This window comes from Mastigoproctus giganteus, chromosome 7 (assembly GCF_048544385.1).
Source record: "Mastigoproctus giganteus isolate SK-2022 chromosome 7, ASM4854438v1, whole genome shotgun sequence".
NCBI lineage: Eukaryota > Metazoa > Arthropoda > Arachnida > Uropygi > Thelyphonidae > Mastigoproctus > Mastigoproctus giganteus.
The window spans coordinates 147,208,422-148,361,854 of NC_143581.1; the positions used below are offsets into that span (position 1 = coordinate 147,208,422).

General features: G+C 37.9%; 3 protein-coding genes and 1 pseudogene across 3 annotated transcripts; 3 read left to right on the top strand and 1 right to left on the bottom strand.

Annotated features, from left to right (window-relative positions):
• The first annotated feature begins 22,441 nt into the window (after positions 1 to 22,441).
• Positions 22,442 to 287,943, top strand: LOC150083252 (treslin-like). Its single transcript, XM_090378450.1, has 16 exons — positions 22,442 to 23,230; positions 39,329 to 39,693; positions 57,259 to 57,517; positions 68,088 to 68,304; positions 85,617 to 85,728; positions 100,742 to 100,851; positions 119,607 to 119,807; positions 124,965 to 125,113; positions 134,903 to 135,012; positions 159,908 to 159,989; positions 179,006 to 179,088; positions 211,710 to 211,910; positions 234,350 to 234,449; positions 244,549 to 244,759; positions 265,328 to 265,486; positions 286,550 to 287,943. The coding sequence occupies exons 1-16, from the start codon at positions 22,442 to 22,444 to the stop codon at positions 287,941 to 287,943; spliced, it is 4,542 nt and encodes a 1,513-aa protein (XP_090234576.1).
• A 34,231-nt stretch (positions 287,944 to 322,174) lies between these two features.
• Positions 322,175 to 341,242, top strand: Hsc20 (iron-sulfur cluster co-chaperone protein HscB-like protein, mitochondrial). The gene is made up of 2 exons (XM_090377132.1): positions 322,175 to 322,667; positions 340,692 to 341,242. Exons 1-2 carry the CDS (start codon positions 322,191 to 322,193, stop codon positions 341,076 to 341,078), a joined length of 864 nt encoding a protein of 287 aa, XP_090233258.1. The 5' UTR covers positions 322,175 to 322,190; the 3' UTR covers positions 341,079 to 341,242.
• A 98,152-nt stretch (positions 341,243 to 439,394) lies between these two features.
• On the bottom strand, positions 439,395 to 943,063 carry LOC150083254 (insulin-like peptide receptor). The gene is made up of 24 exons (XM_090378451.1): positions 943,051 to 943,063; positions 942,215 to 942,742; positions 904,823 to 904,995; positions 874,920 to 875,112; positions 854,708 to 854,806; positions 844,669 to 844,816; positions 799,444 to 799,658; positions 768,747 to 768,879; positions 763,072 to 763,125; positions 739,817 to 739,986; positions 720,995 to 721,165; positions 707,770 to 707,992; positions 658,307 to 658,607; positions 646,279 to 646,366; positions 640,266 to 640,408; positions 622,764 to 622,935; positions 611,089 to 611,188; positions 601,113 to 601,177; positions 570,140 to 570,282; positions 543,873 to 543,937; positions 507,038 to 507,164; positions 493,427 to 493,716; positions 461,137 to 461,271; positions 439,395 to 440,286 (listed from the first exon to the last, which is right to left on the bottom strand). Exons 1-24 carry the CDS (start codon positions 943,061 to 943,063, stop codon positions 439,743 to 439,745), a joined length of 4,293 nt encoding a protein of 1,430 aa, XP_090234577.1. The 3' UTR covers positions 439,395 to 439,742.
• Positions 943,064 to 1,095,062: 151,999 nt separating this feature from the next.
• Positions 1,095,063 to 1,095,198, top strand: LOC150083255 (U2 spliceosomal RNA; annotated as a pseudogene).
• The last annotated feature ends 58,235 nt before the right edge of the window (positions 1,095,199 to 1,153,433 follow it).

The following is a 1,153,433-nucleotide window of genomic DNA, read 5'->3' on the forward strand; positions in this document are numbered from 1 at the left end:
GTGCCAATAGAGATTAGAAGTCAGGGTAATCCCCAAAAGAGATATATCATTTTGCCTAGAAATTGGATTGTCACTAAAGATAAGCATAGGAGCAGAAGAATCCTTTTTGCGAGATATAAGACAAGACAGTTTTAGAAGGCTTGAAATCAACTAAGTTGGCTTTGTCCCACTGGAGAATTACCTTAAGATCGACATTTAAGGAATTGGTAGCAGATTTTCGTGAAGTTGAAGCTGATTGAGCAGGGCAAGGTTTCTCAAAATGGAAAGTGGAATGCAATGTGCTATCATTGGTAAAACTATGGATAGGATTTCTAGTCAATGGAAGAAGGTCATTAATATACAAGAGGAAAAGAGTGGGGGAAAGAACTGAACCTTGGGGGACACCGACATTAGTGGAGAAGTTAAAAGACTGAGAGCCATCTAGCATCACCGTCACTAAACGATCAGAGAGAAAACTGGATAACCAATTACTAAAAACAGTTGGCAAACCATAAGATGGAAAGTTGTTTAGAAGACCTTTATGCCAAACACGATCGAAAGCATTAGCATTAGCATTAGCAGAGGCATTTGATGCAAGAAAGCAAGCTTATGCAGCATCAGCCAAAAAAAAAAAAAAAAAAAAAACCCCCACTTCCACTTCACCCCTCTGTTCGTTCAAAATACCTGTCCAGCTGAGCCTTAAACTTATTTAGGCTATCAACCTCCACCACAAGGGATGGAAGTCTGTTCCACCAACCAACCACCGGCTGGCTAAAGGCAAATTTCCGCACGTCTATCCTACATCTGTCTTTCCTCAATTTGAATTTATGCCCTCTCAGGTGATTTTTCTGAGCTAGAGGAAGAATCCCATCAGCATTGAGCATGCTTAAACCATTCAAGGCTTTATACACCTCTATCAGATCACCTCGCTGGTGCCTAGTCTCCAGACACTGTAATTTGCAAAACTTAAGCCTTTCTTCGTAAGAGCACCCCTTTGTTCCATTCACTAATCTTGTTGCCCTTCTCTGTACTCGTTCCAGCAGCTCTACATCCTTCTTGAAATGAGGTCTCCAGACTTGTATACAGTACTCTAGGTGTGGCCTGACCATCGCCTTATACAATGGAATAATCACCTCCTTATCCCTGCTGGAAAAATTCCTGTATATCATTGACAATACTCCATGAGCTACTCTTGCAGCCCGTCTGCACTGCTCAGAGAACTTCATATCTGCCTGCACAACCACCCACAAGTCCCTTTCATTCTCTACCACTGTCAGTGTAGTACCACAGAGTTGATACGTTGCTCTGGGGTTGCTGTTTCCCATGTGTAGTACTTTACATTTGTCAATGTTAAACTTCATTTGCCACCTCTCAGCCCATCTGCTCAACCTTTCCAGATCCTGTTGCAGCAGCATAGTGCCAGTAGTGTCCTTGACAACCCTGCCAACCTTTGTATCGTCTGCAAACTTGGACATTAAACCCAATATACCATCATCAATATCATTTATAAATACAGAAAACAATAATGGACCCAACACTGAGCCCTGAGGGACTCCACTAATAATATCAGTCCACGATGAGCAGTGTCCATTGATTACCACTCTCTGTCTTCTCTCCCTCAACCACCCCTTTATCCATAGCAGCAATTTGCCTCCAATGTCACACTGCTCCAATTTGTGTAGCAGTCTTCCATGTGCAACAGTATCAAAAGCCTTTCTAAGATCCAAGTATATAATATCAAAGTTATTCCCTGCGTCCAGTTCTTTTGTGACTGCATCATAGTATCCAATCAAGTTGGTCAGGCAAGACTTCCCCTTAACAAAACCATGCTGTGTCTGAGCTATAACTGAAGTCTTGTCTAAATGATCCTGCAGTGCTTCTTTAACCAGTGCCTCCATTAATTTTCCTGGAACAGAAGTTAAGCTCACAGGTCTATAATTACCTGTGTCAGCCTTTGATCCTCCTTTGTGAATTGGGGTCACATTTGCACATTTCCAGTCTATGGGTACCTCCCCTGAGTCCAAGGAAGCTCTCATAATTATTGCTAAGGGTTTGCTTACTTCCTTTGCTGCCTCCTTTAATATAATTGGATAGATCCAATCCACCCCGGGTGCCTTTCTTGTGTTTATCTTCAACAGTTTCTCCTCCACTTTACTCCCAGTTATTTCAAGATTCTGTAGCTTACTGCTAGAGTTGAATACACCTCTGGCATTCCCCTCGCTGAATAACTCCTCATGTGTGAATGTCGATGCAAAATATTCATTTAGTTTGTTAGCTACCTGAGCAGGATCATCAACACTTGCCCCATCAATATCAAGTGGACCAATCTGATTCATCCTCTTCCTTCTAGAGTTTACATAAGTAAAGAACTCTTTGCTGTTTTTCTTTGCATCCCTTGCCAAGCATTTCTCGTAATCTGCCTTCGCCTGCCTAACCTCCTTTGTAACTTGGTTGCATATCAACTTGTATCTATCATAGGCTTCTGTGTCATGTGTTAATTTGTATGTATCCCATGCATTTTTCTTCTCTGCCATATGCCTCATTAGTTCAGTTGACATCCATTTTGGCCTAAACCTTGAACAATATTTCTTAGTTGGTATGTAAAGCCTAGTAGCTTTCAAGATAAGTTCTTTGAATGCTTCCCATTTTGAATTTGCTGTTGGTATCATCATCAGTTGGTCCCACTGTATAGAATTTAAATACTGTCTCAGTCCATCGTAGTCGCCTTTACGGAAGCAATAACCCTTCCCTTTACCCTAATGGTAGTTACCTCTTTGAGTAAATCCCACTTCAGCACACTGTGATCACTGCGACCTAGTGGTTCATTTAACTGCAGATTCTTAATGCATGAAGAATCACTGCTGATAATCAAATCAAGAGTATTACTCCCTCTAGTTGCCTCCCGAACATGCTGATGTAGAAAACATTCATCCAATAAATCCACAAAAGTCCTGCTAGTGTGTGAGTAACCAGCCCCCAAATTCCAGTCAATATCTGGGAAATTAAAATCTCCCATTATAAGACACTCTGATTTTCTGGCCCACTCTATTTCCCTGTACAGTTCCTTATTATACTCATCAGAGTCATTAGGCCAATAGCACACTCCTACTCTCAATTTTGATCTCCCAATGTTTATGTCACACCAAACTGACTCCACACTGCACTGTCCAGCGATGTCGACTGGCTTCACTTCCTTGGTTTTTATGTGTTTCTTAACTAATAGCATAACCCCTCCTCCCTTCCTATCCTGTCTATCCTTTCTGTAGACGTTGTACTCCCCAAATTGCAGTTCTGCATCCCTTATATCTGTGTGACACCACGTCTCTGATATCCCAACAATATCTGCCTTCGATGTTTTGAGCAATACCTCAAATTCATCAAATTTATTTACTAAACTCCTAGCATTGGTGTACACGCAAGTATACCTGCACCTGTTTCTATTCTTAGCTACCCTAACACAACCCATGTGTTTACTTGTACCGCAATGGCTCCCAGCAGTCTCTGAAATACCATGCATCTTGTTTTTCAGGCTTCTGCTTATTCTAATAGAAGCAGTGCAAGAATCTCTTTCACCTCTGCCAGTGGCTACTGTCAATCTATTGGTCTTTGTCTCCCCCCAAGCTAGCAGTTTTCCGACCCACCTAACACTGCCTCGATAGCATCAGCAAAGCTTTTGAGATGTCAAGAGCAACTGCTTATGTTTCACCTAACCTTTCCATTGAATTAGTCCATAAATGGGTAATATAAGCCGGAATATCACCAGTGGATCGACACTGACAGAATCCATACTGGCGATCGTTGATCAGACGGAAGGTTTCTAGGTAGTTTAAGAGTTGGTGGTTAATTGATTTCTCCATTACTTTAGAAAGTGTAGAAGTAATTACAATGGGACGATAATTGGATGGGAGTGATTTGCCACCCTTTTTAGGAACTGGCTCGATATGAGCAAATTTTCAAGCAGAAGGAAAACCACCTTTGAAATAAGAAAGTGAAAAAAGGCAGCAAAGAATAGGAGTAAGTTCAGCAACACCGGTTTTGAGAACAAGTGGAGAAATTCCATCGGGACCTGGAGTTTCCTTAGCAACAAGATTTGTCAAAATACTTCTGACATCCTTTTGACGGAAGACCATTTGAATGGATCGTGTTGGGAATGGTGAGAGGTGTTTTACCAAGATCCATTAATACATGAGTTGGAAGAAAAATGGGATGCTAGCAGGTCAGTTTTATCCTTGGCTGAAGTGACAACAGAACCATGTGGTTTGGACAGAGGTGGGAGCAGAGATGGGCAAAAGTTGCGGTCAATAGCTTTGGCAAGAGACCAGAATGCTCGGCTACCATTAGGGCAAGAAGCAAGTTTTCTACTCTTAGCCTGCTCAAACTCTAGTTTGGACTGATTAATAACTGCTTTACAATTGTTGCGAGCTTTGGTGTAGGCAGAAAATGAAACTGAAGAATTGGAAACAAGCCAATCACGATGTGCAGCGTTCTTTTCTTGAGCAGCCTTAGCACATTTATTGGAAAACCAAGGTTTATTTAAAGGACGAGATTTTAAAGTGGAGTGTGGGATAAAGGATTCCATTCCTGCAAGAATAATTTCATTGACACGATCTGAGCAAACGTTGACATCAGATGTTTTGAAACAGTAATCCGACCAAGGAAAAGAAGTCTCGTAGGTCATCCCATTTTGCATTCTTGTAATGCCAAACAACACGAGTTTGGGAATAGCCATGAGACAAAGGTTCCATTGGAGAAGAGACAATCACCAAGTTGTGATCTGAAGTGCCTAGAGGACCTCTCACATCGACCGTGTACTTAGAAGGGTTGTCTGTGAGAAAAAGATCGAGCGTATTGGCTTTATGATTAGGATTGTCTGGTATTCTTGTAGGTAAGTGAACAATCTGTGCAAGGTCATTAGTAATTGCAAAAGACTCAGCATCTGGACCAGCTGGGTCGGTGTGACTAGAACACAGAAGCCAGCTGGAATTGTGTACATTAAAATCAACAAGGAAACTTACCTCACTGTTAGGAAAGTTGCACTAGAGAAAGTCAAGTTGCAAAGAGAGGAAGTCAAAGATCTCCAAGTGATTAGTGGAGTTGGAAGAACGGTAGAGACCACAGATGAATTTGACACAACGAAGTAGAGAGATTTTAAACCAGAGAAGATCAAGGAGAGGAGATTCCAAATTGCCAAGTCTTTGACAGGGAACATCAGAACGGAGATAAGCACAAGTACGACCTTTGAGGCGAAAGGAATCATACAGCGAATAATTTGGGCATCTGAGTTGAGCAGTAGTTGAATCAACCGATAACTGAAATTCTGTCATAAAAAGTACATGGGTTTGGCAGACTGCAAGTGGAAATGTACATCGTTGAGATTAGAATTGAGACCACGTATATTTGTGAAATGAATTAGGAAGTGCTTGGGAGGTTTAGATCTTTTTTCAGATAAGCTTGCTCTTATAAGTTTGACAATTCATGGTGTATTCAATAATAAGAAAAAGTGGGTGGGACATGCTGTATGAAGTAATGAAATTTTTGGATATGGCGCACGCACAGTAAGAATATACCCAGATCCTTGACATAACGGCTCCTCGACAATGCTCCCTGCATACACACTACTCGGACTCACTCCAGTCACTATCTGGCAGAGTAGAGGTAGCAAGATTATACACTAGCTGATCTGGAAGCCTCCTAGAGAGTTACCAATAGGTTCGGTTCGGTGTACTGACTAGCGGCCGGCCTGCGAACACCGTTTTAGAGCTGTACCATCGAAATGTAAGGAATATTGGATCTCGCCACGATGTTCATCATAACGTCAAAAGTCATCAATCATGATGGAAGAGATAGGGAAGGATTGACTGGAACTTAGCTCTAGAGACTAAACATGGGCTCCACCACTTCAAGCCTCCAATGAGAAAAGTGGTGGTATTGCACCGGTTGATGAGAGTCATCTACCACCTAGTACTGCTTGGTAACATAGAGGGGTGGCATTCCTCCATGTGGTGTGGGCACCACACCTCCACCCCTGCTTATGTTGGTTCACACCTGGGTTGTCACCCACCATCTACTTGTGCATGGATGTTATACCCAGGATTACTAACAGTCCCACCATCGTGAATGTGCAAGCAGAGGATTTGGCTGTCTCAGACCGTACGGACTTCGCCGAAATTGGGTCCACTTGACTTGAGTGTCACCCGAATATCAGTTCCAACAGCGTTTTAGACTCCCAGGTAGCAAGTACAGCTTGTCTGGCATATCTGATAGAATGTTTGTGACATCCTCAAGGACCACAATCAACGGGAAAGAAAAATAGTGGGCTAGTAAATCAGGTCTTACAATGGGCACTTTTAACTTTCCAGATATTGACTGGAACTTGTGAGTTGGTCACTCACACACTAACAAGACTTCTGTGGAATTTTTGGATGACTATATTCTACATCAGCATGCTAGAGCGGCAACAAGAGAGGAACACACTTTATCTGATTATCAGCAGTGATAATTCATGCATTAAGAATCTGCAGATAAAAGAATCAATAGGTGGCAGTGATAACAGTGTATGACTTGGAATTTTTTTAAGGATGTAACTACCATCAAGGGTAAATAGTAGGGTTTTTGTTTTCGTAAAGGTGAATACAGTGGTCTCAGATAATTTTTAAATTCTATAAAGTGGGACCAACCGATGATGTCACCATGAGCAAATTCTAAACGGGAAGCATTGATGGAAATAATCATAGAAGCTATTGGGCTTCTAATAAAAAGTAACCATTCGTCCCCGAAACAAGACTTGTGTCCCGGCTTATTTTTGTCCCCGATTTTGTATTTCTTCCTTAGAGTTATAAAATAATGAATATGAGACCGAGCCACGATTTTGCTATTAAAATTCTGCTCATCTGGCAATAGTGTAACTGTACTGGGAAACCCCGAGGTCTCGACGCGAACATTCGGCCCTGGCCTATGACCAAGGCATCAAATTGGTTTGATGACAGGTTTCATGTAGGAGTATTTTTGCAGCGTTGAACGCTTGTCTTTCTATTTACTACATGTGTTTACTGTGTTATTAAATAAAAAAGTTTTAAAAGATTAAAACTAAGTTGCTTTGTATGTTTAAATTTTAAATTAATTACGTACTTGTTATTTTAGAAATATTAGTTTAAAAAAAGCGAAGGACTCACTTCAGTGAATCGTTACAAGCCCAATTTTCATTTATTCGTGCAGTTAGCAATGAAAGCACTTCAGTACAGTGTACTGTGTGCAATTCAACACTTTCTATAGAGAGTGGTGGAAAATCTTCCATAACAGACCACATGAATATACAAAACTGCATTGGAAGCAAAATCTCAGTCTGGAAGTATTAGTAACTATTATTGCAAACTTGAGCCATCAAAATCTAAATATGATTTAGCTATTCATGAAGGTACTTACGCCTGTCATAACATTTGACACAAAGAGAGAGTCAGAAGTAGAAGGGAATCACCAAGAAAGAGAAGAATGATGATATCCAGCTCAGGATCCTGGGTGTGCCAAGCCCATACTCAGATGTGAGCCCCTGGGAGTATATGATACGCTTGTCGCGAACAGATTGGGGCATCAAACAGCACTATATTACAAGGCAATATTTTTGCCAATAATATATGTAGCAGTTCTTTGGTACCCACGGGTAATTCACGTGACAGTAAAGGATAAATTATTATCAATACAGCACGTTATGATTCTGGCAACCCATAGATGTTGTAGGACAACTTCTACAAACGCATTGCAAGTTATTTCTGGATGTATTCCTTTAGACCAGGAGTTCTTAACCTTTTGCTTTAAGCTAGCAAAATTTTGCAACAGCTTAAAATACGTGCGAGCACCACATATTAAAATATAATTTTTTTTTCTTAAAGATTAAAAATGCATTTTTTAAAGTAATTTTTAGCCGTATTATGCATATAAGAATTATATTTCTCAATTAAAAATTTTGGGCGCAATATTTGTTACCTTATCAGTGTGAACCTTGACTTTGAAGAGTTAATGCCAAACATTTGAAATCAATTTCTTGTCCTTCTTTTGTTTTTGATATTGTTCATTAATGAAAAAGCACTCTCACACCTGTACGTTGATCCAAACATAGAAAGTACTTTGAATGCTTCTTTGTAATAAAGGAATTTTTTTGCAGTTGGAAGAACCCCAGAATTTTAAAATAGTTTTGCATTTGAAAAGATATTTCAGAACTAAAGATAACTGCAAATCAACAAGTTCTCACTCGGCAGCTGCTATTTCATTTTGATTGAAAATTTGTTCCGGTTACTGATTTCAAAATTTCTGTAATTTATCGTTAATTCAAATTCTTTCTTTAATAACTTAATTCTTTCTCGGAATTGGTCACTGAGGTCTTTGATTTCATTCATTACAAACTTGGGCACTCTGCAGCACTTAACTCCAGACAATTTTAAGAGTAGGAAAATGAAACAAATTTCCTTTTAAAACTTGATTCTGAAACACTAAGTTTTTTCTCAAATGCAATAATCTCCTCGTATAAAACTACTATAAATTTATCTTTTCCTTCTAGCCTCAAATTTAACTCATTTAAATGGCTGAAAGTGTCAACCATGAAAAGTGTAATCTTGAAATATTCAGTAAAAATTTCATTGAAAAGGTTTTCTTTGTTGCTTTATTTTTCATTGAAATTTTTCATTATAAAAATCTTTTAGTTTTTCAAACACCTCCCAAATTCTGGAGAGCGCCTTTCCACGACTGAGCCAACGAACCTCAGTATGGGTAATAAGATCAGAATGCGGTGCTTGAAGATCTAAAATATTTTTTGGAGTCGCTTATTTAGGGATTTAGCAATAAAATGGTGGATGACTTTATAAAAGACTTCTAGACATCCTATAATTTCTTTTGGCTCTTTCATTCGTGAACACAAGGCCTCAATATGGATCAAATAGTGATAGTGTACAAAATTAGGTATCCTTTAAATTTATTAAGATAAGAAATAAGGCCTTTATTTTTACCTATCATGGAAGCCGCACCATGGGTAATAATTGATACAAATTTACTCATATCAATTTTTGCACTATGAGTAATTTCATAAATGCGTCATATACATCTTTTCCGGTTGCATGACCAGTAAGCGGCAAAATAGTCAAAAAAATCTTCTTCACAGCTACCATCATGTTGAATCAAACGAACAGAGCATATGAGTTGGATAAGCCCGAAACATCAGTTGACTCATCAAGTGCTAGTGAAAAAAGAAAAAAATTACAGTACACAACTTTCGATTCTACCTAATAATTCAATGAATATTACCTCTGCCATTTTATGAACTCAATTTGAAACTGTTTTATTACTCAAAGAAATATTTTTGGCGGAGCTAATCGAGGTAGCTCTCTGTTTTTCTGGTATGACGCTAGCAGGCACTTCTAATGATAACACTACGTAATTTTTTTAACTTTTAATTATTCCTCCACTAGCGTAATGCAATAAATTCTTTGCAATTATATTTGATAAAATACATGAAACTTCATTCGCTAACACTTTACTACTGTTAGCTTGACCCAAATTTAAATATTTTTCTGTCTTTCAAGTTTCTTTTTTTCTTCTTGAAGTTTAGCTTTTCTAATATCACTAAATTTGGGAAAAGCTTCAGTGAAAATTCCTATGGCATTTTGGTAATGCCTTTCACAATTCAACTTCCGATATCTAGCCAAACACACCTTACATAATCAGCAACTTACACCAGTTCCACTATTATTATCTATTACTAAATAATCATGTTCTCAAGAGGAATGAAATGCATACTTTTTAAGTTTTTGTTGCTTTGTATTTGAAACGTGTAGGTGTAAATCAGATGACTGCGAAGGTAGTGTTAATACATCAATTTTTCCTCATAATTTTCGTTTCGGTTTCTTTTTAAAAACTTATCCATTTTGAAAGGTTTAGTAACTTTAGTTAAATCTGTTAAAATAAAATACATTTAAGCATTTGCACGCAAAATAAAAATATTTCTTACTATAACACTTTCATCACCTTTAAAGTCAGCACTATGCATATACGCTACCTACTGCAGCAGCGCAACTGAATGAAACCCGGTAGAAATATGTTCGAACCTGCACCAGGTTAAGAAACCTGCTTTAGACCTATATGAGGCATTCCGGGGAATGATTTCATATTTAAAGAAAGGTCAGTCAGTTTATATCTTTAACATTGAATGTAATTTTGGATATAAAACTAGAGAAGGCTAACCTATGCTCTAAATTTATTACAGTTCGGAAGAATAGATGGCAGAATAGTGATACTGGTAGAACTACTAGGTGTTTTATGCAGGATGCTTCATTTGCCACTAAAAAAGAAATAAAGAAATGGTTTTATGCATTAATGACAACCTCATTTATATTAACAGGACACGGGTTGCTGAAGGATAAGCTTTGTAGTTTAGGACTCGAAACCGATCCTGTTGCACTTGTGGTGACAAGGAGGACTGGAAATATGTGCTACTCTCATGCTCTTTGTATCAACATCTGCGACTGGAGCTATTTCAACAAACTCAACCCATTAATGAGGACAATGCATACGTTTTGGCGAAAGACGTCAATAACTTTAAGCCTTTCCAGTGGTTTTCTAGCAAGGTCAAAATGGTCAAAATCCTAATAGAAGAGTCGCCGTTTTGAGCAATATAGTACGATGAACCTAGAAGGGTTCATGAAATTTTTGTGTCATGTGCACGTATAGTATGTAATATTTACAATAGGAACTTATGTAAATAATACTTCCAAGATTGGGAAATTTTGATTTTATTATTTGTATGGATTGCACATGTATATATTTATTTGTACTTACAGTAGACTCTCGATTTTCCGGGATAGATGGTAAAAAACAAATCCCGGATAATCGATTTCCCGGTTAATCCAAAAATACACAAGTCCACGACATACGTAAGAGATACGTTCCAGGACTTCTTACGTCGTCGTAATTTTACGTAATTCGGGAATGCCTAATAACATATTGCTACTATATTATTATTGACAAATCTAAATTCAGCGCGATACTTGTTAACGTTTGACCATTTTCATAGCCTACCGGGCTAGCCAGGTGGGTAAAGTACCTGCCTGGCAACCCAAAGGTCGCGGGTTCGAATCCCGCGTCGGGCTTGGATCAAAGTACTGCAAAAACCTTGGGAGGTGCACTATGGCCACAGAAGCCGATGCGCCAACGACTACAAAAAAAAAAAAAAAAAAAAAAACAATTTTCATACATTCTTATTAATGTATGAAAATGGTCATACATTCTTATTAATTTTCTGATCCAAATCGATCGCTTTCCTTTTCTTGATAGATTTACTAGCACCGCTGTCACTTATTCTCTTAGTGGGCACCATGATAATAGTCAAAATGAAATTTTCTGTTAAGAACTTCACATGATTAAGGCGAAAACTCACTATATCACCCCGCGCGAGCTCACATTTTGCTAAAGCACATTTCTGGAGGTCGCTGCCATAAAACTATAAAAACAATTTGCACTTTCCGTGTTATTGGGCTTTTCTGTTCGTGCATCTAATTATAAACGGGTAGTAAATTCGATTTTATTGCATTTGCAAAAATACCGATAGTTGGAATTCTGTGGGTTTTTACTTTATTATGGTGAAATGTCTGTTCCCTTTCACTGAAATCTTCAGTGAAAGGGAACACTGAAACACAGTCATATAAAAAAAGCACTGTATATAAATAAATTGTATGAATCTTCTCTTTCTTATTTTTTTGCTTCTTACTCCGTATCTCACTTGTGAAATTTGTGTGCACCTTATTGATTGCTTATTTTATGTATTATTTTTTGTTCGTGTCGGGGACTTAGTGTATCGAAAAATATTCAGCAACCTACGTAAAAAAATATGGCGATAGATAAAAAAACTTACCACCCACTCCTGGCGTGTCCAATACGAAGCTTCCCTTTATTTTTTTACGATGTTGCCCATGGTTTGGTCACCAACGTTATAATGGTTCATTAGAGATTTAACGGATGCATCGTTTTCAAACTTTTGAATAATTTCAAGTTTTTGTTTAACTGAAAGCGCAACTCCTTTGCGTTTACCCATCATTTTCGCGATTTCTAAACAAAAAAAAAAAAAAAAAATTTACTATAAAAAAATTTCGACATCACTGACATAAAACCAAACAAAATTTGTCTTTTTGCGGTGCAACGGAACACAACAAACGACGCAACACACTAAAACAAACTCAACATTTGGACTCTTTTTTCGTTTTGTTTTTTTTGAGCGGCAGGTGTGAAGACAGCGAGGGTTGCAAGATAATAGGTACACTAATCTCCCAATGACGACTTATAATGCCTCTTGTCGTTTATACCTATTCTAGTTATTACTTGAATTTTATGATTTTTGGTTGTTTTCTTTTTTTTTTTTTAATTGGGAATCTTGAAGTGTCCCGGTTAATCCGATCCCGGTTAATCGAGAGTCTGCTGTATTTGTTATCATGGCTTGATTCAGGTTAATCAAGTCGCTTTTGGTCCATGGTATGGACTAGGGGTGGCTGCCCAACAACTTTGGGACATGACAGCTTATGGAAGTTAGAAATGGTACTTACTTGGGTTAGAAATTACTTAAATATAGACTGAGGTGACCACCACTAATCTTTTTTTTTTTTTTTTCTTGATTGGTCAGCTTGAGGGATCTTTTTCGTCCATTGGTATAGCACTTCCTCTGATGGACGTCCTATTAGTGCGCTATGCACTAGACAGAACAGCAGGGCCGAAGTTCACATGCCTAGGGACAGGCACCGGGAAGCAACTGTTCAGGTGGCGTTCGTTTCTTAAGAGTGAAATGGCCTGAAACTATCTGCATGTAGACAAGAGTACTGTTGCAACACAGAATTCTCAAGTTGGAGCTGGATTTATGTCTAGGAGCCAGCCAAGAAAAAAGAACACATACACATACACACACACACACATACACATACATGTCACATGATATCATATAGTTATGATGAGAATGTCAGTGTATATAAATCTTTAAAAATCTTATCTATTAATGAAAATCTTCGCATTGTACTATATATAAAATTGTATATAAATAAATGAATGAAAAAATTCCCTGCCTCGACTCTCTTCTTCTGGTGAAGATTAATGGGCCCCTCCCCACTAATCTTCACGTGGTTGACTTCCCTATCGTCCCCTTATCTCTATCTGTTCTCCCAGCCTTCAGTCTCTCTCCAAAGCTCAAACTTAACTTAGCGAGTATGCCCATAAATTAACTTAATTGGACTTGTGCAAAATTTAAACCTTATCACTTAAACTTACATCCCAATACGGCTATAAATTCACCACAATGCTCCCTCCCTTTTTTTTAATATACACTGAGTGATCACTGAATTATGACCACCTACCTAATACTTCATAGGTCCTCCTTTTACCCTCAATACAGCAGCTATCCGATGTGGCATTGATTCAACAAGATGTCGGAAGCGTTCGGGAGGTATGGCCAACCAAGCTGTGTGTAATGTGGTCAGCAATGCAGGTATGAAGGTGATTGGTGTATCCAGACGATTGATATGCCTTTTCATAGTGTCCCACAAGTGCTCTATGGGATTGATATCGGGGGAACTTCGGATGACAATCGATATGCTGAAAGTCAGAACTGTTTTCCTCAAACCGTTCCTGCAACACAAGTGCCCGATGGCTCGGCTCATTGTTATCTTGGAAGACACCATCGCCATTCGGGAAAAGGAATAACATAGAGGGGTGCACACAGACAGCAAGCAGTTGACGATAGCGGAGACCACTGAAACGTTGTTCTGCATGCACCACGGATCCACGTTCCTGCCAGTGAAACATGCCACACACTATAGAACCGCCTCCACCGGCCTGCACTTTTGATACCGTGCATGTTGGATGAAGAGCCTCATGTTGTTGACGCCAAATCAGGCCGTACACGACCATCCACGGTGTGGAGTAAATAACGTGACTCATCCGACTTTCTTCCAGTCTTCTAACGTCCAACTTGAATGCTCTTTGCACCAGGCGAGTCTTTTACGCCGATGAACCTTGGTTACGAGAAGATGCCGTTGGGGCCGTCTGCTGGTATAGCCCATACGTGCGACGCATGGTCATGCCAGATATTGTTCCGGGTTGACCCATGTTGTAGTGGGTAGTCAACTCTTCAACAGTGCTTCGCCTGTACGAGTCGTCAGACCCGGCGCTCATCACTAACATCAACCTTTTGCTGACCTTTGCAGTTGTGCCGTCGAGTTGTTGTTTGACCATTTAGAGGCCAGTCTCGGTACACTTTAACAACGGTGGTTCTCCGACACCCCACCAGTTCAGCTATTTGAGAAATCGAGGCACCAGCTCGTCGAGCACTCACAATCTGTCCTTTATCAAAGTCCGATAAATTCTTCCTCTTACCCATCACACTCGGAATTTTACTACCTACTGAACCACTGACAACTTATCTATGCTACTTAGGTCGACTAACTGCGCACTCATGTACCTCACGTGGTGAACGGGTCGCAGTCAGTTTTCATAGGAGTGGTCATAATTCAGTGATCACTCAGTGTATACAGGCCCTTGCGGCTTAAATCTTCGGAAACTTGGTGACACGGCTTGCCAGAGTACTTAAAAAATCTACTAGGTGCGTGAACTGCCTGATCCTTCGTGTACACAAAATCAAATTATTATTTTAGGGTTGCCCGTAATTAAATACATTAACCCGTATTTGTGTCTGTAAATTGCGTACGTTTTATGGTTGATTTGCTTGTTTTGCTGGACGATAAAACCCCAGTTACTGGGGAGAAAAACCTTGCTATCTACGCCTGAGACCAACTAACTCAGCCACGGAGTGAAAAAAGCCCATTAAAGTTCCTCGCGTAATCGATGGGATTCGACTCGAACCCAGGCCTTTTCCACCTGGTGTGGGGAGGACGGTGACGATACCACTGTGCTACCGCGCAGACTCCTTCGTGTACACAGTCAGAGTACACAACGCAGAAATGGGGAAACCCCTGGTGACGTCAGACGGCACACTTTACTTTACTTTATCCCATTAACCCCACCGCAGAACTCATCGAAAGTAATATCATGAGAATGGACTTGGAGCCCTGAAAAATGGGGTACTGTTCTATTCTCTGATGAGTTCCGTTTTAGCCTGCAGATTCTAGACGTTATTTCATTTGGAGACAACGAGGAATGCAGTACCATCCCTCCAGCATCAGAAAAAGGGACACTTATGCTGGAGGCGTGTTATCGTGTAGGGCGGAATAATGATCAACGGCCGCACCTCTCTTTATGTTTTGATAGGGGTACCATAATTGCGCAGAGGTACCGAGAACCCTATGTGCGATTTCTTAAGGGTGCGGTTGACCTACATTTTCTTTTCATGAACGACAACGCTACGGCACATAGAGTGCAAGTTGTGGAGGAATATCTTCATATTGAAGATATCCAACGACTGTCGTGGCCACAACGATCACCAGACTTAAATCCGACCGAGCATGTGTTGGACGCCCTTAGGTGTCGCATTGTCTGCCTACAGCCAACTTCTCCGTCACTTGGTCAGATAAGATCTGCTCTGGCGGAAGAATAGGATTTGTTGCCAAGTAATATTATAGTCACCCTGATATCGAGCATGGTTCACCGCTGTCAAGCCTGTGTTTGCCATTGGAGGGGATCATATGCTGTACTGATGTCGTGACCATATTTTCGAGCATCTTTTATTGACTTTTGTTATGCAATCTACTTGGTAATTCTTATACACAACTTCTATAAATGTCCTTTATACTTATCCGAAGATTCTCGCTTTCTCCTTATTTCCCTCGTCATCCTATTGTATACCACCATATCAAATTTTGTCCTGCTTAATCGCAAGCTGCACGAGTTATATCACGTTTTCTACTTGTATTGTTGATTATTTTTCGAGTAGTATACAATAAAGAGAGTGGCGCACAGTTGCTCAGGTTCTCGCTGGCAGTAACTTTGAGAAAAAGTGAAAATAGCTTCAAACTATACCAAATAAAAACAACAGCTTTTATTTTCAACCATTAGTGAACGCGGGCTCGTTATTTTCGAGAAAACCTTACAGGTCCAGGCGGCGCCACCACCACCCCAGGGTAATATGACAGCGAGCATATCTATAAACAGAATGGGTGGTTTACTGGTAGTTGTCGTGATTCACGAGTTCTCGGTTGTCCCTATATGGTCCTCTATCAGTCAATTTCCCCTCGCTCGTAATACGGTTAGTAGAATCGCTTTTCTCCCCACCCCAGGGGGGAGAGAAACCTGATTTCGAATTCCGTAGATGGCGTGAAGAATTTTATGGACCTTTTTGACAATATAGCTCAGGGCTTGTGGAACTTGGTAAGCCTGATAAGGGTGTAGAGTGTGTTTAGTATCATACGGCACCAGCGGTTTCCCCCATCTCCGCATAGTAGACATTGTGGTTGTGAAACGGAACACTGTCAATGCCAGAGGTTTAAAAGTGTATGGATTATGTATATGTGTAGTGTCATTTACCATTGTTCCTCTGGTCATTTAGCCCGCTGGGTCCCCAATGGAACCCAACGTTGTCCACACTCTGCCCCGTGGGGAGAGACCAGGTACCCAATAGTTTAGATATTATTTACTCTGGCAGGTCCTGCAGCCTAGTTTCCTGAGATTTCAGTGGCTAGGACCTTAAAAAAAAATAAAATTAAAAAATAAAATGAAATAAAAAATGATTAAATAAAATAAAAAAATGATAAGATAAAATAAAATAAAAAAATAAAATATAAAATAAAATAAAAAGGGAGAAAACGCTAGAATTGGTATCCAAAAGTCGTGCGAGGTGCAATTTTGCACGATTCAATTTTGATGTTTAGAGCGTACTCTAGTGTATAGGTAGAGTGGGAGAGGGAGACTGAAGGCTGGGGGGAAAAGACAGAAGAATGGGGACATAGAGAAGACGACCCCCAGTGGTAAGCCTGGTAAGCTGGGCATACGGGAGCTAAGGTCTAGGGGTGCCGAAATTTAAATTTTATTTATAATAATATTTAATAAAAGTATCTCAAGGGCGCCAAATACATTTCTGCCGCAGGGAGCCAAAAACCCTAGCGCCTCTCCTGATGTGGCTGAGTTAGTTGCATTTTAAGCGTGGGTAGTATGGATTTCTTCTCCTAGAAACTTGAATTTTTCGTCCATCAAATGGTCTTATTGATCACGGAACAAAAGCAATTTAGAGACATAATACTTTGTATATACGGCGCAATGTGTCCTAAGTTGGCTACTAGAGACGGTCGTTTTCAAAGCCGCTAAGTGGACTTTTCTTATTTATTGATTTGAAATTATTGTTTTTCTAAAACTTTTGATTTAAATTTAGTAGTATAACATTATTTTGTGATTTTCTGATTAATTTGGTGTATTTATTCTTTACTCGGCCTTGTAATTGCATAAAAGTATCGGTAAAGGTTTCCACGTGTTTCAACTCCGCTAACCGTTCGTAATTTTCCCGCCTTTGTGATACGATATACCGTACTAGATAGCGTTAGTTGAACTTCGTTAGCAGTTAAATTGTACGTTTAAATAAATACATATAACGACTTAGATTACAAACGTAATATAATTAATTTTATTTAACATAATTAATTATACATATAACCACTTAGGTTACGTAACATAAATAATTAGTAAAAACAAATAATTAATACATAACTTGATACGAAAGTTATATAAAGGGATTCCGCAGATAACACTCGTTACTGAAACGTAAATATTCCGTAGATAACACTCGTTACTGAAACATAAATATAGCGTTATAACTGTGTTTGGATACAAGTTTAGGATTTAATTTTGTACAGAAATTGAAATTTTATTGAAAGTAAATCTAAATCATGACTCAAACCAGGGCAGCAAAGCAAAGGGCTCAAGCTAATGGGAATGCTGTGGCCCAGGGGAGAACTGAGGGGGGCAGTTGTCCTCTGAATCACAGCCTTGTAAGATGCACTATTTGCTTGATGTTTGCGGAGCAGTCAAGTATGGGACATGATACTGCCATGGGGGATGTCTTTGTGTGTGTGCGATGCAAGGAGTGTAAGGAGATAAGGCGACAACTCAGCGTTGTTATGGGCCTATATGAGAGCTTGAAGGATAGGGTGGATGCCCTCGAAGGATTACAAGTGAGGGGCCCATCAAGCTCTCAGCTGCCCACACCAATGCCAGAGCTTGCACTTGGTCATCGCGGAACACAGCGGCAACCCCCAAGGCAGAATGCGCTGGTCCCAAAGGAACTAGTAGTTGTTGGTGACTCTATTGTCAGGGAAACGGGAAACATGCTTTGTAAAAAGGATAGGTGGAATAGGACCAGGGTATGTCTGCCAGGGGCAAAAGTTGATGACGTTGTAGAGCGGATATCATCTTTTAAGGGCACAAAAGGTGATATAGTTGTACACGTTGGCACTAATGACATTAAGAGTAGGAGACCGGCGGAATTACTTGACAAGTACAGGTCACTGATGAAAAAAAGCCGTGAATTAGGGTTGAAATTGAAAGTGTCTGCAATTCTGCCCAGACACGATAGGAGGGAGTATATGATGAGAGCCCTGTCAATCAATTCAGCCCTGGAAAGATTGTGCAGGGCTCAAGGGGTAAAATTTTTTTCAGCCTGGTCTGTACTTGTTAACAGGAGAGACTGCTTCTACAGGGATGGGATACACTTAAATAGAAAGGGTGCAAGAATGTTTGCTGATGCTATCGAGGCAATGTTAGGTGGGTCGGAAAACTGCTAGATTGGGGGGATACAAGGACTAATAGATTAACAGTAGCCACTGGCAGAGGTGAAAGTGATTCTTGCACTGCTTCTATTGGAATGAGCCGCAGCCTGGAAAATAAGATGCAGGATATTTCAGAGACTGCTGGGAATCATTGGGGTACAAGTAAACACATGGGTTGTGTTAGGGTAGCTAAGAAAAAGAACAGGTGCATGTATACTTGTGTGTACACCAATGCTAGGAGTTTAGTAAATAAATTTGATGAATTTGAGGTATTGCTCAAAACATCAAAGGCAGATATTGTGGGGATTTCAGAGACGTCGTGTCACACAGATATAAGAAATGCAGAACTGGAATTTGGGGAGTACAATGTCTACAGAAAGGATAGACAGGATAGGAAGGGAGGAGGGGTTATGCTATTAGTTAAAAAACACATAAAATCCAAGGAAGTGAAGCCAGTCGACATCGCTGGACAGTGCAGTGTCGAGTCAGTTTGGTGTGACATAAGCATTGGGAGATCAAAATTGAGAGTAGGAGTGTGCTATAGGCCTAATGACTCTGATGAGTATAATAAGAAACTGTTCGGAGAAATAGAGTAGGCCAGTAAATCAGAGAGTCTTATAATGGGGGATTTTAATTTCCCAGATATTGACTGGAATTTGGGGGCTGGTCACTCACACAGTAGCAAGGCTTTTGTGGATTTATTGGATGATTGTTTTCTACATCAGCATGTTCGGGAGGCAACTAGAGGGAGTAATACTCTTGATTTGATTATCAGTAGTGATTCTTCATGCATTAAGAATCTGCAGATAAATGAACCACTTGGTGGCAGTGATCACAGTGTGCTGAAGTGGGAGTTACTCAAAGAGGTAACTACCATTAGGGGTAAAGGGAAGGGGTATTGCTTTCGTAAAGGCGACTACAATGGACTGAGACAGTATTTAAATTCTATACAGTGGGATCAACTGATGATATTGCCAACAGCAAATTCAAAATGGGAAGCATTCAAAGAACTTATCGTGGAAGCTACTAGGCTTTACATACCAACTAAGAAATATTGTTCAAGGTTTAGGCCTAAATGGTTGTCAGATGAACTAATGAGGCATATGGCAGAGAAGAAAAATGCATGGGATACATACAAATTAACACGTGACACGGACGCCTATGATAGATACAAGTTGATATGCAACCAAGTTACAAAGGAGGTTAGGCAGGTGAAGGCAGATTACGAGAAATCCTTGGCAAGGGATGCAAAGAAAAACAGCAAAGAGTTCTTTACTTATGTAAACTCTAGAAGGAAGGGGATGAATCAGATTGGTCCACTTGAGATCGATGGGTCAACTGTTGATGACCCTGCTCGGGTAGCTAACAAACTAAATGAATATTTTGCATCGACATTCACACATGAGGAGTTATTCAGCGAGGGGAATGCCAGAGGTGTATTCAACTCTAGCAGTAAGCTAGAGAATCTTGTAATAACTGAGAGCAAAGTGGAGGAGAAATTGTTGAAGATAAACACAAGAAAGGCACCTGGGGTGGATGGGATCTATCCAGTTATATTAAAGGAGGCAGCAAAGGAGGTAAGCAAACCCTTAGCCATAATTATGAGAGCTTCCTTGGACTCAGGGGAGGTACCCATTGACTGGAGATGTGCAAATGTGACCCCAATTCACAAAGGGGGATCAAAGGCTGACACAAGTAATTATAGACCTGTGAGTTTAACTTCTGTTCCCGGAAAATTAATGGAGGCACTGGTGAAAGAAGCACTGCAGGATCATCTAGACAAGACTTCAGTTATAGCTAGGACACAGCATGGTTTTGTTAAGGGGAAGTCTTGCCTGACCAATTTGATTGGATACTATGATGCAGTCACAAAAGAACTGGATGCAGGGAATAACTTTGATATTATATACTTGGATCTTAGAAAGGCTTTTGATACTGTTGCACATGGAAGACTGCTGCACAAATTGGAGCAGTGTGGCATTGGAGGCAAGTTGCTGCTATGGATAAAGGGGTGGTTGAGGGGGAGAAGACAGAGAGTGGTAATCAATGGACACTGCTCATCGTGGACTAATGTTATTAGTGGAGTCCCTCAGGGTTCAGTATTGGGGCCTTTATTGTTTTCTGTATTTATAAATGATATTGATGATGGTATATCAGGCTTAATGTCCAAGTTTGCAGACGATACGAAGGTTGGCAGGGTTGTCAAGGACACTACTGACACTATGCTGCTGCAACAGGATTTGGAAAGGTTGAGCAGATGGGCTTCGAGGTGGCAAATGAAGTTTAACATTGACAAATGTAAAGTACTACATATGGGAAACAGCAACCCCAGAGCAACGTATCAACTCTGTGGTACTACACTGACAGTGGTAGAGAATGAAAGGGACCTGGGGGTGGTGGTGCAGGCAGATATGAAGTTCTCTGAGCAGTGCAGACGAGCTGCAAGAGTAGCTCATGGTGTATTGTCAATGATATATAGGAATTTTTCTAGCAGGGATAAGGAGGTGATTATTCCCTTGTATAAGGCAATGGTCAGGCCACACCTAGAGTACTGTATACAGGCCTGGAGGCCTCATTTCAGGAAGGATGTAGAGCTGCTGGAACGAGTACAGAGAAGGGCAACTAGATTGGTGAATGGGACAAAGGGGTTCTCTTACGAAGAAAGGCTTAAGTTTTGCAAATTACAGTGTCTGGAAACTAGGCACCAGCGGGGTGATCTGATAGAGGTGTACAAAGCCTTGAATGGTTTGAGCATGCTCAATGCTGATGGGATTCTTCCTCTAGCTCAGAAAAATCACCTGAGAGGGCATAAATTCAAATTGAGGAAAGACAGATGTAGGATAGATGTGCGGAAGTTTGCCTTTAGCCAGCGGGTGGTTGGTGGGTGGAACAGACTTCCATCCCTTGTCGTGGAAGTTGATAGCCTAAATAAGTTTAAGGCTCAGCTGGACAGGTATTTCGAACGAACAGAGGGGTGAAGTGGAAGTGGTTATTTTTATTTATTTATGTTACTTTTTTTTTTTTTTTTTTTTTTTTTTTGGCTGATGCTGCATAAGCTTGCTTTCTTGCATCAAATGCCTCTACTAATGCTAATGCTAATGCTAATGCTAAAGTTGCTAATGTGTCTAAAACCCTACAACAACGGTTCCCAAACTGTGCGCCATGGCGCCACAGCGAACTCACAGGGGCCCCGCAAGATATTTTAAAATTTCGAGGGAGCCACAGCGATACTCAACATCCGTTGGACACCGCGCGAACTACTAGCTCGAGGTAGCTCACAGTTTCAACATTACTTATTTATTTGTTTGGATAAACGGAACTGTTAGGTTTTTCTTTTGGTCTATGGGTGCCGTGAAAGAATTACTGAGATACTAAGGGCGCCGTGAAAGAATTACTGAGATACTAAGGGCGCCGTGAACCTAGAAAGTTTGGGAACCTCTGCCCTACAACAAATAAATCACTCAAATTTATTTCCAAGGCTTATAAAATTGATAAGTAATGAATAACAGGAAAATTTGAAAATATATAGGTAGCGCTATGATCACTTGTGTCGTGCAGAGTTGATTACAGAGAAGTATGTTACTACTCTGTGGTATTGACTGTGTGTTTATTTTTTAACCGTTCACTGGCGGTAGGTTTGTATTACGGTTATTTGTAAAAGTTTAATTTTCAATGGGAGTCACCTTTCCTTATTATGAATTTCAGTGCGTTTGTATATTTATTTGTCTTTTAAGATGTCGTTAGTACAAGCAGTATTTCTTCTGGATGTGAGTGCTTTTCAGTTAAATGGTGATTTTGTATCGGATACTAATTATGAAAATGCCAAACGAAGTATAAGGCTTGCTTGTTTTAGGCTTCTTTCTTCCTTTACAAGTCAATTCAATAGCGTGCGATTTGGATATAAGTTTTTTAATAGCCAAGGCTTGATTTCCCAGCAAATGGAAACATATCCGTTTATGGAACTTAATTCAGAAAATTTCGAAAGCTTTGAATATGAACTCTCTCTTCATTATGAACGACATCGTTCACCTAATTGCCTGGTGAATACTGAAAACTACAGGAAACTTGACGATGGAATAAATGAAACCGTTTGCCGTTTACAACAGCAGCAAGTGATACGCAGAAATGAGAAAAAATTGGTATTTAATCACAGTTTAGCGAGGGCAGTTCTTTCTCTCCCACCTTCTTCGTTGCTTACAAGAGCCTTTACTGAACTTTTAGGTAATTACCTTTGGGATGTGCCGGATATATCATCTCCATTACGAAGAAATAGGAAAGGAAGAAGAGTTAAACAAAAAGAAACACTTGTAGATAACAAAATGAATTTTGTGTTTCTGATAGCGAATTGCCCGCATTCTACCAACGATCTTAACGTATTTTGTGAAAGTAACACAACTCCAGTTAATCGAATTGACATTTTAGAAATGTTAATGCCTACATCACTTTATCACAGTTTTCATCAGTCAACCAGAATTTCACTTATTTGGGTAGATACAACAGTCTTGAGTGTTCAGACCTCTGAGGTAAGTAATTATAAAATTACATATATTAATAAGACACTTTATCTGTGTGATGCAAAAAAGTAATATATATTAATGAATTCAGTTTCAGAATTCGGTTAAGTTTAGAACAGGATATGCCCTCTGGTCTGTTTAGTTAAACTGTGGTGCCAGTGAACTGTGGATTATTTTTTTAATAGACTAATATTCGCCAGTGAAGGAAGATTAGGTTAGTTAATTGCCACTAATTCAGGATAGATTCATGCAAAAAACAGGGTTTGTAATCTTTAGTGTATGGTATCGTATACGGTCACAATTTTTTTGCTTGAATCCATCTCGAATTAGTGGCATAAACTAACCTAACTTTTTTCCACTAGCCGAATATTAGTCTATTAAAAAAAAAAACACAATTTAATTGAATAGACTGGAGTGTGCACCCAGTTCTAAACTTTAACCCTGAATTCAAATCCATATAAACCATTTAAATCGGCTCTTTTTGGATACTATGGACCCACACCATATCAAGTCAGGTCCAAGTGGAGTCTATAAATGCATATAAGATAGAATAATAAATTTGAATTATAAGGGCTAATAACTAACTTAAGTTGGATAAATCAAGGTTTGCAAAAAAAATTGAATTGTTAAATTAACCAAAATAATTTTAGGAAAAGGTCTTTTGCTTCAGGTTCCATAATATATAAAGAATATTGTCACATCCGAAAGAGCAGGAGCTAAAATATAATAGGTAGGATACAAATAATATAAACAAACAGGAGCTTTCGGGACGATGGGCCCCTTCATCAGCTAACATTATAATATACAAATACATTATGGCGCCTCCGTAGCCAGGTGGGCAGGAGCATCAGTGTGTGGTGCATACTTCTTGATTAGACCGGGGTTCAAGCCTGGCACCCACCACCAAATATGGAGGATGCGGAAAGGTCAGGGAATGACCACTGCATATCCCTGGAGCAATATGGCCTTAGTTGCTAATGCTCCTGAAAACCAAACAACAACAAATACGTTACAATGGAATATCAAATAATTCTGGGCGTAGTCATGTGTTAGACAAGTGAAGCGTGTGCATTAGGTTGGTGAACATTAAATGGATGGAACATCAAATGGGTTATTGGGCAGAATCAGACACTTTCTGCTGAGAATGTAGGGCACCTATGTCGGACGAGTGCCAACATTCGTCACATTAAGACAACTGCCTCCATAATTGGGTGCATGCACACACCTCTGTTGTGATTTAAGACACTACGGAAACTGGTTATATGTAGTGCTTCAAGCCAAGATCGTTGACGGTAGTTATGTGACTAGTCAACGATCTCGAAATTCCATCATGGGTTGAGGTCGTGTTGTTCAGACCAATAGTGTTTTGTGACTGTGGAGTGCCCAGAGTCCACAGATCAGAGGGCCCTCTCATGTTTGGAGATGCAATCTTGGAGCCTTCTAGCAGTTTCCTCAATGTAACAACTACCACAATTAGGGCTATGTAAAAAGAACCGCTATGTAAAAAGGAGCAGATAGGTGTTTTCACCCTAGAGATAAGTGATCCTAATTTTCTTCCTGGAAGTTGTAAGCACTTTATATGATAGGCACGTAGGATTCTGGAAAGGTGGTCTTAAAAAACTGGATAATAAAGGATGTAGGAAGTAGAAGTGGTTTCGTTTACCCGGGATAGATTGGGACATGCAGCAAGTTAACAAGCCTGCAAGTTGCACTTGTCTAGGATATGAGTGGGGTAGCCACAACTGAAGAGGTCATCTCTTATTTTCGAAATTTCCGTCTGCCTGTCATTCATAGAACGAGATTCTAATTTGCTCTAAAACTTTGATGGGAGAGTCCTGTACTGGTTCATATACATTGCTATTGTGTAGGAGAAGAGAGGGCCTTATGTAAATATTCAGACTTGCTCATAATTACACTGTCAATGGGCAGGATCACAATGGTGTCACCCTTCCTGAGTGAATGAAAAGCTTCTCATTGGGCTCCCGAAGAGACACAAACTGGGCACTCCTCTATTTCCTTTGTTTCCTGCTACAAACTCACCAACATATGAACTTTAAAAGTTAGATAGTATGAATCATAGCTGTACTACTCTCAGAGCTATATATTGAGGTAAACTTCTCTTATTATTTTACTAATGAACTTTAAAAGTACATCACCAGACTGTGTAAGGAATACCAACTTGAAAATAGATATTGAAACAATTGTTATTAAAATTTATAATGAGTTTTCATCTTCTACAAATATGTGCAGAATTAAAATTATTTTTTGATTGGACTGAAACTATTAGGTCATATACCAATTGATAGATGTCACTTTTACCATCAGTTGAGAGAATGATTTCAAATTTTCTACCGGTAAAGTCATTTTATGAGTCAAGACTTGACTACTGTTTATTTATTACAAAAATTTTTTGAAGACATTTTGTCTCTTGCATATCTTGGATTCATTTCGAATGTTGGAGCCATTTTTCAAAAGGCTTTGTTGAAATTACAAAGCGTGAATGCAATAATCGTTGATGTTTATAATATAATGGAAAATTTAAGAACATTCTTGAAGGAAAGACAAAATGAAGAGTTTTATGGTACATTAGTTGAAAACAAATTAAGAAAATGAGCTAATGATCAAGAAATTAAGCGATTCAAATTAGATGCTTCAAATTTTCATCCAAAAGCTATTACATATCTAGAAAAGTGGTTTGATTTTAATGACAATAAATTAAAAAACTACAACATTTAACATTATCTAATTCACCAACATTTAATACAATTCGAGAATTAGTAGAAATATTCAACATCAGAAATGTTAACTTAGATTTACTTTTCGAAGAAATTTTAAGTCTAAAGGCATTTTGTAATAAAAGGCCTGAGTAATGAAAAAAAGAAAATGCATGTTGATAAAAAAAAATGGCTGCAATTTTTCTCAAAATTTCCGAAAGGCAAATAATTTGTCTCAAATTGTAAGCTCCATATTAAGCATTCCACATTCAAATGCTTCATCAGAAAGAGTTTTCAGCTTAATGAAAACTGCTTGGCAGAAAGAGAGAAACCATCTTTTATTAGAAAATTTAGAAGCCGAACTTATGGTGAAAGAAAACTATAACATGTCCTGTTCAGAATTTAAAATCTTTTTAAAATCTTCAGAAGGAGTAGAAATTTTAAAACTAGCGAAATCTAAAGAAAACTATATAAAGGAAAAATAGTCTTCCTCGCTATTTTTAAAATAACTGTTATAAATAATATAAGTTTATATAGGACAAAAACAACAATTATCTTCATCATTAGTAATTCAGTCTAGTGATTGGTCAGTTCCTCTGATGAGCTGTTTCCATCTTTGTCTCTCCTGTGCTGTTGGTTTAAGTTCCGCGAAGTTTTGAAGTCCTGCTTCATCCAGCAACGTCCTGATGAAGATCTTTTTTGATCTACTCCTAGGGCTTTTTCCCTCCAAAGTCCCTTCCGTTGCATCCAGAAGCAAACAACCATGTTGAATCACATGGCCCACCCATTTTAGTCTAGTTGATCTTATTCTACATAAAAGTTTCCTTTGTTCTTGGACACGTCTTAATACTTCCACATTTGACACTTTTTCAGTCCATTTAATTTTTTCCATCCTGCACCAGCACCACATCTCGAAGGCCTGAAGTCTCATTTTGTCTCTCTTTGTTAGAATCCATGTCTCTGCTTCATATAATGCCACTGACCACATATATGTCTTTATTATCTTCTTCCTAATTTCTTGTGACATCTTCTGTGTAATCAAGGACAGTTTATTCTTGAAAGATTGTTTTGCCATTGCAATCCTGGATTAAATCTCAGTTTGACATGAAATGTCCTGTGCAAATAACTGCTCCAGATAACTAAAATGCTCTACCTGTTCTAATCCGTCGATCTCAATTCGGAAGGGAATTAACCTTTTACCAATCATCACTGCCTTAGTTTTCATAATGTTTATCTTCATTCCATACTTCAGAGCTTCCTTATTTAGTCTTTTGATCCTTTTTTGCAGCATAGCAGGGCAACCTGCTAGTATGGCCTGATCGTCTGCAAACTTAATAGCCTGTACGTACTTTTTTCCTATTTTAATCTCCCACTTGTTATTCCCAAGTGCCTCCTTTATTATCACTCCAGCAAAAACAACAATCATATAGCAAATAAATACTATGATCGATTGATTGATTAAAAAAAAATGTATTTTAATTGTAATTTTATATTTTTCTTTTACTTTTTGAAGGAAAAAATGCTATACTAGTTTCAAGTTGTCCCACTTACCAATTTTCAAAATATGGCCACCCTGAGCTCAATGGTAAACTGAATGAAGACTGACAGGGAGTTGAGGTGCTCTAGTAGTTGGGTTTCTGAACCCTGGGGGATGATTGAGAAAATGTCGTCTATGTACCGGCACCTAGAGGGTGATGGGGAAGGGTGAGTTTGGAAATATGCGGCTTTCCAGCTCCTCCATTGCAATGTTTGCTATGACCTAACTGAACGAGGCACCCATAGCTGTGCTGTGAATCTGGCGAAATAGAGAGTTGTTGAACGTGACCATGCTGCCGGTCAAACAGATTGAGGGAAGCACAAATATCCTCCATTGAGAGCGAGGTTCTGTCAGATAAGGTGGTATCATTATCCAAAAGTTGTTTAGCACAGGTAATGGATTGCTGTACTGGAACAGAGGTAAATAAGGAGACTACGTCAAAGGAGGTCATGTCTTGGTCTTCGGAGATGGTGAAGTCTTTAATGAGGTGCAGGAATTTTTAACACATTCCTTTAATTTTTAACACATCCGTTAGATTCCAATAAGAATTAATTAAAAATATATAAAATCAATAAATCAACAGGTTTTTCCTCTCTTATTGGGACAAACGATGGTACTATTGAGAAGTGGGACTTTAAGTTCTAAATCGGGAAAATCCCAGCTATATCGGGACGATTGGCCTCCCTGAATTAAAATATTTTAACCATGTTAACATAGGTTCTTTGACATGAAAATTTTAACTAAGAATATCAGCTGGAGTTAACCCAATTTAAATAGGCTGCTCTCAAATTGATGATCGCGTGAAATTTAATGCAATTTCCTGGATAATCATCATGTTATGTACTCTTTCAGGGAGGGGGATTATGAAATCATTTTGGGGGAGAAATTTTGGATTTGTGATTGCTTTTCAGCTGGCTCTTCCAGATGGTTGATAGAAGCTGTACCAATTTAAAATGGGTAGTTTGAATAAATTTGAAGGTTTCGACTAGTAAACAAAATATATATACAGGGTGTTTCAGTTAAACGTTTCAGAACTTCTAAGAGGGGTAGGGTACATCCTGACAACTCGAAATCATATAGCAATGTGGGGTCGGAAATGCTTTCCTGAAGTGGTGTTGTACACAGAAGCACCATAAAAAGAAAAGAGACCGTAAGTGAGAAATCGTTTTAATAATACATGAAAAGAAGCAAAAGGTACATGGATTAAAGTAAGTGTTCGAAGTTTCTTCCACGGGCTACAATGCACGCCTCACATCTCCGACGCATGGACATCCGAACATTCTGGAATACTCCAGGCGAATTTCGAATTTCTTCGGCAGCTACTGCGATTCTTGCAACCAGCTCCTCAGCATTGTCAACAGGGGTGTCATAAACTATGACCCCAGAAATAAAAATCAAGACATGATAGGTCGGGTGACCGAGCAGGCCAACGCATGGGACCACCACGTCCGATCCACTGTTGACCAAATGTGACATCCAGGTAGTTACGAACATCTCCGCTATAATGGGCAGGTGCTCCATCGTGTTGGAACCACATTGTCTGTTGCGTTGATGCAGAAATCTGTTCATCTCAAAGTTGTGGCAATACTTGCTGCAGAAAGATCAAGTAGATAGGTCCGGTTAGACGACACGGTAACAGGTAAGGTCCGATGAGGTGATCTTCCATAATACCGGCCCATACATTGACCGAAAATCGAATCTGTGCTGCACAACGTCGTATTGCATGCGGGTTCTCGACCGCCCAGATATGGTCGTTATGCGTGTTGAAAATTCCTTCCCTTGTGAAGGATGCCTCATCGGAAAACAACACTTCAGCAGGAAAAAGGGGATTTGTAGCACATTTTCCAAGGTACCACTGTGCGAAAGCAATACGAGGTTGAAGAAACTTCGAACACTTACTTTAATCCATGTACCTTTTGCTTCTTTTCATGTATTATTAAAACGATTTCTCACTTACGGTCTCTTTTCTTTTAATGGTGCTTCTGTGTACAACACCGCTTCAGGAAAGCATTTCCGACCCCACATTGCTATATGATTTCGAGTTGTCAGGATGTACCCTACCCCTCTTAGAAGTTCTGAAACGTTTAACTGAAACACCCTGTATATATATTTTTTTTTTCATCAAAAATATAAACACTTTTCTAAAACAGTTTTGTGTGCTTATTCCAAATATGATCTTTTATTTCTAGCATGTGTAGTTTTTGTAATATAAATGCATATGACAAGTACAAGTTAATTAAGATGATTTCATTACAAACACAAGACTGGTTACAGTTACATTTCTCACTTCTACCATTTAAACCCAATGCACTTTAAACACATAATTAAAGTAACACAGCACACTATTGTAAAAAAGATTTCTCTTCAATTCAACAATTTCTCTTCCACTTTCCATTCAGTTATTACAAAATCATTTAGCTCCCTGTTAGAGCTTGATAAACTTCTTGCATTCCTGCCATAAAAAATTCCTCATGTGAATGCAGATGTAAAATATACATTGTGTGTCAGCAACCTCACTAGTATCATTAGCAGTTGAACCAATTTGGTTCATCCCCTTCCTTCTAGAGTTTACATATATATCTTTGCCGAAAATTTGCCGAATATATTTTTCTATATATCTTTGCCGAAAATTTCTCATAATCTGCCTTCGTTTGCCTGACTTCCTTTGTGACTCGATTATAGAATAGTTTATATCTTCCATAGGCTTCTCTGTTCCCTGATAATTTATAATCATCCCATGCACTTTCCTTCTTTTGCCTATACCTTTAAGAGTATTTTTTAGTTGGTATGAAAAGCCTAGTAGCATCTATGATTAATTCTTTGGATGCTTTCCATTTTGAATTTGCTGATGGTCCCACTGTATAGAATTTAGTGTTTGAGACCACTGCAGCCACCTTTATGAAAGCAAAAACCCCACCCTTTAACTTTGATGGTTTTTACATCTTTAAGTGACGTTGTAGAGCAGATATCATCTTTTAAGGGCACAAAAGGTGATAGTTGTACACGTTGGCACTAATGATATTAAGAGTAGGAGACCAGCGGAATTACTTAACAAGTACAGGTCACTGTTGAAAAAAAGCCGTGAAGTAGGGTTGAATTGGAAAGTGTCTGCAATTCTGCCCAGACACGATAGGAGGGAGTATATGATGAGAGCCTTGTCGATCAATTCGGCCCTGGAAAGATTGTGCAAGGCTCAAGGGGTAGAATTTTTTTCAGCCTGGAATGTACTTGTTAACAGGAGAGATTGCTTCTACAGGGATGGGATACACTTAAATAGAAAGGGTGCAAGAATATTTGCTGATGCTATCGAGGCAGTGTTAGGTGGGTCGGAAAACTGCTAGCTTGGGGGGAGACAAAAACTAATGGATTAACAGTAGCCACTGGCAGAGGTGAAAGAGATTCTTGCACTGCTTCTATTGGAATGAGCAGAAGCCTGAAAAACAAGATGCAGGATATTTCAGAGACTGCTGGAAGTCATTGCGGTACAAGTAAACACATGGGTTGTGTTAGGGTAGCTAAGAATAGAAACAGGTGCATGTATACTTGCGTGTACACCAATGCTAGGAGTTTAGTAAATAAATTTGATGAATTTGAGGTATTACTCAAAACATCAAAGGCAGATATTGTTGGGATATCAGAGACGTGGTGTCACACAGATATAAGGAATGCAGAACTGGAATTTGGGGAGTACAACTTCTACAGAAAGGATAGACAGGATAGGAAGGGAGGAGGGGTTATGCTATTAGTTAAAAAACACATAAAATCCAAGGAAGTGAAGCCAGTCGACATCGATGGACAGGGCAGTGTCGAGTCAGTTTGGTGTGACATAAGCATAGGTAAATCAAAATTGAGAGTAGGAGTGTGCTATAGGCCTAATGACTCTGATGAGTATAATAAGATACTGTACAGGGAAATAGAATGGGCCAGTAAATCAGAGAGTCTTATAATGGGGGATTTTAATTTCCCAGATATTGACTGGAATTTGGGGGTTGGTCACTCACACACTAGCAAGGCTTTTGTGGATTTATTGGATGATTGTTTTCTACACCAGCATGTTCGGGAGGCAACTAGAGGGAGTAATACTCTTGATCTGATTATCAGTAGTGATTCTTCATGCATTAGGAATCTGCAGATAAAGGAACCACTGGGTGGTAGTGATCACAGTGTGCTGAAGTGGGATTTACCCAAGGAGGTAACTACCATCAGAGGTAAAGGGAAGGGTTTTTGCTTTTGTAAAGGCGACTATGATGGTCTGAGACAGTATTTAAATTCTATACAGTGGGACCAACTGATGATGTTACCAACAGCAAATTCAAAATGGGAAGCATTCAAGGAACTAATCTTGGAAGCTACCAGGCTTTACATACCAACCAAGAAATATTGTGCAAGGTTCAGGCCTAAATGGTTGTCAGATGAACTAATGAGACATATGGCAGAGAAGAAAAATGCATGGGATACATACAAATTAATGGGTGACATGGAAGCCTATGATAGATATAAGTTGGTCTGTAACCAAGTCACAAAGGAGATTAGGCAGGCAAAGGCAGATTATGAGAAATCCTTGGCAAAGGATGCAAAGAAAAACAGAAAAGAGTTCTTTACCTATTTGAACTCAAGAAGGAAAGGGATGAATCAGATTGGTCCACTGGATGTTGATGGTTCAACAGTTGAGGATCCAGCTCAGGTGGCTAACAATCTAAACGAGTATTTTGCATCTACATTCACACATGAGGAGTTATTCAGGAAGGGGAATGTCGTAGGTGAAGTAAACATTGGCAGTGAGCTAGATGATTTTCTAATAACTGAGAGGAAAGTGGAGGAGAAATTGTTGAGGGTAAACATAAAAAAGGCACCCGGGGTGGATGGGATCTATCCAGTTATATTAAAGGAGGCAGCAAAGGAAGTAAGCAAACCCCTAGCCATAATTATGAGAGCTTCTTTGTACTCAGGGGGGGTACCCATGGACTGGAGATGTGCAAATGTAACCCCAATTCACAAAGGCTGACACAAGTAATTATGGACCTGTTAGTTTAACTTCGGTTCCAGGAAAATTAATGTTGGCACTGGTTAAAGAAGCACTGCAGGATCATCTGGACAAGAATTCAGTTATAGCTCAGACACAGCATGGGTTTGTTAAGGGCAGGTCTTGTCTGACCAATTTGATTGGATACTATGATGTAGTCACAAAAGAACTGGATGCAGGGAATAACTTTGATATTATATATTTGGATCTTAGAAAGGCTTTTGATACTGTTGCGCATGGAAGACTGCTGCACAAATTGGAGAAGTGTGGCATTGGAGGCAAATTGCTGCTATGGATAAAGGGATGGTTGAGTGGCAGAAGACAGAGAGTGGTAATCAATGGACACTGCTCAACGTGGACTAATGTTATTAGTGGAGTTCCTCAGGGTTCAGTGTTGGGTCCATTGTTGTTTTCTGTATTTATAAATGATATTGATGATGGTGTATCAGGCTTAATGTCCAAGTTTGCAGACGATACAAATGTTGGCAGGGTTGTTAAGGACACTACTGATACTATGCTGCTGCAACAGGATCTGGAAAGGTTGAGCAGATGGGCTGAGAGGTGGCAAATGAAGTTTAACATTGACAAATGTAAAGTACTACATACGGGAAACAGTAACCCCAGATCAACGTATCAACTCTGTGGTACTACGCTGACAGTGGTAGAGAATGAAAAGGACCTGGGGGTAATTGTGCAGGTAGATATGAAGTTCTCTGAGCAGTGCAGACGAGCTGCAAGAGTAGCTCATGGTGTCTTGTCAATGATATACAGGAATTTTTCTAGCAGGGACAGGGATGTGATTATTCCCTTGTATAAGGCATTGGTCAGGCCACACCTTGAGTACTGTATACAGGTCTGGAGGCCTCATTTCAAGAAGGATGTAGAGCTGCTGGAACGAGTACAGAGAAGGGCAACAAGATTAGTGAATGGAACAAAGGGTTGCTCTTACGAAGAAAGGCTTAAGTTTTGCAAACTACAGAGCCTGGAGACTAGGCATCGGCGAGGTGATCTGATAGAGGTGTATAAGGCTTTGAATGGCTTGAGCATGCTCAATGCCGATGGGATTCTTCCTCTTGCTCAGAATAATCACCTGAGAGGGCATAAATTCAAATTGAGGAAGGACGGATGTCGGATAGATGTGCGGAAATTTGCCTTTAGCCAGCGGGCAGTTGGTTTGTGGAATAGACTTCCATCGCTTGTTGTTGAAGTTGATAGCCTAAACAAATTTAAGGCTCAGCTGGACAGGTATTTCGAACAAATGGAGGGGTGAAATGGGAGTAGTGGTTGTTTTTTTTTTTTTTTTTTTTTTTGGCTGATGCTGAATAAGCTTGCTTTCTTGCATCATATGCCTCTACTAATGCTAAAGTAATCACTTCTACCTAGTAGTTCTTTTATCTGCTGATTCTTAACACATCAATAATCACTGCTGATAAACAGATCAAGAGCATTGCTTCCTCTTTTTGCATCTCTAACACATTGCTGTAGAAAACAGCCATCCAATAAATCCACAGAAGTCTTGCTATTCTGTGATTTGCCAACCCACATGTTCCGATCAGTATCTGAAAAGTTAAAATCCCCTATCATAAGACATGCTGATTTACTGGTCCACTATTTTTCTGTATAGCTGCTAATTGTACTCATTGGAGTCATTAGGCCCATAACACTCCTACTCATTTTTGCTAATAGCAGTGTTAAATGATGCAAGAAAGCAAGGTTATATAGCATCAGAAAAAAATAAAAAGAAAAAAGACACATCCTATTTTATTTACTCATTCCTTCCAATATTTTGTTTAGTTTTTCCTTGAATTCATTTGAATTGTGAACTTCCACAATAACAGATGTTTGTTCCAACAATGAACCACCTGTTGGCTAAAGGCAAACTTATGCACTTCTATTCTGCAGGCTGCTTTCTCAGTGCTTATGTGACACCAAATTGCCTGAACGTTGCACTGCACCCACCGGTATTGCACTACCTCTGGTGGGTGCAGGAATTTGTGCACATAGGCACATATAGGTCAGTAAACCCAGGCTGGTTTCATCTTGCCTGGGGACACGGCACCAGGCGGCAGCTTCCCAGATGTTCGCTGCTCCCTGGTGGCAAAGTGGCCTAGTGTTTCTACACCAACACAGAGGACAAAGGTGGAGATGGGCTACTGCCTTATAGCCACCATGACACAACACACACACACACACACACACACACACACACACACACACACACACACACACACACACACACACACACACACACACACACACACACACACACACACGCCCTGTATGATGGAAATGTATATATAATTGTATATAAATCTATGTAAGTTTTGTATATATATGAATGTATGTAAACTGTGTGTATTAATAAATGGAAAAAAAAAATGAACATTGCCCCGTCCACCCATGTCAACTGGATGCACTTCCTTAGATTTTATGTGCTTCTTAACTAACAGCATAATCCCTCCTCCCTTCCTATCCCATCTATCCTTTCTATACATATTGTACTCCCCAAATTCCAATTCTGCAGTCCTTATATCTGTGTGATACCATGTCTCTGATATCCCAACAATATCTGCCTTTTATGTCTTGACCAGCACTTCAAATTTATTTACTATAATCCTAGCATTAGTGTATATGCAAGGATTTATGTACCTATTCTTACTCTTAGTTACCTCACACAGCCCACATATTTACTTATTTCATGATGACTCCCAGCAGTTCTTGAATTACTTAGTGTCTTGTTTTCAAGGCTGCTGCTCATTCCAATAGAAGCAATGCAAGAATAAATTACACCTCTCTGCAGATATTGTTAATCTATTAGTCTGTCTCCCCCCACCCCGCAGACTAGCAGTTTTCCAATCTACCTGCTGCTTCCCTGATAGTCTCAGCAAATATTCTTGCAACCTTGCTGTTTGTGTATTCAATTCCTGTAGAAGTAGTCTCTCCTGTTAGCAAGCATAGACCACACTGAAAAATTCTACCCCACGAGCATTGCATAATATCTCCAGGGCTGGATTTACAAGGCTGTCATCGTATACTCCCGCCTAGTGTATCTGGGCAGGATTGCAGACACTTTCAAATTTAACCCTAACTCGCAACTTTTTTTTCAACAGGATAGTCTTTCCTGGTAATGACAAAATTCATAAAACTGTGACAAGTTATTTAGGGGCTGTGTGCACAAGTGATAGTTTTTAATTAATACAGATGAATTTATTTTAATTAATAGATTTTTAATTAATACAGATTAATACTTTGCATCTAGCATGTTTAAACAATGGCAGTTACTTTTCAGACCGTTATTTGCTATATGTAACTCTGCGTGTGACTGCTACTGTTTAGATGCGGATCATTAGTTTGCATGGCCTAGAGAAGAAATGGTATTGAGCTTATTGTTATTTGGCAGTATAATGTATTATATTTGACAATATAATATAATGTTAATGTGTTGAATGTTTAATAACTCTACAAAAAAATTGTTGATATCTCAATAAAAAAACAAAAACTTGTGAGCCAAGTTCTTTTGCAAGCTTTGCAGAAACCTCCACTGTGAAAAGGTTTGACATCAAACACTGATGCCAGATTCATCATAACTTTAGCCATGAAAGCATTGATATCGAAAAGTTTTCAAGTTTGTTATAAGCTCAACCACGAAAAGCATTGAGATGAAAAAGTTATGCCAGGTTTGAACTATTGGTTGACTAGATTAAAAGTTTGCCATACTTTTAATCTAGTCAACTAAGGTGGTTCAACTAGTCAACTAAGGTAGTTCATAAGGTGGTGAATCTGCCTAGTAAGGCAGATTCACCACCTTATGAACCTGAAACGAACTGTAATTTAAATGTGGTGAATCTGATAAGTGTATAAAAAAGTTTTTCATGGCTGAGGTTATGATGAATTTGGCATTACTGTTTGATCTCAGACCTTTTCACAGTGGAGGTTTTTCCAAAGTATGCAAAAAAACTTGGCCACTTTTTTTTTACAAGTTTTTGTTTTTTGTTGAGATATCAAATCCAGTGTGAGAGCCAAAGGGAATCTTGGATCTGTTTTACCTCCGACAATCCCATGTCTGCCTGCATGATGGGAAAATCTGTATAATACCCGATGAACTGCCAACTGATTCTTTGGTTTTTGAATCTAAAGGGTTGCTAAATGAACTACAGTAGACAATGCTGCCAAATTACCAATTCAACTCCTTCCACTTTGGCACGACCAGCTTCCATTTTGTGACCTTCTCTGAAGATGTGGGTGAATGCTATCATGCCACTATCTATCTACCAGTAACTCTTTACATACACTGAGCCCAGTATTCTGATTTCCTGCATAGGGTCTGAGGGGAAGAAGTTGTCCTCGCTCAGCGCCACTGAAGTGCGAAACTATTTTATCCATTCCTCTTGTTTTTATCAAATGTCCTGTGTTTAGAGATGCACGGCTTCTAATAATCTGGCCGAACCATTTACACTCAGCCAGTTTTAGACGACAGAGACAGTATGGCTGATATTTTTAACTTTCTACAGTTAATTTATGCACACAGATTTAAATGTATTCTTTTATATTTGTTATTTGCCTTTTTATTTACATTAGTAGTTTATATTTACTTTAGTACATTATATTTAACTCCTTGATTTAGTGTTAGTGTTATGAAAAGACTGAGGTTGGTAAGGCTTAAAATCTATTAAAGTATATGTAATTAATTATATATTCATGAACTGTATACAAGGTATGTATTCTTTTACACAATCCTGTCAAAACCCACATTCACTCAATATCAGTTGTTTCCATTCACCATAACACTCAGCCATTCCCTTTCACCACAACTACTGTTACCCATTGGGTTCAGACCCTTATCACATCCATTCAACCTCAGTCCAGTCATACAGCTTACATTCTATCTCATCCAATCATTTACTTCATTCACATCACTCATGCAACCTTTTTCTCAGCATTGCATTCCCCAGAAACCTCAGCTTACTATTGTTTTTTATGTGAGGTACATCCCTGACTGCATGTACCTCTCCCTCCCCTGTAGTCTTGCAGGGGAGGAGAGCAGCTTTAACTAATGATTATTGTTTCGGTGTGCGGGAGGCCGTATGACTTGTCTTTGCAGGTTCCTTCTTATTTCAAATATTTTCTCAGTAGACTTAACAAAAGCTTTGTATATGTTTTCTTCTAATATAAGTGTTCTCGTCCCCTGGGGAGGGGGCCAATTTCTGCTATTAGTCGTGTTCTTTGTTATGTCATAAATTGTATATTCATATAGAATATGACCCAGTCTTCATTCTCACCATAGGCACAGATTGGGTCTTTAGTCAGACCTAAGGAATTAAGTTTTGCCTTTAGGGAGCCGTGACCGGATAGGATATAAGTGGTGTATAGTCCAGGGGCATACCACTTTGATGGCTTTAGGCTAACCCCACCTGTGGTAGAAACCCTTTGGTAACTGCACCTTAGGTTTCCTGCTCCCAATCGTTTTGAAATATCTCACAGAGTTTTGTGGCAATTCTTTTCCTTTCAGCTTTAATGGTATTGACTGTGTCTAAAGCTATTCCCAGAAATTCTGTGGGTATGCCTTTCCAGAGTCTGTAGTAAAGTCCTCTATGAACTATATCTAGGTACAATGGGAGAACTCCAGCCAACACCTGCAATGCTGGTTTGCTCACAGTGCAGCATGTTTTGAGATTTGTGAGAAGTATTGTTGTTTGTATAGTTTCTAATTTATTCCTGTTCCTAACTATGGCCATGCTGGTTAAACCATGAACCGGATCCATTGGAGATGGCAGGTATGAAACTGCTTGGTAGATGGTTGACAGGGGCTTTCTTTTGAGAAGTTAAAAAATGGGTGGAGGAACCATAATCCTGTGTAAAGGTGAATATCAGTCTACAAAAGAACACCTCTCCAGCTTGGATAATTTTGAAGCCACCTATGCCAACTTCATCAATGGGAAATTTAAATTGCAAATCTGTCTTAAAAAAGTAAAGTGCAGCCATTATCAACCCGCTGCAGGATGGAAGCCTCCTCAACAACTCATGCTGAGGGAAATGGACCATAATCTGCCACACTGGTCCAGTGCGGGTTGGCAGATTGACCGTATTCAGCAGTCAGGGGCTTGAACCCCGGTCTACTCAAAGAGCATGTGCTATTGCACTCCCGATCCTGCCCACTCGGCTACGGAGGCCGTTTGTCTGTCTTATTTATCTGCTTTATTAATCTTATTTATCTGCTTCCTGAGCACACCAGGGGTTTGAGAAATGAGCTCTTTGCTTTGCTTACCGTTAACCTCAATCCACCTATAGATACAATCCAGTTAGGAGACTTCAACATGCCAAATACCAAAACACACAGAAGCAAAAAGAAATATTGATTCTCTTATTTTGCAACTCAATCTGAAACAGCTGGTTACCCCAGCAACTAGAAAAATGGAGAAATAAATTGATAATAATAAAAATTAGCCCCAGGTCTTTTTGCATTTTCCACTGCCCAGAATGTAGTACTATACAGCTAGTATGTTACTCTGAGGTTACTGCTACTCATATGCAGTACTTTGCATATGTCAATGTTAAACTTCAATTGCCATTTCTAAGCCCATCTGCCTAACATTTCTAGGTCCTTTTTGCAGTAGCATACTATCATTACTGCCATTAACCACCCCGCCAACCTTTTATTAGCATAACTTCTACAAATATTTTAAAAAATGTTAAAAATATAATTTTTAAAATTTGAATTTATTTTCAAATAAATATTTGATATTTAAGTATTCTATTAACCTCATGTAAAGTAATGAATTTCTGTTACAGTTAAAAAAGAATGTCTATATTTTGTCTTAAATTTTTATTTCTAGACTACAGATTTATGTGCTATGTACAAAGTAAATGATGCACTGCAGAAAATATCTGGTGGAGTGATGCCATTACAAGCTGTAGTACAAGTAAATTTCATTACTCAAGCAATAACAGGATCAGGATTAAATAAACAGAATGAAATCAAGAAAAGAAATATAGTTACTAATACTTCTGAAATAGATTTAAATGAAATATATAAACAAGAGGTGTTAAATGGCCTTCTATTACCATTTTCATCAATAGCTAATTATTACTTATTCCGGAAAAAGTGGAAAAACATGTCCAATTTTAAATTAATTGATTTACTTTATGAAGAGGAAATACTTGCATGCCTTCAGCTTTATCCACTTCAGGAGTCGGCACTGTAAGTAAAGATTTTTGTTATATGATATAATCTTTTTATTATCATTAAAAAATAAAGTTTGCCTTTTAATATAAATATGACAGAATTTTATGTTGTCAATTGAACTCATGCAGCATATGCTTTTCTTTTGAGTTTATTTGTATTTTTGAGATGTTGTTTGTTCAAAATTATAGTTCTGAATAGTTAGTGTTTGTATTCCTTTTTGTCAAATTCTGTTATTTAGCATTAGTAATGGCAAAAAAAAAAAAAAAAAGAAAAGGCACTTCCCATTTCACCAATCCATTCCCTCTAGTAATTTGCCTAGTTCTTCCTTGATTTAAGCTGTTAACCACTTGCTGGCTGAAGGCAAACTTCCGCATGTCTGTCTGTAACTGTCTTTCCTCAGTTTGAATTTATGTCCCCTCATATTCTGTTTGACTAAGAAAAAGAATCTCATCAGCATTGTGCTTGCTCAATCCATTCAAAGCTTTAAACACCTCAATCAGATCACTTTGCAGGTGCCTAGTCTCCAGATGCTGCGATTTGTAAATCTGAAACCTTACTTGGTTAGAGCACCGCTTTGTTCCCCTCACCAGTCTTCTTGCTTTTCTCTGTACTCATTCCAGCTGCTCTACATTCATGGTTCTTCAGATCTGTAAGCAGTATTCAAGATGTGACCCGACCACATTTATTCCCTCTTAGGTAGTGGCACTCATAGCTAGTACTGAGGGGAAACATCTAGCTACAGCCTTTGACTAGGGGACATTTTTAAATACTAAGGTCTGACATCTTAAGCAACAATACAATTGCTATTTTTCCACAGCCTGTATAAATTTGACATCTAGGTTCAAATTCTGCCTGATGGGAACAATTTTCATGTTTTTTTTTTCTTTTTTTCTTTCATATCATTGACAAGTTAATCATTCTTAGTTGAGGACTTTATGGTTTTATGCTGTAACTAATCTTGGTGCCCTTCTCTGCACCCTTTCCAACTGATTTATGTCATTTCCAAAATGAAATTTCCAAAGTTGTAACCAGTATTTCAGATGTGTCCTGACCATTGCTCTAATGATTATGATGCATCTGCATGAGATAGTTACTTCCTTATCCCTGCTGATGAAGTTCATGTACATCACTGCAGCACTCCATGAGTTGTTCAGCTCATGGGATTCTGCCAAGGATGTGCATGAACAGCTTGGCTTCACCATTTGAAAGATTAATGCAGATGATACAATTACTCCCAAGTCCTTTGCCTTATTAAATGTATTCTGTATCAACTTAAACTGACTGCTCATTGCCTCCTAATACTTCAATATCTTTTGACTGGGCATAATTGCTACTCTCTCACCAAAAGAAATAACTTCCCAGAAACATGTCATACATGCAATGATTACTGCACAAAAAATCCACAACCATCAGATGAAATCAGAGACTGAAGAATTCAAAAAGAAACCAGAACTCAAAAACCAAGTGCCGATGTTATGGATACTGATGTAAACTTATCAAGATGACTCAGTTCTTCAAATTCATCCTTAAGATGGTATGGAGATAGTACAGTGGTTTTCAACCGGGGTGCTGCAACAACATTCCAGGGGCGCCATGTAATTGGGGTTTAAGGTACTTAAACTTATTATTATTATATTTTTAAAATTTATATATTTATTTCATTATAAAAAGGTGTATGATAGCCATTGTACCATATCTTTTTAACTTTGTGGTAATCTCTATTTGATGTTTATTTAGTACGTTTATATAAAGAATAAAATTATTACAAAGTATATGTAATTTGTATTATGAATTGTAATTTTGTTTATAATTATATTATTATTATAATAATTATCATATAACATATATTTTTTTAATATACAGTAGACTCGATTTTCCGGGATGGATGGTAAAAAAAAAAATTCCTGGATAATTGATTCGCCGGTTAATCCAAAAATACAGTAAGTCCCCAACATACGTAAGAGTATGTTACAGGACTTCTTACGTAAGTTGAGTTTTACGAACTCAGGAATGACTGATATAATATTGCTACTATATCCCTGATATGCCAAAATTACAAAAAAACCACATATCTTCAGAAGAATGAAGAAAAATAGTTATATATTTTTAATTAGTTGAATTAAAAACTTATCTGGGGACAGCAGTGAAAGTAGCCGGAGTGGTACATAAGAAAAGAAAACATAAAAGGAAGAAAAAATGCATGTTATTGTACTGTAAAAACTGATATGTGTTTCATAGCCTTGGTTATTATTGTTGACTTCATTGATGCCGATCCTTTCAGTGCTTCTCATATTCTGTCTAACGTAACATAAGTCCGAAGCTACGTAAGTCTTGGACTTATTGTATCGAAAAATGTTCAGCAACCTATGTAAAAAAATATATGGCGATAGATAAAAAACGAAAAAACTTACCACGCACTACTCACATGTCCAATACGACGCTTCCCTTTATTTTTTACAGTGTTGCGTATGGTTGGTCACCAACATTATAATGGTTCAATAGAGATTTAACGGATGTACAGTTTTCAAACTTTTGAATAACTTCAAGTTTTTGTTTTATTGAAAGTACAACTCTTGTGTTTGCCCATGATTTTTGTGATTTCTAAACAAAAAAAAAAAAAAAAAAAAAAATACCGCCATCCCTGACAAATAACGAAACAAAATTTGTCATTTTGCAGTGCGACGAAACAATCGATGCAACTTACAAAAACAAACTAAACATTTGCATTATGACACTACTTACTAAACAAACTAAACTAAAGATAATAGGTACCCAACGACGATTTATAACAGTGCTTCTTGCCGCTTATTTACGACTTGCAAAACATCTGTTTATACTTATTCTAGTTATTACTTGAATTTTATGATTTCTGGTTGATTTTTTTTAATTTGGAGTCTTGAAGTGTCCCAGTTAATCGAGAGTCTGCTGTACTCTCTCTCTCTCTCACATACACACACACGTGCACGGAGAGCATCGGATTATTAAAAGGTTGACTGTATTAGGTATTTCTTTTGGCCTAGGAGTTGCCATGAAAAAAATTACTGGGACACTAAGGGTGCCGTGAACCAAGAAAGTTTGGGAATAGTACGTAGTGTTTAGTGCCAAGTGGCACTGATGGTTTCATCCAAGATTAATTCAAGGAATTAATCTTGGAAGCAACTAGGGTTTTCATACCAACTAAAAAATATGGTTCAAGGTTTAGACCTAAATGGATGTCAGATTAACTATGAGACACGTGGCAGAGAAGAAAATGCATGTGAGGCATATAAATTATTAGGCAACACAGAAACCTATGGTAGATATAAGCTAGTCTGTAATTGAGTAACAAAGGAGGTTAGGCAAGCAAAGGCAGCGTTGATTGTTGATAATCCTGCTCGAGATCATCAGCAGTCAAATGAGAACCGAATGAGTATTTTACATCTACATTCACACATGAGGAATACTGTAGGGAAGTGGAGGCCAGAAGCTTATCACGCTGTAACAGGGAGCTAAATAATTTTGTAATAACTGAGAACAAATTGGAGGAGAAATTGTTGAAGTTAAACATAAGGGAGGCACCTGGGGTGGACGGGATCTATCCAGTTATATTAAAGGAGGCAGCAAAGGAAGTAAGCAAACCCTTAGCCATAATTATGAGAGCTTCATTGGACTCATGGGAGGTACCCATGGACTGGAGGTGTGCAAATGTATTACCAATTTACAAAGGGGATTCCAAAGGTGACACAGGTAACTATAGACCTTTTAATTTAACTTGTGTTCCGGGGAAAATAATGGAGTCACTGGCTAAAGAAGCATAGCTAAAGAAGCGTTTGTTAAGGGTTTATTTGCATAGTATCCAATCAGATAGGTCTTGTCTGACTTATTTGATTGGATACTATAATGTGGTCATAAAGGATGCAAAAAATAATTTTTATATAATATATACTTGGATTTCAGAAAAGCTTTTGATATTGTTGCACATGGAAGACTACTGTACTAATTGGAGCAGTATGGCATTAAGGGCAAATAGCTGCTATGGATAAAGGGAGAAGACAGAGTGGTAATCAGTGGACACTGGTTTTCATGACTAATGTTAGTGTGGAGTTCCCCACTAATAACATTAGAATAACTAATGTTATTAGTGGAGTTCCCCACGGTTTGGTGATGAGTCCATTGTTGTTTTGTGTATTTATCAATGATATCGATGAAGGTAAAAAGGTAAAGTGCAGCCATTATCAACCCACTGCAGGATGGAAGCCTCCTCAACAATTCATGGTGAGGGAAATGGACCATAATCTACCACGCTGGTCCAGTGCGGGTTGACAGATCGACCGTATTCAGCAGTCAGGGTCTTGAACCCTGGTCTACTCAAAGAGCGTGTGCTACTGCACTCCCGCTCCTGACCACTTGGCTACGGAGGCCTCGATGAAGGTATATCAGGCTTAATATCTAAGTTTGCAGACATTACAGAGGTTGGCAGAGTTCTCAATGAGAGTAATGACAGTGCACTAGTGCAACAGGATGTAGAAAAGTTTGGCAGATGGACTGAGAGGTGGCATCTGAAGTTTAACATTGACAAATGCAAAGTATTGCATATGGGTAGCAGTAACCCCAGAGTAATGTACCAACTGTGTCTACTACAGTTGGTACATTACTCCACTCAGGATAGTGGAGAACGAAAAAGACCTTGGAGGGGGGGGGAGTAATTGTGCAATCAGATATGAAGTTTTCTGAGCAGTGCAGACAGGACCCCAAGCAGGTCATGGGACCTTGTCAGTGATATACAGGAATTTTTCTAGTAGGATTAAGGAGGTATTTATCTCTTTGTTTAAGGCAACGGTCAGGCCACACCTTGAGTACTGCATACAGGTCTGGATGCCTTATTTTATGAAAGATGTAGAGCTGGTGGAACGAGTACAGAGAATGGGCAACAAGATTGGTGAGGGGAACAAAGGGTTACTCTTACCAAGAAAGACTTCAGATAACAAATCGCAGCATCTGGAGACTAGGCACCTGCAAAGTGATTTGATTGAGGTGTTTAAATCTTTGAATGGATTGAGGGTGTTTAAAGCTTTGAATGGATTCTTCCTCCTACTCAGGTTATGCACCTGAGGGGACATTAATTGACATTGAGGAAAAACAGTTGCAGAATAGATGTGCAAAAATGTATATCTAACCAGCGGTTGGGTGATGAACAAACGTTCATCTGTCATTGTTGACGTTTGATAGCTTAAATAAATTCAAGTAAGGTCTGGACAAACTTTTGGAGGGAATGTATGGGTGAACTTTTTATTTTTTTGGCTGATGCCATATAAGCTTGATTTCCAGCATCATATGCCTCTGTTAATTCTAACTATGCTATTAGTTCTCTTGTGTTACATACAATAACCTGCAAGGGCCAGATTGTGTGATTAACCTGTAGTTTATGTAGTGTAGGGTTGTATTGTTACTCTGACCTCTTAGCCTAGTGTTCTGTAAGCAACCACCAACCAGGCACCTCTGTAGCCAGGTGGGCAGGAGCAGCAGTGCGTAGCACATTTCTTGATTTGACCGGGGTTCGAGCCCGTGAGCCACCAAATACGGAGGATGCGGAAAGGTCAGAGAATGACCGCATATCCCCAGAGCAATATGGCCTTAGTTGCTAATGCTCCTAAATAATAACAGCAACCACTGATTACTCTACTAGGCGTGGGGGGGCTGGGCCTGGTAGTAGGGAGCTGGGCCTGGTAGTAGGGATAAGTTGTCTGGATGGGCAAACCCTGGCTGTGCCTGAGCTTACCAGAGAGACCCCTGGGGAAGAGTGAGTGAGGGAATAGTAGGAAAGGATGGGGAAGGAAGGCATCCTCTGAATGAATGTAGAGAGGGAAAGGGAAGGAGGGGAGTACTCTTTGGTCTGGGAGCCCAACCAGTTTAGGGAATGAGAGTAAAACTACAGGGTGGGAGCATCCCGTATTTGACTGTGCCATTTTGGCATCCCAGATCTGTAACAAGATGTCAGCTGCATCTGTCCCAACCACAGCTATAGAGATGATGGAATGTAATGGGTTACAGTATTTTGTATTTTCAGTAGAGGGTGCCTGCAGATTCCATACTGGATGTCCAGTATCAGTAAAAATTTACCTGCAGAGCCAAACCAACACTCTCAGGGAGGTCACTAGCTGCTATGATCCCATACACTGGGAGACCAGTATCAGCAGTAAATGGTCTCCACTAGTGGAAGACAGTGCTGTGAGAGTTATGTTCATTTTCTTGGCCGTAGAAGATGACTGCCTGACAGCGAAGGTCGAAAACTGTTTGAAGTGGTCTTTGTCAGTGATGAAAAGACATTCTTTCCTGTTAGGGAGAGATTGTTGTTGCATGAGCATGATGCTTCTTGGTGGGTGATAGAAATGGCAATTGTAAAGTACATGTTCCCAGACCTTGGAAGCCACAGAAATAGAAAGGTTTCTCAGAAAGGTCTTGGTTGACCTGCTTAGCATTCAGGGAGCCGTGTTCCATAATACAGAGGTAAGTTCTGTAGCGGCCCATTGAGTAACAAGGGGGTGGTCTGGAGTAAGTGATGGAAATATTAGGTATGAATCTTTTAATAGCACCTTTGGAAGAAGCATCCCACTCAGATTGCCGTATATATGGATGAGATGAGTGGCAATGTTTTCTTTCTCTTGTGTACGGCTGTTGTTGAGGTTGAGACTTTAATCGAGAAGAGTGTCTAGAAGGGATTTCCTGTGGCTGTAGCGAAAGCCCTACCAATAACCTTTAGGTGGAGAGGAAGGGCACCAGGACATGAAGTGCAGGTGTGCTGATGGTGCAACAGTCACTTGTGATGACGAGGAGAATATACCTCTGGATTTAATCCAATTTGTGTTTATTGCGAGCAGTTACAGCTCGATTGTACGACATCCAGCACTGTAGTACACTGCCTGCAGAAAGACTGCTCTATAAATGAGGGAGAGGGTGCATTGCTTTATTCCTTAGTCACATTTTTTGATATTCTAGTAATCATTGCCATGTATTTCTTGATTTTGTCAGCAAGATGAACCAAGTGAGGGTAAAGTTTAAGCTTAGCATCAGCAATGATTCCAAGATATTTAATTTTTGAGATGCTTGATAAGATTATTGTTAAGCTTGGTAGTTGGTGCTCTTCATGCATTAAGCATTCCCTTTATAAGTATAGCCTGCATTTTTCTCCTGGGGAACATCTTTGAAGAAATCCCACTTCAGTACACTGTGATCACTGTCCCCTAGTGGTTCCTTTATTTGCAGATTCTTAAATCACGAATAATGACTTCTGATAATCAGATCAAGAGTATCACTTCCTCTGGTTGCCTCTTGAACATGTTGCTGCAGAAAATAATCATCCAATAAATCCACAAAAGTCTTGCTAGTGTGCAGATGACCAATCCACAAGTTCCACTTAATATCTGGAAAGTTAAAGTCTGCCATTATAAGACATTATGATTCGTTGTACTCATCAGAGTCGTTAGACCTATACTCATTCCTACTCATTTTTTGCTTTCCTAGTGCTTTTGTTACACTGAACTGACTCAACACTGCACTGGTCCCAGTGTCAGCTGGATGCACTTCCTTAGATTTTATATGTTTCCTAGCTAACAGCATAACCCTTCTTCCCTTCCAATCCTGTCTGTTCTGTCCTTTCTGTACACATTGTACTCCCCAGTTTCAAATTCTGCATTCCTTACTATCAGTGACACCACATCCCCGATATACCAACAATAACCTCTTTTGATGTCTTGACCAGCACTTAAAATTCATCTAATTTATTTATTATACTCCTACCATTGGTGTACATGCAAGTATACATAGGCGCCTCCATAGCCAGGCAGGCAGGAGCAGCAGTGCACAGCACATGCTTCTTGATTAGACCGGGGTTCGAGCCCGTGACCACCAAATACGGAGGGTGCGGAAAGGTCAGGGAATGACCACCGCATATCCCTGGAACAATATGGCCTTAGTTGCTAATGCTCCTAAAAACCAAATAACAAACAAAGCAAGTATATATGCACCTGTTTTTACTCTTAGTTACTATAACACAACCCATGTACAGCCACTCCTCGACTTATGTAAGGGTTGCATTCTGCGGAACACTCTACGTAAGTCGGAATTTCCATAAACGCTTATGCAGCACTCGCAAATTTGATTGAAGTAAATTCGATTGAAGAAAAAAAGAAATGTTCGATGAACATGTAAATAGAATTATTTATTCAATTTTTTTTATCTTATGCACAGGAAAAATTACAAAAGTGTACAAAACTAAAAATTATAAAATTACAAAAAGAGAGAGGAGGCAGGCATAACGTCAGCAAGTTTTACCATTCGAGCATCATTGCCAGAATAAACTCTCCCTCTGATAAGCACGCTGCTGCGGAAGTTGAGGGCTGTGGAGATTTAGAAGGGGTTTTTTCCATCACGGCACAATTTCTCTGCAGCTGCAGAATCGGCACTGGTGACTTCACCGCATACTTTAATGTTTTGGAAACCAGCACGATGCTTGAACCTATTAAACCACCCGTTGCTTGTCACGAACTTGGCTTGAGATTCGCTGTACTTATCCTTAATATCTTCATAAATACTTCTTGCTTTTGCTTGAATGGCCATTTGACTCAGGGGCACTTGCTTCTGAATATGATTTTCCATCCATATTATTAAATGAATTGATCCTTTAACATGTTCTTTTATACATGCACTGTCCCTTTAAATAGTATTCACTGTTGAAGCAGCAAGACCTAATTCAAGTGCAGTAGATGACAAATTTTGTCCTATTTCGTACTACTTAATCATTTTCATCTTCATTTCTAAATCACTTTTGTTTGGTTTCTTAGCACTGCCACCACATGCACTTTCCATTGGTCGCTTTTCCTTCGTTGTTGTGATAAGTAAATAGGAATGAAGAGGAGATTCTGAAAATTGATTTATATTTTTTATATGATTGAAGATGGAACAGTGAAAGGGAACATATTTCACCATAATAACATACAAACCCACACAATTCCAGTTATCAGGATTATCGCAAATGCAATAAGATCGAGTTTACTACCTGTTTATAATAGATTGCACTAACAGAAATGCCCAATAAACCGGAAAGTGCAAATTGTTTTATGGTTGTGACCTCCAGAAATGTTCTTTAGAAAAATTATCAACAAAGGCGTTCAAAATTGATTCTTACAATGGAACATATGATGACGATGAAAGTGTAGTGCAATTTCCATTATAAAAATGACCTTGTAGAGAGATAAATAACTTAGTTATATAGTGAAAATTTTAACTCCCGTGGTCTTGGAATGAATTACCAAAAAAAAAAAAAAACCTGTGTTATTGGGTTCAGTTCACATTATGATATTTTCACAATACTTCCATTTATTCCTATGGGATGCAAAATACGTTTCCACGATTTTTTAAAGTTTGCACTGGTCGGCAAAAACTTGCTTAAAGTCAAATTTCTGTAAGTTGAGTATTACATAAACCAGGGAGTGGCTGTATGTGCTTGTTCCATGATGACTCCTAGCAGGTCTTGAAATCCCCAACACCTTGCTTTCCAGGCTACTGCTTGTTCCAATAGAAGCAGTACAATAAACACTTTCACCTCTGCTTGCAGCTATTGTTTATCTCGTAGTCTGAGTCCACCCCCCCCCCAGCAAGCTAGCAGTTTTACAATCCACTTAACACTGCCTCGATAGCATCAACAAATATTCTTACACCTTTCTATTTAAGTGTATCCCATCCCTATAGAAGCAGTTAAGGGGGTGATCATGTCTGACCAATCCAGTTGGCTACTATGATGTAATAACAGTAACAAAGGAACTTGATTAAAAAAAATTGCAATATTGACATCATATACTTAGATTTCGGAAATGATTTTAATACTATTCGCCAAAAAAGACTGACACTATTCAAATTGGAGCAGTATATCAGCAGGGGCAAGCTACTGCTGTGGATGAAGCGTTAGTTTATTATTATTATTAGCCATATGGTACAAGGAAGCCTGAGGCTTATGCTGCACCAGCCAAAAAAAAAAAAAAATTCCCGAGTTACCCCTGTGTGTGTGTGTGTGTGTGAGAGAGAGAGAGAGTGAGAGAGAGAGAGAGAGCGAGCATCACCAAGAAAGAGAAGAATGATGATATCCAGCTCAGGACCCTGGGTTTGCCAAGCCCATACTCACCAGATGTGAGCCCCCGGGGATAAAATTGAGTGGAAGAAGACGGGGAGTAGTTATCAGTATATGAAAGGGTACTGCTCTTTTTGGACTAATATTAGTGAATCCCCCAGTTTCAGTGCTGGGCCATTTGTTGTTTTCAATATTTATTAATGATATTGATGAAGATATATGAGACATAAGGTCTGATTGCAGACAATACAAAGGTTGGCAGGATGGTTAATGACCATAATCAGGGTATGCCACTGTAAAAAGAGCTAGAAAAATTAGGCAGATGGATTGAGAAGTAACAACTGAAGTTCACTATTGACAAATGCAAGATACTGAGTATGGATATCAGTAATCCCAGATTAAAATCCCCATAATTGTGTGGTGTTGTGCTGTGAGGATAGTGGAGAATAAAAATGATCTGGAGGTAATTGTGCAGTCAGATATCAGTTTCTCTGAGCAGCACAGACCTAGCCTAGGGGTTCATGGGCTTTTGGCAGTGATGTACAGATAATTATTCTGTTTTATAAGGCAATTGTAAGGCTACTTTTTGATTACTGTATTTAGGTCTGAAGCCATGTTAAGAAGCACATGGATCTGTTGGAATGGGTGTAGAAAAGAGCATCAAGATTTGTGATGGGGAACAAAAGAGTACTCTTATCCAGAAAGACTTCAGTTCTGCAAAGTGCATTGTCTGGAAACCAAGCACCTGCAAGCAGATCCAAGGTGTTTAATGTTTTGAATGGATTAAGTAAACTAAACATTGATGGAATCCTCCTTACCCTTGCTGAGATAGCACACATAAGAGGAAATGAGTCTAAATCGAGGAAGGATGGTTGCAGGGTAGATGTGTGGAAATTGTTAGGTGGTAGTTGATTGTTGCAGCAAACTTTCATCTGGTGTTGTGGAAATGGATAGTTTGAATAAATTTAAGGAGGAATTAGAGAAATTATTAGGTGTTGGTCAGGTGATGAGGGAAGGTTTTTTCCCCTTATATTTTATATTTTTTTCAGATGTTCTATAAGCTTGCTTCCTTGCATGATTTGCCATGATAATACCATTGCACCTTATTGTGAAGGCAAAGTGTGTGTGGTCTGCTGTGAGCATAAAAAAATGTTGCATTAACACTGTAAATCTTTGACTTGTGTGTTTGGTTGTTCGTACTTCAAGTTTTGATTGCTTTTAGAATTGAATATTTGGTGGAATTTTCGTAAAGGTTATCCTACATGCCACCTTGATCTCCTCTAAAGGGTAATATCAGAATGGGATCTCCTAAATGTATCAGAGGAAGAACTTGTCCATGAATTGTTGGTCAAGACATCAAAGGCAGATATTGTTGGGATATCAGAGACGTGGTGTCACACAGATATAAGGAATGCCGAACTGGAATTTGGGGAGTACAATGTGTACAGAAAGGATAGACAGGATAGGAAGGGAGGAGGTGTTATGGTGTTAATAAAGAAAAACATAAAATCAAAAGAAGTGCATCCAGTTGATATAGATGAACAGTGCACTGTTGAGTCAGTTTGGTGTGACATAAGCACTGCGAAAGCAAAAATTAGAGTAGAAGTGTGTTATAGGCCTAATGACTTGAATGAGTACAATGAACAATTGTACAGAGGAAATAGAGTGGGCTAGTAAATCGGAATGTCTTATAATGGGGGATTTTAACTTCCCAGATATTGACTGGAACTTGTGGGTTGGGCACTCACACACTAGTCAGACTTTTGTGGATTTATTGGATGATTGTTTTCTGCAGCAGCATGTTCGAGAGGCAACCAGAGAAAGTAATACTCTTGATCTGGTTATCAACAGTGATCATTCATGTATTAGGAATTTGCAGATAAAAGAACCACTAGGAATGGCAGTGATCACAGTGTACTGACGTGGGATTTACTTAAAGATTTAATTATCATCAGGGGTAAAGGAAAGGGTTTTTATGCTTCCGTAAAGGCGAGTACAGTGGTCTCCAACAGTTTTTAAATTCTGTACAGTGGGATCAACTGACGATGTTACCAACAGTAAATTCTAAGTGGGAAGCATTCAAGGAATTAATCGTGGAAGCTACTAAAAGTTTCATACCTATTAAGAAATATTGTTCAAGGTTTAGGCCTAAATGGTTGTCAAATGAACTAATGAGACTCGTAACAGAGAAGAAAAATGCATGGGATGCATATAAATTATCAAGCGACTCAGAAGCCTATGGCAGATATAAGTTAATCTGTAATCAGGTCACAAAGGAGGTTCGGCAGGCGAAGGCAGATTACGAGAAATCCTTGGCAAAAGATGCTAAGAAAAACAGCAAGGATTTCTTTACTTATATAAACTCTAAAAGGAAGGGGGTGAATCTGATTGGTCCACTTAACATCGATGGTTCGACTGTCGATGATCCTGCTCAGATAGCAAACAAACTGAATGAGTATTTTGCATCTACATTCACACGAGGAATTATTAAGGTTTGAAAATGGCAGAAGGTTATCAAATTGTAGCAAGATACTTAATGATTTTGTAATAACTGAGAGCAAAGTGGAAGAGAAATTGTTGAAGTTAAACGTAAGAAAAGCACCTGAGGTGGATGGGATCTATCCAGTTATATTAAAGGAGGTGGCAAAGCAACTAAGCAAACCCTTAGCCATAATTATGAGAGCATCCTTGGACTCAGGGGAGGTTCCCACGGACTGGAGATGTGCAAATGTATCCCCAATTCACAAAGGGGGATCGAAGGGTGACACGAGTAATTACAGACCAGTTAGTTTAACTTCTGTTCCGGGTAAAATAATGGAGTCGCTGGTTAAAGATGCAGTGCAGGATCATCTAGACAAGACTTCAGCAATAATTCAGACACAGCATGGGTTTGTTAAGGGAAAGTCTTGTCTGACAAATTTGATAGGATATTATGATGTGGTTACAAAGGAACTGGATGCAAAAAATAATTTTGATATCATATATTTGGATTTCAGGAAAGCTTTTGACACTGTTGCACATGGAAGACTATTGTACAAATTGGAGCAGAATGGTATTAAGGGTAAGTTGCTATAATGGATAAAAGGATGGTTAAGTGCGAGAAGACAGAGGGTGGTAATCAATGGGTGCTGCTCTTTTCTGGGACTAATGTTAATAGTGGAGTCCCACAGGGTTCAGTGTTAGGTCCACTGTTGTTTTGTATATTTATCAATGATATTGATGAAGGTATATCAGGTTTAATGTCGAAGTTTGCAGATGATGCAAAGGTTGGCAGGGTTGTTAATGACAGTAATGGCAGTGTGCTACTGCAACAGGATCTAGATAATTTGGGCAGATGGGCTAAGAAGTGGCAACTGAAGTTTAACCTTGACAAATGCAAAGTACTGCATATGGGTAGAAGTAAGCCCAGAGAAACGTACCAACTGTGTGGTTAAGGTGATAGAAAATGAAAAAGACCTGGGAGTAATTGTGCAGGCAGATACGAAGTTTTCTGAGCAATGCAGACAGGCTTCCAGGGCAGGTCATGGGGTTTTGTCAATGATATATAGGAATTTTGCTAGCAGGGAAAAGGAGGTGATTATCCCTCTGTATAAGGCAATGGTCAGGCCACGCCTTGAGTACTGCGTACAGGTCTGGAGGCCTCATTTTAGGAAGGATGTAGATTTACTTGAGTGTGTACAGAGAAGGGCAACAAGATTGGTGAGGGGAATGAATTGATCCTCTTACCAAGAGAGGCTTAAGTTCTGCAAATTGCAGTGGCTGGAGACTAAGCACCTGCGCGGTGATCTGATTGAGGTATATAAGGCCTTGAATGGATTGAGCACGCTGAATTCTGATGGGATCCTTCCACTTGTTCAGATTACGAACCTAAGGGGGCATAAATTTAAATTAAGAAAAGACAGATGTAGAATAGATGTGCGAAATTTGCCTTTAGCCAGCGGGTGGTTAATTGCTGGAACAAACTTCCATCTGTCGTTGTGGAAGTTGATAGGTTGAATAAATTTAAGGAGGAAGTGGACAGGCATTTGGAGGGAATGGTGTGATTTTTTTTCTTTTGGCTGATGCTGCATAAGCTCATACATTTGCTTTCTTGCATCACATGCCACTACTACTAATTAAGCAACCAAAATGTAGTCCATGCAAAAAGAATTTTCAAAAAAGATGGAGAGCCTGTCCCTACTCGGATAGTCATACTGACATTTAAATCAGCAAATCTCCCCACAACTATAAAAGCTGGATACCTCAGATGCCATGTTCGACTGTATATAATTTAAATACTGTCTCAGACCACCTTAGTCACATTTACGAAAGCAAAAACCCTTCCCTTTACCCCTGATGGTAGTTACCTCTTTGAGTAAATCCCACTTCAGCACACTGTGATCACTGCCACCTAGTGGTTCCTTTATATGCAGATTCTTAATGCATGAAGAATCACTACTGATAATCAGATAAAGAATATTACTCTCTCTAGTTGCCTCCCGCAGATGCTGATGTAGAAAACAATCATCCAATAAATCCACAAAAGCCTTGCTAGTGCGTGAGTGACCAATCCACAAATTCAGTCAATATCTGGGAAATTAAAATTCCCCATTATAAGAGACTCTGATTTACTGGCCCACTCATTTGACAGTACAGTTGTTTGTTATACTCATCAGAGTCATTAGGCCTATAACACACTCCTACTCTCAATTTTGATCTCCCAATTCTTATGTCACATCTAACTGACTCGTAAGCGATGTCTACTGGCTTTACTTCCTTGGATTTTATGTGTTTTTTAACTAATAGCATAACCCCTCCTCCCTTCCTATTCTGTCTATCTGTACACATTGTACTCCCCAAATAGTTTGGTAGTTGGGTACTACTCATTTTCTGTATATAATTCAGTATAAGTTATTCTACTCTTAATGAGCATGAGTTAAAATGCTTATGAAATGATGGTAGGAAATAATCTGTTGTTATTTCTCATGTATTATATCTTTATGATTTGGGAATATGACACTAAATTCATATTTATATTGTGTTTTTATCTTATTCTTTTATTTTGTGTATTTATATTGTGTTAAGTGATGTTCACTTTAGGAATGTTAAGCATATATTTGGTTGCATTCTTGGTTAAGCTTCTGATTACATTTGTGTCTAAAATTATACACATTCAGTTTATAGAGTAGTTGTCATGGGGGGAAAAATTGTTCCGCTTTTTAGGAATACAACTATTGATGCTAAACGGGATAATCTGTATATAAAAATGTAATTTTTATATGAATAGGGATTTTTTTTCAAATGATCATTAATATATAAGTTACACAAAACGGTTACTCGTGTTAAAATTATTGTTGCTTGTGACTTTTATGAACTAATGATTTATAAAATTGGAATGTAAACATTTTGAAAAAAAAACTTAAATGTCAAGAGAATCAACTAAAGCCTCTCTAAATATGTATGTGACTTGCCTGTTTTTCTAATCATAAGGCTTAATGTGTTTGGAAAGGATGAAATTAAAATACTGGAGAATTAAAGGAGTGTAAATTAAAAGAAACTTCAAACCCCCTGAAATAAGTGTGCTTTTTTCAGAAAGTTCATTGTTAAAAACAAAAAAAAAAAAAAGAAAGAAAAAAAAACATCTAAAAAACTTAGAGGACCATGAATCCTTATAGCGGGCTTTCATGAAGCTTCATGAATTGGTTCAAATGTTAGAAATGAGAAGAGAGCTCAATTTAAGTGGTTTAGCTTCCATGTGTAATGTAAATTTTTATATGGCTTAATTGCATATCTGCAGGTAGCCAAACATTAACGGCATTGAACATTGAATTTCACCAGAAGCACTTGGTGGCTAATGCTTCATATGTTAGTAACTTGTAGCATAGATTTTAATAAAAATTTATGCCGAGTCTACTAAACCGAGGTAGAAACTGGAGTAATTGGTATGAAAACTAATTGGTAGTAATATGCTCTAGTGTTAAATGTCATGTTGGATCTGTATTTTATAATGGTATGCCAGTGTAACATGTATTGCAACCAGAATGGCATTAAATCAAGTAGATTATATTGATGATGTCATGAATGTTATAACTGAAAGAATCTTGGTAATTGTTGAACTGAGGATCCAGTTTAAAAACAGTAAAGATCAGAATAATATTTATTTCTGAGAAAAAATGTTTTTTAGATAATGGGCTTTTTGACTATGATACAGCAAAATAAGTTGGATGTTATTTAGTGTGTGTATGTCCATGGGGTTTTAAAATCTATGCCATAACTTCTAATATGGTGCTTTGGATTAATTTTGAATGATATTTTCTGTTTAAGAAGGCATTAATTAGTTCTGTAATTCTATTTTTAAATCAGTATCATTATAAAAATACTTTTTTGCATTATTGACTGACGTTCAATATAGATATTTAGACACTAAGGATAGTGCAATTTCTGTGTGTTTAGTTTTTCTATGAATGTGTCTCGTAAGCTGATTATTTTTAAAAATATTAAGATTTAAAAAAATTATTACTATTGGATTCCAATTCTAGTGTTTATTTTTAATACTTCATTGTTTAAAATATTAAATACTGTTATTTTTTTCAATTCCTACTATTAGTTCACACTCTCCCTATATATATTTATATATCTTGTTCAAATTTTCAATCGTTAATAAAATACTTTTTATTCATCCACTCAAGTTCAAATAAATTTTTTTAAACTTGTAGTCGATGACACTTGATGTTAATACAGTTTTTTCAAATATTAATTCATTAATTAAATTTAATTAATTAATCTTAGCTTTATATGGGAGAAAAAAAATTCTCTTATATAAGATATTTAGCAGGATATAAATTTAGGAATAAAATTGAAATCAACAGGCAGTAGCTCAATCGGTAAAATGCAAGGATTTCAGTATTTTTCACGTGAAGGTGAAGAATGCGAGTTGAATTCTTGCAAAAATCAATAATTTTTTGATAAATTTTTGTTATTCATCCACTCAAGTTCAAATACATTTTTTAAAACTTGTAGTGGATGACACTTGATGTTAATACAGTTTTTTCAAATATTAATTCATTAATTAAATTTAATTAATTAATTTTAGTTTTATATGGGAGAAAAAAATTTATCTTATGTAAGATATTTAGCAGTATATAAATTTAGGAATAAATACTGTCAGTGGTGAAGCGTGTAGATCGCTGGAAAAAAATTTCTTTTTCAGATTCTTTTTTCATTCTGAGTTCTAGTCTGAGTCAAGGAGGGAACAAAATGGAAAATAAAACATGTGAATAAAAATAATAGTCCAACACCATATATAGAAAGGAAAATTGAAAATTGCAAGGAAATTTGCTTTCTATTTTGCCACTTAATATTGTGATTCTGTCATATGTATATACATATTTATATTAATTGTAATTATTTAATAAAAAGTAACTAAAATAAAATTTTTCTTTGTTAACCTAAGTAGGAATTGACTTTAAAATTTTTTTTTTTTTATATTACTTGTATAGGACTTGTTTTACAAAGAAAGATGGAGCTTCTGTTGAACATACATCTCAACCCACGAATGGTGTGAAGATTTTAAATGCATCAGATAATTATCAGATGACCTTTAAACAGTTATGCATACAAGGTACTGCTCCCAGTTCAACTTCATTTCCACTTAAAGGAAGAACATATATGTGTACTGCAGTATTTTGTGACCATTTGCAAAGTTTTCACACATTTAGTCAGTTGTTGGAAGAAATGGCATCTCAGAATTTAGTTTTGGTAAGAGCTAAGAATTTGAGGAACTAATTATGATTAAAATTTATTTCTGTGAACAAGAAATACTGTGTTATTTAGTCATTCTAATACTGTTAGATTCATTACCAGAAATCACATGTATAATGAAGGACCAAGTCAATCCTAATTCAGGCTAATATAGCAGTGCTTCATTATTTTAAATAAATGGTGATGTCATTTGTTTAAAATTAGTTCAATAACCAAGACAACATGTGGTATTAAAAACTTTGTTTTGCTGAGAGTATTAAGGCCATTCCATTTATTGGGCAGTTCACATTCTGCAGGTGATAAAATCACAACAGAATACAAGGTATAACTATGATATGGCAAAAGTTTTCTTGTTAAAATCGAGAAACAGTTATGGACTGATTTTGACATAGTGCTGTTTTACTGCACAGTGGATCTGTGCGGTAAAACAGCACTATATCACTAGCCTTGTCATTAATTTTTCAGATTATTAATAATACAGCCCAAATAATTCAGTTTAAATGTTGTAGGCCACAAAAATATGACAGAGGACAAGTTATAACTCTGATATGGTAAACGTTTTCTTCCTGTTACAATCACAAAATCAGTGTGAGCTGTCTTTGATGCTAGTGGATCTGTGCAGTAAGGCAGCAGCACCACCACCACCACAGAGATGTTAACTCTGCTGCATTAGACTTGCGGTTTTGTCATCTACTTTTTAGATTATTAATAATAATCAAAAAAGTAGATGACAAAGCTGTAAGTCTGATGCAAATATGACTGTTTGAAAAGTTAACATGCTTTTGGGGAGAAACCATGTTTTCCTCTATAGTGAATATACACTGTGCTGCCACTTTATTAGGTACATCCCTGCTGTGCACACAAATGGTCTGTCCCACAATGTTGCAAGTCACATGACCACAGTTGTGGATATAAATGCAGCAAAACAGCCATTCTAGTATCAGTTAAGCTTAAAAACGTAGCAAGAATGGAGAAAAGGAGTGATCTAACTGACTTCAAATGGCGCCTCTGTAGCCAGGTGGGAAGGAGCAGCAGTGTGTAGCACACGCTTCTTGATTAGACCGGGGTTCGAGCCTGTCGCCACCAAATATGGAGGATGTGGAAAGGTCAGTGAAGGACCACCGCATATCCCTGAGCAATATGGCCTTAGTTGCTAATGCTCCTAAAAAAAAAAAAAAAAAAAAAAAAACAACTGACTTCAAATGTGGCATGGTAGTAGGTGCAAGACGTGCTGAACAAAGCATCTCTGAAATGGCAGTTCTGAACTTTCATGCACCACAGTTTCAAGGGTGTATCGAGAATGGTGCAACAAATAGAAAACATCCTCTCATCGGCACTCCTGTGGAAGAAAATTGCTTGTTGATGGGAGAGGTCAGAGGAGGATGGCTAGAATTGCGGAAGAAAACAGATGGGCCACAATATTGCACATCACGTCAGAATACAACCTTGGTGCACATAACAAAATATCGCAATGGACCACTAGTCGCACTTTGTCGCGAATAGGCTACAATAGCCGACTGCCACATCGCATACCTTTATTATTAATGAAGAACGAGAGCATGCCTCCTGTGGGCACAGCAACACCTGCACTGGACTATCGAGGATTGGAAAACAGTTGTTTGGTCTGACTAGTCAAAGTTCCTGGTGCATCATGTTGATGGAAGCCTCAGAATTTGGCGAAAACAACACAAAACTATGGACCCATCATGTCTGACCACTACTGTGCAAGGTGGTGGGGGCAGTGTTATGGTGTGGGGAATGTTTTCTTGGTACACGTTGGGTCCATTGATACCCGTAGATTCAAGTCTGAATGCCACATCTTGCCTAAACATCATTGCTGACCAAGTGCATCCATTCGTGTTGACAGTTTATCCTCAGTCAGATGGTTACTTCCAGCAGGATAAGCTGCAGTGCACAAAGCCTGAATCACTATGGAATGGTTCCAGGAACATGACAATGACTTTTCTTTGCTACAGTGGCCTGCTCAGTCCCTGGATCTCAATCCTATTGAATATCTTTGGGATGAGCTGGAAAGGGCTGTTCGCTGCAGGCCTACACCTCCGTTGAATCTCAAGGAACTTCATGGCACACTCATGTTTGCATGGTACTCCATTCCTGCACAACGTTTTCAGCATCTTGTTCAATCCATGCCTAGACGAATTCAGGCTATTTTGAAGGCTCAACACTGTGCTGCCACTTTATTAGGTAGGTATACCTAATAAAGTGGCAGCACAGTGTATATACACGTGTACAGATTTTCTTATATTTATAAATAGACCACTATAACATGCACACACAAACTCAACTGATATATATATATATATATATATATATATATATATATATATATATATATATATATATATATATATATATATATATATATATATTCCATAGTGATTCAGGCTTTGTGCACTGCAGCTTATCCTGCTGGAAGTAACCATCTGACTGAGGATAAACTGTCAACACGAATGGATGCACTTGGTCAGCAATGATGTTTAGGCAAGATGTGGCATTCAGACTTGAATCTACGGGTATCAATGGACCCAACGTGTACCAAGAAAACATTCCCCACACCATAACACTGCCCCCACCACCTTGCACAGTAGTGGTCAGACATGATAATATAAAACAACTATATGTATATACAGTGGATTCCTGTTATTTGGGTCACTGGTTAATCGGGGCAGCCTTTTATTTGGGGCAAACCTTAAAAAAAAAGAACCCAATCGAGAAAATAGCCAGGGTTTACTTTGCTTAATTGGGACAACCTGCCGTTTAATCGGGGCAGGTCTCCTGCCCCGATTAAACGTGACGATGACTTTTCTTTGCTACAGTGGCCTGCTCAGTCCCTGGATCTCAATCCTATTGAACATCTTTGGGATGAGCTGGAAAGGGCTGGGACAACCCTCGATTGGGACAACCTGCCGTTTAATCGGGGCAGGAGACCTGTCCCGATTAAACGGCAGGTTGTTCCAATCGAGGCACTGGAGGTTACCCTATAATTTTCTCCGACCGTACCATGTTTGGTCAGATTTCTGGAGGTCACAACCATAAAACAATAAAATCAATTAGCAGTCACCTGTTTATTGGGCTTCTCTGTTAGTGCAATCTATCATAAACAGATAGGAAATTCGATCTTATTGAATTTGTGATAATGCCGACAGCTAGAATTCTTTGGGTTATTATGGTGAAATGTGTTTACACTTCCATGAAATCTTGAATCATATAAAAAAATTAATTATCAGAATCTTCTCTTCATTCCTATTTTTAAAGCTTTGTAACTTGTTACTCCGTTCTCACTTGCACGTATCGTGTTACTTGAAATTTGTGTGTATGTGTGTGTGCTGTGTTTTTTTGTTATTGATTGCTTCTCTTTTTACTGTTTTAAATTTTAACCCCCACCCACAAATGTCAGTGAACAGAAATGTCAACTAGTTAGTATGTACGTATTAATTATTCCGATTATCACATATCATTTAATTTTTTAATTGGTAAGGTAATAAAGGGTAAATTTGTGCTTAATATATCTTTACTTTTATAGCCTGTGGATAATGTTCCTCATATTTTTGCTAATTAGAATCGCTATTTAATAAAATTAAAATTCAATTCACAAACGTGATCACAATGGCCGGCACTCACTACACATCGTATAGTGAATGGTACTATGGTGATTCCACCGTAACGTGATTTGATTGTACAGTGAGCCAATTGTAAAGCGGGGGTCCATTGTATTTTTACATTTTTTCCGCTTAATCGGGCCAAAATGCACTAATCCCGATGTGTCCCAAATAACCGGAATCGACTGTATTAGCATTAGTAGAGGCATATGATGCAAGAAAGCAAGCTTATATAGCATCAGCCAAACAAAAAGAAAAAAAAAAAAAAAAAAACCCTTATTTCACCCATCCCTTCACTTCAAAAGTTTGTCTAGTTCAGCCTTGACTATATATAGAGCTTCATACATATAGGCCCTGAGTGCCAAGTGATTTAGTGACTAAGCAATTTCAACTGTAATTTATAGTGAGCTCCATATAAAATACAATACTATAATTTCAAAGAGATGCTAAAACCAAAACACTCTAATAAAGAGATGCTAAAACCAAAATGCTCTAATAAAGAGAGAAAGTAACCAAAGACTTGTAAGAAAATCGGCTGTTAATTTCTTTTTGTTCATTAAGAAGACTAATCACTAATCCATAAACTACCAGCTGCTTGGTCATTAGATGGCACCACTTCTGCCTTCTTTTGCCAAAGCTGGTAACCTGGGTAGAAAGTACACTCTCAGGACAAAAAGGAGCAATTGTGGAACACTTCAACCCAGCTCAAGTTGTCTCTCTGATTCAGATTCAACAGACAGAAAAAAGATAACAGTTGCACTCCCGGTGCAAAAAGTCAAAGACAGTATAGCCAGTGCTCTTTTGCCAAAAAATCAAAACAAACAAACATACATATACATAAAAAAAAAAAAAAATGTATATATAGGAATGAGAAACTTGATTTTAAATACAGGTCATTATAGATTTGCTGATCATATTTAAAAAATTAATAACTAAAAAAATGAAGCTTAACAGAAAAAATATGGTTTTCACATTCACATACATACCTATGCAATCTGTGTTGAAGTTTTTTTGAGACAAAATAAAAAAAAAAAAAAAAATTATAAATCTTGTAACCATAATGTGAGATTTCTATAGTGCTGATTGCATTAGTGTTTATAAGGCAAAGAAGTGTTACTGCCACATTGTAGTGTTTGGAGTTGACGTTTTTACCTTGGGATGTTTCCACAAGACAAGGCATTACTAATTCATCTCTGTTGTGAAACCCATCATTGTATCATAAGTATTGCCCTGTGTGACATTCACACAGATTATCACCAGGAATTTTTCCATTTCCTATTCAACAGACCTAAAAATCATGTAGACTCTAAGACAGGCACCCAGTTGACATGGTTTGCCAGTGTAATGTTGAGTTAGTTTGGCATGATATAAGCATTGGAAAAACAAAAATGAGAATAGGAGTAGGAATAAGAGCTTAAGTGACGGTACTCACCTCAATTGATCTGCTTAGTTACATGGTATTGAAGTGGAAATGAAGTTTAAAATAAGTTAAAATAAATAAATACGGAATTGTTAAAATCTGTAATTAAAATTTGCCCAAGGAAGAAGTGCACTACCTCGTCCCTGGTTGTCATTTATAAAATATTAATATGAGAACAAGATGAAGCCAATAGTCACAATGAGCGACTTTCATGTAAAACATCTTCGGTTGGCATGATAGGAGAAAAGGAATTGTGTATTTAAAGAATCCATGTTCCCATAATGCATTTCAAGATGTGGGAACCTTATGTGTGTAAGGTTCCAGACTGGTGAAAGGTTGGTTGGCAGTTTCGTGTTTAGAACGTTAAATTTAGTGTTATGGCGACACCATTTCTATGACATTCTTTAAATACACAATTCCTTTTCTCCTATCATTGCCAACCGAAGATGTTTTACACGAAAGTCGCTCATTGTGACTATTGGCTTCACCTTGTTCTCATATTAATATTTTATAAATGACAACCAGGGACGAGGTAGTGCACTTCTTCTTCCTTGAGCAAATTTTAATTATAGTTTTTAACAATTCCGTATTTATTTATTTTAACTTATTTTAAACTTCATTTCTACTTCAATACCATGTAATAAGCAGATCAATTGGGGTGACTACCATCAATTAAGCTCTTATTGCTATTTTCATTATTAAGTCAATTACATTACGATACATTAAGAAGCTCTATAGATCATCTATGAGTAGGAGTAGGAATAAGAGATACTATGATAAGCAGCTGACACGAGTAATTACAAACCTGTTAGTTTAACCTCTGTTCCAGGGAAAATAATTGAGTCACTGGTTAAAGAAGCATTGCAGGATTATCTAGACAAGACTGTAGCAATAATTCAAACAGCATGTGTTTGTTAAGGGGAAGTCTTGTTTGACCAATTTGATTGGATACTATGATGTGGTCACAAAGGAACTGGATGCAAAAAATAATTTTGATATCATGTACTTGGATTTCAGGAAAGCTTTTGATACTGTTGCACATGGAAGGCTACTATACAAATTGGAGCAGTATGGCATTAAGGGCAATTTGCTACAATGGATAAAATGATGGTTAAGTGGTAGAAGACAGAGTGGTAATCAATGGACACTGCTCTTTGTGGACTAATGTTATTAATGGAGTCCCCCGGGGTTTGGTGTTGGACCCATTGTTGTTTTGCATATTTATCAGTGATATTGATGGTGTTATCAGGCTTAATGTTGATGTTTGCAGATGATACAAAGGTTGGTGGGATTGTTAATGACAGTAATGATAGTATGCTACTGCAACAGGATCTACAAAACTTGGGCCAGCTGAGAAGTGGCAACTGAAGTTTGTCAAGTGCAAAGTACTGCAGCATCTGGATACTAGGCACCTGTGAGATGATCTGATTGACACATATAAGGCCTTGAATGGTTTGAGCAGGCTAAATGCTAATGGGATTCTTCCTCTTACTATGAGTCTGATATGGGTAGCTGTAACACCAGAGAAATGTACCAACTGTGTGGTACTACACTCAGGGTAGTAGAGAATGAAAATGACCTGGAGATAATTGTGCAGTCAGATATGAAGTTTTCTGAGCAGTGCAGACAGAATGCTCGAGCAGTCCATGGATTCTTGTCAATGATATACAGGAATTTTGCTGGCATGGATAACGAAGTGATTATTCCTTTGTATATGACAATGGTCAGGCCACACACCTTGAGTACTGCATACCAGTCTGAAGGCCTCATTTTAGGAAGGATGTAGAGTTGTTAGAACAAGTACATGAGGGGCAACGAGATTGGTGAAAAGAATAACTGGTTTCTCTTACCAAGAAACATTTAAGTTCTGCAAATTGCAGCATCTGGAGACTAGGCACTTGCGAGATGATCTGATTGACACGTATAAGGCCTTGAATGGGTTGAGCAGGCTGAATGCTGATGGGATTCTTCCTCCTGCTTATATTACACATTTGAGGGGCACTATAGCCTTAGATGCTGATGCGCCATAAAAATCCTAATAACCAATAATAATATTACACATTTGAGGGGGCATAAACTCAAATTGAGGAAAGACAGTTGTTGAATAGACGTGTGGAAATTTGCCTTTAGCCAGCGGGTAGTTGATTGCTGGAACAAACTTGCATATGTCGTTGTGGAAGTTGATAGCTTATATAAATTCAAAGAAGAACTGTACAAACTTTTCGAGTGAATGGATGGATGAACGAAATGGGAAGTGTTGGGTTTTTTTTTTTTTTTTGGCTGATGCTGTATAACAGGGGTCCCCAAACTTAGAGAAGTGGGCCATGTATGAATTTTTGGAATATTTGGTTGGACAGAGAAAATTCCTAATTACTGAAAATGACATTCTCTGCATAAGTTTAATATTATGCAGAGAAACAAATTTATACCTACCTATATCTGCAGATTCAAATATAAATTGATGAATATGTAATATAAAATATACCAGTTTGTCTGTATCAAATTTTAATTATTACTTATTTATTTTACTAATCACAAAAGTACAGTTAGTAATACACAAAATTATAGTTAATGTGATGAATGTGGTTGTAGAGTGCTACTAAGTTTTGTAATATCGAGTTTTTAAAGTACTAGTTTCAGTTCTTAAAAAGTCATGTAAATGCAGGTTAGTTAGACGTGATCGTATTTTTCATTTTACCTATTTCATTTTTGAAAAAGTCTGTTCACATGTACTTCCGAAAATTGATTCCACAATTAAGTTCTGCAAATTGCAGTATTTGGAGACTGGGTACCTGCGAGATGATCTGATTGAGATGTATAAGGGTTTGAGCGGGCTAAATGCTAATGGGATTCTTCAACTTGACTTCAAGGGAACAAAGATGTTTTAATAAAGAGGTTGCTCAGATTACACATTTGAGGAAGCATAAACTCAAATTGAGGAAAGACAGTTGTAGAATAGCCAGCGGGTAGTTGATTGCTGGAACAAACTTCCATATGTCATCGTGGAAGCTGATAGTTTAAATAAATTTAAGAAAGAACCTATACAAACTTTTGGAGCGAATGGATGGATGTAGGTCAGTTAGATGTGATCATATTTTGATTTTACATATTTCATTTTTGAAAAGGTCTGCTCACATATATATGTACTTCCGAAAATTGATGCAACCTTTCTTGCATCAATAGGTCATTTTAATTTTTGGATTATCTGACTCGGATAATGTTGAATAAAATTGAATTAGATTTTCATTTTTAAATATTGTCTTCAGTGCATATTACATTGAAGATCTACCAACTCTAATTGTAAATTCTCATCAACATCTTTGAAGGGTATGTCAAATGGAACGTAGCTGCAAAATTTTCCTTCAACAAAATAATGTATTGAACAAAAATTTTCAGTGGAAAAATTATAACTAGGCATATTTTTAGATAAATTATCGCAATATGGAAAGTGTGAAAAATTATTCTGAAGTAATTGACTTTTAAATAACTCCAGTTTAGTTTAAAATGCTTTGACATTATAATATAGTTCATTGATAAGTTTGTCTCATCGTTGTAGTTTCATATTAAGAAAATTCAGGTGTTCACATACATCTGTTAAAAAGCAAGGTGCCACAACTATTTGAGATCTGACAGTTCCGGAACAGGTTAAATTTTTTTGTTTATAAATAGATCTATTTCGATCCTCCTAAGTTAAAAAATCCCATCAATTAATAAAATTATTTATTAATTTTATATAAATTAAAATTTTAAATTTACATTAAATTTATTTAATATAAATTTATATAAATTTATATTAAAGTTGGACAGTTAAGGCCAAAATCTCTCTTTGCAATTCATTTGAAAACAAGCTTGTCAGCATAAATGAAGTTGAAAAAATTTATCTAGATTGGCACTTAGATATTAAAACAATAAACCAAACAGTAGTGTATCTAGAAAAGAGCCTTGTGGAACATTAGTAATGAAAAATATGAGATTGGAATTAAATCAATCTTCTACATATTTATCTCTTAAAAAAAATCATGAAAAAATATTAAGAAGATCCTATGAATCTCATTAACTACAGTTTGTGTGCCATCACCTTAATGGAGCAGAGAATCAGAAATCTTGATGTTCAGTTATATTACATCCAACTGTTTTCCATTAACAGTCAACTTCCTTATGTCTTGTTCAAGAGTCAGTATATTTGATCTTTCTATTTTGAAGTTGTGATTAATTACCCCTCCCCCTCAAAAATCTCTTGTTTATATATATAAGTTAGAATAATGAAGCAGTTAAGAAAAATAGTAAAAAAAAAAAAAAATATATATATATATATATATATATATATATATATATATATATAAATATATAAATATATAAAAAAAAAATTAAAAAAAATAATAAATAAATAAATAAAAATATAGATGGAGAAGTTATTAAACACAAAATGCCGAGCCTAGTTGAAGAAAAAAAAAAAAAAAGAAAAAGAATGTTAAGATCCTATTAAAAAAAAAATAAATAAATAAAAAAAAAAAATAAATAAATAAATAAAAAAAAAAAAAAAATAATAATAATAATTATTAAGTAGAATTAAATCCGAATTAATGCCGAATTAACAGGCCAATTATATGTACAAAAGCTGAAAGAAAAAGAGGGGAGGGTGATAGATAAAAATTATAAAATAAAAATTAAAATTATAAAATAAAAATTAAAAATTAAAAATTGGTACATAGATCAGGTATTTCATCAGGGGGCTACACCTGATCATGTACCAAACACTGTGTTTCTATGCAAACTCATGCTGATGGAGAAGCTGAAGAAATGTAAAGGAAAAGGAAAAAAAAAATTAAAATAAAAAAAAATAAATAAATAAAAAATAAAAATTTTTTAAAAAAAATTTTTTTATATCTCCAGAAACATGAGTGAGGTAGCCCCAACGCAGTGTATTTAGATTAATAAATTAAGTAACGTAGTGTATTTGGAAATAAATTGAATAACGCAACCGCAGTGTATTTAGAAAATTGAGTAACGCAGTGTATTTGGAAATAAATTGAGTCGATAGTATGTAAGAACGCCAGTTTAAATCGAAAGTATGTAATAAATAAATAAATAACAAGGTAGCGGTATAGAAAAAGGAAGCAATGCAAGGTAGGGGAGGGAAAAGAAGTTAAAAATACAGAGGCGAAGATAGTGAGAAAGAGGAAAGTGAGAATGTCCGAATCACCCTCGTATTACACTAATAGTTCAACGGACGGAAAAATGAAGAGTAGAAAGTAGAAAGATGTAAAGAGAAGGAAAAGAGTTTAAAGGATACTAGGCAAGCTGGGGGTGTAAGTACCCAACCTCATAGGAGGGCCTTGGCTGTGAGATATTCTTTGTTTTCATATTTCATATATATATATATATATAATACAAAAATTAAGAAAATAAAAGTTATTTTTATATATATATATATATATATATATGTAAAAGGGGACTTTATTTATTCAGTTAATGTCCTTTGAAAAAATAAAACTGCATAAAGCACTGTTTTATTAATTTTTTTCAGATAGTACGTTGTCAGTTATTCAGTGGTTATAATGCAGTGGGAATCATGAGTCCTTACACAATAACATCAGCAGTACTGACCATTCCGGTTCCCACCACGTGCAGAGAAAACGAAGTAGAACGCTCTTTGGTCAAGAAAAGTTGCATCAACGAAATTAAAAGCTTCATTCAACTGAGTGTTAGTCAGCTAATAAAATGTAATAATTATGTCAGTAATGGTAAGTTAGATGCTAGTATTTTCCTCCTCCCCTTGAGTCATTTGTTAACAGAATAGGCTTTGAGTAATTGTGTCAGATATTTTATATTTTTAACATAATTGGTAGTCATGCAGGATATTGATTTATTTTCCATATTAGAAGTATATATCATAGTCATATGAATATATGTGATGTACTCTAGCAGTGTTTTGTTATACAAAACACTGCTAGAGTACATCACATATTAAATTAATAAATATAAGAGCAGCAAGGCTCAATCTGTTCTACGTTATAATCAATTAACAAATGAATGAGAGGAATTACCTCAATGATTACTTGTAGAATGCTTTGTTGTTAACATGCTCTATTTTCCTAAACCATTGATACCTGGTATGTTGGATCATCGATTTTTCTTCAGCTGTGAGAATACATTTAAGTTATTTTTTTAAATTCATTTGGAAAATAGTGAGTGTCAACATCAAAGCATTCTTCAAGTAATCATTGAGATAATTCCTCTCATTCGTTTGTTAATCACATATTAAAAAAATAAATTTCGGCATATGCACACACTGGTCATCATAATACGGTAGACTTTCAGAATAATGGCACTTTTGGGGATTCAAGGTGCCATTATTTTGATTTTTCCATTATCTATAAAGTTTTATTTTTAATATATTTAATGTAGAAATAATGAGGCTAAATAAGAAATAGGGAGATTAAGAATGCGATTTTTATTAACTGCACCTAAAAAACATAAACATATTGATGATCCAATGTTATTTTCTGCCATTAATACACTCCTGCTTACACCCCATTCTATATTCTTTATTGTATCAAGTTTAGTCTGCATGGTAGCACAGTGGTATCGTTACTGTCCCCACGCCAGGTGGAAAAGACCCGGGTTCGAATCCCATCAATGACCCAAGGAACTTCTCTGAGCTTTTTTCACTCTGTGGCTGAGTTAGTTGGTCTCAGGTGTAGATAGCAAGGTTTCTCCCCAAAAACTGGGATTTTTCGTCCAGCAAAACAGGAAAATTGACCAGAGAATACATGCAATTCACAGACACTCTCACATGGGTATATGAATTAACTTTCTGGGTGACTAATGTGATAGTTTGGATTATATGAAGTTTGTCACTAAGCTTTAATGTTTTTCTTTTCTTCTGTGTATAAGGTTTATTAACTTTAGAAGCCATAATGAGGGGTTTTTAATTAAAAAAAGAAAAGTAAAACAGTGGTATAATCTGATATTAGTACAGAATTTGTTTTCAAAATGTGAACATAAACAGTTACAGTAATCATGTGACTTTTTTCGGCACTGCAAGATCTCAATGTGCCCTTTGCTCAAATGTTCCGTTATTTGGGGTGCTGTTATTTCAACAGTCTACTGTTGTTTTTTTTTGTCCTTGCCTTTTTCCCATTTTATATATATATATATATGAGGTCAGCGTTTTTACTGTTTTGGCATGAAATTTTTACGGCTGGATGACCTTCCTGACGCCAACCGTCACCCTTTATCTGGGCTGGGGATATGTTCCGTTCATTCCCTGACCTTCTGCATCCTCTGTATTTAGTGGTCACGGGCTCGAACCCTGGTCTAATCAAGAAGCATGTGCTTCTTGATTAGACCAGGGTCTTCCCCTGCCCACCTGGCTATGGAGGTGCCTCAACAGTCTACTGTAGTACCTCTTATTTAAAAGCTTATTGTAATGGCTATGTATGAATAATTTTCACTGAATTTTTTTTAGTCATTTGCTAATGGATGAGAGATGTACTGGTAATAGTGACCAGATACTTATGACCATAACCAAAAAAAAAAAAAAAAAAAAGAATTATAAAACCTAAAATCTGAAACAAAATTTAAAGAAACTCGGAATGCGAGAACTTGCCATGTTTAGGTAATGTCTCTCTAAAAAAAAATAAATAAATAAATAATAATCTTTATAAAAAAAGAAAGTGTAATATATCTTATTTATGATAAATAAATATATGTATATACATTAATATATTGTAAAAATAAGTACATTAACATATTTCAGGAATAATTAAGCAGTATTGTGATAAAATAAACCAAAAGCTAAATTTTTAGTCAATAATAGTTTTTTGAATTTCTTTCTTCATAATCATATTTTGATCATCTTATAAAAATCTCTGCATGTTAAATTTATATAAAAATAAAATTGTTTTTTTCATCTGGACTGATTTGTTTAGCTGACCACTGAACATTTATTTCTAAAAATATTCTTTCAACATTTTCATTATGTATGGAATGGCAAACAAAATCCATGAGATCTCAAAGAGAAGACATCCTTCCAGGTATGATGCTAGGGCTGCTACCTGGGAGTCTAAAATGCTGACAGAACTGACATTCAAGTCTCAGCTTGTGAGCCAAGGGGACTGAATTTCAGCAAAGTCTTGTTGTTCTGCTGCTTTCACCTTCATATGATGGTAGGATGGTTAGTGATCCTGGATATACTCCATGTGCAAGGTCAGAAACACTGCACCTGGTGTACTGGAGTTGAAAGTAAATTTGTAAAAGCAGTGATTAAATGTAAAAGATTTAGCCTCTGAAAGCTACGTTTTTTTTAAAAGTTTTTTAAAGTGAAAAAAAAATTTTTTTTTTTCCACTTTTATTCTGTATAGTGCAATTGCTATCCTTTATATTTTATTTATTATTTTACTGCTTTTGTACAATCAGCGTATTTTATTTTATCATCTTTAATTTGATCCAGTCTTATATTATAATATTATTTTTATTTTAATAAAGTTTCCATTATATGGTTGGTGTATTCCATTGCAGCTATTATGGATAAGAATAGAAAATTCCTACTTTTTATTTTTTTTAATAAAAGTTTTAAAATCACTACCATTACATCAGTTTTCAGTGTTTTGTCCTGGGGTTCCAATATTTTTTCTTTTGGAAACACAAATGTCCCAGTTTTCTGAAATTTTAAAAATGATATACCCAGCAGTTTTTAAAAATTTTCTATTCTTATTTGTATTTAATTGAATGTGTTAATTAAGCCTAATTGTACATTGAATCCACTTGTAAGTAGAAGGAAACTGTTTTGTAAATATGGGATACATTTGAATAAAGGTGGTTCAAAGGCATTTGCCAGTATTATTGATACCTTAAGGGTTCAGGAGAAACTGCCCAAATGTAGAGGGGGACAGGTATAATATAGATGTGCATTTATATGTACATTACATTTAAGTAATGCTTAAATACATCTAAAGAGTTGTTTGTTTGTTTGTCACCACAGCAGCCATTATTGGAAAGATGGTCTAAGTAAGGTAGTGATGGTTCAAAGGAGAATCTGTTGCTAAGGAAATAAGCTTAAACAGCTCTTCAAGGGGTGTGTTAGGTTTGTATACTGTACAAAAACACTGCTTTAACTTTGTATATATAGTGTGTTGTCAGGAGTATCTTAAATAAAAGGAATGAATTTGAGCTTTAGTTATGACAGTGAGTGCAGGCACATGAGGACTAACTGAAATGGCATGTCAGCCTGAAATAGGGGATGTTAAGTTTCACTCTTGTGTGTACAATGTATTTAGGAAGGTTAGAGAAGATAGAAGTAGTAGTGGGGTCATTCTTCTTATCAAAGGCAGTTTGAGTGTTACAAAAGCTTTTGCAAATTCAGAAATTAAGCATGCTAGTAAAGAATCTGTATTGTATGAGTTAGGTTGAAGCAAAGGTATAATGAGAGTAGGAGTCTTCTACAGAGAAGAAGATTGTGAAGATTACAACATGCGCTTTTACAGGCAATTTGAATGGGTGATCAAGTGTGAATAGCTCTTAGCCCATCTAATATGGAGGAGGGAGGCTTTAACTGACCACTCACTGGTTTTATCAAACAATTTGCTTTCCTCCTTACACAATTTGACCTTAGCTTTATATGCAGCTTTAGATCTTTCAAGATTTACATGCCCACTATTGGTTGCCTTGCTAACCTTGCCTATCTCATTGACAGAATAGAGAATGTACAAATCAGAATCCTAAAATATATATTAATGTCACGATGGTAGCTATTACTACCATTGTGACAATCATAATTAGTTAAATTACTCATAATTAGTTAAATACAACATAAAACCACTTCCAAAATGTAGAGAAACACAGTTTAAAATCCACTTTTAAAATCTTCAGTGGTCATTGCACTAATTTTACCATATTATGGGACAACAAGCTCAGGCTAACAGAAGACAAACTCGTCAAAGTTCTCTTTTGAGTTTTAAAATTTTGACAAGTTTTAAAACTAGTCATTGAAAATGTAGTCCACTATACAAGCTCTTACTGCTCCTAGATAAATATAAATTAGATCCTTTTATTACCTACCTAAATTTTCTCAAACAAATTAAATATATTTAACTAACCTTTTTATTTTGCTATTTTATCATTTATTTAATTCTGTTTTAGCATTATTATGCTTTTTTTATTATTATTTATTGAGTTAAATTACTATTTTTTTAATTCAAACCTCTACAAAAATTCATTCATGTTATGAACATATCTCTCTGTTTTTAAAATGCTTACTTATTGCACCATATATTGTAATATCATGTAATTATGTATCACAGAGTTGCACATTTGTGATTGGGCAGTAGCCTGTTATTTTTAGAATTTAAAAATAAATTTAAATTTGTCTCTAATTTATTGGAACAGGTTTGAGGGAACTCATCTAGCTATGTTCGATTTTATACAACAGTTCGTGTCCTTGTCATTCCCATTTTCCAAAGTCGCCAGGCTTGGGCATCTTCAACTATCAAATTTCTCTTGCATCCTCATCTTCTCTTCCCTTTATTGGCTGCCCTCTCTCTCTCATAACAGCAGAATTGAAACAAAAGCTGGTAAATCTAAACTCACATCACTGCAGAAGCCAACTAATGGATCCAGTAAACCTAAGCAGTAATAGTTAAATTCTTATGGATTCTCTATATTTCTTCAGAATGCTCCTGCATAAACATGAACTTGTCTGTTTTCAGGAAATGTATTTAAAGGCAAAGAATGACCCCATCATGTGAACTTTACTACAATCCGGAAGAACAGGAATGGGGATGGCCCAGCCCATGGAGGAGTTGCAGTCCTTGTGGGCAACCATTTCTCTTTCATGTGTTCAATTAAACATTGACTTAGATGCAATAGCAATTTGTCTAGCATTGGGGTTCTTCCTCACAGTCTGTTCTGTATACTTTCCTCCTGAGACAAACATCACCCAGTCAGATATTAATAATCTTATTTTGCAGTTGCCCTCTCCACTCCTACTTCTTGAAGACTTTAATGGACATAATACCCACAGGGTATTATGTCCATTAAAGGTAGTGCAGAAATTAATGACTGAGGTCATATTGTTAAATATATGACTGACAATAAAGACCTTACCTCATTAAATTTGGGTATCAACACCTATTTTCACATACTTTTTATCCTTTATATAAACCTTAGTTTTCCAATAAATGTGCTAAGGCTGTTCAAGATAAGAATATTGCATATCGCAAATATTGCATATCACATGGGCTTTCTGAAAATAGTTTTAGGAAGCCCATCATTTACTCATTGCAGGTTATGACATTTGTTGATTAGTTATCATTACTCTAGAAGAAAAGTTTGGGTGTGCAGTTTGGAACGGTTCTGAACATAGTTGTGGAGTGTTCTGGCTATGCATGGATCTCTGTTAAAAGTTCCAATTTTCAATTTCTGAAAGGTTATGTATGAACAAAGCATCACTCAGCAGTATCAAATAATGTTCATTGTGTAGAAACCATTCACAGAATTAATTTTACGATTCATGTTGTCACTGGGAATCCTCCTTGATAGCTTAGTCAGCATGATGCATCGCAGTTTGCAGTATTTTAATATAAATATATCTGTCCCATCACATACAGAGGAAATGCTTTACCTGAAGCCTGTCTAGAGGCTATAAGGTGGCAGCCCCACCACTAGACTTACCCCGCGAAAGGCTGGTAACCTATCCGGGGGACATTCTAAATACTCGAAATAAGCTCAAGGGAAAAAACTGGACGAATCTCAAGGGTAACGACCTAGGCAATGGATATAGGACTATGATTAAGGAACTTTCGTTCCCTAACGTTTCCCTAACGTTCCAAGTAGCAACTTGGAACGTTAGGGGAATAAATCACAAATTAGATGAATTGACCATGGAACTAGAAAATAGAAATATTGACATAGCAGTCATTATCGAAATGAAAAAGAACAAAGGATCCAAAGAAATAGGCAACTTCATAATGATATACTCCGGCATACCAAGTGAAATGTGGGCATCATCGGGAGTTGCTGTTATAATAAAGAAAGAATGGGAAAACGAAATATTAGACTACTCTTGGATATCACCCAGAATATTGAAATTAAGACTAAAAATTCTATCTTATTCAATAACAATCATTGGCATCTACGCACCAGTAGAAGGCAACATTGATGAAACCGTAGAATTTTATGACGAATTACAACAGATCATAGACCAAACTAACAAAAACGAGTATCTCATACTAGCAGGAGATTTTAATGCAAGGGTTGGTGTTCAATCAGTAGACAAATATATAGGATCAGAAGGCAAACCCATGGTCAACAATAATAGAAGATGCCTGATAGACTTCTGCATTTTTAATAAACTTAAAATTACAAATACTTTTTTCAGACACAAGAATATCCATAAATTCACATGGGAAGCAAGAAACACAGTCTATAATAGATTATATTATCATTAATGAAAATTTAAATGACAAAATTAGAGACACTAGAGTATTCAGAGGCAGTGAAATTGACAGTGGTCACTACCTAGTAGAAAGCACTTCCAAAATAAAAAGAAATTATCTTAATAAAAAGAAGAAAATAGCAACAAAAACTACTAAAAAATTAAAAATACATTTGTTGGAAGATGAAAGCACTAAATTCCTGTATGAAAGTTGATTGAAAGATAAACTCAAATCAGATGAAAGTGATAATGTTGAGGAAATCTGGTCAAACATGAAAATATCCATTCTGAAAGCCGCTGAAGAAAGTCTTGGATATAAACCTATAAAAAATAAAAACTGGCTAAGAACTTGGAATGAAGAATTGAAACAATCTGAGGAAAAAAAAAGAGACCTATAAACTGTTCCTACAAACTAAAAACCTACATCTACACACAAAATATAAAAAGTTTGGAGCAGAAGTCAGAAAACTAACCGAAAGCATCTGACAAGATGAGTGGGATAAATTTGTTAAATCTTTAGAATGTGATATCATGGGCCCACAGAGAAGAGGTTTTAAAATTTTTAAGAAATTACAGCTAGACACAAATGATCAAATAAAAACCAACTCCATCTCTCAAGCAGAATGGAAGCAACACTATTCCAAACTATCGTATAACCCAGTCACTAGGGAATTGGAAGATGAATCTGTGGTAACCAGAGATGAAGAAAATGTAACAATGGAAGAACTAGAGTTAATATTACAAAAATCAAAAAACTGAAAAAGCTCAAGCAGAGACAATTGAATGTTGAACTATTTAAATATGGGGGCACCTTACTAAAAAATGCACTACTAAAATTATTTAACATCACATGGCATTAGCAACAGATACCCAAAGATTGGGAAACAGGAATAGTAATCAATTTACACAAAAAAGGCTCCAGAAATGACCCTAACAACTACAGAGGGATAAATAACACTGCTGCAAAGCTATACTCTAATATACTAAAGAATAAACTTAATAAATACAATGAACAATTCTTAGAAGAAGAACAATGTGGGTTCAGAAAAGGGAGAAGCACAATAGATGCCATTTTCTCACTACAGCAAATTTTGGAGAAAAGAAGAGAATTCAATCTGCCATTTTTTACTGTTTATTGATTATGAAAAAGCATATGACAATGTAAACCGGGAAAAACTTTGGCAGATTCTACGTGGAGAAAATATTCCAACCCAACTCCGGAAAGTGATCCAAAGCCTATATAAAACCTCAAAAGTCTGTATAAAATATTCTAATGGCCAACTATCAGATCCAATTAACACCAATAAAGGAGTCAAACAAGGATGTGGACTATCACCAAATTTATTTAATATCTACATCAATAAAATTCTTAAAGAATGGAAACAAACAATTAACAACGGAATACAGTTGAACAACAGGAATAAAATCTAAACTATATTATATGCTGATGATCAAATTATAATTGCAAAATCCGAAGATGAACTACAGATAGCAGCAAATGAACTTAATAAAATAGGTAAAAAGTACAAGATGAAAATCCCCACCTCAAAAACAAAATCAATGGGATTATGTGGATAAAACGTACAAAGAGTCAAAATTGTTATTGATGATAAAGTAATAGAACAAATATCTGACTTTGCCTATTTGGGAAATTTAATATCAAATGAAGGGAAAGACATCCATACTAAACTACAAAAATATAATAAAATGAATGGAACGATTAAACGTCACTTTGGAAAACAAATGACAATGAAACAAAATTACGACTGCATAACATCACTTCAAAATCAGCCCTCTTCTACAGCTGTGAGACTTGGGTCATAAATAAGAAAGATGCACACAAACTAGAAGCAGCACAAATGAGATTTTTAAGGCCATTATTAGGCTTTACAAGACTAGACCACCAAAGAAATTTAGATATCCACGAGAAATTAAAAGTAGATAACATAGTAAATGACATAAAACGGTATCAGGAAAAATGGATCAGCCACATAGAAAGAATGAACGTAGACCGGATCCCAAAATTAGCCTTTAACTACAAACCTACAGGCAAGAGAGATGTTGGTCAACCAAGACAACGATGGTGAGATCAAGACCACCTCCAAGAGCTACAATGGCACAGGTCTTAAAAGACCTAAGCCGGACCAAGTTCATGATGATGATAAATGTATCTAATATTTTAATATAAATAGCATCACCAAAAGCTAATCTGTTATCATTTTTTCATTAAAACTAAGTGAACTCTCATCAGGTGTGAGTGGTGTCTATATTAGCAAATTTATGCTGACTAGTGAATGGTGTATCAAGTCTAAGTGAGCAGCACAGTGATATATGGAACAAATATTTCTAAAAAAAAAAAATATTCAGTGTAGGCATTGGAATGTAACCTGCTGTCCTTTATTACTTTGCTACTTTTTGGGGAGAATGTGGTTCAGTCCTCTGGGTTAAAAGTACATATGATTTGCTAATATGCTGTGTGAAGGATGCATGAGAGTAATTCTAAATTGGAAAATAACCCACATAATTGTTTTGCTTAATATTCAGTTTAATGAAATTGCATAGAACAACCTAAGCGAAATTTTCAGTCTATATAAATTCGTATAATTATTTATTTTGATGCCTCTTTAAGCTCCCTATTCAAATCTGAAAGCTCTTGTTAACATTGCATTGTTAAAGAACTAAGATTACTTGTGTTGTGTGTTATTTGCATAATTTTTATTAGTCATTTAATTGAAGTTTTTTTTTTTTTTTTTTTCTAAGAAAATCACAAACACAAGGTATTAGAACCTGTACTACTGTGTGTCGGTTGGAGGCCAAGGAAACAGAAAATACTTGCCAGTTAGACTTGAATATACTGTAGATTTCAATTTTGGGAATTATACATGAAGGAACACTATTTTAAAGAATAGAAATGATAAATCAGGAAGAGAAAAAATAGTTCTACAAATTTTAAATTGGTCAGTGAATGGATGTCACCTGGTTGGGGCATGTATCCAGACTGGCTTGGAAGAGAACAGTGGAATTACATATGCTAATGCATAAAACAGAGCCCATGGAAGTATCTCAAGGAAAGGCATGCAGCAGAAACTGAATGCCTGTGAGATAGAGGATATAGTCACTTTGTAAAAGATGGGTCATTAATAACCTGACTGATCTGAAAAGAGGTTTTGGGGCAACACTGCAGATCTGGAAACTATGTGACAGTAGGGCAGATTTCAGATTTGTACAGAGTGAGTAGATGTATAGAAAAACTTTTTTAAAAATTTTTTTTTTTTATGCAGAGGAAATGATATGTTGCGTGGGATTACTCTGACTTCTAATTTCTGTCATGCCAAGAAAGATAAGACTATTTTAACAGGAATGGGTTACACTTAAATAGAAGGGAGTGCAAGAATATTTGCTCATGTTATCAAAGCAGTGTTAGATGGGTTCAAAAATTTCTAGCTGGGGGTAGAATATACTGACTATTAGATTAATGGCATCCTCAGCAAAAAGACCCAGAACCAAAGATACATCAGGTCCAACACCTCAGTACCTAATTGTTCATTCCACCACTGAATAGCCCATAGGAAAAATGTCATCTGTCTTCATCCAAAAGGGTGTGTAAGGACTAGCAGGCCAGAACGAAGCCATTTCACCGAACTTGGTGAAATGGCTTCGTTCTGGCAACATCTTAGTTAAGACTAAAACTGATAGGCAGTCTGAGCAACTCCTCCGAGCATCGTTTATTGGGGGGAATACCAATTGTAGTAACACTCTACAAGATACCAAACTCATCCGAGGCATAACCTAGGAATGCGATCTTCTTGAAGTGTCTGGGGAGGAAATCTGTTCAGAACTAAAAAGCCACAGTGACAGCTACAAAGAGAAAGTTCGTATGTAGGGATGGGAATCTAGTCTCGACCACAAACCTCATCCTTACTTTTAACACAATAATGAGATTAAAGCTGGTTATGTGAACTGCACAATGCATCCATATGTCCAAAATGTGTTAAGGTGCTTCAAGCACCAGAAATATGAACATTCACAAATGGCCTGCTATGGTTCCCTTGTATGTGCAAAATGTGGTGCAAGAGGACCATGAGATAACGTCATATAAAGATTTAAAGTTCACAAGCATTAACTGCTAAGGAGAGTACCCTGCATACTCTCAAGCATGCCAGAGGTTGAAGGAAGAAAAGGAAATAGAACTAATCTCAGCTTCTCATACCAGGAGGCCAGAAAAGCAGTTAAACCAGTAAATAGCAATAAGGGAACATATGCTGAAAAGGTTGGCAAGAAATGTTCGATTTGGACCCAAACAGAAATGACCGTACCACTGAAATGTCAGTCAGCTGCCACTCCAATATCAGTACCTAGTAGCTAAGCATTACAGAAATTGAGCATTAAAGCAACTATACCAAAAACTCAACCGCCAACAATGGTACAAGAAAAAATGGATGTCAAAAAGAAAGAGGTACCAGATGACTCACTCTTGGAACTCTGTGGAGGAGGAAATGGACACAGGACAGCATCTGTACTGTCCTCACTGACATGCTCACTGACAATAACCTCTCCCTTCTAATTATGGAAACAGACACCTTCCAGACGCCTACTTATGATTTCTGCCATTGAGCTTTCTGTCTTCTCTCCCTTTTTCTTTCCTTCACTTACTTGGGCGGTGGAGGAGAACCTCTATGGAAGTGATCACTTCCTTGTGATGACTACCCTAATTAGTGAGAGACCATGTCTTTCATTTAGGTTCATGCGGTGAAAAATTGATCAGGTCGATTTTTTTATTTATTTATTTTTTTTTTTAGGAGAATTAGCAACTAAGGCCATATTACTCCGGGAATATGCGGTGGTCATTCCCTGACCTTTCTGCATCCTCTGTATTTGGTGGTGACAGGCTCGAACCTTGGTCTAACCAAGAAACGTGTGCTATGCACTGCTGCTCCTTCCCACCTGGCTGCGGAGGTGCCCTGATCAGGTTGAATGGAATGCCTTTCAACACCTGGAAAATCTTGACATTGATACAGTTAGTCAGGAGACTATCAGTAATGCAGTCATGTACATCACAGAAAGTATAATCCATGCAGCTGCAATTGATGTTCCAAAAGCGTCCACCCAGTTTCTACAATTTCCACAACCTTGGTGGAATTCAGAATACAGTAAACCCCCGCTATTTGCGGTATCTGTATTCGCGGTCGCTGATTTCATATAAAATGAAACCTAAAAAAAATGTGAATTTTAAAGTGCCGTGAACATTTTCCGCCATAAAAAAAACATGGGCGTGGCTAAAATTATTTTTCCTGGTAAAAACAGCGCTCAGTGGGTGGGGGAGAGGTGACAAAATCGCGAGCGTGGATGTTTCTCGCTATTCCTTGTTCAGTATGTGTTATGCGCTTGTCGTGGAAGGTTTCGTCGTTTGCTTTTAATTTATATGCTTATAAATTGAATAAATTTATCAATTTATAAATTGATGTGCTTACAAAAGTGATAAATCTACCATTTTGCAGTGTAAAACAGACTTTTTCAAGTGTTTTAACGGAAGAAAGTGACTTTATTGTGGACAAGTTCTTTCTAACCCGTACAAAAATATGGGTGCAAATAACAAGGGAAATGTGAAAAGATCAAAGAAGGTGATGATATTAGCGAATAAAATCGAGCTATTAGACAAAATTTCTAATGGTGAAAGTGTCTCCTCAGTGGCAAAACATTATAAAATCAGTGAGTCAGTGGCACGATCAATCAAAAAATTGGAAGAAAAAATCCGCCGTAGTGTCCGCGAAAACGCGCTAATTGCTTCAAAAATTTGCTCTGTAACTCATGATGTTAAATTAGAAAAATATGGAAAAGGCTTTAAATCTGTGGATAGAAGACCGAACTCAAAATAAAATTCCGTTAAATTCACTCATCATTCGTGAAAAGGCAAAACTCCTTTACCAACACTTTAGCGAAACTGGTGATAGCACTGGTGGGATAAGTTTTTTTGCTAGCAAAGACGCTGGTTTGAAAGATTTGTTTGAAATTTCTAATAAATATTACATTTAATATTAAATTGTTTCTTATTTTCATTTCGATGCCATATGCTTGCATTTCACTATGTACTGTCTATGTACATAGTCATATTATGAAAGTACATATAATACATACATGGACAAAATTTTAGACTAGTTTTTCTTATATATTTCATACTTTGGAACGGAACCCCTTTATTACTATGGGAGCCATAACTCAGTATTGGCGTTTTCGATATTTGCGGTATTTCTCAGGAACGTAACCCCCGCGAATAGTGGGGGTTTACTGTACACAGCAACAAAAATGACACAAAGAAAAGCCTGGGGGATATTCCGCTAATATCCCACCACACAAAATTTAATATCATTTAAACATGCACGTGTGCCAAAGCATATTATATCCAACATCATAGCCAATGGGAGGCTTGGATCCATTTTACCTATTCCATAACTCAAGCTGCTGTCTCAAAAGTTGTCTGGGATAAGAGTCAGAAATTGAAGGGAAAATATTAACTAAGCCCTTCAGTGATCCTCAAGCACAATGGATATCCATTTGCTGATCCAAATACTCTAGGAGAAACATCTGCAAATGTCTCTGCAATAACGTATTTCCCCCCCCCCCAGAGTTTCTGGCCCTGAAGGAGACAATAGAGAAACTTCCATTAAACTTCTATTTAAAAGGGCTTGAACCATACAAGAAGCCCTTTACACAGGAAGAGTTAAGTGCAGCACTCTCTCTTATATGAGCTATTGCTGTGGGGCCACGTGGCATCCATTATAAAATGATAAAATTCCTCTCACCATGATCTAAGATCACTTAATTTTATTTAATAGAATCTTTCTTAGCAGAGAATTTCTGGATTCCTGGCAAAAGGCAATTGTATTGCATTCTCAAAGCCAGGAAGGGATCCTAGAAATCCAAATATTGTTCTGACAAGCTGTTTGTGCAAAGTCCTGAAAATAATCATAAAAGCATGCCTTATATGGTATTTGGAATCAAATGGTCTGCTTTACAGGACACTGTGCAGCTTACAAAGAAACAGATCCATTTTGGGATCATCTAATCTGACTTGAAATGTACATTCTTGATGCTTTTATTAAATCTCAGCACCTCTTAGTAGTTTTCTTTGATATAGAAAAGCATATGACACAGCCTGGTGATTTGGCATTTTGCAAGACCTACATAACTTTGGTTTTTAAGGTAATCTTACTGTTTTCGTTAAGAACTTTCTTTCCGATTGCCAATTTTAAGTTCATTTAGGATCCATGCTCTCAAGCGTTTTGCCAAGAGGAGGGAGTCCCACAAGGATCTGTTCTAAGAATCATGCTTAGAACAGATCCTTGTGGAACTCCCTCCTCTAAATAGACTGTCACAGAACAACTACCACCAGCGATAAAGAATGCCCTCAAAACCATCATATCGAGCACAGTATTCTACTTCTGCCAGTCTACACAGATGGCTCAGAGTCATATGTAGGATCAGCTGTGGTCCTTGCAACAAAATAGCAAGATTCCACAATAAACTAGCATATATACTGCAAAGTTGCATGCAATGGAAATTGCCCTTGAGCACATTAAAAGTAGCCATTACCAAATTGTGATGTATATAGTGATTTGTCGAGTGTTTTACAGGCCCCTTTATTGGTGAGGTATAACCTTCATTCAGTCTTGTCCTGGAATTGGGAGATGCTTTTTTCTCCCCTTGAGTCAGAATTTGACATTAGCTTCTGCTGAATCTCAAGCCATATTGGGGTTAGTGGAAATGAATTAGCTGATGCCAAATCAGTTGCTCTCCTGGATAATCATTGTCTGTCAGTCCCTATACAGACTACAAGCAAACAGTATGCATCAGATTATATTCCCAATGGCAAGATCATTAGCACAGACAGGCCATAAATAAACTATATCAGGTTAAGCCTGTAATCAAGTAGTTGTGATCCAGTCTATGCAGGGTCCAAAGAGAGGAAGTTGTTCTTGCTCAGATCTGCACAGGTCACAGTCATCTGACACTCCTATTTGCTGAGGGCAGATGATCCACTACCTATATGTGAGAATTGCAAAACTATTTTAACCATTATTCATATTTTTATTGAATGTCTGCTTTTTCCAGTGCACGTCGTTTATATTTTACAGATTTTATTAATCTGGCTGAACCATTTACACTCACTCAGATTTTAAATGACAGAAACAATACGTTTTAAAAATTTAAAAACAATAATGTTTTTAAATTTTTACAGTCCATGAATTTATACATGCTTATTTGAATATATACTTTCATATTTTGATATACTTTTCCACCTTTTGATGTGGTAATCCTGTTTAGGTTACCAAATATTTTTGATGTGTTTTTTGACTTGGTGCATTATGATCTTAGTTGTCAATGCTTCATAAAACAGTAACTAACCAACCAACAGTTTTCTAAATTTTTATTGTTCTGAGAATGGTCTATAATAATAATAGTATTTCATAATGTACCGCTTGAAATAAAATTGGCATCTTCCTAAGTTTTATGTTTGAATTTCTAATATTATTTCTATATTTTACTGTAATAAAATGCAATGCAGTTATTTGAAATTAGTGAAACAATGAGCACTTAAAGCTGTGTGGGAGTGTAATCTGCCTTTAATTTCTTAAAGAATTACAGATTATTCTCAGATATTTTGTGGTACTTCTTGTACCACTTCTTCAATGAACTACAGAAGTACCATGAGACTTCTGAGAATAATCTGTAATCCTTTAAGAAATTAAAGGCAGATTACATTCCATGCAGGTTTAAGTGCTCATTATTTCATCAATTTCTAGTTCTTATGTATCTGCACACCATACTGCTAAGGGAATATTTAAATTGCAGTTATTATTTTGAGAATAATAAAAATCTGGGTGCTTCAACCTGCATAGAGTGAAATCTGGCTTTAATTTTAAAAGGAATATAAGCATTTTCAGATATTTCATGACTCTTGTACAACTTATTCAGTGACTGAATTGCTGTCTTTATTTGTGTGTGTGCACGTGCGTGTGTGCATTCATGTGTGTGAAGTTGAAGTGTAATAAGAACAGCAATTCGTTTCTTGAAGTTGTTCAGGAAGTACCATGAAAGAAAATGCTGAGAATCATCTGTATCCCTTCAAGAAATTAAAGACAGATTTTACTGTACTCAAGCTGAATTACTTAGATTTTCACAGCTTTCCATTTCAACTTACCTGCACACTATGCTGCTAAAATAGCAACTTAGTTACTATTTTTAAAGAGACGTTTTTTTTTCAAAATGTCTAGCCTAATAGACATCAGCTGGAAACCAGCATCTTTTTATTATTCATTATCAGTGAAATACTGAAGTATTTCTGTCAATATTGTGTATCAGATGACTCAGTTATTTAAAGTGGTGATTTTAGTTCCAGAAACTTAAAAGCCTCATATCATGTATCTGAATAATTTACCAAAAACACTTATGAGATTATAAAGAAAGAAATTCACAAACAAAAAAATATTTAAAATGGATAACAATAGTATCGACACGACTGATTGTTGTTACTAAAGGTCATGCAACCTACGAAGGGCTAAAATCTGTTACTTCCACTCACCGCTTGGTTGCTTAGTTGGACTCAGTGCATTGTTCGATCAGTTATCCTAAATTTGTTAATAATTGGTGGTCACTCATCAGATGATGAGTGACCACCAATTTAGACAGCTTTGTCATGTGTGGTGCCTTGAGTTTTAAATAAGTTGTGGATGCTCCTCTTTTTTTGATGCTGTTTTTATTATAATGATATGTTAGTTAAGCCAACAACATAGATAATTATGTTTTGTGTAAACATATTCCCAAGCCTTGGATGCCAAATTGTCTGACAGACCATGATGTCAGTAAGGTGTGGTTGGGGGAAAGAAATGTATTAAAACTTTCTCAGTAACATAACAACCAAGGCACTCAAAACTTGCATTGCTGCACTTTTTATAACTATGTGCTGAAATACAGTTTATACTGCCTAATTTTGTTATTTTTGGATATTTTTACTTGCTAAATTTTAAATTTATTTTTAATGTGTTACTTTTATGAATATCTGTAAAATTTACATTTGATTTGATACTGTATACATGAGTATTACTTTTAATTAATTTTATACAAAAGACAGGATGTATAGAGCATTATTATTGATACTCTAAATAATTTCTGAGTTATGTTATCCATTATTTTGAAAGTTCTAAGATAGCTTAAGATATTTGGCCTAGTTGATCAAATGAGAAATACATGACATTGAAATACATGAAGTGTGTCTTTGCATCCTGTCAAGTTTAAACTTCATAAGAAAAAGCTTTGGTCCCATAAATAAAAGTAGAGTACTCTTTCAGGGATCCCGTTTCTTTAGTCTTTAGAAGTATTCCAATATACCAAGACAACTCATGGAAACATGAGGCTTCTTCTGCTGCAAGTACTAACACTGCTGCTTTTTCTGTGTAATTTTAACTAGTCAGTCTGAAAATACACATAAATACAAATTTATGAAAATACACATGAAAATACAAATACGAATGTGGTAATCCTGTGTTTTTTATTATCTGCATTTTTTAAAAATTTATTATTGTGCTATTGAATCATGTACCTCTGGGTATAATTTTTAAACAGATGCTCATGGGAATACGTCATCCGAGATGAATTCATTTCAGCCTTGCCTAATGGAAAAATGGTATATTCCACAGAAACCTCCACTAGAATTGATGCAGACACTAATGGAATGGTATGACCATCAACAGATACCTTTAATTCATTTTAATTTCATTGCACTGAGGAGGAAACAAAGTTTCCAAAAGTGTGGGTGTATACCATTGTTTTCAATTTCTGCTAGCATAGATAATTAAATAACTTCACAATGGATTCAGAATTACTTCAATGAGGGTCTAATAAGCCAAAAACTGGAATGAAACTGGATTCTACTGTAATTACCAACAAATTACAGTAGAATCCAGTTTCATTCCAGTTTTGGTTATTGACCTCATTGAAGTAATTTGAATCATTGTGAAGTTATTTATTTACTATGCTAGCAGAATTTGGAAAACAATGGTATACACCCCACACCTTTTGGAAAACTTTGTTTCCCTCCTCCAGTGCCAAATGAAATTAAAATTAGTTAAACATTACATTTAAATTTACAAAATAATATACATATGGATTGTGATCCAAAAGTTTGGGAACACAGCAATTTCACAAGGTACATTATACCTTGTGAAATTGCTGTGTTGTACAAATTGCAGCCTGTCACATGTGTGGTGACTCATCTGGATATAGTAATACATGAATCATCTATTTATCTGATTCCATTTATCTTCAATCGTTCTGAATTAGTGCACGTTGATTAGATGTTTTATATGTTTCTTCACATATATAACCCTGGGGGCTCACATCTGGTGAGTATGGGCTTGGCAAACCCAGTGTCCTGAGCTGGATATCATCATTCTTCTCTTTCTTGGTGATGCTCTCTCTCTCTCTCTCTCTCTCTCTCTCTCTCTCTCTCTCTCTCTCTCTCTCTCTCTCTCTCTCTCTCTCTCTCTCACTCACTCACTCACTCACTCACTCACTCACTCACTCACTCACTCACTCACTCACTCACTCACTCACTCACTCACTCACTCACTCACTCACTCACTCACTCACTCACTCACTCACTCACTCACTCACTCACTCACTCACTCACTCACTCACTCACTCACTCACTCACTCACTCACTCACTCACTCACTCACTCACTCACTCACTCACTCACTCACTCACTCACTCACTCACTCACTCACTCACTCACTCACTCACTCACTCACTCACTCACTCACTCACTCACTCACTCACTCACTCACACACACACACACACACACACACACACACGGGGGGGGGGTAACTCGGGAATTTTTTTTTTTTTTGCTGGTGCAGCATAGTGTGTTGTTGTGTTTCTGGCTGCAGGGCCCATAATGGGACTGTACGTTGCCTGCCACCACTACAGGGCACCACCATAGCCAGGTGGGCAGAGCAGCAGTGCGTAGCACACGCTTCTTGATGTAGACTGGGATTCGAGCCCGTGATCCACCAAAAACGGAGGATGCGGAAAGGTCAGGGAATGACCATCGCATATCCCCGGAGCAATATGGCCTTAGTTACTAATGCTCCTTAAAAAAAAAAAAAAAAAAAACCAACCAAACTAGCCACCACTACTGGGAGGTGAGGCAGGCAGTCCATTTTCTCTGGCTAATCTCCACCAGGATTGCCTGAGCTTCCTGGACGGAGACCAAGTAAAAGAAGGAAAAAAAAAAGTATGAGTGAGGGTGATAGTAAGAGTGGGAATTAAAATGGATGGAGAGAGAAGGCATCCTCTGCGGGGGAGAGGTAGGGAGGGACTGAAGAGTTGGATCCTCCTGGGCTGGAAATTCCATCCAAATACAGGGAAAGTAGAAAGATTGCAGAACTAGAGTGCCCTGCAAAGTAGAGTACCAATTTGGCATCCCACACCTGAAGATAGGTGTCAGCAGTACCTGACCCACTTTAAAGTACACAAATGAAAAGGTCAAGGATCCTGTGCCCAGTAATCAGGGCACCAGTGTCTTCATGTGGTGTTAAGTCAGCAGAATGATGTCTTTTCACTCATAGTTTTGTATGGTTAAGGGAGTTAAATTCTTATTAGGTTTGTTCTCCTCTATGAAAAAGTTGCCTGGACAAATACAGAAAGTTCCTTGTAGTGGCTTTTTTTTGTGATAAAAAAGAATAATTCTTCACCGTGAGGAAGAGAATGTAGTGCTTGAAACATCTTGTATCTAAAAGGATGATGACAAATGTTAAAGGACATGTTCCCTCAGACATACTACAATTGCAGAGTGAATTTTATGTAAGCCCAATTTCTGCAAGTTTGGAGTTGGGTGATTCATGGCCAGTGATTATATACGTGGCATAGATACTTGGGAAGAACCACAGGGAGGTTTTGAATTGGTGCATGTCACATTTGGAATAAAGTTTTTTTTTTTTTACACTGCCTTCAGTTGATTGATTCCATTCATTTTGCTAGTATTGGATAAGATGTGCTGAGATATTCTTTTCTCCTGTTTGAGAGGATTGGAGAGGTTTAGGTTATAATTGAGAATTGTAGCAGGGGTTGATTTCCGATGGCAGTAGTTAAATCCTCCAGTGATTACTTCCAGATATAGTGGCAAAACTCTAGCAAGGACCTGTAGGGCTGGCATACTAACAGTGGAGTGGGCACGTGTGGTGGCGAGGAGAATGTATCTCTGAATAGATTCCAGCTTGCTTTAGTTCCTCTGAATGAGGGCTTGCTGGTATCGTATTCCTGCAATGTAGTACACGGCTGGAAGGAAGATGACTTTGTATAGAGTAGTAAGAGCATGACATCTTAGGCCCCAGTCACACTGAGATTCTGGTGATCATTGACGTGTACTTACTAAGTTTTCTAGAGAGGTGAAATCAACTTTACTAGTTTATAGATTAGGAAGAAAAGTGACCTCTTCCCCTTTGTTTTCTTTCTATGTACATGCTACTAACCCTCTGTTTGCTTACAAATATAATTTGTAAATAATTTAATAATTTGTAAATCAATTTGTAAATTTCCAAATAATTTGTAAGTAAACAAATATAATTTGCTTACAAATATTTCTATGTACACACTACTAACCCTCTCTGTTTGCTTACAAATATATCCTGGCCAGTAATCTGGTCAGGATAAGTTCTCTCTTGTCCAGAGCAAAATGAAGCAAACTGATTCCCTAAAACCCAGTAATCCACTGGGTTGTCTTATCCAAACAGAACAGGGTACACACCCGAGGGGCCTGGTTCCCTCACTGCCAAACATAAAAAAAAAAAAAAAAAAAACCTGATAGAATGGCACATACAGCTCAGACTTCTTTAATTATTCATTCCAACAGTGAAATGACAGTAAACTGTCTCCATTCAGAATCCAGGAAGAACTGGAGACCATTGCTGGATCACCCAAGATGGTTAAGCAACTCAGGTCAGGGGATGTATGAAGAACTGCTAATCAAAGACACTCTAAATGCATAATGAAAGTTGCATGCTTTGGGGGACTTCCAGTCATGGTCTCCTCCCCACCTAATAAATTCCTAAATACCTCAAAAGATGAGATGCTAAATGAGCTATCAGAACAAGGAGTTGTTGAGATTAGGAGAATCTCTACTAGGTGAGATGGTAACAACCAGTCTTCAGCAAGTGCATGGTTGATCGTTGAAACAAATTTCTATCTGTTATTGTGGAAGTTTGATTGAATTGAAGGAAGAACTAGACAAATTATTTTAGGGGATGGACAGGTGATGTTTGACCTGTGGGAAAGTTTTTTTTTTTTTTTTTGTTGATGCTTTATAAACTTGCTTCCTTGCATCATTTGCTAATACAAACTTCATCCCTCATCAGAATAATCACTTTAAACATGCCACAGTGCCCTGTATTCATTAAAGCTGGATACCTGATATGCAATGTCAAGCAATTACATTCTAAATTCTCTGCAGTGGTACAGACTGCCAGAGATTTGGGCACACCCAAACAGCTTTTGGGGGATTCTGTATTTGTGCCAAATGTGGATCATTGAACCGAAACTGTCAGAAATGCTGTGTTGCCTCCCAAATGAAATGCCTGAATTGCTAAAAGAGTCACACTGCCTATTACAGAGCATGGATTACTGGAAAAATGAGAAAAAATCCAGAAATATAAAGTAGAATATAATTTCGCATACCAGGAAGCAAAATGATGCACTTTACCAACACAGTCAAATAAGCCCTCTTGTACTCAAGCCATGGGCAAATACCAATTATTTGAAATACGGAGTTAACATTGCCTTCCAGGTGTTTCTTTTTCAAATCGTGAAAGAAAATTATTTACTTTTCCGTCAGCACACAGTGAATGTGTGTTGAGTTTTCTTAGTGCCTCGCTCAACAAGGGAGTAAGAAAATTCAAAATATCAATTTGCTTAATGCATGATGAAATGGATATAGACAGGGGAAACCCTATCAAATGATACTGTGCTTGAAATATTTGTTGAATAGAATATAGATGTGAGAAAACAGTTCTCAAAAAAAGACAGCCCTTCAGAAACCATCTGAAAACACAACAAGAAATAAACAATATATGCATTAATTCAGTGGAATTGCTGTAGTTTCCATGCTGGTATCAGTGATCTTTATGACCTCATACTCAATATGTGTCATTAGGTCTGTGTTTACAGGCCTAATGACACATTGTGTTTACAGGCCTAATGACACATTGTGTTTACAGGAGATATAGTTCCCTTTAGTTAGTGCATGCCTAAAATTCACACCATTTATCACATACAAGTCCTGCATGATATCATGGAAATGTTTGGAATAAAGATGGTAAATGATTTAAAACTTGGTTACTTCTTAATGTATTTATTATCTTAAAAGTATAGTGCGGCTAATGTAAAGAAAGTCAACATGAGAACCATGGGAAACTTCGGAAACTTTACTGGGCAAACTCGTTTCCCTCTACCACTGTTTCTCCCTGCATTCTCGGTAAACAGATAGTGTGTATTATCGGTAGTGGCAGTAGAAGTTGATAATGATGTACTGATTAGTTTTTCCTCATTTTATTAAAAGCAGATTATTGTAGTTCATGAGTGTTTTCGCGACTGAAATTTACTTACAGGTACACCCTCAAGACTGCCTCAGTCTTAGGGTGTTTTATCCCCCCTTCCCGCTGTTTTAAAACAGGAAAACAACTTCTACTGCCACTACCGATAACACGCACCATCTGTAGAAGTTGTTTTCCTATTTTAAAACGGGGGGGGGGGGGGGAGATAAACACCCTAAGACCGAGACAGTCTGGAGGGTCTACCTGTAAGTAAATTTCAGCCACAAAGGCATTACACTCATGAACTCCAGTAATCTGCTTTTAATAATGAGAAAAAACTAATCAATAGATCGTTATCGACTTCTACTAATAACTCACACCATCTATTTAGCAGGAATGCAGGGAGAAACTGCGCAGGGAATGAATTTACCCAGTAAGTTTTCCAGAAGTTTTCTGTGGTTCTTGTGTTGGCTTTCTTTACCTTTGACTATAGTGGATATAAGAAAAATTATATATAATTTGATTATAATTTTAATTAATTTTTTTATAAATTAACATTAAACCAGGATAAAAAAATCATCACAGCAGGCTAGTGCATATTTTCATAAGCATATACACTCAATGATCACTGAATTATGGCCACACTCTCCATAATGGACTATGCTCCACAGCTCACAGTATTAAAAACCTAACACTTCGTATGCCATAGCATTGGTAATTTGCATCTGGTCGTGTAAGTCAAAGTGATAAAATAGCAGTTATGGGACGTAGTAAAGATATCATGGAGTTTCAAAAGTCAAAAGGCTGTGATTGTGGAAGCTTGTGTGTCTGACGCTTCCATATTGGAAACAGCATGTTTTGTTGATTGCTCACAGCCCACTATGGTTAAAGTGTACAAAGAATGGTGTCATATGGGTCAAACCACCTCCTACCGACAGACCTGTAAAGGATTATGCAAGGTGAATGTGTTTATGGTAAGTGAATGGGGTAGTGTATTGTGCGGACTAACAGCAGGTCACTGTGCGACAGTTGACATCGCAGTACAATATGGAGAATGCAAGAACAATATCTCAATTGACAATGTGCTACACACTCAGACATAAGGGGTTCCACAGCAGATGACCCATGAAACACCCTCTCCTCACTGCAGATCACAATGTTGTGGTGCCAACAACATGCTGGTTGGACACTGGATGACTGGAAATGAGTGTCATATTGAACACCTGTGGGATGATTTGGGATAGGAAGTGAGGCATGTGGACATGCAACCATCATCTTTTCCAACACTGTGGAAAGCCTTGCATGGTTACAAAATCCCCACTTATCTCTTCAGACATCTAGTGGAGTCATTGGCTAGGTTAATAACGGCTGTTACATGTGCGATTGGTGGCCTGACATGGTATTAGTTAGGTGGTCATAATTCAGTGATCACTCACTGTAAATGCACACAGAATATCCTTTGGAATATATTTTAAGCATATATGACAAAAATATATTTTTAAAAGTTTTAATATAAGTTTGAAAATAAAAGTTTAAGAATAAAAACTTTTTAAGTCATATTATAAGTTTTTAAAGAATTTGAGAGCCAGATTTGCTTTTGTCAATTTCCCCAATTGAGTACATAATGTATGTGAATCAGACTGCAAATAAAAGTCAACAATAAATTTAAAATTTATAAAGGTTTACTGTTTTATTTTTTAGTATTGTGGTCAAAATTTAAATTGATGAAATTGAATTGCCACTGCATTCGGAAATTTCATGTAATATCAGTGGTCCATTAATGACTACTGTGTGTTAGCTGAGCACTAGAACTAAGTAAAATGACAAGAAGACCTATAAAAATTAAAATAGGAATTCTGTTTTACATGATCAGATGCATAGAATTAAAGTCCGCTAACAACAATCGATGTTGTCGATGATCGATGTTGTCCAAACAACATCGATCTCATTAAGTTGTGCACCAGAAAATTATAGTCCAACTAAACACACTTCAGACTGAAACAGTGACACAAGATATGAAATCAAAACCAAACATAAATTAATTTTCGACATCTACATCCCTCTAGAAGTAATTTTTTTTTTACCTATGATCATATTTATTACAAACACATGGTATTCTCAACAAACTTAATCCGATTATTACCTAAAATGGTGCATTGGCTTACACTTTATTGTACAATTAGAAAAACTAACACTGCTGTTGTACAAGCCTTTTGCATCCAGAAAGTCAGTGGTTACATTGAACACCTGAAACTCATATCTGATTATTTTTATGGACATACTTCTAAAACTTCAAATAAAATCAGGGCTGCAAATCAAAAGTCAAAACTGTACTAAAGGAATACTAAAATTCATAATTATATCACTTTGGTGGCAGTTTAATTTTCAGGGTCCCCCCCCCCCCCCCCCCCAACATTTCTTATACTGATGTGGCCGTCACTGGGTTAATACCAAGTTAATACCCAAGGGTGCACCCAAGGTTAATACCCAAGGGTGCACAAATATGCAATCTTTAGAAAAGACAATCCAGCAAAGTACAGCTCATGGTAGTTGCACTTCTCATCATTCCACACATACCCACTAAACAGGTGCCACTCAACATGCCCCTAGAGCCATCTAGGTTGTGTAGGTGTGTATCTCACAGGCTGCTCTTTGTATATGCTGCCCACTTATAGCATACAATATAATGATCTCAACAGCCTTGCAACACAATTACCAGTACTTTACTGTGTTTTAGGATATTTCAAAAGCCATCACATTGGGGAAACAATCTACATAGATCATAGAGGTCAACTAATTGAAAATTTCCTAGATAGCAATAATCTCACTTTCTTCAATAACGAATCGCCCACATATCGGCATATTCTGTCAGGCTGGTAGATTCACTAGGTGGTAGATGACTCTCATCAACTGGTGCAATGCCACCACTTTGCTTATTGGAGGCTTGAAGTGGTGGAACCCATGTTTAGTCTCCAGAACTAAGTTCTGGCCAACACTTCCCCTCTCTTCCATTATGCAATATGATTGATGACTTTGGAGAATCTCAGTTATTGGTTGCTCATCTCAGTTGGCCAAATTATTTGCTGTACGATTCCTTTCGCCTCAAAGGTGGTACTTGTGCATATGTCCGTTCCGTTATTCCCTGTCAGAGACTTGGTAATTTGGAATCTCCTCTTTTTGATCTTCTCTGGCTTAAAATCTCTCTACCTCATTGTGTCAAATTCATCTGTTGTCTCTACTGTTCTCCCAACTCCACTAATCACTTGGAACTCTTTGACTTTCTCCAGTGCAACTTTCCTAACAGTGAGGTAATTTTCCTTTGTGATTTTAATGTTCACAACTCCAGCTGGCTTCCACTTGCTAGTCACACCGACTCAGCTGGTCGAGATGCTGAGGCTTTCGCAATTACTAATGACCTTGCACAGATCGTTCATTTACCTACAAGAATACCAGACAATCCTAACCATGCAGTCAACTCGCTCGATCTTTTTCTCACTAACAACCCTTCTAAGTACACGGTTGAAGTGAGTGGTCCTTTAGGTACCTCAGATCACAACTTGGTGATTGTCTCTTCTCCAATGGAGCCTTTATCTCATGGCTATTCCCAACCTCGTATTGTTTGGCATTACAAGAATGCAAAATGAGATGACCTGCTAGATTTCTTTTCTTCTTTTCCCTGGTCGAATTACTGTTTCAAAACTTCTGATGTCAACGTTTGCTCAGATCGTGTCAGTGAAATTATTCTTGTAGGAATGGAATCCTTTATTCCATCTCATGGCTATTCCCAACCTTGTATTGTTTGGCATTACAAGAATGCAAAATGAGATGACCTGCTAGATTTCTTTTCTTCTTTTCCCTGGTCGAATTACTGTTTCAAAACTTCTGATGTCAACGTTTGCTGAGATCGTGTCAGTGAAATTATTCTTGTAGGAATGGAATCCTTTATTCCACACTCCACTTTAAAATCTCGTCCTTTATCTAAACTTTGGTTTTCCAATAAATGTGCTAAGGCTGGTTCAAGAGTAGAACGTTGCATATTGTATTTGGCTTGTTTCCAATTCTTCAGTTTCATTTTCTGCTTACATCAAAACTCGCAACAATAGTAAAGCAGTTATTAATCAGTCCAAACTAGAGTTTGAACAGGCTAAGAGTAGAAAACTTGCTTCTTGCCCTAATGGTAGCCGAGCATTCTGGTCTCTTGCCAAAGCTGTTGGCCGCAACTTTTGCCCATCTCTGCTCCCACCTCTGTGAAAACCAGATGGTTCTGTTGTCATTTCAACCAAGGATAAAGCTGACCTGCTAGCATCCCATTTTTCTTCCAACTCATATATTAATGATCTTGGTAAAACACCTCCCACCATTCCCAACATGCTCCATTCAATGCCTCCTGTGGTCTTCTGTCAAAAGGATGTCAGAAGGATTTTGATGAATCTTGATCCTAAGAAAGCTCCAGATCCTGATGGTATTTCTCCACTTGTTCTCAAAACCTGTGTTCCTGAACTTACTCTCCTGTTCTTTGCTGCCTTTTTTCACTTTCTTATTCCAAATGTGTTTTTCCTTCTGCTTGGAAATTTGCTCATATCCAGCCAGTTTCTAAAAAAGGTGACAAATCCCTCCCATCCAATTATCGTCCCATTGCAATTACTTCTACTTCTTTCTAAAGATTCATTAGGCCACTGAAAGTTTTACTTTTTTATGACCAGGTTTTGGCGCATTATAGCCTTAGTTGCTAATGCAGCAATAAAACCCAACCAACCGTTTCTAAAGTAATGGAGAAATCAATTAACCGCCAACTCTTAACTACCTAGAAACCTTCCGTCTGATCAACAATCGCCAGTATGGATTCCGTCAGTGTCGATCCACTGGTGATATTCTGGCTTATGTTACCATTTATGTAAAAATTCAGTGGAAAAGTTCGGTGAAACATAAGCAATTGCTCGTCACATCTCAAAGGCTTTCAATCGTGTTTCACATAAAGGTCTTCTAAAACAAGCTTTGATCTTATGGTTTGCCAACTCTTTTTTGTAATTAGTTATCGAGTTTTCTCTCTGATTGCTCACTGAGGGTGATGGTAGATGGCTCTCTGTCTTCTAACTTCTCCACTTATGCTGGTGTCCCCCATAAGTTCCCTCACTTATGCTGGTGTCTCCCTTCAGTTCTTTCCCTCCACTCTTTTCCTCTTGTATATTAATGAACTTCTTCCATTGACTGGAAATGCTATCCATAGTTTTGCCGATGATAGCACATTGCATTCCACTTTACAGTTCCAGAAACCTTGCCTGCTCAATCAACTTCAACTTCTTGAATATCCGCTACCAATTCCTTAAATGCCGATATCCAGGTAATTCTCTAGTGGGGCAAAGACAACTTAGTTGATATCAATCCTTCTAAAACTCAGTCTTGTGTTATATCTCTCAAAAAGGATTCTTTTGCTCCTATGCTTATCTTTAGGGGATTATCGGGACTTCTAATCTCTCTCTTGGCACAAACACATTACAAATATTGCTTCCTCTGCACTTAACTTGGTTTTCTCTTTCGCTCTAGGCGTTACTTTTCTTCCAAACAGCTGCTCACTCTGTACAAATCGCAAATATGTCCTATCATGGAATATTGTTCCCACATCTGGGGGTGGTGCCCCCAAAACCTCTCTCAAGCTTCTTGATTCCGTTCAAAAGAAGGCAGTTAGGTTAATTAATGATTCATCTCTAACAAAGTCTCTGCACTCACTGTCTCATAGACGTACTGTTTCTGCTGCATGCCTCTTCTACATATATTTCCATGGGCACTGTTCTTCTGAATTGGCTTCTATAATTCCCGCTCTCTCTTTCAAAACAGTCCGAACATGTGCCGCCACCAGCCAACATCCATTTACTGTCCAACTTCAAACTCACAGAACCAACTTTTCATCTTCCTCATTTATTCATGCAGCTGCAGTTTTCTGGAACAACCTTCCTTCATATGTATTTCCTGAAAATTAGTCTACAGAAGTTTAAGTCCAATGTCAACAAATATCTTCTTTTGTCTTCTCAACCTAAGCACGGTACTAAGTACTATAAGTTCTAATACCTCTCGTGTTTGGGGTTTACATAAAAAAAAAAAAAAACTTCTCATCAATCTGCACATACCCACCAAACAGGTGTGCCACTAAATATGCACAGGTCCCAGCAATAATATTTTTGTCTCGCAATTTCCAGAATCAAAAAAGAGTAATGGAAAGGCTAAGTTAAACTTCTCCTCAGAAGGAGATGAACAATATAACAGTAAGGAACTGGTTGGATATCAGTTTAGGATATAGCTCGATATGAGCAAATTAAACACCGGTGGAATAAGAAAGTGTAAAAATTTGTTCAAAATTCTTCCACTTTCCAGTCTTTAGATAGAAGACGATGGGAGGCATTGAGTGATGTGTACTGGGAATGGTAGGAGGAGAGATCAAGATACAAGAGTTGGAAGAAAAGTAGCATGCTCGCAAGTCAACTTTATCTTTAGTTGAGGAGGCAGTAGAACCATCAAAGTTTAACAGAAGTGGGAGTATAGCTGGGCAACAGTTGCAGCCAATATTTTTGGCAACAGACCAGAATGCGTGACTTCTGTTTGCACAAGAAGCAGGTTTTTACTCTGAGCCTGTGCAAAATCTAGTTTGGATTGATGAATAACTGCTTTGAAGTGATTGCGAGCTTTATTGTAGGCAGAAAATGATTCTGAAGATTTGTATGAGAGCTAATTGTAATATGTAGCATTCTTACCTTAAACAGCCTCAACACATTTATTGGAAAACCAAGGCTTAGATCAGCATTTCTCAAACTGTGTTCCGCAGAACACTAGTGTTTCATGAGATGTGAACAAGTGTTCTGTGAAAAATCGTAATTAATAATTAAAAAAATAATAATAAATAAATTTTGCATATTTGTAGCGTACACAACTTTTGTATCGTTATAATATTTAACTTAATTTTTTTTTTCAGTTATTAATATACTGGCATAGACTAATAATCAAATAGACCTTGGAACACTTTATTTTGGCAAGCTTTGCATAGAGAAGTATGCATAAAGGTAATGACACCTACAAAAAAGGAGCAATGTGGTGATCTAGTATGCCATTCGTATGTGATTTAGCCTGGAGTACGTGGATGGAAGGAAAGGAGGAAGCGAACCGATATCAAAACTAAACTCACTTCCTTGTATACATTTTTTTTGATAATTATTAGTATTTTGAAATATTATTAAAATATGTGATCATGGATTGGTGGTTGAAAAAAGGAACTTTAAAACAAAAAGCAAAGTACTTCTAGTAGTGCAACTGTGATTGATGAAAATGAACACAATATTGTTATACTTCAAAGTGAGAATGAACAATCGCAGCCTTTTGTTCCCCAGAAATCCAAAGTGAAAAAACAGAAACCAACTAATAAAAGACCAAAACGAAAGTATAATGACAGTTATTTGAATATCAGCTTTACATATGTTGAAAATAAAGATGCTCCTGATGCACAGTGTGCCATATGTAATAAAATATGAGCAACACTTCTTTCGCTCTCGCTAAACTTGTGTTTTCTAAGTGTTCCATGAATATGTTGTGAGATGAAAAGTGTTCTGTGACTAAAATAGTTTGGGAAATGCTGGCTTAGATACAGGAGATTTTAAGGTGGGTGAAATAGAGGATTTCATCCCTACAAGAATAAATTCACTGACAAAATCTGAGCAAACAGTGACATCAGAAGTACGGTCAAAAGATTTCTGTTGCATGAAGATTTTGAACCGAGCTTTGTTTAGTTTTTTTTTTTTTTTTTTTTACAGAAAATAAATTTTTATCATGCCTTTTTAGGTTATGTTTAGGCTTTAAGTTTACTGTTTGGCTTGTTGTGGCCCTAGTAGCTTATGTACAATAAAATCTGAAAACAGCCAACTAATCCTTTAAAGAAATTCTCCAACTCATGAAATAAATACTGACTAATACTTTTATGCAATTAACATAGTGAACCAAGAGCTCTGAGATAGGTGAAACACATGACTCTACTACTAAGATCATGGACAGTGGTTAAAAAGCATATTTAGCATTAGCAAAGGCACATGATGCAAGAAAGCAAGCTTATATAGCATAAGCCAAAAAAAAGAAAAAAAAAAACACCCTTATTTCACCCATCCACTTGCTCCAAATGTTTGTCAAGTTCTGCCTTGAATCTATTTAAGCTATCAACTTCTACAACGACAGATGGAAGTTTGTTCCAGCAATCAACCCGCTGGCTAAAGGCAAACTTCCGCACATCTATCCTACAACCGTCTTTCCTCAATTTGAATTTATGCCCTCTCAGGTGATTATTCTGAGCAAGAGGAAGAGTTCCATCAGCATTGAGCATGCTCAAACCATTCAAGGCTTTATACACCTCAGTCAGATCACCTCACAGGTGCCTAGTCTCCAGACACTGTAATTTTCAAAACTTAAGCCTTTCTTTTTAAGAGCAACCCGTTGTTCCATTCACTAATCTTGTTGCCTTTCTCTGTACTCGTTCCAACAGTTCTACATCCTTCTTAAAATGAGGCCTCCAGACCTGTATACAGTACTCAAGGTGTGGCCTGACCATTGCCTTATACAAGGGAATAATCACCACCTTATCCCTGCTAGAAAAATTCCTGTATATCATTGACAAGACACCATGAGCTACTCTTGGACTGTCTGCACTGCTCAGAAAACTTCATATCTGCCTGCACAACTACCCCCAGGTCCTTTTCATTCTCTACCACTATCAGTGTGGTACCACAGAGTTGATACGTTACTCTGGGATTACTGCTTTCCCATATGTAGTACTTTACATTTGTCAATATTAAACTTCATTTGCCACCTGTCTGCCCATCTGCTCAACTTTTCTAGATCCTGTTGCAGCAGTGTACTGTCATTAGTGTCATTAACAACCCTGCCAACCTTCATATTGTCTGCAAACTTGGACATTAAGCTTGATATACCATCATCAATATCATTTATACATACAGAAAACAACAGTGGACCCAACAGTGAACCCTGAGGGACTCCACTTATAACATTAGTCCACAAAGAGCTGTGTCCATTGATTACCACTCTGTCTTCTCCCACTCAACCATTCTTTTATCCATAGCAGCAATTTGCCTCCAGTGCCACACTGCTCCAATTTGTGCAGCAGTCTTCCATATGCAACAGTGTCAAAGGCTTTTCTAAGATCCAAATATATGATATCAAAGTTATTCTTTGCATCCAGTTCCTTTGTGACTACATCATAGTATCCAATCAAATTAGTTAGACAAGACTTCCCCTTAACAAACCCATGCTGTGTCCAAGCTATAACTGAAGTCTTGTCTAGATGAGCCTGCAATGCTTCTTTAACCAGTGCCTCCATTAATTTTCCTGGAACAGAAGTTAAACTCACAGGTCTATAATTACTTGTGTCAGCCTTTGATCCTCCTTTGTGAATTGGGGTCACATTTGCACATCTCCAGTCCATGGGTACCTCCCCTGAGTCCAGGGAAACTCTCATAATTATTGCTAAGGGTTTGCTTACTTCCTTTGCCTCCTCCTTTAATATAACTGGATAGATTCCATCCACCCCAGGTGCCTTTGTTTTGTTTATCTTCAACAATTTCTCTTCCACTTTACTCTCAGTTATTACAGGATTATCTAGCTTACTGCCAGAGTTGAATACACCTCTGGCATTCCCCAATATCAAGACGATTCAAATATTTAGTTTCATCCAGTCTGAAATGTAACTTGTGAACCAATTTCTTTTTCAAATGGTATGACACAGCCCTTAAAAAGATCAATTTTTTAAATGCAAATGAGTTCACTGTTGATCAAGAGTTAATATAAAAGTTAGTGATATGGTAAGACAAATTAATTTTATGGCCAAAGTTTGACTCAAAAAAAAAAAAAAAGTTTTTTTTTTACAGTTTGTGAAATCTTCAGAATTTGAAAGTTGGCAGCTGTAATACTCTAATTTCAGATAGCTGCAAGTAGTAACTTTTTTGACTAAACTCAAGGAATATGTTTAAGCAAACTGTAAAGATTAAGAACTTTCTTTTAGATAGAAAGTAGGTTAGTATTCTAGGAGTACGTTAACAAAAGCTATTAAAATACTGATTTAATATAGTGATTTGAAAGTTCTCTCCATCTGATATGAATTGTCAATTTTTACAGTACCTTTGTGCAGTCTTCCTATTCTGTATTACAAGGTGACCATCATAACAGAGGATTGCCATCCTTGACAAAAGAACAGGAAATCAAAAAAAAATTACCATTGGACACAGGTAAATATTTTAGATGATGGTGGTTTTATAATATATGATATGTTAGAATCTTATATAAGGTCCCCTAGTCATAATAAAATATGACACTGAAGTCTGATCCTTGGATATAGTTACTTTTTTCAGTAATTTTGCCATTGATTTGAAATTTCACATTGAATGTTTATTCTAGTACCTTTGGGTTTGATATGCCTTATGCAAGCAGTATTTGTATGTACTTTCTTTGTTATTTTAAAACCTAATTTAAATAGTCAGTTCTGTAAGTATGCAAGATTATGACTGATTTCTGTTTATAACAGTGGCTTCTCTATCAGATTTCATAATCAGTTTCATGCTTAGATAATTAATTTGTGTGTGTTCATTTGTGTTCATTAAGAAAAGGTTTATGGCTGGCAATGAATAACAGAAGTAAGATATTGAACATGAAAAAATGTGCATTAAACAACAAATTTCTTAGAAAACCTCAAACCTGTATAAACTCTATTTAGTTTAGATAGAAGAAAAGTTGACATGCATCTCTTCTAAAGAAACTTTTATTTGTGTTGTGTTTTCAGAATTAAATTTATTGTTTTCAGAATTGTGAAAATAGTAAAAAATGAGGAATTGCAAGGAAAATGCATTATGGGTTTTTTCAAAGGAATGTGAAGGACTCTTGGATGCCAATATTGTTGATATCATTGACAGCGTGCCTGGAACTGGAATAATTTCCCCTAGTTGTAGAATGTCATCTTGTTGTCAGGGTGACTCAGTGACAAAACTTTCTGGTTCTAGAGCTCTTGGATTAAGGAACTGCGAAAATTAAGACTCACTCTTAGTCATACCGCTGAAAGGCTGTCCTATACTGGCATGCTACAGTCTTCTTGTGAATGCTCAGCAAAACTGGTAATATGTTGTGCAAAAGAGATGTTAACAAATTCAAAATTAAACAACGGTAACACTTATATACCACCTTTGTTTATGCAATTAGTTTGTTGTGAACTAAATGATTGAAATTCACAAAAAAATCCATATATCTCAACATCTAGTGCAGTTGACTAAACTACAGTGAAACCTCTCTTAACAGACACCTCTCTAAAAGGGACATCTCTTGTTGTGGATACTCAGCTTTATTTCTTGCATAATTTTTTGTAAGCTTGATTTCTTGCATTATTTGCCACTACTACTAATAAAATTGCCAAACTGAGAAGAGTAGTTTCCAGAATCTAAAAAAAGAAGAAAAAAAAAAACAACTTAGCTAGTCTGTATGCAGAATTCAGTTTGTAATATGACATAAAAAAAAAAAAAAAAAAAAAAAGCAGAGGTGAAGAAAGCCAACACAAGAACCACGGCAAACTTCAGGAAACTTACCGGACAAACTGGTTTCCTGCTACTGCAGTTTCTACCTGCATCGGTAAACAGATGATGCACGTTATTGGTAATGGCAATAGAAGTCAGTATTGATTAGTTTTTTGTCGTTATTAAAAGCAGATTATTGGAGTTTGTGAGTGTAATGCCTTCATGGCTGAAATTTACTTACGGGTACACCCTCCAGATGGCCTCAGTGTTAGTGTGTTTATCCCCCCCCTTCCCACTGTTTTAAAATATGAAAACTACTTTTACACACCCTGCATGTTATCGGTAGTGGCAAGTCTGTAAGGTGTACCTGTAAGTAAATTTCATCCGCGAAAACACTCATGAACTCCAATAATCTGCTTTTAATAATGAGAAAAAACTAATCAATACATCGTTATCGACTTCTACTGCTACAACCGATAACACACACCATCTGTTTACCGAGAATGCAGGGAAAAACTGTGATAGAGGAAAATGAGTTTGCCTGGTAAAGTTTCTGAAGTTTCCCAGTGGTGTCCACTTTATAAAAGTTTTACTGTAATTGATTGTTTGGCTGTATTTCAGAACACACTTTGGAAATCCATTATTAGACAAAAAATAAACCTTATTAAAGCAAAGAAAAAGAAAAGAAAAGTGTTATCAAATTGAATTATTAAAATTATTTACCACGTGAAAATTTGGTATTAACTGCAAGCAAGTTATGCTTGTGAGGTGCTAATGATACCTGAAACTGAGCGGTAATTAAACAAATGAACCAAACCGTGTGAAAGAGAATGAATTAACATTATGAAAGAGAAAAAATTTCCAATAAGAGCCAGTTCTCACTTAGGGAATTAAAACAGGACAGACCTTGCAAGGGTGAAGCAGTTGCAACCAGAATGAAGCAAGGACTCCACACACATGCACAAACTCTAAGCAAATATTGACAGACACTTAAAAAGAAAAATAGCACTAAAGGGAGGAAGTATTGGGGAATCGTGTGAACTACTGTGTCAGGGCTGCAACTGATACCGTGAATCCCAAATGGCCATTTCAAAAAAAAAAAACTCAAGATTTCCTAAATGCTGACAAAGAGAATTGTTAACTCACTCTGCAAAATGACTTAGTTAATCTTAAAGAAGTTAATCAAAAATTAAATAGTGAACTAAAGAGCTACAGATCAACTACAAATAAAAACACTGATAGTATAAAGTTGAGTATTGATTCATATATCAGAGAAGACAGTGAGAAATTAAAATTTTAAATAATGATGTAAAACATAATAAAGAATCACTTACAAAGGAAATTGACAATGTACAGTCAAATCTTAAACTTGTATTGAATCAAAGAGCATAAAGTATATTCACTAGATACTAATATCAGTAAAAAAAGTACAGACAGTAATAGTGGCATGTAATGCAAGAAAGCAAGCGTATGAGCTTATGTAGCATCAGCCAAAAAAAAAAAAAAAAAAAAAAACACAACCATTCCCTCTAAGTTTGTCCAGTTCCTCCTTGAATTTATTTAACCTATCAACTTCCACAATGACAGATGGAAGTTTGTTTGTGTTGACAGCAATTAACTACCTGCTGGCTAAAGACAACTTTCCACACATCTGTTCTATAGCTGTATTTCTTCAATTTGAATTTATGCCCCCTTAGGTTTGTAGTCTTAGCAAGTGGAAGAATCCCATCAGAATTCAGTGTGCTCCACCCATTCAAGGCTTAATACACCTCAATCAGACCACCTCACAGATGCTTAGTCTCCAGCCGCTGCAATTTGCAGAACTTAAGCCTCTCTTGGTAAGAGGACCCCTTCGTTCCCCTCACCAATCTTGTTGCCCTTCTCTGTACAAGCTCAAGCAAATCTATATCCTTCCTAAAATGAGGCCTCCAGACCTGTATGCAGTACTCAAGGTGTGGCCTGACTATTGCATTATACAAAGGGATAATCACCTCCTTTTCCCTGCTAGCAAAATTCTTGTATATCATTGACAAAACACCATGACCGGCTCTGGCAGCCTCTTTGCATTGCTCAGAAAACTTCATATCTGACTGCACAATTACTCCCAGGTCTTTTTCATTTACTACCACCCTAAGTGTAGTACAACACAGTTGGTACATTCCTCTGGGGTTACTTCTACCCATATGCAGTACTTTGCATTTGTCAATGTTAAACTTCAGTTGCCACTTCTCAGCCCATCTGCCCAGATTTTCTAGATTCTGTTGCAGTAGCACACTGCCATTACTGTTGTTAATAACCATGCCAGCTTTGTACCATCTGCAAACTTCGACACTAAAAGCCTAATATATCTTCATAAATATCATTGATAAATATACAAAACAACAGTGAGCCCAACACTGAACCCCGTGAGACTCCGCTAATAACATTAGTCGACGAAAAGCGGCATCCATTGATTACCACTCTCTGTCTTCTCCCACTCAACCGGCCTTTTATCCATTGTAGCAACTTACCCTTAATATGATTCTGCTCCAATTTGTACAGTAGTCTTCCATGCACAACAGTGTCAAAAAATGTTAAGGGATGAACTACAAAATAAAAGTAATAACTGTGAGAACAACATAAAAACCATTAGACAACAAGAAAATTGACGAAACTTTAGATAAGACTCTGAACTTAAAAATGGAGAATGCGTTAACTCTTAAAAACAATATCTATGATGCAAATATAAAAAAAAAAAAAAAAAAAAAATTGCAAATACAGGCTGGCCTCGATTAATACGATTAATTCATCCTGAGAACGCATCGCGCAAAATGGAAATGCGTTAATCGAATATAATAATCAATAGGAAAAATTATAATTGGTTCTTGACCCTCTGGATTGTCGATAAAGAATTTTAAAAATACCTTTTAAATAACTTTTTAACTGTATACAGCGTAAAAGATAATGAAAATAATTATGGAATTAAATGTTTATTGCATAAAACAGCGGTTCCCAAACTGTGCGCCATGGAATATTTAAAATTTTCGAGGGAAACAGCGATACTCGACATCTGTCAGACACCGCGCAAACTACTAGCTTGAGGTAGTTCACAGTTTCAGTGTTTCTTATTAAGTTGTTTGGACCTAACTACTAAATGGAACTGTTAGGTATTTCTTTTGGTCTGGGCGCGCCGTGAAAAAATTACTAAGACACTAAGGGTGCCGTGAACCGAGAAAGTTTGGGAACCTCTGACATAAAATACACGATGAAGAAATGACTGTTGTGGAAGTATTTGAACAGTGTTGACTTTCTCTTTTCATCAGTCAATTACCGATAGCCGATAACAATTTTCTTTGGGCCCTGGTCAAATAAATATCACAGAGAACCTAAAACAAAAGCTTTGAGGTTCTCTGCAATATGATAGATTTCATCTAGTTTTTTTACCGTTATCTCCTTTGCTGTAACATTTTCATCTGGCTCATTTAAAAATTTGAATTTTTAATTGTAAGTCTGCATTGACTTTATTAACAGGAGACAAACAAGTAAAACGGCTTCTTCCGATGGTTGAGGGAACACACTGAGGCGGGCAGCAGGCAAACGTTTGTTTATTGCCCGTCCACACACAGTAAGCTTAACACACAATTCAAATCTTTTTCAACTATCACATATAAAAAAAAAAAAAAAAAAAAAAGATCGCGTTAACTGGAAATTTGCATCGTGTAAAGTGAGAAGTGGTATAGTTTTTTCAAATAGCGGAACTGAAAAACACGTTAATCAAACTTGCGTTATGCGAGGCCTGGCTGTATATATCCTTCTGAGGATCCCAATGATGCAGAAAATAAATCATTTGTTGAATATGCTTCAGTTTCTTTTATGCCTATATCAGATGTTTTTAATGCAAGGAATAAAAGGATAATTAAAATTGCTAACCTCAAGGTGATGATTATGCTGTTAATAAAGCTTATGTTGATCACATAAAATTTAGTACACAAAATGCTGCATTATCTATTTCCAGTGGGTCTTATGCTGCAATGGGGAAGTGCATAATTAACATCTGATCCCAAGTACAATAAAAATGCAGTGAATACAATACCTGAAAACATTTTATCCCATTCTATTCATCTTCTAAAGAACATATTGTTTTACAAAAAGATTTCCATGTAATTAACTTTGAAGTTCATAGTGGCATTTTATTAGATAAAGATATGAAGTTAACTGATGACATGGATATTAAATTTACAATTTATTTTCAAAGTGGAGAGGAATTCCCTTTCATTACATTTAAACTATTTATTGGACAACAAAAATTTGAAAATAAATTAATAGAAGTAAGCAAAGAAAATACTTTATTTATAATCAAAATTGAAGCTGCATCACCTTTAGGCTATGTGTACACCCATATCTTCAAATTACTAGAATTAGTTGGAATTAAAACTGCTGTAGTTTTTTTTAATTTCATAGATTTCACCATGTTAGACTTACATATATAGCTCTCTAGCTGTTACTTTGAACTATCCACTGATAAAATCCAGTCAGGTAGCTGCTTTCTTTACTTTAGTGCTGATAAAAACTATTATGTGTTGTTATCTCTCTCTTAAGTCTAAAATATAAAAATTTCTGAAGGATTTTTTCACAAAAAAGATTTTCAGTATGAAGTGTAATGGTCCTTATGATATGTACTCATATTACAATATGCAATTGATGATAGCCTTGAAACTGATAAAAGTCAGTCAGGTAACTACCGTTTAATTAAACACTGATAATAAAAAATAAACTACTCCGTGTTGGTCTCTCTCCATACTGTAATGACTAGGTAAAAACAATGAGAGTGCTGCATTTATAGACTAGACTAGAGACTAGCTCTTAGAGTGCATTTATAGAGTAGACTAAAGACTAGTTCTTAGAGTGCATTTATAGACAACAGTTACTAAATTTTTATAGAAGTAAATCAATGAAATACTAATTAGTTCTAAGATTCTAAAACTGACACCAGAGTGTTTGAGATTTTATTCAGATATACCTTTTATATTTGATAATTCTTATGAAATTGCATTAACCAAGTTAAATAGGTATTATTCATGGTTTTTTTTTTTTTTTTTATGTGAACCCCAAACACGAGAGGTATTAGAGCCTATAGTACTTAGTACCGTGCTTGGGTTGGAGGTTGAGAAGACGAAAGAAGATATTTGTTGACATTGGACTTGAACTTCTGTAGATTGTAATTTTCAGGAAATACGTATGGAGGAAGGTTGTTCCAGAAAACAGCAGTTGAATGAATAAATGAGGAAGATGAAAAGTTGGTTCTGTGGGTTTGAAGTTGGACAGTAAATGGATGTTGGCTAGTGGCAGCACGTGTTCGGACTGTTTTGAAAGAGAGAGCGGGAATCATAGAAGCCAATTCAGAAGAACAGTGCTCATGGAAGTATTTGTAGAAGAGGCATGCAGCAGAAACAGTGCATCTATGAGAAAGTGAGTGGAGAGACTCTGTTAGAGATGAATCATTAATTAACCTAACTGCCCTCTTCTGAATGGAATCAAGACGCCTGAGAGAGGTTTTGGGGTCACCACCCCAGATGTGGGAACAATATTCCATGGCAGGGCAGATTTGCGATATATACAGAGTGAGCAGCTGTTTGGAAGAAAAGTAATGCCAGAGAGCAAAAGAGAAAACCAAGTTTTTTAGATGCAGAGGAAGCAATATTTGTTATGTGCTTGTGCCAAGAGAGATTAGAAGTCAGGTTAATCCCCAAAAGAGATATCATTTTGCCTAGAAATCGGAGTGTCACTAAAGATAAGCATAGGAGCAGAAGAATCCTTTTTGTGAGATATAAGACAAGACTGAGTTTTAGAAGGGTTGAAATAAACTAAGTTATCTTTGCCCCACTGGAGAATTACCTGAAGATCGGCATTTAGGAATTGGTAGCAGTTTTTCGAGAAGTTGAAGCTGATTGAGCAGGACAAGGTTTCTCAAAATTCAAAGTTGAATGCAATGTGCTATCATCGGCAAAACTATGGATAGGATTTCCAGTCAATGGAAGAAGGTCATTGATATACAAGAGGAAAAGAGTGGGGGAAAGAACTGAACCTTGGGGGACACCGGCATTAGTGGAGAAGTTAGAAGACAGAGAGCCATCTACCATCACCCTCAGTGAGCGATCAGAGAGAAAACTGGATAACCAATTACTAAAAACAGTTGGCAAACCATAAGATGGAAGCTTGTTTAGAAGACCTTTATGTCAAACACGATCAAAAGCCTTTGAGATGGCAAGAGGAACTATTTGTGTTCCACCGAACCTTTCCATTGAATTAGTCCATAAATGGGTAACATAAGCCAGAATATCCACTGACGAAATCCATACTGGTGATCGTTGATCAGACGGAAGGTTTTGGTAGTTTAAGAGTTGGCGGTTAATTGATTTCTCCATTACTTTAGAAAGAGTAGAAGTAATTGCAATGGGACGATAATTGGATGGGAGGGATTTCTCACCCTTTTTAGGAACTGGCTGGATATGAGCAAATTTCCAAGCAGAAGGAAAAACACCTTTGGAATAAGAAAGTGAAAAAAGGCAGCAAAGAATAGGAGTAAGTTCAGGAGCACAGGTTTTGAGAACAAGTGGAGAAATACCATCAGGACCTGGAGCTTTCTTAGCATCAAGATTCATCAAAATCCTTCTGATATCCTTTTGACGGAAGACCACAGGAGGCATTGAATGGAGCGTGTTGGGAATGGTGGGAGGTGTTTTACCAAGATCATTAATACCTGAGCTGGAAGAAAAATGGGATGCTAGCAGGTCAACTTTATCCTTGGCTGAAGTGACAACAGACCCATCCGGTTTGGACAGAGGTGGGAGCAGAGATGGGCAATAGTTGCGGCCAATAGCTTTGGCAAGAGACCAGAATGCTCGGCTACCATTAGGGCAAGAAGCAAGTTTTCTACTCTTAGCCTGTTCAAACTCTAGTTTGGACTGATTAATAACTGCTTTACAATTGTTGCGAGCTTTGGTGTAGGCAGAAAATGAAACTAAAGAATTAGAAACAAGGCAATTACGATATGCAACATTCTTCTCTTGAACAGCCTTAGCACATTTATTGGAAAACCAAGATTTAGATATTGGACGATATTTTAAAGTGGAGTGTGGGATAAAGGATTCCATTCCTGCAAGAATAATTTCACTGACACGATCTGAGCAAACGTTGACATCAGAAGTATTGAAACAGTAATCCGACCAAGGAAAAGAAGAAAAGAAGTCTCGCAGGTCATCCCATTTTGCATTCTTGTAATGCCGAACAACACGAGTTTGGGAATAGCCATGAGATAAAGGTTCCATTGGAGAAGAGACAATCACCAAGTTGTGATCTGAAGTGCCTAGAGGACCTCTCACTTGAACCGTGTACTTAGAAATGTTGTCTGTGAGAAATAGATTGAGCGTATTGGCTGTATGATTAGGATTGTCCGGTATTCTTGTAGGTAAATGAACAATCTGTGCTAGGTCATTAGTAATTGCAAAAGCCTCAGCATCTCAACCTGCTGGGTTGGTGTGACTAGAAAATGGAAGCCAGGTGGAGTTGTGAACATTAAAATCACCAAGGAAAATTACCTCACTGTTAGGAAAGTTGGACTGGAGAAAGTCAAGTTGCAAAGAGAGGAAGTCAAAGAGCTCAGAGTGATTAGTGGAGTTGGGAGAACGGTAGAGACAACATATGAATTTGACACAATGAGGTAGAGAGATTTTAAGCCAGAGAAGATCAAAGAGAGGAGATTCCAAATTGCCAAGTCTCTGACAGGGAATATCAGAACGGACATATGCACAAGCACCACTTTGAGGCAAAAGGAATCATACAGCGAATAATTTGGGCATCTGAGATGAGCAGTAGTTGAATCAACCGATAACTGAGATTCTCTTAGAAAAAGTACATGGGGTTTGGCAGACTGCAAGTGGAAATGGACATTGTTGAGATTAGAATTGAGACCACGTATATTTGTGAAATGAATTAGGAAGTCCTTGGGAGGTTTGTATCTTTTCGCAGATAAGCTTGCTCTATTAGTTTGACAATTCATGGTGTATTCAGTAGTAAGAAAAAGTGGGTGGGACATGCTGTATGAAGTAATGAAATTTTTTGGATATGGCGTACATGTGGTAAGAATATACCCAGATCCTTGACATAACGTGGCATCGACAATGCTCCCCGCATACACACTACTCGGACTCCCTCCAGTCACTATCTGGCAGAGTAGAGGTAGCAAGATTATACACTAGCTGATCCGGAAGCCTCCTGGAGAGTTACCAATAGGTTCGGTCCGGTGTGCTAACTAGCGGCCGGCCTGTGAACACCGTTTTAGAGCTGTACCCTCGAAATGTAAGGAATATTGGATCTAGCCACGACGTTCTTCATAACTTCAAAAGTCATCAATCATACTGCATGATGGAAGAGATGGGGAAGGATTGATCTGAACTTAGCTCTGGACACTAAACATGGGTTCCACCACTTTGAGCCTCCAATAAGCAAAGTGGTGGTATTGCACCGGTTGATGAGAGTCATCTACCACCTAGTACTGCCTGGTAACATAGAGTGGCGGCGTTCCTCCATGTGGTGTGGGCGCCACACCTCGACCCCTGCTTACGTTGGTTCACACCTGGGTGGTCACCCACCATGTACTTGTGCATGGAGGTTATACCTAGGATTACTAACAGTCCCACCATCGTGAAGGTGCAAGCAGAGGATTTGGCTGTCACAGACCGTCCGGACTTCGCCGAAATTGGGTCCATTTGACTTGAGTGTCACCTGAATATCAGTTCCATCAGCGTTTTAGACTCCCAGGTAGCAAGTACAGCTTGTCTGGCATATCTGAGAGAATGTCTGTGACAACCTCAAGGACCAAATGTGAGTTATCAGTATGATAATCGAGGTAGTGCAATATCAGGAAACTCGTTGTGAAGGCATTCACAACATTAGATGTAACAAAAACAATGCAATTTCACCAACTTCGGTGATTTACTACAAACTAAAATGATGGTTTACACTAACTTATTCAATTATCAAAATGTGTATATTATTTAACATTTTTTTAATATAAAAATAAAGAATTTCTATATTTAAAAAAAAATTTAGTTGGTAAATGGCATTATAATAATGTACTTCACGTGGTTGACTCTGTTCAAGTATTTTGATAGTCATGAATGGAAATTAATAATGTTTATTTAATAATGATTATTTAAAACTTCATTTTGATTCAGAAAAACTACCCATTGTTTTTGCCAGTAATTTGTTTGCAGGGAGATTCTTAGTTAAATTAGATGAAGGTTATGAAATAAACTTTTCAGAAAGAAAGTTATATATTGTGTTAGGGTTTGAACAAATGGTATATAAAGATAGAATAAATGAAGGTAATTATAGACCTAATATTACTTTTGGAGTAGATAAAATATTAGTACATAGTTCATTTGTAAAAGGAGCTAATGATAATGGCATTAAGTCTGATGTAATGTATAACTTTAAACCTACAAGCTATACATTTGCTTCTATAATTGAAAAACGTAACCCACCTATATACTTTCCTCTCAATAAAATAACATTTAATGAAATAGTTATTTCACTAACAGATAAATATGGAAGATCAATTAACTTAAATGGAGAAGATATATCTTATGTATTACATAAATGTAGAAAGTATGATGATTATATGAACTGATTAAGAAGATTAACCTGATTTTAAATAACTTTAATTTAAATAAGTGAGTCTTAACAGAAACAAACAACTATATTACAAAGCTCACACCCACATATCTACAAACATATTACTGTGTGGTATATTATACAGTAGAACCCAATTAAGAAGTTTTCCAAGGGACAAAATTTAGAAGGGAAAAAATGACCTAAGGATATGAAATATTAACTACACAAATAAAAATGAAAAGATACACATGCATAACTTAAAGATGATTTTTAAGTATTATTTCAGAATTTATATTTTGCACTGCCTATGGCAAACATTTTTAAACTGAGGATTTCTAATTGCTTAACATTCTGTTCATTAAACTCATTACCAATTTTGAAGGACGAACTCCTTTGTGTTCATCCTTCCAATTATAACTCTTCAAAATAGAAAAATATAGTATAATCAGTATAATTAATAATTATTATACTCGTATAATAAGTATAATTAATAATTAATACATATTTATAGCCGTTAAAAAATAAAACTTCTAAGGATGGACGAATAGTTATGGCCAATAAAAAATACAGAACGGAAAATTCAGAACTGTCAGAACTTAACGGCAAATGCTTCACTATGCTTCATGTGGTCGACACTGTTCAATTATGGATATCGTTGAAAAACAATTGCAATATGTCACTTACATTATATCGAAATGTTTATACTAAAAAGATTTTACGGCCAAAACCCTCAGCCTAGAGAAAATTCATTAATCAAACAAGTTAGTGCATAGCATCGTTTTAGTTCATAGTAAATCACTGAAGTAGGTGAAATGGCGTCGTTTTTGTTACATCTCATATTGTGAATGCCTTCACGTGTTTCCCTGATATTGCACTACCTCCAATAAGCAATTGCCAGTGGAGAAGGCTAATGTTACTTATTCTCAGTGGATACCACCACCTCAATCCTGGGTGGTAGTAGTATCTGGTGGTATCCTTCACAACAAGTTGCCCTTGATATTGCACTACCTCAAATAAGCAATTGCCAGTGGAGAAAACTAATGTTACTTATTCTTGGTGGATACCATCACCCAGGGTTGGGGTATCCACCGAGAATAAGTAACATTAGTTTTTTCCACTGGCGATTGCTTATTTGAGGTAGTGCAATATCAGGAAACTCATTGTGAAGGCATTCACAATATGAGATGTAACAAAAACGATGCAATTTCACCAACTTTGGTGATATACTACAAACTAAAATGAGGCTTTACACTAACTTGTTCAATTATCAAAATGTTTATATTGTTTAACATTTTTTTAATATAAAAATAAAGAATTTCTATATTTAAAAAAACTTATTTAGTTGGTAAATGTCATTATAATAATAGACTTATTCACTTATTAATAATACATTTATTCTTTATTACATACATACTTCTTATGTGGAAAGTTTTTTACCTAGGAAACTTCTTACCCAGGAAAATAATACATTACAGTATATAGAGTTGATAATGGAAATTAAGAAACCAAACCTAATACAGGGGAAACTTCTTATTTGGCAATTTCTTATCCAGGATCTATTTTATGTGATAGAGTTAAAGGATTAATGATGCTTGGTAATAAAGGACTTGAAATGGTTAAAGATAAAGCTACAGATGTATTAATTGATAAAGGTAAACAACTATAAGCAGAGAAGAATTGGAATTTGCGGGAATACAATGCGTACAGAAAGGATAGACAGAACAGGAAGGGAGGAGGGGGTATGTTGTTAGTTAAGGAATACATGAAATCTAATGAAGTGCATCCAATTGACATTGTGGACAATGCAATGTTGAGTCAGTGTAGTGTGACATAAGCACAGGGAAAGGGAAAATGAGAGTAGGTGTGTTATTGGCCCAATGGTGATGAGTATAATGAGCAATTGTGCAGAGAAATAGAGTGAGCGAGTAAATCAGAATGTCTTATAATGGGGGATTTTAACTTTCCAGATACTGACTGGAACTAGTTTGGTCACTTGCACACTAGCAAGACTTTTTTGGATTATTGTAGCCAGGTGGGAAGGAGCTGCAGTGCTTAGCACACATTTCTTGATTAGACCGGGGTTCGAGCCCGTCACCACCAAATACGAAGGATGCGGAAAGGTCAGGGAATGACCACCGCATATTCCCAGAGCAATATGGCCTTAGTTGCTAATGCTCCTAAAAACCAAATAACAAATAACAAGTTTGGATTATTGTATGACATGTTTTCTACAGAAACATATTTGAGAGGAAACCAGAGGGAGTAATACTGATTATATACTGAGGGAGTAATACTGATTATATACTGAGGGAGTAATACTTATTATATACTGAGGGAGTGATACTGATCTGATTATCATCAGTGATGCTTCATGCGTTAAGAATCTGCAGATAAAGGAACCACTAGGTGGCAGTGATCACAGTGTACTGATGTGGGATTTACTTAAAAATGTAACTATCATCAGGGGTAAGGGGAAGGGTTTTTATTTTCTTAAAGGTGACTGTAGTGGGATTAACTGATGATGTTACCAACGGTGAATTCTAAATGGGAAGCTTTAAGGGATTTAATCTTGGAGGGTACTAGGCTTTTCATACCAACTAAGAAATACTGTTCAAGGTTTAGGCCTAAATGGATATAAGATGAATTAATGCGGCAGGTGGCAGAAAAGAAAAATGCATGTGATGCATATAAATTATCTGGTGACACAGAAAGCCTATGGCAGATACAAGCTAGTCTGTAATCAAGTCATAAAGGAAGTTAGGCAGGCAAAGGCAAATTACAAGAAATCTTTGGCAAAGGATGCAAAGGAAAACAGTAGAGAATTCTTTACTTATGTAAATTCTAGAAGGAAAGGGATGAATCATATTGGTCCACTTAACATAGATGGTTTGACTGTTGATTTTCATGCTCAGGTAGCTCATAAACTGAATGAGTATTTTGCATCTACATTCACACATGAGGAGTTATTCAAGGAGGGAAATGCCAGAAGTTTATCAAACTCTAACAGTGAGCCAAGTAATTTTGTAATAACTGAGAGCAAATTGGAGAAATTGTTGAAGTTGAATATAAGGAAGACATCTGGGGTGGATGGGATCTATCCAGTTATATTAAAGGAGGCAGCAAAGCAAGTAAGCAAACCATTAGCCATAATTATGAAAGCTTCCTTGGACTCATGGCAGGTCCCATGGACTGGTAAAGTGCAAATTGTGTCCTCAATTCACAAAGGGGGACAAGAGTAATTACAGACCTGTTATTCTAACTTCTGTTCCGGGGAAAATAATGGAGTCACTGTTTAAGGAAGTGATGCAAGATCATCTAGACAAGACTGCAGTTAGAGTTCAGACACAGCATGGGTTTGTTAAGGGGAAGTCTTGTCTGACAAATTTAATTGGATACTATGATGTGGTCCCAAAGGAATTGGATGCAAAGAATAATTCTGATATCATATACATGAATTGTAGGAAAGCTTTGATACTGTGGCACATGGAAGACTACTGTACAAATTGGAGCAGTACAGCATTAAGGGCAAGTTTCTACAATATATTGAGGGATGGTTGAGTGGGAGAAGACAGAGAGTGGTTATCAATCGACATTGCTCTTCATGGGCTAATGTTATTAGTCAAGTCCCCCAGGGTTGGGCCCATTGTTACTTTCAGTATTTATCAATGATATTGATGAAGGTGTATCAGGTTTGATGTCTAAGTTTGCAGACGATACGAAGGTTGGCAGGGTGGTTAAAGGTTAATGACAGTAATGATAGTACGCTACTGCAACAGGATATGGAAAAATTGAGCAGATGGGCTGAGAGGTGGCAACTGAAGTTTAACATTGATAAATGTAAAGTACAGTAAACCCCCGCTATTCGCGGTATCTGTATTCGCGATCGCCGATTTAATATAAAATGAAACCTAAAAAATGTGAATTTTAAAACGCTGTGAATATTTTCCGCCATAAAAAACATGGGCGTGGCTAAAATTATCTTTCCCGGTCAAAACAGCGCTCAGTGGGTGGGGGAGAGGGGTGAAAAAATCGCTAGCGTGGATGTTTCTTGCTAATCCTTGTTCAGTATGTGTTAGTCATGGAAGGTTTCGTCGTTTGATATTAATTTATATGTTTATAAATTTATCAATTTACACATTGATATGCTTACAAAAATGATAACTCTACCGTTTTGCAGTGTAAAACAGACTTTTTCGAATGCATGGAATGCATATAAATTACCAAGAGACTCCGAAGCCTATGGCAGATATAAGCTAGTCTGTAATCAGGTCACAAAGGAGGTTAGACAGGCGAAGGCAGATTACGAGAAATCTTTGGCAAAAGATGCTAAGAAAAACAGCAAGGATTTCTTTACTTATATAAAGTCTAAAAGGAAGGGGGTGAATCTGATTGATCCACTTCATATCAATGGTTCGACTGTTGATGATCCTGATTCAGTTTGTTTGCTCAGATAGCAAACAAACTGAATGAGTATTTTGCATCTACATTCACACATGAGCAGTTATTAAGGTTTGAAAATGGCAGAAGGTTATCAAATTGTAGCAGGGTGCTCAATGATTTTGTAATAACTGAGAGCAAAGTGGAGGAGAAATTGTTGAAGTTAAACATAAGAAAGGCACCTGGGGTGGATGGGATCTATCCAGTTATATTAAAGGAGGCTGCAAAGAAACTAAGCAAACCCTTAGCCATAATTATGCGAGCATCCTTGGACTCAGGAGAGGTCCCCACGGACTGGAGATGTGCAAATGTATCCTATCCCCAATTCACAAAGGGGAATCGAAGGGTGACACGAGTAATTACAGACCAGTTAAACTTCTGTTCCGGGTAAAATAATGGAGTCACTGGTTAAAGATGCATTGCAAGATCATCTAGACAAGACTGCAGCAATAATTCAGACACAGTATGGGTTTGTTAAGGGAAAGTCTTGTCTGACAAATTTGATTGGATACTATGATGTGGTTACAAAGAAACTTGATGGATTTCAGGAAAGCTTTTGACACTGTTGTGCATGGAAGACTATTGTACAAATTGGAGCAGAATGGTATTAAGGGTAAGTTGCTACAATGGATAAAAGGATGGTTGAGTGGGAGAAGACAGGGTGATAATCAGTGGGTGCTGCTCTTTGTGGACTAAAGTTATTAGTGGAGTCCTACAGGGTTCGGTGTTGGGTCCACTGCTGTTTTGTATATTTATCAATGATATTGATGAAGGTATATCAGGCTGAGTGTCGAAGTTTGCAGATGATATAAAGGTTGGCAAGGTTGTTAATGACAGTAATGGCAGTGTGCTACTGCAACAGGATCTAGAAAATTTGGGCAGATGGGTTAAGAAGTGGCAACTGAAGTTTAAACTTGACAAATGCAAAGTACTGCATATGGGTAGAAGTTACCCCAGAGAAATGTACCAACTGTGTGGTACTACACTTAAGGTGGTAGAAAATGAAAAAGACCTGGGAGTAATTGTGCAGTCAGATGTGAAGTTTTCTGAGCCATGCAGACAGGTTGCCAGGGCAGGTCATGGGGTGGGGTTTTGTCAGTGATATATAATAATTTTGCTAGCAGGGAAAAGGAGGTTATTGCCCCTCTGTATAAGGCAATGGTCAGGCCACGCCTTGAGTACTGCTTACAGGTCTGGAATCCTCATTTTAGGAAGGATGTAGATTTGCTTGAGCGTGTACAGAGAAGGGCAACAAGATTGGTGAGGGGAATCATCATTCTTTTATTTCTTGGTGATTCCTCTCTCTCTCAGGGGTAACTTGGAAATGTTTTTTTTTTGGCTGGTGCAGCATAAGTGTTAGGCTTCCTTGCACTATATGGCTAATAATAATAATAATAATAATAATAATAATGAAGGGATTCTCTTACCAAGAGAGGCTTAAGTTATGCAAATTGCAGTTGCTGGAGGCTAGGCACCTGCACAGTGATCTGATTGAGGTGTATAAGGCCTTGAATAGGTTGGGCACGCTGAATTTTGATGGGATCCTTCCACTTGTTCAGATCAAAAGGCAGATGTAGAATAGATGTGCGGAAATTTGCGTTTAGCCAGCGTGTTGTTAATTGCTGGGATAAACTTCCATCTGTCGTGGAATGTGATAGGTTAAATAAATTTAAGGTGGAACTGGACATGCATTTGGAGGGAATGGTTTGATTTTTTTTTTTTTTTTGGCTGATGCTGCATAAGCTCATACAGTTGCTTTCTTGCATCACATGTCACTTCTACTACTATTATAAATCAAATGCTAATAACCAATGTAGTTATTAGCTTTTAAAGAAAAAGAACATGTCCAGAGCTCTCTAGCCACCTAGTCTGAAGGTAAAAAAAATATACACATGAAGAAAAGATATAAATTTTTCTTAGTAATTTATTTTAATAAGGTATCAGTATATGTAATGAAAGGAAATCAGAGTGAAAACAATGCTGATATGGTGCCAAAGTTTGGAACCATCCTGTGCAACTGATTCTCAGCATGGTGTGATCCACAGCCTCAATTGGAGAGGACTCCAGAAATTCCTCCATTTTTCAACAGATATCAAATTCACAATTCTCCAACTGAGTGGCAAATGGTGATGTATCATGCTTACTTATGTGGTGTATAGAACATTGAGGAAATGAGTTTTTTTTTTTTTATTCCAGCATAACTTTTTTTAAGCAGTTCCCAACTACAAATTACAAATGCATCCTGCCATGCAATATTGTTTCTACGTGTTTCCAGTATTTCTTTCTTATACTCAGATTATGTAAAAGATCTGTCAAGCTAATTAATCATTCCTCACTTATCAACTAATTCCTCTTTATCTCAGATCTTTTGTTGCTGCTGCTGCTTGTCTTTTCTACAGATAGTTCCATGAACACTATTCTTCCAAATTAGCATAAAAATCACTCACAAACAAACAGACTCAAAAGTGCTCACCAAAGTACTCCTTTTAGGTCAGACCACTTCTTTTACATGATAGATATGATGTGGATAATGTTTTTTTCTTTATAAAACAAATTTAATGTATAATAGCATTAGTAGTGTGAAAAATGATGCACGCTTAGTGCTAATGGCATCAGCTAAAGTGGGGGGGGAATCTCTCCACATCATTTCTCCATCCCTTCTAATAATTTACCTAATCCTTTTTTACATTTATTCAAATTACCCACCTCCACAACTTGATTCATTAGTTCACACTGGTTGAAATATTCACAAAATTTATGTTTTGCTGGTGCATTGTGGTAGGTAATCCATCCAGCATTTAAGCCTCAGCAAATGCTCATATGAGCAATTATTTCTGTTATTTTAATAGAACAGTTTAAATTTTAAATAAGGTTTACTTAAGTTTTTGTTTACAAAAAATCATTTTTTAAAATGTGAATTGAATAAATATACTGTTGTTGATGTGGGTTATCACTAAATAAATTCAGCTAACAGGCAATTTCTTAATTCTCTGCTCTTAACTGAAAATACGTGAATCATACTGCAAGAATTACTTTACTTGTCTAACTAATTATATATTGGACAGCATTTGAATACCACTTTATGCAACTCAATCATTTTCTTATTTAGATAGGCAAACCAGATTGTTTCATGTACTCAAAATGTTTTAGCATGCAGTAATTTTATAAATTTAAAAAGTTATACTTCAAATTTTATTAAAATGATTTATCCCTATTATATCTTAGTCATCTACCTTGGTGCTTATCTACCTACTATTATATAGTGGTGATTCAATAAATTGAAATGCAAAATATAACATAGTTTACTAAAGGAGTAATTGCCTGGAGCACATATGAGTACATTCATATTATGCCAGAAGTTCACATTTCAGGTGACTGTTATTTTATTATAGATTCATCAGAGCTTTTCAAGGAAAGTTCAAATCTAGCTAGTCATAATGCAGCATTTGTTAACAGAAGCCATTGTACACTATCAAAGATTGTAAAGGAAAATGACAGAATGCCAGACAAAGAAAGAAAAAATCTCAAAATAGTACCTGGCACCAAATCATATGACAAAGATCATGTATCATTGGAAAATATAAGAAAAACAGGTAAGCCCTTATTTGCATCAAAGTATAAAATCTGCCAAATAAGCTAATTACTATAGCACCATATGATTTTAAATATAGTAAACCCCCACTATTCGCGGTCACTTATTTAATATAAAATGAAACCTAAGAAAATGTGAATTTTAAAGCGCCGTGAACATTTTCCGCCATAAAAAAACATGGACGTGGCTAAAATTATCTTTCCTGGTCAAAACAGCGCTCAGTGGGGGAAGGGTGACAAAATCGCGAGCGTGTATGTTTCTCGCTAATCCTTGTTTAGTATGTGCTATGCGCTTGTGATGGAAGGTTTCGTCGTTTGCTTTTAATTTATATTCTTATAAATTTATCAATTTATAAATTGATATGCTTACAAAAGTGATAAATCTACCGTTTTCAGTGTAAAACAGACTTTTTCGAGTGTGTTAACTGAAGAAAGTGACTTTATTGTGGACAAGTTCTTTCTAACCCGTACAAAAATATGGCTACGAATAACAAGGGAAATGTGAAAAGATCAAAGAAGGTGATGACATTAGCGAATAAAATTGAGTTATTAGACAAAATTTCTAATGGTGAAAGTGTCTCCTCAGTGGCAAAACATTATAAAATCAATGAGTCAACGGTACAATCAGTCAAAAAATCTGCCGTAGTATTCGTGAAAACACGCTAATTGCTTCAAAAATTTGCTCTGCAACTCGTGATGTTAAATTAGAAAAAATGGAAAAATCTTTAAATCTGTGGATAGAAGACCGAACTCAAAATAAAATTCCGTTAAGTTCACTCATCATTCGTGAAAAGGCAAAACTCCTTTATCAACATTTTAGCGAAACTGGTGATAGCACTGGCAGAATAAGTTTTTTAGCTAGCTAAGGTGCTAGTTTGAAAGATTTGTTTGAAATTTCTAATAAATATTACATTTAATATTAAATTGTTTCTTATTTTAATTTCGATGCCTTATGCTTGCATTTCTAATGGTCATATTATGAAGGTACATATAATACATACTTACATAGACAAAATTTTAGACTAGTTTTTCCTATACATTTCATACTTTGAAATGGAACCCCTTTATGGGAGCCATAACTCAGTATTCGTGGCATTTCTCAGGAACGTAACCCCCTCGAATAGCGGGGGTTTACTGTATTATGTTTAAATTCTTCAGAAGCCCTGTTAAGTTACTCTGAAACTTAACACGTACAATTGTATTGCCAATTGTACGTGTTAAGTTTCAGAGTAACTATTTAATTCTTTAGGAGCCTCACTTATTAGCTAAGTATATATTGTGTTAAGTTGCATCACGGCTAGCTATTAATAAATTTAAAATTTATATAATACAGCCACTCCCCAAGTAATGTAAGGGTTGTGTTCCACGGAACTGTACGTAAGTCGAAATTTCCCCCACGCTTGTGAAGCACTTGCAGCTGTGCTCACTGAATTGATTGAATAAAAAAAGAAATGTTCAACGAATATGTGAATAGAATTATTTATTGTATTATTCAATTTTTTATCTCATGCACAGGAAAAATGACAAAAGCGTGTAATTTAAAAATTACAAAAAAAACAGAGGAGACAGGCATAACGTCACTAAGTTTTACCTCTCTAGCATCATTGGCAGAATCTACATCTTCAGTTGAGAAGTATGCCACTGCAGAGGGTGAGGGCTGTGGAGATTTAGAAGGAGTCGGCCACTCAACCTTAGGAAAGAACATATTAATGGATGACTGGATGGTGCTTTTTTTCTTTTCATCGTAGATTTCTTTGTAGCAAGCAAGCATATCATTCACCCCTCTGTTAACTTTTAAGAATTGTTTGCTGTCAGGATCCATCTTCTCAAACCTTGCCATTGCCATCTTTCTGGTGATGAAGCATCTTGGCTCCTCATTTTGTTCATCTTGAGCTTCGTCAGCATTTTCTTCTTTCACTGTTGCTGCCTGCAAGTCAATAAGTTCTTTGTTAGATAAACTTAGACTACTGGTGTTGCAATAGTCCAAGTTTGCAGATGATGCAAAGGTTGGCAGGGTTGTTAATGACGCTAATGACAGTACGCTGCTGCAACAGGATCTAGAAAAGTTCAACAGATGGGCTGAGAGGTGGCAACTGAAGTTTAACATTGACAAATGTAAAGTACTGCATATGGGAAGCAGTAACCCCAGAGTATCAACTGTGTGGTACTACACTGGCAGTGGTAGAGAATGAAAAGGACCTGCGGGTAATTGTGCAGGCAGAAGTGAGGTTTTCTGAGCAGTGCAGATGGTCAATGTCAATGATATACAGGAATGTATATCTTGTCAATGATATACAGGAATTTTTCTAGCAGGGAGAAGGTGGTGATAATCCTCTTGTATAAAGCAATGGTCAGGCCACACCTTGGGTACTGTATACAGGTCTGGAGGCTTAATTTTAGGAAGGATGGAGCTGCTGAAGAGAAGGGCAACAAGATTAGTGAATGGAACAAGGGGTTGCTCTTACAAAGAATGGCTTAAGTTTTTCAAATTACAGTGTCAGGAAACTAGGCACCTGCGAGGTGATCTGATTGAGGTGTATAAAGCCTTGAACGGTTTGAGCATGCTCACTGCTGATGGGATTCTTTCTCTTGCTCAGAATAATCGCCTGAGAGAGCATAAAATCAAATTGAGGAAAGACAGTTGTAGGATAGATGTGTGGCAATTTGCCTATAGCCTGTGGTTGATTGCTGGAATAAACTTCTATCTGTCATAGAAGTTGATAGCTTAGATTCAAAGCAGAACTAGACAAACATTTGGGATGAGTGGATGGGTGAAATTAGAAGATTTATTTTATTTTATTTTATTTATTTTTTGGTTGTTGCTAAATAAGCTTGCTTTCTTGCACATGTGCCTTTACTAATGCTAATTGCTAATTTAGAAATTTATTTTTTGAGTATGTATGAAGCATTACTGTCAGTTTATTTTATTTTAAACAGTATAGCATTAAAGAAAAAAATTAAACCATTTCATCTACTAACTGAAAATAGTAAAGCTAAAAGAAAAATAAAACACATGCAGGAATGAAATGCTTATGCAAAAATTTTTGCTTAATATGTGGCATTGGTTGTGTATTCATTCTAAAAAATTTGAAAATTTTTATATATATATATAGAATCAAAATATTACAGAGTTTAAATTATAAAATTAAAACTTAAATATTGAGTGTTAAATATAGAACGAACCGATTAATGCCATCGAGCGATAGAACATTACATCGGACGTTAGATATGCCGCAATTAGATAAGTTATAGTGTAAATGCCCTCCATGGTTTGAAAATCGATGCAGCCTCAAGCCAACTGTACCCCTGGTATACATGAAACAACATATATAATAATAAGATAATTAATATAATAAGCCTTACGTGGGAAAGGCATCCATTATTATGGACTTTTTGGTCACGGTATACAGGCAGATGATAACAGAAACCGATAACTCAGCCTAACATGGGTTGGATATTTTGTAGGGGTTTAGCCCTACTAAAAGTAATCTTAACCAGTTTATATAAATGAAAAATGAATTATGGATGGCAGCACAGGCGCAGCAATTTTGCTGCATCAGGACCACTGCTATTCAGGTCCTCTGCATTGGTGGTCCGATCTGGGGATCTGGTGGCAGAATGATCTTTAGATCAACTCACCTTTGCATCGATTTGTTTAGCAATCGAAATGCAGTTATTCCCTGACCATTATTGGCCTTGTGGTCCTCTGTTGAGATGGGGTGTTAATGGTCAGTCTATTTTTGTTTTATTTTTGTTTTATTTTACTGTAGTAGTCTAGATCTCTGTTGGTGATATTTCACATAAATTTGGACCTGGTGCCTGTCAGGGGGGGGGGGGGCTTTTAAATTTCTATTTTGATTGGCTTTCAAAATTTAATAAATTGTAATTCTTATAATTAGATGTTCTAAATTATCTTAGAGATTTTCTGCTGCAATATTTTTACTCTTGTTACCCCTCTCTTCCCTCCCTGTTTGGTTTGATTCTTAAGTTTAATTTTTTGACTATTTTTACTCTTGTCTTGCCATACCTGTTGGCATTATTTTATTTTTAACTCTCATTCTGATTTATTTGTGTGGTTATATTTCATGAATCATGGCTCTTTGCTGCCTCCGATGTTTGCTGTACCTTTTTTTTTTTATTTTTATTATGAAAGATTCAGTTTCCAACTATTTTAAACGTTATTCAAATATATGTATAAGTGTATCACATGACAGTAGTAGGCGAATTGCTAACACCGCCCGTGTGTTGCCATACATAGTTCATTTTTTGTCTATATAAACTGGTTAAGATTACTTTTGTCAGTAGTGTGGCTTTGCACTGGAGTGCTTGTATCTTGTCTATTTTTAATTTTTGCTGCATCAGGACCACCGCTATTCAGGTCCTCTGCATTGTCTGTTCAATCTGGGGATCGGGTGGCAGACTGAACTTTCGATTGCCTCGCCTTTGCGGCGATTTGTTTAGCGATTGAAATGCAGCAATTCTTGACCATTATTGGCCTTGTGGTCTGTTGAGATGGAGCATAATGGTCAATCTATTTTTTGTTTATTTTTGTTTTATTTTATTGTAGTGGTCTAGATCTCTGTTGGTGATATTTCACATAAATTTGGACCTGGTGCCCGCCAGAGGGGATGCCATTAAATTTCTATTTTAATTGGCTTTCAAAATTTAATAAATTATTATTCTTATAATTAGATGTTCTAAATTATCTTAGAGATTTTCTGCTGCAATATTTTTACTCTTGTTACCCCTCTCTTCCCTCCCTGTTTGGTTTGATTCTTAAGTTTAATTTCAACTATTTTCACTCTTGTCTCGCCATACTTCTGGCATTATTTTATTTTTAACTCTCATTCTAATTTATTTGTATGGTGTTATATATATATATATATATATATATAAAATCTAGAAATAATTTAAGGAAAACCACTATAAAAGTATATTAAAAGTTAAATACAACATAAATTATCATATTACTAAAGAATAATATATATATATATATATATGTGCACTTTTTTTTTTTTTAATTTAGAAAGGAATAAATTAAGCTTCAGTACCTTCAATAATTTTCTTTCTGAATGGTTAGTTAATATGTATTTATTAAGGAATAATAAATAATTTTTTTTAATACTGTAACATATTTCTTTCTGGATACTTAACTGTAGGTTTTACCAGTGAAAATGACCTGCTTTGCCACTTGAAAGACATTTATGAATCATCTCTACAGTCAAAAGTATCTTTGGTTAGTGGTGCTCAGATAATTTCAGATGTTGTTTTATCTTTTGTGAAGTCGTATGTTGAAAGAAATATTGAGGTAAATTACTTAAGTTGGGTGAGTTAAAATCGTTTTTTGTAAAATTATTATTTTCCATTTTATTATGTGTGATATACAGTGATTATTTTAAGGATATCATTGATTTCTTTGAATTACCATAGGTACTCAAGTAGAAGCCAACTTCAAGTATAAGTGTTTCACTAGCTTTTGGCTTCAGGAAGTCAAAAAATATGTTGAATTGTGTAAATCAGTATTAGAAAATGTGCTTTGATCAATAAGGAGAACTGCCTGATTTTGTATATTTCAGAAAATGAAATGGGTGAAGTTGGCAAAACTGTTTGATTCAAAACCTCTCTCTTTTTCCTTTTTTTTTAAAAGTAAATGAAGAATATTTATATTAATAAATTTCATAAAATCAAAGTTATTGTTTATAATTTTCCTTAATGTTAAGTGATTAAGCAATGTTTGAAATTATTCAAAAATTTATTTTATTGACAAAAAATGCAGTCATGTTCAAAGCCATCTTCATCATCTTTGTTGTCACCAAAAAGTGGTTTAGTTCATTTTTGATTTCAGCCATATTTGCACTTTTTATTAAAAAATTAAAAGATAAAATAAAAATAAAACAATACTTATTTTAACTTTTTACTATTAACTTATTTTAAATCAATAGTTTTGTGTATATTTACACAATAAAACTATTGATTTAAAATAAGTTAAAAGTAAGATAAAAAAGAGAAAAAAAAAACGGTATAAAACATGGCAGTTTTTTGGCATCCCACGATGTCTTTGTCAACATGTAAAAATGTAAATCAATGCTATGACAAATAAAGTAAGTGAGAAGCAGTTCCAGAGTAGAATGGATTGTGTGACTACTCGTGCAGTGCCCTATGATGTAAATTGGCATCTTTCCAAGTTATGAAGTTTGTAATTGAGGTTAAAAGCATGAATTATTGTTGAAACAGGGTGGGAGCGGTAGTGATATACAGTCACTTTAACCGATAGTGATGATATGACTAACAGGCCCAACCTACTCCGTAAACTTGATTAGGATCAAATGCATGGCATGGATAGAAGTCAAATCATTGTTTATGCAGTCTTGCAGAAGCCACTTACTTTGACTCATTGCAGTCAGAGCAAGTTATACAATAAACTATGGATTCCCAATGGAGTCAATATTGACTCCCCCCACCCCCCCAAGGTCAGTTGCCTTGAAACAAGGGTTGATACATGCCTGGGGTCATTGGGGAATTGTATAATAATATTGTTACTTATGTGTTTTAATTATTTTATGTTTTTTAACAAATAATTAACTGTTATTAAGAGGTTTTCTTATAATCCATCTGTTAAAATTAAAATGTGTATTTTTTGGATGAGGGAGTGAATGATAGAATGATAGAAAAATAAGTCAACTGCTGAGTGCTGGGCACTCAGGATGAAGGGTCCGTGACTACAGTCATTAGTGTAGTATCTCAAATAGAGAGCTTTATGGTAACTGAAAAAAGTTTCTAGTACCCCAGCTTAGCCTAAAACAGAGAAACTAACAAAAACGTTGTCTATTTGAGTATTTCCAGTTGTTGTGAATGACAAGGGTGGGAGAAGTGATTAAAGTCTTGGGGAGAAGTGACTGGCAGGTGAGGACCATGCAAGACTCCATGCAGGTGCCTTCCCACCACTGTCGCCTCAACACTGGCTCTCTGAGTACCACCTTGCTGGGACAACTCCAGCTTTGAAAATTGTTAAAAAATATACTTTTCGTCTCAAAATTTATAAACGACCTTTATAGAATTATTAACTAACTATTTAGCAACCTTTTTGTCACCAAAAGGAGAGTTACTTAGTAAAAAGAAGCGTGCTATCGAAGTGCAATAAAAAATTATGCCCACTTCAATAAATTGTATCTATTCTGAAGAAACAAAGAAGTACTATTCAGTACTGGCATGAACCAATGTGTCTCAGTTCCACCAATGGTGTCCATTGTAGATTGGATTCAAGCAATCTCCCAACTTCACAGCAGTATCTTAAGGAACACATGTGATGAATCATGCGAGTAAATTTGATTAACCCTGGCTCTTTGGCCGTGAAGGGCAATAAAGATTATCTGTCTCTCTAATTCTGACAACTACATTCCATACTTAGCAATAGGCACTGCTCTTTGTGGACTAATGTTATTAGTGGAGTTCCCCATGGTTCGGTTCTGGCCCTTTGTTGTTTTCAATATTTATCAAAGATGGTGATGAAAGTATATCCGGCTGGTTAATGAGAATCATTAGGGTAAGCTACTGCACCAAGTTCTAGAAAAATTTGGTTAGCATTAGTAAAGGCATGTGATGAAAGAAAGCAAACTTTTATAGCATCAGCAAAAAAAAAAAAAAAAACCTTCCCATTTCACCCATCCATTCACTCCAAATGTGAGTCTAGTTTTGCCTTGAACTCTTAAGTTTTCGACCTCCACTACAGCAGATGGAAGTTTGTTCCATCTATCAACCACCCACTGGCTAAAGGCAAATTTCCACACATCTATTCTACAATTTTCTTTCCTTATTTTCAATTTATGTCCCCTTAGGTGAGTAATCTGAGCAAGAGAAAGAATCCCATCAGCATTGAGCTTGCTCAAACCATTCAAGGCCTTATATACTTCAATCAAATCGCAGAAGCTTAGTCTCCAGATGCTGCAATTTGCAGAACTCAAAACAATTCTGCTCTTGGTAACAGCAACCATTTGTTCCACTCACCAATCTCGTTGCCCTTCTCTATACTCATTCCAGCAAATCTACATCTTTCCTAAATTGAGGCCTCCAGACCTGTATGCAGTATTCAAGGTGTGGCCTGACCATTACCTTATACAAGGGGGACAATCACCTCCTTATCCTGCTAGCAAAATTCCTGTATATCAGTGACAAGACACCATGAGTTACTCTTTGACCATGTCTACACTGCTCAGAAAACTTCATATATGACTGCACGATTACCCCCAGGTCCTTTTCTTTCTCCACTACCCTGCGTATTGTACCATCCGGTTGGTACTTGACTATGGGGTTACTGCTACCCATATGCAGTACTTTACATTTGTCAATGTGAAACTTCAGTTGCCACCTCTCAGCCCATCTGCTGAACTTTTCCAGGTCCTGTTGCAGTAGCATACTGTCATTAACAACCCTGCCAACCTTCGTATCTGCAAACTTAGACATTAACCATGATATACCTTCATCAGTATCATTGATAAATACCGAAAACAACAATGGGTCCAAGACCGAACCTTGGGGGACTGCACTAATAACATTAGTCCACGAAGAGCCATGTCAGTTGATTACCACTCTCTGTTGTCTCTCACTCAACCTCCTTTTATCCATTGCAGGAACTTGCTCTTAATGCCATACTGCTCCAATTTGTACAGTAGTCTTCCATGTGCAATAGTACCAAAAGCTTTCCTAAAATCCCAATATATGATATCAAAATTATTTTTTGCATCCAGTTCCTTTGTGACCACATCATAGTATCCAATCAAATTTGTCAGACAAGACTTACCCATAACAAATTCATGCTGTGTCTGAACTATAACTGCAGTCTTGTTTAGATGATCCTGCAGTGCTTCTTTAAACAGTGACTCCATTATTTCCCCTGAACAAAAGTTAAACTAACAGGTCTGTAATTACTCGTCACCCTTTGATCCTCCTTTGTGTTATTGGTGATGCATTTCCACATTCCCAATCCATGGGGACCTCTCCTGAGTCCAAGGAAGCTTTCATAATTATGGTTAAGGGTTTGCTTACTTCCTTTGCTGCCTCCTTTAATATAACTAGATGGATCCCATCTACCCCAACTGCCTTTTTCATGTTCAATTTCTCCTCCAATTTTCTTTCTCTCTCTCTCTCTCTGTTATTACAAAATCATTTAGCTCCCTGCTAGAGTTTGATAAACTTCTGACCTCCACATCCCTCATGTGTGAATGTAGATGCAAAATACTCACTGTTTGTCAGCTACCGCAGGAAGTTCATCAACAATCGAACCATTGATATCAAGTGGACCAATCTGATTCATCTTCTTCCTTCTAGAGTTTGCATAAGTAAAGAAATCTTTGCTGTTTTTCTTTGCATCCTTTGCCAAAGGTGTCTCATAATCTGCCTTTGCTTGGCCAACCTCCTTTGTGACTTGATTATAGACTAAATTATATCTACCATAGTCTTCTGTGTCATCTGATAATTTATATGCATCCGATGCATTTTTCTTCTCTGCTACAAGTCTCATTAGTTCATTTGATAACCATTTAGGCCTAAACCTTGAACAGTATTTCTTAGTTGGGGCAAAAAGCCTAGTAGCTTCCAAGCTTCCTTGAATTCTTCCCATTTAGAATTTGCTGTTAGTAACATCATCAGTTGATCCCATTGTATAGAATTTAAAAACTCTGTGAGACCACTGTAGTCACCTTTACGAAAGCAGAAACCCCTCCCTTAACCCTTGATGGTATTTACATCTTTAAGTAAATTGCACATAGCACACTGTGGTCACTGCCACCTAGTGGTTTCTTTATCTGCAGATTCTTACTGCATGAAGAATCACTGCTGATAATCAGATCTAGAGTATTACTCCCTCTATTTGCTTCTCGAACATGCTGCTGTAGAAAACAGTCATCCAATAAATCCACAAAAGCCTTTCTAGTTTGCAAGTGACCACCCACAAGTTCCATTCAATATCTGCGAAGTTAAAATCCCCCATTATAAGACAATCTGATTTACTGGCCTACTCTATTTCTCTGTATAGTTGTTCATTGTACCTCATCAATCATTAGGCCTATAACACACTCCTGCTCTTAATTTTGCTCTTCCAGTGCTTACACCAAACTGACTCAAAATTCCATGTCAACTGGATGCACTTCCTTAGGTTTTATGTGTTTCTTAACTAACAGCATTACTCATTCTCCCTTTCTATCGTGTCTATCCTTTCTGTACAAATTAATACTCCCCAAATTACAATTCTGCAATCCTTATCTCTGTGTGACACCACACATCTGATATTCCTACAATATCTGCCTTCAGTGTCTTCACCAGTACCTCAAATTCATCAAATTTATTTACTATACGCTTAACAATGGCGTACATGCAAATATACATTCACCTATTCTTATGCTTAGTTATCCTAACACAGCTCATATATTTACGTGTTCCATGATAACTCCCAGCAGTCCTGAGACCTGGCTGAGAAATATTATACCCTATGAGCCTTGCACAATCTCTCCAGGGCCGAATTGATTGACAAGGCTCTCATCATATACTCCTTATCATACCTGGGCAGAATTGCAGACACTTTGAAATTTAACCCTAACTCGCAACGTTTTTTTTCAACTTTGACCTGTACTTGCTTGACAGCACAAGGTATAACATAAAAGTAGATAGCTTAATATGTATCACTGCATTAGTATAGTGTTGTATAGTCAAGTGGTCAAATCGACATTATAGTTTAACAATGACAAATGCAGGGCATATGGATAATGGTAACCCTATAGTAACTTATGAACTGTATGGTACTACAATCAGGGTAGTGGAGAATGAAAAAGATGGGGTAATTGCACAGTCAGACATAAAATTTTCTGAGCAGTGCAGGCATGCTGGCAGGAGTTTAGTCAGTTTAGAGCAGCTCAGAGTTTAGTCAATGATATACAGAAACTTTGCTAGTAGAGATAAGGAGGTGATTATCCCTTCGTATAAGGCCATGGTTAGGCCACATCTTGAGTACAGGAACTCCCCGACTTAGTAATACTCGACTTTACGTAAGTTTTTGCCAGCTGGTGCAAACTTAAAAAAAAAATCGTGGAAACGTATTTTGCATCCCGTAGGAATAAATGGAGGTATTGTGAAAATATTGTAATGGGAACCGAATAGCACATTTTTTTTTTTTGTAATTCATTCCAAGTCATTGGAAGTTAAAATTTCACTATACAGGCATACCTCGGTTAACGTTACCTCTGATAACGAAGCTTCGATATAACGAAGTCCGCAATTTCAAGCCCCTTTTAACAAAAAAAAATATTCCAGTTTAATCACCTGAAATCTAAACAAACTGAAGAAATTACGGAAACCTTTGGGGCTTCTCATGGTTGGTTCGAGAAATTTAAAAAACGGGCCAGGATTCATAGTGTAAAATTAACAGAAGCTGCAAATAAGTTTCCAGAAAAACTAAAGGAAATAACTGAACGTGAAAAATTTCCACCAAATTTGGTGTTCAGTGTTGACGAAAGCGGCTTGTTCTGGAAACGGCTACCAACAAAAAGCTTCATTTCTATTGAAGAAAAATCAGCTGCTGGGTTCAAAGCAGCCAAAGACCGTTTATAGTTACTCTTTGGATCAAATGTCTCTGGCGATTATAAATTAAAATTGTTATTAGTTTACCATTCAGAAAATCCTAGGGCGTTAAAAGGTAACATAAAAATGAATTTACCTGGAATATGGAAAGCAAATAGAAAAGCGTGGGTTACCAAGGAGTTATTTACCGATTGGTTTGTTAACCACTTTTGTCCTGAAGTAAAACGGTATTGTCAAAAAAACAACTTTGAAGAAAAAGCTCTTTTGTTGTTAGACAATGCTCCGGGACATCCTACTGATCTTAACACGTTGGACACATGCATTCCTGTCAAAGTTGTGTTTCTTCCAGCAAACACAACTTCCCTGATTCAACCATTGGATCAGGGAATAATAGCATCATTTAAAGCTTATTATCTGCGTCGAACATTAAGCAATTTAACTGAACTAGAGGATAAAGAGGAAATGACAGTTAAAACTTTTTGGAAAAACTACACCATTAAAAACGCAATTGAAAACATTGATAGTTCTTGGAAAGAAGTCACTAAGAAATGCTTAAATGGAGTTTGGCACAAAATATGGCCAGAAGTTGTACTAGAAGAAGAAAATAACATCCAAGAAATTAGAAATGAAGTTATCCAGATGGTTCAATCAATAGGTTTCGAAAATGTCGATGAAGAGGATGTTAGAAATTTATTGAATGCAGAAGATGATGGTTTTTCAGTGGAAGATTTAGAAAACCTTGTTAGCAACGAAGACAAAGATAATGAAGACAAAGATAACGAAGATAACGAAGACAAAGATAACGAAGACAAAGATAATGAAGTTAAAGAAGTTCCTGCCGAAAAAGTGTTAACCAAAGATTTAAAAAGGTGCTTAAATGACATTGAAAACGTTTTAAATTTTTTTAGTGAAAATGATCCTGATTTAGGAAGAAGTTTTTTTGTTAAGCGATCAGTGTTAAATGCAATAACTCCATATAGGCAATTGTTAAATGAAAGAGAAAAAAAGCATAAGCAATCAACTTTAGACTCATATTTTAAAATGTGATTTCACTTTGTATGTAAGTTGACTGTTTATTTAATAAAACTTTTCTTTGTTCGAAAAAAAAGCTTTTCATTTTCTTTACGTAGGAACGTATCCCTATTCCGGCCATAGTACTTTTACCTCTGAAAATGAAATTTCGCTTAACGAAGTAATTTCGTGGAACGCATCCTATTCGTTATTCGAGGTATGCCTGTATTACTAAGCTAAAAGGTCTCTCTCTAAAATCTCTCTAAAAGGTCATATTTATAATGGAAATTGCACTACCCTTTCATCGTTATCATATGTTCCTGTTATAAGAATCAATTTTGAATGCCTTTGTGATATTTTACTAAAGCACGTTTCTGGAGGTCACAACCAAAAAACAATTTGTACTTTCCTGTTTATTCGGCTTTTCTGTTAGTGCATCTAATTATAAACGGGTAGTAAACTCGATCTTATTGCATTTGCAATAATACCGATAACTGCAAATGTGTGGGTTTTTACGCTATTATGGAGAAATATGTTCCCCTTCACTGAAATATTCAATCATATAAAAAACAAATTTTCAGAAATTTCTCTTCATTCCTATTTATGTATTACAATGATGAAGGGAAAGCAACCAACAGAAAGTGTAAGTTGTGGTAGTGCTAGGGAACGAAACAAAATTGATTTAGAAATGAAAATGATTAAGTACGAAGCAGGACAAAGTTTGTCATCTATTGCAAGGGAATTACGTCTTGCTGCTTCAACAGTGAATACTATTTTAAAGGACAGTGCGCGTATAAAAGAACATATTAAAGGATCAACACACTTTATAACAGAAACATAAGATCAACAGTGATCACAAAACAGCGTACAGGTGCTATATTGAAGATGGAACAGCCGTTAATAATATGGATGGAAAGTCTGATTCAGAAGCGAGTGCCCCTGAATCTAATGACCATTCAAGCAAAAGCAACATGTATTTATGAAGATATTAAGGATAAGTACGGCGAACCTCAACCCAGATTCGTGGCAAGCAACAGGTGGTTTAATAGGTTCAAACATTGCACTGGTTTTTACAACGTTAAAGTATGTGGTGAAGTCGCCAGTGACGATTCTGCAGCTGCAGAGAAATTTTGTGATGTGTTGGAAAAAATTATTGATGAAGGCGGCTATTCAACGCAGCAAATTTTTAATGTTGACGGGACTGCTCTGTATTGGAAAAAAATGCTGGATTGAATATACATTGCCAAGGTTTCAAGGTGTCAAAAGATAGGGCCACGCTCTTTTTTGGGGCTAATGCAGCGGGAGATTACAGATTAAAACCACTGCTTGTGTACCATTCTGGAAATCCTCATGCATTTAAGGGCATCAATAAAGCTTCTTTTAATTCGTGCACTGATGTTATCTTGTAGGAATGCAGGTGGAAATTTTTCTTCAGTGCCTTCTGTATGCTGCCCTATGAGAGTCCTTCCTCCTGTACCAATTTACAAATGAACCTTTTCGGACTTTGCAATATGCAATTCGAAATATCCAGTACTTTTTCCTCTGTTAGTAAAAAGTTATAAACTAGTACTCGCGGCCTGCCCAACCTCTGCATGTTCATAACTGATCCATTTTTTATGAAACTTGGAAATTAATTGTTGCATTATATTGTGGTTTGGCATTCGAGTGTTGGGAAATTTTACTGAAAACTTCTGTTACACTTCTTCCTTATATGTACCCCTCCCGCATGCTACATGGACTGGACTTGTTTGGTCCATGTGGCAGGCGGGGAAGGTACACAGCACACATCAAAAGTCATGATGTAGGCCAGTTGTTGTAATATTAATACCAAGAATGAGGCAATTTTATCATTGGAGGTATAGGTGCGCAGAGACTTTTTGATCTCTCTGTATATATCTATATGAAAACTTATATATTGAAATGTGATTTGTAAAGTTTTTTTCCAAACTAGTCTAAAGCTCCAACTTTATTTAAAAACAATCTGGCAACCTTAACCAGCCAAGATTATCAGAAATTCACTCTGTTGCTTATGACACTGGTATTACTTTTCTGCTGCATGCTTTTTCGAGAGAGAGAGAGAGAGAGAGAGAGAGAGAGAGAGAGAGAGAGAGAGAGAGAGAGAGAGAGAGAGAGAGAGAGAGAGAGAGAGATGAGAGAGAGAGAGGAGAGAGAGAGAGAGAGAGAGAGAGAGAGAGAGAGAGAGAGAGAGAGAGAGAGAGAGAGAGAGAGGAGAGAGAGAGAGAGAGAGAGAGAGAGAGAGAGAGAGAGAGAGAGAGAGTTCAATTTGTACCATTATTTCGAATTGCATCTGAAAATCCACCTTTTAAAAGCTTGTTTCTGTGTACACATTCAGCAACCAGCAAGTATCCACTTGCATTTTAATTTCAAGCTCATCAAACTAGTGTTTCCTGTTCTTATATTTCCTGCTGAATTAAAATGTTAAGAATGTACAAGTTAGTGTAAATGCAGCATATTAATGTTGAGAACTAACTTTTCAAACTTTTCTTCTTTATTTCAGGAATCCACAAGGGATATAATTGAGAAAAATTTTATCTTAACTTCTGATAAAATTAATGAAAAGTATGAAGAAAAAGTTAATGATGAAGACCTGAATAAAAAAATAAGAGAGTGAGTTTCTACTTTTTCTATGCTTTATATAGTGATTCTAAAATTTTATTGGACAAAATTAAAAATGCACATTATTATATTATTATAATTAAACAATTTTCAGATACCTATAAAAAACTTATCTTTTAATGGTATTCTATGCATCATGTCTTATAAGACATGACTTATGATGACTTATATTTTGAATATTTCAAAATATAATTTGTAAAAGTTGATATAGACATTAACATGATGATAATGGAAAAAAGTTAACTCAAAATATTGTATGGTTATAAAAAGACAAGATCTTTTTACATATTGTATGACTGTTTCCCTTGTTTGCAGTTATTGTTTGCTTTGAATACAGTAGAAACTGGAGGTCTGTTTAATAGAATGAAATGAGTTCTAAGTCAGTGCTTATCAACATTCCATGATAAGCTAAATTTGTGATTGGTACAAAGTCATGAGGTGATGTCGAGAGTGAAAGAGAAAGTCAATTTTTTCAATGTGGAAAAACCAGTATTTGTGATATGCTTATGCTAAGAAAAGTTAGGTCAGGGTTATACTCAATAAAGATATATCTTATCTAAAAATACAGGTCTCAAGTGCTAAGCAAATTGCAAATTTTTTTACGGTGTCTAGTAGTTCTTTTTAAATTTCCTACAGTTTTTAAATTCTATAAAGTGAGCCATCTGATGATGTTACCAACAGCAAATTTGAAACTGGGAAGCATTCAGGGAAGTAATCATAGAGGCTACTAGGCTTTTCGTAACCAACTAAGAATTACCACTCCAGGCTTAGACCTAAATGGATGTCAGATTCTTGCACTGCTTCTATTAGAATGAGTAGAAGCCTGAAAAACAAGATGCATGGTATTTCAGAGACTGCTGGGAGCCATTGCGGTACAAATAAACACATGGGTTGTGTTAGGGTAGCTAAGAATAGAAACAGGTGCAGGTATACTTGCGTGTACACCAATGCTAGGAGTTTAGTAAATAAATTTGATGAATTTGAGGTATTGCTCAAAACATCAAAGGCAGATATTGTTGGGATATCAGAGACGTGGTGTCACACAGATATAAGGGATGCAGAACTGCAATTTGGGGGAGTACAACGTCTACAGAAAGGATAGACAGGATAGGAAGGGGGGAGGGGTTATGCTATTAGTTAAGAAACACATAAAAACCAAGGAAGTGAAGCCAGTCGACATCGCTGGACAGTGCAGTGTTGAGTCAGTTTGGTGTGACATAAGCATTGGGAGATCAAAATTGAGAGTAGGAGTGTGCTATAGGCCTAATGACTCTGATGAGTATAATAAGGAACTGTACAGGGAAATAGAGTGGGCCAGTAAATCAGAGAGTCTTAGGAGATTTTAATTTCCCAGATATTGACTGGAATTTGGGGGCTGGTTACTCACACACTAGCAGGGCTTTTGTGGATTTATTGGATGATTGTTTTCTACATCAGCACGTTCAGGAGGCAACTAGAGGGAGTAATACTCTTGATTTGATTATCAGCAGTGATTCTTCATGCATTAAGATCTGCAGATAAATGAACCACTAGGTGGCAGTGATCACAGTGTGCTGAAGTGGGATTTACTGAAAGAGGTAACTACCATTAGGGGTAAAGGGAAGGGTTATTGCTTCCGTAAAGGCGACTACGATGGACTGAGACAGTATTTAAATTCTATACAGTGGGACCAACTGATGATGTTACCAACAGCAAATTCAAAATGGGAAGCATCAAAGAACATATCTTGGAAGCTACTAGGCTTTACATACCAACTAAGAAATATTGTTCAAGGTTTAGGCCAAAATGGATGTCAGATGAACTAATGAGGCATATGGCAGAGAAGAAAAATGCATGGGATACTTACAAATTAACACATGACACAGAAGCCTATGATAGATACAAGTTGATATGCAACCAAGTTACAAAGGAGGTTAGGCAAGCGAAGGCGGATTACGAGAAATCCTTGGCAAGGGATGTAAAGAAAAACAGCAAAGAGTTCTTTACTTATGTAAACTCTAGAAGGAAGGGGATGAATCAGATTGGTCCACTTGATATTGATGGGTCAACTGTTGATGATCCTGCTCAGGTAGCTAACAAACTAAATGAATATTTTGCATCGACATTCACACATGAGGAGTTATTCAGCAAGGGGAATGCCAGAGGTGTATTCAACTCTAGCAGTAGCTAGAGAATCTTGAAATAACTGGGAGTAAAGTGGAGGAGAAACTGTTGAAGATAAACACAAGAAAGGCACCCGGGGTGGATGGGATCTATCCAGTTATATTAAAGGAGGCAGCAAAGGAAGTAAGCAAACCCTAGCCATTATTATGAGAGCTTCCTTGGACTCAGGGGAGGTACCCATAGACTGGAAATGTGCAAATGTGACCCCAATTCACAAAGGAGGATCAAAGGCTGACACAAGTAACTATAGACCTGTGAGCTTAACTTCTGTTCCAGGAAAATTAATGGAGGCACTGGTTAAAGAAGCACTGCAGGATCATTTAGACAAGACTTCAGTTATAGCTCAGACACAGCATGGTTTTGTTAAGGGGAAGTCTTGCCTGACCAACTTGATTGGATACTATGATGCAGTCACAAAAGAACTGGATGCAGGGAATAACTTTGATATTATATACTTGGATCTTAGAAAGGCTTTTGATACTGTTGCACATGGAAGACTGCTACACAAATTGGAGCAGTGTGACATTGGAGGCAAGTTGCTGCTATGGATAAAGGGGTGGTTGAGTGGGAGAAGACAGAGAGTGGTAATCAATGGACACTGCTCATCATGGACTAATGTTATTAGTGGAGTCCCTCAGGGCTCAGTGTTGGGTCCATTATTGTTTTCTGTATTTATAAATGATATTGATGATGGTATATCAAGCTTAATGTCCAAGTTTGCAGATGATACAAAGGTTGGCAGGGTTGTCAAGGACACTACTGACACTTACACTGCTGCAACAGGATCTGGAAAGGTTGAGCAGATGGGCTGAGAGGTGGCAAATGAAGTTTAACATTGACAAATGTAAAGTACTACACATGGGAAACAGCAACCCCAGGGCAACGTATCAACTCTGTGGTACTACACTGACAGTGGTAGAGAATGAAAGGGACTTGGGGGTGATTGTGCAGGCAGATATGAAGTTCTCTGAGCAGTGCAGACAGGCTGCAAGAGTAGCTCATGGAGTATTGTCAATGATATACAGGAATTTTTCCAGCAGGGATAAGGAGGTGATTATTCCATTGTATAAGGCAATGGTCAGGCCACACCTAGAGTACTGTATACAGGTCTGGAGGCCTCATTTCAAGAAGGATGTAGAGCTGCTGGAACGAGTACAGAGAAGGGCAACAAGATTAGTGAATGGAACAAAGGGGTTGCTCTTACGAGGAAAGGCTTAAGTTTTGCAAATTACAGTGTCTGGAGACTAGGCACCAGCGAGGTGATCTGATAGAGGTGTATAAAGCCTTGAATGGTTTAAGCATGCTCAATGCTGATGGGATTCTTCCTCTAGCTCAGAAAAATCACCTGAGAGGGCATAAATTCAAATTGAGGAAAGACAGATGTAGGATAGACGTGCGGAAATTTGCCTTTAGCCAGCGGGTTGTTGGTTGGTGGAACAGACTGCCATCCCTTGTGGTGGAGGTTGATAGCCTAATAAGTTTAAGGCTCAGCTGGACAGGTATTTTGAAACGAACAGAGGGGTGAAGTGGAAGTGGGTTTTTTTTTTTTTTTTTTTTTTTTTTGGCTGATGCTGCATAAGCTTGCTTTCTTGCATCAAATGCCTCTACTAATGCTAATGCTAATGTCATATGAACTGATGAGACTTGTAGCAAAGAATAAAATGCACTGGATGCATATAAATGATATGCTGATACAGAAGCATATGGTAGGTATAAAATGTTCTGTCAAAGGAGGTTAGGCAAGCTAAGCAGATAATGAGAAGTCTCTGGGAAAATGCAAAGAAAAGCAGCAAAGACTTCTTTACTTATATTAACAGTAGAAGAAAAAAGGGTTGAATCATATTGGGCCACTTGATGTTGATGGTTTAACTGTTCATGATCCTGTGCTGACAAACTGAATAGGGATTTTGCATTCATGCATGAGATGTTCTTTAGGGTGGGGAATACCAGGAGTTCATCACAGTCTGACAGGGAGCGAATGACTTGGATAACTAAGAGGAAAATAGAAGAGAAATTGTTGCAGCTTATCAATAAAAAAAAAAGCACCTGGGTGGATGGGATCTATCCAGCTATATTAAGTGTGGCAGCAGAGGAGATAAGCAAACTTTTAAGCCATAATTAAGAGCATCTTTTGATTCAGGGGAGTTTCCTATGGATGTGGGAATGTATCCCCAAATCACAAAGGGGGATCAAAAAGTGACTCGAGTAATTACAAGCTTAACTTCTTTTCCAGGAAAAAATAGTGGAGCTTCTGGTTAAGAAGACGATGCATGACCATCTAGATAGAAATGCAGTTATACTATAGTCACAGCATGGAAATTAAGGGACAATCTTGTCTGACCAGTCTGATTGGATACTATGATTCAGTATCCAATCAGATATAACAAAGGAACTGTATGCAGAAAATTATTTTATATCATATATTTGGATTACAGGGGGCTTTTGATACTGTTGCACATAAAAGACTGCTGTACAAATTGAGCAGTGAGGCATTAAGGGCAACTTACTGCTTGGGAGAAAGGGATGGTTGAGTGGGAGAAGACAAAGTGGTTATTAATGGACTAATGTTATTAGTGGAATCCCCTACAGTTCAGTGCTGAGTCCATTGTTGTTTTCTATATTTATTAATGATATTGATTGATACGAAGGCCTTGATGATCTCATTGTGCAGCTGCCTATTCCTGTCATACTCCTGGGCAATTTCACTTTCAATAACCAGCCTATAATGGGAGGCCATGTTCACCTTTTAGGTTACCACGATGGAAAGTTGATCAGGCTGACTGGGATACCTTTCAACATCTGGTAAGCTTTAACATCGGTACAGTCAGTCAGGAGCATATCAATAATGCAGTGGTGTACATCACAGAAAAGACTGTCCATGCAGCTGCAATTACAGTTCCGAAAACATCTACCTGGTTTCTGCCATTTCCAAAACCTTGGTGGAATGCTGAATGCACAGCAGAAAAAAAGGCACAAAACAAAGCTTGGGAGATATTCTGAGGTATTCTACCACTGCCAACTTCTTAGCTTTCAAACATGCACACATGAAAGCATGCCATCTTTACTGGAAGAACCAAAAGGAATCCTGACCTGCTTTACATCCACTATTACCCAATCAACTATCATTAAAGCTGTCTAGGTCAAAATTTAGAAAATGAAGGGAAATTATGCATTGCACCCTTCATCAGTCCTAGAATATAATGGATGTATTATTGCATTTCCAAGTGCAACAGCCAGTGCTCTTGGAGAGACCTCTTCTGTCATCTCATCAACATCTTACTCCCCAGAGTTCTTGGTTCTGAAAGACAAACTTGAAAAGCGGCCAATTAACTTCAAATCTACAAATTCTCATCCTTATAATGGGCCCTTCGCCATAGAAGAGTTAGAAACAGCTCTAACTCTTACCGAAGAAAGTTCTGCGGGATCAGATCTCATCCATTATGACATTATCAAATACCTGTCAGCAAAATACATGGACCAACTGCTCTTTCTATATAACAGAATCTTTCTAGAAGAGCAGTTTCTGGATTCCTGGCATAAGGCAATCGTCCTTGCCTTTCCTAAGCCAGGAAAAGATCCTAAAATCCCAACAAACTACCGGCCTGTTACTCTGAAAATGCTCCAAAATGCAGTGTGGCTTCTGAAGGAATAGGTCCACTTTGGACTGTTTAATCATTCTTTAAACTTCCATTCAAGATACCTTTTTAAAATGAGAACACCTGGTGTCCGTTTTCTTCGATATGAAAAAAAGCATATGACAATTTGGAGATTCTAAATTTTAAAAGACCTTTATAGCATCAGCCTTAGAGGTCATCTCCCAGCTTTTTATCCCATTGTTCTTTCCAAGTTTGTGTAGGATCTACTCCCTCTCAACCCTTTAGTCCAGAAGAGCGAGTTCTTCAAGGATGGCTTAAGTGTTATGCTTTTTGCCATCAAAGTGAATTTCATCAAAGAACAACTTCCTCCAGCTGTAAAGTGTGCTCTCTATGTTGACAATTTTAGCATATTCTCTCAATCCTGCAACATTACAGTAATTGAGGGACAACTGCAATTTGCTGTTGACCACCTGAATCCATTATTCACCTCATGGGCAGTGAATAATGGATTCAGATAAAAGACTGTTTGCCTTCATTTTTGCTGCAAGCACAATCTTCACCCTCAACCTGAACTGATGCTTGGACAGAATGCTATTCTAATAGTACCCGAGACTAGATATTTAGGGCTTCCGTTTTATAAAAAATTGACTTTCCTACAACCCATCAGCTTATCAGCTACATATGAAATGCACGAAAGCTCTGAATGTGCTACCTGCAGTTTCTTCTAATTCCCGGGATGCCAACTGATGAACTGTATTGCACATATATCTCTCACTTGTGTGTTCCAAACTCACTGTACTCTGATGGCTGGATCCCATCCACCATCAGGTGATTTGTATTGCCACTGGAGAATTTTGAACATCTCCTGTCCAGAGTCTCTATATCAAAGCAAATGAGCCATCATTGTCACTTCGTAGGAAACAGTTGGCTCTACAGTATGCTTTGAAACTGAAATCCCTGCCAGACAACCCCGTGTGAACACCCCCTTTTCAGCCACTTTGGAAAAATTTATATAAAACACTCACCAGAATGCCAATCATTCATTCGGTATTCGTATCCAAAGCCTACTCAGAGATTTGGACATCACATTACACAATGTTCCTCATCACTAGAGCAGCCTTCTCCACCCTGGCATGCTTGTGTCCCAGTCTGCAACTTTTTTCTTAACAACTGGCGAAAGGACAGTACTCCATCTGCTGTCTACTTGCAACTCTTTTCAGCTCACCGATCTGAACATTCTGACTTTCTGCCAGTCTACACCGATGGTTCGAAGTCAGAAATGGCTGTGGGATCTGCAGCTGTCATCCCAGACATTATGATATCTGAGCAGACATTCTCCCAAATGTGGTATATTCACTGCAGAGCTGCATGCAGTTGAGCTTGTCTTGGATCATATACAAACCACCCACCACTAAAAATGTATTATATATACTGACTCTCTCAACTCATTGCAGGCCTTATCATCGATGAGGTTTAATCCTCATCCAGTCCTGTCCCGGATACAGCAGAAGCTACACTTCCTTTTTCAATCTGAATGCGACGTTTATGTCTGCTGGATCCCTATCCATACTGGGATCTTAGGAAATGATTTGGCAGACTCTGAAGCCAAATCAGTGACCCTTTTAACTCTTTCCTGCTAGTCTCCTATACAGACTACAGGTAATTAGTACGTAAGAAACTGATTTCCCAATGGCAACACTCATGGCATGGAAATGCTGAAAACAAATTATATGAGATTAAGCCTGTAATTGAACATTGTGCAGTCTAGTCTGCACAGGAACTGTAAAGAGGAAGTTGTTATATCTCAGCTCCACATAGGACATTGTCACTTAACAAGTTGCTGTCTGCTGAGGGCAAACAATCATTCCATGTGTAGAAATTGTGACACTATTTTATCACCCTGGTATATTTTAATTGAATGTATGAATTTCAATAATGATCGTCTCTTATATTTTATCCATCTCTCTGAGCCTTATACACTCAGACAGATTTTATCGGACAATTACAATTAGTCAGATATCAAGCTTTAACAACATATTGATTTATATAATTTTATCGAGAATTCTTTGTAACTGTTGTATTTCTTATACTCTTTTATAATAATATTAATGTTAAAAATGTCTTTACCGACGTTATTTGGAAAAAAGCGTCACGTTACCTAGAAATCATATAAAGTCTTCACAAAACCCAATGTGCATGCATTGTACTTGTTGCGTGCAGTGACACAAGTACAATTCAGTAGTGACATGCTACATTATACCGTTATATCAGCATAATGATTAATACGCGAGTGACTGTGCCAAAATCTACAGCCCAGCGTTCAAAGGAATATCATGAAAGAAAGAAAGGGAAGTTGGACAGAAATGTGAATCCAGATGAAATTGACCAACAGTGTTTCACTGTGCCTGGAACTTCTGAAACTGCCCACAAGAAAACTCAAGCTCAAAAAATGAAGGAATATCGTGAAAGAAAGAAAAAGAAATTGGACAGAAATGTGAATCCAGATGAAATTCAACAAGAGTGTTTTGTTATGCCTGGGACTTCTCAAACTGCACCCAAAAAAACTTGAGCTGAAATGATGAAGGAATATCGTGAACGAAAGAAAAGGAAATTAGAAAGTCACACTATTCCAAATCACAATGAAATTCAACTACCGAGTTCTACCATGCCTGATACTTATCTGGAATCTAAAACTCCAGCAGAACGAATGAAGGAATATTGTACACGAAAAAAAGTGAAATTAGAAATAGCTAATAATGAGATTCCTGATTACATCCCTATAGTGTCTACACGAGCTGACAGTGAGTTTGAAAAACTAGTGTACAAAAACCCATTTGGATTTAGTTGTAATGTTTGTGATCATTTATGGTTTCAATTAGATTTGAAACCATTTCCAACAACTTCATATGAATTACTTCAAAATGAAATTCCTTTACAAGAAGTGAGTACTTTCATGATGTGTAATACATGTCATACTTCATTAAAAGAGGGACGGATACCAACTATGGCCACGTCAAATGGATTTATATATCCAATATATCCTACTAATTTGCCTCCACTGGATGTTGTAACTGAGAGTTTGATATCATCACGATTACCCTTTATGCAAATTCAACGTTTACGTTATGAACATGGGCAATATGGGATCATTGGACAAGTAATAAATGTACCAGTTAACGTAAATATGATGTTAACTTAGAGAATTAGAGTAATTTAGAGAATTAGATGACAATTATACCATTAATGTACATATAAAATGAAGACTCGTATATAAATCATCATATCTACACGGATGTGTGTGCAGAAGAAAATAGTGAAAAAATGTTACAGTATTTGATAAATTCACCTTTGTATAAATTCTATGGCATAAAAGTGAGTGACGATTTCTTGGGTATGAATGATGATAGTGAACAGGAACATCAGATGAAATTGTGGAACCTGTCAACAATGATGATGAACTATTGTTAATTCAACAACAAACATTATTATGGTCTGAAGATAAATATTTATTTATAGCACCAGGTCAGAAATCATCTTCAAGTTTCATATTTGATATACATGCAGAAGAACTTTCTTTTCCAGCTATATATTTGGGACATGCACGAAAATTTAAAAATACTCCCTTTATGATGGCATTGAGTGAAATTCGTAGATCTGATCGTCATGGAGTAAATCCCCAACATTTGCTATATATGGCAATGAAAATTATGCAAGTGCGTCCCGCAGAAAATTTGCAAATTGTGTTTAAATCAGTAGGAATAACAGCTAACATTACTCGTTCTATATTGGAATCGAAAGAATTTATAAACACGTCATTAGAGTCTAACGTGGAATTTCTAAAATCAATTCCCAGTTCAACCTATTATTGGAGTCAATGTAAACGAGATGTGTTTGCCATGATTCGTCAATTAGAAAAACCTACAATGTTCTTGACGTTGAGTGTGTGTGAACCAGCATGGCCCGTATTACTATGTGTGTTATACGAATTCAGCTATAAACGAGAAATTACAACTAACAAAGTTATGGATCTATCCATGGAAAGAGCTACATTAATAAATGAAGACACCATAACGTGTGTCATATACTTTAATAAAATTGTTGAGAATATACTCAAAATTTTTAAATCAAAAACCTATAGTCCTTTTGGGAAATATTATGTTGTGAATTTCTTTAAATGCATTGAATTTCAACATGGAGGAAGTCCACATGCACATATATTATTATGGACCATTAGACAAAAAGAAGGTGGGATGGAAGAATTATAGGAATAAGCAACCTGCAATGGAAAATTATAGAGCTACAATATTTATATATAAATATGGATATAATTGATCTAACACATGCATTAAGTGTAGATGTATTGAATTCTATAGAGATGAGTTCACAAGAGGCAGCTTGGTATTTATTACGATACCCAATGTTCATGTCTTCAAGAGCGATTGAATACATGCCAACGGTATGGCCACACGAGCATCAGAAAGTACGTAAATCAACAGCTGAATTGGATGAACAACAAGTTGATAGCGAGTCTTTGGATATATGGGAAGATAGTATTTTTGATAAATATGAAAAATGGTGCAAAACAATAAAAGATTTAACTCTTGCACAATTTACTGCTCGTTATCGAAAAGGAAACAGGGGATGGGTGAAAAGACAATTTCCTAAAATAATTCAGTATCGAAATTGTAATACATGTCTTCATGAATGTATATGCGAAATGTAACTTTACACATTTCATTTATCAATGAGGAGAATGAAAGTTGAATGAAAATAAATATTTTGAACTTTATGAAACCAACAAAAAGATAATTACCTTGAGAAGAAAAGAGTTTGAATCTGATATTGATATTGAAAATAGGCTGCAATTTGTAGGCAACTTTGTATTGAAATTGATGAGAATGATGAAAATGGACTGGCGGTGGAAAAAAATGAAGAATTTCTTAAATCAGAAGAAATTGATGATGATTTCTTTACAGATGAGAACAGTGATGATGGATAAATTATCATCTGTCATTAGGAAGCGAGAGAATGTCTTACCATCAGAAGAATACTGTCGTTTGATGAGTAGTACTAATAAAGAAAAACGTGCATTATTACTTGAAGCTATCTATCGTCAAATTTGCTAATCAGACACATGAACCAATAGAAGTATTTCTCACTGGACCTGCTGGCTGTGGAAAGACATTTACTTTTAAAATTATTGATGGAAACATATAATCGCTTTTGTAATGTATCACATATTCATAACGCATATGTTACTTGTGCCTCCATGGGCAACGCTGCTGTGGCAATCGATGGTACAACAGTGCATTCTGCTTTCCATATATGTCTCAAATAATCTTCAACCTAGTAATGAAATTCTTCAACAATATAGAACTGCTTTTCAACAAGTACGTACTATTATAATCAATGAAGTTAGTATGATTAGTGCAGAACTATTATTGATTATAGATATGGCTTTAAAGGAAATAACTGGTGTTCGTGAAATACCATTTGGAGGTATGAATATATACTTCATTGGAGATTTATGGCAATTGCCTCCAGTGCGTGCTACACCTATATATAAACCCTTGAAGAACTCATTGATTGCTCCAGAATTATGGCATTCACTACAATTTCATGAATTAGTACAAGTTGTTCTACAGTTTGATAGTACATTTTATAAAATTCTTACAAAAATAGGCAACGGAGAAGCGTTATTATCAGACAAACTTAAAATTATTGAATTGAGATTTGTTACAAAAGATACTACTAATTAATGTCTGCAAAAGGGATTGTACTATTTTTAAGAAATAGTGATGTAAATGTCTATAATACAAATGCTTTAGTTGCAGATGAAGCCCATGAAGTGGTTGCACAAGATTTATACCAAGGATATCATTCTGAAGAACAATTGGCAAGTATGCAAAATAAAATTCACAAAATGTCAGTGACCGAAACTGCAGAACTTTCATATATTCTACCATTACTGAATGGAAAACTGTACATGATTACTACAAATATAGATATGGTCGATGGATTGATAAACAATGCAATCAGTACTTTATTATGTTTCGAATTTGAGCATGACGCAACAGTTAAACAAGTATGGATGAAATTTCCTGAGTCAAAAATAGAACATAACTTTCAATCTCATTATAAACAATATGCAAAAGATAAACATTTACCTAGTCAATCCGTACTTATTATAAAATGATCAACTATGATTCCATTCAAGAACAATAGAAAATTAACATGTAGACATACACAATTTCCTTTAATATTTGCTTGTGCTTTGACTATACATAAATCTCAGGGAGGAACCTTCGACAAAGTTGTATATAATTATGAGAAATATCATGAACAGAAACTTGTCTACGTGGCGTTATCTCGAGTGACCTTATTGCAAGGTTTATATATTACAAATCCCCATGACGATTGCACATTTCGCCATGGCAAAGCTACTAGTAATATAGAACTTCTTGCTGAACTAGATCGCTTGAAAAATAATAAGATACTGTCTCTACAGGATGAACTGCAAGATTTCATACAAAGTGGTATATTTATATTGCCAATGAATGTACAAAGTTTATGGGCCCATGTTCGAGAATATCGAAACAGACACAATCTTACAGCAATCCAAAATATTGATATTAAGTGAAACGTGGTTGGATAATGATGAACATATATTACTTAAACCATTCCAATGTGTGACTCAATTTTAAAAGGTCAGATGTTTGTAGTGGTGGCGTTGCGATATATTAACGTGAAGATTCAACTATCATCAGTATACTACATCTTTGCGCAACATAATAGCAGTAATGCGACAGTGGTATCAGCTGAAATTTGGAGACATTTGTGGGTCTTTATGCAAATCCAATAGTGAATCTATTTTCATCGTTGCCATAGACATTACTCCAGGGATGTCGTTAGATATAATTCAAAAATTCATAAACAGGAATTTGATGCTATATTCCATTGAAGGTGCAAAATTATTGGAAGAGCCACTGGATCATATACCTATAGTTCTTGCTGGTGATTTCAATCTAGAATTAAATTATTTGGCTGGAAAGTTTTGTAAATTGATGAAAGATGTTTTCAATTTAGATATTAAGTCAAATACTACACGTAATGGAACAGCAATCAGTGGAGTATTCACTTGGGAATTAAAATCATTTGAGTGTCAAAATTATATATCTTATTTCAGTTACCATAGACCAGTAATTTTAGTGTTATTATAATATATTTTTACAAATTATTTCATTGTACATGAAAAATTCCATTCATTGTACAGGTCGACCATCACTAATCCGGCAGCCTTGGGACCTGTGGGGTGCCGGATTAGTGAGTTTGCCGGATCACCGGTGGTTATTTTAGCACATACATTTTACCCAACAGCTAACCACCACCTTTTACCCGTTGACTGCCAAGCTAGTTTAAGAAAAAAATTCCCCAGGGACAAAAAATATTTAGGAAATGATTTGATTAGTAATTCTAAAATAAATATTGTAATGTCAGTGTTGTCGTTTTTTCGCTTACAATATTAAAAAAAAAAAAAAAAAAAAAAAAGTTTTTTATGTTGCATATACGTGGCCACATATATTGGTTACTTTATTTCTTGAGAAGCTGTGTCGGCCACATACATGTGATGCTATTATGGCATACATATGAAAGTCGTTTGTTATTAGTTTATTGTAGCGGCGAGCACTACAATAAAACTACGATAAAATAAACTCTCAAACATCGCAATAAGTTTGTCAGTATTGTTAGAGATTTTGTGAGAACAAGTTCGTTAGCGCGCTGTATTATCAATCAAATTGTGTTGTGTTTTTCTGCAAGTTTGTATTATTATTATTATTATTAGTTATATAGTGCAAGGAAGCCTGAGGTTTGTGCTGTACCAGCCAAAAAAATTCCCAAGTTACTCAGAGAGAGAGAGAGAGAGAGAGAGAGGAATCACCAAGAAAGAGAAGAATGATGATATCCCGCTCAGGACCCTGGGTTTGCCAAGTCCATGCTCACCAGATGTGAGCAATTGGGGTTGTATAAGTGTGTTGTAAAAAAAAAAAAAAAAAAACCTAGAAAGGTATGGCTAAAAGAAAATTACTAAGATAAGAGGAACTGAGAGAAATTGCTGGAATTTACAAAAAATCAGAGTTCAACTTCTCACATGCACACTGCTGTTGAGTTTTTTCAGAAGTTGAACTTTATCTGTTATGGACAATGTATGGTGTTTGCGCTTTACACCATGAGAATAATAGTAGTAGTGGAATGTGATGCAAGAAAGCAAGTGTATGAGTTTATGCAGCATCCATCAAAAAAAAAATATATATATATATTTATTTTTTTTTTTTTTTACGAGAGGCACTTCCTTTATGCATTGGAACCATGACTGGAGCAAAATGTGAGCAAGTTATAATAATAAATGCAGAAAAACAAGTGGGAATGGCCTGCCAGTGTTTATGAGTTTGTGCTAACAGCTGATGCTGCAACCAACGCCACCAAAACAGTAGCGGCAGGTTGGTGTGCTGACCCCGGGAAATTTGAAATTACGTTCACGGAAATAATGCCCGAATTAGCGCTGGAACCGTATTACCGGTGGCCAGATTAGTGATGGTCGACCTGTATTTCGTTGTACTGAAATTATTTTTTCAATAAAAATAATGCAACAATATTTCTTATTTATTTTACTGTACCAGTTTCATAATGAGGTCCTGCAGTAAAGACGTTTTTAACGGCTGCCGATGTAACATTATCAGTGACACTATCAGCCTCAGAGTACGGCGGCAGCAACTGATTATGTACCTGGTACATAATTTCAGGTTTTTTAATTAATTATACTGTTTCATTCTTATATTTATACCTTTTTTACTTGGCACATTATAGCCTTAGATGCTGATATCCCATTAAACACTTATACAAACAAACAAAACAAATCCCAGTAAAAAATCCACCTTTCATATCCAGTTACAGTTCTTGAAAGAAACCCATTTGTATCTGTATAATGCTTGGCTAAATTTTCCTATCAAATTTCAACCTTGTACTGTTTCTGAAGAGGCTCCTTGACGTGCACCTGTACATGGTCAGAGGACTTCCCTGTGCTGCTGGGCTCCCAGATTAGCATCCAACACCCACAGCCTAGGTTCCAGGTTAACTTTGTAGGAATCCAGTGTGATTACTGTGTGCTGCGACCCATGGAAATTCTGAAAGGAGGATCTGGTGGTTGGGGGGACCCAGCTTCAACACATCACTTTGGCTCCTGCTTTGACAAGAATGGTGGTTCTGGAAGGCCCGGCTAGGATCAATCAGCTAGTGAGTTCAGCTGCAAGGATCAATTGTGTCAGTGCTACACCCATAATGTCATCATCTGAGGGACAGGATTCAGTTTGGTGTCTACCCAGACACCATAATGCAGTTATGGTGTCTGGGTAGCCCTGGCATCCCATTTGGGCTTAGTGGTGGGCAAGGAGCTTAGGCACTAAACCAATATAAACATTTATGAATCCTGACAACTTATTTCTTCACTGTCCCTATCTGCAAATACAAATGGAGAAACAGATAAATCTAATGCAGGAAAAGAAAGTGAAATGCTGTCAGGGCCTATCCCAAGATTTTTAATCATCTATTCTGACAGTGAAAAGAGCGCCTCCGTAGCCAGGTGGGCAGGAGCAGCAGTGTGTAGCACATGCTTCTTGGATTAGACCGAGGTTCTAACCCGTGACCACCAAATACGGAGGATGCGGAAAAGTCAGGAAATGACCACCGCATATCCCCGGAGCAATATGGCCTTAGTTGCTAATGCTCCTAAAAACCAAATAACAAACAAACAACAAACTGACAGTGAAAAATCTATTGGGAAAAATCTTACTTTTTTTTTTTTTTTTTTTTACAGAAAGGTATAGAGGATTTAGCAGGTTCCCCTAAATCAGTTAAGAGGCTTCGTTCTGGAGATCTCTTAATTGAAATCAAAAATAACAGTCACTCCGAGCGACATCAGTTGGAGGAATGCTGATTACTGTAACACCACACAGAACACCAAATCATCGAGAGATGTCATTTCAGAGTGGGACCTCCTTAAGGTTACCCAGGAAATCTGCTCTTAACTAAAACCACAGGGAGGGAATGCTAATCAAAAGAATTTCTACATATGGGATGGAACTTGTTCCAACTAGAAACATCATCCCGATGTTTAATTCACTGATATCTCCTAATGAGATCAGAGCTGTGTGCATTAATTGTCTGTTGTGTCCATATGTCCCAAATCCCTTATGATGCTTTAGGTGCCAGAAATATGGACACTCGCAAATGGTCTGTTTTTTAGCCCCTGCATGTGCTTGATGTGCTGCATATGACAACAAAACATAATGTTCAGCCAGAAAACCCACCTGCATTTACTGCTAAGGAGAACACTCTGCTTACTCACTAGCATGCCATAGGTGGAAGGAAGAAAAGGAAATTCAAAGACTTAAGGCAGAGGAGAACATATTATATCATGAGGTAAGTAAAGTGGTGAAACCTATAAACAGAAACAAACCTACATATGCAAAGATGTAGCAGGGAGCTGTTCCATCAGAACTCAGACATATGACCATCCCATCAACATTCACTCCAGTTGCGTGTTACCTGATTTTTTTTAAGTTAAAGAAAACCTGCACTGATGAGGATCAGTCAGCTGCCATTGCTATATCTGTACCTCCTAATGATCCACCAGTAACAAAAGAAATTGGCAGAGAAAAGAATAAGAAGCCTGAAGTACACCCAAGCTCCCAAGAAAATATGGAAATCAAGGAGAAAGAGGTATCTGGCAAAAACAGTCTTGGAACTCTTTGTGCACAAGAAAATGGAGTATGGACACAGGACAGTGTCCATACTTCCCCAAAAGAGAAATTGAAGACCGGGAAAATTAAGCCCTCAGCAATTCGGAAACTGCCTGATGGATCCACCAAGCCAGAATAATGATTAAATTCCTATAGCAGAATTGTTGTAGATTCCGGCCAAATACTGATGACATCAAGGCTACCCCTGCAAATGCATGAGTCAGTTTGCTTTTGCTTGCAGGAGAAATTTGAAGGCAAATGAAAATACATCATTTCATAATATTATGATCATACGTAAGGACCGAACTGGGGCGGACCTGCCCATGGGCAAGTTGCGATCCTTGTGGGCATCCAGACCCCATTCCAGCCTGTGCCACTTTCCACTAACTTAGAAACTGCAGAAGTTCACCTTATGGTTGGGTTTTTTATTAACAGTCAGCTTGATTATTTGCCACCTGGGGCCGATATCTTCCAGAGAAACCTTGATGGTCTCATTGTGCAGCTGCCTTCCCCTGTCCTACTTCTAAGGGATTTCAGTGAACATAACACACTTTGGAGTAGTGCAGACATTCAGCGGCACGTTATGGCTTCATGGGGCCCCGGGCAAATTTGAATTTGGGGTCCCCATGTATAGTGTTGAATTTTTCTTAGGGGGGGAAATCCCACGACTCCAGTATACTCTTACCCGTGCAAAAAGAAAAATAATAATAATTGTAGATATAATTTTATTAAAAATAAAACAAAATTGCATGTATGATATTTATAAAGAACTTTTATATATAGATTAAGTATAATCCACAAGAAAAAAGTCATAAATGAACTCAATTAGTATTTAAGTACTTTTATTGCACTTCTTCAGTTGCCTGCCAATTGCACTTCTTCATCTCCATCCCTTTTCTCATCAAAATGTAATTTTCTTTTGCGTTTTCTCCCTTTGTCTGACTCATTTGTATTGTTTGTTAATGCAAAACATTCTGACTCTATAGTATCAAAAAATTCATTGTGGTTTCGAATGTCTTCTGATATGTACAAAGATAACGATTTTAAAAGATTTATGGCATTGTGTAAATCAGAATTTTTATTTTGAACACTTTTACTAGTTGCATTCAATCTTTGTAGAATTGCATTCCATATGAAAAGTAAAAGCGTTGTTTCAAAATCTTCAAAGTTTTCACATAGCTTTTTTGCTTCTAATTTTGTTACAGGTTTTTCATTACAATCTTCAAAAATTTTAAATAAAGATTATTTTATGACCAAAAAATTCATCTTAACAGCTAAAATTGCATCTGCTCTTGAGGACCATCTTGTAGAACAAATTTATTTTAATGTTACATTTCCTTTTGTAGTTGTTTTCACTAAAATATCCAATCTCTTTGTGGAAGAAGGGAAAAATACAAATAAATTTTGAATAAAATCAAAGAAATGGAGTGCTTTTGGACAACCTTCTGCAGCAGAATTTCCCACCGAATTTAGGCTATGAGCTGCACAAGGGACCTAAAATGCAGTTTTACTATGGCTCTTAATCTTCGCTCTCCTTTACCACATTTACCATAAGTTTCTAAGTGGGTTTTCAAAAACATATCAAAATTAGCTAAGTATTCTAATCAACACATAAAATTTCCTGCACTACTATCATGCCCTCGAAATCCCAACCCTAATGAAGCTAACAGTTTCACAGTCGCAACAACTCTTTTTAGAACCTCACGCCAATAATTTGTTTGTTTTTCATAAGCTTTTATTAACTCTAAATCAATTCTTCCTACACTTTTCAAGCGCTTTACGTACACACACATATTTTCCTTATTTTCTTTAGACTCATCGTGCCTTTTTAAAATATCAACAAGGTTTCCAATCATTACATCCAATAACTAATACATTTTTTGATTTAACTGGAAACAATTTGCAAATAAAACAGTATACAGATTTTGTGGTTTCTGAAAATATTAACCACTCTCTTTTTTCTGTGGTACCATTAGCTCTACTTAAATAGAAATGGGATTCGTTTAATTTCCTTGTAATGATTTTTCCATCACAATTAAAATTTCAATTTGAATTTTTAATGTTCAAAATTTTGCGGTTTTTCGCCTTCGCAAAAAACTCAATAAAATCATTTGTGATGGGGTTTGGCTATAAAGCAATCTTTAGTGTGTTTTATGTTTGATATTATTTGTATGTATTGCTTTCGTATTTTTATCATTATTATCATTGATATTGTAAACAGTTGCGTTGTTGGTATTGTTTTCAATTTAATCAATAATAAAGCCGACTGATACTTTAGAGTTGGAAGGTTCATTTTCTATCATATTTTCTTCTGTTTTGATGCTGTCATCTTCTCGATTTTTTATTGCTACAAAATCCTGTAATGAGGTTTGTTTCTTTTTTAATTCTGCCTCTCTAATTTTCTGCTTTTTTCTTTTTTGAAACCCAGATTCGTACGTTCTTTTCATCGCCCTAAAATATTATTTTTAATAAAAATAATTCTAAAATTATATAAAAAAAATTTTATATTCGTATATTAATTATTAATTTTTGCTTTATTCATCTAATCGTTTTTCATAATTTAGTAAAATAATATTTGACTGTATAATGTAAAATAGAAATCCAGTATTCTACCCCAAATACAGAAAATAAAATGAAAGAAAATTTGTTTAAATTAATTGTACATTATCGCGGAAAAGAGCCTGCGCCAAATCATGTGTTAGAATTAGTATAAAATATAAAATAAATATTTTAACAACAAAACAAACAAAATACTAGTATTAATACCTACCTCGAATTTTCTCTTTATTTATTAAATAAGTTGTTTATATTTCATATGTTGCCATATGCCGGCGTTACACCTGCAATCTTGGGTTAATTCCCGTTTTTTTTTTTTTTTTTTTTTTTTTTTTTTTTTACTAGAAAAATCAGTTTATAGAATATTGATTTGGGGACCTGCCCCCCCCCCCCATTGATGGGGGCTCCAGGTAATTGCCCCTTTTTGAGTCAGGTGGGAAGGAGCAGTAGTGCGTAGCACACGCTTCTTGATTAGACGGTTCGAGCCCGTCACCACCAAATACGGAGGATGCGGAAAGGTCAAGGGAATGACCACCGCATATTCCTGGAGCAATATGGCCTTAGTTGCTAATGCTCCTAAAAACCAAACAACATGAAGCCTTTTTGCCCATAGGATGACGCGCCACTGCAGACATTAATGGAAGGGAATGCGGCATGGAGTATATGCTCACCGGCAGTAACCTCTCCCCTCTAAATTTGAGAACTAACACCCTCTTCCACGTGCCTACCAGTACGTTTTCTACGATTGGTCTTTCTGTGTGTTCCCATTCTCTCCTCCACTCACTTATATGGGAGGTGGAGGAGAACCCATATGGAAGTGATCACTTCCCCGTGATAACCACTCAAGATAATGGGAGACCTTGTCTTCCTGTTAGTTTACCATGGTGGAAAATTGATCAGGCTGACTGGAATGCCTTTCAACATCTAGAAAATTTTGACTTTGCCATGGTCAATCAGGAGCCTATTAATGATGCAATTACGTACATCACAAAAAATATTATCCATGCAGCTGCAATTTAAATTTCAAAAATATCCACCTGGTTCCACCCTTTCCCAAACCATACTGCAATGCAGTTTGTACAACAGCAAAAAAGACTCAAAACAAAGCTTGGAAGATTTTCCAAAGATATCCAACCACAGCCATCCTTATAGCCTTTAAACATTCATGAGCAAAAGCATGCTACATCCACCATCAGAGTCAGAAGGAATCGTGAATCCATTTTGCATCATCAGTTACACAGTCTACAAGCACTAAGGTGGCCTGGGATAAAATCCGAAAAATGAAGGGAAAATATACATTTCGCCCTTCATTGATCCTAAAGTATAATGGATGCAATATTGCGGAGACAACTGCAACAGCCAGTGCTCTTGGGGAAACATTTTCTAACATCTCTGCAATATCCTCCTATTCCCCAGACTTCCTGTTCCTGAAATATAAATGGAAAAACAGGCACTAAATTTCTCATCGAAGGGCCTTTATCCCTACAATGGGCCATTCACTATACAGGAGCTAAAATGAGCCCTCATTCTTTCTAAGGCAAGTGCTGCTGGACCAGATGGCATCCATTATGAAATGATTATGCACCTTTTTGGAAACATCAACACCTGGGCAATTCCCTTCAAGAGAAATCCTCAATTCATTATGACAGTTCATTAACTTCCTTGGTCTAAACTGGGTTCTCTTACCGCTAATCCATGGACCACACTCACCTGATGGATTCATTTCAATCGTTTGAGGATGCCTCTATCTACATCCCCAAAACCTCTGATAGTATAACTAAACAAAGCCATAATGAAAATCTATACTGACTGAGATAATAATCGACAACAGCTGTTGCTTGTCACAAGACTTCTAAATCATCAGGCAGCTAGATCACTGCAATACCACAATGCATATGACCAACGATCACGGACAGGACTTTTTCCCAGGAAAGACAGTGCACTAAACCGGCTCTAGAACATAATGAGACAACAAGGAAGTGACGGCAAACCCTGGGTGGGACTCTGTCCCAAGTATACCAATACGTTTGGATCCTGAATACACAACAACTTAAAAGAAGAACAATCATGGACTGGACTACGTCCCATGAAATGCAATCCCACTGAATTGTCACCAGAATTAGAAGAAACGAGGAAGTGACCAAAAATCCCGGACAGGACCTAATCCCATGCAAGACTCCAAACCCAGACATTAGGGACACCAGCAGCTTCTCTGCCACAAGCCACATTGGCAATCAAACCGAGCACTCTAGCCTGGTTTTCTTTTACTCTCTTCCCCAGCTGGGGGGAGGAGCGGGTACCTGTCCCCCCCTCCACCCCCTTCTTCTGCCTCGGGAGGCATGAGCCTGCCTCACTGACTTTCTGGTGTTGCCTTCTCTGTCTTCTTCCCCCACTCTGTCTAACTCGCAGTGTACACCCCACACAATTTTTCAATTAATAGCGTCCAAATTTAAACCACGTTTACATAAACCTCTCTCGGCCTTTTATATTTTAGCATTAACCCTCTCTCTCTCTCTCTCTCTCTTGTTTTTTTTTTTTTTTTTTTTCCCCCCACATAAGTCCTTGCCACTGAAATCTTTGGAAACTAGGTGGCAGGGCCTGCTAGAGTATAAAATAAAATCTACTGGGAACCTGACCTGTCTCCCTGAGGCCAAGTGTGGTAACGGTGGGTCCCAACAGGAGCACAACAGCTAAATGGTCAGAAGAACAACGGTACACAACACTACACATCCTTCCACTCCCCACACACTTTTTAAATCTCTGGCTTGCACAAAGTTCTGTGCTACACAGAGTGCACAATGCAGAGATGGGAGAAACTCCTGGTGCCATCAGACAACTAACACACATTGTACTGTGCACCTTTCACTAAAATATATCGATCACTTGCTCTTTCTGTATTACAGAATCTCTACTGAAGAGCAATTCTTGGATACCTAGCACATCACAACCATTCTTGCCTTTGCAGAGGTAGGAAAGAATCCTAAAATCCCTACAAATTATCGTCCTATTGCTCCCGCTCTCTTTTGCCCTCTGTGTTGATGATGTTAGCATATTCTCTCAGTCATGCAACATGAGGGTTATTTGAGAAACAACTGCAACAAGCCATTGATCCCCTTAATTCCTGGACACTTGCTATTGGATTTAGATTCTTGCCACAGAAGACCGCTCGAGTACATTTTTGTTGTAAGTATATTTTGTCGTCATCCTGAACCTGAATTGATTGCTTGGACATGATCCCATCCCTGTAGTGATAGACACAAAATTCCTGGGACTGGTATTTGATAAAATGTTGACATTTCTAGAACATATCTGTCAACTCTGTACGAAGTGCACAAGAAGCTTGAACATTCTCCATGCTCTCTCTTCTACATCTTGGGGTGCAGACCGATGCACCTTACTACATATCTATCATACATTTGTTGCATTCTAAACTTTATTACTGGTCCCAGGTATATACATCAGCCAGAAACAGTGTACTTCGATGGCTGGACCCTGTCCATCATCAGGCTAATCATATTGCTACTGGAGCATTTTGAACATCTGCTGTCCAGTGCCTCTACGTGGAAGCATATGAACCACCGGTATTTTCTTTGACATAAGCAGTTGTCTCTAAAGTATGCTTTAAAACTGAAATCCTTGCCAGACCATCCTATCTGGCCATCTGTTTTTGAGCCACATTTGGAAAATTTGTACAGCACCCATCAGACTGCCAATCATCCTTTTGGTATTTGTCTCCAAAAAGGAGCTACTCAGAGAACTTAATATCTTAGTAGACATGGTTGCCCAATCACCAAAGCAGCCCCTTCCTTCCTAGCATGTGTATTTTTTCTTAAAAACTGGGGAAAGTCAGATTCTCCATAGTCTGTCTACCTGCAGCTCTATTCAGTACACCAAGCTGAATATTCTGACTTCACACAAGTAAGTTTACACAGTTGGCTCGAAGTCGGAATCATATGTAGGATCTGCTGCTGTCTTTCCATACACTATATCTGAGTAGGTTCTTCCTGAATGCAGCATATTTACTGCAGAACTGTATGCCATAGAGTTATCCTTGGATCACATTAGTACTTGCCAATACTAATGATTCATTTTACAGGCTTTATCGTGAGTTCAATGTAATCCTCATCTATTTCTGTCTCTCGGTGAATGTGAATATGATATCCTCTTCTGCTGGAATCCTAGCCACATTGGGATTAGGTGAAATGATTTGGCTGATACTGCATTCAAATCAGCAATTTCTACTAATAATTGCTGCCTGTTAGTCCCCTATACAGACTAACAAATAATACACAACAAGATACACTCTGAGCGACAGGATTCGTGGAATAGACAAACTATAAATAAATTACATCATATAAAGCCTGTAGTTGAATTGTGGCAGTCTAGTCTGTTCGGGAATCATAAAGAGGAAGTTGTTCTTGTGCAGACTCGCATAGGACACAGTCATCTAACACATTCGTATTTGCTGAGGATTTTAAACATATACTTAACTTTTTGACCAGGTATCCTTTTTAAAAGGTTACCAGAACCTCTTTTTACCTTGTCATGGCACATAATAGCCATTGCTGCTAATGCACCAATAAAATCGTACACCAAACCAAATCATTTCTGAAGAGATGTGAGCATCATTGGCTCCCTATGAGAATTGACTTTTGACATAGCCAAGTATTCTTGGAGGATGGTCAGTACCGAACCTTCAGAAATAATACATTCTCTGGCAATCATAGATACTTTAATGCATCTGTTTCTGCCTAGTCTTCAATTTATTGGAAATTTTTGGAGTTGTCACTACTGTTTGTCATACCAAACAGAAGGGCATCATCTGTGAAATTTCTATCTCGTTTAATCTGCTTAGACGAAAATTTTATCTGGTATTTAGAAGGGACAGCAATATTGACTTTTGAAAATAAGATACAGATATTTATGAGATTATGTTAAAACTACAGCTTTTTTTTGTATATCCCGCATATTTATAGTAATTAATAGTTGACAACTTCAGTGGCTGAATAGGTTCTATGTTGTATATTAATTAGTTAAGAAAAGGAGGAATTACCTCTATGATGCCTTATAGAACACTTCTGTGCTGTTATTCTATGTTGTTGTATTAACTATAGAAATAATGTACATCACTATGTCATTGTGAGAACCACATTAGAATTTTTCTTATTGTGTTTTTTTTTTTTTGTTTTTTTTTTTTGTAATGATTCCTTGATTTATTTACTAATTCTCAACTAATGATGAATTCTTGTTTAATAACTACAGGGTGAGGGCATTTTTGCAAAGGATAAGGGAAGAAGAACCTTTAAAGCAAGCAATAATAGCCATTTTCAGCTCATAATAACCAACCACAAAGGGTGGGGTTTGGGGAGTATAGTGTATTCCTGACGATAGAACTGCAAAAACAAAATGGAAACAGTTAATTGCCTAAATTTCATCTTGCTTCTGATATATTTTTAACTTTTGATGCGAAAGTGATATAAGTTGAAAACAAAAGCACTGCAGCTGTCAGATTAGATTGCAGGTCTGTTTGACATGTGATCTAATCTGACCAATTTTTCATGTTCAAATCAAGTTTGCCATATACATTGTGATATCAAACTTGATTTAGTTTCACTTCAGGATTTCCAGCTCTGCGACACAAAATTGCATACTTATACAACACTATAGAGGAAATATATATATAATCTGTGTGTGTAAACTTACGTTGTGCTATGTTTTTCTGGGGCAGTGTAATTAGTATAATTAATACTTACTTGATTTTGTACTTTTTTTCAGATATCAGTTTCAAGTTCTTTTAAATATGGAATTAGAAAGCCTAGCTACTTTGGGTCATTCTTCTCTGCAGTGTGTTCAGAGGGTAAGTATATCTAAAATATTGCTTTAAATTAATATGTGCAGCTATTTTGATACTTTTTATTAATAATAACAGGTCGTAACATTATTTTCTACATTATTTGAATAACAAAACAGTATCAAAATTTTTTCAGTAATGGGATTGATTTGTCTTATAAGCATTATGTAATAGTAATAGAGGCATGATGCAAGAAAGCGAGCTTATGTAGCATTGGCCAAAAAAAAAAAAAAAATTCACACAACCATTCCCTCTAAATGTTTGTCCAGTTGCTCCTTGAATTTAGGTGCTTCAGTAGCCAGGTGGGCAGGAGCAGCAGTGCGTAGCACACGCTTCTTGATTAGACCAGGGTTCGAGCCCGTCACCACCAAATACGGAGGATGCGGAAAGGTTAAGGAATGACCACCGCATATCCTGGAGCAATATGGCCTTAGTTGCTAATGCTCCTAAAAACAACAAACAACAACAACAACAACAAGCTTCTCGATTAGACCGGGGGTTCGAGCCCGTGACTACCAAATACAGAGGATGTGGAAAGGTCAGGGAATGACCACCGCATATCCCCGGAGCAATATGGCCTTAGTTGCTAATGCTCCTAAAAACCAAATAGCAAACAAACAAATCCTTGAATTTATTTAAGCTATCAACTTCCACGACAGGTGGAAGTTTGTTCCAGCAATTAACCACCCGCTGGCTAAAGGCAAATTTTTGCACGTCTATTCTACAACTGGCTTTCCTCAATTTGAATTTATGCCCCCTTAGGTTCGTAATCTGAGCAAGTGGAAGAATCTGATCAGAATTCAGCGTGCTCAACCCATTCAAGGCCTTATACACCTCAATCAGATCACCTCACAGTCTCCAGAAGCTGCAATTTGCAGAACAAAAGCCTTCTACATAAGAGCACCCCGTTGTTCCCTTCACCAGTCTTGTTGCCCTTCTCCGTATTTGTTCTAACAACTCTACATCCTTCCTAAAATGAGGCTTCCAGACCTGTACGCAGTACTCAAGGTGTGGCCTGACCATTGCCATATACAAGGGGATAACACCTTGTCCCTGGTCGCAAAATTTCTGTATATCATTGACATGCATGACCTACTCTGGCAGCCTGTCTGCACTGCTCAGTAAACTTCATATCTGACTGCACAATTACCCCCAGGTCTCTTTCATTCTCCACTACCCTGACTGTAACACCACCGAGTTGGTACATTTCTTTGGGATTGCTGCTACCCATATGCAGTACTTTGCATTTGTCAATGTTAAACTTCAGTTGCCATTTCTCAGCCCATCTGCCCAACTTTTACAGATCCTGTTGCAGGAGCATACTGACATTACTGTTATTAACAACCCTGTCAACCTTTGTATCATCTGCAAACTTTGATATACTTTAATCAATATCATTGATAAATATACAACACAACAATGGGCCCAACACTGAACCCTAAGGGACAACACTAATAACATTAGGCCACATAGAGTAGTAACCACTGATTACCACGCTTGTCTTCTCCCACTCAACCATCATTTTATCCATTGTAGCAAATTGCCCTTAATGCCATACTGCTCCAATTTGTATAGTAGCCTTCCATGTGCAACAGTTTCAAAAGCTTTCCTGAAATTCAATGGCACACTATGGCCATAGATGCCCATGCACCTAAAAAATTCTCAGACAAACAAACCTGAAATCCAAGTATATGATATCAAAATTATAAATTATTTTTTGCATCCAGTTCCTTTGTGACCACACCATAGTATCCAATTAAATTGGTCAGACAGGACTTCCACTTGACAAACCCATGCTCTGTCTGAATTATCACTGCTGTCTTGTCTAGATGATCCTGCAATGCTTCTTTAACCGGTGACTCTATTATTTTTCCTGGAACAAAAGTCAAACCAACAGGTCTGTAATCAACTGTTGATGATCCAGCTCAGGTAGCTAATGAACTAAATGAATATTTTGCATTTACATTCACACATGAGGCATTATTCAGGGAGGGGAATGCCATAGGTGTATTAAATTCTGGTAATAAGCTAGATAATTTTGTAATAACTGAGAGTAAAGTGGAGGAGAAATTGTTGAAGATAAACATAAGAAAGGCACCTGGGGTAGATGGAATCTATCCAGTTATATTAAAGGATGTAGCAAAGGAAGTAAGCAAACCCTTAGCCATAAATATGACAGCTTTTTTGGACTCAGGGGAAGTACCTATGGACTGGAAATGTGCAAGTGTGACCCCAATCAACAAAGGAGGATCAAAGGGAGACACAGATAATTACAGACCTGTTAGTTTAACTTTTGTTCCAGGGAAATTAATGGAGGCACTGGTTAAAGAAGCACTGCAGGATCATCTAGACAAGACTTCAGTTATAGCTCCGACACAGCATGGGTTTGTTAAGGGGAAGTCTTGTCTGTCCAATTTGATTGGATACTATGATGTAGTCACAAAGGAACTGGATGCAAAGAATAATTTTTATATCATATATTTGGATCTTAGAAAGGCTTTTGATACTGCTGCACAAATTGGAGCAGCATAGCATTGGAGGCAAATTGTTGCTATGGATAAAGGAATGGTTGAGTGGGAGAAGACAGAGTGGTAATCAATGGACACTGCTCTTCGTGGACTAATGTTATCAGTGGAGTCCCCCGGGTTCAGTGTTGGGTCCATTGTTGTTTTTTGTATTCATTAATGTTATTGATGTTGGTATATCAGGCTTAATATCCAAGTTTGCAGACGATACGAAGGTTGGCAGGGTTGTTAATGACACTAATGACAGTACGCTGCTGCAACAAGATCTAGAAAAGTTGAGTAGGTGGACTGAGAGGTGGCAACTGAAGTTTAACTTTGACAAATGTAAAGTTCTGCATATGGGAAGCAGTAACCCCAGAGTAACATATGAACTGTGTGGTACTACACTGAGAGAGGTAGAGAGTGAAAAGTACCTGGGGGTAATTGTGCATTCGGATATGAAGTTTTCTGAGCAGTGCAGATGGTCTGCAAGAGTAACTGATGGTGTCTTGTCAATGATATACAGGAATTTTTCTAGCAAGGATAAGGAGGTGATTATCCCCTTGTATAAGGTAATGGTCAGGCCACACCTTGAGTACTGTATACAGATCTGGAGGCCTCATTTTAAGAAGGATGTAGAGCTGTTGGAACGAGTACAGAGAAGAGCAACAAGATTAGTGAATGGAACAAAGGGTTGCTCTTACGAAGAAAGGCTGAAGTTTTGCAAATTACAGTGTCTGGAGACTAGTCACCTGCAAGGTGATCTGATTGAGGTGTATAAAGCTTTGAATGGTTTGAGCGTGCTCAATACTGCTGGGATTCTTGCTCAGAATAATTGCCTGAGAAGGCATAAATTCAAATTGAGGAAAGACAGTTGTAGGATAGATGTGCGCAGGTTTGCCTTTAGTCAGCGGGTGGTTGATTGCTGGAACAAACTTCTATCTGTTGTTGTAGAAGTTGATAACTTGAACAGATTCAAGGCAGAACTAGGCGAACATTTGTAGCGGGTGGATGGGTGAAATGAGAAGGTGTGTTCGTGTGTGTGTGTTTTCTGGTGCTATATAAGCTTGCTTTCTTGCATCATGTTCCTTTGCTAATGCTAAAATGCTAATTACTCGTTTCATCATTTGATTCCCCTTTGTGAATTAGAGATACATTTGCACATCTCCAGTCTGTGGAGACTTCCCCCAAGTTCAAGGATGCTCTCATAATTATGGCTATGGGTTTGTCTACTTCCTTTGCTGCCTCCTTTAATATAACTGGATAGATCCCATCTATCCCAGTGCCTTCCTTATGTTTAACTTCAACAATTTTTCCTCCACTTTGCTCTCAGTTATCACAAAATTATTTAACTCCGTTAGAGTTTGATAAACATCTGGCCCTCTCCTCCTTGAATAACTCGTGATATGTGAATATAGATGCAAAATACCCATTTAGTTCAGCAGCTATCTCATGCCATGAGACAAAAAAAGAAGGGATGGATTATTCTGCTCCTCTTTTTTTAATATTACATTCTTCCACAGACCATCCAGTAAGTAAGCTATCTCCATTTCTGATTCAGAAATGTCTCGAAAATGCGGCTGGCCCTTTCAAAAATGGTTTGCTGATTAAGAGCTGGAGATTTATTAGTGGAATTGAATGAACACAGGCATGCTGAGAGACTTTTGAAAATTTTGCCTTTAGTGGAATTCCCAAAAAAGGTTGCCCCACATGCCAGCTTGAATTCCTGTAAAGGTTAATATCAGAATGGGATCTCCTAAACGTATCAAAAGTAAACAACAAAATGTAGTTTGTGCAAAAATAATTTTTATCAAAAAATATGGAGATCCTGTCCCTATTTGGACAATCATACTGACATTTAAAACACCAATTCTCCCCACAGTTATAAAAGCTGGATACCTCAAATGCCATGTTCAACCATACATTCCCAATCCAGTAAAGCATACGAAGGTAAGGTGCTTCAAGTGAAAAAAATTTTATCATTCACCAACTGTGTGCAGAGGTATAGTCAATTGTACTTGCGGTGCAAAAGAACACACACATACCAACTGTAACAGTGAAACTCAAAACTGTCCTAACTGTCATGGTAATCATTCTTCCTTCTCTGAGGACTGAAAGCAATGAAAATGAGAGAACAACATTCAACTGTCATGTCAAGAGGCAAAGAAACACTTTGCAATTCCTACTAAATCATCTATGTACATGTTAGTTACTCAATGGCTACGCTCAGTATCAACTCAGACTGACTTATCAGTCCCTCCAAATATCTCAATATCTGGTTGGGTGAAATCAGTACTTTCTTCATCAGACGAACAATCTCCCTCCAAGTATACAACTCAAGAAGTGAATACACCCATAACAATACCCCAGATAAGAATCCCAATCAGCAACCGAAAGTACAAACCAAGAGCTCTGAAAGAAGAGATAGACACATTCAGATCTGATACTGTGGATGAAGATGACACAGTTCTTGAAATTCACCCAGAAGGTGACATTGACAAGGGCAGACGAGTCTTCTCAAAGAAGAAAAAAAAGGGAAAATAGACAGGCGTAAGCAAACTACCTCACGGAAGTTAGCAGACACCAGTTAAAACCAAACAATGGATACAGTTAGTCAGTGGAATTGTCGTGGGCTTCTTTCTAACTTTGACTTTTACGATCTCCTATCTGAATATAAGCCTGTTGCGGTATGCATTCAAGAAACAAATCTCACAAATGCAATGTCTATGACAATTAAACATCACAGTACATTTAGAAAAAAAAAGACAAACTCCTCTAATTTGGCACGTGGAGGAGCAGTTCTCTGGTGCCCCTAGACTTATCCCCCTGCAAACATCTTTAGAGGCAGTTGCAGTCCATGTCACCTTTGGTATCACAATAACATTAGTTTTGTTGTATTTATCACCAAATCATACCTATGACCTTGCTGCTTTAGATGATTTAGTAAGGCAAATACTTGCTCCCTTTTGTATTATGGGTGACTAGAATGGCCATCATCCCCTATAGGTTTCTCAACATCTTGACTCCAAAAGACAGATAATTGAAAAATTTCTAGATAAACATAACCTGACTATTTTAAACCCTGGTACTCAGACCTACGTGCATTTACCATCTGGCTCAAGCTCTGCTATTGAACTTTCACTATATTCTCAACTGATATTTTCTCTCATAGACTGGACTGTTACTGACAACCTCGTGAAAGCAATCACTTTCCTATCATCTGTACTTTCTGTACAAGTTCTCCTCGGAGTAACATTAGGACAACCTGGAAATTTGACAAGGCTAAGTGGACTAAATACCAAGAAATAGCTCAGTTAGATAGCTCCTTCATAGCAACACGCACAATTGATTCTGCAGTAAGCTATATTACAGAAAAAATAATGAAAGCATCCAAGACTGCTATCCCAAAATCATCATCCAAAAATGTGGTGGAATGAAGCATGCAACAGTGCTAAAAAAGAAAGGAATAAATGCTGGTATATGTTCCAAAAACATCCAACCACATCTAACCTCCTACAGTTTAAGAGAGCCAGATCTAAAGCTCATCATATAAGACGAGAGAATGAAAAAGAAGCACGGGCACATTATGCTTCCACCATAAACAGATCCATAGATACTTCTGCAATCTGGAAAAAAATCAAAAGAATTAACACTAAATACTCGCAGATGTCTCCTATTCTACTTGTGAAAGGGAAGGAAATTTCCGGACCTGTAGAAATTGCCAATGCCTTAGGTACTTCATTTGAAATGCTGCCAGCAGTTGTCACATATGAACCAGCATTTCAATTGCTAAAATCCTGGACAGAAAAATACAAACTAAATTTTAATACTGCTGTATTAAAATACCTCTGACCATGATTGAATTGCATAATGCGTTTGCACAAGTGAAGAACAGTGCTCCGGGCCGTGATGGAATTTATTACGCCATGATCTGTCATTTAAGTGAGGAATCGTTAACTGTCCTCTTACAACTGTATAACAGAATTTTCTTAGAGCAGTATTATCCTGCTAGCTGGTGCCATTCTTATATGCTAGCCTTCCTGAAACCAGGAAAAGACCATACAGATCCCAGAAATTACTGTCCTATTTCTATAACCAGTTGTCTGGGAAAAACATTGGAAAAAATAGTAAACGCTAGACTGACATGGTTTCTAGAGACCAAAAACATTCTAAGTCCAAGCCGGTATGGTTTCCGGAGAAGAAGATCTATGTTCAATCTTATTATCAAGGCTGAAGAAAATATCCAGAATACATTTCCTCAGAAATGAGCACCTAGTCGTGATATTTGTTGACATTGAAAAAGCCTTTGTTACTACTTGGCAATAGGGATTCTTCAGGAATGAATAAGTCAGGAAATACGTAAGTCGGGACTTTGGAATCATCTCCCAGAATTTATTAAGAATTTTCTAGACAATAAATCCTTTCATTCCGGTTCCATTCTTCATTATCTCGAGCATATGTACAAGAAGAGGGAGTTCCCCTAGGCCCAATGTTGAACACTACACTCTTTGCATTTGGATTGATTCTATAACCAAGTGCATGCCTAACACATTTGATGCATACTTGTAAGTTGATGATCTTGTCATGTAATGTCATTCTCAAAATATGCAACTAATTGAAAGACAACTACTAGACGCCATTAACAAAATAGTTTCTTGGGCTAAAAACAATGGATATCGACTAAACCAAAAACAACCTCCGTTAACTTTTGTTGCAAATGTTCTTTACATCCTGATCCAGACCTTCGGTTAGATTCTTGTCATTACTTTCCAGCCTAGTATTTGATTTCTTGGTTTAATACTTGATAAAAAAAATTAAACTTTCTAGAACATATAAACATATATCTACAAGTTTTCTTAGAAAACTAAATCTTCTCAGTCATTTTTCCTATGTCATAGGGTGCAGATCATTATGTGTTGTTACATCTATACTGCTCACTGGTCAGATCCCGGTTAGACTATGTGTCTCCTTCATATGACTTCGTCAAGCCAAGTGTACTGAAATGGCTCGATCTCATACATCATAGTGCACTACGAGTTGCACTGGAGGTTTTTCGCACATCACCAATTTTAAGCATCTATACCGAAGCCTATGAACCGCCACTACACCTTCGGCAACAAGTTCTGTTACTAAATTATGCAGCCAAAATAAGCAGTCTCCCACATCATCCCATGTGGCAATATTCTTCATGCCAAAATGGAGAGACCTCTATGAATATAAACCATGGTTCAACAAACTACCTGGCATTAGGCTTCAAGCTGGCACCTGAAGTTTACTAACACACTTCAGGATACTAGTATCGAAACCCAGCCATGGCAAATGCCTCCAGTACACATTGATAGACATTTTCAGCAATGGGGAAAGAATAATCTTTCAGATATCAACATTAGACAAATACATGTGGCCCACTCCATCAAGTTTAGCAGTTTCATTCAACTATACACAGATGGATCCAAAATGGTAATAAAGTTGGCACAGCTGTAGTACTACCAAGTGTAGCACACACTTCTTGATTAGACCGGGGTTCGAGTCTGTGACCACCAAATACAGAAGATGCGGAAAGGTCGAGGAATGACCACCGCATATCCCCGGAGCAATATGGCCTTAGTTGCTAATGCTCCTCAAAAAAACAAATAACCAGTATTACCAAATGCCACCATCTCCAGACAACTCCCATCAAAATGCAATACTTAAACCTTAGAGTTATATGGTACTCTACTAGCTTTAGAGACTATAAAAGAAGCCTTGTATGCTCAATCCATCATATATATGGACTTGTTAAGTGCTGTTAATGCTCTACAGCAGGAATGGCCAACAAGTCGATGGCACCTTTAATTTCAGTCGATCAGGAATCATTTTAAATATATATAAAAAATGATTAGTCAAAATCTAAATGTTATCATTATGTGCTCCACTGCATACGTTTATTACAAATCTGTTGAACCACATGACTACTCGTCACTGCTCAACTGCTAGGCATGTCTAGTGAAAATTCACGCAGTTATGTTGTGGAGAGCATAGTGTGTGTCAAATTCTTATTTAGCTTACTTAATATTAATAACTGGACAGTACTTGTACATTAATTTAATACCCTTTGATTTAAAATGAATGATACAAAAAAGAGTAAAACGTATCATTTTCATCTAGAGTGGGAACTAGAATATTTTTTGTAATGATAAAAGAAAAATGTTGTTTGATTTGCAATGTTTCCATGGCTATACCCAAAAAAGAAAATTTAGAAAGGCACTTCAACACACTCCATGGTAAATACCAGTCGGATTTTCCTCCTAATAGTGACCTTAGAAAAAATAAACTAAAAGAACTTAAATCCAGATTATTTGTACAACAAAATTTCTTCATGACACCTAATTTACAATCTAAAGCAGTAACTATAGCATCATTTAAAGTGAGTCATCTTCTTGCAAAAAAAATGCGAACCATTTTCTGATGGTCAATTCATCAAAGACACATTTTTAGAAATTAGATTCTTTTTCAAAATTTTAAGAACAAAAATGAAATTAGAAGTGCTCTTCAAGACCTGCAATTATCTTGAAATACTGCGATGCAATGCATCGAAAAATGAGTAAAAATGTAACAATTGCGTGCTCATATTTCTAATTGTGTGGTCTTTTCAGCTTAAAAACGAGCAATTGATACAGCTCAATTGCTCGTTTTTATTCGTATGGTTTTCGATGATTCTGAAACTCCAGAAGAACTGCTGGATATGTTTTCCTTAATAGAAAGAACTATAGAGGCCTTGATATATTAACACATTCAAAAATTTTATTGAAAAAATTAAATTACCGCTGTTTAAGCTCGTATCAATAACAACAGATGGAGCTAAAGCAACAATGGGGCATCTTAATGAATTCATTGCATTGTGCCAAAAGGATGATGAATTCCTAGGATTTTTGAGTTACCACTGTATCATCTGCCAAAGATTAAATACTAAAAGTGTTATGGACATAGCTTTCAAAATCGTGAATTCCATCAGAGGACAATCTCTTCAAAGGAGACTTTTCAAAATTTAACTCTATGAAAATGAACCAGATCTAATATTACACACAGATTTGAGGTGGCTGAGTCGGAAGAAGTTTCTACAGAGATTTCGAAATTTGCTGAATGAAATTAAAAAATTGGTTGATCGAAGGGGAGATGATTATCAGCAGCTACAAGATACAGTTGTTATTGTTATTTGGTTTTTAGGAGCATTAGCAACTAAGGCCATATTGCTCCGGGATATGCGGTGGTCATTCCTTGACCTTTCCGCATCCTCCGTATTTGGTGGTGACGGACTCGAACCCCGGTCTAATCAAGAAGCGTGTGCTACGCACTGCTGCTCCTTCCCACCTGGCTACGGAGGCGCCTACAAGATACAGAGTGGTTGTGTGATCTGGCTTTTTTTGCAGATTTTACCAGTAAATTAACTGATCTGAATTTGGAATTACAAGGAAATAATAAAAATGTGGGTGACATGTTTAGTAGTATTTCTGCATATAAATATCAATTTTTGGCAATGGCTAAGGATTTCAAAGGAAAAAAATTCGATCATTTTGCAATATGCAAGATCATTTGCAAAAATATCCTGTTTTTGAATTTAATAGCGAGAAATATGTTTCTGAAATTGAGAAAGTTGTGGATGATTTTGAAATCAGATTCAGCAATTTTAAAACAGTTGAAGACATTGTTCGATATATTTCTTCTCCATTTAATGTTGACTTAGATATGAAACAAATTGCAGAAAAAATTGTTGATTTTTTACATGGAGAAGATATTATTTGAAAATGAAATTATAACATTGCGAAACGATATCTTTCTAAAAGCCAGGTCATCAGAAGCTTTTGGAAATATGTTTGCCAAGAAAAGTACCCAAATGTAAAAAAAAATGCAGTGAACTTTTAAATTCCTGTTTCGGTTCCACGTATCAATGTGAATTGGCCTTTTCGTATTTGAAACAAAGGTGAAGAATTGCTCTATTCTTACGGACTTGCGTACAGAAGATTCTTTACAGTTGGCCTTATCACAGTATATCCCTGATTTTGAAAGCTTGGTAGATGACATGAAGACACAACCTTCACATAAATTTAAAATTTAAATACGTATGAATCTAAAATAAGAATTTTGAATTGTATTTAATTTTAAAATTTATAAACAACATTTTTCAATATGTGTTGATTAAGTTTTTTAACCATGTGCAATGAAATTCTTGAGATGGTAGATTGCGGCACATTTTGAAGAAAAAAAGTAGATCGCCTCACAAATTAAGTTGGCTACCCTTGCTCTACAGTGTAAATCCTTCCCTGGTCATCCTCTGATACAGAAAATTTGGGCACAGTTATTAGAACCTCATGGACAGCTAGTAATATTTTGTGGGATCCCTGGACACGTTGGAATCCTAGGAAACGAGCAGGCTTATTTAGCTGCTAAAATTGCTACAAGTGTGATTCCATCTAATATCAGGACTCCTTATGGTGATAAAACGGACATATAAAGAACAGTGGACATGAATGTGGAAAGATCAAACAAATAATAAACTTTTTGAAATCAAGAGAGAATCCAAACAGTGGCAATCTAGCCTCAGATGAAAGGAAGACACCATACTAGCCAGATTACGCATTGGTCATACATTCCTCATTCATAGCTACCTACTAACAAATAATGACCGTCCCCAATGCAGTAACCATTTATGCTCATACACAGTAAAGCATATCATTATAGAATGCCAGCTATATCAAAAAGAATGAAAAACAGCTTTTTCTGAACCCCTATCGTCTGTAAGAAAAACAAAGAAAATATCCAACAGTAATTAGTGCATTATAGCCTAAGTTGCTGATGCACCAACAAATCTAACAACAACTCTCTCTCAGTCATTTTGCCAAGAAGAGGGAGTTCCTCAAGGATCGGTACTAAGTGTAACAGTTTTTGCTATCAAAGTTAATTGTATCACTGAACAACTTCTGCCAACCGTAAACAGTACCCTCTTTGTTGATGATTTTAGCATCTTTTTGCTGTCATGCAACATGAGGGTTATCGAAAGGCAATTGCAGCATGCCATTGATCATGTTAACTCTTGGGCAATGGCCAATGGTTTCAGGTTCCCACCTCAAAAGACTGTTTGCATGCACTTTTGTTACAAACAGAACCTTCACTCTGAACCCAGAACTTAAGCTCGGACAGAACATCGTTCCAGTAGTACCTAAGACAAAATTCTTGGGGCTCATATTCAATAAGAAGTTGACATTTTTATCACATCTGTCAGTTGCAGACAAAGTGCACAAGGCGATTGAACCTTCTCTACGTGCTCTTTCTTCCAATAAACGATGTGCAGACCACTGCACTTTACTCCACCTTTATCTATCGTGCACTTGTATGATCTAAATTGAACTATGGGTCCCAAGTGTACCCAATCAGCTAGAAACAGTGTACTATGGTGGCTAGACCCAGTTCTCCACCAAGCCATCCGTATTTCTACTGGAGCATTTAGAACTTTCCCTGTCTAGAGTTTATACATCAAAGCAGGTGAACCGCTACTGTCCCTGCCACACAACCCTACGCAGACATCCATCTTCAAGCCTCGGTGGAAAACTCTTTATAATACCTGCCAGCTGCCCAGAGAGCACAACGTCACGGTAGACAATGTTGCCGAGTCACCAAATCAAATACTTTCACCCTTGCATGCTCACTTACCATAATACGATTTTTCCATCAAAAAATTGGGGAAAGGCCACCACACTACCTTTATTGTTATTCTGTCTAACAACAACTCTGTGCTGCCCACAGAGCCCAGTACTCTGACTTCCTGCCTGTCTTTACTGATGGCTCGATGTCAGAGTCATCTGTCGGATCTGCTGCCATCTTCCCAGATCACACTACATCTGGGTCCACTATATCTGCATTCCACAAGAATGCAGCATATATATTGCTGAGTTGCATTCTCTAGAGTTAGCATTGGACCACATTAAAACGCACACATACCAAAGGTGTATGGTATAGACTGACTCTCTAAGTATACTACAGGCTTTATCAGGGATGAGGATTATACCTCATCCCTGACACATCTGACTTGCATCCACAGACACTACACTCTGTCTGAACGTTTATTAGACATTAGTTTCTTCTGGATTCCAAGCCACATTAGGATCAAGAGGAATGAACTGGCAGATGCTGCAGCCAGATCACCAGAACCCCACAACTCTCATTGCCTGTTAGTCCCCTATACAGACTACAGGCAGGTGATACAACTTACATTACTCTCCCAATGACAACAATCTTGGCATGAGCAGATCACAAATAAGTTCTGTCAGATAAAGATGTAATCCAACATTGGCAGTCTAGTCTGCACAGGAACTGAAGAGAGGAAGTTGTTCTAGCTTGCCTCCACATAGGACACAGTCATCTTACGCATGCATTTCTGCTGAGGGCAGATGGCACTCTCTGTGTGAGAATTGAGAATTGTGGCACTGTTTTAAGCATTTGGTATATTTTAATCGAGTTTCCCCATTACAGACACAAACATATTTTTTATTTTACCGCTTTTAGTCATATGAGCCTTATACGCTCAGGCAGATGTTATCTGACAATGACCATGTGTCTGCAGTTTTTAGCTATCTAAAACCTTTTTACTCACATTTAAAATTTACCTGTTATTTTTATATTTCTTTATTGATATATATCTCTAATACATTTTATACCCATGTTATTATATATCTTGACAAGTAAAGTGTGTTAGTGTCTAATGGCACCAGGGGTTTTCCCCATCTCCGCGTTGCTTTCATTGTCGTGTGAAACAGAACACTGTTGAGGCCAGAGATTTAAAAGTGTGTGGAGGTTATGTGTAGTGTTGTGTACCATTGTTCATCTGGCCGTTTAGCCATTGTGACCCTGTCATGGTGACCTAATTTATTAGGTCACTAAAAACTTAAATTTTTATATATGACATGGTTTTGGCACATTATAGCCTTAGTTGCTAATGCACCAATAAAATCTAAACAAACCAAACTACTGTTCAGTGGTGTAACCAGGATAGGGTCAGCAGGTACATTGTACCCTCCTGATACCGAAATCTGGTATTCTGGCACATTTTTAGAAAAGTAATACTGCGATATACGTTGTACAACTTAAGTAAGTGGGGCCTCATATGGCGGATGCCCCATACAACAAACTTTTCGTACCATGAACCCGGGTTCGTGGGCCCGGGTTTTAACCTCTTCCCTTACTATTTTTCCCTATTTTCGTGTCAAAAAAATACTAATTTTTTAAATAACGATTTTTATTGCTTTTATGCTGTGTAATACAGTGTTTGATTATGGAACAAATTGAAGTACTCAATGAGATATTCAATGTTGTTGTTGTTGTATATTCCTAGAATTATTATCCCGATCAGAACTGCAATATTCTTCAGTCATTATCCGTAATTAAGGCGCCTCCGTAGCCAGGTGGGAAGGAGCAGCAGTGCGTAGCACACTCTTCTTGATTAGACCGGGGTTCGAGCCCGTCACCACCAAATACGGAGGATGCGGAAAGGTCAGGGAATGACCACCGCATATCTCGGAGCAATATGGCCTTAGTTGCTAATGCTCCTAAAAACCAAATAACAAACAAACAAAATCCGTAATTAATTCTTCATTATTAATTATCCATAATTAATTCTTGAAAACGAAACAGGCGACAACAATATGTAAGGTATCAGCAGGCGTCATCTGATGCTTGTCTCAGATAAAAAATATTCCAAGAAACATGCCCACCGGTGAATGGCCACAAGAGTCACTCTCGATAATCAGGGAAGTGATTAATAAAAACACACATTCTGTTTTATTCACCATGTCTTTCTTTTCTTTTGTTTTAGGAAAGTTCCAAATTTGTTTTTTTGAAAGTTTCTTTTGAAAAGATTTTTAATGAGATTTTGAAAAGATTCAAAAAATAGATCCTAAGAAAAGTGGCAGTGTAAGAGAGCCCAAGGAAACACTCAAGAAAATCACTATTGAAACCAAGAAAGACATCATTGCCAAGCTTGAAAAAGGAGCTAGGGTAGTTGATCTGGCAATCGAATATGGAGTCAACAAATCCACCATTGGAACCATCTTGAAGAACAAGGAGACCATCAAGAATATTGAGGTTGTAATGGGAGTGACCAGATTAAGTACCCTAAGAAACCCCATCATTGAAGAAATAAAGAACTTGCTGCTACTGTGGATCCACCAAAAGCAAATGGCAGGAGATGCCATCAGCAAAGAAATCATCTGTCTGAAAGCCAAGTACATCTATGCTGACCTGAAAGAAAAAAACTCCAGGGCCAAGCTCTGAAGAATCTGAATTTAAGGCAAGCAGGGGGCGGTTTGAGAAGTTTAAGGGGGGCACTGGCATTCGCCGTGTCATAAGGCATGGGGAGGCAGCAAGTGCTGATAAAGAAGCCGCTGATAAATTTGCCAAGAAATTTCAGAAGCTCATGAAAGATGAAGGATATCTACCACAACAGGTCTTCAACTGTGATGAAACTGGGCTTTTCTGGAAAAAAATACCCAGTAAAACCTACATCACAAAGGAAGAACAAGCTCTGCCAGGCCACAAACCTATGAAGGACAGGCTGACCCTCCTCTTTGCTGCCAAAACTAGTGGAGACCTGAAGATCAAGCCTCTCTTGGTGTATCATTCTTAAACACCAAGAGCATTTAAGAAGCACTCAATTGTCAAAGGTAAACTTGGAGTCTACTGGAAATTTAACCCAAAAGCTTGGGTTACTAAGCTTCTTTTCAAGGACTGGGTGCTTGAAGTCTTTGCACCTACAGTGAAGAAAAACCTGGAGGAAAAGAACTTGCCACCGAAGGCTGTCCTCACCATGGATAATGTACCTGGTCACCCACTTGATTTAGAAGATGCCCTGGAATTGGAGTTCAGCTCCCTGAAGATTGTCTTCTTACCTCACAACATACCCCTCTAATTCAGCCAATGGACCAGAATGTCATAGCACACTTCAAGAAGCTGTACACCAAAGCACTTTTCACCAGCTTCTTTGAAGTTTGCCATGCTTCCAGCTTGGGCGCCTCCGTAGCCAGGTGGGAAGGAGCAGCAGTGCATAGCACACGCTTCTTGATTAGACCGGGGTTCGAGCCCGTCACCACCAAATACGGAGGATGCGGAAAGATCAGGGAATGACACCGCATATCCCGGAGCAATATGGCCTTAGTTGCTAATGCTCCTAAAATCCAAATAACAAACCCATAACAAACAAACAGCTTCCAGCTTCATGACATTGAGGAAATTTTGGAAGGAAGAATTTAAAATTGTGCGCGCCATTAGACTCAGAAGAAGCTTGGCATGAAATGTCAGTCAGTAACCTGAACTCTGCCTGGAGAAACCTGTGGCCAGCCTGTGTTCAAGGAGAAGAACCTGATAATGGAGCCCAAGTCATGAAGGACATTGTGGCAGCAGCTAAGGACCTGGACTTGGAAGAAGAAGATGTGGAGGAGTAATAGAGGAGCATGAAGTGCAGCTGACCATGGAAGAACTGAAGGAGCTGCATAAACATCAGGTTGGGGAAATGGAAAAAAATGTTTCCTCAGAAGAGGAGAAAGAGGAAAACATCACCAAAGGTCCAATGCCTTCAGCTACTATCAAGAAGATTCTTCAGGACTGGAAGAAGCTTCACAACGGTGTTGGAGTTTCACTCGAACACAGCTGAAGTGAACAGAGTAGGGGACCTCTACAATGACATAGTGCTTCACTACTTCGGGAGCCTCCTTAAAAAGAGAGAAAAGCAATCAACACTGGATAGATTCTTCAATGCTAAAAAGCAGAAACAGGCAGAAGAACTTGAAGAACCTGTAACCATGAAGAAGAATAAATAATGTATGTAAATGGTGGCCTTTTTTTTGTGGAGGGTCTGGTACCAATTTATTTATTTCCCCATAGGATACTATGGGAAATCGCATTTCGTATCATGAACCGGTTCGTGGAACAAATTAAGTTCATGGTACAAGGCCCGACTGTATTTATTCAATATTTTTAAAAATATTAACTTTTATATCTATAATTTATCATTTATGTATTATTTTTGCAGTTCATTTTGTTTCACATGTTTATTTTTATAATTGTTTAGGTACTGCTTATATTTTATACAACATATTGTAACAAATAAAAAAAATATACTAAATATTATCAGTAAAATAATCATTAATAAAATAGTTTGTTATTATCCATATGTTTAATATTATGTTTTTATAATACAGACATATACAGATAAAACCCAAAAATAACAGATTAGCATTAGGCAATTGGCACGTTTTTTGTGAATGGCTGACAAAAAATCCTGGTTACGCCACTGCTATTGTTTGATTTATGAATGCCCATGCAAAGTTCCTTTGACACCAGTTTTCGAAGTTTATAGCGCGGCTATCAATAGAAATATTTTCTGGAAATTTTGTTAGAAGAAAAAATATACATACAGAAAATGTGCTGTACTGATATTGTTCCCTAAAAACAATTACAATAAAGCAAACTTTTCTTTTATTAAATGCACATTGCAGTTTTATTAGTTTTATACTAGTTTTTTTTCCATTTCTAGTGTGGCTTCCAGTAGATGGATTTTGTGTTAGTAGATGCAATACACAAAGAAAAAAGAAGTATGATCTTTTCATTTTTCGAAAACAGTTCTTTCGGTTATGTTTCTTATGTCAAGAAACAGTTGCGTGCGTGCGTGTGTGTTTTTACACTCCCTATATATATCCCGGTCATGAATGATGGGGCCTTCTGTGTAACTTAATTCGCTTTAGCCAGTGGCAGAGCACACATGCAGAAAATTCAAACAAATTCTGTATTGCGTTCTATAATCAATGTCAACACCTGATTGTTTCTCTCAAGAATAATTGGAAAATGCATACATTTTTGCTGTTTGCGTGTTAATTAATGGATTTTTTTGAATTTTAAAGTTGGGACCTTAAAGAAAACACTTCTGTTTTTGTGTATTGAGAGTGTTAACTTCACTCCAGCTGATAGGGATGGGACTGAAGCAGGGTGTTTGTTGGAAATAATATTCCTGTAAAATTGCTAGCCGAGATAACCCATGCCGCATGAAAAAAGAGTTTGGGGGAAAGGAAGCACAAAAGGTCCCTAAATAAGTGTGCCCCCACTGGATTTTCCGTGTCACCATATACAAGCTTATCGCCCAAATGCCACTAGCCACTGAAGTGGATTGAACTGTATGCCACTCTACAATTTATAGTCACTGTTGGTTTAACAAGTGGCTCACGCAAGCCGTCTCCAGTACATCACTGCCTTTGGTTCTCCTTATTATTTCAATACCTGTAAAACTACTCTTAACTGGCTACCTAACCTTCAGGAACTGTTAAATCCTCACATTTTAGGAAAGAATGCTAACCATGATGAGCATTTGTGATACTTAAAGTGTATTTATCTGCGCGACAGAATGTAACTATTTTTTTAGATTAAAGGCATTAAAAAATCAAGGACAGACACAGTATGGCCCAAGAGGCCTTTCATTCCTAACAAAGAAAAATAAGAACATCTTTTAGTGAGAAGACTTTCATCCATAAAAATTGCTGATCTGTCCATTCAGTTAGTGAGTTACATCAGCTGAGTTGTTAGTGAAATCAATAATCCATCATGCAACGGTAAAGTCTAATTTGCTCTTTTCATGTTTGTATTTATATACATCTGAAACTCTATATTCCCTTCTTTTGCTCTCTCAGCTAGTAATTTTTCATATTCCACCTTTGGAAACCTAACCATTTCTTCACCAACCAACTTGACTGTAGACCTTTTCATTGCTCAGTAACTGTCCCATACTATCTTGTTTTTTACTATTTTCAGCTGGCCAATTTGTCAATTCATTCACCTTGACATTCTCCTCATTCTGTATTTTCTTAATGGTGTATATGCATTGATTATTTTTGTTATGGTAGCTCTAAAGTTATTCCATAATTCACTTATATTCTCCATACAATGCTGTCTTCCCATCTCATGGAAGACAAGTTTGACTGGCATATTCCTCCCTTGTTGAAATTAGTATTGACCTTGCTTGACATCAGTCAACTCAGCACTATGCGAAGCCAAGGATTCTTGAATAGTCAAACTTATATTACTGCCAGGAATTCAGGATTTATATAAACATGCACTGCATACCCATAGCTATGATAATTTTCCATGAAGATGTTTATTTCATATTGCCAGCTATAAAATTATTTCTGGCTGGCAGTATGAAATAAACATCTACATTAATTTAATTGTTCAGTGGTATTTCATTTCTTGATTACATGGATAAAGGATGATGGTGAATAACAAAATTCTCTAACAGTGAATATTCACAAGAATGAATGGTACTTCTTTCTGGAAGAATTTTGACATGATAAATGTGGGAAAATTACAAAAGTTACTTTTTCCTTAATTTAACTTACAAAAACACAGCAATGATAATTCAATTAAGCAATTTTGAGAAAATATCATGGTACAGTATCACCTTTTACTTTTTAAGAAGGTACAAGTCCATCTCTTTACTACTTTCAGGTCCTGGCTCTTTTGAGAAAATTATCATTTCTGGCTGGTCCAGCAGAACTCAATAGGTTCCTGAATGATAAATTGAAAGAAAAGTAAGTAAAGGAAAAGGAATTTTTATTTTATGAATTTATTATATAATTATGCTCATTTAATTTTTTGAGATTAGTATTATGTTTAGTGTGTGTGTGTGTGTGTGTGTGTGTGTGTGAACAGGAATTTTTAAATAACTTTCTAGTTATCAAAAGTTTAACTAACTTTTTTAGTTTTAATAATTTTTTTTAACACACTAACTGCCCATATTGCTTAGTCACTGTTAGCACCACTCCTGTCTCTGTGTGGTGGGGTGCAGAAACCCTGGGAGAAGAAACTACTCTCCTTGGTGCCAAGTGATAGTTTCCAATCAATCCCTGTAGTGTGATTTTCTAGTGTTTTTCTTAGATGGAGTATTAGCTTTTTCATAAATCCTCCTTGCTCACAACATTACTGGGCCCCGGGTGCCAAGCATTATTGTGATCGAGCAATTCTTTGAGCGATTTACAGAGCGTCTTCTCAGTGCGACAGATCTTGCTAATTTTCGAAAGTTTTTCTTATGTTTAAGGTAATTTACCAGTAACTTAGTCTTACGATTTGTAAGTTTAAGAAAGGAAAACCACCTTTCTTTTCTTTTCCTTAAAACTAACAAACTAACTTACACCGCTTGGTCACTCTAGCAGCACTGCTCCTGCCTCCCTGTGGCGGGGCCGGTAACCTTGGCAAAAGGTTCTCTGCCAAGGGCTAAAAGGAGCTAACGTGGATCATGAAGTCCATAATCCATGTGTTGAGCCTCATGACTCAACTTATTCGTGGACAGACGAAACTGACTTTGACACTTCCCATCCCAAGAGACAAAGAACAGAAGGATCCAAAAAGGAAACACCACTGTTTCTTATTATACATTCTCAAACAAGTCAACCAGTAGGTGCACTTTCTCCATTTCTTATCCAGAAATGTCTCAAGAATGCTGCTGGACCTCCTAAAGTAGTGAAAAGACTCCGCTCTGGAGATCTACTTATAGAGACAATGAATAGCAGGCACTCTGAAGTCCTGCAAAGAATTTCAAAATTTGCCAATATTCCTGTCACAGTAACTCCACATGCCACCTTAAATTCATCCAAAGGAGTGCTGTCTGAATGGGACTTAATAAATGTTACCGAAGAGGAATTAGTCCAAGAGCTACAAGACCAAAAAGTTGTACAGGCAAAGCGAATTAAAATCAAGAAAGACAGTGAATTAGTTCCCACTCGCAGTGTTATACTGACCTTTTCAACACCAATCCTTCCAGCTACAGTTAAGGCTGGATATCAGAACTGCCATATCTGACCTTATATCCCCAATCCTCTCAGGTGCTTCAAGTGCCAAAAATTTGGCCATGCTCAAACAGTGTGTAGAGGGGTTTCAGTGTGCCCCAAATATGGATCTAAGGAACACACACAAACAGACTGCCCAGCACAAACATCAGTATGTCCAAACTGTAAAGTTAACCATCCAGCTTACTCGAAAATCTGTGAAACCTGGAAAACTGGAAAGAAGATACAAAAGTACAAAATAGAAAACAAAGTAACTTACCAAGAAGCAAGGAAACAAGTTTTACTCGCAGTACCGAAACTCACATATGCAGCCGCAACACAAAAATACAAATCGGAAGGAACTCAAACTGAAGTGTCCATACCACCAGCTACATCCATTTCCGACTGGGCCAAGCTGTCCTAGCGAGTCTGCTGGAGTCCCCTAAAGAACATGTAAAAGACCAAGCAAATAATACCCCATTCATCGTACCACCAACTATTACTCCATCACACTCAGATACTGAGAGTCTGAGAAATATTAAACCTCAAAAGATTCTAACCACGGATATGGAAATCGATGACAAAACTCATAACGATGAAACCATTTTAGAAATACATGCTGAAGAAGACACGGATAATGCATGACCCACTTTCCCGAGAAAAGATAAAATAAAATTGGAACGCCATAAACAGATTGGCTCTAAAAAACAGTCAGAAACACCTACTTCAAAAACTAAATAATGGATCAGTTGATTCAATGGAATTGTAGAGGCCTCTGTAGCAACATAGACGATATTCACGATTTGATAAATCAGCATAATACAGTAGGCATCTGTCTACAAGAAACGAATCTTTCTCTGCAAGTGACACTTTCAGTTAAAAACTATACAATATTCAGGCATGACAGGATCTCTCCACATGGTGGTGTAGCTATACTGATTGACAGTAAAATCCCTTCCAGACGTATTCCCCTGGCCCCGGGTGCCAGGCGATTTATCTCTGCCTTATAGTGCGATTTCCAAAAAGTGATATATAGTTCTTTTGCTTTCCTCTCGTTAAGTAATCTATTTATTTTATAACTGCTCTTGCTACAAAAGTACCTGTACAGAGCAAGAAAGGCAAGCCACCTTTCTTTTTTCATAGTCTTATTACTAACCCCCTACTACTTCTCGCTTGGTCACACCAGGCACTGCTCCTGCCTCCCCATGGCGGGGCCAGAAACCTTGGCAGAAAAGCTCATCTGCCAAGGGCGAAAAGGAGCAAAGATGGAGCAAAATGATTATCCATCTTTAGAGCCGACAAGCCTCTCGGCCACATACTGAAATTGATTATGACATTTCACAACCCAAGAGGTTGAAAACAAATTCAACAACAAAAGAGTTTCTTTCCTTTTTAATTTTACATTCACTTTCAGAACAACCTCTCAGCAAATTATCTCCTTTCCTCATCCAGAAACACCTGGAGAGTATTGCAGGATCTCAAAGACTGTGAAGAGGCTGCAATCTGGAGACCTTCTTATAGAAACAACAAAAAGTAGACATTCAGAGAAACTCTTACAACTTTCAAATTTTGCTGGGATACCAATTAAAGTATCTCCCCATGCTACCTTAAATACATCCAAAGGTGTGATTTCTAGTTGGGATTTGTTGAACGTGACAGAGGATGAATTAACCCAAGAACTTCAGGATCAAAATGTTATTGCATCAAGAAGAATCATGATTAAAAAAGACAATAACCTTATGCCCACCAGGAATATCATTCTTACATTTAATTCCCCAAACCTACCATCAACAGTAAAAGCTGGCTATCTACTTTGCCGTGTTCGCCCGTATATACCCAATCCCTTGAGATGCTACAAGTGCCAAAAGTATGGTCACTCTCAGACAACATGTAGAGGAAACCCAGTTTGTCCAAACTGTGGATCTTCCGATCATACTCAGTCTGAATGTTTGGCGACAGAAAAGACATGTCCCAACTGTAAAGGTAACCATCCTGCATATTCTAAAACTTGTGAGAGATGGAAAACTGAGAAACAAATTGTTAAATATAAGGTTAAGAACAAGGTAAGCTTTCAAGAAGCAAGGAAAATAATTGCTCCTACCATGCCCAAACGTACCTATGCAAATGTTGCACAAAAACAACAAACAATGTCCACCCAAACTGAAGTTACCGTCCCCTCAAACATATCAATCTCTGACTGGACTAGAGCTGTCCTCTCTCAGCAACAGTCCAGTAACCCCAAGCATTCAGACCAGGCAAGTAACACTCCTCTTACAATACCAGCGACATCTCCTACTCTACAGGAAGATCCAATATTAGAAATTCATGTCGAAGAAGAAGAAATGGACACTGGTCGGCCAGTTTTCCTAAAAAAAGACAAACAAAAATTGGAACGTCATAAGCCAGTCACCTTCAAAAAGCAGTCAGATACATCTCAAACAATTAAACACAAATAATGGCCTTCATTGTACAATGGAACTGCAGAGGCTTTCATTGCAACACAGATGATATCCATAATCTAATTAACCAGTATTCTCCAGTTGCTCTCTGTCTCCAAGAAACTTACTTAACCTCGCAAATTTCTTCATCGATAAAGAACTACTGCCTTTATCAAAGAGATCACAATACAGCAAATACTGCCCACAGTGGTGTAGCAATCCTGATAAATTCAAAGATCCCAACTAAGCATATCCCAACATCTAATGAGCAATAGTCAGCATGGCTTTCGACAAAACAGATCATGCTTAGATCTCATGATCAAGGCTGAATTTGCCATTCGCAATGCGTTCGTTAAACACGAGCATCTGGTAATGGTTACTATAGATATACAGAAAGCCTTTGACGCCACCTGGCGACATGGCATACTTAGTGATCTTTATTCTCTCGGTCTACGTGGAAACCTTCCCATATTTGTACAGAACTTCCTATACACTATATCGTTTCAAGTAAAATACCAAAATGACCTCTGTACAACGTTCATTCAGGAAGAAGGTGTTCCTCAGGGATCTGTGCTGAGTGCCACTCTTTTTGTCTAGAATCGATTCCATCACTAAACAGCTTGCAAACACAGTTGAGTCATATCTTTACGCGGATGACCTTTCCATTTCCTGTCATTCCCAAAGCATGAGATCAATTGAAAGGCAGCTTCAGATATCACTGAATAAAATACAACAATGGGCCAACCTTAACGGCTATCGACTCTCACAACAGAAAACAGTTGCTATCCATTTTTGTCGACAACGCAAACTCCATCTGGATCCTGAACTCCAAAAATTTCCAACGTCTCCATCCCAGTCAATAGTAACATCAGATTTCTAGGATTAATCCTTGACAACAAATTAAATTTCTTAGACCATATTAAAAATGTACGTACTTCCTGTTTAAAAAAGTTAAATATACTCAGAACTTTATCCGCCCTAACATGGGGTGCAGATCGCACCTCCTTACTTTGGCTATACAGGGCATTAATCCGATCCCGTCTCGATTATGGTGCTCCTGTCTATGATTCTGCCAGAGCAAGTGTTTTGCGCTAGCTTGATCCAGTTCAACACAGTGCTTTGAAGATTGCACTTGGAGCTTTCAGGACATCACCAGCACATAGCCTCTACATTGACGCTCATGAGCCCCCGTTAACTCTACATAGGAAAACACTGCTACTGAAGTATGCTGTCAAAATACAAAGTTGTGCCTTGCATCCAATTCAGTCATACTTATTTAATCCACCATTAGAAAACCTCTACAGAAGTAAGCCTAGTATAGTAAAACCAGCTGGTCTTCGCCTTCTTGAACTGATGCAAGTTTGGAAAGTTTCCATTCATTCTGTACGAGACCACCATGGACTCTTACTCCTCTACCCACCTGTGACACTTACCTTTGCCAGTGGGGAAAAAATGCTCTTCAAGCATCAAATGTGAAACAACTTCATGCAATTCACACTCACAAATATTTTGACTTTTCTCCAATTTATACAGATGGCTCTAAATCTAACTCAAATGCTGGAGCAGCAGCAGTGTTCCTAAATACCACTATTTCAGCAGCCCTTCCACCTGAATTCAGTATATTCTCAGCAGAATTATATGCAATTAAACTAGCCTTAGAAAATCTCTGTTCTGACTGCTCATTAAAATTTGTTATTTACACTGATTCCCTCATGCCGACCGGGCTAGCCGAGTGGGTAAAGTACCTGCCCGGCAACCCAAAGGTCGCGGGTTCGATTCCCGCCTCGGGCTTGGATCAAAGTACTGCAAAAACCTTGGGAGGTGCAATATGGCCACAGAAGCCGATGCGCCAACAACTACCAAATCAAAAAAAAAAAAAAAGATTCCCTCAGCTCAATTATGGCATTATCTAACTCCACAGATAAAGTTCACCCTTTTCTAAATGAAATTAGAAGATTATTACTGCAGATTGAAGAGCACCACCAAATGATCACCTTCTGCTGGATTCCAGCACATTCTGGAATTTCTGGTAATGAACTGGCCGATAAAGCGGCAAAAAATCCATCTACCTTAGATTTAACCAATATCCCTGTTCCAGCATCAGACTACCCACAAATCATTCAAGATGCATGCCTAACAGAATGGACAGCACTCTCAAACAAATAACAAACTTTTTCAATTTAAACAGGATCCTAGAATTTGGCGTTCCAGTGTCCGTTCGTCAAGACGAGAAGAGGTACTCCTTTCAAGATCAAGAATAGGCCATACGCATTTGACTCGCCTTCATTTACTCACAGGAGATGATCCACCACAGTGTCCACATTGTTTTCTAAATTTGACTGTGAAACACATTCTCATTGAATGCCCACACTATAATCAAGACAGAAATACAACCCTGCTATCTTTGGTTAACCTTCGCAAACCAATAAATCTAGAGAATGTCATTGGTGACAATGCAAATATCCCTGAATTTTTAACTTTCTGAAGAAAATTGGAGTTTTTAGTCATTTCTGATTTTTGCCTCTTCTGACATAACAAGAAATTCTCATATATTATTACAATAAAGGAATAGGCGCATTATAGCCAAAGCAGCTTATGCGCCAGAAAACCCCCACAACAACAACAACAACAGCGTATTCCCCTACAAACCACTTTAGAAGTTGTTGCAGTATGCCTTGTTCTTGGTACAACGATTACACTTGTATCAATATATATCTCACCAAATCAGAACTGCTCGATAACTGAACTAAATGACCTTATGCTACAACTACCCTCTCCTTTCTGCCTGTTGGGCGATTTTAATGCACATCACCAGTTATGGGGATCTTTGCAGACAGACAACCAGGGATGCATGATAGAGGCTTTTCTTGTAAAGAATAATCTCACTCTGCTTAACACAGGCTCCCACACCTGTGTCCATTTTCCAACAGGCTCAACCTATGCTGTAGACCTGTCGGTATGCTCACCCACATTATTTCCAGAATTCGATTGGAGAGGCTAAGAGAACCCATTAAATAGTGATCATTTTCCTATAATCTGTAAGCTCTGCACAAGGAGAAACTTACCAGTAAGCAGTCGATCTAAATGGAAATTCTCAAAAGCTGACTGGAATAAATACGCATCCCGTATTACACTAGAGAATGATATTATCCAACATCACTCCATAGATAACGCCGTTAAACACATCACAGGACAAATATTGACAGCTGCTGCTACTACCATTCCTCAAACTTCTAATAAAGGATCCAAACACAAAAACTATTGGTGGAATTCAGCATGTAGCACTGCTAAGAGAGAGAAGAACAAGGCGTGGAATCAGTTTCGAAAGAATCCAACCACTGCTAATCTCATTATATACAAGAAACTAAAAGCCCATGCTTGTTACACCCGGCGAAAAGCTAAAAAGGAATCTTGGATTCGTTTTGCTTCATCTGTCACTAAAGACACAAGTGCAGGATTAATCTGGCAGAAAATAAGATGCCTTACTGGTAAGTTTCCATCAATTCCTTCCCCAATCATCGTCTATAAAGGACAGGAGATAACCCTTCCAGAGGATATTGCAAACATCCTCGTGGAATCTTTTGCTCACCATTCTGCCTCAACCGCATACGATCCAACTTTCCTAAAAGCCAAAATAATAACTGAAAAATATAAAATAAATTTCGGAACGAAGTCAGCCCTCTCTTATAATAAACCACTAACCATGTATGAATTAGAAGAAGCCTTAAAAAATTCAGCCAATAGTGCACCTGGTCCAGATGGCATATACTACCTAATGTTAAAGAATCTAAATGAGGGAACTCGTTACTCTCTCCTAAAACTTTTCAACCGAATATTTGTTGCAAATTATTTTTCCATTTCCTGGAGACATTCTGTTGTTCTACCCATTCCAAAACCAGGAAAAAACCAATCAGACCCCCATAATTATAGACCAATCTCACTTACTAGCTGTCTGGGTAAGACTGGAAAAAATGGTACACAGTCGCCTCACCTGGTATCTTGAAACTCAAACTACTGTGAACAACGATCAGTTTGGATTTCATAAAAACAGGTACCCTAGATCTTATGATAAAGGCTGATTCAAATGTGCGAAATGCATTCATAAAGAACGAACATTTGGTCGTGGTCAGCTTAGATATAGAGAAAGCTTTTGAAACCATGTGGCGTCATGGCATCCTTCGTGACTTACATGCTAGGGCATGTAAGTCACGAAGAATTAATGATGGTAAATGTCCCCTGAGTCCCCTAGGACTCAGGGGACATTTACCATCATTAATTCAGAGCTTTCTCGAATATCGAACCTTTCAGGTTCGTTTTCAAAGTGCAATCTCGAAAATCTGCATACAGGAGGAAGGAGTCCCACAAGGGTCAGTCCTCAGTGACACACTCTTCGCAGTTAGAATACACACTCTAACAACAACCATCCCGAACTCAGTAGAAACTTATCTCTATGCTGATGATCTCACCATATCCAGTCACTCGCAAAATATGTTCTCCATTGAAAGGAAACTCCAACTGTCAATAAACAAAATGCAATCATGGATGTTACAAAATGGCTACCGACTATCTCCTCAGAAAATGTTTGCTATACACTTCTGCAAGAAATAAAAACTGCACCCTGATCCTGAATTGCGCCTGGGAAATCATACTATTCCAGTCAATGACAATATTAAATTCCTAGGTTTAATATTGGAAAAGAAATTAAACTTCCTGAAACACATACAGCATGTACGAACTATTTGTTTGAAAAAAAAAATGAATATCCTTAGAGTTCTTTTCTGCAATATCATGGGGAGCTGACCGATACTCCCTTCTTCAGACTAGACTATGGTGTACCCATATATGACTCAGCTAAAAAGTCAGCATTACAGTCCCTAAATACCATTCAACATAATGCACTTAGAATAGCTCTAGGTGCCTTCCGAACATCTCCAGTGCATAGTCTATATATTGACACACATGAACCTCCATTATCCTTTAGGAGACAGATTCTGTTGCTTACGTACGCTGCAAAACTTTGGAGTATGCCCTCACATACTATCTGTCCTTACCTCTTTAACCCGTCTTTCATAAATTTCTACAGGAATAAACCAAATGAAAATAAACCTGCTGGAATCAGATTGAAGTATGTTGCTCAGTATTGGAGTGTCCCACTCGACAATATCCACCAAGATACCGGAGAAATAGAGCCTCCATGGTCCACTTTTAAAACTTTATGTGATGACTTTTTTCGAAAATGGGGAAAACAGGCGCTGAACAATGAAAATATACAGCAGCTACATTTAGCTCATGCATCAGCAAACAAACACTGTCTGCAAATATATACTGATGGATCCAAATCTGATACAGATGTAGGCGCTGCAGTAGTTCTTCCCACTTGTGCAATCTCTGAAAAACTTTTCCCAAGTTGCAGTATTTACGCCGCTGAACTTCATGCAATAAAAATGGCTATCGAACACGTCAACAAGAGGTCTAATGAAGAGATAATAATCTATACCAATTCCTTGAGTGCAGTTACATCTTTACAACATAAATGTCCAAACTCTCACCCTATCCTGAAAGAATAGGGTGAGAGTTTGGTGAACAGAGCAGAGTTAATAAATCTCACAGAGCATAACACAGACGTAAGATTCTGCTGGAATCCAGGGAAATGAAAAAGCAGATCAAGGAGCAAAAAATCCAGACAACCCAGTGTCTTCACTTGCCTCGATTCCTTATATGGACTGTAAACTCATCATAAAACAGTTATATATTGACCAGTGGACATCAGTATGGCAGCAACAGACCCATAACAAACTTTTCCAAATAAAGCAAAAGCCACAGTACTGGAAATCTAGTTCGCGATTAAACAGACGAGAAAAGGTTGTCCTTGCAAGGACATGCATTGGCCATTCCCATCTGACCCACCTCCATTTGTTGACAGGTGATGAATCTCCTCACTATCATCATTGTTCCGCCCTACTAGTGAAACACATTCTCCTCGAGTGTTCCTACAATCATGCTGCTCGACAAACAAATTTTAAATCGGTTTTAACCCAAAACATTAGATATGAACCATATTCTCAGTGACGACGCAAATTTATCCGATTTATTTAATTTTTTAAAACAAATTCATTTATATGAACTTATCTGACATATGACTGGAAAAAAAAAAAAAAATATATATATATCATTTGCAGAATTACTGTGACAGGTGCAATTTGACCTTAGTTGCCCTTGTGCCAATAAACTTCCATTTAAACCAACCAACCAAACAACATTACTGCCCTCCCCCACCACTTGAAGCATTACTGCTTCTCCTGCTTACCAACATCACTGCAACCCCCTCCCCCTCCGCTAGCAACCTACTGCTCTCCTCTTCTGATTGCTCGGTCACTACTGGTTGGCACTGCTCCTGCCTCTATGTGGCATGGTCAGTTACTTGGGAGAAGCTAGTCCCACTTCCAGCACTAAAAGGAGCAACCATGGATTGTAATACTTATCCAACACTAGAGTCAACAGGCTCCCAATATACTGAAACTCAAAAAATAGAGCATGACCTCTCTCTACAAAAAAAAATGAAAACAGATTTGAACAAATCAGAATTGCCAGCCTTTCTGATAATTCATTCCTTGCCAACACAGCTGGTAAGCAAGCTTTCACCATTCATCATCCAGAGATGTCTTGAAAACGTGTCAGGTTCACAAAAAAAAAAAATCACTGAAACAACTGCAGTCAGGAGATTGTTGGTTGAAACTGTGCAAGTGAGACATTCTGAACTGTTATTATAAATGTCCTCTAGAAGTGGACTACCATTTAAAGTTAAATCACGTAACTCACTGAATTCCCCAAAAGGAGTGATAAGTGAATAGAATTTATTGTGAATGTTACTGAAGAAGAAATAGTCGTGGAACTGAAGGCATATAAAGTAACACAAGCGAGATGCATAATGATCCTGAAGGACGATAAGCTTGTTCCAACACGAAGCCTAATTTGTGTTCTTTAATACACCAAATTTGCCAACATCAGTTAAGGCATGGCTACCTGTACTACTGAGTCTCTCCACACATTCCAAATCCTTAAGATATTCTGGAGACTCTGCAAAGACTGCAGAATATACTAATTGCAAGTGTGGCCATCCAGCATATTCGAAATCATGTGACCTTTGGAAAATGGGAAAAAAATATTCAGAAAGTATAAGATTGAAAATAAAGTCACGTGTCAAGAAGCAAGAAAGCAAGTGAAGTAAACTAGATGCCAAAACACACCTATGCTTATGCTACCAAAAACTGCCAAGCTGTTGAAACTCAAACATAGGCATCGATCCTGTCTAGCACATTCATTGCAGAATGGGCATGATCTGTACTCTTGACAAATCAAAGCGCTTCGAAACCTGGTTTAGTTGATGAACTAAATAATACCCCAATCACAGTTTCTTCTTTAAAATTACACCGTGATAAAATACCAAAGAAATCACAAAGGCAACACACCACAGAATTGTCGCAATCAAATTCAGATAGCATGGATCCTGAAGGTGTAACACAGAAGATGACACAGTACTTGATCTTCATGCAGATGACATGGAGAGTGAATGTTCACCTATTCAAACCGATGATATAGAAGAAAGTACAGATTCCATATCCTTTTTTTTTTTTTTTTTTTTTTTTCTAGAAAAGATAAAATCAAATATGACTGTCAAAAGCAAATTGCTCACAAGAAACAGACTAACTCACCTTTCTTCAAAACCAAATAGTGTGGCACCCTGTGCAAAGGAATTGCAGAGGTTTACGCAGCAATACCAATGACATATTATTTAATCTCCCAATATAACTCTATAGGTTTTTGCTTGTAACAGGCTAATCCACCTCCACAAGTAACAACAACAATTAAAAATTTTACAACTTGCAGAAAAGAATTTTTGAAATTAGAGGCATTGCAGTTTTAGTTGACTAAAATATCTTCTATAAATATTCCACTTCATACTCCTTAGAAGCTGTTACAGTATGTGTAGCAGTTGGACAAATGCTAACTCTAGTGTCATTGTACCTTTCACCTAACGATATCTACACTTTGCAAGAACTAGAAGATCTTCTTAAACAAATACCACCATCCTTCTGGCTCCTTAATTACTTTAATGCACATCATCCCCTGTGGGGGTTTTGCACACATGGACAGTAGAGGACACTTGGTGGTAGAGAAGCTATAGACCAGCTAAACCCATCTTTACTAAATACTGATGATAATACTTATACTGAGCTTCCTACAGGACCAAAGAACTGCCTCAGTGTAATCAGTACCACGTACAACAAACAGTTCAACATTTACTAATAGATTGTCCAGCCTTTATAAATGAAAGAAAAATAGCTTTTAAGTCTGTAACTAAAATTCCAGGTGCTCGTGCTTTGAAAAACATCTTAAGTGAAGAAAATAATATACAAGAAGTCTTCCACTACCTAAAATTAATGGGCTTATATAATCAGATTAAAAAAAAAAAAGGAAAAGGCCACTGCAAATCAGTGAATACAATTGAATTCCATCTCCTCATAAAGTTTACTTTATGAGGAGATGGAATTCAATTGTATTCAAATTGTGTCAATGTCTTTGATTGTGTTCAAATTGTGTCAATGTCTTTGAATTCAATTGAATTCAAAGACATTACTTTGAACTAAAATTGCAAGACCAGACTAGAAAAAGCAAAGCAATGAGAGGTGCGTTATGGCCACAGAAGCCGATGCATCAACAACTAACAAACAGCAACAACATCGTACAGGATGTATGTCAACAGTTCACTTATCTGTTTCCCACTATGGAGTGCACAGTTTTAAATGAGCCACAAAATAGTGATCCTTTCCTGATTATATGTTGCATTCAAGCACTACGAACCCTGTGCCCTGATCATTGGGTAAAATGGAAATTTTCCAAAGCAGATTGGGAAAAGTATTCAGCCTACATTTTTTTTTGATAGCCAATTGATCAGACTACATTCCATAGATCAGTGCTTCTCAAACGATCTGTAGTGAAGGACCAGTTCCTTTTATTTCCAATCTGTCACTTGCCAGTACTTTTGCAAAATACAAATCGTTGCGGACCGGTAACAAACAGTTAGTGGCCCAGCACCAGTCTGCAGACTACATTTTGAGTAGCACTGCCATAGATGACATTACCGAGCAAATACTGGCAGCAGGCCCGTAACCAATGCCACAGTTTTCTGCACTTAAACACTGGTGTAATGAGCTTGTACCAAACCCAAAAGGGGGAAAAAAAAATATATTAAAGCTTGGAACCTGTTCCATAAGTTTTCAACTACCAACAACCTAATTCTATATAAAAGGTGCTTCCGTAGCCAGGTGGGAAGGAGCAGCAGTGCGTAGCACACGCTTCTTGATTAGATCGGGGTTCGAGCCCGTCACCACCAAATATGGAGGATGCGGAAAGGTCAGGGAATGACCACCGCATATCCCGGAGCAATATGGCCTTAGTTGCTAATGCTCCTAAAAACCAAAATAACAATAACAACAACAACAACAATTCTATATAAAAGGCTTAAAGCAGAAGCACAACAAATTAGAAGAAAACTAGCGTACAAGTTAGTGCAGTTGCATCATTTCTGTTCGTAGCCAACTACTTTAGTAGTCATATATTGGCATCATTAAGTATATTATAAGAAAAGCCAAAAAAAGACTCATGGATACAGTTCACCTCCACTATTACAAAGAACACTAACAGGCAATTAATCTGGAAAAAAATTCTACAGCTAAATGGTTAATATCTGCTGATTTCCTCTCCAATCTCAACCAAGAATGGACATGAAATACTTTCTCTTCAAGAAATAGGTAACGTCTTTGCAGAGACTTTCTCGCAAACATCTGCCACCTCAGCCTATTTCACTTTTTTTCTACAAATCAGTCTTAGCAGAAAGATACAAGATAAACTTCCAAACCACCCAATCTTTTGCCTACGATTAACCATTTAATCTATTTGAACTCCAAGCAGAATTAAGTAAATCGCCCCACAGCACTGCTGGACCTGATGGAATCTTTTATATAATGTTGAAACATGTAAACAGTGCAGCATTGAATTTAGTGTTAACATTCTTTAACCAAATCATTCCTGAAGATCTGGTTAAAGAACATTCCTCTTCCTGCACCACTCCATTTTAGTTTTTCCCAGACCAGGAAAGGATCAGTCATTAACACAAAATTACTGACTGGTCTCCCTTACCAGTTGCCTAAGTAAGACTCTAGAAAGTATGAAACATAAACGGCTTACTGTTTGTTTATCTTTCTTTCTAGAATTTTACTTTCTTTCTGGGTTCTTAAAAGTAAAACACTGATGAACAACAATCAATTTGGATTCTGACAAAGTAGATACACTTTCGTTCTCTGATGAAAGCAGAGGCTCACATCCGTAGTTCTTACATCAAAAATGAAAGTCTTGATATTAAAAAGACTATTGATACTACCTAGAAGTATTGCATATTGTGAGAACGTTATTAGCATTAGTAGAAGCATATGATGCAAGGAAGCAAGCTTATATAGCACCAACCAAAATAAAAAAAAAAAGCCCTTCCATTTACTCTAAAGGTTTGTCTAGTTCAGCCTTGAATTTACTTAAGCTATCAACTTCTGCAACAACAGATGGAAGTTTGTTCCAGTGATCAACTATCCACTAGCTAAAGGCAAATTTCCACACATTTAATCTACAACTGTCTTTCCTCAATTTGAATTTATGTTCCCTCAGATGCAGAATCTGAGAAAGAGGAGGAATCCCATCAGCATTGAGCTTGCTCAAACCATTCAAGGCCTTATACGCCTAAATCAGATCACCTCGCAGGTGCCTAGTCACCAGACACCGTAATTTGCAGAACTTTTGGATGCTATGATGTGGTTACAAAGGAACTGGATGCAAAAAATAATTTTGATATCATATACTTGGATTTTAGGAAAGCTTTTGATACTGTTGCATATGGAAGACTACTGCACAAATTGGAGAAGCTTGGTATTAAGTGCAAGTTACTACAATGGATAAAAGGGTGGTTGAATGGGAGAAGACCGAGAGTGGTAATCAGTGGACACTGCTCTTCATGGACTAATGTTATTGGTGGAGTCCCTGGGGTTCTGTGTTGGGCCCACTGTTGTTTTGTATATTTATCAATGATATTGATGAAGGTATATCCTTTATGTCCAAGTTTTCAGATGATACCAAGGTTGGCAGGGTTAGCATTAGTATTAGCATTAGTAGAGGCATTTGATGCAAGAAAGCAAGCTTATGTAGCATAAGCCAAAAAAAAAAAAAAACCCCAGTTCCACTTCACCCCTCTGTTCTTTCGAAATACCTGTCCAGCTGAGCCTTAAACGTATTTAGTCTATCAACTTCCACAACAAGGGATGGAAGTCTGTTCCACCAACCAACCACCTGCTGGCTAAAGACAAATTTCCGGACATCTATCCTACATCTGTCTTTCCTCAATTTGAATTTATGCCCTCTCAGGTGATTATTCTGAGCAAGAGACAGAATCCCATCAGCATTGAGCATGCTCAAACCATTCAAGGCTTTATACACCTCTGTCAGATCACCTCGCCGGTGCCTAGTCTCCATACACTGTAATTTGCAAAACTTAAGCCTTTCTTCGTAAGAGCAACCCTTTGTTCCATTCACTAATCTTGTTGCCCTTCTCTGTACTCGTTCCAGCAGCTCTACATCCTTCTTGAAATGAGGCCTCCAGACCTGTATACAGTACTCTAGGTGTGGCCTGACCATTGCCTTATACGAGGGAATAATCACCTCCTTATCCCTGCTAGAAAAATTCCTATATATCATTGACAGTACACCATGAGCTACTCTTGCAGCCCGTCTGCACTGCGCAGAAAACTTCATATCTGCCTGCACATTTACCCCCAGTTCCTTTTCTCTACCACTTCATTCTCTACCACTGTCAGTGTGGTACCACAGAGTTGATATGTTACACTGGAATTACTGCTTCCCATATGTAGTACTTTACATTTGTCAATGTTAAACTTCATTTGCCACCTCTCAGCCCATCTGCTCAACTTTTCTAGATCCTATTGCAGCAGTGTACTGTCTTTAGTGTCATTAACAACCCTACCAACCTTTGTATCATCTGCAAACTTGGACATTAAGCCTGATATACCATCATCAATATTATTTATAAATACAGAAAATAATAATGGACCCAACACTGAACCCTTAGGTACTCCACTAATAAAATTAGTGCACAATGAGCAGTGTCCATTGATTACTACTCTCTGTCTTATCCCCCTAAACCACCCCTTTATCCATAGCAGCAATTTTCCTCCAATACCACAATGCTCCAATTTGTGCAGCAGTCTTCCATGTGCAACAGTATCAAAAGCCTTTCTAGGATCCAAGTATATAATCTCAAAGTTATTTCCTGCATCCAGTTCTTTTGTGACTGCATCATAGTATCCAATCAAATTGGTCAGGCAAGACTTTCCCCTAACAAAACCATGCTGTTTCCGAGCTATAACTGAAGTCTTGTCTAGATGATCCTGCAGTGCTTTAACCAGTGCTTCCATTAATTTTCCTGGAACAGAACTTAAACTCACAGGTCTATAATTACTTGTGTCAGCCTTTGATCCTCCTTTGTGAATTGGGGTCACATTTGCACATCTCCAGTCTATGGGTACCTCCCCTGAGTCCAGGGAAGCTCTCATAATTATGGCTAATGGATTGCTTACTTACTTTGCTGCCTCCTTTAATATAACTGGATAGATCCCATCCACCCCAGGTGCCTTTCTTGTATTTATCTTCAACAATTTCTCCTCCACTTTACTCTCAATTATTACAAGGTCATCTAGCTCACTGCCAGTGTTTACTTCTTCTATGGCATGGCATTCCCCTTCCTGAATAACTCCTCATGTGTGAATGTCGATGCAAAATATTCATTTAGTTTGTTAGCTACCTGAGCAGGATCATCAACAGTTGAACCATCGATATCAAGTGGACCAATCTGATTCATCCCCTTCCTTCTAGAGTTTACATAAGAAAAGAACTCTTTACTGTTTTTCTTTGCATCCTTTGCCAAAAATTTTTCGTAATCTGCCTTCACCTGCCTAACCTGCTTTGTAACTTGGTTACAGATCAACTTATATCTATCATAGGCTTCTGTGTTACGTGTTAATTTATATGTATCCCAAGCATTTTTCTTCTCTGTCATATGTCTTATTAGTTCATCTGACATCCATTTAGGCCTAAACCTTGAACAATATTTCTTAGTTGGTATGTAAAGCCTAGTAGCTTCCAAGACAAGTTCCCTGAATGCTTCCCATTTTGAATTTGCTGTTGGTAACATCCTCAGTTGGTCCCACTGTATAGAATTTCAATACTGTCTCAGACCATCGTAGTTGCCTTTACGAAAGCAAAAACCCTTCCCTTTACCCCTGATGGTAGTTATCTCTTTGAGTAAATCCTACTTCAGCACACTGTGATCACTGTCACCTAGTGGTTCCTCTATCTGCAGATTCTTAATGCATGAATAATCACTACTGATAATCAAATCAAGAGTATTACTCCCTCTAGTTGCCTCCCGAACATGCTGATGTAGAAAACAATCATCCAATAAATCCACAAAAGCCTTGCTAGTGTATGAGTGACCAACCCACAAATTCCAGTCAATATCTGGGAAATTAAAATCTACCAGTTATAATTGAAATAATATCTTTACTGCTGAACTTTACTCTATAAACTTATCTTTGGATCAGTTTACTGAACTTCTAATTATGCCTGCTTTAATATACACTGACTCACTCAGTGCTCTCTCCGCTATAAGTAGTAATGCCAACTCCTCTTATCCTGTAATAAAACAGATACATTGCAAATTACTTGCTTGTGATGGGTCGAATGAGACTGACATTTTGCTGGATCCCAGGACATTCTGGAATAGCAGGAAATGAAAGAGCAGATTGTGTGGCCAAAACAAACAGATACTACTATTTCACAGACTTTTCAAGTTCCATATACCAATTATAAACATGTTATCCATAAAGCATGTTATAACAGCCGGTTGCTAATCTGGAGAAGTTATTCAGGAAAGAAACTTTACTGAATAAAACCAGACCCAAAGCTGTTCCTCTCCAGGTTCCGGAAAAGCAGGCAAGGAGAAATAATTTTAGTAAGGCTAAGGATTGGGCATACTCTCCTCACTCGCCTGTATCTATTAATGAATGATAGTGCTCCCCAATGCACATCATATCATGTACAATTGACTGTTGAGCATTTGTTAGTGGACTATACCCACTTTCAAAATATCCACTTAAACACCTTTAAATCATTTGGTAATGCCCAGCCAGCACTTATATTAAGGAAGATTCTTGGAGATGATCCTAATAAGAAAGAATTATTTACTTTCCTAAAACTTATAGGAGTATATCATAAAATATAATAGTTATTACAATCAAATCAGTATTTCATATTAACCATTACGAAGACAATTTGGCCCTAGCAGCCTTTGTGTCATTAAATTTTATTACAACAACAGCAACAACTCCTCAGATGACTTAGAAAATCTAATAGATCAGCTACTATCTCTGTTTGCTTACTTGGGGACTTCAGTGCTATAACACTATCTGCTATGTGGATCTCCAACAATTGACAAAAGGGGTAAAATAATAGAATCCCTGCTTGGTGCTCATAACCTTACCCTGTTAAACACTGCCGAACCCACTTACATACATTTTTCAACCAGATCCGTACCTGCAATAGACCTTTCAATCTGTTCTCCATCTATATAGCCAATATGGAGTGGAAAGTTCTCAGTAACTCACCAAATAGTGATCATCTACTGATTCATTGCAAGATTCAAATGCAAGTAAACTTGTCCCCATTGCAACGATCCACTTGGAAATTCTGTAGGTCAAGCTGGCAATGAATATGCCTCCCTAACTCAGTTTGATTGTGATATAGTGCAGTCCCAGCCCATATATATATTGTCGCTGATCATATAACCAACCAGATATTACAAGCTACAAATTCTGCAATACCTAAATCTTTGCTTGGGAAATGCAAACACAGCAGTTACTGGTAGAATCAGGAATGCACACATGCTAAACAGACAAAAAAAAAAAAAAGAGAGACCTTGGAATTTGTTTCACACATTGCCTACAACTGCCAATCTTATTAACTTTAAAAGACTCAAGGCAAAGTTCTCCCAAATAAGAAGCAAAGAAAGACACCTGGATAAGTTTTACTTCCACCATTGACACGGATAACGGGACCCCTGGTGCCAAGCCTTATTGTGATCGATCAATTCTTTGAGCTATTTATAGAGCATTTTCCCACTGCAACAGTTGGTGTTAGTTTGGAAAGTTTTCCTTCATTTAAAGTAATTTATTGTTCACTTATTCTTACAAACTGTAAGAAAGTTACAGAAAGGAAAACCACCTTTCTTTTTTTGTTTCTTTCCTCAAAACTAACAAACTAATTCTTACACTGCTTGGTCGCTCTAGCGGCACTGCTCCTGCCTCCCCGTGGTGGTGCCAGTAACCTTGGCAGAAAAGGTTCTCTGCCAAGGGCTAAAAGGAGAAAACATGAATTACGAAGACCATTATCCATTTGTTGAGCATCATGCCTCATCTTGTTTGAGTGCAGACCAAACTGACTTTGACACTTCCCATCCCAAGAAACAAGGAATGGAATGATCCAAAAAGGAATCATCACTGTTTCTTATAATATGTTCCCAAACAAGTCAACTGGTAGGTAAACTTTCTCCATTTCTTATCCGGAAATGTCTCGAGAATGCTGCTGGACCACTTAAAATGGTGAAAAGACTGCTCTGGAGGCCCACTTATAGAAACTATGGATAGTAGGCACTCTGAAGCCCTGCAAAGAATCTCAAAATTTGCAAACGTTCCTGTCACAGTAACTCCACATGCCACCCTAAATACATCCAAAAGAGTGCTGTCTGAATGGGACTTAATAAATATTACTGAAGAGGAAGTAGTCCAAGAGCTACAAGACAAAAAAGTTGTACAGGCAAAGCGAATTAAAATCAAGAAAGACTGAACTGGTTCCAACACGCAGTGTTATACTGACCCTTTCAACTCCAATCCTTCCAGCTACAGTTAAGGCTGGATATCTGAACTGCCATATCCAACCTTATATCCCCAATCCTCTCAGGTGCTTCAAGTGCCAAAAATTTGGCCATGCTCAAACAGTGTGTAGAGGAGTTTCAGTGTGCCCAAAGTGTGGATCCAAAGAACACACACACACAGACAGACTGCCAAGCACAAACATCAGTATGTCCAAACTGTAAGGGTAACCACCCGGCTTACTCAAAAGTCGATGAAACCTGGAAAACAGGAAAGAAAATAGAAAAGTACGAAATAGAAAACAAAGTGACTTACCAAGAAGCAAGGAACCAAGTTTTACTCATTGTACCGATACTCACATACGCAGCAGCAACATAAAATACAATTTGGATGGAACACAAACTGAAGTGTCCATACCACCAGATATATCCATTTCCGACTGGACTCGGCCTGTTCTAGCGAGTCCACAGGAGTCCCCTAAAGAACATGTAAAAGACCAAGCAGATAATACCCCAGTCACTGTACCACCAACTATTAGTCTATCACGTTCAGATACTGAGAGTCTCAGAAATCTTAAACTGCAAAAGACTAAACGCAGATATGGAAACCAATGACACCACTAACAATGATGAAACTGTCTTAGAAATACATGCTGAGGAAGACATGGATACTGCACAACCCACTTTCTCGAGAAAAGATAAAATAAAATTGGAATTCTATAAACAGATTGGCTCTAAAAAACAGTCAGAAACACCTTCTACTTCAAAATCTAAATAGTGGATCAGTTGATTCAATGGAATTGTAGAGGCCTCTAGCAACATAGACGATATTCCCAATTTGATTAATCAGTATCATCCAGTAGGCATCTGTCTACAAGAAACAAATCTCTCTCTGCAAGTGACACTTTCAGTTAAAAACTATACCCTGTTCAGGCAAGACAGGATCACTACCCATGGTGGTGTAGCTATATTGATTGACAATAAAATTGCTTCCAGACCTATTTTTCTACAAACCACTTTAGAAGTAGTTGCAGTATGCCTTGCTCTTGGGCGCTTCTGTAGCCAGGTGGGCAGGAGCAGCAGTGCATAGCACATGCTTCTTGATTAGACCGGAGTTCAAGCCTGTGACCACTGCATATCCCCGGAGCAATATGGCCTTAATTGCTAATGCTCCTTAAAACCAAATAACAAACATAACAACAAGCCCTGCTCTTGGCACAATGCTCACTCTTGTATCCATATACAGGGTGCCTCAAAAATATTGGTACAAACGTTTAGGAGAGGTAGGTAACATCTAAAGGAATGTGAATCACATAGGAACCCATAACTGGAAATGTCACGGGAAAGTAGTAGCAGAGGCACAAGAAGCAGAAATGACACAAGACAGTAATTAGTGGCAAACATTTATTTGACATAATATTAACAGTGGAGTACGAGATGGATGCATTTCATGATGTTACAACAGGTGCTCAAAGGTTCTACCATGAGACGCGATGCATGCGTGACACCGACGCAGCATGGATTGGCAAACACGCTCGAACACACCTGGAGTTTCTTTGATAGTAGCAGCAGCACAGATGAGTCTCGCCACGATATCCATTTCCGTCTCCACAGGCGATTCATACATGATAGATTTGAGGTCCCCCCACAGAAAGAAATTAAGGCTCGATAAATGAGGTGTGTTGGGGGCCAGGCAACGGGTCCACCACGGCCAATCCATCGACACCCAAAACGCCTGTTCAAATGGTCACAAACACACCTTCCATAATGAGCAGGTGCCCCGTCACATTAAAACCAAATGTTGCGTCTCACATTTGCTGGAACATCGTCAAGTAACCCTGGTAGAACTTGTTCAACAAAGAAAGATCCGATATTTAGCGGAGTTCATGCGGGATGGTAACAGGTATGGGCCAACTAAGCAGTCACCGACCATATACCTGCCCATACATTTATTGCGAAGCGATGTTGTGCCGCATGGGAGCACACACCGTGTGGGTTGTCGTGAGCCCACACATGAGCATTGTGATGATCGAATAAGTCTTCCCTGGTGAAATAAGCCTCATCCGTGAACAAAACATACGCTGGAAAATTCAAATCTTGAACACTTTCTTGGAGAAACCACTGTGCAAAAGCCATACATGCAGAATGATCTTGGGGGAGCAGTAACTGAACCCTTTGGAGATGAAAGGGGTGTAAGGAATTGTCGTGCCAGACACGCTGTACACTGCAACAAGACACTCCTAAGGCAGAGGCAACGGCATGTGTGCTGGTAGTAGGATTATTCTGGACGGCATTCAACACTATTTCTTACATGGCAGGAGTTCGCATCGAACGCGATTTTCCCACACTACTCCTGTTACCTCTAAATGACCCATAATCGCACAAATTTTGATGCACATGTGCAAAAAAGCGATGGTCCGGTACATGTCTTTCTCGGGCACGTTCTCCATAAATTTGTTGAGCGGCTCGTCCATTGCCCTTTGCTAATCCGTACACTAGGTGCATGTCTGCCAGCTCACAGTTCGTATATCAATGCATGCTCTTCGTGCGGTGACTACTGCTTGAATAAATAAACTAGAAATTTTTTCTCGCGCGAACTGATGAACAGTGTTGTCTACCGACTTACGACGACGTTTCCGCTTATGGGTTCCTATGCGATGCACATTTCTTTAGATGTTTCCTGCCTCCTTGGCGCTTCCATAGCCAGGTGGGAAGGAGCAGCAGTGTGTAGCACACACTTCTTGATTAGACCGGGGTTCGAGCCCGTGACCATCAAATACAGAGGATGTGGAACGGTCAGGGAATGACCACCGCATATCCCGGAGCAATTTGTACAGAGTCAACAACTGTTTGAAAGAAAAGTAACGCCCAGAGTGAAAGAGAAAACCCAGTTTATTAGCTGCACAGGAAGCAATATTTGTAATGTGCTCATGCCGAGAGAGATTATTAGTCAGGGTAATCCCCAAGATCTTGCCTAGAAATCAGAGCGTCATTGAAGTTAAGCATAGGAGCAGAAGAATCCTTTTTTGCGAGATATAAGACAGGACTGAGTTTTAGAGGAATTGAAATTAAGTTATCTTTTCCCCACTGGAGAATTATCTGGAGATCAGCATTTAAGGATTTGACAGTGGATTCTCGAGAAGTTGAAGCTGTTTGTGCAGGGCAAGGTTTCTCAAACTGGAAGGTGGAATACAATGTGCTATCATCGGCAAAACTACGGATAGGATTTCCGGTCAATGGAAGAAGGTCATTAATATACAAGAGGAAAGGAGTGGGGGAAAGAGCTGAACCTCGGAGAACTTCAGCATTAGTGAATAAGTTAGAAGACAGAGAGCCATCTACCATCACCTGCAGTGAGCGGTTAGAGAGAAAACTGGATAACCAATTACAAAAAACAACTTGCAAATCATAGGATGAAAGCTTATTTAGAAGACCTTTATGTGCCAAACACAATCAAAAGCCTTTGAGATGTAAAGAGAAACTGCTTGAGTTTCACCAAACTTTTCCATTGAATTTGTCTATAGATGGGTAACATAACCAAGAATATCACCAATGGAACGACACTGATGGAATCCATACTGGTGATTGTTCATCAGATGAAAGATTTCCAGATAGTTTTAAGAGTTGGCAGTTAATTGATTTCTCCATTACTTTGGAAAGAGTAGAAGTAATTGCAATGGGATGATAATTGGATGGAAGGGATTTGTCACCCTTTTTAGGAACTGGCTGGATATGAGCAAATTTCCAAGCAGAAGAAAAAACACCTTTGGAATAAGAAAGTGAAAAAAGACGACACAAAACAGGAATAAGCTCAGGAGTGCAGATTTAGAGAACAAGTGGAGAAATACCATCAGGACCTAGAGTTTTTTTTTTTTAGCATCAGATTCATCAAAATCCTTCTGACTTCCTTTTGATGGAAGAAAAAGGATGTCAGTAAGGATGTCCTCGTATAGCACGATAGTTGTGTTCCTAGAAACCCTCGTGCAATATAAACAACAGGCCCTATGGGAAAAATGGGGTTATGTGCTGACCACCCAAGATTGAACACACATTTGTAATGAAAATGTTACCAAACACAATAAATAATCATAATAAAATACTTAGGTATTTTTTTACGACTATTACGTAATAAAGTATTGCTACTGCTTTTTGCTTTTTTCGTAAGCAAACTTGTTTTTTGTTTGATTTTCTATCCAAACAGATGACAGCCTTTGTGTCTTAATCTAATGGATTTTAATTACACTTTGAGTTGTTTTTATTTTCTCTGCATCGGCAAAACATTCTTTGTAATTCTCGGCGTTGCCTCATTTAGGCCTGTAGCACGTGCAATATCACATCGTCTTTCATTTCACTCAAAGCGTTTCACAATTTCATATTTTTTCTCAATCAGCAGAAGCGGACTGGCCCATATAAGCCTTACCGGGGAAACCCCAGTGGGCCGAAGGCCGGTGTGATTTTGGCCATAAAAGCTAGTATGAGGCCATTACATATTTTCCTGGGTAAGAATTTTTGATCCAGTCCGCCTCTGTTTATCGATATTGCTTTTCTTTTTCTCTCTGAATCTGTAGTGTCTTCACCAGGATGCTTCCTTTTCACATCTTTTAAGTATTTAACCCATTTTTAGGAAATAAAGCACAATTACAAAATGAGGAGACATGCTTGATACACATAAACAAAGCTGTGCGCGCGCGTAGCAACTGAATAAACAACACCGAAGGCAGAGACACAGTATGAACACCTCACTAGCTCACATTTTACTAAAGCACACTTACTACCATAAAATAATTTCCAGCTGCGTTTCTGCTAGGGGAATCTGTTATAAACTGGTAGTAAACTCGATCTAATTGCATTTGCGATTATACCGATAGCTGGAATTGTGTGCGTTTTTACACTATTATGGTGAAATGTGTTTCCCCTTCACTGATATAAAAAACATAAATACATTTTCAGAATCTTCTCTTCATTCCTATCGTGTTATGTTCAGTTGGGGTTATTCCGCATTCGACTGCCATTTCTTGTAACCACAAAGATGAATCATTCATAAGCAAATTCGGTTCGTGTGTTATATACGATATCGTTCCCCTATTTATAAATCGTATATGATCGAATTCATGTAGTGTAAACACTTGTTATACGAGGACTGACTCTACTAGGAATGGTTTGAGGTGATTTACTCAGATCATCAATACAGAAGTTGGAAGAAAAATAGGATACTAGCAGGTCGGCTCTATCTTTGGCTGCAGAACCATCTGGTTTGACAGAGGTGGGAACAGAGATGGGCAAAAATTGCTGCCAATAGCTTTGGTAAGAGACCAGAATGCTCAGCTAGCATTTGGACTAAAAGCAAGTTTTCTACTCTTAGCCTGTTCGAAATCTACTTTGGATTTATTAATAATTGCTTTACAAATTGTAAATAATACTTAATAATAATTTTTATTATTATGCAATATCTCTTATAAAAACGTAGTACTGGAAATGTTTTATAATAAAAATTCAGAAATATTATACAATTTCAGAGAATATAGACTTAGTGGTTTGTTTTAAAAATATTACATTGAAAGGGGTTCGTGAGTCAAAAAAGGTTGGTAACCACTGCACTAGATGACATTATCCAGCATCACCTCATAGATGACAGTGTTAAACACATTACAGATGTTGACAGCTGCTGTTATTGCCATTCCTCAAACTTCAATTAAAGCATCCAAACACAAAAACTATTGGTGGGGTTCAGCATGTAACACTGCTAAGCAAGAAAAGAACAAGGCATGGAATCAGTTTTGAAAGAATCCAACCACTCCCAATCTTATTATCTACAAGAAACATTGTTTGTTAGTCTATGCTCGTTACATCCAGCGAAAAGCTAAAAAAGAACCTTGGATTCGTTTTGCCTCATTGGTCACTAAAGACACAAGTGCAGGATTAATCTGGCAGAAAATAAGATGCATTACTAGAAAGTTTTCATCAGTTCCTTCCCCAATCATCGTCTATAAAGGACAGGAGATAACCCTTCCCGAGGACATTGCAAACATCCCCCACGGAATCTTTTGCTTACCATTCTGTATCAACCTCATGTGATCCAACTTTCCTAAAAGCCAAATCAACAGCTGAAAAATATAACATAAATTTCAGAACAAAGTCAGCCCCCTCTTATAATGAACCACTAACCATGTATGAATTAGAAGAATCTTTAAAAAAATCAGCCAATACTGCACCTGGTCCAGAGTAAACAGTTCTCTAAATGAGAGAACTCTTTACTCTCTCCTAAAACTTTTCAACCAAATATTTGTCGCAAATTACTTTCCCTTTTCCTGGTGACATTCTGTAGTTCTACCCATTCCAAAGCCAGGAAAAGACCAATCAGACTTGCATAATTATAGACCAATCTCACTTACTAGCTGCTTAGGTAAGACCCTGGAAAACACTCGCCTCACCTGGTATTTGAAAACTCAAACTACTATGAACAATGATCAATTTGGATTTCGTAAAAACAGATCTACCCTAGACTTTATGATAAAGGCTGAGGCAAATGTGCGAAATGCATTCATAAAAAATGAACATTTGGTCATGGTGAGCCTTTGAAGCCACGTGGTGTCATGGCATCCTTCGTTACCTACATGCCCTAAGACTACGAGGACATTTACCATGTCATTAATTCAGAGCTTTCTCAAATATCAAACCTTCCAGGTCCATTATCGAACCGCACTCTCCAAAATCACCATACAGGAAGGAGTCCCACAAGGGTCAGTTCTCAGTACCACACTCTAACAACCACCATCCCTAATTTAGTAGAAACTTCCAGTCACTCACAAAATATGTACTCCATTGAAAGGAAGCTCCAACTGTCAATAAACAAAACACATTCATGGATGTTACAAAATGGTTACAAACTGTCACCACAGAAAACTGTTGCTATACACTTCTGCAAGAACCGAGAAATGCACCCTGATCCTGACTTGCATTTGAGTAATCATGTTATACCAGTCAATGACAGTGTCATATTTCTAGGTTTAATATTAGATAAAAAATTAAACTTCATAAATCACATACAGAATGTACGGACTGTTTGCCTGAAGAAAATGAATATCCTCAGAGTGCTCTCTGCGACGTCATGGGATGCTGACCGATACTCCCTTCATCTGTATAAAACCATAATTCAATCGAGACTAGACTATGGTGCACCTGTATATGACTGATCTAGATAATTAGCATTGCAGTCCTTCAATACTCCTCAACACAATTAGAATGTCTCTAGGTGCCTATTGAACATCGCCAGTCCATAGTCTATATATCAATGCACATGAACCTCCATTATCCTTTCGGAGACAGATGCTGCTGCTTACGTATGCAGCCAAACTTAGGCATCTTCCCGCACATCCTATCTGGCCTTACCTCTTTAACCCGTCTTTCGTAAATTAATACAGGAATAAACCAAATGAAAATAAACCTGCTGGAATCAAATTGAAGGATGTAACGATACATTGGAGTGTACCACTAGATAATATCCAACCAGACACCAAAAAAATGGAGCCACCTTGGTCAACGTTCGAGCCTGTATGTGATTACTTTTTCAGAAGTGGGGAAAGCAGGTGCTGGACAATCAAAAACATACAGCAGCTACATGCAGCTATGCATCAGCAAACACACACTGTCTGCAAATATATACCGATGGATCAAAATCTAATACATGTGTAGGTGCTGCAGCGGTTCTTCCTACTTGCGTTATCTCTGAAGCTCTTCTCTCTAGTTGCAGTATTTACACCGCAGAACTTCATGCAATCAAAATGGCTATTGAACATGTCAACAACATGTCTAATCAAGAGATAATAATAATTATCGATCCCTTGAGTGCAGTAACTGCTTTACAACGTTAATGTCCCAACTCTTCCTATTTTGAAAGAGACCAGAGCACACTTGATAAATCTCACAGGATACAACACAGCAGTAAGGTTTTGCTGGATTCCTGGGCATGCTGGAATCCAAGGAAATGAGAAGGCAGATGAAGCAGCTAAAAATCCAGTCAACCCTATATCTTCACTTGCCTTGATTCCATATATGGATTGCAAACTTACTATAAAGCAGGGATGTATTGACCAATGGGCATCAGTCTGACAGCAGCAAACCCATAATAATCTCTTCCAAATAAAGAAAATGCCACTGTACTGGAAATCTAGCTCATGAATAAACAGACAAGAAGAGGTTGTCCTTGCAAGGACACGCATCGGGCATACGCATATCACTTGCTTTCACTTGCTGACAGGCAATGAACCTCCTAACTGTCACCATTGTTCCGTCCTACTAACGGTGAAACATATCCTTATTGACTGTCCATACAACCATGCTGCTCGATTAACAAATTTTAAATCAGCTCAAACCCAAAATAATTCATTAGAGGTGAACCAAATTCTCAGTGACGATGCAAATCTGTCCGACCTATTTAATTTTTTAAAGGAAATTCATTTATATGAACTTAGCTGAGATATGACTGAGAAAAAAAAAAAAAATTGTTTGCAGAACTACTGTGACAGGCACAATTTGGCCTTAGTTGCCCTTGTGCCAATAAACCTCCATTAAAAGAGACAACAGACTACTCATCTGGAAGAAAATCCAAGTACCCAGTGGTAAATAAATATGTGTAGTTCCCAGCCTCAATCCTAAAATGGAAAGTTCAGAGTTTGTCCACACCAACAGAAATAGCAAATGCATTAGCTGAATTATTTTCCAGTATTTCAGCAATGTCCACATACAGCGAAACCTTCCAAAATATTAAGACATCTGCAAAACAACACAAAATAAACTTCTCTACTATGGTATCACACTCGTACAGTCAGCCATTCAGTTTAACAGAACTTTTAGAGGCTTTCAATAAAATGTCCAGTACTGCTGCTGATCCGGATGGAGTCTGCTAAAGCTCCCTGTTGAATTTCAAAAACCGAATATTTTAGAAAATACTTATCCACCGCACTCCTGGCATCACTCAATTGCACAAGCATTTCTGAAGCTAGGGAAGGATCATGCCATCCTGCATAATTTCTAGCCAATTTCACTGACTAGCTCAGCGTTTCCCAAACTGGGGTCTGCGGACTCCTGGGGATAAATAGACTAGTTCCACAGGGTCCGTGAAACGTTCAGAAGGTTACGTGTGTGTTTATTTTCTTAAAAAATATACTGACAGAATCGCAACGAATTACGTTATAGAATATTACTTATTTTCGATATGATTAGTATATATAATCCTATACATATTTCAACTTATTCGTTTTATGTATAGCAAATTGATGATAAAGTTATTATTATATATATCTGTAAAAAAATAAGAATGAAGTTGAATTGTTTCACACATAAAACTTTGAATTTTCTTTTCAGAAAACCCAGTGTTCATACATATACGTGCACACAAATATATATGTATATAATATTGATAAAAATAATAGGATTTAATCGCATTACTAAATGACTAAGCAAGCAAGAAAAAGAATTAAATTATTAAACTGGGTTGTCGATCCAGGGCACTACTAGTTATAATAGAAATACATACCCGCCAACCATAATGAAATATAGACAAATGTTTATTTTCCGTGTATTAGGTAGGGTTTGCATGTATACAGATTTGCCATCAAAAATGTAGTTATTGGATATGCAGAGATTAATGAGATTGTTCCAATAAACTGAATTACAACCAATAATATATTTGTAGTTATTGTAAATTTCATTCAAGACCAATTTTAAGTTGGCTAGGTCTATGCTGGTGAATAGACAATTGAAATCAAAAGTTTGCACATGAGAGATGTTATCAGTATTCAGAGCATTAATAACTGGTATATTGTTATTAATTATTCTACTATCAGGAAGGATGTCCATGATAGGTTTAAGTAACCTTTCTAAATTTTACCAGGTTTATGGGTGTAACTGTATTCGCAGAAAGTAATAAACCTAAAGCTTATGGGGTATTTGTGGAACTTGGGTATGAAATAAATAAGGAAAATTGTAGTTTTTAGTAAAGCTGATTTTAAGTTCCTTGCTGAAAGCAATTAACTTCTTTGTAATGATACTGCTGTTGTTAGTGATGGACTTGTAGGTGGCACTGGAATTTAGTTCTGTTTTTAATAAATGTTTGGAAATTATTATTATTATTACTAGCTATATAGTGCAAGGAAGCCTGAGGCTTATGCTGCACCAGCTAAAAAAAATTTCCGAGTTACCCTGAGAGAGAGAGAGAGAGAGAGAGAGAGAGAGAGAGAGAGAGAGAGAGAGAGAGAGAGAGAGAGAGAAGTAGAAGAGAATCACCAAGAAAGAGAAGAATGATGATATCCTGCTCAGGACCCTAGGTGTGCCAAGCCCATACTCACCAGATGTGAGCCCCTGGGGTTAAATAAAAGGCTTTACAGATTATGGCATAATTGCAGGAGGCTTAATCAACTGGGGTGATGATGAAATGTTTATGCAGGTCCTCCAATTGTTGTTTTAATGTGGAAGAATGGAATTTTAATCCTGCAAATGGTTGTACACATGGCATTGATGACTTATGTTGTAGCATCATAGTTGGCGCCTCCGTAGCCAGGTGGGAAGGAGCAGCAGTGCGTAGCACATGTTTCTTGATTAGACCAGGGTTCGAGCCCGTCACCACCAAATACGGAGGATGCGGAAAGGTCAGGAAATGACCACCGCATATCCCGGAGCAATATGGCCTTAGTTGCTAATGCTCCTAAAAACCAAATAACAACAACAGCATCATAGTTAGTACTGAATTAATCAATAGTTGGAAGGCTTCAATGGGGATGTTATGATGGTAAGAGAGCTTAAAACAGAAGCTAAGCAAATCATGGTATAACTGTTTTTTGAAAGGTTTAAAGCTGATTTTAAAGTATGGATTATATTTGAAGCCATAAGAAATGATGCTTCTGAGTTCCTTGTTAGGTATAATATCTAAATTGCCTGTTATGATATGGTCAAAGTGTGTATCAATAAACAGTTGGAAATTGGCCTGATGGCAAACACATCCATTGGAAACGGGTTCAAGATTAAATTTATCCAAGTTAGTTGCTAGGCGATTGTAATTACAAACCCTGAGCCAAAAAGGTTTAGCGTATCTGAATCTGGAAATAACGTTCAAGTTTTGGCAGCCATCTGGAAGGAGGTCAGTAGATTTATTAATGCAATCATTAATGTTGAAATTGTCCAGATAAGTGTTATATTTAAAAATGATGCTAGTATTATTATTTTGGCTGTCAGCTTGATGTTGGTATTGTTTTTGAAATATTTCTGACTTTATTATGACTTTATGTCACTTCACCATTTTTATGCTTTTTATGAACTGCCAACTTAGTAATGACATACTATATGGGCAGAATAGGATAAATCTGATCCTGGGGGCCTATGCTCTGTTCAGCTCCTTGACACATTCTCCAAACTTGCAACATCCACATTTAACACACACCACACAGAGCAAACTAGCATCCACTGCTTCTAGCCTGAATCATAGTGAGATCACCACCTCCAATTCCTATCATCCCCACTCCAATCTAAAATTTAACAAGCTCTGCCTTACATGCATCCACAACATGTTTCGAACAATACTGAAGAACCAGTATTCTGCAAATGGAAATGTTTGCCATAGTTTTTTCCATTATTGTAGTTGTTTAATGTCTGATCTATGCAGGTTAAGTTTTAGATGCAGTTTGTTGCTGGTTTGGCAAACATATTTTACATTGCAAGTACGGCAAGTGATGAAGTATACCATGTTGCTATATGTGCAGAAAATGGGTTCATTGCTGTTGTTGGTAATATGATAATAGGGGTGCATGTATGGGCAGGCAAGGCATCGCCTATTGCTACATTTGTCGAATTTGAGGTTTTTTATGGAAGAGATGGAATCTCTTCCATAAAAAATTTATAATACCGTCTGTTATCCCGGTGCTAGCTAGGCTGGGAGCATTTGATGCTAGTTTTCTCTGTGAGATGTGTGTGTAATATGTGTGTGTTTAAGAATAGTAGAGTGTAACGAAGAGTCATACAGAGCATAGGCTCCCGGGGTCAAGCTTATTCTACTCCGCCCGTGTAGCATGTTTGGTAAATTTTCTCTATCCATATAAGAGTTCAATATACATAGTGCAAATAATAAATCAATAAATAAAGTGAGCATAATAATAAATCGAAAAACTCAATAAACAAGGTGAAAATAAAATCAGAGAAGGACGAGGAAATAAGATTCCTGAGTATGGTATTAATTCAAAAATAAGTTTCACTAAGAAAATATAAGCTTATAAAGCAAGGTTCCTGATATGAAGAAAGAAAAATAGGTTAATAAGGCAATGGTGCCAATATAAATAAGCGTGAAAAATTAGTTTCAAGAAGGAGAAATATAAGCTAATAAAGCGAATATACCGATATGAAGCAAGAAATATTGGCTAATGAGGTAAAGCTACCGATATAAAGAAGTGTAAAAAAAGATGTAAACCGTAATTACAATGTGTAGTTCTGTTGCCCGTAATATGGAAAGTATAAGGTTTTTTTTTATATATATATATATATATATATAGATAGATAGATATTTGGATTTGTGCCATTTATTAATGCACACATATATACAATACCTGCAAACAACTGCATAGTTACCTTGAATAAACAACAATGTATGTATTGATAGTTATCATAAATACCAAATTGGAGTATGGATTTCATATAGGGACAGGATTTTTCATTCACTAAATGTGCGCAAATACTAGAACATGAAACATTATTTTGAGGATGCTGGTGAAAGCATTTTAATGTGTGAAATTATCTTTCTTGGTTAAAATAAATATGAAGTATGGTTATAATTGATTGTAATGAATATAACCTTTAGTAAAAAAAAAAAATTGCATGTCTTAGACTACATTCTAATGAAATTTTTAATTTTCCTTCCATAGCTACAGCCATAATTTAAAGCATATTCTTATTGAAGTGGGAGAAGAGCTTAATTTGCCCATGTTTCCAGAACTGTTGTCACCCGGTAGTAACAGTCAGAAACTCTTCTCAGGAGTTACAGACCAATCTGAATCTGTAATTTCATGTGAATCTGGCTTTTCTAGTTTGTCACCAGCCAGTCAGATTATTCCTAAAGATTATGGGTATGTATTATTTTCTCTCTCTCTCTCTCTCTCTCTCTCTCCCCCCCTGCCCCTTATTTTTACACCACAAATCACAGAACAAAATGAAACTGATATATGGCATGTAACTATTGATGCTTTTTTCCTCTGAAGCAAGGAGAATGTGATATTCATTTTACACTCAGATGAGCATTACCTTTCAAAAGTAGCAACATATATGAATGGCTATTAGACTCTGAAGTTAAAGCGAAAAAATCCAACAGGCATATTTGTATAATTGTGCAACAACACTAACAATGCTGTACACTGAATTCAGGACATCCTTCTATTTTATAATGTATTTAACAATTCATTATGAACCTCTCAAAGTTAAGCAACCTCCTTCCCCACTGGTGTAATTACATTAAGTGACACCAAATGATGATGTTTAGAAATAATGCACTTTAATACATTCTATATAGAAAAATAGTTATAAAGCAAGCAAAATTGTTATAAAGCAGTTCAATTGATATTATAACAATACTGTTACACGCCTAACTTTGTAAAGCAGTTATAATTTAAAATGGTTACTTATTTTATATTGCTTCAGTTTGCCTTCCCACAGTCAATAAGAGTGTTTTTCAGGCCATACAACAATCTTTAGCTTCTTGATTAGACCGGGGTTCGAGCCCGTGACCACCAAATACAGAGGATGTGGAAAGGTCAGGGAATGACCACCACACATCCCCAGAGCAATATGGCCTTAGTTGCTAATGTTCCTAAAAACCAAATAACAAACAACAGTCATCTTCCACTTGGGCCAAGCAAGTGGAAGATGACTTGAAGAGCCGACGTCTCGACCTTAACCAGGCCAGGACTGAAGCCATGGATCGTAAGGTATGGAAGAACATCACAGAGCAAGTCCGAAACCCTGCGGCACCTACAGCAGCATACTGGTTGCGTGGCCAACCGCCTCCCCCAGCTGCCAGCTAAGGACCAAAGAAGAAGAAGAAGAATAGCTTTACAAGTGTACCCAATAATTGTGGGCCAATTTGTAAAGGGATTTGTTCAAATCACTTGTTGCCTTCTTCCTTATGGTAGTTGTCAGTGATAGATAAAGCAATATCTTCGTCAGTTAAAGCTGCAGTAACTTGTAGGTCGTGTTCTATGTGCACCTAAACTCTTATTGTGTGTCTTCAGGAATCGCCACCAAATTTTAATCTTGACAGTGTTGAATGTCATCATAACACATTAAACCTGATATACTGTAATATTTGCCCATTAACAAGTGCCTCCACAATGTGCAGTGTATCTAGAATAGATATTTTTTGTGATATCTGAGGTTGTTCCTAAACAGTCATCCATTCATTGATGACTATTTATTGATCATTCTTTGCCTCATATATTCTCCAATCATAAGTTTCTAACTCCTTCAAAACATCTTTACCTTTACTTATCACGCAAAGCTAAATTTGTTAGCCATCTGCCAGTCACCTTAAACACTTCTTTTAATTTTTCACCAAAATGATTGGTTTTTTGTAAAAGGATGCTAACGTTGATAGTAACATTCACTGAGCTGGTTGTTTGGGCCAAACCAGTAATGTGTTCTATTGGCAGTTTGACAATTTCCTTCATACATTCTTTTCCTATTTCGACTAGTCCTGTTATTATTGAGTATTTATGACATTTTAACACTTTTGATAACAGTTACTGAGGTACTCCCAACTAGTAGCCACTTTCCTTTTCCTTTTGTGAGAGGCTGCTTAAGTTTATCTCATCTTATCTGTGTGTATGACTGAACTTTTCTGTTGCACTCAAATTGATTCTTTCTTATTCTGACATTTTCTTAAAAACAGTGAAAATGTCAGAACAGTTAAAATTCAAGCACTGGTTGATGAGGATTAATGCTGTTAGATTCAAGTGAGATAAGTGCAGTACTAGAATTAAATAAAGAAGAAAGTGGCTGACTACAAATAGAATTACAAAGTTGAAGGCAGAAATAAGAAGTTGGAAGCAATCTTCCATGCTGGTTTAAAGCATTTCAAATTCCCAAAACTGTAAGAGGAGGAATGCAGAAGAAGGAAAATACAATAGATAGTGTACATGGAAATAATAGTTATACGATACCTTAAAATCCACATTAGTTTTATAATACCATGTGAAAAATCTGCCCCCGACAAAGTGTTTTTCTTCCAGCAAAAGGATTTTTATTAAAGATTGATGGCATATGATAAAAATATCAATTCAGCAGGAGATACTTTCCAGGAATGGGGTAGTGATAAGCAGAGTAATATTGGGAAACTTGAAACGTGTCTTCTGATAGCAGGACAAAACAGTTGTGTGTCACAAGCATTTAGAGGCCAATATTGTTTTGAAGAAAATAATTTGCCAACTTTACTAACTCAGAATGTTTGGTTTCTTTTCATCTGTATCTGAAGAGAGTCATCATTTTTTGCTCTGATAGGTACTAGTTTTTGATGTGCTTCGTTTGTTTGTTTGTTTGTTTGTTTTCTTTAATTTAATATGATTTTCATTGAAAAGGAATTTTGAAAAATGCTTATTCTTGAAATTGTTTAAAAATTAAATATTATAGTACTTGAATATCGAATTGAATTTATTAATATTAATTTAATTGTTATATTAAATTTAAATTTATTTTTACATGTACTGTTTAAAATTGTAATTTTTTTTTCTCTGTTTTTTAGACTTGATAAGTGAATCCCAAAGTGAATTTAGAAATGTTATGTGGAAATAAGTAGTTTATTATATGTTCTTGAAGTACAAACTTTTACTTTTGAAATGTGGAGTGAATGTTGTAATTAATTTAGTGTAATTTTAATTAAGATAATTTAATTACAAAAAACATGTTTAATCAGAAATGACACTTCATAGTTGTACGTGATTTTACATATCCTCTACTTGGAATGAGGTGAATTAAGTCCTCACATGTGTTGGCTGATGTGTGCCAATGTAATTGCGCATACATGCATTCAAGTGTATGTACATGTAACAGTAGCATAGTAGATAGTAGATTTTTTCAGTGTGTTGTGTAGCATTGATATGGTAATAAGGAACTAAAAACATGCTATTTACATTAGTAACAAACAATACACAATTATATACTTTGTCTATGGGTTTTGTAACATAAACGCTCTTGCTGCCATTGAGGAATATCAGTACAAAAAACAAACTCGCACATACCACTGAATAATAATTTACGTGGTATGGCAGAAGCATATTTCCAGTATTGGTTTTCTACTAATTTATGGGGTGGTGAGCTGATGGTTGTTTCATTGGACTGCACACATGTTGAGATGTAAAATGTCAGAATTGTCAAAATGGAACTTTAAAGCAACTTTTAAAAACTTTAAGAGACATTTTTTCCTTATTTAGGAACTTTAGAATATGAATATATTTAAATTGAATGTTACAAATAAGATAATAAAATTTAAATGTTTGTAAAGAGTTACAATGTGTCGACTGTGTGGTCACCGAGCATGAGGAGAATTAAAATGGAGTTTTTCAAATAAAAAGTGGGATTTTAAACCATTAAAAGGTAGCATATTACAAATTCCAAAGCTTATGTTTATTAGTAAACAATAATTAATAATTGTTCATATAGGATTACTGAAGTGTGTGCATGCACTTGCGCGAGCATGTTTTGAAGTACAAGAATTTGTATGCAGATCACTATGAATGAAATGGACCATTTTGAAATCAAAGATTACTGCTTCTTATATCAGATATTGTGTTTCTAAAAAAAGAAAAGTTTGGAACCTGTAAGCAGTATTCAAGATAGGATAATAACTTTTGCATCTTATATTTTGCTACTGATATGAAACTGGAAACTCACAGGTTAAAGAAAAAGAAAAAAGATCCTTTATTGATTCTCTGAGTAAGGACTTTGTTACAAGTGGAAACCAAACTGTGGGATTCAGAAAAAGATTTGTATTCACCCAGAAGTAGTGACAGAAAGATGAATTTTTTTTTTATTTAATGCCTTGAAATTTCTATAGCAACCACAAATTTTAGTTTCGACCTAACAATTTTTTTTCCCTTCTTCTCTTTGTGGCTCTGAAATAAGTAAAGTGTCACATTGGATAAAGTGTAATACAAATCACTGATTCCATTCCTCTTTCTGCAAGGGAAAGCACTCAAAAAAATGCATGAAGAAATGGTCACTGTTTATAGAGAGGACTGCCAGTAAATGAATCATTTACTGGATTGAAACCACAAAAACAGAATACAGTGATATCAGCGACACACTAAAGAACGTAAACCTACAAACATCAAAACAACTGAACAGATGGACATAGGAAAAATAAACACATCGGTACTAGAAATCTTCACAGAAAAAGAAATTAACATGGATTGGCCTTTCTATCTGAAAAAAGAAAAGGAAAAACATAAGAATACTACACTTCGGAGGCAATCCGAAAGCCTTAGAAAAACCAAATAATGGATCATTTCATCCAGCGGAATTGTAAAAGACTACGTGCCAGTTATGATGATGTTCTGTATATAATAATGCACCGTACACCAATATGCTTTTGTCTTCAAGAGACATACCCCAGGCAACAAGACACCCTTTCAATAAAAAATTATACAATTTACAGGAACGACAGAATAAGAGAAGGACCAACACATGAAGGAGTAGCCATATTGATCCATAACCGAATCCCAACCGAACACATCCCTTTAAACGACATTCTAGAAGCGATAGCTATAAGAATAACACTAAGATTTAGGGTAACCATCTGTTCAGTGTACCTTCCACCAGCACCAGATATACCATTTGAAGAAATAGGCCAACTAATCTCCCTACCCCTAACACCTTTCTGTATAATGGGAGACCTGAACGGACAGCTATGGAGAAATAATGACATCAACTGTCAAGGATGAATAATAGATCGCCATAACCTTTCTCTACTAAATAATGATGAACATAATTATTTTCCACTTTCCTAGTTGTACAGCCTTGACAGTAGCCCTAACTATATGCACCCCCTTCACTTCTACCAAAATTAAACTGGCAAGTAATAAACAATAAAACCCATACAACAGTGATCATTACCCAGTAATCACCACACTGACCAGAAACCCTCCCTGTCACCCCTGCAAACCACTATGCTGGGAAATAAGAAAAAGAAACTGGGAAAAATTTAGAGAAGTGACAATATTTAATCCACAGATCATCCAAGAAAAATCGGTCGATGAAGCAGCTGAACAAACAATACCCGCAACTTCAACTCGTTTTCAACTACACTAGAACCCTGTTAATCCGGAGTTGATGGAACCACACTCGGTCCGGATTAGTGAAAGTTCAGATTTACTGGAAGCTATCTTTAACATACCAGTTTTTATTTAAAGTTACTAAATAACAAAATTTTAACTAAACTGGTTTTTATATTAAATTAATAAAATAATATTTTAAAGTAAAAATTATAAAAAGTAAAAGAATATGGTAAGTAAACAAAATACTGTACAAAGCAATAAAGTTTTAAGGTAGAACATTACATTAAACAAAATTAAACACAAAACAAATAATTTTTTTTGAGAAGTTTACTTGAAATAGTCCTCAATGTTTTTTGCTTTAATTTTGAAACTTGCTTTCGGGCTGCACGGTCTCGCAACTGCTTCAACGTCATGTATGTTGGCCTGGAATCAGCAGGTCAGAAATTGCACCACCACCACCACGGGAAGATAGACCAGGGGCTACCAGCCAGCAGCAGCAGAAGAGAGGGATGCCAAGAGCTCAACAAAGTTCAAGCCAAAGACTCTACCCAAAAATTGTAAAAAAAAAAGAAAAAAGGAAAAAAAAAAGGCATATGAACAACTACACAAAAAATAAAATTAAGGATGATAATTCCCAACCAAAAAAAAATTGAAAAAAAAACCCTAGACCAGTACCATTTAACCAACAAAACTTTACACAAGCATTTTCACATGAAGCAGGCACAAACCTTATAAACAGCTTAGGTTGAATCTGACATCCAGTAAGTCCTGCAATCATCAGCAGCAAAGTCACAGTCAGTCATTGACAAAGTCACAATCATTTAACAGCCAGCTGAGCAATTTCAGGAGCACCGGAATTTTCATTGTTAAATTGAGTTGTAGTTGTAGGACGCTTGTAGTAGAGTTGGAAAAAAAAACACAGCACAAGTCCAAAATTGTAGACCTTGTTGAGAAAATGGACGTCATTGTAGTGAAGGTGAAGAGTCTTGAGCTGAATTTGAAACATTTGCAGGTGCAGTCAGTGCAGAAAGAATTGCAAGCCTTTTATTGAAGGTGCCTTAGCAAAATCCTGAAGGGTGCAGTAACTGGTGGCATTTGATACAAAATTAGGTTCCAATTCTGATGAAAAGTTGGGAATTGCATTCTGTAGAGTTACTTGAAATTCATTTGATGAGGGACAAGAGTACAAGTGCTGCCAGGTGCCTCCATAGCCAGGTGGGCATGAGCAGCAGTGCATAGCACACGCTTCTTGATTAGACCGTGGTTCGAGCCCATGACTACCAAATATGGAGGATGTGGAAAGGTCAGGGAATGACCACCGCATATCTCCAGAGCAATATGGCCTTAGTTGCTAATGCTCCTAAATAACAAACAAACAAACAACAACTTGCTGCCAATCTTCCACACTGCTGCAGTGACATAGTTCATAAGAGACAAGCGAAATTTAAACAGTTTCTGATTTAATGATCCATGTCCTAATAACAAATAGGAGGTAAACAAGTCAAGACTAAACCAGAATGTAGATTTTTTATCCATAAGAGTGTCAACTTCAGGAAAAAACTTACGTGTTGCACTGCCCAGTTTGTGCTATCTCACCTACTCTGCCATAAATTGATCAACTGTTGCCAAATTCTTTGTCATTCAGCTTTAACATCGACTTGGGTGTTAATAGAAATTCAAAGGATCTGAGTAGAAATCTGACATTTCAGACGATAACATAAGCCTCTGAAAATGAGATAGAGTGATAACGTCCCATCTAAAACCTGCAAAGCAGGTGTTGAAACCATTCAACACATCTTCAAAATGCAAAGCAACATTGTATGCTGGATTGACATCAATTTTGATTGAAATTGTACAGTCTGCATCCTATGGAACCAAGTGCCAGCAGCATTGGTAACCATATGGAGAAACACAGAGTTATAGTAAATTTCTAAAGATATAGAAATACCGAACTCAGTTCTAGAAACTCTGACAACAGCGCCAGTGAAATTTCTGGTCTCAGTTTTCAGAGTGGATAAATGAGGGAGAAAATTTAACCTGCTGTCACTATAGTTATTCCCAAAACTTTAATTTCCATTACTAGAGGTATCTGTGTATTGCTTATTTTTAACTCTTGGTGGTCAACGAATGTCCAATTTAGAGCCAAGGACCATAATTTTTGTCTTGATAGGAATAATTTTTAACTTATTTTCAACTGCCCATTGTTGAAGATCAGATAAAACTTTCTCAGCAGATATTTCAATTGTAAAGATCTTGAATTGCCACTAACAAGGACTATCAAATCATCCACATATGCAATGATCTTCACGTTGTCAAAGGTTCGGGTAGTCCAACCTTGCAAAACAAAGTTTCAGAAAAGTGATCCCAAAATGGAGCTTTGAGGACACCTTTGAAAGACCTGATGCAAAATTTGTCTGTACTTCGATCTGACAGTGATAAATCTGTTAAAAAAAAAAGCCCTTAATTAGAAGATAAAGTTGCTGGGAACATTCGGCATGACATAAATGTTCGAGGATGCTTTCCCACCAAAGGGAATCAAAAGCACCCTCGAAGTCAATAAAGATAGCAAGAGTATACTTGAAACTGGAGTATTCAACAGAAGAAATGAAGTCAACAAGGGCATCCTCGCAGGACCTTCCAGGAGTGAATCCGTATTGATTAGGCACAATTAGTCCCTGTTCCAATAAGTTGCTTAATCACAGGGCAATTAATATTCTAGTAGCTTACCAAGGTTGGCCAATAAGGCTATAAGCTGATAAGACCTGTTCCTGAGGTTGCTTGTTTGGTTTCCTAATCAGCTTGATAAGGGCAGTCTTCCACAGATTCGAGAAAGTTCCAACATCTTAACATTTATTGAAAAATTGTAAAAGTATACTGGGCGTAATCTTGGCGAGACACACATAGGTACTCTCCAGCATGTCCATTCCTTGGCATTTCTTAACTTTCACTTGGTTGATCGCTGTGTCCAACTTGATGGCACTAAAAGGCTCGGTCTTAATTGAAGAAACATACATAGTATTGGCAGAACAAATATTAGTGTGAAAATTAGAATCAGAGCACACATTGTCCTGTAGAAAAAGATTGTCTAGAATAATGTTTACAGAATCCATCCAGTTAGTGGTCTCCAAACTATTGTATACAATCGATCCATACACTTCTTGTGTAAATAATTTATTTCTTACAATTTTATAAAGTATTCCCCACCGGTCTGCATTACCAGAGTTGTGCACAAATTCTGTTCATGTTTCCTTCTTTCTGGTAGCAATCGCCTTCACATACCATTTCTTGAGACCAATGTAACAATTATAAAAGGTGCAAGCAAACATCAGCCTGAGACAAATGACGATTATGCTAATATGTGCTTCGAGTGTGGTGGATTTGTTTCCGAAGCAAATATAATTCTGATGACCACCAGGAACAAGTTCTGGAATTGACACGTTTTTTCTTTAATGATTCATATTAAAGATTCATCAGAATTTTTTGAATTTGTGTCGCAGCTTCAGTCACAGACAATGGCGTCAAAATGAGAGTTGGTCACTTTGGAGAAATCATCATTTACAGAGTATTCAAATATGTCCCAATTAATATCATTAATTGAGAAGCAAACAAAATCAGGCATAGAGATACTCAAAACTGAGGGATGAGAAGGTATGGAGACTGAGAAAGAAATTGCCTGGTGGTCACTAGTTGTCCACTTAGGCTGTACAGTCCAATCCTTGATGGCTGGATTACAGAAGGAATTTGAGAGAGAGTGATATCAATGTTTGATTCGCCGGAGAAGCTGGAGAACGTAGTAAAGCATCAGAGCATGCACTAAACCAGAACTTAGACTTGGCGTTTACATCTGCTGAAATAAGGTCATTATGAGGACCCAGAAAATTCAATGTGGATTCTAGATAATTTAATGAATTATTTAAGTCTTCAGATGGAGAGCAGTATATTGAGATGATATAAAAGGTCATGGTAGAATATCTGACAAGGATACAAGTTGCAGTTTGGTGACGGAGACCATTAATAACAGTTACATCAATTTTGTCATTTAATACAACAATACAAGTCTCCAGTTCCTGGTGAACAGGTTGGATTACTCATGTGAAAAGAGTAACTCGTGATCTTTGAACGATCTCCCATTCGCCCTTTAGCAAAATATGGCACTTGAACAGTGATGATGTTGATTGAGTTTTGTTGTGCTGTTAATCTAATCTCATCCGAAACAACTCTAGAATGGTGCCTGTTGATCTGCATAAGTTTCAGATTAATAGACTGAACACTAGGCATCGTACCATTAACATCACCAGCAGGGGAGTTATTTACACTATATACACTGGAATTGGGTGTATTACTCATCGGCAATGCTCAGTCATGCTGTTTCCAAGTCCTTTTTGTAGACAGGACAGTTGCTATCTCTCACCGAATGGTGAAAGTCATGTTTTCCTCTCTTACAATTGATACACGATGGCTCTTCATTTTTATTAGGACACTCATTAAACACATGACCACCACCCACACGGTGATTGCAAGACTCATGCATGCAGTACTGAGAAGTGCGACCGTATCCCAAACAGTGAACGAATTTTGTCACAACAGCATAAGGTCTGTGTCTATGAGAGCTCCAAGCAAGAAATATGTGCTCCAAAGTAATTATACATTTGTAAATCCTGGGAGAAAAACTAACAGCCTCGTTTACAGATAAATTTGACTTTGCTTTAGTTGAAAAATGAAAGTTCCGCTCTTAACCTCCCAAAATGTAAAATCAAAATCACCAAGATTTTTATTATATAAATTTTCATATATCTCGTCACATGTCAATTCCTCTAGGACATCAGAAATCAGCCCAATGGAGTTTCCCTTGCAAGGAACATCTGAACTGATACCTGCAGTCTGTAGGCAGGTGGGCAGGAGCAGCAGTGCGCAGCACACGCTTCTTGATTAGACCGGGGTTCGAGCCCATGACCACCAAATACGTAGGATGCGGAAAGGTCAGGGAATGACCACCACATATCCCCGGAGTAATATGGCCTTAGTTGCTAATGCTCCTAGAAAAAAAAAAACCAAACCAAATAGATACCTGCAGATGTAAAGGACTCCGGGGAGGACAAACACTCCAGATCTGTTTTAGAGGCCTCTTCCAGCAGACTTCTGTGTTCCTCACTAGCCTAAGAGACTTGATCTTAACATTTTTTAAATCCGATTTAAGAGTTTTGGCCACCAACGTCTTAACGTCAGCACTTGACTTACAGTCACTGTTTTCAGAATCTCTAAGAATTAAGACATTGTCAGGTTTCACTTTAGGAACATTTGCAGCATAACAGGCAACATCAGCGAAGGTCCTGATAGGAGAGGTATCAGTAGCTGGCTTCCTGCAGAGTTGAATCATCCGTGATAATCGATACAGGGGACACATCATGTCTTAATGTAGGTTTGTCTGTAGAGGAACTATCACGAACAGATTGTTTGGCCAGACAAGACATATTTGTTGTTATACCGGAAAATGTATTTATAACTCTTTTCAAAAGATTGGTACGTGTATTTATTACTTTTTTTAGGGCCTTTAGCTCTTCATTCTCTACAGGGAGATAAGTTGCAACCGTCTCCAAATTGAGCCATTTATCCATTGTAGTGTTACCTGATTGCTTGGTAATCTTGTTTCCTTCCTAAGAAAGGAAACTAGAGAGATCCCATCTCATTTTTGCAATTCTGTCATATCAAGTAAGAACATTCTGTCCCAGAATGCTTGCCTGAGCATTTGTTAAATTATTTTTCTCACATCCGCCTGCAGTTACAATTTTATTACTCGAAGGGAGATCCTTCTGAGTTTCTTTGTCAAAAGTAGATTGTGAAAGAGAATCACTACCACCTTTTGAATCAATTGACTCAATCATCATAACCAACTACTGAGAGGCAGTAGTTGGTTCTGATGATTGAGTCAATGGTACTTGAGGTCAGAGGTGTTGAGATCTCACCAGAAGATGGCAACGGAGGGAAGTTATCGGCTGCAGAGGGTTGTTTATCATCCATGTTAACCAAAATCAAAGTATATGTGTAGTGCAAATTTAATGTCTAAAAGTAATGAGACTGAGACAAAAGAAGAGTTTATCTTGAAACCTCTTCAGTCTTCGAGGAGAACAGGCAGTAGTAGACTCTTCAGGTCAGATTCTTGCAGTCTGGTAGCTGATTTTGGCAGAAAATGAGCGTACAGAAGATCTTTATGCAAACTGTGAAAACTTGTGACATGTGTGTGCTATTAAAACAAGCATTGCTGGCACTGGGCAACAGTAAGTGTAAGAAGGAAGTAAACACCCAAGGCACAAAACGGTGAAACTGATAGCTCCGATGTGATGCCTGCCCAAGGTCACAGAAGGGGAAAACAGCCCCAGTCAAATTAGCGAGGATAGAACTGTAGTGGTCAGGCAAAGGAATGGCCACCTCCCTAAAGCTTCAGCTATGGCGCATAAATGGAGACAATAGTGGTGAGAAGAAAATGGATGATACTCAAAAGAGAGCCCTAATAACACAGAACTATGCTTACCAACAAAATACTCAAGTTGTAATTATCCGTTTGGTAACACAGAATTAATTTTTACACCAAAAAAGATTGAATAAAATCGACCAATTAAATTGCTTGAATTATGTGAAGCATTATAAAAAACAAAGCCAAGTGCAGTTGGACCAGACAACATACACTATGATATGCTTAAACTATATAATCGTATTTTCCTAGAAGATAAATATTCTGAAACATGGCATCATGCAATAGTATTAGCTTTCCAAAAACTCAATAAAGATCAGAATAACCCAAACAACTATTGACCGATAACTCTCACTAACTGCCTAAGCAAAGTTTTGCAGAAGATAATCAACAGAAGATGTCTGGTATTTAGAAGCAACCAACTGGTTCAACAGTATGCAACTTGGGTTTAGACATAATAGATCCACCTTAGATCACCTTGTATGAATAGAATCAGACATAATAGATGCATTTATAAGTTCAAAATATATGGTTACTGTATTTTTTGATATAGAAAAGGCCTATGATGTAGCATGGAGATATTGTATACTACAAGACATTTACAATACAGGTGTCAGAGTACATTTGCTCTTATTCATCCATAGCTTTATGAAAAATAGAACATTTCAGGTTAGAGTACAGAATGCCATGTCAGAAACATATAAAGTATTTATTAATTAATTCAACTACTTTGGTAGGTAGCTATGTTAAAATGATGCATTTGCACTAACCTACATGTCAGAAACATTATTATTATTATTATTATTAGCCATATGGTGCAAGGAAGCCTGAGGCTTATGCTGCACCAGCCAAAAAAAAAATTCCCAAGTTACCCTGAGAGAGAGAGAGAGAAGTAGAAACATATAAAGTATTTATTAATTAATTCAACTACTTTGGTAGGTAGCTATGTTAAAATGATGCATTTGCACTAACCTACATGTCAGAAACATTATTATTATTATTAGCCATATGGTGCAAGGAAGCCTGAGGCTTATGCTGCACCAGCCAAAAAAAAAATTCCCAAGTTACCCTGAGAGAGAGAGAGAGAGAGAGAGAGAGAGAGAGAGAGAGAGAGAGAGAGAGAGAGAGAGAAGTAGAAGGGAATCACCATGAAAGAGAAGAATGATGATATCCAGCTCAGAACCCTGGGCTGGATATGATGTGAAACCCTGGGGTAAACAAGTTCTCCACGGGTCTGTCCCGAACACCATACCTATTTGTCATAAAAATAAATGGCATCACAAAACAACTGCAATCTACAGTGTCAGATGCACTATATGTAGATGACTTCAGTATTTTGTATCAAGCACAAAATATGGGAACAATAGAAAAGCAACTACAATGCACCATTAACAACATCAGTAATTGGGCCCAGGAAAATGTTTAGAATTTCACAACAAAACAGTCTGCATACATTTCTGTAGAAAAAGAAATTTACATCCTGACCCTGAACTAACAATTCAAGGCCACAGAATACCAGTTAAGCAAAGTGTAAAATTTCTTGGACTCACTTTAGACAACAAGTTGACCTTCATATAACACTATCTGTAAAGCAATTACAAATAAAATGTATGAGCCAACTCAATATCCTTAGTCTTACCATCAGTATCTTGGGGAGCAGACCATTATATCCTGCTCAACCTTTACAATGCACTAGTAAATTAAAAAATAGATTACGAAGCACCCATTTATGTATCTACAAAAAAGAGCTCCCTCAAATGGTTAGATCCGATTCCCCGTAATGCACTACAAATATCAACAGGAGCCTTCCGCACATCCCCTACATACAGTCTCTATACAGTAGCTAATGAACTACCATTGTTCCTCGGGAGACAACAGTTGGCACTGTTCTGTGCATACAAGATATGATCCATAAGAGACATTCCGACTTGGATATCCCTATTCTCTTCAAAATGAGAAAATATATATATAGGAACCACAAAAGCGCAAACCAGCCTCTAGGCATCAGACTACAAGAGCTGCTGATAACACATGATCTCAACATAGGTGATGTTGAAAATCTAGAAGGACATATAATACCATCATGGATAATCCATTCCACAGCTCATGAACTCTCCGCACAAATCTGGAAAAAAAATACTTTGTCAGATACCAGCTTTCAACAACTACATGCGGTACGTAGAGCCCAATATCCCAATCAGAGAACTATGTAGGAGCATCAGTAGTTTTCCCAGACATTGCACTGTCATGCCAACTTCCAAAAGAATGCAGTGCCTGCACTGTAGAATTAGTAGCAGTCCAGATATCCCTGTAGCATTTCAGAACCACATATCATTTGAAAACTGTAATATACTCTGATTCATTAAGTGTAATCCAACCCATAGAAACCACAAACAATATAACCCATCCAGTACTCTGCCAAATTAAACAGCTACTAACAGACTTCACAAAGGAAAAACAGGAGATATTTTTCTGCTGGATACCAGGACACAAAGGGATAAAAGGAAACAAAGAAGCTGACAGAATTACAAAATCAACCACTAACCTCCAGAAACAATCTTTCCCAGTTCCATATAAAGACTACAAACCAATCAGACTACAAACTGAAAGATATCCTAGGCGACGAGGAACATGAATCCGACATTTTCAGATTCAGGCAAACAGTGAACGTCTACCATCTTCTGTAAATAAAGATATAATACAAATAACCACAGAAAATATTTAACCCCCATATATTTGATCAAGATATAGAGAACATAATATACATACAGAGAATATAATATAACAAATGAACTAACGCACTATGATCTCCATTGTCAATGCACCAATAAACACCAAAATAACAACTGTACATATCACAAATCTGTACTACCATGGAATATTGTTCCCACATCCGGGTCAGTACCCCCAAAACCTCTCAGGCTTCTAGATTCCATTCAAAAGAGGACCTTAAGTTAATTAATGATCCATCTCTCACAAGTTTCTCCACTCTCTGTCCCATACCTGTTCTGTTTCTGCTGCATTCCTTTTCTATAGATACTTCTATGGGCATTGTTCTTCTTAATTGGCTTCTGTAATTTCCACACTCTCTTCCAAATCAGTCTGAACACATGCTGCAAGCAGGCAGCATCCTTTTACTGTCCAACTTCAAATTCATTGAACCAACTTGTCTTCTTCCTCATTTATTCCTTCAACTTCCATTTTCTGGAACAACCTCCCTTTAAACGTATCCTGAAAATTACAGTACATAGAAATTCAATTCTAATATCAACAAATGTCTCCTTTCATTTTCTCAACTTTGAACCCATGCAGAGTACTAAGTACTATAGATTCTAATACCTCTAGCACTTGGAGTTTTCTTAAAAAAAGAAAGAAAAAATAAGTGCCTGTGCTTTCAATATTGTCCCATTTGTTGGTTCTTCACTACATTTCTGTAGAAACAACTTATATAACCATTGGTCCATGTCACTGTTTTCACAAAGTTTAGTTTTCTTTCTTTGGAGGCCTGCTTCGTCTTCTGCAGAGTGTAGGAACGAATGCAATTTAATGTTAAAGATTATCAAAGCATAACTTTTTAACAATGGCCACCATTCTTAACTGTTTTGATAAGCTTTAACTTTTATTCAACTGTATAATTTTTGTTTTTGGTGACCATTACTTGAGTCCTACTGATTTACTAATTTTTCCGTGTATTTATTTCTGATTCCCTAGAATTTACCATGTTTTCAGAAAACGAAATTAAAGTCAAACTGTCAGGCTTATCGTATTGCTGAAGTGAAGTCGTGATTTCTCCATAAATCAATTGTTTGTTCATGTATATTTTTGTCTAGTCTCTACTGTCCTAAGTGTATCTTCTAGACAACACATGCAAAAATTACAAAAATTTACTTTGTAACTAATAAAATGCACTTGACAAATTGTAGCCATATTCCCCTTAAGAGGTAGCTATTTGTAATTAGCATTTCACTGATGTACTGTTATATTGCATCTATAGATGAGGGAAGAAACTGTGTGTCTACAGTAATTAGTCTCTGGTAAGTCTTGTTGTTTACGACAAGTACTCTAGAACTGAATAAATCAAAGCAAATACAGTAAACCCTCGCTATTCGCGGGGGTTACGTTCCTGAGAAATGTCGCGAATACCGAAAACGCGAATACTGAGTTATGGCTCCCATAGTAATAAAGGGGTTCCGTTCCAAAGTATGAAATATATAAGAAAAACTAGTCTAAAATTTTGTCTATGTATGTATTATATGTACCTTCATAATATGACTGTACACGACAGTACATAGTGAAATGCAAGCATATGGCATCGAAATGAAAATAAGAAACAATTTAATATTAAATGTAATATTTATTAGAAATTTCAAACCAGCGCCTTTGCTTGCAAAAAAAAACATCCCGCCAGTGTGCTATCACCAGTTTCGCTAAAGTGTTGATAAAGAAGTTTTGCCTTTTCACGAATGATGAGTGAACTTAACGGAATTTTATTTTGAATTCGGTCTTCTATCCACAGATTTAAAGCTTTTCCATTTTTTTAAATTTAACATTACGAGTTACAGAGCAAATTTTTGAAGCAATTAGCGCGGTTTCACGGACACTACGGCAGATTTTTTCTTCCGATTTTTTGATTGATCGTACCGTTGACTCATTGATTTTATAATGTTTTGCCACTGAGGAGACACTTTCACAATTAGAAATTTCGTCTAATAACTCAATTTTATTCGCTAGTGTCATCACCTTCTTTGATATTTTCACATTTCTCTTTTTATTCGTAGCCATATTTTTGTAGGGGTTAGAAAGAACTTGACCACAATAAAGTCACTTTCTTCCGTTAACGCACTCGAAAAAGTCTGTTTTACACTGCAAAACGGTAGAGTTATCATTTTTGTAAGCATATCAATTTATAAATTGATAAATTTATTCAATTTATAAACATATAAATTAAAATCAAACGACGAAACCTTCCATGACTAACACATACTGAACAAGGATTAGCGAGAAACATCCACACTCCCGATTTTTTCACCCCTCTTCCCCACCCACTGAGCGCTGTTTTGACCGGGAAAGATAATTTTAGCCACGCCCATGTTTTTTATGGCGGAAAATATTCACGGCGTTTTAAAATTCACATTTTTTTAGGTTTCATTTTATATTAAATCGGCGATCGCGAATACGCGAAACCGCGAATACAGATACCGCGAATAGCGGGGGTTTACTGTACACCGATGAGCCAAAACATTGACCACCTACCTAATATGATGTTGGTCCTCCATGTGCAGCCAAAACAGCTTGTACCTGGCAAGGCATGGACCCTACAAGATTTCTAAATGTGTCTTGTGGTATCTGATACCAACACGTAACCAGCAGATCCTTTAACTCCTGTAAGGTCCATGGTTGAGACACCGCAGATTGGAGTTGCTGTTCAAAACACAAACCACAGATGCTCAATGGGATTGATGTTTGGGGAATTTGGAGGCCAGGGCAATACTGGGAAGTCTTTCTCATGTTCCACGGACCAGTCTCAAACAGTCTGGGCTGTGTGGCACGGCACATTATCGTGCTGAAAGACTGCACCGCCAGAGGAAAAGACCGTTGCCATGAAAGGGTGTACCTGGTCAGCAATGATGTTTAGGTAGGTGGTAGATGTCAGAGTACCTGGCACATGGATGACTGGACCTACTGTATCCCAGCAGAATATCGCCCAAAGCATGACACCGCTGCCACTGGCTTGTTTTTGTCCCATGGTGCATCCAGGTGCCATCACTTCTCCAGGTAAATGATGCACACGTTCCCGGCCGTCCACAAGGTGCAACAGGAAACGTGATTCATCGGACCAGACAACCTTCTTCCAATCACTCAAGGTCCAGTTTCAATGCTTGCATCCCTATTGTAGGCTCTGTCGCTTGTGAACCGTGGTTAGCTTGGGCACTCGGAGTGGCCTGCGGCTACGGAGCCCTATTTTCAACAGGGTTCGATGTACTATGTGTTGTGACATATTACTTGCATCAGAGTAATATGTCACAACATATTACATATTACTCAGAGTAATATGTTACTGGAAAGTTGCGACACAGTCTCCCTTCTGTTGCCACGTACCATCCGGGAGAGCCTTTGCACACCTTGAGCATTGGTGAGCCGTGGTTGTCTGACACTTCGCTGCCTGTTTGTGCGTTTTCCCTCCTCGGACCACCAAGCAAGGCTGACTGTGAGCATCCCACCGGCTGTGCCATTTCAGATATGCTCTGACCCAGGTGTCTGGCCATTACAATTTGGCCTTTGTCAAACTCGCTTAAGTCCGCTGCATTTCCCATCTGAAGAACAAGAGTAACACTGATTAACAGAGCTCAGTATCAGGTTTTTTTTATATAGTGTCCCGACCCACACACACACACCATAGTTCACCTGCAGTTGCTTCGATTTGCATAACGATTCTCTGGTCATAATCTTTTGCCTCACCGGTGTATATAAAGGCAGTTCTAAGAACGTAGTGGGAAATTATCGACCAGTCAGTGTAACTTCAGTAATAGGAAATTCGTGGAGACAATGATCAAGGATAGAATTCAGAATCATTTAGATAGAAATGGAATTCTGAATTACACAGCATGGTTTTGTAAAGGGAAAATTATGTTTAACAAATCTGATTAACTATTTTGACAGGGTCACTCATGAGCTGGATTTAGGGAGTAATTTACAACATTGTTCATTTAGATTTCAGCAAAGAATTTGACTCTGTCCCAAATGACCAGTTACTTTATAAGCCGGAACAGGTTGCAATCATAGGAAAAATCCTTAGATGGATAGCAGGATGGCTTCAGGGCAGGAGGCAGAGGGTTTTGAAGAATGATTATTAGTAGTAATTGAAGCATGAGATGCAAGAAAGCAAGTGTATGAGCTTATGTAGCATCAGCCAGAAAAAGAAAAAAAAAAAAATCTACATTCACACAAGGAGTTATTAAGGGAGGAAAATGCCAGAAGTTTATCAAACTGTAACTGGGTGCTTGATGATTTTGTAATAACTGAGAGCAGAGTGAAGGAGAAATAGTTGAAGTTAAACATAAGAAAGGCACCTGGGATGGATGGGATCTATCCACTTATATTAAAGGAGGTGGCAAAGGAGGTAAGCAAACCTTTAGCCATAATTATGAGAGCATCCTTGGACTTGGGGGAAGTCCCCACAGACTGGAGATGACACAAGTAACTACAGACCTATTAGTTTAACTTGTGTTCCGGGGAAAATAATGGAATCACTGGTTAAAGAAGCATTGCAGGATCATCTAGACAAGACTGCAGTAATAGTTAAGACACAGCATGGGTTTGTTAAAGGGAGGTCTTGTCTGGCCAATTTGATTGGATACTATGATGTGGTCACAGAGGAACTGGATGCAAACAATAATTTTGATATATACTTGGATTTCAGGAAAACTTTTGACACTGTTGTGCATGGAAGACTACTGTACAAATTGGAGCAGTATGGTATTAAGGTTAAGATGCTACAATAGATAAAAGGGTGATTGAGTGGGAGAAGACAGAGTGGTAATCAAAGGATGCTGCTAGTTGTGGACTAATGTTATTAGTGGAGTCACCCAGTGTTTGGTGTTGGGCCCACTGTTGTTTTGTATATTTATCAAATATATAGATGAAGATATAGCAGGCTTAATATTGAAGTTTGCAGATGATACAAAGGTTCGCAGGGTTCCGAATGACAGTAATGGCATTGTGCTACTGTAACAGGATCTAGAAAAGTTGGGCAGATGGGCTGAGAAGTGGGAACTGAAGTTTACCATTGACAGATGCAAAGTACTGCATGTGGGTATAAGTAACACGCCAACTGTGTGGTACTACACTTAGTGGTGGAAAATGAAAACGATCTGGGAGTAATTGTGCAGTCAGATATGAAGTTTTCTGAGCAATGCAGACAAGCTTCCAGAGCAGGTCATGGGGTATTGTCAATGATATACAGGAATTTTGATAGTAGGGAAAAGGAGGTGATTATCCCTTTGTATAAGGCAATAGTCAGGCCAAGCCTTGAGTACTGCGTACAGGTCTGGAGGCCTCATTTTATGAAGGATGTAGAGTTCCTTGAGCATGTACAGAGAAGGGCAACAAGATTGGTGAGGGGAATGAAGGGATCGCCTTACCAAGAAAGGCTTGAGTTCTGCAAATTGCAGCACCTGGAGACTAGACACCTCCGAAGTGATCTGATTGAGATGTATAAGGCCTTGAATGGGTTGAGCATGCTGAATTCTGATGGGATTCTTCCACTTGCTCAGATTTTTTTTTTTTTTTTTTTTGGCTGATGCTACATAAGATATTTACGCTTGCTTTCTTGCATCACATGCCTCCATTATTACTACTATTACTAATGCATCTTTAACCAGTGACTCCATTAGTTTCCCCAGAACGGAAGTTAAACTAACTGGTCTGTAATTACTCGTGTCACCCTTAGATTCCCCCTTTGTGAATTGGGGATACATTTGCACAACTCCAGTCCGTGGGGACTTCCCTTGAGTCCAAGGATGCTCTCATAATTATAGCTAACTGTTTGCTTACTTCATTTGCTGCCTCTTTTAATATAACTGGATAGATCCCATCCACTCCAGGTGCCTTTTTTATGTTTAACTTCAGCAATTTCTCCTCCTCTTTGCTCTCAGTTATTACAAAATCATTAAGCACTCTGTTCAGTTTGTTCAACTACTGACATTTTCCTCCCTTAATAACTCCTCATTTGTTAGAAAACAGGCCTTGTGCGTCGGGTTGCATTATGTCATCAAAGTTTCTTGCGACCACCGACTAACTGGTTAAAATAAATTTATTAAAATAAATATATAATATATACATAAGATAAAATAGAAATAAAATAAAAGCTTTAACATCCTCTGTGAATGGTGATGCACAATACTCATTCAGATCATCAACATTCGAACCATCAATATCAAGTGGACCAATCTGATTCATCCCCTTCCTTCTTGAGTTTATATAAGTAAAGAAGTGCTTGCTGTTTTTCTTAGCATCCTTTGCCAAAGCTTTCTCAAAAGCTTTGGCAACGGCTGCAGGCAACACAGATATATTATCTGCATTGCCTGATAATATATATACATCCCATGCATTTTTCTTCTCTGCCACCAGTCTCATTAGTTCATTTGACATCCATCTAGGCCTAACCTTTGAACAATATTTCTTAATCAGTACGAAAAGCATAGTAGCTTCCAAGATTAGTTCCTTGAATGTTTTCCACTTAAAATTTGCTGTTGGTAACATCATCAGTTGGTCCCACTGTAGAGAATTTAAAAACTGTCTGAGATCACTGTAGTCACCTTTACAAAAAGCAAAAACCCTTCCCTCTACTCCTGATGGTAATTATATCTTTAAGTAAATCCCACAGATTTGGTTAATGTAAGAAGTATGGTTCCCCAAGGATCAGTATTGGGACTACTGTTTTTGATTTTCTCAGTTGACATCAATGAAGAGATAGAGAGCATGATGTCTAAATTTGCAGGTGATTTAAAGATTGGTACAGTAATTAATGATCACTGCCGAGCAGGGCTTCAGAATGACGTATATAGACTTCAGAGCTGGTCAGAAAAGTGCCAGCTATGCTTTAATCCAGAAAAGTACATGGTCTTACACCTGGGGAACAGTAATTTCAAAATAACTTATACACTTGGTGTAGTTGAACTAAAGTCAGTAGTGAAAAAAGGGGATTGCGGTTACTACACGGGCACACATGAAGTTCTTCGAGCATTGTAGACAGGTCGCAAGAAAGGCCCATGGTGTCCTAATGATGATTTATGGAACATACTGAGATGAAGTATGGAGACTGCACCTGCAAAAAGACATTGAGCTTCTTGAAAGGATCCAAAGATGGGTAACTCACATAGTTAGATCGGTGAAAGGGCATCCATATGAGGACAGACTTTGAATATGTGGGGTTGCAGAGCTTGGAAACTAGGCACCTTAGAAGAGATGTGATTCAAGTGTTTAAGGCTCTTAGCAGCAAAAGTAAAATGAATGTGGACAAAATTTTCTAAATAATTCTAGGACTATTGGCCATAAATTCAAGTTGAGAGAAGTTGGGACTGGATTGCAGGAAGTTTTATTTTAGCCAGTGAGTTATAAATTACTGGAATTAGTTACCTACATGGGTGGTAGAGGCTGACAGTTTCGGGAAATTCAAAGATCACCTGGATAGTTACCTAGGGGAGGAGAAAAATGCATAGGTTATTTCCTTTCCTTTCCTTTTATTATTCAATAATTATTTATGTTATATGCTATTTAACTTTTTCTCTCTCTTTTTTTTTTTTTTTTTTGACTGGTGCAGCATATGGCCATTACTAATGCTAAATATACAGCTAATTTTCCCCCTCTTAAAAATAAATTATTAGGATGTACAGTAGTTATGGGTGTATACAGTATTCACCTTTTCCAATTTCCAGTATGGAATTGCTAGTTCTTTGAACGCTTTATTTATTTTTTCTCTTCAAAATTCATTTTGGGGGACATGATCATACCCGTGGTATCTCCAAAATCATCGTATGAAGAGGTACATTATATTGAGGTTGCACTGTATTATTACATTTTAGTAGTAATTTTTCTTTCAGAAATTCTGCAGTTTTCATCAAACCATTTAACCAGGTGTTACTGTAATTGTTTTGTACTCTAATTTTATATATACTCTAATATATATAAAATTAGATTATATATATTAAATAAAAAATAAAACTTCATTTTTGTATTACTATCCATTAATTTTTTGCATTTTTATTTATCTTAATAGATCTAAACATCAGAATCCAGCTTTATTTGTGAATCGGGCGAAACGACAGATACTGGTGCCACAGTCAATGATTCTTAAATCTAGGACAAGGAGTTATAAGGTATTTGTATACATATAAACACTGGTATATCATAGTGTTTCAGAGCAGCACTAATTCATGATAGGTTAATATCAATGCTCACAAAAATGTGCCTGCTTTAAGAAATGACGTTAAAAAAATTCAGTAAATAGAGGTGGTAGGATTATTGAGTTAAGCATGGAAAATATTCAGATTTCCAGTACTGAATGTATTCTATTATTATAATTTTTTATTTATACATATACATTTGTATTTAACACAATATAGGAGCATATCACTATAGCATGCAAAGGTGAAATCACTGATAAGCTTACTTTATTGAATTTTCCTTGTGCTGAAAACCATGTAAACTCAGAAGGGGGGGGGTCTGGTGGTTGAGGGGAGGGACCATCTTCAATGTACCACTTTGGCCCCAATTTGGATAAGACAGGTGGTCCTGGAATGACTCAACTACAAGCAGTCAGCTGCTGAGTCTGTCTGCCATATTGATGTATACCCATACCCTTGTGGTCCATCAAACAAGATTTGGGCTGCCAGAGCAAGTATGATGTCTGGGCAGCCCTGGAATACCACACCCAAGTTCTTAACCTCAATAGTTCAGGGCACTCTGTGGCTCAAACGTTTTTGTAAATTTGCCATTTTCATATGTTTCAGTCCCACTCGCACAGCTTCTCCTCACTACGGAGGGCTTTCATCAATAAAGATCAATGCAAAGTACCTGTTCAATTCATCAGCTTGGTTATCTAAGACTTTCACACATCTAGTACACAAGGGTCCAGTCTGATTCAATTTCTACTTTGTATTTGTATACCTAAAAACTCCTTTTCTCCATTCTTTGCTCTTTTAGCCAGTGCTTTCTCATACTCAGTCTTCACCCTAACCTTTTCTTTGGTACTATTACAGATCAACTTGTAGCTGCTGTAAGCTTCAGTACTTTTTGTCTTTCTATAACTTTCCCATGCCATAGTTTTCTGCTCCGTTAGACTGCCAGCTCAGTATTCATTTATCTCAGCATCTTCCTCGTTCTGTATATTTCTTAATATTATATATGTATTCTTGGCTTCTCTGATTATTGCTTTAAAGGTATTCCATAAATCTAATGTATTTGTCCTCCTCTAAAATCTACCTGATTGATAGATGCCATGTGGCATCTTAAACTGTTGTAGTCCCCTTTTCTGAAATTGAAACCCATGTCTTACCTTTAACTACTGCAACAACTTTCTTCACCTTCCAAGTAATGACTGTGTGATCGCTATGCAAACGATCACTTGCGAGATCATGTGCATCTCTCACTTGAAGTTGTGCCTTGGCCACAATACAATCCTAATGGATGTCTCAATTTCACTAAACATCTCACTAACTAGCTGGGCCAAACTATATTAGTAATGGCAAAACCATGTAATGACAAAACCAAAGAAGGCAAAATCTGTGAAAAAAAGGTATCATCAGGTATGGAAAACTAGAGCAAGTATGATCAGACAGTCCATTTGATCATACTTGCTCTAGTCCATACATGAGATCATACTTGAGACAGTCCATCAGATCGTGTGAATGGAATGAGTACATCCCACTTCCTCCTGGAAAGGACAAGATGAAACAAGACCAACCAAGAGTCTACTACATAAAAAAAGAAGAAAAAAAAAAGAGTCAGATCAGTGTTCAACACCTAAACCTAAGTAATGTATAAACTTATACAGTGGATTATAGTGGCCTGTGTAGCCCCCTCGACGTGGGCACCTGTACGTGGTGAGGGAACCTCCCAGTGACGCTGCTGGACTTCCAGACTAGCATCACTGGGATCCAACGCCCACAGCCCAGGTTCCAGGCTTACATCAATGGAATCCGGCGTGTTTGCCGTGCGCTGCGACCCGTGGAAATTCGAAAGGGGGATCCTGGTGGTTGAGGGGCCCAGCTTCAATACACCACTTTGGCCCCTGCTTCGACAAGACGGGTGGTCCTGGAAGGCCCGGCTAGGATCAATCGGCTAGTAGGCTCGCCTGCGAGGGTCAACCGTGTCAATGCCATGCCCCTACCCTCATGGTCCGAGGGACAGGATTCAGGCTGGCGGCGGTGCGGGTATAGTGTCTGGGTAGCCCTGGCGTCCCACTCCCGAGCGCATTTATTGCATGCCGGGTAGTGGGCGTCCCTTTGGGCTCCGTGGTGGGTGGGGAGTCCGGGCACTGAACCATATAAAAAAAAAACTTCCTGAATCCTGATAAACTTACTTCTTCAGGGGCCCCAACCCGGTCCCTATCTGAAAACATTGACATTGATTCAGATAGCATTATAGCTACAAAGAGGCAGCGAACAGAAATATCATCAGGGCCTGTTCCAAGGTTCCTAATTATGCACTCAACAAGTGAAAAACCGATTGGAAAAATGTCACCCTTCTTTATCCAAAAAGGGTTGGATGGGTTAGCAGGTTCACCCAAGTCAGTTAAGAGGCTCCGTTCTGGGGACCTCTTGATTGAAACAAAAAATGACAGGCAGTCCGAACATCTACTCCAAGTAACATCAATCGGAGGAATCCCTATAACAGTGACACCACACAGAACACTCAATTCATCGAGAGGTGTCATTTCGGAGTGGGACCTTCTTGACGTAACCGAGGAGGAAATCTGCTCCGAATTAAAACCACAGGGAGTTACTGCCGTCAAGAGAATTACTGCGCGAAGGGATGGAAAAATTGTTAAAACCAGGAGCGTTATCCTGACTTTTAACTCTCCTAAACCTCCTGATGAGATTAAAGCTGGATACATCAACTGTTCAGTGCGTCCATACGTTCCAAACCCTTTACGGTGCTTTAAATGCCAGAAGTATGGACATTCTCAAATGGCCTGCCGTGGAGTCCTTGCATGCGCTCGATGCGGTGCAAAGGACCACGAAACAACAGCATGTTCAGCCGCAAAACCCACCTGTATTAACTGTGAAGGCGAACACCCGGCCTACTCACGAGCATGCCAGAGGTGGAAAGAAGAAAAAGAAATTCAACGGCTGAAGGCAGAGCTAAATATATCATACCAGGAGGCACGGAAATCGGTCAAACCCCTGAATATCAACAAACCTACCTACGCCCAGAAGGTAGCAGGGAGATGTTCCGTCGGAACTACGACGGACATGACCATTCCTCCAAAGGAGTCTTTCACTCCCATCGCGCGGTATCTCTTAAGTTCTCAAAAACCTGCACAAAAGGACCAATCAGCTGCCACTCCTACATCGGTACCTCCTAATGCTCCACAAGTAACAAAGATAATTATGAAAGAAAAGAATAAGAAAGGGGAAGTTCCCCCCTAGTACCCAAGAAAAGATGGATGTGGAGCAGAAGGAGGTACCCAAAGATTCAGTTTTGGAACTCTTTGCGGAGGAGGAAATGGATGCGGGACAGCGTCCATTCTTCCCCAAAAAAGACAAATCCAAGACTGATAAAAGTAAGCCCTCAGCACCTCGGAAGCTGCCTGATGGACCCACCAAGCCAAAATAATGGCTAAATTCCTACAATGGAATTGTCGTGAATTCCGGCGAAATATTGATGACATCAAGGCCCTCCTGCAAAAGCACGAGCCAGTCTGCTTTTGCTTGCAGGAGACATATCTGAAGGCAAATGATGATCCCACCATGCACAACATCACATTTTTTCGAAAGGATAGAATTGCGGATGGCTCTGTACATGGGGGAGTGGCTATCCTTGTGGGTAACCAGACCCCAGTGCAGCCCTTGCTAATTACAACCAGCATAGAGGCTGTTGCAATTCGCCTTTCGGTGGGATTTTTATTAACTGTGTGCTCCATTTATTTGCCACCTGGGACTGACATCACCCTGGCAGACCTTGATGATCTTCTAACGCAGCTGCCTCCCCCTCTCTTACTTCTCGGGGATTTTAACGGACATAACACCCTGTGGGGTAGTGCTAACATCAACGGAAGGGGACGAGTCATGGAGCGTATGCTCAATGACAATGACCTTTCCCTTCTAAATACTGGAACAAACACCTTCTTCCACATGCCTACCCATACTTTTTCTGCCATTGATCTCTCTATCTGCTCCCCTTCTCTATTCCCTTCACTCACTTGGGAAGTGGAGGAGAATCCATACGGAAGCGACCACTTCCCCATGATAACCTTGTTACACAGTGGGAGACCATGTCTTCCTTTTAGGTTACCACGGTGGAAGATTGATCAGGCTGACTGGATTGCCTTCCAACATCAGGCAAATTTTGATCTTAGCACAGTCAGTCAAGAGCCTATCAAGGATGCAGTTAAGTACATCACAGAAAATACTGTCCAAACAGCTGCGAATGCTGTTCCAAAAACATCTGCCCGGTTTCCACCATTTCCTAAACCTTGGTGGAATTCACAATGCACAGCAGCAAAAAAGGCTCAAAACAAAGCGTGGGGGATATTCCGCCGATATCCTACCACGACCAACCTTATAGCCTTTAAACGTGCACGAGCCAAAGCACGATATATCTGTCGTCAGAGTCAAAAGGAATCGTGGATCCGTTTTACATCATCTATTACCCAGTCTACCAACTCTAAGGTAGTCTGGGATAAAATCCGGAAAATGAAGGGAAAATATACATCCCACCCTTCTTCAATCCTAGATTATAATGGATGCGCTATTGCAGATCCAACTGCAATAGCTATTTCTCTTGGAGAAACATTCTCTAACATCTCTGCAACATCTTCGTATTCCCCAGAGTTCCTGGTCCTGAAATATAAAATCGAAAAACAGGCACTTAGCTTTAAATCTAAGAGCATTTATCCCTACAACGGGGATTTCACTATTCAGGAACTGGAAAGAGCCCTCGTTCTTTCCAAAGCAAGTGCCGTTGGACCAGATGGCATCCATTATGAAATGATTAAACATCTTTCACCAAAATCTATGGATTGTCTGCTCCTTCTGTATAACAGAATCTTTACTGAAGGGCAGTTTCCAGACTCCTGGCGAAAAGCAATCGTTCTTGCCTTCCCTAAGCCAGGAAAGGATCCAAAAGTCACCACCAATTATCGTCCTATTGCTCTGACTAGCTGTCTGTGCAAAATCCTGGAGAGAATGGTTAATTCTCGTTTAATTTGGTATCTAGAATCAAATGACCTTCTCTCCAACATCCAGTGCGGCTTCCGAAGGAACCGGTCCACTTTGGACCATCTTATTAGATTGGAAGCATCCATCCGGGATGCTTTCCTAAAACGCGAACACTTGGTGTCGGTGTTCTTTGACATGGAAAAAGCGTATGACACAACTTGGAGATTTGGCATTTTAAAAGATTTACATAGCCTAGGCCTTAGAGGGCATCTCCCCTTTTTTATTCAAACATTTTTAGCCAATCGATCGTTCCAAGTTCGTGTGGGATCCTGACTCTCTCGCTCCTTTAGCCAAGAGGAGGGAGTACCACAAGGATCAGTATTAAGTGTCACGCTTTTTGCCATAAAAATAAATTCCATCACAGAACAACTTCCTCCAACTGTAAACAGTGCCCTCTATGTTGATGACTTTAGCATTTTTTGTCAGTCATGCAACATGAGGGTTATTGAAAGACAACTGCAGAAAGCCATCGATAGCCTGAATTCCTGGGCACTTGCTAATGGCTTCAGGTTCTCGCCGGAGAAGACTGTTTGTGTACACTTTTGTCGCAAGCGTAATCTTCATCCTGAACCTGAATTAAGGCTCGGACAAAATGCTATTCCAGTAGCAGCGAACGCAAAATTCTTGGGACTCATTCGATAAAAAACTAACCTTTTTGGATCATATTCGTCAAGTCCGCACAAAGTGCACACGTGGGCTTAATATTCTCCGCTCCCTCTCCTCTACATCTTGGGGAGCAGACCGATGTACCTTTCTTCGGCTTTACCGTGCACTTGTGCGATCCAAACTAGATTATGGGTCCCAGGTATATTCCTCAGCCAGAGACAGTGTCCTGCGGTGGCTGGACCCCGTCCATCATCAGACCCTACGTATTACTACTGGAGCATATCGCACATCTCCTGTCCAGAGCTTATATGTCGAAGCAAACGAACCACCGTTATCGCTTCAACGTAAGCAGTTGTCTTTAAAGTATGCTTTAAAACTGAAATCCCTGCCAGACCATCCTACGTGGCCATTCGTTTTTGAGCCACGATGGGAAAATTTATATAACACCCGTAAGACTGCTAATCGTCCTTTTGGTATTCGTCTCCAAGAGCTACTCAAAGAACTTAATATCAAGGTAGACAAGGTTGCCCAAACACCAAAGCAACCCCTTCCACCCTGGCATGCTCGTGTTCCAACATGTGACTTGTCCCTCAGAAATTGGGGAAAGTTGGACACTCCATCGTCTGTCTACCTGCAGCTTTATTCAGCACACAGAGCTGAACATTCTGACTTCGCGCCAGTTTACACAGACGGTTCGAAGTCGGAATCATATGTGGGATCTGCTGCTGTCTTTACAGACAGCTCTACATCGGAGCAGATTCCCTCTGAATGCAGTATATTTACTGCAGAGCTGCATGCTATAGAGTTAGCCTTGGATCACATTAGTGAATGTCAATACCAACGGTTCATTTTATATTCCGATTGCCGACCGGGCTAGCCGAGTGGGTAAAGTACCTGCCCGGCAACCCAAAGGTCGCGGGTTCGATTCCCGCCTCGGGCTTGGATCAAAGTACTGCAAAAACCGTGGGAGGTGCAATATGGCCACAGAAGCCGATGCGCCAACAACTACCAAATCAAAAAAAAAAAAAAATATATATATTCCGATTCTCTCAGCGTGTTACAGGCTTTAATATCTGTAAGATATAATCCTCATCCAGTTCTGTCTAGCATTCAGCAGAAGATTCACTTCCTCCTTGGACGTGAATATGATATCCGCTTCTGCTGGATTCCCAGCCACATTGGGATTAGGGGAAATGATTTGGCTGACGCCGCAGCCGAATCAGCAATTCCCAATAATAACCGCTGCCTGTCAGTCCCCTATACAGACTACAGGCAAATAATACACCAAAACATACACTCCCAATGGCAGGACTCGTGGAATAGACAGACTGGAAATAAACTATATTGTATAAAGCCTGTAATTGAACCGTGGCAGTCTAGTCTGCGCAGGAATCGTAAGGAGGAAGTTGTTCTTGCCCGGACCCGCATAGGACACAGTCATTTAACTCATTCGTTTTTGCTGAGGGCTGATGACCCTCCTATGTGTGTGTCCTGTGGCACAATTTTAACTATGAGACACATTTTAATTGACTGGCCAGATTTGAGTAATATCTGTTTTACTGCTTTTAATCATCTGACTGAGCCGTATACACTCAGTCAGATTTTATCCGACAATGACAATGTGTCTGCTATTTTTAGATTTTTAAAATCAATAAATATTTTTACTTGTTTATAAAATTTACATTTTTCTTATACTTCTTGACATAGTGACCTAATTAATTAGGTCACTGAAAGTTTAAATTTTTTTATAAATGACATGGTCTTGGCGCATTATAGCCTTAGTAGCTAATGCGCCAATAAAACCAAAACAAAACAAAAAAACAAAGGCCTGTGTAGCAAATCCAGTGAACTAAAAGATCTAACTGTTCAAATGAATCCAGTGGTTGTGTCCTTATTTGTCACCTCAAGTCTCTCCCAAGTTTTTAAACTATGCATTGTATAAACCATATAGAGATACAGCTCTCCTGCTCATGGAGAGCTGTATCTCAACTACGTTAAATCAACTAAGCCTGACAGACACGTTACAATATAAACCTCTTTAAAAGTTATTGCAGTTTGCATTGTGATAGGAATATTACTGATCCTTTCATCCATTTATATTCCATCATTATATCCTTGCTCCTTAATAGAATTTAGCACTCTTATTGTACAACTCCCACCACGTGCTTATTTGGAAATTTCAGTGCACATCATCCATGGTCTCATGTGTCTTTCGTGTGGATCTCCTACCATGAATGCAAGAGACCATCTCATTGAGACATTCTTTGATAAACATCATTTGACTATGCTAACTCTGCAGTAGACTTGACCATATGCTCATTATCTTTATATCCAAGTATGGAATGGTCAGTACTGAGTTACCCATTTCACAGTGACCGTTAACTGATAGAATGCAGATTGTACTAAGGCAAAACAAGGGAAAAATTATGCTTGTGAACCTTTTCTAAAAGTTCACAACTGCCACAATATAATCACTTACAAAAAGCTTAAAATCAAAACACGTCAGATCAGGCTGCAAGCCAAACATGATTCATGGAGTGCCTTTGCCCCAATGATTACTAAAAGTACTGACCCATGAATTATTGGAGGGAAATTCCCACATCTCCTCCTCCAGTAACTCACTAGATCTAAAATTATTCACTGAAGAGGAAATGGACACTGGAAAACATTACTTCCCAAAAAGGGGCAACATAGAACTAAATAACAAATCCATAGCCTCTCGGAAACAAACCAAGGGTTACTCTAAATCGCAACCTAAATAATGCATACATTCTTGCAGTGGAACTGTAGAGGTTACTGCATTATGTCTCCAAACAGGCCTACGAGGTTGGGAAAATTCATGTTGCTTGAAAATTCATTCAAGTTTTCGCTTTACGAGTGCGTGCTAGGAACAAATTAACTCATAAAGTCAAGAACTACCTGTATATAATTTGTGGTAAATTTCTGAAAGTTTACCAAAAATCTTTATCTACTTTATGCCATGGTTGTGGTGCACTATAGTCTCGGTCACTTTTGCGCAAGAAAAACAGGAATTAATCAGTCAGTCAACCTGAACTTAAAATCTCCAGCCCTTTTTAACGAAATCAGAAATAAACTCCTCCCATGTGAGGAAAATTGATTCCTTTCAGGAAACAGCTTACTTACCTGATACTTCCATTAGCCACACACTGGGGAGCCCTGATCTGTTATTCAATGAATTTTATAACCACCCTTCTAAAATGGGTGGTTATAAAAACATTCTTAATTGAAACAACGCAATTCTTGGAATAGACAAAAATGAAAAGGGCGACTTAGCTTTTATGACCACCTGCATCAGATTAGCAGCTGATTTATGACCTTGTCCTGACGGGGGCTATACAATAGTGCATTGGCATTCCGCTTGTCACATTACCCTATTTACAGATTGTCTTGTATTCACTGAACCATAAATTTATTTCAGGGCTTCTAAGAACTTTGTATGCAGATCACTTTATTGTCATTTTAAAGTAAAATCAGTTAGAAATGAACCCTTCCTTCGGAAACATACTAAAAAAAGAAAATGTCTCTCGATTCGAGAAAAAGTCGAAATTCATGAGTTAGAATGTGGCGCAAAAAATGTTGAAGTGTGTAAAAAGTTTTCTTTGTCCTCTTTAATAGTGTCGACATTGTGGAAGAATGTACATGTTTACATATTGGGACTGGGAAAGAACATAACTGAAAAAAATATAAAAATTTAGAAAGTGCAAGGTTACAAAAGGTGATGAAACATTGCTTCAATAGTTCACTATACAAAGAAGTGCTGGATTTGCAATAGATGGTCCGATCTTGAAGCCTCAAGCGGAAAAATTTGCTAAACAATTTGGATGCAACGATTTTGTATGTTGTAGGCGCCTCCGTAGCCAGGTGGGAAGGAGCAGCAGTGCATGGCACACGCTTCTTGATTAGACCGGGGTTCGAGCCCGTCACCACCAAATACGGAGGATGCGGAAAAGGTCAGGGAATGACCACCGTATATTCCCAGAGCAATATGGCCTTAGTTGCTAATGCTCCTGAAAACCAAAACAATTTTGTATGTAACAACAGTTGGCTGGATTGATTTAAAAACTGAATACAAGCATATTAATACAAATAATAATGAGTTATATACTAATATTATTTTTTTCTCTCTAATATTTCTTTTGTTTTTGAATCTATCTTTTTACCAAGTCATTGAGAATGAAAAAAAATAGGAGGTAGATTTAACTCATCACTGAGATAGTGAGTAACACTTATAATGAGGAAATTTTGTCAGACCCTTAATGCTCATTATAACCAAGTTCTACTGTACACTAATATGGTTTGATGTAGACACTGATGATTTGTTTTCACTTTTTGCATTAAATGGTAACATTATATAATAAATTATTAGAGTGAATATTTCAATCATTTAATTTATTAATTTTAATTGCAGATTCGCAAGCAAAGAAAACATGTCAAATCAACACACTCATTTTGTTCACTTGTATCATCTTCAAAAAAATGCCAGGATCCAGATTGTATGGAAGGAAAAGCATGTAGAGTCAGGCGTAGCCTTTTTGTGGATGTCCATCCCGTGTCACAAACTGTTAAACAGAAATCAACAGAACGAGTGAAAAGAGATAAAAGGCCTACTACTCCAAAAGGTTAATTTTATATTATAATTGGTTTATTTACCCTGTCAGTAGACAAGATTGGTTTGTAATGACTGACCATGTAGAGTTGAAAACTTCCCAATGATTCAAATGCTTATAGGTCATCAATTAGTTAATATTTTTATAGTGTAGCCCCCACCACAGTTAATGATGCTATGTTTATAATAAATATGGACTTACATATTCTCTCGTACTGGCTTATTCTCACACCAAAGTATTTTATTGCTTACCCTGGCTTCCAGTAGAGGTTTTTTATTGAAATTTGGTATTCTAGTCAGTAATACTACACAGACTCTACAAAATTCTACTTGCTAAAAAACTTGCTTTTTTTTTTCATCCAAATATATAACCTGTCATCATCATTGTCAAGGGATAGAAATGCCACTGATCGTACTGGCCAATTTTCATAGCCTAATTTTAGAAGCTTGAATAAATATTCATAGAGGTTTAAAACTGATGCTTCTTATTCTAGCACAAGCCCATTGCTATGTGAACTTCAATAATTTATTCATAAATGCATCATTTTTTTAAAAAAACAAAAAAACTATTTTAATAATGGAAATGGATGCATGAGATATTTTGACCAGAATATTTACCCTCCCCCCTCCAGCTCTGGCTGCCAAGCATTCCATGGCCATGTGATTCTAGTGTTTCTGAAGATGTTTTCTCTAAAGAGCATTTCAGTGAACAGATTCTATTTTTTGTTTAAACAACCGTTTTCTTGATTTGTTTATCAAAGTAGCTCTTTCACACTACAAAAAGTAGGCAGAGGCCCAGAATGGAATGCCACCTTTCTGTTTCTTTTTCTAGAAGTACTAACTAACTAACTCAACCACTTGGTCACCGTGTGGCATTGCTCCTGCCTCCTCATGACAGGGCCGGAAACCTTGGCAGAACAATTAATCTACCAAGGGACAAAAGGAGTAAATATGGATTATAATGTGTTTCTGCCTTTAAAGCCAACAAGCTCTCAGCCAGGCACAGAAACTGAACATGACACTTCGCAACCCATGAGGTTTAAAACCAGTTCCTCAGCGACAGATTTTCTAATAATGCACTTACTTGCAGAGCCTCTCAGTAAACTGTCTCCCTTCCTTATCCTGAAACACATGGAAAGTCTTGCAGGATTTCCTAAAAAGAGTCAAGAGACTTCAATTAGGGGACCTATTAGTAGAAACTATAAAACGCAAACTTCGTTCAGGAAGAATCTACTAAAACTTAAAAATTTTGCTGGTCTCCCAGTAAAAGTTTCTCCCCACGCAACCCTGAACACATCTAAATGTGCATCAAGCTGGGATCTATTGAATGTCACAGAGGAGGAGATAATCCAGGAGCTTCAGGAGCAAAGTGTTATTGTGGCCAAAAGAATCATGATTAAAAAAGACAATACACTCACACCTACAAGGAATATTATTCTCACCTTAACCCCTTCACGGATTATCCCGAGATATCTCATTTTTAGATTTAAGTTATTTGGAACATACACAAAATATCTCGCGATATAATAATACCTCCAAATTTAGGACTGAAACATATATTTTCTCTGGTTAATCTGGCTAATTTTGCATTAGGCAGGTAAATCCCGAGTTTTCTCAGGATTTTCTTACGATTGGCAGAAAATGGCTGGCTTTCATTTTACTTAAATTGTACAGCAATGTCAGAACAGTATCGCGCGATCCTGTGCCGCCAGTAAACAAAATATAATTTGCCATCCTAAATGCAGAATACTGAACCCACAAAAATAATTCACAAAAACAATATCGAAAAATATTTCGGCACCCTCTTGAACTATTGCCCGTAAGCGACGCTTACCTCGCCTGTCCATTTGTGGCGGCTGTGTGTCAGAATGTAGTTAGTTTGTGATTACTGGCGATGAGTTACTACTTGTGCGTTCCACTTGATTTTTTAAATTTATTTATATAATGAGTAATGAATACTTTTTCTGTGCCTTTCTTTTAGTTCAAGCGCTAATTATTAAAAAAATCTTGTGTAAAATAATAAGAGGAGTTTACCTCAATATGGTACGTAGAACACTTCCGTATGATGCCCTCCAGAATGATACCCTTCATACGGAAATGTTCTACGTACCATATTGAGGTAAACTCCTCTTATTATTTTACAAATATTATTATCAATGTAGAATGTATTGAGTATTACAGCTCTGATTCATACTATCTAATTAAAAAAATCTGTATAATTTGCACACTTTTTGGCATACCCGAGATAACTCGGGATAGCCCAAATGGGTTAATTACTCCCATGTATTTTCTATGAAAAAATTAATAAATGACACAAAAAACTATACAATGAGTATTTGCATGATGCATACTTTTAATCTGTAAAATAAAAAAAATCGATCCATTAAGGCACATTTTCTGGAAAAAAATGTTCCGGAAGGGATTAATCCCCGAAACCTACTCTCATTGATAAATGCAGGTTATCTTCTTTGCCGCATTCGACCCTACATTCCCAATCCCTTGAGATGTTATAAGTGCTAAAAATATAGCCACTCTCAAACGGCATGCAGAGAAAACCCGGGTTGTCTCAGCTGTGGGTCCTCTGATCACACTCAACGTTTTTGTTTGCCAACAGAAATGATCTGCTCCAACTGTAAAGGCAACCATCCTGCTTACTCTAGAACATGCAACAGATGGAAAACTGAACAAAAAAACTGTAAAATATAAGCTTGAAAATAAAGTAAGCTTTCAAGAAGCAAGGCAATTAATTGCTCCCATTATGACAAAATGTACCTATGCCAGTATTGCACAAAAATATCAATCAGTGGCCACCCAAAACTGATGTTACAGCCCCTTCAAACACTTCAATCTCCAAATTTGCTTGGACTGTTCTCTCTCAGCAACAGTCCAATTGGACCAGACTAAGCAGTTGGACCAGGCAAGTAGTACTGCTCTTACAGTACCAGTGACATCTCCTCCTCCAGTCATTGCTACATCAAATAATCCAAGTTCAATTTAAAAAAAGAATATTCAGGACTCATCCATGGGTCCAATTGACTTATCCAGACAGGAAGACCTAATCCTAGAAATATACGTGAAAGAGGATATGAACACAGGTCAGCCCTGCTTCTCAAAAAAAAAAAAAAAGGTAAACCAAAGCCTGAACACCATAAGCTAGCCAGCTTATGGTGTTCAGGCTTTGGTTTGCCTTTTTTTTTTTTTTTTGAGAAGCACATTAAAAAAGCAGTCAGATATAGCCTCTTCTACTAAGTATTAGTGATGCCTTATATTTTACAGTAATTGCAGTTAATTACTGTAAAATATAAGGCATCATATTTTATATGGATGCCTTATATTTTACAGTAATTAACTGCAATTACTGTATATAAGCAATATAAGGAATAATGTTAGCAACATTAACATTATTCAAGACTTAATTAACCGCTGCTCTCCAGTTGGTTTCTGTCTACAGGAAATCTATTTAAATTCTCAAATTTCTACCGCCATAAAAAACTTTATCTGTTAACCAAATCACAATTCATCAAATGCCCATGGGTGTGTGTGGCCATTTTGGTCAGCTCAAAGATCACAACCGAGCAAATTGTTCTGCAAATTGAAATTGAAGCTGTTGTCATGCATTTTATAACCTAGGTTGCGATAACACTAGTTTCAATCTATCTCCCACAAAGACGTACTTTCTCTTACAGATATCTTGAAAAACTTCTAATACAGTTACCCTCCCCTGTCTGCTTGCTAGGGGATTTCAATGGCCACCGCCCCTTATGGGGATAGCTAAATTATATAGATGTGGCAGACTGATTGAAATCTTTTTGGATAATTTTACCATTCTGAATATTGGTGCACCAACTCACATACAATGATCAACTGGACAAACTTCTGCAATCAATCTCTCAATATGCTCCTCAATTCTGTTTCCAATCTTGGAATAGTCCATTATATGTGTCCCCCGTCCCAACAGCACCATAACTTTTGGTGGAATGAAGAATGCACTAAGAAATTAAAGAATAAAGCATAGAATTTATTTCGTAGATCCTCAATCACAATTAATCTTATTAACTAAAAGAAGCTAAAGGCAAAAGCACATCTCATTCAAAGTCAAACCAAGAGGAATTTCTGATTCAGTTTGCCTCTACCATAAATAGGAACACTAACTTCAAGTTAATAGGGAAGAAAATTAGGCAGATTTCCGACAATTTTTCCAATTCCCAATGCCCCAATTCTTTTGCGAAATGGACAAGAACTCTCTGCTCTTGAAAACATATCAAATGCCATGGGCAAAACCATTGCCTCAGTAAAGTACTTGAAATAATGATCCATAATCAGCTTGTTTGGATCATTGAAATGCAACATCTAATAAATAATAATCAGCATTGCTTTCACCAGAACAGGTCCTCCTTAGATCTCATGGTCAAGGCTGAATATGCAATTCTCAATTGCATATTCAGCAATTTTGAAGCAAAACTCTCTGTCTGACAAGGTTTGCATTCCGATAATGTGCTTCTAAGTGGTATACTATAAACCTTTCCAATAATTTGCCCAGAAATGGTAACAAGGCTATTGGCCTGTATGATTTTGGATCATTTGGAGGTTTCTCTGGATTCTTTAAGATTAATCTCAGGTTTGCCAGTTTCCATGTGTTTGTAAATATACCCTTGCCTGGCATTTATTAAATAATTGGGGTAGAAGTTGAAACTGACTTTTGGCAAGAATTTTTATCATTTCTGGTTCAATTAAATCATACCCTGGGCATTTCTTTTCTTTGGTTCTATTAAGAGCATTTGTTAGGTCTACTAATGTGAAGGGGGGGTTCCATATCAGAGATACATGGGCCTCATTCTCATTGCAGATGTTGGTTTGCTCATAAGTGGGTGCTTGGTCATCATCTAGGAACAAAAAGTCAAGGATGTTATTGACTGTTCCATTCCAAGTGTATGTTGGCAGTCCTGTCTTGGTATCTGTGGTGTGAACTACATCATCCTTTGACAGCTTTTTGGTAACTATGTAGTATACAACACAGGGATCCATACACTTCAGAGGGGATCTTATCTGAGATTTATACAGCCCTGAGAAGGGTAAGTAAAATAAAATGAAGGCAGGATTTTCACTGATATAAGAATTCCAGCACTATGGACCATTAATTCAAATTACAGGGGAAGAAATTTAGACTAAACTGTAGGAAGTTTTCTTTTAGTCAGCAAGTCGTTGATTACTGGAACAAGTTGTCTTCATAGGTAGTTGAGGCTAACAGTTTGATAAATTCAAAGATCAGTTGGATAGTTATCTATGTTGAGAAGGGAAGCACATAATTTGTATTTTCTTATCTACTCTTTCTTTTTCCCTGTTTTTTTTTTGGCAAATGCAGCAAAAGCCTGTGACTTCCTTACACCATATGGAAAATACTGTTACTGTAATATGCCAATTTGGCAGTACTATACCCAAGGTTGTGGAGACCAAAAAAGACCATGGGGTAATTGTATATTCAGACATGAAGTTTGAGTAGTGCAGATGTACCACTAGGACATCTCATAGGGATTATCTCAGTGAAATACTGCAATTTTTCCAGCAGGGACAAGGTGATTATCTTCTGTCTAAGGCAATGGTTAGTCCATATCTTGAGTCTGGAAGCTTCACTTTAGGAAGAATGTGTATTCTATTATAACAAGTACAGAGAAGTGTGACAAGATTACTCAGGATCACAAAAGAGTACTTTTAAAAGAATGACTTGTTCTGCAAATTGCAGCACCAGTTGCATAAACTGTAAGCATGAAGGGATGCATTTAGTCAGACAAGTAGGCTCTGGAATTCATTTGCTGATCCATCAGTATCGGGGGACTTAATACTGGCATAAGAACACTTCTCATACTGTCACACCATCACCACTAGCCTGCAATGTTAACACTTTCTATGATGGATCCATTGATTCATGCTGCAGGTTCCATAGTTTAATTCTGGTTTTATTGAGGAACAGTGTAGCTAGAAACCAGACTTCATCAGAATAGGAGACTTTTTCCAGTCTCAGAGACACCAGGTGCCAAGTGATTTTTCTTTGCAGAACTTTTTCACTGCTTGTAACTTCACTGCTAACCCTGCTTACAACATTACTGCCTTTGCTATCAACATACTGCTCTTGTGCTCTTCTGATCACTTGGTCACTGGTTGGCACCACTCCTGCCTCCACATGGTGGGGCCAGTAACCTGAAAAGTTATCCTCAAGAGCTAAAAGGAGCAACTATGAGTTTAAATAATTTTGCACCTCTAGAACCTTCAGGATCAAGACCAGAAACAGCCAATGATAATGGCTTTAACCAACCTAAAAGGCTTCAAAGGGAAGCACAGTGCCACGCCATGCCGAACTTTCTGGTAATACACTCTTTGTCCACACAGTCTGTGGGCAAGTTATCCAAAAATATTTGGAATCCATTGCTGGATCACCAAAAATGGTTAAGCAACTACAATCCAGAGACCTGATTGAAATAGTCACCCCCAAAACATTCTGATTACTGCTAAAAACGACATTTGGTGGGCTGCCAATGTCTATTACTCCCAGCAATACCTTAAATTTATCAAAGGTGTTATCACATAGTGGAACCTACTTAGTCTCTGAATAAGAATTATTTCAGGAACTTAGCAAACAAAAAGTGATCAGTTCCAAACGAATAATGACCACAAAAGATGGAAATCTCATTCCTGCTAGATCCATTATTTTAACATTTGGCACTCCTGAGTTGCTATCCACAGTAAAAGCAAATTTGGCCTTACATTCCAAACCCTCTTTGTTGTTTTTAAAGCCAGAAATATAGCCATTCTCAGCAGGCATGAAGAGGTGTTATCATTTCTCTTATTTGTGGATCAAAGGAACACACACAAGCAGAATGTTCCGCCTCAACTCCCATTTGCCCCAACTACCAAGGAAGCCACCCTTCCTTTTCTAAATCATGAAAAATGTGTAAAACTGAAAAAAAAAAAAAAAATAAAAATACAAAACAGAACATAAAGTCACATATCCTGAGGCATGCAGACAAGTTATGTTGATCATGCCTGGTCAATCCTATGGGTCACACACCTGGAGCTATCTTTCAACAGTAGTCAAAACAGATGTATCAATACTGCCCAACATCTCTTAGCTAACTGGGTTAAAGCAACTCTATCAACCTCTGGAGAAGACACACCTCAAACTAAAACCAGTGAGGCAACTAACACTCCAATTAGTATCCCAAATGATACTCCAAGAGTTTCACATGACACTGAAAATCGAATCACCCAACAACAGTCTAGAAGTGGATGTATAGTCAGATTATGAGTAATCCATACTAGAATTTCATGTGAATGACACTATGCCCCTACTTCCAAAGAAGAAGACTAGAAAAATGCCCTGCATACAAAAAACAGTCAGGGGGTTCATCCCCTTAGCTAAACTTAAATAACACAGAACATCATACAATGGAACCGGAGAGGACTAAGCAGTCATTCTGATAACTTTAGTAATTTTCTCACGCAATTCAATCCCATAGGCCTACAGGAAACATTCTTGTTTCACCAAAATTCTCAAATTATGTGATGTACAGATGAGATAGAAATTCAGACTCTCCTGCCGTGGCGGAGTAACTATTCTTGTTAACTGTATTATTCCATCCAGGCCTATCCAATTGAAAACCATTCTAGAATTAATGGCAGATCATATTGCAGTTGGTATTTCAGTTACCATTGTTTCCATTTATATTCCACCATCCCTACCAGTTCTGCATTCAGAACTTGACAACTGATTACACAACACCCAACTCCAATTTGTCTTTTTGGTGACTTTAATGGACACCATCCATTGTTGAGGGTCATCTACAATGAACACAAGAAGCAAGTTGATTGAAGAATTTCTGAATAATAATGATCTTAATTTACTTAATTCTTGCTCTCCCACCTATATCCACCAACCTACAGGATCTACTTCTGTAATTGACTTGTCAGTTTGTTCACCATCCATCTTTCCAATCAACACATGAGCGGTATTAACCAATCCCTTTAACAGCAATCACTTTTCAGTTATTTGCTCATTACAAACAGGAGGAACTCTATAAATCTTGATGATTGATCCATTTGGAAGTTTAATGAGGCAAACTGGGATGGCTATTCTGCTTAAATACTTTTAGACAGACTATAGATTCAACAACAACCTATTGATGATGTAACTACTTACATAACCAGTCAGATTCTGACAGCAACTAATGCTTCCATTCCAAAATTGCACTCACCGAAATCACTGGTGGAATACAGATTGCTTTAATGCCAAACAGGAGGGAAACTGTTCTTGGGATAACTTTCACAAGTATCCTACCACTAGTAACCTAATTGCTTATAAAAGACTCAAAGCTAAAGCAACACAAATTAGACAGAAAGCTAAATGTGATTTGTGGATTGCTTTTGCCTCAACCATCACAAAAGACCACCAACACAGTTCATCTGGAGAAGGATAACAGGTGCTAAATGCCAGATTCATTTGGCTACCCCTCTTCAATACTACACTAGAAAGGGAAAGACATGTCTGCTCCTGAAGAAGTTGCTAATGCACTAGCAAAATCGTTTGCTACAATCTCTTCTGTATCCTATTTGTCATCTTTCCAGAACATCAAAGCAGACACAGAACTATATAAAATCAACTTCTTCACTCACTGCTCATTCTCATATAACAACTGTTTACATTAATAAAACTTAAAGAATCATTAAACAGATCTTTCAATAGGGCCACAGGCCCAGATTGTGTTCCTTACATTATGCTGAGACATTTATTTGAAGTGGACTTGTGTACCCTGTTAATTTTCTGTAATCAGATTTCTGAAAATGCTTTTCCTTCTTCCTGGTGCCATTCTTTCATTATCACCTTACTAAAACCAGGAAAAGATCCTTCCCTAGTTCAAAATTATAGGCCAATATCTCTTACAAGGTGCATGGATAAAATTTTTGAAAGAATGGTTCATACATGGCTCACTTGGATTGGAGTCACAGAATCTTTTGCTATATTATCAGTATGGCTTTCAGATGAACAGATCAACCCTAGTCATGGTCGACTTAAATATATGAAACCTTCATTTGCGACTACCGGTGTAATGCTATTATTATGGATTTTTACCATATAGGGTTAAGGGGACATCTGCCTGAAATAATTCAAAATCTCCTGTGCCTTAGTACTTTTCGGTCTAAGTTGCTGTCTGCTACTAGCAACTGAAGACGAATGTGGGAGATAGATAAGTAGATATTGTTGCAAGTTGAGGAACTGACAGAAATTTTTTTAGGCTTGACGTAGCTGAGTGGTCAGGAGCGCAAGTGCAGTAGCACATGCTCTTTGAGTGAACCAGGGTTCAAACCCTTAACTGCTAAATATGATTAACATTTATATTGATTGATTTTTTGTGAACTCTACTGACCTGGTGGTCATGCCAGAGTATAAACAAGAACTTTTTTTTTTTTTTTTTTTTTTTTAAATAGAGGTGTTTTCAGGTAGAAGTATCCCTAGAACATCTGTTAAAGGCAGGTCATTGTCGCTCTCCAGTCCTTTGCAAGGGACACAGCAGAAAGAGTTAAAGGAAAAGAAAGCAAGATCCAAAGGAATAGATGCTGAAGTAAATTCAAATTCGAATGTGCAAAGTGAAAGGAATGGAAAGAGGAAGTGAAAAGAGGACAATTTTGTTGAGAAAAGTGAATATGAAGGCTTTCAATATATACAAGAGTTTACAGAAAAGGTTAAAAGGTTTTTGTGGGATGTTAATAAAGTACCAACAGCTGCAATAAGAATAGTACAAGACTTGTGGGGACCAATTGGAGAAAAAAAGTGTATGATGTTCATATGGAAAATGTTTTATTAAAGGACAGATTGCAAAGAAAAGATGAAAAAGCATTGCTCCGAGAGTTATCCAACAGTGGTTAAGAAGAATATAAAAACTACAGAAAGTGCTCCAAAAGTGATGGTAATCAAAGCCGTTACTGATAAACATCGTACTAGTGAAGAAATGAAAGCTGATATTTTAAAAGAACTAAGACCAATGCTTTTTACTTTAAAACTAAGAAATATAAGACCCATAAGGGACAGAGGCATTATTGTCGAGGCGGAGACTGACAACGACATTTCTAAATTGAAGGCTTGTTCTAGGATGCAAGACATATGTCTGAAATGCACCATACCTAGACCTGTATATCCTAAATTGGTGCTCTTTGATGTTGAACAGGATATAGAGGAGGGATTACTTAAGCACATATGGCAAAAGAATTTTAAGGCTTTCTCTTTCAATTAGTGAGAAAAAATTGAGATGGTGTTGAGGTACTGTCTAAGAATAGGAATAAGTCCACTCAGATGAACAATGTTATAAATATCTAATATATGCACATGTTGTGAAGTTTTGTAAGAGAGAGAGAGAGAGAGATACTGTGTGGACATTGTTCAAAAGAAGGTTCATGAGCGTAGTAACCAACCAGTTTTCTGCAATTGTAAGAAAAGGAATGTTGAGGCTGCCATGTTGCTCTCAATAAGAAATGTCCAGAATATGCTAAGGCTCTGGAGGCATATAAAAAAGAAGATAAATTATGGATAGGAGAATAAAAATCTTGAGGTTAAATGCCCATAAAGCAAACACTGTAGCATCACAGATAAATTATATAATGGAGCGGGATGATATCACCGTCGCTCTCCTACAGGAGCCTTATGTGGTACAAGGCTAGGTACGCAGTTATCTGCAGAAGTATAAAATTATATTATCCGGAGGAACAATGCCAATGACTGCCATTGTAATTAGAGATAAAGAATTAGTCGCCCTAAAGTTTTGTGTTTATGTGGAGAAAACATGATTTGTTGTGAGATAATGGGTGGCTTTGTTAGAGCATACTTCATAACAATTCATTGTCAGCCATCAGGAAGTATAGAACCTTATGTAGATTACTTAGAAGAAGTCTATAGGACATTGGGCTCCTGTGGAGTAGTGGTGGCAATGGATTCTAATGTCAAACCGCCATTGTGGCACAGTGTGTTAGTTGTCTGACGGCACCAGGGGTTTCCCCCTTCTCCACTCCCCTTGTGGGACAAAAGTGTAAAATGTATTTAGTGTCTAATGGCACCAGGGGTTCCCCTATCTCTGTGTTGCTTTCATTGTGGGTGTACCAGTTCGCTGGGAAGGCCAGTGATTTAAAAGTGTATGGATTTTGTAAGTGTAGTGTTGTGTTCTATTGTTCATCTGGCCATTTAGACGCTAGACCCCTACTGAGGCCCAACGTTGCCCACACTTGGCCCCGTGGAGGCAGACCAGGTACACCAGTATTTTTAGATAAGTACTTTGGCAGGTCCTGCCACCTAATTTCCTGAGAATTCAGTGGCTAGGACCACCTATATATAAAGGGGGGGGGGGATAAACGCTAGAATCTAGTTAGGCCGAAAGAGGTTGCAAGTGTGTCGAGTTTGGCATTTAAAATTTTTCGTTGTGTGGGGCATTCACTTTTCACTGGGGAGATAGGTAGAATAGGGGGGAGGAAAGATGGAAGGCTAGGGGAAAAAACAGAAATATGGAGTCAATAGGGAAGGCGACCCCAGGTATATCAGTGGGGCATGCCCATGCACCACCAGAGGGAGAAGAGAGAGGGGAGGGGGCAGACAGTCCATCCCCTCACCCCACCAGGGATGGGGAAAGAAAGTGGGCTGGTCAAGGGAGTCCCACCCAGGTCGCCATAGCAGCGATTTGCAGTGCCCGCCAGCAAGTTCAGTCCGATGCTGACTCATTGGTGGGGCCCAGTCCTCTTCTAGGCGTGTGGGCTCATCCTGGCTGGTGCCACTCCCATTGGTTCCTAGGTCGATGCTGTTTCAGTAATAGTATTGGTGCTGCATATTACGCCATTTGTCCTTAGTATTTCGCCATCATTTCCTCTGTGTTGATCTTCATTATCAGTTTGCCTTTATTTGTTATTTGTGGTTATCTATTCGTTGTGGATGGCTATTTCTGTTCGTCGTCTGTTGAAGACGTCAAATGCAAATCAGCTGAGGGCTTTGTATTTATCTTTTGAATCCAGTAGATGGTACTCGATTTTTCGGCTAGTACTGAATCTCAGTTATAAGTCTACTTCTGTGTTCTTCATAGCATTCACAGTCATGCATAATATGCTGCCAGGTTTCAGGTTCTCCACAGGTGCATGTGGACTCTTCTGTTATTTCGAGTGTGTTCAGTTTTGCTTTAAATGGGCCGTGGCCCGTCAGGAGGAAGGTTGTATTTAGCCCAGGGTAGAACCACAAGGGGTATTTTGGGTACATTTTTGCAACTATCGGTATGAAGCTTCTTGTAACTTGACCCTTTGGCAACATCTCCCATCTGTGCTGCCAAATCTTCAACATGCGAGCCACTATTCGTTGTTTCTCTGTCGTCCAGCTGTTGGTTGGTTCCAAAGTAAAGTCATAGATGGAGCCAGGCATATCCTTGGATAGTAAATACGAGTCCACATCTAGTCACCTCGAGGTCCAGTGGAAGAGCTCCCGTCAGGATCTGCAGAGCGTGTGTGCTCACAGTTTTGCAGGCCCTGGTTATAGTTAGAAGTATGTTTCTTTGGATAGTGTCCGGCAGTTTTCTGTTGACCATGGTTCCAGCCTTCCTGAATCAGATTGGCAATCTGTAGATGATCGCTGGGATGAATATTGTTTTATAATACAGGGAGAGGATCTTCCTATTGAGTCCCCAGTCCCTGCGAGATACTCTTGCTACAAATGCTGCATAGTTCATTAGTTTCTCTCTTAGGTAGGTAAGGTGAGATGTAAAGGACAGGTTTCCATCCAGGATAATACCTAGATACTTTGCTTTGCTAGTTTAATGGTGGATCCCGCTATCTTTATTTGCAGTGGTCGTCTGATATTTAGAGAGCCTTTTAGTAATACTGAGGTTGTCTTGATTGGTGATATCTTTAACATATATGTTTTCGCTCAATTCTCTAGGATTTGTAGTGCTTGGTTGGCCTGACTGGCCACGTTCCACAGTAGCGCCCCCAGGACACTACTGTTGAACATGGCCCCTGTGGATGCTTTTATCAACTCTTCGGAAGCTTGTGACGACCTCAATTTTCCTTTCCGACAGATATGCCCAGACACTGTTATACAAGTTTTCTGAGAGTGCTACTTTCCGGAGCCTGCCTAGGACACTCGGCCAGTGAGACCTCTGATGATAGAGGTATGATGCTTGAATAGTTGTTCACTGCTACTGGAATGGAGGTAATGAATACTGCAGATCCTGCACCTACTTATTCAGTGATACATGGTCAGTCCTACATAGTTGTTACAATCGTAGCAACTCAGGCAACCAGGAATAAGATTAAGAATTGGAGTGTGATTGAGAATTACACAAGTGACCACAACAGTATCTTCTTTAATATAGTGTCTGAAGATGAAATTAGAGTAATTTATGTTACTAATAGATATTTAACTAAAAGTGCAGATTGGATAAAGTTTGGAACTGTGTATTTGGATGTTGTTAATAGAGTAAACTGGGAAGGTCTGACAGCAGAACAATATGCTAGTGAATTGACTACAGTAATTATAAAATCTTGTGATAAAAGTATGAAGAAAAAGTGTTTAGTGAACAAGCCAGTTTTCTGGTGGACTGCAGAATTACAGAGTTAAGAGAAGAAACTTTTAAACTAAAGAAAAAATTTCAACATCAGAGACTGTACTGAAATTTAGATCTGCTATCTATGTATAAAGAAAAGAGGTGTTTGTATGTTAGAGTGGTCATTAGAACTAAGATTAACATGTGGAAAAAGTTTGTGGAGGAACAGGGCTCCTGAGATCCATGGAACTCCCTTTTTAAAAATTATAACTAATAAACATAGTTTAACAGATATAACTTGCACTATTGGTGCTGGTAGTAGCCAGGCACTTACTTGGACTGAGTCTGTGAGTAAAATCTTGGATGATCTCTTTCCGGTTGGAATAGATTCATGTACAGAACAGCAGATGGTATTGGAGAATGCCCAGTATGATGCAGAAGAGCTGAAGGAAAAATTTACCTTATATGAGGTAAAAGAGACCATGGGCCGTGCAAAGGAGGGTAAGTAGCCGGGCCTTGACAAAGTAGAAGCTATTGTTATGAAAAAGTCTTTTCAGTTAAAACCTGAATTGTATGTTGAATTATACAATAAATGTATGGAGGAGGGTGCCTTCCCATCTTGCTGCAAAGAAGCTCAAATTAAATTGATTGTTAAAAGTTTAGATCGAATGTTAAATGAAACTGGAGCCTATTGCTCTGCTCCCAGTCTTAGGAAAGGTATATGAACAGTTATGCGTAAACCGATTGATGTTCATGCATGAAACCAAACAGGTGTTCTCAGCAAACCAATACGGGTTTAAGCAAGGTTATTCAACTGAGGATGCAATATATAAGTAGGTTCAGACAGTGGAGTGGAGTGGTTATCAATTTGCTCTAAGGATATTTGTAGAATTCAAAGGAGCATTTGATCGGTTATGGTGGGGAGGTATCCTTGCCAGAATTAGAACTGGATGTTCAAATAAGTTGTTTAGTGTATAATAAGAATTATTTCTCTGATGGAGAAGTAATGGTTAAAACTAAATATGCTAAGATAATTAAGAAAATATATTGTGGATGTCAGCAAGACTTGGTGATTAGCCTCTTCGCATGGAATATGATGTTTGATGAGTTCTTAAATCTATCTGTACCTGAAGTAGAAATTATAGTGTATGCTGATGATTTAGCATTGGTTATACAAGGAAATGCTAGATCTCAGATTGAGAAAAAAGCTGAGAAGACATTAAAAGTTTTGGAGGAATGGGTAAAAATATATGTTAGAAATTTCTAAGGATAAGACTGTTCAGATGTTGCTCAGGGCAAGTTAAGTATGAATCAGGTCCCAACTGTGAGGCTTCAGGGTGATGCTGTCTGATACGTTAAGACTGCAAAATATTTAGAAGTATTTTTAAAAGAATGGCTGTGTTTTACTGAGCGTGTCAGATTTTTGAAGAATAAAATTAGAACTCTATGCCAAGCTCTGGAGGATAGTAAGGGCTGACTGGGGTATTAAAGGTAGAGAAATAAGTCTAATATATGAATGTTTATTTGTGTCCATAGTTACCTACACTTCTGGAGCTTGGGTAAATAGAGTGGAGAAACTTGTGATACAAAAATATTTATTGCAGACTCAGATTTCCTTTGTTAGGAATAACAAGAGCATGTCGAACGGTTTCCTCTGAGGGCTTACAGATTATATCTGGAAGGATTCCCATTTAGTTCCTGGTCTGGCTGGTGGGAATGTTGTATTATAGAAAGAGAAATGTAAATAAAACAGTGAGTTTAACATCATGTCCTGATAGAGAGAGACTATTCAAAATTCAATGTTAAGTCAGAAAAGAAGCGATTTTTAGAATCTCTAATGGACATATGGCAAGAGAAATGGGAACAAACTGAAAAAGAACAAACAACTTATGTTGTATCAAGGGTTGATATTATAGATGTTAAAAGAAAGACATGGTTTCAATTTGGATTAAATGCAATGTTCTTGCTCACAGGTCATGGATTGGCATTGAGTTTGAAACAACTTGGGCTAAGGAATAGTGAAATGTGTGCTTGTGAAGTTCCTGAGTCATCTGAACATGTCATGTTAGAATGTCATTGCTATCTGATCTGACATCTAAGTTGGAAAGAAATATCAGAATACTGGAGAAAGAGAGCCTCCGGGTTTTATTCACTGACAGATGTCTATTCTCTTATTTCATTGATTATGTAAGTGCAGTATTTAGGAGGTGATGTGCTTTAAATTTAGATAGTGGAAGCCTGGCTCCCAGTGCTCAGAACAGAAACCCAGATGATTGAGATTGGCAGACATGATCAAAGTCAAATTCTCTCATACAAGGCTAAGTGGTCGAAATTTACTGACATTGCTCGATTGAGCTTATTTGATGTTTATTTTATTCAAAATTAAATGAGTTCTAAAACCTAAGAATTCTATCCTGTTAAGTCCATAGCCATGGACGGGTTTTGGCCCAGGGAATGGCTGAGCTTAATGGAGACTTAAATTGTTATTTTCAAGATATAAAAACATACTCTCTGCATCTCACATTCAGGAGGAAGAAGTCCCGCAGGGATCAATACTTAATTCAGCGCTATTTGCAATCTGTATTAGCAATGTGATACAAGATATCCCAAAACTGTTGAAATTTACATGTATGCAGACAACCTTACCATTTCCTGTCAGTCTCAAAGTACAAATGCCTTTGAATGGCAGCTCCAACTTGCCATAACCAAATTAGAATCCTGGATTTCATAGAACGGTTATCAACTATCACACAAGAAATATACCACAATTACTGCATCCTGATCCAGAATTCAAATAAACAATACTCCAGTCCCTCTTGTTACTACTATTAAATTTCTTGGTCTGATATTAGACAGCAAACTAAATTTCCATGCTAACATCATTCATTTAAGATCTACATGTCTAATGCATTTGAATATACTTCGATCGGTCTCTTCCGTGTCATGGGGAGCTGGTCGGTATACTTGACTGCATCTTTACAGAATTTTAATCCATTCACGGCTAGATTATGGTTGTATGCTGGACAACCAACCAGGAGCACTACTTTACAATGGCAAAATGTCATCCAACACAGTGCTCTGAGGACCGCTGGAAGCTTTCAGGACTTCTTCAATCTAGAGTCTTTATATTGAAGCACATGATTCCCAATTACACCTTTGTAAAAAAAAACATTACTGTTCCACTATGCTGCTAAGATTCAGGGTCTTCCATCGCACCCTAGTTGGGAGTATCTCTATAATACTTGGTGGAATTTCTTCTGTGAAAATAAGCCAAATAAAAATCAATCTGCCTCACACGAGATTAAAGAGCTTGTTCAGAGTTGGAATGTCAATTTAACTGAAATTTTTCAGAACACAGCTCTACCTGTTCCTCCTTGGTCATTCTTTTATACCTGACAGTATGGTGGATACTGCAGCTGTTTTTCCTTCACTTACTGTTACAGCCTCACTACTGTTGCAGCATCTTCACTGCCAAATTATACGCTCTCAAGTTAGCACTTAGTAAGATTATTGAGCTTTCCATGTCACCTGCCATAATTTGCACCAACTTCCTCAGTGCTGTCTCTGCTATAAGGAAGAATTTCTCATCCTATTCTGAACTACATTCATTCTCAGCTATTCTCCTGCTGAGTATCCAATCAGTTTTTGCTGGATCCCTGGCCATTTTGGCATTCCGCAAAGTGCTCTCCTTGCTGCTAAACATCCTCAACCCACTCTCTCACAACATCCTCAGGTTCCTTACCCCATCTATAGACCTATCATTCACAAAGTATGCTACAACAACTGGTCACAGATCTGGAAAAGTAATGCCAACAATAAACTACCACATGAAACAAGATTCAAAGCTGCGATTCTCTGGCATCCGATGAAACAGATGAGAAGAAGTGATATTGGCAAGACTGAGAATCATACTTATCTCTTCCTATTATTGGGAGAAAACCCACCCTAGTGCTCATTCTGGCACAGTCAACTTACGGTCCGTCATTTTCTGATTGATTACATTTAACCAACTGGTCCTCCGTCCTCCGTAGCCGAGTGGGCAGGAGCGGGAGTGCAGTACCACACGCTCTTTGAGTAGATCGGGGTTCAAGCCCCTCACTGCTGAATACGGTCGATCTGCCAACCCGCACTGGACCAGTGTGGCAGATTATGGTCCATTTCCCTCAAGATGAATTGTTGAGGAGGCTTCCATCCTGCAGTGGGTTGATAATGGCTCCACTTAACTTTTAACTTAACCAACTGGTCAAACACTTTACAGTCGCTCTCCACGTTGAACATCTGTCATAATTTACCTCACTTGTTAGGAAATGAAGCAAATACACAGGGTGTCCGTAAATGAAGTTTCCAATTTTGATGGTTTTTTTTTTTTTTTTATTCAGAATACTGGCACCTCCGTAGCCAAGTGGGCAGGAGCAGCAGTGTGTAGCACATGCTTCTTGATTAGACCGGGGTTCGAGCCCGTGACCACCAAATACGGAGGATGCGGAAAGGTCAGGGAATGACCACCGCATATCCTCAGAGCAATATGGCCTTAGTTGCTAATTCTCCTAAAAAAACCAAATAAACAAAACCAAAATATTCAGAATACTCCAAGCTACACTCGTGAAACACATACCAGCTGAAAGATCAATTCAGTAAGTTTTATGATGGTAAATAAAGTCATTGGTAGAATTCAATGTGGCCGCAACGAGTAACTCAAACGATATTATAGCGATATTCAATCTCCTGCCACACGCTGTGCTTCATTTTACGATCAATTTTACCAAAGGCCCCTGTGATCCATGCCTTCAGCTCCTGTAGTGGAGGGATGTACACATTGTCCTTAACAGAACCCCACAAAAAGAAATCCTGTAACAACAGATTTTGATGCATGAAATGCTAACACCCAGAATGCTTTCTCCACCCCAGCTGCCATCTTGCCATTCTGGCAAATGTAGAACTGCGTAGTGGGTAGAATGCAAAACTAGCAGTCGAGTGCCAATTTAATAAAACTTATTGAATTGATCTTTCAGCTGGTATGTGTTTCATGAGTGTAGCTTGAAGTAATTCTAAATAAAAAAATATCAAAATCTGGAACATCATTAACAGAGACACTGTAGAAGAATATTCATGTATTTAAAACATATGTGCCTGTACAGGAGCATATAATTTAATTTAACGTCTATAACATTAGCATCATGCAAATAAACTATGAAAAGACACAATTTGGCTTCAGTAGTGTTTAATAATGATAAATGGCTGGAAGTCAAGAGAAGAATAAATTTTGGATGGATAGCATTCAGGCAATATAGTCACATACTGAAGAGCAATATCCCAGTTTGTCTGAAACGTAAAATAATGAATCAATATATACTCCCCACCATGACTTATGGAAGTGAAACTTGGGCACTCACCAAAAGAATGGAAGAGAAGCTGAGAACTACACAGCGAAGAATGGAACGAATTATATTGGGAATCGGACTGTTAGATAAGAAGAGAAACACATGGATTAGGCAGCAAACTCAAGTAAAGGACATTCTTATCAAAACTAAAGAACTAAAATGGTCTTGGGCAGGACACATAGCTCGAAGACATAATGACAGATGGACTAAGAAAATAACAGAATGGTACCCAAGAGGAGCTAGAAGAAAACCTGGAAGACAAAGGCGGAGATGGATAGATGAAATTCATGAGTTTTTGGGTAGTAAATGGATGGCCAGTGCTCAAAACAGAAGGAACTGGAAAGTTGCTGGAGAGGCCTTCATCCTACAGTGGATTGAAAATGGCTGATGATGATGATGATGGAGTGCTTGTGTTGTTAAACCCAATACCAACAACACCACTCTCAGATATCCATTGTCATTGTTCCTCTTCATGCAGTATCCAGAGCTGCTTTTTTTCCTTGAGGTCATCAGCATCCAATGCACCTGCTATCATTTGACCACTTTAATGCCATCTGCTAAACTACATGATTCTTTTATTCAAATTCCAAAGAAATATGACATAAAACAGTTTTGTTGATGCATTCTGCTACTAGCAATCCTATGGCCAGAGATAGCTTCCTGATGTGAGCTGCAACCCTCCAGTCGCCTCTCACATCAACGTGCTATTTTTAGCTGCTGTTGTATTTGAACAGCCCAGCAGAATGGTAGTATCCATGATGCTTGCATCCTCTCATCTGGTGACAACTGGCCTAGTATGCTGAAAGTCTCTCTCACCCCCCCCCCCCTCCTTGTCTGACTGTCTGCTTTAGATAGCCTGGCATAGACATGTGATATCCATGATATATTGATGGAGCAATTGATTCCTTAGATGATGATGTGTTTGTACCTAACTGGCCATTCACTGTAAACAAGAGAAGCATGAGAAAAATGTTCAAGTTAATAATACTGTAAAATAAATAACTTTATGAGGGGGGGGAAATATTGGGATGTTACTTATGGAGTGACCCTGTATGTATATAATCAGTTTAATTAATATGATTATATAAATTACATCAATATAATTATAAATTTTTAAGTTTATACCAAGGATGCCAGAGACTCATTATCTGGTGAGTGTAGGCTTGGCACGCCCAGGGTCTTGAGCTGGATATCATCATTCTTCTCTTTCTTGGCGATTCCCTTCTACTTCTCTCTCTCTCTCTCTCTCTCTCTCTCAGTATAACTCAGAATTTTTTTTTTGGCTGGCACAGCAAAGCCTCAAGCTTCCTTGCACCATATGGCAGATAAAAACATTACATATAAATGCATAATTTATGTGTGATTCACATATGCTTTTTCTCTACTAATATATTAGCATTTTTATTACTGACTTTGTCAGTAATAAAAATGGTAAAAAATGAAGTTCTCTAGGATTAAATTTCATAAAAATTATCAATTAGTTTACAATAACCCGATAAGCATATAATAGAGTCAGGGGGAGAGGAGGAAAATGGTAAAAAGGATTTGTTTTCATGAAATATGTGCTTGGGATAATTTTGTAGAAAAGAAGTATAAATATGTATTCATATATTTGGTTTGTTCCAATTATATCATTTATTACAGGGCACCGTATAATGAAAACACAGTTTGTATCTGAAACTCCACCTCGAAAACAAAGACCATGTGCAATATTGCATAAACAAGCTCACCTTAGGGAAAAGGAGAAGGTTCAGATTTTTGTTGATGAAATTGATGAGTCGCCATTAAAGGAATTGCCATCGGGTTAGTAATGATTTGTTCAATATTATAGAAATGTCTTTATAATATAATTGAAAATATTGTAAAACTAAAATTTCATTTAAATGAATATTAATTTTAACAATGTGCAGCTTTTTACTGACTTTCAAGATTTCCAGAAAAGGTTAATAATAATTATTTATTTAGCATGATTTTTATAAGCTGATGGTGGTTTTAACAAATTTATTGATTTTATTCTTTTAACTAAATTGAATTAAGACTAGACATTAGGTTTTTAGAAAAGCAATAACATCAAAGTATTGTAAAATGGTTGATTCATTTTGACAAGACAATTTTTTCCACACAAGTAGAACTGTTCTACATGTTGTACAAGTATATATAAAAATGTCAAAAAAATCAATTTTTTAATTTATAAGTGTGATGAGATTAAATTTCATAAAAATTATCAATTAGTTTACAGTAATCAGTAAATATTGTAAGTTTTTGGTACCTTAAATCAAGGATACTTATATTTACTGTACGCGTAACCAAAAACTATTTATCACATATCAAATTCATTATTGAATATATGGCTAGGGTAAAGAAATCCAACACGAGAATGACAGGATGCTTTCGGGACAAACTCGTTTCCCGATACCGCAGTTTCTTCCTGCATTCTCGGTAAACAGATGGTGCGTGTTATCAGTAATGGCAGTAAAACTCGATAACAATGTATTGAATAGTTTTCTCTCATTATTAAAAGCACATTATTGGAGTTCATGAGTGGGCTGAAATCTACTTAGTGGTACACCCCCCAGACTGCCTCAGACTTAGGGTGTTTATCCCCCCTCCTTCCCTGCTGTTTTAAAATAGGAAAACGACCTTCTACTGCCACTACTGATAACACGCACTGTCTGTAGAAGTCATTTTCCTATTTTAAAACAGCGGGAAGGAGGGGATAAACACCCTAAGACTTGAGGCAGTCTGGAAGGTGTACCTGTAAGTAGATTTCAGCCACGAAGGCATTGCACTCATGAACTCCAATAATCTGCTTTTAATAATGAGAAAAAACTAATCAATACATCGTTATCAACTTCTACTGCCACTACCCAATAACATGCATCATCTGTTTACTGAGAATGCACGGAGAAACTGCGGTAGCTGGGAAACGAGTTCGTCCATTTAAGGTTTCTCGTGTTGGCTTTCATTACCTTCACCGAATATACTTCTGCATCTTGGAATTAATATTCCCATAGACAATAATGTAAGAAGGCTGGTTTACATTTTTTCACTCACATTATATACTTCACGTTATTTTTTTTATTACTTTTAGTTAGAATATAAATAAATCATAAATCATATTTTAAGAGAATAGAGGAAAATCTCCAAGACAGGCATTGAAATCAGCCACAAAGCAAGAATGGACACACTGCTTTTTGCTGATGACCAGGTTCTAATAGAAGACAATGAGAACTCATTGCAGAAATTTCATATTTGAAGACAAAAGTAATGGCATTTAGAGGAAGAGATCCAATAAGTTGCAAGATCTGTAGTGACAATAATATTGTCAAACGAGTTAACACTTTCAAATTTCTAGGATACCACCTGTTATGTGAAAAATAAAAAAATATTGAGCAAAAAATAAATAATTACATAGGAATAACTAAAACTATAAACCTTATTTTCAAATCTAATCTGTTGCATAAGAAAATAAGGACATGGATACATAGCAACCTTGCCAGACTTATCCTAACCTATGGCTCTGAGCAAAGGGGATAAGAGCAGGTGGACAGGTGCAGAAATGCGTTTCATGCACAGAACTGCAGGCTATACCAGACTTGATAGGAAAAGAAATCAAGACATCCTGTCAGAACTGCAGACAACCTCAGTACTGAATTATATTGACTCATACAGAAACAGATGAATCCGGCATGTGGAGAGAATGGAGGACAGGCGCTATCCCAAAGATATTCTAAACTACAAACCCCAGGGAAGGAGAGACAGATGCAGGCACCTGCAAAGATGGAGAGAGACCGTAACAGGCCACTAGGCCTAATACTGGACAGGAAGAAGAAGTTAGAATACGATCATAGGAATAAACTAATTTATAATTTAAAAATGTTATTAAGTATTCAATACTGATGCAGTAATAATTGGTCATGAAAAAAAAAAAAAAAAAAAAACAGTTGTACTTTTAACAAAAATTATTAAAACATTTAGAAATTGAAACCATATGTGTAGGGTGAACCTATATAGCTCACCATGCTACAAATTCCCATAAAAAAAAAGTGCACTAGATAAAGAAAAATGGTTCATTTCATGTGAAAAAACAACATGACACAACACAAGTTTTGAGTAAGTTAATCGAGTAACATAGTTGTTAGATGGTAGGGCTAAAAAGCTCAGTCTAAAAATTATGTACTACAAAAATAAGTGTTCCATGTGCTATAGTATTAGGAGATTTAACTCCTTAAATTTGCTGTCAGTTTATCCACGTGTTGGCCAAGATTTTTATATTTTGTCGTTTTGTTGACTTAATTGTTACACTAAACTATTTTGTATACGTAGTTTTATAGTTCTAGTCAAGCAGCATGGTTTATTTTGAAATTAGATAGTGATTTTGAAAATTAATACTTAGTGTCCATAGATTTTACCGTTCATAACTAGCCACCATTGTTATACGATACGGAATAGCATAACGTATATTCCGAATTGCATAGCGTAAGGTTTAACGTAAAGCTAGATAGCGAAATACATAGCACTGTTAGATTAGTATAGTATTATCAATTAATCGGTAAAATTTATTAATCTTATTAAATTTCACCATTGATTAAATTATACTTAAACAGAATCATGACCTAGACTAGAGCAGCAGAGCAACGGACACAAAGTAACAGTAGTGTTGTGATTTGGGGGGGGGGGCAATTCTCTAATACATCACAGTATAAAAAAATGTGAAATGTTTGCAGACACTTCTAGAACAGTACATGATCTAGCCAAGGAGGATGTCCTTGTTTGTGTGCGCGTGTGCGTGCGTGCTAGGTGCAGAAAATGTGAAGAAATTAGGGCACCAACTGAACATTCTGATGGGTGTCTATGAGAGTTTGAGGTGTGGGGTAGATGCCCTCGAAGAAATTAATAAGAGGGCCCATCGAGCTCTCAATGCCAGAGCTCACTCCTGTTCATCAGGCAACACAGCGGCAATCTCCAAGGCAGAATGTGCTGGTCACACAGGAACTAGTTATTGTTGGTGCCTCTATTGTCAGGGAGACGGGGAATATATTATGCAAAAAGGATAGGTGGAACAGGCCCAGGGTATGTCTGCCAGGGGCAAACATTGATGACTTTGTAGGGCAGATATCATCTTTTAAGGGCACAAAAGGTGATATTGTTGTGCACGTTTGCACTAATAACCTTAAGAGTAAGAAATCTGCATTACTTAACAAGTACGGGTCAATGCTGAAAAAAGGTCACGAGTTAGGGTTAAATTTGAAAGTGTCTGCAATTCTGCCCAGACATGATAGGAGGGAGTATATGACGAGAGCCTTGTCAATCAATTCAGCCCTGGAGAGATTGTGCAAAGCTCGTGGGGTAGAATTTTTCTCAGCATGGTCTGTGCTTGTTAACAGGAGAGATTGTTTCTACAGGGATGGGACACACTTAAATAGAAAGGGTGCAAGAATATTTGCTGATTTTTTTTTTGAGGCAGTGTTAGTTGGGTCGGAAAACTGCTAGCGTGGGGGGATTCATAGATTAAAAGATTAACAATAGCTGCTGGCAGAGGCGAAAGTGATTCTTGCAGTGCTTCTATTGTAATGAGCAACAGCCTAGAGAGCAAGCTGCTGGGAGTCATCACGGAACAAGTAAATACATGGGCTGTGTTTGGGTAACTAAGAGTAAGAACAGTTGCATGTATACTTGCATGTACACCAAAGCCAGATGTATAGTAAATAAATTTGATGAATTTGAAGTACTGATCAAGACATCAAAGGCAGATATTGTTGGCATATCAGAGACATGGTGTCACACAGATATAAGCAGTGCAGAATTGGAATTTGGGGAGTGCAATGTGTACAGAAAGGATAGGAAGGGAGGAAGAGTTATGTGTTAGTTAACAAACAGATAAAATCTAAGGAAGTGCATCCAGTTGAAATGGGTGGACAGTGCAATGTTGAGTTAGTTTGGTGTGATATAAGCACCAAGAAACGGAAAATGAGAGTAGGAGTGTGTTATAGGCCTAATGACTCTGATGAGTACAACGAACATTTGTGCAGAGAAATAGAGTGGGCCAGTAAATCAGAATATCTTGTAATGAGGAATTTTAACTTTCCAGATATCGACTGAAACTTGTGAGTTGGTCACTTGCACACTAGCAAGACTTTTGTGGATTCATTGGAGGATTGTTTTCTACAGCAAAATGTTCGAGGGGCAACCAGAGGGAGTAATACTCTTGATCTGATTATCAGCAGTGATTGTTCATGCATTAAGAATTTGCAGATAAAGAAATTACTAGGTGACATTGATCACAGTGTACCGATGTGGGATTTACTTAAAGATGTAACTACCATCAAGGGTAAAAGGAAGGGTTTTTGTTTTTATAAAGATGACTATAGTGGGATCAACTGATAATGTTTAAAACAATGAATTCTAAACGGGAAGCCTTCAAGGAATTAATCTTGTAAGCTACTAGGCTTTTCATACCAACTAAGAAATACTGTTCAAGATTTAGACCTGAATGGATGTCAGATGAACTAATGAGGCTGGTGGCAGAGAATAAAAATGCATGGGGTGCATATAAATTATCAGGTGACACAGAAGCCTATGGCAGATATAAGCTAGTCTGTAATCAAGTCACAAAGAAGGTTAATCAAGCGATGGCTGATTACGAGAAATCCTTGGCAAAGGATGCAAAGAAAAACAACAAAGATTTCTTTACTTATGTAGAGGGAAGGGGATGAATCAGATTGGTCCAAATGATGTTGGTGGTTCGACTGTTGATAATCCTGCTCAGGTTGCTGACAAACTGAATGAGTATTTTGCATCTACATTCACGCATGAGGAATTCTGTAAGGAAGGGGAGGACAGAAATTTACTAAATTCTAACAGGGAGCTAAATAATTTTGTAATAAAGGAGAGCAAAATGGAGGAGAAATTGTTGAAGTTAAACATAAAAAAGGCACCTGGGGTAGATGGATTCTATCCAGTAAAATTGGAGGCAGCGACGGAAGTTAGCAAACCCTTAGCCACAGTTATGAGGGCATCATTAGATTCAGGGGTGGTCCCCATGGACTGGAGATATGCAGATGTATCCCCAATTCACAAAGGGGTTCAAAGAGTCACACAGATAATTATAGACGTGTTTGTTTAACTTCTGTTCCAGGGAAAATAATGGAGTTGCTGGTTAAAGAAACATTGCAGGATCATCTAGACAAGACTGCAGTAATAGTTCAGACACAGCATGGGTTTGTTAAGGGAAAATCTTGTGTAAAAAATTTGATTGGATACTATGATGTGATCACAAAGGAACTGGACGTAAAAAATAATTTTGATATCATATACTTGGATTTCAGGAAAGTTTTTGATACTGTTGCACACGGAAGACTACTTTACAAAGTGGAGCAATATGGCATTAAGGGCAAGTTGCTGCAATGGAAAAAGGGATGGTTGAGTGGAAGATGGCAGAGAGTGGTAATAAATGGACACTGCTCTACGTGGACTAATGTTATTAGTAGAGTCCCCCAGGGTTCAGTGCTGCGCCCATCATTGTTTTGTGTATTTATCAATGATATTGATGAAGGTATATATCAGGCTTAATGTCCAAGTTTGCAGATTATACAAAGGTTTGCAGGGTTGTTAATGACACTAAAGACAGTATGCTGCTCCAACAGAATCTTAAGAAAGTTAGGCAGATGGACTGAGAAGTGGCAACTGAAGTTTAACATTGACAAATGCGAAGTACTGCATATGGTAGCAGTAACTAAAGAGAAACGTACAAACTATGTGGTATTAAACTCAGGAAGGTGGAGAATGAAAAAGTCCTGGGGGTAACTGTGTAGTCAGATATGAAGTTCTTTGAGCAGTGCAGATGGGCTGCCAGAGCAGGTCAATGAGTTTTATCAATGATATATAGGAATTTTTCTAGCAGAGACAAGGAGGTGATTATTCCCTTGTATAAGGCAATTGTCGGGCCAACCTTGAGTACTGTGTACAGGCCTGAAAGCCTAATTTTAGGTGTGATGTAGAGTTGCTAGAATGAGTACAAAGAAGGTTAAGGAGAACAAAGGGGTGCTGTTACCAAGAGAGGCTTGGCTTAAGTTCTGCAAGTTGCAGCATCTGGAGACTAAGCACCTGTGAGTTGATCTGATTGAGTTGTATAAGCCCTTGAATGGTTTGAGCAAAAACCTGAGGAGGCATAGATTCGAATTGAGGAAAGACTGTTGTAGAATAGATGTGCAGAAGTTTGCTTTTAGCCAGCGGGTAGTTGATTGCTGGAACCGACTTCCTTCTGTTGTTGTGGAAGTTGATAGCTTAAATAAATTTAAGGCTGAACTAGACAAACATTTCGAGTGACCGGATGGGTGAAATGGAAAGGTTGGGTTTTTTTTTTTTTTTTTTGAGGCATATGATGCAAGAAAGCAAGCTTTCTTGCATCATATGCCTCTGCTGATGCTATTAGAAAAAAGAATAAGTAATACACCTCTTGCGATACCAGCGAAATCTCCACCAATGATTGCTACTACTTCAAATAATGCTAGTTTAACTTCAAAAAGATAATTCAGGACTGACCAAATACGGAGGATGTGGAAAGGTCAAGGAATGACTACCGCATATCCTGGAGCAATATGGCCTTAGTTGCTAATGCTCCTAAAAACCAAACAAACAACAACAACAATTCAGGACTGATTGATGAATGCACAGTAGTCATACAAATAGGAAGATCCGATTTTGGAAATATTTGTAGAAGAAGATATGGACACTATCGCCCTAAATTTCCAAAAAGAGACAAACCAAAGCCTGAATGCCAGAAGACAGCCACGTCAGGTACAGCTTCTTCTAAATTCAAGAATTGCCTTATATTTTACAGTGGAATTGTAGAGGCTTTTGTGGCAACATTGACGATATTCAGTACTTAATTAGACGCTACTCTCCAGTTAGTTTCTGTCTGCAGGAGACCTATGCCGATGAGCCGAAACATTATGACCAGTGAGTCGTTATACAAATTGAAGCAACTGCCAGTGAACTACGAGACATGCGTGGGTCGGGACACAGTATAAAAAACACCTGATACCGAGCTCCATTAATCAGTGTTACTCTTTTTTTTCAGATGGGAAGGAAAGCTGACTTAAGTGAATTTGACAGAGGTCAAATTGTAATAGCCAGATGACTGTGTCAGAGCATATCCGAAACGGCATGACTGATGGGGTGCTCACGGTCAGCTGTGGTTAGTACTTACCAAAAGTGGTCCAAGGAGGGGGGAACCCATGAACAGCCGGCGAGGTGTTGGACAACCACGGCTCATCGATGCTAGAGGTGAGTGAAGGCTCTCCCGGATGGTACATGGCAACAAAAGGGCGACTGTGGCGCAACTTGCTGATAATTGGAATGCTGGTAACGAGAGTAACGTGCCACAACACACAGTACATCAAACCCTGCTGAAAATGGGGCTGCGTAGCCACAGGCCGTTCCGAGTGCTCATGCTAACCACAGTTCACCGTGACAGCACTTACAATGGGCACGCAAACATCAAAATTGGACCTTGAATGATTGGAAGAGGGTCGTCTGGTCCGATGAATCACATTTCCTGTTGCACCATGTGGACAACCAGGTACGTGTGCATCGTTTACCTGGGGAAGTGATGCCACCTGGATGCACCATGCGATGAAAACAAGCCAGTGGCAGTGGTGTCATGCTTTGGGCGATGTTCTGCTGGGATACCCTTGGTCCAGTCATCCATGTGCCGGGCACTCTGACGTCTACCACCTACCTAAAAATCATTACTGACCAGGTACACCCTTTCATGGCAACTACTGTCTTCCCCTCTGGTGGCGCCATTTTTCAGTAGAATAATGCACCATGCTACACTGCCCAGATTGCTCAAGACTGGTTCGCAGAACATGAGATTGCCCTGGCCTCCAAATTCTGCAGACATCAATCCCATCGAGGTTATGGTTAGTGTTCGAACAGCAACTCCGATCTGCGGTTTCTCAACCATGGACCTTACAGGAGCATCTATGGTTAGTGTTCGAACAGCAACTCCGATCTGCGGTATCTCAACCATGGACCTTACAGGTGTTAAAGGATCTGCTGGTTACATCTTGGTACCAGATACCACAAGACATTTAGAAATCTTGTGGCATCCATGCCTTGCTGGGTACGAGCTGTTTTGGCTCATCGGTGTATTTAACTCCTCAAATTTCCCTTTCCATAAAAAACTGCTCAGTCTATCAAAGGGATCGGAATACATCAGATGCTCATGGTGGTGTAGCTATTTTGATTAACTCAAAGATCCCTGCTAGTCAAATCATTCTCCCAAGCCAAATTGAAGCCGTTGCTGTGCATCTGATTACTCAGGTTGCGTTTACAGTAGTCTCGGTCTATCTCCTACCAAATCATACCTACTGTTATAATAATCTTGAAGAACTTTTAAACAGCTACCCTCCCCTGTCTGCTTGCTAGGGGATTTCAGTGGCCACCACCCTTTATGGGGATCCTCTGAATTAGATAGACACAGCCGACTGATTGAAGCTCTACTAGATAAACAAAACATCACCATTCTTAATAGTGGCACACACACACACACACACACACACACCTATATACAGTTACCTACTGGACAGACTTCTGCAATTGATCTCTCGATTTGGACTACCAAATACAGAGGATGCGGAAAGGTCAGGGAATGACCACCGCATATCCCCGGAGCAATATGTCCTTAGTTGCTAATGCTCCTAATAACATACAAAACAAACATCTCTCGATTTGCTCCCCAATATTGTTTCAAGTCTTTCAGTGGTCCGCTATGGATGATCCTGTGGGCAGTGACCATTTCCCAATTGTTTGTAACCTGCTCACGACACAACCACCAATTAAACCAACCCTGCAAGAAATGGAAATTCTCTAAAGCCAATTTGGCCAAATTCCAGTCAGCAATCACTCTGGACCAAAAAATTATTCAGCTACAACCCATAGGTGAAGTCACTGATTATATCACATCCTGTCTTTTACTTGCAGCTCAATACTCAATAGCATTATCAAATCCCCCAAACCGACGGCACTTGTGGCTAACCTCTGAGAACCGATGACATTAAATCATATCATTGGAGAGGAGGCAAATATTAATGAACTTTTCTGTTTTTTGAAACAAATTGGAATTTATGAACGAATATGATTAGTTTGAGCTGAAATGAAATTGAACTTGCTTCATATTAATTATTTCTTAACATTACTGTGAATAGGTGCACTATAGCCATAGCAGCTTGTGCACCATTAAACACACACACACACACACTCAACCTGTACATCGTCATATCAGTCCCTAGCTTGGTTATTTCGTAGTATCATCAATTTTAAGCCTCTATGCCAAAGCCTACGAACTGCTGCTACACCTTCGGCTACAACTTCTGCTATTAATTTATGCAGCCAAAATCAGCAGTCTCCCACATCATCCCATGTGTCAATATCTCTTCATGCCAAAATGGAGACACTTATATGAAAGTAAACCACGTTTCAACAAACCATCTGACATTAGGCTTCAAGCTTTATTCACAAACTGGGACCTGAATTTCACTAACAATACAGGATACTAGCATGGAAACTCACCCATGGCAAATGCCTCAAATACATATGATGGACATTTTCAGCAGTGGAGAAAGAATAACCTTCCAGATATCAACATTAGGCAAATGTATAGGGCCCACTCCACTGAGTTTAGAAGCTTCATTCAAATATATACAGATGGATCCAAGACTGATAGTAAAGTTGGTACAGCTGTAGTACTACCAAATGCCACCATCTCCAGACAGCTCCCATCAGAATGCAGTACTTATACCTCAGAGTTATATGGTATTCTACTAGCCATATAGAATATAAATAAAGCCTTGTATTCTCAATGCATCATATATATGGGCTCGTTAAGTGCTATTAATACTCCACAGTGTAAATCCTTCTCTAGTCCTCCTCTGATACAGAAAATTTGGGCAGAGTTATTAGAACTTATGGACATGGACAGCTCGTAATATTTTGTTGGATCCCTGGATACGTTGGAATCCCAGGAAACAAGCAGGCATATTTAGCTGCTAAAATTTCTACAAATGTCATGTCATCTAATTTCAGGACTCCTTATACTGATCATAAATCCATTATCAAACTGAGATACAAAGAACAGTGGACATGCATGTGGCAAGATCAAACAAATAAACTTCTTGAAATCAAGAGAGAACCCAAACAGTGGCAATCTAGCCTGAGATGAAACAGAAAGGAAGAAACCATACTAGCCAAATTGTGCATCGGTCCTACATTCCTAACTCACAGCTACCTACTAGAGGTCTGCACAGGCCCGGGCCTGGCCCTTGGGCTTCGGCCCTACCCTCAAGCCAAGTAACAAGGATGTTCGGGCTGTGTAACACAAACGATGTTCGGATACAAATAATTGTAATGAATTGTTATTTCCAAACATTTCGGACTATTTCCTACATATATATATATATATATATATATATTTTTTTTTTTTTTTTGTTTTAATATTTTGTTATGTTTTTTTATATATTTTGTTATATATAAATTCTTAAATATTTTTTTATAAAAAATGTGTATTAGTTGTCTGTTGACACTTTTAATTGACTGATAAGATGCACTTTGCCAGTGTCTCCAAAATTCACCGAAATTTGTACTCTTTCATCTAAATGACTCGGTCTGTATTTTTGATGAGTAAAGTAGCGTTTACCCTTAAGCAGGCATAGTTGCAATTTACATCAAGGGTATATGAGTCATTATGTCCCCCAGCAATGAGTTCCTTTTTAGTTGTATGTGTACAGTATACAGTATTTATTAAAAGTGTAATACTGTTAATCCCTAGGTCTACTACATCCAAGGTTTTGTGTTGACCTACTTTCAATTCTGAGAACATTCAGTTGTGACGTTTTCCAGCCGCTTCTTTGCCATATCCAATACTGACCAATAATTTAGAAATACAGGGGGAATGCTTACACATCGTTCACACAGTGAGAATTGCCAGTGACAGTCAGTTCTAATTTTTTAATTTAAGTAGAGGTGGATATCGATATTCGTTTTGAAATTATATTAATTATGGTAAATTGAAAATTTATTACATTTTCTTTTTTATATAATTAATGTTGATAATTATTTTCGATAACTGTTATTGTTATATAATTATTAATATTTAATTTTGAATCTGAAAGTTTTTTTTAAAATTCTGGGTCGGGCCAGACTGGGTTAAAAATAAAAAAAAATTAGGCTCCTGCAGACCTTTACTACCTATTAACAAACGATGACCCTCCACTATGCAGTAACTGCTTATGTTCATTAACAGTAAAAAAATATAATCATAAAATGCCCACTATATCTAAAAGAAAGCAAAATTGCTTTCTCCTCATTTTCATAACTGCAACCAGTTAACATTACAGTGTGTTATAGGAGATCTTGAAGACATGAATGACATTTTTCTCTTTCTAAAATTGATAAATAAATATATTATCTAAACCCTATCACTAGTAAGACAAAAAAAGATATTAGACAGTGCATTATAGCCTATTTGCTGATGCACCAACAGATCTAACAACAGCACTTCGTAGTATGTTTGCATGATGAACATATTCATTTTGAAGCTCCACTTCATGCATTGGCATTTTCTTCCTTCCTGGGTGGTCACTTGTGCAGGAAGCACTTCCAGTTGGTTGGGCTTGATGGTCTTTCCCTTCCCTCGTAGTAGCCATACGGGGGGACAGCGCAGTTGCTCCACTGTCTTCTTCAGAAGACAGTCTGACTTTTCGAACCGACTCCTCTGCTTACGGCCTGAATGTGAGTGACTTTATCCTGCACCACTCTGCAGTATAATTATTATTTCTCTTCTACATCATCCCTCTATGGGGGTAGACCTGTGTAGCATTGGCTTGAAAGTGTTAGTTCTTGATAGTGATGCCAGATGGCGACACTGTCTGCCTCAGACATCACTTCAACCTTGGGTAAGGTAGATCCACTGAAGCGACTTTTGCGATGTTTAGTATTATTATTATACCAGTCTTCCAGTGTAATGGAGATGCATTCGCTTCCGCCACAGCGGGACTTGAGTCTTGGTCCATCAGAATGATAGTCCAGTGTCGTAACCACTGAGCTATCGCCCCTTATTATTATTATTGTATATATTAATTATTATTATTATAATAGTCAGATTGACTAGGTGGTATAATGACCCATCATCCAGTGCAGTACTTTGCTTAGTGGAGGCTTGAAGTGGTGGAACCCATGTTTAGTCTCCAGAGAAAAGCTCCAGCAATGCATCCTCCTCCCCCCCCCCATCTCTTCCATCATGCAGTATGATTGATATCTTTTGAGGTTAGGATGGACATCTTGGAGAGAGAGACTGTTTTCCTCGTGCTTCCAGGGTACAGCTCTAAAACAGTGTTTGCAGTCCGGCCACTAGATACTCCATTGGACCAAAACTATCAGTAACTCTAAGAGGCTTTTGAATGAGCTGCTGTATAATCCCGCTGCCTCTACTCTGCCAGATAGTGACTGGAGGGAGTCCAAGTACTGTGCATGTGGGGGGCATTGTCGATGCCACATTATGTCAACAAGCTGGGTATATTCTTGCCATATCCAAAAATTTCATTACTTCATACCGCATGTCTTCCACACTTTTTCTTACTACTCAATATATCGTGAATCGTTATTAACATTGTAGATTAGACTTATATGCGAAAAGATCTAAACCTCCCAAAAGCTTCCTCTTTCATTTCACAAATATACATGTTCTCAGTTCTAATCTCAGTGATGTCCATTTCCACTTAGTCTGCCAAACTCCATGTACATTTTCTGACAGAATCCTGTTATCAGTTGATTCAACCACTGCTCATCTCAGTTGTCCAAATTATTCGCTGTATGATTCCTTTCTTTTCAAAGGTGATACTTGTGCATATGTCTGTTCTGATATTCCTTGTCAGAGATGTAGTAATTTGGATTCTTCTCTTTTCGATCTTCTCTGGCTTAAAATCTCTCTAGCACATTCTGTCAAATTCATCTGTTTCCTCTATCGTTCTCCCATCTCCACTAATCACTTGGAACTCTTTGACTTTCTCCAGTCCAACTTTCCTAACAGTGAGGTAATTTTCCTTGATGAATTTAATGTTCGCAACTCCAGCTGGTAAAAATACTAATGACCTCACACAGATTGTTCAATTACCTACCAGAATACCAGATAGTACAAAGCACACAGCCAACACGTATAATATTTTTCTCACAAACAACCATTCTAAGAACATGGTCAGGTGAGTGGTCCTCTAGGCATCTCAGATCACAATCTGGTAATGGTATCTTCTCCAATGGAGCCTTTCCCTTGTGGCCATTCTTGACCTCGTGTTGTCTGGCATTAGAATGCAAAATTGGATGATCTGCTAGATTTCTTTTCCTTGGTCTGGTTACTGTTTCAAATCTTCTGATATCAACGTTTGCTCAGATCCTATTAGTGAAATTATTCTTGTAGGGATGAAATCCTTTATTCGACACTCTACCTTAAAATCTCGTCCTTTATCTAAACCTTGGTTTTCCAATAAATGTGCTAAGGCTGTTCAAGATAAGAACATTGCATATCACAATTGGCTTGTATCCAAATCTCCAGGTTCATTTTATGCCAACACCAAAGCTCACAATAATTGTAAAGCAGTTATCTGTCCAAACTAGATTTCGAACCGGGTAAGATTATAAAACAGCTTCTAGCCCAAATGGTAATTGAGCATTCTGTTGTCTTGCCAAAGCTATTGGCTGCAACTTTTACCCATCTCTATTCTCACCTCTGTCAGAATCAGATGGTTCTATTGCCACTTCAGCTAAAAATGAAGCTTGCCTTCTTGCATGTTTCTGTCCTTCCAACTTGTGTATTGATGACTTTGGTAAACCATCTCCTACAATTCCCAGTACACTCCATTCAATGCTTCCTGTGATCTTCTGTCAGAAGGATTTTGAACAATCTCGATGCTAAGAAAGCTCCAGGTCCTGATGGTATTTCTTCACTTGTTCTAAAAACCTGTGCTCCTGAACTCACTCCTTTTCTGTGTCGCTTTGTTCTCTTTCTTATTCCAAAGGCATTTTCTCTTCTGCTTGGAAATTTGTTCATATCCAGCCAGTTCCTAAAAGGGTGACAAATCCCTCCCATCCTATTATCTTCCCATTGCACTTCTTCACCAGTATCTCCTTTCATCTTCTCAACCTATAGCCCATGCACAGTACTAAGTACTATAGGTTCTAATACCTCTTGTGCAACTGTGATGAGTATCGGTTCAGCCAGCTAATAATTGAAATTCTCTAAGAAATAGTGGGTAGGCAGAAATCAACATAATTGAAATGAACTGTGACAAGGTATATTTGTGAAATGAATGTTTTAGGGAGTTTTCTTAGTTTTTGTCACAGATATGTCTGTTAGTTTTGACTATTGTGATGCATTCAGTAGATAAATAAATTTAGATTGGGTAAATGTGTACAAATCAATGAAAGTTTTGGTATAGCCTATGCACAGCAAGAATATACCCAGCTCCTTGACATAACATGGTCTCAACAGTGCCTCTTGTGTACACATTACTTGGGTTTCTCCAGTCACTGACTGATCTAGATGTCTCCCAAAAAGTTACCAATAGGTTTGATTTGGTGGACTACCTAATGGCCAGCTGCAAAAACCATTTTAAATTTGAATCCTTGAAATGTAAGGAATGTTTGATCTTGCCATGATGCCCATCGTAATCTAAGACATTAATATGATATTCCACAATTAAAGAGGTGGTGGAGGGGCAGAGCTTTGCTCTGGTGACTAAACACGACTTTTGCCAGGTCAAGCCTCCAGTAAGCAAAATGGTGATATTAAACCTGATGAAGAGCATCATCAACCACCTAGTATTGCCTCAGGACACAGAATGTCAGCCATTCCTCTCTGTGATGTGAATGCCACACCTCATCCCCTGCTTATGTTGGTTCACATCTGAATAATCACCTTCAGTATACTAAGTGAGGGTTTCAGACCTTGCACATGGTGGGACTGTTAGTAACTCATGGTTACTAATGGTCCCACCATTGCAAAGGTACCAGCAGAGGATTTGGGTGTTACGGAACAAAAAGATTAACCGTAATTCAGTCAGCTTACTCACAAGTGGGACCTGAACATCAGTTCTGTTAGTGTTTTAGACTTCCAGTGACAAAGCCCCAGAGACCAAATAACATTTTAGCAACACTGATTTTGCAGAACAGAACTATTGTACTGTATTTTATTTGCTGTCTGTGAGATATAAATTAAATACGTAAATTTTGAAACTGTTTCCTTGTCATTCATTTTACTTCCATGTTTCAAAAGTTGTTCAAAAGTTCATGAAATCTTGTGGGTTTGTGGATCAAATTTGAAGAAGCTGATAATTCTTCTTCCTAAGACTAACTGTCCTAAATGGGAAGGCACTGTAGGCAAATACACGAAGCAAATTAGTTTTTGCTTCCAAAAGCAGCATTCTGTCAGTACCAATCAAAGTCTGTGATTTGTCTCTCTCTCTTTGGTTTTTTCTAATGAGTACCTTAAAGTTACTGTCATTCAGACTTCAAGTCATATAAGCTTTGAAACTGGATAGTGTTGTTGTTGTTTTTTTTTTTTTTTTAACTCAAAGCTTTGAGTAGGATGCCATTGCTTCAGCAAATTTGAAATCAAGGAATGCAGCATGCATTGGCTCCTGGTGCCATGCATTTGTGACTGAGCAATTTCTTTGTGCCTTTCAGTGCAACTTCCTAAAAGTGATATATAATTCTTTTAAGTTCTTTTCGATAAGCAATCTATTTATTTAATAACAGCTCTTGTTACAAAAGTACTTGTACAGAGCAAGAATGGAAAGCCACCATTCTTTTTTCTCTATTTTATTACTAACCCCCTATTACTTTTCGCTTGGTCACGCCAGGCCTCCCCGTGGCAGCACCCGGAAACCTTGGGAAAAGTTGATCTGCCAAGGGCCAAAAGGAGCAAATATGGAACAAAATGTGTTTTCGCCCTTAGAGCCGACAAGCTCTCAGCCACAGACTGAAACTGATTGTGAAATTTCACAATCAGACTGAAACTGATTTGTGAAAAATAGTTATCCCCAAGAGGTTGAAAATAAATTCACCAACAACAGAGTTTCCTACATTTATAATGATGCACTCACTTTCTGACAAACCTGTTGGCAAATTATCTCATTTCCTCATCCAGAAACACATGGAGAGTATTGCAGGATCACCTAAGATTGTGAAGAGACTCCAATCTGGAAATCTACTTATAGAAACAGCAAACTGTCAACATTTAGAGAAACTGCTATAACTTCAGAATTTTGCTGGGATACCAGTGAAAGTACCTCCTCATTCAACTCTAAATGCATCCAAAGGTGTGATATGTAGCTGGGATCTGTTGAACGTGACAGAGGATGAAATGACTATAGAACTTGAGGATCAAAATGTTATTGCGGCAAAAAAGAATCACAATTAAAAAAGACAATAACCTTACACCTACCAGGAACTTTATCCTTACGTTTAATTCCCCAAACCTACCGTCATCAGTAAAAGCAGGATATCTACTTTGCTGTGTTCATTCCCAATCCCTTGAGGATTGGGAATGTATGCCAAAAGTATAGCCACTCTCAGACAACGTGTAGAGGAAACCCAGTTTGTCCCAACCATGGATTTTCCGATCGTAGTCAGTCTGAATGTTTGGCAACAGAAATAACTTGTCCCAACTGCAGAGGCAACCGTCCTACGTATTCTAAAACTTTACAGATGCAAGACTGAAAAAAAAAAAAAAAAAAAAAAAATTGTTAAATATAAGGTGGAGAACAATGTAAGCTGTCAAGAATCGAGGAAAATAATTGCTCCTACTATGCCAGTATTGCACAAAAACAACAAACAGTGTCCACCCAAACTGATGTTACAGTCCCCTCAAATATATCAATCTCTGACTGGGCTCAAGCTGTCCTCTCTCAGCAACAGTCCAGTGTCCCTAAGCACTCAGACCAGGCAATTAACACTCCCCTTAGAGTACCAGTGACAAAGGTGCCTCCGTAGCCAGGTGGGCAGGAGCAGCACAGAGGATGCGGAAAGGTCAGGAAATGACCACCGCATATCCCCAGAGCAATATGGCCTTAGTTGCCAATGCTCCTAAAAACCAAATAATAACAATAACCAGTGAAAAATCCTTCCTCACCAGTGATCGCTAATACTTCGCATAGTAAAAGTTCTAATTCAAGAAAGAATATACAAGACACCTCCATGGATACTGATTACTCATCCAACCAGGAAGGTCTGATTTTAGAAATATATGTGTGAGAAGATATGGACACTGGTTGGCCTATATTTCCGAAAAAAGACAAACAAGTCTGAATGCCATAAAACTGCCATACTGAAAAAGCAGTCCTTACCATTCTTAATACTGGTATATCTACTCACGTACAATTGCCAACTGACAAACTTCTGCAATTGATCTTTCAGTATGCTCCCCAATACTGTTTCCAATCATTGAATGATCTGTTATGGATAATCCCATGGGCAGTGATCATTTTCCAGTTGTTTGTAATCTGCTCACTAGACAACCATCATTAGCCCAACACTGCAGGAAATGGAAATTGTATCGAGCCAACTGGGTCAAATTTCAGTCAGCTTTCACCCTGGATGAGGAAATTATATGATTACAGCCCATAGACGAAGTGACGGAATATATCACATCCCGAAATTTATCAAATCCTCCTGCCCGACAGCATTTTAATTATTGGTGGAATGGCGAATGCATGAAAGCAAAGAAGGAAAAAAATAAAGTGTGGAATTTATTTTGATGATCCCAAACCACAGCCAGTCTCACTAACTATAAAACGCAAAGGGTAAAAGCGAGTTCATTCAAAGACAAGCCAAGAAATATTCCTGGACTCGTGTTGCATCTACTGTAAATAGGAATCCTGACTCCAGATTAATATGGAAGAAAATTAGACAGCTTTCTGGCAAGTTTCCGACCATCCCTTCCACAGTTCTCACCTGGAATGGGCAAGAAGTCTCAACATCATCAAGTTATCCCCGAAATTTCATAAAATCAAGATCACCACTAAACAGCGACCCATCAACCATCCACTCTTTCCATATAATCAGACTCTTCAGCATTCGAAACTTCTACAATCCATTAGAACAACACGCAACAGTGCTTCAGGGCCAGATAGAATATATTATATCATTATACAGCACCTTGATGACAAACATTTGCAGCTGCTGCTGTTATTTTATAATCGAATATTTCTGGAAAACATCTATCCTATGTCTTGGCACCATGCCACAGTTGTGGCCTTTTTGAAACCTGGTAAAGATCCCTTCATACCTTATAGTTACCGACCAATTTCTTTCCACTTGCCTTGTTTAAATCCTTGCGAAAATGATCCACAGACAACTCGTTTGGATCATTGAAGACCAAAATCTAATGAGTAATAGTCAACTTGGCTTTCGCCAAAACAGGTCTGCCTTAGATCTCATGATCAAGGCTGAGTCTGCAATTTGCATTGCTTTTGTGAAAAATGAACACCTTATCATGATCTCCATAGACATAGAGAAGGCATTTGATTTGATACTACATGGTGTCACAGCATTCTTAGAGACCTGCATGCCCTTGGTCTACGAGGCAATCTGCCTATATTCATTAAGAACTTTTTATGGAGTCATTCTTTTCAAGTACGATATTCTAACTCCCCTTCTACGACATTCTTGCAGGAAGAAGGAGTTCCGGAAAGGTCTGTACTGAGCACAACCCTTTTTGCCCTTAGAATTGACTCTATTACAAAGGAACTTACAAATACTGTTGAGGCTTACCTTTATGCTGACGATCTTTCTCTCTTTCTTGCCATTCTTAGAACATGAGATCTATTGAATGTCAATTGCAGATATCACTAAATAAAATACAGCAGTGGTCAATGGCTATCATCTATCACAACAGAAAACTGTTGCTATACACTTTTGCAATCAACATAAATTGCATACAGGTCCCAAACTTCACATGCCAGACTTTACCATTCCGATTGCCAACAACATCAGATTCTTGGGATTTACCCTTGACCATATTAAATTTGTATATAATACATGTCTCAAAAAACTCAACATACTAAGAGCTTTATCCGCCCTGTCTTGGGGAGCAGATCGTACCTCGTTGCTTCAATTATATAGAGCATTGATAGAGCATAGATCCCATTTAGATTATGCTGCTCCAGTCTGTGATTCTGCCCAAAGGAGTGTACTACGCTGGCTGGATCCTACACAGCTCAGTGCATTACGGATAGCACTTGGAGCATTCAAGACATCTCCACCTTATAGTCTATATATTGAAGCTCATGAACCCCTTTTGCACCTCCACAGAAAAATGTTACTGCCAAAGTATGCAGCTAAAATAAAAAATTGCTGTTTGCCTCCTATTGACCCATACTTCTTCAATCCACAACTACCTAATCTCTGTAGAAATAAACCTAATAAAATAAGGCCAGCAGGCCTACAGCTTTTTGAAATATCACAGAGTTGGAAAGTTCCTCTTCACAATAGTCAACAGGTAATGAATTACTTTCAGCCACCTTGGACTCCCCCTCCTCAACTGAACTTTGATACTTATTTTCTTCAATGGGGTAAGAATCTTCTACTGACTCAACTTGAAACAACCCCATGCAAGTCATATTCAGAGCTATGTTGTGATTTCCTGCCAATATATACCGATGGGTCCAAATCTCAATCAGCTGTTGGAACAGCAGCAGTGTTTCACTCTGCTATCATTTCAGCTTCCCTTCTGCCTGAGTATAGCAACTTTTCTGTAGAACTACATGGAATAAAATTAGCTATAGGAAATCTGAATCTTTACCCATCTCCAAAGTATTTAATTTACACACTCTCAGCTCAATTAGAGCAATGAAAAATCCCTTCTATACAAATCACCATTTTAAACCAAATCAGGAGGTTGCTCTTGAAAATTGAACATCATCAACAATTAGTGAACTTTTGTTGGATTCCAGCACATTCAGGGATAATGGGAAATGAACTGGCAGATATATCTGCAAAAAATCCGTCAATGTTAGATTTAACTTCTGTCCATATTCCAGCCTCGGACTATGTCATCATAGCAGCAGCATGCCTTGCACAGTGGAAAGAACTATGACACACCCAGACTAATAAAAAACTTTATCAGTTGAAACAGGAACCAAAATTTTGGCACTCTAACATCCAGACAACGAGAAGGGAAGAAGTGGTACTTGCATGGGCAAGAATAGAGCATACCCATCTGACCCATATCCATTTACTCACAGGTGATGATCCTCCTCACTGTCTGCACTGCTCAGCACAACTAACAGTTAAACATACTCTTATTGGCTGTCCTCACTATCAACAGGACAGAACATCAGTCCTGCTTTCTTTAACAAATCTTCAACAACGTTTATTGGCAATCAGGCAAATATTAATGAAATTTTCAGCTTTCTGAAAAAAATTGGAATATATCATCGATTCTGAATAGTTTTCTAAAATGAAATTGAAATGCCTTCAATTCTGAATTATTTCCTGACACATCCCTATGGACAGGTGCACTATAGCTGGTGTAGGTTATGCACCATTAAACGCCCATATCAAATATGCAGCATGCATTTCTTGATTTCAGATTTCTCATTTACAAATTTTGATCCAACAATCCAAGGGATCTTCCACATGCTTTTGTGACATGCAGTTTGAAAAACTAACTTCCCATTTATGTTATAAGGAACACTGAAACACATATTTAAATAATTATATTTATATCAGACAACTCTTATAATTAACATTTTTTAATATCATGAAAACCTTGAAAGTATATTTCAGTTTGATTTTGTGTTTTATTTTTAGTAGGCAGCTTAGTACCATTTTCTGATGTCGAAAAGCCTTGGTCATTTTATGCTAGCAGTGATAAAGCAGTTTCCTGTAATCACAGGAAGATGCAAGAGGAACTGTCAGTATTCTGTAAAAATAAAATCTCATTACATTTGTCTGCAGATAGTATATTTTCAGAATTTCTTTCTGATGGCTCACATCCTTCATTATTAAGTAATAAAACAATTTGGGCAGCATCTAAAGACAGAGAAAATTTATCATTTCCAGTGATTGGAAGTCGTATTGAGAAACATAAGGGTCCTTGTATTCCAAACCATGGTTTTGAAAATAAGACAACAAATATTTCTGTAACAAAAGAAAAGTCACAGCAAAACCATAATTTCCTTAGTCCTGAAAAAAGCAGTTGTAATCATTCATTTCAATCTCTGCCAAAAAATCTAGATTTTTATCCTTATAATAGCCCAAATAGTAATTCAAGAAATGAAGCCAAAATAAACCTTTGTAAAGGTGTAGCAAACCCAATCTCAGAATTTTCAGTTAATGCAGTACACTGTAAACATCACAATTTTAATAGTGTTGATTCGGGCTGCTGTTTAACTACAGAAGAACAAAGGCACTTTGAAATTATGTCAGGAGTATACCCTGAATATATGAACTTTGAACATAATTTAACAGATAAGCAAGAAAATCCTAAAAATTATCCATTGAGAGAAAAAGGTTGCTATCCCGGTTTTTCAGAAAATGTTGATTTTTTTAGTTCAGCACATGATCTTTGTGATTTGAAGGCAGAGGTATGTCCTTATACTTCATCAAATATATCACGCTGTCTTCATTTTAAAGAAGAAATATTAAAATATGAAAATGAGTCTTCTAAAGAAGTATTAGATGATCAGCCATTACCTAAATCCATAGAACTGTGTGAGATGAAGCAGATTCCACACAACAAGTCATCTTCTGTTTTGCCTTCATCTGTGAAAAGGAATTTTTTTGAATCTACCAGAAGAAAATCAAAGAAACCAGTTTTGGACAAAGAAATTTCCCAAGATCATCCCATTGATTTTTCTGATGCATCTACAAGAAAAAGGTTCTTATTAAGATCAAAGAGGCTGCATTTGAGAAGAAATGTGAAATCTGAAGTTCCTAAAAGATCAAAAAGAAAATTCCAAGTTAATGCAAGTACAGACGCCACTGACACGTGCAGTGATAAAATCCATAGAAAAAACAAGCTGAGGCATTATGAAAATTGTTCTTTGGGAGGTTGCTTAATTTCTCCTTCCCAAAAAAGCAATTTGAGTATCAAAAAAACTCCAGTGCAAAGAAAACCTTGCCAAAGTGACAGAGTTTTCTCTCCTCCAACATTATTTAGTGTTATACACCTTACTAGCTCTCCAGTTTTGCTGGACCAGTGAAATTATTTCAAATTAATATTTCTAACTTCTGAAAGTTCCACCAATGTCGGAATACTGGTATCTGTATCATGTGGTTGGTTTCTGTAAATAGCCTGTACTGAAATAATGTCATTTAATTTTTTTATATTCATTATTTTATTATAAATAAAATCTTGTGAACTCAAATTCGTTTACACCAGAATGCAAATATCTGTACAGTGTATATAGAAATTGTTTATGTACATGCTTAGTGTTTCCAAATAACAATTTCTAAAGTGTGCCTAGTAGTTTTTATTTGTTTAAAACAAATATTGTACAGTAGATTTACTATAATAATAAAAAGAAAATGTTATATGCCATTAATGAGACTACCATTATTAAAAATAAACACCACAATTGCTGAATGGCATATTTTAGAGTTCCATATAAAACTGTAGTTGTCACTTATTTATCTTACATACAAAGGGTACTAGGAAAGTTTTGCAATACAGCTTTGTTTATTTAATTTTTTCAAAGTAATTTCCTCTACATTCAATACACCTCTCCATCCTCCGAAACCAATCTTTAAACCAGTTCTACCAAGTTTCACTAGGGAGTAAAGCACACTCGTTGTCCCAAGCCCGTAGAAGGTCCTCATCACTGGAAAACCGCCTCCCTTTTAGCTTCATTTTCACATGCGGGAACAGTGCAGAGTCGCAGGGAGCAAGGTCTGGACTGTAGGGAGGGTGCTCGAGAAGTTTCAGTCCTGTCGTGGTCAAATATTCGGTGCAGGCTTTGGCGCAGTGAGCTGCAGCATTATCGTGATGGAGGTACCAGGTGTCCATTCTTGACTTTGGCCGCAAGTTCTTCATAGATCCAATGACTTTAGGCAGGCATTGTTCAGTATACCACTTAGCTGTGACTGTCTTCTGCGTGTCCAAAACGACACGTTCCACAATTCCACTCGATTTGAAAAATACAGCTATCATTTTCTTCTTTACAGATCGGGATTTTCTGACAATTACGGGTGTGTTGTCATCATCAAAGACCCAAACTTTGTTTTGAGCCTTGGTCGGCAGATCGTAATAGTACAGCCAAGTCTCGTCACCTGTCACGATGTTGTTCACATACCGAGATTGTCCCTTATCAAACTTTTTTAACATCTCCCGGCACCAAGTCACACGTCGTGTCATCTGCTCTTCAGTCAGTTGATGCAGCACCCAGAGAGAACAAAGTTTCTTCACGTGCAAATGATCTTGCAGAATCGAACGAATTGCTGGTGCATTTAGGCCCAAAGTATCCTCTATCTGTTGGTAGGTCACTCGCCTGTTTTCGTCAAGCATTTTCCTCACAGCAGTAACGTTTTCCTCCGTAACTGACGTTCGTGGCCTTCCCGGCCTCTCAGAATCCTCCAGAGTGAAATTTCCCCTTTGGAATTCTCTATACCACCTGAATATCGTTGTACGATGTGGACAATCATCATCTAGTGCAAGAGTCATTTCTTCTAAGCACTGGTCTATGGTTAAACCACGCACGAAATTATACCGCAAAACTGTCCTTATCTCATTTCGTGACCACGATGCCATCGCAAGCACTTTACACTCTCACTACTAATGAATAACTGAGCCCATCGACTTGGCGCGGCAGCTACTATGCACGTATGAACATGTCTCAACATGCAGCAACAAGCAGCTTCCTGTGATTCATTGTTGTGTCATATTGCAAAACTTTCCTAGTACCCTTTGTACTTTGTATATATGATATATTTATAGAGGTTCTTAACCTGGCAGTGGTGAAACAGGAACTGACAGGTACCTTTCAAAAAAAGAAGGGGGAAAATGCTCCCACATTACCTTTTCAATTAATGATTAAAATTCAGAAATTATTTTTAGCTTACTTAAGTAGATATTGAGATTAAGTATCTCTTCATCAACTATGAAAATACATACATAAAACATAAAAACGTTAAAAATGAAATGTGTGGAGGTGGTCATGTTGGACAAAAGGGGTGCATGCACAAGGATGTGTACGTAATGCTAAAACATTTACTGGGCAGAACTAGGCAATTGTTGTTGTGAATGCGGGATGTGCACATTAGCTGATTGCCAGTGTTCCTCTCATTGCAATGCAGTGGCAACCAGATATGTGCAGTGACTCAAGCCACAGTCAATGGTAGTGCATTATGTGCTTTTCAACAGGAGAGACGGTTTCTACATGGATGGGATGCACTTAAATAGAAAGGGTGCAAGAATATTTGCTGATGTTATTGAGGCAGTGTTAGGTGGGTTGGAAAACTGCTAGCTTGGGGGGATACACGGACTAATAGATTAACAGTAGCCGCTGGCAGAGATGAAAGTGATTCTTGCACTGCTGTTATTGGAATGAGCAGCAGCCTAGAAAACAAGATGCGGGGGATTTCAGAGACTGCTGGGAGTCACTGCGGTACAAGGAAACACGGGTTTTGTTAGGGTAGCTAAGAATAGGAACAGGTGCATGTACACCAATGCTAGCAGTTGGGAAAATAAATTTGATGAATTTGAGGTGTTGATCAAAACATCATGGGCAGATATTGTTGGGATATCAGAGACGGTGTCACAGATATAAGGAATGTAGAACTGGAATTTGGGGAGTACAATGTGTTATAGGAAGGGAGGAGGGGTTATGCTATTAGTTAAGAAACACACAAAATCCAAGAAAGTGCAGCCAGTCAACATTGCTGGACAGTGCAGTGTCTGGTCAGTTTTGTGTGACATAAGCACTGGGAAATCAAAATTGAGAGTAGGAGTATGTTATAGGCCTAATGACTCTGATGAGTATAATATAACTTTAGCAAGGCTTTTGTGGATTTATTGTGTGATTGTTTTCTACATCAGCATGTTTCGGTGGCAACTACAGAGAGTAATACTCTTGATATGATTATCAGTAGTGATTCTTCATGCATTAAGAATCTGCGGATAAAGGAATCACTAGGTGGCAGTGATCACAGTGTGCTGAAGTGGGATTTACTCAGAGGTAACTACCATCAAGGGTAAAGATTACTGTGGAGGTCTAAGACAGTATTTAAAATCTATAGGGTGGGACCAACTGATGATGATACCAACAGCAAATTCAAAATGGGAAGCATTCAAATAATCTTGGAAGCTACTAGGCTTTACATACTGACTAAGAAATATTGTTCAAGGTTTAGGCCAAAATAGATGTCACATGAACTAATGAGACATGTGGCAGAGAAGAAAAATGCATGGGATACATATAAATTAACACAGAAGCCTGCGATAGATATAAGCTGGTCTGTAACCAAGTCACAAAGGAGGTTAGGCAGGCAAAGGCAGATTATGAGAAATCTTTGGCAAAGGATCCATAGAAAAACAGCAAATAGTTCTTTACATATGTAAACTCTAGAAGGAAGGGGATGTATCAGATTGGTCAACTGGATATTGATGGTTCAACTGTTGATGATCCTGCTCAGGTGGCTAAAAAACTAAATGAGTATTTTGTATCTACATTCACACATGGGGTGTTATTTAGGGAGGGGAATGCCAGAGGTGAATTGAACTCTGGCAGTGAGCTAGGTGATTTTGTAATAGCTGAGAGGAAAGTGGAGGAGAAATTGTTAAAGATAAACATAAGAAAGGCACCTAGGGTGGATGGGATCTATCCAGTAATATTAAAGTAGGCAGCAAAGAAAGTAAGCAAACCCTTAGTCATAATCATGAGAGCTTCCTTGGACTCAGGGGAGGTGCCCATGGACTGGAGATGTGCAAACGTCACCCCAATTCACAAAGGAGGATCAAAGGGTGACACAAGTAATTACAGACCTGTTAGTTTAACTTATGTTCCAGGAAAATTAATGGAGGCACTGGTTACAGAAGCACTGCAGGATCATCTAGACAAGACTTCAGTTATAGCTTGGACAGAGCATGGGTTTGTTAAGGGGAAGTCTTGTCTGACCAATTTGATTGGATACTATGATGTGGTCACAAAGCAACTGGGCGCAGGGAATAACTTTTATATCATATATTTGGATCTTTTTTTTTTTTGCTGATGCTGCATAAGCTTTCTTGCATTGTATGCCTCTACTAATGCTAATGGTTGGTCAACAACCTCTGTATCACATCTGGAATTGAGGTCATGTTGCATTGACCACTGCTCTGCAACTGCAGATTGCTCAGATGAATCAGATCGAATGGCCCTTTCATGTTCTGAGAGGCAGTCCTGGAGCCTTCTGGCAGTTTCCCCCACATAGCAGCTGCCACAATCATGGCAGGTGATGCGGTACATCGTGCCACTGCAGAACAGGGGGAGATGGGTGCCTTCACCCTCAAGACAAGAGATCACAATCCTCTACTGGCATTGCAATCTCATTGCAGCTGCCGTGTGAGGGAAACTGCCAGAAGGATCCAAGACCACCTCTCAGAACGTGAAAGTGCCATTCGATCGGTTGAATCTGCTCAGTCTGCAGTTGAAGAGCAGTATTGGTCAGTGCAACACAACCTCAAACCCAGACATGCACAGAGGTCATCGACCAATCGCACCACTACCATCAATGACTCTGGCTGGAGTCACTGCACATATCTGGTTGCCATAGTATTTTTAATTACAATAGAGATGTGTAGCTACACTCAATCATTCAGGCTGTAGTGTTGCAATGTGACAAACGCTGGCACTCATCTCATGAGCACACCCTGCATTCACAACAGCTAGTCCTTCCCAGTAAATGTTTTAGCATTACATATACATGCTCGTGCACACACACCCTTTTGTCCAACATGACCACCCTCTGCACAGTGTGTGTAACGTTTTTGTTTTATGTATGTATATTCAAAGCTGATGAAGAGATACTTAATCTGGGTGCTGTAGTTGCGGAAGAGAACAGTCAGTGGATATTTGGCTGCTGTAAAGGGAAAGGTATTTTTAATTTTTACATATTCTTTGTTAATTATCATACTATGTTGAGTTTTACAGAGACATTAAATAGGTTTAGTAGCATTCGTTAGCTTCTTATTTTGAATTTAACTAGCGATTTTTGGTAGTTATGCCTCCCGGTGTTGGCACCAATATTGTTGAACTAGCTGCCATATTATAGTTGATAAGAAATAGCATAACGTAGGTATATCTCGAACTGTAGCTTAAAGTATAAAGTAAAACTAGATAGCATAATACGGAGCACTCAATTAGGAATTGGTTAGCTTATTATAGTATTGTCAGTTAATCAAAAATATTATTAAGTGCTGTGACTTGGGAAAAACGAAGGAGGCGATTCTCCAACGCATCACATTCTCAAAAAATGTGCGAAGTGTGAAATGTTTGCTGAACTTTCTAAAACGGGACATGATCTAGCCACTAGCCAAGGAGGATATCTTTGTGTGCTAGATGCCTAGAGTGTCAAGAAATTAGGCGCCAAGAAATTAGGCGCCAACTCAACATTCTGATGGGCATCTATGAGAGCTTGAGGTGTAGGGTAAATGCCCTCGAAGAAATTAATGAGGGGCCATCAAGCTCTCAGTTGCCCAGCTCAACAGCAGCACTCACTCCTGCGCATCAAGCAACACAGATGCAATATCCAAGGCAGAATGTGCTGGTCCCAAAGGAACTAGTTATTGTTGGTAACTATTGTTATGGAGATGGGGAATATATGCAAGGATAGGTGGAACAGGACCAGGGTATGTCTGCCAGGGACAAAAGTTGATGATGTACTGCAGATATCTTTTAAAGTGATATCTGCTCTACAACATCATTCTAGAGTCAAGAAATTAGGCACCAACTCAGTGTTCTGATGGGCATCTATGAGAGCTTGAGGTGTAGGGTAAATGCCCTAGAAGAATTTAATACGAGGGGCCCATCAGGCTCTCAGTTGCCCAGCTGAACGGCAGCGCTCATTCCTGTTCATCAGGCAACACATGCAATATCCAGGGCACAGTGTGCTGGTCCCAAAGGAACTAGTTATTATTGATGACTATTGTTAGGGCTAGAGGACACTGCCTTGACAACTTGCAAATCCTTTAAGGGTAGGAACACTGCTGGTACCATTCTGGTGCGGGACTGCTGGCACTCATCGAGTGCGGGATACTGCTGCAAACCCCTTATAGGGTAGGATCAGCCGGCACCGTTCTGGTGCGGGATTGGTGGCACTCTGGAGAACTCCTGAGTGCGGGATACAGAGTCCATTGGCCTCTGGTGATCATGCAGGGGCACCTGTCCCCTGCTACTTTAACTCCCACCCCCAGATCCCTATTTTCACCTCACAAAGAGCGGACTGCTCCTTAACTTCAGTCCGTCCTCCTTTCCCTCTTTCTGTTCCTTCTAACTCGTACTCCTGCTCTGTTTTCCTCCCCCCCCCCCCACTTTTTTATTTTTTATTATTATTTTTTTTATTTATTTTATTTTTTTTTAAATTTTTTATTATTATTTTTATTTATTTATTATTTTTTATTTTTATTTTTTATTTATTTATTTATTTATTATTTTATTATTTATTTATTTTTTTTTTTTTTTAATTTTATTTTATTATTATTATTTTTATTTTATTTTATTTTTTTTTATTTTTTTTATTTTTTTTTTTTTTTTCACTTGACCTTTGTCAGGAAGCCTAGGCAACCCTGGCAAAGGCCAGCCAGAGTATAATGGGCAGCCTGGCTCACCTCCCAGTGGTGGTGGCGGGCAACGTGGGGTCCCACTAGGGGCTCTGCGGCCAAGCAGCCAGAGACACAACAACAAAACATAACACTACTCTGACAGAAACCAGACATTACACTTTTTCTGGCTTTTACAGAGATTCTGTATTTCTTCACAAAGTACCATGGTGCAGATGTGGGAAACCACAGGTGGCGCCTTTCACAAAACACTATGCCACTATGCCACTATGTTAGGGAGATGGGGAATATACAATGCAAGGATAGGTGGATTAGGACCAGGGTATGTCTGTCAGAGGCAAAAGTTGATGTTTTAGAGCAGATATCATCTTTTAAGGGTACAAAAGGTGATATTGTTGTACACGGAACTAATGACATTAAGAGCAAGGGATCGGCAGATTTAAACAAGTACAGGTCAATGTTGAAAAAAAAGTTACGAGTTAGGTTTGAATGTAAAAGTGTCTGCAATTCTGCCCAGACACGATAGAAGAGAGTATATGATGATCTTGTCGATCAATTTGGCCCTGGAGAGATTGTGCAAGGCTCAAGGGGTAGAATTTTTTTTCAGCCTGGTCTGTGCTTGTTGAGAGGAGAGACTCCGTCTACAGGTATGGGGTATACTTAAATAGAAAGGGGACAAGAATATTTGATGCTATTGAGGCAGTGTTAGGTGGGTCAGAAAACTGCTAGCTTGGGGCAATACACAGACTAAAAGGTTAACAGTGGTCACAGAGAGATGCAAAAGTGATTCTTCCACTGCTTCTATTAGAATGAGCAGCAGCCTGGAAAGCAAGGCAATGGATATTTCCAGGAATGCTGGAAGTCATAGTGAAACAAATATATACATGGGCTGTGTTAGGGTAACACAATGTATACATGCATGTACACTAGTGCTAGGAGTATAGTTAATAAATTTGATGAGCCTGAATTTTAGCATTACATTAGTAGAGACATATGATGCAAGCTTATGCAGCATCAGCCAAAAAAAAAAAAGAAGAAGAAACTGCTCCCATTTCACCCTTCCGTTCGTTCCAAATACTTGTCCAGCTCAGCCTTAAATTTATTTAGGCTATCAACTTCCACAACAAAGGATGGAAGTCTGTTTCACCAACCAACTACCCACTGGCTAAAGGCAAACTTCTGCACATCTATCCTACATCTGTCTTTCCTCAATTTGAATTTATGCCCTCTCAGGTGATTATTCAGAGCAAGAGGAAGAATCCCATCAGCATTGAGCATGATCAAACCATTCAAGGCTTTATACACCTCAATCAGATCACCTTGCAGGTGCCTAGTCTCTAGACACTGTAATTTGCAAAATTTAAGCCTTTCTTCGTAAGAGCAACCCTTTGTTCCATTCACTAATCTGGTTGCCCTTCTCTTTACTTGTTCCAACAGCTCTACATCCTTCTTAAAATGAGGCCTCCAGACCTGTATACAGTACTCAAGGTGTGGCCTGACCATTGCCTAATACAAGGGGATAATCACCTCATCCCTGCTATAAAAATTCCTCTATATCATTGACAAGACCCTATGAGCTACTCTTGCAGACGATTTGCACTGCTCAGAAAACTTCATATCCACCTGCAGAATTACCCCCAGGTCCTTTTCATTCTCCACCTTCCTGAATTTAGTACCACATAGTTTGTACGTTTCTCTTTGGTTACTGCTATCATATGCAGTACTTCGCATTTGTCAATGTTAAACTTCAGTTGCCGCTAATCAGCCCCTCTGCCTAACTTCTCAAGATCCTGTTGCAGTAGCATACTGTCTTTAGTGTCATTAACAACCCTGCAAACCTCTGTATAATCTGCAAACTTGGACATTAAGCTTGATATACTATCATCAATATCATTTATAAATACAGAAAACAATACTGAACCTTGAGAGACTCCACTAATAACATTAATCCATGATGAGCACTGTCCATTGATTACCACTCTGTCTTCTCACACTCAACCATCCCTTTATCCATAGCAGCAATTTGCCACCAATGCCACACTGCTCCAATTTGTTCAGCAGTCTTCCATGTGCAACAGTATCAAAAGCCTTAGAAGATCCAAATATATGATATCAAAGTTATTCCCTGCATCCAGTTCCTAGTCAAGACATCAAAGGCAGATATTGGTGGGATAACAGAGACTTGGTGTCACACAGACCTAAGCAGTTCAGAATTGGAATTTGGGGAATACAATGTGTACAGAAAGGATACACAGGACAGGGAGGAGGGGTTATGCTGTTAAGAAACATAAAATCTAAGGAAGTGCATCCAATTGATGTTGGTGGACAATGCAATGTTGAGTCTTTTTGGTGTGACATAAGCAGTGGGAAAGGAAAAATGAGAGTAGATGTGTGTTATAGGCCTAAATTGTTGTGCTCTCATATGCTGGAGGGTTTGGTCTTTTCCTCTTCACCATTGAGGTGAAGAGAACCACTCTACATGTTCATTGCCACGTAAGTGACGTAACAGGGCTTACCATCGAGAAGGTGTGCATGAGTGGATTTTAGGGAGGTAGGCCAACCGGACTTCTCCTAAATCTTCTGTAATAGAGAGATATTGGATCCATCAGTGTTTTAGGCTAAGTGTCTGATAACACACAGGATACCTGTTTCCCTCTAAGAAGAATGAAACGAATTATATTGGGAATCAGACTGTTAGATAAGAAGAGAAACACATGGATTAGGCAGCAAACTCAAGTAAAGGACATTCTTATCAAAACTAAAGAACTAAAATGGTCTTGGGCAGGACACAGCTCGAAGACATGATGACAGATGTACTAAGAAAATAACAGAATGGTACCCAAGAGGAGCCAAAAGAAAACCTGGAAGACAAAGGCGGAGATGGATAGATGAAATTCATGAGTTTTTGGGTAGTAAATGGATGGCCAGTGCTCAAAACAGAAGGAACTGGAAAGTTGCTGGAGAGGCCTTCATCCTGCAGTGGATTGAAAATGGCTGATGATGATGATAGACCTAAAGAATCTGATGAGTATAATGAGTATTTGTGCAGAGAAATAGAGTGGGCCACTAAATCAGAATGTCTTATAATGGGGGATTTTAACTTTCCACTGGAACATTTGGATTGGTCACTTGCACACTAGCAAGACTTTTTTGGATTTATTGGATGACTGTTTTCTACATCAACATGTTTGAGAAGCAACCAGAGGGAGTAATACTCTTGATCTGATTATCAGCAGTGATTATTCATGCATTAAGAATTTGCAGATAAAGAAACCACTGGGTGACAGTGATCACAATGTACTGATGTGCGATTTACTTAAGGATGTAACTACCATCGAGGCTAAAGGGAATGGCTTTTGCTTTTGTACAGGTGACTTCAGGGATCTCAGACAGTTTATAAATTCTGTACAGTGGAATCAACTGATGATGTTACCAACGTTGAATTCTAAATGGGAAGCCTTCAGGGACTTAATTTTGGAGGCTACTAGTGTGTTGTTCCAACTAAGAAATACTGTTCAAGGTTTACACCTAAATGGATGTCTGATGAACTAATGAGGCTTGTGGCAGAGAATAAAAATGTATGGAATGCATATAAAGTATCAGGTGACACAGAAGCCTATGGCAGATATAAACTAATCTGATCAAGGCACAAAGGAGGTTAGGCAGGTGAAGGCAGATTACGAGAAATCTTTGGCAAAGGATGCAAAGAAAAACAGCAAAGAGTTCTTTACTTATGTAAACTTTAGAAGGAAAAGGATGAATCAGCTTGGACCACTTAACATAGATGAGTTCACTATTGATGATCATGCTCATGTAGCTGATAAACTGAATGAGTATTTTTCATCTACATTCACACATGTAGTTATTCAATGAGGGGAATGCCAGAAGTTTATCAAATTCTAACAGGGAGATATGTGATTTTGTAATAACTGAGAACAAAGTGGAGGAGGAGAAATTATTGAAGTTGAACATAAAAAAGGCACCTGGATTTGATGGGATCTATCCAGTTATATTAAAGGAGGCAGCAAAGGAAGTAAGCAAACCCTTCCTTCGTTGTACTCGGGGGAGGTACCCATGACTGGAGGTGTGCAAATGTATCACCAATTCACAAAGCGAGTTCAAAAGGTGACACAGGTACCTATAGACCTGTTAGTTTAACTTGTGTTCTGGGGAAAATAATGGAATCGCTGGTTTAAAGAAGCATTGCAGGATCATCTAGACAAGACTGCAGTAATAGTTAAGACACAGCATGGGTTTGGTAAAGGGAGGTCTTGTCTGACCAATTTGATTGGATACTATGATGTCACAAAAGAACTGAATTCCAAAAAATAATTTTTATATCATATACTTGGATTTCAGGAAAGCTTTTGATACTGTTGCACATGGAAGACTGCTGTACAAATTGGAGAGGTATAGCATTAAGGGGGGTTAGAAAAAAGAAAAGAAAAAGATCAACTGCAGCCATTATCAACCCACCGCAGGATGGAAGCCTCAACAATTCAAGCTGAGGGAAATGGCCCATAATCTTCTATGCTGGTCCAGTACAGGTTGGAAGATCGACCGTATTTAGTAGTCAGGGGCTTGAACCCCAATCTGCTTGAGCATGTGCTACTATACTCCTGCTCCTGACCACTCGTCTACGGAGGCATTAAGGGTAAGTTGCTACAATGGATAAACGGATTGTTGATTGAGAGACTACAGAGAGTGGTAATCAATGGACACTGCTCTTTGTGGACAAATATTTTTATTGGAGTTCCCCAGGGTTTGGTGTTGGGTCCATTGTTGTTTTGTATATTTATCAATGATATTGATGAAGGTATATCGGGTTTAATGTCCAAGTTTTCAGATGAAATAAAGGTTGGCAGGGTTGTTAACGACAGTAAAAACAGTATGCTACTCCAACTGGATCTAGATAAGTTGGGCAAATGGGCTGAAAAGTGGCAACTGAAGTTTATCATTGACAAATGCAAAGTACTGCATATGGGTGGCAATAACCCAAGAGAAACATACCAACTGTGTGGTAGTACACTCAGGGAAGTGGAAAGTGAAAAAGACCTGGGGGTAATTGTGCAGTCAAATATGAAGTTTGCTGAGCAGTGCAGAGGGGCAGCTAGTGCAGGTCATGGAGTCTTATCAATGTTATATAGGAATTTTGATAGCAAGGACAGGGAGGTGATTATCCCGTTATACAAGGCAATGGTCAGGCCACACCTAGAGTACTGGGTACAGGTCTGGAGGTCTCATTTTAGGAAGGATGTAGAGCTGTTGGAACGAGAACAGAAAAGGGCATCGAGATTGGTGAGTGGAATAAAAGGTTGGTGTTACCAAGAAAGGCTTAAGTACTGCAAATTGCAGTGCCTGGAGAGTAGGCACCTGCAAAGCGATCTGATTGAAGTGTATAAGGCCCTGAATGGGTTGAGCAAACTGAGTGCTGATGGGATTCTTCCTCTTGTTCATATTAAGAACCTGAGGGGGCACAGATTCAAATTGAGGAAAGAGTCGTAGAATATAGATGTGTGGAAATTTACCTTTAGCCAGCAGGTAGTTGATTGGTGGAACAGACTTCCATCTTTTTTTGTGGAAGTTGATAGCCTAAATAAGTTTGGGTGTAAAAGTCAGAAACAAACAGAATGTAAGGCATCAACTCCACAGTGTTCAATTTGCAAGGGCAGCCATCTGGCATATTCCAAAGACTGCAACCGCTGGAAGTTGGGGGCGAAAATACAAAAGTATAAAATTGACAATAAAGTTTTCTACCAAAAGGCATGAAAACAAGTAAAATTAAGTATGCCAAAATGCACATGCCTCTGCTACTTACAGTCACCAATCAGTAGCATGTGGAGGGATTGACACAGAAGTGTCAATCCCTCCACACACATCGATCTCAGAGTGGGTTTTATCAGTCCTCTCGGTGCAGCATCCATCTCCATCAAAGGCAGTCGATCAATGCAGTAATACACCATTGACAGTTCCATCCCAGAGACTTCCTTGGTGTCCAGCAGTGGAGAATTTGCACAAATCAGATCCAGTTGGGGTGAAGCAATCTTGCCCCTCAAGCATGGACAGAGATACCACCAACTCAGAAGATCTGCTTTGAAATGCATGCAGATGATAATATGGAAGAAAGCAATGACTCAGGACACCCAAATTTTTCAAGAAAAGAAAAATCAAAACTCGAAAGATACAAACAAGCCACTCACAAAAAGCAGACAGACTCATCTTCCGCTCACAAAATCATACAATGGAATTGCAGAGGTTTTTGAAGTAATATTGATATCTACCAACTAATTCACCATTACAATCCTGCTGCCATATGCTTACAAGAAACAAATTTAACAAAAATATCTTATTTCTGTCAAAAATTATACTATCTGCAGACAAGATCGATCTGATACTAACAGCCCCCATGGAAGATTAGCCGTGCTCGTGGACTCGCGAGTCCACTTCAGATGCATTCCATTGCAAACACAATTGGAAGCTGTTGCCACGCGTATAGTAATTGGTATCACTCTGACACGGGTCTCAATTTATCTTCCGCCAAACCAATCGTGTACAATTCACCAACTGGAAAATCATCTTATTTCTCAATTACCATCTCCTGCTTGTTTATTAGGAGATTTTAATGGACATCATCCATTATGGGGTTCTCTGGTCTCAGATGGACATGGTGAGCTTATTGAAATGTTGGGCGCCTCTGTAGCCAGGTGGGCAGGAGCAGCAGTGCATAGCACACGCTTCTTGATTAGACCAGGGTTCGAGCCCGTGACCACCGAATACGGAGGATGCGGAAAGGTCAGGGAATGACCACCCCATATCCCCGGAGCAATATGGCCTTAGTTGCTAATGCTCCTAAAAACCAAATAAAAACAAATATTATTCAAATGTTACTTGACAGAGAAAATCTAACACTATTAAATTCTGGCTTACCGACTTACATCCATTTTCCTACTGGGTCAACTACTGCACTAGATCTCTCAATTTTCTGCCCGATCCTCTTCCCAACTATAGAGTGGGCAGAACATGACAATCCTCTAAACAGTGACCACTGATCTGTAGTACTCAAACTACCTATTCCAAACAAACAGAAACAAACGAAATGGAAATTTTCCAAAGCAAACGACAAAATTTACCCGTCGTATCTTTTGATGATGACGTCATAGTCTTCTGCTATTTACACTCACCAATCATATCACAATGCAGATACTAACAGCTGCAACAGCTGCCATCCCACAGTATCAAGTGAGAAACCATCACCATAACAATCACTGGTGGGATGGTGATTGTAACAAAGCGAAAAGAGAAAAAAAAAATGCAGCATGGAACACTTTCCACAAACATCCCACCACTGCCAACCTTATTAACTTCAAAGCTCGTTGTATCCGGTGGAAAGGCGAAAACCCCGGGGGCTCACATCTGGTGAGTATGGGCTTGACAAACCCAGGGTCCTGAGCTGGATATCATTCTCCTCTTTCTTGGTGATGCCTTTCTACTTCTCTCTCTCACACGGGGGGGGGGGGTAAATTGGGAATTTTTTTTTTTTTTGGCTGGTGCAGCATAAGCCTCAGGCTTCCTTGTACCATATGGCTAATAATAATAATAAAAGAATGATGAAATTTGCCTCAACAAAGATACTGATACCCAAATAAACTAAATGGTAAATATATGTTGCCTTCTGCTATTATTAATTGGAATGGGAAGGAGATATCATCTGCTGAGGAAATTGCCAATGCCTTAGGAACAGTGCTCTGTGAATTGGCCACCTCAAATGCATGTCAACAAGCAACTGTTCAGGCAGGTAGATGACCATAATGCTCTGGTACATGCTCAACAGGCACATATTGGGACCTCTGGTACATCAAAGGTACACGAACTCAGGTCTTTTCCACCCGGTGAGGGTAGGACAGCGATTCTACCAACTGTGCTACCGCAAGGGCGAAGACTCAATGCTTTAAAGATTTAAAGACATTACCGATTGTATCGAGCAAACCAAAAGTCATGGATCACATCGCAAGATGAGTGAGAAGAATAGAAAAATTTTGCTGTTTGTGAATAATTGCACCCCTCATTGTCAAGTAAACGACCTATGTGCATTACTGTCTACTACCTACCACCAAATATGACGTCAGTTCTTCAGTCACTTGACCAAGGTATAATCCAGCATTTTAAGAAAAACTACCGAAGATATTAAACTAAAGTTGTGCTGTCTTGAAAGCGGAATTCAATCCGAAATCGACATCCTGCAGGCAACATATTTATATGTTTCAGCATGAGATAACATTGAAAAAGTGATCGCCAACTGCCTCAAACATGCTGGATTTACAGATGTGAATGATGCATTTCACATCAAAAAACTTCACTTCGGTGTGAAGTTTTGCATGGTTCTTGATCTATTGTTTGGGAATAACTGATAATAGGGAAGAAATATTTGAGCATGTGCATCAACACCTAAATTTTGAAGTATGAAATAATTCTCTTGTTAGGTCTTGATAGGTATTTATCGTGTGTAGTGAAATTTACACTACAATCAATGCAGATTTTAAAATCATAATTTTCTTCTATAATATTGTAGTACGTACTATGAATAATATACTATATTGTATTAGTACAATTACATTAAAAGTTCAAGCTTTAACTTGTTTAGTTGCTGATTTTATGAAGGATCGATATAACGTCCTTCCGATATAACAACCAATTTCTCATTCCTGGGGTAGTTATATAGAGCGACTGTATTATATTGATAATCTGAAAGGCACAATATGGCGGTTGTTGCCCTTGTCCCAAAACCCTCAACGACAACACAACTACCTTCGGTTTCCCAACACGCACCTGATTTTTCAAGTTGTGCATTCAGTCTATTATAAACACCCAGTGATCACTGAATTATGGCCACCTACCTAATACTTCTTAGGTCTGTTTGCCCTCAGTACAGTAGCTATCCGATGTAGTATTCAACAAAATGTCGGAAGCGTTCGGGCGGTATAGCCAACCAAGCTGGGTTTAATGCGGTCAGCAATGCAGGTATGGAAATGATTTTTGTATCCATATGCCTGATATGACTCCATAGTGTCCCACATGCACTTTATGGGATTGATATCAGGGGAGTTCAGAGGCCAATCGATATGCTGGAAGTCAGAACTGTGTTCCTCAAACCATTCCTGCATGAGTGACCGATGGCTTGGCGTATTGTCACCTTGCACTTGTGCACTATGTGCATCGCATAGGAACCCATACAGCATGGATTGGCGGACTGTGTCCGCCAATCCATGCTGTATGGGTTCCTATGCGATTCACATTCCTTTAGATGCTACTTACCCTAAACGTTTGTACCAATATTTTTGAGACACCCTGTATATACTTTGAAAGATATATACACCCTGTATGTATGTATATATACAGGGTGTCTCAAAAATATTGGTACAAATGTTTAGGGGACGTAGATAACATCTAAAGGAATGTGAATCGCATAGGAACCCATAACCGGAAACATCACCGTGAGTCGGTACACAGCGCTGTTCATCAGTTCGGGAGAGGGAAAATTTCTGGTTTACTCATTCCAGCAGTAGTCGCCGCACGAAGAGCATGCATCGATATACGAACTGTGAGCTGGCAGACATGCACCTAGTGTATGGATTAGCAGAGGGCCCACACGGTGTGGGCAGGTATGGTCAGTGACTTCTTAGTCTGCCCATACCTGTTACCATCCCGCATGAACTCTGCTAAATATCGGATCTTTCTTGAACAAGTTCTACCAGGGTTACTTGACGATGTTCCAGCAAATGTGAGACGCAACATTTGGTTTCAACATGATGGGGCTCCTGCCCATTATGGAAGATGTGTTCATGATCATTTGAACAGGCGTTTCGGTCGCCGATGGATTGGCCGTGGTAGACCCGTTGCCTGGCCCCCACGCTTACCTGATTTATTGAGCCTTGATTTCTTTCTGTGGGGGGCCCTCAAATCTATCGTGTATGAATCGCCTGTGGAGATGGAAATGGATCTCGTGGCGTGACTCGTCTGCACTGCTGCTACTGTCAAAGAAACTCCAGGTGTGTTTGACTGTGTCCGCCAATCCATGCTGCATCGGTGTCACGCATGCATCACATCTCATGGTGGATCCTTCAAGAATCTGTTGTAACATCATGAAATGCATCCATCTCATACTCCATTGTTAATATTATGTCAAATGTTTGCCACTAATTACTGTCTTGTGTCATTTCTGCTTCTTGTGCCACTGCTACTACTTTCCCATGACGTTTCCGGTTATGGGTTCCTATGCGATTCACATTCCTTTAGATGTTACCTACCTCGCCTAAATGTTTGTACCAATATTTTTGAGACACCCTGTGTGTATATATATATAGGGTGTTTCAGAAGTGATAGTCAATAATTTAAAGGTGAACTGTACAGACTACAATATGCAAAAAAAGCCTAGAACATGGGTCCTTAAGTGAATCGTTTTCGAGATATTGCACATTTCTAGTTGGAATCCATCACTGACAAGGTGAATTGTACAGAGTTGGGAACCACCACTGACTTGTTTCCTTAGGTTAGGTTATGCTCATTGTCTCCCTTAACCCTGTCTCAATGCTCTGAGACGTAGCAGGCATACTAGTACTTGTCAAAGGATAGTCAACATGGAAAGAGGTTACAGCAACGAAGAGTATGCAGACATGCACTTCATGTATGGTAAAGCCGACGGCAGTGCACTCGAGGCTGCATATTTGTACCAAGAAGCATTTCCCCGCCGAAGGCAGCCCAACAGGCGCACATTCGACAGGGTGCATCAATGCCTTAGAGAAGATGGGCGCTTTACATATGGAGTACGACCAACAAGGTCCAGAAGCATAACCCCTAATGTTGAGGAAAATGTGTTAGAAAGAATAAAAAAAAAATCCAGGAATTTCAACAAGGAGGGTTGCTCTACAAGAATGTGTACTGAGTCAGCAGTGTGTGGGTAATTTTAAATCGCCAATTACTGTACCCCTACCATATCCAGTGTGTCCTGTACAAGGACTCAGTAATACAGACGACCCTCCCAGAGCGCTCCCATAGTCAGTGGCAGATCTTAACAGAAACTGCATTATCTCGAAAACAGTTCATTTACGGCCCGATGTTCACTGGGACTTTTTGTTTATTTAGTTTGTACTTTTCACCTTTAAATTATTGACCATCATTTTTGAAACACTATATACACCGATGAGCCAAAACATTATGACCACCTACCTAATAGGATGTTGGTCCTCTACGTCCAGCCAAAACATTATGACCACCTACCTAATAGGATGTTGGTCCTCCACGTCCAGCCAAAACAGCTTGTACCTGTCAAGGCATTGATCGTATAAGATTTCTAAATGTGTCTTGTGGTATCTAGTACCAACATGTAACAAGCAGATCCTTTAACTCCTGTAAGGTCCACGGTTGAGGCGCTGCAGATCGGAGTTGCTGTTCCAACACAGGTGCTCAATGGGATGTATGTGGAAATTTGGAGGCCAGGGAATTCTTCCTCATGTTCCGCAAACCAGTCTCGAACAATCTGGGTGGTGTGGCATGGCGCATTATCCTGCTGAAAGACGGCACCACCCGAGGGGAAGACCGTTTCCATGAAAGGGTTTACCTGGTCAGCAATGATGTTTAGGTAAGGATTAGTCAGTGGTGTATTCGGCTCAGAACAACCCTCTGGTACTTTTTTCTAAATATCATAATAGAAAATCATTAAATTTATACACCTAATATGAAAAAATGGCATAATTAAAGGGGAGGGAGAAATATCTATTTTACCCATTGCTACTAAAAATATATATTAATAGTAATATTTAAAATTAATAGATTTCTTTAAAAATATATATAAAAACAAAAATATAAATTTCTCAATGAAACTTGAACGTTTCTTACTAAAGTACAATGTGTTAGATAAAGAGATCCAACGAATGAGATATACTGTGATGTGTGCGAATGCTGCATTTTGATTCGCCATGAGCTGAACGCTAGAAGTGGTTCTATGAACCATTATTATTATTATTATTAGCTATATGGTGCAAGGAAGCCTGAGGCTTATACTGCACCAGCCAAAAAAAAATTCCTGAGCCACCCTGAGAGAGAGAGAGAAGGGAATCACCAAGAAAGAGAAGAATGATGATATCCAGCTCAGGACCCTGGAGTCTGAAATCTGATTCAGTTACTGTACAGTCGAAGTGTTTTGATCTTAGTGCTGGCTAGTGTAGTATTCTGTGCTGGGAAATCTCTGTGAAAGTGGTTTTGTGACTGAAGTGTATAAAGAGTTTTTTTAGTGAGTTTGGATACTTCCTGAATTGTCAGGTATAAATTAAAAGTTTACTTAATAACTGGTGATATCAGTGATTGCGGAGTTCTAAAGACAATAATGGCAGCCATTATGAAGTGGGAGGAGTAGTCTGAATACACAGTCTGTATTACTGTTTGTTTGAAAATTATTTTTTTCTGGAACTAATATTTATTATTATCAATAGGGATCAGTAGAAAAGAACAGTTTATTGTTCTGTAGTATTTTTTGATAATATAGCAGTTGATTAGTTTTTACTGCTGAGTAATCAGTTTGAGTTTAGTTGGTATTAATATTGTGGTTGAATTTGCAGATTAATATTATTACTAACTGGTGGTTAGGAAGGTTGCAGTTCAGTCAATTTGATTTTCTGTGCATGGTAATTGTAACACTTGTTTGTGGTGTAGACAGATAATCGAAATTAATAAGAATTATCATATTGTTAGCTGTGTAGTTGGATAATTGAATTTAATAAGAATTATGGAAGGATCAAGTGGAACAGTTAGGAAGCATACAGTGGGATCTGATACAGGGGAGCATGGTTCCCCCCTACTTCCACCTAAGCTGCTGCAGTCGCAGGAAGAGTTTATAAAATATGGGGAGTTTGTATACTCTACAGGACGTAGTCAGGATCAGTTTAGAGCTTATGGGAGCATGGCTATTCGGTTAGGGCATGAAGAGGAAGTTAGTGAAACAATTAGCTGCGAATACTGAGGTGGAACTTATACCTAGGCAGGATGTTGAAACTGTGACTGATGAGCTATACAATGTATACAAGATGTATCGTTAATGTGTGGGGGGATCACTAAAATGAGGAAAGACAGGAGTTTCCTCTTGGCAGAAGTTAATAAGGTTACAAAGAAGGCAGGAGACATAATTATGGACAAATGGGCAAAGTTAGAAACAGTGACTATGGCTGTATTTATAGAAAATGAAAAACTTACAGAGTTGTAAATGCTGAGATCAGTAAACGGGCGAATTTCATTCAAACATTTTCGTCTGAACCTTATAGTAAGACTGAGGCCCACAAAGAAGTAGTGAGTGAAGGGGGGGGGGGGATGTAGTAGGTAGTCAAGATCATGTGCAAGTGCAGGGGGTGGAAGTAAAGCATACTTATGCCGAGATAGCGAGTGGTACTCGTCCCAGGGAAGAAATACCTAGGTAGGTCTGGGGAAAATCTTATGATTCTTCGAGCTTCTGATATTAGTGAACTTAAATCGAGTTCTGAAGTGAAAAATGTGGCAAATGCATTAAAAAATGAATTTAAGTCCGTAAAAGTCCGAGCGCCACGGTTGGTGCGAAATAAAGGTGTATTAGAAACAGCTATAAAGACGGATTTGGTGAATATAGCTACATTGGATTCTTTTGGGTCTGTTGGAATAACAACGGGTGTTTCAAAAAAGGGCAACCCGTATGTGATTATATATGATATTCCTAAGGAGTTAAGTCAGAAAGATATCACTGAAGAATTATACTGCAAGAATTTGGAAGAGCTCGGGATCATGCTCGAGAAAGTTAAGAAAGACCTAAGTTTTAGTTTTACGACAATGTCTAAAAAAACAGCTCTTGTATATTGGGTTATTACTCTCTCCCCGAGATTATATAAGCTTATATCCACATTGGATCGTTTATACTTGTCACTTATTTTGCATAGGCACCGACCCTTTACTATAGTCTCCAAATGCTTTTTATGTCTTGGTTATGGACACGTTACGAAAATATTGTATTCATAGCTCCCCTACTTGTGGTCATTGTGCAAGGGGGGAGGGGCATGTATACGCTGAATGCCCAAAGATCAGGAGCCAGGCTGTGCTAACTGCAATCGCCGTAAGCGGAATTTTTGCTATTCGCTAAGGGATGTTAGATGTCGAGAATATCAAAGAACACTGTAAATGGTAAGAACACGCACTGCTAATGAATAGTTGTAATGAACGAAGAGAGAGGGGGGGGGTTGGAAGAGGATCCTGAGTTAACTGAAGTTTTTTATGATACAGGAATTAAAATAATGCAGATTAATGGACAACGATCGAGATTGGTAGCGGACGAGATTAGTAAGATTAGTGAGTATTTTCAAATTGATTTGGTGACAATACAGGAACCGTATTGGGCTAGAGTCCCAGATGAGCAGACATCTAGAATACTTGGTTATCATTTAAAGTCACGAATAATACAGCCGGTGCAGGAAGAGCCTAAAACTGGAATTGTGGCTAATAATAGAGATTTGGAGGTAGTGGTTGTTCCTAGGTTATGCAACCAGTTTGCTACATGTGTTATGATAGCCTCGGCAGATGTTCAATTCTATCTTATATCTCTGTGTTGTGCTCCTTCAATGGACTTTAATAATTGCGTGGATTATTTAGAGTATGTGTTGCTCATTTTAAGACCTAAACAAGCGATTATTTCGACAGGTGCTAATGCAAAGTCTCATTGTGGTATAGTGCAACATCTGATATAAGAGGTTTATTGCTGGAAGAATTTATATCGAGTAATAATCTATTTGTAATGAACAAGTCAAAACAACTGTCTACATTCTGTGGTCTAATGGGTGAATCCAATATTGATGTATCCGAGTGGTCAGGAGCGAGAGTGCATAGCACGCGTTCTTTAAGTGGACCGGGGTTCAAGCCCGTGACTACTAAATACGATAAAATATATTTGTATTGACGATTTATTGTAAACTACTGACTTGGTTGTCGTGCCGGAGTATAAACAAGAAATTTATAACAAATTCTGGTATTAGACATTGTATTTGTAACTGGCAGGTAATCATTGAGTCATATTAATGAATATGCTGGATATAACTGGTTCTGTTTTCATTGAAATCATTTGATTGGTCCATGTATGAAGCTTCTGTTGTTCGGGGCTTTCCTTTGGATAAACAACAGATAGTCCGCGAATCTGCAATATATATATCTAATACTATAGAGGATTCAATAGTAAAAGTGGCATACAAGTCAGGTAGGAAGAATGCTGTTAAACTAAAATCCTGCCCATGGTGGACAAACGAACTGACTGTCCTACGATGGGCTAGGAGACAGTACCAGCGGCATCGGAATTGAGCTCCTTCTGAAGTAGCTAGATTGATTGATAATTATATATCTCTTAAAAATAATTACAAGAGAACCATGGCGACTCAGAAGAGAGAAATCTGGCGATTATTTGTAAAAGAATCGGGGAGAAGTTATCCCAGGGGTTTGTTATATAAGTTGTCAAGAGATAAACTGAGAAGTTTGGAGGTATGTAATACAATTCAAAAGGATCCTACTGAGACTATTGGCTGGGAGGATTCAGTAGGTGCAATATTGACCAGGCTGTTCCCGGATGACGATCCCATCTTAGACTCTGAGTGCCAATCCAAACTGCTAAGAAATAATCAGTCTTATGTAGTTAGAGACAATACCATGGCATTTACAATAGTGAACTGGCAGCGGTGTTAAAGAACCTTAATTTTGCAAAATGTCCAGGAATAGATTTGATTGAGAATGCATTTATAGTGAGGTTTTTCAAGTTGACACCTAACATGTTGCTTCTGTTATACAAATAAGTGTTTAAAGGAAGGACTATTCCCATTGAACTGGAAGATTGCTTTATTGAGGTTAATTAGGAAGTCTGGGAAACCTTCATTTGAGCCCAAGTCGTACCGTCCAATTGCTTTGTTGGCTAATCTGAGGAAAATGTTAGAGAGGTTAATGGCAGTACATTTACAGGAATTGTTAGAACGTCATGACTTGATTTCACCTAATCAGTACGGTTTTACCCCAGGAAAATCGTCCGAGAATGCCCTTCTGGATTTTTAAACATACATTTCAAACACTGATTCAAAATATGAACTTGCTATACAGGGTGTCCCAAAAATACACGGCATAACTATAGGAATGAGTTCCTCATATGTAGACAATAAAAATATTTTATATCAACATAGTTGCGGAAATGGTTGGTTTCCGAGTTTTGAAGGTCTGTCTATGACACTTAACTCTTAAACCTTATAGTAATTGTTCAAAATGTCCACCTTCTGCTTGAATACCACCGGCAGAACATTACTCGCGCAGGGTAATGTAGATGGTAAGGATACAGTTGGTGTTCTCGCAACACTCTCCAAATAGTCGAACGTTGAACAGTCAGTTGCATTCAGAGATGAGCTATAGTGAACTCGCGAGAGCCCATTGTTATTTATTTATTTTTTTTTTTTTTGAAAATTTGCGAGCCCATTGTTATTTATTATTATTTTTTATTTTTTTTTTTTTGAAAATTTGCTAGCCCATTGTTGAAACGATCATTTATTTTACAAATGAAATCCTGGATGCAATTATTAAGCATCCAGAGCCGAAACTACGGTGGGGCGAGCGGAACCCCATGCTCACCATTTTAATGGCGCAATCAATCAGTTATGTATTTTAAAATTGCATCATTTTTGATTTATTTACAGTCGGACCTGTTTAACCAACTTCTTTATAGCGAATTTTTTTGAATTCCTCTTGGTAATTACATTTAAAATGGTTTCCGTTGAAATAAGAATTTCAGTGTAACGAACGGATTAGGAGAGACAACTGTGTATGCATTGTTCACAGTGCCCAGTTGCAATTTAGGTAACTGTGAACAGTGTTCACAGTTGCCTTTAAGAAATTTAGGTAATTAGAAAGTGCGAATTAAGGGTGAAAGGGATTACCATTCACAATGTTATTGGTATCTGTAAAACCCCTGCAGTCACATACCGAGAAGTCGCGCTAGTCAATATGCTTTCCATACCCAGTCAGAGGATTAAGAAGATTCCGACACGGATAATATCCCCTGGTCAACCTGTGTTGTGGTTCCCCTGTACTCCGACAAACGGGCATATGTTTTACGGAGAAGTGAGTGAGTGATCCACGCCTTCCAGTAAATTTCTCCTGTCTATGTTTACATGATCACAGTAGCTGAATATCCGACATTTTGCATAGTATTCAAAGAACTAGTGAAAGTAGCAACGTGGTGGTGGTGGTGGTGTGGGGGGGGATTGAGTCAACTAAGATATTATATAAACTTTATGATGAAATGTTGGCAGATTTTGAAACTTTGTCGAGCCTTTCACTGTATAGAAAATGTTCTAAAATATAATGGCATACAGGCAATAATAAAAAAAAAAAAAAAAAATTACAGTATCACCAATCTTCAAAAAACTAGCGTGAATTAAGGGTGATTTTTAAAGAACTTGATGTGGAAATTATAAAGATCGGTCGTGTGTTCGGGCCACGATGTAGCTTGCGGACTGTAATTGCGGGTTGGAGGAATTATCCCGCTTTGTGCAAACATTTTGAATCAGAATGTAAATATTCTGGATTATTAAATCGACTTTTAATCTGGAATTTCGTAACAATTTAGCACTAATGAACGACATCCTGCATGAGGTCTCTTACCTTTCGGAAGTTTTACAGAATCACTATGGTAAAGCAGATAAATTAATTATTCGAACTATCAATGCTATTGCTAATTTGAAAAATTCTGAAGAAAATTGTGAAGCTAAAATTGAGAGCATGTTGAAGTGGAAAGAATTTGAAGGAATCAAAATCGAAAGTAAGAACAGTAAAATTACCTTGTGACAAGTTATTAAATGCATTGTTTTATCCTTTAATGTTGAGTTATTAATGAACGGAGAGTGATTTTAAATTAAATGCAGAAAATAATAATACCATTGAAAGAAATTAAACATATGCTACCGTAAATCGAGGAATATGAAAGAACTTTCGTCTCAGCAGCAAGACGGTGAACACCGAATAAGAAATTTGTTTTCTGATAAAATATGAAATAAAACAATGATTTTTAGAGATTTTGTCAAAGACAGTTTATCTCTAAAGCTTTTAGGGCATAAGCCTCAAGCTATGGAGGAGTCTAGACTGTATATAAATATAGTGCAAGCGCATTAGAAATACATAGCTTTATCTGAATAAATCATATTAGTAAAACGGCATTGTTTTAAGTTATAATACATGATACACCATCAGGCATCTCTCATATTTTGGAGTTATACTTCATAACTGCTTTGCCATCACTGCATCACTTGGGTACCTACCCACTCACCGAAGAAGGGCCAAATAGCCCTGAAACGGCACCAGGGGGAGCCTGATGATGTCCGGAGTTTCCAAGAATAGGTAACAACAGCCTTCTCCAATGGGGAAGCGTTTCCTGTTTGAGTTTTTGAGTGGTATGAGTTGAAGGAGTTACTGTCCCTTTCATTCTTCTACACCGTTTCTTTTCCTCTTCCACTCCTACTATTACTTTTCCTCTACCTTTTTGCTTTTCTAAGTCTAATAGGGACAAGTGGATAGTTGAGCTATTATCCCACACAAATACAAAATAGCCCTGAAACGGCACCAGGGGGAGCCTGATGATTTCCGGATTTTCCAAAAATAGGTAACAACAGCCTTCTCCATTGGGGAAGCGTTGCCTATTCGAGGAGTTTGAGTTTTTGAGTGGTGTGAGTTGAAGGAGTTAGTGTCCCTCTCATTCTTCTACACCGTTTCTTTTCCTCTTCCACTCCTACTGTTACTTTCCCTCTACCTTTTTGCTTTTCTTAGTCTAATAGGGACAAGTGGATAGTTGAGTTATTATCCCACACATATACAAAATAGCCCTGAAACGGCATCACTCAAGTACCTACCTCTCCCCCCACCGAAGAAGTGTCAAATAGCCCTGAAACTGCACCAGGGGGAGCCTGATGATGTCCGGAGTTTCCAAGAATAGGTAACAGCCTTCTCAACTGGGGAAACGTTGCCTGTTCGGGGAATTTAAGAGCTTTTCAGTAGTGTGAGTTTAAGGAGTAACTGTCCCTTTCTTCCTTCTACGGCATTTCCTTCCTCTACCACTCCTACATATTTTTTGCTTTCCTAAGTCTAATAGGGACAAGTGGATAGTCCAGTTAGTAAACCCACACATATACAAAATAGCCCTGAAACGGTGCCGTCTGGGTGGTGGTATCCATCTGAGAATAAGTAACATTAGCCTTCTCCTTAGGTGAAGCGTTACTTATTCGAAGTAGTGCAATATCATGGCAACTCGTTGTGTAGGTATTCACAATATGAGATATAACTTAAAACGATGCCGTTTTACTAATATTCTGATTTATTCAGATATAGCTATGTATTTCTGATGCGCTTGCACTATATTTATACATAGTCTAGACAGCTTATCTTTAAAATTGAGTGAAATTCCCTTTTCAATTAAGAAAGCCAGAAATATCTTTGAAACAACTGTGATTAGCACTGCTGAAGCTGAGCGAGCTTTCAGCGTAATGAATAATATTGAGTGAATGAAAGAATAATGTTGACAATTAAACACATTGCAGATTATGATGACTATACATCTAAATGGAAAACCATTTCTTCAATTTGATCCGGATCGTTACGTCAAATCATTGATCTGTAATCAACTTTTTGACGAAACATCCTTCGCGTTTCTTTTAGGTATTTTTATTTGTATTGTTTACGAAATATAATATCTTTTTTATTCTAAATATTTTATCGATCATTCACAAATTTACACAATTTCTGGGAGACGAGATACAATGGATTTATGATAACTAAAGTAAGAGATGTATACTTGCGGTTGCAACGTATCTAAATATCTCTGGAAAACAGCGTCAATTGAAGTACCGATCTTTGTAGTTGAAGAGACATACGCACCTGCTATGGGAACCTAACAATGGAATGTAACGAAAATGCGAGGCGAAAAAAATAAATTGTTGACAAATATTTGCATTGTTGCAGTCATACTTACTGCAGTAGTGACTGCAGGAAGTATGATTGTGGTGTCATACTATTCAAGAATTCTAAAAAGTTAGAACTCCAGACACTATTGTAGCCAGTTATCATCGTAAGGGAAGGCAAGACGACCAAGTTTTTAAGCTTTTTTTATATATAGACCTAGGAACGTTTTACACATTCACCAAAATCATCATGGCGCCTCCGTAGCCAGGTGGGCAGGAGCAGCAGTGCATAGCACACGCTTCTTGATTAGACCGGGGTTCGAGCCCGTGACCACCAAATACGGAGGATGCGGAAAGGTCAGGGAATGACCACTGCATATCCATGGAGCAATATGGCCTTGGTTGCTAATGCTTCTAAAACCCAAATAACAAACAAACAAATTAAAATCATGGTTAAGGGGAAAATAAGGCCCTTCTGTCCACCCCCTGAATCCGCCCCTGACTTGATATCATACCGGTCACGAAAAATACCTCCAGCTTGGCCCTGGATTGTCCAGCAATCACCAGTGTCAGATCTTCAGCAAAAGCTATGATTTTAGAATTGTGGAATGAAATTTTCAACCAGTCCTGCAGTAAAATGTTCCATATTAGGGGTCCCAGTACAGATCCTTGAGGACATCCCCTGGTGACGTTTCTATTAATTGATTGATGTTCAGATTTGACTGTGATATGCCTGTCTGCAAAGTAGTCTGATGAGCCAGTAGAGATTGGCTGGGTAGTCAGCAACTCTGAGGCGCTCTCCCACCGCGCTCGATCAAAACACCCCTCAAAGTCGATGTTTAGGTAGGTGGTAGACGTCAGAGCGCCCAGCACATGGATTACTGGACCCAAAGTATCCCAGCAGAACATAGCCCAAAACATGACACCGCTGCTACTAGCTTGTTTCCGTCCTCCGGTGCATACAGGCGCCATCATTTCCCCAAGTAAACGACGCACACACGTAACTGGCCGTCCACATGGTGCAACAGGAAATGTGATTCATCGGAGCAGACGATCTTCTTCCAATCACTCAAGGTCCAGTCTCGATGATCGTGTGCCCATTGTAGGTGCTGTCGCGGTGAACCGTGGTTAGCATGGGCACTAGGAGCGGCCTGCGACTACGCAGCCCCATTTTCAGCTGGGTTTTATGTACTGTGTGTTGTGACACATTAACCCCATCACCAGCATTCCAATTATGGTGAGTTGCGTCACAGTCGCCCTTCTGTTGCCACGTAACAACCAGGGAGAGCCTTCGCTCACCTCGAGAATCGATGAGCCGTGGTCCTCCAACGCCTCGTAGGTGATTCGCTGGTTCCCCCTTCTCGGACCACTTTCGTTAGGTACTAACCACATCTGACCGTGAGCATACCACCAGCCGTGCCGTTTCGGATATGCACTGACCCAGTCGTCTGGCCATTAAAATTTGGCCTTTGTCAAACTGGCTTAAGTCCACTGCCTTTCCCACCTGAGGAACAAGAGTAACACTGATTAACGGAACTCAGTATCAGGTGTTTTTTATACCGTGTCCTTTCCCGCGCACGCGCCGTAGTTCACATGCAGTTACCCCAATTTTGCATAAATACTCGCTGGTCATAATGTTTTGGCTCATCGGTGAATGTCCTTAGTAAAGGGGCGCCGAAAAATCTTTCTACCCGGAGAGCGGAAATACTTTGGTCTAAGCCTGCATAACTGCAACTATTATGACCATCTCTGAAGCCTATCTAAGTCATTCTGGAGAAACGCTGCTTGGTGTTGATTACATTATTAACAATCGCTTCTGCAGCGTCATAACTTTCGTCTTGTACGTCATTAACGATCTTGACATCATGTAAAAATTATAACGCCCTATATCTCTTCGTCGATGTCATTTAGGAAAATCAAAAACAACAATGATCTCAGTAATCTCATCATTGATCAATATCAACAATGAACCGTTGGGGAATCCCACTTCTTTCGTTGTCCCATTCGAACAGTGACCACAACAGTCTTTCTCTTACTCTGCGTTCCACACAAGGATCGTTATACGTGATTTCAACATTTTCCAGCTTAAACAATAACCTCTCCTGTGAGATTGAGTTAATTTTTTACTGAACTCCGAGTAAAGAATTCGAAATTATTTCCTACATCCAGCACAGGAGTAATTTTGTGAAAGAGCTAACCAGGTTAGATAAACATGGATTCCGTTTACAAAGTCATGCTATGTCTTTCAGAATTGTTTTTTGATATGTAATATATTATTAATAAAATATATTCCTATTGTGTATTTGCTATTTTAAATTTCCAAGTACACAAATAAAGCAACAAAAGATGTTACTTTTTCTACTGATGGGGTATTTATTGTCTTATCTGAGATGGAATTTCGTGATCTTGCCTTGAACAAGTTCTTATGGTGAAGTTGCACCCATGCCCTGGTCTATCCTTGCTTAACCTAATACACAGTACGAAACGTACTGTGAAGTTTCATTTTTTTTATGCTAAAGACATAGAAGAAAAGGAACACTTAGGGAAATGAGCTCCAAGGCTTAAACCCCACCCAAAGAGACTTGGAGAGTTATATTTTAGTGATAGACAGATTGGTCGTAATAGTATTAATGGAGACATGCACATGAGCTTATGTAGCACCGAAAAAAAAAAAAAAAAAAAAAAAATTCATACATCTATTTGCTCTATAACTACTATATTTCGACGACCCGACTAATTAAATTCATCTGCCGTGCTGTGTCTTATGTCTGTTAATTGCCTCTGTTCTATGGTCGATTTGTCTGTTTGCTGGACGAAAAATCCCCGTTTCTGGGGGAAAAACCTTGCCATCTACGCCTGAAACCGACTAACTCAGCCACGAAGTGAAAAAAGTCCATTAAAGTTCCTCGCGTAATCGACGAGATTCGAACCCAGGCCTTTTCCATCCGGTGTGAGGAGGATGGTGATGATACTACTGTGCTACACGCGCAGAATCCATTCGCTCTATAAGTTTGTCCAGTTCCTTGTTGAATTTATTTAAGCTATCAACTTTCACAACGACAGATGGAAGTTTGTTCCAGCAATTAACCGCCCTCTGGCTAAAAGCAAATTTCCTCACATCTATTCTTCAATTGTCTATCTTCAATTTGAATTTATGCCCCCTCAAGTTCATAAACTGAGCAAGCGGAATAATTCCATCAGAATTCAGCGTGTTCAACCCATTCAAGGCCTTATACATCTCAATCAGTTCACCTCACAGGTGCCTACTGTCCAGACCTCCGTAGCCAGGTGGGAAGACCGGGGTTCGAGCCCGTCACCACCAAATACGGAAGATGCGGAAAGGTCAGGGAATGATCACCGCATATCCCGGAGCAATATGGCCTTAGTTGCTAATGCTCCTAAAAACCAAACAACAACAACAACAAACAAACTCTCCAGGCACTGCAATTTGCGGAACTTAAGCCTTTCTTGGTAAGTGCACCACTTCGTTCCCATCACCAATCTTGTTGCCCTTCTCTGTACACGCTCAAGCATGTCTACATTCATCCTTCCTAAAATGCGGCCTCCAGATCTGTACTCAGTACTCAAGCTGTGGCCTGACCAGTGCATTATACAAAGGGATAATCAGCTCCTTTTCCCTACTAGCAAAATTCCTGTATATCATTGACAAGGCCCCATGACCTGCTATGGCAGCCTGTCTGTATTGCTCAGAAAACTTCATATCTGACTGCACAATTACTCCCAGATCTTTTTCATTTTCTACCACCCTAAGTGTATTACCACACATTTGGTACGTTTCTCTGGGGTTACTTTTACTCATATTCAGAACTTTGCATTTGTCAATGCTAAACTTCACTTCCCACTTTTCAGCCCATCTGCCCAAATTTTCTCTATCCTGTTGTAGTAGGAGACTGCTCTTACTATCATTACAACCATGCCAACCTATGTATCATTGTCAAACTTGGACATTAAGCCTGATATATACCTTCATCAATATCATTGATAAATACACAAAACAATGATGGGCGCAGCACTGAACCCTGGGGGACTCTACTAATAACATTAGTCCACGAAAGCAGCGTCCATTCACTACCACTCTCTGTCTTCTCCCACTCAACCACCTGTTTATCCATTGTAGCAACTTACCCTTAATACCATACTGCTCCAATTTGTACAGTAGTAGTCTTCCATGCGCAACAGTATCAAAAACATTCCTGAAATCTAAGAGTATGATATCAAGATTATTTTTTGCATCCAGTTCCTTTGTAACCACATCATAGTATCCAATCAAATTTGTCTGACAAGACTTTCCCTTAAGAAACCCATGCTGCGTCTGAGTTATTACTGCAGTCTTGTCTAGATGATCCTGCAGTGCATCTTTAACAAATGATTCCATTATTTTCTCCAGAATAGAAGTTGAACTAACTAGTCTGTATTTACTCATGTCATCCTTAAATCCCATTTTGTGAATTGGGGATACATTTGCTCTTATCCAGTCCGTGGGGACTTCCCCTGAGTTCAGCGATGCTGTCATAATTGTGGCGAAGGGTTTGCTTACTTCCTTTTCCTCCTCCTTTGATATAACCGGATCGATCCCATCAACACCAGGTACCTTTCTTATGTTTAACTTCAACAATTTCTCCTCCACTTTGCTCTTAATTAGTTATCACAAAATCATTAAGCAACCTGTTACAGTTGGTTAAACTTCTGGTATTTTTCTCCCTTAATAACTCCTCAATACAGACTACTTTTTCCTTACATCATGTGGCATGATTAATACTTACTTACTTACTGTACAGCGCTATGGTCCTTGTATAACTTTGGCCTCCTTAATGATTTGACTCCCAGCTGTCTCTTTCCCTGGCCATTGTTCTCCATTGTCTCACCCTAAGCTGTCGTAGTTCGTTCTGTATGTCATTCACCCACCTGCTTCTTGGTCTTCCTCTTGATCTCCTTCCTCCCTGCTGCGTTTCCATTGCTTTTTTTGGTCATTTGTTTTCATCCATTCATATCACGTTGCCTGCCCACCTAAATCCTGAGCTCTTTATCAGTCCTACTGTATCCGGTTCTCCATATAGTTCCTTCAATTTTTGGTGTGTCGTCAGTGGTGGATTTAGCACTTGAGAGGCCCCAGGCACAATTCAATTTTGAGGCCCCCCCCCCTCAAAATATTTTCGGTACCACTACAGTGTGCATTCTACGCGCACGTTTTTACTGTACCACGCGTTCTAGATTTGGTGTTGCGGTTTTAATCATTTTGGTTGCGCAATTCTTTTATACATATTTTAACTAATGTTTAAATGAAAAAATAGCACAACTAAGCATTAATGATAATACGTATTCTACTTCAGATTCACTTAGTTCGCATAGATATTTCACATAATATGTAGGGATATTCCCATAAGAGTTTACTAACTTCTCATATTAAATTATAGTTTTATTCAGTAACGGTAATAAAGATGAGTGTAAAAATTAAAAATGAAACAATTTTATTTTTTTTTTTCGAAACCTGAGATTTGAGGGCCCCCTCTATTTATGAGGCCGCAGGCGCGCGCGTCGTGCGCCTGTGCGGAAATCTGCCACTGTGTGTCCTTATTTTCCACTCTTTGCTGACTTTTTCGGGGCCCAAGATTTTCCTTAATATCTTCCTTTCCTGCACACATTTAAAGATTTTTCGCCCTTTTTAACACTCGTGTTTCACTAGCATAAGTCACAAAAGTTGTACCACTGTTTTGTATAATGCTAATTTTGTTCTTCTAGAGCAGGCCTGGCCTACTCGCGGCCCGCCACATTATTTTTTTCGGTCTGCCTGATGATTTTTATACTGCTGACAACATCAGTGGGAAATCATTCACTTGCTGCACTAGGCACAATAAATAAAAATTTTCTTTTCCTCCCTGGGAGCTCGTTCCCCATGGAGGAGGGCGAGCCGATAATAATAATTATTATTATTAGCTATATGGTGCAAAGAAGCCTGAGGCTTATGCTGCACCAACCAAAAAAAAAAAAAAATTGCCCGAGTTACGCAGAGAGAGAGAGAGAGAAAGAAAGAAAGAAAGAACTAGAAGGGAATCACCAAGAAAGAGAAGAATGGTGATATCCAGCTCAGGACCATGGGTGTGCCAACCCATAATAGGGAAGGCGTTGCCTTCCCGCGACAAGGGACGAATATCTGGAGGCGGTTGTAGTGATCGCTGTTTCTAGGTAGCCAAAAGGCCAAAACACAACACTACACTATAGAGCACACACACACAGACAAATTTTTCCTGTTCTATCAATTTCTCCCATGCGAGATGAAAAACTTCTTTTTTTTTTTCCCCTCTTACCTTCCTCTTTCAATATCCGGTTTAACCCGCACGGGACTCCGGTCCTGTGCGGGATGAACATTTATTTATTTATTATTTATTTTTATATATATTTTTTTTACTACACGACATGCGCTGGCCTTATCTTGACAGTGTAAAAACTGAACAGAGATTTTTTTTTCACAGAAAATTGTGAGCGCCTTCGGAGTCACACACGTTTGTGACACTTTATTACAAAAATGAAATTTATTAAAAGTAAATCTCGAGCTTCAATAGCAGATGAAAATCTGGAAAATCAATTAAAATGTGTAACTACCAAAGGCGCCTCCGTAGCCAGGTGGGAAGGAACAACAGTGCGTTGCACACGCTTCTTGATCAGACCGGGGTTCGAGCCCGTCACCACCAAATACGGAGGATGGAAAGGTCAGTGAATGACCACCGCATATTCCTGGAGCAATATGGCCTTAGTTGCTAATGCTCCAAATAACCAACCAGCAACTACCAATATTAGATTTTTTTTAAAAAAATGAGTGATCGCAAAGAAAAGCAAATATCTCATTGATATTTGAAACAAAAAATATATAAATAAAAATGAATGAATAAAGTAAATTATGTCATTTGATTTTTTTTTTATTTTTAAACTATTGTTTTATTTTATGTGTGGACGGCGGAAAATTGTAGTTCGTCAAGGTGTCTCGCAGAACTATATGGGTTGGCTAGGCCGAAAGTGTTTCTGCAGGGAAAAATAGCATTAAGACGAGCCTGGATTTCTGAGGTATTACCACTATCATGCTGAATCGTAGTTCCCGCTTTTTGAAGGATTCTGTTCTATTGAAACAATTCTTCTCTGTTCGCTAGATCTGTTGAGTACTTTGTCCTTCCCTCCCACCTGTAATCATAAACTTCGTTTTATTTTCATTTACCTTCAACCCAACACTTTCTGCTTTTTTCTCCAACTTCAAAAGCTTGATTAATACTGTACTAATATTCAGGACCGGATTTAAACTTGTTTGGACCCCAATCTATAACATGCATGAGGCCCTCCTCTCTTACCTGTGACAATATTTAAAAAAAAAAAATCCGTAGCTTGTTTAGCTTCTGTGTAAATCCGACCCTGCTAATGTTACAAGGAGAAAAAAAAAAAAAAAAAAAAAGAAGTGATTGCTGGCATCGTTGTTTCGAATGGAAGAAATAGTTATCTATCCTCAATGCCTGTGTAAGAAAATGGGATAAAAACTATTACTATATCATTAATGTTCTAACTGTAATTCTTTGCGCATTGATGCTGGTTATTCGAACTAGTTATTTTCAGTCATAATTTATATAAATAGTCCAGTACCTAGTGTTTGTGTTTCTGCGCACAGAGTATTACTCTGTGTATCTGCGTATATATATAAAAGAGCACTTTCAAGCGAATGTCTCAACAATTGGTCAGTTCGTTTATTCAAGTTGAACGGTGTGTGTTATTCCGTTTTAGTATGAACAATTTATCCAGACTTCGAACTTTGCCACTGATTATTAAAAATTTCAGTGTTCGAAAGAGTGATTCGATTATAGCTTGTATTATGAAGTACGAGTTAAGCCAGCATAAGGGTATTTTCTGTTCCACAGCTAGGACCGATCCATTAGAAACAATATTCATGGTAAGGAAGTTAAATTCAGGTGCAGCAGGAAGTATACATAGCAGATGTTGGCAATGTAGCAGTCCTTTGAAAAGAACGGACTTTATTTGTTCTCACTGCAAATGCATTCAAGAACTAGATAGTTCATTAAATTATTTTGAAATTTTGCAAGAAACTCCCATGTATGACATAAACACCACTAAACTCACACAAACTTTCAGAAACCTGCAAAAAATTTTTCATCCAGATAAAACAGTGAAGAAATCAGAGGTGTGTATTATTTTATTTTTCAGTTATTTACTTCCTGCGCTCAGAAAATTATTTTCGTTAACTTATTGTATTGCTTTAGAATAAGGTACCCCTCGGCTTCTCCAACGAACGATCGAAATGATTGACTTGATTGCCCCCCCCCCTCCCTGTCTGTCACTTGACAGACCTGAACTGTGTTGCAATTAAGGCAAAAAAAACGAGGAAATTAAAAGACAATAAGTTAATTAAAAAAATACTTTTTTTTTTCTTGCAGGCTTCTGCTATCATTCCAAACTAACAAGTTATCAACACCAAAAATGCAAACAAACACTTGCCTGACCAGTTGGATTCTCTCAACCACTGTCCTGACCTGTTTGTATTAAAAAAACTACATTCCTTTTGCTTGAATCCATCCCGAATTGGTGACAAAAACTAACTTTACCTTTTGTCACTACAATAAAAGTCTATTAAAAACCTAAACTTCTTTTGCTTGAATCCATCCTGAATTAGTGGCATAAACTAACCTAACATTTTACCACAAGACAAAAATGAAAGTCTATTAAAAAGTCCTTAATTTTGACAGACCCAATCACTTCCTCAACTTTGACTGTTTGTTGGCCACACCCAGGGGTACCCTATTCTAAAGTTCAGCTGTGAACATCTTGTTGCTATTTTGTTCTGCATTTCACGTTGATATTTCCACCGTCCTGGAAACTCTGCTGATGGAAGTAACTGATTTACAGTGTAACAATAAATTAAAACACATTCACACCACGACATCAAAAACCAACTTTTATAGCATGTGATTCATTCCTTTCCTTCTATTGTTAATATAAGAGTAGAAGTCTTGCTGTTTTTCTTTGCATCCTTTGCCAGAGACTTCTCATAATCTACCTTATCTAGCCTAATTTCCTTTGATTTAATTACAGACTAATTTATGTCTACCATAGGCTTCTGTATCACCTGATACTAAGCCTTGAACAGTATTTCTTTGTTGGTATGAAAAGCCTACTAGTTCTTTGATTACTTCCCATTTAGAATTTCACAGCTGGGTTACAACACACACACACACACACACACGCAACCTTTAATTATTTATTTCATTTACCATAGAACAGTGGAAAGGTGTTTCTACATCTGAATACAAATTAAAATAAGTTAAACTTGCCTTTACCTGTAGATTGGGGGATTTACATGTATGCCCATATATGTCTGTAGCAAAGTGTTACCGAAACATACGTTAAATCCAGTCTCTCACGAAAAGGTCACTTGGGTCAAAGGAATTGGTTTTTGTGACTGAAGTGACCTTTTTGATGGTGATTATTGCAAACAGCTGTTACTGAAGAGGTGATAACGTGAAATAAAATAACATGAAATGTTTGACTCCTTTATGTTAATATTTACAATTCGAAAAGAAACATAATTATACCAATGTAGGTTTGAGTGCTTTATTATCTTCAAACAATAACATACAGGTTTCACCAATATCATCATACCAGACATAGCTCATTGTTTGTAATGATGAGCTGTTATCCCAGACATACCTCATTTGTAGGTGCAACCAAGGTAATGAGGGAAATAAAACCTCCAAGGACATTTTGTTTCATATATAATTTTACTGTAGCATCTTGGTTACTTGTAAAAGGTACCAGTGTGAAATGTATGGCCCACCCCCTCCCAAAACAAAATTTTGTCTGCACCACTGGATAAGCTGAAGATAGATTTCCAGCATTTTTGTTTACTGTACTTTCTATTGCAGTATTTAAGGAGAGTAAAGCAATAATTAGCCTCTTGTTATGATTATTTTTTTTATTTATTGTTCTTTCTTTGCACTTTTATGCAGATAGGAATTTGGCAGTTTATAGCTACTCAAAAAAAAGTTAATTTTTACGTGGGTGTGTGGTTTTGAAATTATGTAGTAATCTTGCTTTCGATGATAAAGAGGACAGTTGTGGCAAGGTGTTGAAACAACTGGAGATGATAGTGTAGACTGTTTGGTCCTTATTGTTCATTTCAGACTTAACCCCCTGCAACTTCTTCCTCTTCCCAAGAATGAAAATCAAGCTGAAAGGTCGAAGATTGATAGCGTAGAGCAGTGGTTCCCAAACTACTGAGATCTATGGGGACCCTTTCAAAAATCAAAAAAAGTTTGTGGACCCCTGTATCCAAGTCTCAGCAGTTACGAGGATTTGAAAAATTAAAGAATTAAAGCTTTTTCCCTTGAGAAAATTGACCAAGCACTTCAATATTACATCTGGTGAGTATAGGCTTGGCAAACCCAGGGTCCTGAGCTGGATATCATCATTCTTCTCTTTTTTGGTGATTCCTTTCTACTTCTCTCATTCACTCACTCACTCACTCACAGGGTAACTTGGGAATTTTTTTTTTTTTATGCTGGTGCAGCATAAGCCTCAGGCTTCCAATGGCTAATAATAATAATAAAAACTATGGGATTAAGCAGTGAACAGGAACATTTCACTCAGTCTAGCATCAAAACTGATGTCAAAATCATACAGATCATAAATAACTCTATGAATACAAATACACAGAAAACAATAACATTGCACTCCAAATTGAAACTGTAATCATAATAGGTGTTGTTGCATGGATGTTGTGCAGATTATTGATCTACAAGATAAGCAGCTCCTGCATTTACAATAACTGGGAGACAAAATGACTGCTCTTGAGCAAAATGCTTAGCATTATTTTTTCTTGTAGCAAATAGCTTTCTCGGTAACATTTAAGAGTGAAAGTTACAAAGAACTAGTTGATAATTAATTGAAAATTGCAAAAAAAAAAAAAAAAAATGTTTAAGAGCTGTGTGAGGAATTCCACCAGGAGATAAAAATTACTTAGTGATGACCCCACACAGGCACCACCACCCAGACGGCACCGTTTCAAGGCTATTTTGTATGTGTGTGGGATAATAGCTCGGCTATCCAGTTGTCCCTATTAGACTTAGAAAAGCAAAAAGGTAGAGGGAAAGTAATAGTAGGAGCAGTAAATCCTTCAACTCATACCACACAAACTCCTCGAATAGGCAACGCCTCCCTAGTGGAGAAGGCTGTTGTTGCCTATTCTTGGAAACTCCGGACATCATCAGGCTCCCCCTGGTGCCATTTCAGGGCTATTTGGCCCTTCTTCAGTGGGTGGATAGGTAGGTACCCGACCGTTTCAGGGCTATTTGGCCCTTTTTCGGTGGGTGGGTAGGTACCCTTTCAAGGCTTGTTGGCCTTTTATCGGTGGGTGGGCAGGTACCCTGGTATTGCAGACACGACAATCCAGTTACAAAGATAATGAGGCGCCTCCGTAGCCAGGTGGGAAGGAGCAGCAGTGCGTAGCACACGCTTCTTGATTAGACCGGGGTTTGAGCCCGTCACCACCAAATACGAAGGATGCGGAAAGGTCACGAAATGACCACCGCATATCCCGGAGCAATATGGCCTTAGTTGCTAATGCTCCTAAAAATCAAACCAACAGAGATAATCCCACAATATGAGAGATGCCAGAAGGTGTACATGATAATATTTAAGTAAAATTAAATGCAACAAGGAATCATATCTTTGAGTATAATAATCTATATAATGTTGGTGTAAACACACCGTAGACAACTCTTAAACAAAAAACTGCATTAGTCGTGTGAAGGGCATAATTTTATTGAGACAGTGCAATACACGGCAGCTCGTTGTGAAGGAAGAGCACAATATGAGATATAGATAAAATGATGCCCTTCACACTACTAATGTAATTTTTTAAGAGTTGTCTATGGTGTGTTTACACCAACATTATATAGATTATTCCATAGCCGAGTGGGTAGGAGTGGGAGTGCAGTAGTACATGCTCTTTGAGTAGACCGGGGTTCAAGCCCCTGACTACTGAATACGGTCGATCTGCCAACCCGCACTGGACCAGGGTGGCAGATTATGGTCCATTTCCCTCAGCATGAAATGTTGAGGAGGCTTCCATTCTGCAGTGGGTTGATAATGGCTGCACTTTACTTTTTTTTTTATATAGATTATTATACTCTTAAAGATATGATGCCTTGTTGCATTTAATTTTACTTAAAAAAAAATTATAGATTAAAGAATATAGATTCACCTAAACAGTAACAATGGTTGCAAAAATTTATTAAAACTAAAAACTAATGACAACCAAATATAAATTATGGTAACGAGGATATAAAATGATAATAAAACTTCATTAGAAAATACTAGACATATTTTAATTCACATTAACCTTTGCAGCACATTCAGGGAGAGGATCATTATTGCAAATATACTCGAGCCTTGTCAGTTTTTCCAAACACCTTTTGTTAATTCAATTCTGTTTTCTTTGTGAAGTTCATACCTGTCAGTTCTCTCTTCTTCAGCAGTTAACTGGTCTAACTCTGCCTGATTCTCATTTGTTAATGGAATTGCCTTTGATTCAAGCAGTTCTCTGACTATTTTTTTTATCAACTTCGCAGAATCCTACATGACTTGCAATTTCATTTTGCATCTGCTTACTATCAAATTCATTAGTACATGAATGGCATCATGACACAAGTTTCTTTCAAAGAGCCAAACAGAAACTTTCTTCCAAGGTTGTCTAATAATTTCAGCACAGTCAAAATACCAAAATGCTCCAAAAAATTTTTCATTGGTCATGTCTTTTTTGGCCATTAATTTCCTAAAAATTGAGGTGTAAATAACATGCCTTAAAAACACTTAACCCATTTACAGTTGCATGGAATAATGCAGTCCTGGTCCATGGATTGCATTTTATCATGGATCTGCAAGTTATTAATAAGTGATTCATTATCAGAGTCCCCTTGTAATTGTGGTACTCAGATAATAAATGAATACTCAGATAATGACTCCTCATATATTTGAAATTAAGGAATAAATAATATGATATTCTTTGTTTATAAAAGATTGAAATTTATTCATCATTTCTTATCCTTATTTATGGATTATATAGTTATTCTAGTAAATAAAACCATTCTCTTTGTAATATGAAGTGCTATTCAAAAGTTTCAATACTGTAATGATGATAATAATAAACTAGTTAGGTAATTATCCTATGTTGCATTTCACACACAGCTTTTATTTTTTCTTAAATTAATGAAATCTTTCCATTTTTCTCCCTATGATCAGTAGAAGTGTACAAGTAGCTAACTTCTTGCTAGTTAATAACTAATTAATTCAGCATTAAAATAATTCTTTCCACTTCACTACAGGTTCCTCATAACAAAGTTCACCCAACTTTTTTCTTGTAATGTAATGCAGTTCATTTATTTTCTTGTGGATTTTAATAAAGTATAGCATGTATTTCATGAATTTCCTGTGATTAATAGAATTTAAAAAAAATAGTAATTCATTTATATATTTAATAAACAAATAACAAAAAACAAACTTTTCAGAAAGCAATATCTACTATCTGTTTGAAAAGAGAATTTTTTATGTTTGTGCATCCTCTAATGATCACTTATTTCTCCACCTGGTGCACTGCCACTAACAGAATTTCCAGCAATTTGGCTGATTTACATTGATTATATTATATGATATCAGTTTACTCTATCTAATCTGTCACTTCCTATCATTGTTTAACTACTGTTTAACACCATTATTCTCTTATCCATACTTATGTTGCTACCTTGAAAAGAGAATTTTTTATGTTTGTGCATCCTCTAATGATCACTTATTTCTCCACCTGGTGCACTGCCACTAACAGAATTTCCAGCAATTTGGCTGATTTACATTGATTATATTATATGATATCTGTTTACTCTCTAATCTGTCACTTCCTATCATTGTTTAACTACTGTTTAACACCATTATTCTCTTATCCATTCTTATGTTGCTACCTATCTCATGTATGTAACTTCCATTTGCTCAACACTGCCATCCTACCAGAAACACTTCTGATTGAGAGGTTTCCACACCAGTTTTCTACCAATCTTGTTTTTATTTTATTTTTGAAATGAACTAAATTTGACTTGATCTTCCAACTTAAATGAGAAAGCTAAGAAGCCAAACTTCATCTCTACTTTAGAAATGAAATTGAAAATTATTGCTCATTTTGAGTTTGGAAAATCAAGAGTTGATATCAGATGTAAACATGGAAGCAGAGACTGTAAAGATGTGAGTTATGGAGTGGAGAAATGGGCATAATTCAAGTAGCGACTGTTTGAGGTGTATAAGACACTGGTGGGGGGGTAGCAAAATGAATGATATGTTGAGGAAAATTACTAGACTAGACATCATTGCATTTAGCTGGCTTGTTGACTGCTGAAATAAAATGCAGTTAGACAGTCTGGTGAAATTTAAGAAGCAGCAGGATAGGTCCTTTCTGGAGGAGAGAAGAGTATGATCAGAGGGCATATATTTATATGGACAAAGATGGTTTTTTTTTTTTATTTTTTTGGTTGAATTATTGCTTGGATACTACAGTCTTAATGAAGTCTTCAACATCGATGAAATTAGGCTATTGTGAAGAAGATGCCTGCTATATTTTATCATGGAGGAAGAGCTTACTAGGTCATAAATCATAAAAGTACCTTCTTGAAAGCAATACTGCTTGGAATTTCAGCCGACCGGGCTAGCCGAGTGGGTAAAGTACCTGCCCGGCAACCCAAAGGTCGCGGGTTCGATTCCCGCCTCGGGCTTGGATCAAAGTACTGCAAAAAAAAAAACCTTGGGAGGTGCAATATGGCCACAGAAGCCGATGCGCCAACAACTACCAAATCAAAAAAAAAAAAAAAAAATCAGCTTGGAATTTCAAGTTGAAACTGATAATTGTTTACCACTGTAAGAACCCAGGTGCTTTGAAAGACTTTAGCTTCCTGTGGCTTGAATGTCAAAGAAGAAAGCTTGGATTACCAGGGTCTTCCAAGAGTAGTTCTGCCATCATTTTTGCCTTGAAATAAACACTTTCCCAAGCCAGAATGACTTGGTAGAGAAGGCATTGCATGCTGTGGACAATGCTCTAGATAACCAAGAGAACCTTGATGTGATATGGGATGGTAGAGAATGGAATGAACAAGTCTTAACTTCTTTGCTACAGTACAAAATTGACCTTACAGCTCTTGGACCAGAATGTAATTGCTGATTTCAAGCAGTAGTATCATATGATATGATTCACTAAATGTTTAGAGGCCACTGATGGAGAAAAGAAAATTTTGGAAATACTTAAGTGTAAAGAATGCAAATGCATTGCAATCACCTATGATGAAGTTGGTTCCTGATTTACTCATGCTGCATGAAGGAAGGCATGGCCTGAATGATTGCCTGATTTCTTAGGGTTCCAAGAGGAGATGCTCGAAAAAAATGCAGGAAAGAATTGCAGAGCGGCATAGCTTGTTAAGTTTGGAATTAGAACCTGGAATTTTATGTTGAACTGCTGATGATGCACATGATCAGAAAAAACTTAACACTGTAAACCTGGTTCGGTTGGGTGAATTTAAGGCCTGAGAGGAGTTACCCGAAAAAGTGATGGAGAAGAAACTAAGAACTTTGTCACTGATTGAATTTCTTCAACTGTTGGGCAGCTTTGCAGTTGCCTTTAAATGAGTATTTGGATGTAGGGAGATCCAGTTACCTTGGAGGAAGTCTTGAATGACAAGGAGGCTAGGAGATAATGAATTCTAGATTCATTCTTCAAGAATGATAATGCCTTCATCAATCCACAGCCCACAACTTTATAATTTAGGTTCCTGGAATTAGACTGAAAATGATTCATTCTTAAGAAGCAATTTGATATGTATAGTATGTTTAATTATTGTTAAATATAATTATTATTAAACAATTAAAAAAACATTTTTTTTTTTTTTAGCATTTCATCCAAAAAACATGAGTTTAGTGCTGTTGAAGTCATGACTCTTCCAGAATGAATTACACTACTCCGCATGAATTTTGATGTTTGTAGATTAATAGCTGTTTTTAACTTTTTTTTTTTTTTTTTTTTATGCTGAATTCAAAAAGGTTATTCAATTTTTTTATTTTTATTTTTTTCCAACTATGCTTTTTCACAAACAACATAATTTTGATGTTATGAGTTGTATTAAGTTAGGAGTAAATGCTGGGAATTTGTAAACTGAATCTTCACATGTTGGCAATACTGCCTTGATTCATTTGTTTTTTGACCTTGACAGCTCCATGTGGCAGTGTTTATTGGATTGAGCTCAGTTTATTTTTCAGGTTACTGTGTCAGATTTGTGCTGAAAAGTGAGTAAGATGTTTTCATGTACGTTTGAACAATCCAAACTTATTTTATTATATTTTTGTAAGTTACGTAGTCCTCAAGCAAAGGCAAGATATTACATAACTTGTAAAAAATATGTACCTGTGTTGAAACCTTGAGATTGTGGGAAAATGATAAAAAGAAGGCTGTGCCATTTGCAATTCCCATGATTTGGTGAAGTCCAAGTTTGTAGATGATAAGAAGGTCAGCAGGGTTGTTATACTAATGACAGTACACTACTGCAACAGGATCTAGAAAAGTTGAGCAGATTGGCTGACAGGTTGCAACTGAAGTCTAACATTGACAAATGCAAAGTACTGCATATGGGAAGCAGTAATCCCAGAGTAACATATCAACTGGGTGGTACTACACTGACGATGCTAGAGAATGAAAAGGACTGGGATAATTTTGCAGTCAGATATGAAGTTTTCTGAGCAGTGCAGACATTCGGCAAGCTTAGTTCATTTTATCTTGTCAATGATATACAGGAATGTTTCTAGCATAAGGAGGTGATTATCCTCTTATATAAGGCAATGGTCAGGCCACACTGTGAGTATTGTATACAGGTCTGGAGGTTTCATTTTAAGAAGGATGTACAGCTGCTGGAATGAGTACAGAGAAGGGCAGCAAGATTTGGTGTTGGGTCCTCTGTTGTTTTGTATATTTATCAATGATATTGATGAAGGTATATAATTTTTTTTTTTTTACGGCCGGATGCCCTTCCTGATGCCAACCCTCACCATTTTATCTGGGCTTGGGACCGGCACCTATTGAGGCTGGCTTGCCCCTCTAGGTGGCTAAATAGTTGTATCATAAGGAAAGTTGGAGAAGAGTTGTTGGGAAAACATCATGAAAGGGAGTGTCGGAGGGAAAGGAGGCCTGGTGGTGGAATGAGGAAGTGCAAGCGGTGATAAAACAAAAGGAGAAGAAGAAAAGATGGGATTCAACAGGTAGCCAGTAAGATAAAGAAGCATATAAATTAGCAAATAAGGAGGCAAAAAGGGCTGTGGCAATAGCAAAGGCAAGGGCAGTGGAAGAGGCCTATGGGGAACTGGAAAGGAAAGATGGAGATGGGCAATTGATGAGAATAGCCACAGCGAGAGACAAGGCATCAAAGGACTTCTCATCAATAAAACATTAAAGATGAGAGGGGAGTGGTTATACAGGAGGAGGTTAAGGAAAGGTGGAGAGACTATTTTAAGAAGTTACTAAATGAGGAAAACCCAAGAGCACTATGAGAGGATGGAGAAACGAATGAAAGAGTAGTGGAAGGCATAAGCAGGAAAGAAGTGGAAAGAGCACTCAGAAAAATGAAGAGGGGCAAAGCAGTAGGTGCTGATCAGATACCAGTAGAGGTATGGAGAAGTCTGGGAGAGGAAGGGATCAATATACTATGGGACTTTATGGAAAAACTGTGGCAGCAGGAGAGGATACCCAATGAGTGGAGGGAAAGTATACTTGTGCCAATCTATAAAGGAAAGGGGGATTTGCAGGAATGTGGGAACCACAGGGGAATAAAGTTAATGTCTCACTCGATGAAGATCTGGGAAAGAATTGTGGAAGGAAGGATAAGGCAGGAGACGGAAATAGGAGAGGAACAGTTTGGTTTCACGCCAGGAAGAGGAACAACAGATGTAGTCTTTGCTTTAAGGCAGGTGATGGAAAGATATAGGGAGATGCAAGTAGAGTTGCACATGGTGTTCATAGACCTGGAAAAAGCATATGATAGAGTGCCCAGACAAAAGGTATGGAGATCAGGGCTCCCACTCACAAATTTTAAAAAAACTTAGATTGCAACTTAAATAAACCCAAAAAAAACCTAGTTTTTATCATATAGTATAGCAACACAAATAAGATAAAACTTACCATGCAAAAATATCTTTTATTTAATTGTGATCAGAATTTTCATCCCATTCAGTTCCCTCCACATTTATTTTTTGAAGTTCTTTCATTTTTTTCAAACTTTCTTCGTATCTTTTATGACAAGTCCCTTGTATGACTTCTTTTACCAATTCTGATTTAGGTTTCCATGTATAGCAATTTTGATTAGATCTATTTATCGCCTGTTTTGCTATTAGTCGATTTTTCACAGTTTCTGGTTTAAGGGAGTTTGTGGCTTTTGTTTTTATATGGTTTACTTGGGAGAAGATTCTTTCTACGCTTGCCGAAGAGTGAGGTAAAATAGTTAGACTGGTCATAAAGTTAGATAAAATCTCATATTTAGAATTATTAAAGCCATCTTTTACATTATGTAACAGATACCAAAACTCAGGGATGATTTTGTAAGAGAAATCTAAATCTTGATTTAAACGAAATGATCTCCATCTAGAAGATCTGGTTTGTCTTCAGAAACAAGGTGAGGGAACTGCATTGCTAAATGGAAAATTGAGGATGGCGAATTGGCACGATCATGTATCACTTCTGGGTTCATTTAGAGGAAATCTTTTTCTGATTTCCATACAAAGTTCAACAAGAAATTTTAAACCACCATTTTTAAATCTGCTTTCACTGTCACCAAGTGGTTTTGAATTTAATAAGGCCATATAACGGCCTCACAAATATATTTTATTCAGAGGCTAATGATTTATTGCATTGCTTGGATCAATTTCAACTAGCTTGCACGAAGTAATGACTCCTTCTTTTATGAAAAAACTAAGAATATTTTTATACTCAATTGAAACCATTGAAGGAAGTAAGTGCAATCTGAAATGCTCAGATTGAAATTCAATATTCAGGCAGTTTATTTTCTCCAGTACATATCCTAAAAACAACAACATATGCTTAGTTCCTTTGGTGATCATAGTATTGTAAATATTTCCTGCACCATCGATTTTGTCAATTTTTGATTGAGACTGAAAATAAAGAACTAACGCATCCCACTGCTCAATAATAATTTTTATTACATTGCCACAGGATAACCAACGTGTTTGTGCTAATTTGGGGATTTTATGCTTAGCAGTATCTACAACATCTTGAATCATTTTGAACTCGTTTAATCTTTTGCTACTATGGGAAAAATAACAAGAGATATCTTTTATAAATATTTCTAGATATGATGGTAGTACCTTGACTGAATGACTAGCACACAATGCAAAAGAATGGCAAACACATCCCATTATAAATACTGATGGTGCATCCTTTTTTAGCAATGACTGGAACCCACTCTTAGTACCCATCATAGTGGCACAATTATCATTTCCAAAGCCAACGAGATTACTTATTTGAATGTTTTTTTCTATGAAAAGATCTTTTACAGCTTGATAAAGCCCTTCTGAAGTACCATTTTCGACACAAATAGTGTCATGTAACACATCTACAACATCAAGTTTTTGAATATCAAAATATCTAACAACAACAACAGCTAGAACTTGCAATAAAGATAAATCTGTACTTTCATCTATTATCATTGAAAACTTGTTGTTTCTGCATCTGTTAGAAATGTATATTTTTTCATGATAGGCTATGCCATCTTGTATAAGATAAGAGACTTTAGTCGCCTTCATCTGAACTTGTTTTGCAATATTGCTATCATGAAATGCTTTCTTACATGCTTCTATAAGGTGAACACATTGCGCAAATGGAATATTATGCTCAGAAATGAGTGCAGCAATTGTTAACTCTGCCTTTGCTACTTCTTCATTCTCCGTAGGTTTACGTTTTGTGAAGAACGTGTCTAACATTGAACTTGTCTTAGCAATATTTGCACTTTTTTTATGTTTAACTGTATTTTTATGCGCTAGTAACATCGATCTATATAGTAGGCATTCTTTAATTTAATTTCACAACAAATACAGTAAGATGCACCTTTTTCGTTACTGTCTTCTTTCAACCAATCCTTTAATTCCGGATCTTCTAACCATTCATTTCTAAAATTTTGAGTATACCACCGTTTATTCATCTTTCTCTGTGGGGCAATTTGTGGGTATGGCTAATTAGCAGTTATCTTATTTAAAATGTTCTATAAAATAAAAAATAAATCACTAATCCATTAACATAAAATAGAAATAGGCACTACAATTTAAATTTATTATATCACTATATGTAGTACAAGCATAAATGTAAAAATCACACCAAATAATGCAATAATACCACGAACGATCGCGAAAGACTGTGCAGTGAAGACCGCCTTCTGCCTGCTCAATAGGCTGTGCATACATGTTAGTAACACGAACATGTATGCTTACATGTATGAACATGTAAGTGTAATTTCATAGTGTAGAACCCTGCGAAAACTTTGAAATCCTTTTACATTTGTAGTATTTTGTACAAGCACTTGAGATATTACAAATTATGATCAGTATTGTTACAATATAAAATTAAGAAAATTGTAAACTGTTATTAAATGTATTAAATTTTATTGTATTTACAAGAAATAAAAATAAATTTTGACTTAAAATTAAAAATTACTGAAAAACCCAGATAATGAGATATTTTTGTGAAAAAAACCTATCAACCCAGATGACAATCAAAAAACCCAGATCTGGGTGGAAAAACCCAGGAGTGGGAGCCCTGATGGAGATGCATGAGGGAGAAGGGAGCATCAGAAAAGTACATAAGGCTTGTGAAGGAAATGTACGAGGGAGCGGTGACTCAGGTTAAGAGTAGTGTAGGTATGACTGAGGGGTTCTCTGTAGAAGTTGGACTGCACCAGGGATCAGCTCTCAGCCCATATCTGTTTGATCTGGTAATGGATGTGTTGGTGAGAGAAGTGAAGAGTAGAGCACCATGGAGTATGCTGTTCGCGGATGATATCGTACTGTGCGAACCATCTCAAGGAAAGGTAGAGAAGAAATTGGAGGAAAGCGTTGGAAGAGAGAGGCATGGAGATAAGTAGAACAAAGACAGGATATATGGTATTAAATGGAGAAGATAAGAGCTCTATAAAACTGCAGGAGGAAAAGCTACCATCAGTTTCAAAATTTAAGTATCTGGGATCGAACATTGAGAGGGATGGAGGACTGAGTGCAGAAATACAGCATAGAGTGCAATGTGGATGGTTGAACTGGAGAAAGATGAGTGGGGTGCTGTATGATAAGAAAGTAAATTGTAAAATGAAGGGAAGAGTGTATAAAACTGTGGTTAGACCCGCATTGATGTACAGTGCTGAGACATGGGCGATTACAAGGGCCCAGGAGAAAAAGATGGAAGTGGCGGAGATGAGGATGCTAAGATGGATGTGTGGTGTGACGAGGAAGGACAGGATAAGAAACGACTAGATCAGAGGTACGGTTAAGGTGGATCCTCTGAGTAAAAAAAATGCAGGAATCTAGGTTGAGGTGGCTTGGACATGTGGAACGAAGAAGTGAGGAGTATGTGGGGAAGAGGTGCGAAACATTGGAAGTAATAGGAAAGAGGAAGAGGGGGAGACCTAAGCTGAGATGGAAGGACAAAGTGGCAGAGGATTTAAGAGAGAGGATGGAGGAGAGAGGAAGCCCAGGATAGGGAGGAATGGAGGAAAAGAATTAAGGATGGAAATGCTGACCCCATATAAATGAGGGAAGAAGGCGAAGATGAAGAAGATTGATGAACGTATATCAGGCATAGTGTCGAAGTTTGCAGATGATACAAAGGTTGGCTGGGTTGTTAATGACAGTAATGGCAGTATGCTACTGCAAGAGGATCTAGATAATTTGGGCAGATGGGCTAAGAAATGGCAACTCAGGTTTAACCTTGACAAATGCAAAGTACTGCATATGGGTAGAAGTAACCCCAGAGAAACGTACCAACTGTGTGGTACTACACTTAAGGTGGTAGAAAATGAAAAAGACCTGGGAGTAATTGTGCAGTCAGATATGAAGTTTTCTGAGCAATGCAGACAGGCTGCCAGGGCAGGTCATGGGGTTTTGTCAATGATATATAGGAATTTTGCTAGCAGGGAAAAGGAAAATGAGGTGCCCTTTGTATAAGGCAAGGGTCAGGCCACGCCTTGAGTACTGCGTACAGGTGTGGAGGCCTCATTTTAGAAAGGATGTAGATTTGCTTGAGTGTGTACAGAGAAGGGCAACAAGATTGGTGAGGGGAATGAAGGGATCCTCTTACCAAGAGAGGCTTAAGTTCTGAAAATTGCAGTGACTTGAGACTAGGCACCTGCTCACTGATCTGATTGAGGTGTATAAGGCCTTGAATGGGTTGAGCACGCTGAATTCTGATGGAATCCTTCCGTTTGTTCAGATTACGAACCTAAGGGAGCATAAATTCAAATTAAGAAAAGACAGATGTAGAATAGATGTGCAGAAATTTGCCTTTAGCCAGTGGGTGGTTAATTGCTAGAACAAACTTCCATTTGTCATTGTAGAAGTTGATAGGTTAAATAAATTTAAGGAGGAACTGGACAGTCATTTGGAGGGAATGGTGGTTTTTTTTTTTTTTTTTTTGACTGATGCTGCATAAGCTCATACACTTGCTTTCTTGCATCACATGCTACTACTACTATTATTGAATGGAACAAAGGGTTGCTCTTACGAAGAAAGGATTAAGTTTTGCAAATTACAGTGTCTGGAGACTAGGCACCGCAAGGTGATCTGATTGAGGTGTATAAAGCCTTGAATGGTTTGAGCATACTCAATGCTGACGGGATTCTTCCTCTTGCTCAGAATAATCACGTGAGAGGGCATAAATTCAAATTGATGAAAGACAGTTGTAGGATAGATGTGCGGAAGTTTGCCTTTTTTGGTGGATTGCTGGAACAAACTTCCATCTTTTGTTGTAGAAGTTGATAGCTTAAATAGATTCAAGGCAGAACTAGACAAACATTTGGAGCGAGTGGATGGGCGAAAAGAGAAATTTTTTTTTTTTTTGGCTGATGCTATATAAGCTTGCTTTTTTATATCATATGCCTTTACTAATGCTATTGTTCCTTCTATATTGTCTGTAAATTGAGTGCGTTCTGAGGTAGAATTTGTTTGCATTACGAAAAACCTGAGTTGCCGGGAGAAAAACCATGCTATGCTCTCCTGAGACAGACTAACTCAGCCATGTTGTGAAAAAGCCAGATAAAAATTCCTCCTGTCTTTTCCACCCGGTGTGGGGGAGGACAGTGATCCAACCAGCTGTGCTACCCACAAGGGCCTGCTTCAACTACCTTTGTACTAAATTCCCATCAATTACCGAAGAGAAGCTAAAACAAGGTATTTGTATTGGACCTCAAATTTGCAAACTGATAAGGGACCAAGATTTTGAGGTAACTATCAGGCATGGATTGGTTTCAGGTGTATTGTTAAGAACTTCTTAGGGAACAACAAGAATCCGGACTATAAGAATATAGTTGAAAATGTGTCAAAATACATTTTTTACACTCCTATATCAACTACTTTTCAGAAAATCTAGGAAATGTTAGTGAAGAACAGTGAGAAGTTTCACCAGGACATTAAACACATGGAGGTGAGGTACCAAGGGAGGTGCAATGTCAACCTGATGGCTGACTATTTCAGAATATTGAAGAGGATATTAAGTAGTAGTACTTAGTACCGTGCATGGGTTGAAGGAGAAGTATGGGGGAGGGGGGGGTGCCAGAAACTTTGCTCTAGAGACTAAACATGGGTTTCACCACTTCAAGCCTCCAATAAGCAAAGTGGTGGTATTTCACCGGTTGACGAAATACCACCACTTTGCTTATTGGAAGTCATCTACCACCTCAGTTTTAAAATGAGATATGTGTTTTATTGGACTTTTTAGCATATTGCCCTTTTTAATATTATTTTCAACACTTAATTTAAATATAAAAGTCTGGTAAAAGTAGCATTTTGTTATAATTTCATTTACAAATTCTTGCCAAATTTAATAAAAAATCGTGCAGAATAAAATTTTCTTTTGAGATTTTTGAAGAAACTTGATGTTATGGAGCAAATGGAAGTAATTTTTGAAATCAACGTTAGAAAATGATTTAGAAATGCCGTTTTCTGAGAAAAGATGAGTGAATTTTTTTTTTCAAAATGCAGAGTAGTTTGTCATATAATGTGAGTTTATTGCCCCTTATCTGTTGCACTGTTAAGAAACCAATTAATATTCGATATAGAGAGCGCATGGTATATGGATAACTTAATCTTTACGGAGAAAAATGGTCAGTTGTTAGATTCCTAATTATCCAGTTTTTTAATGAAATTTGGAATTGATTGACAGAAATTTCTAAGAGAATCAGATAAAAAAACATTCCACAAAAAATCTGTTTGGATGGATGCACTCATGCAAAAATGGTTTCACTTGCTGGATATTCAATGGCATATGTTTTTAACAACTCCCTTGCAAATTATGTGTTTATAAGTGGTCCCCTTGCATTATCCACTCTCCCTTGCCATTGCTAGGAGCACTTTTTTGAGTCCTTGTTTGATTGGTTTTTGAAATACTTTTATCTTTGTTGGGTCTCAGATGTCATTAAATCTCCTTCCTTTCAGTTTCTCTTTTAGGGAGAGAAACAAAAACTGCACTATGTCAGATCTGACTAGTAAACAGATGGTGGAGCAGAGGCATGCTTGGTTGTTCATGGCAAAATTTGTGTAGCATTAATTTTGCCATGAACTTGAATAGTGTTTCAATCCTATGGTTTGTGCACCACTTATGATCCACCTAACTTATTAGTATTAGTAATGGCTGCACGGTGCAAGAAAGCCTATGGCTTATGCTGCACCAGCCAAAAAGAAAAAAAAATCCGAACAAAACAATGATAAAAACAAAAAATAAATAAATAAATAACTAAATAATAATAATTAATAAATTAAAATATAAATAAAAAGGAAATTAAACCTATCATCCTATGTGCTTCCCTTACCCGAAAGTACTATCCAGATGACCTTTGAATTTCCCCAAACTGTCGGCCTCTACCACCCATGAAGGCAACTTATTCCAGTAATTTATAACTCGCTGGCTAAAATAAAACTTCCTTTGAACTGCGGGACTTGACAATAAAATGTAGATTTTTCTTTTGTTTTAATCAATAACCCTGTTAACAGTGATGGGAAATAGTGTTATGCATATAACAATCTAACATACTACATATGTTAAGTATAAGTACATATCACTAAAGGTAAATAGTTATTAATATATTTCTATGTGTTGTAAAGTAGTCTTTACTTCAAAAAAAAAAAAAAGTTTGGAAATGGCTTTATAGCATCTTTAGTTTTGCCAAAGCATGGATAGTGAATTGTCTGTTTTGATGAATTTGCTCTGTGCAGTATTTTCATGAGTCACTTTCAATATTTGATTTTGCTGTGGATAGATACCCTGAAATTTCACTTCATTTTTGAATGGTTTGTAAAATTTATTTATGAATTTCACAAACCAGTCAACATTAGTTCTGCTTGTTGCTTGCTCTTCAAATGCAGTCTTTATCATGCATTTCAGGTGGTTTTTTTTTTTGTTTTTTTTTTTTTTTTTTTTTTTTCCCCTTCCAACTTCACACTCTTATCAGAATTTAAATAAATAAATAAATTTTCTGTTTATACCTGGGAACAATCGTGAAGTCAGGAGTTCATAAGATAGAGAAGAATTCTAGAACATTATACTGTAGCCACACAGGCTTGAATTTCATGCAAACTTGTAGTTCTTTCAAATCTCTTTCCACAAAACCACAAAATTATAAAGTACTCGATCATCTTACTCAGTGGTATATAAAACAGTACTGAAGAAGGCTAGATTAGCACCAAACTACTTGCAAAGATTTGTTACTGTCTAGCAGCAGCAGAACTGCATACCATCATGTATTTTGCCATGCCAAGAGAAGTTTGGTAACTTTTGGGTAGCACCTCATACATATATTCATTTGTATAATCATTTGTCTGTTTTTATTAATTTGAATGTTCATTTTGTACGATTGTTCTTTTTGCTTTGCAGAAAGAACAGGCATTTTCTCAAAGGCTGTCTGTCATGGTTAATAAGGCATATCGTACCCTTCTCCTCCCTTTAGATAGAGGACTTTACCTTCTTGAATTAAAAGGCTTATCTTTTGAAGAACAAGAAATAATCATGGAACCACAGTTCCTTTTGGAAATTATGGAAATAAATGAAAGCCTTGCAAATTCACCTTCATCTGAAGTAATCAAAGAAATCAGGTTAAAAACTAATGGATGGATCAAGAGTTCATTCAGCCAGTTACCCAAACTTTTTCTTGATGATAAACTAGAAGAGGCACGTTTGTGTCTAGCCAAACTGAAATACTATATAAATATTGATCACAAGTTGAAGACATTAGAGGGATATAATGAAAGGAAAGAGCAATAGTTATTATTCTGACAAATTATTTCATAACACCATATTAAAGTTGAATGTTGTTTTTTCCAGCATTGCCTATATGCATGCCACCCAAGCAGAAAAAACTAAATCCTCATTGTAAAATACTTCTTTATACACCAGGAAGCTCAATTTTATATATAGAAGGAAATGCATAATTTAACTCTCTCAAAACATAAAAATTAAATATTTGTTCATAATACAGCATGAGGAATATGATTATTTAATTATAACTTAACTGAATAGATTTGATTATTTAAATTGTCTAAAGCTGACCTGGAATAGTAAATGCACGCTTCATGATCACATTGCTCACAAATGACGTTATATTTATGAACCATTCAGTGGCTGCTGATAGGATCCAGGCATGTGGTATGCCTATTGGTAACCGGTGAATGTCTATCTTTGAACATTACCTTGAATATCATCTTTTGAGTTGATCTTCAGTGTTATATATCTGTGACAAAGAGAAAAGCATCAGCCATCAGCCCCCCCTAAAAAACAGCCAATTTAAATTTCCTTCATGATACATGAAAGTAAAAGGAAGTCAGTTAATTTTACTTAAATAAAATGGATGATAGAATAATTTGCATTGAAAATTGTTTTGCATGTCCATCATAGTTAGCTTTGATCATCTAAATCTGTGGCCATGGTCAAGGTAAACTATTATATTATGCACTATTATTGACAATATTATGCACAATATGACCAAGTGCATAAACTATTATGCACTTGGTCATCGCGCAACACAGCGGCAACCCCCAAGGCAGAATGCGCTGGTCCCAAAGGAACTAGTAGTTGTTGGTGACTCTATTGTCAGGGAAACGGTAAACATGCTTTGTAAAAAGGATAGGTGGAACAGGACCAGGGTATGTCTGCCAGGGGCAAAGGTTGATGACGTTGTAGAGCGGATATCATCTTTTAAGGGCACAAAAGGTGATATAGTTGTACACGTTGGCACTAATGATATTAAGAGTAGGAGACCGGCGGAATTACTTAACAAGTACAGGTCACTGATGAAAAAAAGCCGTGAATTAGGGTTGAATTTGAAAGTGTCTGCAATTCTGCCCATACACGATAGGAGGGAGTATATGATGAGAGCCCTGTCGATCAATTCGGCCCTGGAAAGATTGTGCAGGGTTCAAGGGGTAGAATTTTTTTCAGCCTGGTCTGTACTTGTTAACAGGAGAGACTGCTTCTACAGGGATGGGATACACTTAAATAGAAAGGGTGCAAGAATGTTTGCTGATGCTATTGAGGCAGTGTTAGGTGGGTTGGAAAACTGCTAGATTGGGGGGATACAAGGACTAATTGATTAACAGTAGCCACTGGCAGAGGAGAAAGTGATTCTTGCACTGCTTCTATTGGAATGAGCAGCAGCCTGGAAAATAAGATGCAGGATATTTCAGAGACTGCTGGGAATCATGGGGGTACAAGTAAACACATGGGTTGTGTTAGGGTGGCTAAGAGGAAGAGCAGGTGCATGTATACTTGCATGTACACCAATGCTAGGAGTTTAGTAAATAAATTTGATGAATTTGAGTTATTGCTCAAAACATCAAAGGCAGATATTGTTGGGATTTCAGAGACGTGGTGTCACACAGATATAAGGAATGCAGAACTGGAATTTGGGGAGTACAATGTCTACAGAAAGGATAGACAGGATAGGAAGGGAGGAGGGGTTATGCTATTAGTTAAGAAACACATAAAATCCAAGGAAGTGAAGCCAGTCGACATCACTGGACAGTGCAGTGTCAGTTTGGTGTGACATAAGCATTGGGAGATCAAAATTGAGAGTAGGAGTGTGCTATAGGCCTAATGACTCTGATGAGTATAATAAGAAACTGTACAGAGAAATAGAGTGGGCCAGTAAATCAGAGAGTCTTATAATGGGGGATTTTAATTTCCCAGATATTGACTGGAATTTGGGGGCTGGTCACTCACACACTAGCAAGGCTTTTGTGGATTTATTGGATGATTGTTTTCTACATCAGCATGTTCGGGAGGCAACTAGAGGGAGTAATACTCTTGATTTGATTATCAGTAGTGATTCTTCATGCATTAAGAATCTGCAGATAAATGAACCACTAGGTGGCAGTGATCACAGTGTTCTGAAGTGGGAGTTACTCAAAGAGTTAACTACCATTGGGGTAAAGGGAAGGGGTATTGCTTTTGTAAAGGCGACTACGATGGACTGAGACAGTATTTAAATTCTATACATTGGGACCAACTGATGATGTTAGCAACAGCAAATTCAAAATGAGAAGCATTCAAAGAACTTATCTTGCAAGCTACTAGGCTTTACATACCAACTAAGAAATATTGTTCAAAGTTTAGGCCTAAATGGATGTCAGATGAACTAATGAGGCATATGGCAGAGAAGAAAAATGCATGGGATACATACAAATTAACACGTGACACAGAAGCCTATGATAGATACAAGTTGATCTGCAATCAAGTTACAAAGGAGGTTAGGCAGGCGAAGGCACATTACGAGAGATCCTTGGCAAGGGATGCGAAGAAAAACAGCAAAGAGTTCTTTACTTATGTAAACTCTAGAAGGAAGGGGATGAATCAGATTGGTCCACTTGATATCGATGGGTCAACTGTTGATGACCCTGCTCAGGTAGCTAACAAACTAAATGAATATTTTGCATCGACATTCACACATGAGGAGTTATTCAGCGAAGGGAATGCCAGAGGTGTATTGAACTCTAGCAGTAAGCTAGAGAATCTTGTAATAACTGAGAGTAAAGTGGAGGAGAAATTGTTGAAGATAAACACAAGAAAGGCACCTGGGGTGGATGGGATCTATCCAGTTATATTAAAGGAGGCAGCAAAGGAAGTAAGCAAACCCTTAGCCATAATTATGAGAGCTCCCTTGGAGTCAGGGGAGGTACCCATGGACTGGAGATGTGCAAATGTGACCCCAATTCACAAGGGAGGATCAAAGGCTGACACAAGTAATTATAGACCTGTGAGTTTAACTTCTGTTCCCGGAAAATTATTGGAGGCACTGGTTAAAGAAGCACTGCAGGATCATCTAGACAAGACTTCAGTTATAGCTCGGACACAGCATGGTTTTGTTAAGGGGAAGTCTTGCCTGACCAATTTGATTGGATACTATGATGCAGTCAGAAAAGAACTGGATGCAGGGAATAACTTTGATATTATATACTTCGATCTTAGAAAGGCTTTTGATACTGTTGCACATGGAAGACTGCTGCACAAATTGGAGCAGTGCGGCATTGGAGGCAAATTGCTGCTATGGATAAAGGGGTGGTTGAGGGGGAGAAGACAGAGAGTGGTAATCAATGGACACTGCTCATCGTGGACTAATGTTATTAGTGGAGTCCCTCAGGGTTCAGTATTGGGTCCTTTATTGTTCTCTGTATTTATAAATGATATTGATGATGGTATATCAAGCTTAATGTCCAAGTTTGCAGACAATACGAAGGTTGGCAGGGTTGTCAAGGACACTACTGACACTATGCTTCTGCAACAGGATCTGGAAAGGTTGAGCAGATGGGCTGAGAGGTGGCAAATGAAGTTTAACATTAACAAATGTAAAGTACTACATATGGGAAACAGCAACCCCAGAGCAATGTATCAACTCTGTGGTACTACACTGACAGTGGTAGAGAATGAAAGGGACCTGGGGGTGGTTGTGCAGGCAGATATGAAGTTCTCTGAGCAGTGCAGACGGGCTGCAAGAGTAGCTCATGGTGTATTGTCAATGATATATAGGAATTTTTCTAGCAGGGATAAGGAGGTGATTATTCCCTTGTATAAGGCAATGGTCAGGCCACACCTAGAGTACTGTATACAGGCCTGGAGGCCTCATTTCAAGAAGGATGTAGAGCTGCTGGAAAGAGTACAGAGAAGAGCAACAAGATTAGTGAATGGAACAAAGGGGTGCTCTTACGAAGAAAGGCTGAAGTTTTGCGAATTACAGTGTCTGGAGACTAGGCACCAGCGAGGTGATCTGATAGAGGTGTATAAAGCCTTGAATGGTTTGAGCATGCTCAATGCTGATGGGATTCTTCCTCTTGCTCAGAATAATCACCTGAGAGGGCATAAGTTCAAATTGAGGAAAGACAGATATAGGATAGATGTGTGGAAATTTGCCTTTAGCCAGTGGGTGGTTGGTAGGTGGAACAGACTTCCATCCCTTGTCGTGGAAGTTGATAGCCTAAATAAGTTTAAGGCTCAGCTGGACAGATATTTCGAACGAACAGAGGGGTGAAGTGGAAGTGGTTATTTTTTATTTATTTATTTTACTTTTTTTTTTGGCTGATGTTGCATAAGCTTGCTTTTTTGCATCAAATGCCTCTACTAATGCTAATGCTAATTAGGCGCACCTGGAATGTTAATTCAACTACCCATGTGTATTGCGGAGATGGGGGAAACCCCTGGTGCCGCTTGACCCTAAACACACTTTACACTTTACCCATGTGTATTATATCTGTAAATTGAGCGTGTTCTCTTGCCGATTTGGTTGCTTTGCTGAATGAAAAACCCTGTTTTTCTGTGGGGGGGAAAGACCTTGCTATATATGCCTCAGACCGACTAACTCAGCCACGAAGTGAAAAAAAACCATAAAAGTTTTTTGCATCATCGACAAGATTCGAATCTGGGCCTTTTCCGCTTGGTGTGTGGAGGACAGTGATGATACCTTTGTGCTACCCTTGCAGACATCGTCAAGTGTAGATGCAGTCTGGTCACTGCTATTGTACAATGGCTGACAGGATCCAAGAACATAGCATCCATAAAACCAACAAACATATCTGCCACCTTGTGATGCTAAAAAAGGTAATAGTTTAATTTATTATATTGTAGTAGTAGTAATGACAAATTGTGCAAGAAAGCAAGCTTATATAGCATCAGCCAAAAAACCTACACAGCTCACCCATCCGTACCCTCCAAGAATTTTTCTAGTTCTTCCTTGAATTTATTCAACCCGTCCACAGCAACAGATGAAAGCTTGTTCCAAAAATCATCCACCCACTGGCTGAAGGCAAACTTCTGCACATCTATCCCACAACCATCCTTCCTCAACTTGAATTTATGCCCTTTCATGTGTCTAGTCTCAGCAAGTGGAAGAATGCCATTAACATTCAGCTTACTTAATCTGTTCAAGACTTTAAACACCTAAATCAAATCTACACGCAGGTGCCTATTCTCAATGCTGCAATTTGCAGAGCTGAAGCCATTCTAGGTAAGAGCACCCTTTTGTTCCCCTCCATCAGTCTGATTGCCCTTCTCGGCACCCATTCGAGCAGATCTACATCAAGGGATAATTACCTCCTTATTTGTGCTAGCAGAGTTTCTGTATATCATTGATAAACCAGTGAGCTGTCCTGGTACATGTCTGCAATACTCAGAGAATTTCATGTCTGACTGCATAATTACTACCAGGTCTCTTTCATTTTCCACTACCCTGAGTGTAGCACCACATTTGATAAGTTATTCTGGGATTACTGCTACTCATGTGTAGTACCTTGCATTTTTCAATATTAAACTTCAACTGCCATTTCTCAGCCCACCAACCGAAGTTTCCTAGATCTTGTTGCAGTAGCTCACCCTGATGACTGTCATTAACCACCCTGCCAACCCATTATGAATGACTTGTACATATGTACATATGAGTAGATCATTTGCAATTGCACGGAGAAAATCTAGACACTTTTTCTATAGATAAAAATAGGGTAAAGAAAAGTTTGCTTAAATTACAGAGCATTACAGAAATGTAAAGAAACCTCTTAAAGCAAAACATCTAAAGCAGCTGTTGAAAATTACATTTTGTTCAGTACGGCAGGAAGTGCAACAAATCCACAATGTGTGTGTGTGTGTTTTTAGGACTTAGTCTACTTTTTTTTTCCTTCTTTTTTTTTACCAGCAACAGTTTCAGGAATGCCATACATGTTCTGCAGAAATTTTTTTTATTTAAAAAATTTGCGGAGAATGTGGTTTACGCACGAAGTGCATCTGCATACGTTTCCCGTGATGTTAATGACGTCTGTGTGTGTTATTTTAGGACTCTTCTTATTGGTTTCTACAGTGTCAAAAATATAATGCAATTTTTCTCAGGTTGTCTTGTATGGTAATAAATATTGAACAAATGAATTTCATGTGATCTAGCACAAAGCAATCTAAGGGTGATTGTGGTGGCCTTATATGGGGCCATTCCAGCCAACCAATTAATTACTGTATTTAAGAAGTCATTAACATCCTGAAACCCTTGCTATTAAAAAAAAAAAGAAAGAAAAGTAGACTGTCTAAGAACATCTCACAAACATTGTCTAGCTGGCACTTTACCTAAAAGTCACACTACCTGATGCATGCTAGTCCTTCATGATACCATGGAAACGTTTGGAATAAAGGCGATAAATAATTTAAAACTGGGCACTTCTTGTTGTATTCATTATCCTGATATAAAAAAAAAGTTCTAATTATTATTTTAATTTTATTTTTTATAAATTAACATTTGATAGTATGAACCAGAGCTATAATCTCAATACATTCTATATTGATATGTTTATTTGATTTTTAATTAATTTTTTAAAAAATTATTTCTTACTGTAAAATAAGATTTTCGATTTTTAATTGTTTTCGTTTTAATTTCTGGAGAGTATCATATGGAAGTGTTCTATGTATCATATTGAGGTAAACTTTTCTTATTCTTTTATAAATATAAATTAACATTAAACTATGGTTAAAAATCATCACAACATCTAGTAGATATTTTCATAAGCATATAAGGCAAAAATATATATTTAAAAGTTTTAAAATAAATGTTAAGTTTTTCAATGTATGCTCTGTTTTAAAAATATTTTTTTAAAATTTAAAGAATCTTTACAAAAATTAGACTTAGAGAGCCTGCTTTCCTGTGATTCCTCCACTTTCCTGCACTTGATTGAATTTCTGCAGTTGAGTGCATAATACATTGGCATTAGTTGAGGCATATGATGCAAGGAAGCAAGCGTATACAGCATCAGCCAAAAAAAAAAAAAAAAACACCTTCCCATTTCATCCATCTGATCACTCCAAACGTTTGTCTAGTTCAGCCTCAAATTTATTTAAGCTATCAACTTCCATAACAACAGATGAAAGTCTGTTCCAGCCATCAGCTACCCGCTGGCTAAAGGCAAACTTCTGCACATCTATTCTGCAACTGTCTTTCTTCAATTAGAATCATGCACCCTCTGGTTCGTAATCTGAGCAAGCGGAAGAATCCCATCAGCATGGAGCCTGCTCAAACCATTCAAGGCCTTATACACCTCAATCAAATCACCTAGCAAGTACCTAGTCTCCAGATGCAGCAACTTGCAGAACTTATGCCTTTCTTGGTAAGAGCACCCCTTTTTTTTTCCTCTCACCAATCGTGTTGCCCTTCTTTGTACTCATTCTAGAAACTCTACAACCTTCCATAGTGAATAGAACACAATGAATTAAATTGATAATACTGTATGCTGATAAAAAGATAAATGTTTGCTATTTTATTTTTTAGTATTATGGACAATAACATTATAAATTTACAGTATTATAAATGATATTGATGATGGTATATCAAGCTTAGTGTCCAAGTGCAGTTTACAGTCTTAGTTTGCAGATGATACAAAGGTTGGCAGGGTTGTCAAGGACACTACTACACTATGCTGCTGCAACAGGATCTGGAAAGGTTGAGCAGATGGGCTGAGAGGTGGCAAATGAAGTTTAACATTGACAAATGTAAAGTACTACACATTGGAAACAGCAACCCCAGAGCAACGTATCAACTCTGTGGTACTACACTGACAGTGGTAGAGAATGAAAGGGACTTGGGGGTGGTTGTGCAGACAGATATGAAGTTCTCTGAGCAGTGCAGATGGGCTGCAAGAGTAGCTCATGGTGTATTGTCAATGATATATAAGAATTTTTCCAGCAGGGATAAGGAGGTGATTATTCCCTTGTATAAGGCAATGGTCAGGCCACACCTAGAGTACTGTATACAGGTCTGGAGGCCTCATTTCAAGAAGGATGTAGAGCTGCTGGAACGAGTACAGAGAAGGGCAACAAGATTAGTGAATGGAACAAAGGGGTGCTCTTACGAAGAAAGGCTTAAGTTTTGCAAATTACAGTGTCTGGAGACTAGGCACCAGCGAGGTGATCTGATAGAGGTGTATAAAGTCTTGAATGGTTTGAGCATGCTCAATGCTGATGGGATTCTTCCTCTAGCTCAGAATAATCACTTGAGAGGGCATAAATTCAAATTGAGGAAAGACAGATGTAGGATAGACGTGCGGAAATTTTGCCTTTAGCCAGCGGGTGGTTGGTTGGTGGAACAGACTTCCATCCCTTGTAGTGGAGGTTGATAGCCTAAATAAGTTTAAGGCTCAGCTGGACAGGTATTTTGAACAAACAGAGGGGTGAAGTGGAAGTGGTTTTTTTTTTTTTTTTTTTTTTTGGCTGATGCTGCATAAGCTTGCTTTCTTGCATCAAATGCCTCTACTAATGCTAATGCTAATAACAATTGAAATGCTGATGCTTTTGGAAATTGTCTTATCAGTGGCTTATTAGTGAATGTTGTATTTGGCCTGCCAAGTTGTGCTAGATCAGAACATGGCTGAACACTAGCACTAATAAAAAGGCAAGAAGATTTTTTTAAAATTGAAATAAGAATTCTGCTTACGTTATCAGCTGTGTAGAATGCAGTCTGCCAACAACAGTCAACCAAAAACTTGCAATCCAAATTATGTTATCCACTAGCAAATTATAATCAACTAGCACACATTTTAAACTGAAATTATGACATGTAAGATATGAAATAAAAGCCAAAAATAAATAAATATTAAACATCTACATCCATTTTCAAGTAATTTTTTGGAAGAGCAATTTTCATTTTTATTACAAACACTTAAATTTTTTTTATTACAAACACTTAACTTAACAAATGCTTAAGCCTTTTATTTACATGAACAGGCATATAGGCATACGCAGAACATGTGAAAGCTCAGATCTGATTTTTTTTTAGATATGTTTTTTCAATTCTATCAAATGTGAGGGGGTGCAGATCAAAAGTCAAAAACTATACTGAAGGAATATTAAAATCTACACTTGCATCAGTTTAAATGAATTTCAAGTTTTTAATTTTTTGGTGTTTTGCATTTGCTCTTGTGGCTGTTGCTTGATTCTAGGAAAAGTATGTTAATAATGAATACTGAAAGTCATATGTGGCCTCTTTATTCAGGTGTGAATGTTTTGTGTGTTGAGAATTCTGTTTTTTGTAAAACAATTCATCTTTAACTAGAACGTGGTTGAGAATTTGAGGATCACATGTACATTGCAAAATGAGCCACTAATAGAAGTTAGTGTTTATTCATATCTTGTGGCAATAGTTCTTATACAAGTGTACAGTGAAATATATGTGAAATGGATACAATTACCATTCACGTAATGTCTTCCATGCATTTGCACATGAAAGAGTTACACAATGTAATTTTTTGCATTGCAATGTTTAGTTCTTCAGTGGTGAAAGGTTGTTTAAGCTATTGGGTGGTATAGGATTCATTTCTGTGACAGAGTTGGATTTGCTCCTCTGTTGTGGGAAGTTTGAGTTGCTGTAATATAGAATCCAGAATATTGTTTATGGATTAATGCCATGTTGTGGTAATGGAACCTTGGGGCATTTTTTGTCGACTGGATAACCTCCCCTCTGGGGAGTTTGTTGGTGATGACTTTATACACCACTCCACAGTGTTAGTGTTTCCTGTAGTGGAAACTGGGTGCTCCCATGAGTGGCATTGTTTCTTTTGTCGTATCATGGCAGTATAGGCATTTCTTGCGTCCCTGTATTGTTGCCCGAGTAGTTCCACTTCAGCCATCAGCCAGGATCTTCGTGCTCTTTGAAATAGTTTCCTTTTGGAACAAACATTGTGCCTTAGGGTTTAGAGCTCTGCACACCACCAGGGAACCACTCATGGTGTGGTTCTTTTCCTTTTGATTGTCTTTTTCTCAATACCGTGATCATGTTAGTGACTGCACACTGATGGGTGTTAGGATCGGAGAGGTAGGCTGAGTCCCCCTGAAGTCGGAGAGAGTAGGTTGATGAGCACCTCTTTAAAGCAGGTCTCCAGTCTGCATTTTTCACCACATAGCATTGGAGCATTTGGCTTGACTTGGGTTGGGGAGACTTATGGAGTGGTTGATTTGAAATGTCAGGACCCTGTGATCAGATGTTGTCCAGGTGTCCCAGACATTCCAGTTTGAAATATAGTTAGCAAGGGATCTTGTGGCCAATGTAACATCCATGGTGGCTTCCCACATCGTGTTGCAGAGGGTGGCAAGCTGGTTTGGCTGGTTGAGGACGGTTAGATTGGTGTTGGCAAAGTAGTTTTCCATAAGTAGTCTGTTTCTTGACGGTTGGGCGTGGTACTATGCCAGAGTGGAGACCGCAATTTACATCTGCTCCGATAATGGTCCTGGCAGCTGGGAATTCAGACAGTATAGTTTGGATGTATCTGGTAGCAGGAAGGATATCTTTTCCCTTGTCTGGCAAAGAGCTCTCCAATGAGATGGGTGCAAACTGCCCACACTGAGCAGAGGTGGGAGATTCTGGTGGCAGTGATATCTGGGTTATGGATGACAGTTGCCAACCAGGGCATATCTCAAATGTGCTGAATGATCTTATACGTTAAGGGATAAACCCCAACTGCTTTGGAGTGAGTGTAAGGTTCTTGAAGGAGAAGTATATCAAAATTTTCTTCATCTGATTTAATTCTCAGTTGATCAGCAACAGCTCTGCCTGTTGTGCATTGATCTGGATGAAGTTTAGCTGTTTAATGTTACATCGTTTAGGGAGAGTCACCATAATCGATGCAAAGCTGATATGTGATCTTTACTTTTAGGTAAACAGGGCATTTGTTATCTCTTATCGAATGGTTGGATTGCATTTTTAGTGATTTGCAGTTTGCACACATGGGCTTAGAGGTTTTATTTGGGCATGTGAAGTCATGGCCCTTGGCAGCACAGTGGCTGCAGGTTGATTCAGCCTGGGAATAGGTATGCATTGTATGGCTGAAATGGCAATCATTTAAAATATTTGGGCACAGCCATGTGATCTTTGAAGCAGTAGTTGCCCCAATTAACGTAGATTCTACTCTGATGTTTAATTTGCCTGCCAGGCCACAGGGGTCAGCTTGACAACCTAGTTGATTCCGTTTTTGTTTCTTTGTTTTTCTTGGTATTTGGGAGTGATTGGGGTGTTCATGTCTTTGTCTGGAAGGCCACTCTGTAGATTTCTTAGCTAAATTTCCTCCCTGATCTTCTCGGGGGCAAGTTCTTTATCCATGTAAAAAACAGTAATTGACTGGCCTTTACTCTTTGAGGTTTCAGCAAGGAGGCCCATGGAAGGAATCTTCTGGTTGCTGATGATACTGTTTGCCTCTTCTCTGATTACAGTTTCTATAATAACCCGGTTGTTTTGGGTTCTCCTTATTGATTTAATCCTGGTGGATCAGAATTCACTATCGAGATATCCATAATGGTTTTCTTGATCTCTCACTCATTTGGGGAGTTGTCAGTTGACGACGGCTAGATGTTGTTCTATTCATGTCTTTCTTGTAGAGCTGGTTTTTTCTTGTAGTGTTACTGCTCCGTGCATTTGTATGGGGGGCACACTGTGGCATTTGTTTGCCCTGCTTGTCTGTGTAGGCGTAGAGTTTTGCCTTTGCTTTCTCTCCTTCCAGATGCTCATTAAGAAGGATAGTTTCCAATTTGCTCCGTAGTGCAACTATGTTTCCTCTAGGGGTGATGGTAATTCGGCTGCTGGGCTCTTTTATGAGAGTCCAGCTTCTTTCGAAGTGTTAGAAATTGCTCTAAGATTGTGCCTTCCGGAAGGGCCGGGTCCAGATCTACAGTTGGTTTTGGCTGCTTCGGTGAGTCTTCATTGATATCAGTTTGAGAGGTTGGGCAATCCTGTGTGTCTTTTGGCTTGGATTGGCTCCTCGTTTCCATTTTGGGCTTGGGCACTCTCAACTTCTTATTTCTTTTTTGAAGCTGGCCTGGGTCTGGAGTCATGTCTTCTTGCAGATCCATTTCTGGGACACTAGCAGTGTCGAATCCGGAGTGTTTGCACCAGGGGGAAGAATGTAAACTTAGAGGGGTACATGTAATATGTGTATATTTTTATTATGGATATTTACAACATACAAAGGGTACTAGGAAAGTTTTGCAATACAGCTTTGTTTATTTAATTTTTTCAAAGTAATTTCCTCTACATTCAATACACCTCTCCATCCTCCGAAACCAATCTTTAAACCAGTTTTGCCTAGTTTCACTAGGGAGTAAAACACACTCGTTGTCCCAAGCCCGTAGAAGGTCCTCATCACTGGAAAACCGCCTCCCTTTTAGCTTCATTTTCACATGCGGGAACAGTGCAAAGTCGCAGGGAGCAAGGTCTGGACTGTAGGGAGGGTGCTCGAGAAGTTTCAGTTCTGTCGTGGTCAAATATTCGGTGCAGGCTTTGGCGCGGTGAGCTGGAGCATTTTCGTGATGGAGGTACCAGGTTCTTCATAGATCCAATGACTTTAGGCAGGCATTGTTCAGTATACCACTTAGCTGTGACTGTCTTCTGCGTGTCCAAAACGACACATTCCACAATGCCACTCGATTTGAAAAATACAGCTATCATTTTCTTCTTTACAGATTGGGATTTTCTGACAATTACGGGTGTGTCGTCATCATCAAAGACCCAAACTTTGTTTTGAGCCTTGGTCGGCAGATTGTAATAGTACAGCCAAGTCTCGTCACCTGTCACGATGTTGTTCACATACCGAGATTGTCCCTTATCAAACTTTTTTAACATCTCCCGGCACCAAGTCACACGTCATGTCATCTGCTCTTCAGTCAGTTGATGCGGCACCCAGAGAGAACAAAGTTTCTTCACGTGCAAATGATCTTGCAGAATCGAACGAATTGCTGGTGCATTTAGGCCCAAAGTATGCTCTATCTGTTGGTAGGTCACTCGCCTGTTTTCGTCAAGCATTTTCCTCACAGCAGTAACGTTTTCCTCCGTAACTGACGTTCGTGGCCTTCCCGGCCTCTCAGAATCCTCCAGAGTGAAATTTCCCCTTTGGAATTCTCTATACCACCTGAATATCGTACGATGTGGACAATCATCATCTAGTGCAAGAGTCATTTCTTCTAAGCACTGGTCTATGGTTAAACCACGCACGAAATTATACCGCAAAACTGTCCTTATCTCATTTCGTGGCCACGATGCCATCGCAAGCACTTTACACTCTCACTACTAATGAATAACTGAGCCCATCGACTTGGCGCGGCGGCTACTATGCACGTATGAACATGTCTCAACATGCAGCAACAAGCAGCTTCCTGTGATTCATTGTTGCGTCATATTGCAAAACTTTCCTAGTACCCTTTGTATGTATATGTTACAAACAAATCTGAATATTTATTATTTAACATCTAAATACTAATAGTCAGTTCACAACAACTACATTACTGACAATAATCACAGTTTAAAAATATGAAAATTACCAATTAAAATTAGCAAAAAATCATACAAATTATAATCAAATATGGTAGTATTTGATTATAATCAAAAAATGCGTACAGTTGCCCAGCAGAAGCCTACGTTCTCTAGTCTCCAGTGTGAAGACCCCTATCACACCTCTCTTACACAGCAGTGTAATATACCGCATAACCTGCAGAGACTGTGATAGCTGCTACATAGGAGAGACTTCAAGACTGCCTTACCGAACACGACAGAGCAATCTGCAATTGCGGAGCACTTCTGGGCTACCCACCACAACCTCAATCCCAAACAGGACTATAAGATAATAGACCACTTTTGCCACTGCCTTTTAGTTAGTCACTCAATATATTGAGCAACCTGAGAGCTATAAACCGCTGCAAAGGCATGAGATTGCACCCCATCCTAGAGACAACCATTTTATGCCTCGACAAATGCTGGAGTAATACAGCGCATGTCCATGCAGCAACAATAGATACCAATTTAATGAATAAACGCGCCTTCACTCACCTCACTGCACGCATAACTGTATATGTTAATTTCAAATTTGTTGATAAAGAGACACGATTGTCTCGAAAACTCAGATGTTATCTATGATTAAAATATTTTCACTGGATATATACTTATTGTTATTCTTTAACCATGGACACCAGTACTCCAGGCCCATTTGTCTTAAGAAAATTTTTAAACTAGATCAAAAAAAAAAAAAAAAACCATACACAATCTCTAAAACCAAATAATGCAGAATATTATACTGTGCAAATGTATTTTTGATATTTATGATCTACTCAAACATCACAGTCCAATAAGCATCTGCCTGCAAGAAATGAAACTAACCGAACAGGTGACTCCAGTGATTAAAAACTATAGAAACATTGCTAACTGAACAAGAGGAGGTATAGGCATTCTTGTTGACAACAAGGTTCCTACAAAACAGATCCCACTGCATACCCACATCAAAGGTTGTAGTGATATGTGTTTTGAATTTTATGTTAACTGTAGTCTGTATACCTTTCCTCAAACAAAATTCACTTTGAAAGAACTGGAGTATCTTAAGCTGCTTACATCTCCCTAGATAGATACATGAAGAAAACTCATTGAAACAATTCTTGACAAGCAGAATCTCACGTTTTTAAATACTGCTGCTGACATAAGTTTCCCAGAGTAGCATATATTGCTGTAGATCTGTCAATATGTTCCCCAAAACTTTCCAATCAATCTTTAGGTAGTTTTAAGTAACCTAGTGGTCATTACTTGTTATTTGCAAATTGCAAACAAAGAATGTTACTCAACCAACTGCATAAAATGGAAATTTTCCATTTTATGCAGAATATGTTCATTGTTGCAATTTCCTTTGATGATCAGGTCTTCAAAAGCTAGCCTATCGATGTCACTAATCACATAACATATAATAACAGGTGTAACCTTTGCTATACCCCAAACCTCAGTTGGTCCTCACAGACTGAATTGATGCATGCTATGATGCAATGCATTCAGTTGGTTTTCTGTTGGTCTCAGGCGAGGGTGGCTTTGTATTTTCTGTCGGAAAAGGAACAGAGTAAAGTATGGAATCTGGTTCTCAAGTACCCAACAACTGACAACCTGTTTAATTTCAAGAAACAAAGCTAAGGCACATTATGTGTGGAAAAGATGTGGATCTGATTTGCTTCCATATTACAAAACATACTGACAAACAAAATCAAAGCTGAACGGTAAATAAGCACCTATTCTAAGTTGAAAGGACAAACCCTTTTTCTCTCCAATGGAAATTGCAATTTTCATGGCAGAATACTTTGCTCAAGTCTCAGCCACATCAGCAAATGAGAGCTGTTAAATAGGAAAAGTCAATACAGAAAAGTATAAGTTGAGCTTCAACACAATGGTGTTTCTCCTTATAACCGATCTTTTAAATATTGAACTTGAGAGCTCCCTGAATAGGTTTATATTAGGATATTTGTATTATCTCCTACTTAAGAATCTAAGAAAGCTCTGAATTCACTAGATATATTTCAACTAGATATTCTCAGGAGGCTACTACCCTTTCTTGGTGCCACGCAATAGTTCTAACCTTTCTTTAACCTGGTTGCTTGTAGGTGGGTAGCATAGTTGGTAGAGACGCTGTGATCCCTACACTGGGTGAAAGAAGACCCGAGTCGATGAGGCGAATTTTTGTGTCTTTTTCACACTGTGACTGATTAGTGGGGCAGGGTTGTAAGTCCCCCCCCCCCAGAAACTCAGGTTTTTCATCCAGCAAAGAGAAAATCGACAACAGAACACATGCTATTTACAGACAGTATACATGGAGCAATATGGCTTCAGTCAATGATGCCCCAACAACAATTCCTTTTATGGATCATTCATCAACGAAACTATCTGCCTATATCTCTTATCAGTTTCCTTGGTAAGGTGCTAGAAAAAATGATTCATATTCGACTAGTGTGGTATCTTGGAATATCATTTGATGATAGAACCCGTATGACTCGTATATATATCCGTAAACTCCAAACCTTATCAAGGCAGAATTCAATATACAGAATGCTATTATAAAAAAAAAAAAAAAAAAAAAACACTATCTTGTTATGATCTGCCTGGATATTGAAAAGCCTTTGATATCAATTACTGCAGTGGCATTTTTCAAAATCTGTATGCCATAGCACTGCAGAGTCAGTTATCGCTACTCGTATAGAGCTTACTCCAAAACAACTTTTCAACTGCATTACTGCGATTCTCTATCTGGAACAGTTGTCCACGAAGGAGTCAGACATGGATCAGTTCTTAGTAAATGCTCTTTGCAGTTAAGCCAGACAATGCAGGAGGGAATATTCTGACTAATTTTGACACCTATATGTATGTACGTGACCTTACAATATCCTGCTACTAACAAAATGTGCTCCACTTAATGACCTCAGTCCTCAATAAACAAAATAGTAATGAGTCTCACATTGGCTATCAATTTTCTACATTAAAAACAGCTTGGTGCACTACACCACGGTCACAAAATCTACAAGAATGCGCCATGATTATTATTTTTTATTTTTATATATAGAAATTAACCTCAATTCTTTTCGTAGAATGCTTCAGCACGAAGCCTTCCTGAATCAGTCCAACATAAAATTCTTTTTTAATGGCTTCTCTCCCCCAAAGATACATGAATGGTCCGACATATCCACGATAGATAGTTAAGGCCCCCCAGCCCAACCATCAACATACAACCCAGAGTGACAGAAGACATTGAAGTTATTAATAGAATCAATAAAATGATTACTAATATTAACAATAAAATGATTACTAATATTAACAATAAAATGATTACTAATATTAACAATAAAATGATTAGTGCATTGATTTTGTTATTAGACATATTGATATACTTATTTATTATTACACACGATGTCTTCTTTCACTCAGGGTTATGTTGTTGGTTGGGTTGAGGGACCTTGACTATCGAGTAATTGACCTGTGGTTTTAAACCAGCACTGAGGGGATACTAGTTTACCTATTTTAAGCCATCACGGAGGGGTGGGGGAGATTGGTTTCCTGATTTTAAACTGTAAATACTGTATTCGGTACTTGTTTCATTTTTATATAATTAAAAGCAAGTACAATATCTTTTGTTACATACTTTATTTTCAGTTCATTCGGGTAACGTGAGCGTCAATTCAGTTATATAGGTGGATTTTTTCACTAATTTAAATTAAATTTGAACGATCATTTTTGTAAAGTACTGTATTAGAATCAGTCAATTAAAATAATTGACTTAATATAATTAAACTATTAATAATGCTTGTAAATATATTTTTATGATCCAAAAAAATTTGGACTTTTCCATTTTGTTCTATTTAACTATAGCCGCACTAACCAATTTCTGTAAAATTTGTAATACACCCGCAAACTCGATTATAGTGACAACGCATATAACAACAGCTGTAATTAAGCTAAGCTATATCTACGATCTAGCTGTAACCAAGTTTAAGTCTGTAAAGAAAAATCTGCTGAGCTGCAGATACACTTGTCGTTGCGTTGCAGGCATGGCCGAAGAACGGAGTGATTGTCTGGTCGAGTTCTGTGATTGAGTGAATGCATAATTTGCCTTTCTGATTGTTCACCAAATTTCCAGCAAAAGCTTATTTCAGTACTGAAATAAGTTTTTGCTGGAAATTTGGTGAATAAATCGACAGTACAGTACAGTACAGTACAGTACAGTACTTCAAGCCCTAGCTACAAAATTATATAACTTTCTGATTGTTTAATTCAGTGGTTTTCAACCGGGTTGCCGCAAAACATTTCAGGGGTACCACGTGATTTGGATTTAAGTTACTTAAACTTATTATTTTTTAAAATTTATATGTTTATTTCATTATATAGAAAGGTGTACAGTTTCTTTTTAATTTTGTGGTGATCTATAATTGATGTTAACTTAGTACCTCTATATAAAGAGTGACTGCTGAATACGGTGCTGTTTCTTGTATTCTGTCTATCTTGTGAACTCCTCTGACCGTTTGGTCGTCCCGGAGTATAAACAGAAAAAAATCTATATAAAGAATAAAATTATTATATACTGTATATATTGACTTGATTTTTTAAGGAGTCCTTATGTGCTGTAATGTAATAACTAGATCGTATTAATTTTCAGCACTCACCTCATAGTAATCCGCTTAGCTGGTGGAGAGTTTTACCACATACGTAGTGGTTATAGGATTCTAATACTTTACAGGGATTATGGGTTTAAAATTAAGTGTTATGGGCTATAAAATTTTTTTTAAGAAAGGAAAGTGCACCTTCCATGGTTGCCTAATTAAATTAAATTAAATGAAGAGAAAAAAAAAAAGAAAAATATAAGCTAATATTTTTTTATAGCCCATAACTTAATTTTAAACCCATAATTCCTGTCAAGTATTAGAATCCTATAACCACTACGTATGTGGTAAAACTCTTCACCAGCTAAGCGGATTACTATGAGGCGAGTGCTGAAAATTAAGCTAAGCTATACATTTGTATTATGAAATGTAATTTTTATAATTATGTTATTGTAATAACTATCATATAACATTTTTTAATATTTTATATATATATATATATATATATATATATATATATACACACACACACAGAATCGGATCTAACAGGCAGAAAATTGAGTAGGGATGCCGTTATTAAAAAAAGGTTGAAAACCACTGGTTTAATTGGATGCAAAGTTGCTTCTCATTTTAGCAGTAAATGCGAAATTATCATTTGCTTTGTTTCATTGTATGATTAAGTTGTGCTGCTCTCGGATTTTTTTTTTTTTTTTTAATTTGTTATTTCGTGTTCAACCCCATTTCATCGAGTGTCTGCAAAATGCTGTTGTTGTTGTTTTTGGGAGCATTAGCAACTAAGGCCATATTGCTCCGGGATATGCGGTGGTCATTCCCTGACCTTTCCGCATCCTTCATATTTGGTGGCGACGGGCTCGAACCCCGGTCTAATCAAGAAGCGTGTGCTATGCACTGCTGCTCCTTCCCACCTGGCTACGGAGGCGCCACTGCAAAATGTGTAGCGTGGAAAAGGGTGGAAGGCTGTTATTGAATGGAGTTTGTGAAGTGTACCAACCGTCTTGCCAGGACTGATGAGGTTAGTTTTCTTTATATCCGAGTATTTTTTGACGATTTGTTTGTCTCACAGTTATTGTATTAGTTGTTAGTATAAGATTCTATTGATAGTAATGTGGTATGGGGAAAGCAGTCCCCACAAAAGCGGGGGTCTGTTGACTTGCATGAGAAATTCTCGTCTAGTAATAGTCACCTATTTTTTGCCCCCTATTGCCGTTTATTTTTCTTCATTTCAGTTCCAACATATTGTATGACAGCCACCTGTAAAGTGCGAGCGAGGTAGAAAGCAGTGAGTGGGAGATGCCTTCGCCTGCCAATCACTTCCTTCTTTCTTACCGTAGTACGGAGATGTACCAATAATCTGGTGAATAACTGAAAAATCTCCATATAAATTTCCATTAGAATAGAAATGTGGAGTTTAGGAATATAATAATGTCGATCATGAGAGTTCAGTGCAGCAAGAACTACGCCGATTAGATTGTTTCTTTTCTTTTTAACTGTTTTTAATACTGTTTGCAAACAGTATTATTAGCAGCCATATGGTGCAGCATAAGCCTGAAGCTTATGCTGCACCATAAGCCTGGGTGTGCTAAGCCCATACTCGCCAGATGTTGTTCTAAGATTTGTAATTTTTAATGAAGAAACATCAAAAATATAAGCCTGAAGCTTATGCTGCACCAGCCAAAAAAAAATTCCCAAGTTACCCTGAGAGAGAGAGGATTACCAAGAATGCTGATGGGATTCTTCCCCTTGCTCAAAATAATCGACTGAGAGAGCATAAAATTCAAATTTGAAGAAAGACAATTGTAGGATAGATGTGCGGAAGTTTGCCTTTAGCCAGCGGGTGATTGGCCCAAACAAACTCCCATCTGTTGTAGAAATTGACAGCTTAAACAGATTCGAGGCAGAACTAAACAAACATTTGGAACTAGTGGATGGGTTAAATGAGAAAAGGGTGTGTGCGGGTTTTTTTTTTTTTTTTTTTCTCTAATGAAGAAACATCAAAAATATAAATTTGAAAACAATTTTTGGGTTTCTTCCAATTGGCGATACTATGTGTGGCGAATTGGCAACGTTTATCATTGAATTTTTACAGAACTTTAGGAGATCCTAAAATATAATACAGTATTTCTAATTTCGTGCTAAAATCTTTATCCGATGCACGTTGGGAAAGAAGAATTGAGGCTATTAAACCTTTAAGATATGAATTACCGAGAACTGACGATGCCTTAGATGATTGCATCTGATAATAACAGATTCGATATAAACACTGAACGTCAAACTAAAACCCTGTCTAATTAAACTAGATCTTTTAAATTTATTTGTTCTGTAACTATTCGGAATGAAATTCTTTTTAACATAAATATTGTCAATAAAATATATCAAAATAAGGACAGTAACTGGTTAGAGTCAATAAAACATTTAAAGAAATTGAAATAAATTATTCAAACTTATAGATCCCGTAATCACTTCATTTATATTCTCGAAATTGTATCTGATATTGCAAAATCACTTGGAATAAGCCAATATTTTCTCAGAAATTTATAATATAGAGGGGGGGATCGTCATTTTCGTCATATCCATGTAAAGGAAATTCAAACTGTCCACAAATTTAATGCAGTCTATTATGTTAGATAATACCTCCACGATTCTTGGTAACTTTTCTGTTATATTTGCTTAATCGAAAGTCTGTAGGCCTCACTAAGCCGTTCTTTAATATTTACGCTTCCTAAAAGTGATAGTGAAATCACATTATCAATATGTTTCTTTGAATTCATGTTTTAGAGTTTTTCTTTCATTCTGTTTGTTTGTAAAGCCACTTTTTGTCCACGTTAAATCACCTCCGAATAGTAAACATGGAAAACAAAACAATGCATTTTTAACTTCACAACCACAAAGCCAACTTTTCTTTTGGTACCATTCAGTTTTAAAAACTGACATGGCTGATGATGAACCGCTCAGAAATTTGAATCTTTGGTCTGGCATGGCCTTTTTTAATCGTTTTTTTTTTTTTGAACCGCTCAGAAATTTGAATCTTTGGTCTGGCATGGCCTTTTTTAATCGCTTTTTTTTTTTTTTTTTTTTTTTTTTTCTTGGAGGGATAATTGTGAAAAACTAAGTTGCTGATGTTTATTCACTGTCATGCGATTTACTTCATAAAAAAGCATGGGGGCCATGATCAAATCAAATTTCACAAAATCGTGTGTTGTAGAAATAATGTTGCCGACCGGGCTAGCCAGGTAGGTAAAGTGCCTACCTGGCAACCCAAAGGTCGCGGGTTCTAATCCCCCCTCGGGCTTGGATCATAGTAAAATGCAAAAACCTTGGGAGGTGCATTATGGCCACAGAAGCTGATGCGCTAACAATAAAAAAAAAAAAAAGATAATGTTTTTCATACATATTGTTGGCAGGTTCGGGGCTTTTGGGATGCTTATTTACTTAGTTTTGACATTAATCATTACTGTGAGGTGGCGTGGCAAAAAAGGGGAAAATGAACCTGCAACAGGGGGCCAGTGGTTTTAACTTGCAATGGAGTTTGGGACAAATCCGCTCTCTATTAGAAGGGTCTTGGCCCTCCTTGCAGAGTCAAATTTATAGAGTGCGCTGTGTTTATTACCTTATTTCGCTTACCAGGGGTTTGCCCCAATAATCGGTGAATAAGGCCCGCATTAACCCAGATAATTTCAAGGTCAAAAAGCGTAGACCTTCCTGGTCAGTTTAACTATACAGGGTGTCTCAAAAATATTGGTACAAACGATTAGGGGAGGTAGATAACATCTAAAGGAACGTGAATCGCAAAGGAACCCATAACCAGAAACGTCACCGTAAGTCGGCACACGGCGCTGTTCATCAGTGCGGGGGAGGGAAAATTTCTGGTTTACTCATTCAAGCAGTAGTCGCCGCACAACGAGCATGCATCGATATACAAACTGAGCTGGCAGACATGCACCTAGTGTATAGATTAGCAGAGGGCACCATCTGGTGCACAGAACAAATTCCGCTAACATGGAGGAAAGTCATTATCGTACCGATCCACAAGAAAGGTGATAACCGGGATTGCAAGAACTACCGTGGCATTAGCCTCCTTTCCATCATCGGAAAGGTCTTTATGAAGATCATCCAGTCAAGGCTGCAAAAATATCGCGAGCAAACCAGTCGAGAAGAACAGGTGGGATTTAGACCTGGGCGAGGATGCTGTGATCAAATCTTTGCCATCCGTCAGCTGATGGAGGAGAGCATCCGGTGTGGACAGCGAACCGTCATTGTTTTCATTGACTTTAAGTCTGCTTTCGACTGTGTCCATCGGCCTGCCTTATGGAAACTACTAGAGGTCGAACATGTACCTCGAAAAGTCATCCCACTCCTCCAAACTACATACAACGGTTTAACCAGCCAGGTGCGCATCCAGAACGATTTATCTGAGGAATTTACCATCCAAACTGGAGTCCGCCAAGGGGATGTAGCCTCCCCATTGCTTTTCAACATCGTGGTCGACACCATTATGAGGCAAGTATTCAGAAACAGACGGGGCATACAATATGACAAGGATCACTATGTGACTGACCTGATGTTTGCCAATGATAGTGCTATCTTTGCTGGTAACGACTCTGAAGCCATGGACATCCTCTACGACATTGCCCGGCCATACAGCTTGAAGATCAATGCTGATAAGACAAAGGCCCTGACAACAGATGGGTCGCAAGCCACCATCTATCTCGAAGGCGTCCAGATCGAGCAAGTGCAGGACTTTAAATACCTTGGGTCGCTGGTCCAGGAGAAGAAAGTTGCGTCCACCATGGAAATGCACAGCAGAATTGGACAGGCGGCCACTGCGTTTGCCTCGCTCAAATGGTGTCTGTGGAAGAGGACCAACATTTCCTCAAAGAGTAAAATCGGACTCTTCCGGACTTTGATCCTGCCCATTCTCCTTTACGGATCAGAAACATGGATTTGTCTCAAGCTAGATTTAAACAAACCTGAGGTATTCCAAATGCAATGCCTGCGGCAGATTTTGGGCATCTCACTTCGTGACCGCATCACTAATGATACCATCTGCACCAGATGCCAACAGCAACCAACCATTGCTGACCAAATCCAGAAGCGAAGGCTTAGATGGTTTGGCCACGTATGTAGAATGGGCACGAACAGAATACCATCCACACTCCTTTGGAGTCAACGACCCACCCAATGGAGCATCCAACAGACCGCGCCTAGGAAAACGTGGGCCAAGCAAGTGGAAAATGACTTGAAGAGCTGACGTCTCGACCTTAACCAGGCCAGGACTGACGCCATGGATCGTAAAGTATGGAAGAACATCACAGAGCAAATCCGAAACCCTGCGGCACCTACAGCAGCATACTGGTTGCGTGGCCAACCGCCTCCCCCAGCTGCCAGCTGAGGACCAAGAAGAAGAGGGCCTACACGGTATGCGCTCCCATTCGGCACAACATCGCTTCACAGTAAATGTGGGCAGGTATGGTCGGTGACTGCTTAGTCAGCCCATACCTGTTACCATCCCGCATGAACTCCGCTAAATATCGGATCTTTCTTGAACAAGTTCTACCAGGGTTACTTGACGATGTTCCAGCAAATGTGAGACACAACATTTGGTTTCAACATGGCGGGGCGCCTGCCCATTATGGAAGGTGTGTTTATGACCATTTAAACAGGCGTTTTGGGCGTCGATGGATTGGCTGTGGTGGACCCGTTGCCTGGCCCCCACACTCACCTGATTTATTGAGCCTTGATTTCTTTCTGTGGCGCCCTGAATTCTATCGTGTATGAATCGCCTGTGGAGATGGAAATGGATCTCGTGGCGACACTCGTCTGCGCTGCTGCTACTGTCAAAGAAACTCCAGGTGTGTTCAAGCGTGTTTGCCAATCCATGCTGCGTCGGTGTCACGCATGCATCGCGTCTCATGGTAGAACCTTTTGAGCATCTGTTGTAACATCATGAAATGCATCCATCTCATACTCCATTGTTAATATTATGTCAAATAAATGTTTGCCACTAATTACTGTCTTGTGTCATTTCTGCTTCTTGTGCCTCTGCTACTACTTTCCCGTGACGTTTCCAGTTATGGATTCCTATGCGATTCACATTCCTTTAGATGTTATCTACCTCCCCTAAACGTTTGTACCAATATTTTTGAGACACCCTGTATAAGTTATTAATTTTCTTTGTGCTTGAGTGATATAATGATCTATTTAGTTGGTCTTTAACCTTGTCCTTTAATCTTAAAGTTTAAATTATTACAGTTCGAGTTCTGTGCTAAATAAGAAGACAGAAACAATAGCTGTAACTACAAACATAACAAGTTTAATAGATAAGAGAAAGTATATATACATGTGAGATATGGCAAGGCTTCATAACTGACACAAAGTTAACATTAAAAACAACATTACAGCAAAAAGATTTCATCAGTGTGAACCTCTAGACAACTAGTGCAGGATAAGTTCTGTTTATTTGTTTTTGTTTTGTTTTCTGTTTATTTGTTTCTGTTACATTTGTTTGATTTTATTCCACTTTGAATCAATGAGGGTCGCTAATTGCCCTTACAATCAAAGGAAGATAAGGTAGTTAATTCCCTATCCTTACTCTTATCAATTTAAATACTAAATCGCTTTTAAGATAACGGTAGTGTAGCCAAAAATTGTTTGGAGAACTAAAGAATAGTTTTTAAACAAGTAAATGCTGCTTTATCTTTAAGTTTCATTTGTTAAGATTTTTAATATACTTTTAGGTGCAGGCAGGCCGAAGGAAAGGGGGATCGGTATATAGGCTAGGGAACAGTGATGAACCAAAATTAAATACACTGGACTCCCGCTAGTCCGAACTAATTGGGACCGAACCCTGTTCGGATTAGCAGAATTTCGGATTAGCCGAATAACGTACCCCAGATTTTAAAATGAATAAGGAGTGAGTGACGTTGATAGCTTGAAGTAATGCTTCAGGAAATCACAAGCTACCTTTGATGATGATCATTAAATCAGTGAAGCCGAGAGCGCTTTTAAAAATATGAACATTAACAATCTTCCAGTTCATTACAAAAGTCAAAAAAAAGCTTGGATGAACGGACAGCTTTTCATTGAGTGGTTTCATAATCAATTTGTTTCAGCAATGAAAATGATTTGCCACCTCGCGCCATTCTCCTCATAGACAATACGGCATCCCACCCAGACGTTTCCGAGTTTACATCAGGGGATATAAAGGCAGCTTTCTTACCGCCTAATGTAACACCGTTATTACAGCCCATGGACCAGGGGGTGTTACAGTCTATCAAGCTTGCATACAGAAAGAAATATCTTAGGTCCATGACAGAAGATAACACCAATTCACTTTCTTTACATGAGAAAATGAAACAAGTGAACTTAAAAGATGTTGTATATTGGGTTGCTGAGCTGTGGGAGAGGGTAACCGGTGGCAAAACATAGCATCTTCTAATCGATTTTCATCGTTACGTCAAAAGAAATTAACAGATTTTGTTACTTCTGAAAAATGGCTTTTGTTCCTGTTTTGGTGTATAAGTATTGATCTGTAGTTTTAATAGGCCATGTCAAACACTGATTTATTAATTTTGTATTAGTACAGTACTACAATAAAATACAATTTTTTTGTGGAATTCTAAATGTCCTTGTACCATTAATACCATTTAAATTTAACGTATTTAACATATATTTTCCGAACTAAAAAATTTCCTCTCCGCTGACCGAAACGTGTTCGGATTAGGCGGACGTTCGGATTACCGGGGTTCGGATTAGCGGGAGTGCACTGTACGTGGGAAGAGAAACTAGCCCAACAGATGAAGTGTCGATCTGGAGTCGTTATACTCTCTTCTTGTATTCAAGGTTCGGTGATAACTTAGTAAACTTTAAGCGCAAACGAGACGCATATTTAAAAGATTCGCGTTTTACTATGTTAAGGCTAGTTAATACTCTTTACAGATAGCATACCGTGAATTAGAAAGGGGGGGAAATGGCCTGTGGCTCTTAAACGGCGCCCTGCAACTTCTTCAGTCGAGTCGCACTGAGAACAAAACAAAACTTTTATTGAGGAGAACTCGCGCGCAAGCGAGCGCACTCATACTGATACTTTTTCTCATGGCAATCAAAATAAAATCGGAATCATTTCGTCGGAAAAAACTTGTCATCACCCTCTCTATACACGTCAGTGTCTGTTAGTGGTAACATTCAAAGTTCTCAAGGCTTTTCACCCTCCTACACATTGCTAATACAATTGTGTGCAAAAAAAAAAAAACTCTCACCCTGCTCCCTGACACAACATCTGCTCGTAACTCACGGGCAGTGGGCGTAACTACTCCGGGTTTTTTGAAACTGCTTAAGTTTTTATGTTAATTCGACATCATTTCCATATAGATGAAAAATGATTATTGAGAGAACTTTCTTATAATCTACCATTTAGTTTTCATGATATCAGAATAGAATAGAACAAAGTTTTTTAGAGTTCTGAATTTACTTCATAATTACTTTAACAATTACTGATAAAAGAAAAATACTTTCGTAAGCGAAACGAAGGTTATTACATCCATTTATGAGTCAAACGTAGCATATGGCTAAGAAATCGTGATACAATAAAAGAATTAATATTAATTATGTTTAACCATTTGACATTGCCATACTTTAGTTATATACGCAACACGTGCTTGTTTGTAAGTTTTAAGGTTACTTAATCATTCTTTCAAGGGCAGTTGTCAGAAAGACAATGTAACGTTAATTATAGCTCGGTTTCGTAAGCGAAATGAAAGAATAAAATTTAACAATAACCAGTAAAAAGAAAGCTTCATCAGCTTTAATTGATAACAAAATATTAAAATTGCCAATATGCTGGTTGCCAATGGAAACCAACTGCTAGATATTCACTGGAATGCAAAATGTGTCACTGCCTGGTGCACTGTGTGATCTACGGTTAATTGAACTTCAAAGTTGGAAAGGATTTCGTGTTTTTATTCGCTTATTATTGAAATGATTACTGGAAATAGAGGATGCGCATACGATATTGGGTCCTGCTAATAAAAGCGTTCATTGCGTTGCATTTTTCTTTACAAAATTTCATATAACTCCTTTCACTGTATATCTAGATTTAAATAGCTGCGGGTGCTGCAGTGCCTATGAACGAACAGCCCCTGTCTATATTTGTTCATTAAATCTTGTGGAAGAACTCGACTGTAGAAAATCCCATTTCTTGCGATGCGATCCTGCCCGAGCGCCTAACTCGGAAGAGGAATTAATCGACGTAATGAAATACTAAATAAGAGTATCTGATGTTTGGCACATTGGTAGCGTATAACAACTTATTTCTGATAAACATCAAACAGCACGCTACTAAAATAAAATTTATTGCCCGCAAAATTCTGGTAGTCAGAAACTACAAATGCGAAATAATAATCTCAATTAACAGAACCAGTAAACTTTGTCACTGTTCACTGGTTAAACTGATAAAATTTAGAATTTATCTATTACTAATAGGTTTTAAAGGCATACGTTTTTTTTTTTTCGAATTTTCTGCCCACTTTACCGATTTAAACATGGGGTTACACCATCATGAAAACGCCTAAAACAACCGAACTGACAAAACATTAAATTTACGAGCTGTGGTTGCTTTGAGTAGTTTTAATAAAGCGGTACGAGTTTGCAGTTCTCATTGGGAAAAATCCAATGAGAAAACATCCTAAAGTTGGTGTCCTTTTTTGATCAGACGTGGTTTAGTGTTTGGCATGTGCAGCCCAACTGGGCCACTTCCAAATTTTTGTGTTTTGTAGTGAAAATTTAGGTGAAAGAATCTTTTTGTCTAAACAAACAAGTATAGTAGTACATTGGTAAGAAAAATTCCATTCACGGTAGAAAATGCCAGAGGATTAACATAAAATGAAATATAACAGAAAAGCTAAAATATAAAATGAAAGTCTCATCACTACATTTCTATCTAGTCCTATTAGTTGTAGTGAAAAGTTCAGCTTAACATAACATCTACTGAAACAAACTATGCGAGATATACACCTGTTCAAATAATTACACACAATTGCATACATAGATGAGCAGAAAACCTACTACACTATCATTAATGGGGACTTCAAAGCTAAGGTTGGAAAGAGACAAAACGGTACAGAAAGAAGAACTATAGGAAATTTTGGAATTTGTGAAAGACTTCTGGTATATGCAGAATCTCGAGGATTGTCAGTAATTAACACTTTTTTTTTTTTTTTTAAGAAAAGGTTGAACAGAAAGTGGACATGGAAGAGCCCAAATGGATTAACAACTACTGAAATAGACTTCATCTTCACTAACAGAAGATATATCATGAATAATGTTACCCTCAACAAGGTAAATGTTGGAAGTGATCACAGAATGGCAAGATGCACACTTGATATAGATGTAAGAAAATAAAAGAAAAAAACTGATTCGAGTAAATAATACAAAGGTCTTTGAGATAACAAAAGAGGAGAAAAAGCAGTATGTACTGGAACTTAACAAGTTTAAGCTTCTGCAGACTGCTTATGACCAAGATATCGACGAGGAATATTACAACTTTCTGAGAGTGATAAAGCCGAATAAACCTATAGGTAAAAAGAAATACAAAGAAGAAAATTAGTCAAGAAACACTTAACATGATGAACAAATGAAGACAACAAATGAAGAGCAAGATAAACACTGACAAGGAGAAAAGTGAGTATACTGAGTTATGCAAAGCCATTAGAAAGAGAATCAGAGAGGACATAAGAAGATTTAACACAAAAGCAGAACAAGAATTAAGGAAAATCAAAGGACTTAAATGAGCAGTAATACAGAAAGACAAATGATATTGAAACTGAAGAATAGCGATGGCGTAATTATAAATAGCAGAGAATGCATAATTCAAATAGCAGAAGTCTACTATAGAGAATTATACAAGGAGCGAGGGAATGATACCTGCGGTGGGGAAGATGGATCGCAAATTAATAAAGCATATGACATACCCTATATCCTTCCTGATGAGGTAGAACATGCTTTGAAGAAAATGAAGAATCAGAAAGCCCCGGGGGAAGATGGAGTTTTTAAAATGGAGAGGAAGAGACATGACACAAAAAACTGGCAAGACTCTTCACAAAATGCATTAGAAAAGGTGTTGACGCCTAAGGAGTGGAATAATGCAATCACAGTTTTGCTGCATAAGAAAGGAGATAAATAGTAATTGGAAATTATAGACCAATTAGCTTGTTATGTCACATCTACAAGTTGTTCACAAGTGTCATTACTAACAGATAAGAAAGAATACTTGATAAGAATCAATCGGAAGAGCAAGCTGGCTTTAGGACAAGATTCTCAACTATGGATCACCTTCACGTAATATCACAGCTAACGGAGAAAGCAAATGAATAGAAAACACCATTATGCCTGGTATTTGTGGATTATGATTGTTATTGTTATTATTTGGTTTTTAGGAGCATTAGCAACTAATGCCATATTGCTCCGGGGATATGCGATGGTCATTCCCTGACCTTTCCGCATCCTCCGTATTTGGTGATCACGGGCTCGAACCCCGGTCTAATCAAGAAGCGTGTGCTACGCACTGCTGCTCCTGCCCACCTGGCTACGGAGGCGCCGTGGATTATGAAAAGGCATTTGACTCCATACATCATAACGCAATGTTTCAGGCACTGGAAAGACAAGGCATAGATACCCCATATATGATTTTGAAGAAAATGTATGAGAATGCTACCTCCTTTATTAGACTAGACAAAGACAGTAGCAAATTTAAAATTGAGAAAGGAGCTCGATACGGAGACGCAGTATCTCCGAAGTTGTTTACTGCTGCCTTTTGAGAGGTGGCGCCTCCGTAGCCAGGTGTGCAGGAGCAGCAGTACGTAGCACACGCTTCTTGATTAGACCGGGGTTCGATCCCGTGACCACCAAATACGGAGGATGCGGAAAGGTCAGCGATTGACCACCGCATATCCCCGGAGCAATATGGTCTTAGTTGCTAATGCTCCTAAAAACCAAATAATAACAACAGCAGCTGACTTTGAGAAAGCTTTCAGAAGATTAGACTGGTCGCAGAAAGGAGTCAATGTGAATGGAGAATACCTAAACCATTGTCAATTTGTAGATGACATTGTGGTCATAAGCCATGATCCCAAAGAATAGAGGAAAATCTTAATCAGTTATGTAGAGTTAGTAAGGATTTTTGGCTAAAGATGAATATGGCTAAAACAAAAGTAATGATGAACAAGTATGCCACAGAAAGGGATATAATGATTGAAGGAGCAGTAATTGAAATGGTGGATTCATGTACTTATCTGGGACAAGTCATTAGCTGTAATAATGATAAATGGCTGGAAGTCAAGAGAAGAATAAATTTTGGATAGATAGCATTCAGGAAATATAGTCACATACTCAGGAGCAATATCCCAATTTGTCTGAAACGTATAATAATGAACCAATGTATACCCTCCACCACGAGGCGCCTCCGTAGCCAGGTGGGCAGGAGCAGCAGTGTGTAGCACACGCTTCTTGATTAGACCGAGGTTCGAGCCCGTGCCCACCAAATACGGAGGATTCGGAAAGGTCAGGGAATGACCACGGCATATCCCCGGAGCAATATGGCCTTAGTTGTTAATGCTCCTAAAAACCAAATTAACAAACTCTCCACCACGACTTATGGAAGTGAAACTTGGACACTCAGCAAAAGAATAGAAGAGAAGCTGAGAACTACACAGCAACGAATGGAACGAATTATATTGGGAATCACACTGTTAGATGAGAAGAGAAACATGGATTAGGCAGCAAACTTAAAGCACATTCTAAAATGGTCCACATTCTAAAATGGCACAGTCTAAAATGGGCAGGACACATAGCTCAAAGACATGATGACAGATGGACTAAGGAAATAAAAGAATGGTACCCAAGAGGAGCTAGAGGAAACCCTGAAGACAACGATGGAAATGGACAGATGAAATTCATGAATTTGTGGGTAGTGAATGGATGGCCATTGCACAAAACAGAAGGAACTGGAAAGTTGTTGGAGAGGCCTTCATCCTGCAGTGGATTGAAAATGGCTGATGATGCATACACAGTGGTTGACCGAAATACACTAAACTTCTATGCAACAGTAGTCTCAGCGAACCATACCGCGGTTTGTCTTCTATAGTTCTGATTTTCTACAAACTTACCAAAGTCAGTTTCCATATTGTCATAAGCTGTGAATTGACTGCAGCGCTCTGGGTGGTAAGAACCTGTCGGCCCTCTTCAATCTGTTGGCTATCATCCTCAGAGATTTCGTGCCTCTTAAGGCAGATGGTGGCATGTGCCATTCACATAGCTGCCAGAAGCAAGATGAAGAGATGACTCCACTCATCATACTTATTGTGGTTAACAATCCTTTCCATGAAATGATGTCTGGCAGCCGTGCTGGACGAAGTTATTTTCGCGCCCCGAGCAGAACGATTTTTCGGCGGCTCGTTTTTTAACGATATATATATATATATATATATTTTTTATTTTTTTTATTTTTATGATTTGTAAAATTTGGCGCTCCTGGCAAGTGTCCTGCTGGCCCGTGCCTTAATTTTGAACTGCCTGGCAGGGACGTATTCAGGGGTGGGCAGAAGAGGCATATGTCCCAGCTTAACCAAAATTTTGAAATTAAAGAAAATGAACGCAGGAGGCGTTCTAAAAAAAAACCTCAAGTGTCAGGTCGCCATCTCCCCCGCCCCCACCTTACGATGACACCTGGATACGGCACTGATATCTGGTGAACGCTGCTTCCTCTGCAATGAACTGCCGATTAATAAGTAGTAATGTGGGTGATGAACAGAGTACATAGGAGGCTGCATAAAATATTGAACAGAAAATTGATTTTTATTTAGTTTTTTATGGGATTTTATTTAGTTTATTATTGTTGATTTATTTTTGGTCAGACTTAAATGGCTTAAAAGCCTTAAACACACCAATTTAAATTATATGTAGTGGGTCAATGCAGCATGTTCCAAAGTATGGGACGTCCCCGAGGCACACTTTGAGTTTTTTTTTTAGTGGGGGAGGGGCTTTGTTTTGATGCACCATTTTTTTTAACGTAATATGGACAAATCACCACACTATTCTTCATATGAAGGATTTTTATTTATTTCTTTTATTCGTATGTATTGAAAAGAAAAAGAAAAAAAAAAACACGAGAGGTTTTAGAACCTATGTACTTAGTACCGTGCATAGATTGAAGGTTCCGAAGATAAAAGATTTTTTTTTTTTTTTTTTTGACATTACACTTCAACTTCTATAGATTGTAATTTTTAAGATATATATATGAAGGAAGGTTGTTCCAAAATACGGAAGTTGGTGAATGAATAAATGATGAAGAAGAAAAGGTGGTTCTGGGGTTTGAAGTTGGACAGTAAAAGGATGTTGACTGGTTGCTGCACACGTTAAGACTGCGTAGCACACGCTTCTTGATTAGACCGGGGTTCGAGCCCGTGACCACTGCATATCCCCGGAGCAATATGGCCTTAGTTGCTAATGCTCCTAAAAACCAAATAACTAACTAGACCCAATCTCAATAGCCCAAAACAAAACTCTCCTCACACAAGTGACTAAACTTATACTTAGAAATCCCAACCAAACTAAAAATAACCACAATGTTACATCTTTCCTTTGTTCAGAAGGCCTCTTGGACAACCACTGGCCTCTCTGGATGTGTTGCCTCTCCGTATTGTAGGAACTTGTGATTTGTGACCAAGAGCTAATAAACGGAATTTTAAGTTCTGTAGTTATTTTTGAGACAGTAATTTTGTTTCCGGGCTGAAACCCATTCTGTGTCCATCAGGGTCTTTCAGCTAGCTACAAATTTAGACCACAAATCATCCAATCAGATTTAGTTTTTCCATATTTCGTGATTGCACACATCACTTTTGATACAATTGCCCTTGCCACAGGGTATTATTATTATAAGCTATATGGTGCAAGGAAGCCTGAGGCTTATGCTGCACCGGCCAAAAAAAAAAAAAAAAATTTCCCAGTTACCCTGAGAGAGAGAAAAGTAAAGGGAAATCACCAAGAAAGAGAAGAATGATGATATCCAGCTCAGAACCCTGGGTGTGCCAAACCCATACTCACCAGATGTGAGCCCCTGGGGTTGGTAAAATATGTTGCTACTCTGTGGCTCTGACTACATTAAACAAATCGGCAGTTTTAGTTGCCGATTTCAAACAGCTCGATCATTTTCTTCATGTACTTTTTTATATCACTTCTAAATAGACATCAATTTTTGTGTTTCTTTCACAGTACTATCTGAAGGGGGGGGGGGGGCGGGGGAAATGCTCATGAATATGCCATACAGCCATTACAAAAACTGCAAATTTCATAATAAGGTGTTTCCATTATTTTGTTTCTCTCTGTATATATGTGTATTGCATATAACATAAAATCCCGTTGCAATGAACTTCTCGAAGGTGGATAAATCATTTGAAACTACCGAAATTTCGTTGTGATGAATGTTGCAGAAAATTATTTCAAAATACAGTAATTATTTGTTCAAATAAAGCGCTGATTTTTTCTAATTATAGAAGTGGCACTTTCTTCTTTATTTCATTTAATTGAACACTTTTAAGTCAGTAATAAATATACGAAATATTTATTACAAAAGTAAAAAATATTTGTAGGATCATCGTTTCGAAATCATATTGTATATTTATATGTAATAAATCTCATTACTATATCATATCCCATAACATTTTATTAAATAAACTACGCTTTCAGACCATATAGAAAACATAATCGATTGTTACTTAGCATGCATTAATTCGCCAGTTTTTGTTTTTAGTATTAACCTTTTTTCACTCATTAATACGATTTTAAACGTTAGTGCTGTTGAAAATTTCTAGATTCAGCTTCTTTAACCCTACTCAGGGTTAAGAAATTTGAATGGCATGGGCCTTTAAATTTACTTTAAAGTAAATATAAACGTTATCGTTTGTAAATAAAAATAAATTCTCATAAAAACACGAGAGGGTGCTCCTATTTGTAGCCCAGTAGTGAAGGTGACACTCTATACAGTGTGGAACTTCAAAAATCCGGCATGCAAAAGCCCAATTTATCAAAAATCCAGCACTTCTTGAATGTTTCTCAGAGTTGATGATACAAGTAGTCTAATAGAATCATGAAAAAAAAAAAAAAAAAAAAAAAAAAAAAAGTCTGCTTTAGTGGTTTTCGTTGAAATTCACTTTACAAAGCTTATTCATGGCTCTTTGTGACAAGGAGTAAAGAGCTGTCCTAGCTCTGCCCACTGGTTTGCATTTATTCTATTTCTCTGCATAATTGGATAGAACAGTTGTTAGATCGCCGTCTTCCCCACACCAGGTGGTAAAGACCTGAGTTCGAGTCTCGGCGATGACAGAAGGAATATTTACAGGCATTTTTCATAACGTGCCTAAGTTAATCGACCTCGGGCGAGGGCGGCAAGGTTTTTACTTCCAGAAACTAGAGTTTCTCGTTAGGCAAAACAGAAAAGTGACCACAGAACACAAGCGATTTACAGACAATATACCGGGTGGTTATAAAATAAGTTTCCCTATTCAGGAGACCCTAGTGCAGTAGCGTAGCTACCCATTTTCGGGCCCGAAGGCAAGGAACATGTTCGGGCCCCTACTTAATTAATGAAAATCGCAAAAACAGGAGACAGCCAAAGTCGCCGGGCCCCTAAAGGTCCCGGGGCCGGAGGCAATTGCCTGCCTACATAGTAGCTACACCACTACCCTGGTGTCAAAAACGGTTAGAGTTAGCGCAGTGAAAATCGATGGGTATGTCATTTATGGTATGGGGAAGCGATTTGTAGAAGGAAAAAAAAAAAAAGTTAAAATTTCTGCCACCAGGAGAAAAACGGTGCTGCGCATATGTAAAAGTTGTCATTTACTTCAAGACACACTGCTTATGCAAATGATATCCTGTTAGATAAAAGAAGAAAGGTAATGGCACCATCAATAATCATTTGGTTCTCACAAAAAAAGGAACGTGCTCTTTTAGTAAAACTGTTCAGTTTTAATGCAGCACTACACGAATATCGGAAACTTAAAAGGTTTGCGTAACGGACCTTTGATGCCAGTGGGGGTTCGAAAGCTAATAAAGAAATTTGAAGCGACTGGGAAGTTAAGTGTAATTCCAGGCAGGGGACAACCATGTATCAGAATGGAGGTAGTGGATGAAGTGGCAGTTGTAATGGTCAGAATGCGAAACACTACCAGTCAGTAGTGCCAGAGGTGTCAAGAGACTTGAACCTTCCTTGGTCTACTGTACGTAAAGTGCTTCAAATAATTTTACGCTGGTTCCCGTACAAGATTCACATAGTGCAAGAACTAAAGTCTTGTGATCAGCAACAATGAATAGGCTTTGCTCTACAATTTCTGGCTCGTATGGAACTTGACGATACATGGGCTAGAATGATCTTGTGGTCTGATGAGGCACATTTCACTCTTCATGGGACTGTAAATGCACAAAACTGCTGAATATGGGGAACTTCTCAACCATCTACTGTGCATGAAAGACCACTACAAAGTTTATACATTACAGTGTGGTGTGGATTTACAGCAGGATTTATAATTGGACCATTTTTCTTTGTAGAGTCTACACCTCATGGCCCCATAAGGTGTACGGTAACTAGTGCACGGTACTGTGCTCTTCTATGAGATCACATTATTCCCGCTCTGCAAGAAAGGCAATGCTTGGAGACCGTAGTGTTCATGCAAGATGGTGCCCCTCCCTAAGTTGGTCGGCAAGTGAAGGAACTGCTCCGTTCAACATTCGGAATCATTTCCGCATCATTTCTAGAGACTTGCCGCAGTTGTGGCCAGCCCAATCAGCAGATCTCAGTCCCTATGATTTCTGGCTATGGGGATACCTGAAAGACAGAGTTTACCGTGGCAGCATACATTTGTCAATTTGAAAGCAAGCATTAAACAGCATGTAGCTAACACCCTCAATGAGATGCTATGCAAAATTGTGTTGAACGCAGTCCTCCATTTTCAGAAAGTCATCTCAAGTAAAGGAAAGCACATAGAACAATATCTGTAGATTTCTAAGTTCTGACATTAAAATCAAATATTAAATTAAGTACAGTATTCAATCTCGTGTTTAGTGCCAATTTCTTCCCTGGTGGTGGAAATTTGAACTAACTTTTTTCTTCTACAAATCGCTTCCTCATACCCTAAAGGACATACCCATTGATTTTCATAGTGCTATCTCTAACTGTTTTGACACTAGGGTCTCCTGAATAGAGAAACTTATTTTATAACCACATGGGGTAATATGGCCTTAGTGACTGATGCTCCTAAAACACTATTACAACAGCATCCTGTGCATAACTTCGTTTCATGATTTTAAACTAGTGTCAAAAGGGGGAAATATTTGAAGTGGTCTCTCTTTGGTGCTGGCTTAAGATCGGTAATACATCGTCCAATCACCGAGAACCAGTTGGTGGAGCTAGGCAAGCTCTTCACTCCTTGTTGCAAAGATCCATGGGTGAGCACTATAAAATAAATTTCAACCATGATTTATTTTGTATTGTGTTCCATCAATAATTTTCAGATATCATTTTTTTCTGTTTTACCTATTTTCTAGAATATATCATGGTATGTAATATGTACTTTTTTTTTTTTTTAACGAAAACCACAAATAGGTATTAAAAACCACGGAGGCATTACAACCTATAGTACTTAGCACCATGCATGGGTCGAAGGTTGAGAAGATATTTGTTGACACTGCACTTGAACTTCTGTAGATTGCAATTTTCAGGAAATATGTATGAAGCAAGGTTGTTCCAGAAAATAGAAGCTGGATGAATAAATAAGGAAGAAGAAAAGTTAGTTCTGTGAGTTTGAAGTTGGACAGTAAAAGGATGTTGACTGGTTGTGGCACGTGTTCGGACTGCTTCGGAAGAGAGAGAGAGAGAGTGGGAATTATAGAAGCCAATTCAGAAGAACAGTGCCCATGGAAGTATCTATAGAAAAGGCATGCAGCAGAAACAGAATATCTATAGACAGAGAGAGAGAGAGAGTGAGAGACTATTTGGTACAGTGGGATCAACTGACGATGTTACCAACAGTAAATTCTAAGTGGGAAGCATTCAAGGAATTAATCGTGGAAGCTACTAAAAGTTTCATACCTATTAAGAAACATTGTTCAAGGTTTAGGCCTAAATGGTTATCTAATGAACTAATGAGACTCGTAATAGAGAAGAAAAATGCATGGGATGCATATAAATTATCAAGCGACTCAGAAGCCTATGGCAGATATAAGCTAGTCTGTAATCAGGTGACAAAGGAGGTTAGGCAGGAGAAGGCAGATTACGAGAAATCCTTGGCAAAAGATGATAAGAAAAACAGCAAGGTTTTCTTTTCTTATATAAACTCTAAAAGGAAGGGGATGAATCTGATTGGTCCACTTGACATCTTTTTATTTATTTATTTATTTTATTTTTGGTAGTTGTTGGCGCATAGGCTTCTGTGGCCATAATGCACCTCCCAAGGTTTTTGTAGTACTTTGATCCAAGCCCGAGGCGGGAATCGAACCCACGACCTTAGGGTTGCCAGGGAGGCACTTTACCCACCCGGCTAGCCCGGTCGGCTCCACTTGACATCGATGGTTCGACTGTTGATGATCCTGCTCAGATAGCAAACAAACTGAATGAGTATTTTGCATCTACATTCACACATGAGGAGTTATTAAGGTTTGAAAATGGCAGAAGGTTATCAAATTGTAGCAGGATACTTAATGATTTTGTAATAACTGAAAGCAAAGTGGAGGAGAAATTGTTGAAGTTAAATATAAGAAAAGTACCTGGGGTGGATGGGATCTATCCAGTTATATTAAAGGAGGCGGCAAAGCAACTAAGCAAACCCTTAGCCATAATTATGAGAGCATCCTTGGACTCAGGGGAGGTTCCCACGGACTGGAGATGTGCAAATGTATCCCCAATTCACAAAGGGGGATCGAAGGGTGACACGAGTAATTACAGACCAGTTAGTTTAACTTCTGTTCCGGGTAAAATAATGGAGTCACTGGTTAAAGATGCATTACAGGATCATCTAGACAAGACTGCAGCAATAATTCAGACACAGCATGGGTTTGTTAAGGGAAAGTCTTGTCTGACAAATTTGATAGGATATTATGATGTGGTTACAAAGGAACTGGATGCAAAAATAATTTTGATATCATATATTTGGATTTCAGTAAAGCTTTTGACACTGTTGCACATGGAAGACTATTGTACAAATTGGAGCAGAATGGTATTAAGGGTAAGTTGCTACAATGGATAAAAGGATGGTTAAGTGGGAGAAGACAGAGGGTGGTAATCAATGGGTGCTGCTCTTCTTGGACTAATGTTATTAGTGGAGTCCCACAGGGTTCGGTGTTAGGTCCACTGTTGTTTTGTATATTTATCAATGATATTGATGAAGGTATATCAGGCTTAATGTCGAAGTTTGCAGATGATACAAAGGTTGGCTGGGTTGTTAATGACAGTAATGGCAGTGTGCTACTGCAACAGGATCTAGATAATTTGGGCAGATGGGCCAAGAAGTGGCAACTGAAGTTTAACCTTGACAAATGCAAAGTACTGCATTTGGGTAGAAGTAACCCCAGAGAAACGTACCAACTGTGTAGTACTACACTTAAGGTGGTAGAAAATGAAAAAGACCTGGGAGTAATTGTGCAGGCAGATATGAAGTTTTCTGAGCAATGCAGACAGGCTGCCAGGGCAGGTCATGGGGTTTTGTCAATGATATATAGGAATTTTGCTAGCAGGGAAAAGGAGGTGATTATCCCTCTGTATAAGGCAATGGTCAGGCCAAGCCTTGAATACTGCGTACAGGTCTGGAGGCCTCATTTTAGAAAGGATGTAGATTTACTTGAGCGTGTACAGAGAAGGGCAACAAGATTGGTGAGGGGAATGAAGGGATCCTCTTACCAAGAGAGGCTTAAGTTCTGCAAATTGCAGTGGCTGGAGACTAGGTACCTGCGCGGTGATGTGATTGAGGTATATAAGGCCTTGAATGGGTTGAGCACGCTGAATTCTGATGGGATCCTTCCACTTGTTCAGATTGCGAACATAAGGGGGCATAAATTCAAATTAAGAAAAGACAGATGTAGATTAGATGTGCGGAAATTTGCCTTTAGCCAGCGGGTGGTTAATTGCTGGAACAAACTTCCATCTGTCGTTGTGGAAGTTGATAGGTTGAATAAATTTAAGGAAGAACTGGACAGGCATTTGGAGGGAATGGTGTGATTTTTTTTTTTTTTTTTGGCTGATGCTGCATAAGCTCATACACTTGCTTTCTTGCATCAAATGCCACTGCTACTACTACTACTCTGTTAGAGATGAGTCATTAATTAATCTAATTGCCCACTTTTGAATGGAATCTATAAGCCTGAGAGTGGTTTTGGGAGCACTGCTCCAGATGTGGGAGGAATATTCCGTGGTAGGGTGGATTTGCAATTTGTACCGAGTGAACAACTGTTTCGATGAAAAGTAACACCGAGAGTGAAAGACAAAAAAACCCCAGTTTTTTAGATGGAGCGGAAGCAATATTTGCAATGTGCTTATGCCAAGAGAGATTAGAAGTCAGGATAATCCCCTATAGAAATATATGATCTTGCGTAGAAATCGAAGATGAGCATAGGAGCAGAAGAATCCTTTTTGCGAGATATAAGACCGGGCTAAGTTTTAGGATTAAAATCAACTAAGTTAGCTTTGTTCCACTGGAGAATTACCTGGAGATCAGCATTTAAAGAATTGGCAATGGATATTCGAGAAGTCGAAGCTGTTTGTGCAGGGCAGGCTTTCTCAAACTGGAAAGTGGATTGTAATGTGCTATCATCTGCAAGCATCAGCATTTAGTTTTCAAAGTGGTGTGGTTGCTGAAATCATATCACATTATTTATCTTTCATATTAAAAAAAATATATGGCCAACTGCCAAACCACTATCAGAAGAAGCACTAGAACCCACGACCTTAATTTCTTAGGCAAGTACACTATTCACAGGACCAGTATGGATTAACAATTTGGCTTAATGCTGGTGACTATCAGTCTCTGGAGATTATATGGATCAGAGCTACTATATATTATATAATTAATATAATGAATTATATGAGCGTGTCTTCCAAAGTGATTTTCCAAGCCTTTTCATTGAAAGCAATCTTATATTTTGTTAAAACTTTGTTCTTTTAAGTTATAAAATCAAATAAACTTCAAATAGCAAATGTGCTGCAAAATGAACCAAAAATTCAACGAATTGATCTTAAACAACATTCCATCATAAAAATTCGTTGGATGACAGAAAAATTGTTTTAGAGAGTTTTATTCATCTTTACATTGATACATATTTTTCCGTCATCCGCAAACACTAATATTATTTTTATTATTAGAAAATTTTATCGCTACTTTAGAAAATATTTACACTGAAATGATGCTCCACTTCGGGTGGGGCTTCTGGTGCCATGGCTGATTTTGCCGTAGCATTAATACAGCCCTGTAACCAAACACTGTATTGTCACTGCCCCTGTCTGTTCAAACTGTAAAGGAAATCATCCCGCCTTTTCTCTAAGACGTGAACTGTTGAAACTTTGTAAAAAAAAATACAAAAATACAAAGTCGAAAACAAAGTAACATATCCTAAAGCAAGAAAACAAATCATGTCAAGTATGCCTGCATGCTTATGTGCCGCCACAGTCAAAAGCTATAGAACAGCTTCTGGCCAAACAGAGGTCTCAATTTCCCCAAAGGTTTTAATTGCTATATGGGCCAGATCAATACTCTCTTCCACCAAGCCAATTATTACCTCAAACACAGTTCATGACAATGATCCAATATTACAGAAACAGAGTAAAACAAAGCATGCTGTCACTAATAACAAGAAACACTCATATTCTTCTTATATAGAAATAGAAAATGATGCAATACTAATACACAGATGATGGCAACCCTGTTTTTCTAAAAAACGAACAGAAAACAATAGGACTGGTATGCAGTAACTTCCTCTAGTAAACAGTCAGATTAAACATCAGCCAAAACCAATTAATGGAGACCCTTTATACAATGGAATTGCCCAGGATTGTGCAGCAATAGAGGTGAACTGGAAGATTTAATAGTGCAGTTTGACCATGTTGGGGCTATGCCTTCAAGAAACTTATCTAAACCCTCAAGTGTCTCCTAAGTTTCAGAATTACACCATTTATAGGTGCAACAGAAGTACAGAGTTGGCATTCTGATGAATATCATCATTCTGATGTAATATCCCTTCCAGACCTGTACCTCTTCAAACCACCATAGAGGTAGTGGAAGTATGCATTGTTATTGGATCACCTTAACCCGGTTTCTATATATTCCCCTAAATTTTTCATGTCTGTGTACTGATCTGGATCATATAGTAGCTCAGCTTAAGCCTCCAATTTGTATCTTGGTTAATCTGAATGGCCATCATCCATTATGGGGATCCCCTTATATGGATGCCAGGAGTCACTTAATAGAATCATTACTTGACGATAACCAACTAACACTGCTAAACACAGGATCACATACTCGCATCCATATCCCAACAGGACCTCTCAATATGCTCTCCCTCTGTCTATCCGAGTACAGGAGGGCCTCGATTAACGCGATTAATTCGTCCCGCGAGCACATTGCGCAAAACGGAAACGCATTAATCGAATATAATAACCAATAGGAAAAAAATTATAATTGGTCCTTGACATTCTGGAATGTCCATAATTTTAAAAATAAATTTTAAATAACTTTTTAACTGTATACAATGTAAAAGCTAATGAAAATAATTATGGAATTAAATGTTTATTGCATAAAACAGCAGTTCCCAAACTGTGCGCAGCGGAATATTTTAAATTTTCGAGGGAAACACCGCGATACTCGACATCTGTCGGACACCGCGCGAGCTACTAGCTCGTGGTAGTTCACAGTTTCATTTCTTATTAAGTTGTTTGGACCTAAGTACTAAGCGGAACTGTTAGGTATTTCTTTTGGTCTGAGTGCGCCTTGAAAAATTTACTGAGACACTAAGAGCGCCGTGAACCGAGAAAGTTTGGGAACCTCTGACATAAAATACACAATGAAGAAATTACTTCCGAAAATATTTGAACAGTGTTGACTTTCTCTTTTCATCAATCAATTTCCGATAGCCGACAACAATCTTCTCTGGGCCCTGGCGAAATAAATATCGCAGAGAACATCACACCTTTTGTTTGAGGTTCTATGCGATACGAAAGATTTCATCTAATTCTTTTACCGTTATCTCCTTCGCGGTAACATTTTCATCTGGCTCATTTAAAAATTTGAATTTTTATGCAAGTGTGCATTGACTTTATTAGCAGGAGACAAGTAACACGTCTTCTTCCGATGGAACACACCGAGGCGGGCAGCAGGCAAACGTTTGTTTATTGACCGTACTACTCGCGGTAAGCTTAACGCGCGATTCAAATCTTTTTCAACTATCACATAAAAAAAAAAAAAAAAAAAAGATCGCGTTAACTGGAAATTTTCATCGTGTAAAGTGAAAAGTGGTATAATTTTTCAAATAACGTTAACTGAAATTCGCGTTATGCGAGGCCTTCCTGTATGGAGTGGTCAGTGATGAATGATCCACTTTCCCATTATATGTTAAATTAAAATGCAATAAACTTTTTATCCCACAAGTCACAGTACCTGAAACTTTTATAAAACTGATTGGAATAATTACAAAAACCTTGTTCAATTTGACAATCAGATAATTCTGTCTGAATCTACTGATAATGTTATGGTGCACATAACTAACCAAATATTAGCAGCTGCTACTACAGCAATACCAAAATTGTGAACTAACGGACCATGAGCCTGCAACTCTTGGTGGAATAGAATGCTTTTTTGCAAAATGACAGAAGGTTAAAGTTTGGAATTAATTCTGCAAATGTCCCACAACATGTAACCTAATCAATTACAAGGCTCAAAGCTGAAGCCCAATGAATTACTAGGAAAGCAAAACAAGACTCCTGGAAATCATTTGCTTCTGCTATTACCAAAGACAAATCCACAACTAATATGGAGATGAATACAGGCTTTGAATAACAAATATCAAAGGACTCCCTCACTGATCCTTAACTGGAGAAATAGGGATATATCTTCCCTTGCTGAAATGGCAGAAGCCCTAACTCTGAAATATCAGCCCCTACTATATATGACCTATATTTTCAGAATATTAAAACTTATGCCGAACAGCACAAGATCAATTTTGCCACCACTTGCTATCCATATAATATACCTTTTACAGAAGAACTCCAGCAGAGCTGCAGGACCAGATGGCATTTGTTACATCATGCTGCAACACCTAAATGACAAAGCCTTGAACTCCTTTCTCCTTTTGTATAACTGGATCTTTAGGGAAAATGAGTGGCCATTAACTTGGTGTCAATCACCTGTGTTGGCATTTCCAAAGCTAGGAAAAGATCTCTCTTTACCAAGTAGCTGTAGGGCAATTTTACTTACTAGCTGCTTAGGCAAGACTGTAAAAAAAAAAATGGTCCATTGAAGCCTCGCATGGATTTTAGAATCTCAAAACATCACAAGTAATCATCAGTACTATTCAGGAAGAACAGATCCACATCAGAGTTGAGGCTAACATTCAAAATGCATTTGTAAGGAAATAACATCTGGTAATGGTATCTCTGGATATTAAGAAAGCTTTTGATATCACATGAAGATATGGCATACTTCAAGACCTGCACATTTAAGAGAATTCTTGCCGCAGATAATTCTGTCCTAATCCAAAACTTCCTCCATTTACAGAACTTATCAGGTCTGCTACCAGGGCTCTTTATCCATTCTGCCTGTTCAGGAGTAGGGTATACCACAAGGGTCTATCTCAGTGCGACATTATTTGCATTAAGAATAAATACCATGATAGAGGACAACCCAAATACTGTGGAGGCATACGTGGATGCAGATGACCTTACTATATTTTTGTTCTCAGAACACGAATACCACAGAGCACCAATTGCAGATAGATAAATAAGTTGAAAGGAAATCCTATGAAATGTTATCGAATTTCTGAACAAATATCTGCTGATTTCATTTCTGCAAAAGATGTGTGCTGCACCCTGACCCTGAACTGTGGATAAAGAATAGTACTATTTCAGTTTCAATCATCATTAATTTTTTTATGATTAATATTAAGTGAGGAAACATATAACAAGGCTTCACACTAAATGCTTGCAAAAACTAAACATCCTTCAATCAGTATCAGCTACTACTTGGGGTGCAGACAAAGTAATCTCTAATACATTTGTATAGTGCATTAAGCAGATCATGGATAGATAGTTCTCCAGTGTATTTCTCAGCCAGGAAGAGTGTGTTACATCTTAATACTGTCCAGCATAGTGCACTTTGGACAGTTTTTGCAGCTTTTAGTTCTCTAGCACAAAGTTTGTATATTGAAGTAAATGAATTCTCAGGAAACAAACCCCCTTGTGCATATATGCAGCTAAAATACAAAGCCTTCTGACACATCCCAGCTACAGATATCTATATGATTTTCTCTTTATGAAACTAAACTCAGTGAACTGTAATCTAAAAGTCTTTGACTTAAAGAAATCTTACACAGGTGGAATTTGAAACTAAGTAACATTCACCAGGATACTAACACTCCTCATCCGTCATGCATTAGCTTTAAGCTTGATCCCTCACTGTGATCTATCCTTTACCCAGTGCAGTAGGAATGCATTACTTCCAACAACTGCATGCTGTGCATGTTCAGAAAATCCAAATAAATATAAAATATACAGAGATGGCACCAAATCTAATAATCATGTGGAAGCTACTGCTTCCACATGATTATTAGATTTGGGGGAGGTGCGCTAGAGGTTGGGTCAGGCCAAAGGAGTTTTAAGTTAAGTTATACAGTGTGGAATTAAGAATTTTGGGTGTAGGGCTAGGATAATTTTGACATGAGATAAACACTAGTTGGAAAGCTAGAGGGGGGAGGGGAGACTGAAGGCTGGAGGGGTGAGAGACAGAAGTAGTGTATAGGGTCGTAGAGTAGATGACCCCAAAATCAGTGAGTTAGGCCCTTTTCCCCCCACCAGAAGGAAAGAGGGGGTGGTGGGGAGGAGACAAGAGGACCCCCCCGCCAGGAGGACGGGAGAAACAGGGCCAGGCAAGGGAGCACTGGTTCAGGATCGCCACATGGCATTGGCAGCAATGCTGCATGAAGTCATAGTTGACAGAGTCCAGTCCGAGAAGGTCAAATTTGAGTAGTGTAATCCTGGGACAGACAGGTCCTGTCCAGATGGTGAAGTCATTTCAGTAGTCAGTTGCATGAAGATATATTTGGTAGAGTCAATCCAAGAGGGCCAAATCCAGGTAGTATCAATCCTGGGACAGAGAAGTCCCGTCCAGATAGTGGAGTCATTTTAGTGGTGAGTCAACTTGGTGGGGGAGAAGCTGGAGCGCCAGTCATGGTAGATCGGAGTTATATTGAGGCTGCATTGTAAAGGCACAATTATTGTGCAGGTTGAAAGTCTTCACGAGGATTGCAGTATGCTGAAGCAAGTAATGGTCTTGACACATGGCTGATTAGGCTGTTTCATTGCCTGCTTGGGTCTGATTCTGAGGTTGTGGTAGGGTTTTCTGCCTCATGAAGAGGCCCTGAGCAAAGTTAGGTAAGGCTGTATAGGAATGGTGGTCTTCTAGGAGATGTTGCTCCTGGTCTCTTGGGATGAAATGAATTTGTGTGATGAGAGAAGATCTGTCATCATATAGTAGGCAGTCATGCGTCAAGTGGTCCCAGGTCTCCTGGGTACCACAGGTGCAAAGGGAGCTGTCGGAAAGTCCAAGAAGGTTCAGTTTGCTGGGAAAGGCACCATGCCCTGTTAGGAGCTACGTGGTCAGAAGGCCTGGGGAGAACCAGGTCTGTTGTAAGTAGGTTAGGAATCGGCTTTTTTCACTGGAATAGGTGTTAGCAGAATCCGTGGTAAAATCAATAAAGGTAGTAGACTTTCCTCTGCTGAGCTGATACAGCATCCCCACATGGGCCACCTCAAGATCTAGGGGCAGTACACCGGCGAGGACCTGTAGAGCGTGCGTGCTGGAGGTGCAACATGCTCTGGTTATCATAAGGAGAATTGGCCGTTGAATGATGTTCAGCTTTCTTTGTCCTACCACAGTGGAGGCTTTGGTGAACAATATGCCAGAAGCGTAGGTGATAGCCGGTATGAATATGACTTTATAGAGTAATGCTAGAGTGTATTTTTTGAGCCCCCAATCTCAGCGGGTCACCCTGGCAACCAGTGCAGTGTAATTTCTTATTTTCCTCTGTAGATAGTTGAGGTGTGGGAGAAGTGTTAGTTTGCTGTCGATGATAATCCCAAGGAGTTTCAGCTGGGTAACAAGCTTGATGGTTGTGCCATGTATCTTGATTTGAGGCAGTCTCCGTGGATCAAGACAGCCCTTCAGGAGAATGGATTGGGTTTTAGTGGATGAGATGCTCATATGATTTTCTGGACCCACTCTTACAGGGTAGTAAGAGCTCTGTTGGCAGATACTTCAAGTTGGGCCCTGGAGTCCCCCTGCCAGGATCAGGGAGAGATCATCAGCATATGCCAAGGTCTGGACATCGTCTATGTCAGTACTGAGAAGCTCGTTGAGTACAGAGTTCCAGAAAAGGGGGCCCAGGACAGAGCCCTGAGGGCAACCTTGGTGGACACGACGTTCCACACTGGAGAAGGGAGCCTGAACCACAATACTCCTGTCACTGAGATAGCTGGCAATGCAGCTCTAGAGATTTCCTGGGAGCTCAGCGCATCTCAGCCGTCTGAGGACGCTAGGCCACCATAAGGTGTCGAACGTCCCAGCAAAGTCAATCGAGATGACGAGGAGGTACTTCTGGGTGCAGTTTCTGGCAGCAATGGTAATGGCTCTCCAGCGCATCGACCGTAGACATGCCAGGCTTGAATCCAAATTGATTTCGTACTGGTAGCTGTGTAGTATTGTAGTGGTTTTCCAGTCTCCATCTAAGGAGCTGCTCAAAGACCTTACTCAGCACAGAAAGGAGAGCAATAGGTCTGTACGAGTCAGATCGATCGTGCGGTTTTTTTTGAGTATGAGCCAAATGGACGCAGTTTTCCAATCAGTTGGGAACCATCCCTTTAGCAGGCAATGGTTGAAGGGGTTTAGCAGTATTTCAGGAGTGAATTCGGCAACTTTTTAAATTATTTCGGGCTCGAGCATGTCCAGGCCTGGTAACTTGTTATTTCTCAGTCTCCCAATGGCCATAGAGAGATCCTCGACGGTGAAAGGCTCTTCCATGAGTGTTGAGTTATAGTTGTTCTTGTCGAGGCAAAGCTGCTGCTGTTCTGGAGAGTTATCATCTGGTGGCTGTTTGAAAGAGTGATTAAGTATGTTTGAAATTGAATGCTGCTAGGTGGTGGTCACGTGTGGCCTTTTGGAGCGAATAACTTCACCTCTTGGCAGTTTATTTGTTGTTACCTTGAACATGACACCCTAGGGGTTAGAGTTACCAACTATTGATACCAAATGATCCCAGGACAGTCTTTTATGCTGCCTGATCGTCGGCTTGTAGGCATGTCGAGTCTCTCTGTACTCCTGCTGTAGGTATTCAATTTCTGCAGGGGGCCAGGATCACCTGGCCCGCTGGAATGCACGCCTCTTTTGGTTTACTTCGCGTCTGAAGCTCCCCTGACCACCAAGGGACCACCCCAGGGATGGGATTTTTCCGTTTTATTGCTGTATTTGCAGCATTCGTAATTATGTCTGTGACCTTGCGCTGATGGGACTCTGGATGCTGAACTTGCACATTCTTGGTTTGTAGGCGCAATATCCCATTGATGAGCGTTTCTTTAAACAGGTTCCAGTCAGCTTTGTTGAAAGCATATCTGTGTTGCTTCTGTCTGAGAATTGTGGACTCAGTGATCGATCTGTACATATTGAAAGTTATGGCTCGATGGTCTCAGGTGGATCAGCCCTCCCACACGGTCCAATCCGACAGAAACCTAGCAAAGAAGCTGGTGGAGAGAGAGTCATGTCAATCGTGGCTTCCCAAAGTGAGCTGGAAAACGTTGGCAGGTTGTTGGGCCTATTAATGACTTCCAGACCACTACTGGCCAGGAACTCCTCCAACGGCTGCCCATTTGTAGCACCTCTACGCCCTGGGGTCTCACTGTGCCAGAGCATGGAGCGGCAATTTATGTCGGCACAGATGACAATCTTTGCACCCACCAATTCTGTTAAGACATGTTGTAGGTACTGGACTGTAGGTAGGATGTCCTCTCCCGGCCTGCAGTACAGGGAAACGGTGTAGAAGTCGCCCAGAGAGGAGATGATGTGGGTGCAGGCGGCCCATGGAGAGCGGAGATGAGATATCTGCATCACAGTCAAGTGAGGATTCCTCAAAGCGATCCCTGCCCAGGGTGTCACACCAGGAGCCTGGACAATTTTGTAGGACAAGGGGTATCCCCTCATTTCGTTTGAATGAGTGTAGGGTTCTTGTATTAAGAGAATGTCGATGTTTTCCTCATCTGCCTTCTGTTGGAGTTGTCCCACAATGGCCTTTGCCTGCTGCGTGTTTATTTGCAGGAGTTTTATCTTGTTGCTGTTATACTGTTTATGCAGTGTCCCCATAATTTATTCATTGTTGGAGCATGCTCTTGGCCTTGATGTAGACAGGGCATTTATTATCCCGAAGTGAGTGGGCATGATGTAGTTTCTGGTTTTTACAGTTAGCACAGATTGGTTCGTTGGCCTTGTTCGGGCAGGTTTCATAGCTGTGGCCTTTTTCAGCACAGTGACCGCAGGTCTGTTCTGTCTTGGTGCATGTGTGGGTCGTGTGACCGAAACGACAGCATCTGAAGCATTTTGGGATGGCTACATGCTACTTGTAGTGGTGGGAGCCCCAATTTATGTACACTTGATTGTGGTGGGTCAGTATGTGCCAGGCTTTTGGTGTCAGTTCTACAACCCAGTTGAAGGAAGTGCCACTTCTAGACTTCGTTTGATACTTTGGCATTATCAGGTTAACTGGATTCTCTTTTGGGAGTGCGTGCTGGAGGTTACGCTTGTATGATTAATCTCGTATGGTGTTGGGGGTCCAGGTCCTTGTCGATGTCAAAAATTACTATTGAGGGTGCCTTGGGGGCTCAGCTAGAAGGCCCAGGGTGGGTATCTTAGCATTTGTTAATATCATGTCAGCATCGTCCTTCGAGTCAGTTTCTATGATGATGCCCATATTTCGGGTCTTTCGGATGGATTTTATTTTAGTGTTTCTCAGGTCATCAGTAAGGGAAGTGATTACAGCCTTCTTAATCTCCTCGCTTGTTTTTGGTGCATTGGCTTTGGCCGGCTTGAGAACTACCAGGTGTGGTGTTGGTAGTAATGTCTTTCTTTTTGGTGGCGGGTCCTTTCTCGTATTTGGCTTTGTTGTGTGAGAGAGAGAGAGAGAGAGAGAGAGAGAGAGAGAGTCAGAAGTAGAAGGGAATCACTAAGAAAGAGAAGAATGGTGATATCCAGCTGTGAGGACCCTGGGTGTGCCAAGCCCATACTCACCAGATGTGAGCCTCTGGGGTAAAAAAAGTGTTTAAATGGCCCACAGTAATTTGTGCAGTATCAGTTATACAAAACCATCTCCATATTTCTCATCCAGTACTAAAAGATATCCAGTCTCAACATCACTCCTTTCAAGAACACAAAATGGAAATAACTTTTTAACTTTTCAGAAAGGCGTGGAAAGGCTTAGACACAAAGTGCAGAAATAGATAACAAACTCCACCAATTAAAACATGAACCAAAAATATGGATATCAAGTTCCTGGAGAAACTGACGAGAGAAAGTTGTTTTAACATGATTATGTATTGGTCATACACATCATCCCAGGGGCTCACCTCTGGTGAGTATGGGCTTGGCACACCCAGGGTCCTGGGATAGCATTATTCTTCTCTTTCTTGGTGATTCCTTTCTACTTCTGACTCTTGCTCTTTCTCTCTCTCTCACTCTCAGGGTAACTCAGGAATTTTTTTTGGCTGGTGCAGCACAGAGTAAGCTTCAGGCTTCTTTGCGCCATATGGCTAATAATAATAATAATCTCAACCACCTCCATTTGCTTGTGGGCGAAAGCCCTCCTTAATGCTCTTATTACCAAATCCATCTCAGCGTAAAACCTATTTTAATTGCTTGTCCACACTACTCAAATGAAGGATCTAGTGACTTTGCAACGCTTTCCAATCTACAGATCATTCCAACAATAGAACACGTACCTTCACAGAGATAAAGTAAATTTGGATGAACTTTCCTGTTCCTTTAGGTGCCTCCGTAGCCAGGTGGGAAGGAGCAGCAGTGCATAGCACAAGCTTCTTGATTAGACCGGGGTTTGAGCCCGTCACCACCAAATACGGAGGATGCAGGAAGGTCAGGGAATGACCATCGCATATCCTCGGAGCAATATGGCCTTAGTTGCTAATGCTCCTAAAAAAAAAAAAAAAAACCAACCTGTTCTTTTGGCAAATCCAGCTGTATACCTGCATCGAATTGGTTCTGATGTACAGATTCTGCTTTTTAACAGATGAACCATAGATACATTTTGGCCCTAGTTGCTCTTATTTCACACCACCATCAACAACAACTAGCAAGTGTGGGATCCCAAGGATACCAGATTCGAGGTTCCATTGTACACTGAGTAGACAGAAATCATGGGATACCTACTTAGTAACGGGTAGGCCTACCTTTCGCCCGGATAAGGGCAGTCACATGGTGAGGCATTGAGTCCATTAGTTCACGAAAGTGTTCTACAGGTATTTCCATCCATACTTCCTGCAATGCTGTCCATAATTTAGTTGCATTCCTGGGTGGAGGATCCAAAGCTCGAACAGACCTTTCCACAGCATCCCAAAGATGCTCCACAGGGTTCATGTCCGGTGAATGGGCAGGCCATGGAATGGCCTGCCCATTCCATGCTAAAATCTGCAGAATGCTCTTCGAACAATGTTCTAGTCACCACGGCTCTGTGGGGAGGTGCATTGTCCTGCTGGAGGAGTCTATTGCCCTGTGGGTGCACAATGACCATGAAGGGATGCAGATGGTCTTCAAGAATGGACACATAACCTGGACTATTCAGAGATGTGTTTAGATGTATCAGAGGTCCCAATGTGTGCCAGTTGAACATGCCCCAGACATGCTTGACATGACAGGTGCATAGCTTTGTGCAGTTTCTGCGAGATACACAACCACCCATCCACTAAAAATAGCTGGAAACGGGACTCATCAGACCAAGAGACACATCCAAGGTCCAGTGCTGATGTTCTTTTGCCCATTTGAGGCATAGAATCCTGTGTTGTGGTGTTAGCAATGGGACGCTTCTGGGTCGGCGGCTCCCATAACCTATTGTGGCTAATGATTGCCTGATGGTATTGGTGGAGATGGTTTCTGGCAACTCCCTCATTGAAATTGGCAGTGATTTCTGCCACTGTTGCTCTCTGGTTGGCTGAAACAATGTAAGACAGACATCGATGGCCACGTTCATCCACCACCTTTCTCTGCCCACAGCACTGTCCATGATGAGGTATTATTCTGGAAATGGCATATTCCCATACACTCTTGATACTGTCAAATGGGGATAGTGCAATTCCTGTACCACCTGGCTAAAAGAACACTCTGAGCTGTCCCAGTATCATATCTGCACTGCTCAGAGAACTTCATGTCTGTCTGTACCTTTTTTCTCAGGTCTTTTTCATTCTCCACTATCTGGAGTATGTTACCATTCAGTTGTTATGTTATTCTGGGATTAATGCTACCCAGTGGCAGCTCGTGACTCTGATGTATGGGTGCTGCTTGTTAAAGTTACATTAAATTGCCTTGTTTATAAGACATGTAGACATACACAGTAATAATAAGCAAGTTAAAAATACTACAAAACATTAACTAGACATTTACCATTAACAGACTTGAACTTTTATTTAAAAACAAAATCCATTCTTCAGTTTTATTTGATGAAAATAGATTAAGAACTTTTCCATTCAATTTTGGTGCACTGTTGACCGAGCTTTTCTCTATTGAAAGCATTTCTTGAGCATTTAGCCTTTCCTGATTCATAGTGCTTCTTAAAAATGTTTTTATTCTTTTTAATGTTAAATGGCAGTGTTCAGGCTCCGAAGTAGTCATCGGAATGGTCAAAAGAACTTTTATGGGTTTTGTAAGTTCACCAAGAACTTCAGCTTGATTATTTTCTGATATAAATTTCAGAAAGTCAGTTAATTTGCAATAATTGTGTAGATCATGTCTGCTATAGAAAACTTTTAATTCTGTAAGAAGTTTTTCTCTTTCAATCATGGGATATGCCTCAGTAGTCTGCTCTACCTCTTCCGTGGACATTTTCATATGAAAAATAACAAAGTTCTCCTTGTTAAACAATTTAGCAGAAATTAATTTCTTTGTAAAAGAATATCTCTCACCTATTTCAACACTTATGTAGTTGCATACTTCCATCACTTCAGTCATGAGTGTTTTTGAAGGATTTTCCCAGTACATCGCCATTCTAAAAATCAGGAATTCATTCTTAAAGTTTCCTATATATTCATGTATTTTAACTGCCTCAATTTCTTGAGATTGCATTTGATTATAAATAACTTCCATGTGAAGCATTATCTGATGGAAAAGCTCTTTGACCAGAACTCGAATTTTTCATTATTCAAGATGTGCAAAATTCCAGTTGCCTCTGAAATCATCTTAACTGTGTTTGTTGTCAATTGTAGTTCCTCCATGCACTTTTTTAAGGATTCAGAATTTTTATAAATGCTGTTCACATTGTGTATATTGAAGTTCCATCTTGTGGGGGAAGGTTGGGCAACATGGCTGTCTATATGCTTTCGGAGGACAGAGAGATTCTGTGGTGATCTTGAGAAAAATGTTGGTATTGGTATGAGGTTTGAAAAGAATATTCTTGAATCTTAGGTACTACTTGCTGCATTTCTCATCAGATTCAGTTGGTGTGCATAGCAGTGAATTAATGTGCATTTTTGTACACTTTTATTTTAGCCTGAACTCTTCCTTTCTTGCCTTTCATCACACTTGTGCCATCAAATGTCTGAGCAACCAGCTTTTGAGTATTTCCTTCGAGGATTATGTCTAACTCAGAGTGAAAAAACCCCAAAAACACCCAAAAATGTCCCCATTCAGTTCATATCTCAGAACAATTACCATTTGTATATGTTCTGAAATATCTGTTGTGTCATCAGCCATGACAGCTACGAATGAAGCTTCTTTAATTTCTCTTCTTATTTCATCCCGGCATATTTGCAGCCTATGGAAGAGCCATCCCTGCTTGGGGTGTATGGATGGGTGAACTGTGTAGGTTTTTTGTTTTTTTGCTGATGCTATATAAGCTTGCTTTCTTGCATCATTTGACATTATTACTACTACTACTACTATAAAATCTAACCATGCTAAATACTGGTTCACCAATTTCTATCTGCCAATAGGAGCAATCTCTGCAATAGGTATCTCCGTCTGCTCCCTGATCCTCTTTACCAGTATTGAGTGGACAGCTCTTCATGATCTGTTCAACAGTGACTACTGTTCATTAATCTGTATTTATATTGTAAAATATAGATTTGGTAAAGTATACTTCTCATGTATCCTTTGATAATCAGATCATTGAATCTTGTCCATTTGTCACAGTCAACGAACATATTACAAAACAAATTCTAGCAGGTTTGTCTATTGCCATCCCACAATCACAGTTAAGTGTCTGTAGAAACATTAAACTGATGGAACAAGGAATGTAAGAGTGCCAAAAAAGAAAAAAAACTGAGCATGGAATCTATTCAGCAAACATGCTACCAACAACTATATTATACATTATAAGAGACTTAGAGCCAAGGTATGCTACATCAGGGAGAAAGCTAAAAGAGACTCTTTGATCCAATTTTCAACTTAAATTAATTAATTAAAAATGCTGATTTAAGAATATAGCAAAAAATAAAGCAACTAAATGACAAATTTCCACCACTATCCTCTCCAATTTTCGAATGGAATGGACAGGAGCTCTCTACTCCTGCAGAGATTACAGATGTTCTAGGGACAGTGTTCTTGCAGTTGTCTGCCTCGACTATACATAATCCATCATTTCAGAAGATTAAATCTTTAGCTAAAAAATCTCAACTTAACTTAAACCATATCTTCTTTACCATATAATCAGCCACTTACTATGCTCGAACTTCAAGAAGCCATATGTACCTCAAATAACAGTGCTGCTGGTCCCAATATATTACATAATGCTTCAACAAATCATTATCCTTGCTGCTGACCATATTAAATATTCATTCCTCACTTGGTGGCATTACTCCTGTGTACTGGCAGTTCCCAAGCCAGGGAAAGATCTCTTAACAGCTGCTCGAGTAAAACTCTAGAAAAAATGATACACTGGTGACTGATATACTATCTTATTATTATTATTATTAGCCATATGGTACAAGAAAGCCTGAGGCTTATGCTGCACCAGCCAAAAAAAAAAAAATTCTTCATTCAAAAAATCTGATCTCTGATAATCAATTTGGTTTCTGAAAAAATCGGTCATTCCTGGTGGAACTTATGGTAAAATCTGAAACAAACATCAGAATGCATTTATCCAAAATGAGTATCTTATGGTATGCCTTGACAAAGAGAAGGCCATTGACACCACTTGCCGTTTTGGTATCTTGAAAGATCTTCATTCCCTTAATGAGATAGGTCACTTACCATATTTCATACAAAACTTCCTTCAGCATAGATCTTTTCATTTCTGCTTATCAGGTAGTCCTCTTGCAAATCTATATTCAAGAGGAAGGAGTCCCACAAGGCCCAGTGCTGCCTTATTTGCAATAAGAATAAATCATAACCAAACATATTTCCAAACCTGTACACACATGCCTCTATGTCGATGATCTGACAGTTAGCATTAGTAAAGGCACAGCAATTAGCAAAAATGCTGATTTAAGAATATAGCAAAAAATAAAGCAACTAAATGACAAATTTCCACCATTATCCTCTCCAATTTTCAAATAGAATGGACAGGAGCTCTCTACTTCTGCAGAGATTGCAAATGTTCTAGGGACAGTGTTCTTGCAGTTGTTTGCCTCGACTACACATGATCCATCATTTCAGAAGATTACATCTTTAGCGGAAAAATATGTTTCTTGCAATTCACAGAACTGCAAATTTAACTTAATAATATTGAGCTATGGATGATGCAGAATGTATACTGACTATTTAATCAGAAATCTTGTGTAATATACTTTTGTAACAAACAAAAGATGCATCCTGACTCAGAGTTACACTTAACAAATCATCCTATCTCAGTTATGAATAGCATAACATATAGAACATTGCCATTACAAAGTCTTTATATTGAGGCCCACGTAGTTCCATTCAGTCTCAGGAGAAGATGCCACTTCTGAATTATGCAGCTTAAATTCGAAGCATGCCTAACCACCCCATTTGGCCAATACTTTAGTGATCCACAATTTATAATGTACTATAGAAATAAACCCAGAGCAATTCAGCTTGCTGGTATCACATTGCAGACACTATCATAAACTTGGAATCTATACCTCGAAAAAGTCTTCAAGATCCAAACAGTTCAGCTCCCTCATGGTCCTATATTAAACCGTCCTGTATCAATTACTTCCTAACTTTGAGAAAACATTCCCTTGTCAATATCAACATCCAATAACACCATACTGCTCACACACAAAATTATTCACATTATACAAAAATATATGAGGGGTATCAAAAAGTTTGTACCTTTACCTAGAAATAATAGCCCTAGAAAGGTGAAACTTCACAGGAACTTTAATCCTTTTCTATGTACTCTCCATGTATAGTAACATATTTCTCCCATCTATGGATCAGTTGTTTAATGTCTTGATCATAGAAGTCTGCACTTTTTGCCTGAAACCACAATTCCACTTCATTGATTACTTCTTGAGATGAATCAAAGCAGTGTCCACACAATGGTTTCTTCCTTTTTTGAAACAAGAAGTCTGATGTTGAAAAAGTTTCCACATCTGCATTACACAAATCCAACAGTTGGTGAGAAGAATGCATTCGACATTGCTTCTGCAAAGGTGTCAGCAATCTTGGAATCCATCATGCGGAGACCTTAGATATATGCAGATTGTCATGTAAAATGCTGTGGGCAGACCGATAACTAATTCCCACTGCATTTCCAATGAAATTAATTGTCACACATCTGTTACTCAGCACCAGCTGCTCAACCTTTGCAACCATCTCACTGTCTGTGGATGTTGATGGCCTTCCTTCTCTTGGCTCATCAAAGACACTTGTATGACTGCACTGGAACAACTGTTTCCACTTTTTTAGTGTTATAGGATGGAAAATTCTGCCCAAACACAGCTTTCATTTCTTCATCAATTTCCTGAGCTTTCTTGCTCTGCAAATGCAGGAACTTGATCATTGCTCGATACTCCACTTTGTCAACCATGGCGTTCTTCCTCAGATTCCGAGCTCCACCTCTGGTGTACAATTACCTATGGGAATGAAATTTCATTTATTGAATATGTAGACAACTTATATTAAAAATGGTATCTTCCTACTGATGTTTTATCTAAGTCAGGATATGAACTTTTTGATACCCCTCGTATACTGATAGATCAAAGTCAGATATACAGCTGAATTATGTGCCATCAAGTTTTCCCTAGAAAATATTCTCAATCTGTCCATCAAAAAAAATATAATATATATTGGAACTTGCAGAGTCCACTTTTAGTTTTACAAGATACCTCCTCACCAACCCATCCTTTAATAAAAACCACGAGAATTAAGCTGATACATATTCAGGAACACCAATAAGTAATAATCTTTTGCTGGCTCCTAGACCACACTGGGATATCAGGAAATCAATGTGCAGACTATGCTGCCGAACATCCATCCAACTCAGCCTCATCATATTATTCTGTTCATATGTTGATTACAGATCTAATTAGAGATCTGTAATCTATGTTGATTACAGATCTTTCAAATAAAACATAACCATAGTTATGGGCCTCTAGCTTCTGTGTAAACAGAAAGGAAGAAGTAATCCTAGCCAAAGCACGAATCAGTTACAGTCAGATTACTCACCATTTTCTCCTCACAGAAAATGATTTTTCATAGTGCACTGCAACTCTCCACTCACAATGAAGCACATTCTTGCTGAATGCACCTTATACACTCATGCCCAGAAACTTCATTCAGTTTTCTTTAAAATATTAAAGAATCTTTGAAGCTGTTATATCATAGGTAACGATGCTAATCTCATAGTTGTTCTAATTTCTTAAATGGATAAAATTATATGATCATTTCTGACTGTTTCCATAACAGTCACCACTTGTAGCTTGCACCTCACTGATGGGGTGCAATATGGTCTAAGCAGCCCTTGCACCAAAAATAATAACAGTGTTAATGCTAAAAATCAATGCCACTTCTGCTTATAGCAGTGATTAAAAAGCTATTATAACTATTTTATATATTCTCCCCAAACTATTAATTTTGTTTCCCCCACCCACTTTTTTTTTTCAAGAGGTAAATGCACTACAAATACTATTGGCTCCGGCAGTGATCACTGCCTGGGCCAGTCTGCCCCTGCTTGCACTTATTTTATTCAGTTGTGTACTACCTCTATAAAAAAGTCCCTGCAGTAAACAAGCAGTCTATTCTGAAAAAAAATCCTGCCCCATGAACTTTGCATAATTTCTTCTCCGATAAATTGATTGATAAGGCATTAATCACAAACCCTCTCTTGCTGTGCCTTAGCAAAATTCCAGATGCTTTCAATTTCAGCTGTAACTTCAGTAGTTTTTTTTTTTTTTTTTTCAGCGTCATATTCAGAGTGTTTCAGTTAAAAGACACTGGGGTCTATCTCACCTATTTTTGGATTTAGGCAATTATTATTGTCTTCACCTTTTTGTCGTATTTGATTTTAAACTGGACTGTGATCTTAAGACTTTCTAAACTTAAATTTTGCATAATCAACTGCTTACTTTCTCAGTAGGCTATTCCTTATTTTATGATTTTGCCTGAAAATATCATTTAAAAAAAACCCATACTTCTGAAATTGATTTTATTTGAATAAAAAACATGTTTGCTGTTCTGCACACATGGTTTAGCCATCTTTACAAGTACTGTTATGTCATGTCTTCTCAAGCTATTTGGTTTTGTTGTTTTTTTTTCTTTAAAGAAAATTCATTTACATTAATTTCAGACATACACCAATGGCATTTTCAGACTAAACAGAGGACAGGGAACAATTTCCCATTCACAAAAAAGCCGTTAATTTGGAAAATTTTAAATTTTGAAACTGTTAAATCTCTACAAAAATAAAAGTCCATTTTTAACAAAATTTCAAAAATTTCAGCCCAAATACAATAGAAAAGGTACAGACAACAAATAGCCTAAACCTAAAAACAAGTAAGATATAGTCCAGTGAACTGAAACATCTATATATACCACATAAAGCTTCAGATCTCTTCTGCTTGATGTCATTAGTGCTACAAACATATAATGCAACAATATCATCATTTGTGCCCATAAAACAACTGTTTTTTAATATAACCAACTTTTACCCCATGCAGATTGACATATATTGCATATGTACAAGATATTCTTTCAGATTAGAGTGAATATCTCATATATTTACAGCTAATTACCACCTTTCTTAAAATAAAATTAAAAAATATATATAATAAATAAATGGACATACTGCAAAATTTTGAAATATAAATTATTACAGAAACTTCTAAAACACACCAGATTACCAAAACCTGTATGCCTTTTATGTGGTTGATAGTGAAAAAGTGTTGCTTATGCACATTTCCCTTCGAAATGGATTTCATGTTGAAATATGAACAAGAATTCACTGCATTTATTACTATTATGATTATTATTATCATTATTAGAATGACTACATCAGTGAACATTCTGTTTGTCTTGTTAAAGAAAGAAAATGCACACAACAGACAGCATTATAAATTATCTTCACAAGAATACTGGTATTAACAAATAGACACTTTTTTTTTTTTTTTCTGTATATACAGAATAAATATACAAACATTAAATTATATATGTAAAACACTGTACATCATCAACTACAGATAATTTTAAGTTTCACTCTCCATTCAATTTTATATTTTTTTAATACTTAGAACAGAAAGCTACATTTACACATCATATATTTGCTAACAGCACAAACAGTTTTACTTTTCATTTTATTTTGTTCTTTTCATATAGTTCTAAGTTTAGTTTCAGGTCTGCTAAATTATTTCAAAAATTGTTGTTCTGATATGTATTAAAATATACAACTAACAACATGGAAAATTCTAGAATGTTGGTCATATTTGTAAATACGTTCAAAACTTTACATGTATGCAGGCACTTTGTGTAATTTCATTTTAAATAACAAACATTTCATTGCAAGCAAAAGCAGTGAACTGTTTGGAATGTATTTGCATTTCCTGCTAAAGTAGCACACTGTTAATTGGTATAATTTTATAACTATTTAACAACTTGAGCATGTGGACAGAGAGCTCAATACAGTACCTCTTTATGCTAAACTTGTATCATATTTAAGCTAATTTGCATTTTATTAAAAAACTGATGATTTGATAGCCAATTGTGTGTAGTTATTTGTGATACAGTTAACGTATGTAAATTAAAATAAAAAAAGATTTCACTGTAAAATTACTTAAATTTTATAAGTACAGATCATTTAAGCACACTTAATCCTCTACTCATGAGTTGTCTAATGGTTGAAAATGTTACTCTGCTCATCCAATCTTTGGTTAGACACTGTGTGATTGATTTACCTGTTAATAAGCTTATATCTATTAAAAATTTAATGGTTATTAAACTGTATTTTTATTTATAAATAAATATTTTTATATATATATTTAATTTAATTAATTTTAATATTTAAATATAGTTTTATATAGCTATTAAGCACTTAGTGGAATATATCAAATGCAGAAATCTTTGTTTAATTTTAATTTATTAATTGTCAAAGATTTATAAAAGACATTTGTAATTCATTTTCCTTTAGTAAGTTACTCACATAAAGTGGAAAAATATAATATGAATCACTTCTGTATGCATTTTTTTATTGGTTTTATGCATTTTTTTAAAATCATTAAATGTGAAGCAAAACTTAGTTATTCTAAAATTTCCAATATACTGTATATAGAAAATTCCAGTAGTGAAAATTAACATAAAAGTTGTAAACAAGATGTAATGTAATTTGGGACAGATTATGGCTGGTGTTTATCTATAGGTTAAATAATGTAATGAAAGTATTTCATTACATTATTTAATCTGTTTGCTCAGATTTTGACTAGTCCAAAGCTATTTTATTATTAAGTGCTTGTAACTTAATTAAACTAAATCTTATATAAACGCGACATTACACTTGCCAAATCCTATCATTATGGACTGAAAATGTTAGACTAAATTTAGTAAAAAGAAGACAAATAAACAAAAAGCAGGGAATATGCTCAACCACCAATACTATAGCATCTTCCAAAACTGAGTTGAAGAAGAACTCAGAAAGATGAACCATACAGAGACAACAACATGTCAATAGTAGTAACACAGAAGGATAATTTGGATTGAGGCTTCATCTACTTATGATAAAATTAGGAAAAAAATTAAATTAGTTCTATTGTATTAATTTCATCCCATTGATCAATTTGTGATTGTTCCATATTAATCCCGGGGGCTCACATCTGGTGAGTATGGGCTTGGTGCACCCAGGGTCCTGAGCTTGATATCATCATTCTTCTCTTTCTTGGTGATTCCCTTTTACTTTTCTCTCTCTCTCTCTGGGTAATTCAGAAATTTTTTTTTTTTTTCCTGGTGCAGTATTAGCCTCAGGCTTCCTTGCACCATATGGCTAATAATAATAATTTAGCCTCAGGCTTTGGCATAGTATATAAAAGCAGCACTAGTGCTTGACATCCATAGTAGCAGGCCTAGTTTGACAAACAGTGGGTCAGGAGCTGGGATCACGTATGTTTTTGGTTTATTAGATTCTTACATATATAAAATTAATTGTTATTTAAGTTAGTAAAATTATCTTATAATTTTCAACAAGCTACTGGCATTTGTTCAGAAATAATTTCTCTCTTTTTTTTTTATTAGTAATGGGCATAATCAAGAGGTTGTTATGGATTAGGGATTTTTTGATAATTGAACCAAATTGGCTTCAGTTCTACTTTGATAACTTAATGCAGAACTGAAGCTTTAGTTTTGATAATATATTAGTTCAATTTCATTCACATAATTTGCATTACTAATTTTTCTTATCTATATTGTTTAAAAATTGCATTTTTGCATTGTCTAACTTGCCTGAAATGGTACTCTGGAACAGGAATACCAGTGGCAAGCCAGTGGTACTATAATTCATTTTGCTTCAAAGGCATATGTCTGCTCTGATATTCCTTGTCAGAGACTTTCTAATCTGGAATTGCTTATTTGTGATATCCTCTGACTTAAAATCTCTTTACCCCATTCTGTCATATTCATCTGTTGCCTTTATCATTATCCCAAAACTACAAATCACTGAGAACTTTTTGACTTCCTTTCTTTGAAATTTGGTATTCTCCATTCATTCCTAACAGTGAAGTAATTTTCCTTGGCTGGTCAAGATACTGAAGCTTTTGTGATTACTAATGACCTTACACAACTTGTTCATTTACTTTTACTCAGTGGACTAAAAAATTCAGTGGTCTTTTATTCATTGGACTAAAAAAAAGCTGCTTCCTCCAGTACATAATTTCAATTCAGAAATTATATATGGATCTAATTTGAATGCTTTGACTGGAACTGATGTTGTTTTTTCATTTTAAACAATCTCTATAGCACTTCATCTGAGGTGCAGAATATTCACTGCTAGACAAAATTAAGATTAGTAGTAGTAACTTTTTTTTTTTTTTTTTTTTTCCCCGCTTTAATCTATTCTGATTCTCTCCCTGTGGTCAATCTCCTATCACACAGAGGCTCTACTGATCACCATTATTATATTACATTATACATTAATGAATTCCACTTTACAAGAAAAATTTCTTCTGGATTCTTAGTTTTGCTCTTAATATGCTCTGTTCATCCATACAGAATTTGTAATGCCATTCAAGAATTTTTTCCTTGGATTTTCTATTCACAATTTGAGAACTCTCCATTGTTAAAGACTAGAAATGATTTCTGTGTGCCTCTGAGTTTTCGTAAGATTCCCATTATTTGGGGTAGTTGAGAAATAATTTTTTTCAGATAATCAAAACCCTGGATGACCCACAATTAATAAAAAAAAAAAAAAAAAAATTATAAATGAGACAAATTAAAATATATTTATGTACATATTTATATTTATTTGAGTATACCACAGCATGAGAAGATCTGATGTAAATTTAATATGTACATATTTGTGATAAAGAAAAAAGTCACTTTTACTTCTTCCCTTGATTTACCTACCTGCAAATGGTACCAACAAATTTAGAATCACTTTGTTATAGTGGCATCTCCTTGTTCTGTGTAGTCCTGCAGAGGTTCATTATAAAGTTCAGCAACTTTTTTCATACTTATTGATCAAAGTTTTTTTTTTTTTTTTTTTTTTTCCCAACAGAAAGAACATTCCTTTTCCATTTCAACATTTGATGGACACAAATTAAAAAAAAAAATTCAGAAAAGAATGTTAAAATTAACTGTAAAAGTAATAGAACTGAAGAATTATTGATATATGAATTAGTAGGCAGAATGCAAAGGTAGGGATGAAGTTTCAAGGGTCTTGTCTATGGGAACAGTACAGAATAAAAATAAGCAACACCTATAATGCATTCTGAATATTGCTTTTTATCTAAAAAACTGATTCTGCAGGCCTTTTAATCTGCCCCTTGATAATCCTGGCTACTGTAAAGAATTTTTTACAGCACTTACAGATTTAGCAAATCACATTCAGTGACACAGGATATGCTTCATCACTTTTTTCATGACATGCTTAAAGAACATAAGTAGTTACCAAACTACTGGTTTTTTAATTTTTATGTTGAGATTTAAAAAAAAAAAAAAACAACTTAATATATTATTGGGGGATGTTATGTGGTGGTTTTCAATGAAATCTAGCTTTCTATAATGACCACTCTTATATCATGTGAATATTATGATAGTTTATTTAGCTAATAACTAAATCCTTATACATTAAGCTTAATGTATAGGGATTTAATTATTAGCTAAATAAACATCTTAATATTTAAATGGTATAAGAAAATTTCATGGTATTTACATGTAAATTTTTTATAAATTTCACTCCCCCCCCCCCCAGAACAAGTACAAATAAATAGATTTGACATAACATTTAGTTACGGGCATAAACACTTTTATAAATTAATATGTATTTTAATAATGCATTTAATCTCAAAGACTGAAATAACATTTATGAAATTACTGGAATGAAATAATGAAATAAAATGGCATGTCTCCACCCACCAACAAAAAATAAACCAAATGCACTCCATAGTTTTGGGAGCCCTTGCCATAGCTATTTCATTTATATAAAGGGCTGAGTCCATTTCAAAATACATACAAGTGATTCATTTTGTGAATTAGATTATGTTAACCAATAATGGATAATTATTACACGAATTTAAAACTGGTTATTTTTTTTTTAGGAAAACAAACTTTAAATGTACTTAATTATTATCTTTATAAGTATTTACATTAATCTACTTTAAATTTATTAGTTTTTTCCCCTTGTGTCAAATTTTGCCCTATTTTTATGTATGGAATTTATGTAGATTTTTAACTATCTTGGAATGATAACATGAACATAGTACGTAGGGTCACAGCTATAGGGATCAAAGCAGAGGCACACCAAAGGCAAGGAGAGATACAGTTTGGTACAGTAGTGTCATAGTGCAAGTCATGATTTGGGAGAGCAATGTTTTTTGGTAGCTTCAGGCACAAAAATTTCTTGTTACTGCACTGAATCATATTACTTTTTTATTGTTTTAAGATGGGCAATTCTCTAACAATGATTAGTAGTTTGTGATCACCAGCTGTATACTGCAGATGAATTAATTTCAAATTAATTCTCACACCAGTTATAATTAAAAAGTGTAGAAAATTATTTTTGGTTAGATTGTGGTTTCATCTTAGTTCATGGTGTAAGATTTTAAACTGCAAAAAAAAAAAAAAAACAAGAAAAAAGGGTTGAAAGAATATTTTACAGTTAATGCCATTATTACAAATCATTGTAATAATAATATTTTCCACTTTAAGGGTTGTGACCAGATGTTCAAGCAAAAAAACTTCAAAACTATACGCGCATTTATACACCAAAATTTTTAAACTAAAAAATTCCTGAATGATATGTTTATTATTCACCAAATTCTTAATAATTATGCAATAATTGCGAGAATATGTCCATTATGCAATCAAACACAACACAACACAAAAATTATACACAACTACTGTCTGTGTTACAATATATGTTGAGCAGATTTTCCTAATTGCACATTAAATGCATCATTAAATTCTTAAAGGGAGTAATTTTTTATTGGCAACAAAGACAATTTTATAATTGGAAAATGCCCTAACCACTTCTGCAGAAGTCAATATGGCTATGTGTTTAACATGGGAGCCTTTCAAGAGTATCTACCTAAGGTATACCTCTTCTTTCTTGAAGAACTTTGTAAATATTATTCGTTTTATTAAAATCATGATTAGAAGATTTACACAGGCTCAAAAAGTGGGCTGCAGTGATGGATCGTTTTACATATTGATCTGCTTGATCAAAGTCAGTTTTGCAGAACTGATTGAAAATGTTTTGTGAAATGATATTTACAATTTCGCTAATCTTACTGAAGATGGTTGCTGTAGATAGCAGCCAAGCTTCATGTCTTTCACCTTACTAGAAGTGGTAGCAGTTTAAAATGCTCATTTTTGATTATCACCATTTCTTGAAATAGCAAAGGCTTTTTCATACTTAAGATAAACACCAATTTGCAAAATATATAGCTTGCAGTTTAATTCAGCACAGAGACCAAGGGGAATAACTTACTGATAATAGAGTTATTGAAAGATATGATTATTAATGTAGGCAGGTATTTAAAAATGTAGAATCTATAGGAAATGCAGAAATAAACCAACTACACAGCACTGTTTTTTTTCCAATTAAAATTAATTTAATATTTAGGTCTGTAATTAATCCATAATTGGTATTCACACTAATATTTTTGACAACCATGTGTGCACTTTGAAGAAGTAACCCCATTTATAACTTTGAAATAATTCAAAATTCATCAATTTTTGATTCCACCTTCATTTTCAATTTGTTATGACACAACTGTGAAAAATTCATATTTTTATATTAAAAACATTTTAAATTATTTTTTTGAAAATAAATGTGCTCTTTGCAGTACTTGAGACATTTTTCATCACCTCCTCCTTTCAGAGTTTTGAATATTATCTCCCTTATCTTGGCTGACAGGAGGTGAAATGACAATTGACAAATACCATATGATTCAACTATTGAATGCCAACAAGATCTTTCTTGATGCGAAACCAGTGCATGCAACAATTAGATATGCTGCCATAAGATGTAAAGAGTGTGTGCTTGGTTCAATAACTATTGAAGTAAATTAATAAATTAGCAGTATCTCTCACATTCAATTACATTTGGACCACAAGAGGTACTGCTGATTTTAAATTCTTGTTGAAACCTGTTCCGAATTTAAATATTGAGAATAGGTTCCTACATTTTTTCCTTGATCCTACATTTTTCCTGTTTGCATGATAATTAATAGAGATTTCTGGAATTTTCAGCAACGAAATCAAATAAAACATTTTTGTTGAAAGGTATTGAGCGTTTCAGTTGTGTAGACTGAGTAGGTGAAAAACATGAAATTTCTGAAACTCTGAAGGTAGGCTGATGGAGACCCTGCATGCCTGACTGCAGGTTAAAGCATTTAAATTAGCCTAGCATATGAAAAAAATGCAGTGTGGTGTGTTTATCTATAAAACTATAATAACTGCAAAATAATGGATTATAAAAATCTAAGATGTTCTAACAATTGTTAATATTTATATCATTTACAAGTTCATATATTTCAGAGAGCTTCATTTGCCTCATAAATGGCAAAATAAAATTACTGACAGAAATAGTCAAAGTCTGATCTACATCATCTGTGTATTTTATATGTATGCAGTCTTTATTTATTTCAAAATTGGTAATATTGCTGTCAAACTTTAAGGAACATAAGGAAATACTGTATTGGTTGACTTCTTAAGCTTCATTTCTCATTTAGTTTGTATTGGCAAGAACATCACATGTATCTTACTCCTGACTCCCAGTAAAGGGTATTTATTGGTTTATATGGATTATTATTTCGATTATGTCTTTGAGATGGATTGGGTATGTTGTTTTGAGAAGTTTTGATAATTTATTGAGATCCTAGGAATCTGTAGAGAGATTTTGTCCAAATAATGTTATCCAGGAAGGGGGGGGTGTTTAGAACTAACTAGTGAAGGGCCTCCCTCCAAATTGGATAAAATTATTTAGCAATCAAAGAATTAAGTAACCTCTAGGATTTCCATAAATAGAACAATCAGAAACAGTGTAAATTCATAACATGCCCAGTACATCCTATAGATTTAAATCTGTACCTTCCTAGCTTTGAGATTCTAGCCCATCAGAAGAATCTAAGGATCTTTTGAGATGGCATTAGTGTTCTTTGTTTAGAAGACTGCAGATCAGTTTTTAGCCATTTTTCTTCTGTGTATCAAGTAGCACGTAATCCTTTGTCAGTAATTCTTCCATTCTACCACTGATAAAGTAGACAGAGTTCTCTAAAATGTATGGCCAACTGTGTAAATAATGTAAATATTAATAATTATAAATAAAGCATTCTGAATTTTTATAGCATTCCAATTCAATAAAGCATGCAATTATTTCATAGGAAATAATTAGAAACAATTAGAATTTTTTGAAATATAAAAAAAAGCTGCATTTGTTGCAGATTTCCGATTTGAAAAAAAATCTTCAAACTTCTTCAGGTCAAAGAAGACTAACTTAGGAAAAATGTATGCACTTGTAATGTTGTTAGTGTTCTTCAAGTGCTTCAGAATCTGAGGAAATAATTCAAATTCATTATGTCATCTAATGAGGATTCATTGTTTATAAGGGTATTTACAGCTTACCTATTAAGCACATAATTTCATCAAAAGAGATGAAGTTATTAATTTATATTCTGCATTGTGTGATTACAGCAGGTATTTAAAACTTATTTACTAGGAATATCTTCTTGCATATTTTGCTAAAATAACTTGGAGATAAATTTTCCAACCTTTACTGAACAACTTTCTCTATTTCAGCTGAGTTTTAAATCAGACAGGTCTTTTCTTTTCATTTCTAAATGACAGCAGATTTTTCCATTACATTCTCCAATAAAATATAAAGTTTTTCAATGTTGACAGATTTTGCACAAATGTAACAAAACCTGAGTTTCAAGAAGCTTGAAAAGCATCGCACTGAATATCTTTGACAAAATTATTCAGATTTCAGCACTTCATGGATGTCTTTTAAGCAAATAAAAAAAATATGATATGACAAGGAAAACAAATTAATGGAATATATATATATTACGTACAGTATCTTCCAAAATATTTCCAGCTTTCCCATGTCGAGGGAAAAATTTCTGGAAGATGGAGAGAGATATGTTTTCATGTGTATTGAAATGCTTTACTTCCTTTTCAGCAATAGAATAAGGAAAGTAAAAATAAAAATGTCATTACCAGCAGTAAAAAGAAACCATATTGGAAAGGTATAAATATTCTAAAATATAAAATAAGCATTTTATTCACAAAAATGCAAAATAAGTATTTTGCTTGAACATTATGGTCTTCAATTATTACTACACATTCAAATATCCTTCTTCTATTTTCACTGTGTGTGTGTGTGTGTGTGTTTTAAGTTTGCATAGCATTGTAGAAAATGTAAGGGACAGTGATCCTAAAGTTGATTATTGCAATGGTTATTTTGCCATTTCAAGTGACTGTGTATTAGTTGCATTTTCAAAAATACATAATAGTAACTTAAGCACTACAATATTTGAAACCAACATTTACATAAAACACATTTCAGTTTCACTACTGATATTCATCTATAATGTCATGAGAATGGACTCAAGGTCACTGTTAGAAATTTATTAACAGTTTGTTTTAGAAGTAAAGGGCTTAGTGAAAGAGAATGACTAGAGATATGAAATTTACTATTTTATAATAATACAATGATATTTAACAAAAAATATCTGAGGACAACGCTGAGTTGCTTTGTAGTAATAGCAACTTTAAATAACTGGGAATCACTAAAGACAGCATTTGGTCTCCTTTACACTAATCGGGTACTATACCAAAAATCCCTTTACATCTAAAATTGACTGTGTGTGGTGGTGACCAGTGCCAATATGACTGTACTAAGTTTTATAAACAGAATTCCTCAATTTCACAAAACAAATATGTGATTCTAAATGACTAGATGTTATTTACATATATATATATATCAATATAGAACACCAATAACATTAAAATAAAATATCACTATACAAGGAAGTATTATTACAACGTCACGTATAAAAATAAAAAATTAGTTGTTTTACACTTGAAGTTATAGATCTGCAGTGTTTTTTTTTTTTTAATCTTGAGGAGAGAGGAATAAGTGTAATACAGTACCATTTTTTTTTTTTTTTTTTTTTTTTTTTATTCTAATAGAAGATTCATTTGTTCATTTAAATTTTTTTTTCTGTAAAGTATTTTCTTAGGGTTTCATTCAGAAACTATATTTAAGAGAGAGAAATTTAAATAGTTGAAATTTATAATTATTTACATTTAAAAATTTAAATAATTGTATACTGTTTATCACTTTTATTAGATACAGATCATCAAAAGCTGCATTTAATTTTTGTGGTGTCTTAAAAAATCATTTTATATGGTAGTGTAAAAACATCTATACTTAAGGTGTTGTGTGGGATTTTTACAATAGCATTTTAAGTTTTTCACATATTTTGTAAGAATATGCAAGAAACCAAAAGTTTAATAATAAATACTATATTAAGTTAGGCCTCCATAGCTGAGTGGTCAGGAGGGGAGTGTACTAGCACATGCTCTTTGAGTAGACCGGGGTTCAAGCCCCCGACTGCTAAATACGGTCTATTTACCAACCCACACTGGACCAGCATGGCAGACTATGGTCCATTTCCCTCAACATGAATCATTATGGAGGCTTCCATCCTGCAGTGGATTGATAATGGCTGCAGTTTACCTTTTTTTTTATATATATATATGAATCATTTCAGGTTAAATCTGAAAGCAGTTCATTTTGTATACATCAATTCTAGTAAAGTAAATTACCCGATTTATAACATAAATTTTAGCCGGAAAGAGTGAATGAAATTTTTCTGCGTAAATACATTTACGGAAAAACTATATTGATTGTTTGAATCAGTAACAAAAAAAAAATTCATAAATCAGATAATTTACTGGCTATATTTTCAGATCTATAACAGAGAGGTTTCTCATACCATTTTAAACCAGTATAATTGAAATTTATCGTTTAACTTGCAATGACAATCGAAGTATTAATGACAACTAAAAGAGAAAAGAAAATACTGGAACTGTGGTTCATAGTAACAAGGATGAAGCATAGAACATAAAATAAGCAAAGAACAGAAAGACCTAGGAATATCATGTTATTGAATATGTCTAACATAAATTATAGCAGGGGACAAAGTTATTATTTTTACAGTTCTGTTATGTTGGATGATACTGACTGTTATTGAGATAGACACAAATAAGTATATATTATAGTGCACAGCCAAAATATTAGAAACCTGGCTCCATTTGCATTGACATGGCATAAAGGAATTTTTTTTAATCGGGGTAATTATGTGAAAATTGTCACATGTCAATGTTGATGCTTTAAATACAGTCAGCACAGTGAGCGACCAAAACTCAGTATTGAGATGGGCAGAAAGAACATATTACAGGAAACCTATAAAATCTGGAATTATTTTAAATTGGATACTTTACAATCCACAGTTCTTTTAAATCTGGCACATATTACAAACAAAATCATTTTGCAATCTGGAAATATTAAGAAAGCATTTTGACACTCACATCAGCAGTTGCATTTGTCTTTAAGAATTCGTGCAAAATAAGTGACATTTCTCTCTTTTAGTGCTATTGCTTATTCAGTAAACTTCATTGCTTAGTGCAAACAATTCTTGCAAATTATGGCTATGCAGCTGGTCATACGGCACTCGTGTGTGTTGGTGACTAGTTTAGCACTTTAGAACAACTGAAAGCAAAGAGAGATAGAAAATTCCATTATGGGCACAGATGGAAAAATGTATACTTGATTGTATTATGACTAATCTATATTGTTTATGTACATCAGTAAGTCACTGATGTACATAAACAATATATTTAATTCCACACAACCAAAGTTTTTGCTGCCATTATTAATAGTCACACAGCTTGTCAGCTGTGTCCATAATGGCTTTTTCTCTCTCTTTGCTTTCAGTTCTAAAGTGATAAACTAGTCGCCAGCACACACAAGTGCTGTATAATAATGATGTCCGAGAAATTGATTTTTTTTTTTTTATGAAAACCCCAAACACTAAAGGTATCAAAACCTATAGTACTTAGTACCGTGCATGGGTTGAAGGAGAAGTATGGGGAGGAGGGGGGATGCCGGAAACTTTGCTCTGGAGACTAAACATGGGTTTCACCACTTCAAGCCTCCAATAAGCAAAGTGGTGGTATTTCACCGGTTGATGAAAATCACAGAACATTATTAAAATCCAAATGTCATTGATAAAGTTTGCACCTTGTCATAATTATTCCTTAAGAACTGTTATTTTTTTCATTCTCCAATATAAATATTTTTTTCTCTGAAGCACATTCATTAATATTCTCTGATAATGTACCAGACATGCATTTAAAATTGATATTATATCACATGACATGTTTTTTATTATCATTTGTTTACATTTAACAAGATAAACTATTATTTACATTTTTGACCACCAGCATGTAGCTGAGTGGTCAAGTCTGAGTGTAATAGTACACATGTTTGAGCTTACTGTAGGTTCAGCCCATACTACTACTAAATACAGATAACATTACCATCTAAGAATTTGGTTAGATATGGCGATTCAGTTTCTTTCCCCCCTCACAAGGGTGATGAGACCCAACTCTTGGATGGAGGAAGAAACTAAAGCTTTTCGTCAGGACACAATGTATTCTCTGACCCCAACATTATGCCTCCTTTCTTATGATTGAAACCTCTATTGTTTAAGCTTAGTGATTAGGCTGTAAATATGGAGTATCTGAGTGAAAGGTGGCAACTCTATTCACAACTGTATTCTTAGTCAAAATGATTAGTTGTAAATTCTTCTGACTTAGGTGGTTTTTGTTGTGCCAGAGTATAAACAGAACTTTTTTTTTTTCACAGTCAATATTATTAGCCATATGGTGCAAAGAAGCCTGAGGCTTATGCTGCAACATTCTGTGTTATCCTGAGAGAGAAGCAAGTACAAATAAAAGGGAATCACTAAGAAAGAGAAGAATGATATCTAGCTTGGGACCCTGGGTATGCCAAGCCCATAATCACCAGATGTGAGCCCCTTTAATGCTTATAGATATAAGTTCAGTTTTTAGTGATCAATATTCACTGAAATGACTTCTCCAAAACTATTCAACCACCAGATATACTGCCCTGAAAATTGAAAATTTTTTTAAAATACAACACCACTCAGTCCCTGAGGATGACAGATTTTAAATTGTTAACCATATGTAACTCACTTCCATATTGGTGCATGAGAAGCTAGGGCTATAATAGCAAGTTCTGTTGAAATCACTGGCTTGTTAAAGGCTAGAATATTCTGAGTTTATACACCTAGTCAGTAAGAACAGCTAATTTTGTAAAAAGTAACTGTAGCAGAAAGAGGGTTATATGGGGAGGGTCCAAAGAACCTTCCTTAACCCAGTAGTAGGATGGCCCACTTTTATAACAAGAATGGTATAGCATTGCCTGACAGGGGATGAACTTTAACCTTAAGTTTTGAGAAAAGTATTTATTATTTTGAATTGTACTTACATGACACTAATGCTTGATCTTTTATTAGTAGATTGCAATACTTAAGTTTATTATTTGTTATTTTTTTAATAATTCTTTTTTTAAAAAAATTCTGTGTTTTTGGGCCACTAGAAATACTCATTAGTTTTAATGAAACAAAGCTTATTAATTATGCTTAAAATTTTAAAAATAGTTTGGTACCACAAAATAGAAATGTTATACTGTTAATTACTAACAAATTTAAGTTTGCAGAGATGTTTATTGCATGAAACTTTGACATTATTCCAGCACTACAAAGTAATCCAGAAAACACAGTGAAATTAACATTTTAATGTGAAAATAAAAATAAATTAATAAATTATTTTTATGTTGAACTAAATTGAATCCCATGTTGAACTAAATTGCAAACTTGAAATAATTACATAAAATCATTCATTTATATCCTTTTTAAGATGTCTGTGACATATGGCAGCCACAGGTAATATTCCCTGCAAGCCTGAACTGACATAGTCCAGATTTGTTGGATTAAATCACTGATAAAACTATTTCATGTGTGGCCTGCTATAAACAACAGAAATTTCAACTTTTAATTTTCAATTTTTAAAGTTTTAAAAAAATAATTATTTAGCAAGAATTTACTGCAAGTATTAAAACCATGTCAGTCGAGATCTGTGGGAAAAACTGTTCCTGTTGTGGCCACTTTTTTTTTCAATGAAACTCCCAAATGAGAAAAGTATCAGAACCTATAGTACTTAATACTGTGTGGGTTGAAGGTTAAGAAGATGAAAGAAGTTACTTGTTGACATTAGACTTGAATTTCTATAGACTGCAATTTTCAGGAAATATGTGTGTGAGGGGAGGTTCCAGAAAATGGAATTTGAAGGAATAAATGAGAAAGAAATGTTAGTTTTATGAGTTTGAGGTTGGACAGTAAAAGAATACTGACTAGTTGTAGCACTTGTGTGGACTGGTTTGGAAGAGAAAGGGGGAATCATAGAAGCCAATTCAGATAAACTGGGTGTATTTTGATTCTTTTATATTCATTTATTTATACCTGTATTTTAACATTTTTATCTTATACCAGTTTAACTTATATTTTATATCTCATGTATATTTTATTTTAATAAAGTTATTTTAAATCAGTTTGTCAGTCGTTAACAGAAAGAATACAAAATGATATGCAACCCGAAGCCCAAATCCTGTTTTATAAGAGGCAGTTATTGTTTTGGCATGTTTTGATTCTAGAGGCCAATGTTTCTGTTCATTGTGTAATTACAGCAATTCTTTTACAATGTCATATTTTGCATAGTAAAAGAATTAGTGTAGGTGATTTTAGTGCTAAGAGTGGAAACAACTGTTATAGGGGGCTAATGAATGTAAGATCATAACTAAATAGGGGCAGGGAGGGGGGGTGAAGTGAGTTATCCTTTTCATTGAGTAGGAGGTAAAAGCAAAAAGGCCTATTTGCTCTTTCATATTTAATAAAGTATTGTGCCACAGAGCAAAACGGAAAGAAAAGAAAATAACAGGCTGCAAGTAAAAATATGTTTAATGCTTACTATGAACAAAAACACAGGTAAAAATACAGGAAAGTAATACATAGCTTTTGGACAGGGGAGGGGGGCATCCTTCATCAGTTGTGACCATTAATGCAAATATACAGCATGCCATGACCGTCATGTATGGTGAACTGTGTGCTACAGGTAACAAAGGCGCCTCTGTAGCCAGGTGGGAAGGAGCAGCAGTGCATAGCACACGCTTCTTGATTAGACCAGGGTTCGAGTCCGTCACCACCAAATATGGAGGATGCGGAAAGGTCAGGGAATGACCACCGCATATTCCCGGAGCAATATGGCCTTAGTTGCTAATGCTCCTAAAAACCAAATAACAAACAAACAAACAGGTAACAATTAGCTGTTAGGAGAGAATGCTTGCAGTTGTAGCTGTAATGCCTGTGAACTTTGTAAATGCCAGTATTTGTCAGCCAAGAGGATGGTCGTCTCAGTAATGGGATGGACATGACATCCTCTGTTCCAATTAAAGAAACCGCTACAGCATGAGATGTACAGCAATTCCAACCAGACGTGGTGACGGTAATGGCGGAGCCAATCAATAATCACGACATCGTGGCTTGGATCAATGTTGTGCTGGGTTAGCACTCAGCCATTGCTGACCAGAAGTGCTCAGCAATGGCTGAGTGCTAAACGGATAGCTTTCTCGGACATGGAGCACTCAGCCATTGCTGAGCACTTATGGTCAACCCAGCACAACATTGATCCAAGCCACGATGTCATGATTATTGATCAGTCCTGCCATTACCATTGCTGTGTCTGGTTGGAATCCCTGTACATCTTGTGCTGTAACAGTTCTTTTAACCGGAACAGAGAATGTTGTGTCCATCCCATTACTGAGATGACCATCCTCTTGGCTGATAAATGTTGGCATTTATAATGTTCCCAGGCATTACAGCTACAACTGCAAGCATTCCATTTTAACAGCTAATTGTTACCTGTAGCATGCAGTTCACTATATATGACTGTCATGGCACACACATGGTGTTCTGTATATTTGCATTAATGGTCACAACCAATGAAGGACACTCCCCTGTCTGAAAGCTATGTATTACTTTCCTGTATTTTTACCTGTGATTTTGTTCATAGTAAGCATTAAAAGTATTTTTATCTGCAGTTTGTTATTTTCTTAAGGAAATTCTATAACATGTCATATAAAATTCTATAACTTTGCAATAGATGACTTTGATGGTGACTTCTGAAAAAAGTCTGTCCACTTTGCAACAACTCATGATGCAGAATATCAAATTGCACTGTGTGATTATTTTTGCAATTATGCTGCCATCTACTGCAGTGTGCACATTTTCTGGTTGGTGAATAAAAATTTGAAGACACCCTCTATTAGGCGCCTCCGTAGCCAGGTGGGAAGGAGCAGCAGTGCGTAGCACACGCTTCTTGATTAGACCGGGGTTCGAGCCCGTGACCACCAAATACGGAGGATGCAGAAAGGTCAGGGAATGACCACCTCATATCCCGGAGCAATATGGCCTTAGTTGCTAATGCTCCTAAAAACCAAATAACAAACAAATAACAACACCCTCTATCACCAGGAACACTTCAGGTTAGTATCGTGTACACAGTTCACACAATGTTTTAGTTTTGCAAAATATATATTTTTACTTAATTTATAACTATGTGTGTCTGTGTTGCAGATATATATTTTACCCGAAGAATGCTTAGACCTTTTCATTCATAAGATAAAAATTTTACTTAATCAAGTCTATTAATTATAATAACAGCAAGTGAAATTATTATTACTTCATTTTCCTTTCTAAGTTTTAAACAAAACTTGCATAAAAATCTTAAAAATATAATACATAAGAAGAAAATTATATTAATTTCTGGGTACAGTTTCAATTTATTTCAATGTAGGCATTTGAAATAAACTGAAACAACTTTTATGATTTTTATTCTGTTTTGTTTATTTATTTAGTTAGTTTTTTTGTATACTATTGTGAATCTTATTAAATCTGAATGAATCCCTAATTACAGTAATAGTATTTGTTTACTGTATCACACTTTAATTCCTGGAGTGTGTAGCATATAAACATAGTAACAAATCCAGCATAACTGAGTTTCTATTACTGATAAAATCACTAATAGAAACTCAGTAACACATAGTCCAATTTCTCTAATTGAACTATGTGCTACTTTGAGACTTCTGTTCTCAGCTTTGTAAGAACAAATTATTACCTAAATGGGTAATAATTTATAATAATTATTACAAGTTATTACCTATGTATTTTTAACTAAATTTTCATATTTCATGTTCAGAACAGATGACTAGTAGATGCAATCAGTTCTGTGAATTGACTTAGGGGTACACTTGAACTTATTTAACTCAGAGTAATTAGGGTATATACCTAATTTTCTAGCCAGTCAACTGACCAATCAGGTAAGCAGAAATAGCTATATTCCTAATAAAATCATTTGGTATTATTATACTGACTTTTTTTTAGCTGTCAATTTATTTACTTGGAAGAATGAAAGAATAATAATAATAAAATTCTGAAGCTTGCATTATGTGACCCTAAAAATTCTACCATTTGTTGGTTACTGGATTGCTTTTGTTTTGCATAGTTTTTTGTACTATTGTATATTAACAGTGCACAATGAAGTCTCTGAGATGCAGGTTTCATTCATACATATGCCATTATGCTCATCTAAATTTGCCAAAAAAAAAAAAAAATAAATAAATAAACAGTACCTCATATTATTAGGAATGTGCAAATTTAAAATAACTAATGTGCACACTGAGAAATAAACATTATTGTTGCTTTCAGCTGACAAAAAAAATAAATAAAATAAAATAAATAAATAAATAAATGCAGAATTCAATTTATTCTGCATTTTAAAACACTTGCATACTTATGAGTTAATCCATAATACAAAAATAACATTATTTAAACTTAAGGACTGTTCTCATATTTCCTTCTGGATTCAGCATTTGATTTTTTATTATCAGCATAATTTAATATGCAAATTGCAATAGAAATATTTTATATTACTAAACATTCTTTCTTTTTACAGTTATCAAATATACATGAACACTATTACATCTTCAATTCAGATGTTAATATTATTATTTGTAATAAGACATTTTATGATTAATGTGATAAATGTCATTTTTATTTGGCAATTGTAGCTAGTGTCCAGTAAACAAAGAATTTCTTTTCAAATGTAGTGAAATTAATAACACAATCTCTCAACAGATTAGTGGCACAATGTGACATCAAAAATGCCAATGGATGCTTATCAAGACAAACCAGAATTGCAATTTTTTTATTTCAGATTTCTGTTTTTTTAGAAATTTTAGATTTTAGAAGTTGATACCACTACACCAGATATTTCATAGTACTCCCACTGGGGGTAAGAAACCCTTAAGGGTTTGGAGGGACTGGAAATAATTATTAGAAGGAATGGGAAAAACAATGAGTTAAACTTATTTTATCTAAAAAAAAAATTCCTTTAATAATTTGCCCACTCCTTCTTTATTAATAAAGGATCAATTAGAAGTAAGGTCTATTACAGCCATTTTGAAAACAAATTTTGTACCCCCCCCTTTTTTTTTAAAGAATAATTTTCTGATATTTATATTTACATCATCTAATATGAGAATCATTTTTGCCTTCAGTAACACCATGACATCACAGAACTTTTCTTTAATAGTAATTAATCAAAATCATTTCTAGTTTGTTGGTATTAATGCTGACAGTTAAAATTTTTTAGTAACTTTCTGAATTAAATATTATTCATTATGCATAAGCAGTATGAACAAATTTTTGGGTAAAGAAAATTTCAATTTTTTTCCTTAAGAAAAATTACATATAAACTGTAGTTAGCAGAAAAAATGAAGCCATCTGTACTCATTATAAATTAGAATTAAAAAAGTAATTTTGGTCCCATTAGGATGGTAACTGATTATTAAAAATAAAGTAATGGAATGGTATCAACAAAGAAGAAAAACTGAATTCACAATGAATTAGTCTACTAGAAAAGTATCCATTTCATTCATTAAAATTGTGTCAAAACAAAATGTTTTTTAAACATATAAGATACAAGACATATAAGATGCTGAATAGCTTGTCAAAGGAATAGCAATAGTATTTTGGCAATTGGTAAGAACTCGGTTAACATTGAATATTCTATTGGCATTACAACTTCATAATACTGAATTTTAAAGGTCACATATAATTATTCATTCTGATTTAATTTTTATATTTTCTTAATGTAGTATGATGTTTCTTATTAAAAAACAATTCATATCAGAATATCTAAACATCACTCCTATCTATTATGATGGTTTAGCATATTAACTCCACAAAGTAAAATGTGACTGAGGAAAGTAATATTCTTTATATGGTGAAATGGATTAATTATTTTTTCAAAATAATGAACTCCAACATCACTTCATTCATACGAACTTTGTACAGATCAGTTTTTACATAGAAAAGTTTATTGTATATAATAAAATAGTGTTAAATTTTTTTTTATTACATTTCTTATTGCAGTTCAGGACTGAAACCTTCAATATAGGAACTACAACCAATATTTAATGGTATTAAATTATTACATTTAATAACTTTTTCTTTTACAAAATCTGTTTCCTTTTATGCTTAACAGGTTATGTAATGTTAGCTTTGTAATGTTACCTTCGAAAAACAATTACAAATAAAAACATATAGTTAATGATATTAATAGTTCATTGAATCTTTACACTTTGCAATATGAATTAGAATTGTGTTTGTTGTTTTTTTAATTTCTTATAAGGTAGCCTATAAACAAGATAAACCAAGAAATGCATTTTGCATAATGTGATTAATAACTCTACTGATCTGAAGTGAGCTTAAAATAAACCTATTTTGTCTATGAGTAAGGAAATAATGAGATGTTTATGACTATGACCTAAACATATCATTAGTTCTTTTCTTAGTTTCAATTACAAACCAAAAATATGAATTTCAATATTCATAAATAAGAATATTAAACATATTCTTTATCTATTAATAAGAGGATTTTCATATATTTAACTGCATTAGACATTTAAATGGGAAGATGCTTGATACGGTGGTATTGTATCAGTCATCTTTCATTAATGTTACTGATTGCAATAAAGATATATCTTTAACTCATTTCTCGTGTAGGGATTTTTTGATTACAGAAATTAGCTTATAGTCTAGGAAGTTATGAATATTTCATATTAATTTTTTTGTGTCCCATAATAAGATAATCATTCTAAAACTAGGATATTTATATAATAATGGCATTAATAATTCAAAAAAAAAAAACCAAGCAAAAAAAAAAAAAAAAACAACACTCACATCACAAAAGTGGATGTGTGGGTTAATTTCTATAACCAAGTTTTAGCCTATAAAATGGCCACAAATGGATAATTCTCTTTAATATATTTTTATAGTAAATCTATAAAATTATATACAAATTAACAGTAAATCTGTATTAAATCTACCATTGCACTGTTACCTTAAGACTGCAAATATAAGTTCTCTTTGCCTTTTGCTTCCCCCTTACCTTGTCTTTGTTCCTTTCATGTTTTCATTCAAACAGTACAGAAAAAAGTTCTTCTGTGTTGGCAGGGGCAGGCCGTCCCGAGGGTGCAAGGGGTGCACTGCAACCAGGTACCAATGTTTAAGGGGCACCTGAAAACCTGACACTTACATACACATATGAAGAAAATTTTAAAGTGGTGCCAAATTGCAATTCGCACCCAGGCACCACATACCCTAGGAACGCCCCTGCGTGTAGGATCCATGAAATGTTTCAACATCGTACTGTACTAAAACAAATGCAAAGGGAATTAAAGCATTCAATTGAATTCAGATCTGTAGATCTTGTTTTGCTATAGCATTTGACTGAAATGGTATTAAGTAGACATCCAGCAATAAGTATCGATGCATGAACCATGACTACTGACAACAGCAGTTCTTTCCAAGCTTTTCTGATGCTTACACACTATATATATTCCATAAATACTGTATTTTCCAAACCATAAGGCACAACTGTTTTCTTGGAAAATGTTGCCTAAAATTCCCATGGTCTTACAATCTGAAGGTATACTAGATGCATGCAGTGATGCCTTTACTGTATATTCTGGCATGTAAGTCAGCTTCTATTTTTTTTACCTTGTAAATTTGCACTTAATCATATATTTTTCATATACGTTGATTCCTTTTTATAGTTTTCTTTTTCATTCCACAATGTAGTGTATTACAATAAAATCTGCATTATGAACTGCTATCCACTTTTTTAATTCAGTTACTTGTGCTCTTTCAAGTTTACACAGACCGAGGTTTGAGCCCGTTACCACAAAATATGGAGGATGCGGAATGGTCAGGGAATGACCACCGCATATCCCCGGAGCAATATTGCCTTAGTTGCTAATGCTCCTAAAAACCAAACAAACACAGTAAACTCTAAAGAAAGCATTAAGTACTCCTTTGTATAGAATGTCACAAAAAACAAAACTCACAAGCACAGTTAACAATGTGACATTCGTCTTATTGATGCTACATGTGTACATGAGAGGCTCTTTGATTACATAATGAGCCATTCCTTTTGCCTGTTTAGTGCTATAGTGCAGATTGGTTTCACTATAAACAATAACTCATATGGAAGTGTGTTTGCAATAAGAAATTGACAATCCCAGACGTTTACTTTTCAAGGACTGAAAAGTAACCAAAAGCATAACTTCTGATACAATCCAAAAATTGCTTTCATTTTACAAGTGAGGACGATCATGTATTTGTGTAAAAATATATATGTAATAAAGTGTAAATATATTGATATTAATTTATGTCTTTCTAACTCTGAGCAGATGCTTTAATTTAAGCTGCAGAATTTATACTCGGCATATAAGTTAATCTTAAAATTTTAGATAATTTTCAAGTGCTTCAAAATTGGGTTATATGTTGGAATTTATGATACCCCTAGCTGTGGTGAGAGACATTATCAGAATGTCCTGGTGGCCTTCTGAAAAAGCTAGCTCTTTTATTTTGTGACCTGTTTAGAGCTCACACATAACAGAGGAAACGGAGAGGATGGTTGCTGAATTAAATGTGGAGTTACTCGAATCTGTAATTTCAGTAGACCGTGGCCAACTTCATTCAATTGAATATTGAAATTAACAAACCCTTTCAAGTATTCATGTATGAGGAGTAGACCAAATAGAAAATCATCATCTGACACCAACAGAACAAATTAAACAATGCCAGGTGTGGAAATAATAATGGAGAATTACATTAAAAGCAAATTTTGGAAAAAAATATTTTATTGTATGTATATTCAAAACACAAATTCTATAACATACTCTATATAATTAAAAAAAATAAATAAATAAAAAAATAAAAATATTATTAAAGCAAAACATTACTAAAGCAGTGTAAATCAAAGCTTTTACTTAAAATGTGGGTGTATCTTATTGTCCAGAAAATAAAGTAATTTGACACCACCCCACATCACCATGAATTTTATAATTATGTGACCCCTCACCCTTATTGACCTTGTTTTTAAGTTTATGGAAAATTCAGTGGTATGCAGTTTCCTTTGTTTTGGGCCAAACTCTTGCAAGCAAGAGTAAGAGAGAGAGGGAAGATGTATGGTATTGTATCAAGCATGCTTCATTGATGTTACTGACTGCAGTGAAGGCACACACACAACAAAGAGTTTGTGTCAATACTCACCTGATTATATTTTCAGTGCTTGCTTTGTGGATTATTTTCATAACCTTTCTACTTTAATAACCTCCATAAAAAGAAGTCTTTGGGATGTTAAATCAGAAGACCAAAATGGCCAAAGTCTTTGTGGTATCACTTGATTCCCAAAAAAACTCGTGCAACATTTCAGTGGTTAAACATGCAGTGTGGCAGGTTGTCCTATTCTGTTGGAGCCATATGTCTCTCTCATTTTCCTCTAGCAATGCAATAAACTGCATTATAATGAAAAAAATCTCAATTATCCTTCAAATTTGTTGAAGGATAATTGAGATTTTTTGTTGACATTCACTGTAAGACTTCTTTTCCAAGTAAGATTTCACTAAAAGAACATGCTGCTTGATGGTACACAGCGCAACATTTATTAACTAGCAATGATGAATGCAACTTCAAACACAAACTGAACACTTGATATGCAAAACTGTCACTTCCTCTAGTTATGTAACATCCAGAACCCTAACACAATTACACCAATATCAATGTTTATTACTTAATAGTGTTGTACTTAATAAATATAATGCAGATTTATTTTTAAAATGAACATCTTGCTATATATATATATACACTAAGCACTAGCTTACCCAAGTCCATCTTAAATTTACTGCATATGTTATTAGCGTAAACAAAATGTCCAGGGTTCACAGGTTGCAGAGTATGAACCATGTGAAGAAATGAATACTGTGAATTTTTAATGTATTAATCAATAATTGTACTTTTATCAGTCAGTTATATCAGTATATGCGGTGAAAGGAAATGAAAGCAAAAATGATGATGCCAGAATCTAGCAACACTCTGATGTGGCACCCACTTTGGAAAGCTCTAGCGTAATGAACTTTCAGGCCTTTCTGATAAAAGCTGGGACTCTCACTAGAAAGGTCTGATTCTGTTAAATTTGTACTTTATATAGAGTATAGATTAATTTGATATTAATATGATCTTGCCACTCAAATTTCATTTAAGGTTAGACCGATAGAAATCCATCTCAAATTTCATTAAGGTCAGACCAATAGAAATCTGACGGTTATTATTTCTGTCTGTCCATCTGCATGTAATAACATTTCACTCTGTTTTGCCAAAATGAAATAGTAAAATATTTCTATTGGTTAAATTTCATCAAAATTTGACCTATAGAAACCCAACAATTATTATTTTAGTTTTTTTTTCATACATATTGCATAGGCTATCCACACATTGTAGCTGAAGCACTGGATATGATTTTTGTTGCCATCTGTTAGTTGGAGGAATAAATGGGAAATGTGGCAAAGGCATAGAAATAATATAAGGCATTAGTTATATTATGCAAAGGCATAATATAACTAATGATATGTAAAACTTATTGCTTTTTGCTCTTTTTTTTTTGCTATAAATCATGTATTACTATTTGCTAATGTGCTGAAAGGTGTACATTAATGCACTGTGTACATTAATCAACCTGTTTAATTTGTTTTCCTTATGTTCTTAAAAACTCCTTTTTTTTTTTTTTTTTCATTGATTACTTTACATGGCCTTTTCTGCATGTGACTATTTTTTCTTCCCCCCATGCACATATACACACACATTATATCCTATTGGTTAGCACTTTTTATGCTATGGAACTGTTGATATTCAACTTTACAATGTGAGAAATTGATCCATTCACATCTTCTCACCATAATTGATTGATTTTCATTCCTGTTTCCTACAATTTTTTAAAGAAGTGGAGTGCTATTTCAGTGCAGGTATTGAAATAGTTTAAAAAAATAATGCCTCTACTTTATGTTTTCTGTCTTGAACTATGTGGTAACACTTTTGTCCCTCCAGTGTCGCTTTGACTTATGCTCATTATTAATGACTGTATATCCATTAGTTGACCATAACTAATATAATTTTTAATTATATTGATTAAAAACAATATTGGTTACTCTAGGCCAACTTATGAATAAATGTAATCATTTCTAAAGGGTATACACCCATCCTTCTGCCACTGGATTGGCAAAATTGTTTCCAGACAGTTTAAGAAAAACATCACACAGAGAAATGCATGCATATTGTATGCATTGCATAAGAACGAAAAACCTGAAGTGTGCGCATGCGCGTGCATGGACTAGCATGAATGTGAGTTGAGTTTTTATGGCTAATTTTGAACAATTATGGCAAACCATTCTTGGGTGTTTATCACAGTTGTATTCATTAATGAAAGTAATGATGTTAGAAAGTGAATTTTTAAAAAATTCTGTGAATTCTTTAAAAATTAAAATTTCTTAATTTGGAATTTTACTATTTTTTTTGTGAAAAGAAAAGAAAAAGATGGAGAAAAATGGTGCTTTTGAAAAAAGATGGAAAAACTATGGTACCAACTTGAGAACAACAGTGAGACAGAAGTCATGATATCAAAAAGTTCATAACCTCTTTCATGTAATAAGCAGTGGCAATTTTGCAGGTGATGTAACTAAAATACTGCCAGTTCTGCAGCAATGGAGGTGCCCAAAAATTTAGAGGACCTAATGGTTAGGTCAAGAACACAGGGCAGGCCAATTCCAAGTTACAATTTGCAGTACACCATGGTTTCTGATAAAATAAGCAGAAGATGGGTCAAAAACTTTATCAGTTTTGTTGTCAGTTAATTAGATCCACTTTCTGATGATGACGATAATATCTACTGTTTAAAATTTGTTTTTGTGATCAGGCAGCACCCTAAGTTTCTGGAAAGATTAATAGATAATAATATTCAGATGGGGGTGATGCAAATATGTATGGTTATGTTGAACATATTAGGGATAGTTCTAATGTGATGTACAGGATATCCGTAGTGCGAAACCAGCATAAACTGATCATAAACAATGTCTGTGTGTTTATTGTTTTTAGCTTTTAATCTATTGAGTTTTAACTGTATATATTATCAATAAAAAAAACTCCTTGCAACAATTGATACAACTTTGATAACAACTTTGTATTTATTACAACTTTGTAATAAATACAAAGTAAAGAACAAAAATAAGTACTGATAAAATAATAATAATAATAATAAAAGTGGTGAAAATATACAGTTAAAAAGATAAAATCAATAAGATTAGTTAAGAACAGTTAAAGTAAATAAAAGTGGCTACAAGAAGCTTGATAAAGTTGTTAAAACAAGTTGATTAAGAGGCACCCTATCTTAAAATTTTTGTAACTGCTTTTATTTATATTTATTTACTTTTATCTGTTCTGAACTGATCTTATTTATTTTATCCTTTTACTTGTGTATTTTTTCTGTTTTATTATTATTATTATTATTTTATCAGTTCTATTCTTCTTTTATTCTTGTCTTTATTATATTTTATTAAAGTTGTTGCAAGAAATTTTTATTGTTACAATTCCTGATGCTTAAGCATTATTTTCTAATCATATACATATTATTTTATTTTATTTGTATATTTTAATAAAGCCTTTATTTCTTTAGATTCATGTTGTGCACAAGACCTTTTTCCTGATGTAAACTGATTTAAATGAAATCAGTTTACATCAATTTCATAATTTTTCCTTTTTGTTTCACGTTTGTGTTGTGTATATGTAATAATCATACCATTAAGCTTACAGCCATGTGTATAAATTATTCTGTTGTGTGGACTTCAAGGATGGATACAGAGAGAGATATTTTCAGAGTTCAGTAACAACCATCTGAAAAAAATCTGATGTCAATCTGCAGCACAAAACTAAATAAAAAAATTAAAGAAAAATGGTATGCTTGAATGAGGTTTATTTAGTTACTGGTAAACCTTATTCAGCATACCAGAAAAAATTCCAGAAGCAATTGTGGCACAGTGGCACACAAGTCCTGGAAAATCAATTAGGCACATGGCTGCTGAACTGGATATTCCAAAGAGTATAGGTCATAAAGTCTTCCATGCACAGAAGTTTCTCCTACACAAACTCATACTTTCAGAAGATGATTCAAATAAATAGAGAAAAATGTGTATGTGATTTTTAGACAAAATTGATAATAATACTGATTTGCTGAAGGAAGTGTTTTTTGACAAGGACAACTTTTATGCAAATGGACAGGTAAATAAACAAACTTGTTTTTACTGGTTGCAGGAAAATCCCCACTTGTGTATATGGGAAGTAGCAAAGAAAGAGCGGAGAAACTGAATATTTTGTTGTAGTGTATGGAATTTAAACATTGTTAGGTTATTTTTCTTTCAGATCAGAGAGGGGTAATAGTATTTGCCATATAGTGCAAGGAAGCCACAGGCTTTTTGCTGCACTGGCAAAAATAACAAACAAAAAAAAAAGTAGATAAGAAAATACAAATTATATGCTTCCCTCCTCACACAGGTAACTATCCAGTTGACCTTTGAATTTAATCAAACTGTCAGCCTCAACCACCTGTGAGGGCAGCTTATTCCAGCAATCAACAAGTTACTTTACATATTAGGTAATGAGTTAATGTGTCACCTTAATGGGCCTGGGAGGAAAACTTGACTTGTTTATACAAAATGGTGCACCACTGCATTATGCACTTTTTGTTCAACACTGGTTGGAGTAAAATTTTCCTCACTAGATCAGATGAAGAGGAGTACTGGAATGGGCTCAGAAATTTCCTTATTTGAATGGGGATTATTTAAAGTTAAAGGTTTATTCTCTAAAAATTATAAGCTTGCAACATCTTAAGGACAAGAACTGAAGAGGCAGTAGCATCTATCAATGCTGACATGTTTGAAAATATTCAAGAAACATGCTATATCATTTAAAATTAAAACGGGTAGTAGCCATTTTGAGCACATACTGTAACTGTTTTAAAATAAAATGTTTATAGTGATTTTAGACTTTATGACCACTCTATTTTTTTTCTGTTGGTGTTGAAAAAGTGTACAGCCCATTCTTTTTGAAAAGAATAGTCACCAGTATTAATTACTTTCACACGAGGGCATCCCATGCAACATAGTTACAAGTTTCTAAACGATTGGCTCTCTGTTCAGTGGATCAGGTGTATAGGGATGCCCAGTAATTGACTAGCTTGTTTTGCCAGTCTTATCCCTCATTCTTTTTTTTCTTTAAGATAAGTGAAAAATGAGAATTATTTTCACTTTTTAAAAGAAAGTATAAATAAGGTTATTATAAAATTTTGGTGTGTAATGTGCTATGAAATATATGTCAAAAAACTGAATACAATCTGAGTGTCAGTAAGCCACAAATGGAGAACAGATAAATCATTACATGCATGAAAGAAATCCTTTTTTGAAATTTTCAAAATATGACTGACTTTTTAATGTGTATTCATTCATTAGCAGTGGGTAATCAAATTACCAAAAGTCATAATGCAATAACCAAAATGTCAACACATAAAACAGTAAAATTACAACTGATAAAAATATTGACTGATTAGAATAACCACAGGAAATGCTGACAGTCTACGAAAAGTTGATCAGTCCACGATGATTTCAAGTTACAGATAAATCATTCAGATGATTATCCTATGGTGCAGATGATACTGCTGTACTACAGTTCTGAGCTTAGAGGGGAATGGGCCAAAAGGAACAGAGAAAAATTAGTTACATAAAATTTAACTTGCATCAGGGCCCATGATGATGATGCTCCACTAGATACTTCCCTTGAGGAAGTCCAGTGGATTGTGTGGCTGTGCATTTCAGAATCTCTTCATACTAGGTTAGTTTTGAAATAATTTTTTTTTTTTTTTAAATATACTAAACTGCACTTAATATATAATTTGAATTCCTACAGTCACATAAGTTAGTTATTTTTGTATTTAATTAAGAATTTGGAAAGCTACAGTTAATACTGAGATGGGAACTTCGTAACTTTCATTCGATAGCTTAAATTTAACTTCACTAGTTGTTAACAGTTTAGTTTCTGTAATACTTTGTTAATTTAAATTCTGTATTATATTGTAAATTTAAATTTTGTAATATTTTTAAAGTTCACATTGTTGTAACAAGGTCCACTTACAATACAAATCCCAAGGACATCATGACTCAGATAGAAATGCCTGCAGACATTTCCGGTATGGTTCACGAGTTCATCGATTGTATGGGCCATGTATTCTAAAACTGGTCTAGTAGAAATACCTAGCTAAATTCGTGATGCTTTTCTTTGCATTCAATGTAAGGGATGTACTGATCTGAAATTAGAACTTGGCGCAATATGAGAAGAATTTGAGTCACTGAAGAAACAGGTGCTTGCCTTAAAAACTAATGTAAATGGGAGCTTGTCAGGGTCTCAAATATCTCATGACCTGCCAAGTGATGCACTCCAGATTCAGGTTCCAGAAAAGAATAGTCAAGGGCATACTGCTCTGTTTGAAGGTGATTTAGATTTATTAGGAGACTCTGTTGTCAGGGAGATGGGTAATATCTTTTGTAATAAACATAGGTGGACCAGAACCAGGATGTGTTTGCCGGATGCAACATTTGATGACATTACCAATAGTTTGTCAGATTTTAAGAGGGGTAAAGAGAGCATTATTATTCATGTGGGGACTAACAATATTAAACAAACATGACCAGACCATTTGTTGGATAAATATAGGACCCTGCTGAAAATATGCCACAAGTTAGTTCAGAATGTGTATGTGCAGGGGCAGGCTGTTCCGAGGGTGCCCTGCACTGCACCTGGATGCTGACGTTCAAAGGGTGCCTGAAAAACCTGAAACTTACATATACATATGAAGAAAATTTTAAAGGGGGAGGGGTGCCAAATTGATTTGCACCTGGGCACCACATTCCCTAGGAACTCCCTTGTGTATGTGTCTGCAATTCTGCTCAGACACAATAGAAGTGATTATATGCTGAAAGCCTCATGTATTAACTCAAGACTTGAGGGAATCTACAAGGTTCAAGAAAAAAATTTTTTTATAAGCATGGACTGCACTAGGTAGAAGGAATTTATTTTATAGACATGGTGTTCAGGTATCCAATGGAACAAACGTGGCACAAGGACTTTTGCTGGTATCATTGAGGATACCTTAAGGGTTCAGGGAAACTGTTAGTTGAGGGTGGGAAGAGTAATATAGATATGCACTTATCTGATGATGTGGGTCAAAGTAATGCTTGTGCTCACCTCAAGAAATCCTGTTGGCTGCCGAAACAGCTGATGTTGGCAAGCTGTTCTGATGGTAGCAATGTTTATATTAAGCAGGAAGATAAAGCTAGGGTAACAAGCCTAAATAACTTCAAGGGATGTGTCAGGGTAGTAAACTATAGAAGGATACTTAATCTTAACTGTGTCTACAGTAATGTCTGGAGTGTTGGCAGTAAAATGGCTGAATTAAAACTCCAAATCAGGAGTTTGAATTCAGCCATTCAACCGTTCAACTATTAGCCCTAATATGTCAGCATTAGTAGACATAATGCTGACATATTAGGGTGAATAGTTATAATATATGTAATCCATTATGGTATGTATAATGTATTTCAGAAATATAGGGAAGATAGAAGGGGTGGTTGGGTCGTGCTTCTTATCAAAAGCAGCCTGAGCACGAAAAGAGGAGCTTTTGCTGAGTCAGAAGTTATGCCTGCTGGCATAGAATTTTTGTGGTGTTGAGGTACTTGAAAGCAAAGATATAATGAGAGTGAGAATAATTTACAGATCAGAAAACTGTGAAGAGCATGACGAGAGTCTCTACATGCAGATGAAATAGGTGAGCAAATATGAATGTCTTATTATGAGTGACTTCAATCAGCCCCAGATTAATTGGAATCAGTGGGAGGGAAACTCACTGTAGGGAAAATTTTTTTAAATAAACTAGATCGTTATTATTTGTACCAGCATGTTAGAGAAAATATTAGGGGGTGAGAATATTCTTGACCTCATAATTACGAACCAGATGACATCACAGGGTTTAAAGTACAGGAACCACTGGCAGGTAGAAATCATGCAGTCTTTAGTTAGAAGATGAAGAATAATGTTGCATTAGTTAAAGGCATGGATTTTAATTTTGGAAGAGGGGACTATGATGGTTTAAGGAAGTATACGGCAGCTATTTATTGGGCAGAGTGAGGGTGAATACATTTGAATTATGGGAATACCTTTAAAGCAAAAATCACAAAAGCCATGAATGCATACATACCATTAAGAAAATATTGCATGAAGAGGATACTAAAATGGATGAATGCAGAGCTGGCCAGTCTTACAACAGCTACAAGTGGGTCTGTAATAGTACCACAAATAAGGTGACGGAGGCCAAGGCTGCATATGAGAAAGCATTGGCTAAGAGAGCAAATAATGGGGATAAGAAATTTTTCACGTATGTGAATACAATGAAGAAGAAAGAGGATGAGATTGGACCCTGGTATACTGTGTGTGTGTGTGGGAAAGCCTTATATAACCTAGCTGATGTTGCTGATGAATTGAATACATACTTTGCATCAGTCTTTACTGATGAAAGATCCTTCATGCTAAGAACAGGATGTGTGAGTAAGGCTGAGCTATATGAAATTAATTATTTAAAAATTGCAGATGACTGCTCATTAGAAAAACTATCAAGCATAAAAGCAAATAAGGCTCACAGAGTTGATATATAACCAGTAATTTTGAGGGAGGCTGCCAGGGAGTGTATTGAACCATTGTGGTTAATTATGAGGGCATCTGTGGATTTGAGAGAGATTCTTTTGGACTGGAAAAGTGCCAGTATATCGCCAAAACATAAAAGTGGTTCTAAGAGTGAAGTTGGTAGCAATAGACTTATTAGTTTGAGTTCAGTGGTAAGAAAAATCTATCTTACACATAACAATTAAGAGAGCATTTCAGGGACACTTAGATAGAATTGGTATTCTGAACACACACAACACAATTTTGTTAAGGGAAAATCATGTTTAACTAACCTAATAAGCTAATTTGACACAGTTACTCATGAGCTGGATGTAGGGAACAATTTCAACATAGTTTATTTTGATTTTAGCAAAACATTTGACTCAGTCCTTCATGAGAGGTTACAGTATAAGCTGTAATATGTTGGGATTACTGGAAAGATGCTAAGATGGGTGGCTGCAGGGCAGAAGGCAGAGGGTTGTGGTTAATGGACATTCTTCAGATTGGTGTAACGTCAGAACCAAGGATTGGTTCTTGGACCACTGTTGTTTCTGATTTTCATGAAGAACATAGGCAAAGGGATAGAAAGTGTGATGTCAAAATTTGCAGATGACATAAAGACAGGTAGAGTCATTAATGATCAGTGTTGAGCACCACTCCTTCAGGATGACTTGGACAGGCCTCAAAGAATGGTCAGAAAAGTGGCAGCTAAGTTTTAATGCAGCAAAATGCAAGGTCTTACACTTGGGGAATAGCAATCCCAAAATAATTATATGCTTGGTGGGGTTGAATTAAAAACAGTGGAAAAAGAAAGGAATCTGGGAGTTATGATATGGGCAGATGTGAAGTTTTCTGAGCAGTGTAAACAGGCTGCCAGGAAAGTCCATTGTGTCCTATCAATGGTTTATAAAACATTATCCTGTAGAGATAGGAAGGTCATTGTCCCACTGTATAAGACAATTGCATGACTGCATTTGGAATACTGTATCCAAGTATGGAGATCTCATCTGAAAAAACTTTGAGTTTCTTGGAAGGGTCCAAAGATGGGCAACCTACATGATGAGATCAGCAAAAGGGAGAATGTACAAAGCTTCCAATTATGTGGGCTACAGATCTTGGCAATCAGGCACCTCAGAGGGAACCTGATTGAGGTTTATAAGTGTGTGAGAGGGGTTACTGATATGAATGAAGGAAGAATTTTCACTGTTATAAAGAATTCCAGAACTAGGGGATATAAACTCAAATTACAGAGAACAGGTTTAGACTAAATTGTAGGAAGTTTTCTTTTAGCCAGCAAGTTGCCAATTACTCACACTAGTTGCTCCACAGGTCGTTGAGCCTGCCACTTTGAAGAAATTCAAAGGTCAACTGGGTAGTTGACCCAGTTGACCATTCATGAGGAAGAAAGGAAGTACATAATTTGTTGTTTTCTTCTCTTTTTTTTGGCCAGTGCATCAAAAACCTGTGGCTTCCTTGCACTATTTGGCTAATACCAATTCCCTGCCCCATGTTCTGTAAAAATGCACACGGTCTGGGTGTCATCACGAAGATTTGGATGTATAACCAGTTAAATATTATCTTCAATTTTATCTGTTTTACATAAGAACCATGACTGGGCACACTTGCTTTTATTATATATATATATATTTATATATATGGTACCTGTTGTCTTCTCTGTAGGATGACTATAATGGCCTCTTCAGAGTTAGTTTTCTTAAAACCCTTGAAGTTTCTTTGTAATTGGTGAAGCTATATATTGCAATTTTGGAGGAGGTAAAGTAATTAGAAATCAGCAGGATGGTGCATGACGTCTCTATGATATCAAGGCTCTTTGATGTCAAGTATTAGTATTATCAAATTATGCAAGGAAGTGAGTGTATACAGTATCAGCCAGAAAAAATAAATAAAATAAAAAAAAATAAAAAACTGCCCACATCACCTGTCCATCCTTTCTAATAATTTGTTTAATTCATCCTTAAATTTATTAAATTTGTTCCAATAATTAATTACCCTCCAGCTGAAAGCAAATTTCTGTGCCCATCCTCACTTTAAATTGATATCCCTTTATGTGTATTGGCTGAGCAAGGGTAAGGATGCCAACTTACTCATTCCATTTAGCTTACTCATTCCATTTAGCTTACTCAGTCCATTCAAAGCTTTAAGCACCTCAATTCAAACAAATCTCCTCAGAGGCTCCTAGTTTCCAGATGCTATAATTTGCAGAACTGAAGTCTTTTATGGTAACAGTACCATTAACAGTTATCAGTGTTTTGAGTTATTGACATTTTCAATAGTTTTCATTCCATAGTTAAGTGCTCTAATCCTTTCAACAGTTTAATCCTATCACTGTAACTAATTGTTGGAATTTTGAACTTGTTAACATTTTTAGCTGTCAGCTGGACTACATAAGCATTGTGAACTGTTCTGAACTGCAAAAAGAAGAGTCACAATTCTGACTGTTGGCATTCTAGCTATGTAGGTCTTCTGGTGGTATTTTGAATGTGAGGTTTTTTTTTTACCTGTTAAGTGTTTTGACTGCTAACATTTTGATCTTCAGTATTTTAATTGTAGGCAATTCAAACTAAACTCTTTATTAGCTCACTCACAGTAACTTTTTAAACTGTACAGATATTATGACTTACTTGTTTTTTAAAATTTAAAAAACAGCTTTCATAATGTACATGGTTATGATACATTTTCATTTCCAGTGTTTAGAAACTTATGGTGAGGTTCTGAATATGCTCCTTTCCCTCCCTCCCCTCTCCTAGTGAAATTATGTGCTACAGCCACTAAACCTGATGCATCATGAAGAAAATACCTCCAGCCAAGAAAATGAATCACAATCTAGTCAATAATATCATAAACACTATAGAAATATCATATCCAATGATATTTCTGTATCCATAATATGGTTTTCTTTTTTTAAACTGTGTGTGCAGTTTAAAAAAATGTATATGGTTATGCACATAGAAACATTCTCTAAGTAACAATGTGGTTGCCAGTAGAAAATTAGCATTAGCATTAGTAGAGGCATTTGATGCAAGAAAGCAAGCTTATGCAGCATCAGCCAAAAAAAAAAAAAAAACCCACTTCCACTTCACCCCTCTGTTCGTTCCAAATACCTGTCCAGCTGAGCCTTAAACTTATTTAGGCTATCAACCTCCACCACAAGGGATGGAAGTCTGTTCCACCAACCAACCAACCACCCGCTGGCTAAAGGCAAATTTCCTCACGTCTATTCTACATCTGTCTTTCCTCAATTTGAATTTATGCCCTCTCAGGTGATTTTTCTGAGCTAGAGGAAGAATCCCATCAGCATTGAGCATGCTTAAACCATTCAAGGCTTTATACACCTCTATCAGATCACCTCGCTGGTGCCTAGTCTCCAGACACTGTAATTTGCAAAACTTAAGCCTTTCTTCGTAAGAGCACCCCTTTGTTCCATTCACTAATCTTTGTTCCATTCACTAGTCTTCTTGAAATGAGGCCTCCAGACCTGTATACAGTACTCTAGGTGTGGCCTGACCATTGCCTTATATCAAAAATTATTTTTCTGGTCACATATACTATAAAACTGTAAAAATAAAATATCATTATTTCAGCTGTAGTTATTTTAAAAAAAAAAAACTTACAAGAGCTTTAAAAGCAATTTATATAACATGATTTATAATGTGGCTGTGTGGGACTATTTCTCATTCATTTATTTTACTGAGCAATAACATATATACACTGTGATGGCTTGTTGTATTACCTGGGTACCTGCCCGCCCACTGATGATGAAGCCGAACAGCTTCGAAACGATCGTCTGGGTGGTGGTACCGCTGAAATATAAATAACAGTAGTCTTCTCTACTAGAGAAACGTTATTTATTTGAAGTCATGCAATAGTAGCTATCTCATTGTGAAGGCAACCACATTATGAGATACAATTAAAATGATGCCCTCTACGCTACATATGTAGTTCAAATATATGGGTTAACTATGGTGTATTTACAGCGATACTATATAACTAAAAATAAAATATCATATTTGTAGTGCCAATAGTTTTAAAAAAAATTTCATAACCGAGACATTTGAGTGGACTGAATTTTCACCCTCCAAGCTTTTAGATATTTACAATGTGGTCACAGTAAAGTTTTTTTTTTTTTTTTTTTTTTAAATAAATGATCATATTTGTAACAGTAATAGTTTTTTGTTAAAAAAATAGCTTAACAACCTTCAAAATACAGTTTATAACATGGCCATGTGTAAATACCTTTGACTTTGCTTTTCAAATGAGGAATACTGTAAACAACTTTGAAATTAAATTACCATTTTCATGATTGCAGTAGTTATTTTTCTTTCTCTCCCCTTTTTTTTTAATCTGTGATATCAATCCTATCTTTGGATGTTATAATAATGATGCCAATAAATATTTCATTTCAAATGGAACGTTTTTCCTTTTTCTGGTAGCACGTATATGGATGAAAGATATTATATTAATATTATTTTGAAAAAAATATATGTATTTGCCATAAGTGCAAAAGTATAAAAACAAGATTTTTTTCATATTTATAATGTATAACTGAATTTTACTGAATGTTGATTTTAATAAAATCAACTTTTTTTTTGTGTGAGAAACTTGAGGGGAAAAAAAAAAAAAAAAAAAGTTTGCCTGAAGCCTTCAAAGCCCCCCCCCCCACAATGTGACATAAAAGAAGGAATGAATGAACAAAAAGTGTGATGCAGTTACACATTCAAAATCTCTATTCAGCAGGATTTATTTATTCACTGACTCATTATCACTGTTGTTTTGGCCAGAATTTCCTGTTTCATTTCTTTAAATTATCCTGTTTATAGGCAAAAGCACTTGGTTCATATATTGTAAACAAAATTAATACACCCAACTGTCACTGAAATACAAACACCATTGCTGTTGTGAATAATGAACTGTGCTAGCATTATAAAACACTTGTGTACAACAGCATTCTGTAACAAGCATTACTAGCCACATTTATATGGTTTTTAAGTTCTACAACCTTGGGTGCATGCAGTGATATCATGGGGTTTGAAAGGAACATGGCTGTGCATGCTAAAAGAGGAAGGGGATGCCATTTTAACCAATATGGCATAGATAGCAAGTTGTTCTCACATATCTGTTTCAGAAGTCAGCAAAGACTAACAAAAATTGGTTATAAAAATAATATTGTGCACAGTCATTCCTAATATCACACAAAGGATGAATTTTAATCATGTCTATCCTCTGATGTCCTGTTATGTGTCATTCAATTAGAACAGTGACAGTGGAGGAATTCACTGTATACAAGGAGCATTCAAAAAGTTTCTGGCCTGAGTATGAAGGGTTTATTTGAGAAGTCTGTTAACATGTCACTTTTCAGGATAGTCCTCTTTGGAGTCAATACACTTTTTCCACCAATGCTGTAATGCATTGATTTCAGCTGTGAAGAACGTTTTCTCTTGGGCCTCCAGAATGCATCCACTGTAGCAATGATGTCACTGTCAGTGGAAAAAATGGATGCTAGCCAGGTATTTTTTCAAATTAAGAAATAGATGCAAGTCCTATGGTTGCTAGATCTAGTGAATATGAGTCCAAGATTTCAAAGCTGCACTCATGCCATAGATATGGCAATGATAGACTTGTGAGCAGGTGCATTGTCCTGGTGGAAGAAGACTTCTTTGCTGAGATTTCCTCAGTGTTTGCCTTAGATGTTTTTACACAACTGCATAATATATCCCTGTGAAGTCTGGCCTTTCTGAAGGTAATCCACTATAAATGCCCCATCAGCACCCCCCAAAAAACCAATGGCATCACCTTGCTAGCAGAAGGAATCAACTTGGCTTTCTTTGGAATGGAAGAAGAGCTGTGTCTCTCTGTTTGGACTGCTCCCTTGTCTCTGGCTGAAAGTGATGGACCCACATCTCATCCATGGTCACAAACTTTACAAGGAAATTTGCTAGATCTGCTTGAAAATAATGCAAATGTTCACTTGACTTGACAACTCATGTGTTTTAGATCTGCTGTCAAAAACATTGGGACCCATTGTGCTGACAGCTGTTTTTTACAGTGAGAACCTCTTATATAGTACATAGATTTGATGAGATACTCAAGATGCTGGTATGTACTGGACTGTCACTCATTGATCAAATATCATCAGATCATGCACACTGCCAACAACTTCTGGTGTGATGAACATTGCAGGTTTTCCACAATGTGGGTCATCTTCCAGGTTCTCCCTCCCATGTTTAAATTCTGTTGCCCACTCTAACATAGAATAGGAAGGACATTCTCCCCAATATTGTAACCATATCCTCATGAATTGCCTTTGACATTAGTCCTTTTTTCCTAAATATTGGATGACTGCATGGAGACTGATTTTTTTTTCCATCTTTCCTCATTCACTCAACTTTGTTGTTTTCAGAAACTGTAATTAAAATAAAGAAAAAAAAAAGATGTTATTTAAACTGAATGAAACTTGGTGGGTTACTATTTGAGTTGCTATACAGTAAGTACAGAAATTTTAACAGTGTACCACTACCCATTCATATTCAAGCCATGAATTTTTAAATACTCCTCATCAGACTGAAATCCTGTCAAACCCTCCACTGGCTGGATATAAAAGCATGTGCTTATAATGATACACTTCACTTAGCCTATAATAACAGGAAAAAATAATCTGTATGGTGCATAGAACATCATGAATGGAATATCAGTGGATGGTAAAGGATTTGCTGGTACAATGAATTCTGAAATTATTTTCAGTATGTGAATAAAAAGGATGTCTGTGGTAAAAACATGAGGTAATGGCCACTGTGATAACCAAAGCCTAGCAGTTGACATCCTAGGGCAGTGCTACCAAAGATAACATTGGAGACTTTCATTTACTCATTCCAACAAGGCACTATTAAAAGTGCCATAAAGACATTGCAGCTTAATTTCAAAGTGTGCAGTTCTGAATTTTTTTCATCTCCCATATTTTGCATAAATTTTTGTAAAGGAACAACAGGATGTTTACTTACACATAAACTCCTTAATTTCAAAAGAATCAGTATTAACACTAGAGATCCACATCAGATTTACTGAATATTTACACCTTGCTCACCAACCGGCAACCTTTAAGCAGTAGCTTTCTCAGGGTTCATTTTAGTAATTTTGATAATTCCTAAAACTCCAGTATGTAAGCAATACTGCCTGAAGGCTGCAGACTACCAGAATATTATTTCAGTTTATTTGGATGCTCTTGTTGTTCCTCAGTGGTGTGATACATTTTCAAGTAGGCATAGTACATCATAGTTATGGTACTAGCTCAGAGATGCACAGAACATTATTCAAAGAATATCTGGAAGACTTCTTCCTTGCTACCAAACTTTCTTTATTTCAACCCCAGTTAAGTATATAGGGAATGAAGTTAAAAGGATGGTCTGAGGTATGAATTCACTACCATTTCATATCACAGTTATGGAATGTTCAATAAGCAGTATGGAGACCATGCCTAACAGTATTTTGTCATCTTTTGCTGCAGTACATTGGTGGAGAAAATTATCTGCACTTGAATGCTGAACACATTATGTAGGTGTTCATATTTTAGCAATTGCTGAGTGCATAAATCTATCAGAAGTGTGTGTGTGTGTGTGTGTGTGTGTGTGTGTGTGTGTGTGTGTGTGTGTGTGTGTGTGTGTGTGTGATTCATTTAAGCTAACACCAGTTCTACTTATTGTGCAATAATTAGTGTTAGAAATAAGGTAAACATTAAGTACAAGTAAATACCCACTCTGAAGAATTCTGATTCCTAACACCTCTCAAGGTAACATTATCAATAATAAATGATATAAACAGAATGGAAATATGAAATTCAGTGAGGGTTGAGGGTTTTCCCACTCCTTCAGAATGTTCTTAATTATTCATTCTGATGAAAAATAAATCATCAGAAGAGGTTTTATAATACTGTATATATGCAACTAAACCAAATTTTATCTGAATGAATGAAATTAAGGAATCATAACACAAATGATATCAAGCTTACAGAAAATACTTTCTGCTGAAGATGTGGTATTCAGACGTTCCTTCCCTCTCTTCACCAGTTTTCATTGCTGTCTATTGCAAATCTGGAAAGGGGGTTGAGGAATGAAATAATTTAAGAGCAAATGGATATGTACTGCTTCAAAATACTAATGATCAGATTGTCAGAGACGTCACTTAATTATAAACACAAATTTTACATTATAGATACACATTCACGTTTCTTTTCCTTTTTATTTTCAGTTTCCTTTTATCTTGCCCTGTACTTCTCATTTTAAACAGCATTCCTGATCTCCTTCATTTTTATTTCTATTATTATGTTCCCCATATGATGTCTTGGAGAGATATGAGATGCCTCATGGCATCTGTTTCCTGAGTTGTTTTGATGGTAACCCAAAGCAGTACCATTCTTTCTTGAGAACACTCTACCGAATGCAATTTCTTGTGGCTAAGCAGAATTGCAGGATACTTGGAAACTGCTAGCAGCTGTTACTGCCAAATGGAACATTTCCTGATGAACTTTAACTTAATCTGCAATCTTTTCAGCACACTGTAGTCCTACCAGAAGGAAAATGCACATGTCCATTGACTAGGCTACCATTTGAGATATTGCTTACCTTACTACCTTTGCTTCCATCAGAGCAATTTAATGACACCCCCTTACTACTGTCATTTGAATAGATACTTAGGCCCTTGCTGCCCTCTGCTCCTGTGTGAGTTATATGTGATTGTCTTGCTCCTTCACATTCTAAAGAGGATGTTCCTGGATTACCAAAATTATTTCCTTTACTTTCAAAAGCTATTGTTGTACTTGGAAAATAATGAACATCGGTTTCATCAGGACTTTCATCACCAGAGAGAGAATAATTTTCATCTGTGATTGTAGGGGACTTGAGTGGAGTTGAAGGTGTTGCAGCATCTTCAAAATCATCCATGTCTTGGGAACACACATCTGGTTGCTGTGTATAATAGAAAGATACCTCCCTGAACTTCTCACTAACATCAGGTAATAAAAGCTCGATGATCCTTGCAAATGTTGGCCGAGCCTTTGGGTTGGGTTTCCAACACATCTGCATCAGAGTATATCTGTATACATATACAAAAAAAATTATATGAGCTCAGTATTTAATTAATTTACTGAAATTTTTATTATTAATTATATATAAATAGTCAGTATATCAACTGACTAATAATATAATCCATCAGAATCAATCATTCCAGTTCCAGCTCTTTGTTTTTGTGACTAATGCAAAAAGCATGACAAAACAGCAGTATTTTTTATTTTGTTCATAATGTAATCAGTTAACAATAATTATACTACAGATATTTTCCACGATAAAGGCATGATGGATTCAAGGTTTATAAAGTTATTTTGCTTTAAGTTTGTTGGCATTTTTCCAGCAAACAACTAATTATTGGTGTGATTCATAATGCATTATTAACCTGGCAGTCGTGGCACCTCATTTGTAGATAAAATGATGGTGACACAGATGCCCAATTTCATTTTAATATTTAGAAAATATTTTAGATTTTTTTTTTTTTTTTTTTTTAATTCTGCTTGAACAATGCCAGTATTTTGTCTTTTCTTAATGAATTGTAATGCTTTTTGTAATGAAACTTTCTAAGCTTTAAAAAAAAAATAATTTTTAAAACAAGTTGTGTGTTTTAGATCTTTTATTTTCAAAAACAAAACAAATATTAATTTTGTTAAAAATTACAAAAATTTGTATTAGATGTAAAATAGAAGCGACAATCTCTTAGTCTCTTTCATTTTCCAATTTAAAAGACCACCAAAAGCATGAAATTTCAAGATGCACATGCATATATATTTCTACTTATTATGTATATAAATACTTTATAAAAAAATGACTATGCTTATCAGATACTATTAGTTACTTCCATTTTCAGGCTTATTTCAAATTTTTTTTTTCATATTTCACACCTTCACAGTGTGCAAAATTTGAAATTATGTTTTTTCCTGCAGAGTAGCAGCCATTTATTTTGAGAAAATACTGGTTTCATGTTATTGTCTTTATGCCATGAAAACAATTATAATCCAGATATTCCAATATATTCCATTGTAATAGGACCATGGTATGTCTGCAAGTGGCAAAAATAGATAACATGCAGAAAAGATATCTTTTAAGTCCACAAAAATTGATATTGATGTACATGTTGGTACTAATGATATTAAGAGTAGGAGATCTGAAGATTTAACAAGTACAGGGCAATGTTGGGAAAAAGTCGCAAGTTAGGATTGAATTTGAAAGTGTCTGCCTGCCCAGACACGATAAGAGGGAGTATATGTTGACAGCCTTGCCAAACAATTAGGCCCTGGAGAGATTGTGCAAGGCTCATGGGGTAAAATTTTTCCTCAATGTGGTCTGTGCTTGTCAACAGGAGCAGTGTTGAATCTAGAGCATTTGCACAGGGGGATGAAAACTTTAGGGGTGCACATGCACTGGGGGGAGAATGTAAAATTCCGGGGAGTACATTAGCATTAGTATAGGCATACGATGCAAGAAAGCAAGCTTATGCAGCATCAGCCAAAAAAAAAAACCCTTCCATTTCACCCCTCCATTTGTTCCAAATGCCTGTCCAGCTCAGCCTTAAATTTATTTAGGCTATCAACTTCCACAACAAAAGATGGAAGTTTGTTCCACCAATCAACCACCCGCTGGCTAAAGGCAAATTTCTGCACATCTATTCTACAACTATCTTTCCTCAATTTGAAACTGCCCCTCAGGTTCTTAGTTTGAGCAAGAGGGAGAATCCCATCAGCATTCAGCTTGCTCAACCAATTCAAGGCCTTATACACTTCAATCAGATCACCTCCCAGGTGACTACTCTCCAGGTGCTGCAATTTGCAGAACGTAAGCCTTTCTTGGTAAGAGCACCCCTTTGTTCCACTGACCAATCTTGTTGCCCTTCTTTGTACTCGTGCTAGCAACTCCACATCCTTCCAAAAATGAGGCCTCCAGACCTGTACACCGTACTATATGTGTGGCCTGACCATTGCTTTGTATAATGGGATAATCACCTCCCTGTCTCTGCTAGCAAAATTCCTATATATCATTGACAACACTCCATCACCTGCCCTGGCAGCCTATCTGCACTGCTCAACGAATTTCATATTTGACTGCACAATTACCCCCAGGTCTTTTTCACTTTCCACTTCCCTGAGTGTAGTACCACACATTTGGTAAGTTTCCCTTGGGTTATTGCTACCCATATGCAGTAATTTGCATTTGTCAATGTTAAACTTCAGTTGCCACTTCTCAGCCCATTTGCCCAACTTATCTAGATCCCGTTGGAGTAACATACTGTTTTTACTGTCGTTAACAACCCTGCCAACCTTTGTATCATCTGCAAACTTGGACATTAAGCCTGATATACCTTCATCAATATCATTGATAAATATACAAAACAATAATGGGCCCAGTAGCGAACCCTGGGGAACTCCGCTAATAACATTTGTCCACAAAGAGCAGTGTCCATTGATTACCACTCTCTGATGTCTCTCACTCAACCATCCCTTTATCTATTGTAGCAACTTATCCTTAATGCCATACCTCTCCGATTTGTACAGCAATCTTCATTGTGCAACAGTATCAAAAGCTTTCCTGAAATCCAAGCATATGATATCAAAATTATTTTTGGCATTCAGTTCCTTTGTGACCAAATCATAGTATCCAATAAAATTAGTCAGACAAGACCTCCCTTTAATAAACCCATGCGGTGTCTTAACTATTACTGCAGTCTTGTCTAGATGATGCTGCATCAGTGGGGGTTTTGTGACTCTGATGTTTGGGGGTGTTGTGTCTTAAAGTTACAGTAAATTGCTTTGGTTACAAGACATGTAGACATACACAGTAATAATAATAAGCAAGTTAAAAGTACTGCAAAACATTAATTAACTATTACTGCAGTCTTGTTTAGATGATCCTGCAATGCTTCTTTGACTAGTGATTCCATCATTTCCCTGGAACACAAGTTAAACTAACAGTTCTATAGTTACATGTGTCGCCTTTTGAACCCCCTTTGTGAATTGATGATACATTTGCACACCTCCAGTCCATGGGAACCTCCCCCGAGTCCAAGGCTCTCAGTTATTATACTTTGCTCTTTGCTCTCAGTTATTACAAAATCACTTAGCTTCCTGTTAGAGTTTGATAAACTTCTGGCACCCCCCTCATTGAATAACTCCTCGTGTGAATGTAGATGCAAAATACTCATTCAGTTTATCAGCTACCTGAGCATGATCATCAATATTCAACCCATCTATTTTAAGTGGTTCAATCTGATTCATCCCTTTCCTTCTAGAGTTTATGTAAATAAAAAACTCTTTGCTGTTTTTCTTTGCATCCTTTGCCAAAGCTTTCTTGTAATATGCCTTTGCCTGCTGAACCTCCTTTGTGAATTTATTACAGACTAGCTCATAGGCTTCTGCGTCACCTGATACTTTATATGCATCCCATACATTTTTCTTCTCTGCCAAGAGCCTCATTAATCCATATGACATTCATTTAGGCCTAAACCTTGAACAGTATTTCTTAGTTGGAATGAAAACCCTAGTAGCCTCCAAAATTAAGTCCCTGAAGGCTTCCCATTTAGAATTCAATGTTGGCAACATCATCAGTTGATCCCACTGTACAGAATTTAAAAACTGTCTGAGACCCTTGTAGTCACCTTTATGAAATCAAAAGCCCTTCCCTTTAACCTTGATGGTAGTTACATCTTTAAGTAATTCCCACATCAGTACATTTTGATCACTCTCACCCAGTGGTTCCTTTATCTGCAAATTCTTAATGCATGAATAATAACTGCTGATAATCAGATCAAAAGTATTACTCCCTCTGGTTGCCTCTCGAACATGTTGCTGTTGAAAACAGTCATCCAATAAATCCAAAAAAGTCTTGCTAGTGTACAAGTGACCAATCCAAATGTTCCAGTGGAAAGTTAAAATCCCCCATTATAAGACATTCTGATTTAATGGCTCACTCTATTTCTCTGCACAATTGCTCATTATACTCATCAGATTCATTAGGCCTATAACATACACCTACTCTCATTTTTCCTTTTCCACTGCTTATGTCACACCAAACAGACTGAACATTGCATTGTCCACCAATGTAAACTGGATGCACTTCCTTAGATTTTATGTTTCTTAACATATAAAATTTATCCTTTGTCTAGTCTATCCTTTCTGTACACATTGTACTCCCCAAATTCCAATTATGCACTGTTTATACCTGTGTGGCACCACGTCTCTGATATCCCAACAATATCCGCTGTCGTAATCAGCACTTCAAATTTATTTACTATACTCCTAGCATTGGTGTACATGCAAGTATACATACACCTATTCTTATTCTTAGTTACCCTAACACAGTCCATGTATTTACTTGTTACACTATAGCTCCAAGCAGTCCTGGAAATCCCCTTTGTCTTGCTTTCCAGGCTGCTGCTCATTTTGCCGCTGCCAGCAGCCACTTTTAAATCTTTTAGCCTGTGTATCCCCCCCCAAGCTAGCAGTTTTCTGACCCACCTAACACTGCCTCGATAACATCAGAAAATATTCTTGCACCCTTTCTATTTAAGTGTACCCCATCCCTGTAGAAGCAGTCTCTCCTGTCAACAAGCACAGACCAGGTTGAAAAAAATTCTACCCCTTGAACCTTGTACAGTCACTCCAGGGTCGAATTGATTAAGAGGGCTCTCATCATATACACTCTCCTATCGTGTCTGGGCAGAATTGCAGACACTTTCCCATTCAACCCTAACCCTAACAACATCTTTAAGGAAATCCCACATCAGTACACTGTTATCAATGCCACCCAGTGGTTCCTTTATCTGCAGATTCTCAACACATGAAGAATCACTGCTGATAATCAGATCAAGAGTATTAATCCTCTGGTTGCCTCTGAGGCATGTTGCTGAAGAAAACAGTCTTCCAATAAATCCACAAAAGTCTTGCTAGTGTGCAAGTGACCAACCCACAAGTTCCAGCCCCTCGACGTGGGCACCTGTACGTGGTGAGGGGACCTCCCAGTGATGCTGCTGGTTTTCCAGATTAGCATCACTGGGATCCAATGCCCATACCTTGGTTCCAGGGTTACACCATTGGAATCCGGCGTGTGCAGCCGTGCGCCGCGACCCGTGGAAGCGGAAAGGGGAATCCTGGTGGTTGAGGGGCCCAGCCTTAATACATCACTTTGGCCCCTGCTTTGACAAGACGGGCGGTCCCGGACCGGCTCGACTTGGATCAATCGGCGGGTGGTTTTATACTGCTAGGGTCAACTGCGTTCCAATAAGTCTCCCTCCCTTTGGTCCTGGGACGGGATAAAGACTTATTGGTAACGTGGGTATGGTGTTCTAAGCGAACTCGGCGTCCCATTTGTGTACGCAGTACCTGCTAGTTCACGAGTGGGCGTCCCCTCGTAGAGCTCCGTGGTGGGTGAGGTACTTAGGCATCAGACATTTTTTCTTTACTCTCATGAGTAATTTAAATCCTTCTTCTGGGGCCCCAACAAGGCTCCTACCTAATCGATCAGATGAGAGTGAGAGCAATTCTGCAAAAAGAGCCAGAACTGAGGATAAAACACCATCTATAACACTGCTTTTCCTCATTCTCCATTCTACCGGAGGGCAGTCAATTGGGAAGATGTCACCCTTCTTTATCCAGAAAGGATTAGAAGGGCTGGCAGGATCACCAAAATCTGTAAAACGGCTGCGTTCTGGCGATCTCTTAATTGAAGCTTCAAGTACAAAGCAAGCAGAAAGAATCCTGAATGCGACATCCATAGGGGGAATACCGATCATTGTAACACCCCACAGAACTTTGAACTCTTCACGAGGAGTCATTTCAGAGTGGGATCTTCTTCATGTCTCTGAGGAAGAGATCTGCTCTGAACTAAAAGACCAAGGAGTGACAGCTGTCAAGAGAATATCAATGCGGAAGGATGGGAATCTCGTCCCTACCCGAGTTCTCATCATAACATTTAACACCCCACGGCCTCCAAGTTCCATCAAGGCAGGCTATTTAAACTGCCCAGTGAGGCTTTACATCCCAAACCCACTGAGGTGTTTTAAATGCCAAAAATACGGCCATTCACAAACGGCTTGTCGTGGTAACCCTGCCTGTGCTCGATGTGGTTCGAAAGATCACGAGAGCAAGGAATGTTCAGCTTCCAAAACGATCTGTATAAATTGCCAAGGAGAGCACCCTGCCTACTCCAGAGCATGCCAGCGGTGGAAGGATGAAAAAGAGATCCAAAAACTAAAAACAGAGCTGAATATCTCCTACCCAGAGGCCAGAAGACGCATGCAAATAATAAATAGCGGGAAACCTTCATATGCCCAGAAGGTTTCTGCGAAGTGCACTATCGGTACACAAACAGAGATGACTGTACCACCAAAAGAGTCATTCACTCCGATTGCACGCTATTTATTGAGTTCACAAAAGCCCACCAAAAAAACGCAGTCAGCTGCCACTCCTATATCCGTACCTCCGAGTGCTCCACCACTACCAAAACCAAGTGGTAAAGAGCTAACAGATAAAACAGAATGGATGTCGAGCACAAGGAGGTACCGGATGAATCAGTCTTGGAACTCTTTGCGGAGGAAGAAATGGACACGGGACAGCGTCCATTCTTCCCCAAAAAAGATAAAGCCAAGACTGATAAAAGTAAGCCCTCAGCACCTCGGAAGCCACCTGATGGACCCACCAAGCCAAAATAATGGCTAAATCCACGACAATGGAATTGTCGTGGATTCCGGCAAAATACTGACGACATCAAGGCCCTCCTGCAAAAGCACGAGCCAGTTTGCTTTTGCTTGCAGGAGACTTATCTAAAAGCAAATGATGATCCCACCATTTATAACATCACAATCTTTCGTAAGGATAGAATTGCGGATGATCCTGCTCATGGAGGAGTGGCTATCCTTGTGAGTAATCAGACCCCAGTTCAGCCCTTGCTAATTACAACCAGCATAGAGGCTGTTGCAATTCGCCTTAGAGTGGGATTTTTATTAATGGGGTGCTCTATTTATTTGCCACCTGGGACTGACATCTCCCAGGAAGACCTTGATGATCTTTTAACGCAGTTGCCTCCCCCTTTCTTACTTCTCGGGGATTTTAATGGACATAACACCCTGTGGGGTAGTGCTAACATCAATGGAAGGGGACGGGTCATAGAGCGTATGCTCAATGACAATTACCTTTCCATTCTAAATACTGGAACAAACACCTTCTTCCACATGCGTACCCATACTTTTTCTGCCATTGATCTCTCTATCTGCTCCCCTTCTCTACTCCCTTCACTCACTTGGGAAGTGGAGGAGAATCCATACGGAAGTGATCACTTCCCTGTGATAACCTTGTTACACAGTGGGAGACTGTGTCTTCCTTTTAGGTTACCACGGTGGAAGTTTGATCAGGCTGACTGGAATGCCTTCCAACATCAGGCAAATTTTGACCTCAGTACAGTCAGTCAGGAGCCTATCAATGACGCAGTAACGTACATCACAGAAATCACTGTCCAAGCAGCTGCGAATGCTGTCCCAAAAACATCTGCCCGGTTTCCACCATTTCCCAAACCTTGGTGGAATTCACAATGCACAGCAGCAAAAAAGGCTCAAAACAAAGCATGGGGGATATTCCGCCGATATCCTACCACTGTTAATCTAATAGCCTTCAAGCGTGCATGAGCCAAAGCACGCTACATTCGCCGTCAGAGTCAAAAGGAATCATGGATCCGTTTTACATCATCTATTAACCAGGCTACCAATTCTAAGGTAGTCTGGGATAAAATCCGGAAAATGAAGGGAAGATATACATCCCACCCTTCTTCAATCCTAGGTTATAATGGATGCGCTATTGCAGATCCAACTGCAATAGCCAATGCTCTTGGGGAAACATTCTCTAACATCTCTGCAACATCTTCGTATTCCCCAGAGTTCCTGATCCTGAAACATAAACTGGAAAAACAGGCACTTAATTTTAAGTCTAAGAACATCTATCCCTACAATGGGTCGTTCACTATTCAGGAACTGAAAAGAGCCCTCGCCCTTTCCAAAGCAAGTGCTGTTGGACCAGATGGCATCCATTATGAAATGGTTAAACATCTTTCACCAAAATCTATGGATTATCTGCTCTCTCTGTATAACAGAATCTTTATTGAAGGGCAGTTTCTGGATTCCTGGCGCAAGGCAATCGTTCTTGCCTTTGCTAAGCCAGGAAAGGATCCAAAAGTCACTACCAATTATCGTCCTATTGCTCTGACTAGCTGTCTGTGCAAAATCCTGGAGAGAATGGTCAATTCTCGTTTAATATGGTACTTAGAATCAAATGACCTTCTCTCCAATATCCAGTGCGGCTTCCGAAGGAACCGGTCCACTTTGGACCATCTTATTAGACTGGAAACATCCATCCGGGATGCTTTCCTAAAACGCGAACACTTGGTGTCGACGTTCTTTGACATGGAGAAAGCGTATGACACAACTTGGAGATTTGGCATCTTAAAAGATCTGCATAGCCTGGGTCTTAGGGGGCAACTCCCCATTTTTATTAAAAACTTTTTAGCCAATCAATCTTTCCAAGTTCGTGTGGGATCTTCACTCTCTCGTTCCTTTAGCCAAGAGGAGGGAGTACCACAAGGATCAGTATTAAGTGTCACGCTTTTTGCCATCAAAGTAAATTCCATCACAGAACAACTTCCTCCAACTGTAAACAGTGCCCTCTATGTTGATGACTTTAGCATATTTTGTCAGTCATGCAACATGAGGGTTATTGAAAGACAACTGCAAAAAGCTATTGATCGTCTTAATTCCTGGGCACTTGCTAATGGCTTCAGGTTCTCGCCGGAGAAGACCGTTTGCGTACACTTTTGTCGTAAGCGTAATCTTCATCCTGAACCTGAATTAAGGCTCGGACAAAATGCTATTCCAGTAGCAGCGGACACAAAATTTTTGGGACTCGTATTTGATAAAAAGTTGACCGTTCTGGATCACATCCGTCAACTGCGCACAAAGTGCACAAGAGGGCTGAATATTCTGCGCTCTCTTCCCTCTACATCTTGGGGTGCGGATCGATGCACCCTACTACGCATCTACCGTGCACTTGTACGATCCAGACTAGATTACAGGTCCCTGGTATACAATTCGGCCAGAGACAGTGTACTTCGTTGGCTGGACCCTGTCCATCATCTGGCTCTCCGTACCGCTATTGGGGCATATCGAACTTTTCCAGTCCAGAGCTTATACGTCGAAGCAAATGAACCGCCGTTATCGCTTCGACGTAAGCAGTTGTCTCTAAACTATGCTCTAAAACTGAAATCCCTGCCAGACCATCCTACGTGGCTATCCGTTTTTGAGCCACGATGGGAAAATTTGTACAACACCCGTAAGACTGCCAATTGTCCTTTTGGTGTTCGTCTCCAAGAGCTACTCAAAGAACTTAATATCAAGGGACAAGGTTGCCCAAACACCAAAGCAACCCCTTCCACCCTGGCATGCTCATGTCCCGGCATGTGACTTGTCCTTTATAAATTGGGGTAAGTCGGACACTCCATCGTCTGTCTACCTGCAGCTTTATTCAGCACACCGAGCTGAACATTCTGACTTCGCGCCAGTTTACACAGACGGCTCGAAGTCGGAATCATATGTGGGATCTGCTGCTGTCTTTACAGACAGCACTACATCGGAGCAGATTCCCTCTGAATGCAGCATATTTACTGCAGAGCTGCACGCAATAGAGTTAGCCTTGGATCACATTAGTGAATGCCAATACCAACGGTTCATTTTATATTCTGACTCTCTCAGCGTGTTACAGGCTTTAATAACTGTGAGATATAATTCTCATCCAGTTCTGTCTAGCATTCAGCAGAAGATTCACTTCCTCCGTGAACGTGAATATGATATCCGCTTCTGCTGGATTCCTAGCCACATTAGGATTAAGGGAAATGATTTGGCTGACACCGCAGCCAAATCAGCAATTCCCAATAATAATCGGTGCCTGTCAGTCCCCTATACAGACTACAGGCAAATAATACACGAGAAGGTACACTCCCAATGGCAGGATTCGTGGAATAGACAGATTGCGAATAAATTATATAGTATAAAGCCTGTTATTGAACCGTGGCAGTCTAGTCTGCGCAGGAATCGTAAGGAGGAAGTTGTTCTTGCCCGGACCCGCATAGGACATAGTCATTTGACTCATTCGGTTTTGCTGAGGGCTGATGACCCTCCTATGTGTGAGTCTTGTGGCACAATTTTAACAATAAGACACATTTTAGTTGACTGTCCAGATTTTAGCAATATCCGTTTTACCGCTTTTAATCATCTGACTGAGCCGTATACACTCAGTCAGATTTTATGCGACAATGACAATGTGTTTGCTGTTTTTAGCTTTTTTAGATCAATAAAGGTTTTTACTCGTATTTAAAATTTATACGTTATTGTTATTTCTTTTATTGATATATTTTTATAAATTTTTTTTAAAGGCAAGGTAATAAATTTTTATTTATTACCTTGCCTTGGCGCATTATAGCCTTAGATGCCAATGCGCCAATAAAATCCAAATCAACAACAACAACACAAGTTCCAGTCTATATATGGGAAGTTAAAATCCCCCATTATAACACAATCTAATTTACTGGCCCACTCTATGTCTCTGCACAACTGTTCATTATACTAATCAGATTCATTAGTCCTATAACACACACATACTCTCATTTTCCATTTCCCGGTGCTTATGTCACACTACACTGACTGAACATTGCATTGTCCACAATGTCAACTGGATACACTTCCTTAGATTTTATGTTTCTTAACATATAAAATTTATCCTTTGTCTAGTCTATCCTTCTATCATATTCTGTCTATCATATCAACCATTCTATCATATCAACCTCATCTATAATTTTCATTTCATTTCAGTTTAATTTCTTTTCCAGGCTTAATTCTTTCTGTTTGTGCTTTTTCACTATAACTGCTAGTTGAGATTTCATTTGTATAGACTTTAATTTAAAGACACAAGTTCCAAAAATATAAATATAAAAATATAAAAAACACAAAAAATAGATTATAATAATAATAAAAGGCTCTGAGCACAGTGCAATAATTACAACTGACCTACAATTCACATTTTACAAGCGTATTTAAGTTGTAGCTACCATAAACTGGCTTTGTAATAGCCAGTATATGTCTTGTTAATTTACTTTTAAGTAAATTAGCAAGTCAGTACTTGCTAATTTACTTTTCCTGAAAGTCAGTTACTGTCTTTCAGGAAATACAGAACTGGGTGGTCACGTGTATGCTGGTGTGGGGCAATAATAGGACAATCGAACTCAGCTTTGTATCAATCATACAATGTTACATTATTTACTTCTTATGTGGTAAAACAGACTTTGTAATATATATTAACCAAATTTTGTAATAAACAGATATTCTTGGGGGGATGCACAGACTAATAGTTTAACAGTAGCCGCAGGCAGAAGTGGAAGTGATTCTTGCACTGCTTCTATTGGAATGAGCAGCAGCCTGGAAAGCAAGTTGCTGGGGATTTAAAGAACTGCTGGGAGTCATCATGAAATAAGAAAATACATGGGCTGTGTTATGGTAACTAAGACTAAGAACAGGTGCATGTATACTTGCATGTACACCAATGCTAGGAGTATAGTAAATATTGATGAATTTGAAGTGTTGATCAAGACATCAAAGGTGGATACCGTTGGGATATCAGAGACATGGTGTCACACAGATATAAGGAATACAGAATTGGAATTTGGGGAGTACACTGTGTACAGAAAGGATGGGCAGGATAAGAAGGGAGGAGGGGTTATACTGTTAGTTAAGAAACATAAAATCCTAGGCAGTGAATCCAGTTGACATTGGTGGACAGTGCAATGTTGAGTCAGTTTGGTGTGACAGCACTGAGAAAGCAAAAATGAGGGTGAGTGTGTTATAGGCCTAATGACTAATGAGTACAGTGAACAACTGGACAGAAAAATAGAGTGGGCCAGTAAATCAGAATGCCTTATAATGGGGGATTTCAACTTCCCAGATATTGACTGACACTTGTGGTTGGTCACTCGCACACTAGCAAGACTTTTGTGGATTTATTGGATGATTGTTTAATAGAGCCGCATGTTTGAGAGGCAATCAGAGGAGATAATACTGTTGATGTAATATGACTTGTGACAGAGAAGAAAAATTGTATGGAATGCATATAAATCATCAGGCAACACAGATGCCTAAGGTAGATATATACTAGTCTAATCAAGTCACAAAGGAGATTAGGCAAGCAAAGGCAGATTACAAGAAATCTTTGGCAATGGATGCAAAGAAACACAGCAAAGACTTCTTTACTTATATCAACTCTAGAAGGAAGGGGATGAGTCAGATTGGTCCACTTGATATCAAAAGTTCAACTGTTGTTGATCCTGCTCAGATAGCTGACAAACTGAATGAGCATTTTGCATCTACATTCACACATGAGGAATTCTGTAGGGAAGTGGAGGACAGAAGCTTATTAAACCCTAACAGGGAGCTAAATGATTGTAATAACTGAGAGCAAAGTGGTGGAAAAATGGTTGAAGTTAAATATAAGAAAGGCACCTAGGGTGGATGGGATCTATCCACTTATATTAAAGGAAGTAAGCAACCCCTAGCCTTAATTATGAGAGCATCCTTGGACAGGAGAGGGCCCTACAGAGTGGATGTGCAAATGTATACCTGATTCACTTCCGTTCTGGGAAAAATAATGTAGTCACTGGTTAAAGAAGCATTGAAGGATCATCTAGAGAAGACTGCAGTAATAATTCAGACAGGGTTTGTTAAGGGGAACTCTTGTCTGATCAATTTGATTGGATACTATGATGTGGTCACGAAGAAACCAGATGCAAAAAAATAATTTTGATATCATATACTTGGATTTCAGGAAAGCTTTTGATACTGTTTAAAACTACTGCGTTGAAGACTACTGTACAAGTTGGAGCAGTATGGCATAAGAGCAAGTTGCTACAATGGATAAAAGGATGGTTGAGTTGGAGAAGACAGAGAGTGGTAATCAATGGACACTGTTCTTCATGGACTAATGTTATTAATGGAGTCCTTCAGGGTTCGGTGTTGGGCCCATTGTCGTTTTGTATATTTTTCAGTGATGTTGATGAAGGTATATCAGGCTTAAGTCGACATTTTCAGATGACACAAAGGTTGGCAGGGTTGTTAATGCCACTATGCTACTGCAATAGGATCTCAGGATCTAGAAAAGATGGGCAGATGAGTCGAGCGGTGGTAACTGAAGTTTAACATTGACAAATGCATAATACTGCATATGGGTAGCAGTAATACCAGAGAAATGTGCCAACTGTGTAGTACTACACTCAGGGTAGTGGTCACTGCTCAGAAAACTTTATATCTGAAGTTTTCTGAGCAGTGAAGAGAGGCTGCTAGTGCAGGTCATGGGGTCTTGTCAGTGATTATACAGGAATTTTGCTACAGGAGATAAGGAAGTGATTATCCCTTTGTAGATGGCAATGGTCAGGCCATGCCTTGAGTACTATGTACAGGTCTGGAGTCCTCATTTTAGGAAGGATGTAGAGTTGCTTGAACGAGTACAGAGAAGGGCAACAAGATTGGTGAGGGGCAGTGAAGGGGTACTTTTACCAGAAATACTTAAAATTCTGCAAATTACAGCATCGGGAGACTAGGCACCCGTGAAGTGATCTGATTCCGGTGTATAAGGCCTTGAATCATTTCAGCAGGCTCAATGCTGATGGGATTCTTCCTCTTGCTCAGATTACGAACCTGAGGGGTCATAAACTCAAATTGAGAAAGACTGTTGTAGAATAGATGTGCAGAAATCTGCCTTTGGCCTGTGGGTGGTTGAGTGCTGGAAGAAATTTCCATCGGCTGTTGTGGAAGCTGATAGCTTAAATAAATTCAAGGGAGAACTGGACAAAATTTTGCAGTGAGTGAACGGATGGGTGAAAGGGAAAAATTTTTTTTTTTTGGCTGATGCTGCATAAGCTTGGTTTGCTGCCCCATATGCCTCTATTAATGCTAATGATTATATAGAAAAGCTTGTATTTTGCAGGGGAACAATATGTACTTAGTACAAATGAGAACCTTGTATTATACTTCAAATGCCACTTCTCAGCACATCCGCTTAATCTATCTAGATCATGTTGCAGTAGTGTACCCTGATTACTGTGATCACAGATATAAGGAATGCAGAAATGGAATGTAGGGAGTACAATGTGTACAGGAATGATAGGAAGGGAGGAGGTGTTATGCTATTAGTTAAAAACACATAAAATCCAAGGAAGCACAGTCAGTTGGCATGGCTGGACAGTGCAGTGTCGAGTCAGTTTGGTGTGACATAAGCACTGGGAAATCAATATTGAGAGTAGGAGTGTGTTATAGGCCTAATGACTCTGATGAGTATAATAAACAACTGTACAAAGAAATAGAATGGGCCAGTAAATTAGAGAGTCTTATATCGGGAGATTTTAATTTCCCCAGATATTGACTGGAATTTGTGAGTTGGTCACTCACACACTAGCAAGGCTTTTGTGGATTTATTGGATGATTGTTTTCTACATCAGCATGTTCGGGAGGCAACTAGAGGGAGCAATACTCTTGATCTGATTATCAGTAGTGATTCTTCATGCATTAAGAATCTGCAGATACAGGAGCCACTCGGTGGCAGTGATCACAGTGTGCTGAAGTGGGATTTACTCAAGGAGGTAACTACCATCAGAGGTAAAGGTAAGGGTTTTTGCTTTCGTAAAAGCGACTATGATGGTCCGAGACGGTATTTAAATTCTATACAGTGGGACAGACTGATGATGTTACCAACAGCAAATTCAAAATGGGAAGCATTCAAAGAACTAATCTTGTAAGCTGCTAGGCTTTTCATACCAACTAAGAAATATTGTTCAAGGTTTAGGCCTAAATGGATGTCAGATGAACTAACGAGACATGTGGCAGAGAAGAAAAATGCATGGGATACATATAAATTAATGAATGATGGAAGCCTACGATAGATATAAGCTGGTCTGTAACCAAGTCACAAAACATGTTAGGCAGGCAAAGGCCGATTACATGAAATCTTTGGCAAAGGATGCAAATAAAAACAGCAAAGAATTCTTTACTTATGCAAACTCTAGAAGGAAGGGCACGAATCAGATTGATCCATTGAATATTGATGGTTTGACTGTTGATGATCCTGCTCAGGTAGCTAACAAACTAAATGAGTATTTTGCAACTATATTCACACAAGAGGAGTTATTCAGGGAGGGGAATGCCAGAAGTGAATTAAACTCTGGCAGTGAGCTAGATGATTTTGTAATAACTGAGAGCAAATTGGAGGAGAAATTGTTGAAGATAAACATAAGAAAGGCACCTGGGGTGGATGGGATCTATCCAGTTATATTAAAGGAGGCAGCAAAGGAAGTAAGCAAAGTCTTAGCCATAATTATGAGAGCTTCCTTGGACTCAGTGGAGGTACCCATGGACTGGAGATGTGCAAATGTGACCCCAATTCACAAAGGAGGATAAAAGGGTGACACAAGTAATTACAGACCTGTTAGTTTAACTTATGTTCCAGGAAAATTAATGGAGGCACTGGTTAAAGAAGCACTGCAGGATCATGTAGACAACTTCAGTTATAGTTCGGACACAGCATTGTTTTGTTAAGGGGAAGTCTTGTCTGACCATTTTGATTGGATACTATGATGTGGTCACAAAGGAACTGGATGCAGGGAATAACTTTGATATCAAATATTTGAATCTTAGAAAGGCTTTTGATACTATTGCACATGGAAGACTTCTGCACAAATTGGAGCAGTGTGACACGGGAGGCAAATTGCTGCTATGGATAAAGGGATGGTTGAGTGGGAGAAGACACAGAGTGGTAATCAATGGACACTGCTCTTCATGGACTAATGTTATTAGTGGAGTCCCTCAGGGTTCAAGTGTTGAGTCCATTATTGTTTTCTGTATTTATTAATGATATTGATGATGGTATATCAGGCTTAAGGTCCAAGTTTGCAGACGATATGAAGGTTGGCAGAGTTGTTAATGACACTAATGACAGTACACTGCTGCAACAGGATATAGAAAATTTGAGCAGATGGGCTGAGAGGTGGCAACTGAAGTTTAACATTGACAAATGTAAAGTACTGCATATGGGAAGCAGTAACCCCAGAATAATGTATCAACTCTGTGGTACTAGACTCACAGTGGTAGAGAATGAAAAGGACCTAGGTGTAATTGTGCAGGCAGATATGACGTTTTATGAGCAGTGTAGATGGTCTGCAAGAGTAGCTCATGGTGTCTTTTCAATGATATACAGGAATTTTTCTAGCAGGGATAAGGAGCTGATTATTCCCTTGTATAAGGCAATTGTCGTGCCACACCTTGAGTACTGTATACAGGTTTGGAAGCCTCATTTTAGGAAGGATGTAGAGTTGCTGGAGGAAGTGCAGAGAAGGGCAACAAGATTAGTGAATGGAACAAAGAGTTGCTCTTATGAAGAAAGGCTTAAGTTTTGCAAATTACATTGTCTGATTGGGGTGTATAAAGCCTTGAATGGTTTGAGCATGGTGAATGCTGATGGGATTCTTCCTCTTGCTCAGAATAATCACCTGAGAGGGCATAAATTCAAATTGAGGATAGACAGTTGGATAGATATACGGAAGTTTGCCTTTAGCCAGCGTGTGATTGAGTGCTGGAACAAACTTCCACCTGTCATAGAAGTTGATAGCTTAAATAGATTCAAGGCAGAACCAGACAAACATTTGGAGCAAGTGGATGGTTGGTAATTAGAAGATTTGGTTTTTTTTGGCTGATGCTATATAAGTTTGCTTTCTTGCATCATGTGCCTTTACTAATGCTAACCACCCAGTGAATATTCATATTATCTGAAAACTTTGACATTAAGCTTGATATGCCTTCATCAATATCATTAAAAAATATAGAAAACAACAATAGCCCAGTATTGAACCCTGGGAAATTTCAATAATAATGGTAATTCAAGGAGAGCAGTGTCCATTGATAACCACTCTTTGTCTTTACCCACTCAATCATCTCTTTATCCATAGCAATAACTTGCTTCTAATGCCACACTGCTCCAGTTTATACAGCAGTCTTTTATTATTATTATTATTATTATTATTAGTTGGAAATGATGCAAAAAAGCAAGTTTATATGGCATCAGCAAAAAAAAAAAAAAAAAACCACTTTCCATTCACTTGTCTATTCTTTCTAATAGTTTATCTAGTTCTTCCTTGAATTTATTCAAATTACCTACGTATACAACTCCAGATGAAATTATGTTCCAATAATTAAATAACCACTGGTTGGTGGAAAACTTCTACAAATGTATTCTGCAAGTATCTTTCTTCAGTTTGAATTTATGCCCCTTGTGTAAGTCTGAGCAAGATGGATGCTATCAGCATTGAACTTTAATTTAAAGCCTTATCAGATCTCCTTGCAGGTACTCAAGTTCCAGTAATGGCAGTTCGTAGAATTAAAGCCTTTCCTGGTAAGAGTACCTTTTTGTTCCTCATATTAATCTAATTGCTCTTCTCTGCATCCATTCCAACAGATCCACATCCTTTCTAAATTGAGGCCTCCAGACCTGTATACGGTAAATGGCCTGACCATTGCCTTACACATTGGAATTATCACATCCTTATTTCTGCTGGCAAATCTGCTGTATAGTATTGATAAAACCTCATGAGCTGTCCTAGCAAGCTGATCTGCACTGCTCATATAATTTCGTATCTGAATGCACAATTACCCAGGTTTCTTTCATTCTCTACTGCATTGAGTATGGTACTACAGCATTGGTATGTTAATCTGGGATTACTGTTACCCAAGTGCAGTATCTTACATGTGTCAATGTCAAGCTTCATTTGCCACTTCCAGGAGCAGCAGTGCGTAGCACATGCTTCTTGATTAGACCGGGGTTCGAGCCTGTGACCACCAAATTCAGAGGATGCGAAAAGGTCACCACCGCATATCCCCGGAGCAATATGGCCTTAGTTGCTAATGCTCCTAAAAACCAAATAACAACATTTGCCACTTCTCAGCCCATCTGCCTAATTTTTCTAGATTGTGTTGCAGTAGGATACCCTGATTACTATCATTAACCCTGAAAATCTTCATATCATCTGCAAATTTAGATAATAAGCCTGATATGCCTTCACCGATGTCATTTATAAATTTAGAAAACAACAGTGGGCCCAGAACTGAACCCTGGGGGACTCCACTAATAACATTTGTTGAAGAAGGGCAGTGCCCATTGATAACCACTCTGTTTTCTCCCACTCATCCATCCCTTTATCTATAGCAGTATGTTGCAATTAATACCACATTTATCCAATTTCTCTAGCAGTCTTTTGTGTGGAAACAGTATCAAAAGCTTTTCTGAAATCTAAGCATGTATATGGTGTCAAAATTATTTTTTATATCCAGTTCCTTTGTTACTGTATCATAGTATCCAATCAGATTGGTCAGAGAAGATTGCCCCTTAACAAATCCATGCTGTGATTGCAGTGTAACTGCATTCCTATCCAGATGGGCCTGCATTACTTCTTTAACCAGCAACTCCATTTTTTTACCTGGAACAGAAGTCAAGTTAAGAGGTCTGTAATTACTTATGTCACCTGTTGATCCTCCTTTGTGAATTGTGGATACATTGATACATGTCTAGTTCATAGAGACTTCCCCTGAATATGAGATTGCTCCCATAATTATGGCCACTGTTTTTTTTTTTTTTTCACCTCCTTTTCTGCCTCCCTTAATATCAGTTTTGAATCCAGAGCATTTGCACTGGGGAGGGAGAATGTAAACTTTGAGGGGTACATGCAGTATATTTTTATTATTATTTAATATTTACAACATATGTATATGTTACAAACAAATCTGTATATTTATATTTATCATAAATATAAATTTAAAATATGAATAAATATAAATATACAGATTATGCATATTTATGAATGTTATAATAAGAGAATATGAGAAAACAAAATAGGAAACAAAAGGAAATATTTATTATTTAGCATCTAAATACTAATAGTCAGTTCACAAAAAGCACATTACTGACCATAATCCCAGTTTAATATGAAAATCACCGATTAAAATTTGCAAAATAAAAAAATTATACAAATTATAATCAAACATGCAAGTACTGTATTGTAATACTGTTATTCTTCTTTACTTTTTCTTTGCACGTGTATCAATCATTTATTAATTTTTTCTAAGAACTCCTTTGGGCCCTCAGCATATCTTCATGCAATCTTGCAATATTACAGTACAGATGCATATATAATAAAAAGGTTATAAAATGTATTGTTTATAGGCTGTGACCAAACCATCTCATTTGTGGTATACAAAGGAAGAATTAGCCACAAGTAGACTATTGCTGTGAAAAAAAACAAAAAAAGGAATATGAAAACCATAAAGTGAAACTGCTGATGATTGAATTAGTGGCTGCAGACTCCCCTGAAAGCCGTAGGACACTTTATAATTACAATAAGATCTGTCAGGAGCCAATTCAGGTGAACCGATTCATGGCCTGCAATCGTTTGCGATATACAAACAAAGAATTAGTCACAAGTAGACTATTTGTGTGAAACACTATCAAGAGATGGTTTGTGTGAAAATAAAAGGAACCTGAAAACTATAAAATAAAAATGCGGACACTTGAAATAGTGGCATTTAGTTACAATTTGTGCAACCAGAAATATTGCCCATTTAATTATTTTGAAAATTTTGTCTTGAATTTTAGTGATTTATTTTCGCCATTTACCACCTAACAAGTACCACACTTAGTTGATGTGATTTTTCATGTTGTATATTTCACATAAATTTATTGAATTCATGTTTTATAAAATAAAAATTACTATTTTTCACCGTGGGGGAATTTTATTCCACCGGGGGTTGAATTCACCCCCGGTCACCCCCCTGGATTTAATACTGCTTAGTATAATGGATAGATCTCATCAACCCTGGGTGCCATTTTAACAGTTAGCTTTCGTAATTTCTCTTATGCTTTCCCCTCAGTTATTACAAAATTATTTAACTCTGTTATTTGATCAACTTCTGGTTTCCCCAATCCAAAAATATTTCTCATGTGTGAATGTAAGTGCAAAATACCTATTCAGTTTGTCAGCAACCTGAGTAGGATCATCAGCTGTTAAACTATTCATATCTAATGGGCCAATATAATTCATCCTTCCTTCTTGTGTTTACATAAGTTAAGTCTTTGCTGCTTTTCCCTAAATTCTTTTCCAGATACTTCTGGTAATCTGCCTTAGCTTGTGTAATCTCCTTTGTGACTTTAGTGTATATGTGTATGCTTAGTGTATATGATGTAGGCTTCTGTATCATGTGATAATTTGTATGCATCTGATGCATTTTTCTTATCTGCAATAAGCCTCATCAGTTGATTTGACATTCATTTAGATGGAAACCTTGAACAGTATCTAGGAATTTGTCAGAAAAACAAAATATTTTGATTTTTATTGAGCTATAATTATTTAAATCATTTTAATTGCATTTTTTGCCACAGAAATGTTGGGTGGGTAAAGTGCCTGCCTGGCAACCCAAAGGTCGTGGGTTCGAATCCCACCTTGGGCTTGGATCAGAGTAAATGCAAAAACTTTGGGAGATGCACTATGGCCACAGAAGCCGATCAGACTTCCATCCCTTGTTGTGGAAGTTGATAGCCTAAATAAATTTAAGGCTCATCTGGACAGGTATTTCGAACAAATGAAGGGGTGAAATGGAAGTGTTTTTTTTTTTTTTTTTTTGGCTGATGCTGGATAAGCTTGCTTTCTTGCATCATATGTCTCTACTAATGCTAACTTAAAAAAAAAAAAAAAAAAGGTGCAGAAACAAAATATTTCTAAGTTTACTTACAATTTGTCAGGACAATTTTCTGGTTTTTCCATTATTCTTCCACCAATGACATATTTTAAAACTTGTTCATTTGATAATCCTTGATAAGGCTGTGAAGCTAATGTTGCCATCTCCCAGAGTACTACACCATAAGACCTATTACACAAAAAGTCAAGAATCAGATTTCGTCCATTACTTTAGTTTGTTACGTATATGTTATATATGTGATAATGCTAAACAGAAATTTACATAATTCATTTCATAACATAATTAGATTGCTAGTATGGAGGAAAAAAAGATAAATTTTCTTCTAAAATCTAGAATCTTAACCTGTTCAACAATTATCTATTGTGGGTGGGTGGGGGGTGAGAAGAAGAATGTTAATTGTCACGGCGCCAAATGTAGGGGGGGGGGGTGCGACGCCTGTGTGATGCTAAATGATAATAGGGAGTTCAGGTGTTCCTAATATTTTTCACTATCAGTGCACTTAAGCTCTGCACATTCCTCTAGCTTAATATATCAGTCTAGTGGTAAAATAGGACAATAATCTTGTATATCCTGAATATTTTAAAAGGGGGGAAATCACCCCACCAATAAAATATCGCGATTTGGATCAGCATTGTGTTTTTCATTAGAGACTTCAGTTATGCAAATTAGCTTAAAATCTCTAACACCGCAAAAACTTTTCTTGGCTCTACAACTGGTTTTTCTTCTGGTGTAAATGAAGAGTTAGCAGAGAGAGACAATTATTTCAAACAAAACATTTAATATAACAAATTAATAAACAAACATACATCACACCTTCCATACAAGAAGATTAAAAAGATTAAAGACATGAACATTCTAATATAATGTAATTATATTATATTATATTAGAATGTTCATTTATGAGATTAAGTCATCATAATAATTAGTCATAGTGGTCATTCGTTTGAGCCCATATTATAGTAATTTCAAATAAATAGCCATTGTAATTGCTTTACATTGAAAACGCGTTATTGGAAATATCAGTTTATTAGCCATATCTATTAAGTTATCAGAATACTAAAAAAAAACAAGATATACTAGGCATAACATTAAGAAGAAATATATATTCTTAGGAAGAAATCATCTTTCCTTATGGGTAAGAATTAACATGAACATTTTCTATTCAGTTATCATTTCCTCACAATCCTTTCACTCTTATGAAAAGGGATTCTCACTTACCCCATTTTCCTGTCTTGCTCCCTTGCTGTCCTCTCATGGGTACCTTCATCCATATGAACTGGGTGGCAGCCTTCTCTTTGGTGACGACACAGACACCATATCATAAAGAAATACTATCACGACATTTTTCACACACTATGGTCAAAACTGCTTCAATGACATCTCCCGACACTCTAGTACTCTAGTACGATAATTTCTTCCTTTACAGACAAAGTCCACTCTCGACTTTATTCAACTCTAATCTACTCTAATGAACTGGGTCTCCCAGGACCCAGTTTTTATAGGGAGAAGATCCTCCATAGTTTACATAAATCTCAGATATGATTGAACTCTCCAGTGCTTGTCTCATGCACCTGGACGGCATGTGATGGAAATGGTATGATCACAACGTCCCCCCATCTCTCAATCTGTGTCCTGCCCTGTCCAGTGACTACCCGAAGTACCAAGCGCATTTCCATATTTGGCACTACTGCTGATACCCATACGCATGAATATCACTAAAGACGTGTGACTTATGTCCAAGCTAGTAACGTAAGGCTTCTCTGTTTAAATATAGGTTATTTTAAGAAACAGCTCAGTAGAACTTTGTGAGAGTTTTATGTACTACACTGCTTCGTTATAATGGAATTGATAATTGAATATTACAAGTAAAATATTCTGTAGAAATCCTTAGTAAGTGGGCATAACAAAGGAATAGGGGAGTACTAAAAGAAGGTTAATTTTGTAATAAGAAATATGTAAAGGGGGGGGTTTTAGAAACAATTAAAAAAGGCATAAATTAAAACTCCATTATGACACCCCTCACTGCACTGCCCAGAAGAAAGGACGAGGGGAAGTCCTCTTCCTTTCTTCTCCCATGCAATGAAAAGAGAAAGGTGTACTCTAGTACGATAATTTCTTCCTTTACAGACAATTAATCTTAATAACACTAATATTACAACAACACTACAAATATTAAAACATCGAAAAAAAAGAGCAAATAATAATGTTAAAGGAGAATAGAGATTAACGTTCCATACAATACTATTAAAATACTACAATAAAAATAGAAATAATCATCGTTAATGAATCATTGTCATCACCATCGCATATAAAAATATATTAATCATATAATGCATTATCATGCCAAAAAGATAAACTGTCTTTTTCTTCAATTGCTTGCACTGTTTTCAAGGGTCCAACAATTTTCTTCCACTTTCCTCATGCTCATTATTTGGCCAGTTTACTACAGTTCTGGTATTCTTCAATACCTTTTGGGGTTTGTACCCCTTTGGATACAGTTTCTCATTGTCTGGATCAGTGTTTCTTCAACACAAATACATCTCTCTTTCCTTGTCCTCCAGTTCATATAATGCACAATCCATGCAACAAAAAGAGAAACAAGAATTAGTAAAAGTTCTTTCAGTCATTAGATACATAAATGATAAAAGCATACAGAAGTTATAAAAAAAATCTCAAAAGCAATATTCCTAATATGTCTCAAAATAAACTCAATACATTTCTATAGATACTATATTCCTACAGAATGGTTCACCTTAATCAAAAAAAATCAATTCCAATTACATTTACATTACACATAAATTTACAGAAATCAATAGACCAAAATTCCAGTGTATATATATATATATATATATATATATATATCTTGAGTGATCTATAAATTGCCTGCAGTCCTGTTTCACCTGTAATCTTCCTCCTTCCCTAGAGAAAAATTATTGCATATGACAGTTTCTAAGTTACCTTCATGATCAAAGTTAATGAAGGCAGGCAGATACTGCCTGAGCACTACTCCAATCTTCAAATCATAAAAGTTGAAGCACTGCACAATTCTTTTGATTATTACACAAAACACTTCTGTTATTAGAGTTGACACACTGCAGGTCACACGAATGGCACTAAAAGATTTGTTCCAAAACAGTGACATCTGCTATGAGTCAAGATCAACTCCTGATTCTTCTGAAGTAGTTCACCTCCTAAAGTAGATATATCTTGTGATTCCTAACTTGCATTAATTGAAACTTTCCATTCTAGTATTGATTTATTTCACATCCTTGTTAATGAAAAAGAACTATCAGGTTTTATTTCTATTATTTTCTTCATGGCTTCAGAACCAAACTTATTATTGACAGCTTTGAGAACTTTATTCCTCCTTTATCTTCATATTGGCATTACTTACTATATCAGCCCGTCACCACCAAATACAGAGGATGCGGAAAGGTCAGGGAATGACCACCGAATATCCTGGAGCAATATGGCCTTAGTTGCTAATGCTCCTAAAAATCAAATAACAAACAAACTTACTGTATCTCCCCTTTTGGTCTCTTCTTTTGAGAATAACTAGGCCTAAATTGCCTTCAGAAGCACAATGACTTAAAAACACTATGAATTTTAAGAGGCATGAGCACAAGAATAGTCGTTCAGGTTTCTTTTTTTTTTTTTTTTTTATCTGCTAGAAACTGGGTTCCATATCAAAAATAAAACAACAATGTGATTTCCAGTAGCTCCCTGGGTTCCATATGTGATATTTTTATGATTAACAGATAAACTTCTATTTGAGAGTTATCTGTGGAACTATGAATCTGATTGCATACCGTTTTAAATTATTGTTTCGAGAACAAACAGATTTTTTTTTTTTTCCCTTCAAATCATAAGGAGAAGATCCCTCATCTTGACCTTAAAATCCGGATATTACCTTTTTCCATTTAAATCCTTTCTTTGGAAAAGTGAGAGAAAACAACAAAAAGTGACTGGGAGGAACCAGCCATGCCCCAGACAGACTAATCGCTTCTCCTCTCTTCTTTTCAACATCCAAAAATCTGGATGTGACTTCTCTTTTTCTTCACTTTGGATCCTCTCTCTTGAATTTAGACATGTAATGAGAGAGAGAAAGCAGAAAGTAACTAGGGAACCCCGGACGTACCCTAGACTAAGTGCATCCTTCCTCTCTCCATTCCACTTTGCATAATTAAAAATTATTTCATGAAAGAAAAGTACTGGTATTTGCTTAATAGTTCTGATATTCCCTTTTTTTTCAGATTCATTAAAGTCATATTTCTTAAAGTAGCTTGTGCCTTTGCATATACAATTTACAAGGTTGAGATAGATTTATATATTTCTGCTTCTAAAATTTGATGCTTTATACAAGTTGAACTAGTTAATAACATATCTTCTTATAAAATGCTGCTGATTGACCTCACAGAATTTATAACAACACTTCGATTGCTTTACTCTCACCTTAGGTCTCAGCACTAATTTCAAGTAATCTTGTGCTCTGTTTGCAAGAAATTTTTTTTTCCCATATATATATATATATATATATATATATATACACCTGAAGTACCATTTTTCTCTCAGAGATTGCTTGGAGATGGACTACAGTACCATTTTTTTTTTTTTTTTTTTTTTTTTTGCCTGGGACAGTGATGACATTCTCATACAACTGTCTCTTTGAATTTGTTTTAAAACAAAGGTGCTGAAGGGTTTACAATTTCACATTCATAAACACCCTACTTGCTCTGCTAACTTCATTGATGGCATGAGTGATTACTCCTCACAAGTGTACTGCAACCAACAGAATTATAATCCTCATTTCTAACATTCACATTAATTGGCCTTGTTTTTCTCTGACAAGGACAGTAAACTCATCTGTCATTTTAAAAGAGAATACACCCTTTTCAAGATCAAGTTCATTGAACGAATCGATCTAAGATACCAGGATTTTCAGAGCTCAATGGTGTTGGTTCTGTCCTTTCTTCAGAGCAAATTTGAGCTGGCTGAGTCTGAGGTTCAGTATCTGTGCTATCAGAAGAGACATTCTGTTCTGTGTCTCCATCAGAAATTTGAATTATCTCTGGAGCAGTCATTTCATTTGGTGATTGAGAAATTATTGTCACCTCTTAATTTCTAGGAAGTGGTACAGAGACTTCAGGTTCTCGACTCCCACTCTGCAAATTATATTGGTGCATAGGCAGTGAGTGATCTTTCTCTTCCCTTCCCTTCTGTGGAACTGTCTGTTGATTTTGCTTTGATACTGATGATTGTTTTTGGCCCCTATTTGGCAGATATGCTAATGGTATCGACACAGGTAATTTAGATAATTTAGGAACTTCCCTCATCGTCTCCATTGGATCAAACCATTCCAATTCATCTTCTTCGGATTCTTCATACACTTCTTTTGGCTTTGTGTGTTCTGAGGTTGGTTCAGAAGGCACATTGGTCTCAGGAAGTTCTACACGCAGTTCTGGAAATGGTTTGCGATCTATAACCTTGGTTAATCGATCAACATGTACTAAATGTTTATCCCTCTGGTGATAAATGTACTGAATTTGAAAGTTTACTACGGAAGTTTGAGCTATCACTCAGTAAGATCCTGGCGCAATATGGCCCAAGTAGCCCTTGCACCAGAAAACACCACAACAACAACAACAACAACCGGTAAGGTCCACTACTTTGACATGACAACTTGCCTGTTCGACCTGGTTTAACTTTTGGAGTATAGAGATACCCTATGCTCCCAACCCTAATCTGCTTATCTATGGCTTTGGTAGAGCGATATTGTTCTTGTGTTAGTGCAGCGTCTTCCAGATGCTGCTGAACTATCTCATAAGTTCGCTGCATCCTTGCTACCATTTGCTCTGAATAATGCTCCAAAGAAGCGTAAGTAGGGCGGATTTCAGGTCCAGATGTGCTGAGGTAGTGTAATGTCTCTTCCATACATCAAGTAATTTGGCATTTCATGTGTAGCAGAATGTACTGCCGAATGGTATGTGGCTACTGCCAATGGTACAGAAACATGCCAGTCTGACTGAGCATTATTCACATGTGATAAAATTGATGCCAGAGTTTTATTCAACCGTTCTACTTTAGCGTTACATTGAGGATGGAATGCAGTTGTCTAAAGTTTCTTAATTCCCAGTTTTTGATAAATTTCTCTCATTAAAGTTGATAGAAAGTTACTTCCTCTGTCTGTCAATAGGATCTATGGAATTCCATGTCTAGCAACAACACAATTTCACAATTTACAAAAGCAGTTGCCACTTCCTCTGCTTTTTGTGTCTTCAGTGGTATTGCTTCTACATATCGCATAAAACAGTCCACCACCATCAACAGGTATTTATCCCCATCTAAACTGGTGGGCAGTGGTCCAAGGATATCCATACTCACCCTGTACCAAGGTGTTGACTCAGATGGAACCCGTATCAGGTTTGCCTTTGCTTTTGGATTATATCCTCTTCTCTCCAAACATGAAGTACAAGTGTCCACATAATTTTTGACCTCAGTGTACATGTTCACCCAAAAAAAGTCTTTTCTAATTTTCTGTAATGTTTTGTCAAATGCTAAAAGTGACTGGAGGGACTACTGTGACATGCGTCCAAAATCTCACATTTTAATGCACGTGGGACCACGATTTGCTCAAAAGGCTGGTCTCCAGTTGATTTTGTATCAGGTAGAGTATAATGGTATAAGACATTCTCATACCATCATTTAAGTAGTAAGAATCTGGGATCATAGCTAAAGCTTGGGCTCTAATTTCCCTCTAATTGAGTGATCACTGAGTTCAGCTTGTTATCTTCCCTCTGTAATGTCCTCCTTAACTCTTTAGTGGCTTCTTTTGGCATTACTAACGCTTCAAGTGTGATTCCGGCGACATCGTCGCAACTTGTTCAGTACTATGTTTCTTTTGCCTCTTAGGCTTAGTATCTTCCTCTAATACTGGTCGAGATAAAAAAGTCCGCATTAGAATGTAATTTTCCTGGACGGTAAACGACGTCAAAATCAAAATCTTGTAGCATTAAGTTCCAACGAGTTAACTAGGAGTAGGATTTTTCAATTGGAGAAGATATCTCAATGGTGCATGGTCTGAAATTAACTGAAATTTAAACCCACATAAAAAAGGCCTAAATCTCAAAATGAAGAAAACGACTGCCAAACTCTCCTTCTCCACTGTGCTGTATGACTTCTCAGCCTGTTTAAGCACCCTGCTTGCGTATGCAATTGGCTGTTTTGAGCCATTTACTTCCTGTTCCAAATTCCAGAAACTGCAAAATCACTTGCGTCCGTAGACAAATAGAAAAGCTGAGAGAAATCTGGATATATTAGTAAGGGTTTTGTTATCAAAGCAGTTTTAAGTTTCTCAAAGGCAGCCTGTGTTGCTTCATTCCACTCAAAGGGCGTGTCCTTCTTTGTCAGTTTAGTTAGAGGTAAGGATACCTCTGTGTAGTATTTAATAAATTTCCTGTAGAAACCTGTCATACCTAGAAATCTTCTGACTTGTTTCACTGTCTTAGGGGGCAAACAGTTTTTGATAGCCGCAACATTTTCTGGATTCGGACGGACACCCTCGGAGCTGACTAGATGGCCAAGATATGTAATTTCTTGCTTCAGAAAGTCACACTTGGGTGGTTTTAACTTGAGATCATACTGCCTCAGGCATTGGAAGACGGTTTCTAGCCTTTCAAGGTGTGTTCTAAAATCCTCGCTTGCAATGACATTGTCATCCAGGTAGCAGAAAATGGACTGTTTCTTCAAGTCCTGAAGCACATTGCCATGGCTCTCACAAACGTTGCAGATGAATTTTTTAACCTGAATGGCAATTTATTGATTGAGAGGCCCTGGCCCATTGTAAACACAGTTTTGAGCTTATCAGATGGATGTACCGGGATCTGCCAGAAACCAGATTGAAGATTAAGTGTAGAGAAGAAGCGGGCTTTTCCCAAAAGATCAAGAATTTCCATGATTTGTGGAATTGGAAAGTTATCTGCTACTGTTTTAGAGTTGAGCTACCGAAAATCGATACACATTCTCAAAGAACCATCTTTCTTTCTTACCATAACAATCGGGGCACTGTATGGTGAAACATTTGGCAAAATTATCCCTGTATCCAGCAACTGATCAATTTGTTGGTCTACCTCATTTCACAAAGAATAAGGCATACGGTATGCATGTTGTGAGACTGGAGTCTCACAATGTGTTTTATTCTATGCTGTAAAACTGTGGAATGGCCTAATTGGGACGGGGATGTGGCAAAAACATTCCGACACTTATGTAACAATGTAGTCAGTTGCTCTTGTTGAGAACCAGTTAAATGATTTAGTTTGAAGTCTTCTATGGATACTAGAGACGTTCTCTTAACTTTCATTCTCTCCACTGAAAAGTTAGCTCCTTTCATATTAACACATCCTATCTTAACAAGGCCTGTCCCTTTTGAAAGATGTAGCGCCTCAGCAGAAACATTTGCAATCGCAACAGAGACTTTTCTGTCTTGAGATAATTTGTCTAATGAACATCTAATGGCTAAATCATTATTGCCTAAATTATAATTTGGTTCTGTTATCACTGCTTGTTCAGGGAAAAGTGTGGGATCGCACTGCACAGTAAGTAGTCTCAGTATTAGGTGGAATAATGTGTTTAGATGTTAGCTTTCCTATAGTGGGTTTTGTATCACCTAAAATTCTTTCTCTAACCCCTATTTCTCTCCTGCAAATGCCAAGTGGCAAAGATTTTAAGATTCGTTTGCCTGAGTCTAAAATAAAAGATCGTCTTCGTAAAATATCCGATCTGACCACTCTGTCGTATTTAGGGCTTAAAGCATCTGAGGCTACGAGGACATGTTCTGTAAATGTCTTCCCATCTAAAGTTAAATTTACTGTAATTTTTGTGCGTAAAGGCACAACATTACCTCCAATCCCACAAACAATAACCTCAGGTGGTCTATGTTTCAAAGATCTGTCATGTCGGATTTTATTAAAAATTCCTGCACAAATTAAAGATATTGACGCACCACTATCAATTAAAATTTTAGTTGGAACACCCTGAATTAAACCAGCAACTAGCGGTAAATCCATGTCATTTTCAACGGTGAAAACACCATGTTCTGCTCTGGGCTATCTTACACTCTGTTTAGATGAAAAAGACTTTCGTTGTCAACTAAATTTATGATTAAACCTCCAGTGTAAATATACTCCCATATGGTTTACCTGCCTCCGATTTATTACCCTAGGTTGTCTATATCCCACATTATTCCCATATAACTCCTCTCTAGACCTTGCATGAAAAGTATTTGAATTTTGATTGTTTTGAAAGCAATTTCTCACCCTGTTATCAAAGGACTTCTCAACTTCTGGAGCATTAGTGTAGTCATTTCTAGCTACCCTGGCGCCTCCGTAGCCAGGTAGGAAGGAGCAGCAGTGCGTAGCACACGCTTTATTAGACCGGGGTTCGAGCCCGTCACCACCAAATACGAAGGATGCGGAAAGGTCATTCAGGGAATGACCACCGCATATCCCGGAGCAATATGGCCTTAGTTGCTAATGCTCCTAAAAACCAAATAACAATAACAAACTAGCTACCCTTTGCTGCCGAAAATTAGACTCTTGGCTCGGCCCGAAAATGCACGATCTCCCATTAAAATTTTTGCCTCTGTTACTGTTTACAGAGTACCGAAACGATCTCTGTGGCCTACTGTTGAGCGCAGGGTAATCTGATATCCCCTGGTCGCTAGTTCCTGAACTTTTGTTTGTAAACAACTCGCCCCTCGGAGCGATCTCCAGTGGTCTTAGGTGGGTCGTGTCAGCCTGTTCGTTAGTTAGGCAATACGAATTATTCAGATTATTTTTGATTTCTGCTATCTGATAATCAATTCCCATTGCGTATTGCTGAAACTTATCACTAAGACAAGACAATTGTCTCTCTAAACTATTTAAATCAATGTTGTTTGTCGTTAACTTATTTAATGAATGTTGTAATGAAAGAATTTGTTCTTGCACTGGTTCCAGCATATGTTTAAATTGATGTTCAGTCAATTGGACTACATTTATAGTTTTGTGTTTTCCTTGCATGAGTTTATCTTTCTGTTCTTCTAGCATCGCAGTGTCTAATGCTAGTTGAAAGGTGGCCGGGTTTTGGCTTAGTACCAAACGTTTCAGTTTTGCATTCAATCCGCTTAAAAATTGTGCCAAAAGGGTTTGATCTCTTAGATTTAGCACCTCTTGTGTTTCACTTCCAGTTTTAAAGGCTACCCTATGTAAATTTTGAACACGAGTGGCAAATTGGATAACAGATTCACCTGTTTCTTGTCTAGCGTTGCTGAATTGCTGTAATTGTGATAGGACAGGTTGTGTACGTTCAAATCTTGTGATGAACGCTTGTTTAAATCTCCCATAATCCTTTTCTGACCTCAATTGAGTGAGACAAAAACTCGGCAGCAAAATCTCTAAGTCGACTCTTGACGACTGCGATTTTTTTCCTATCTGACCAATTAGCAATGGTCACGATCTCTTCCAGTGTCTCGAAAAAGAAAGAGACTGTCATATCTTCATCATCTTTCCCGTGGTACACTGGAACCAGATTCAAAACCCCGCGATGAGGTGGAAAAACCCTTGCCGGTGTTGCCTCAGTTTGGGTGGAAAATAATGGTTCAGACATTTCTAAATTCGACCCTTCTAAACTCGGTCCTTTCATTTTCTATGTAAACTAATGTCTCATCCCTGTATGTAAATAATTATATATGTACACAGTACCCAATGTCTTAACTAAAGAGGAAGGTGGTTATTAACAAAGTTTAAATGAACAGCAGTACATGTTCGGGACAATTATATATTCAGGCTATTATTTTAAATCCATGAAACACAAAGTTAAACTTAAAACTCGACTGCTAATCCTCTGCCCCTTTTAAACTCTTAATGAAATATATTGCTAAATCAACCAAAACAAGAAAACATCCCACAAAAAGGTAAGAATGCTAAGGTTAGGCTAGCAACAAGCAGTAACTATTATATTTTCTTTGAACATTTACAGATCTTAATTTTACTTCACTTTTCTTCAGTCAAGACTAGCTTGTAGTCTTAAGCCAAAAATATTATAACTCAATTATTTTATTGAATATTCGTACTTGTTGCTATGCGTGATCAGATAATAATAACGGCAATAATAATAATAATAATAATAATAATTCAATATTACTAAATAAAAATAGAAAAGCATTATACCTCCTGCTATCCTCTCAAAACACCAGTAACCATTTACTTTTTCTGTTTTATCTGCTTTAATTTTTTAATAGGGTTAAAAAAACAATAAATGCATTAGTAAAACTTCCTCTATATCCTCAGTAAGGCAATAATTACTTATTCGTACTGGTTACGGCACCAGATGTAGGGGGGTGCGACGCCTACGTGATGCTAAATAATAATAGGGAGTTCAGGTGCTCCTAATATTTTTCACTATCAGTGCACTTAAGCTCTGAACATTCCTCTAGCTTAATATATCAGTATAGTGGTAAAATAGGACAATAATCTCGTATATCCTGAATATTCTAAAAGGGGGAAATCACCCCACCAATAAAATATCGCGATTTGGATCAGCATTGTATTTTTCAATAGAGACTTCAGTTATGCAAATTAGCTTAAAATCTTTAATGGCGCAGAAACTTTTCTTGGCTCTACAACTGATTTTTCTCTGATGTAAATGAACAGTTAGCAGAGAGACAATTATTTCAAACAAAACATTTAATATAACAAATTAATAAACAAACATACATCACACCTTCCATACAAGAAGATTAGAAAGATTAAAGAAATGAACATTTTAATATAATGTATGCTACATTTATGAGAATAAATCATCATAATAATTGGTCATTCGTTTGACCAATATTATAGTAATTTCAAATAAATAGCCATTGTCATTGCTTTACATTGAAAATGCGTTATTGGAAATATCAATTTATTAGCCATATCTATTAAGTTATCAGAATACTAAAAAAAACAAACAAGATATACTAGGCATAACAATAAGAAGAAATATATATTCTTAGGAAGAAATCATCTTTCCTTATGGTAAGAATTAACACGAACATTTTCTATTCAGTTATCATTTCCTCACAATCCTTTCACTCTTATGAAAAGGGATTCTCACTTACCCCATTTTCCTCTCTTGCTCCCTTGCTGTCCTCTCATGGGTGTTTTCATCCGGGGTGCCTCCGTCGCCAGGTGGGAAGGAGCAGCAGTGCGTAGCATATGCTTCTTGATTAGACCGGGGGTTCGAGCCCGTCACCATCAAATACAGAGGATGCGGAAAGGTCAGGGAATGACCACCACATATCCCGGAGCAATATGGCCTTAGTTGCTAATGCTCCTAAAATCAAATAAACAAACAATAAAACCTTCATCCGGATGAACTGGGCGGTGGCCTTCTCCTTGGTGATGATAGAAACACCATATCACAAAGAAATACTGTCACGACATTTTTCGCACACTATGGTCAAAACTGCTTCAATGACACCTCCCGACACTCTCCACTCTCGGCTCTATTCAACTCTAATCTACTCTAATGAAATCACCGCTGGGTCTCCCAGGACCCAGTTTTTATAGGGAGAAGATCCTCTATAGTTTACATAAATCTCAGATATGATTGGACTCTCCAGTGCTCGTCTCATGCACCTGGACGGCACGTGATGGAAAAGGAATGATAACAATGTCCCCCATCTCTCAATCTGTGTCCTGCCCTGTCCAGTGACTACCAGAAGTGCCAAGCACATTTCCATATTTGGCACTACTGCTGATACCCATACATGTGAATATCACTAAAGGCGTGTGACTTATGTCTAAGCTAGTAGCGTAAGGCTTCTCTGTTTATAATATAGGTTATTTTAAGAAACAGCTCAGTAGAACTTTGTGAGAGTTTTATGTACTACTATGCTTTGTTATAATGGAGTGGATAATTGAATATTACAAGTAAAAGATTCTGTAGAAATCCTTAGTAAGTGGGCATAACAAAGGAATAAGGGAGTACTAAAAGAAGGTTAATTTTGTAATAAGACATATGTAAAGGGGGGGGGGGGGGGGAGTTTTAGAAACAATTAAAAAAGGCATAAATTAAAACTCCATTATGACACTATTCTAAAGAAAAAAAACATAAACACCCTTCTTTTTTTTTTCTATCAGTGATTATTGTGATTTTTCTGGATGACCCTTAACAAATGATATACATTAGTAATAGTTGAATATTAAAATAAGATTACCATATATTTTTTTGTTTCCAGCATTGTGCTGGATCGCATTTCCCACTTTAACAAAATTTTTGTTTCTCTGAGTTATACAGAGAAGAGTAACAACCCTAATTTTAGTAATACAATGAACAGCTCATTTTATTTACTGTATGAAAGTGTGGACCTATTTATTTTGGAAGAGAGGTAAAGCATAATATATAAGAAGAAACTTTTGAAATAACTTTGGGAGTACTTACTCCCTTCCTTTCAATTCATCCTTGACTGTATATTTTTATTCAACAGGTAAATTTTGTAGGCAGGTAAAACAGTCTGTCCTAGTTAGCAGAAGGAATCTGTTTAGTAAAGATAGAATTTATTTGAACAGTGGAGGTACATGGGTCTTTGCTACTTTTGTAGAGGAAACTTATGGGTTTCATGAAACTTCTAATGTAGGTGAGGACCTTGGGATTCATTGCCTTCTCTACATTAGCAGTTCCCCCAACTCATGGGGTTTTCTACCATCGTGTGAATCCAAGATTGTACAGCATCTCAGCTTTCCTTTGACATTATTCAAAAAAAGAAAACAGATATTAGTTACAGCATGAACAGTATATCTTAAACTGGATATACTGTATTTGATGATGAACTATAAACAATAGTGGAGAACCCTCCAGGAGTGATCTCTTTTTCCTGTCTGAGGAAAGCTGACATACTGTATAAATGCTTGCTTTCTTGCATCATTTGCACTGTTACATAATATTAAATAATAATAATAAATTTGGATGGCAGAAATCTTGGGGGGGGGGAAATAAAAAGGTAGTAAAGTATTATTCTCCTAATAATACTTAATTTGCTTATTCCAAATTGGATTTATAGCTTACTTGTGCAAAGACACCAACCAAAAGGTAAAGCAATTCTCAATGCTGTTTCTAGATGTTGACTGTCATTATATACAACTTCATAGAATATGCTTTTTTCTATAGCTTTTATAGAATATTTTTTTTACTAGAATTGAAAAGCAGATAATGAAATATGATTACACTTGGTCTACAATTAATGAAGCATTTGAATACTGTAAGGCAGTGGTTCCCAATCTTTTGTCACTCAAGTCACACTTTAAGTTAAAAGACAAATATTAATGGCACACCAAAATGGTAATTGCCATTGAACTCAATGGAATTTTTCCTACTCTTGTGGCACACTTGAAAAGGCCACAGTATACCAATGTGCCGAGGCACAGTGGTTGGGAATCACTGCTGTAAGGACATTAATAAACTCTATGAAAATTAAATCAGAAAATGTACTTACAATAGAAACATAACTGTAATTTTCTAAATTCTGTTCTTAAATTTTTTTATTACTGATTTAAAAAAAAAATGAAAGTATCAGGAATCTATGTATATAAATATTCCTCAACCAGAAGATCAGTGTCTTACTGACTGGTTCAGTAACCAACAACTTGGGCAGAGACCAATTCTAGACAACAAGATGTTCAAACAAATTTTGGGTTTGAGTATGGGTAGTTCAATTTCACCCTTATTAGCAGATATAGACTGAGTTTGCTTTGCATTAGCAACACCCACTCGTGTGGGAATGAACTGGTGAAGGCTTAAAGTTGCAAACGGCTGATACAAGATTGTAGTTTGCACACGTCGCAATCAGTTTTGTTGTGTATTCTGGCTTTTGGCCATAGGGCCCCTGGGTGGACCTCATATTGCCTGCACACACCACTAGAAGGTAGCCAGGCTGTTCCATAATTCTTTGGCGGGTCTCTGCCAGGGTCGCCTGAGCTTCCTGAACTGAGATCAAGTAAAAATAAATAAATAATAAGTTAGAGTGTGGGGAAATAGAAATTAAGTGGGGGGGGGGGGCTAAAGTTAGAAGTATTGGAGATGGAGAAGAAGGCATCCCCAAGGGAGGATGCAGATGACTCCATCAGGTGAGTGGGGTATGGGGTTAGGAATTGAAAACATACTGGATAAGGAGATCCAGTGCTGATCGTCATGAGGCCGTGAACCTATGTCACGACAAGTCTTCACCGGGAATTTCCAGCTGGGTAGAAGCTTGTCCAAGTCCAGTAGTTGTCAGTGTTTTTGACAGTATAGTTAATTTCTCCCATTCTGTGGCATCATGAGTCTACCATGACTGACTCAACAGCATTTGAACAAGCAGCCAAAGGTGACACATGGGATAGCCACGTCTGGTCAACACCTGTGATGAGCGTCTTGTGTCTAGTCTCATAACACAGCAGCAATGCAGCACAGTGGTCCAGCTAACCACCCAATACAGTGCAGGAATAGTAAGACCAATATCCATGTGGACTAAGCACTGGACATTAGTTGTCATAGGTTATGGAAGTCGATGGCTGTCATGGGAACCCATGCTCACTGCAAGACACAATAAACTGCACCTCGCATGGGCAGATCAACACCAACACTGGACTACCAACATGTCAAAAAATCTCACCTGTCTTCATGAACCTTATTTCCAACTCTGTCATGCTGATGGGCGCATCTGCATTTAGAGAAAACAATGAGACCACGGCACCTGGATATACTGTTACACCAACAGTGGCATGCTGTGATTGCAGTGTTATTTGGGGATTGTTTCTGTAGCATATGGAGCACCACATCCATAGCCGAGTGGTCAGGAGCAGGAGTGCAGTAGCACACGCTCTTTGAGTAGACCAGGGTTCAAGCCCCTGACTGCTGAATACAGTCGATCTGCCAACCCGCACTGGACCAGCGTGGCAGATTATGGTCCATTTCCCTCAGCATGAATTGTTGAGGAGGCTTCCATCCTGCAGTGGGTTGATAATGGCTGCACTTTATTTTATTTTATTTATTTTTCTGTAGCATACCCCGGATCCTCTGGTCACCGTTAATCAACAGCTTGATGGGAACACCCTTTCAGGATAACAGCATATCCAGACAACTTCAGTGTCTATCAACAAGACAATGCAGCATGCTGGAAGGCCTATCAGGTTGCTAACTGGTTTCAGGACCATGACAATTAATTCACAGTCCTCCCATTGCTGCCCAAATCAATTGATCTCAACCCAAGACCAGTCAGTTTAATTTCTGCTCTGAGTAAAATTACTGGTTAAAGATCCATTGCGAGATCATCTAGACAAGACTGTAGCAATAATTCAGACAACAACATGGGTTTGTTAAGGGAAAGTCTTGTCTGACAAATCTGATTAGATACTATGATGTGGTTACAAAGGAACTGGATGCAAAAAATAATTTGAAATCATATACTTCGATTTTAGGAAAGCTTTTGTACTGTTGCACATGGAACAGTACTGTAGAAATTGGAGCAGTATGGTATTAAGGACAAGTTGCTACAATAGATAAAAGGATGGTTAAGTGGGAGAAAACAGAAAGTGGCAATCAATGGACACTGCCCTTCGTGGACTAGTGTTATTAGTAGAGGCCCACTGTTGTTTTGTATATTTATCAATGATGTTGATGAAGCTATATTAGGCTTAGTGTCAAAGTTTGCAGATGATACAAAGGTTGGCAGGGTTGTTAATGACAGTGTGCTACTGCAACAAGATCTAGAAAATTTGGGCATATGGGCTGAGAAGTGGCAACTGAAGTTTAATATTGACGGGCCCCGGGTGCCAAGCGTCATAGTGATCAAGCAATTTTCCAAGTCATTCATAGAAAGTTTACTTACTCCAAGCTATAGTTCTTTAGTTTAAAAGTTTTTTATGCATAAATAACTTAGTCTTACGAATTGTAAGCTAGTTTCAGAAAGGAAAATCGCCTTTCTTTTTTCCTTTAAACTAACACTAACTTACATACCGCTCGGTCACTCTAGTGGCACTGCTCATGCCTCCCCATGGCGGAGCCGGTAATCTGGTAGAATAAATCCACTCTCTGAGGGCTGAAAGGGGCAAAGATGGATAATAAAATGTTTCCACCTTTAGAGCCATCGTGCTCAAGAATAGAGACAAATCACACGGATAATGACTTTTCTCAAACAGAAAAGGTTGAAAACAACTCCTCAAGAGAAGGAGATACCAGCTTTCCTCATATTAAATTCACTATCAGACCAGCCTATGAGTGAATTATCACCATTCCTTGTGCAAAAGTGCATTAAGACTGCAGCAAGTTCACCTAAAACAGTTAGGTGACTCCAGTCTGGTGATCTTTTGGTTGAGACTACCCAACCTCAACAATCTGCGAAACTATTAAAGCTCACAACATTTGCATTTACTCCCCATGCCAACCTCAACTCCTCTAAGGGTGTAATAACAGAATGGGATTTATTAACTGTGTCAGAGGAGGAAATTGTCAAAGAGCTTCACGAACAAAAGGTCATCCATGCAAGGAGAATTACGACTCGAAAAGATGGTAATCTTGTTCCAGCAAGGAGCATAATTCTCACTTTTAACACTCCTAGCTTACCAACATCTGTGAAAGCAGGCTATCTGCATTGCTGTGTCTGACCATACATCCCAAATCCCATCAGGTGCTACAAATGCCAAAAGTACGGACACTCACAGTCTTCATGTTGAGGTGAGGCAATATGCCCCAACTGCGGGTCCGAAGAGCATAACCAATCTGATTGCATCTTTACCACTGCACATTGCCCAAATTGTAAGGATAACCACCCAGCTTTCTCAAAAATATGTGAACTATGGAAGCAAGGGAAAAAAATTCAAAAATATAAAGTAGAAAACAAAGTGACATACGACAAAGTGTATGTATGCCACAGCCACTCAACATTTCCAATCAGTGGGGATTCTGATATATCAGTTCCTCCGAATGTGTCTATTGATAATGGGGCACGTTCATTACTCTCTAATTCGAAACAGTCTCCTTCACAACAAACAACAGAACAAGCTAGTGATACCCCAATTACCACACCAACTGATGTTTCCTCAACAATAAAACCAAAAGTAACAGAAACTACGAAACCGCAATTATCACTCTCCTCCGGAATAGATATTGATCAACAGCATGATTCAGACGATGGTATATTAGAACTGCATGCAACCGATGAGATCGACGGGACCAGTCCCATTTTTCTTAAGAAAGACAAAACAAAAATAAATCGATACGAGCAAGCTGCAACTAAAAAGCTGTCAGATCCAAAAACAACCCATAAAACCACATAATGGAAAGGTTTCTTCAATGGAATTGTAGAGGCTTTTGTAATACAAAAAATGATTTGCAGGATCTTATCAATGGGTACAAACCAGCTGGCATAGCCTTACAGGAAACTCTTTTAAATTTACGTGTGTCTCCTACCCTGAAAAAAATATACTATCTTCAGACGTGATAGGAGTATTGACACGCCACCTTGTGGAGGGGTGGCGATTATTGTTAGAAACAACATTCCATTCAAACATGTTTCTCTTCAGACACATTTTGAGGTAGTGGCAGTGTGCATTGTAATGGGTATTACTCTTAAAATAGCTTCTATATATCTCCCTCCTAAATTATCTCTCTCAGATGAATTAGAAAATCTAGTAAATCAGCTGCCAACTCCGTTCTGCTTACTTGGGGACTTCAATGCTCATTATCTGCTATGGGGATCTCCATCAGTAGACAAAAGCCGACAAGGCTAGCCGGGTGGGTAAAGTGCCTGCTTGGCAACTGAAAGGTCATGGGTTCGAATCCCGCCTCGGGCTTGGATCAGAGTAAATGCAAAAACTTTCGGAGGTGCATTATGGCCACAGAAGCCGATGTGCCAACAACTAACAAAAAAAAAAAAAAAAAAAAAAGTCGACAAAAGGGGTAAAATAATAGAATCCCTGCTTGATTCTCATACCCTTACCTTGTTAAACACTGGCGAACCCACCTACATCCATTCTTCTACCGGATCCATGACTGCAATTGACCTTTCAATTTGTTCTCCCCCCATATATGCCAACATGGAGTGGAAAGTTCTTGATCACCCACTAAACAGTGATCATCTACCAGTCTTTGCGAGAATCAAACACAAGTAAACTTATCCCCATTGCAGCGACCCACTTGGAAATTCCATAGGGCAAGCTGGAATGAATATGTCTCCCAAATTCAGTTTGATGATGATATAGTACAGTCCCAGCCAATAGATATTGTCACCGACCATATAATCAAACAGATATTACAAGCTGCAAATTTTACAATACCTAAATCTTTTCCTGGGAAATGCAAACACAGCAATTATTGGTGGAATCAGGAACGCAAACATTCTAAACAGACAAAAAATATAGCCTGGAATCTGTTTCCAAAATTCCCCACAACTGTTAATCTCATTAACTTTAAAATACACAAGGCCAAGTTCCAACAAATAAGAATAAAAGCAAAGAAAGACGCCTGGATAAGTTTTACTTCCACAATTAACAAGGGCATGGATAACAGACTCAGCTGGAAGAAAATCCAAGGACCTAATGGTAAATATGTGCAGTTGCCTGCTCTGTTTCTGAACTGGAAAGGGCCGGAATTGTCCACACCAACAGAAATAGCAAATGCATTAAATGAATCATTTGCCAGTATTTCAGCAGTGTCCACTTACAGCCGAACCTTTCAGAAAATTAAGGCATGTGCAGAACAACGTAAAATAAACTTCTCTACTCTGGCATCACACCCATACAATCAGCCATTCACTTTAACGGAACTTTTAGAGTCTCTGAATAAAACATCCAGTACCGCTGCTGGTCCAGATGGAGTATGCTATATAATGTTAAAAAAACTAAATAACAAAGCAATAAATTCCCTGTTCGATTTCTACAACAGAATATTTTTAGATAATGCTTACCTGCACTCTTGGCACCACTCAATTGTACTAGCATTTCCAAAGCCAGGGAAGGATCATACCAAGCCACATAATTATAGGCCAATTTCACTGACTAGCTGTTTAGGCAAAGTCTTAGAAAAAATGGTTCACAAGCAATTAACGTAGTTTCTGGAAACTAATAATCTTCTGAGCCGAAACCAGTATCTGTTTCAGAAGATTATTAGTTTGTTATTATTACTTTGATGATCAAAGCAGAAGCAAACATCCACAATGCTTTTGTACGGAGACAACATCTGGTAATGGTTAATCTCGATATTGAGAAAGCCTTCGATACCACTTGGTGATATTGTGTCCTCCAGGACCTTCGTTCTTTTGGTTTGAGGGACAGTTACCCCAATTTATACAAAACTTCCTTCACCACAGAACTTTTCAACTCAGATATATGAACAGTTTATCTAAATCATTTGAACAAGAAGAGGGTGTACCACAGTGTTCCATCCTAAGCACAACATTATTCACTACAAGAATTACAAACATGACACGAGACATACCAAAAACAGTAGAATCATTCCCACAGCTTGCCAGGAAACCCCCTTGTGCAAAGTGAGGGTCAGTAGAACACAACTATAAAGACTGTATTGCCCCACAACCAGTATGCCCAAATTGCAAAAAAAGACCACCCCACTTATGCTAGAACATGTGAGTGCTGGAAAAGTGAGAAACTTATTCAGAAATATAAACAAACCATAATGTTTCCTACCAAGCAAAGCGAATCATCTCACCACCACCCATCCAAACAGACCAATGTATGCCCAAATCACCAAAAAATACCAGTCAACTGCAACACAAACTTCCAGTCATCAACAGGAAATGGATACTAATGAAAAATTTGCAGATAATCCTGTACTAGAATTTTTTGTTGAAGAAGACATGGACACAGGATAGCCTTTCTTTCCAAAAAAAGATAAAACAGAGTACCTCAGCAACACGAAAAGATATAATTAAAGATATGAAGAGATATAATTAAATGATACATTCGTATACATAAATTAACCCATCATACTCTTAGGCATATAACCAAGGAATGTTTTTAGATTAAACCACACACACACACACACACACACACACACACACACACACACACACACACACACACACACACACACACACACACACCATCAGGCATCTCTCATATTGTGGCATTATACTTCATAACTGGGTTGTCACTATTGCATCAACAGGGTACCTGCCCATCCACTGATGAGTAAGCCAATAAGCTTCGAAATGGTAACGTCTCGATGGTGTTATCTGCTGAGAATAAGTAGCATTAGTCTTCTCCATAGGTGAAATGTTACTTATTCGAGGTAGTGCAATACCATAGCAACTCATTGTGAAGTTATTCACAATATGAGATATAATTAAATGATGCAGTCAATACTACCTTGCTAGTAGAAATGATGTATATGCAGTAACTGTGCATAAATCAACCCCTTAATAACTTCTTCTAAATGATGGGTCACTTACATATGTCCACCTTCCTTCTGGAACAAATACTGCAGTAAGTTTGTCTATGTGTTCAACGACTCTGTATCCTACTCTAAAGTGGACAATAAACAATGATCCACTGCATAGTGACCATTTTCTCATAATAATTGAATTACTAAACAAGCCCTCTTATCATCCTACTAAAATTCCGCAGTGGCTCATTGATAAATCAGATTAGCAGACCTATAAAAAATCAGCTAAATTCGACCCTGAAATAATTCAAAACTCCCCAACTGATAAAGTGGTCGAGTATGTCACAAATATGATATTACATGCATCAGGAAAACCCATACCAAAATCCCCCTTAAAATTACCAGTACACCCAAAAATCTGGTGGAGTGATGAATGCTGTGCAGCTAAAAAAGAGAAAGTAAAGCTTGGAATACTTTTTGCTGCAATCCATCTACAGCTAATCTTATTCAGTATAGATATGCTAGAGCAAGAGAGAGGTATATTAGATGCAGTAATAAAAAGGCCGCTTGAATCCGCTTCACCTATATAACCATCAATCAAGCAAACCCCTACACATAAAATTTGATAAATAATCAGAAAAATGAGTGGTAAATATCAGATGCTCCTCCCCTATTATGGATTGGAGAGGGTAGAACGATGCTGACCCTGCTCATCAATCAAGCAAACCCCTACACATAAAATTTGAAAAATAATCAGAAAAATGAGTGGTAAATATCAGATGCTCCTCCCCTATTATGGATTGGAGAGGGTACAACGATGCTGACCCTGCTCAAATTGCCAATATTCTATTCTTTTGCTAAAACATCAGCAGCAGAAAGCTACACATCAACCTTCAGAAGATTCAAAGCAAATTCAGAAAAACAAAAGTTAAACTTTTCTTCAAAATTAGATGAACAATACAATTACCATTTACTATCCACGAACTGTGTAGAGCTCTGTCAACATATAGATGCAGTGCTGTAGGATCAGATAATTTTCATTATTGAATGATACAGGAGCTAAGTGCCGAATCATTGCAGTCACTTGGATTTGTTCAATAGACTTTATCTAGAAGATACATTCCCTAAACTATGGCATCATGCTAACGTCCTTGCCTTCCTTACATCAGGTAGAGATCTAACAAACCACACTTACTATCAGCCTATTGCCTTGAACAGTTGCCTTTGCAAAATTCTTGAAAAGATGGTAAACTGTTGACTGACATGGTACCTTGAAAATTTCAATCTCCTACATTCTGCACATGGTATTTGCCAAAACAGATCAACACTAGATATACTAGTAAGACTAGAGAACTCCATTCAGAATGCATTCCTTAGATTGTAAGATCTTGTAATGGTTTGCTCTGATATCAGTAAAGGTTATGATTCAATGGCTTAGCCAAGATAGGATCAGCAGGTACATTGTACCCCCTGATGCGGAAATCTGGTATTGTGGCACTTTTTTAGAAAGCAGATGGGGCCTTTTTTTTTTTTTTTGTGAATTGTCATTGGTGCTTTTTTGTTAATGTACCAGCTGACAAAAAAATCCTGGCTATGCCACTGTTATGATTCCATGTGGAAGTATGGAATACTCTGCAAATTATATCGCAATGGACTTTGGAGTCATGTCCCGGTTTTCATAAAGAACTTCCTGTACAAATGCACATTTCAGGTTCGATTTAAAATTGAGTTATCCCAAATATTCTTACAAGAAGAAGGAGTTCCCCAGGACTCTATACTCAGTGCTACACTCTTTATTATTGCAATAAACACCATTTCTGGACAACTTCCAAACACTATTGATACTGCACTGTTTGTAGTTGACCTTAGAATTTCATGTTATGCAAAAAACATGAATACTGTTGAGAGACGGTCACAAGGGGCAATAACTAAGATCAGTTCATGGGCACAAACCAATGATTTTCAACTTTGTCACCAAAAAATGTTATGTATCCATTTTTGCCACCAACGTAAACTTCACCTACATCTGGAATTGCAACTAAATGGCCAATCAATAGCAGTTCACTCTAGCATATGGTTCTTAGGAATCATATTAGATCATAAGCCTACCTTTCTACCTTTCTAAATATCATTCAGGTTCTCTCAGCAACTAAGCGGGGAGCTTATCGCCTTACCTTGTTATGGTTATATATAGAGCCTTAATAAGATCGAAAGTTGACTACAGAGCACCAGTGTATAGCTCAGCAAGACCTAGCATCTTTTCCTGGCTTGACTCTATTCATCATAATGCAATATGCATTGCCTTAGGAGCATATCACACATCTCCAATACATAGTCTATATGCTGAAGCACATGAACCCCCTCTCTCTATCAGAAGACAACAACTTATATTACACTATGCATATAAAATTAGATCTATGTCTGAACACCCAAACTGGTAGATACTTTTCACCCCCAGCACAGCATATTATACCAAGACCACCCTTCTGCTGACCGACCTTTAGGTATGAGAATAAAACACCTTTCAAAAGAACTTAATCTAACTTTTAATAATGTTGCAAATATCCTTGCTCCTTGGAGCATTACTCCACCTTCATAAATGGAATAAATCTGCATTACATAAAGAAAATTTCTTGCAACTGTACCATGCAGTAGTGGATCATATCCCCATCTTTATCATTGTACATACAGACGGATCGAAAAAGATGCACAATTTGGAATTTCTGCAGTTTTCCAAACATCACATTGGCCTATCAATTGCCATATGAGTTCAGTATATTTTTTGCGGAACTAACGGCAACTCAGGTTGCACTGAAATATATTGAGTCCTCCAATACTGAAAACAGTACAATTTTTTTCAGATTCTTTAAGTGCATTTCAAGCCCTGAAAAACATTACGAACATCAATCACCCAGTCTTAAAGGAAATAACCAACTCTTTGCATACCTTATCTGAACTCAGAAAATGCATACACTACTGCTGGGTCCCAGGATATATGGCAATTTCAAGAAATGAATTAACCAACAATTCTGCAAAATTGGCTAACTTACCGCCTGATGACAAGTGGAAAGTCCTGCATCAAGACTATAGACCAATAATCCAGGAAAATTTCAGCATGTTAGCAAGGCAGTTAACATGGCAAAATCAACTTAACAATAAGCTTTGAAGTATCACCATATCTTGAGCAATGGCCTTCAAGCTTCAGTTCAAATTGACGATAGGATCAGGCTTCAGTTCAAATTGACAGGCAAGCCAATAGGTAATATTGGCTTGCCTGCGAATAGGTCACACTAATATTACTCATGGTTATCTTTTAAGAGGTGAAATTTCCCCTCAGTGTCATCACTGTAACACTTTACATATAGTGAACCATATCCTTGTCGAATGCACAAAATATGCAAGAGGACACCAGAATCTCTTCACTCCAGCCACAACAGAACACCTCTTACATTTACTTCAGTTTTGGGAAATAAAACAAATGTTTCAAGCATTTTTACTTTTTTCAAAACGATTAATGTATACCACCTCCTTTAGCTAGCTAAAGACTATTTTTCTGGTACTAGCTTTGCAATTATCTCTATCTGTAAAGAAATAGCATACATACTTACTGTATGTATGGTGCACTATGGCCATAGATGCTAGTGCACCAAAAAATCCACAAGCTAACAACAATCTGCCACAGAGCTCTCCATCTATTCCCTTTCCTTGCTTCCTTTGTTTATCTGGGAAGCTGAACTTAATCTCTATGGAAGCAATCATTTCCTTGTGATATCCAACATACTGGGCGAACAACCTGTCATCTATCTACAGCCCCATAGTGGAAATTTGATCAGACAGATTGAGACACATTTGCACAACTAACAGACTTTGATCCTATTACAATTTAGCAGGAATCAATTGATGATGAAGTAACGTATATCACGTTGTATTATCCATGTAGCAATTGCAATCCCAAAAACATTCTTCTGATTTCCAAACTTTCCAAAGCCATAGTGGAACCAAGAATGCAAAGCAGCAAGAAAGGCTTGGGAAATATTTCGACAGTACAACACCATTGCACATCATGCCAGAGCACAAATAATAGTTGTCAGAGCAAAAAAGCATGCTGGGTAAAGTTTACTTCCTGCATTAACCAGACAACCAGTGCTAAAGTTGTCTGGGATAAAAATTCTGAAAATGAAGGATAAATATACATCACTTCAATAGTAGTAGTAGTAGTAGTAATGGCACATGATGAAATAAACAATCTTATATCACATCAGCCAAAAAAAAAAAAAAAAAATACCAGTTCATCCATCTGTACCCTCCAAGAATTTGTCTAGTTCTCCCTTGAATTCATTCAACCCATCCACTTCCACAACACCAGTTATATCTAATTTCTGCAGATGGAAGCCTGTTCTAACAATCAACCTGCTAACTGAAGGCAAATTTCTACACATCTATCCTGAAACCATGCTTCCTCGACTTGAATTTGTGTCCCCTCATGCACGTAGTCACAGCAAGTAGAAGAATACTATTAACATTCAGCTTACTCAGTTCAGTCAAGGCCTTAACACCTCACTAAGATCAATCAGTAAGTAGACTCAATTGCAATTGCCAATACTCTAGGAGAAGTATTTTCCAGCATATCTGCTGAAACATCATATTCTGCAGAATTCCTGGTTGTAAAGAAGCAAGTTGGAAAAACAGAAACTCAACTTTTCTTCAAGCATTGTTGATGCTTATAAGTGTCAACAATGCTTGACCAGATGATATTCAATATCAGATGATAAAATGATTTCCTTCACATTCTCTAGAGGTCTTACTTCTCCTCTATAATCAAATCTATTTGAAGGATCATTTTCCAGATTTTTGGTGTAGGGCAATGGGCCTTGTGTCTCTGAAGCCAGGAAAGGACTCTAAGGTTCCTACCAATTACTGCATTATTGCTCTGACTAGCTGCTTATGTAAAATGTTGTAAAAATAGTCAGTGCTTGCCGTGTATACTATCTTGAAACAAATAACTATTTTAACAAAATGCAATGTGGCTTCTGGAGAAACTGGTCCACTTTGGACCACTTGATACAATTAGAACCATCCATTTATGATGCTTTAAAGAATGAGCACTTGGTATCAGTTTTCTTTGACATGGAGGAAGCATATGGCATGACTTGGAGGTATAGTATTTCAAAGGACCTCTATTTATCTGGTCTCTGAGGTCATCTTATTTTTATCCAGAACTTTTTATCAAAATGACTCTTCGGTTCATGTTAGATCTAATTTCTCCAGGTATTTTTGCAAAGAGGAGGCAGTTCCTCAAGGCTCCATCCTTAGTGTTATGCTATTTGCTGTCAAAGTGAACAGCAGAACAGCTTCCTCCATCAGTAAACAGTGCTCTGTATGTGAATGATTTTAGTATTTTTTGTCGTTCTTGCAATATGAGAGTTATTGAATGAAAATGCCACATGCGATCGACCACCTTAGTTCCTGGTCACTGGCCAGTGGGTTCAAGTTTTCTTCTCAAAAGACCATTTGTGTGCATTTCTACCACAAATGGAATCTTTACCCTGACTCTGAACTGAAGTTTGAACAAATTTGGGGCTCATCTTTGATCAAAAGTTCATTTTTCTCTAACATATCCATTCGCTCAGGGCAAAAGGTCTAATGCCCAGCGCTATCTCCTCCAATTATTGGGGAGCAGATAGAAGCACATCGCTGCACCTTTACAAAACCCTTGTCTAGTCCTGGGGAATAAACTATGGTTCCCAAGTCTATTTCCTGCTAGAAATTCCATTCTTCGAATGGCTTGATCCAGTCCACTGCAGAGCCATACAGATTGCCACTGGAGCATTTTGTACCCTGCCATTCATAGTCTCTATGTGGAAGCCAATGAACTACCACTGATGCTTCAACATCAGCAGTTGTCATTACAATATGCTATAAAAATAAAATCCCTGCCAGATCACCCTACATGGACTACAGTTTTTATGCCACGATTGGAAAATCTGTATCTGTAAAACAGTGATCTATTCTGACTCTTTGAGTGTAATAACAACATTAAAAAATTCATCCAAGCTAATCCACCCTGTCTTGAAGCAAATTAGATCACAGCTAATGGCATTACATGTTAACCAATCAGTTGTTCTGCTGGATACCAGGTCATGCAAGTATAAAAGGAGATGAATACGCAGATCAAGCTGCTAAACATCCAACCACTGCATGCTCTACTGACTATCAAGTGCTGTATACAGACTACAAATCAGTTATAAAAAATGTTGTGAAGAACAATGGTTGCAAATCTGGCAGACTGAGGGCAGCAATAAGCTGCTGCAATTTAAAACAAAATAACATGAGATTAAATAGGCAGAAGGAGGTGGTCCTGGCCAGGACGAGTATTGGGCACACCCATCTGACCCATATCTATCTGCTCATGGGGAAGGATCTACCTTTTGTACATTTTGTCAGTCTTCACTTACGGTGAAGCATATTATAATAGAATGTAACCATTATATGAACAAGCCAACTTTATGTAACTAACTTTATGAACAAGTTCAAGAATTTCTTAATGCTGGGAAATGTCTGTGGAACAAGGAGAAGAGGTTCAGCAAAGAACATGCTGGCTCGACACCATCAAGAACAACACTGGCACGAGCATGAAGGACTTGAAAGAAGCTGTTGAAGACCAGACAGCATGGCAGCAGCTTGTCCATAGAGTCTCCAAAAGTTGGCTGCAACTTAATGGAAGAAAACAACAACAACCATTATATTAATGTTTGAAACACAATCACCACATCAGTTTAGGGTTGAATTTGAAAGTGTCTGCAATTCTGCCAAGACACGATAGGAGGGAGTATATTATGAGAGCCTTGTCAATCAATTCGGCCCTGGAAAGATTGTGCAAGGCTCAAGGGGTAGAATTTTTTTCAGCCTGGTTTGTACTTGTTAACAGGAGAGACTGCTTCTACACGGAAGGGATACACTTAAATAGAAAGGGTGCAAGAATATTTGCTGATGCTATCGAGGCAGTGTTAGGTGGGGTCGGAAAACTGCTAGCTTGGGGGGATACAAGGACTAATAGATTAACAGTAGCCACTGGAAAAAGTGAAAATGATTCTTGCACTGCTTCTATTGGAATGAGCAGCAGCCTGGAAAACAAGATGCAGGATATTTCAGAGACTGCTGGGAGTCATTGCGGTACAAGTAAACACATGGGTTGTGTTAGGGTAGCTAAGAATAGGAACAGGTGCATGCATACTTGCGTGTACACCAATGCTAGGAGTTTGGTAAATAAATTTGATGAATTTGAGGTATTGCTCAAAACATCAAAGGCAGATATTGTTGGGATATCAGAGATGTGGTGTCACACAGATATAAGAAATGCAGAACTGGAATTTGGGGAGTACAATGTGTACAGAAAGGATAGACAGGATAGGAAGGGAGGACGGGTTATGCTATTAGTTATGCTATTACATAAAATCCAAGGAAGTGAAGCCAGTCAACATTGCTGGACAGTGCTGTGTCGAGTCAGTTTGGTGTGTGACATAAGCATTGGGAGATCAAAATTGAGAGGATTGTGTTATAGGCCTAATGACCCTGATGAGTATATTAAGAAACTGTACAGGAAAATAGAGTGGGCCAGTAAATCAGAGAATCTTATAATGGGGGATTTTAATTTCCCAGATATTGACTGGAATTTGTGGTTTGGTCACTCACACACTAGCAAGGCTTTTGTGGATTTATTGGATGATTGTTTTCTACATCAGCATGTTAGGGAGGCAACTAGAGGGAGTAATACTCTTGATCTGATTATCAGTAGTGATTCTTCATGCATTAAGAATCTGCAGATAAAGGAACGGTTTTTTGCTTTCGCAAAGACAACTACGGTGGTCTGAGATAGTATTTCAGTTCTATACGGTGGGACCAACTGATGATGTTACCAACAGCAAATGCAAAATGGGAAGCATTCAAAGAATTAATCTTGGAAGCTACTAGGCTTTACATACCAACTAAGAAATATTGTTCAAGGTTTAGGCCTAAATGGATGTCAGATGAACTAATGAGGCATATAGCAGAGAAGAAAAATGCATGGGATACATATAAATTAATGGGTGACATGGAAGCCTATGATAAATATAAGCTGGTCTGTAACCAAGTCACAAAGGAGATTAGGCAGGCAAAGGCAGACTATGAGAAATCCTTGGCAAAGGATGCAAAGAAGAACAACAAAGAGTTCTTCACCTATGTAAACTCTAGAAGGAAAGGGATGAATCAGATTGGTCCACTGGATATTGATGGTTCAACTGTTGATGATCCTGCTCAGGTGGCTAACAAACTAAATGAGTATTTTGCATCTACATTCACCTATGAGGAGTTATTCAGGGAGGGGAATGCCAGAGCTGTATTAAACTCTGGCAGTAAGCTAGATAATCTTGTAATAACTGAGAGTAAAGTGGAGGAGAAATTGTTGAAGATAAGCATAAGAAAGACACCTGGGGTGGATGGAATCTATCCAGTTATATTAAAGGAGGCAGCAAAGGAAGTAAGCAAACTCTTAGCCATAATTATGAGAGCTTCTTTGGACTCAGGGGAGGTACTCATGGACTGGAGATGTGCAAATGTGACCCCAATTCACAAAGGAGGATCAAAAGGCAACACAAGTAATTATAGACCTGTTAGTTTCACTTCTGTTCCAGGAAAATTAATGGAGGCAATGGTTAAAGAAGCAGTGCAGGATCATCTAGACAAGACTTCAGTTATAGCTCGGACACAGCATGGTTTTGTTAAAGGAATGTCTTGCCTGAACAATTTGATTGGATACTGTGTGTGGTCACAAAGGAACTGGATGCAGGGAATAACTTTGATATCATATATTTGGATCTTAGAAAGGCTTTTGATACTGTTGCACATGGAAGACTGCTAAACAAATTGGAGCAGTGTGGCATTGGAGGCAAATTGCTGCTGTGGATAAAGGGATGGTTGAGTGGGAGAAGACAGAGAGTGGTAATCAATGGACACTGCTCATCGTGGACTAATGTTATTAGTGGAGTCCCTCAGTTCAGTGTTGGGTCCATTGTTCTTTTTTGTATTTATAGAATGATATTGATGATGGTATATCAATCTTAATGTCCAAGTTTGCAGATGATACGAAGATTGGCAGGGTTGTTAAGGACACTAATGACAGTATGCTGCTGCAATAGGATCTAGAAAAGTTGAATAGATGGGCTGAGAGGTGGCAACTGAAGTTTATCATTGACAAATGTAAAATACTGAATATGGGAAGAAGTAATCCCAGAGTAACGTATCAACTGGGTGGTAGTACACTGACAGTGATAGAAAGTGAAAGGGACCTGGGGGTAATTGTGCAGATATGAAGTTTTATGAGCAGTGCAGACAGTCTGCAAGAGTAGCTCATGGTGTCTTGTCAATGATATACAGGAATTTTTCAAGCAGGGATAAGGATGTGATTATCCCCTTGTATAAGGCAATGGTCAGGCCACACCTTGAGTACTGTATACAGATCTGGAGGTCTCATTTTAAGAAGGATGTAGAGCTGTTGGAACAAGTACAGAGAAGAGCAACAAGATTAGTGGGAACAAAGGGTTGTCCTTATGAAGAAAGGCTTAAATTTCGAAAATTACAGTGTCTAGAGACTAGGCACCTGTGAGGTGATCTGATTGAGGTGTATAAAGTAAAGCCTTGAATGGTTTGAGTATGCTCAATGCTGATGTGATTCTTCCTCTTGCTCAGAATAATCACCTTCGAGGGCATAAATTCAAATTGAGGAAAGACAGATGTAGGGTAGATGTGCAGAAGTTTGCCTTTAACCAGCGGGTAGTTGGTTGGTGGAACAGACTTGCATCCTTTGTAGTGGAAGTTGATAGCCTAAATAAATTTAAGTCTGAGCTGGACAGGCATTTGGAATGAATGGAGGGGTGAAATTAGAGCATTTTTTTTTTTTTTTTTTTTTGGCTGATGCTGCATAAGCTTGTTTTCTTGCATCATATGCCTCTACTTATGCTAATAACTTTCTCATTTGCAAGAGCCTTTATCATTATCTCATCTGATTGGAGACAATGCAAATCTAGCTGTTTTTGTTTTCTTGAAGCAGACAATTATTTAAAGGATTTTAACTTGTAACTTCATTACTGAATAGAACCAGGCACAATATGGCTTTAGCAGCCATTGTGCCATGAAACAACATACCAACCAACCAACCTGTGTATATATATATATATTTATTTATTTATATTTTATACCATTTGGCTTGGCACACTAGCCTTAAATGCTGCTGAGCCAAAATCAATCAATCAATCAACCCACCCATCCACCCTGTGCTTTCTCTGGTATGTGGTCCACTTGACAACATTAATTCTCTGGCTGATCCTTTCTTTCATTCTTTGTTTACTCTTACATGGATGTGTTCCTCCATTCTCCTGTCCTGTTCATTGCCACTTTCATTCTCATCCAAAAATTAAGTGTTTTTTAAGGTTCAGTTATAAAGTAACACTCTACCTTATCAGAAATTTCTAAATAGAACAAATTAACAAATTTCAACAAAAACAAATGCCTAAACAATATCTAAATACATTTATTAGCAGCAAGATAACCATTTAATCTGAAATTTCTGCTGCCATCTAGAGAATGCATTTTAATGTTGGTGGCCGATAACCTGGGTTTTCCTGATAAGACAAAATTTACTGTGAATTTCCAGTTTACCATAAATGCTGTGTTCATTTCATATAATAACTCTACCAGAACTACTGCACTTATTCCATGTAATAAGTTTCCACCCACTATTCCAAAATAAATAAAATAAAAAAAAAAAAATAACCTGTTAACAAAACAGAGCTTTAGAAAGCATGTCATCTTGCATATTGCACATAAAATGAAAATAATTTAGGTACAACTGTTTATACAGATAACTTTAGGGAGATAAAAAGAGCAGATTTACCAGACATCTGATTGGTTAGTAAACACTCCATCTTTTAGAGATTCAGGAGCCATCCATCGTACAGGAAGTAGTCCTTTGCCTCCTTTGCGATAATAGTCTGTTTCGTATATATCTCTAGTCATACCAAAGTCCCCAATCTTTACTGTCAGATCTTCTGCTACCATGCAGTTTCTAGCAGCAAGATCTCTGTGGACAAATTTCTTTGCAGCTAGATAAGCCATTCCATCAGAAATTTCTGCTGCCATCTGTAGAATGCATTTCAATGTTGGTGGTTGATGCCCTGGGTTTTCCTGATGAAACAAAATTTACTATTAGATGGCTCTCTCTCTCACCCCTTACACACAATATTTTTATGGCATTAGTATATCTATTAAGTAATGCTATCATTATGCAATCAGAATAATTTCTACATTAAAGTAGCTTTTTAGTAAATTTTAATGCAAATGTTGTTCTTCATTCTGCGTAATACTAATCATCAGCTAGTTCGATGATATGTTAATATGAATATGAATTTATTCATATTAACATATCAAGAGATTTTTAGAATTTTTATTCTCAAATTAGGCATACTTTTTATTGAGATATTTTAACTCGGCTATACTACTTTGATTTTTGGACAGTTAAAAAATAATCATTCCTTACTATAAATTTCATTTACTATAGAAAATGTTAAAAAATTTGTTTTATAATTTCCTTAGGGATAACTGTCTTTTTAAAGATCTTCAGAATTTTTATACTAAATACTTTGGTGGTTGTATTAAATGAATGGATTATATTACGAGATTGTTTCATCTTAGAAGAAGGCATCTGCTCTATTTACTACCTGAGAATGGCATCACCCCAAACAAACCTTGTTTATTTCCTTAAAGAATTGCCTTCCCCTGTATTACTAATAGAGAATTTAGTTAAACATAACACTTTTGGGGTAGTGCAGACATCAATTGGAGGGAATTAATTATTATTATTATTACTAGACATATAGTGCAAGGAAGCCTGAGGTTTATGCTGCACCAGCCAAAAAAATTTCAGAGTTACCCTGAGAGAGAGAGAGAGAGAGAGAGAGTCAGAAGCAGAAGCAGAAGGGAATTGCCGAGAAAGAGAAGAATGATGATATTCAGCTCAGGACCCTAGGTGTGCCAAGCCCATACTCACCAGATGTGAGCCCCTGGGGTTGAATTATAAAGTGTATACAGGTCCTTTTAATGAAAAAATACCAGGATCTATGCTGCTTATTTTTGAATTTAATGAAATTGGACTAGGCGTTACTGTTTAGATGTTATGATTTAAATTGATATTCTGTGCAATCAGTTACTTTTTTCTCAGTAGGAAAGTTGTTTGCCATTCTTGGTTAGCCTAAAAATGTCATTGATGTACTTCTGAAATGAACATAAACTGATTTTATTTGGGGGGGGAGAGCACAGCCAACCAAAATGATTATAATACGAGTAGAGGTGACTAAAAGTGCCCTTCTCTAGCAGCAGTACTAACTAGTTAAATGCATACTGAAGTGCAGTGGTGGGAATCAAAAATTTTAAAAACTGGTTCTCTATCACCTTACTGCCCCTTTTCAAGGTAAAAAAGAAAAAAACCAAACATAGACCAAAAGTAGTGTAGCTTGCATGGTATTCAGTGTGAAATGACCTTTAGGGACCGGTTCAGCGAACTCGGGAAATTCTAGGAACAGGCTCACTCGAACCAGCTGAATCCCACCACTAAGTAAGCATAACATGCAACTGTTGTAGTGTTATTATTTTTTTTTCTTCAAATAAAATCAGTTTATATTCATTTTAAAAGTAAACTGATGACATTTTTAGGCTAAACTGAGGGCAGAGAATAACTTTCCCATTGAGAAATATTAATTTGATTAGGCAAAATTTAAATTTTGAAATTGTCAAATCTAAATGGCATTACTTGGTCCAATGTTAACAACAAATTTGAAAATTTCAGCTCAAATGTGACAAAAAGTGCCAGACAAATAAAATAAGCAAGGTAGGCCTTGGTGCTTTTTAATGGACACATCCTATATATTATAGTGTAGAGAGTAAAATAAGCTGAGTCATTAATGAACCTATCACGCTGATCCATGGGTGCCAAGAAAATCCGAGGCCAAGCAATTTCTCTCCGTGATTTCAATTTCTCTTCATGTGTTTATACTAGAGAGGTTTAACATTGTATTTTGTTTTTTTTTATGTAACAAGTGTTCTTTCTTAAAAGATAAAGAAGTTTCTGTAAAGGAGGTAACTTTCATCTGTTATTTTTCTATTTACTAATCTTTTAACTTGCTTCTTCATTTAGTGTCACTTTTTGCCCATGCCCAGCCTTGCCACAGGAAGGCTGGGCATGGGCAAAAAATATCATTCAGAACTAAAGAGAATCAAAAATAGATCACATCAAACCACACAGTAATGGAGTATGCTGATTCCAGCATTATACTTGATCAGTGGCGACTCCGTAGCCATGTGGGCAGGAGCAGCAGTGCGTAGCACACGCTTCTTGATTAGACCACCAAATACGGAGGATGCAGAAAGGTCAGGGAATGGCCACCGCACATCCCCGGAGCAATATAGCTTTAGTTGCTAATGCTCCTAAAAAAAAAACCAAATAACAAACATATACTTGATAAAAAAGGGCATCCATAAGAGGAAAGACTTCAAATATATGGGTTGCACAGCATGAAACTAGGCACCATATAGGAGACGTGATTGAGGTCTTTAAGATGCTGAGAGGCAAAAGTAAAATGAATGATGATGAAATTTTTATGGTTATAAATGATTCTAGAACTAGGGGCCATAAATTCAAGTTATGGGGGGGAGACATTTAGACTGGATTGCAGGAAGATTTATTTTAGCCAGTGAGTTATAAATTACTGAAATAAGTTAGCTACATGGATTTTGGAGGATGACAGTTTGGGGAAATTCAAAGATCTAAAAAAACGTGTTATCTTATTATTGAAATCTAATTATTGAAATAAGAGTCACAGCATATCTTAACCACTAACTTACAGGCTGCAAGGCTATAATCCCCCTGCTTCCATCACACATAAAAATGCTCAAGTTGTAAGGATTTCCTTTAAAGTACTAGGTGTTCATTATCTATATTGAAGGGAGCAATAGAATGTGTCAATAGCATTAGCAAAGGCACATGATGCAAGAAAGCAAGCTAATATATAGCATCAGTAAAAAAAAAAAAAAAACTTCTAATTTCACCCATCCACTCGCTCTAGATGTTTGTCTAGTTCTGCCTTGAATCTATTTAAGCTATCAACTTCTACAATGGAAGTTAGTTCCAGCAATCAACCAACCACATGCTGGATAAAGGCAAACTTCTGCAAACCCATCCTACAACTGTCTTTCCTCAATTTGAATTTATGTCCTCTCAGGTAATTATTCTGAGCAAGAGGAAGAATCCCATCAGCATTGAGCATGCTCAAACCATTCAAGGCTTTATACATCTCAATCAGATCACATCGCAGGTGCCTAGTCTCCAGACACTGTAATTGCAAAATTTAAGCCTTTCTTCGTAAGGGCAACCCTTTGTCCCCACTAATCTTGTTGTTCTTCTCTGTACTCGTTCCAACAGCTCTACATCCTTCTTAAAATGAGGCCTCCAGACCTGTATACAGTACTCAAGGTGTGGCCTGACCATTGCCTTATACAAGGGGATAATCACCTCCTTATCCCTGCTTGAAAAATTCCTGTATATCATTGACAAGACGCCATGAGCTACTCTTGCAGACTGTCTGCACTGCTCATAAAACTTCATATCTGCCTGCACAATTACCCCCAGGTCCTTTTCACTCTCTATCACTGTCAGTGTACTACCACCCAGTTGATACGTTACTCTGGGGTTACTGCTTCCCATATGCGGTACTTTACATTTGTCAATGTTAAACTTCAGTTGCCACCTCTCAGCCCATCTGTTCAACTTTTCTAGATCCTGTTGCAGCAGCGTACTGTCAGTGTCATTAACAACCCTGCCGACCTTTGTATCATCTGCAAACTTGGACATTAAGCCTGATATACCATCATCAGTATTATTAATGAATACAGAAAACAACAATGGACCCAACACTGAACCCTGGGGGACTCCACTGATAACATTAGTCCACGAAGAGCAGTGTCCATTGATTACCACTCTCTGTCTTCTCCCACTCAACTATCCCCTTATCCATAGCAGCAATTTGCCTCCAATGCCACACTGCTCCAATTTGTGCAGCAGTCTTCCATGTGCAACAGTATCAAAAGCATTTCTAAGTTCCAAATATATGATATCAAAATTATTCTTTGCATCCTTTTCCTTTGTGACTACATCATAGTATCCAATCAAATTGGCCAGACAAGACTTCCCCTTAACAAACCTGTGTTCAAGCTATAACTGAAGTCTTGTCTAGATGATCCTGCAATGCATCTTTAACCAGTGCCTCCACTAATTTCCCTGGAACAGAAGTTAAACTAATAGGTCTGTAATTACCTGTGTCTCCCTTTTATGATATATATATATATATATATGATCCCTTATATGATAGTTATTATAACAACATAATTATAAACAAAAATTACAATTCATAAAACAAATTATATATACTTATATAATAATTTTATTCTTTATGTAGAAGTACTAAGTAAACATCAATTTTAGATCGCCACAAAATTAAAAATATACCACATACAGTGGAAGATATTTAAACACTTGGTTTAAATAACTTTTCAATGTGATATTTTTGCCTGGTGTGATTCGCTGATCTTTTTGATATTAAATGGAATATTTGAGAGACATACTCTCATTTCTTCCTCAATCATTTGTAGTCTTTCCCTCCTGTAAGTTTTTATAGCGGTAAGCACAGAAAATTCGAACTCACATAGGTAGGATGTAGAAAGTTGCAAAAGAATTACCACAGCTTTTTTTGCAATATGAGGATATTCATTCTTCATCTCTATCTAGAATTCATCAATGGATAATTCTTTATGTTTTAATTTCAAACTTTCATCATTACTTATTTTTAATTAACTCCTCCTGATCTATGATACTGAGCTTGAATAGCTTGAAACTGATGCAATAAATGGATTCCTCAACCATTCATAGTCTTCAGTACGTAATTTCTTTATTGTTAGTTGTAGCAACATGTGGAAACATATCCACGTTGCTTCCCTTCGCCATGGTGACCCACAAGCTTAACTTATCTCTCAGAGCTTTGATTCTGTCAGTTGAAGATAACACTGCATATCCCCGGAGCAATATGGCCTTAGTTGCTAATGCCCCTAAAAACCAAACAACAAATAAACAAACATAACAAACAGTTGAAGATAAGATATTTTAAACTTTTCCTCACATACTGTAATTAATCTTGTTTAAAGTTTCAAAGATATCAACTAAATATGACAATTTGGCATATCAATTATCATCTGCAAGAAACATACAAAATTCTTGCTTTTCAATGGCAAAGAAAGAATGAATCTCATCTTTCAGTTCAAGTACTCGTGACAATACTTTGCCTCTAGAAAGCCATCTTGCTTCCATATGAAGGAGAAGATTAACATGTTTGTGCCAACTTCTTCACAAATCTTGGCAAAAAGACGTGATTTGAGAGGCCTACTTTTTATATAGTTAACCATTTTCACAACTGTGTCTAGCACTTTTTTTAGCTCATTACTGAGTGTTTTCCCGACCAGCACTTCAAGATGAAGAAAGCAATGTGTTGTTATGGCATCACTGAACTTTCTTCACTAAAGATACAAACCCTTTGACTGAGCCGACCATTGGTGGAGCACCATCTGTATACAAGATTTCCAGCATAAGCCATCAGTTTCCAAGTATGTACTTAATGCAGTGGTTCTCAAAGTAGGTGCCGCAACGTAAAATTTAGCATTGACTTACATTGTGGCCATCGCTACAAAAGGTCATTGATTTTTGTGCAACTGTATAAATTAGAAGTTGTCATGAAATAATGACTGACCACATCACAGTGTTTATGTACATACACCTATATATATGAAAGAGCTGAGCCGTCCGTCGCATACACTGTATTTGAAACAGCACAGCACCAATGTGAACACTCATACTCGCTTAGCAGATCTTAGCCCTTAGCTTGCATTCCTCCTTTGGCGTATCAGTGTGCCTGGTTGTGCAATATAGTAGAGCATGTTTTGCATGTTAAAGTTTTAGTTAGTATTTCTATTTCAAATACTTTAAAACAGTGGCCTTGGAAAACTTTATTATTAAAAAGAGAAAAAATCAAGATAGTAATCAACATTTGCATCAAGAAATAGTGGCATACAATGAAGATACTTCACAGAGCAGCAAAAAAACTGAAGTAACCACAAGTTCAATTATAAAAAAGAAAAAAAAAACTTGTGTGTATTAAGACAGTTACTTAGAAATGAGGTTTACATGGTGTGGTGATAATTTTGCACTTAATCCTAGGTGTATTGTTTGTGGAGTAATATTAGCAAATGACGCCATGAATCCAAGCAAATTATCACAATATTCCACTACAAAACATAGCAACCTTTCTAATAAGACACCAGATTACTTCAAAAGATTATTAAAATCGCAAGAAAAACGAAGTGCTAGTTTTATAAAAAAAATTTAAAGTTGCTGAGCGAGCACAAGAAGCCAGTTATTTAGTGGCAGAAATAATGGAACCCAAAGGTCGCGGGTTCGAATCCCGCCTCGGGCTTGGATCAAAGTACTGCAAAAACCTTGGGAGGTGCATTATGGTCACAGAAGCCGATGTGCCAACAACTACCAAAAAAAAAAAAAAAAAAAAAAAAAAGCAGAAATAATGGCCAAAGAAATGAAACCACATACTATTTGCACAGAAACTAATTCTTCCTGCCTGTGCAGAAACAATGTTTGGGATAGAAGAAGAAGAATTAAAGAAAATTCCTTTGTCTGATGATAAGATTCGCAGATGTATTTGCGATATGCCAGATAATATTGAAAAAATTGTTTTTTTTTTTAAATTAAAGAATCTCCTATATTTGCATTGCAAGTAGACAAATCTACAGATATTACAGGTAAAGGCCCAACTACTGACATTTATTTGTATTATTGAAAATGATAAAATAATAGAACAATTTTTATGTTGCAAAGAATTAGAACAAACCACGACAGGTAAAGATGTTTTTAACGCTTTGAATGAATATTTAAAATCTATAGATGTATCATGGGAATCGTGTGTGGGAATATGCACAGATGGGGCACCATCCATGGTTGGGTTATTAAAGGGTTTTCTATCACTACTATCACTAGCCAAAAAAGAAAATAAGGATATCATATCTACTCATTGTTTTTTACATTGACAAGCTTTAATCACAAAAACACTAGGAGAGGAATTACTAACTGTCCTGAATGAAATAATTAAGATGGTTAATTATATTAAGAGCAGGCCTCTCAAATCTCAGTTGTTTGCAAAATTGTGTGAAGAACTTGGATCTGCACATTTGAATCTTCTTCTTCATACTGATGTCAGATGGCTGTCCAAAGGACGAGTATTGAGTCATGTTTACAAATTAAAAGTCGAACTACTCACTTTTTTTGAACAAGAAAACAAGCATGAATTTTGTCAATTGTTGAAAAATGACTTTTGGTGTACAAAATTCGCTTATATAACAGATATGTTTAAACAACTGAATAATGTAAATTCCAGTATGCAAGGAAGAGACGAAAATTTATTAAAATCTTCAGATAAAATTGCCACTTTTAAAGAAAGGGTAAAATTTTGGAAAATTAAAGTTAACGAAGCCAACATGGAAATATTTTCGAAGACAGCTGCAACAAAAAATAAAAACATAAAGAAGTTAATTTCTGAACACTTAACATCACTAGAAGAACAGATTTGTCATTATTTTCCTGATATATCTATCGACACTTTTGACTGGATATGAAATCCATTTGTTGAATTGACATCTAATAAAATGGAGTTAAGGCGTAAAGAAGAGGAATTAATAAAAATTCACAATGACTGTACGTTGCAATTAAAATACTCTGAAATTTCACTCGAATCCTTTGGGATATTAATTAAGAAGGAATATTCCAACATAGGAGCCAGAGCACTTCAAGTTTTGGTACAATTTTCTACCTTGTACTTGTGCAAACTCGTGTTTTCTACACTTGCCAATATCAAAACTAAAAAGAGCAAAAGACTGAAGTCGGTTGAAAATGAAATACAAGTATGTTTGTCTAAAATACACCCAAATATCAAGGGGTAGAATTTTTTTCAGCCTGAACTGTACTTGTTAACAGGAGAGATTGCTTATACAGGGATGGGATACACTTAAATAGAAAGGGTGCAAGAATATTTGCTAATGCTATCGAGGCAGTGTTAGGTGGGTCGGAAAACTTCTAGCTTGGGGGGATACAAAGACGAATAGATTAACAGTACCCACTGGCAGAGGTGAAAGAGATTCCTGCACTGCTTCTATTGGAATGAGCAGAAGCCTGAAAAACAAGATTCAGGATATTTCAGAGACTGCTGGGAGTCATTGCGGTACAAGTAAACACATGGGTTGTGTTAGGGTAGCTAAGAATAGAAATAGGTGCATGTATACTTGCGTGTACACCAGTGCTAGGAGTTTAGTAAATAAATTTGATGAATTTGAGGTATTGCTCAAAATATCAAAGGCAGATATTGTTGGGATATCAGAGACTTGGTGTCACACAGATATAAGGAATGCAGAACTGGAATTTGGGGAGTACAACGTCTACAGAAAGGATAGACTGGATAGGAAGGGAGGAGGGGTTATGCTATTAGTTAAGAAATACATAAAATCCAAGGAAGTGAAGCCAGTGGACATCGCTGGACAGTGCAGTGTCGAGTCAGTTTGGTGTGACGTAAGCATTGGGAGATCAAAATTGAGAGTAGGAGTGTGATATAGGCCTAATGACTCTGATGAGTATAATAAGAAACTGTACAGGGAAATAGAGTGGGCCAGTAAATCAGAGAGTCTTATAATGGGAGATTTTAATTTCCCAGATATTGACTGGAGTTTGGGGGCTGGTCACTCACACACTAGCAAGGCTTTTGTGGATTTATTGGATGATTGTTTTCTACATCAGCATGTTCGGGAGGCAACTAGAGGGAGGAATACTCTTGATTTGATTATCAGCAGTGATTCTTCATGCATTAAGGATCTGCAGATAAATGAACCACTGGGTGGCAGTGATCACAGTGTGCTGAAGTGGGATTTACTCAAAGAGGTAACTACCATTAGGGGTAAAGGGAAGGGTTATTGCTTTCGTAGAGGCGACTACAATGGACTGAGACAGTATTTAAATTCTATACAGTCGGACCAACTGATGATGTTACCAACAGCAAATGCAAAATGTGAAGCATTCAAAGAACTTATCTTGGAAGCTACTAGGCTTTACATACCAACTAAGAAATATTGTTCAAGGTTTAGGCCTAAATGGATGTCAGATGAACTGATGAGGCACATGGCAGAGAAGAAACATGCATGGGATACATACAAATTAACACATGACACAGAAGCCTATGATAGATACAAGTTGATCTGTAACCAAGTTACAAAGGAGGTTAGGCAGACGAAGGCAGAGTACGAGAAATCTTTGGCAAGGGATGCAAAGAAAAACAGCAAAGAGTTCTTTACTTATGTAAACTCTAGAAGGAAGGGGATGAATCAGATTGGTCCATTTGATATTGATGGGTCAACTGTTGATGATCCTGCTCAGGTAGCTAACAAACTAAATGAATATTTTGCATCAACATTCACACATGAGGAGTTATTTAGTGAGGGGAAAGCCAGAGGTGTATTCAACTCTAGCAGTAAGCTAGAGAATCTTGTAATAACTGAGAGTAAAGTGGAGGAGAAACTGTTGCAGATAAACACAAGAAAGGCACCTGGGGTGGATGGGATCTATCCAGTTATATTAAAGGAGGCAGCAGAGGAAGTAAGCAAACCCTTAGCCATAATTATGAGAGCTTCCTTGGACTCAGGGGAGGTACCCATGGACTGGAGATGTGCAAATGTGACCCCAATTCACAAAGGAGGATCAAACGCTGACACAAGCTAATATAGACCTGTGAGTTTGACTTCTGTTCCAGGAAAATTAATGGAGGCACTAGTTTGTTTTTTGTTGTTGTTTTTTTGTTATTTGGAGCATTAGCAACTAAGGCCATATTGCTCCGGGATATGCGGTGGTCATTCCCTGACCTTTCCGCATCTTCCATATTTAGTGGTGACGTGTTCGAACCCCGTTCTAATCAAGAAGCGTGTACTACGCACTGCTGCTCCTTCCCACCTGGCTACGGAGACGCCTAAGGCACTAGTTAAAGAAGCACTGCAGGATCATTTAGACAATTCTTCAGTTATAGCTCGGACACAGCATGGTTTTGTTAAGGGGAAGTCTTGCCTGACCAATTTGATTGGATACTATGATGCAGTCACAAAAGAACTGGATGCAGGGAATAACTTTGATATTATATACTTGGATCTTAGAAAGGCTTTTGATACTGTTGCACATGGAAGACTGCTGCACAAATTGGAGCAGTGTGACATTGGAGGCAAATTGCTGCTGTGGATAAAGGGGTAGCTGAGGGGGAGAAGACAGAGAGTGGTAATCAATGGACACTGCTCATTGTGGACTAATGTTATTAGTGGAGTCCCTCAGGGCTCAGTGTTGGGTCCATTATTGTTTTCTGTATTCATAAATGATATTGATGATGGTATATCAAGCTTAATGTCGAAGTTTGCAGACGATACAAAGGTAGGCAGGGTTGTCAAGGACACTACTGACACTATGCTGCTGCAACAGGATCTGGAAATGTTGAGCAGATGGGTTGAGAGGTGGCAAATGAAGTTTAACATTGACAAATGTAAAGTACTACACATGGGAAACAGCAACCCCAGAGCAACGTATCAACTCTGTGGTACTACACTGACAGTGGTAGAGAATGAAAGGGACCTGGGGGTGTTTGTGCAGGCAGATATGAAGTTCTCTGAGCAGTGCAGACGGGCTGGAAGAGTAGCTCATGGTGTATTGTCAATGATATATAGGAATTTTTCTAGCAGGGATAAGGAGGTGATTATTCCCTTGTATAAGGCAATGGTCAGGCAACACCTAGAGTACTGTATACAGGTCTGGAGGCCTCATTTCAAGAAGGATGTAGAGCTGCTGGAACGAGTACAGAGAAGGGCAACAAGATTAGTGAATGGAACAAAGGGGTGCTCTTACGAAGAAAGGCTTAAGTTTTGCAAATTACAGTGTCTGGAGACTAGGCACCAGCGAGGTGATCTGATAGAGGTGTATAAAGCATTGAATGGTTTGAGCATGCTCAATGGTGATGGGATTCTTCCTCTCGCTCAGAATAATCACCTGAGAGGGCATAAATTCAAATTGAGGAAAGACAGATGTAGGATAGACGTGCGGAAATTTGCCTTTATCCAGCGAGTGGTTGGTTGGTGGAATAGACTTCCATCCCTTGTGGAAGTTGATAGCCTAAATAAGTTTAAGGCTCAGCTGGACAGGTATTTTGAACGAACAGAGGGGTGAAGTGGAAGTGGTTTTATTTATTTTTTTTTTTTGGCTGATGCTGCATAAGCTTGCTTTCTTGCATCAAATGCCTCTACTAATGCTAATATAAACTAACTATATAAATTGCATCAAGCACATGATTCACATTAATTGTTTTATGTTTTGTTCTCCTTTTAAGAATATATTTTTATTGTTATAAGCATTTTTTCATAAAATTAATAAAATTTCAATATAATTTTATATATATATATATATTTTTTTTTTTAACTTTGAATTATTTTAGTTTCTGGATATATAAATTAGAAAATGTACTTATTGTTCTAAAAACATTAAAATAAGTATGAAAAAACAATTGAATATTATTTCTTTAATTTAGATTCTTTCATACAATTTATTATTCTTAGAGATATAGAAATTGTACATAAAATGTGGTACAAGGCCAATTTTTAAATAAAAAAAATTTTGTTTAAAAATTCTGTACCAAAAGCCAAATGTTTTTTTCGTGCATTTTTCAAAAAAAAATTCCCCCATTGCCCTTCCACATACACTTTACAAAATATCCTGCCAGCACCCATGCATCCAGTGCTGGGAATTTTTCATAATGGATTTAGGGTGTCTTCACATTAAAAAGTTTGAGAATCACTGACTTAATGTATTGAAAATATCTTGGCCTTTTGTTGTTTCTTCAAATTCTTTACAGCAAAAAACTGATCTACTATTTTATCATTATGGACAAAATGAATAAATGCTAGTAGTTGAGCCTTTCCTCCAATATCAGTTGATTCTTCTACTTGGAGTGCAAAAATTTGACTTTTCTCCACAGAGGCACATACATTTTCTTCTGTGTCTGCTGACATATCACTAATCTGTCTGCTAATGGTATCATTGGAAAGAGGAATTTTTTCTCAACTTCATTTTTCTACTTTGCTTCCAAAAAGTGTCCTTACTATAGCATTACAAGCAGAGAGAATAAGTGTCTCTGCTTCTTTGTGAGGCTTCATATTTTTAGCAATTAACTGAGCTACTAAGCAGCTAGCCTCTTGAACTTTGTTAGAAATTTTGGCTGTTTTGGTAAAACTCAGACTCTGTTTTCTTTGGTTATTTAAGTCTCTCAAAGTACATTCTAGGCTTGTTAGCCAGGTGACTATGTTTTAGAGATAAATGTGTCTTTAATTTGCTAGGTACCATTGCTTCTTTGTTCAATATGTCACCACAAATCACATGTTTTTGGCTAGGCCTGTCTTTATCCCCACACCAAGTAAATCCATGTTCCAAATACTGACGATTTTTCTTCCTCACCTTCACCCGAGACTTGCTTGAAGAGGGAATAGTTATAATTTTTCCTTCTTTACTCAAACCTCCACCTTTGTCTTCTTTTTTGTCTTTACCATAATCATCTTGATGTTTGTTTTCTTTTTTGCCTTCACTACAATCATTTTCATGCTTGCTTTTCTTCATAACAAACTTGTCCATCTTACTATCAAGGGTATTTTTCGAACTGAAATTTGTACTGGCGACTGATCATTACAGTACATTGGTAAACAGATTAGCTGATTATTCAATAATCTCTTTAGTCATATTATTGTAATGAAAATTAATACCAGTTTTTCTAAGATTAGTTTTCTTCTTTAACCTTTTGCACTGTGCTACTTCCACTGTGTTCTTATCCTACCACTCTAAATTAACTTCTACGTTCAGTTTCCTTTTATTTGACAGTATCTTGAAGTAGATAATAATAAAACTAATAGTGAGACATTTGTAATAATTTTAACTGATAATAGTAAAATATATGAATTTTTTGGTATGGTGTAAACCCTCCAGTTGTGCTATTACTGGAAATGACATTCAGCTGTACAACTTGTACCAATCACTATCAGTAGATTCCTCCACACAACCCTTAATCACCTTTACCCAAAGTCTAGGAATCATTGCTGAGAAGTCTTGTTTGTATATATAAGGAAGAATTATTAGTTGAAATATTTCAAATAGAGAGGTAGAAAACAGAAAAGATATAACACTGTGACTAACTGAATAAATCTTTTAAAATATGATAAAATATTTTATGATAAAATAACCTAATAGTTATTTTTAATAAAGATCTTAATGATAATTTCTTACATCAGGTCTGTGGGTCCTTAGATAACTCTTGAGATCCCCATGTGCCATGAGTTCCATTATGACTAAAGTTGGATGGCCTTTAGATACCACTCCCAGTAACTTAACTACATGACGACAGATGAATGCTCTAAACAAAAATAATTTAGATATGGCATATGAACAACTAGCACACTGTTGTGAAAAACACTTTATTGAAAAATTAGAGTAGAAACACAATGTTATAATGTTTTTACTAATTGTTAAATAAAATCGATGTTTTTATAAACTGGTTATGTATAGTACACAGATATTTGATAAATCAACTACAGTTTTTAATTTGGAAAGCCAAATTAAGCACTGCAGTTGATTTATGGATAATTTTATAAACATTAGTGCTTACCATGCAATTTAAAATTGTTTTTCATTAAACTTATGATAATTTAGGATGAAAGTGACACTTAAACTTGATTATTCATGGAACATTTATGAAAAAATACATTATATTAACATTTTTTTGTGTAGTATTCTATTCAGTTAGTTATGTTTTCAAGAAATCTATAGATGAGTTATGTAAATGATTATGGACTCTGTGATTAATCCTTCACCCACTCAATTTGTTTATGTTTAAGAGTATTGCTATGAGATTTATTTATATTAATATTTAATTTCCCCAAGCTTACTTAACATCAGGTGAAGCAGGTTATTTAAACTGCCATATCCCACCGTACATTCCAAACCCCATCAGGTGCAAATATTGCCCAAAATATGGGCACTCCCTGTGTGAAGTGGCTCTCATGGGTAACACAATAAATATAATTGCCATCCCCCTATACCAAGCGGAAAAGGCCCAAGTTCAAATCCTGTTAATGAATTGAGGAATTTTTTAGTCCTTTTTTCACAATCTGACTGAGTTAGTTGGTATCGGGTGAGGGTAGAATGGTTTTTTCTCCTGGAAACTCAGGTTTTTCATCAGCATACAAGCAAATCAGCCATAGAATATAAGCAATTTACAGACACAATATACTGTTGCCCATAGCCTTAATTGCTTTGGCACTTAACACATCATGTGTCTGGGAGTGCAGAGGTGAAGACATTCAGAAGTGAAGCAGTCTATATGTGACTCCAAAGAGCACATCCAATCTGAGTGCACTTTAATTTCCCTGCACTACCCAAACCATAAAAAAGCCACCCAGCCTATTCTAAATTGAGTGAACTCTGGAAGCAAAATAAACAATTCAAAAATATAAAGTATAAAACCAAGTCACACTGGAGGCAAGAAAACAAATCATTAAAACAGTTTGAAAGTGCACCCATGCTACAGCTACTTGACATTCTTAATTCATAGCCACAGAGATGTGTATGTTCCACCAGACATATTGCCATTTGGGCTTAAGACTTGCCTTCAAACTCCAAGCAAACTATTGTTAAAATTAGGCCAACAGCACTCCAGTTTTGATTCCAACTGAAAAAAACCTTGAAGATATCAAAATCCAAATTGAAGAATTCTCCACATTGCAACCATCACTCTCAATCAGAATGGCTATTGATGAACAGATTGAGCTACATTAGGCTGCCATTTTTGATCACATTCTTGATCACTTGCTACTCAAATGCAAGCAAATGTGCACACCACAAATCATATTAAATGAAAGTTCCACAAAGGCAGTTGGGATATGTCTACTGACTAATACATTAACTTTGGTCACTGCAAAAACTGAATCTCATCTAGTACAATGCAAACACAATAATTGGTGAAATCAATATTGTATGCATGCCAAACAGGTAAAGAACAAAGTCTTCAAAACCTTTTGCAAAAATCCTTCCACTGGTAATTTCATAATAAGATATTCTATGCCAAACCCCAAAAAATATGAAGAAAGAATCCCAGTTTGCCTCCATTTTCGACAAAGGCACATATGCAAGTCAGAATGGATGAAAAAAAATTGAATCACTTAATGGAAAATACATGCGGACTCCTCCAGCTTTGATATTAAATGGGAACGACCAAGACCCGTTTTTCCCAGCTGAATATTTTTCTAACATTGAAAGACTTGGCTACATGTAGTGGCTTCCACTGCATATTGCCCAATCTTTCTACAAATTAGACAATGTGTTGAATGTCATAAAATCAATTTCCATACTTCTGTTTCTTCCCGTACATTCCAGCCATTCCCAGCTTCCCAGCCATTCACATTAACTGAACTCTGAGAATTCTTAAATAAAACATCATAGTGCACCTGGACTAGATGGCATCTACTGCAGCATGTTAAAACAGCTAAGAAAATAGGGTAAGAACATCTTAACATTCTACAATTGGATCTTTATAGAAAAAAGTTTCACCCATTCTTGGTGTCACTCCATAGGTCTTAGCCTTTCCAAAGCCAGGAAAGGACCACTCTCTACCACATAATTATAGGTTGATATCACTCTCAAACTGTTTATGAAAAATCTTAAAAAAGATGGTCCATAGCTAGTTATGAGGTGTAATAATGAATGATAATCAATACAAGGTTTGAAACAGCCAGTCTACACCAGACACGATGATTAACTCCTTGGGTAGTATATCTCTGAAAAAATTCAGTGATACACACTTATATATTTCAACTGTGTATATGCCAAAACATTTTCACACAGAGCAGTGCTCTATATATTATATTCTCCAACCACTTTAAAGCATTTAGGTAATTCATATTATTGTTAGAAGGTAGCAGTACAGAACTAAATAATGTGCCTTATGTTTTCATGTATTGTTACTTATTTTAGTGTTAGTATTAGTAGTGGCAAATGATGCAAGGAAGCAAACTTAAAAAGCATCAGCCAAAAACGAACAAACAAAAACAAAAAAAACCCTTCCCACATCACTTGTCCATCTCCTCCAATAATTTGTCTAGTTCTTTCTTAAATTTATTCAAACTCCCATTTCAACAACAATAGATGGAAGTTTGTTCCAACAATCAACCACTCATTGGCTGAAGGCAAACTTCTGCATAAACTAAAGTGCAGCTATTATCAACCCACTGCAGGATGGAAGCCTCCACAACAATTCATGCTGAGGGAAATGGACCATAATCTGCCACGCTGGTCCAGTGCGGGTTGGCAGATCGACCGTATTCAGCAGTCAGGGGCTTGAACCCCACTCTACTCAAAGAGCGTGTGCTACTGCACTCCCGCTCCTGCCCACTCGGCTACGGAGGCCTCTATCGCAACCATCATTCTCAATTTGGATTTATGCATCCTTGTGTGTAGTCTGCACAAGAGGAAGAATGACATCAGCATTGAGCAATCCATTCAAATCTCTAAACACCTCAATCAGATCACCTCACAGGTGCCTAGTCTCCAGATGCTGCAATTTGCAGAACTGAAGGCCTTTCTTGGTAAGACCACCCTGATTTTAAGTTGTGATGCTGGAACTTCAGTAACATGTACTACTAACATGGCTGAGACAATAGTGAAAAAATTTGCATAGAGCAAATGCATGAGTATATGGTGACTGAAAATGAATTAGATACTGATATTAGTTTTGTGGGAGGTAAATTTGAACCTGATTTTAGAAGTGCAGATGGAACCAGTAACACTGAAAGTCATGACACATCAGCAGACAATATCACATCATCAGCCATAACTGCAACTGAAAGTAATACAAAATGGAGTGATACTGAACTGAACTAGGATGTATGCCTAGGACCTATGCATACATTCTTGGCATGACACTGCAGTGCGTTGTGTGATACCTTGCTGTTTTCAACGTTATCACTGATAAAGTTGAAAACCATGCTGTTACTAAGACAAATAGTTATGCACAGAACTGTGCATGAATTGAATTGTCAACACTGTAGCTTCAGGTGCAAGTTTAAATGCAAGAATAAAAATAAGATTAGTATTATTATTAGTAGTGGATGCACCAAAAAAAAAAACCTACCCACTTTATTTACTTATCCCTCCTATCTGCTAATTTGTGTGATCCTTCTTTAAATTTATTCAAACTACCCACTTCCACAACACCAGTTGATAGTTTGTTCCAACACTCAACTTTTTGGTTGAAAGCAAATTTTTGCACTTCTGTTCAGCAATCATCCTTTTAGCAACCAACAAACATTTTTTACCCACTTCCACAACGCCAATTGATAGTTTGTTCCAACACTCTACTTTTTGGCTGAAAGAAAATTTTTGCACTTCTATCCAGCAACCATCTTTTACCATTTTAAGTTTCTGATCCCTTGTGTTTGCCATCCAAGAAAATATAAGGCTGCTATTAGCATTTAGTTTAGTCAATTCAAATAAAGCCTGAAACACTTCAGAGAGGTTTTCTTACAGGTGCCTAAGAACTGCTTTATATAATTGGATAAACACTTCCTTCTGGCAAAATTACTATACATCATTGACAGAATCACACGAACTTCCAGCCTATCTGCTCAGAGAACTCCATGTCAGACTTTAAAATTACCCCAGTCTTTTTTATAATCCACTTTTCTTGAATGAGGTACAACCCAGTTTGCACTGTTCTGATTACTATTACCCAAAAACAGTCTTGCATTTATCAGTGCAATTGCCACTTCAGCCAATCTGTCTGATTTTTCTAGGACATGTTGCAGTAACATAACCCAATTTGTCATTAACCACCCTGATGATCTTTGTATCATCAGCAAACTTAAACATAAAATTTTTTATGCCTTCATCAATATTGTTGATAAATACTGAAAACAATAAGGGGGCCCAACACCAAATCCTTAGAGACTCCACTAATAATATTAATCTATGAAGATCAATGGCCATTAATAACCATTCTCTGTCTCCAGAAACTCAATCATCCCTTTATTAATAGCAGTAACTTGCCCTTAATGCCACATTTCTCCAATTTGTATAGTTGCCGTTGATGTGGTTCAGTATCTAAAGCTTTACTGAAATCAAAGTACGTGATATCAAAATTACTTTTTCATTCAGTTCTTTGTCACTACCTCATAGTAGTTAATCAGGTTGGTCAGACATCTCTCCTTAACAGATCCATGCTGTGATTGCTATATAACTACATTCCTATCAGGACAATCCTGCATTACTTAATTAAACAATGATTTCATTATTTTCCTTGGCACAGAAGTTAAGCTTAGCTCTGTAATTACTCACTTTGTCCTTTGATATCCTTTTTTGAATAGGGAAGATTTTTTGAATAGGGAAGAAATTTGCACATTTCTGGTGTGTAAGTGATCTTCCTTGAATCTAAGGATGGTTTCATAGAATTATGGCAAAAGGTTTGCTGCTTCTTTTAACCTTTCAGCAAGCACATAAAGAATAGTTATACTTGTGCACATATGAACTCAAAGTGACCTAGTGCACATGCAGTTTTAAAAGCTTTTAATGTGTTGGCACTTATTAAAATTTATTTGTTTTTTTGAAGTTGGAAATCAATTTCTTTGTTTCTTTGAAGTTGGAAATCAATTTCTTTGTTTCTTTGAAGTTGGAAATCAGTTGCTCCTACCAAATATAATTTAAACAGTACAAATATTGTACTGTTTGAATACAATTGGATACAAATATTGTTCCAAAGGTACAATATTGTACCTTTGGAAAGCGAAATACTTTCCCTTTACCCTTGAAAGTAGTGTAAACTGTCCTTGGCTGGTAATACTATCTATTTTCCCAAGCTAAAATTTCTTATTAATGATTGCAGTAGTTAATTATTTTAAAAAATTGCATTTATTCCAGTTCATTTTTAGTTTGAAAATAGAAATAGAATTAGAAATATAAATATAAAATATAATAATAACCATAATAAAATAAAATAAAAAGAAATAGAAAATTTTCAAATTTTTTGTGTTATAAGCTTCCAATAGAAAATTTTCCTTGAAATTTCATTATTAATTCAAATATATATATCAAGGGGAAATCTTGTAACAATAACTTCTTGTAAATGAGCCTTAGCATAATTCTCAGAAAACAATCCATAATGAGTAGCATATCTTTTTTTTTCTTTTGAATGCAAGATAATAATGGATGCAAAGGTTTCATATGTATGGTTACACAGCCCTTTTTTTTAGAAGTTTATGTACTGCCAGTAGATATAATTTGTTACAAGATCAAATAATAATAAAAAAAATTCTACTTATTCCATGGCATGACCACCAGCTCAGAGAAGTTTACAATTAAAGATTTCAAACAATGAATGCAGCTTATTTTTAACAAAAAAAAGAAAAAAAAAAGAAAATAAATAAAAATAAATAAATAGTTTTATTCCAGAATACTACAGCAGTTGGTAGGCATGGAATCTTCCCCATATGTGCAGGGGTGGGGGAGATCTAGGATGATTTATTTTTATAATGATGCCAAATGTTCAAATTTAAGTCTGTTTTCATATTACAAAAGTATGAGTTAAAATAAAACTGAAAATATGTGACGTAACATTGCAATGACACCACAGAAGCTGACTGCTCAGAAACTTCCCATTAGATAAACTAGGTACCTAATGTAAATATGCATATAATTTATATGTGAAATTTTTTTATCATATCAATACTGCAATATTATTAATATTATTATTATTATTAGCTGTATGGTTGCAAGGAAGCCTGGGCACCTCTGTAGCCAGGTGGGAAGGAGCAGCAGTGCGTAGCACACACTTCTTGATTAGACCGGGGTTTGAGCCTGTCACCACCAAATGCGGAGGATGCGGAAAGTTCAGGGAATGACCACCGCATATTCCCGGAGCAATATGGCCTTAGTTGCTAATGCTCCTAAAAACCAAATAACAACAACAACAGCAAGGAAGCCCGAGGCTTATGCTGTTCCAGCCAAAAAAAAAAATTTCTGAATTATCCTGAGAGAGAGAGAGAGTCAGAAAATAGAAGGGAATCACCAAGAAAGAGAAGAATGATGATATCCAGCTCAGAACCCTGGGTGTGCCAAGCCCATACTCACCAGATGTGAGCCCCTGGGGTTAGTCCTTCCCTATCACATACAGAAACTGGCACAGGACGTTGAGTATTTTGTCTTTTTTAATAGGATCATCAGTAGACGACAGAAACTATTGATGATCCTGTTAAGGATCATCAGTAGTTATGTCATTCATATCCAGTGAAATGCAAGTTTGTCCATTTCCTCTAGTGTTAATATAAGCAAAGAATTCTGTGTTACTTTTCTTTTCATTGTTAACTAATGACTTCTTGTAATCAGCCTTAGCATGCCTAACCCACTAAGTAACTTGACTGACTAGTTTATACTTACTGTGGGGCTTCTTTTTCTCTTGTTAATTTATAATTATCCCTTGCATTTTATTTTTCTGCCACTAGTCCCATCAATTCATCTGACATTCAGTTAAGTATAAAACTTGAACAATATTGTTTAGTTTTCATGAAAAGCTTAATAGCGTGTAGGGGTTATGGCAGTAAAGTTCCCAGACTAGTGCTGTTTCAGTCAAGCTCAATGAGTTTAAATATAAACAGAAGTAGTACGTTGTATTTCAAACTTTCTCCAACAGATGGTGGTACAGAGATTGTCTAGTAGGCTGAGAGGTTGCAAGTAACAACCAGTTTCGTTAGTAGCATTAACATTCCATGTCACAATTTTGCAATGGAGCAATAATGAATTTTGTTTTAGACGGGAAAAACTGTTTATGGCAATGAAATGATAAATTGTATCAGTGTGTTTGAATAGTATATGTGGTTCAAAGATGGACATGAGGATGTAAACAATGACCCAAGAGGTGGGCATCTGGCAACCTCTCAAAATGAGGACAGAGTTGCAATTTTCTTTTGACCCTCAGAATGATAGCTGATGGAGTTGGATATGAATAAGATGATTCATCAAATTCTTTAAGATTTAGGGAAAAGGAAGGTCTATACAAAATTTGTGCTGTGCAGCCTCACCAATCAGCAAAAGCAATGAAGTGTCATCATGCAAAACTTAATCCAGACTTGTTAAGACGATCCTAATTTCCTTGAGTGTACTGTCACTGGAGATGAGTGTTGGGTGTTTCAGTATGACCCAGAGATGAAGCATCAGAGATTGCAGTGGACTTCAAAATAATCACCAATGCCAAAAAGTTTCATTTACAGAAGCCCAGGATCAAAATGATGCTGATCATGTTTTTTGACAAATAGGGTCTGAATCTCAAGGGATTTGTACCTAAAGGGGAGAAAGAGAGTCACTGCTACATTCTATGTACAGGTGCTTCAAAGATTATTGAATTTCTAGAGAAAGGCAGCCTTTTGTTGCACAACAATGCCTCACTCATTTTGCACTTGTTGTGAAGACATTTCTGATGAAACAGAACTGGATAGTTGATCTATACATTGTATAGATCAACTATCCACCCTACCCTCCCAATCTAGTGCCAGAAGACTTCTTCCTCTTTCCCAAAGGTGTAAACTGTCCTTGAACAACAAAGAAAGTCATGAAGTCTTCTGAGTATGAAAGTCATACTCAGAAAACTTCATCCAGACTTCTCAAGACAATCCTAATTTCCTCGACTGTGTTGGATGTTTCAGTACAACCCAGAGACAAAGCATCAGAGCATGCAGCAGACATCAAAATCATCACCAAGGCCCAAAAAGTTTTGTTTATAGAAGTTGACGAGAAAGACAATGCTGATCATGGTTTTTTTACAAATAAGGTGCGATTCACAAACAATTTGCACATGAAGGGCAGAGAATCAATGCTGCATTCTATATTGCGTCCCTATTTTGCAATTGCTGTGAAGATATTTCTGATGAAACATGGCATTGTACAGATCAACTATCCACCCTACTCTCTCAATTTAGCACCAGAAAACATCTTCTTCTTTCCCAAGGTGAAAAATTGCCCTCAAAGAAAATGAGTTTAGGAGGTTGAGGACATGAAGAAAAATGTAACCACCAAACTGAACTTCATTAGCATCAGTAGAGGCACATGATTCAAGAAAGCAAGCTTATGCAGCTTCAGCCAAAAAAAAAAAAAAAAAAATTCCACTTCACCCCTCCGTTCGTTCGAAATACCAGTCCAACTGAGCCTTAAATTTATTTAGGCTATCAACTTCCACAACAAGGGATGGAAGTCTGTTCCACCAACCAACTACTTGCTGGCTAAAGGCAAATTTCCGCACATCTATCCTACATCTGTTTTTCCTCAATTTGAATTTATGCCCTCTCAGGTGATTATTCTGAGCAAGAGGAAGAATCCCATCAGCATTGAGCATGCTCAAACCATTCAACGCTTTATACACCTCTATCAGATCACCTCGCTGGTGCCTAGTCTCCAGACACTGTAATTTGCAAAACTTAAGCCTTTCTTCGTAAGAGCAACCCTTTGTTCCATTCACTAATCTTGTTGCCCTTCTTTATACTCGTCCCAGCAGCTCTACATCCTTCTTGAAATGAGGCCTCCAGACTTGTATACAGTACTCAAGGTGTGGCCTGACCATTGCCTTATACAAAGGAATAATCACCTCCTTATCCCTGCTAGAAAAATTCCTGTATATCATTGACAAGACACCATCAGCTACTCTTGCAGCCCATCTGCACTGCTCAGAGAACTTCATATCTACCTGCACAATTACCCCCAGGTCCTTTTCATTCTCTATCACTGTCAGTGTAGTATCCCAGCGATCACTTACGGATCACCAATCTGGTTCAGGAAGGCCGGAACCGCGGTCAACAGAAGACTGCTGGACACTATCCAAAGAAACATACTTCTAACTATAACTAGGGCATGCAAAATGGTGAGCACCCACGCTCTGCAGGTCCTGGCAGGAGCTCTTCCGCTGGACCTCGAGGTGACTAGATGTGGACTCATGTATTTACTGTCCAAGGATATACCTGCCTCCATCTATGACTTTACCTTGGACCCAACCAACAGCCGGACGGTAGAGAAACAACGAATAGTGGCTCACATGTTGAAGATTTGGCAGCACAGATGGGAGATGTCGCCAAAGGGTCAAGTTACAAGAAGCTTCATACCGATAGTCGCAAAAATGTACCCAAAAGCCCCCTTGTGGTTCTATCCTGGGCTAAATACAACCTTCCTCCTGACGGGCCACGGCCCATTTAAAGCAAAACTGAACGCACTCGGAATAATAGAAGAGTCCACATGCACCTGTGGAGAACCTGAAACCTGGCAGCATATTATGCACAACTGTGAATGCTACAAAGAACACAGAAGTAGACTTATAACTGAGATTCAATACTTGCCGAAAAATCAAGAGTACCATCTACTGGATTCAGAAGATGAATACAAAGCCCTCAGCCGATTTGCACTTGACGTCTTCAATAGACGACGAACAGAAATAGCCATCCACAACGATTAGATGACCACAAATAATAAATAAATTATAAAATATAAAATTATAAAATAAATATAAAACATCAACACAGAGGAAAGGATCGCAAAATACTAAGGACAAACGGCATAATATGCAGCAGAATAAATGAAACAGCATCGACCTAGGAACCAATGGGAGTGGCTCCAGCCAGAATGTCGTCGCTCCCAGGATGAAACCACACACCTAGAAAAGGACCAAACCCCACCAACGAGTCATCATCAGACTGCACTTGCTGGAGGGCACTGCAAATTGCCGCTATGGCGAACTGGGCAGGGCTCCCTTGCCCAGCCCACTTTCACTCCCTATCCCTGGTGGGGTGAGGGGAAGGACTTCCTGCCCCCTCCCCACCCCACCATCCCCTCATTTCCCTCTGGTGGGGCAAGGGCATGCCCCACTGATATACCTGGGGTCTCTACCCTATTGACCCCATATTTCTGTCTTTTCCCCCCAGCCTTCCGTCTCTCCCCCCCCTACTCTATCTATATCGCCAGCGAAAAGCGAATGCCCCACACAACGTAAAAATTTTAAATGCCAAACTCGACACACTTGCAACCTCTTTCGGCCTAATTAAATTCAAGCGTTTATCCCCCCCCCTTTTTTTTTTTTTTTTTTAATATATAGGTCCTAGCCACTGAAATCTCAGGAAATTAGGTGGCAGGACCTGCCAGAGTACTTATCTAAAAATACTGGTGTACCTGGTCTGCCTCCACGGGGCTAAGTGTGGGCAACGTTGGGCCTCAGTAGGGGTCCAGCGGCTAAATGGCCAGATGAACAACAGAACACAACACTACACATGTACAATATACATACACTTTTAAATCTCTGGCCTTCCCAGTGAACTGGTACACCCACAATGAAAGCAACGCGGAGATTGGGGAAACCCCTGGTGCCGTTAGACACTAAATACACTTTACACTTTTGTCAGTGTAGTACCACAGAGTTGATACGTTGCTCTGGGGTTGCTGTTTCCCATATGTAGTACTTTACATTTGTCAATGTTAAACTTCATTTGCCACCTCTCAGCCCATCTGCTCAACCTTTCCAGATCCTGTTGCAGCAGCATACTGTCAGTAGTGTCCTTAACAACCCTACCAACCTTTGTATTGTCTGCAAACTTGGACATTGAGCTTGATATACCATAATCAATATTATTTATAAATACAGAAAACAATAATGGACCCAACACTGAACCTTGAGGGACTCCACTAATAACATTAGTCCACGATGAGCAGTGCCCATTGATTACCACTCTGTCCTCTCCCCCTCAACTACCCCTTTATCCATAGCAGCAATTTGCCTCCAATGCCACACTGCTCCAATTTGTGCAGCAGTCTTCCATGTGCAACAGTATCAAAAGCCTTTTTAAGATCCAAGTATATAATATAAAAAGTTATTCCCTGCATCCAGCTCTTTTGTGACTGCATCATAGTATCCAATCAAATTGGCCAGGCAAGACTTCCCGTTAAGAAAACCATGCTGTGTCCGAGCTATAACTGAAGTCTTGTCTAGATGATCCTGCAGTGCTTCTTTAACCAGTGCCTCCATTAATTTTCCTGGAACAGAAGTTAAACTCACAGGTCGATAATTACTTGTGTCAGCCTTTGAACCTCCTTTATGAATTGGGGTCACATTTGCACACCTCCAGTGTATGGGTACCTCCCCTGAGTCCAAGGAAGCTCTCATAATTATGGCTAAGGGTTTGCTTACTTCCTTTGCTGCCTCCTTTAATATAACTGGATAGATCCCATCTACCCCAGGTGCCTTTCTTGTGTTTATCTTCAACAATTTCTCCTCCACTTTCCTCTCAGTTATTACAAGATTATCTAGCTTACTTCCAGAGTTGAATACTCCTCTGGCATTCCCCTCGCTGAATAACTCCTCATGTGTGAATGTCGATGCAAAATATTCATTTAGTTTGTTAGCTACCTGAGCAGGATCATCAACAGTTGAGCCATCGATATCAAGTGGACCAATCTAATTCATCCCCTTCCTTCTAGAGTTTACATAAGTAAAGAACTCTTTGCTGTTTTTCTTTGCATCCTTTGCCAAAGATTTCTCATAATCTGCCTTTGCCTGCCTAACCTCCTTTGTGACTTGGTTACAGACCAGCTTATATCTATCATAGGCTTCTGTGTCACGTTTTAATTTATATGTATCCCATGCATTTTTCTTCTCTGCCATGTGTCTCATTAGTTCATCTGACATCCATTTAGGCCTAAACCTTGAACAGTATTTCTTAGTTGGTATGTAAAGCCCAGTAGCTTCCAAGACAAGTTCCCTGAATGCTTCCCATTTTGAATTTGCTGTTGGTAACATCATCAGTTGGTCCCACTGTATAGAATTTAAATACTGTCTCAGACCATTGTAGTTGCCTTTACGAAAGCAATAACCCTTTCCCTTACCCCTGATGGTTGTTACCTCTTTGAGTATTTCCCACTTCAGCACACTGTGATCACTGCCACTTAGTGGTTCCTTTATCTGCAGATCCTTAACGCACGAAGAATCACTACTGATAATCAAATCAAGAGTATTACTCCCTCTAGTTGCTTCCTGAACATGCTGATGTAGAAAACAATCATCCAATAAATCCACAAAAGCCTTACTAGTGTGTGCGACCAACCCACATAATTCCAGTCAATATCTGGGAAATTAAAATACCCCCATTATAAGACTCTCTGATTTACCAGCCCACTCTATTTCCCTGTACATTTTCTTATTATACTCATCAGAGTCATTAGGCCTATAGCACACTCCTACTCTCAATTTTGATCTCCCAATGCTTATGTCACACCAAACTGACTCGAAACTGCACTGTCCAGTGATGTCGACTGGCTTCACTTCCTTGGATTTTAAGTGTTTCTTAACTAATAGCATAACCCCTCCTCCCTTCCTATCCTGTCTATCCTTTCTGTTGACGTTGTACTCCTCAAATTCCAGTTCTGCATTCCTTATTTCTGTGTGACACCACGTCTCTGATATCCCAACAATATCTGCCTTTGATGTTTTGAGCAATACCTCAAATTCATCAAATTTATTTACTAAACTCCTAGCACTGGTGTACACGCAAGTATACATGCACCTATTTCTATTCTTAGCTACCCTAACACAACCCATGTGTTTACTTGTACCGCAATGACTCCCAGCAGTCTCTGAAATATCCTGAATCTTGTTTTCCAGGCTGCTGCTCATTCCAATAGAAGCAGTGCAAGAATCACTATCACCTCTGCTAGTGACTACTGTTAATCTATTAGTCCTTGTATCCCCCCCAAGCTAGCAGTTTTCCGACCCACCTAAAACTGCCTCGATAGCATCAGCAAATATTCTTGCACTCTTTCTATTTAAGTGTATCCCATACCTGTAGAAGCAATCTCTCCTGTTAACAAGTACAGACCAGGGTGAAAAAAATTCTACCCCTTGAGCCTTGCACAATATTTCCAGGGCTGAATTGATCGACAAGGCTCTCATCATATACTCCCTCCTATCTTGTCTGGGCAGAATTGCAGACACTTTCAAATTGAACCCATAATTCATCTGTTTGGATGCCTTTGCAGACTCTTTTCAGAAACTTTTAGAATGTGAAGTACATTCAATCAGGTGGGGGCGTCTTTCAATAAAAATAAAATGGGTGAAATGGGAGTGTTTTTTTTTTTTTTTGGGTGATGGTGCATAAGCTTGCTTTCTTGCATCATATACCTCTACTAATGCTAATAAAACAATTTTTGAGCTTCTTCACTATGTGTTCTTTTTATTGCACCAGTCTGGGAACTTTATTATCATACCTCATAAGATTACTTCCCAAAATGCTTCATATTTGTTTGCAATATGAAGTTGGAAATCAATTGCTCGTACCAAAAAGAATTTAAACAGTACAAATATTGTAGTTGCCTTCGGAAAGCAAAATACTTTTCCTTTACCCTTGAAAGTAGTTATATCTATAAAAAAAATTCCACATTAATAAGCTATGATCACTGCCACCTAGTTGTTCCTTTATCTGAAGATTTTTAATGCATGATGGGTTACTAGTTAATCAGGACAAAAATATTACTTCCTGTTGCTTCCTCTCTACATGCTGGTATGAAAAACAATCATCCATATGTTATCCCAGTGCTTATGTTCATGTTGTACTGACTCAATATTTACACTGAGTGCTCGTTTCAATTTGGATACACTGCCTTAGAATCTGTGTGTTTCTAGGAGCTACAATAGTCTGGAGGAAATAAATAAATAAATAAAAAAAAGCAAATAAATTTTTATATTACCATGCTTCTAGCATTAGTAAATAAGCAAGTGTATGGCATATCTTTTTTTGCTCTTTGTAACCCTAACACAGAGCAAATATTTTGGAATACAGGCAACCTCCGTATAACACGGTACTTCTACAACACAATTGATAAATTGCAGCAATCCTTGCACAACATGATACTTATATAGCACTGTTTCGCTCTAACACTGTTAGAGAATTTTGGCAAACTTCACATAACAGTGTAGTTTTGAGCTTTTGTGTGGACAAAAACCCTGCTATTATTTTGGATGTAATTTTTCAACATTTCCACTCTTTTTGAATCCCCGCTGTTGACTCACCAGTCAAAAAAATTATTGAGAAATCCCTGTATTTTATTTTGTTGGGAAATCCCCATGTTATGTTCTGTGCTATTGAACATGTGCTTGTTGAATTTGTGAAAAAAATCTAGATTTCAAAGTTTTATTACTATTGGATAGCACACCAGGCCATTCAAAAGATTTAAGTCATCGAAACGTTGAAGTTATGTTCCTACCACCACAGTTGTACTAGGTTAATACAACTTCTTCCATTCAGCCATTAGATCAAGGCATTATATCCACCTTTAAAACTCATGCCATCAAAAAATCGTTACAATGGATTTTGAAAAAAATTGATTCCGAATCTATTGAAGTAATGGAGGCATGGAAACATTTCTCAATTGTGGACTGTATCAGAATCATAGCTTTATCACTGAAAGAAGTAAAACCGCCAACATTAAATGTGTATGGAAAAATGTATGGCCAGAGTCAGTTCATTCAGGAAATATGGTCGAGGCGGCATAAAACAGAATTGGTGTGATAGTAGAACTTGCAACGTTGGTAGGAGGGGAAGGTTTGATGATATGACTACTGAAGCCCTCGTGTGTAGCACAGTTGATAGAATCTCCCTCTTCCCCACACCAGGCTGAAAAGACCTGAGTTAGTCGGGCGCTGGTGAGAGTAGCATGGTTTATTCTCCCAAACTTGCATCCAGCAAAACAGAAAATCGATCTCAGGACACATGCAATTTATAGCCAATATACAGAGTAACATAGCCTTAGGTCACCTATGCTCCTAAAAAAATAAAAAAAAATATGATTACTGAAGATGTTCAAGAATTACTGGTAGAAAAAGAAGTTGGTAAAGTGGATTTGGTGGAAATGGCATGGCGGTAAAACCAAATCAATTCAGAGGATGATAGTGCAGATGAAAATTCTAAAATTCCAAATTTTACACTAAAAAGCACACAGGAAGGCATAAAGTTAGCCAAGCAATTAGAATCTTATTTTTTGAATGCAGATTCTTGAATGAAAGGAGTCCAAAGTTCAAAAAGGAGCTTCAAAAATGCATAGTTCCATACAATTAAATTCACAAAGATTTCGATGGGTCAACTGTTGATGATCCTGCTCAGGTAGCTAACAAACTAAATGAATATTTTGCATCGGCATTCACACACGAGGAGTTATTCAGCGAGGGGAATGCCAGAGGTGTATTCAACTCTGGCAGTAAGCTAGAGAATCTTGTAATAACTGAGAGTAAAGTGGAGGAGAAATTGTTGAAGATAAACACAAGAAAGGCACCTGGGGTAGATGGGATCTATCCAGTTATATTAAAGGAGGCAGCAAAGGAAGTAAGCAAACCTTTAGCCATAATTATGAGAGCTTCCTTGGACTCAGGGGAGGTACCCACAGACTGGAGATGTGCAAATGTGACCCCAGTCCACAAAGGAGGATCAAAGGGAGACACAGGTAATTACAGACCTGTTAGTTTAATGTCTGTTCCAGGAAAATTAATGGAGGCACTGGTTAAAGAAGCACTGCAGGATCATCTAGACAAGACTTCAGTTATAGCTCAGACACAGCATGGTTTTGCTAAGGGGAAGCCTAGCCTGACCAATTTGATTGGATACTATGATGCAGTCACAAAAGAGCTGGATGCAGGGAATAACTTTTTATATTATATACTTGGATCTTAAAAAGGCTTTTGATACTGTTGCACATGGAAGACTGCTGCACAAATTGGAGCAGTGTGGCATTGGAGGCAAATTGCTGCTATGGATAAAGGGGTGGTTGAGGGGGAGAAGACAGAGAGTGGTAATTAGCATTAGCATTAGTAGAGGCATATGATGCAAGAAAGCAAGCTTATTCAGCATCAGCCAAAAAAAAAAAAAAAAAAAACCCTCTCCCATTTCACCCCTCCGTTCGTTCGAAATACCTGTCCAGTTGAGCTTTAAATTTGTTTAGGCTATCAACTTCAACAACAAGTGATGGAAGTCGGTTCCACCAACCAACCACCCGCTGGCCAAAGGCAAATTTCCGCACATCTATCCGACATCCGTCCTTCCTCAATTTGAATTTATGCCCTCTGAGGTGATTATTCTGAGAAAGATGAAGAATCCCATTGGCATTGAGCATGCTCAAACCATTCAAAGCCTTATACACCTCTATCAGATCACCTCGCCGGTGCCTAGTCTCCAGACTCTGTAATTTGCAAAACTTAAGCCTTTCTTCATAAGAGCAACTCTTTGTTCCATTTACTAATCTTGTTGCCCTTCTCTGTACCCGTTCCAGCAGCTCTACATCCTTCTTGAAATGAGGCCTCCAGACCTGTATACAGTACTCAAGATGTGGCCTAACCATTGCCTTATACAAGGGAATAATCACCTCCTTATCCCTGCTAGAAAAATTCCTGTATATCATTGACAAGACACCATGAGCTACTCTTGCAGCTCGTCTGCACTGCTCAGAGAACTTCATATCTGCCTGCACAATTACCCCCAGGTCCTTTTCATTCTCCACCACTGTCAGTGTAGTACCGCAGAGTTGATACATTGCTCTGGGGTTACTGTTACCCATATGTAGTACTTTACATTTATCAATGTTAAACTTCATTTGCCACCTCTCAGCCCATCTGTTCAACCTTTCCAGATCCTGTTGCAGCAGCATAGCGTCAGTAGTGTCCTTAACGACCCTGCCAACCTTTGTATCATCTGCAAACTTAGAGATTAAACTTGATATCCCATCATCAGTATCATTCATAAACACCGAAAACAACAATGGACCCAACACTGAACCTTGAGGAACTCCACTAATAACATTAGTCCACGTTGAGCAGTGTCCATTGATTACCACTCTCTGTCTTCTGCCACTCAACCATCCCCTTATCCATAGCAGCAATTTGCCTCCAATGCCACACTGCTCCAATTTGTGCAGCAGTCTTCCATGTGCAACAGTATCAAAAGCCTTTCTAAGATCCAAATATATAATATCAAAGTTATTCCCTGCATCCAGTTCTTTTGTGACTACATCATAGTATCCAATCAAATTGGTCAGGCAAGACCTGCCCTTAACAAAACCATGCTGCGTCTGAGCTATAACTGAATTCTTGTCTAGATGATCCTGCATAAAAATAAAAATGGAAGACTGCTGCACAAATTGGAGCAGTGTGGCATTGGAGGCAAATTGCAGCTATGGATAAAGGGGTGGTTGAGGGGGAGAAGACAGAGAGTGGTAATCAATGGACACTGCCCATCGTGGACTAATGTTATTAGTGGAATTCCCTAAGGGTTCAGTGTTGGGTCCATTATTGTTTTCGGTATTTATAAATGATATTGATGATGGTATATCAAGCTTAATGTCCAAGTTTGCAGACGATACGAAAGTTGGCAGGGTTGTCAAGGACACTACTGACACTATGCTGCTGCAACAGGATCTGGAAAGGTTGAGCAGATGGGCTGAGAGGTGGCAAATGAAGTTTAACATTGACAAATGTAAAGTACTACATATGGGAAACAGCAACCCCAGAGCAGCGTATCAACTCTGTGGTACTACACTGACAGTGGTAGAGAATGAAAGGGACCTGGGGGTGGTTGTGCAGGCAGATATGACGTTCTCTGAGTAGTGCAGATGGGCTGCAAGAGTAGCTCATGGTGTATTGTCAATGATATATAGGAATTTTTCTAGCAGGGATAAGGAGGTGATTATTCCCTTGTATAAGGCAATGGTCAGGCCACACCTAGAGTACTGTATACAGGTCTGGAGGGCTCATTTCAAGAAGGATGTAGAGCTGCTGGAACGAGTACAGAGAAGGGCAACAAGATTAGTGAATGGAACAAAGGGGTGCTCTTATGAAGAAAGGCTTAAGTTTTGCAAATTACAGTGTCTGGAGACTAGGCACCAGCGAGGTGATCTGATAGAGGTGTATAAAGCCTTGAATGGTTTGAGCATGCTTAATGCTGATGGGATTCTTTCTCTTGCTCAGAATGATCACCTGAGAGGGCATAAATTCAAATTGAGGAAAGACAGATGTAGGATAGACGTGCGGAAATTTGCCTTTAGCCAGCGGCTGGTTGGTTGGTGGAACAGAGTTCCATCCCTTGTCATGGAAGTTGATAGCCTAAATAAGTTTAAGGCTCAGCTGGACAGGTATTTTGAACGAACAGAGGGGTGAAGTGTGTTTTTTTTTTTTTTTTTTGGTTGATGCTGCATAAGCTTGCTTTCTTGCATCAAATGCCTGTACTAATGATAATGCTAATTTATCAAGCAAAAGCAAAGCAAACAAACCCAGATTACTGATTTTTTAAAGAGAGCAGAAGATACACAAAATCTAGAATGGTATATTTTTTGTTAGTTTTTTTTTTTTTTTAACATTTTGTTAACGAAATAGTGCATTTTTGTTAAGTTTTGGAATGTAACTGCCCTTTTTGTACTTTTTCTTAGTCCTGTATAACACAGTTTCACACAACACGACATTTTACAGGAACCTAACTATCATGTTATCCTATGACTAGAAAGTTTATAATGCAGCTGACAGTAGCAATTTTTTCTTTAAATTTTGTTACACAATCAAATACACATCCAGGAAAGGTGCTATAGTAATATCATTTTTAAAAAACAGTTCTTTGTGAATAACATGAATTTTTTTTTTTTTATTATTCATTGCATAACATGGGTTTACTATTTGATGTCACTTCCTGAAATTTATACTCCACTTGTCAAGAGATGAATTTCCTTAAAAATTTGATATTAGTTGCGATATACACTGAAGAAAGAATTTATAATTTTTTTTTTAAAAAAAAAAGTTTGTTGTGAAGAGGAAGTGAACGTTTTTTTTTTTTTTTTTTTTATATGTTCTGAAATAGTTGGGGAAATTTCTAATGTGGCTCTTAGAGATATTTTTCCTGAATTTTTTTATTTTTTTATGAGATCAAATACATATACAAAAAGGTGACTTTAATAATATCATTTTCAAAGAACAATTTTCTATGATTAGGGCAAACTTCATTCTTGTTTCTGTGTGAAATGTGGTGTTTTCTCTTTGACACCAAGTTTTGCAATCTTCTATGAGTTTGCCAACAGATAAATTTCCTTCAAATTTTGCAGGTATATGCAATATACATCAAAGAAGAATATTTATTATATTTTTTTCCATAAACAACTTAATTTTTCATTGTGCACAGAGTTGAGAGAGAGAGAGAGAGAGAGAGAGAGAGAGAGAGAGAGAGAGAGGGGGGGGAGTTGTTAGTTAGTTAGTTATTTGGTTTTTAGGAGCATTAGCAACTAAGGCCATATTGCTCCGGGGATATGCGGTGGTCATTCTCTGACCTTTCCGCATCCTCTGTATTTGGTGGTGACAGGCTCGAACCCCGGTCTAATCAAGAAGCGTGTGCTACGCACTGCTGCTCCTTCCCACCTGGCTACGGAGGCACGCAGAGAGGTTGTAAAGACACCCCCCACATGCCACACCCACTTTAAAATTAACATATGTTGTTTTGCTACACTATTTTTTGTGTCATTACTATAATTGTATTTAATAATTGGCAATAATTGTGTTGCAAATGGCACAGATGCTTTGTTTTAATACTTAAATGTTTGCTAAGTAAACAGATTTATTTTATCTGTAGGTTAACTTAGTAAACTGACAGATAAAATAATTTGTATACCAAAAGACCTGTCCTGACAGAAGATGGTTCATAAAGAATCAAAATTCTATTAAAAAGAACTACTTGGATTTGGATTTTACTTTCTCATTAACTCAGCAGTGTCCTACCACCTGGTCTAGTAGACCCTTCAGCAAAATATCTAATGTGCATTGCTTGCTGGGTCAAGATTAGTAATTGTTTCTCTACCTTTCTAAATGCATGTACAGTCACACCTGAAATTTTTGTGATATAGCTGGTCCCCCTGCCCCCAAGAAACTGTATTAATAGTTCCTGTATATTATACTGATGGTTTTAGAGAGTGCCTACTTAAACGTGATTGAAAAGAAGGAGCAAAAGTAGTTAAGTTCTTTCAACACTTTAATTTTAAATGCACAATTATTAAGCAAATGGCACTCGTGCTATCTTTTGTCATTAACTGATGTGGATCATGGAAAATCATTATGTGCTGTGCATAGGTGTTTACGTAAGACTAAATGCAACTAGGCATAATATTTTTAAGAGTTATAATTATCTATATAATATTGGTGTAAAAACGCCATAGACAACTCTTAAAGGGAAAAACTATGATAGTAGTGTAAAGGGCATCATTTCAACTGTATCTCATATTGAGCGCTAACCCTTCACAAATAGAGAAGACTATTGTTATTTATTCTCAGTAGGCACCACCACCCAGGTGGCGCCATTTAACCTAATTAATAACATAACATAATAAATTATAATTAATTAATAAATTAATAGAATCATGACTCAGACCAGAGCAGCAAAGCAAAAGGCTCAAGCTAATGGAAGTGCTGTGGCTCAGAGCAGAACTGAGGGGGGCAGTTGTCCTCTGACTCACAGCCTTATAAAATGCACTGTTTGCTTGATGTTTGCAGAGCAATCGGGTACGGGACATGATACTGCCATGGTGGATGTCTTTGTGTGTGCGCGATGCAAGGAGTGTATCGATATCAGGCAACAACTCGGCGTTCTTGTGGGCCTATATGAGAGCTGGAAGGACAGGGTGGATGCCCTCGAAGAAACTAAATTGAGGGGCCCATCAAGCTCTAAGCTGCCCACATCAATGCCAGAGCTTGCACTTGGGCATCGCGTGACACAGAGGCAACCCCTAAGGCAGAATGCGCTGGTCCCAAAGGAACTAGTAGTTGTTGGTGACTCTATTGTCAGGGAAACGGGGAACATGCTTTGTAAAAAAGATAGGTGGAACAGGAGCAGGGTATGTCTGCCAGGGGCAAAGGTTGATGACGTTGTAGAGCGAATATCATCTTTTAAGGGCACAAAAGGTGATATAGTTGTACAAGTTGGCACTAATAATATTAAGAGTAGGAGACCGGCAGAATTACTTAACAAGTACAGGTCACTGCTGAACAAAAGCCGAGAATTAGGGTTGAATTTGAAAGTGTCTGCAATTCTGCCCAGACACGATAGGAGGGAGTATATGATGAGAGCCTTGTCGATCAATTCAGCCCTGGAAAGATTGTGCAAGGCTCAAGGGGTAGAATTTTTTTTCAGCCTGGACTGTACTTGTTAACAGGAGAGATTGCTTCTACAGGGATGGGATACACTTAAATAGAAAGGGTGCAAGAATATTTGCTGATGCTATCGAGGCAGTGTTAGGTGGGTCGGAAAACTGCTAGCTTGGGGGGGAGACAAAGACCAATAGATTGACAGTAGCCACTGGCAGAGGTGAAAGAGATTCTTGCACTGCTTCTATTAGAATGAGCAGAAGCCTCAAAAACAAGATGCATGGTATTTCAGAGACTGCTGGGAGCCATTGCGGTACAAGTAAACACATGGGTTGTGTTAGGGTAGCTAAGAATAGAAACAGGTGCAGGTATACTTGTGTGTACACCAATGCTAGGAGTTTAGTAAATAAATTTGATGAATTTGAGGTATTGCTCAAAACATCAAAGGCTGATATTGTTGGGATATCAGAGACGTGGTGTCACACAGATATAAGGGATGCAGAACTGCAATTTGGGGAGTACAACGTCTACAGAAAGGATAGACAGGATAGGAAGGGGGGAGGGGTTATGCTATTAGTTAAGAAACACATAAAAACCAAGGAAGTGAAGCCAGTCGACATCGCTGGACAGTGCAGTGTTGAGTCAGTTTGGTGTGACATAAGCATTGGGAGATCAAAATTGAGAGTAGGAGTGTGCTATAGGCCTAATGACTCTGATGAGTATAATAAGGAACTGTACAGGGAAATAGAGTGGGCCAGTAAATCAGAGAGTCTTATAATGGGAGATTTTAATTTCCCAGATATTGACTGGAATTTGGGGGCTGGTTACTCACGCACTAGCAGGGCTTTTGTGGATTTATTGGATGATTGTTTTCTACATCAGCATGTTCGGGAGGCAACTAGAGGGAGTAATACTCTTGATTTGATTATCAGCAGTGATTCTTCATGCATTAAGAATCTGCAGATAAATGAACCACTAGGTGGCAGTGATCACAGTGTGCTGAAGTGGGATTTACTCAAAGAGGTAACTACCATTAGGGGTAAAGGGAAGGGTTATTGCTTCCGTAAAGGCGACTACGATGGACTGAGACAGTATTTAAATTCTATACAGTGGGACCAACTGATGATGTTACCAACAGCAAATTCAAAATGGGAAGCATTCAAAGAACTTATCTTGGAAGCTACTAGGCTTTACATACCAACTAAGAAATATTGTTCAATGTTTAGGCCAAAATGGATGTCAGATGAACTAATGAGGCATATGGCAGAGAAGAAAAATGCATGGGATACTTACAAATTAATACATGACACAGAAGCCTGTGATAGATACAAGTTGATATGCAACGAAGTTACAAAGGAGGTTAGGCAGGCGAAGGCAGATTACGAGAAATCCTTGGCAAGGGATGCAAAGAAAAACAGCAAAGAGTTCTTTACTTATGTAAACTCTAGAAGGAAGGGGATGAATCAGATTGGTCCACTTGATATTGATGGGTCAACTGTTGATGATCCTGCTCAGGTAGCTAACAAACTAAATAAATATTTTGCATCGACATTCACACATGAGGAGTTATTCAGCAAGGGGAATGCCAGAGGTCTATTCAACTCTAGCAGTAAGCTACAGAATCTTGAAATAACTGGGAGTAAAGTGGTGGAGAAACTGTTGAAGATAAACACAAGAAAGGCACCCGGGGTGGATGGGATCTATCCAGTTATATTAAAGGAGGCAGCAAAGGAAGTAAGCAAACCCTTAGCCATAATTATGAGAGCTTCCTTGGACTCAGGGGAGGTACCCATAGACTGGAGATGTGCAAATGTGACCCCAATTCACAAAGGAGGATCAAAGGCTGACACAAGTAATTATAGACCTGTGAGCTAACTTCTGTTCCAGGAAAATTAATGGAGGCACTGGTTAAAGAAGCACTGCAGGATCATTTAGACAAGACTTCAGTTATAGCTCAGACACAGCATGGTTTTGTTAAGGGGAAGTCTTGCCTGACCAACTTGATTGGATACTATGATGCAGTCACAAAAGAACTGGATGCAGGGAATAACTTTGATATTATATACTTGTATCTTAGAAAGGCTTTTGATACTGTTGCACATGGAAGACTGCTACACAAATTGGAGCAGTGTGACATTGGAGGCAAATTGCTGCTATGGATAAAGGGGTGGTTGAGGGGGAGAAGACAGAGAGTGGTAATCAATGGACACTGCTCATCGTGGACTAATGTTATTAGTGGAGTCCCTCAGGGCTCAGTGTTGGGTCCATTATTGTTTTCTGTATTTATAAATGATATTGATGATGGTATATCAAGCTTAATGTCCAAGTTTGCAGACGATACAAAGGTTGGCAGGGTTGTCAAGGACACTACTGACACTATGCTGCTGCAACAGGATCTGGAAAGGTTGAGCAGATGGGCTGAGAGGTGGCAAATGAAGTTTAACATTGACAAATGTAAAGTACTATACATGGGAAACAGCAACCCCAGAGCAACGTATCAACTCTGTGGTACTACACTGACAGTGGTAGAGAATGAAAGGGACTTGGGGGTGGTTGTGCAGGCAGATATGAAGTTCTCTGAGCAGTGCAGATGGGCTGCAAGAGTAGCTCATGGAGTATTGTCAATGATATACAGGAATTTTTCCAGCAGGGATAAGGAGGTGATTATTCCATTGTATAAGGCAATGGTCAGGCCACACCTAGAGTACTGTATACAGGTCTGGAGGCCTCATTTCAAGAAAGATGTAGAGCTGCTGGAACGAGTACAGAGAAGGGCAACAAGATTAGTGAATGGAACAAAGGGGTGCTCTTACGAAGAAAGGCTTAAGTTTTGCAAATTACAGTGTCTGGAGACTAGGCACCAGCGAGGTGATCTGATAGAGGTGTATAAAGCCTTGAATGGTTTAAGCATGCTGAATGCTGATGGGATTCTTTCTCTTGCTCAGAATGATCACCTGAGAGGGCATAAATTCAAATTGAGGAAAGACAGATGTAGGATAGACGTGCGGAAATTTGCCTTTAGCCAGCGGGTGGTTGGTTGGTGGAACAGACTTCCATCCCTTGTTGTGGAGGTTGATAGCCTAAATAAGTTTAAGGCTGAGCTGGACAGGTATTTTGAACGAACAGAGGGGTGAAGTGGAAGTGGTTTTTTTTTTTTTTTTTTTTTGGCTCATGCTGCATAAGCTTGCTTTCTTGCATCAAATGCCTCTATTAATGCTAATGCTAATTTCAAGGCTCGTTGGCCTTTCATCAGTGGGTGGGCAGGAACCCTAGTATTGCAAACATGACAACCCAGTTGTGAAGATAATCCCACAATATGAGAGATGCCAAAAGGTGTAGGTGATAATATTTAAGTAAGACTAAATGCAACTAGGGATAATATTTTTAAGAGTTATAATTATCTATATAATATCAGTGTAAAAACATGATAGACAACACTTAAAGGGAAAAACTATGATAGTAGTGTAAAGGGCATCACTTTAACTGTATCTCATATTGTGCTCATCCTTCACAACGAGTTACCATGTTTTGCACTATCTCGAATAAGTAACACTTCACTAATAGAGAAGACTATTGATAGTCTTCTCCTCACCCACCAATGAAAGGCCAGCAAGCCTTGAAATGGTGCCGTCTATGTGGTGTCCACTGAGAATAAGTAATAATAGTCTTCTCTATTAGTGAAGTGTTACTTATTTGAGATAGTGCAGAACATAGTAACTCGTGGTGAAGGATAAGCACAATATGAGATACAGTTGAAATAATGCCCTTTACATTACTATCATAGTTTTTTCCTTTAAGAGCTGTCTATGGTGTTTTTACACTGATATTATATAGGTGTTTACAAAGTAAGCAGATTAGTTTGCAATGCTGACATAGCAATAGTCTCAAAGAATGACAAGCGAATGTAAAAGATCCACTAAATGAGTTACTCCATAATACTAAAGTGATTACACCACTCTGCACGGTTTTCAATGTTTGTAAACTAATAGCTGTTTTTAACCTCAGTTTTTTACACTGATTTCCGAAATGTGGTTAGTTTTTTACTATTATGTACCATTTTTTTCAGAAATCGCTTAAGTTGATGTCATGAGTTGTATTATTGAATGCATTAAGTTAGGAGTAAATGCTAGGAATTTGTAAATTAAACCTTCACGTGTTGGGAACTCTGCCTTCAGTCATTTATTTCTTGACCTTGAGAGCTCCATGCAGCAGTGATCAGTGTGAGTTCAGTTTATTTTGAGGTTAATGTGTCAGACTTGTTCTGAAAAGTGAGTAAATTGTCTTCACACAAGTGTTTGAATAATCCAAACTTATTTTGTTATATCTTTGGAAGTTATGTAGCCCTCAAGAAAAGACAAGATATTACAGAATTTGTAAAAAAAAATGTGTGTTGTGCTTATTTTGGAGTGAAACTCAGTGACTAAGATAAACAGAGGGTTCCACATAAAGTTTGCTGAAACTGTGTTGAAGCTTTGAGATTGTGGAAAAATAGTAAAAAAGAAGGCTATGCCATTTGAAATTCCCATGATTTGGCAGGAGCCTACAAACCACTGTAATGACTGTTACTTTTGCTTAGTTAATGTAGAGGGATACAATGCAAAGAGTAAGAAGGGCATAATGTATCCTAATATTCCATCTGCCATTAGACCAGTTGCACATGGAGATAACCTGCCATTTCTATGCCCTCCAATTATATTGAAGAATGTAGCAGCAGAGAGTGCTAAAAGTGAAGCTTCTGAAGATGAAACTGAAGTTTGAAGTCGAAGCTACATGCCTGGAAGCATTGAGTCTGGCTCTCAACTGTTTTCACGGCATGAACTGAATAATATGGCAAGAGATTTAAATTAACAAAAGAATCTGCAGAACTACTTGGTCCTAGACTTATGTCAAAAAATCTTCTAGCACAAGGGGATATTTTACTCATGGTATAGACACAGAAAACAAGAAATAGTTCCCTACTTGGAGGCCTGGAGGCCTCATTTTAGGAAGGATGTAGATTTACTTGAGCGTGTACAGAGAAGGGCAACAAGATTGGTGAGGGGAATGAAGGGATCCTCTTACCAAGAGAGGCTTAAGTTCTGCAAATTGCAGTGGCTGGAGACTAGGCACTTGTGCGGTGATCTGATCGACGTGTATAAGGCCTTGAATGGGTTGAGCACGCTGAATTCTGATGGGATGCTTCCACTTGTTCAGATTACGAACCTAAGGGGGCATAAATTCAAATTAAGAAAAGACAGATGTAGAATAGATGTGCGGAAATTTGCCTTTAGCCAGCGGGTGGTTAATTGCTGGAACAAACTTCCATCTGTTGTTGTGGAAGTTGATAGGTTGGATAAATTTAAGGAGAAACTGGACAGGCATTTGGAGGGAATGGTGTGATTTTTTTTTGGCTGATGCTGCATAAGCTCATAACTTGCTTTCTTGCATCACATGCCACTACTACTACTACTTTTCTGAGGATGATTTTATGGTTTTTTGCAATAATATAAATAATTTAATGAACTATTTAGGAATTAGTTACAATCCTAGACAGTGGAGATTTTTATTGACTCATCAAAGAGGAATCTCAAATGCATGTTGCTCCACAATGGAAATAAATATGGGTCAATTCAAGTAGCTCACTTGTGCATTTAAAAGAAACATATGAGAACTTGAAGTTGTTCACAAATATTAAGTATGAAAGACATGGTTAGTTGGTTGGTCTGTGCTAATTTTAAAGTGATAGGCATGTTACTTGGAGAGTAATCTGGCTACACAAAAATGCCTTGCTTTTTGTGTGAGTGGGACGGTTGGGCAAGGAGTAAGCACTGCAATGTCAAGGTCTGGCCAAAGAGGGGTAGTTTGTTGCCTGGATCAAAGAATATAGTTCATAAACCACTCATAGATCTAAAAATTGTTCTCCTTTTACCTTTGCACATCAAACTGGGTTTGATGAAACAGTTTGTGAAACTTTTATCTCAGGGAGGTCCCCCACTTTAACTACCTTGGGGTTGAGGTTGTCAGACATTTACTCAGATATGTCAGACTACTGTACTTGCTACCTGGGAGTCTAAAACGCTGATGGAACTGATATTCGGGTGACACTCGAGTCAAGTGGACCCAATTTCGGCGAAGTCCGGTTGGTCTATGATGGCCAAATCCTCTGCTTGCACCTTCACGATGGTGGGACTGATGGTAATCCTGGGTATAACCCCCATGCACAAGTACACTGTGGGTGACCACACAGGTGTGAACCAACATAAGCTGTGATCGAGGTGTGGTGCCCACACCACATGGAGGAATGCCACCCCTCTGTGTTACCAGACAATACTATGTGGTAGATGACCCTCATCAACCGGTGCAATACCACCACTTTGCTTATTGGAAACTTGAAGTGGTGGAACCCATGTTTTGTCTCCAGAACTAAGTTCTGGTCAACCCTTCCCCATCTCTTCCATCATGCAGTGGACTGATGACTTTTGAGGTTATGATGGACATCATGGTGAGATCCAATCTTCCTTACATTTCAAGGATACAGCTCTAAAATGGTGTTCGCAGGCCAGACCGAACCTATTGGTAACTCTTTAGAAGGCTTCTGGATCAGCTAGTGTACAATCTTGCTACCTCTACTCTGCCAGATAGTGACTGGGGGGAGTCTGAGTAGTGTGTATGTGGGGGCATTGTCGAGGCCACGTTATGTCAAGGATCTGGGTATATTCTTACCATGTGTACGCCATATCCAAAAATTTCATTACTTCATGTCCTTCCCCCACTTTTTCTTACTATTGAATAAACCATGAATTGTCAAACTAATAGAGTAAGCTTATCTGCGAAAAGATCTAAACCTCCCAAACACTTTCTAGTTAATTTCACAAATATACGTGGTCTCAATTCTAATCTCAACGATGTCCATTTCCACTTGCAGTCTGCCAAACCCCATATACTTTTTCTGACAGAATCTCAGTTATCAGCTGATTCAACTACTGTTCATCTCAGATGCCCAAATTATTCACTGTATGATTCCTTTTGCCGCAAAGGTGGTACTTGTTCATATGTCCGTTCCGATATTCCCTGTCAGAGACTTGGTAATTTGGAATCTCCTCTTTTCGATCTTATTTGGCTTCAAATCTCTCTATCTCGTTGTGTCAAATTCATCTGTCTCTACCATTCTCCCAACTCCACTAATCACTTGGAGATCTTTGACTTTCTCCAATCCAACTTTCCTAACAGTGAGGTAATTTTCCTTGGTGATTTTAATGGCAAAAGCCTCAGCATCTTGACCCAGCTGGTCGAGATGCTGAGGCTTTTGCAATTACTAATGACCTTGCACAGATTGTTCATTTACCTACAAGAACACCAGACAATCCTAACCATACAGCCAACACAATTGATCTTTTTCTCACAAACAACCCTTCTAAGTATACGGTTGAAGTGAGTGGTCGTTTGCTCAGATCGTGTCAGTGAAATTATTCTTGTAGGAATGGAATCCTTTATCCCATGTTCCACTTTAAAATCTCGTCATTTAGGCACCTCAGATCACAACTTGGTGACTGTCTCTTCTCCAATGGAGCTTTATCTCATGGCTATTCCTAACCTTATGCTGTTGGGAATTACAAGAATGCAAAATGGGATGACCTGCAAGATTTCTTTTATTCTTTTCCTTGGTCGGATTACTGTTTCAAAACTTCTGATGTCAACGTTTTCTCAGATCGTGTCAGTGAAATTATTCTTGTAGGAATGGAATCCTTTATCCCACGTTCCACTTTAAAATCTCATTTTCCAATAAATGTGCTAAGGCTGTTCAAGAGAAGAATGTTGCATATTGTAATTGGCTTGTTTCGAATTCTTCAGTTTCATTTTCTGCCTACACCAAAGCTTGTAACAATTGTAAAGCAGTTATTAATCAGTCCAAATTAGATTTTGAACAGGCAGTTAGGTTAATTAATGACTCATCTCTAACAGAGTCTCTCCATTTGCTGTCTCATAGACATAGTGTTTCTGCTGCATACCTTTTCTACAGATTCTTCCATGAGCACTGTTCTTCTGAATTGGCTTCTATAATTCCTGCTCTCTCTTTCAAAACAGTCCGAACACATGCTACCACCAGCCAACATCCATTTACTGTCCAACTTCAAACTCACAGAACCAACTTTTCATCTTCCTCGTTTATTCATTCAATTGCCGTTTTCTGGAACAACCTTCCTTCATATGTATTTCCTGAAAATTACAGTCTACAGAAGTTCAAGTCTAATGTCAACAAATATCTTCTCTCTTCTTCTCAACCTCCAACCCAAGCATGGCACCAAGTACTATAGGTTCTAATACCTCTCATATTTGGGGTTTTCATAAAAAAAAAAAAAAAAAAAAACCCTTTAGACTAAATTCCTGTCGATAACCCAAGAGAAGCTAAAACAAGGTATTTTTGTTGGACCTGAAATTCGCTAACTGATGAAGGGCCAAGATTTCGAGGGAACTGTGAATAAAAGAGAAAATCAGGCATGGATTATCTTTGGGTCTATTTTTGAGAAATTTTTTCGGAACAATAAGGATCCAGACTACCAGAATATAGTTAAAAATATATTAGCAACCTTCAAGAAGCTCGGCTGCATCATGAGTGTCAAGGTACTTTTTTTACACTCCCATATTGATTCCCAGAAAATCTAGAAAGTGTTAGTGAAGAACAGGGTGTGAGAGGTTTCACCAGAACATTAAAGACATGAAGATGTGGTACCAATATGATGACTGACTATCAGGATGCTGAAGAGGGAGTGTAGACAGCAGGATGCTGAAGAGGGAGTGTAAAGTAAAAGGATCTGCAAGAAAATCAAAGAAATGAAATTTTGACCCATTTTAGATCAGTTTTTAAAATTAGTAATGAGTGTTTAGTGGACTTTTTTACCACACTATCCTTTTTAATGTTTTTAACATGTATTTAAATATAAAATTCTCGTAAAAGTAGCATTTTGTTACAATTTCAGGGCACAAATTCTTCCAAAACTAATAAAAAATTGTGAAAAATCAAATTTTCTTTTGTAACTTTTGAAAAACTTGATGTGATGGAAACAAACAGAAGTTGTTTTTGAAATCAACATTAGAAAATGATTCAGAAACACCCTTTTCTGAGAAAACATCAGTGAATTTTTTTTAAACATGCAGAGTGGTGTTACCGATGCAGTACAATGAATTTCTCATCAATAGTGCTCATAAAATTTAAAAATTGTTCTTAAAAATCAATTAGTTTGTGAGAGAGAGAGAGAGAGAGAGAGACTGTAGTACAGTAAAAGGCTGTTCTATTGCTGCATTAGCAGTAGGGAACTTAACTGTATTTTTTTTACTCTGTAATAAAATTTAAATAAATTGAATTTTTCTTTTCATTTTTTCCGTGATATCATTAATAGTTCTTTCCCTTTCCTTTGCTTTTCCCTCATAAATGAAGAATATATTCATAATTAGTAAATATTCTGAAACTCAAGATACAATCAACATCAGTTTAAAATTAATAAGCGATAGTTAAAGGCCAAGTAACTTAGTATTCCAAGTAACACAGTATTCCAAATGTAGTTTTACAATTGCCTTATACAGTGGGATTATGACCTCTCCAGGAATAAATCATCGATAAGACACCATGGGCTTTCCTGACTGCCTGTTTACATTGTTCAGAAAACTTCATATCTGCCCATATAGTAAGTCCCAGATACCTTTCCTTCTCCACTGTTTTTAATTCAACCCCACCAAGTGTATAATTTATTTCTGGGTTGCTATTCCCCAACCTTGCATTTAGCATTATTAAACCTAGCTGCCACTTCTCTGATCATCTTTGAAGTCTGTTCAAGTTATCCTGAAGGAGCACTGCTTGGTACTGATCATTAATGACTCTGCCAATCTTCATGTTATCTGCAAATTTTGACATCATGCCTTTTATTCCTGTGTCGATGTCATTTATGAAAATGAGGAACAACAGTGGTCTGATCCTTGAGGAACTCCACTCCTGATGTTACTCAAATCTAAAGGATATCTGTTAATCACAACCCTCTGCCTTCTGTCCTGCAGCCACCCAGCAATCCATCTTAGAATTTTACCAGTAATCCCAACGTGTTCATGCTTATAGAGTAACCTCTATAGGTTAGAGGAATTATTCCCTAAATCCAGCTCATGAGCCTCTCTTTCTCTATGTGCCATGTCCGTTAAGGACGTTGGTGATCATGGCCTTCCACAGCTCTCGATCTTTTACTGTTCTCAGCAGGTCTAGACTCTGTACATTCATCCAATTGGTCAGACTACTAATATAGTTTATTCTTTGTTTTCCTCTACTTTGCTTTCCATTCACCTTGCCTGTCATGATGATCTCCTCCAAACCTTCCTTCCTCATGATGTGCCCAAAATATTTCAGCTGCTTTTCTCTTATGTTCCTCAGTAATGATCTTTGCGTTCCTGCTCATTGTAGTACCTCTACATTTGTGGTATGTTCAGTCCAGGATATTCTGAGCATCCGTCTATAAAACCATATTTCTGTTGCCTCCAAATGCTTTGCCATTTCTTGGGAGAATGTCCAGTATTCACTTCCGTATGTAAAGACAGGTATAACATAACAGTTCAAAATTCTGTTTTTCATTTTCATTGACAACTTCCTATCTTTTAGTATGTTTCCCAGTTTCTAAAATGTGGCCTTGGCCATACAAATCCATCTTTTGATTTCATTATCTGATCGTCCATCTCATGTAACACAACTCCCTACATAATTGTGTTTCTTTACTTGTCTTATGATGTTGTTCCCTATTTTTAGTATGCAATTTGGGCACAATTTTCTTTTTGCTGAAAAGTATGCGCTGTTTTTTTAATGTTTATTGTTAAGCCTTTCCTTCTACCTTGTTCCACTACTTTTTCTAGAAGTTCCTGTAGTTCTTCTGTCTTGGCAATGAGAGTGATATTGTCTGCATATCTGATGTTGTTTACATTTTGTCTGCCAAATGCAAATCCTCCAATTCCATGTGTTCCTCTCATAATTTCCTCGCTGTAGAGGTTGAATAGGTCCGGAGAGCAAACACAGCCCTGTCTTACACCCCTCAGAATTCTTATGTTTTCACCCCTGTCTTTTCCAGTTCTCAGGCTGGCTGTTTGTTCTCAGTATAAGTTCCTGAATATCCTTATATGTTTCCTGTCTATGTCTAAACAATCTAGAATGTTGAAGAGTTCTTCATGTTTCACCCTGTCGAATGCCTTCATAAGATCAATGAAACACATAAACAGGTCTCTCTGCATTTCAATAGCCCTCTCCGACATTATCCTTATCAGGAAGGTAGCATTTCTTGTTCCAGTATTTTGCATAAATCCATATTGTTCTTCTCCTATCTCCAGCCTTATTTTATTCCTTATCCTCATCAATATTACTCTTAGAAGAATTTTAGTAATATTACTAGCTCATGAGTAACTATGTCAAAATAGCCTACTAAGTTAGTTAAGCATGATTTACCCTTAACAAACCATGTTGTGTGTCTTTCAGAATGCCATATCTATCTAAATGTCCCTGAATTTCTCTCTTAATCATTGTCTTTAAGATTTTTTCTACCACTGAAGTCAGACTAACTAGTCCATAGTTACCAACTTCACTCTTAGAACCACTTTTATATATTAGCGATTCACTGGCACTTCTCCAATCCTAAGGAATCTTCCCTGAGTCCAAAGATGCCCTCATAATTAATCTTAATGGTTCAGTACACTTCCTTGTGCTCTGCCTCAAAACTACAGGGTGTATGCCAACAACTCCAGGAGCCTAACTTGCATCTATGCTCAAACGTTTTTCTAATAAACAATGATCTGTAATTATGACATTACTAATAACATATGGCTCAGTCTCACTTGCATAGCCTCTTCTCAGCATGAAGGGCTTTTTTTTGTCAGTAAAGACCAATGCAAGGTACCTATTCAATTCATCGGCAACATCAGCTGGGTTATCTAAGACTTTCCCACACCCAGTGCATAGGTGTCTGATCTCATTAGCTTTCTTCTTTGTTGTATTCACATATATGAAAAATTTCTTGTCCTCATTCTTTGCTCTCTTAGCCAATGCTTTCTCTGCAGCCTTGGCTTCCCTGACCTTATTTGTGGTATTATTACAGATCACCTTATACCTGTTGTAGGCTTCAGTACTTTTCATCACTTTGTAACTCTCATGCTATCTTTTTCTGCTCTGTTTGACCAACCAGCTCTGCAGTCATCAATTTTGGCCTCCTCCTGCAATATTTTCTTAAAGGTATGTATGCATTCATGGCTTTTGTGTTTTTGCTTTAAAAGTATTCCATAATTCAAATGTATTCACCATCCCTCGGTACTCCTCCCAGTTCACAGATGTCGTATAGCAACTTAAACTGTCAGAGTCCCCTCTTCTGAAGTTAAAACCCATGCCTTTACCTTTAACTACTGCAACTATAGTCAAGTTTAGGCTGCATCAATGACTTTAAGCAAACAAAACACCTGTCTGCACTGCAAGATGTGTAAGAAATGGAACAAAAAATGTTTATGCTTGTCATATATTTTGTCAGTCTATAGTTTATGTGCTGAGGTCAGTGACCACCTCTGCTGTACAGGTATTAAGTGCTTTTACTGAAATGTGTAATTAAATCGGAATCCTTACTGGACAACCTTATATAGCCATCTATATTTATGCCACACTGGGAGAGCTTCTGTGATGTCCACCCCAGAGCTAGCCAACCATTTAGCATTTGGATCTGAGATGTTAGCAATTTTCATTTGACAGTTGATCATGTACCACCTTCTCCTATGAATCCTCTTCCATTTTGGAAGATCTACTTTTCAGTTTGTGATGAAAAATTATCCGGATAGTTAATGACAGTCATCAGGGGGAGCTAATGCAACAAGATCTAGAAAAATTATGCAGATAGGCTGAAAAGTGGCAACTGAAGTTTAATATTGACAAATGCAAGGTACTGCAGTAAGCAGTAATTCCAGAATAAAATAACGACTACATGGTATCACACTCAAGGTAGTGGAGAATGAAAAAGACCTAGGAGGCTTTGTGTATTTGGACATGAAGCTGAACAGTGTAGTGCAGACAGGATGCTAAGATTGCTCATGGGGTTTTGTCAGTAATATATAGGAATTTTGCAAGCAGGGATAAGGAGGTGATTATTTCATTGTATAAGGTGGTTAGGCTGCATCTTGAATGCTGTATACAGGTCTACAAATCTCATTTTAGGAAGGCTGTGGATTTGTCGGAATGGGCAGAGAAGGGCAACAAGGTTAGTCAAGGACACAAAAGAGGTAGGTACCCTTGCCATAAAATTCACTTTTGGAAATTTCATCATCTGGAAACTAGGAACCTGTGAGGAGACCTGATTGAAATGTTTAAGGCCTTAAATGGATTGAGTAAATTAAATGCAGGTGGTATCCTAACTCTCGTTGAGACAACACACAAAAGGGGCATAAACTGAAAAAGGATAGATGTGTGTGAAAATTTCCTTTCAACCAGAGAGTGATCGATTGTTGGAATAAACTTCCATCTGGTTTTGAAGAGGCTGATAGCTTGAATAAATTTAAGGAAGAATTAGATAAATTATTAGAGCGAATGGACAGATCAAATGGATAGTTTTTTTTTTTTTTTTAATTGTTTAAATGATACAAGGAAGCAAGCTATATAAGCTTTTGCTTCCTTGTATCCAGCAAAAGATTCAAAAATCATAAACAGCTATTGTCTTTTAGTGGTTACCAACTGCTTTTCAAGATCCTGGAAAGAATGGTTAGTGTTTGCTTTGTATCTGGAAGCAAATGGCTTCTTTCCAGGGAACATTATGGCTTCTGAAGGAACAGGTCAACAGTTGATCATTTAATAAGACTGGGAACATCTCTCTAAGTTTCCCTCAAACATTGAGTACTTGGTGTGGTTTTCTTTGATGTGGAAAAATCATATAACACAGCTTTTAGATTTGAATTTTAATAATCCATTATCTTTATATCAAATCAGTCATTCCAATTTTATATGAGATTCTCTCTCTCTTTCTCTCAGCCATTTTACCAAGAGGAGGGATTTCCCCAAAGGATCAGTTCTTAGTGTTGTACTTCTTTGCCATTAGAATTAATTCTATTACTGAAAAACTTCCAACTGCAAATAGTCCCCATTCTGTTGATAATGTAATTATTTTTTGCAGTTATGAAACATGAGGGTCATCAAAAGATGCAGGCCACTGACAATCTCACCTTTTACCAAATGGTAATGGTTTCAGGTTTTCATCTCAAAAGACTATTTGCACACACCTTTGTCATAAGTTTATCCTGAACCAGAACTAAAGCTCAGACAAAGTAGCATTCCAATAGCACCCAATACAAAATTTCTAGATCTTTATTTGATAAAAAGTTGATATTCCACCAACACATCTGTCATATGTGGACAAAGTGCATTGAGGGACTTGCCTCCTGCATGCCATCTCATCTAGCAGTTGGGAGCAGATGCTGCTCTGGACCTTTCCTCTATCATGAACTTGCCTGCTGCCAACTATATTATGGATCTCAGGTGTACAGATCAGATAGAAACAGTGCACTTAGTTGGCTAGACACAGTCCACCATTTTTGAATTTTCAAAATCTCTAAACTTTGCTGAAATGCATATGATATTATACTTTTAATTCTTAACTGTTGTATTTTATATATATATATATATATATATATATATATATATATATATATACCTTTCAACAAAGTTGGGAAAAAATTCAGGAATAGGTCACCAAAAACTTTTACTGTTTATTTGAATTTCATTATCTGGTCTGGTCTGGTCTTTGTTGCTATGAACCAGAAAAACTTAAACCGAGCCAAACCAAAGATAAAATTGAATGTTGAAAGAGAGAACAGAGGTTTATATTAGTATTCAATTCAGCAAAAATGGACAATTAGTTGCAGACAAAAGATACCTACTTCATAACAGAAGCCTCTTGCAAGAATTCAATTCTTTCTCGTAAAGAAGCTGATTCGTTGACAGTCTGCAGCAAGAATGGAAGGAAAATATTGTTAATATACATAAATGTAATAAGAACTAATTAATAAAAACTAATAAGTAGTAGATATAGATAGGTAATCAACAATGACCTAATAGGCATTAATTCTGCAATTTAATAGCACTAGTAGTGGCCACCTCACAGGTGCTCCTTGAAAATAATGTTCCTGCATTAATCAGTGATTAAAAATATGAAATATTTTCTATCTTCCTAAATATAGTCAAGCTTTTACTGCAGTAATTTCTGTAATGATTTTCTTAGAGAAATTAGGTGTCAGAACTTGACAAGTGCCCCACCATCATTTTTACAACTATTTAGATTTTGCTTGAAGAATAGCTTGAAATGAAATGAAATCTTGAAGGTTTCAGGTTACTTGTTTTTCCTCTTTCACTAAGTCAATCTACTATCTAATCCCAGATTTTTTTTGAAAGGTTTATTCTTGTTTTCAAAGAATAAAGATGATAACACAAAACCCAGTATTTTCTCAAAATGGCTGCTACTCTGTGGGAAGCAACATATATAATTTCAAATTTTGCATGCTATGAAGGGTGCCAAATTTGAAATAAACCTGAAAATGAAAGTAACTAATAGTATCAGATGCACATAATAACTTTGTTTTAATTATTTAATAATATTTATATACATAATAGAGGGGAACAGGTATTCAGTGTGTTATCAGACACTCAGTCTAAAACACTGATGGATCCAATATCTTTCTATTACAGAAGATTTAGGAGAAGTCCAGTTGGCCTGCCTCCCTAAAATCCACTCATGCACACCTTCTTGATGGTAAGCCCTGTTACGTCACTTAGGTGGCAACGAACGTGTAGAGTGGTTCTCTTCAAAACGCCTGGTCAGCGTGAAGAGGAAAAGAAAAAACCCTCCAGCATATGACAGCACGACGAAACAAATGGCCCTCAGTCCCCAGCAGCTTTCATTCCCCCTCTTATGGCAGCGAGAGGATCAGAGTGGAAGCAGAGGGTGCTAAGAATCTGTGGGTACGACCAGGCTGCCATGCACAGAAACTGTACTTGGCCTGTTACAACGTAAGATCACTCATTGGTGAAGACAGGATATTAGAGCTGGAAAAGGAATTACAAAATGTGAATTGGAATATCATCGGTTTGGCTGAAACAAGAAGAAGAAATGAATCACTTATAAGTTTATCAAGTGGAAATCTGCTGTACACCAATGGAACATTTTGGAATTCGAAAGTACATCACCAAGGGTGTCAAGACTAATACTCAAGATTTCTTGAGTATTAGTCTAATAAGCAATATAGAGGTACAAGCTAAAGGTTATAATGATTTATGCACCAACATCGAGCCATGATAATGAAGAGGTTGAAGAAATGTACACCGAAATTGAGAGTCTTCTAGATGAGCAGAAAACCCACTACACTATTATTATGGGGGACTTCAATGCTAAGGTTGGAAAAGGCCAAAACAGTGCAGAAAGGGGAACTATAGGAAATTTTGGAATTGGTGAAAGAGGTGAAAGACTTGTGGAATTTGCAGAATCTCAAGAATTGTCAGTAATGAACACTTTTTTCAAGAAAAGGGTGAACAGAAAGTGGACATGGACGAGTCCAAATGGATTAACAACTAATGAAATCAACTTCATCCTCATTAACAGAAGATATATCGTGAATGATGTTACATTCCTGAATAAGGTAAATGTTGGAAGTGATCACAGAATGGTAAGATGTACATTTGATATAGACGTAGGAAAGGAAAGGAAAAAACTGACTCGAGTAAATAATAAAAAGGTCTATGAGATAACAGAAGAGGAGAAAAAGCAGTATGTACTGGAACTTAAGAACAAGTTTGAGCTTTTGCAGACTGCTCAGGACCAAGATATCGACGAGGAATATTACAACTTTCTGAAAGTCATAAAGCCCAAGAAACCTATAGGGAAAAAGAAATCCAAAGAAGAAAAAATTAGTTAAGAAACACTTGTTATGATGAACCGAAGGTGACAAATGAAGAGCAAGATAAACACTGACAAGGAGAAAATTGAGTATATTGAGTTATGCAACGCCATTAGAAAGAGACTCAGAGAGGACATAAGAAGATTTAACACAAGAAAAGTAGAACAAGCATTATGAAAGAAAGGACTTAAATCAACGTCCATGAGCAGTAATACGGAAAGACAAATGATACTGAAACTGAAGAATAGCAATGGTGTACAAATTTGTACTTATAAATAGCAGAGAAGGCATAATTCAAATAGCAGAAGACTACTATAGAGAATTATACATATAGCAACAACACATACGACAAAACCGATATTCTTCCTGATGAGGTAGAACATGCGTTGAAGAAAATGAAGAATCAGAAAGCCCCGGGGGAAGATGAAGTTACTGTAGAGTGGTTAAAATTGGGAGGAAGAGACATAACACAAAAACTGGCAAGGCTCTTCACAAAATGCATTAGAAAAGGTGTGACGCGTAAGCAGTGGAATAATGCAATCATAGTTTTGCTGCATAAGAAAGGAGATAAATCAGAAATTGGAAATTATAGACCAATTAGCTTGTTATCCCGCATCTACAAGCTGTTCACAAGGGTCATTACTAACAGATTAGAAAGAATACTTGATGAGAATCAACCGAAAGAGCAAGCTGGCTTTAGGACAGGATTCTCAACCATGGATCACCTTCACGTAATATCATAGCTAATGGAGAAAGCAAATGAATATAAAACACCATTATGCCTGGCATTTGTGGATTATGAAAAGGCATTTGGCTCCATACAACATGAGGCAATATTTCGGGCACTGGAAAGACAAGGCATAGATACCCCATATATTATGATTTTGAAGAAAATATATGAGAACGCTATCTCCTTTATTAGACTAGACAAAGACAGTAGGAAATTTAAAATCGAGAAATGAGTTTGACAAGGAGACACTATCTCCGAAGCTGTTTACTGCTTCCCTTGAGGAAGATTTCAGAAGATTAGACTGGTTGCAGAAAGGAGTCAATGTGAATGGAGAGTACCTAAACCATTTACGATTTGCAGATGACATTGTGGTCATAAGCCACGATCCCAAAGAATTGGAGGAAAATTTTAATCAGTTATGCAGAGTTAGTAAGGATTTTGGACTAAAGATGAATATGGCTAAAACAAAAGTAATGATGAACAAGTATGCCACAGAAAGGGACATAATGATTGAAGGAGCAGTAATTGAAAAGGTGGAGTCATATACTTATCTGGGACAAGTTATTAGCTGTAATAATGATAAAAGGCTGGAAGTCAAGAGAAGAATAAATTTTGGATGGATAGCATTCAGGAAATATAGTCACATACTGAAGAGCAATATCCCAGTTTTTCTGAAACGTAAAATAATGAACCAATGTATACTGCCCACCATGACTTATGGAAATGAAAATTGGGCACTCGCCAAAAGAATGGAAGAGAAGCTGAGAACTACACAGCGAAGAATGGAACGGATTATATTGGGAATCAGACTGTTAGATAAGAAGAGAAACACCTGGATTAGGCAGCAAACTCAAGTTAAAGGACATTCTTATCAAAACTAAAGAACTAAAATGGTCTTGGGCAGGGCACATAGCTCGAAGACATGATGACAGATGGACTAAGAAAATAACAGAATCGTACCCAAGAGGAGCTAGAAGAAAACCTGGAAGACAATGGCGGAGATGGATAGATGAAATTCATGAGTTTGTGGGTAGTAAATGGATAGCCATGGCACAAAACAGAAGGAACTGGAAAGTTGCTGGAGAGGCCTTCATCCTGCAGTGGATTGAAAATGGCTGATGATGATGATGATATACATAATAAGCAGAAATATAGTGCATGCACAGTTTGAAATGTCATGCACTTGACAATCTTTTAAATTGGAAAATAGAAGAGACAGTGATTTGCTGCTCTGTTTTTTGTCTAATACATATTTTGTTAAATTTTAGCAAAATTAATATATATATTTTTTGAAATTAAATAGTGTCAAACACACAGTTTGTCTTAAAATTTTAATATTTTTTTTAAAACTTAAAAAGTTACGTACAATAAACATTGCAATCCATTAAGAAAACATGAATTATTGGCACTGTTCAAGCAGAATTCAAAAAGAAAAAAAAAGTCACCAAACATTAAAAAGCAAATGAGCATCTGTCAGGTGTTCCACTACCAGTTTTGCTACAAATGGGGATGCCACCAATTTACTTTTAACAAGTAAAGATTAATGAAGCAAGAGAGAGAAAACGCATTAGTAAAAAAAAACCCAATAAACTAGATACTAGGGTGCCAAAATCTTACTCTTTAAATGCTTTAAGACTATACATCAGGCTCTTGATATACCTCTGTAATGTATATATCACTAAATGTTTAGTATACTCTATAATTCCAAAGTTGCCTAAGTTTCAATTATCTGAATATCACTGTCAGTTTTCACCTGGTTTGGAATTTTATCCAAAACATCCATTCTTCTGTAGTTTCTGAAAGTGTGGGTATGAGGTTTTAGGAGTCTCAAGGCATTTCACATGATTTAGCATGTTAAATGCCATGAGACACTTCATGTCTAAGCCTTTTTGGTTTAATGGGCCTTGCAATCTGCCTACCATGTCACCTGCAGTTTATCACTTTTAACTCCTTGAAATGGAACACAGTACTCACTGCACATTGTATTTATATGGATGCTTCAAGTAGGTAGCCTAGGAAATCCAAATATGACTTTATCTGGTAATTATGCGAAGCTATCTAATAGGTAACATAGATAAACAAGTCTTTTTCATTGGTAAAAAAAAAAATATGGAATAGATAGATCTTTAGACACCGATTACAAATCTATTTGATTTTCCTCTAGCATGTCTAGTTTTTGGTATTGGCAGACAATGTAAGGAAACAAGCTTATATAGCATCAGCAAAAAAAAAAAAAAAAAAAGAAAAACTACTGCTACCCACCCACCTCATCTGTCATTCCTTGTTAATATGTTGTCTAATTTTCCCTTAAATTTATTTAAGGTGCCAACTTCCACAACACCATATGAAACAATCAATCATTCTCTGGCTGAAACCAACATTTTGCATATCTATCCTACAGTAATCCTTTTTCAACTTAAATTTATGTCACCTTATATGTAAATGCTGAGCAACAGTTAGGATGCTATCAATATTGAGTGTACTCACCCATCTCAAACATTAAAGGCCTTAAACACTTCAACCAGGTTTCTTCACAGGTGCCTAGTCTCCAGACACTGTGATTTGCAGAAGTGACATCATTTATGGTAAGAGTACCCTTTTGTGTCCTTGACTAATCTTGTTGCTCTTCTCTGAACCCATTCCAACAGATTTACAGCCTTCCTAAAACAAGGATACTTTGTCAAGGCTTCCAGTCCTGTATGCAGTATTCAAGATCCAGCCTCACCATTTCCTTATACAATGGTTCTTCTGTCTGCTGGCAGAATTCCTGTATATTCTTAAGAGAAGCTCATTTGCTGTTCTAGCTGCCTGTCTAAGCCTTCTCTGACGACTTCATGCCAGACTGTACCATTACTTCCAGTTTATTTTCTTTATCCACTATCATGAGTGCAGTGCCACACAATTGGTAAGTTATGCTGGGATTACTGCTTCTAATATGCAGTACTTTGCATTTTTCAAGTTAAACTTCAACTGTCACTTCTCAGCCCATCTGGAAAATTTTTCTAGGTCTTGGTACAGCATCATACCCTGATTTCTGTCAATAACCACCCTGCAAACTGTGACATTAAAGTTGATGATGTAATTAATAAATATTGAAAACAAAGCTCCAGCACTGAACCCTGAGAGACTTCACTAATAACATTAGTCCAAGAGCAATACCCATTAATAACCACTTTGCCTTCTGACACTCAACCATTCCTTTACCCATTGCAGTCACACTGCTCCCATTTGTACAGCAGTCTTTCATGTGGAACAGTATTAAAAGCTTTGCTGATATCTAAGTATATGATGATAAAATAATTTTTGGAATCAAGTTCTATTGTTACTACATTCTAGTAGCCAATCAGATTGGTCAGGCAAGATCTTCCCTAGGACTGAATCCTAGGATGCTCTCATAATTATGGCTAAATGTTTACTTACCTCTGTAGCTGCTTCTTTAATAGAATTTGATACATTTCATCAGGCCTAGGTGCCTTTTTACTTTTAGCTTTAACAATTTCTCTTCCATTTGCCTCTCAGTTATCACAAAATCATTCAGCTGCCAATTATAAGTTAGTATACTTCTAGTATGCCCTTCCCTAAACACATCTTCATACATGAATGTAGATGCAAAATATTATTTGGTTTGTCAGCAACAAGAACAGGTTCATTAACAGTTATAACATTCATATCTGTGATAAGACTGAATAAGTGAACAATGAGGCTGATTATATCATTTGCATACTGTTCACTAACTTACATGAATATAATTATTATTTATCTATTATTATTGTTTATACATTCATAATTATTCAGTTTTATGACTATATATAGATCCTTGTTATTTCATAATTTATTTATTTGATTATAAATTGTTCCAGGAAATATCTGGTGTTTTACTGAAATGCATTCATCATTGTGTCTCAAAAGTGTAAAAATCACTCAAATAAATTGTGCTCCACACTGATCTTTCCTAACTAAATTACAACAAAATACAATCATGATGGTTATTTGGGAAATTTTACCAGTTATATTTTGGATGTCCTTTAAGTGACCAGAATAAGGCATGGGTACCACATGTTATTTATACTGCTTGTTTGAATGGATTACAAGTCTGGAAGCATAAAAAGAAAAAGTCAATGCCATTTGATATATATTCATTACATGGACTGAGCAAAAAAGACTGCAATGCTGTGTAACTAGATTCTCAGCAAAGAATAAGTACAAGATTGGTTATCCAAACCTGGATTCACTGATGAGGCTAGTCTCTCATGTTGACAGTATGCCAATTCCAGTACTTTAGAAGATGAAATGGAATGCAACAAAGGTACCACTAGTACAGACCTGAAAACTTGGGCTGATCCTGAGCACATACTTGATGATGAGACATTGGAGCTGGATCCGTTTACGCCAAATATGAGTTGAATAACCTCATTAAAGATCTAGCCCTATTCATAGATAAAACTGAACTTCCTGCCTTGAGGCTAAACCAGAAACACTTGGTTAAGAAGAACATCAGATTGTCTTTCTGTTGAAAAAGAAACCATGTTTTGGTGACATTCTTTACAGTAAACAGTCTACTCTGCTACTGCCATGATGTCCATGGAGTTTTTAGAATTGTCACAAGTACACATTACATACGAATGGTACCTTTTCATCAGCTCCTTGCAATGAAGTTTGAAAGCCATCCATTCTCATTACCCACCCTGTTCAGATAAAGGAAACATATTAAAATATGAAGACACTACTTGAAGCAATCCAGTACAGCAGTTATCAGTGGAATATCTTCAGTGACCTCAAAGTTATTGGTATGTTAATAATCATGGAAGGAGTGTTCACAAAATGCTGTTTTCTATGCCTATGGGAGAGCTGTTCTACCACAGACCATTACATCAAACATGACTGGCCTCAAAGAAGCACATATGACCTAGGAATAAGTAGTGTTCAGTATGTTCTATCAGTGGATGCAGTGAAAATTTTCCTTCCACCATTCCACATTAAACTTAGCCTAATGAAGAGTTTTACAAAAATGGTGGGCAAAAAGAATTTGAGAGTATTTCATTACTTAAGTGAGAAATTTACAAAGATCAATGATGAGAAAGTAAGGGAGGGAATTTTTGTGGAGCCTCAAATAAAAGAGTTTCTGTAGGATGAAAACTTTGAAAAATGCCTCAGTGTATTAGACCTAAAAACATGGCAGTCTTTCAAATGGCTTTGCAGAGACCTTTTGAGTAACCACAGAGTTGGGAACCTGCTTGGAGCAGATGGGATGTCAATGTTTCTGGAACTTTATTTCTTTTACAAACAAATTTTCATTTCTTGTATATGCATTCAGACTTCTTTCCTGAAAACCTTGGCACAGTGACAAACAGGGGCAGGGAGAGGGGAACAATTCCATCAAGACATTGTCAATGGAAAATAGCTACCACGATTAGTGGAATGAATGTATGTTAGCATTAGCATTAGTTGAGGCATGCACTGCAAGAAAGCAAGCTTATGCAGCTTCAGCCAAAAAAAAAAAAAAAAAAAACTCTCCCATTTTGCCCATCCATTCATTCAAAATACCTGTCCAGCTCAGTCTTAAATTTATTTAAGCTATCAACTTCCACAACAAAAGATGGAAGTCTGTACCAGCAATCAACTACCCGCTGGCTAAAGGCAAATTTCCACACATCTATTCTACAACTGTCTTTCCACAATTTGAATCTAAATCTATGCTCCCTCAGGGTTTTAATCTGAGCAAGAGAAAGAATCTCATCAGCATTGAGCTTGCTCAACCCATTCAAGGCCTTATACACCTCAATCAGATCACCTCGCCTCGTCTCCAGGTACTGCAATTTGCAGAACTTAAGCTGTTCTTGGTAAGAGCACCCCGTTCCCCTCACCAATCTTATTGCCTTTCTTTGTACTCATTCTAGCAACTCTACATCTACATGTTGGCTGGATGTTGTACTACGACATTTTGGACCAAAGGAAGTCATCCCCACAGCATTTTTAAATTGTATATATCTTTTTTACAATAGTGTATTGTCTCCGTAGCCGAGTGGTCAGGAGCGGGAGTGCAGTAGCACACGCTCTTTGAGTAGACCGGGGTTCAAGCCCCTGATTGCTGAATACGGTTGATCTGCCAACCCGCACTGGACCAGCGTGGCAGATTATGGTCCATTTCCCTCAGCATGAATTGTTGAGGAGGCTTCCGTCCTGCAGTGGGTTGATAATGGCTACACTTTACCTTTTTTATTGTATTATTTTAACTATGTATATAAAGTATATTAGGTTTAAACTGCAGAAGTGATAAGAATATAATTATAACCAGTCTTGTGTATTTTGTAAATTGTCTTAACTTGTGATCATATTATTAAAACTACATAAGCTAGAAAAAAAACCAAGAATCATATCTGAAATCAGTGTGCAAAACTTAGTTAGAAAAGCATCTTTACACTTCTGATGGAAGAAAAAAAAAAATCCTTCATTTTGGTGACCAGCATAATTAGGCAGACAATTAGATGAATTTTTTTTTGTATTATATTATAGAGGAAGAGGTATATGACAGTTTGAAAATGCAGTCAGTCAAATATAGTAAGGCATAATATTTAATACTTATAAAGAATGATGTCATGTAACAAAGTGAAAATTCTAAAATTTATATATAATATATTTCAAACAAAATAAAATATTCAAATTATGGTAGATTGATCAACAATTTAAATGAAAATTCTAAAAATAAAAATGGTATTACCCCATTCAAAGTCCCTGTAAAAACCTTTGGAGTTTGAAAGCTACCTGAGCAGAATAATCAACAGTTGAACCATTGATATCAAGTGGACCAATCTGATCCATCCCCTTTCTTCTAGAATTTACATAAGTAAAAAAGTCTTTCCTGTTTTTCTTTGCATCCTTTGCCAAAGATTCTCATAATCTGCCTTTGCTTGTCTAACCTCCTTTGTGACTTTATTACAGACTTGCATATATCTACAATAGCTTGAAGTGCTAGTAAAGACATCAAACGCAGATATTGTTGGGATATCAGAGAGATGGTGTCACACAGACATAAGTAGTTCAGAACTGGAATTTGGGGAGTACAATGTGTACAGAAAGGATAGACAGGACAGGATGGGAGGAGGGGATATTCTGTTAATTAAGAAACACATAAAATCTAAGGAAGTGTATCCAACTGATGTGAATGGACAATGCAATGTTGAGTCTGTTTGGTGTGATAAGCACTGGGAAAGGAAAAATGAGAGTAGGTGTGTATTATAGGCCTAATGAATCTGATGACAATAATGAGCAATTGTGCAGAGAAATAGAGTGGGCCAGTAAATTAGAGTGTCTTATAATGGGGGAATGATGTTACCAACAGCAAATTCAAAATGAGAAGCATTCAAGGAACTTGTCTTGGAAGCTACTAGGCTTTACATACCAACTAAGAAATATTGTTCAAGGTTTAGGCCTAAATGGATGTCAGATGAACTAATGAGACACATGGCAGAGAAGAAAAATGCATGGGATACATATAAATTAAAACGTGACTTAGAAGCCTATGATATATATACATAAGCTGGTCTGTAACCAAGTCACAAAGGAGGTTAGGCAGGCGAAGGCAGATTACGAGAAATCTTTGGTAAAGGATTCAAAGAAAAACAGCAAAGAGTTCTTTACTTATGTAAACTCTAGAAGGAAGGGGATGAATCAGATTGGTCCACTTGATATCGATGGTTCAACTGTTGATGATCCTGCTCAGGTAGCTAACAAACAAAATGAATATTTTGCATCGACATTCACACATGAGGAGTTATTCAGGGAGGGGAATGCTAGAGGTGTATTCAACTCTGGCAGTAAGCTAAATAATCTTGTAATAACTGAGAGTAAAGTGGAGGAGAAATTGTTGAAGATAAACACAAGAAAGGCACCTGGGGTGGATGGAATCTATCCAGTTATATTAAAGGAGGTGGCATAGGAAGTAAGCAAACTCTTAGCCATAATTATGAGAGCTTTCCTGGACTCAGGGGAGGTACCCATGGACTGGAGATGTGCAAATGTGACCCCAATCCACAAAGGAGGATCAAAGGGAGACACAGGTAATTACAGACCTGTTATTTTAATGTCTGTTCCAGGGAAATTAATGGAGGCACTGGTTAAAGAAGCATTGCAGGATCATCTAGACAAGACTTCAGTTATAGCTCAGACACAGCATGGGTTTGTTAAGGGGGAAGTCTTGTCTGACTAATTTGACTGGATACTATGATGTAGTCACAAAGGAACTAGATGCAAAAATAACTTTGATATCATATATTTGGATCTTAGATAAGCCTCTGATACTGTTGCACATTGAAGACTGCTGCACAAATTGGAGCAGTGTGGCATTGGAGGCAAATTGCTGCTATAGATAAAGGGATGGTTGAGTGGGAGAAGACAGAGAGTGGTAATCAACGGACACTGCTCTTCGTGGACTAATGTTATTAGTGCAGTTCCTCAGGGTTTAGTGTTGGGTCCATTGTTGTTTTCTGTATTTATAAATGATATTGATGATGGTATGTCAGGCTTAATGTCCAAGTTTGCAGACGATACGAAGGTTGGCAGGGTTGTTAATGACACTAATGACAGTACACTGCTGCAACAGGTTCTAGAAAAGTTGAGCAGATGGGCTGAGAGATGGCAAATGAAGTTTAACATTGACAAATGTAAAGTACTACATATGGGAAGCAGTAATCCCAGAGTAGCATATCAACTCTGTGGTACCACACTGACAGTGGTAGACAATGAAAAGGACCTGGGGGTAATTGTGCAGGCATATATGAAGTTTTCTGAGCAGTGCAGACGGTCTGCAAGAGTAGCTCATGGTGTTTTGTCAATGATATACAGGAATTTTTCTAGCAGGGATATGGAGGTGATTATCCCCTTGTATAAGGTAATGGTCAGGCCACACCTTGAGTACTGCGTACAGGTCTGGAGGCCTCATTTTAAGAATGATGTAGAGCTGTTGGAGTGAGTACAGAGAAGGGCAACAAGATTAGTGAATGGAACAAAGGGTTGCTCTTGTGAAGAAAGGCTTAAGTTTTGCAAATTACAGTGTCTGGAGACTAGGCACCTATGAGGTGATATGATTGAGGTGTATAAAGCCTTAAATGGTTTGAGCATGCTCAATGCGGATGGGATTCTTCCTCTTGCTCAGAATAATCACCTGAGATGGCATAAATTCTAATTGAGGCAAGATGGTTGTAGGATAGATGTGCTGAAGTTTGCCTGTCGCCAGTCGGTGGTTGATTGCTGGAACAAACTTGATAGCTTAAATAGATTCAAGGCAGAACTTGACAAACATTTGGAGCGAGTGGATGGGTGAAATAAGGGATTTTTTTTTTTTTGGCTGATGCTATATAAGCTTGCTTTCTTGCATTATGTGCCTTTGCTAATGCTAATAGGCTTCTCCGTTGCCTGATAATTTATATGAATCCATGCATTTTTCTTCTCTGTCACGAGTCTCATTAGTTCGTGTGATATCCATTTAGGCTTAAAACTTGAACAGTATTTCTTAGTTGGTATGAAAAGCCTAGTAGCTTCCAAGATTAATTCACTGGCTGCATTTCAGATGATGTTACCAACAGAAAATTCATTTAGAATTTTCTGTTGGTAACATCATCTGAATTCATTTAGAATTTTCTGTTGGTAACACCATCAGTTGGTCCCACTGTATAGAATTTAAAAACTATCTGAGACTACCATAGTCACCTTGAAAGCAAAAACCTTTCCCTTTACCCATGATGGTATTTACATCTTTAAATAAATTCCCCATCAGTACACTGTGATCACTGACATCTAGTGGTTCCTTTATCTGCAGATTCTTAATGCATGAATAATCACTGCTCATAATCAGATTAAGAATATTACTCCCTCTCGTTGCCTCTCGAACATGCTGCTGTAGAAAACAGTCATCTAATAAATCCACAAAAGTCTTGCTTGTGTGCAAGTGACCAATCCACAATCAGAATGTCTGATTTACTGGCCCACAATTTCTCTGCACAGTTGTTCATCATACTCATCAGAGTCATTAAGTGTATAACAAACTACTACCCTTATTTTTTCTTTTCCAGTGCTTATGTCACACCAAACTGACTCATCATTGCACTTGCCACCCATGTAAACCGGATGCACTGCCTTAGATTTTATGTGTTTCTTAAGTAACAGCATAACCCCTTCTCCCTTCCTATTCTGTTTGTCTTTTCTGTACACATTGTACTCTCAAAATTCAAATTCTGCATTCCTTATATTTGTGTGACACCACATCTCTGATATTCCAACAATATCCGCCTTTGATGTCTTGACCAGCACTTCAAATTGACATATACAAATTAATTAAACATATATAGAGACATATTTTTATATTTTTAAAACTTTACTTTCCTCTTTTGGTTTAGAGTGCTCTGTTAAGCAACACAAGCACTGTTTATACTTTACAAAATGCTGTCACCGAGCTTAAAGCCTCTACAACCAGTATCATTTTTGTAGAGCTTAAAGCCTCTACAAAAATGAAGTCAGTGTGTCCGCATTCATCAACCTCCTACAGTTTGCATGCATTTTCTTTATCTGTCACTGTGACCTTCAAAATAAGATGAAAGAGCTGCATAATGGTTGAGGAACTTTTCACCACTCTGTGCAGTGACAGCCAGCAGATCTGGCAGTGTTCAAGTATGTTCAGGTAATAGTAGTGGCATGTGATGCAAGAAAGCAAGTGTATGAGCTTATGCAGCATCAGCCAAAAAAAAAAAAATCACACCATTCCCTCCAAATGCCTGTCCAGTTCCTCCTTAAATTTATTTAACCTATCAACTTCCACAACGACATGGAAGTTTGTTCCAGCAATTAACCACCCGCTGGCTAAAGGCAAATTTCCGCACATCTATTCGCTGAGGTCTTCCACCTCAGCAAATAGCTAGAAATCCTTAAATTCTTTTCATCATTTAGCACTGTGCTCAAAATGGTAATAAATATCCACCAGAAGATGATCTACTGGCACACTCAGTTTCTTGATTCCATCTTGTGCACACTGAGATTAGCCAGGTTGAAAATGCACCCAGTACTGAAAACATCAGGATTTCTCTGCTTCCTCCTGGTCATCAGAGAGTTTGATATCCCTATCATGACATTACAACTATCATTGGCAAAGCCCATACAATTACTCTAAGGGATATTTAAACTTTTGAAAATATTGTCAATAACATGGAATATGGCTTCACTGGTTTCACTGCTGCATACTGGTATGTCCAGCAATCTTCTTCTGTGTTCCACACAATCTTCAAAAACTCTCACCATAATAGCTAATCATTTTTCAGTCTGTCATTTGATTCAATGATCATCAGTGAGAATGGATTCTCTCTGCACAGCTTGATAACTAGTTCTTTTGCAGGTGGAACCAAGCAGTTTTTAATATATAAGTGTTGTTTTGGTCTATTTTGACTGAATCTTTTTGGCAATAGCACTGTCAGGAAACATTACAGCTGCCAAGTCACAAAAGTAATCAGTTACTGAAGCAGATAAGTTGTGTTGGACAATGAAATTTTCAAATAAAACTTCAGCCCTAGTAATCATCTTCTTGCATTGGCTGAGCAGAGTATCTCTTGATGGATGCTCCCTTCTTTATTTCAAACATTTTTAATGCATTTTTGTCTTGAAGTGTTTTTTCAGGTTATATAAGTCTGAAGCCACTACTTTAATGTCTTTACTGCATATTTTGTAAAAAAGCATGGGTCAATCCTAATTAGTATACATCCACAATGCCAGGAAAGCATTTGAATCCAGTAAGCCTGAAACTTGCATGAGGCTCAGATTTGATGGAAGAAATACTTAGCATTAGCATTCGTACGATGCAAGAAAGCAAGCTTATATAGCAACAGCCAAAAAAAAAAAAAAAAAAAACCACCCTTCCCATTTCACCCATCCATTCACTCCAAATGTTTGCCTTAGTTATGCCTTGAACTTATTTACGTTGCTAACTTTCACCACAACAAATGGAAGTTTGTTCCAACCATCAATCACATGCTGGCTAAAGGCAAATTTCCACACATCTATTCTACAATTGTCTTTCCTCAATTTGAATTTATGCCCCCCTCAGGTGAGTAATCTGAGCAAGAAGAAGAATCCCATTAGCATTGAGCTTGCTCAATCCATTCAAGGCTTTATACACCTCAATTAGATCACCTCGCAGGTGCCTAGTCTCCAGAAGCTGCAATTTGCAGACTTAAGCCTTTCTTGGTAACACCAACCTTTTGTTCCCCTCACCAATCTCACTGCCCTTCTCTGTACTCTTTCCAGCAGTTCTACATCTTTCCTAAAATGAGGCCTCCAGACCTGTATACAGTACTCAAGGTGTGGCCTCACCATTGTCTTATACAAGGAGACAATAACCTCCTTATCCCTGCTAGCAAAATTTCTGTATATCATTGACAAGACACCATGAACTATTCTTGCAGCCTTTTTGCACTGCACAGAAAACTTCATATCTCACTGCATAATTACCCCCAGGTCCTTTTCATTCTCCACTACCCTGAGTATAGTACCATCCAGTTGATACGCTACACTCTGATTGCAGTAGTGTACTATCATTACTGTCATTAACAACCCTGCCAACCTTTGTATGGTCTGCAAACTTAGACATTAACCCTGATACATCTTAATCACGGCCTCTGTAGCCGAGTGGGCAGGAGCGGGAATGCAGTAGCACACGCTCTTTGAGTAGACCGGGGTTCAAGCCCCTGACTGCTGAATACGGTCGATCTGCCAACCCACACTGGACCAGCGTGGCAGATTATGGTCCATTTCCCTCAGCATGAATTGTTGAGGAGGCTTCCATCCTGCAGTGGGTTGATAATGGCTGCACTTTACTTTACTTTTACATCTTAATCAATATCAGTGATAAATAACAAAAACAACAATGGGCCCAACACCAAACTCTGGGGGACTCCACTAATAACATTAGTCCATGAAGAGCAATGTCCATTGATAACCACTCTCTGTCTTCTCCTGCTCAACCATTCTTTTACCCATTGTATCAACTTGCCCTTATACAATACTGCTCCAATCTTTGTACAGTAGTCTTCTATGTGCCACAGTATCAAAAGGTTTCCTAAAATTAAGTATATGATATCAAAATTATTCTTTGCATCTAATTCCTTTCGGACTACATCATGATATCCAATCAAATTTGTCAGACAAGACTTTCCCTTAACAAACCCATGCTGTGTCTGAATTATAATTGCAGTCTTGTCTAGATGATCCTGCATTGCTTCCTCAACCAGTGACTCCTTCCTTATGTTTGATTCCATTATTTTCCCTGGAACAGAAGTTAGGCTAACAGGTCTGTAATTACCCATGTCACCCTTTGATTCCTCTTTGTGAACTGGGGACAGATTTGCACATCTCCAGTCCATGGGGACCTCCCATGACTCTAAGGATGCTCTCATAATCATGGCTAAGGGTTTGCTTACTTCTCTTGATGCCTCCTTCATTATAACTGGATAGATTCCATCAGCACCAGGTGCTTTTTTTTATGTTTATCTTCAACAATTTCTCCTCCACTTCACTCTCAGTTATTACAAACTCACTTATCTCCCTGTTAGAGTTTGATAAACTTCTGGCATTCCACTCCTTGAATAACTTCTCATGTGTGAATGTGGACGCAAAATACTCATTCAGTTTATCAGCTACTTGAGCAGGATCATTAATAGTCGAACCATCTATGTTAAGTGGACCAATCTGATTCATCCCCTTCGTTCTAGAGTTTATGTAATAAAGAACTCTTTGCTGTTTTTCTTTGTGCCCTTTGCCAAAGATTTCTCGTAATCTGCCTTTGCCTGCCTAACCTCCTTTGTGACTTGATTACAGACTAGCTTATATCTGCCATAGGTTTCTGTGTCGCCTGATAATTTATATGCATCCCATGCATTTTTCTTCTCTGCCATGAGTCGCATTAATTCATCTGATATCCATTTAGGCTTGAACAGTATTTCTTAGTTGGTACGAAAAGCATAGTACCCTCCAAGATTAAGTCCCTGATGGCTTCCCATTTGGAATTCATGGTTGGTAATGACATCAGTTGATCCCACTGTATAGAATTTAAAAACTGTCTGAGACCACTGTAGTTACCTTTACAAAAGCAAAAACCCTTCCCCTTACCCCTGATGGTAGTTACATCTTTAAGTAAATCCCACATCAGTACACTGTGATCACTGCCACCTAGTGGTTCCTTTATCTGCAGATTCTTAACACATGAAGAATCACTGCTCATAATTAGATCAAGAGAATTATTCCCTTTGGTTGCCTCTCGAACATGTTGCTGTAGAAAACAGTCATCCAATAAATCTACAAAATAAATATAAATCTTCTAGTTTCTGGAAAGTTTAAACTTTCCAGAATCTAGAAGGGATAACAATATTTTTAAAAATCAGTTCTATGAATTGATTTGATTTATACACGTATAAATCAAAATAACATGATACCTAATTTCTGATCAATTAACTATTAAAATTATAAAAATAATGATTGTAGTACGATTGATATTAGAACATTTTTCAATTTCATTTTTGTTCACTTAGTATTTTGGCACCTGAATAAGTTCAAAGATAGATACTTGAAACAAAACAATTAATTATTATATAAATAATTGCTGTTAATCCTGAATTGGTAAATAATTTATTAAAAACAATATATTTACTATTTATTAAATGTTAAAAAAAATATATATATATATATATTTTTTTTTTAACATAGAAGTTGGGTGAGAATTTGAATTTGTGAATGGTGGTTATACCATTGTGACTGTCCCCTCCTGCGTTAAGTGCATGAACATATAAAACATTTAAGGAAACATGTATTGGCTAGTAATATTTAATGCATAAAATAAGGAAAACTTACTAAACAAGAAATTAGTCTCTAGTAATAATAAGAGAGAGTGTCAGAGTTCTGATAAATCATAAGGTAAACAATCAATGAAAAGTGCGGGTTATGAGATGTCTACACACGAAGCATGATACAGTAAACAAAGTTAAACTTGTGGCAAAAGTACTGGTTATGAGAATATTTTGATTAGCTGTTTCAGGCGACCTGAACTTGGTAAAATTTTGTTAAAAAAAAAAAAATAGATTTCCGAGATTTAAAGAAAAAAAAATTTTTTAAATGGGGGAAGAAACACAAATCTGCAAAAATTCAGCAAGTATATTTAGTCAATTTTGAGTGGATTAAAAGAAACATAAAAAACAAGTGTATGGCCATACACAGAAGAAAACGACAAAAAAAAACATACAAATGCTGCCAAACCATTCAGGTTGATAGGTATGCAAAACACTTCTCATGCTGTTTGCTATTCTTGAGATACAGCTTACAGCTCTCGCTGTGGTGCCATGTAGACATTCAAGTAGATGGTCTAGAAGTATTATCTTATACTACTGTTATACTGTTTTTCTTTATAAGCTGATATAACTATTGTTTTTTTTATTGGTCCTTGAGGCTGTCGCAGACATTCTCTTAGATATGCCAAACTGCGCTTGCTATCTGGAAGTTTAAAATGCTACTGAAACTGATATTTGGGTGACACTAAAGTCACATGGACTTAATTTTGGCAAAGTCCCGTCGATCTCTGACAGCCAGAACCTCTGCTTCCACCTTCATGATGGTGGGCTGTTAGTAACTCTGGGTACAATCCCCCATGTGCAAGTCCTGAAACACAGCACCTGGGTGTGACCACCCAGGTGCGAACCAACTTAAGTAGTGTGTTATGTGAGGGGCATAGTCGAGGCCACGTTATATCAAGGAGCTGGGTATATTCTTAACATGTGTATGCCATATCCAAAAATTTCATTACTTCATACATGTCCCTCCCCACCTTTTCTTACTGTTGAATACACCATGAATTGTTAAACTAATAGAACAAACATATCGGTGAAAAGACCTAAAACTCAAAAACACTTTCTTGTTCATTTCACAAATATACATGGTCTCTGTTCTATTTTCATTGATGTCCATTTGCACTTACAGTCTACCAAACCCCATGTACCTTTCTGACAGAACCCAGTTATCAGTTGATTCAACCACTGCTTATTTAAGCTGTCCAAATCATTTGCTGTATGATTCCTTTCCCGTCAAAGGTGGTACTTGTGCATATGGCAGTTCAGATATTCCCTGTCAGAGAATTAAGAATTAGGAATCTCCTCTTTTCGATTTTCTCTGGCTTAAATCTCTCTACCAGTTTCTCTCTAGCCGAGTGGGTAAAGTACCTGCTTGGCAACCCAAAGGTCGCGGGTTCGATTCCCGCCTCGGGCTTGGATCAAAGTACTGCAAAAACCTTGGGAGGTGCAATATGGCCACAGAAGCCAATGCGCCAACAACTACCAAATCAAAAAAAAAAAAAAAAAAAAAAATCAGTTTCTCTCGAATTCATCTGTTGCCTCTATGTTTCTCCCAACTCTACTAATCACTTCAAACTGTTTGATTTCCTCTCTTTGAAACTTCACTTTCTCCAGTCCAACTTTCATAAGAGTGATGTAATTTTCCTTGGCGATTTTAATGTTCACAACTCCAGCTGGCTTCCATTTTCTAGTCACATGAACCTAGCTGGTCAAGATTCTGATGCTTTTGCAATTACTACTGACCTCGAAACAGTTTGTTCATTTACCTACCAGAATACCAGACAGCTCTAACAATGCAGCCAACATGCTTGATGTTTTTCTCACAAACAACCTTTCTAAGTACTGGGAAAACAAAAATGAGCGTAGGAGTGTGTTATTAGACAAATGACTGTGATGAGTACAGTGAACAACTATACAGAGAAATATAGTGGGACAGTAAATCAGAATTTCTTATAATGGGGGATTTTAACTTCCCAGATATTGACTGGAACTTGTGGGTTGGTCACTTGCACACTAGCAAGACTTTTGTGGATTTAATAGATGATTTCTTTCTACAGCAGCATGTTTGAGAGGCAACCAGAGGAAGCCATATGCTTTATCTGATTAGCAGCAGTGATTATTCATGCATTAAGAACTTATAGATAAAGGAACCACTAGATGATAGTGATCACAGTTTGCTGATGTAGTATTTACTTAAAGATGTGATTACCATCAGGGATAAAGGAAAGGGTTTTTGCTTTCGTAAAGTTGACTACAGTGGTCTCAGAGATTTTTTAAATTCTATACAGTGGGACCAACTAATGATGTTACCAATAGCAAATTTTAAATGGGAATTATGCAAGGAATTAATCTTGGAAGCTACTAGACTTATCATACCAACTGAAAAATACTGTTCAAGGTTTAGGCAGGAATGGATGTCAGATGAAATAATAAGACTCGTGGCAGAGAAGAAAAATGCATGGTATGTATATAAATTTTCAGGCGACACAGAAACCTATGGTAGATATAAGCTAGTCTGTAATCAAGTCACAAAGTAGGTTAAGCAGCAAAGGCAGATTACAAGAAATCTTTGGCAAAAGATGCAAAGACTTCTTTACTTATATCAACTCTAGAAGGAACGGGATGAATCAGATTGGTCCAATTGATAATGATGGTTTGACTATTGATGATCCTGCTCAGATAGCCGAAAAACTGAATGAGTATTTTGCATCTACATTCACACATGATAAATTCTGTTGAGAAGTGGAGAACAGAAGCTTATTAAATTCTAACAGGGAGTTAAATGATTTTGTAATAACTGAGAGCAAAGTGAAGGAGAAATTGTTGAAGTGAGACATATGGAAGACACTGGGGATGGATGGGATCTATCTAGTTGTATTAAAAGAGGCAGCAAAGGAAGTAAGCAAACCCTTAGCCATAATTATTAAAGCATTGTTGGACTCATGGAGGTCCCCATGAACTGGAGATGTGCAAATGTATCTCCAATTCACAAAGGGGTATCAAAAGGTTAAATGAGTAATTACAGACCTATTAGTTTAACTTTTGCTCCGGGGAAAATAATGGAGTCACTGGTTAAAGAAGCATTGCAGGATCATCTAGACAAGACTGCAGTAATAATTCAGACAAATCATGGGTTTGTTAAGGGAAAGTCTTGTCTGACCAGTCTGACTGGGGCACCGCCATAGCCAGGTGGGCAGGAGCAGCAGTGCTTAGCACATACTTTTTGATTAGACCGTGTTTTGAGCCCATGATCCACCAAATACGGAGGAGGCGGAAAGGCCAGGGAATGACCATTACATATCCCCGAGCAATATGGCCTTAGTTGCTAATGCTCCTAAAAAAAAAAAAAAAAACCAAATAACAACAACAACAACAGTCTGACTGGATACTATGATGTGGTCACAAAGGAACTGGATGCAAAAAATAATTTTGATATCATATACTTGGATTTTAGGAAAGCTTTTGAAACTACTACACAGGGAGCAGTACTGTAGAAATTGGTGCAGTATGGCATTAAGGAAAAGTTGCTACAATGGATAAAAGGATGGTTAAGTGGGAGAAAACAGAGAATGCAATCAATGAACACTGCTCTTTGTGAACTAATGTTATTGGTATAGATCACCAGGATTTGGTATTGAGCTCATCGTGGTTTTGTATATTTATCATTGATATTGATGAAAGGTATATCAGGATTAATGTCAAGGTTGGCAGGATTGTTAATGACAGTATGCTACTGTGAAAGAATCTAGAAAAGTTGAACAGATGAGCTGAGAAGTGGCAATTAAAGTTTAATATTGACAAATGCTAAATACTGCATATGGGTAGCAGTAACCCCAGAGATAAGTACTAACTATGTAGTACTATACTCAGGGTAGTGGAGGAAGAAAAAGATATGAAGTTTTCTGCACAGTGCATATAGGCTTCCAGAGCAGGTCAATGGGCCCTGTGAATGATATACAGGAATTTTGCTAGCAGGGATATGGAACTGATTATCCCATGTTATAAGGCAATGGTCAGGCCACTCCTTGAGTACTGCATGGAGGTCTGGAGGCATCTTTTTACAAAGGATGTAGAGCTGCTGGAATGAGTACAGAGAAGGGGAACAAAGGGGTGCTCTTACAAAGAAAGTTTAAATTCTGGAAATTGTGGCATCTGGAGACTAGGCACCTGCGAGGTGATCTGATTCGGTTGTATAAGGCTTTCAATGGTTTTGAGCAAGCTCAATGCTGATGGGATTCTTCCTTTTGTTCAGATTATGTACTTGAAGGAGAATAAATTCAAGCTGAGGAAAGACAATTGCAGAATAGCTGTGTGAAAATTTGCTTTAATTTGTGCATAGTTGATTGCTGGAACAAACTTCCATCTGTTGTTGTTGTGAAAGTTTGATAGTTTAAATAGATTCAAGGAAAAACTGGACAAATTTTTGGACTGAATGGGAAGGGTTTTTTTTTTGGCTGATGTTGTATAAGCTTCCTTTCTTACGTCATGTGCCACTAGTAATGCTAATGCTTTTCCTCTTTTGTATTAATGAATTTCCATTGACTGTGGGTAGTACTAAATCCTATCCACAGTTTGCTGATGACAGCACATTACATTCCACCTTCTAGTTTGAGAAACTTTGCTCCACATAAACAGCTTCAACTTCTTGAATATCACTTATCAATTCCTTAAATGCTGATCTGCAGGTAATTCCCCAGTGGGGCAAAGATAATAACTTAGTGGATTTCAGTCCTGTCTTATATCTCACAAAAAGGATTCAGCTAAGGTAAAGAAAGGCAACATGAGAATGACTAGAAACGCAGATAACTTATGCAGAAAATTAGTTTCCCAAAACTGGACTCTAGCACTGCTCACTAGGTAAACAGACGGTAGGTGTTATTGGTCTGGAGCCGAAATCGAGAAGGATATATTGGTTGAGAGGTAGGCGTGGCAAACGATGAAATGATTGGTGGTGGGCGCGACAGACGACAAGCTACTGTGTAGTCATTGGTTGGCATTATAATGAGTATTTATGAGTAAAGAACGGTGCATAATAGTTTTGTGATGAACGGTAAACAGGTAATAGTAGTGATGAATCTTTTAAAGATGGAAGAAATTTGTAAGGAAAATAAAACGTTGGTTGATTTTTTGATGAAAACTAAATTAATAAAATTTTCGTTCTGTTCATTTTTATGTCCTTCATTATGTTTTTTTCTCATTATTAAATGCAGATTTTTGGAGTTCATGAGTGTTTTTACTATATTGTTGATTTAGGTTTGGTTACGAAAAAAGGAAAGGTTTCTTTATTTTTCGTTATATTTCGTAACTTGACCTTAAATGATAGGTTAGGAATTAATGGAAAAGGTTTCCTTATATTTTGTGACCTAACCTTAAACGTTAGGTTAGGAAATAACAGGAAAAGAAAGAAAGAAAGATTCTTTATATATATTTATATATATATATAGTGAATAGCTATTGACATTATGATATGTGTATATCCGCACGAGTGTCTTTAAAAATAAAAGTACAATAATAAAAAATTAATATTTTATTAATAAACAATTCAGTTCAACAATAGGTTATCACCTCCATTTCGGGAGGGGTTCAAGCTCCCATGGGATTCAAGTGGAAAAAAAGATCAGGTGTAACCTGACCTTTTTTCACCATTAGGGCATATTATCGAACAAGAAAATAAAAATAGTCATAAAAAAATTTATTTTTTTATGAATGTATTTCTAAATATGACTGTGATTCTAAAGAAAAAAGGCTAGGTTACCCCTTCCACTTTGTGAGGAGTTCAAGCTCCATATATATATATACATATACACACATTATGGTTCATTAGGGCAAGTTACCATTAGTGCTGAGTGCTACTAAAGTGAATCTAAACTGATGTTATCGTGTGTTGTCTTCATGCACCAATCAGCACATCGTTTGCCACGCCTACCTGTCAATCAATATATCATTCTCGACTTTGCTCCAGACCGATAACACATACTGTCTGTTTACCGAGCAAGCAGCGCTACAGTGCTGCATCGGGAAACTAATTTTCCCCGCAAGTTATCCGATGTTTCTCGTAGTGCTCGTGTTGGCTTTCTTTACCTTTGCCAAGGATTCTTCTGCTCCTATGCTTATCTTCAATGTCAATTCGATTTCTAGGCAAGATCATTTATCTCTGTTAGGGATTACCCTGACTTTTAATCTCTCTTGGCATAAATAAACACATCACAAATATTGCTTCCTCTGCACCAAAAATCTGGCTTTTCTCTTCTGCTCTCAGTGTTATTTTTATTACGAACAGCTACTCGCTCTTAAAAATTGCAAATGCATGGAATATTTGAACATTTTTCTTCCATAATCTCTCTCAGGTTTGTAGATTACATTCAAAAGATGAGAGTTAGATTAATTAATGACTATCTCTTACAAAGCCTCTCCACTCTCTGTCTCATAGATGTTTTGTTTATGCTGCATGCTTTTTCTATAGATACTTCAATGGGCACTGTTCTTCTGAATTATCTTCCATAATTCCCGATCTCTCTTCCAAACCAGTCTGAACATGTGCCATAACCAGTCAATATCCTTTTACTGTCCAATTTCTAACTCAGAGAACCATCTTTTCTTTTTCCTCATTTATTCCTTTACCTTCCATTTTCTGGAACAGTCTCCATTCATAATTATTTCCTGAAAATTACAGACTACAGAAATTCAGGTCTAATGCTAACAATATCTTCTCTCACCTTCCCAACCCATGCATGGTACTAAGTACTATTGATTTTAATACCTTTTGTGCTTGGGGTTTTCATTAAAAAAAAAAAGAAAAGGGAAAAGGATCAACTGTCAAGGAGAGCACCCAGGGGATATTTAAAACCATGACAGCAGTGGAAGGGAGAAAAAAGGATGCAGACTAAAGACCAATTTAGACAAATTATTCTATTGAGAGAGGCAAGGAAAGCAGTTAAACTGATAAGCAGCAACAAGCCATCATATATGCTGAAAAATTTGTAGGGAAGCGTTCTGTTGGAATGCAAACTGAAATGACTGTTCCACCAAAGGCATGAGTAAAGGAAAAAAAAACCAAAAACGTAGTTTATTTTTTTATTTTTAATTAATTTATTATTATTTTTTTTTGTGTGGTGCAGCAGGACTTACTTGCACCAAATGACTGATAGCCTGTGCCTGGATACAGAGTCCATTTGAAAAGATGATGTGAACAATCGTTTTCTTCCTCTCAACTGGAGTGAGAACATAAATAACATTTCTGCAGGGGCAAAACAATCTTGTTAATAGCTTTGACTTGTGGAGGCACTGCAAGTGAGAGATCAAACCCTTCAATTTGTAAGCTTAGTATAATAGAAGGAATTGTCTTGTGACTAACCCATAAGTGATGACATGGGGTAATACCCCTCCAATATATTTCACACACACATATATATAATTTAAATAAGAATAAATGTAAAAAAAATAATTTTATTTTATTTTGTTTGTTTGTGTGTACGCGCGCATTTTGTTTTAAAAAAATCACATTCCATTGTACTCTTCAGTACCTCTAAATGAAATTACAAATGGTGGGTCAGCTGCAACAAACTCTAGTTAAGTTCAACAACTGTAACAGCCATGCTCAAAATTCCTTCTGAGTGGATTTCGGCTCTGTCCAAAAATTCATACTTTTTGTCAAATGGTATAGCCGTGCTTATTACATTGCTGTAGATCATTGGTGCTAGAGAAGCTCGCCACAGTAGTTTTATGTTTCTTGCAATGCATACTAAATTGTGTACCAGTAAAGTTTAATTTTTCTTTCACTTTTAGGAAAGTGATTATAATGAGCAGTAAATGGCAAAAATATTTATAAATGAAATGAATAATTTACTATCATTAACTGTAAATATACAATTTACATAATTTAGTATTTAGCATTTAAGACAGTCATGACATTAGTGGCCAGAAAAAACATATGTATGTTAATTTAGAAATATTCACTTAAAAAGAGAAATATTTTGACCACTTAGATTACAAAAATAAATAAAAGAATGCACTATTATCATTAAGGTCATAAGATTTTAAAGTTCCAGAGAAACTTATTGCATCGACAAAAAAAAGTTTTTTCATTGAGAACTATATTTAATTGCCTGTGCTTAAACATTTTAAGATGAGTTGGATCTTCTGTGACATACCAAACACTTATTTCACTACACACTATTACTGTCGGGCTAATATACTTAGTTTTATAGGTCTGTTTTTGTTTTTTTTTCAGCTTTTTTAAAATCTTAAAATAATTTTTATAATTTAGTACAGCTCGCTGAAGAGTGAATTTTGAAACTTGTATGTTTATGGTAGAAGTGGATTCCTTTTCATGACAATGAACTAATACAGGATTTCAGAAAGTAGAGAAAAAAAAATGTTATCATAGTCATGCTTTGATCCATATAAATTTTGGAACTACGTTAAGGATGCCTCGAGATTGTGTGTGAGATTCATGTGTTCATTATTGACAGAGCAATTACTTTTACTTATGTATGAAAAATTTGTAAAACTCATTTTTCAACAATCTCATTATTCTAATACCAGTATAATTATGGGACAATGCCTTATTTTCATGTCCTATCTATGGTACATGTACAAATAAAAGAATTAGTTATTTAAATTACTTTTATAATAATATTTTACTCTTCACTTACCTTCACAGCACATCTCACCACTTGTTTTTCTTCTCTGATATCTGTAATTTCTCCTTCATAAACCATTCCGAAAGATCCCTGTCCAAGTTCCTTGAGGAGAGCAATATTTTCACGTGGCACTTCCCATTCATCTGGCTCATATACTGAAAATGTGGGAGAATGGTTACATTTTGAAAACATTAAAAAAAATTAACTTTTTTCTTATTGAGAGAGAGAGAGAGATTAGCTGCATATAAAAATTTATATAATTCAGTCTCAGAAAAAGAAAATTTCATTAATTTATTTATATGTGAGGCTAATATAAATATTTATGCATATGAATGCATACTTATATTGCAAATATAGCTAACTTTCGTAAATCCAGCGATACAGTCTTTACAGGATTTTTGAGATCTAATATTCTAAGAAACACGGGTCATAAAGTGTACAATTGCATGAAAGATTATGTAGTTCAATCTAATCAAGGGAAATAGGTAATTTCATTTGCCCACTCATTGTAATAATTCACACGATGTCTATGTGTCATTTGATCACTTTAACTGAATCTGGGTCATGTCTTGCTTGCTTCAGGTTTGAAGAGAAAGATGTTCTTCATGCAGTAGCACAGAAACAGTGCTCTAAGACAATCATAACATATTTTTCACTTCACAAAAATTTCCTGAGAAATGAACAAACATTGAAAATATCAATGTATAAAACTGAACTCTATTTCACATTAGTGGTGTGGGACCCTCGACCTTAACAGCCTATATAGTATCCTGCTAGTTTACTGATGATGGTGGTGGTTACATAAAGGTATGTATTTGCTATGCACAGTGAATGTAAAGCTCCAGTAAATATTTGCTGTGCAAATCTGTGATAAGAGCCTAAAACAGTAGGATTCTGTCAAAACAAACTGCCTTTATTCCATGGCAATTGTAAATCATATTACAACCATGGGAAACTTTACTCACTGTATTTAACAGTGTGCTGAAAAATCAAATTTCATGATATTTAACTCTTGTTGGTTGTTCCTGATCATGTTGGAAAGAAGCTATAAATCAAACTGTGTGTCATAAATTTTAAAATGGGTATGACAATGCTTAGAATATGATGCTCTACAAACGTTTCCATGATCATTGTTTCAGTAGGTGCTAGAAGTACCCCAAGGTGAGTGATGGACACACTATAATTGCAAAGTGCACAATCAAGAAATGTTTCGTGCAATGAATTTACCAAAATGTTTTCCAGAATTATTATAATGAATGATCCACTTATATCATTGCATGAGTTTGAATGACATTGAGAATTATGCTATTTTAGGATATTACTATGGCCAAGTTTCTGTGGTTGTATATAATATTTACAAAAGCAGATGTAACAACATTTGATGGAATGCAGTTCTTTTTGGTAAAATTACTGAAGAGTGTCAGATTTCTGAAAATTTCAGATTTATGGAGTGTTATTATGTAAGTATTCTTATCCTACTGAATGCAGTAATTCTAACTGAAGTTCTGCACTGTAGATATGAGAATGTATGCCCAATTCACAAAGGGGGATCAAAGGGTGACAAGTAATTACAGACCTGTTAGTTTAACTTCTATTCCTGGAAAAATAATGGAGTTACTGTTAAAGACGCATTGAAGGATCATCTAGACAAGAATGCAGATAGTTCAGACACAGCATGGGTTTGTTAAGGGAACGTCTTGTCTGACCAATTTGATTGAATACTACGATGTGGTCACAAAGGAACTGGATGCAAAAAATAATTTTGATATCATATACTTGGATTTCAGGAAAGCTTTTGATACTGTTGCACATGAAGACTGCTGTACAAATTGGAATAGTATGGCATTAAGGGCAAGTTGCTACAATGGATAAAAGGATGGTTGAGTAGGAGAAGACAGAGAGTGGTAATCAATGGACACTGCTCTTTATGGACTAATGTTATTAGTGGAGTTCCCCAGGGTTCAGTGTTGGGCCCACTGTTGTTTTGTATATTTATCAATGATATTGATGAAGGTATATCAAGCTTAATGTCTAAGTTTGCAGACGATACCAAGGTTGGCAGGGTTGTTAATGGCAGTAATAACAGTACGCTACTGCAACAGGATCTGAATGGCCAGATGAACAACGATACATAGCACTTCACTTACAAAATTCATACACTTTTAAATCTCTGGCCTTTCACAGTGAACTGTTACACCCACAATGAAAGCAATGCAGAGATAGGAGAAACCCCTGGTGCCGTTTTACATCAATATACTTTACACTTAAAGTGTCTTACCTAATGTCTTACTGTACTCACATCTACAGTATTGTCACCATAAACATTTTTGAGACGTGTGTGGATTTCCATATGTGTCACTTCTTCCTTGGTAAGAAATTCAATCACCAATCTTTGCTTGATACTTATATCTGTAACATCCACCATTTTGAACTTTCCGTGTGCTGCACTAACAAGACTGATCACAGTGATACTCAGTATGGTGAAACTAGTGACTACTCAGTGACACGCAAAATGATCTACGGCACCACATTTGAAAGCAAAAAATTAGGAGGTATTACTCTCATACTAGTCTTCATAGTTCCAGGTTTTCACCTCAGAAGACTGTTTGCATTCACTTTTGTTGCAAATGAAACCTTCACACTGAACCAGAACTAAAACTCAGAAAGAGCGTCATTCCAGTATTACTGAGAAAAAATTTTAGGACTTATACTTGATAGGAAATTGACATTCCTCCAACACATCCATCAACTGATGGACAAAGTGCACATGGGGTCTGATCTCCACACCTTTTATTTAATAATTTGGGATAACAGATTGCTGTATTTTACTTCACCTCTTTTGTGCACTTATTTTATGGATCCCAAGTGTATGCATCTACTAGAAACAGCATAATTAAATTAGCTCCAGTTCTAATTGAAGACCAGACCCAGTTCACCACCAAGCCACCCTAAACAGTACTGGAGCATTTAGAATATCTCCTGTGCACAGTTTATATGTCAAAGCAATTGAACTACCTCTGTCAGTTCAACAAATGAAAGTATTGCTAAAATATACTTTTAAACAAAATTCCCAGCCAGACCACCATATGTGGGCATCCATTTTTGAGCCAAGATGGGACAATATTATAATTAGCCATATGGTGCAAGGAGGCCTGAGGCTTATGCTGCACCAGCCACCAAAAAAATTTCCCGACTTATCCTGAGAGAGAGAGAGAGAGAGAGAGGGAGGTAAAGGAGTCACCAAGAAAGAGAAGAATGATCATATCCAGCCCAGGACTCTGGGTGTGCCAAGCCCATACTCACCAGATGTGAGCCCCTATCTGTAACATCGACAGACTGCCAACCCCTCCTTTGGTATTTATGTCCAAAAGCTACACAGAGAACTTAACCTCACGATTGCCAATGTTGTCCAGTCACCAAGGCAAACCTTTCCACGCCGGCATGCTTACTTGCCATCATAAAACTTCTGTATTAATAATGGGGTCTTCTCTATTAATAATTCTATGTACCCAGAACTCGATGCTGCTCACAGAGTTGAATATTCTTACTTCTTGCCTGGCTTCACTGATAGCTCGAAATCAGAATCATCTGTGAGATCCACTGCAGGCTACCAAGATAGCATGGTATCTGAGAAAATTCCCCACGAGTGCAGTTTATACACAGCAGAGTTGTATACTATATAGCTAGAGTTGGACCATATACAAATTAATAATTATCAAAGGGTATGATATACACAGATTCTTTCGCACATTGAAGGCTTTATCAGTGCTTTATCAATGGGTAAAGGGAAGGGTTTTTGCTTTCGTAAAGGCAACTACGATGGTCTGAGACAGTATTTAAATTCTATACAGTGGGACCAACTGATGATGTTACAAACAGCAAATTCAAAATGGGAAGCATTCAAAGAATTAATCTTGGAATCTACTAGGCTTTACATACCAACTAAGAAATATTGTTTAAGGTTTAGGCCTAAATGAATGTCAGATGAACTAATGAGACATATGGCAGAGAAGAAAAATGCATGGGATACATATAAATTAATGGGTGACATGGAAGCCTATGATAGATATAAGCTGGTCTGTAACCAAGTCACAGAGGATATTAGGCAGGCAAAGGCACATTATGAGAAATCCTTGGCAAAGGATGCAAAGAAAAACAGAAAAGAGTTTTTTTTCCCTATGTAAACTCTAGACGGAAAGGGATTAATCAGATTGGTCCACTGGATATTGATGGTTCCACTGTTGATGCTCCTGCTCAGATGGCTAACAAACTAAACAAGAATTTTGCATCTATATTCACACATGAGGAGTTATTCAGAAAGGGGAATGCCAGAGGTGAAGTAAACTCTGACAGTGAGCTAGATGATTTTGTAATAACTGAGAGGAAAGTGGAGGAGAAATTGTTGAGGATAAACATAAAAAAGGCACCTGGGGTGGATGGTATCTATCCATTTATATTAAAGAAGGCAGCAAAGGAAGTAAGCAAACCCTTAGCCATAATTATGAGAGCTTCTTTGGACTCGGGAGGTACCCATAGACTGGTGATGTGCAAATGTGACCCCAATTCATAAAGGAGGATCAAAGGCTGACACAAGTAATTATCGACCTGTGAGTTTAACTTCTCTTCCAGGAAAATTAATGGAGGCACTGGTTAAAGAAGCACTGCAGGATCATCTAGACAAGACTTCAGTTATAGCTCGGACACAGCATGGTTTTGTTAAGGGAAAGCCTTGCCTGACCAATTTGATTGGATACTATGATGCAGTCACAAAAGAACTGGATGCAGGGAATAACTTTGATATTATATATTTGGATCTTAGAAAGGCTTTTGATACTGTTGCACATGGAAGACTGCTGAACAAATTGGAGCAGTGTGGCATTGGAGGCAAATTGCTGCTATGGATAAAGGGATGGTTGAGGGGGAGAAGACAGAGAGTGGTAATCAATGGACACTGCTCATCGTGAACTAATGTTATTAATGGAGTCCCTCAGGGTTCGGTGTTGGGTCCATTGTTGTTTTCTTTATTTATAAATGATATTGATGATGGTATATCAAGCTTAATGTCCAAGTTTGCAGATGATACAAAGGTTGGCAGGGTTGTTAAGGACACTACTGACAGTATGCTGCTGCAACAGGATCTGGAAAGGTTGAGCAGATGGGCTGAGAGGTGGCAAATGAAGTTTAACATTGACAAATGTAAAGTACTACATATGGGAAACAGTAACCCGAGAGTAATGGATCAACTCTGTGGTACTACACAAACAGTGGTAGAGAATGAAAAGGACCTGGGGGGGTAATTGTGCAGGCAGATATGAAGTTTTCTGAGCAGTGCAGATGGGCTGCAAGAGTAGCTCATAGTGTCTTGTCAATGATATACAGGAATTTTTCTAGCAGGGATAAGGAGGCGATTATTCCCTTGTATAAGGCAATGGTCAGGCCACACCTTGAGTAGTGTATACAGGTCTGGAGGCCCCATTTCAAGAAGGATGTAGAGCTGCTGGAATGAGTACAGAGAAGGGCAACAAGATTTGTGAATGGAACAAAAGGTTGCTCTTACGAAGAAAGGCTTCAGTTTTGCAAATTACAGCGTCTGGAGACTAGGCACCGTGAGGTGATCTGATAGAGGTGTATAAAGCCTTGAATGGGTTGAACATGCCCAATGCTGATGGGATTCTTCCTCTTGCTCAGAATAATCACCTGAGAGGGCATAAATTCAAATTGAGGAAAGACAGATGTAGGATAGATGTGCGAAAATTTGCCTTTAGCCAGCGGGTAGTTAGTTGGTGGAACAGACTTCCATCCCATGTTGTGGAAGTTGATAGCCTAAATAAATTTAAGGCTCAGCTGGACAGGTATTTCGAACGAATGGAGGGGTGAAGTGGAAGGTTTTTTTTCGCTGATGCTGCATAAGCTTGCTTTCTTGCATCAAATGCCTCTACTCATGCTAATGATATAATCCTCACTGAGTTCTCAACAGGTTTAAGTAGAAGTTATATTCTCTTTATGCATCGACATTCAACATCTGCTTTTGCTGGATCCCAAGCCACATAGGGATCAGGGGTAATGATCTTGTGGATGCTGCAGGCAGATCGGCACAACCCCAGAATAGCCATAGCCTGCTAAATCCCCTGCACAGAATATAATAGGTAGTAATACTGTAATAGTTAATACTTAATAGGTGCCACTCCTGTCAACAATCATGGCATAGACAGGTCACAAAAAAGTTATATCAGATTAAGCCTGTAATAGAGCTCTGGCAGTCTAGTCTGTACAGCAACTGTAGAGAGAATGTTGTCCTTACTCACCTCCACATAGGACATAGTCATCTTGTGCATTCCTTTTTACTGAGAGCTATGACCCCCATATGATATAATTTTAATTATGATTAATTAATTAATATTAATTAATTATGAATAATTAAAATTATATCGTATGGGGGGTCATAGCTCTCAGCAAAAGGGAATGCACAAGATGATTATGTCCTTTGTAGATGTGAGCAAGGACAACTTCCTCTCTAGCCCCAGGGGCTCACATCTGGTGAGTAGGAACTTGGCACAACCAGGGTCCTGCATTAGATATCGTCATTCTTCTCTTTCTCGGTGATTCCTTTCTACTTCTCTCTCTCTCTCTCTCAGGGTAGCTTGGAAATTTTTTTTTTTTTTTTTTTTGGCAAGTGCAGCATAAGCCTCAGGCTTCCTTGCACTATATGGCTAATAATAATAATAATAATAAATAATGTTTTATCCGATTGTACATGTTATAGAAATGAATATCATATATCTTTTACTACTATTAGTCATTTGACTGAGCCCTATGCACTCAGTGAGATACTCTCTGACAATGACCTTTGTCAGCTTTTTTTTAACTTCTAAAAGTGATAGTTTTGTTTAAACCCATTTAAAATATAAGTAATACCTCTACCAATATTTCTTTACCTCTTAACCCTTTATACCTTTTGACAGATTTTTATACAGTCCTTGATATATCTTTTGATATCTTGTTTACCATTTTGGTTGGTCCCTGAAATCTTTGTCCTCCCTTTATCTTTTCTTGTTTTTATTCTTTTACAATCCTTGTGGCAGTTTTCACTCTTTTACTGTTTTGGTGCATTATAGCCACTGTTGCTGAAGCACCACTGATATTCAAATCTTACCATAAAACATCTGTCCACCAGACAGCTTGTCAACCAGCATGTCATACCATGCTGACCGGACTAGCCAGGTGGGTAAAGTGCCTGCCCGGCAACCCAAAGGTAAAGTGTATTTAGTGTCAAACGGCACCAGGGGTTTCCCCCATCTCCACATTGCTTTCATTGTAGGCATACCAGTTCACTGGGAAGGCCAGAGATTTTAAAGTGTATGGATATTGTATGAGTGTAGTGTTGTGTATGATTGTTCTTCTGGCCATTTAGCCGCTAGACCCCTGCTGGAGCCCAACGTTGCCCACACTTGGTCCCATGGAGGCAGATCAGGTACACCAGTATTGAGAAATTATTTACTCTGGCAGGCCCTGCCACCTAGTTTCCTGAGATTTCAGTGGCTAGGGCCTATGGAAAAAAAAAAAATATATATATATATAATAATAAATAAAAAAAAATTGGGGGTGATGGATGCTAGAATCTAGTTAAGCCGAAAGGGGTTCACGTATGCAGTGAGAAATTGGACACTTTTTCATTGTGTGGGGCGTCACTGGCAATATAGGCAGAGTAGGGAGGGGGGACTGAAGACTGGAGGGAAAGACAGAAGTATGGGGACGATAGAGAAGGCGACCCCAAGGCAGAACAGTGGGGCATGCCCGTGCCCCACCAGGAGAAAAATAGTGGGTGGTGAGGAGAGGAGGAGACAGGAGCACTGTCGCCTCCCCTTGCCAGGGAAGGGAATGAAAGTGTGTTGGGCTAGAGCCCAGCACAGGTCGTCAATAGGGCATGTGGCAGCAATTGCTGCCATTCAGTTTGGTTGTGATGTTTGGGTTTCCAGTCCACTTGGTTGGCTTATGTTTCATTTTCTCAAAGGTTATTTCAGTCAGTTTCAGGATCAAGTCTGCTTATCTCAGTTCTGAGCAGATATGAGTAAGTTTTCATTATGCTGTATAGATTCATTGGTATGGACGCTTTCCTGAGTCTGGCGAGGATGCTCGGCCACCATATTGTGCCAAACGCCCCTGCAAAATCTATTGAGATGACTAGGAAGTATTTCCTGTCACACACTGCAGCAGCAGCATCCAGAAGGGTCTTTAGCGCATCAATAGTCGAGGTTCCAGGCTTGAAGCCAAATTGGTTCGGGCTTGAGAGTCCGGCCGCATTGTAGTGGTGTTGAATTCTTTTATGTAGCAACCTCTCTAGAAGCTTGCTTGCCATGGTAAGCAGGGAAATTGGCCGATACAACTCTGGTTTCTCTGGTGGTTTCGTTGGGTTTTTGATGATAAACTTTACGTTTGCTGTCTTCCAGTCTTCTGGGAAGGTGCATGTAGAGAGACATGTATTGAACAGTTGTAGCAGTAATTGTGGTGCGGTTTCGACTTGTTTTCTTCACGATTTCTGGTTCCAGGAGATCGAGTCCTGGACACTTATTGTTTCTGATCCGTGCAGCTGTTATTTGGAGTTCCTAAACAGTGAAGGGTGCCTCCAATTGCTCCGTGTGGTATTCATCATTGGCTTGGCAGATCTCATGCTGCTTCAGTGTGTAAGGCTGAACTAGTTTGTGAAAGATTGTGTTCAATATATTTCCTATTGACTTGTCCCACGTTGTGGCCAATGTATCCTGTGGCGGTCGAGGGTTTGAATCCCGCCTCGGGCTTGGATCAGAGTAAAATGCAAAAACTTTGGGAGGTGCATTATGGCCACAGAAGCTGATGCACCAACAACTAACAAAAAAAAAAAAAAAAATTTCATACCACAGGAAACCCTCCAACATACGATACAGATAACTAATGATCACCTGACATCACTAGTCCGATAGTGCCTGCCAAGAGTACTGCTAGGCAGAAGCAGTGCAGCCAACACACAATATGCTAACCACCCAACTGATTCACAAGCAGTAAGTAATAGGAGACAGTATTCCACTGCTGTCAGGAATTCATATACTTCAGCATCCATACAGGAAAGCTTTTGTTTTACTTTTATTGTTCTTAGCTGGACTGGTAGCAGCTTTTGCAAACTGTGAGCCTTTAATAACTTTTTTTAAGTTTAATTTTTCATCTCAGAAGGAAGCACATAAAGAAATGTGCCAAAATACAAAGGATCTAATACCCTTTTAGTGTCATTAATGTTAGTAAGCTTCATTTCAAAATTAACAGCCCCTTAATACAAACTTCTAATGAGAGTGGAAGTGTTCCTATTACAGTAGTCCATACCTGCGTACATGTTCTTAAAAAAAAAAGTATATTGGTTACCTCATCCATTAGCAGCATCTTACAAAACCTTTAAGTTGTTAATCATGCATGGTTGTGTCTCACCTTTTTTACATGCAACAATATTTAATGAATATTTCTTAAACAACATTTTTTCTACTAATCAATAATACATATAATCTAATTTGTAATATCAGATATTATATTAACATTCACAGTACAAAGGAATGTAAATTATCGAATCTAACTAAGAGTCTACCAGCTTAAAAACTGACTCCTCATGTTTTTAATGTCTGAAATTTTTTTTTTTCTTTTTTTATGATAACCCCAAATACGAAAGGTATTAGAACCTATAGTACTCAGTACTGTGCGTGGGTTGAGAAGATAAAAGAAGATACTTGTTGACATTAGAATTGAATTTCGGTAGACTAATTTTCAGGAAATAGGTGTGAAGTGAGATTGGTCTAGAAAAGAGAGGCCAAACTTTTTTTAATTTTCAAAAAGCCAATAGCATTAGCATTAGTAGAGGCATATGATGCAAGAAAGCAAGCTTATACAGCATCAGCAAAAAAAAAAAAAAAAAAAAACACTTCCATTTCACCCATCCATTCGTTTTCCAAATGTTTGTCCAGTTTTTCCTTGAATTTATTTAAGCTATCAACTTCCACAATGACCACCAACAATAGAAGTTTGCTCCAACAAACAACCACCCGCTGGTTAAAAACAACTTTCTGCACATATATTCTACACTGGTCTTTCCTTAACTTGAATTTATGCCACTTCAGGTGTGCAATCTGAGCAAGAGGAAGAATCCCATCAGCATTGAGCTTGCTCAAATCATTCAAGGCCTTATACACCTCAATCAGATCACCCCACAGGTGCCTAGTCTCTAGACATCGCAATTTGCATACTTAAGTCATTCTTGGTAAAAGCAACCCTTTGTTCCCCTCACCAATCTCATTGCTCTTCTCTGTATTCGTTCCAGTAGTTCTACATCCTTCCTAAAATGAAGCCTCCAGAACTGTATGCAATACAGTGGGCCTTAACGTACGATGACATCGACATCCGATATTCTCAGGAACAGATATACCTTCCATATGATCTTTTATTTTAAGGACCGATGATATATGCAGGAACCGATGGCTTTCCAATATAGTAGTAGTAGTAGTGGCATGTGATGCAAGAAAGCAAGTGTATGAGTTTATGCAGCATCAGCCAAAAAAAAAAAAAAAAAAAAATTACACCATTCCCTCCAAATGCCTGTCCAGTTCCTCCTTAAATTTATTCAACCTATCAATTTCCACAACGACAGATGGAAGTTTGTTCCAGCAATTAACCACCCGCTGGCTAAAGGCAAATTTCCGCACATCTATTCTACATCTATCCTTTCTTAATTTGAATTTATGCCCCCTTAGGTTCGTAATCTGAACAAGTGGAAGGATCCCATCAGAATTCAGCGTGCTGAACCCATTCAAGGCCTTATACACCTCAATCAGATCACCGCACAGGTGCCTAGTCTCCAGCCACTGCAATTTTCAGAACTTAAGCCTCTCTTGATAAGAGGATCCCTTCATTCCCCTCACCAATCTTGTTGCCCTTCTCTGTACACGCTCAAATAAATCTACATCCTTCCTAAAATGAGGCCTCCACATCTGTACGCAGTACTCAAGGCGTGGCCTGACCATTGCCTTATACAGAGGGATAATCACCTCCTTTTCCCTGTTAACAAAATTCCTATATATCATTGACAAAACCCCATGACCTGCCCTGGCAGCCTGTCTGCATTGCTCAGAAAACTTCATATCTGCCTGCACAATTACTCCCAGGTCTTTTTCATTTTCTACCACCTTAAGTGTAGTACCACACAATTGGTACGTTTCTCTGGCGTTACTTCTACCCTTATGCAATACTTTGCATTTGTCAAGGTTAAACTTCAGTTGCCACTTCTTAGCCCATTTGCCCAAATTATCCAGATCCTGCAGTAGCACGTTGCCATTACTGTCATTAACAACCCTGCCAACTTTGTATCATCTGCAAACTTCGACATTAAGCCTGATATACCTTCATCAATATCATTGATAAGCATTAGCATTAGCATTAGTAGAGGCATACGATGCAAGAAAGCAAGCTTATTCAGCATCAGCCCAAAAAAAAAAAAAAAAAACCCTCTCCCATTTCACCCCTCCGTTCGTTCGAAATACCTGTCCAGTTGAGCTTTAAATTTGTTTAGGCTATCAACTTCAACAACAAGTGATGGAAGTCGGTTCCACCAACCAACCACCCGCTGGCCAAAGGCAAATTTCCGCACATCTATCCGACATCCGTCCTTCCTCAATTTGAATTTATGCCCTCTGAGGTGATTATTCTGAGAAAGATGAAGAATCCCATTGGCATTGAGCATGCTCAAACCATTCAAGGCCTTATACACCTCTATCAGATCACCACGCCGGTGCCTAGTCTCCAGACTCTGTAATTTGCAAAACTTAAGCCTTTCTTCGTAAGAGCAACCCTTTGTTCCATTTACTAATCTTGTTGCCCTTCTCTGTACCCGTTCCAGCAGCTCTACATCCTTCTTGAAATGAGGCCTCCAGACCTGTATACAGTACTCAAGATGTGGCCTAACCATTGCCTTATACAAGGGAATAATCACCTCCTTATCCCTACTAGAAAAATTCCTGTATATCATTGACAAGACACCATGAGCTACTCTTGCAGCTCGTCTGCACTGCTCAGAGAACTTCATATCTCCCTGCACAATTACCCCCAGGTCCTTTTCATTCTCCACCACTGTCAGTGTGGTACCGCAGAGTTGATACGTTGCTCTGGGGTTACTGTTTCCCATATGCAGTACTTTACATTTGTCAATGTTAAACTTCATTTGCCACCTCTCAGCCCATCTGTTCAACCTTTCCAGATCCTGTTGCAGCAGCATAGCGTCAGTAGTGTCCTTGACGACCCTGCCAACCTTTGTATCATCTGCAAACTTGGACATTAAACTTGATATCCCATCATCAATATCATTCATAAACACCGAAAACAACAACGGACCCAACACTGAACCTTGAGGAACTCCACTAATAACATTAGTCCACGTTGAGCAGTGTCCATTGATTACCACTCTCTGTCTTCTGCCACTCAACCATCCCCTTATCCATAGCAGCAATTTGCCTCCAATGCCACACTGCTCCAATTTGTGCAGCAGTCTTCCATGTGCAACAGTATCAAAAGCCTTTCTAAGATCCAAATATATAATATCAAAGTTATTCCCTGCATCCAGTTCTTTTGTGACTACATCATAGTATCCAATCAAATTGGTCAGGCAAGACCTGCCCTTAACAAAACCATGCTGCGTCTGAGCTATAACTGAATTCTTGTCTAGATGATCCTGCAGTGCTTCTTTAACCAGTGCCTCCATTAATTTACCTGGAACAGAAGTTAAACTAACAGGTCTATAATTACGTGTGTCAGCCTTTGATCCTCCTTTGTGAATTGGGGTTACATTTGCACATCTCCAGTCTATGGGTACCTCCCCTGAGTCCAAAGAAGCTCTCATAATTATGGCTAGGGGTTTGCATACTTCCTTTGCTGCCTCCTTTAATATAACTGGATAGATCCCATCCACCCCAGGTGCCTTTTTTATGTTTATCCTCAACAATCTCTCCTCCACTTTCCTCTCAGTTAATACAAAATCATCCAGCTCACTGCCAATGTTTACTTTACCTACATCATTCTCCTTCCTGAATAACTCCTCATGCGTGAATGTAGATGCAAAATACTCGTTTAGATTGTTAGCCACCTGAGCAGGATCCTCAACTGTTGAACCATCAACATCCAGTGGACCAATCTGATTCATCCCTTTCCTTCTCGAGTTCAAGTATGTAAAGAACTCTTTTCTGTTTTTCTTTGCATCCTTTGCCAATGATTTTTCGTAGTCTGCCTTTGCCTGCCTAATCTCCTTTGTGACTTGGTTACAGACCAACTTATATCTATCATAGGCTTCCATGTCACCCATTAATTTATATGTATCCCATGCATTTTTCTTCTCTGCCACATGTCTCATTAGTTCATCTGACAACCATTTAGGCCTAAACCTTGAACAATATTTCTTAGTTGGTATGTAAAGCCTGGTAGCCTCCAAGATTAGTTCCTTGAATGCTTCCCATTTTGAGTTTGCTGTTGGTAACATCATCGGTTGGTCCCACTGTATAGAATTTAAATACTGTCTCAGACCATCATAGTCGCCTTTACGAAAACAAAAACCCTTCCCTTTACCTCCGATGGTAGTTACCTCCTTGAGTAAATCCCACTTCAACACACTGTGATCACTGCCACCTAGTGGTTCATTTATCTGCAGGTTCTTAATGCATGAAGAGTCACTACTGATAATCAGATCAAGAGTATTGCTCCCTCTTGTTGCCTCACGAACATGCTGGTGTAGAAAACAATCATCCAATAAATCCACAAAAGCCTTGCTAGTGTGCGAGTGACCAACCCACAAATTCCAGTCAATATCTGGGAAATTAAAATCCCCCATTATAAGACTCTCTGATTTACTGGCCCACTCTATTTCCCTGTACAATATCTTATTATACTCATCAGAGTCATTAGGCCTATAGCACACTCCTACTCTCAATTTTGATTTCCCTATGCTTATGTCACACCAAACTGATTCGGCACTGCCCTGTCCATCGATGTCGACTGGCTTCACTTCCTTGGACTTTATGTGTTTCTTAATTAATAGCATAACCCCTCCTCCCCTCCTGTCCTGTCTATCCTTTCTATACACATTGTATTCCCCAAATTCCAGTTCCGCATTACTTATATCTGTGTGACACCACGTCTCTGATATCCCAACAATATCTGCCTTTGATGTTTTGAGCAATACCTCAAATTCATCAAATTTATTTACCAAACTCCTAGCATTGGTGTACACGCAGGTATACATGCACCTGTTTCTATTCTTAGCTACCCTAACACAACCCATGTGTTTACTTGTAACGCAATGACTACCAGCAGTCTCTGAAATATCCTGCATCTTGTTTTTCAGACTTCTGCTCATTTCAATAGAAGCAGTGCAAGAATCACTTCCACCTCTGCCAGTGGCTACTGTTAATCTATTAGTCTTTGTATCCCCCCCAACTAGCAGTTTTCCGACCCACCTAACACTGCCTCGACAGCATCAGCAAAAATTCTTGCACCCTTTCTATTTAAGTGTATCCCATCCCTGTAGAAGCAATCTCTCCTGTTAACAAGTACAGTCCAGGCTGAAAAAAATTCTACCCCTTGAGCCTTGCACAATCCCTCCAGGGCCGAATTGATCAACAAGGCTCTCATCATATACTCCCTCCTATCGTGTCTGGGCAGAATTGCAGACACTTTCAAGTTCAACCCTAATTCACGGCTGTTTTTCAGCAGTGACCTGTACTTGCTAAGTAATTCCGCCGGTCTCCTACTCTTAATATCATTCGTGCCAACGTGTACAACTATATCACCTTTTGTGCCCTTAAAAGATGATATCCGCTCTACAATGTCATCAACCTTTGCCCCTGGCAGACATACCCTGGTCCTATTCCACCTATCCTTTTTACAAAGCATGTTCCCCGTTTCCCTGACAATAGAGTCACCAACAACTACTAGTTCCTGTGGGACCAGCGCATTCTGCCTAGGGGGCTGCTTCTGTGTTGCCTGATGACCAAGTGCAAGCTCTGGCGTTGATGTGGGCAGCTGAGAGCTTGATGGGCCCCTCAATTTATTTCCTTCGAGGGCATCCACCCTGTCCTTCAAGCTCTCATAAAGGCCCATAACAACGCTGAGTTGTCGCCTGATTTCCTTGCACTCCTTACATCGTGCACACACAAAGACATCCCCCTTGGCAGTATCATGTCCCGTACCCAACTGCTCCGCAAACATCAAGCAAACAGTGCATTTTAATAGACTGTGATTCAGAGGGCAACTGGCCCCCTCAGTTCTCCCCTGAACCACAGCACTCCCATTAGCTTGAGCCTTTTGCTTTGCTGCTCTGGTTAGAGTCATGATTCCAATGTAATTCAATAAAATTTAAAACAAAAATTAAATCCTTAAGTTATATATATATATATATATATATATGGATATATATATTGTTTTTTTTTTTTTTTTTTTTTTTCGGTATCTAGTGTTCCCTTTATACAACTTCCGTATCACGTGTACCACTATAGTTATGTATTAATTATTTGTTACGATTAAGTCGTTATATATATTTATAGAGTTAAAAATACAATTTAATTGACAATAAAGTTTATCAAGATTAATAGATTTACTGAATAATTGACAATATTATATTATGCACTATACTACACTAAGCTTATGCTATCGTGTAAAAATGGCGGGAATTCACGAACGAGTATCAAGTATGTATTAATTATTTGTATTAATTATCAAGTATGTATTATTAATTATAAATATACAAAACAACAGTGGACCTAACACCGAACCCTGTGGGACCCCACTAATAACATTAGTCCAAGAAGAGCAGCACCCATTGATTACCACCCTCTGTCTTCTCGCACTTAACCATCCTTTTATCCATTTTAGCAACTTACCCTTAATACCATTCTGCTCCAGTTTGTACAATAGTCTTCCATGTGCAACAGTGTCAAAAGCTTTCCTGAAATCCAAATATATGATATCAAAATTATTTTTTGCATCCAGTTCCTTTGTAACCACATCATAATATCCTATCAAATTTGTCAGACAAGACTTTCCCTTAACAAACCCATGCTGTGTCTGAATTATTGCTGCAGTCTTGTCTAGATGATCCTGCAATGCATCTTTAACCAGGGACTCCATTATTTTACCAGGAACAGAAGTTAAACTAACTGGTCTGTAATTACTCATGTCACCCTTCGATCCCCCTTTGTGAATTGGGGATACATTTGCACATCTCCAGTCCGTGGGAACCTCCCCTGAGTCCAAGGACGCTCTCACAATTATGGCTAAGGGTTTGCTTAGTTGCTTTGCCGCCTCCTTTAATATAACTGGATAGATCCCATCCACCCCAGGTGCTTTTCTTACGTTTAACTTCAACAATTTCTCTTCCACTTTGCTCTCAGTTATTACAAAATCATTAAGTATCCTGCTACAATTTGATAACCTTCTGTCATTTTCAAACCTTAATAATTCCTCACGTGTGAATGTAGATGCAAAATACTCATTCAGTTTTTTTGCTATCTGAGCAGGATCATCAACAGTCGAACCATCGATGTCAAGTGGACAAATCTGATTCATTCCCCTTCCTTTTAGAGTTTATATAAGTAAAGAAATCCTTGCTGTTTTTCTTATGCCAAGGATTTCTCGTAATCTGCCTTCGCCTGCCGAACCTCCTTTGTGACCTGATTGCAGATTAACTTATATCTGCCATAGGCTTCTGAGTTGCTTGATAATTTATATGCATCCCATGCATTTTTCTTCTCTGTTACGAGTCTCATTAGTTCATTTGACAACCATTTAGGCCTAAACCTTGAACAATATTTCTTAATAGGTATGAAATGTTTAGTAGCTTCCACGATTAATTCCTTGAATGCTTCCCACTAAGAATTTACTGTTGGTAACATCGTCAGTTGATCCCACTGTACAGAATTTAAAAACTGTCGGAGACCACTGTACTTGCCTTTACGGAAGCAAAAACCCTTTCCTTTACCCCGGATGGAAATTAAATCTTTAAGTAAATCCCAAGTCAGTACACTGTGATCACTGCCACCTAGTGGTTCTTTTATCTGCAAATTCCTAATACACGAATGATCACTGCTGATAACCAGATCAAGAGTATTACTTTCTCTGGTTGCCTCTCGAACATGCTGCTGTAAAAAACAATCATCCAATAAATCCACAAAAGTCTGACTAGTGTGTGAGTGACCAACCCACAAGTTCCAGTCAATATCTGGGAAGTTAAAATCCCCCATTATAAGACATTCCGATTTACTAGCCCACTCTATTTCTCTGTACAATTGTTCATTGTACTCATTCAAGTCATTAGGCCTATAACACACTCCTACTCTTATTTTTGCTTTTGCAGTGCTTATGTCACACCAAACTGACTCAGCAGTGCACTGTTCATCTATATCAACTGGATGCACTTCTTTTGATTTTATGTTTTTCTTAATTAACGGCATAACACCTCCTCCCTTCCTATCCTGTCTATCCTTTCTGTACACATTGTACTCCCCAAATTCCAGTTCGGCATTCCTTATATCTGTGTGACACCACGTCTCTGATATCCCAACAATATCCGCCTTTGATGTCTTGACCAACACTTCAAATTCATCAAATTTATTTACCATACTTCTAGCATTGGTATACATGCACGTATTCTTATTTTTAGTTACTCTAACACATCCCATATACCCACCTGTTTCACGATGACTGCCATCCGTCGCTGAAACCCCCAACACCCCTCGCTCCAGGTCGCTACTTATTCTAATAGAAGTTGTGCAAGAATTGCCTTCACCTCTGCCTGCGGCTACTGTTAAACTATTAGTCCTTGTATCCCCCCCCACGCTATCAGTTTTCCGACCCACCTAACACTGCCTCTATAGCATCAGCAAATATTCTTGCACCCTTTCTATTTAAGTGTATCCCATCCCTGTAGAAGCAGTCTCTCCTGTTAACAAGTACAGTCCAGGCTGAAAAAAAATTCTATCCCTTGAGCCTTGCACAATCTTTCCAGGGCCGAATTAATCGACAAGGGTCTCATCATATACTCCCTCCTATCGTGTCTGGGCAGAATTGCAGACACTTTCAAATTCAACCCTAATTGACGGCTTTTTTTCATCAGTGACCTGTACTTGTTAAGTAATTCTGCTGGTCTCCTACTCTTAATATCATTAGTGCCAACGTGTACAACTATATCACCTTTTGTGCCCCTAAAAGATGATATCTGCTCTACAACGTCATCAACCTTTGCCCCTGGCAGACATACCCTGGTCCTGTTCCACCTATCCTTTTAACAATGGATAGGTGGAACATCACTCATATGCTTGTTCTCAACCAATTAGCATCTTTGTTATTGTTCAACAAACATTCCCATGCATTACAGTACTTTGGAGACTTTCTTTATCTTCTGTTTGATGCACTTGTTTAGTGTGTAAGCAGTGTGTTTTTGTTAATTATATGTAATTTCAAATAAATATTTCTGTGCAATAAAGATTTCTTCTAATTACAGTAATTTAATTATAGTTTTTTTGAATTAATTAAGTAAATAAATTGAAATCAAATAACCATGGCTCCTAAAGTGCAAGTTAAGAATAAAATTTTAAGAATAATAAAATTTGAATGAGATGATAAAAGATATAGCAAGAGATGATAACAAGAGTGTTAAAGTTAGCGATGATTCCAAATTGGCGCATAAGGGAAGAGACTTTATTGTGGAAATGGAAAAGTTTTTGTTGGTGTGGATTTGGCAAAAGTAGATGAAGGGTGACACACTGCCTAGACAATTTATCTGCAAACGTGCTAAGCAGATCTATGGGATCTGAAACTTCCATTAAGCTCCATCAGTCAGTGGCAGTGCTGTGCACTTTGAAGACTTTAAAGCCAGCAGAGGCTGGTTCGAGCGCTTCAAAAATGGGTGAATATCAAAAGTGTTAAAAGGCATGGAGAGGCATCCAGTGCTGATTAAAAAAAAAAAAAAGCAGCTAAGGCCTTTAAAATTCAATTTCAAGAGTTTGTTGATCAGGAGGATTATCTTCTCCAGCAGATTTTTAGCATTGACAAAACCGGCCTCTTCTGGAAGTGAATACCCAGGAAAACTTACATCACTAAGGATGGATCTAGTTTACATGGGCATAAGCCTATGAAAGATAAGCTCACTCTCCTGTTGGGTGGCAATGCCTCTAGAGATTTTAAGCTGAAGCCTTTGCTTGTGTATCATTCTAATACTCCCAGAGTATTTAAACAAAAAAAGGTTGATAAAAGCATGCTGGGAGTGTTTTGGCACAGTAACAAGAAGGCCTGGGTTATAAGATATTCATCAGTGAATGGGCACTTGGAGTTTTCTGTCCTTCAGCAAAGAATTACCTTGAGAAAAATAAGCTTCCTGTGAAGGCACTGCTCCTGCTGGATAATGCATAAGGCCATGATCCCAGCTTTGTTCAATCTCTTGAGGAACAATTTGACTTTGTTCAAGTTAAATTTTTGCCACCCACCACCAATCCTCTTCTTCAACCAATGGACCAGCAAGTGATTGCAAACTTCAAGAAAATCTACACCAAGAGAATGTTCACAAGTTGCTTTGCAGCGACCTCTGGTGAAAATGCTATCACCCACAAAGATTTTTGGAGGTCGAAGTTCACCATTCTGGACTTTGTGAGGCTGATTGTAAGTTCTTGTTTCCACCAGGTGCTTAAATTCAGCCTGGAAAAACATCTGGCCTTTAATTATCCATAACGTTGATGGATTTGAAGATGATGGTGTTTTGGCAAATGATATCGTCACTCTTGGTAAATCAGTGGCTCTGGATGTGGAGGACCTTATTGACACTCATGGAAGTGAATATGGAGCGTAACAAAAGATTGAGAATGACCATAAGAGAAATGCTCCATTGGAAAAGAGACAACCACCACCAAATTGTGATCTGAGGTGTCTAGAGGACCACTCACCTCGACCATGTACTTAGAAGGGTTTTTGTGAGAAAAACATCAAGCGTGTTGGCTTCATGGTTAGAGCAGTCTGGTATTCTTTTAGTAAACAAACAATCTATGTGAGATCATTAGTAATTGCAAAAGCCTGAGCATCTCGATTAGCTGGGTTTGTGTGACTAGAAAATGGAAGCCAGCTGGTGTTGTGAACATTAAAATCACCAAGGAAAATTACCTCATTGTTAGGAAAGTTGGACTGCAAAAAGACAAATTTCAAAGAGAGGAAGTCAAAGAGTTTGAAGTGATTAATGGAGCTGGGAGAATGATAGAGGCAACAGATGAATTTGATTTTAAGCCCGAGATGAGATTTTAAGCCTGAGAAGACTATGTATAGGTATAGTGCGAAAGCAGCATTAATACATAGCCAAATCTGAATGAACAGAAGATCGAAAAGAGGAGGTTTAAAATTACTATCTCTGACATCTGAATGCACATATGCTCAGGTACCACTTTTGAAGAGAAAGGAATCATACAAGAATAATTCAGACAACTGAGGTGAGCAGTGGTTGAATCAACCGATATCTGTGATTCTTTTAGAAAAGGTACATGGTATTCTTTTAGTATTCTTTGTTTGGTAGAATGGAAGTGGAAATGAACATTATTGAGATTAAAACTGGGACCAAGTATATTTGTGAAATGAACGAGGAAGCATTTTGGAGGTATAGATCTTTTCATAGATAAGTTTTTTCTATTAGTTTGCCAATTCATGATGTATTCAGTAGTAAGAAAATGAGGTGAGGACATGCTGTATGAAGTACTGAAATTTTTGGATATGGGGTACACAAGGCAAGAACATACTCAACTCCTTGATGTAATGGGACCTTGACTATACACCCTGCATAAACACTACTCTAACTAATACCAGTCACTGTCTGGCAGAGTAGACAAGCTCATCTGTAAGCTTAATAGAAAGATACCAATAAGTTCAGTCCAGTGGACTATCTAGCAGCTGGCCTGCAAACACCGTTTTAGAGTGTACCCTCAAAAAGTAACCAAGATTGGATCTCACCACGATATCCATCATAACCTGAAAAGGCATCAATCATACTGCATGATGGGAGAGATGGGAGAGGGTTTGCTGGAGCTTTGCTCTGCAGACTAAACAAGGGTTTAGTTGGGTTTCATCTCTTCAAGCCTCCAAAGTTGTGGTATTGGACTGGTTGGTAAGCATCTACTACCTAGTATTGCCTGTTAACACAGAGGGGTTGCATTCCCCCATGTGGTGTGGGAACCACACCTTGACCCCTTCTTATGTTGGTTCACACCTTGCTGGTTAGGTCCAGTAAACTAGATGCTGTATTTCAGGACTTGCACATGGGACTTATACTTGGGGGGGGTTACTAACAGTCCTGCCATTGTGACATGCAAGCAGCAGATGATTTGGTTGTCAGAGAATTACTGGACTTCACCGAAGTTTGGTCTACTTGACTCGAGTATCACCTGAATATCAGTTCCATCAACATTTTAAACTCTCAGGTAGCAAACCCAGCTTGTTATTCCTGAGAGAATGTCTGTCACACCCTCAAGGATCTGACAATGATATTAACAACAACAAATTCTATCTTTTAATTTAGTGAAATAATCATAGAAGCTACTATGCCTTTCATATCAACTAAGAAACACTGTTCAAGGCTTATATTTAAATGGATGTTAGATGATGTTACGAGACAAGTTTAAGAGAGGAAAAATGCTGGAATACATATAAATTATTAAGTGATACAGAAGATTATGGTAGCTATAAACTAGTCTGCAATAAAGTCACAAAGGAGGTTAGGTTAAGTCAAGGCAGATTATGAGACTTCTTTGCCAAAGGATGCAAAGAAAAATGGTAAAGATTTCTTTACTTATGTAAACACTATAAAGATGGGGATGAATCATATTGATTCACTTGATACTGATGGATTCACTTTTGATGATCCTGCTCAGGTCGTGACAAACTGAATACGTATTTTGCAACTACATTCACACACGAGGAATTGTTTAGGGAAGTCGCGACAGATATATATCAAACTCTACCAGGAAGCTAAATGATTTTGTAATAACTGAGAGCAAAGTGGAAGAGAAATTGTTGAAGTAAAACATAAAAACAGACATCTGAGGTGGATGGTATCTATCCAATTATATTAAGGGTAGCAGTAAAGGAGATAAACAAACCCTTTGCAATAATTATCAGAGCATCCTTGGATTCAGGGGAGGTTCCTATGGACTGAAGATGTGTGAATATATCCTCAACTCACAAAGGGTGACATGAGTAATTACAGATCAGTTAGTTTAACTTCTATTCCAGGAAAATTAATTTAGCCACTGGTTAAAGAAGCATTGCAGGGCCATCTAGACAAGACTACAGTTATAGCTCAGACACAGCACAGGTTTGTTAAGGGGAAGTCTTGTCTGACAAATTTGACTGGATACTATAAAGTAGTCACAAAGGAACTGGATGCAGAAAATAATTTAGATATCATATACAGGTCAACCGTCACTAATCCGGCAGCGTTGGGACCTGTGGTTTGCCGGATTAGTGAGTTTGGCAGAATCCCTGGTGGTTATTTTAGCACATATGCCCAACAGCTAACCACCTCCCTTTAACCCATTGACTGCCAAGCCAGTTTCAGAAAAAATTCCCCAGGGGCCAAAAAATAATTTGATTAGTAATTCTAAAATAAATATTGTAATGTCAGTGTTGTTTTTTGTGCTTAAAATATATATAAAAAAGAGACTTTTTGTATGTCGCATATATGTGGCCGACATGGTCCAGTAGGTTATTTTATTTCTTGAGAAGCCGTGTCGGCCACATACATGTGACGCTATTACGGCATACATATGACGGTCGTTTGTGATTAGTTTATTGCACATGCAGTGAGCGCTGCAATAAAACTAATTGCTATAAAATAAACTCAAACATCGCAATAAGTTTGTCAGTATTGTTAAAGATTTTGTGAAAACAAGTTCGTTAGTGCACTGCATTTTATCCAACATATTGTGTTGTGTTTTTCAGCAAGTTTGTACAAGTGTGTTGTAAAAAAAAAAATCTAAAAAGGAATGGCTAAAAGAAAATTACTAAAATAAGAGGAACTGAGAGAAATTGCTGGAATTTACAATTAAGCAGAGTTAAACTTCTTACAGGACACACCGCTGTAGAGTTTTTTAAGAAGTTAAACTTTATCTGTTATGGACAATGTATGGTGTTTATGCTTTACACCACGAGGAGGCACTTCCTTTATGCATTGGAACCATGGCTGGGACTAAATTTGAGCACGTTATAATAATAATAAATGCAGAAAAAAAAGTGGGAATGGCTTGCAAGTGTTTACGAATTCATGCCAACAGCTGATGCTGCAACCAACACCACCAAAACAGTAGTGGCAGGTCGGTGCGCCGACATGGGAAATTTGAAATTACATTCGCAGAAATTATGTCCGAATTAGCAGTGGAACCGGATTAGTGATGGTCGACCTGTACTTGAATTTCTAGAAAGCTTTTGATACTGTTACACATTGGCATTAGTAGAGACATGTGATGCAAGAAAGCAAGCTTATACAGCATCAGCCAAAAAAAATCCCCATTTCACTCATCCATTTTTTCAAATGTTTGTCCACTTCTTCCTTGAATTTATTTAAGCTATCAACTTCCACAATGACAGATGGAAGTTTGTTCCAGCAATCAACTATCTGCTGGCTAAAGGCAAATTTCTGCACATCTATTCGAAAACTGTCTTTCCATAATTTCAATTTATGATCCCTCAGGTTTGTAATCTGAGCAAGAGGAAGAATCCCATCAGCATTGAGCCTGCTCAATCCATTCAAGGCCTTATACACCTCAATTAGATCACCTCACAGGTTCCTAGTCTCCAGATGCTGCAATTTTCAGAAATTAAACCTTTCTTCGTAAGACACCCCTTTGTTCCCCTCACCAGTCTTGTTGCTCCTCTCTGTACTCATTCTATCAACTCTACATCTTTCCTAAAATGAGGCCTCCAGAACAGTATGCAGTACTTGAAGTGTGGCCTGACCATTGCCTTATACAAGGAGATAATTACCTCCTTATCTCCAATAACAAAATTCCTGTATATCATTGACAAGACTCCATGACCTACTCTGGCAGCTTGTCTACACTGCTCAGAAAACTTCATATCTGACTGCACAATTATCCCCAGATTTCTTCCATTCTCCACTACCCTGAGTGTAGTACTACTGAAGTTGGCATGTTACTCCTCTGGCTTTACTGCTACCTATATTCAGTACTTTGCATTTGTCAATGTTAAACTTCAGTTTCCACTTCTCAACACATCTGCCCAACTTTTCTCGTTCCTTTTGCAGTAGTGTACTGTATTAATAACGCTGCCAACCTTTGTATTATCTGCCAACTTCGACATTAAGCCTATTATACCTTCATCTATATTATTGATAAATATACAAAAGAACAATGGGCACAACGCAGAACACTGTGGGAATCCACTAATAACATTAGTCCATGAGGAGCAATGTCCATTTATTACCATTCTCTGTCTTCTCTTACTCAACCATCCTTTTATCCATTGTAGCAACCTTCCCCTAATGCCATACTGCTCCAATTTGCACAGTAGTCTTCCATGTGCAATAGTATCAAAAGCTTTCCTGATATCCAAGTATATGATATCAAAATTATTTTCTGCATCTTGTTCCTTTGTGACCACATCATAGTATCCAATCAAATTGGTCAGACAAGATTTCCCCTTAACAAACCCATGCTGTGTCTGAATTATTACTGCAGTCTTGTCTAGATGATTCTACAATGCTTCTTTAACCAGTGACTCCATTATTTTCCCCAGAACAGAAGTTAAACTAACAGGTCTGTTACTACCCATGTCACCCTTTGATCCCCCTTTGTGAATTGGGGATACATTTGCACATCTCCAATCCGTGTGGACCTCCCCTGATTCCAAGGATGCTCTCATAATTATGGCTAAGGGTTTGCTTAGTTGCTTTGCTGCCTCCTTTAATATAACTGGATATCCCATCTGCTCCAGGTGCTTTTCTTATGTTTAACTTCAGCAATTTATCCTGCACTTTGCTCTCAGTTATTACAAAATCATTCAGCTCCTTGTTAGAGTTTAATAAGCTTCTGTTCTCCACTTCCCTATAGAATTTCTCATGAGTGAATGTAGATGCAAAATACCCATTCAATTTGGCAGCTATCTGAGTAGAATCATCTACAGTCCAACCATTCACATGGAAGACTACTTTTAAAATTGGAGCAGTATGGTATTAAGGGAAAGTTGCTGGTATGGATAAAGGGATGGTTGAGTGGGAGAAGACAGACAGACAGACAGTGGCAATCAATGGACATGGCTCTTTGTGGACTAATGTTATTAATGGAGTCCTGCAGGGATTGGCGTTGGGCCCATTTTTGCTTCTTGTATTTTTCAATGATATTGATGAAGGTATATCAAGCTTAATGTCCAAGTTTGCAGATGATACAAAAGTTGGCAGGGTAGTTAATGACAGTATGCTACTGCAACAGGATCTAGAAAATTTGGGCATATGGGCTGAGAGGTGGCAACTGAAGTTTTACAGTGACAAATGGAAAGTACTGCATGTGGCAGCAGTAACCCCATAGTAGCACAACAACTGTGTGGTACTACACTTAGGATAGTGGAGAATGAAAAAGATCTGCGGGTAATTGTGCAGTCAGATATGAAGTTTTCTGAAAGTGCAGACATGCTGCCAATGCAGTTCATGTGGTCTTATCAATGATATACAGCAATTTTGCTAGGAGAGTTAAGGAGATGATCATCTCTTTATATTAGGCAATGGTCAGGAAGTACTTAAGGTGTGCCGTGAGTACTGCAAACAGGTCTGAAAGCTTCATTTTAGGAAGGATGTAGAGCTGCTGTAACGAGTACAGAGAAGAGTGAGGAGAACAAAAGGTTGCTCTTACCAAGAAAGGTTTAAATTCTGCAAATTGCAGCATCTGGAGATGGCACTTGCGAGGTGATCTGATTGAGGTGTATAAGCTTTGAATGGTTTCAGCAAGCTTAATGCTGATAGGATTCTTTCTCTTCTTAAGATTATGCAATCAAGGAAGCATAAATTCAAATTGAGGAAAGAGTTTTGTGGAAATTTGCTTTTAGCTAGCAAATAATTAATTGCTGAAACAAACTTCCATTTGTCATAGCAGAAGTTGATAACCTAAATAAATTCAAGGAGGAATGGAATGGCTGGGTGAAATGGGTAGAGTTTTTTTTTTTTTTTTTTTTGGCTGATGCTGTATAAGCTTACTTTCTTGCATCATCATCATCATCATAATTTTCAATCCACTGAAGGATGAAGGCCTCTCCAGCATCCTTCCAGTTCCTTCTGTTTTTTGCAATGGCCATCTATTTACTGCCCACGAATTTTTGAATTTCATTTATCCATCTCTGCTGTTTTCTTCCAGGTTTTTTCAGGTACCATTCTCTTATTTTTTTAGTCCATCTGTCGCCATGCCTTTGAACTATGAGTCTTGCCCAAGTCCATTTCAGTTCTTTTTAATTTTGATAAGAATATCCTTTACTTGAGTTTGCTGCCTAATCCATGTGTTTCTCTTCTTATCCAATGGTCTGATTCTTAATATAATTTATTCCATTCTTCACTGTGTAGTTTTCAGCTTCTCTTCTATTCTTTTGGTGAGTACCCAAGTTTCACTTCCATAAGTAATGGTGGGGAGTAGACACTGGTTCGTTATTTTATGTTTCAGACAAATTGGGATATTGCTCCTCAGTATGTGACTATATTTCCTGAATGCTATCCATCCGATTTATTCTTCTCTTGACTTCCAGCCATTTATCATTATTACAACTAATGACTTGTCCAAGATAAGTATATGAATTCACTTTTTCAATTTCTGCTCTAATGATTATATATCCCTTCCTCTGGCTATTTACTTTTGTTTTAACCATATTCAACTTTAGTCCGAAATCCTTACTAACTCTGCATAAATGATTAAGATTTTCCTCTAATTCTTCAGAATCATGGCTTGTGATCACATTGTCATCTGTAAATCTTAAATGGTTTAGGTACTCTCCATTCACATCGACTCCTTTCTGCAACCATTTCAATCTTCTGAAAACTTCTTCAAGGGCAACAGTAAACAACTGTGGAGATATTGTGTCTCCTTGTCGAACTTTTTTCTCAATTTTAAATTTGCTACTGTATTTATCTAGTCTAATAAAGGAGGTAGCGTTCTCATATATTTTCTTCAAAATCATAATGTATGAGATGTCTGTGCCTTGTCTTTCCAGTGCTAGAAACATTGCCTTATGTTGTATGGAGTCAAATGCCTTTTCATAATCCACCAAGTGCCAGGCATAATGGTATTTTATATTAATTTGCTTTCTCCATTAACTGTGATGTTATGTGAAGGTGAGTCATAGTTGAGAATCCTGTCCTAAAGCCAGCTTGCATTTTTCATTTGATTCTCAACAAGTATTCTTTCAAATCTGTTAGTAATGACCCTTGTGAACAATTTGTAGATGTGGGACAGCAAGCTAATTGGTTTATAATTTCCAATTTCTGATTTATCTCCTTGCTTATGCAGCAAAACTATGATTGCATTATTCCACTTCTTAGGCTTCATGCCTTTCCTAATGTATTTTGCGAAGAGTCTTGCTAGTTTCTGTGCCATGTCTCTTCCTCCTAATTTTAACAACTGTACAATAACTTCATCTTCACCTGGGGCTTTTTGATTCTTCATTTTCTTCAATGCATGTTCTACCTCATCAGGAAGGATATCAGGTATGTCATGTGTTGCTAATTTGTAGTCCATCTTCTCCACTTCTGGCATCATTCCCTTGCTCCTAATATAATACTTTATAGTAGTCTTCTGCTGTTTGAATTATGCCTTCTCTGCTATTTATAAGTACACCTTTACTATTCTTCAGATTCAGTATCATTTGTCTTTTTGTATTACTGCTCATGACTGCTGATCTAAGTCCTTTATTTTCGCTTAATGCTTGTTCTACTTTTCTTGTGTTAAATCTTCTTATGTCCTCTCTGAGTCTCTTTCTAATGGCTTTGCATAACTCAGTATACTTAATTTTCTCCTTGTCAGTGTTTATCTTGCTCTTTATTTATAGTATTTGGTTCATCATGACAAGTGTTTCTTGACTAATTTCTTCTTCTTTGGATTTCTTTTTACCTATAGCTTTCATAGGTTAACAATTCGCAAAATTTTTGAAAATTTAACAATCGGTTCGTGCAAGCTGACTCCAGCACACCACTGCATATATTACATTTAAATTACAATGGTAAACAATGTCACCATACTGTCTGCACTCAAAAAACAAGAGATGCCTACTATGGAGTATCAAAAGTGAACACTGGCAAAGTGGAAGAGGGTCTGGTAGTAAAGATAATCCCACTTCCAACCATCTCATGTTGGTGACAGGGTAAGGGCATGGTGACAACAGTATGAATCCTTGTTCTTTATACACAAGTAGAACACTAAAAGTCAGCAAGGGAAGTGTGATAGTTTGCCATGTTTTCTGGGAGTTGATGGGTCCCTTTCATTCATATGAACTAATGTCTGAATGCCAAAGTATACTTGAACATCATTGTGGTCCAGGTACTCCCCATCGTGTTGAGTGCCTACTCCTCAAGTGATAGTTATTTCTAGGTAGGAAGATGTGTCATACCACCATGCTTTTAAAAAGTCATGTGTGTGCCTTGTATGCATAAAAATGTTTTACTTCAGTCCAAAAAATTTAGTAGGTACTGCCAAGGATGTTTTCATATCAAAAATTTTGTCGGACTGGTTCAAGGAATTTTCACCCCTCTTCAGTGACCCCAACAGTTGCCAGGCCTAAATCCCACTGCCATCCATTCTACAGAAATTGCAAGATGCTATTCACTGTGCATGAGCAACTACGCCAACAGAATGTTACTGGGGTTTATTCAAGGCCATGCCAACTTGAATCGCTTCTGTGCTGAAGATAAAAGTACATTTACCTAATATCATGTGTCCTGTATGATATTATTATCTATCTGTACCTAATATAGTTGCCACCAAGTGTAGTTCTGTCATTATGACTATAGAATTTATTTCTCTGTATTTAACATTATGAAACTGGCAGTACATTAATAGCACTTGTTTTAATACACTTCTTGCTGTACACTGAATTTGTGATAATAGGCTTTCGCTGTATACTGTGTGAATTTGTGGAACTTGTTGAAAATCAATTCACCCCCCCAAAGGTTGTTTATGGTTAGTTTTTACTTCCAGAGTGACATTTTTCTTACCAGGATGGGCCTTCTGACTATCCAGGTCAAAAGAAACAGGATCTTTTTTCCTCTCTTGGGTTCTAACTGCATCTTACTGTATCTGTGATCTATCTGTAATTCCAGGTTGAACTTACTCAAGCCTGCACTCATATATTCTGGATTTACTGATGTATAGATGATACTTTCAGGAACATGTGATCTGTTCCTATCATTGGCACATCTAGAAAATCTATTGGAGTGGCCGAGAGCACACATTTTCAATATTTGTTGGCATAGATGTTCTCAGGGGTAGGGCACATGTAAATGTAATGTTTATCTCTGTTGCCAGATATCCAAATTTTCTGGTTTTTTGGCCCCTTGTCAGAGCATCCCAAACAGACCTTTTGGAACACTGAATGTCCTGGCTTCACACACAAAAGAAATTTTTTTTTTAGATAGTTGCTTATTTTTCAGTATGGCATGGAAGTTGTTTTGATATATTCTTTATTTGAAAAAGGAGGGCTGAGCTGTCATTTGTCATTGCAATTAATCAATCAGGTGGTTTATAAAAAATGATTATATGTGTAGTTGCTTAACAATTTGATTATGTGCAAATGTAATTTGAATATCTATATATATCAAAAAAAAAAATTTTACATTTCCAGTTTTCTTGAAAAAAAAAAAAAAAATCTAGCAACTCTACCCAGGATGCATGTCTGTCATTAATTACTTCTAATATATAAGCAAAGTAAATAAATGTCCATGGCAAGATTACCATACTACCAGGTCCACCACTGCAGGGATCTGAAAAAATAGTTTAGAATGATTGCTAAAGATTGAGGTCTTTCAGCAGTTTTGTGGGGTTGGGGGTGCAGAATCTATAGTGTTGCCTTTCATACTTTGATAAATGTGCTTGTAATATAAAAACCCAAACCCAATCATTAAAATTTTCTTAATCAGTTCATACAGATTATCACAAGAAAAGGCTTAAATTGAAAACAGAAAAAATACAAGGGGTGATCATTTAATTCATGGACTGGTGCAAGATTTTATGTTTACTGTGCAAACTTTCCATAACTGCCACTAGAGCCACCTCTGATTGCTACTGAGCAAACTCTGTGTGTACATGCCAGTACTTGTTGAGCTAGTATTGCACGAAGAGAGCTTTTTTAGCTATGTGTCATTGAAAATTGTTTTGAAGCAAGTATCATGTTGGACATACTGACTGAACAGAAATATGTGATTTTTTTTGTGTCAAATGGGGCTTAACTGCATTGGAAAGAGTTAAAGAAATGATGAAGCATATGGTAATAAGTGTCTTGGTAGGATGGCCATATTCTGGTGTTTCCACATCTGAAGAAAGCTCTGAAAGGCAAGTATTTCATGTCTGACACAATGATGCTCGCAGAACCACAATGGAAGCACTTCGCAGTCTTTAGAAAAATGTCTTGCAAGAAGCATTTAATGCATAGGCACGATGGTGGCAAAAGTGTGTAAAGTTCAAGAGAGAGTATTTCAAGAAGGAGAAATCCACAGAAGAATCAGATGATGACAATTAAGATAAGATCCTCCACTGGTCTGTGAATTAAATGATCAACCCTCATAAAAGTACAAGTTTTAAAATATTTATGACTAAGAGAGAAAAAAAAGCAACTGCTAGGAATTTTTTTTTTTCTACTTCACTGAATGGGAATGAATTTTTAATAACATAACTTTCTGCTGATTTTTCAAGGTTGAACTTACTCAAACCTGCACTCATATATTCTGGATTTACTGATGCATAGATGATACCTTCTGGAATACCCGGTCCATACCTAAGGTAAAATAGTTAGGTTTAGTATCTTTTATATAGTAATTTATGATAGAACTTAATCTGTTATTATAATATTTGGGTAAAAACTGAAATTCATGTGTTGTATCAGTATCATTATGTCTATTTGCTGACCTCATTAAACCTTTACCTTTTAATGATATAATCTTTCACAAGGAATAATTTCTCAGAGGCTTTATAATATGGTCACAAACCTATATGTTAATTATTTATTCATTTTGAATGCATTTCTAGTCGGGATCCTTTGATTTGACTTAATAATAGTAGCACCCAGACTTGAGACTGACTAACTCAAGATAATGAGGAGGAAATCCACAACTATCGATAGCTGGTCTTGAACCCTGCACACTCCACTCAGTAGAGCCTTGTGCTCTTGTTAACATGGCTACTGGGGCCCCTGTTAATTATTGATATAATAAGTGGCAGACCAAAAAACTGCATCACTTGTGAATTTTGCAAATAATGTGTTTTACGCTGCATTGTGGGTTGCAGAAATGTTCAAAATGCATTTGTTAGATGGGATACATATTTCTGTGAATAAAATCCAATAAAAAGCCTCCACCTGATATATCTAATTGCCATAAATTTCTTCCCAAAGAGTAAAATGCGTAATTAATGGAAATATGAGAAATCATGCAAGTGGCAATCATGACAAACAAAAATACATTTTATTGCCTTTACGTGTACAAACTGAAATGACAAGTTAACGTAATAGTATTATGTACTGTAAATCATCAAAATAAGTCCTCAATATTTTGTTGTTCCTCTTCGAGTTGCAATTACAGCCTTGCAATGATCTGGCATGAGTTAATCAACTTCTGGATACACGGTTTCCCAATTTCAGGGTACCACATCCTTATAATGCTCTCCTGCAGCTGAATCTTACTTATTGGCTTCTTCTGAGCAATATTAGATGACATTATGTACCAGCAATTTTCAATAGGGTTCAAATCAACACTGTTGCCAGGACAGTCCAACACTGTAATGCCAGCATTTCTGAGGTATGACTGCACCTTAAGGGAGAAAATCGAGGGAAAACATTGGTATAAGTATGCTTTAAGCTTTGTGAAACAAGAAGACAAACCCATCATTAAATCTAAATAGCATAAAAATGTACCAATTTTGCTGTGTGGGAAGGTGCTGAGTCCTGTTGAAAAATGAAATGTTTGAAATGCATTTGTTAGTCAGTTTTGGACATCTGTGATCCCTAATAATGGGTTTCAGGCACTCCTCCAAGATAGCAGTGTAAGTTTCTGCATTCATCGTTCCATGAATAAACTTAATTCGCCCCACCCCTTTGCTTGTTATGCATCCCCAGACCATCTGACCGGTGGGGAACTTTTACAGTCGGTGTTATGCAACCAGGATGGTATGCCTCCGATTTTCATCTTCTGACATATCCCTTCCCATCCGAGCCATGCAGGTTGAATTTTGATTCGTCAGAAACGATGACAGTGTCCCATTGCCCTTTTGTCCATGAAACATGCATTTTAGCCCAAGCGTCGCTTCTTCCTCATTTGTTGGGTCAACAAAGGCTTCTTCTTGGGCCAATAGGCATCTTCGAATAGTTCGTGCACTTGTTTCAACACCAGAGGCCATCTCAAAGTCTGGTTTGTTTGTTATTTGGTTTTTAGGAGCATTAGCAACTAAGACCATATTGCTCTGGGTATATGCGGTGATCATTCCCTGACCTTTCCGCATCCTCCGTATTTGGTGGTCATGGGCTCGAACCCCGGTTTAATCAAGAAGCGTGTGCTATGCACTGCTGCTCCTGCCCACCTGGCTACGGAGACACCCAAAGTACAGTTAGTTTAGGTCAGGAGCACTAGCATGGCGATTATGAAGGCATAGCCATTTCAAATATCGATCTTGGGAAGGTGTAGTCTTACGGCTTGATCCAGGTCTTCTCTTCACATCACCAGCTTCACGCTTTAATTTCAGCACCCGGGATACTGTTGACAGCCTATTTTATCAGCAATAACATGCATAGAAAGTCCTTCCTGGGACAGAGCAACAGCTAAACTTTTTTTTCATGGTGTCAACCGAACATATGGAGCCATGCTTACACCTCTGCAAAACAGGATACTAATGAGCGTGTATACCTTTCCAACGCCATATTTATAGAAATGGCTGATACAATACCTTGCAATTAATGTCTGATGCAATAGAAGCATTATCTGATGCAGTACCTTTGCTTTGCGACAAACAAAACGACAGTAATCAAACAATATCTTATACGTTTCACTACAAATGTTACTTTTTTTTAAGGTGATACAGTTTTTTTGTCTGCCACTGTATATTTTAAATTTCTAGGACATTTGAATTATTATTTTCAATTACAGCATATAAATAATAGATATACTGAATAATTTTCCAAGTGTAATGATATAACAGAAATTATTGAGGAAAACACAAAGCTGTTATGGAAACCCATAACTGTCACGGAGGTAATTTTAATCCTATTCGGCAGAGATTTATCAAGTTTTTAACAGAGTAAAAGTTAGTTACATGGTCAATAAAAGGAATTTTTTATTGACCAATAAAAGAAAAGTAGCAAATCTAGGGCAATCTTGCTCTTCTATGTGCAGTTAAACTCAGTTATAGCATCACTGAATTGACCACAGTATTTGTGATGTTATAATAGTGGTTGATATTTTTTTAAAATTACATGGGAATTAGTCTAAGTTGGTTAACAAGATTTAATTAATAGATATAAAATGCCATGCATAGTACACATAGTTGACTCCTGTTACAATAAATAATGTTTCAGTTTCATTGGCATTGCGCACACACACACCCTTAATATGCATACAGTAAAACACAAATTCATATATTGCACATTTAATAATAGTGTATTACCTAATGGAAATAATGTGATTTTGAGTTTTTTTTTTTTCTTGACCAGAAGTGTTTTTCCAAATTATATTCAATTTTTTTTCAACTTGTGAAATGATATTGTGATTTCTGTGTTTTTTTAAAATATATATTTGACATTATAATTTATATTATACTGTGTTTTATAAATTGATCCAAAAGCTTAGCTACTTTAAGTACTTTCTAGAAGGAGCTGAAGAAGATGTAGAACTTTCAGTTGTAAATATTCTTCAGCCTCTTCTTCATCTGTATCTCCATTTTGCTCACCCATTTTATTCCCTGCTTCATCGACAATGTCATCATTTTTAAAGTTTGCAATGTAAGTATATCATCATCAACCATAACATATTTTAAATATCTAAATCATTCTGATTTAAATCCATGTGATTTGTTTTGCAAATCTTCCTCATTAGAATCAGTTTCAGCAGAATTAGTTCTAGCAGTTTCCCCACATAATTAAAAGCATTTCAGACAGTCTTCTCGAATACCCTTTTGCACACCTTTTCTAAATTTTCTACTGCATCCAGTAATATTGTTTGTGGATGTTCTCTCTTTAAAGACAATCTATCATTTAAAGCAAAATAAATTTGAAAATGAGATTTTGATCCATGGGTTGCAAAATGCTTGCAGCTCGGATTCAAACAAGGCTGATGTCATCCAAACTTTTTTTTTTTTTTTGTGCTATATAGAACAGGTAACATTTTAACATTTTTTAACCATTTTGAATTTTTAGATTTTCTTGTCATAAACATTTTCTTACAATGCAGCATTCAAATTAGTACAAACAAAGACTGCAATGTGATCTCTTAAGAGTTTATCACCTGGGAACTTTTCACCCTTGAATTTTAATGTTCTGTAAGGAATTAATTAAAAAAATAAAAAAGTCCTGTCTCATCCACATTAAAGTGTCTTTGTCTATGTAGCCTTCATGCATATTGGGCCATAATGATTTTAACCACTGTAGGATAGTTGTGTTCTTCAGGTCGTTTTCTTCATTTGTAACTTTTCCAAAACATATGTCATGACGTAGCTTAAATCGATCTATTCAATTAGTGGAACACAAAACTCTCAATTCCAAATAATTTTATAATATATTCAGCTTTAATTATTAAAAGTTGACCACTCACTGAGATATTTTACTCCTGTGCTTTTTAAAGAAGTAAAAATATCCCATTAAGTGGTCCACTCTTAATGATTAAAGCAGAACATTTTGCCAAATTATTTGGAATCGAGAATTTTGTATTCCACTGATTGGATAAGATTGATTTAAGCTGTGTCATATAACACAAAGGGATGCTCTTACCAAGAGAGGCTTAAGTTCTGCAAATTGCAGTGCCTAGAGACTAGGCACATGCAAGGTGACCTGATTGAGATGTACAAGGCCTTGAACGGTTTAGCAAGTTCAATGCTGATGGAATTCCTGCTCAGATTAAGAACCTGAGGTGGCATAGATTCAAATTGAGGAAAGGCAGTTGTAGAATAGATGTGTGGAAATTTGCCTTTAGCCAGCAGGTAGTTGATTGCTAGAACAGACTTCCATCTCTTGTTGTGGAAGTTGATAGCTTAAATAAATTAAAAGCTGAGCTGAACAGGCATTTGTAGTGAATGGATAGGTGAAATGGGAAGCTTTTTTTTGACTGATGCTGCATTGTATGCCTCAACTAATGCTATTGCTAACAGGTTTTGGAAAATTGACAGGTAATGAAAAAGATGTGAATAATACAACCATTCTGCAGTGGTTAAATTTTGTTCAAATTCTGCTTATACTTTGGCATGACCATAAGGTCAGAGGTCACCTTAAACCACTATAAAATGGCCGTCGACATTGGAATGTTCAGGCTTACGTATGCATTTCATTCTTCCACAGTTATTTCCAAATGACCCTAATTTTTTTAATTTAAAATTTTGTGCACTGCTGAGTTCAATAAGTTAAATTCACATACAACAACACATTTCTTCTTCCCATTTTCTATGTCTTTGATAACTTTTAATTTTATACTCAACATGTAACTTTTTGTTTGCCATTCGTTTTAAAAGTACCATACCGTATGGTATAAAAATCACACTTGATTCTTTGCAGCAGAATAATGCAAATGATCAATTTTCTTGATCAAAGGGTAATTACACATGTGTAGTTGAAACTAAATGCTCAAGAGTTTACCCTTGAAAAGGAAACTTTTGAGATTTACAACTTCTGTTTACACTTGGACATGACTATAACATCAGGAGTTTACAATTAATCATTTCAACAATGAATATAATTGTTATAACACTATTTAGTAGTCATATGAGCTTGAACCATGGTCCACTCAAATGTTTATGTTTCTGCACTTGACTACATCTAATAATAAACATGCTTCTATGCAGAGGCATTACTTACAGAGAAATCCATTTGAAGTACAATACTAAATGGGCTACAAGGAATGGCTTGGTTACATAAACATCCCATGTGAACACATAACATGAATAAGAGCAATGTCACACCTATGCCTGTAGATTTTGGTTTTGAGGACTCTAAATAAGCCAGCTGCATATGCTTATCGCTTTCTTCACAGTTTACTATGCAGTGCAATGAAATGGCAAAATGTGAATTCAGTTATTTCTGCTCTTTTAAAAGAATAGAAATGTAATGGAGAAAGAATAGAAATAATTGGATTAAAAATAAACAGTAATTTTCAAAGCAAATTTTAATGTAATACACCACTACATGAGATGCAAAAGGTAATTGTAAAAAAAGGGAATCAAATTTATATAGCAAATATATATTGTTGGTCAATTCACTGGAAAATTTTACGTTATAGTGTGGTATGCATTTTTGAAGTGAAAATGTAACCGAGGAAAATTGCAAAGATTGTTTGGTAATAAAGTTGGAAGTTGTAATGGAGGTTGGTTGGAAGTTGGAAAGAAATGGAAGTTGTTTGGTAATAGAGTTAACTTTATTGGCAAAAAATTTTATCAGCACTATTTTCGTTGTAATTTCCTTTCACTGCATATGTTGATATAATGATTGATTAAAATGGAATTACTGATTTAATGAATAAATTTATGACATTTATTTATTCATGTGCTTCATAATTGGAGGTCCATGAGCTCTAGACATGTTCTTATTCTTTGAAAACTAATAACTGACCTAATCAATTTCAAATAACCTTGTTAAGCTTGAGCCAAGTAGCATACATCCCACCCCTCACACTCTCTCTCTCTCTCTCTCTCATTTTTATATCAAAACAAAGAAAGTCACAAACCACTGCATGTGTACAATAAACTTATAAAGATAAGGAACAGAAATAAAAAGCACTGACAAACATTTTAAATTCCATCTACTTTTACCAGAAATTGACTAAGATTTTATTGTGACAGGAACCTTTGCACTGCTTTTTAGTTTTAATTTAGCACAGGTGGTAGCAAGCATTTTCATGACATTAATTCTATTATTTGTTAATCTATATTAAATTTATTTTATAAACATAAAATTGTTTTAATTTTATTTATTAAAAGTCTTGACATGATTTTCTTTATGTAGTTAGCAAAAATATTTGGTGGCATCAGGTGCTGATGAGTGGGACCCATCCCCTAAGTGGTCTGCAATGCATTTTTAACATATTATTGTTACATTTAGCCATATGGTACAAGGAAGTCTGAGGCTTTTGTTGCACCAGCCAAAAAAAATATTTCTGAGTTACCCTGAGAGAGAGAGAGAGAGAGAGAGAGAGAGAGAGAGAGAGAGAGAGAGAGAGAGAGAGAGAGAGAGAGTAAAAGTAAAAATAAAAAGGAATCACCAAGAAAGAGAAGGATGGAAGGATGATGATCTCCAGCTCAGGACCCTAGGTGTGCCAAGCCCATGCTCACCAGATGTGAGCACGCTGCAGGAAAAGGTTGGCCAATCCTAACTTTATATCAACTTGTCAGGTATTAGATGCAACCATTTATGGAATACTTTCACACTCTTGTTTTTGCCATACACCAAGTTCTGTGCTGGCCTAATATACTGATTTTTAGTCTATGAAATTCCTTCTCTCATATATGCTGTACTGATTATTCATATGAATGTCTCATATATGCTGTACTGATTATTCATATGAATGTCTCATATATGCTGTACTGATTATTCATATGAATGTCTCATATATGCTGTACTGATTATTCTTTGCATCACTGAGGCTGTTTAAGAAATAAACATACATTATCTCCACCATTTGCTATTCTTATGGTATGTTGGCTGTCAACCAGTCATGTCAACGGCTACTATTTTTGGATAACTTAAACTGAAGGACAGAAAGAAAAAATTAATTGTATATCCCATCAGTGATAAGACCATTAAATTATCTGTTCCTCCAGAAACTTTGTCTTTAGAAGAGGAAGGTGCAGTTGACCCAATGGAAATAAGTCCATAAGAGATCTTAAACCAAATAAAAATGCACATACCCAAACAAGCTTCATGTTATAAATCAGGGTGAAATGATTACAAGAATTTAATTCACTATATTGCCTAATGCAGAGGCAGAGCTTTTAGGATCTAGCTTGTGCTGATGGAATGGAATTTACTACAAAATATACAACTATATCTATATATTGTAAATAACAAAAAAAGCACATTTTGATATGGAAGATTCACTTTTCTATTGTAATGATATTGATGTATTGCTTGATGCCCTTTGAAGAGTATATAAACAAAAGAATAGAGGCTTTCATCAACTCTTTGGAATTAAGCATAAAAGCTGGGCTGCTACATAATGGAAACATACATCTATCTATACCAATCTGTTGTTCGGTCTAATGAAAGAAGGACATATGTCTCTTTTCTCCTGTGTGGGAGGACAGCTCCATTAGTAATGAGAATTAATGTCTGAAATCTTGTACCTGGAATGAAAAGTATCATCTGTAAGTCACTAGCTGACCGAACAAACATTTTTACCACAGTTTCACATAAAGTTAAGCCTAATAACTCCAGGGGCTCACATCTGGTGAGTATGGGCTTGGCACACCCAGGGTCCTGAGCTGAATATCATCATTCTTCTTTTTCTTAGTGATTTCCTTTTCTCTCTCTCTCTCTCTCTCTCTCTCTCTCTCTCTCTCTCTCTCTCTCTCTCTCTCTTTTTTGCATGCTGCAACAAAAGTCTCAGGCTTCCTTGCACCATATGGCTAATAATGATGATGAAGAATTTCATAAAAGTCTATGAACAGGAATGGAGATGGCTTTCATTACTTAAAAGTTAAGTTTTTACATATTAGTGATGCCAAAATCAAAGAAAGCATATTTGTTGGTCTGGAGATCAGAGGGTTACTGAAAGATGAACATTTCAAAAGGGTGCCAAACCCTTTGGAAATTGCTCAAGAAAATTTGTGAACATTTTTTTGAGCAGTAACAGAATAGACAACTATAAAATCTTGATTAAGAATTTAGTAAAACTCTACCAAAATCCTAGTTGCAATATGTCTTAAAAAATTACACTTTCTCTGTTTCCATTTAGAACTTTTTTCCAGATAATTTTGTTGTGGAACGTGATGGAGGCATGGAAAAACATTATCAAGGTTGGTGGAAAGTCTATAATGCTGGCATATTATTGCTAGACATTGATTAGTGAGGTTCCTGATCATTACAGGGGCTCACATCTGGTGAGTATGTTGGCACACCCAGAGTCCTGAGGTGGATATCATCATTCTTCTCTTTCTCGGTGATTCCTTCTACTTTTGACTCTCTCTCTCTCAGTTCTCTGAGAGAGAGAGAGAGAGAGAGAGAGAGAGAGAGAGAGAGAGAGAGAGAGAGAGAGAGAGGGAACTTGGGAACTTTTTTTTTTTGTTTTGTTTGGCTGGTGTAGCATAAGCCTCTGGCTTCCTTGCACCATATGGCTAATAATAATTACAATAACAACAAAAGTGGGGGGCGATGGCCCAGTAGTTACGACACTGGACTACCAGCCTGATGGTCCCGGGTTCAAGTACCGCCTTGGCGGAAGCGAACGTGGCTCCATCACGCTGGGAGACCGGTATAATAATAATAATAAATTAGAGTAATAATAAATAAATTATTAGTAATAAAAATTAATAAAATAAATAAATATTGTGAATGTTGCTCCAAGGGACCTACCTACTCCAAGGTTTGAGTGGCACCATCTGGCGTCACTCGCAAAAACTAACACTGGACATAAGCCGAAGCGAAACAGGTCCATCTCCAATAATGGATGATGTCGCAGAGAAATATTAATCATACTGCATCGAGTGTGGTGCAGAATAAAGTCACTCGCATTCAGGCCTTAGGCAAGAGGAGTCGGTTTAAAAAATCAGAGATGGTCTCCCGAGAAAGACAGTGGAGCGAGTGGCGCTGTCCCCCGTATGGCTACCACAAGAGAAGGGCAAGACCATCCAGCCCCACTAACTTGAAGTGCTTCCTGTGCAACTGTGCCAGTGACCACCCAGGAAGGGAGAAAATGCCAACGCATGAAGTGGAGCATCGAAATGAATACATCATGCAAGCATACTATGAAATAACGAAGCTGGAGATAATAACAATAATATTACAAAATAAAAAAAAAAAAGCCTAATTTGCTCCTGATCATTACAAAATAAAAAAATATATATAGAAAAGCCTATATTTTTATGCCACTCATTGTAACAGTTAAAATTTCATTAAAAATTCAAATAAGCACAACCTACAATCCTCTCTAAATCTGTGGCTGCTAGGCAATATCTGGCTTTAAATTCTAACCATATTTCAGGAGGAAGAAAAAAAAATTAAAAGGTTAAAAGTTGTTGTCCAGTGTAACAGATGACTAAGAAAACTGTATCTATTTTTACCATTGTCAATGGATGTCAATTGTAGTGAACACAATTACAAACTTTTAAAGTTGTGAAATTACTTTTGGCCTACCCATCAACAAAGTAAGTATATACTGATAAAATTAATTATATTTGAATTAATTTTAATTAATTCATTATATTCAAAGTAGGAATTTAAATTATTCACATATTATTCAAATTATGTTATATTCAGTTGCAAGATACCAAATTTTATACACTTACTTTCTTTTCACAACAATCCAAATAACAGACCCAATGAGAAGTGTGCAAATAAGTGCCACAGCTAGAATGATAGCGATGATAATTTCTGGAGTTAACCCACCTGAAATATATTATAAAAACAATTAAATGTTAGAAAAAACCTGAGGTTGAGAGTAGGGTGAATTACTAGTCTGATTTTTGCACTGACTGTTCTGAACAAGATGGACAACACTGAAGCAAAATTCAATGATAAGATAAAAAAAAGTGACCATAATATTTGCAAACCAATATGTACTATAAAAGTCATAAGTGGGAATATTTTCAATTAAAACTAAAAGCAGACAAGTAGTTCTTGGCAATTAGATTTTGCCTCTTTCAACTGAAAAAGTTTCACAGGTAATGTGACTCTTAAATACAGATAATTGACATCTTGCTACAAACATGCACCCACCATTCAGTGCAAAATTTATAGTTTTGAAATGAATTACACATACAGCAAAAATTTGTAGTGCCATTGCAGGTCTCAGGGTTCTACATCTGTAGCACTAGCCATAACATGAATAAGGAGAGGTTTACTTTCACTCCATTTTAAGGCTCTACTACTGTAGAATGGTATGCAACAAGTGGCAAAATGGTGAATTAGTTCATAGGTGAGCATTGACTGTAATCATCCTACAATTTCTCTTAGGCTTGTGGTCACGTGTTTTCCAGTGAGACATGATGCATCTGTATTTAAGAGGTATTTTTCTGCTGGGAAAACTCTTATTCATTAAAGTTTTGTTTTTACTTTTAATTTGTATATTAGTTTTTATTGCAATTATTCCACCTATTGTAGTTTTTACAGTAGGCATAGTTGTTCAAATTTTATGGTCACTTTTATTTTTAACTTTGGTGTTGTTTACTTTACACAGAATGGTCAATGTAGTCAAATTATTAATGAAAATTATGACAATCTGTTTTTAAAATCTATTGTAATTATGCATAGTCTACAATGTTATTATTTTAATCAGATGCTTACTGGTTACTTCCAAGAAGGGCAATAGGTATCATTTCCAAACTTGTGGAGTAATTAATTCAGTGATCAAATTTTGTGGAGAAGCTAAGAAAAAGTAAAATAATAAAACTGGGTCTGCATGACTGTGGCTCTGTGATGACAACCTTGGTTGTGAAGTATTTAACCAAGAACTGAAGAATTAAAGAGAGGAGCATTGAGCCAGGGCCATTTGATACCCACAAATCTTTCTAATTCCATTTGGAGGTGTAAAATACATACTACTTTAATTCTGTCTATATTAACCCTTGGTAAACATGTTTCCTATAATTTTCTAGATTTAAAAGACAAACTAATGATAATATGAGGTGCATTTGTAATTTTTTTTTAGACCTTTGCTGGGCAAGTTTGTGGTAAGTGTCCACCAAAGCAACTTAAATTTGAAAATAAAAAAATATATATTAAAGTGACATCAATATGAATTTTAGTATTTCTTCATTTTTTGGTTAACTTCCGATCAGCATTATTAACTCTTTTATTATAGAAGTAGTTTTTCCATAAAAAATAATAAAAGGAAATTTTTTGTTAGTCTTTGTGAAGCAAATTTTTGCATATATAATTGCCAAGCACTCTAAAGCAAGCAAAGATTTAAAATTAGTAGCATCTATAAAATACAGTAAAGGATGAGAGCTCGCATTACTTTTATCTGAAGCAAGTGAACAAAATTGCTCACTGGCATCATGGGTGGGTTACTTCTTCAGCTGCGGAGGCTCACAGGTTTTTCAATTTTTGTTTCTTTCAGGTTTTGCCCACTGACAGAGAAGATAATGCCCAAATGTGGGCTTTAAAAATATCTTGGGGAAAGCACATCTGTAAAGTCCATCAGAGGGGTATTTTATTTTTAAAATTTAATTAAAAATATACATATTCAACATAAAAAAATCAATTTTTCACAGTTGTGTTCATAATAGATTGAAAATAAAGGTGGCTTCAAAAAGTGAATAATAATAAAATATAACATTAGCATGCACAATGGTGGAGAAAGTCCACCATTGTGCATGCTAATGTTATACTTTATTGAGCCTAGTAAAGTGTAGTGGGTAGGTAGGTACCATTTTTGTTTCATATTTTCAGCTCATGTATCCCTTCATAAAGTTTTTCTCATCTATTAAAGATGAGAAAGCCAACTAGATGACATCTTATTATAAAAACATGACATAAAAAATAACCAATTAATGTACTTATCAGATAAATTTAATGTAATAGAGTTAATAATTTTAAAACATTAATTTTTTTCTCTATTGAAGAACTGCTGAATGTGCAACATGAAAGATAAGTTTATTGCAGTAAGTGAGAAAGCACTAGAGATAAGTACAGTATTAGAAAATCTGATAAGATATAGACAATTAATTATAATACTCTGGCCAATCTTGAAGGTTTACTTATATAAATTTAAAAAAATATAAACAATCCATTTTATTGTGATGATAACCTTTTCCCCATCCCAATAACTTATACTCTTTGATAACAATTAGTTAGCTGTTTAGATCATCTAATCTTAAATTTGAAACCAACTTCTATCTACTGTCTAATGAATAGCTCTTTTTAACTAACCAGATAACTGTTTTAATTCACAGGGGTCATATACTCAGAATAATTTTTCTAAATTGTGATTTGGATGTTAAGTCCCCTTATGCATTACTTATTTCAGACCATAAAGGTTTAACTTTTAATTTATCTGTTTAGAAAAAATTGTGAAAATTAATAGGTCTTGAAATTTTCATAAAGACATTTTTAAATTTGGCCAGAATCAATCAATTCTCTAACAGGAATCCTATTTATGATAAAATCTCTATAAATAAAGTAATCATTTGATTTTGTAGTATATCAGAAAAGTGAAACAAAAACACTTTATACTAATCCTATTAGCATTAAATATTGATTTGGCTTATCGCCCATATTGCAGATTCAAGTTTTAAACAGTAAAACTTGAATCTGGGAAAAGTTTCTAACACTTATAAAAAAAAAAATTTTAACTGAAACTAGCTTTTTTGAAACTCATAATAATTATACTTTAATAAATAATTAATAAGAATAATTTTTGTAACTGCGATTTTTAACTTTGCCTATGATTAAGAATCATCCTTCTGATTCTGCCTAGTTTAGTATTTAGTAATATGCTTCCAAAATGGAAGTAGAAGATTTAAAAACAATTGGTACAATACATTTGAACATAACATTCTTAAACATATCTAGGAGTAATGACCTCAGTACATGAAAGTGGGACATGCTGGATTTTGAAAAGTTGGCATAACATTTAAAACAAGCAAATTGCTTTATTCAGGTCAGAAGACAGGGGTACGAACAGACTTTTTACACAAGTGAGGATAATATGCCTAGAATTATCAGCTTGCTTGGGCTATTCGGGGTTGCTTTCATCAGAAGTTTGTGATTCAGAAGTTCTTTTTCTCGAGTTCGTCAATTTATTTTTTTTCAAAACTTTTGGATCATAAACTGGATTTGAATGTGAGAGTGCCCTTCCCCAAGGACTGCTTGTTGTACTTAGCAATTCGGTAACTGAAAAGTGTTTATATGGCTTTTTCACCACTTCTAATCTCCTTATTAAATGGAGTTGTCAAAGGTTGCCGCTGTTCTACTAATCCAGTTACACATTTAACCAAAGAGGGCCAATATGAACACACTTTCCACTTCAGTGATATGCATCAGTTGAACCTGTTTAAATCTATTCTTCATTTTACTATTTTTTTCTGGATCAGTGCTGCTTGGAGCACTGGTGCTCCACAACTACTTAGGATTTTCAGCTGAGGAATAAATGTTTTTATAATTTATTTACGAGTAATGTCTGTGTAATATGTGCAACCTTATTGTTCATTTTCATTTGCCCGATCATTCTTATGCTAATTTAATATTTATATACAGTAAAATACTAATTAAAAAATATACATATGTTCACATAAATAAACATATAGTTAAATTTCTAGAGCTAAGATGACCACCTGACATTCTGACAAAAATTGATAGTATGGGGAGGTGATCACCTTAAGGAGGGGGAGGTATTACTATTTTATTTTCCTTGAAGAAATTGATTTTACTATAGGGATTATAAAAATTAGGGTTAAATGATGTACAGAAACATTTATTTTTTAAATATTACAAGCAGTAAGTAGAGAGTCAATTAAACATTATCAACAATTACTGTTTATTTATGAAACTGCACTTTACATTAAAAAGTGATTGGAATAATTTTAGTTGATTGAAATAATATTTTCAAGTCATGGGAAGGTTTTTTTTTTTTTTTTTTTTAATTTTCTTATTACCAAAATAGGTACAAGCACTTCAACTCTACTTGAGAAATCCACTGATTCTTTTAATTTTAATTATAATGATTTTGTCTTAACTGCAATAATTTACCTTATTTGAAGCTTATGATTAGATAAATATGAACGTTGGTTCTTAAAACTTGTCACAGACATTCTCTCAGGTATGCCAAACTTGGGCTTGCTACCTCAATGTTTAAAATGCTGCTAGAAATGATATTTGGGTGAGTCCAGTAACCTGAAGTTTAGTAAAGCCCAGTCATTTTGCAACAACCAAATCCTCTGCTTTCACTCTTACAATGGTGGACTGTTAGTAGCCCTGGGTATACCTCCCCCACCTCCATGTGCACATTGCAAAACACTGCACCTGGCGTACTGGATGGGACCATCCAGGTGTAAACCAATGTAAGCAGGGGTTTAGGTGTGGTGACCACACCACATGGAGGAATGCCACTATTTTGTGTCACTGGGCAATACTAGATGGTAGATCACTCATTAAATGGTACAATACCAGTACCTTGTTTATTAGATACCTGAAGTTACAAAACCTATGTATAGTCTCCAGAGCAAAGCTCCAGCACCCTCTCATCTCTTCCATCTTGTAGTATGATTTATGTCTTTTTATGTTATGATGGGCATCATGGCAAGATCCTATCTTCCTTACACTTTGAGGGTAGCGCTATAAAATAGTGTTTTCAGGCTGGCTGCTAGATGATCCACCAGACCGAACTGATTGGTAACATACTAGGAGGCATCTGGATCAGTTAGTTTATAATCTTGCTGCCTCTACTCTGCCAAATAGTGACTGGAGGAAGTTTGAGTATTGTGTATGTGGGAGGGGGGATGCATTGTCAAGGTCACATTATATCTAGGAGCTGGGAATATTCTTGCTGTGTGTATGCCATATCCAAAAATTTCATTACTTTATACCACATGCTCTTCCTCCCCTGACTTTCCTTACTACTGAATACATCATGAATAGTCAAACTAATAGAACAAATTTATCTGCAAAAAAGATCTGAATCTCCCAAACACTTCACATTCATTTCACAAATATAAATAGTCTTATTTTCACTTACAGTCTGCCACTTACTTTTTCTGACAGAATTGCAACTGTTGGTTACAACAAACTCTGCTCATCTCAGTTGTCCTAATTATTTGCCGTAATGAACTCACACAGATAGTTCATTTACTTAGCAGAATACCAAATAATCACAGCTGCATACCCTCTGGTTATCTTCAGTGACATGCAGATCTTTAGACAAGATCACATATCTCTATTAGGGATTACCGTGACTTATAATCTCACTTTTCATAAGCACATCAAAAAATTTGCTTCCTCAGCATCTAAAAGAACCTGGTTTTCTTTTTCATTCTCGGCATTACTTTTCTTGTAAACAGCTTCTCACTCTGTACAAATCTCAAATCTGCCCTACCATGGAATACTGTTCCCACATATGAGGTGGTCCACCCAAAACCTTCCTCAGACTTCTAGACTCTAATTCAAAAGAGGGCAATCAAGTTTTAATGAATGATCTATCCCTTAAAAATTCTTTCCACTTTCTGTCTTACAGATATTTTGTTTTTGCTGCAAGCCTTTTTTACTTTCATGGGCACTGTTCTTCTAAATTAGAATCTATAATTCCCCATCTCTGTCTTTCAAACCAGTCTGAACACTTGTAGCAACCAGTCAGCATCCATTTATGTTCAACTTCAAAGTCACAGAACCAACTTTTTTCCTTCTTCCCTTCAACTTATGTTTTCTGGAACAATCTTCCTTCACATATATTTCCTGAAAATTACAATCAGCAGAAATTCAAGTTCTGATGTCAACGTGTATCTTCTGTATTCTCTACCTTTAACCCATACATGGTACCGAGTGCTATAGGTTTAAAAAATTTCTTGTTTGAGTTTACATAAAAAAAAAACCTTAATAACATTAGAATATTTAATTTAAAAATAAGAGATCAAATCTTTAATCTTATAGTTAACTATCTGAACTAGAGAAAACTTACTATAAACATTGAGAGTGTTAATGGAATTAAAATATCATATCAACAGAGTTTTTCAAGAAACACATTACGGCCCTATCCTATATAGAATGGATATTTATCAATGATAATTTTAAAAGTATTCCAAAAGGCACAGATATAAGTATAAGTAAATGATATTTTTCTCTGCACAGCAAGAGGGAGAACCTGCTGCAAATGACAGATGATTTACAATTAGATCTAATAAACATTCAGAAATGGACACATGATAACACAATAGTTATTAGTGAAAGCAAATCAAATTACTCTGTTTCAGAGAAACTTGTCAGGCATCTGACATTACCTCCCCTACTGAAATTTTACACATATCTATACAGTAGCAAATTTAAACACTGTTACTTTTGCACTGCTGAAACTGTTTCCAATGTAAACTTTTTAGGCTTATAAACTTGTCATTCTTTAAACTGAAACATTCCTATTAAACAGTTATATAAAAAGAAGTAACAAAAGAGATAAGCAAACCTTTGGCCATATTTATGAGAGCATCCATGGAGTCAGGAGGGACCCCTACAAATTAGAAATGTACAAATGTCTCTCCTATTCAAAAAAGGGGATTGAATGACAAAGGGAGTGATTACACACCTGTAAGCTTGACAGGAATGCAGTTATATGGAAATCAGAGCATGGATTTGTTAAGGAGAAATCTTGTAAGACCAATGTGTTACTTATCATGATACTGTAATGAATCAACTGGATGACAAAAATAATTTTGACATCATATACTTAGATTTCAGTGAAGCTTTTAACACTATTCCAGATGAAAGACCTATACAAATTGGAGCAGTGTAGCATTGGGGACAAGTTACTGCTATGAATGAAAAGATGGTCGACTGGTAGAAGACAGAGAGTGGTTATCAATGGGCCTGCTTTTCCTGCACTAATGTTATTAGCACAATCCCCTTCCCCAAGGTTCACTGCTGGATTCATTGTTGTTTTCTTTATTTATTACTGATATTGATGAAGGCCTACCAGGCTTAATATCTTAGTTTGTGGATGATGCAAAGGTTGACAGGTAGCTAATCACAGTAATGAGGGTATGCCACTGCAACAAGATCTCCCCCAAGTGCCAAGTGATAGATTCCAAGCAATTTCTAGTGCGATTTTCTAGTGTTTCTCTAAGGCGAGTACTAGCTTTTTTCATAAACCCTCCTCCTCTCGCAACATTACTGCCTCCCTCGCTAGCAATGTCACTGCTACTCCCACTAGCAACATCACTGCTACACCCACTTGCAATGTACTGCTTTCCTATTCTCCTGATCGCTTGGTCACTGGTTGGCACTGCTCCTGCCTCCACATGGCAAGGGCTGATAATCTGGCCCCCGAAAAAAAAAGTCCCTCTCTTAGGGCTAAGAGGAGAAACAATGGAATTTGACAACTACCCAGCACTTGAGCCTAGCACACATCTCATTATCTAGTGTATGAAACATCACAGAACATGAAACATCTCAATCCAAGAGACTATGGAAAAATGAGCATCAGCAGGAATATCGAACATTTCTTATATTACACTGTCTTTCATCCAAACCTATAAGTGCCCTTTCATCATATGCAATTCAGAGGTGTTTAGAAAACGTGGCTGGATCACTGAAAATGGTGAAAAGACTTTGATCTGGAGATTTACTCATTGAAACAGCTAACCATCAACATTTTCAGGCTCTACTGAAAATATCAACTTTTAGTAGAATACTTATACAGGTTAACCCTCATGCTACATTAAATAGTTTCAAGAGGATAATTGCTGAGTGGGACCTGATGAATTTCACTGAAGATGTGATAATTCAGGAATTAAGAGATCAAAAAGTCATTCAGGCAAAATGAATAATGATCAAAAAGGATGGTGAACTTGTTCCCACTGGAAAAATTATTCTTACATTTGATACACCAACCTTACCATCATGTGTCATCAGGGGCAGGCCGTCCCGAGAGTGCAAGGAGTGCAATGCATCTGGATGGCAATGTTCAAGGGGCATCTGAAAACCTGAAACTTACACATATGAAGAAAATTTTAAAGGGGAGTGCCAAATTTCAATTGGCACCCAGCACCAAATTGCAATTGGCACCCGGGCAGCAAACACCCTAAGAACGTGTATCATAGTCAGATACCTCAATTATCACATATGCCCCTGTATTCCCAACTCAATCAGATGCTTCAAGTCAGAAAATTGGGACACTTGCAAACAGTATGTAGCTCCAGATCCCATAAACAAACGGAGTGCACTGCAGAAATACTACAATGTCCTAATTGTAAAGGCAGCATCCAGCCTACTCAAAAGCTTTCCAACTCTGAAAGGTAGGAAAAAAAGATCCAAAAATATAAGGTTGAACAAAATGTTACCTATCAAGATGCTAGGAAACAAGTTATTCTTCACACGCCAAAACTTATGCTGCAGCAACCCAGAAATATTAGTCGATAGCAATGCAAATGGCAGTCACTGTACCTCCATCCATGTCAATTGCAGATTGGGCTCGATGCATGCTCTCATCTCCACAGCAGACTCTTACAGAACAACATAAGGTGAATTGTGCTAGCAACATTCCAATAATTGTCCTGCCAACTGCTTCTGACATCCTGAAACTGTAAACTGAAAGAATCAACCACAACCAGACAGACCAATGATGCTCAGGAAACATGGATATTGATTATGGCATCCTTCTGGATGAGCCAATCTTGGATCCACATTTGAAGATAGATGTTGGAACTCCTTACCTTTCCAAAAAAGGAAAGAATTAAATTAGATCAGTAAAAGCAGGCTGGATACAAAAAACAGACAGAACTGTACACAGTCTTTAAAACCAAGTAATGGAGAACATTGTACAGTGAAATTGTAGAGATCTATGAAGAAACATATTTGATATTTATGATCTTATCAAACAGTACAGTCCAATAAGCATACACCTACAAGAAACCAATGTAACCCCACAAGTGACTCCAGTGATTAAAAACTATACCATCTATCAACAAGACATTAACATCACTAACTCAACAAGAGGAGGTGTAGTGATTCTTGTCGATAATAGGGTTCTGCCAAACACATCCCACTACAGACCACATTAGTGGTTGTAGCAGTACGTGTTGCTTTGAAATTTATGTTAACAATAGTCTCTATATATCTTTCCCCAAACAAAGAATCCACTCTGAAAAAGCTGACAAACACATCCCACTACAGACCACATTAGTGGCTGTAGCATTACATGTTGCTTTGAAATTTATGCTAACAATAGTCTCTATATATCTTTCCCCAAACAAAGAATTCAGTCTGAAAAAGCCGGAGGATTATATTTTGTAGCTTCCATCTCCTTTCTGCCTACTGGGAGATTTCAGTGGATACCATCCTTTGTGCAGATCCCCCAGATGGATAATGAGGAAAAATTAATTAAAACAATCATTGAAAAGCAGAATCTCACATTATTAAATATTGGTGCTGATACTTATATCTACTTTCCCACAGGAACGTCTACCACTATAAATCTTTCAATATGCTCACCAAAACTGTACCCAACAATTCAGTGGGAAGTGTTAAGCAACCTACTGAATAGTGAACATTACCCAATTAATTACAAATTGCAAATGAATAGAACCTTGCACACAGACAATTGCATAAAATGGAAATTCTCCCATGCTCCACTGCTGTTTCCTTTGGTGATCACCAAATACAGAGGATGCGGAAAGGTCAGGGAATGACCACCACATATCCCCGGAGCAATATGGCCTTAGTTGCTAATGCTCCTAAAAACCAAATAACAACAACCACCTTTGGTGATCATGTCATCAATAGTCAACCTACTGATGATGCTACTAATCACATTACAACACAGATAATAACAGCTGCAACCTAGGCTATATTCAAAACCCCAGTTGCTACTCACAGACATGCCAACATCTGGTGGAATGATGCTAAAAAGGAACAGAATAAAGCATGGAACTTGTTCTCCACAAGTTAGCATTAGCATTAGTAGAGGCATATGATGCAAGAAAGCAAGCTTATGCAGCATCAGCCAAAAAAAAAAAAACCACTTCCATTTCACCCCTCCGTTTGTTTCGAAATACCTGTCCAGCTGAGCCTTAAATTTATTTAGGCTATCAACTTCCACAACAAGGAATGGAAGTCTGTTCCACCAACCAACTACCTGCTGGCTAAAGGCAAATTTCCGCACATCTATCCTACATCTGTCTTTCCTCAATCTGAATTTATGCCCTCTCAGATGATTATTCTGTGCAAGAGGAAGAATCCCATTGGCATTGAGCATGCTCAAACCATTCAAGGCTTTATACACCTCTATCAGATCACCTCGTCGGGGCCTAGTCTCCAGACACTGTAATTTGCAAAACTTAAGCCTTTCTTCGTAAGAGCAACCCCTTGTTCCATTCACTAATCTTGTTGCCGTTCTCTGTACTCGTTCCAGCAGCTCTACATCCTTCTTGAAATGGGGCCTCCAGACCTGTATGCAGTACTCAAGGTGTGGCCTGACCATTGCCTTATACAAGGGGATAATCACTTCCTTATCCCTGCTAGGAAACGTTCTGTATATCATTGACAAGACACAATAAGCTACTCTTGCAGACCATCTGTACTGCTCAGAAAACTTCATATCTGCCTGCACAATCACCCCCAGGTCCTTTTCATTCTCTACCACTGTCAGTGTAGTACCATAGAGTTGATACATTACTCTGGGGTTACTGCTTCCCATATGTAGTACTTTACATTTGTCAATGTTAAACTTCATTTGCCACCTCTCAGCCCATCTGCTTAACTTTTCTAGATCCTGTTGCAGCAGCATACTGTCACAGGATCTAGAAAAGTTGAGCAGATGGGCTGAGATGTGGCAAATGAAGTTTAACATTGACAAATGTAAAGTCAATGTTCGCAATATCATTGTAGAGTATCTAATAGGAATATGCATAAGTGTATATTTCTTGCATGGCTTATGAATTTTTTTTAGTGTAAGCCCACTGGAAGTTGTTTCGGGTGGAATCATTGTGCATCATTTTATTTTGGCTAATAAAGAAGTTTATATTCAGAAAGAGGGTATTATTTCATAAAAAAAAAGAAATAACAGTGAATTTTTTTCCAAAAAATTCTGAAAAATATTCACAAGTATTTATGTACAAAATTCCACAAGAAACTCACTTCCCAGAAGAATCTGCATGTGCATGCACACACATGCATGTTCAGAAAACTCACTTGTGAAAGGGTTAAACTTGTTAATAAGGAAAAGGTATCCTTAGCAAGTTTTATAATTGCTACCATGTTATTTGAATTAATAAATACTGTATTGTATTCTATTATATTATTAACCTTAAATTACAGATATTACCTGTGGAATGAGGTATACTGAAGTATACAGGATGAGTCCAGTTACCATTACCAGCAAGTGAGCTAGCACTGATTCGTATTGAGTAGTTACCAGGAGATAACCCAGTTAATACATGGCCACCTTTGTTTATTTCGAAAACCTCTTTAGTTATGCACTCACGAAATGGCTTTTCCTACAAAGAGAGCATTTCATTCTGTTGTATAATTTTAGTTTAATTCAGTATTGTTATATAACCATATAGTGAATAAAAACTTCCATTAATATTAGATATAAATTATAATGATATAGTTCTAGTTCAAAATGAGTTACTGTTTCTAGAGGCATATAAATATTTTATGTAAAGTAATATAAATGATGCAAAATTTCCTGTAGCTTAATGAAACATCTAAGCAGAGAAAAAAAAGAGGATCTGCTCATTTTTAAGGAAAAAAGGGGGTCTTTGAAGAACCATTACTAAGGAAAGTAGCAGAAGCATGATAGAGTAATATATTTCTTGCTGTGTAGATGAGAAGAATATGTCCTATACTTCTAAAACTAAGGCAAGTATATACAGGGTGAAACACAGCAGACTGATGGCATTTAATTCATAATAAATATATTTTTGCTGGTAGTGGCACTGAAGGAAAATAATTGTAACGTCTTGAAAGACATTCAGTATTAGTCAGTCTAGCATGGAGTTAGTTGTGTGTAAACATGGCAAAATGAAGTTTGGAATGATATGTGTGTTGGTTGAATATGAATCTGTGACCCAAACTCAGCACACATTTCATAATAGTGTGAATCATAAAAGTGTTGCACTTTCACAAAACAGTATCACTGTTTGGGTAAAACAACAGCAGAAAGCTGGTTTGAGTGTAACTCAAAGAACCAGCAAAGACTGGAAAAATGCCCGAAGACACTGCAGCTATGAGATATGCTCATTCAATTCTCAGTCACTACAAATCTCCAAACAGTCTCTTAGCCAAATTTTATATCTGTGCTTAAACTTTCATCCCTACAAGATATCACTTGCACAGGGATTAAGTGAATTTTAATAAACCAGCACATCTTCAGTTCTGCTGAGATTGTTAAAGATTATTTTAACAAAATCCAAATTTATTTAACAACCTTTTAAAGAGAGATTAAGCAAACATCCACCTCTGTGGTGGTGTAAATAGATCTTTCAGTATTGATCTGACAGAATTCTGCAACATATTGACAAAAGACCACTGCACAGTCTTAAGATGTGGTTTGGTGTGGAATTGCACTCATTTGACATTTACAGAATTCTTTTGAGGATGATGCTGGTAATTCTGTTATGGTATATGCCAAGCATTATGGATCCATGTTAGAAAATATTTTGGCCCCACAGATACAGGATTAAGAGTCAGTGTGGTTCCAGCAAGATTGGGCAACTGACCACAAAGCACGTGTAAATGTGAATTTGTTGCACTGGCTTTTAGGTAACAGAAACATTTATTGTTACACTTGGCTACTGTGGTCGGTTGAGTCACCTGATCTTTGTGTGCTTGACTTATTTTTGTAGGCGCCTCTGTAGCCAGGTGGGAAGGAGCACCAGTGCGTAGCACATGCTCCTTGATTAGACCGGGGTTCGAGCCCGTCACCACCAAATACGGAGGATGCGGAAAGGTCAGAGAATGACCACCGCATATCCCGGAGCAATATGGCCTTAGTTGCTAATGCTCCTAAAAACCAAATAACAAACAAACAAACTTATTTTTGTTGGCCATCTTAGTAGAAAGAATTACACCAACAAACCTTGAACAGTTGCTGAAGTGAAGGAGAACATCATGGAGGAGATTCAATCAATTGATGATGCCATGAGAGTTTGTGTAATGCAAAATGTCAGAAAAGGAATTCAAGAATGTATTGACATTGATTCAACCCCTTTCCTTCTACTATTAATATAAGCAGAGAGGTTTTTTGCTGATTTTCTTGGTATTCTTTGCCAGAGACTTCTTATAATCTGCTTTGGCATGCCTAACCTCCTTTGTGGCTTGATTTCAGACTACTTTATACCTAACATGGCTTCTGTATCTCCTGATATTTTATATTTTATCACATGCATTTTTCTTCTCTGCTGTATAACTCAGTAATTCATAGACATCTATTTATGTGTCTAAGCCTTGAACAGTATTTCTTAGTTGGTATGAAAAGCCTAGTAGCTTCAATGATTATTTCCTTGAATGCTTCCCATTTAGAAATTGTTGTTTGTAAAATCATTAGTTGGTCCCACTGTATCGAATTTGAAAACTGTCTGAGACCACTATAGTCTCCTGTATGAATGCAAAAACCCTTCTCTTTTCCCTTGATGGTAGTTACATCTTTAAGTAAATCCCACATCCATACACTGTGATCACTGACACATAGTGGTTCTTTTATCTGCAGATTCTTAATGCTTGGAGAATCACTGCTGATAATTAAACAGAATTGCTCTCTCTAACATGCTGCCATAGTAAATAGTCATCCAATAAATCCACAAAAGTCTTGCTAATGTGTGAGTCATTGCACTGGCCACCAATGTCAACTGGGTGCATATGATATATGATGGATTTTATTAGGTTTTATATGCTTTTTAACTAAGAACATAACTCTTCCTCTCCTCCTGCCCTTTCTGTATACATTGTACTTCCCATAATTCAAATTCTGCATCTCTTCTGTTCGAGTGACTCCACATCTTTGATATCCCCACAATATCTATATTTGATGACTTGACCAGCACTTCAAATTATGAAATTTATGTACTGTGCTCCTAGCAAAAGTGTATATGCACCTATTCTTACTGTTAATTATCCTAACACAGCCCAAGTATTTCTTTTTTCCAAGGTGATCCACAGCAGGCCTTGCAATCCCTGCTACCATGCTTTCCGGGCTGCTGCATGTTCCAATCGAAGCAGTGCAACCATCACTTTCATTTCTCTTTGTGGCTATTGTTAATCTAATAGGCTGTGTATCCTTCTACGCTAGCAGTTTTTTTTTTTTTTTTTAACACACCTAACACTGTCTTGATAGCATCAAGCAAGATGCTACCAACGAGAGAGATATATTTGTCTCTGCCTTTACAAGAGAGAGTGTCTGCTATCCCCATTACTGTTTTACAACACATCTTTCATTTCTACATTTTGATTTATTCCATTATGTATTTAAGTTTTTTTTTTTTTTTTTTTTATGAAACCCCAAAGCATGAGAGGTATTGAAACCTATAGTACTTAGTGCTATGCATGGGTTCAAGTTTGAGAGAATGAAAGAGGATACTTGCTGACATTAGACTTGAATTTCTGTAGATTGTATTTTCATGAGATACATATGAAGGGAGGCTGTTCCAAAAAAATGGCAGTTGAAGGAATAAATGAGAAAGAAGAAAAGTTTGTTCTGTGAGTTTCAAGTTGGACAGTAAAAGGATGGTGACTGGTTGCAGCACATGTTTGGACTGGTTTGGAAGAGAGTGTGGAAATTATAGAAGCCAATTCAGAACAACGGTATCCATGGAAGTATCTATAGAAAAGGCATGCAGCAAAAACAAAACATCTGTGAGACAGAGAATGGAGAGACTGAGTTAGAGATGAGTCATTATCCTAACTGCCCTCTTCTGAATGGAATCTAGCAGCCTGAGAGAGGTTTTGGGGGTGCCGCCTCAGATTTGGTTTGTTATTATTGTTATTTGGTTTTCAGGAGCATTAGCAACTAAGGCCATATTGCTCCGGGAAATGCGGTGGTCATTCCCTGACCTTTCTGCATCCTCCGTATTTGGTGATGACGGGCTCGAACCCCGGTCTAATCAAGAAGCGTGTGCTACGCACTGCTGCTCCTCCCCACCTGGCTACGGAGGCACCCTCAGATTTGGTAACAATATTTTTTTGTAACCACATACTACAAGGTGGTCACAAAGGAACTGGATGCAAAAAATAATTTTGATATCATATACTTGGATTTCAGGAAAGTTTTTGATAATGTAGCACATAAAAGACTGCTCTACAAATTAGAGCAGTGGAGCATCAAGAGTAAGTTCCTGCTATAAATAAAGAGATGGTTGAGTGGGATAAGACATAAAATCTAAAGTTCCTTGAGGTAATTGCCTGTTGGTGAAAGAATTTTTAGCTCCAGAAAACCAATAAGTTTTTGAGAAATTTTTGCCATTTTACTGACCTAATTGTCATATTAAATCTTATTCTATAAGTAGCTTTAAGATAGAAACACACTATTATCACATCATGTGAATTCATATGATTTCACTGTTTAGTTTTTATTTCAAATGCATAACACATCTTTGGGCAAAGGTAAAGAAAGCCAACACGAGAACCATGGGAAATGTTGGTTAACTTATGCGGAAAATTAGTTTCCCGATACCACACTCTAGCACTGCTCGCTCGGTAAATAGAAGGTAGATTTTATCGGTGTGAAGCAGAAGTTGAGAATGATATATTAATTGACAGGTAGGCATGGCAAATGATGTGCTGATTGGTGCACGAACACAACAGACGATAACATCAGTTTAGCATCGCTTGCCCTAATCTCAGAAGCACTTGCCTCAATGGTAACTTGCCCTAATTGCACATGCCCTAATGAATGCTTTCCATAATGGTAAAAAAAGGTCAGGTTACCTCCACTTGAATCCCATGGGAGCTTGAACCCCTTCCAAAGTGGAGGGGGTGACCTGACCTTTTTTCTTTAAAATAATCGGTGAACTAGTGCATAAACTGTTTATTAACAAAATATTAATTTTTTATTACTGTATTTTTATTTTTAAAGACACTCGTGCAGATACACACGTATCATAACGTCAATCAACACCTCAATAGCTATCCACAATATATATATATAAAGAACCTTTCTTTCTTTCTTTTCTTATTATTTCCTAACCTACCATTTAAAGTTAGGTTATGAAATAAAACAAAAAATAAATAAACCTTTTCCTTTTTTTGTAACTAAACCTAAATCAATAATATAGTAAAAACACTCATGAACTCCAAAAATCTTCTTTTAATAATGAGAAAAAAATATAATGAAGAACATAAAAATGAATGGAACGAAACTTTTTCAGAAAAAAAAAAAAAAATTCATGAATACAAATCATACAGTTGGACCTCAATAGCTATTTGCAATTTGAGTAATAATATTCTGAAAAGTATCTTCATGATTTTACCCATAAATTTGATGCCACATATATTCATTCAGGTGACCCATTAACATATCTTTACAGCTGCCATTTAGTCTTTTAGTCTCTTCCACTAGGCTTTGATGTTATTCGTATGTGTTCCTGTATGTGGATCTACAAAACGTTTCTTGTGTTTCACTGTTAAATGTTTGTATTTCTTTTTTTTCTAAGGCCATAATACACCATTCACCTGTTATGACGGTACTATTTTTCTTCACTGCTTTTTTAATAATGTGTAAAAGAGTTTTTGATTTCCAATTTTTTATGAATTTCATGAAGGCAAATTTTGATCCTCTTTCAAATACTCCAAACACCCATTTCTTCTTAGCAGTTAAATTTCGTCCTCTGTGATGTTTTTGTTTTACCAATGCAGTTTCATCTGCTTCTACAGTTTTCCCTGAACCACCCAACTTAATGAGTTTTTTTAACAACTGCAATTTGCAAATATCTCTTAGTTTCTTATAAAACTTAATTGCTGTTACTTTCGAAATCTCCATCTGGAGATTTTGTTGTAGTTGCTGGCGTGCACATTGACCAAAAGTATATAATATACATTATCTTTTTTAATGGAAGTTTTGTATTTTCCATAAAACTATGTTTTAATAAAGAAACTCGCGCAGAACATTTTTTACAGTACCAGAACTTTCCACATGACTCTGTTCATGATTCAATTAATTTAAAATAATCATTTCACTTAAAACAGTGCAATTTCAGTCTTATTAATTTAGTTTTCATCAAAAAATCAAGCAATGTTTTATTTTCCTTACAAATTTCTTCCATCTTTAAAAGATTCATTGCTACTATTACCTGTTTACCATTCATTACAAAACTAATTATGCACCGTTCTTTACTCATAAATAAACATCATAATGCCAACCAATGACTACACAGTAGCTTGTTGTCTGTCGTGCCCACCACCAATCATTTCATCATTTGCCACGCCTACCTGTCAATCAATATATCATTCTTGACTTCTGCTCCAGACCAATAACACCTATTCTCTGTTTACCGAGCGAGCAGCACTAGAGTGCTGTATCGGGAAACTAATTTTCTGGGTAAGTTAGCCAACATTCCAGTGGTTCTTGGGTTGATTTTTTACCTTAGCCCATCTTTGTTCTAGTCAGGATCACTTGGATTTGACTTGCTAATAGCAGCTTCAATTTCACCAAAGAAGGTTACTCACAGAATGCAGAACGAGAACCTAGCTGCGGTGCATCCCCATTTAGTGAAAACTATGAAATCGGTCATAGGAGACACCTTATTATCATATCACATTACATATGTGTTGTTCTCTCTGGGGAAAGCCGAAGAAAATGAATTGCGACAGTTCATCCTCTTCTTCATTTTGAAGAAGATTTAGAAAGGTTTTAGTTTCTTGGTTAGGTTTCAGTACAGTTTGAAAAATAGTGATAGATGTGTGTGACACCATTTGGCATAAGTTGGGAACAATTGCAATGCCAAAACTAAGCAAAAAGCTTTGGAAAAATTCAGCAGCTAAATTAACATTATAACATTAGTAGAGACATATGATGCAAGAAAGCAAGCTTATATAGAATCAGCCAAAAAAAAAACCCTTTCCATTTCACCAATCCATTCACTCCAAATGTTTGTATAGTTCTGCCTTGTACTTATTTAAGTTCTTGACCTCCACTACAACAGATGTAAGTTTGTTCCGAACATTTGTTCACACGTTTGTTCTACAATTGTCTTTCCCCAATTTGAATTTATGTCACCTCAGGTGAGCAATCTCGGCAAGAGGAAAAATACAATCAGCATTGAACTTGCTCAAACCATTCAAGGCCTTATATACCTCAATTAGATCACCTCACAGGTGCCTAGTTTCCAGACACTGCAATTTGCAGAAGTTAAGCCTTTCTTGGTAACAACAAGAACCATTTCTTCCACTCACCAATCTCTTTGCCCTTCTCCGTACGTGTTCCAGCAGCTCTACATCCTTCCTAAAATGAGGCCTCCAGACCTCTATTCAGTACTCAAGGTGTGGCCTGACCATTGCCTTATACATGGGGACAATCACCTCCTTATCCCTGTTAGCAAAATTTCTGTATATCATTGACTAGACACCATGAGCTGCTCTTGCAGCCTGTGTGCACTGATCAGAAAACTTCATATCTGACTGCACAATTACCCACAGGTCCTTTTCATTCTCCACTACCCTGAGTGTAGTACCACTCAGTTGGTACATTACTCTCTGATTACTGCTACCCTATGCAGTACTTTCCATTTGTAATGTTAAATTTCAGTTGCCAACTCTCAGCCCATCTGCTCAACTTTTCTAGATCCTGTTGCAGTAGTGAAATATCATTACTGTCATTAACAATCTTACCAACCTTCATATCATCTGCAAACTTAGACATTAATCCTGAAATACCTTCATCAATATCACTGATAAATACAGAAAACAACAATGGGCCCAACACCGAACCCTAGGGGCTTCCACTAATAACATTAGTCCATGAAGAGCAATGTCCATTCATTACCACTCTCTGTCTTCTCCCACTCAACTACCCTTTTATCCATTATAGCAACTTGCCCTTAATGCCATACTGCTCCAATTTGTACAATAGTCTTCCATGTGCAACAGTATCAAAAACTTTCCTGAAATCCAAGTATATGATATCAAAATTATTTTTTGCATCCAGTTTCTTTGTGACACCATCATAGTAGCCAATCAAATTTGTCAGACAAGACTTCCCCTTAATAAACCCATGCTGTGTCTGAACTATAACTGCAGTCTTGTCTAGATGATCCTGCATTTCTTCTTTAACCAATGACCCAATTATTTTTCCTCGAACAGAAGTTAAACTAACAGGTCTGTAATTACTTGTGTCACCCTTTCATCCCAATTTGTAAATTGGAGACATATTTGCACATTTCCAGTCCATGGGAACCTCCCCCTGAGTCCAAGGAAGCTTTCATAATTATGGCTAAGGGTTTCCTTATTTTCTTTGCTGCTTCCTTTAATATAACTTGATAGATCCCATCCACACCAGGTGTCTTTCTTATGTTCAATTTCAACAATTTCTCCTCCACTTTGCTCTCAGTTATTACAAAATCATTTAGCTCCCTGGCAGAGTTTGATAAGCTTCTGGCCTCCACTTTCCTACAGACATTCCTCATGTGTGAATGTAGATGGAAAATAGTCATTTAGTTTGTCAGCTACCTCAGCAGGTTCATCAACAATTGGATTGTCGATGTTAAATGGACCAATCTGATTCATTACCTTCCCTCTAGAGTTAACATAAGTAAAAAAGTCTTTGCTGTTTTTCTTTGCTTTCTTTGCGAACGATTTTTCATAATCTGCCTTTGCTTGCTAACCTTCTTTGTGACTTGATTACAGCTTACATCTGCCATAGTCTTCTGTGTCACCTGATAATTTATATGCATCCCATGCATTTTACTTCTCTGCCATCAGTCTCATTAGTTTATCAGCTATCCATTTAGACCTAAACCCTGAACAGTGTTTCTTAGTTGTTATGAAAAGCTTCCAAGTATGAAAAACTTCCTTAGTAGCTTCCAAGATTAATTCCTTGAATGCTTCCCATTTAGAATTTGCTGTTGGTCCCACAGTACAGAATTTAAAAACTGTCTGAGACCATCATAGTTAAGTTTATGAAAGCAAAAACCCTTCTCTTTACCCCTGTTGGTAGTTACATCTTTAAGTAAATCCCACATCAGTACACTGTGATCACTGCCACCTAGTGGTTCCTTTATCTGCAGATTATAATGCATGAAGAATCACTGCTGATAATCAGATCAAGAATATTGCTCCCTCTAGTTGCCTCTCGAATATGCTGATGTAGAAAACAATCATCCAATAAATCCACAAAAGCCTTGGTAGCGTGCATGTGACCAACCCACAAGTTCCAGTCAATATCTGGGAAGTTAAAATTCCTCAATATAAGACAATCTGATTTACTGGCCCACTCTATTTCTCTCAACAGTTTTTCATTGTACTCATCAGAGTCATTAGGCCTATAACACCCCACTACCCTCAATTTTGCTTTCCCACTGCTTATGTCACACCAATCTGACTCAACATTACCATGTCCACCCATGTCAGCGGATGCACTTCCTTAGATTTTATGTGTTTCTTAACTAACAGCGTAACCCATCTCCCTTTCTATCCTGTCTGTCCTTTCTGTACACATTGTACTCCCCGAATTCCAATTATGCACTGCTTATATCTATGTAACACCACATCTCTGATATTGCAACATGATTATCTGCCTTTGATGTCTTAACCAGCACCTCAAATTCATCAAATTTATTTACTAAACTCCTAGCATTGGTGCACATGCATCTGTTCTTACTCTTAGTTATCCTAATGCAGCCCATGCATTTAATTGTTCCATGATAACTCCCAGCAGTCCTGGAAATCCCCAGCACCTTGTTTTTCAGGCTGCTGCTCATTTCAATAGAAGCAGTGCAAGAATCACTTTTACCTCTTCCTGAGGCTACTGTTAACCTATTAGGCTGTGAATTTTCCCAAGCTAGCAGTTTTCCAATCCACCTAACACTGCCTCGATAGCATCAGGAAATATTCTTGCACCCTTTCTATTTAAGTGTATCCCATCCTTGTAAAAGTAATTTACACCTGATATCACCTGATCTTGTATGGAATACTGGAATGAAAATTAGAATGACCAAATGCACGTAATTCTGCCAGCCCGCTGTCATGTGTGTTGCGAGGGTCATGCAGCCACTTTGTACGATAAGACACATCAGCTTCTCTGTCACTTGGGATCCAGCACTTAGCGCTGGCACAGCATGACCCGTAACCCTAAACATCCGCTCTTGTAACTAACACTATTCAGACCCACTTAAGTCTTGACTTGTAAAAAGTACAGGTTTTGACTTAAGTTAAGAACTGCAAAAAGAACTTTCAGTTTTGGGTATTGATTTAAAAGATTGTCGAGGGCAAGCCTGTGATAATGGTGCTAACATGGTTGGTAAAGAAAAAGGTGTACAAGCCAGAATTTAGGCTAAAAATCCAGAGGCATTCTTTGTGCCATGTATGCTGTATATTTGAATTTGTTACTAGGAGATTTGGCTGGAACTGTGCTGATAGCGATGACATTCTTTGGAACAATTCTAAGATTATATACTTTATGGATCTGCCCAAAAAAGGGAACATCTTGATGAAACACATATCAAATTTGACCTTACAACCACTGTCAGACACAAGATAGGAATGCCGACTAAATGCTGTTAAAGCAATTAGATTTGATTTAATTCAGACAAGATATAAGATGCACTAGAAGAGTTAAGTGAAACAGAAGATCCTCAAATAAAGAGCAAATCATGGTCTTTGGTGGAAAATTAAATTAATTTTAAAATTGTGCTATCCAGAGGTTTTGGTATCAACCGTTGCTTGCTATTAATAATGTTAGCAAAAGCTTACAAAACACCCAAAGAGATCTAAGTTTGGCAATTTCACTTTTAAAAAGGATTTAAAAATATTTTAAAAAATTTTAGAGAAAATAGTTTTTCTCAATTGAAAGAAACTTCATGTGAAATATGCAACAAAAGTGATGTTCCAATAAAATATAAGAAAATTACAACAAGGAAACGAAAAGATTTGCATGACTATGAAGGAGAAGATTCACATAAAAATAACCCCAAAACTAATTTCTATAGAGACTATTTTCTAGCCATTATAGATCAAGGTGTAGTCTCAATTGAAGAATAATTTAAACAAACTGAGTAACATACTGCTATTTTTGGTTTTATAAATATCCCAGCATTGAAAAATTTGAAAGAAGAATAACTTAAGAAATACTGTACGGATCTAGATATTGCTGGAATATGATAAATTATCATATTCTAGCAATACCTATTTGCTAGAATATGATAATGGGGTCACATACCTATATGTGACCCCATTATCATACCTATATACCATTGTAATGGGGTCACATATAGGTCACATACCTATATGTGACCCCATTACAATGTTTAAACATGACATATAAAATTCATGGTTCATTTCCTAATCTATGTATTACTTTTAGAATTTTATTGACAATTCCAGTGCCTTAGCAGAGCAAAGTTTCTCCAAATTGAAAGTAACAAAAAACTATCAAAGAACTACAATGACTCAAGGAAGGGTGTTTAATTTGGCATTACTGTCAATAGAACAGAAATTATGTGAAAATCATGACTATAACAACATAATTAGTGATTTTGCTGAAATGAAGGAAAGAAAAATAAATTTTATGGAATAAATATATAATAATTTATGAATTATTATTATTATTATTAGCCGTATGGTGCAAGGAAGCCTGAGGCTTATGCTGCACCAGGCAAAAAAAAAAATTTCTGAATTACTCCGAGAGAGAGAGAGAGAGAGAGAGAGAGAGAGAGAGAGAGAATCATCAAGAAAAAGAAGAATGATGATATCCAGCTCAGGGCCCTGGGTGTGCCAAGCCCATACTCACCAGATGTGAGCCCCTGGGGTTATGTGTGTCTTTATTTTATTACTCATCCAAACATCACCAATCCAGACATGCACAATAATAATTAAATACAGTAGTTTTTCATATTTTGATGACTTTCAATCATAAAAAACATATGGTATGTGGGCTTCCATTTGTACTCTTGTCCCAGGCTCCACAAATGTTTGGAGTGGGCCTGGCTAATGAATACTGTATATTCCCACAAAAAACATATTATGGTACTGCATTTGAGGTGGTGGAGAATAAAAGAGATCTAGGGGTAATAGTTCAGTCTGACATAAAATTTTCTGAGCAGGTATTACCAGGTGCTCAATCTCCTCTTTTAATATCTTTGCTACCATAACAGGTGCATTATCAACCCTAAGTGCCAGACAGTTTTTTGAAGGAATCCCATGTGCTTTCAGGTTGTACTCTGTAGAATCACCTTCCAGTGCTGGCACTGAGAGCATGTTACTTTTGATTTGACTATTTTTTTTTTTTTGTTACTATAGTTCACCACAATGGAATATGGCTTGGGAATCACTTTGATTACTGCCATCTGTACCTATTGAAAATGGCCCTTTCAGACCCAGAACTACCTCCTCTTTTCCTATCCAAGCACACTTACAGTGACTGGTTTTTTTTTTTTTTTGTCACAAATGTATTTTTCTTTCATGAGTTCATGCTCATTTGGTTAAGTGAAGTAGGGTTTCCTAGCTTTCTTAAGGCAACAGTTGTTCCATACTTAAAGCAGGAGACCATGCCACTGCAATTCTTTGGGTGAATGTAGGTTTTTGCTTATTTATTTAGTTATTTATTTATGAAAATTTATAAAGTCATTTTTAATTTTGCTCATGTGCAGGTGGCAGTTCGGCATCTTGTCAGAATTACTGGTTGCAATTTTCAAATGTTTCTTCAGTTTGATATACTGTATTTCCCCATGTATAAGATGCACCTTAATTTTGGGGACCAAAATTTGAAAAAAAAAATGTATTACATAAAGTTACTGAACTCAAGTTTTATTCATCATAAAATTCATACAACTCCTCATCACTGTCAAAACTACCATCTATTAGCTTGTCCTCATCTGTGTCTGATGATGAATCACTGATTGCCTCGTCCTCAGTTCCATCTATGGCATTTGAAATGCCACACTTCTTAAATGACTTGACAACGATCTCAATCTTGATATTATTCCAGGATCTTTTCACCCAGGTACAAACTTCTCCTATAGTTGGTTTCTTCACTCTTCCTGCTGGTGTCAAATTGTCCCCAGAAGACTTCATCCATTGGTTCCATTCGTCTCCTCATGGCAGCTTTGAAGGGTTTGTTAATGCTGACATCAAGTGGTTGGAACTGGGATGTCAAGCCTCCAGGTATGATGGCAAGTTTTGTTTTTTGCTCTGCAGAAACCTTCTTTGTGTTTTTTTTTTATGTGTGCCCTGAACTGATCAAGCACCAATAGGGCAGGTTTGTATAAGAGCCCACCTGGTCTCCTGCTCCAAACTTTCTCGAACCAGATCTTCATCCCATCCTGATCCATCCAACCCTTGTCATGAATGTGGACAATCACTCCTCAAGGAATGTCTTCTTTTGGCATTGTTTTGCATTTGAAAATCAGCATAGGAGGCAGCTTGGTTCCGTTGGCACAACAAGCTAGAACAACTGTATAATGGGCTCTTTTCATGTCCACTTGTCTTCACGGTTACAGTTTTCACCCCCTTCTTATCAACAGTTCTGTTACTTGGGACATCAAATTGAAGGGGGCTTTGTCCATATTTGCAATCTGTCCCAACAACTCAAACTGATGTGTCTTCTGACATTGAATGACAAAACAATGAAATTCAAGGACCTTCTGCTCATATCTTTCAGGCATCTTTTGGGCTAGTCTAGTGCGTGTACGCATGCTTAGTCCATTCCGTTTCATGAACCTGAAGCACCAATTGTGTCCTCCTTTGAAATTAGTAACTTCTTTATCATCAGCAGTTCTTTTTGCCTCATGCTGAATCATCTTTGTGGACACAGGAATTCTAGTTGTCCTTTGCTCTTCAATCCATATCTTCAATTCCCTCTCTAAATCAGGCCATTTTGCTGACTTGCCTCTCATGGCCTTCTTTTGCTGTGCATTTTCAGTAGGGTTTCTTCTTCCTGTAGCCAGTCTCGGATTGTTTTCTCAGTTGGAGGAGGACCAAACTTACATTCAGCAGCACGATTTCCATTCACTTTTGCAAACTGGATCACTTTTAACTTGAATTCAGCAGTGTACGAAAATCTTTTCTGAGCCATTTCTGGGCAGAACGTGGCAAAACATAACCTAATATACCAGTAACAAGTGCAAAACAATGAGTGCAAAGACAACAAGAGCGAAAAAGTGGGAAATGCAAGTAAAAAAATCTGCAACCACCGTATAAGACACACCCAGTTTTTAGACCCCAAATTTTTCGAAAAATGGTGCGTCTTATACATGGGGAAATATGGTAAGTGTTTCAATTTCACACAAACACCAAATCTTAACAAATGTATCGGTTTAAGCAAAAAACAGCAGCAGATATATCAGATCAATTCAGCAAGAAATATATCAATTCAATTAAAAGTCCCATGTATATTTTATTTATTGCTGTGTGCGCACACACACACACACACTTCATCTTTTGTGTAAAATTGCTATCTCTTTCTTACTGCTTTGAAGTTTCACTGAAAAATCCATATACTAAGTCAAGTATGCAGGGGGGAAAAAGCACTTAAAAAATAAAAGAAGCCATTTTTATTAGAAATAAAATATGGTTTTTTTAGAAATATGGTTTCACTTCAATATTCAAATTTTAATGATGGTGTTTGGATTTTCCAAATGTAAAAGAAAGACACATTTAGGCCATTTCGGCCTTTGTTGTTAGGCTCCATTTACAATAACAATAGCCACAAGATAATTTAGGAGATCGGCATGCAATAAAGTCCATTTCACTTTAAGGCAGATTTTGCAGTTCTTGGGAAAGGCTGGCAACTTGTAATTTGCCACCAAAAATACTCCAGGCACGTCCCTTATCAGGTATAGGGATCTCAAAGGTCATGCCACCCTCTGAATATTTTCACTTTTCACAAATTTATTTAGATACCTACAGCAAAGTGTATTATTGTCTATAAAAAGGAAGACAACAGCCTAACACAGGGCTCTAAGAATTCACTCTAAACCACTCCTGAAGACACAAAGAAGTATGCAGCCAGTAATGATATCTTCTCACACCATTATTCCTTAATACAAAATTGTCCTTTTCCTATAGGCTGAAGGGCTGATATCACGATTGCACCACATTATCTCCATTTGGAACACCTTCAAGAATTGCTGTTCAGGCTGCATTTTGGATCACCAGAGAGCAAAACTTGACCCCACTGTTCAGTGCCCCAACTATGATTCTTGGTAAATTCATAATAAATAGGCACCTCCGTAGCCAGGTGGGCAGGAGCAGCAATGTGTAGCACATGCTTCTTGATTAGACCGGGGTTCGAGCCCGTGACCACCAAATACGGAGGATGTGGAAAGGTTAGGGAATGACCACCATATCCCCGGAGCAATATGACCTTAGTTGCTAATGCTCCTAAAAACCAAAACAACAACAATATCATAATAAATGGAATCTCTTATGGGATTGGGTTAGAGCAGTGCAAATTGTAAGTTTTTGTATAATTACACAAAAACTTGTATACCCTAATACAATAAAACCTGTGGCTAATAAGGGCTCAAATACAATTTCATATGCAGATTTTTTTCTGTTGTACTAGCTATTATGGACATATAATACAGGTCAACCATCACTAATACGGCAGCATTGGGACCTGTGGGGTACCGGATCACCAGTGGTTATTTTAGCACATACACTTTACCCAACAGTTAACCACCTCATCCTACCTTTAACATGTTGACTGCCCAGCCAGTTTAAGAAAAAAATTCCCCAGGGACCAAAAAATATTAAGCAAATAATTTGATTAGTAATTCTAAAATAAATATTGTAATGTCAGTGTTGTCGTTTTTTCGCTTAAAATATCAAAAGAAAAGTTTTTTATGTTGAATATGTGGCTGACGTGGCCCAGTAGGTTAAATCTTGAGAAGCCATGTCAGCCACATATGTGTGACGCTATTACGGCATACATATGAAGGTCATTTGTGATTAGTTTATTGCATGCGTGGCAAGCACTGCAATAAAACTAATTGCGATAAAATAAACTCTGAAATGTCACAATAAGTTTGTCAGTATTGTTAGAGATTTTGTGATAACAAGTTCGTCTGCATGCTATATATATATATAACCATCATATTGTGTTGTGTGTTTGTACAAGTGTTGTAAAAAAAAAATAAATCTAAAAAGAAAAATACTAAAATAAGAGTAACTGAAAGAAATTGCTGGAATTTACAATTAAGCAGAGTTAAACTTTTCACAGACACACCACTGTCAAGTTTTTTCAGAAGTTAAACTTTATCTGTTATGGACAATGTACGGTGTTTGTGCTTTACACCACGAGAGGCACTTCCTTTATGCATTGGAACCATGGCTGTGGCTAAATGTGAATAGATTATAATAATAAATGCAGAAAAACAAGTGGGAATGGCTTGCCAGTATTTAAGAGTTCATGCCAATGGCTGATGCTGCAACCAATGTCACCAAAACAGTAGTGGCAGGTCGGTGCGCTGACCCGGGAAATTTGAAATTACATTTGTGGAAATTATGTCCGAATTAGCTTTGAAACCGGATTAGTGATGGTGGACCTGTAGTTATATTTCGATGTTACCCATGAATAGTATTTCTTTCTTGTGATTATATGTTCTTGTCTTCTGGAGTTCTCTCCATAGGCTTGATATGACACTTTTGGACATGGAAGAACCTAGTAATATATATATGGTTGGCCCATTTCCATCCTTGTAATGACTCTCCATTGCTGACAATAATCTAGATGTTATCTCCTTGCCACATTAGCCCTTTAAAAGGCAACCTATTGGATGCATTCTTTCACCTAGCGGAAATAAAAGCAAACAGCAAATCACATGAAGCAAAAAGAAAAAAGAAAATGGCAAGTCACGCAATTATTGTATTTGTTTATGTTCACCATTTTCAAAGTGAATTCTGTACTGATATCACGGATTATACCACTGTTTTACATTTATTTTAAATTAAAAACCCTAACGCTATGGCTCCTAAAGTTAATAAACCTCATACAGAAAAAAGAGGAACAACATTAAAGCTTAGTAACAAACTTCATATAATCCAAACTATTACATTAGGGTCACCCAGAAAGTTAATTCGTTTACCCATGTGTATTGTGTCTTTAAATTGCGAGTGTTCTCTGGTCAATTTGCCTGCTTTCTGGATGAAAAACCACAGTTTCTGGGGGGGGGGGGACCTTGCTTTCTATGCCTGAGACAAACCAAGTCAGCCACAGAGTGCAAAAAGCCCTTAAAGGTTCTTCGCATCATCAATGGGATTTGAACCCGGGGCTTTTCCACCTGGTATGGGGAGGACAGTGGCGATACCATTGTGCTACCACGCAGTCTGAACTTGATATAATAAGGAAAATAGAATGGGCATAAGTAGGAATGTATTAATGGCAGAATGCCATTAATACACTCCTGCATCAACATGTTTATGTTTTTTATGTGCAATTAAAGTTGCATTATTAATCTCTCTATTTCTAATTTGGCCTCATTATTTCTGCATTAAATACATTAAAAATAAAACTTTCTAGATAGTGGAAAAATCTAAATAACGGCACCTTGAATCCCCGAAGGTGCTGTTATTTCGAAAGTCTACTGTAGCTGCAAGTTATAAATTTAAAATATCTGAAATCATACATACATTTAAACTTTAGAAATAAGGCAGTAACAACTGTTTGCAATTGACTTACATTTTGATTCCTGTATTCAATGTGGTAAGCCACAATAAGACTATTAGGGTTTTTTGGTTCACTCCATCCAACATATACACTTCCTAACGTTGCATTTTCTTTTCTTATATAGACACTCTTACTCTCAATATCATCAGCACCTCCTGAAATAAATATTATAGGTATATATAAGTTCCGGTTTAAGCAACTTAAATTGATTATACAAACAAAAAGTTATGTAGTTAATTTAACAAATTTATATTTATTTATATTATAGCATGCCAAACTAAATGCTGTATATTTTAAGAGGTGTCAGATTATATGTAGTATGTCCACAGAAGGTTACTGTGAAGCAAAGAACAGTAAAGACAGGTTTAAGCAAATTTCAGATAGTTACATTAGTCATGTATCTCTCATACGAAATGCATGAGCGATTGTGAACTAACTATCTTTGTTTATATCTGTAGCTTGCAAAATTGAAATCATATAAAATGGCCAGGCAATTAAGTTTCAAGACATTTTTATATTTTGCTCTGGATGATGTGGCAACACTGACATTTGCACCATTTGATGTTGATGTAATAACAAACTTTCTAAGCAAGTTTCAGGGTGCTAAATTTAGTACTCACTGAATAGCAGCTTGCTGAAGTGGTACTTATGAGTTTTTCTGTTTAAGATACATGTACAGTGTTTGACTGAAGTCCCAAGTATCATCAGTTTATGGTGATGCTGTTGTAGTGATGGCATATGTTTGTAAGCAGCACAAAAGGTTCTAAGAAAGAAGGGAAGATGTTCATCACAAAAGGTGCAGCACTCCCATAGAGAAGAAAATGAATAACAATGTGACAAAAATTATGGAAATTATGGATCACAAATTAACCTATCAAATGATAGCCCAGGAGCTTAAGTTTAACAAAGAAACAGTTTGAAAACTTTTGGTGCAAAATTATTATACAAACAAAAAGTTATGTAGTTAATTTAACAAATTTCTTTTTATTTATATTATAGCATGCTAAATTAAATACTATATTTTGGCATGAGAAAGATAGTAACTAAACTGGTACTGTGACTTTTACTAATAAACAGAAAGAAAGATAGTTAAACGTGTGCAAGGATTTTTTGGAACAAACAGAAGAGGAAAATTTTTTGATGCAAGTGATCATGGGGGTATAGTGTAATGGGTCAGGCAGCTCCAGAAGTTTCCCACAGCTCTGCATTTGTTACTCTTTTTGTGTAAATAGTACTCTGTAAAAGCCAAATATTGATAAGTGTGGGTATGTTGGTCTGTTGTTCATCTTGTTACTTAGCCTAGGAGGCAATAGAACACCACTGACCCCTAGTTACCTTCCATGGACACAGGGAGCTAGGTGGGCAGCAAGGCTAAATTCTTTGGTAGGGCCAACCTGGAGTGACCCGAGTTTTCTGAAAAGGGCACTAAAAGAAAAAAAAAAAAATAAAATATTGGAGTGAGGATGGGGAGACAGCATAAGGGTTGGATTGCGTAAAGGCAGAGGTGAGCTATAGTGGGCTCGCATGGGCTCACGAGACCCCATTGTTATTTTTTTTGAAAATTTGCGAGCCCATTGTTCAAGTGATCATTTATTTTACAAATGAAATCCTGGATGCAATTATTGAGTATCCAGAGCCGAAACTACGGTGGGGCGAGCTGGACCCATCCCCAGCATTTTAATGGTGCAATCAATCAGTTATGTATTTTAAAATTGCTTCATTTTTGATTTATTTACAGTTGGACCTGTTTAACCAACTTCTTTATAGCGAATTTTTTGAATTCCTCTTGGTAATTACATTTAAAATGGTTTCTGTTGAAAGAAGAAAATTTCCATGTAACGAACGGATTAGGAGAGACAACTGTGTATGCATTGTTCTCACCTCTGGCCTTTAGGCAATTTAGGTAATTAGAAAGTGCGAATTAAAGGCGAAAGGGATTACCATTTCACAATGTTATTGGTGTCCATAAAACCTCTGCAGTCACATACTGAGAAGTCGCGCTAGTCAATATGCTTTCCATACCCAGTCAGAGGATTAAGAAGATTCCGTCACAGATAATAGCCCCTGGTCAACCTGTGTTGTGGTTCCTCTTTACTCCGACAAACGGGCATATGTTTTACGGAGAAGTGAGTGATCCAAACCTTCCAGTAAATTTCTCCTGTCTATGTTTACATGGTCACAGTAATTGAATATCTGAGTGATTCTGACATTTTGCATAGTATTTAAAGAACTAGTGAAAATAGCAATGTGGGGGGGGGGGGGATTGAGTCAACTAAGATATTATATAAACTTTATCATGAAATGCTGGCAGATTTTGAAATTTTGTTGAGCCTTTCACTGTGTAGAAAATGTTCTAAAATATAATGGCATACAGGCAATAATTAAAAAAAAAAACAACTGTATGACCAATTCTCCAAAAAACTAGCATGAATTAAGGATGATTGTTAAAGAACTTGATGTGGAAACTATAAAGATCGGTCGTGTGTTCGGGCCATGATGTAGCTTGCGGATGGCAATTGCGGGTTGGAGGAATTATCCCGCTTTGTGCAAACATTTTGAATCGGAAGTTAAATATTTTGGATTATTAAATTGACTTTTAATCTGGAATTTCGTAACCATTTAGCACTAATGATCAACATCCTGCAGAAGGTCTCTTACCTTTCAGAAGTTTTACAGAATCACTATGCAGATAAATTAATTATTCGAACTATCAATGCTATTGCTAATTTGAAAAATTCTGAAGAAAATTATGAAGCTAAAATTGAGAGCATGTTGAAGTGGAAAGAATTTGAAGGAATCGAAAGTAAGAACAGTAAAATTTCCTTGTGACAAGTTATTAAATGCATTGTTTTATCCTCGTGGCAAGATGGTGAAAACCGAATAAGAAATTTGTTTTCTGATAAAATATGAAATAAAAATTAATGATTTTAGAGATTTTGTCAAAGACAGTTTATCTTTAAAATCGAGTGAAATTCCCTTTTCAATTAAGAAAGCCAGAAATATCTTTGAAACCACTGCGATTAGCACTGCTGAAGCTGAGCGAGCTTTCAGCATAATGAATAATATTGAGTGAATGAATGAATAATGTTGACAATTAAACACGTTGAAGATTATGATGATCATACATCTAAATGGAAAACCATTGCTTCAATTTGATCTGAAGTACGTTATGTCAAATCATTGCTCTGTAATCAATTTTTTTACAAAACATCCTTTGCATTTGTTTTAGGTATTTCGATTTGTCAAAATACCTAAAAGTCATATATTGATTATGAAATAAAATAGCTTTTTTATTCTAAATATTTTATTGATCATTCACAAATTTACATAATTTCTGGAAGACAAGATACAATGGATTTATGATAACTAAAGTAAGAGATGTATACTTGCGATTGCAACGTATCTAAATATCTCTGGAAAACAGCGTCGATTGAAGTACCGATCTTTGTAGTTGAAGCAACATACGCAGCTGTTATGGGAACCTAACAATGAAATGTAACGAAAATACGAGGCGAAAAAAATAAATTATTGACAAATATTTGCATTGTTGCAATCATACTTACTGCAGTAGTAACTGCAGGAAGTATGATTGTCATACTTATTTAAGAATTCTAAAAAGTTAGAACTCCAGACACTATTGTAGCCAGTTATCATCATAAGGGGAGGCATAACGACCAAGTTTTTAAGCTTTTTTTATATATAGACCTAGGAACGTTTTACACATTCACTAAAAACATGGTTAAGGGGGTATAAGGCCCATCTGTCCACCCCCTGAGTCCGCCCCTGACTTGATATCATACTGGTCACGAAAAATGCATCACGCGCTCTAATCACACTACTAGTAGTGCGAACGTGGGAAGCGCCTCTTGTGGAATCCTCAGATGACGTCACTTCCGTGACCGATCAAATTTAGCATTAGCATTAGCAGAGGCATTTGATGCAAGAAAGCAAGCTTATGCAGCATCAGCCAAAAAAAAAAAAAAAAAAGTAACATAAATAAATAAAAATAACCACTTCCATTTCACCCCTCTGTTCGTTCAAAATACCTGTCCAGCTGAGCCTTAAACTTATTTAGGCTATCAACTTCCACGACAAGGGATGGAAGTCTGTTCCACCTACCAACCACCTGCTGGCTAAAGGCAAATTTCCGCACATCTATCCTACATCTGTCTTTCCCCAATTTGAATTTATGCCCTCTCAGGTGATTATTCTGAGCAAGAGGAAGAATCCCATCAGCATTGAGCATGCTCAAACCATTCAAGGCTTTGTACACCTCTATCAGATCACCTCGCTGGTGCCTAGTTTCCAGACACTGTAATTTGCAAAACTTAAGCCTTTCTTCGTAAGAGCACCCCTTTGTCCCATTCACCAATCTTGTTGCCCTTCTCTGTACTCGTTCCAGCAGCTCTACATCCTTCTTGAAGGATGTAGAGCTGCTCGGTAGATTTACTCGGTAGAAAGTCAAAAAAACTGCGAGCCCATTGTTAAAATATTCACAGCTCACCACTGGGTAAAGGGGTGAAGTATAAAGATCACAGGGGATGAAACTTGGTAACATCAATACAACCCTGAAACAAAATGCTAATCAAATGAGTAGAGAATGGTGTGTGTACCCAGAGAGAAGAAGCAACAAATGGCAAAGTCAAAAATAAAAACTGCTGATATTATTTTGACATTCATGGCATTGTTCACATAGAATTCATGACAGAGGAGGCCACTACGAATTAGACATGCTACATGGAAGCTTTCAAAAAGTTAAAACAACACTGTGAAAAGACAGTGAAATGATCTGTGGATAAATCATTCCTGGATTTTCCATCACAACAACACACACCATTCATCTGCATAACTACAACAGCACATGAATCATGCTTCAATCTGCATAACCACATTTTTATCAAAGAAACAAATTGCCATGATGGACCACCAGCCCTATTCCCCTTACCTAGTCCTGGCTAACCTCTAGATGTTCCCAAAATTGAATACTTTTCTCAAAGGAAGGCATTCTTGAAGATGTTTGAAGACATCAAATTAATGTGAAAAAAATTTTAAAATGCATTGAAGTTGCAGATTTCTAGATCTGTTACAGACAATGGCAGAGGTTCTGGATCACATGCATGCAATTTTAATTAAAGGACATTATTTTTAAAAAAATTTGTACCAGAATATGTTATTTTATTGCAAAACTTTCACATTATGGGCTTTTATTAAGCAATAACTTGCTAAGCATAAACTAAAAAAATTACCATATGTCATTATTGAAATATCTTCAGATGTTAAGGATAAAAAATGAATTCATTGGGAACTTGGGAGGAAAGTGCCAAGCAGAACAAAATTTATGATAGGGGAGCATTTGCTCCCCCTGCTCCCCCCTGGCTACATCACTGGTGCTGACCATTACAATTGGTAAAGGCATAGAATAGCACTGAATGTCAGAGTACAATATTGATAGCACACATAATGGTTGCGGTGCCTCCATAGCCAGATGGGCAGGAGCGGCAGTGCGTAGCACACGCTTCTTGATTAGACTGGGGTTTGAGCCTGTGACCACCAAATACGGAGGATGCGGAAAGGTCAGGGAATGACCACCGCATATCCTGGAGCAATATGGCCTTAGTTGCTAATGCTCCTAAAAACCAAATAACAAACATAACAAACAAACAACATAATGGTGGTAATTATGATATGCGAAGCACGAACACATGATTTAGAAAGATGTAAAATCTAAGAATTAAATTTAAAAATCTTTAATAATTATGATTAAATAAAAATATTTTGCTTAATAATATTTTTGTCTATTTAATGTTCTGTGAAGCTTGGTGGAATACAGTTAACCTTCACTGTGCTAATGACTACACATAATTCTTAGAATTTGATCATTATAACTGTCATGTTACAATTCACAAAAAAATTGGAGGAAGCCCAAGTAATGTGTGACTGGTCATGAATTTAAACACATCAAAAAAAAAAAAAAATACAATATTTTTTACATTTTCATTATGGAAATGGAAATATATACTGTTACCTAAGGGTAATGTTCGAACTGTACCAATAGTTTTTAGACTACAGCGATCACTGTTTAGTGTCTGGTCTCCATCTTGACAGGCTCGTACCTGTAAAACAGTCTTTTTAGTTATGATTTACATAATTCAACAAGTAAAAAAGGACATGAACTTCTGAGATTATTAATACAAGGGGCTAAAATGTAACAAAACAATGCAACATTATTATGTTGTATTGTTTTTTTAAACTACAACTATACTTATTAATAGAGCTGTCGTACAAAAATCTTGATATTTATATTTACTTAGCAAACGGTGTTTTTACTTGTTTTCTACAAAATGCATTTATGAGCAGGTAAATCAAAGTTTTTTTCTGATTAGCACTACCTCAGTGCGGTGAGATATACTCTTGGCCATGTCTGTTTAAATCCCAATTAAGATTTATCTATGCTTTCTTTAAATAATTCAAGAACTGGCAAACAGTGATTGTGTGCTGTTTATTGGCTTACTGCTCTTTCCTTGTCTTTAAGCCCAGAATGGGATTCAACCAAGAGTTTAACATCGTATCACTATAACATCTGCCTGTTAAAACACCTGCTCAATATGTTTGCATCAGGGGTGAACAATAGGTGGTCAGCTAATTAGTTGCTGATAGGATAGTGTAAAACTTTTCTATAGGCCTAGTGTGCATCTCATGTAGGCCTCAAACTAGAGAAAGTCACAGGCAGTTCACTAAGGAAAATTAAATATTTAGTCTCTTTCAGTTTACTAGCACCCATGGAAACTTGTTTTATCACAGTCTGCACTATACAGACAAGTTAAAACTTATGTATGAAATACAGAAGGAAAATATTTTAATTTTTAATTACAAACAGCTCTGGTGTTTCACAAATTCTTGGTTTTCAAAAACTAACCCTCTCCACAGATTCTTAGTTTCCAAATGATGTTAACTTATATTGATAAGAAAGCCCTTCTGTGCCCACCCAATACTTTTCATTATAAACCTATTTTAATTTTTGTGTCTTCAAGTGATATGTTACCCTACAATTACTGCTGTCCAGATGCAAGACCTTGCATTTACCAGTTTTATACCTCAGCTGCTATTTTTCAGTCCATTCAAGGAAACTGATATTTGCTTCTGCTGGATCCCCAGCCACCAGGGTAAATGATTTGGCTGACACTGCAGCCAGAATTCCAGAAGTTAATCAAACTTTAAAAGGGAGCTAAATGATTTTGTAATAATTGAGAGGAAAATGGAAGAGAAATTATCAAAGTTAAACATAAAAAACACACCTGGGGTGGTGGATGGGATCTATCCAATTATATTAAGGGAGGCAGCAAAGAAGGTAAGCAAGCCCTCTACCATAATTATGAGAATATCTTTGGATTCAGGGGACATCTCTGTTGACTGAAGATGTGCAAGTGTATCCCCAATTCACAAAGAGGGATCAAAGGGTAACATGAGTAATTATGGACCTGTTGGCTTGACTTGTGTCTGACCAATTTGAGTGGATACTATGATGCAATGACAAAGTAAATGGATGCAAAAAAAAATTCTGATATCATATACTTGGATTTCAGGAAAACATTTGAACTGTCACACATAAAAGACTGCTGCACAAATTGGATTGGTGTGGTATTAAGGGCAAGTTAATGCTATGGATAAAGTGATGGCTGAGTGTGATTTATAAATGGACACTGCTCTTTGTTAACATTAGTGGAGTTCCACAAGGTTCAGTGCTGGGCTCATTGTTTTCTGTATTTATAAATGATATTGATGAAGGTATATCAGGCTTAATGTCTAAGTTTGCAGACAATACAAAAGTTGGCAGAATGGTTAATGACAGTAATGAAGGTATGCTGCTACAACAAGATCTAGAAAAATTAGGCAGATGGGCTGAGAAATGGCAATTAAAGTTTAACATTGAGAAATGCAAGGTACTGTATATGAGAGCAGTAGTCCCAAAGTAACATACCAACAGTATGGTACTATACTCAGGGTAGTGGAAAATGAAAAGGATCTGGGGCAATTGTGCAATCAGATATGAAGTTCTCTCAGCAGTGTAGACGAGGTTGTGAGGACAGCTTATTGGGTTTTGTTAATGATATAGAGGAATTTGCTAGCAGGGATAAGGAGGTGATTATCCCATTGTGTAAGACAGTGGTCAGGCTACATTTTGAATACTGCATATAGGTCTGAAGGCCTAATTTTAGGAAGGATGTATAGCACATATAGGCTATATGTACTTTTACATCCATACAACCCCCGGCCCGCAGGCCATATCCGGCTCTCTACTTCTTTTGATCTGGCCCTAATCTATTTCAGCAAAGTTTGTCTGATTCACGGTGAGAGAAAACATGGTGTGTTCTACTAACTCACATTAAGCTGACATCATATGACCTCTGCAAAACACACCATGTTTTCTCCCACCAAGGTCTCTTTCTCACTTTGACTAGCGGTGTGTGTGTGTGTGAACGTGTTACAATGTGTCAGTTCGGTGCCTGCATTGATGTTGTGTTCTGTTCAGTGCCTGCAGTGTAGAAGACAGTTTGTTTGACAGTTCTGAATATCACTTATAAATTTGGGACAATGTCAGGGGTTATGTCAAAAAAAAAGAAAAGTAGATGCAGAGAAACGTCAATTTCAAGACAACTGGACAGAGGATTATTATTTCATTCTGAATAAAGGATTTCCTGTATGTTTGCTGTGCAAGGAATCCATATCTGTCAACAAAGAATACAACTTGAAAAGACACTTTACTTCGAGACATGCGGATCACCAAAAAATTGATGGACAACTACAAAAAGATGAAATACAGAAGTTGAAGAAGAACTTGGATACCCAGCAGCAAACGTTCAACAAGCAAAGAATGCAGCACCACAGCATTGTCAAAGCCAACTTTGTGGTAAGCAAAAAAAATCACTAAGCATTCTAAGTCATTTGGTGAAGGAGAATTTATCAAAGAATATCTGCTGGATGTTGCAAGTATAATATGTCCTGAAAAGAAAAAAGACTTCGAGAATATTCATTTGTCGAGACGTACTGTTGTCCGACGGATAGAAATTATGGCTGATGATATCAAAAAAAGTTTAAAAGAGAAGACTGCCAGATTGAAAGCATTTTCAATTGCTTTGGATGACAGCACCGATGCCTCCGATACAGCACAACTAGCAATATTTCTTTGAGGAGTTGTTGCGGATTTCAACATCACAGAAGAATTATTGGCACTTCGGCCGATAAAAGGAACAACTACTGGTGAAGATATATTTGAAACAGTCAACACAGTCTTCGAGAGATTTGAGCTTAAATGGAGTTCACTATCTGGCATATGCATTGATGGAGCCCCTGCAATGGTTGGTGCACGGAAGGGATTTATTGGAATAGCTCATGAAAGAGCAATAAAACTACAGATCCATCAGGAAAATTGAACAAATTATCATTGCATTATCCACCAACAAAATCTGTGTGCAAAATCGATTAAATTCACAAATATTATGGAAGTTGTAGCAGCCAGTATTAACTTTATTAAGTCACGTGCACTTAATCACTGCCAATTTAAGGAGTATTTGGCAGACCTATTTTCGGATTATGAAGATGTGTATTATTGTGAAGTGAGGTAGTTGAGTAAAGGTAAAATGTTAAAATGATTTTATGATCGGAGACAAGACATTGCAGATTTTATGGACATAAAAGGAAACACAATTAACCAAGTAAAAGATGATGAGTGGGTGTGTGATTTAGCATTTCTTGTAGATGTCACCGGATACCTAAACGAACTGAATCTCAAATTTCAAAAAACAAGGACAATTGGTTCATGAACTGCATGGACATGTCAAAGCTTTTTGTAATAAATTAAGATTGTTGGAAAGTCAGATAAGAGCTAAAAATTGTTATCATTTTCCTACTCTAGCAACTCATAAAAATATCCCTTATAATTGTTATGGACAAGAACTGAAGGCACTAATAGAGAAATTTGATACAAGGTTTGCCAATTTCCAAAACAAAGACTCCACGTTCGCTATATTTGCTTGTCCGATGGATGCTGATGTAAATAATAATGTGCCAGAAAACTTACAGATGGAACTTATTGAGCTTCAGGCGGATTTAGTGCTAAAATCACAATTTAACAACATTGCTTTGATGGATTTTCATAAATTTTATTTGGTGGAAGAAAAATATACAATTTACGTACCTTTTCAAGAAAAATCATTTGTCTTTTTGGCAGCACATATATGTGTGAACAGTTTTTTCAAGGATGAAATACAATAAATCAAATATTCGGACAAGAATAATGGATGAAAACCTCGAAAAGTCTATGCAATTATCCTTAAGTAATATTGATAGTCTCGTAGTTCAAGTACAAGGCCAATTTTCACATTAAATTGTTATGTCGTTCATTATATTATAAAATTTATGTAGAGCTTTATACCAAAGCATTATATTATAAATAAATTAAATATGAAGTAGCAACTTGTTTTAATTCATTTAATATTAATTTATTTTATTTAATAATTTGGTCTGGCCCTTGACTTGGAGACAGAATGATAATTTGGCCTCCAAACTAGGAAAGGTTGCCCATGCCTGATGTATAGCTATTGGAATGGGTACAGAGAAGGACAATGAGGTAGGGGGGGATCTAAGGGTTGCTCTTACCAAGAAAGGCTTCATTTCTGCAAATTGCAGCATCTGGAGACTAGGCACCTGTGAGGTTATTTGACTGAAGTGTTTAAGGGTTTGAATGGCTTGCACTTCCTCTTGCTCAGACTATGCACATGAGGGGACACAAATTAAAACTGAGGAAGGATGTTGCAGAATAGATGTGTGGAAGTATACCTTCAGCCAATGGGTGGTGGATTTCTTTAACAAGATTTCATTTGTTGTTGTGGAAGGGATAGTTTGAATAAATTCAAGGAAGAACTAGACAAATTATTTGAGATGACAGATGGGTGAAATGGCAATTGTTTTTTTTTTTTTTTTGGCTGATGCTGTACATGCTTTCTTTCTCACATTATTTGCCATTACGAATATTAATACTAATATAGGAGAGATTTAAAGGTGATTAATGCCGCATTTAACAATCAGGGAATTAATATAGGCCACAGGTGGATAAATTCCGGAGGCCTAATTTTAGGAAGGATGTATAGCTACTGGAATGGGTACAGAGAAGGACAATGAGACTATACTGACAGTGGTAGAGAGCGAAAAGGACCTGGGGGTAATTGTACAGGCAGATATGAAGTTTTCTGAGCAGTTCGGACGGTCTGCAAGAGTAGCTAATGGTGTCTTGTCAATGACATACAGGAATTTTTCTAGCAGGGATAAGGAAGTGATTATTCCCTTGTATAAGGCAATGGTCAGGCCACACCTTATCCTGAGCAAGAGAAAGAATCCCATCACCACTGAGAATCCCATATACATGAAAGAATCCCATATACAGGCCTCCAGACCTGTATACAGGTCTGGAGGCCTCATTTTAAGAAGGATGTAGAGCTGTTGGAACGAGTACAGAGAAGGGCGTCAAGATTAGTGAATGGAACAAAGGGTTGTTCTTACGAAGAAGGGCTTAAGTTTTTCAAATTACAGTGTCTGGAGACTAGGCACCTGCGAGGTGATCTGATTGAGGTGTATAAAGAGTCTTGAATGGTTTGAGCATGCTCAATGGTGATGGGATTCTTTCTCTTGCTCAGAATAATCACCTGAGAGAGAATAAAATCAAATCAAGGAAAGGCAGTTGTAGGATAGATGTGCGGAAGTTTGCCTTTAGCCAGTGGGTGGTTGATTGCTGGAACAAAGTTCCATCTGTCATTGTAGAAGTTGATAGCTTAAACAGATTCAAGGCAGAACTAGACAAACATTTGGAGGGAGTGGATGGGTAAAATGAGAAGGGGGTGTGTGTTTGTTTTTTTTTTTTTTTTTTTTTGGCCAATGCTATATAAGCTTGCTTTCTTGCATCATATGCCCATGTTAATGCTAATTCCAAACAAAAATGATCAAATCTTATCTTGTGAGTTGAACCTGAACCTTCCCCTATATTCAATCTCATGTTCTTTCATTACAGAATCCAAAAGCTCTCCCCAATCAGTACCAGCATTCCACATGCTGACAGCGCCTCCGTAGCCAGGTGGGAAGGAGCACCAGTGCGTAGCACATGCTTCTTGATTAGACTGGGGTTCAAGCCCGTCACCACCAAATACGGAGGATGTGGAAAGGTCAGGGAATGACCACCGCATATCCTGGAGCAATATGGCCTTAGTTGCTAATGCTCCTAAAAACCAAATAGCTAACTAACCACATGCTGACATTTCTGCCCAGCTATTCTTGCTAACTGCAACACTGCCAAGCATCAGTATTGGTTGCCAGCATTTCTCTATGCACTGAAGGAATATTCAGCTATCAGAACAGCACTGGCAACAATGAAATCTCAATTGCATGTGATCTTACTCCAGAGTTAGTGAATTGTGCTTTAAATTTTGTAATCATTATATTTCCTTTTTCATCACATTCATTTCATGCTGGGTTGAATAGTATGTTGCTACAACCACTAGCAATGCCACTGCTATGCCTGCTAGCATTGTCACTGCTACACCTGCTATCAACGTTACTGCTATCTCTGCTAGCAACAGACTGCTCCCCTATTCTCTGGATTCCTTGGTCACTGGTTGGCACTGCTCCATGTGGTGGGGCTGGTAACCTGGGAGGAAAAAATCCCTCTCCCAGGGCTAAAAGCAGCAAACACGGACTTAAATAACTTTCCACCTTTAGAGACTTCAAGCTCAAAACCAGAAATGTCTGATGTCAATCACTCTAACCAACCTAAAAGGCTTTGAAGAGTAACACAGTGCAATAACATGCCAGACTTTCTGGTGATACACTAGATAAACACTAGATCTCCCAGCCCGTGGGCAAGTAATCACCATTGGTAATCCAAAGATATTTGGAATCCATTGTGGGATCACCATAAATGATTAAACAACTGCAATCCGGAGACCTCCTCACACCTCAAAACATTCAAAGTGGTTGCTCAAAACAATGACATTTGGTGGGCTGCCAAGTACTATCACTCTCCCACAATACTTTAAATTCATTGAAAGGTGTCATCACAGTGTGGGACCTACTTACAATATCTGAAGAAGAATTAGTTCAGGAACTTAGCAATTAAACAGTAATCAGTGCCAAATGAATAATGACTAAAAGAGATGGAAATGTCATTCCAACTTGAATTATCATTTTAACTTTTAGCATTCCAGATTTGCCATCCTTAGTAAAAGCTAGCTATTTAAATTGCCAAATTTGGCCTTACATCCCAAATCTCATTCGTTGTTTTAAATGCCAGAAATAAATATGGCCATTCCTAGCAGGCATGTAGAGGCGATGCCATTTGTCTTATTTGTTGTTCCAAGAAGCATACACAAGCAGATTGTTCAGCCTCAGCTCCCATTTGTCCCAACTGCAAAGGAAGCCACCCAATCTTTTCTAAATCATGTGAAATGTGGAAAACAGGGAAAAAAATTCAAAAATACAAAATAGAACATAAAGTCACATACCCTGAGGTGTGTAGACAAGTTATGTTGACCATGCCCAGTCGTTCTTATGCATCTCATACTCAAAGCTATCATTGAACAGCAGCTCAAACAGATGTATCAATACCCTCCAGCACATCTTTAACTAACTGGGTTAAAAGTACACTATCAAACTCTGAAAAAGACACACTTCAAACTAAAACCAGTGAAGTGACCAACACTCCAATTAGCATCCCAACTGATATTCCAACAGTTTCAAATGATACAAAAGTAACCAACTTTGCTAACAACAGTAAGAAAAGTGAATAAACCACCAATAGTATGGAAGTGTATGTACATTCAGATTATGAAGTATCCATGCTAGAACTTCATATGAACAATACTATGGATACTGGACAAATTGATTGAAGAATTTATGAATAATAATGATCTTAATTTACTAAATACTAGATCTCCCACTTGTAACCACCTAACTTACAGGATCTACTTCTGTAATTGACCTGTCAATTTGTTCATCATCCACCTTTCCAATCATTACATGGTCTGTATTAACCGATCCCTTTAACAGCGATCGCTTTCCTATTTGCTCATTACAAACAGAGGTATCTCCAAATCCTGATCAGCAATCCACTTGGGTGTTTAATAAGGCTAACCTGGATGTTTAATAAGATGGCTATTCTGCCCAAATAATTTTAGACAGAATTTACGTTCAACAACAACCTACTGATCATGTAAACTTACTACTCATGTAACTACGTACATAATCAATCAAATTCTGACTGCAGCCAACGTTTCCATTCCAAATTCAAAGATATTAGCATTAGTTGAGGTATATGATGCAAGAAAGCAAGCTTATACAGCATCAGCCAAAAAAAAAAAAAAAAAAAAAAAAAACCCCTTCCCATTTCACCCATCCGGTCACTCCAAATGTTTGTTTAGTTCAGCCTTAAATTTATTTAAACTATCAACTTCCACAACAACAGATGGAAGTCTGTTCCAGCAATCAACTACCCGCTGGCTAAAGGTAAACTTCTGCACATCTATTCTACAACTGTCTCTCCTCAATTTGAATCTATGCCCCCTCAGGTTCTTAATCTGAGCAAGCAGAAATATCCTGTCAACATTTGTACCTGCTCAAACCATTCAAGGCCTTATATACCTCAATCAGATCACCTCACAGGCAGATAGTCTCCAGATGCTGCAACTTGCAGAACTTAAGCCTTTCTTCATAAGTGCACCCCTTTGTTCCTCTCACCAATCTTGTTGCTTTTCTCTGTACTCGTTCTAGCAACTCTACATCCTTCCTAAAATGAGGTCTCCAGACCTGTATACAGTACTCAATGTGTGGCCTGACCACTGCCTTATACAAAAGGATAATCACCTCCTTGTCTCTGCTAGCAAAATTCCTGTATATCATTGACAAAACTCCATGACCTGCTCTGGCAGCCCGTCTGCACTGCTCAGTGAACTTTATATCTGACTGCACAATTACCCCAGGTCTTTTTCATTCTGTACTTCCCTGAGTGTAGTACCACACAGTTGGCATGTTTCTCTCGGGTTACTGCTACCCATATGGAGTATTTTGCATTTCTTTTCTAGATCCTGTTGTAGTAGCATACTGTCTTTACTGTCATTAACAACCCTGCCAACCATTGTATCATCTGCAAACTTGGACATTAAGCCTGATATACCTTCATTGATAAATACACAAAACAGCAATGAGCCCAGTACTGAACCCTGGGGGACTCCACTAATAACATTAGTCCATGTAGAGAAGTGTCCATTTATTACCACTCTCTCCTGTCTCCCACCCAACCATCCCTTTATCCATTGCAGTAACTTGCCCTTAATGCCATACCGCTCTAATTTGTAAAGCAGTCTTCCATGCACAACAGTATCAAAAGCTTTTCTGAAATCCAAGTATATGATATCAAAGTTATTTTTTGTATCCAGTTCCTTTGTGACCACATTGTAGTATCCACTCAAATTGGTCAGACAAGAGTTCCCCTTAACAAACTTATGCTGTGTTTGAGCTATTTTTTTTTTTTTAAATACAGGTACATTATACCATGCATGGGTTGAAGGAGAAGTATGGGGGGGGGGATGCCAGAAACTTTGCTCTAGAGACTAAACATGGGTTTCACCACTTCAAGCCTCCAATAAGCAAAGTGGTGGTATTTCACCGGTTGATGAAAGTCATCTACCACCTACAAAACTATTACTGCTGTCTTGTCTAGATGATCCTATATCACCTCTTTAACCAGTGACTCCATTATTTTCCTTGGAACAGAAGTTAAACTAACAGGTCTATAATTATTTGTGTCACCCTTTGAACCCCCTTTGTGAATTGGGGATACTTATTACTTAAATAATCAATCAAATTCTGACTACAGTTAAAGCTTCCATTCCAAAATCCAAGACATATGGCAGTCACTAAAATCATTGGTGGAATACAGATTGCTTTAATGCCAAACAGAAGAAAAACCGTGCATGGAATAATTTCCACAAGTGTCCTATCACTAGTAACCTAATTGCTTATAAAAGACTCAAAGCTAAAGCAAGACAAATTAGACAAAAAATGAAAAGTAACTCATGGATTGCTTTTGCCTTAACTATCACAAAAGAATCCAATATATAGTTCATCTGGGGAAGAATACAGGCAAGAAATGGCAAATTCATTTGGCTACCCACTCTAATACTTCACTGGAAAGAGAAAGATATGGCAACTCCTGAAGACATAGCTAATGCACTAGCAGATTTGTTTGCTACAATCTGTATTTCAGCCTCCTATGCATCCTTCCAGAACCTCAGTGTTGGTGCAGAACAATATAAAATCAACGTCTTCACTCAACGCTCATTCCTGTACAACCGACCTTTACATTAATAGAACTTAGAGAATCATTAAATAGATCTTACAATAGTGCCACTGGCCCAGATGGTGTTCATTATATTATGCTGAAACATATACTTCAGGAGGACTTGTGTACCTTGTTAATTTTCTATAGTTGGATCTTCTATTACAATGCTTATCCTTCTTCCCGGCAGCATCCTTTCTTCATTGCCTTACTGAAACCAGGAAAAGATCCTTTCCTGTTTCAAAATTATAGGCCAATATCTCTTATGAGCTGCGTGGGTAAAATTTTTGAAAGGATGGTTCATATAAGGCTCACTTGGATCCTAAAATCACAGAATCTCCTACCAGATCATTAATATGGCTTTTGGAAGGAAAGATCAACCCTAGACATGCTCATTAAATCTGAATCTCTTATTTGCAATGCCTTTGTCACAAAACAACATCTAGTCATGGTCAACATACATAAGCAGGCATAAATTACTCTCTGGTTTCAGCCAGAGAGTAGTATATTAGTGGAACAAATTTTCATATCGTGTTTGCAAAGCTGATAGTTGAATAAATTCAATAAAGGATCAAACAAATTATTAGATGGGAGGGACATGTGGGTATTTTTTTTTTCTTTTTTTCTTTTCTTTTTTTTTTTTTTTTTTTTTTTTGGCTGATACTATTATACAGCTAATAATACTACAGCTAATAATAATAATTACTAAAAATTATAATTATTATTATTAGCCATATGGTGCAAGGAAGCCTGAGGCTTATGCTGCACCAGCCAAACAAAATTCCTGAGTTACCCTGAGAGAGAGAGAGAGAGAGAGAGAGAGAGAGAGAAATCACCAAGAAAGAGAAGAATGATAATATCCAGCTGAGGATATCATAATTCTTCTAATACCATGCATTTTATAAATAACTGATGAGAACAGCAGGCTAGGATATTTCAGATGGTCTTTTAATAAAAATACAAATTTGAAAAACTTTCTTTGGTAAGAAACATCTCACCCTCCCTTCTGAGAATTAAATTCTGGTAATCCTGTATTTTAACATTGTAAATTCCCAGCATTCCTTGCACATCAGCTCCAAATCTGTGACTGAACTTGTGATTGCTCTAGCTAATTCAACGTTACAGAAACTTGTTATTTGGGGCATATACATCAATCCGAATAACATGTTTTACACGCTGACTATGACAGACACCTTAAACCCCATCTGTAAGGTGTCTGTCATAATCATTTTGTAGTCTAAGGGGATTTGTCTATTGTTAGCAATTCAGACAGGCAATAAAAAATAATTTTATACTGTAGTTAACATTTTTATTTTTAATTTCCTGCACTAGCAACAATACTTTTGCCACTGCCCCAAATAAATCATTAAAATTTAAGGTTTGTGAAATCTTGCCCCGTAAGCTCAGGAAATTAAAAACTACAGTATGTAGTAAAATACTGCTGTTATAAGGGAAGGAAATTAGAACTAAAATCATCAACTATGGTATAAAAGACTTCTTTAAAAACATTTTTTTCTGAATTACTGAAAATAGGCCAAACTTTTACACCACATGCAGGTTCAGTCAGTTCTAAGCTGATGTGCAAGGAATGCTGGGAATTTATGATGCAAAAATACAGGATTGCCTAAATGCTAAATTTAATTTGGTATCTGATAAAGCTCATGTTTATACTTACTTCAATAGTGTATTCCGTGAAATGCTTCAAGTTAGATACAACTAAGAAGGTGTGATGATATACTGTATATTGAAAATTTCCATAATCCTTTCCATTTTGAGATTTCCTTGTTGTTCTGGTATGAGGTGATAAAGTGCTTTGTTGTTTGGTTACTCCAGTATTTCTCTCAGAGGATATAATATCAGTGGGATGAATAGCTGACTTGATAGTCTTAATGGAGTATGAATCACCTAAACTAGAAGCAGGTGTAACACTTGATCTTTTGCTTCTCACCACAGAATCAGTCATTGGAGCATTAGGGCTACAGAACACCAAATAAACACAAAAGAAAACAAATAAATCAGCTTATAAAGCTTATAATAATAAAAAAAATAAATCAACTTTTCTCTGTCCTTTGCTAAAAAATTTAAGAAGAAAATACACCAAAACTTTTTGCACTAAAAAATTGAATTTTTAGTAATAATTTTCCTCCTTCAATTACTAGGCATAATACATATAAGCCGACCGGGCTAGCCGAGTGGGTAAAGTACCTGCCCGGCAACCCAAAGGTCGCGGGTTCGATTCCCGCCTCGGGCTTGGATTAAAGTACTGCAAAAACCTTGGGAGGTGCAATATGGCCACAGAAGCCAATGTGCCAACAACTACCAAATCAAAAAAAAAAAAAAAAAATACATATAACATAAAGTCAATATCATACTACATTGCAATCTTGATATAATGCGAGTGTCAGGCAACAATTTTAATAACTGAATTATAAGTGAAGCGCAATAGAGCTGAAAAATTTTACCATTTTTTCCCAGTTTTACTAAGTAAAGTAAATACACTTTACTCAGTAAATAAATACAGGTAATCCTCGTATAACATGGTAGTTTGGTTCCTACAAAATCTCGTGTAATGCGAAACTGTGTTATATGGGACTAAGAACCACTGCAAAAGGGGAGTTACGTTCCAAAAGCTAACAAAAATATGCCATTTTTTTTGGCTTTCAGAAACTTAATTTTTATAGTAGTAATAACTTAATATTTTAACTTTATTTTTATAATAGTAGTAACTTAAATAGTAATAATCGAACAAACATCTTACCTTACAAACTGTGATGCTTATATGTGAGATAATGTATGTTCATTTAATTTTCTTCCTCTTCACTGCTGCTAGGCATGATCTTTTCTGCAGCATCTAGATTTTGTATACCTTCTGCTCTCTTTAAAAGTCGTGAACTGCACTCTTCAAAGTCACAATTATTTTTTATGGTCTCAAACAAGCACAAGTTCGATAGCACAGAACCTAACACAGGGATCTCCCAACAAAATATGGAGGATGCGGAAAGGTCAGCGAATGACCATCGCATATTCCAGGAGCAATATGGCCTTAGTTGCTAATGCTCCTAAAAACCAAATAACAAACAAACAAACCCCGTCCCCCGCTTTAAATGATATGTGAAAATTGAAGAAAATTTTACAGTTAGCAAAATAAAAATAAATTTACACTTACATATGTAGCTTAATTAATGCGTACTGTAATATGTACATACTAACTGATATTTCTGTTAACTGACTTTTTTTTTTTTTTTTTTTTGGTTGTAAAATTTAAAACAGTAAAAATGATAAGCAATTAATAACAAAGAACTTGGCATGCACAAGTTGCAACAAACACAATACACACAAGTGAGATACGGAGTAATGAGTTTCTGAAAATTTATGTTTTTTATGATTAAATATTTCATGGAAGGGGAAACACATTTCGTCATAAAAACGTGAAAACCCACAGAATTCCAGCTGTTGGTACTATAGCAAATGGAAGAAGATCAAGTTTACTACCTGTTTATAATTGATTACACTATTAGAAAAGCCCAATAAACCAGAAACTGCAAATTGTTTTTATTGTTTTATGGGAGGGACCTCCAGAAATGTGCTTTAGAAAAATATCATGAAGGTGATAACGATTAGAAGCAGCGGCGCATTATGGCTTCATGGGGCCCCGGGCAAATTTGAATTTGGGGGCCCCATGTATAGTGTTGAATTTTTCTTCAAGGGGAAATCCCACGCCTCCAGTATACTCTTACCCATGCAAAAAGCTAAATAATTGTAGATATGATTTTATTAAAAATAAAACAAAATTACATGTATGATATTTATAAAGAACTTTTATATATAGATTAAGTATAATCCACAAGAAAAAAGTCATAAATGAATTCAATTAGTATTTAAGTACTTTTATTGCATTAAATAATAAACTAGATTAATTAAACGAGAATTAGAATAATAATATAAATCGTTGTTTGCTTGCCAATTGCACATCCTCATCTCCATCCCTTTTCTCATCAAAATGTAATTTTCTTTTGCGTTTTCTCCCTTTGTCTGACTCATAATTTGTATTGTTTGCTAATGCAAAACATTCTGACTCTATAGTATCAAAGAATTCATTGTGGTTTCGAATGTCTTCTGATATGTACAAAGATAACGATTTTAAAAGATTTATGGCATTGTGTAAATCAGAATTTTTATTTTGAAGACTTTTACTAGTTGCATTCAATCTTTGTAGAATTGCATTCCATATGAAAAGTAAAAGCGTTGTTTCAAAATCTTCAAAGTTTTCACATAGCTTTTTTGCTTCTAATTTTGTTATAGGTTTTTCATTACAATCTTCAAAAATTTTAAATAAAGATTCTTTTATGGCCAAAAAATTCATCTTAACAGCTAAAATTGCATCTGCTCTTGAGGACCATCTTGTAGAACAAATTTCTCTTAATGTTACATTTCCTTTTGTAGTTGCTTTCATTAAAATATCCAATCTCTTTGTGGAAGAAGAGAAAAATACAAATAAATTTTGAATAAAATCGAAGAAATGGAGTGCTTTTGGACATCCTTCTGCAGCAGAATTTCCCACTGAATTTAGGCTATGAGCCGCACAAGGGACATAAAATGCAGTTTTACTATGGCTCTTAATCTTCGCTCTCCTTTACCATAAGTTTCTAAGTGGGTTTTCAAAAACATATCAAAATTAGCTAAGTATTGTAATTGACTCAGAAAATTTCCTGCACTACTATCATGCCCTCAAAATCCCAACCCTAATAAAGCTAACAGTTTCACAGTCACAACAACTCTTTTTAGAACCTCACGCCAATAATTTGTTTGTTTTTCATAAGCTTTTATCAACTCTAAATCAATTCTTCCTACACTTTTCAAGCGCTTTACATACACACACATATTTTCCTTATGTTCTTTAGACTCATCGTGCCTTTTTAAAATATCAACAATGTTTCCAATCATTACATCCAGTAACTAATACATTTTTTGATTTAACTGAAAACAATTTGCAAATAAAACAGTACACAGATTTTGTGGTTTCTGAAATTATTAACCACTCTCTTTTTTCTGTGGTACCATTAGCTCTACTTAAATAGAAATTGGATTCGTTTAATTTTCTTGTAATGATTTTTCCATCACAATTAAAATTTCGATTTGAATTTTTAATGTTTTCAAAATTTTGCAGTTTTTCGCAAAGGCAAAACTCAGTAAAATCATTTGTGATGGGGTTTGGCCATAAAGCAATATCTTTAGTGTATGTTTTATGTTTGATATTATTTGTATGTATTGCATTCGTATTTTTATCATTATTATCATTGATATTGTAAACAGTTGCGTTGTTGGTATTGTTTTCAATTTGATCAATAATAACGCCGACTGGTACTTTAGAGTTGGAAGGTTCATTTTCCATCCTATTTTCTTCTGTTTTGCTGCTGTCATCTTCTCGATTTTTTATTGCTACAAAATCCTGTAATGAGGTTTGTTTCTTTTTTAATTCTGCCTCTCTAATTTTCTGCTTTTTTCTTTTTTGAAACCCAGATTCGTATGTTCTTTTCATCGCCCTAAAATATTATTTTTAATAAAAATAATTATAAAATTATATAAAAATTTTTTATATTCGTATATTGTATAATTTATTATTTTTTACTTTATTCATCTAATCGTTTTTCATAATTAAGTAAAATAATATTTGAATGAACAATGTAAAATAGAAATACAGTATTCTACCCCAATTAGAAAATAAAATGAAAGAAAATTTGTTTAAATTAATTGTACATTATCGGGGACAAGAGCCCGCGCCAAATCATGTGCTAGAATTAGTATAAAATATAAAATAAATATTTTAACAACAAAACAAACAAAATACTAGTATTAATACCTACCTCGAATTTTCTCTTTATTTATTAAATAAGTTGTTTACATTTCATATGTTGCCATATGCCGGCGTCGCACCTGCAATCTTGGGTCCCCAGATATGGAACCGAAATTTAATTCTTGATTTTTTTTACTGGAAAAATCAATTTATAGAATATTGATTTGGGGACTTTGCCCCCCCACCACTGATGGGGGCCCAGGCAATTGCCCTTTTTACCCATAGGATAACGCGCCGCAGATTAAAGTCAACAGCAGGGATTCACAAAAAGGAATGGAAACATTGAAAATTACATCTAACATAATTTAACACAATTAAAGCTCAAAAATATGTTATGCAAGATTTCCAGCAATTCTCAAACTGTGTTAGAGCGAAACCTTGTTGTAGAAGTACCATGTTGTGCGAGGACTGTCGCAATTTATCAATCGTGTTAGAGCGAAACCGTGTTGTAGAAGTACTTTCATTTACTAATGTTATATGAGTATACAGATTAAGACATAAAAGGTCATATCATTTCCTTTAGATTCTACTAATACACAGTGCTGTTATGGACTTACATTTTACACATCCAATCTGAAATAGTCATATAATTTAGTTTGCTGGAACTGATGACTACACTTTTTCAGTATAGGCAGTTTTGGCTTTATGGGTTCCCGGGTTTACGAGTTCTTTTTTTCAAATATCACATATCAACAACAAAAAAAATATGAATTAATCGCAATAAATAAATGCTAAACTTTCATAAATATGGCATTTCAAGCTTTGTGCATAGCTATACAATACTACAGTACCACTTAATATTGTATAGCTACCTGTACTATTGTACGTTTGTATGTTTGTTCAGCCAGAAGAAAGCATCTCACTGACTCATAAAGCAGTTACCACAGTGATGTTACAAAGAGTGGTTGTGTTGCTCTTCATTTATGCTGTCTCATCTTATTTCATATTTATCTCCATTATTAATACTGTACAGTATGCCAAAACGAAGTAATACTATGGACAGTGATATTAATAAAAAGAAACAGCGAAGAGGAATAACATTGGAAACAAAATATGAGATCATATGCAAATGTGAGCTCATTATTCTTCATCATCAGTCAATGATGATGAATAGTTCTTTAACATTTGTATAACATAAATAATTTCTTTATTATTATAATTTGCTTAATTTTAAGGCTGTTTTCATTCTTTGGATAAATGAATAATTTTTTAAGCATAAACTATTGTTTTGTTGACCTTTATTTAGCATTAGTGTATAGTGTGTTTGTGTCTAATGGTACCAGGGGCTTTCCCCATCTCCATGTTGCTTTCATTGTAGGCTTAACAGTTCACTGTTAAAGGCCAGAGATTTAAAAGTGTATGGATTTTGTAAGTGTAGTGTTATGTATCGTGTTCTTCTGGCCATTTAGCCACTACACCCCTGCTGGAGCCCAATGTTGTCCACTCAATGCCTCGTGGAGGCAGACCAGGTACCCAGTAATTTGAAATTTTCACTCTGGCAGGTCCTGCCACTTAATTTCCTGAGATTTCCGTGGCTAAGACCTAAAAAAAAAAGGGGGGGGGGGGCACACTGGAATTTAGGTAAGGCCGAAAGAGGTTTATGTTAATGTGGTTTAATTTGGTTGAATTTTGACATTGTGTGGGGTGTACGCTGACAGTTTAGGCAGAGTGGGAGGGGACTGAAGACTGGGAGAAAAGACAGAAGTATGGGGAGGATAGAGAAGGAAACCCCAAAAAGTCAGTGGAGCAGGCTCAGGCCCCACCAGGAGAAGGGGAGGCACGGGAGGGGAGGAGACAAAAACCCATATCCTCTCCCCCCACATAGGGAAGGCAATTTAAAGGGAACTTAGGTTAGGCACCTAGTTCAAATTGCCAGATGGTGCTTGATGGGGTTTGAGTGTGTCAGTTTCCTTATCTTCTGCTGTGTGTTAATGGAACTTCTCTCTCAGTCAAGGCTCCAGTCAGTGATCGAAAGCTGCATCGTGGTACTGTACAGTTTTCAAGTTTGTGTTTGTGGAAGTGCCCTACGTCAGGTGAACAATTCTTGAGCAAAGTGCATGAAGGCAATGTAGTGTTTAGCGTTATCAAGAACGTGCTGTTCTCGGTCTTTTGGAAGATAGTGGATTTTGTTGAGGAGAGTACATCTTAGGTCTTCAGAGAGCTCACGGTCATACATTAAGCATCTCCAGCTTTCTGGAGAACCACAGTGGCATTGGGGGTCATCAATAATGCTCAGTGCTTGTAATTTCCTTTTGATGGGCCCATGACCGGCTAAGAAGAATGTGGCATGAAGGCCAGGGGAGAACCATTTCAGCATTTCTGGATAAACCCTAGTAGTGTCGGGAATGAGCTTTCTCACAATCGCTCCTTTTGCAGAGACGGTTGTAGGTAGTGGGCAAGGCGTTTTTTCTCTGCTTTATCTGTGTTAGCTGGGTCTGTTGTGAAATCCATGATTGATACTGCTTTGCCCTTAGAGAGGTGATATAGCAACCCGCATCTGACGACCTCAAGGTTCAGGTGAAGCACACCGGCCGGCACCTGAATGGTGTGGGTGCTGACCATGCACACTGCCCTGGTTGATGGTCAGTAGCATTGCTCATTGTATGTTTTCAAGCTTTCTGTAGTTGACTGCTATTATGGCCTTCGTGTACCAGATTCTTGCTGCATATGTGATTATCGGTATGAAAATGACTCAGTAGTATAAGGAAAGAGTTCGTTTCTTTAATCCCCAGTCATGGTGAGAGACTGTTTACTAGTGAGGTGTAGTATGGATCTTTTTAGGTAGATACATCAGATGGGGGGGTAACGGATAGGTTCTTGTCCAGGATGATTCCTAAATACTTCATTTTGGTGGCAAGCTTGACAGTTCTGCCCTGTATTTTTAGTTGTGGAGGTCTCCGGATATCCAGCGTTCCTGTAAGAAGTGTGGAGCAGGTTTTTTCCGGTGAGATCTGGAGGTTGTGCTCATTAGCCCAATTCTGTAGGGTAACAAGTGCTCTATTTCCTATATCTTCAAGCTGTGCTCTGTTATTGGCTTCCAGGATAAGGACTGGGTCATCTGAATATGCTTGAGTATTGATGTTTGCTAGGTTGGTAGAGAGGAATTCCAGAAGAGGGGCCCCAGCACAGACCCCTGTAGATCGGTCGGGTGATCTGGTTGTATGGTGTTTTGACAGTCATGCTGTGTTCAAGAGATAGCTGTGGATGCAAAGATATAGGTTTTGGGGCAGGTTTGTGGCCTGAAGTCTACCCAGGATGCTTGACCACCAGAGTGAGTCAAATGTCCCGGCGAAATCAATTGAGATTGCAAGGAAATATTTATTGGTACAGCTTTTGGCAGCTGTGATGATGTTATCCAGGGCATCCACAGCTGACCGTCCCTTACTGAAGCCATAGTGATTTTGTGACTGGAGATTGGCGTTGACATAATGAGTTGATATTCTGCTATGTAGGAGATGTTCAAAAAGTTTACTAAGGCAGGAGAGAAGAGCAATTGGGCGGTAGGAGTCTAGTCTATCTGGTGACTTGTTTGGATTTTTTAGGATCAAGCATACACTTTCTGCTTTCCATGCGCTTGGGAAATATCCCATTTGGAGACAGTGGGTGAAGAGGTCCAAGATAGGGTGTGGGATATACTCAATTAGTTTCTTAACAGTTTCTGGCTCGATTTTGTCCAGACCAGGTGAATTACGTGTCCTAATTCTTGCTGCTGCTGCTAAGTTAAATTCCTCTAAACTAAATGGTGGTTCCATTGTTTCCGTGCTGTAGTCATCATTTTCTCTGCATAGCAAGAGCTGCTGTGGGGTTGTTACCATTGCTGGATGCTTGAAGATTGCATCAAAAATATTATTTATCGAGCTAGTCCAGGTGTTTGTCATACTTCCTGTTGGTGTTATGATTGACCAGATAACCTCTCCCCTGGAGAATTTGTTGGTGGTAACCTTATACCACCCCTCAGGGGTCCTGATTTCCAACTAAGGTGACAAGATCTCTTCACGAGTTTTGTTTTCTTTTTCTAATTAGAGCAGTGTACTGATTTCGGATGTTCCTGTATTGTTGTCTTAATTCTTCAACCTCAGCGGCAGGCCAAGATCTCCTGGCACGCTGGAAGATTTTCCTCTGCGGTTCACCTCCCGTCGAAGATTCTGTAACTCTGCTGACCACCACCAGGGGTCAGAACTTGGTCTAGGTTTTTTCTTCTTCACTGTTGTGTCACACGCACCAGTAATGAGGTTGGTGACAGTTTGCTGATGTCAGTTAGTCTAGGACCATCTGCTGGTAACTGGTGGAAGAGGTCGCACAGAGTCTTTTGAAAGAAGGCCCAGTCTGCCTTATCGACCGCATATCTCTGTGTCATCATTCATTTGATGGGAGTGCGGGCAATGGAGTGCTTCATTTCCAAAGGTAATGGCCCAGTGATCAGAGGTGGTCCAAGCCTCCTGGACCACCCAGTTCTGGAGGTAGCCAGCCAGCCATTGATCTGGTAGCAAGGGTTACATCTATAGAAGTCTCCCACAGGGTGCTGGATAATGAGGGAAGGTTGTGGGGCAGGTTGAGGACTGTAAGAGTGGAATTAGCCAAGAATACTTTCAGATGCTTGCCATTCCCAGTTCCCTGTTGGTCTTCAGTGTTGCTATGCCAAAGTCTTGAATGGCAATTGACATCTGCACTAATAGTCTTGCCATCCGTAGTTCTGCCACGGCTGTTTCCAAGTATCTAATGGCTGGCAATACATCTTCAGCGGGTCTGCAATATAGAGACATTACATAAAAATCCCCAAGGGGGGGTCAAAAACTGTGCACATGCCACCAGGCCGAGCAGAGATGTGTGACCTTCATTACTGTGATCTCGGGATTCCAAACAGCGATTTCAGCCCACGGTGTCTCTCCTTCCATTTGGATTATTTTGTAGGAGAGTGGATATCCTCTCACTTTTTTATTGCTTGTATATGGCTATTGTAGTAGAATTACGTCTGAATTAGTTTCATCAGCCTTAACCCAAATTTGGTCAACCACTGCACGAGTCCTCTGTGCATTGATTTGAATAAACTTGATTTCTCTAGTATTAAAACGTTTATGCAGAGTACCCATAGTCAGTTCTTGTTTGGTAAATACTCTTTTGTTTTAAGTAGAGGTACTTACTGTCCCATATGGAGTGGTTATGATCCATGTTCTGGGCCTTGCAGTTTGCACAGACAGGCTCGGCTTATTTGTTGGGGCATGTATTGTACTCGTCCTTTCTCTGCAAAATGCCCACAGGTTGATGTTGCCTGAGTGCACGTGTGTATGTGTATGTGGTATGTCCATACTGGCAGCATTTAAAACATTTAGGAACTGCCACATGCTCTTTAAAGCAGTGGCTTCCCCATTCTACATAAACTCTGTTTTGCTTGGAGATCTTTTGCTAGGCAGGGGGAGAAAGCTCTACTACCCAGTTGGTAGCTCCCCCATTTCTTGATTTTGGCATGATCATGCCCTCTTTTTCTGCATTTGGGAAGTCAGTCTGGAGATTTCTATGGTATATTGTTCTTTTAATATCTCTGGAGTAATATCTTTATCAATGTCAAAAATGATGATCGGTGGCCGCTTTCTCTGGCAGATTCCTCCTGCCAAAATCCTGCATTTCAGTCTCTATAATGAATCCAACTGTCTGGGTTTTTCGGATGGATTTAATCTTGGTGATCCTTAAATCTTCCTTCAGTTTCGTGACTACAGCTGTTTTAACTCCCTCGCTGGTTTTGGGAGCATCTTCAGATGCAGGTTTCACAATCACTATGTTGGGTTGTTGGATTAGTGGTCTTTTCTTTGGTGCAGTTTGTTTGGCATGGCCTGGCAGCGTGTCAGCCGGCTTCCTCAGTGTGTCGGCATAAGATAGGGCATGCTGTGGCATTTTTTATGCCCTATCTAGGAGGATAGCCTCCAATTTTGCACTTGCCTTTTCCTGCTCAACGTGGGAGTTCTACAGCAAGTTCCATCTTGGTCCATATATTAACTATTTCACCACGCAGACCTGTGAAAATTCTGTTATTTAATTTTGTCATCAGAGTTTATAGTTGAGCTCTAAGAGCCAAGATTTGCAGGATCCCCTCTGGAAGAGTGGGATTAACTATGGGGCTAGCCTCTTGCTGTTTATTTCCCTTGTCCTGGATATCATTGGGTGTCGGAGCAGTTGTCTGAGCATTCTTAGGCTCACTAGTGCTCCTAGTCTCTCTGTCCAATCTGGGAACAGTTGGCTCCTTGTTTCTTTTCTTAGAGGCAGGAGGCCTCATGTCATCAATGTCTTCTGTTACCTCATTCTGGTTTGGTTTCATCTTGGGTGTGGAAGGGGCAGGCATGGGCTGCTGGTCTTGGTTAACAGCAATGACCTCAAATTCTACGTCACTCATGCTGGATGCGGATAATCGGGTCTGGCCGGATTATTGAGATGTTAGATATTCCACTAGATAAAGCAAGTCAAAAGCTGAGGAATGACACCCGTCAAAAGTCTGTAGCACTATTAAGCACCAATCTGGAAAGTTTGCGGGGTTTTGGGCTATCCCTGATGGTCACGTGTGCTCCTGAGGAGCCCAATTGAAGAAATTCAGCGAGACAAAACTCATACAGTGTAGTGGTACTTCAGTAGTGACAAGATGACAGTTTGGATGTGGATGTGGCTAACTGCAAAATTGCTAGAGGGCTGCATGACTTTGCCCAAAGCAGGAACAATGACAAAGAAAGCACTTCAGGTCAAATGTAAATCAGCATTATTGTTTGGAGCTACGCTAAACAAAGGCTCAGAGAAACGTTACAAACTATCAAAACTTAAATGTAAATAAATAGTACTTATCTTTATGAAGATTTCATAAAATCCATCCAGGCTGAACATAGTGGTACACACATTTTACAAATATGCCATTTAAAAACACTTAAAAATACTATAAAGCCGGATTAGTATAGTCAAATTTTATTGTTGAGAACATAACCCCTGTTTTTAACATTACATCTATAGGAAACGAATTCCCGCTTTACAAGCATGCACTAGGAATAAATTAACTCGCAAAGTTGAGGATTACCTGTACATAATTCTTAATAGTGATTAGATGCAATAAATTAAGATGTTCACTATCACTCTGACATTCTAACCACTAATATCACCTCATTAATGTTTTCAAGAACATTATTAATTTTTGGTGCTTTTTCCAACATGAGTCATCCACATTATCTTCTATTTGTCGATTGTCTTCCCACTCTTCACAGAGGCTGAAATTTTTTCCTTGCTTGGGTAATGCACAACTGGAGCTTCTGCATCCACCTTAATCCAAGCAGCCAAGTCACTCGCTCCAAGACTGCCACCAAGTACATTATAAGCGGCTTCTTCTAAAAATGCTGCTAATTCAAGGTTATTAGTTATATTTTCTTTTTCCAGTACATTTTTTCTAGCAGGAATTTTTTTATTTTCTTTTGATCTTTTTTTTTCCAATACTTTTCTCAATTGCTGTTGAGCTTATTTTCTTCCATACTAAACCAATATTGAACTCTTTCAGTGTTAATGTTTTCAGAAATTCTAGAATGTGAATTTCTGAGTTCACAACATCAGCAAGTAGCTCACCACGATAGTAACCTTTGAAAGCTCTAATAGTGCCCTGATCCATGGTCTGATTTAGTGTAGTTATGTTCCTTGGAAGAAATGGGATGCTGACCTTGCCATCTTTTGATTTCAGGTCATCAGCCTAAGGAAGAGCTAGGCAGTGATCCAACAGTAACTGAGACTTTTCTTCAAGATTTTTGGAGAGTAAGAGGTGTCTCACCAATGGTACAAACTCATTTTCAAACCATGAAGCAAAAATATCACTAGTTATCCGGTTATCCAAGTGTTGGAGATATTTATATAAATCACAGGTAGAAATTTCATTTTGATAGAATGAATTTCATTCGTTCTGATTCCAACTTTTACTGATGCACAATGACTTAAGCTTGTGATTTCCAGTCTTGTTTGTGCACAGTAACACAGTAATTCTCTCTTTCTTAGTTTTCATGCTCATTTTATTTGGTTCTTTTTTCTAACTTCCAGTAATTTGTTGTGGAGAAGTTTATTTTATAGTGCTGTTTTGTCACAGTTGTACAACTGTTCATCTTTGAATTCACCATCTTGAATCACTTTACATAGAAATTCAAGAAACAATTCTCCTGCTGTAACATTATCAAATACAGATTTGCCTTCAAGACTAACCTGGGATATTACATGACAAGCCTTTTGTCTCCAAAGCCACCCTTCAGAAGCTTTAAATGTGTCATTATCTTCACCAAGTACCTTATGAAAGCTAAGTGCATGTTCTTTCAAAATTACCCCATTTATTGGTACTCCAATATGCTTTTGTAGAAACCACTTGTATAAGCATTGGTCCAATATCAGTTTTTTGCAAAGTGTAGTTTTCTTTCTTTGAAGGCATATTTCATCTTATACAGCGTCTAAAAATGAATGCAATTTACTCTTCCTCTTTCATCCAAAACCACGCATCATTCCTTCTGGAAATCTACACTAGCCAAATGTACTGTATTTTGTTTTGCCACTCTTAATGTTTTCAGTAATCTTTAACTTTTTGTCAACTATATAATTTTTTATTTTGGTGGACATTACTTAAGTCCTACTGATTTACTAATTTTGCCATGTATTTATTTATGATGCACCAGAATTTATCATGTTTTGAGAAAACTAATTGAAAACTAAGCTGTCTGGCCCATCATAGTGCTGAAGTGAAGTCATGATTCCTGCATAAACCACTTGTCAGTTTATGTATATTTTTTGTAGTTTAGACCTTAGCAGTTTTTGCATCCTAAGTGTAAATTTTAGTCGAAGTAAGATGTCACGTGTACTGTTGTGTACAAAAATTTACTTTGTAACTGATGTAATGCACTTGACAATTGGTAGTCATATTCCTGTTCAGAGGTAGCTATTTATAATTAGTGTTCCACTGATATACTCTTTAATTTTCATCTCTAGTGGGGGGAGAAACAGGGTGTCTACAGTAATAATTAGTCTCCGATGCATCAGGTTGTTTAGAAAAATTACTCTGCAACTGAATACTGAGGCTCACATCTGGTGAGTATGGGCTTGACACACCCAGGGTCCTGAGCTGGATATCATCATTCTTCTCTTCATGGTGATTCCCTTCTACTTTGGACTCTCTCTCAGAGTAACTCGGTAATTTTTTTTTTTTTTTGGCTGGTGCAGTATAAGCCTCAGGCTTCCTTGCACCATATAGCTGATAATAATAATAAATATATCAAAACAAATATATAGTCATTTTTTAGCTAATTTCCTCCCTTGGAAATTCGGTAGTAAGATGTACAGTAGATATGAGTATATACAGTATTCACTTTTTTACAGTTTCCAATATGAAACTATTAGTTCTTTGATCGCGTTACTTTTTTTCATAATTCATTTTGGGGGATATGATAATACCTGCAGTATATCTGAAACAGCAATATAAAGTAGTTACACTGTATATACAGGGTGTTTCAAAAGTGATGGTCAATAATTTAAAGGTGAACTGTACAGACTACAATATGCAAAAAAAGCCTAGTAAACATGGGTCCTTAAGTGAATCGTTTTCGAGATATTGCATATTTCTAGTTGGGATCCACCACTGACTTGTTTGTTTAGGTTAGTTTATGCTCATTCTCTCCCTTTCCCCTTTCTCAATGCTCTGAGAAGTAGCAGGCATACTAATACTCAAGGCTGCACGTTTGTACCAAGAAGCATTTCCCCGACGAAGGCAGCCCAACAGGTGCACATTCATCAGGGTACATCAACGCCTTAGAGAACATGGGGAGTGCTTTGCACATGGAGTACGAGCAGGTAGGCCCAGAAACATAACACCTGATATTGAGGAAAGGATGTCAGAAAGAAGAGACACACTGCCATGACTCAGTACACGCTCTGCAAGAGCATGTACTGAGTCATGGCAGTGTGTGGCGAATTTTACATAGCCAATTACTGTACCCCTACCGTATCCAGCATGTACAAGGTCTCAGCAATACAGACTACCCTTCCAGAGTGCTCCCATAGTCAGTTGTGGATCTTAACAGAAAATGTGCATTATCTTGAAAATGGTTCATTTCGACCCAATGTTCACTGGGACTTTTTTGCTTATTTTAGTTTGTACTTTTCACCTTTAAATTATTGACCATCATTTTTGAAACACCCTGTATATTTAATATTTAAACTTGATAGTGTAATACTTATAATTGCTATATAACCAGTGCATAGTGTTATTATTGCATATAAGTGTATTGGTTTAGTGTAGTATTCTCAATTAAATTGAATTTGAACAGAACGTGATACATCCAAGAGAGAGATGTCTTTGTGTGTGTGTGTGTTTAATGTAAAGAGTATGTATCAGGATATTAGTTATCAACTCAGCATTCTGATCGGCATTTATGAGAGCTTGAAGAACAGAGCAGATGACCATGAAAGATAATAAAGTGAGGGCCCATCTCAACCCCAGAGCTTGTACTTTCATTGGGCATCAGAGTGGCAACTTCCAAGGCAGAATCCACTGATCCCACAGGAGGTAGTTATTGTAAGTGATTGTATTATCAGGGAAACAGGAAATATATTTTTAAAAAAGCAGAGGTGGAATAGGACCAGGGTATCTCTGCCAGGATAAACGTTGATGACGTTGTAGAGTAGATATCATCTTTTAAGGCACAAAAGGTGATATTGTTGTACACATTGGAATTAATGAATTTAAGATTAGAAGATCTGAGGACTTACTTAACAAGTACAGGGCATTGGTGAGAAAAAATCATGAGTAAGGGTTAAATTTGAAAGTACTGCAATTCTGCCAAGCCATGATAGGAGGGAGCATATGATGAGAGTCAACCATAACTCATAGCTTTTCTCACCATTTCCCTGTACTTAAGTCCCCATATCTCCTACTCTTAAATTCATTAGTGTCAATGCATATGACAATATCATCTTTTGTGCCCTTACACAAAAGGTGATATTGTAGTACACATTGGCACTAATTGTGCAAGGGTTGTGAGGTAGAATTTTTCTCAGTGTGGCCTGTGCTTGTTATGTTGTTGTTGTTGTTGTTTTTAACGACACATAGGCTGCTAGGGCCATATTGTGTCTTTCTAATGGTTAATATGGAATATCAGCTTAATTGTGATAGTTATATTTTATGATATATTCCTATACGATTTAGGAAAGTAAAGAGTTCTTTTTGATTAAAATCAACCTGTGCTTGTTAACAGGAGAGCCTGCTTCTAGAGGGATGAGATGCACTTAAACAGAAAGGGAGCAAGAATATTTGTTGATGCAATTGCAATAGCAATAAGTGAGTCAGAAACCTGCTACCTTGGGGAGGTACATGGGACTAATGAACAAGTATGCCACGGAAAGGGAAATAATGATTGAAGGAGCAGTAATTGAAAAGGTGGAGTCATATACTTATCTGGGACAAGTTATTAGCTGTAATAATGATAAATGGCTGGAAGTCAAGAGAAGAATAAATATTGGATGGATAGCATTCAGGAAATATAGTCACATACTGAAGAGCAATATCCCAGTTTGTCTGAAATGTAAAATAATGAATCAATGTATACTCTCCACCATGACTTATGGAAGTGAAACTTGGGCACTCACCAAAAGAATGGAAGAGAAGCTGAGAACTAAACAGCGAAGAATGGAACGAATTATATTGGGAATCAGACTGTTAGATAAGAAGAGAAACACATGGATTAGGCAGCAAACTCAAGTAAAGGGCATTCTTATCAAAACTAAAGAACTAAAATGGTCTTGGGCAGGACACATAGCTCGAAGACATGATGACAGATGGACTAAGAAAATAACAGAATGATACCCAAGAGGAGCTAGAAGAAAACCTGGAAGACAAAGGCGGAGATGGATAGATGAAATTCATGAGTTTATGGGTAGTAAATGGATGGCCAGTGCTCAAAACAGAAGGAACTGGAAAGTTGCTGGAGAGGCCTTCATCCTGCAGTGGATTGAAAATGGCTGATGATGATGATGGACTAATAGATTAACAATAGCTGCAAGCAGATAGAAAGTGATTCTCATACTGCTTCAAATGGAACATGCAACAGCCCAACATGCAAGATATCAAGGATTTCGGGAATGCTGAAGGTTATCATGGAGCAATAAAATACATGAGCTGTTGGTGCCTCCATAGCCAGGTGGGAAGGAGCAGCAGTGCGTAGCACACGCTTCTTGATTAGACCTGGGTTCGAGCCCATCACCACCAAATACGGAGGATGCGGAAAGGTCAGGGAATGACCACCGCATATTCCCGGAGCAATATGGCCTTAGTTGCTAATGCTCCTAAAAACCAAATAATAATAATATAACATGAGCTGTATTAGGGTAACTAAGAGTAAGAACAGATGCTTGTGTGTAAACCAATGCTAGGAGCACAATAAATACATTTGATGAATTTGAAGTGTGGTCAAGTCGTCAAATGCAAAATGCATACATTGTAAGGATAGCAGAGACATGGTGTCACTCAGAGGTAAGGAATGAAGAATTTGAAGATCAGGAGTACAAGGTGGGCAAGTAAATCTGAATGTCTTATAATGGGAGATTTTATCTTTCCAGGTATTGACTGGAATTTTTAGATTAGTTACTCATACACCAGCAAGACTTATCTGGATTTATTGAATGACTGTTTTCTACTGTAGCATGTTAGAGAGGTAACAAGGGAGAGCAATACCCTTGATCTGATTATCAGCAGTGATTCTTCATGCTTTAATAATTTGCAGATAAAGAACCACTAGGTGGCAATAATCACAGTGTATTGATGTGGGATTTATTTAAAGATGCAACTACCATCAAAGTTATGGAAAAGGGTATTTGCTTTCATAAAGTAGCCTACAGTGAACTCAGATGATTTTTAAATTCTATACATTGGGACCAACTAATTATATTACCAAAAACAAATTCTAAATGGGAAGAATTCAGGGAAATAATCATAGAAGCTACTAGGCTTTTCATACCACCTAAGAAATGGTGTTCAAGGCTTAGACCTAAATGGATGTCAGATGTGGAAGAGACAAAAAATGCATGGGACGCATATAAATTATCAGATGATATGGAGCATGTAGTAAGTGTAATATAGTCAAGTCACAGAGGAGGTTAGGCAAGCCAAGGCAGATTACAAGAAATATTTTGGAAATGATGTAAAGAAAAAAAAGGGCAAAGGCTTCTTTACTAATGGAAACACTAGAAGGAAGGGGATGGATCACTTGATATTGATGGTGTAACTGGTAATAATCCTGCTCAGTTTACTAACAAACTAAATAGGTAATTTGCAACTACATTTACATTTGAGGAATTCTTTACTGAAGTTTTAAATGATTTTGAAATAACTAAGAGGAAAGTGGGAAAAAATTGTTCAAGTTAAACATAAAAAAGGCACCTGGGATGAATGGGATCTATTCAATTATATTAAGAGAGGCAGCAAAAGGAAGTAAGCAAACCCTTAGCCATAAATTATGAGAGCATCTTTGGATTCATGGAATGTCCCTGTCGACTGGAGATGTGTAAATGTATTCTCAATTCACCAAGGCAGATCAAAGAGCAACTTGAGAAATTAAAGACCTGTTAGCTAATCTTCTGGTCCAGGAAAAATAATAGTGGTTAAAGAAGTAATAATGACTGACTATCTAGACAGGAGTGCAGTTATACTTCAGTCAAAGCATAGGTTCACGAATAGGAGATTTTGCCTGACAAATTTGATTGGATACTATGATGCAGTAACAAAGGAGCTGGATGCAAAAATTATTCTGATATCATATACTTGGATTTCAGGAAAGCCAAACCTCCTGAGCAAATTGAAGCAGTATGGCATTAAGATCAAGTTACTGCTATGGATAAAGGGATGATTAAAAGGGAGAGGGCAGAGATTGGTTATTAATGGACACTGCTCTTCGTGGAGTTGTGTTATTAGTGGAGTCTCACATGGTTGGGTGCTGAGCTCACTGTTGTTTTCTGTATTTATTTGTGATATTGATGTGAAGGTGTATCAGGCTTAATGTCTAAGTTTTCAGATGATTCAAAGGATGGCAGAGTGGTTAATTACAGTAATGATGGCATGTTGCTACAAGATCTAGAAAAATTAGGCAGATGGGCTGAGAAATGGCAATTGAAGTTTAACTTTAACAAATACTGCATATGGGTAGGAGTAATTCCAGAGTAACATACCAACTGTGTGTTACTACACTCAGTGTAGTGGAAAATGAAAATGGCCCGGGGGTAATTGTACAGTCAGATAACAAGTTCTCTGAGCAGTGCAGACAAGCTACCAGGACAGCTCGTGGGCATTTGTCAATGATGCACAGGAATTTTTCTAGCAGGACAGGAGGTTGATTATCCCATTGTATAAGGCAATAGTCAGGCCACATCTTGAGTACTGCATTCAGATCTAGAGGCTTTATTTTTGGAAGGATGTAGATCTGCTTGGATAGGACAGTGAGATTGGTGAGGGGAACAAAGGGGTGCTCTTACCAAGAAAGGCCTCAGTTTTGCAAATAGCAGCATCTGGAGAGTAGGCCCTGAGTGATCAAAGTGAGTCCAAAAGTGAATTCAAAGCGCCTTCTCTAGAATTAGCAGTTTTCAGAGAAATTTCAAGTGTTTATTTACAAAGTTATTTCTTTTCTGCTCTTCTAAATAAAGAAGTAAGCTTTTCAAAAAGAAAGGAAAGATATCTTCCTTCTTCTTATATACAGAACTAATCTATAAAACATATTAACCACTAATCTCTTATCATTTGGTCACTGGTGGCACCGCTCCTACCTCCACGTGGTAGGGGCTGGTAACCTAGGGAAAAAGTTATCCTCCAGGGCTAAAAGGGGCAATCATGGATTATGGCAACTACCCAGCACTTGAGCCTAGACACTCATGTCACGACCTGAATGAAACTGAATGTGATACATCACAGTCTAGAGACTATGCAAAAATGAAAATCAGCAGGAATATCCAACATTCCTCGTATTACATTCTCTTTCATCTAAACCTATGAGTGCCCTTTCACCATTTCTAATTCAGAGCATTGCCAATGGAGCATTTTGAACATCTCCAGTCCAAAGTCTCTATGTTGAAGCATATGAACTATCACTATCGCTTCGTAGAAAACAGTTGTCTCTACAGTAGGCTTTCAAACTAAAATCCCTGCCAGACCATCCTATGTGGACACATTCATTTTTGACCCACAATGGGAAAATCTCTATAACATCCATCAAACTGCCAACCATCCCTTTGGTATTTGTGTCCGGGAGCTACTCAGAGAGATTAACATCACCATAAAGAATGTTGCCATATCCACAAAGCAACCAACTCCACCTGGCATGTTTGAACACCACTGCTTGATTTCTCTATTAACAAGTGGGGAAAGGTCACCACTTCGAACTCTGTCTATCAAAAACTCTACGCTGCCCACCGAGTCAAATACTCTGACTTCTTGCCTGTCTTCACTGATGGCTCGAGGTCAGTTTGTTTGTTTGTTTATTTGGTTTTTAGGAGCATTAGCAACTAAGGCCATATTGCTCCGGATATGCGGTGGTCATTCCCTGACCTTTCCGCATCCTCCGTATTTGGTGGTGACAGGCTTGAACCCCGGTCTAATCAAGAAGCGTGTGCTACGCACTGCTGCTCCTTCCCACCTGGCTACGGAGGCACCTCTCGAGGTCAGAGTTATCTGTTGGGTCTGTCACCATCTCCCAAATAACATTATATCTGAGAAGATACCTGATGAATGCAGCACATACTCAGCAGAGTTGTATGCAAATGAGTTAGCCTCGGGCCATATTAAAACTCACAATTATCAAAGGTGTATGGTATACACACACTCATTAAGTGTACTACAGCCTTTATCAGGGATGAAATATAATCCTCATCCATTCGTGACCCGGGTTCAGTGGATGTTATATTCTCTCTTTGAATGTCATTTTGACATCTGTTTCTGCTGGATCCCTAGCCACACTGGGATCAAGGGTAATGAACTGGCCAATGCTGCAGCCAGGTTACAGCAACCCCAGAACAACCATAGCTTGTTAGTCGCCTATACAGACTACAGGCAATTAATACACAAAAGATTACTCTCCCAGTGGCAACAATCTTGGCATGGGGAGGTCCCGAACAGACTCTGTCAGATAAAGCTTGTAATTAAACCACAGCAGTCGAGTGTGTGCAGTAATCGCCGTGAGGAAGTTGTTCTAGCTCACCTCTGCATAGAACACAGTCATCTTACTAATTCATTCCTGCTGAGGGCAGATGACTCTCCTATGTGTGAGCAGTGTGACACCTTTTTAACAATAAGACATATTTTATCCGAGTGCCCACTTTACAGGCACGAACGTCATTTATATTTTACTGCTTTTAGCCATCTGACTGAGCCTTATACACTCAGATTTTATCTGACAATGTCAATTTGTCAGCTGTTTTTAGTTATTTAAATTGCTTAAATATTTGTACATATATTTAAAAGTTACTGTTTTATTATTTTTTCTGCATATTTCTATTTCTATACATCTTGATGTAGCAACCTAATTCCTTAGGTCACTGAAATATCAGTCTTCTTTTTTTTATAACCTGGTTTTGGTGCATATAGCCTTAGTTGCTGAGGGGCAAATAAAACCCAAAACAATAACATCTAATTCAGAAATGTTTGGAAAGTGTGGCTGGTTCACCAAAAATGGTGAAAAGACTCCGATCTGGAGATCTACTAGTTGAAACAGCTAAACATCAGTATTCTCAGGCTCTACTGAAATTGTCAACTTTTGGCGGAATTACTGGTACAGGTCACCCCTCATGCAACATTAAATAGTTGAAAAGTAGTGATTGCAAAGTGGGATCTGATGACTTGCATCTGGTGCGTATGGGCTTGGCAAACCCAGGGTCCCGAGCTGGATAACATAATTTTTCCCTTTCTTGCTTTCTTGGTGATTCCCTTCTACTTCTGACTCCCTTTCTCTCTCTCTCTCTCTCTCTCAGGGTAACATGGGAATTGTTTTTTTTTTTGGCTGGTGCACCATATGGCTAATAATTTTTTTTTTTTTATCGTATGATGTGAGCAATACACGAAGGAACCAGTTTTCCCCTGCTTTCTTCATGTATTGTGGCCGTGAGATCGAACCGGATAGTGCGGCACCATCGTGATATCCAAGCCCGAGGCAGGAATCAAACCTGCAACCTTTGGATTGCCAGGCAGGCACTTTACCCACCCGGCTAGCCTGGTTGGCATGGCTAATAATAATAATAATGCCACTGAAGATGAGCTAGTTGAAGAACTAAAAGAGCAAAAAGTTCTCCAGGCAAAAGAAATGATGATTAAAAAAGATTGTGAACATGTTCCCACTAGGAACATTATTCTAACATTTAGTACACCAACCATACCATCATGTGTGAAAGCCAGATACCTTAATTGCTGCGTATGTTCCTACATTCCCAACCCAATCAGATGTTTCAAGTGTCAAAAATTTGGACACTCACAAACAGTATGTTGAGGGGGCACCATCTGCCTGAACTGTGGCTCCAAAGCCCATGCACAAACGGATTGCACTGCAGAAACGCCACAATGCCCAAATTGTAAAGGCCAGCATCCAGCATATTCAAAAATATGTGAACTATGGAGGGTAGGAAAAAAGATCCAAAAATACAAAGTTGAACAAAAGGTCACCTACCAGGAAACTAAGAAGCAAGTTATGCTCAACATGGCAAAAGTTATCTATGCTGCAGCAACCAAAAAATACCAGTCAACTGCAACACAAACAGCAGTCAGAGTACCCCTATCCATTGTAACTGCTGATTTGGCTTAATCAGTACTATCGTCCCCACAGCCACCACCTACAGAACAATGTAAAGTAACTTGAGCCAGCAATACTCTGCTAACAGTCCTACCAACTGCAACTCTGCTAGACATTGCAAAATTGAAAGTATCAAACCCAAACACTGCAGACCAATCATGTTCAGGAAATATGGATATCGATGCTGGTACCCTGCAAGATGAGCCAATCTTCAATTTACACGGAGAAGACGACATGGACATTGGGTGCCCTACCTTCCCAAAAAAAGTAAGGATGAAACTAGATTGATTCAAACAGGCTGGATAGAAAAAAAACCCTCTAAAACTAAATAATGCAGAACATTATACAATGGAACTGTAGAGGTCTACGAAGTGATATATTGATATTTATAATCTAATCAAACAACATAGTCCAATTATCCCCTGTGTGCAAGAAACCAATCTAACCCCACAGGTGACTACAGTGATTAAAAACTATAGCATCTATCAACAAGACAGAAACAATACTAACTCAACAAGAGGAGGCTTAGCCATACTTGTTGACAACAAGGTCCCTAAAAACAGATTCCACTACAGATCACATTAGAGGCTGTAGCAGTATATAAAAGACTGCTGTACAAATTGGAGCACTGTGGCAATAAGGGCAAGTTACTGCTATGAATAAAGGGATGGTTGAATGGGAGAAAACAGAGAGTAGTTATCAATGGGCCCATTTGTTGTTTTCTGTATTTTTTAATGATATTGATGAAGGTATATCAAGGCTTAATGTCTAAGTTTGCAGATGTTACAAAGAGACTAGGCACAAGTGAGGTGATCTGATTGAGGTGTTTATGGCATTGAGTGGCTTGAAGATACTCACTGCTGATGGAATTCTTCCTCTTCCTCTATGCACTTGAGTGGGCATAAATTCAAATTGAGGAAGGATGGTTGCAGAATAGATGTGCGGAGTGTGTCTTCAGTGAATAGCTGGTTGATTGCTGTTAAAATTTTCCATCAGCTGTTGTGGAATGATAGTTTGAATAAATTCAAGGAAGAAATCAACATACTATTGGAGGGAATGGATAGGTGAAATGGAATTTTTTTTTTGGCTTATGCTGTATTAGATTGCTTTTGTGAATCATTTGCTACTACTAATATTAATTTTAAAATTAGCATTAGCATTAGCATTAGTAGAGGCATTTGATGCAAGAAAGCAAGCTTATGCAGCATCAGCCAAAAAAAAAAAAACCCACTTCCACTTCACCCCTCTGTTCGTTCCAAATACCTGTCCAGCTGAGCCTTAAACTTATTTAGGCTATCAACCTCCACCACAAGGGATGGAAGTCTGTTCCACCAACCAACCACCCGCTGGCTAAAGGCAAATTTCCTCACGTCTATCCTACATCTGTCTTTCCTCAATTTGAATTTATGCCCTCTCAGGTGATTTTTCTGAGCTAGAGGAAGATTCCCATCAGCATTGAGCATGCTCAAACCATTCAAGGCTTTATACACCTCTATCAGATCACCTCGCTGGTGCCTAGTCTCCAGACACTGTAATTTGCAAAACTTAAGCCTTTCTTCGTAAGAGCACCCCTTTGTTCCATTCACTGATCTTGTTGCCCTTCTCTGTACTCGTTCCAGCAGCTCTACATCCTTCTTGAAATGAGGCCTCCAGACCTGTATACAGTACTCTAGGTGTGGCCTGACCATTGCCTTATACAATGGAATAATCACCTCCTTATCCCTGCTGGAAAAATTCCTGTATATCATTGACAATACTCCATGAGCTACTCTTGCAGCCCGTCTGCACTGCTCAGAGAACTTCATATCTGCCTGCACAACCACCCCAAATTCCCTTTCATTCTCTACCACTGTCAGTGTAGTACCACAGAGTTGATACGTTGCTCTGGGGTTGCTGTTTCCCATGTGTAGTACTTTACATTTGTCAATGTTAAACTTCATTTGCCACCTCTCAGCCCATCTGCTCAACCTTTCCAGATCCTGTTGCAGCAGCATAGTGTCAGTAGTGTCCTTGACAACCCTGCCAACCTTTGTATCATCTGCAAACTTGGACATTAAGCTTGATATACCATCATCAATATCATTTATAAATACAGAAAACAATAATGGATCCAACACTGAACCCTGAGGGACTCCACTAATAACATTAGTCCACGATGAGCAGTGTCCATTGATTACCACTCTCTGTCTTCTCCCCCTCAACCACCCGTTTATCCATAGCAGCAATTTGCCTCCAATGTCACACTGCTCCAATTTGTGTAGCAGTCTTCCATGTGCAACAGTATCAAAAGCCTTTCTAAGATCCAAGTATATAATATCAAAGTTATTCCCTGCATCCAGTTCTTTTGTGACTGCATCATAGTATCCAATCAAGTTGGTCAGGCAAGACTTCCCCTTAACAAAACCATGCTGTGTCTGAGCTATAACTGAAGTCTTGTCTAAATGATCCTGCAGTGCTTCTTTAACCAGTGCCTCCATTAATTTTCCTGGAACAGAAGTTAAGCTCACAGGTCTATAATTACTTGTGTCAGCCTTTGATCCTCCTTTGTGAATTGGGGTCACATTTGCACATTTCCAGTCTATGGGTACCTCCCCTGAGTCCAAGGAATCTCTCATAATTATGGCTAAGGGTTTGCTTACTTCCTTTGCTGCCTCCTTTAATATAACTGGATAGATCCCATCCACCCCAGGTGCCTTTCTTGTGTTTATCTTCAACAGTTTCTTCTCCACTTTACTCCCAGTTATTTCAATATTCTGTAGCTTACTGCTAGAGTTGAATACACCTCTGGCATTCCCCTTGCTGAATAACTCCTCATGTGTGAATGTCAATGCAAAATATTCATTTAGTTTGTTAGCTACCTGAGCAGGATCATCAACAGTTGACCCATCAATATCAAGTGGACCAATCTGATTCATCCCCTTCCTTCTAGAGTTTACATAAGTAAAGAACTCTTTGCTGTTTTTCTTTGCATCCCTTGCCAAAGATTTCTCGTAATCTGCCTTCGCCTGCCTAACCTCCTTTGTAACTTGGTTGCATATCAACTTGTATCTATCATAGGCTTCTGTGTCATGTGTTAATTTGTAAGTATCCCATGCATTTTTCTTCTCTGCCATATGCCTCATTAGTTCATCTGACATCCATTTTGGCCTAAACCTTGAACAATATTTCTTAGTTGGTATGTAAAGCCTAGTAGCTTCCAAGATAAGTTCTTTGAATGCTTCCCATTTTGAATTTGCTGTTGGTAACATCATCAGTTGGCCCCACTGTATAGAATTTAAATACTGTCTCAGTCCATCGTAGTCGCCTTTACAGAAGCAATAACCCTTCCCTTTACCCCTAATGGTAGTTACCTCTTTGAGTAAATCCCACTTCAGCACACTGTGATCACTGCCACCTAGTGGTTCATTTATCTGCAGATTCTTAATGCATGAAGAATCACTGCTGATAATCAAATCAAGAGTATTACTCCCTCTAGTTGCCTCCCGAACATGCTGATGTAGAAAACAATCATCCAATAAATCCACAAAAGCCCTGCTAGTGTGCGAGTAACCAGCCCCCAAATTCCAGTCAATATCTGGGAAATTAAAATCTCCCATTATAAGACTCTCTGATTTACTGGCCCACTCTATTTCCCTGTACAGTTCCTTATTATACTCATCAGAGTCATTAGGCCTATAGCACACTCCTACTCTCAATTTTGATCTCCCAATGCTTATGTCACACCAAACTGACTCAACACTGCACTGTCCGGCGATGTCGACTGGCTTCACTTCCTTGGTTTTTATGTGTTTTTTAACTAATAGCATAACCCCTCCCCCATTCCTATCCTGTCTATCCTTTCTGTAGACGTTGTACTCCCCAAATTGCAGTTCTGCATCCCTTATATCTGTGTGACACCACGTCTCTGATATCCCAACAATATCTGCCTTTGATGTTTTGAGCAATACCTCAAATTCATCAAATTTATTTACTAAACTCCTAGCATTGGTGTACACGCAAGTATACCTGCACCTGTTTCTATTCTTAGCTACCCTAACACAACCCATGTGTTTACTTGTAGCGCAATGGCTCCCAGCAGTCTCTGAAATACCATGCATCTTGTTTTCCAGGCTTCTGCTCATTCTAATAGAAGCAGTGCAAGAATCTCTTTCACCTCTGCTAGTGGCTACTGTCAATCTATTGGTCTTTGTCTCCCCCCAAGCTAGCAGTTTTCCGACCCACCTAACACTGCCTCGATAGCATCAGCAAATATTCTTGCACCCTTTCTATTTAAGTGTATCCCATCCCTGTAGAAGCAATCTCTCCTGTTAACAAGTACAGTCCAGGCTGAAAAAAATTCTACCCCTTGAGCCTTGCACACTCTTTCCAGGGCCGAATTGATCGACAAGGTTCTCATCATATACTCCCTCCTATCGTGTCTGGGCAGAATTGCAGACACTTTCAAATTCAACCCTAATTCTCGGCCTTTGTTCAACAGTGACCTGTACTTGTTAAGTAATTCTGCCGGTCTCCTACTCTTAATGTTATAAGTGCCAACGTGTACAACTATATCACCTTTTGTGCCCTTAAAAGATGATATTCGCTCTACAACGTCATCAACCTTTGCCCCTGGCAGACATACCCTGGTCCTGTTCCACCTATCTTTTTTACAAAACATGTTCCCCGTTTCCCTGACAATTGAGTCACCAACAAATGTCTGATACTGCTGCTGGAATCTATTAGGTGGAATCTACTGGATCATGATAAAACAGTTAAATAAAAAAAAAAGTGCATACTATATTGTTAATCCTCTATAACCAGATCTTCTTTGAAAATACCTTTCCAAGGCCAGTCACTCACTCCCACATAATTATAGTCCAATTTCACTTACCAGTTGCTTATTTAAAATATTAGAAAAAATATCCCACAGGTGACTCATGTGGTTCCTGGAAATGAAAAAAAATTTAACAATAAGTAGTCAGTTTGGGTTTTGGAAACATCAATACACACTGGATGCAATGATCAAAGCAGAGATAAACATCTAAAATGCTTTCATAAGGAGACATCTAGTCATGATTAATTTGGAATTGAAAAAAGCTTTGATATTATTTTGACAGTATTTTCTTCAATATCTTCAAATTTTTAGTTTGAGGAGACAATTACCCCATTTTAATAGTTTTCTTTACCACAGAACATGTCATGTCCATTATCAAAATACTTTTTCTAAATCTTTTCTTAAAGAAGAGGGCTTTCCTCAGGGTCCATTCTTGGTGCAATATTATTTGCCATTAGAGTTTTTACCAACATGTCAAGGGACATTCCAAAATTAGTTGTTGAAACATATATGTAAGCTGATGATCTCATAATTCCTTGTAAGTCACAGATCATGAATACTACTGAAAGGCAACTCCAAATTTCAGTAGCCAAAATGGACCCTAGGGAATGGTTATCATATGGCAGAACAAAAACCTACAGCCATCCATGCTGTGAACTGCATCTGGAGCCAGAATTACATCTGAAACCAGTCTTAATTCCATTTACCAACAACTTTTGTTTATCGGGCTTAATATTACTTGATAATAAACTTAATTTTGCAATACATATAGCTTCAAATTGTTTGCCTGAAGAAACCAATCATTTTAAAAGTAGTCTCTGCCAATTCTGGAATGCTGAAAGACACTCTGTTATATCTATATAGGACAATGCTGAAGAATATAGGACCTGTTATAAATACAGTCGAACTTGGTTATAAGGAGCATCAATGGACTGACAAAATTACCTCGTTATAGCCATTACTCATTATATCAGTGATGAGTTGAATCTACCACCTATTTTTTTTTAAAATTCTTAATAACTTGACAAAAAGATAGACTCAAAATACAAAAGAAATATTAAGGAGAAAAAATAATATTAGTATATAGCTATATATTATTTGTATTAATATCTTGAATAAACTACAATACACTTAATATTAAATACAATTTATTTCTCTGCAATTTTAAAACCATACACTTAATACTAAACACAACTTATTTCTCCATAATTAAAAACAGTAGTGATTAATAAGAAATGTGATTTCAATTAGTCTTTTTATTTAAGAATATTAAAACTGATGTTTGTTTTAAAGATTTCAATTTGATATTTCTCAAGTTTCCTCTTAAAACACTCAATGCATTAAAAGTCTCATTATTTGCCTCAGTTCCTTCAAAAAAATTTACTGTGTTCATTGCATGTTGAGCTTGGGAGACTGTTGGTACTGATTTTTATTCACTTTCACTTGTCATCATATCATCATCTTTGTTAAACACAGCATCTACAATGTCACTCTCTGTAGGAAGACCACTAGTTAACAAGTTGCCATTGACTCGTACAAAGTCATCAATGTTATTATTAACACCTACAATGTTGCTACACAGCAACCATTTGGATAATGGTAAGTTGTTTTCTTCATTTCCATCATCTTCATCTATGACTTAAATTTCATTTGAATTTAATTTCAATTTTTTGAAGCAATTCGATATAGTTGTTGAAGTAACGTTGTTCCATGCATCACTCAATAAATTTATAGCATCCAATACTGATACAGACTTGTTAAGTTTCTGTTTTCTTTGCCTGATTAGATGTAGAACTATAAATCTCTTATAAAATCCTTTCAAACTCTTGCTTACACCCATGTCCATTGATTGTAAAATTGATGTTGCATTGGGAGGCAGAAACACTAGATTAATGTAGGACAAATTTTGAATCAGGGGATGTGCAGGACAGTTATCAACTAACAATAAAATATTTTTCTTCTTTTTGAATAGCTCCTTATTCTAATTATTTATGCATTGCTGAAAAATATCTGAAGTCATCCAAGTTTTCTTGTTTGCAGTGTAATCCACAATAAATTACCTTACTTTTTTTTTTTTTTTTTTTTTGAAACACCGAGGTTTTAGCAATTTTCTGATAGCAAACGGTTTTTTTTATCAGTTCCTGTCATATTTGTGCATACGAGCACCGTCAAGTGAGTCTGATTTTTTCCCACCAACACATTTTTCCCCTTTGAATTTAAATGCATTGTCAGGTGTCAAATTATAAAAAAGTCCTGTTTCATTGGCATTGTAGATGTCTTCGTCATTGAAATCTTTCCTGATTTCCACCCAAAAACAACAATGCTATGTTGGTTTTTAAATTGATCAAGGCAACCACTGTTACATACAAAATTGTCGCATCCAAATTGTTTAGCAAATTTTTCTGCTTGAGCTTTCAAGATCGGACCATCTATTGAAAATCCAGCACTTCTTTGTCTAGTGAACCATTGAAGCAATGTTTCATCGACGTTTATAAAATCACATTTTCCAAATTTTTTTTTTTTTTTTTTTTTTTGGTTATGTTCTTTTCCAGTGTCAATATGTAAACATGTCTATTCTTCCACAATGTCGATACTGTTGAAGAGGATAAAGAAAACTTTTTACACACTTCAACATTTTTTGCACCACATTCTAACTCATGAATACAGTATTTTCTACTTTTTCACGAATTGAGAGACACTTTCTTTTGTTAGTAGAAATGTTTCTGTTGGAATGGTTCATTTCTAACTGATTTTACTTTAAAAATGACAGTAAAGTGATCTGCATGCAAACAGTTATCGTTTCCAAAATTCTCAGAAGTCCCGAAATAAATTTATCGTTCAATGAATACAAGACAATCTGTAAATAGGGTAATGTGACCATAGAAATTACAAGTGGAATGCCATGCACTATTGTAAAGCTCCCGTCCCCAAAAGGACAAGGTTAGGTCATAAACTGGTTCCTAATCCAATGCAGTGGTCCTAAAAGCTAAGTTGTCCCTTCCATTTTTGTCTATTCCAAGAATTGGGTTTTTTCGACTACCAGAGCAATTAAGAATGTTTGCCAAAATTTGTATGGTATATCTGTGTAGTACACTCATTGTAACAGTGAGTAACTGTATGGGAATAAGCGTAAATTAAAATCATTATGGCTTTTTGCTCATTACAGCCGTGATCTCGTTATTTCCATGATTGTTATAACCAAGTTCGACTGTATATGACTATGCTGAAGAAATGCCATGAGTTAGGTCAGAATGTCTATGTGTGTACAATTCTGCCCAGGCATGATAGGAGCAATTATATGCTGAAGGCTTTGTGATTTAACTCAAGACTTGAAGGACTCTGCACTACTTTTGGAGGGAAATTTTTATCAGCTTGGACCACACTTTTAGGTAGAAGGAATCTGTTTTTTAGAGACGGGATATATTTAAACAAAGGTGGTGCAAGAGGGTTTTTGCCAGTATTAATGAGGATATCTTAAAAATTCAAGGAAAATGACAGTGCTAGTTTGGGAGGACAAGGTGCTAGTTTGGGAGGACAAGGGTAAGATAGATATGCATTTATCTGATGATATTGGTCAAAGTAACGCTTGCATATACCTCAAGAGTCCTTGTTTGTTGCTGAATCAGATCATATTAGCAAGATGTTCTGAGGGCAGAAACATTTCAAATAAGTGGGTAGCTAATGCCAGGATAGTTAACTATACAAGAACACCAAGTTTTAATTATTTATACAGTAATGTCAGAAGTAATATCAATAAAATGAGTGAATTCGAACTGCTGGTTATGACAAGTAATGCTGATATATTAGAGCATACAGAAATGTGGTGCCACCCAGAAATAGGGAATGATGAGTTTCAGTACAGTATGTACAATGTATTTAGGAAGGATAGGGCAAATAGAAGGGGTGATGGGGTGATGCTTCTTATCAAAAGCAGCCTGAGCATGATGAAAGCTTTCCCAGATTGAGACATTTTGCATAATGAGAGTGGGAATAAGCAACAGGCCAAGTGATTGTGAAGATTATGATGAGAGCCTCTACATGCAAATGGAATGGGCAAGTAAGCATGAATGTCCTATTATGGGTGATTTTCATTTGCCTCTAATTGATTGGAGTAAATGGGAAGGAAACTTGACATGGGGACAACATTTTTAAATCAATTAGATGATTGTTATTTGTATCAACATGTCAGAGAAAGTGCTAGGGAAAAGAATATTCTAGACCTGATCATCACTCATGAACCAAATAACATAATAGGGCTGACAGTACAGGAACCAGTAGCAGGAAGTGATCACAGAGTTCTATGGTGGATCATGAAGAGAGAGGTCACAGTAGTTAAAAGAATGGGTTATAATTTCAGGAAAGGAAATTATGATGGCTTAAAGTGCTACATGGCCTCTATTAACAGGGTAGATATCTCACAGAAAGCAAATACAATTGAATCATGGTATACCTTTAAAATATTAATCACAGAAGCCTTGAGTGCATATATACCATTAAAAAAAATACTCCATGAGGAGGATTCTAAGTTGGATGAATAATGAAGTTGCCAGATTACTTGAGCAGAAAAAGATGGCATGGAAAAATTACAGAGCAATAAAAAGTACTGAAGACTATAACAGCTACAAATTGATCTGTAATAGTGCCACAGAAGAGGTTAGACTGGCAAAGGCAGATTATGAGAAATCACTAGCAAAGAGTGGGGATGAGGAATTCTTCACATATGTAAATGCAAAGAAGAGAAGGGCAAACCAGATTGGACCCTTATGTAACGGACGTGGGATAGTATTAGATACCCCAGCTGATGATGTAGATGAACTCAACAGTTACTTTGCACTGATATTTACAGAAGAAAACCCTTTATGTAAATGAGAAATTATGGGAGATGAGTAACTCGCCTGGTGAGATCAGCAAAAGGGCATCCATATGAGGAAAGACTTTGAATATGTGGATTGCACAGCTTGGAAGCTAGGCACCTTAGAGAAGACTTGATTGATTGTTTAAGACTCTGAGATGCAAAAGTAAAACAAATGAGGACGAAATTTTCATTGTTATAAATGATTCTAGAACTAAGGGCCATAAATTTAAGTTATGAGGGTAGATGTTTAGACTGGATTGCAGGAAGTTTTATTTTAGCTGGTGAGTTATAAATTATTGGAATAAGTTACCTATGTGGATGGTTCAGGTGGACAGTTTGGGGAAATTCAAAGGTCAGCTGGATGGGTACCTACTGGGAGGAGGGAAATGCATAGGTTATCTATTTCCTTTTCTTTTATTATTTATTTGTTTTATTTAATTTTATTATTATTTTACTCTTTTTTTTTTTTTTTGGCTAGTGCAGCATAAGCCTTAGACTTCCTTGCACCATGTGGCCATTACTAATACAGTGGATTCCGGTTATTTGGGCCACCGGTTAATCAGGGCAGCCGTTTATTTGGGGCAAATCTGAAAAAACAGAAACCAATCGAGAAAATAGCCAGGGCTTACTTCGCTTAATTGGGACAGCATGCCGTTTAATCGGGGCAGGAGACCACAGCACTGGAGATTATCCTACGATACCACGTGGTTCGGTCGAAATTCTGGAGGTCACAACCATAAAACAATAAAAACAATTAGCAGTCACCTGTTTATTGGGCTTTTCTGTTAGTGAAATCTATCATACCGACAGCTGGAATTCTGTGGGTTATTATAGTGAAATGTGTTTACACTTCCATGAAATCTTCAATCATATAAAAAAATTAATTTTCAAATCTTCTCTTCATTCCTATTTTTAAAGCTTTGTAACTCGTTACTCCATTCTCTCTTGCACGTATCGTGTTACTTTCAATTTGTGTGTGCCGTGTTCTTTGTTATTGATTGCTTATCTTTTTACTGTTTTAAATTTTAACCCCCACCCACAAATGTCAGTAATATGTACATATTACAGTACGTATTAATTATTCTGATTATCACGTATATTCTTCCGATTTTCACATATTTTTTAATTGGTAAGGTAATAAAGGGTAAGTTTGTGCTTAATATATCTTTGCTTTTATAACTTGTGGATAATATTCCTCCTATTTTCTCTAATTAGAATCGCTGTTTAATAGAATTAAAATTCAATTCACAAACGTGATCACAATGACTGGCACTTACTACACATCGTATAGTGAACGGTACTTTACTATGGTGAGTTCGTCGTAATGTGATTTGATTGTACACTGAACCAATTGTAAAGGGGGAGGGTACATTGTATTTTTAACTATTTATGTGCAACTTCAGATAATTGGGGCAGCCGCTTAATCGGGCCAAAATGCACTAGTCCCGATGTGTCCCAAATAACCGGAATGGACTGTACTATACAAAGCATAAATTCAGTCTTGTTTAGACTACAGATCCTCAGTTATTAACTCCATTAAGAATAGTTCCTTACTACAAATGAATATTATTCAATATGGTGCCCTTCAACTGTAGGAGCATTTAAAATATCCCCAGTCCACAGCTAATATACTTTAATAAATGAACCCTCCCTTTATCTAAGAAGGAAATCCCTACTATATAAATATGCAGCAAAAAATAGAAGTCTTCTATCTCATCCCAGCTGGATGTACCTGCTTGATCCACAACAGGTCAATTTTTAAAATTGAAAAAGAAATGAAAATTGTCTTTTAGGATCCAGACTGAAACAGTTCAAATAACTTCTATACTTGCCTCATTTTCTTCCAGCAAAAGGGAAAAATGCTCTTTATGAAACTATAATGTTCAGCAGCTACATGCATCACATACCTTAGAAAATGCAAGAAAATTCAATAGCTCTACTGATAGTTCAAAAACAGATGTAGCTATGGTTGTTTCTTCTGCTTTCTCACCAACCATATCTTTTCTGATAGGAAGCAGTATCTATGCTGCAGAAATTTTTGCAATAAAATTAGCCTTAGAGAGCATATCTGATTGCTACTAAATACACCAGTTAGATGTAAGCTAGTTCCATAAGTTCAGTTACTGCAATTCAGTCCAGTTCCTCTTCTTCTCACCCCATTCTTAAGCAGATCCAATCTAAGATATTTCATTTCCACATATCACCAAAACATCATCTTCTTATAGGTACCACTTCATGTTGGCTTTCCTGGGAATAAACTTGCAAACTATACCAAATATTCCAATATTTGGTTCCTTATACTGATTACAAAAAATTCACAAAAGCAGCATGCAAAATAACTGGTGTCAACTGTGAAAGAAAGAATCAGTAATAAGCTCTTACAGATGAAACATGAACCACAGTTATGGATGTCTAGCTTCACACAAAACAGGCAAGAAGTGATTCTGGGTAGACCTCATATATTTATCATGTGATACAGAAGCCTATGGTTGATATAAATTAGTCTGTAATCAAGTCACAAAGGAGGTTAGGTAAGCTAAGGCAGATTATGAGAAATCTCTGGCAAATGCAAAGAAAAACAGCAATGACTTCTATGCTGATATTAACAGCAGAAGGAAGGGGTTGAATCACATTGGACCACTTGATGTTTATGGGTTAACTATTGATGACCCTGCTCAGGTTGTAGACAAATTGAATAGGTATTTTGCATCTACATTCAATCATGAGGAATTCTTTAGGGAAGGGTATGCCAGAAGTTTATCAAACACTAACAAGGAGCCAAATGATTTTGGATAACTGAAAGGAAAGTGGAGGACAGATTGTTAAAGATGAACATAAAAAAAAGGGCACCTGGGATGAATGGAATCAATCCAATTATATTAAGGAAGGCAGAAGGAGGTAAGCAAACCCTTAGCCATAATTATGAGAGCATCCTTGGATTCAAGGGAGGTCCCTATGGACCGGAGATGTGAAAATGTAGTCCCAATTCATAAAGAGGGAGGGGTGGATCAAAAGGAGACACGAGTAATTACAGACACGTTAGCTTAATGTCTGTTCAAGGGAAAATAATGGAATCACTGGTTAAAGAAGTAATGCAGGACCATTTGGACAATCATGCAATTATACCTCAATCAGCATGGATTTGTTTAGGGCCAGTCTTCTTTAACCAGTCTGATAGGTTCACTAAAAAGGTCTCTGTGGTCAGGAAATCTATCCATAATTGATGCTGCCAACTCTGACCAATTATAACTTTATAAAAATAAAATAAAATTACAAATAAAATAAATAAATAAAATACATAAAATCGACTGTAAAATATAATATAGTTTAAAATACAATAAATCATATGAATATATTAAAAATATAAATAATAAAAATATTATACATTAAAAGCGTTAAACCCGTACTACTGTAAAACTGAAGCTTTTGGCAGCATCTGCTACCTTCTTCAACATAAGCAGTGCTGCAACAACAATTCATATAAAGTACTAAGCCTTCCCAGCAGACCCAGGGTAAACTTTATAAAGGGGGAACCACTATTAAGCCAATTGAGCAAGATATCGGAGAAAGTTTCTTGAAGGTTACATGTGTCGGGTTGTAAGTTACCCAGATTCTATGGTTTACCTAAAGTGCATAAAGTAGGTGTGCCATTGACGCCGATTGTATCGTTTGTGGGCAGCCCGAAGCACGCCCTTTCTAGATTTTTGGCAGGTTTGGTTTCTCTTGTTTTGGGATGGACTAGCTGGATAGCAAAGAATAGTCAGAAATTTATACGGTTTGTCCAGGATTAGAACATTGAAGAAGAAGAAATTTTGATACCATTTGATGTGGTGTCGTTATTCACGTGCATTCTGATGGATCATGCATTCGATTGTGTGTGCACAGCCTTGGAGGGTGATAATACCTTGAGAGATAGGACAAATTTCAGTGTGCGGGACATATGTGAAGGTGTTAGCTTGTGTTTGTCCGGCACCACTATGCTATTTGCAGGTGTGATGTATCAGCAGATCCAGGGCGCGGCTATGGGTTCACCTATTAGCGCAGTCATTGCTAATTTAGAAATGGAAGAATTTGAGGATAGGATGTTAAGCTCCTCTGGTCCGCTGCCCCTGCGGCCATGGAAGAGGTATGTGGACGATACGTTCGCTATACTACGTGGCCAGAGGTTCTCAATTGGCTTAATAGTGGTTCCCCCTTTATAAAGTTTACCTCCGAGCTTGGGGGGGGGCACTCTGCCATTTTTGGATGTCTGGATTAACAGGGTGGGCCAACAATTAAAAACAAGAGTGTTTAGGAAGGAGATGTGTCGGGCCCAGTATACTCATTTTGCTTCTGCCCAGACTGGAGGTCATAAAAAGAGTGTAGTTAGGGCTTTAATGAGCAGGGCTTGGTCGCACTGCTCTACCTCAGAGGATAGGGAAGAATAAATTAAACGGGTCATGGCCAACCTTGTGAGATGTGGATACTCCCGGAACGTGATTGAAGGTTGTTGTGGACATGGTGCTCAGAGGGAGGAGGGGGGGATTCCTGGCTCCACCGTGTACATTCCCTACTATCCGGGTGTTTCGCAGCTAATAGCCCGCATCTTACGGTTGTACCAAATACGTTGTGTGCAGCTTCCAGGTCGGAAGCGGCGCAGATTATGCGATAGATTGGGGGAGAGCATAGCAGGGAGCTTAGATCGGCTAATGTCTCGGAATCGGCTGTGTCAGACCATGTGTGGGAAACCAGGCATGGGATAACAGCCGAAGGAGCTGTAATTACAAATAAGGTAGAGGGTTTCTGGAACTGGAAGTGGCTGGAGAGCCTAAGGATTTGTTCCTTGGGTGATCATAGCTTGAATAGGGATAAGGGTTGTAGGATTAATGTAATGTTTGAGACGTTATCCTGGATAGTGATGAGCATTTTAAGGTTGTACAGCCTCGAGTCACTTTTGGTGCTGATATATAGGAAACGGAACATGCACAGGTACCATAGTACAACCTGGGTCTGCCGGGAAGGCTTAGTACTTTATATGAATTGTTGTTGCAGCACTGCTTATGTTGAAGAAGGTAGCAGATGCTGCCAAAAGCTTCAGTTTTACAGTAGTACGGGTTTAACGCTTTTAATGTGTAATATTTTTATTATTTATATTTTTAATATATTCATATGATTTATTGTATTTTAAATTATATTATATTTTACAGTCGATTTTATGTATTTTATTTATTTATTTTATTTGTAATTTTATTTTATTTTATTTTTATAAAGTAATAATTGGTCAGAGTTGGTGGCATCAATTATGGATGAATCTGATAGGTTACTATGGTGACCAAGAAACTGGGTGCAAAAAATAATTTGACATCATATGCTTTGATTTCAGGAAAGCTTTTGATACTGTTGAACATAAAAGACTGATATGTAAACTGGAGCAATGCGCCATTAAGGGCAAGTTACTGCTATGGATAAAGGGAAGGTTAAGTGAAAGAAGACAGAGTGGTTATCAAAGGGCATTGTTCTTGTTTGTTTGTTTTGGGATTTATTAGGCACATCGGCAACTATGGCCATAGTGAGTCAGCACTATTATTCATGGACTAATGTTATTAGTAGAGTTCCCTAGGGTTCAGGGCCCAGAGTGCCAAGCGATAGTTCCCAAGTGATCTTTCTTGAGCAATTTTCTAGTTTTTCCTAGTGCAAGTACTAGTGCTTTAATAAACCCTCCACCGCTTGCAACATTATTGCTTCCTTCGATAAGCAACATCACTGCTCCACCACTAGCAATGTTACTGCTAATCCCACTTGCAAACGTACTGCTCTCCTCTTCTGCTGATTGCTTGGTCACTGGTTGCACTGCTCCTGCCTCCATGTGGTAGGGCCGGTAATCTGGGAGAAGGAATTCCCTCTTCCAGGGCTAAAAGGAGCAATGATGGATTGCAATGAATATCCATCACTAGAGTCCACAGGTGGGCTCTAGTGATGGATTAATCAAAATATTCCTGAATAACCATAACCTGACTCTGCTAAATTCTGGCTCTCCAACTGATGTTCAACTACCTACAGGTACTACATCAGCCATAGACTTATCCATCTGTTCAGCATCTCTTTTTGCAAGCATGGAATGGTTAGTGCTGAATGATCCATTCCACAGTGACGATTTTACTATTTTCAGTTCAATTCAAACACAGGTCGTGTCATGTCCTAAAGGCCGTACTTCTTGGAATTTTCAAAGAAGACGGGAAAAATTATTCCACTTCTGTCCTACTTGACAACTAGTATGTACAGCAACGACATATTGATGATGTAACTAATCACATTACCAGCCATATATTATCTGCAGCAGAAATTTCCATCCCAAAATCGGACCAGTGCAAGTGTGTACACAAAAATCAGTGGTGGGAGGCAGATTGCTCCAAAACAAAAGTAGTAGTAGTAGTAGTAGTGGCATGTGATGCAAGAAAGCAAATGTATGAGCTTATGCAGCATCAGCCAACAAAAAAAAAAAAAAAAAATCACACCATTCCCTCTAAATGCCTGTCCAGTTCCTCCTTAAATTTATTCAACCTATCAACTTCCACAACGACAGATGGAAGTTTGTTCCAGCAATTAACCACCCGCTGGCTAAAGGCAAATTTTCGCACATCTATTCTACATCTGTCTTTTCTTAATTTGAATTTATGCCCCCTTAGGTTCATAATCTGAACAAGTGGAAGGATCCCATCAGAATTCAGCGTGCTCAACCCATTCAAGGCTTTATATACACCTCAATCAGATCACCGCGCAGGTGCCTAGTCTCCAGCCACTGCAATTTGCAGAACTTAAGCCTCTCTTGGTAAGAGGATCCCTTCATTCCCCTCACCAATCTTGTTGCCCTTCTATGTACACGCTCAAGTAAATCTACATCCTTCCTAAAATGAGGCCTCCAGACCTGTATGCAGTACTCAAAGCGTGGCCTGACCATTACCTTATACAGAGGGATAATCACCTCCTTTTCCTTGCTAGCAAAATTCCTATATATCATTGACAAAACCCAATGAACTGCCCTGGCAGCCTGTCTGCATTGCTCAGAAAACTTCATATCTGCCTGCACAATTACTCCCAGGTCTTTTTCATTTTCTACCACCTTAAGTGTAGTACCACACAGTTGGTACGTTTCTCTGGGGTTACTTCTACCCATATGCAGTACTTTGCATTTGTCAAGGTTAAACTTCAGTTGCCACTTCTTAGCCCATCTGCCCAAATTATCTAGATCCTGATACAGTAGCACACTGCCATTACTGTCATTAACAACCCTGCCAACCTTTGTATCATCTGCAAACTTCGACATTAAGCCTGATATACCTTCCTCAATATCAATGATAAATATACAAAACAACAGTGGACCTAACACCGAACCCTGTGGGACTTCACTAATAACATTAGTCCAAGAAGAGCAGCACCCATTGATTACCACCCTCTGTCTTCTCGCACTTAACCATCCTTTTATCCATTGTAGCAACTTACCCTTAATACCATTCTGCTCCAATTTGTACAATAGTCTTCCATGCGCAACAGTGTCAAAAGCTTTCTTGAAATCCAAATATATGATATCAAAATTATTTTTTGCATCCAGTTCCTTTGTAACCACATCATAATATCCTATCAAATTTGTCAGACAAGACTTTCCCTTAACAAACCAATGCTGTGTCTGAATTATTGCTGCAGTCTTGTCTAGATGATACTGCAATGCATCTTTATCCATCTCCATTATTTTACCCGGAACAGAAGTTAAACTAACTGATCTGTAATTACTCGTGTCACCCTTCGATCCCCCTTTGTGAATTGGGGATACATTTGCACATCTCCAGTCCGTGGGAACCTCCCCTGAGTCCAAGGATGCTCTCATAATTATGGCTAAGGGTTTGCTTAGTTGCTTTGCCGCCTCCTTTAATATAACTGGATAGATCCCATCCACCCCAGGTGCTTTTCTTACGTTTAACTTCAACAATTTCTCTTCCACTTTGCTCTCAGTTATTACAAAATCATTAAGTATCTTGCTACAATTTGATAACCTTCCTCCATTTTCAAACCTTAATAATTCCTCACGTGTGAATGTAGATGCAAAATACTCATTCAGTTTGTTTGCTATCTGAGCAGGATCATCAACAGTCGAACCATCGATGTCAAGTGGACCAATCAGATTCATCCCCTTCCTTTTAGAGTTTATATAAGTAAAGAAATCCTTGCTGTTTTTCTTAGCATCTTTTGCCAAGGATTTCTCGTAATCTGCGTTTGCCTGCCAAACCCCCTTTGTCACCTGATTACAGATTAACTTATATCTGCCATAGGCTTCTGAGTCGCTTGATAATTTATATGCATCCCATGCATTTTTCTTCTCTGTTACGAGTCTCATTAGTTCATTTGACAACCATTTAGGCCTAAACCTTGAACAATATTTCTTAATAGGTATGAAACTTTTAGTAGCTTCCACGATTAATTTCTTGAATTACCTCCCACTTAGAATTTACTGTTGGTAACATCGTCAGTTGATCCCACTGTACAGAATTTAAAAACTGTCGGAGACCACTGTACTCGCCTTTACGGAAGCAAAAACCCTTTCCTTTACCCCTGATGGTAATTAAATCTTTAAGTAAATCCCACGTCAGTACACTGTGATCACTGCCACCTAGTGGTTCTTTTATCTGCAAATTCCTAATACATGAATGATCACTGCTGATAATCAGATCAAGAGTATTACTTTCTCTGGTTGCCTCTCGAACATGCTGCTGCAGAAAACAATCATCCAATAAATCCACAAAAGTCTGACTAGTGTGTGAGTGCCCAATCCACAAGTTCCAGTCAATATCTGGGAAGTTAAAATCCCCCATTATAAGACATTCCGATTTACTAGCCCACTCTATTTCTCTGTACAATTGTTCATTGTACTCATTCAAGTCATTAGGCCTATAACACACTCCTACTCTTATTTTTGCTTTCGCAGTGCTTATGTCACATCAAACTGACTCAACAGTGCACTGTTCATCTATATCAACTGGATGCACTTCTTTTGATTTTATGTTTTTCTTTATTAACAGCATAACACCTCCTCCCTTCCTATCCTGTCTATCCTTTCTGTACACATTGTACTCCCCAAATTCCAGTTCGGCATTCCTTATATCTGTGTAACACCACGTCTCTGATATCCCAACAATATCCGCCTTTGATGTCTTGACCAACACTTCAAATTCATCAAATTTATTTACTATACTTCTAGCATTGGTATACATGCAAGTATACATGGACCTATTCTTATTCTTAGTTACTCTAACACATCCCATATACCCACCTGTTTCACAATGACTGCCATCCGTCCCTGAAACCCCCAACACCCCTCGCTCCAGGTCGCTACTTATTCTAATAGAAGTTATGCAAGAATCACCTTCACCTCTGCCTACGGCTACTGTTAAACTATTAGTCCTTGTATCCCTCCCAAGCTATCAGTTTTCCGACCCACCTAACACTGCCTCGATAGCATCAGCAAATATTCTTGCACCCTTTCTATTTAAGTGTATCCCATCCCTGTAGAAGCAGTCTCTCCTTTTAACAAGTACAGTCCAGGCTGAAAAAAATTCTATCCCCTGAGCTTTGCACAATCTTTCCAGGGCCGAATTGATCGACAAGGCTCTCTTCATATACTCCCTCCTATCGTGTCTGGGCAGAATTGCAGACACTTTCAAATTCAACCCTAATTCACGGCTTTTTTTCATCAGTGACCTGTACTTGTTAAGTAATTCTGTCGGTCTCCTACTATTAATATCATTAGTGCCAACGTGTACAACTATATCACCTTTTGTGCCCCTAAAAGATGATATCTGCTCTACAACGTCATCAACCTTTGCCCCTGGCAGATATACCCTGGTCCTGTTCCACCTATCCTTTTTACACAATATATTTCCCATCTCCCTGACAATAGAGTCACCAACAATTACTAGTTCCTGTGGGACCAGCGCATTCTGCCTTGGGGGTTGCCGCTGTGTTGCGTGATGACCAAGTGCAAGCTCTGGCGTTGATGTGGGCAGCTGAGAGCCTGATGGGCTCCTCAATTTAGATCTTTCGAGGCATCCACCCTGTCCTTCAAACTCTCATATAAGCCCATAACAACACTGAGTTGTCGCCTGATTTCCTTACACTCCTTACATCGCGCACACACAAAGACGTCCCCCATGGCAATATCATGTTCCGTTCCAGATAGTTCGGCAAACATTTCACAAGTTGCACATTTTTTTAGGCTGTGATGCATTGGAGAATCGCCCCCCCCTCATTTCTCCCCCGAGTCACAGCACTCCTGCCACTTTGTGCCCGTTGCTGCTCTAGTTTGGGGCATGATATTTTAAATTAATAAGATCAATAAATTAAATTAAATTAAATGTCAATACTACGCTATCTAATAGAAACAGTGAAGCGTATTACTGTTTCTATAATTATACGTTAGAGCTACCTAACTACCTCAATTAAAAATTTGAATTCCCTATCACTATATACAAAAACAATGCCTGCAAGATTCGAACGAAATAACGGTTTTATAAAGTATTACGTATATCTACAAAAACTGTTTATATAAATTAAAATAAAAATAACCAGCGTAATTAGAACTATAAGACTAAGTATTAAGTACAATATAAAATAACAATTATGTAAATAAAAAGCAAACACTTATCGTTTTTTTCAGAGCCCGTAACTCGCAGCTGTATTTTCTAAAGAGAGTCAGCGCCCTCTCCAAAAGTAGAAAAAAACATGCTTGGAATCAGTTCCGCAAATGCCCAACTACCACCAATCTAATTTTTTTCAAAAAAGTAGAAAAAAAGAAAGCAAAACATGAGTCCTGGATTAACTTCGCATCAACTATTAACAAAAATACTGACACTCGAATTATATGGAAAAAAATACAAGCTCTCAATGGAAAATTTCTACCATTTCAATCTCTGATAATCTCTGAATGTGCAGGACCTATCCTTCACAACTGATATTGCAAATGTTTTAGCAGAATCTTTTTATAACATTTCCGTCTCCTCTTCTTATATGACCTCCTTTCAACACATTAAAACTGATGAAGAATGTCATAAATTTAAATTTTCAACTAGACTCTCACTTCCATATAACCAGCCCTTTACTATAGCTGAACTCAAAGAATCTTTGAGCAAATCTCCAAATAGTGCAGCAGGACCAGACGGAATTCACTACACTATGCTGAAGCATCTATGTGAAGCTGATCTCTACATATTATTACTCTTTTTATAACTGGATCTTCTCAGAAAATACATATCCTCTTTCATGGCATCATTCCTATATTTGTGCTATTCCAAAACCAGGTAACGATCATTCTCTAGTTGAGAATTACAGACCAATATCATTGACAAGCTGTTTGGGCAAAATCTTTTAAAGGATGATGCATAAGAGGCTCATCTGGGTTCTAGACTCGTAAAACTTTCTTTCTGATCACCAATATGGTTTCTGTAAAAATGGAGCTACCCTAGATTTACTACTCAAAATTGAATCCAACATACGCAACGCTTTTGTCACAAGGCATCTAGTGATGGTGAATGGTTTCTTTTACCTAGAAGGCATTTGAAACCACTTGGTGTCATGGTATTATTAAAGATATACATCAGTTGGGGCTGAGAGGATACCTTCCTCAAATCATCCAGAACTTTTTAAGATTATGCACCTTTCAAGTCTGATATCAAAACATGCTGTCAGCATCTCACATTCAAGAAGAGGGTGTCCCAGAGGGTTCCATACTGAATGCTACTCTATTTGCGATTCGGGTCAACAACATATTGGAAGAACTTCCAAAAACCATCCAAATATACATGTATGCAGATGACCTCACCATATCCTGCCAGTCACAGAGTATGAATACTTTTGAAAGACAGTTACAAATTGCTCTTGCCAGAATAGAATCATGGATCTTACGTAATGGATATTGTTTTCTGAGCAGAAATTCAATACTACTCACTTTTGCACAACTACACTCACTTCATCCCATCCTTGAGCTAAAAATCAGTAACATTTCAATTCCTCTTGTTCACAATGTCCATGGTCTTGGCTTAGTACTGGATAGGAAACTGAACTTTCAAGCACATGTGGCCTACCTTTGAACTATCTGTTTGAAAAAAAGTTGAATATCCTTCGGTGTGTGTCATCCATGTCATGGAGTGCTGATCTATCTTTATTGTCATGGAGTCCTGATCTATCTTTATTGTCATGGAGTCCTGATCTATCTTTATTGAGCTTTCATCACGTCCTGCTTAGACTATGAATCTCCGTGTATGGCTCTGCGAGAAAAACTACTTTAGAGTGATTGAATACGATCCAGCACAGTGCCCTGAGAGTTTCTCTAGGGGCTTTCAGAACCTCCCCAGTTCAGAGCCTTTACATCGAAGCTCATGAACCTCCCTTACATCTTCGGAGGAAACATTACTTTTGATGTATGCTGCAAAAATTTGCAGTCTTCTTTTTCACCCTAGTTGGAGATGTCTGTACAATACCGAATGGGAGTCATTTTACAACAGTAAACCAAATGAAAACCGACCTGCTCCACTTAGACTTAAAGAACTTACTCAAACATGGGATATAGAAATCAGCAATATATTTCAGGACATGACACCTCCTGATCCACCTTGGAAAAATATTCCTGCAAATTACGACGACTATTTTTAACAGTGGGGGAAGAACACCTTGTTCCCCTCCAATATCGCCCAATTACGTGAAACTCATTCTTCTAACTCAGAGGCCTGTAAAATCCATACAGATGGATAAAAAAGTGAGACTCAAGTAGGTGCTGTGGCAGTCTTCCCTTCATTCACTATTTCTGTTTCATTACCATCAGAATGCAGTATCTTTACTGCTGAGTTTTATGCTATAAATTTAGCTCTTGATCGGATTACTAAACTTTTAATTAAGCCTGCTTTAATATACAATGTGGTCACCACTATAATTAGTAGTAACAACTCCTCTCACCTTAGGGCGCCTCCGTAGCCAGGTGGGCAGGAGCAGCAGTGCGTAGCACACGCTTCTTGATCAGACCGGAGTTCGAGTCTGTGACCACCAAATACGGAGGATGCAGAAAGGTCAGGAAATGACCACCGCATATCCCTGAAGCAATATGGCCTTAGTTGCTAATGCTCCTAAAAACCAAATAACAACAACAACAACAACCTCTCACCTTATAAAAAAACAAATACATTCCAAGTTTATTGCTTGTAATGAGTCGAACCAAACTGTGACATTCTGCTGGATCCAAGGACATTCTGGAATAGCTGGCAATGAAAGAGCAGATCTTGCAGCCAAACAACCAGAAACTACTATTTCGCAGACTTTTCAAGTTCCGTATACAGATTACAAACACATTATCTGTAGAGCATGTTATAATAACTGGTCACTAATCTGGAAAGGTTATCCAGGAAACAGACTCTACCAAATAAAACCAGAACCAAAACTGTGGCTCTCCAGCTTCCGAAAAAACAGGCGAGATGAAATTATTTTAGGAAGGCTAACAATTGGGCATACTCACCTCACTCACCTCTATCTATTAATGAATGACAGTGCTCCGCAATGCTCATCATGTCATGTACAACTTACTGTTCATCATTTATTAGTAGACTGTCCCCCAGTTTCTAAATATCCGTTCAAACACCTTTAAATCATTTGCCAATTCACACTCATCATTATCATTAATGCAGATTCTTGGAGATGATCATAATAAAACAGAACTGTTTATCTTCCTAAACTGTATAGGTATATATCATAAAATATAACACCTATTACACTAAAGTTAGTATTTCATACTAACCATTTGAAAGACACAATATGGCCCAGACAGCCTATGTGTCGTAAAACTCCATCACAACAACAACAACCAGTGTTCAGAGCTGGGCCCATTGTAGTTTTCAATATTTATCAATGGCATTAATGAAAGTACAGTATATCAGGCTTAATGTCTAAGTTTTCAGATTATATTAAGATTGGCAGAGTGGTTAACGACAGTCATCAGGGTGAGCTACTGCAACAAGATCTAGGAAAATTGGGTCGATGGGCTGAAAAATGGCAGCTGAAGTTTAACACTGACAAATGCAAGGTACTGCATATGAGCAGCAGCAGAAACCCCAGAGTTACTTATCAACTGTGTGATACTACATGCAGGATAGTGGAGAATGAAAAAGACCTAGGGGTAATTGTGCAGTCAGACATGAAATTCCCTGAGGAGTGCAGACATGCTGCCAGGACAGCTAATGGGGTTTTGTCAATGATATACAGAAACATTTCTAGCAAGGATAAGGAGTTGATTATCCCTTTGTATAAGGCCATGGTTAGGCTGCATCTTGAGTAATGTATACAGGTCTGGAGGCCTGACTTTAGGAAGGATGTAGATTATTATTATTATTATGATTATTATTAGCCATATGATGCAAGGAAGCCTGAGGCTTATGCTGCACCAACCAAAAAAAAAAAAAAAAAAAAAAATTCCCGCATTACCCTGAGAGAGAGAGAGAGAGAGAGAGCGAGTCAGAAGTAGAAGGGAATCACCAAGAAAGTAAGAAGAGAAGAATGATGATATCCAGCTCAGGACCCTGGGTTTGCCAAGCCCATACGCACCAGATGTAAGCCCCTGCTGGAACAGGTGCAAAGAAGGGAAACAGGATTGGTGAAGGAAGGAAAAAAGGGTGCTCTTTACCTAGAAAGGCTTCAGTTCTGCAAATTGCAGCTTCTCAAGATTATACATTGATAAAAGGGGGAATTTATTTGTCATCTCTTACAGTGTAATCTGAATTTATGGCTCTTAAGTGTGGAATTATTTAAACAACTTACTGGCTAAAGGAAAACTTCCTACAATCCAGTCTAAATCTCTCACAGTGTAATCTGAATTTATGGCCCTTAAGTCTGGAATCCTTTAAATAAGAATTGGTGAAAATTTCACCTTTATTCATTTTATAGATCTGATTTTATAGAACTGACTGACTGACTGAATGTTAATGGCATTCTTCCACTTGCTGAGACTACACACATGAGGAGGCATAACCTCAAGTTGAGGAAGGATGGTTGCAGGATAAATGTGCAGAAGTTTGCCTTTAGCCAGTGGGTGGTTGACTGTAGGAACAAACTTCCATCTGTCGTTGTGAAAGTGGATTTGTTTAGTTCTTCCTTAAATAAATTCAAGGAAGAACTAAACAAATTCTTGTTATGAAATGTTATGAAATTTTATATTTGGGCCTTTTAGAAAGATTTGTCTCTCTTTTCCATAATTCATTAAAATTGGACCACAGAAATCTAACAATCCCAGTAGTTGGATTTGGATGGATTTACATTAAATTTTATATATTGCTCTATTAGAATGACTTGTCGAGTCTTCCCAAGTTTCATTAAAATTGGTCCAAAAGAAATCTGAAAATTATTAATTGTTTTTTTCATACATATCACAAAGGCTATCCATATATACTGTATATTTTAGCTGAAGCACAGGATATTATATTTGTTGCTGTGCTTTGATTGGATGAATGAACAGGCAAAAAAAAAAGGAGGATGCACAGAAACAAAATGTTTGCAGTTTGTGCATCAAATTTATTGCAGTTTGCTCATCATTTTTTTTTTTTTTTTTTTGCTCTAAATTGTAAATTATTACTATTTGCTAATATGCCTAAATGCATACATTAACTAACATGTTTTTATTATTGGAGAAAACCTACTTGAATGCACCTTCTATCATCAAACTTAATTAACAGTTAAGTATAAGCATTTTCTTATTGACTGTTGCCAACATTCTAAAATCTGAAAAGTTACCCGTTTAGATCTCTCTCTCTCTCTCTCTCTCTCTCTCTCTCTCTCTCTCTCTCTCTCTCTCTCTCTCACACACATACACACACACACACACAACTGCTGGAAATTCTGATGAACCATTCCACTACTTGAAATGGCTACAAATATATAATAACTATCATAGAATTTAAACAAAATTTTATTAGTTTTAGCCATATAGTGTAAGAAAACCACAGACTTTTGTTGCATCAGCAAAAAAAAAAAAAAATAATAAATAATAATAATAAAATTAAATGAAAAAGAATAATAATAATGATCAATAATAACAAAAGAATAAAATAATAATAAATAAATCAAAAATATAAAAATATAAAGGAAAGTATAAACAAAAAAAGGAGATATGTAAAATGTAGATAAAAAAACAAACTAATTATGTGCTTCCCACTTCATGTACATAACTATCCAATTCACCTTTCAATTTCTTCAACTGTCATCCTCAACTATCTGCAGAAGCAACTTGTTCCAGGAATCAACAACCTGCTGGCTAAAGGAAAACTTCCCACAATCCAGTCTAAATCTCTTACAATGTAAACTGAATTTATGGCCCTGAAGTCTGGAATCCTCTAAACAGTGAAACATTTAAAGGATTTTGAAACAACATAAATTTAGTTTATAAAAATTAGAAACAACAGTAGTCCAAGAACCAATCCTTGGGGGACTCCACTTCTGACATCACACCAATCTGAGGGATATCAATTAACCACAACCCTCTGGCAACCCTGTAATTCATCTTAAAATCTTGCCAGTAATGCCAATGGACTGAGTCATATGCCTTGCTGAAATCCAAATAAACTATGCTGATATTATTCCCTACATCTAGCTCATGAGTAACTGTATAAAAATAACTAATCAGGTTAGTTAAACATGATTTTCCCTTAACAAAACCATCTTATGTATCCTTCTGAATGTCATTTCTATCTAAATGTCACTCGATTGTGCTCTTAATCGTTGCCTTCAAAATTTTTCCTACCACTGAAGTCAGACTAACCAGTCCATAGTTACTGATTTCATTATTACAACCGCCTTTATATAATAGTGACATGTTGATGCTTCTCTAATCTAACGGAATCACTTTCAAGTCTATTGATATCCTCATAATTAACCTCAGAGGTTCAATGCACTCTCTGCCTACCTCCCTCAAAATTACTGGGTAAATGCCATCAACTGAAAAGCAACTTACTTGCTTTTAGGCATGAAAGTTTTTCTAATAAACAAATCTGTAATTTTGAAATTGTTAATTTCATAGATCTCAACGTCACTCGTACAGCTTCTTGTCACCATGAAAGGTCTTTCATCAGTAAAGATGCATGTGAAGTACCTATTCCTTTCATCATCAACTGGGTTATCTAAGACTTTCCCACACTCATTACATAAAGGTCTGATCTGATTTTGTTTTCTTCAGTTTTTTTGTATATATTCACATATGCAAAAAACTCCTTGTCCCTGTTTTTTTATCCTCTTAGTCAGTACTTTCTCACAATCAGCCTTGGTTGTTCCAACTTTTCTGTGGTACTGTTACAAGAAAACTTGTAGCTGTTGTAGGCTTCAATACTTTTCATCAATCAGTACCATGCTATCTTTTTCTGCTCAATTACACTAATCAGTATTCATCCATCTCAGCATTCTTCTCATTCTGTATTTTCTTAATAGTATATATGCATTTTATGATTATTGCTTTAAACATATTCCATAATTATTTTGTATTCACTCTCCCTCTACAATCTGCCCAACTGACAGATGCTAATTAGCATTTTAAACTGTCATATTCTCCTTTCTTGGAATCAAAACTTGTGCCTTTAACTACTGCAACATCTTTCTTTATCTCTTAACTAACAACTGTGTGATCACTACCTGCCAATATTACCTTCAATTTTATTGAAGGGTTTTTTTTTTGTTTTTTTTTTTAAGGATTTTTACATCACTAATGACTAGATCTGACATAATCTGAAAAATACTTTTCCTAAAGATTAAAACCAATACCTACTTTTTAACATAGACATTATTATGTAAAAAATTCTCAAAATGTATTTGGAACTCTGCATCTTCTTCTTCTTCGTGAAGCTGGGACTTCTGTTTTGTACAAGGACAACACTCTCCATTTTTATCATTCATTGGTCCTGAAGATGTAGTACTATTAATTAACAACATATGCCTTGGAGAACTAGTTTCCTCTTCAGAAATCTTTTTGTAGTCTATCAATCTGAGTGCTGAAAGATAAAAATGGGAATTTAATTATTAATTTTCTTGTTTTCATAAAAATTTTAAATAATCAAGTAAAGAAGTTAAGTACTATTCAACACAGGTATTCAAATAGTTTGAGAGATTATGCTCACATTGTATTATGAATTTCTGTTTTAATGATGGGGGAGCAAGTTGCTCCTTCTATGATAGTGACAGAGCTTGGGCTTAGACTCTTTAGATATGATTGTTTTTCCCATGGCAACCTAAAGTATTAATATTAAAGTAACTAATATTACATTTAATTGAATAGTATTACTCTGTAGGTGAGTCTATTATTTATTAAAATCTTGAAGGTACTGTTGTGACCAGTTAGAGTATTATTCAGTTCCATCATCATACAACAGATTGCCTGAATTAATGCCTTTGTGCCAAGCAGGCCATAAATGTATTGAACCAAAACGAGCAGCCAAGTGGTGTTCAAAAGAAAACCTTCTAATTGAAAACATGTTTCATTAAATGATAATAAAACCCCTACTGGTAGGCAGTGTAGGCCAATGCATTAATCAAGTAAAGAAGTAGGGTACTATTTCAATGCAGGTATTGAAATAGTTGGAGAAATAATGTTCAGGCTGTGTTCTGAATTTCCAAAATAAGTTATAACAGTGCTTTTGAGTTTTTAATGAGTAATAGATTCACCTACTGGTTGATACTAATTGATTAAAAATGATCTCAGTTACTTCAGCAAACTTGTGAATAACATTTCTAAAGAGCTTAAGCCCAAGTTCTGTCACTGTTACAGGAGGGCGGGCGACACAGTCCACTGGCAGTATAGACAAAAATTCAGAATGCAGCATGAGTGTTATTTCTCAAGCTATCTGTTGAAATAGTATCCCATTTTTCTACTTGATTAGTGCATACTGTTATCAACAGGGGTTTTATTTCTTCCTAACAGCACTTGGCTGCCCATTTAGATTTGTTATATTTATTCACTGCCCATCACAGGGTCAATAACTGAAGCTACCTTTTGTCTGATTTTATAGAACCAAATAGTTCCAAAACTTATTATAATGCTTTAGACTTTTAACCCCTAAGCAGTTGTGTGAAGGACAATTTTTCCTCTATATGCATGGGTCACTTTGGCCCTATGCACATACATGCATTTGAAAAATCAGCAAAAAAAAAAAAAAAATCCAAAACTGTTCCTTTTTTTAAGCCACCTTTATTTTCAATCCCGTTGTGGACACAACTGAAAAATCCATTTTTTATATTAAAAAAAGATTTTAATTAATTTTTGTAATTAAAACTCCCTTTAGACCTGTCAGCAAATGACCTTATAATCAAAAAACTCAGTGCATTAAAAAACTATGAATCCTGATAAAATTATTTCTTCTGGGGCCCCAACATGGTCCCTATCAGAAAAATTAGATGTTGATCCAGATATAATCACTTCAGGAAAGAGACAAAGAACTTAAGAAACATCAGGTCCAACACCTCGATTCCTGATAATTCATTCTACTAGTGAGAAGCCCTTAGGAAAAATGTCACCCTTCTTTATCCAGAAGGATTTGGAAAGGTGGCAGGCTCTCCTAAATAGGTCAATCAGTTTTGACTTTTCTCAACCCAAGAGGTTGAAAACAAACCCTCAAGAGGAGATACCAGCATACCTCATACTGCACTTTCTATTAGACCAGCCTCTGAGTAAAATATCCCCATTCCTTGTGTAGAAATGCATTGAGTCTGCCATAGATTCACTAAAATCAGTACAGTGACTTCAGTCTTGGGGATCTTCTGGTAGAGACCATGAAATCCCAGAATTCTGCAAAGTTATTAAAGCTGACTACTTTTGGTGGACAACCAATAAAAGTTACTCCCCATGCCACCCTAAACTCCTCAAAGGGAGTAATAGCAAATTGGGACTTATTAAATGTATCAGAGGAGGAAATCATCAAAGAGCTACATGAACAAAGAGTCGACCAAGCCAGGAGAATCATGACCTATAAAAACAGTATTATTGTTTTGACAAGGAGCATAATCTTCACTTTTAGCTCTCCCATCCTACCAACATCTGTCAAAGCAGGCTATCTCCATTACTGTGTCTGTTCTTATATCCCAAACCCAATCAGGTGCTACGTGCCAAAAATATGGACATTTCCGAACTGCATGACGAGATGAAGCAATATGTCTTAATTGTGGATCAAAGGAGCACATTTAATCAGGTTGGAGTGCTACCACTCCACATTGCCCAAATTGTAAGGGAGATCACTCAGCTTTCTGAAAAACATGTGAACTATGGAAGCAAGGAAAAAAAATTGAGAAAAATAAAGTTTAAAAAAAAAATCAAGAATAATACACTTCATTTTGGCTACTTATAAAGTTTATCTTCGGATGACTTGCCTTAAAAACTGAGCATCCTAAGAGCTGTCCCTGCTATGTACTGGGGTGCTGATAGAAGCTGCCTCCTACATCTCTACAGAACTTTAATAAGATTGCACTTGGATTATGGATCACTTGTGTATGACTCTGCTAGGAAAAGTCTTCTATTACATCTGAACGCCACCCAGCACAGTGCCCTTAGGATAGCTGTGGGAGCCTTCAGAACATCTTTGGTCCACAGCCTGTATATTGAGGCAAATGGACCCCCCATCTATATCCCAGGAGAAAATCTCTATTGTGTAAATATGCAGCAAAGATTAAAGAGTATTCCATCCTACCCCAACTGGCAGTATCTGTTTGACCCTCAATATGCCATGCTATACCACAATAAACCTAATGAAAATCGCACTGAAGGGCTTCAGGGCTTCGATTGGAAGAGCTCATGCTCAGTTGGGACATTAATTTCCAGAATATCTTCCAAGATATTGCAACTCCTGAACTTCCCTGGACTCATTTCCCACCTCTTTGTGACAATTTCTTTATAAGATGGAGAAAATCTTCCCTAGGAAACACCAGCTTTCAGCAGCTGCACAAAGCACATTGACTGGAAAGCTCAAAGTACATATCTATACTAACAGCTTCTAAACAGATTCAGCTGTAGGTGCTGCAGCAATATCTTCCACCTTCTCAGTAAGTGTGTCTCTTCCTACTGAATGCAGTATCTATACCACAGAATTGTTCGCAATAAAACTAGCTCTAGATAACATAAACAACCACTATATCAAACAATCTTCGATATATATACAGTCTCCTTAAGTGCAACAACTGCCATTCAAACTAATTTCCTCCCCATCCCATTTTTAAACAGATTCGATCTAAATTATGTTACTATCAAACAGCCAAACAGAAGGTTACCTTCTGCTGGATCCCTGGTCATGTCGGCATCTCAGGTAATGAACGTGCAGATGAAGCTGCTAAACATTCTGACACTGTGCACTTTCACAACCAGAAGGTTGTGAAAGTGCACAAAGTCTACACTGACTACAAATACATTATTAAAACAACATGTAGGAAATGATGGTCCCAACTCTGGCAAACTCAAATCAATAATGAACTGCTGCAGATAAAAAACAAAAAAAAAAAAAAGAGTCACAGCTGTGGGCATCTAGTTTCAGGGGAAGCAGGCACAAGAAGTCATTCTGACAAGACTTAACATCAGTGATTCCCATAGAACGCATCTTTTTTTGCTTGTGGGAGAGAATCCTCCTCAATGTTTCCTTTGCCATTTGCAGCTAACAATAAAGCATATTCTCATTGAATGTCCCCAACATTCAACTATCCGAAAATCCAGATTTAGCTCCCTATCCAACTTGCAGAAACCCTTAACTATATCACATATTCTTGGCAATGATACAGCTTTTGAAGCACTGTTTAACTATTTGAAACACATAAATTTGTACAATAGTCTCTGATCATAATAACATGTGAAATTAGTGATAAGTAAATCATCAACAGGCACAATATGGCCCAAGAGTCCTTGTGCCAAAAAAACCCAAATACAACAGCAACCCATCACATGCTACCTTTTAAGCTCACAAAAACCCAAACAGAAGGATCAGTCAGCTGCCACTCCTATAACTGTGCCCCCCTAATGCTTCAACAAAAAGATATTGCTGGAGAAAAGAATAAGAAGCCTGAATCCTCCATTCTCTAGAAAAAATGGATGTCAAGGTGAAGGAAGAAACGAACACAGGACAGCATCCAAACTTCACCAAAAGAGATGAATTCAAGACTGAGAAAAGTAAACTTTAGGCACTTTGGAAGCCACCTATGGACCCACCAAGCCAAAATAATGGCTAAATTCCAACAGTCAAATTGTTGTGAATTCCAGCAAAATACTGACAACATCAAAGCCTTCCTGCAAAAGCAAGAGCCAGTTTGCTTTTGCTTGCAGGAGACATATCTGAAGGCAAATGAAAATCCTTCCTTTCATAATACTACTTTCACATGTAAGAACAGAACTGGAGATGGCCCTGCCCATAGAGGGGTTGCCATCCTTGTGTGCAGCTGGACCCATTCCATTCTGTACTGTTTTACAGTAATTTAGAAGGTGGTAGCAATTTGCTTTATGGTTGGGTTTTTATTAACAGTCTGTTCCATTTATTTGGCTTCTGGGGGTAACATCTTCCAGAGAGACCTTGAATGCATAGCAGCAAAAAAGGCACAAAACAATGCTTGGGAGATATTCTGACAATATGCTATCATGGCCAATCTAATAGCCTTCAAAAGTACACCTGCCACTACATCTGCTATCAGAGTCAAAAGGAATCGCGGATCCATTTCATATAATCTATTATGCCGTCCACCAGCTCTAAGGTAGTTTGGAAATAAAATGTGGCAAATGAAGGGAAAATATACATCTCACCTGTCATTAAGCCTAGGATATAATGGGTGTACTATTGCAGAGCCAACTGCAATAGCTAATGCTCTTGGGGAAACTTAACGTCTCTGCAGTATCATCCTTACCCTCAGAGTTCCTGGTCCTTAAACATAAAAATGAAAAACAGGCACTCAAAGAGCCTTTATCCATACAACAGGCCTTTCAATCATTAAGCACCTTTCTTAAAAATCTATGGATCACCTGCTCTTTCTATATATCAGAATCTTTATTGAAGAACAGTTTCCAGATGTCTGGTGCAAGGTAACTGTTCTTGCTTTTGCTAAGCCAGATAAAGATCCTAAAATTCATATCAAATATTGACCTACTGCTCTGACTAGCTGTTTGTGCAAAATCCCAGAGAGAATGGTTAATGCTCATCTTATATGGTTTTTAGAATCAAATGACCTTCTCTACAGCACGCAGTACAGCACGCTTCCAAAAAAACAGGACCATCTAATTAGACTGGAAAAATCCATTCGGAATGGTTTCCTAAAATGAGAACATCTGGTGTCAGTGTTTTTTGATATGGAAAAGGTCTATGATAGGCCATGGTCTTAGAGGTCACCTCCCAATTTTTATTAAAAACTTTTTATCCAATCAGCCTTCCCTTTTTCTGAGAGAAGAGAGTAGTGCAAGTAACCATTTCAAGTTTACACTTTTTGCTGGTATAGCCTCACTTGCTCTAATCTCAAAAGCACTAATGGTCACTTTCTCTAATGGTGATTTGCCATAATCACATATGCCCTAATGAATGCTTGCCATAATGGTGAACCTGCCCTAATCATATCCCAGTGGTTGGTGTGTTACTGTCAGTTGCCCTAAACAGATATATAATTGCATACCTGCAATCCCTTTTACTCTAATAACCCTTTATAGGAGGTAGATGAGCAAGTAAGGTAATGCCCCCCATTAAAATAGTTTGGCTACTATTTGAACAAATTTAAAATTTGTTCAAATAGTAGCCAAACATCAGCATGACATTGTTTTCAGTCAAGCAATTTGGCAGAAAGTACAACATTTAGGATTACAATTGGCATACATTGAGGAACAGATTGTCAGAAAGTTAGTGAAGTCAATGGTGGGATTGGCATTTGTTTCTTTAGATGAAGAACTAGAAGAAACTTGGGAAGGAATCATTTGAGAATGTCCACCACCAGAACATCCTTCATATGAAAAGTGTGAAGAGCTTATAAAATACTTTGAAACAAATTGGATTGGACCTACTGCTCACACTTTCCGCCATCATTGTGGAAACATTATGTTAATTTTTGTCCTTGGACAATAAATCATGTGGAAGGATAGCATTATGCATTAAATAAATCCATGGGGCACTATCATGTTAATATATGGAAGATACACTTCCTAATTCATTTCACAAATATACATGGACTCAGTTCTAAGCTCAACAGTGTCCATTTCCACTTGCAGTGTGCTAAACCCCATGTACTTTTTCTGACAGAATCTCAGTTATCGGTTGATTCAACTACTGCTCATTTCAGATGCCCAAATTATTTGCTGTATGATTCCTTTCGCCTCAAAGGCCAAAGGTACTTGTGCATATGTCCATTCTGATATTCCCTATCAGACACTTGGTAATTTGGAATCTCCTCTCTTTGATGTTCTCTGGCTTAAAATATCTCTACCGCATTGTGTCAAATTCACCTGTTGTCTCTAATAACATTCTCCCAACTCCACTAATCACTTGGAGCTCTGTGACTTCCTCTCTTTGCAACTTGACTTTCTCCAGTCTAACTTTCCTAACAGTGAGGTAATTTTCCTTCGTGATTTTAATGTTCACAACTCCAGCTGGCTTCCGTTTTCTAGTCACACCGACCCAGCTGGTTGAGATGCTGAGGCTTTTGCAATTACTAATGACTTTGCACAGATTGTTCATTTACCTACAAGAATACCAGACAATCCTAATCATACAGCCAACATGCTTGATCTGTTTCTCACAAACAACCCTTTAAGTACACGGTTGAAGTCAGAGGTCCTTAAGGCACATCAGACTTGGTGATTGTCTCTTCTCCAATGGAGCCTTTATCTCATGGCTATTCCCAACCTCGTGTTGTTTGGCATTACAAGAATGCAAAATGGGATGACCTGCGAGATTTCTTTTCTTCTTTTCCTTGGTCAGATTACTGTTTCAAAACTGCTGATGTCAACGTTTGCTCAGATCGTATCAGTGAAATTATTCTTGCAGGAATGGAATCCTTTATCCCACACTCGACTTTAAAATCTCGTCCTTTATCTAAACCTTGGTTTTCCAATAAATGTGCTAAGGCTGTTCAAGAGAAGAACATTGCATATCGTAATTGGCTTGTTTCTAATTCTTCAGTTTAATTTTCTGCCTACAACAAAGCTCACAACAATTGTAAAGCAATTATTAATCAGTCCAAACTAGAGTTTGAACAGGCTAAGAGTAGAAAACTTGCTTCTTGCCCTAATGGTAGCCAAGCATTCTGGTCTCTTGCCAAACCTATTGGCCGCAACTTTTGCCCATCTCTGCTCCCACCTCTGTCCAAACCAGATAGTTCTGTTGTCACTTCAGCCAAGGATAAAGCTGGCCTGCTAGCATCCCATTTTTCTTCCAACTCATGTATTAATGATCTTGGTAAAACACCTCCCACCATTCCCAACACGCTCCATTCAATGCCTCCTGTGGTCTTCCATCAAAAGGATGTCAGAAAGAATGATTTTGATGAATCTTGATGCTAAGAAAGCTCCAGATCCCGATGGTATTTCTCCACTTGTTCCCAAAACCTGTGCTCCTGAACTTACTCCTATTCTTTGCCGCCTTTTTTCACTTTCTTATTCCAAAGGTGTTTTTCCTTCTACTTGGAAATATGTTCATATCCAGCCAGTTCCTAAAAAGGGTGACAGATCCCTCTCACTCAATTATCGCCCCATTGCAATTACACATACTCTTTCTAAAGTAATGGAGAAATCAATTAACCGTCAACTCTTAAACTACCTAGAAACCTTCCGTTCGATCAACGATCGCCAGTGTCAATCCACTGGTGATATTCTGGCTTACGTTACCCATTTATGGACTAATTCAATGGAAAGGTTCGGTGAAACACAAGTAGTTGCTCTTGACATCTCAAAGGCTTTCGATTGTGTTTGGCATAAAGGTCTTCTTAACAATCTTCCATCTTATGGTTTGCCAACAGTTTTTTGTAATTGGTTATCCAATTTTCTCTCTGATCGCTCACTGAGGGTGACAGTAGATGGCTCTCTGGGTTCAGTTCTTTCCCACACTCTTTTCCTCTTGTATATTAATGACCTTCTTCCATTGACTAGAAACCCTATCAATAGTTTTGCCGATGATAGCACATTGCATTCCACTTTCCATTTTGAGAAACCTTGCCCTGCTCAATCAGCTTCAACGTCTCGAAAATCTGCTACCAATTCCTTAAATGCTGATCTTCAGGTAATTTTCCAGTGGGGCAAAGACAACTTAGTTGATTTCATTCCTTCTAAAACTCAGTCTTGTCTTATATCTCACAAAAAGCAAGCACATTAGAAATATTGCTTCCTCTGCATCTAAAACACTTGGTTTTCTCTTTCACTCTCGGCATTACTTTTCTTCCAAACAGTTGCTCACTCTGTATAAATCGCTAATCCGTCCTACCATGGAATATTATTCCCACATTTGGGGTGGTGCCCCCAGAACCTCTCTCAGGCTTCTTGATTCCATTCAGAAGAGGGCAGTTAGGTTAATTAATGATTCATCTCTAACAGAGTCTCTCCACTCGCTGTCTCATAGACGTACTTTTTCTGCTGCATGCCTCTCTGCAGATATTTCCATGGGCACTGTTCTTCTGAATTGGCTTCTATAATTCCTGCTCTCTCCTTCAAAACAGCCCGAACACATGCAGCCACCAGCCAACATCCATTTACTGTCCAACTTCAAACTCACAGAACGAACTTTTCATCTTCCTTGTTTATTCATTCGATTGCCGTTTTCTGGAACAACCTTCCTTCATACATATTTCCAGAAAATTACAGTCTACAGAAGTTCAAGTTCAATATCAACAAATATCTTCTTTCGTCTTCTCAACTTCCAACCCAAGCATGGTACAAAATACTATAGGTTCTAATACTTCTCGTGTTTGGGGTTTACATAAAAAAAAAAAATAAAAAAAAAAAGATGATTACCCATTTAAAAAAACAGCAAGCTAACTTTAGGAGAATCTAGGATTAGTAAATGCTGGAAATCTTCCACCTCATAAAAACCATAAATATGAGGGCAATAATAAGAAATTAACAGCAGATAGCAAAATGAGGACGTAAATTTACACACTTCTGTGCAAGCAGATGGTTACTTTCTTCCACTAAATGATTATATTAAATGATGGTTATACTTCCACTTAATAATCTGCATTTGTATTTTAAACTTGTGTTTATTTCTTTATTTGATATAAAAACATTTATACATAAAGAAAAATAAATTGTTTATTATCAAAACAATCATTTTTTTATTTTGTGATTTTTGTTTATTTTTTTCATTATGTTTTTGAAGTCCATTTTTATATTTTTATTACTCTGAAAAAAATAGAATACAGTTACATACACACAATGGAAATGTTAGAATAGGACAAATGGGACATAGAGCATATCCTTTTAGGGCAAGTGGAATAAGGGCTTAAGCTATTAGCACAAGTGAGGTAATGCCCATTTTGCCATCAAAGTAAATTCCATCACAGAACAACTTCCTCCAACTGTAAACAGCATCCAGCTTCCTCCACCTGTAAACAGCGGAATTACTTAACAAGTACAGGTCACTGTTGAAAAAAAGCCGTGAATTAGGGTTGAATTTGAAAGTGTCTGCAATTCTGCTCAGACACGATAGGAGGGAGTGTAAGATGAGAGCCTTGTCGATCAATTCGGAAATGGAAAGATTGTGCAAGGCTCAAGGGGTAGCTTTATTTCAGCCTAGTCTGTACTTGTTAACAGGAGAGACTGCTTCTACAGGGATGGGATACACTTAAACAGAAAGGGTGCAAGAATATTTGCTGATGCTGTCGAGGCAGTGTTAGGTGGGTCGGAAAACTGCTAGATTGGGGGAATACAAGGACTAATAGATTAACAGTAGCCACTGGCAGAGGTGGAAGTGATTCTTGCACTGCTTCTATTGGAACCAGCAGCAGCCTGGAAAACAAGATGCAGGGTACTTCAGAGATTGCTGGGAGTCATTGCAGTACAAGTAAACACATGGGTTGTGTTAGGGTAGCTAAGAGTAGGAACAGGTGCATGTATACTTGTGTGTACACCAATGCTAGGAATTTGATGAATTTGAGGTATTGCTCAAAACATCGAAGGCAGATATTGTTGGGATATCAGAGACGTGGTGTCACACAGATATAAGGAATGCAGAACTGGAATTTGGGGAGTACAATGTGTATAGAAAGGATAGGAAGGGAGGAGGGGTTATGCTATTAGTTAAGAAACACATAAAATCCAAGGAAGTGAAGCTAGTCAGAGTCGGCATCACTGGACAGTGCGGTGTCGAGTCAGTTTGGTGTGACATAAGCATTGGGAGATCAAAATTGAGAGTAGGAGTGTGCTATAGGCCTAATGACTCTGATGAGTATAATAAGAAACTGTACAGGGAAATAGAGTGGGCCAGTAAATCAGAGAGTCTTATAATGGGGGATTTTAATTTACCAGATATTGACTGGAATTTGTGGGTTGGTCACTCACACTAGCAAGGCTTTGGTGGATGTATTGGATGATTGTTTTCTACATCAGCATGTTCGGGAGGAAACTAGAGGGAGTAATACTCTTGATCTGATTATCAGTAGTGATTCTTCATGCAATAAGAATCTGCAGATAAAGAAACCACTAGGCGGCAGTGATCACAGTGTGCTGAAGTGGAATTTACTCAAAGAGGTAATTACACATCAGGGGTAAAGGGAAAGGTTTTTGCTTTCGTAAAGGCGACTACGATGGTCTGAGACAGTATTTAAATTCTATACAGTGGAACAAACTGATGATGTTACCAACAGCAAATTCAAAATGGGAAGCATTCAAAGAATTTATCTTGGAAGCTACTAGGCTTTACATACCAACTAAGAAATATTGTTCAAGGTTTAGGCCTAAATGGAGGTAAGATGAACTAATGAGACATATGGCAGAGAAGAAAAATACATGGGATACTTATAAATTAATGGGTGACATGGAAGTCTATGATAGATATTACCTGGTCTGTAACCAAGTCACAAAGGAGATTAGGCAGGCAAAGGCAGATTATGAGAAATCCTTGGCAAAGGATGCAAAGAAAAACAGAAAAGAGTTCTTTACCTATGTAAACTCTAGAAGGAAAGGGATGAATCAGATTGGTCCACTGGATATTGATGGTTCAACTGTTGATGATCCTTCTCAGGTGGCTAACAAACTAAACAAGTATTTTGCATCTGCATTCACACATGAGGAGTTATTCAGGAAGGGGAATGCCAGAGGTGAAGTAAAGTATGGCAGTGAGCTAGATGATTTTGTAATAACTGAGAGTAAAGTGGAGGAGAAATTGTTGAGGATAAACATAAAAAAAGGCACCCAGGGTGGATGGGATCTATCCAGTTATATTAAAGTAGGCAGCAAAGGTAGTAAGTAAACCCTTAGTCATAATTATGAGCGCTTCTTTGGACTCAGGGGAGGTACCCATAGATTGGAGATGTGCAAATGTAACCCCAATTCACAAAGGAGGATCAAAGGCTGACACAAGTAATTATAGACCTGTGAGTTTAACTTCTGTTCCAGGAAAATTAATGGAGACACTGGTTAAAGAAGCACTGCAGGATCATTGAGACAAGACTTCTGTTATAGCTTGGACACAGCATGGTTTTGTTAAGGGGAAGTCTTGTCTGACAAATTTGATTGGATACTATAAAGTAGTCACAAAAGAACTGGATGTAGGGAATAACTTTGATATTATATATTTGGATCTTAGAAAGGCTTTTGATACTGTTGCACATGGAGGACTGCTGAACAAATTGGAGCAGTGTGGCACTGGAGGCAAATTGCTGCTATGGATAAAGAAGAACTTTTTATTGTATACAAAATGCACATGCCGTACACGATACCCTGGCAATTTTGGCAATCGTCCTGGCAATAATTTTAAACACTGCCAGAGTGATTCATCTTATTGTCTCTTATAATCTTAGATGTTACAATATATGATATTGGATAATACTGTATTCTGTGAACTTGAATGCATTCTACCAATTAATAATGGACAAAAAACAAATAATGTGCAATTTATCAAAACAAACCAAATTTTATTTGCATTTAGTGAATTTTTCATTTTCATTTTAAGTGAATTTTTAAACAGTTATGAGAACATGCCAGCTGAGAAAGTTAATCTTTCTGGCAATTGGTAACCATTTCATGAATCTTATTCAACTATTAGTGGTAGCTGTAAATTTGAAATACAGATTTCATTACACAGCATAAAATTCAGATGTGTTCTTCTATTCATTCATTTTCCTGTTTAATGCTTTAGTCAATTTCCATAAGTTAACTATATAAAACAGTTTCTTTTTTGTTGGATTAGGTTAGGAAAATTTGATAAAACAGAGTTAGTAGAGATTGTATTTGATTTTGTACAAATGAGTAGTTTCCCAACTGATGGCATAAAAAACAATTTTAGCTCTCTAGGGTTACATAGTACACTGGGATCACTGACACTTGAATATTATGCCGCTGAGTGAATACAGTATCTTCTTTGATTTTATTGCAAATTCGAAATACAATCTGTATAATTCTGGTTTAATACTTTAGTCAGTTTTATCAAACCTAAAACACGTTGCTAATAGAGTTTTCATAAACTCTTCCTTAACCTTTCCTGAAATCTCGGGTATCTATAATTTGCTATACTCTTTTAGGATTAAATAATATAATAGTAAATAATAGTTTTGAAATTATGGCTATGATTATGTCAATGAGTGAGATGAAAGGGTTAGCTATGTTTGAAAAAATTAATAGCAGTTAAAAGGAATTAAAATTCCTTTAAAACATTCCTTTTGAAATTAAAAGGAATGTTTTTCAGGAAGTGCAGTGCACTCAGTGTAATGCACAGCAATTCTGTATTTTAAAATTTTTAATTTTTAATGTTTTTACCCAGATAAAGTATTTTTATTAGTCTGCAGATTTAATCTATATATATATATATATATATATTAAATAAAATTGAATAGGAAATTTACAAACTTACGTTCAACACAGTAATTTCTTTGGTTGACAAATTCCTGAGAATCTGGTTCCATAATTACTTCTATTTTATAATGTGTAACATTGCCATTGGGTTTTTTTGATTCTTTCCAAGAAATTACGATCTCTCCATGAGTAGGCGAATGTGCTCTGACATTAACAGGAGGTGTTGGTGCTAGCAGAGAAAAAGCAATGGACTCAGTTTGTAATGACAGAAAATGAGTGAAAGAGATGAATAGACTGATTTCTATTAAACTATTTGCTTAAATTTAATTTCAATATTTATATACTTCTGTAATATAAATTACAATTTCAGATCATCATAGTACTGAAAATAAATGAATCAACCAGAAGTACTTGCATGATCAAGTGTAAAAATGGAGCAATTCACCTGCATTTGAGTGGGATATGGTTCAAACTCACATGACTGCTAAATATATTTAATGACTGTATTCACTATTAAAATAGTTGTAAACTCCAGTAACATAGTGGTTATGTCACTAAAAGATTTTGCATTTTTCCTATCCCAGATCAGGATAGCAAAAGAACATTATCAAATACCTCATTTAATTTAAAAATCTTAGGAAAGCTTCTGCATCTTTGCAATGGTAGGTTTACTAGCAATTGATAAATTCAAAATATTCAGTTTGATAAAAAAGAAAATATTAATATTCCTTCTATCACATCACTGGACTCTGATATTGTAATCTCATTTAAATTACATCATGAATAAACTTCTCTTTAGAATCTTATTCAGAGTAGTCCTCGAGGCTGCTACAAACATTCTCTCAGGTATAACAACCTGGGTTTGGGCTTGCTACACGGGAGCCTAAAACACTAATGGAACTGATATTAGCATTAGCATTAGCATTAGTAGAGGCATTTGATGCAAGAAAGCAAGCTTATGCAGCATCAGCCTAGTAGCATATTCATGTGATACCCAACTCAAGTGGACCTAATTTTAGTGAATACCAGCTAGTCTATGACAGCCAAATCCTCTGCTTGTACCTTCACTATGGTGAGTCTATTAGTAACCCTGGGTATAATCCACATGTGCAAGTCCTGAAATATGGCACCTAGTATACAGGAGGTGACACCCAGGTGCAAAGCAACATAAGAAGAGGTTGAAGTGTGGTGCCCACACCACATGGAAGAATGCCGCCCCTCTGTGTTACCATGCAATAATAGGTGGTAGATGACTCTGACGCTCATCAATCGGTGCAATACCACCATTTTGATATTGGAGGATTGAAGTGGTAGAATGTTTAGTCTCCAGAGAAAAGCTCCAGCAACCTCCCCATCTCTTCCAACACACAGTATGATGTCTTCTGAGGTTATGATGGACATCATGACAAGATCCAATCTTCCTTACATTTCGAGGGTACAACTCTAAAATAGAATTCACAGGCTGGCCGCTAGATAGTCCATCAGACTGAACTTTTGGTAACTTTCTATGAAGCTTCCAGATCAGCTAACGGATATCTGATTCCAGGTCAGATAACCCCTGGCCTGGTGGCTGTGAAGGGCAATATTGCAATGTATCAATTATTATTATTATTATTGCAATAAAGATTTCTAGTGTATAATCTCGCTGCCTCTACTCTGCCAGATAGTGACTGGAGAGAGTAATGTGTATATGGGGGCACTGTAGGGACCACATTATATGAAGGAGCTGGGTATATTCTTGCTATGTGCATGCCATATCCAAAAATTTCATTATTTCATACAGCATGGCCTTCCCACCATTCTTACTACTGAATACATTATGAATTGTCAAACTAATAGAACAAACTTATCTGTGAAAAAATCTAAACCTCCTAAACACTTCTTCATTACACAAATATATGTGTTCTCAGTTCTAATCTCAATGATGTCCATTTCCACTTATAGTCTGTAAAACTCCATGTACTTTTTCAGACAGAATCAAAGTTATCGGGTGATTCAACCACTGCTCACCTCAGTTGTCTGAATTGTTCGCTGTATAATTCCTTTCGCTTCAGAGGAGGACCTTGTGCATATGTCTACTCTGATATTCCTGGTCAGAGCTTTAGTAATTTGGAATCTCCTCTTTTCAATCTTCTCTGGCTTAAAATCTCTGTACCACATTCTGTAAAATTCAACTGTTGCCTCTATTGTTCTCTGAACATCAATAATCACTTGAAACTCTTTGACTTTCTCTCTTTGAAACTTGACTTTCTCCAGTCTGACTTTCCTAACAGTGAGGTAATTTTCCTTGGTGATTTTAATGTTCACAACTCCAGCTGGCTTCCATTTTCTAGTCACACAGAGCCAGTTTGTCAAAGTGCTGAGGCTTTTGCAATTACTAATGATGACCTTGCACAGATTGTTCATTTACCTGCCAGAATACCAGACAATCCTAACCACACAGCCAACACTCTTGATATTTTTTTCACAAACCCTTTTAAGTTCATGATCAAGGTGAGTAGTTTTCTAGGCACCTCATCTCACAACTTGGTGGTAATCTCTTCTCCATGAGCTTTTCTTTTGTGAACATTGTCAACCTTGTGTTGTTTATCATTATAAGAATGCAAAATGGGATGATCTGCAAGATTTTGTTTAATCTTTTCCTTGGTCGGATTACTGTTTAAAATGTTCTGATGTCAATGTTTGCTCAGATCATGTCAGCAAAATTATTTTTGTATGGATGAAATCCGTTATTCCACACTCCACTTTAAAATCTCATCCTTTATCTAAACTTTGATTTTACATTAAATGTGCTAAGGTTGTTCAAGATATGAGTGTTGCATATCGCAACTGACTTGTATCCAAATCTCCAGGTTCATTTTCTGCCTATACCACAAAGCTCGTAACAATTGTAAAGCAGTTATTAATCAGTTCAAAGTAGATTTCAAACAGGCTAAGAGTAGAAAGCTTGCTTCTTATCCAAATGGTAGTATAGAAATCTGGTCTCTTGCCAAAGCTATTGGCCACAACCTTTGCCCATATCTATTTTTACCACATCTGCCAAAACCAAATGGTTCTGTTGCTGCTTCAGCCAAAAATAAAGCTGACCTGCTGGCTTCTACTTTTTTCTAACTTGTATTGATGTTCTTGGTAAACCATATCCTACCATTCACAGTACACTCCATTCTATGCCTTCTGTGGTCTTCCGTTAACAGAATATCAGAAGGATTTTGAACAATCTTGATGCTCAGAAAGCTCCAGGTCCTGATGGTATTTCTCCACTTTTTCTCAAAACCCGTGCTCCTGAACGTCTGGTGTTCTGCTTTGCCTTTTTTCAATTTCTTATTCCAAAGGTGTTTTACCTTCTGCTTGGAAATTTGCTCATACCAGAGAGTTCTTAAAAAGGGTGACAAATCCTTCCTATCTAATTATTGTCCAATTAAACTTACTTCTACTTTTTCTAAAGTAATGTAGAAATCAATTAACTGCCAACTCTTCAACTTTCTTGAAACCTTCCAATTGATCAACAATCACCAGTATGGATTCTGTCAGTGTCAATCCATGGTGATATTCTGGCTTATGTATGGACAAATTCAATGGAAAAGTTTGGTGAAACTCAAGCAGTTTCTCTTGACATTTCAAAGGCTTTATATCATGTTTGGCATAAAGGTCTTCTAAATAAGCTTCCATCTTATGATTTTCCAACTGTTTCTTGTAATTGACTATTCAGTTTTCTCTCTGATCGTTCACTGCAGGTGATGGCAGATGGCTGTCTGTCTTCCAACTTCTCCACTAATTCTGGTGTTCTGCAAGGTTCAGTGTTCTTTTTCCCACTCCTTTCCTCTTGTATATTAATGACCCTCTTCCACTGACCGGAAATCCTATCCATAGTTTTGCTGATGATAGCACATTGCATTCCAACTTCCAGTTTGAGAAACCTTGCTCTGCACAAACAACTTAAACTTCTTGAATATCCACTACCAATTTCTTAAATGCTGATCTCCAGGTACTTCTCCAGTGGAGCAAAGATAACTTGGTTGATTCAATCCTTCTAAAACTCAGTCCTGTCATATATCTCACAAAAAGGCTCCTGTGCTTATCTTCGACGACACTCTGATTTCTAGCCAGGATCATATATCTATAATGGAGATTACCTTAACTTCTAATCTTTCTTGGCATAAGCACATTACAAATATTGTTTTTTCTTTCACTCTTAGTGTTATTTTTCTTCCAAACAGCTGTTCACTCTGTACAAATCACAAGTCCACCCTACCATGGAATATTGCTATCAAATCTGGGGCGGTGCCTCCAAACCTCTCTCAGGCTTCTTGATTCCATTAAAAAGAAAGCAGTTAAGTTAATTAATGACTCAATTCTAACAATAATGTCTCCACTCTCTGTCTCACAGATGTACTGTTTCTGCTGCATGCCTTTTCTATAGATACTTCCATGGGAACTGTTCTTCTGAATTGGCTGCTATAGTTCTTGCTCTCTCTCTTCCAAACCAGTTCAAACATGTGCCACAACCAGTCTACATTCTTCTACTATCCATCTTCGAACTCACAGAACCAACTTTTCTTTTTCCTCATTTATTCATTCAACTTCCATTTTCTGGAACAACCTCCCTTCATATGGATTTCAAGCCTAATGTCAACAAGTATCTTCTCTCATCTTTCAACCTTCAACTCTTACAACTAAGTACTATGGGTTCTAATTCCTCTCATGATTGGGGTTTTCATAAAAAAAAAAAAAAAAAAAAGAATGAATTGAGCTGGGCAACAGCCTGGGATTAGCTAGTGATTTTGTAAGTTATGACTCTCTACTCATACAGCTATTGTATCGGAGTTTCGGGGGAGAATATTGTAGAATATAACCATTAGCACAGAAGAATAGTACGGTTTAATTGTAATAAATAAGTAGTTTGAAGGTTTTAATCACTTTTTGGGCATATATCTTTGTATTTAGCTAAGGATATAACTAATTTATCATTGTGATTGTTATGGTATAGCGTAACGATAGCGTATAGAGGGTGTCTCAAAAATACACAGCATAACCTCAGGAATGAGTTCCTCACATGTAGACAATAAAAATATTTTATATCAACATAGTTCCGGAAATGCTTGGCTTCCGAGTTTTGAAGGTCTGTCTATGACACTTAACTGTTCACATCACCTTATAGTAATTGTTCAAAATGTCCACCTTCTGCCTGAATACAGGCCTCACATCAATGTCTCATGGACTCGCGAAGACGATGCCAAATTCCTGGCATGTTTCGTATTGTCTCACAACCTGCCACAATTCGATGGCGGACAGTTTCCACATCAGCTACTGGAGTCGAATACACCAATGGCTTTAAATGGCCCCACAAGAAGAAATCTAGTGGGTTTAAATCAGTTGAGCATGGAGGCCAGGCAGTTGGTCCACCTATCCACTGACTAGGAAACCTTTCATTCAGGTAATTGGGGAGCTAGGTGGCTGAAATGTGTGGGAGCACCATCGTGCATGAAGTGTGCTTGTTGACAAATGATCAGTAGCATGTTGTCCAAGAAATCAGGCATGTTGTTTTCCAGAAAGTTTCTGTACGCCTGCCCTGTGAGTTTGTTTGGAAGTACATAGGACCCAAATAACTTATCGCCAAAAACACCTGCCCAGATGTTGAGGCTGAACCGTTGTTGGTGATGTGATGGAAGAATTGCATGTGGGTTTTGCTCAGCCCATACATGCCGACTGTGCTTCATCTGTGAATATCACTAAGGCAGGAAAGTGAGGAGTTGTACCACACTGCTGCAAAAACCACTGCAGAACATTACTCGCACAGGATAATCTGCTGATGACAAGGCCTGTACCCATTGCAGATGGTAAGGTTACAGTTGGTGTTCTCGCAACACTCTCCAAATAGTCGAACGTTGAACAGCCAGTTGCATTGCTATTCTGCGTGTGCTGATTCTGGGAGTGGTATGCACAACATCCAAAATCTCCTCCTCTACTTCAGGAGTCGTAGATCTTGGTCGTCCTTTGTTGGCAGCACAAGGTGTAAAAGGTCCCATGTTCACAAATACCATGTTTAAAGGTATCCATCGGGATATCTTTAAACATTTTCCTGTCTGGACATCTTCGTTCTGGGAACCTTCCGTGGTACAAACGGCGAGCCTCCAGAGCATTGCCATTCGCCAAACCGTACATAAAGTGCATATCTGCTTGCTCCAGATTTGAGTACATGGTCAGAATGGAAAACCACCAGATTCTGTCAGTACCTTGTGATGAAGGAAATCACCTGCGGGAGATAAGACATTCCGGTTAATAACTCGGGAACCAAGCATTTACGAAACTATGTTGATATAAAATCTGTCTACATATGAGCAACTCATTCCTGAAGTTATGCTGTGTATTTTTGAGACACCCTGATATCGAACTTGACAGCATAAGGTATAACATAAAAAACTAGATAGCACAATACATATCACTGTATTAGCTTAGTATAGTATTGTAAGTCGTGTTGTATAGTATAGTCCAGAGGTTCCTAACCTTTATAAGCTCGCTTACCAGTCAACTACATTGGTATCTTATGACATACTGGTGTGTTAATTAATAAGTACATAAGTCTGTTTTGAAAAGTCACATGAATAATTAGTTAAGCAAAACTGAGCTATTCTACTAAAAACAGAAAAACATATTTATTAATTAAGAAAATACAATTGATAAATGAGGTTTTTATATTTCCACATAACATGTGGTTTAAAACATTTTCCTCTTTACTTGAATTTTTTTGTTTCTGTTTTGAATTTTGAATCTGTTTCACTTTTACTAGGGAATCTGGATTGCTTAGTGTCAGCTTCAGTCGAAGATCTGATTCAGTATTCATCAAAGTGCTATATTTATTTTTTGTTGCAGTCATCGCTGAAAATCCAGCTTCACACAAGTAAGTCGAATTAAATGGCATTAAAACTTTCACTGCCTGCTCAGAAAGTAGGGGATATGATTGGCAGATAGATAGCCTAAATTTTGTTAAGTTTGAACTCTTTAAATTCAACATTAAGCCCCTGTCAGACACTATATCTATGAATGACTCCTTGTACACCACATTTTTTGGGCTCTCATTCGACAATGCAAAAGGGTTCCTAATCCAATTCTGTACTGTAAAGTCTTCCTGGAAATATTTTTCAAAACTTGTGTGCAAAGATTTTATATGTTCGTGGATGTCATCAGTGACATTTTTGGTCATAGATATGTTATTTTCTTGAATAAAATCATGAAGTGAATATAACATGCTCATATTATTTTTTAATACCTGTTCTTCCATTAGTTTTAATTTTCTTTTAAAAGCATTAATTTTATCACTGGAATAAAAATATAATAATTAGGATAGCAGTATGTTGTAATTTCTAATGATCTAAATTTCAAATTACCTGTGAAATCACTACAACTGCAAACACTACTTTTAATGTTCACTAACCAACCTCCTTATTTTATACTGACCATATAAAATAAGAAGAAAAAAGAGGTGAAGTAAAGAGATAAAGTTCTATGAATTAAGAAGTACAAGAAAGAAAATAGGTTTATTTTCCAAGGAGAAAGACTGAAATACTCACATAGATATGAACTGCGAAAAATAAAAAGAAGTTCTGGCTTTATAAGATATTAACATTTAAAAAGTTTACTCTCCCTGACGGAAAATGGCAGGTGGTTTCATTAATAGCCCATGTACCAGTAGCTCACTCCTCGCGTACCAGCACCGGTTCACGTACCGGTGGTTGGGAACCGCTGGTACAGTCCATTAATCATTTAAATTTATTAATCTTATTAATTTTCATTGTTAATTAATTAAATCATATTTAAATGGAAATAGATGCTCCTAGAGCAGTGAAGCAACATGCACAAAGTAATGAGAGTGCTGTGGCTCGGGACAACTGAAGGGGGCGATTCTCTAACACATCACAGCCTAAAAAAATGTGCAAAATGTGAAATGTTTGTGGAACTTTCTGGAACAGGACATAATCTAGCTAAGGAGTATGGCTTTGTGTTTGCTAGGTGCAGAGAGGTGTCAAGAAATTAGGTGCCAACTCAGTGTTCTGATGGGTGTCTATGAGAGTTTGAAGAGTAGGGTGGATGCCCTCAAAGGAATTAAAATGGGGACCCATCAAGCCCTCAGCTGCCCAACTATATGCCAGAGCTCACTCTTGTGCATGAGGTAACAGAGCAGCAATCTTCAGAGCAGACTGCACTAGTTCCATAGGAGCTAGTTATTGATGGTATCTCTATTGTCAGGGAGAAGGCAAATATATTGTGCAAAAAGGTGGAACAGGACCAGGGTATGTCTGCTAGGGAAAAAAGTAGATGATGTTGTAGAGCAGATATCTTTTAAGGGCACAAAGGATGATACTGTTGTACATGTTGGCACCAATGACATTAAGAGTAGAAGATCTGCGAACTTACTTAGTAAGTACAGGTCAGTGCTGAAAAAAGTTGCAAGGTAGGGTTAAATTTGAAAGTGTCTGCAATTCTGCCCAGACATGATAGGAGGGATTATATGTGACCTGGACTACAAAAAGTGTTTAATGTGTCAAGATATCGATTGAGGTTTTAGGTGATTTTTGTAGAAAAAAGTATGCGCTTTCCAATGAAACAAATTCCAGGTCTCTAGCTCAATTCGGTGCTTCACAATTTGTACCTAATGATGGGGAATAAAAACTGGAAAACTTAAAAAATGAAAAATTGAACATACTTAATTTTTACTGTAAAAAGATAGACATACAGAAATACTGATACAAAATTATCAACTTTAAGAACAAATAGCACACATTCATGCTGGATGTTAACCCCTCTTCCTCTTCTTCAATTCTTTATTCGGTTGTGGGGCCACTTCATCTGCTTTGGAAGAATCTGTTACTAGGCTTCTGAATTTGTTATACAAGTACCACTGGCAATCCAGTGACAGTCCTCTTGGCTTGATTACCTTTGGTACCTTCCCATCCAATGGTTTTAATAGAAGAGTGAACTCATCAGTGTCCTTACTATCAGAAAATTTCCTTGCCTTCACTACTCCACTAGGGAAATCATGAAGTGATGGTATTTAGTAATCCCAGCTAACTGTTTGAAAAATTGCTTCAAGTATACATCCCATTCATATGAAGTCACTTGTTTGGCAGAGACAGCCTTATTATGACCACTGGGAGAGGAGGTAATAACACAATTTATCAAGTCATTTTGGGTATCAATATTACTGACAGCATACTCTGCTATAAAGATTCCAAACACCCGATCAGAACTAAACTTAGTATGACCAGTTAGGAGAAAACTGAGGAGAATACACTGCTGCATCCCTTTGCCATTCTCAACATTAGATATTGAAGCACTGTATTATTTTTATTCTGTCACACACAGTTGTCTGCAAATAGGACAAGGGTCTCAGTTTCTTGAGAAGTTTCCAGGTAGTGTTGCAGCAAACTCACCACACAATTTGGACCTTTTCCAATGTCTTGCTCCTTGCACAGGAACAAGAGACTGATGTGAATGTCATAAAATAAAGCAGATATCGCTGGGGTTTCTCTAAGTTGTTGCCCACCATGAGCAGAGGCCCGTGAGAGATGTCTACATTGCACGGAATCATGTTTACTTTAACGGCTGTTTACTCGAAAACTTCTTTTTGCACGTTAACCACCTTTTCGTAGTCCAGGTCACATATGATGAGAGCCTTGTCAATCCAGCCCTGGAGAGATTGTGCAAGGCTCACGGGGTAGAATGTTTCTCAGTGTGGTGGAGGCAGTGTTAGGAGAGTCAGAAAACTACTAGCATGGGGGATTCATAGAATAATAGATTAACAGAAGCAGCAAGCAGAGGTGAAAATGATTCTTGCACTGCTTCTATTGAAATGAGTAACAGCTTGGAAAGCAAGGTGCTGGGAAATTCCAGGATCTGGGAGTTATCATGTCATAAGTAAATATATGGGCTGTGTTAGGATAACTAAGAGTAAGAATAGGTGCATGTATGCTAGGAGTATGGTAATGAATTTGAAGTGCTGGTGAAGACATCGAAGATAGATAGTGTTGGGATATCAAAGACGTGGTGTCACACAGAGATAAGGAAAGCAGAATTGGAATTTGGGAAGTACAATGTGTACAGAAAGGATAGAAAGGGAAGAGGGGTTATGCTGTTAGTTAAGAAACACATAAAATATAAGGCAGTGCATCCATTTGACATAGATGGACAGTGCAATGGTGAGTCAGTTTTGTGTGACATAACCACTGAGAAGCCGACCGGGCTAGCCGAGTGGGTAAAGTACCTGCCCGGCAACCCAAAGGTCGCGGGTTCGATTCCCGCCTCGGGCTTGGATCAAAGTACTGCAAAAAAACCTTGGGAGGTGCAATATGTCCACTGAAGCCGATGCGCCAACAACTACCAAATCAAAAAAAAAAAAAAAAAACCACTGAGAAATCAAAGATGAGATTAGGAGTATGTTATAGACAGTGGCAGTTCCAGAAAAAAATGACAGGAGGAGCACCATTTGTGATGGGGGGGCACCATTTTGTGCATTACAATGGTGATCACATTAGCATCAGTGTTGCCAACTGCAGTCAGTTGAAAATAGCTGAGCCACAATGCAAAAATAGATAAAATCCTATGTTAATAATGAAAAAAAATTTTTTTTGTAGCTAAAGGGAATTTAAACGATTGGTGTATATTTTCTGAAAAACGACAGGGGGGGCATGTGCACCAATGTTCCTACCCTGAATCCACCACTGGTTATAGGCCTAGTTACTTTGATGAGTACAACAAACAACTGTACAGAGAAATAGAGTGGGCCAGTAAATCAGATTGTCTTATAATGAGGGATCTTGACTTCCCAGATATTGACTGGAACTTGTGGGTTCGTCACTTGCACACTGGAAAGGCTTTTGTGGATTTATTGAAAGTTTGTTTTCTACAGCAACATGTTCAGTGATTCTTCATGCATTAAGATTCTGCAGGTAAAGGAATCACTAGGTGGCAGTGACCACAGTGTAATGATGTGAGATTTATTTAAAGATAAAAATACCATCAGGGGTAGAGGGAAGTGTTTGTTTTTGCAAAGGTGAGAATGATGGTCTCAGTTTTTAAATTCTATACAATGCGATCAACTGATGATGTTACCAACAGCAAATTCCAAATGGGAAACATTCAAGGAAGTAATCTTGGAAGCTACTAGGCTTTTTGTCCCAACTAAGAAATACTGTTCGAGGTTTAAATGGCCTAAATGGATGGCAGATGAACTAATGAGACTCATGGAAGAGAAGAAAAATGCATGGGATGTATATAAATTATCAAGTGACACAGAAGACTATGGTAGATATAAGCTAGTCTGTAATCAAGTCACGAAGGAGGTTAGGCTAGTGAAGGTAGATTATGAGAAATCTTTGGCAAAGGATGCAAAGAAAAACAGCAGAGACTTCTTTTTGCTTATATAAATTCTAGAAGGAATGGGATGAATCAGATTGGTCCACTTAATATTGACGGTTTGATTGTTGATGAACTTGATGAGGTAGCTACAAACTGAATGAGTATTTTGCATCTACATTCACACATGAGGAAGTTTGTAGGGAAGTGGAGGCCAGAAGCTTATCAAATTCTAGCAGGGAGCTAAATGATGTAGTAGTAGTGGCATGTGATGCAAGAAAGCAAATGTATGAGCTTATGCAGCATCAGCCAAAAAAAAAAAAAAAAAAAATTTCACACAACCATTCCCTCTAAATGTTTGTCCAGTTCCTCCTTAAATTTATTTAACCTATCAACTTCCACAACAACAGATGGAAGTTTGTACCAGCAATTAACCACCCACTGGCTATAGGCAAATTTGTGCACATCTATTCAGTAGCGGATTAAGGTCGGTTGAGGCCCCGGGCGCAGAAGAAAATATTAGGCCCCTTAAAAAAAAGAGAGAGACAGGGAAAATAAAAATACATGTTAACCATTTTTTTAAATAAATAAAAAATATTATGTACTATTAATGTTTTATTTCCAATAAAATTTGAATATAATATATGTATAATATAATTAATAATAGCATAATAATAATCCCAAAGTTTTGAACTAATAGTTGAACATATTAGTTCAACTAATTTGTTGGGGTTTTGTGTATAAAGTTAGGGTTTTGCGTGGGCCCTTCAGAAGTCGGGGCCCAGGGTGCACACCCGGTGAGCCCGCCGTTAAATCCGCCTCTGCATCTATTCTACATCTGTCTTTCCTTAATTTGAATTTATGCTCCCTTAGGTTCGTAATCTGAGCAATAATCCCATCAGAATTCAGCGTGCTCAATCCATTCAAGGCCTTATACACCTCATTCAGATCACTGTGCAGGTGCCTAGTCTCCAGCCACTGCAATTTGCAGAACTTAAGCCTCTCTTGGTAAGAGGATCTCTTCATTCCTCTCACCAGTCTTGTTGCCCTTCTCTGTACACTCTCAAGAAAATCTACATCCTTCCTAAAATGAGGCCTCCAGACTTCTATGCAGTACTCAAGGTGTGGCCTGACTATTGCCTTATACAGAGGGACAATCACCTCCTTTTCCCTGCTAGCAAAATTCCTATATATCATTGACAAAACCTCATGACCTGCCCTGGCAGCCTGTCTGCATTGCTCAGAAAACTTCATATCTGACTGCACAATTACTCCCGAGTATTTTTCATTTTCTACCACCTTAAGTGTAGTACCACATGGTTGGTACGTTTCTCTGTTGTAATAACTGAGAGCAAAGTGGAAGAGAAATTGTTGAAATTAAACATAAAAAAGGCACCTGGGGTGGATGGGATCTATCCAGTTATATTAAAGGAGGCAGCAAAAGAAATAAGCAAACCCTTAACCATAATCATGAAGACTTTCTTGGAATCAGAGGAAGTCCCCATGGACTGGAGATGTGCAAAATCGTCTCCAATTCACAAAGGGGGATTAAAGGGTGGCATGAGTAATTACAGACCTGTTAGTTTACCTTCTGTTCTGAGGAAAATAATGGAGTCACTGGTTAAAGAAGCACTGCAGGATCATCTAGACAAAACTGCAGTTATAGTTCAGACACAGCATTGATTTGTGAAGGGGGAAGTCTTGTCTGACAAATTTGATTGGATATTATGATGTGGTTACAAAGGAACTGGATGTAAAAAATAATTTTGTTATCATATACTTGGATTTCAGGAAAGCTTTTGACACTGTTGCGCATGGAAGACTGCTGTACAAATTGGAGCAGAATGGTATTAAGGGTAAGTTGCTTCAATGGATAAAAGGATGGCTGAGTGGGAGAAGACAGAGAGTGGTAATCAATGGGTACTGCTCTTTGGGGACTAATGTTATTAGTGGTGTCCCTCAGGGGTTGTGTTGGACCCATTGTTGTTTTCTGTATTTATAATGATAGTGATGAAGGTATATCAGGGTTAATGGCTAATTTGTGGACGATATGAAGGTTGGCAGGGTTGTTAAGATATAAGCTAGTAATGATAGTATACTACTGCAACAGGATCTAGAAAAGTTGAGCAGATGGGCAGAGAAGTGACAACTGAAGTTTTACATTGACAAATGTAAAGTACTGCATATGGGTAGCTGTAGCCCCAGGGTAATGTACCAACTGTGCAGTGCTACACTTATGGTTGTAGAGAATGAAAAGGACCTGGGGGTAATTGTGCAGTCAGATATGAAGTTTTTTGAGCAGCATAGACCGTCTGCAAGAGTAGCTCATGGTGTCTTATCAATGATATACAGAAATTTGCTAGCAGGAATAAAGAGGTGATTGTCCCCTTGTATAAGGCAATGGTCAGGCAGCACCTTGAGTACTGCATACAGATATGGAGGCCTAATTTTAGGAAGGATATAGAGCTGCTGAAACAAATACAAAGAAGGGCAATGTGATTGGTGAGTGGAATAAAGGGTTGCTGTATCCAAAAAAGACTTAAGTTCTGCATTCTTCCTCTTGCTCAGATTACTCACCTGAGGGGACATAAATTCAAAAAGAGGAAAGACAATTGTAGAATAGATGTGTGGAAATTTGCCTTTAGACAGCGGGTGGTGGATAGTTGGAACAAATTTTCATCTGTTGTACTGGATGTTGAAAACTTAAATAAATTCAAGGCAGAACTAGACAAGCATTTGGAGTGAATGAATGGGTGAAACAGGAAGGTTTTTTTTTTTTTGGCCGATGCAATATAAGCTTGCTAATGCTAAATGAACCTATAGCTAGTTTTGCAACGCATCATTCATCTTCTCTGAATGATCAGTCAATTCCATGTCACAGAAGTAGCCAGTAAGAACCAGAGCTCTAATGCTCAATGTATTGTACGTTGATATTAATATTTGTAAAAGAATAAAAGTTTACCTCACTATGATACGTAGAACACTTCTGTATAATACTCTCCAGAAATTAAAACAAAAACAATTAAAAAATCGAAAAACTTACATTACTGTAAAAAATAATTAAAAATCAATTGAACACAAAAATCAATTTAACGCAATTAAAAATTAATTAACGTTGTGGGATGGTAATCCCTTTCACCCTTAATTCCTGCTTTCTAATTACCTAAAGGCCAGAGGTGAGGACAATGCACACAAAGTTGTATACCATAATCCGTTTGTTCTATGGAAATTATTTTAAATGTTTCCGTAGAAACCAAGGAGAATTCAAAAAAAAATTCCCTATGAAGAAATTCGTTAAACAGGGGTCCGACTGTAATTAACTCAAAAATGAAGCAATTTTAAAATACATAACTGGTCGATTGTGTCATTAAAATGCTGGGGATGGGCCACTACTTACCCAGATGTATTGTTTCTGCTGCATGCCTTTTCTACAGATACTTCCATGGACACTGTTCTTCTGAATTGGCTTCTAAAATTCCTACTCTCTCAAAACAGTCTGAACACATGCCACCACCAGCCAACATCCATTTACCATCTAACTTCAAACTCACAGAACCAACTTTTCATCTTCCTCATTTATTCATTCAATTGCCGTTTCTGGAACAACCTTCCTTCATACGTATTTCCTGAAAATTACAGTCAACAGAAGTTCAAGTCTAATGTCGACAAATAACTTCTCTTGTCTTCTCACCCTCCAATCCAAGCAAGGTACTAAGTACTATAGGTTCTAATACCTCTTGTGTTTTGGGTTTTCATTAAAAAAAAAAAAAAAAAATGTTCCAACATGTACAACAGTATCACATTTTGTGCCCTTAAAAGATGATATCTGCTCTACAACATCATCAACTTTTGCCCCTGGCAGACATACCCTGGTCCTGTTCCATATATCCTTCTTGCATAGTATATTTCCCATCTCCCTGACAATAGAGTCACCAACAATAACTAGTTCCTTTGGAACCAGCGCATTCTGCCTTGGAGATTGCCTCTGTGTTGCCTGATGCACAGGAATGAGCTCTGCTGTTGAGCTGGGCAACTGAGAGCTTGATGGGCTCCCTCATATTAATTTCTTCAAGGGCCTTTTTACCCTACACCTCAAGCTCTCATAGATGCCATCAGAATGCTGAGTTGGTGCCTAATTTCTTGATATTCTAGCCATCTAGCACACACAAAGACATCCTCCTTGGCTAGATCATATCCCATTTTAGAAAGTTCAGCAAACATTTCACATTTCGCACAATTTTTGAGACTGTGATGTGTTGGAGAATTGCCCCTTCGTTTCTCCCCCAAGTCACAGCACTCTCACTAGTCTGTGATCTTTGCTTCGCCGCTCTAGTCTGGGTCATGATTTCCATTTAAATACAGTTTAATTAACAATTGAATTTAATAAGATTAATAAATATTTTTGATTAATTGATAATTCTATACTAAGCTAACAGATTTTTAATATAATGCTTCATATACGTTATCTAGTTTTATGTTATACCTTACATTATCAGTTCAAGATATATACGTTGCACTATTTCTTATCGATTACAATATGGCAGCTAGTTCAACAATATTGGTGCCGACCCCGGGAGTTGTAGCTTCCAAAAATCACTAGTTAAATTCAAAATAAGAAGCTAACGAATGCTTCTAAACCTATTTAATATCTTTGTAAAACACAATGTGGTATATTAATTAACGAAGAATACGGTAAAATTATCAAAATACTTATCCCTTTAGAGCAGCCAAAAATCCGCTGACTGAAATAATAATTAGTTCTAAGATTTACTTTGACAAAAACAAGGCAAACCCAAGTACATTATTAGTTTCACCTTTACACTGTGTGACAACTTACTACTGGCTCTGCACTTTTCAGCAGAATGTCTCTATTAAAACTACATTTTGCCTCCAGTCTACAGAAACACAGTCAGTCTGGATATTTACCAAGCTAATACTTGTCCTTAAACAGAGGCATTTTCCATCACTGCTTTTCCATCTTTTTCAGGAGTCTCTTAAATAATTAAAAAATTATCAAAATGCTTCAAGTAACTCATGTCAAGAAATTCCCATCACATAATTCAATTTAATATGTGAATGATGACATTGTAAAATAAACTAACTCCCCAAACAGATTTATCTTATTACTACTTCACTTGTCATCAATTCATTTTTAATTGAGTGGGGGGTTGTTTTTCAACCCCAGCTTTTTTGTTCCCTAAAACCATTCTATTCAAGGACAATAGCTCACAATTATTTTAAGAAAAGATTTTTTGCCGATCTCCTATAAAAAAATTAAATTGAAAAATCTTTTGTAACATAATTATTAAATATTCTCATAAATTCCCTTGGGGTTCAGTGCTGGGTGCATTGTTGTTTTCTATATAGTTAAAGTAGTGGCAGTGCAGGACCATCTATACAGAAATGCAGTTACACTGCAGCCATGAATTTGTTAAGGGGCAACTTGTCTGACCAATTTGATCAGATATCATGATGCAGGAACAAAGGAACTGGATAAAAAAAATAATTTTTATATCATATACTTGGATTTCAGGAAAGCTTTTGATGTTGTTGCACATAAAAGGTTGCTATACAAATTGGAGCAATGTGGCACTAAGGATAAATTACTGCTCTAGATAAAGGAATGATTGAGTATACAGGAAGAATACAGACAGTGGTTATTACTGGGCACTGCTTTCATGGACTAATGTTATTAGGTGAAACCCTAGGGCTCAATGCTAGGCCCACTGTTGTTTTCTATATCTATTAATGATATTGATGAAGTCACATCAGGCTTATTGTCTAAGCTTGAAGATGATAAGAAGGTTGGTAGGGTGGTTAATGACAGTAGTCAGAGTATGCTACGACAACAAGATCTAGAAAAATTAGGCAGACAGGCTGGGAAGTGATAATTGAAGTTTAAAATCTTTCTCTTTCACCATTTTCCACTACTGCTACCAACAATAATAATAATCTCTTGCTGGTAACAAAAGGCTGCATTTTCAGACCTCTATGGGATCCTTTTGCAAATGGGTAGAAGTAATCCCAAGTTAATGTACAAACTGTGTCGTACTACACTCAGGGTAGCAGAAAATTAAAAAACCCTGGAGGTAATTGTGCAGCTGATATAAAATTCTCTGAGCAGTGCAGAGAGGCTGCCAAGCCAGCTCGTGGTTTTTTTTTTCGATGATATACAGGAATTTTTCTAGCGTGGATAGGGAGTGATTATCCTCCCTATCCATGCTTTGTATAAGCTATAAAATATTTAAGGGCAAAGGCCTCATGCTACGAGGTAGAATGACTAACATGTAGGTTAGTGCAAAAGCTTCATTTTAACGTAGCCATCTACCAAAGTAGTTAAATTAATTAATTAAATTGGCATCATTTTGGTTATATCTAACCAAATATATAACCAGATATAACCAAAATGATGCCAATTTAATTAATTAATTTAACTACTTTGGTAGATGGCTATGTTAAAATGATGCTCTTGCACTAATCTACATGTTAGCCCTTTGTATAAGGCACTGGTAAGGCCACATCTTGAACACTGAATACAAGTCTGGAGGCCGCATTTTAGGAAAGATGTGGATTTATTAGAATGGGTGCAGAGAAAAGCAACATGATTTATGAGAGGAGCAAAAGAGTGCTCTTACCAGGAAAGGCTTCAGTTTTGCAAATTCAGTGTCTGGAGACTAGGCACTTGCGATTAAGATCTGACTGAGGTGTTTAAGAACTTGAATGCATTGAGTAAGCTCAATGCTGATGGAATCCTTGCTCCTGCTTAGACTACACACATGAGAGAGAATAACTTCAAATTGAGGCAGGATGGTTGCAGGTCAGAATGAAAATTCCTTCAGGCCAGAGGGTGGTTGATTGTTGGAACAATCTCCCATGTGGCATTGTGGAGGTAGGGTAGTTTGAATAAAATCAAGGGAGAACTAGAAAAACTGTTGAAGGGAATGAATAGGTGAGATGCGAATTGATGATTTTTTTTTTTTTTTTGCAATGCTGTATAAGCTTACTCTCTTTCACCATTTTCCACTACTGCTACTGATAATAATAATAATCTCTTGCTGGTAACAAAGGCTGCATTTTCAGGCCTCTATGGGATCCTTCTTCAGGCCAAATGGGATGGGCTGATGATTCTTAGTAAAACAGCATTGAGTGTGGTGGACATCTCCAACCAGACTGTTGAACCATGAGCCCCTCCCCCACCATATTGCCCAAAGAAGAGTTCCTTAGAGGGCCTAAAACATAGACTATATGGTTTTAGTAAACTGAGAGTACTGGGTCAAGGGTTTCACACCTCCTAGTATATTTCAATAAAACTAAAATTTTTTTACCAACATGTAGATTATATTGGTAACAAAAATACTCAAATAAAATACTTCAGAAATACTTGTTAAAAATGATCGGGTAGAACTAGAACAACATGCCTACTCATGGATTAAAGTTCGTATTTTACTTATTTCTTTAATTTAAACCGAATCGGTAATTAAAACATTTTTATAGAATGTTACTAAGATGGAAATTAGAACTGATTACTTACTGTCAGGCTTTGTTCTAAAGTAAATCAGTTTACTTTGTGCTCCTTTTTTTCCAGAAGCAGTTGTGTATGTTTTAATATACAGAGCATACTGAGTAAAGGGCTTCAGTTCTGAAATCATATGAAATACTCTATTTTCATTGTCGGATGCCTCAACATCTTTCACTTTCCATCTAAATATATAAAAATGAATGAATAAAAGATGATATTTTCAAATTTCCAAGAAAATTATTATGCAAATTATACTAGCTACAACTTCCCAGTGGGTATACCTCTAGGTAGATGACATCGTTAGGCTTAGGCTTTAAACTATGTAGAAAACATTCCGAACATATTCAGGGAAACAGTAAATATATGATGTTAAAAAGATAGGTGGAATAGGAACAGGGAGTCTGCCAGGGGCAAAAGTTAATGATGCTGTATCTATCAGCAACTATCATCATTTAAAGGCACAAAAGGTGATATTGTTGCATATAGTAGTATTACTGATATTAACCGTGAAATGATAAAAAAAAAACAAACAAACTGAAGTGTCTCTAATTATTACAAACATGGTGGTGCTATATCTGACAAATGTAAACTTTCCTTTTAATATCTGGAAATACTAAAAAGTTAGTTTAAAAAGTCAGTTGAGTGAACCATGCTGTAGCAGAGGACAATTGTAATCACTCAGGATAGAGTGTTAGCAACATCTGTAATATTCAAATTTTGTGCATTTTATGGTGTGCAAAATTTGAAATAAATGTTTAAATAAATTTTCAAATCACTTATCACTCCCCAAAAGGTGTGATAAGTGATTTTAAAAATATATGAAAATGGAAGTGAATAATGGCATCTAATATATGCATATTTAATTTTTTTAAAAAAAATATTTATACATACAGTTGGAAGAAATATATAAGCATGCACACATTTTAAATTTTACATGTTTAAAGGTTTTAAAACTGGTAAATGGAAGAGGCTAATAGCTTCAACTTTGTATTTTATTCCTGTAATGTTTCTGTTTAATTTTCAATAGTATTAATATATATTTTTTTGAAATAAAAGGGGTAAAAAATATAGCATTTTTAAACATTAATTTTTTTATTAAAAATTAAAAAATTCACATAACAAGTATTGCAATCCATTAAAAAAATATGAAATATTAGTATACTTTAATCTACTATTCTACAACTATTCTAGAACTGTCTTTCCTCAACTTGAATCTATGCCCCCCTCAGTTTCTTAATCTCAGCAAGTGGAAGTATCCTATCAGCATTGAGTATACCATTCAAGGCCTTATACACCTCAATCAGATCATCTCGTAGGTACCAGTCTCCAGATGCTCAAATTACAGAATTTATGCCTCTCCTGGTAAAAGAACCCCTTTGTTCCTCTCACCAATCTTGTGGCCCTTCTCTGTACTCATTCTAGCAACTCTACATCCTTCCTAAAATGAGGCCTCCAGATCCTGTATACAGTACTCAAAGTGTGGCCTGACCATTGCCTTATACAAAGGTATAATCATCTCCTTGTCTCTGCTAGCAAAATTCCTATATATCATTGACAAAACTCCATGACCTGCTCTGGCAGCCCATCTGCACTGCTCAGAGATGTACATACAGAGGAACCCATATTAGAACTTCATGTGAACTTCTATGGATACTGGACACCCCCACTTCCCAAAAAAAAAAAAAAAACAGAAAAAATGCTTTGCATACAAAAACAGATGTATCATCCTCAGCTAAACCTAAATAATGCACAACATCATTCACTGGAACTTCAGAGGACTAAGAAGTCATTCTGATGATTTAAGGGATTTACTTGCTCAATTCAATAGCATAGGTGTATGCTTACAGGAAACATTCTTTTCACTACAATTTTTGCCAAAATTCCCAAATTATATCATATACAGACAAGATAGAAGCTCAGAGTCTCCTGCCCATGGAGGAGAAGCTATTCTTGTTAATTCTTACACACCATCCATACCCATCCAATTACGGACTACCCTAGAAGATGTGACAACTTGTATCACAGTGGATATTTCAGTTACCCTTGCTCCCATTTATATTCCACTATCTCAACCATTTCCCCATTCGGAACATGACAATCTCATTACACAACTCCCAATTCCAATTTATCTTTTCAGTGATTTTAATGGCCACCATCCATTGTAGGTTTCCAATACAATGGACACGAGGCAAATTTATTGAAAAATTTATAAATAATAATGATCTTAATTTACTAAACTTCCAATTCTTTGAGGCCCGATTCGGGCCTCAGAACTGAAAAACCAAGTGCAAATTACTCTGGTTCAAAAGGACTTTGTTTTATTAGGAGACTCTATTGTCAGGGAAATGGGGAATATTTTTTGTAATAAGGATAGGTGGAGTAGAACCAGGGTATGTCTGCCGGGAGCAACTATTAATGATGTCACCAACAGATTGTCAGATTTTAAGGGAGGGTAAAGAGAATATTATTATTCATGTGGGGACTAATGACATTAAATGTACACAATCTGGCGATTTGTTGGAAAAATACAGGACCATGCTGAGGAAATGCCGCGAGCTAGGCCACAATGTCTGTGTGTCTGCAATTCTGCCCAGACACGATAGAAGGGATTATATGTTAAAAGCCTTGTGGATTAACTCAAGACTTGAAGGACTCTGCAAGACTTTTGGTGAGAAATTTCTATCAGCTTGGCCCACACTTGTAGGTAGAAGGAATTTGTTTTGTAGAGATGGGATACATTTAAACAAAGGTGGTGCAAACGTTTTTAGCCAGTACTGTTAAGGATATCTTAAAGGTTCAGGGAAACTGCTAGTTAGGGGAGGATGTGGGTAATACTGACACACATTTATCTGATAATATTGGTCAAAGTAATGCTTGCACATACCTCAAGAGTTCTTATCTGTTTTCCCAACTGGACATATTACCTAGATGTTCTGGGGGCAGAAACGTTTCAAATGAGTGGGTAGCTAATGCCAAGGAAGAGAACCTAAAAAACTTCAGGGGTTGTGTTAGGGTTGTTAAATATGCAAGAACAGTAAGTTTTAATTGTTTATATAGTAATGTTAGAAGTGTCGTCAATAAAATGAGTGAATTTGAACTGCTGGTTATGACAAGTAACGCTGATAAGAAATTCTTCACATATATAAATGCTAAGAGTAGGACAAACCAGATCGGACCTTTACATAAGGGAAAGGGGATAGTATTAAATACACCAGCTGCCCGTTGCAGATGAACTCAACAGTTATTTTGCATCGATATTTACAGAAGAAAAACCTTTCGTGGCAATGGGAAATTGTGAGGGCGAAGTTGAAAAATATGTAATTAATGATATTGAAATTTCACAAGATTATTTAATGAAAAAACTTTCGAGCCTACAGGCCAGTAAGGCTCCTGGAGTTGATGGAATATACCCTATAATCTTAAGGGAGGTGGCAAGTGAGTGCATTGAACCATTGAGGCTAATTATGCGAACATCACTAGATTCTGGGGAGATTCCGTTGGATTGAAAAAGTGCCAATGTATCTCCCAAAAATAATGGTGGTTCTAAGGGTGAAGTGGGAAATTATCGACCTGTCAGTCTGACTTCAGTGGTAGGGAAAATCATAGAGGCAATCAAGGGTGGAATTCAGGATCATTTGGATAGAATTGAAATTCTCAAGGATACTCAGCATGGTTTCGTAAAGGGAAAATCATGTTTAACAAATCTGGTTCACTATTTTGAAAGGGTCACTCATGAGCTGGATTTAGGGAATAATTTTGACATTGTTTATTTAGATTTTAGCAAAGCTTTTGACTCAGTCCCACATGAGTAGTAGTTGCTTTATAAGCTGGAACAGGTTGGAATCACTGGGAAAATCCTTTGATGGATATCAGGATGGTTTCAGGGCAGGAGGCAGAGGGTTGTGATAAATGGCTATTCCTCAGATTGGGTTGATGTAAGAAGTGGGATTCCCAAAGGATCAGTATTAGGACCACTGTTGTTTTTAATTTTCATAAACGACATTGATGAAGGGATAGAGGTCATGATGTGTAAATTTGCAGATGATGTTAAAATTGGTAGAGTAGTTAATGATCACTGTCAAGCTGAGCTTCTTCAGAGAGACCTAGATAGACTTCAGGAATGGTCAGAAAAATGGCAGCTATGCTTTAATCCAACAAAGTGTAAGGTATTACACTTGGGAAACAGTAATCCCAAAATAACTTATTCACTTAGTGGAGTTCAACTAAACCCAGTACTGGAGGAAAGGGACTTGGGTGTTACAATACGGTCAGATATGAAATTCTCTGAGCATTGTAAACAGATTGCAAGGAAGGCCCATGGTGTCCTATCGATGGTCTATCAAACTTTTGGAAGTAGAGATAGGGACGTGATAATCCCATTATATAAGGCTTTTGTTAGACCACACTTGGAATACTGTGTTCAAGTATGGAGACTGCACCTAAAGAAAAACATTGTTCTTCTTGAAAGAATCCAAACTCAGGTAACTTGCCTTGTGACATCAGCAAAAGCGCGTCCATATGAGGAAAGACTTCGAATATGTGGGTTGCAGAGTTTGGAAACTAGTCACTTTAGAGGAGATTTGATTGAGGTGTTTAAGGCTCTGAGAGGCATCAGTAAAATGAATGAGAATGAAATTTTCAAGATTATAAATGATGCTAGAACTAGGGGACATAAATTCAAGTTACGGGGGGAGATATTTAGATTGGACTGCAGGAAGTTTTATTTTAGCCAGCAAATTATAAATTACTGAAATAAGTTGCCTACATGGGTGGTAGAGGCTGACAGTTTGGGGAAATTCAAGGGTCATCAGGATAGTACCTTCGGGTGAGGGAAACACATAGGATGATAGGTTTAATTTCCTTTTCTTTTATTAATTATTAGTTTTTTTTTTTATCATTGTTTTATTTGTTTTTTTTTTTTTTGGCTGGTGCAGCATAAGCCATAGGCTTTCTTGCACCATGCAGCCATTACTAATACTAATACTAACTTTGGATCTCCACCTATGGCCACTCTACCTACAGGATCTACTTCTGTGACTGACTTGTCAGTTTGTTCACCATCCAGCTTTCCAATCATTACATGGTCTGTATTAACTGATCCCTTTAACAGTGATCACTTTCCTATTACTTCCTCATTAGAAACAGAGGTAACTCCAAATCCTCATCAACAATCCACTTGGAAGTTTAGAAAGGTGAAACTGGGATAGCTAACGTGCCCAAATACTTTTAGACAGACTTTATGCTCAACAACAACAACCGATTGATGACATAACTATTTACATAACCAATCAGATTCTGACTGCAGCTATTGCTTCCATTCCAAGATCCAAGACATATCACATTCACCAAAATCACTGGTTGAATACAGACTGCTTTTATGCCAAACGGGAGAAAAACCATTGCTTGGAATAATTTCCGCAAGTATCCTACCACTAGTAACCTAATTGTTTAAAAAAGACTTAAAGCTAAAGCAAGACAAATTAGACAGAAAGCAAATGGGATTTGTGGATTGCTTTTGCCTCAACCATCACCAAAGATAACGACTCAAAGCTCATCTGGAAAAGAATACAGGCGCTAAATGGCCAATTTGTCTAACTGCCCTCTACAATACCTCAATAGATAGGAAAAGTCCTATCTACAGCTGAAGAAGTAGATAATGTACTAGTAGAATTGTCTGCTATAATCTCTGCTTCTGCCTCCTATGCATCCTCCTTCCAGAACATCAAAGCAGGTGCAGAATGGTATAAAATCAATTTCTTCATGCATCACTCATTCCCTTATAACCAACCCTTTACATTATTAGAACTTAAAGAATCATTAAACAGATCTTCTAATAGTGCTGCAGGCCCAGATGGTATTTAGTACATTATGCTGAAGCATTTACTTGAAGAGGACTTGTGTACCCTGTTAATTTTCTATAATCAGATCTTCTCTGAAAATATCTTTCTTCCTGGTGTCATTCTTTCATTATTGCCTTACCAAAACCAGGAAATGATCCTTCCTTTATTCAAAATTGGAGACCAATATCTCTTATGAGCTATGTGGGCAAAGGTTTATGAAAGGATGATTCATACAAGGCTCATTTGGATCCTGGAGTCACAAAATCTTTTCTTCTGAAAGCTATACTGAAGATCCTACCAGATCATCAGTATGGCTTTCAAAACAACAGATCACCCTAGACACGCTCATCAAGGCTAAATCTCATATACGAGATTCAGTTGTGAAATAATATTTAAACATAGTCAACTTAGATATTGAAAAGGCATCTGACATTACCTGGCATCATGATATTATTATGGATCTTTACCATGTAGGACTAAGGGGCCATTTACCTGAAATAATTCATAATTTCCAGCACCTGCATTTTTTTCAGGTCTGATATAAAAATACTGCATCTCATATTCAGGAGGAAGGAGTCCCACAGGGATTGATACTTATTTCAACACTATTTGCAATCCAAGTTAGCAGCATGACACAAGATATCCCAAAAACCCTTAGTATTAGTAATGGCCACATGGTGCAAGGAAGCCTATGGCTTATGCTGCACCAGCCAAAAAAAAAAAAAATAATAATAATAAAAATTAAAATAATAATAATAGAATAAAATAACAAAAAATACATAAAATAATAAGAATAAAAACAAATTAATAATAATAAGAAGAAAAATTTTAAAAATAATAATAAAAATTAATAAGAGAAAAGGAAATCGACAACCTATGCATTTCCCTCCTGCCTTAGGTAATTATCCAGCTTACCTCTGAATTTCCTCAGACTGTGAGCCTCTACCACCCATGTACGTAACTTATTCCAGTAATTTATAACTCGCTGGCTAAAATAAAACTTTCTGCAATCCAGTTTAAAAAACTCCCCCTATAACTTGAAATTATGGCCCCTAGTTCTAGAATCATTCATAACCGTGAAAATTTTGTCCTTATTCATTTTCCTTATGCCGCTCAGAGCCTTAAACACCTCAATCAAATCTCCTCTAAGGTAACTAGTTTCCAAACTCTGCAACCCACATATTTGAAGTCTTTCCTCATATGGACGTGCTTTTGCTGATGTCACAAGGCGAGTTACCCGAGTTTGGATCCTTTCAAGAAGAACAATGTTTTTCTTTAGGTGCAGTCTCCATACTTGAACACAGTATTCCAAGTGTGGTCTAACAATAGCCTTATATAATGGAATTATGACATCATTATCTCTACTAGTGATTGTTCGATAAATCATCGATAGGACACCGTGGACCCTCCTTGCAACCAGTCTACAGAACTAGGCGTTCTGAAGAAGAAAACAGAGAAAAGTTCTGAAAACAGAAGAGCTTCTTCAGAACTAGGCGTTCTGAAGAAGCTCTGCTTGGCAGCAATCATTAACTACTCTACCAATCTTTACATCATCTGCAAATTTAGACATCATGCCCTCTATCCCTTCATCAATGTCATTTATGAAAATCAAAAACAACAATGGTCCTAATACTGATCTTTGGGGAACCCCACTTCTTACATCAACCCAATCTGAGGAATAACCATTTATTACAACCCTCTGCCTCCTGCCCTGAAGCTACCCTGCTATCCTTAAGGATTTTCCCTGTGATTCCAATCTGTTACAGCTTATAAAGTAACAGCTCACGTGGGACTGAGTCAAATGCTTTTCTGAAATCCAAACAAACAACGTCAAAATTATTCCCCAAGTCTAGCTCTTGAGTCACCCTATCAAAATAGCTAACCAGATTAGTTAAACATGATTTTCTCTTTACAAAACTATGCTGAGTATCCTTCAGAATTCCGTTTCTACCTAAGTGATCCTGAATTCCACCCTTGATCATAGTCTCCATGATTTTCCCTACTACTGAAGTTAGACTAACCGGCTGGTCATTTCCCACTTCACTCTTAGAACTGCCCTTATGTTACTGGAGATACATCGGTACTTTACTAATCCATCGGAATCACTCCCGATTCCAGTGATGCTCGCATAATTAGCCTCAATGGTTCAATGCACTCACTTGCCCCCTCCCTTAAAATTATGGAGTATATGTCATCAACCCCAGAAGCTTTACAGGCCAGTAGGCTTGAAAGTTTTTTCATTAAATAAACGTGTGAAATTTCAATATCATTAATTACATATTTTTCAACTTCACTCCTAGAATTTCTCATTGACATAAAGGGTTTTTCTTCTGTAAATATCAATGCAAGGTAACTGTTGAATTCATCTGCAACATCAGCTGGGGTATCTAATACTATCCCACGTCCATTACATAAGGGTCCGATCTGGTTTGTCCTTCTCTTCTTTGCATTTATATATCTGAAGAATTCCTTATTCCCCCTCTTTACTCTCTTTGCCAGCAATTTCTTATAATCTGCCTTTGCCAGCCTAACCTTCTCAGTGGCATTATTACAGATCAACTTGTAGCTGTTATAAGCTTCAGTACTTTTTATTGCTCTGTAACTTTTCCATGCTGTCTTTTTCTGCTCAAGTAATTTGCCAACTTCATTATTCATCCAACTTGGAATCCTCCTTGTGGAGTATTTTTTTTTAATGGTATATAAGCATTCAAGTTCTATGTATCCCTCCAGATGCTTTAATCTCAGATCAGCCCTCTCAGTCCAGCCTCCATCTCGACCAAATGTAGTAGACCAAAGCAATAATACACCCCTTGCAATTCCATCCCACGGACATTCCCACCATCAAGGAGTAGAGAATTTGAAAAAATCAGGTCTTGTTGAAGTGGAGCAATCACACTCATCAAGCATGGATACAGATGATATGACCAACCAAGAAGATTTGCTTGAAATTCATGCAGATGATGATATGAAAGAAGGCAATGGCTCAGGACCGTCCCCCCTTTTCCCAGAAAAGAAAAATTAAAACTCAACCAATATAAACAATCCACTCACACAAAAGCAGGCAGATTCGTCTTCCACGTAAAAACCAAATAATGGAACATATCATACAATGGAATTGCATGATAATATCTATGAATTAATTCACCATTACTGTCCTGCTAGTGTGTGCTTACAAAAAATAAATATAATTGTCCACAAGTCTCCACGTCAGTCAAAAATTATATTTTCAGACAAGATAGATCTGACACTAAAAGCCTCCATGGAGGAGTAGCATACTTGCGGATCAAGTGTCCCTTCCAGATGCATTCCATTGCAAACATCATTGGAAGCTGCTGCCACACATATAGTAATTGGTATCACTCTGACACTGGTCTCAATATATCTTCTGCCTAATCATCCATGTACAATTCAGGAACTGGCAATCCTTATTTTGCAATTACCATCTCCTGTCTATTTATTACGAGATTTTAATGGACATCATCCATTATGGGGGAAGGGTTCTCATACAGATGTGGTTAGCTTATGGACCTCCCTTTAACAAACCCACAGCATGGGTTTGTTAAAGGGAGGTCTTGTCTGACCAATTTGATTGGATACTATGATGTGGTCACAAAGGAACTGAATGTCAAAAATAAATTTTGATATCATATAATTGAATTTTAGGAAAGATTTTTTGATGCTGTTGCACATGGAAGACTGCTGTACAAATTGGAGAGGTATGGCATTAAGGGTAAGTTGCTACATTGGATAAAGGGATGGTTGAGTCGGAGACGACAGAGAGTGGTAATCAATGGACACTGCTATTCATGGACAAATGTTACTAGTGGAGTTCCCCACAGTGGTAGAGAGCGAAAAAGACCTGTGGATAATTGTGCAGTCAAATATGAAGTTTGCTGAGTAGTGCAGATGGGCTGCCAGGACAGGTCATGGAGTCTTGTCAGTGATATATAGGAATTTTGCTAGCAGGGACAGGGAGGTGATTATTCCATTGTACAAGGCAATGGTCAGGCCACACCTGTGTGCAGGTCTGGAGGCCTCATTTTAGGAAGGATGTAGAGTTGCTAGAATGAGTACAAAGAAGGGCAACAAGATTAGTGAGGGGAACAATGGTGTGCTCTTACCAAGAAAGACAAGTTCTGGAAATTGCAGCACCTGGAGGGTACACACCTGCGAGGTGATCTGATTGAGGTGTATAAGGCCTTGAATAGGTTGAGCAAGCTGAATGCTAATGGGATTCTTCCTCTTGCTCAGATTAAGAACCTGAGGGGGCATAGATTCAAATTGAGGAAAGACAGTTGTAAAACAGATGTGTTGAAATTTGCCTTTAGCCAGCGGGTGGTTGATTGGTGGAACAAACTTCCATCTTTTGTTGTGGAAGTTGATAGCCTAAATAAATTTAAGGTTGAGCTGGACAGGCATTTGGAATGAATGGAGGGGGTGAAATGGGAGGTTTTTTTTTTTTTTTTTGGATGATGCTGCATAAGCTTGCTTTCTTGCATCATATGCCTCTACTAATGCTAATGCTACTGGCTCACCTACTTACATCCATTTTCCTAGCAGTTCAACCTCTGCAGTAGATCTCTTGATCTACTGTCTAATTCTCTTCCCAACTATTGAGTGTGCAGTGCACAACAATCCTCTGAACAGCAATCACTATCTGCTGATATGTAGAATTCAAAACACCTATTCCAAATCAACAGAAACACGAGCAAAATGGAAATTTTCCAAGCTGACTGGACAAAATATAGCAATCATGTCTCATTAGATATTTACATTATTAAGTCTTCTGCTATTAACATCAGCACCGATCGTATCATAATGCAGGTACTAACAGCTGGACCAGTTGCCATCCCAATCTCAAATAAGAAACCATTAGGCATACCAATCACTGGTGGAATTTTGATTGTAACAATGTGAAAAGAGAAAAAATTGCAGTAGGGAACACTTTCTGCAACTATACCCCATCACTGCCAACCTTATTAACTTCAAGAGACTGAGAGCCAGAATTACATCTGGCAAAAGGCTAAAAAAGACTCATGGATAAAATGGACGAGGAAGTGAATTTTATCACTTCCTTAATCAACAATGATATTGATGCCTGAATAATCTGGGAAAAAATAAAGAAGTTAAATATCTTACATCACCTTCTCCTATTCTTAACTGGAATGGGAAAGAGATTTCTTCTCCTGGGGAGACTGCAAATACCTTAGGAACTGTGTTCTGTGAACTGTCCACCTCAACAACATATCAAGTGTCTTTTCAAAAAATTAAAGTCGAACCAACTACTCACACTATCTGAACTGAAAGAACTATATTTACTTTAAGAAGCAGCACTCCTGGCCCTGACAGAATTTACTATATAATGCTTCAACAATCTTGATTAGAAATTACTATTGTTGTTGCTAAACTTTTACAATCAGATCTTTGAACATACATTCCCCATGTCCTAGCAACATTTTTATGTAATAGCTATACCTAAATCTGAAAAAGATCATTTGATTCCTCACAACTATAGACTAATTTCTCTAAGCAGTTGCTTGAGTAAGACTCTGGAAAAAAATGGTGTACCATCAACTCACTTGGTACCTCAAATCCTGAAACATAATCAGTAATAATTAGTTTGGCTTTTGGAAGAATAGATTTTCCTTGGACTTTATGGCAAAAGCTGAATCAAACATAAGGAATGCATTCATCAGAAATTAACATCTCACCATGATATACCTTCATATAGCAAAAGCTTTTGATACCACATGGTGCTATGGAATCCTAAGAGATCTCCATCTGTTCATATGAGAGGCCATTTACCATATTTTATTCAATGCTTCCTTCGACACAGGACCTTTGAGGTTCAGTACCGGCAAGTTCTATCTCAAACATATATACAAGAAGAGGAAGTACCACACCTCTGTTCTCAGCACCACTTTGTTTGCAATACGAATAAGCAATATCACAAACAGTATTCCAAACACTGTCAACTCATATCTCTACACGGATGAGCTATATTGAGAGGCACCTATAAATATCAATCAATAACGCTGAATTATGGATGGCACAAAATGGATACAAACAGTCAAACCACAAATCTACAGCCATACATTTCTGCAACAAGCACAAAATACACCCTGAATCCAAGTTACACTCAGCCAATCATCCTCTTTTAATTGTGAACAGAATTTGTCACCTAGAGCTAATTTTTGATAAGATGCTAAACTTCCAGGAGCACATTGAATATCTACAAACCACTTGCACAAAGAAAATAAATATATTCTTTGTCATCTCTAGTACATCATGGGGTACAGATCATTATACTCTGTTCCAGTTATATAGGTCCCTAATTAGACCTTGGCTAAACTAAGGAGCACCTGTTTATGACTCTGCTAGGGAGAGCACCTTAGCTGGTGCTCTCCCTAGCAGAGCACCTTAGCTGGTCTTGCTCCATCCAGCACTCTTCTCTGAGGATTGCCCTAGGTCCATACGGAACATCACCAGTTCAAAGTCTTTATGCTGAAGCTCACAAACCTCCACTCATGATCAGAAGAAAGATGTTACTGATGAACTACCCAGCTAAAATTAAAAGCCTCCCCACATTCTATTTGGCCACTACTATATGATCTGCAGTGGGCAACTCACTAAGCAAACCCAGAACAATTCAGCCTACTGGTATCAGATTGCCGAATCTAACAGAATGCTGAAATATTCAGATTCATAATATCCTGAGGAATTAAGAGATCTGGATCCTTCAGTGTTACTACCTTCACACTTTCTTGTGATGATTACTTTGAGCAATGGGGAAAAAGTGTAGCAAATATTAACATCCAACAATTACATTTTGCTCATACAGAAAAGTATCCTCACTTTACTAAGATCTACACTAATGGTTCAAAGTCTGACAATAAAGTGGGTACAGCTTCTGTATTCCCTAATACAACTATTTCAGTTTCATTTCTGGCCAAACATAGCAGTTATTCTGCTGAACTACATGCCATTAAACTTGCCCTGAAAAACATCTCACTCCTATCAATAAATAAACACATAATATATATTGGTACACAGAGTGCTCTTTTAGCTTTGAAAAGCACTTCTTTACCTTACCTCTTTACCTTTACCTTTATTAAAGTTCATAAGATGTGAGCTGATATGTTTTCATGAGCATCAGCAAACTGTTATCTTCTCTCAGATCCCAGGTCACAGTGGTATTCCAGGAAATGAGTGTGCAGATGATGCTACAAAGCATTCCTCTCCCATAGCCCCAACAAATGATCTAGTCGCATATCCTGATTATAGACACAATATATGGAGAACATGTATGGAACAATGGACACATCTATGGAAAATGCAGACAAATAATAAGCTGTTCCAACTAAAACATGAACCAGTCTAGCCTCCATAAAAATAGAAAAGAAGTAATCCTAGCCTGAATCTAAATGGGTCATACTCACCTCACCCATCTCTTTCTGCTTACAGAAAGTGATTCTTTGCAGTGTACACACGGCCTGCAACCACTCACAGTAAAGCATTTACTCACTGAATGTAGCCTGTTCAACTGTGCCTGACACACTACTTATTATTATTATTATTATTAGCTATATGGCATAAGGACACCTGAAGCTTATGCTGCACCAGCCAAAAAAAAAATTTCCCAAGTTACCCTAAGAGAGAGAGAGAGAGAGAGAGAGAGAGAGAGAGAGAGAGAGAGAGAGAGAGAGAGAGAGAAGTGGAAGGGAATTACCAAGAGAGAGAATAATGATGATATCCAGTTCAGGACCCTGGGTGTGGGTCCTGAGCTGGATATCATCAGCCCATACTCACCAGATGTGAGCCCCCTGGGGTTAACTTTCAGTTTCCTTTCAAATCTGCAAGAACTATTGTCACTCAACTGCACCATAGGTAATAGCGCAAATCTATCTGAATTTTTTTTTCTATTTGAAGCAAATTCAAATGTATGAACCATTTCTAACTGCTCACTGGGCAGTTTTCATGTGTAACTTCAATTACTTTGGAAGGCTCAATATGTTCCAAGTAACCCTTGTGTCAGAAATTACCATAACAACAACCCTTTCCTCAACTAACCCGTGATACTTATCTTTGTCAGCGGGAAAAGATTTGATTTGATTTTTGGTTTTAATGATGCAAAAATGTCAAGGGTTACAATGCACAAGGAAGAAGAGGGAAAGGAAACTCTTACTGACACTCAATGTGCAATAATTCCATGCAAGCCATGTTCAGAAGTGTGCTGATGTTTTGCCAATCCCTTTATCCATAGCAGCAGCATCCTTAATGCCATGCTGCTCCAATTTGCACAGCAGTGTTTTAATGTGCAACAGTATCAAAAGCTTTCCTAAAATCCAAGTATATGATATCAAAATATTTTTTTGCATACAGTTCCTTCGTGACCACATTGTAGTATTCAATCAAATTGGTCAGACAAAACTTCCCCTTAACAAACCCATACTGTGTCTGAACTACAACTGCAGCCTTGTCTAGATGATACTGCAGTGTTTCTTTAACCAGTGACCTTATTATTTTCCCTGGACACCAGTCTGTAATTGCTTGTGTCACCTTTCAACTCCCTTTCTGAATTGGGGATACATTTGCACATCTCCAGTCTGTGTGGACCTCCCCTGAGTTCAAGGAGGCCCTCATAATTATGGCTTGGCTAAGGTCCTGCTTACTTCCTTTGCTGCCTCCTTTAATATAGCTGGATAGATCCCATCCACCTCAGATGCCTTTCTTATGTTTAACTTCAACAGTTTCTCCTCCACTTTGCTCCCAGTTATTACAAAATCATTTAACTCCCTGTTAGAGTTAGTTAAGCTTCTGGTCTCCACTTCCCTACAAAATTCTTCATGTGTGAATGTAGATGCAAAATGTCATTGTTTGTCAGCTACCTGAGCAGAATATCAACAATTGAAACATCAATATCAAGTGGATATATAATCTGATTCATCCCCTTCCTTCTAGAGTTTACATAAGTAAAGAATTCGTTACTGTTTTTCTTTGCATCCTTTGCCATGGATTTCTCGTAATCTGCCTTTGGTTGTTTATCCTCCTTTGTGACTTGATTACAGACTATCTTATATTTACCATAGGCATCTGTGTCTCCTGATAATTTATATGCATCCCTTGCATTTTTATTCTCTGCCACGTGTCTGATTAGTTCATCCGACGTTAGTTCATCTGCTATTATTGGAATAATATTATTAATGTAGTCCCTCAGGTTTCAGTGCCTGGCCTGTTATTTTTTCAATATTTATTAACAGTACAGATGAATGCATAATAAGCTTATTGTCTAAGTGCGCAGATGATACAGAGGTCAATGTGGTTAATGACAGGAATAAAAGTATTAGTGCAACAAGACCTTGAAAAATTTGGCAGATGTGCTGACAAGTGGCAAATGGGGTTTGACATTGATAAATGCAAGGTGTTGCATACAGGCAGCAGTAATTTGTGTGGCACCATACTTAATGTGGTGGAGAATGAAACAGACCTAGGGATAATTATAAAGTCCAACATGAAGTTCTCTGAACAGTGGAGATAGCTGCTAGGACAGTGCATGGGGTTTTGTCAGTGATATACAGGAATTTTGCCAGCAGCCACAAGGAGGTGATTATTCCATTGTATAAGGAAATGGTTAGGTCACATCTTGATTATAATGCATACAGGTATGGAAGCCGTGTTTTATCCTGGCAGTGGTGAGTGACTCTTGAAAATACTGATCCCACAATAAATAGTGATTAAAAATTGTGAAAATTTTTCTGCCTTCCTATATTGGCAAAGTTTTGCTATAATCATCTCTAAAGTGATTTTTTACAGTTTTCACAGAGAAATTGAGTGCAAGAACCTGTCAGGTGACTTGCCACAAAGTTTTGAATTTCATGTTTATTTTTATTCTTTTTATCCTCCCACAAATTCAATAAACATCTAATGTTAACCAATTTTTTTAAAAGATTTATTACTTTTTTCATAGAGTAAAGAGGAGAGCAGAAATCCTTATATTATTATTATTATTATTGTTGTTGCTTTTATATTATTTCTCCCTGATTGAAGGATTCCACTCTGTGACGGGTACTGCTACCAAATACACAGAGTGGTTGTAAATTTTTGGTATTACTGTTGTTCGAGGAAATCTCTGACTATCCTACAGGTGTTCAGGATTGCGACTTTCTGGAGTTCCTTGTAGTGTTCTCTGGGAGACCTATTGCTGCTAGGCTGCTATGTAGAGTCTTTGGTACCATACTGGTGGTTGACACAATGATAGGGATGGTTGATACTTCTTGCATATGTCACATCTCCTTGATCTCATGTCTGCATCCTTTGTTCCTCCGCTTGCATCCTTTCTGCTCTTCATCATTATGTTCTGACCCTCTAAGTGGTCTGATATCTTCTTGGTTATGCAGCTGGTCAGGATCTTGTACATTGTTGGGAGGCATGTGATTGGCCTGTATTTTGCCGGGTTTCTTGTATCTTCATCTTTAGGCTTCAGATATGTGACTTGTTCAGTGAGAAACTTCGGGATTGTCTCCAGGTGCCTTATCATTCAAGTGAACTGCTCTGCTAGGTTCCTGTGTATGCAGGTAGCTTCTTGTACCAGTAGTTGTGGATGTTATCAATTCCCGGGGTTCGCCAGTTGTGGGTGTTCCTGATCAACTGTTTTACTTTTTCTCGAATCTTCCACTCTCTCATCTCTTGTATGTCCTTTGTTTTCTTCCATTCTATTTCTATCCAGGGTGCTCTGTTGTTATGTCTTACTTCACTGCTCCAGATATTTCCCCAGAACTCTTTGATCATCTTCTTCTCGGGTAGTCCGTTTCCTGCTTTCTCATCTTCACCCAGTTTCCTGTAGAAGGCTCTTTGGTCCTCATCGAAGATTCGATTGTTTCTTTTCCTCTGGGAGCTCTCTTTGTATTGGTGGTAGTCTCTTGCTGAGTGCGAGGAGGTTCTGCTTCAATATGTCCAAGTATTCTCCTATTTCTGGTCTCATGTTTGCTGTGGACACTGTCTCTCTTGAGGATGCTATTCACCTTTCCAATCAATTTCCTACTTTTATTATCCTGTTGGTACTGGGTCAGCTGACCTATCTTGAATCTTAATTCTTCTATCTTCTGCTGAAGTCTTCTTTCCCAAGCTGGCGGTTCCTTCTGTTTTCAGTTCTTCTGCTGCTGGTCTCTCGTTTCTTTTCCATTAATCCAGGTGGCTGCTATGGCAGCACAGTATACGGCTGTGTGGATAGCCTCCAGTGTTGCACCATTATTGTCAAGGTAATGTGGCATTATTTGCCGATTGAGGTGGTCTGTTACTCTTCACAGGATTTTATTTGGCTTCTGCTTAGGTATCACATGGGTTCTTGTGGGGTCCATTCCTTTGAATTCTGTTAGGGCCTTCTTCCACTTGTCTTCTATTCTGGATAGCATGACTTCATCTCTTTCCACTTCAGCTACTCTGGGTTGTATTTCTTCTTGCTGTTCCTCCTCTGGTTCCATATTGACCATATTCTTTGTGCTTTGTAGTTGATCGCTGATGTCCTGCTTGATTTTTTCCAAGATGGCCAGAGCTATTAGGTTCTTTGTGACGATGGTCCTTCTTTGGTCTGCTAATCTCTGTTCTCTGACCTGAATATCCAGGTATCGTTCCAACCACTTGGTATGTAATCGTGACCTGTACATTGTCATATCGGTCTCTAGCCTGGTTATTTCATAGTATGCTCGCATGATGTACGTATTCATTTCAATGCTCCACTTTATGCATTGGCATTTTCTCCCTTCCTGGGTGGTCACTAGTGCAGATGCGCAGGAAACACTTCCAGTTGGTGCGGCTGGATGGTCTTGCCCTTCTCTTGTGGTAGCCTTATGGGGGACAGTGCCACTTTCTCCACTGTCTTGCTCTGGAGACTGTCTCCAACTTTTCGAGCCGACCCCTCTGCCTAACGCCTGAAAGCGAGTGACTTTATCCTGCGCCACACTTGATGTAGAATGAATAATATTTATCTGCAACATCATCCATCTATGGAGGTGGACTTGTTTTAGCTTCGGCTTATGTCCAGTGGTTTATTTTTATTATTTTTTTAATTTAGCGAGTGACACCAGATGGCACCACTATCTTCCTCAGCCGTCACTCAGACCTTGGGGCAGGTCGGTCCAATGGAGTAACTTTGGTGATGTTTTTTTTTTTATCATCGTTTTTTTTAATATTATTATTATATCGGTCTCCCAGCGTATAGAGCCGCGTTCATGGCTCTATATGCTGGGAGACCGATATTAATAATAATATTAAAAGTTCGAATCCCCCAAGGTGGGATTTGAACCCTGGTCCATCAGGCTGGTAGTCCAGTGTCTTAACCACTGGTATTGTTGCTCTTATATTATTTCTCCCTGATTGGGCCCCTCGACGTGGGCCCCTGACCTGTATGTGGTCAGGGGACCTCCTAGTGATGCTGCTGGTCTTCCAGATTAACATCACTGGGATCCAATGCCCATACCTTGGTTCCAGGGTTACATTATTGGAATCCAGCGTGTGTAGCTGTGTGCCACGACCCGTGGAAATTTGGAAAGGGGGATCCTGGTGGTTGAGGAGCTCAGCCTCGATACACCATTTTGGCCCCTGCTTTGACAAGACAGGTGGTCCCAGACCGGTCCAAATGGGATCAGTCGGCGGGTGGTTCTTACTGCTTGAGTCAACTGTGTTCCAATAAGTCTCCCTCCCTGGTCCTGGGACGGGATCAAGGCTTATTGGAAATGTGGATATGGTGCTCCTAAGCGAACTTGGCATCCCATTCGTGTACACAGTACCTGCTAGTTCACGAGTGGGCGTTCCCTCGTAGGGCTCCGTGGTGGGTGAGGTACTTAGGGTATCGAAATTTTTATCTTACTCTTATGAGTATTATAAATTCTAATTCTTCTGGGGCACTAACAAGGCCCCTACCTAATTGAGATGATAGCATGGATAACACCTCCATAAAAAGAGCCAGAACTTAGGACACACCACCATCAGTGACGCCATTTTTCCTCATTCTCCATTCCACCGGAGAGCAGCCATTCGGAAAGATGTCACCCTTCTTTATCCAGAAAGGATTAGAAGGGTAGGCAGGTTCACGAAAATCCGTTAAATGACTGCATTCTGGCGACCTTTCGGTCAAAGCTTCCAGCGCAAAACAAGCGGCAAAAATCTTGAACTCTACATCCACAGGGGAATACCTATCACCATAACCTCCCACAAAACTCTGAATTCTTCACGAGGTGTTATATCAGAGTGGGACCTTCTTCATGTCTCTGAAGAAGAGATCTGCTCTAAATTAAAAGACCAAGGAGTGACAGCTGTCAAGAGAATATTGATACGAAAGGATGGGAATCTCGTCCCTACCCGAGTTCTTATCCTCACATTCAGCACCCCACGGCCTCTAAGTTCCATCAAGGCAGGTTATCTAAACTGCCCAGTGAGAATTTACATTCCAAACACACCGAGGTGTTTTAGATGCCAAAAATACGGCCACTCACAAACATCTTGTCGTGGTAACCCTGCCTGTGCTCGATGTGGTGCAAAAGACCATGAGAGCAAGGAATGTTCAGCTTCAAAACCGGTCTGTGTCAATTGCCAAGGAGAGCACCCCACCTATTCTAGAGCATGCCAGCGGTGGAAGGATGAAAAAGAAATCCAAAAATTAAAAACAGAGCTGAATATCTCTCACCCAGAGGCCAGAAAACATATCCAACCAATAAATAGTGGGAAATCTTCTTATGCCCAGAAGGTTTCTGCTAAGTGCACTATCGGTACACAAACTGAGATGACCGTACCACCTCGAGAGTCATTCACTCCAATTGCATGCTATTTATTGAGTTCAGAAAAGCCCACCAAAAAAACACAGTCAGCTTCTACTCCTATATCCATACCTCGTAGTGCTCCACCACTACCAAAACCAAGTGGTAAAGAAAAGCCAAAAAGATCAGAAGAGCCACCCGTAATATCAGAAACAATGGATGTAGAGGATAAGGAGGTACCGGTCGAATCAGTCTTGGAACTCTTTGCGGAGGAAGAAATGGACACGGAACAGCATCCATACTTCCCCAAAAAAGATAAATCGAAGACTGACAAAAATAAGCTCTCAGTACTTCGGAAGCCACCAGATGGGCCCACCATGCCAAAATAATGGCTAAATTCCTACAATGGAATTGTTGTGGATTCCAGAGAAATACTGATGACATCAAGGCCCATCAGGATCTTGTACATCATTTGGAGGCATGTGATTGGCCTGTATTTCACCGGGTTTCTTGTATCTTCATCTTTAGTCTTCAGATATGTGACTCCTTCAGTGAAAAACTTTGGGATTGTCTCTGGGTGCCTTATCATTCGAGTGAACTGCTCTGCTAGGTGCTTGTGTGTGCAGGTGAGCTTCTTGTACCAGTAGTTGTGGATGTTATCAATTCCTGGGGTTCGCCAGTTGTGGGTGTTCCTGATTGACTGTTTTACTTCTTTAGCATTAGCATTAGTAGAGGCATTTGATGCAAGAAAGCAAGCTTATGCAGCATCAGGCAAAAAAAAAAAATAAATAAATAAAAAATTAAAAAAAATAAATAAATAATAAAAAAATAACCACTTCCACTTCACCCCTCTGTTCGTTCGAAATACCTGTCCAGCTGAGCCTTAAACTTATTTAGGCTATCAACTTCCACGACAAGGGATGGAAGTCTATTCCAGCAACCACCCGCTGGTTGGTTGCTTTGGTGTGAGATTTAGTGAGAGATTTGGTCTTCTCAAATCTCCCACTCTCTCATCTCTTGTATGGCCTTCGTTTTCTTCCATTCTACTGGATAGAAGGGGCGCCTCCGTAGCCAGGTGGGAAGGAGCAGCAGTACGTAGCACATGCTTCTTGATTAGACCGGGGTTCGAGCCCGTCACCACCAAATACGGAGTATGCGGAAAGGTCAAGGAATGACCACCGCATATCCCGGAGCAATATGGCCTTAGTTGCTAATGCTCCTAAAAACCAAATAACAATAACAAACTGGATAGAAATCCAGGGTGCTCTGCTGTCATGTCTTACTTCACTGCTCCAGATATTTCCCCAGAATTCTTCGATTGTTTCCTTCTCGGGTGGTCTGTTTCCTGCTCTCATCTTCATCCAGTTTCCTGTAGAATGCTCTTTGGTCCTCATCGAAAATTTGGTTGTTTATTTTCCTCTGGGAGCTCTCTTTGTATTGATGTAATCTCTTGCTGAGTGCGAGGAGGTTCTGCTTCAATGTGTCTAAGTATTCTCCTATTCTCTGATTTCTGGTCTCATGTTTGTTGTGGACACTGTCTCTCTTGAGGATACTCTTCACCTTTCCAATCAATTTCTTACTTCTATTACCCTGTTCGTACTGGGTCAACTGACCTATCTTGACTCTTAATTCTTCTATCTTCTGCTGAAGTTTTCTTTCCCAAGCTGGCAGTTCCTTCTGTTTTCGGTTCTTCTGCTGCTGGTCTCTTGTTTCTTTTCCATCAATCCTAGTGGCTGCTATGGCAGCACAGTATACGGCTGTGTGGATAGCCTCCAGCATTGCACCATTGTTGTCAAGGTAATGTGGCATTATTTGCCGATTGTGGTGGTCTGTTACTCTCCACAGGATTTTATTTGGCCTCTGCTTAAGTATCATGTGGTTTCTTGTGGGGTCCATTCCTTCGAATTCTGTTAGGGCCTTCTTCCACTCGTCTTCTATTCTGGATAGCATGACTTCGTCTCTTTCCACTTCAGCTACTTTCTACTTCGTCTCTTTCCACTTATTATTATTATAGTGCAAAGAAACCTGAGGCTTATCCAGAGCACCAGCCAAAAAAAAACCTTTCTGAGTTACCCTGAGAGAGAGAGAGAGAGAGAGAGAGTCAGAAAGAAGTAGGAAGGAATCACCAAGAAAGAGAAGAATGATGTTCTCAGGACCCTGGGTGTGCAAACCCATACTAACCAGATGTGAGCCAAGGTGATGGCTACTCTGGAAGAAGCAACCTATGTAATTTAAAATTCTGTGCACTGTGAAGAATAGTTGAAATAAATTCTGAATAAACATAATAATGGAGGTGAAGGATAGCATCTGATATATAAATTTTCAAATTTTTTAAAAGTATTTGTATGCACCTTACACATAATTATACGCATATATGTGCACATTTACAATGCCAAGAGCTTGACAGTCTTTTACAGTCCTAATGAAGGGGAGAAGGGCTCTACAGTATCCAGGCCCACATTGAAGTAATGCTTCACCAAGAGAGAAGGCTACTGTTACTTATTCTCAGCGGATACCACCACCTAGACAGCACGGTTTCAAAGCTTGTTGGCTTCTCCTCTGTGGGTGGGCAGATACCCTGGTATTGCAATGATGACAACCCAGTTGTGAAGTATAACTCCATAGTATGAGAGATGCATTATGGTGTGCAACTGGTAATCAGACTGAAAACCTTTTGAGGCTTTACCTCATATTGCGAGCAAGTTTACTGACATATAAGTTAGTGCTATTGAATCATTTTAATATGCAGCAACCTACTAAAGTAGTACATAATTGGCATCATTTAAGTAAATCTCTTATTGTGAATACCTTCACAAAGAGTTGCCATGATATTGTATAGTGCCATCTGGGTGGTGGTATCTGCTGAGAATAAGTAACAATAATCTTCTCCATTGGTGAAGCATTACTTATTCAAGGTATTGCAATATCATGAAGGTATTCACAATATGAGATATACTTAAATGATGCCAATTATGTGCTACTTTAGTAGGTTGCTGTGTATTAAAATGATGCAATAGCACTAACTTATAAGTCAATAACTACTAAAAAATAAATATATATTTATATATAGAAAATTGTCTGTATAAATTCTTTTTATGAGAGAGCACATCATGCATGAACCATAAAATACTGTAGATCAGTGGTTCCCAAACTACTGAGACCTACAGACCCTTTCAAAAATCAAAAAAAGTTCACAGACCCCTTCAAATATCAAAAAAAAAGTTTGCGGATCTATATATATAACATATGCATATCTTATATGCAAGCATGTATGTATATATATGGTCGCCCACCGTTTCGGGGACCCCCAGGGGTCGGCAGACACCCCAGTTTGGGAAATGCTGCTGTAGATAAAGAACAAATACAATAATACCATTGTCAGAGAACCCTTTTATTCTGCAATAATAAGGTATGCAAAGTTTAAAGAGGGTTATTCTTCTCTTGATTACAGAAACAAATATGCAGATAAATTGAAAAAGCAATATTGTCTAGATAGTCTTCACCTAAATGCTGCTAGCCAAGAGGAGCTACTCTAGTTCCTCAACCTCTTGAAATTTCACGTAGCTTTGTATCCTCTTAGTGCAAAATAAAAGTTTTCTTTGACAGTGTAGTGTTATGCCTGTTTTATTTTTTTTTTCCTTGTCTACAATGAAAGATTTATATCAAAATTACTTACATATCTGCTCCACATGCATCTCTACCATCAAATATAGTAACATTCTGGTAAGATCTGAAACATATAAAAGTGAGCTTCTTATAACGATTTTCAAATATACAATAATTGCAATACTTATTATTATTATTATATTTAGAAAAATCAGAAATTATACCTATTTACATTGAGTTGGCTTCACATTAGCAACACTCACTTGTGTAGGAATGGGCTAGTCTACGACACTGGTGAAGGCTTAAAGTCGGGTATGACTGATATCAGATTGCAGTTCAATATGCAACGTGTGGCAATCAGTTTTTGAATATCTGCAAGGAAGAATGGGTCAGCATTGAGATATTTCTAACTTTGAACATGGAGACAAGAAGTGCAGGTGCCAGCAGGTGCTAGTGGTTAAGTGCTTCTGTTCTGCAGTGTCATGAGTCTACTGTGACTGGCTCAACAGCAGTCAAACAACCAGTCAAAGTAAACATATGGGACAGCCACATGTAGTCAATGCCATGCTGATTGTCATGTGTCTCATCTTGTAACACAGCGGCAATGTAGCACAGAGGCCCAGCTAACCATCCAGTACAACATAAGAATAGCAAGACCAATATCCACATAGATTGTGCACTATACTTAGCTCATATAGGCTGTGGCAGTTTATGGTCATCACAGGTATCCAATGCTTACTATGAGATACAAGGAACAGTGTTGGTGCTGATGTGCCTTGCATGGGCACATCGATACTAGCACTGGACTACCAATATGTGGTAATCTATCACCAGATCTCAAGAATCCCATTTCCAACTCCGTTAAGCTGATGTACATATCTGCATTTGAAGAAGGCAGTGTAAGGTCATGACACTTGGATGCACTGTTGGTGTTTGGCGAGGTGGTGGTGTTATGGTTTGGGCACTGTTTTTGCAGGCCCTTAGTCTTCTGATCACTGTTCATAAGAGGCTCAATGGGAATCTCTACTTTTCTATCATCACTGACCAAGCACATCCCTTCATGATGACAATACAGTAAGCCATATCACAAGGCCTGGCAGGTTGCTATCTAGTTTCAGGAATATAACAATGCATTTTTTGTCCTCTCATGGCTATCCAAATCACTCAATCTCAATCCAGTTGAGCATATTTGGAACCTGTTGGAAAAGGACATTCGATGCAAGCTGACATCCACCTGAAAATTAGCATTAACATTAGTTGAGGCATATGATGCAAGAAAGCAAGCTTATAGAGCATCAGCCAAAAAAATAATAAATAAATAAAAAATAAAAACCTTTCCATCCGGTCACTCCAAATGTTTGTTTAGTTCAGCCTTAAATTTATTTAAGCTATCAACTTCCACAACAACAGATGGAAGTCCGTTCCAGCAATCAACTACCTGCTGGCTAAAGGCAACCTTCTGCACATCTATTCTACAACTGTCTTTCCTCAATTTGAATCTATGCCCCCTCAGGTTCTTAATCTGAGCAAGCAGAAGTATCCCATCAGTGTTGAGCCTGCTTAAACCATTCAGAGACCTTGTAAACCTCAATCTGAACATCTTGCAGGTGCCTAGTCTCCAGATGCTGCAATTTACAGAATTTAAGCCTCTCCTGGTAAGAGAACCCCTTTTGTTCCTCTCATCAGTTTTACTGCCCTTCTCTATATCCATTCTAGCAACTCTACATCCTTCCTAAAATGAGGTCTCCAGACCTGTATGTAGTACTCAAGGTGTAACCTGACCATTGCCTTATACGAAGGTATAATGTGCGAGCATTACTGGACACATGCAGTGTATGGGTAGCACTAGCACAGGACACCCTGCACCACCTTATGGAGTCTATGCCAAGATGTATATGGGCTCTATTATGGACAGAAAGTGGCTGCACAAGGTATTAGTAAGGTGTTGCTGATGTAAAGCCAATTTAGCTTTAATGAATATAACTTTGGGACCCAGGTGCCAAGCGAATCTTGAGGCCAAGTGATTTCTCTATGTGATTTTTCTTTGTGAGTGTTCTAGTTAATAAAACTTTTTCTTTTTGAATTTAAAGTTCTGACTTCATCTGTGTAACATGGTTAGCATTTTCTTTCTCAAAGGACAGGAATGAAGTGTTTAGAAAGGAAAGTTACCTTTCTTGTCTTTATTGGGGTAATTGTGCAGTCAGATATGAAGTTTTCTGAGCAGAGCAGACAGCCTGCCAGAGTAGGTCATGGGGACTTGTCAATGATATACAGAAATTTTTGTGAGCAGGGAAAAGGAGGTGATTATCATCTTGTATAAGGCAATGGTCTGGCCACACCCTGAGTACTGCATACAGGTCTGGAAGCCTCATTTTAGGAAGGATGTAGAGTTGCTAGAATGAGTATAGAGAAGGGCAACAATACTTGTGAAAGGAACAAAGAGGTACACTTATGAAGAAAGGCTTAAGTTCTGTTAATTGAAGCTTCTGGAGACTAGGCATCCCCAAGGCCATCCAAGTGATGTGTATAAGGTCTTGACTGGATTGAGCAGGTTCAATTTTAATTGGATTCTTCCTCTTTGCTCAGCTTACAAACCTGAGGGGGCATAGATTCAAACTGAAGAAAGCCAGTTGTAGAACAGATGTGTGGAAGTTTGCCTTTAGCTAGCGGGTAGTTGATTGCTGGAACAAACTTCCATCTGTTGTTGTGGAAGTTAACAGCTTAAATAAATTCAAGGCAGAACTAGATAAAGATGTGAAATGAATGGATAAGTGAAATAAAAATGTTTTTTTTTTTTTTTTTTTTTTTTGGCTGATGCTTTATAAGCTTTTTTTCTTGTATGATGTGCCTCTACTAATGCTAATGTTAAATTTTGAACAGTATTTGTTAGTTGGTATGAAAAGCCTAATAACTTCCAAGATTAATTCTTTGAATGCTTCCCATTTAGAATTTGCTGTTGGTAACATCATCAGTTGGGCCCACTGTATAGAATTTAAAAAATCTCTGAGACCACTGTAATCACCTTTACGAAAGCAAAAAAACCTTCCCTTTACCCCTGATGGTAATTAAATCTTTAAGCAAATTCCACATCAGTACACTGTGATCACTACAATGTAGTGCTTACTTTTATGTGGTTTCTTTATCTGTAAATTCTTAATGCATGAATAATCACTGCTGATAATCAGGTCAAGATTATTACTCCCTTTGGTTGCCTCTCGAACATACTGCTGTAGAAAACAATCATTCATTAAATCCACAAAAACCTTGCTAGTGTGTGAGTGACCAACTCACAAGTTCCAGTCAGTATCTGGGAAGTTAAAATCCCCCATTATAAGACATTCTGATTTACTGGTCCACTCTGTTTCTCTTTATAGTTGTTTATTGTACTCATCAGAGTCATTAAGCCTATAACAAACTCCTACCCTCATTTTTATGCTTTCCCAGTGCTTATGTCACACCAAACTGACTCAACATTGAACTGTCTATCTCTGTCAATTGGATGCACTTCCTTAGATTTTATGTGTTTCTTAACTAACAACATAACTCCTCCTCCCTATCTGTCCTGTTTATCCTTTCTGTACACGTTGTACTCCCCAAATTCCAATTCTGCATTCCCTATACTTGCATGACACCACACCTCTGATATCCCAACAATATCCGCCTTTGAAGTCTTGACCAGCACTTCAAATTCATCAACTTTATTTACTATACTCCTAGTATTGGTGTATATCCAAGTATACATGCACTTGTTCTCACTCTTAGTTACTCTAACACAGCCCATGTATTTACTTAATATTTTGTATATATACATATTATTATACATAGATAAAATGGGATAGTTAGAAAGCAATGAAAAGTACTGAAGCCTACAACAGGTAAAATTTTTGGCTGATGCCATATAAGCCTGCTTTCTTGTATGATTTTCCATTACTACTACTACTAGTTGATCTGTAATAGCACTGCAAATTAGGAAGGCCAACATTGTGTATAAGAAAGTATTGGCTAAGAGAGCAAAGATTGAGGACACGGAATTTTCCTGTATGTGAATACAATGAAGAAGAAAGCTAATCAATTCAGGCCCTTGTGCACTAGGTGTGGGAAATTCTTAGATAACCCAGCTGATGTTGCAGATGAATTTAATAGTTATTTTGCATCGGTCTTTACTGATGAAAGAACCTTCATGCTTACAAGGCTATGCCTGTGAGGCTGAGCCATATAAAATTAGTGATGTAGTAATTACAGATGATTATTTATTAGAAAAATTTTTGAGCATAAAGGGAAGTAATGCTCGTGGAATTGATAGTATATACCCTGTAGTTTTGAGGGAGACTGCCAGTGAGTGTATTGAACCACTGAGGTTAATTGTAAGGCATCTTGGAACTCGGGGGGAGATTCCTTTGGATTGGAGAAGTTCCAGCATATTGCCAATACATAAAGGTGGTTCTAAGAGTGAAGTTGTTAATTACAGACCAGTTAGTCTGCCATCAGTGGTTGGAAAAATCTTAGAGGCAATGATTAAGAGTGCAATCTATGACATTTAGATAGATATGGAATTCTGAAGGACACACAACGTGGATTTGTTAAGGGAAATGTTTAACTAACTTAGTACACTATTTTGACACAGTTTCTCATGAGCAGGATGTAGGGAAAAATTTCAACATAATTTATTTGGATTTTAGCAAAGCATTTGACGTGGTCCTTCATGAGAGGTTACTGTATAAGCTTGAATAGGTTGGGATTACTTTTAAGATTCTAAGTTGGATTGCTGGGTGACTGCAGAGTAGAGGCAGAGGGTTGTGATTAATGGATATTCTTCGGATTGGTGTAAAGATTGGTCAAGTCGTTAATGATCAGTGCTCCCTCAGAATGACTTGAATAGGCTTCAGGAATGGTCAGAAAAGTGGCAGCTAAGTTTTAATGCAGCAAAATGCAAGGTCTTACATTTGGGGAAGAGGAACCCCAAAATAAATAATACACTTGGTGGAGTTGAATTAAAAACAGCAGAGGAAGAAAGGGATCTGGGAATTACAATATGGGCAAATATGAAGTTTTCTGAACAGTGTAAACAGGCAGCCAGGAAAGTCCATGGTGTTGTATCGATGATTTATTGAATGTTATCCTGTAGAGATTATAGGCCCACTGTATAAGGAAACTGTAAGACCACATTTGAAATACTGTGTTCAAGTATGGATACCTCATCTGAAAAAAGACAAGCTTCTTGAAAGAGTCCAAAGATGGACAACTCGCATGGTGAGATTGGCAAAAGGACGATTGTATGAGGAAAGACTCTGATTATATGGGCCACAGAGCTTGGCAACCAGGCACCTCAGAGATGACCTGATTGAGGTTTATAAGGCACTGAGAGCATTAGTAAAATGAATTACAGTGAAACCTTCACTGTTAAAAAGAATTCCATAACCAGGGGCCAAAAATTCAAATTACAGGGGTTGAGGTTTACATTAGATTGTAGGAAGTTTTCTTTTAGCCAGCGAGTTGTTGATTATTGGAACAAGTTGCTCTCACAGGTAGTTGATGCTGACAGTTGAATTAACTGGTTGTAGTTACCTGTGTGAGGAGAAAAGCATATAATTTGAATTTTCTTATCTAGTCAGTGGGTATTTTTTTTTTTTTGCCAGTGCAGCAAAAGCCTGTAGCTTCCTTGCACTATATGGTGAATACCATTACTATTACATAACAACAGAAACTATCTGAGGAATAAGTAGTAATATTTCATACAGAACTTACGCTTCACGATAATAAATTACATATCCAAGCAGAGAACGAGGATCGTGTAAATTCTTTCGGAAGTTATCCCATTCAATACCAGCTACTGTAGGTCCAGTTTGCCATATTGTTACATTCATCATGGCAACATCACCTATAAAACAAACCAAATTTCTAAACACATACTTATATTATGTTATCAATGTTTTACAAGTAATATAAAATTCTACTTCTGTTATTTTTAAGAGATATTGTAAAATATTATGAAATGTTTGAAAACTACATTTTAACAGAATATTATCTATTTTAGCATGTTAGAATAAAAATTAAATGCTAAATGCAAAGTTTGCTGATTTCTGTGATATCCTGGGAAAAAGGACAAAGTCTGGATTTTGAGAGTGGTTCCAGAAGAAAAGAATATCCTGATGTAAATCTGCTGTTAATATTGTAGAATTTTTCAAAGAATAAACCCACACAAAGTAAAAACATTTATTTGTCTGTCTGCTCTAAGTATCGTGTTGGTAGAACCTTAATCTCTATTAATGACCTTTTGTGAATGAAATGACTTGAATAAACAGTTTAGTATTAGTAGTGGCAAATTATTCAAAAAAAGCAAGCTTACATACCTTTCAAAAAAAAAAAAAAAAACCACTCTCCACGACACCTGTCCATCCCATCTAATAATTTCTCTAGCACTACCTAGAAATTATAGCACTACCTTTCAACTCAGCGTTGTTATGGGCCTTTATGAGAGCCTGAAGGACAGGGTGGATGCCCTCGAAGGAAATAAATTGAGGGGCCCATCAAGCTCTCAGCTGCCCACATCAACGCCAGAGCTTGCACTTGGTCATCAGGCAACACAGAGGCAGCCCCCTAGGCAGAATGTGCTGGTCCCACAGGAACTAGTAGTTGTTGGCGACTCTATTGTCAGGGAAACGGGGAACATGCTTTGTAAAAAGGATAGGTGGAATAGGATCAGGGTATGTCTGCCAGGGGCAAAGGTTGATGACGTTGTAGAGCGGATATCATGTTTTAAGGGCACAAAAGGTGATATAGTTGTACACGTTGGCACTAATGATATTAAGAGTAGGAGACCGGCGGAATTACTTAGCAAGTACAGGTCACTGTTGAAAAAAAGCCGTGAATTAGGGTTGAATTTGAAAGTGTCTACAATTCTGCCCAGACACGATAGGAGGGAGTATATGATGAGAGCCTTGTCGATCAATTCGGCCCTGGAGGGATTGTGCAAGGCTCAAGGGGTAGAATTTTTTTCAGCCTGGACTGTAATTGTTAACAGGAGAGATTGCTTCTACAGGGATGGGATACACTTAAATAGAAAAGGTGCAAGAATTTTTGCTGATGCTGTCGAGGCAGTGTTAGGTGGGTCAGAAAACTGCTAGATTGGGGGAATACAAGGACTAATAGATTAACAGTAGCCACTAGCAGAGGTGGAAGTGATTCTTGCACTGCTTCTATTGAAATGAGCAGAAGCCTGAAAAACAGGATGCAGGATATTTCAGAGACTGCTGGGAGTCATTGCGGTACAAGTAAACATGGGTTGTGTTAGGGTAGCTAAGAATAGAAACAGGTGCATGTATACCTGCGTGTACACCAATGCTAGGAGTTTGGTAAATAAATTTGATGAATTTGAGGTATTGCTCAAAACATCAAAGGCAGATATTGTTAGGATATCAGAGACGTGGTGTCACACAGATATAAGTAATGCGGAACTGGAATTTGGGGAATACAATGTGTATAGAAAGGATAGACAGGACAGGAGGGGAGGAGGGGTTATACTATTAATTAAGAAACACATAAAGTCCAAGGAAGTGAAGCCAGTCGACATCGATGGACAGGGCAGTGTTGAGTCAGTTTGGTGTGACATAAGCATAGGGAAATCAAAATTGAGAGTAGGAGTGTGCTATAGGCCTAATGACTCTGATGAGTATAATAAGATATTGTACAGGGAAATAGAGTGGGCCAGTAAATCAGAGAGTCTTATAATGGGGGATTTTAATTTCCCAGATATTGACTGGAATTTGTGGGTTGGGCACTCGCACATTAGCAAGGCTTTTGTGGATTTATTGGATGATTGTTTTCTACATCAGCATGTTCGTGAGGCAACAAGAGGGAGCAATACTCTTGATCTGATTATCAGTAGTGATTCTTCATGCATTAAGAATCTGCAGATAAATGAACCACTAGGTGGCAGTGATCACAGTGTTCTGAAGTGGGATTTACTCAAGGAGGTAACTAACATTAGAGGTAAAGGGAAGGGTTTTTGTTTTCTTAAAGGCGACTATGATGGTCTGAGACAGTATTTAAATTCTATACAGTGGGACCAACTGATGATGTTACCAACAGCAAATCCAAAATGGGAAGCATTCAAGGAACTAATCTTGGAGGCTACCAGGCTTTACATACCAACTAAGAAATATTGTTCAAGGTTTAGGCCTAAATGGTTGTCAGATGAACTAATGAGACATGTGGCAGAGAAGAAAAATGCATGGGATACATACAAATTAATGGGTGACATGGAAGCCTATGATAGATATAAGTTGGTCTGTAACCAAGTCACAAAGGAGATTAGGCAGGCAAAGGCAGACTACGAAAAATCCTTGGCAAAGGATGCAAAGAAAAACAGAAAAGAGTTCTTTACATATTTAAACTCAAGAAGGAAAGGGATGAATCAGATTGGTCCACTGGATATTGATGGTTCAACAGTTGAGGATCCTGCTCAGGTGGCTAACAATCTAAACGAGTATTTTGCATCTACATTCACGCATGAGGAGTTATTCAGGAAGGAGAATGATGTAGGTAAAGTAAACATTGGCAGTGAGCTGGATGATTTTGTAATAACTGAGAGGAAAGTGGAGGAGAGATTGTTGAGGATAAACATAAAAAAGGCACCTGGGGTGGATGGGATCTATCCAGTTATATTAAAGGAAGCAGCAAAGGAAGTAAGCAAACCCCTAGCCATAATTATGAGAGCTTCTTTGGACTCAGGGGAGGTACCCATAGACTGGAGATGTGCAAATGTAACCCCAATTCACAAAGGAGGATCAAAGGCTGACACAAGTAATTATAGACCTGTTAGTTTAACTTCTGTTTCAGGTAAATTAATGGAGGCACTATTTAAAGAAGCACTGCAGGATCATCTAGACAAGAATTCAGTTATAGCTCAGACGCAGCATGGTTTTGTTAAGAGCAGGTCTTGCCTGACCAATTTGATTGGATACTATGATGTAGTCACAAAAGAACTGGATGCAGGGAATAACTTTGATATTATATATTTGGATCTTAGAAAGGCTTTTGATACTGTTGCACATGGAAGACTGCTGCACAAATTGGAGCAGTGTGGCATTGGAGGCAAATTGCTGCTATGGATAAGGGGATGGTTGAGTGGCAGAAGACGGAGAGTGGTAATCAATGGACACTGCTCAACGTGGACTAATGTTATTAGTGGAGTTCCTCAGGGTTCAGTGTTGGGTCCGTTGTTGTTTTCGGTGTTTATGAATGATATTGATGATGGGATATCAAGTTTAATGTCCAAGTTTGCAGATGATACAAAGGTTTGCAGGGTTGTTAAGGACACTACTGACGCTATGCTGCTGCAACAGGATCTGGAAAGGTTGAACAGATGGGCTGAGAGGTGGCAAATGAAGTTTAACATTGACAAATGTAAAGTACTACATATGGGAAACAGTAACCCCAGAGCAACGTATCAACTCTGCGGTACTACACTGACAGTGGTGGAGAATGAAAAGGACCTGGGGGTAATTGTGCAGGCAGATAAGAAGTTCTCTGAGCAGTGCAGACGAGCTGCAAGAGTAGCTCATGGTGTCTTGTCAATGATATACAGGAATTTTTCTAGCAGGGATAAGGAGGTGATTATTCCCTTGTATAAGGCAATGGTTAGGCCACATCTTGAGTACTGTATACAGGTCTGGAGGCCTCATTTCAAGAAGATGTAGAGCTGCTGGAATGGATACAGAGAAGGGCAACAAGATTAGTGAATGGAACAAAGGGTTGCTCTTACGAAGAAAGGCTTAAGTTTTTGCAAATTACAGAGTCTGGAGACTAGGCACCGGCGAGGTGATCTGATAGAGGTGTATAAGGCTTTGAATGGTTTGAGCATGCTCAATGCCAATGGGATTCTTCATCTTGCTCAGAATAATCACCTCAGAGGGCATAAATTCAAATTGAGGAAGGACGGATGTCGGATAGATGTGCGGAAATTTGCCTTTGGCCAGCGGGTGGTTGGTTGGTGGAACCGAATTCCATCACTTGTTGTTGAAGTTGATAGCCTAAACAAATTTAAAGCTCAACTGGACAGGTATTTCGAACGAACGGAGGGGTGAAATGGGAGTGGTGTGTGTTTTTTTTTTTTTTTTTTGGCTGATGCTGAATAAGCTTGCTTTCTTACATCATATGCCTCTACTAATGCTAATGCTAAATTACTTAAACTGCCCACTTCAGCAGCAACAACAAATGGAAGTTGGTTCAAATGATCAACTATCCATTAGCTGAATGCAAATTTCTACCCATTTATCCTGCTACCCTCCATCAGTTTGACTTCATGCTCCCTCATATGTGCAGTCTGAGCAAGAAGAGGGATGCTATCAGCATTGACCTTACTCAATCCACTCGAAGCCTTATGCATCTCAATAAGATTTTCTCAAAGGTGTCTAGTCTCCTGAAAATACAATTTGCAGAACTGAAGCCATTTTTTGGTAAGAGTTCCTTTTGTTCCTCTCATTAATCTCATTGTTCTTCTCTACACCCATTACTACGTGCATGGAAGACTATTGTACAAATTGGAGCAGAATGGTATTAAGGGTAAGTTGCTACAATGGATAAAAGGATGGTTGAGTGGGAGAAGACAGAGGGTGGTAATTAATGGGTGCTGCTCTTCATGGACTAATGTTATTAGTGGAGTCCCACAGGGTTCGGTGTTGGATCCTCTGTTGTTTTGTATATTTATCAATGATATTGATGAAGGTATATCAGGCTTAGTGTCGAAGTTTGGAAATGATACAAACTTGGCAGGGTTGTTAATGACAATAATGGCAGTGTGCTACTGCAACAGGATCTAGATAATTTGGGCAGATGAGCTAAGAAGTGGCAACTTAACCTTGGCAAATGCAAAGTACTGCATATGGGTAGAAGTAACCCCAGAGAAAGGTACCAACTGTGTGGTACTACATTTAAGGTGGTAGAAAATGAAAAAGACCTGGGAGTAATTGTGCAGTCAGATATGAAGTTTTCTGAGCAATGCAGACAGGCTGCCAGGGCAGGTCATGGGGTTTTGTCATTGATATATAGGAATTTTGCTAGCAGAGAAAAGGAGGTGATTGTTCCTCTGTATAAGGCAATGGTCAGGCCACACCTTCAGTACTGCATACAGGTCTGGAGGCCTCATTTTAGGAAGGATGTAGATTTGCTTGAGCATGTACAGAGAAGGGCAACAAGATTGGTGAGGGGAATGAAGGGATCCTCTTACCAAGAGAGGCTTAAGTTCTGCAAATTGCAGTGGCTGGAGACTAGGCACCTGTGCGGTGATCTGATTGAGGTGTATAAGGCCTTGAATGGGTTGAGCACGCTGAATTCTGATGGGATCCTTCCACTTGTTCAGATTACGAACCTAAGGGGGCATAAATTCAAATTAAGAAAAGACAGATGTAGAACAGATGTCCGGAAATTTGCCTTTAGCTAGCAGGTGGTTAATTTCTGGAACAAACTTCCATCTGTCGTGGAAGTTGATAGGTTAAATACATTTAAGGAGGAACTAGACAGGCATTTGGAAGGAATGATGTGTTTTTTTTGGCTGATGCTGCATAAGCTCATACACTTGCTTTCTTGCATCACATGTCACTACTACTACTACTACAGTTCTACATCCTTTCTAAAATGAGACTTCCAGACCTGTATGCAGTATGGCCTCAACCATTGTCTTATACAATGAGACAATCCTTCCTTATCCCTACAGGCAAAATTCCTGTATATCATTGAAAACCCCAAACCTCACAAACAGTACAGCTCTGCAGAAAACTTCATATTTTACTACACAATTATTCTCAGGTCTCTTTTATTTTCAACTACCCTTGGTGTTGTACCACACAGTTCGTACATTAATCTTACTGCTACCATATGCAGCACCTTGCATTTTTCAATGTTAAACTTCAGCTACCATTTCTCAACCTATCTGCCTAATAATTTTAGAACTTGTTGCAGTAGCATACCCTGACTACTGTCATTAGCTACCCTATCAACCTCTGCATTATTTGCAAACTTAGACAACAAGCTTGCTATGTCTTCATCAATATTTATTAATAAATACAGAAAACAGTGTGGGTCCAGCACCAAAACCTATGGGACTCCATTAATAATATTAGTCCACAAGGAGCGGTGTCCATTGATAACCACTCTCTGTGTTCTCCCACTCAACCATCACTTTATCCATAAGGGTAATTTGCCCTTAATTCCACACTGCTCCAATTTGTGAGACAAAAAATTATTTTTTGCATCCAGTTCCTTTGTTACCACAACCATCCAATCAGACTGGTCATACAAGATTGTTCCTAAACGAATCCATGCTATGACTGCAGTATAGCTGCATTCCTGTTTAGATGGTCCTGTATTATTTCATTAACTGGTGACTCCATTATTTTTACTGGAACAGAAGTCAGGCTAATAGATTTGAGATAATTACATCACCTTCTGATCCTGCTTTGTGAACTGGGGATATATTTTACATCTGCAGTATTTAAGGGACCTCCCCTAAAACCAAGGATGCTCTCATAATTATGGCTAAAGTCTTGCTGCCTCCCTTGATATAATTAGATAGATTCCATCAACAACCCCAGGTGCATCAGTTATATTTATCTTCAACAGTTTCTCTTCTAAATTACTCTCAATTATCAAAAATCATTTAGCTCTCATTTATAATGTGGTATGCTTCTTTTGTTCCCAATACTTAAAAAATCCTCGTGTGTGAATGTAGATGCAAATATCTATTTGGTTTGTCAGCAAACTGAGCAGGAGAGTCAATGGTTAAACCATTCATATCTAGATGACCAATCTGATTCTTTTCCTTCCTTCTAGTGTTTAAATAAATAATGAAGTCTTTGCTGCTTTTCTTTGCATTCTTTGTCAGAGACTTCTCATAATTTGCTTTAGCTTGCCTCACCCTCTTTGTGATTTGACTGCAGACTAGTTTATATCACTTGTTGGCATCTGTATCACCTAATAATTTATATGCCTCTCATGTATTTTTCTTTCTTTCCATGAGTCTCATCAGTCCTTCTGACTTCCATTTGAGACTATGCCTTAAACAGTATCTCTTATTTACTATTAAAAGCCTAATAGCCTCTATGATTACTTTCCTGAATTCTTCTCATTTAGTATTTGCTGTTTGTAATATCATCAGTTGGTTCTACTGCATAGAATTTAATAATTGTCCAAAACCATTATAGTCACCTTTATAAAAGTAGAAGCCCTTTCTTTTTCCCTTTACAGTAGATGTCTTTAAGTAAATTCCAGATCAATACACTGTAATCACTGCCACCTGTTGGTTCTTTTATCTGCAGTTCTTAATGCTTCAATAATCACTGCTGATAACAAGGTCAAGAGTAACAAGTCATCCAATAAATCCACAAAAGTCCTGCTAGAGTGACCGACCCACAAGTTCCAGTGGGTATCTGGAAAGATAAATCTCATTTATAAGATATCTGGATTTAATAGTCCACTTTGTTGTCTGTTCAGTTGTTCATTATACTTATCACAGTCATTAGACCTGTAACACACTTCTGCTGTCATGTTTTTCAGTGGCATGTCACATGAAACTGACTCAACATTGCACTGGCTACTGAAGTCAAATGTACACACTGCCTTAGATTTTTGTACTTCTTAACTAAGGACATAACTACCTCTCCCCTGCCTGTCCTTTCTGTACACATTGTACTGTAGGTGGTGTAGTGATGGTTGTGTTAAATGCTTATGGAATTGTGCTCCTTTTTTTTTAATGTGTAAGTGTGGTTTAAAGAGTAGTTACGTTTATAAAATATATGACATGAGTAGAGATAACTTCGGTGAGTCATAGGATAAAATTTTATTGCAGGTATTGAAGAGACACACAAGATATCGGTGTTTGGAAATTGTCTTCGAACTCTAAGAGCGACGTATATAGACCATAGCCTCATAGGCTTACCACAGAGGATTTTCCCTTGTGAAAATTCCCATAGACTTTACACTGTCCCATTGAAATAACATTATGCAAAATGGAGACTTGTTATCTGATTGCCTTGGAAATTTACTGGCTTTGGGGTAGCCCCCTTTAGGGAGAAGCCATTAAATATTTATATGTCACTATATACTGGGAATATATCAGTCTTTATTAGTTAGACTTCACATTTACATTTTGGAAAAGACCCATAACTGAAGGCACAAAACTAGCCCCATAATATGGGGCTAGTTTTGGGCTACTTTTAAAGAAATTTAAAGTGGCTATAACTCTCTTAATTTTAGAGTTGAGCATCTTACTTTGGAGGAAAAGAATCTACTTGAAATTACTCATTTTGTAAATAATTTTGTGGCACCCCCTGTCCGATAGGTAAATGAATTCTTCAACTCTTATGCAGATTTCATCCTGGGTCGGGTAAAGCATCTATATAGACATATATTGTTAAACTGTTGAAATTAATTGGTTGTTGTCTTCTGAATTACTTGTTTAATAAATATAATGTCAAAAGAAGACCGAGATATTACTTGGTCCCAGGAATTTGAAGCATATTCATCTTCTTTTGATGCATATTCTTCTTCTTCTGTTGATTTTGCAACAAAACAGGTGTCTCCTAACAAAGAATCTTTTCAGACACCAGTAAAGCGTAAGGTAAAAGGAAATCAAAGACCCCTAAAACTGTTACAAAAGGGGAAAAAGACAAAACTAAACTTAAAACATAATTAGATAAAAATAAGACTTTGAATGATGAAGAAGATAAGAACAGCCAGTCTCTCATTAAAGAAGTTCGAGCTAGTACAGCCAAGAACAGTGAGGACTATGCAGCTCTTGATTCCCCAAATGATACAGGGTATAAAACAGTTAATGTTTGTAGTAGGGAGGACCAAGAGATTTCTTTAATAGATGGTTTAAACCTCGGTCAGGCCACACCTTGAGTACTGTATACAGGTCTGGAGGCCTCATTTCAAGAAGGATGTAGAGCTTCTGGAATGAATACAGAGAAGGGCAGCAAGATTAGTGAATGGAACAAAGGGTTGCTCTTACAAAGAAAGGCTTAAGTTTTGCAAATTACAGTGTCTGGAGACTAGGCACTGGCGAGGTGATCTGACAGAGGTGAATAAAGGCTTGAATGGTTTGAGCATGCCCAATGCTGATGGGATTCTGCCTCTTGCTCAGAATAATCACCTGAGAGGGCATAAATTCAAACTGAGGAAAGACAGATGTAGTATAGATGTGCGGAAATTTGCCTTTAGCCAGCAGGTAGTTGGTTGGTGGAACAGACTTCCATCCCTTGTTGTGGAAGTTGATAGCCAAAATAAATTTAAGGCTCAGCTGGACAGGTATTTCGAATGAATGGAGGGGTAAAGTGGAAGTTTTTTTTTTTTTTTTTTTTTTTGGCTGATGCTGCATAAGCTTGCTTTCTTGCATCATATGCCTCTACTAATACTAATGCTAATGCTAAAGTCATTAAGCATGACCACAAGGAGATGAAAGTAAAAAAGTAAAAGGTATCCGTCTCCTTAGGAATGGGGGGGGGATCCTTGTGGAAACCACAAATTCGGTGGATGCTAATTGGATCTATTCTGCTTCTGTTTTGAAAGAGATAGGCCTTACAATGGAGAAACCTCGGTTATCTGATCCAACAGTGTTATATGGTGTCCCTCGTGAATATGCTAAGGAGAAAATACTTGATGATCTTTTTGTTAAAAACTTAAAAGACTATGGTTTCTCTCAGGATGAAGTTAAAGACAAGGTGACTTTCAGATTTAGTTCTGGATCGGGTGCAAAGGTGGTTAATTGGGTGGTTGGATTCAGTCCTTGCATGATGCAGTATATTTTAGATAGCGATAGAATCTATCTAGGATTTACATCACACAGATTTTGTAAGTTTACGATTGTAAGCAAGTGTTGCCGTTGTTCGGGGTATGGCCACTCGGCACAATTTTGTTCGCATAAGGCAGTTTCTTCTGGACACTGTGCAGAGGGTGGTCATGTCTATGGAGATTGTCCCCATAAAGAAGACTCTCCAAAATGTATCAACTGCAAGAGACGTTGGTAGAGATTACAATCATTCTGTAAGGGATGCCAAGTGTCCAGAATACTTAAGAGCAGTACAACTTACGGACAGCAGAACCAAACATGAATGATAATGGTTGAAATTCAGCAACAGCGTTGGCCGATAAGAATCCAATTTTAGGTAATATTATATATGAGGGGATAAAAGTTCTTCAGATAAATGGTCAGCGCTGCAGAGTGGCAATGGATGAGATTAGAATAACAGCATTTGAAAATAATTTTGATATTATTTGCATACAGGAACCCTTTCATTCTTTGCAGGTAGGGGGTGGGCCCACAAAGTTATGGGCTTTCCCACCTCAACAAGAATTGTTCATTTGTTTGACAAACCTCCAAAAAGTGCCATAGTTGTTATAAATAATGATCTGGTTGTTACCAACATTACAGGTCTGTGCACAGACACTGTGACCTGTTTAATGATTTCTACACCTTTCATAAATTTTTACATTGCATCTCTTTACTGTCCGCCTAGTGAAGACATACAATTGACTCTCCATCGTTTGGACAATATACGTACTAATTTCTCTTCTAAAAATCTTATAATAACAGCGGATCTAAATGCCAAATCCAACTTCTGGCACAGCGTTTTACCGACCCTAGAGGATTAGCTATCGAGGATTTAATTTCATCCTACAACTTAAGTGTGCAAAACTTGTCTGACAAGCTGTTCACATTCTCTACTGTGAATGGTGAATCAAACATAGATGTCACTCTTACCACGATTAAAATAGATGAAATTCTAACTGACTGGAATGTTATTCCAAACCTTGTGAATAGCAACCACCCACTATTGTATTTGGTTTGAAGCCTCGACAGCAATATAATGATTCACAGCCACATGATCTTAAACGTTTCTCAATGAATACCATTAAATGGAACAAATTCAGAGATTACCTTCTCACTATTTTCTCTGCAGATGTTGTAGATAGTTTAAACGCTATGACGGCAATGGAATTTACAAATTTCATCCAGACCCACCTGTACTTGGCTATGGAGTACTCAGCCAAAAGAAAGCAGACAAGAAGAACTTCTGTTCCATGGTGGTCTTCAGACTTAAGTAACCTGCGAAAGCAAGTTGAACAGGCTAGAAAAGAATTCCAGCGACATAGGCATCTTTCTGCCGAGGATGTTTGGACCTTCAGGGAAGCTTAGAGTACTCTAAGGAAAAACTATCAAAAGGAAATTTCCAACTCAAAAGAAAGTTGTTGGAAAAATTTTGTAATGGATATAGGAAATAAAGAACCATGGGGCTTGGTTTACCAGATATCAAGGAACAAAATGGCTTGCGGAGATGTTTATAACACAGTTAGATGGCCAAGAGACTCAAGACTGGATATCTACGGTGGATTCCATAATTAACAACCCATTCCCCAAATATATAACGGATCTAGATTCACCTGAACAAATGCAAATACATCATGATAATGAAAAGTATGAAGGACCATCAGACATTGAACCCTTTTCACTCTTGGATTTGGACTCTGCTGTGGCAAAGCTCAATGGTAAGAAATGCCCCGGTATTGACCTGATTGAGAATACTGTCATAGTTAAATTTTTTGAATTTTTTCCACACATTCTTTTAAATTTGATGAATAAGCATTTACTAGAAGGAATATTTCCTCATCAATGGAAAACAGCTCTACTAAAGTACTGCACAAGCCTGAGAAATTAATATCAGATCCACAGGCCTACAGACCTATTTCGCTTTTAGCAAACCTGGGGAAATTGTTTGAGCGAATGTTAGCCCCAAGAATCCAAAAAATGCTAGAAGAGCATCAGGTTATGTTCAGAAGCACAATATGGCTTCAAGAAAGGACAGTCAACTGAAGACGCAATAAATCTTCTGACCAACTATGTGTCCAATTCACCTGCTAAATACGTACTCGCTGTGTTTGTGGACTTTCAGGGCGCGTTTGACACTTTATGGTGGGAAAGTGCCCTCAGGAGCTTGAGATCTGCAGAGTGTGATGCGTATATCTACAGTGTTATGCGATTGTACTTTAGCGACAGACATATTAAGGTGGTGGCAAAACATCTTACGTACTGGTCTCAGATTTCAAGAGGATGCCCCCATGGACCTCTCCTTTTGGGACCTCTTCTCTGGAACGCTGTGCTGGATCAATAGTTAACGCGGGAACACAATGGTATCAGTAAGATAGCCTATGCGGATGATTTGGCGATCGTTGCTGATGGAAACACAAGGAGAATAACTGAAGAGAAAATATAGCCTATCTTGGATGACTTGATGTCATGGGCTACAGTCAACAAACTGAAAATATCCCCCAGTAAAACCAGTTTTATGACTTTTAAGAACCATTTTAGCCACAACAGACTGCCCAAAATCCGACTAATTAATACCCAAATACCATATGTATCCCAAACTAAGTATTTGGGAATCACCTTAGATGATAAACTCAGTTTTCTGCCTCATGTGTCAAAACTCAGGGACAAAATCGGTTATCAGCCTCAGTTATCAGAGTCTCAAGGAAAGAGTGGGGATTATCAAAGAAAACCTTGAACCTTTACTATAAAACCATATTTTTGCCTATTATATCATACGCAGCAAGTGTTTGGTACCAAAAAGTATCAAAGGTAAAAGTGAAACAGAAACTTATTTCCACACAAAGATCAGTTCTTTTGACGATCAATAATACTCCAAATACTTGGTGGTACGATTCCTGTAGCTTTATATATTGCTTTTTGGGGTTTGATTTACTACCTAAAAAAAGGACAGTCTAAGACAATGCTTGGAATTATGACTGACCCAACCAGCAACTTTAAAAGGGAGAAGAAAAGGCTTTGGAAGGAATTTACTGTTGTCTGGCAAAAAAGATGGGATGAGAACGAATTTGGGCTTGTAGCAAGAAAGTATATTGCGCAAGTGGAATTCTCAACAACCCCGGAGTTATTTTGTGGTTTAGACCTTCTATGACAACTTCTTATCTGCTAACAGGGCATGGGTCCCTCCGGGCTAAGTTATTTGAGCGTGGCCTGGAGCCTGATCCGTACTGCACATGTGGGGAACATGAAACGTGGATGTACTTCTGAACTGTCCATTGTACTCTCAACTTAGAACGGATTTAATGTCTGCGGTTCCAAACTTATTGGAAAACAATGTAAATATCTTAGTTGAAGACCATAATAACTTTACTGCTCTGCAAACCTTCTCAAGATCAGTTTTCATATTGAGGACTCAGCTAAGAACTTCAACTTCTTCTGGGAATTGACTTCACAAATGACCAAAAGACAAAAGGTTTAAGTGTAAACAGAATATTTAAGTTAATTATTATTGTGTTGACTTATATGGATTGCTATTGTGTTGATTTATGTTAATTAATGTTGCATTGATTTTGGCCAATTGTTATCGACAAGATTTATGTCAATTGTTATTGTAAAGATGTATTGTTATGTATTGTTTTCTTGGTTCTCAGTAATTCAGAGACTTTGAGCATATTTAAAAAAAAAAAAGTATTGTATATATCTGTTTAATATAATAATTAGTGGGTGCAAGTGAGGATACTTTGTGGAAGTTCTCCACTAGTAATTCATTTGTTGACACTCACTGGTATTGAACTACATCTGGTGGGTGCGGGACTTGTGCATTCTGCACAAATACATAACATGAACCCGGGCTTAGAGAAGAGCAACGGGCAACAGCTGTCTTATATTGGCGGTGGTAAAATACCTCGCACATATTTTTAAGCTAGATTTGTTGAGGTTCTACGCCAAAACAGATGAACTAGGTGGAGATGGGCTTTTGCCTAGGAGCCACCCTTGACTCTGGGATACACATATAAAGTGCACCAGGAGGTATAATATAATGTCTATAGTATAATATAATATACATTAACGAGAATGTTAATGTATATAAAATTGTATATATATCTTCTTGTAAATATTGTATATATATATATGTAATAATTGTGTGTACAAATAAATGGAATGGAATGTACACATTGTACTCCCAATATTCAAATTCTGCATCTTTTATGTATGATTGGCACTATATGTTCAGTATCCCTACATTGTCTGCATTTGATAACTTCACCAGTACTTCAATTCATCAGATTAAATTTACTATGCTCCAAGCATTAGTACACACTCAAGTATACGTGGACCTGTTTTTACTCTTCATATCAGATATGTGAGCTTTGTTATCCTAACACAGGCCATATATTTGTTTGGTCCATGAGGATCCCCAGCAGACCTTGAAATCACTGGCACCTTGCTTTCCAGGTCACTGCATGTTTCCACAGAAAAAAAAAAAAAAAAAAAAAAATTTTAGCCGACCGGGCTAGCCGAGTGGGTAAAGTACCTGCCCGGCAACCCAAAGGTCGCGGGTTCGATTCCCCGCCTCGGGCTTGGATCAAAGTACTGCAAAAACCTTGGGAGGTGCAATATGGCCACAGAAGTCGATGCGCCAACAACTACCAAATCAAAAAAAAAAAAAAAAAGAAAAATTTTACAGAAACATTCCTGTGGCTTTACAGAGTTATGAGGTTGTGCTAGTTTTGTTGCACACTGTGAAGATTTTGCTTATGTGAGAGCTCTTGTGTGGATATACTTGAGCATAAGGAACTCCCATTCTCTCTTACCAGCAATCAGCAAACTAGATTTACACCATTCCAGTAATAAATGAAGGTATGAATTTGGTCTGATGATAACATTTTCACTGTTTCATAACATCATAGAGAATTTTAAAGGAATGTCATTCCTTTGACATTCCTTTCCTTTAAGATTCTTTTTACATACATTCAACTTTTACTCTAATTGCTTATTACACAAAGAAGCTAGGAGAATTGGCATATCAGTGATATGCCTCTCATAAGTAATATAATCAGTCCAACCTGTTTCCAATCCCTCTATATCTCTGAGAAGATTGGTGAGAACAGCAGCAAAAATCTTAAGATCAACACTTCATCATAGTCAGATATTTAGGATGATGTCATATAGAATGTTGACACATTTATAGGTTTTCTAAGGAACTAATTTATTCATTAATTGCTACAAACGTTATGAATTTTCATGCTCAGATTCTTGGAAAACATTCTTATTTCACCACATATTCAACGTGTCTTTCATTTTGATGAACAAGTTGTTGATGGTATACACCAGAATTGGACCAAGAATGTTTTTTTTTTGGGGGGGGGGGGGACACTAATGATGATAATACACATGGCTGACAATAATGAAAACTAAGCTTGAATTTAGTTTACATTTATCTCAAATTTTTAACTACCTTTTATATACAGGCAGTTCTTACTTTACGAGTTTTCGCCTTACGAGTTCCTGGGTTTACGAATTTAATTTTTTTTCCCAAGTATCAAGTATCAACAAAATCATAAATATGAACATTAATTGCAAAAAATTAATGTTAAATATTCATAAATACCACATTCCAAACCACGTGTGTATTTATACAATACAGTGTACCCCGCTTTACAATATTAATCAGTTCCAGAGACACCATCGTATTTAAAATATCATAATGTGAACCCAATAACACATTGTTTTTTGGTAATTCGTTTCAAGATCTCGGAAGTTGAAATTTTTGCTGTATAACTAAGCTATTTATCTCTCTAAAATGTCATTTTTAAGGTCATATAAAAGGTCGTGAGCATGGTTTGTAAATTGTATTAGTTACCAATTCAAATCATTAAAATGCACTACCTTTCATCGTTATCATATGTTTCGTTATAAGAATCAGTTTTAAACACCTTTGTGATATTTTTCTAAAGCACATTTCTGGAGGTCACTACCTTAAAATAATAAAAACAATTTGCACTTTCTGGTTTATTTGACTTTTCTGTTACTGCAAGCAATTATAAACGGGTAATAAACTCGATCTTCTTGCATTTGCGAAAATACCGATAGCTGGAATTGTGTGGATTTTATGTTATGGTGAAATGTATTTCCCCTTTACTCAAATCTTCAGTCGTATAAAAAACATAAATAAATTTTCAGAATATTCTCTTCACTCCTTTTTTTTTAAGCTTCGTAAACTTGTTACACCATGCGAATAATGTTAGTTGCAATTTGTGTGTGCCAATGAGCTAAAAAAAAAAAAAAAAAAAAAGCATCATTTAAGCTTTCTGTTAAATTGTGAGATACAATTCTCTGCCATTTTACTTAATAACAGCAATACATGGGATTCACAAGCATCTGTATAAATTTGTATAACATCTATGCAGATATAACTATGTATTTAGCATTACCGTAATATGTCTATTATGGCCTTTGCTGCCCTTGCACCGTAAAACCTACAAACAAACAGCTCACAAGCATGTAAAGTTCTGCTGCTGCTCTACAGTGAATTTTCCAGGAATACTTCAGACCACTGCCAACTTTAAATGAAATTAAACTAATAGTTAGTACAGCAGAATGTCAGTTATTTGGAAATCAGTTATCCAGAATAATTTGAAAGGCTGATCGTTCTTCTTTTTTTTTTTTTATTAATGGTAGTACTGGTACAGTGATCATGTTTGCAAATTGAATTTTGATTATAATAAGCGAAAGATAGAGTTTACTGCCTGTTTATAACAGATTGTACAAACAAAAATCCCAATAAACCGAAAACTGCAAATTGTTTTTATTGTTTTATGGTTGTGAACTCTAGAATTCTATGTTACCTTTAGAAAAATATCACAGAGACTACTGGGTTTTCTTGAAAACCATGAGTGAATTTCAGATTAGTTTAGTTCCAGATTTCGTAAGATTAATATTGGCCAGAAACTGTGTGATTTATTGTTTTTCTCAATTTTTTATGGTAAAATGTGAACGAAAAGAAAATGCATAGTTTTAACATTGCAACAAAAAACAGAAATTATTAATAGAATTAGAAATGGCGAAAATTTAGGAACTCTCTCCAAAGAATTTAATGTGGAGACTTCAACAATTTGCAACATCAAGAAAAATTCCAATCTATAACAGAATTTGTGTTGATTATGGACAGTGAAGGAGGATCTAGCAGAAAAAATATGATGTCAAAACCTGAAATGCCACTTTAGAGAGTGCGCTCACTTTATTTTTTTGTTTTCTTCAGAGCGAAGTTTAGGTAAACCAGTGTCTGGCCCAATGTTGTGTGAAAAAAAGCACTGGATTTTATTCAAAAATTAATAGGCAATGAAGATTTTAATGCACGCACAGGTTGGCTGAAAAACTTTAAACTGAGACACGATACACTTCTGTTAGTGTACTTTGCACTGCTGCTAAGTACTTTGTACTTAGCAGCAGTGTACTTTGAAAAGGAAGTTTGCTTCAGTTATAGTAAATTATGAGAAAGAAAACGTTTATAATATTGATGATTGATATAATATTGATATAATGTTGATGAGATGGATGTATTATGGAAAGCATTACCGAGAAAAACCTTAGCCACTAAAAGAGAAATGCCTGCAACAAGTTTTAAGTTATAATTGCTATGTGTGCAAATGACACTGGGATGCAAAGATTGTCTGTGCTTGTTATCGGTAAGTCAAAAAAACTGAGAGCACTTAAAAATCTTTCTAATTTTCCATAAAAATCATAAAAATACCTGGATGGATGTTTCTGTTTCCCGAGATTGATTTATAATTTTTTTAAAATTTAATTAATCCTATTTAATTTAATTGTAAGGTAAGATTAAATTTATTTAATCTTAACTTAAGATTGTGTAAGATTACATTTATTTAATCTTAACTTAAGATTGTGTAAGATTACATTTATTTAATCTTACCGGAAAAATTATCCAGAAAATATGGCTACCCGGAAGAGGTCTGACATCGATTATTCCAGATAACTGACGCTCTACTTACTTTTAACCTTGAGAAATGCACATAAGGTCTTCTAATACCCAAATTTGTGTGGGAATCTCAAGACCTTTAGCATTAATATTAGTAGAGGCACATGATGCAAGAAAGCAAGCTTATACAGCATCAGCCAAAAAAAAAAAAAAAACCTTCCCATTTCACTGATCCATTCATTCCAAATGCTTGTTTAGTTCTGTCTTGAATTTATTTAAGCTATGATTATTTAGCATTAGCATTAGCAAGGGCACATGATGCGTGAATGCAAGCTTATATAGCATCAGCCAAAAAACACACACCCACCCTTCTCATTTCCTCCATCCACTTGCTCCAAATGTTTGTCTAGTTCTGCCTTTAATCTGTTTAAGCAATCAACTTCTACAATGGCAGATGGAAGTTTATTTCAGCAATCAACTACCAGCTGGCTAAAGGCAAACTTACACACTTCAATCCTACAACTGTCTTTCCTTAATTTGAATTTATGCCCTCTCAGGCGATTATTCTAAGCAAGAGGGAAGAATCCCATCAGCATTGAGAATGCTCAAACCATTCAAGACTTTATACACTTCAATCAGATCACCTCGCAGGTGCCTAGTCTCCAGACACTGTAATTTGCAAAATTTAAGCCTTTCTTCGTAAGAGCAACCCTTTGTTCCATTCACTAATCTTGATGCCCTTCTCTGTACTCGTTCCAACAGCTCTACATCCTTCTTAAAATGTGGCCTCAAGACCTGCATACAGTACTCAAGGTGTGGTCTGACCATTGCCTTATACAAGGAGATAATCACCTCCTTATTCCTGTTAGAAAAATTCCTGTATGTCATTGACAAGGCACCATGAGCTACTCTTGCAGACTGTCTGCATTGCTCAGAAAACTTCATATCTGCTGCACAATTACCCCCAGGTCCTTTTCACTCTCTACCACTGTCAGTGTAGTACCACACAGTTGATACATTACTCTGAGGTTACTGCTTCCCATATGCAGTACTTTACATCTGTAAAACGTTAAACTTCAGTTGCCACCTCTCAGCCCATGTGCTCAACATTTCTAGATCCTGTTGCAGCAGCGTACTCTCATTAGTATCATTATCAACCCTGCCGACCTTCGTATCATCTGCAAATGTGGACATTAAGATTCATATACTATCATCAATATCATTAATGAATACAGAAAATAACAGTGGACCCAACACTGAACCCTGGGGGATTCCACTAATAACATTAGTCCACGAAGAGCAGTGTCCACTGATTACCACTCTGTCTTCTCCCACTCAACCATCCTTTATCCATAGCAGCAATTTGCCTCCAACGCCACACTGCTCCAATTTGTGCAGCAGTCTTCCATGTGCATCAGTGTCAAAAGCCTTACTAAGATCCAAATATATGATATCAAAATTATCATTATTATTATTATTGGCTATATGGTGCAAGGAAGCCTGAGGCTTATACTGCACCAGCCAAAAGAAAAAAATTCCCGCATTACGCTGAGAGAGAGAGCGAGAGAGAGAGAGAGAAAGAGAGAGAGAGAGAGAGAGTGTCAAAAGTCGAAGGGAATCACCAAAAAAGAGAAGAATGATGATATCCAGCGAGGACCCTGGGTGTGCCAAGCCCATACTCACCAGATGTGAGCCCCTGGGTGAATTCTTTGCATACAGTTCCTTTGTGACTAAATGATAGTATCTGATCAAATTGGTCAGACAAGACTTCCCCTTAACAAACCCATGCTGTGTCCAAGCTATAACTGAAGTCTTGTCTAGATGATCCTGCAATGTTTCTTTAACCAGTGCCTCTATTACTTTTACTGAAACAGAAGTTAAACTAACAGGTCTGTAATTACCACCCTTTGTGTCTCCCTTTGATCCTCCTTTGTGGATTAGGTTCACATTTGCACATCTCCTGTCCATGGGTACCTACCCTGAGTGCAAGGAAGATCTCATAATTATGGCCAACTGTTTGCTTACTTCCTTTGCTGCCTCCTTTAATATAACTGGATAGATTCCATCCACCCCCAGGTGCTTTTCTTATGTTTATCTTCAACAATTTCTCCTCCACTTTACTGTCAGTTATTACAAGATTATCTAGCTTACTGCCAGAGTTTAATGCACCTCTGGCATTCCCCTCCCTGAATAACTCCTAATGTGTGAATGTAGATGCAAAAAATTCATTTAGTTTGTTAGCTACCTGAGCAGGATCATCAACAGTTGAACCATCAATATCAAGTGGACCAATCTGATTCATCCCCTTCCTTCTAGTGTTTACATAAGTAAAGAACTCTTTGCTGTTTTTCTTTGCATCCTTTGCCAAAGATTTCTCGTTATCTGCCTTTGCCTGCCTAACTTCTTTTGTGACTTGGTTATAGACCAGCTTATATCTATCATAGGCTTCTGTGTCACCTGTTAATTTATATGTATTCCATGCCTTTTTCTTCTCTGCCACATGTCTAATTAATTCATCTGACATTCATTTAGGCCTAAATCTTGAACAATATTTCTTAGTTGGTATGAAAAGCCTAGTGGTTTCCAAAATTAATTCTTTGAATGCTTCCCATTTTGAATTTGCTGTTGGTAACATCATCAGTTGGTCCCACCGTATAGAATTTAAATACTGTCTCAGACCACTGTAGTCTCCTTTATGAAAGCAAAAACCCTTCCCTTTACCCCTGATGGTAGTTACCTCTTTGAGTAAATCCCACTTCAGCACACTGTGATCACTGTCACCTAGTGGTTCCTCTATCTGCAGATTCTTAATGCATGAAGAATCACTACTGATAATCAGATCAAGAGTATTACTCCTTCTATTTGCCTCTCGAACATGCTGCTGTAGAAAACAATCATCCAATAAATCCACAAAAGCCTTGCTGGTGTGTGACTGACCAACCCACAAATTCCAGTCAATCTCTGGGAAATTAAAATCCCCCATTATAAGACACTTGGATTTACTGGTCCACTCTATTTCTCTGCACAATTTCTCATTATACTCATCAGATTCATTAACCCTATAACACACACCTACTCTCCTTTTTCCTTTCCCAGTGTTTATGTTACACCAAACAGACTCAACATTGCATTGTCTACCAATATCAATTGGATACACTTCCTTAGATTTTATGTATTTCTTAACTAACAGCACAAATTTCGGTGATTTTGTGCTCTTTAAGTCTCCTCCACTAACATCATATGTGACAGATGCCACTTTTTTGAATTCCCGTGTTATTTTTTTAAAATTTGGAAACGAAATAAAATGCTCCCATGAACTTTTCCCCACCAATATTTACTAAATTATTATATAATATTTTATGATTTCACTTAAATATATAATATATAATATCAGTGTAAACACACCATAATTTACCCATTCTGAATTATGAGAAATTAAATTTTATTTTTGGTATTTAACGTACACCAGGTGAACAAAATGTTCACATTTCTTATACTCAAATTGCTGTACAGTGCCAAGTAAGAGCTATAAAATCTTGTCATAAAGATTTGTTTCTGCTGGCTAAATGCAAACAGCTACTAAGCTAACTAAAACACAGCCATTTGTGTGCCATCTGCCACCATTATGTGTTGAAATTCATGGATAAGTGACCGAAAGTTCTAAGAAATAGGATAAAAACATTCTTGATTATTAGCAGGGTTTTCTTGTTTATTTCAGTATTTTGTAATTGAGTTTAGTAAAACATAATTAATGGAAAACCATTTTTCTGTTCAGTAAAAATGATGAAAATTAATTTTTTATAATTAAAGCAAAAAAAAAAAAAAAATTATGCCATGCAAGTGCATTTGTTCCATTTTGGATGCAATCAACAGAATGTTAATTACTTGGTCCAAACAACTAAAACTTCCAGTTTCTGTCAATAAAAGTGTTTTATTTGATTTCTCCATTGAAAATTACAGAAATCTCTGTTAGTTATTGTGCAAATAGGAAAAATGCTAGATCAAGTATGAAATGCCACAAGTGTTTCAATTTATCCTTGATGTAAACAAGTGTGAGTTGCCCTCAGTAAGGCTCACCTCAGAAAGGAGCTACCTAAGTTTTCCAGTACGTAAGGTGGGGAAAGTACAAGCAAAGTCTCCAACTGATCCAAAGATGGCAGAAGATGATCCAGTTGACCCTGACAATCCACAACTAGGGCTTTCCTCTTGTCAGTAATGCATACTTATTTATATTTTATTACAGAATAATGTGATTTAAATGCATGTACATAATGTTAATGTTAAATTAAATATTAAAATTTTTGTATTATTTTACGAAAGAGAGTCTCTGTTTTTGTATACCTAGAATGTGTCCCACTGAAATACTTTATAATTGGGGTTTCAATTATGCCAATTTGATATATGCTGGCATCTCTTGGAACACAACTCTAGCATGAACCAGGAGCCCTTGTATTTATTGTTGATATATTAATTGCAAACTCCTCTCACATGGTAGTCATGCTGAAGTATAAGAAGAACTTTTTTTTATATGATCTTCCAACAAAATGTCAAGAAAACATTTCTATTAGCAGCCACTTTATAAATTTCTGAAAAGTAGTAACCAACCTTGAAACCTTCACAACCATCATTACTTGAAAGCAAAATAAAAAAAAAAAAAAACCTTGTGCTATTCATAATCTTGCTTTGATAAATTTTTAAATTTATCCTGAGCTGTGTATGCACGGTCAATGAGATCCTAGACAATATTTCAGCAATTCATGCCCTTAATCTACTCTGTCCACACAGCTGAAATTCCTAATAGCTGTTTTTAAAAATGATTTCTTTGATTTCTCCACAGAAAATTCCAGATACATAATGTTATATATCCCAAATTACATCTGGAATTATATATCAAGATATGCAATTCCAGATTTTAAGCATCACACAATTAGGAAAAATTTAGGAATTAAGTTACCCAATTATATGCATGTGTTGAGTGGTATCTGTCATGTGCAATTACTGATAGTGAACTGGCTTTACTTTACTGATTTGTGCTTTCGTCTTATCACTAACGTTTCTCTGGCTTTGTGATTGGAGGAAATTGAAGAGTCATCTGGAAACTAACTGTTGATGCATAAATCCTTCATGATTTATGCAGCTGACACCCATGTTATTGATAGGCTGGCATCCAGTTGCACATGTTCAATGAACTGCACAGGTTTTTCAATTTGAATTTTGCTCACCAAAAGATCTAAAGGGAGTTTTAATATAAAAAATGGATTTTTCATGGTTGTGTTTAAAAAAGATTGAAAATAAAAGTTGCATCAAAAAAGTAAAAAATTTTGAATTATGTTTTGCTAATTTTTCAACTGCAAACTCATTTGTTCAAAGCAACTCTGCATGCACAGAGGAAGATTGGTCCTCAATTCTTTGTATAAACTGGTAATTGGTTAATAACAAAACTTCATGGAGAATTTTCTATTGGAAGTTAAATTATAAATTTCCAAAAATCAGTGTTAAATTAAAATGAACTGTAAATGTGAATTTTTGAATAACATAACTACTATGATTATTATTAAGAAATTTTAGTTTTGCAAAATAGATAGTATTACTAACAGGGGGGATTTCAGAAATTTTCTTAAATGCTAGCTTGCTGTTGACCTTTTAAAATTGCACCTGTGCTGGGTCACTTTGACTCAGCATGCATACAAGTGTAACATTTAATACTGCATGTGCTTAGGGGTTAACTGATGATACAAACTTGTCATCATTTCATGCACAGCCCTGTACACATATGGGAATGTACTAAGTCAGTGTAGTTAATGGAGTCAAAATAAGAGCTGTGGATAAAATAATTATTGCATCAATATTTAAGGTGAAAACCAATTATGGTGCAGAGAAAGTGTGATGGAAGTTGTAAAGTAAGAAATTTGCAATGTTAATATTTAATTATTTATTAGAAAACTTTCAAGCATCGAGGTCAGCAAGACTGCTGGGGTTGATGGGACATACCCATTAATTTTGAGGAAGGTGGCAAGAGACTGTATTGCGGGTTAATTATCAGTGCATCACTGGGCTCAGGAGAGATTTCCTGAACTGAATAAGTATTGTTGTATTGCCAAAATATAAAGGCAGTTCTAAGAGTGAAGTGGGTAACACTGACCAGAAGCAATGATCACGAGTGCAGTACAGGATCATTTAGACAGAAGCAGAATTCTGAAACAAGGCATGGTTTTCTAAACCATGCCTTGTTTCAGACACAATTGGAGAGAGTATACATTGAGAGCCATGTCAATCAATTTGGCCTAGAGAGAATGGGCAAGGCTCATGGGGTAGAATTTTTCTCAGTGTGGTCTGTGCTTGTTAACAGTAAAGACTTTTTACAGGGATGGGATACGCTTGAATATAAGGGGTGCAAGAATAATTGCTGATGCTATCGAGGCAGTGATAGGTGGGTGGGAAAACTGCTAGCAGAGGTGAAAGTGATTCTTGCATTGCCACTATTGGTATATGCAGCAGCCTCGAAAGCAAGGTGTCTGGGATTTCAGACCCTGCTGTGGGTCATCATCGAACACATGAATATATGGCCTGTGTTAGGGTAACTAGGAGCAAGACTATGTGCATGTATACTTGCATGTACATTAATGCTAGGAACATTGTTAATATATTTGATGAATTTGAAATACTGATTAAGTCGTTGAATGCAAACATTGTAGGAATAGTGGAAACGTGGTGTCACTCAGACATGAGTGATGCTGAATTTGAATATGGGGAGTATAATGTGTATACAGGAAGAACAGACAGCACAGGAGAGGTGGATGGGTTATGCTCTTGTTGAGAAAAATATTAAATTAAAGGTAGTGCATCCAGTTGTCATGGGTGATGAGTGCAATGTTGAGTCAGTTTGGTGTGATATAAGCAAACCAAACACACTCCTACTCTCAATTTTGGAAATACAAAATTGAGAGTAGGAGTGTGTTATTGGCCTAATGATTGTGATAAGTGTATACCAAACATCTATACAGGGAAATACAGTGGGCCAGCAAATTGGAATGTCTCATAATAGGGGATTTTAACTATACCAAACATCTATACAGGGAAATACAGTGGGCCAGCAAATTGGAATGTCTCATAATAGGGGATTTTAACTTTCCAGACATTGACTGGAATTTGTGGGTTAGTCACTCACACACTAGCAAGATGTTTGTAGATGACTGTTTTCTATAGCAACATGTTAGAGGCAACAAGAGGCCACAATACTCTTGAACTGGTTATCAGTAATGATTCTTCATGCATTAAGAATCTGCAGGTAAAACGCCTATTGGGTGGCAGAAAACACAGTCTACTAATGTGGAATTTAATCAAAGACATATTTACTGTCAAGGGTAAAGGAAAAGGCTTTTGCTTTTGTAAGGGTGACTGCAGAGGTTGCAGACAGTTTTTAAGGTGCCTCTGTAGCCAGGTGGGCAGGAGCAAGTGTGTGGCACATACTTCTTGATTAGACCGGGGTTCGAGCCTGTGACCACCAAATACAGAGGATGCGGAAATGTCAGGGAATGACCATCGTATATCCTTGGAGCAATATGCCTTAGTTGCTAATGCTCCTAAAAACCAAACAAAAACAGTTTTTAAATTGTGTGCAGTGGGACCAACTGATGATGTTACCAACAGCATATTCTAAATGGGGAAGTATTCAGGAAAGTAATCTGAGAAGCTACTATGCTTTTTATACCAACAAAGAAATACTGTTGAGAGCTTAGAATTAAATGGATGTCAGATGAACTATTGAGACCATGGCAGAGAAGAAAAGTGCATGGGATGCATATAAATTATCAGGTGAAACAGAAACCTATGGTAGATATAAATTAGTCTCTGGTTAAGTCACAAAGAAGGTTAGGCAATCTAAAACAGTTATGAGAAGTCTCTGCAAATAATGTAAATAAAAACAGCAAACACCTCTATGCTTATATTAAAAGTAGAAGGAAGGGGATGAATCAGATTGGTCCACTTGATATCAATGGTTCAACTGTTGATGATCCTGCTCAGCTAGCTGACAAACTGAATGAGCATTTTGCATCTACATTCACACATGAGGAATTCATTAGGGTAGGGGGTGCCAAAAGTTTATCAAACTCTAACGAGGAGCTAAATGACCTTGTGATAATTGAAAGGAAAGTGAAGGAGAAACTGTTGAGGATGGACATAAGAAAGGCACCCGGGGGGAGATGGAATCTATCCAATTATATTAAGAGAGGCAGCAAAGGAGGTAAGCAAACCCTTAGCCATAATTTTGAGAGCATCCTTGGATTCGGGGGTCCCTATGGATTGGAAAAGTGTGAAAATATATTCCCAATTCATAAAGGGGGGGATCAAAAGGTGACACAAGTAATAACAGACCTGTTAGCTTAATGTCTGTTCCAGAAAAAATAATGGAATCACTGGTTAAAGAAGAAATGCAGGACCATTTTGGACAAGCATGTAATATTACTGCAATCACAGCATGGATTTGTCAAGGGGCAGTCTTGCCCAACAAATCTGATAGGTATTTGTTGGGCAAGACCACCCAACTATGATGCAGTTGACAAGGAACTGGATGCAAAAAAATAATTTTGACATCATATACTTAGATTTCAGGAAGGCTTTTGATATTGTTGCAAGTAAAAGACTGCTGTACAAGCTGGAGCAATGTGACATTAAGGGCAAGTTACTATTGTGGACAAAGGGATGGTTAAATGGAAGAAGACAGAGAGTGGTTATCAATGGCACTGCTCTTCGTGGACTAATTGTATTAGTGGAGTTCCCCAGAGTTGAGTGCTGGGTCCATTGTTGTTTTCAATATTTATTAATGACACTGATGAAGGTATATTTAATGTCTAAGTTTTCAGATGATACAAGGGTTGCAGGGTGGTTAACAACAGTCATCAGGGTGAATTACTGCAACAAGATCTGGGAGCATTAGCATTCATTGAGGCATATGATGCAAAAAAGCAAACTTATAGAGCATCAGCCAAAAAAAAAAAAAAAAATCTTCCCATTTCACCCATCTGGTCACTCCAAATTTTTGTCTAGTTCAGCCTTAAATTTATTTAAGCTATTCTCTATATTCATTCTAGCAACTCTACATCCTTCCTAAAATGAGTCATCCAGACCCATGCGCAGTACTCAAAGTGTGGACTGACCATTGCTTTATACAAAGGTATAATCACTGCCTTGTCTCTGCTAGCAAAATTCCTATATATCATTGCCAGAACTCCATGACCTGCTCTAGCAGTCCAACTGCACTGATCAGAGAACTTCATATCTGACTGCACAATTACCCCCAGGTCTTTTTCATTCTCCACCTCCTGAGTGTAGTACCACACAGTTGGTATGTTTCTCTTGGGTTGCTGCTAACCATATGCACAGTACTTTGCATTTGTCAATATTAAACTTCAGTTGCCACTTCTCAGCCCATCTACCTAACTTTTATAGATCCTGTTGCACTACCATACTATCTTTACTATCATTAACAACCCTGCCAACCTTTGTATCATCTGCAAACTTAGACATTAAGCCTGATATACCTTCATCAATATCATTAATAAATACACAGAACAACAGTGGGCCCAGCACCGAACCCCAGGGGCTCCACTAATAACATTAGTTCATATAGAGCAGTGTCCATTTATTACCACTCTCTGCCGTCTCCTCATCCAAATTGGGTTGATGGGCTGAGAGATGGTAGTTGAAGTTTAATATTGACAAATGCAAGGTACTGCACATGGATAGTAATAATCCCAAAGTAAGTTATCAACTGTGTGGTACTACATTCAGGATAGTGGAAAATGAAAAAGACCTGTGGTCAGACATTAAAGGCATTTTGCAGTCAGACATGAAATTCTCTGAGCAGGGCAGGCCTGCTGCCGGGACAGTTCATGGTGTTTTGTCAATGAAATACAGAAACTTTGCTAGCAGGGATAAGAAGGTGATTATCCTTTTGTACAAGGCCATGGTTAGGCTGCATCTTGAGTACTTTATACAGGTCTGGAGGCCTCACTTTAGGAAGGATGTAGAACTGCTGGAACGGGTGCTAAGATGGGGATACCAGATTGGTGAAGGGAACAAAAGGGCTCTCTTACCAAGAAATGCTTTGGTTCTGCAAATCGCAGCATCATGAATCCAGGCACCTGTGGGGAGATCTGATTGAGGTGTTTAAAGCCTTGATTGGATTGAGTAAGCTGAATGTTAATGATATTCTTCCATTTGCTGAAATTACACACGAGGGGAGGCACAAATTCAAGTTGAGGAAGCATGGTTGCAGGATAGATGTGTAGAAGTTTGTCTTCGGTCAGCTGGTGGTTGATTGTTGGAACACGCTTTCAACTATGGTTGTGGAAGATGATGGGTTGAATAAATTCTAGGGAGAACTAGACAAATTCTTGGAGGGTACAAATGGGTGAACTGGTTGTTTTTTTTTTTTTTTTTGGATGATGCTATATAAGCTTGCTTTCTTGCATCATTTGCCATTACTACTACTACTACTACTATTAAAGACAAAATCATGTTTAATGAACTGAATTAGCTATTTTGATAGTTTCATTCATGAGCTAGATGTAGGAGATTTTTGCATTGCGTACTAGTGGCGTAACTTAAGACAGACCATCTATGGTGTAAAATTATATACATGCGAACGATCTTGCTATTTCCTGTCAATCATTGAGCATGGCTATTATTGAAAGACAACTGCATCTATATTCACGTATCAGTAATTCTTTAGGGTAGGGATGCCAGAAGTTTATCAAACTCTAATAAGGAGCTAAATGACCTTGTGAAAACTTAAAGGAAAGTGGAGGAGAAATTGTTGAGGATGGACATAAAAAGGCACCTGGGGTAGTAGTAGTAGTGGCATGTAATGCAAGAAAGCAAGTGTATGAGCTTATGCAGCACCAGCCAAATAAAAAAAAAAAAAAAAAAACACCATTCCCTCCAAATGCCTGTCCAGTTCCTCATTAAATTTATCCAACCTATCAACTTCCACAATGACAGATGGAAGTTTGTTCCAGCAATTAACCACCAGCTGGCAATAGATGTGCAGAAGTTTGCCTTTAGCCAGCAGGTGGTTGATTGCTGGAAGAAACTTCTGCCTGATGTTGTGAAGATTGGATAGCTTGAATAAATTCATGGAAGAATGAGAAAATAGTTGGAGGTGATGGACGAGTGAAATGGGAACATAGGCTGATCGAAAAAATTTTTCTGGGGGGGAGCAGAAGTTCTCACATCAATTATGGTAGTCTAGCTTATCTTGGCATTATGTGTACAGACATCAAGGTAGTGTGTAATGCTATTTTGGTAAAAGCATTATATTTTTCATATCAGGAGAATCTTCACAGGAATTCCAATGACGCGTGGTTGCTGCAGTATCTGCTTACCTTTCTTTCCTTTTCTAACTGGCACAACAGTATGTTTAGATATGATGTTGTTTCTAATTCCAATTTGGGGGGCATGTGGCTCCATGTTCCTCCCCTAAATCCACCTGTGGATGGGAAGATTTTTTTTTTTTTAATATGGGTATAGGATTCCTTATCTGGAAAGCTTGGGATATAATGGTTGCCAGTTTTTGATTTTCTAGGATGGGGTCTCTTTGTAGAAATGAATGTAGTCAACTCATTAATGTAAGCATTGGCTTAAGATAGATAGATTATAATTTTTGCTATGTTTGTCTTTTGATTTACAATTGGGATTTTTTTATCAAATAAAATTAATAGTGAAACATTATTTATTTACATGTAGCAGTGGGTAAATTCAGAATATATGATGCCAATAGCTGCTCTGGTAACTTTGTTTCCCATGTGTGAATAGTCTGGAAAGGCAAACATAGCAAGGTATGCCATGTTGAGAAACAAAAATTCAGTTCACAAAAAAGTTCACAACTAAAGCATTATTTTTATATATGTAATATGAAATATTTGTAAAAGAGTAAGAGAAGTTTATCTCAATATGATAAAAAAAATATGAAATTTAATATGAAATGTAGAACAGCCCCAGGTTTGTATAAAACTAGGCTTTTCTAACTTGTCAGAATGTGTGACAAATTTAATCTCCACAAGAAAGCCAGTGATTGTTAATTTTTCCAATTCTACTTTAAAGATGAGTTTAGGATGAATGTTGATAATAATAAAGCAAAATGCATGGAACACTTCTAAACTATGATTATATACTACCATGATATCATGAGCTGTAATGGGACAGATCACTGTTTTCAAGCTAAACAGAAGGTTCTCAGTGGTGTCACCTGGCTTCTGGATGAAGAGTCACAAAATATTGGTCTACAGATAAATCAGTAATGTTATTGTCTATGGGCAAGAAAATGCTAGCATAACCTACTTGAATTTGAATATTCAATACTTTGATGAGGGTTGATTTGATTCCAGGGACATGAAAATATGGTGTACAGAAACAATCCATACAGAGTTGCAGAATTAAAGGCAGACATCACAGCTGCCATTGTAAGGCATAGAGTTCCTCCTTTGGAGCAGCATTATGATAAAGACCAAAAAAAAATTAGCAATCAGTGAAACAAATATCCTGATAATTTATTTGAACGATTAAACTGGCAGCTCTATTTAAATACAAGAATATAAACAAATATAAAAATACATTAAATTCTATATAAACAAATACGAAAATAATTTGTTAAGCCTAGTTTATCAAAAAGTTTCACTTACAAGCTACTCTGTCTCCATTTGAATTTGGAGAAACATCTCTATCATCCCAGTCATTCACGTTAGCATACTTTTTCAATTCAAGAATTTTGCCAGGACACAACTTAGAGTTGAAGTGAAAGAAAATCTTCCCTTTCTTTATTTCTAATTGGTTATGGCGATGTTCCCAGTCCCAGAGCTCTTGAAGATTTTGGTTGTCTAGAACTAGAAAAGCATATCTAAAGAATAAAAAAAAAAAAAAACAAGGAGCTTATCAGAATAAACCAGTACAGGTGCTAATAACAGTGGTATAATTTTCATATTACTTTAGAGTAACATATACAACAAATTATATCTGCAATAAGGCCTCTAAGGTTGGGATTATTCATACCACAAATTTAAACAGATACACCAACCATTTAAAACTGATTTAATAATAAAATAAAATGATACAAAAGACTGTAAAATAATATTTACAAAAATTGATTATTTACAAAAACTAGTTTAAGACAAAAATAAAATAAAATAAAATAAGCAAATATGTTAAAATGCATTAAAATATAAATTTAAAAGCGATAAAAACGCTATTGAAACTTTCGGAGGTGTCTGCCTCTTTCCTCAGCAATAATGAAACTTAAACGACACATCCTTAAATACCAGGTTCACGGCACACGTGGATGACCAGGTGCATACTCGGTATTCCTTTCATGTATACCAGAACCGGAAGTGGCCTGGGGGCGTGGACAACTAAAACGTTTATCTCTGGCAAAAACCACCGCCTCAAAAAGGGGGTGAAGTTGTACTCCCCTATCTCTATTCATGCTATTGTTGCCAGAGGATCCAATCCACAGACTTTCCAGCCACTTGCAGTCCCAGAATCTATGCACCCGGTCAAGGATGACAGCGTTGTCGGGGGCGACCTGGTGTTGTTTTTCCCAATAGTGTTCGGTAATGGCGGATTTACTGAGCTCTGCGGTTCGTATCGCCCTTGAATGTTCCCCCAGACGGTCCTTAAGATGCTGTCCTGTCTCCCCCACGTAACATTTCCCACAATCCGGGCATGTGATCTCATATACGACCCCACTACTAGAATCCCTAGTAATGGGGTCTTTGACCTTTAACATTACTGCATGCAACCTCTGGCCCGGGAGCTGCACACAGTGTGTCTGAAAGTCGCGAAGCATCCTCGCAATGCGATCTGACAGGCCCGGATAGTAGGGAACATACACTGTGGTAAGCGGTACAGGCGGAACTACCCGATTGGGCTCTTCCTCTCTATTGTATTTATCAATGACCCTCTGGGGGTAACTGCATCTCATAAGATCCGTCGTAATTTGCCTAATTTCCTTCTCCCCCTCCTCAGAGGTGTTACAATGTGTCCTCACCCTACCCAAAAGTGCTCTGGCCGCACTATTTTTAGGCCGGGCAGTCTGTGCCGACCTATAATGTGTATACTGGCCCCTACACATTGGTTTCCAATAAACCTTAGTTCTAAGTCTGGGGCCTTCCCTATACACCATCATGTCCAGAAATGGGAGGGTGCCATCTATTTCTACCTCCGAGGTGAATTTTATAAAGGGGGAGAAACCATTGAGAAATGAGACCACATCTTCCTCTCTCCCCTTCTTTACAATAGTGAACGTGTCATCGACATATCGTTTCCACTTACGCATGGGGAACTCCAATCTCACAAAAACCCTATTCTCTAATTCCTCCATAGCCAGATTTGCGACAATGGTGCTGATTGGAGAACCCATGGCTGTGCCATGAACCTGCTTATACATCACTCCTTGGAAAACCAAGGTTGTACTAGAAAGACATAATTCAACAGCACAACATATATCATCTACGTTTAGGTGGGATCTAGCACTTAAGGTATCATCCTTCTGTAAAGCCAATTTCACACATTCTACCCCATGTGCTATGGGGATACACGTGAATAATGATACCACGTCCAATGACATCATCATCTCATCCTCCCCTATATCTTGACTCCTTACAAAGTTCACAAATTCTGGTACCACAAGTGGCTGGAAAGTCTGTGGATTGGATCCTCTGGCAACAATAGCATGAATAGAGATAGGGGAGTACGACTTCATCCCCTTTTTGAGGCGGTGGTTTTTGCCAGAGATAAGTGTTTTAGTTTTCCATGCCCCCAGGCCACTTCCGGTTCTGGTATATGTGAAAGGAATACTGAGTATGTGCCTGGTCATCCACGTGTGCCGTGAACCTGGTATTGAAGGATGTAGTAGTAGTAGTAGTAGTAGTAGTAGTAGTGGCACTTGATGCAAGAAAGCAAGTGTAGGAGCTGATGCAGCATCAGCCAAAAAAAAAAAAAAAAAAAAAAAATCACACCATACCCTCCAATTGCCTGTCCAGTTCCTCCTTAAATTTCTTTAACCTATCAACTTCCACAACGACAGATGGAAGTTTGTTCCAGCAATTAACCACCTGCTGGCTAAAGGCAAATTTCCGCACATCTATTCTACATCTATCCTTTCTTAATTTGAACTTATGTCCCCGTAGGTTCGTATTCTGAACAAGTGGGAGGATCCCATCAGAATTCAGCGTGCTCAACCCATTCAAGGCCTTATAGACCTCAATCAGATCACCGCGCAGGTGCCTAGTCTCCAGCCACTGCAATTTGCAGAACTTAAGCCTCTCTTGGTAAGAGGATCCCTTCATTCCCCTCACCAATCGTGTTGCTCTTCTCTGTACACGCTCAAGCAAATCTACATCCTTCCTAAAATGAGGCCTCCAGACCTGTACGCAGTACTCAAGGCGTGGCCTGACCATTGCCTTATACAGAGGGACAATCACCTCCTTTTCCCTGCTAGCAAAATTCCTATATATCATTGACAAAACCCCATGACCTGCCCTAGCAGCCTGTCTACATTGCTCAGAAAACTTCATATCTGACTGCACAATTACTCCCAGGTCTTTTTCATTTTCTACCACCTTAAGTGTAGTACCACACAGTTGGTACGTTTCTCTGGGGTTACGTCTACCCATATGCAGTACTTTGCATTTGTCAAGGTTAAACTTCAGTTGCCACTTCTTAGCCCATCTGCCCAAATTATCTAGATCCTGTTGCAGTAGCACACTGCCATTACTGTCATTAACAACCCTGCCAACCTTCGTGTCATCTGCAAACTTCGACATTAAGCCTGATATACCTTCATCAATATCATTGATAAATATACAAAACAACAGTGGACCCAACACCGAACCCTGTGGGACTCCACTAATAACATTAGTCCACGAAGAGCAGCACCCATTGATTACCACCCTCTGTCTTCTCCCACTTAACCATCCTTTTATCCATTGTAGCAACTTACCGTTAATACCATTCTGCTCCAATTTGTACAGTAGTCTTCCATGCGCAACAGTGTCAAAAGCTTTCCTGAAATCCAAGTATATGATATCAAAATTATTTTTTGCATCCAGTTCCTTTGTGACCACATCATAATATCCTATCAAATTTGTCAGACAAGACTTTCCCTTAACAAACCCATGCTGTGTCTGAATTATTGCTGCAGTCTTGTCTAGATGATCCTGCAATGCATCTTTAACCAGTGACTCCATTATTTTACCCCAGAACAGAAGTTAAACTAACTGGTCTGTAATTACTCGTGTCACCCTTCGATCCCCCTTTGTGAATTGGGGATACATTTGCACATCTCCAGTCCATGGCGACCTCCCCTGAGTCCAAGGATGCCCTCATAATTATGGCTAAGGGTTTGCTTAGTTTCTTTGCCGCCTCCTTTAATATAACTGGATAGATCCCATCCACCTCAGGTGCCTTTCTTATGTTTAACTTCAACAATTTCTCCTCCACTTTGCTCTCAGTTATTACAAAATCATTAAGCACCCTGCTACAATTTGATAACCTTCTGCCATTTTCAAACCTTAATAACTCTTCATGTGTGAATGTAGATGCAAAATACTCATTCAGTTTGTTTGCTATCTGAGCAGGATCATCAACAGTCGAACCATCAATGTCAAGTGGACCAATCATATTCAGCCCCTTCCTTTTAGAGTTTATATAAGTAAAGAAATCCTTGCTGTTTTTCTTAGCATCTTTTGCCAAAGATTTCTCGTAATCCGCCTTTGCCTGCCGAACCTCCTTTGTGACCTGATTACAGACTAGCTTATATCTGCTACAGGCTTCTGCGTCGCCTGATAATTTATATGCATCCCATGCATTTTTCTTCTCTGTCACGAGTCTCATTAGTTCATTTGATAACCATTTAGGCCTAAACTTTTGATTTAAATTTAGTAGTATAACATTATTTTGTGATTTTCTGATTAATTTGGTGTATTTATTCTTTACTCGGCCTTGTAATTGCATAAAAGTATCGGTAAAGGTTTCCACGTGTTTCAACTCCGCTAACCGTTCGTAATTTTCCCGCCTTTGTGATACGATATACCGTACTCGATAGCGTTAGTTGAACTTCGTTAGCAGTTAAATTGTACGTTTAAATAAATACATATAACGACTTAGATTACAAACGTAATATAATTAATTTTATTTAACATAATTAATTATACATATAACCACTTAGGTTACGTAACATAAATAATTAGTAAAAACAAATAATTAATACATAACTTGATACGAAAGTTATATAAAGGGATTTCGCAGATAACACTCGTTACTGAAACGTAAATATTTCGTAGATAACACTCGTTACTGAAACGTAAATATTCCGTAGATAACACTCGTTACTGAAAAATAAATATAGCGTTATAACTGTGTTTGGATACAAGTTTAGGATTTAATTTTGTACAGAAATTGAAATTTTATTGAAAGTAAATCTAAATCGTGACTCAAACCAGAGCAGCAAAGCAAAGGGCTCAAGCTAATGGGAATGCTGTGACCCAGGGGAGAACTGAGGGGGGCAGTTGTCCTCTGAATCACAGCCTTGTAAGATGCACTATTTGCTTGATGTTTGCGGAGCAGTCAAGTATGGGACATGATACTGCCATGGGGGATGTCTTTGTGTGTGTGCGATGCAAGGAGTGTAAGGAGATAAGGCGACAACTCAGCGTTGTTATGGGCCTATATGAGAGCTTGAAGGATAGGGTGGATGCCCTCGAAGGATTACAAGTGAGGGGCCCATCAAGCTCTCAGCTGCCCACACCAATGCCAGAGCTTGCACTTGGTCATCGCGGAACACAGCGGCAACCCCCAAGGCAGAATGCGCTGGTCCCAAAGGAACTAGTAGTTGTTGGTGACTCTATTGTCAGGGAAACGGGAAACATGCTTTGTATAAAGGATAGGTGGAATAGGACCAGGGTATGTCTGCCAGGGGCAAAAGTTGATGACGTTGTAGAGCGGATATCATCTTTTAAGGGCACAAAAGGTGATATAGTTGTACACGTTGGCACTAATGACATTAAGAGTAGGAGACCGGCGGAATTACTTGACAAGTACAGGTCACTGATGAAAAAAAGCCGTGAATTAGGGTTGAAATTGAAAGTGTCTGCAATTCTGCCCAGACACGATAGGAGGGAGTATATGATGAGAGCCCTGTCAATCAATTCGGCCCTGGAAAGATTGTGCAGGGCTCAAGGGGTAGAATTTTTTTCAGCCTGGTCTGTACTTGTTAACAGGAGAGACTGCTTCTACAGGGATGGGATACACTTAAATAGAAAGGGTGCAAGAATGTTTGCTGATGCTATCGAGGCAATGTTAGGTGGGTCGGAAAACTGCTAGATTGGGGGGATACAAGGACTAATAGATTAACAGTAGCCACTGGCAGAGGTGAAAGTGATTCTTGCACTGCTTCTATTGGAATGAGCCGCAGCCTGGAAAATAAGATGCAGGATATTTCAGAGACTGCTGGGAATCATTGGGGTACAAGTAAACACATGGGTTGTGTTAGGGTAGCTAAGAAAAAGAACAGGTGCATGTATACTTGTGTGTACACCAATGCTAGGAGTTTAGTAAATAAATTTGATGAATTTGAGGTATTGCTCAAAACATCAAAGGCAGATATTGTGGGGATTTCAGAGACGTGGTGTCACACAGATATAAGAAATGCAGAACTGGAATTTGGGGAGTACAATGTCTACAGAAAGGATAGACAGGATAGGAAGGGAGGAGGGGTTATGCTATTAGTTAAAAAACACATAAAATCCAAGGAAGTGAAGCCAGTCGACATCGCTGGACAGTGCAGTGTCGAGTCAGTTTGGTGTGACATAAGCATTGGGAGATCAAAATTGAGAGTAGGAGTGTGCTATAGGCCTAATGACTCTGATGAGTATAATAAGAAACTGTTCGGAGAAATAGAGTGGGCCAGTAAATCAGAGAGTCTTATAATGGGGGATTTTAATTTCCCAGATATTGACTGGAATTTGGGGGCTGGTCACTCACACAGTAGCAAGGCTTTTGTGGATTTATTGGATGATTGTTTTCTACATCAGCATGTTCGGGAGGCAACTAGAGGGAGTAATACTCTTGATTTGATTATCAGTAGTGATTCTTCATGCATTAAGAATCTGCAGATAAATGAACCACTTGGTGGCAGTGATCACAGTGTGCTGAAGTGGGAGTTACTGAAAGAGGTAACTACCATTAGGGGTAAAGGGAAGGGGTATTGCTTTCGTAAAGGCGACTACAATGGACTGAGACAGTATTTAAATTCTATACAGTGGGATCAACTGATGATACTGCCAACAGCAAATTCAAAATGGGAAGCATTCAAAGAACTTATCGTGGAAGCTACTAGGCTTTACATACCAACTAAGAAATATTGTTCAAGGTTTAGGCCTAAATGGTTGTCAGATGAACTAATGAGGCATATGGCAGAGAAGAAAAATGCATGGGATACATACAAATTAACACGTGACACGGACGCCTATGATAGATACAAGTTGATCTGTAACCAAGTTACAAAGGAGGTTAGGCAGGCGAAGGCAGATTACGAGAGATCCTTGGCAAGGGATGCGAAGAAAAACAGCAAAGAGTTCTTTACTTATGTAAACTCTAGAAGGAAGGGGATGAATCAGATTGGTCCACTTGAGATCGATGGGTCAACTGTTGATGACCCTGCTCGGGTAGCTAACAAACTAAATGAATATTTTGCATCGACATTCACACATGAGGAGTTATTCAGCGAGGGGAATGCGAGAGGTGTATTCAACTCTAGCAGTAAGCTAGAGAATCTTGTAATAACTGACAGCAAAGTGGAGGAGAAATTGTTGAAGATAAACACAAGAAAGGCACCTGGGGTGGATGGGATCTATCCAGTTATATTAAAGGAGGCAGCAAAGGAGGTAAGCAAACCCTTAGCCATAATTATGAGAGCTTCCTTGGACTCAGGGGAGGTACCCATTGACTGGAGATGTGCAAATGTGACCCCAATTCACAAAGGGGGATCAAAGGCTGACACAAGTAATTATAGACCTGTGAGTTTAACTTCTGTTCCCGGAAAATTAATGGAGGCACTGGTGAAAGAAGCACTGCAGGATCATCTAGACAAGACTTCAGTTATAGCTAGGACACAGCATGGTTTTGTTAAGGGGAAGTCTTGCCTGACCAATTTGATTGGATACTATGATGCAGTCACAAAAGAACTGGATGCAGGGAATAACTTTGATATTATATACTTGGATCTTAGAAAGGCTTTTGATACTGTTGCACATGGAAGACTGCTGCACAAATTGGAGCAGTGTGGCATTGGAGGCAAGTTGCTGCTATGGATAAAGGGGTGGTTGAGGGGGAGAAGACAGAGAGTGGTAATCAATGGACACTGCTCATCGTGGACTAATGTTATTAGTGGAGTCCCTCAGGGTTCAGTATTGGGGCCTTTATTGTTTTCTGTATTTATAAATGATATTGATGATGGTATATCAGGCTTAATGTCCAAGTTTGCAGACGATACGAAGGTTGGCAGGGTTGTCAAGGACACTACTGACACTATGCTGCTGCAACAGGATTTGGAAAGGTTGAGCAGATGGGCTTCGAGGTGGCAAATGAAGTTTAACATTGACAAATGTAAAGTACTACATATGGGAAACAGCAACCCCAGAGCAACGTATCAACTCTGTGGTACTACACTGACAGTGGTAGAGAATGAAAGGGACCTGGGGGTGGTGGTGCAGGCAGATATGAAGTTCTCTGAGCAGTGCAGACGAGCTGCAAGAGTAGCTCATGGTGTATTGTCAATGATATATAAGAATTTTTCTAGCAGGGATAAGGAGGTGATTATTCCCTTGTATAAGGCAATGGTCAGGCCACACCTAGAGTACTGTATACAGGCCTGGAGGCCTCATTTCAGGAAGGATGTAGAGCTGCTGGAACGAGTACAGAGAAGGGCAACTAGATTGGTGAATGGGACAAAGGGGTTCTCTTATGAAGAAAGGCTTAAGTTTTGCAAATTACAGTGTCTGGAAACTAGGCACCAGCGGGGTGATCTGATAGAGGTGTACAAAGCCTTGAATGGTTTGAGCATGCTCAATGCTGATGGGATTCTTCCTCTAGCTCAGAAAAATCACCTGAGAGGGCATAAATTCAAATTGAGGAAAGACAGATGTAGGATAGATGTGCGGAAATTTGCCTTTAGCCAGCGGGTGGTTGGTGGGTGGAACAGACTTCCATCCCTTGTCGTGGAAGTTGATAGCCTAAATAAGTTTAAGGCTCAGCTGGACAGGTATTTCGAACGAACAGAGGGGTGAAGTGGAAGTGGTTATTTTTATTTATTTATGTTACTTTTTTTTTTTTTTTTTTTTTTTTGGCTGATGCTGCATAAGCTTGCTTTCTTGCATCAAATGCCTCAACTAATGCTAATGCTAATGCTAATGCTAAACCGATGAAATATTTCTTCATCGGTATGAAAAGTCTAGTAGCTTCCACGATTAATTCCTTGAATGCTTCCCACTTAGAATTTACTGTTTGTAACATCGTCAGTCGATCCCACTGTACAGAATTTAAAAACTGTCTGAGACCACTGTACTCCCCTTTATGGAAGCAAAAACCCTTTCCTTTACCCCTGACGGTAGTTACCTCTTTGAGTAAATCCCACTTCAGCACACTGTGATCACTGCCACCTAGTGGTTCCTTTATCTGCAAATTCTTAATACACGAATGATCACTGCTGATAACCAGATCAAGAGTATTACTTTCTCTGGTTGCCTCTCGAACATGCTGCTGCAAAAAACAATCATCCAATAAATCCACAAAAGTCTGAATAGTGTGTGAGTGACCAACCCACAAGTTCCAGCCAATATCTGGGAAGTTAAAATCCCCCATTATAAGACATTCTGATTTACTGGCCCACTCTATTTCTCTGTACAATTGTTCATTGTACTCATTCGAGTCATTAGGCCTATAACACACTCCTACTCTTATTTTTGCTTTTGCAGTGCTTATGTCACACCAAACTGACTCAACAGTGCACTGTCCATCTATATCAACTGGATGCACTTCTTTTGATTTTATGTTTTTCTTAATTAACAGCATAACACCTCCTCCCTTTCTGTCCTGTCTATCCTTTCTGTACACATTGTACTCCCCAAATTCCAGTTCTGCATTCCTTATATCTTTGTGACACCACGTCTCTGCTATCCCAACAATATCCGCCTTTGATGTCTTGACCAACACTTCAAATTCATCAAATTTATTTACTATACTTCTAGCATTGGTATACATGCAAGCATACATGCTCCTATGCCTATTCCTTGTTACCCTAACACATCCCATATACCCAACTATTCCAGGATGACTGCCATCCGTCCCTGAAACCCCCAACACCCCTCGCTCCAGGTCGCTTCTTATTCTAATAGAAGTTGTGCAAGAATCACCTTCACCTCTGCCTGCAGTTACTGTTAAACTATTAGTCTTTGTATCCCCCCAAGCTAGCAGTTTTCCGACCCACCTAACACTGCCTCGATAGCATCAGCAAATATTCTTGCACCCTTTCTATTTAAGTGTATCCCATCCCTGTAGAAGCAATCTCTCCTGTTAACAAGTACAGTCCAGGCTGAAAAAAATTCTACCCCTTGAGCCTTGCACAATCTTTCCAGGGCCGAATTGATCGACAAGGCTCTCATCATATACTTCCTCCTATCGTGTCTGGGCAGAATTGCAGACACTTTCAAATTCAACCCTAATTCTCGGCTTTTTTTCAACAGTGACCTGTACTTGTTGAGTAATTCTGCCGGTCTCCTACTCTTAATGTTATTAGTGCCAACGTGTACAACTATATCACCTTTTGTGCCCTTGAAAGATGATATCCGCTCTACAACGTCATCAACCTTTGCCCCTGGCAGACATACCCTGGTCCTGTTCCACCTATCCTTTTTACATAGCATGTTCCCCGTTTCCCTGACAATAGAGTCACCAACAACTAATAGTTCCTGTGGGACCAGCGCATTCTGCCTTGGGGGTTGCCGCTGTGTTGCGTGATGACCAAGTGCAAGCTCTGGCGTTGATGTGGGCAGCTGAGAGCTTGATGGGCCCCTCAATTTATTTCCTTCGAGGGCATCCACCCTGTCCTTCAAACTCTCATATAGGCCCATAACAACGCTGAGTTGTCGCCTGATTTCCTTACACTCCTTACATCGCGCACACACAAAGACATCCCCCATGGCAATATCATGTTCTGTTCCAGAGAGTTCGGCAAACATTTCACAAGCTGCACATTTTTTTAGGCTGTGACGTGTTGGAGAATCGCCCCCCTCAGTTCTCCCCCGCTTAAGTGTGTCGCTTAAGTTTCATTATTGCTGAGGAAGGAGGCTTCAATAGTGTTTTTATCACTTTTAAATTTATATTTTAATGCATTTTAATGTATTTTATTTTATTTTATTTTTGTCTTAAACTAGTTTTTGTAAATAATCAATTTTTGTAAATATTATTTTACAGTCTTTTGTATCATTTTATTTTATTATTAAATCAGTTTTAAACGGTTGGTGTATCTGTTTAAATTTGTGGTATGAATAATACCAACCTTAAAGGCCTTATTGCAGATATAGTTAATGTTTATGGCCATACAGTTTTGCGGCACATCCGATGGTTCCAAAGATACAGCATAGATGAGTCTAAACAGCAGCAGCACTTAAGGTTTGCCTACCGTTGCAGGGATCATAATCTTATTCCACATGGATTTAGGATCAGGGCACCATTTAAGGATGCCCGTCTGTCCAGGATTATCACATGGTATCAAAGACATGGATTCAGAAACTTTGAATACATGGATTCAGAAACTTCATGATGATTTGAGACATAGTAGGAGATTGATTGAAGTAGCATTAGGTGATATTAGTAGTAGATTGTCCCTCCTGCACCTGATGGGTGTTAAGAGGTTATTTCTGGAGAGGGTGAATACAATTGCCTATTCATATAAACAGAGGAATATTAGGAAGTTCAACATGTTATTAGAAGAGCAGTCCACTATATTTAGGGGTAGTAATCATTCAGAACTTAAGTGGCAAACATTTAACCCAAGAACAAGAGGGACTTTTGGCTCTTGGATCTAAGTTTGCATTGCTGCCCCCCCCCCCCCCAAACCTCCAATTACTGAAACATCCATGGGCATTGAGAGAGCAATTAGCAAATTACCTGAAGATATATCCAATCAAATTCGTGTTAAAGCTGTTTCCATACTGGGCTGGGCAAAAATTGTTGCTCCAAATCTTACCCCGAAACAGAAGAAAGCGCTAGAAGAACTTAAACGGGATGAAGACATTATAATCCTACCAGCAGACAAAGGCAGATCAATGGTGGTATTAAGCAAGGAAGATTACCACAAGAAGGTGTTAGACTTATTAGGTGATAGTGGTACTTACAAGATTATCCATAGAAACCCCTTGGCTAGCTTAGAACAGCATGTGGATAAGATGCTACTTTCCTGGCTAAAAATGGAAAAGATTTCAAAGGACCAGTATTGGTCCATGCATGCAACAGAGTGTCGGCTGCCCAGATTTTATGGGTTACCTAAGACACACAAGAAGAATGTTCCATTACAGCCCATAGTTTCCTTCATTGGTAGCCCTAAGTATGCTCTGTCTAAATATCTGGCACAGCTGATTTCTCCTGTTATGGGTCGGTCCACGTTGGTCACTGGAAATAGTATGGAATTTGTGAACTTTGTAAGGAGTCAAGATATAGGGGAGGACGAGATGATGATGTCATTGGATGTGGTATCATTATTCACGTGTATCCCCATAGCACATGGGGTAGAATGTGTGAAATTGGCTTTATAGAAGGATGATACCTTAAGTGCTAGATCCCACCTAAACATAGACGATATATGTTGTGCTGTTGAATTATGTCTTTCTAGTACAACCTTGGTTTTCCAAGGAGTGATGTATAAGCAGGTTCACGGCACAGCCATGGGTTCTCCAATCAGCGCCATTGTCGCAAATCTGGCTGTGGAGGAATTAGAGAATAGGGTTTTTGTGAGATTGGAGTTCCCCATTCTTAAGTGGAAATGATATGTCGATGACACGTTCACTATTGTAAAGAATGGGAGAGAAGAAGATGTGGTCTCGTTTCTCAATGGTTTCTCCCCTTTATAAAATTCACCTCGGAGGTAGAAATAGATGGCACCCTCCCATTTCTGGACATGATGGTGTATAGGGAAGGCCCCAGACTTAGAACTAAGGTTTATAGGAAACCAATGTGTAGGGGCCAGTATACACATTATAGGTTGGCACAGACTGCCCAACCTAAAAATAGTGTGGCCAGAGCACTTTTGGGTAGGGTGAGGACACATTGCAGCACCTCTGAGGAGGGGAGAAGGAAATTAGGCAAATTATGATGGATCTTATGAGATGCGGTTACCCCCAGAGGGTCATTGATAAATACAATAGAGAGGAAGAGCCCAATCGGGTAGTTCCGCCTGTACCGCTTACCACAGTGTATGTTCCCTATTATCCGGGCCTGTCAGATCGCATTGCGAGAATGCTTCGCGACTTTCAGACATGCTGTGTGCAGCTCCTGGGCCGGAGGTTGCACGCAGTAATGTTCCAGGTCAAAGACCCCATTACTAGGGATTCTAGTAGTGGGGTCGTATATGAGATCACATGCCCAGATTGTGGGGAATGTTACGTGGGGGAGACAGGACAGCATCTTAATGACCGTCTGGGGGAACAATTCAAGGGCGATACGAACCGCAGAGCTCAGTAAATCCGCCATTGCCGAGCACTATTGGGAAAAACAACACCAGGTCTCCCCCGACAACGCTGTCATCCTTGACCGGGTGCATAGATTCTGGGACCGCAAGTGGCTGGAAAGTCTGTGGATTGGATCCTCTGGCAACAATAGCATGAATAGAGATAGGGGAGTACAACTTCACTCCCTTTTTGAGGCGGTGGTTTTTTCCAGAGATAAACGTTTTAGTTTTCCACGCCCCCAGGCCACTTCCGGTTCTGGTATATGTGAAAGGAATACCGAGTATGCACCTGGTCATCCACGTGTGCCGTGAACCTGGTATTTAAGGATGTGTCGCTTAAGTTTCATTATTGCTGAGGAAGGAGGCGGACACCTCCGAAAGCTTCAATAGTGTTTTTATCGCTTTTAAATTTATATTTTAATGCATTTTAACGTATTTACTTATTTTATTTTATTTTATTTTATTTTTGTCTTAAACTAGTTTTTGTAAATAATCAATTTTTGTAAATATTATTTTACAGTCTTTTGTATCATTTTATTTTATTATCAAATCAGTTTTAAATGGTTGGTGTATCTGTTTAAATTTGTGGTATACAACAAATTATTGGATATGTAATTAATACATATATAAGCATATACAATGAGTTAAAATAATTATGCGATGAGATATGTTTCTTTAAAAAGAATAAAAGGTTAAAAACTTTTTTGAAGTTGCCTCAAGTCATTAAAGAATAAAGATCGTAAAATCAATTTCATGTCAACAGAGAAAACAAAGATATAACTAACTAAATCAAGGGCAAGAAGGAAATGTAATAAATATCCAAATTAATAAAGGTAGGGCATTCCTTTTGTGGCAAGTGTGTGATATAATGTAATGGCTGCCAGTCAGTCCAACACCTAGGTACGAGCGGACCAGGAGGCTACCTGGGGCTCGGAAATGTAGCGGTCAAAATTCCAATGAAATTTTAATTTTTTTAAAAATATAAATAAAATGGTTGTTTCTTTAGTATTTAGTAAAAAACAAAGTGATAGTGAATTTGAAACAGGAACGGAAATGGATCAAGAGAATGTAAGGTTTTAATTACTTTATTAATATTTAATAAATATTAATTATTTCTGAGTTACAGTATAGTTATAAAAGAAATAACTACTAAAATGTTATTCATTCGACCAGCTGCATGCTCTCTTTACTTACTATCCAGAGAATGTGCTTATGTAGCCATGTCCTCAAGTATATTCCAGTTGCAAACAGACAGTAAAGCAGATTACTGTGTAAGTATTTCTCATACAAATCAAATCAATTCGAGTGTTTACCTGTAATATAAGAAATTACATTACAGGTAATTTCTTACATTATAGAAAGTAAGGAATAATAGATTGTGGGCTATAGTTTGTTTGTAATAGAGTTTTAGGAGCATTGGTGACTAAGACCATATTGCTTTGTGTATATTGTTTGTATATTGCGTGTGTTCTGTGGTCAGTTTATTTTCTGTTTGCTAGACAAAAAACCTGAGTTTCCAAGAGAAAAAACCATGCTATCCTTGCCTGAAACTGACTAACTCAGCCATGTTGTGAACCCGAGTATTTTTCACCCGGTGTGCGGGAGGACAGCGGTCCTACCAACTGTGCTACCCATGAGGGCGTGGGCTATAATAAATAATAATGAATAAACAAAAAGAACTGTCTGATGCAAAAAAAAAGAAAATTTAAGAAAGCTTACAAAGAAAACATTAAAAAACTTTCTCCTTCTATTGATAAATTTTTATCACAAATGAATACCAGTAGTGTACCTGTGTCTTCAACAAGCCATGATGGAAAGGAAAATGTATCTAGTGATGTAGTGACAAAAGAAAATAGTGTATCTGTTCTGGAAGCACAGGAATATGTCACAGAAGTTAACTTACTTTTAACTTCAGTTTTTCAGAATAAAAATGAATCATTGGCTGCAAAGTTGAAGATTGAAAACAAAGATATAATTAACAATTTTAATGATCCCAGTGACTGGCCAGAAATAATAAAAGTTTCTATAACAGTTGAATTAGTTTGAATGGAATCGCCCAAAATAGAAAAATCAAAACTCTATCCCATTGATGCTTATCTCCGATGGTTTACAACTGAGCATCATTTCAGGACCTTAAAAAATGGCAAAAAGCTTGAAAGGACTTGGTTTATATACTCAGAAAACAAAGGATGCCATTTTTTGCTTTTGTTGCAAGTATTCTCTTGAAAGCTACTTGGTCCTGTTCTTGGCATCATTAACAAAATGGTTTAAGCTTGCATGAGAACTCTCAAAATCATAAAATATGCATGCCAGTGAGAATTATAGCTCCGGTTAAAATCCAACAAAATTATAGAGTTGTAAATCAAAATTTGATAAAGAAATAAAAAAAATACTGGAGAATGATTTTGGAAAGAGTAATTGAGATAATCAGTTTTAGCTTCATGAAATTTGGCATTAAGAGGAAGTAATGAAAAATTATTTGAACCAAATAATGGAAATTTTTCAGGACAAATAGAGATATTGCCAAAATTTGATCCAATACTTAATGAACATGTTCATTGAGTAGAAAGTAAAGAATGTGCATATGCACATTATTTGAGTAGTCGAAAGCAAAATGAATTAATTAAAATAATAGTTGAATAGTATTAAAAGAAATTTGTAGAAGAGTTTACAATGCAAAATATTATTCAAATATTTTAGATTGTACCTCGGATGTAAGTCACTTGGAACAGATAACGATCATAATTAGATTTGTTTCTATGTCTAGCTGCACAGTAAAAATTTGTGAGCATTTCTTGGGATACTTAACCGTTCATGATACTTCAGGAAAAGGATTAACAGAATCTACACCTAAAAAAAAAAAAAAAAAACGTTGCGTTATAGCCATAGTAGCTTATGCGCCATTAAACTCCCATAACAACAACTAAAAATGTTAGAAACAAACAACATTGACCTAAGTAACTGCCATGGGCAAGGGTAACATGAAAGGTAAACATAATGGTGTACAAGCAAGAATTTTACAAGTGAATAGAAGAGCTTTTTACATTCCGTGTGTGGTGCATAATTTAAATTTAGTTGCATTTGATGCAGCACATTCTTCAACAACAGCAGAATTATTCTTTTGAACTTACAAAGATTATACTCAATTTCCACTGCTTCGCCAAGTAGGTGGGATATTTTAAAAAGGCACATAAAAATTATTGTGAAATCTCTACCAGAAACAAGATGGGAAGGGAAGGAAAGATAAAAGCTGTTGAAGCAGTATGATATCAATTACAGGATATTATAACTGCATTAAATGAAATCAAAGAAGAGGCCAAAGGAAAAGATGCAAAATTCAAATGAATTCTTGGCTTTTCATCTTATTCTAAAATCAGAACACTTCATGAATTTATTTGAAAGTGTAATAGAAATGAAATGTCAACACCTTGAAGGAATTCTCACTGGTGAAGACGGAAGCAGCAACATCGATACCAAAGAGTTACATCAAGAAATCCAATCTTCGCAGAATGTTTTAAAAGGAAAAAAATTTTGCTTGCTTAGAATTATTGACATTCATTCAAGATAAAAATTTAGTTGAATTATATCTCAACATCACCATTTCTCTTTAAATATTATTAACATTGCCAATTATGCTTGCATATGGAGAATGCGGAAAGGTCAGGGAATGACCACCGCATATCCCCGAAGCAATGTGGCCTTGGTTGCTAATGCTCCTAAAAACCAAATAACAAACAAACAAATGTTATAGACAAATTTATGTCAAGTAAATATCGTAAGGTAATGATGTGAAAACTTTTAAGTTTATATAAATAATATACTAGTCGTTAATGTTTAAATAAATAATTATGATTTGAATAATTTTTGGGTATTTCCTTTATTTTTCAATTTTATGAATTCTACCTTGAATTTTTGAGAGGGGGGCCCCCCCAGATGAATATTTCACCCGGGGATGACAGGAGTCTAGATATGTCACTGCTGCCAGTTTTCGGATTTGCCAATGTTGGGATCTCTTTGTAGAAAGGATGGCAACTCATTAGTGTAAGCATAGGCTTAAAGTGAAGTGCATATGATGGTAATTTTGCTGTAGTTGCATAGTGATTTACACTGGAATCTCAACAGACAATTTGCATATTTGAAAAATATAATAGTGAAACCTATTTTTTTTTACATGTCAGTAAATTCAAAATATATGCTGCCAGCAGCTGCTCTGGCAACTTTGCAAGAAAGGTAAGCAATTGGCAAGGAAAAGCAAGGTATGCCAAGATTAGAAATAAAAATTATATAAATGTATAAAAATATAGTGAGATTTTTAAAAGGATAGCTTAGTTATATCACTTGCTGTAAGTATTAGCATTAGCATTAGTAGAGGCATATGATGCAAGAAAGAGAGCTTATACAGCATCACCCAAAAAAAAAAAAAATTCCAATGTCACACAACCATTCACTCTAAAAGTTTGCCCAGTTCTTCCTTGAATTTATTTAAGCTATCAACTTCCACAATGACAGATGGAAGTTTGTTCCAGCAATCAACTACCCACTGGCTAAAGGCAAATTTCTGAACAGCTGTTCTACAACTGTCCTTCCTCAATTTGAATTTATGCTCCCTCATGTTCATAATCTAAGCAAGAGGAAGAATCCCATCAGCATTGAGCCTGCTCAGCCCATTCAAGGCTTTATTATTATTATTATTATTAGCCTTATGGTGCAAGGAAGCCTGAGGCTTATGCTGCACCAGCCAAAAAAAAAAAAAAAAAAAAATTCTGAATAACCCTGAAAGAGAGAGAGAGAGTAGAGGGGAATCACTAAGAAAGAAAAGAATGATGATATCCAGCTCAGGACCCTGGGTGTGCCAAGCCCATACCCACCAGATGTGAGCTTGTAGATGCCCAGTCTCCAGAAGCTGCAATTTGCAGAACTTAAGCCTTTCTTGGTAAGAGCACCCCTTTGTTCCTCTCACCAATCTTGTTGCCCTTCTTTATACTCGTTCTAGCAACTCTACATCCCTCCTAAAATGAGGCCTCCAGACCTGTACACAGTACTCTAGGTGTGGCCTGACCACTGCCTTATACAACAGGATAATCACCTCCTTGTCCCTTTTAGCAAAATTCCTGTATTTAATTGAAAAAAAACCCCATGACCTGCTCTGGCAGCCTGTCTGCACTGATCAGAAAACTTCATATCTAATGGCACAATAACTCCCAGGTCTTTTTCATTCACTACCACCCTGAGTGTAGTACCACACAGTTGGTACATTTCTCTGGGGTTACTGCTACTACCCATATGCAGTACTTCACATCTGTCAATGTTAAACTTCAGTTGCCACTTCTCAGACATCTGAACAACTTTTCTAGATCCTAAAAGATATTTTTTGGCTAAATGCCTAAGAGTATGAATGATTTTACTTATGCATGGGTAATGCACACACATCATTTCTACTACCAAGGTAGTTTTAATGCATCATTTTAATTATATCTCATATTGTGATTACCTTCACAACAAGTTGCCATGGTATTGCACTACCATGAATAAGTAATGCTTCACCTATGGAGAAGACTAATGTTACTTATTCTCAGCGGATACCACCACCCAGGCCATTTTGAAAAATGGTATGGGATAAAACACTGTGTTATCCACATACTGTCCCCATTAGACTTAGGAAAGCAAAAAGGTGTAGGAAAGTGATAGTAGGAGAGGAAGAATTATTATTATTGTGTCTATGGTGGCACCTAGACTTCCACTTATCTCCACCTGATAAACTGAATTTGTGCAGAACCTCTGTAAAACAGGCCTGTACGGCAGGCCTCTTCATCACCAGGGAGCAGCCGACATCTGGACAGCTGCTCCTTGATGGCTGCCCCTAGGCACGTAGTACTGGGCCCAGGTTTACTATTCTAACAGTGCCTCATGCACCAAAATCCTGCACCCACCGGAAGTAGTGCTATACCAGTGGGTGCCAGCGATTCTGCTCCCAGGCTGCCCAGACCTGAGAGCCAGCACAAAATAAATAAATAAAATAAAATAAAAATAAATAATAATAATAACAATAAAAAAAACACATACAGTGAGTTAAGTGATTAAAGTGTATATAACAAAATCCTAATTAGTAAGCAATAAATTATTCCAATGTCTTCTCTGTTGAAAAACAGTTACACAAAACTCTTGCAGTGCTTGAAATTTAACCTGATTAGCAATAAGATCACTTTCACTGGCTCTAACTGAACTACAAATCTGCACTTTTAGCCTTTCTCTATGTTCAATATACAAACTACAATCATATAATAAATGACTCCAAGTCTCAGGTTGACCATAAGTACATAAAGGAGAGCTGACCAGACCAAAATAATATAGTTTAAAATTCAATGACCCATGGCCAGTTAAAATAAATGATGTTTCCATAGAAGGAAAAAACCATTTATTCTTACTATCAAAAGTAAATGTAACCGTGGGAATGAACAATCTAGTCACCTCCCCATTTACACTAAATCCAATCTCTGTTGCCATATACCAATCAACTTTGTTAGAACATTTTTCTTAGCTTTAGATATATCTATAGTGATATCAGAAGTAATGTTCATGAAAGAAAAAAACTGTGCCTTTTTTTAATGTAATAGCAAAAGGTCCAATACACAATATACAAGTCTAGAGGCAAGTGCCCAGCCAAAACATTCATAATATTCATTGAGACTGTTCTGCACAAACTAGAAATAACAGAAAGCATTGAGTACTGAATTGATAACAGTTTCTATTTAAATTTAACATTAGTAACTCTGAAGTACCATGCTGATGCTCTGTATGCAACTATGGGTAAGAAAACTGCCTTATAGTATAAATTTAAAACACTCCTTATCAATCTCCAATCAGACCTAGTTATTTGAATTATTGCTGCACTAAATTTTTTAACTCTTTCATGTAAGTAATTTAAATGAGGATAAAACATTAATCCATCATCAATTCTTATACCTAGATATTTCACCTCAGATACTAGGGGAATCTGCCTCCCCTTAATTAATGCTTTTGGCAGTTGTGCATAATTTAGTTTCCCCTTAAGCAGCATCATAATATTTTATTTCAAGCACAGGCCTGGATTTACCAGTAACACATAAAACTAAATCATCTGCATAAGCAATCTTATGCAGATTTTCAGCTGACTGTTCTAGCCATAATTAAGTACTAAGTTCCAAAAAAGTGGGACCAATTCTGGAATTTGGGGAGTACAATGTCTACAGAAAGGATAGACAGGATAGGAAGGGAGGAGGGGTTATGCTATTAGTTAAGAAATACATAAAATCCATGGAAGTGAAGCTAGTCGACATCGCTGGACAGTGCAGTGTGGAGTCAGTTTGGTGTGACATAAGCATTGGGAGATCAAAATTGGGAGTAGGAGTGTGCTATAGGCCTAATGACTCTGATGAGTATAATAAGAAACTGTACAGGGAAATAGAGTGGGCCAGTAAATCAGAGAGTCTTATAATGGGGGGTTTTAATTTCCCAGATAATGACTGGAATTTGGGGGCTGGTCACTCACACACTAGCAAGGCTTTTGTGGATTTATTGGACGATTGTTTTCTACATCAGCATGTTCGGGAGGCAACTAGAGGGAGTGATACTCTTGATTTGATTATCAGTAGTGATTCTTCATGCATTAAGAATCTGCAGCAAAGAGTTCTTTACTTATGTAAACTCTAGAAGGAAGGGGATGAATCAGATTGGTCCACTTGATATCGATGGGACAACTGTTGATGATCCTGCTCAGGTAGCTAACAAACTAAATGAATATTTTGCATCAACATTCACACATGAGGAGTTATTCAGCGAGGGGAATGCCAGAGGTGTATTCAACTCTGGCAGTAAGCTAGAGAATCTTGTAATATCTGAGAGTAAAGTGGAGGAGAAATTGTTATAGATAAACACAAGAAAGGCACCTGGGGTGGATGAGATCTATCCAGTTATATTAAAGGAGGCAGCAAAGGAAGTAAGCAAACCCTTAGCTATAATTATGAGAGCTTCCTTGGACTCAGGGGAGATACCCATGGACTGGAGATGTGCAAATGTGACCCCAATTCACAAAGGAGGATCAAAGGCTGACACAAGTAATTATAGACCTGTGAGTTTAACTTCTGTTCCAGGAAAATTAATGGACTGGTTAAAGAAGCACTGCAGGATCATCTGGCAAGACTTCAATTATAGCTCAAACACAACATGGGTTTGTTAAGGGAAAGTCTTGCCTGACCAATTTGATTGGATACTATGATGTAGTCACAAAAGAACTGGATGCAGAGAATAACTTTGATATTATATATTTGGATCTTAGAAAAGCTTTTAACACTGTTGCACATGGAAGACTGCTGCACAAATTGGAGCAGTGTGGCATTGGAGGCAAATTGCTGCTATGGATAAATGATATACAGTGGTTGAGGGCAAGAAGACAGAGAGTGGTAATCAATGGACACTGCTCATTGTGTACTAATGTTATTAGTGGAGTCCCTCAGGGTTCAGTGTTGGGTCCATTATTGTTGTCTGTATTTATAAATGATATTGATGATGGTATATCAAGCTTAATGTCCAAGTTTGCAGCCGATACAAAAGTTGGCAAGGTTATTAAGGACACTATTGATGCTATGATGCTGCAACAGGATCTGGACAAGTTGAGCAGATGGGCTGAGAGGTGGCAAATGAAGTTTAATATTGACAAATGTAAAGTACTACATATGGGAAACAGGAACCCCAGAGCAACGTTTCAACTCTGTGGTACTACACTGACAGTGGTAGAGAATGAAAAGGACCTGGGGGTAATTGTGCAGGCAGATATGAAGTTCTCTGAGCAGTGCAGATGGGCTGCAAGAATAACCCATGGTGTCTTGTCAATGATATACAGGAATTTTTCCAGCAAGGATAAGGAGGTGATTATTCCCTTGTATAAGGCAATGGTCAGGCCACACCTTGAGTACTGTATACATTTCTGGAGACCTCATTTCAAGAAGGATGTAGAGCTTCTGGAATGAATACAGAGAAGGGCAACAAGATTAGTGAATGGAACAAAGGGTTGCTCTTATGAAGAAAGGCTTAGGTTTTGCAAATTACAGTGTCTGGAGACTAGGCACCGGCGAGGTGATCTGATAGAGGTGTATAAAGCCTTGAATGGTTTGAGCATGCTTAATGCTCACGGGATTCTTCCTCTTGCTCAGAATAATCAGCTGAGAGGGCATAAATTCAAATTGAGGAAAGACAGATGTAGGATAGATGTGCATAATTTGTCTTTAGCCAGCGGGTAGTTGGTGGAACAGACTTCCATCCCTTGTTGTTGAAGTTGATAGCGTAAATAAATTCAAGGCTCAGCTGGACAGGTATTTCGAACGAACGGAGGAGTGAAATGGAAGTGGTTTTTTTTTTTTTTTTTTTGGCTGATGCTGTATAATCTTGCTTGCTTTCTTGCATCATATGCCTCTACTAATGCTAATACTAATATTTATAAAACACTATATCAAAGTAATCATTTTATTTTACTTGTAAGTACTTTGAATTTTGAAATCTACTTACCTGTATTTGTGATACAGGTGAATATTAGAATATTGCTTATTGAGGTCAAAAACGGAGATTGGTTAGAAAGGTAAAAAATATGGATTCAGCCTAACATTCAGTGATTAGCTTAATTAATTGATGAATTCCTTTTCTGATGACATGTTTTTTTTTAAATTATATCTAATTTATATTGCTTATTTCAATATTTTTGTCAAATGAATCAAGGAATGGCTGGTGGTAGTTGGAGGCATCTCTGGATTTGATCAGAGGTGTCCCCTTATTTACTGCTATGGTTATATAACCATAGCAATAAAACCACATATGAAACCCTTTAATTAATCACACTACTGGTTTTTAAATAACCTAATTTAAACTAAGTAAATTTACAATTAGTAAAATAAGTACATTTTATCAATAAGTAAATTTATTATCAATAAGTAAATTTTCATTTATTCAAAGGCATTGAAACATTAACTCATTAAAATCTGGGTAGTATTATAAACTCAGTTCAAGGGTTGACACTTTTTGAATGACATATCATTTGTCATTACCTTTGTAGATGCAAAACATGAGAAAAAACATATATTCAAGAATAGTTTTGATTATGTATGACAGATTATTTGCCTGTTTTATATGAATCATTTTTTCTTTGGACCATTTACAAGTAACATCACTTTTAAATTAATCAAATCCAAATTACATTTAATTATATCAGAATCCATTAATGTTCTAATAAATCTCATTAACTTGGCATTTATTAGAACAATGATCAACTGATTGTGTAGTTGAGCTTCATATTTTTGGCTAACTTATATAACAACTATATAAGATAGCAAGCAAGTTGCTGGACATTTCAGGAACTGCTGGGAGTCATGAAACAATTAAATTCATGGGCTGTGATAGATTAACTAATGGTAACAACAGGTGCATGTATACTTGCATGTACACCAGTGTTAGGAGTATAGTAAATAAATTTGATAAATTTGTTCTGATGGTCAAGACATCAAAGGTGGATATTGTTGGGATATCAAATATGTGGTGTCACACAGATATAAGGAATGCAGGACTGGAATTTGGGGAGTACAATGTGTACAGAAAGAATATACAGGATAGGAAGGGAGGAGGGATTATGCTGTTAGTTAAGAAACACATAAAATCTAAGGAAATGCATCCAGTTGACATAGATGGACAGTGCAACGTTGACTCAGTTTGGTGTGACACTGGGAAAGCATAAATGAGGGTAGGAGTTTGTTATAGGCGTAATGACTCTGATGAGTACAATGAGCAATTATACAGAGAATTAAGAGTGGGCCAGAAAATGTCCATGTTTGCAGATGATATGTGGACACCCCCAGGGTTCATTATAGTGGACACCCCCAGGATTCATTGTTGAGTCCATTGTTGTTTTCTGTATTCATTAATGATATTGATGATGGTATATCAGGTTTAACGTCCATGTTTGCAGATGATATGAAGGTCAGCAGGTTTGTTAATGACACTAATGACATTACACTGCTGCAACAGGATCTAGAAAAGTTGAGCAGATGGGCTGAGGTGGCAATTGAAGTTTAACATTGAAAAATGTAAAATACTGCATATGGGAAGCAGTAAATGCAGAGTAATGTGTCAACTGTGTGGTACTACGCTGACAGTGGTAGAGAGTGAAAAGGATCTGGGGTAATTGTGCAGCAGATATGACGTTTTCTGATCAGTGCAGATGGTATGCAAGAGTAGCTCATGGTGGCTTGTCAATGATATACAGGAATTTTTCTAGCAGGGATAAGGAGGTGATTATTCCCTTGTATAAGGCAATGGTCAGGCCACACCTTGAGTACTGTATACAGATCTGGAGGCCTCATTTTAAGAAGGATGTAGAGGTGTTGGAACGAGTACAGAATGGGGCAACAAGATTAGTTCGAGAACGAGTGTAGCCTGTGCGGACATACATTTCTGCCGCTCCTGGACAGAGAAGTTATTTCTGATTTATTCTCTGTTTATTAGCTTAAATTGGCATATTAACTTATTTTCAAGAGTAGTTTTATATTCTTATTTACGATACTTAGATAGAGATTTTGTAGGTATTACTTAGTATCGGAAAGGGTATCAAATCCACGTGTTTACCATTCGTAATTAGCCGACATTGTTACGCGATAGAAAATATCTCGAAATAGATAGCATAAGCTTAATATAATATAGTATAGTACATAATATTGTCAATTAATCAGATAATTAATATTGTTGAACTTCATTGTCAATTAAATTGTACTTTTAAGTATACATATAATGACTTGGGTTACGTAACATAAATAATTAGTAAAAAATAAATGATTAATACTTAACTTGATACGGAAGTTATATAAAGGGATTTCGTAGGTAACACTCGATACTAAAACATAAATATAGCGTTATAACTGTGTTGAGATATAAGTTTAGGGTTTTAATTTTGTACTGAAATTGAAATTTTATTGAAATTAAATCGAAATCATGACTCTGACCAGAGCAGCAAAGCAAAAGGCTCAAGCTAATGGGAGTGCTGTGGCTCAGGGGAGAACTGAGGGGGGCAGTTGCCCTCTGAATCACAGCCTATTAAAATGCACTACTTGCTTGATGATTGTGGAGCAGTCAGGTACGGGACATGATACTGCCACGGGGGATGTCTTTGTGTGTGCGCAATGCAAGGAGTGTAAGGAAATCAGGTGACAACTCAGCATTGTTATGGGCCTATATGAGAGCTTGAAGGACAGGGTGGATGCCCTCGAAAGATTAAAAGTGAGGGGCCCATCAAGCTCTCAGCTGCCCACACCAATGCCAGAGCTTGTACTTGGTCATCGCGGAACACAGCGGCAGCCCCCAAGGCAGAATGTGCTGGTCCCAAAGGAACTGGTAGTTGTTGGCGACTCTATTGTCAGGGAAATGGGAAACATGCTTTGTAAAAAGGATAGGTGAAACAGGACCAGGGTATGTCTGTCAGGTGCAAATGCTGATGACGTTGTAGAGCGGATATCATCTTTTAAGGGCACAAAAGGTGATATAGTTGTACACGTTGGCACTAATGATATTAAGAGTAGGAGACCGGCGGAATTACTTAACAAGTACAGGTCACTGTTGAAAAAAAGCCGTGAATTAGGGTTGAATTTGAAAGTGTCTGCAATTCTGCCCAGACACAATAGGAGGGAGTATATGATGAGAGCCCTGTCGATCAATTCGGCCCTGGAAGGATTGTGCAAGGCTCAAGGGGTAGAATTTTTTTCAGCCTGGTCTGTACTTGTTAACAGGAGAGACTTCTTCTACAGGGATGGGATACACTTAAATAGAAAGGGTGCAAGAATGTTTGCTGATGCTATCGAGGCAGTGTTAGGTGGGTTGGAAAACTGCTAGATTGGGGGAATACAAGGACTAATAGATTAACAGTAGCCACTGGCAGAGGTGAAGTTATTCTTGCACTGCTTCTATTGGAATGAGCCGCAGCCTGGAAAATAAGATGCAGGATATTTCAGAGACTGCTGGGAATCACTGGGGTACAAATAAACACATAGGTTGTGTTAGGGTAGCTAAGAAAAAGAACATGTGCATGTATACTTGTGTGTACACCAATATTAGGAGTTTAGTAAATAAATTTGATGAATTTGAGGTATTGCTCAAAACATCAAAGGCAGATATTGTGGGAATTTCAGAGACGTGGTGTCACACAGATATAAGGAATGCAGAACTGGAATTTGGGGAGTACAATGTCTACAGAAAGGATAGACAGGGTAGGAAGGGAGGAGGGGTTATGCTTTTAGTTAAGAAATACATAAAATCCAAGGAAGTGAAGCCAATCGACATCGCTGGACAGTGCAGTGTCGAGTCAGTTTGGTGTGACATAAGCATTGGGAGATCAAAATTGAGAGTAGGAGTGTGCTATAGGCCTAATGATTCTGATGAGTATAATAAGGAACTATACGGGGAAATAGAGTGGGCCAGCAAATCAGAGAGTCTTATAATGGGGGATTTTAATTTCCCAGATATTGACTGGAATTTGGGGGCTGGTCACTCACACACTAGCAAGGCTTTTGTGGATTTATTGGATGATTGTTTTCTACATCAGCATGTTCGGGAGGCAACTAGAGGGAGTAATATTCTTGATTTGATTATCAGTAGTGATTCTTCATGCATTAAGAATCTGCAGGAAAATGAACCACTAGGTGGCAGTGATCACAGTGTGCTGAAGTGGGATTTACTCAAAGAGGTAACTACCATTAGGGGTAAAGGGAAGGGTTATTGCTTTCGTAAAGGCGACTACGATGGACTGAGACTGTATTTAAATTCTATACAGTGGGACCAACTGATGATGTTACCAACAGCAAATTCAAAATGGGAAGCATTCAAAGAACTTATCTTGGGAGCTACTAGGCTTTACATACCAACTAAGAAATATTGTTCAAGGTTTAGGCCTAAGTGGATGTCAGATGAACTAATGAGACATATGGCAGAGAAGAAAAATGCATGGGATACATACAAATTAACACATGACACAGAAGCCTATGACAGATACAAGTTGATCTGTAACCAAGTTACAAAGGAGGTTAGGCAGGCGAAGGCAGATTACGAGAAATCTTTGGCAAGGGATGCAAAGAAAAACAGCAAAGAGTTCTTTACTTATGTAAACTCTAGAAGGAAGGGGATGAATCAGATTGGTCCACTTGATATCGATGGGTCAACTGTTGATGATCCTGCTCAGGTAGCAAACAAACTGAATGAATATTTTGCATCGACATTCACACATGAGGAGTTATTCAGCGAGGGTAATGCCAGAGGTGTATTCAACTCTGCCAGTAAGCTAGAGAATCTTGTAATAACTGAGAGTAAAGTGGAGGAGAAATTGTTGAAGATAAATACAAGAAAGGCACCTGGGGTGGATGGGATCTATCCAGTTATATTAAAGGAGGCAGCAAAGGAAGTAAGCAAACCCTTAGCCATAATTATGAGAGCTTCCTTGGACTCAGGGAAAGTACCCATGGACTGGAGATGTGCAAATGTGACCCCAATTCACAAAGGAGGATCAAAGGGCGACACAAGTAATTATAGATCTGTCAGTTTAACTTCCGTTCCAGGAAAATTAATGGAGGCACTGGTTAAAGAAGCACTGCAGGATCATCTAGACAAGACTTCAGTTATAGCTCAGACACAGCATGGTTTTGTTAAGGGGAAGTCTTGCCTGACCAATTTGATTGGATACTATGATGCAGTCACAAAAGAACTGGATGCAAGGAATAATTTTGATATTATATATTTGGATCTTAGAAAGGCTTTTGATACTGTTGCACATGGAAGACTGCTGCACAAATTGGAGCAGTGTGGCATTGGAGGCAAAATGCTGCTATGGAAAAAGGTGTGGTTGAGGGAGAGAAGACAGAGAGTAGTAATCAATGGACACTGCTCATCGTGGACTGATGTTATTAGTGGAGTCCCTCAGGGTTCAGTATTGGGTCCATTATTGTTTTCTGTATTTATAAATGATATTGATGATGGTATATCAAGCTTAATGTCCAAGTTTGCAGACGATACGAAGGTTGGCAGGGTTGTCAAGGACACTACTGACACTATGCTACTGCAACAGGATCTGGAAAGGTTGAGCAGATGGGCTGAGAGGTGGCAAATGAAGTTTAACATTGACAAATGTAAAGTACTACATATGGGAAACAGCAACCCCAGAGCAACGTATCAACTCTGTGGTACTACACTGACAGTGGTAGAGAATGAAAGGGACCTGGAGGTGGTTTTGCAGGCAGATATGAAGTTTTCTGACAGTGCAGACGGGCTGCAAGAGTCGCTCATGGTGTATTGTCGATGATATATAGGAATTTTTCTAGCAGGGATAAGGAGGTAATTATTCCATTGTATAAGCCAATGGTCAGACCACACCTAGAGTACTATATACAGGTCTGGAGGCCTCATTTCAAGAAGGATGTAGAGATGCTGGAACGAGTACAGAGAAGGGCAACAAGATTAGTGAATGGAACAAAGGGGTGCTCTTACGAAGAAAGGCTTAAGTTTTGCAAATTACAGCGTCTGGAGACTAGGCACCGGCGAGGTGATCTGATAGAGGTGTATAAAGCCTTGAATGGTTTGAGCACGCTTAATACTGATGGGATTCTTCCTCTTGCTCAGAATAATCACCTGAGAGGACATAAATTCAAATGAGTAAAGACAGATGTAGGATAGACGTGAGGAAATTTGCCTTTAGCCAGCGGGTGGTTGGTTGGTGGAATAGACTTCCATCCCTTGTTGTGGAAATTGATAGCCTAAATAAGTTTAAGGCTCAGCTGGACAGGTATTTTGAATGAACAGAGGGGTGAAGCGGAAGTGGTTATTTTTTATTTATTTATTTTTTTTTTTATTTTTTATTTTTTATTTTTTTTTTTTGGCTGATGCTGCATAAGCTTGCTTTCTTGCATCGAATGCCTCTACTAATGCTAATGCTAATTAGTGAACGGAACAAAGGATTGCTCTTACGAAAAAAGACTTAAGTTTTGCAAATTACGGTGAGAATTACAGTGAGAGTAGGCACCTGCGAAGTGATCTGATTGAGGTGTATAAAGCCTTGAATGGTTTGAGCATGCTCAATGCTGATGGGATTTTTCCTCTTGTTCTAAATAATTGCCCAGTGTACATAAATTCAAATTGAGAAAAGACAGTTGTAGGATAGATGTGTGAAAGTTTGCCTTTAGCCAGCAGGTGGTTGATTGCTTGAACAAACTTCCATCTGCCGTTGTAGAAGTTGATAGCTCAAACAGATTCAAGTCACAACTAGACAAACATTTCAAGTGAGTGGATGGATGTGTGTGTGTGTGTGTGTGTGTGTGTGTGTGTGTGTGTGTGTGTGTGTGTGTGTGTGTGTGTGTGTGTGTGTTTTGTCTGATGCTATATAAGCTTGGTTTCTTGCATCATGTGCCCTTGCTAATGCTAATATTGATGAAGGTACATCAGGCTTAATGTCGAAGTTTGCAGATGATACCAAGGTTGGCAATCTTGTTACTGACAGTATACTACTGCAACAGGATCTAGAAAAGTTGGGCAGATGGGCTGAGAAGTAGGAACTGAAGTTTAACATAGAAAATGACAAATGAAAGAGACCAGGTGCTAATTGTGCAGTCAGATATGAAGTTTCTGAGCAATGCAGGTAGACTGCCAGGGCAGGTTAATGGGTCTTGTCAATGATATACAGGAATTTTGCTAGCAGGGATAAGGGGGTGATTATCCCCTTGTATAAGGCAGTGGTCAGGTTACACCTTGATTACTGCATACAAGTCTGGAAGCCTTATTTTAGGAAGGATGTAGAGTTGCTAGAATGAGTACAGAGAAAGGCAACAAGACTGGTGAGGGGTGTTCTTATGAAGAAAGGCTTAAGTTCTGCAAATTGCAGCTTCTGGAGACTAGGCACCTGCAAGGTGATCATTGACGTGTATAAGGCCGTAAATGGATTGAGCCGGCAATCAAAAACCTGAGGGGGCATAAACTGAAATTGTCAAATAGATGTGTGGAAATTTGCCTTTAGCTAGCAGGTAGTTGATTGCTGAAACAAACTTCCATCTGTTGTTGTAGTAGTTGATAGTTTAAATAAATTCAAGACAGAACTAGATAAACATTTGGAACAGATGGATCAGTGAAATGGGAAGGAGTTTTTTTTTTTTTTTTTTGCATCAGATGCCTCTACTAATGCTAACTAATTCTTCTTTCAGGTTCTCCAAAATGACTGATATTGTTTAATTATTATTAGATGGTGAACTAACTTTAGCGTTAAAATGAACCAAAAAATGTTTGAGAATAAAACAAAGAATTTTCTTTAGCATTAGTTTGATTTTTTGCAAATTCACATATTTCCCTCAGGAAGGTGTATTTCTTAAGCCAATGAGGTTCTTTAAGGCTTCCTATTGTTGTAATCACAGAGAAAATTCTTAGCAAGTTTACAGGATGGCTGCAGAACAGGAAGCAGAGAGTTGTCATTAACAGATATTCTTGAGATTGGGCTGAGGTAAGAAATGGGTTCCCCAAAGATTGGTACTGGACCACTGCTATTTTTTATTTTTATAAATCACATCAACAAAAAGATTCACGGCGTGATGATATATTATCACATCTCCAGTCCATGGGGGCCTTCCCAAAATCTAAGGATGTTCTCATAATTGTGGCTAAGACTTTGCTTACCTTCTTTGCTATCTCCCTTAATATAATTGTATAGATTCCATCCATCCCAGTCACCTTTTTTATGTTCAGATTGAACAATTCCTCGTCTGCTTTCCTTCAGTTATCACAGAGTCATTTAGCTCCTCATTAGAGTTTGACATTCAGTTTACCTATTCAGTGCCTATTCATTTTGTCAGCAACACAAGCAGGGTCATCAACAGTTGATACATTGATGTCAAGTGGCCTAATGTGATTCAATCCCTTCCTTCTACTGTTAATATAAGCATAGAAGTCTTTGCTGCTTTTCTTTGTATTCTTTGCTAGAGACTTCTCTTAATCTCCTTTAGCCTGCCAAACCACCTTTGTGACTTGATTATAGACTAATTTATATATATACCATAGGCTTCTATATCACCTGATAATTTATATGCACCCCATGCACTTTCCTTCTCTGCCATGTATCTCAAAAGTTCATCTGACATCAATTTAGATATACTAAGCCTTGAACAGCAATTCTTAATTCATATGAAAAGGCTAGTAGCTTATATGATTACTTGCCAGAATGCTTCCCATTTAGAATTTGCTTTTGGTAACATCTGCATATATTTTAAAAACTGTCTGAGACTGTTGTAGTAACCTGTACAAAAGCAAAAGCCCCTTCTCTTAACTTTGACAGTAGTTACATCTTTAAATAAATCCCACACTACATTGTGATACTGCTACCTGGAGGAGCTTTTATTTGCAGATCCTTAATGTATGAAGGGTCACTGCTGATAACCAGATCAAGAGTATTGCTTCCTTTTGTTACCTTTAAACATGCTGCTATAGAAAACTTTCATCCAAGAAATCTACAAATGTCTTGCTAGTGTGGGAGCACCCAACCTACAAATTCCAGTCAACATCTGGAAAGTTAAAATCTCCCATTATAAGTCATTCTGATTTACTGCCCCACTCTTCTATTTTTCTGTATAGTTGTTTGATATACGGACATCCTACTCTCAATTTTGTTTTCCCAGGGCTTATATCACACCAGACAGTCTCAACATTTCACTGGCTACACATGTCAAGTGGATGCACTGCTTTAGATTTTATGTGCTTCTTAACTAAGAGCATAACTCGTCCACCCCCTCCTGCCCTTTGTCCCCAAAACCTCTCGCAGTTTTCTAGATTACATTCAAAAGAGGGCAGTTAGGCTAATTAATGACTCATCTCTAACAGAGTCTCTCCAAGCTATGTCTCATAGACATTCTGTTTCTGCTGCAAGCCTTTTCTATAGATACTTCCATGGGTATTGTTCTTCTAAATTGGCTTCTATAACTCTCTCTCTCTCTCTCTCTCTCTCTCTCTCTCTCTCTCTCTCTCAAAGCAGTTCAAACACATGCCATAACTAGTCAACATCCTTTTACTGTCGAACTTCAAATTCACAGAACCAACTTTTCTTCTTCCTCATTTATTCATTCAACTTTTGTTTTCTGGAACAACCCTCCTTCATACATATTTCCTGAAAATTACAATCTCCAGACATTTAAGTCTAATGTCAACAAATATCTTCTTTCATCTTCTCAACCTTCAACCCATGCACAGTACTAAGTACAATAGGTTCTAATACCTCTCGTGTTTGCGGTTTTCATAAAAAAAAAAAAAAATAAAATTCAGCATTGCTTATATCAAAGTGACATCGTGTCTCCACTATCTCTACAATGTCTGCGTTTGATGACTTAATCAGTACTTCACATTCATCAAATTTATTTACAACACTCCTAGCATTAGTGTACATGCATATGTTTTTACTCTTATTTACTTGAACACACAGCCCACAACAGAGCCTGAAATTCCTGACACTTTGCTTTCCAGGCTGCTGCATGTTTCAATAGAAGCAATGCCTGCAGCTCTAGTTACTATATCTGTCTGTGTATTCCCGAAGCTAGCATCAGCAGCTCAACAGCATCAGCAAATATTCTTGCATCCTTTCTATTTCAGTGTATCCCATCCCTGTAAATACAGTCTCTACTGTTAATAAGCACAGACCATGCCGAGACAAATTCTACCCCATGAGCCTTGCACATCTCTCCATAGCTGAATTGATTGACAAAGCTCTCAACATTTATTCCCTCCTATCGTGTCTGAGCAGAATTGCAGACATTTCCAAATTCAGGCGCTGAGTGCTAAGCGATATTAGTGACCACAGCGCCTTTTCATAGTGATTATCTGGTACGCTTTACTGTAAATACTTTTCTCCCAAGTTTTGCAAGTCCGTTAACACTTGAGTATTACAATTAAATACATCTATTCAAATAATATAACCTAGAAAGGAAAGTATCTTTCTTTAACCACCTTTTTTATTTTTGGTTCATACTTACCTTCACTTCTTCACTTGGGTCACTAGGTGGCACCACTCTTGCCTCCACATCGCAGGGCTGGTAAACTGACAGAAAAAGACAGTCTCCAAGGGCCAAAAAGATCACATCATGAATAAATCAAACTGTGACTTATCTGGGCTGCCAGATGCACCCTAGACATCTAAAAAGAAAGATAGTTCCATTGCAGGAACTTCCAAACACCAGAAAACTGAGACAGAGACACATCCAGTTCCAACTTTCTAGATCATTCACTCAACTGGTGAAAATGCAATTGGCAAACTCTCAACATTTAGAGTCCAAAAGGAATTAAAAAGTAGAGCTGGATCTCCCAAGTCCATAAAAGACTAAATTCAGGAGATATTCTCATCAAGACTTCTAATGCCAAACATTTTGAGTGACTTTTGAGCATTAATCTCTTTGCAGGACTACCAATAACTGAACACTTATTACCCACAGATCACTGAACACTTCTAAAGAAGTTATCCTAGACTGGGATTTATTAGATGTATCGGAAGAGGAAATGCTAGAAGAGCTTAAAGAACAAGGAGTAATTCAAGTCAAGAGAATCTCCACCAGAAAATATTGCATTCTGACCCCAACACGCAATCTTATCTTGACCTTCAACACATCGCATCGTCCATTATCTATTAATGCTGGATATATGGTATGCAATGTCAGACCATATATTCCAAATCTACAATGGTTTTTCTGATGTCAGAAGTATGGACATTCCCAGAGAGCTTGTCAGGGAACCCCTACTTGTGCAAAGTGCAGATCAGTAGAATGCAATTGCGAAGCCTATAATGCTCCACAACCAGTATGTCCAAATTGCAAAAAAATCACTCTCTCTGCCTATGCTAGAATATGCGATTGCTGGAAAAGTGAGAAACTTATTCAGAAATATAAAACAAACCATAATGTTTCTTATCAAGAAGAAAAGGCAATTATCTCACCACCAACTCATGGAAACAGACCACACATGCCCAAATCACCAATTGGCAGACCTATAAAAAATAGCTAAATTTGATCCAGAAATGATATAAGAATCCCCAACTGACGAAGCGGTTGAATGTATAACAAAAACAATATTATTAGATGCAGCAGAAAAAACCATACCAAAATCCTCTTCAAATTTGCCAATACACTCAAAAATCTGGTGGAGTGATGAACGTCATGCAGCTAAAAAAAAAGTAGAGTAAAGCCTGGAATACCTTTCGCAGCAGCCCAACTAGAGCTAATCTTATCCAATATAAATGCGCCAGAGCAAGAGCAAACTGTTAGATGCCATAATAAAAAGGCTCTGCTTTACTTCAACCATCAATTGGATCTGCTTTACTTCAACCATCAATCAGAAACCCCTACACATAAAATTTGGAAAATAATTAGAAAAATAAGTGATAAATACCAGACCACTCCTGTGCCTATCATGGAATCGAGGGGACAGAACGTTTCTGACCCTACTTATATTACCAATATCATAGGGGAAACATTTGCTAAAGCATCAGCAACTGAAAGTTACACACAAACCTTCATAAGATTTAAAACAAATTTAAGATTTAAAACATTTAGTCCTTGGGGCTGTCGCAGACATTCTCCCAGATATGACAGACAAGATGTGCTTGCTACCTGGGAGTCTAAAATGCTAATGGAACTGATATTCGGGTGACACTCAAGTTAATTGGACCAAATTTTGGCGAAGTCTGGATGGTCTGTGACAGCCAAATCCTCTGCTTGCAGCTTCACAATAGTGGAACTGTTAGTAATCCTGGGTATAACCCCCATGCACAAGCACACTGTGGGTGACCACCCAGGTGTGAACCAACGTAAGCAGGGGTTGAGGTGTGGTGCCCACACAACATGGAAGAATGCTGCCCCTCTGTGTTACCAGGCAATACTAGCTGGTAGATGACTCTTACCAACCGGTGGAATACCACCACTTTGCTTATTGGAGGCTTGAAGTGGTGGATCCCATGTTTAGTCTCCACAGCAAAGTTCTGGTAAACCTGCCCTCATCTCTTTCATTATGAAGTATGATTGATGTCCTTTGAGGTTATGATGAACACCATGGTGAGATCCAAACTTCTTTACATTAGTAGTAGTAGTAGTAGTAGTGGCATGTGATGCAAGAAAGCAAATGTATGAGCTTATGCAGCATCAGCCAAAAAAAAAAAAAAAAAAATCACACCATTCCCTCCAAATGCCTGTCCAGTTCCTCCTTAAATTTATTCAACCTATCAACTTCCACAACGACAGATGGAAGTTTGTTCCAGCAATTAACCACCCGCTGGCTAAAGGCAAATTTCCGCACATCTATTCTACATCTGTCCTTTCTTAATTTGAATTTATGGCCCCTTAGGTTCGTAATCTGAACAAGTGGAAGGATCCCATCAGAATTCAGCGTGCTCAACCCATTCAAGGCCTTATACACCTCAATAAGATCACCGCGCAGGTGCCTAGTCTCCAGCCACTGCAATTTGCAGAACTTAAGCCTCTCTTGATAAGAGGATCAATTCATTCCCCTCACCAATCTTGTTGCCCTTCTCTGTACACACTCAAGTAAATCTACATCCTTCCTAAAATGAGGCTGCCAGACCTGTACGCAGTACTCAAGGCGTGGCCTGACCATTGCCTTATACAGAGGGATAATCACCTCCTTTTCCCTGCTAGCAAAATTCCTATATATCATTGACAAAACCCCATGACCTGCCCTGGCAGCCTGTCTGCATTGCTCAGAAAACTTCATATCTGCCTGCACAATTACTCCCAGGTCTTTTTCATTTTCTACCACCTTAAGTGTAGTACCACACAGTTGGTACATTTCTCTGGGGTTACTTCTACCCATATACAGTACTTTGCATTTGTCAAGGTTAAACTTCAGTTGCCACTTCTTAGCCCATCTGCCCAAATTATCTAGATCCTGTTGCAGTAGCACACTGCCATTACTGTCATTAACAACCCTGCCAACTTTTGTATCATCTGCAAACTTCGACATTAAGCCTGATATACCTTCCTCAATATCAATGATAAATATACAAAACAACAGTGGACCTAACACCGAACCCTGTGGGACTTCACTAATAACATTAGTCCAAGAAGAGCAGCACCCATTGATTACCACCCTCTGTCTTCTCGCACTTAACCATCCTTTTATCCATTGTAACAACTTACCCTTAATACCATTCTGCTCCAATTTGTACAATAGTCTTCCATGCGCAACAGTGTCAAAAGCTTTCTTGAAATCCAAATATATGATATCAAAATTATTTTTTGCATCCAGTTCCTTTGTAACCACATCATAATATCCTATCAAATTTGTCAGACAAGACTTTCCCTTAACAAACCAATGCTGTGTCTGAATTATTGCTGCAGTCTTGTCTAGATGATCCTGCAATGCATCTTTAACCAGCGACTCCATTATTTTACCCGGAACAGAAGTTAAACTAACTGGTCTGTAATTACTCGTGTCACCCTTCGATCCCCCTTTGTGAATTGGGGATACATTTGCACATCTCCAGTCTGTGGGATCCTCCCCTGAGTCCAGGGATGCTCTCATAATTATGGCTAAAGGTTTGCTTAGTTGCTTTGCCGCCTCCTTTAATATAACTGGATAGATCCCATCCACCCCAGGTGCTTTTCTTACGTTTGACTTGAACAGTTTCTCTTCCACTTTGCTCTCAGTTATTACAAAATCATTAAGCACCCTGCTACAATTTGATAACCTTCTGCCATTTTCAAACCTTAATACCTCTTCATGTGTGAATGTAGATGCAAAATACTCATTCAGTTTGTTTGCTATCTGAGCAGGATCATAAACAGCCAAACCATCCATATCCAGTGGACCAATCAGATTCATCCCCTTCCTTTTAGAGTTTATATAAGTAAAGAAATCCTTGCTGTTTTTCTTAGCATCTTTTGCCAAGGATTTCTCGTAATCTGCCTTCGCCTGCCGAACCTCCTTTGTGACCTGATTACAGATTAACTTATATCTGCCATAGGCTTCTGAGGGTACAACTCTAAAACGGTATTTGCAGCCTGGCCGCTAGTTGGTACACCTGACCGAACCTATTGGTAACTCTCTAGGAGGCTTCTGGATCAGCTAGTGTATAATCTTGCTGCCTCTACTCTGCCAGATAGTGATTGGAGGGAGTCCGAGTAGTGTGTATGTGGGGAACATTGTTGAGGCCACATTATGTTAAGGATCTGGGTATATCTTACCATGTGTTCGCCCTATCCAAAAATTTAATTACTTCATAGAGCATGTCCCTTCCTCCAATTTTTTCTTACTACTGAATACACCATGAACTGTCAAACTAACAGGGCAAACTTATCTGTGAAAAGATCTAAACCTCGTAAACACTTCCTAGTTCATTTCACAAATATACATGGTCTCAGTTCTAATCTCAATGATGTCCATTTCCACTTGCAGTCTGCCAAACCCCATGTACTTTATCTTACAGAACCACAGTTATCAGTTGATTCAACCACTGCTTATCTCAGATGCCCAAATTATGTACTGTATGATTCCTTTCACCTCAAAGTGGGTAAATCTCTCTACCTCATTCTGTCAAATTCATCTGTTCTCCCAACTGAATTAATCACTTGGAACTCTTTGACTTCCTCTCTTTGCAACTTGACTTTCTCCAGTCCAACTTTCCTAGCAGTGAGGTAATTTTCCTTGGTGATTTTAATGTCTACAACTCCAGCTGGCTTCTGTTTTCTAGCCACACTAACCCAGCTGTTTATGATGCTGAGGTTTTTGCAATTACTAATGATCTTGCACATATTGTTCATTTACCTACCAGAATACCGACAGTCCTAATACCCTTGATACAGCCAACACCCTTGATATTTTGGTCACAAACAACCCTTCTAAGTACACGGTCAGAGTGAGTGGTCCATTAGGCACCTCAGATCACAACTTGGTGATTGTCTCTTCTCCGATGGAGCCTTTATCTCATGGCTGTTCCTAACCTTGTGTTGTTTGGCATTACAAGAATGCAGAATAGGATAACCTGCAAGATTTCTTTCCTTCTTTCCCTTGGTCAGATTACTGTTTCAAAACTCCTGATGTCAACATCTGCTCAGATCGTGTCAGTGAAATTATTCTTGCAGGAATGGAATCCTTTATTCCACACTCAACCTTAAAATCTTGTCCTTTATCTAAACCTTGGTTTTCCAATAATGTGCTAAGGCGATTCAAGAGAAGACTGTTGCATATCGCAATTGGCTTGTTTCCAATTCTTCAGTTTCATTTTTTGCCTACACCAGAGCTCGCAACAATTCTAAAGCAGTTATTAGCATTAGCATTAGTAGAGGTATATGATGCAAGAAAGCAAGCTTATGCAGCATCAGCCAACAAAAAAAAAAAAAAAAAAAACACTTCCACTTCACCCCTCCGAAATACCTGTCCAGCTGAGCCTTAAATTTATTTAGGCTATCAACTTCCACGACAAGGGATGGAAGTCTGTTCCACCAACCAACTACCCGCTGGCTAAAGGCAAATTTCCACACATCTATCCTACATCTGTCTTTCCTCAATTTGAATTTATGCCCTCTGAGGTGATCATTCTGAGCAAGAGGAAGAATCCCATCAGCATTAAGCATGCTCAAACCATTCAAGGCATTTATGCACCTCTATCAGATTGCCTTGCTGGTGCCTAGTCTCCAGACACTGTAATTTGCAAAACTTAAGCCTTTCTTCGTAAGAATACCCCTTTGTTCCATTCACTTATCTTGTTGCCCTTCTCTGTACTCGTTCCAGCAGCTCTACATCCTTCTTGAAATGAGGCCTCCAGACCTGTACACAGTACTCAAGGTGTGGCCTGACCATTGCCTTATACAAGGGAATAATCACCTCCTTATCCCCGCTAGAAAAATTCCTGTATATCATTGACAAGACACCATGAGCTACTCTTGCGCCCGTTTGTACTGCTCAGAGAACTTCATATCTGCCTGCACAATTACCCCAGGTCCTTTTCATTCTCTACCACTGTCAGTGTAGTACCACAAAGTTGATACGTTGCTCTGGGGTTGCTGTTTCCCATATGTAGTACTCTACATTATTAATCAGTCTAAACTAGATTTTGGACAGGCTAAGAGTAGAAAACTTGCTTCTTTCCCTAATGGTAGCCAAGCATTCTGGTCTCTTGTCAAAGTTATTGGCCGCAACTTTTGCCCATCTCTAATCCCACTTCTATCAAAACCAGATGGTTCTATTGAAACTTTAGCCAAGGATAAAGCTGACCTGCTAGCATCACACTTTTCTTCCAACTCGTTTTAAGGATCTTGGTAAAACACCTCCCACCATTCCCAGCATGCTCCATTCAATTCCTCCTGTGGCCTTCTGTCAAAAGGATGTCAGAAGGAATATGACCAATCTCGATGCTAAGAAAGCTCCAGGTCCCATTGGCATTTCTACACTTGTTCTCAAAACCTGTTCTTTGCCGCCTTTTTTTTCACTTTCTTATTCCAAAGGTGTTTTTCCTTCTGCTTGGAAATTTGCTCATATCCAGCCAGTTCCTAAAAGGGTGACAAATCCCTCCCATACAATTATAGTTCCATTGCAATTACTTCTACTCTTTCTAAAGTACTGGAGAAATAATTAACCACCAACTCTTAAACTACCTAGAAACCTTCTGTCTGATCAACAATCGCCAGTATGGATTCCATCAGAATATCACCAGTGGATCGACAGATCCACTGGTGATATTCTGGCTTATGTTACCCATTTATGAACAAATTCAATGGAAAAGTTCAATGAAAAGTTCAATGAAACACAAGCAGTTGCTCTTGACATCTCAAAGGCTTTCAATTATGTTTGGCGTACAGGTCTTCTATAAAAGCTTCTATCTTATGGTTTGCAAACTGTTGTTTTTTGTAATTGGATATCCAGTTTTCTCTCTGACTGCTCACTGAGGGTGACGGTAGATGGCTCTCTATCTTCTAACTTCTCTACTGATGCTGGTATCCCCAAAGGTTCAGGTCTTTCCCCCACTCTTTACCTCTTGTATATTAATGACCTTCTTCCATTGACTGGAAACCCTATCCATAGTTTTGCTGATGATAGCACATTGCATTCCACTGTGTCCAGTTTGAGATACCTCGCCCTGCTCAATCAGTTTCAATTTCACGAATATCCGCTACCAATTCCTTAAATGCCGATCTCCAGGTAATTCTCCAGTGGGACAAAGATAACTTAGTTGATTTCAATCGTTCTAAAACTCAGTCCTTCTCTTATATCTTGCAAAAAGGATTCTTCTGCTCCTATGCTCATCTTTGGTGACACTCCGATTTTTATGCAAAATGATATATCTCTTTGAGGGATTAACTTGACTTCTAATCTCTCTTGGCACAAGCATTACAAATATTGCTTTCTTTGCATCTAAAAAACTTGGTTTTCTCTTTCGATCTCAGAGTTACTGTTCTTCCAAACAGCCGTACATTCTGTACAAATCGCAAATCTGCCCTACCATGGAATATTGTTCCCACATCTCGGGCAGTGCACCCAACACCTCTCAGGATTCTAGATTCCATTCAGGAGATGGCAGTTAGGTTAATTAATCACCCATCTGTAACCGAGTCTCCCCACTCTCTGTCCCATAGATGTCCTGTTTCTGCTACATGTCTTTTCTACAGATACTTCCATGGGCACTGTTCTTCTGAATTGGCTTTTATAATTCCCACCCTCTCTTTCAAAACAGTCTGAACACATGCTGCCACCAGCCAACATCCATTTACTGTCCAACCTCAAACTCACAGAACCAACTTTTCATCTTCCTCATTTATTCATTCAACTGCCATTTTTTGGAACCTTCCTTCATATATATTTCCTGAAAATTACAGTCTACAGAAGTTCAAGTCTAATGTCAACAAATATCTTCTTTTGTTTTCCCAACCTCCAGCACATGCACAGTACTAAATACTTTAGGTTCTAATGCCTCTCGTGTTTGGGATTTTCAAAAAAAAAAAAATTAAACTTTTTGTCAAAAGGGGATGAACAATACAACCTACCATTTACTATCCACGAACTGCATAGAGCTCTGTCAATATCTACACGTAGTGCTGTAGGACCAGACAGTATTCATTATTCGATGATACAGGAACTAAGTGCAAAATCATTTCAGTCACTCCTTGATCTGTTCAACCAGCTTTACCTAGAAGATACATTCCCTAAACAATGGCATCATGATACAATCCTAACCTTACTTAAACCAGATAGAGATCCAACAAACCCCACTTGCTATAAACCCATTGCCTTGACCAGTTCCCTTTGCAAAATTCTTAAAAAGATGGTAAACCATCGACTGATATGGTACATTGAAAATTTTAATCTCCTACATTCTGCATAATTTGGTATTTGGCAAAATAGATCAACACTAGCTATACTAGTAAGACTTGAGAACTCCATTCGAAATGCATTCTTTAGATCAGAAAATCATGTAATGGTATGCTTTGATATCAGTAAAGCCTATGATTCCACATGAAAGTATGGAATACTCTATATGGGTAGAAGTAACCCCAGAGAAACGTACCAACTGTGTGGTACTACACTTAAGGTGGTAGAAAATGAAAAAGACCTGGGAGTTATTGTGCAGTCAGATATGAAGTTTTCTGAGCAATGCAGACAGGCTGCCAGGGCAGTTCATGAGGTGTTGTCAATGATATATAGGAATTTTGTTAGCAGGGAAAAGAAGGTGATTGTCCCTCTATATAAGGCAATAGTCAGGTCACGCCTTGAGTACTGCGTGCAGGTCTGGAGCCCTCATTTTAGGAAGGATGTAGATTTGCTTGAACGTGTACAGAAAAGGGCAGCAAGATTGGTGAGGGGAATGAAGGGATCCTCTTACCAGGAGAGGCTTAATTTCTGAAAATTGCAGCAGCTGGAGACTAGGCACCTGCGAGGTAATCTGATTGAGGTGTATAAGGCCTTGAATGGGTTGAGCACGCTGAATTCTGATGGGATCCTTCCACTTGTTCAGATTACGAACCTAAGGGGGCATAAATTGAAATTGAGGAAGGACAGATGTAGAATAGATGTGCAGAAATTTGCCTTTAACCAGCAGGTGGTTAATTGCTGGAACAAACTTCCATCGGTCATTGTGGAAGTTGATAGGTTAAATAAATTTAAGGAGGAACTGGACAAATATTTAGAGGGGATTGTTTTGTAATTTTTTTTTTTTTTTTTTTTTTTTTGGCTGATGCCGCATAAGCTCATATGCTTGCTTTCTTGCATCACATGCCACTACTACTCCACAAATTATATCAACATGGTCATCTCCTGACTGTCAAGCATGTCATTAAGTCCAATACCAACAACAACCTGACTTCCATACAGAACTTCCTGTACAAATGCACATTTCATGTGTGATTTAAAACTTCGTTATCCCATGTATTCTTAAAAGAAGAAGAATGAGTCCCCAAGGCTCTGTACTCAGTGCTACACTTTTTTAATTGCAATAAATACCATCACTGAACAACTTCCAAACACTATTGATACAGCACTATTTATAGATAACCTTAGCATTTCATATCATGCGAAAAACATGAATACTGTTGAGAGAGAGAGTTAAGGGGCAATAAATAAGATCAGTTCATGGACACAATTCAGTGGCTTTCAACTTTGTCTCCAAAAGACGTTTTGCGTCCATTTTTGCCACAACATAAACTTCACCCACATCCGGAACTATAACTGAATGAGCAACCAATGGGTTCACCCCAGATTACGATACTTAGAAATGACATTTGATCACATTAGAGCATATTAAAAGACTATCCTGACAGAAAAAACTAAATATCATCCTGGTTCTCTCAGCAATTAAGTGGGGAGCTGATTGCCTAACTTTGTTATGGTTATATAGAGCTTTAATAAGATTGAAGCTTGACTATGGAGCACCACTGTATAGTGCAGCAAGACCTAGTGTCCTTCACTGGCTTGATCCTATCTATCATTGTGCAATATGCATTGCCTTAGGAGCATATCATAAGTCCCCAATACATAGTTTATATGCTGAAGCATATGAACTCCCTCTCTCAATCAGATGACAACAGCTGATACTATACTATGCATATAAAATTAGATCTATGCCAGTATGCCCAAACTGGTAGATACTTTTCACATCACAGCACAGCAGGTTATATCAAAACCGCTGTATTGCTAACTGTCCTTTGGGTATGACAATAAAGCATCTTTCAGAAGAATTAAATCTGGCCTTAGACAAAGTGGCACATACCCTCCCATTCTCCCTTGCTCATTAGAGCATCACTCCACCTTCATGCAACTTATACCTTCATGAATAGAATAAATCTGCATTACATAGAGAATATTTCTTGCTACTGTACAATGCAGTAGTGGACCAGTTCCCAACTTCATCAAAGTGCATACTGATGGATCAAAGAATGATGCCCATGTTGGAATTGCCACAGTTTCTCCAAACATCTCATTAGCTTATCAATTGTCATGCGAGTTCAGTATATTCTCCATTGAACTAATAGCAATTCAGGTTGCACTGAGTTACATCAAGTCCTCCAATATTAAAAACAGCATAATTTTTTCAGATTCTTTTAAGTGTAATTCAAGCACTAAAAAACACCATGAACATCACCCACCCACCCACCCAATTGTAAGAGAAATAATCACCTCTGTAATGTCAGCTGAAGGGACCTGATCTAGTTTGTATATTTGTAAATAGTTTAGAATTTTGTAAATATTTTAGTCCTGCTCTTTTGGATGCAAGAATATTCCTCATCCATTATGGAACTCGAAGCAAAGGGCTTTTTCCTAAGTTACCAATGTAAATGCAAACAAATAATTACAGTGATATTTATTCAACTTTGAGAATTCTGCATGGTGGGATAGCCAATGGGAGAAGAGGGATGCATGTCATGTGACACAAGGGGGCAGGGCAATTAATTCATGTGATACAAGTGGGCAGGGTAAATAATTACATAGGTCATTTCCTGATTAGATATCGGTCAATGCGTTTTGACAGCTGTGTGTTTTACGTAGAAAAGATTTGACTTACTCCGTCATACCTCTACATTTTATGTAGAAAAGTGTGTACAGGGGTTGGTGAGCAAAGCGAGCAGGAGTGGAGCCCCCTAGTTTATCTATTATTTTCATTTTTAATTAATTAATTATTTTTATTTATTTTCTGCCATTGCAGCAAAAGCCTAGGGCTTTCTTGCACCATATGCTAATACAAATACACAAAACTTATAACTGTTTCTTTCTGTGCTACATATTATTGAGACATTAAATGGTGCCCTTTTCTGTTACCTTTTCAGCTTCTGAGTTTCAGGTAGGAACCCATTTAGGTGTTCATTTCTGTTTAGTGGAGGACTGGCAGATATGAGAAATAGCCACACAAAGAAAGCAGAATAGACTTGCAAAGATCACTTGGGAATAAGTTACTTAATCACAACATACACAGGGCTCAAAACCAATCATTGCATGTTGTGACCTTCATTATGCTGTACCCACTTTGAATGGTAGACTTGCACCCTTTATACAGTATATGTTTAGCTTTATCAGAACTTTTTTGAGAAGAAAACACATATTAATAAGTACCTGTAAGGTGTATTGTTGGCAGGAAAATACTGTCTTCAGATTGTCTGCCTCATGTATTTTCAGAAAACTCCAGAATCATCTTTGGGTCTTATTGTAGACTAGAAATTAATACTAATGCTGCAGAGCTTCACAACACATGATCACATAGATATAGCTATACAAATTGTGTAGTGGATTTGTTTTATCACTTTACAATTTAAAAAGATATTAGCACTTTAAGAAGAACCACTGATAATAGCATTTGCCACTAAGTTGAATATAAGCCCAAGTCATAAAGCTGAATAATCAGCACTCAGTCTTCAGTCAGAGTAGAAAGATTCCCATGACTGAAATGAATGCATTGAAATGTTCCACAAGTTTATTTCATATTTCCTTACTTTTGTATTATGTAAATAGGTTATTTCTTGATTTCTTTTTCTAAAATAATTCAATTTCATCTGCTTACTCTTTTCATTACAGAACGTGTAATTTTTTATAATACAAGTCGAAAAATAATATATATTATTAAAATACTTACTCTTTTTTATCTAGTGGCTCTCCATGAATCACTCTTAAATCTTTAAGAAAGTTCAGAGATTCTAAAGGAAGTGAACGGGCCACCTTGAGATAACCATGGATTTCTTGAATGGTGTTTAAATTTTCTTCTAGTTCCTTAATTACATTAGCTACAAAGTAAATGTATTTAAAGCATATTTTAAAAATATACACTTTAAAACAAAATCCAGAATTTATTGCGATATTAATAACTCTGAATTTGAATTACTACACATATGGAAGTGAAGCACTTGAATACCCTTAATTGCGATTGGTAAAGTGTTTTAGTAAATATATTAATGAAATAATAATATATAAAAAATAGCACTGACGTCAAAGCAGTATTTTTTTATTTTTATTTTTTTATGAAAACCCCAAACACCAAAGGTATCAAAACCTATAGTACTTAGTACCATGCATGGGTTGAAGGAGAAGTATGGGGAGAGGGGGATGCCGGAAACTTTGCTCTAGAGACTAAACATGGGTTTCACCACTTCAAGCCTCCAATAAGCAAAGTGGTGGTATTTCACCGGTTGATGAAAGTCATCTACCACGTGGTTTGAAGGAAGTCAGAGTTCTTCTACAAAACTGGTCTGCAGTATTGAAAGTTGGCAAAAATGTGTCATTTTTTCTGGTGATTATGTTGAAAAAGTGTAATATATATTGTTTGTTTCAACCTTCTATGGGTTTTATTGGTACATAAATTACATCAGCAACTAAGGCTATAATGTGCTAACCTATCACAGCTACTTCTGGTGAATACAAATTTTTTTTGAACTGCCCTGTAAATGAGAAAGGTTTTTTTTTTGTTGTTTGTGTAATGTCTAATTATGTCCAATTTATTTATTTATACTTCAATATTAAAGAGAAGTTCCAAAATAAGATGAAATGCATAGAAACAAACAATAATAAAATTCTATGATAAAGGTAACAAGCAGAGCAGATTAAAACAATAGTAAATTAAACTTGTAATAAAATATTAAGAAGCTCTACAAAAGGATCAATATTTAAACACCTTTATCAGATCTTTATTAAACTGATTGTAACTTAACAAAAAAATTCAATTCCAGTTAAAAATCCAATTAACTGGTCTATATGATTTAGGATCAGAAGAGAGTTTCTCAGGGTTTTTAAGAATTAATCTTAAAACAGCTTTTTTCCATATTTTTGGGAATATTCCCTCTATCATACAATTGTTACATGTCTATTAATTTGTTAGGTGCCATTTCTGCTAGTTGTTTTTTATTATTTCAACCTCTAAGAAGTCGTAACCTGGCCATTTATTGTTCTTGGTTTTAGACAGTGCTATTTCTAATTCTTCTATAATAAACAGAGGTTCTACATTGGCATTGTCATTGTCATAATCAGTATTTTTTTTCATGATGTCAGTCTGGGCAGGGGAATAGACCCTAGCCCCAGCCTGGATGATACTGTCTAAGATGTTGTTCACAGATTCTGCCCAACACAATTTTGGGGTTCCATCTGGTTTGACAGTTATTTCTATAACATCTCCTCTTGGCAGCTTGTTGGTCACTATTCTGTAGACAACTCCCCAAGGGTCATTGTTTCCAGTAGTTCCCACCAAGCACCTCCAGGATTCTTTTTTCTTTATATCTCATGAGGGCTGTATAGTGATTTCTGAGAGTTCTATATGATTTTCTCAGTGCATCCACCTCATTTTGTGTCCAAGATGTTCTGGTTCTTTGAAAGTGTCTTCTCACCTGGTACACCCTTCTTCTGGTATAGTCAGTTCAGGGCACCACCAGACATCTGCTTCCTCAGTTTTGTTCATTGGATGGACAGATTTGCTGTTTTCACTAAAATGTCTCTCATGGTCAGTGCTTGCTTGAATGGGCTTGTACAGGTATCCTTGAACCCTACCCATATGTGTGGGATTCTTGGAGTACCAAGATATCTATATTATTTTCTTCTAATTTGAGTTTGATTTGATCTACAACAGTTCTTGCTCTTTGAACATTCAATTGGACAAGATTTAGAGCCCTAGTCACATTTCTATTTTCAATCTGGCCCATGGTTGGTCCTAGGTTGCATGAGTTTCACCATCTTTTTATAACAGGGACATTTTTTGTCCCTGATGCTATGACTATAGTCAGTTAGCCATGCTGCCTTTCTTTTAGGCTTGCTATCAGCAGCCTAAATGTGCAGCATTTAGGCTGCTGATTTTTACTTTGGCAGTTTTTGTAGTCATGGCCAGTGACTGCACAGTGACCACAGACAGGAAGGTTTGGGGAGTGGCAATGCCCCATAAACCTTGATGAAAATTGGTAATATTAATCATTCTAAAAAATGAAAATATTTAAAGTGGTGGGACAGGGGCACCATCAGTCAATGTTGCCTAGGGGCATCATGTACCCTTGAGCTGCCCTTGCTCAGACCAGAAGTTAAGCTAAGAGGTCTCTAATTATTCATGTAACCTTTTACCCTCCTCTCTGGACTGGGAATACATTAGCAGATCTTCAGTCCAGAGGGACCACCCCTGAATCCAGGGATGCTCTCATAATCATGACTAAACATTTGCTTACCTCTTTTGCTACTTCCATTAATATAATTGGTTAGATCCCATCCACTCCAGGTGCCTTTTTTTATGTTTATTCTCAACAATTTCTCCTCCACTTTCCCCTCTTACCATAAAATCATTCAACTCCTGGCCACAATTTGATTCACTTCTGGCTTCCATATCCCTAAAAAATTCCTTGTGCAAATGTGGATGCAAAATATCCATTCAGTTTTCTGCAACCTGAACAGATCACGAACAGCTAATTTATTCACATGTATTGAACCAATGTGATTTAACTCCTTGCTTCTGCTGTTTACATAAATAGAGAAGTCTTTGCACTTTTCCTTGCATTCTTTGCCAGAGACTTCTCCTCATAATATGACTTAGCTTGCTTAATCTCCTTTGTGACTTGATTACAGAATATTTGTTGTATACTGTATGCATCTGTATCACCTGGTAATTTATACACATTCCATTCATTTTTCTTTGCTGGTATGAGTCTCATCAGTTCATCTGACATCCATTTAGTTCTATTCCTTGAACTATATCTCTTGGCTGGCATAAAAACCTAGTGGCTTTTTCGATAACATCCCTGGATGCTTCTCACTTACAATTTGCTGTTGGTAACTTAATCAGTTGGTCCCATTGCATAAAATTTAAAAACTCTCTGAGACTACTGTAGCCGCCTTTACAAAAGCAAACACCCTTTCCCTTGACTTTGACAGTAGTCTCTATCTATGTTCAGCTTATATGACAGATCATCGCCTTGTCGTTCCCATTTTACAAAGTTTCCAGACTTGGGCATCTTAAAATTTCAAATTTCTCTCTCTCATAGCTGATATTGCACCCTCCTTCCATGATTTTCTAGGGTGTCCTCATCTTCTCTTCTCTTGTGGTCCACTCATATAAAATTTTAGGCTATCTCTCTTCATTCATGCATAGATGTCCAAACTATCTCAGCCTTCTATTTAAATTCGCTCTATAATATTTTCATTTGCATGCAAATGCCTTCTAATTTCCAACCCTCTCAAGCTTGGAAACTAGCACTTTGATGAAGGTAGTCCATCTCTAGGGCCCTAAGCTTCTTTTTGTCATCTTCTTTCAGTGTAGCAAAGTACTGATTCCACTAAGAACTGTCCGATACGTTTTTTCATTCTAAGGGAGTTATTGTTGTCCCACCATTTAGCATTGAGAACACAAAGAATCTTCCTACTTTGGTGAATTCGTGTGCTTACTTCCTCTTTCCCCAGTCCTTCCTTAGTTATAATACAGTCAAGATACTTGAAGAAGTCAACAGGTTTTCAGATGTATAGATTGTGTGACTTACAATTTGTCTAGATGCTCTGCTGTCTTAGAAATTCTGTTTTTGTGAAATTGATATTGAAGCCCCATTGGTTATATGTAAGATGCAGTTCAGTTTTCTTAACATGTATTCCAAATCATATGCTTCTTGTGCTATATGATCATCAGCAAAATTGAGATTCCATAAATATCTGTCATTAATTGGTGCTGTCATTCCACAACAGCTTTTTTTTTCCATTATTGCAAGGTGCATTCCAAGAAAACATTAAACAATAAAGGCGATAAGCTACAGACCTGCCTCAGCCCTTTGTTGGATAGATTGGGTGGGTTAAATAGAGACTTTCCAACTTTAATAACCGCCACATCATTATCGTATAATTCCCCATCAGTTCGACAAGTTTGGATCAATTTATATCTATTGTAGGGATTTCCATAATGCCATTCTTGGAACAGAGTTGTAAGCCTTTTCTAGATCAATGAAGGCAAAGTAGGTATCTTTATTGCTTGCTCTTCTTTTCTCCACTAGTTGCTGCAGAATAAACAAATTGTCCACACATGAGTGACCAGACTTAAATCCACTTTGTTCTTCGCTAATCTTATCTTTTACCTCCTCTCACAATTTTAACTGAAGCACCATAGAGTACAATCTAGACATAGTGCAATTCACGCTTAGGACTCTATAGTTCCTAGCTTCCTGCCTATTTCCTTTTTTATAAATGGATGATATATAGCTAATTTTCCATTCTGTGTTTTTCTTAGCTGTACAAATCTTTTGAACAGCTGTGCAATCAGATTGATTAAACTTGGTGGTCCATATTTAATAAGTTCAATTGCTATGTTCTCAGGGCCTGGAGATTTTTTGTTCTTCATTAACTTTGTACAGTCTAGTACTTGATGTTTTGTAATTTCTATCTTCCCTTTATCCACTGGTGGAGGGGTAATTATGTTCTGATATTGAGGTTGTCTTTCATTAAGGAGGTTATTATAATGACTTTCCCATGTTGGCATATCGATAAAGTGTTTATTTAATTGAGATTAATTGTTTTCTCAAGATCCACCAAGCTTCAGATGATTGTGTTCCTCCTAACGAGCTGTCAAATATCTTTCTTTCTTTTCTCTCATGCTGCATTCTTGGATTCAGCAATTTTCCATTTAACTGCTCTATTACACATTTTGTATTCTTCTCTATTTTCCTGATTTCTCCTGATCTCTAATTTCCTGATTTCTTGACAGCAGTTACATCCTTAGATAAATCCCACAATAGTACATTGTGATCACTGCTGCCTTATTTTATTTGCAGATCCTTAATGCACGATGGGTCACTGCTGATAATCACATCAAGAGTATTGCTTTCTCTTGTTGCCTCTCCAACATGCTGAAGGAAACAATCATCTAATAAATCAACAAAAGTCTTGCTACTGGGTGAGTGATCAACCTCTCCCACAATATGGTCCAGTAAATACCTGGAAAGTTACAGCCCCCCCATTATATGACATTTTGAGTTACTGGATTGATCTATATGTCTGTGCAGTTGTTTGTTATACCCATCAGAGTCATTAGGCCTTAGCACGCTCCTACTCTCATTTTTGTTTTCACAGTGCTTATGTCACAGCAAACTGACTCAGCATTGCACTGGCCACCTCTGTCTACTGGATGCACTGCACTGCCTTAGATTTAATATGCTTCTCAACTAAGATCATAGCCCCTCCATCCCTCCTGTGCTATCTTTCTGTATACATTGTACTCCTCATATTCAAATTCTGCATCCCTTATGTCTTAGTGACACCATGTCTCCGATACCTCTACGATGTTCCCATTTGATTATTTAACCAGTACTTCAAATTCATCAAATTACTTACATTTCTCCTTTCATCAGTGTACATACAAGTATACCAGCAGCTGTTTTTACTATCAGTAACACTAACACAGCCCAGGTATTTGCTTGTTTCACAAGGATCTCTAGCAGGTCTTGAAATCCCGAACACCTTGCTTTCCAGGCTTCTGCACATGCCCCAATAGAAGCAGTGAAGAATCACTTTCACCTCTACCTGCAGCTACTGTTACTCTATTAGTCTGTGTATCCTTCCAGCCTAGCAGTTCTCTGATCCATCTAATACTTCCTCAATAGCATCGGTAAATATTCTTGTGCCCCTTCTATTTAAGTCCACTCTATCCCTGTAGAAAGGCGCCTCTGTAGCCAGGTGGGCAGGAGCAGCACTGCGTAGCACATGCTTCTTGATTAGACTGGGGTTCGAGCCCATGACCACCAAATATGGAGGATGTGGAAAGCTTAGGGAATGATCACCGCATATCCCCGGAGCAATATGGCCTTAGAAATGCTCCAAAAAACCAGATAACAAGCAAACCCTGTAAAAAGTTCGGTGTTGAAATAGAATAGAATAGAATAGTTGAAATAGAATAGAAAGTCTCTTCCATTGGCCAATAATAATGCTATTTATTTGTTATTTGGGTTTTTTTTTTTAGGAGCATTAGCAACTAAGGCCATATCGCTCTGGGGATATACGGTGGTCATTCCCTGACCTTTCCGCATCCTCCGTATTTGGTGGTTACTGGCTCGAACACCGGTCTAATCAAGAAGCATGTGCACGCACTGCTGCTCCTGCCCACCTGGCTACGGAGGCGCCAATAATAATAATAATGCAGTCCAACAGATATCACAAGTAGTCAAATTACAGCAGTTAAGAGTGGTGTGCAAAGGAGTATTCTGAGTGACTACTTTATTAGATACACCTATCCCTTCTCATGAAATAGAATGCCCCTTCAGTAACAGTATCATATATTCATACCATGCAACATAAAACAGGTGAGCAAATAGTAAGGAAGCTATATGTGTGCAATTCATTTCAAGAATGGGTAAATAAAAAAGTTTAAGTGACTTTAAATGCATTGACTTTAAAAGTCAGCACCAGCTGTGCTGGTATGAATATCTCAGAAATTGCTATCCTACTAGAATTTTCATGTACGACCACATCTTAGGTGTATCACAGTTGGTCATTAAACAAAGAATCCTGGGTTCAGAAATACAGATAGCCTTGGTTTGCAATGGGTTTCCATTCCTGAAAGAACTGTTGCAAAAAAATTTAGTATAAAATGAATCTAATTATATAATGTAAGCCAATAAAATATGTTCCAAATCACTCTCAAAACTGACATAAGTAATATAATACGGTATTAAAAAACCACTAAATATAATTAAATAAAAAAATTAAATTTTGTACATTTACTTTGATATGTCCAAAGCCCAGACCAAAAGATTTTGTAAGTGCCACTGTAAAGCCCCTGCATCGATCTTTTTTGACAGTGGAGTAATGCAGAGATTTTACTTCTCTGATGAAGTCCCTGGTTTTTGAAGAAAGCTTGCAATGTTCCAAGCCTTCATTGAAAAGCTGCTGTCCAAGGTTATAAAACAGCTTTGTTACACCTTCAGCTGTAACCTTGTCCAATCACACAAGAGGTGGGATTGGGCGAGGTAATAGAATGCTTCAACATTTTTCTCCATTGACTCTAATCCTGTGAAGTCATGCATAAACTGTGGGAGAAGTTTGCACCATACTACATTCAAAAGTTCACTAACACTTCCTCCCAAGCTGCATTGATGTTGTTAATGCCCTTCAAAATGTCGAATAAGTGCCAATAATCCTTGATAGTTTTGTTGTTATGTTGTTATTTAGGAGCATTAGCAACTAAGGCCATATTGCTCTGGGGATATGCGGTGGTCATTTCCTGACCTTTCTGCATCCTCTGTATTTGGTGGTCATGGGCTCAAACTCAGGTTTAATCAAGAAGCATGTACTACGTACTGCCACTCCTGCCCACCTGGCTACGGAGGTGCCCTTGATAGTTTTGTCTGACCTGTCCAAAACTCTCACTATTTCCATGAAGGTTTGGCAGAGGGAATAGGCTTTAAAGGTTGCCATTACCCCCGCCCCCCAGTCAGTTGGTTGAAAAACTGAAGTGGTGTTTGGTGCATGTAAACAACATTGACGTCCAGAGATGTTCTGACTTCAGTAAGGTTTCTAGGATGGCCAGGGTCATTGTCCAAGAGAAGAAGAGTCTTGGCTAGTAACTCATTCCCTTGACAAAAACAAAGCACAGTAGAGCAAAAATAGTTTGTGTACCAATCCAAGAAGATTTCTTATGTTGCCCAAACCCTCCTGTTCCATTTCCAGTAGATAGGCAACATGGCTTTGTTCAGGCCCTTGAATGCATGTGGTTTCTGTAAATGGTACACCAACATTGGTTTTAATTTTAAAGTGAACCATCCCTTGCTACCTAAAAATGTCTCATCACCACCCTCTTTTTCTTAAGACCTACAAAAATTGACTGTGCCTTATCAGTAATAACAGCTTGAGGCAATGGAATGTTTCTTTTTATTTAAGTCATCCACTCACAAAGACAATAATTTCCCCAAAGACGTAAACTTTTTCTTCTAAAAGTTTACTTCTGCTATAACTCACTTGTACTGCACTTACTGTCGTAGCACGTTGCATTGACTGTTTTATTTTATCTGCATTTTTCATTATGGTACTCACAGTCGATAGAGGTGATTTCATACTCCTAAACACATTAGGATGTGTCTGACCATCTTCCATTCTAAGAATTATAGCCATCTTTTTTTTGTTTTTATGTGATAGATCTACATTACTTTCTAGCACCAGTTTTACATTCACTTGGCTTTACTGCACTTCTCTTATTAGGCATGGCTGCTCTTATTTTATTAATTTAATCAAAGGTTTTTAATTAAAATAGTGACCCAACAATAGTACACCAACAAGCAAACTAAGTGTTCCTGTCCTCTTATCTCTGGCCACCTCATCTTTGATTGACTTAGATGGTAGATGGGGATAGCTCTCATCTCTGATTGACTGTTTCTTTACATCATATCTGGTAATTATAGTTGCACATTCTTGAAATTTTTTATAGTTTTTTGATATATATTTGGTCTTCTAGTTTCAAAACCATCTTTATTGTGAATCGTCTGCAAAACAAACCATCATAAACTGATGGCTACTTGTAGTTTATTGATGCAAGAGGCAGTGGAGACTGACAAAATTTGTGCAGGATAATATAAAGGATATAGTAAATCAAATAATAAACCAGTACATCAGTAGAAACCAAAGAGGTATTTTAGATGCCAACTTGTTGTACCTTCTTATGAATGGAGTATCACAACTAACTACTGAAATAGACCCCACTCCTGTCAGCAAAAAAAAAAAAAAAAGTATAGTTACAGGCATATCAAAAACACCAACACTGGGCAGTGTAGGATTGGAAAAACATTGCCTGGTCTGACAAATCCCAGTTCCTTCTGTTTCCCACTGGTAGGTGGAACAGAATATGATAAAAACAACATGAGTCACTGGATGCATCCTGCCAGGTGTCAATAATGAAGGCTAGTCATGACAGTGTAATAATATGGGAGAGGGTTTTCATGATGCACATGGGCCCTTGATGGCAATGGAGCAACATTTGGATACCACAGGTTTTTTGGAAATTATTTCCGACAGGCATATTCATTCCTAGTTGCAATATATTCATTTGCAAATGTGTTCTTCCATGATAATATGCCATGTTGCAAGACAAGAATTTTACAGAATTAGTTCCAAGAACATGAGAGTGGGTCAGCCTACTTCACAGGTGCTCAATGCAATTGGGTACCTGTGTGATTAGGTAGAACAAGCTCTTCAGAACAGAGATCTGCAACCATCCAATTTGCAACAACTCTGGGAAGCAGTTGAATTTACAGGAATCAGCATCATTGTGGTATGCTGTTGACACCTCAATGAGTACATGCTGTGACAAACCTAGGCTGTTTTGAGGATTGACAGGGAACACTTGATATTAAGCAGGTATGCCTAATAAAGTGGCCACTCAGTATACATTCAAATACACAATGCATCGGACTTTGTCAAAGAAAAGATGAGGTACAGCAGCAGATGACTTCACTGACTCCACTCTTGTCCAGTCTTGTAAAAAAATAACATGTGCATTCATGTGTGAATTTTGGATGTTAGTAGTCAGATTATTCTCCTTTTTTTAAATGCTTTTATGTGTTACTTGAAAATACATATAACATGATTAAGTTAGAACACATTTTTACAGATAGAGTAAATACAAGAAACAATTATGGAGATACAATATTTAAAAATAATGAAAATGTAAAGAAATAACAGATACGCACTTCCTCCTTGGATTTGAATTTCCAGTGAGCCATTTATATAAGTGCATCCTTTCAGGTTTTGTGCTGCTGCAACATTGTCAACTATTGATGATGGACAAACTAGAGACAGTATTTTGTTATCATAAGAGAGAGCACAAAGCACAATAATAATAAAAAAAAGATTATAAGCAAATGGTACATTCATGTAACAGCTATAAACTCATGCATGAATAATATGATTAATAACGAACAGTGTATGATAATATATATATACATGATAAAAGCAGATAAAGAAAAATACAATAAGAAAAGATAAGAAGAATATTAAAAATAGACAAAGAAAGTAGCAGTGTTCTGTCAAGGAATATAAGAATAGTAAATTACAGTGAAACCTATAATATGAGAAATATCTAAAGCTTAGCAATTTAGTTTAGTTGAATATAACTTTGCTACTCAGCTCAAACAGCATTGGATTTGAATATTTCCCTTATTTGAACTGTGACACCACATATATCATAGCAATGTTTCTACAGAGCTAATTTTCGTGTCTCCTAAGAATATATGTAGAATCACAAGATGTTTAATTGTTAATGTGTATTAGAAGATTACCAAATTGTGCATTAGAAGATTTCCTAGGTGATGAATATAAAGTGAAGTATTGTAGCAGTTGGGAAAGGTGAAGAAACCACTGTTTCCACATTTTTATTATAAAAATTAAGAAATGTAATATATTAAAAATATATATATTTACATTGGAAGTAATTCTCTTTCATTTGGATGGGGCAAAACAAAATATGGCTTTCTATAACTAATCTACCATATTCTTATTCTTTCTTAATACAATAACACAATAACATTAAGTTACTATCTACAGACAGTAATTAACAACAGAGTTATCTGGAATCAGTATTTCTTAATGTAATGCACTGTTTACATGTTTGAAAGGATTCTTCCAACAGCATATTGAGCCATGGCACAAGGCCAGAATTGTATAGAACTCGTTCAAGAAATATAAAAGTGAGTTGAGCCCACTGCAGTGGACTTTCCAGTCACCAGATCCAACTAAGCACTTGTGGGGTGAGGTGGAATGAGTTCTTTGAAGTAGAGCTCCAAATAATACTCTTCAAGTGAAAAAAAATTACTATTGATTAGCAGTTGGTTAGTTTATGGACAGACGTCCCTTCAAGATGTTTATGCCAAGTATTAGCATTAGCATTAGTAGAGGCATATGATGCAAGAAAGCAAGCTTAACCAACATCAGCCAAAAAAAAAATAATAAAAAAAAACAACTTCCCACTTCATCCACCCATTAGCTCCAAAGGTTTGTCCACTTCTTCCTTGAATTTATTTAAGCTATCAACTTCCCCAATGACAGATGAAAGTTTGTTCCGGAAATCAACTACCCACTAGCTAAAGGCAAATTTCCACACATCTATTCAACAACTATCTTTCTTCAATTTCAGTTTATGCCCCCTCAGGTTTGTAATCTGTGCAAGAGGAAGAATCCCATCAGCATTGAGCCTGCTCAATCCATTCAAGGCCTTATACACCTCAATCAGATCACCTTGCAGGTGCCTAGTCTCCAGATGCTGCAATTTGCAGAAATTAAGCCTTTCTTCATAAGAGCACCCCTTTGTTCCCTTCTCTGTACTCGTTTTAGCAACTCTACATCCTTCTGAAAATGAGGCTTCCAGTCCTGAACGCAGTACTCAAGATGTGGCCTGACAATTGTCTTTCTTTAATTTGAGAAGCCTTATTCAAGGGGATAATCATCTCTTTATCCCTGCTAGCAAAATTCCTGTATATCATTGAGAAGATCCCCATGACCTACTCTGGCAGCCTGTCTAGATTGCTCAGAAAACTTCACATCTAACTACACAATTACCCCCAGGTCTCTTTCATTCTCCATTATCCTAAGTGCAACACCACCTAGTTGGTACATTTCTCTGGGGTTACTGCTATCCATATGCCGTACTTTGCTTTTGTCAATGTTAAACTTCAACTGCTACTTCTCAGCCCATTTGCTCAACTTTTCCAGGTCCTATTGTAGCAGCATACTGTCATTACTGTTATTAACAACCCTGCCAACCTTTGTATCATCTACAAACTTTGACATTAAGCTTGATATACCTTCATCAATATCATTGATAAATATACAAAACAACAATGGGCCTAACACAGAACCCTAGGGGACACCAATAATAACATTAATCCATGAAGAGCCATGTCCATTGATTACCACTCTCTGTCTTCTCCCACTGGACCATTCTTTTATCCATTGTAGCAACTTGCCCTTAATGCCATTCTGCTCTAATTAGTACAGTAGTGTTCCATGTGGAACAGTATCAAAAGCTTTCCTGAAATCCAGGTATGTGATATTAAAATTATTTTTTGCATCCAGTTCCTTTGTGACCATGTCATAGTACATAATAAAATTGGTCAAACAAGACTTCCCCTTAACAAACCAATGCTGTGTCTGAAAAGTAAAACTGCTAAGTACGGGATCAAGTGTCTGCAATTCTGCCCAGACACGATAGGAGGGAGTATATGATGAGAGCCTTGTCGATCAATTCGGCCCTGGAAAGATTGTGCAAGGCTCAAAGGGTAGAATTTTTTTCAGCCTGGACTGTACTTGTTAACAGGAGAGACTGCTTCTACAGGGATGGGATACACTTAAATATAAAGGGTGCAAGAATATTTGCTGATGCTATCGAGGCAGTGTTAGGTGGTTCAGAAACCTGCTAGTTTGGGGGGATACAAAGACTAATAGATTAACAATAGCCACTGGCAGAGGTGAAAGTGATTCTTGCACTGCTTCTATTGGAATGAGCAGAAGCCTGAAAAACAAGATGCAGGATATTTCAGAGAGTGCTGGAGTCATTACGGTACGAGTAAACACATGGGTTGTGTTAGGGTAGCTAAAAATAGAAACAGGTGCATGTATACTTGTGTGTACACCAATGCTAGGAGTTTAGTAAATAAATTTGATGAATTTGAGGTATTGCTCAAAACATCAAAGGCAAATATTGTTGGGATATCAGAGACGTGGTGTCACACAGATATAAGGAATGCAGAACTGGAATTTGGATAGTACAACGCCTACAGAAAGGATAGACAGGATAGGAAGGGAGGAGGGGTTACGGTATTAGTTAAGAAACACATAAAATCCAAGGAAGTGAAGCCAGTTGACATTGCTGGACAGTGCAGTGTCAAGCCAGTTTGGTGTGACATAAGCATTTGGAGATCAAAATTGAGAGTAGGAGTGTGTTATAGGCCTAATGACTCTGATGAGTATAATAAGAAACTGTACAGGGAAATAGAGTTGGCCAGTACATCAGAGAGTCTTATAATGGGGGATTTTAATATCCCAGATATTGACTGAGATTTGTGGGTTGGTCACTCACACACTAGCAAGGCTTTTATGGATTTATTGGATGATTGTTTTCTACAGCAGCATGTTTGGGAGGCAACTAGAGGGAGTAATACTTTTGATCTGACTATCAGTAGTGATTATTCATGCATTACGAATCTGCAGATAGAGAAACCACTAGGTGGCAGTGATCACAGTGTGCTGAAGTGGGATTTACTCAAAGAGGTAACTACCATTAGGGGTAAACGGAAGGGTTATTGCTTTCGTAAAGGCGACTACGATGATCTGAGACAGTATTTAAATTGTATACAGTGGGACCAACTAATGATGTTACCAACAGCAAATTCAAAATGGGAAGCAAATAAAGAACGTATCTTGGAAACTACTAGGCTTTACATACCAACTAAGAAATATTGTTCAAGGTTTAGGCCTAAGTGGATGTCAGATGAACTAATGAGACATATGGCAGAGAAGAAAAATGCATGGGATACATACAAATTAACACGTGACACAGAAGCCTATGATAGATGCAAGTTGATCTGTAACCAAGTTACAAAGGAGGTTAGGCAGGCGAAGGCAGATTACGAGAAATCTTTGGCAAGGGATGCAAAGAAAAACAGCAAAGAGTTCTTTACTTATGTAAACTCTAGAAGGAAGAGGATGAATCAGATTGGTTCACTTGATATCGATGAGTCAACTGTTGATGATCCTGCTTAGGTAGCAAACAAACTGAATGAATATTTTGCATCGACATTCACACATGAGGAGTTATTCAGCGAGGGTAATGCCAGAGGTGTATTCAACTCTGCCAGTAAGCTAGAGAATCTTGTAATAACTGAGAGTAAAGTGGAGGAGAAATTGTTGAAGATAAACACAAGAAAGGCACATGGGGTGGATGGGATCTATCCAGTTATATTAAAGGAGGCAGCAAAGGAAGAAGGCAAACCCTTAGCCATAATTATGAGAGCATCTTTGGACTCAGGGGAGGTACCCACAGACTGGAGATGTGCAAATGTGACCCCAATTCACAAAGGAGGATCAAAGGCTGACACAAGTAATTATAGACCTGTGAGTTTAACTTCTGTTCCAGGAAAATTAATGGAGGCACTGGTTAAAGAAGCACTGCAGGATCATCTAGACAAGACTTCAGTTATAGCTCGGACACAGCATGGTTTTGTTAAGGGGAAGTCTTGCCTGACCAATTTGATTGGATACTATGATGCAGTCACAAAAGAACTGGATGCAGGGAATAACTTTGATATTATATATTTGGATCTTAGAAAGGCTTTTGATACTGTTGCACATGGAAGACTGCTGCACAAATTGGAGCAGTGTGGCATTGGAGGCAAATTGATGCTATGGATAAAGGGGTGGTTGAGGGGGAGAAGACAGAGAGTGATAATCAATGGACACTGCTCATCGTGGACTAATGTTATTAGTGGAGTCCCACAGGGTCCATTATTGTGTTCTGTATTTATAAATGGTATTGATGATGGTATATCAAGCTTAATGTCCAAGTTTGCAGACGATACAAAGGTTGGCAGGGTTGTCAAGGACACTACTGACACTATGCTGCTGCAACAGGATCTGGAAAGGTTGAGCAGATGGGCCAAGAGGTGGCAAATAATGTTTAACATTGACAAATGTAAAGTACTACACATGGGAAACAGCAACCCCAGAGCAACGTATCAACTCTGTGGTACTACACTGACAGTGGTAGAGAATGAAAGGGACTTGGGGGTGGTTGTGCAGGCAGATATGAAGTTCTCTGAGCAGTGAAGACGGGCTGCAAGAGTAGCTCATGGAGTATTGTCAATGATATACAGGAATTTTTCCAGCAGGGATAAGGAGGTGATTATTCCCTTGTATAAGGCAATGGTCAGGCCACACCTAGAGTACTGTATACAGGTCTGGAGGCCTCATTTCAAGAAGGATGTAGAGATGCTGGAACGAGTACAGAGAAGGGCAACAAGATTAGTGAATGGAACAAAGGGGTGCTCTTACGAAGAAAGTCTAAAGTTTTGCAAATTACAGTGTATGGAGACTAGGCACCAGCGAGGTGATCTGATAGAGGTGTATAAAGCCTTGAATGGTTTGACCATGCTCAATGCTGATGGGATTCTTCCTCTAGTTCAGAATAATCACCTGAGAGGGCATAAATTCAAATTGAGGAAAGACAGATGTAGGATAGACGTGCGGAAATTTTCCTTTAGCCAGCGGGTGGTTGGTTGATGGAACAGACTTCCATCCCTTGTAGTGGAGGTTGATAGCCTAAATAAGTTTAAGGCTCAGCTGGACAGGTATTTTGAACTAACAGAGGGGTGAAGTGGAAGTGGTTTTTTTTTTTTTTTTTTTTTTCGGCTGATGCTGCATAAGCTTGCTTTCTTGCATCAAATGCCTCTACTAATGCTAATGCTAATGCTAACTCATGAAAAAGATAGCATTCACTGAAGTAGAGGCAACTGATGTCGGTAATTTAATTGATTTGCATCATCAAGAATATTCAAATGAAGATCTGTTTGAGCTGGAGCAGCATCGCATTGAAGAAGAGGAGGCAGCAGCAAGCAAAAGCCCAGATGTTAAAGAAGATTGGAAACTGACAGTGAAAGGAATATTGAAAACATTAAATCATATAGATGAAGGCCTAAATCTGTTAGCTGATGAAGAGCTAATCTTGAATGAAGCTCTAAAGTGCAAAGTAAAGTTACTCTAGAATTGGTTGCTACTATGAGTTGTTGAGTGAGAAGAGGTAACATGCAAAGCGACTAACTCTGGATTCCTTTTTCAAGTGCTCAAGGTAGCAGTCAAGTGAACCCTCCACTTCCCGGGTTAGAGTACATCCCCACTGCACTTATCTGGTTCAAATCTGAGGGAATGGAATCTGACCATGATGATCCCTCCCATCAATCTGCCTTAGGCCAGCATCCACCCCAATCTCTCTCTCAATTGTTGTTTATGTTGTACTGTATATGTTGGTTATAGTAAACATACTTTTTCTTACTGTACATTAAAAAAGCATCAGCCAAAAAAAAAAAAAAACCTCTCCCATTTCACCCCTCAGTTCTTCCCAAATGCCTGTCCTGCAGACCCTTAAATTTATTTACGCTATCAAATTCCACAACAAAGGATGGAAGTCTGTTCCACCAACCAACTCCCACTGGCTAAGAGCAAACTTCCACACATCTATCCTACATCTGTCTTTCCTCAATTTGAATTTATGCCTTCTCAGGTGATTACTCTGAGCAAGAGGAAGAATCCCATCAGCATTGAGCATGCTCAAACCATTCAAGACTTTATACACCTCTATCAGATCACCTTGCAGCTGCCTAGTCTCCAGACACTGTAATTTGCAAAATTTAAGCATTTCTTTGTAAGAACAATCCTTTGTTCCATTCACTAATCTTGGTGCCCTTCTCTGTACTCATTCCAACGGCTCTACATTCTTTCTTCTTAAAATGAGGCCTCCAGACTTGCAAACAGTACTCAAGGTGTGGCCTGACCATTACCTTATACATGGGGATAATCACCTCTTTATCCCTGCTAGAAAAATTCCTGTATATCATTGATAAGACACCATGAGCTACTCTTGTAGACTGTCTGCACAGCTCAAAAAAATTCATAACTGCCTACACAATTACCCCCAGGTCCTTTTCGTTCTCGACCACTGTCAGTGTAGTACCACAGAGTTTATACGTTACTCTGGGCTTACTGCTTCCCATATGTAGTACTTTACATTTGTCAATGTTAAACTTCATTTGCCACCTCTCAGCCCGTCTGCTCAACCTTTCTAGATTCTGTTGCAGCAGCGTATTGTCATTAGTGTCCTTAACAACCCTGTCAACCTTCATATCGTCTGCAAACGTGGACATTAAGCTTGATATACCATCATCAATATCATTTAGAAATACAGAAAACAACAATGGACCCAACGCTGAACCCTGAGGAACTCCACTAATAACATTAGTCCATGATTAGCAGTGACCATTGATTACCACTCTCTGTCTTCTACCACTCAACCATCCCTTTATCCATAGCAGCAATTTGCCTCCAATGCCACACTGCTCCAATTTGTTCAGCAGTCTTCCATGTGCAACAGTATCAAAAGACTTTCTAACATCCAAATATATGATATCACAGTTATTTCCTGGATCCAGATCCTTTGTGACTACATCATAGTATCCAATCAAAATGGTCAGGAAAGACTTTCCCTTAACAAAACCACGCTGTGTCCGAGCTATAACTGAAGTCTTGTCTAGATGATCCTGCACCTCCGTTAATTTTCCTGGAATAGAAGTTAAACTAACAGATCTATAACAGATCTCACGTCTATCCTACATCTGTCCTTCCTCAATTTGAATTTATGCCCTCTCAGGTGATTATTCTGAGCAAGAGGAAGAATCCCATCAGCATTGAGCATGCTGAAACCATTCAAGCCTTTATACACCTCTATCCGATCACCTCGCTGATGCCTAGTCTCCAGACACTATAATTTGCAAAACTTAAGCCTTTCTTCGTAAGAGTACCCCTTTGTTCCATTCACTAATCTTGTTGCCCTTCTCTGTACTCGTTCCAGCATCTCTACATCCTTCTTGAAATGAGGCCTCCGGAACTGTATACAGTACTCTAGGTGTAGCCTGACCACACCTAGAGTGTGGTCACCTAATTATGGCTAAGGGTTTGCTTACTTCCTTTGCTGCCTCCTTTAATATAACTGGATAGATTCCATCTACCCCGAGTGCCTTTTTATGTTTACCTTCAACAATTTCTCCTCCACTTTGCTCTCAGTTATTACAAAATCATCCACCAGAGTTCAATTCACCTCTGGCATAACTCCTCCCTAAATAACTCCTCATGTGTGAATGTAGATGCAAAATACTCATTTAGTTTGTTAGCCACCTGAGCAGGATCATCAACGTTGAACCATCAGTATCCAGTGGACCAATCTGATTCATCCCTTTCCTTCTAGAGTTTACATAAGTAAAGAACTCTTTGCTGTTTTTCTTTGCATCCTTTGCCAAAGATTTCTCATAATCTGCCTTTGCCTGCCTAATCTGCTTTGTGACTTGGTTACAGTCCAGCTTATATCTATCATAGGCTTCCATGTCACCCATTAATTTATATGTATTCCATGCATTTTTCTTCTCTGCTATATGTCTCATTAGTTCATCAGACATCCATTTAGGGCTAAACCTTGAACAATATTTCTTAGTTGGTATGTAAAACCTAGTAGCCTCCAAGATTAATTATTTGAATGCTTCCCATTTTGAATTTGCTGTTGGTAACATCATCAGTTGGTCCCACTGTATAGAATTTAAATACTGTCTCAGACCACTGTAGTCACCTTTACGAAAGCAATAACCCTTCACTTTACCCCTGATGGTAGTTACCTCTTTGAGTAAATCCCACTTCAGCACACTGTGATCACTGCCACCTAGTGGTTCCTCTATCTGCAGATTCTTAATGCATGAATAATCACTACTGATAGTCAGATCAAAAGTATTACTCCCTCTAGTTGCCTCCCAAACATGCTGCTGTAGAAAACAATCATCCAATAAATCCACAAAAGCTTTGCTAGTGTGTGAGTGACCAACCTCCAAATCTCAGTCAATATCTGGGAAATTAAAATCCACCATTATAAGACTCTCTGATTTACTGGCCAACTCTATTTCCCTGTACAGTTTCTTATTATACTCATCAGAGCCCATTAGGCCTATAACACACTCCTACTCTCAATTTTGATCTCCAAATGCTTATGTCACACCAAACTGGCTTGACACTGCACTGTCCAGCGATGTCGACTGGTTTCACTTCCTTGGATTTTATGTGTTTCTTAACTAATAGCATAACCCCTCCTCCCTTCCTATCCTGTCTATCTTGTTTATCTTTTCTGTACACATTGTATTCCCCAAATTTCAATTCTGCATTCCTTATATCTATGTGAGACCACGTCTCTGATAATCCAACAATATCTGCCTTTGATGTTTTGAGCAATACCTCAAATTCATCAAATTTATTTACTAAACTCCTAGCATTGCTGTACACACAAGTATACATGCACCTGTTTCTATTCTTAGCTACCCTAACACAACCCATGTGTTTACTTGTACCGCAATGACTCCCAGCAGTCTCTGAAATATCCTGCATCTTGTTTTTCAGGCTTCTGCTCATTCCAATAGAAGCAGTGCAAGAATCACTTTCACCTCTGCCAGTGGCTACTGTTAATCTATTAGTATCCTCCCAAGCTAGCAGTTTTCCGACCCACCTAACACTGCCTCGATAGCATCAGCAAATATTCTTGCACCCTTTCTATTTAAGTGTATCCCATCCTTGTAGAAACAGTCTCTCCTGTTAATAAGTACAGACCAGGCTGAAAAAATTTTACTCCTTGAGCCTTGCACAATCCTTCCAGGGTTGAATTGATCGACAAGGCTCTCATCATATACTCCCTCCTATCATGTCTAAGCAAAATTTCAATCACTTTCAAATTCAACCCTAATTCATGGCTTTTTTACAACAGTGACCTGAAAACAATATCACCTTTTGTGCCCTTAAAAGATGATATCCACTATAATGTCATCATCCTTTGCCCCTGGCAGACATACTCTGGTCCTGTTCCACATATCATTTTTACATACCATGTTCTCCGTTTCCATGACCAACAACTACTAGTTCCTGTGGCAATAGCGCATTCTGCTTTGGGGGTTGCCGCTGTGTTGCGTGATGATCAAGTTCAAGCTCTGGCATTGATATGGGCAGCTGAGAGCTTGGTGGGCCTTCAATTTAGATCCTTTGAGGGCATCTACCCTGTCCTTCAAGCTCTCATATAGGCCCATAACAATGCTGAGTTGTCAACTCACAGGCCTATTGTCACATTTTTTTGTGTTTCTTTACATTACGTGGGAATTTAAATTGAGTGAGATGTCCTGGAATGTAGCCCACACGTAAATTAAGAAGTCACTCTATTTGTAAACTAATGGTCTGCTTTCTTGGACATAGTGCATCTTCTGTAGAAACAGATCCACTTTGAATCATTTAGTCAGATTGGAAACATGTAATCGTAAAGTTTTTTATTAAATCAGAGCATCTGGTAGCAATTTTCTTTGATATCAAAAAAGCATTGATGCAGCCTGGCGATTTGACATATTTGAAGACAACTTTGGCTTAGAGATAACCTTCCTCTCTTTATTAAAAGCTTTTTTAAAATTTGTCAATTTCAAGTTTGTTTAGGATTCCATACTCTCTTGAGTATTTTGCCAAAAGGAAGGAGTCCTACAAGGATCCATTGTAATTGTCACGCTTTTGCAATTAAAATAAACTGTATCACAGAACACCTTCCACCCATGGTAAACAATGTCCCCTGCATTGATGAATTTACAATATTTTGCCATTCATGCATTATGAGGGTCACTGAAAGGCAACTGCAGAAAGCCATTGATTACCTTACATCCTGATCTTGGGCTATTGGGTTCGAGTTTCACAGAAGACCATTTGTGAAAACTTTCATCACAAATGTAGTCTTCATCCAAGCCTAGAATTAAAGCTTGGACAAAGCAAAATCCCAGTGGTAGCAGAAGCCAAATTCTAAGGACTAATTTTTGACAAGAAGCGACATTTCTACAACACATTTGTCAGCTTAAGACAAAGGTACAAATTGGAGAGATATGACATTAAGGGTAAGTTGTTACACTGGATAAAGGGATATAGGAATGGTTGAGTGGGAGACGACAGAGAGTGGTAATCAATGGACACTAATCTTCATAGACAGATGTTATTAGTGTAGTTCCCCAGGGTTCAGTGCTGGGCCCATTGTTGTTTTGTGTATTTATCAATGATATTGATGAAGGTATATCAGGATTCATGTCCAAGTTTGCGGTTGATACAAAGGTTGGCGGAGTTGTTAACGACAGTATGCTACTCCAACTGGATCTAGACAAGTTGGGCAAATGGGCTGAGAAGTGGCAACTGAAGTTTAACATTGACAAATGCAAAGTACTACATATGGGTAGCAATAACCCAAGAGAAACGTACCAACTGTGTGGTACTACACTCAGGGAAGTGGAAAGTGAAAAAGATCTGGGGGTAATTGTGCAGTCAAATATGAAGTTTGCTGAGCAGTGCAGATGGGCTTCCAGGGCAGGTCACGGAGTCTTGTCAATGATATATAGGAATTTTGCTAGCAGGGAGGAGGTGATTATCCCATTGTACAAGGCAATGGTCAGGCCGCACCTAGAGTATTGCATACAGGTCTGGAGGCCTCATTTTAGGAAGGATGTAGAGTTGCTAGAATGAGTACAAAGAAGAGTAATAAGGTTAGTGAGGGGAAAAAAGGAGTGCTCTTACCAAGAAAGGCTTAAGTTCTACAAATTGCAGTGCCTGGGCTCTTGTCCGTTACAAACTCGATTATAGTTCTCAGGTGTATGTTTCTGCTAGGGACAGTACACTCCAGTGGTTAGATCCAACCCACCAGCAGGCTATTCAGCTGCCATTGGAGCATTTTGAACTTCTCCTGTCCAAAGCCCTCTATGTGGAAACAAACAAACCATTTCTGTCTCTTCAACACAAGCAGTTGTCCCTACAATATGCTTTTAAATTAAAATCCCTGCCTGACAACCGTAGCTGGGCATTAGTTTTTCAACCATGATGGAAAATCTCAATAACACAGGTATTGCCAACCCATCTTTTGAGGTATTCGAATCCAAGACTAGGCACCTGCGAGGTGATCTGATCGAGGTGTATGAGGCCTTGAATGGTTTGAGCAGGCTCAATGCTGACAGGATACTTCCATTAGCTCAGATTAAGAACCTGAGGGGGGGGGCATAGATTCAAATTGAGGAAAGACAGTTGTAGAATTGATGTGCAGAACTTTGCCTTTAGCCAGCGGGTAGTTGATTGCTGGAACAGACTTCCATCTGTTGTGGAAGTTGATAGCTTAAATAAATTTAAGGCTGAACTAGACAAACAGTATAAGCTTGCTTTCTTGCATCATTTGCCTCAACTAATGCTAATGCTAAACATGGTAGTAGACAATGTTGCCCAGTCACCAAGGCAACTCCTTCCACCCTGGCATACCCATCTTCCAACTTATGACTTCTCTTTCAAGATGCAGTAGAAAGCTAACACACCAACAGTAAAATACTCAGGCAATAACATGAAATATTAAGAAGCTATCCTAATGTAATGGTAAAAAAGTTAGCAGATGTAAGCTGACCCAAATATCTTTACTGTGTAATGTTTATCTTACTTTGATGATTTTTATGCCACTATAATGTATAGAACAAATGCACATATGAGCAAGTCATTGTACTACTTCACACATGTGAACCCCTTCCCCCCTCCGTGACCCCTTTAATTTTTATGAAACACAATTACTAAAGTAATTTTAACAGAAAACACGTTGTCTTCCTCTTTAAATATATATGTTTACAAATCAACCGGGCACCTCCATAGCCAGGTGGGCAGGAGCAGCAGTGCATATACATGCTTCTTGATCAGACTGGTTCGAGCCCATGACCACCAAATACGGAGGATGTGGAAAAGTCAGAGAATGACCACATCTATAGCAAAACAAATGTGATTTTCTAATGTAACTGTCTCATATGGCATTTAGCATTAGTAGTGGCAAACGATGCAAGAAAGCAAGAAAGAAAAACATCTCCCATTTCATCTATCCATTCCCCCTACCAATAGTTTGTCTAGTTCATCCTAGAATTTGTTTAAGCTATCAACTTAACTATCACCCCAGGAGCTCACATCTGGTGAGTATGGGCTTGGCACATCCCGGGTCCTGAGCTGGATATTATCATTCTTCTCTTTCTTAGTGATTCTCTTCTACTTTTGACTCCCCCCCCCCACACACAGGGTAATTTGGGAATTTTTTTTGGCTGGTGCAGCATAAGCCTCAGGTTTCCTTGCACTATATAGCTAATAATAATAAAAATAATAACTTCCACTACAAAAGATGGAAATTCATTTAAGCAATCAATCCCCCACTGGCTAAAGGCAGACTTTCGTACATCATCTATTCTACAACCATCCTCCTCAGTTTGAATTTGTGCCCCCTCATACACGTAGACTGAGCAAGAGAAGAATCCCATCAGCATTGAGCTTGCTCAATCCATTCAAAGCCTTAAACACCTCAATCAGATCACTTTGCAAGTGCCTAGTCTCCAGATGCTACAATTTGCAGAACTGAAACCTTTCTTGATAAGAGCACCCCTTTGTTCCCCTCACCAGTCTCATTACCCTTCTCTGTACTCGTTTCAGCAGCTCTACCTCATTCCTGAAATGAGGCCTCCGAACCTGTATGCAGTACTCAAGATGTGGCCTAACCATTGTCTTATAGAATGGGATATCCTGCCAGCAAATCTTGTGTATATCTGTATAAATTCCTGTAATAATTCCTGTATATCATTGAAAAAACCCCATTACTTGCTATGGCAGCCTGTCTGCATTGCTCGGAAAACTTCAAATCTGACTGCACAATTACCCCCACGTTTTTTTTTATTCTGCACTATGCTGAGTGTAGTACCACACAGTTGGTACATTACTCTGGGTTTACTGCTACTCATATGCAGTGTTGTTTGTTATATGGTTTTTATGAGCATTAGCAACTAAGGCTGTATTGCTCCGGGGATATGCAGTGGTCATTCCCTGAACTTTCTGCATCCTCCGTATTTGGTGGTCACAGGCTTGAACCCCGGTGTAATCAAGAAGTGTGTGCTACGCACTGCTGCTCCTGCCTACCTGACTACGGAGGCATCCCCATATGCAGTACTTTGCATTTGCCAATGTTAACCTTAATTGCCATTTCTCAGCCCAACTGCCTAACTTTTCTAGATCCTGTTGCAATTGCATACTGTCATTAATCACCCTGCCAACTTCTGTATCATATGCAAACTTGGATATTAAGCCTGACATGCCTTCATCAGTAACATTGATAAATACAGAAAACAACAATGGGCCCAAAACTGAACCCTGGGGGACTCCACTAATAACATTAGTCCACGAAGAGTCATGTCAATTGATTGCCACTCTCTGTCTTCTCTCACTCAACCATCCTTTTATCCATAGTATGAAATATAACTTAAAACAGCATAGTAAGTACTGCTGTTAAATAAACTGGATATAGTGCAGTGTTATTATACTCATATCTCTCTGTTTTGTGATGTATTCTTAAATAAAATTTAGATTAGAATCATGCTGCAAACTAGAGCAGCAAAGGAGAAGGATCAAAGCAGTGGGGATGCTTTGGCTCAAGAGAGAACTGCCAGTGGCAGTTCTTTTATGAATCAGGATTTTAATATGTTCTGATTGTTGCCCTCTTTACAAAGCTACCTTTAGCCTATGATTAAACAACCAAAGGGGATAACTCTGTGTGCCTTAACTGAGCACAACTTCACTGTTCTGATGGGCTTATATGAGGGTTTGAAGAACACGGTTAATACCCTTGAAGAATAAAACAGAGAATAAAACCCATCAAGTACTTAGCTATCCAGCTCAATGCTAGAGCCCACGCTTGATCAACAGACAACAAAACAATATCCTAATGACAGAGATCTCCGATCTTACATGAGGTAGCTGTTGTTGGTGACTCTATTGTCAGGGAAATGGGAACTATATTGTGTAAAAAGGAGAGATGGAATAGGACCAGGGTATGTCTGCCAGGTGGGCTAAAATTGATGGCATTGTAACAGCAGCTATCAACTTTTAAGGGCACAAAATGTGATATTGTTGTTCACATGGTACTAATGAATTTAAGAGTAGGAGATCTGAAGGTTTAATTAACAGGCTAATTTAATTTACTGGCCAACGTTCAGAAAGAGTCTTGAGTGAGGATTAAATTTGAAACTGTCCGCAATTCTGCTTATACATGATAGGAAGAAGAACACGATGAAAGACATCAATCAATTCAGCTCTCAAGAGACTATGCAAGGCTCATGGGATAGAATTTTTTTCCCAGCATGGCCTGTACTTGCTAAAAGAGGGTTTTGTCTATAAGATATGAGATACATAAGATATTCTAGGTGGTAGATGACTCTCATCAAATGGTGCAATACCACCACTTTGCTTATTGGAGGTGTGAAGTGATGGAACCCATGTTTAGTCTCCAGAGCTAAGTTCCGGTCAACTCTTTCATCATGCAGTATGACTGATGACTTTTAAGGTTATGATGAACATCATGGCGAAATCCAATCTTCCTTACATTTCAAGGGTACAGCTCTAAAACGGTGTTTGCAGGCCGGCCACTAGTTAGTACACTGGACCCAACCTATTGATAACTCTTTAGGAGGCTTCCAGATCAGTTAGTGTATAATCTTGCTACCTCTACTATGCCAGATAGTGACTGGAGGGAGTCTGAGTAGTGTGTATGTGGGGGCATTGTCAAGGCTACATTATGTCAAGGATCTAGGTATATTCTTACCATGTGTACAGCATATCCAAAAATTTCAATACTTCATACAGCATGTCCCCCCCCCCACACTTTTTCTTACTATTGAATACACCATGAATTGTCAAACTAATAGAGTAAGCTCATCTGCAAAAAGATCTAAACCTTCCAAACACTTCCTGGTTCATTTTACAAATATACGTGGTCTCTCAATTCTAATCTCAACGATGTCCATTTCCACTTGCAGTCTGACAGACCCCATGTACGTTTTCTGACAGACTCTCAGTTATTGTTTGATTCAACTACTGCTATCTCAGTTGCCCAAATTATTCACTCTATGATTCCTTTCGCCTCAAAGGTGGTACATGAGCATATGTTCATTCCGATATTTCCTGTCAGAGACTTGGTAATTTGGAATTCCTCTCTTTGATGTTCTCTGGCTTAAAATATCTCTACCTCATTGTGTCAAATTATCTGTTGTCGCTACCGTTCTCTCAACTCCACCATTCACTTGGAGCTCTTTGCAACTTGACTTTCTCCGGTCCAACTTTCCTAACAGTGAGGTAATTTTCCTTGGTGATTTTAATGTTCACAACTCCAGCTGGCTTCCATTTTCTAGTCACACCAACCCAGCTGGTCGAGATGCTGAGGCTTTTGCAATTACTAATGACCTTGCACAGATTGTTCATTTACCTACAAGAATACCAGACAATCCTAACCATACAGCCAACATGCTTGATCTTTTTCTCACAAACTCTTCTAAGTACACGGTCGAAGTGAGTGGTCTTGTAGGCACCTCAGATCACAACTTGGTGATTGTCTCTTCTCCAATGGAGCCTTTATCTCATGGCTATTCCCAACCTCGTATTGTTTGGCATTACAAGAATGCAAAATGGGATGACCTGCAAGATTTCTTTTCTTCTTTTTCTTGGTCAGATTACTGTTCCAAAACTTCTGATGTCAACGTTTGCTCAGATCATGTCAGTGAAATTATTCTTGTAGGAATGGAATCCTTTAGTCCACACTCAACTTTAAAATCTCGTCCTTTATCTAAACCTTGGTTTCCCTGTAAATGTGCTAAGGCTGTTCAAGAAAAGAATGTTGCATATCGTAATTGGCTTGTTTCTAATTCTTCAGTTTAATTTTCTGCCTACACCAAAGCTTGCAACAGTTGTAAATCAGTTATTAACCAGTCCAAACTAGATTTTGAACAGGCTAAGAGTTGAAAACTTGCTTCTTGCCCTAATGGTAGCCGAGCATTCTGGTCTCTTGCCAAAGCTACTGGCCGCAATTTTTGCCCATCTCTGCTCCCACCTCTGTCAAAACCAGATGGTTCTGTTGTCACTTCAGCCAAGGATAAAGCTGACCTGCTAGCATCCCATTTTTCTTCCAGCTCATGTAATAATGAACTTGGTAAAACACCTCCCACCATTCCCAACACGGTCCATTCAATGCCTCCTGTGGTCTTTCGTCAAAAGGATATCAGAAGGATTTTGATGAATCTTGATGCTAAGAAAGCTCCAGGTCCTGATGGTATTTCTCCACTTGTTCTCAAAATCTGTGCTCCTGAACTTACTCCTATTCTTTGCCGCCTTTTTTCACTTTCTTATTCCAAAGGTGTTTTTCCTTCTGCTTGGAAGTTTGCTCATACCTAGCCTGTTCCTAAAAAGGGTGACAAATTCCTCCCATCCAAATATCATCCCATTGCAATTACTTCTACTCTTCCTAAAGTAATGGAGAAACCAATTAACTGCCAACTCTTAAACTACCTAGAAACCTTCTGTCTGATCAATGATCGCCAGTATGGATTCCGTCAGTGTTGATCCACTGGTGATATTCTGGCTTATGTTACCCATTTATGGACAAATTCAATGGAAAAGTTTGGTGAAACACAAGCAGTTGCTCTTGACATTTCAAAGGCTTTCGCTTGTGTTTGGCATAAAGGTCTTCTAAACAAGCTTCCATCTTATGGTTTGCCAACTGTTTTTGTAATTGGTTATCCAGTTTTTTCTCTGATTGCTCACTGAAGGTGATGGTAGATGGCTCTGTCTTCTAACTTCTCCAATAATGCTGGTACTCCCCAAGGTTCAGCTCTTTCCCCCACTCTTTTCCTCTTGTATATTAATGACTTTCTTCCATTGACTGGAAATTCTATACATAGTTTTGCTGATGATAGCACATTGCATTCCACTTTCCATGTTGAGAAACCGTTCCCTGCTCAAATAGCTTCAACTTCTCGAATATCCGCTTCCAATTCCTTAAATGCCGATCTCCAGGTAATACTCCAGTAGGGCAAACTCAACTTAGTTGATTTCAATCCTTCTAAAACTCACTCTTGTCTTATATCTCGCAAAATTAGACGTTTATAGAAGTCCAGGATCAAGATAATGCTGATCATTCAACAAACGGTGTGATTCACAAGTAATTTGTACCTGAAGCATTGAGAGAGAGAGAATCAATGCTGTGTTCTACATACAGATGCTTCAAATTCTATTGCAGTGCATTTCTAGATTTGTTAAACATGATTTTCTCTTTACAAAACCATGCTGTGTATCCTTCAGAAATCCATTTCTATGTAAATAATCTTGAATTCCACCCTTGATCATTGCCTCCATGATTTTCCCTACTACTGAAGTTGGTAATTTCCCACTACACTCTTGAATCCATCTTCATGTATTGGTAATACACTGGCACTTTTCCAATTCAACAGAATCTCTCCTGAGCCCAGTGATGCTCTCATAATTAGCCTTAATGGTTCAATACACTTGCTTGCCACCTCCCTTAAAATTATAGGGTATATGCCATAAACCCCAGAAGCCTTACTTACCTGTAGGTGTGCATGTTTTTTCATTAAATAATCATGTGAAATTTCATTATCATTAATTACATATTTTTCAACTTCACTCCCATAATTTCTCATTGACGTAAAGGGTTTTTCTTTTGTAACTATTGATGCAAAGTAACTGTTGAGTTCATCTATCATCAGCTGGGGTATCTAATACTATCCCATGTCCATTACATAAGAGTCCTATCTGATTCAGCCTTCTCTTCTTTGCATTTATATATATGAAGAATTCCTTATCCCCATTCTTTGCCTCGCTTTGCCAGGTAATTTCTCATAATCTGCCTTTGCCAGCCTAACCTTTTTTGTGGCACTGTTAAAGATCAATTTGTAGCTGTTGTAGCACTTTTTATTTCTCTGTAATTTTGTCAAGATCATCAAAATTTGTAACTTTATCATGATTTGTAAGGTTATCATGCATCAAGATTTTCATGCTCCTTCACAATAGGGGGATTTTAGTAACCTAGTTAGTAACCCTGGGTATAACCCCCATGTGCAAGTCCTGAAATGTGGCACCTAGTATACTGGAGGTGACAATCCAGGTGGAGTCAATGTAAGCAGAGATCAGGTGTGATACCCACACCACACTGAGGGATGTCATCTCTCTGTGTTACTGGGCAGTACTAGATAGATGACTCTCATGAACAAGTGCAATATTACCACTTTGCTTATGGAGACCTGAAGTGCTGGAACTCATGTTTAGTTTCCAGAGCAATACTTTGGCAGCCCCCCAACCCCTATTTCTTTCATCATTCAGTACGATTGATGTCTTTTGAGCTTATGATGGACATTATGGTGAGATCCAATCTTCCTTGCATTTTGAGAGTACAGCTCTAAAACAGTGTTCACAGGCTGCTAGCTAGATAGTCCACCAAACTGAACCTACTGGTAACTCTCTAGGAGTCTTCTGGATCAGCTAATGTATGACCTTGCTGACTCTACTCTGCCAGATATTGACCAGAGGGAGTCCGAGTAGTATGTACGTGGTGGGGGGGGCATTTTCAAGGCCATGTTATGTCAAGGAGCTGGGTATATTCTTTCCATGTGCACGTCATATCCAAAAATTCCATTACTTCATAAAACATGTCCTTCCCACCTTTTCTTACTTCTGAATACACCTTGAAAAGTCAAATTAACAGAACAAACTTATCTGTGAAAAGATTTAAACCTTCCAAACATTTGCTCATTCATTTCACAAATATGTGTGTCTGTTCCAATCTCAATGATGTCCTTTTCCACTTACAGTCTGCTAAACCCCAGGTACATTTTCTGACAGAATCTCAGTTATCAGTTGATTCAACCACTGCTCATCTCAAGTAAAAGTTGTATTTGTGCTTATGTCCATTCTGATATTCCCTGTCAGCCACTTAGTAATTTGGAGTCTCCTCTTTTCAACTTTTAGACCAAACTGATAATAGACATCAGAATCATTAATAAATAACAAAAATAATATGCATATTATGTAAAAACAATATTGTTGTATTATGAGTAATGGCAATTCTTATAATATAAATAGCTAATTTAAGTAATTTATTTATATGTGAACTAGCATATTCAAATAAAGAAAAGATATAAAGCATAAATTCGATAAAAAGTTTTTGTTATTCATAAGAATAATCAAATTTTCTCTTACCTTTAGGACATCTGCTTTCACATATTTTACAAGTATGTTTGTCCTTTTCGCTTTCAGTATACCCAGGTGGACAATAAGGCAAACAGTGACCTAAAAAAGGTTTCCAATGCACATCTTCCTTATTTTTCACAAGAAGAGACTCCTTAGTAAAATTTCTGCATTGATCTTCCCGTACACAACGTCTTCCCATGAACTGGAATGGAATACATTTTTGTTCAGAAAACCATGATTGTCATTGAATTATATCTCTGAAGGAAATCTGAGAACAACTAATTAAAAAATAATGTCATGGATGCAAATTAACTCTAACAGAAGAATATAATCCGGGACCTTAGTACTTGAATGTTTGCAGTTTGCACTTTGTTCATTCACAGAAAATAAAATTTTGAGACCATAAAAGGTAAAAGGTAAACTGGAATGGAATGGAATACATTTTTGTTCAGAAAACCATGATTCTCATTGAATTATATCTCTGAAGGAAATCTGAGAACAACTAATTAAAAAATAATGTCATGGATGCAAATTAACTCTAACAGAAGAATATAATCCGTGACCTTAGTACTTGAATGTTTGCAGTTTGCACTTTGTTCATTCACAGAAAATAAAATTTTGAGACGGTAAAAGGTAAACTGCAGCCATTATCAACCCACTGCAGGATGGAAGCCTCCTCAACAATTCATGTTGAGAGAAATAGACCATAATTTGCCATGCTGGTGCAGTTTGGGTTGGCAGATCAACCATATTTAGCAGTCAGGGGCTTGAACCCCGCCCGGTCTACTCAAAGAGCATGTGCTACTGCACTCCCGTTACTACCTCACCATAATAGACAAGATACTCAGAAATTTACAGAACCTAATTTTCCTTATCCCATAGGCCCATAAAATTTTATCATTTGCAGATATAACAACCACACAAAATAAAACTATAAAATCCTTGGAGATTATAGCTGAAAAATACATACATTCATACATACACTGTTTATTGTACAAATTATTTTTCTGCTTATTGTAAATTACATTTATTTTAAGTTGTAATACAAATAACATTTTACTTTATTTTATGCTACATACTATTTTATTTTATTTTATTCATAAATATGCAATCCAGAGAAAGTTCCATCTTAATAATTTAATGTAGATACTTAGTAATAAAAAAAAAATCCAAAAAATACTAATCAGTGGTCATATGATAAGTATAAACTTTAACTTTTTGTGTTGTTGTGACTGGTTTTACAGAGCAACAGCGTCTTAGGGCACATTGCTCCAGTCTGTTGTATGTGCAGAAGTGTTTGTTCATGGGCCAATTTGCATGTTGTGCAGGCTAATAACTCATGAGGTAATACTCTACTCTACTCCACCCCACTGAGATTATCTATGCAGTAGTTCCAAATGAAGAGGCCTTTAAAAATTGCTCTGGTCTTTAATAGGATTTGAATCCAGACTATGAATAAATGACAAGTGGCAAAACCACTGTACTATCACAGAGGACACAATCATGAGTAAACTGAGGACGGTCTTATCCTTCTATGTATTTTTCATACATAGAAGGATTTTATGTGCCATGATAAATGCTATGATCAATTATGAATTCATTTCTTAATTTATTAATTTACTGTGTGGGCCAGCCATACAGTTTCCACTATATTAAAATAATCAAAGCATAAACTTATTAAATAATATAAAATAATAAACACCGTCTTCATCTCACAGATTAGATCTCGATATCATAATAATTTAGAAAATGTAACATTGATTAAAAAACACATTAAGAAGGTGGCCGACCTAACAAAATTTTAATTAACACATCAGTGGATGTCAAAAAGTTTAATATATGCAAGCAGATAACACATTTTGTAAGCTATTCGTTATTTTTAAAACTGTAAACTTAGTAATATAATTCTTTATTTTAACATTATAAATGAATACAACTCTGAATTTTTTGAAATTTATAATTGTATTATAAATTATATTTATAATGCAACTCATGAACATAAATTATATTTTTAATTTATATTCATGATTGTATAACTTGTTTATCCGCATGACAGCTTGTGGAACTGTTACTAATCCGGAGTGTATAACTCCCGTGTGCAAGCCTGAAATGTTACATCTGATACACTGGAGGTGATCACCCAGGTTTGAACCAATGTAAGCAGAAGTCAAGGTGTTGCATCCACATCACACAGAGGAATGTTGCCTCTGTGTCATCAAGAAGTACTTGGTGGTGACTCTCATCATCTAGTGCAATGCCATCACTTTGCTTATTAGAGGCTTGAAGTGGTGAAACTCATGTTTAGTCTTCAGAGCAAAGCTTCAGCAACACTCATCACTTCCATCATGCAGTATGAGTGATGTCTTTTGAGGTGATAATAAGCATAACCTCAAAAGACATCCAGTGGTGAGGTCTGATATTCTGTACATTTCAAAGGTACAACTTTAAAATGGGTTTTCACAGGCTGGAACCTATATAGTTCACCAGACAAAACCTATTTGTAACTCTCTAGGAGGCATCTAAATCAACTTGTGTATAATCTCACTGCCTCTACTCTGCTAGCTAGTTTGCTGACTGTAGGGAATCTAAATAGTGTGTATGTAGGAGACGGTGTTGAGGCCATGTTTTGTCAACAAGCCGAGTATGTTTTGGCTGTGTGTATGCCATATCCAAACATTTTGTTAATTGTGTAACATGCTGCCTTCCCCTAATTTTACTTTATCTACTGAATGCATCATGAACAGTCCAACTAATTTAAAAAACTTATCAAAGATATAAACTTCCCAAAAACTTCATTTATTTCACAAATATATGTGGTCTCAATTCCAGTCTTACTAATGGCTATTTCCACCTTCACTTGGCTATGCCCACTTATTTTTTTGAGAGAATCCTAATAATCAGTTGCTTCAACTGAATATTAGGATACACTGCTCACCTCAGTTGTCATAATTATTTGTACTATTATTCCTTTTGCATATGTTTTAATAAAAATATTCATAATAAAAATAAAAATTTATATTTTTATTATAAACAAAGAGAACAAGTTGACCAGAAGCTATTATCCGTGTTGGGAAAAAGCCTTAATCTTTTGACTGGCTATAGAAAGCAGTTTACTAGCATGGGATAGATGGCTGCATACATCCTACATTCCACTTATGTTGTGGAACAGTAATCCTTTTAACCGTTAATTTGTGCTTTCTAATTGCTTAAATTGCCTAAAGGCCAGAGGTGGAAACAAAGCATACAAAGGTTAGTCTCTCATAATCCATTCATTATATGGAAATTTTCTTTACTCTACAGAAACTTTTAAATGTAATTACCAAAAGGAATTCAAAATATTCGCTATAAAGAAGTTTGTTAAACACAGGTCCAACTGTAATTAAATCAAAAATGAAGCAATTTTAAAATATATAACTGGTCGAATACACCCTTAAAATGCTGCACCTGAGACTGGCACCCCGCTTGCCCCACTCTAGTTCCGGCTCTGCTGTCATCCCATCACCTGCATAACCACCACATGCTGACTGGCAGAAGGGGGTTACCGTGCATAGCAGCTATTGTGTTGATTACCCGTGACCACTGCTCATTATTAATGTTATGACCTATAGTGGGTCAGTGTTATGATTAGTCAAAAACTGGATGCTGCATAATGGTGTGTCCAGCAGTGACCATAGGTTCAACAATTTTGATATTAAAGGTGATGTTCCATGTAGAATCTAGAGGGAGACTGGACAGCTCTCTGTTAAGAATGTGGCCTGTGAGTGTTTGCTCATGTCTGTGCAGGTCTCTAAATCAGAGTCGGGGTCTGCAAATGCCTGCCAACCAGAAGGCACAGTTCCTTGATGTCATCTGAGAGATGCATGTGACCAGTGTTTTAGGAGGAAATGTTAACCTGTTAAGCCAGTGCCTTAGTGGTTTGAGGAGTTGAGTACCCTCCAAAGTAAAGTTCAAGTTGCACAAAGGCATTACCAGAGGATACGTCAAAATTTCTCTTCCAAGCATGCAAGAGGTTCCAAGCATTCAAGAGATTGTACTCAGGTGCCATTATTACCACTAAGAGGAATTCCTGGCAACATTTTGTTCAGTTCGGGGGGTCAGCTGACCACCTGGACTGAACTGTTTATAGACTGATAACAGATAAAATCTAGAATACTGGACGAGCTATTTATTATTAACAGTACATATGATGATTGCCAGTTGGCAATTGTCAGTGATAACCTGAAGTATGTTAATGAAAAGAGCAAGTCTCTTTTTGCTTCAGAGGAGCTGGATGCTTCTTTCCACTAAACTAGAGATAACAAGGCTCCGAGGTGGTAGGGGGATGGCTTTCTGGAGGCAGTAGTTCTGAAAAAGGTCCATGATGTGTGTTCTGGCTTATTTTTAGACTTATATAACATCTGCCTTAGGGAGAGAATTTTCCCTTCCTTCTGTAGAGGTGGTGACATGGCTTATCCTCAAGTCTGGAGAAGTCCATGAATGAGCGTCACTTATATTGAACAATTGCTCATTTTGGTAAGATTTTGGAAAGGCATGTCCTTGGATACCTGATGTTTTATTATAGTGCACTTGGCCTGTCTTCTTCTAGGCAATCTGGGTTTAAGAAAAGCTCCTCATGAGGATACTGTTAATGGCAGTGATCATCATAGATGAACATCCTGGTCAACATGTCTGGAACTTGTTCATGGACTTTCGAGGGGCATTTGATGCTCTGTGTTGGGACAGTGTTCTCTGCAACATCAGATCCCCTTTTGCCCCCCCCCCATAATCTCTACTGTCTGGTATTTGACTATTTACAGCAGAGGTAGGATAGGGATCAAGACAGCCTTTGCCGAACAAACTAGGGCTCTGGAATGTGACTGGCCTCAGGGGTCTGTCCTCAGATTTGTTCTCTGGAAAATGGTACTCGATGAGTTCCTGCTGGCACACGATGTGGATGATGGGAACATCATCACTTATGTGGATGATTTGTGTTTCTTGTGGAGGATACCTGCTGCAAGGAAGTGAGGAAAAGGCAGCTGCCTGCTTGGACTGGCTGTTATCTCGGTCCAGTCTGCATAAGCTGGAGGTCTGCACAGAAGTCTGTTTCTCTGTTGCTAAAAGGTTGGCTTAGCTCTTAGCTGAGTGCAGCCACCTCTTTGTTGCTCTGGAGGCCTCTCAACTCAGGGTGGTTAGGCAGGCCATGTACCTGGGTGTTTGTCTTAAAGAGTGGATGAGTTTCCTAGTCCACACCAACTATTTGAAGAAGAAGGTGAAGCAGCTATATGTCAAGCTCCGGCAAGTTACTCATGTCAACTAGGGTATAAAGAGGAGGACCCTCCACCTTCTCTGTGATAATATCTATAACCAAATCATGACTTACATGGCCAGGGCTTTGGGGGGGGGAGGAGCTGCTAACAGTGCAGTTTGAAAGTCCCTTCTTTCTGCATAAAGATTCACTCTTCTGGGCATTATCAGGGCCTGTAGAATGGTCACCACTGAGGCTTTACATGTGTTGGCAGGAAAACTTTCTGCTGACCTGCTGGTAAATCTTGCTTACACTATGCCCTGAAGAAGGGGATTCCTAGAGAAATTATTAGCACCGTCATGCCTAGTTTGGCAGGCAGCTGATGGCCTGGTTTTGATACTGGAACAAAGGCATATGCATGATGAATTGGACACTATTTGGCAAGGCTAATGGACAAATTCTGAGAAAGGAAGGCAGTTATATACTTTCTTACCTTCTGTTCAAGCTGCTGACCAGAGGTTTCAGCCATAGTTCCAGTTTCGGCTGTCAACCTGCTGCATCCTGACTAGACATGGCCTGAGGTCTAGGCTGTTTCAGACTTGTGCTCTTGTGGAAAGCTGGAGACCATTCTCTACGTCATGTTGCAATATCCATTGTATTTGGACTTGCATACTCACCTGGAGCAATGAACGGTTGCTCTGAATGAGGGCAGCTTATCTGAGCTTTTTTCCAGTAGAGAATTCTTCTCAATGTTTCATACTTTTGTAAAGAACATTTCTAGGGGATGTTTTAGATTGTGAGAGTAGACCCTGCCTCCTAGTGGTGGGGATGGTAGCTCATGGTGAGGTTGTGATGGCCCATCCTCACCATGAGGCTAAATGGTCAAATAAGTAATCTCTTCATTTATTTCTTTTGTTATTTTGAGTTAACCTAAGTGGGGTTTTTGTTATGTTGTCAATTTATACTAACCAACTAGTTGTTAAAGTAGGACTATGTTTTCAACATACAAATGAGAATAAGTTGCATATGGGTGAGAGCCCAGGTGGTGACTTGATAATAGCTCACTCAAATGACAAATGACCACTACCCATTGTCAACAGCATCTGGAATGGTGCTGTGCACAGGCCACCTGGGATATAGAATGGCATCAAGTGGTCTTCAGCAACGAATCCCACTTCTGCTTGGGAACCATGTTCACCCCATACATGTGTGCAATAATGTGGTGAAAGCAATGATCCTACAGCCATTTTTGAATGTTATACTGCATGCCCTGCTGGTGTTATGGCATGGGAGGATCACTCATTGTTGGTATTCTTCAATAGCTGTCTGACTGTTCCATCCCTTGTGGTGGAGGTTGATAGCCTAAATAAGTTTAAGGCTCAGCTGGACAGGTATTTTGAACAAACAGAGGGGTGAAGTGGAAGTGGGTTTTTTTTTTTTTTTGGCTGATGCTGCATAAGCTTGCTTTCTTGCATCAAGTGCCTCTACTAATGCTAATGCTAATGCTAATGACTGCTCACGACTATGTTGCTGAGATTCTAAAACCTGTTGCTCTCCCTTTTCTTACAGGGTGCCTGACACCATTTTTCTGCAGGATTGATGTGTAGGGATTTCCTGAGTGTCATCATGATGTGAACATACTGTCTAGACCAACCAGGTTCTCAGATTTCTCCTCGATTGAGCTCGTGTAGACCATGGGAATATGCAACCTACACAGCCACCCGCAGCCAGCAAAGACCACGGATATTCTGTGGAACCATGTGCAAGAGGCTTGATAAGAAATACTGTAGAAGGCTATTTCAAAACCTGTATGGCTCAATGCTGAGATGCTTAGCTTAATGTATCTGCAACCATAGTGGATTAACATCATATTGATCTTCCACTGTAAGCATCATTTTGTGTTATAAAATGTGCACATTATTCATACACACATTAACATCTGAAACTTTTATCATATGTTCCTTAACTTCTTCATTATTATTACTCTAAATATCCTCTCTATATTCCTTTCCTTCAGGAAGCTGCAATTTCAAAGCCACATGGCCAAAAAGAACTTCTAACATTACTTAGCATTAGCATTAGCATTAGCATTAGTAGAGGCATTTGATGCAAGAAAGCAAGCTTATGCAGCATCAGCCAAAAAAAAAAAAAAAAAAAAAAAACCCACTTCCACTTCACCCCTCTGTTCGTTCAAAATACCTGTCCAGCTGAGCCTTAAACTTATTTAGGCTATCAACCTCCACCACAAGGGATGGCAGTCTGTTCCACCAACCAACCACCCGCTGGCTAAAGGCAAATTTCCGCACGTCTATCCTACATCTGTCTTTCCTCAATTTGAATTTATGCCCGCTCAGGTGATTTTTCTGAGCTAGAGGAAGAATCCCATCAGCATTGAGCATGCTTAAACCATTCAAGGCTTTATACACCTCTATCAGATCACCTCGCTGGTGCCTAGTCTCCAGACACTGTAATTTGCAAAACTTAAGCCTTTCTTCGTAAGAGCACCCCTTTGTTCCATTCACTAATCTTGTTGCCCTTCTCTGTACTCGTTCCAGCATCTCTACATCCTTCTTGAAATGAGGCCTCCAGACCTGTATACAGTACTCTAGGTGTGGCCTGACCATTGCCTTATACAATGGAATAATCACCTCCTTATCCCTGCTGGAAAAATTCCTGTATATCATTGACAATACTCCATGAGCTACTCTTGCAGCCCGTCTGCACTGCTCAGAGAACTTCATATCTGCCTGCACAACCACCCCCAAGTCCCTTTCATTCTCTACCACTGTCAGTGTAGTACCACAGAGTTGATACGTTGCTCTGGGGTTGCTGTTTCCCATGTGTAGTACTTTACATTTGTCAATGTTAAACTTCATTTGCCACCTCTCAGCCCATCTGCTCAACCTTTCCAGATCCTGTTGCAGCAGCATAGTGTCAGTAGTGTCCTTGACAACCCTGCCAACCTTTGTATCATCTGCAAACTTGGACATTAAGCTTGATATACCATTATCAATATCATTTATAAATACAGAAAACAATAATGGACCCAACACTGAGCCCTGAGGGACTCCACTAATAACGTTAGTCCACGATGAGCAGTGTCCATTGATTACCACTCTCTGTCTTCTCCCCCTCAACCACCCCTTTATCCATAGCAGCAATTTGCCTCCAATGTCACACTGCTCCAATTTGTGTAGCAGTCTTCCATGTGCAACAGTATCAAAAGCCTTTCTAAGATCCAAGTATATAATATCAAAGTTATTCCCTGCATCCAGTTCTTTTGTGACTGCATCATAGTATCCAATCAAGTTGGTCAGGCAAGACTTCCCCTTAACAAAACCATGCTGTGTCTGAGCTATAACTGAAGTCTTATCTAAATGATCCTGCAGTGCTTCTTTAACCAGTGCCTCCATTAATTTTCCTGGAACAGAAGTTAAGCTCACAGGTCTATAATTACTTGTGTCAGCCTTTGATCCTCCTTTGTGAATTGGGGTCACATTTGCACATTTCCAGTCTATGGGTACCTCCCCTGAGTCCAAGGAAGCTCTCATAATTATGGCTAAGGGTTTGCTTACTTCCTTTGCTGCCTCCTTTAATATAACTGGATAGATCCCATCCACCCCGGGTGCCTTTCTTGTGTTTATCTTCAACAGTTTCTCCTCCACTTTACTCCCAGTTATTTCAAGATTCTGTAGCTTACTGCTAGAGTTGAATACACCTCTGGCATTCCCCTCGCTGAATAACTCCTCATGTGTGAATGTCGATGCAAAATATTCATTTAGTTTGTTAGCTACCTGAGCAGGATTATCAACAGTTGACCCATCAATATCAAGTGGACCAATCTGATTCATCCCCTTCCTTCTAGAGTTTACATAAGTAAAGAACTCTTTGCTGTTTTTCTTTGCATCCCTTGCCAAGGATTTCTCGTAATCTGCCTTCGCCTGCCTAACCTCCTTTGTAACTTGGTTGCATATCAACTTGTATCTATCATAGGCTTCTGTGTCATGTGTTAATTTATATGTATCCCATGCATTTTTCTTCTCTGCCATATGCCTCATTAGTTCATCTGACATCCATTTTGGCCTAAACCTTGAACAATATTTCTTAGTTGGTATGTAAAGCCTAGTAGCTTCCAAGATAAGTTCTTTGAATGCTTCCCATTTTGAATTTGCTGTTGGTAACATCATCAGTTGGTCCCACTGTATAGAATTTAAATACTGTCTCAGTCCATCGTAGTCGCCTTTACGGAAGCAATAACCCTTCCCTTTACCCCTAATGGTAGTTACCTCTTTCAGTAAATCCCACTTCAGCACACTGTGATCACTGCCACCTAGTGGTTCATTTATCTGCAGATTCTTAATGCATGAAGAATCACTGCTGATAATCAAATCAAGAGTATTACTCCCTCTAGTTGCCTCCCGAACATGCTGATGTAGAAAACAATCATCCAATAAATCCACAAAAGCCCTGCTAGTGTGTGAGTAACCAGCCCCCAAATTCCAGTCAATATCTGGGAAATTAAAATCTCCCATTATAAGACTCTCTGATTTACTGGCCCACTCTATTTCCCTGTACAGTTCCTTATTATACTCATCAGAGTCATTAGGCCTATAGCACACTCCTACTCTCAATTTTGATCTCCCAATGCTTATGTCACACCAAACTGACTCAACACTGCACTGTCCAGCGATGTCGACTGGCTTCACTTCCTTGGTTTTTATGTGTTTCTTAACTAATAGCATAACCCCTCCCCCCCTTCCTATCCTGTCTATCCTTTCTGTAGACATTGTACTCCCCAAATTGCAGTTCTGCATCCCTTATATCTGTGTGACACCACGTCTCTGATATCCCAACAATATCTGCCTTCGATGTTTTGAGCAATACCTCAAATTCATCAAATTTATTTACTAAACTCCTAGCATTGGTGTACACGCAAGTATACCTGCACCTGTTTCTATTCTTAGCTACCCTAACACAACCCATGTGTTTACTTGTACCGCAATGTCTCCCAGCAGTCTCTGAAATACCATGCATCTTGTTTTTCAGGCTTCTGCTCATTCTAATAGAAGCAGTGCAAGAATCTCTTTCACCTCTGCCAGTGGCTACTGTCAATCTATTGGTCTTTGTCTCCCCCCAAGCTAGCAGTTTTCCGACCCACCTAACACTGCCTCGATAGCATCAGCAAATATTCTTGCACCCTTTCTATTTAAGTGTATCCCATCCCTGTAGAAGCAATCTCTCCTGTTAACAAGTACAGTCCAGGCTGAAAAAAATTCTACCCCTTGAGCCTTGCACAATCTTTCCCAGGCCGAATTGATCGACAAGGCTCTCATCATATACTCCCTCCTATCGTGACTCCTATTACTCCTATTACTTTCCCCTTTTGACTTCTCTTTGCTCTAATTTTTTTAGTGTGGCAAATAAGGCAATTTCAAAGTCAATAATTCACTCTTTGTTTATGGGTCATAGAGAAAACACCAGGTCTTGTTGTCAATGATGATGGATTCTAGTAATAATGGATCATTATCAGATACCATTATGCATTCACTGTAAATTGTCATCCACTCATTGTGTTGGTCATTGGTAAGCATCTGAGTTACCAAATGCTAAGCAACCTGAGTGTTCAAAATATCATTTAAAATTCCTTAACACCTTTTGTCTGAAAATTTTAAAGCTTCTAAAGGTTGGCAAGTATGACAATGACAACTGGATCCATGCATAAGTAAGAACACAGAAGACTGTTTAAAATTTTTTCCATAAATTGTTTGGGTAAAAACTGGCACGTAGTCATTTTTTTTTTTAGGTATATGAGCAGAAAAAGATCTTCCTTCATGGTCATTAACTCTTAAATTTTCTCTTCCCTTGTTGAATCTATGATACCATTCAAACACAATACTAAAAAATGGAGAATTCTTGCTGTAAACCTGATGCATAACTTTCTTTGTTTCAGAGGCAAATCACCCAGGCACTGGCAAAATTTTATGTTTATTTACTTTTTCAAATTTTACACTTTTCACACTCAGATGTGATTAAGTAATTTCACTTTAAATGTACACAGCCACTAAATGAGCACTGGATGAATAATCTTAAGATTAAGAGATCTGCAGATTTACTTAACAAGTACAAGTTGATGTTGAAAAAAAGTTGAGTTAGGATTAAATTTGAAAGTGCCTGCAATTCTGCCCAGACACAATAGGAGGGAGTATATGATGAGAGCTTTGTCAATCAATTTGGCCCTGGAGAGATTTGTGCAAGGCTCATGGGATAGAATTTTTTCAGCATGGTCTGTGCTTGCTAACAGGAGAGACTGCTTCTACAGGGATGGGATACACTTAAATTGAAAGGGTGCAAGAATATTTGCTGATGCTATCGAGGCAGTGTTAGGTGGGTCAGAAAACTGCTAGCTTGGGGGGGGGGGATTCACAGACTAAAAGATTAATAGTGGGTACCGGCAGAGGTAAAAGTGATTCTTGCACTGCTTCTATTGTAATGAGCAGTAGCCTAGAGAGCAAGTTGCTAGGGGTTTCAAGAGCTGCTGGGAGTCATCATGGAACAAGTAAATACATGGGCTGTGTTAGGGTAACTAAGAGTAAGGACAGGTGCATGTATATATGCATGTACACCAATGCTAGAAGTATAGTAAATAAATTTGATGAGTTGATCAAGACATCAAAGGCAGATATTGTTGGGATATCAGAGACAGGGCTGTGCCAGGCTATATAGCCCTTGTGCAAACTTCTTATTGCCACCCCTACCCCACACCCATGGTCATTTTCCTTATATCAATTTTTTTGAGAATTTAAAAATAATATATATTTCCAAAATAATATATAACTTTATTTTTTAAACACAAAACATATATTATGATACATGAAGTAAATACTGTATGTTAAAATTAAATAATGAAAATACATTAATTTGTTTTGGCTGCAGACAATAAAAGTTTCAGAGAAAAATTTTAAACTTTGTTTTTTAATATTGCCCACTGTTTAGTACTACTAGAAAAAATAATTATAAAGTTCCTGTATAATTACAAAAAAATCAATTGTCTCAAAAGATATTTTTGCCACATCATTCACTACTAAATTCAAAGTATGTGTAGCGAAAAGTATGAAAAAGGCTCAGGGGTCTATATCTAAATTTTTTTCCTGAAGACCGTTATGTTTTCTTTTCATATTGGCCCCATTGTCATAGCCTTACCCATGCATATTTTGAATATTAATGTTATATTTTTCCAAATATTCTAAACTAAATGTAGTTAGCCCACTACCAGTAGTAGTTTCAATTTCACAGAAACCTAAAAAATGTTCCTAAATTTCAATTTTTTGTGTTTCATCATTATAAATTACAAATCTTGAAATAACTGTCAATTTTTCCTGATGACTGGCATTGGGTGTACAATCTAAAACCAAAGAATAATATTTAGGTTCCTGTAAATTATCTAAAATTTTTGTCCTTATATTATTTCCTATTATATTTAAAATATCATTTTGAATTTTGTCTCCTAAATAATGTGGCATGTGAAGTTTATCAATCTGAATATGTTGGATGGGTTCCGATAAAGTGGAATCAAATTTGGCAATCATCTGTATTAATTGCTAAAAGTTTCTGTAATTGTTATCAAATAATTTTTAATTAGTACTCCTTAAAGCCAAATTTAATTTTGATGCAAAGAACAATTCTCTTTAATACCGATTGCCATCTTATTTTTTCTTCATTTATCAGACTTTGATGATGTGCATCTACTGTATTTTGTAATTCTTAGTTTTTATGCAAATTAATTAATTTGTTAGTGCATTCAGCATGCATATTGCTTTTTTCATGAATATTCAACTTTCTTGTTAAATGTTGCCAATCTTTGAATAAACCGTTTACAAGTGGAACTGACACAGTACTAATTGAATGCAGTAACCAATTATGAGAAAATGATTCACCGTTTTGTAATCTTTTAGTGTATAATATTCAATAGAAAAATTTCTTCTATATCTTTATCTTATGGAAAATCAAATTTTTTTAATTGTCCTGTTTTGATTTCAACTAACATCATTCTTATTTTATTATTTAAAATTTGTGGCTATTTACTGGGATCACTAAGTGAAATTAGTTGATCTTGTATACCATTATTGTGATCTTCACTTTCCTCTTCATCCGAATTTGCTTCATTTGCACCTGGTGTTTCTTGTTGAATTGGAATATCAACATCTTGGATAGGTGATAATTCATGTGATTCAGTTTTTTCATCAATAGTAGTAAAGCTAGAGGAAATCGAAGTCGATGGACCTGGCTGTGACCGGATATCCAGAAACCTGGTAATTGAACTTGTTGCTTTTTTATTTGGTCACTTTTCATTTTTTTTTTCGGTGTTCATAACCAGAGAGTCGTTTCCTTACTCAGACATCTGAGAAATATAGAAAACAACAATTTTAAATTTATAAATCATTATTTGTTAATATAAAATACGACAAAACACATTCTTCGTTATATTGAACTTTTAGTCTCCTTAGACTTTGTCATCACTTTTAGTGTTTACAGAACACTGGTCTTAACTGCCTCAGTCTCTGTCACCCCATTGGTCATTGCTGCCCTGGTGCGCTACACCACTTGCACCACCGAGTTGGCACAGCTCTGATTAGAGACATGGTGTCACACTGGTATAAGCAGTGCAGAAGTAGACTTTGGGGGAGTACGATTTGTACAGAAAGGATAGACAGAGTAGTAAGGGAGGAGGGGTTATGCTGTTATTTAAGAAACACAGTCCAGTTGACATGGGTGGACAGTGCTACGTTGAGTCAATTTGGTGTGACATTAGCGCATTAGTAGAGGCATATGATGCAAGAAAGCAAGCAAGCTTATGCAGCATCAGCAAAAAAAAAAAAAAAAAAACCTTCCACTTCACCCCTCCATTTGTTCAAAATACCTGTCCAGCTGAGCCTTAAGTTTATTTAGGCTATCAACTTCCAGAACAAGGGATGGAACACCAACCAACTACCCGCAGGCGAAAGGCAAATTTCCGCACATCTATCCTACATCTGTCTTTCCTCAATTTGAATTTATGCCCTCTCAGGTGATCATTCTGAGCAAGAGGAAGAATCCCATCAGCATTGAGCATGCTCAAACAATTCAAGGCTTTATACACCTCTATCAGAACACCTCGCCAGTGCCTAGTCTCCAGACACTGTAATTTGCAAAACTTAAGCCTTTCTTCGTAAGAGCAACCCTTTGTTCCATTCACTAATCTTGTTGCCCTTCTCTGTACTCGTTCCAGCAGCTCTACATCCTCCTTGAAATGATGCCTCCAGACCTGTATACAGTACTTAAGGTGTGGCCTGACCATTGCCTTATACAAGGGAATAATCACCTCCTTATTCCTGATAGAAAAATTCCTGTATATCATTGATAAGACACCATGAGCTACTCTTGCAGCCCGTCTGCACTGCTCAGAGAACTTCATATCTGCCTGCAAAATTACCCCCAAGACCCTTTAATTCTCTACCACTGTCAGTGTAGTACCAGAGAGTTGATACGTTGTTCTGGGGTTGCTGTTTCCCCATATGTAGTACTTTACTTTTGTCAATGTTAAACTTCATTTGCCACCTCTCAGCCCATCTGCTCAACCTTTACAGATCCTGTTGCAGCAGCATAGCATCAGTAGTGTTCTTAACAACCCTGCCAACCTTTGTATCATCTGCAAACTTGGACATTAAGCTTGATATACCATTATCAATATTATTTTTAAATACAGAAAACAATAATGGACCCAACACTGAACCCTGAGGGACTCCACTAATAGCATTAGTCCATGATGCGCAGTGTCCATTGATTACCTCTCTCTGTCTTTTGCCCCTCAACCACCCCTTTATGCATAGCAGCAATTTGCCTCCAGTGCTAAACGGCTGCAATTTGTAAAGCAGTCTTCCATGTGCAACAGTATCAAAAGCCTTTCTGAGATCCAAGTATATAATATCAAAGTTATTTCCTGTATCCAGTTCTTTTGCACTGCATCATAGCATCCAATCAAATTGGTCAGGCAAGACGTCCCCTTAACAAAACCATGCTGTGTCCGAGCTATAACTGAAGTTTTGTCTAGATGATCCTGCAGTGCTTCTTTAACCAGTGCCTCCATTAATTTTCCTGGAACAGAAGTTAAACTCACAGGTCTATAATTACTTGTGTCAGCCTTTGATCCTCCTTTGTGAATGGGGGTCACATTTGCACATCTCCAGTGTATGGGTACCTCCCCTGAGTCCAAGGAAGCTCTCATAATTATGGCTAAGGGTTTGCTTACTTCCTTTGCTGCCTCCTTTAATATAACTGGATAGATCCCATCCATCCTGGGTGCCTTTCTTGTGTTTATCTTCAACAATTTCTCCTCCACTTTACTCTCAGTTATTACAAGATTATCTAGCTTACTGGCAGAGTTGAATACACCTCTGGCATTCCCCATGCTGAATAACTTCTCGTGTGTGAATGTTGATGCAAAATATTCATTTAGTTTGTTAGCTACCTGAGCAGGATCATCAACAGTTGAACCATCGATATCAAGTGGATCAATCTGATTCATCACCTTCCTTCTAGAGTTTACATAAGTAAAGAACTCTTTGCTGTTTTTCTTTGCATCCCTTGCCAAAGATTTCTCATAATCTGCCTTCGCCTGCCTAACCTGACTTTGTATTGGTTGCAAACTTGGACATTAAGCTTTATATACCATCATCAATATTATTTATAAATACAGAAAACATCAAATGAGTATAATGAACAATTGTACAGAGAAATAGAGTGGGCTAGTAAATAAGAATGTCTTATAATGGAGGATTTTAACTTCCCAGATATTGACCGGAACTTGTGGGTTGGTCACTCACACACTAGTAAAGCTTTTGTGGATTTATTGGATGATTGTTTTCTGCAGCAGCATGTTCGAGAGGCAACCAGAGAGGGTAATACTCTTGATCTGGTTATCAGCAGTGATCATTCGTGTATTAAGAATTTGCAGATAAACGAACCACTAGGTGGCAGTGATCACAGTGTACTGATGTGGGATTTACTTAAAGATATAATTACCATCAGGGGTAAAGGAAAGGGTTTTTGCTTTTGTAAAGGTTTAAATTCTGTACAGTGGGATCAACTGACGATGTTACCAACAGTAAATTCTAAGTGGGAAGCATTCAAGGAATTAATCGTGGAAGCTACTAAAAGTTTCATACCTATTAAGAAATATTGTTCAAGGTTTAGGCCTAAATGGTTGTCAAATGAACTAATGAGACTCGTAACAGAGAAGAAAAATGCATGGGATTCATATAAATTATCAAGTGACTCAGAAGCCTATGGCAGATATAAGCTAGTCTGTAATAGGTCACAAAGGAGGTTAAGCAGGCGAAGGTAGATTACTAGAAATCTTTGGCAAAAGATGCTAAGAAAAACAGCAAGGATTTTACTTATATAAACTCTAAAAGGAAGGGGATGAATCTGATTGGTCCACTGGATATGGATGGTTCGGCTGTTGATGATCCTGCTCAGATAGCAAACAAACTGAATGAGTATTTTGCATCTACATTCACACATGAAGAGTTATTAAGGTTTGAAAATGGCAGAAGGTTATCAAATTGTAGCAGGGTGCTTAATGATTTTGTAATAACTGAGAGCAAAGTGGAGGAGAAATTGTTGAAGTTAAACATAAGAAAGGCACCTGAGGTGGATGGGATCTATCCAGTTATATTAAAGGAGGCGGCAAAGAAACTAAGCAAACCCTTAGCCATAATTATGAGGGCATCCTTGGACTCAGGGGAGGTCGCCATGGACTGGAGATGTGCAAATGTATCCCCAATTCACAAAGGGGGATCGAAGGGTGACACGAGTAATTACAGACCAGTTAGTTTAACTTCTGTTCTGGGGTAAAATAATGGAGTCACTGGTTAAAGATGCATTGCAGGATCATCTAGACAAGACTGCAGTAATAATTCAGACACAGCATGGGTTTGTTAAGGGAAAGTCTTGTCTGACAAATCTGATAGGATATTATGATGTGGTTACAAAGGAACTGGATGCAAAAAATAATTTTGATATCATATATTTGGATTTCAATAAAGCTTTTGACACTGTTGCGCATGGAAGACTATTGTACAGATTGGAGCAGAATGGTATTAAGGGTAAGTTGCTACAATGGATAAAAGGATGGTTGTGTATGAGAAGACAGAGAGTGGTAATTAATGGGTGCTGCTCTTAGTGGAGTCCCACAGGGTTCTGGGTTGGGTCCACTGTTGTTTTGTATATTTATCAATGATATTGAGGAAGGTATATCAGGCTTAGTGTCGAAGCTTGCAGGTGATACAAAGGTTGGCAGGGTTGTTAAAGACAGTAATGGCAGTGTGCTACTGCAACAGGATGTAGATAATTTGGGCAGATGGGCTAAGAAGTGGCAACCGAAGTTTAACCTTGACAAATGCAAAGTACTGCGTATGGATAGACGTAATCCCAGGGAAAGGTACCAACTGTGTGCTGTGTGGTACTACACTTAAGGTGGTAGAAAATGAAAAAGACCTGGGAGTAATTGTGCAGCCAGATATGAAGTTTTCTGAGCAATGCAGACAGGCGGCCAGGGCAGGTCATGGGGTTTTGTCAATGATATATAGGAATTTTTCTAGCAGGAAGAAGGAGGTGATTGTCCCTCTGTATAAGGCGATGGCCAGGCTGTGCCTTGAGTACTGTGTACAGGTCTGTAGACCTCATTTTAGGAAGGATGTAGATTTGCTGGAGTGTGTACAGAGAAGGGCAACAAGATTGGTGAGGGGAATGACAGGATCCTCTTACCAAGAGAGGCTTAAGTTTTGCAAATTGCAATGGCTGGAGACTAGACACCTGCGCGGTGATCTGATTGAGGTATATAAGGCCTTGAATGGGTGGAGCATGCTGAATTCTGATAGGATCCTTCCACTTGTTCAGATTACGAACCTAAGGGACATAAATTCAAATTAAGAAAAGACAGATGTAGAATAGATGTGAGGAAATTTGCCTTTGGCCAGCGGGTGGTTAATTGCTGGAACAAACTTCCATCTGTTGTTGTGGAAGTTGATAGGTTAAATAAATTTAAGGAGGAACTGGACAGGCATTTGGAGTGAATGGGGTGATTTTTTTTTTTTTTTTGGCTGATGCTGCATAAGCTCATACACTTGCTTTCTTGCATCACATGCCACTACTACTACCTCATTTGTAACTTTTTACAGATCAACTTATATCTATCATAGGCTTCTGTGTCACGTGTTAATTTATATGTATCCCATGCATTTTTCTTCTCTGCCATATCTCTCATTAGTTCATCTGACATCCATTTAGGCCTAAACCTTGAAAAATATTTTTTTAGTTGGCATGTAAAGCCTATTAGCTTTCAAGATAAGTTCTTTGAATGCTTTCCATTTTGAATTTGCTGTTGGTAACATCATCAGCTGGTCCCACTGTATAGAATTTAAATACTGTTTCAGACCATCATAGTCACCTTTACGAAAGCAATAACCCTTCCCTTTATCTCTGATGGTAGTTACCTCTTTGAGTAAATCCCACTTCAGCACACTGTGAATCACTGCCACCTAGTGGTTCATTTATCTGCTGATTCTTAATACATGAAGAATCATTACTGATAATCAAATCAAGAGTATTACTCCCTCTAGTTGCCTCCCGAACATGCTGATGTAGAAAACAATCATCCAATAAATCCACAAAAGCCTTGCTAGTGTGTGATTGACCAACCCACAAATTCCAGTCAATATCTGGGATATTAAAATCCCCCATTATAAGACTCTCTGATGTACTGGCCAACTCTATTTCCCTGTACAGTTTCTTATTATACTCATCAGAGTCATTAGGCCTATAACACACTCCAACTCTCAATTTTGATCTCCCAATGCTTATGTCACACCAAACAGACTCGACATTGACTTTCCAGCGATGTTGACTGGCTTCACTTCCTTGGATTTTATGTGTTTCTTAACTAATAGCATAACCCCTCCTCCCTTCCTATCCTGTCTATCCTTTCTGTAGACGTTGTACTCCCCAAATTCCAGTTCTGCATTCCTTATATCTGTGTGATACCACGACTCTGATAATCCAACAATATCCACCTTTGATGCTTTGAGCAATACCTCAAATTCATCAAATTTATTTACCAAACTCCTAGCATTGGTGTACATGCAAGTATACATGCACCTGTTCCTATTCTTAGCTACCCTAACACAACCCATGTGTTTACTTGTACCGCAATAACTCCCAGCAGTCTCTGAAATATCCTGCATCTTATTTTCCAGGCTGCGGCTCATTCCAATAGAAGCAGTGCAAGAATCACTTTCACCTCTGCCAGTGGCTACTGTTGATCTATATGTCTTTGTATCCCCCCCCCAAACTAGCAGGTTTCCGACCCACCTAACACTGCCTCGATAGCCTCAGCAAATATTCTTGCACCCTTTCTATTTAAGTGTATCCCATCCCTGTAGAAGCAGACTTTCCTGTTAATAAGTACAGAACAGGCTGAAAAAAATTCTACCCCTTGAGCCTTGCACAATCTTTCCCAGGCCGAATTGCTCGACAAGGCTCTCATCATATACTCCCACCTATCATGTCTGGGCAGAATTGCAGACACTTTCAAATTCAACCCTAATTCATGGCATTTTTCAACAGTGACCTGTACTTGTTAAGTAATTCTGCCGGTCTCCTACTCTTAATATCATTAGTGCCAATGTGTACAACTATATCACCTTTTGTGCCCTTAAAAGATGATATCTGCACAACGTCATCAACCTTTGCCCCTAGCAGACATACCCTGGTCCTGGTGACATAAACACTGGGAATGGGAAAATGAGTGTAGGAGTGTTATAGGTCTAATGACTCTGATGAGTACAACAAACAACCATGTAGAGAAATAGAGTGGGCCAGTAAATCAGAATGTCTTGTAATGGGAGATTTTAACTTTCCATATATTGACTGGAACTTGTGGCTTGGTCACTCGCAGGCTAGCAAGACTTTTATGGATTTATTGGAGGATTGTTTTCTATAGCAACATGTTCGAGGGGCAACCAGAGGGAGTAATACTCTTGATCTGGTTATTAGCAGTGATTATTCTTGCATTAAGAATATGCAAATAAAGGATCCACTAGGTGACAGTGATCACAGTGTACTGATGTGGAATTTACTTAATGATGTAACGACCATCATGCATAAAGAGAAGGGTTTTTGTTTTCGTAAAGGTGACTACAGTGGTTTCAGACAGTTTTTAAATTCTATACAGTGGGATCAACTGATGATGTTAAAAACAGCGAATTCTAAATGGAAAGCCTTCAAGGAATTAATCTTGGAAGCTACTAGGCTTTTTATATCAACTAAGAAATACTGTTCAAGATCTAGACCTAAATGGATGTCACATGAACTAATGAGGTCGCGGCTGAGAAGAAAAATGTGTGGGATGCATATAAATTATCAGGTGACACAGAAGCCTATGGCAGATATAAGCTAGTCTGCAATCAAGTCACAAAGGAGGTAAGGCAAGCGAAGGCTGATTACGAGAAATCCTTGGCAAAGAATGTAAAGAAAAACAGCAAAGTTTTTTTTTTTTTTTATGTAAACTGTAGAAGGAAGAGTATGAACCAAATTGGGCCACTTGATGTTGGTGGTTCGATTGTTGATGATCCTGCTCAGACAGCTGTCAAACTGAATGAGTATTTTGCAACTGCATTCACACATGAGGAATTCTGTATGGAAGGGGAGGACAGAGGTTTATTAAATTCTAACAGGGAGCTGAATGATTCTGTAATAACGGGGAGCATAGTGGAGGAGAAATTGCTGAAGTTAAATATAAAAAAGACAAGTTACATTGAAGTAGGCAGCAAGGAAAGTAAGCACAAACCCTTAGCCATAATGATGAGAGCATCCTTAGGTTCAGGGGAGATCCCCATGGACTGGAGATGTGCAAATGTATCCCCAATTCACAAAGGGGGTTCAAAAGGTGACACAAATAATTATAGACCTGTTAGTTTAACTTCTGTTCCAGGGAAAATAATGGGGTTACTGGTTAAAGAAGTGATGCAGGATCACCTAGAAAAGACTGCAGTAATAGTTCAGAACACAGAATGGGTTTGTTAAGGGGAAATCTTGTCTGACCAATTTGATTGGGTACTATGATGTGATCACAAAAGAACTGGATGCAAAAAATAATTCTGATATATACTTGGATTTCAGGAAAGTTTGAAAGTGCAGATTATTATTGTTAACAGCTACAAAGCAAACAAATGTGCCTGAGGATGCAGCTAGAAAGCATTATTACACAGCTTCAAAGCAGACGCTTGGAGTATACATTTCCCAAAGTAAAGAGAAAAGTAAATGTACATAAGAAGACTAGTGAATTGAAATGTACAGATAAAAGAAAACTAAATAAATAAAAGTAGGACTGATCCATCCTATTTAAGCGAACAGGTAGGAGTAAGGCAGAGCACTGGTATTTCTTCACACACATTACACAATCAGAGTCTTAGAACTTGCAAGAAGAGTCCATTTTAAGGGCAGGTAATGGATGAGGTTAGCAATTTCAGTTGCCTCTTGAAGTTTCCGGGGGTGTCAGATATCTCCATATTTGCTTTGTTCATTGATCTTGCAGTCCTGTTGTAGAAGTTGTAGTATCCATAATTTTTTCTCGCATAGGATGGTTTCAGCAGTGAATGGTTTCTTAACGCTCTTGTCGGCGTGTTGAAATTTATTTGTGAGACGAGATGAAGGCAATTCAGGATACCATTTAACAGCTGGTTAAGAAGGAGTAAGTCGGCTTTATCTCTTCTTTTTTCCAGCGTTTCGAGTCAAAAGAATACACACCACTCTTGGTAGGATTTCTCATTGTATTCAAGGCCACTTTTAAAGCAAACGTACTGGACTGCTCTTTTTTGAATATTTTCAATTTCTAATTTTTGGTAAGCAACATGTGGGAACCAGACCTGTGAGGCAAATTCTAGGGCTGGCCTAACATTTACTAGGAAACACTCTGTTTTGATAGAAATCATTAAAAATAAGAAAGATGTGTGATAGTGTGACTGCACTCTGCATAGTAAAGCAATGGGACAAAATGTTTTCGTCAACACCTCACTTAATTTCAGATATATCTTAACAAAACTTTTGATACTGTTGCACATGAAAGACTGCTGTTCAAATTGGAGCAGTATGACATTAAGGGTAAGTTACTGCAATGGATAAAGGAATGGTTGAGTGGGAGACAGCAGAGAGTGGTAATAAATGGACACTGCTCTGCGTGGAATAATGTTATTAGTGGAATCCCCCAGGGTTCAGTGCTGGTCCCATTGTTGTTTTGTGTATTTATCAACGATATCGATAAAGATATATCAGGCTTAATGTTCAAGTTTGCAGATGATACAAAGGTTGGCAGGGTTGTTAATGACAGTAAAGACAGTATGCTACTGCAACAGGATCTAGAAAAGTTCAGCAGATGGGCTAAGAAGTGGCAACTGAAGTTTAATATTGACAAATGCAAAGTACTGCATATGGGTAACAGTAACCCAAGAGAAATGTACCAACTATGTGGTGCTACACTCAGGGAAGTGGAGAATGGAGAAGACCTTGGGGATAATTGTGCAGTCAGATATGAAATTCTCTGAGCAGTGCAGACAGGCTGCCAGAGCAGGTCATGGAGTTTTGTTAATGATTAGCATTAGCAGAAAACAAGGAGGTGATTATTCCTTTGTATAAGGAATAATTGAGGAAAGATAGTTGTAGAATAGATGTGTTTACCTTTAGCCAGTGGATAGTTGATTGCTGGAACAGACTTCTATCTGTTCTTGTGGCAGTTGATAGCTTAAATAAATTTAAGGCTGAGATAGACAAACATTTGGAGTGACCAGATGGGTGAAATGGAAAGGGTTTTTTTTTTTTTTTTTTTTGGCTGATGCTGTATAAACTTGCTTTCTTGCATCATATGCCTCAACCAATGCTAATGCTAATAAACTTCAACTTATGTATATATGCAAGAGAAAGTTTGCAGTATGATAATGGAAAATCATGATGTTTATTGACATAGTACAGGAACTCCTTGACTGTATTATGTTATCTAATGAATATGCTTGCCTTGAAACAAATGTATTTGGCATTTAGAAGCACAGTTTCTTCTCCTCTTTTGTCATGCCTATCCTTTCTGTACATGTTGTTGCATATTCAAATTATGCATAAAATTTATTAACTACAGTTCTTGCATTATTATGGAAACACATGATCATCTGTCTTTTTATGTCTGTTGTTATTCTGACACATCCCGTGTAGTTGCTTATGGCAGCACTTTCTCCAGAAGTTTTCCAGTTAGATATTAAGTTTTAGCTTTTAGATATTAAGTTTCAGTCATTCCCCATTACTTTCTCGTAGTCCCATGACCTTAGAGCTAGTTCCATTTCTTGCTAAATTATTGTTATAAGAAACCCTATTTCTCTTTGTACTGATTTCCAAGGCTATATATATATTACAATATATATATATATATAGTCTTGGAAGCAGTACAAGAAATCTAATCTTCCTTTGTTCAAAAATCACCAGTATTGTACCTTCACTCCCCCCCCAAGCTCTACAGTTTCTGAAAAACCTAATTCTCTGCCTTATTAGAAACAACAGATATTGCAAACTTATTGAAAGGATACACATGTCCAACACAAGTATATCCCTTCATTAGAAAAACAGTCCTCTATGTTAAGAGCCATAGGCTAAGCTGAAAAAATTTTCTCCATGAGTCTTACACAGAACATGAAATTCCTACCTATCATGCCAGGATAAAATTTCATACACACTCTGCTGATAATGGGAAACCAGACCTTAGACTGCCTATTCTTAATATCGTTAGTACCTAATGGTATAATAATATTACTCTTTGTTCCTTTAAAACATGGCATTTTTTTATTATATCATTAAGCTTATTCCCAAGCAGACTCACCCTGATCCTGTTCTACCCACCTTTACTACACAATATATATTCTCTGACAATTGAGTTACCAGAATTGCAACTTTGTTGTGAGACCAGCATCTTCTGACCCAGGTGTTTCCTCTTGTGCAACTGTAGCAAGGTGCAGAGAGAGAAGGCTTCAACAATGAGCTAAATGCTTGAGTATTTGATAATCCCTTCATTTAATTCCTTCCAAGGCATTAATCTTTTTCTTTAGGTGCAGAGGTGTATTGCAAAAAAAAAATAGTACTGGAATGCTCATCATAAAAAAAATAGTACCAGAATGCTCATTCTCCAGAAGACTATATGATAACACCACATCGACTGTACATCAACTGGATCAGACTTCGACTCACGGTTCATAGAACAACCAGTTCTAGCATTCAGCTCATGGCGAATCAAAATGCAGCGTTCGCATGCATCATAGTATATATCATTCGTTGGATCTCTTTATCTAACACATTGTACTTTAGTAAGAAACATACAAGTTTCATTGAGAACTTTATATTTTTGTTTTTAAATAAATCTATTAATTTTAAAGATTACTATTAATATATATTTTTAGTAGCAATGGGTAAAATAGACATTTCTCCTTCCCCTTTGAGTATGCCATTGTTTCATAATATTAGGTGTATAAATTTAATGATTTTGTAATATGACATTTAGAAAAAAGTACCGGAACGTCGTTCCAGTGCATTCCAGCCTGAATACACCACTGTTTAGGTGACCAATTTCTTCAAATAAAGCTCTGAGCCTACTCTTAATTTTCTCACCCTCCCTGTCAGGAAGTATATTCAGAGTTTTGCTGGTTGTATATATTATCACCTTCTAGAGATAGCTTAAAATATATGCCACACTTGGTATACTAAACAAGACTATGACTAGTAGAAGAATTACTTCAACAGTTCTCTGATCATTTGTACCATCCTCAAGCATTATCAAAATACCTAGTTTTTATCAAAATTATGAAAAAATTTCTAATTAAATTACAAGAAATAACTATATGCTACACTGTATTATAAGACACCACCTATATGATGTGATATTACTCAATAAAATACTCTATTGCAATGAATTACTTAGACTATCTTACTTTCATAATTTTATGTAGAAGAGTGACACAAATTGAAATCTCTGGCTACTGACTATAGCAACTTAATCAGTGGTTTAACAAGCCTTATGATTTAAAATGGAACAAACTGTTGTAGAAAAATAAGATCAGGTATCAAAAGATATAGGAAACTTCTGGGCAAATGTAGTATTCAAAGGTACAGAAAAATGCAGAACAAAAATATAGAAGGATACAGGAAAATACATGACAATGATATAGAAACATATACAAAATGCATTAGCATTAGTAGAGGCATATGATGCAAGAAAGCAAGCTTATACAGCATCAGCCCAAAAAAAAAAAAAAAAAAAACCCTTCCCATTTAATCCATCTATTCACTCCAAATGCTTGTCCAGTTCTGCCTTGAACTTGTTTAAATTTTTGACCTCCACTACAACAGATGGAAGTTTGTTCCAACTATCAACCACCCATTGGCTAAAGGCAAATTTCCACACATCTATTCTACATTTGTCTTTCCTCAATTTGAATTTATGTCCCTTCAGGTGAGTAATCTGAGAAAGAGGAAGAATTCCATCAGTATTAAGCTTGCCCAAACCATTTAAGGCCTTATACACGTCAATTAGATCACCTTGAAGGTGCCCAGTCTCCAAACGCTGCAATTTGCAGAACTTAAATCTTTCTTGGTAAGAGCAACCCTTTGTTCTGCTCACTATATTGTTGCCCTTCTCTGTACCCGGCGGCTTTACATCCTTCCTAAAATGAGGGCTCTAGACCTGTATGCAGTACTCAAGGTGTGGCCTGACCATTGTGGCCTTATACAAGGGGACAATCACCTCCTTATCCCATCTAGCAATGAAGAATACAGAATATAATATAGAAATACATAAGAAATACAGAACAGAATACACAAGAAGAATGAATGTTAAAAAAAAAATCAGCCAACAGGTATATAAGTTAATATTAATTTATCTACCTGTTGGCTGATTAGTATTAGCATAGGCATATGATGCATGGAAGTAAGCTTATACAGCATCAGCAAAAAAAAACTTCACATTGCACCCATACATTCACTCCAAAAGTTAGTCCACTTCTTCCTTGAATTTATTTAAGCCATCAGCTTCCACAACAACAGATTGAAGTTTGTTCTGGCACTCAACTACCTGCTGGCTAAAGGAAAATTTCTGCACATCTATTCTATAACTGTCTTTCCTCAATTTGAGTTTATGCCCCCTGAGGTTTCTAATCTGGGCAAGAGGAAGAATCCCATCAGCATTGAGCCTGCTCAAACCATTCAAAGCCTTATACAGCTCAATCAAATCACATTGCAGGTGCTTAGTCTCCAGATGCTTAATTCAGAAATTAAGCCTTTCTTCATAAGAGCACCCCTTGTTCCCCTCACCAGTCATTGTCCTTTTTTGTACTCATTCTAGCAACTCTACATCCTTCCTAAAATGAGGCTTCCAGACCTGTATGCAGTACTCAAGGTGTGGCTTAACCATTGCCTTATACATGGGAATAATCACCGCATTACCACTGCTAGCAAAATTCCTGTATATAATTGAAAAGACCCATATGACCTGCTCTGGCAGCCTGTCTGCTCAGCTCAGAAAACTTCATATCTGACTGCATGATTACTCCTAGGTCTTTTTCATTCTCCATTACCTGAGTGTATTATCACACAGTTGGTACATTTATCTGGGGTTACTGCAACCTATATGCAGTACTTTGCATTTGTGAAAGTTTAACTTCAGTTGCCACTTCTCAGCCCATCTGCCAAACTTTTCTAGATCCTGTTGCAGTAGCACACTATCATTAATGTCATTAACAACCCTACCAACCTTTGTATGATCTGCAAATTTTGACATTAAGTCTGATATACCTTCATCAATATCAGTGATAAATATACAAAACAATAATGGGCCCAACACCGACCCCTGGAGCCTCCACATAGAGCAGTGTCCATTGATTACCACTCTCTGTCTTCTCCCACTCAACCATCCCATTATCTATTGTAGCAACTTGCCCTCATTGCCACAGTACTCCAATTTGTTTAGTATTCCTCCATGTGCAACAGTATCAAAGGCTTTCCTGAAATCCAAATATATGATATCAAAATTATTTTTTGCATCTGGTTCCTTTGTGAGCACATCATAGTATCTAATAAAATTGATTAGACAAGACTTCCCATTAACAAACCCATGCTATGTTTGAATTATTACTACAGTCTTGTCTAGATGATCCTGCAATGCTTCTTTAACCAGTGACTCCATTATTTTACCCAGAACAGAATTTAAACTAACAGGTCTGTAGTTACTTGTATCACAATTTGATTCCCCTTCGTGAATTGGGGATGCACTTACACATCTCCAGTTCGTGGGGACCATCACTGACTCCATCAATGCTCACATAATTATGGCTAAGAGTTTTCCTACTTCTTGTTCTGACTCTTTTAATATAACTGGATAGATCCCATCCACCTCAGGTAGCATTCTTATGTTTAACTTCAACAATTTCTCCTCCACTTTGCTCTCACTTGTTACAAAATCATTTAGCTCCCTGTTAAAGTTTACTAAGCTTCTGTTCTCCACTTCCCAATAGAATTCTTCATATGTGAATATAGATGCAAAATACTCATTCAGTTTGTCAGTTATCTAAACAAGATCATCAACAGTCAAACCATTGATATCAATTGCACTAATCTTGCTTCATCCCCTTCCTTCTAGAGTTTACATAAGTAAAGAAGTCTTTGCTGTTTTTCTTTATATCCTTTGCCAAAGATTTCTCGTAATCTGCCTTTGCTTGCCTAACTCCTTTGTGACTTGATTATAGACTATCTGGTATCTACCATAGGCTTCTATGTCGCCTGATAATTTATATGCATCCCATGCATTTTTCTTTTCTGCCACGGGTCCCATTATTCATTTGACATCCATTGGACCTAAATCTTGAACAGTATTTCTTAGTTGGCATGAAAAGCCTAGTAGCTTCCAAGGTTAATTCCTTTAATGCTTTCCATTTAGAATTTGCTGTTGGTAACATCATCAGTTGGTCCCACTGTACAGAATTTAAAAAATCTTTGAGACCACTGTAGTCATCTTTACGATTTCCCTTAAACCTTTCCCTTAACCCTGATGGTAGTTACATCTTTGAGTAAATCCCGCATCAGTAAACTGTGATCACTGCCACTTAGTGATTCCTTTATCTGTAAATTCTTAATGCATGAATAATTACTGCCGATAATCAGATCAAGAGTATTACTCTCTCTGGTTGCCTGTCGAACATTCTGCTGTAGAAAACAATCGTCCAGTAATAATTAATATTATACTGGGCTAGGATCAAATACTGAAATTTATAAGAGAAACAGGATATTATATAACACATTGTAGGACAGGATAATACAAATTGTAGGACATGTTTCGAATGTATAGGGAATATAGATTATGCTCCCACCACATAGGAAACAGAATCTTTCAAATATATATATTCACAAAAATATGTTAATAAAAATGTTTGGTTCTCTTTAAATTTTTTTCATACTGTCTGTAAATTCATTTTCAGCAATTGTCAAGCTTGCCCACTAGTATGCGCATGAAAATCCATTATGTATATCTTGGTGAAGATGTGGAAAGTCCACCCTCATGTTAAAACATTCATAGTTTTGAATATTTCTAACTGAAATTATTATTGTTTTTTTGTTAACACAATGCTTTTTTCAGCCATATCATAAAACATCACATACACATATATTCAATTGTAGCAGGTCTTTTTATTATTTCATATCCTAATTGGTTGATAATGCTGATTTTTACATAATCACTCTTCAAAAGCTCATATAACATTCCTGCAAGTGAATATTTTAGAATGAATTTTTTGTATTTTTAACTAAGTTGTTAATGCTGTGACTATTTTAAAAATAAACTGCCATGTTTATAGTTAGAGTAGTTAAGTTTTTGAAAAACTTAAATTTTTTTTTTTTTTTTGATAACTGTGTAATTTTTTCCCTCTTCTTATCATTTTTACAAAACAGTAACTTTTAAATATAAATAAAATCACATACAGGCAACCTTCTCTGGAAGAATTAAATTCTTTGCTAGTACCAAAACTTGGTGTTATATTGTCACAAGAAATCTGAAATCTCAATGGTTTTACAGCTTATTCATCCCAACAAGTTAGTCCCCTGTCACTACATGACAGTAAATGCCATTTCACAAATGATCCACTCCAATGTTGAAAGCATTATTCTATTTCACAAAAAGTTGTGCAAGTATAGGGATGGGGAGGAAACTCCATTCCAAAAATTTCTGATCACAGACTATTGACTAATTTTTGGAATTTCCTTGTGAGGTACTGAAGAGTACAGCAGGACTAAAAAAATTTTTATGTGAAATATTTCTTTTATCTGTAGTAAAATTTCTACCTGGCTATGATGATGCCATGCTAAAAATTGTCTCATTTTAAAATATAAATAAAGGCATCTTTCTAGATCACTGAAATTGTTTCCTACTTATTTTTGAATTTACTGAGAACTGTTTTCTAAATGTGTCCAACTTCAGACTTTGGACTTCAACAAACTGATTGAAGTGTGTACACATACAATCATGGAATTTTTCAGCTCAAAATTTATTTTTTGCATTGCAAATATATATTGCACTTACCTCATATGTATTAGTCGGACATTTTCTCATACATCTCCCATTGTATACAACATGCCTACAAGCAAAGCAGTCAGTTGAGTTAGGCCCTGTGCAACCGCCCAGGCATTCTTGATAACAACAATGATTTGAGTCAGAACAGGAAAAACCCTGCCCTTTGCATTCTGAAGTGCATACTAGAAAAGAATGCAAAAGAGAGATATGGAGAATGGCATAGCTTAAGTTTGTATATATATATATATATATATATATATATATATATAAGTGTGTGTGTGTGCACACACAAAGTATTTCAATTAAAAGGCACTGGGATCTGTCACACTTATTTTTTGGTTTACATAATTTGTCGTCTGCACTTATTTATCATATTTGAATTGAAATGTTTGAATTTTAAGTTAAAATTGGGATAAGTATTACTTTTGGGATTTATTATTTCTAAATTAAATTTTATCTAATCAACTGCATTTTTCTCATTTGGGAAGTTGTTCCCCATCCTTGGTACTAATTAGTCCCAAACCATCATCGGTATACTTCTGAAATGAGCATTAACTGATTTTATTCTCATTTCAGAGGTATACCAATGATGTTTTGAAGAAGAAACAAAACAAATATAACAGTTGTATATGTTGTTCATTCTTTGGTATATATGTTTGGCTGTATGTAGGCATAGAATATCTATAGGAGCTATCAGTTATATTGAAACAACTTAGTGAAATTATGGAGTAAACATATACTAATTATGTAATATGTATAATGTACAATGGTTAACTGTGGTGCAAAATACATACATAAATAATATTGTTATATACCACCAATTCTAATAACTTTTTCAGGGTCAACTATCAAGACTAAAAGTAAAAGAAACAGTACACTGTTCCTTTGTTTCTGTAATAATCGGTATGCATGAGGTAGTAATAGGTATTCAAAGTAAAGTAAAGTAAAATTTTATGTCAGGTAAACAATACATATCAGATATAAATTTTCTATAATATTATATTAATTATAAAATAAAGAATTCCAGTTGTATGCATAATAACTGGAATCCATAACAACTGGATGCCTTATGCTATAAACTGTTTCTCATCAATCAGAGGTGCCTATATCCACAGTATGAACACAGGTACCTCCAAATCTCTTTTGATTCCAAAATCCCTCTTATGTTCTTCGACTGCAGCAAAGATTTTAAACAATTTCCATACTGTGGTAAAAAGTTGTTCTGTACACAGTCTATCACACATACAACTTGTGACCTTGAATTTATTTACCAAATTTCTGACAACTTTACTAAAACATGGTCCACTGCAGAGATTATGCTATGCACCTATGGATATTCTGGAACTTAATCTGGAAGTGGTGGTGGGTCACCTGACAGGTCACTACTGAAAATACCAATTTCTAACTTCCTAAATATAGACATACTTTTACTGCGATTGTCTCTGAATATGAGAATCCATCAGGTGATCCACCACTTTCTGTAACTATTAGCATGGCATGTCACCTGTCAGGTAACCCACAATAAACTTTCAAAATTACTTGTCTGTTTATAGTTTTACATTACTGGTTTTTATTCTCTCACTATTCAGTAAACATCTAGTCTTACAAAAATTGTTTTTGTAAGATTTATTATTGTTTTCACAATAATAAAGATGGGAACTTGAAACCCAATATTCTCTCCAGATGGCTGCTAAACAGCAGGAAGCAATATAGATACTTTCAAATTTTGTGCATGGCAAAGTGCACCAAATTTGAAATAAATATTTTTAAACATTGAAAATGGAAGTGAATAATAGTCTATAATATATATATGTATATAAAATGGAAGAGTTTTATTATGTATTATTTTAGAAGGATTTTATTTTAGTATTATATAATGGAATATAAAATGGAAGATATATATATATATAAATGGAAGAGTTTAATAGATTTGTGTTTATATTTTTATATCCAAAACATTTTTTAAAATGAACATTTTTTAATCAGAATAAATTTTTAAAAATAAAAGGTATAAAAAATACTGCATTTTTTAAATATTTAATTTTTTATTAAAAAATATATTTATTATTATTAACTATTTATTAAATAAATACATTAAGAAAGGATGAAATATTGGAACGGTCAGAGAAGAATTCAAAAAACACAAAACCTTTTCAAAACTTTTAGAAGGAATTTACAAAAAAAAGTTGGTCATCTGTCAGGTAATCTGCCACTGTGTTTGCTACAATTGAGGGTACTATTACCAAGTTAAGCATTTCATTTCTGCATGCACTAAAAGTTTAAAAATTTACCACATTGCATCATTGTCAGTGCAACATTATTGTAAATAAACGATTGCTTTACTCTTTGTGAATATTAATAAAGAGCTCTTGAACCTGGTGGTGCAAAACTAAACTATAGAGTTTTGCACATTTAATGTTGGATATCTTGAGCACATGCTTACTACTGGAGTATTCCAAAAAAAAAATTTCAACTCTTTCCAACAATACTTTCAGAGACATAAGACTTCAAATCCTGGAAGTTATTTTATAATCACCCCATGCATGTGTGCATGCACACATGTGATGTGTATGTATATAGGGTTAAGGCAAAAGTAACTGCATAACTTTGAAAGCCTACAGCATCACAAATTTTGAATTTTGTAAGTTGTGGTCATCTAAGTTTTTATGGGTGACTACAGTTAATATGATCACCATCAGGCATTGGTATATTCCAATGAAAGTCAGTGTCCTGTCATACTTGCTCAATATTAAGATTACCAGATAGCCCCAGAATTGACTACCACCCAAAAAATGATATTTTTCCTAGCTGTAACTGATTTTTAGTATAAATCCATGGAAAGATTACCCACATAAACTGCAAATCATCATACACCTGAGACTATTCTCTTTCCAGGACAATATTCTATACATGGAAAACAAAATTGGGAGTAGGAGTATGTTATAGGCCTAATGACTGTGATGAGCATACCAAATAGCTGTGTAAAGAAATAGAGTGGGCCAGCAAATCAAAATGTCTCATAATGGAGGATTTAACTTTCTAGATATTGACTGGAATTTGTAAGTTGGCTATTCACATGCTTGAAAGACTTTTGTAGATTTCTCGGATAACTGTTTTCTACAGCAGAATGAGAGGCAACAAGAGGAAGCAATACTCTTGATTTGGTTATCAGCAGTGATTCTTTATACATTAAGAACATATAGAAATATATTGAGGTAAACTCCTCTTATTATTTTACAAATATTAAGAATCTGCAGGTAAAAGATCCACTGAATGGCAGTGATTGCAGTGTACTAATGTGGAATTTAATTAAAGACATCACCACTGTCAAGTGAAAAGGGATAGGCTTTTGCTTTCATAAGGATAACTACAGTGGTCTCAGACAGTTTTTAAAGTGTATCACATGCTAGTGGCTGTGGTGAGAATAATGTATGAATGACTCTAGAGAGAAACAAGGCCAGTAAATCAGAATGTTTTATAAGGGGGACTTTAATTTGTGGGTTGGTGACTCACACAGTAGCAAGACTTTTTGTGGATTTAGTATATGCCTGTTTTCTTACACAAACATAGAGGCAGGATAATTGAATCAAGAGGCAATACTCTTGATGTAATTATCAGTGGTGATCCTGAAGGCATTAAGAATCTGCAGATAAGGGAACCACTAGGTGGCAGTGATCACAGTGCTCATGTGGGATTTACTTAAAGATGTAACTACTGTCAAGGGTAAAGTAAACAGCTTTTGCTTTAATAAAGGTATATTACAGTACTCTCCAGCAGTTTTTAAATTCTGTGCAGTGGAGTCAAAGTTACCAACAGCAAATTCTAAATGGGGAAACATTCAGGGATGCAATTGTAGAAGCTACTAGACTTTTCGTACCAATTAAGAGATACTGATCAAGGGTAAGACCTAAATGGATGTCGAATGAACTAATGAGGCCCATGGCAGAAAAGAAAAATGCATTAGATGCATATTAATAGATAATAGAGCCTTCATTGGCTCAGTATGTTCTACATTATATATCAATTAGTTAAGAAAAGGAGGAATTACCTCTATGATGTCTTGTAGAACACTTCTGTGCTGATACTCTCCATTTTTGAATCAACTATAGAAATAGTTTACATGTATTTCACACCCTCGTAGACAAAATCAATGATCCAATGCACCATGGAATCAGAGGCCCATGGATCCCAAGCCCGACCCCAAAATACATCGAATCACCAGCTCTAATCTTTGTGTGAGAGAATGCAATATGTCTGTATTTTAAAAACAATTCATTATTCAAATGCTTCAAAGAAGCATTTGAATTGTTTTTAAAATACGGACATATTGTATTTTCTCACTCAAAGATTAGGCTTGGTGATTCAATGTATTTTGAGGTTGGGCTTGGGGTCTGTGGGTTCCATGGTGCATTGGATCATTGATTTTGCCTATGAGGATGTGTAATACATGTAAACTATTTGTATAGTTGATTCAACAATGGAGAGTATCAGCACAGAAGTGTTCTACAAGACATCATAGAGGTAATTCCTCCTTTTCTTAACTAATTAGATGCATATAAATTATCAGGTAGATATAAACAAATGCCTATGGTAGATATAAACAAATCTGCAATCAAGTCACAAAGGAAGTTATGAGAAGTCTTTGGTAAAGGATGCAAAGAAAAAGCAGAAAACCTTCTTACTTATGTAAACACTAGAAGGAAGGGGATCAATCATATTAGTCAAGTTGATATCAACATTTTAACTGCTGACCATCATGCTCAGATTGCTGACAAACAGAATAGGTATTTTGTAAGTACCTTCATGTGTGAGAAATATTTTAAGGAAGGGATTGCCAGAAGTTTATTAAACTCTAACAGGAAAGTAAATAATTTTAGATTAACAGAGATGAAAGTGGAAGAGAAATCGTTAAAAGTAAACATAAAATAGGCAACTAGGGTGGATGGGATGAAGCAACAACAGAAGCAAGCAAAAACCCTTAACCACAATTAAAAAACCATTTTTGGATTCAGATGCGGTCCCTATGAACTAGAGATATGAGAAAGTATCCCAAGTTCACAAAGGGGGAATCAATGGGCAACATAAGTAATTACACACTTGTTAGCTTAATTAACTTGTGTTCCATGGAAAATAACGGAGTCATTGCTTAAAGAATTAATGCAGAACCATCTAAACAGGAGTGCAGTTATATTTCAGTCACAGCAGGAATTTGTTATGAGGTGATCTCCTCTGACCAACTTGATTGAATACTATGATAGAGTAACAAAGGAACTGGATGCAAAAAAATAATTTTGATATTATATACTTGGATCTAAGGAAAGCTTTTAATACTGTTGCATATAAAAGACCTGTACAAATTAGAGCAGTGTGGACTTAGGGCAAGTTACTGCTACGGATAAAGGAATCGTTAAGTGGGAGAAGATGGAGAGTGGTTATCAATGGACTTGCTCTTCATAGACTAATGTTATTAGCAGAGTTCCCCAGGGTTCAGTGCTGGGCCCATTGTTGTTTCTAATATTTATTAATAATATTGATAAATGTATATCAGGCTTGATGTCTAAGTTTGCAGATGATACAAAAGTTGGCAGTGTGTTTAGTGACAGTAATTAGAGTCTAGATCTAGAAAAATCAAGCAGATGGTCTGAGAAATGGCAGTTGAAGTTTAACATTGACAAAGGTACTATATACGGGTAGCATTAATCCCAGATTAACATACCAACTGTGTGGTACCACACCCAGGGTGGTAGAAAATGAAAAAGACCAGGATGTAATTGTGCAGTCACATATGAAGTTGAGTGAGTCGCATATGAAGTCATAGATCACTGCTCTTCTGAATTGACTTCTGTAATTCCATCAGTCTCTTCCAAATTAGTCAGTATACAGTATAGAACCAACTTTTCTTCTTCCTCATTTATCCCTTTAACTTCTATTTTCTGGAACAACCTTCCTCCACATGTATTTCCTGAAAATTATAATGTACAGAAATTAAAGTCTAATGTCAACGGGTACCTTCTGTCTTCTCAACCCTTCAATCCATGCCTGGTACCAAGTACAGTAGGTTCAATAACTTTCGTGCTTGGTGTTTGCATAAAAAAGATAACTATATATTGCTGTTTATAGGTACATATCCCTAACATAAAGCTTCAGTTTTGCAAATTGCAGTTTCTGGAGTCTAGGCACTTGTGAGGTGATCTGTTTGAGTTGTTTTTGGATGGATTCAGCAAGCTAAACATTGATGGCATTCTACCTCTTGCTCTGAATACGAACATGAGGGGGCATAAATTCAAATTGAAAAAGGATGGTTGTAGAATAGATATTCAGAAATTTGCCTTCTGTCAGTGGCTGGTTAATTGGAGGAAGAAACTTCCACCTGTTGCTGTGGAAGTGGGTAGTTTGTATAAATTCAAGGAAGACCTATACACACTACTGGAGGGGATGGACAGGTGATGTTGAAATTAGTTTTTTTATATTTTTTGCTGATGCTGCATAAGCTTGCTAATCAGAAAGATTTTGATCATGGAGAAAGTTTCTACTCTCAATGAAAACCGAGCAACAAATGCTGAGCACCTAGGCTTGGGCTTATATTCAACTTAAAGACAAACCCTCTTATCCATGATTCTGCCTAATTTGCTAACATCTTTTTAAATTGTACAGCATCATCCAAATAGATGAATCTGCTATACCTTTCAAAATCTGAGACAGCACCACACCAGCCATTTCGAAGCTTACTGGCTCTCATCATTCAGCAGATACATGCTGAATTGTGAATAATGTTATTTTGTCAGTGTGAATAGCAAGCCAGTATATATAAGTAAGACTTCTCTTCAAAAAACATAACAACACTTATAATTACCTCTAATCCCTATAATTGGAATTTGTCTGCAGCAGTACAGTACTATGAGACTGTGGGGGTATTTCAATTGAGTAGCTGAAATTAACACAAATTGTACACTTTACTTGCCTTCCAGTTTGATCATGGAAAGACTTTCTGTCCTCACCAAAGACTGAGCACCAATGCTTGGACTTATCTTCAACTTAAGAGGCTGCAGATAATAGTATTTACTGTTATCTGCAGGTTTGCTTAGATTGCTGATTATCCTTTTAAATTGTATAGCATTACAATGACAGGTAAATGTGCTATATATTTAAAAATCTGAGAACACCAGGATAATCATTTCAAAGCTTACTATTTTCTTATCAGCTTGCAAATGGTCTCTATTAGTAAATATATGCTGAACTGTGAATAATGTGTTTTGTCCATGTGAAAGCCAAGTAGCATATGGAAGTTTGCGCACTATGGCCATAGTTGCCGATGCACCTAATAAATCCCAAAACAAACAAACAAACAAACAAACAGCATATGGAAGTAAGTCTTCCATTAAAAAACATAACAACCATTATGTTTACCTTTAACCTCTGGAATTTGGCTGTGTATTGTCTTATTCAATACGATACTGTACAATAGATTACAGGCATTTCTTTTATTTGCTTTCAGTGCAATAGTCAAACCGCAAAACTGGAGGGTTGGAAAACTGCTAGCTTGAGGGGATACAAGGACTAAAATTTACAAGGGCTCAAGGGGTAAAATTTTTTTCAGCCTGGTTTGTACTTGTTAACAGGGGAGACTGCTTCTACGGGGATAGGATACACTTAAATAGAAAGGGTGCAAGAATATTTACTGATGCTATCGAGGCAGTGTTAGCTGGGTAGGAAAACTGCTGGCTTGGGGTGATACAAGGACTAATAGATTAACAGTAGCCACCGGCAGATGTAAAAGCAATTCTTGCACTGTTTCTTTTGGAATGAGCAGCAGCCTGGAAAACAAGATGCAGGGTATTTCAGAGACTGCTGGGAGTCATTGCGGTACTAGTAAACACATGGATTGTGTTAGGGTAGCTAAGAATAGGAACAGGTGCATGCATACTTGAATGTACCCCAATGCTAGGAGTTGGTAAATAAATTTGATGAATTTGAAGTATTGCTCAAAACATTAAAGGCAGATATTGTTGGGATATCAGAGACATGGTGTCACACAGATATAAGGCATGAAGGACTGAAATTTGGGGAGTACAATGTGTACAGAAAGGATAGACAGGATAAGACGGGAGAAGGGGTTATGCTATTAGTTAAGAAACACATAAAATCCAAGGAAGTGAAGCCAGTCGATATCGCTGGACAGTGCAGTGTCAAGCCAGTTGATGTGACATAAGCATTTGGAGATCAAAATTGAGAGTGGGAGTGTGTTACTAATGACTCTGATGAGTATAATAAGAAACTGTACAGGGAAATAGGGTGGGCCAGTAAATCAGAGAGTCTTATAATGGTGGATTTTAATTTCCCAGATATTGACTGGAATTTGTGGGTTGGTCACTCACACACTAGCAAGTCTTTTGTGTATTTGTTCGATGATTGTTTTCTACATCAGCATGTTCGGTAGGCAACTAGAGGGAGTAGTATTCTTGATCTGATTATCAGTAGTGATTCTTCATGCATTAAGACTCTGCAGATAAAGGAACCACTAGGTAGCAGTGATCACAGTGTGCTGAAGCGGGATTTACTCAAAGAGGTAACTACCATCAGGGGTAAAGGGAAGGGTTTTTGCTTTCGTAAAGGCGACTACAGTGGTCTGAGACAGTACTTAAATTCTATACAGTGGGACCAACAGCAAATTCAAAATGGGAAGCATTCAAAGAATTTATCTTGGAAGCTACTAGGCCTTACATACCAGCTAAGAAATATTGTTCAAGGTTTAGGCCTAAATGGATGTCAGATGAAGTAAATGAAAGAAGAAAAAGAAGAAAAATGCATGGGATACATATAAATTAATGGGTGACATGGAAGCCTATGATAGATATAAGCTGGACTGTAACCAAGTCACAAAGTAGATTAGGCAAGCAAAGGCAGATTATGAGAAATCTTTGGCAAAGGATGCAAAGAAAAACAGCAAACAGTTCTTTACCTATGTAAACTCTAGAAGGAAAGGGATGAATCAGATTGGTCCACTGGATATTGATGGTTCAACTGTTGATGATCCTGCTCAGGTGGCTAACAAACTAAATGAGTATTTTGCATCTACATTCACACATGAGGAGTTATTCAGGGAGAGGAATGCCAGAGGTGAATTAAACTCTGGCAGCGAGCTAGATGATTTTGTAATAACTGAGAGGAAAGTGGAGGAGAAATTGTTGAAGGTAAACATAAAAAGGCACTTGGGGGGGATGGGATCTACACAGTTATAATAAAGGAAGCAGCAAAGGAAGGAAGCAAACCCTTAGCCATAATTATGAGAACTTCTCTGGACTCAGTGGAAGTACCCATTGGACTGGAGATGTGCAAATGTGACCCCAATTCACAAAGGAGGATCAAAGGGTGACACAAGTAATTAAAGAACTGTTAGTTTAACTTCTGTTTCAGGAAAATTAATGGAGGCACTGGTTAAAGAAGCACTGCAGTATCATCCAGACAAGACTTCAGTTATAGCTCGGACACAGCATGGTTTTGTTAAGGGAAAGTCTTGCCTGACCAATTTGATTGGATACTATGATGTGGTCACAAAGGAACTAGATGCAGGGAATAACTTTGATATCATATATTTGGACCTTAGAAAGGCTTTTGACACTGTTGCACATGGAAGATTGCTGAACAAATTGGAGCAGTGTGGCATTGGAGGCAAATTGCTGCTTTGGATAAAGGGATGGTTGAGTGGGAGAAGACAGAGAGTGGTAATCAATGAACACTGCTCATCGTGGACTAATGTTATTAGTGGAGTCTCTCAGGGTTCAGTGTTGGGTCCATTGTTGATTCTGTATTTCTAAATGATATTGATGATGGTATATCAAGCTTAATGTACAAGTTTGCAGATGTTACGAAGGTTTGCAGGGTTGTTAAGGACACTAATGAACGTACACTGCTGCAACAGGATCTAGAAAAAATTGAGCAGATGGGTTGAGAGGTGGCAAATGAAGTTTAACATTAACAAATGTAAAGTACTACATATGGGAAGCAGTAACCCCAGAGTAACGTATCAACTCTGTGGTACTACACTGGCATGTTCGTGTCAGACGGCACCTGGGACACTGGCGGTGGTAGAGAATGAAAAGGACCTGGGGGTAATAGTGCAGGCAGATATGAAGTTTTCTGAGCAGTGAAGATGGTCTGCAAGAGTAGCTGATGGTGTCTTGTCAATGATATACAGGAATTTTTCTAGCAGGGATAAGGAAGTGATTATCCCCTTGTATAAGGCAATGGTCAGGCCACACCTTGAGTGCTGTATACACGTCTGGAGGCCTCATTTTAACAGGGATGTAGAGCAGTTGGAATAAGTACAGAGAAGGGCAACAAGATTAGTGAATGGAACGAAGGGTTGCTCTTATGAAGAAAGGCTTATGTTTTGCTAATTACAGTGTCTAGAGACTAGGCACCTGCAAGGTGATTTGATTGAGGTGTATAAAGCCTTGAATGGTTTGAGCATGCTCAATGCTAATGGGATTCTTCCTCTTGCTCAGAATAATCACCCTAGAGGGCATAAATTCAAAGTGAGGAAAGACAGAGGTAGGATAGATGTGCGGAAATTTGCCTTTAGCCAGTGGGTAGTTGGTCGGTAGAAGAGACTTCCATCCTTTGTTGTGGAAGTTGATAGCCTAAATAAATTTAAGGCTGAGCTGGACAAGTATTTTTTTTTTTTTTTTGGCTGAAGCTGCATAAGCTTGCTTTCTTGCATCATATGCCTCCACTAATGCTAATGCTAAATCAGAATACATACACTTTACCTGCACTCAGTTTCAGTTGTAGGGAGATTTTAGACTGTCTGCTTTCAGGAAAGACTGAGTGCGAAGTTTTAAAAAGATATTAACAGCCTATGCAAAACCATCATAATGATATATTTGTCTCTAAGTTAAAATAAGCCCAAGCCTTAGCAGTGCATACTCAGTGTTTGGTCTTCTGTGGGAGCAGAAAATCTCTCTACAGACAAAATTGAGTGCAAGTAAAGTGTACAAGTTTTGATTCAGTTTAGCTGAATAAAGTTCCTAATAAAAAAATGTTTGGTGCAAATTTCTCTGAAAGAAGAGAGAAAACTGAAATATATACTAAAAATATAGTTCCATAAATATGCTTATTAGCCTTATTATAATTGATATCATCATTAAGATGAAGAATTTCGACATGATGGCTTCTTCTATCCTCCATGCCCTTGTACCTGTTTAGTGGGCCACTGTGAGAAACAGGCCCTGAGGTTCTGCCCTGACTGGTCCAGCCTAGTTTTACCATTGCACTGCCCCTCAATGTGGACACCTGTACGTGGTAAGGGGACCTCCCAGTGATGGTGCTGGCCTTCCAGATTAGCATCACTGGGATCTAAAGCAGGGTTACATCATTGGAATATTTTGTGTGCAGCCATGTGCCACGACACTTGAAAACTCGGAAAGGGAGAACCTGGTGTTTGAGGAGCGCAGCTTTAATACACCACTATGGCTCCTGCTTCAACAAGATGGGTGGTCCTGGACCGGCCCAACTGGGATCAATCGGCAGGTAGTTCTTATTGCTAGGGTCAACTGCATCCCAATAAGTCTCCCTCCCTTTGGTCCTGGGACAGGATCAAGGCTTATTGGAAACATGGGTATGATGCTCCTGAGCGAACTTGGCATTCCATTCAAATGCGCAGTACCTGCTAGTTCACGAGTGGGTGTTCCCTCATAGGGCTCCATGGTGGGTGAAGTACTTAGGGCATCTGAAATTTTTATCTTATTCTCATGAGTAATTTAAATCCCTTTTTTTCTTCTGGGGCCCCGTTGGGGCCCCCTACCTAACCGATGCGATGCGATGACACTGATAATACCAACTCAAAAATACCCAGAACTGAGGATAGCCCACCATTAGTGACACTGCTTTTCCTCATTCTCCATTCCACTGGAGAGCAGTCACTTGGGAAAATGTCACCCTTCTTTATCCAGAAAGGATTAGAAGGGTTGGCAGGATCTCCAAAATCGGTCAAAAGACTGCACTAGAGATATTTTAGTTGAGGCTGCAAGCCAAAAACATGTGCAGCAACTTCTGAAAGCCACATCGATGGGGGGAATATCCATCATTGTTACCTCCCATAAAACTCTGAACTTCACACGTGGTGTCATTTCAGAGTGGGACCTTCTTCATGTCTCTGAAGAAGAGATCTCTGAATTGAGAGACCAATGAGTGACAACTAGGCACCTCCATAGCCAAGTGGGCAGGAGCAGCAGATAATACAGGGGGCTTCTTGATTAGACCGGGGTTCGAGCCCGTGACCACCAAATACGGAAGATGCGGAGAGGCCAGGGAATGACCACTGCATATCCCCAGAGCAATATGGCCTTAGTTGCTAATGCTCCTAAAAACTAAATAACAAACAATAACAACAACAAACAAATGACAGCTGTCAAGAGAATATCGATGTGGAAAGATGGGAATCTCGTCCCTACCCAAGTTCTCATCCTAACATTCAACACTCCATGGCTTCCATCAAGGCAGGCTACTTAAACTGCCCAGTGAGGATCTACATCCCAAACCCACTGAGGTGTTATAAATGCCAAAAGTATGGCCACTCCCAAACAGCTTGTCGTGGCTCTCCTGCCTGTGCTCGCTGTGGTGCTAAGGACCACGGTTTCAGGCAATAGTTTCAGGTTCCCTCCACAGAAGACCATCTGTATACGCATTTGTTGCAAACGGAATCTTCACCCTGAACCGGAACTTAAACTCGGACAAAACATCATTCCAGTAGCACTGACACAAAGTTCTTGGGGCTCATATTTGATAAGAAGTTGACATTTCTACCACATATTCGTCACCTACGGACCAAGTGCACAGGGGGATTGAACCTCCTATGCGCAATCTCCTCCAATAAATGGGAAGCAGACTGCTGCACCTTACTCTGCCTATATCATGCACTTTCCATTCTAAATTAGACTACAGGTCCCAAGTGTACGCATCAGCAAGAAACAGAGTACTATGATGGTTCGATCCAGTTCATCATCAAGCCATCCGCATTGCTACTGGAACTTTCCGAACATCTCCTGTCCAGAGTTTATACATCAAAGCAGGTGAACTGCCTCTGTCCCTGCGATGAAAGCAATTGTCTCTAAAATATACTTTTAATCTGAAAACGCATGTCCATGTAGGGTTGTTGCTGACAACCCTACATGGACATGCGTTTTTGAGCCACTATGGGAAGCTCTCTACAACACCCGTCACGCTGCCAGCCGTCCCTTTGGTATCCGGGTCCAAGAGCTGCTCAGAGAGCTGAACATCATGGTAAACAATGTTGCTGAATCACTAAAGCAGCGACTTCCACCCTGGCATGCTCGCCTTCCATCATGCGATTTCTCCATCAAAAATTGGAGTAAGGCCACCACACCATCTTCTGCTTACCAACAACTCTGTATTGCTTACCAAGCTGAATACTCTGATTTCTTGCTTGCCTTCACTGATAACTCGAAGTCAGAGTTATCTGTTGCATCTGCTGCCGTCTTTCCAGATAGTACTATATCTGGAAAGATTCCCCAAGAATGCTGTAGCATATATACAGCTGAGTTGTATGCTACAAAGTTAGCCTTGGGCCATATTGAAACTCACAATTACCAAAGGTGCATGGTGTATACTGACTCATTAAGTATACTACAGGCTTTATCAGGGTTGGGTACAATCTTCACCCATTCCTGACCCGTATCCAGCAGAGGTTATATTCTCTTTTTTGAGCATTCCTTTGATATCCATTTCTGCTGGATGCCAAGCCACATTGGGATCAAGGGTAATGAATCAGCTGACACTGCTGCCAGATCACCGCAGCCCCACAACAACAGCAGCCTATTAGTCCCTTATACAGATTACAGGCAATTAATACACTCTGCATTATTCTCCCAATGGCAACAATCTTGACATTAGCAGGTCACTAACAAGTTATATCAGATAAAACCTGTTATTCAACAATGGCAGTCGAGTCTACGCAGGAACCGTAGAGAGGAAGTTGTTCTAGCTCGCCTCTGCATAGGACATAGTCATCTTACACATGCATTCTTGCCGAGGGCATATGACTCTCTTATGTGTGAAGATTGTGACACCTTTTTAACCATTCGTCATATTTTAACCGAATGTCCATGATATAGATAGCATCGTTTTATGTTTTTAACGTTTTTATCCATCTGTCTGAGCCTTATACACTCAGTCAGATTTTATCTCACAACGACAATGTGTCAGCTGTTTTTAGGTTTTTAAAATCGATAAATCTTTTTGCTTGTATTTAAATATATCTTTATATTAGTTTACCTCATACATATTTATATTTTTATATATATTGACTTAATGATCTAAGCAATTATGTCACTACAATTTTTGCTGTTATCTTGTATGGGACATGGTTTTGGCACATTATAGCCCTAGTTGCTGATGTGCCATTAAAACCGAAACAACCAACCAATCAACCATTGCACTGATTTATAACTGACTTACTATTCCTTTTACCCATTTAATGTTCTTAAAATGGTTGGCTCCTAAAAAGGATTTGTATACATGTTGAGACTAAAATTTGACATCTTCAAGATATGTACATGATAAATAGAAGTTTAATGCTTAATCAGAATAAATAGAAGGAGAAAGAGAAGTTTTGAGGAAACCAAATGATTTAATATGCCTTGGTGGTAATGAATCCAACATGACTATGAAGGAGGTGGTGCACTCAAATAAAATGACTAGAGGCCAAAGAATTGTTCATTCAGTGTTCAATGATGAGACTAAAAATACAACAGAAAGGGGATCCCAGCGTTGTGGCTAATGCAAGCATTTTAGTCATTCGTCTGAAAGCTCTATAATTAATCCTTTAGTGGTCATGCAGAAAACCCTTGGAAGAGCAAGCATACATCACATTCTATATGTTATTCAGTATTTTTGGAATAAAGGCAAGCAGTTATTTAAAATTGTGCACTTTGTAATGTCATGTTTATTTAACAAGAATGAATATTCAATAATATGAATAACCCATCTATTAAGAATTCAGTATAGTAAGAAAATAGCAGATATAGTTTTAATGGCTAGGCAAAAAGAAAATATTTTCTGTACATAGGAGCACTTTATATTCTGTATTACATGTAACTAAAACTGTTAGTATATACAGACATGAAAACTATGTTTCTTTTGAATTAGGAAGGATCAACCACATTCACTTTATGACAGTGGCTAGTATAAATTAATTGCAGTTAACAACTTATTCTTATCGTAAACCAGGAGTTGGATAATTAAGCTAAATTTTAGGACTTTGGTTAGTTTACGAAAACAAAATGTGCATGGTATAAAGGTTCTCTCAGATTAAAACAAATTGTCAAACTGTTGACATGTTTTATTTTTCAGTCCATGATTAGTAAAATGTAAGGATGAAAACAAAGCTAGTAATTCTACTCCTGCTCTTTAATACCTTTCTTTCTTAATATATTTTCCCTGAGTGATAATGCTATTCGTTGTGGACTCTCTGATTCTTGTTTCACTGATCTGCAACAGAAATGGAAGTTTGATCAAGAAAAACACAGATGTTAATATTGAGTTGTACTGGGCTTATGTCAGTCTACAATATTAATATGAAGAATAACAATGAAAACTGTTTTAGGCTGATAAACTTCTAAGCAATTTATCAACTGGATTGGCTTTTTAATGAATTTTCCATGTACTTAATGTATTAAATTTTCACTTCTACTTACTGGTAAAAAGGTGAAAAGGCTGAAAAATTACTGAACTTGAAGCAAATAATTAATTAAGGAAATTTTTTTAAAAATCTTATTACATACATTAACTGTCTAAAACAAGGACATATGCACAGAGACTTCAGGGATAGCCTCCCCCCCAAAAAAACTGAGAGGGTAGAATTTACCTCTCTTCCAAATCATAATTGTGGGAGGGATTTTGATTTGAGGGATAAAAATCTCCCTATAATCAGTGGGAAAAAAAAAAATTGTTCTTTTACACTTTGTTCATAAAAGTGTCTAAAATTCTACAGGAAAAGTTTTTTCTTTTAGAAACTGCCCCCGCTTGGTGCAGAAATTTTTATAGATCAGTTAGCAACATTGAGATACTCTTATTTTGCATATCTACAGTATTTGTTTATCTATTCATTTTCCCTGAGGAAAATAACTGTAATTTTTGTATATTTTATTATTGCACCAACAGTAGGGATAAAATCAATTTATTTATATAATATTTATTGGTGTCCTGGTAACATTGTTAGGTTGTTTTTTTTTTTCACTTCAGTCAGTTTTTTAGCTCAAATTTATGTTGAAAGTAACTACTGTTTTCAGCTTTATACACAATTATCCTTAATATTAACTGCACAGTCAACTGCATTCTAACATACACTGTGGTGTTGTTGTTTGCATTTAATATAACTGACCACAGATGACACTAATTGCCCATTCCAATTTCCAGTTGATGATGCAAACTGACAAAGCTTAATTAAAATTAAATCTATCGAAATTCACTACTCCAGTTCTTTTCAGAAAGATGTAATTATTAAAAGCTTGCTTTGAATAAATTGTATAGTATGTTAATGTTAGGCAGAGACAAATTGTGGTTCTTTCTAAAAACCCTTTCAAATTTGAAGAAATGCATAAAAAGTCATTTAAAAAACCAATAATCACAATAAAAAAAAGTCTTCACTTTAAAAGTAAGAACAGTATACTTCTCTGCAACATTAGAGAGAAAATATACTGTTTTATTCTGGGTCAAAACAGAAAATTTTACAAAACAGTGTGCTCGTTAATAAAATACAGGTAGCCCTCAGTTTACAAGAACTGTCGCAAAAAAAAAAAAAAAAATCAGTGTAAAATGGACTTAATTATATAACATAAGTCAATGAGAAATCAATAAGTTACATTCCAGGCCCTTCTCAAAATTGACATAAGTAATATAATATTATTATATTTTATTAAAGCCCTGAAATGAATGCTATGAATGCAAAAACAGCACTTTTATGAATATAAACCAATTAAAGGTAATACAGTATAAAATAACAAAACTAAATTTAATTAAATAAAAAAATTAAATTTTTTACATTTACTTGGATATGTTCGAAGCCAAGACCAAAAGTTTTTGTAAGTGCCACTGTAAGGCTCCTGCATTGATCTTTTTTGATAGTGGCATAATGGAGAGATTTTAATTCTCTGATGAAGTCTCTGGTTGAGGATCTTCTCTTTTTCTGAAGAAAGCATGCAGTGTTGAATGTCAAGATTTTCTGTTACTTTCTTTGAAAATCTCAGAATGAGGACCAATGGATACAATTATGCTCCTTTTCATTTTCGCACTTCACTCCCAATCGTGGTCAATCTCACAGAACTAATCAGTGAGGGTCTCCGTGGCTGAAAGGATGTGCTGTAGATCACTTGTATTCATAGATTTTAGAGGAGGCTCTTCATCTTTTTCTTTCTCCTCCTCCTTATATTGGTTTACTTCTTTAGCCAATTGTTCCAAGTCTTTATTGGAAAGTTGCTGTCCATGGCTATCCATCAGCTCTGCTACATTTTCAGCTGTAACCTCATCCAATCCTGCCTATTGTGCCAGCCTGCTAATATCTTCAACAATGTTCTTCACTCGCTCTAATCCTGTGAAGTTGTGCATAAATTCTGGGAGAAGTTTGCACCACACTCCATTGAAACAGTTCATTGACACTTCCTCCCATGCTGCATTGATGTTATTAATGCCCTTAAAAATGTTGAATGAGTACCAATAATCCTTGATAGTTTTGTCTGACCTGTCCAAAACTCTCACTATTTCCATGAAGGTTTGGTAGAGGTAAGCTTTAAAGGTTGCTAATACCCCCCCTGGTAAATTGGTTGCAAAACTGAAGTGGTGTTTTGTTGCATGTAAACAACATTGATGTCCAGAGATGTTCTGGCTTCACAAAGAGTCATCCACTGTCACCTGCAGTGACCTGTTATAATGAAATGCCAATTACAAAACATTCAACAATTCATATGATGGAAACTTTATGCTTAACATAATCAAAAGCCTTTGAAATGTCAGAGCAACTGCTTCAGTTTTACCAAACTTTTACCCCTTGACACGAGCACCTCTATCTGAGGAGGGAATGCTGCTGGTCTTCTAGATTAGCATCAGTGGGATGCAACCCCTGCAACCTAGGTTCCAGGCTGACACCACAGTAATCCACCTGTGCTTGCCATGCACTCCGAAACGTGGAAACTTGGAAAAGGGGATTCTGATGGTTGAGGGGCACAGCTTCAACACACCACTTTGGTATCTGCTTTGACAAGATCAGTTGGCTAGTGGGTTTGCCTGCAAGGGCCAACCATATCAATGCCATGCTCCTGCCCATGTGGTCCGAGGGACAGGATTCAGGCTGGCAGTGGTGCAGGTGTAGTGTCTGGGTAGTCCTGGCATCCTATTCTTCAGTGCATTTATTGCTTGCTGGATTGCAAGCAACCTATTTGGGCTCTGTGGTGGGTAGGGAGCCCAGGCACTGAACAAAAACAAAAACTCAAGAATGTTAATAATCTAAACTTTTCTTCTGGGACCCCAAAATTTTTCCTACCAGAAAATTTAGTCAATGACTCAAATAAAGTCACTTCAGCAAAGAGACAGTGAACTGAAGAAATATCACGCCCAACACCTCCTTTTCTGATAATTTACTCTACTAGTGAGAAGCCCTTAGGAAAATTGTCACCCTTCTTACCCAGAAGAGTTTGGAAGGGTTTGCCAGATCTCCTAAACTGGTCAAACAGCTTTGCTCAGGCGACTTCAGAACAGCTCCTACTAGCCACATGTGACAGGAGAATGCAGATTACAGTACCCTCCAAAAAGACATTGAATTTATTCCAATGTGTCATTTCAGAATGGGACTTCCTTAAAGTGTCCGAAGAGGAAATCTGTTCTGAATTAAAATCAAAAGGAGTGAAGTTGCAAAATGAATATTCATGCATGCGGAATGAAATCTTGTTCCCACTAGAAACATTATCCTTATGTTTAATTCACTAATGTCACCTAATGAACTGCCCATATTTCTAGGCAGTTCATATGCTTACCATATGAACTGCCTAGTGCATCCATATGTCCAAAATCCTCTAAGGTGCTGTAAGAGGTAGAAATATGAACATCCACAAACAGCATATCATGGATCCTTTGCATGCCTCAAGTGCTGCCAAGGACCATGAAATAACATCATTTTCAGCAAAAAAAAAACCAGCCTGCACTAACTGTCAAGGAGGATACCCTGCATACCCATGAGCATGCCAGTGGTCGAAGGAAGAAAAGAAATACAGAGACTTAAGGCAGAGCTGAACACATATCAGGAGGCACAAAAAGCAGTGAAACCAATAAACACCAACAAAACTTCATATGCTCAGAAGGTACAGGGAGATGGAGATTTTCCATCAGAACTCGAACTGAAATGAATTTCTCACCTAAAGAGTCATTTACTCCCATTGCACACTACTTACTAAGCTGGCAAAAACCAGCACAAAAGGACTAAGCAGCTGCTACTCCCATATCCATACCTAACGATGCTCCGCTGGTTACAAAACAAAGCAGCACTGAAAAGCCAAAAAAACTTGAAGTACCATGGATACTTCATTTAAAAGTCTGAATCACGGACTTTTAAAATGTGCTGCTTGTCTGATGTTTGTGGAGCTCTCAGGAACGAGACATGATATTGCCATGGGGGATGTGTTTGTGTTTGCTCGATGTATGGAGTGTGAGGAAATTAGGTGCCAATCAGCATTGTTATGGGTCTTTATGAGAGCTTGAAGAACAGGGTGCATGCCCTTGAAGGAAAGGCAGAGACCAGAGCAGCAAAGCAAAAGGTTCAAGGCAGTGGGAGTGATGTGGCTCGGGGGGGGGGAGTCCCTCTGAATTACAGCCTTTTGAAATGTACTGCATGTTTGATGTTTGTGGAGCTCACAGGAATGGGACATGATATTGCCATGGGGGATGTCTTTGTGTTTGCCCAATGTAATGAGGAAGTTAGGTGCCAACTCAGCATGTTATGGGTCTTTATGAGAGCTTGAAGAACAAGGTACATGCCCTTGAAGGAATTAAATTAGGGGCCCATCAATCTCCCAGCTGTCCACATCAATGATAGATCATCGGGCAACATGGCTAAAATTCACAAGGCAGAATACACAGGTCTCACAGGAGCTAGTTGTTGTTGGTGATGCTATTGTCATGGAAATGGGAAATATATTGTGCAAAAGGGATAGATGGAACAAGACCAGGGTATGTCTGCCAGGGGCAAAAGTTTATGACATTGTAAAAAAGATGTGATCATTTAAGGGCACAAAAGGCGATATTGTTGTACATGTTGGCACTAATGACATTAAGAATATGAGATCTGCAAAATTACTTAGCAAGTACTAGTCAGTGCTGAAAAATATTCGCCAGTTAGGGTTAAATTTGAAAGTGTCTGCAATTCTGCCCAGACATGATAGGAGCGAATACATGATGAGAGCCTTGTCAATCAATTTGGTCCTAAGAGTTGTGCAAGGCTCGTGGGGTAGAATCTTTCGCAGCATGATCTGTGCTTGTTAACAGGAGAGACTGCTTCTGCTGGGATAGGATACATTTAAATAGAAAGGGTACAAGAATATTTGCTGATGCCATTGAGGCAGTGTTAGGTGGGTTGGAAAACTGCTAGGGGGGAATACACACAGACTAATTCAGCAGTGATTATTCATGCATTAAGTATTTGCAGATAAAGGAACTACTAGCTGATAGTGATCACAGTATACTCATGTGGGATTTACTTAATGATGTAATGATCATCAAGCGTAAAGAGAAGTGTTTTTGTTTTCATAAAGGTGACTACAGTGGTTTCAGACAGTTTTTAAATTCTGCGCAGTGGGATAAACTGATTAAGTTAAAAATGGTGAATTCTAAATGGGAAGCCTTCAAGGAATTAATCTTGGAAGCTATTAGACTTTTCATACCAACTAAGAAATACTATTCAAGATTTAGACCTAAATGGATGTCAGCTGAACTAATGAGGCTTGTGGCTAAGAAGAAAAATGCATGAAATGCATATAAATCATCAGGTGACACAGAAGCCTATGGCAGATATAAGTTAGTCTGCAAAAAAGTCACAAAGGAGTTAGGCAAGAGAAGGCTAATTACGAGAAATCCTTGGCAAAGGATGCAAAGAAAAACAACAGACTTCTTTATTTATATAAACTCTAGAAGGAAGGGGATGAATCAGATTGGTCCACTTGATATTGATGGTTCAACTGTTGATGATCTTGCTCAGATAGCTGACAAACTGAATAAGTATTTTGCATCTACATTCACATATGATGAATTCTGTAAGGAAGGAGAGGACAGAAGTTTTCTAAACTTTTCCTAAATGATTTTGTAATAACAGAGAGCAAAGTAAAGGAAAAACATTAAAAAGGCACCTGTGGTGGATGTAATCTATGCAGTTATTCATTTTAACCCCTTTCACAATAGGGATTCAAAGGGTGACACAAATAATTATACACCTGTTAGTTTAACTTCTGTTCCATGGAAAATAATGAAGTCACTGGTTAAAGAACTTTGCAGGATCATCTAGACAAGACTGCAGTAATAGGCACCTCCGTAGCCAGGTGGGCAGGAGCAGCAGTGTATAGCACATGCTTCTTGATTAGACCGGGGTTCGAGCCCGTGACCACCAAATATGGAGGATGCGGAAAGGTCAGGGAATGACCACCGCATATTCCCAGAGCAATATGGCCTTAGTTGCTAATGCTCCTAAAAACCAAATAACAACAATAACAACAACTGCAGTAATAGTTCAGACAACATGGGTTTGTTAAGGGGAGGTCTTGTCTGACCAATTTGATTGGATACTATGATGTGACCACAAAGGAACTGGATGCAAAAAATAATTTTGATATCATATACTTGGATTTCAGGAGAGCTTTTGATATCATTGTACAGGAAAAAGACTGCTGCACAAATTGAAGTGGTATGGCATTAAGGGCAAGTTGCTACAATGGCATTAGCATTAGCATTAGCATTAGCATTAGCATTAGTAGAGGCATTTGATGCAAGAAAGCAAGCTTATGCAGCATCAGCCAAAAAAAAAAAAAAAAAAAAAAGTAACATAAATAAATAAAAATAACCACTTCCACTTCACCCCTCTGTTCGTTCGAAATACCTGTCCAGCTGAGCCTTAAACTTATTTAGGCTATCAACTTCCACGACAAGGGATGGAAGTCTGTTCCACCCACCAACCACCCGCTGGCTAAAGGCAAATTTCCGCACATCTATCCTACATCTGTCTTTCCTCAATTTGAATTTATGCCCTCTCAGGTGATTTTTCTGAGCTAGAGGAAGAATCCCATCAGCATTGAGCATGCTCAAACCATTCAAGGCTTTGTACACCTCTATCAGATCACCCCGCTGGTGCCTAGTTTCCAGACACTGTAATTTGCAAAACTTAAGCCTTTCTTCGTAAGAGAACCCCTTTGTCCCATTCACCAATCTAGTTGCCCTTCTCTGTACTCGTTCCAGCAGCTCTACATCCTTCCTGAAATGAGGCCTCCAGGCCTGTATACAGTACTCTAGGTGTGGCCTGACCATTGCCTTATACAAGGGAATAATCACCTCCTTATCCCTGCTAGAAAAATTCCTATATATCATTGACAATACACCATGAGCTACTCTTGCAGCTCGTCTGCACTGCTCAGAGAACTTCATATCTGCCTGCACCACCACCCCCAGGTCCCTTTCATTCTCTACCACTGTCAGTGTAGTACCACAGAGTTGATACGTTGCTCTGGGGTTGCTGTTTCCCATATGTAGTACTTTACATTTGTCAATGTTAAACTTCATTTGCCACCTCGAAGCCCATCTGCTCAACCTTTCCAAATCCTGTTGCAGCAGCATAGTGTCAGTAGTGTCCTTGACAACCCTGCCAACCTTCGTATCGTCTGCAAACTTGGACATTAAGCCTGATATACCATCATCAATATCATTTATAAATACAGAAAACAATAAAGGCCCCAATACTGAACCCTGAGGGACTCCACTAATAACATTAGTCCACGATGAGCAGTGTCCATTGATTACCACTCTCTGTCTTCTCCCCCTCAACCACCCCTTTATCCATAGCAGCAACTTGCCTCCAATGCCACACTGCTCCAATTTGTGCAGCAGTCTTCCATGTGCAACAGTATCAAAAGCCTTTCTAAGATCCAAGTATATAATATCAAAGTTATTCCCTGCATCCAGTTCTTTTGTGACTGCATCATAGTATCCAATCAAATTGGTCAGGCAAGACTTCCCCTTAACAAAACCATGCTGTGTCCTAGCTATAACTGAAGTCTTGTCTAGATGATCCTGCAGTGCTTCTTTCACCAGTGCCTCCATTAATTTTCCGGGAACAGAAGTTAAACTCACAGGTCTATAATTACTTGTGTCAGCCTTTGATCCCCCTTTGTGAATTGGGGTCACATTTGCACATCTCCAGTCAATGGGTACCTCCCCTGAGTCCAAGGAAGCTCTCATAATTATGGCTAAGGGTTTGCTTACCTCCTTTGCTGCCTCCTTTAATATAACTGGATAGATCCCATCCACCCCAGGTGCCTTTCTTGTGTTTATCTTCAACAATTTCTCCTCCACTTTGCTCTCAGTTATTACAAGATTCTCTAGCTTACTGCTAGAGTTGAATACACCTCTGGCATTCCCCTCGCTGAATAACTCCTCATGTGTGAATGTCGATGCAAAATATTCATTTAGTTTGTTAGCTACCCGAGCAGGGTCATCAACAGTTGACCCATCGATCTCAAGTGGACCAATCTGATTCATCCCCTTCCTTCTAGAGTTTACATAAGTAAAGAACTCTTTGCTGTTTTTCTTCGCATCCCTTGCCAAGGATCTCTCGTAATCTGCCTTCGCCTGCTTAACCTCCTTTGTAACTTGGTTACAGATCAACTTGTATCTATCATAGGCGTCCGTGTCACGTGTTAATTTGTATGTATCCCATGCATTTTTCTTCTCTGCCATATGCCTCATTAGTTCATCTGACAACCATTTAGGCCTAAACCTTGAACAATATTTCTTAGTTGGTATGTAAAGCCTAGTAGCTTCCACGATAAGTTCTTTGAATGCTTCCCATTTTGAATTTGCTGTTGGCAATATCATCAGTTGATCCCACTGTATAGAATTTAAATACTGTCTCAGTCCATTGTAGTCGCCTTTACGAAAGCAATACCCCTTCCCTTTACCCCTAATGGTAGTTACCTCTTTGAGTAACTCCCACTTCAGCACACTGTGATCACTGCCACCAAGTGGTTCATTTATCTGCAGATTCTTAATGCATGAAGAATCACTACTGATAATCAAATCAAGAGTATTACTCCCTCTAGTTGCCTCCCGAACATGCTGATGTAGAAAACAATCATCCAATAAATCCACAAAAGCCTTGCTACTGTGTGAGTGACCAGCCCCCAAATTCCAGTCAATATCTGGGAAATTAAAATCCCCCATTATAAGACTCTCTGATTTACTGGCCCACTCTATTTCTCCGAACAGTTTCTTATTATACTCATCAGAGTCATTAGGCCTATAGCACACTCCTACTCTCAATTTTGATCTCCCAATGCTTATGTCACACCAAACTGACTCGACACTGCACTGTCCAGCGATGTCGACTGGCTTCACTTCCTTGGATTTTATGTGTTTTTTAACTAATAGCATAACCCCTCCTCCCTTCCTATCCTGTCTATCCTTTCTGTAGACATTGTACTCCCCAAATTCCAGTTCTGCATTTCTTATATCTGTGTGACACCACGTCTCTGAAATCCCCACAATATCTGCCTTTGATGTTTTGAGCAATACCTCAATACCTGTTTTGAGCAATACCTGTTTTGAGCATTAAGGGCAAGTTGCTACAGCAGAGATAAAGGGGTGATTTTCCCTTTGTATAAGGCAATAGTCAGACCACAGCTTGAGTACTGTATACAGGTGTGGAGGCCTAATTTTAGGAATAATGTGCTATTGCTATAATGAGTACAGAGAAGGGCAACAAGATTGGTGAGAGTAACAAAGGGGTTCTCTTAGCAAGAAAGACTTAAGTTCTGCATATTGCTGCACCTGGCACCTGTGAGGTAATCTGATTGAGTTGTGTAAAGCCTTGAATGGGTTGAGCAAGCTGAATGCTGTTGGGATTCTTCCTCATTCTTCCTCAGATTATGAAACTGAAGGTGCTTAAACATAAATTGAGGAAAGACAGTTGTAGAATAGATGTGTGGAAATTTGCCCTTAGCTAGTGGGTAGTTGACTGCTGGAGTAAACTTCCATCTTTCATTGTGGAAGTTGATAGCTTAAATAAATTCAAAGAAGAACTGGACAAACTTTGGACCGAATGGATGGTTGAAATAAGAATGTTTTTTTGGGTATTTTTTGCCGATGCCGTATAAGCTTGCTTTCTTGCATCATATGCCTCTCTACTAATGCTAATAAGCTATTTGCCATACAGGAGCTAAAAAGAGCTCTAACCCATTCTAAGGTGAGTGCTATCAGGCAAGTGGCATTCATTAATAATTTTGTGAAAGTTGCAGGTGACCCACAGATTTTTTACAAAATCTGTGGATCACCTGCTCTTTCTGCATAACAGAATCTTTATTAATTAGCAGTTTCTGAATGTCTTGCTCAAGGCAACCTTCTTGTTTTTGCTAAACTAGGAAAGAATCCTAAAATTTCTACCATCTATTGTCCTATTACTCTGACCAGTCATTTGTGCAAAATTCTGGAGAAAATGGTCAGTGCTCATCTTAAGTGGTATTTAGAATCAAATGACTTCCTCTCCAGCATGTAATGCAGCTTCCAAAAAACAAGTCTGCACTGGACCATTTAATTAGTCTGGAAACATCCATCCGGGATATATTCTTTTAAATGAAACATCTGGTGTCAGTGTTTTTTGATACAGAAAAAATAGAAGGTTCCAACTTGGAGATTGCTAACTTTGTATCAGCCTTTTAAAAGACATATACAGCCTTGGTCTTAGAAGGCACCTCCCGTTTTTATTAAAAATGTTTTAGCAAATCAGTATTTCCAAGTTTGTGTCAGATTTACTTTCTCTCATCCCTTTTGCCAAGAGGAGGGAGTACCGCTAGGATCAGTTTTAAGTGATGACCTTTTGTCATCAATGTAAATTCCATTACAGAACAATTTCCTCCAACTATAAATAGTACCCTCTATGTTGATGACTTTAGCATATTTTCTCAGTCATGCAACATGAGGGTTATTGAAAGACAACTGCAATTACATTTTTGTTGCAAGTGTTGTTGTTATGGGGGTTTGATGGCGCATTATAATTCACCTATTGCAGGTGTAATCTTCAACCTGAACCTGAATTAAGGCTTGGACAAAATGCTATTCCAATAGGGTTAGACACAAAATTCCCGGGTCTTGTATTTGACAAAAAGTTGACCTTTCTGGCAGTAAGTAGTCTTAAAAGTTGACCTTTCAAGCAGGGGGCAACCTGGGTCAGGGTGCCAAATTTTTGAGGGATGCAATATGACTGTTTGATTCATCATCTAAAAATTAACCCACGAGTAATTTTGCCACTAGAACTGCTTCTTGCTCCTGTCGCCTGCGATCTTAGGCGCCTCCGTAGCCAGGTGGGAAGGAGCAGCAGTGCGTATCACACGCTTCTTGATTTAGACCGGGGTTCGAGCCCGTCACCACCAAATACAGAGGATGCGGAAAGGTCAGGGAATGACCACCGCATATCCCTGGAGCAATATGGCCTTAGTTGCTAATGCTCCTAAAAACCAAATAACAAACATAACAAATAACAAGCCTGCGATCTTGCTTCAGTGAAGGTCTGCACAGTCTGGCGTACTGTGTTGTGCCCACCTGCTCACGTAAGTAATCCTAGAAGCAATATTTTTCGAGATATTAAAAAAATCTTTTCCGGATAAATCCCTTGTTAATAATGAGTGTGTTTGATACTATGGTGACATTGACCAATAATGAATCTGAGCCTCCCAGGTTCTTGCCATTAAGACAAAAGGAAATTTGCTATCATGGCAAGCTACTGCTGCTTGAATGACATATATTAGAAAATTTTTATAATATTTTTATAAGATTTTATCTGACAATGACAATGTGTCAGCTGTTTTTAACTTCTTACAATATATTGATTTATATACACATATATAAAATACTGTATCTATATTTTTTATATGCATATTTGCCTTTTATTCTTATACTTATATATTATCATTATATAAGGTAACTTCTTTTAAAGGTTGCCAGAATTTTTTTTTAACATGCTATAACCTTGTCTTGGTACATAATAGCTCTTGTTGCTAATGTTCCAAAAAATCAAAAACATAATGTAATCTAACTTTTATATTGAATTTGTCCGGGCAACATAAGCGACCGGGCTAGCCGGGTGGGTAAAGTGCCTGCCTAGCAACCCAAAGGTCGCGGGTTCAAATCCCACCTCGGGCTTGGATCAAAGTACTGCAAAAACCTTGGGAGGTGCATTATGGCCACAGAAGCTGATGCGCCAACAACTACAAACAAACAAACAAACAAACAAGCAACATAAGCCAGTATACCACCAGTGGATCGGCACTGACAGAATCCATATTGGCAATCATTGATCATATGGAAGGTTAAGGTAGTTTAGGAGTTAGCAGTTAATGGATTTCTCTATTACTTAAGAAGAATACAGGTAAGTGCAATGGAATGATAACTGGATGGAGGGATTTGTCACCATTTTTAGGAATGCCTGATATGAGTGAATTTCCAAGCAGAAGGAAAAAGACCAGTTGCATAAAAAGGTAACAGAGAACAGGAAAATTATTCCTTCTTCTTTCTGTCTTTCTTTCATATCTATCACATGGGATATCCGTATACTGAACATTAGGACAGATGCACAAAAAAAAAAGAAAAGAAATATACTCGGTTTAACCGCCCACTGCATATATGAATGTAATTTCTTTATGAATATTAGATTATGTTGGTATTAGAAAATTTGGGTAACTACCAAGTTGTGAAGTATGTGCAGAAAAGTGAAAAAATCTGAAGTTTTTTTTTTTTTTTTTGACTGATGCACACAAGCTTGCTTTCTTATATCATCTGCCTCTACTAATATTAATTACTTTTATATATGAGCATTTAATTAATTAGCAATTCATTGGTAACAAGATAATCAGTTATTTATTTTTATGTGATTAACTTTTATGTATATGTTAAATTAATTATAAATGATATACAGTATTACCAACATACTGGAGCAACGGAAGAAATGAGAGATTTTAAACTGACAAGTAATTCCTAAAGTTACAAACAGCTGACTTACAACAATCATACATGAAAAAAAGCTCTACATATTAAACAGTATAATGTTTTCATGGATGAGTAACCTTAGAATATTTATTTTTTTTTTCCCTGATAAATTAAAGGATAAAGTTTCTTGTACTAATGTTGAATAAGAAACTAATTACAAAATGTCCTCCAAGTAACTGTAATTTTTGTGTTACCCTAACAAAAGTGAGACATCATTGATTGGGCAATTAGTCTTTATCATGTTCTTTCAACCATTAAGATTCATTCCATAAAATAATGATATCAGTAGTGGCATATATACTAAGAGTCCATCATGCTGTAACAAAAGACAAAAGTTATAAACTGTGGACTCTTAGTACAGTCTTTGTGTTAGTCCTTGCAGGACATAGACCAGATAGCTTAAAACAAAGAACTGGCATTTCAACCTCATAGCTGCCAGACTGTAAAATGCTGTATTCTGTTCACCCTAACTTTAATCCTCACATAAACAAATATATATCATCAGATACAGCTCCCAACGGTCAGTTGCTAAACAATAGAAGTACTTTGACATATGAACAATGAGAGCTATATTTGAAGACTAACATTTGTCAGGATTAGAGTGAACAGAATATAGTCACCGAACCAAATTTTTCAGTTACCATAGTGACTACAGCACCTGTGTTGTCAAGACCTAAGTAGTATCATCTACAAATATATTCAATCCTATTCAAATATTACTTTGGTCCATTTTAAGATTGGTTGAGGAAATTGGTCAAATTAATTTACAAGAGAAAAATACCAACTTTATTTCAAATTTGGCAGTCTAATAACCATTTTGGTCCCCTAAACATGGGTATGTGGTGAGGAGAACTCCCAATGATGCTATTGGTCCTCCAGATTAGTATCACTGGGATCCAACACCCACAGTCTAGGTTATAGGCCACCATCATAGGAATCTGGCATGTTTGCTGTGCACTGCGACCTGTGGAAACTCGGAAAGGGAGATCCTGATAGTTGAAAGCCCAGCTTCAGCACACCACTTTGACCCTTACTTTGACAAGACAGGTGGGCCTGGATGGTTCGACCAGGATCAATCATCTAGCGGGCTCACTTGCAAGGATTAATCATGCCAATGCCATGGCACTACTCTCATGGTCCAAGGGGCAGGATTCAGGCTGGCAATGGTGTGTCTAGTTAGCTCTAGCATCCCACTCCTTAGCACATTTATTGCTTGCATGATTAACTTCCCATTTGTATTCTGTAACGGTTGGGGAGCCCATGAACTGAAACAAAACAAAATTGCCACCAATCCTGATAAAGTATCTTCTGGGGCCCAACCTGGTCCCTATCCAAAAAATTGAAAGTTGACCCAGATAATGTCATTTCTGTTAAAAGACAGAAAAGAGAAGTTATATCAGGTCCCACACCTCATTATCTGATAATTCACACTACTAGTGAGAAATGCTTAGGAAATATGTCACCCTTGTTTATCCAGAAGGGTCTGGAAGCATTGACAGGCTCTCTTAACTCTGTCAAACAGCCTCACTCAGGCAACATGCTTGAAGAGGCCAGAAGTGACAAACGTTCAGACCAGCTCCTCAGAGCCATATCTGGGGGAAGGGGGAGAGAATGCTGATCAACACACAGAATTCATCCCATACTGCCACCACAGGATGGGATTTCTTAAAGTGTCTGAAGAGAAAATATGTTTTGAATTAAAAGCCAAAGGAATGACAGCTGCAAAACGAATATTCATGCATAGGAATGGGAAACTTGTTCCCACCAGAAATATCATCCTGATATTTAATTTACCTATGTCTCCTAATGAAATCAAAGCTAGCTATATTATTTGTCTGGTGCATCCATATGTCCCAAATCCTTTAAGGTGCTTTAAAAGTCAGAAATATGGATACTTGAAAATGGCCTGTCATGGATTCCTTGCATGTGCTCCAAGGACCATGAAATTACATCATTTTCAGCTACAAGTTGCCACTTTTCTGCAGCCTGTTCAAGTATTCCTGGAGAAGCATTCCAGGAATACTTGAACCACTTATTTCTGATTTATGAAAATCAGAAACAAGTGGTCCAAGAACTGATCCTTGGGGGACCCACTTCTGACTTTACACCAATCTGAAGAATGTCCATTAATCACAACCCTCTACTTTCTGCCCTGCAGCCACCCAGCAGATGTTTTATTAGAACCCAAACAGAAATGACTGTCCCCTCAAAAGAGTCATTCTCTCCCATCACACACTACCCGTTAAGCACACAAAAATTTGCACAAAAAGAATCAATTAGCTGCCATTTCCAAATCCCCTAGCATTCCATAGTTCTCAAGGAAAAATGGATGTTGAGGTGAAGGAGGTATCACCAGATGATTCAGCCTTGGAACTCTCTGGGAAGGAAAAAATGGACACAGGACAGTGTCTATATTTCTCCCAAAAAAAATAAATCGAAGACTGACAAGAATAAGCCCCCCGCACTTCAGAAGCCAATCAACAGAACAACCAAGCCAAAATAATGGCTAAATTGCTACAGTGGAATTATCATGGATTCTGATGAAATACTGATGACATCAAGGTCCTCCTGCAAAAGCATTAGCCAGTTTGCTCACCTGTGGCTGACATCTCCCCTTCAGACTTTTATGATCTTATTGTGCAGCTACCAACCCCTGTCCTACTTTATGGGGATCTCAATGGACATAATATGCTGTGGGATAGTAGTGAAGTAAAGGGAAGGGGGTATGTCATAGGGCATATGCTCACTAACAATGACCTCTCCCTTTTAAATGTGGGAAGTAACACCTTTTTTCTATATGCCTACCAATATGTTCTCAGGTATTGATCTTTCTATATGCGACCCTTCTCTCTTTCCTTCACTCACTTAGGAGATTGAGGAGAACCCCTACGAAAGTGATCACTTCCCTGTGATAACCAGCCTATTTAATGGGAGGCCATGTCTACCTTTTAGGTTACCAAAGTGGAAGATTGATCAGGATAACTGGAATGCCTTTCAGCATCTGGCAAAGTTTAACAAAAGTACAGTCAGTCAGTCAGGAGTCTATCAATAATGCAGTGGCATATATCACAGAAAACATTGTACATGAAGCTGCAATTACAATTCTGAAAACATCTACTCAGTTTTCCCTATTTCCAAAACTGTGGTGGAATGCTGAATGCACAGCAACAAAAAGGGCACAAAACAAAGTTTGGGGGGATATTCCAGTGATATCCTACCACGGCCAATCACTTAACCTTCAAATGTGCACGTGCCAAAGCACACAATATTCGTCATCAGAGCTAAAAGGAATCATGGATCTGCTTTACATCCACTATTACCCCGTTGAAAAGCACTAAAGCTGTCTGGGACAAAATCTGGAAATGAACATGAAATATACATCATAGCCTTCATCAGTCCAGGAATATAATGGATGCATTATTGCAAACCCAACTGTAACAGCCAATGCTCTTGGAAAGACTTTCTCTACCATGTCTTCAACATCTTCTTATTCCCCAGAGTTCCTGGTCCTGAAAAACAAGCATGAAAAGCAGCCAGTTAACTTCAGATCTAAGGATTCTCAACCTTATAATGAGCCCTTCGCCATAGAAAAGTTAGGTGCCTCTGTAGCCAGGTGGGCAGGAGCAGCAGTGCATAGCACACGCTTCTTGATTACACTGGGATTCGAGACCATGACCACCAAATACGGAGGATGTGGAAAGGTCAGGGAACGACCACCACATATCCCCAGAGCAATATGGCCTTAGTTGCTAATGCTCCTAAAAACCAAATAACAACAACAACATAGAAGAGTTAAAAACATCTCTAACTCTTACCAATGCAAATGCTGCTGGACCAGATCTCATCCATTATGAAATGATCAATCTTCTGTCAGCAAAATCCATGGACCAATTGTTCTTTCTGTACAATAGAATCTTTCTGGAAGAGCAATTTCCAGATTCCTGTCATAAGGCAATCATACTTGTCTTTCCTAATCTAGGAAAAGATTCCAGAGTCTGAACAAACTACTGTCCTATTGCTCTGATTAGATGTCTGAGCAAAATTCTGGAGAGAATCGTCAACATTCATTTTATATGGTATTTGAAGGCAAATGGCCTGCTCCTCAGAGTGCAGTGCAGCTTCCAAAGGAATAGGTCTGCTCTGGAACATTTAATTAGGCTGGAAACCTCCATCTGAGATGCCTTTTTAAAATGAAAACACCTGGCACCTGTATTCTTCGATATGGAAAAAGTGTATGACACAACTTGGAGATTTGGAATTTTAAAGGACCTTTATAACATTGGACTTAAAGATCATCTTCCAAACTTTTATTAGAAATTTTTTATCCCATCATTTCTTCCAAGTTCATGTAAGATCTAAATTCTCCTGGCCCTCCTGCCAAGAGGATGGAGTAGCCCAAGGATCAGTTTTAAGTGTCACTCTTTTTGCCATCAAATTGAATTCCATCAGAGAACAACCTCCTCCAACTGTAAACTGTGCCCTCCTACGTTGATAATTTTAGCATATTCTCTCAATCCTACAACATAAGGGTAATTGAGAGACAACTGCAACATGTCATCGTTCACCTGAACTTACAGCAGTGAATAATGGCTTCAAGTTCTCTCCGCAAACAATTGTTTGCATACATTTTTGCCACAAGCACAATCTTCACCCTGAACCTGAACCTGAACCTGAACTGAGACTTGGACAAAATGCTATTCCAGTAGTGTTTGAGACTTCATTTTTGGGGCTTGTATTTGATAGAACATTGACCTTTCTACAACACATCCATCAAGTACGTGCAGAGTGCAAGAGAGGATTGAATATCTTACGTGCAATCTCATCTAATTCTTGGGGTGCTGACAAATGATGCACTTTATTGTACCTCTATCATGCACTAGTGCAGTCTAAGTTAGATTACGGGTCTCAGGTATATGCATCTGCCAAATTCAGCATGCTCCAATGGCTGGATCCCATCCACAATCAGACAATTCATATTGCTACTGGAGCATTGTGAACATCCTTTTAAAGAGCCTTTATGCCAAAGGAAATCAGCTATCATTATCACTTCAAAGGAAACAACTATCTCTACAATATGCTTTCAAACTGAAATCCCTGCCAGATCACTCCACATGGCCCCTTGTTTTTGAGCCATGATAGCAAAATCTCTATAATACCCATCAGCTTGCCAACTATCCCATTAGTATTCGTGTCCAAGAGCTGCTGCGAGAACTTAACATCACGGTAGACAATGCTGCCCAGTCACCAAGGCAACTACTTCCACTCTGGCAAGCTCAAATACCAGCATGCAACTTCTCTATTAACAAGTGTAGAAAGACTACCACTACAAATTCTGTCTACCAACAACTCTAAGAATACTCTGACTTCTTGCCTGTCTTAACCGATGGCTTGAGGTCAGAGTCATCTGTCAGGTCTGCCACCATCTTTCTGGATAACAATATTGAGAAGCACAGGTGTAGATGGGTTTTTGGCCCCCTCGGCAAATTCGTCACTACACACCTTTTTATGATAATTGGTAAAATCATCATAAAAAGGTGTGCAAATAAAATAATTATAATAAATAATAATAAGTACAGTCTGATCTTTCTTTAACGAACTTCTTTATACCAGAATTTTCTCTTTAGCATATTTTTTAAATTCCCCTTCATAATTACATTAAAAATAATGTCTGTAGAACAAAGAAAATTTTCCATATGCGATTACAAGAGACTTAACGGGGTAGGCATTATTCGCCCCTCTGGCCTTCAAGAAATTTTGGCAATAGTGCTGTTGCTAAGCACATCGGTAATCGCTTCAGCTTAAGAGATTACAGATTACCATCTGTAACTTGGCAGTACCCGTTAAACCCATCCAACTACCTGTCCCCCATTTGATTGGATACTATGATGTGGTTAGAAAGGAACGGGATGAAAAAAATAATTTTGATATCATATACTTGGATTTCAGGAAAGCTTCTCATATTGTTGCACATGGAAGACTACTGTACAAATTGGAGCCGTATGGCATTAAGGGCAAGTTGCTACAATGGATAAAAGTATGGTTGAGTGGGAAAAGACAGAGTGGTAATCAATGGACACTGCTCTTCGTGGATTAATGTTATTAGTGGAGCCCCCAGGGTTCGGCCCCTTGTTGTTTTGTATATTTATCAATGATTTTGATGAAGGTATATCAGACTTAATGTCCAAGTATGCAGATAATACAAAGGTTGGCAGGGTTGTTAATGACAGTAATGGTAGTGAGCTACTGCAATAGGATCTAGAAAAGTTGAGCAGATGGGCTGAGAAGTGGCAACTGAAGTTTAACTTTGACAAATGCAAAGTACTGCATATGGGTAACAGTAATCCAAGAGAAACATACCAACTGTATGGTACAACACCCAGAAGGTGGAGAATGAAAAAGACCTCGGGATAATTGTGCAATCAGATATGAAGTTCTCTGAGTAGTGCAGACGGGCTGCCAGAGCAGGTCATGAATTTTTGTCAATGATATAGAGGAATTTTGCTAGTAGGGAAAAGGAGGTGATTATCCCTTTGCATAAGGCAATGGTCAGACCACACCTTGAATACTGTATACAGATCTGGAGGCCTCATTTTTGGAAGGATGTATGTAGAGTTGCTAGAACGAGTACAGAGGAGGGCAACAAGATTGGTGCCAATCTTGTTGCCTCTCACCAATCAAATGTGGTGAGAGGAGCAAAGGGTGCTCTTATGAAGAAATGCTTAAGTTCTGCAAGTTGCAGCATCTGAAGACTAGGCACCTGCTAGGTGATCTGATTGAGGTGTATAAGGCCTTGAATGGTTTGAGCAGGCTCAATGCTGATGGGATACTTCCGCTTGCTGAGACTGAGAACCTGAGGGGGCATAGATTCAAATTGAGGAAAGACAGTTGTAGAATAGATGTACGGCAGTTTGATTTTAGTGAGCAGGTAGTTGATTGCTGGAGCAAACTTCCCTCTGTCATTGTGGAAGTTGATAGCTTAAATAAATTCAAGGAGGAACTGGACAAAGTTTTAGAGGGAATGGATGTGCGAAATGGATTTTCTTTTTTTTTTTTTGGCTGATGTTACATAAGCTTGCTTTCTTGCATCACATGCCTCTACTACTGCTACATACCGAGAAGTCAAGCTAGTCAACTACTTTCTATGTATCCATAGCCAATGGGCAGATCAAGGGTATTCCACATTCGTATCAATATGGCCTGGCAGCCTATGTGTCGTAAAACTCCATCACAACAACAACCACATTTGTACAATAGGCTCTCGTCAACCTTCTACTGTAAGCACCCTGTTAGAGATTTTGGAGAGAGTGGTTTCCTTTATCACAACAAGGGGTCATCTGTTGTTTTGCTGTAGTGAATCATCCACACTGTGCCATAAATTTCCTCTATTTATGTTTACATGATCACAGTAATTGAATATCCGAGCTTCCCCAACATTTTGTACAGTTTCGAATAATAATAATAATAAATAAATAAATAAATAAAAATAATATTAATAAAATTAAAATTAAAGCCAGTTTTGTTAACAAGCGGAATGTTTTTTTTTTTTAATTTCCTCTTTTAGCACAGTCTTTCTACACCGTACTGATGTCGGCTTCTTTTCTTTGGTGGCATGTCTAAAATTAATGTCTTTTTTTGTTTTATTTGAATTATAAATCACAATATTCACAATTACCTGTTTATATAGAAAGTATCAATGATATTGATGAAGGTACATCAAGCTTAATGTCAAAGTTTGCAGATGATACAAAGGTTGGCAGGGTTGTTAATAACAGTATGCTGCTGCAACAGGATCTAGGAAAGTTGGGCAGATGGGCTGAGAAGTGGCAACTGAAGTTTAACATTGACAAATGCAAAGTACTGCATATGGGTAGCAGAAACCCCAGAGAAATGTATCAACTGGGTGGTGTTACACTCAGGCAGTGGAGAATGAAAGAGACCTGGGGCTAATTGTGCAGACAGATATGAAGTTTTCTGAGAAGAGCAGACAGGCTGTCAGATTAGGTCATGGGGGTCTTGTTAGTGATATACAGGAATTTTGTGAGCAGGGATAAGGAGGTGATTATCCCTTTGTATAAGGCATTGGTCAGGACACACCTTGAGTACTGCATACAGGTCTGGAAGCCTCATTTTAGGAAAGATGTAAAGGATGTAGAGTTGCTAGAACAAGTACAAAGAAGGGCAACAAGATTGGTGAGGAAAACAAAGGAGTGCTCTTACCAAGAAAGCTTAAGTTGTGCAAATTGTAGCATCTGGAGACTAGGCACCTGTGAGGTGATCTAATTTAAGGGGCTCACACCTGGTGAGTATGGGCTTGGCACACCCAGGGTCCTGAGCTGGACATCATCATTCTTCTCTTTCTTGGTGATTCCTTTCCACTTCTCTCTCTCTCTCTCTCTCTCTCTCTCTCTCTCTCTCTCTCTCTCTCTCTCTCTCTCAGAGTAATAGGGTAATTTTTTTTTGGCCAGTGCAGCATAAGCCTCAGGCTTCCTTGTACCATATGGCTAATAATAATAATAATTGAGGTGTATAAGGCCTTAGATGGATTGAGCAGACTCAATGCTGATGGGATTCTTCCTTTTGCTCAGATTACAAACCGAGGGAGCATAAACGGAAATTGAGGAAAGACAGTTGTCGAATAGATGTGCAGAAATTTTCCTTTAGCCAGCAGGTAGTTGATTGTTGGAACAAACTTCCATCTCTCATTGTAGAAGTTGATAGCTTAAATAAATTCAAAGAACTGGACAAACTTTGGAGCGAATGGATGGGTGAAATTTTTTGTTTTTTTTGGCCATGCTGTATAAGTTCGATTTCTTGCAGCATATGCCTCTCTACTAATGCTAATGCTAAATTTCTCTAATATAATCTGAAAATGATCACAACCATAATATCAGTCTTGCAACTAACTTCAACAAATAAAAACAGGTGCAAAAAGGAATTAATTAACTGGAGAGTCACGTTAAGGTGGCCAGTGAGCCACCATCAGAAAAACACATGTGACAAAGGGTTCATTTATGTATAAGCAAATTGCCTTCATGGCAGACAGAATTTTATAGTATTATTTATTATTATTTTTCTCCATGCATAATAACCACATGCTTAACTTACCTTTCTGGCATGTTTGGGAATTCCAACAAAGCCTGTGTCCAGGTGTTTTACTCTGAGGACAGTTTTGTGGACATGTATTTGGACACTGAATTTCAGGTTTGTTATCTTTAATAAAGTGACCTCCATTTCCTGCTTTAGCAATTTGGTCCCAGTCAATTGTATCAACATTGCACAAAGATGGATTCTTTTCAATTCTGACAGATCCTCTAAGTATGTGAGTTAAACCCACTAATCCAATTTCTTGAAGCTGGAGCATTTCAAACACAACAATGGCATAGTTATGAAATAATACATTTCCTCGAATAACTGCTAAATTTGGAAAAAGTTTTCCAATGGAAAGCATTCCAAATGCTCTGTAAAGTAAGAGGTAGCCAGTAATTTCACGTAGCTTTGGAAAAGATATGTGTTCATAATCTTTTGATTTTCCTTTGTCTATGAGCAATATCTGAAGAAAACCTTCAATAACAGTGCAGTTCTCAAGTTTTTTGAAGTTTGTTACATTATTCCTGATGTCTATGCTGTTGCAAACTGGAAAAGAAATACATTATAATTATTTTTTAGAGTATATCAGGAAAATTAAAAAATAATAATAACTTCACAAATGTTACATTAGAAGTTAAATGGTTATGTAAGTTAAATAGTATTATTAAATTGCCATATTTTCCTGAATATCCTGTGCTCATTCTTTCTAAAAATCTGGACCCAAAAATTTTGGGTGTTTAGTTTATACACAAATTTAATCCAAACTTTGAGATTTCTTTTAAGGCTACAGCTAGATGAGCAAATTTTTATTATTAAATGTATTTTTTGAAATTAACTTCAGCATTTTCATTCACCCATCTGAGCCATAGCCTAAAAGAAGTATTTTGTTTAGTAGTGATAGTTATAAAAATACCACTTGGAAAATTGCACTGCATAAAAAATTACATTTTCTCTTTTAGAAATGAACATTCTTATTTCCTAGCAATGCACACTATTCATTCAAATATCAGGATCATGTAGTTTTTGGTAGAACTGAAACAGACTGACAGCAATGGCATTTTTAGTATTAGTAGTAGTGGTGAATGATGCAAGAAAGCAAGTTTATGCAGCATCAGTCAAAAAAAATACTTCCTACATGATTTGTCAATCCCCATCCAATAGTTTGTCTAGTTTTTTCCTTGAATTTATTCAAATTACTCACTTCTACAACAACAGATCTAAGTTTGTTCAGTAATCAACTACCCATTATCCAAAGGCAAACTTCTGCACATCTATCCTGCAACAGCCTCCCTCAGTCTGAATTTATGCCCCCTTGTGCATGTAGTCAAATTGGCATCATGCAAGAGGAAGAATGCCATCAGCACTGAGCTTACTTAATCCATTCAAAGCCTTAAACATCTCACATTTGCCTAGTTTCCAAAGGCAGCAATTTGCAGATCTAAAGCCTTTCTTGGCAAGAACACCCTTTTGTTCCTCTCACTATTTTTCTCTGCACCCATTGCAGAAAATGTAAATCCTTCTTAAAATGAGGCCTCCAGACCTGTAAGCGGTACTCTGTATAAATACCTCCTTCTGCACCTCTCAACCAGAACCCAATGGTAAAGGAATTTCTAAAAACTAAAGCATGCCATGAAATGCATGCAAGGAAAAAAAAAATGGATGTTGAGGTGGAGGAGGTGCCAGACAACTCGCATTGGAACTGTTTGCGGAGGAAAAAATGATCCATAAGAGTATTGATATTTCCCCAGAAAGGTAAATCCAAGGCTGAAAACATCAAGCCTTGGCACTTTGGAAACCAACTGGCAGATCTACCAAGCCCAAATAATGACTAAATTCTCATTTAGTAAATTTAGAATTGCTGTGGATTCTGACAAAATATAGATGACATCAAGGTTCTCCTACAAAAGTATAAACCAGTTTACTTTTGCATGCAGGAGACATTTATCTATAGATAAATTAAGACCCTACCTTACAAAACATCTAAAGATAAATGAAGACCCTACCTTACAAAACATTACCACCATTTTAAGGATAAAACTAGAGCTGGACCTGCCCATGGAGGAGATTATCCTTGTGGGCAATCAGACCCCATTTCAGTCTGTATCACTTACCACAAACACAATGTTTGTGTTTCAGGCAGTAGCAATTTGCTGTACAGTAGGGTTTTATTAATAGTCTGCTCTATCTATTTACATCTGGGACTGACATCCCTCAGAGATATCTTGATGATTGCATGATGCAATTACTTTCTCCTCTCTTACTTCTCTCAGTCATGAAACACAAGGGTCATTGAAAGAGAACTACAGTGTGCTATTCATTGCCTCAACTTCTAAGAAATGGCCAAAAGTTTCAGGTTCTCACTGCAAATGACTGCTTGCTTACATTTTTCTCGCAAGTGTAACCTTTACCCTGAACCTGAATTGAGGCTTGGACAAAGAACTTTTCCAGTAGTATTGGAGACAAAATTTAAGTTGACCTTTATTCAACATATCTGTCAACAGCAGACAAAATGCACGAGAGGGCAGAACATCCTCCATGCTTTAAATCTCTCATTAAAGAACATCCTTCTTTAATGAGACAGCTATCCAAACTTTATTGTTATCACCAGCCAGGTTACTCGCTGTCAGCAGCATCTTTTATTTCCTCTTCAGTGGTAACAAGCTGCAGACACCATAAGCACTGGTACCAATTGCTTCCTAGTCGCACAGGCCATCCACCCCTGTTTGTTACAACAGTAATTTCTCCAGTTCTTAAAATATATAAAAGCTGTTTTACTAATCATTTTCTTAGTATTACTATTACTTATTAGATAATTTTATTGGTAATCCTTTACATTGGCATCATGCAGTTACAGCATGACATCTCTGATTCTAACCTGTTATTCTCAGAGAGCATGTGTGTCATTTTATTTGCCTGTCTCTGTGCTGGGAATTTAAACTTGATATTCGGAACTTGGATTTGTGCTATTTGTGTTGGTTCCCCTCCCAGTGTGTGTAAGGGATTTGCCATATTTTTAGTAAGCCACAATTAAAAGAATATATTTTTTTTAAATTGCAGATGTACTCTCTTGTGATGATACCTTTACGATTAATCCGCCTTATGTCTGGCAGGGGCACTCCAGGATTTCGGAAGAGATGGCTAAAGCAGTGTTCAAGGAAATCATTTATTAAGCTTTAATCATCATATACCAGTAAATAAATCCACATTATTCTGAGCACTAGAGGGATATAGCCAATTTAGCCCTTACCTGGGTTTGCTCCTGATGTCTGTATTGAGTGCCGCTTTAACAAGAGCATACATGTACACATCCACACATGTCCCTTTATACTAAAATTTGTTGTGGGCATACATACAAAACATGTATGTGCACACATATTTTCAAGATATAAAACTAAAATTTTATTACTTTATTCGGGATAGTGGTGAAAATATTGCTGCTATAAGTGCAAGAAACTAAAATTATCAACCATAATTACGTTTAAAAGAAAAAAAAAAGTTTAAATTCTTTCTTACTGAACATACGACAGATCTTTTACACACATGATGGGGTAAATATGCAAACGCTGAATTAGCAAGTTTAAATTCCCAGCATAGAGCCAGGCGAATATTAAAAGTATATAAAAAATAATAATAATTATACTTTTAATATCTGTACCACCGAGGAGGTGGGCTGCTACTATCTTGTCGTTGTCTCCTTATAAACCTTGTGAATGGAAGTACAAAAACTCCAATAATTCCCTTGATAGAGAACAGCACAGTCGGATTATTCTCCTACATGATGGTAATTCCCTCTCCAACAGAGCTCTTAAGTCAACATAACCTGACCTGAGTTGTAGGATTTTAGGCACATGAGCGACTCGGACCATAATGCTCCATATATACAAAATGTACTACCATGAGGCTCCTTAGGCCATGGCCTATCAAGATAAAACAGGCATCCAGCCCAAACTACAATAAAAGCCGAGGCTTATAGTTGACAGTATCAACTTGAGACAGTAAGGAGAACATTTCCCTTCCCTCAGAGAATTAAATCAATATTGCCAAATGGGGATTAATTCATCATTGAAGTGCTTCCATTCAATCCGAACGTTTCAGGACCATAAATTGGTCCTCGACCAGACATGACCTGAGGCTCAATTCCATGGGTATATGTCACCTGACATCATACCCCAAGCTGGCACACACTACTAAGAGTTCCACTGGCATGTTTCGATATACAGAATTACCTGCAACACATCAGTATAAACTGTAGTAAGTCCTTGTTATACTCAAAGGGGCAAACTGCTAAGAATCCAGAAGATGTCTTTTAATTTTTTTTTTTTTTTTTTTTTAGTTGTTGGCGCATCGGCTTCTGTGGCCATAATGCACCTCCCAAGGTTTTTGCGGTACTTTGATCCATGCCCGAGGCGGGATTCGAACCCGCGACCTTTGGGTTGCCAGGAAGGCACTTTACCCACCTGGCTAGCCCGATCGGCTGTCTTTTAATAACATCATTTATGACCTTGTATACCAAGTCTCAGAACCATAGGAACAGATAACCACTGGTAAAGCATATTCATTACTTTATCCTTTATTCACCCACTGAACTCGAATTCTGGTACTAGGCATACAAGTTTCTCATTTTAGATCTAATAAATTTTCCACATTCCTGATAAATGGCAAGCATTCTTGATCTTCCTAAGCCAGGAAAGGATCCCAAAGTTCCAACAAACTATCATCCTATCACTCTGACTAGCTAGCTAGCTATAAATCCTGGAGAGAATGGTCAATGCTCGTTTAACATGGTATTTAGAAGCGATGACCTTAATCCAACATGCAATGTGATTTCCAGAGAAACACATCCACATTGGACAATTTAATTACACTGGAAACATCTATCCGAGGTGATTTCCTTAAAAGAGAACACCTGGTGTGAGGTTTTCTTCAGTATGGAAAAAGCACGTGACAACTTGGAGATTTAGTATTTTAAAAGACTTGCATAACCTCAGTCTCCGAGGTCACCTCCAAATTTTTATTAGAATCTTTTTATCTTTCTGGTCTTTCGAAGTTAGTTTAGGATCACCCCCTCTCTTGGGCCTTCTGCCAAAAGGAGGAAGTTTCACAAGGATCAGTTTTAAGTGTTATGCTTTTTGCCACCAAAGTGAATTGTTCCATTACAGAACAACTTCCTCCAACTGTACACAGTGCTCTCTATACTGATGATTAGCATATTTGCATATTTTTGTAGTCATGCAACATTATAGTTATGGAAAGACAGCTGCAACATGCCAATTGAGACTTGGACATAATGCTATTTCAATAGTACCCAATACCGGATTGACAAAATGTTGTTGTTTTTATCACACATCTGTCAACTACACACAAAGTGCATGGTAGCTTTAATATCCTTCGTACTCTCTCCTCTGGGACCTCTGGCTCCTGGAATGTACCAGGTGTTGGCTGAGTAAAAATACACACTTCTAACCAATGCATCCCTTTGATGTCAGCAGAAATAAAAATGGTTTGTCCATTTTTATTTCTCATTAAAAATGGACAAACATGGACATAAATAAAAATGGACAAACCATTTTTATTTATGCTGGATAAGGATAATGTCAGACCATTGGTTTGACATCCTTATTCAACATGTAGTCAATATGCCATGCCCTATGAAGCGGGACATTGTCAGTTGATAAATGAATCTTTCCTTAGTTGTGATTTCCAGGACTAGTCTTCTCAACTCTACCTCTTAGCAATCCATTCATGATGAAATTGACATCTGTGCAGTCACAGCAACAGTCTAGTTGTGATTTCCAGGACTAGTCTTCTCAACTCTACCTCTTAGCAATCCATTCATGATGAAATTGACATCTGTGCAGTCACAGCCACTGATGCTACTCTCCTGATTAACAGTCCGACTTCAACACAGGGCTGGCTGTTAGTGTGATGAGTGTTGCAGATTCCACATTAGTGCCAGAAAAAAGATCATTGTGTATCACAATGAAAACTGAGCTTGAGTGTGAAAAGCATTTTGCTCCATTTATAAAACCACAATGCTCTTTAGCACAGTTGTTGCTGATCTCCAGATAACAACAGAATGAAATCACTGGTAAATGGACAAAACACCCTTTCTAGTGAAAGCATTTTGTGTTTTTTTTTGCTTCAAAGTAACTACGGATATGAGGCATCAGTGTATTCTATGGTCAGTTTACTTGTTTTGTTGAATGAAAACCCTAAATTTCCGGGGAATGAAGACAAGGTTACAGCAAACCCTCATCAAAGAGCAACTAACTCAACGCTGGTGAGTAAAAAATTATGTAAAAGTCCCTCCTGTCTTAATTAAACTTGAACCGGGTCTCTTCAGATGGTATGGAAGGACAGCATTCATAACCATTGTGCTAAATACAAGGACACTATTTGTTTTGTCTGAGTTTATACCATACACTATTTCCCATGACTGTAGTGAATTCTCCTTGAGATTATCTGTATACATCCATCTGTTGACCAAGTTAATGGTGGGTAACCTTGACTTCATCTTCTTTATACAATTCTAGCTTCTTGATATTGAGCCTTCATGGGAAGCACAGTGGTTATAATCACCATCTTCCCAAAGACCTGAGTTTGAATTGTGAGCGATGCAAGGAAGTTTTATGCATTTTTTCACAACATGGCTGAGTCAGTTGGTCTGAGGTGAGGGTTACATTTTTCTCCCTGGAAACTCCAATTTTTCATCCAGCAAGCCATACAATTTAAAAACACGTCTGCCTTTAAGCTGGACATAAGACCAAGCTTTAGCACTGTGTTATTCTCAAATTACCTTTTGAATGAGCAGAAAGTTCTCTGTGACCAAGTACCTATCAGTGAATGTATGCCCGTGTAAGTGATGTCATACAATTTAAAAAGATATTAAAAACTTACGCAATAAAGGTATTTGTCAAGTTAGACTGAAGACCAAGCTTTGGCATCAAGTTCTTGCTTAAGAGACTAAGCAAAGAGTGAAGCTTCAGCGCTGAGTGCTTGGCATCTATCTTTTGAGAATGTATAAAGCCATAGGCAACAAGTGTTGACATTTTGACCTTACAACAGGTTTCAGAAACAAAGTTTCTACTAGTTGACTCATGTTGTAGATGTTTCTAAATGTTTCTGCTGTTAGCTGCCGAATGTTCCTTCTTGTTGCATTTCCATTTTGAGTGGTAAACTTCAAAGAGGAAATGTCAATAAATGGCAACGTGTGGGAAATGTCACTGGATGTTTCTCTACCGTGGGCATTTACCACTAGTCATGTCTTTCACAGTTCTCTTTTGATTATTTTCCATTCAATTGATAACATTGATTCATTCTTGTGTTGTAGTAGGTAGTCTAGTATTGTGTTCATCAGCTCAACTATGTTCTTTCAGTGCAAGGAAGCCTGAGGCTTATGCTGCACCAGCCAAAAAAAAATTTCTGAATTAGCCAGAGAGAGAGAGAGAGAGTAGAAGGGAATCACCAAGAAAGAGAAGAATGATAATATCCAGCTCAGGACCCCAGGTGTGCCAAGCCCATACTCACCAGATGTGAGCCATCGGGGTTAATTCTTGAAAGGATTGTGCATAGATAAACTGTTTTGTTTGAGGACAGTGAAGCACTCAAACCTATGTTGGTATATAACCTGTCTCCAGTTTGTAACTTGCTTTGAGATAATTGGCCCAATTTTGTTTAGTTATATTTCCAGATTGGAGCTTGACATTCGGAGGAAGTTTTTCAGGTAGCTCCCAACTGTTAATTGATCGTCACATTTCAAATCAGTCAGCAGTCTGCTTCCACTTCTTCCTTTTGTGGCCTTCAATAATAACAATGAAGGCTGCAGTAGCTATTATTACTTCTTCGCATCACACCTTCACTAAATGTACTGTCCAAATGTTAGCAAACTATCAGATCCACAAATCTTTGTTGTGGATACTAGTTTTTTTTTTTAAACGAAGCAACTAGTTGCTGGATGCCTTGTGCCAGCAACATGTTTTTCCTGTGTGAACACGTTTCCTCTTGTTGCTACATGCTTCATGTTTACAGAAACTTCTTTCGATACAGTTCAACATAAATTATTATTATTATTAGTCATATTAATAACTATATTAATAACTATATAATATTAATAACTATATAAGTCATATTCCTCAGGCAAGGAAGCCTGAGGCTTTAGCTGCACCAGCCAAAAAAACAAAATTCCTGAGTTACCCTGAGAGAGAGAGAGAGAGAGAGAGAGAGAGAGAGAGAGAGAGAGAGAGAGAGAGAGAAAAAAAACAAGAGTCAGAAATTGATGGGAATCACCAAGAAAGGGAAGAATGATGATATCCAGCTCAAAACCCTGGGTGTGTGCCAAGCCCATACTCACCAGATGTGAGCCCCTGGGGTTAAAATGTTGACCATTGTCTCTCTGTGGATAGAGCTTAATGTTAATGATGGAGTATGTAATGCAGGAATGTGCCTCGAATGTGTTAGGTATGGTTAGTATGGTTGTCTGGATCTCATTTGAATTATTGTAGCATTTTCAATGCAAGAATGAAAGCATTACTATCAGTCATGCAGGTAATACTGAATGTAGAAAGAAAACACACTTCACTGAGTAGTAACAGTGAGGTTATTAAATTTTAGCAGTTAATAAACATTGATACTTGGAAAACAGACTTAAATTTAAGTTAAAAAAACTTGTTTTTGAGATTTCTGCCAGTAGCAGTATGACCACTGAAACTAATCTTTCCTGCTTGCAATCGTTCTTTGGTTTACTGTATCCCAAAATGGGAATGTAAACAGCATCAGTTTTAGCGTGTTACTACAGGTGAAGATCTCAAAAAAGAGATCGTTGTTATTGGGTTTTTTAGGAACATTGGCAACTAAGGCCATGTTCCTCAGTGTATATTGTTGTTGTTGTTATTTGGTTTTTAGGAGCATTAGCAACTAAGGCCATATTGCTCCAGGGATATGCGGTGGTCATTCCCTGTTGTTTCCGCATCCTCTGTATTTGGTGGCCACGGGCTCGAACCCCGGTCTAATCAAGAAGCGTGTGCTACGCACTGCCGCTCCTGCCCACCTGGCTACGGAGGCACAGTGTATATTATCTGTAAATTGTGTGTTCTGAGGTTCAGTTTCTGTTTTCTGGACAAAAAGCCTGAGTTTCCAGGAGAAAAAGCCATGCTACCCTTGCCTGAGACCGACTAATTCATCTATGTTGTGAAAAAGACCCATAAAAGTTCCTCCTGTCATCGACGGGATTCATACTCAGGCCTTTTCCATCCGGTGTGGGGAGGCAGTGGCACGTTATCCTATAGGCAAACACGACATTTGCCTAGGGCCCTGATCAGAGGGGGTGCCCCAAAATCATTGTTTCAAAATCTCATTCTGTTTTTTTACTAATATTTTAAGTGATTTTCATCGGAAACTGAACTTTCTACCTGCAAAGGTCAATGAACTTTACTTGAAGATTAAATTGAAAATTGCAATTTTCAGTTTAATATTTTTGAAAAATGGTTCTGCCGATTTTGATGAAATTTTATATTTAATTCGGCTAAGGTAAAGAAAGCCTGCACGAGAAGCATGTAAAAGTTTGATGAAATTTACCAGTAAAAATACTTTGCCGTAACGGCATTTGTATTAACGTATTTGTTATTTGTATAACACTCACCGTCTGTTTACGCTCGGTAAACAGACTGTGAGTGTTATCGGTCTGGAGTAGAAGTTGAATCCCACGGGAGCTTGAAACCCTCCAGAAATGGAGGGGGGTAACCAACCTTTTTTCTTTAGAATCACTAATTGAATCACGAACAGAGTCACATTATTATTATTATTAGCTGCATGGTGCAAGGGAACTTAAAGCTTATGCTGCACCAGCCCAAAAAAAAAAAAAAATCCCGAATTACCCTGAGGGAGACAGACAGACAGACAGAGAGAGAGAGAGAGAGAGAGTAAAAAGTAGAAAGGAATCACCAAGAAAGAGAACAATGGTGATATCTAGCTCAGGACCCTGGGTGTGCCAAGCCCATAGTAATTTTTTTGATAACATTTCTATTCATCTGCAATTTACAAGACCTCCTATTGCTAACATGCAATTTACATGTGCCACTAGTGAATAATGTGGCCATCCGATACGTGGAAGTTCTGGCGTCGTAAAAAATGTTCGTAACGTAGTTTCACCGATAAACTTTATCGAAGTTTGCCGTGCTTCTCGTGTGGGCTTCCTTTGTCTTTTTTTTTTTTTTTTTTCCTTAATAAACAATTTATCCACTAGGCCACCAGTGATTATAAAGAAAAAAGGTCAGGTTATCCCCTCCATTTCGGGGAGGGTTTCAATCTTCCATGGGATTCAATTTCTACTCTTGCCCGATAACACCCACTGTATGTTTACTGAGCGAGCAACAATACAAATGCCGTTACGGCAAAGTACTTTTACCGGTAAATTTCATCGAACTTTTGCGTGCTTCTCGTGCAAGCTTGCTTTACCTTCGCCTTTAATTCTTATGTCATATAATTTGTTTGTTTTGTTGTCACAATAAAATGAAATTGAAAATGTTCTTTATTAGTTTTTTCTTTAGGGGGAGGCCCAAATACTATTTTGCCTTTGGCCCCATGAAGATATAATGCGCCACTGAGGGGAGGATGAGGGGAAAAAGAGATCGTAACGTCTTTAATGTTAATTTAAATATCTTTTCTGAGTGTTAATGTTTTAGACCTTATAAAATGTAATAACCCATTGTTACTGCAGGAAATGCAGTGTTTCCCCATGCAGTCATAATTTTACCTAACCTGTAGAGCAGCAGTTCCCAACATGTGGTACGTGCATTGATCAATATATAGTATCGGCGTAAATACACCATGACGTAGCCCAGTGGTCAGGAGCGAGAATGCATTCCTTGAGTGGACCGGGGTTCAAGCCCGTGACTACTAAATACGATAAGTATTTGTATTGACGATTTATTGTAAACTCTACTGACTTGGTTGTCGTACCGGAGTATAAACAGAAAGTTTATTTATAAATTTGAACTACATAAGTAGCGTAGAAGGCATCGTTTTAATTGTATCTCATATTGTGGTTGCCTTCACAACGAGATAGCGGTATTGCACTACTTCAAATAAATAACGCTTCTCTAGTAGAGAAGACTCCTTTTTTTTTTTTTTTTTTTTTGGTAGTTGTTGGCGCATAGGCTTCTGTGGTCATAATGCACCTCCCAAGGTTTTTGCAGTACTTTGATCCAAGCCCGAGGCGGGAATCGAACCCGCGACCTTTGGGTTACCAGACAGGCACTTTACCCACCTGGCTAGCCTGGTCGGCCACTACTACTGTTATTTATTTATTTTCAGAGGATACCCACTGATGATGAAGCCCAATAGCGTCGAAACGATCGTCTGGGTGGTGGTATCCTCTGAAAATAAATAACAGTAGTCTTCTCTACTAGAGAAGCGTTATTTATTTGAAGTAGTGCAATACCGCTATCTCATTGTGAAGGCAACCACAATATGAGATACAATTAAAACGATGCCTTCTACGCTACTTACGTAGTTCAAATTTATGGGTTAACTATGGTGTATTTACACCGATACTATATAGTTAATTACCAAAACCCCTAAGAATTATGCCTTGTGCATTTCATTTTCAAATAGATCAATATATACAGTCGAGTCTCCACATCCACGGGGTTACGTGTCAACACTTCCCACGAAATTCTGTACTCTCGCCCAAATGGCCCCAGATGTTTTCTGTGCATGCCTAAACATTTACGCAACCATTTACAATTAGCAGAAAAATGTATAAATGTGTTTAAAAGGTTTTTAAATACATTTAAACACCTTTGCACTTTCTTGCACCATACAGCTAATTATTATTAGCTATATAGTGCAAGGAAGCCTGAGGCTTATGCTGCACCAGCCAAAAAAAAAAAAAAAAAATACCGAGTTACCCTGAGAGAGAGAGAGAGAGAGAGTCAAAGTAGAAGGGAATCACCAAGAAAGAGAAGAATGGAATGATGATATCCAGCTCAGGACCCTGGGTTGGCCAAGCCCATACTCACCAGATGTGAGACCCTGGGGTTATTTGTGCTTTACAATAGTGATTAACATTTTAGACCCACAATTCGAAAATACTGTATCGAAATTTTATTACGAGCTTTATTACATTATTCATCACAGAATTCAGTTATATTATTATTATATTTATTACATTATTCACCACAGAATTCAGTACTCCTCAGTAGCAGTGGTCTCAGAGTCTTGAGAAGGAGCAGGGTTCTCTGACTTCGAGACTTTCCGGTTCAGGATTACGAGGAGTTTTAGGCATCGATGTAGAAGTTGTCCTTTTCGGGGACATTGTGATGGGAAGCTGTTTCTTCTTTTGTTTGAACTCGTTGAACGTGGCTGTGTATGGTGTTAAAATATCGTCGAGGCTTTCCTTGAACTTCATTGCACAATTCATGTCGTCGTATTCGTAGAAGTCGCAAGGTTTGGCGTCACGCATTGCCTGCACTAAGTTTTCCAAGTCGAACTTCTCTTCATCGATTTCATCATCCGTTAGTGTTGTTGCCTGCCCATCAATTAAATCGTTGATGTCCTCCTCCTCTAAGTCCTCGAAACCTCGTCCTCTAAGAGCTCTTGAGTTCTGCGTGAGGAAAATTAGGCCAAGCTTTGTCATATGGCCTGTTGCAAACTAGCAGCATAATCCGATCTCGTACCGCCTGAATCCTGGGGCCTTCTTCTCTTGGAAGGCTATATAGGTGCACTGAGGCATCTTCTTCCAGAATAATGCCATCTCATCTGCATTGAAAACCTGTTCAAGTTTATATCCCTGCTCCTTGATGAGCTTCTTGAGTTGCGCAGGGTAGGCTTTAGCAGCCTCGTGTCAGCTGAAGCAGACTCGACCGTAATCTTTACATCACGGAGTGAAGAACGCCTCTTTAATTTCTGGAACCAGCTTTTGCTGGCAATGAAAGTGGTTTCCGTGGTGCTGCTGGTACAGGGGGTTTGCTGCTTATTCCGTTTGCTGCTTATTTAAGCAGCAAACTCCCTTGTTTATTGTCATCCTGTTGTAAAGAACGAGGGCCTTAGCGAAAATCATAACAATGTTCACAGGCAAGTTTTCTTTATGCTGGTCTTCGATCCAAATGAAATGTGCATTCTCCATTTTTAACCTCACTTTATCACGTATATAAACCGCGTATTTAGCAGTAAGAATTCCACAAGTTTTCACTGCCCCTCTGCTCTGCTTCTTGTTTCCTTATGTATGGGACGGTACTTTCGTTGATACCAAACATGCGGCCTACGGCCGCGTATGTGAGCCCTTCTCGACATTTATCTAGAATCATGCGCATTCTCGTTCAAAGTCATCACTTTCTTGGCCCTTTTTTGGCTTGTGAACTCACTAGATGCACTTCGTTTAGAACCCATGGGTATTCACATAAGCACAGTAATATTTTAAGCACAAGTAGCCTAAAGCACACACAGGGCATACAAAGGTCACAAGCCATCTTACTCAGATGACGCTCACTACGAGACTGAAGACGTGCTGCCCCATCACTCAGAGTGAATGCAGCGAGTAGCAGTCAAATTTTTTGTTTGATAAATTTCGCGACAGCCAACACGAATCCGCAACTGCAGATCCAGCGAAAATGGAGACTTGACTGTACAGATATAGTAAAAAAAAATTCGTCACCTCTATAGTTTTTTAAATTAATAATGCGTAACACATCCTTTAACCTGAATAACTTCGTGAATTATCATTGGTAGAAATTCAACTAGACCTCATAAATAGCTTATATCAATATCAGGCCATTCTAAAAAACAAAACAAAACAAAAAAAAAAAAAAAAAAACTGAGCCATTAATTCATTTATGTTTCGGGGATGTCGTTGTTGTGTTTCCATTGTCATTCAAGGTAGTTAGTGTTATATGTTCTACACAGAATATAAATCTTGGTTGACCAATTTAAATTCCCTACCATTCTTTCGTATTCCTCCTGCCAGCTTAAAACAGTAAAAGCCATATGAACCGAACAGTTGTCGTTCGGTTCATATATAGTTGTATCGAAATCATCAGTGTCCCTCAAATGTTTAGCAAAAGAAACAATCTGATGAACTAAAGATGTGCACATTTAGGGATACAGCGTTACTCAGCAACGTACAGGCTTAATCCACCTGTATTGCAACTGAACAGTTCATCTAATCACATAATTCCCGATCCCATGCCATAATATGTATTAGTCTAAAATTATACAGTTTATGTTTATATATATATAATATATTTTTCCCAATATTATTATTATTATTAGCCATATGGTGAAAGGAAACCTGGGGATTATGCTACACCAGCCAAAAAATTTCTGAATTACCCTGAGAGAGAGAGAGAGAGAAAAGGGAATCACCAAGAGAAGAATGATGATGTGCATCTAAGGACCCTGGGTGTGCCAAGCCCATACTCACCAGATGTGAGCCCACGGGGTTAATTTAGAGGAAATCAGCAGAGACTGACTTACCCACAGAAGGCAATGCCTCTCGGGAGAAAGTTTTAAGCAAATTTTGAGAGTGGTATTTTTCTCAAACGGAACTTTATAATAAATGGAAATCTTTTTAGTAAAATGGAATTCTTCAGAGTCTAAGAACGGTTCTAGAAAAGTAGAGGTAGGAAATGCATCTTATTATCCCCGTTGTTCTCGTGACTTTATTGTCATTCTGGTCTTTCCATTTGTTTGCCTTTGTTGAGTATTACTTTATATAAGCGGAAAACTGAACATAAACAAACGAAACCTTAATTATATGGGCTAAAGATTATTTTCAAATTAATCAAAGTATACATAAAGTTACAGTGCCTTTCAGGCGACACCAAATGGGAAAAAAAATTACGTGGAAGAACATAGACATGGCACTAATCGAGGGGGGAGTGAACAGTGTTGCCATTTCGACACCAAGATTTCCATACAATCTTCATTCATTGAACAGACCCTATTTTAGTACATCGTAATACTCTTATTATTCCATCTAGATGTAATGCTCTCGATAAGGAAAGTGGTTGGACAAAAGGGAATATAAATCAATTTCACTTTCTTATGAACCTGCTTTTCACTTCTGCTATGCCAGAAAATTAGGGCCAGTGGGACCGAGACTACTTCTGATAACAGAAACCCACCTTTTCGCCTTTTATTATTATTATTATTATTATTATTATTAACCATATGGTGCAAGGAAGCCTGAGGCTTTTGCGGCACCAGCCAAAAAAAAAAAAAAAAAATTACACAGAACTGCAAGAGTTCTGTGTAACTGTTTTTCAACGGAGAAGACATTGGAATAATCTAATGATTACTAATTAAGATTTGGTTATATACATTTTGATTATTTGTGTGTTTTTTTTTTAGTTTGTTTATATTATGTGTGTGTATATATATGTATTTTATTTTATTTTTATTTTTTTTTTTGCTGGCTCTCAGGTGTGGGTAGCCTGGGAGCGGGATTACTGGCACCCACCGGTATAGCACTACTTCCGGTGGGTGCGGGATTTTTGTGAATGAGGCACTTAAAATAGAAGACCAGGTCCAGCACCAAGTGAATATGGGCGACCATTAGGGTCTCTTCGCCACCGGGGAGCGGCTGTGCAGGTGACAGCTGCTCCCTGGTGGCGAAAAGACCTTCCATACAGGTCTATTTTGCAGAGGTTCTGCACAAAGTCAACTTTATCAGGTGGAGATAGATGGAAGTCTAGGTGCCACCTCAGGCATAATAATAATAATAATATAATAATAATGTCTGTTACATTTTATTACTGGAGTTGTTATTGGGTGACATTTGCCATTGAGTTGCTGATTTTATTCCATATTATACGACCTTCTGCGTTTCTATTAATTGTAGAGGCGAAACTGGCCGAAGATTCCTTTTAACTTTTTGGGCGAAATGTCTCTAGCACTTAGTTTTAAAATTTTAGACTTTATTTATTTTTTTATTATTGTTATTTTATTAACATATAGGTTAGTGCAAAAGCATAATTTTAACGTAGTCATCTACCAAAGTAGTTAAATTAATTAATTAAATTGGAATCGCTTTGGTTATATCTCATATTGCGAATACCTTCACAACAAGTTGCCATGGTATTGCACTACCTCGAATAAGTAACACTTCACCAGTGGAGAAGATTACTGTTATTCTCAGAGGATACCACCACCACCCAGACAGCACCGCTTCAAAGCTTGTTCGCTTCTCCTCGGTGGGTGGGCAGGTATCCTGGTGCTGCAATAGTTATATGTTAGTCATTCTATCTCGTAGCACGAGGCCTTTGCCCTTAAATATTTTATAGTCTATATTATTTTATTATTATTATTTTTTTTTTTTTTCAAATTTCGCAATGATTCACTTCTTGTTTCACGAGCTTGTGTCATGGTTTTGAAACCTCCCAGATGGTTGAGATAGTGAACTTGGACTGCCACTGACATGAGATTTGAGACATACAGTACGAAAATGTCTATTGACTGAGAAGATATAATCTGTTCATTTTATTTTGTAAAGGCTGTATACTTTTTCCAATCGGTTTTACGAAAATCTGCGTTTTTTCATGGTGTGAAATATTACTTGTCAATGTTTAGTGTTTTGCAGATCACAAGGAAGTGGTCGCTGTTAAGAGGATCCTTTGAATTTCTCCATTCAACATATGAGCACGTGGCGATGTCAATAGCTGAGGCTGTTCCTTTGGCTAAATGGATGAAGGTTTCAGCACCAGTATTCAGGAGCTAAAGGTTTAATTCATCCAATAATTTTTCAATCATTTATCTAAGAACAGCCTCATTTATCTAAGAACCCCCCTCCCCCCCACAGGGGAGGATGCCCGTTTATGTTTTCCGATACACAAAAGAGCTGGTAGTTGAGTAGTCAATTTTTCAGGGTCTCCGTAAGCGTACTGTTCATTTGGAGGAAGATATATTATTGTGACTAGTTTGCAAACAAATGTGTACAGAGTATTCTGGAGTCAATTAGAGCAGCTACTTCATTGTGAGCGCCAGTGGAGAGGGGACGAGGGTAGGGATCATGTCTGTATATACCATAGCGTTTTGTAACTATTTATGTGTGCAGTTAAATATTATGCTTATTAATAAAGTCATAAATACCATTGATGTGTGGCTGCTAAAATCTCTACAGTTCCATTGTATTATTATACGCATCACTTCAATTTAGTATTTGTGTCTGTTTACTGTATTTCAGAGAACTCTTTGCTTATGTCGATCAGGTAGCTTTATGTTTTTTTTTGTTTTTTTAGGAGGCTGTCCATATCGTACTCAGCGTGTATTTCCAGGATTTCATCCTTGTTTTCTTTCTCATCTACTTATAGACGGACTTATATGCCCATTTTGTCAGATTTTTTTTTTTTTCTATCCATTTGTTTCTGTGCTTTTAGGATTTGTGATTGGTTATGATGAAATAGCCGGCTACGGAGAACATGAAGTCGGAGTATTGATGGCCTGATTAGAACTTGAGAGTACAGAGGTCGTTTACGTTGCGCTTAGTATTGCCCAGTCCGCTACAGAGATGTCAGGAGGGATTAAGATCGGTTTGAACTGAAGTTTTTTGTTTTTGCTGTTTTAGAGTTTCTGTATATTGTGCGTCTAGTTCAAAGCGGTGAAGTAGACTCTCCCTTTCCATGTGTTAGAATCATTCAAGTAGGCGGAGTGATTGCTTCTGCAATTTGGACATCGTAAAGATTGAGCAGAGCATTCGGCATGAATGTGTTCTTTGGACCAGCAGGAGGCGCATACTGCTACCCCTCGATGGAGCAGTATGTAGGAATTCACCTACATACCTATAAAATAAATAGTTTAACTTTATATTAATTCACTGATTATCTTCCTTCATTTCTATTTATTCAATTTACAACTCTGAATGCAATATTTAAAAATGCAACCATCACAATTTTTACTCTTTGATAGATGCTTCAACCCGAAGTGCGTGCTTTTAAGCTCCAAGAGAGCTTATAGTAATAGTGAAAGCGAAACTACCTAGATTGGTTAAAAAAATTTATCGCTAGAGCAGTTAGGAATTACTTTTTTTGGTGGAAAAAGGGGATGTGCTAGTGCGGATTGTCACTGAAAAGTCTGGAAATTCCAGGTTTTATGCAGGTGGAAGAATATTTCTCCCTGATTATGCGGGCCTCACTTTTTTTTTTTTACAACGTTTCGAGAACTTTTAAGCTCCACGAGGACTTTTAAGACTTAAAACATTACTTCGAAGTAACATTTCACAGTATCGAACTTGATGCATTTGAAAGGCTGTAGATGGGGGTTATCATCTGATACACAAGTACTGTGTTCCCTCTTGGGAACCAAGTTACTTGCAATATCGATTTTCACCAGTAACATTCGCAGTACAACTGCAAATAACAAGAGCTGATAAAAGAATCACCGAGTCATGCAATCAGTATGCACCCTTGTTCCCCGCAAAAACAGCACGTCTCTCTGAAAGTAGTCAAAATAGGGATTCTGACTTTGTGCAGGTTTACTTGGCCATTAAAACGTTTGTGACACTGACAAATGGTGTTACTAACTTCTTTCTTACACGGATTAAGGCGGTACTACAACCCAGCCAAGCGTAGGCTCCTTACTGAGCATGCGAACTGAGAATGTTTTGCAGCAAAGAACAGCATCATAATCCTGTGCAGTAGTAAGGGTCATCTCATGTTATCTTTAAATAAATATGAGATCCTTGATCCACAGCTGCTCCTAGAGGGGTTCGTAGCCCAGGGAGGGGTTTATTCGCTCCTTCTCATTCTGTACACGTACAGTATATTATATACATCCATACACGGGGACAGGGTGACCGTCTTGCCCTATTCTCCCAAAGGACGGCTCTGTCTTGAAGAATTAAAAGTAAGCCATTACTTAATCATATATAATGTGCATCTTCTTACTACCGACTGTACCGAAGAAGAAATGAAATAACACAAAACTGTTTTAGAATAATATATATTGTAAATGATGTATAGGAAAACGTGGTAAAAACACTAAAATAAATATACTGCACAATATGAGAAATCACAAATAGTTTTCGGTGCTGCTGTCAAAAAAGAATGGTCTTAAGTAGGTAAAGATACATTGGTAGTACACGATAAAACATTTGACCACCTGCCGAAGGAATTCTGGTGTTCAACACAGAGGTATAAAAAAAGGAATATGGGAGTAAGAAGAAATGTGAAAGCGCAACAAAATATGGAGGAAAAGAATGGATAATTAAGTAAAATAAATAAATAATAAATTGTGCTCCGGAGGCGGAAACTGATATATATACCATGTATACTACGGATACATGGCACGTCACTAATCTTCATTTTGGTGACTGGGATGAATGCGGGATTCCTATTATACATAATGTTAACTTAAAGCAAACGGCCTCTGTGGCAGTATAGTGGTTTTGCCAATCCAATTGTCACTCGCTTGGAAAGGGCCGGATACAAATCGCATCCAGAAGAACTCCTCTGGAAACTGGAGGAGTTCATACAGACGTCTTCTAAAGGGGCTGTATTTAGCCAATACCTGGTGAAGAGAGAGAACGATGCTATTCCGGCAATATTGCCTTAAAAGACAATGTGCTGTATAAATTATGGACAACCCGAAATAAATATTGAGGGATTCCAGCTAGGATAGAATTCAAATTTTATCGGCAGAATCGACTATCTCTGCGTTATGAGGATTAAGTAATGCTCCGAGAGGGCAGAGCGAACCTACTCACATTCCACAATACGATCCTTGACTGTCTTACGTGATTCCTTCCCTTCCCCCTTTACTCTGCCTCTTACCTCCTCTTTCACGTTCTTTCCTTCGCTCCGTTCCCTTTCATCTCCTTCCAGCTGAACAGTTCATTTCTATCAGCAGGTCTGTGACGCATTTCTTAATGCTTCACTTCAGCTTTTTAGGATATTGTCATTCTTCGAATTCAGCATGCTAAGGGTGCGCCTAACTCCGAAAGCCGCCATTCGGTTTTATTATTGTTTAGTGTGTTTACTGTATTTATTCAGTTTTAACGATTGATCATTGTAGTGCAATATATATTGAATCACTGCAGTGCAATATATATTGAATCACTGCAGTGCAATATATATTGAACCATTGCACCTTACATTAATTTATTGTTGAAGTGTGGTGAGTAGTAATAAGAAGTTCATAAATTTCCTAACAAACAAGGCCAGAGGTGGATTCACAGATTTTTTTTAGAGCGGCAGCATAGGTTAGGTTAAGTTAGATTATCTCCATATCAACCCACTTATCTAGAATAAAATTAGAAGTCGATTTAGTTACCTTGCTGGCATCATTAGTGGTATAATCCACCACTACTTTCTTCAATTTTGAAATTAACTCATAAATGGTGTTAGTATCACCATACCCACATCTCTTTTCATGGATATTAGCAACAATAATATCACTCTCTCGCACATTTGTTCCTGTGCTTTTCCTACTATCATCACCAAAAAAACTGTCTACACCAAGATTCAGAAGGTACACTTGAACCTCTGAAACATCTGAGGACCGTGGCTCTGAAAATAACTGTAAGTCCTGAATACCTTCTCTGATTTCTTCAATTTGAATTCCCTGGTCAGTAACCTCAACTTGTCTGTCTGCTGATAACTGCACACCAACTTCCCCAGTACTATTAGCATTAGTTGAATTACTAAATTCAACCTGCATGGCTCGGATGGGAAGCGATATATCAGAAGACGAAAATCGGAGGCAAACCATCCTGACTGCACAACACCGACTGTAAAGTTCCCCGCCGGTCAGATGGTCTTGGGATGCATAAGAAGCAAAGGGGTGAGGCGAATTACGTTTATTAACGGAACGGTGAATGCAGAAACCTACACTGCTGTCTTGGAGGAGTGCCTGAAACCCGTTATTAGGGATCACAACACAGACGTTCATAAATGCATTTTTCAACAGGACTCAGCACCTTGCCACACAGCAAAACTGGTAAGTTTTATGCTATTTAGATTTAATGATGAGTTTGTCTTGTCTCACAAGGCTTAAAACATACTTACACCAATGTTTTCGCTCGTTTTTCCTCCCTTAAGGTGCAGTAATACCTCAGAAATTCTGGCATTATAGTGTTGGACTGGACCGGCAACAGTGCAGATTTGAACCCTATTGAAAATTGCTGGTACATAATGTCGTCTAAAATTGCTCAGAAGAAGCCAACCAGTAAGATTCAGTTGCAGGAGAGCATTACAAGGGTGTGGTTCAATTTTCCAGTCAAATTAGGCAACTGTATATCCAGAAGTTGATTAACTCTATGCCAGATCTTTGCAAGGCTGTAATTGCAGCTCGAGAAGGAACAACAAAATATTCAGGACTTATTTTGCTGATTTACTGTACATAATACTATTACGTTAACTTGTCATTTCAGTTTGTACACGTAAATACAATAAAATGTATGTTTGGTTGTCATCATTGCCATTTGCACGATTTCTCATATTTCCATTAATTACGCATTTTACCCTTTGGGAAGATATTTATGGCAATTAGGCATATCAGGTGGAGTCTATTTATTGAATTTCATCCACAGAGATATGCATTTAGAACATTTCTGCAACCCATAATGCAGCGCAAAACACATTATTTGCAAAATTCACTAGTGATGCTGTTTTTTTGCCCGCCATTGTATACACACACACACACACAGTTGTCTTCCCGCTATCGCGTGGTTCACTCAGAATTTGCTCACTACATCGCTCTATTTTTTGATATCCTCTCCTAGAGTTGAACCCTGTTTTCCATGGAATAGTGCTATTCACTCAGAGAGAGAGAGAGAGAGAGGAAAAAAAAAAAAAAGAAGTAGAAGGGAATCACCAAGAAAGAGAAGAATGATGATATCCAGCTCAGGACCCTGGGTGTGCCAAGCCCATACTCACCATATGTGAGCCACTGATGTTAATTGTTATTATTTCTTTATTATGAAACAACAGGGATTACCTTTATTTTAGATTAGGAAGCTTCTTTTCCAACCAACTCTCCTGGTCCAACGTGCTAATAATTCTTTGGGAAGGCGATATCAATTTTACAAAACATGTGGGACAACTTCCCCACTGTCAGAACCGTAGTGTTCAGATCCCTCGGTCTCAACCTTGAGCGCTCAAGACTTCTGTCTTCAAACACCATACCTCTGGCAGCAGGAAACCATTACGTGGATTGACATAAAATTAAAATTTGAAGGTATAAACGGCTTAATAAATAAATATGGACCTATTATTTTCTTCGGTCCAGTAGCTTGACATTAGAGTTAAATTTAGGGGTCTAAATTTAGGAGCAACTCCTCTATTCCTGTGAACATGACACCCAGAAAAGTTCTAGTCCGACTTAAGAAATGTAGAGAAAATCTCCCCTCCCCCCATATCCATTAAACTTTTTTAGACTCCTAAATTTAACTCTAATGTCAAGCTACTGGACCGAAGAAAATAATCGGTCCATATTTATTTATTAAGCGGTTTAGACCTTCTAAATTTAATTTTATGTTAATCATCCACGTAATGGTTTCCTGCTGCCAGAGGTATGGTGTTTGAAGACAGAAGTCTTGACCGCTCAAGGTTGAGACCGAGGGGTCTGAACACTGTGGTTCTGACAGTGGGGAAGATGTCTCACATGTTTTGTAAAATTGATATCGCCTTCTCAAAGAATTATTAGCACGTTGGACCAGGAGAGTTGGTTGGAAAAGAATCTTCCTATATCTAAAATAAAGGTAATCCCTGTTGTTTCATAATATAATAGAATATAGGAATTATCGAGGACTTAATAGCTCTCTATTATCAAATCTATTTCTTTATTTTATATATATATATATATATATTTATTTTATTATAATTTAACTATATTTAATAATATATATATATATATAGTTTAGTTTTTCAACCTCAATTTCTTGTAGATACTTGATTATTAAAAATAAGAGTTTTCATTAACGAGCGTTTTGTTTCATAAAAGTAAGCCAATTCATTAAAAATATTTAGATATACAAAAACCGAAATCTCATTCGGTGTAAGTTAGAAAGCAATGGAGGAAGAGTCCTACGCTTACGTTCATTCTTATTGGCATTTCGTTTCCGGGTTATGAGAAAATAATAGTACAGTATTTACTTAAGATAATTATAATATATTCTTAAATAGGAGAGAATATGAAAAATTATTGCATTAAATTTTCTTATGGTTGTTCGGTATTGTTTTAGAAAAAGAAGCTTTGTGGGTTGTACAAATAAAAGTACAGTTCCCCTGCTCAGACGTCCTCCACGCTTATAGAATACAGCACATTACGCATGTAAATTTATTTTCAATATTTAATCGTGCAGATCCACTGCAGTCCAACAGTCTTATTAACTACCCAATTTCAATATCAGAATACATTTTTTTCTTATCTTTTGGCGACATTTCAAATGATCATATATTTATTTTGTAATTTCAATTAATTACACGCTACAGACAAACTATTATCGATTTGAAACAGTCCGCTGAACTAGAAGCATACTTCTATGGTGGTGGTCAAGGTCATTTTTTTCTTCCTTTATCATTTCTTAATATTTGTTATCTTAGTACAACTTGAAATTTAAGATGATGATGTACCCATTATCACTCGAATGTTTTGCGTTCAGCAAATTGGTCAGCTCCTGTTGCTATCTTAGCCGGAAAGGTATACAAATGGTGTATTAATTTGCTTAAATAAGCATAAACATTTAATAGTATGTTTTTGAGGCACTTGTTCACTTTTGTAGGGTATTATTTATACTGAACCGACGGCTAACAAACTATTATATTCTTAAAATACGAACTGTATGAAAGAAGGGGAATGTTTTTTGCTATGAGGAGGCCCAGTCCTTAATCTAAACAACATTTACTTATATACGTGTTATCCGCTAGGACATATTTTGTGGGGGGGGGGGAGAAGACAGCTTAATAACAGGCGTTACTCCCATCTATCATTTGTGGGATGTGCCGGAAAGGCGAATTCAGTGTCTACATCCGCTTCCGCTGATTATGGAGTAATTGAAAAAATGGAGAGTACTCAGACGGTTGCTTTGTGAAACACTTGTTCTCCAGGTCAAATAGTCTCGCCACGTAAATAGGACAAGTGATAACCGAATATGGCAAGTCAGACAACTTTGGCTTTAAATTTCATTTTAGAACTGGTTTATTTTTAAAAATTTCTTTTAAAAAGTATTAAGGAAAGAAAAATCACATTTTGCAATTTATCTAGGAATGCAATTACATGCAGATACATTAAAATTTATCAAGGTGTATAGATCTGTATGAACATGTACAATATCGTGAGGATAAGTCGTGTCAACCAAGAAAGTGAGTGATCATAATCGTTGAACGATAGAAAATATAACCGTTTTCTTCCCCCCACTTTAGTATATCTAAAGTGGGAGAATAGATCATTGATGCTTACGGAACTTGAGTAAAAAGGTGGAGTTGTTTAATGACCCTTCTCCATCCCCTTTATACACAAATCAATAGAACGCAGGTGTGGCTGTAACGTCCTATACATTTCTGAACGCCAGTTATTTTTAGACACGTTTCAAGATTAGTTTTTCTCTTCAGAGGGGAGGAAAAAATCAAGATATTTTTTAACCCTTCACATTTGCTAGTAATCGTGTGCATTTAAAATTAATTTATTTTTCCTGGTCGAAATAAAAATATTTTGCAATAACTGGAATTATAGATCTAGTAGTGATTTAACCCCCATCTTCCCCTGTCTCCTTCAGTGACATTTGAAACCGGCTTTATTTTACAAAGAAATGAAAGTTGAGGTGCAAAATCAGGCCAACTGAACTACTGACATGAGAAATGAGAACTGCGCATTGTCTAACAGCATTTGCAGATCAGCGCATAAATTATTACTGCAGAGAGAGAACCTTGGCAAAACGAGGTGCTGTGATGCACGTGATAAAATTCTTATACCCTTATGCCTTTGCTCCTCTACAACAGGGAAATTCAGTTTTTTTTTTTGCTGTGAATCATTGTTGTCCTATCAGACTGCAAGAAAATTCATCCCTCAATTATTATACAAAACGAAGTCTTGACATACGTTACTATCAATAGTACCGTTAGCTTTTTTTTTTTTTTTTTTTTTTGTTAGCGAGAAGAGAGAAAATGATGAACAAAAAAATCAAATTCTAAATTCTGTACTAGGTACATAATGTGCCCTGCTGCTAGCATATTTAACATGTTTTACATTTAAGAGTCATCGATAGGCGTTAAAAACGTTTTACTTTTCAGATATTAATAATATTCATAAATATAACAATGTTTTTATTTTATTAATAATAATTACATATCGGTTACTGAAAGTATTGGTCTGTAATGACTAAAGTAGGATGTATAATTTTTACATTGAAGAGATTTTAGTTCACGACTAAATACATCATCTATGGTTGTTCCATTACGTGCAGTATTTATCGAAAGATCCGATGACATGTCCACGTTGAAGAATGTTTTCATAAATGTGCAGAACGCTCTTTCCAGCCTCAGAGTTTAATTGTAAAGAAAAAATTACATTCAATCTGAAAACACCAGGTCACTTGAAACCAGATGCGTTTTCGCATCTGGTTTCAAGTGACCTGGTTTCATTAACGGTTTCGCATCTGGTTTCATTAACGCATTTCCCAGTTTCCGAAAGTTGTTTTGTATCTTAAAACCTTAATATTTCTGTCTCTAAATTATTTAGATTTCCAACGATATGCTATACGTCCACATTAACCCGTTTATAACGTGAGAAAATTTCCGTGATCACATGTTCATATTTTCCACTATCCTGGAAAAACTACTGCAATTTTCATATATTTGAAAGATTTTCCTCTAGTATAGAGCTAAGATGAAGCTCCGTGCAAAATTTCATTAAATTTGGTCCAGTAGAAGTTAAATTAAACTGGAATAAATTTTCGTAACGCTTTTCGCATGACGGTTTTTCGTTACAAAATTTTTGGAATAACGCCAGTAAAAACATTTTTAACGTCAAAAACGCAGCGCGTGGTTAGTAAATACATAAATATAAGAATTCAATCGATTTGTCGAAAAAAGAATTTAATCTATAGTAAATCAGCGGAAGGTACAGGTGTGATTTCGGGTAATACTAGTGCCGCCGCACCCCTCAGTGGTGACTCCCCAGTTATTATGCACTTTTTATGGTTTTTATGGTTCCCTGCACAGAAAGTTGTTAATCTCTATAGTACTCAACCACCATGTACGGTTGTGAAGTCAGAAGGAACCAATTTGGGGAATATAATAATAAAATAATAATAACTAAATGATAATTAATAGATAAAAGCAAAGATGATAATCAAAATGTAAAAATGAAGTAGTAATTACAGCGAAAAAGGACTACAAGTTGAGCAGAACATGAAATGACATCGGCTAACTAAGATCGGCACTTACATAAATGTCCTTTACAAACAGCAAGATAGGACAAGATGCCATCGCGATATGCCTTGTCTATAGTCCGCAGGTCGATGTCGAACGAGTTGAGAGTGTCCAGATTCACATTTGGGAAGTGTCTCTTGAAATTCTGTAACCGCTGGAGCCTTGAGCACAAGGAGGGGGAGGCGCCCCCGTAGCCACGTGTGAAGGAGCAGCAGGGCGTAGCACACGCTTCTTGATTAAACCGGGGTTCGAGCCCGTCACTACCAAATACGGAGGATGCGGAAATGTCAGGGAATGACCACCGCATATCCTGGAGCAATATGGCCTTAGTTGCTAATGCTCCTAAAAACCCAAATAACAACAACAACAACAACAAGGAGGGGTACTACGGAGATGTCTGACTGGCAAACGCCAACCAACCGTGTTCCAGATGTTGATTTGATCCTGCTTAGCTGAGCACAGATGAAGGAATGACTTTATTTTTAGCACATGGGCTCTGTGGACTATGGGCGTATATTGCAGGTTGCAGCAGAGAGTAGATTTAGATATTGAGTAGATCTGGTGCGACCACAAGTTGGCCCACTTCAGCACTCAGAATTCGTGGACCCATAGTTTCCTGAGGCTGGTGGGTGGTGCCGCCGACCAAACTTCCATAGCATAGGAGAGTACACTACAGAAGTAAGTTGCAAGGTATTTCTTGATTATTTACTTATGGTGCGCTTTGCACAGATCGATTTTCATTCTCCAGAACGCTCTCAGGGCTTTGGAACACTGCGCTTGGATTTGTTTTTTATAAGTGAGGTTGGCATCAAGGATTACTCCTAGGAATTTGACACTGTCTTTGGAGTCAGAACATTTCCTGCCAATTCCGGAAGTAGAGAAGATGCAATATCAGTAGAAGTCATCCGACTTGGCGTAAAGATGAGATAGTTTGACTTCTCTGGATTGACTGACAGGCCAAAAAAATTGGCATACTTACAGAATGTATTTAGGTAGCTGTTTACAGATTCAGAGGAGGTTTGTCTTTCTTGTGAATCATCAACATGGCGTTTGCATGGCAAGTAGCATACGATATAAACGCTGGAATTTCATTCATTAGTGGAACGAATATTGCTGCAAATAGCAAGGCTGAGAGAGAGAGAGAGAGAGAGAGAGAGAGAGAGAGAGAGAGAGAGAGAGAGAGAGAGAGCCACCTTGTGGGATCCCTACTTCGACGCTTTTAGTGTAATGCCATTGCCTTTTGAAGTGAAGCATTCTCCTAGATAGCAAATTATTAAGGATCTCGAGCATATTTCCGGATATCCCGTAGAATCTCTCAAGTAAGGCAAGAAGGGGTGTTATTTGGACTGAGTCGAAAGCAGATTTCATGTCCAGAAAAATGGTGAGATCTTCGTCGTCATTCCAGGCGTGAAGTATTTTCTGTGATAATGACTGTAGGCAGATTACAGTAGATCGATTAGGCATGGCATAATATGTATGTTCTGGCCTATGCGCAAGGATTGCGAGTGCTACATCATTATAGATGCACTTATCGAAGCATTTCAGGAAGGGAGAGGCAATTGATATTGGCCTGAAGTCAGCCGGTCTTTTAGCATGAGGCTTTTTCGGAACTGCCACGACTCTGTATGATAACCAGCTTGAAGGCACCTGTGCAAATTTGAGTACTTTGTTGTAGAGTTGAGTGAGCTCTTTGCTGATGAAATAAGAAGCAATTTTTAGACTAAAAGAGGTATTGCGTCAATTCCTATGGTGTCAGGTAGTGAATTTATTATTTTTATTAACTGTTCTTCGGAAATTTCTGTATTACTAGAAGGTGAAGAAACGTTAAACGCCAAGGATATGCTTCGGACACACAGTGATCTCGCTTAAAACGCAGCACATGCTCACACCATTCCTGGAAATCTAAAGAGAGAGGGGTGCAAGTATGACCTGTGGACCACACACGTTTTCCACTGGATAGCCGGCCGTTCATGAAATTGTCAATAGCAAATTGTTTACTCTTCTGGAAATCCATCCTTTCTTTGGAAAATTTGGCGTATGACTCTCGTGAAGGCGACTTCTTGTAGGAGGCATGGTCTGCCTGTTTTTCCCTAAAGGCCTTAGTCAGGAAGTCATTCCACCATGGCTTTGAGTGGGGACTAAGGATGCAAGTTTTGGACATTGCAGACGTTGCAACGAATTCCATCCATCTCGAAAGCCAGTAGACAGCCTCATTTATGTTAAGCTCAGCCAGTATGTTCCATGGGTAAAGTTGGAAAAGGGTAGTAACTTTTCCAATGTTGATGTATTTTGGATTGTATACTCTCCTGACAGTGTTTGTAGTTTGTACTTGTGTACGTTCATCCTTAGGTGCCTGCAGAGATATCATCGCAGCAATCGGAACGTGATCGGACGGGAGGAAGTTCTCAGTTATGGTCAGGGTTTCCTTTACTAAACAGTTTGAGAAGATGCGCTACAGGATGGCATCGCCACGTGAGGGAGGAACATGAATAAGACCAATGCCCATTTCCGACATGTTCAATGGCAGTGTATCTAGTAGCTTCTTTGTGGCTGGCAGTGGAAGGTTAAAGTCTCCGAGGATGATGAGCTTTTGCCGATGATTGATTGTGGGTGACAGCCATGCTGTCAGATCAAGACAGAATCCTAAGAAACCGGTGGAGGGAAATGTAGTTGAATAAATACTGGCTAGTTATTATTAATAATATCTGTTTATTGCTCGGCTCTAGAGTGACCCCCTGGACAGCAGTAAGCTAGTGGGGGGAGGCGATTATTACATTCACAGGTTACGGCAGGGATATTGTATCCAGGGTTACATAGAGCTCAGTAGCATAGCTACTCTTTTTCGGGCCCGGAGGCAATGAATATGTTCGGGTCCCTACTTAATTAATGAAAATTGCAAAAGGAGACAGCCAAAGACGCCTGGGCACGGAGGCAATTGCCTTGCCTGCCTACATAGTAGCTACGCCACTGATCGAGCCACATGTATGTTTACCCTGAAAGGAACAGTATTTACAGAATTCTTTAATTACATTCTTGAAAATTGTGGAATACCGTAGTATCCCAAACTAAGCACGGTAATATTTGATCAGAAGTGCTGGATAAAACGTGAAGTATATGTACAAGCAGGTATTTTCTTAGTTGAGGAAGTCCATATTTTCCTTCTGATGGTTGACACATGTGTTTGGCAGAAAGCGGAATAAGATACCAACTCAGAAGAACGTGGTCCAGAGTAATATAGGAAAGGCATGTAAAAGAAAATAGACTTTTCTTAGTGAGAAATGAGACTACTCAGTAGCCTTCACTGCCCTCTTTTTTGAATAATAAAAGGTTTTATGGTTGTTCCTCGTCTTGCATGACAAAGCATATTTTCGATATACTGAGTTACTAACTTCCAGAAAGAAAGAGTAAACTAGGTGGTTTATTCTAATCATAAATGACCCTTCCTCTGCATTCAGCTACGACATTTTGTGCTAAGAAAGGTCGGAAATTAAGGTTAATCTAACTGAAGAAAAGCGTTCTTGTTTAGAAATCCTGATGTTGTTATAGATAAGCATGTGTATAGCAGTTGTTTTCAAGAGATAGGAAAAAAAATTGAGCTTTAGGATTAAAATTAAATAACTTCTTGCTGTACTGAAGAATGACCTAGTATTTACAGAACAGGTGGTGTATATTCAAATAAAACAGTTGTGATTGTTTATTTATGGCTATGTTATCACTAGTACTATTGTACAAAGAATTTCCAGTGGATCGAAGAAGGTTGACATACAACCGAAAACTGTACGTGAAATAGCAGCGCTTTGATGTACTTCAGCATTGATTACGAAGTTTGAAGTGAGAGGTCCATCTAACATCACAGGCAGTGAGGCGGTCAAGGACATGATGGACACTTATTTAGAAGGCTCTTATCACAAACCTTATCAAATGTCTTTGAAATACATCTTCAATTTCTCTAAACTTTTACATGAGATTTGCTTAAATATGAGTTACACAAGCATTAGAATGTTTAGAATATACGTCGACCAACTATAGTCAAAAGGTTTGGGTATATCATAATTGTAATTGCGTATGCTATATGGTCACTTTATCTATTTAATGGGATAAAAAACGGGAATTTCTGAAAGAACGCCATACAACCCCCCCTCCCCCCACCTGAAACAGTCAACGCAGTGAAACCTGTCCTAACGGAAAGTATTTCTCAACTTCGGTCGGCCAGAGGAAATCGAGCAGCCCTTTTCCACACAGCTAGCTATCCATGACGCTACATGCGAGGGCACTGATATAATGGAAGAATCTTCTGCGGTTCAACACTGATGGAATTCATACTGAAAATCATTAATCAGAAGGTTGCGGTACTCCCACCGCCATAATCTTGGGTTATATGACTACTGTACATCAGAACTGAGGACAGAGCACAATCCCGACAGCGAATACCAACACAAAGGACTCTCCATATACGAGGACCCTAACATGGGTCCCCTGGTCCCATGAACACAACATGAAACCAAAGATGGGACTTTCTCTCAAAGGAAGGCACAGACAGGACGTCTCCGCTGCTGAAGGAACAAATGGCCCACTCCACCAACGAAAACTCCAGCAATGGACCCAAGTACAGAATCTTGTTTTTCCCACGGAATACTGGACTATCTCTGAACCTAACCTCACTACTATTGACTTTCGGACGGGACTGAACTGGACATGGATTACTATAGTGGCCCTGATATAGAGCCGGCCTATTGGCGACTCTTAATCCGCTCTCCCTTGAGCGGATCTTTCCTTCCAACTCCCCCGGGTGGGAGAAGAGGGTTCCCTCTTCTTGCTTCCCCAAATTTTCAATTTGGTGGGGCATGGGCATGCCCCACTGGAAAAAAAAAAAAAAAAGAGAGTATCACTTACTGGTAACATTTGGCTAGCCTCCACGTGGCGGTGTATGGGCAACGTCGGTTCCCAAATAGGGGCCCGGCGGCCAATAAGCCAGAGGAACAATGGGCACAACATCTTACACAACCCACGATCCACACACTTTTAAATCTCTGGCTTGACAGTGTTTGTTTCCGATACAGTGTGCATACGTGGAGATGGGAGAAACCCCAGGTGCCATTTGACCCGAATATACCTTATAATATAAGAGTTAATAGTTTATTTTCCCGTTAATTTAGAAGAGATTAACTCTCGCGGGCAGCAGTGATTTTATCTCCTGTAAATTTTTTTTTTTTTTTTTTTTTTTTGTCCCGCAAAGGAATTTTAAAATGAACCAGTGAACAAATTTTAAATTCATTTTTATGATATATTTTTGACCATTCATAAAACTTTTTACGTCTCCACCGGGAGGGGGGTACAATAGTAGTTCTAGAATTTTTAGTTTCGCCAATGTTACTTCTCTTATATAATTTCCTTCTTAAAGGGAAAGCACGTATACATTAAAAAAAAAAAAAAAAAAACATTATTAGCTTCATTAGTCCCGGTTCTTACGAAATGCGGGGGGGGGTTTGGGGGGAGGCAAAATATTTCGCATTGTAATTGAATTATTTGACTTGGTTTGTGTTTATTTACCTTTAATCCAGTGAATAGACCAAAGTCTTGACAAAAATCGTGTGCGAGGGACCTGACACACCTGTTCACAGAAAGTGGCTAAGAAGTAGTTAAGCGGTTTTGGCTAGCCTTATTGAAATGTGGGGCGAGATAGATAACTTATTACATCTATCAAACATAAGCACGTTTTACAAACTAAGAAAAATAAAACTAATATAAACTAGAAAAGATTAGGAGAAATATAGTGGGCCTTTTGGAAACCCATTACACAAACGGAATAATTAACTTTACAGTACTAAGGCGCCTCCGTAGCCAGGTGGGCAGGAGCAGCAGTGCTTATGACACGCTTCTTGATTAGACCGCGGTTTAAGCTCGCGACCACCAGATGCGGAAAGGTCAGGGAATGACTACCGCATATCTCCGGAGCAATACGGCCTTAGTTGCTAATGATCCTACAAAAAAAAAAAAAAAAACTTTATTAAGAGAAGAAAGAATGTCCTGCAAGGGGCTCAAGGAATGGTAGGCATGGGCCCCTTGTTAAAAAAACAAAATAGTTGAATAAAATTTAATAGGCTACTTTAAGCGGGTACGATTCTTAGTTGAAATTCTTCTGTAATCTCGTAAATGATCTTACTTCGTTCATCTAGACCTCCAATGTTCAAGTTGCTCCTATGCAGATGATCTTAAGATCTACTCAGCACTGAAGGAGATTACCGATTCTCAACAGCTTTAATGTGCTCTCAATAAATTCTCTCTGTGGCTATCTCTGAATGACTTGTCTGCTAACCCTTCGAAGTGCAAAGTAATCTCTTTCTCATCCGGCAGATCTCCACAACTAATAAATACGGAGTACAGTATTAACTCTGTGATCATCGAAAGGTGTGACCAAGTTAACGACTTGGGGATCCTCTTCTCCAGCAGTGCTAAATTCGATGCTCATGTCCTTAAAATCACCAGTAAAGCATTCAAAACACTGGGATTCATCAAACGGAACACATACAAGTTCAAAAACTACAGATATGCGGTTATCCTTTATAAAACTATTGTTCTGCCAATCGTTGAATTCAGTTCACCCATCTGGAATCCTCACACAAAGACTTTAACTAACAAAATTGAAGAGGTCCAAAAAAATTTTGTCCGTTACCTTACGTACCGCAATCCTCTATTCTATCACTCAGTGTATTATGAATCGCTGTGTGATTACTTTCATCTGAGGCCTCTGTGCACCAGAAAAGTTACTGCTGCCATCACCCTTCTAGCCAAAGTAATCACTGGAACTTATGAAGCATCTGATATCCTGAATAAAATAAACTTCAATGCTCCTTGTACACAAGTCAGGAATCTTACACCGTTTCGCCTTGACTCTGCCACCACGGACTTTATGAAGTTCAGTCCACTGAACAGAATCAGCAAATGACTCTCTCATTGACTTCTTTGACAACTCCCAGTCACTGATGAACTCCATCCACAAGTTTGCCTCTTCACTTCAAATGCCAAATGACTAGCTCTCATTTAATTATTGTAGTTTATTATTATGTGTTTTATTATTTTTCTGTTCTTTAACTGATTAATTATTACTTGTTTTACCGGTTAGTTAACTTAATGCAATCCTCTTTTGTACATATGATTTTAATGTTTGAATGTATATCAATGTTTATCTTCCTGTTGGATTTCATATTATTGTTATTATGTTTATTATTCTGATCTCAGATACACTGTTAATGGTTACCTGTTGTGTATCTTGTTATTAATAAAATAAAAAATAAATAAATAAAAAAAATAGGAAGTACACCCGAGGTAGGAGAAAACGATCATAGGCTGGGAGAGACCATTTTAGCAGACGGAAAAAAATAATAATTATTATAAACATTTCATTAAAAGAAAAACAATAAGGACAGAGTATTAAAAGATAACAGGATTCACAGGAAGATAGAGATTACTTTTACTATTTACTATCAATAACAAGACAGTTCACAACAAACACAAAAATATGTTTAATCTTTATGGGAGATGTCAATAACGGCAAATAGTTTCCTTATACGCAACTTGCCCCCCCCCCCCAAATTCAAAAATTTGTCACTGGTCAGAGAACCCCCGAACCAGATCGGAACGCGCCTAGTGACAGGCGCATTCCGGCCTGACTACCAGCAAAAACGAAATCAAACTTGTAACTACATAAACGGAAAGAAAAACGAAAACAAAAAGTAAAATTTAAAAAGAATATACCAGTTGTTATTCAAAAAATTATAAGCACAATCAACTAACAATTCCACGCTATGGTTATAATTTTTTTTTCCACACAGGTGGAGACAAGAGTATATTTTCAAGGCGATTTTTCTTTTTTTTTTTCACCGTTTGCTATTCTGTGTTGCGTTAGTCATGTATGCTAAGCTGTGTACTTGTAGAGGAAAAACACATTTCTGATATCAAGGTTTGGCCAAAGTTCGAATACACCAACTATTAAAAACACTCATTCTTCAACACCCAAGCACAACTATTCTTACAACTGTAATAGGGTAAAAGAAATAAAATACAGTATATCATTAAGGATGTATAAAATAATAAAACTAACACGAATATATGTTTACAATTAAATGAATTTTGGCTGCCATTCTGAATTTACCCAATGGAATAATAAATATGTCCGTTTCTTTCTGAAAAAAATTAGCTTCAGCTTCTGGTTATATCCCCAAATTGAAAATTGAATACAACGATATATTTATTGGCCAAAAAAAGTGAACTAGTAGAGGTCAAATATTAACAGATTTACGAAGAAAAAATCGATCAAATATAATATTAACTAACTTACGAAGAAAATGAAATCACTAGAGTAGACGTTTTTATTATCTCTAGTGTTTTTTCATGTTGCTGTCATGGCAACAAAGTGCACGAGTTTTCCGGAAGCAATCAGCGAACTCTTTGTGGATCTTTAGATAACGGCCGAGATCAAATGAATAAAGAAGGTTGATAATCCATACAAAGACCAATATTGTCAAATCACTTAGCCAAAGTATAAGCTATTAATGATTATAATAATATAGTACACCGACTCCGATCCATAATCTCAAAAATTTCAACCTGTGAGTGTGGTTAGCTTCAACTGGGCACTGTTGTCATAAGATGATCGATAGTGACAAATTAGGAGTGACAAACTGGCCATAGATGCGCAGCGTTTTGGTCTAAATAAGTTTAAGAAAAAATTAAATAAAATAATAATACGAAAAGAAAAAGAAAATCGCTTTAAGAATTACCATAGCGAATAATATTCACATGAATATTCAAAATACTGTACCCAGTAACCCAATATAATTAATGGTTTTGTTTGTACAATTAGTTCTGAGATCTCTTTTGTATCACGAGTCACTTGTACGGGTGATCGTATTTTTTAAACGGGTTGATAGAGACTCAAGGTTTTGAGGTTGTTTAGGAAAACAACCTTGAGAACTTGAGTCTATTCTGTTGTTAAATATAATAATTAAGTAAAGTAAATAATTATATATGAGGATACAGACAATTATTTACTTCTTTCAACTTATTTTTAGGAGCTTAACAAAACCTGCTTTTCCAACAGTTCAGCGAAACGTGAATCAAGGACATTACAAAAGCACTCTCTCCACAGAAATCAATGGTTAAAGATTTCTCTTTAAGATTTAACCATTAAAACGACGGTTATATCTAAAAGAGAAATCAGTTTTACATATGACTACATATTAAACTTAGACTTCATGTACTTTACATTTTATTAGGTATTTTCGTTAAAAACAAATAATTGGGAACGCCATTAGCATTTCATGAATTACACACAAGAAACGAAAGGGCAGAAATCCGAAATGTTACCTGGCATACAAAATACGCCAGAAAAATTAATTAAAAACTTTGTTAGTGTTAGTATAATGTAAACATGATTTTTTTTAGTATTTCTTCAATGTGGTTTTGACCTTTAATCACCAAATACTGCCCTAAAAAACTCACTAAGCGTACAAAACAGAAACAAAAATTACAAATTCCCTTCCCCCATACCATCTAACAACTACACCAAACCAACCGTAGGGCCAGGTCCCAGGGGGGACCTGGCAGTAGGGTAGTTTCGCTATTAGTACGAAGTACACGGTATAAATATTTAAATTTTTGGCGTGCTCTAGTTCTTCTATACATTAAAATAATTTTACTTCTAGTGATATTTATTCAGAATGGGAGAAGAGGGATGCGGATTACGTGGTAATACGCAACAAATACTAAAACATGTAACAGAAGCTTGCTTTATCGTAAAACAAGCTTCTGTTTTAGCGTGACATGCTAGATAAACCTCGTGCACGCTCTTTATTTATCTAGATTATAGCATGACTACGCGGTACAATTCTTGATTTCCATATGTAACGTATGCATTCATAGCTGAAGAAGAGACACACACAGTGTCGAAAGTTTCTGTAAGCATTTTATTTTATTAAAAGAAGCGGGCGCATTCCCCTAGGTTTATTTTTATTAAAATAAGTTAAAAAGAACTTAAAAAGAGTAATATTACAGAGAGCAAATACGTTTATTCTTGCATTTATTCCAAAAGTAAGAGGCTTCCCAAAGAGAAGCTTACAGCTGCAAAGGTATGCAGAATGGGATATATGTCAATTCACTGAGATATAATTTATAAACTTTAATTCTTGAAGTCTATATTACATTTATACAATATTATTTATAAAATATCATAGGTAGCTCATAAAAATGAACTACAATCGTAGTGTAACGGCCTTTACACTACGATTGTAGTTTATTTTTATGAGCTAAATATGGTGTATTTACACTGATATTATATAATTATTTCATGCTCATATCGTATAATGCCTTGTGCATTTACATTATTATTACCATATTATTTAAGAAGCATAAATTAATTGTGCAAACTGTTTTTCTGTACTTTACATTTTCAGTAAACTGCATCTATTCGTAATAATAATAATCATTTTATCGTAAACAAAATGCCATGAATACAGAGGGATGGCACGCAGGCCAGAGGAGCTAACAGTACAACCATAAACACACCTCAAACATTAGCCAAAATACTAATTTACATTAAATTATACTAAAAACAAGGTTGATCTGACAGTACTGTACAAAGGACACCCAATATACAACAGTATACTTGACACATACCCCTTCTGAGTATTCTGCACTAAATAACATTCAAGTCCCATTATAAAGTGAGGCTTGCCCGCTCAGAACTGCCTGGATAACTTTGGTTCGATACTTCATATCATCATTAAACAGATCAAGATCAGTTCATTAATTAATTTAATCAATGGACCCGGAAGCATTCTGTCTGTGAACTATAATCTGCCGTACAGCAGCATAAGACAAGGAGCAAACCTGGTATTCTTGGGGAGGGGGGGGGGGGGGAAGGTGCCACCCAGTGTTCTGCCAGAGAAGTGGTGCAAGCCAAATTATTCAGTTCCTGAATAATTTAACAAACGAATTCAGGACCCTAATGCGGATTAATAAATGGCTTTGGGGCTCCATTTTGCATCCCACTCGGCTGCTTCACATTCAGTTTACCCTTTTCTCTAAATCTGCATGACCCTGTGCGCAGGAAAGTTTCAAGCAGTCTTGCAACAAAGAGTACTTAACTAGTTTGAAATGGCTGGGTCAGTGGTCGACATTAATAGAAAGAGTGCTGTTGATTAGAAAAAAAGTCAAACAGCAGAAAATTTTGTATGATCCATTGTTGGTTTTACACGCATCAGCATTTTTAGGCATGACGCGTCAGTACATTATGTTTGTGTATACGTCTTTACGAGCCGATTTGCATGAATTCTTTATGACTTCCGATGACACCGCTGTTATTTTATTTACAACAATGTTTGCGTTGCACACTTCTTATTCATAGAGTCATCTTTCTTTCTTATGTCATTGAACGAAACATTATCTTTTAAGTAGAGTGCTGTTTTAAAAACGTGCATTGCTGAGCAGTAGAATAAATAACAAAATTGGGCGCAGTTAAGGGGTAGAAGGATCGTCTTAACGAGCTAAGACCTGCTCAAGGTGAGTGAAATACCAATTGCGATGTCCTTAAAAATCTGTATAAAGACTTTCCCTACAAATTAAAAGCTCCATAAATGTACGAGAGTAGTGCGAACAGATGTTTAACTATTTCCATATAAAAACCGAGTGCACAGTCTCTTGGCAACAGTGATAAAGACAAGACTTCTGTGGTGCATTTTTGTATTTTATTTTTTTGGTGAAAATAATCCTGTTATAACACGTGTAATGTACAGACGAAGCTCTTTTTCACCTGACTGGCTGCAAGCAGAATACAGGCTATAGAGAGAACCCGCATGAAATAATGGAGACTCAATTGTATTCCCAGAAATGCATTGTGTGGTGTGTACTGTTTCGGCTCGCAAGTATTCTTGGATCAATTTCTTATCGACTAGACGGTGATCGATAGAGTGACTGAAAACTGAAGTTGTTTGTAAGAATTCATTTTTATCCTCTTGCTTGTTTAAAGTAGGTTAATCAGTTATCATAGCGTATAATTCACCGTGTAACAAGAGTTTCTCTTAACAAATGCATTTCATTTGTTTATTTATGTTATTATAAGAGAGTAAGGAACGAATATGTTATAATATATTACTGTGACTAATTCTGTGGGTTTGTTGTCACAATTAGGAGCATTAGTAATGGTCACGCCACTCCATAAAATTTTGAAAGTCTTTATATGGATTATAGTGTAAATAGTCTGATAATGGCTCATGTCTATCGTTAAGTTTTGGGAGGTAAATCTTTTGTTGGGTAATATTGTAGGGGGGGGGGGGTACAAAGCTCTTACATAAATGAAGTACACCAATTCTTATAATTTTCGGCTAATTAATTAAGTTTATTGAACCTTAAAGTGGAAATAAATTGCACCCACTCAATCAAACTTCACTACAGATCCAAATTTTGGAACCGTTTTTAAGACAAAGGAAGCTAATAAGACAGGACAACCAATGCGTACTGATGTATGCATTGGTGGTCCTGTTATTGGTATACGTGCAGGCTGTGGAAAGTGTGCATACGGGACCCCTGGACTGAAAGAGCACCGTTGTGACTGAAATCCGTCGGATTGAGCACCATTGTGATTTGGATCACAATGTTGCTCAATCAGACCAATCTGAGGGAGAACTCCTTGCTGTCCTTTTTCCCCAATATTAATTTTCGCACGGGTTACTGAACTATAGGACCGGCCCTGGTATTTCGGCAGCAACACTAGCGTATATATCACTATACATTAGTGCAGTAGTTCCCAAGGGATGGAGCTGCAACCCTTTTCAAGTTTGCAGCGAGATTAAAAATAAATAAATACATTTTTCTGCTTATACCCTGGCACGACCACATGGTCAAAGGGATTCACAAGGTAGAAAGAATACAAGAAACAGCACAGTGTTTAGCAGTCAAGGGCTTGAACCCCGGTCACTCAAAGCGTGTGCACACACGCGCTGACCACTCGGTTACGGCGACCCATTGAGTTCAATGGCAATTGTTATTTAGGTGTGCCGTCAATATGCGTCTTAACTTTAAGTGCGACTTGTTTGACAAAGGATTGGGAACCACTACGTCAGTAGTCCTGGCTTCCTTTATCTTAAAGAGTGTCAGAAGTAGAAGGGAATCACCAAGAAAGAGAAGAATGTTGATATCCTCCAGCTCAGGACCCTGGGTGTGCCAAGTCCATACGCACCAGATGTGAGCCCTGACTTGGAGCATTATGGCCTAAGTTGCCAATGTGCCATAAAAAAATTAAACCAACCAACTAGGCTGTTTCAGCCTAGGTGCAATTTATTTCTATTTTGTAGTTCAGAAACTTAATTAGCCAAAACGTACGCGAGTTTGTGTAGTTTATTTATTGCGTAATCTTGCGTATGTCTTTCATGCGACATAACAGGGCCAAAATTTTTTTTTTTTTTTTTTTTTACGAATTGTTACGAGCAGAGGTATGATATTAAAAAAAAAAAGAAGTTAAAACTCGGTTCACTTAAGTTTGTTTATCATGTTTAAAAGGTTTTCAGAAACCACCTATGAATTCATTTCACAAATCTCGTAACGTTATTTCAGCAGTAAATGAAAGGAGTCCAACCTCATTATTAGCACAGGCTTTAAAAGCGAACTAATTAGGTTAACAGGTTAATAGCATTGTTTTCAAATTGCAGCATCTACGCCAAATACCGAAGTAGAACATGATGCCGTGCCTTAAGTTTGCACTTTTGCTACTGCACTGATGATCAATTAACACGATTAATTCAGAATTTGTTGCAATCTCCAAGAAACGTAAATGTTTTCTTGAATCTAAACCACATCTTGCTTGTCCACGCAAATATGCGTAAATTATCGTGTGTCCACGCGAACAGTGACTCTACTCGAACGTCGTTCGCACAAATGATCACATTTATGGAATTAAATCTAAGTTCGAATTAATTTTTCGTTACAGCATCAAATTGAATATGTATACAGCATATCTTAATACAAAACGTTAAAATATACTCCACAGTGAAACCCGCGTTTCGGTTATAGTCAATGCGGGTATTTTACGAGCAACGACATATGTCTGATGCCTTGCCATTTTAACAACAACGTACTTTATGCAGGCATCTTTATTGCAGTTGAATGATCCTATAATTTTGGTTGCTCTTTTAAATGAAGATCGTTAACCCCTTTTTTTTGTTTTATTTACGATGAGCAACTCTTTCTGCCAACAGCGTGGTAATGAACTGTATCCGTGAAAGTTACGAGAAATACAACTTATCAGGTTGCGCAATGGACTGTTCGATGATCGTGGCTCCAAATAGCCAGTTACCTGCTGTTATGAATGAGGATATGTCGTGTGTAATAACCATCGTCAGGGCTTCTGTAAAAATGACTACCGATGCCCATTGTGTCTCACTTTATAGGTTTCGATGAGATGAATGGCAGCCATAGCTGTCTGCTACGTTACAGTATTAAATGGTTCTCGTGCTGCTCGAAGGATAAAAATGCTTTGTTCCAAGAAATACGTATAACTGGGATTGCATTATAAGTAATATTTATCGAAATAATGAAGAAAAGCGTTAATACACTGTTTTTGAAACTTCCGATTTAATGTAAGTTAATAATGGGCGATTAGCGAATTCTTTATTCAGACTCACAATCAGAGATTTGCATTTTAAGAAGTTTCCTGAGAATTTTCCTAAGTGTTGTATATCTCCTTACCGTTTGAATGAAAGTCGAGGCTCTATATAACAATCCCCGGGGAAATGAGCAAACGGTTGTTATATCGGGAAAGTATATTATTGATTGTTCATAAAATAGCATTAGATTAATGAAATATTAGCCGGGACCAACCAATAAGACGTTATAACGTGTGGGACTTTGAAAAGAGGGTCACTATAAGAAGGTTCGACTGTATATGTATTTTTTCATACAAAAGGCTATTTGATTATTTTCCTTATTTAATTATTTGCATAAAATTATTCAATGAATACAACTTACCCATAAGATTTTACATCCAAAATGCTGTTAATATTTTACGGCATAGTGTTTTGTGGAAGGTGCCGCCGGTTGTTTCCCACATCTGCGCCATGGTACTTTGTGAAGAAGTACAGAAACTCTGTAAAAGTCTGAAAAAGTGCAATGTGTGGTTTCTGTCAGAGTAGTGTTATGTTTTGTTGTTGTCTCTGGCTTCTTGGCCGCAGGGACTCTGCGTTGCCCGCCCCCACCACTGGGAGATAAGCCAGTCTGATGGTAGTGAAATGAGTCTCGAGTCAATATAGATGCCTAGATATTTTACTTCTGTATATAGACAGATGGGGATGAAATTTAGTTTAATTGTTGGTGGTCTTCGTATTTGAACTCTCCCCTTTAGGAGGATTGATTTGGTTTTTCCTCCTGAAATCTTCAGATTATGCATGGCTGCCCAGTTTTGGAGTTTGTCTAATGCTCTGTTAACTACTGTTTCTAGTTCCGCTCTGGTATCCGCACGTATAAGCAAGACCAAGTCGTCCGCTAAGACCAGAGGCTCAGCTCCTCCCAGGTCCGTCCCCAGGAAATCATCAAGTACTATGGACCAAAGAAAAGAGCCAAGGACTGAGCCCTGCGGGCAACCCTTGTTGATAACCTGGAAATTTCTGCTACTTAAGTAATTCAGACTGTTGAAAAGGTTTTTAGAAACTTTGGCCAGGCGGAGTCCCCGTAAAACACTAGGCCACCATAGGCTATCAAAAGCTCCTGCAAAGGCCACCATAATTGCAAGGGAGTACTTCAAAGGGTATTGTGTCCCTTGGGTGATTAGGATATTGATAGCATCTTCCGTACAGCAGTCTGATTTGAAGCCATATTGCTTTTCTGATGAAAGTTGGTGTTCTTTGTAGCAGGCAGAGAGTAGGAATAGGCGAAGACGTTCCTGAAGTTTAGTCAACACGGACAGAAGAGCGATTGGTCGATACAATGTGAGGTTTTGTGTTGGCTTCCCTGGATTTTTTTAAGAACAGTTTTAGAGTTGCTGTTCTCCAAGATCTTGGGAAGATACCTTCCGCCAGGCACATTTAGAAGACTTAAGAGGGTAACTGGGAATTTCTCTGTAAAACTCTTTGACCACATCGACCTCGAGGAGATCAGCACCAGGTGTTTTTCCTTCCCTCATCCTTATTGCCAGATCCATTTCTATTAGTGTGATGGGTGGCTCCACGGATTCCGGGCGGTAATCGTGGTTTTGGTTAATTATTTCTTGCTGCTGTCGTGTCATGACAAGTTCCTCAGTGATATCTGGTATCAAGGATGTTATTAATGGAGTTTTCCCAGTGAGAGTCGAAGAACCGTCCAAACGGAGCTTCGTGTTAAGCACTCCACCGCGAGTACCTTGTTTGTCACTATCTGGAAGACGATGCCCCAGCGATTCTCGTTCCAAGAGGTAGCAACAAGGGTCTGCCAAGATTCCTTTTTGCGTTTTCCGATTTCTTTGGTGTAATCATTTCTGATGATACGGTATATTTCCCTGGAAGTAGCCACTTCTTGGGGAGGAGAGCTAATTCGTGCACGCCGGAAAGTTTTCGTGGCAGGGTGAACTTGCTTCCTGAGACTCTGGAGGTTTTGATTGCACCAAGGAACTGCATAGCGATATGGCCACCTGAGTGGGATGGAGAGATCGCAAGCGTTTCTTATAATGTTTGTGATGGTCTGTACATAGTCATCTGGGGAAAGTGCGGTGTGGAGTCCATTGTCCTCAGGTAGCCATCTGGAGAGCTCTAAGTGAAAGAGCTGCCAGTCAGCTTTCTTGGTATTGTACCTAATTATGTCTTTGATGATTGGAGGAGTACGTTCCACAGAAGGAACCAGTGAGAATGAGATCGCTCTGTGGTGTGACGTAGTCCATGATTCTTGGACGGTCCATCGAGCCAGGTTATTGGCTGAAGTGACGTCAATGGTGCTTTTCCCAAAAGGCCGTGAAAGTGGGAAGATGGCCGGGGCGATTTTAAACTTGCAGACCTGTGGTGAGGAAGAAGCCTTCTAGTCGAGGTCCGTTTCTTTGAGTAGATCGATCTGGGGGTGAGACTGTGGCAGAGCACTGAGCGACAGTTTTCATCCATGCCAATGAGCAGCTTTCCCCCCGGCAGGAGTTGAAGAGCCGTTTGAAGGAGTGATATCACGGCTGCGATGTCTTCCCCAGGGTGGGTATAAAGTAAGAGAATGTACAGTGAGCCCAGTGATGTAATTATCTGTGCACAGACACTAATGGTGGTACACAGTGGACTGATTTTTGTGGTGATTATGTCCGGGTTTCTGATTATTATTGCAGCCCATGGGTTGCCTGTCTCACATTGGACTATGTTGTACGATGCAAGGTACCCAAAACCACGGCTGAATGCACGTTGGATTCCTGCAGCAGAACAATATCTATTTGATTCTCTTCAATTTTAGCTGGTAGGCAACTACCTTCGCTCTCTGTGCGTTGATCTGTACAATTTTTATCTCTTGTTGGTGACAATTTGTGGTGGCTCTATCCATAGTTAATCCTTGTCTGGTAAAGACATTTGGATTTTTGGGTAAACCGGCCAGTCTGCATCTCTACTGGAGTGTTGAAGCGGTGCTTTCACTGCGTTACAGTTCGCACAGATTTGTGGTTGGGCCTTTGCTGGGCAGTCCTTGAATTCATGCCCCTTTTGGGCGCTGTGGCCATACTTGGACTCGCGCTGATTATACGAGGTGTGGCCTAAGAGGAGATATTTATAACATTTGGGGACAGATATGTGCTCTCTAAATCTGTGGCTGACCCATCTTATAAAGATACGGTTTTGTGCCTTCAAAATTTGCCACACTTTCGTTGAGAGTTGTATCACCCAATTAACATTTCAGTGAATCCTCGATGCCGTCTTATATTTGGGTATATCTTTTTCCTCAGAGCTCTCCTGCAGGTAAACACTTAGGTTTTTATGGTAAATTTCTTCCTTAAGTTCATCAGTTGTTACACTCCGATAAACATCAAATATTACAATCAAGGGCTCGTTTTTCTTTGTGGATCCGGCCCCTAGTCTAAACTTGGTCATGTTAGTCTCATTTAGGATATTCCGCAACAATGCACTTCAAAGAATTAGAATAGTTTCTTAATTAAAAATGTACTTGAATTAAAAAAAAAAAAAGCGAATAGAATGTACGCACTACTACACAACTTGTTCACGCGCATTCGATTTTTATTTTTCTGTGATCAATTGAAGTGGAAATTAAATAACCGATTAGCTTGTTACTAATTAACCAATAATATATAAAAGTTTGTTTTAGCTTCACTACACACACTTCACAACGTAATATTCACTCAGCTTTTCTTTTTTTTTTGTAGTAATTTACTTATTTCCTCCTGGATTTTTTTTTTTTTTTTTTTTTTATCAAAATTGAAATGCAATCCATGTTTCACGTATCTTCTGTAATTTAAGAAAATGAACAATTTTTATATCAGATCGTAGTACGCAGTTAACATTTTTGTAGGGTATTTTATTTCCTCCGGAATTTTAAAGAAAATTAAACGATAACACCTTTTCCTGCAGTGATTAATATCATAAGCAAATAGTAATAATTTGATTTATATATTTATTAAAGTGATATAAAAAATAGCTCTTTCATATTCATATGCACACAGATCATTTCTTCTCCGCACATCCGCCTTATTTCCCATTCATTTTTCCAGTCAGCTTGCTGGAATAAAAATAAAATCGAACGCTTCCACAACTATGCAGTATGTAGGCAATGTACAAAAACATTAAATAAAATAATTGTTGGACTTGTGTTTAATCCGTTTTCGGTTTTAATTGAATTGGAACGGCTCGAAAAATCTTTCTAAAACAACACAATATAAATAAAAAAAATAAAAAAAATCGTGAAAATCTGCCCACTGGGAGTTTTCAGATTTTTATGATTTTTTTTCCCGATTATGCATATATGCAAACGCGTCAATAGCTCAACGACGAATTTGAGGCTAGGATATTATCAGAACCTGCGGATTTGGGGCCAAATCCGCAGGTGCTGCTGATAGGGGTTGCAAATACGACGAATTTTCTGCTCATTGGCTGATACAAGGAAAGAAGAATGTAAGAAAATGAGGGAATAATAAGGTATAGGAGAATTTGGAATGGATAATAGGCATGAATGCTAATATTTACTTTATACATGTTGATGCCGACCATTAGTCATATATTTGTTATCAATAGTGGTTGCATGTAAAAATCAAATGTATCGCGTTACATTTCAGGCGTGTTACCAAACAGTAATAATAATATATGATGTATTAAAAAAAAAAAAAAAAAAAAAAAAGAGACCAATGACTTATGTGCGAAACGACAGCATTTCATTTCTGTGCATCCATCATATTGCCTATTCATTCTTCCAATCCGCGCACAGCAGCAAACATCATATCCATTGCTTCAGCAACAGTGACATTATGGATAACCCATGTGATATGCATGAAAATAAATAAAATAATAATAATAATTTTCAGATTTTTATTGGTCTGATTTTTGTGCAATTTGTGAAGTCTCGACAAATCGTTCTAGAAAAGGCCAAATATAAGATTTCATGAAAATCTGTCAACTGAAAGTTGAGTTAATACATGCCGGTGGACGGGGCAAAATAAAATAAATAAAATAATTTCCAGATTGGTATTAATCTAATTTCAATGAAATTTGGGATGGCTGGAGAAGACTGTCTAAGGAAGCCAAATATAAAATATTATCAAAATCCATCCACTAGGAATCGAATTATTTCATGCGGACGGACGAACAAAGAAATATGTTTTCGGATTTCTATTAGTCCGATTTTAATGAAATTTGATAAAAAAAAAAAAAATAAGTTTTTCTACAAGATCCAAATATAAAATTTTAAGAAAATCCACCCAATAGGAGTCGAGTTGTTACATATGGGACGGACACGAAGACAACAGGAGTATTAGGCATATATGCTAACGCGCCTCAAAGGGTCTCCTGCATCGAGAATAACCGTGGTATCACTTCCTTTGTCTGTTCCGATAACACTACTCGGTTACGCAATATAAAATTAAAATGGTACCTTAATATAACAGTATAATTTAAGCTATAAAAGTACATCAAAAGCTGTAGAATTAAACAAAAGTAATGGCAATTTTAACTCTGCAGTTTTTGAAAGCGCCTTAGCCTTCTTCATCAGAGGCCAAACATTGATTACAATAGGCAATAATTAGCCACTGTGCGAGCTTTAAATGTCATTGAAAAGCAGACACGAAGATGGGAAAGTTTTTTTCGATCTTCACTTCCTTTCACTTCAATTTCTGTATAAAGTATACCAACCATTGAGTGCATCTTTTTAATGGGATGGTGGGCATGAGTCCTCAGAGCTGCCTCCAAGCTAGTTGCGTGTGCACTTCACCATGCATCTTTTCGTTTAACGTATGATTATTAAGTGAATGCCACTCAGGCTATTCTGTGTGATCATCTGACATGTGTTATTGTAGAAAATTATGTACTGTACACAGGTGTTTACAAAATACGCAGTTTGGTATACGAGTAACTGGATAGCACATTGAATAGACTGACTTTGCAAAAGTCTTAAAAAATTAAAAGTGCATATAAAGGATCCACGGAATGATTGGATCTTTTTATAATACTAAAGTGGTAATTGTATTTTAACAATGCATTGCCATCATATGTTTATTGCAATGTAATGAAGGTGTATGAAGTTCACGAGAGACATAGATTATCCATATCTATGGACGCAATAAGCGAAGTATTTCGAGAATCATTTGATCGCGAACTCCTCCCACAGGTTCACAATCAACTTTGCCAGCCAGTAAAATGGTCTCTGAAAAGCCTAGATCTCTTGAGTTGTGAAATGAATTATGGGATTCATAAAGGAAAAAGTTTCCAAAAATCGTTGATTCCAGTGGCTGACTAAAGGAAGCCATAAAGGATAAACTTGTTTATAAGTATCTGTTAACTTTTACTACATTGTCAAACCATGTATACAGTAAAACATTTCAGTGTTTCCTACTACTGTATATACTTTAGTTACAGAACACTGGAAGGACAGACATTCATATAAAAGTAAAAAGATTTTCTGGACATCCCGTATGTGGGAGAAGGGTAGTACAATAGATTGTCGAAATAACGGCACCTCAAATAACGGAACATTCGAGCTAACAGCACATTGAGATCAAATGTTTACGTGTTTTGCAGTTCCGGGAAAAAAGAAAACGGCAAGTCACGTGATTACTGTATGTGTTTCCGTTCGCCATTTTGAAAGTGAATTCTGTACTGATATCACAGATTATACCGTTGTTTTACATTTATTTTAAATTAAAAACCCATCACTATGGCTCCTGAAGTTAATAAACCTCATATAGAGGAGAAAACAACAACAACATTAAAAGCTTAATGACAAACTTGATATAATCCAAACGAGTACATTATAGTTACCCAGAAAGTTATTTCATATACCAATGTGTTTGTAAATTGCATGTGTTTTCTGGTCGATTTGCCTGTTTTGGTGGACGAAAAACCCCAGGGGAAAAGCAAACCTTGCTATCTACGCCTGAGACAGACTAACTCAGCCATGGAGTGAAAAAAGCCCATAAAAGTTCCTCGCATCATCGACGGGATTCGAACCCGGCCCTTTTCCACCCGGTGTTCGGAGGACGGTGACGATACCTGCGCAGACTAAACTTGAGATAATAAAGAAAATAGAACGGGGCGTAAACAGGAGTGTATTAACAGCAGAATATAACATTAGATCGTCAACATGTTTGTTTTTTATGTGAAAACATCACTGGTGGCACTAGAGTAAAATCGATTGGTAACAAAATTAGGTGGCTGTTAGATTTTACATGACGAAAATGATGTCACTTCCTAAATGGTGCTAACCATGCTAACTCAGTCACTAACGTTGATTCGGTAGAGTAAGCAGCGGGTAGTAATATTATGCAAGAATAAAAGCTTCGAAGCCACCGAATAAGCCTCTCGTGTCGATAAGGAACGATTTCAAAAAAAAAAAAAAAAAAAATTGCAGACTAATAAAATCTGCTTCTCAAGATTTTGATCAACATCAATGTTCTAAGTAGCGTAAGTAAGTTTCGATTAAACCGTTTAAAAATTTAAACGGTTTAATCGCTTTTTGACGAATATATCGAAGAATTGTCCTTTCCTAGCATTTACCTTGGTCAGTATCGAGAGTTTACAGATAATTTAAAAGTTACACCGTTTATGATGTAACTTAATATTAATGGCATCAAGTGAACTTCGTCGTTCACATCTGCGTGGAGTGACGCCTTATCATCTTCTTTATATGGCCATGAAAATAATGAGACTAAGAATTCTAGATTCGTTAAGAGTTGCTTTTAAATAAGACGTATTTAAAAGCAACCTTTACTTATTGACAAACCATACTTGATAACCACTAATATTGACGTGTCCGATGGTCTGGCTAACGGAGCTTTAGGAAAATTGGCATGTATCGAATATGATGAAGAGACTAATTCTATTACACGTCTTTGGTTGAAATTTCCAGAATCACCCGCTGTGGGTCGACTTGCTAGAACGAAGGCTCGTCGGTTTGCTAGGGCTCGAGAAATCGATTTAGAAGCCGTACCGATCGCAAGAAGTACGAGGAGTGTTTCGTTGAATAAGAGCAGAACGAACTCGGCTAAACAAAATCATTTTCCACTAATACCGGCTTGTGCTATTTCCATCCATAAATCTCAGGAAGGTTCTTTCGATTCCATAGTTTATGAATACGAGAAATATCACGAACAACAACTAGTTTATGCTGTATTATCTCGAGTTACCGATATCAATTATCTTTACATTCTTGCTGAAAATCTAGAAAATAAATTTTATCATGGACTGAGAAGCACTACATCCACTCTTGCGCTTAAATCTGAAATGACCAGGTTGCCGAGTAATCCTCTATTTACCATGCGAGATACTTTATACGAGTTCATCAGTAAACAACAAGATCTTTCCATTCTAACGTTAAATTGTCAAAGTTACATCCTCACAGTGACGCAGCTTGGGTACAGGGTACACAAGCTGCGTCATAACGGCATCTTTAATCGAAATAACGGCACCTTGAATCCCTGAAGGTGCCGTTATTCTGAAAGTCTACTGTTAATATTATACGGTTGATTAAATTGAACGGCTTAGATTAGACTCAAAACTATAGTTTTATTGAGTGATGTATAAAGTTGTAATCTTAGTGATTAATAAACTGATAAGAAGATAACTTATTTACTTTTCATTTCAGTTAATCACAGAAAAAATAATCAATTAATTTAAGAAAACAAAAACTGAAAGCACCTGAAATGTAACGCGCTGCGTAGATTAACTAATTTATTTGTTTTCATAATTATCGTCCATATATTGTAGTTGATGCACTGGACAGTGTATGCTGCCGTGCGCTGATTGGAGGAACGAATGGCTAATGTGGCTGATGCGCAGAAAGCAAATGTTCGGCCATAAAAGACGTTGCTTTTTGCTTTTTTTTTTTTTTTTATTTATTATTTTTTTTATAAATCTTAAATTATTACTACTTGGTAACATTCCTGAAATGTAACGCACTGTATATACTAACTAATTTGCAATTTTTAAATTTAAAATTCTAAACTTAAAGTTTAGTTTCATCTTTCCCCTAGTCAAGAAGTGTTGTAAGGAAAAACTTTCAACAAGGCCTTGTTTGTTTTTGACAGTTTGCCTGGCCGTCGTGTCAAACACATAGAAGACGTGGATGACATCATACTAGTTGTTTTGTTGTCATCATAATACCTCTTTGTTGCAGAGTGACAGCGACATTCAAAGCCGCGGACCTTGCGACAACTGAGTGCCAAGACAGACTGCAAGGACTCGCCATCACTTCGAGAGTTCTGGAGAGGATACAGTATTAAGAATTCCGCAGACAATTGCTACATCACGTGCAAAGTCAATTGGACCATAATGTGTGTGGTGGAATGGGATTAGCTGGAGTGGGCTCAAGGTACCTTCCAGTTTCATATTGTGTGTATATGATAAATGAAATTGGCCTTGATGAAATGAACATAAATAATGTGGTAGGGAAGCAGGAACAGCCTGATACTGAACTTTATTGCTAATGACAAAGGGTAATGGTGCACGTGGAAGAGGAAATTTAAGGCAAAATTTTAACATTTTGTGTTCAAGGACGACCACCGTCTTGTTTTACGATGAATGATCCAAACATTGAACAGGGCAACAAGTACAGCAGACGCCCGGGTGATCTTTGGCGCTGCTGTGATGAAATGTATTAAGAGAAGAAGACGGATTTCTGTTCAGACATTTATTCTTTGCTTCTTGAAACGTGAACAATTTGGTATGACTAATACAGCATGCATATAATAAGCGTGTATAGTATAATACATGCGTATTTTAGTTACTTTTAATGCCTTAATATTAATTTATCTAATTTTTGTCTTTAGGGAGTGAATCTTACATTAAATTGACGAGCCCCAATTTGACCACGGAAACGAATTCATCCTTTATTCATCCATATTCGTGAGCTGCCGTAGCTGAGTGGTCAAGCGTCAGGGTAGAGACGTGCACACGCACGAGTGACGGTGATTTAAGTCACGTGACTACTAAATATTGTATAATATTAATGTATGTATTCTCTCTATCTTGTGAACTCTTCTGACCTTGTGTTCGTACGGAGTATAAACAGAAAATTTATTTTTCAATTCACATGAAAAAATACGTCCTATTTACAACGCTTCGATATACTCTGTTCGATATCTCTAAAAAAAGTCTGTTTTAGTACTTACCTTCGATGACACTCCGATATCTAGACAAGACCACACATCTGTATTAGGGATTACCCTGACTTCTAATATCTCTTGGCAAAAGTCACAGATATTGCTTCCCCTGCATCTAAAGAAACTGGGTTTTCTCTTTTGCTCTCGGCGTTCCTTTTCTTTTAAACAACTACTCTCTGCACAAATCTCAAAAATCTGCCTTACCAGGGAATACTGTTCCCTCATCTGAGCTGGTGCGCCCGAAACCCCCTCTTAAGTTTCCAAGCTCCACTCAAACGATGGCAGTCAGGTTAATTCATCCCTCTCTTACAAAGTCTTTCCACCCTCTGTCTCGTAGATGTTCATACTTCTATTGCATACCTTTCCTGTAGATACTTCCATGGGCTCTGTTCTTCTGAACTGGCTTCTCTAATTCTCCCATTCTCTTCCAAACCAGTCCATGTACAGTATAGAACTAACTTTTCTTTTTCCTCATTTATCGTTTCTACTTCCGTTTTCTGGAACGACCTTCCTTCATGTATTTCCTGAAAATTACAATCTACAGAAATTCGAGTTTCAATAAGTATCTTCTGCCTTCTCAACCTTCAATCCACACATGGTACTAAGTACCATAGGTTCAATACCTTTCGTGCTTAGCATTTTAATTAAAAAAAAGATAATAATATATCGCTGTTGATAGGAACATATCTGCGATATAAAGCTTCAGTTCTGCAAATTGCAGCACTTGGAGGCTAGGCACTTGCGGGGTGATCTGTTTGAATGGATTGAGCAAGCCTACACACACGAGGGGGCATAAATTGAAATCGAGGGAGGATGGTTGATTGTTGGAACTTCTTTCCATCTGTTGTTGTGGAGGTGGTTAGTTTCAATAAATTCAGGGAAAAACAAGACAAATTATTAGATAGGAGATTGTGGACAGGTGAAGTGGGAAGGTTTTTTTTGTTTTGTCTTATGCTTGATAAGCTTGCTTTATTGCATCATTTTCCATTACTAATATTAATAAATCAGACACTACCTTATTCGTAATGTTCTATATTACTAGCCATGCAGTAAACAATTATTAAAACGTTCTGAACCTAAAGAGGCTGACTAAAATTACTGTTATTGATATTTATAATATTTGGACACAAATCCTACTAAATATAGATTAACCTTTACTGATCATGCGCTTCTTTTCAACTTGAATCCAGAGAAGTTAGAGGTACTTTGTCGTGAACAAGAAATGCAAATTTTACAATTTGTGATTACCGTTGTAGCTGTGCCAACTGCAGCTTCAGTATGTGCGCTGAACTGTATGAATTGCCTTTTGACAAGTACATATTTTCCCTTCTGGTCATACAGGGTTATATTTTCATGACATGCAGCAAGTGTAGTACGTTAAAGTTGGGCTATTAATTATCTGTAATGTTACCTTTTAACCTCCATGTTTTTAGTTTTAAATTCCATAAATATATTGTGCTCTTACTATGACAAGCCAAATGAACGTCGCACTTTTAACGTACTAGCTGATGTTCCATATGATGCAACAACATCGTTTATCAGAGCAGATTTAAAAATAACTGCCAGGGTTATCTCACGATGGTTTACGAAAATTTCGAGATCACGTGCACTTTCAACAAACACCGCTTCAGCGATCAACAACTCTGACATCTCAAAAAACATGTTTTACACACACCTAATCGAGATGATGGTTACCAAGAAAGGGAAGGTTTGAGTCTCACGTTACCTTTTTAAAACATATTATTATTAAAATATATAATTTAAACACTATCTTAAGGCGCATGCAGATATATATCAGAATTCACAAGCATCGTCTTCCAAGTTATTAAGAAATACTTAAGTTATTAATTTAAGTATTTCTTAAGCAGATCATAAAATGAAGAAAAATGCTTATATATTTTAAAAAAATAGTAGTAGTACCTAAGAAATAAAAATTGTAAAGATATATTGTAAGAGGACAGAAGTGTAGTGACCATTTAAAATTAGGAATCCAAAATAGCGATTTACTATTTCGTTATGGTTTCCAAGTTTTCACACAATTTCATATAGCTTGTACGTATCCTACTTCTTCATTTGTTTATTTTTCATGGTTTATATATATATATTCGAAATAAATGAAAAAGGAAAATTATTCAGTATTTCAATGATATACTTGTTTTATTATAGATGCACGTCACAATGAAATACAGGGAGTGGTGCTATTATAAAAATTCCAGTTTCTAATGTCGATGTAAGGATGAAGGTAGGATACAACTTATTTATATCCATTTTAAAATTGATTGCTGTGTTGAAAGATTCAGGCCACGACAACTTGATATTGTGTTTCATAAAAGCTAAAAAACAAACCTTTTTTTTAAAAAGCATGTCCTTGTTAACTGATAAACGATTTAAATTTATCAAAACAACAAGATCGTTTCGTTTTTATCTGGTAATTGGAGAACTTTTGTTCGTCCATATTCTACAACTTGGATTTAAATAATACCCAAACCTTTAATCATTTGCCAACTTCTAATGATAGTGTAGTGTTTACGAGTCAAGGCTATCTACTCGAAGCACCTGGGGCCTCCGAGATGGAGTCAGTTCTCTGTTCACTCGCTGATGAGGCTCTAAACACAGTAGAAATAAAATGATATAGGGAGGATCCAGGCTAAGTGAGAATTTATTTTATTTTTTTTTTTTAGGAGGGGATGTAAACTAACCAGTCTCTTAACAAAGTATGCTGTATGGCAGCTCTATGATTCGACAATAGAGAAACTTGGCAATATGTTTTTTTTTACCAACTGGAAAAAAGCATTGCAAAGAACTTGCTTTCAAAAACAAACAAACAAACAAAACCTGCCGTGAATAACCAAGGCCCCATGAGTTCGCAAAGCAACTGACAAAGTACAAGATTTGTGCTTCCACCGACCATCCAATATTTTTCAGTATTTTATTTTCGACCGTACCCAAAGAGAAAGTTTCCATTTAAACTGCCAGTTATTTGTTTTACGATCTCTGTGGTCTCTACCTTGCAAGGGTTGGCGCAACTTTCGATAATGAAAGCTAAACTATAAACAGAATCATTTTATGGAACGAGTCTTATTGGTTTAAGGAACGTGGCAAAGAATAATATCTCAAGTAATCATATCCTTCTTTTGTAGTTATAGCGCGAAAACTTTGTCCTTCTTTAATTTTAAGTTCGCATGCAAGGTCTGGTGTTTGCAACTCAGACAGACACTTGGCAATTTAACACCTGTGCCATTTCGATTTCTATTGCTTCGGTACGCTGGTAATAGTTAATATATCATTAATAATCACTTTAATATACAGATAAAAGTTAGTTACGTAAAAGAAATTTAAAAGCTTTTAATTTTCACAGTTTAATTATAGATGGACAGTCCGATATCATAGGTTGAGCTTGTTATGGGCTGCTTTGGGAAGTTGGCATTACATTATTTTAGACGCCATTTTCACCTCATCACGTGACTAGAGTTTACTGCATAATTTCCGTCCCAAAATACTTTATTTAGTATGGTTACTTGCCCATCCCCACAAACTGGCGAATACATCTTGAACAATTTTTCCGAAGCTGCCAGTGGTGGTAGGTGTTGCTATTCTAATGAGTAGAAAATAACAGAAGCGGATTTATACGGCTGAATTGAATTAAATCAATTCTTTATGTTCCCTTATTGATACTATATTGCTTTCCGGTTTGTCTAATTCAGGACGCATCATTTCCAGGCGCCTCCGTAGCCAGGTGGGAAGGAGCAGCAGTGCGTAACATAAGCTTCTTGATTAGACCGGGGTTCGAGCCCGTCACCACCAAATACGGAGGATGCGGAAAGGTCGGGGAATGACCACCGCATATCCCCGGAGCAATATGGCCTTAGTTGCTAATGCTCCTAAAAACCAAATAACAAACAGCATCATTTCCATACCAATATTTCTAAAACCAATTGGCTAATTATTTCTGATCTGATTCTATTTCTTATATTTATCTATTTCTAATACTAATAAGGTGCCGTAGCCGAATGGATAGGAACGAGGGTGGATAAATACAGGTGCTCTGAGTGACCGTGGTTCTAGTTCACGTGACTACTAAAGACGTTGCTGTTACTTGTATTCTTTCTATCTTCTGAATTCCTCTGAACTGTATGGTCGTCCCAGACTACAAACTGAAAACTTGTTTATTTAATATTAGTGGTTATCCCAGGTTTTCTCTGTAACAGTTTTGTAAATAAGGTTTAACAATGTCAAAAATGGATAAAAATTAAAAAATAAATAAATACAATGAACACAGATTAAAAAATACATAAATAAATATAATGAAACTCGGGATGATACACCACTGTTCCAAAAAAAGGGAGGGGGGTTATCCTATAGGATAAATAGTTTATATCATCATCACAATGCTGCCAGTAATGAGACTGTGTACCCTAGCCTGTGTGATTTCAAAATCAGTCAGCATCTATATGTTTTTGTTGTATTGCTATCTCCTGTATCCTGTCTGCTATCCTATAGTGAAAATTCACACGAAAGTTAACGAAATGTTGTTGTAAATGTTCGATTTCCTTTACTGCATATATAACCCAGACTATACTTTATACAAGTAGCCGAACTGCACCATTAAACGGCTGACAGAAAAATATGAGTAATCGTTACACTTGAATGTCCCAGAGGCAATATTTACCTGCTGATATGAAATACAGCGGTTGGTTGGGAACAGTAGGACACGGCTGAGGGAGTTCAGCACAATTATCTGGCACTAACAGCTCCATAAAGTAGGAGATAAACGCAGCCACAGGTTTCGAACTTCATCTCAATTTCGCGGGGACTCATGTCATAAGCCTTTGGGCACGATGACCCCTAATTTGTGTTTTTGAATGCATCCGCTCCGTCGCTATAATAGCAAAAGGAAAAAAAAAGTTTATTTTCTCCTTAATTAGTGCCATTAACGATGACCTCCACATGCATCCTGATCTTGAAGTAAAGCGCAGAACTCGCCTTTTTCAGTAAGCGATGCTTTCGCATTCCGAAGTTTCACGGTGTAGACAACTTTTATTAAGTGTAATGATCTCCATGTATTTAAATGAGGAACACAAGCGTTCTGAAGTACGAAAGGGGGGCTGAAAAGTTCGTGGCCTGAGTATGAAAGGGTTATAGTACAGTGTTAAAAATTTCTGTACTTGTGTATAACACTTCAAATAGTAACCAACCGAGCTTCATGCAGTTTCAATAAAGCCTTTTTTTTTTTTAATTACAGGTCCTGAAGTTAAACAAAAGTTGCGTGAGTGTGGAAAGATGGACAAAATCAGTCACCGTGCAGTCATCCAATATTTGGGGAAAAAGGACTAATGCCAAAGGCAATTCATGAGGATATGGTTTACAGCATTGGGGGAGAATGCCTCTTCTTGTAGCATGATTAAGAAGTGGGTAGCTGGATTTAATCGCTGGAGGAGAGGTTGAAGATGACCCACGCTGTAAGACTGCAACATCTATTACTCCAGAAGTTGTTAACAGCGTGAATGATCTGGTGACGAGTGACAATTCGGTACATTGCCAGAGTCTTATGTATCTCATCTGAATGTGTGTACCACATAATAACAGAGGTTCTCACTATATGTCAGCACGATGGGTCCCAACATCAATGACAGCAGATCAAAAACGCACAAGAGTTGTCGTCAAGTGAACATTTGCATAATTTTCAAGCAGATCCAGCAAATTTCCTTGCAAGATTTGTGACCATGGATGAGACGTGGGTCCATCACTTTCATCCAGCCCTCGTGGATAGCAGAGTTGGCAGGATCGCCGTCCTCCCAACACAGGGGGGAAAGACCCAAGTTGGAGTCCCGTCGATAATTTTTATGGGTCTTTTTCACAACGTGGTTGACTTAGTTGGTCTCAGGCGAGGATAGAATGTTTTTTTTTCTCCCGGAAACTCGTGTTTTTCGTCTAGCAAAACAGAAAATGTACCAGAGAACACACGCAATTTACAGACAATGTACAAGGAGCCCCTTCCGAGGACACCACCTTTTTGTGGTGGAAGGGACTGAGTACCTCAGTGAAGCTGCGAGCTATGCCGGAGATAGCTAAGCTACTGGCAGGGCCTAGCTAGCCGGACAGGTCAATGCAGAGAGGTGAGACAGTGTGTCCAAGGCAGGACTGAAGGCCTTAAGATGGCAGCCGCATCATCAGTCTAGGCTGTGGATGGTTGGTAACCAACCCAGCTGAAATAATAACTACTCAAAAGTCTCAAGAAAAAAAATAAACCTGATCGTTAACATGGATTATGACTTGGCCTCGAAAAAGGAATCGACGTGGAAAACGAAATCAAAATTTAATTATTGGAATATAGCCACTTGGAATGTGAGAAGCATACATAACAAATACCAGGAATTAGACCCCATTTTACATGAAAGAAACGTCAAAATAGGCGTAATAACAGAAATCAAGAATAAAATAAACTGAAGGGTACAGATGACACTGAGCATTACACATATATTTACAATAAAGAGGAACATGCAAAATCAGCAATCATGATATTTATCCATAAATCACTTCAGAGTAATATTTCTTACTATAAATATTGGAATGACAGAATCCTAGAAGTAAGGCCGAAAATAAGTAGAGGATATCTCACAATTATTAACTGCTATGGCCCTGAGGAAGGTAGAGAAGACAATGATCAGTTTTATTTACAGTTACAAAGGATCAAAGATAAGGTTAATCCTAATGACTAACTTTTTATAATGGGTGATATGAATGCCCGAGTGGGTAATACGCCATATGGAGCTAATATAGGGACAAATGGAGAATCAGTTTGTAATAAAAATGGGAATAGATTAAGAGATTTTGTTATTGGTAATGAATTAAAAATTATAAATATATTTTTTAAACATAAAGAATGTAACAAGGTTACACGGGAAGCTAGGAATCTTAGAAGTGTAATAGATTATATTATTGGCAATAGGAAAATAGTAAATATGATTACGGATGTCAGGGTATCTAGAAGCTATGAAATTGAATAGGATCATTATCTGCTAATAGGAAAGCTAAGGATGCCACCAAGATGGAAAAATCAAATCAAATTTGACTAGAACTTTCAAAGTTACTCTTAGATGAAGAAAGTATTCGAACCTTTTATAAACAGAGAATAGAACAAATTTTAAATGTGGAACAATTTTATAACAAAAATGGAAAGGGATATACCAGTGAAAAGACCCAATTTTTATAAAATCATAAAAAAATATGAATAATGACATTAAAGAAAATACCAATCTCCAAATAATTAAAAAAGAAACCTGTTTAGATTACTTTCAAAATTTATGGACAGAAATTGATACTAACTTGTTTAATACACCGCCAAATGAAAATACGGATAGGGAAGATATATCCTTACGAGAATTTAAAGATGCTTTAAATAACAGTAAATCTGGGAAGTCTCCAGGTGAAGACAATATAAACATGGAATTAATAAAATATTCTGGTAATAATTTTCATAGATGCCCGTTAAGATTCGATAATTTAGTTTGGAACCAAGGAACAAGTCAATCAAGCTGGAAAAATGCCCTTCTCATCCCTATAGTTAAAAAAGGAGACAAATCGTGTTGTGAGAATTATAGAGGAATAAGCCTTCTAAATGTTGGATATAAATTATATGCACGATTATTGTCAGCAAAATTATGGAAATATATTGATCCTGCTGTATATAAAGAACAAAATGGAGTTAGGAAGAGAAGATTCTGTATTGACCCAGCTTTTACATTAAAAATTTTACTAGAGAAAAACAAAGAATTTAAACATATTTCGCATTTATTGATTTCAGGAAAACTTTCGATATGGTTTCTAGAGGAAGATTATGGGAAATTTTAAAACAATTAAATATCCCTAATCAATTATATAATATAATAACAGGAATGCAATAAAATCTAACTCTGGTATAATTGAATGGAAATCAGTCAATCTAGGAGTTCGTCAACGATGCCCAATGTCGCCATCTCTGTGTAATATTTAAATAAATTCAATAGTTAAAGAATGGAAGAATACTATCAGTGGTGGTTTTAAAATTGATCGAGGAACTAAATCAAAGAATAATTGCTCAGAATGAAGATGAACTTCAAAAATCAATTTTTACCTTAAACAATATTTCTAAAACATTTGGAATGGAAATTTCAAATGAAAAGACTAAAGTTATGACATTTAAAGGTAATTATCCAATCAGAAGTAAAATAATAATAGAAAATATCATCCCGGAACAAGTAAATTCATTAAAGTACCTTGGATGTTATCTTTCTTATGTCGAAGAAAAAGATAGAATTAAAACTTGCCGATTTTCTAAAAGTTACAGGTTTAATCGACAACATCCTAAAACTGAACAAAGTTCAAAAGCATACAAGGATAAAAGCTTATACGGTGATAACAAGACTCACTTTACTCTATGGCAATGAAACTTGGACAATTAAATAAAAAGATGGGAAAAGGATTTAAAGTGCTGAAATGAAATTTATTAGCCAAACCAGTGGCTATAGATTATTAGACAAGAAGAAAAGTTCTGAGATTCGTAAAGGATTAGGTATTGATCCAATAATAGATAAAATCTACAAATACAGAGGAAAATGGATTAATCATTTGGACAGGATGCATCCAGAAAGATTACCAGAGAAGATTATGAAATATCGGCCAGTTGGAAGAAGAGATCCAGGACATCTGAAGAAAAGACATACTGAGACCGGAACAGGCCATCTGGCTTAAATCCTTGAAAGGATGATGATGTACAAGGAGTAATATGGCTTTAGTCGCTGATGCTCCTAAAACCCAACTACAACAGTACTTTAACCCAAGAGACAAAGGAGTAATCTAAACGGTGAAACCACAACTCTTCTTCCCCTCCAAAGAAAGCAAAGTCGATTCTTTCTGCTGGCAAGGTGATGACATCAGTTTTTTTTTTTTTTTTTTTTTGATGCTGATGGAATGTTGCTAGTGGATTACCTTCAGAAAGGTCACAGGGGCACATTATGCAGATCTTGTGAGGCGTTTGCGTGAAAACTTCAAAGACAAACGCGGAGGAAAACTGAGCAAAGAAATCTTGTTCCACAAGGATAACGAGCCAACTCACGAGTTTGTCATTATCATGGCTGCATTGTATGAGTGTAGCTTTGAAATCTTAACCCATTTCCCATATTTATCAGCTCTAGTACCATTGAATTTTCGGCTATTCCCTAATTTGAAAAGGTACTTGGCTGGCATCCATTTTCCACCGACAGTGACGTTATTGCTGCAGTAGATGCATTCCTGGAGGTCCAAGAAAAACTTTCTTCGCAGCTGGATTAAACGCATTGCAGCATCGATGGCAAAAGTGTATTGACTACAAAGGGGACTATGTTGAAAAGTAATGTTATCAGACTTCTCAAATAAACCCTTGATGCTCAGGCCACGAACGTTTCGAACGCCCCTCGTCGAAGAACACGATGTCCCTTGTGCTGTTAAGTCTAGTACAGTTATCACTAGAGAGGATTTCAGTTTTATTTATTTAATGATTTACTTGCCTATAGGAATCTACTAACACAGAAGTTCTTGAACTATATATGGGCGCGGGCAACTTAGAAGGGTGTGTTATAAAGTTTTTAAAATTTGCTTCAGTTTGAATGTGTTTTTTTTTTTAATTTCCTATGAAAAGGTTTCACTTTACGAAGTTGTACGGTGCTGTCACAGTTTTACTTGATGTATAGTTTAAATTTTAATTATTGATAGTAAGTGGTATACTCTATTTATTTTCCAAATAACTGAAACGAAATATGTATTGGGACATTAAATGAAAACGTGTGATTAGAAAAAAAAATCTAATATCGAGTACGTTACCTCTCCATTGGCTTTAATGGGATCAGTAGGACATTTTCTATACGTTTTGTTGTGTGTGGGCTGGAGTCTTGCTCCACTCCTCCATAAAGTGTGGATTGTTCTCTGCTTTAACTAGGAAATCTTCTGACTCTCAATTGTTGCACTAAAACATCCCAAACATGTTCAGATGAGTTTAGATCTGGGCTAAAAGTGGCAGATTCATCACATTATCTCCTCAAACCACTATTGGAACAATAGTGGTTTGAGGAGATAATGTGATGAATTTTCATATTGATACAAAGGAATACAGCTCCTCTCCCAAGTATTGCCACAATTTAGGTAAAACAGAATTAGTGAATGCCACAACAGACAGCTGCATGGTGGTTTGGTATGGTTGTTAAAGAGCATAGGTACCTCAGTATTTGTAGCTTGACTGTATTAACCGTTTCATCGATGAAAAACAGTGCAGTAGTTCAAATCGCATACAACAGGTCTATTGTCATGCTATCACCACCGAGTTACATTGTTAATTCAATACGATATAGACAAATCATTCTTTGTGTATATGCTACACCCAGGTGCGCCCACTGATGCCTACTTGAACTAACCTTTAATTCCGACTAGGCATTAGTGAACTGGAATTAACCCTTACTTCACAGGCGTGGTGTCCCAGTACATATCGGTGGAATGTGCACACTTAATCCTACAACTTCAATAACAACTGTCAGATATCTGTAACGAACCGGAAATGGAAGCATTATGAAAATATCTATTCAATGATCGCTGACTGTATTGCTATTTTCTACTACAGTGCATATAGTTTCTGCGAAAAAATACAGGTTAGTATGGCTTACTTTTCAACATCCATCTGATAGTGGCCTCCTGCCATAATTTGTTGAACAAATTGAGTGCTACAGAAACCGACAAGTGGTACTTGACACGTAATTGTTCTGGGGAATGGGAGCTCTATCGTACAATTGATCAATCGGTAAAGAGTCATTATCATGGTGCCATTTCATCTGAGAGCAGGTGCCGATGCTAAAGAAACTACAGTCTGTGTATCAATGTCAAAAAAAACCAGTTTGCAAAAGCAACGTTGATCACTCTGTACATCTTTTTGTATATAGAAATAAGTGCGCTATATAGAGCAGGGTTAAAATATTAGTAGGGAGTTCAATAACAGAAGCTAGTAGCCCGTCATAAAGCGGGCAACTAAATCGGGTTAATGCCCTAGCCTTAGCTGACCCAGTAAACAAAAAAATGTCCATGGTTCAAGATGTTCCCATTTAACTGCCCGCTTCAGTTTTAGAAACAAAAATATACACCTGAAAGTTGCGAACTTGGCGCAGATAAAATGATGGTAATTGTTCAGCGTTACTTTATTCCTGTCAGGCTGAATGAACTATCTTGTTTACTTACCGAACAAGCCATGATGTTATCGAAATAAAGAACGTATCAAATTACATGCTAATGTGGCAGGTGGCCCGTGACTCAAAAGTACCTCACCATAACAGTAGAATATGATGCAATGGCAGAATTTTGAAAATTTGTAGTAACATTTGATTTGATTCGTTTCTGGAATTTCTTTTAATAAGGAACAGAAATGTGGTACAAAGCAAATAAGTTTACCCATATATGCGTATAGGTTTACCATGTATATGTACACCCATGTGAACGGTTATATACGCATAAACTGTAATTGTACCTATTAAACGCTACATTGCGTGGCAATTACAACGATCATTCTGGGAAGTACGAAAGCAAATAAAGCATGCTGAGACCATTCTGTTTCATAGCCGTGCCATTGGCCTGGGTTGAGAAACTTTGGCCCTATGAAATCTAAGTGGTAGACTACTTACAAAGTTAAGAACTGAAGAACGAAAGCTGAAGAGTAACTCTTAAATATTACTCTCCCACCAGATAGCGCCCTCCTGTTGAAAAATGAATATACAACATTAAAAATAAATAATTAAATAATCTTGAAATAACTATGGTAAACCTAGAAACCCAATTAGATAGAAAAATAAATAAATCGAAGTAAATCACCTATTTATTGAATAAATTATTTCTTTACTTCGTTTTTTATAGAATTTTATAAATTCCGCGTGTCATATTACATGTTTGCTTTTATTTTCGTTATTATTTTTATTTATTTTTAATTTTTTTTCAGTTTAAGAACTATTTTCGCTTCAGTTTTCTGTTCAAGTGAGATTCTCAGTAATAATAAACATCAATTTATTAGCAACTAGTGGTAAATTTTGATGGTCAAAAAGATGTACACTGATTTGTATTTACCGGAAAACTTGTATAAGAGGGCAGGAAGATGGCAAAATCTGGAGAAAATGCAAGGGCTAATATATAGGTGTTTACGGTGCTCATTATAAATAATTATTCTAGCAAAACTGTAAAGTTAAAATATAAGCTTAAGTGTAAACCAGAGTCACATGACAAAGGCATTTCTGAAGTACTTAGAGGAGGCCTTTGGTTGACAGTGCAATCGTTCAATAACCCTGCACTTGGCGGGCTGCTCATTACCCGTAGCTAATGAAAGGCAGAACGGTAACGTGCGCAACAGAAATGAGAATTTTAAAGTTGTATGAAGGACTTTTCCATCAACGTTTGCGACCTGTACGTTATGCTCTCTTAATATTTATTTATATCAATTCCCAGTGTGTTGAGGAGATGGCGTATTCGCAGGAAAGATGCTTCTGAGGCTAGCGAAGTCGTTTCAGCTATTGGGCAATATGTGATGCAGGTTACGACTGGTTATTCTTGCTCTCCTAAGACCGGTGATTACGGTCCAGATTTCAGATTCATCCATTCGCCGTGTACCGAGTTGAAGAGAGTGCGCAAGTTCCGGCGTGACATTAATCTCCAAGGGATAACACCTAGATTTGTGTATAGAATCCCTTTAGAGATGGTGGAGGGATTCCCTGCAACTCATTCAACCACTTCAGGATTCAGTATTCTAAAGCCAAGAATTTAAGTAAGTACTGGAAGAACTGAAGACAACAGCATTAAGTATACATATGGACTGGCATGAGACAATGTTCAGTATATTGAAATAAGAGTTTTAGATGCCTCATTTCCACCAGTTCCTGTCGGATGGTCAGCATAACTGCGAAAGATTGCTTTTTTCGCCCTACGGAAGTGATCCTGAAAAAGTGTGCCCATCAGACCAAAGTAGATCTGAACGTTTTCATCAGATTTTGATTATTACATTCCCTTATATGTGAGGAACATTTGTGCTGATTTACTTCCAACCCGATGTTCTTCAGATAGTTTCCTAGGATTAGTATGTGCCTTGAAGTATTTTCATATTAATACTAGCATCTGTAAGAGAAAATGAAGGTGCATTGACAGAAAAGGACGCAGAGGCGTCCGTTCACAGTTTTATTTTTAATTTTATTTATTTATTTTTCACAGTAACTGTATCGGAGAGTTATTTCACTGTGATTGTTGAGGAGGCCGCTAATTGGGGTATTTAAGAGTAGCTTTGCAGCTTTTGTATAACTTGGTACTCCGGCAATTTCAGTTGTCATAGCATGGAACCATAGCTTCTCCACTCAGCTAATGACAGGGTTTAGCAGCCCAAAATGACTGAAATTTTGTGTTCTTTGGTTTCTTTTGTTCGTGTAACCTTTGTGGTTCACAACGAGATGAGGCTCCAAAGGCAAAAATTTTTGGTCAAATTACAAAATTTAAATTCTTGCTCTGTTTTTATTTGGTTTTGCAGCGGATTCTATTTTATGGATTCCACGGCTTCCAAAGCACGAGGTTCAGCAGAGACAAGATGGTCTCACCATGCCTTGTGCACTTTCGTCGTCTTAAAATATTCCTTCTAATTCCAGTGCAGCTTGGTGCATAATAGAGAAGACTCGATTATCTGGAACCTCTGCGGCCTGTGGTAATCCAAATCATTGAAAGTAGGATAACAAAAAATATGTGAAATCGGTTACAGGGATTGTTTATTTAGACTTTATAATGTTCCTGTACACAAGACCCTTGCACTTCTCAGAAACCGTATCCCTCTCTTTGTTTTCTACCTAACAGCTCGCTCTAGCCGTATTTCGGTAATCTTCCAGTTTTTTTACTTACGGTTAATGGTTCCATTTCCCCCCCCCCCCGTATTTTTAAGTTGAATACGTGTGCGCTTCTGTCTACTGAACAAAAACTTCAGCTCATCAGTAAACATGGAAAGATGCTAATGTGTCAACTTTAATGAGAACTTTATATGGCATAACAAGGAGAAGCCGCTCTCGCTGACAAGATGATGCTTCTAAATTTATGTATTCCCTTTCACTGAAAGGCAAAACCAAGAGAAAAAGCGAACTTCCTTGGTTTTCTTTAAAAAAAATATATTCGTATTACATCTCAAGCTGCAGTATACGTATGGACATATATATTTTTTGTCGCATTTACGAGTTTTGATTTCATTTTGCTGTTAATTATCCGGGCGGATTTATTTCTCATTCAACCGGCAGTTTACTGTACTTACACCTACGCTTCTAAAGAATATACAGTTACTCTGGTAAACAGATGTAACACCTTTCTCCAACAAAAATAAAGGTTAAAATAAAATGAACTGGATTCTGACGCATCATAGCCACAAAAGCTGATGCGCGATTAAAACCTCATCTATTCTGGTAAGTGGGGTTTTCTACAGTTGGTTGTGTTTTCGTAACAAATCAGAGGCGTGTTATTCCAGCAATGCTGGAATTGTTAATGATGCTATGAAAACAGAACAGTTCTTTGGAAGCCCCACATCTTGCCTCTAGCTAATGCTCGGGGAATATCGAGGTCATAACACGCATAGACAGACAGACAGACGGAGAGGTGTTGTGGTGCACAAAGTAAGGGAGCGTTAATTGATTTTTTCTTTAATTGAGAAACAAACAAACAAAAAAAGAGCATTAAGGATGGAGCTTGAAAGCATTGTCGAAAACAAAACAGCTCTATCTTGAGTCACACGTGTGACTAGGCTGCAAGTAGGTAATCCCACGCGACAGATGAGTTGGTGATACGTTGATGGGAGTACTGAAATAGGATCGTTGCTTGAGTCAATGTCAGGCATAAAACAATTAAAACATTTATTTTACATTTACATTTTGTAAATGTAAAATAAATGTTTACATTTATTTTGTAAACATTCGCTTTAACGAATATACATTTATTTTGTAAACATTCGCTTTAACGGACTTCGAAAAACAAAGGACCAGGATCTCTGAACCAAGCTTTTTGTCCGTAAGGGATCCTGTGAAGTGTTTTCCACGTCTGATAGTATTAATCGTCATTTATAATATTTTAACAATAAAAAAAAAACAATAACTTACAGCTAATGAGAAAGCTAGACTGACTTTTGTGTATCAATAGTCGGATGATTGGAGGAAAGGGTAAAAAATCTGAAACATTTTAATTCTTCTTTGTGACCATTTAAGTACTTGTTGAAACCTTATTCGCGCTTACAGTTCCTGTTGTTAAGAAGAAACTGTAAATAAGATGATATTCCGATGACTTGATGGTGTTTGGTTTTTAGGAGCATTAGCAACTAAGGCCATATTGCTCCTGAGATATGCGGTGATCATTCCCTGACTTTTCGGCATCCGCCGATGACTTGAAAAAAAGTGTTCAATGTGACGTATCATCAAATAAATGTGGTGCAGAGCTTCAATATGTGTAAATGTATACTGCAACGGTATTAATGGATCTCAAGTGTGCGCTCTGAACCATAAGTGTATTACGTCTACAGAATGCTGTGCTTCGCGGACCAATTTGTATGTTGTTCGGGCTGAAACCCTCCCCCTCCCAAATCTCGCGAGGAAATCCTACATCCTCTGTATGAAATCGGCTAACTACAGCCTCGAATGAAGAGAACTTTTAGAAAGTCTTCCAGTCGTCAACGGGAATTGAAACCGAACCTCTCCAAACGCGTGGCAGATGTCTGTGTATCGTGCTGGCTACGCTGCCAGAAGTGATATACCACTGAGTGTACGACTGAAACACGTAAACTAGAGAAATTTTGTTCTCGTGAGTGTGGTGGAAAGGTTTCACATTTCAGTACCGTTTTGAAGCCAAAACTGACAAAGTTCAAAGTCGTTGAACACGATCATAACGTCATTAATTTGTGTTCAGGCCGTGAAAAACGATCTTATTACCACAGGACTCTCGGAGGGAAGGATAGTAATTCGGAGGCAGAGCCAGAAAACAACCAGCTAAAGCTTGCAAGCTTCTTCATGCCCTTCACAACGTGCACATCAATTGAGAGTGGCAGGTAATTGTAGCTAAACTACTATACCGCTATGCCCGCAGCCGCGGGAGATGGTCCCAGACAGTTGGTTTGGCATGATTTTAATAAGTACAGGAAGCCCGTTCGTTCATCTCGCCGAGGATGAAGGGTGGGGGGAGATTTGTATTTTCTTCCACCAGGATGGGGACCGTGATAGACATTAGGAGGATATCTAAGAGAGCAATTAAGGCCTTTGGGTAAGGTAGTGGGATTTCGTAGTTTTTCCGGCAGCAGTTTTGCGCTGTACTTTATGCAAGAGACTGTTGTTGTGTTTCCCAGTGTGTGTGTGTGTGGTGATCCCTACTTATTCACATGTTCGCTGCACTCAGTCAGGTGGCGGTTACCACTCTTTCATCATTACTGGTTGCAGTCTGAAACTAACTTCAATGTGGTAAAATGGCGTTTTTATTTAAAAAACATCTTTTCTTCTATCCAATGCACTGTTTATAAGAACTGAACACATTTAAGGCCACATGCTATGAGAGCTATAAAACAGCTGTATTAGTGGGTCATAGTCGCAATCTACAATAAAAATAAAATTTCCGTTACTCACTGACTCACCTTTGTATACGTTAGCATAGAGGTATGACAAAGAAACAAAAACTGTTAAAATATATTATATTACTAACCTATAGTGAGTTTGATCATCTTTCTTTCTGGAAGTTCTTTCATTTACGCAGTCATATGACCACTTAGAATGTTTTTAACTGATTAAAAATAAAAAGTTTTTCACTCAGTGTTAGAAGAACATTCATGGCGGTTTTGGAATATCAGCTACACGTGCCATTTAGAACATGTCAAGTTGTACTATATACGTAGCCGAGTGGTCAGGAGCGAGAGTGCAGTAGTTCACGGTCTTTGAGTATACCGTGGTTCATGATTTATTGCAAGCTTCTCTGACTTGGAGATTTACCTTAGCGCATAACAGCTTTTGTCTCTAATGCGCTAAGTAAAACCGTAAATCTAAACCTGGAGGTCGTGCCAAAGTAACGACCGCCAAGAAGATGATCTGCTCTGAAGAGCCACAACATACGGTATTTTTTCTTTTGCATAACTTATTAATCAGTTGGTAAATCTGTCTTGTGCAAATCTAAACGTTTCATATACTGTTTAAATATTCGCACTTGCATTCTACATCGTAATTTGTCAGCCAAACGCATCGGAGGTTAGGTACACGCAGTGAAAGCCATCATAACTTTCACCTCAAGAACCAGTTTTCGATTTTTTTTAACCAAACTGTTATTCAAATCGCTGTAGTCCATCAATGCATCTGCGAACGAACATCCAAGGAATGGCAAAAATATTTATTTACAAGCTGTAAATATTTATCTTTTCTATCAATTGGAGAGCAAGAAGACGACTTTCCTTGGTGATTGTTACAACTTGATAAATGAGCTTGTGTTTAGATTTTCTGGAAATCTGGTAGCCAGTCATTTTGCAACGTTTCACATTTGTGATTAGTGAACTGTTTTTTAAGGTCTCTTAAAAATATATAAACATCCTGTTTGCGCATTTTCATCTTTATTTATACCACACTTAGGAATTATTTAGTTTACTACGTTATTTTGTTTCAACTCAAGAACAATAACCAAAAAAAAAAAAAGCATCACTGTGTAAACAACCAGCCCTCAGGTTGTACACGGCTTAAAGAACTAAAGTGATATTACCTTCGTATTCTTAGAAACCGTAAGAGGACTATTTTATCCTGTTTTTGTGTATCCTGTAAACGGGTCCTTGATTCAATAAAGCTTGTTCTATATCACGTTACTGAAGAATTTTCCATTTTTCTTATTCCACAGCAAATCCCAAATGGATGTCTTTATTACTATGTTTTCTTTTTCTCGGAGATAAACAGTTTATTTTTATCTCCTGCAAGCCTCTTTAGATCGTTGCACATTAGAAATTCAGAGCCGATGTTCATTTTACGCTAAAAAGAACTCCGACTTCAGTTAGAATTGCAGCTTTTGCAAAAGGCTTACGATCTACAAACCAATGGATTACGCGTCGATTCTGAAATTTGATGGCATCAACAATATTTTTATATTGAATAAGTACACGTTTCGTTTCCGGCCAGTTGAAAAATAAATGAACTGAAAACTAGCGCCATGCAACATTATTGTTCTTGTTTTTCCAGTACTGTAGAAATATTTACAACGCAAATACACTCTAGAGTGCCTTTTACAGACCAAAAGGAAGAAAGCGATGCGTGGGCAGCTTATCGTGTCATTCCATTGAATCCAACGCAGTATATCTAACCCAAGTGTAAGTTTAAATTACCGTTAAATATTAAAATAGCCAGGGCTAGTAATGGACACCACAGCGCGCATCGGTAATGTCATGTATATATTTATAAGTAATTTTATTAACGATGGTTCCGTTTCGTAAAATTTTCTCCTTCGACCCCTAGAAATAACGCGGACCATAAACAAAACGGCAATGTTGACGTATTTGACAAACAAGCCAAGTGTTTTTTTTTTCTTTTTTCGTGTAATCTTACTCCACATTAAAGTATTGCGATAAATATCTTGGAGGATGTTTTCTTACCATCTTATGGTGGTGTCGAGTTTACAGCGAACCACAGTGCTTCGTCAAATGTATGTAGTGGCTGCTTATGCGTGTTGAAAAGAATCCTACTACTGTACATAACAGAGGACAGCTTGTTTCTTTGAATTTCAGCGTTACGCGTAGGAGGAGCGGCGAACGATTGTTTTGCTTCTATTTGGAGAGCAGAGGGAGGTAAAGGAAAAAATCCCGGCTGTATTCTTTAATCTCCTCATCCTCGTTCTCTTTTCCTCCCTCCCTCCCTCCCGTGTCCAACAAAGCCGAGTGGTCACGCAAAAGGATAGAAGGTACACAAGTTTGAATTACGGTGATTTAGACCTACGTAGCTACTAAACACTGTGATGTTATTGTACTATTTCTGTCTTGTGAACTCCTATTTGGTCGTATAAACAAAACAATTATTTAAGTAATTGTTTTTATAGGTTAAGATGCGCAAAAGGAGAAGACACATCGAGTATTACTTCTGTTTACTACAAGAACCGCAATCAGTAGCAGAATGTCCAAGTGAGTGTTGGTAACTTGAATTCGGCAGGGCTCCATCGAACAGCGATTTATTCGCTCAGAATCGCTTGCGCAATAATCGGAAGGACGAGCATAGAGACTTGCATGTGATACGTGTTTACTCAGTTGGCCAGCTGGCATGAATCCGCAGTCAAATTCTGCTTTCCCTGAAGGATGTCGAAAATATGATGTTTATGAAAAATCATTTTGTCCTAAGCTCTTCCTAAAAGATAATGGAAACAGTAAGAGTAAACGTTGCTGACTCCATTGTGTGTGATCTTGTAACGCCGTGGATTTGAAGCGTGGGTATTAAATCTCACGGAATAGTCGTTGAGGAAGCGTACAGAGATTTTAGAATTAATTACCAAGCGTTTGCTATGACTCCTGCATAGCATGCTTAGAAAAATTTCGATAATCAGTTGACTAATTCATGAAAACGGTGAAACAGGCAGTAATAAGAAACGAAATACTGAAAAGCAGGTTCTATAAACTGAGCAGTTATTTGCCCTTTCTGCTGTACATTTTGTGTTTTGTTTCGTTTCGTTTTTAAAATCGCGAAGTGAAAATTCTTTTCACTTATCCTTGACAAAATTTATGTCTATAACCAGAGTACTTTTGGTTCTTAATTAGAAGACCAATTCCTCTTTAGCTTTCTACTTGAAAAAAGGATGGGATAAAGTATTCAGAAAGAAAACCGTACTTAGTAGCAGAGGCCAACATTTTTTTTTTTTTTAAATCTTCTATGTCGCTTTTAGATTTCATTTCTGGATGACTAAAAACAGAGGTACTAAATTTGATGCTGTAATTAAAAAAAAAAAAAGTGTAAACTCTGCCAAAGTGTATAAAAACAGTGACCCAATTACCGGCGTGCTGTGAAAACGCTTCAAATGAAAATTAAGGTTAAGTACTGTCTGCATTTAATTGACTTCCATTTTTGAGGGAAGACGACATATTTTAAGAACAACTACAAATATTTTAATAACAACCGCTATAGTTAAATAACTAAAAACGGTTCCTTTTTAAAGTCAGCGTGCGTTAATCGCTGAACAGAGCTCCTTCAAGCATGAAAGTGAGGCGGTGACCACCCCCAGTAATGACTGGTTTTCCTGGGCGTAAACAACAGCATCATTAGTGAAGAAAATTCCAAGTACTGCCAGATTCTTGTTTGGCTACATACAGAGACAAACACGTTGGCATTTAAATGCTTTCCACATTTCCCTTTTTTCTTTTGAAAATCGACACATGTTTTCGTCAACTTGGCCACTCCACAGTTTTCCCAAAACGGGTGGTTTTTCACGATGAATCATAATATACCGGACCAGTGAACCACGATTCATGAATCATCCATTTGTAGAACACAGATTTTTTCGAAATACTAAAATAAATTGCTCTCGCTATTGCTATTTCTTTAAACACAGCTGTGCGCGATATTATTTTGCGAAAGAACCATATTTAATACCCGAATAAAGCAGTATGAAAGTTGTTAAGTCTAAATATTAGTATGTTAGTAGTATGGTGAGTTTCTTCTTCAGGTTACTCAGATTTCTTGCTATAAAGCAGAGATGGATAGACAGAGGAATGCGAAATTTGATTTATAGGTAGTTTATACATTTATCTGAACAAACATTCACAAAAGGTGCAGCAGATGTCCTCCATTCTCGGATCGGCACGAGGCGACACATGTTCTCTGCATCATATCTTGGTTGATATCGATAAGCTTGATAATGTTGTCGTGTAACTCCTGTACGGTGCGCAGATTGTTTACATAAACGTGCTCCTTCAAGTATCTCAACCGCAGGAAGCGGGCGAATTCGTCTGGTGATCGTGGAGGCCAAAGTCCCTTCGAAATCACCAGATTCGCAAAAAACATTTCACCGCTAGCAGTGAAGCTGTAGACGTGCGGATGTAGCGCGAGCCATCCTGTTGGAGGTAGCCTGCGGCGCATTCTCCGTCATCTAACTGATCGAAGATGTCAGTACAGCGCTTAGCAGTTAACGGATCCATTTAGACGAGTTCTCCGTGAGAGTGTTGCGGTTTCGCCACTCTTGTTTGTTGTTTGGAGAGGTTGAGGTTCGAGTCCCTTCGACGATTGGCGAATTTCTAAAGCCATATTCTGTCGAGGCTATAGGTAGCCGATCTTAGGTGGAGAAACTCCCACATGTTTCTAAGGGATTTGCGAGAGAATTCAGGTTTCCTGTTTCCCTAAATTTTTGCACCAAATTCTTTGCTTTATTGGTTGCTTTTCGTGTGAAATTCGCATGTAAACTGCATCTGTACGAATTGATAACGTTGGTTTAAAAGAACTCTCCAGAACAAAACAAAGCTGGCCTAATGTTTAGCACTTGTGTAGATGCGTGTACATCTAGACACAGCTCTACACACACTTTCTGGCGCATCATCTAACTTCATGGATGCACCTATACATCAAATTTCACGTCCCTGTATCTATTCATTTCCAGTTTAAAGCAAATATTCTGGGTGGCCCAGCTACAGAATTACAATGCATAATAGCGATTATATCCGTCTATATTCTCTCATCACTGGGTTATCAGGTCCCAAACCGATGGTACTTTATTATCTATCGATGAAGACAATCTCTGAAATGGCCACTAGGTAATGATATGCTCGCGCGTTACATATAAATGGCAAATATGTACATCGTTACTCACCTTTTAAAGCCTAAGCATTTGTTCGCCTTCTTTATCAGACGAAAATAATTCTGGAATTCATGAGCAGTTATTGTTATTATTATCTTTATTTTCTCCTAAGAGACACCCGCTTACAGCTATTAACCAGGGGGTGTACATTCATATATACAAATATAAGTTATATACATAATTATCCATTTATAATTTATACAAATCATCGTCTTTATAAATTATACAAATTATACATTTTCTAAATTATACATTGTCTAATTAATTATATTATACATATCATTGCCTTATTTTACATGACAGGCAGACAGAAAGAGAGCACAAGCATAATTTGCAATTTTACAAGGAATTAGAGAATGTTCACATCTACACCACTATTTACAGCGAGATAACAGAAAGACAAGACGTCCAATATCAACATAACAGGAGCACCAGTGCGGAGCAAAAACAGTCCCGACTAGTTCATTCTTCATTTCCTGCATTCTCTTTTGTTTTCATATGTGGGCATCACTCAACATTTATAGGTGGAGTAATGCGTTTTGAAACACTTCAGTCCTATATCTCTTCTCTGCGCAAAGCCTTTCTGGGTCTTCTTGAAGATCGTTGAACATCTTAATGGTGTTCAAAGGAAAAAATCGCTGAAGGCTTTCCAGCTGCGTGAGCGCGCTGGAGGGGATGGTGTTCTATTCGCCCACCTTTGCGTCATGCGGGGCCGAGTCAGCAGGTAGTCAGTTTTCGGCGAGTCGAGTCTCCCGGTCAGCAGTTTTGCAAGCGTGAGAATGTTCTTGGTGACAATAATGTGAGACCAAGGCGTGACATCCAAGTTGGCATATAAAATGGTTCTTGAGAAGTAGCCGACCGGGCTAGCCGAGTGGGTAAAGTACCTGCCCGGCAACCCAAAGGTCGCGGGTTCGATCCCCGCCTCGGGCTTGGATCAAAGTACTGCAAAAACCTTGGGAGGTGCAATATGGCCACAGAAGCCGATGCGCCAACAACTACCAAATCAATCTTAGCGGTTCTTGAGATTGTATGGCTGCGTAGTGATCCTGTTTAACCATCTCAGCACCCAGTACTCCAAACCCAGGAAAGCCTTGATGGTAGCATCTGGGGCAGAAGACTAAATCTGAGATGCGTAGAGAGGGATGGGGATGACGCATCTTAAAATATATTGTTTAACGTGGGGATGATGCATATATAACTCAAAAGAGATGGGGATGATGCATATATAACTCAAAAGAGATGGGGATGATGCATATATAACTCAAAAGAGATGGGGATGATGCATATATAACTCAAAACGAGCAATGTCACGTTGTCACCTATGCCTGTTAGGCTTAGTGTTTACGCTTACCGTTTTCTTTACGGTTTACTATGCAGTACAACAATATTTTCGTGAACCGCAAAAAATGTCACAATGTAAACTTTCAAAAGAAAGCAGAAATAGTTGCAAATCTTAATGCAGATTGCACTATACTGGTGTGCAAAATTGAAGGACCAGTCAGGTTTTCACCTGTAGCTTCTCATAGAAGTGGCCTGCATATGGGAAAAACATACCAAAGGAACCTCGTGAGGTACAGAAATGATGAAGGAAATAACACCGACACAACAACGGAAACAAAACGGTACAGAGGGACTTCATTAAAAAATGGCAACATAGCACAGGCTGCCATGATACAGATGCATCACTGCCAAAGATGGAACAACGGGAAGAGATGGCCACCCCTAATGTCGGTGCAGGCTTTGCACCGCCTCTCCATACTTAGAACAATGTTGTTGATAAGTTCTTGCGGTAACATCGTCCATTCCTCTGTCAGCGCCATCTTCGGCTGGTGAACATTTTTTGGTGGGTGTGGACGTGCCGCTAGGTGTCTCCCCAGAGCGTCCCACATGTGTTCGATGGGATTTAGATTGGTGGAATGGGCAGGATAATCCATACGAACAATGTTCTCATTTTCGAAAAGCATATCACAGCTGCAGTAAGATGGGATGTGGCGTTATCATCCATAAACACGAACTTGGGGCCAATGGCACCTCGGAACAGACGCACATGGGGAAGGATTACCTCAGTACAGTAGCGTGCACCGGTTACAGTACCGCCTTCCAGTATCTGGAGTTGTGTACGTCCATCCAAGATAACGCCTCCCCAGACGAGAACACCTTGACCGCCATATCGATCCCTTTCAGTGATGTTTGCGGGGTGGTACCGTGTGCCAACCTCTCTCGCCAGATTAGCTGACGTCCAGAATCGCTGCTGAGACTGAATTTACTCTCATCAGTAAAGAGTACCTTAAGTAAAGATTTTGTGGTTCTAACCTTTAGAAATAGTGTTGGTCCTTGAGTTTTGCACACCAGTGAATAATACACAACTATGCGAGATGTGAAAGATTACTATACAGGGGGTTTCAAAAGTGATGGTCAATAATTTAAAGGTGAACTGTACAGACTACAATATGCAAAAAAAGCCTAGTAAACATGGGTCTTTAAGTGAAATCGTTTTCGAGATATTGCACATTTTATAGTTGGGTTCCACCACTGACTTGATTGTTTAGGTTAGGTTATGCTCATTCTCTCAGTTTCCCCTCTGAGATGTAGCAGGCATACTAGTACTCGTCAAAGGATAGTCAACATGGAAAGAGGTTACAGCAACGAAGAGTATGCGGACATGTACTTCATGTATGGTAAATCTAACGGCAGTGAACTCGAGGCTGCACGTTTGTACCAAGAAGCATTCCTCGCCGAAGGCAGCCCAACAAGCGCTCATTCATCAGGTTACATCAACGCCTTAGAGAACTTGGGCACTTCGCACATGGAGTACGGGCAGGTAGGCCCAGAAGCGTAACACCTGATGTTGAGGAAAGGGTGTTAGAAAGAAAATCCTGTAACATGTGTAAAATCCTGTGGTGTTGAAACCAAAAATTAAAAATGTATTATCTTATTTTTAATAAAACCACCCTTAGCAAAGGATTCACAGCTTTTTGCTAAACGGGTGCTCCCATAGCGCGTGGCGGATCTTAACAGAAAATGTGCTTTTTCTCCAAAACGGTTCATTTGCAGCGCGATGTTCACTGGAACTTTTCACCTTTAAATTATTGACCATCATTTTTGAAACACCTAGTATAAAATGGGCTTGATTTATGAGGCGTTAAAGCCAAAATATGAAGGTAAAAATATGCTGTACTTCTCCTTAGAGAGAAATGCTATTTATTTGGAGGAAACTTGCAGTAACATTAAGAGGCTGATGCAATTTGTATTAACTCATTTTGCTTTTAGTTACATACACCAATGACGCTTTTCTTTCTTTTTTTTTGTTAAATCATGTACATCAATATTCTGTCTTCTGCAGTGAATTAAATCAACAGATTGAAATGAAGGAGGTTAACAAGCTCTACACTTTGGTTTTTGAAAGAAAGGCTGTTATCATTTTCTTCTATAGCGACCAATATGGGTTATAACCATTTATTCCTCTGCATTGTATGAAGGACACACTGTTGTAGGACATTGTATGTAGTAGTTGTTGAAGTTGTATTTCAGACTTTTAAAATATACGGCATAAAAGGAATTTAAACACATTATAAACATTTTTTTACAAGTAATGCATTGGCGTTTCATCTAAATGAAAACAGAGAGGAGGGGTCTCTTTCGGTGGACTTTTCTTAGGGTCTCAAAAATTTTAGATACGCCATTGACATTCGGGAATGTATTAATTTCCAATAAATTGGAGTTTTTCAGCACTCTAACATATACACTGATGAAACGCGTCGTGAGTAAATTTTATTTTTAGATAATAAAAAAGGTGAGTGAAATTATTATTTTTTTAACAACAGACGTGGAACAGCCTTGTGATGAAATTTGTTCCTTGCCTTAAAAGAGTTCTCTTTCACAAAGATAACCATCATGCTTATATGCTGGAAGTTAATTCTGTTGAAAGAAATAAAATCTTGTACAGATTGTGTCAGCCTCCATTGGCCTGTTTCGGACCACTGGATCGTCGTTGGCTGAATGTCATTGGGCCAATCTGGAGACGCCGTCGCATGTGAAAACCTTAGCAGGGTTGCAGTTGCCGAAATACCACGTTCAAATTTATTTAAATCTTTCGTTCTGCCCATTCTCGCCTCCAACTGAACGAATACAGCATCCCTAAGTATTTGCTCACTTACTTTAAATCGCACGCTACAAACACGTGATGCTATTACCAAACGGGTGCTGCATTTAATGAAAATGACTGGGATGCCTAATAAAGTGGCCACTCAGTGTTACAAACCATGGTATTACGCACTTAACAAACACGTGCAAAACAAAATAAGTTGTCTGTTAACGGAAAGATTTATTGCATCGCATTACATATTTACTGGGTAATACCCGACCCCTAGACGTATCATGTTCTTAAGACAAAACTGCAAACATCACATTTCATTCACTGAAACGAAAAAAATCGTGCTGTGCATACAAAATGGGTAAATAATAAAATGCACTTTATTTTAAATATAAAAAAAACATGCACAACTCAATTTATCGGTCCACTGTCCTCACTGCAGATTTCGAACCATAGACATAGAGAAGAGGTACGTGCACGGCATCTCACATTTACTTGGCCACGAAAATATTTACTAAAGTGCCATACACCACAGTTCGCTATGAAAAATGTTAGCTCAGTAAACACACCAGTAAAACATGCATAAATTGGATAGAAATGCCAGTTGCATCGTTTCTAGCATTCTTCGCTGAAAACTTTATCGAACAAGTTGCTGCGGAAAAATCCCCGAGGACAACACATGGTCTCTCGATTTCCTGAAGAATGCAATTCTAAATACTTGAAAAAGAGGATCTGTTTGAAGCGTTTTTTTCTTCCCCCTCCACTAAATAAAAAAAGAGGAGTGGTGAGAATCCTTCTCTAAGCGAAACCCGACATCATAAAATGATAAGAAGTCTTAAATAACTTTAAGAAATCTTATCATATTTATATATTGTTTCCTTATTTGCTAGAAATAAGGAAAGAAACTTTTATTCAACCACAATTCATTAGCTTTTCTTCGCAGTTTGTGGATTATTTTTGTTTCGCATAAAAGGTAACTCAAATAAAATAGAAACAAATCACAGGCACAAACCATAAGCCCACGCCATATTTCCGTACATGAATAATGTAGCTGTTTCTGGCCTACGAGGCTATAAACAACTAAAATATTCATTACAACTTGTAATTATACGCTTCTAACGTAATGCCAATGCAGGCAATGAAAAACACAATAACAACGTTTCCTCTTTTAGGCGACTTTCCTGGTAATGCAGTAACTTTGGTTTATTATCTTCGCAATGTTTGTTTGTTGTTCGAATATTGCAGTGTCGCTCTGTTCCAAAGACCTTGATGGACATCATTAATTAATAAAATTCATGGACTGAATTCGATTTTTGTTTGAACTTCTGTGATATAGCAGTCGTAGTTTGAAAATCTTCGTTCTAGCATGATAGAGAGTACCAGACTCGGATGGACTCAATGGCCTCACTTGCGTATGCCTGCTATATTTATAGTAGACATTTAACCAAGTGTAGGCAGTCCCTTCCTAGTGGTATTGCCGTTTTGAAGGAACCGGAAATCTTCTGTTCTGTGAAGGTCCTACTGTATTGCCAATTCCTTCTTCATTTGTAAAATCTTTCGAAATCCTACCCGTAATTGCCAAATTTAATAAGGGTATCCTGGCAGCTTCTGCCTTCCTGTAAATTTTTACTTCTTTACTTTCTTCTTTCTTCACTATTCTTTGACTTTTTCTTCTTCCGACAATAAGACGTCCGGCCTCGTCTTCTTTTAGCAATGTTCTTGCATCCTCCAAATTAATATCATTTCATTAAAAACGGGCACGAAACAAATAATTTTAAGGGAAAAGCTGCGAACAGAAGAATTATTAGAACTTAAAATCGACTCTCATAAGGAAATAAAGTAAAATCATTCAGAACATTCTTTCATACTTCACATTCAGAACTTCATATACATTATGAATAAGTTATAAAATTAATGGAGATATTTTTGTGAAAAGCAAAATTAGTTTTAAACAACGTAAAGGTAAACAAAAGTCACGCAAAATGTTTTTCATACAATAAATACAGTTGGTGTTTATTTGTGCATCTTTGTTTTCTGATATGCGTTCATCTTAAAAATGGTAATTTTGCAACGAATTAGTTACATCCGTAATTATTCGCGATTTATTATTTGGCACACTAAAAAGGAAAATCTGAAATTTCTTCTGAATATTCATAGTGTCTTTGGGGTGAAGGTCCTCCCTTGTTCTTAGGGATTTACCAATGGAAGCCTCAGTTAAACCCACTGTCACATTGACACTTCATAAGAAAACTTTCTCGTAAGATGCTTTCATCTTGTCAGTGAGATACTCGTGTTATCCTTGAAAGACAGGTTTGCATTCTGTTTTTGAAAGATCCCAGCTGAGGGAGGCATGTGCGTATGTGAAAAATTTTTGACAGTCACGTAAAACAAATCACGAGGGAGTTACTTGTTTGACAAGAAAATTATCGCCGCTATACAGTAACTCGATTGTGTATGCAAGAGCACTTTCTGGTAATCAGCAATCTCATCACACAGCAACGAAAATTAATGGAAATAATTTGAGAAAATTCTAGTAACCCGCATATTCTGAGTACACGAAACAAATCGGCATGCTGATTTTGCACGAGGAACAGCCTCTTGCATGCTTACTGGTCACGAGCCGTCTGTATTTTGGGTGAAATAAATACAAACGCCCATAACAGGCAGGAAGTTAGGGACAAATACACTTTTCACGAACTCTGATCGTCCATTTTAACACACACGGAAGACAAAAGTGTCATATATTTCGTCAGGTGAGGAGAATTCATAATCAACACGATATCCGTATTGTGTTATTTCCCGAATTTTATTTATGAGAAACGTTTTTCTCAAGGTTTCAAAAAAAAAAAAATTTTTTTTTTGAAACATTTCGTTTCTGCGCACGCGCGCCATCTTACCCATTCATTCCTCCAATCAGACAATATATGGATTGCTTTCGATTTCTACTGGTCTGATCTTAGCGAAATATAAAATTTTATGAAAATCCATCCACTGGGAGTTGTGCTGTCATGCGGACGGACAGACTAGGAGATAATAATCGACGTATTTTTGTTGGTTCGATTTTGGTGAAATTCTGGTAAGCTCGATAAATAATATGCTAATAAGTCTTTAAAAAAACAAACAAACAAAAAAAAAAAAAAAACAGTTGAAGCTGCTTAGCCTGATTTTTGAGTTCTTAATTATTCGTACCCACTTGTTATCCCCAAAGTAAGATACTTCTTTGAGTTAAGTTGTCTTCAGTGAACTCTTGCGCTTCCTGTGTCAACTGTACGACAGCAATCATATGACGCTTGTTGTTTTGACAGAATAATAGCTTAGTACATACTGGGGTTTCTTTACGTTGAATGACAGATCAACCGAGTTTACATAGTACAAAAAAATAATTGTGAAATCGCATTGCGTCACTGATGCTTTGCGAGGAAATGTATAGTCTATTTTAAGCATAAATTGCAACACTCAATATTCTGAAATCTCTTAACGCTAGTCTGGTAAATCCTTAATTAATATTAAATTCGTTGAGTTCTATATTAAATTCTTGATATAGAATTCAGACATCCTGAAAATTCACTTTTTTTTTTTATAAATGTGTGCGAAATATCACTGAAGCTTTATGCTATTTTTTCACATTTCAAAAAAGATTGAAATAGCGAGAAGTAATCGAATAGCATGTCAGTGGAAAACTGTTGTTCACACAATCTATATAAGAAGAAATGCTCTACATTGATTGCCCTAAATTCTCAGCTGCCGAATCAAAAACAAGCAAAAGTACATGATATATGCCAAAATGTTAAAATACAGCTATAAATTATAAAATGTTTGGCGCAGCTATGGTGACAAAATTATCGAGCCAGTTAGAATGATAACAGAGAAGACAAAACAACAAAAATCTCTTAGAAATAATCCGAGTCAATTCGATAAAGAAGATGTCGTAATCGGTGCAAAGGCCGAGTTCTCGAAATGGTAAAAAACATATTTCTTAAATTATACTATCAGTTTTGTAAAGATAATTCTTTTGTGGCCGTCGCAGTTATTTGGAGTGGTCATGGAATCGCTAAGTGATTATTTCAACCAAGCTGAAATTACGCAGTTACTAGCAGTCGAGTGTATCTCTTGAATTTCAAGGGCGAACTAGACGAATAACAAATTTAAGTAAAAATATTAAATCAAAATGATTAGAGAACCATTCAAAACTTTGGGAATATCACGTTTTTTTTTATCATAAAATAGCTTTAATGACATCTACAATCCTTTGGCAAAGGATGTATTTCAACACTACTGTTGTATGTTAAAAATAAAACAGAATTTGTTAATTAGCAATGAAAAATTACTGGAGAAGATCTACCAGATCTTCTCGAGTAATTTTTCATTTTATTTTGTTTCCATCGCCAATAACGGTGCAACGGAACTTTTTACCCATCGTGTACATATAGAACTACGAACAATGCCGTTCTCAACAATAGGCAACGCTGTCTGTTGTCGACAAATTCACTCGCATCAACAATATTCGCAGATATCGTTCGATAAACACTATTTTGTTAACGCGATTTTGAATCTCGCAGCACAGATTGATGTTTCATTGAACTGCGTGCTGCCGTACGTTATAGGTAACGAACTGGAAAACAACAAAACGCACCGAACCGCTAGTAATCCGTACGCGTCGAAGCGCTTCGAGTAATACCATCGCTACGATCGCACACACACACACGACTAGAAGCCAAACACGCAGTTGTTTTATATCTTTTTCTGGCCGCACATCGCAAAATAAAACGTACCACACAATTCAGATATGGCTCTTCATATCGCCCTTAATTCTATAAACATACCCGTACGTTGATTTACTCGTACACGATTATTATCTCGGCTATTTAGCGTGCTTCGTTTGGAAAGGTGCCGCTACGCAGAATGCGGGCGGTTTCGTCGAAACGCTTCGATATTTATTACCGCAATCAACGCTAAGAAATGAAGGGGAAAAAAAGTTAAAGACGTACCCTCTTCTTCCCTTACGGCTTCCGCTGAAATGATGACGGACGTGAGCACAAGTAGAATCCTAGAAACCACCATAACGGTCGCCGGAGAACCCCCGTACGACACACACTTAGCTTGCCAAGACGCCATATTGCCCGAGCAGCTGCAACGGGCTTCCCGATGCGCGCATGCACACCTTCGTAGATGAGAACACGTAGGTGGGGACGTTGTTTTCCATCGTCCACGTGAGACGTTGCGCCGACTCGCGGTGTAGGGCAATGGCTCCACGAGCAGCGTCTCTCTCACTTCTTCGGTAAGTGACCTTGACCTGTTAAAGTACCGTGTATGCCGATGACCGACTAAGGAAGTTCTACTCTACCTGAACTTCCGGGACGAACGAAAAATAATAAATTAATTGAAACCGATGATTAAGTGTAGATACGATAATCTCCAATGAAATTATCGATCGGTAAGCGAATATTTGCTACAGTTCGAGTGAGGAAAGTAAATTGACAGAACGAAATTAATTAGCCTAAGTACTAATAAAGGGAATACCTTCTATTGAGCACCACAAACCCTTTAATGATTAACACTATTATTATTATTGGCTTTTTGATTCTATAGCGAGTAGTGAGTTTACCGTATCTCATTATAATACTGTTCGTAAGGACAGATCTGGCCGGAAAAGAGGGGGGGGGGTTAGCCTGGATCCACAACTTTCCTTAAGCAGTCCTGTTTTTTTTTTTTTTTTAATTTCAGTACATCTTCCTTCCACAGTAACCTTACAGACCATAGTGTCTTAGAAACCGCTATCTATGACGTTCTACTGGAGGGATATAATTCAAAGACCTTTGTTGTACCATTATTTTCTTATACGCCCTCGTGGGTAGCACCACTGGCGGATCCAGAAAAAATTACAGGAAAAAATTACAAAATGACGGCCCCCTGTCATCATTTATGACAGGGGGCCGTCATTTTGGGCCCCCTCCCGTCACAAAATAGCGCGTAGAACAAAACAAATACGCCACTCAAACGTAATGTGACTGTCAGACACAGGCACGCAGCTGAACTCTGAATTGCTTTGAAGTAAACATTTACGCACGTCCAAACTGCGTGACGCCTCGAACTAGAATGGCGATCACATCAGCATCAGTGTTGCCAACTGTAGTCAGCTGAAAATAGCTGAGCCACAATGCAAAAATAGATATAATCATATGTTAACAATGAAAAAAAATATTTTTTTTGTAGCCAAAGAGAATTTATACGATTGGTGCATATACAGTTGGTACAATCGCCGTCCTCTCCTCCACACCGGGTGGAAAAGACCTAAGTTCGAGTCCCGTCGATGACGTGAGGGATATTTATGGGTCTTTATCGCAACGTGGCTGAGTTAGTCAGTCTCAGGCAAGGGTACATGGTTTTTTCTCCCAGAAACTGTGGTTTTTCATCCAGCAAACAATGCACGCAATTTACAGACAGTATACACGGAGCAATATAGCCTTAGTCGCCGATGCTCCTAAAATCCCACTACAACAACTTCAATTTATCGCATGTATCCCAGGTTAGCCTTGTAGGTGACATTACAGCAGCGGAAGCTTTATCTGAATTTCTGTTTAACGTGATTCAAGATGGTGAATTCACAGATGAACAGTTGTACAACTGTGACGAAACAACGCTGCACTATAAACTTTTCCCGAAAAGTCACTTGATATTAAAAAGGCACCCAACAAAGCTGGCATGAAAACTTACAAAGAGAGAATTATTGTGTTACTGTACGCAAATAAGACTGAAAATCACAAGCTAAAGCCATTGTGCATCGATAAAAGTCGAAGTCCTCAGTGTTTTTAAGCGCATCAACTAATCTTTGCCTATGATTTTTAAAAATAGCTCCAACGATTGGATGACAAGTGATATTTCTGCCTCGTGGTTTGAAAGTGAGTTTGTACCATCGATGAAACGCCATTTGCTTTACAAAAATCTTTAAGAAAAGGCTCTGTTACTGTTGAATCGCTGCCCAGCTCATCCTTTGTCTGATGTTCTGAAATCGAAAGATGGCAAAATCAGAGTCGTGTTTCTGCCAAGGAACACAACTGTACTAATTCAGCTCATGGATTGGAAAAAATGTATTGGAAAAGACGAGATCACTAATGATAACCTTGAATTAGCAGCATCTTCAAAACAAGAAGCAAAGGCTGCTTGTCCTGGGAAAAAAATGACCTGGCTGCTTGAATTGAGGTGGATGCGGAAGCTCCAGTTGCGCATTACCTGAGCAAGGAAGAAATCGCAGCTTCTATGAAGAGTGGGAAGGCGATCGACAAACAGATGGCCAGTGATCTAGGGAGTGACTCAGAGGACAATGCGGATGACTCGTGTAAGTTGAAACCACCAGAAATTAACAAAGTTCTTGAAAACATTGAGTGATAGCGTGGTTAGAACGCAAGAGTGGGTAGGGAACATCTTCATTTATTGCATCTGACCACTATTAAGAAATATGTACTGAAAAAACGTTATCAGTTCTTACAGATTAAATTGCATGAATATTTCACAAAGGATGCGTTAAATGTACGTCCATAACAGCATTGTGTATTACTAGAATGTAAAAGGAATGATGTAACTTTAATAATTTGTCTTTTTGGCTGAATACTGGTAAATAACGTATATTTATTTACCAAGTAAATTGTATTTTTGTTATAAAACTGGAGAAAAATGGGAGAAAAATTTCCTATAATGCGCTTCGCTTATAAACGAAATATAATATAAAAAAATAATACTTGTAAGACTAGCAGTCTTAAAGTTCTTTCTTCTTCTTCCCATAATGCGAGAATTATTCTTATTGGTGATTGTTTTGTCTGAAGTCGTCCTTCTTAGTATCGTATTTATTTTTTCATTAGAATTTGGAAAATATTTTTACCCCTTACAGTTCTCATCGGTAGCCAATTTTTCTGAATATTATTTTCTCTTTATATTATCTACTCTTATACGAAACTTGAAGGGGGGTTTCCATACAGTGTTGTTGAAGACTTCGTCTTGAGTCTGCGCGCATGTCAGACCATGATGCAACAGGCTGAATCATTTGATTAAGTGACTTCTTCCCTCTATGAAACCATTTGTGATATCCTATATCGTTCGCATGCAGACGTGTTAAAGCTGTTGCGTTGCTCAAGATGTTGGCATTGTATTAAATGACTGAACAAAGAGCGAACATTAAATTTTCTTTCAGGTTCGAGAGCAGATGCGAATAAAACCTAAACTGGCTGAAAAAATTGAGTGGTAATGATGCACCATCTCTATTGCGTGTTACTCAATGGTCTACAACATTTCTGGATGATGAAGATATGGAAGATGACTAGCACTGCTAACGTCCAACAACGATTCGAAACCACAGAAATGGTCAAAAATTAACACATCGATTGCGTCTGATCTTCGAATGACTCTTAAAATGATGGAAGAACAAATTCACGTTAACAGAAAAACAATTCTTGCAATTCCGATACGTGAAAGGTTCGTTACACGTTGTCGGGTGATGCAAAAATGCATTCAGACTCAATGTATGCGAAGGATTCATGCAAGCTGTTGATGATGATCCCTCCTTGCTCAACTAGATCGTAGCAGTCGACGAGTCGCGCTGTTCCTAAAACGACCCATAAAGAAATAGACAGAGCATGAAATGGAAATCAACGTGCTCTCCGAGATACAAAATATTTCGTTTTAAAAATCAAAAACCAAGCAGTGGCGAAACCACAAAACCGCCAGGTCCATCTTCGCTGGGGAAGCAGAGGAATCACGCTGCCAGACGTCTCTGATTTCATATGGTTGTTAAAACAATTCACCGTGTAAGACCTAAGTCTAGAGGAAAAGCGTTTCTAAACAGCAACGCTGGGCTGATCATCAAAAAGTTTAATATTATCAAGTCTAAAAGATGCAAGGAAGCTACCAGCGGAAAAAAATCTTTAGTATATAATCTTTGCCAAAAAAGGAACTGACCTAATTGTCCCTTATTTTCATCTGTATCAAGCTGAACCACCCACGAAGGCAGTTTATTTCAGTTGTTGAAAACAGTCTGACCAAATGTTAAATTTCGTGAGGATAGTCTATTGTGAACATATGGACATGTCCACAATAGACTACCCTCACGAGGATAGTCTGTTAATCTTCCCAAATTGTTCAAACAGTATTTATGACCTCTGTGTTTTAGGCCCGTTAGCATATACGTGGAAAGCGCCTGTTGTTTTTGCCACGTCCGTCCGCATGTAATAACTCGGCTACTGTTGGACTGATATTAAAAAAAAAAAAAAAAAATTATATTGGACTCTTACAACAATTTGTTGAGTCTTTCCAAATTTAATTAAAATCAGACCAAGAGAAATCCAGCAATTATTCTTTCTTCCTCTCTTTCTTATTTATTTTTGGGTATCACATACGCTATCCATAATATACCGTATATTGTAGCTAAAACATTGAATATGATGTTTGTTGCCGTGCGCTGATAGGAAAAATGAATGGGAAATATGGCAAATGCGCAGAAACGAAATGTTCTCGGTTCGCGCATAAAAGTCGTTGGTTCTTTCTCTCGTATTTTAAACTCTTATTACTATTTGCTAAAGCCCCTAAAACTAAAACGTAACACACTGTGTTCATTAACGTATTGTGTCCCATTTTAATGTGAAAACTTGGCCGTCGTTCAGACTCCTCCTCCTCCCTCACTGCCTCAATCTGATCCGCTGAGTTGCCTATTCCTGGTAAACCAACAAGTGCACGATTATCAAGTGCATTTGTTGGAGCCCAGTTAGATTGTAGGATTGACGGTACCGAGGATAACAAGTAAGATATTGGTTCTATTTGAACAAAGGATTAACGGTACCTCAGTGGCAAGGGGTTATACTGTGTCACTGGCTCATTCTGAATCCTCAGCACTCATGACTTTTCTTGATACTTTTGTTTACACGCACTATCTTCTTTTCCTCAACAGATTAGTTTCCATGCTCGTAACTCACACAGAATTATCTCACAGAGAGCGAATACAATTGAATATGGTATACCTTTAAAACATTAATCACAGAAGCCATGAATGCGTATATGCCATTAAAAAAATACTCCATGGGGAGGATTCCAATTAGGATGAGTAATGAAATTGCCAAATTACTTGAGCAGAAAAAGATGCCATGGAAAAGTTAGCGCAATAAAAAGTACTGAAGCCTATAACAGGTAAAAATTATCGGCAATAATTTCACAGAAAAAGGTTAGGTGGGCAAATAGAACAAAGAGTGGGGATAAGAATTCTTTACATATATAAATGCAAAGTAGAGAAGGACAAATCAGATCGGACCCTAATTTAATGGAGGTGGGATAGTATTAGATACCCCAGCTGATGTTGCAGATGAACTCAACAGTTACTTTGAAGAAATATGTAATTAATGATATTGATATTTCACATGGATATTTAATGAAAAAAATTTTCGAGCCTACAGGCGAGTAAGGCTCCTGTGCTTGATGGCGTAGGCGCCTCCGTAGCCAGGTGGGAAGGAGCAACAGTGCGTAGCACACGCTTCTTGATTAGACCGGGGTTCGAGCCCGTCACCACCAAATACGGAGGATGCGGAAAGGTCAGGGAATGACCACCGCATATTCCCGGAGCAATATGGCCTTAGTTGCTAATGCTCCTAAAAACCAAAACAACAACAACAACAACAGCTTGATGGCGTATACCCTATAATTTTAAGGGAGACGGCAAGTGAGTGCATTGAACTATTGAGGCTAATTATGAGAGTATCACTGGACTCAGGAGAGATTCTTTTGGTTTGGAAAAATGCGAATGTATCACCAATTCATAAGGGCGGTTCAAAGAGTGAAGTGGGAAATTACCGACCGGTTAGTCTAACTTCAGTAATAGGGAAGATCAGGGGTGTAATTCAGGATAATTTGGATAGAAACGGAATTCCGAAGGAATCTCAGCATGGTTTCGAAAAGAGAAAATCATGTTTAACAAATGTGGTTAGCTATTTTGACAGGGTCACTCGTGAGCTGGATTTAGGGAATAATTTCGACATTGTTTATTTGGATTTCAACAAAGCATTTGACTCAGTCCCACATGGACGGTTACTTTATAAGCTGGAACAGGTTGGAATCAAAGGGAAAATCCTTAGATGGATAGCAGGGTGGCTTCAGGGCAGGAGGCAGAGGGTTGTTATAAATGGTTATTCCTCAGATTGGATTAATGTAAGAAGTGGGGTTCCCCAAGGATCAGTATTTGGGCCAGTGTTGTTTTGATTTTCTTAAATGACATTGATGAAGGGGTAGAGGGCGTGATGTCTAAATTTGCAGATGATGTAAAGATTGGTAGAGTAGTTAATGATCACCGCCAATAAGAGCTGCTTCAGAGTGACCTAGATAGACTTCAGGGATGGTAAGAAAAATGGCAGCTCTGCTTTAATCCAGCAAAGTGTAAGGTATTGCACCTGGGGAACAGTAACCCCAAAATAACTTGTGCACTTGGTGGAGTTGAACTGAAGTCAATAGTGGAAGAAAGGGACTTGCGAGTTACGGTGTGGTCAGACATGAAGTTTTCCGAGCATTGTAGACAGGTTGGAAGGAAGGCCCATCGTGTCTTAGCGATGATTTATTGAACATTTGCTAGTAGAGATAAGGGCATCATAATCCTATTATACAAGGCTATTATTAGAACACTCTTGGAATACTGTGTTCTGGTTTGGAGACCGCACATAAAAAAAGATATCGAGCTTCTTTCTTGAAAGGGTCCAGAGACGGATAACTCGCCTGGTGAGATCGATAATAGGACGTCCTTATGAGGAAAGACTTCGAATATGTGGGTTGCACAGCTTGGAAACTAGGCACCTTAGAGGAGATTTGATTGAGGTGTTTAAGGCTCTGAAAGGCAAAAGTAAAATGAATGAGTTCGAAGTTTTCACAGTTTTAAATGATTCTAGAACTAGGGGTCATAAATTCAAGTTACGGGGGAGGGAGTGATGTTTAGACTGGATTGCAGGGAGTTTGAGTTTAGTCAGCGAGTTATAAATTACTGGAACCACCTACATGGGTGGTTCAGGCTGACAGTTTGGGAAAATTCAAAGGTCAGCTGGATAGTTACCTATGGGGGGGGAAACGCATAGGGTGTGTATTTCCTTTTCTCTTCTTCTATATATATATATATATATATATTATTATTTTTTTTTTTTTGCCTGGTGCAGCATAAGCCTTAGGCTTCCTTGCACGATGTGGCCATTAGTAATAGATACCCCAGGGAATCTAACTCCTTTCGATGTTCCTTTGCTAGCTTTATCAGATGATTAGCATATTTGCTGACCCTTTTAAGAAGCGTAATGTCTTTAAATGTAGTTTCCAAACATGAACACAATGCTCCAAATGTGATCTTACTGTTCACTTTTGTAATGGAGTTTTTTTTAACGTTTTTTACCTACCAAAGGTATGGTACATCATTGATAAAATACTTGTGTTCCTTTCTGTCCTCCTGCTTACCCTACAGACACAAACAAACCTTTGTGTCTGCTTGTATCCAGGAGTTGGAATGGAATGTACATCGGAACTCTGCTCCGATTCGTTATACGCATCGGGGGTGCAATGTATAGGCTTTAATTTTGCCCTGTTATGTTCTTCTGTTTCGTAAAATTTTCCATTTATAGCCCTGATTGTATTGAAACACCCACGCCTCTTTCCTTTATCCCACACTCCTCACTCACTTCCATATAAGTTATTTTCGATTTTTTACAAGGCACGGGATGGTGTAGCTGAGCCATCCCTACACTCTCTTGATTTATCTCCCTCATACTACTTTGTTTTTCCAAAACTAAATCGAAGTTGAAAGGACAAAGTTTTTACGGTGTAAAATGGCATTAATAGGAATGTAACAAAGGAATTGGTGGCAGTTTGATCAAATGCATTAAGAATATTTCTCAGGAATTAAACATTCCTAGATCGACAATTGGCAACGTGCAGGAGAAATGATAATCTAGAGGTGACACCGAGTCCAAGAAACGACCAGATAGATGTAAAATAATGACTAAAAAGATTTGTCGCTCCTTAGGACAACTGGTTACCTCATCTCGCCAATCGAACACTTGCCTACGGAATCCTACTTTGAAACTGCTAGCGACCACAGGAAAATCTGTAAGTGATTCCACGATAATAGATAGCTGCATGACATGGAGTTTCAAGGAAGATCTGCAATGCCAAACTAGCCTAACCTTATTGGTTGAAATGATTCAGAAATAAAAATCCCATTCTTGTCAACAGCTATATTAAATAAGCACAATAGGAATTGCCGAGAGGAAGAGAAGGAATATGAAGTACAATGGAATGATATTTATCACCAATAGCACGCTCAGTTTTCCCTTTGAGATTTACTCTAGCATTCTATAAATATTTGTCGAGTCGAAGATCTACTCAACAGAATGCTAGAGTAAATCTCGAAGGGAGAAGGCAGCAGTGGTATATCCGTATATGAATGCTAGTAATAAATGTGGGTTTGAATATTCACGCAAGTATTGATTAATGCAGCGAACAGAACTCATGTTAATCTCGCTGCCGATGTTTACTGCATTTGAAATTTATGAAATTCTCTCCTTCGATTTTAACCTTGAAGCTTCAGGAACAGGATGTATCTTTACAAGTTCCAGAAAACTGCCGTATAATGTAATAACACAGAAATGAAAGAAATAACGATGACAACATCCCTCGTAAGCTACTGAGTAAACAAAATGTACGATAACTGGATTTTTTACTATCGTCTGAGAGAACCTTCTGTGACCATGAACTTAAGAATATTAAAGGTGAGATTCTTGACCTTCCCTGTGATGATATAGCATTGTTCGGTGATACTGCACAAATTCTTCGCTAATCTAAATAAGTATAAGAAAAAATGCCACGTCATTGGAGAATCAATATGGATTCTCAATTTTTATTAAATTCTCGAAAAAGCTAGTAGGAATGTGAAATAATCAAATATAAACGAATAAAAAAATAAAACGAGTACTTTGCATTGTGGTATGGACTTTGCCCTTAGAGCCTACTTATGAATATTGACGTAGAATAACGTTTTAAAGAATCTATTATTCATTACTTAAGTTGTTCTTGAATATATTGTTTATCACGAACGTTCCCTTAAGGCCAAGTGATAAAAATTAGAACATTTATCATCAGGAATTCTGTGATATATTATTGATTAACCTTGAAAAATACTCTATACTCGTATTAAGCTGTTTTTTATATACAGTGGTTCACGCCGAAATTTTCTCTTTTGGGTTGGGGGGAGGGGATGTTACTCGTACATTCCACAACGTCAGCTTTTACAGAGAATTTTAGTCCCTTATCTCTCTTTCTCACGCGGGTGCGTCAAAGCTTATGTATTTCACGTGCCGAATCCAACAGTATCATTGGCTCTAGTGTCATATTTGAAGATTTAATGGTGATATTTATGTATTAAATATCGCCACTATACCTATAGTATGTTTCCAAGTTTTTTTTTTCCCCCTGCAGTTTTCTATGGCTAAGGTGTAAGGTATAAGACTCATTCTGCTACGCATGTGAATATTATATAAGTCCGAAGCAAGTAAAGCATAAAACGGTTGATGATACCAATTTTTGTAATACATCCTGCCCATTTTCGAATGCCTATGGGTGATTGGGATAAGTTGTGGGCACGTTCTGTTGGTTGTGATAGCTGCATGTCAACATTATAGGAAGGGTTTCGGGGTAGTATGAAAGGCGAACTTGGTATAGATCAGGACAGAGAAAGAAGCGCATCTTCTGATTTTTCTGTTTATTTGTTCTGTCTTCAACAAAAGTTTACAGGACAAAAGCCACCGGATTAACACGATCCACTTATGAGGATGTAGCTGAACAAATACACACTAAACAGAAATGACAAATATTTGAACAGCTGATGATCAGAGAAATACCTGTGATTAGTGGTGTTCCACCACTAATCACAGGTATAATAATACTACTAATATTGAAATGCGCATTTGCATGAGAACTGGGCTATTCTCTCAATAATTTGTAAACAATGTTTGTTTATACATCTCAAAATAGGCACAATGCATAAGCGGTTACGTTTCTATTCAGAAACTGCGTGTAATAATTTGGACAGGGTGTCATTGAAGACATGCCAGATACTACAGACCCTGAATTGCAGATCTCTGGATTCACTACACGTAGAGAATGCGTGTACGTGAATAGAATAAATGACCTTGGTGATATCAGTACCTGAATCGCTTACTGACAGCTGGCAGCATCTTGCAGAACTACAAGTGACGTCAGTCTGTTTTTCCACTGCTCTTCGCGAACAAACACAATATCTAGCAGTAGCAGTATATTGACCCGGAGCTTACGTTCATACTGAAGCAGAGCACGTATCGCCACACACGTACAGATCTAACTAACGGAATCAACAAGTTTATTTCACAAACGAAGGATTTTAATGTCTTATGACGAACGAATGATTCTACATTAACGCACAATGTTTCAGTTTTCATTAGAAATTGCTTCCTTTACCGTCGTTTGGGATGACAGAAACATGGCACACATAGACGTTATCGAGGGGAACGTGAAAATGGCATGCGCAGAAAAAGAGTCGATAATCGATCCTTCTGCTTAAAATAGTTGCTTTTTTCGGCCTGCACACTACGTTCCTGAGTATCTGCATTTACTCTCAGAGCGCGTCTAATTTAATTCGTTTTTATCACCATACAGGGAATTTTTTCATGTAGATATCGGCCATGAGGGGCAAAGAAGTCAGACTTTTTGCTGCACCAAGTATAAAAAAATAAATAAAGACTACGCAGCTATGAGTATCACTCGTTTCTTAGGCAGCGAGCGATCCGACATCCGACCCACCTTTGGATTTCCCGAACTATTGGCCACAACTACCCATGGATGCAACTTGTTCCAGTAATAACTTGCTGGCCAAAGGAAAACCTCCTACAATTTAGTCAATAAATCTTCCCCAATAGTTTGAATTTCATGGTTCCAGCATCATTTATGTCAATACCGTGAAAATTGCACACTTAGTAGTTACTAATTGCAGTAACTAAAAATATAGTTACTGAACTTTAGTCTTCTTGTTCGATGTCTCTTAGTTTATTGGTGCTAGAGCCCTGTATCCGTTGGGTGCTTGCGGTCTAATCGCAATGCTGGTAGGATGCAGTTTCATTTTCTAAATGTAAATAATTTAGTAAAATAATATTCAGCTTCAAGGTTATAAATTGTGCAGTGGAAGAATTTTGACCTTTTGGAAAAATTTTGCCTTTTTTCTTTATTTAATTACTATATATTGTTAAATCATGTTCGTTCAATAAATAATTTTAATGGCGCTAATCACGTTCATTAGCTTTTTAAATTTAGCTAGAGATTTTGTAAGTTATAACTTAGTATTCGTAGAATGTGTCCTGCCCAAGACCATTTTAGTTCTTTAGTTTTGATTGGGCAGGACACATAGCTCGAAGACATGATGACAGATGAACTAAGAAAATAACAGAATGGTATCCAAGAGGAGCTAGAAGAAAACCTGGAAGACAAAGTCGGAGATGGATAGATGAAATTCATGAGTTTGTGGGTAGTAAATGGATGGCCAGTGCTCAAAACAGAAGGAACTGGAAAGTTGCTGGAGAGGCCTTCATCCTGCAGTGGATTGAAAGTGGCTGATGATGATTCTTAGAATCGGTGATTTTGGCGTGAATATCGTATCTCGTAACTTGTGTAGTGCATGGTAGTGGTAAAGTAGCTTGAAGGTTCTAATTACGTAAGTTGGCATATAATGTAGCAAAAGCTTAAGCATTTGGCACTGAGGTGGGTCTATTCCTTTAAAATTGTATCATTTCGATAATAAATTACTTAATATATTACATGATATTATATTATAATATCTATCAATTCATTAACATAATAAAAACAATTATGTACACCCCACTCTTCCAAATAATGATTTCACTAAAGTATCACTCTATTCTTTTTGACTTTATCTGCCTAAACAACAACCAGCCACACTACTGATGAGTTCACACATTGACTGATTAATGCCTCCTATTGTCTTCCATTAGAAGGATGTCAGAAGAATTTTGAACAATCATGATGCCAACATAGCTTTCAGGTTTTGATGATATTTTTCCATTTGTTCTTAAAACCTATGCTTCTGAGCTTACTTCTGTTCTGCATCCCCTCCGTTACTTTCTTATTCCATTCCACTGGTGTTTTTTTTTTTTTTTTGTTTAGAAATTTTCCAGTTCCTTAAAACGGTGATAAATCCTTCCCATCTAATTATCGTCCCACTAAACGTACTTTAACTCTCTCTAAAGTAATGGAGAAATGCATTAACAGCCAACTCCTAAACCGTCTTGAAATTTTCCATCTGATCAACGATGGTAAGTTTCAAAATGACTAAATGATGCCAATGTAGATTCCGTCAGTGTCGTTCCATTGGTGATATACTGGCTATTATGTCACCCATTTGTAGACAAATTCAGTATAAAAGTTCGAAACTTAAGTTGTTCTTGACATTCAAAGGATTTTGATTGTGCTTGCCATAACGGTCTTCTAAATAAGCTTCAATTTTATGAATTGGCATCTATGTTTTGTAATTGGGTATCCAGTTTTCTCTCTGACTGCTCATTGCGGGTGGTGATAGATGACGTTCTGTCTTCTAACTTCCTCATTAATGCTAGTGTTCTCCAGGGTTCAGTTCTTCCTCCCATACTTCCTTCTTTTTTACTAAATACCTTCCATTGACATAAAATCCTAGACATCGTTTTACTGATGATAGCACATTACATTTCATTTTCCAGTTTGAAAAATTTCCTGCACAAACAGCTTCAACTTCTAAAATATTCACTAGCAGTTCCTTAAATGCTGATTCCAGGTAATTCTCCAGTGAAGCAAAGACAACTTAGTTAATTTTAATCCTTCTAAAACTCAGTCCTGCCTTATATCTCGCAAAAAGGATTCTTCTGCTCCTATGCTCATCTTTGACGACACTTTTACATTTCTAGACAAGATCACACATCTCTACTAGGTATTACCCTGACTTCGAATCTCTGTTGGTATAAGCAGATCATGAATATTTCTTCCTCTGCATCTAAAAAACTGGGCTTTCGCTCTCGGCGTCACTTTTTTTCTAAACAGCTACTCCCTTTGTACAAATTTCAATCCGTCCTACCATGGAATATTGTTTTCTCCCTCTCTCTCAGAACTTAACACTGTAGGTTCTGAAAGAGATTATGGGCAGTGCACCCATAACCCCTCTCAGGCTTCTAGACTATTCAAAAGAGGGCACATCAGTTAATCCATTTCTTAGAAATTCTCTCCACTGTCTATCTCATACACGTTCTGATTCTGCTCCATGCTTTTTCTATGGGCACTGTTCTTCTAAATGGACTTCATTAATTCTCTCTGTTTCAAACCTGTCTGAACACGTGTCGCAACCAGTCAACGTCTATTTATTGTTCAATTTCGATCTCACAGAACCAAATTTTCTTTTTTCTCATTTATCCTGAACAACTTTTCTTCACATCTATTTCGTGAAAATTGCAAAGTATAGAAATTCAAGTATAATGTCAACAAGTATCTTCTTTCGTCTTCTCAACCTTCGACCTGTGCGCAGTACTTAGTGCAGTAGATTTTAATACTTTTTGTATTAGGGAGTTTCATAAAAAAAAGCCACCGCAATTCATGGTTACACGGATACCCACTTTCTGAAAGCAAAAGGGTCAAACCATTCGGTAACTCCAGGAATAGCAGTGTAAGTCTGGACTTTGACCTCGAGCTAAATGTGAAACATATCACCAGATTATCTGATCAAATTACTGCCTTCGTAATGCCATCACAAATCACTAATTATCATCCTTCTAATATACCTGCAAAATACGTTTAACGAAACATTGAAATTATTAATGATGAAATAATTCATTTAATGGTGAAATGCTTGGCACATTGTCGTAGATTTGCTTCTCGCCATCTATAATCATTGCTTATACGGCACTTCTTTCTCTCACTTGGAATAAATACAATGTCTGCCCTGTCCTTAAAAAGCACCTTTCTTCGCAAGGTGAACGAATCAGGCATATTTCTTTTGCATCAATTCGCTTAAAGAGTTTGGAAAAGGCCTTATTGCCAACCATAACAAATTAGATTCTCCCACAGAACCCAGCCAATATTTGCCGTACAATCTCTGGTAAATCAACCATAACAGACTTAGCAACAACTAAAGTATTCCTTCTTCAAGCACTTGAAGGAAAAGCAGAGGATGGCCGTCATCATTTTAAACAAAAAGCAGGGGATGCCCAACTCCGATGCTAGCATCAAAAGTTACAAGGATATCTATCTATCTTCCCTGGATATCTATGTAACTTTTAATGTTGCTTCCATTACTGCCTTAATTCACTTACTACCGCATTACTACACCATACGGGGAGTTGCTTTAGCTAGATTCCTTCATCCACGAGAGGAAACTCGTGATGCTAAAGTACTCCTTCGTAATGCCATCACTAATGAACAAAAATTGCTCACAAAAGCACAGCATGAGATCCTCAGGGAGGAGGTTTTATCAGGTGGTCTGTTCACAGCTGTAATTGCCATTAATCTAATTCAAAGATAACATATTTAGCTATGCAGATAACACCAAGCGCTTAACAAATATCACTTTCGAAGACAATCCTCTACAGGTAGCGAATGGCATAAACGCAAACCGTCAAGTGATTTGAAGCATATCCGCCGTGCTACAAACCAATAATAACCTATAAATAAATACAGTAAAGTCTACACAAATGGACTTCTCATTAAAACAACCCTTCCTAACTGAATTTAACCCTTGAAATAACTGGAAATCTGATTGTCCAAGCCTGCACCACCTTAGCGTGGTCTTTGATGCTAAAATATCATTCAACTACCTCATTGGTATGAAAACTATTAGGTTCATATGGGCCACCAAGCAACAGTTGCTTCACGTTCTAGACCTCTCTATTCTTACAAGGTACGTAGCGTCACGTCAATTATACAGCAATTCTGTGTGGTTCTGAAATTTGGGGCTCAGTAGCCCCAGTGAGCTAATGCGAAACTCAATCTTAATCCTGACTACCCACTTGGTTAGCACATTCTATATAATCACTGTTCTCCGTACACAGGGTGGAAAACACCTAGGTTCGAATCCTGTCAGTGATGCAAGGAGTTTTATCGGATTTTTTTTGTTTGTTTTTGCGACGTGTATGAGTTAGTCTGTATCGGGCGAGGGTGGCATGTTTTTACCTCCCAGAAACCAGGATTTTCGTCCAGCAAACGAGCAAATCGACCATAGAATTTACAGGCATAATATATTGACGCCTTGTAGCCAGTGGCGGACTGGGTCTAAAAATATTGGTTGCCAGGAGTCATCGGGCAAGCTGACACCCTGACCAGTCCGCCACTTCTTGTAGCCTTAGTTACTTTGGCACTTAATACACATTTAATCAACTGACTGTAAACTGCAGTCCATACCCACTCATGGTCCATTTGTATATAATTTAAAGTTGGTTGTAATTATTCTGCTATTTTCCCATTAACTTAATGGTTGTTATATATTATTCATGTTAAATTGCATAACTTAGATTGTAAACGCCTGTCATTCACAATATGCACACAGGTAAAAATACACACAGATTTGTGTGTATTTTTATGTACCATAATAGACGTTGTACTTATAATATTGTGTATAAGGACCCATAACAGAAAATTGCCACTGGACTTCCTCATAACGAGAAAGAAGCTCTCTTTTTATTTTACTTTATCTTTCGAAAACTGGGGAGACCGTCGTATTTGGATAAAGACAGCAACTTGTTCTCAGCGTAGCGTCAATCTCTGCTACTTTATAACTAGAAGGGACAGACTTTGGCCCTTTTTTATCTCTGGAAAAACGCTGAACAGTCAGTTAAGTTACAAGTCCATAAAATTTCGAAACATACAGCTCCTTAGAATATTCGGATTGTTGATTGTAATGTCTCAATCCTGTACCGTGGAGATCATAATAATAAGCAGGGATTTGAACTGTCTCATCAAACAGAATGTAGAATACATGGGTTGCAAATCGTGTTTGGTTAAGCAAGCGATATTTTATTATTTTTGTTTTAGTGTGGAATCATTTCAAGAACACCACAAAAAAGAAAAAAAGCGATATTTTTTCGTTAATTACTCCAGTAGAGATAAATTCGTGCCGGAGGGGACTATTAAACCAATGTATTCAGCGCTGCTTAATACTTGTAATTTTAGTTATCTACAATAAGACCATATTTGTAATATTGGCAAATATCTGTCCACAAGGTCATAAACTAGTAACTAGGATTTTTGGAAACTATGGTGAAATGTTTGAAATGCGCCTTTAATTTTCATTAAATTATTGTTTAATAACTAAATAAAATAAATTTTTTAATTAAGAAATAATGATATAATACAATATTAGTTAATTTTGTCGTTTTAATTAATTAAAGTATTAGTAGTGGCTTACATAAAAAATAAAGAAGGAAAAAAAGAATGTTAAGGTCACTTCAACTACCCGTGTGTATTATCTGATTGATTTGCCAGTTTTGCTGGACGAAAAACTCCAGTTTTTTTCTGGGATAAAAACCTTGCTGTCTACGCCCGAGACCGACTAACTGAGCCCCGGAGTGAAAAAACCCCACTAAAGTTCCAAGCGTCATCGACGGGATTCGAACTCCTGCCTTTTCCACCCGGTGTGGGGAGGACAGCGACGATACTACTGTGCCGACAACTGTTTAAAATGTATGTATAGTATCTTATGTACAGCGGCTCCACCCAGGTACTTTGTTTGTTGTTTGTTTGTAGGCGCCTCCGTAGCCAGGTGGAAGGAGTAGTAATGCATAGCACACGCTTCTTGATTAGACCGGGGTTCAAGCCCGTCACCACCAAATACGGAGGATGCGGAAAGGTCAGGGAATGTCCACCGTATATCCCGGAGCAATATGGCCTTAGTTGCTAATGCTCCTAAAAACCAAATAACGACAACCAGGTACTTTGTGATGATACAGGAAACTTTGTAAAACTTCCAGAAATGCATGTAATGTTATGTTTGTTCAGTGTGTGTGTTGTATTGTATTGTCTCTGGCTTCTTTGTCACCAGGAAGGCGATCGCCTGGAAAGTCTGCCTAATGTCCGTGTATACCACGGGGAGGTGGGCCATAACTAAGTATATTCCTAACCACCAGGATTTTTTTTTTAATTTGGTAGTTGTTGGCGCATCGGCTTCTGTGGCCATATTGCACCTCCCAATGTTTTTGCAGTACTTTGATCCAAGCCCGAGGCGGGAATCGAACCCGCGACCTTTGGGTTGCCGGGCAGGTACTTTACCCACTCGGCTAACCACCAGGGTGGGGACCCACTACAGTCTTTGTCTGTCCTAGGGAGGACGAAACCACACGCACTGGAAGTAGTGCTGTACCAGTGGGTGACAGCTAATCCCGTACCTACAGCTGCCAAAACTGGGGTGCCAGCAAAAAATAAAAATAGTAATAAAAAACAAATATAAATAAATAAATAAATAAAATAAAAATGGAGAAAGAAATAAAAGGAAAAAGAGGAAAAAAGAAATAAAAGGAAAAAGAGGAAAAAAGGAAAAAATATATAAATAGAAAATGAGGGAAGGGGATAAATGAAAAATAAATAAAAGAAACAAGGAGGAGGAAAAAAGGAATAGAAGGTAGCGTAGCAGTGCATTCAGAAACGATTAAGATTTAAAACAACAAGGATGCTGTAATAGATGATAAGATGGTGGGTGAAGTCAGTTTCTAGAGATATCAATAGACATTGCAGGAGTTGGGTTGGTTTCTTGTTGTTGTTGTTGATAGACTCAAGAGAAGTTGCTTTCTTTTGGTCAAAACATCAGAGGAGAATTGTTTTAGAGCTGAGAGCACGAGAGAATTTTCAGTCAATGCCACTTCATTTCCTTCAGAAAAACTGCTAACAGCAGTTTGTAGTGTAGATCTGTCTTCGTTGATGCGATACAGAATGTGGGTCCAGGTTTCCTCAGCACCAAACAAGCAGAGATTGGTGTCAAACAAGCCAAATTGAAATAGTTCGAAATTGATGAAGCCCTGCTCAGTAAGTATATATGCCGTTGTCAAACTGGGAGAAAACCATTTGCGAACGTTATTGTTGATATGATGAGAGGAAAGGTAACTACAGGAACAAAAGAGCGGGTGACTTGACCAGTAATATTGGAATCCCATCGTGATTGCCAAACATTGGTAAGTTCATTCCCAATTCTCCGTTTCTCGTCTTTGATGTTAGCAGTTAGGTTGCATGAGATGCCAAGAACCTCACCAGGAAATCCATGCTTTAGACGATAGCACAGTCCTTTGAAGATGATGTACAGGTCTAGTAGTAAGACTTCAGCAAGAACCTGCCGAGGACTCTGTCCTGCAGCCTGGAGCAAGCAGCACGATCTGTTGAGTGGAGATAAGCGTGGAACAAAGTTTAACCTTAAGGGCTCTATGAAACCAGACTCCAGAAGCATATGTTGTTATTGGTACGAATACTGTTGTGTAATATAGTAAGAGTGTCTTCCTATTTACTCCCCAGTCACATTTGGAAATTAGGATAATTGCTGCAGTGAACAATTAATTGCTTAATCTTCAAGGCGAGGTAATTAATATGGGAGGAGAAGGTTAATCTGTCCTCAAAAATTACTCCAAGATGTTTTAATTCAGGTACTAAAAGGATTTGCTTATCGTCTGTCTTTATATTAGGAGGTTTTCTGTAATCTAACTTGCCCTTAAAGATCATAATTTTGTTTTTATGGCAGATATTCGTAATTTTATTTATAGTAGACCACTTGATTAGCTCAGAAAGAGATCAATCGAAAAAGAGCGATCGACCTGGAATTAAAATAACCAGATCATCGGCGTAGGCAAAGACGGAGATATTGTCAGGTTTTTGCAGGAACCAGCTGTCCAAAACTATGTTCCAGAAGAGGGGTCACAGAAGTGATCCCTGGGACATCCTCTTGAGATGGTCCTTGAGTGAGACTGCTGTTTCGAGATTACTTGGATGAATTTATTTTGAAAATAGCTTCTGATAACGTTGCTAAGAATACTTAGCTGTGGTAAGATAATTGACAGCGTTTCCCACCAGAAGGAATCGAAAGCTCCCTTGAAGTCCACGAATATGGTTAGTTCATATTTAGTCCTGGAAGCTGATATGTGGCTACCTAAAGTGACCAAGGCGTCCTCACAGGATTTTCTCTTGAAGCCAAATTGGGATGAGACATTAAGTTTTGGCCCTCAATAAAATCTTTTATTCTAGGTGCTAAAAACCTTTCAAATAGTTTGCTAAGGTTTGCCAAAAGAGAGATGGGTCTGTATGCTTTGGGATCAGATTTATTTTTGTCAATCTTGTGAATAACTTTGATCAAAGCTACCTTCCAGACATTAGGAAAAATCCCCTCAGTAAAACATTTATTGTATGTAGTTAAAAAGTATTTCTGAAAAGAATTTCAACCAATTTAAGAATTACAGCATTTTCCACAAGATCTAAGCTTGGTCACTTATAGATATTTATTTTGCTTAGTGCCAGCTTTAACTCGGGAAGAGTGAAGAGGTCCGTTTCATATGAGGAGTGGTAGATTGAGTTGCAATTCCTAATAGATAACTGCGCTGGAGTTTCCTTAGTAAGATCGTCTGGGAGAAGCAAGCGATCCAGGATGGCATTAACTGAATCATTCCAGTTAGTGGTTTCTGTGTCCTTGACTACCTTGTTGTACACTTCATGAGAATGAAACTTATTTTTGCTAATTTTATATAATAGGCCCCAGGGGTCGTAGTTTCCTGTAAAGTGAACTGAATATTACTAAGAAGCAAATCTTTGTTTTGCAGTTGTTTTTACATATTCTTTCCGCAGGCTTTATGGATATTTTTTAGTCTAGTGACCTCTGGTTCAGGCCAGGACCTTCTCCGTTAATAGTCTCTGCGTACGTTGTGTACTTTTTTTGCATAGAGCGAAAGTTCAGCTGTCCACCCTGAAAAGTATTCTTGCTAATTTTATTCTAATCGGAGCGTTCTGTAGCACGTAGTAAGGCAGCCTGTATACAGAATGCATATTCTGAGGCATTGAGCTGGTTCAAAGAGCAATGAATGTTAGCACTGAAATCCTAGTGAATTGAAGACATAAATAAAGGCCGTTTGATGGAAAATCTTCTAATCTTTTTTGGAGGAGGAGGCGGACCAGTAGTAATTGAAAGGAGATATACCTTAAAGGTGATTGAGGTGGTCACTGTTTGTGTAGTCAGTATGTATGGTCCAATCAGAAATCCTCGAGGAAATGGCATGCGTTGAAATCGTTTAATCAATGTTTGATTCTCCATGTACGTTTGAGAAGGTATACGGTTGGTTGGGTAAGTTGTGCATTAAGATTATAGGTGAATAAATATTCCTCGAAGATCCTACCACCGCTTGGCAGGTATATAGGTACACTGCATCAATGCATTCACGTAGACGGTAATTCGGTATCAGTATGGATAAACGTCGTGATTTAACCAACTTTGAAAGAGGAATAATATTGGGTGCCCAACACCATGGGTCACTCTATCGCGGAGGTGGTACAGAAATTGCACTATCCCTGTTAGACAGTATCTACAGTGTATCAGAATACGCCATTTCTGGAATAACATCTGATCGTGGACAGCGCTGTGGGCTGAGAAAGGTGGTGGATGAACGTGGCCGTCGACGTCTGTCTCGCATTGTTTCAGCCAACCGGAGAGCGACAGTGGCACAAATCACTGCCGACTTACGTTCATCTGGTGGGTGCGCGATTTGTGCATTATAGCACACACAGAGAATGGTTGGTCCCTGGTGGCGAAATGGCCTGACACAAGACTTTTTTTCAGGCCTGTTTTGCAGAGGTTCTTAGCTATCACAGGAGTAATAGGTGGAGATGGGCTTATGTCTAGGAGCCACCTTTCATACCAGGACATACAATGCATATTTACACAAGGGGCACAGCATATAAGACTATGTATATAAATTGATTAATATGTATCTTGAGAATGTATATACAGTCGTGTGTTAATAAATGAAAATGAAGAACTTCCGACTTACGAGGGAGGTGCCAGAAACGTTTCTACCAAGACCATCAGGCGATCATTAGCCGCAATAGGTTATGGGAGCCGCCGACCCACCAGAGTCCCATTGCTTGCTAACACCACAACACAGGACTCTACGCCTCAACTGGACGAAAGAACATCGGCCCTGGACCTTGGATGGTTATAAGACGGGTCTCCTGGTCCGTTTCCAGTGATTTCGAGCAGACGGGAGGGTGCGTATCTGGCGGAAACTGCACGAAGCTATTCGCCAGTCATGTTCACAAGGAACTGTTCAGGCAGGTGGATGGTCGGTAATGGTCTGGGGCATGTTCAACCGGGCCACGTTGGGACCACTGGCATGTCTAGACACATCTCTGAACGGTCCAGGTTACGTGTCCATCCTTGCAGACCATCTGTATCCCTTCATGGTCATCGTGCACCCACAGGGCAATTGACTCTTTCAGCAGGACAATGCGTCTCCCCACAGAGCCGTGGTGGCTAGAACATGGTTCGAAGAGCATTCTGCAGATTTTACCACCATGGAATGGCCGCACCGTTCACCGGACTTGAACCCTGTGGAGCATGTTTGGATGCTGTGGAAAGGTCCATTCGAGCTTTGGATCCTCAACTCAGGAATGCGACGGAATTATGGACAGTGGTGCAGCAAGCAGAGATGGAAATACCTGTGGAATGCTTTCGTGAACTAGTGGACTCAATGCCTCGCTGTGTGACTGCCCTTATCCGGGATAAAGGTGGGCCTACCCGCTACCAGGTAGGTATCTCATGCTTTCTGTCAACTCAGTGTAAACTCTCTCAGAAATCCAAACTTTAGTCATATTCGGCCCGGTTACCAAATTCTGTAGCCTGTATATTCCAAATAACTTTACATGGTATAACGCTGATTTTCCAATGTAATATTTAATAAGATGTATGTTTCCGTTTTCGGACGTTTTCATGAATTTCTCTTTTTTTTTTTATTTTTCAAGAGAAAAAAATTGACTTTTATAATAAAATTATAATTTCTTAATCTCTATAAGCAATTATTCTAAAAACAATCGACAGTACACCGCAGGCTATGGTTGCCATATTTGTTTACTACATAGAGAACTTCATGTCTGACTGTATTATAATCCCAAAATCGCTTTCTTCCTCTGTCATTTTGAATTCATCCCCTCCAAATATGCAAGTTATTATTTTTTTGCGTTGTGAATCCTTACATTTTTGCAGCTTTAAAACAGTTTTCACTTATCTGACCGTCCCAGAAGTCTACCCAAGTCATTCTGAAGGAGTATTGCTTGATGCTAGTCATTAAACTGTTGAAATTACGACCTCGCGCCTTGTAGTCCGTTGGTGTCATGATCGATGAGAAGTACCCATTCCATCCATCATCTGCGTTATCAAAGACTTCACAGCATCATTAAATAAGGACTCAATATGACTCGCTCTTTTCTTTTAATTTGCATACGTATCAAACTGATCTTCTTTCTTTTGATCTCTTAGCCGGTGATTTCTTACAGTCAGCTTTTGCCAGTCTGACTATTCCTGGATTGCTATTACACATCTACTTATAACCCTTATGCTTCTGAGCTTTTGTCCCTTTATGCTTCTGAGCTTTTGTCCCTTTATGTCTCACGCTTTCTTTCTTTCTTTTCTTTTTTTTTCTCCATTAAACTCGTTCGAGACAGCATCTTTCAAGTTATTCAAATGCCATTTCGCACACTGATTTCTCATATATTGTCGTAATCGCGTCTCTGAATGTGAAACCACAGCCTTTACTTATAAATTAAGACCTCACTAGTGATCATTCTCTTTAGCACTCCATAGTGATATAGATAATAATCTAATTGATTTAAAAATTTTGTCCCTAGTTTCCCTACCAATTACTTCAATCAGTATAAGGAGAAAATTGAAATCTCCTATAACAAGGGATTCGCACGTGCTTATCTTTATAATTAAATTATGAAATAAAACAATAATTATAGAAAAATCAAGTTCATCTAAATACGAGTGAAAATTTTTAAATATATGCTTTTAATTCCGTATAATTTTAATGTTTAATTCGTATTTAGCATTTTAGTTGGTTGCTACACGATTCTATCATTTCTTTCTCAAGCGAATGGATTAGTGGGTGAAGGAGCATTCCTGCTTAAATCCCTTTTCGTTCTTTTCCTCTCTTGTCTTTAACACGTTTTTTGGTTTCCTTGTTTTTGTTTTCTACCCATTCTCGCGTTCACTTTATTAGGTAGTTCTATATGAAGTATTTTGAGTTATTTCCTGTTGGAATGCATCGTCTTTCCTTGTACATATGACACTTATATACACTCTTCACTTTGTTTTCATTAGGAATCTTTCGTTTAAATTCCTGGTTTCCCAGTGATGTGGTGTCACTTAGCACTGATATTTAGTTCTGAGTTTCGAATAATTGAGGCATTGCTATTTAATAGATATATTCAAATTATTATTTTGACGGCATTGCAGTTTTTCACCCATTTCCATATTGTGTATTTGTAGAAGCGCGTGTGTGTCTATCTATAGGCTGGTTTTCATGTTGTGCGAGCTGAAACACAGGACAGCTCATAGAGAAAAACCATATCTTCCCCCCCCCCCCACTAAGAACAGCTAAGTACATCGTCGATTGAAGAGGACTTCAGAAATTCATCCGGTTCTCGATGAGAATTGAACTCTCCAGACGAGTAGTGGACGGTGATATATCGTACTGATTAAGCTGCCACACTCACCTTAGATCGACTAACCGGCCACAGTGTGAAAATATCTTGTAAAAGTTCCTCCCATCATTGAACCCAGGTCCTTTTCCAGATGATGTTGGAGGAGGACGGTGATTATCCCCTCTGTGCTACATGCTAGGGCTGTGATGTACAGTTGTCAAGGATCGTCAACTTATTCTTCGTTGTGCAGCCCTTCCGTGATAAAATTCTGTTACCATTCCCCGAATATGTAGTGTGTTCTTTATATTTGTTTGTCATTGCGATATGTAATGGGCTGTCCAATCAATATTTTTATTCTCTCAAGACAGGCGGCCTCAGCCTTTTCGTACAGTCGCTTCCCGTCCAACCAATCTTGCCCTGACAACTCCTTTTCCTTATTCTAGTTGCAACATCTTTGAGCGAAATACATGCTTAAAAAATTCGTTTGGAACGTCCTTGTTGTTTAAAGTCACATTCTGCTCATTAGGACAACTTGAAAAGCAACGGTAAAGAAAACAATTCTGTAGCAGGTACATAATGTGTCATGCCACTAGTATATTTAACGAGTTTTCCATTTAAGAGTCATCGACAGGTATTAAAAACGTTTTAATTTTCAGATATTAATAAAATTCACGGATAATAAGATAACAATGTTTTTATTTTATTAATAATAATTACATATCGGTTACTGAAAGTATTGGTCTGTGATGACTAAAGTGGGATGTATAATTTTTACATTGAAGAGTTCACGACTAAATACACCATCTATAGTTGTTCCATTACGTGTAGTATTTATCGAAAGATCTGATGACATTGTGGGGAAGAATGAATTTTATTGTTATTTTCTTCATCTTATTTTATTTTCCTTTTCTACAATTCTTATTATTAACTTAACTAAAAATTTGAAATTCGCTGGACACCCTATTGACGTCTTTATCACCCCCTCATACGCAAATCTGACCATCAATTTCTAGGGTGTGCAAAGCGATTGCTAGCAGAACATTTTAAAGCCACACATTGATTTACAAAAATTTACAAACCTTTAATGAGCATACAACAACATATACATATATACAGCATTTATATAAAAGAAACAAATAATTACATACAAGCATCGCAATTCCCATACACATATGTAAACCATGCTACGATACACTACACACTCTCTCTCTCCTCAATTATTCTCAATATGCGAATCATTAACATCAGTTTGTATCAGTTGTATTTTACATAAAATTGACTCCACAATGATTACTCAATCATTCTCTTTCCTTACCACCAATTTCTTTTCTGTCTTTCTCTTACATCAATAATATTTACTTCAGCTCTTATTACTCCTTTAGAATCTTTGTTTCTAGCCTCTAACACATGAAGCATATTACATCTGGTACCCTTTTATCTCAATAACATTCCCTATAGGTCACCCATTCTACCCTAATTAACATCTTAGTCACCCAAGTTGTCATATTAATCATCCCTCTTTACTCATCAGGTTTTTCTATTAATAAAATTTATTTCTCCTTACAGCTCATCTGATATGTTACCTTGTTTGGCACTTGGCCTAATTTAATGACATAGGTTAATCTATCCTTACAATACTATCCTTATAAATATAATTTATTTTCTAATTCCTTTATATTATTATTTTGATTTTACTACTCCTGAGCCACCCTTACATTTATTCATAATAATTAACAGGAATGTTCCTTTCTTTTACAAGGACTATCACTTAATTGCTTACAGAGCTAGGTTATGAGTCCTTGAGTTCAGGAGTCAGTAGAGAAACAAGGAACAAACTTACTTTTCGACATCGCGCTACTTCCAATGTCCTTGCGTTCAGGTTTCCTGCCTGACTGACAGGCTTACTTCAGTTTCTTGGGCACTACAGGTTTCCTTCGAGGCAGACAGGCTTGCCTTCACTTCTAGGGGTACTCTTGATTTTCCTTCGAGGCTGACAGGCATGCGTTCACTCTTGGGGCATACTTGACATAACGCACCTTCTTGTGTAGACGGATATATTCACAGGAGTACATATTTGGCTCATTCTGAAGGCGCCCTTGTGAAGAGCCAGACTCTTCACAAGGGCCTACATTACCAAACTCGCCTACCTCTATTTCAACCCGCAACTCACGACCTTCACCCCTTAGACCACACCATACAGAAGTCAGACACAGAATGCTCTTCTCTCAATTTTTCTCTCCCCGAACTTCACTCTTCCCCTCAAGTTTGGCACGCCTCCCACAAGATCTCCAACCAATATTCTTTTTCAGTTTAATTTTTCATTCCTTTCTATTTGATAACACAATTCTCCCAAGCTGTCTCCCCAACGCGCAAACCAACCCTTTTCTCGAACTTTCTTATTTTTTTTTTTCTCACAGGCAGCATAGCCCTTTCATGTCCACCGGCAACCTCCAAAAACACTCATTTTCGTTTCACACCTTTCTCTCTAAATGTATCCGCACACCCAAATATCAGTCAGCCTGACGCCGTTTTATTTTGATGCGAACACTGGACGTCCACTCATTTCCTGTTTTGGTTCTAACGGTGTCATAGATCAAAGGAGGCGCTTCGTATAATCCCGTTTCACGTCCTATTGTTCAACCCCTTCATGCCCGTTCTCAAATGGCACCCCTTTACCTAGTCCTGCTGTCCCTGTTTGCTCTCTCGTATTATTTGAATTACTTGTTAACCCTTTGCTACTATTCTTAATTCTCACACTTAAAACTATCCATTACTAAATCTAGCGTTGTTCAAACTTTAATCTTACTTTTAGCAAAAACAAATATTCTTATTTAAATTTGTAAGATCTAAGTCTTACAACATGTCCAAGTTGAAGAATGTTTTCATAAATGTGCAGAACTCTTTTCCAGCCTCAGAGTTTAATTGTAAAGAAAAAAAGTGCATTCAATCTGAAAACACCACGTGACTTCAAACCAGATGCGTTTTGGAATTAGCATATTTCCCAGTTTCATAATTTTTTTTTTTTTTTTTTTTTTATCTTAAAACCTTAATATTTCTGTTTCCAAATTCCTTAGCTTTCCAAAGATAGGCTATACGTCCACATTATCCCGTTTATTACAGGAGAAAATTTCCTGGATCACATGTTCATATTTTCCACTATCCTGGAAAAACTACTGCAATTTTCATATATTTGAAAGATTTTCCTCTAGTATAGAACTAAGACGAAGCTCCGTGCAAAACATTCATTAAATTTGGTCCTGTAGAAGATAAATTAAACTGGAATAAATTTTCGTAACGCTTTTCGCATGACGGTTTTTCGTTACAAAATTTTTGGAATAACGCCAGTAAAAACGTTTTTAACGTCAAAAAAACTGTATTGTGGGAGGCCTTCTCACGTCCCCAAGGAAGGAAACTATGGTTAAGAATCTTCTTGCTTTAAACAAAAACTTTGCATATTTGATTATGATAAGTGGATGCCCTTTGTCACTGCTTCTATATTAAAGACAGCAAGAACCATAATGCATTGTTTCCATGCTTTACACCTTAAAACCTATTACCTCAGGAACAGTCTTGGAAGGTACCATATCATAAAACAGTTCCTTTCGTCAGCATTATATACGTCCAATAAATCCTCCCCCCTTATAATGCGATCATATTTGGAAATGCACTCACAGCAGCTGCTTTACCAGTCTGATTTACCAGTCACAGCTTTACAGTGTATGGTGAGTCGATTTTAAATAGTTGCAGCAACCAGCCACACTGATTGACAAAATTAACAGAACACGTAGAAAACGTGGTGTAACTCGTGCCGCTTGCGATGAAGCATGGCGACATTTGGCATGGGCTATAGAATAACGATGAAATGAGGAGATAGCGAGATACTTAGGACAGGTATAAGGGACATTTATAGGAGTTGTATAAGAACTCCTATAAACAGAAGTCGATACAAGATGCTCGAAAATATGGTCACATGACATCAGCACGGCGTACGATCCCTCCAACGGCTAAACAGACCTGACAGCGGTGAACCACGCTCGACATAAAGGTGTCTATAAAGTTCTGTGGCAACAAATCCCATTCTTTCAGCGAACGGCATGATGTATCCTTCTCTGATATGGCTTATGATTCAATGAGATGCATATTACGTTCTGTTTACGATTTATAGGACCTTTTCAGGTAGGCAGGAGAATGTTTCCTTTGTATAAGACGATGGTAAAGTTGCATTTGAAATATTATGTTCAAGTTTGGAGGTCACATCTAAAGAAAGTTCAGAGGGGCACTAATTGATGTCCAAGTGAAGATCGGTTTGAAAGGTGAGGTGTGCAAAGCTTGCCAATTAGACATCTTCGGAAGGAAGAGGATTGATTGGCATATAAAAGACACGAAGAAGATCATTCATTAAGTTTACCTTTGGACATTGTGTTGCAGATTACTCAAATAAATTACTTACAAGGCAGATAGTTTAGTTAAGTTCAAAGCAGAATTGAATAAGCACTTTTGGACGATGGGGAAAATGTAGGTGATTAGATTTTTTTTTATTGTCAGAAGCAGAAAAAGTCCTCTTCCTTTCATCATTTAGCTATTCTAATACTAATACTAACTTAAACCTTTGTTTTCGAGAAGTTAAAGGCACTTTGCGAGGATGATTTCGGATCCTGCTTCCGTAATTCAACTGGCATTTCGTTTTGTTTTCTCTTTTCTTGATTGAGCAGAGATTCAGTAATTAAGTTACAAAAGAAGTAAACCGAAGATTGTCGTGAAAGTAGCATTTATTTTCCAACATTATCACAAAATCAAATTTACATTTGTCCCATCACTTCACGTAGTTCTGAAAACACGCTGCGTGGAAAGACGGTTGACGTACATCATTTTTAATCTCCTCATCGTCAGCGAACAGTTTGAACATCTGTGAATTTGAAACGTTAGACTAAGCAGTGAACTTACGTTTTCTATTGGTTGGAATCGTCATGCGTCAATCAGCAGATTTGATTTTAGACGCAAAACGAAAGTGAAATTTGAAACCAATGACGTATAATTTGTTTCTGAATAATCATTACCACTAGATTTATTGTTCTTTTTATTATATTAATGCTTTTGCGTTCATTAATTAATAGAACTCTGTGAGGCTTGCAGCGTTAAATCTAACTTTAGATATCATTATAATAGCGAATAAGATTATGGTTTAAACCGATCTCACAGGTTAGATTACTGTCAAACAAGTTTATTTTCGGCGAATGCTCGAGCCCTTGATCCGTGATGGTTAATCACGATCAGAGCGCGAACTCAATTAAACAAAGCAGCTGCCAATGATCTGCAAAACAGGACCTCAAACATTTACCGCGAATAAGCAAATCGGTACAAGAATTTACGTGTACCACAAGTATGACAGAACAGATCCTAACATAAGCAAATCCACTGCAGAAGTATAATCTACGCGTGGGTATTCAGAGTATACCATAAAAGGTACATAATGGCAGACAACATTATGGCTGACAACACATATTAACCAGTCTCTGTTGACACTAAGAATTACGTAGGACGATATAAACTCGCTTTATTATTTATAATTTTCGCGATATCTGTTTACTTACTGCTATTTCATAATGGAGACACTTTGTCAAAAGCAATTTTGTGTGGAAATTTTCCTTGTTTTTTCATCTTTATGTGTTCCCGAGTACTGTTATAAACAGGAATATTATATCCGATAAATTAGATATGTTTTCTGCCGTTTTGATAAACACACTGGCGGTCTTCCTCAAAACCAGGAAAGTTCTTACCAATACAATTAGAACTCAAGAAATAGAACTTAGCACATTTCCTTGATTTTATATCTTTCTTGGAGATGTATTTATCCCTTCCCGATTCTTTTCAGTGAAAGAAATAGAAATTTTTTAAACAAAAATCACTAATAGAAAGGGTGACAAAATCATGCTCTTTATTACGGACTCTTGCTTTTTTTTTTAACTGTTAGTGGAGCGTTGTGGTAGGAGTTGGTGACCGAGAAAATGAATTAGCAGTGACCGATTATAGCTGCTATTTTATAGATATAAAAAAAATCATTTATTGCCATTTTAATAAAGTAAGGGCAATACCTCGGTACGTCCAGGTTAGCGGGATTTACATAAATAAAATGACAATAATAACATAGCAAGTGGGTAAATGTGACTTTAACAAAGAAATAAAATAAAATATATCCTGATGGGCAATGTCAGTCAGTCATTTGCGCAAACACATTAAATGCTTAATTTCGTATAAATATTAACTCATTAAATTCTGGTTATTATCATAAACTCGATTCCTGTTTGATGAGGCTGTTTGAATAATGTCGACTCTATTGATAATATATAATAGACAGATTGAAAATAAATAATAAGTTAACAATAAAAAATATTTCAGAAAGTTACATATTTTTTATAAAGATTCAATCTCATGATCGAAGGAAACATTACCGGGCAGGGGGTTCAAAATATATTTGTTTTCACCCATAATTAGTTGTGATACAAAGATGAGTAGTGCGTGTGTGTGCAGTGTGTTTAGTGTAAAACGGCACCAGGGGTTCCCCCCCATCTCCGCGTGCTTTCATACATTGTGGGTGTGAAACAGAACACTGTCAATTCCAGAGGTTTAAATGTATATGGATTTTGTATTTGTGTAGTGTCGTGTACCGTTGTTCATCTGGTCATTTAGTCGCTGGGCCCCTAATGGGACCCAACGTTGCCCCACTCGGCCCCGTGGAGGCAGACCAAGTACACCCCTATTATAGTTATTTACTCTGGCAGGTCCTGCCACCTAATTTCGTGAGATTTCAGTGCCAAGGACCTAAAAAAAAAAAAAAAACTAGGCGTCAGCCAAAACAAAGGGAGTACTAGTTGGGCGATTTGATGTTATTAAGTTCTTGGGTGTAGGGCTCAAGCAATTTGCAGTTCATTCGGACGCTAGTTGTAAATTAGAGAAGGGGAGGGAGACTGAAGACTAGAGGGAAAAGATAAAGATATGGGGTCCATAGAGAAGATGACCCCAAGTCAATGGAGCTGGTCCATGCCCCACCAGAATGAAAAAGAGGGGTGGTGAGGGGGAGACACCAGGGGTATTCTCCACTTCCCACCGGGGAGTGGAGGCAAAGGACCACACAAGGGAGCGTGACTAGGGAGGCCTAATGGCAACAGCTGAGCTGTGCTGGTGGGTTCTGTCACACCTGGGATGATGGAAGGAAGGAGGTTTTTTTTTTTTTTCTCTCCTGACAGGACTGTCATATTCAGGAAGTTTCTTACTTTTATCTTCAATGGGTGATTTCTGGGTGCCTAACCCGTCTAGTAGTGAAGACAGACTGTGCAAACTCGGTAAAGGCGGCGTAGCGCTGCTCGTCCATTATAATCAGGTGCTCACAATGCCGCGGATTTTCTTGGATTTTAGTGGCAAACCTTAGCTGGAATTAGTTATATTCATGGCAGTCATACATTACGTGATCCCACGTTTCTTCAGCCCCGCAGTGACACAGTGGATCATCTTCAATGCCTAGGAATGTTAGCTTCGCTTTTAAGGGTCCGTGGCCTGTCAATAGAAATGTAGTATGGAGGCCTGGTGAGTACTAGGGAGGAGGCTTTGGACTGATGAGGTTCACAGAGGGAATGAACCTTTTTGGTTATTAATCCTTTGTTGGTGGTGTCCAATATCTCTTGCCAGGTCCTGTACATAATTTCAGAGATTCTCTTCCTTTCCTGTTTGGAGTTGTTATCAAAGTGGCATAGTGAGTGAGTGATGCCTGCTGTTTCGGTGGGAATACATTCAGCTAGCTCCTGTAGAGCTGGGGTGCTTACTGTACGGCAAGGAGCATAGCATGCTGTATTGAGTCTAGTTTACAGCGAATTCGGTCGAGGGAGGCCCTAGTACACCATACTGAGGCTCCATAGCAAGCTATTGGGACAAATATGGCATTATAGATGAGGGCCAGAGCCCGGCGCTTAAGGCCCCAGTCTGCACGGCTTATATGGATGATCATGGCCGAGTATTTTATTTTCTGTGACATATATTTCAAGTGAGGATGGAAATTTAGCTTCATATCTAAGACGATTCCTAAATACTTAATTTCTGGGTATAATCTTATGGAGGTATTGTCAATTTTGATAACCGGTGGTCTTCGTAGTTGGAGCGTTCCCTTGAGCAATATAGATTTTGTTTTCTCTCCCGGGATCTTTAGTCGGTGAATGGCTGCTCAATCGTGGAGCTTAGTTAGTGCGCAATTTGCGCGCTCCTCTAGATCAGCTCTTGTGTCACCATGCACCACCAAAACCAAATCGTCAGCAAACGCCAGGGATTGAGTCATCCCCAAGTCCATCCCAAGGAACTCGTCCAGGACGATGGACCAAAAGAAAAGCCCCAGGACCGAGCTCCGGAGACAACCTCGGTAGACCTGGCCAGTAACAGATTTGTACCTGGTACTAACATGGACAGGGCGATGTCTCAGGTACTCCTTGACACAGCTATAAAGGTTAAGTGGTGTTTTGGCTTGTTGGAGTCTTCTGAGAATACTTGGCCACCACAGCCGATCAAATGCTCCAGCAAAGTCAACTGTGATGGCTAGCGCATACTTGGCTTGAGTGCTTGAAGCAGTAGATGTTAATTTAAGAAGAGCATCTTCAGTGCTGCAACCAGCTTTGAAACCGTACTGAAGTGGAGAAATGAGGTTTTCTTTAGAGTAGCATTTTGACAACCTGCTGAGTAGAACCTTTTCCACAAGTTTGCCGAGGACTGGCAAGAGAGCAATTAGCCTGTAAGATTTTGGCTCTTCAGGTGGTTTGTCTGGGTTCTTCAAGATGAGTTTAAGGCATGTCTCCTTCCAGATAGCAGGAAAGTGATCTTTCATTAGGCATCTGTTGAAAGTGGCGAGCATGGTGTTAGGGAAGTAGGTCGCAAATTTCTTGATAACATCCACCTCCCACCTCGAGGAGGTTATTGCTAGGAGTTTTTTCTTTAGTTTTGTTCAGTGCAGCTTTTAGATCGTCATTTGTAAAAGGTTCTTCAGTATTTTCTGTTGTATAAGAATCGTTAGCGGTAACAATCTGTAGCTGCTCTTCAGTTAGCTGTGCATCATCTGTTGGAAGGAGGGCATGTAGCATGTTGTGGACAGAGTCCTCCCACGTGAAGGTGGAAGAACCATTAGGCTTTACAGTTGTACTGAGGACTTCACCTCTAGGGAGTTTGTTCACAACGATACGATAGAAAACTCCCCACGGGTTATCATTTCCTGTGATCGAGACCAAATTCTGCCATGAGGCTTTTTTGCAGCGTCTAATCATGGTAGTGTAACTGTTCCTTAATAATCGGAAACTGTCTTTTGGGGCTTCGACCTCTAAGGGTGGGAGGTGAGCACGGGCTCTCTGAAAAGTTTTACGAGCTTGGTGGACTCTCTTCCTCATGTCTTGTAGTTCAGCATTCCACCAAGGGACTGCGTTTTTGAAGGGCCTTCTCTTGGGGATTGCCATAGCACAGGCCTCTTTGATGGTCTTTGAGAGGGAAACTGCACAGTCCTCAGAGGTGATATGATTCAGTTGTGAAGAATCTTCATGAAGTCTTCTTACAAGTTCGGTTTGAAAACGTGGCCAGAGAATCGCACTACATCCCTTGGTATTGGGGAACGTGATCCACAGAGCGGCCAAGAGAATAGGTGATCGCTCTGTGGTCAGAAGTGATTCATACTTCAATAACCTTCCACTTGCTGAACTTTCCAGAAATAGTTGTCGTGGTCAGGGTGATGTCGATGGTACTTTCCCAGAGGGTGCTACTGTATGTGCGGAGATTTCCAGGCTGATTGAGTACCTGTAGTCTGGAGGCAAGGATGAAGTTTTCAAGTTCCTCCCCATTTCGAGTGACCGTACGATCAGGTGTTTGACTATGCCACAAGGGGAAGCGACAATTCGCGATACAAAGATTAATTGTTTTTTGTTTTTAGTCTCTATAGCAACCGTACAAATTTTGCTTTCGATTTGACGATTCACAACTCCTTTGCAGCGCTGAATGACATGAAGTGTTACAGTGTATCTTGTCAAACTGCACGGGGGTTCCCCCTAAGTTCATGTAGTATATTCAGTGTCGCAGTACAAACTGTAGATGCCAGAGATAGTGCGAATTTTTGGTGTTGGTCTGCGTAGTGTTGGGTTGTGTTGTTCCTTACCTGCTAGCAGACACGCAAACATGATCAAATTTTTTACTTAATTGAAACAAATAAGGCATTAACCACCATATGCGCAGGAAACATTTGCACTTAGGCGAGCTATAATTGCAGACCTGAGAGCCCAAGAACTAAACCAGACCGGCATGGGATAACCCTCCATCCGCCCAGAACAACACAGATATGACCATGCTAACCCGAATAAGGTAGGATTTATTGCAGGCACCATCTAAAGTGTGGGATGCTGGCACTCATTGGAGTGCGGGATTTAAAAGTCATTGAAAACCCGAAATGGGCAGGATTTACTGCTGGCACCGATCTAGGTGCGGGATTGCTGACACTCCCCACAGTGCGGGATCTACAAGTACTATGCCATTGGCAATTACTCAGGGGCACCTGTCCCCTGTGACTTTTAAACCGACACCCTTTCCTATACTTCGCCTAAGATAAGGTGGATTAATTCTCCCCTGTCAATCCACCCAAATTCATTCCCCTTTCAATCCTTTCTTCTTCTATGCCCCTCTCTTCTAGCTCTCTTTTATTTTATTTATTATTTATTTATTTATTTATTATTATTATTTTTTTATTTGGTCTCCGTCAGGAAGCTCATGCAACCTTGGCGGAGGCCAGCCAGAGTATTATGGGGAGCCTGGCTCACCTCCCAGTGGTGGTGGCGGGCAACGTGGGGTTCCCTAGGGACCCTGCGGCCAAGCAGCCAGAGACAGAACAAAGCACTACTCTGTCACAAACCAGACATTACACGTTTTCTGGCTTTTACAGAGATTCTTTAATTTTTCACAAAGTACCATGGCGTAGATGTGCGAAACTACAGGTGGCGCCTTCCACAAAACACTATGCCACTATGTACAACACAGTGTAAACTTAAACTACATTTATAGGAATAAAACTGTATTTAAGATTACCATAATTATTATGCGCATTATGATCTTGTTGCCCTTTCGCAGTAAAGTCTACAAACAAACAAACAGTCGTTCTTATGGCATCTAGCCGCGGTGCCCGTCCAACTCCTGAGGAGGCAGGCCGTTATACTAGGGAACGGATATAGTCTCTGGTAGGGGCGAACCGTGGACTGCGCCTGAGCTTTCCGGGAGAGCCCATATATATATATATATATATATATACACACACACACACACACTGTATATATATATATATATATATATATACACACACACACACTGTGTATATATATATATATATATATATTAAACCGCTGGAAATTTTTTTTTATTGGAAAGGGAGCGTGGGGGTGATATTTCAAGCGTTGGAGAAAAGGGGCGAAAATTAGAGAGGTGGGCAATAGGAAGAGTACCTTGAAATCGGAAGTTAAAGGGATAGAGGGGTATCCCTATGGAGCTCACCTTCCACAAGGGGACTATCAAGAGCAGTGAAAGGTTAGTGGTGGTAGAGTCCACAAGGGGAAATGGTTGAGATGGGAGTTGGGGGAGGGCAAGCAGGGATTGTAGGGGAGAAAAGTCATAGAGCCAGGGCGCCTTATGTTGGGAGAGTGAGGGGAGATCCCACTGTGGATAATGCTTCTCTGTTTTATGATCCCACTGGCCAGACCAGCTCTAACCGGTGTCAGCTAATCCCACATTGCGGAACAATGGGGAACATGATGTCAGCAAGGTAGGGGCGTTTCCTGCTCGGTTTCCGCACTGCAGTCTAATTTGAGGGAGGCCTGCTAGAATAACACACGCTTCATGCGCTCAACTCAACTGCGCAATTGTCATGTTTACACTTACACACAAGTACGCTTTTTTATTTCTTTTTTTGATATAATTAAGGAAAGACTGAAATAAAAACACATAGCATAGCTCTCACTCACACATTTTGATTGATGATTCGTATATTCATCGTCATTCAGAGACAGGACGCAGGCGCCACCTAAATACAATAACCATCTATGCCTTCACATGTTTATTATTATTATATAAGTAAACATTCACTCAGTCACCGCATAGTTTACACAGCGAGACTTAACTTTCATTTACACAACTTAACCTGCAAAAGTAGCTAAATTTAAAATTTTTATTATTTTTTATTCATATTCTGTGTATAACGTTTAACTCTTGTAGGGCGTTGTCCCTCACTCACCACTTACACACATTTACTTCACTCAACACAGTACCCTGAATAGGATAGCACTCACTTTATATATATATTTTTGCAGATTAAGTGGACTCATTTCCCACCCACCGCAATATATGCATATTAATCGTATTAATACTTACATTCACACACACACGTGTACAGATAAATACTCGCACGTTTACGAGCAAATACTTATAACACATTCACACATGTGGACTTACATACAGACATGTACATCCACCCACTCATATACATACTCGTGCATTTACGTACTCTCACACGTATGATCATCCGTACGCTGTTGTTTTAACAGCAATTTTAATTTTCGGGGCCTGTTGATATTTAAGTTTTATTTTCATAGATTTGATTTTGTTTCAGTACTGAAAATGGTTTAATTTTGTGAGTATTTGTCCAATGCTGGAGATTATTTACATCTAGGTTGGCATTCTCTTTGACAACAGCCCGGGGGTTCGCCTTAACAATCAGGATTAGGTCATCAGCGAAGGCGAACCGGTGAGTCGGCCGAATATTCATCCCAGGGAATTCATCTAGTACTAGGTTCCAAAAACAGGGACCCAGCATTGAACCCTGGAAGCATCCTTGTTTCACACTTCTGGTGTTGCACTAGTATTTGGTTTTGACTGAGAGTTGTGTATCCTTGAGGTAATCTTGTATTATTTGATACAGGTTCTATGTGGTATTCCCGCACCTCGCAGTCTGCAAAGAATGCTGGGCCACCACAATGCATCATATGCTCCTGCAAAATCTGTAGATATTGCCAATACATATTTTTCTTCTGTACTACCTGATTTAATTAGGTGGTTCATTGAATCTTCTGTAGAGCAACCCTGCTTAAAGCCATATCGCTTTTCTGACTTAGGTTTGCATTGAGATAGTGATCCTGTAATCTGAGTAATATTATCCTGTCCATTACTTTGCCCTAAACTGGCAAGAAGGCAATGGGCCTACATGATGTAGGATCTGTTGGCGGTTTTTCAATATTCTTTAATATTAATCTTATATTTGTCTGCTTCCAAAGGGTTGGGAACATTCCGTCGTGACTGGGAACTCAACCAGAAGACCTTATCTTTATTCTTCAAAACTGCTTTCACACCGATAATAACATATGCTTCTGGTATACCAAAGCTACTACTGCTACCAACAGAAGGACACTGGATGCCATCCAATGCTCCATACTGCTCGTCACCTCCCGTGCCTGCCGCACAGTGAGCACTCACGCCCTCCAGGTCCTGGCTGGTGCATTACCTCGAGGTCATTAGAACTGGTCTACTGTACTATCTTCCTAAAGGAAACCCACAAACTTTCCTGAACTTTACAATTAATCCAGCAAATGGCAAGCCAGCTGAAAAATATCGCCTCCGTGCCCATCTGCAGCAGGAATGGAAAACCAGGTGATCAAACTCGACAAAGGGAGAAAATACCAGAAAATTCCTACCAGATGTCAGTAGAACCTTCCCCAGACCCCCAACCGTGGTTCTCACCAGGCCTATACACAACGTTTTTACTTACTGGTCACGGTTCTATAAATGCTAAACTCGCCACTCTCGGCATTACAGAGGACCCAACATGTACCTGCGGGGGACTTGAGAACTGGCATCACCTTGTCTACGACTGCCAGCTATATGAGAACCTTCGTTGTATCTTCATTACGAAGATCAGATATATTCCAAATGATCAAGAATTTCACCTCTTAGACACCCAGGATGAATATAGTGCCTTCTCTTGTTTTGCAAAGGATCTCTTCACAAGACGAAGAACCCTCCTGGCACAATATATCTTCATGTCTGACAAGTCTGACAAAGGCAGACTTGTCAGACAGGAAGATATATCCACCGAACCAAGATGCCCATTAGTAAAACAGAACATTTGTAATAACAGAACTGTAAGAAGGACAGTTCTTGACCCGCTCCAGACAAACCTGCTGAAATCGACAACCACAAATTTGGACTTTACCAACTAGACTGACAACACCAAAGACCTTTTGACAACCTACACCAGTGCTCTCTTGCACGGTGCCTTTTTTACCACTTCCCGGGGAGGAGGGGAGGGGACAGTCTCCGTCCCTCGCCTCCCCACTCTTCCTTCTGGTGGGACATGGGCCTGTCTCACTGTCAAATGCAAGGGTCAATCTCTCTATCGACCCCTTACTTCCAACTTCTAACCCCCAGTCTTCAGTCTCCCCACCCACTCTGTCTACTTCACACAGCGTATTCCCCACATAGTCGAAACTTAAAAGTACTAAAATTCTGTTCGCCCAATTTTTCGGCCTTTTACATCTGTCTGCATATAACCCCTACAGAGTCGTTATTTTATTTTTTTTTTAGGCCCTTGCCATTGAAATTCCAGGAAATTAGGTGGCAGGGCCTGCCAGAGTTCAAATTATGTGCTGGTGTACCTGGTCTGGCTCCACGGGTCGAAGTGTGGGCAACGTTGGGTCCCATTAGGGGCCCAGCGGCTAAATGACCAGATGAACAACGGTACACAACACTACATCATACAATATCCAAACACATTTAAATCTCTGGAATTTACAGTGTACTGTATTACACGACAATGTAAACTCGCGGTGATGGGAGAAACCCCTGGTATCGTTTGACCCTCATCACACTGAATATTTGTAATAACACACACACACAGCAACAATTGAATAATAATATTTGTGGAATAGTGCTACTTTGGACACTATGGATGTTTTTCTGGAGGACTTTATAGATTTAATTTCTGTGTCGTCAATCAATCAGTATTTTTTTTGTCCTCAAAAACATGAGGCCATTAACGGTGACCTTTCACCGCATCATTATTATTCTACCATCACAAAAAATATCCTTTTCCCATATGTTGCAACGATGACATCTCGCATCGCGTTCTGTTCAGATGTTACATCGTCGAGAATTACTATTCAGGATGAATATTGACTGATCAGAGAATAGAATTTATTGTTCAGTGTCGCAATTGTGGTTCTCTGTTTTGCTCGAAAATTTTGCCCTCTAATCCACTTCTTGTGGAAGTGGATTAGAGGGAAAAAAATTTACCATCCCCCTCTAATCCACTTCCACAAGAAGTGGATTAGAGGGGGATGGTAAAATTTTTTGAGCAAAGAACTAAATCAGAAAAAAAAGGGGCAAATTTTGAGAGGCCAGCCGCTGCATATTACACAGGATTATTCAAAAAGAAGTACACACTACAAATAATACAACGGAAGATAATTAGTATCTTTTATTGTGTTATTAATATCTTACATAAGAATATACAAAAGTTGTAACAGGACAAGAAGAAACTATCCAATAAATACATATCATTAGCTTATATGGACATATCGATTTTGAGAAACGATATTTAAGAAAACATCGTTCGAATCGAGAAATAAGGGGAAAAGGACAGCAGACGTACAGCACATTCCTGAAGAAGGGACAACAAAGGCGCTCCCGATATGTAACTCGTCGATTTGATGTACTACAATATCAGTCAAGTGATGTCTCCATCAAATTTGGATCAGATTATCCACCAATTTGCATTGAATTCAATTTTCGCCAAAGTATTAACTAATGGGGTACAAAAAGCGACAAAAGAGTTTTTTTTTTTTCCCAAAAATTCATAAATCAAGATGTCATCCTGGATTTTCTTACACCACATGACTGGCAGAATACTGCCAGTCTCTCCATTGAGGAAGAACCAGCAGTTAGCAAGCATCCTAACAGCTATTGCAACAGAAGGTGCATCAAAAATAGCCAAGACAACGAAGGGAACCAACGAATGGTTTAATAAAGAGATAAAATTAGCCTTCAGAATGAAACAGGCTTTTAGACAGGAAGAACTGGAGATCACATAGCCCTTAAAAGTAGAGTCCAGTTCCTATAAAGTGGAAAGATATGCGCACAACATAATACTGTAAGGAAAACTATGCAAATCAGAGTGGATAATGAATAAAAGAACCATAAATTCCAAATGGATGAACTACTCTTCTGTAAGAGGATGGATGAAACATTTATTGAAAACAATTGTGAGCAAATAAAAGAGCAACAGTAGTGGAAAGGCTTGCCCCACCGATTCAGGAGAGAAAAGGAGGAGATGGTGACTGATGAAAAACAACATACAGGGCATCTAGCAGACAGGAATCAGCAGAGAACAAGTGGTAACTGCAATAAATAGCATGCCAAATAAGTAGATTGTGGGACCGAATAACTTTCCAATAATTATTTTAAAGATATGGAGTCCTTTCATTATTGACGTCAACCATAAATATCCCAAAATATACTTAAGGGGGACACAATACCCAACTTTGAAACACACATTGGGTGAAACTATCCCAAATGATACCCTAAGACAAGTAATCATTTTATGCCAATTGCAATTATTCAAGAAGATTCTACTCCCAACTCTTATTCATCACTGTATTGGATATAGCCCCCATCAGGAAAAGATCGACCAATAGCAACCTCCTTGACATGCTCCTTAGAATTCAGAAAAAATGGACCGCAAGCCAAGTTGGATGTGATATATCTTGACTTGAAAGCGATATATCTGGGCTAAGCTATAAATGACCGCAGATTATCCAAAATGCCAGATAAAACAGCGCTAATGGCCACACATCGAAGAGGTAAAATTGATATGACAATATATACATAAAGGGAACATCTATCGTTAAAGTAAAAACTCATACTGACGTAGGCCTTACTTGGGATGAGATACTGATGTTCAGATGACATTTTGTGTTTATCAAATCCACGACGTATGCTGCAATGTGGAGATCAAGCAATAACTTGCAGACGTAAGAGACCCAGCCCTCTGCATTCGATACCACTACTCCTGTGTGATCCCGATTTCCATGTATGCTGGACGAACAGGTTAGCAAGAAAACCATTTATTATATATAGAGCCGCATTGGTGTCGAACCTCAAACTTCTCATGGACTTTGTTTACTATTTTTCCAAGTTTGCCCTGAATGTTCTGCTGTCCTCAGATGAGATGCCAGTAACATTGAAACAGCTAATTAGGATGAAAACATCTTTTAATATATAAATAGCGATTACTTCTTTTGCCAGTGCTATTTTACTTGAAAACAGCGCGGTATTGAGAAACTTGGTGAGAAGGTAGAGCAGAGTGCAGTTGCTTATTTTAGAATCTTCGAATAGGCGATTAAGGCCACGAGTCGGTATATTCCCCTATTAATTGAATTTATTGGTTTTTTTTCTTTTGAAACTTTAAGCTATGCAAACACCTTTCCCCGATACCGACTAACTCGGCTGTGGTGTGAAAACCGCACATAAAAAATTCCTTCCCCCCATCTCGAGGAATCGAATTCAGGCCTTTTCCGCCCGGGCTTGATGAAGATCCATAGAAATCACTGAACTGCAGCTCCGAGGATTGAGACTTCCGTAGGAAACATTAAGTTAATGGAAAAAGACTTTTATCTTTAAATTTTGAATCGTTTTGAATGGAGGAAGCCATGAATTAAAATAAGGACTGCATTGTGCTAAATGTTCTAAAGTTTAAATTCCGAAAGATAAGTTATACGAATCTTTATAAGTTGGCCTAGTCAAGAAATCTCTCTCTATTGCGCATAGGGTCTACACGCTAAATATATTGAAAATGTTCCCTCTGTTAGCAATGTCTTATTGATATGACCATAAAGCGCACCGTTGTAGGCCGAGAGTTGGTGAGAACTGCTAATGAGTCCCGTAGTCATTTTAAGTCTCTCATTCAGAGATTTCGATAGTCGTGTGCAGATTTTTGCCTGGGCCTGGCTCCTTGAAGCATTGCGGGCCCAAGTACTGTAGCTCCTATTATCCCTCTTCTCGTCTAGCTTGAATAGGGAGAGTGTTTGTTTGTAGGACAAACACTACCAAGTGGATATTCCGTATCACCAGTAGTACGAAACGGTCATTAGGTGAGAGTAATCAAGGCATGTTTGGAACAGGCAATCCAGTAAACTCCTGGAGCTACAGGTTTAGAAGGAGCAGGACCCCATTCATACTCTAATTTAGATCACTTAAATAAATACATATTCAGAGATTCTAGAGTGTACGGGATTTTGTGGCTGAAATAATCATATGTTCAAATCACGATAGGTGTAGTTTCAAATAATTAAAGGACAAGGAAAATGCACTAGAATCTTTACTTCTACTGCGTTTAGGCTTCTTAACTTGCCAGAACTGAAAGAAAGAAAGAGTGTGTCATGTTATTGTCTTTTGTCACGAAACGAAGACATTACTTACACGACAAGAGTTCTCCTTAAGATCAGATTGAGTCAGCATACAGTTTTTGATCACTTTGGCCTACATTTTAAAGGTATGATTTTGTCTCTTTTTATAACAAGCAGACTTCAGTTTAACAGCTTTAGAATCTTTGTTTGAAATTTATATGTTACAAACACTACGTTATAGTAAAGAGAAAAGGTAATAGGGCAGCTCAAGGTTATCTAGGCATCTCTCATTCGGTAGTGTGAGTATTATTATGTATGACCTTGAATGATTGTTTTTCTTCTTTCTATAATCTCATATAATGCTTGCTGGAATGATTGTCCGTATTTTACGTTGATTTTATTTATTGGACAGAATGAATTGGGACAATTAAATTAAATACAGCTTTGTAGACTGACTTGTAGTGTTTATTTTTTAAATTCAGCGTGCTTGGACTACCCGTTACTCTTGGTGAAAATGTAGCGTCAGCATCGAAAGCAAGTCGTTTATGAACTGAAAGGGAATCACTGGGGATTTCTCTGTTTTCATTAACTCGTTTGAAGAGGTTTGGGTTCGAATCCTGCCGAAGACGGGAGCATTTCTCAAGGGCCTTTCCAATTGAGGCTTTAGTCAGCAGATGTCAGACGGAAGGGGTGTTGTGCTGCTCAAAAACGGGAAATAACTCGAAGGAGAAAACCACACCCCTTCCGTCTGACATCTGCTATTCACCCCTACAAACGTGATACTTGTATCACGTTTGTAGGGGTGAATAACAGCTTCGGCAGAATGACCTGAGTAGTGGAAGGACCAAAAATTCCCAAGGACAACAACAGCTTTCATCCAAGACATTTTGCCCTCACTGATTGCGTTCCGATTAAGATTACAGTTGGTCACATGCAGGGATATAAAGAGCATATCGAACTTTATACTCCGTAAGATAAAACCGAGACAGCTTGTTTCACTCTTACATCGTATTTCGTTCAAGGAACGCGAAAAGCGTAAAATGTCGATCAGTCTCAAACGTACTGAATGTTTTAAAGCGATCTGTGTCCATCTGCAAATGCACTGTAATGCATATAAATCGAACTAACAGAATATATTATTTAGTTCATTAAAAATATACGAGCATGCTGCAGTATATCTGCAGCGCTCGCGCTGTGCTAATGTACGAGTATTTCGCTCGATATTATCACTGGATGGGGGATACAGTTAACGGAATGCGAAAGTCGCCTCCCTTATCCTCGAATGACGTATGTGGCACAGCATTGCAGTAGCCTTGTCTCTCTCTCTTTGTCTCTGTTTCTTTTCTGCCATTGGAATCTGACACATTTTTTTCGTTAAATAAACTATGGGAACTTTATCCCTATCGCTTTCTTCCTCGAAAAATGAGAGAGAGAACGATACTAAGCTGTATTAAGAGAAACACTTATGGCGGTTATTTAATTAATTAAAACTAATCTCTTGTCATCCACTGTAAAGGTCGTGGTAATAGTATGGAAAAAACATCACGTGCTAAAAGTTTCCTGTTTACTGGTGCGGTGAGTCAGACAGAAAATGCGTTTTCCTTCCTACTGCCTGATAGCTGTCGACATAATAACCCAAAGCAGTTTCAGATCGAATTATGACGAACCCAAGACATTGTATCCATTTTAATATGCACACGTGCCGTATTTGACAACCGTCCTTTCTCAGGGAACGCGAAGTTGAAGGTCAAATATTGATTACTATCAGTGAAAGTGATGAAATGCCGAGTAATTAGTAGTTTCCAAATACTCTTCCAGGAATTTTACTTAAACTAGTTAGAGGAGAAGGGCACGCAGAAATTCTTGATTGGCTAATTTTTGAAGAGGAATTCATGAATCAGTTAATCAAATGTCAGGTATTTGTAAATCAGATACTCGGGCCAAAAAATGAATTCTCTAGACCCCTCTGAATTTACGTGATAGTAATACTATATGGCTATAATAGTAATAGCCATATAGTGCAAGGAAGAAAGGCTTTTGATGCGCTAGCCAAATAAAAAATAAATAATATTAATAATAAAAAATAAATATATAAAAATATTTGTTTTTATCCAACTGACCTGAATCTCAACTGAATCTCATTCAGTGGAAATGATGCCTTTTATACTTTACACCGATGAAAGGCCAACAAACCTTGAAACGGTCCTTTTACACCGATGAAAGGCCAACAAGCCTTGAAAGGGTGCCGTCTGGGTGGTTGTGACTACTGAGACAAAGTAACGATAGTCTTCGCTATTAATGAAGCGTTACTTATTCGAAGTAGTGCGATACATGGCAACTCGTTGTGAAGGATGAGCACAATATGAGATACAGTTGAAATGATGCCTTTTACACTACGATCGTAGTTTTTCCTTTAAGAGTTGTCTATGGCGTTTTTACACCGATATTACGCTGGTGATCAAAGAAAGCGCATCCCCTAGGAATTTCACATTTCTAACCCTTCTTCGCGATGGGATGTTACATTAATAACTAGCGTCACAAATAGAAATATAAACAAAAGTTAAGGCAAAGCTAAGTAATATTTGACAAGTGCTCTCAAAATATTCCAAAATGAGCATTTGCATCCTTTATACAACAATTTTGGTAAACACGACAATTATGGTTGAAATGTTATCAGAAGCCCTCAGTTTGCTTCAGTTTATCATTTTAAATGGAAAACAAAATGAAAAGTTCACCAGGTGCAAACAAATATTTAGTTGAACCGCCTCTGGCCCTGATGACAGCAGCACACCATCGAGGCATTGACATGATCAATTTCTGAAGATAATCAACTGATAGTTCGTAGTTCCAAACACGAATTATGAAGTTCACGAAGGGTTTTTGGTTTCTTCCTGCCAACTGCAGATTCCACACGATGCCAACAGTTCTCTATAGGATTCAGGTCCGGGTTGTTTCCTGGACAGCTAACAGTTGTAATGGACCGTTCTTCCAACCATTTTTTCACCTGTAACAAATGTAAACGCATTACTGTCGAACCTTTAATGTAGAAATGAAGGTAAAGTAATTACAGACTTACATTTTCGCTCGATGACAAGGAGCAGAGTCGTCCTGAAAGATGCAGTTACTTGGCAGGTCGAAATGGTGTCTAATTGTTGGCAGCAATTTGCCTTCCAATATAGCCAGATATTCATTGGCATTTACGGAACCTTTTAAAACTGCAGGTGACCTACTCCGCGATACGAAATGCACCCCCACATCATTTGGGTGGTAGGGAATTTTACTGTCCTTTTCTTTTCTTTTTTTTTTTTTTTTTTTTTTTGATAGATGTTGGCGCATCGGCTTTTGTGGCCATAATGCATCTCCCAAAGTTTTTGCATTTTACTTTGATCCAAGCTCGAGGCGGGATTCGAACCCGCGATTTTAGTGCTGGTCATACGGAAAAGAAACGCAAAGACGGGGCTTGGCCCATGTGTGGCAAAACAAACTAAACGCCGCACAGAGAGCAGACTAAACTCAGCACAACTGCAAACAGTCTGATGGCGATCTGAAGAGGGCACCCTAGTCCTCTTCACCTGTTATTCTCACCTCCTTGGGGGGAAGGACGTTCTATGTTCTCTCTCTCTCCTCCACCCTCAAACTTCTACTCTGGTGGGGCATGGGTATGCTCCACTGAAAACTGGGGCTATCTACTCTATTGGCCCTATATTTCTGTCTTTCCCCCCAGTGTTCGGTCTCCCTCCCCTCTCTACCTTCATCAAAGCGAAAGCCCCACACATCAAAACCTTAACATGATAAAATTACCTTACGCCCAAAACTCGGTCTGACAAACCTAAGCGATATTACCTCTACGATAGTGCAGATTTTTTTATTTTATTTTATTTATTTATTTATTTTTTTTAGGTCCTAGCCGCCGAAATCCCAGAAATTAAGCGGCAGGACCTGCCAGAGTGAATCTACAGCTACTGGGTTCCTGGTCTGCCTCCACGGGGCATAAGTGGGACAACGTTGGGCCTCAATAGGGGTCCAACGGCTAAATGACCAGATGAACAACGGTAGAGAACACAACACATGAACAATTCCCACACACTTTTAAATCTCTGGAATTTCCCAGTGAACTGGTTCACCACAATGAAAGCAACGCGGAGATGGGGGAACCCCAGGTGTCGTATGACAACAACACACACTTACACTTACCTTTGGGTTGCCAGGCAGGCACTTTCTTCGTGGCTAGCCCGGTCGGCTGAATTTCACTGTTGACAACATACAGTGTAGATGGTATTCTTCACCACGTCTACAGCGAATCGTTTGTCTCCCATCAGAGCCATGCAGGTTGAATTTCTTCTCACCCGAGAAAATAACTGACTTCCACTGCTCGGGTGTCCATTTGTAATATCAAACAACACGCGGCTGAGAATGGCTAAAAGAGTAAGCCTCCATTGGAGAAAGAGATGAATCAGCTTGAAAAGAGATGATTCCAAATTACTAAGTCTCCAACAGGGAACATCAAAGTGGAAATATGCCCACGTTACCACGAGGAATCGTAAATTGAATAAGCAGAGCAAGTGAGATGAGCAGTGGTCCAATCAACCGATAATTGTGATTCTGTCAGCAGAAGTAAGTGAGTCTTGGCAGACTGTAAGTAGAAATGGATATCATTGAGATTGGAACTGGGAAATGAACGAGAAAGTGTTTGGTAGGTTTATATCTTTTCGCAGATAAGTTTGTTCTATTAGTTTAACTGTTCATGATGTATTCAATAGTAAGAAAAGGCGGGAAGAAATGATGTATGAAGGTATGGTTTACATACGGCAAAAATATACCTAGCTCTTTGACAATTTGTAGCCTCGACAACGCCCCTCGAATATACACTACTCGGACGCCTTATTGATTTTTCAAGTGTGCATATATAAGCGACATCTTCAGCACTCAATGAAGAAGAGCAGAGATCGTGGCCAACCAAATTAATCGGGTCTTTTTCATTTTTTGTGTGAGGAGGGGCTTCTTCTTAGGACGATGGGCTACAAGAAGAGGCGTCTTCTGACTGTTACTGCATTTGCTACCACTCCTTCCCATTCTCTTTTCAGCTCAGACGAAGACGCTTTACGGTTTTTAAGGCATAAGCGCTTCAAAACGCGGTTGGTGTAGAGACTCGTTTGCGTCCGGTTCCTTTTTCCTATCAGCAGAACCAGTTTTTTTTTTTTTTGGTAGTTGTTGGCGCATAGGCTTCTGTGGCCATAATGCACCTCCCAAGGTTTTTACAGTACTTTGATCCAAGCCCGAAGCGGGAATCGAACCCGCGACCTTTGGGTTGCCAGGCAGGCACTTTACCCACCCGGCTAGCCCGCTCGGCAGCAGAATCAGTATTCTTGAGTTTGGAAAGAAATCTACTCACTGTCGACTGATTACAAGACACTCTATAAGCAATATGACGGGAAGAACATCCTTCCTCACGTAAAGCAACAATAGCACTCTTTCTTGGTGTCAACTGCACGTAAAACGCCATCCTGACACAAGCAAGGAATGACTGCAACTCTTGCAGAAAGTGCTTATATAGCTGCAAGTAACAGCTGATGCAATATTACGTCATCACCTAAGCGCGTCAGTCTTATCTGATGCAATCTGTAAGAAATATTGTCATATACTTACGTTATTCGGACGACAATTACAATATTAAGGGGTGATGCACTTTCTTTGAACACCAGTGTATATAAAATATGGCAACCTACACTCTTAACGACATCTGTTTTTCAAAGGCATTTCACCTTAAATGATATAAATACTATTACCTGTATTTTATACGATGAATACTGTTTTCGCTTTTAACGACATTCACGCTTAAATATAAAAATTAGGGTCGGTCATTAGGGGGACGATAGCCGGTACAATATAGGCTGAGCTGGATTGCAAGGGATTGCAAATCCCAGCAATGGCTTCTCCTTTCTATCATTCCAGGTAAGGAGAACCCCCTCATCCGTCCTTTCCCCCAACATTAATTTTTGCACCCGGCTTGTTTCTCATGAACTATAGGACCGGCCCTGATCATAGAATAATTGCATCTCTCTCTCATTTGTCGAATGTTACAAATATTGGAGGTTTTTTTTTTTTTTTTAATTTATTTGCTTAAACTATAAATACGAAAGGTATTAGAGCCTATAGCACTTAGTACCGTGCGTGGGCTGATAGTTGAGAAGATGAAACATGTTTTCAGGAAATACTTGTGAATCGAGGGTGTTCAAGAAAATAGAAGTTGAAGGAATAAATGAGGCAGAAGAAAAGTTGGTTCTGTGAGTTTGAAGTTGGACATTGTGGCATAGTGTTTGGATAAGGCGACACTAGTGGTTTCTAACATCTGCGCCATAGAACTCTTGGGATGTATACAGAACCTCTGTAAAAAGTAAGTTCTGGCTACTTGGCCGCAGGGCTCCTAGTGGGACTCCATGTTTTCAGGTGCGAAGAAAAGTACAAAGAGTTAGTGTTGTCATTTGGATTGTCCTGGATTTAATAATATGTGCTTCAGGTGGGTACAACGCCTTCTTTGGAATACATCCTGAGCGAACTTAGTGAAAGCTATGTAGAAGTTTTCTTCTGTGAGAAAAAAGGTGCTCAGAATTTCGGGGATTTTCCTGTATCTTCATGAATAGTCTAGTCCGGTAGTCATCATACTGGGAACAGAGGTACGTGACATGTTTCCAATTTTCTTCATATCCACAGACAGAGAATGGGTTGTCTTCAATTCCGAGTGTGGTTAATTTATGTCTAATGAGCCATGCCCTGTAAGCAGGACGGTGACTTGGAGTCCTGGGGCAAATCACAGAGAAGGCCTTGGGATACAGTGATACAGTTGGAATAATTTTTTTGGTTACAGTATCTTTTGTTGTCGAATTCCAGTGATCTTGCCATATTTCATGCAGCTTATCTGCTGTCCTTTTCTTTTCTTGTTTTGGGTCGCTTGCTGTGTCAAGCTGAATGCTAGCGACTGTGCAAGGGATCCCATTTTTAGTTTGTTGTAATCCACTTTTGATGACTTCGAGGTAGAGGGGTATAGAGCCAGGGCCAGCCAGGACCTAGAGAGCGGGGGTGCCTACGGTGCAACAAGGTCTTGTGATGGTTTAGAGCATAGAACTTTGCATAGAATCCAGTTTTTTGCGATTTCTGTCAAGGGTGAATCTGTGACACCATACAGCTGCACCATAGCAAACTATAAAAGAAACTAATTCTGTAGGAAGATAACGCTGTAGATGCGAGAGAATACTCTACGCTTAAGCCCCTAGTCGTCCCGGCTGATTCGCTGAATCATGGCAGTGTGTTTCCTTATCCTAGGTACTGCAAGTGGGGAAAAAATGTTAGCTTTGTGTCTATTAAGATTCCGAGGTATTTAATCTCACATTGGAGCCTTATTAGTCTATTCGCGATCTTGATTGTTGAACGGCTTGAAATCTGCAAGATTCACTCCATCAGGATTGGCTTGGTCTTTTCTTCGGAAATGAGAAGTCGATGTACTGTAGGGCAGCCTAGTCCTGCAGTTTTCTGAGTGCATGTTTTGATCCGGATTCTAGCTGCGCCCTGTTCTCAACATGGATTATCAGGATGAGGTCATTAGAATATGCCATTGAGGAGGCTTACTGAAGGTCCATCCCAGGAACTCGTCCAGGACAATGGACCAAAAGAATGGTCCCAGGACAGAACCCTGAGGGCAGCTCTGTGTGAATAGTTTGGTGAAGCGCTGAAACGTTGCAGCAACACTAACTTTTCTGTAGGTGAGGTATAATTGTATGCTCTTGCATTCTCTTGTAATATCAAACAACACGCGGCTGAGAATGGCTAAAAGAGTAAGCCTCCATTGGAGAAAGAGATGAATCAGCTCGAAAAGAGATGATTCCAAATTACTAAGTCTCCAATAGGGAACATCAAAGTGAAAATATGCCCACGTTACCACGACGAATCGTAAATTGAATAAGTAGAGTAAGTGAGATGAACAGTGGTTCAATCAACCGATAATTGTGATTCTGTCAGCAGAAGTAAGTGGGTCTTGGCAGACTGTAAGTAGAAATGGATATCAATGAGATTGGAACTGGGAAATGAACAAGAAAGTGTTTGGTAGGTTTATATCTTTTGGCAGATAAGTTTGTTCTATTAGTTCCACCACTGTTCATGATGTATTCAATAGTAAGAAAAGGCGGAAAGAAATGATGTATGAAGGTATGGTTTACACACAGCAAAAATATACCTAGCTCCTTGACAATTTGTAGCCTCGACAACGCCGCTCGAATGCACACTACTCAGACGCCTTACCGGTTTTTCAAGTGTGCATATATAAGCGGCATCTTCAGCACTCAATGAAGAAGAGCACAGATCGTGGCCAACCAAATGGCATTATGAATACTGCCTGAAATAATTAGCAGTAGTAGAATCACGACCGTATTTAAGATGGTCTTATTTTTGAGAACTATGCCAGTTTTCCGTCACGACCGCTCTCTCTGAGAGCACTGTGCTTATTAACAACGAAAACTGAAAGGGTTGAAACTCACGATTGGTGTCTTACTGTTTGTTACAGACTCAGAAGTAAAATATAGTCCAATAACTATTAACGACTGTGCACACGGATCCATAAGTATATATAAAGAAAAGTCTTATAAGTCCATTCGTTACATGTGCCCGACTATTGTGATGCTCATTAGGGCCTAATAATCCCTGCCTGAACCAATGGCACAGCTAAATGCTCGCTACTAATCTTCAATGTGCCAGAAGACCCAGAATTACTGTGCCTGTTCTATCCACACACATGTGCTTGTTACTGTATCAGTACAGACAACTTCAAGGTCACTGTCCTTCGTTGGAAGCACAGTTGATATAATCACCGGTGGAAAAGACCTAAGTTCGAATCCCATCAGTGATGCGAGGAGCTTTTGTAAGCCTTTTTCACAACGTGCCTGAATTAGTCTGTCCAGATTTTCTGGAAAATTTCTTTCCAGAAAAAAGCAAATAGACCACAGAACACACACATTTTAAAGAGATATGTACGGCGAAATATGGCTTAAGTTGCTGATGTGCTTTAAAGCGTACCACAACAACAAGATCACTGTTAGCTTGCACAATTGCGAGAGCAGACATGAAATCATAACTCTGAAGTGCAGTGAATTCAGCTGTTGAAAAAGGACCGGACTGATTGTCTCTGCGTACTTTCAAACTTTAAGTATTGAATTAAGCATCATTTAGCATTTAATTAAGTAGATAATATATCGTAACTTAATCTCCTGTTTATTAACGATGTTAATCTTTTAATACATAGTTAACTTCTTGGATATACTTTGCTCTTCTATTCTTCTGTTAAACAGCGTGGGAACCTGGGATTTTCTATTTCTTAGTTTGGCACCTTCACTCCACCTAGGCCCAATTTGCTATCTGACTGCTTTAATGTTATCTTGCTCTCACAGAAGAGTTCCCAGGCAGTGAGGGTAATTTAATTCCCCTAATTAGTTTTTTTGACTAAATTAGCAAAGAATAATTTTTATTTCTTTGGCAGGCCAAGTGTGTGTGTGTCTCTCTGCAATTAACAAGACTCAAAGTTTACAAACAAAACATGAATTTATTACACATAATTAGTTACAAAATTTCTCGATACTTCTCTATTAGTGACATATACCAAAATTTTGTTTTGATGTGTTATACTAATCTGCTCTAATTCTGATATACTATAAATACAATTCACTGTGGGCGCCTCCGTAGCCAGGTGGGAAGGAGTAGCAGTGCGTAGTACACGCTTCTTGATTAGACCTGGGTTCGAGCCCGTGACCACCAAATACGGAGGATGCGGAAAGATCAGAGAATGACCTCCGCATATCCCAGGAGCAATATGGCCTTAGTTGCTAATGCTCCTAAAAACCAAATAACAACAACAACAACAACCCCTCTACTTCAGGAGTCGTAGATCTTGGTCATTCTCTGTCAGCAGCACGAGGTGTAAAGGTCCCATGTTCACAAAGGCGGCGATGGATACCTTCAAACGTTTTCCTGTCTGGACATCTTCGTTCTGGGAACCTTTCGTGGTACAAACGACGAGCCTCTGGAGCATTGCCGTCCGCCAAACCGTACATAAAGTGCATATCCGTTTGCTCCTGATTTGAGTACATGGTCGGAATGGAAAACCACCAGATGCTGTCAGTACCTTGTGATGAAGGAAATCACCTGCGGGAGATAAGACATTCCGGTTAATAACTCGGGTAGCCGACCGGGCTAGCCGAGTGGGTAAAGTACCTGCCCGGCAACCCAAAGGTCGCGGGTTCGATTCCCGCCTCGGGCTTGGATCAAAGTACTGCAAAAACCTTGGGAGGTGCAATATGGCCACAGAAGCCGATGCGCCAATAACTACCAAATCAAAAAAAAAAAAAAAAAAATAACTCGGGAACCAAGCATTTCCGGAACTTTGTTGATATAAAATATTTTTATTGTCTACATATGAGGAACTCATTCCTGAAGTTATTGCTAGTAGTATGGATTTTGCAGTTATATATATATATACAAATATAGAATTGCAGAAAGGAGAAAAGTCCTTGTTTCTCTAACTCTTCCTTTCTTATAACCTCATATTCCACAAATCTCTGTAATAGGATTTCACTAAAATATAACTCGGTTGTGAATCCCTTTTCTCTCACATACAATTACTCTCCCCCTTTATATTTCCCTACTATTAGGAATGCACAAAATAACTCTCTCTCATAACATTTCGTAATAAATACATCCTAAATTTATTAGTAGGCTTTGACTTTACCTTCCTAATATGCCATCATTTATGCTTAACTTTCTCTCTCTCTCTGTATCCCACGTTTAGTTCATTACTTAAGTTATTTAATACATTGGGGTTTACCATTTTGTTTATTCCTTATTTTTATACAGTTTAAGCAGACACTTAATTCTTGCGTCCTAATAAACGTCTTCGGCTCCTACTTCGAATGCAAGGGGGGGGGGTGGATCTCCTTCGGTGTTTACATCACTCGTTCCCCTCTGACATGGCTCCGGACGTCTACAACTCCTTTAGTCAGTTTGGACTGGCATCCTCGCTCTATATAACTGCTATCATCTGCTTGGCTTCCTTGTCAATCATCTTTCTCTTTCGCACTGTGAAAATTAAACATCAGGCTGCTCTCCTCGGTAGTTCCACCTTGCCTTCTTCCTTGAGAGCACAGCACTGAGTCGGGACGATCAACTCAGTCCTTTCCACATGACCGTTCTACTGCTCTCTTGTTCCAGGCATCTACTGGATTGACACTACTCTCGAGTAGTGCATTTAAAAGTTGCCCTCACTCCTGGTTTTTAACTACAGTTCCTTGGTCCACATACTTTCTCTACTTTTATTGTCCAATCATAACAATTTCCAGAAGATTTTCTTCTCCCTTATTCGCCAAATTTTTATTCTCTTTTTGATAATACCTTTCCGTGGGTTCGCCCCTGTCCCACGGAAGTTTTGTTTTTCGTTTTTCAGTACGGCCACCATCTCACGGCCCCGCTAGTTATATGTTGAGCTCTACTTTTCATTTATCTCCTAAATCTTTCCTTTCTATTCCATTTATTCGTGAAATTAGCACTATTGTTCACTCCCACTACTTAACTGCAATTCTATTCTTGGTTCTTCAACGGGACCCTATCCTTTCAGCTTCTTACCCTGGGGTTGCGGCCCTCTAGTTCTTCCATTACAGCCTTTTTCAACCCTAGTCGATTCAACCCTACCAGAAAATTTTAATTCCATTATCAAAAAAAAAATAATAATAATAATTAATTTCCTTATATTTGTAAGATTATTACTGTAAGATTTGTACTATTATTATTTGTAAGATTGGTATCTTACAATAGCTCACTCATGCTATAATGACACATACGATTATTGTAGCGGTGTTACAATATTTGTAATGTGTTTAGTTGGGGAGGTTTCCTGGAGGATGCTTCATTCCGTGAATGTATTATCCTAACTAAGAAGTCGTGAGGGGAAGACATGAAATGGTCTGGGGGTTGTTTTTCGTAGTATGGACTAAGTCCATTAGTTAAAATGCATCGGTATAACTATGCATGCTGCGTCCTACATTAATATCCTGGCCAATTCCGTTTGCTCTGCATTATGGCAATTTTATGGAAGTGGCCCTCACATCTTCCAAAACAACAACTCTCCATGTGACAAAGCAAGGATTGTGAAGGTGTAGTTTTAAGAGAATAACATCGGAATATTGCAGTGGCCGGCACAAAGCGCCAACCTCAACCGAACTGAGCATCTCTGAAAGAATGGATTGGAACTCAGAATTAGCAAGGCCAAGACAGGCTACTTCATTAGTGAAGCTAATGAATACTTTAAAGGAGGCGTGCAGCACAACAACAACACCAGATTTCTACCAGAAATTAGCCAAATGCTCTCCATACCGTATTGAAGTAATCCTTATGGCCAAAGATGGGTCATAATTTTTTTGAATACGTATGTTTTGTTTGAAACTGCGAATATCCCATAATTTGGTAGGGTCATGTGAATCTGCATCACTAAGTTTTCTTATTTCTTGTGCCATTAAACCTCTCGTCTCAGATAAGTGCTCTGGTCGGTACACCCTTATCCCAGCACTGACCATAACTGTTGCGAGATATTGTGTCCTCACACGCCATATTATGCTTTCCTTCGACGCTAGGGGCTACTTGGGCGAGGTAGATTTCCTGCAGAATAATAGCACCATGGCAATATTGCTCGCCCAGTGACACCGCTGCTTCTTGACACATTTCTGGAGGGCCTCATAATTTTCTATATCTTCCCAACTGCTTGAGTCGCCTCGCTAATCCGTTCTCAATCTTGCAACTTTTGGTTGTGAATTTATTTTATGGAAAAAGTGTGGTGTGCTCAAATGGTGCTTCAGACGATTACTTAGTTCCCCCACCTTTAGTGGTCATTCTGAGTGGAAGAGCACGCGACCAACGTTCTGGGATATATCCCGGAATGTGCTGATTATTCTTTTATTAGAAATTCATTTTCGGGTGACGCATAAACTGATACAGTTCATATTGTATTGGATCCATATTTAAAATACATCAGAATTGCAATATTATTACGTTCTTTAAGAACTTAAGGCTAATTTACATCATCAACTTGTGCGATATGGTTAAGCTGCATTCAGCCCTTAAATTGAAAGATATTTCAGTGCAAGTTTTACACATCAAGTCATTGTGTCGCAACTTAACTCGCCTGCAGCAAATTATGCATTTAGAAGAGTACATTTTTAAGCTGGCATTTAAGCTGTCATAACAAGGGCTAACAATGATTTATTCAGAAGGAAACGGGTAGTCCCATAGGAACATACTCGCGTAGAAATTTGAAAAGGATATCTCTTGAGTAAACGTGATGGCATCTCAATCTAATACAGACAAAGACAAACATTAGGTAATCGATACCTTCCCTTTTTTTTATCTGATTATTTCAAACGCTTAACAGTCATGAATAAGCAAATTTGCTCGCAGATTTGAAACGTTAATATCTATTATTCTTTTTCGTATTTCAACATTCTTAAGTTGGTGGTTGGAAATGAAGCAATATTATAGAAATATAACATTAGTAAAGCCAAAGGGCGCAAGTAAGCGAACTTCTGTATAAATAAAAATAGAAAAATAAAACAAAATCAATAAAAAAAATAAATAAAACACACTATTCATGCTATCTCCATTCTCACAAGATAATCATCCAATTCGGCTTTGAATTTAGCCAGACTGTCTGCCTCGTTGGAAGGCAGCTTATTGTAGTGTTCTGTAACCTGCTGTCCATAGGTGAACTTCAGATCATGCCTTTTGTTATTCTCTGGGATTTCATATTTGTGTTCCCTTATTCGCGTCTGACCTACGAGAGAGAGAGAACAGACCTTCCTAATTTATTTTTTTCAACCCCTTCAGGGCTTATTCACCTGAATGAGATCTCCTCTTAGGTGTCTACTTGTCAAACTTTGCAATTCACTGTTTGTGAGCCAATTTTCATATGTACATCCACTTGCCTTCATCATTAATCTGATCGCTCTTCTTTGAACTCTTTCCAAGAAGTTCTGTCTTTTTTTTTTTTTTTTTTAGGTGCGATTCTACCTGAACATATTCCAAATGTGGTCTGATTATCATCTTGTACTAATGACGTCTTTCTTCCTGCTAGCAACTACTCCGCGTTTTGAAAAATAAATCACTGATTTTTTTTCTCAGAAAGGGTGTTTCTGAATCATTTTCTAGTTCTCATTTCAAAAATGGACCGTTTGTTTCCATAACGTGAAGTTTCTTCAAAAATCACGAAAGGATTTTTCACAAATTTTTATTAATTTTGGCAGAATTTGTGAACTGAAATTATTACAAAATGTTGCTTTTACCACAATTTTATATTTAAGAACATGTTGAAAACACTTTTAAAAAGAGCAGTGTGGCAAAAAATCTACTAAACGCTCACTATTCATTTTAAAAACTGACCTACGATGGCCAAAAATGTTGTTTCTTTGATTTTCTTGCAGATCCTTCAACTTTACAGTCCCTCTTCAGCATCTAGCAATGGTCAGCCCTCATTCATGTTGATATTCCACCTTCCCTGGAACCTCATCTCCATATCTTTAATGTTCTGTTAAAATCTCTCACGATGTTCTTCACTAACACTTCCTAAATTTTCTGGAAAGTAGTTGGTGTGGGAGTGTAAAAAATGTATCTTGGAACTAATGTTGCAGTCCAGCTCCTTGAAATTTGCCAACATATTTTCAGTTAAAGGTAGTTGAAGCGGGAATCTTCCTGAAGTAAAGCTTTCACAAACTATTTCATCAAACTCAGTTTGATATGATGTGCAAGGAGAACAGTTTTGAGGTCTAGCAGTGGTTCATGAACCATGTGTTTTGATCCAGGCAACAACTGCACCTCTTTAGTCTCAAACCTTGACATCCCAGTGCTTACTCCTTGCCCGACTTGCCAGTCATACAAAAAGTAAGGCATTTTTGTGTAGCCAGATTGCTCTCCAAGTAACATGCTTGTCACTTTTAAATTAGTGCAGAACAGTGGACCAAGCATGTTCTTCATACGTAATATTCAAAAACTTCACGTTCTCATATGTTTCTTTCAAATGCACAGAGTAAGCTATTGCAATTGACCCATATCTATTTCCATTTTGGAGCAAACACACCTTTGAGATTCCTCTTTGATGAGACAATAAAAAGTGTCCGCTGGGAAGGATTGTAACGAATTCCTAAATAGTCCATTAAGTCATTTATATTACAGCAAAAAAAAACATAGAATCGTCTTCAGAAAATTAGGGGGGGGGGGGATAGTGTTCTTGTTCTCTGTGTTTGCACCATGAGAAAAACGTGCAATGTGCTAGAAGATATTTTGATTCAAGTCTAGAACCAAGGAGTTATAGTATTCGTATAGTGCAAGGAAGCCACATGCTTTTGTTTAAAATTCCTTTGGTAAATTAAATCTCTTACCAGATCATTGAGTTCATGCTGTGAAAACAGTCGAAGGCCGGATTCAACGTCTCCAGGCGTGCAAATTTCAGTTTCACCTTCAGAAGCTTTGCTTTCAGTACTCTCTGCTGCTACATTCTGAAATATAATTGCAGGACATGGAATCGGCAGGTTATCTCCATGTGAGACTGGTCTGATGGCAGGTGGACTATTAGGATATGTGGACGTGTATTTTTGTAAAGGGCGGCTCCTAGAACGTCAGTTCAACTCCGCCTCGTATCTCTGTGAAGAACAGTATCACTACAAATGGGCCAGATATGTGTGTGATGGAGGTTTGTGTGTATTATGTGTGTGTTCTGTTGTTGTGTCTGGCCGCTTGGCTACCCAGAAGCATCAATCACCTGGAGAGATGACTATTAGGATAGTGTATAGTGTGTTCGTGTCTAACGGCACCAAGGGTTTCCCCCATCTCTGCGTTGCTTTCATTGTGGGTGCGAAAGTTCACCGTAAAGGTCAGAGATTTAAAAGTGTATGGATATTGCATGAGTGTAGTGTTGTGTATCGTTGTTCCTCTGGCCATTTAGCCGCTAGACCCCTGCTGGGGCCCAACGTTGTCCACACTAGGCCTCGTGGAGGCAGACCAGGTACACTAGTATTTAGATATTTACTCTGGCAGGTCCTGCCACCTAATTTCATGCGATTTCAGTGGCTAGGACCTAAAAAAAAAATGAAAATAAAAAAAAAAAATTTCGCTCAGTGAGGGTTAAGAAAATTGAGTAGAAATGCCAAATCAGTTTAGTGTGAACACAATTAAATTTAGTCGTTATTAAATTTATCAAGTTATGTGGGGTATACGCTAGCATATTAGGTAGAGTGGGGGAGGAGACAAAAGACAGAAATATGGGAGCCGACCGGGCTAGCCGAGTGGGTAAAGTACCTGCCCGGCAACCCAAAGGTCGCGGGTTCGATTCCTGCCTCGGGCTTGGATCAAAGTACTGCAAAAACCTTGGGAGGTGCATTATGGCCACAGAAGCCGATGCGCCAACAACTACCAAATCAAAAAAAAAAAAAAAAAAAAATCAGAAATATGGGGACGATAGAGAAGGCGACCCCAGATTATCAGTTGGGCAGGCCCGTGCCCCATCAGGCGAAGAGAGGAGTGGCAAGGAGGGGAGGGGACGGAAAAGACCGTCCCCTCCCCCTGCCCGGGGGAGAGGGGGAATATAGGACCATGCAAGGGAGCATGGTTTGAGAGCCAAGATGGCCAGCAGCAAGCTGCAGTTGGTCTTCAGTGGTATTGGTGTTCCCATTTGGGATATCACTCATGGGACCAGGTCCTGTCCAGTTTAGTCAAGTCAGTGAAGGTCTGTGTTGATAAATGTCAAGTCCGGTGGTTTGTCACTGTTGGGCAAGTCTTGTCCAGGTAGTAGAGGTGTCAATTCCTGGATCCATATCAGGTGCAGTGATCAGGTTCCATGGATTTCAGGAGTAAAAAAAAAAAAAAAACCCACTGTCTTTTCCTTATTCTTGGCACCTTTGTCACAGAGGGTTGCTGATCTTTGGCCAGTTCTGGTAGAATTTGCTGGTTCCAGTTACTGTCCAGTCCCTTGATCAGTTCGTGCCTTGAGCTGGTATTTCTTCCTGATCACGTTTGTCTGTTTACCTTGCACTCGACGTGCTAGTCCACAGGTTCGCCAGCCAGGAGCTGTCTGTGCATATCATCCTTGCAGGTTGTTGTTTTGCCTACAGTGGTACTACAGAGCATCTGTTGGTTGTCAGTACAAGTGTGTTGGTGTGGTAGTCTGGTTCGTGCCGTCCAGTTCTGGAGGTTTATACTGTTCTTGTCATTTGTTAAGTATGTTCAGTTGTTATTCCTGGCTGTCATGTGTAGTGTTCAGTTGTGCTCTTGAGCATAACACGAGAAAGCCAGGTACTCTTGTTTTGTATCCAGTATGCTGTGCTCCCGTCCTCTAGGACAATATAGGATCTTTGTTATTAGGATGTTGCGGAGGTCGTCATAAAACTGGTAATCATACACTAGGTGTTGCCAGCTCTCCAGACTGCCTCAAACACAGGTAGGGTTCTCTTCAATTCCCAAAAGGAAAAGTTTGGCATTGATGGCGCTATGTCTAGTGAGAAGGTATGCCGCATGGAGTCCAGGTTGGGAACTTAGGGTAGACCCATTAGGATGGACATGTGGACATGGAAGGGCGGCACCTAGTACATTTGTTCAACTCCGCCTCGTATCTCTGTGAAGAACAGTATCACTACAAATGGGCCAGATGTGTGTGACGTATGTTTGTGCGTGTTCTTTTGTTGTATCTGGCCGCTTAGCTACTCAGAAGCATCAGTCACCTGGTCAGATGATTCTGGGTACTCGTCCACACCACGTGAAGGTGGGCCAGTCCCAGTAAACACGTACCGTCTCGAAAGAGACACCGACCCACCTGGTGTTGTCAGCAGGTGGGCTAGGAATCTCTGGGGGGCCCATTCCAGAGGGAAGAGAGGAGAAAAAAAACAAAAAAAAAAAAAAAAACTACCTGTGGTGCAGGTTGTAAAAAAAAAAAAAAAAAAATCATAATAATAAAAAAATAATAAATAAATAAATAAAAATTAAAAATAAATAAATAACAATAAATTAAAATTAAAAAAGAACAACAAACCTTTTTTTTAATAAAATAAATAATAAATAAATAAAAATAGAATAAAAAAGCTGGTGGTGTATGCAGGTAAATATATTATAATAAAGGTAATATATTATATAAAGTAATATACGTATTTATATGTGAAAAATAAATAAAATAAAATACAAATTGATAGTATGGAAAATTTAGCAAAAAGAAAAAAAAAACACCGAACTAAAAAAAAAAATGATAACAATGATATAAAATTAAACAAAATAAACAATAAAAAATATATATAGAAAAAAAATTTGAATTTAGCCTTCCCCTTCACAAGTGTGAAATCTAGGCTGAGAACTGTGTGTCTTGTTTTGGTTGGCATTGGCATACAAGGTCTTTCGCCGGGTAAAAATGCCAGATGCAAAGGTCTGCAGGGAGGAAAGATTGTCTGGATTAGTTGATCCACATTGTCTGGGGAGAAGTTCAGAATGTCTCTCCGAAGTTGATCTCACAGATCCTCGTACAAGTCACAGTCAAAAAGAAGGTGGTACCAGTTTTCCTTGCCTCCACAAAAGCATTGGTCGGTAACCCCAGTTGGTAGAGCTTTTCATTCAGGGAGCCGTGGCCGGTCACCAAGAAGGACGTTTCAAGGCTGAGAGAGAACCAGGATCTTGCAGTTTTGGTCATCGCAAACTTTACTTCGGGAAGGAATCTTTTGGTTACTGTGCCTTGTGGCGACGTATTCCACCTGGTTTGCCAGATGTTGACCAGTTCACTGTAACATCTTGTTTTTTCACACTTAACATCTGCAGTGAGATTAAGCTCAATATCTAGAATACATGTTAGTATTTTTTTCTGATCTGAACCAGAGCCCACGGAAGATTGTAAACAAATCAAGCGGGAAAGTTCCCGCAATTACCTGAATAGCTGCCATGGAGACAGTCCTGCATATACGGTGGGTGGCCAGGATCATTCCTCTTTGAATAGAGTTCAGTTTGTTTCTCATTTTTATAATAACTGCACGGTGGAACCACACACCAGCGGCATAACTTACAATGGGTAGGAATACTGCTTTGTAATATAACGATAACGTTCTCTTCGACAAACCCCAATCACTTCGAGAGAGACTCTGAGGATGGAGGCAGGAAAACCTTTAACTTTGGTGCTGAGGTGTGGGAAGAAGCAGAGTTTATGGTCTATAGTGACCCCTAAGACCCTTGCTTGCGTAACTAAAGGTAGTTGCACACCAGAGATCTTGATTTGTGGGGGTCTCCGCAGGTCAAGTTTGTTCTTGAAGATCATCATTTTCGATTTATATGGAGCTTGTTTAACCTGGTCCAGATGGAGAGATTGGACAAAACATGCTGAGCATTAGCTTTCAGAGCAGAGCGTAAGTTTCTAGATACAATGATGGTGAGATCGTCCGCAAATGCTACAATTTTTGTGTTGTCAAAGGAGTTACCAAGCCAATTTTGGAGAACTATGTTCCAGACCAGGGGCCCCAGGACAGAGCCCTGAGGACAACCCCGGTAGACAGCCCTTGTGATCTGAAGAAATTTTGATTTTACTACTACGGAGCGCTCTGAAAAGTAGTTCTGGAACAGTTTGTACAAATTGGAAAAGCATCTGGCGGCACGGAGGCGTTCAAGGGCACTTTCCCACCATACAGTGTCGAAGGCTAAATTAGGATACACAATGCCCTTCTTACTCTTTGCATTGTATCCTCTACATTAATTATACAAAAGTAACTGTCATCACAGTGGTTTCTATGTTCCGCCGAATCATCGGAATTGCAAATGCCTCAACATAAAGTTCGTGTTGGTAGCACAGTTAGTAGAATCGCCGTCTTCCCCACACAGGGTGGAAAAGACATGAGTATGAGGTACGAAAAGGTATGAGTATGAGGTCTCTTCGATGACGGGAGGGATTTTTATGGACCTTTTCACAATTTAATGGTGGTCTCCATACATATGTTCACACTCCAAACATCTGTTCGCTAGTAATATTTCCAGTCATTGATTGGTCAGGGATTGATGACCTCTATAGCAGCGACCATTACTCAATAGTCTGCCCAATACAAACAATAACCACTTCAGCAACCGAAAGTCGAACAAAATGGAAATTTTCCAAAGACTGGAATAAATATGCTACTCTTGTCGTTTTTGTTATCAAAGTCGCTGAATCCCAGCATATTAATTCAACTTTACATACTTTCGCCACCGTCGAACCCACGCATTAAATGCTTCTTGCAAGCCATTTTTCAAAAAAGTGCGAAGTGCTTCCGTTGTGGCTCTGCGAGCATCGTAGTGTAGCACGGAAAACGCTTGCCTTTTAGAGCTTTCTTCGGACGTGGAAACAGGAAGAATCACACGGGGCTAAGTCCGGTAAATAAGGGGGGGGGGGATGTGGCAGAACCTCAGCATCTATGGCAGTGATCACTGCCTGCACAGTATTAGCCTTATGGGGGCCTGGCATTATCTTGATGGAGAAAGCATTTCACACCGGAAAGTTCGGTCAAACAGGAATATGGCCGTCCTATCAAGACTCTCATTACCATACGCTTCATTCGTCTCTTTAACTGTTTCTGATGCATTTAAGTCCCGTCTGACATAATAACGAATCACGTATCGCTGTTCAATCTGTACGTCCGACATGATACATGCTTCAAAATGATAGTCAGTGACACGCGGCTAAAAAAAACTGTTCACGCAACACTGGCTCGACGAGTACTGGCATGTGCACACAGTCTGCTTGGTAGCGATCAGGGAGAGCTGCAGTTATGAAAAGTTCGCGCGGTAAACATGAAATCTTGCACCAGTCCGCCAATTAAATGATCACCCCTTGTACATTACATGCTCTATCAATGATAAGATATATTCCTCATCCAGTCCTGTCCAGGGTTTATCAGAAGTTATATTCTCTTTATGAAACAGGATTTGACATCCGGTTCTGCTGAAGGCCTCCGTAGCCGAGTGGTCAGGAGCGGGAGTGCAGTAGCACACGCTCTTTGAGTAGACCGGGGTTCAAGCAGATTATGGTCCATTTCCCTTAGAGTGAATTGTTGAGGAGGCTTCCTGCGGGAAGCTTCCAACCCACTGCAGGAGGCTTCCTGCAGTGGGTTGATAATGGCTGTAATTTACCTTCTGCTGGATGCCAAGCCACATTGGGATCAGAAGTAATCATGTGGCAGATGTCACAGCCAGATCATCTCAATCTCAGAACAGTCATAGCCTGTTAGAACCCCTATATAGACTATAGGCATATGATGCATTCCAAATTGTTCTCCCAATGACAACAATCTTAGCATGGGCAGGTCGAACAAACTCTGTCAGATAAATCGTGTAATTCAACACTGGCAGTCTAGTCTGCGTAGGAACTGTAGAGAGGAAGTTGTTCTGGCCCGTCTGCGCCTTGGCCATAGTCATCTTACACACTCGTTCCTGCTGAGGGAAGTTGACTCTCCTATGTGTGAGAATTGTGAAAATCATTTAACAATTCGGCATATTTTAACTGAGTGTCCACGGTATAGACACGAAGGTGTTTTATATTTTATCTTTTAGTCACCTGACAGCGTATAACGCTCAGTCAGATTTTATCCAACAACGGCCACGTGTCAGTCGTTTTTAATTATTTAAAGTCTTTAAACATTTTTAGTCTTATGTAAAATGTATCTTTTATACCACTGATATACTTTTATCGTTATACCATTTGGTAGTGACCTAATTTTTTAGGTTACTGAAATTTTTTAACTGACTGTAATCTTTTTCGCTGGTTTTGGTACAGCTTTAGTTGCTAATGCTTCAATTAAATCTAAATCTAGAAATTTCTTAAATATTATTATTTGATTTTTATACATAATAGAAAATATTTTAATAAAAATTGATAATTAGGTTGGTTCTATTTTAATAAGAACTTTGAAAATTATGAAAAAAATAACGAGAGAGAGAGAGAGAGAGAGAGAGAGAGAGAGAGAGACTTAAAAGTATATGGGAGAACATTAATAAATATTATTCAGCTGTAATTAAACTGTTTAGACAACGTAAGACGATAAAGGAAAAAATCATTTAATTTAAGATAAAAAAAAATCCAATCAACTTAAAATGAAACGCAGTATGTACATTAACAGACTTGTCTTGTCTATGAATATTTTGTATAGTATTTACTTATCACGTCCTTTTTTTTTCATGTGAGTTGCTATGGGTTTACAACTGAATTCCGGTCCAGTGGCTGTTGAGTTTCAGGAAAATTTCAAGCTGGTCTGGTTAGCTGGAGTTCAGCGAAAATGTTGGGTTTTAATTTTGCGAACAGGCAATGCAGCCTTGGAATATGCATTTTGCACACACAGGACACCGACTTTATCATAATTAAGTGGTAATTGAAAGCAACTTAACCCCTTCCTCTTGTCATCTCAAAGGGCGTTTGCCACTACCTACCTACCTGCTGTCTTATTCTCATACTTGTTTACAGTAACTGCCAGCCACAACGTGTACGTGGTTAGATTACGGTGATAAATTTATTCTCCAGCAGCATCTCAAAGCTTTCCCAACAGCTTGCGTGGGCTGCGTTTACATCGCCCTCTGGTCAGTGATCTTAGACATTTCATTTGAAATGTCAAGATGCCACTTTGTTCCCAGTCAATGGAAAAACTTTTGCGTGCGAACAATTATGAGCAGTGAAATGTCACACAATGTATCGCTGACTTCATTACAGAATACTTAATAAATCAACATGGAGTCTGTAAGCTCTGGCTTACTTAAATAAATAAACAAATAATTTTTATTATACTATTAAATGGTACGTTACAAACCATAAGCAGGCACTTCAGAGGTTTACGTTAACTAATTTTAAAGTCAGAGTGCATAATCAACAAATGACCTAAAACCATAAAGGAGTTTTTGGTTAACTCAAAGTCGAATAAACTTATCAGTCAGTCATTTTTATTTACTGCCACGTTTGTTTACTAAATGGACGTGCCATTTTTATTTGGGAATATTGTTTTGTAGTCATTCGTAAGTTTCCCAGAGATTATTGTTAGGTCCTCTTCTTTTCAATGAGCACGTTAACGATCTGTCAAATATCTGTAGACCAGAAAGTGTAAATCTTCTTTTATGTACTGATGACAAACTTTTTAAATCTTTTAACTCACTTACTGTGTATTAAACTTGAGACATTTTTTGAATCTTTTTGTCATTGGACCAAACTCAGAAATCTACGAATAAATATCGGCAAATTCAAAGTGCTTTCTTACAAAGATCCTCTTAAGAAAATCATACAGTTTGGTTTCAGTGTAGAACAACACAAGTTATTAATCACCAATGATCTAGGCGTTATGTTTAGGAACAACTGTTCCTTCTCTTCTCACATAGATTACGTTTCCAAAGAGGCATACAGGAGACTAGTTTTATTAAGCGTTATTCTTCTTCTTTTGGCAGTACTTATTCACTGAAATTTTATTCAGCACTCTGGTGATTCCTCAATTGGAATTCGCGTGTTCTCTTAGGTTCCGAGCTCATGTGTTCCTAAACAACAAATTAGAAAAAAATCCAGATTAAAATGATAAATTACTTAATTAGAAAGGAAACTTGGCAATCATCATTGTTTATTTTAAACCAATTTATGATTTTAAACTTCAATTTTTGTTGTCGAGTTTAAGACATATATAGTCATGAGTTTATATATCTTATATAGCTATTTGTAAATAGGTTTTTATTGGGTATTTAATATCGCTTCTTGATATTTGCACAGTTGTATTTGCATATTTATGTTCTGTTTTTTATTATATCAGACGGATGTCAGATGAACTAATGAGGCAGAGAAGAAAACTGCATGGAATGCATATAAAGTATCAGGCGACACAGAAGCCTATGGCAGATATAAGTTGATCAGTAATCGAGTCACAAAGGAGGTTAGGCAAGCGAAGGCTGATTACGAGAAATCCTTGGCAAATGATGTAAAGAAAAACAACAAACACTTCTTTTCTTATGTAAACTCTAGAAGGAAGGGGATGAATCAGATTGGTCCATTGATATTGGTGGTTCGACCGACTGTTGATGATCCTACTCAGATAACTGAATGAAGTATTTTTCATCTACATTCACACATGAGGAATCCTATAAGGGGAGGACAGAAGTTTACTAAACTCTAACAGGGAGCTAAATGATCTTGTAATAATGGAGAGCAAAGTGGAAGACAAATTGTTGAAGTTAAACGTAAAAAGGCACCTGGGGTGGATGGAATCTATCCAGTTATATTAAAGGAGAACGCGAGGGAAGTATGCAAACCCTTAGCCATAATTATGAGAGCATCCTTAGATACAGGAGAGGTCCCCAAGGACTGGAAATGTGCAAATGTATCCCCAGTTTACAAAGGAGGTTCAAAGGGCGACACAAATAATTATAGACTTGTTAGTTTAACTTCTGTTCCGTAGAAAATAATGGAGTCATTAGTTAAAGACGTATTTCAGGGTCACCTAGACAAGACTGCAGTAATAGTACAGACACAGCATGGGGGGGGGGTCTTGTCTGACCAATTTGATTGGCTACTATATATGTGGTCACAGGGCCGGCTCGAAGGTATGTGGCGCAAAGGGGCCAGTTTGGTTTTCAGCGCCTGATAATTTTTTTTATTATAAATTTCTAAGCTTTATAAATTTTACAAAAGGGGCATGTCGTAATAGAACATATTTAAAAATCCTACATAAAATTAAATTTAGAAACTTTTATTTACAAAAGGTATATAACAACAATAAATTCTTCGAAAACTAAACAAAAAAATTCTTGAATAAAATATTTAAAATTATACTTATAAAATAGGTGTATAATAATAATAATAATAATAATAAATGTAATAATTTTGCAAAAACAAAGCAAAAAAAATCTTCTTAAATAAAGTATATAAGCTGTGTTTATAAAGTATAAGAATAATTATTGAAAATCGTAGCAAAAAACAATCTTTTAACTAAATTAAAACTTTTCTGACTTTTACTGTCGCAAAAATTGTTAACAATTCTTCCATATTAAGTTATTTTAAAATATCTCGTTCAATTGATAATATTGATACTTTTGCTAAACCGTCTAATCTTTCCTGACTCATAGTTGTTCTCAAATGAGTTTTAATAAATTTCAGTTTCGAAAAACCCCTTTCCGCGCTATCCACAGAGACAGGCAACGTTAGGAAGATGCGGATAGCAATGAATAGGTTTGGTAAGGAAGGTGTTAATTGCTGATCACAAATCAATTGGAGAATTTTCGCGGGGTTGGTGCGAAAAGTAAAATAGGTGCCCCAAAAATAAAATTTTTGATCAAAACGGAGCCCCGTGCAATACGGCGCCTGGTACGAAAATTCAAATAGGCAAACCAAAAACAAAAAATGCTAAAAACGACGCGCCTTGCACTACGGCTTTGGGGGGGGGGGGGGCACTGCTCGTACCACCAACGTTTCGACTCTCTGATCCGCTTTAATACTATTACTTTTTTTTTACGATGTTGGCGCCCCGAAACTATTGCGCTCCTAGGCCGGTGCCTCTTGTGCCTAAGCCTAGAGCCGACCCTGTGTGGTCAAAAAGAAACTGGATGCAAAAAATAATTTTGATATCAAATACAGTATTTGGATTTCAAGAAACCTTTTGGTACTGTTGCACATGGAAGACTACTGTACAAATTCGAGCAGTGTGGTATTAAGGGCAAGTTGCTACAATGGATAATAGAGTGGTTGAGTTGGAGAAGACAGAGTGTGGTAATCAGTGGACACTGCTCTTCGTGGACCCCATTGTTGTATGGTATATTTATCAGTGATATCGATGAAGATATATTAGGCTTAATGTCGAAGTTTGCAGATGATACAGAGGTTGACAGGGTTGTTAATGACAGTAAAGACAGTATGCTACTGCAACAGGATCTAGAAAAGTTAGGCAGATGTGTGAGAAGTGACAACTGAAGTTTAACATTGACAAATGCAAAGTACTGCATATGGATAGCAGTAACCTAAGAGAAATGTGCCAACTCAGGGTAGTGGAGAATAAAAAAGACCAGGGGACAATTGTGCAGTCAGATAGAAAGTTTTCTGAGCAGTGCAGACAGGCTGCCAGAGCAGGTCATGGGGTTTTGTCAGTGATATACAGAAATTATCCCTTTGTATAAGGCAGTAGTCAGGCCGCACCTAAAGTAGTGCATACAGGTGTGGAGGTCTCATCTTAGGAATGACATGGAGTTTTTAGAATGAGTACAAAAAAGGGCAACTAGGTTGGTGAGGGGAACAAAGGGGTGCTCTTACCAAGAAAGGCGTAAGTTCTGCAAATTGCCGCATTTGGAGACTAGGCACCTGCGAGGTGATCTGATTGAGGTGTATAAGGCCTTGAATGGTTTGAGCAGGCTCCATGATAATGGGATTCTCCTTCATGCTCAGATTATGAATCTGAGGGTGTATAAACTTAAATTGAGGAAAGACAGTTGTAGAATAAATGTGCAGAAATTTGCCTCTAGCCATTGGTTAGTTGATTGCTGGAGCAAACATCCATCTCTCATTGTGCAAGTTGATAGCTTAAATAAATTCAAAGAAGAACTGGACAAACTTTTGGAGCAAATTGATGGGTGAAATGAGAAGTTTCTTTTTTTTTGGCCGATGCTGTATAGGCTTGCTTTCTTCCATCATATGCCTATCTACTAATGGACAGTTTTCTCACACATCATTTGAGAGTAAAACCGTTGTGTGATGATAAATAAATAAATTAATTAATAAATTTAGGCGTGTTACAGTTAGTTACGTGTTGAGATATAAACTCCCCCAGAGTTTATATATCGATCGATCCTAGGGGGTCTCCCACTGTTTGACGCATCTCTCGAACTCCTTTCCTCATGCACTGCAACTCGATTAACTTGAATCCCGCAATGTCCTCTAATCTTCATCCTTTCAAATAGATTTATATACTGTATATCATGTTTTACTAACCCGTATCGTTGTGTTCGAACTGAATATCGTGTGTTCAGCATGTTTATTGCACAATTCATTATTGAATATAATTATTTGTTTAGCTATCCGTGTTCAATTAGTGATCATCACAGTGCTGTACTTTGTTCTACTTCTCTCTGTGCTCGCTATGGTCGAATAACTAGAACCTATCCTGTGGGGCTGGGTCTCAAAACGTTGCACCCGTCCAGGTTTATCTACGTATGGCGCATGTTTTCAAGAACTATACGTAACATATTTTACGGACACAATTTAAACAAACTCTACACTAGTAGCTGATTATCAGAATTTTACAGTATAAAATTTACATCAGTCTAAGTTTATTGAGAATTGTATTGTCTCACAGTTAACATGCAAATAAAGATATTCTTTCTTTTAGTTCTATTTGTCTTTTTCTTGTAAAAATAATTAATATAATTATTTTACTTTTTAATTTTTTCCAACCGTTCTAAAAATATCATTGCAAAGTATACGTTCATTAGCTAATACATATTTTTCATATCCAACTTTCTAAATCCACAATCCTAATTCGAACTGTTCACAATTCTGCACGCTATTTAATATTCATAGGGCCCTCAGCGTTGTCAGGTGTCTCCGGTTGTTACCCAGACATTCACGGTATTCGAACTTACTGTGTGGTAAAGAAATCGAGCAAATATCCAGCAACGTACAAATACCTTCAAGAAACTGGAAGGTTCGTGTTACTTCTCTGTATTCCTTTAATCCTCTGGTAATTCTAAACATGGCACTGACAGTCATACTTCAAAACGGCCAATCCTTCAGAAGCATCGCTAGAAGAGCGATCGGAGATTAGATTTTTATTTATTTATTCAATTGATTGATATTTACAATCGCCCCTTGTACAGCGTGCAAGCTGATTTTACAGTCTAAAGAATTTAAAAGCGAAATTTAACTTAGACTGCGTGCACACTATGGTGACAACCATTTATAATCGAAAAACGCGTGAACTGTTCAGAAATGTTCGCTCAAAAGTGTAACAGATAAACATCTGCCTGATAGACCCATCAGGGTAGAACCACCCACTCCGGTTTCATGTGCTGATGAATTTAATCAGAAAGATGAAAGCATCAGTTCAGATGAAATTTGTGATAGATCGGATGTTAGTGAGTGGTTTGGTTTAAAAGGAGTGTTTCCCTGGCAAAGGAGATGGCCTGCAGCAGAACCTTGCTCAGTCTTCTTCTCAGAGTTACTAGAGTGGCGTAGACTTTCCGCTCACCACTCTTTTCTGTTATTTGCTCCCAGTGTTAGCAGATAAAATACTTTGCGTGTCCTTTCGCTTCATTCTACCGTTTGTTTGTCTTCCTGTATGGAGTGGATAATCGATTATCGCAGTTCAGTTAATTAAGGAAGTTTAGCCATCTGGAACAGTTAACCATTTCTGATTTTCTCTTTTCCAGCGGAATTTTCAGTGCATCGGCTATTCAGGCCGCCACAGTGCGCGAGTTCTTATGGTAGTCAGGCGCTTAATTTTTTTGCCGTGAGCATAGTTCACATCAGCGTATCGATATGATTTGCTGTCCTTCACTTTTTAACATTTGATTGTGACATTCGAAGATCAAAATCAATGAAAAGTTATGCACCCTATAATGTTTGTCTATCGCTTCTCGGTCTTTTGGCTAAGATCAAAGTGGAGTGTTTTGACTATATTGGATAAACTTTTGTTAGTCTTGTGTTTGTTGACAAATATTTGTGTTCTACTTGTTAATATTTACCAATTAAAGCACAAGCTTCAAAGCAAACTACTTGTTATAAAATAATCAGATTTTATAATGTGAGAAAAATCACCACGAGTTTGCCTAAGTCGCATTTGTTGTTGTTGTTGTTGTTGTAAGGTTTTTAGGCGCATCAGCGAATTAGACCATATTGTTATCAGTATTAGACCATTTTGGTCTGACGCTGGCGAAGGCTCAAAGTTGGAGACGCTAAAATAAGATCGTAGCTTGCACACGTGGCGATCAGTTTTTTTTTTGAGTGTCTGTGAGGAAAAATGGGTTGGCGTCGAGGTCTTTCCGACTTCGAACGTGGAATGATCGTAGGGGCAAGACGGGCACTACACTTTGATCTTAGCTAAAAGGCCGAGAAGCGATGGGCAAGACGGGCAGATGGCAGTATCTGGACAACAGCCACCATGGTTTAAGTACTCGCGTTCTGTGGTGTTACGAGTCTACCGTTACTGGCTTCACAGCGCTGAATAACCAGCCAAAAGTCAAACGTGGGTCAGCTATGTGTAGTCAACACCCTTTGTGAGCATTGTGTATCTCGTCTAGTAACACATCAGCGATGCAGCACAGTGGCCCAGCTAACTCCCAGTACAATATATGGATAGAGATCAGTATCCACGTTGATTGTATCTATGTATGTATTCTACGATACGGTGGCTCCTGGAACATTAGTTTAACTCCGCCAAGTCATCTTGTATAAATACTTTGCTGCTACCAAGGGGTGATAATCCCAAAGATCACAAGCAGCCAACCCTCGAATCCAACTATGCGGCGAGGAGGCTGGCCAGGAACAATTACATGTGGAGGTTGGCCTTTTCGAACAAACACTGTTGGCCTTCAAAAGAAGACAGTGAATAGGCGGATAACTCATAGGTGTAACAATCCCGTATTCAAAGAGCTCAGTTAACTGAAGACAACAAATCTGGCTCCACCCAAAAAAATAAAATATCAAATAACGTGACGTATACAAAGCATAAGGAAAACGTATAAGCAATATATAAACATGTAAATATGTTACCAAGTGGCATTCAACAAGTAAAAACCAGTCAGTATACATTATTAAAGAATGTACATAATTTCATTGAATAAAGCCCATGATGGGACAAAAGTTAGGCGGTTATAGTTCTTCCAGATAATTGTCATCTCTCAAAAACTTGGTAAGCCAAGTTCTGGAAGGTGGAACATACAGTTTTGGCTATTTGTAAGTGATGCTTAACAGCCAGGTTGGAAGTTCCCTAAATGTATTCTAACGTTTTCATTTAAATTATAGTCATAAAGTATGTGCTGCCAATATTCAAGAGATTCATATGAGCAGTGTGATAAAGACCTAAGGTAAACAAGTTAAAGTTTAACGAGCCGTAGCCCATAATTAAATACAGGATGTTTGAATGGAGTTAGAACACCAGTTTCGGTTATGCTTATTCATTAGGAATGACAGAAAATTCAGAGAACGACTTCAGAGAAAATTTCCAGGTTACTTGTCCAGTAGAGGATGTATCCCAATATGTCTGCCAGATATTTAAAAATTAATTCCAAATAATACGGTTTTCTTTTTTGATTAATATTAGATTGTTAAGGTTAGTTTTAATGTTCAGGAATTCAGAGGTAATATTTTTACGAAGACGATATCATAATCCACGATGAATTACTTGAAGGTTTAAAAGGACAGTTCCAGCTAATACTTGTAAAGGCGCTGTAGAAACGGTGCGACATGCCCGAGCAAGAGGACTCCAGTATGGGGTTGGCACACCCAGGGTCCTGAGCTGGATATTATCATTCTTCTTCTCTTTCTTGGTGATTCCCTTCTACTTCCGTCTTTCTCTCTCTCTCTCTCTCTCTCTCTCTCACACACAGAGAGAGAGAGAGAGAGAGAGAGAGAGAGAGAGAGAGAGAGAGAGAGAGAGAGAGAGGTTAATTCAGAAAAATTCCTATTTAACTATTCCTTTAGAACAAATTCCAAATTAGAGCCTTGAGCACAACCTCTATAAACTGCTTTTGTAATAGAATGATGCTTGGATTTAACATAGATCTGTCTATCTAAAATATTCGTGGATTAAGCAATAAAGTTGAGAGCTACAATTGGCTAATCTTACGCGTTCGAAGGGTTGTGCTGCCACTGGGAATCAAACGCGGCTTCGAAATCAATGAATATAGCTAGCTCGTACTATATTTGACTATTGAATTATAAACATGAAGGAGTAAGTCCCCAGTGTCATCTTCACAGGATCTCCATGGGTAAACCATACTGCTTGTTCGATAACACAGTAGTTGTTTTTCATAGAATAGATTATGCATTCTGAAGGCGATCAGTCTCTCAAGTAGTTTTCCCATATTTGCAATAGCGCGATTGGTCTATTGGCTTTAGGACCTGATAAATGTTTCCCCGGTTATTGAATTAATCGAATTATAGTAGTTTTCCAGAAAACTGGGAAGATACTCTCAGAAAGACATTTGTTTAATAATATAATGTTAGGAAATCATTTAATTACTCATAAGATGAGGATATTTTCATCCATAACAAGACGAGATCATTCGTCATTAATTTGACAAATTTTCATTGTGCAAAATTAACCATCGAAAAAGAATTTTGAGCGTTAGTTGAGTTGCTATTATCATTACTCATGACGGTCCTTTGCCATACTGGTTATAAAGCCTTCTTATATACAAGTACATGACAGTTCTCTTCCCGAACAGAATGCTGGTACTCACGTTTTTGTCTTCTACAATAAATACTTTTAGTGGATTCTTCTTTATGCGGACGTTCGGCATAAATGTGTCCACTATTGCTACAGTGCCCACAAGATGGACTTCTGTGCGTGCAGTATTGAGGCGTATGTACGTATCCTAGACAAAAGAAATACTTTGTTACTATTTTAAATGGTCAATGTCTCTATGCACTGTAACCAATATAAATTCTTGGTAAATTATGGGAGTAAAACTTAACACAATTTACAAAATTAGTAGAACGAGATTTGGTGTTAAACTTAAACACTGTTTCCTGCTTAATATTCTCATAGGAGAAACCGTAATCAATAAGATTTTTATTGTATATGTCCTCTTAAGTATCTTCAGTAGAAAGATCCTTTGGTATATCGAAAACAAACACTAGGATCTACCCTCTTAAGAGAGGAAATTCTGATACCTGCATTTGTAACTGACTCAGAAGAATCTAAATTCCTCATATCGTCTTTATTTGTTGTCTCCAGAATGACTCTATTTCTTGCCCTCCTCATACAGCAATGCATCCATGGCACGTGGATGCACTGTTGGTGCACGGCAAGCTGGAGGCAGTGGCGCTATAGTTTGGGGACTGTTGTTGTGGCATGCCCTACATTTCTAAGTGACCCAGAAGAATCTAAATTCTTGTGATAGTCTTTATTTGTTGTCTCCAGAATGACTCCTTTATTCCTTCTTCTCATACAACAATGCGTCCATGGCACTTGGATGCATTGTTGGTGTACGGCAAGTTGGAGGCAGTGGAGCTATGGTTTGGGGACTGTTGTTGTGGCATGCCCTGGATTCTCTAATCACTGTTAATCAAGGGCTCTTATGAAAACGCCTAATTTTCTGTTGTTGCCGACAGTGTATCCAGACAATTCCAGCCTCTCTCAACAAGATAATGCGTCATGCTACGGGGCCCGACAGGTTGCTAATTGCTTTCAGGAACATGGCAATGAAAACTCCTTCCTCGCATAGTCGCCGATCTGGACCCAATCGAGCATGTTTGGGACTTAATAGTAAAGGACATTCGATGGTACAACCATGCAACTGACAGTATGGAGGACATTACTGGAAACATTGCATAATGGACACTCTACAACATCTTGCGGAGTCCACGCCAAGACGTGTATCGGCTGCATTACGGGTAAAAGGCGACCCCACGAGGTATTAGGAAGGCGTTGTTAATGCAAAGCCAACTTAATTATTATGTCTGTAAATTCCATCCGTTCTATAGTGGATTTGTATGTTTGTTGAGCGAAAAACCAGTGTCCCAGAAAAAAAAAAACATGCAACCCTCGTGTGAACCCCACTAACTCAGCCACATTGTGAAAACATAGACAACAACAGTATTTTGTCACTAGTCTACTTTCCTGTAGACTAGTGACTAATCCAATTGCCATTAGATTCCCACAGACGTTCTAAAGAAAGGAACATGGTATTTTATTGCGTTCAGGATCTTGGACATACTTTTACATTTCTTTCAAGTCAACAGCATAACGTAGAGGAACCGGCAGAAATGCGTTTCCATTGTGCAACAAAATGGTTTTTGAACTTAATTTGGAGGCACCATAAATGCTCACCATTCATTAGGATTGTATTCGATGCTAAGTTCGTTTAGAAGACAACTAACATCTTTACAGAAACACATATTTTCTTCCATAACGGAATATTTTGAAAACACTTTATGACGTTTTCATAATCCACGATGAATTACATCATGGATTATGAAAATTACGTTCTGTACGGTACCTGCAATGCATCGATAAAAATCAAGGTATCAATGAATTTCTTGCATAATCAGTCGCCAGTCTTGTGTAAGTCCTGTTTCCAGATTATTAAATATCGCTGTACCATCGGAACTAGCAGCAAGGGAAGAGGACGTCCCAGCCTTGTTTAATGGGATTTGGGCAGTGAGAGCAGGCAATCCATTCCATTCGAACGATACCCTCGTCTCCCAGCCTACTGTTGACGAACTATGCCGTATGAGGTTGACCGTCAGAACAAACCTTTTGCATACAACACCAACACAGGGAAGCATGATGGGTCGCAGAATTTCGTCTCTATACCTATACACAGTTGGTTGCCTTTTTTTTTTTTTTTTTTTTTTTGATAAAGTTGAAGTGCAACAACGGAATAATGCCTCTTCATACTAGCACTCAGCCTCCACCGAACTCAGTCTGTCCCTGTACGTATACAGAGTTGTTTCAGGTTCTTTCTTCCCTCCACACTAGGACCAAATGAGAATGCGACTGCAGTCTGGACTTATCTGTGATGAGAACACGGCGTCAGTCCTCATCAATCCAACTACGATGTTCCAAGTGCCCACTTCTGGGTTTATGATGGCAGGCTCTCAATGTAATGCATTTCACAGGACTTCTCGCGTAAAATCCATGTAGGCGATTTCGGATAGTTTAGACTGACACCGTGTCCTTATTTTATGCATATTCTCGGCCCGTATTTGTTGGAGAACTTACTTAATTTACATCTGTACGTCAGTCTGTGAACGAGTACTCCCATTTTGGTATTTGGTATGTTGAGGGTCTAGCGGCTCCTGGGATTTCCCCCATCTCGGCGGTGTTCTCTGTATCGAGTGACAGTACCCTGTCAAGCCAGAGAGATTTAAAGTGAGTGGACCGTGTATAGTGTAGTCTGTTGTGCCCATTGTTCATCTGGCTTATTGGCCATCGGGCCCCTGATGGGACCCGACGTTGCCCATACCGCACCACGTGGAGGCTAGCCAGGTGTTACCAGTAAGGAATCAGTACTCTGGCAGGTCCTGCCACCTACTTTCCTCAGATTTCAGTGGCTAGGACCTAAAAAAAAAATTGCTTTAATCGCTGTTGGTGCTTTTGTTTGGTCATGGAGATCTGCCTTAAGAGCGAGAAGGGATCGTACGCTGGATGAGTTTTATTTTTGGCCGAAAAGGGTCGGGCAAGCAATTTTGGTGTAGTTACAATTTGACATGTGGGGCTGTGCACTGTGAAGGTAGACAGATTTGGGTGGGGAGAAGGAAGGAAGGCTGGAGGGCAGAAAAGGAAGAAAGGGACCGATAGAGAAGGTGGCCCCCAAATGTTCAGTGGGCGTGCCCATGCCACACCAGAGGGAAAGTGGGTTTTGCAGGGAGAGGACGGGACAGGGGGTGTCCCCCCGCCGGGAAAAGGAGATAAAGCAGGCCCAGAAAGGTTTCGGACCTGGGTCGCCATTTGGCTAGTTGGCAGCAAGGCTGCAATCTAAGTCGTTCACTTTGACTCTCCAGCAGCAAGGCTGCAATCTAAGTCGTTCACTTTGACTCTCCAGGTGGTCGACTTAGTCTCGGCAGAGGCCAGGACGCGTCACCTGCACGTGACAGGCCAGCTACATCTAAGTCAGTGTTTGGTCGCATCCAGTTAGGACTCAGTTGTCTTTCAGTTGCTGTAGGTTATCCCCACCACTTGTGTTCAAGTCCTGTAGTCACTCAGCTGGTCGTCAATGGCCAGTTGTGTTCTTTGTGTCCATCGGTGGTCCAAAGTCTGAAGTTTGTTTCAGGGTGGTGGAAGTGCTCTTTGCCTCGCGAAGAGATTTTGAGCGAAAAGCGGGAAAGCCTTATAGTTTTCTTCTTCCTGCAGCACTATGTCCTCTTGATTTCTGAGGATGGAGCGTAGTTTGGTAAACAGCAGGCCACGGAGGTCTTCATATATATTACATTCGTAGAGCAGGTGCTCCCAAGTTTCTTCTTGTCCGCATCTACAGTGCGCTATGTCCGAGATTCCAAAATCGTGTAGCTTCTTCCTGAAGTACTCTCATTGTGGCGATGATGATTATCGATAAGGTGGATTGTCTGATGGATTATGCAAGGATTTGCAATTCTACTATTGTGACAGATGACCACCGCGATCTTCTGCGCTTGTAGCACAGTGATATCGTCACCGTCCTTCCCACACCGGGTGGAAAAGGCCCGGGTTCGAATCCCGTTGATGACGAGAGGAACTTTTATGGGCTTTTTTCACTCCGTGGCTGAGTTAGTCAGTCTCAGGCGTAGACTGCAAGGTTCCCCCCCCTCGGAAAAACGGGTCGTTTCGTCCAGAAAAGCAGTCATATTGAACAGAGAACACACGCAATTTACATGGGGTAGTTGAAGTGATTTCTAGGTGACCCTAATATAATAGTTTAGTTTTTTTTTTTTTTTTTTTTTTTCAACCACATGGATCGTTCCTCTCTGCCACTACAACCAATTTCTAGACCGTGGGAAAATGCAGGGTTCCAATCCTGTCTATACTAGAGGAAATGGAAATTCTACGGACATATTTCACAGTGTCCAAGTCAGTCAGTCAGTCTATAATTAGGGTTTGGATGCGTTTTATTTTAATATATTTAATTCACGCATTCAAGAAGATTCTAATTACAATGCGCGAAGATAAGCTGATAAATAAAATAAATAATAAATTACGTAATACATAAAACCAAATAAACGAAATACATAAGGTTAAACTAAAAAAAAAAAAAGTAAATCCAAAATGCAATATAGTAGAATATTATAAAGTATACGATATTTGAAATACTGTATTAAAATATCTGAAATACCTAAAACAATACTGTACTATAAAAAAAAAAAAAATAAAAGTTCAACCTATAAATAACCTGTTCAGATAACACAAAAAAATCAATATAACTTAGTCAAATAAGAAAGAGCATTAAAAAATCTGAACATTTCGCATATAAGTTCAACAAGGCAGTCTGTGAAAGGGATCGAATTATAAAATATTGATTAAATTTAATAATTTAAAAAGTCGAATCGCATATTAACCTCTCGTAGTAGTGGCACATGCAGGAATTTTCTCTAGGAGCAGGCTGATGGCCATAGCCACTACCTTAGCCTAAAAAAGATTTATTTTACTTATTATTATTAGATTTATTATTATTTTTTTTTTGTCGTGTCTTTCTGGAGAGGGAGAGGAGGTTGAAGCACCAACAGACACACCCGTGGTACGTCCTGCCTCTTGTCCTTAATTTCCTCGCACAAAATCAATAAAAACAACATCTTCACAGATGGTGCAGCGATCACCCGACATATTTCCAGGGCGTCCTTGACAGTCTAAACTTCATATCCGCTCCTCTGTGCCCGGCCCACTCCGCTTATAAGCTAACGACACATGTGTAGTTGGCAGTGGGAATCATTCTGTTCTCATGTGCCAGCCATTTCTTAAAATGTAACAAGAACGAAAAAGAAAATATATGATTCTTAATTTAAAATGCATGGGGAAGTTACAATCCAGTTTTACTTATCACTACATTACGTGCATGGGCGATCTATTTGCACTATTTGTAAAAAGGTAGGCTATTGTCTTTTATCGAACAAAATAATCAACGTACAGTGCCACGATGGCAAAAAAGATTGCCTTCTATCAAGCACAATAATTTCTTTTTCTATTCTGGAGTTGCAGTACGGCATTCATTGATATTCAGTCAGCGTCCCACACTATCCGGATCGCATATCTCCTACTACGGTTGTCACTACTGCTGGAACTACTCTTAGCTCTTCTGGACGAAGAGGACTTTTCGTTTTCATATCAATAGCAAAATAATCTGGTGTAATTCCACAAGGAAGCATTCTAAATTACACAACAGTAAGACATAGCGATTATGTGACGCTGAACAACTAAACTGCTACTCAAAGGTTTTCCACGCAAAAACATCAATAACTTTATTAAATACAAATAAAAACAGAACGAAATATTCCCTTTTAATTTAACAAAACGAGTTCTGTTTTAACTTGTATATACAAGTTGCAAACCGGTTATAATATGTTTTCGTGGAGGGGTATTTATATTCCAAGACAGCCACAGAATCAGAGGAGTTCACTAAATAGAGAAAATACAAGGACATCAACGTATTTAGCAGACATGTGCCTGAACTACAGTCAATTCAAACGCATATACTACTATAATTTCTCTTTGACCACTTGGCTAAGTAGAATAGAGGCCATATAGTTGAATATAACTCGCAGCGTTGTAAGCAGACATTGGAGCGATCGCCAAAAACATGCAAACAACCTCCCTTTCAAAAACACTATAAGCAACCCAGTGGGTGCCTTATAGTGTTCTTGAAATTGCTAGCACTATCGATTTCAAGATAGTAATCATTGTGGAAATGCCACAAAGGTACCATTACAATGAAAATCAGTTAAAACAGTCTTCGGGTTACCTTCACGCAAGGCGCCATAGAAAATTCAGGGCGAGGTTTAAGCACGACAGTGCTGTCTGTGCACCCTTGGCGCCTATATACAAAATCATCTTTCAACTACAGACAATAGCGTGTCGACTGAAACCCACAATCATTTTTTTTTTCTCTAATGAGTTTTTTAAGGTTCACGTGAATAATAACTATGCAATTTAGCTTTGGTACAATTCCCATTATTATTTACAAGGCAGTAAAAAAACACATGACGCTAAGTCCTATGAAAGGCATTGATCCTTCAAAATTATAAGGCTACCATCACGAATTATCGTGCGCTACAAAACAAAATAAGTAGCATTACACTTTAATAAAAACATAAGTATAATGTTAGTCATTATTAAAGCGGTGAGGAGTGGAAACAAATGAGAATAACTTTTATTTTATTCGTTATCCATTTCTTCATTAATTTCCCTATTTAATATCTATTTCTTTAGTTGTTCTACATCCTTTATCTTTTCTTCTCTAGACGCTCATCACTGTTCTGTGACAGCGCTTCCCAACATGACTGTTACCTCTACTGATATTTCTGCTATTTGTGATCAATTTTTTTGCGCAGATTTCGAAACTAATTCTTAACAATTCACATCACGTCACGTCACGTCACAATTTCTACACATACAGGTTTATGTGTTTACCCATAATGCATATATCTTACTGCAATTTAGAGAAGCAGATATGACGCTGATCTGTTGTATTACCTGCAAATAATGCGTGCACGTTCTCATAGATGGCAATAACGTTTGGGAGGGTTAACATGTTCAACCTTGTCTGTCTGCATCCCACCTGTGTCTCAGCAACGGAAACGCAGTTGTAGTGTGAGTACGTGTGCAGTTTATCTATTACATACTGTTTTCGTCTCTGTTTTGTTAAGTATAAGCTAAGGAAACGTGGAAGCAAAGGAAGTGTCTGGATCACTCTGACAATTTCTGCCACTTATGTGGACGATTACATCTTATTCTTTTCAATTGTTTTAACAAGATTGAACTAGCCAAACGTTAAGCTCCACATATATACTGCATTATCTGAGGATGTGGGTAACTGGAGAAAATTAAAAGTATGCCATTTTGCTGTTCCCACGGGGTGGAGAGAACCGCACTGACGTTTACTATTTTTGCTTGACAAAAAGATCAGGAGTGTCCAACGAAAGCAAGCGCAGAATCAAATATACTAATATATCATCTGCAATAAGGCCTTTCCACACGCTCGTGGGTAGCACAGTTAGTAGGATCGCTGTCCTACCACACACTGGGTGGTAGAGACCCGAGTTCGAATCCTGTCAGTGATCGGGGGGGGGGAACTTTTATGGGTCTTTTTTCACAGCGGCTGAGTTAGTCGATCTCAGGCAAGGCAGCATGGTTTTTCCTCCGGAAACTCGGGTTTTTTCCCATCAAAACAGAAAATCGACCTCAGAACACACGCAATTCACAGACAATATATACACGGAGCAACATGGCCTAAGTAGCCCATACCCTTAAAATTCAATAACAACAACGGCCTTTTCCACATAATGAATACTGGCCGATACCAGACCTCACCCCCAAATCATGTGACAAGGGAACAGTGATGAATATAGAGAAGGTTCTTGTATTTCAGACTTTGCTAAACGTCTTCAACAGATTTGGCCTATCAACTAGAAAATTATAACGCCCGGTCTTAATAAGGTGCTCTTTCTTGTATTTCCTCTGGCTTGTGAACTTCTCTGACTGTGTTCGGCCCGGATTATAAGCTGAAAATTCGTTTTATTTAATTAATAAAAGAAGTTTAATTACTTAGTTGATGATTAAAACTTGCCCAAAGAGCATGCAAGCAGAACTCCTTGGTTCTGAGCTACAACAGTGGACGTTACTTGAAATAGAAATTACGGTACAGAACACTTGGCTGGTTACTAGGGGCCATAGGAAAGTCGTTGCTCGTGTACAAGCCATTCACAACGTCCTCCATGACAGTATAGTTTCGTTATTTGTTTGGAGCGGTCTGGTTTCGATTCCATCGAAAACTGGAGGAATTTCTAAAGTTCTCAACAGTTTAGGTTGTAGCTAGCCGACATTAGGTGGATGTAGCAGGGTTATCCTGGGTTTATGATCTACCAACATGCGAATCAGCCTTTAATACACCGTGGCGCACTATGACCTGAGTTTCCGATGCACTTAATATTCAACAGTAAAAATAAATCTTTATTCCTGTCACGGCAAGTTGCCAGAGTTACAAAATAAATGGATGCTACAAAGGAAAAATATTACATGTAGAAAAGTAGTATCTAGGCACAACAAAGAAAAACAAAACCAGATGCAATAAAACACCATGTAATGAGAGGAATGTACAATATAATGAATTCGCGCACGATGGAAGATTTCAGTCTTATGGAGGTCTGTGACAGATGTAGGTAGTCCATCCACAGCTGAAGGTGCTGAAGCCAGATGCACAGCGGCACTTTTTGAATGGCTCAGTCTGCACAGCTGTGCGGACATGACGTCTATAAACTGCATTGTTGGCAAATCGACAAAGGTCAGCGTTCAGTCCTGGGATTGTGTCAAGCATCTGATAGGGCAAGCCTGTTGGAATGCAGAGCTGAAGTTGGCGTTGGTCGTAGATGAGTAGGGGGGAGACACCATGATCATATGTAACATATATTGGGTTTCGATATAATGGAGGGGTGACTATTTTTGCAGTGAAAACAAGGCTTCTGTTATCAACCAGGTTTAGTAGCCTCCTTAGCTCCAGTTCTTGTGCCATTGCTGTTGTGTATTGGACACCCAGAAACTGGGGTTTTTCTTCCAGCAAAACAGACAAATCGACCATAGAACACACGCAATTAACAGACATAAGACACACAGCACGGCAGATGAATTTAATTTTTTCGGGTGGTCTAAAAATAATAGTTCGGTTTTTTGTTGTCTATTGGAGAGAGATATTTAATTCGTGGGCAGCCCATTTTAATAACCAGTGTTCCTTGAAATAAATGCGCTTCACATTGTGTGGGTACCGGATGCCCAACTTTCAGATCTATAAAGGATTCCAGCATAGAGGGAGGCGGTTATATATTTGTGAACTAGCACAGGCTCACGAACGTCGAGGAGTTGGCACTTCGCTAGCCAGCGCATTCGAGGGAATTTAGTAAGCCTTTTTTCACTGTGATTGTGAAATCGTAAATTGGGGTCGAAGACTGTTCCTAAGCGGTGTGCATGGGCAAGTTTATTATCTGGGATCCACCAATAATAGCTACAGCCTGCGTTGGATTATTTTTCAGTGAGGAGATAATCTTTGGCTGCTTTAGATGCGTTGATGGAGAGCTGAAGCATTTAAGATGGCTTTCTGAGATTTGCACAGATGTTATCAGTGATATCTGTCGCTTTGTCTCCTAGACTGATTCTGGTTAGTTTTTTGAGATCACTGACATAGTGCCTTCAGACTTCCATTTGTTCGGCCCTCTGAAAAAAGACCTTTCAGGAAAGCATTTCACCACGGATGAGGAAGTTCATCAGGCGGTGCAATGTTGGTTACTGCTTGTGGGCACGGACTTCTTCAGTACTGGTGTTGATAAACGGATCCATCGGTGGGAAAAGTGCATCAATAAAACTGGAAACTTTGTGGAGAAGTAGTGCATGTTCACTTATTTATTGGTGGGTAATTTCAAGTTCGCATTATTAAACATCATCGAGAGAAAAAAAATGTGTTACCTTACTTTTCGGAAACCACTCGTATGATGTGGTTTCAGAAATGGAAGACTACTGTACAAATTGGAGCAGAATGGTATTAAGGGTAAGTTGCTACAATGGATAAAAGGGTGGTTGAGTGGGAGAAGACAGAGAATGGCAATCAATGGGCGTTGCTCTTCGTGGATTAATGTTATTAGTGGGGTAGGTACGCCAGGGTTCAGTGTTTGGCCCACTGTTGTATTGTATATTTATCAATGATATTGATGGAGGTATATCAGGCTTAGTGTCGAAGTTTGCAGAAGATACCAAGATATGCAGGGTTGTTAATGGCTGTAAAGTGTGTTTGGGGTCAAACGGCACCAGGGGTTTCCCCCATCTCCACGTAGTTTACATTGTCGTGTGATACAGTACGCTGTAAAGGCCAGACATTTAAACGTGTATGGATATTGTACATGAGTAGTGTTGTGTACCGTTGTTCTTCATGCCATTTAGCCGCCAGGCCTCTGCTGAAGCCAGACGTGGCTTCAGCAGAGGCCCCACACTTCGCCCCGTGGAGGCAGACCAGGTACACCAATATTTTAAATAAGTACTCTGGCAGGTGCTGCCACCTAGTTTCCTGAGATTTCAGTGGCTAGGACTTAAAAAAAAAATGAGATAAATAAAAAGAATTAAAAATAACTAAGTAAAAATAAAAAATTTGAGAGGTGATCGCGTGGTGGTTGTGCTAGAATTGTGAGGCCGAATCTAATTTAGCTATAATTAAGTTTGGATGTGTGTGGCTTTCGCTTGCGTGCAGGTAGAGTGGGAGGGAAACTGAAGGCTGGGGGGATGACAGACAGAGGAATGGAGTCGATAGGGAGGGAGATGACTCCAAGATTTGGTGGGGCATGCCCATGCCCCACCAGAAGGGAAAGTGTGGGTGGCAGGGAGGGAAGGAGACAGAGGGACCATCACCTCCCCCCCAGGCCAGGGAAAGGGAAGAAAAGTGGGCTAGGCAAGGGCGCCGGGTCAGATCGCCAATAAGGCTAGTGTGCAGAGAGGCTCTGCAGTTTTTTCAGTCGGTGGAATGTCATTTCTGGGACATTGTCCCGTCCGTGGTTTCCAAAAGTCCAGTTTATTTTGTAGCCATTCATTGGTTAGGATCCCATCCGAGGTTATTTAGTCCGGTCAGTTTGAATGTGCACTTTTATTTTGGTCCTTCTGCTATGAAGCCGGATCCCTGAGGATTTGATTTGTTCTGGTGGTCCTCAGTGGTGTCAAATTGTTTTTCAGATTATGGGCAGTTTTGATGGATACTGGCATTCTCTTCATTGCGGTGGTTGCGGCTGGGGCGAGATCAGTCTTCTGCTGAAGAGGCCCTGAGCGAATTTTGTTAGCGCTTTGTAGCTGTCTTCTTCTTCTAGGATGAGGTGTTCCTGGTTTTTCAGTGTGAATCGAATTTCAGTGATGAGCCGGCAGCGTAGATCTTGATACAGGTGACAGTGATACATGAGGTGCTCCCATGTTTCTGTTTGGCCGCAGTGGCAGAGAAGAGTGTCACTGAGTCGGAAGCCTGATAACTTGTGCCTGAATGCACCGTGTCCGGTGAATAGGTATGTGACCAGGAGTCCTGGAGAGAGCCAGTGGGGATATTTTGGATATACTGTCTGAATTGTCGGCACGAATTTCCGGGTGATTTCACCTTTGATTGAATTTTCCCAGCGGGTTTGCCAGGTCTGTTGGAGATGCAGTGTGAGTCGCTTCTTTTCCATTTTGGAGTCGTTGGCTAAGTCAATCGTGTAGTTCAGGCAGGTGGACGTTTTTCCTTTGCTGAGATGATGGTGGAGGATTCCACGACGAACGATCTCCAGGTCCAGGGGCAGGGCACCCATAAGGACCTGCAGCGCGTGAGTACTCACCGTCCTGCAGGCTCTGGAGATCGTTAGCATGGTATATCTTTGTATCGTCTCGAGTTTTCTCCTGATGACCGCGGTGGTCGCTTTGTGGTACCAGACTCCGGAGGCGTATGAAATGGCTGGCAGGAATACTGTCGTGTATAAGCCGGCGAGGGTCCTTTTCCTCAAGCCCCAGTCCTTACGGGTGACTCTTGCAAAGAGTGCAGAATAGTTTCTGATTGTATTCCTGATGTATGTCAGATGTGGTGTGAAGGATCGATTCCTATCGAGCATGACTCCCAAATGTTTTAATTCCGTTGCGAGTTTGACGGTTTTCCCCTGGACTTTGATTTGGGAAGGCCTCCTAATATCTAGGGTCCCCCTGAGTAGGACTAAACATGTTTTGGTTGGAGAAATTGTGAGTTTGTTGTTGTCAGCCCAGTCTTGCAGGATAGTGACTGCTCTATTTGCTAAGTTCTCTAATTGTGCTCGGAAGTCCTCAGCAAGCATCAGAATAAGATCGTCTGCGTAAGCCTGGGATGTGACGTTTCCAAGGTTGAGATTTAGAAAGCCGTCTAGGACGACATTCCAAAGAAAAGGGCCCAGAACGGAACCCTGTGGACATCCTCTGTGTATCAACCGTGATACGGAGCAATATGGAGTAGTGATTGTGACTGATCTGTCTGAGAGGTATGTACTGATGCATTTGTATAGATTTGCTGGCAAGGTAGCCTCCCGGAGCCTGCTGAGGACACTTGGCCACCAGAGAGTGTCAAATGCCCCAGAAAAATCTATTGCGATGACGAGGAAGTACTTTAGGTTGGTTGTGGTTGCGGCGTTAACAATATTTTCCAATGCATCTACGGTGGAGTGTCCTTTTCTGAACCCGAACTGATTTCGGGATTGAAGGCCTGCGTTTGAGTAGTGAGTTTCTATCCGATTTCGTAGGTGTTCCATCAGTTTGCTCAGTACAGACAGTAAGGCTATGGGTTTGTAGGACCCCGAGAGGTCCTGCTGTTTTGTTGGATTTTTGAGGATGAGCCGAAGCTTTGCCGTTTTCCAGGTGTGTGGGAAATAGCCTTCTTTTAGGCACTGGTTAAATAAATTTAGTATTTTTTCTGTGATAGTCTCAACTGCCTTTTTTACGATTTCCGGCTATAGTAAGTCTACGCCTGGTGATTTCCTGTTTCTTAGTTTGGCGGCTGCATGTCCAGTTCGATCCTAGTAAAGGGCTCCTCCTCTTCGATTGTTGTGTAGGTACTATTTCTTAGACAGAGCGATGTTTGTTCTGGGGTGGTTGGATCCAGGTGTTTCTGGAACATGGCATCTAGGATATTATTGATGGATTCCTGCCACGTTTTGGTGTAATCCCCTTGTGGCTTCTTGGTTGTGGGGATGACTTCGCCTCTGGGGAGTTTATTTGTGGTCACTCTGTAGACCACTCCCCAGGGGTTTTCGTTTCCAACTGTGGATACTAGGTGCTCCCAGGAGCGAAGTTTTCGTTCACGGATCTTTGCTGTATATTGATTCCTGGCCGTTCGGTACTGTTGTCGTAGTGCTTCCACCTCTACTGCAGGCCAGCTACGCCTGGCACGTTGAAAAGTTTTTCGGCAGGTGTTTACCACACGTCTGAGTTGTTGTAATTTTGGGGACCACCAGGGAACAGCTCCCGGAGTAGGTTTTTTCCGCTTTATGGAATTGTTTGCTGCATCTGTGATAAGCTTGACAATTTTAGCTTGGTTTCTATCTGGGTCTAGTCGTTCTGTGTCAAGTGCTTGAGCAGCTGTACGTAATGACTCCTGGAAGAGAGGCCAGTCTGTCTTCTCAACAGCGTATCTGTGTTGCATTTGTCTATGTGCCGTTTGTCTAATTAGTTTCCGGTTTAGTTGAAAGGTAATTGTTTGGTGATCAGATGAGGTCCAGTCTTCTCTGACAGTCCAGAATGCAATGTGGTCCGCTAGAGATCTGGTAGCCAAAGTAACATCAATCGTGGCCTCCCACATTATGTTTGAAAATGTTGGTAGGTAGTTTGGTTTGTTAAGGATCATATAGCAACTGTTTGCCAGATACTCCTCCAGGTGTTGTCCATTTACCGCGCCACGTCGCTCCGGGGTTTCACTAAACCACGCCGGCGAACGGCAGTTTGTATCGGCGCCCATTACGATTTTAGCGTTCGGGAATTCCTCCAGAACATTTTGCAGGTAAGTTCCTCCCAGAACATTTGGCTGGGAGGATATCTTCTGGCCGACAGTTAAGTGATACTGCATAAAATTCGCCAAGTGCAGTGATGACATGGGCACATACAGCCCAGGAGAGACAGTAATTTGTGATTTTGGTGACTGTGTAGTCTGGATTTCTGATTAGAATGGCCGCCCATGGCGTTTCATCATCAGTTTGCACGATTTCATACTTCAGGGGATATCCCCTGACATTCTTACTGTGCGTATATGGTTCCTGGATGAACAGGATATCCAGGTTTTCCTCGTTTGCTGTCCTGGTCAGCTGCGCGGCAACCGCCTTGGACCTCTGGGCGTTTAATTGTGCAAATAGTACCCTGTTGTTATTATATGGTCTAAGATGTGTACCCATAATCGAGTCTCAATTGGTATGTACTCCTTGCTTTTTGGTATATAGGGCACTTATTGTCCCTGATGGAGTGATCCGCCTGCAGCTTTTGTGATCTGCAGTTTGCACACGTAGGTGGTTTGTCCTTTTTTGGGCATGATTTAAATTCGTGGCCTCGTTCAGCGCAGTGGCCACATGTAGGCTGGGTTTGGGCACAGGTATGTGTAGTGTGCCCAAAGCGGCCACATCTAAAGCATTTGGGTACAGACACATGCTCCCTGTAGTGGTGGCTGCCCTAGTTTATAAATACTCTGTTATGCTGGTTGATGGTTTTCCACGCAGCTGACGATAGTTCCACGACCCAATTTGTGACCATGCCTGATCTGGATCTTGTTTGATGTTTTGGTGTTATTAGGCTTGTGAGTTCCATGTCTGGGTAATGTCGCTGGAGGTTTCTTGTATAGAGTTCATCCTGCAACATTTCTGGGGTCAGATCTTTATCGGTGTCATATATTACGATGCTCGGTCCTCTTCTTTTTGGTGGCGCTGCTTCCAGGCCAAGGGATTGAATCTTTGGATTTGTAATTATCTTTTTAGTATCCTCTGCTGTCTGTGTCTCAATTATCGCACCTATGTTACGCGTTTTGAGGACTGACTTGATTCTTGTCTTTAGATCTTCTGGATGCGATCTAAAGACCTCTTCGCTTGTGGGATGTTCCTCTGTGGAGGTTGGTCGGAGGATGACCAAATGTGGTGTTGCTAGGAGAGTCTTTCGTTTGGGTATGTTTTCTGCGGTTAATACTTGCGGTTCTTGTGTTTTGGTCCTCAGCGTGTTGGAGTAGGACAGGGCGCGTTGTGGCATTTCTTTCGCCCTTCCTTCCTGATAGGCTTCCAGTTTGGCTTTTGCGATTTCTTACTTTGATTGAGTGTTGAGAAGTATGGTTTCTAGTTTGCTCCATATGGTGACTATGTCGGCCCGAAACACTGTTGTTATTCTATTTGTTTGTTCTTTAAAGAGTGTTTCGAGTGCCATTCGGAGCACAAGTATTTATTTGAGAACAGGGCCCTCAGGGATGTTAGGGTCCAGGACATGTTTGTCCTGTTTTTTACTATCACCTGCCAGGTCTATCTGTGGGATTGCAGGATCTTACTGCTCTTTTTGCTCTGTCTGGCTACGCGTCTCCCTCTTGTTCTTCCTTTTTGGTGCTGGGGTGGCCCTCACCTTGTCTGGGCTTTCCTGCAAGTCCGCGCTGGCTGGGTCGATTCACGGTCCCATTTGGGCATCTGCAGGTGATTTTTACAATTTTTCCTTCTATAGTTCTCGGGTTTTCCGGATAATCGCAGAAACTTCGGATTAGCGGGTACTGGGTCAGCAGATAGGAAGGACTGCCAAGATGATGATGAATGGAAGTTGCCACAGGTCCGTGGCTATAATAGTAGCTGAGTTACAGCTGGCAGCAGATTTGGGTTATCCCCCACTGACACAGATGTGGGGGGGGGGAGAACAGCCAAGTTAAAAAAAAATATGTTCCCAGAAGAACGGAGCAGATTTCTCTGGGGGTATTTCAGGGAGCTGGAGGCGTTAGCGACACTTATATTTGCATAACTTAAATACTTTACAATTTGAAACCAAAAACCATGTAGAGTCTATGGTGGGAGGGAGTCACTAAAAACATGTTTTTAAGTTCATTTTACACAATTGAAGGCACAGTTTGTTGGAACAGTCTTACAGCTCGGGTTTACACTGGTGGGGGGGCACCCTTCCCAGTAAATTGCAGCGTAATAGCGTGGCCACCACGTTATATCGGCGCCTTTCTATATCCTTGCTGCCAGCCACATGGTGACCAGTGCAGTCTGGCAAACAAAGGATATAGATACTAACGCTAGTAATCTGCTAAATTCCCAATAGAATGTTCAAAATTTCTTACCAGGGGGATCCTCTAAACAGCATCTTTGAAGGAGACCACAATTTAAAACTTAAACTATGGTTTAACCATATATTTAAACAGAACCTGTACGGAGCGTTGCGACCACGTCCACGCTGGTTCGGCGGCCATATTTCTTCCTGTTTTTGCAGCAGGATCTAGAAAATTTGGGCAGAAGGGCTGAGAAGTGGCAACTGAAGTTTAACATTGACAAAAGAACGGCCGCTAGGTGGCGGAGATGACAGCAGTGTAATATTTGTGCTCCGTCTATTTGTCTATTTTTACTTAACTATTAGTCATTTACTAGATATGATTAATACTGATAGAAAGCGTATGACTCCCTCCATTTGAATATTCAAACAGAAGAAGAAATTAATGCTCAGGTAAAGTTTTATTAATGATTTTCTGCATGTTTATCACTTGCTATCTCATCTTCGTTCCCCTCAAGGTCACACACCCTGCTGCCCTAAAGAATTAGGCACTACCGCTTAGAGCTCAAGTCAGAAAGAGCTTTCCTTCAACATCCAACCCTCCCTGTAGGATTAAAGAATTCAGTTGGCTATTACAGACTCATACAATTTACCCTTCAGCATGGAAAAACAACCATCAGAGTCAACTGAACAGATGTGCAGCATTTGTAAGACCGCAAATAAATACACGATCAAGCGTTCACGGTGCAGAATCATAATTGGAAGCTGCTGTTCTCAAGTGGATATAGTGCGTTTAAATCAGAAACGACGCAAGAAGTTTCTTTGCACAAGTTGTAGGTCCACAAATTAAAAAACAGACCTAGTGAATCAAACAACTGAAGAGCCACAATGTATCATAGACACTAGTGACTCAAAAAATGAAGACCCTTCCCCACAGCCCGCTAACAACCACACGGTAACGGAGCGGAACGGGAAACTAAATTACTCCTTAGCTCAAATCTTACGCTGTGACACATGCCCGGAAGAATGTGAACATAAGAAAACAAGTGACGACCCCCCAGGATATTAGTAATATTTTAGACCACACTATAGAAGCAGGCTGTATTGCATTTCAGAGAGAAGATAAAAACGAAGCGAAGCACAACCAATTAGCCCACGACACACGGGGGCAGGAAGACTTACTAGAAGAACTCCTTCTCCCCATTTTCAAAACTCCCCAGGACATGCAAAAGGAAAATCACGAACTAAGAGAACAAAACATGAAACTAATTGCCAGTCAGAAAGTAATGGATAGGAAACTAGACACCATCCTAACACAGCTACAGCATATTAACAGACGACACAATCAGACAGCTGAACACTTACGAGCTGGCCCTGCTACCTATCCTAAAGAAGCAAAGAAAGAGCATGATATTCGTCTCAGGACTACCCTCCCAAGCGAAATAAAAACAGTATTGCACGAAGCTGATCCCCGCAGAGAACAGATACACCCTGAAATTGTGGAAAGTACTAAAAAATACTTCTCGAACAGAAAAAATCCAGACTGCAGAACAGAAAACAGAGCAGAGAAAACTGTCGCTAGTACTGAGTTACCCGCAGGCCAACCCTGCATAGATAAGAATCACTGCTTCAACTTAGAGCTATATGCACCAAGACAACCTACGTACGCACAGATGGTAACCCTCCCATCAAAACCGGCTGATCAAAGTTCTACTAAAGGAGAAAGCCACCCGCTACTTACCAATCTGCAACATGATGTAACGCGACCAAACGGCGATCCTATGCATAAAAGCTCTGTTTCCTCACCGAGGTTACCCACAGGATATCGTCCTTGTCTTGCCGAAAAGTACAACATCACTTCCATTCAAACGAGAGGGAAAATATTACTCCTGGTGTCATCAGAGAAATGTGTGTTGAGGGAATTGGTATCAATGTCGAGGTACGTCAAGTACGAACTAGACACCCTGCCTACTCCTCCTTCACTATCTCTTGACCCGTTAATTGTGAAACCCAACTACTGAACAGAAACATATGGCCCAGTGGCACCCTCGTTAAACGATTCAGAGAACAATCGACAAGGTCCACTACTAGTGCAGTGAACACCCTAGCAAAACAATAGCAATTAACGAACGCCAGTCTTCAAATGAGATACAAAAGTCTCCCTTTTTCTACAAAATGTTCGCAGCATATCCAATAAACTCCACACCTTGCAGAGCCTTGTAATAAATTCAGAACACTCATTTATCTCTCTGACAGAAACGTCGCTCCAAAATAATAGTATCAGTATTAGTATTAGTAACGGCCGCATGGTGCAAGAAAACCTATGGCTTATGCTGCACCAGCCAAAAAAAAAAAAAAAAAAAAATTATATAAAAAAAAAAAAAAAAGGAAATTAAACCTATCATCCTATGCGCTTCCCTTACCCGAAAGTACTATCCAGATGACCTTTGAATTTCCCCAAACTGTCGGCCTCTACCACCCATGAAGGCAACTTATTCCAGTAATTTATAACTCGCTGGCTAAAATAAAACTTCCTGCAGTCCAATCTAAACATTTCCCCCCGTAACTTGAATTTATGTCCCCTAGTTCTAGCATCATTTATAATCTTGAAAATTTTGTCCTCATTCATTTTACTGATGCCTCTCAGAGCCTTAAACACCTCAATCAAATCTCCTCTAAGGTGTCTAGTTTCCAAACTCTGCAACCCACATATTCGAAGTCTTTCTTCATAAGGACGCCCTTTTGCCGATCTCACCAGGCGAGTTACCCTTCTTTGCACCCTTTCAAGAAGCTCGATGTCTTTCTTTAGGTGCTGTCTCCATACTTGAACACAGTATTCCAAGTGTGGTCTAACATAAGCCTTATATAATGGGATTATCACGTCCCTATCTCTACTGCAAAAGTTCGATAGATCATCGATAGGACACCATGGGCCTTCCTTGCAACCTGTTTACAATGCTCAGAGAATTTCATGTCTGACCGTATCGTAACACCCAAGTCCCTTTCCTCCAGTACTGGGTTTAGTTGAACTCCACCAAGTGAATACGTTTTTTTGGGATTACTGTTTCCCAGGTGTAATACCTTACACTTTGTTGGATTAAAGCACAGCTGCCATTTTTCTGACCATTCCTGAAGTCTATCTAGGTCTCTCTGAAGAAGCTCAGCTTCTATAATGGTATATTTTGCAATTATAAACTAATTGCGCGAAACTATGGTAACAGACAACCGGTGATGACGACAACGGCTTTGCTGCGGTGGCGAAGTAATAGGATAGGACTGCTGACCGGCCGCAGTTCCAATCTGCTTTCTCTGACGGTCATTCCGCAGTTAGTTTTTTTGCATTATATTCGGTTATCATCTTGGTGCCAGTAGCGATAAAAATAATACTTACGCCCTTTTAAAAATGAATAAAAAAACAAAAAATTCAACAAAAGCATCGTGTCTTCAATGAAGAGTGGAACACAAAATATTTTTTTGCTAACATAAATAACAAGCCTATTTGTCTCATCTGCCGGGAGAGTGTCTCAGTGTTGAAAGCGTATAATATTAAAAGACATTTCACTACTAAACATTCCGAATATGGCGCCAATTTAACTCCGGAAGCGAGAAAGAAAACTGCCGATGGATTGATTAAAAATTTATCTAGACAACAAAATGTGTTTATGTGGGTAACTAAGGAACAAGAAGCTACTGTAGAGGCTCTTCAATAATTTCAAAATTACAGGTACATCCTCTTATGCTGGGTGGGTAAAGTGCCTTCCTGGCAACCCAAAGGTCGCGGGTTCGAATCCCGCCTTGGGCTTGGGTCAGAGTACTGCAAAAACCTTGGTGGGTGCATTGAAGCCGATGCGCCAACAACTAACTAAAATAAAAAAATAACATCCCCGTATGAAAATTAAGAACTGTGCAGTATTCTTTTGGTCGTTACTTTCGTCGAGAGCTATCGAGTACCATGTTATGGATTCTAATACTGATAATAATTGCTCATTGAAATTTGTATCGATACATTCAATTCTTCTTACTAGGGTTTGCCGAAATAAACTTATATTCTCAAATTTGTGTTTAATGTCAGGACATATAATTCCACAAGCTTCAGTCATACATTCTTTAATATAGTCTCCATCAGAAAAAGGCTTGTTGCTTTTTGCAATTATATGAGAAATAACAAAACTTGCCTCTACAGTACCTTCTTGTAATAAGCAGCTGAACGCTCTGGTAGACAATTTAGGCTACAAGTGCATTGGTAGAGGGAGTGAGATCAAAAGGGGCGGAGGAGTAATGATGATATATAAAACCGACTTCCAGATTGTGAAAGAACACAGCTCTAATTCTGATAACTTTGAAGCTGTTATCGCCACATTCTCTGGTGAGAACAGCAAGGTACAGCTTTGCCTTATCTACATGCCACCAGAACATACGAGAGAGATCAGAAATGAGTTCTTTACCTGGCTGGTATTAAACTTAGACGTAAATATTGACACAATCATTTTAGGAGATCTGAATATGCCGTTACCGAGGAATAAAGATGCAAAAGCAGAGCTAGACGCCACAGTAGAAGCACTCGGAATGAAACAATTAACAACACCTGCGACAAGAGGATTACAGTGCTTGGATTTAATTTATTTTAACGCGCAAGATGTTAACTTAATAGACAACTCCTTACAGTTTCCCCCGACCACTCTGCGCTTTCAATGGAGGTTGCTCTTCGAAGACAGAGCCGCGGAATCGAATTTGATATTTTCTTCAAAATGTATTAAATGCGAGGTCATCTTGCAATGCTTAGCGCAATATAACTTTCAAAGTCTACGTAACATGTCCATTGAAGAAGCCATAGACGAGATTTCGCGGTTACTCTTGCATATCGCTCGTCTAGGAGCAGCGAAAGTATTAAAGATCTCCGACAGAGCGAACTCTTGGTTCACTCCAGAAGTAAAAGTTATGTTTAAAAAGAAGCAAAAGCTCTACCGAAAGTGGAAAAGAACTGGGCACCCGACTGATCGGACTATGTACAAATGCGAAAGGGCAAAGTTCATTCGACTGAAAAGACGAGCATACTTTGAGGTTATGAAGGAAAAATTAAAAAAAGGAAAGAGAATAGTTAGCAAGAAAATCAACAAAAAATAAATGACGGACCAGCTGTTTAGAAAGTGGACAGAAGTCACATTCGGAAAGCCTTTGAATGAAAAGCAGAAAAATTGTGAGGAAAACATCCGCGAGATGCAGAAAATGATTGAAAAACTGATGGACCCCACTGGCACTAACCAAACTAGAGCTAGAAACATATTACGTGAAATTAATATCAGCAGGGAAAACTTAAAGGAAGCTGTTAACTCGCTCCCCAGCAAAGCAACGATCGGGCCGGACTAGTTCCCGCTATTCATGATAAAAATATGTAGCGCTTACATAATCGACCCGCTCCACCACCTCTTCCAACGAATACTAAGTGATTGCTTAGTATTCTAAGGGGTTATCCCGAAAACATGGAAGAGATATTACGTAAAACCAGTTCCAAAAATAAACAATCCTAAAACCAGTAAAGATTTTAGGCCCATCGCAATCGGATGCTCTCTGCAAAAAATATTTGAGAAAGCAATCCTGAACACCGTCAATCAGCACTGCTTTGGGGACAGGCCACAATACTTACATTCTGTGCTTCCTCGAAGGTCGACTATTACAAACTTAATGGAGGCGAATACAGCTAGCTCTAAATAATAAACAACAGTTTGACATCGTTTTCCTGTATGTAGCAGCAGCCTTAGACAATGTCTCAATCCCAGTAATCCTCAAGGAGTATTTCCTCATTTCAGGAAGCACTTTAAGCATTCTGACTAACACCCTTCAAGAAAGACAAATTATCGCAATAAACGGGAAACAAACAGCAACTTACTGTATCTCCAGGGGAGTACCCCAAGGGGGCGTATTGTCCGCCACCTTCTTCGCAATAGCACTAGCCCCATTTTTAGTTCAAAACTGTGAACAATTTATTACATATGCTGACGATTTGAAATTTTTTGTAACCTCTAAAGAACAAGAAACTGCACCCCATCTATCAGAGGAAGCAAACAAGACAATCAGGAAGCTAGAAGAATATCTGCACTACATTGGCCTGAAACTTAATGAAAAGAAAACTGCCCAAATGACCTTCACCAACAAAAAGAAGAAAAATGAAATTACGATTTTTGTGAACAATACCAGAATCCAAAATTCCCCCGCACATGTTGACCTTGGCCTTAAGTGGGATGAAGGATTAAACTTCATACCTCACTTCGAACACATTAGAAAAAAGACATACGCAGCACTCTGGAGCACTAGACAAGAACTCACCGGTCTCCGAAGCCCTCATCTTATGATTCAATACATCCTTAAATGCGTTACACCGATTCCGTTGCACGCATCGACTATCTGGTCATCGGCCCCCGAGAACAACGTCAAGGCCTTCTTAGGAGTAGATTACTGGCTCCTGAGATGGCTAAACAAGATCGCCGGGAAACCGTTTACCATCTCAAGAGCGGTCTTATCTGCCAATCTGGACATCACACCCTGGAAGTATATCATCATAACCAGAAACATCTTTTTGGCAAAGCTACTAACGGAGAGAATAGATGCGCCGAAAGTGGGAAACGTCATCACTCACCCTCGTATGATACGACCAAGAATAAACAGGAAAGATCCAAGTCTCAAGTGCCAATTGACTCAATTGGACTCTCTGGGGAGATTTTTCCCAGCAAATACTGTGAATTATTTTAATAGTTTAAATATAGATCCGGAGAAACTATGTACAGACAAAATGTATAGGACGGAAATCTTTGGTAATTTGTACCGGCAGGTACAAATATAATAAGAAGACTAATTTAATAATTTATATAATAATATTTAGCATTTAACAACCATTCGCAATTAATTAAACCAACTTAACAATTAATTCATTAACCACATACTCTGTGTTTTTTCATCTCCAAATATTGTAAATAAGTTCATGTAAATACTGATACAATGTAACCACACCCTCTAGCCACGTGCTGTCTATGGGTGTCTCGAAAGAGAAATAAACAGATAATAATAATAAAAATGCAAAGTACTGCATATGGGTAGAAGTAACCCCAGAGAAACGTACCAACTGTGTGATACTACACTTAAGGTGGTAGAAAATGAAAAAGACCTGGGAGTAATTGCGCAGTCATATATGATATTTTCTGAACAATGCAGACAGAGTAGGTCATGGGGTATTGTCAATAATATACAGGAATTTTGTTAGTAGGGAAAAGGAGGTGATTATCCCTTTATATAAGGCAAAGGTCAGGCCACGCCTTGAGTACTGCGTACAGGTCTGGAAGCCTCATTTTAGGAAGGATGTAGAGTTGCTTGTGCGAGTACAGAGAACGGCAACAAGATTGGTGAGGGGAACGAAGGGCTCCTCTTACCAAGAAATGCTTAAGTAATGCAAATTGCAGCGGCTGGAGACTAAGCATCTGTGAAGCGATCTGATTGCGGTGTACAAGAATTGGTTGGGCAGGTTTAATTGTGTTGATATTCTTCCTCTTGCTCAGATTACGAACCTAAGGGGGCATAAATTCAAATTGAGGAAAGACAGATGTAGAATAGATGTCAAATTGAGGAAAGACAGATGTAGAATAGATGTCAAATTGAGGAAAGACAGATGTAGAATAGAAATTTGCCTTTAGCCAGAGGGTGGTTAATTGCTGGAACAAACTTCTATCTGTTGATGTGGAACTTGAAAGCTTAAATAAATTCAAGGAGGAATTGGACACACTTTTAGAGGGAATGGATGTGTGAAATACGCTTGCTTTTTTTCATCACTCTTCTCCTTTACTACTCCTACATAGAAACTGCGAACTTGTAGTACAGAGTGAAAAAAAAAAAAGAAAAAAAAAGGTACTCGGTCATTCACTTGGCCCACTCTTTCGTTAGTACAAAGTGGGAAGCAAAGTTGAGTGACTTTGACGATTCTATTTTTTCTCTCGCTGCTTTACTCCTTTTCTTATGTGTAATATACGAGATTTTAGGCAATTGTGTAATATCTTATATAATTCCTGGGGAACGCGACGCTGTCACCCTTCTCGCTATTGGACGAACCCACCGCTTCGCAGGTGTATGGGTACGCTGCATCACTGCATTCTTGTACACGGTAATTCGATGTCAGTATGGATACACGTCGTGACTTAACCGAAGCATGGGTCACTCTATCGTGGAGGTGGTACAGAAATTGCACTGACCCAGTTCGACAGTATCAAGAGTGTATCGGGAATACGCCATTTCCGGAATAACAAATAACATCTCATCGTGAACAGCGCTGTGGGCGAGAAAGGTGGTGGGTGAATGGACCGTCGAGGTCTGTTTCAGCCAACCGGAGAGCTATAGAGGCACAAATCACCTCCGACTTCAACGAGGGAGGTGCCAGAAACGTCTCCACTAAGACCATCAGGCGATCATTAGCCATAATAGGTTATGGGAGCGACCACCAGAGTCCCATTGCTGTCACCACGACACAGCATTGTACACCTTAACTAGGGGAAAAGACATCGGCACTGGACCTTGGATGATTGGAAACGGGTCTCCTGGTCCGATGAGTCCCGTTTCCAGTTATTTCAAGCTGATGGGGAGGGTGTCCATCCTTGCAGCAGGTTAAGTGTCCACCCTTGCAGACCATCTGCATCCTTTCATGGTCATCGTGCACGCACAGGGCAGTGAACCCTTCCAACAGGACAAGGCGCCTCTCCACAGAACCGTGGTGACTAGAATATGGTTCGAAGAGCATTCCGCAGAATTTACCACCTTGGAATGGTCTCCCTGTTCACCGGACATGAACCCTGTGTAGCATCTTTGGGATGCTGCGGAAAGGTCTATTCTAGCTTTGGAGCGTCCCTTCCCCCACCCAGGAATGCGACGGAATTATGGAGAGTGGGGCAGCAAGCATAGATGGGAATACCTGTGGAACGCTTTTGTGACCTAATGGACCTAATGCCTCGCCATGTGACTGCCGTTATCCGGGCGGAAGGTGGGCCTACCCGTTACTAGGTAGGTGTTCCATGATTTCTGTTTGTATTGTCGCGATCGCCTACTTCGGAAGAGTTTTTAAAACTAGATTTTGGAAAAAAAATAGAGCCCCTGGCGGCGACGGGCATTGTATATAATGCTGTACTGGTATCTCAATAAAGATTATTTAGCAGTCTCGTGCGTCTGAACTAAGATCAACTTAAACGTGTGTACTATTGCACTTGAGGGAGACCACTCGGCTACGTTACTCCGCTGAGTTAATGATCTTTTGAAAAGTCCGTTCGATTCAATTTTCTGATTTTTAATTTCTGAAACAAATTTTAACTTTTAGAAGATTACGTAAGGATCGGTGCAGCTAAATGCGGTAGAATTATTTCAAGAGCACCTACCTTGTGCTTATTTTTTGTGAACAGGCGGAATAGTCAAGTTATAAAATCATAATAAAAAATATTCTGTAGCAGGTACACAATGTGTCCTGTCGCTAGCATATTTAACGTGTTTTTCATTTAAGAGTCATCGGAAGGCGTTAAAAACGTTTTAATTTTCAGATATTAATAATATTCATGAATATAACAATGTTTTTATTTTATTAATAATAATTACATATCGGTTACTGTAGGTATTGGTCTGTGATGACTAAAGTGGGATATATAATTTTTACATTGAAGAGATTTTAGTTCACGACTAAATACACTATCCATTATGTGTAGTATTTATCAAAAGACATGTCCACATTGAAGAATGTTTTCATAAATGTGCGCAACTCTTTTTCAGCCTCAGAGTTTGAATGTAATTTTTTTCTTTACAATTAATCTGAAAACACCACGTGATTTGAAACCAGATTGGTTTTCGAATTAAGGCATTTCCCAGTTTCCGGATGTTTTTTGTATCTTAATTCTGTTTATGTCTACATTATCTCGTATATTACGGGAGAAAATTTCCTTGATCACACGTTCATATTTTCCACTATCCTGGAAAAACTACTGCACTTTTCTGAGATTTGAAAGTTTTTCCTCTAGTATAAAGCTAAGATGAAGCAACGTGCAAAATTTCATGAAATTTGATCCAGTAGAAGATAAATTATTGTTGCCATCATACAAGTATAATTGCAACAATACAAGTTACAATAATTCACTTCTGCCGGAAACTGAAGATGACGTCACTTCCGTAACGCTTGTCGAATGACGGTTTTACGTTACAAAATTTTTGGAATAATGCCAGTAAAAACGTTTTTAACGTAAAAAAAAAAAAAAAAAAGTTTGACCAGCGCTTCGACGGCTACTCTGCGCGTAAAAGACATGTCGTTCTGAATATGATAGGACTAACTTCGAGTATTAAAAACAAACAAAGGGGGAAACACATTAATATCAAAATCTTTCACTTCTTTTCAAGAATGGCAGCGCACGCTTAATATAAGCACGTGTGTTATTCAGGATTTGCATGAAAGAAAATGAGTGCGAAGGTCACACTTCATTTTTATGCATCTTGCATCTCTATTTTCAGATATGATAAGTTATTCATTAAAATGTTATTATATTTGTCGAATATTATGACAGATGTGCCCTTGAAAGGACGGAACTTGTTCATCACGTGTTAGCCCTTGCTTGTCTCTTTCGACGATCCTGTTTGAGGTTAACTAGTTTCCTTCTTATTTTGGCGTTTTATTATAACGTTTTTATGTATCAACAAGATCGCGTTGCTTTCATTTTTTCTTCACTGAAGATGTCAACTATTAGAACAGGATCTGAAATGTTTAGGGCGAGGCTGTGGGTTTTCCCTCGAGTAGAAAGGGAGAGGTCCAGCGTGCATGCTGACATTTTCGTTATGTGGTTTTTAGATAAGGATAATGGGAGAAATGAGTGGGTGAGGGAAAAACAATTGGTATTATCCGTCCAGTAGAACTATAGCCATATAATCTCACTTTTTTGAAATCTGTAAATTCCTTGCAATGTACAGGTTTTATCATGAGTTAGATTTGCAAATTGCAAATCCCTTGTGTATGAAAATAATTTATTTGGTTTTTAGGAGTATTAGCAACTAAGGCCATATTTGCTCCGGGGAAATGCAATGGTCATTCCCTGACCTTTCCGCATCCTCCGTATTTGGTGGTCAAGGGCTCGAACCCCGGTCTAATCAAGAAGCGTGTGCTACGCACTGCTGTTCCTGCCCACCTGGCTACGGAGGCGCCATAATTTTATGTATGTAATTTCTTGAGTTCTGCGTCCAGCTCTAACTCTGTTGTCGTAGCTTTCCAGAGAATCAATCTCACATTTTCAGCGACTCGACCTCTGCTAACTGCTGTATTTTTACCTCCTTCTGTTCTGTGTTGGTGGGTTGCTGACAGGGATATAGTTGGGCGCTCTACAAGTCCTGAGGGAAGAATTTTGTTCACAGTAATCTTTATTGCATGAATGTAAGATGGAGCTATAGTACAAACAATAAAATAATAAAGTCAGCGACTGTAGGTTTACATAATACACTGGTGTGCAAAACTTAAGGACCAACACTATTTCTAAAGATTACAACCACAAAATCTTTACTTAAGGTACTCTTTACTGACGAGAGTAGATTCAGTGTCAGCAGCGATTCTGGACGTCAGCTAATCTGGCGAGAGGTTGGTAAACGGTATCACCCCGCAAACATCGCTGAAAGGGATCGATATGGCATTGTGGACTCCAAAAGAAAAGTCCTTCAGAGAACCCCGTACTTCTTGATCCCCAAATGAGGTCACCTCGTCCGCGAGGAACTTAAGAATCAAAAAATGACTATACTTCCTTTCTAAGGCAGCGCAAAAAATCATGTTGGAAAGGCTCATGACAGCCACTGGCAATTTTGACTCCTTGGAGGTCGTGTGCCGCATCACTACCACTAAGCTCCTCAAGGGCGCCCCAGGGCACTCTGACTTCATCTTGGAGCAATCTATGGCCAATAATCTGGACACATTTTTTTGGCACTAATATCGACTCCGGCAGCACAAAAAAAAAAATTATTTCAATACATAAACCCGTCTTTGCGTCTGTAAATTGCGTGTGTTCTTTCTCAGGTCAATTTGCCTGTTTTGCTGGACGGGAAAAAAAACCCAGTTTCTCGGAAAAACAACCTTGCTATCTACGCCTGAGACCGACAAATTCAGCCACGGAGTGAGAAAAGCCGATTAAAGTTACTCGCGTCATTCGGCGGATTCGAACCCGGGCCTTTTCCACCTCGGAGGATGGTGACGATTCCAAAGTACTATCCGCGCAGACTGACAGCACAGCAGCAAGAAACATGCCAGCAAATAACACCTATTTCAACAATGCTGTGGAATACAAATTTACTACTGATGAATTGTAGCAGGCTCTCGTCAAAATGCAGGATAGAATATTCCCTGGACCAGACTTTATTGAACCTGAAGTCCTTAAAAAGGCCACCCAAACCAAAATCTAGTTCTTATTCTACCTCTTCAATAAGTGCTTGTCCCATAGATCCATTACAGAAGAACGGAAAAACGCCTATGTATAGTTTATCCTAAAAACACCGTCTAAACTGCTCCTGCAACCAGAGTCATGTCGACCCATGCTACTTCTGTCCATGCTCGGTAAACTGTTTGAACGTCTACTACTAATAGGGCTCCAAGCTCAGTATACCGAAGCTGGCCTCCAGTCTGATCTCCAGTTTGGATTTCAACGGGCGCGTTGTACGGAGGACTCGTTATAAAGGATCATCTCTGCAGCTTCAGCTTCAACATACAAATATTACATATTAATAGCAGTAGATTTCGCTGCAGCCTTCGACAGGCTCTGGTGGTCAAGTATCCTTTGCAGACTTAAGCAAGCGAGTATCCGAATAATTTTATGCAAATGCGTAAAATTATATAATAAAACTACTTATGAAATACGAAAATTACTATCCTCTCAAAGTATCGAAAAACCACCAGATATGTCCACAGAAGTCCCCCCCTCCCAGTTCGCTTTTTGGTCCTTTTCTGAGGAACATTGTCCTGGATGAGCTCCTTGCACTGGACTTGGGTCCGGTAGCTATATAAGCCTTTGCCGACGATGTCACCATCTCCATTGAGGCTGGCACCAGAGCTTCTCTGGAGGCAAGAGGAAACAAAGCACTTCAAATCCTACAGGAGATTGGGTGGCCCTACACAAGCTAAGAATTTCTCCTCAGAAGACATAGTCTATTCTCCTGAAGGGCTCACTACAGCCTACTAGGCCCCACCACCATCAAAATACAAGGCCAAACCATCAAGCTAGTTTCCTTGTTAAAACTACTGGGAATAGAACTTGACACTAAACTTTGTCTCCACATCTCGCACGCCTCCACACGAAAGATAGAAACTACACTGCTCTCATTGCAGGGATGAGCCGTTGTGATTGGGAATTGAACCGGCATACCCTTAAACTTCTGTATAAGTCTTTCTTCCTTCCCTTCATAACGAACGGATCTGGTTTCGCAGGGAAACTCTGCAACAACCAACGTAAACTAGCAACCATACAGCGCACCAGCCTTCTTACTATTACCAAGGTCTGCTTAACGGTCAGTACACCAATTCTTCACGTTTTACTGGCGTCCTTCCACTCGAACTGGAGGTTATTCGTTGGGGCCTTCATTACTGTCTGTCAAGGGGCTTGCCAGCAACTGTCCTCTGACAGTTCATTAATAACTTGAACGAAATAAAACAGGAAAGGAAACAAATTTCCACCCTACTACTTCAGATCTGGGAGGGTAGACAGGCTGCTACCGACAAGGGTCCCATCACTAAGAACTTTATACTTGATGTAAATTCTGTATTTCCTATGTCTCCAAATTGGTTCTCTCCCGGTCTTTGTCCCACCTCTATCATTGCCGGACACAAATCAATAAACGGAAACTAACATTCATGGAAATCATAGACAACCCCTAATGTGCATATGGTGAAATAGAAGACTAAAACCATCTAGTATATACCTGTCAACGTTATGATGTCCTCCGCAGTACACATTTTACACGTATACAAGACATCCAGATATCCCTCAAGGAAATGAACACTTATACATCACAGACGAAACCTACTATATGCAATATATAATATCTTTATTGCGATCAGCAAAAATTTTTACCTGGATGCCTGATGCAATACCCATAACACCAACAGAAATAGGGATTTAACATAAAAAGAAACCAAAATAGGAATAAACAGAAAAACAAGTTGTAAACACGGGTAATGAGAAAAGTTTTTTTTTCTCCTCACAAAGGCAACATACCGATCAAGGAAAAACAATGACAGTCACACAGCTGAAGACGAGAGCTGCTCCCTAATGATACGTCTTCTGTAGGATTTGTCCTCAATGAATTTCTTGTAGTCACCATCCATCTCCTGAACGTTTTGGAGCATCTCCATGGGCAGGAATCTGTCGCCTTTCCTAAGCCTCCACACCAGTGAGGGGTCTTAAGGGTTTCAGGGGTATTCTCCAATTACACATCTGCCAAAAACATGGCGTAGTAATTTTATCCGCTTTCATTTTAATTGAGACGAGTAAGCGAAGGGTGAAGATTCGTTCTGAGACTTTTCTGTACTTTAGAAGTTTGGTATTATGTGAAGTGTGTGTGAGGAGTGGGAGTGCTACTACAATTTACGAAGTTCGCGAAAGCACTCTTCATCAGACGGAACACCCCACTGCGAATGCAGAATAGGAACACTCCAAATATCTGATCCGAGATCTCACCTTTCCTCACCTAACTGGACAATCGGATTTGATTTCAGCCACCTGATGAATAGGAACATTTTAACTTCCATCGCTGGAACTCACCTTACCTGACCTAAGTGGACTCGTTAAGATCGGATTCGGCCGCAGGTACCACTAAATGCATCTTTCTGGAATAACTTATTACTCCTTGACTCTACTGGACTTGACTATCCCCTCACCTATGGCATGTACATGCTGACCTGGCTATCATAAGTGGCGACCTATACGCAGCTCTCTTGCTGTGTGTCTATTCTGTTCCCCTTTTGCCTGATGAAACTTATTGCTCCATTGATTATCCGGAGATGCCTTTGCTTACATCCTACATATTTCTAGCTATATCCTCCCCTCTTATGTTCATTCTATACTCCCCCGAGGAAGCTCAGGCGACCCTGGCGGAAACAAGCTAGAGAGTAATGGGCAGCCTGGTTAACTCCCGCATACGGTGTATGTGTGCAATGTAGGGTCGCGCAAGAGACGCTGCGGCCAAATTTCAGAACACAACAACAGAATACTACACATACAACACCCAACACTTTTCTGGCATTTACAGTAGTACTGTATTACTTCACAGATCACGTATGGCGCAGATGTTGGGAAACCGCAGGTGGTACCTGACTCAAACACTATGCACATACCATATATATGGATGAAACGAGCTTCGGCTTGGAGAGGGGGTGTTCCTAACTTGAAAATGGGTATTTGCTTTTTGTCACCCCGAGCATCAATCAAGCCTGTACCTTTAACATACAGTGTAACCTTCATTGTGACCTAATTTGAAATTCAGATAGGCGACCTGATTATGTCTCTTCAAAACAGCTTTTCGTCTCTGTTTGCGGGCTGAACTCTACCTTGATGTTAACGTCAACTCAACTAGGCCTCACCTCTTTAGGAATTTTTATTAGTATTTATTTATTTTTGAAATACTTCTGAATGTCCATAAGAGGTAAAGTTTATGTTTATTGATATGATACAGTAAAACCTTTCTCTGGCGGATTATATGAATGTAAGATCCCTCCGCGAAATTCCATTGTCCATTAAACTCGAAAAGGAAAATGTACAGAAACTTTATTATGGCTTTTTCCACGTAGTCCCTCTTGCTTCTCCACACAACTCTCGCAATGGGCCACAAGCTTCTTAATACAACCGAAAAAGTATTTTGGTTGTTTGTGCCACCATCTCTAAGATTTCTTCATTAACTGAAAATCAACACCACATAATGCTTTTTTGTAGAGAACGAAAGAGGAAATAGTTTAAAGGGAAGGTGGGAATATCCAGTGAGCGAGAATAATGCATGGCAAATTAAGGAATTCAACTAAGTTAAGTGGTCGAGCAAAAACTACAATATTTCTCGGGGAGTTTGTTGTATTCACTTTTTAATACTAATACACTTCAACTGATTCGTGTCCTACAGCAAGAGCAGTACCTAACAGGAACAGTGAGTTTTTTCCCCCAACGCATTTCATCGTGGTGCTCAATGGCTTAAGGGCAGTTTATCCCATTTACAATACTCGCCATTTTAGAGCTACAGTAGAATGCGCGCTATGGTGGCCTCTTTCCTGATCAGCTGTAATTTGCTTATAAAGGGTTCCGGGAGTAATTTGAACCATTTTCTTGCTGTTCTCGACGCATGTACACGGCGGCGCCTCTATACACTTTGTACGATATGTTATGCATTCGCTGGTATTCGAAAACATTGATTGCCGCGCTCATAGCGAGTCCAAATCTTTGCCGTGCTGCCTGAGACTGCTGAATGGTGAAATTATCAATTAAATATATGAAATTAAGCTAGTTGATCAGACTGACTAAATGAAATGTACTTTGTTCTATTGGGTTTATAGAGTTTCAGTAAACTTAAGTAATTTTAAGACTGACGTAGCCAAGTATTTAGAGCTTCAGTACGGTAGTTTAGACGTTTCATTTGACCATGATAATGTTCTGATATTTTTACTTTGTAAACTCCTCTGACCTGATGTGGCTGTCCGGAGTATAAACTCAAGCTTTATTCTTATTTATTTAATATTGAGCCCCAAAATTAAAAATTTTATTTGAATTTGAAAATTTTAATTATTAAAAATTTCAAATTGGAAATGACATGAATTAAGATTCCAACATAAACCGAATATACCTGTTCGTTTTTCTCATTAGACAACGCCAGATTACGATTGATGAAAATTGCTTTGCTCAATGCTAGAATGGATCAATTAATTGCTTAGTAATTCTTAGTAATAGATAACAGAAGAGGAGCTGATGGAATTGGAGGCAGATGTCACGCTAAAAAAAGAGCCACATTCTTATTATAGGATTGAAAAACTTTCTAAAGCCAATCCATTTAGAGATAAATTAGTAGATCTCCCACCGAAACCATCAATGAACCTTGCATAAAAATATAACTTGTGGCGCCAGGAAGGATAGCCATTTTTCAATAAGCTTTCTAAATAATCTTTAAATGCGAAGAACAATTTGAGATTGGACGAAAGTCTCTTTAATACGAAGGAGTTCCATTTCAAAACAGAAACCGTTTTATAAAGTACCTTTAGTAAGAATAAGATTAAAATCAGTAGTTCTGTTATACAATAATCGGTGATAGTGTAAAGACAAATTATTAATGCGATCATACGCAACAGCTGAATTGTCCGGAAAACGCTTAATTACATTTATCAATTCCTTTAATGAAATTTGAATTTTGGACAATGAAGAAAACGTGTAATCTGAATCGGGCAGTCTATGCTATATATATTCTCCATGGCTTTTGAACTCATTACCCATCGGGCTCAGCTGCTGTTCTGCCTTTGGTGACTAACAGTCTTGGACCATGGTCACCATTCTGAATCTGATTCTGTTTGTCATTACCAGTTGACTTGACGTTTCCAAAATTAATCTTGTTACACCCTCTATGGTGCCCATTTTATTTTCCTTTCCCTCTCTTCCTTGGTCTTAGTTCATTGGATTTTAGTGTTTGTTTTTCTTTTGACTGTCATGTATAGCATGACAGTTAAACGAAGCATATTCTGAACAGCTGTGATGAAGCTGTTCAGAATATGGCTTCTTTAGTGCCATCTGGTATCTCTCTGCTATTCTTTCTTTTCAAACTGGAACCCTGTATTTAATTATTGTATTGCTTTAATTTAGTGTGTGTGTAAAGCAGTATTTTGAGAGGGAGGTCTAGTCAAATTTTCGGATTGTGTTTTACTGAGGATAGAGTTGTAAAATGTTCACAAGGGCAGAGATAAGGAACGTTTATCAAGATCATTTGTTTAAAGTAATTAATACATATTGTGAGAACTTTCTTTTACTGTTAAACCAGAGTATGTGTTATAAATAAACGCCTGCAGCAATACAAGCTCCACTGCGTCTTCTCATAGATTGTCGAACACGTTCGAAAATTCCGCTGTCTTCCGAATTCTTTAGCAACCATCCGTTCCGGGAGAACTTATGCATTACGAACCAAGACAGCGTAAATAAGGGCCTGGAGGCACCCCCCTTAAAAAGAAATCCTGTGGATTTAAACGACACTGGCTGAAATGTTCCCATGAAACTGGTGCTGCCGAGACTGGAAGATAAGATGACGATTTTTCGTTCTGTTACTGGTTAATTGCAAAACGACTACAGTAAAGAGAACAATCAACGATGTACTTTAACAACAGTTTCCTCGTCCAAGAAGAAGTAGATGGATTCGTTTCAAACTTAAATTTAAACTTAACCTGTCAATTTACTTATTGACAATCTTATTTTCACTCAAGGAAAAAAAAAGGGGAGCTATAATTTGGAAGGGAAGCATTTCCGGACCTATGTCCATATTACCTTATTTTTGTCTCTATGCGCTGCAGAATACGCTCCCCAAGCTTGGAAGGCCCTTTCAAAAATACTCTGTATGGGCCTCAGTAAAAATATTTTACAAAAATGCGCATTGTTTGTGAAATAATTCAACACCTACATACTACATGCGGTGTTAAAAAAATTAGAGAAATCTACAAAACTTAAAGAATTATCGCAGTTTATTATCTTTGATCCCTGGTCTTTACACTAAACAAATGTCGAGGCAAATAAAGCGATGAGGCGTTAATATATCGTGTCTTTAAATTGAGTGTATTCTATGGTTAACATGACTGTTTTTGAAGAATGAAAAACTCGAGGTAATCGGAGAAAGGGGGGAATTGAACAGGAAACCTCGCCAGAGATTTACTAACTTTGCTAAAAAGGAGTATTATTGTCAGTTCCTTCCTCTGATATTGAGAATCAGTTCCATCTCGGGTCTGTTTCCACACTTGTGGAAGAACAGCCGCTGCAGACATTGTGTTAGTTGACAGGATTATATTACACGTACAGATGTACGTTACATCTGGATATGTGACATAACATATACAGATGTTATGTAAATTTATTTTATATGCTTATAAATTACTTCTTTTTCAAAGATGAACGTTGGATTCACTTATTTTTCCCTGCTTATGTTGCTTGTAGTAAAAACATGGTAGCTTGACGTAAGAGGCATTGGGTACCTGTAATGTTGACTGTTCACAATTTAAAAAAAAAAAAGCCCAAAGCTTAATTTAAAGCATGGAAAAAACCCAAATCTTTCAACCTGTAAGAAACGTTCAGTTAACCCCGAGAAACTCCCATACAGTCCGTAATTGCAATTCATTCTATATTTCAGTTGGAAAAAACGCGAAAAATAATGAGGTACTGCTTTCTTACCATGACAATAAGTAATTGGCAATTATTTCACTTATGGTTTTGTGGTCTCCTTAATGATTCCGTTTTAATTGGTCATTCGTTTGGAGGAGTATGGATTTCTCGTTTGAAATGGCGTCCATTGACTAGAATAATTCTGACCTTTTCCCTGATTATCTTTATTATTAATAGAACTGCAAATAATGCATTGAAAAATAAGCTTATTTTTCGTTCTTTTTTAAAATTCTTTTCATTAAATGGAGATGTCTTTCAGTATCAGCATCATGCCACCAAGCAAGTGTTCATACTACACAGTATAAAGCAACTGAGCAAATACGAAAGGGTGTTTGTGTGTGCAGTTTAATGCGAGAATGGGTAAGACGAAAGATTTAAGTGATTTTGAACGTGGCATATTAATGCGGTGTCAGTATGAGTATTTCGAAAAGCTGCAACCTTTCTGGAGGTTTCATGTACAACTGTGTTGTGGTAGTAGTCGAAAACAGTTCTTTGACGCAAGATGCCACGGAGGCTGATAAGACGTACTGAACGAAAAGCCCGAACGTGTTTGGGGTAAAAAAAAGCCCATGAAAATTCCTTTTCGATCAGGCCAGCGATTAAAACCATTGTGCTATCCGTTAAGATTCAATGATGGCATACCGCAGCCCAATCCGGATTCCCCTCCTATTAGCAAAAAGAAAGATTCTTTAATTTTATTTACAGCTCTTTTAATATTAACGTTTTTTTATTTGTTTTCCCCTGATTAACATTCCGATTTAATATTAACTGTTTCATATACACGGAAAATAGATGAAAGTATATATTTTTCTTTCGATATAAAAATAAAATAGGCGTTTGAATTTAAAGTGGCTCAAGCCGATGTGACTACTAAATACGGTGATGCTCTTCTATTCTACGTTTATTGTGAACTACTATGAGCTTGCGTGGTAGTCCCGTAGTATAAACAGAAAATTAATTAGTTTGTTTTACTAATAGATGCATAGTCATCGTTAAAATTTGAATTAGGTGGACCACACATCAGTCTCCAAAAGGATATATATTTTGAACTAAATTTATTGAATATTTGTGGATTCTCATTCCAATTTGGTCTTACTCGAATCCTGAAGTCTCCTTTGTATTCCTTGTTTACATGAATGTGGTGGTACACGTAAATTTTCCTTAAACTAGGAAAACTGTTGTTGTTTTAATTAGTTTATGTGAAGAGATGAATGTAACAATTAAACCATAAAGCCATCGTCTACCATATTAAATTTTATGAGTGGCTAGACTGCTAATTTCCATAAAACAAGGAGAGGAACTTGTCTAAACTACTTTCATGCAGATATGAACGTAGTTTGGAGAAGTCAGTTCAGACACATTAAATCTAGGCACTACCATTTCAGTTTCATTCGAGTGCACCTCCTGGTGCACTCGAATGAAACTGAAAATGTAAAGTTAAAATGTAAAGGACGTTTCTCCAAGTTAAGGATAATTAGAAAGCACTATGAATAATTTATTATTTCTATTCTTTTAAGTTAAATTTATCTATTAAAGAAGAATTTTAAAGCTCAGCCATCTGCTGATTTTTTTGGGACAAGAGAGGGAATTAGGAGTTATTCTTGTCGATATCTTGGAACAAGGACACCGAATAAGTTCTGCTCGCTTAGTGGAGATACCGTAGAAGCTGAATTACAAAGGTGAGGCCACAGAGAAGAAAGGAAAATTTCTCCCTCAGCACGACAATCCTAAAACCAGTACCATATTGCCCATGACAGTGCTCTCGCTGCAGCAGTCAAGTGGCTCTTGGAGGCTGAAACGACTTTTATGAATGGTTGGTTGGTTCTTGGGTTTTATTGGCGCATTAGCAACTAAGGCTATAATGCGCCAATTTATGAATGGAAGGGGGGGGGGATGCAGGCCCTGGTTCATTGTCGGAAAATGTACAGGGTAATTAAAAATTAATAAGTCGATGGTAGGTGGTATCGAAAAACGGATTTTTGCATTGTAATCAATAAATGTGCCCTCGTGGATAGCAAAGTTGGTACAATCGCCTTTCTTCCCACACAGGGTGGAAAGACCTGCTTTCGAATTCCATCAATGACGAGAGGAATTTTTATGGGCATTTTTCAAAATGTGTCTGAGATAGTCTGCCTCAGCCAAGGGTTCGTCCGGCAAACAAAAAAATTGACCACTGAACACGCCCCTTTTTTTTTTTTTTTAACAATAAATAAAATTAGTCCGAATTTTGGCCACCATTGGCAAGAAAAGTAATTAAGTTAGAAAAATAAGACACAAAAGTAAATTTTTTTCACTAATTTGTACTGATGATCAAAATTTCACATGTCCACCTTTAAATTTTTAATAAGCAATCAAGATTGGGCATTTTTATATCCACACCTACCTTAAGGATTTCCGATGGAATGTTCACTAACTCCCGACGGACTGCATCCTTCAAATCTGAAGGAGTTTTGTTGTTATTGTAGCACTTCATCACATCTTTGCATCGCTTTTGTGATGTTGACGGGCCGCCCGCCCCTTCTAGGCTTGGGAATGAGGCATCCTTCTCCCAAGTGTCTTACAATATTTAATACGGTTCTTGTCTAAGAAAGAAGCCTTGAGATATTTTTCTGCCCTTAAGGGCTGCAATAACATTATCTCCATCCTTGCAATAAATTTAATTAAAGGTTTTTATCTTTAGGCAATATTTAAACCGAACTTGCCTGGACTTGGCTATTTAAGTTAGGACTAGAGCTGCAAGTGTTTTATCTTGACGAGGAACAATAAGACCACAATGAGCGAATACTTGAATCCTTGTGATCCCAGAGTAATTGCGTTTAGTAACGAATGCAAAACATTATTTATTTATTAAACTGATTGCTAGTTACAATCGCCCCATATACAGCTTACAAGCCATATTGGGTAAAAAAAAAAAAAAAAAAAAAAAAACAGCCTTTGAGATACTTTCTTTGGTTGCTATGGCAACCAATTCTTTTTTTTCCTTGGGCGTAATCGACAAAGATCTTGACCTTCACACCAAGAGGCCAGATGTTTGGGCAGAGGGGCTGTTGAGGTCCCAATGATTACACGTTATCAGGAATGATGCATAAGTGCAATGCTTGATGAATTTCACGATGATTCCAGTTTTATCTTTGATGTGGGCTCGAAGGGGGACAACTGTTATAGTTGGGTGAACCCTAGTGGCAATGAGTCTCATTTTTCTGGGTGCTGCTTTAATGCACGAACCTGTGATCAGTTCCAATGTTGAAATGATTATCAATTTTTCGGGATTGCATTTATTTTGGGCTATTGCTTTGCTTCCTGGGGCGTCCATGTGATTCAGTTGGACAGTTCTGCTCTCCAAAGGTCGGGTCTTCTATGTACGAAATACTTGGGATGAATTTGCTTGTTGTTAACAGTGCTAGCGTAATGCAGACTACTTGTTTGTCTATATCCAACATGAGCAGAGTTGTTTCTATGGAGGACCGCAAGTGTTGTTTTGGTGACTTTCTTGCCTAGGATGCATGTGTGCAGATGGTGCTACCCTGGTCTGAAGCGTCATACAAGGAATAATAGTCAGAAAATGTTGTTGCATGCATACCATGGCAATTATGATCACAACGCACGGTGTCATCATTGGGGGATAGCCTAGATTTGCCTGCACAAGGCAAGGTACCGATCCCACATGCCACGGAATGGGGGTAAAGTTCCTGTTTGTCTGATCGACAGTCGGGCAGTTTAAGAGAGCACATGTTAGTTTCTTTTCTTCCTCAGGGTAACTGTGTTGCCTGCTTCTCTTCAGTTGCTGAGTTTTTTCTTTTTCCGCCTGGGCAGACTCTTGGCTTAATGGCTTGATGTGATGGAGGGAGTTGGTTATCTAGTTGTGGCATGCATTGGCCGCCAGATGGGTCCTCCTGGCTTACGAACTTCATCGGTTCACATCGAAAGTGATATGTCTTATCATAGCTGTTGCAGTTGTCTGTTTTCAGTAGGGTTTCTTCGGGCCATAGACGGTTTGTCGAGCATTCATTTTGTTTGTTTGTGTATTTTTATTGCTAACGTCTGCAGCTCGCTCTGCACTTTTGGCATCTGGGCGATCTGATTCTTTAGCATTTCTTGATTGGCGAGAGCAGTGTCAAAGATATCCAAAATATGTTTTATGTGGTTTTGCGTGTCAGCACTGTTTTGTTGGAAAATATTGCTGAGGATTTTGTGATCTTCATTGATATCGCAGGGCATCGATAAAATCTTGTCCTGGTTTTTCTTGTAGATGGGTCGTGTGCAGTTTCGGCAAGTGAGGATAAGCTCACAACTTCAATGTCAGGCAGCACAGCATTTTGTTTTTCTTTGTGGGTCACTGGCACGCTCGCCTGGCGATGATATTGGGAGGTTGCCCATAGTTGAAGAACAGTCACTGCATTCCCTTTTTTCTTTATTTAAGCATCGTGTGCATTGCAGCTTGTTTTTCATCTTTTTATTCTAGTATGCTTGACATGGTGCCATTTTATAGTTATTACTCTGAGGAAAGGAGTTTTTTTTTTTTTCTTTCGGAAAGAAAGTGAGTTGTTGAACTAGTATGCCTCCAGTTAAAGTGGTCCTACTCATTCCCAGTGTTTTGGAGTGAATAAATGGCTTAACCCTCTGGTGGACAAATCTCACTAAACTTTTTCAATTAAAAAATCCCGCATATACTGATTATAATTTAGAAAACCGGTTTTAGACAAGACTCCATAGTTTTCGTATTATTAATTTTTAAAAGTGGAGAAATCTTTATGATCACTCTGTATAACAAACTTTGTTGAATATCGTTTTACTATAATTTTCAGGCAAAGTAATTTCGAAGAAGCGCTTGTAGTTATTTATGGAAATGGATCGATCATTTTGTCATGTGGTTTAACTTGACTGATCACACTGCTTCGTCACGTTGTCACCTTGTGCTTAGTCTTGTTGATAGGAGTTTGCTTGTTTTTTTTTTGTCATTGATATTTTAAAAGTAATTATAGAAGGTATTTTACCCTCCCTCTTTACCAATTACTTGGTTAAACCCTTAAGGGTGGGGTACGTATTAATAAACTTTTTATTTTATCTCTTATCCTCTTGGGCAAAAAAGGTTGATTCCCGCAGTGGCGTATCCAGGTATCATCGTGGGGGGGAGGGGGGACATGGCGAAAAGGCTTTTGAGTTTGTTTTTTTTTTTTGTAGAACGCCTTCTGCATTCTTTTTCTTTAATTTCAAATTTTTCCCTCTCCAAAATGGATTCCTCTAATACGAACGCGGACACTAGTGTCGTGTTTTTTATTTTCAACCTCCCTATAAGGGACACTTTCGAGGGTAATTGTCAAACATATGCATTTTCGCTGGTCAGCGGCATTTGTAATGAAGACAAGTGAAGGGAAAGGTCATTACAGTAATATTAATTAGAATTGTGATGGCTACGGATTACTTATGGTAAGGAATACTTGCACACTTACGTGGGCTGTCCCATGTAGTTTCATAGTTATGCACCAGTTAGCAAAGCAATAAAATTGCCAAATTAAGAGATGCTGTTTCCAGAATTAAAGGGAAAAAAATATGGTTTTCCGAGTTCACAAATACAGGGTATCCACAAACCTCATTTACAGACCTAAAATATTATTGTGTGAATTGGATTTATGATAGCAATCTGAAACCTATTCCAGGTGATAGAGAACACCTTGAAGTTTTTGTTCACCAACCAGAAAATTGCGCTCCGCAGTAGATAGCAGCATAGTCACAAAACTGTAATGAGGAATTTACAATCCCGAGAAGGCGCAGTGGGTGTCTTGGTTCAATGAAGTGCACTCCACCAACCTATTGTGCGTAAATTCGAACACGGTTTAAAAAGATGACGCCGAGTAGATCTTATAATTCTGCAATAGTAAGGAAAATTCATAAAGTACGCCTTTTTTGAGCAGTCATCCTGGACCAGGTGGTGACCGAACAAAATTCAGTGAGGGAACGTTGGAGCTTGGTCGAAAAATTTTTACACAAACCCCAGTGAAATCCACACAATGTACAAATCGTGAGCTTAATATATCAAGGACAACGGTGTGTGACGTCTCCGTTTGAAGATGAAACCATATCAGTTACAGCTCTTACAGAAGCTGTTGATCGATGACAAAACCAATAGGATATAAATTTGTTGGTACATTTCTCCATCATTACAATTTGGCGATTGTGCTGCATCTATTCCAGTATGCATTTTTCCAACTGGTGGATAAAAATTTGAAGTTATTCTCTATCGTTTGGAAGTGGTTTTCACATTAATATCATATACTCTATTCACGCAATGACGTTTTTGTTTTGTAAAGGTTGTGGATACCTTGTACATTCGATATTCCAGTATATTCGATAAAAATGGTGCAATGCTTGACATTACTTTCATAACTGCTTCAGCGACAGTGAAGTCCAGCTTTTTGACTGAGGGACAAGGAGTTTCCCCGTTCGCTCACTTACCACTTTCATTCGGCAGTGAGAAATGGTGGTCGTTTGAATGGCTTTCGCTCAGGAAAATTTCAACTTGGGGAAACTCATTGAGAAACATTACTCTTATATTAAAGCTCTCCTTCATTTAAAATTTGAGTTTGTTCTATTTTAACTTTTATTATCATTTAATTTAAAATTCCCTTAATCCAGTTCTGTCAATTCCCTTTGCAACTCTAGTTATCATTACTACAATTTATGTACTTACCTAGTGGTCTCAAAGATCATAATCAACATCACAAATGGTATTTCGTCAACGTAAAATTCACAGCGTATTAAATATATAATACAAAATCTTGTCAATGCTTTATAATCATACTCTCCCTTATCAGTGGACTGACTTCTATACAAATGCGGCTCACTTCATTCTTCTTCATGTTTAATTTATTTTTTTTTCCCTTTTGACTTCTTGTGGCAGTACAGTGCCTCATACCTATTAACAATACCTGTCTTACATAATTAATAAAAAAAAAACCAACCAACCAACATAATTAATCATTAAGAAAAGAATAATATCGTATCATTAAAGATACATTATTCTATTCTTTCCTATAATTTATCTTAGCTCTTTCACAATACTACTCAGTAAATGACAGACTAGATCTGGAGACTTCCGTTTCATTTCCTTTCATTTTTTTTATTTCTCTTTCTTTTTTCTTTTTCTTAAATTCTCTAGAAGTCTAGGCGAAATTTGGGAACGGTCCTCTGACATTGTTAAGTGGAATAGCTGTCGTGAAAATCAGTGGCTGCTATCTGTCAGGTCTACTTCCCAGCTTTTGTACCATCCCTTGTACCTGGAATGTGTCATAAACTTTTAACTTAAGCTTTCTTTCGCTCTATTAAAAATAAATATTACTGCTTCGAGCATGGCTGAGACAGTTATCTTTAAATCCATGCTATTCTGCGCTTCTCAGCTACGTCTTTATCAATTTATTCAGTTTGAGATATGGAGCCACACCATGGGACAGCAAAATATGCTAGCGTGGGTTCACATTACTAGACCGAAACTCCCCATTCACCAATTTTTAAGACGTAGCACTTATCAACTACATCTTTTTCTACAAATCTCAATCTCCACTACACACCCCTATCAACTACATCTGTTTCTACGAATCCTTCAACTCCATACATCGATTTTCAGACGATAAGTTACATAAATTCGCTTTCAAATTCAATAACATCTCATAGGGCATTATAATATGTCCGATAAAAACTGTTACCTCTAAATTTGGAAAAGACGATAAGTGGCGATTATCTGAGATTAATTTTTGAAATTAACTATTCTTTTATCACGTGGATAAGAGTTTATTATTTGGATGACAGCAAAATTAATAAATTTATGAATTAGATAAGAGCAAAATTAGTTTAATTAAGCGCCTTCGTATAATTCCTAAACTTATTACAGAGGTGACGTTTCAGGATTTCTGCTGGAACCCATCATGAGACCATACTATTAACAGCTCCTCACCCTGACTGGTTAGTAACACAGAGAAACACGAATATTACAATGCAAAACCAAAGTTTTCGGTGATTTGTTGAGGTACTATCCCACAATGACCATGACAATAGAACCATTCAGTAAAAAAACTATTTATGAGAGCTTGGCATTATTCGTCACGCATTCATAAGATGGCTTAAATTATTGTAATAAATGAATTAAAAGCTGCAGATATCATTTTATATTTTTATTTTTATTCTGTACGTACTTAAAATTACAGAATCGTTCACAACAACAACAAGATACGTTTTGAATAGAGGGGCTGTTTTGTTGCTGCCAGGGCCGTGTGAGAACTTTTCAGTACCCATATGCAACAAAGAAAATGGTGTCCTTTCCACTACATAAAAAAGATCTCAGTAATACGTATTCATTTTCCTGCCACCTGCCACCCCACAACCTGAAAAAAGTCCCATTGGCACTATTAATTCAGGTGCTGTCTCTTGGATGGATCTTCAGAGCTTCTATATTAATTAACGGTCCCTGGCAGATGTAGAAGGTTACAGCGAGCGAACTTTGAGATAAACGTAGTAAATTACAGTGCAGCCACATAACGAACCATTAACTATTCCACGTCATCATTAAAAGTGCCGTGCACACAGCAGCTATACAAGTAAAAAAAGAAAGAAAAAATGCTGTTGTATGCTCTTTGCACTTTTAAGAATTTCATACTAACACAGGTTCTAAGAAACAAGTTTTTGTGTATTGTTTACATCCATTTCAACCAAGGTCTTTCTACAGATCGCAAACTCATCGCTCCGTGCTGCCATCTATTGTGAAATATGAAAACCGTGTAGTTTTCGAATTCGTCAAGAAATAATTTTTAATTATTTTTACTTTTCTATTATCATTATTACTACAATTTATGTTATTTTATATTAATTTATATTCCTACATTTTCACTGATCCGTTGAACCATTGAGAACGCGTATTTTTTGAACAAAAATTCTGTGAAAATGTAAACTTAAAACTATTTCTGAGATGTTGTGACCACAGAGGAGGAGCCCTTCAGCCTTGAGCGGAAAGATGAAAGAGGCACGAGGGTTGAAAGGATTATTATTATTATCTCTCTATAAGGTTTCCTCATAGTGATATTTATTTGAGCCAATGGGAGAACGGGGTGGGGCGATTTCATCACTACAAATGCGCAGGTAAATAATTACATAGGTAATTTCCTAATTAGATTTCGATCAGTGCGTTATAATATTAGTATAATGTTATTATACAAATAATAACATTATACAATACAAAACTATACAAATATTTACAAAATATTAAACTATTTACAATCATACCTCTACGTTGGCGAACGTTACATAGAAGGAACACAAAAATGGTTACTGGGCAGAAGCAGACACTCGCTGTTGGCAAGGTGGGACGCATTGAAAGATAACTGCCTCCATAACGTTTACCAACCTTGTGCACCAGACTGGTGAACGTTATGTATCGATCAATGAGTTTCAACAGGTGTCATTTACGTAGAAAAGATTCGACTTACTCTGTCATACATTCACAGGGGTTGGCAAGCAGGGGGCTGGGTCCCCCTAGTTATTATTATTATTTTACTATTGTGCTGTTAATGGCAAAGCACATGTGATATAGTTATATGCACAGTGAAACAAATGTCCTGGCGATGACCTGATTGATATATTTATCAAACATTTTTATGACCTAAGGCCAAAAGTTCTATTTAAGTTATTCAACAAATGATTAAATACTAGAATGTTTCCCAAACCATGGAAACACGCCATTCTTAAGATTTTACATAAATCTGGTAAGCCACTAGACAATGCCAGATCCTACTGCCCCATAGTCTTGCTCTCTCAGCTGGGAAAAGTGTTAGAGAGACTAATCGCTAATAAAATTACCACACTGCAGGGAGCTACAATCTCCACATCCTCTCTTCAATACGTTTTAGGCAAGGACTTGGATGCGAAGACGCCTTATTAGAACTTCACCACCTTATTGATAGCTCCAGTTCCAAGAACGTTATGGCGATCTTTATCGATGTTGAGGGCGCTTTTGATACTTTATGGTGGGAGAGCGCCTTCAGTAGACTCCGTTCCAATCATTGATCTTTTCAACTTTATAAACCTGTTAGAAACTACTTTGCTGATCGCAGTCACCGTCATCACTAAAAGCACGAAGATTCACAGATCTGCCTCCTGTGGTTGCCCCCAAAGGTCAATTTTTGGGTCCCTTGATTTGGAACCTAGTTGTTGATGATTGGCTGCTTAGGACGACTGAATTTCAAAATGTGCAACAACTTACCTATGCAGATAACCCTATAATTTTGGTGAATGGAAACTCAAGATCTGATTTAGAACTCTATGCCAATAAAGTACTCTTTGAACTTTCGTCTTGGTCCTCTAAGAGCGAATTGAAATTATCTCCAACCAAATCGCAGATCATGATTTTTAAACACAAATTAGACTATGGCAGACCACCAGTTGTAAAACTTGACAAGAAATCACTTCCACTTGTCCGAAGCACCAGATTTTTAGGAGTCATCATCGACGACCACTTTTCCTTTACTGCACAAATTCAACATCTGTTCGTAAAAGTTAAGAGTTTTACCGCAATGCTGCTCCAAATTACCAGACAAGACTGGGGACTGAACACTAAAACCCTACATCTATTTTACAATGCTGCCATAATCCCAATTACAACCTATGCTGCCAGCCTTTGGTTTAGACGTACTGCACTTAAAACTGTACAAACTATGTTGGCGCCTCCGTTGCCAGGTGGGTAGGAGCAGCAGTGCATAGCACACACTTCTTGATTAGACCGGGGTTCGAGCCCGTGATCCACCAAATACGGAGGATGCGGAAAGGTCAGGGAATGACCACCGCATATCCCCGGAGCAATATGGCCTTAGTTGCTAATGCTCCTATAAACCAAATAACAACAAACTAAGTTATCTACTATTCAACGTTGTTTTCTCCTTAGCTTATTTCACGAACATTATCAACTGCAGCTCTACAGACTCTTGCACACACCATACCACTTGACCTGCATGTTGTGTTTAGTGGGATTTGCTTTTACATCCGCAGAGGCATTTGTACGGAATTTCAGGGAATCATTGTTAACTCACAGGCTGATCCGGAAACTGTATGAACTCGATGCTGGAATTTTTTGGTCAACACCTGGCAGAATGGATGGAATTCTACCGAAAAAGGAGCTATCACCAAAAAATTCGTTCCCGACGTAACTGCACTACTTTCATCATACACCAGAAAATGGTTTTAACCCTCGCAGTTTACCTCCTACGTACTAACTGGACATGGTTCTCTTAACGCAAAACTCTACAAATTCAAACTTTTCAATAGTCTCCTGTTGATGTGGGCTACCGGAAGACTCTCCTCACGTCCTTTTTGAATGATCCATTTACGAGGACCTATTTTTTTTTTTTTTTTCATGCTTCTATTCCCCACAGGTGATTCACGGCGTGGTGATCCACCGTTGTGGGAAGAATACGAGGACCTAAGATTGGCTCTTAAGGCAACAGTACCAAACAATGTCTCCAGAATCTGAGAAGACCCTCGTACCTGTCAACAATTTCCAGCCTCTTCAAACCTTCTGCAATGCTGCTTTTAATCGCAGGAAGTCTTTCAATGTCATTGCAAGCAATCAAAATAAATGAAAATGCAACCTGTTGCCTCATTTGTCGCCCTGATCACGTAATGTCCAAAATTTTGCTGGTTTTCAAGAACACACGAAGATTTTAACAGATGCCGCATCATTCTTTATCAAGACTCTCCACAACTAAATCCTTCCTCTGCTCATCTGTACCATCATCAACCAGTGACTTCTGATACCACTCCAGATTAACAGAACAGAATTATATCTAGAACTTGTTCCTGCTGATCTTGTTTTTAGATGACATTACTACTTCTGTTTGACAGAACACATTTGGGCAAAGACATCAATAAAGATTTTATTTATTTTTTATATATTTTTTGTTTTATTTATTTATTTCTTTTGTTTTATTTTATTACTTTTTTAATTTATTTATTTTTTATTTATTATTATTTTTTTTTACTTTATGCTATTCCCTTCTTTATTTCTTCATCTTCTGTTTTCCTGTCTCCTGGGAATGACTGTGTGTGTCATATCCCCTTACCATATATAGTATCCTACATAAGATACTATACATGTCTACATGTCATAGTTAGATGCCGGACCTAGAGCAACGCAGCTGGGACAGCATGCGTGACCGTACTTCACAGGGATCCTCGAAGCAAACCAACGTGTGGGATGGATGCACAGGCATAGCATTGCGAGTTTGAGAGCCCTACTGCAGCGTTTCTTTATTTGCCCAAGAAGTCGTATCTCCTTTCATTTTGGACGCCCAGAGCTCTGGCTTCTGTGCAGCTGCACTACTAACACTATAGGATGATACACTAGCAGAGATAAGGAGGTGATTATCCCCTTATACAAGGCCATGGTTAAGCCACATCTGGAGTACTCTGTACACAGGTTTGGAGACCTCATTTTAGGATGGATGTACATCTGCTGGAACGGGTGCAGAGAAGGACAAACAGATTGATAAAGGGAACAAAAGAAAGGTTTTACCAAGAAAGGTTTTAGTTCTGCAAATTGCAGTGTCTGGAGAAGAGGCACCTCTGCGGGGAGGTCTGATCGAGGTGTTTAAGGCCTTGAACGGATTGAGTAAGATGACTGTTAATGTTTTCTTCCTCTTTCCGAGACAACACATGAGGGAATATAAAACCAAGTTGAGAAAGAATGGTTGCAGGATAGATGTGCAGTAGTTTGCTTGCAGCCGTTGGGTTGTTGATTGTTGGAACAAAATTACATCTGTTATTATGGAAGTGGATGGTTTGAATAAATTCAAGGAAAAACTAGAGAAATTTTTGGAGGGTATGGTTGGGTAAAGTGTGTAGTTTTTTCTTCCCTGATGCTTTATATGCTTGCTTGCATGCAACACCACCAATATTTTTGGCAATATTCAATAGATGGCAGCACTATATAATGTGAGAGAGAGAGAGAGAGAGAGAGAGAGATTCGACTTGTTAACACCAGGAAGAAATTTGCAGCGATTTTTAGGACCTACAGCAATAAATTAATACAAGAAGCGAGACAATTCAGTCAGTAATCACTTAAAAATAATATAACCCAGTAGAAGACCTCCTCCTGCAATTCTACTACTATTAAATCTCGATGACTTCATATTTATTTTTTATTTGCATATTTTTGCTTTATATTTTCATGGTAATTCTGACGTTGATCTATTACTCCTTGATATATTCTGGTATGCTGACATACCTTCATCTTACAGAACATGCCGATCGATATAATATCAAGATATCGGAATAAGCTCATGGATCAAGGATGGATCCAGTGGGGCGATGAGGGGGGCGATTACGGGAGCAGCTTCAGAATTATCTGTAAAGAAAACAATAATCCTTTACTGTTAGGCAGTCCTCTCAACGGACTGATGCGATTTCGACTTTTCTGAAGGACAAGTCTCTTGGACATTACCCAATGAGTCCATCCCATTATTTGTTACGGAAATCCTTCTACTAGTTTATTGGTTTACGTTGATTGGGACATTGATTTTTTTTAAAAAAAAATTATAATATAATTCTCTTACAATAACATTATTGTATGTTGACTTTTATTTATATTCAGCAAATCTCTATATTAGTTATATTATCAGTACGAGTTTGATTTGTGTACAGAAATTCATTTATTCGAATTCAAAGTAAAGGAATGATTGTATAAATAATTAATTTTTGCAAATTTCTTAAAATTATGGAAATTAAGTAATTATTTCGTTACATATAGTAATATTTATGTACTCATTCTTATGAACTGCTATAAACAACTAATTTGTTGGTGTATTCGGATTATCGTGGAGATTGAAACCATTCATCTTTTCCTCCTCTTTCTTCTTTTTAAGAGTTCCTCTATTTTTGTTTTTATTTCACATTTCAGGTAGATCACTACGAAAAGGAGATTTGAAAGTGGCACAAGAAAGAAACGGCGAAAACAAATACGTGAAGCTGCAGCTAAGAACACAAAACGCCATTTCTTGAACTGCTTGAAAACACAAACAGTGCTACTCATCGTGAAAACTCCACAACTGCAACAGTTGATATTTCAGTGCCAATACCTGAACTCGAAGCCAATAGTCAAGAAGGAGATGAGCCAACAGCAACAGACGCAATAAAAGAATCTGTGTAGCCAAGAAACTAACTTGCTCAGAGTTTCTTGATGGTGCAGAGAATTATTCACAAAGACAATACCACTCAAAGGCAATACCATCCAAATATATCCTTCCTAAAATTAACTGATATTCAATATGCTAAGACGTAGACAGATTGAAATTTTCAGATGAAGAAAGGTTATTTATTTTGTGTGATAATTTCACGAGATAAACTTTTGCTTGACATGAAAATTTTCTTTTCTTCAGCTGTGAGGAACCACACACTAAATAACCTCTAGTAAGTGTTGACTGCTGAATTATGCACGGAGGCAACTGCTTTGGAACTGTTCAGAAAATGTACAAACTCTTCAGTAGCACTCCACAAAGGTGGTAAATTCTGAAGCGACATATTCCTATTTCACTGTATATAATGTCCGAAAATAGATGATCTACCTGGATTGATGATGTTTAACAAGTTGCGCAGTATTGGAATGTCATTTACTCTTTCTTTTCTGCAACCATTCATGCGCCCATTTTTAAATACTTTAAACTTATTAGTCTTTAAAAAGAGTTTTTCCCTTTTCCCTCATATATAACAGTAAAAGGCACAATTTGACCAGCGTAGTCCTCGTGCCAATAAACCCGTTCCAATAATCGTAACACTCACTATTTTATTATTAGTTATGAGAACGTTTGCTTTCCTCTAACTATCATATTACACAAACTAAATCAGAGAGACAGTTTTTACACGAACTGAAGTTATGCCGAATGTCCCAAAATCCTTTGAAATGTTGAATCCTCGGAATAGATAATTTGACTTATCTTTTAATATCTTCTTCAGTGCCCTAGTTGGTCCGGAACATTGTTTCCATTGATAAATTTCTTTCTGAATGAACTCAGCGGTTGTGGAACGTTTGGAATAAGTTTTCCAAAACATTAAGACGAATATTACCGATGTCAAATTCAATGGAATTCCAAAGAGAATTAATGTGAAATGTTTGAACACGTTAGGAATATAATTGGCAAAACAGTCTGAAAATATTAACGACCGGAATCTGATATTTCATCAAATATTAGCGTTCCTGTTATAATTATTTTCCATTTCGAGCATTGACCTTTTTTCCTTTTTCTGTTTAGAGATTTTCAAATATATCTTTGAAGATTTCTTCAGTTGCAGCAACATATTGGTGCTCAGTAGTGATATCAAAGATTAAATTCTTACTCACCCTACTTGATTTTGATTTTTTAAGGAACGCGCGATGTTTAAATAGTTCTATACTTCTCACAGATAACCTCTTAATTATTACTGCTTTGCTTGGTTTGCCCAGCATTTCATCTACACCAAATTAAATAAAGAAATGAATTCGGAAACTGTTCATATTGCGCATTTTCGTCTTATCATAAGTTAAAACATTTTAATTAACAATAAACCAGATTTAACTCTCAGCTAATGAGGTGGTTGGTCTTGCGTTTTATTTATCAATACAGTATCACATAATCAGACAGAAAAACCGAAATATTATGAAGCATTTTTGCTCTTTTATGACATTCATGTAATTTGTTGAAACGTCATATCTAAGTCGTGTTTTGCAGTAGCTGTTGCTACGAAGGAACTGTAAGCAATCAAAAGAAATTCATGTATATTGGTCCCTTCACAAGATTCATATCGTAGACAGTACAATGATGCCAGAATTTTCCTCATCATCACCTTTTATCAGCCTGCCGAGCTTTTGGACACCAGTTGTGTGTCGTCTGACCCTCCAGCGAGAGTACTCCATAGTTCTTTAGACTCCCAGTAAGTTACAGTCAGAGTTTCCACTTCCACTATACGAAGCGAAAAGCTTTCGGTAGCAGAGGCTTTTAGCCCTAAACCCTTTTTCGTATCATATCTTATCTTTTGTGTCTTCCATTTTTTCAAGTAACAATTTATATTTTCAAGGAAAACTAGAATGTGGGCAATGCTGGGGATTTCAAACGAGACATTTTCTTTCAGGTGAATGAAAACGTTTTATATAAAAAATGAATTGTCCGACGATTAAGATTTAAAGAGATTTGTGTGAAGCTGTATAGGAGCTTTGACACTTTTCTGTTGTTTTTAAAAAGTGTTAAGTTCAATTCTTTCTCAGACTGGAAGAATTGTTTATATAGTTTCAGATACTTCAGCCGTAGATGGGGTTTTCCTGCCACCTCTATGCAAAAAGGGTGCACACAATTTCTAGATACTGTATGTGTACTAACGCTTTATGAACTCTGTCGCCTTGCTCAGTCCACTTAAAAGACCTACAAAATATCTTAATCGTTACATTAAACAGAGAAGGATTTAGGCTTTCAGAAGCACCTAGACAGAAAAGCTTTCCTGCATTATATGAAAGAGGGAATCTGCAGAGAGGCGCTGTGAAAAAGATAAATGCAGTCCTCAGAACTGTCATTAAGAGTAGTATTGTGAAAGAACTGAGATAATTATAGAACAGGATAAGCTAATTCGCGATTAAAGAGAAAACATGAGAGATAGAAAGGCTTAACGAAGTAATTGGTAAATAGGGAAGGTCAAATAAATATTGAAAAGTACGGTAGGTATTGTGATTTGCAAGTTTATAAATAATAAGTATGTTGTTATGTAGTGTAAAAAAAAACTTGAAAGAAGACTTTATTGTTAAAGTGTAATCCAAGTTCATTTACATTTATTTTTAAGGCAGTATATTGGTTACAGGGTATGACTAGATCTTGTGTTATAATGGTATAGGAAGTGAATATTTGTTGGAGAAATATTGCTTGCAATGATAAATTTGTTCCTTGAGAATTATGGACAAAGGAAGTGTCATGAAACTTGAATAATAGATGTTATAGTATTGGCTGAGTTAAGGAACATTGCAGCTGGTTTTATATGGAGGTTATTTATGGTCAATTGAAGTTGCATTTTGTTGTTGTAATAAATGATTGAAAATTTAAATTTATCATTTATTAGTAATGGTTACATTAATGTGTATATGTATATATCTTCGTTGTATAGTAAATGCTCTTGTTATTCTGTTTTGTTATTGTGTCTCTGACTCCATTTCATGATATATACTCAATTAAACATATTTATAAAGAGAACAACCCTCAGCTTGTGGATCTTCTGATCATAATGAGAAATAACGCAGCTGTCGGGTTACTGTGGTGCTTCAAGGGGGAGCACCAAGACGTCTCAAAGATAGAAAACAATACTAAGGAAAGGGTATAGAGAGAATAAAATAAAGAAATAAATGGTATAAATATTGGTGAATTACTCGGCATCACTTGAAAATGGTGAAAAGAGTTCTCATAGACAGTATCTGGCTCTTTCCAGAAGGGTGGCGAATGAAAATTCAATTTCTTGGCTTTGTTTTCTAAACCCCTAAAATAGAACGAGCTGTGCTCTGTGCTACAGTAAATAAATAAATATATTTTAATGATGTTGAAGAGATTTTTGGCACATTGACTTTTCAGATCATTGAATGAGATGTTCCACGAATAAGAAATTTATATTTCTGATTTTTCTGGTGTTGGTTAGTTCATGAAGTTAATTTAATGAGGTCTTTCCAAGGAGGAAATAAATCCAAGATGGAATTAAATTTTCCTTTGCAACTTGATCCTGAATTGTGGCTCGATTTCGTCACAAGATTTAATCGTAATCCTATGCCAAACTCAGATCTGGCTCTACTAACAGAGCCCACCCAGCAAGAAGTGTTGAACACCATTCAGATCACAAAACAACAGCTGATCGTCGCCATCAATTCTCTACCTGCCTCGTCAACCACTGGTGATGATGGAGTTCCCCAATTCATGCTCAAATGCCTAAGTTCGTACATTATTCAGCCACTTTTAATTATTTTCAACCAGTTACTCTCGAACCAGATTTTTCCACAGCAATGGGAAAACTATCTCATCAAACCTTTAGCCAAAGTTCAGTCGCCATCGAAACCTAAACACTTCCGACCCATCTCCCACTCCTCCAGCCTGCTGAAACTCCTGGAGAAGACCTTACTCCCGATCCTCACCAAGCAGATCATGCCCAGTAATCCAGCCCAAATTCACTATTCCCTTCCAAACAGATCAACGATCACAAATCTGCTAGCCACCACGAATACTATCTTGTCAGCATTCGAGAAAAGGCACGAACTAGCTGTTACTTACTTAGACATTGAGGCTGCATTTGATGCCGTCCAAGTAAACCAACTACTCACTCTCCTGGAATGCCACTTCCAGATCACAGGGAATATATTATGCTTTCTCTCCTCTCTTCTGAATAACAGAGTTATAAAGCTTCATACAGGAGATCGCACCCCTACTAGATCCGTCACCGCAGGAGTCCCACAAGGAGGGGTCCTTTCCGGCCTTCTGTTCTCATCTATTATCCTCCCACTGGTTGCACATTCTCGATGTCTACTGAGCTATGCAGATGATATCAAGATACTTACTCCCATCATCCCTGGTCAAGACCTTGATCTGGTAAAAACGGAAATTAACAACACTCTCACTGCAGTCACATCTTACCTCTGCCAGTTCGGGCTCAAGATCAATCCTGCTAAGTCCGAATTCATGGTGTATTCATTGAAGCAAACTCCTTCTTCTCTCCAGCCTTCGGTCGGCAACACCCTCATCCCAATTGCATCCAGCCATCGTGATCTGGGCGTTGTATTCGACTCCAAACTTCGATTCAACGCCCACATAGACAAGCTCCTCACACGTGCTTCAAGACTCCAGTGGATAGCAAAACAACATCTCCTTCATATCAGAGATAAAAAGACAACCGTGAGGTACATAAGAGCAATCATCTTTCCACCTTTACTCTATGCTGCTGAAATTTGGGCGTCAGCGGCACCATCAATAAAGAAACCACTCTTTGCCACATAATTCTGGCTCCTAAAGTGGGCCAACAGGAAGCACAACCTTCCAGCTCTGATTCATACCACGCAGCTTGCAAACTCTCTCGGGATTCCACGGCTTCCCACCTTAATCGACGACCAACGCCTCCTAGCAACAGTCAAGATGATAACAGGCATAATCGCAACACCTTCATTCTGGGATACCTGTGGCTGGAGGATTCCCCCTGCTGCCCTTAGGGCCAATCCCGAGCTCTACTCACATTCAGCGCGACTCCATCTCTCGGACAGGTTCCTCCCTCAGCAGATGTTCAAGCAAACCCAGGCACTTGACGCCGACCTGAACAAATTCGCTGTTGACCGGGCTTACAGGAAAAAAATTATGTCTACTAGGACTAATCAGCAATGACATGTGTACCTTGCATCTGTTCCCGTCTGATTGAGCTGGTGCTCTTATCTCGATGTTAAGCCAGCTCAATAAGACCTAACTCTCGTAAGGAGTTCTCTCCTTTGTACCAAAATATGTTTTCTTTTGTAAAATTACCTGGTTTTGTAAATTAATTGTTCTATTTTCCCGGACGTTTCGGGATTCTGTAAAAATGTAAACCCCTGGCTTTTTGGCCGTGAAGGGCATTAAAGATTATCTCTCTCTCTCTCTAAAAAAAAAATTGCCGAGCATCCTACAAACTGCAGGGCTTCTCAAAGGGAATATATTCGCCCTTTGAGGAGAAGTTCTTCTCCTCAATCACAGATACGATACACTGATAACACATTTTGGTTTTTGCTGTTTAATCGCCACCAATCCATACGACCCAACACTTATAATCGTGACAAATTTTGTCTCTGAATGCTAGCTTTGGTCAACTTATATCGGGAGGAGATTCTTGCAGCTTTAGGTGGGGACACAGGAAACCTTCGATAGATGGCGACACAATACAACCCAGATGGATTTCGAAACG

Coding starts and splice junctions, on each gene's coding strand:
- LOC150083252 (XM_090378450.1), top strand. CDS start 22,442: ATGTCGTTAGTACAAGCAGTATTTCTTCTGGATGTGAGTGCTTTTCAG. Junction 57,518..68,087: donor CATCTCAGAATTTAGTTTTG/GTAAGAGCTAAG, acceptor AATTTTTTTCAG/ATAGTACGTTGTCAGTTATT. Junction 244,760..265,327: donor AAGGCCTACTACTCCAAAAG/GTTAATTTTATA, acceptor CATTTATTACAG/GGCACCGTATAATGAAAACA.
- Hsc20 (XM_090377132.1), top strand. CDS start 322,191: ATGTCTCAACAATTGGTCAGTTCGTTTATTCAAGTTGAACGGTGTGTG. Junction 322,668..340,691: donor AAACAGTGAAGAAATCAGAG/GTGTGTATTATT, acceptor TTTGCTTTGCAG/AAAGAACAGGCATTTTCTCA.
- LOC150083254 (XM_090378451.1), bottom strand. Junction 768,880..799,443: donor AAATGGAGACAGAGTAGCTT/GTAAGTGAAACT, acceptor TTTGTTTTATAG/GTGATGTTGCCATGATGAAT. Junction 646,367..658,306: donor TCACGGAATACACTATTGAA/GTAAGTATAAAC, acceptor ACTGTTTTACAG/GTACGAGCCTGTCAAGATGG.